General features: G+C 39.0%; 9 protein-coding genes, 3 long non-coding RNA genes, 2 other non-coding genes and 1 pseudogene across 22 annotated transcripts; 10 read left to right on the plus strand and 5 right to left on the minus strand.

Moving 5' to 3' along the window:
• Positions 1-13,400: 13,400 nt before the first annotated feature.
• On the plus strand, positions 13,401-13,545 carry LOC112586689. The gene has a single exon (XR_003111182.1). It is a non-coding gene; the product is annotated as a small nucleolar RNA SNORA57 (small nucleolar RNA).
• Positions 13,546-27,226: 13,681 nt separating this feature from the next.
• On the minus strand, positions 27,227-115,401 carry PTPN12 (protein tyrosine phosphatase non-receptor type 12). The gene is made up of 18 exons (XM_006049869.4): positions 114,948-115,401; positions 75,481-75,589; positions 65,070-65,146; positions 63,418-63,513; positions 62,639-62,677; positions 57,561-57,632; positions 54,194-54,253; positions 53,751-53,893; positions 51,776-51,842; positions 49,586-49,663; positions 49,391-49,489; positions 41,602-41,687; positions 36,667-37,643; positions 32,950-33,027; positions 32,053-32,120; positions 31,106-31,136; positions 28,630-28,737; positions 27,227-28,094 (listed from the first exon to the last, which is right to left on the minus strand). Exons 1-18 carry the CDS (start codon positions 115,044-115,046, stop codon positions 28,033-28,035), a joined length of 2,349 nt encoding a protein of 782 aa, XP_006049931.1. The 5' UTR covers positions 115,047-115,401; the 3' UTR covers positions 27,227-28,032.
• Positions 115,402-115,654: 253 nt separating this feature from the next.
• LOC102397038 lies at positions 115,655-135,017 on the plus strand. Its single transcript, XR_326778.4, has 4 exons — positions 115,655-115,936; positions 116,664-116,719; positions 120,469-120,635; positions 134,963-135,017. It is a non-coding gene; the product is annotated as an uncharacterized LOC102397038 (long non-coding RNA).
• Positions 135,018-185,485: 50,468 nt separating this feature from the next.
• Positions 185,486-185,976, minus strand: LOC102396733 (annotated as a pseudogene).
• A 53,681-nt stretch (positions 185,977-239,657) lies between these two features.
• LOC102396228 (gamma-secretase activating protein) lies at positions 239,658-336,932 on the plus strand. Of its 2 annotated transcripts, XM_006049867.4 has the most exons (31): positions 239,658-239,863; positions 250,342-250,418; positions 252,160-252,216; positions 254,122-254,191; positions 254,487-254,540; positions 258,634-258,722; positions 263,366-263,435; positions 265,157-265,206; positions 268,371-268,475; positions 268,707-268,766; positions 270,808-270,851; positions 271,991-272,076; positions 282,096-282,173; positions 283,581-283,658; positions 288,281-288,373; positions 288,498-288,715; positions 299,310-299,379; positions 299,911-299,993; positions 303,950-304,003; positions 312,970-313,098; positions 314,165-314,223; positions 314,907-314,938; positions 316,675-316,736; positions 320,782-320,877; positions 323,667-323,737; positions 324,210-324,304; positions 333,052-333,171; positions 333,999-334,060; positions 335,559-335,660; positions 335,831-335,930; positions 336,382-336,932. In XM_006049867.4, the coding sequence occupies exons 1-31, from the start codon at positions 239,755-239,757 to the stop codon at positions 336,471-336,473; spliced, it is 2,565 nt and encodes an 854-aa protein (XP_006049929.2). In that variant the 5' UTR covers positions 239,658-239,754; the 3' UTR covers positions 336,474-336,932. The 2 variants fall into 2 exon arrangements, with proteins under 2 accessions (XP_006049929.2, XP_044802517.2); XM_044946582.2 differs by lacking the exons at positions 239,658-239,863; positions 250,342-250,418; positions 252,160-252,216; ... (1 more) ...; positions 254,487-254,540; positions 258,634-258,722 and adding an exon at positions 263,012-263,274.
• Positions 336,933-339,418: 2,486 nt separating this feature from the next.
• CCDC146 (coiled-coil domain containing 146) lies at positions 339,419-469,982 on the minus strand. 2 transcript variants are annotated; one of them, XM_006049862.4, is made up of 19 exons: positions 469,793-469,982; positions 446,652-446,821; positions 378,806-378,888; positions 375,550-375,759; positions 370,271-370,328; positions 367,924-368,100; positions 365,804-365,877; positions 364,715-364,942; positions 363,884-364,070; positions 356,713-356,808; positions 355,647-355,817; positions 352,433-352,521; positions 352,176-352,340; positions 350,708-350,932; positions 348,913-349,141; positions 345,488-345,616; positions 344,810-344,947; positions 340,926-341,174; positions 339,419-339,622 (listed from the first exon to the last, which is right to left on the minus strand). In XM_006049862.4, exons 2-19 carry the CDS (start codon positions 446,808-446,810, stop codon positions 339,419-339,421), a joined length of 2,871 nt encoding a protein of 956 aa, XP_006049924.2. In that variant the 5' UTR covers positions 446,811-446,821; positions 469,793-469,982. The 2 variants fall into 2 exon arrangements, with proteins under 2 accessions (XP_006049924.2, XP_025146846.2); XM_025291061.3 differs by lacking the exons at positions 446,652-446,821; positions 469,793-469,982 and adding an exon at positions 390,744-390,855.
• LOC123334693 lies at positions 349,141-359,624 on the plus strand. The gene is made up of 3 exons (XR_006552745.2): positions 349,141-352,856; positions 353,449-353,484; positions 357,882-359,624. It is a non-coding gene; the product is annotated as an uncharacterized LOC123334693 (long non-coding RNA).
• FGL2 (fibrinogen like 2) lies at positions 412,170-418,748 on the plus strand. Its single transcript, XM_006049866.4, has 2 exons — positions 412,170-412,901; positions 415,362-418,748. Exons 1-2 carry the CDS (start codon positions 412,286-412,288, stop codon positions 416,069-416,071), a joined length of 1,326 nt encoding a protein of 441 aa, XP_006049928.1. The 5' UTR covers positions 412,170-412,285; the 3' UTR covers positions 416,072-418,748.
• Positions 469,983-470,185: 203 nt separating the features above from the next.
• FAM185A (family with sequence similarity 185 member A) lies at positions 470,186-545,558 on the plus strand. 2 transcript variants are annotated; one of them, XM_025291067.3, is made up of 8 exons: positions 470,186-470,887; positions 475,845-475,954; positions 480,569-480,661; positions 486,122-486,260; positions 508,209-508,250; positions 519,644-519,739; positions 523,720-523,854; positions 533,464-534,440. In XM_025291067.3, the coding sequence occupies exons 1-8, from the start codon at positions 470,458-470,460 to the stop codon at positions 533,478-533,480; spliced, it is 1,062 nt and encodes a 353-aa protein (XP_025146852.1). In that variant the 5' UTR covers positions 470,186-470,457; the 3' UTR covers positions 533,481-534,440. The 2 variants fall into 2 exon arrangements, with proteins under 2 accessions (XP_025146852.1, XP_006049923.1); XM_006049861.4 differs by lacking the exon at positions 533,464-534,440 and adding an exon at positions 544,684-545,558 and having other exon boundaries at positions 470,188-470,887.
• A 10,689-nt stretch (positions 545,559-556,247) lies between these two features.
• Positions 556,248-770,761, minus strand: FBXL13 (F-box and leucine rich repeat protein 13). The gene is made up of 21 exons (XM_025291068.3): positions 770,627-770,761; positions 754,028-754,131; positions 753,477-753,567; positions 744,666-744,733; positions 743,496-743,650; positions 742,062-742,171; positions 739,929-740,093; positions 699,668-699,763; positions 696,786-696,918; positions 667,104-667,156; positions 663,584-663,684; positions 650,979-651,108; positions 627,902-628,000; positions 627,244-627,361; positions 626,986-627,148; positions 620,052-620,171; positions 619,201-619,327; positions 592,350-592,433; positions 571,453-571,587; positions 566,078-566,241; positions 556,248-556,735 (listed from the first exon to the last, which is right to left on the minus strand). Exons 1-21 carry the CDS (start codon positions 770,699-770,701, stop codon positions 556,552-556,554), a joined length of 2,475 nt encoding a protein of 824 aa, XP_025146853.2. The 5' UTR covers positions 770,702-770,761; the 3' UTR covers positions 556,248-556,551.
• LOC123334694 lies at positions 560,229-566,196 on the plus strand. The gene is made up of 3 exons (XR_006552746.2): positions 560,229-561,131; positions 564,963-565,030; positions 566,066-566,196. It is a non-coding gene; the product is annotated as an uncharacterized LOC123334694 (long non-coding RNA).
• LRRC17 (leucine rich repeat containing 17) lies at positions 650,903-686,585 on the plus strand. Its single transcript, XM_006049859.4, has 4 exons — positions 650,903-651,038; positions 669,645-670,550; positions 680,226-680,381; positions 685,908-686,585. Exons 2-4 carry the CDS (start codon positions 669,779-669,781, stop codon positions 686,303-686,305), a joined length of 1,326 nt encoding a protein of 441 aa, XP_006049921.2. The 5' UTR covers positions 650,903-651,038; positions 669,645-669,778; the 3' UTR covers positions 686,306-686,585.
• A 187-nt stretch (positions 770,762-770,948) lies between the features above and the next one.
• ARMC10 (armadillo repeat containing 10) lies at positions 770,949-830,588 on the plus strand. Its single transcript, XM_006049855.4, has 6 exons — positions 770,949-771,321; positions 801,412-801,560; positions 804,087-804,221; positions 807,210-807,386; positions 829,256-829,327; positions 830,188-830,588. The coding sequence occupies exons 1-6, from the start codon at positions 771,183-771,185 to the stop codon at positions 830,437-830,439; spliced, it is 924 nt and encodes a 307-aa protein (XP_006049917.1). The 5' UTR covers positions 770,949-771,182; the 3' UTR covers positions 830,440-830,588.
• A 620-nt stretch (positions 830,589-831,208) lies between these two features.
• On the minus strand, positions 831,209-889,470 carry NAPEPLD (N-acyl phosphatidylethanolamine phospholipase D). 6 transcript variants are annotated; one of them, XM_025291064.3, is made up of 5 exons: positions 888,486-888,986; positions 855,580-855,886; positions 841,682-842,325; positions 838,726-838,840; positions 831,209-834,441 (listed from the first exon to the last, which is right to left on the minus strand). In XM_025291064.3, the coding sequence occupies exons 1-5, from the start codon at positions 888,683-888,685 to the stop codon at positions 834,313-834,315; spliced, it is 1,395 nt and encodes a 464-aa protein (XP_025146849.2). In that variant the 5' UTR covers positions 888,686-888,986; the 3' UTR covers positions 831,209-834,312. The 6 variants fall into 6 exon arrangements, with proteins under 6 accessions (XP_025146849.2, XP_044802521.1, XP_044802518.1 ...); XM_044946586.2 differs by lacking the exons at positions 831,209-834,441; positions 888,486-888,986 and adding exons at positions 834,442-835,405; positions 889,339-889,470; XM_044946583.2 differs by lacking the exon at positions 831,209-834,441 and adding an exon at positions 834,442-835,405.
• On the plus strand, positions 863,028-863,134 carry LOC112586718. The gene has a single exon (XR_003111204.3). It is a non-coding gene; the product is annotated as a U6 spliceosomal RNA (small nuclear RNA).
• Positions 889,471-890,206: the final 736 nt, after the last annotated feature.

The following is an 890,206-nucleotide window of genomic DNA, read 5'->3' on the forward strand; positions in this document are numbered from 1 at the left end:
GCTCTCAAAAGCTTTGAATCTGAACCCGCACATGGTTGAGAGTCAGTTCTTTGCCATGCCAAATGAATGAGATGATTTTTCTTCTGTACATTTTTAAAATATCATGTGATATTGGCCTGAACTGTAAGGACAAGTGCCTATCTGACCCCTCTTTACTCTGTAGCTGTGGAACACATTAGCTACAGGCTATACTCCAGCAGTGGAGAAGGCAATGGCACCCACTCCAGTACTCTTGCCTGGAAAATCCCATGGACGGAGGAGCCTGGTAGGCTGCAATCCATGGGGTCGCAAAGAGTCGGATATGACTGAGCAACTTCACTTTCGCTTTTCACTTTGATGCATTGGAGAAGGAAATGGCGATCCACTCCAGTGTTCTTGCCTGGAGAATCCCAGGGATGGGGGAGCCTAGTGGGCTGCCGTCTATGGGGTCACACAGAGTCGGACATGACTGAAGTGATTTAGCAGCAGCAGCAGCATACTCCAGCAGTGGAGCCAGTGAACTGATTGTAGGCGGTTGTTCAGGGGTGTTCACTTAAAAACCAGATGTCCAGCATTGCACAGCTTCTTTTGTGAACAGGAATGTCCTGACCACATTTTGGTAGTGAAAATTACAACGCAGGTGTATCTCTCTGGATTTGCTGAAATTTGACATGTTTACAGCGTAACACTGATCAGATCAGATCAGTTGCTCAGTCGTGTCCGACTCTTTGCGACCCCATGAATCGCAGCACGCCAGGCCTCCCTGTCCATCACCAACTCCCGGAGTTCACTCAGACTCACGTCCATCGAGTCAGTGATGCCATCCAGCCATCTCGTCCTCTGTCGTCCCCTTCTCCTCCTGCCCCCAATCCCTCCCAACATCAGAGTCTTTTCCAATGAGTCAACTCTTCGCATGAGGTGGCCAAAGTACTGGAGTTTCAGCTTTAGCATCATCCTTCCAAAGAAATCCCAGGGCTGATCTTCAGAATGGACTGGTTGGATCTCCTTGCAGTCCTAGGGACTCTCAAGCGTCTTCTCCAACACCACAGTTCAAAAGCATCAATTCTTTGGCGCTCAGCCTTCTTCACAGTCCAACTCTCACATCCATACATGACCAAGGAAAAACCATAGCCTTGACTAGACGAAACTTTGTTGGCAAAGTAATGTCTCTGCTTTTGAATATGCTATCTAGGTTGGTCATAACTTTCCTTCCAAGGAGTAAGCGTCTTAATTTCATGGCTGCAGTCACCATCTGCAGTGATTTTGGAGCCCAGAAAAATAAAGTCTGACACTGTTTCCACTGTTTCCCCATCTATTTCCCATGAAGTGGTGGGACCGGATGCCATGATCTTCGTTTTCTGAATGTTGAGCTTTAAGCCAACTTTTTCACTCTCCACTTTCACTTTCATCAAGAGTCTTTTTAGTTCCTCTTCACTTTCTGCCATAAGGGTGGTGTCATCTGCATTTCTGAGGTTATTGATATTTCTCCCGGCAATCTTGATTCCAGCTTGTGTTTCTTCCAGTCCAGCGTTTCTCATGATGTACTCTGCATATAAGTTAAATAAACAGAGTGACAATATACAGCCTTGATGAACTCCTTTTCCATTTGGAACCAGTCTGAAAACAGTCCTAAATTATCTTTTGGCTCTTCCTATATCTTTTTATTAAATTTAAACAAGTACTTTTGTCCCCGGGAAGATGATCCAAAGAAAATGATAGCATTAACTGTCTCTGGGAGGAGGAACTGAATAGCCAGGACCAGCATGAAAGGGAAACTTCTATTGTATGTCCTCTTGTATCTGTGGAATGTTAAGCCATGTGAATGTACTGCATGTTCATATTTAAAGTCTTAATTTAAAAAATGAGTTAACTATTTGCTTGCCTGAATTGTTAATAAGATGTATTTATTTTGATTTTCAGTCATTAAAACATTTCTCTAGTTCCTAAAGATTTATTTATCCAATAAGCATACATAGTAATAACATAATAGCAACAAGAAAATTATTTGATATCAGGAAGATATCAAAACCGTATAATGAAGCCAGATTAGGGAGGAAAAGGGGCCCAATAGGAAATTAAGATTCAGTACCCCAACTTTTTTTTTGAACAAGGAATTCCCTGGCTGTCCAATGGTTAGGGCTCCACACTTTGACTGACAGTTGCCCAGGTTCAATTCATGGTCGGGTAAGATCCTGCAAGCCATGCTGCTGCTGCTGCTGCTAAGTCGCTTCAGTCGTGTACGACTCTGTGCAACCCCACAGACGGCAGCCCACCAGGCTCCTCCGTCCCTGGCATTCTCCAGGCAAGAACACTAGAGTGGGTTGCCATTTCCTTCTCCAGTGCATGAAAGGGAAAAGGGAAAGTGACACGACTCTTAGCGACCCCATGGACTGCAGCCTACTAGACTCCTCCGTCCATGGGATTTTCCAGGCAAGAGTACTGGAGTGGGGTGCCAGTGCCTTCTCCATGGTCAAATAAAATAAAAAACTAAAAGATTAATACAATGAAATTCGTATGAACACTCTTAACCTCGATGTCGTGAGTTAAATATGTTACAGATACCAGGTTTTCTTTTCACCACTGATCACACGCTCCAGTGCTGGTCTTCCACACTCCAGTGCTATCTGGAACCTTTTCGATCTTGTTAACAGCGTCATCAGACTGTCCTGTCATGACTTTGCCCTGTGATACTGGATAGCATATTCTATCAAGAGCTGCTGGTCTTGTTTTTTCAAAGATACTGCAGACCTGAGGGTACTACCTAATTTTACAACTTGAATCTAGGCTCATTTATGTCTAAGAGAATCGTGAGAATGTGCACTAATTAATCATTAACTTTTGTCAGGTGTGTTGTAAGCGGGTGCTGTGGAACTGGCATAAGGCAAGGAAAGAATTGGCACTCTTTGAAAGAGTTAAATCCTTTCATGATAGACCAGAGACCTCGTAGTAAAATGTTTCCGTGGGTACTAGGAACAAATTAATCAAACCCTGGGAAGGGGTTGTGGGAACCTTTTGTTTATAGCCAGTTAGTTAAAAGCACAGATAACCACTGGGATCTCTGATTTCTGTCTGCGGTAGAGGGTGTCCTGATGGGACTGAACCTTAACCAATGGGATGGGATGCTATCTCCTGGTAGATAGTGTCAGAACTGAATTAAGTAGTAGGACACCCAGTTGGTAACTGAGAATTGATTGATGAAGGTGGGGGGAGGGGGGTCGGGGCAGAAAACCTACACACTGTAATTCGTATCAAAGTTGTAGTAAACAAACAATTAGGTGCAGGATTCAGGTGCCAAACCTAAAGAACACTTCAATGAGATTACTGTTAGAGTGTCTGCATCTAAGTTAAAAACTAAGTTATGAGGCTGGTAAAACAACTTTAAAGTAAAAGAAAGTGGTGCAAATTTTCTGGTTTCAAGAAGTAAAGAGTACAATGGGATTTATATGTGTCCTTTGAATTATGATTTTCTCAGAGAATATGCCAAGTAGTGGATTGCTATGTCATACAATAGTTCTGTTTTTAGTTTTTTAAGGAACCTCCATGCTGTTCTCCACAGTCAGTTCAGTTCAGTCACTCAGTCGTGTCCGACTCTTTGCGGCCCCATGAACTGAAGCACACCAAGCTTCCCTGTCCATCACCAACTCCCGGTAGCTGTATCAATTTACATTCCCAACAGTACAACACCGTTCCTTTTTCTCCATACCCTCTCCAGTATTTATTATTTATAGATTTTTTTTGATGATGGCCATTCTGACCAGTGTAAGGTGATACCTCATTGTAGTTTTGATTTACATTTCTCTAATGATTAGTGATGTTAAGCATCTTTTCATGTGGCTCTTGGCCATCTATGTGTCTTCTTTGGACAGATGTCTATTTAGGTCTTCCATCCATTCTTTGATTGAGTGGTTTGTTTTCTTTGATTTTGAGCTCCATCAGTTCAGTTCAGTCACTCAGTTGTGTCCAACACTCTGCGACCCCATGAACTGCAGCACACCAGGCCTCACTGTCCATCACCAACTCCTGGAGTCTACCCAAACCCATGTCCATTGAGTCAGTGATACCATCCAACCATCTCATCCTCTGTCGTCCCCTTCTCCTCCTGCCTTCAATCTTTCCCACCATCAGGGTCTTTTCAAATGAGTCAGCTCTAAGCATCAGGTGGCCAAAGTATTGGAGTTTCAGCTTCAACATCAGTCCTACCAATGAACACCCAGTACTGATCTTTAGGATGGACTAGTTGGATCTCCTTGCAGTCCAAGGGACTCTCAAGAGTCTTATCCAACACCACAGTTCAAAAGCATCAATTCTTCTGTGCTCAGCTTTCTTTATAGTCCAACACTCACAATCCATACATGACCACTGGAAAAACCATAGCCTTGACTAGATGGACCTTGTGGACAAAATAATGTCTCTGCTTTTCAATATGCTGTCTAGGTTGGTCATAACTTTCCTTCCAAGGAGTAAGGGTCCTTTAATTTCATGGCTGCAGTCACTGTCTGCAGTGATTTTGGAGCCCAGAAAAATAAAGTCAGCCACTGTTTCCCCATCTATTTGCCATGAAGTGATGGGACTGCATGCCATGATCTTAGTTTTCTGAATGTTGAGCTTTAAGCCAACTTTTTCACTCTCCACTTTCACTTTCATCAAGAGGCTCTTTAGTTCTTCTTCACTTTCTGCCGTAAGGGTGGTATCATCTGAGGTTATTGATATTTCTCCTGGCAATCTTGATTCCAGCTTGTACTTCCTCCAGCCCAGTATTTCTCGTGATGTACTCTGCGTATAAGTTAAATAAGCAAGGTGACAATATACAGCCTTGATGTACTCCTTTTCCTGGACTACGTACTCTGGTTCTTTTGGGAACCAGTTTGTTGTTCCATGTCCAGTTCTAACTGTTGCTTCCTGTCCTGCATACAGGTTTCACAAGAGGCAGGTCAGCTCAGTTGTTTGTATATTCTGGAGAATCCTTTGTCCATTGCTTCATTTGCAAATATTTTCTCCCATTCTGAAGGTTGTCTTTTTGGAGGGAAGTCCAAGAGGGAGGCAACATATGTAGACATATCGCTGATCCACTTCATTGTACTGTAGAAACGAACACAATATTGTAAAGCAATTATATTCTAATTTTTTTTTAAGAAGTAAAGGGTATAAACTGAAAAATAAATAGTTTTCTACTTGCTTTGTCCAACAAGACCTCCAAATAGCAGAAGTTACTTCAGAGAAGGAACTGTTTCTATTTGACAAAGAGAAAGGATAATTAACAGGGACCATCTGGAGAGAATCATGTATCTTGGTGGGCGTTTCTGGGAGTCTCTTTTTTTATCTTGTTCTTTTTTTTTTTTAAGTACTTATTTACCTGCACCGGGTCTCAGTTGCAGCATGCAGGATCTGGTTCCCTGGCCAGGGACCAAACCCAGGCCTCCTGCATTGGGTGTGTGGAGTGGGAGAGCAGAATCTCGGCCACTGTACTCCCAGGGAAGTCCATGGGGAATCTTTAATGAGGGTTCCTCTAGACGCCAGACAAGCTGCTCACTACACTGCCCCCCTTCCCAAAAACACACACATGAGGGAATTATCCTCATTCAGGAGCTGAGACACTTAGTATCAGGGCTTCTCTCTCTTCTGATAAACCTGGGTCCCAAAGAAGGCTCCCAGGTAGACCATTTTTTTCTTAAAAAACGTTCTTCATATTTGATCTGAAAATTTTCACTTTTTAAATGCAACCCATCAAAATATGTTTTCTCTCCATTTTCTAGATTATTTCTATTTAAGCCTAAAATTGAATTTGTTTTAATAGTGGTATGTGAAGAATTCTGACAAATACATCCATTCATCACTTTCTTTAAAGCTTTTTCGTTTGTTTTCACAATATTTACTCCACACTTAACATTGATCTGTTTTATGTTCTTAATCCCATGATTTTCAACTGTCTGTTTAACCTAAACCTCAGACTTGGGAACCATCTCTTCATATACTTGTACTTAATTGTTCATCCTGCCCAAATGTTTTGCATTTGACTGAACATGCCCAGTTCTTTTGACAATTTCTCATAGGTCTAATTTAGCCAACCTTTAATCAGTTCCTGTTCTCTGAACACTCTCCAAGTTGTTTTGTTTTGTTTTGTTCCTACAGCGTGGCATGTAAAATTGAATATAGCTTGATCCAGCTGAAGCCTGGCCAGTGCCAAATCAAACAAAAATAATTGCTTTTATGTTTTTTTCTCATAGATGTCTTAATATAGTCCTATTAAGTTTTTCTCTCTCGTTTCAGTACAGAGTCTCATTCACTTGACACCCATCTTAATCGTCAGATCTCACTTGACTTTGTTTCATCTGTGGCTGTCTTAGCTGGTATTTCTATGTTTGTTGCAACTTAGTAAAAGTTAGCATTAAAAGTTAAATGTTAAATCCACAGAAGGATTCCTTGTATTTTTATTTCCAAGATTGTTCCATGAACATTTGGTATAAATGTGAATTATTTATCATTCACTAAGGCTTGTATAATTCTGAATCTTTCTGTTACACAAACTGGAAAGGATTCAGATGGCTAGGTACCAGGAAAGGTTACTGAAAACTGCAGAAAGAACAAGCTGCTTTTGCTTTCTCCTGTCAGAGTTCATCTGTAAGCATTATAAACCAGTTTCAGCCAACTTAAGCAAAGGGGAAAGATACCAGTATTTTGAGTAGGCTGGAGAATCATGCTTAGAAACTAGCAAACATCATGAGTGCTCCAAAAAGCAAGACTCTCAGCCACGCTGTGAAGAAGAGCATTAGCATCCCCTTGAGATTGCTGTTTGGTTCTTCCCTAGTCCTTCAGCATTCTAAACCCTGTAGTTGCAGGAAAAATGGGGTGCGAGATGGTAGTCACACCCCAGGTCTCAGGTGAATTGCTGGGATGGGCCACCAAGTGGGGATCCTTGGCTTTACTCAAGGAAGAATTCAAAAGCCAGCCACAGTAAAGTGAAAGCAGTTTTATTTAGAGAGATACATATGCCATAGACAAAGTGCAGTCCATCTCAGAAGAGAGAGTTACCCCAAAATATGGGGTGGTTGGTTTTTATGGGTTGGGTAATCTCATAGGCTAAGACGTAAGAGTATATTCCAACTATTTGGGGGAAGAGATGGGGATTTCCAGGAACTGGCTCACCACCCACTTTTTTGACAGTCAGCCTCAGAACAGTTCTATGGCTGGTGGGTGTGTCTTTAGCTTGCTAAATGTATTATAGTGAGGCTCAAGGTCTACTGAAGTCAGCTTTGCTATCATCTTGGGCCTAATTGGTTCTAACTACCTTATGTCTTATCCTTAATGGATATATCATTCCTTTAAAGATTATGTCCTACTCCCTGTTTTATTGGGCCCTGATCTTAGACACTGTGAGGATCCTAAAAGCAACAAGACTTAATCAGTGCCCTTTAGGACATTATAGACTAGAGAGGAGAGAAAGATACACAAATAGTGAAGTATAAAACCAAGTGTTTAACTTGATATATGAAAAGTATAACGTGCTAAAATTGAAGTCGTGGAAGGTCCTGGACACAGCTTTCACGCCCTCTACCCGCAGAATCAGGGCACGTCATCCTTCCAGAATATCAGTATGTTCATCAACCAGGAAACTCCACTGAGCCTTAGTTTTCAGAGTTTTTACTACAGTTTCATTATTTAGGAAGTAACATTGGTCATATGATTGAACTCTGTCTCCAGCCTTCCTTCCTTTTCTGAAGGTCTAGGTGACTCAAAGCTCAACCCTTTTAACACTTGGTTGGTCTTTCTGGTAACTAAGCCCCATCCTGAGACATGTCATTAGATAAAATCGGTGTGATCCAAGACACTTATGAATAACACATATACTCTTATCATTCAGAAAATCCCGCTAGAGGCCAAGTGACAGGAACTCAGAACAAAGACCAGAGAAATTCTTTATTATTACAACAGAGTAGAATGAGAAAACAGACATTTTTTTTTGTAATAGTGAGTTAGCCAGTGGCACGTTAAATAGCATGATTGTGGGATTTTACTTAACCCCTAAGAAGTTGTATAATGGTCAAGTTACTTTCCCCTTAACTTCATATGATCTCTGTAGCCCTTATGCTAGTAATTACATCCCTCACTTCTGTCTACAGAGATGAGAGAACTGAATGTGCCTTCATTTAGCTGATCATCACTTTTCACAGTGAAGTAGAGATGTGTGATATTCCTCATGCTAGTACTATTATTTTTAGCATATTTAGGACACCGCTTCATTCATCCTTTAGCTCTTGCCATTCTTAAAAAAAAATTTTTTTTTAATCTTTGGGTGATGATATACATTTGTTATTTGTTGAAGACATAATCTAAGACTCACTTTCTTCACATTTTTTCATCCTTCCTTTTTTCTTTTTCCCCTTTCCATGGACCTGTTTATCCAACTTTAGTACAAGCAATCAGTCTAGTATTATAATTCTCTTTGGAAGTTAAGATTGATCTGTGCCAATTAGGATACTTTCAGCTACAAGTGATCTGGTTAAATGCCAGTTGGTCTAAACCATAAGGAATTTTATTGGCTAGCATGAGTTTCCTAGAGCTGGGAGTTTGACTAGCATCTATAAATCTCATGGGCTGTAAGGACAAGAGGGAGGTATTTGAACAAAGGAGCAGTTAGGAAGGAGAAGGAACAAAATGGACATTGAGTGGGCAGCCAATATTATTTGTTATACCTGAAATATTGAACTTACAAACTGATAGATAATAACAAAAACAGCATTTATATTGTATAGTATTTAAATTTATGTAGTACTTATAAGGTGGATACTTTTATTGTTCTTCCTGGCAGGTTAAGACTCAGTGTTTTCACTGTGATAGCTGGGATTCAATCCCTGTTTGGGGAACTAAGAGCCTGCAAGCTGCAAGGCATGGCCAAAAACAAAACAACATAATTCACCATTTTTTTCACTTCCCACCCCCTACCTCTGGCAACCGCCAGTCTGTTCTCTGTATCTATACACTTGGCTTCGTATATGATTCCACATTTAAGAGAGATCATATAGTATTTGTCTTTCTCTGACTTTTACATTTAGCATGATACCCTTGAGGTTGTAAATGGTAAGATTTCGTTCTTTTATGGCTGAATAATATTCCATTGTGTATGTGTGTATATGTATATATCACAGTTTCTTAATCCATTCATCCGTCAGTGGATACTTGGGTTGTTTCCACATCTCGGTTGCTGTAACAAAAGGCTGTCTTGATTGGGGTGCGTTCATCTTTTTCAATTAATGGATAAATACCCAGAAGTAGAATTGTTAGAGGAAACACACTGACTAAAACTGCCCACCCTGTCCAGGCACCATAGTAACAATTTGTGTGAGTTATTTTACAACAGGAGGGCCTGGTAAGGAACACGGCACTAACAAGCCACCACTGACTGGAAGAAATTTGAGAAAGGTCAAAAGGAGACGCCATGTGGCCATGTGTCCTGAGTCCTACCACCTCTACAAATCCTTCTTGTTGGCACCCATCTTGGCTGAGCAGTGCATGCCCACCCCTTCACCACAGAACCCGAGATTGCAAGCCACCTGACAGAGCAGTCTCCCTGGGTTCCCTTACCCTCCTGCCCTCTGCCCAGGCGCCCCTTCCCAATAAAGCATCATGCTTTGTCAGCATGTGTGTCTCCTCAGACAGTTTATTTCTGAGTGTTAGACAAGTGCCCACTCGGGCCCTGGAAAGGGTCTCCCTGACTGCAACAGAATTTCTGAATCATATGGTAGTTTTATTCTCAATTTTTTAAGGAATCTAAGTACTGTTTCATGTAGTGGTTGCACCAATTGACATTTCCACCAACAATGCAGAAGGGTTCCCTTGCTCTGCATCCTTTTCAACATTTACTTCTAGTCTTTTTGATAACAGCCACTCTAACAGATATGAGGCAATATCTCACTGTGATTTTGATTTGCATTTTCCTGATGATTAATGACATAGAGCATCTTTTCATGTACCTGCTAACCGGTTATCTGTATGTCTTTGGGAAAAAGCTTGTGCTATCTTCTGTGATGTGCTGTGCTTAGTCACTCAGTCATGTCCAACTCTTGCAACCCCATGAACTGTAGCCCGCCAGGCTCTTCTGTCCATGGGGGAATTCTCCAGACAAGAATACTGGAGTGAGTTGTCATGCCCTCCTCCAGGGGATCTTCCCAACCCAGGGATTGAACACAGGTCTCTGCATTGCAGGCAGACCCTTTACTATCTGAGCCAACAGGGAAGCCCAAGAATACTGGAGTGGGTAGCCTATCCCTTCTCCATGGGATCTTCCTGACCCAGGAATTGAACTGGGGTCTCCTGCATTGCAGACGAATTCTTTACCAGCTGAGCTTCCAGGGAAGCCTATTCAGGGAAAACTGTTCTATGCAGTTTTTAATCCAATTATTTGTTTTCTGATATTGAATTATATGAGTTCATTATATTTTTAGATATTAACCACTTATCAGGTATATGATTCACAAATATTTTCTCCCATTTGAGTAGATTGCCTTTTCATTTTATTGATGGTTTCCTGTGCTGTGCAGAAGTTTTTTAATTTGATATAGCCCCACTTGTTTATTTTTGCTTTTGTTGCTTTTGATGTCTATTCTTATTCTACAGATGATGAAATTAAGAGAGCTTAAGTGACTTGCAATGATATTGCAGAAAGATGAATTACCTACTACATGTGTGTGCTTAGTCACACAATCACGTCCGACTCTTTATGACTCCATGGACTATATACCATGCCAGGCTCCTCTGTCCATGGGGATTCTCCAAGCAAAAATACTGGAGTGGGTTGCCATGCTCTCCTCCAGGAGATCTTCCCAACCCAGGGATTGAACCAGGTCTCCCACATTGCAGGCAGGTTCTTTACCACCTGAGCCACCAGAGAAGCCCATCACAGTAATTTTATCAACACAGTCCAATTATTTGGTGGTGATGAGATATGAAACTCAGAGTAAATTCTTGTTTGATTTTGTGTCTTGCATATAAGATCCTCTCAAAAGTAGTAAGTTTTATTTTAACAAATAATTCAAGTAATTTATTAAGGATATGTAATATGACAATAGCCAAAAGGTGGAAACAACCTAAGTTTTTATTGATAAATGAACAAAATGTGGTATATCCATAGAGGTGAATAATTTAACCTTAAAAAGTTCTGATACATACTACAACATGAGTAAAGCTTGGAAACTTTATGCTAACTGAAGTAAGGCAGACACAGAAGGCAAATATTGTATGACTTCACTTATTTAAGGTGCCTGGATTAGTCAGATTCATGGAGATGAAAAGTAGAATGGTGTTTACCAAGCAGCTGGGGGATGGGGTTGTTGTTGTTTACTTGGTAAGTCGTGTCCAACTCTTTGCGATCTATGGACTGTAGCCCTCCAGGCTCTTCTATCCATGGGATTTTCCCGGCAAGAATACTGGAATGGATTGCCATTTCCTTAACCAGGGGATCTTTCTGACTCAGGGGTCCAGCCTGTGAACCCACATCTCCTGCATTGGCGGGTGGATTCTTTATCATTGAGCCATTAGGGAAGCCCAGGGTGCTGCTAAGCTGCTAAGTCGCTTCAGTCGTGTCTGACTCTGTGCAACCCCGTAGACAGCAGCCCATGAGGCTCCCCGGTACCTGGGATTCTCCAGGCAAGAACACTGGAATGGGTTGCCCTTGCCTTCTCCAATGCATGAAAGTGAAAAGTGAAAGTGAAGTCACTGAGTCTTGTCTGACTCTTAGTGACCCCATGGACTGCAGCCCACCAGTCTCCTGCATCCATGGGATTTTCCAGGCAAGAGTACTGGAGTGGGGTGCCACCATCTTCTCCGGAGGTAATGGGTAGTTATTGTTTAATCGGTACAGAGTTTTAGTTTATGATGATGAAAAACTGATGATGAAATCTTTAGATAAGTTACCTGATTTAATATTCACAACAGCCCTGTGATGTAGACACTATTATTATCTTCATTCTATGAATAAAGAAATTAAGGCACAAACTGGGTTAAGTAGTTTGACCAAGATAATGCAATTGGTAAATGTCAGAGCTTAGGCAGTTGACTTCAGAAGCTATGTTGTATTAGTTAATTTTATTACATCCTTGAGGGAATTTCAGATGCTTTACGGGGCTGAAAATGGAGGAACTCCTGCCCTAACAACCAATAGTTTTCTATTCAGTTTCATGTCCAGTACCTGAATAGGGAAGATGAATTCATAGAGTTGTTGATTATTTGATTTTTGCATTACAGAATCTTAATTTGGAAGAGACTTTTTGACTTTTCCAGAGATTGGACTTTTCATGTACAATTAAATTTTCAAGATAATTTTGGAGACTAACACGGAGTTTTTTACTTTCATTTTTACTCAGGTAAGTACAATGAAAACATGAAGTTATCATTCATTACCACTATTAACAAAAAGGATATCTTAACACCACAATTAATAAGAAGGTCGTAAAGACAGAATAAATAGGAAGGTCATAAAGACAAAATAAATAGGAAGGTCATAAAGACACCATAGGACTTCCCCGGTGGCTCAGATGGTAAAGCGTTTGTCTACAATGTGGGAGACCTGGGTTTGATCCCTGGGTCAGGAAGATTCCCTGGAGAAGGAAATGGCAACCACTCCAGTACTCTTGCCTAGAAAATCCCATGGACGGAGGAGCCTGGTGCAGGCTACTGCCCATGAGGTCGCAAAGAATCGGACACGACTGAGTGACTTTACTAAAGACAGAAAAGGAATCCAATTCAGTTGGATGAATTTACCTTTATGAAAATGACGCTTGCTGCTTGTTTCTTATATTACTGAATGTACCTGTGGTTAGTGTACACCTTGACATAGAGAAGCAACATTCTGAAAAAGAACAAATGAATATTTGGTCTCAGTCAACCACCTCCCACCAATATCCAATTGCTTGGATTCTATCACATTATACCAAGTGGCAGGGAGCCTCTGATGGCTCACTTGGAAGAATGTGGTTTCTCTAAAGTATGTTTTAATGACCATCTTCATTGGGCTATTTGAAAATCTGTAGGGGCCTGCAGATCTTACCTACCTTTAGTGCGAGGGTAGCACTTGCTGTAGCAGATTACTTTGGACATTTAACCTTTTATAGCTTATGCCATGAAATTTCTCTAAATACCTATTTTGAGTATAAAATACAAGGTGATTTTATGGATTTTAAATCTCGTTTGTCCTTGATTCCCATCTAGGTAGGCCACCAACTGTGATCTCTAACAGGAAAACGGATAGATCTGAAATTATTTATTTATGTTGCCCTCTATTAGACACATTAAAAAACAGTTTGTCTCTCATTCTCTTAAAGAGACAAAAATATATGTTTTTTTAATAAAAAAAAAAACTGAGTGAGTGTGGCCGAGTAAACGTGGGGGTCGGGCTGGGGATCTCAGGGAGGGAGACAGTGCCTGTAGACCCTCCTTTTCTTGGCGGGGGCTGGGTGCGCAGTCCTGGTCCGCATAAGGTACAGATGAGGGATGGGCTCTGGCCCCCTTGGAGTCATGTCTTCAGTAACAGAGGCCACAAGTCTACTGGTTCTATCCTCAAGCGCTGGGACACAGGGGGAGAAAAAGAGGGGGGTGGGGGCGGAGGGAAAAAAAAGAAAAAGAGAAAGGAAAAAAGAAAAAAGAAGAAAAAAAAATCACAGTAGCCGTTGAGATGTGTGCTAGCTTGATGAACTTGTGCTGAATATGGAAATACTCTTCCAGGCCAAGGAAATCTCAAAGAAAATGATCACCTTAACAAGGTAATTTTAAAGCTGCAGCACATTTGAATTTCCTCAGGTATCACCAGTCTAAAAGCCCAAAAGGAGAATAACATCAACAGCAATAATTCAGATTCCACTGGCTCGTCCCCACTGGTTCACAAACAGACTTCATATTTGTTTCTAGGAAGTCCCAGGGTGTGTTTGAGAAGTGCCCTAACAATTCTGTGAAGCTTTCCTGTGGTCTCCAGCAAAAGGCAGTGCGGCTTCTGCCCAGCCAGGGGCTTTGGCAAAACCTGCTCACCAGTCAGGTGAGCCTCAGTGGTGGATACACTATAGGCTTGTGCCGAAGTTCCCACTGCATATGGAAAACGTATCATTTCTGTATAATTGCAGCTCTAGCTCTAGACAATCAACCTATGCACTTATTTTTAAGTTGAGGCTTATTTTTATTTTAGAAAAACCTCTTTGATTAGTAATGACAGGAAATATATGAATATTATATTTCGAATTAAGCATTTGAATTCACCCGTTCCTTCAGTGTATATTTATTGAGCACTAGTATGTGCTAGGCAGTGTTCTACATGCTAGGGATAAATGATAAACTAAGCTCCTGCCCTCATGGAAGGTTAACATTGAGTTCACGATGCCAGCTCATTTCTGCAAATATAACATTTTGATTTCCATCAAGTTTTCTGAGATTCTGATTTAAAGAGTTTCTACCTTCAGTAGCACAAATCATTTGAGTGGGAGAGGGGCCAGTTATGTGTTTTCTCTTTTATAACTGAAGGAGCTGTAAAAAGAGGAGGAGAGGTATGAGGGTAAAAATAAAAAATGTTGCAGTTTTGCTGGATTTCAGATTGGGTCTCTCCGTCTGATTGATGCCCTTTACACTCCATGCAACTTCTTGCCTAGACCTTCCCCAGGACGTGACAACTTAAACACTATAGACTAATTTGGACTTCCCTGATAGCTCAGTTGGTAAAGAGTCCGCCAGCAATGCAGGAGGACCCAGTTTGATTTTTGGGTCAAGAAGATACCCTGGAGAAGAGAAAGGCTACCCACTCCTGTATTCCGGCCAAGAGAATTCCAGGGACTGTATAGTCCATGGGGTTGCAGAATCGCACACAACTGAGCAACTTTCACTTCCATAATTTACTTTCTAATGCATTTTATGGCATTTGGAAGCCCTCCAGTGGCCATATACTATACTTGAAAAAAAATTTTTTTGCTATTCTGAGGTTATTTAGGTGTGAAGTGTACTCATGTTTCCAGCTTCCCAGGTGACACAGTTGGTAAAGAATCTGCCTGCCATGCAGGAGACTCAAGAGATGCAGGCTTGATCCCTGGGTTGGGAAGATCCCCCAGAGTAGGAAATGGCAACCCACTTTAGTATTCTTGCCTGGGAAATTCCATGGATAGAGGAGCCTGGCGGGCTACAGTCCATGGGGTCACAAAGAGTCAGACGGGGCATGACTGAGCATGCATGCACTGTACTCATGCTTGCAACTTACTTTGAAATGTATCAAAAAATAAGATGGATTAATGTATGATAGAGAGATGTATAGATGGTTAGATGTGTGGTAAAACAAATACAACTGTTAATTTTAGAGTTCAAGTGACAGGTATAATTTGGTCACTGGATAGGTCATGGTATAGTTTCTTTCAACTCCTGTTTTACATTTATGTAATAAAATATTGAATAAAAATCTCTTTGCCAGACTCTGAAGATTTATACCTATTACTTCATATTATAGAATTAAAATTTTGTGAAGATAATATTTAAATTACTTTTCAATAAAATTGTCATTATTGTACGTGGATTAATTTTTCTTAACATGGATTAATTTTTAAATGTTTAAAAAACACTGGGAGGAGGGTAATTGGAGGAAGCTGGTCAAATGGTACAAGTTTTCAGTTATAACTATGTACAAGGATGTAATGTATAATATGGTGACTAGCTAACACTGCTGTGTGACATGGGAAAGTTATTAGGAGAGTAAATCCTAAGCTCTCATCACAAGGGAAAAAAATTTTTTTTTCTTTTCTTTGTATTGCATCTACAAGATAATAGATGTTAACTGAACCTATTGTGTTAATCATTTCACAATATATGTAAATCAAGCCATCATACTGTATGCCTTAACCTTATACAGCGATTCTGGTTATTTCTCAGTAAAACTGGCAGGGAAGGCACTTCTTTGTTTTTTTTAGAAACTTTATACAATGTTAATGTGAAATTGCTATATGATTTTTTTCTTTTAAAAAGGCTTATCTTCCTACGATATCTATTTTACATACTCAGGCAATTGTTAACAAGCTTAACTAAATTCACTCTTTTAAAAAAGTGAGCGGCAACTGCTTGACAATTGCTGAAAATATTTTTTCTTAGTGGAGCTATATTAGTCAGGATTCAAAGCAGAGAACAAAGTCCACTCTGGTAATTTAAGCCAAAAGGGATGTATTACATGGTCTTATCACAAATGGTTGGCAGGGTTGAAGAAACAGCCAGTGGATTGAGCTTCAGGAATAACTCACAAATCCACGCTAAAGAACTGAGCTGTCAAAGGACTGTTGATCAGGCCATGCTCAGGAGGTTACCTACTGAATGGAGAAGACACCCCTACAACCACTGTTTCCACAGCGTCTTTCACTATAATACACCCTGTCATGAAGGTGCCTCACAACCTGACCCTCCACAACTCAGTTCACTATACACAACTGCCTATAGTTGATGGAATTCAAATCACATCATTAACTCTAGCTGCAAGGCAGTTTGAGAAATGCATTTTTAGCTTTCTAAATACTAAAGCCCAGGAAGGCATATTAACAGGAGGAAGGCATATTCAGAGGAGGATGGCATTATATGAAACATTGAACATTTTTGATGAATAAATCAGCCTGACAGCACTCATTGATCAATATTACCACTGAGACTACTAGACACTATGACTGGGTATAATGAGTAGATGACAGCATATATGAGGCATTCTTGCCCCAAACATCAAACCTGAATCTGAGAGCTCTCTAGATCCAGCTATCAAGTTCACAAGAATTAGAAGCACATGTTTTGAAACACCACAGGGATGCAGTTAGCAAAATCGTATGGGGAACTATATAGGAAAAGTGACACAACTCAACAAATAAATGGCAAGGGGAAAAAAAGGGAGGGGAACCTAAAATTAAGAAATTTAAAAGATGGATCAAGTAAATGCAGTGTGTGAATCTTGTATGTATCTTCATTCAAACAAAACAATTGTCAAAAACATTTTATGAGACTCTCAGGGAAATTTGAACATGTAAACTTGGAAAACTAATCATATTAAAAATTATTTTTAATTTTTTAGATTTAATAATAGTATTGTGGTTATGTCAACAGCCATTTTATTCACTTACACAGTAAGATCTTTGCTTTTTCAGTTGATTATATGTTGTTTCTTTCATAATTTATGGCTTTGTGTTTTATACTAAGAAGAAACTATATTATGCTAGGCGTTTATGTATATTAAATAATTTAATCCTTGTAGCAGTCCTTTGGTAAAAGGAAATTATAGTGTTCATTAAGGGAAACACACCTATTATAGCCTTTCTGGATGTGGATGAAAACAAATGTCTATTTTAAAGTACACTTGTCAATAGTATGTTTAGGAAGGAACAAGGAGGCAGAGTCAGGGAAGGAACACTATTAGCATTTTAGCTAATTAATGGGTAAGGCACATTATCAGATGTCTCCATTCAAGAGAACAGATTTATTAGATTCCATAAAATAAATATTAGATTCAGTGTTCAAAGTATTTTCAGATTGTTCCCTTGGCCCTGAAACTATAAGAGGGCATGAAACTACTGTCTCATTTTAAAGATGGAGACAAGCCTGAAACATCATCCCAGCAGGGTGAGTAGCACATTGAGAGTCTTAATATTATCAGACACAGCCAAGGGGATGACACCTGGACCACCAGTGACTCTAAAACTAGTTGGCTGCAATACTGAGTTTGCAGTTTTCTGTTAATGGGCTTATACCATGCATTCTGAAACTTTCTTAAAGGCAAAAAACTCTTGGATCCCTTCAAACCTCAACTCTACCCAACAAAATCTTATTCCTTATCATTCTCACTGGGGAGAATTTAAATATTCTCCTGTAGGGGTAGAACAATAATGGAAAAAAGTTTCAGAAACACTGGCTTAGACCAAAAGGCTTTATTTAGAATACAGTAATTTTTTTAAAGTATAGTTGATTTAAAAAGTTTCATGCACATAGCACAGTGATTCAGTTGTGTGTGTGTGTATATATATATACACACACACACACACATATATAATGGAAAATAATATATATAGGAAAATACATATATAATGGAAAATAATCCAAAAAGTATACATCTATGTACATGTATATTCTTTTTTCAGATTATTTTCCATTATTGGTTATTACAAGACACTGAATATAGTTCTTTCTGCTATATAGTAGATCCTTGTTGTTTATCTATTTATATATCGTACTGTGTTTCAGTTCAGTTCAGTTCAGTCGCTCAGTCGTGTCCGACTCTTTGTGACCCCATGAATCGCAGCACGCCAGGCCTCCCTGTCCATCACCAACTCCCAGAGTTCACTCAGACTCACATCCATCGAGTCAGTGATGCCATCCAGCCATCTCATCCTCTGTCGTCCCCTTCTCCTCCTGCCCCTAATCCCTCCAGGCATCAGAGTCTTTTCCAATGAGTCAACCCTTCGCATGAGGTGGCCAAAGTATTGGAGTTTCAGCTTCAACATCATTCCTTCCAAAGAACACCCAGGGCTGATCTCCTTTAGAATGGACTGGTTGGATCTCCTTGCAGTCCAAGGGACTCTCAGGAGTCTTCTCCAACACCACAGTTCAAAAGCATCAATTCTTCTGCACTCAGCTTTCTTCACAGTCCAACTCTCACATCCATACATGACCACTGGAAAAACCATAGCCTTGACTAGATGGACCGTTTGTTGGCAAAGTAATATCTCTGCTTTTGAATATGCTATCTAGGTTGGTCATAACTTTTCTTCCAAGGAGTAAGCATCTTTTAATTTCATGGCTGCAGTCACCATCTGCAGTGATTTTGGAGCCCCCAAAAATAAAGTCTGACACTGTTTCCACTGTTTCCCCATCTATTTGCCATGAAGTGATGGGACCAGATGCCATGATCTTCGTTTTCTGAATGTTGAGCTTTAAGCCAACTTTTTCACTCTCCTCTTTCAGTTAATTCCAAATTCCTAATTATCCCTCCACCACTTTCCCTTTTGATAACTGTAAGTTTGTTTTCTATGTCTGAGTCCATTTCTGTTTTATAAATAATTTCATTTGCATCATTTTTTAGATTCTGCATATGTGATGTCATATAAATGTCTTTCTCTGTCTGACTTCACTTAGGAGGGTAATCTCTATCTATTCATGTTGCTGCAAATGACATTATTTCATTCTTTTTTGTGGCTGAGTAATATTCCATTGCAGAATACAGTGCTTTTTAAATCATGGTTTCATGTTCTTAGAAATGGATATTATTATTTATTTTTAATTAATTTTAAAAGCAAATACTCAAGCACATATAGGTGTTTTCCCCCCAGATTCTAAGTGACTTATGAAATCAAAGTACTAGTCTTCCTAAAAATGATTCACCAAAATTGTGGCTTCTCTGCCTAATGGAAAATTAGTATTAATTGATTAAAAGAATGACTGGATAGCTCCTTGAAGGAACTGCAGCCCCATTTGACTTGGGCTGTCTGTCAGTGAGCTTATCTATCAGTGAAACTAGTAGTAAATGCTAGTTTCCACTAAACTTTGTGCTTCATAAACAGTCTAAAACTTGTTGGTGGGTTGACTGTTTAGTTAGTGTCCTCTGCTTCTAGATTTTGTCCCCTGAAAGTGAAAGTCACTCAGTCATGTCCAACTCTTTGTGACCCCATGGACTATACAGTCCATGGAATTCTCCAGGCCAGAATACTGGAGTGGTAACCTTTCCCTTCTCCAAGGGATCTTCCCAACCCAGGTCTCCGTACTGCAGGCAGATTCTTTACCAGCTGAGCTACCAGGGAATCCCCAATTTCGACCGCTACTCTTTGCTTATTTATATGAAATTGCTGTGGAATTGTCTAACTTGAACTAAAAATAAAAGGTTGCTATTCTTTACCCTGAAACGGACAGTGCCTTGAGGCAATATCAGAAATGTCACCTCTGCTTGTCTCTAAAGTTTATATTATAGTAACTGAGTCTGGAAAAGATGCCCTCTTCACCCTGACTGAATGCCACCTCTATTCAGAGAATATCATTACAATGAATGTTTTCAGATACACACTGTAAGCAGAAAAGTGGATTAGGCACTCAAGAAAATTGCAAGTTACTATGGAAGATATATTTTATGAACAACTAAAGTAATGTAGGAGGAACTTCCCTGGTGGTGTGGTATTTAGGATTTGGTGCTTCTGCAGGGGGCATAGGTTTGATCCCTGGGCAGGAAACTAAGATCCCACATCCTGCAGAGCGCGGCCACAGAATTTAAAAAAAAAAAAAAAAAAATTTTTTTAAGAAAGTGATGTGAAAAAATTGCTTAGAATCCTAGAGCTAAAGAAACACGATGGAAGGAGCAATTAATTCTGCTGGAAGTCTAGAGAGTAATATTAACATATTGAGAATTTGGAAGGCTTTGTGGGGAAAGTACTACTGGTGGACTTTGAAAGGTACGTGATTCCATTTATGCATTTGAGGAAGGTTCTGTGTAGTGTGTTGCTGTTGGATGGAGCCAAATGAGCAAAACACCGAGAAAAATTCCAAGGTATATTTAGGCACTGTTTTCTATAGCTATAGGGTGGAGGGGGCCATGGTGGTGCACAAAAGCTGGAAATACTGGAGACACATCATGGACCTCAAATGATAGGCAACAGCCTCCTTGCTCTCATGGTTACTTCCCTGGGAAGAATTACTTACACGGAGCTGTTACTTGAATACATAATACCATCTAACTCCATTTCTGCTTTCTACCCTTCCCCCTTCATCCCTCAGAGAGAGCAAAATTTCCCTGCATTGTAATCCTGGACAACTTTTGTAACTTCGCTTTGTACCCTATTTCCTCATCTATAAATGGATATAAAGATAGTGCCTTCTTATTAAGTGAGTGACAGCAAAATATGGACATAGTGAGTAACACAGAGTGTTTGTTACATAAATAATGTATATAGTTCTACTTAGTAGAAAGTCTCAATTGTTCTGAAGCATATAAGGAAAGGAAAGGGTTTCAGATCTGTTTGGATCTCTGCTAACTTGCAACCCTGAACTTAAGACCTTTCACATTACAGATTATTTATTTATGTATATCATTATAGCCTTAAAGAATGTAATTGCTAAAAGAACTACTAGTGTGCCCTTTTATTTTAGAGCTCAGAGAAATGCTTTTCCAGCTCTTGGAGCTACTTACAGAGTTTCATTATGGGTACATTTCTAATTATGTAAGGCATTATTTAAGATTTTGGAAGGTCCTTGGCTTTTAGCTGCAGCCTTTTGACATTTTCAGTTCATTACCAACTGTATATTATAAAAAGGAAGAGAAAGAACACAGGGATATTTTATACCTTTATGAAAACTGGAAAAGTGATAGTAGGAAAAAAGAATCTACATTAAATATTTTGAGATTTAACTTATGCATTTTTTGTTCCCTATTTTTGGTTATATACTACATAATAAACTTCATAGTAAAATATAATGTCTTTAAAACATCACTTTGTTTCTCACAGTTCAGGTGATTAGGAAGTCCTCCTAGATGCTCCTCCATATGGTGTCGGCTGTATTAGCTCTCCATATAGTTTCTCATCATTCTCTTATTGTTCAGTGTTTTAGCCTGAGTGTCTATACATGCCAGCAGGACCCCAAGGGATTGAAGTAGCCTGCCCTCTCAAGGTCTAGATAAAGAGTCAGCCAAGAAAACACATCTGCTGCATTTTATGGGTCAAAGCAAAGCACAAGTCCAGCCCAGATACTCGGGGTGGGAAAACAAACTTCACCTCGATGGGAGGAGCTGGAAATATCATGGCCGTGATTTCCAACCTGCCACAATATCTGACCAAGTTAACTATAAAGTTAAAATTGACCAAGTTGGTAAAACTCCAGATCCTGACTTCTGTCCCATACTTTTGCCCTAGAATTACTCTAATGCAGGAAAGGATATAAACGGAGACACCAAGGCAAAGCATGCAAATGGACTTCATCTGGTTTTAACTTTTTTTTCCCCCTTTTTGGGATCTTAGCTCCCAGATGCCCCCTTCCATGGGAGCTCAAGTCTTAACCACTGGACCACGATCAGTTTTCAAGCCATGTATTTTAAAGCCTATTAGTGACGTTTGACTTAAGACACTAGTCCCTTTTCTAGTCACTAACATATCCACGTTTCTTGCCTGCTAAAGCCTACACTCCTAGCTTCTCTGAAAACTAGGGCATATAGTAGTGTCAGTAGTTAAGTGCAAGGGCTTTGTAATAGGAGCTAGGCTTAAATCCTGGCTTTGCTACTTTTTGTGACTTTGAGTCTGTGTTCCCCAGATTAACAAGAATGTCCATCTGGCAAGGTTTTTGTGAAGATTAAGAAAGGTAATGTATTCAGAGATTAGCAGGTCTGGCACTTGGTAAGCATTCTGCAAGGTTAATGATTTTTATTAGATAGGCCTGAGTCTGCATGAACGTGTATTGATGCCTTAAGATTTGCTTATAGGGAGGTGGGCACTTGGCTTTAGGGACTTTATACTCTCAAACAGTGAAGCCACCCCAAGAAGCTTTGGGGCTGTACCTTTCTGAATTTTGAGTGCCTTTCCTAAGTCTTTTTTTTTTTCGGGGGGGGTGGGGCAGGGAAGTTTTCCTATAAATTTCCTTTGCTTGCTTTGCTTGCCCCCTTCTGGCAGAATGGGGAAGAGTTCAATGATGAACACCCGTGCAACCACTGAAACTGCTAAAAGGTATTAAGGTTAAAGAATCCAACTTTCAAAAATCTTTAGCCCTAAATTCAAGTGAATTCACATGAAAGCAAAGTCTAAATGTACAATCTCTACATATAGATTTTTGTTTTTATCTGTTACATGGATATTGATATTGATAGATGAAATAATATGAAAACGGACAACTCATTTTAAGTTGAAAAAATGTTGAGACTATTTTGTTCTTCTAAATAGTAATAGTAAAATTTCCTATAAACTTCATTTTACCTTTTTGACACAACAAAATGTTTATCATATATAATTTTAATTAAAAAAGTTTTCCTAGGGAATTCCCTGGCAGTCCAGTAGTTATGCCTCAGCACTTTCACTGTGTGACCAGGGTTCAACGCCTGGTCAGGGAACTAACATCCTGGAAGCCAAATGGTGCAGTGCCAGGAAAAAAATTAAAAATAACAAAAAAAGATTTTCTAATGTTAACCTCAGCTAATCACTATATCCTTCAAATTACACAACATATATAGTATCCTCAGGTTGGTGTTTAAAAGTGTTTGTATAGAAGCTGCATGAAAATGTTTTTGTGTACTTATTTCAAATACAAAGAGAAAACTAAATACTTTGATTTTTATATTTAATACAGTAAATTCTTTCTCACATTCTATTTTAGAAGTATTGAAAATACTCTGACAAGTTCACATACAAGTAGATAAAGACAAAATTTAAAAACCACAATATTTTAAAACATCACAGATATATTGCATGTTTGTATACTTATATGTTCTGGCTGAAATGTTGGCAAGAGATTTAAGTCACAACTGCTATTACATTAAATCATGATTTTAGTACATAAGGCATTTTATCTCTAAAAAATGAAAAGTAGCTGGAATCTTTGGAATTCTCTTCCCCCACTAACTCAACAAAGCCCAGATTTGTTGTAGTTTAGAACACTGAGACACATCTTGAGCTACTCAAGCATAGCTGCTTTTTCACTGGTTAAATTGTTAAATTTTTCACTGGTTAAATGATCTAATTGGTCATTTGCCTATCATATAAGACTTGTGCACCTTAAAGACAGATAGCAGGGGAAACAGACTGCAGCAAATCTGTTGAGAAAATAGTTTGTATTAAAAACTAGAGCTACTTTTAGCTATTATTGAATGGATATATACGAAAATCTTTTTTCAATATCTAAAATAACATTACTGAAAGCAGGAAGGCTTCCCTGGTGGCTCAGTGGGTAAAGAAACCACCTGCAATGCATGAGATCCAGGTATGATCCCTGGGTTGGGAAGATCCCCTGGAGAAGGGAATGGCAACCCGCTCCAGTATTCTTGCCTGGAGAATGCCATGGACAGAGGAGGGTGGTAGACTACAGTAGCCCATGGGGTCTCAGAGAGTTGAACACGAATGAGTGACTAACACATTTACTTTCACTTTCAAAACCGCAGGCAATTAGAGGAGGTATCTGTGTAAGAAAACAAAAACAGCAAAAATTTTTCCAAATCTAGCACAAGTGATTTAATTAAAATTTATTCTATATTTAAGATTAAACTAAAAGAGTGACTTCATGGATTGCAATCAAGACTACCAAATACGTACTTCAACAAAAATATAACCAGAACACATTTTAAGACTAAATACAGTCATTCTGCACTTGAATTTCTCTCAAACCTTCAGATTGCATTATTTTTATTGCTCCCCATCATGTTTAGCACAAAATTGTCTCTTTTTAGTTAACTAACTATGTGCCCATCAATAGACAAATGGATAAACATGTGGTGTATATATACAATGAAATATATGTTACCCAGCCCTGAAAAAGAATGAAACTTTGCCATTTGCAACCAAAAGAATGGAACTAGAGTGTATTATGCTAAATCAGACAAAGGAAGAGAGATACTGTACAATTTCACTTATATGTGGAACTTAAAAAACAGAACAAGTGAATCTAAAAAAAAAAAACAGAAACAGATTCATAGATGATAAAACTGGTTGTTGCGAGGGAAAAGGTGGGGAAATGAGTGAAACAGGTGATAAAGATTAAGAGGTACAAACTTCTAGTAGGCATGTAATGTACAACATAGGAAATATAGTCACTATTGTAATAACTCAGTTACAGATAGTGACTACAGTTATTATGGTGATGATTTTGTAATGTATAAAAATACTGGATCACTATGTTGTATACCTGAAGCTAACACTATAAGTCAATTATACTTCAATTTTAAAAAATGACACAGGCCATAGCATTAAGAAATGTTTTAAACAACTAAAAAAGAATTTCATAGATTCAGCTATTTTAAGTGACCACAGGGGTTTAGGATATACAGTTATATAAATTTGCTCAGGCAAAAACATAACCACATGTCCTATGAGGCTGTTACCTGTGAGGAAGTCACTTAACTATTGTCTGAGCCTAGCTCACCACTCACATACAACTATGGCTTTATTGCTCTGTTTATCAATATAAGGAAAAAATATCCATACAGTGAAAAATACTACAGTAAAAAATACTATTTGTGAAAAACTGCTTCCAAAAGAAAGGTAACTGATAGTGTTACAATGGAAAAGGAAAGATTAAAAGTCTTTGTAGTATGAGCTACAAGGTAGAGGTTTCAGATAAAGCGGCAGGATGAATTTGGCAATAATTTATCTCAGATACAAATAAAATTATTATATGCTTTATATAAGAAATAAAAATGAATACAAATTTTATGGACTGTCTAGGCAATATAAAAATCACTGGGAGAAAGCTAAAGATGGAAAAAGGCAGAATTTAAAACATAAAGATAGGCAATGGAATAGAAAGAAAAATATCCAGTAATTGACTAAGATCAATGAATATATAACTTATGCTGATAAGAGTATATATATTTAATGGAGAAAAGACATTAAATAGTGATTCATCAAGGAAAAAGAAATCTATCTCATACTCTATACAAAAATTAATTCTGTTTTAATAAAATTATGTTTTAGATAAAAACATAACAAAATAAAAATATAAATAAAAAATTAAGCTTCTAGAAAACTGAAGAACATCTTCGTGATCTTGGGGTGGGCAAACATTTCTAAAAGAGAACAAAAAAGAATAATTATAAAATAAAACATTCATAAATTGGATTTAATTAAATTAAGGAACTCCTTTTATTAAAAATAAAAAAAATCATTAATAGACTGAAAAGGCAAAGCCCAAGCAAACCCACAAGGATTAAAATGTGGAATATATAAATAATTCCAACAAATGAATATGAAAAAGACAAATAACTAAAGAGAAAAACAGGTACAGAGTTGTCAGATGATAGAATATGTGTGTACTCAGCTTTAGTAGATATGCCAAACAGTATCTTTTTGAGACTTGAACAGGTCCTTCACTAAAGTGAACAGCCATATGGTCCTAAGCACCTAAGAATGTACTCAACCTCATTAGTCAGGAGGGAAATACGTAACAATCAGAACAACCAATTTTGAAAACTGGCCATATCTACAGAGCTGAATATATATGCATACTCTATAAAAACTGCACACCTGAATTATATACCCAATAGATGCATATATATAAGTGCACCAAAACACATTAAAAAGTATTTGTAGCAACAAAATTTTTATAATTTTCCGAAGCTGAAAACAACACAAATGTCTATTAGTAGCAGAACAGACTAACTATGCTATATTCACACAATACAAAACTCTAGCAAAGAAAAATGAATAAAGGAACTGCTGCACATAATGAAAAAATCTTACACGGCCAGAAGAAAGCTTCTCAGTGACTAGTCTATTCTACTGCTTGAGGGTGGTCACACTCATAGGAGTGTGTACTTTGTGATGGTTACATACTTTCTGCACCCTCTGAATACATGTATACTTCAGTGAAGGTGTTCCAAAGCAACTCCTTCCCAAAAGAAGTCCTTACAAATGATTTCAGTGCTATATTATACAAGTCATAAAGTATATGGAGACTTAAGTATTTTTTTCAGTTAAACTTTATTTCAGTTTAAATTTTATTAAGAAAATGACATGCTATAGAGGTGTGTGTTTCTTGTGAATATCAAAGGTCCACTGGATTCACAATTTTTTTTACCAAATATATGAGTAAAATGTGAAATTCTAAGACTTAAACTTTGAAAAATTTTTGACATGAAATTATAGTAGTATTTTCTCTTCCACAATGATCCTCCTTCTATTCATACATGATTACTTTATCTCACCTTAGTCTTGTAATTTCTTCCCTCTTTTGTATGCAGAGGGAAAGTACAGATGTTTATCAACTTCAATCCACGATGTCAAAATTCAAACTTGGTACTTATGGACAGGACCTCTGCTGCAGTGCAGGATGGGAAGAAACCAGTTCCCCTTATCCAACCGCACCTTTGTTTGGAGTTTTCCTGGATCCCAGTAGGCAATAATGATAAGGCTGAGATAAATATTTAGAACTGCACAGCCATGTTGCTGCAGAAGGTGCTCCCTATTTTTTAATCAAGAGATTAAACCCCATTCACAACATGACTTAAAGATAAGATTGAGCTGGCAGGAAGGTGGATATTAAGTCTAATTTTCTAAAAATGAGGAATGAAAAACCAAAACAAATAGGCACTGTAAAATGGGTTTTGTTTTTTTAATGGCAGGTCAAATATCCTGAAACATACATATAGTTTGATAGTCTTCTAATCCCAGTTGAGTTCAAATATTAAAGTAACACACACAAGCTAAGAGAATTCAATATTGTTCCAAGGCACTTACTGAATCTCCATGACTAGATGAAAACAAAGACAATTAGGATGAACAATTAGACAGTATATAATATAAAAATAACTTTTTGCTTACAATTTACAAAATGTATTATTATTACAATCTTTGATCTCTGATAACCTGTAAAGCTGGCTGCATGAATCCAGCAATTTTAAAAATCAGAAACTATTTTCTAAAACTTCAGGGCAAATAATTTACAAATAAGGTACACAAAGATTTAGACCATGCAGAAATTTCTTACATCTTCTGTTAATAATATTTTATAACTGCAACTTTATCAAATTATATACCTACTTGCCCTGTACATATACAAAATAATGCATACATGATAAAACATTAGCAAAAAAGAGTAGTCCTTAAACTCAATTTATCATAAAAAGTATTACTATATTAACATGTCTACAAGCAGCGTGTAACAGGGTTAAGAGACATTAAGGCAATAATACTTGAAGTTACAAAATAAACCAAACGTAATACTTTTCCTAAGTGTAATATAAGGCAGGTAGATGGTCCCAGCAAAAAAAAAGAAAAAAAATCACTAAGGTAACAATCTACACTGCTGTTAGTCCCACATTTTTAAGATGGAATACTATAAATCTGGCTTTCAGTGGCACTTGAATTTTCCAGTATAATTTAAAGTGTCTTTTAGTTCCCTGAATCATGTCCATTCTGAAGGTGGATCTCTTGGTCCTTTGGGTTTTCCACAGCGATTACCAAAACCTATAATCAAAATACCACAATAGTTGGCTAGTGTTCAGAAATACTTTTACACTATTAAACTGTATCTGTAAGACATTCTTCTTTTCTGGAACAAATAAATTTCCATATGGGAATTTACAATTTAAACAAATATCTACAAACATAAACCAACTCTTAATTTCTTCTATAGTTGAGAAAATAACTGCTTCTTTTATAAAAATAAAATCAATTCTATAAAAATGTAAGAGAAACATTTAGGATATTTTAGTCTTTTCAACACAAAAGTAAGATTTGTTTACATGCTGCATTTTATATTTTAGTTTTTAATCTCAGTATGAAACAGGATAAATTTATTTTACAATTAATTCCAAGCAACTTTGATGGTACATGTTTTATCCTTACCAAGTGTCGTTTAAAAACCTGAAGAAATCATAGCAAAAAGTTTGATAAACTTTGCCTTAAGGAAATTCTGGAGCTATGGCAAATAACTGTTTTTCATTCTTGCCAGCATTAACTACACAATTATAGTTTAAAAATTATTTTGTAAACAAATTACCAATCTCTGTGGCTTCTGTTGGACTTTCTGATAGTTGATCTTTCTTGTTACTAAAAGTAGGTGGACATTCTGTACAGGTCTCTGTATGAATACCTTGTGCTGGATGATCTAAAATGCAAACCAAAGCCATGCAAACCAAAGCCATTATTAATCACAGTCATTTGTAGTATAATATGTAAAAAATTCCTCTAATTGCTTTTAATGTGGGCAAATCATTAAAAGAGCAGTTTTCTCTTGAGCATCATAATTTTAGAGGCCCAGGCAAATGCAAGGGTAATGAACACAGGAAACCATGTTAGGTGTGCTTACAGGCACCTAGAAATCTGCAGCGAGTACTTTTGCTATGTGAAACTTCTCCTTATACTCTTACTGTAACTTCAACTGAAATGCCTTTCTGTGGAAATCAATAGCAAATAAGTTCATAGTTTATTAATGGAGTTAATATTTGCACCTAAAAAAGTAGTAATTCTTTTAAGGTTTAGCATTGCTTAAATTGTGGTTTACTTATTTAACTGCCAGTGCATAAGACTAGTAACAAAAGGAATCAACCACTATGATTCATTCTTTTACCACTCACCACCTTCATCACATTCCCTATACCCCTGTAAGGAGCTTTTCTAGAAACCTGGAATACAAGTCAAATGACAGACTATCCTTGTCATCAGGTACTCATAGTCTAGAAAGAGGCTGACAGACTTTTTCTATATATGGCTAGACAATAAATATTTTAGGCTTTGTAAGCCACATATGGTCTCTGTCCCATATTCTTCACTGATTTTTATTTTCTAAAGTTAATTTTGGTTTAAAATATAATAAAATTTATTTTATTTTTTAATTTTACTGGAGTATAGTTGATTTACAATGTTGTGTTTCTTTGTTTTTATGTTTAAACAACTCTTTAAAATATAAAAACCATTTATTCAGCTCAAGGGCAGAATAAGAAAACAAGCCAAGAGCAGAATTAGGCCTATGGGATACAGTTTGCCAACCCTTGGTGTAGTAGGAGAAAACAGACAAGAACATTGATTATTATAGCGGTGTGGTAAGTGCAGGCACAGAGCAGAGAAGCACGTAGATGACACCAGTGGTGGTGATGGAGTCATGGTTGCCTTCCATGGGAAACGACGGTTTAGATTAAAAGCCTCAATTTTCTGAATGAAGTAAAAGGTTAGATGAAGTAAGAGTTAGTGGGATTCATGATTTTAGAAAAAAATAAATGCTGAGGGCTCAACTGTGGATCAATCCCAGAATTGTATGTTCAATCTATAAAACTGAACAATGTCCCCCAGCAGTATTGAGTAATCTTGAGGGATAAAATAAAATGGCAAGAGAGTCAGGCACAAGAAAGTTAAGGATAACTATGTGTGTGATTAAAGTGATGGATGATAGTATCTAGACTGAATAGAGGAGAAAGAGAAACCAGAAAGGAGTTAACAGATACAAAGAAAATAAAAGACCCAGGGATCTAGCAGTAGTAATATAATACAGATAATAACAGCACTGCTACCATTTTAATGCCCACCATGTGCCGGGCACTGTGTATGTATGATTTAATTTAATTAAACCTTCATGACAATCATAACCTCCTCTAGAGTAGGTTACTATTATTATCTGCATTTCACAGAGAAGAAAATTGAGGCCTAGAAAGATTAGGTCACTTCCCAAAACCACGTGATAAGTAAAATGGCAAAAATAAGATTCCAGTCTCGGTAGGCTTGACCCTAAAACTTCTGCTCTTTTTCCTTATATGTTGCCTCAGAAAAGTAAATAGAGAGTAATAAAGAGTTATGTGATGGAATGAGCCCCATTAGGCACAGATTCAGGGTGACAGCAGCTGAGGCAGAAGAGAGGTTAGGGCAGAGATGATAGATAAATTGAGGGAATTATACAGGCTAGGATGTTTGGTGAGCCGCTCACATGGTTACTCCTTTAAAGGAATGAATGATGACCTATTTTACTATGATAGTAAAAGTAATGCAATGGAAACATTTTCTAACTTGGCATTATAACACTGGGTTGAGCTAACATAATCTTACAGGCCTTCACAAATGTGAAAGTCCTAAAAAGAAAATTTCCAAAACAACCCAATTCAATCATCTAGGTTAATTTTGGGCATTTACTCAAATCACTGTCACATCTAGATTCTAGGTGTTTTTATAAATAACAGAAATAAAATATAAGAAAATATTCTAAAAATGATTTCCTTCTTATCAGCCATTAACGACTGATAATAAATGCTGTTATGCTCCTGACCCATAATAATACCTGGTATAATAATAAATTTAAAAGAATTACACTACATAATTCAGGTTTCATAAAAGTCATCCTACATATTTTTTCACATGGAGAAATAACCAAATAATAACAAAAACACCAAAAACAAATCAAATAACCAAATGTGTATACCATGAGACATGCTATTTTATGTAACTTAATCTATATAATTTATAGCAGAAAAGAACACAATCCAACTTACCACATGTTTCACTTCCAGAGGTTATCAAGCCCTATAAGGAAAACATTCAAAAACTATTATAGTATATCCCTTTCATGCACAAAGTATAGAAAATGTGGTGTTATGAGTATATATCCCAATAAATCAAGATCTATCAAGACTCTCAGTGTCAAAGGAAAAGAAAACAATGGTGTTTTCAATTAAGAGTTAAAAAATTTTAATGTGGTGTTTTTATATTGGGAATAAAAAGACAAGGAAATTCATTTTTCGTTCTGGATGAAAAGTGAACTTGCAGCATTTACTGATTAGATAATTATGCATACAAGTGCATTTTGCCAAGGCTCTACTGTATTCATCAAATTATATTACTGACTGTAAGACATATCTTTATTATTATGGTACCAATACTTTATGCACCAGTTAAAGTATATTACAATTTTTTTTAACCAATTTTAAGATAAGCTCCAATTTTGGAGATATTCAAATATGAGGAAAATATGCAAAATATTAATGTTGACAAAAATAGCATTCCCGTTGCTAAAATATTGAGCTACCAAAACATTTCCTGAATGTGAAAGGAAAACTCCCACAACCAGAAGAAACAAAGGGAAAGACTATATACCTGATTTTATAATAGAAAGAACAAAATCTAGGATGTACTATGACCCTGAAAATAGTAACTCCTGTTCCATTCATACCTCCAAAATGGTTTGAAACAAGGCATAATTTACAAATTTCAAAAGCAGCTTGGAAAATAATACTCTGAAATGATGGTCATGTTCTTTAAAAAAATTTCTGATCTGACATTTTATATAGGCTTTTTATCTGAAATCATAGCATAAGATACAGTTATCAAAAATTATATTTAATAGTCTTAAGGTAACAGTTATTATAATAAACTGTTAAGATCAATTAATAAAAGAAGAAAAATACTGAGCTATAGCTGTTCTAATCCCCAAAAGACTCACTTCAGGGTTTTTTTGTTCAGACTGTTCCTGATTTTGAAGTTCACTCCACTCAGCTCTTACAGATGTACCTGAGAAAAACAAAATCTTAAAATTAAAATTAACATCTTTAATTCTTAAAATTTCTTGATTCAGGTAATATTTAAAAACAGATACTACAGATATTTAGAAATGATCACTTTCACTAAATTTTTTCCCAGTTTTTATTAACTGAAGAATATTCCTTCAATCTTTTCTTCCTTAAAATTTAAAAATTCCATTATCAGAGCTTATATAAGCACATTGTAATCTACAGGTATGACAGATTTATTTATTTAGTATTAGTGAAGTTTACAGCTTCACTATTTTTTAAAAATTCCTAAAATCAGTTAAAATTAAAAAATACTGGTAAAATGCAACAGATAAGACTGGTAGTGAGCACCTCCACTGAGCACAAGACACTGCAAATATAGTAAAGTTGTTTCTGTACTCTTTTTCAGGATGAGGAAGAGAAATATGAATGTGATCACTTCCTCCCACTTTTCATTGATATTCTTGTGGACTTAAGTGTCACTCAACATCACCTGAGTGACGCTGCCAACAAAATAATTTAAATGTATGTCTTTTCATATGTAAGTGCTATTTTTAATGAATGAAAGACAAATTATATACTGTTATAATTACATTTAACTGAATTATAGTATTTGACATAAATGCAGCCATTTTATTAGCAATCTTAGTAAATAAAAACACCATTTTAAGGCATTTTTCATATAAAGTATTAAAAACATTTATCAGTATAAATTCAAACCTGTTTTTGAATTTAATTATGCAGCTCAAGAGCAACAGATTATAATTAGCCATGTTTTTCAGGGCTTATTATTAGAGTATAAAATATGTAAAATCAGAAGATACACTCACTGTGTTCATTTGCTAGTACAAATGATTCAGGAGTTCTTTCAGGTAGGGGAGGAGGCGAATCTTCACTAACATCAACATCTATATTAAATACATAAAATTTAGACAAATTATGAACTTGTTAGAAATGTTAACTCATTTAAAAATGAACTTATTATCTAAACAAAATGAGAGCTTTTTTGACATTCTTAAAGATCACTATCACGAGTATCTAAGAGAACCAGTCTTTAAAAGTGCAAAAAATTAACAAGATATCCTTATCAGTAGACTCATTATCAAAAAGAATTAGGAAGCTTACTGAGCAAAAAACCTCCATCATTGATGGACAGAGCAAATGTCAATGATTCTCCTGACACCCTCTAGGCATCAACCACACTGTCCTCTGAGTTTGAAGGCATCTCCAACAGAGAAGCCAGCAAGTGCCTTTTCTACTGGGCCTGCTGATGATCCTCTGAGTCCACAAAGGGAAGCTTTATCATTTGAAGTCAGTGTTTCCCAAACTATAATCAACTGCTTAACTCCTTTTATGAGTTTTGCCATACTGTGGACCATATAAATATATATTTAAATCCCACTCATTTTCAACTTAATGATGTACTTCAGTCATGTTTTAAATAAATATTCACGACTAAAATAGATTGATAGTGCTAGTTATTTTTCTAATACACAAAATATAACCATTATAAATTTTAGAGCAAGAGAGGGGACTTATGTATATCTATGGCTGATCCATGTTGATGTATGGTAGAAACTAACATAATATTGATAAGCAATTATCCTCCGATTAAAAATTATTTTTAAAAAGGGTCCAGTAAAATGATTCAAATGAAAAAAAAATTTTGCAATGTTCATTTATTCAGTGCCTAAAATCTTATGAACAGTGCATATGACCATACTTTGAAGATACATTTCTGTGTATCCCTAACCCTTAAAAATATTAACAACTGTGCTATGATACTTTGCTGTTTTACATTTGACAGGACATGCATTAAAGAGAGTGAAAATCAAGAAAAGCCTTTTCAATTTTCAACATGCATGAGGCCAGGTATGATTACTCTGGTCCTACCTTTATTTAACTGAAGCCAAAGAAAATACAGCCCCCTGGATTCTCCTGAGAAAAGTTCCAGTCCAGTACTTTATATATATATATAACATCAGTACTGTAAGTCTTTCTTGCATGTAAAGTTAAAGCAAGTAAAAGAATTATCCACCTTGCCTGGCAGTAATAGTCTGGAGTATTAATCCTATTTCCCCTTGCCCCTTTGTTACTAACAGCTCACAGTGAAGAGATAGGTCCTGGAAGGAAGGAACGCACAATCTTGGCATTGTGGTGTCATTTCTTAATTAAGTGAACAAATCAGGAAGTAGTCTGGTTGTTTACATCAAGTATCAAATATCTTTTGGAAACTCTATACCTCTTCTGTTGTAACAGTCCTCATTTTTAAGACTTTATTTTCTAACTGTATACTTGGCTTCTCAATTGCATGTTTCTCCCTGGATCTTTGAATTGCTTTTTCTGTGTAATAAAATTCTGTTTCAGATGTTAGCTAACCAGAGATGCACATTTTCATAGGCTTTTGTAAATAATACACTTTATGGGAGCCTAGTGTAGCCATGTTTGAGAAATCTTTCAGGAGGCCTAAGTCAATATTAAAATCAGAATTCATAGCCAGGAATTTGTTTTATGCAAAAGGTTGCTTCAGGCATCAAAATTATTCCATAACAAATTTTAAAACAAACAAGCAAACAATAATCTAATACTGGTGCCAATGGTTCATCTACAAGGTAAAGAATGAATAACATTAAAATTTAGGACTGCTTGAGGGACTTCCCTGGCAGTCCAGTGGTTAAGAATCCACACTTCCACTGCAGGGTATATAAGTTCGAGCCCTGGTCAGGGAAGATCCCAGTACAGTGTGGTCAAAACAAACAAAAAAAGAACTGCCTGTAGTTATGCTGCAACACAGAATGTTCTATAGGAAAATCTTTAATGCCAAAGTCATTTAAGCATAGTTTGGGTCACACTGCACTGCCTGATAATGCTAAAACAAACAAAACGACAATTTCTTGTCTATGTATTTTCTTGTGTAGCTATAACCTAGTAGTTATTTTTCAAATCCTGAAGTTGAGGGAAAAAATATTGACAATTTTAAATTATGCCAAACTGTTACAATATTTATTATGGCAACCAGTATCTTCTAAAGATCCTCAAATAAAATGTAGAAGAATCAAGAACTAGCTTAGTTCTTGGTAAATTTAAGAAACTAGCTTAGACTCTCATCTACTCTATCAGATACATCCCCAAAATAAAATGATAAATAAAGAATGTTTGAGATGAGGAAATCAGGAACCACAGTATGGGTGAACTTATCAGGTCAGAATTAGAAAAAGTCACCTTTCATGTTCACAGTACTAATTTTGCCTGCACATAATAAATAGCAGTCTGTATGTGTCACTACCAAAGTTCATGGACAAGTAAAAGACCACTGATAATCAATCTATCAGTAAATAGCTTTTGTGTTTATATATTTGCTCTCAACTTTATGGTCTGTTTAAGATAGCAATCATGGTAATTTTTATCAGATTAAAGAGGAGTTTCAAGACCCAATAATACATCATGGAACTTAGGGCATGTGTTATCTTGAGATGCTTAGATTGCTTAAAGAGTCATTAATTCAACAGTAGTAGCACTGATGACTAGATATGGAAATATCCCATTTTTTACTGACTGAATTAAACTTCCCATACTCTGTTAAGCAGTTGCAATATTGCTCCTTGGTTAAACTCATTGTTGAAAGGAGCCTTTACTAAGAACAATTTTAAAAAGGTATGTTGTAGTTAAAAGATCATAAAAGATAATGAAATAGATATATTTTTGTTGTTTAGTTACTAAATCATGTCCAACTCTTTGCAGACTGTAGCCCACTCCTCTGTCGATGGAATTTTCCAGGCCAGAATACTGGAGTGGGTTGCCATTTCTTTCTCCTGAGGATCTTCCCAACTCAGGGATAGAACCCTCATTTCCTGCACTGGTAGGTGGATTCTTTACCACTGAGCCAACTGGGAATCCCTTACTCTCTGTAACATACATGGGTGAAATTAAATAGCCAATATGTCAGTGTCACTTTAAGTAATTCTACCTTCTCTAAATTATTTCCAACTATTTAATCATAGAAACTTTGACCCATTTATACTAAGAATTGTAAGATATAAGAAGAGAAAGTTTACAGTTACAACAATTCAAATATTTTGGAAACACAAAGTCTGGTAATGCAATGTGATCAAACTAAGGTAACAATAAAAATAAAACTAAGGTAACAATAAAAACTGTTGTTTACTGTTCAGTTGCTAAGTCATGTTTGACTCTTTTGTGACCCCATGGACTGTAGCCCACCAGGCTCCTCTGTCCATGGGATTTCCCAGGCAAGAATACTAGACTGGGATGCTATTTCCTTCTCCAAGAGATCTTCCCTAACCCAAGGATTGAACCCATGTCTCCTGAACTGACAGGCCGATTCTTTACCACTGAGCCACCAGGAAAGCCAATGGTACAGGCTTACTTAAAAAAAAAAAATTAGCATAAAAAATAATTGAATTTTGCTGTATGTTCCGGAGTAATGTGTGGAATAAAACATAATGAATTAATATAACAAAACTGCTTAGAACAGTGACTGACTGGCACAGAGTAAAATTTTTAAGTGTAGATACTATTATTATTACCTTTTTCAGCACCTGAATGTATTGTTCCCGCTATATCATGTCTAGCAATGGACATTGGTAATACTTTCCTTGTAGAAATGCTACTAGTGGCAGCAGAAACAGTGGCACTTGCTGTTGAAATACTGGTTTTATTCTTGGTCACAGAACCATCAGAGTTCCTTTCATCTGAGTCAGAGTCATCAGAGTGAAGAGGATTAGTAAAACTGAGGGGTGCTCTGAATAGAGGGGAACTGTCATGATGATCTGCAAGATCATGGGTTTCAACTTGTATTGTGGGGCTTGGTGTTGAACTCACAGTTTTCATTGTTTGACAGTGGATATCTGAGGCTTTGCCTTCAGATGAATCAGGCATGGGTAGAGTGTTCTCAGGTCCGTGAAATGACCACGTTAAATGTCCTTTTCCATCAAGAGGTAAGTGGTCTGGCCTTGGAGGTGTGTCTGAATTCTTCTGTGATGCTTCTGGTAGAATAATCGGATCTTTATTTGACTGTGTTGCATTGCAGTCCACGCAAGAATTCTGGGAAATATCATCAACTTTTAGATCTCTTGAACTCAATTCCTGTGACTTAGAGATTTTATCAACTGTACATGGTGAAGCCGAAGCCGATTTAATTTTAATTGCGTGTCCCCTATTTAAGAGTGTGTTCCCATCAAAACTTCTTGGTCCTTCTTGAAGAGGAACCTTCTTAATCTCAAAACTTAAATTTCGCTCCAATTTTTTATCTATCTGTTCAATAGTTGATTCGTTTTTCCCTGTAAGTTCCGTTGATTTACTATAGTTTCTGTTGAGGTCTGTTGAAGGTTGCTCTGATGAAACCATGTGCAACACTGGCTTTGGATGGTATCTGTCATTGTCCTGCCACACTGTAGTGACTGTTGGAAAAGCTGAAGGGGGAGAAGGTGTCAAGATGGGGGGCACTGGGTGAGGTTCTGGAGGCTGCAGTATTTCTTCCTTAGCATCCCCTTCTACAAGGCAACTGGAAAACATGAAAAGAAAGGTATTATAAGAATGTTCATCCTTTTAAAAAACAAGTTGATAGGTAAGTTATGTAGCTAAGCCTCTTATGTTAAAAGTCAGCAAATAAAGTCTGTGGTTATGAATAAAAAATTAAAATTTGCCCAACTAAGAAAATCAAATATTTAACAAGGTAGTAATATATGAACATTGTTTCAAGAAGTCAAATAATATTAAGAATTTTAATAAAAAACCAGTGGTCCCCTCCCGGCCCTCCAGTTACCCTGAAACATCAAGTTTCAACTTTCTTTTTTTTTCAACTTAAAGAAAAATTATTTAATTGAAGGATAACCACTTTACAATATTATGTTGGTTTCTGCCATACATCAACATGAATCACCCATAGGTATACATATGTCCCCATCCTCTTGAATTTTCCTCCCACCTCTCACTCCATGCCACCCCTCTAGGTTGTAAACAGAGCCCCAATTTGAGTTCCCTGAGTCATACAGCAAATTCCCACTGGTATCCAGTTTACATATGGTAGTGTATTACATGCTATTCTCTCCATTTCTCCCTCCCTAAAGTTTCAACTTTTTAAAAACTGCTGTTTCTAAGATTTACATCCATATTTCAAAATACTATAAAATGCACAAACTTATTCTGGATCTTTCTATTTCACATGTACTTTACTGTCTTCCAGCTATGTTAATGTCTTCTCCATCTTCCTAAGACTACTAATGTTTGGCTAGTTCAGTCTTACGACTAAAGCTATCATTCATAGCAATGATAGCATCATTTCCTATTTTTTCTTACATAACTCTTGTTTTCCCCTAATAATTGCCTTGGGTTTCCTATATATTATCAGTAATCCAGTCCTTCAAAATTTCCTGCAGATTTGAACACCTCCTCTCAACTGGTCAATAACCACCAAGAGAGGCCAATAACTGGCCACATAACCATCAATACCACAGACATCCCTCTTAGAAACCTTGAGCTTCCCACTTCAGTTTGGACCACTGGCCCCTGAGGCCACCGCAGAGCAGACAATCCTGTTTCCCAGATCCCATCTTCCTTTTTCTAGGTACACACACTTGATTTAGTGGGTTATACCCTCCAATTGTTTCCTGAAAACTATAAACGGGAAACAAATTTCCCGAGGCCTACATAATTATTATATTTTCAAGGTTACTGACTTTTGGAAAAGGAATATAATTCTAGACTAGATATAACTTTCCTTCAGAATTTTATATCAGAAGTATGATTCCTGTTCCTTTGAATGTGAGCTATTTTTTCTCCCTCTTGGAGCTTTCAGGTTCTCTCTCTCTTTTTTTTTTTTTAAAAACAAAAAAAAAAAACCTTTGATGTTCTATAATCTCATGCATGCTAAATTGCTCAGTTGTGTCTGACTCTGCAATCCAATGGACTGCAGCCCCCCAGGCTCCTCTATCCATGGGATTCCCCAGGCAAAAATACTGGAGTGGGTTGCCATGCCCTCCTCCAGGGGATCTTCCCAACTCAGGGATCAAACCCAGGTCTCCTGCATTGCAGGTGGATTTGTTACCATCTGAGCCACCAGGGAAGCCCACAATCTCATGGTGTTAACTTTTTAAAATCCATTGTATTAGATTTTAATCCATTATATTGAGAACTTTCTATATAAACATTTATGTTAATACTAGGGACTTACTTCTTTGCTAATTTATTCTCTTCCAGTCTCCTTCCAGACTATGGCTAGGTTTAGTTATTGTTACTACTATTACTATGTAACATACTTCCTAGTTTGATTCTCTAATGTCTTTTCTCCACATTTTCTTGAGAAATTTCCTTATCTTCGAGCCTTCCTTAATTAAAATTAAATTTTAATTTTAAAAACTTATGCTATTATTTTTAATTTCCAAGAGTATCTTCTTTATTATGATCTGGTTCTCTGGTTCTTATTTCATGCTTATAGTATTAAGCACTGAGAAAACAGACAGGCCCCTCCCCCCATTGTGTGTTGTCTCTATTTCATCCTGTCCCCCTTTTCCCTGCTTATTGGATATGTCTTTCATGTTAGAATCTTTTATCAAATGTCAAATAATTCCTGGCTCTGTTCATTTTAAATCTACAATTTAAATATTTATAAACCAGAATCATATGACTGACTAAATCTAATACAACAAACGGGCCTTCTTCTCCAATAACTCCAATATAATCTACACAATACATTAACTTGCTTACTGCAGCCATACTAAAAAACAAAGTATACTGTTTTTTTTTTAATCAGTCTTATGCTATTTGGATTTTATTTTCAATTAACAAAGCATTCTTTGTGGAACACAATGAAATTCTGCCAATTTACCCTACTGCATGAATAAGAAAGACGATGACCTAAGTGTATTATACAAAATCACACACACATAAAAATTTGAGTATATATCCCCAAATAAAACCCTGACATAAGCTGAAGGAACATTTTTCTGTTAACACTCATTTAGTACTTTTAAAAATTACCTTTTCGTTTGTTGAAGAAAAATAGGAGTCAAAGTTTTAAAAAAGGTATATGAGAAGGGTTTAAAATTCAAAACACTCTACTCATTTTTTCTCCTTCAAATTTAGGAAGAGGCTACCACTATTTGTTGTTGGAGGTAGATGACCATATAAATCACAAATATCAGTGCACACTTTGAGGACCTCTACCTTGGCTCAATCTCAAAATCTAAATGAAAAGATTTTAGTGTAGCAAAACAATGTTTCTTAATTTCCTTTAAGGTCATTATAGTGTCTTTAGGACTCTAAAGAACTGATATGGGAGACAAAAAAGTTAGAGAACTCACAATCTATATAGGTTTAAACTGGCTACCTTCCACAACAAATACGAAAATGAAAATCAAACAAGAACTGCTGAGAAGTGCTAGTGGGCAGTTGACACCCTGAGCATTTAAACACTGACGCCTAAAACCATCTGTATAGGCTTCCTGATCTTCCTTATAGAAGCATGCAAAGGAATTCTAGAGACTATAATATATAACTATTACATCTTTTCTTACTTATTGTAAGCTTTTACTTTTGTAAAGAAGGATCACATGAAGTACAGTAACTCAATGCCAAGACACAATCATAGTTGCCTCACCCAACTTTAGTCAACTACTATCAAAGTTTTAAGGGGAAAAAAATTGGTGAATCCTATACAAAGAAGTTCTACTTTGAGGAAGGTCAAGCTGTTTGGGCAGATCTATGCTCAGGATAAGACACAGTAAAGTCATCCCAACATTATTACACATCTTCCACTGTGCCTCCTTTTAATTCAGTAACTCAATCTTAACTCCACATTGTAAAGAGAAAACCAACATTTGGTGAAACGAAGTAGGTTCCATGTCCTATATGTAGCATTTTCATATACTTCATTTCATTTACTCCTCAGGAAAATACTTAAAAAGAAACCAATGAACCAAGCAAACAAACAGAAAACAAAAAATCAAATAAATTAAGTGACTTACAACTTCAAAGCTTGTAAGCAGCTGAAAAGGATCTGAAACAAAATCATTTTGACTACCTATATTCTTTCCAAACTACCATCTACCTGACCTAGCACTAACCTGAAAGAAACGGGAGAGAAAAAGGGTAACAGGAATAAATATTTTTATCTATTATAAATGAGCACTTGGAATGAAAGTAAGATCATATGCAAATAATTTGACAGTTTTATTACTTGTTATTAGAAAACTGAAATAAATCTTTAGAATAGCTAAAATTTTAGTTGTACCATATCAAAAGATTAACTAAAATCAATTCATGATTATGCTCACTGTTCTGGTATACTACTGAAAATTTATCTAAATTGAAAATAATATTTTATTTTCTGTTGTTTTCTGTTACTGTTAAAACATCAGCTGCCATACATATGCTACATTCTAAACAAAAGAATGATAAGAGAATTATTTAAAAAAAAACTTAAAAGATAAGTATCCTTTCAAACAAAATGTGACATACAATACCTGCGGGTCCTTGGTGGTTTTGGAGGGGGAGAATCTTGTTTGTCATGATCTGTGGAGCTGATCATATTTTCAGTGTTAACTTCATTCTGCCAAGAGGAGAAAAAGCTTCATTAAGTTTAAAGGAAAAATAATTTTCCTTCCTCATGTTTCAGATAAACTTTTTTATTGGGCTTTTGAATTTTTAAAACAATGCTAACTTTGCTAAATAATAAAATAGGTATATCTTCTATATTTAAGAATGAAAAGCCAAATTCAGTGAGAAAAGTATATTAAAAAAAGTCCATCTCCAGTTACTAAAAAAGTCAGTCGTATACAGCAGCATTTCAACATACTTCAAATGCTCCTGCAAAGAAACAGATGTTTCAAGAAAATGAAGATCAAAGAAGATCTTTTTTTTAAGGCATCACTACCACTAGATTTGTAACATGCAGATTTTGGGGGAGGGGAAACCACAAAGTAAGTCTTATGTCCTAAACTTCTTGGAGACATATATTGCTACCTACTATTTTTAAACAGGTCCTGAAACGAACTTTAATCATTCATTGCTCCACCATCCTTCTGTCAACATAGAATGCCCACTCCATTAGGGTACACAACTCCTATATCACTGCCTAACCAAATGGACCCAAAAAAGGCAGGCAGAGCCTCTAGGGATATACTCGGTTCTTGCTGTTGACATGGACCAGTGAAGTCATTAAAAGGGATGATCTGTACTAAGCTTTAGGTTGTATTTGGGGGCTTCCCTGGGGGCTCAGAGGTTAAAGTGTCTGCCTGCATTGTGGGAGACCTGGGTTTGATCCCTGGGTCAGGAAGATCCCCTGGAGAAGGAAATGGCAACCCACTCCAGTATTCTTGCCTGGAGAATCCCATGGATGGAGGAGCCTGGTGGTCCATAGGGTCGCAAAGAGTCAGACACGACTGAGCGACTTAACTAACTAACTAGGTTGTATTTAGTTATGATTGTGAATAGAGATGTGAAATTATTATATAAAACATTGTCTTGAATTAGTTTATAGCTTCAGAAAGTACCTCATTTTTATATAGTTAGGCTGTGTTAAATCTGGGCCAGAAGACAAGAATGATTTTCACCCTTGCCTACAACTTAGATAATTTTAGAAAATAAACAACAAACATCTTTCTAGATACTATAATCAACTAAAAAGTTAGTCACTCAGTTGTGTCTGTCTCTTTGTGACCCGATGAACTGTGTCAACTAAAAACTCTCAAACTGTAGTTTGCTTTTTTAAAAAATCAAATGAACCTCTTCCATGTCCATCATGGCATCTTCTTTATATAACAGTTTCTTGCGAATGTGCTTTTTTACTAAGTATTCCCAACAAAAGGAATCATAGACTTTAACTCTATAGCAAATTTTAGTATACCCGTCTCCTAATATCAGATGCATATGAAGTGTCTTACACATCTTACTGTGTATCTTGTTCTAATCAAAACAAGAGTTACAATATGAGATGAAAGTTTTCATCCTTCATTAGCCACCTCTAAAATTGGAGGCTTCTGTTTAGGAATATCTGCTATAGATAGGGTGATCATATAATTTATTGTCCAAATTAGGACTTGTACACCTACACAACGAGTATAAACTTGTTTTGCTTCAAGTAAATCAGGACTTTTCATTACCACACTTTTAGATCCTCGACTATCACCAGAATTTAGACTCTGCATCATAAAGATTCCTCTAATATGGTAGTGATTCATTTGCTTATTATTTCTATTAAACAATCATACACCCACAATAATACTCATTAATATTTTTGTACCAAAATCTATATAAATATTCTCACTAAGTAGGTTAAATAACTGTTTCTAACCTACAAAAACACAGCGATTTGTAATAAAACATAAATAGCCTCATGTCAAGTCAGGTTTTGCTACCAAATACCAAACACACACACACACACACACACAAACACACCAACCGTACGTTTTCAGCGCATTTTCAATTTTAGAACAGCAAGCACTGGAAAGGATACAAAAATGCAAAGGACATGGCCCCTAACTTCAAGAATTATATAACCATCCAACAAAAAAGTGAAAGGGCAGTAAATCATAAAGTGGTAAAATCTGTACACTGAAGCTAGGAAATCAGAGAAAGGAAATGTTATAGATGAGAATATTAAGGATATAGTTGGGAAAATAATAAGAAGTTGAAAATATGAATGTACCATGCAGAATGGCACTAAGGGGTGAATAAGACATTGACAAGGAGAACAGAGGCACGAGGTATAGAACAGGTGGGACTGGAACAGGAAGAGAAAGTAAGGGTATTTGCAGGCAAATGACTATATGTGACAAAGGAAAGAAGGTGTCATTAAAGACTCCTTATTCTGGGTGAAAATGTGCCATTAACAAAAAGGCACAAAAGAGGAAAAGACCTTCTAGGGGAGGTCAGATTTTGAGCATGTTGAATTTCCAATAATTAAAGGAATCAATGTGGCAATGTAGAAATGCAACTGAAGAGAGCCACTGCCCACACTGCAAGAACAAAACCTCCTACTCACTGGACTTAAGAACGGAACAATGTTCTTGGACTCCTAGTTTTTACCTACAATAATGTTTGCTGTACTTTTATATCTCCTGATCCTCTTATATATACACCTTTTGTCGCCACATTTGTCCTAATGTATACTGCTCTCTTTGGCTGCTTTTATTACCAGTTAAAACAATCACCAACTTTTGAAGTTGAAAGATATTTTAGAAATTAAAGAATCTACCAGAGATTAGGTTCTAGTGTATTGTGTGCTTCAAGCAGAGATTACTAAAATTACTTTTTTAAAAACTTCTGACCACCTTCACCCATTTCATTAAAGTTATTTTATGTATTAATATTTCCACATAACAGAACTGTATCAAGGGCCACACACAAAAAAATTAAAACCTAATAAATACTTAAGGATGATACCACTCTTATGGCAGAAAGAGAATAACTAAAGAGCCTCTTGATGAAAGTGAGAGGAGAGTGAAAAAGTTGGCTTAAAACTCAACATTCAGAAAACCAAGATCATGGCATTCAGTCCCATTGTTTCATTGCAAATAGATGGGGAGACAGTGGAAATAGTGAGAGACTTTATTTTTTTGGGCTCCAAAATCACTGCAGCCATGAAATTAAAAGATGCTTGCTCCTTGGAAGAAAAGCTATGACCAACATAGACAGTGTATTAAAAAGCAAAGTTATTACTTTGCCAACAAAGGTCTGTCTAGTCAAGGCTATGGTTTTTCCAGTAAGTCATGTATGGATGTGAGAGTTGGGTTATAAAGAAAGCTGAGTGCTAAACAATTGATGCTTTTGAACTATGGTGTTGGAGAAGACTCTTGAGAGTCCCTTTGACTGCAAGGAGATCCAACCAGTCCATCCTAAAGGAAATCAGTCTTGAATATTCATTGGAAGGACTGATGCTGAAGCTGAAACTCCAATACTTTGGCCACCTGATGAGAAGAACCGACTCACTGGAAAGACTCTGATGCTGGGAAAGATTGAAGGCAGGAGAAGGGGACAACATAGGATGAGATGGTTGGATGGCATCACCAACTTGATGGACATGAGTTTGAGTAAACTCCGGGAGCTGGTGATGGACAGGGAGGCCTGGCGTGCTGCAGTCCATGGGGTTGCAAAGAGTTGGACATGACTGAGCGACTGAACTGAACTGAACTAAGGATGTATTGGAGAAGGAAATGGCAACCCACTCCAGTGTTCTTGCCTGGAGAATCCCAGGGACGGGGAAGCCTAGTGGGCTGCTGTCTCTGGGGTCACACAGAGTCGGACACGACTGAAGCGACTTAGCAGCAGCAGCAAGGATGTATTATCAGTTGCAGGACAAAATAAATACTAAAACAAGGTGCTTAAAAAAAAAAAGGTGTGAGGAAAAAATTCAGACTTCGATAATCACTCCTAAAATGTACAACATAAACATAACAAGGATCATAACACAAATTAACAATAATTGTTAACAACATTGTAACAAGTGTTGTTACTCAATAATCCTAAAACCGAAAATTCTGGCATCAACTGATGGTAGTATCTTTTACATACAAGAAAAAAGGCATGTGTGCACACCTTAGAGATACTTGCTTACTGAGGTATTTATATATCCCAAGTCCATGCTACTGAATCTGAAAATAAACTTTCTCTTTAGATCTCCTACTCTTGGAAGTGATTTTAGTTGTAAGTATCTCTAACAAATACTGTTTATTAAAGAGTCATATTGTTGACTAGCATTTCAAACTAAAATCTCTACAAAAATAATTCAGAACATAGAGCTTTAAGTTTTTTTTTTAATTCCTCAACTTCCATATTAAGTAGTTAGAGAAATAATAAATGGAGATTTATAATTATTTCTCAGAGCATAGGTTCAAAAACGTAAGTAATATATTTCAAATCATTTTACTCATCATACAATTCTAAGATAATTTCCCCCAATTTTTTAGATCCCACATTTCTCCGACTGGGGTTTGTGGCTTCCAACCATATATAAACATGTTTAAAAAACAGGTCATTTATATTTTAAAGTACCTAGAAAACAAGATTTCTTAAGAGGAAAACATTAAAAAATTATCTAAAATGATAAGCTATCTTATCTTCTATCCACTTGTCTTTCCAGTTTTTTATCCATTCATCCACTGAAAAATACAGTTCCAGACATTATGGTATACAACCTTTGGCAAATCTTTCTTAGAATGGATTCTACAGAAAATTATTTTTCCCTCTTGCAAAATAGGAAAACCCACCTTGTTCAATGGCAAATTCAGCAGTCACCCTGTCAGCTTTAGCAGAAGTTAAAGTTTCAAGCATGTAGTATGTGTCTCCTATATAACCAGGCAATGAGATGAGAGACTAGGACTGAAATAACTACTATTTCTATTGTATGTTATTTCACCTAATCTCATATTATGTATGATTTTTCTTGTATTCCTTAGAGATTTGTAAACCTTTGAGCTACTAGGCAGAAACTATAACAAAATTATACCTGTAATGTGGAGTTCAGGATAGTAAAAAGGAAGTTTAATTTTAGGAATAAAATCTAAAGAAAAATCAGGTAATGAGAAAAACAAAGATGAAAATAATGCGATATTTATCACATATTTTCTGGAGATAACTTAAATACAGTTAAAAGCTTGAAAAAATACAACACTGAACACTGTATTTTTTTTTCCTAGCAAAGGCAACAAAAGCAAAGTTAAGCAAGTGGGATTATATCAAACTAAAAAGCTTCTGGATAGCAAAACAAACAATCAGGAAAATGAAAAAGCGACCTACCAAATGGGAAACAATATTTGCAAACCATGTATCTGATGAGGGGTTAATACCTTAAATATTTTAAGGAGATCACATAACACTGTAGCAAAAAAAAAAAAAACCCCACAAACAAGTCAATTAAAAACTGGGAGAAGATTTGAAAAGATATTTTTTCCAAAGAAGACACGAGGATGGCCAACAGGTATGTGAAAAGGTGCTCAACATCATTAATCTTAAGGAAGATGAAAATCAAAACCATACTAAGACCTCATACCTGTCAAAATGGCAATTATCAAAAAGACAAGGAAAAACAAAAGGGAACCTTTGTGTATTGTTGGTGGGAATGCAAACTGATGCAGCCATTATATAAAACAGCACAGAGGTTCCTCAAAAAATTAATAGAACTACCATATGATCCAGCAATTGTACTTCCTTCCGTATATTTATCTGAAGAAAACAAAACACTAAGTTGAAGATACACACATACACACACACACAAATGGAATATCATTTGGTCTTAAAAAAGAATGAAATCTTGCCATTTGCAACAACATGAATGGAACTTGAGGGCATTATACCAAGTGAATTAAGTCAGAGAAAAGACAAATAGCATATGATCTCATATGTGGAAAAAGAAAACAAAAAACCAAACCCAAAGATACAAAAAACAGATTGGTGCTTGATAAAGAGGTGGTGTCAGTGGTAGACCCAAAGTGAGTGAAACAGGGTCAAAGTTTGCAAATTTCCACTTGTCAGTCAGTCATGGGATATAATATACAGTTTGGTGACTATAATTAATAATACTGTATTTTATATTTGAAGGTTCCTAAGAGTAAATGGGCTTCCCAGGTGGTGCCAGTGGTAAAGTATCTGCCTGCCAGTGCAGGAGACATAAGAGACATGGGTTCAATCCCTGGGACAGAAAGATCCTCTGGAGAAGGGCATGGCAAGCCACTCCAGTATTCTTGCCTGGAGAATCCCATGGATAGAGGAGCCTGGCAGGCTACAATCCAAAGGGTCACACAGAGTCAGACACAACTAAAATGACTTAGCACAAAAGAGAATACATATTAACAGTTCTAACCACAAGAAAAAAATTCTGTTAACTATGTATGATGATGGATATTAACTAAACTTATTATAGTGATAATTTCACAATATATGCAAATGTTGAATCACAATGGTATATACACCTGAAAGTAATGTTACATGTTAATTATATCTCAACAAAAATTAATGTAAATAATTTCTATACATTAAAAATATTTTTGTTTCTAGGAATAAGGAAGTGGTATAACTCTGAAATTCAAAAACTTTAACCTTGAAATTAATATTGCATTTACAGAAAAAAAAATATTTTTCAAATAAAGTTTAAAGAAGAATGTAGCCTACTTAGTTTTTGTAAATTTAAAGGAGTCTCAAGTTAGGTAAAATTATACACAGTAATATACAGACATTCTACTCTATATTATAAAATATTTGGCTATGTTGAGCACAGGCTATAACAGGCTTTAATTAAACTAAAGAGAAAACAGATGTGATAATATATGAGGCATAGTTGCACAATGATTCCTTTGTTGATGAAGGAAATGATAATGTCACATATATGAATCTTAAAAATCTGAAACTATCACATGTCTAATAAAGGAAATACACTATCCCCGAAATCCATGGGTCAATATTACTTTACACATTGAGGTAATACGCATTTGGTTAACTAATCTCTCATAACACCAAGATATTTCAAACAAATAGTCTCAGAAATTACCAAAACCACATAAAAGGAGAAAAAAATTAAAACAAAGGTTATAAATGTTGCCAGTAATATCTTCATTTTACTTAAGTTATTGGAGCTAAATTAGTTTATCAAGTGACAGTTAACTTAGGTTCAATAATAAAGATGTAAAGAAATTTATCCAAAAAAACTCCAAAAAATAGCCCAATACCTTCAAGGATAGAATGATAATATAGAGGAAGTAAGAGGAGTACTTTTTTAAAAGGCAGAAAGAGCACTGTGAGAAAACAGTACTTTTGTCAATAAAATAGCCAATAAAATCTTTTAACACTAAAATGACAACTAAAGCCCCAAAGGGACATTATCGTGGTCTTATAATTCTACTTAATTAAAAAGTACATACAAAGTAATGACAAAACTGTATATCATGATGACCAAAAACAAAATAAAATTCATGTAGAATCAACTTAGACTTACTTTGGTTGGACGGAAGGGGAGACAAAAATGCAGTTAATTTGTTAAAAGTAATCTATACTTGAAATGATATTGAATTATATAATTTTAAAGATCTAAATTCATAAATATATTTTATTTAGAATATTATTTAACTTTTATTAGAGTCATTAAATTATTCATCACAGTAGAGATTGAACTAGGGAGAAGAAAAGGAATTAAAAAATAACAAATAAAACTAATAACAGATATTTATTATTAGATAAAACACAGGATGAAAATTAAAAAGCTAAATGTCACATCTTGGTAAAAAGTAAATTTTCTAAAATTAATATGCAAAGAACACCTACCACTCCATCAGTAATTTTCTGGGTGCCATGAATTTCATATAGTTGTAGCTGTTTTTCAAACAGTTGGGCGATAGCTCTATGAACAAGCTCATATTGCTCCTATTAAGGAGATGAAGTGATAAACAAGGGAAAAGACATTAAAAAATGAAGGCAATTATAAAAATACACTTCATAAAGTGAAACAGAAAAACATACCTTAGTTTGTACTGCAGAATGCCTCTGTGTTCTCATTTCTTGTATTAAGTTAAAAACATTAAATTCTTCTGGTATTTTCTAAAACAAAGAATTTAATACATGAACTCTGGACAACCATTCAGAAAAACAGTGTAACAGTGTTCAACTTTTCATACAGACATTATATATAGCTGGATAACTGAGAACATTTATTAAGCACTACCTATCATGTATCAGTGACTGTCTAGAGCCAAGAACTAATCTTGACTCTCAGCAGTCAAGTTAGTGAGCCAGATACGGAGACAGATAAATGTCCAGCCAACAAATGGTTGCAGTACAGTTGGAGTAAATATGCTGTGACCAACACTGATTGGTATGTGAGTGAAAAATTAAAAAAATATACACAAACATGGCAGATAGAATGTATAATCTATATTTGGGGAATAGAGAAGTTTGATGTAGATAAAACTGACTAAAAGACTGAAAGAAGGAGAACTATTCAAAAGAGAAAAGATAAGGCTACTTGGCATCAGAATACAAACATGATAGAGTTTGAATTCATTCTATAAGCTAGTGTTTTCTTGGCTGTCTCTATAAGGACCAGTTAAGACAGCTACATCTCTGAAGACTGATTGTGAATCCTACAGAATTAGTTTCTACACCTGGTATTTTAACTACTACAATAGGCAATTGTAGACATGAGCAGAAATATAGACATGAGCAGATCTAATATTCGGGTAACTTTTGTAGCAGGGAAAATAAAAGAGTGAAAAGGGGAGAAACTGGTGGAGGTTTACTGAAGCATTCCAAAAAAAAAAAAAGAAAAGTAGAAACGGATTTGAGACATATTGCTGAGGCAGAATTATTAGAACTTGGTCATCAGCAAGAATATTTTGGAGAGATAAAAAAGATAGAAGAGTTAAAATGTGATTTCTAGGTTCACTGCTTAGGAGTCTTGACATATATCAAAATATTTTTATATCAATTCCTAACCTAAGCCTTAAGATTATATTTGTTATGTTAAACTCAGTCAAATGGGGACTATATTCAAGATACACAACCCTTCTGAAATGACAAGATGTTTGCCTGCTTGTATTCATCCAAATGCTTCCCACCCGGATTTTAATCCCTGATTTTTATGTTAAAATGTGTTATAAAGCCACTTAAATTGTGTTCATTTCATATGAGTATCAGGAAATGATTAGAATGGGGGAATACAAAAATAAAATTTAACAGCAGGCTTTTTGAAAAACTATTGAAAATTTAAATATTCCTCATGCAAAAGTACAAAATGGAAAGGGAGAGAAAAAAAAGGAAAATGAATAAAAGGAAGAAGGAAAAGAAAATAAATATTTTATTGTTCATATTTTATATAACAGATTGACATATTCTTAGAAACTATAGAGCTATGAAGAATAAAACTTCCTAATTCATAGAAAATGAATGTACTATAGAACCAGCAAATAAACCAAATCTACATATAATAAGGAGACTTATGCTTTTTAAATCTGTAATGAAGGCTATTTCTTTATATCCTCCATGGTATCAAAACCAATTTCTTGGAAACAGAAGTAGTAGCAAAAATAATAACAAGGATTATAATAAAAAACTAACAGTAAATGGAACACTCGCTACCTGCCACACACAGTAGTGATGAACTTTACCAGTTTCTTAAGAACTTACTTAATTCTTCAATTATTAACATTATGATTCGCACTTTCAAATAAATTATGGTACAATGAGATCAAGTAATTCGACCAAGATCCCACAACTAGTAATGACAGAGCCAAGAATTTTAACCTTGGCGGTCTAGCTCCAGTCAGCATTCTTAACCACTATACTATATAATGTTTCCAGTTAGACATAAATATTCACTGAATTGATTATATTTATACATAGATAAATATAAAAGGCAACAGGGGTGCAGTATTTGGAAAAGTCAATGCAGAGCGTACATGTCTAATGTAGGTATAAATTCATCCAGAACAAATGAGTGACAATATGTTTATTTTGCTGCCCAGTGTATTACTCTCAAGCTAATATGCATCATTTATACCTTTCACTGCCTTTATCTCTTACATAGCAAAGCTACTTCTAAAAAAGTAGTAACATGTGTAACAAAACATATGGTATAATTTACTGCAATTAGTTATAAGTTTAAAAATCATAAGAGATCAATTAGATATAATGCTATATAAAAATTATTCTTACCCCAGCTTTTAGTAAATTCCACGTATAATCTATGGCACAAATGGCACCTGTTCTTCCACAGCCTGCACTATGGATATAAAATTTGAAAAAACAATTTGATTTTTGTAATAAAAGAACTATAAGATAAATGTGGATGGATATGTTAATACTCAGAAGCAAAAAATCATTTAAGAAAGCTGATAAAATTCTACTTATTTAGTAAGTAAACTACAACTTAAGATGTGTGCAGGGCAAACATCCTTAACATTATGATTTATATATTGTTTTCCTTTAATTTAAGGAACTTGCAAGAGTAATACCTAGAAGCCTTCACTTTGAAAGTCTGTCTACCTTGTGAAATAGCTAACAAAACACCTTGCAGAGATAAATTTATACTATGTTCTAGATAGCTCTGGTAGAGGAAGAAATCTACATCATTTCAATCTGCAAAAGGTACAGGAAAGATGAAGATTAACAAGCCCTAGAAACTGGTTTGAACATGAGCAGTTACACTAAAGAAAGAAAGGCCACTAATGCTTTCTAATCTCCTGAAGAACAGAACCTAAAGAATGTAAAATAAAATATCAAAGTTAGTTATTTTAAAACATGACAAAAATACTTTAAAGTAACCGGTTTTCAGCTAGAGGGAGGCAAATGCACCCAAGGACTGGAAATCACTATGAGTAAAAAGATGCTACTGACATCTTTAATAATTTTAGGCAGAAAAAAATTGGGGCAGCACTTTAATATGTATTTTGAAACTTTTAGAAATATCATGTAATTTAAGAATCCATGATACAGTACATTATAAGCAATTTAGTATGGTTTTCTAAAAAGCTCTTAACAATAGACATCAATAATATTAATTTTAAACCACTGATTTATTTGTCAATTCCACACATCAAAACATTTCTAAAATTTTAGTGTTAAGAGTTTACTAGAGCTAAATGATATATATGTAAAACTTGGTGGTTAAAAGTGTGATATTACAAAGATAGAGACAACTATATCAATGAAACACTACAGTTAACATATTTTGGTTGTTCAAAAATATTAAATGATCAACTTTATTTTATTAAAAGAAAATCTTCACATCAAATTGGGTTTATGACCGATATACATTGGCTGGACAATATGAATACAACAAGAAATAATTTCAGTTAACTTGTAAAGAAGTCAAGCCAAAGCAATTTATCTTATAATTCTACAATTAAACAGACCCTTTTCTTTTTAACCAGTTAACTACTTAGACTCAACTAATCACAGATGAACTAAAGAAAAATCATTTTAATTAAGCAGGTTGCTAACTGATTCCCACGTCTACATCAGCAGGTCACCTTTCTGGTTCATAAAGAAAAAGCAGCCCTTTCACTTCACTAATACAGGCATTACAATCCAACCAACTGGCTAAGAAAACTATCTTTGGTGCTCCATCACCACCTATGTCTTTTTTTAACTTTTTATTTTTTATATTAGAGTCAATTAACAATGAGGTGACAGTTTCAGGTGGAAAGCAGAGACTCAGCCATCCATTCTTCCCCAAACTCCCCTCCCATCCATGCTGCCACATAACATGGAGCAGAGTTCCCTGTGCTATAGAGTAGGCCCCTGTTGGCTATCCATTTTAAATATAACTCCACTAATATCTTTTAACTATTGGATTAACCTGAGTTAATTAACCTCTGAGTCCAAAAAATTTCATTTACTTTTTATAACAAATGTGAATACAGGTATAAGTCACTTAAAAAGTAAATTGCTATTTTATGAAATAAGTACTATGATTTTAAGTCTTTTGGAAGGATCTTATGTAAAATAATAAATTAAGAGAAGGAAAACTGCCTCAGGATTCAAATCGTTTTTACTACTTAGAAACCCATATAATGACCAATCTAATGAAATTCCAAACTTATGTTTCAAAATGCTGTACATTATCCACATTATAATGCCATCTATACTGAAAAATATTTAATTAAATATTTAGAAAATTCTTTTGTACCTGCAATGAATACAAATAGGCACATCTTCATGTTCCTGGTATTTCCTCATTAAGCTTATCATGTCCAGAATAGAATCAAATGATGAAGGAACATCATGGTCTGGCCAGTTCACATAATGAAACTGATATAGCCTACGAGATTCCTTCAAGAATAACAGAAATTCAATCATATGAAAATACAGTTACAAGTTTTAAACCAGACAGAAAAGCTGCACATCTCACTTTGCTGCCATTTCTAAGATATGTATGTCATATTCAGCACTTTGTTAAAAAAAAAAATGATAGCCTAAGGAGTCTGAGTGAACTCTGGGAGTTGGTGATGGACAGGGAGGCCTGGCGTGCTGCAATTCATGGGGTCGCGAAGAGTCGGACATGACTGAGTGACTGATCTGATCTGATCTGATCTGATTCTTAGAAACTGTCTCTAAATGGAAAATACTTACATTTTGAAATTCAAGTAAGAGTGTCCTAATGAAGTAGTCTGTTCTTGCTTGTTCAGCTTCCTAAATAAAGAGAAACACTTGTGAGTCAGTGAGAACATTAAAACAAAAATATTTACATGCCAAAACAATAATTTCTTACAATATGAAATTACCTTTAAAATTCTAGGTATGTCTAATAATTATAAAAACAACCATTCTAAAAATCATCAATTTGGTTATTTAAGTTTTATTTAGAAGTTTTTTAAACAGAAGTGTCTGTCAACCAATTACTTAGCTAGGAGTGGATCATCCAACAAAATACTTGCAAGGTGACAACCATCACCAGAATCATGTAACAGAAATAACACCTACAAACAAAACGTCACTCCTAAATACTACAAACTCCTTCAATCATTTTGTCTATTAACCTTGATTTTTCTCGGCCTAACACTCAAACTCTGAGTTAAATGGATGCCAAATGGGTAAGGAAAAGGATGCATTCAGAAAATCCCAAATTATTATTTTGGTTGTTGACAACATAGTCACTTTAAAAGTTTCTTACTGTTATTTGTCAATGTATTAGAATGAAGCCTCTTCATCAATTTGTCACTAAGTAAACTATTATTTTTGCCTTTTTTAACTAAAACTACAGATAGATGAGGACACCAATTGTCAAGAGCAACAGATATGCTACTTTATTAATTAAAAAAAAATCAACATTATTCCGGCTTTAATGTTATAAACCATAATAATTTATTTTGAACTTTTTAAATAACATTAGGGGGAAAGTATGTTTTTAAAACACAGAATAAATGAAAACATTGGTCCAAGATAACATTTGCTCACCTATAAAAGGTGAGATAAATATTTTTGACTTTGTAGGCCGTAAAGTCTCTGTTGTGCTATGATAGGCAAATATGTAAATTAGTGGGCAAGGCTGTACACCAATAAAACTTCACTCACAAAACAGGCAGTGGGCTAGACTGATCCATGGATAGTGCTGATAGAGGTGGCTGTAAGCAGCAACATGCTTCTGAGCTGCTAGCCAGGCCCTCACCCCTCCCCAACACTCTACCCTCTTTCCCATCCCCAAATCGAGAGAGCTTCTAATACTCTCAGTCTTAAACACCATGATTGCCAAGTCGAGTCAAATCACTTACTATGGTTATTTTCACTACCTTGCTTTCTATTCATACATTTGATTTGTGTTTTACAACAGTGATAACAAATCCTGAGTTCTCTGAGACAATCATATGACATACAAATTACTTCCATTTTGAAATCCTGAAAGAAAAATTCTGCTTCAGCAATCCCATCACTGACAAATCAAACCAGCTCTTATTGATCAAATCAAACTTTTTATTAACAGGACTTTTAAAAATTACTCATTAGTGCAATTGAAAAACCAATCCTCAAATCAATTCATCTTTTCCCAAATTTCAAACTATTTCCTACTTTTCTCTACTGATTATGATAAATTGTTTACTATTCCTGATCCCTGCCTGTTAAAAAATTTTGTTTTGTTGTTGACCATTAATCACTACATGCTGTCACCTAAACTGTGACATTCATTGCAGTTAGTACATTTAAATTTACAAATTTTCAACATAACCACATTGCACAGAACTAGGTTTCCTGAACTGTCCAGGTATTTAATACTGTAGAATACTCTCTAAACTGGGGGTGGGGGTGGGGGTGGTGGGTAGGGGTGGGGTTAGGTAGTGTTCCATCACAGAAGTACAATATGGTTATATACTGTTTTTTACTCATTGCAAATAATATGAAATGCAGTAGGATTTTAATTTTTTTAAATATTTAATCCACAGTTAATTCTAACCAGGACTTTAGAGAATTGACTATACATTAAATGCAGGCTGTTATGAGTTAAAGTTAAGATTCTAACAATCACACTGCATTATAAAGGAGACTGTGGAACATAGTTTGAGTCCTTATCTTAATCAACCTAGAAAGCACTAAATTCCTGGTAGCATCAGAGGAATTCAGAAGTCCTAAATACAAATAAGTCATAAAATTAAGGACTTCTTGAATACAGCAATGACGAGTAAGATCACAGAAATTATATTTCATTTAACCATGGAAAACAAAATAAAAAACAGTTTTGAGATGGGTAATGCAATGGTCAATTTTATGTGTCAATTTGGCTTGGCCACGGTGTGCTCTGATTCTCAGTCACGTTATTCTTCGTATTCCTGTGAGGGAGTTTTGGGGTGAAATGAACATTTAAATCAGTAGATTTTGAGTAGAGTGGTTGGCCCTCATCCAATCAGTTAACCCGTGAATAGAACGAAAGGATCAGACTCCTCCAAGTAAGAAAGAATTCTCCAGGAGACTGCTTTCAGCACTGGCTCTTCGTGATTCTACAGCTGACTGTCTTTGGACTGGAGCTGAAATATTAGTTTGTCTCAGCCTTCCCACCTTCAGACTAGAATTGCAGTACTGGCTCTTGGTCTCCAGGCTGTGGGTCTTCAGCCTGAAACCAAAGCATCAGCTCCTCCTGGATCTACAGCTTGCCCACCCTGACTGCAGATTTTGGACTCGCCAGCTTCCATAGTCATGTGAGTCAATTCTGACAAATCTCTTTTCTGTATATACACATTCTACTGCTTCTGTTTCTCTGGAAAACCCTGAATTAATATGGGGAAATTATTTTAAGTGATTATAAAAAGACACCATCATGTGTAATCCAAAGCAAAGTGTTGGTTCTATTCTAAAGCTCACTATTTCTTTTTCCCCTCATTGTTTTTATTTTTTAATTAATCTTCTCAGATTTGTGCTTTGTTAGTTTTAGGACTTGAATTTAATTCGTTTCCAAAGCTCATCAAATAGGTATCTACTTTAAGTGTCATGTCAAGTTTTCTGCCATAAAGGGTCAATCTCTGCTTTTAGGATGGAGGTTCTCAAACCTATCTTTGTATATAATTATAAGGGGAGAATAACATGGTTATGAAAGATTAACACCATAAACTATGCTTCAGCATCAAGGATCTTTCCCATTAGTTGAATAAGAGCATAGTTATTTGTTTATTCTTAGATATGTAACACTTATAATCAACTTACATGCAAAGACTATGACAGAATTAACATAATAAGGAAATTATACATTTAAGAAAAGTCATTCCTAAAATTCCTTAGTTTATATGCACTATGCAACACAATATTGTAAAACAATTATACTCAAATTTTAAAAAGCAGTATAAAACAAGCATTATTAATATTTGTTTATTATAATTAAGTATAGATTCACATGAAAACACTGAGTGTTTGGCTTATATAACCCATAAGATTCAACACAATTATAAGTTAACTACTCATCAGTCTGACCTACCCACTGCCTGATTAAATAATGTTTATGAAAACAGGTACTTACACAAGAAATTTTAAATGGTGCAAATGTTATAGGGTCTTCTCCAAACAAAGGCCAATACCGTTCACATTTTTTCTGTTGTCCAAAAAAAGGTTAGTAAATAACTGATAATTTGTTTTATTTGAACTTTTACAAATATTTTGTGTTCCACTTGTTCTTCATTCCCAGAAAACAAACTGCCATCAGTAGGCAGGGACTAAGAGCTTAGATTTATCCAACTCTTTAAAGGTGGGCTACTAATTGCTCTTCAAGATTAGTAATAGTAACTTTATTAACCTAAGTGTATAAGCTGTTCATTTCAACCTGCTTGTTATACAGACTCCAAAGATCCTCCTCTAGAAAAGAAAAATTGCTTTTTTTTTTTTTAAATGCCTAGCACAAGGAGGTAAATTTAGTGTAAGAAGTTGCTCAATTTAGTGTAAGAAACTTAGCATATAAGTTTTAATGGTTCTAAAATGACAATATCTATAATAGCTAGTTGAATTCTCATTAAGTATAAAATCTGTGGCATAGTGGAAACAGCACTCCACTCGGTATAAGAAAATGTTACAGGTAGCAATTTTACCATTTGTTTACATTTAGTTCCTTTACCTATAACAACAGGGATAATAATACTTATCGTACATGATTGTTTCAAGGAATTTGAGTATATTTCAAATGTTCTACTGTTGGTAAAAAACACTATTCAAGAACTGGAAAAGGAAATGGCAACCCACTCCAGTATTCCTGCCTGGAGAATCCCATGGATGGAGGAGCCTGGTGGGCTACAGTCCACGGGGTTGCAAAGAGTCAGACACGACTGAGCGACTTCACTCACTCACTCACTATACAAGAATAATATATTAAACTATTCACTTTTATTTGAGATTAGAGAAGGTATAATCAAACAGTATCCTTATTTTCCCATAATAAATAGGTATAGAAATAGTAGAATATTCATTTACATTGGTTTCTAGTATCAAGCCTCATTATTTTAAAAATTTAAGGTAAGTGAATAAAAGCCTAACTTCACAGAAGATCCAGTGATTCTGATACAAGAAATAATGTAATTTTACCAGTAAGACCCAATAAAATGGAAGTCTTTAAACTGACAATCTAGCTTAAAATACACATTTTAGCAGTGGGAAATATCAGTTCTTACTAAATCCTCATAGTTCTAAATACAGTAAGTGGAACTGTTACCTATAGGCTGGAATTAATTGTAAGTTGTCAATACTGCTCTCAGGGCAAAAAGCAGAACTGCCTAGTATGTCACTTTAACTTAGAGTAAATACTACTAAAATTTTAGAAGGCTTAAAGTCACAAACTTAATTTCCTAGTAGAAGTTTATAGAAAATGATAAATTATTTTGAAGGTTATTTGTTTTTCTTCTTGGTCTTTCACTTAGTAAAGCTTTAATATCTTGAAACAGAAAACAAGTTTATAGGAGATTAATTTAGCAAGAATTGAAAGTTTGTGACTAACATGCCTCTCTTCAGAGCAATGTTGAGTAAAGTTTATATTGGTATTTATATTTCAGGTATGAACTAATTACTGATACAATTGATACCAAAATGTATATGTTAAACATCATACGTGAATTTTATTGTTGTTCAGTTGCTAAGTTGTGTCCAACTCTTTTGTGACCCTTTGGACCACAACACGCAGGCTTCCCTGCCCTTTGCTATCTCCTAAAGTTTGCTCAAACTCATATTCATTGAGTTGATGATGCCATCCAACCATCTCATCCTCTGTCACCCCCTTGTCCTCCTGCCCTCAATCTTTCCCAGCATCACGGTCTTTAATCTATAGTAATTTGTCATTGGTTCAGATATGAGGAAGCTGAAGCTCAGAGGGGGCAGTTCACTGCACCATGTCCAAATGCCAGTAAAGTGTAGGTTTGTTTGATTTCATTACCTGTGCTCTTTCCATTAGGTCACACTCTAAGTCAAAGTAGAGATTATCAAATGAATTCATAGCCCTGACCGATAAAACAACAAAACCAACTAACAAAACACTATGAATCCAAAAAATCATTAGGTTCAAAAAGTTTTAGCATTCAATACAACTTTATCTTTTAAGCATTATTACTGATATACAATGTGAGCTTATTAATAGAAAGGAAAGAAACAAATCCTAAATCTTAAAAGTAACTTAAAAAAATTTAGGAAGGTGAAATTTAAATTTCGTCATGGAATTCCAGTTGAGCTATTTCAAATCCTGAAAGATGATGCTGTGAAAATGCTGCACTCCATGTGCCAGCAAATTTGGAAAACTCAGCAGTGGCCACAGGACTGGAAAAGGTCAGTTTTCATTCCAATCTCAAAGAAAGGCAATGCCAAAGAATGTTCAAACTACCGCACAATTGCACTCATCTCACAGGCTAGTAAAGTAATGCTCAAAATTCTCCAAGCCAGGACTCTGTGGGAGAGGGAGAGAGTGGGATGATTTGGGAGAATGGCATTGAAATATGTATAATATCATATATGAAATGAGTCACCAGTCCAGATTTGATGCACAATACTGGATGCTTGGGGCTGGTGCACTGGGACGACCCAGAGGGATGGTATGGGCAGGGAAGCGGGAGGAGGGTTCAGGATGGGGAACACATGTATGCCTGTGGCGGATTCATTTCGATATATGGCAGAACCAATACAATATTGTAAAGTTTAAAAATAAAAAAATAAAAAAATTCTCCAAGCCAGGCTTCAGCAATACGTGAACCATGAACTTCCAGATGTTCAAGCTGGTTTTAGAAAAGGCAGAGGAACTAGAGATCAAATTGCCAACATCCGCTGGATCATCGAAAAAGCAAGAGAGTTCCAGAAAAACATCTATTTCTGCTTTATTGACTATGCCAAAGCCTTTGACAGTGTGGATCACAATAAACTGGAAAATTCGGAAAGAGATGGGAATACCAGACCACCTGACCGGCCTCTTGAGAAACCTATATGCAGGTCAGGAAGCAACAGTTAGAACTGGACATGGAACAACAGACTGGTTCCAAATAGGAAAAGGAATATGTCAAGGCTGTATATTGTCACCCTGCTTATTTAACTTACATGCAGAGTACATCATGAGAAACGCTGGGCTGGAAGAAGCACAAGCTGGAATCAAGATTGCCGGGAGAAATATCAATAACCTCAGATATGCAGATGATACCACCCTTATGGCACAAAGTGAAGAGGAAGTAAAAAGCCTATTGATGAAAGTGAAAGTGGAGAGTGAAAAAGTTGGCTTAAAGCTCAACATTCAGAAAATGAAGATCATGGCATCTGGTCCCATCACTTCATGGGAAATAGATGGGGAAACAGTGTCAGACTTTTATTTTGGGGGGCTCCAAAATCACTGCAGATGGCGACTGCAGCCATGAAATTAAAAGACGCTTACTCCTTGGAAGGAAAGTTATGACCAACCTAGATAGCATATTAAAAAGCAGAGACATTACTTTGCCAACAAAGCTCCATCTAGTCAAGGCTATGGTTTTTCCAGTGGTCATGTATGGATGTGAGAGTTGGGCTGTGAATAAAGCTGAGCGCCGAAGAATTGATGCTTTTGAACTGTGGTGTTGGAGAAGACTCTTGAGAGTCCCTTGGACTGCAAGGAGATCCAACCAGTCCATTCTGAAGGAGATGAGCCCTGGGATTTCTTTGAAAGGAATGATGCTAAAGCTGAAACTCCAGGACTTTGGCCACCTCATGCGATGAGTTGACTCATTGGAAAAGACTCTGATGCTGGAAGGGATTGGGGGCGGGAGGAGAACAGGATGACAGAGGATGAGATGGCTGGACGGCATCACTGACTCGATGCACATGGGTCTGAGTGAACTCCGGGAGTTGGTGATGGACAGGGAGGCCTGGCGTGCTGCAATTCATGGGGCTGCAAAGAGTCGGACATGACTGGGCAACTGAACTGAACACAACTAATAATAATAATGGTACCGAAGTACATACTGACAATATTTAAACAGATAATTACTTAACAGTATCTCAGTCTGTATATTAATCTTACACTGTTCATTTTCTCTCCAATATTGCTAATGTTTCCACTACTGGTAACTGATGTAGTTGGGAGGAATGACAAAATTACTAGTAAAAATAAGGCTTTCTAGTGATTTATATATAATAATATTTCACATAACTGAAAGATGTAGTATCTTGTTTTATGCAATGTATCCTTGACTGAAAATTTTAATAAGAAGTTTTACAACTTTTAAATCATTTCTTAGTTTAACTATAATGCAATTAATGAACTATACTTGCATGCTGCTGCTAAGTCGCTTCAGTCGTGTCCGACTCTGTACGACCCCATAGAGGACAGCCCATCAGGCTCCCCTGTCCCCGGGATTCTCCAGACAAGAACACTGGAGTGGGCTGCCATTTCCTTCTCCAATGCATGAAAGTGAAAAGTGCAAGGGAAGTCGCCCAGTCGTGTCCGACTCTTCGCGACCCCATGGACTGCAGCTTACCAGGCTCCTCCATCCATGGGATTTTCCAGGCAAGAGTACTTGCATAAGGATACTTCAAATTATCAGATAATTTATTTGTCACATTTATAGATGCTCACGCTTAAACTGAAGATTTAGGAATCAGTTCTACAGGAGATCAGAATGGTTCTGATACTAATTTCATTTGTACACGTTTTTTACCTATGTTAAAAAATTTCAGATTAAGGAATTTTCTTCTCTTCATTTTGGAGATACCATTACAAAAATGTAGTGGAATTGGCAGACAGAAATTAGAAATTTCAAGCTGTAAATTAATCAGAATTATTTTAAATCATTTTTATTGTCCATAAGCAGTGTTCTACTTACAACACCATTAAATATTGGAAGACTACTAAGTAACAATACAGACTCTATTGCTTTAAATATATCATAAAATGTACCTATAAAATATAAAAGTATTTTATGTGTTTAGGGATGATTTGGCTCCTTTTGTTAAAACAAAAGCAATAGCAGAACACACAAAAAAGAGAAGAATTAACTATTTTAACAACTACGGCTAAGAATATAATAAAAGACCAAGAATATATATCCCTAGAAATGAAGTAATAAAAAAAAAAATTCCACAATTACTTTAAATGTTAACAGTTATACGTACCCTTCCCATCTCGAATTCACGACAGGCCATTACAATGATCTAAAAATAAGGGGGGTGAGGGTGGGATAAGATTGACAATATATCAGTTAAATACAATTTTACTTTTCTAACAAAATGTACATTTCAAGAATTATTTTTATTCTGAGAAGAAGTATACCTGGCCTGTCAAAAAAAGGTTTAATATTAAAAGTATGAGTTAAATTGGCTTCAAATAACAAGATGTATTTGATTTGAACTGAATTTTTTGAATCTTACAGATATATCTTTTGTAATTAAAATAATGCATTCAGGATATTTACTGAATAGAATAGCACTATTAAATACTTTGCTTACTAAAGGTTGAATATAACTGTCTTTAAACATGAAGGTTATTACATGTGCTTTCCCATCCCAACAGTTTTATAATGTAATGTTTCAAACATACAGCAAAGTTGAAATAATTTTACACTAAATACTGTATAGCTACTATCTATGGTCTACCATTAACATTTGACAATATTTGTTTTTAATCACATAGATGTCCTTCCACCCATCTATCAGTGTTTGGTAGTTGTCTTATACTACCAACTTAAACCAAGATCTAAAGTACTGCCATACTCTATTCTTGAAATATTTCAACAAATTTCTCAAAATTTAACAAGACAACCTAGCCATCAGTTTTTGTCTTTTTAATAAACTAACAATAGTTAACATAACATTATGGCTCAAAAGTTATATTGTAGGATATAGTTAACACATCATTATGGCTAGAAAATCATGCCATTTCATACAATACTTACTACAACATTGTACTCCCATATCATCCTCCAAAAATCTATTACCGTATTTGCTAAAGGTCCTTGGGTTGCCACATAAGCTTTTGGCCCATAAACACCCTAAAAAGGTTAAAAGCATACAAATTATGATTACCAAAAATATTTTCTACCTAAATTTTAAGTTTTCAAATGTTATTAGCATTCCTGTTGTTTTCAGCTAAACAATTTCCAAATAATTTTTCTTTAATAACGTATAAAAGCATGACAAAATATATTTCACTTCACCTTCTGGTGAAACATGGTTCATAGAATTCAAAAGTAAATCTCCTTATGCTATTTTAAAAATTATTAGTTACCTAGGAATTGAAAGCCCTAGTCAACAAAACTAACTAGCAGAAACTTAAAAGCATGCATCAATTCTAAAAAATAAGACTAGAACTAGCTAATAGTTCTTTCTTAGCTAGATTCTTCCATAGCTGTCTTTGTTTTAAGCACCTACTAAATATACTTTTAATAGTAAACCCAAGAATATATCAAACAAACTAGCAGACTAAAATGTTAAACCAGCACATTCAGTGAGCCAGTGTTATTAGGTGCAATTAAAAACTAGAACTTTTAACAAATGTCCTTATAAAAGAACATAAGCCTCAATTATATCTGAAAGAATGAACTATGTATTAGTTTTTTTTTTTTCCGTATTTATTTGTTTATTTGGTTATGCCAGGTCTTAGTTGCAACACTCAGGATCTTTGTTACTGCATGTGGGAGCTTTCTCTTTGTTTTTTAGTTGCAGTATGTAGGATCTAGTTCCCTGACCAGGGAATGAACCCCTGCATTAGGAGTGGGAAGTCTTAGCCCCTGGACCACCAGGGAAGTCCCTAGGTATTAGTTTTTGTTTAACTATTAGTTTTGGGCTCTGCCATATTTGTAATAAAATTGACTTTTCAGGAAAAGCTTTTATTTGGAACCATAATTCTTCAATGTTGACATTAATTCTACCATATAACTCTTACCACCTTAATATTTTTCTCAACAAAATACTGTATTAAATAGATTCAAAAGCACAGAGTAACAGAACAAAATAGTCTTATTTACTCAAGTAGCAGTCTGAATCTCTCTACTGATAAATACCCTATATGGTTCATTAACAGAAATGACTAAGTACATTTGTGTACATAACAAACGAGACAATTCAGCAATAAGTAAAGGCTTCCCAGGTGGCTTGGTGGTAAAGAACCTGCCTGCCAATGCAGGAGATGTGCATTCGATCCCTGGGTCTGGAAGATACCCTGGAGAAGGAAACGACAACCCCCTCCAATATTCTTGCCTGGGGAAATCTCATGAACAGAAGAACCTGGCAGGCTACACAGTCCATGGGGGTCAACAAAAAGTTGGACATGACTTAGCAACTAATCAGCAACAAAGGTGTTTATAATAAGCCTTCAATATAAAAGAAGAAACACACAAACAAAAAAACTTTATCTCCACTATCATAAAATTAAGCAAAAGCCTTTAATAAGGATGCTAGACAGAAAACATAAAAATATGTCATGGCTGTGACTTTACTTCTTTTACTGTTGGCATCACATTAGGCAATTTAAAAATTTTTAATAAAACTAGTATTGTAGGAAGTCATTAAATATGGCAGAGAAACACCATTTAAAATTAATACATACCTTAATAAAATTTGCATTGATATAGTCTGAATCTTGAGAAGGAGTCTTTAAAGTCAACTTAACTCGGCTATGATCAACTACAGGGAAAAAAAGGGATTTTTAAAATAACGTCCTATGAGCAGACAAGTTTTTTTCCCTAATGAACCATAAATAAGATTAAATAACTAAAATTATTTACTTTAAAAAAATGAATGAAAACTGACTTTTAAGTATAAGCAGGGTAATTTCTAACATCATATTGATAGGAAGTAGGTCTCATTGTAAAGCTGTGTTTCAAAGTAGGAATCAGAATATTCAGGACCTCTTTTAAAAATACAAAGTCCTGAGCATCATCTTAGATTTACTATACAAGAGTTTAGGATTTACATGTCTACAGTTTTTAATAAGCACTAAAACTTAATACATTAGTTGTCAAAATTCTTTTAAGGAACTCTAACTTTCATATTTTATAAGAAATTATGAAAAATAAGTTAAAAAAATTAGGTAAAAGTGACAAATAGATGATGTATGAAAAGTGCTGAATACTTCGCTTGACAAATAATATTTATTACTGGGTAGTGTTCACTCAGCTAAGTTGGTGTCAGCTGATACCTCCACCATTAAATTACTATCCTTTCTTTTGTACTTAGTAAGTATCTGGGGCTAGACTTTAAGCCTATGAAATCCTACTAAAGTAGTAGGATCACCTAATTTCATGGTGCTAATTAATAGATGCTTACTCCTTGGAAGGAAAGTTATGACCAACCTAGACAGCATATTAAAAAGCAGAGACATTACTTTGCCAACAAAGGTCCTCTAGTCAAGGCTATGGTTTTGCCAGTGGTCATGTATGGATGTTAGAGTTGGACTGTGAAGAAAGCTGAGCGCCAAAGAATTGATGCTTTTGAACTGTGGTGTTGGAAAAGACTCTTGAGAGTCCCTTGGACTGCAAGGAGATCCAACCAGTCCATTCTAAAGGAGACCAGTCCTGGGTGTTCTTTGGAAGGACTGATGCTGAAGCTGAAACTCCAGTACTTTGGCCACCTCATGCAAAGAGTTGACTCATTGGAAAAGACTCTGATGCTGGGAGGGATTGGGAGGGATTGGGGGCAGAAGGAGAAGGGGACGACAGAGGATGAGATGGCTGGATGGCATCACCGATTCCATGGACTTGAGTTTGAGTGAACTCCGGAAGCTGGTGATGGACAGGGAGGCCTGGCGTGCTGCAATTCATGGGGTTGCAAAGAGTCGGAGACGACTGAGTGACTGAACTGAATTGAACTAAACTGAATAACATGTAACATGCCACAATCATTTCAGTTGTTTCTAATCCAGGGACAATGATTATTAAAGGCAATTAAAATACAAAAAGACATACAGAAATGGTAACAAATACAAATAAACTTAAACTTTTTGTTTTTTGGCCTCGCTGCATGGCATGCAGGATCTTAATTCCTCAACTAGGAATTGAACCTGTGACCCTGCAGTGAAAGTGTGGAGTCCTAACCACTGGAATGTCAAAAAGTCCCCTCGCAAACTTTTTAAGAAGAAAAATTAATTTATTAGTCAACAAACTGAATTGATACATTAATATAAAGGTCCAGTTCTGCTAATTTTATTTATTTATTTTTGGTGAAATCTTCTTTGGAAATATGTAGGAAGAGATATATAAGAAAGACATACTAGTTTCCAATTAAAATAATTTATCCCCTTCCCATGTTTCCAGGAAAGAGAATACATACATGTGTATCAATGCTTTGTTTCTTGTTTCATTACATCCTACATGTCTTTTTTAAAAAGCCATTTTAGATCAGAAACATACATATAAAAAATGCTATGCTTTGGGTAAATGATAATAGAACAATTCTGAAGTTAGTACAATGGCAGTTAAATAACCATATGATGCTTCTTCTTACCATGTTTGCCAATAATGATAGGTTCCAATTAATACAAAGTATCTTAAAGACAAAGATTTTGTACAATAGTTGGCTGACCACTGAATCCTTAGTAAATGTTTCTGGGGACTGTGAATCCAGATGAGAACAGTGGCTCCCAAATGATAGCCAATACTGGTGCCAAGTTGCTTGCTACATACAAGTTGGGAAATTTTTTAAAAAAATTCTCTGGAAAATTTTATGTGTATATAAAAATAAAATAGTATAATGAACTTCATCTATCCATTACCCATCTTCAATAAGTGTCAACATTTTGCCACTCCCATTTCATTTATTGCTGATCATACAGCAATGAGGGGCTGGGGAAAATAACTTAGAAAGCAAGATTTCTGAGTCCCATATTCTGCAGTAAGTCTGATTCAGTCAGTTCAAGATGGGGCACAGAAATGGGATTTTTTTTTTTTTTTTTAATGAAATAACGCCATTAGAAACAACATGATGGACCTAGAGACTATCATACCAAGTGAAGTTCAGAAAGAGAAAGATACTGTATGACATCACTTATATTTGGAATATAAAACAGGACACAAATGAACATATCTATGAAACAGAAACAGATTGACAGACATAGAAAACAGACTTGTGGTTGCCAAGGAGGAGAGTGGAAGGGGAAAGAAGGATTGGGAATTTGAGATCAGCAGATGCAGACTATTATATATAGAATGGATAAACAATAAGGACCTACTATATAGCACAGGAAACTATTCAATATCCTGTGATAAGACATAATGAAAAGGATTATGAAAATGTATATGTATTACTAAATTACTCTGCTGTACAGCAAAAACTAACACAACACTGTAAATCAACTATACTTGAATAAGAATTTTTTAATGGCTTTTTTTTTAAACACTCTAAGGCACAGGCAAATTTTCTAGTCACTATTTCATACTGTATAATCACAGAATATGATTGAGAATTTAAAAATCAATATTATGCTGTGTATAACACAGTATGCGTATTTTAATATTCTTTATCGGTGGTTCTATTAAGCATAAACAGGAAGAGAAATAACTTAAAGAATATGAAAGAAATTATTGTTTTCATTCCATGGTTTTGCTGCCTGCTTCTGCAGTCTCCCAGGAGCCATTTCCAAAGAGATAAAACCAGTATTCGTTACACAGGAGGCTCTTTAAAGTAGCAGCTTTTTTCTTCTTCAACAAACACCTATTCCAACAACAAATAAACACACACACACCAAACAATATATAAATATATTGTTGCCTCCAAGAAAACACACACCTATTGATAAATCCTAGGTGTGAGAAATAAAAGAATCTCCATAATAACATTGGAATAGGCAGAATACCCTGATCCATCACTTCTAAAGGCTAGCCAGCTCAGTTTTAGCCCTTTCAATAAACAAAAGCAACAGGTCATCCTTGACACAGGAGTATCCAGAAATTTCTTAATTATAGGCCTGGTCTCAGTGGTCTAGCATAAAATAAACCAAATCTCCCAGATGGCCTGAGAAAAACCTAAGTGATCTTTGAATAGTGATGAAATTACTTTTAATGGATCAAAAGCAATAATGTCTGCTCTTGCCACTTCAAGTCAACATTATACTAGAGGTTTTAGCCAGTGAAATAAGTCAAAACAGACACTCAGATTGGAAAGAAAGGAGGAAAACTATCATTATTTATAAATGACATGATTCTGATATGTAAAAAATCCTAACATTTCCACAGAAAAATTACTAAGATAAATGAGTCCAGGAAGGTCGTGGTCGTTTAGTCACTAAGTCTTGTCTGACTCTTGTGACCCCATGGACTATGGCATGGAAGGCTTCTCTGTCCGAAGGTCAGTGCATTAAAAAAAAAAAAAAAATCGATGTGCAAATATGAACTATATTTCTATATACTAGTAACAAAAATCTTGAAAATAAAATTAAAATAATTCCATTCACAACAGCATAAAAACTTTTTAAAAGAAGAAATACAAGATTTGTACACTGAAAACCATAAAACACTGCTGAGAGAAATTAAAGATTTAAATAAACAGAGTTGTTTTATATATATGGTTCCCTGGTGGCTCAGATGGTCAAGAATCCACCTACAATGCAGGAGACCTGGGTTCAATCCCTGGGTTCGGAAGATCCCTTGGAGAAGAGCATGACAACCCACTCTAGTATTCTTGCCTGGAGAATCCCCATGAACAGAGGAGCCTGATGGGCTACATACAGTCCATGGGGTTGCAAAGAGTCGGATACGACTAAGCGACTAAGCACAGCACGTATATAGACATAAACACTTTCTTTATCCATTCATCTGTTGATGAACACTTAGATTCAAAAAGTCAATATGGTTTAAGATTGCAATTATCCTTAAACTGATCCATAGATTCAACACAATCCTTATTAAAATTCCAGTAGCAATTTTTGCAGAAATTGACAAGCTCATTCCAGAATTTATATGGAAATGCAAAGGACTGAGAATAACCAAACCAATTTTTTAGGAGAACACTTCTTGCTTTTAAAACTTAATATAAAGCTACAATGATCAAGATACTGTGATCTGGTGTCAATGAAATAGAATTAAGGGTCCAGAAATAAACTCTTACATTTACAGTCAAATTATTTCCAACAAAAGAGCTAAGGCAATTCAGAGGAGAAAGGATAATTTTCAACAAATGGTGCTGGAACAATGCCACGTGCTGAAAGATTATTTTAGATCCTTACCTGACACCATATTAAAAATTAACTCAAAATAGACTATACACTTAAATGCAACAGCTAAGACTATAATATTTACAGGAATGAAATGAAAAATCACAGAAGGAAATCTCTGTCATTCTGGATTAGGCAAAGAGTTCTTGGACTGAACATGAAAAGCATGACCCATAAAACTGATAAACTAGACTTCATGAAAATTAAAAGTGTGCATTAAGACACCACTAAGAAAATGAAAAGACAAACCATAAACTGGGGCGGGGGGCGGTGCAAATCATAATATCTGAAAAAAGACTTGTATCTGGGTTATATAGAAAACTTTTATAACTAAATAGGATAAAAAATTAATTAAAAAAATACTGTGAACGCTTTGAAGAGACTGTTCACACCTTCTTTATCCATTAATCTGCTGATGGACACTTAGGTTGCTTGGCAACTGTGAATAATGCTGATATGAATACTGGGATGCATGTATCTCTTTAAATTAGTGTTTTTGGTTTTTTTTGTGTATATACAGCCAGGAGCAAAACTGTTGGATCATATGATAGTTCTGTTTTTTTTGTTTCTTGAGAAAACTCCATACTGTTTTCCACAGTGGCTGAATGAATTGACAATCCCATCAACAGTATAAAGAGTCCCCATCCTAAAAATGGGTCAACTTTATGATATGTAAATTATACCACAATAAGGCTGTTTAAAAAAAACAAAAAAATAAACTGCAAGCACTGGTCATGCTAAATACCCGAAATTGTCAATTTGCACTAGTCTTATGACAGGAGGAAAATATGTATCTCTAAAAACTATTACTATTAATTTAATTTTCCAAATTAAAATGATCAGAAATTTATTGGAAACTGACTTATCAAACCTTAAATAACTTAAAGTAAAAAGGTATTGCTACTCTGCCTATAGCACAATGTTTAAGAGCTCAGACTCTAGGGCAAGGTTTCTCAACCTCAGCGCTAATTTTTATTTGACCTTGGCTAATTCTCTGTTGTGAGGAGGCTGTGGCCTCTAGATTGTAGGATGCAGTAGCTTCCCTGTCCTCTACCCACTAGATGCCAGTAGCAGCCTGCTCACTCCACATCCTAGTTGTAATAACCAAACAACCAAACCACGTCTAGCATTGCTAAATGTCTGTCCGTTTAGGAGCAAAATCACTGTGGCTGAAAACCAATGCTTTGGATACAAACTGCCCGGGTTTAAATTCTCACCACACTATTAGCTGTGTGGCAAGCTATTTAAGTTGGTGATGGACAGGGAGGCCTGGCATGCTGCAGTCCACGTGGTCTCAGAGTCGGACACAGCTAAGCGACTGAACGGAACTGAATTGAACTGAAGCTGTTTAACCTTTGTCTCAATTTTTTATCTGCAAAATGGCATACAGTAGTACCTCCCTCAGTTTTGTTTTGATGATCATGGTAAATAATTCATTTCCTAAAGAAACTGGCAAACAGTACAAAGCAAGGCTTTTATTTTTCAGAGAACCAGTGGAACAGCACTGAACTTCCCCCTCTATCTCTAGTTAAATTTAATAAAGCTTCCTCCTATTCTCAGTTTTCTCTCTGTAACTCCTACTACATTATTATCAATAGCGCTAACCACTATGAGAGACCACACATGTTATTTGAATTGTTCATTGCCTTGCCTACACTATAAGCTCTACAAGGGCAGGGTATTTGGTCAGGTTGTTTTCTGCAGCTCATAGTATATGTTCAAAGCTTCTTGTAAAATGAATGAATGAAACAACATATGAAAACAGAAACCTGAAGTTGTTTGAGATTCATTTCCTCAGATGGTAAAAAAACAAGGTGGAAACACTGTTTCTTTAAAAGTGTGCACATTAATTCCCTCTCTTCATTCCAAAGCAAAAACCACAACCCAGTTGTGGATGGGACTAGTGATAGAAGCAAGGTCCGATGCTGTAAAGAGCAATATTGCATAGGAACCTGGAATGTTACGTCCACGAATCAACGCAAATTGGACGTGGTCACAGTAGGTGGCAGGAGTGAACGTCAACATTTTAGGAATCAGAAAACTAAAATGAACTGCAATGGGTGAATTTAACTCAGATGACCATTACATCTACTACTGTGGGCAGGAATCCCTTAGAAGAAATGGAGTAGCCTTCATAGTCAACAAGAGTCAGAAATGCAGTACTCGGATGCAATCTCAAAAACGAAAAGAATGATCTCTGTTCATTTCCAAGGCAAACCATTCCATATCATGGTAATCCAAGTCTATGCCCTGACCAGTAATGCTGAAGAAGCTGAAGTTGAATGGTTCTATGAAGACCTACAAGACCTTCTAGAACTTACACCCAAAAAAGATGTCCTTTTCATTACAGGAGACTGGAATGCAAAAGTAGGAACTCAAGAAACACCTGGAGTAACAGGCAAATTTGGCACTGGAGTGCAGAATGAAGCGGGGCAAAGGCTAATAGAGTTTTGCCAAGAGAATGCATTGCTTATAGCAAACTCCCTCTTCCAATGACACAAGAGAAGACTCTACACATGGACATCATCAGATGGCCAACACCAAAATCAGACTGATTATATTTTTTGCAGCCAAAGATGGAGAAGCTCTACACAGTCAGCAAAAACAAGACCTGGAGCTGACTGGCTCAGATCAGGAACTCCTCATTGCCAAATTTAGACTTAAATTGAAGAAAGTAGGGAAAACCACTAGACCATTCAGGTATGACCTAAATCAAATTCCTTACGATTATACAGTGGAAGTGAAAAATAGATTTAAGGGACTAGATCTGATACACAGAGTGCCTGATGAACTATGGATGGAGGTTCGTGACATTGTACAGGAGACAGGGATCAAGACCATCCCCAAGAAAAAGAAATGCAAAAAAGGAAAATGGCTGTCTGAGGAGGCCTTACAAATAGCTGTGAAAAGAAGAGAAGCCAAAAGCAAAGAAGAAAAGGAAAGCTACCCATTTGAATGCAGAGTTCCAAAGAACAGCAAGGAGAGATAAGAAAGCCTTCCTCAGTGATCAATGCAAAGAAACCGAGGAAAACAACAGAATGGGGAAAGACTAGAGATCTCTTCAAGAAAATTAGAGATACCAAGGGAACATTTCAGGCAAAGATGGGCTCAATAAAGGACAGAAATGGTATGGACCTAACAGAAGCAGAAGATATTAAGAAGACATGGCAAGAATACACAGAGGAACTATACAAAAAAGATCTTCACAACCCAAAATCACGATGGTGTGATCACTCACCTAGAGCCAGACATCCTGGAATGTGAAGTCAAGTGGGCCTTAGGAAGCATCACTATGAACAAAGTTAGTGGAGGTGATGGAATTCCAGTTGAGCTATTTCAGCTATATATGCAGAGTACATCATGAGAAATGCTGGGCTGGATGAAGCACAAGCTGGAATCATGATTGCTGGGGGAAATATCAATAACCTCAGATATGCACATGGGGAAGGAAATGGCAACCCACTCCAGTATTCTTGCCCGGAGAATCCCGGGGACAGAGGAGCCTGGTGGGCTGCTATCTATGGGATTGCACAGAGTCGGACACGACTGAAGCAACTGAGCAGCAGCAGCAGCAGCAGCAGATATGCAGATGACACCACCCTTATCACAGAAAGTGAAGAAGAACTAAAGAGCCTATTGATGAAAGTGAAAGAGGAGAGTGAAAACATCAGCTTTAAACTCAACATTCAGAAAACTAAGATTATGGCATCCTGTCCCATCACTTCATGGCAAACAGATGGGGAAACAGTGGAAACAGTGCCAGACTTTATTTTCTGGGCTCCAAAATCACTGTCAATGGTGACTGCAGCCATGAAATTAAAAGATGCATGCTCCTTAGAAGGAATGTTATGACCAACCTAGACAGCATATTAAAAGGCAGAGACATTACTTTGCCAACAGAGGTCTGTCTAGTCAAGGCTATGGTTTTCCAATAGTCATGTATGGATGTGAGAGTTGGACTATAAAGAAAGTTGAGGACTGAAGAACTGATGCTTTTGAACTGCGGTGTTGGAGAAGACTCTTGAGAGTCCCTTGAACTTCAAGGAGATCCAACCAGTCCATCCTAAAGGAGATCAGTCCTGAGTGTTCATTGGAAGAACTAATATTGAAGCTGAAACTCCAGTACTTTGGCCACCTGATGTGAAGAGCTGACTCATTTGAAAAGACCCTGATAGTGGGAAAGACTGAAGGCAGGAGGAGGAGACAGACACAGAGGATGAGACGGTTGGAGGGCATCACTGACTCGATGGACATGAGCTTGGGTCAACTCCAAGAATTGGTGATGGACAGGGAGGCCTGGCGTGCTGTGGTCCATGGCGTTGGAAAGAGTTGGACATGACTGAACTGAACTGAACATTAATTCCAGAGCATAATAAGAATACCTCAAAATTATATTGCTTAATTTAAAAGAACTGTTCAGAAACCAATACTATTCACTACTCTGAAGTGGTTTGGTAAGGAAAGTGAATTATATTTTCCAAAACCTTAATGAGTGGTTACTATGTGCTAGGGACAACTGTAAGCATTGTACATGCACAAAATAATCTTTTAAGGTAATTATTATTTTAATCTCCATTTTGAAGATGAAGAAACCAAAGCACAGAAAGGATACATCCAAAATTACATAGATAACAGTTGACAGAGGCAGGATTTGAACTTCCAGTCAGAGCTCTTTATTATGCTCTGTTGACACTTTATAACTGTGCTGCTACCAGCCACCCACAGATCCCATATCTGAGAGTAAAGATGAATAACAACAGAAAGATGAAGGATTAAATTTATGCAAAGAGGACAGTAAGAAAGAGGGAAGAAGACAAGTGCGGGATGAGGCAATTTGAAAAAGGGATATTATAGAAGAAGGAAATTTAAAAAATAGTGACTGGTCAACAACATCAAAACAGTTAACAGAAAAGAATAAGCACTAATCAACAACAACAACAATAGTAATAAAAGACTATCGAATATGATAATTAAAGTCACTGGAAAATTTATCAAGGACATTTTAGAGAGAATAAACTTTAGGAATGAATGAGATTTTGTCAATTATACTTCAATAAAGCTAGAAAAAAAAAGGATGAAAGGAGAGTTGAGAGAATGGTATCCTGGAATGTATAGATTTCTAGATAAGAAGGAAAAGAGAAAGACTATTGGCAGCTTTAAAAGACAGCAGGTATGATATAAATTTTTAACTTTTACAGTTAAAGGCATTCTGATAGAAAACTATACTGTTTAAGAATATAATTATATTATCATCATTAGAATATAATGCTATCAGTCTTAGGCATGCCCTCAGAGATACATACCATGCTCTTAGACTAGTAAGAACAGCAGACACACAAGCATGAATCATGGTTCATTTTTTTTTTATGGTTCATTTTTAATGCTCAATTAATCAATTACAGTTCTTATGAATAGAAAATAGATGAGTTAATATTTTTAGCATTTTATAAAATGTATTATACTTATTGAATTATGTCTGTATTATTTTATTTTTTATAAAAAATTTCTCTGAACAGGGAGTCCACAAAAGATATTTTTACTTGGATTTTTCAGATTTGAAAGTGGGGCAGTATCAGAGTAATTGTGACGCTTAAAAGGAAAAAAATGAACAATAAAATAACAACAACAAAATCTACTATCATAAGCAAAGGCAAGCCCAACCACAAATTATTATCTTGTAGTGTAACTTGAAAGAAAAGCTCATCATTATTTTCTTAACAAATGAACTCATTAGGAAGAAGAAAGCTAGTTTAAGCTATAAAACTATTAATTAGCATATCCATTTGTTCCTTTAATGGCATTTTAAACTTACATGGCAGTATGTCCTTATATCTGTTCTTTTTAACATTTTCTTCTTTTTCTCCAGTGGCTGTGGGATAAATCTTTTCTGTTCTGTATTTGGTTGACAATCTTCTTAGTCGCTTAAAATCAAAAGAAAAGAAGATTCAAATTCAGAAAAAATCAGTATTTCAAAATGTTAATGAAAATTTGAATGATAATAAGCTCTTCATTGAATTTTGCTAACCCCAATTTCTCACAACTCATTTTCTTGTTTTTCTAAATTCACGGTATCTCCCTAGCCCTTAGTAATTAAACCCTTAATAATTAACCCTAATTTTTTTTTTCTTAGTATAAGAGCAAACATAAGATTAATATTCCAACTAGCAATTTTAAAAGGAGGGCAGTAGAATAAAAGTGGTAAAGAATCCCCCTGACAATGCAGGACTCAAGAGACTGGGTTTGATCTCTGGGTGAGGAAGATCCACTGGAGTAGGAAATGGAAACCCGGTCCAGTATTCCTGCCTGGAAAGTTCCACAGACAGAGGAGCCTGGCGGGTTACAGTCCATGGAGTCACAAACAGTTGCACATGACTGAGCAACTGAACACAACACAGCACCAGATATAAATAATTTTATTTAAAGAAACCATTAATAAGCTAGTCAGAATATTTAACTCAGGATCCAAAAAACAAACTTAAAAATCACACCTAAAAGATTATATAGAAGTTGTTATTTCTTCTCTCAATAAACCTTGAGCACCCATGATGTGCCAGGCTCCTTCCAAGGCATAAGCTAATAATTACTTATAAGACACTGCAAAACAAAGTTCTTTGATACTCAATTGGAAATGTTCAACAAAGACCAATTCTGCTTATTCAGTGCATTACAGAAGTGGCTTGTGAATTGGTGAGAAATTCTTACCACATACGGCAGTAGGGATGTTCTTGGGCTGGAATATTTCTGCATGTCAGGAATACACTTCCTGCTTTCAGAAGCACTGAAAGTCAGCATTGTGAATTGTTTAAATTCACTACTCAACCACATTGCTGAAATCTAATTTCAAAGGAACTTACTTTCTTCCAGGCTTAAAAACATATCGAAGGCATTCTGGTTTTACTATTGAACAAAAGTATTAAATACAAATGAAAAAGATGCCTGGTAACATTTAATTTTTTTCACCATTTTATTTTTGTTCCTTGTGATACTGATAATTAAGCAACTAAGAATAATATGTCTATATTTTTACAGATAGAACTTTAATTGAAGATCTTTAACTTATTCTTGTATTGACATACTTAACATTTAACATTTGAAATAATCTTAAAGTTTACATACAGAATAGTAAGCTTTTTTGTTCTTCTCTGAAACACTCCTAAATTTTATCATCCCAATCTTAAAGACCTAAAGCAGGGATATATGTTTTTTTTTTAATGAAAAATCTTAACTAGAATTCTGTTTTGCAGAGGCACAATGCCAAAGCAAAACTGTCCACTTTCATGATGTTATTTCCTGTAGTAATAAAGTTTTCAAAGTATGTAAGTCCATGGGGGGCAGGGAATTGTAGTTATTTAGAAAGTAAAGTTATGACCAACCTAGATAGCATATTGAAAAGCAGAGACATTACTTTGCCAACAAAGGTCCGTCTAGTCAAGGCTATGGTTTTTCCTGTGGTCATGTATTGATGTGAGAGTTGGACTATGAAGAAAGCTGAGTGCCGAAGAATTGATGCTTTTGAACTGTGGTGCTGGAGAAGACTCTTGAGAGTCCCTTGGACTGCAAGGAGATCCAACCAGTCCATTCTGAAGGAGATCAGCCCTGGGATTTCTTTGGAAGGAAGATGCTGAAGCTGAAACTCCAGTACTTTGGCCACCTCATGCGAAGAGTTGACTCATTGGAAAAGACTCTGATGCTGGGAGGGATTGGGGGCAGGAGGAGAAGGGGACGACAGAGGACGAGATGGCTGGATGGCATCACTGACTCGATGGACATGAGTTTGGGTGAACTCCGGGAGTTGGTGATGGACAGGGAGGCCTGGCGTGCTGCGATTCATGGGGTCGCAAAGAGTCGGATACGACTGAGCAACTGAAATGAACTGAACTGAGAAAGTAAATGGGCGGGTTGGTGAGGGTGTGGGAAAACCAGAACTTTGACACAACACTGGTAGAAAAGAATAGTAGCACAACCCCTAAGGAGGGTAATTTGGCAATTACAAATACACATAACCTCTTTACCTAGGAACTGCACTTCTACAAATTTGTTCTATAGATTAATGGCACACGCTCATGAAATGAAGTACACATAAAGTTATTTATGGCAGAATTATTTATAATAGGAAAAGAACACAAAATTGGAAAAGACAGTAGAGGCCTGGCTAAAAAGATCTGTTTCATTTACAGAAGCAGATATGATAGGGTTGAAAACAAATGACGAAGCTCTTAATATACAGTGATATGGAAAGATCTCAAAAATATATATGAAGTGTAAAAAAGCAGAACACAGTAGTGTATATATTAGTGTTAAAAATATTTATTTGTATATGCTTGTACATGCATAAAACATCTCTGAAACTATTTACAAAGGTTGTTGTCTATGGGGAAGAGAATGAGTAGCTGTACGATATGGATGAGAAGGAAACATTGCTACACATTCTTTCTTATATTCTGGATTATATGAATGCATTACCTATTCAAAAATAAAATTGTTTAAAAAAATAAAAGTAAAAAAGATTATTCACGATTTCTTTATTCTACATTAACAAAGATCTCCTAGTTACTTACATATATATCTTGCATATTTAGTCAGAATTTTTGTATTTTCTCTGCTCAAAGATTTTCAAATATAGTATCAATGTATTACAAAATAGAATGTGACTAACAGAAAGATAGCAATCCAAACATTAGCAGAAAAACAGGGGTAAGAGAATATAACTTAGGTAACTGTCATTGAAAAAAAAAAATAAGCACACACTAAAAAAAACAAACAAACAAAACAACTACAAGGAAAAGGAAAGAGGGGATGAATTTAATTGTAAAATGTAAATGCACTTCTGGAATACGTGCTCCAGTCACTCCAAGCATTTCTTTTTTTTATAAGATAAATTATGTTATTTAAATGCACAAATTAAAATTTTTATAGGAAATTACTTTTCATTTCTCATATAATGAAACTTTAAGAACACTTTTGTGTACAAGTAAATATCTAATTTGAGTCTGAATTTTTATAGATCCAGTTTTGTTAAAGACTAACACAACATGGGATGTTTTTCTACAGTCATGCTTCCAACAAATCTATGTAAGTAGTGTACTTAGAAATTTTCTTACCTCTTAGAGATACTAACCTATGTTAGTATGTTCTAACCTCTTAGAAATACTAATCTATGATATAGTATAAATAAAACCATGGTGGTCCGTTAAACATAAAAAATTGACATAAAAAATTCTACCCAACTATATTAAAAAAGATATCTTCAAATAGGAACTTATTTCCTAACAAAAAGTCAGCTTTATAGTTAGTTGGTTGAATTAAAATTCTTGATCTGAAACTCTAGTTGTAAGACACTGAATATATTTAACCTGTGTCTCCTCCTCTGTAATCTGAGGACAATAACTACTCGCAGCAAAGAGCCTGGCATGAACAAAACGGGCTCAATAATTGTTAACAAGTACTGTATTTCTGAAATTCTTTAAATGTTATTTGCTACTACAATTTTCTTTCTTTCTTTAAATAAAGCCTTTTCTAAGAGATCAGAGATCAAAAGGCATCATCACATATTCTAGGCAATTTGTTTTCCTGGTAGTGTTGCATATTATAAAGCATGCTTCATTCATACTGTCAATTTCGAGCATGCTTCACAATCACCTGGAGGGCTTGTTAGACGAGAGACTGCAGGGACCCATCCTCAGAATTTGTATTTAATGAGTTCCCAAGTGATGCTGCTGCTGCTGTCTGGAGTCTGTGCCTAAGAACCCCTGGTGTAAAGTATGTTCAAGAAGAAGTATAGTGACTGAACTACATGATACATACATAAAGAGAATGCATGCTATTTACTAAACTTTAAACTCTATGAGTACAAGATTACTGTCAGATTAAAAAGTATAATGCCCTGTATTACTAGAGCATACTTAATGCTTATATGTTAAATAGGTTAATTTTAGAATAAGATCTGAATGCTGGGCTAAACAAAAGAAAATGGTTTCATTCTTTTAATCCCACATAAAATTTAATGTCTCAGTAGTGCTTGGAGGAAACATAGCACCACCAAGGTTTATTTAACTATATGAAATGGAAAGTACTTATGCATATAATGTAATTTTAATTTCCTGACCACCATTTCCATTATCTGTAATGATGCTGTCACTATGAAATTGAGAAACAGGCCATAATGTACTAAGGAACGTTATTTTTAAGTACAGTGCTATGTGACAGTTGTATGAGAACAGCACTGAACCAAACACGAATAAAAATTATTTATTTATTAAGTTACACATAATTATACTAAAGCAAGAAAATCATTGTCCTAACTGAGCAAAAATATAGCTAAATGGTATATTTACATAAACTGTACTATTCACACCCTTTACAATGTGTGGCTTTTTAACTAAGCAAAGGAAAAAACCTTTAAGAAAGACATTTTCAGCTACCCTTAAAAGTCTTGAGAAAAATCACATAATAAACTCATATGATTCCACTCTAGAGTTTCTATTCTATGAAGCAAGTCTGGTCATTTTAAATCCCACACCTGAAAATTCTCCAATGCGTCTATCATGCCCTAGATAAATTACCAAATCCTTTAATTTTAACATATTTTGAAAGCTGCCTGTCTAATTTCCCATCTTCTTTTTATGACACTCTCTCACACAGAGTATGACACTTCAGACATATAGATTTACCACCACCACCACCGCCGCAGCAACCGTCCACCCCTCATCACAGTTCTACAGGTTTTACTCTTTCTGGTGAGTTAACAGGAGGACTCTGGCTAGAGTGTTATTTCCTTTCTGAACCCTCTCTTAAACCTTCCCTTCCTCATTGCTCCCAATTCCCAGAACTAAGTAGTCAAGAATTCACTGCTCTATTACCACTTGTGAAAAGTATTTATAGTTTAATGTCTCACCCATTAGACTATAATACTGAAGACAGAGACGGGGTATCTTATTGTACTTTATAAACTAGTGCAGTGCAAATCACATTAAAACGAGTGATTTCAAGAACTGTTTAATTAGACTTCTCAGGCAAGTCACAGAGATGTCTCTGATATGTTAGAATTTGTGATGCAAACAAAAATAGGGTTTAACAATCACTGTGTTTTAACATTTCAAACAAATTACTTTCTCTTTACTTTTTAAAAACACAAAAGGTTTACTCCCCAATCCTAAATCAGTAACTGATTCTCAGAGGCCTCTAAAGCCATATACAATATGACTATCCTCTTTAAGGTATCCAGTTGTGTGTCAAGACTTGGTTCTTGAAAAGGGTACTTTCCTTGTTTATCTAAGGACCAAAGCCAATGAGAATGTGTTTGTGATGCTTGCTGACTCCAGAACTGTCTACTCGATTGTCCACTGGGTGTCCTACAGGCATCACAAAATGGCCAAAGCACATGTCCAAACAGCACCACCATTCAACAGTTGCTCAAGCCTAAAACCTGGGAATCATCCTGACTCCTACATTTACCTCCTCTCACCTCAACATCCAATCAATCCATTGGCAAGCTGTGTTAGCTCAACCCCTCAAATTTATCTAATTCTCTTCATATTAACCAAACAGACTTAGAATTCAGAGTACATGTAGACAAGAACAAGTATTAAATTTGATTCTTACCTGGATTTTCAATCAAGACAATTAAGAAAACAAATTGACAGAAAAACAGTAGAGCTTAAATAAAATTAAGGTAACTCAAATTCTTACTGGTGTAAGATGGAAAATAGATAAATTAGGTATTGGAGATCAAGCCTTCTCATACTGTGTTATTGGGCCATACACTACTGACTCCAATTCCTGCTGCTATGTTGCTTCAGTCGTGTCCAACTCTGTGCGACCCCATAGACAGCAGCCCACCAGGCTCCCCCGTCCCTGGGATTCTTCAGGCAAGAATACTGGAGTGGGTTGTCATTTCCTCCTCCAGTGCATGAAGGTGAAAAGTGAAAAGTGAAGTCGCTCAGTCGTGTCTGACTCTTAGCAACCCCATGGACTGCAGCCTACCAGGCTCCTGCATCTGTGGGATTTTCCAGGCAAGAGTACTGGAGTGGGGTTTCCATTGCCTTCTCCCCAATTCCTAAATATCCCCAACAATTGAAAAAAAGAGTATCAACTTCATAAGACATTAATTTTAGTAAATATGCACACAAGAACATGCAAATCATAATAATGTACCTTAAAGTTAAATAAAGTGAAATGACTTACTTTAAGCTTTAGTTATACTGTAGCAAAATATAAGAATAACTAAACAGTACTGCTTTTGCCATTGCTCTGAAATATTTCTGAACCAATTATCAGGAAAATTCATCTGAAGTTTTAAAAATCAGAAAAGTTTTAAAATTCATCTATGTGTACTGTGGCACATAGTTGGCACACAGTAACAACAGTCAGATGAAAAATTCATCTGGTTTTATGCCTAAAATATTAATGTTATCAGTCACAAAAAGCCACTGAATCATAATACTACTGAGTTAACCCAATGACAATAACAGGAGGATTATTAAAGAGAAAATTCAAAAATTTTAAACCTCAAATACAAAGTAACAGCAGCAAGTAGTAAAATAAGAGTATAATTTCCATAAAACATATATGATCTCTAACTGGCTATTCTTTATATATTTACAAATATATTTATGTGAAAATATGTATGCTACTAATAATAACTGTTATAAGTAATTAAAATAACAGGTCTTTCAACTACACAACTGCAATGTTTACTTTTAGTTGCAAATTATGCAACTCTGCCTTTCAAAATTCATATTCCTATCTTTGCTCACCCTTTTACCTACTGCTGCATGACAGACTAACTTATCTGTCATTCTTCTTCAGAACGGCATAGCTATGCCTTCTCATTAAAGCTAAGTCAGGCCCATACAGCTGATTCATTTTGCTGTACAGTAGAAACTAACATAACATTGTAAGGCCACTATACTCCAATGAAAATTATTAAAAAAAAAAAAAAATCTAAGTCAGGGCTGGTACTTAAAAGACATACTTTGAAGTAAATAGGGGCCAATCGTGGGCTTCCCAGGTAACACAGCAATATAAAATAATTCACCTGCCCGTGCAGGAGATGTAGGTTTGATCCGTAGGTCAGGAAGATCCCCTGGAGGAGGAAATAGCAACCCACTCCAGTATTCTTGCCCGGAGAATCCTATAGACAGATGAGCCTGGTGGGCTACAGTTCACAGGGTCACAAAGAATCAGACACAAATGAACACGCATGCATAAAAGGGGCCAATCTTACCAGTCTTTAGGTAATAAAACAATTTTACTCTTTGTTCACGTAAATTTCAACGCTTCAGTTATCTTCAATTGGCCAAGCAAACTCCTAGCTTCTTTACAGTTAAGTGCAGAAATCATCTTGTTGAAACATTTCCTGAGAACAGTACTGGCACCCAACCCCATCTTCCACTTCCTCCCATATTGCTTCCTCATTTCTACTCACAGCACTTGATATTTATCTCTCATCTAGGACATATCCCAATTTGTAATAATTATTTATATGTGTACATATACCATCCCTGATAGAATATGAGTTCCCTGAAGATAGAGACCATGTCTTATTCTATTAATAACAGCTTCTACTAGTGTAACCTGTGACAAACTCCATCAAGTCAGTAACACTGTTTAGGTCTTCTCAGGTGGTAATATTCTGGGGGAAAGGATGCAAATCAGAATTGGCCAGCAAACTTAGGAAGTGATTTTCCTTCCCTCCTTAAACTTCATTATCACTTCATAATGAGACAGCTTTGAGTCGAAGAAGCTAGGGTTCAATTCCTAGTTCCATTAAACACTAGCAAAGGAGATCTCTTCAACATAGAAGTTGTATAATCCTCCATGAATGGATGAAACAATAGATCTTCATTTTGAGAATTAGTTTTTAAATAAAACTTTGTACTGCAGACTTTATTTTAAAACAATAAATATGGCAAAGCACAAAAGCTAACAGAAAAAAAAGTAGTAAAAAACTTCACAAACCTATAATCATTTTTTGCATACCCTAGACAACAAGCAAATGGCTTCCTTTTCTTAAAGGAAAGACTCCAGTTCTCTAGTTGGAAAAGAAAATATAGTACTTTCTCAAGATCAAAATATTAGAAGAATATAATTCAAGTTTATCCTTTGCCTACCTCTAGGCTATTTTTTTTTAATGGAAAAAACTAGAATCCTATTTGAACTAAGAGGACAATACAATTGTTTTGTTAATACAGCAAATGGAGGGAGTTCCGTTGAGGTTCAGTGGTTAAGATTCTGTGGCTACTGCAAAGGTCATGGGTTCAACCCCTGGTGAGGGAACTAACATCCCACATGCCACGTGGTTTAGTCTAAAAATAAATGTAAAAAATAATTAATAATTTAAATACAGCAAATGGGGAAAAAAATGGGTTCTCAAGTTTATTTTTGTTTCTGCTCACAAAGTCCTCACCTTCTCTTTCATCTGTTTTTCATCATCCTTTATCTCATGCCCCTCTAACCATTTAACTCATGCAATCATTGATTCCATATTTTCTATGTCAATCCCAACTTCAAATATTTTCTTCCACTGTCCCCACAGCAAATTGCTCAAAACCTTCCAAAATCTACATATTAATACTCCGGCTTCTGACTATGCCTCCTTTCATCTGGTTATGTCTTGACTTAAGAAAACACAATCACTATAGTCCTCTTTACTCTGTAGTCTAAACTGACAAATACTCTAAGCCCAGACTCTTAAAGTATTCCAAAGCAATTCATTACTAATCTCATTATTCCAAAATATATAATATAAATATACGGTAAACATGAAGGTTTTTAGTCCCAGGGTCAACACATTAAGCTACAATAACTGTCCAGCTAAAAAATAAAGACCCTTCAAATTAATAGTGTGGATGCAAAATTCATATTTTTATCTTTGCAGAAACAAATGTAGCACAGAAAGAGTCACCTCTGCTGTTTAAGAAAGCTCAATTCATATTCACCACTATATGGAAATGAAACTTATTCTTCTGGTAAACCATTAACTCTTGAACTCCCTGAAAATTTCATTCTTCTCTTTACCACTTGTACTGAAAACTACTTCTATGAAGTCACCAATAATCTCCAAAAGGCATCAAAATTAATAGCCTCAATTCCTACAAAGTGTTTACCAAATGATCTACCTCTTTTTAAAACTCTTTTCTTTGATTCCATGAAACAACTGTCTCTTGACTTTCCTCTTACTCTTTAGGGTCCTTTAAGCATGTTTTCTCTATTCAACTATTGTCTCCTCAAATTTTGTCTTTTAGCAAGTCTATCCCCTGCTCCTTACTTCTCCTTCAACTATTTCATTGGGCTTCATTGGTGGCTCAGTGGTAAAGAATCTGCCTGACAATGTACGATACACAGGTTTGATCCCTGGGTTGGGAAGATACCCTGAGGAAGGAAATGGCAACCCACTGCAGTATTCTTGCCTAGAATCCCAAGGACAAGAGGAGCCTGGCAGGCTGTAGTCCATGGTGTCAAAAAACAGCAGGATACAACTTAATGACTAAACAACAAATAACTATTATATAACACAATCCCCAAATCTGTGTTTTCTGGAACATTCACAACAGCCTCTCAAATCTAACTAGATACAAAGAAATTGACTGATTTTTTCAAATGTTTCTATGTCCCTTTTGATTTTCATGGCACCTCTGCCCTCCTTAGCCACTAAATCTCCCAGTAGTTTTGGACTTTCCCCACTTATCTGTCCACTTGCTTCCTCTCACATCCAACCAGTTTCAAGTTCTAGTATGAATACCTCAGTAAACAGCTACCAAACCTGGCCCTTAACTTTCTAGTCCCACTACCAATGAAGAAAGATAGTTGTTTTAAGGACAGAATGATGGGTAACTTAATTTTCTTTCCTTTAATTATATTAAAGGAATTGTATTGTCTTTTCAATTAAAAATATTTAAGAAACCCTTTGAATGACTAATAAAAAATGGGAAATTTGGTGGCATAACAAAATAATAAATAACTGATAATATATGCCAAGGAGTAGAGACAGAAAAATGCATTTGTGTTCATCATCATGCATGCAAAGCACCCTACCCAATATTTACCATAGAGCTTGCCTTTAAATATGTAAAGTCTGAGAAAAGCATATAAGATCAACAGATGAGGAATTTAAGGAACATTTTTAATTACCTGCCTCAGATTAGCGGACTTCTTATGGTGGTGGTTTACTCGCTAAGCCGTGTCTGATTCTTGCAACCCGATGGACTGTAGCCCGTCAGGCCCTTCTGTCCATGAGATTCTCCAGGCAAGAATACTGGAGTGGGTTGCCATTTCCTTCTCCAGGGGATCTTCCCAACCCAGGAATTGAACCTGGGTCTCCTGCACTGCAGGCAGATTCTTTCCCAACTGAGCTATAAGGGAAGCGCCTGACTTCTTATAGAAACTAGCAAATACCAAAATATCTTTATTTGTATATTCAAATAGTGTCTTTTTTTTCCCTTAAAGACACTAAGAGATTTTAATCTCTTTTTGTGTGTACCCTAAGATTTGATGCCATACCAGAATAGAATACGTGAGACCACATTGCTCAGTACCAGCTACAATTTCTATTTAAAATTCAGAAAGCAATTTCCAACTGTACATTATAAGTCTATTTAGGCAGCATTAGGCAAAATAAATTACAGACAAAATTCCAGAATGGCTCACTGATATTCTCCCTAATCTTTCCATTATGGATCTATGCAGACACCACATATATCCTTTAATTTACCTAAAAGCTTGAAAATTACCTAGCAAACCAGGCTTAAGTTTACAAGTCATATTTTTGTGTCTTCTCACTCCATTCCTCAAGTCTAGTTACATATAAGGAACTCTTATTAAAGGATATGCTCTGCCAATTTTCCCTATCAATGCATAAAAATGCTTTGATTAATATGAAGTATTTATGTTTTTAAGTTTATAAAAAAAATAAGTATTATAAAGGATCTACTTGCACACAATCATTTCATTTTTCAAAAAGGAGACCAAGTAGAGATAAAGTCAAGTTAGGTTGCCAAACTTCTGTTTGTAAATTTAAATTTTAAATTCTTATTAGAGACAGTTTGGTAATTCCTTAAAAGGTTAAATATAGAATTACCATGTAATCCAGTGATTCCACCCCTAGGTATATACTCACAAGAACTGAAAACATATGCCCACACAAAAAACTATACACAAATGATCATAGTAGTATTACTCATAAGAGTCAATAAGTGGCAACAACCCAAATGTCCATTGACTGATAAATATAAACAAAATGTAATCTAGTCAAACAATGGAATATTATTTGGCCATAGAAAAGGAATTACGTATTGATACATCCTTAACTAATGAAAGTTGAAAACATTATGCTAAGTAAAAGAAGGCAGACAAAAAAGCCACATGTCATTCCATTTATATGAAATGTCCAGACTAGGCAAATTTATAATCAGAAAGTAGATTAGTAATTTCTACGATGCTGGGATGAGGAGGAATGAGATGTGACAGGTAATGGGCATGAGGTTTCTTTTTGTAGTGATTTCTGATGTTAGATACTGATGACTTCTTGCAAAAAGTATTTCATTTCGGCATTATTTTAGACTTGGTCCAGAAAAGGCCACATTATACTACTGTGAAGGTATGTCCACCCAAAGTTACCAAGGGCATGATTTTGTCTTCACATATTTCTTTGTAATAAAGATAAATATTACTCCTCTTCAGACAAAAAGCCAGACTTCAATCATGAAAAACTAGGACCCACCTACATACAATTATCAAGATTTCTGCAATATTTTAAATAAAAACAAACTTGTAGTAACAGAATAAATACACAACAAAAATAATTTACAAATAAAATCTAGAATGTGTTTCTTAGTTTTAGAATCCTTGAATCAAAATAACCGAAGATTTTGAACAAAAGATGTGACATTTGATGACTTTCAAAACCATGGTCAAAGTCACTGAACAGAATTTACTAATATTTCCTCTAGTAAAACCTTTACTAAGACAGGCAGAAGATAATGTCAATCTGTATAGCAATCTTGATAGAAAAAATAATAACTGAAACTTCAGCTGACTTTAAGAATTGTTAATTAAACTGAATTATGAGTCCATATTAACTGTTCTGAGAGAATTTTACTTTGAAAATGAATCACAAGTTTTATTTTATTATGACTGTTAAATTTTCATAAACTGTCCTTTTTGTGCAAAAGATGAATATATAGAAACACTATAAAAGGACTCCTACAACTCAAAAAAAAAAAAAAAACACACACACACAATTTAAAAAGAAGCAAAGGACTTAAATACTTCTCAAAAATACATATAAAAAGCATATGAAAAGATGCTCAACATCACTAATCAGCACAGAAATACAAATCAAAATTACAATGAGATGCCACCTTACCAGTGCAATGGCTACTATCAAATAAACACCCCCCACAAACACACACAAAAACGAGTGTTGGTGAGGATGTGTAGAAACTGTAACCTCTGTGTACGGTTGGTGGGATTGTAAAATGGTGTAGCCACTGTGGAAAAGAGCACAGTAATTCAAAAAATTAAAATTTGAATCCAACAAGTCCACTTATGGATATATACCTCAAGTAACTGAAAGCTGGCTCTGAGACAGGTATACTCTGGTTCATAACAACATGATTCACAATAGCCAAAAGGTGAAAACAATCCAACTGTCCATGGATGGGCCAATGGATAAACAGAAGATGGTATACAGATACAGTGAAATACTAATTGACCTTAAATAGGAAGGAAATTCTGACACATGTTGCAGCATGGATGAAATGTAAAAATATGTTAAGTGAAATAAACCAGCCACAAAAGAACAAATTCTTTTTGGGTATGAAGACTAGTTAAACTCATACAGATAGAAAGTAGAATGGTAGTTGCTAAGGGCAGACTGGGAGAAGGGCAATAGGAGTTAGTTGTTTAATGGGTGTAGAGTTCTGGTTTTGCAAGATGAAGAGTTCCAGAAATTGGCCGCACAACACTGTGAATATACTTAGAACTACTAAACTGTACATTTACCACAATTAAAACTTCTTTTACTTTTAAAAAAAGTAACAAAGAAACCTTCTGTAGTTGTTTGAATAGAAATTAAATGCCCTAACCAAGGCAATGGCACCCCACTCCAGTACTCTTGCCTGGAAAATCCCTCGGACAGAGGAGCCTGGTGGGCTGCAGTTCATGGGGTCACTAAGAGTCGGACAGGACTGAGCGACTTCACTTTCACTTTTCACTTTCATGCATTGGAGAAGGAAATGGCAACCCACTCCAGTGTTCTTGCCTGGAGAATCCCAGGGACGGGGGAGCCTGGTGGGCTGCCGTCAATGGGGTCGCACAGAGTCGGACACGACTGAAGCAACTTAGCCGCAGCAACCAATATAGGAAAGGGACCAGCTAGCTGTTGGGAAGTGACTTTAAAGTGTCTCAGATTACCAAGTCACACAATATTCATGTAAGGTTAGATAGCTCTGCTCTACTAATGAATTTTTGCCTTTTCATACTGCTCATGGAGTTCTCAAGGGAAGAACACTGAAGTGGTTTGCCATTCCCTTCTCCAGTGAACCACATTTTGTCAGAACTCTCCACCATGACCCGTCCCTCTTAGGTGGCCCTACACGGCATGGCTCAGTTTCATTGCGTCAGACAAGGCTGTGGTCCATGTGATTAGATTGGTTAGTTTTCTGTGACTGTGGTTTTCTGTCTGTCTGCCCTCTGATGGAGAAGGATAAGAGGCTTATGGAAGCTTCCTGATGGGAGAGACTGACTGAGGGGGAAACTGGGTCTTGAACCCACTCCAGTACTCTTGCCTGGAAAATCCCATGGATGGAGGAGGCTGGTAGACTACAGTCCATGTGGTCGCAAAAGTCGGACACGACTGAGCAACTTCACTTTCACTTTTCTGATGGGCGGGGCCATGCTCAATAAATCTTTAATCCAATTTTCTGTTGATAGGCAGGGCTGTGTTCCTTCCCTGCTATTTACCTGGGGCCAAACTATGGTGGAGGTAATGAAGATAATGGGGACCTCCTTCAACAGATCCCATGAGTGTACTGCTACACTCAGTGCCCCCAACCCTGCACCGACCCACGCCTCTGCTGGAGACTCCTAGACACTCACAGGCAAGTCTGGGTCAGTCTCCTGTGGGGTCACTGCTCCTTATTCCTGGGTGCTGGTGCACACAAGGTTCTGTTTGTGCCCTCCAAGAGCCTATTTCCCAGTCCTGTGTAAGTTCTGGCAGCTCTATGGTGGGGTTAATGGTGACCTCCTCCAAGAGGGCTTATGCCATACCCAAGTCTGCTGCTCCCAGAGCCCCCGTCCCTGTGGCAGTCCACTGCTGACTCATACCTCCACGGGAGACGCTCAAACACAGTTCTGTCTCAAGTTCTGTCTACGGGGTCCCTGGGTCCCGGTGCACACAAGGTTTGTTTGAGCCCACTTAGCGTCCCTGGCGGGAATGCGGTTTGATTCTAAACCTGAATTCGCCCCTCCTACTATAAAGGGCAATATCGCATAGGAACCTGGAATGTTAGGTCCATGATTCAACACAAATTGGAAGTGGTCAAACAGGAGATGGCAAGAGTGAACATCAACATTTTAGGAATCAGCTAACTAAAATGGACTGGAATGGGTGAATTTAACTCAGATGACCATTATATCTACTATTGTGGGCAGGAATCCCTTAGAAGAAATAGAGTAGCCATCGCAGTCAAGAGTCCAAAATGCAGTACTTGGATGCAATCTCAACAATGCCAGCATGATCTCTGTTCATTTCCAAGGCTAACCATTCAATAGCACGGTAATTCAAGTCTATGCCCCGACCAGTAATGCTGAAGAAGCTGAAGTTGAATGGTTCTATGAAGACCTACAGGACCTTCTAGAACTAACAACCAAAAAAGAAGTCCTTTTCATTATAGGGGACTGGAATGCAAAAGTAGGAAGTCAAGAAACACCCGGAGTAACAGGCAAATTTGGCCTTGGAATACGGAATGAAGCAGGTTTGCCAAGAGAACGCACTGGTCATAGCAAACACCATCTTCCAGCAACACAAGAGAAGACTCTACCATGCACATCACCAGATAGACAGGCAACACTGAAATCAGACTGATTATATTCTTTGCAGCCAAAGATGGAGAAGCTCTATACAGTCAGCAAAAACTGACCAGGAGCTGACTGTGGCTCAGATCATGAACCCTCATTGCCAAATTCAGACTTAAATTGAAGAAAGTAGGGAAAACCACTAGACCATCCAGGTATGACCTAAATCAAATCCCTTACGATTGTACAATGGAAGTGAGAAATAGATTTAAGGGACTAGATTTGATAGGCAAGAATGCCTGATGAACTATGGATGGAGGTTCATGACATTGTACAGGAGACAGGGATCCACCATGCCCAAGAAAAAGAAATACAAAAAAGGAAAATGGCTGTCTGAGGAGGCCTTACAAATAGCTGTGAAAAGAAGAGAAGTGAAAAAGCAAGGAGAAAAGAAAAGCTACCCATTTGAATGCAGAGTTCCAAAGAATAGCAAGAGAGAAAAGAAAGCTTTTCTCAGTAATCAGTGCAAAGAAATCAAAGGAAACAATAGAATGGGAAAGAGTAGAGATCTCTTCAAGAAAATTAGAGATACCAAGGGAACATTTCATGCAAAGATGGGCACAATAAAGGACAGAAATGGTATGGACCTAACAGAAGCAGAAGATATTAAGAAGAGGTAGCAAGAATACACAGAGGAACTATACAAAAAAGATCTTCAGGACCCAGATAATCACGATGGTGTGATCACTCACCTAGAGCCAGACAACCTGGAGTGCAAAGTCAAGTGGGCCTTAGGAAGCACCACTACACACAAAGCTAATGAAGGTGTTGGAATTCCAGTTGAGCTATTTCAAGTCCTAAAAGATGATGCTGTGAAAGTGCTGCACTCAATATGCCAGCAAATTGGGAAAACTCAGCAGTGGCCACAGCACTGGTAAAGGTCAGTTTTCATTCCAATCCCAAAGAAAGGCAATGCCAAAGAATGCTCAAACTACTGCACAACTGCTCATCTCACACGCAAGTAAAGTAATACTCAAAATTGTTCAAGCCAGGCTTCAGCAATCTGTGAACCAGGAACTTCCAGATGTTCAAGCTGGTTTTAGAAAAGGCGAGGAACCAGAGTTCAAATTGCCAACATCCATTGGATTATGGAAAAAGCAAGAGAGTTCCAGAAAAAACATCTATTTCTAATTTATTGACTATGCCAAAGCCTTTGAGTGTGTGGATGACAATAAACTGTAGGAAATTCTGAAAGAGATGGGAATACCAGACCACCTGACCTGCCTCTTGAGAAATCTTGTATGTAGGTCAGGAAGCAACAGTTAGAACTGGTCAAGGAATAACAGACTGGTTCCAAATAGGAAAAGGAAGACGTCAAGGCTGTATACTGTCACCCTGCTTATTTAACTTATATGCAGAGTACATCATGAGAAACGCTGGGCTGGAGGAAGCACAAGCTGGAATCAAGATTGCCAGGAGAAATATCAATAACCTCAGATATGCAGGTGACACCACCCTTATGGCAGAAAGTGAAGAACTAAAGAACCTCTTGATGACAGTGAACAAAGAGAGTGAAAAAGTTGGCTTAAAGCTCAACATTCAGAAAAGATCATGGCATCCGGTCCCATCATTTCATGGCAAATAGATGGGGAAACAGTGGAAACCATGGCAGACTTATTTTGGGGGGGGGGGGGTCCCAAAATCACTGCAAATGGTGATTGCAGCCATGAAATTAAAAGACGCTTACTCCTTGGAAGAAAAGTTATGACCAAGCTAGACAGCATATTAAAAAGCAAGCGACATTGCCAACAAAGGTCCGTCTGGTCAAGGCTATGGTTTTTCCAGTAGTCATGTATGGATGTGAGAGTTGGACTATAAAGAAAGCTGAGTGCTGAAGAACTGAACTGCTGTGTTGGAGAAGACTCCTGAGAGTCCCTTGGACTGCAAGGAGATCCAACCAGTCTATCCTAAAGGAAATCAGTCCAGAATATTCATTGGAAGGACTGATGTTGAGGCTGCAACTCCAATACTTTGGCCACCTGATGCAAAGAACTGACTCATTTGAAAAGACCCTGATGCTGGGAAAGACTGAAGTGGGGGAGGAGAAGGGGACGACAGAGGATGAGATGGTCAGATGGCATCACAGACTCCATGGATATGAGTCTGAGTAAACTCCGGGTGCTGGTGATGGACAAGGAGCCCTGGCGTGCTGCAGTCCATGGGGTCACAAAGAGTCGGACACGGCTGAGCAACTGAACTGACTAGTGAATTAACTTCTATATTTGGGGGGAAAAAAAGAAAACCACTTTCTGAGTTTGTTGACATACTGTATCTGGACACTTATTATCAAAGGAAAAAGTAAGAATCAATTATCACCTCATGAGGATATGTCGTATATCATTTTTTTCCTAACCTACTCTCTGCATCAGGTATTCTTTTAGGTGGTACAGATAAACCTGCCCTTATGTAGCATATATTCCAAAAGTAGATCCTAGTCATGTATTTCATTCCTTCTTCTATCCATCATTTGTTTATAAGTTTTATCTCATCACTACTACTACTGCTGCCACCCAAGATTTTAATTTTCTATCTGCCAAAGATAATCTGCTATATTTATTTTAATTCCTCCACAATACGTAGGGTCTTCCATGTATCACATATACAATGAAATATGACAAGTCTTTTAAACAAAACTGGCACTGATAACCACATTCAGAGCATCACATAGTCAATGAATTGGCACCCTATTATCACACTTATAACTTACTCAGTTCAGTAAGTTGAGATAATATAGTCTGTATAACTGGAGAGTACACATTTAAAATGCTACTTGAGGGAATTCCCTGGTGGCTCAATGGTAAAGAATCCACCCTTGCACCACAACTACTGAACTTGTGCTCGAAAGCCCGCGAGCCACAACTACTGAAGCCCGCACGCCTAGAGCCCGGGCTCAGCACAAGAGAAGCCACTGTAATGAGATGCCACACACGACAACTAGAGAGGAGCCCCCGCTGGCCACAGCCAGAGAAAAGCCCATGTAGCAGTGAAGACCCAGCACAGTCATAAACAAATAAAATGCTACTTGAAATTTCATCTGTGTTGTTTACCATTATACTGATATATGAAACTGATAGAAAATGAAGTGTAATTTAAAGTAATTATTTAAATGGAATAAGATAGAAAGTCCAGAGATAAATCCACACACCTATGAGTAACTTATCTTTGACAAAGGCAGCAAAAATACACAATGGAGAAAAGACAGTCTCTTCAGTAAGTGGTGCTGGGGAAACTGAACAACTATGTGTAAAAGAATGAAATTAGAACACTTCCTAACGGCATACACAAAGATAAAGTCAAAATGGAGTAAAGATCTAAATGTAAGGCCAGAAGCTATAAAACTCTTAGAGGAAAACACAGGCAGAACATTCTATGACATAAATCAGAGCAAGATCCTCTAAGACCCACCTCCTAGAGTAATGGAAGTAGAAACAAAACTAAGCGACATAAATCAGAGCAAGATCCTCTAAGACCCACCTCCTACAGTAATGGAAGTAGAAACAAAACTAAGCAAGTAGGACCTAATTGAGTTTAAAGCCTTTTTGCACAGTAAAGGAAACTATAAACAAGATGAAAAGACAACCCTTAAAATCGGAGAAAAGACCAGCAAATGAAACAACTAATAAAAGTGTACGTGCGTGCGTGCTCAGTCGTGTCCAACTCTGCAACCCCGTGGACTATAGCCCACCAGGCTCCTCTGTCCATGGGACTGCCCAGGCAAGAATACTGGAGCGGGTTGCCATTTCCCTCTCCAGGGGATCTTCCCAACCCAGAGATTGAACCTGTGTCTCGAGTCTCCTGAGTTGGCAGGCAGGTTGTTTACCACTAGTGCCACCTGAGCAGCCCAACTGACAAAGGATTAATTTCCAAAATATACAAGGAGCTCATGCAACTCAATATCAGAAAACAAACAACCCAATCAAAAAAAGCAGGCACAAATTCATTTAACAGACATTTCACCAAAGAAGACAGATGGCTAATAAACACATGAAAAGATGCTAATCATCACTCATTATTAGAGGAATGCAAATCAAAACTACAATGACAGATCACCTCACACGTGTCAGGATGGCCATCATCAAAACATCTGTAACAATAAAGGCTGGAGAAGGTGTGGAAAAAAGGGAACCCTCTTGCACTGTTGGTGGGAATATAAATTGATACACCCACTATGGAGGACAGTATAGAGATACCTTAAAAAACTAGCAATAAAACTATCATATGACCCAACGATCCCACTATTGGTCATATATCCTGAGAAAATCAGGATGAAATGAAAATGACATAGGTACCCCAATGTTCACTGCAGCTCTGTTTACAATAGCCAGGACATGGAAGCAAACCTAGATGTCCACTGACAGATGAATGGATAAAAAAGCTGTGGTACATACATATAATGGAGTATTATTTGGCCATAAAAAGGAATGCATTTGAGTCAGTGCTAATGAGGTGGATGAATATAGAGCCTTAATTACACAGAGTGAAGTCAGAAAGAAAACAACAAATGTCGTATATTAACACACATATATGGGATCTAGAAAGATGGTGCTGATGAACCTATTTGAAGGACAGCAACGGAGACACAGAAATAGAGAGCAGATTTGTGGACACAGTGGGGGAAGGGTCATGGAAACATTCGCATTACCATATGTAAAGCAAATAGCTGTAGGAATTTGCTGTATGCCTCAGGGAGCTAAAACCAGGTGCTCTGTGACAACATAGAGGCGTAGGATGGGGTGAGGGATGCGGGGGAGCTTCAAGAGGAAGGGGACACATATATATACCTATGGCTAATTCATTGATGTATGGCAGAAACCAACACAATATTGTAAAGCAATCATCATCCAGTTTAAAATAAATTTTAAAATAAATCAAATAAAGTAATAAGCCCCTTGTCCTAAACAACATACCTGAAAACACTTGGTTTTTGATTTGTTTCTATATTTTATTACCTACAATGTCACCAAAGAAAGTTTTCAATCTTTCATTGCCAAGGGGAAAAAGGTGTAAATGGGTGTTAATACACACATATAAAAACCTATCCACAGAGTCTTAGAAATGAATATATATGTGTGCCTGCGTATACACACGGTTTCCCAGATGACACAGTGGTAAAGAACCCGCTTGGTAATGCAGGGGATGTAAGAGGCTTGGGTTCAATCCCTGGGTAGGGAAGATCCTCTGGAGTAGAAAATGGCAACCTACTCCAGTATTCTTGCCTGGGAAATCCCTTGGGGAGAGGACCTGGTGGGCTACAGTTTATGGGGTCGCAAAAGAGTCTGACATGACTTAGTGCTAAACAACAACATATTTGTACAGTAAGAGCAAAGGGAGCCATTCTCATGGAATGATAGAAGCCTCTCAAAAGTCCAAGTTCCCAGATACCTACCAAGGGCAAATCTTGCAAACTGGCTTTTCTGAAGATAGCAGTCCCAAACTTGTTAACTTTTTCTGCACATAATTATAAATGAAAAAGGAATCACCTCTCCTCCATATCCCTCCCCTTTGAAGTAATCAACCAAGTTAAGCTTCTTGCCTTCCAAAAAAAGTCTTACCTATCACAGATCTAGAAAGCTAGTTTTTCTCTGTCCTGGCTGACATTTGCTATTATCAATTTCTGAATTGCCATAATTACCAATTTTTGAATTTTACCAAGTTTGGTGGGATTTGATGGACCTGTCTCCAAAGTAACTGCTAAAATAATTTGTATTTCTCTGATTATTGAATAGGTTGGTGACTTCTTCCCCATGTTTAGTAATTATTTACATTTTCCTTCTGTTAATTTTCTTAGCATTTTTAAATTTTCCTATTGGAGTATTCTTTTTATTTATATAGAGAAGCTACTTATATTTTAGATAATAATCCTCCAACTGTCAAATGTGTTAAAAGTGTTTTATCTTAATCCACTGCTTATCTCTGCATTAGCTTTCATATTGTAGTTTTTTTGGTGAGGTCAAATTTGAGCTTTATTATTGTAATATCTGTGCTTTAAATACAAGTCAGGAGAAAAAGCACTCTAATCAGATTGGCTTTGTCCCTAAATGTTTCACCAGTCTCTTTACATGGCATACTCACTCCTTTAGAGAACTATTATATTTAAAAAGTTTACCCAAATATGATGGATCTTTTTGAACTTACTTATTTGAAAGTAAAATGAAAAACTCTTGTAATTCAGCTACTATTTTAGACTACAAAGGGAAATCTCATGAAAAGCAGTCTTCTCTTGCCTCACTTTGTAAAGTAACTATTCTTAGGTACTAGCTAATTTCTAATAGGATGAGGCCATCAGGCATCTGGTCCCATCACTTTATGGCAAACAGAGGGGGAAACAATGGAAAACAGTGACAGACTTGATTTTCTTGGGCTCCAAAATCACTGCAGAAAGTGTCTGTCACCATGAAATTAAAAGACACTTGCTCCTTGGAAGAAAAGTTATGACCAATCTAGACAGCATATTAAAAAGCAGAGATATTACTTCGCCAACAAATGTCCATGTAGTCAAAGCTTTGGTTTTTCCAGTAGTAATGTATGGATGTGAGAGTTGGACTATAAAGAAAGGTGAATGCCGAAGAACTGAACTGCTGTGTCGGAGAAGACTCTTAAGACTCTTGAGTCCCTTGGACAGCAAGGAGATCCAACCAGTCCATCCTAGAAGAAATCAGTACTGAATATTCGCTGGAAGGACTGATGCTGAAACTCCAGTACTCTGGCCACCTGATGCGAAGAACTGACTCATTTGAAAAGACCCTGATACTGGGAATGATTGAAGGAGGGAGGAGAAAGGGACAACAGAGGATGAGATGGTTGGATGGCATCACCGACTCCACAGACATGAGTTTGGGTCAACTCCAGGAGTTGGTGACGGACAGAGGAGCCTGGCATACTGCAATCCATGGGATCACAAAGAGCTGGACACGACTGAGCAACTGAACTGAACTGAAGTGAGGCCATTAGGGTGACTTGGCACTTCACTGTCAGCTTGATTTCTCTGAGTCATACAAAACCTCCTGTCATAATACTTAATGTGTAGTGTAGTTACACTGACAATCTCTGGGAGTACATTATTTTAGAGCATATCCCCTATAATCAAACACATATTGTTTAAATTATAAATATTTGCTACCTAGAACACTTCCTCTAAATCTACTTTTACTACTTCTACTGTGGAAAACTGGTTTAGTATTTATTCTAAAAATTCATAGTATTTTTAAGCAATTCCTTGTTTATTAAGTATGTCTTAATACTTATGAATCACTAACAGCTCTGCTATATTAGTTATTTCTATAAATGTTCTTTTTGACTGTGCTTGTTTAGTTAATAATTCTACAAATTGGTGTTCTCTGTGCTTGCTTAGTCACTCAGTGGTGTCCAACGCTTTGTGACCCCATCGACTGTAGCCCGCCAGGCTCCTCTGTCCATGGGACTTTCAGGTATGAATACTGGAGTGGATAGCCATTTCCTTCTCCAGGGGAATCTTCCTGACTCAGGGATCAAACCTGTGTCTCCTGCATTGCATGCAGATTCTTTACCACTGACCTACAGTGGTAAAGCTCATCATACCCAAAAGTAAACTCATGTCATTTCGAGTAAAAACCCAAGTTCTAACAATGACCTACAAGAACCTGGATGGTTTGCCGTAACTCCCAACACTATCCCAAATCTACTAAATCTACTACTCCTCTCTTCCTTGTTCTGCTCAAGCACACTAGCTTCCCTGACATCCCAACACACTCTTAACTCAGATACTTGGGCACTTAATGCTCTTTCTGTCTGGAATACTCTTCTCCCAGGTAAATGCATGGCTTACTCCTTATTTCAAGTCCCAGTTCTATGTCTTAACTACTTTATGTAATAATAATATCTCCTACACTTGTCATATGGTGAAGGTGAAAGTGAAAGTGAAGTCACTCAGTTGTGTCCGACTCTTTGCGACCCTGTGAACTGTAGCCCACCAGGCTCCTCCGTCCATGGGATTCTCCAGGTAAGAACACTGGAGTGGGTTGCCATTTCCGTCTCCAGGGGATCTTCCTGACCGAGGGATCAAACCTAGGTCTCCTGCACTGCAGGCAGATGCTTTAACATCTGAGCCACCAGGGAAGCTGTAGATTTATCATATTAAAAACCTGTTTTTCAGCTCTTCTTATATTAAAATTGCACAAGACTTTGTAGTCCTTCCAACTTAAAGGGTATAATCTATTTCCTGAACCTTTGAGGTTGAGGTGGCATTATAACTTGCCTTGGCCAATAGAATGTAAGAGCACTTAGAACATATTTTAAAATATTAGATATGGCATAAACAATAAATATATGCACACAAAACATGGCTTATAAACAATATAAAAACTGGTATATAATAAAGCAACAATAGGAAAATTAAATGTGCTGGTTAAATATTCATCTTATACTTCTGGTCTAGATTAAATTGCATTTTCCAGAAATACTTTAAAAAGAATCCACCGGCCATCCTAAGAATGTAGAGTATGAGAAAATATCAATGTTTTATTATTGTCTGAGACTCTTAATATGCAGCATTAGAACTGATGACACTGGAGAAGGAAATGGCAACCCACTCCAGTGTTCTTGCCTGGAGAATCCCAGAGACGGGAGAGCCCGGTGGGCTGCCGTCTATGTACGGGTAGCACAGAGTCAGACACGACTGAAGCAACCTAGCAGCAGCAAGGCCGTGATAAAAAATGGATTCCATTTGTGTTCTTTTGTTATTTAGCATCATCATCATATTTAAAACATACTTTACGTATTAAAGTCGTAAAAATTCCAAATATAATATTAAAAATAATACATGGAAGGCTGATTTATTCCCCCTTCCCTTAAAGCAGCAGAGAAGCAGTTTTCTAGGCATTGAAGAAATGGCTGGCGATTTACCAAGTGTATAATTTGAAGTAATTTTAATATAAGTTCTAGTGGAAATGGAAACTTGGTCAAAGTGCTACCACTCCATCCTCTAGCTAGAGTAATAATGCCATTTTTCAAAATGAAATAGAACAGCAAAAGCTGTGTCTTGCTGTGTCTCTTAGAAAGCTAGCTTTGAGACTAGCATTGTATTATCAGAATAACTTTTAATATTGATGACCATGCAGTATCGATTTGTTAAATACTTTGAACAAAATTCACACTTTATTTTTACATGTAAGAAAAAAATAAAAAGAAATTTTATATATAAAAAAAGAACTGATGTCACTGTAATATTTTATAAGATTTGTAAGATTATTTTCTATTTTTTAAATATTTAAGTATTCAATTATACTTCCCTTAAGACCTAAGAGCACAAAAAACAGGAAATATGCTGCATCTGAGCCAATAATAGAGGAGAGAGACTAAAGAGGTAGGTGAAAAACTAGGTATAATGATATTTCATCATCTAGGAAAGAAGAGGCCAAGAAAGTAAAGTCAGCCAGTGCCTACTTAATTACCCATTCAAGAAAACTTAGTTTAAGCATATATCTTATAATTAATAATAACTTCTTTGAATGCTCTTTTTCACACAAAGTATTTCTGTTTCTAGCTTTTGAACTATTAAAATACCCATCCTCTTTACTTTTCCATAAAATGAAAAGATCAAAACATCTGGCATATTAAACATTAAAACTGTATTTCTTACCTTAATGATTAATTTTCTACTACCTAAATTATACAGTTATGAAAAAATAAAATTTATTATTTTGTGCAACATCAAATAATGCCAGTGAATAGGTTTAGAGATAAACATTTAAACATATTCAATTTCTTCAAATAGTTGCAAAATCCTAATATTAGTATCTATCTGCACTATGTTCCTCCTTGGCATTTATAACCTATTTGCAGCACTAGAAGTAAAGAATTATTAACAACTAGGCATAAATTACAGGAAATTTCTAAATTATACAGTACATCCAAATCTACCTCTAACACCCATTAATGAATCTTTGGCACAGATAAGCCAATGGACAGAGTAGATAAAGATAAGAGGTACACAGTCAGGCAGACAGACTGCACAGAGACAGACACACTGACAACCAGGCAACACACAGTATTAAAGTACTTAAATTTTAGATGAATCTAACTATATTTAGATTTATTCAGGCAAAATCTACTGGGGAGAAAATATATTAGTCTTTCAGATAGTGATAAATTTCAGATGTATATTTAGAGAGAGAATAAAAAATGACTAGATATAATACTCTGGTAAAACTGATCTTTAGAATTATACTTTCATCTAGAAGGTAATGTTCTGGTTTCGTATTTTAACCCTGAAAAATTATAGCTTAAATCTTAAGTACCATAAATATGCAGCTTATAGATTATCTTACTTTTATAGTTTCTACACAGTTTAAGGTTTAGTATGTACTGTATATGTGAAATTATGCTCTGCCAGAGCCAAGAGAGTTCTCTCAAGTCACAAGGACTCTATGCTTCTTTGTCCCTTCTCTGAAAGAAGGTGGGTGGAGCTTACTTGGGACTGAAACCTTAAAAAACCTTAAAAAAGCAGCTCATTTTTCCCCTCCAGTTTTGCTTCAAAGGTTTTTGTATTAGATACATCTTGGACTGCCAGTCTAGTTAAGCTAAGGAACTATAACTTTCTTTCCCTGAGAAAAGTCCCTACAATCACTTCTGAACAAACTTCCCATCCTGGTCAACTTCACACATTTATACTACATAGTACCTATCTCACTGGAAGCAGGTTGACTGATGAGATGTGAATTTCAGGAATGTGAACATGAGACAGCAATTCTAACTATTCTGAGCTATTCCTCTAAACAGAGATAAAGTGAGGAACATAAGTTAGATCCCTTAAGAGATGCCTTTATTCAACAGCACGTGTAGTCAAAGTCAAATGTGGAGAGCTAAGAGTAAAGCAGGTGCACAGAGAAGCAAAGACAAGTGTCCAAGCCACTCTAGATGGAGAAACTGATAAATATGCAGAACCACAAAGAGCTGAAATAGTCACCCAGGTTATGGATGGCTCCATTTCTTGGTTCCTGTCCTTAAAGCAGTAGAATACTCAAGGGCAGTATTCTACTGTGAGATATATATGCTGCTGCTGCTAAGTCGCTTCAGTCATGTCCGACTCTGTGTGACCCCATAGACGGCAGCCCACCAGGCTTCCCTGTCTCTGGGATTCTCCAGGCAAGAACACTGGAGTGAGTTGCCATTTCCTTCTCCAATGCATGAAAGCAAAAAGTGAAAGTGAAGTCGCTCAGTCATGTCCAACTCTTAGCGACCCCATGGACTGCAGCCTACCAGGCTCCTCCATCCATGGATTTTCCAGGCAAGAGTACTGGAGTGGGGTGCCATTGCCTTCTCCGGTGAGATATATATATACACATATATCCCCCCCCCCCCCACCAACTTAAACTGGTGTCTTGGAGAAGGAAATGGCAATCCACTCCAGTATTCTTGCCTGGAGAATCCTATGGACAGCGGAGTCTGCAGGCTACAATCCATGGGGTTGCAAATGGTCAGACACAACTAAAGCGACTTAGCACGCAAACTGGTTTGCAAGTAGGCTACAACCAAAAATCTATACCAACAAAGAATTTTTCTATAATTTGCAGCATATTTATGCCCCACTTTTTTCCTTTTATTAACTTTCCCCCTAAATAATAATAAGACAACTGTTGGTCTCAGCAACATCATGCTACAGAAAAAAATCTGCTATGATCTTGGGACAAACTTAGCTCTGGCAACTTCTAACTGTAAAACCTGTAACAAGCTCCTTAGTTTCTAAATACCTTTCATGTTTCCTTTAACATCAAAGGGTCTATGACTTATAACTCCAGTGTACAATGAGGGGAGAAGGTGTCCAAAAAAAGCCACTCTCCACATTTTCACAGAATGGGAGTTGACTTTTTCCATTCTCACTATAGTTGTGGTCCCAAATGTATTGTCTCAAAATATCAGTCATCACCTGCTGCTGCTGCTGCTAAGTTGCTTCAGTCGTGTCCAACTCTGTGTGACCCCATAGACGGCAGCCCACCAGGCTCCCCCATCCCTGGGATTCTCCAGGCAAGAACACTGTAGTGGGCTGCCATTTCCTTCTCCAATGCATGAAAGTGAAAAGTGAAAGTGAAGTTTCTCAGTCATGTCCGATTCTTAGCAAACCCATGGACTGCAGCCCACCAGGCTCCACTGTCCATGGGATTTTCCAGGCAAGAGTACTGGAGTGGGGTGCCATTGCCTTCTCCCAGTCATCACCTAGAAAACTCAAATATACTGAGGAATCTAAACTAAACAGAGGCTTACCACTATAAATAACTTGCTGAGGTTCTATAGACTCTTTTTTCATGTAATTTTTTTACAGGGCATTTTTAACAGAAGCTAATGAAAACCACTTATCTGGCCAATTAAGAACTTTATAAACTGAGAGTACTACTTTATACATCTGGGATAAGGTAAAATTACCAGAGTAAAAAACACTGGCTTTGTGGAATTCCATTTTAAAAAGATCCTTCATAACAACCAAACCATACATTGTAACGAAGAGTAGTAAACAACTATGCCACAATTGTGAGATATCAAAACACTCCTCACCAAAACATTCAGGAATGCTGAGTGAGGCCAATACTATACGCATCTCATACTCAGCATTTAGGGTGTTCTCCCTTTGGGAATCTCTTCCTGTTTATTTGGTTATATCAGCTTTGCTCATTTTTTACACTGCCAGCCACCCTGTTCCTCTCATCTAAAACCCACAGTTCTTATCTCTGTGTCTTTGCAAACGCTGTTTGTTTTCTCTCTGAAATGCCTTTTATCCTAGTCCACCTGACAAACTCTCCCTTCAAGAGCCAAGTCAAATGTGGCCTCTGTGCTAAAACCGTCCATGTTCTCTTCAGGCAGATTTAGGCTCTCCCTCTATGGTTTTAATCTTGAATATACTTCCCTTAGAGTAATAACACGTCTGAAACTACTATTGAGTACCTTCTATGTACTACACTAGAAGCTTTATCTTGGTCCTTCTAGATAAGTATTATAGCCCCAATTTCCCTACTGCTACTGCTGCTGATAAGTCACTTAGTCATGTCCAACTCTGTGCGACCCCATAGACGGCAGCCCACTAGGCTCCTCTGTCCCTGGGATTCTCCAGGCAAGAATACTGGAGTGGGTTGCCATTTCCTTCTCCAATGCATGAAAGTAAAAAGTGAAAGTGAAGTTGCTCAGTCGTGCCCTTAGCGACCCCATGGACTGCAGCCTACCAGGCTCCTCCGTCCATGGGATTTTCCAGGCAAGAGTACTGGAGTGGGTTGCCATTGCCTTCTCCGAATTTCCCTACATAACCTCCCTATATGCATAACAGGGCCAGGACAGAAATTACTGTATGGTTCCAAAGCTGATTATCTTTCTACTAGTCTAGAGTTTCTAAGATTTTTTGGAACCCTTGAGAATCTAAGAACCTTCACCCCTCTCTCAACAGGTTTACACACAAAACATTAAGTGTAATTTGAAAGGGTTTACAGACCCCCTGAAGCCCATCCACTGCTCCCAGGACAACCTCTTGCTGCTTCTTACAAGTCTATTCACAGCCAGTAAATTTCTTAAGGGAAACAACTGTCATATTTTCAGTTGCCAGTTCTAAACACAGTGCCTAGGGTGTAGTGAGTAGATGGGAGGAATCATGACAGACCCGCATTTTTGCATTTCTTCAGAGCCTACCAGCAGAACTACTCAAATGTTGTTAAAAAGCTTTTCAAATGTAGATTACAACTAAAAACACTTATTACAGGAACTGTAGGTATTAGCATGCATCCCAAAGCCTCTGAGATTAACATGATCCACATTCCACGTTCTCTAGGAAAAGCTTCTAGGGAACAACTACTTATATCTCCCATAAGCCAGTTCACTGACACTCTAATCTAATACAAATGGAAACGATATCTGTGTTATTTCACAGGGAAGGAGGTAACTGTCAAGGTCTGAATGCATGAATCCAAAAAAATTAAATACTACAGGAAATATGAAATGCTGGGAGGGGTTCAATTCTTATTTGGAAGACTAGTGATTTAGAACAAGTACGTTTATCACCAAACTTGCCTTAACAAGTCTTCAACTCAAATCTAATGAAAGGCTTTTTCTCCACAGTATTAAAATTCAAATTTGCAAAGGAGAGCAAGTGCTTTAAGATAAACTGGGCTAATAGATTTATCTCAGAAAGTGAGAGTTAATTACGATTCTTGCTTCTGAGTTCTGGGTGAATGTGGTTGAGTTATTCTAAATTTTTAGTGTCCTGATCTTCAAAGTACTGGACTATAAAATAGAAGGAAAGTTTTCTAAGAAAGCGGAAAAATATGTTCAGCAGTACAAACACAGATAAACATTTTTCAAGGATGAGAAACAGCTCATTCCAGAGGAAAGAAAGGACACACACTGCAGAGTACACGAGTTTAACACTGGAAAGGTACGAGAGACTCTGTTAAAGGCTCTGGAAGGCCAGGTTAAGGAGCATAAACTTTATCCTATTGGCCTGTGATTCTAAACCAGGACAAAAACTACATAAAGGTGTAGGGAGTAGGAGGAAGGGAAATTTGTAAGAGGGACATATAATTACAATTTGAAGAAAAGCAGAGCTTGGGTTTAATGCTTTGAGTTGCCTTGCTGCTGCTGCTGAGTCGCTTCAGTAGTGTCCAACTCTGTGCAACCCCATAGACGGCAGCCCACCAGGTTCCCCCGTCCCTAGGATTCTCCAGGCAAGCCTCAGGCATTTAAAATTCCAATACTTTTAATGATCATCGAAAGGAGCCTTAAGGGTTCCTGTGAAGTCACATTTTTCTGTGATAAAAATAAAACCAATAAAAAATAAAACCAATTTATGTTTCCAATACGGTTCTATATAAATATTAAATGGAACAGAAGCAGGCAGCAAACAGCGGGACTCAAACTCACATCTGATTTTATTTATTTTTTTTTTTTCCACATCTGATTTTAAAACCAGTATGCCTTCCATTATCCTACAGATGCCAGCACTTGAAAGCGGTATTTTAGGAAAGTGAGCATGATATATGGAAGGAATTACTTGAGGCAAGAAACTACAGGCAAGGAGAGAACAACAGCTATTGCTGTAATCACTCCTAAGACATCCACAACTTACAAGATACGGCTACTGTTGAAGAGATGCCAGTGAACTGATATCTGGATTTTCTTAATGAAATCTAAAACCAAAAGTTAAAAATGGACATTTTATTAAAATTAATAGTCTATGATAATATACCCAGAGTATGATTCATGGAGTGGAGGATACACAGGTAGTTACTTTAAGTGCTTCCCTCAGTCCTTATGACAGCAACCAGTGTCCAGAGAAAAATATATACCGCACTATTTTCCACATTTATGTAGAAGATATTACAATTAATAAATACATACTTATTTAGGGCTTCTCTGGTGGCTCAGAGGTTAAAGCGTCTGCCTGCAATGTGGGAGACCTGGGTTCATACCCTGGGTTGGGAGATCCCCTGGAGAAGGAAATGGCAACCCACTCCAGTATTCTTGCCTGGAAAATCCCATGGACGGAGGAGCCTGGTCAGCTACAGTCCACAGGGTCGCAAAGAGTTGGACACGACTGAGCGACTTCACTTTCACTTACTTATTTAAAAGTTTTACTAAATTCACTCCAGTACTTTATCTTTTTTTTTTTTCTTTTTTCTTGGGTACTGAAAATAAAAACATCTGTGCAAGCATGCCTGTAGGCAGGTGGAGGAAAAAGCAACTCTCATGCTGGTCTAAGAGACAAGCCTCTTGGACCACTTGAAGAATCCACCTGAAGAATAAATCTGTCTTACAGCATTAAGCTCGCTACAATTTCTGCTCACGCGACAGCCATTAATGCCTAAATGCCAGGCACTACATTAAGCAGTGGGGATACAGAGATAATTAAGTCCCAGTCTCTAGCCTCAGAGACTTTCAGTACAGGGAAGTCAGAAATGTAAATGTTTATGAATCTAATGAACTGAGTATTATAGAAACTCAGAAGTGTTTAACATATGAACAAAAACTTTAATCTATTTAAATGTTAATATCTTACTTTCAGTTTCAATCTTTCAAAACCCTTTTCCAAATTAAATGTCAAATATTGATGGAAAAAAAGCTAACAATATGCTAAAAGTAAATACAGTAAAGCAACCTTGAGAATTAACACTTCAGGTAAATTTTTAGTGTGCTAGCTCAGTGAGCCATGTCTGGAAAATTACTTAAAAGTTCACTGCCAATTGTGAAGTTAGTTAAAAGATAAATACATTTGGCTGGACACTCATCAGAGTAAGAAAATCTTAACTAAACCAGTGGCAATGGAAAAGGACTAAGATTAGCTCAAATGCTAGGACTGCAAAATATTGCTAATCATTCTAGTTTTAAAGACATTTTAGACATACCACACCATGTTTATAAGCCTACTGTGATATACCTGCAAGCCAACCACAAAATAGAACTTTACACCCTCTTAGGCGTTATAACTGCCTAAGACAGACAGACAGACAATAAGAAGTATTGGTAAGGATGTAAAGAAATTAATGGGAATGGAAAACGTGCATTTTCCTGGTAGAACCATAAAATGTACAGCAGCTTTGGATAACAATCTGTCAGTTCCCTCAAAATATTAAAGGTACTTATAGGTATATATCCAAGATAATAAAAAACAGATATCCTAACAAAAACTTATGTATAGGTTCACAGTAGCAGCATTCATAAAATAATACAAAATGTTATATTTCATGTATTATTATTATACAATACAAAATATTCCAAAAAGTGGAAACAACTCAAATGTCTATCAAGAATTGAATGAGTGAACAAAATGTGATACATCCATACAACAGAAAATTTTTCAGTCATAAAACAGGATGAAGTCTTTCTGACCACGCAACAACACAGATGAATCTTGAAAACATGTTAAGTCAATGGGGTCAGTCACAAAACACCACCTATTATGATTCCATTCATATGAAATGTCTAGATGAGGCAAATCTATGGAGACAGAAGGTAGATTAGTGGTTGCCGAGGTCTGGGAGGAGGAGAGAGGGTGGGAGGAATGACTACTAAGGGGTATGGGGTTTCTTTTCGGGCTAATAAAAATTGACTGTGGTAACGACTACACATTTTTGTGAACATGTTAAAAACTATTAAATTGCACAGCTGAAAATGAATGAATTTTATGCTAAATAAATTATATCTCAATAAAGCTATTATTAATTTTTAAAACACTACAAGCCACAATATTGAACAGTTTAACAAACAATGAAATTTTTAATACTTTCCAGTGTGTGCAGCATAAGCTCTTGCCAGGCTTTCAATCTTTCCTCTCCCATTTTTTAGCAAATCAAATTCAAACCTTAAATCAACACTTCAGAAGTCTTATTTGACAAGTTCTTGTTATCTGTATTTTTATGTGTGTGCTCATTCGCATCCAACTGTTTTGTTACTCTATGGGCTGTAGCCCACCAGGATCCTCTGTCCATGGGATTTCCCAGGTAAGAATACTGGAGTTGGTTGCCATTTCCTACTTCCGGGAATCCTGCCAACCCAGGGATCGAACCCACGTCTCCTGCACTACTGGCAGGCAGATTCTTTATCACAGAGCCACCATTTGTCTTTTAAAACTATACTTAAATAGCAATCATTTTACCAAAAGATATACATATAGATAAGAAATACATGAATGAAAAATGCTGTCCTATCTTATTATTATTTTTTTTTAAGCAGAAAGCAGGAGGGGATCTGTGTCTTCCTCTGGCTTCAGCCATCTACATTCAGAATGCTAAAGTAAATGGAAGGAATTTATACTACTTCAGCTATTTCCTCTTCAGCCTATGACAATCTGGCTTTTTCCCATACCCCAACTCCAAACAGCTTTCTCTAGTCACTAAATCACTCCTACTTAGCAAACTCCTACTTTCTTAAGCTCACCTTACCGGTCCTCCCAGAATTATCTGACTTTGGTAATGTCTTCCCTGAAACTCTCCCAGGCCTTTCTGACATCCTCTAGGTTCCTTTCCATCCTCTTTGACCACACCTACCCAGGAGCAATCACCAATATTTTCATTTAGAGGCTGCTCTTTAAATGTTGTTGCTTTTCAACCTTAGGTTGGCCACACCATACACTTGTCTGAATGTGTTCATGACTCTCATGCTTTCAAATACCTCTTACATGCTTTAATTCTGCCCCCGTAGCTCTCTTGAGCTCTACATTTCTACAAGATGTCTCACAGGCACCTCAGTTTTAACATGTCCAAAACTAAACTCATTCTCTTTAATTCTGAAGTTTCCTCCAACCATCGTCTCCCTGGTCTCCTCTGCTTTTTGTCCTTCCTTCCTCCTTACCCTACCAAATGGAATGTTCCAACTTGGGTGACAGTATACCAAGCTAGAAACTCTAGAGTCATACTACAATATTCCTCTCTCCTTCACTACTCACATGTAGTGAGTCATGAAGACTTCTTTCTTAATCCTTATCAGATCCTTTGTATATTCTCTATCCCATTGTCTTAAGTTTGGCTCAGGCCATCATATCTCACTTCCTATTTTTCAACAACTTCAAAAATGCTCTCCTTCATCTGGTCATCCATTCATCCATCAGAATCAACTTTCTGCAACACAAATCTGTCAAATGACTGCTTACTTTCCCTGTAACGCTGAGACCTATAGTGTATAAACTGTTCAAAATTACTATTACTGATCTATAGAATAAAATACCGGAGAAGGCGATGGCACCCCACTCCAGTGTTCTTGCCTGGAGAATCCCAGGGATGGGTGAGCCTGGTGGGCTGCTGTCTGTGGGGTCTCACAGAGTCGGACACAACTGAAGTGACTTTGCAGCAGAATAAAATACAGCACAGATTCAAGAACCTTCACAACCTGATCCCTAACTGGCTTTCTCAGCATCCCATTAACCTTTACCATACTTTTCACTGGTTCTCAAAATATGGTCCAGAGATGGCCCACACCTAGACCATTTTAAAGAATTCACGAGGTTAAAACTCTTTTATAAGTTATGCTTCCTCACCTGCAAATATACAAATGCACAGACTTTAGTACAATATTTTTATCATATTCATTCTCTTTAGGAGCGTACACCGGGTTTTTCTAGAGGATACATGACACTTGATACTGTGAAATATGACACTGCATCAGTATGAATGCAACAGATATGAGAATCCAGATCTCTTCTATTAAGCTGCTGCTGCCGCTAAGTCACTTTAGTCGTGTCCAACTCTGTGCGACCCCAGAGATGGCAGCCCACCAGGCTCCACCATCCCTGGGATTCTCCAGGCAAGAACACTGGAGTGGGTTGCCATTTCCTTCTCCAATGCATGCAAGTGAAAAGTGAAAGTGAAGTTGCTCAGTCGTGTCCGACTCCTAGCGACCCCATGGACTGCAGCCTACCAGACTCCTCCGTCCATGGGATTTGCCAGGCAAGAGTATTGGAGTGGGTTGCCATTGCTAGATGGTAAAAAAAAATTTGCAAAAGTATAAAAATAATGCTTCTTTCCACCAGTAATTTCTTTGAAAAATCACTTGTTATAAAATACAGTGTATGTATGGAATGGTTTTATCACCATTATTTTAAAGTAAATTATTTTTTAAAATATTTTTTAATTTCTAATACAGTACAAACAAACAAACCTCTTTGGAGTCCTCAGTAATTTTGAGAATGTAAAAGACTCCTGAGATCAAAATGTGTGAGAACTGCTACATTAGTTATAGCAGATTATCTACCACTCTCTAAACATGCTCAACTCTAAAACCCCTATCCTTCTGCAAGGAAATGCACCCTCCAAGTTCCAGCCAGGTCCAAAGAGACCTTGGATGCATTCTGGAGGATAGAAAGATCAGGTTTTGAAGTCAAGCAAGATACTTTACTTCTCAGAGTGTGTTTCCTTATCTCTAAAATTTAGGTTATAGTCACCTCATAAACGGAAGATATGTTAAATAAGACAGTGTAAAATGTACGGCACAGTGTTTAACAAATAGAAGGGATAAAAAATGTTAATCTTCTTTCTACTTAATTTATAACATCACAAACACTACTGTAGTAAGATAAAAACAATATAACAATTATTTAATCATAACAAAGCAAGCAAATTGGTTGCTTTGCGAAGTTCTGTCAAAATTACTATTTGTAGAGCAGATGGTTTTATATAATAAACTCCTTGAATGCATAACTACTAAGGTACTTCTGCAGTTACCTGTGATTGATAGATTTAGATTAATTTAAAATATCAGTTTAAATGGCATTTTAACACAGGAATGCTTGCTATAATGCCTGTTTAGCCTTAAAAAAAAAAAAATCCATAAATCTTCTCCTTCATGTTTCACAAAAGTACTGTAATTCACACCTCTGCTGCATCCTGTTTTTGAAATACTCCACTGACTCTACTAAGGTATTGTTTTTATCTTAACGAGAATGGGTTTTTAAACTGAAACTGCCATATTTATATGCAGCTTTACTGTCATCTTTTACAATTTTTAAATATACAAATGTCTAGTGTATATCACATAAACTTTAGCCTAATTAGAATAAATTTACTTATTGTTTCAATACTTTAATTATACATGACAAAGCTTTAAAAAGCAAAAGAAAATTACTGGAACACGAAAGCCCAGACATCTCTTTTTCCTTCTATCTCATCTTTTTTTCCTTCTACCTCTAGTTATATGAGTCAGCCATTTGAGAATACTGAAGAGAGCACGATCGTTTGTTAGATGAAGATCCTAAATATCAGTCCCATACTTCAGTCTTGTGAAGTAGGTAGCATTTATCTTTTTTTAAAGTTGAAAGAACTCGGTCAATTCATTTTCTTGCAAGTGGCCAAGGTCAGAAAACTAACCAATGGCAGAGATGTAGTAAAACCTACACATGTCAAACATAAATGGGCATCACCCTATGTACACATGTACTTCTCATGATCACTATCTGCAATTTCATAAAGACGACACACTGAGATAGTTGTGATCAAGTTCTGGATCTGACACAGATTATCAGTTTAACTATCAACTTGAAATCATTTTGGTGCTGTCGTTTACACCATCTCAATATCTTAGTATTCTCCTCTTTCACAGGATGGGGCACACAAAAGGCCAATGCCAGGAACAGACAACTCACAGAATGACGACAGGCAGAAAAGTCTCTATCTACCCTTACCAGTCATCGCGATATTAAAATTAAAACAACATACTATTCTTCAACCTCGAATTATCAAAGATCCAAGATTATTATCTGAACACTCATACATTACCGTTAGTTGTAAAAAGTGATACAACTTCAAAAAGTTATGCATTTGCATATATCAGATGTTTACATCCTTTTATCTAGTACTTCCAACACCACTGGAAGATATCTTATGCAATAACTCAAAATAAAGAAATTTTATGCTTAAGTGTTCTCCACAGAATTATGACACATAATAGCAGAAAATCAGCGGCCTAAACTTTCAACTATAAGAAAATGGTTAAGCTATATGACAGTGGCTAGGTGAAATAATATATAGCCACCTAAAATTATTTTCACAAAGGAAAAACACCTAAATATTAAGTTGGAAAAAACCCTAAGAATATTAAATGGTACATGTAGTATGGTCACAGAGAAGCATTAAAGACATTAACAATGACAGCCTTTGGGTGATGGGACTATAGGAAGACCGAACAGAATAATGGAAAAACCACAGTATGAATGCCTATTCCACTTTCCTAAAGGTAAGGCATTCTTAATTACTGTTCTATAATTTCCAAATTTGAAACAATGAACATTATCACTTCATAACTGAATAGGGTTATAATAGCTAGATTATCCCTAAGGCTCAGTTCTCAAATGCTAAAAATTTAAAAATGCATTTTTAACCCATGTCAGAATTTAAGAATAACGGAAGAGTTTATTATTATAAGAATCTATTAGCCAATATATTTTCTTTTAGTGGCAGAAGGGACAAAGTTTTCCTCCAGCTTTCTAGTCAAGAGAAAAAGAGGCATAACTGGCAGACTTAATTATACCTATTGCTTATCAAGTCACAGAATAAAAAAAGCAAGCACTGTAAAAAAATAGCCTTAGTCATCAAATCTTAAATGCAAAATTACCTAGCTATCCCTAGGTATTAGGGAAGAAAAAGAAAACTCATTTAGTCCTGGAGAAATGAAATCTCCAATAGGAATCCCTGACTCATCCCCAAAGCATGAACCCGAAGGCTACTTCCCCTGTACAGGAGTTCAGAGACTGGGCACTTGTCCTGATGGCCTGCATCAGCAAACAATGCCCTTTCCTGACAGGATATGCCCATAGAGAACAAGAGGACCAACATGCCAAATGGACAGGAGTCACACACCTCACCTTCCACAACCAAAGTAAGACTGTGTAAGACTAGTTTTAAACATTTTAAATCTAAGTAAATATTTTCTTTTATGCCTGCTAGAGAGTAATAAAACGGGGACTCTGTCCAATTACTGTGATATCATTTCAAAGATACCTAACACATTCAAAATTCCCAATGGGAAGAAGGAAACATCTTCCTTAACTTTTTCAGATAAAAGGGTAATTGGGGAGGGGGGAAATACATGGGCTAAGTATCAAGAGGAAATGTTTAAAATAAACCATAAATTATTTAATCAACATTTTTTACACTTTCAAAAGATACTAAGAAAACCAAACTCCTCTCTTCTACTACTGGTTTAGGGAGGCGGGAATCACAAAGCTCCACTATACTGTTATGACACTGAGTAAAGTTAAGGGTTAAGAATTTTAACGCTAAAGTTTTACTAGACCGAAGTCTCTTTAAAATGTGAAAAGTATTTCGTATTTCAGTGCGAAAAGCCATTTCACCTGCACTTTGTAAACAATTAAACTACTTTGAAACAAAAACTAGCCAATGTTTGCGACTCATTTTTATACACATTAACTGTGTATCCTTTTCACAATCCAGAATTTCAGAGTTAGGTGACTACTCTTGGAGGTGAATCTTGCCCAGAAGCAAAATTTTCCCTAGCTTATTTCCCATTTCCAAACCCCGCCAAGACTAAGGAACAACCACTTCCCAAAGTCCCACTTCCTTTTCCATTCCCCAGACCTCCAGGGTTTCCAACGCCCCAGTCTTGCGCAATATCCGTAGGAGCAGCGCCGCAACCACCGCCTCCTAAGCCGAGAAACAACCCTAAAGAGAACATTGTCCAGCAGAAAAATAAAGGAGGGGGGTGGCAATGGAGGAAGTCGACTTCTGGTCCCACGCCTTCGGATCTGACCCCCTTGTAGTGATGGCTCGAGAGCAATTCCACGACCAAGACTTTTAACCTCCTCTCCAGCCCGCCAGTACAAGCAAAGGGCGGAAGGGGGAGGGGGGATGTCGGAAGGGGGGTGGGGAGACTACGAAGGTTATCTCCCAGTTCAGGGCTTCAGCCCGTACAGTCGCCTCCGCCCCACCAGGACTATTGTTCCCAAGTTCCCCACCCCCACCCCGGATAGGAAGTGATAGTCACATCCCCTCCGCCTTCGGCAGTATCCCCTAGGGAGTCTGAAGTAGGCTTCCTTCGGGATAACCACGCACCCTCCTCCCCCACGTCCTGCCTCTACACACACTTATCCCTCAACCTCAAATCACGTTGACCCCTACACCATCTAAAACCTGGGTCTCAAGAGACAAGAGACAGGACGGCAGTAAATGGAAATCGAACATTCCACGAGATTTTCTATGGACTATCCTTTCTCTTGCATTGGAAATAATACTGCGAACCCAGATTAAAGAGCAAAAAGTCCTACCTTGCCCTCTTTTGAGACCAGCTTGAGCAAAGGGACCCCACGAGTTAAATGCAACCTTAATAGCCCCGTTCCTCAGTCGGCGCTATCCGCTCTCCTTCCTGCCTCGACCCTCTCAGGAGGAGCAGACTGGATGGGGAGATGAGAAGAGCCCACCGGCCTGCACCTCATTCGCCTCCCGCTCCCAGCCCGAGAAACAATAGGTGGTCGCGGGCGGCGGCGCTAAGTGCGGGCTTGGCCAGCGGCCTCTCTCTTTGCGTCCCAGACGCGGGCGGAAAGGGGCCGCGATCGCAGGACGAGAGGAAAGGAGGACGAGGGGCGATCTCACCTCCCAGCCTCCGAGTCCACCCCGGCCCTTGGGGTTGGCGCGCGCCCCCTCCGCCCCTCTCCTTACAGCCACACACAAAGCGCTGGCGGCCGGGCCGGGCGGGCGAAGCGGCAGTGGGCTTGGATGCCGGTGAGAGGAGGCAACAGCGAGGGGAGGGACTCACCATGAAGTCCCGGGCGAAGTTGTCCTCCCCATTATGGTCCGGACTCTTCATGGCCTGGACCCTCTGGATGAATTTCCTCAGGATCTCCACTTGCTCCATCCTCCCGCGTCCCCACGGCTGCGGTCGCTGGCCCCCCCGCCGCCCGCCCGCCCGGCGCAGAGCCCACTCAGTCTTCCCCAGCTCGCCCCCCCTACCCGTCCCGTCTTTCCCGACCCCTGACGCTCCCTGCTCCTCCCCACCGCCCAAGGCAGCGGCGGCACCGGCGGCACCAGCCCGGCTCCCGATCCTACAACTTCCAGGAGCAGCCACTCTCCCACAGTAGTAGCCGAGCCGCAGCGGCTAGCGCCAACCCCAACCCCCAGCTTGCTCCATCCTCCTTCCCCGCCCTGCTCCTGCTCCGTCGGAGACGCAGCCACCGCCTTAGGAACACGGCTCTCCGATCGCCCTGCCCCCCCACCCCCCCTCTTCCCGGTTCCTCCTTCCCTCCCTCCAGACTAGCAACCGCAGCCACCACTCTCCACGGGCGCGCCCCCGCCGCCACTCAGACGCGCGGCCCCGCGCAGCGGCTAGATCCCCGGGGCTACGCCGAGCTGAGCCGCGCCCGCTTGCCACGCCCCCAAGCCCGCCCCGCCGGTCCTAGCCCGGCTAGGAGTGGCTGGAAGGCGCTTCAGCCGTCAGCTGGGAGACTTAACCTCATTTCCGGGGCGTGGTTCCGCCCCAGCAGTTTGCCGGTCTGAAGAGAGCTGGTTGGAGGGAATTTGACTCCGCCGGGCAGACCCTAGTCAGTTGAAGTAGGACTTGAGTTGGAAACTGCGGTCTCACCGCCTTTTTGTGGGAAAAGCACATTTCTAGACTGCTTTCGCGCCGCCGCCAGCTGTGGGCTGGGACTGCAAGTCCCGGCCGGCACGAGTCCAGGAGTAGGGGCGGGAGAGGGCGGTGGTAGGAAGAGAGGCATGCTGGGAACTGTAGTGTCTTCACGTTCACAGCAGGTACGTTTTCATCTTAATGTTGACGGCAATTAGATCTTAGCGCTTTGGGCAATGGCTACGGCCAAGAGAAACGAAACGCTTCTTCAGTGAGAGGACTTTTTTGCTTTTTTGCAAATCAGTCTAAAACCTGGTGAATGAGCGCCTGAGATTCACAATACATACCACACATGTTTGCTGAATTGGAGAGAATTTGTCTTGCCTTTAGATTCGGAGCAGCTCAGAACTGAATAATAGATTTTTCACCGTAGAATGCATCTTTTGTAAGTCTTCTAGTAATCAAAGAAATCTGTCTTAGTCTAATTCACCATTTTACAGTGAAAGTGTTTGCTCATGGTCCCCCAGTATATTCTTAGCAGAGCCCAAACTAGAATTCAGATCCTTTTTCTCTCACCGGCACCATGATACCTCTCACTAAGGAGCGTAAACGTGATAATGTGACTGAAGTGAAAGACCTGATCCATGAGCTTCTCTAGGTCACTTTCTTTTGTTCACTATACCCACAAACAATGCTTTTTCCGGATAAGATTGGCTAGGCAATTTGGTTACAATAAATATCAGTAGCAGGCCCCGTTTCCCAGATGAATGTTTAGAAGCACCGTGGGGTTTAATAATAAACTTGAAGAAAACAGGTATGAGTAGCAAGATCCAATTTCCTATTTGTTTTAAAGAAAAAAATTTCTTTTTAAAATAATACAACTGATACATACCAATCTACTCGTCTTCTCAGAAAGAACCACTTCCAGGTGTGTCCTTCCAATTGTCTTCCTGTGCATTTGTATACAGGTATGTGCATATAAAAAGATACAGTTTTGTCCAATATTTAAAAAAAGAGTCCCCTTAGAGGAATAGTTTAATTTCTGAGGTGAGCTTTTAAAACAAGGATCTGGAGTATTTTACTTTAATTGGATTATTGAGACTCACTGGATATGAGAAAAGATTAACATCTGGATTCGCTCACCCACCAGTATAGCTCACTGTAGGGTACCCTTTTTCTCTAGAACTAGGCAAGAAATTAGACTGTGAGCAGTAAATGGGCAGATGATCAGGACTGCCTCTACTTTTGATATGTCAGAAGAATGTACAAATCAGATTGATAAAAACTACATTCTGGACAGACTATATCAGTCTAGTGACAGTGGGGTGGGAAGTGTTGACTTGTTTGAGTTATCCAGCCCTATTTTGGCTGATGGTTTTGCTGGGGCTTTTTTGTTTTTGTTTTTAACTTTTCTTATTACAAGCTTCTCTGTCTTTCTTGCAACACGAGTGCAGCTACCTTTGGCATCTCATGTAGGTTAGGGAAAGCTACAGTACCCTTATGGATTTCAGGTCTTTCTGGCTGTGTATGAGTAAGTTGTGAGGTAATAAGGGGAGAGAATGGAATGAACACTTGGGAGGCAATACATGACACAACAAAAGCTGAAACTAAGATCATAGCATTGCAATTACAGAGACACAGAAGGAGGTGAGGGAGAATGAAAGAACTCACAGAACGCAGTGACTGACTTAGTGGGCAAAAAAGAAGGTGAAATTTAAAAATAACTAAAATTACCAGATTAGAAGAGATCAGAAAGTTTGACAGAACATGAGGCTGTGCATGGTATGGACAAATGGAGACTTTTGCACAGATGGTGTGAGAAATTGGCACACCATCTTTGGAAGCAGTTTGCCCTTGTGTGTGTGTGTGTGTGTGTGTGTGTGTGTGTGTGTTAGTTGCTCAGTGGTGTCTCTTTGCAACCCCATATCCTGTGAACTGTAGCCTGTGAGGCCCCTCTGTCCATGGAATTCTCCAGGCAAGAATACTGGAATAGGTTGTCATTGCCTTCTTCAGGGGATCTTCCCAACCCAGGGGTCAAAACCAGGTTTTTCACTCTGCAGGCAGATTCCTTCCCATCTGAGCAACCAGAGAAGCCCAATTTGGCCGTGTGTGTGAGTGTGTTAGTCACTCACTCCTGTCCTACTCTTTGCAACCCCTTGGACTGTAGCCCACAAGGCTCCTCTGTCCATGGGATTCTCCAAGCAAGAATACTGGAGTGGGTTGCCATTTACTTCTCCAGGGGATCTTTACAACTCAAGGATCAAACCCATAAATGTATCATAATGAAAATGTCATGTATATTTTGACTAAAAACTTTATTGATAATATTTAGAGCTGTATACGAGCATATGTACTTTATACAGGCTTATTGGTAATGGCAAGAGTGAAAACAGTATACCTGCCTATCAAAAGGGCACTGGTTAAAAAAAAAATCACATATTTAAGTTCTATGAAGCCATTAAAAAATGAAAAAAATAGTCTATATGTGTTGAGGTCAAATAGGTTTCAGAATCTGCTTATTAAGTGAGAAAAGCTTGGCACACACTGTGTTCATGTTATTCTTCCATTTATGTAAAATGGAATGTGGATAAAATATGAATAAAATGCTTGAACATGCATAGAATTTTTCTGAAGTATACTTCAAAAACTGTTAGCTGTGATAGCCTCTAGGAGGACCTTGAGAATCTTTGGCAGAAAGGATACAACTTCCAATGAGCATACTGTGTTATATTCTGAGTATTTTAGGATGTGTGTGCATTACTTTTCAAACAAAGTTAAATCTATTTCATTAAAAAAATGTTTAGACTTTCAGTCTAGGCAGTAGGAAGAATGGAAATATCTTTAATAGAAACACACAAAAAAAGGAGAAAGCAAATCTTGTCTGGGTGATGTTTTAAAATGGCACAGGCTCTTTCAGAATTTCTACCTACTTATACCACAGTTCCCAAGGAATGTGACTGCTCTACCCATCCACAGCCAAGGATTTGGGTGCTTGACCCAGGTTAACCAACCCCTGTTGACTGGCCAGCAGCCTTGACCTGATGTAGGAATGTGATCTGGGAGTGTCAGTTCTCACTGTTAAGAACTGGAACTTAAAACCTAGAGAGAGTAAGTCATTAAGCTCAAGGCCAGAAGCTGAATGCCCTGGGGTAGAATTAGGGATTTGACAAGTGGAAGCCCTGTGAGAAGAGTAGGAAGTATGGAGAATCCGGTTAGTCAAGAAAGGAGCATGAAGTAAGCATACAGAAATAGGTAAAGATGTCACCTTACATGCATGTGGCCATGGGAGAGATGGGGAGAATCTCTGGGGCAACTTAATTTCCTTGTAACTTTCTAAGATAGGTTCTGTTAACATTTATTCCAGTGGTCAATTCTGCTTTTCCTGAAATACATTAGGGCAGTAATAAAGATCATAGGCTCTGAAATGAGAGAGGTAAAGATTCAAAAACCCATTCCATTTCTTAACTCAGGGCAAATCACTTATCCTTGACTTTAAGCCTTAGTTTCATCTTCTAGAAATGCTAGCTGGTGCTGTCTTAACACGATGTGTTTCAGAATTAATGTACTACACCTTACACTTACTTATAGAAAACACAAAATAAGAACTGGTTAAACAAGGGAACAACAGAGGATAAGGTGGTTGGGTGGCATCATCGACTGGATGGACATGAGTTTGAGTAAGCTCTGGGAGTTGGGGATGAACAGGGAAGCCTGGCGTGCTGCAGTCCATGGGTCACAGAGTTTGGACAGAACTGAGCAACTGAACTGGACTGAAAGATGGAATTAATGATTTCCAGATCTTTTACTTTTTTGCCCCAACCTCTCTTCTTTGGCTCTTTCCCATCACTGTGGGTAAATATGTGAGGGGTGAGAAGAAAGCCAAATAATGTTTTAAAAGATCTCCCTTATTACTTCCTTACTACTTTTGTGAAGATTTTAGTGGGAGTTTAAAACTAATAATCTGAAAGAGAGTTCAGGATTATATATCTATTTCATATTCATAGTATTCCTTCCTAGCTCAGGTAGAAGTAATAATGCTTTATATCTATATAGAAATTTAAACTTTTGTAGTATTGTCACATCTATTCTTATAAAAACTGCCCTTGTTATAGCTTTCATAGTTATAGCTCTATGTGAGTTCTGGTTTTTTTCTATTACCTGGAAAGTTATTTGGCATCTTTGATTCATTAATAGATGAAAAACTAAGTAAAACATGGGAGTGAACCTGAGTAGCTCATGTGAAAAACAAATGTCAGGTGCATGACCAGAAGCCACAGGTCCTGAGTTTCCAGCTTGTTGCATAAACCACTGAGTCACAGTGCTTTTATACCTGGTGTAAGTGAAACTACAGATAAAGAATCAAACCCGTTCCTAAGAGTCTCCTAAAGTAGCACTTCTAATATTAACCTGTCATTTCATGCTCCAGCCCTCAGTCTTCTCCCTACTCTCAAACTTAAGGACTGATAGCTGATAGCTTTCGGGAGCATGGATAAGAAAGGAGAGAGGGAAATTCTTCTCTACTTTATTTCTGGTATTCTTTACTCCCCTATTCCTAGACCTAGTTATAGTAACAAAGCTCTTTACCTCTTTTTTTTGCTTTTTTGATTGAACTGGGTCTTCATTGTTGCATGCAGTCTTTCTCTAGTTGTGGCAAGCAGGAGCTACTCTCTAGCTGAGGTGTGCGAATTTCTCACTGTGGTGGCTTCTCTTGTTGCAGCGCATGGGCTCTAGATGCACTTCAGTCATCGTGGCACACGGTTTAGTTGCTCTGCAGCATGTGGGATATTCCCAGACCAGGGGTCAAACCCGTGTTCCCTGCATCGGTGAGCAGATTCTCAACCACTGGACCACCAGGGAAGTCCTATGTTCACCATTTCTTAACATGTGAGTTTATTACTGAAATAAGAAATCCAGCAAAAGGAGCATATCTTCTTTAGTCTACAGTAGAATAAGACTTTTAGAAGAAAGAGATATAAAAATGGAAAGAAGTTTGGAAAGGATGAAATTTTTAAACAAAATACATTTCTAAAGTTATATGTCAAAAGGTTTTTTTAAAAAATACTGTACTCCTTGTTTATTCTCATAACTCTGCCCTAAAGTAAGCAAGCTGGATATATCATCTCCATCCTTATTTATACATTAGAATACTAGTAAGGATATTAACACCTAAGCTTAAAGAAATGAAATGATTTGCCCAAAATCATATAGATGGCAGAAATGAAATCAAAACCCAGATGATTCTCAACTCTCTTGAAGCTTCAATGTTACACAACAAAGGCTGAATAGGATAACAATAAATGCTAACTACAGTAGAGTACTGTAATTAAATCCACTCTCTTCTCTAAATTTTCTATCTCGTATTTCTCATGCTATTTCATTTAACATTCAAAGAAAAATTAAAATTTTATAAATAACTTCAAAGTCAAGTACTACCTGAGCATCTAGTTAGTGATCCTTTAATGTGATGACTTTTAGTTCCTGTATTCAGGAATGGGTTGTTAACAAAGACTGTAACATGGAGAAGGCAATGGCACCCCACTCCAGTACTCTTGCCTGGAAAATCCCATGGATGGAGGAGCCTGGTAGGCTGCAGTCCATGGGGTCACTAAGAGTTGGACATGACTGAGCGATTTCACTTTCACTTTTCACTTTCATGCGTTGGAGAAGGAAATGGCAAGCCACTCCAGTGTTCTTGCCTGGAGAATCCCAGGGACGGGGGAGCCTGGTGGGCTGCCGTCTATGGGGTCGCACAGAGTTGGACACGACTGAAGCGACTTAGCAGCAGCAGTAGCAGCAGCAGCAGTAACATGACTGCACCATATATAAAATCCATCCAGTATATTGGTTGGACTCAGGTTCAACTGTCAGCAAAAAGCCACAAAACAAAACAAGCAAAATAATCCCTTTTATTCAGTGACTGCTATTATTTTAAATTAAAGGTAAATTGTGGACAGAAACACAGAAATACTGTTTTATTTCACTTATATATGGAATCTAAAACAAACTCATAGAAAAAGAGATCATACTTGTGGTTACCAGAGGCAGAGGTGTGGGGAGGGGAGACTAGAGGAAAGTATTCAAACTATACAAACTTCCAGTTATAACATAAATAAGTACTAGAGATATGATATGCAATATGATGACTATAGTTAACACTTTGATGATATACAGGAAAATTGTAGAAAGAAGAGTAGATCTTAAGAGTTCTCATCACAAGGAGAAAAACTGTTTTCTTCTTTCTTTTTATTGTATTTATGAGATGATAGATGTTAGCTAAACCTTGTGGTACTCATTTCACAATATATATACATCAGACTATCATGCTATACACCTTAAACCTACACAGTGATTCATGTCAACTATTTTTCAGTAAAACTAGAAAAAATAAATAGTGATTCCACTTATATGAGGTATCTAAAATTGTCAAATTCATAGAAACATAAACTATAATGGTGGTTACTTGGGTCTAGGAGTAGGGGGAAGGGCAGTTGTTTATTGGGTTTAAGTTTTGATTTGCAAGATTTTTTTTAACAACAATGTAAATGTACCTAATATCACTGAACTATACACTTTAAAGTGTTTTACTGTCTCCTGGAGGGAAGAGACACTTAATATATACTTAGTACCCTGATTTTTATGTCTGTTGCACCAGTTGGGTGGCTGCTGTCTGGGATGTCTCTTCATTGCCTGGCTTTGACAGCCAGGAAGCTTCCATTTCTGGGTCCCATGGCACTGTGGCAATTCTTTGGCAAGTTATACCCCAAGGCACTGTACAGACAGTAGACTGAGGCACACCCCCCAGCATTTCTGTGAAGGAGGCCTCTTCGTTTATTTTGGATTTTCAATCTGAGGAGCAGTCTTCAGGTTTGGCCACACTTTGTGGCATGTAGATCTGCTCTCAAGGAACATAGGCCTTGCCTTGCCATGCCATCTGGTCTGTTTGCCTCTGCCTTGCTTCAGTTAATCAGTATCATCCAGGAAAGACTTCATACACTTATCTGGAGCCCTGATATTTGCAAGTGCCACCTAGGGACCCCTCCAGATCATCTGGTTATGGTGGCCAATGGGGCTTACACTTACAGTCCTACAGGACTGTATACATTTGCATACATTTAAAAACTGATACTTGAATGTCTGACTTCCAAACAGCCTGAATCTAGGTGCTGAGATCTTCCACTCTGGGACACTGGCAGATCTTGTCACATACTTAACAACTGGGAGCTATTAGAAATATAAGAAGTCTGCTTGGTCAAGCACAAAGATTTGAGAGATAGGCAAGAGGAAATGAAACAGCAAATTTCATCTCCTTCTTGAGGCCACACCTTCAAGACTGGGAGAGATGGTTTCATCTGCTATTAGAAACCAACACACAGAGTCACACAAAATGAAGAAACAGCGGAATATGTTCCAAATGAAAGAAAAAGATGAACCCTCAGGAAAACAAAACATTAATGAAGTGGAGATAAGTAGTTTTTATAAAGAGTTGAAATTAATGGTCATAAAGGTGCTCACTGATCTGGGGAGAACACAGTGAAAATGTCAACAATGAGATGGCAAATGTCAGAAAGTACCAAAAAAGGCCACAGAGCAAAGAATCCAATGACTGAGCTGAAAAATACACTAGCTGGGTTTAAGAGCAAACTAGATGAAGCAGGAAAAAAGATCAGTCAAGTCAAAGATAGAGCAGTGAAACTCACCCAATCAGAGAAGCACAGTGAATATAGCTTAAGGGACTAATGGTACATCAAACAGACTAACATTTGTATCATTGAGCTCCCAAAGGAGAAGAGAGAAAGGGGCAGAAATCTTATTTGAAGAAATAATGGCTAAATACTTCTCTAACCTGAGGCAGGAAACAGACATTTAGATCCAGAAATCCCAGAGTTCCAAATGTGGGGAAATCAAGAGATCCACATACCAAGACATGCTATACTTTAAATGTCGAAAATAAAGGTAAGAGTATCTTAAATGTAGCAAGAGAAAACCAACTTGCTACACACAAGGAAACCCCCGTAAGACTTACCAGAGTTTTCAACAAAAACTTAGCAGGCCATAAAGGAATAGCACAATATATTCAAAGTGCTGAAAGAAAAATACTTCTAACCAAGAATACTATACATGGCAGCAGAGCTCACTCAGAAGTGAAGGAGAGAGAAGGCATTTTCCAGATGTGCAAAAGCTAGAGTTCATCACCATTAAACTGGTCTTAAAATAAATGCCAATGGAAATTCTTTGAGCTAAAAAGAAAAGGTGCTAATTAATAACAAGAACACATGAAAATAAATCTCACTGGAAATTCAAATAGATAGTAAAGATAGTGAATTGATCACTTATAAAACTAGTGTGAAGGTTAAAAGACAAAAGTAGTAAAAAAAATTAGTTATAAGGGATACACAAGAGAAAAAGATGTAAAATGGGACGTCAAAAACATTAAAATGTGGTGGGAGAAATAATAGCAACAAGCTTTACAGTTGGATCAAACTTAAGTTGTTTTTACTTAGAATGTTATAGATACAAGTTGTTATGTATAAGCTTCATGGTAACCACAAAGCAAAAATCTTTAGTAAATACACAAAAGATAAACAGAAATGAATATAAACATACCATTAAAGAAATTCAACCACAGTCAAAGAGAGCAGGAGAAGAATAAAGGCACAGAAAGGAACTATAAAAACAGCCAGAAAATAATTTACAAAATGGCACTAAGCACATACCTTTCAATAATTACTTTGAAAATGGACTGAATGCTCCAATCAAAAGACTGAATGGCTGAATGGATTTCTTTTTTTAAGATACATCTATATACTCTACAAAAGACTCACTTTAAATGTTGAGAATCACACAGACTGAAAGGGAAGGTATATTTTCCATGCAAATGAAAACCAAAAGTAAGGTGAAATAGCTATGCTTATATCAGACAAAATAGAGTTTAAAACAAAGAATGTGATAAGAGACAAAGAAAGACATTGCATAATGATAAGGGTCAATCCAACAGAAAAATAAAACATTTTATAAATATTTATGCACCAAGCATAGGTCACCTAAATTTTGGAAGCAAATATTAGCATAGCTAAAGGTACAACAGTACAATAATAGCAGGGGACTTTAGTATCCCACTTACATCAATGGATAAATCTTTTAGACAAAACATCAATAAATAAACACATTGGCCTTGAACAGCATATTAGACCAGATAGACTTAACAGGTGTTTACATATGATCTGTATTCTATCCAAAAGCAACAGAATACATTCTTCTCAAGTGCACATGGAATACTTTCTAATATAGATCTTATGTTAGGGTGCAAAACAAGTCTTGATACATTTAAGAGGATTGAAATCATATCAAGCATTTTCTCCAGCCACAGTGGTACGAAAGTGAAAGTGTTAGTTGCTCAGTCATGTCCAGCTCTTTGTAACCTCGTGGACTATAGCCCACCAGGCTCCTCTGTCCGTGGGATTTCCTAGGCAAGTATACTGCAGTGGGTTCCCATTCCCTTCTCCAGGGGATCTCAAACCCAGGTCTTCTGCCTTATATGCAATTCTTTACCATTTGAGCAACCAGGGAAGCCCTCGAAACTAGAATAAATAACATGAAGAAAACTGGAAGATTTGAAAAAATGTAGAGGTTAAACAGCATGCTACTGAACAACCAATGGGGCAAAGAAGAAATAAAAAAATACATAAAAATATACCTTGAGACAAATGAAAATGGAAAAGGAATACACCAAAATTTATAGGATGCAGCAAGAGTAGTTCTAAGACAAGCAGTTCAAAGCAATAAATGCCTTTCTCAAGAATTAAGAAAAGTCTGAAACAACCTTTTTTTCTTTTTCATTATGGTTTATTATAGCATATTCAATATAGTTCCCAGTGCTATACAGTAGGACCTTATTATTCATCCATTCTATATGTAATAGTTTGCATCTGCTAATCCCAAACTCCCAGTCCATCCCTTCACCACTCCCGCATCCCATTGGCAACCACAAATTTGTTCTTTATATCTTTGAGCCTCTTTCTGTTTCATAGTGAAAGGGAAAGTCGCTCAGTCGTGTCTGACTCTTTGCGACCCCATGGCGATACAGTCTTGGAATTCTGCAGGCCAGTATACTGGAGTGGATAGCCTTTTCCTCCTCTAGAGGATCTTCCCAACCCACAGATTGAACCCAGGTCTCCCACGTTGCAGGCAGATTCTCTACCAGTTGAGCCACAAGAGAAACCCAAGACTACTGGAGTGGGTAGCCCATTCCTTCTCCAGGGAATCTTCTTACCCAGGAATTGAATCAGGGACTCCTGCATTGCAGGTAGATTCTTTACCAACTGAGCTTTGAGGGAAGCCCTGCCCTTCTGAAATCTAAAATATGACACAAATGAACTTGTGTCATATTTTAGATTTCAGATATAAGTAATATGGTAGTTGTCAAACAATGTAATCTACCCTTCAAACTAGAAAAAGAAGAATGAACAAACCTCAAAGTTAGTAGAAGGAAGGAAATAAAATTAGAACAGGAGTAAATTAAAATGAGACTAAAGGACAATAGAGGGAGATGGGAGGGAGGTTCAAAAGGAAAGGGATATATGTATACCTATGGCTGATGCTGATTCATCTTGAGGTTTGATAGAAAACAACAAAATTATGTAGTGTGATTCTCCTTTAATTAAGAAATTAATTTAAAAAAACAATAGAAAAGATCAATGAAATGAAGCACTGGTTATTTGAAAAGATAAACAAAATTGAAAAGTCCTTAGAGACTTACCAAGGAAACAAGGACTCAAAATCAGAAATGAAAGAGGAGGTAATATGATCAATACAACAGAAACAGAGTGGATTATCAGTTCAGTTCAGTTCAGTCATGTCCAATTCTTTGCAACCTCGTGGACTGCAGCACGACAGGCCTCCCTGTCCATCACCAACTTCCAGAGTTTACCCAAACTCATATCCATCGAGTCGGTGATGCCATCCAACCATCTCATCCTCTGTCGTCCTCCTCTCCTCCTACCTCAATCTTTCCCAGCATCAGGGCCTTTTCAAATGAGTCAGCTCTTCACAACAGGCGGCCAAAGTATTGGAGTTTCAGCTTCAACATCAGTCCTTGCAGTGAACACTCAGGACTGATCCCTTTAGGCTGGACTGGTTGGATCTCCTTGCAGACCGAGGGACTCTCAAGAGTCTTCTCCAACACCATAGTTCAAAAGCATCAGTTCTTCAGCACTCAGCTTTCTTTATAGTCCAACTCTCACATCCATACTTGACTACTGGAAAAACCATAGCTTTGACTAGACGGACCTTTGTTGGCAAAGTAATGTCTCTGCTTTTTAATATCCTGTCTAGGTTGGTCATAGCTTTCCTTCCAAGGAGCAAGCGTCTTTTAATTTCATGGCTGCAGTCACTATCTGCAGTGATTTTGGAGCCCCCCAGAATGAAGTCTCTCACTGTTTCCATTGTTTCTCATCTATTTGCCATGAAGTGATGGGACCAGATGCCATGATCTTCGTTTTCTGAATGTTGAGTTTTAAGCCAACTTTTTCACTCTCCTTTTTCACTTTCATCAACAGGCTTCTTTAGTTCTTCTTCACCTTCTGCCATAGGTGGTATCATCTGCATATCTGAAGTTATTGATATTTCTCCCAGCAATCTTAATCTTGATTCCAGCTTGTGCTTCATACAGCCCAGCATTACCAATGATGTACTCTGCATATAAGCAGGGTGACAATATGCAGCCTTGACGTACTCCTTTCCTGATGTGGAACTAGTCTGTTGTTCCATGTCCAGTTGTAACTGTTGCTTCATGACCTGCATACAGATTTCTCAAGAGGCAGGTCAGGTGGTCTGGTATTCCCATCTCTTTCAGAATTTTCCACAGTCTGTTGTGATCCACATAATCAGGGCTTTGGCATAGTTAATAAAGCACAAATAGGTGTTTTTCTGGAACTATTTTGCTTTTTCGATGACCCAGCAGATGTTAGCAATTTGATCTCTGGTTCCTCTGCCTTTTCTAAATCCAGCTTGAACATCTGGAAGTTCATGGTTCACAGATTGCTGAAGCCTGGCTTGGAAAATTTTGAGCATTACTTTACTAGCGTGTGAGATGAGTACAATTGTGCAGTAGTTTGAGCATTCTTTGGCATTGCCTTTCTTTGGGATTGGAATGAAAACTGACCTTTTCCAGTCCTGTGGCCACTGCTGAGGTTTCCAAATTTGCTGGCATATTGAGTGCATCACTTTTACAGCATCATCTTTTAGAACTTGAAATAGCTCAACTGGAATTTCAACACCTTCATTAGCTTTGTGTGTAGTGATGCTTCCTAAGGCCCACTTGACTTTGCACTCCAGGTTGTCTGGCTCTAGGTGAGTGATCACACCATCGTGATTATCTGGGTCCTGAAGATCTTTTTTGTATAGTTCCTCTGTGTATTCTTGCTACCTCTTCTTAATATCTTCTGCTTCTGTTAGGTCCATACCATTTCTGTCCTTTATTGTGCCCATCTTTGCATGAAATGTTCCCTTGGTATCTCTAATTTTCTTGAAGAGATCTCTATTCTTTCCCATTCTATTATTTTCCTCTGTTTCTTTGCATATATCATAAAAGACTGAAAAAGTGAAAGTGTTAATTGCTCAGTTGTGTCTGACTTTGCAAGCCTGCCAAGCTCCTCTGTCCATGGGATTCTTCAGTCAAGAATACTGTAGTGGGTTGCCATTCCCTTCTCCGGAAGCCTACAAACACACACACACACACACACATGGAATCACACAGTATTTGTCTTTGTGACTGATTCATATATAATACAGCACATTTTCTTTATTCATTCATCTGAGGACTGGGCTGTTTCTACCTTTGGTCATTGGGAGTGGTGCTGCTGTGAACATGTGTGTACGTGTATATAGAGCAATATTGCTAGGTCATATGGTACTTCTGTGTTAAACTTTCAGAGGAACCACTAACCTATTTTCTACAGTGGCTGCACCATTTTATATTCTCACCAGAAATGTACAAGGGTTTCAATTTCTCCATATCCTTGCCAGCACTTGCTATTTTCCTTAAAAATTTTTTTTCTTTTGCTAATTTCTAGCCATCTTAGTGGGTTTGAAGTGGTACCTTGTGGTTTTGATTTGCATTTTCCAAAGATCATCCATGTTGAGCATCTTTTCTTATGCTTTTTGACTATTCATATATCTTCTTTGAAAACATGTCTATTCATGTCTTTTGCTCACTTTTTAGTTATATTCTTTGTCTTTTTACTGGTGAGTGATAGCAGTTCTTTCTGTCTTATAGTTACTAGACCCCTATCAGATATATATGAGTTGTAGATACTTTTTCCCATCCTGTGGGTTGTCTTTTCCCTTGGGTTTTAAAACACTGCTCTCTGCTATTTTCATCCTATCTCTTTTTCAAACAATGAATTTATTCAGTAGGATAATTTTGAATACCTAATATATTGTTAGTCACTGTTTTAGGTACTAGCAGTAAAAATACAACTATCGCTTACTCTCCTCACACACTTTTTTATTTTTTTCACTGTCTGTTGTTTTTCTCTTAATGCCTTAGTGTGAGCATTTTCTTGAGTTATGTTGCCTTCTTTGTGGAGACTTCTTTCCCCTTTTTTTTTGTCCCAGATAAAGCGTATTTAACCTTCAGGGCCCAATCTAAACATCAGTTCTCTGGGAAGATTCTGTGATTTCACCAGGAACAATCAATCACTCCTTCTTTGCTCCTATAGCACTTTATACATTTAAAACAATATTCTAGTCTTTACATTGTTTCATAACTGTTTGTTTATATCTCTGGGATGAGCTCTTTAACATAGAGATCTTATCCTCATAATTAATAAATTTCTCCCAAGCTCCAGTAGAAGTCAGACACATAGAGATTATTCAACAAATATTGACTAAATTATCAGACCCTGATTTTTTTTAAACTTTTCATTATGAAAAATTTTAAATTTATTCAAAAATAAAGACAACAGCTGAATCACTGTTACTTATCTGTCAGCTTTGACAGTTATCAGCCTATGGCCAGTCTCATCTCATCTACTTCCTTTCCATTCTCTCTCTCCAATGAATTATTTTGAAGCAAATCTCAGAAATCATTTCAGTCAAAAATGCTTTTCTGATATTTTTAAAGGAAATGTTTAAATATTAAATATAAAACTTTAGTGTACATGGAGTCAGCTAACTGGAACCCTCAATTAACTGTTCCCCCAATTTTAACAGAACAAGACAAATAAGAAATTATCTGTGATCTCAAAGATATAATTTGGTTTAGTAGGTTCTAATCTTATAACCAACAAAGGTCCGTCTAGTCAAGGCTATGGTTTTTCCAGTGGTCATGTATGGATGTGAGAGTCGGACTGTGAAGAAAGCTGAGCGCCGAAGAATTGATGCTTTTGAACTGTGGTGTTGGAGAAGACTCTTGAGTCCCTTGGACTGCAAGGAGATCCAACCAGTCCATTCTGAAGGAGATCAGCCCTGGGATTTCTTTGGAAGGAATGATGCTAAAGCTGAAACTCCAGTACTTTGGCCACCTCATGTGAAAAGTTGACTCATTGGAAAAGACTCTGATGCTGGGAGGGACTGGGGGCAGGAGGAGAAGGGGACGACAGAGGATGAGATGGCTGGATGGCATCACTGACTCGATGGACTTGAGTCTGAGTGAACTCCAGGAGTTGGTGATGGACGATGAGGCCTGGCATGCTGAGATTCATGGAGTCGCAAAGAGTCGGACACGACTGAACGACTGAACTGAACTGAGCTGAACTGAATCTTATAACAAATCCAGCATAACCTTCTAAATTTCTATACTTAGAAAAACTCTCAGATTTCACTAAGCTTAATAGTATTGCAAGACCTAAATTAGCATAGAAATAGCCAAGGTAAAGTATTTCACTTAGGCAAGAAATACACTTTTTTATGGTAAAGTTAAAAAAATTTTTTTTGTTAAATCTCATTTCATCAGAAACATGTTTCATTACATTTAGATATAAAATGATAAAGCTGGAGGCACAATTTTTTTTTTAAATTACATTGCATAATGAAGTGTGGAGTGTTATATGAGTATGGCTAAGAAATACTACCCTTTACTTCTTTTAATCTACTGAACATTTTTTGAGCTCTTTCTATTTCCTGCATTACCTTTGGGGGTCTGTTGGAAACTTGTGAAGGTTTTTTCTGAAGTATCTAATGATTTACCACTTTGCTAAGCTACTGTCCTCTCTTGCCTGCCTTTTATGATAGTCTTCTAATCGGTTTTTCTGCATCAGCCCTTGCCTGTCTGCCTCAAGGGTCAGAACAGTCCTTTATAAAATATGTCAGATTGCATTACTGCTCAGCTCAAAACCTCCTTGTTACTTCCCATCCCACTAAGATAGCATGCTGTATTCTCAGTGTATGTGGTATTGCTCACTAGGGTGTGTTTTGGAAATTTGTGCAAACCTTTTGGGTTGTACCTTGATTGAGTGGGATTTAGTGTGTTTCGGCCTGCTAGTCCATCCTACAGCTTCCCTTAAACAATCATTTCTCATACTGTATGATTTTTAAATCAATTTTAGAGGTAAAATTTATATATAATAAGATGGGCCATTTTAACTGTGCAGTTTGATCAGTTTTGACACATGTATACACCCTTGTAACCACCACAACAATCAAAGTATAAAGCATTCTCATCATCACAAAAAGTCCCCTTGTGTGTCTTCTGCATGACTTTTGGATGTCCTTTGGACATTCTTGAAGGTGAAAAACCTGTTTATAATGATCTGAACCTAGACCTAACTCCATTTATATAAACATACAAAATGTTTTTGCATGGTTTTAAAGTACATTTGATTTTCCAGAAATGCAACCATCATATGATTTGAGGGAAGATGACACTCTATAGAGTGTTCAGAATTTTACCAGAGGTTTGTCATTTAGAAAGGCATTTTAAAGCTTGAATCAGCATCACCATCAGTGACTTTTGAGGCTTAAAGAAAACACACCTTTATCATTCTGCATTTGTACCTGTCACATTTACAGTGGTTAGAAAGGTGACATTTTTATCTTTTACAGTGTTTATGTCTAAACATTTGCCTATTGAAATAGATTAATTTTGTTATAACTTCCATTTATTTCTCATTTGTATTACAGGTTCAGTATTGTATTAGTTCTTTTGAAGTTAGGTGTGTAGATAAGTTGTATCACCAGTGAGGTTAATTTCAGGATATAAGGGAAGAATATAAAACATTTGTTATAAAAAGAGAGCACTGGACCTTCAGATTAGAGGACTGTCCTATATATTCCAGTCCTGCCTCTTTCTTCCCTTAGATTACCTGTCTCTTTGAATCTGCCATTCTCCTCCCTGCCCCTTCCTTGCTGTTCCATGAAATTTCCAGGCATGTCTGGACCAGTGTCCTCATTTGCTGTTGCTTCCTCTGCTGGAATGCCTTGCTACCACATATCCATATGGCCCTCTCCCTCCCTTTCTTCAGCTCTTTACTTAAATACCACTTTCTCAGTGAGGCTTTCCCTGGCCGCCGTATTTTAAATTGCGTCTCTACCCCTCAGCACTCCTCATGACTCTTCCCTGATTTATTTCTCTTACAGACTTATTACTCTCTAGACAGACTTTGTATTTTGCTTTTTTATTTTTTTTATTAACTGTTGACCTGCCCTATGCCCTCCCCCTCACCCTCGCCCCCCAAAACACACTCTAAAATCTAAATTTGATGAGGCTAGCTGCAAAATGTGGATTGGTGCAAAGTGGGAAAAAAAAATCATCCAGTTCCCCAACCAATTGAAATTTGTTTTTGATATGCTACAAAGTCAGTCCTGGGCTCCCTTTATCTTCCAACCTGGTGTATTGTACTGGCTTCCCCAACCTTTAGTCTTATTTATAAAGGCAGCAGTATCCCTAAAGTTTAGAACCGTGCCCAGTTCACAGTAGGTACTCAATAAATATTTATTGAATGAATAACTGTCTTTATAATTCCAAGAGAGGTGTTTTTGTGTGATTTTTTCTAAAAATTTGGAGCCTTAAATACCTTTAGTTTTATATTAATATGGCTTTCTAGAGAGTAATACAAAGTATATTACCTGGAGATGTGCCATTTGCATTCTCTTTATGTTGTAAAAGTTAGTTGATTCATAATTCATTCTCTAAAGGTCATATTGTATTTTTTTTCTCATTAAGAAGATTGATAGCTATAACCTAGTGTTATTTATAAACTATACCCATAAGGCACATTGATGTGTGTCCTACATATGGTATAATTAATCTGAATCATAAATTACTTACCAATCATTTGCCTCCAGGTGTCAGAGGCAATGTATGGTATCTTTCTTAAGAATAATACTGGGGAAGCATTGTTAATACAAATCTACCTCATTGATTTGAGCTCCTACTATTTTAGAAATTGAATTAATTTTCTTGAACTGAGCTAAAAATTTTAACCCTGGAATAATCTCCAGATAAAAGCAAATCAGTGGTTTAAAGAGAATTATAGGTGGATGATCAACCTGTTTAAGAGAACAGCCTACCTATAGATAATCATTTGATGTAATCATTTGTTTATTCATTCAGGCCAATATTTATTAAGCAGCTATATGCAGGAAGCATGGGTCTGGAAATATAAGGGCAAATGAGGCAGACTCCCAGTCTAATACAAGCAAGTATTGACACAAGAATAGACAACAATAAAATGTCGTGGTCATCAATATAGCAGTCTTACGGGGGACAGAAAGGAATAGATGTGGGCCTGCAATGGTCATATCTGCCTGCAGAGTTGAGAATTAGATTGAAAAGTCTTCAAAAAGAAGTTAATGGTTGAACGGAATCTCTGGAGTTACGAATGTGGTTGTGTGGGTTGAATGATGAGATGAAAATATTGTAGACATAAAGAGCATCAGGATCTAGAGGACGGAAATAATCCACCTGGTTAGCAGAACTGTTTGAAAGTATTGGAGTATTGACTACTGTGGGAGCAAAATGAGTTAAGACTGGAGTGGCGGGTTAGAGATCAGGAATGAATGGCCTGGTACCATGTACTAGAGGAATTTGAACTTTATCATTGCATCACTTTACTTCACTGGAGTTTGGGAATTCATTAGACAGATGGAACAGGAGGTATTTCAGCTGTTAACAGCAGTCCAGATGAGCATTGTTTGAGATCCCCCAGTAAGAATGTAGCAACTGAGATGAAGAAGAGGGAAACGGATTGGAGAAATGCTAGAATCTGTAGGACTGGCTGATGGTTTTGGTGGAGGTATGGAGGGGAGAAAGAATTTAGCACAAGTCATAATCTCAGATGCCTCAAGAGCCAAACAGTTGACAAAAATGAATCAAAGAAACCTCAGCACCCATTGTGGCTGTTATGAATACTAGCTGAAATGAGAGCTTACCTGAGTCTAAATGCGACATCTACTCTTCAGTTTTAGCCCATTGTTCTGTGTAAGTGGAGCCTGATGTTGCATCTTCTGATTTTTAAAGAGAATCCTAAATCTTTTATTTTTCTGTGATATATCCCAAATCTTAAATGTTGATTCAAAGTTGTGTGTGTGTGTGTTTTTTTTTTAATTTCTGTCTGAACCAAAATAAACAACTTCAGTAAATAAGCAGCTAGGTTGCAGCCTCTGTCCTAAGATGATGCCTTTTTTTTTTTTTAATGATTAGAAGTATGATGCTAGTCACTAAGATAGGAAGTAGAGGGAGAGAAGCAGATTAGGGAGATGATATGGAGAAGAATAATGAGATTTTGAGCATGTTGAGTTTGAGGTACATCAATTAACAGCAAGCTACAAATGCAGGTCTGGAACACAAGTGAAAAGTCTGAACTGGAAAATAAAGACCTGGGAGTTATTAGTAAATGAATGGGAGGTGAAATTATTAGCCAGTTTTCTTTAAACAACATTTCAATAAACCTTTGTTTTCCTATTCTTGCTCACTGGCAACAATTGTTAGGGACACCTCTCTCCTGGCCCATTTAGGAACCCTCCATGGTACCTGACACAGTCAAGGGCTTCACAAGAATTCACTTTCTGACAAAAACAAGGATTTTTCTTGAGGATAGTTTCTGTAACACTACCCTTATTCCTATGTCTGTTTGCCTTTTGTGTTTCTAAGCAAGATTCTTCTGTCATTGATGGAACCAGAAGAACTGACTTGTGGTAGTCTCTCTGAAGGCAAAAGTCAAATATCTCCAAATGCCATTGTTTTGTTTTGTTTTTTTTCCTTTATATTACAGATTGTAAGACCTTAGTACATCATGAGAAACACTGGACTGGAAGAAACACAGGCTGAAATCAAGATTGCCAGGAGAAATATCAATAACCTCAGATCTGCAGATGACACCACCCTTATGGCAGAAAGTGAAGAGGAACTAAAAGCCTCTCAATGAAAGTGAAAGTGGAGAGTGAAAAAGTTGGCTTAAAGCTCAACATTCAGAAAACGAAGATCATGGCATCCGGTCCCATCACTTCATGGGAAATAGATGGGGAAACAGTGGAAACAGTGTCCAACTTTATTTTGGGGGGCTCCAAAATCACTGCAGATGGTGATTGCAGCCATGAAATTAAAAGACGCTTACTCCTTGGAAGGAAAGTTATGACCAACCTAGATAGCATATTGAAAAGCAGAGACATCACTTTGCCAACAAAGGTCCGTCTAGTCAAGGCTATGGTTTTTCCAGTGGTCATGTATGGATGTGAGAGTTGGGCTGTGAAGAAGGCTGAGTGCTGAAGAATTGATGCTTTTGAACTGTGGTGTTGGAGAAGACTCTTGAGAGTCCCTTGGACTGTAAGGAGATCCAACCAGTCCATTCTAAAGGAGATCAGTCCTGGGATTTCTTTGGAAGGAATGATGCTAAAGCTGAAACTCCAGTACTTTGGCCACCTCATGCGAAGAGTTGACTCATTGGAAAAGACTCTAATGCTGGGAGGGATTGGGGGCAAGAGGAGAAGGGGACGACGGAGGATGAGATGGCTGGATGGCATCACCGACTCGATGGAGATGAATCTGAGTGAACTCCGGGAGCTGGTGATGGACAGGCAGGCCTGGCGTGCTGCAATTCATGGGGTCGCAAAGAGTTGGACACAACTAAGCGACTGAACTGAACTGAAGACCTTAGAAAATAGAGATTCTTCTTTCTTTCACAGTTCCTCATTAGCAGCTAATTTTCTTCTGTGAATACTTAGAAATAAGAATTGAGTGACATTATTCAGAGTTTGAATGCCATGTGAAGATAAACTCATTTCCCAATGTGGTAATCTTAGTAGCTTGCTCATATTACATGTAGGATGTGAGTTACTTGCAGCTCTATCAGCCTTCAAGTAGGTGTAACATGTGTGCTCATTTCAGGACCTAGGCTGAAGGAGCATTGCTTTTTGGGATAGCAGGTAAAGATGGCTGGTGGAAACTCGCTGTCTTTTAAAGCTTCTGCTCAGATATTATGTATATCATATCTGTTCACATTCCATTGGCTAAACCTGACATCTGTGGGGGGGGCAATACATAATCCTCTTGGGGATAATCACCATGGTCTACAGTAGTAGGCAAGTGTATTTTCTGTGCTGGGGTGTGATGAGATGATGAAAAGAAACGAAGTACCATAACTGAGATCTTACTCTTCTGATGGGATAGGAAAGGTGCTTATAAATAATTCGATATCTGTTTGAGAGAGTAAAGGATTTATTTTTATTAACATCGTGAAAGAAAGAGCCAGATTCTAGGTACTATTAAAAAAAAAAGAAAAGGGCCAGATTCCAGTGAAGTGAGTCTACAGTCAGATGACATGCTGGGTGCTGATGACAGCCACCAAAGTGGAATTAAGTAAAAGCAATACTGACACTACAGTTGCAGTAGCGATGCATTCCTGGCATTCAGTTCTCTGCTGGCCTCTCTGATTTTAGACTCTCTGTATTTTTATGGACTGTGATCACCTGGAGAGCCTCTGTCCCAGCTATAGGGAGCAGCTGCCATTTCTCAATCCCAACAGATATTGCCATGTGGGGACACTAAGGACACTGTTGCCACCTTCTATATTTGAAATCTCACTATTTTTCAGTGTTGGCTCAAATTTTAAAAAAACACACTGTGGGCCAAACAAAATATTCCTGTGGGTTAAATCAATCTTAGTGTGTGACTGCTTATCTAGAGGAGTGGATTGATTTCATATCCTTCAGATAATCTCCCATGAACACGCTTCTCTCAACATATGTATTTGTTCTAGTTGTTTTACAGGTTGGAGGGATGATTGACTTCCTTTTGCAAGAATAGAGTTGCTTAAATGACATGTGTTCCTGAATAAAAGGCCAAAAAGGAAGAGAAGGTCGTTTCATCCCTTCTTGATTTTTATGCCATGATCAAATTATCAGCATAATATTAATTTTAGAGCTGGCTTTTTTCCATGGTTTACTTGGAACCAACCCAGGAGAGGCCTGATTTATTGCACCGAGGCTGAAAATGATCTGGTAGCAGCACCTGGAGGGTGCTTCCTTCTCATTTCTATTCTTGTATTTGTTCTTTCCACCACTGGCATTAGTGCTTGATGTTCTCCTCACACATAGCCAATTCAGAGTTCATAGATGATGGTGACTAGAAGAAGGTTTTACCCCTAATTTTGTTAGAACCAAAAAGTAATATTGAAATGGCTGTATTGGGGTGTGTGGGTGTCCCAGTTGTTTCATAGTGGCTTCCACAGCTAAGCCCTTCTGTTGCATGCTGCTGCTGCTGCTAAGTCGCTTCAGTCGTGTCCAACTCTGTGTGACCTCGTAGATGGCAGCCTACCAGGCTCCTCTGTCCCTGGGATTCTCCAGGCAAGAACACTGGAGTGGGTTGCCATTTCCTTCTCCAATGCATGAAAGTGAAAAGTGAACGTGAAGTCGCTCAGCCATCCAACTCTTCGCAACCCCATGGACTGCAGCCTATCAGGCTCCTCCACCCATGGGATTTTCCAGGCAAGAGTACTGGAGTGGGGTGCCATTGCCTTCTCCATTCTGTTGCATGAATAAGGCTAATTCACAGAGAATAAATACTCGACCACAGTGATCTTCATTGGGGTCTTCTCAAGGACAAGTACAAGATTTCCATAACCCCTGACTGACAAGATTCATATTTCAAGATGACCTCAAATATTCATCTAATCAAAGGGGATAAAAACTTTAGAAACCACACCCAAAAATATGTCAGACTTGTTTCTTTTCTGACTATAAATCCAGAGAACAATTGAGATTCTTTAAGTATAAAGCCCTATGGTGTATAGAATTAAAGGAATTTTTCAGAGTATTAGGAGTGCATAGCATTGTACCGATAGCGTTTCCTGCATCTCCTGCATTGTAGGTGGATTCTTTACCTCTGAGCCACTTAGGAAGCCCATACTAATAGTGTACATATTTCTATTTGGAGCAGTTTGACGTAGTTAGAGGTAACAACCACATATACTTGCCACTACAGTATGTTAATAGATTATGTCTAAATAAACACATATTCATAGCATTTGCCTCTTGTGACCGAGTATTGTTTAGAAAGAGATAAATTTAAGCTTTCGTATTATATACTCAAATGCATTAGCTTTAATTACACTAATGGCTTAAATTAAGAAAAAAAGTTATATTAAGTTTGACAATGTAAAGTTATTTATCTGTACTCTAAAAAATACTTGAATTTGAATCAACATATAATAAAGTACAGAGGCACTTAAAAATGAGAAAAAACAAAAGCTAGTTTATGAATGAGTTTGTGGGAGTGAAAACAATGGTTAGAGATGGTGAATAATTTACCTGAAACCTTAAAAATGACTAGATGTTAAAACTGAGTAGAAAACTTAACTCAGGATTTCTTGGTAAAAGGGGAAATATAAGTTGCATAGTCTTACTAACCACTAAACTGAAATATATCAGTTGCTCAGAAGAAACAACTATTGCTTAACATTGAACTCAAAGGAAATTTACCTCACAGATCTTATTATGAAGGATACTGTACAAACAAAAATGTCACCAAATTGCAATTTAAGGAAAGATGCCACAATATTCTTTTCATGGTCATTTCAACATAGGCTTTTGGCAGAAGTCCAGAGATACAGTGTTCAATAGATTTCTATGAAAGCTGAAGAAATGTACATTAATTTTGTAATTTGGGGGTGATGGTAACATGAATGAGGATGGATTAAATAATTGCTTTGCCCTTTAAAGTGTCCACTTAGCAAAAAATGAAAGAAATATTGAGGACGACATATTGTAAAACAGACCTCCTGAGATCTTTTTGTTTTCATTAATTCTAAAAGTATTTATTGATGTCACAATGTATATACTTGTTCTGCATATGGCCTAAAAATGTTCACAAAGATCATATCTTTAGATGATCCTTAAGTATTTATATACGATTATATATCCACTTGTTTTCAGGATTTTCACTTGTGATGAGGTGAGGATACATAATTAAAAAGAAAAAAATCAATAAAATAGTTCATGGGCCTAATTTGGACAAAATATTTTAAATTGTTAATAAGACATAGTTCAAATAATGAGCAAAGGATTTTTAAAAATCCAGAAAAATTTGAGATTCTGATAAATATTATCTGTCTCTTTGACCTAGTCATTTGTATTTCTGTTAAATAAGTGTTTCAGGTCATGTTCATATGCATTTATTTTGAGCCTTGACTTTGAGAACACAGATAGCTAATGTACGTGCCAGGTGATTTTGATCATAATGAGTGATAAAAGATGAAAGAGAAAATGTGGTAATACAAACCCTGTATCAAACTCCAAAGCATAAAATCTAATAGTTTTTTCACCCTCTGCCCTTTTTTCCCAAGGGAAGTTGTGTGCGACATTAGTTTGAAATGGGTGAGGAAACTCTCCAAAGGTAGCAGAAAGGATGGGATTAACTTTATTAAGGCTCTCCTATGAGAGACATTGTGAGGTTTTATGTTGTGTTTCTTTTACAGGTATTATATGTCTTCAACTCCTGTCCATAGCATCTTGTACACAGGTTAAGTAATTTGACCAAGAAAATGTACTGAGTGAGGATTGTAATGGCAGTAACCCAAGGAAGCTGGTTCCACAGGGGGTCAGGTAACCTGCCCAAAGTCCCACACTGAGGAGAGGGCAGAGCTGCGGTCTTACTCCATAGTACCTAAGCAGCAGTATCAGCCTAGAGAGACCATAGGAACAGATACTTTTAAAATGGAAAGAGACTTCATAGATCATCTAGTTATTTCATTGTCCTTTAGCACACCCATTTTACACACAAGGAAAGAGAGATACAATAACATTTATAGTCTTTCAGATGGAAATAAAGTGTGAAATTATTGAAAGTGACAGTGAAAGTTGCTCAGTCGTGTCTCACTCTTTGTGAACCACAGTCCGTGGAATTCCCCAGGCCAGAATACTGGAGTGGATAGCCTATCCCTTCTCCAGCAGGTCTTCCTGACCCAGGAATCGAACCAGGGTCTCCTGCATTGGAGGTGGCTTCTTTACCAACTGAGCTATCAGGGAAGTGTGAAATTATTGGATCAATTTAATTCTTTGCCTAGTACATAATTTATTGTTGTTGTTTTAGTTATTAAGTCATGTCCAGCTCTTTTTCAAGCTCCTGGACTGTAGCCCAGCTGGTTCCTCTGTCCATGGGATTTTCCAGGCCAGACTACTGGAGTGGGTTGCCGTTTCCCTCTCTAGGGGATCTTCCTGACCTGGGGTTTGAACCTGCATCTCCTGCATTGGCAAGAGGATTCTTTACCACTGAGCCACCAGGGAAGCCACTCATATTATAATAAGTAAATAAGAGGACAATGTGGTAATAATTATTAACTTTTTTGTGAAGAAAAAGACATTGTTGGCAATAAGACAAGCAGAGTGAACTGAATAAATTAAACCTAGGTGCCTGAACTTTCCTGAGGTCCCCACCCAGACCTTCCCCCACTTCTCCCACTCTTTTCCTGTTCAATGCTTATAAGCTGGTTTAGGACAACATAGGAGTTTAGAAAAATCATAAGAGCATATTTTCATGTCTGAAGTTCACCCAAATCAATTAGCCTGCCCTTTACCAATTCCTGAATTTGGCAATAAGCAGTTCATGATCTGAGCCACAGTCAGCTCCCGGTCTTGTTTTTGCTGACTGTGTAGAGCTCCTCCATCTTCGGCTGCAAAGAATATAATCAGTCTGATTTAGGTGTTGACATCTGGTGATGTCCATGTGTAGAGTCTTCTCTTGTGTTGTTGGAAGAGGGTGTTTGCTATGACCAGTGCGTTCTCTTGGCAAAACCCTGTTAGTCTTTGTTCTGCTTCATTCGGTATTCCAACGCCAAATTTGCCTGTTACCCCAGGTGTTTCTTGACTTCCCACTTTTGCATTCCAGTCCCCTATAATGAAAAGGACATCCTTTTTGGGTGTTGGCTCTAAAAGGTCTTGTAGGCCTTCATAGAACCATTCAACCCCAGCTTCTTCAGCGTTACTGGTTGGGGCATAGACTTGGATTACTGTGATATTGAATGGTTTGCCTTGGAAACAAACAGAGATCATTCTGTCATTTTTGAGATTGCATCCAAGTACTGCATTTCGGACTCTTTTGTTGACCATGATGGCTACTCCATTTTTTCCAAGGAATTCCTGCCCACAGTAGTAGATGTGATGATCATCTGAGTTAAATTCACCCATTCCAGTCCATTTTAGTTCGCTGATTCCTAGAATGTCGACATTCACTCTTGCCATCTCCTGTTTGACCACTTCCAATTTGCTTTGATCCATGGACCTAACATTCCAGGTTCCTATGCAATATTGCTCTTTACAGCATCAGACCTTGCTTCTATCACCAGTCACATCCACAACTGGGTATTGTTTTTGCTTTGGCTCCATTCCCTTCATTCTTTCTGGAGTTATTTCTCCACTGATCTCCAGTACCATATTGGGCACCTACCAACCTGGGGAGTTCCTCTTTCAGTATCCTATCATTTTGCCTTTTCATACTGTTCATGGGGTTCTCAATGCAAGAATACTGAAGTGGTTTGCCATTCCCTTCTCCAGTGGACCACATTCTATCAGACCTCTCCACCATGACCCACCCATCTTGGGTGGCCCCACATGGCATGGCTTAGTTTCATTGAGTTAGACAAGGCTGTGGTCCATGTGATTAGATTGACTAGTTTTCTGTGATTATGATTTCAGTGTGTCTGCTCTCTGATGCCCTCTCACAATACCTACCATATTTTGGGGGGCTCCAAAATCACTGCAGATGGTGATTGCAGCCATGTAATTAAAAGACACTTACTCCTTGAAAGGAAAGTTATGACCAACCTAGATAGCATATTCGAAAGCCGAGACATTACTTTGCCAACAAAGGTCCATCTAGTCAAGGCTATGGTTTTTCCAGTACTCATGTATGGATGTGAGAGTTGGACTGTGAAGAAAGCTGAGCGCCGAAGAATTGATGCTTTTGAACTGTGGTGTTGGAGAAGACTCTTGAGAGTCCCTTGGACTGCAAGGAGATCCAACCAGTCCATTCTAAAGGAGATCAGTCCTGGGTGTTCTTTGGAAGGAATGATGCTAAAGCTGAAACCCCAGTACTTTGGCCACCTCATGTGAAGAGTTGACTTATTGGAAAAGACTGATGCTGGGAGCAATCAGGGGCAGGAGGAGAAGGGGATGACATAGGATGAGATGGCTGGATGGCATCACCGACTCGATGGACATGAGTTTGAGTGAACTCTGGGAGTTGGTGATGGACAGGGAGGCCTGGCATGCTGCAATTCATGGGGTCTCAAAGAGTCGGACATGACTGAGCGACTGAACTGAACTGAACTGAACTTACCAATTCCTGGCTTCCCTGGTGGCTCAGTGGTAAAAGAATCTGCCTGTCAATGCAGAAGATACAGGAGACACAGGTTTGATTCCTGGGTCAGGAAGATCCCCTGGAGGAGGAAATAGCAACCCATTCCAGTATTCTTGCCTGGGAAATCCTATGGACAGAGGAGCCTGGTGAGTTACAGTCCATGGAGTCACAAAGAATTAGACACAACTGAGGAGATGCACAGCATAGTCACCGATTTCTAATTGGAAGTATTTCTGAAAATTAGGAGAGGTGGCCTATTTAAAAAAATTAGTGGTTCTGAAAACCTGAACTCTGTGGTTCTCCGGATAAAATGTTTTTGTAATGTAACTGTCTGTTTTTGCTTTGGATAGAAATAACTACTTTACTCATCACATTTAATTTTTTTTTTTTTCTTACCAGACCACAGCAGGTTTAATAGCGGCCCCAAGAGTATGCCCAAGTTGTAACCCCCAGAACCTACAAAGAGGACCTTATTTGCAAAAACAATCTTTGTACATGTGATTGTGCATTTTGAGATGCAATCAGTCTGGATTAAGGTGGGCCCTTGTTTGTGCTCAGCTGCTCAGTTGTGTTAACTCTTTGCAACCCCATGGGCTATAGCCTGCCAAGCTCCTCTGTCCATAGACTTTTCCAGGCAACAATACTGGAGTGGGTTGCCATTTTCTACTGCAACATTTAATTTTTTAAAAAAACAACTACTCCTTTGCATCTTATTCAGAGCAATGCTTGTCCTCCCTCAGTGTGTCTCAGTTCAGTTCAGTCGCTCAGTCGTGTCCGACTCTTTGCGATCCCATGAATTGCAGCATGCCAGGCAATGAACTCCTTATTGCCAAATTCAGACTTAAATTGAAGAAAGTAGGGAAAACCACTAGACCATTCAGGTATGACCTAAATCAAATCCCTTATGATTATACAGTGGAAGTGAGAAATAGATTTAAGGGCCTAGATCTGATAGATAGAGTGCCTGATGAACTATGGAATGAGGTTCGTGACATTGTACAGGAGACAGGGATCAAGACCATCCCCATGGAAAAGAAATGCAAAAAAGAAAAATGGCTGTCTGGGTAGGCCTTACAAATAGCTGTGAAAAGAAGAGAAGGGAAAAGGAAAGATATAAGCATCTGAATGCAGAGTTCCAAAGAATAGCAAGAAGAGATAAGAAAGCCTTCCTCAGTGGTCAATTTAAAGAAATAGAGGAAAACAACAGAATGGGAAAGACTAGAGATCTCTTCAAGAAAATCAGAGATACCAAGGGAACATTTCATGCAAAGATGGGCTCGATAAAGGACAGAAATGGTATGGACCTAACAGAAGCAGAAGATATTAAGAAGAGGTGGCAAGAATACACAGAAGAACTGTACAAAAAAGATCTTCATGACCCAGATAATCACGATGGTGTGATCACTGACCTAGAGCCAGACATCCTGGAATTTGAAGTCAAGTGGGCTTTAGAAAGCATCACTATGAACAAAGCTAGTGGAGGTGCTGGAATTCCAGTTGAGCTATTCCTAATCCTGAAAGATGATGCTGTGAAAGTGCTGCACTCAATATGCCAGCAAATTTGGAAAACTCAGCAGTGGCCACAGGACTGGAAAAGGTCAGTTTTCATTCCAATCCCAAAGAAAGGCAATGCCAAAGAATGCTCAAACTACCGCACAATTGCACTCATCTCACACGCTAGTAAAGTAATGCTCAAAATTCTCAAGCCAGGCTTCAGCAATATGTGAACTGTGAACTTCCTGATGTTCAAGCAGGTTTTAGAAAAGGCAGAGGAACTAGAGATCAAATTGCCAGCTGGATCATAAATAAAGCAAGAGAGTTCCAGAAAAACATCTATTTCTGCTTTATTGACTATGCCAAAGCCTTTGACTGTGTGGATCACAATAAACTGTGGAAAATTCTGAAAGAGATGGGAATACCAGACCACCTGACCTGCCTCTTGAGAAATTTGTATGCAGGTCAGGATGCAACAGTTAGAACTGGACATGGAACAACAGACTGGTTCCAAATAGGAAAAGGAGTACATCAAGGCTGTATATTGTCACCCTGCTTATTTAACTTCTATGCAGAGTACATCATGAGAAACGCTGGACTGGAAGAAACACAAGCTGGAATCAAGATTGCCGGGAGAAATATCAATAACCTCAGATATGCAAATGACACCACCCTTATGGCAGAAAGTGAAGAGGAACTCAAAAGCCTCTTGATGAAAGTGAAAGTGGAGAGTGAAAAAGTTGGCTTAAAGCTCAACATTCAGAAAACTAAGATCATGGCATTCGGTCCCATCACTTCATGGGAAATAGATGGGGAAACAGTGGAAACAGTGTCAGGCTTTATTTTTCTGGGCTCCAAAGTCACTGCAGATGGTGACTGCAGCCATGAAATTAAAAGACGCTTACTCCTTGAAAGGAAAGTTATGACCAACCTAGATAGCATATTCAAAAGCAGAGACATTACTTTGCCAACAAAGGTCCGTCTAGTCAAGGCTATGGTTTTTCCTGTGGTCATGTATGGATGTGAGAGTTGGACTGTGAAGAAGGCTGAGCGCTGAAGAATTGATGCTTTTGAACTGTGGTGTTGGAGAAGACTCTTGAGAGTCCCTTGTACTGCAGGGAGATCCAACCAGTCCATTCTGAAGGAGATCAGCCCTGGTATTCCTTTGGAAGGAATGATGCTAAAGCTGAAACTCCAGTACTTTGGCCACCTCATGCGAAGAGCTGACTCATTGGAAAAGACTCTGATGCTGTGAGGGATTGGGGGCAGGAGGAGAAGGAGACGACAGAGGATGAGATGGCTGGATGGCATCACTGACTCGATGGACGTGAGTCTGGGTGAACTCCGGGAGTTGGTGATGGACAGGGAGGCCTGGCATGCTGCGATTCATGGGGTCACAAAGAGTCGGACACAACTGAGCGACTGAACTGAACTGAGGCCTCCCTGTCCATCACCAACTCCCGGAGTTCACTCAAACTCACGTCTATCGAGTCGGTGATGCCATCCAGCCATCTCATCCTCTGTTGTCCCATTCTCCTCCTGCCCCCAGGGATATGTGATCCACAGAGGTTTTACCCGTAAGAGAACTTGGAGACTGCAACCTCTCTCTCTCTGAGTAGCTGGTTCCAGTGTTTATTCATCCTTATAATTAGGGCATTCATTTTTCCATCTACTGTGCATGACTCCTGCATTTTCTCTGGCTCTGCTTGCTATGCTGATTGGGACAACCTGGACAGTAATTCCCTTCCCAGGGAACCTTCCCAAATGCAGGCAGATGATGCTCAGTGCAGTGTTTGTTGCCATGTGAGATGCAAAACAAATTGTAATGTGCCCATCATATTCTTTAAGTCACAATAATCCTACTCTAATGCTCAGCTCAAACAAGTCACCCTGGTAAATCTCAGTATCCCGAAATTATTTTATCTTCTCCCTTTCCCCCATCAAAGCAGCTACTTTTTAGATATTGAGTGCAACAAAATAATTATCTGATGAAATGTTTTTCATTCGGTAAGATTGAAGGAAAAGACTTTTTTTCAGCAGCCATTTGCTTTTTAAAGTAAGCACCTATTGATTAAGGAATAAAATGCTTATTACTAGTAATTATTAGAACTTGAAGCTAATGTTACTTCCTTTCAGACTTGTGCAAAGTTTAGAAATAATGAGGTGTTTAGCAAGTTGTATTCATCCCCCAAAGTAATACCAATTATTATTAGATCCTGTAGTCCAAACAGTTCTTTGATTCTATAAATAATACTTCCATGCCCTTAATCTGAAAAGTTTTCTGCTTTAATACAGTCCATGTTAATAGTTCTGAAATAGACAGTAGGTTAATAAACTCATTTTCTTAAATTTGTCCTTATAGGTCTCATTATATGTCCTTCAAAGCTTTAAGTTGCTTTTCCCTGGAATCTAAGTAATTTGTAATGTATCTATAAGCATTTATTTTTCCCATATTCCTATAATATGCACACTGTAAAAAATGTAAACAGCCAAAATAGAAACACTACTGTAACTTAGAATTAACCCATCCTGGGAACAAAGGAAAGGTAGCTTCCTGGTTAATATATTTTGTAGTATTGCTTGTACATAACAATGTTAGACACAGTTTCAAATGTGTTACTTTCTTGACTCACATTTACAATGAAAATCACCCTAATCCTCTATTCTTTTCTATTCTCTACTGGTATACTTGTATAAACCCCATCCTGTGCCCGCAAGGATATGTGGTCCACAGAGGTTTTACCCATAAGAGAACTTGGAGACTGCAACCTCTCTCTCTCTGAGTAGCTGGTTCCAGTGTTTATTCATCCTTATAATTAGGGCGTTCATCTTTACATCTACTATGCATGTAGTAGATGTAAAGATCGTTTTTAGAAAAAAACGATAGTGTTTTTTTTCCCCCTTAGGAAACAAAAAACAGATCATTTTTCTTTCCTAAAGTAATTACACTACTGTGTTGTTCAGTCACTAAGTTGTGCCCGATTCTTTGCGACTGCATGGACTGCAGCACGCCAGACTTCCCTGTCCTTCACTGTCTGCCAGTTTGCTCAAACTCATGTCCGTTGATTTGGTAATGCTGTCCAACTATTTCACCCTCTGCGGCTCTCTTCTTCTCCTGCCCTTCTGCCCTTTCCCAGCATCAGGGTCTTTTCCAGTGAGTTGGCTGCTTGCATCAGGTGGCCAAAGTATTGGAGCTTCAGCATCAGTCCATCCAATGAATATTAAGGGTTGATTTCCTTAAGATTAACTGGTTTAATCTCCTTGCAGTCCAAGGGCCTCTCAAGAGGCCTCCAGGACCACAATTCAGAAGCACTCAGTGCTCAGCCTTCTTTATGGGCCAAATCTCACATCTGTACATGACTCTTGGAAAAAATGGTAGCTTTGACTATATGGACCTTTGTCAGCAAAGTAATGTCTCTGCTTTTTAATATGCTGTCTAGATTTGTCATAGCTTTGCTTCCAAGGAGCAAGTGTCTTTTAATTTTGTGGCTTCAGTCACCATCTGCAGTGATTCTGGAGCCCAAGAAAATGAAATCTGTCCCTGTTTCTACTTTTTCCCCATCTATTTGCCAGTAAGTGATGGGAACAGATGCCATTCTGTTAGTTTTTTAAATATTGAGTTTTAAGCCAGCTTTTTCACTCTCCTCTTTCACCCTCATCAGGAGTCTCTTTAGTTCTTCACATTCTGCCATAAAGGTGGTATCATCTGCATATCTGAGCTTATCAACATTTCTCCTGGCAATTTTGATTCCAGCTTGTGAGTCATCCAGCCTGGCATTTCACAAGATGTACTCTTCAAATAAGTAAAATAAGCAGGGTGACAATGTACAGCCCTGACATACTTTTTTCCAATTTTGAATCAGCCCATTGTTCCACGTCTGGTTCTAACTGCTGCTTCTTGATCTGCATACCCATTTCTCAGGAGACTGGTAAGGTGATCTGGTATTCCCATCTCTTTGAAGAATTTTCCAAAGTCTGTTGTGACACACACAGTCAAAGGCTTTAGTGTTGTCAGTGAACCAGAAGTAGATGTTTTTCTGGAATTCTCTTCCTTTTTCTATGATCCAACAGATGTTAGCAATCTGTCCTCTGGTACCCCTGCCTTTTTTAAACTCAGTTTGTACATCTGGATGTTCTCGGTTCACATACTGCTGAAGCCTAGCTTGAAAGATTTTGAGCATCACCTTGCTAGCATGTGAAATGAGCTCACTTGTATGGTAGTTTGAACATTCTTTGGCATTGTCTTTCTTTCGGGTTGGGATGACAACTGACCTTTTCTAGTCCTGTGGCGATTGCTTGCATTTTCCAGATTTGCTGGCATATTGAGTGCAGCACTTTAACAGCACCATCTTTTAGGATTTGAAATAGCTCAGCTGGAATTCCATCACCTCAACTAGCTTTGTCCTTTAGTAATGCTTCCTGAGGCCCACTTGACTACACACTCCAGAATGTCTGGTTCTAGGTGAGTGACTGGTTATCCAGGTCATTAAGGCATTTTTGGTATAGTTCTTTTGTGTATTCTTGCCACCTCTTCTTAATCTCTTCTGCTTCTTTTAGGTCCTGGCTGTTTCTGTGCTTTATAGTGCTCACCTTTGCATGGAATGTTCCTTTGGTATCTCCAGTTTTCTTGAGGAGATCTCTAGTCTTTCCCATCCTTTATTTTCCTCTCTTTCTTTGCATTGTTCACTAAGAAAGCTTTCTTATCTCTCCTTGCTATTCTCTGGACCTCTGCATTCACTTGGGTATGTCTTTCCCTTTCTCTTTTGCTCTTCTCTTCTTTTCTCAGCTATTTGTAAGGCTTCCTCAGACAGGCACTTTGCCTTCTTGCATTTCTTTTTCTTTGGGATGGTTTTGGTCATTGTGTCCTATACAGTGTTATGAACCTCCATCCATAATTCTTCAGGCAGTCTGCCTACTAGATCCAAATGCTTGAATCTATTTGTCACCTCCACTGTATAATCATTAAGGGATTTGATTTAGGTCATACCTGAATGGTCTAGTGGTCTTCCCTACTTTATTCAGTTTAAGCCAGAATTTTGCAATAAGCAGTTCATGATCTGAGCCACCGTCAGCTCCTGTGTTGAGCTTCTGACTGTGTTGAGCTTCTCCATCTTTGGCTGCAAAGAACATAATCAGTCTGATTTTGGTATTGACCAGCTGGTGATGTCCATGTGTAGAATTGTCATCTCTTGTGTTGTTGGAAGAGGGTGTTTACTATAACCAGTGTGTTCTCTTGGCAAAACTCTGTTAGCTTTTGCTGTACTTCATTCCATACTCTAAGGCCAAACTTGCCTGTTATTCCAGGTATCTCTTGACTTCCTACTTTTGCATTCCAATCCCCTATGACGAAAAGAATATATTTTTTTGGTGTTAGTTCTAGAAGGTCTTATAGGTCTTCATAGAATCATTCAACTTCAGCTTCTTTGGCATTAATGGTTGGGGCATAGATTTGGATTACTGTGATGTTGAATGGGTTTGTCTTGGAAACAAACTGAAGTCATTTTGTCATTTTTTGAGATTATACCCAACTACTGCATTTTGGACTCTTTTGTTGACTATGAGGGCTACTCCATTTCTTCTAAGGTATTCTTGCCCACAGTAGTAGGTATAATGATCATCTGAATTTAATTCACCCATTCCTGTCTATTTTAGTTCACTGATTCCTAAAATATTGATGTTGACTCTTGCCATCTCCTGCTTGACCACATCCAATTTCTCTTAGATTCATGGACCTAACATTCCATGTTCCTGTGCAGTGTTGTTCTTTATAGCATCAGACTTCACTTTCATCACCACACACATCCACAACTGAGCATCATTTCTGCTTTGGCCTAGCCTCTTCATTCTTTGTGGAGCTATGTCTCCATTCTTCCCCAGCAGCATATTGGACACCTACTGACCTAGGAGGCACTTCTTTCAGTGTCATGTCTTTTTTGCTTTTTCATACTGTTCATGGGGTTCTCAGAGCAAGAATATGGGAGTGGTTTGCCATTCCCTTCTCCAGTAGACCATGTTTTGTCAGAATTTTCCACCATGACCTGTCCATCTTGGGTGGCCCTGCACAACATAGCTCATAGCTTCATTGAGTTACACAAGGCAATTATCCATGTGATCATTTTGGTTAGCTTCCTGCAAGTGTGGTTTTTGTTCTGGATGCTGTGGGATTGTACTTCTTGCTTCTGTCTGCCCTCTGATGGATGAGGATAAGAGGCTTGTGCACGCTTCCTAATGGGAAGGACTGGCTGTGGGGAAAACTGGGTCTTGCTCCGGTGGGCAGAGCCATCTCAGTAAATCTTTAATCCAGTTGTCTGCTGATGGGTGGAGCTGTGCTCTCTGTTAGTCGTTTCGCCTGAGACAACCCAGTCCTAGAGTCTGCAGGACCTGTGGTAGGTAATGGTGACCTCCGAGAAGACTTATGCCAATACGCACCTCCCGGGACTGCTGCTGCCTGTCCCCCTGTCTACGCCGCAGACCACTGCTGACCCACGCCTCCTTGGGAGACCCTCAAACAGACAGGCAGGTCTGGCTCGGTCTCTTGTGAGATCACATTAGTGGTATCCCACTAAGCATCTCCTGTTCTTATTCATCCATTTTTCTGTCTTGTTATAAATTTTAGTTTTAATGCAAATTTCCTTGATAGCAATCACCTCTTTCAGTTTGAAATTACTGTTAGCCATCATCATTAAAATTGCTAATGAAAATGCTTATGGCATAGGGTTTAAGACAGATCCCTTGAGATGATCTTCAGTGCCCACGTCCCTGTTAGCTGTGATAATACAGTGGAAATAAGGAAACACTGAAATGATGAAGATAAAAAAATTTTTTGTAAAGGGAAAGAGGCCATAATGTCAGAGAAATCTAGAGAGTCAAATATACAGAAAGAAAGATACAGATGAATAATATGACTAAATGGGAAGATGTGGGAACAGGGGGAAAGTATGTGATCAAGAGAGAAACATATGGCAAATAAAGTTCAGTAAGTAGATAAAAGCTCAATATATACAGCAAGACTTACTTAAAACTGGCACAACAGATTTCCATTATTCTCAATGCTTGTTTTAAGATACACTTCTAAGGTAATTTTTAAAATTTACCATTGGCATTTAAAATTCTCTTCAAAAGTTAATCTACTTTTTCATACGGAGAAAAATCAATAACATTTATATTTGATTTTGGCTAACATATAGAAACTTAGATTTTGCATTTAGTAGAACTGCAGTATGAAATGCAAGAGTAAGCAGAGCTTTGAGATCCAGGTAGATTTGAATTCAAATCTTGTTTTTTCCATTTACTACTTGTTAATTCCAAAAGAACCACTGAATTTTCTTGCCTCGTAGGCAGAATGGAGCCAAAATTTAAAATGTTCAAGTCTGTAATAAAGTTTAGAAATTATAACTGCTAAAGTGTATTTCAGGTAGTGTACATAAAATATATCAAAGCTATTTTTATTAAGTCATGTAGTCCCATTAGTCATTAATATAATAAGTAATATTTCTTGTTTGGATTCCTCGCATTTCATTTAACAAGTCTTGTATATTTTCTTATTTTTGTGTGCTTGGTATTGTGTCATTAAATGTGAAATTTTAATATTCAAAACCAATCCATACAAAATAACTCTAAAATTTAATATAATTATTTCCTATTTGCAACCAGAATTCATATTGTTTTGCTAATGGGTATCACCTTAACCAAGTAATCAAGTTAAAATCACTAATGAGAAAAACTTCTCAGTGTGTTTCCCTAATGCAATGCACCAAAGACACAGCATCACTTATTACGCATTCTTGCCAATGATACATACTTTGATCTCATAATGAGGAAACTTCAAAGAAATGCAAATTGGAGGATATTCTGTAAAAACAAATAGACTGTATTTTTAAAAAACATTTAAGAGGAAGGCTGGGCAACTTTCCAGATTAATGGAGATTGAAACCATTAACACACTGAAACCATGCTCACAGAAAACTAGTCAAGCTAATCACACTAGGACCACAGCCTTGTCTAACTCAATGAAACTAAGCCATGCCCATGGGGCAACCCAAGATGGGTGGGTCATTGTGGAGAGATCTGACAGAATGTGGTCCACTGGAGAAGGGAATGGCAAACCACTTCAGTATTCTTGCCTTGAGAACCCCATGAACAGTATGAAAAGGCAAAATGATAAGATACTGAAAGAGAAACTCTTTCTTATATCTTATATATACTTATATAACTTATAACTTATATCTACTACTTATATCTTATATCTTATATATACTTATAACTTATATCTACTACTGCAGGCAGGAATCCCTCAGAAGAAATGAAGTGGCCCTCATGGTCAACAAGAGAGTCCAAAATGCATTACTTGGATGCAATCTCAAAAACGACAGAATGATCTCTGTTCGTTTCCAGGGCAAACTATTCAATATCACAGTAATCGAAGTCTATGCCCCAACCAGTAACGCTGAAGAAGCTGGGGTTGAACGGTTCTATGAAGGCCTACAGACCTTTTAGAACTAACACCCAAAAAAGGTGTCCTTTTCATTATAGGAGACTGGAATGCAAAAGTAGGAAGTCAAAACACACCTGGAGTAACAGGCAAATTTGGCCTTGGAATACAGAATGAAGCAGGGCAAAGACTAATAGAGTTTTGCCAAGAAAATGCACTGGTCATAACAAACACCCTCTTCCAACAACACAAGAGAAGACTCTATACATGGACATCACCAGATGGTCAACACCAAAATCAGATGGATTATATTCTTTGTAGACAAAGATGGAGAAGCTCTATACAGTCAGCAAAAACAAGACCAGGAGCTGACTGTGGCTCAGACCATGAACTCCTCATTGCCAAATTCAGACTTAAATTGAAGAAAGTAGGGAAAACCACTAGACCATTCAGGTATGACCTAAATCAAATCCATTATGATTATACAGTGGAAGTGAGAAATAGATTTAAGGGCCTAGATCTGATAGATATAGTGCCTGATGAGCTATGGAATGAGGTTCGTGACATTGTACAGGAGACAGGGATCAAGACCATCCCCATGGAAAAGAAATGCAAAAAAGAAAAATGGCTGTCTGGGTAGGCCTTACAAATAGCTGTGAAAAGAAGAGAAGCGAAAAGCAAAGGAGAAAAGGAAAGATATAAACATCTGAATGCAGAGTTCCAAAGAATAGCAAGAAGAGATAAGAAAGCCTTCTTCAGCAGTCAATGCAAAGAAATAGAGGAAAACAACAGAATAGGAAAAACTAGGGATCTCTTCAAGAAAATCAGAGATACCAAAGGAACATTTCATGCAAAGATGGGCTCGATAAAGGACAGAAATGGTATGGACCTAACAGAAGCAGAAGATATTAAGAAGAGATGGCAAGAATACACAGAAGAACTGTACAAAAAAGATCTTCACGACCCAGATAATCACAATGGTGTGATCACTGACCTAGAGCCAGACATCCTAGAATGTGAAGTCAAGTGGGCCTTAGAAAGCATCACTATGAACAAAGCTAGTGGAAGTGATGGAATTCCAGTTGAGCTATTTCAAATCCTGAAAGATGATGCTGTGAAAGTGCTGCACGCAATATGCCAGCAAATTTGGAAAACTCAGCAGTGACCACAGGACTGGAAAAGGTCAGTTTTCATTCCAATCCCAAAGAAAGGCAATGCCAAAGAATGCTCAAACTACCACACAATTGCACTCATCTCACACGCTAGTAAAGTAATGCTCAAAATTCTCAAGCCAGGCTTCAGCAATATGTGAACTGTGAACTTCCTGATGTTCAAGCAGGTTTTAGAAAAGGCAGAGGAACCAGAGATTGAATTGCCAACATCTGCTGGATCATGGAAAAAGCAAGAGAGTTCCAGAAAAGCATCTATTTCTGCTTTATTGACTATGCCAAAGCCTTTGACTGTGTGGATCACAATAAACTGTGGAAAATTCTGAAAGAGATGGGAATACCAGACCACCTGATCTGCCTCTTGAGAAATCTGTATGCAGGTCAGGAAGCAACAGTTATAACTGGACATGGAACAACAGACTGGTTCCAAATAGGAAAAGGAGTACATCAAGGCTGTATATTGTCACCCTGTTTATTTAACTTCTATGCGGAATATGTCATGAGAAACGCTGGACTGGAAGAAACACAAGCTGGAATCAAGATTGCCGGGAGAAATATCAATAACCTCAGATATGCAGATGACACCACCCTTATGGCAGAAAGTGAAGAGGAACTCAAAAGCCTCTTGATGAAAGTGAAAGAGGAGAGTGAAAAAGTTGGCTTAAAGCTCAACATTCAGAAAACGAAGATCATGGCATTCGGTCCCATCACTTCATGGGAAATAGATGGGGAAACACTGGAAACAGTGTCAGACTTTATTTTTCTGGGCTCCAAAATCACTACAGATGGTGACTGCAGCCATGAAATTAAAAGACGCTTACTCCTTGGAAGGAAAGTATGACCAACCTAGATAGCATATTGAAAAGCAGCGACATAACTTTGCCAACAAAGGTCCATCTAGTCAAGGCTATGGTTTTTCCTGTGGTCATGTATGGATGTGAGAGTTGAACTGTGAAGAAGACTGAGTGCCGAAGAATTGATGCTTTTGAACTGTGGTGTTGGAGAAGACTCTTGAGAGTCCCTTGGACTGCAAGGAGATCCAACCAGTCCATTCTGAAGGAGATCAGTCCTGGGATTTCTTCGGAAGGAATGATGCTAAAGCTGAAACTCCAGTACTTTGGCCACCTCATGCGAAGAGTTGACTCGTTGGAAAAGACTCTGATGCTGGGAGGGATTGGGGGCAAGAGGAGAAGGGGACGACAGAGGATGAGATGGCTGGATGGCATCACTGACTCGATGGACGTGAGTCTGGGTGAACTCCGGGAGTTGGCGATGGACAGGGAGGCCTGGCATGCTGCGATTCATGGGGTCGCAAAGAGTCGGACACGACTGAGCGACTGATCTGATCTGATCTGGAGATTGAAAGCTGTAACAACTAAATGCAGTGAGTAATCCTTGATTGGGTTCTGAATTAGGAGAAATGTTGCCATAAAGATCATTACTGGTGAGGTTTGACTATGGGCCGTATATTAGATAATAATATAATATTGTATTAATCTTGAAATCCCTGAACATGTACTATAATAACTATAAATACATACATAGATAGATAGGCAGAGAAAGAGAGAAAGCAAATGCTAAAGCAAGTGTGACAGACTGGTAAAGCTGGTAAAACTGAATGAAAAATATCAGGAATTGTATGTCCTATTTTTGCAGTTCTTATGTAAGTTTTGTAAATTACTTAACACAAAAAAAGTTCAAAAATTACGTATCTTGTTTTATAGAAAGTAATTGATTTCTTGATGCAACTAGTTAACTTTTTAAATAGAATTTATTTAGAAAAGGCTTACAAGTCCAAATCACAGGTATAGGTCTGCCCTTAGCAATCTACTTGTCATAATTGATGCATTATTCTCATGAATGTACTTAAAAGAAATAATGAGAGTGATTAATTGTCTCTCATCCTTTTTAATGTGTGGTTCCTCCAGGCTAGCATAATGACATAGATAGATCTTCAAGTAGAAGTTTGCATTATTAATGTGAACCAAATCAATGATTAAGTAGGAAGCAGCAGTTACAATGAACAGTTTTAAAGTTTTTTTTGTTTGTTTGTTTGTTTTTACCTTTTTACATATGAATATGTAAAAGTTGGACCTAGCAAAAAAATAAACTTCTTTTGGGAAAAATAATCTCAACCTAGCCACTGATTTTCAGGGAAGATCATTAATATATATGTTTTAAAGAATCATTTTAAATATTTTAGATTTCTTTTCTTTGAGAATCAAAAAAGATGTGTCTCATATAACTTTCTCTGAAATCTGGAAACAAATTACATCTTACTTTTTAGTATTTGGTATTTCAAAAGGTAAAAGAGAATCTTGAATGTTTGATTGTTTCCTCCTCTATTAGGAATGAGAAATTCTTTGTATGTGACAGTCAAAATATGCAGTTTTCAAACAACAAAAATGGTACTATTATTTGGATTAGCATCATTTCTGTATTCTCAACTTTGTGTGCACGCATTCATTTTAGGTTATAATTTTTTATTCTATTTTTCTTTAAAAAATAGATTTTCTTTATAAAACTAGCAAAAAGCAAGTGCCAATTTATTTCATATATTCTCCAGCTCAGAGTGGCCACAGGATCCAAGAGGCCATGTGTCATGAGGTCAGTGTTGTGGGGGTGAGGGGCTTTTGTAAGCCCCTGGTTGGTCTGGCTAGATTTCCAGGGTGAGCTAGAACAGTCTTTTATATCATGGTATACCTTTCCCAGGTTGTGCAATGTAACCTTTAAAACCAAGCAAACCTGTTGCTCAACTACTTCAGTCCTGTTTCTTCTGTATCCAAATCAGGTTATTTCCATACAAACATGGTTCATTCAGTAGGATATTTATACCACCTGACAAGAACGACTGGAAAAATTTCTGTGGACTTCTTGAATTTTTTTTTAATTAATTTGAAAATATGCTGTAAGCCAACTGGGGTTTGGAGCACAGTCTGAAAAGCAGGCTTTATTGTCTGGATAAAATTCAGGTTCAACCAAGAAGAGGTGATATCAGATGTAATTGTTGTTTATGGGTGGCTCTCCCCCTTCTCCTTTCTAACCAGCTGGGCTACCACTGGGCTATCCTTTACTTCTCATCCTAGGACTATGCCACAGGTGTGGCAGGTGTGGCACTGCCAAGAGTCACTTCCCACCAAGACCTAAGACCAGGTCACTGGAGTAGGAATGGACATGCATGTTCTTGTTCTGGGACAGAAGGTGGGAGAGAAAGTGAGAAGGACATATGAATCGTCCTGACAAGAGAGCATACTTAATAGTTTTAATCATTACAGATTTCTTTAGTTTTCACAGTGACTTTAAGAGTCCGTCATCTATTTCCTTTGAAGTAGATGATTCATTTCTTACATTTTGTGTTCTGCCTTCCAAATTTATTTTGAGAAAAATGTGCATCAACCAAGTTTGAACTCAGTTTAACTGGTACTTAATTTGTTCATTCCACAAGTATCAATCCCTCAAAGAAAAAGAAAACAATGTGATCCCAAGAAATGAATTTGGAAATTTTATTTTTAAAAAGAGGAAAAGAGATTGCTAACATTTCTTTGGGTGGTTCTATGCTGTAACTTACCACTGTCAACATCTGAAACTTCCAGAGTTTTCTGTTACAAAAGCTGCTCTTGCATAAGGCTCTCTTCTTCACTTTATTCTATAGTATTTCAAGCCCACAACTACTTTGTTGCATTAGGAGGATATTTCAATGTCTACCCCATGTAAAAATGCACATATTATTAATTTTATCCAGGTATTCAACAAATGATTACTGAAGGCCTTGTTGTTGTTGTTTGGTTGCTCAATCGTGTCCAACTCTTTGCGATCCCATGGACTGCAATACACCAGGCTTCCCTGTCCTTCACCAGCTCCCAAAGCTTGCTCAAACTCATGTCCGTTGAGTCGGCGATTCCATCCAACCATCACTGTCTGTGAGCCAAAGATACAAAAATGAAGCCCCCAGCCTAATAGGAGAAATGTATACAGAATAATTATAGTCACAGAAATGTTAGAAAAAATACCTACAAAGTGCAACTGGGACCAGACAATGGAACAGCTAATTGTGCCAGAGAGAGTCAAGGAATGTGGTAATATTTTATCAAGGTCTTAAAGGATGACTAGAGATTCGCCCAGGGGGTCCACCCAGTGGGAGTAGGCATTCCAATCACAGGGAACATTGTTTGCAAAAGCACGGAGGCCTGAAATGCAAAATAAATCCTGAATGTGGCCTGGAATCACTGGAATTTAGGGTACAAAAATTAAGGATAACTTCCTTTCACCAGTTGGCTGGCTCTCTCTCAGCTGCCTCTCACATTATCCTCTTGATTTCACTCTGGCTTCTGCTCCCAATACAACAGAGCTCTTATTAGCACTCAGCATCTCTGGTCATTGAGGGTTATTTCTGAGCTAGTTTATGAGCATCAGACTCCTTTTAAGAAAGGGACACACCTTGTGCCTCTGCATATATTACTCTCTTTAACAAAACCAGTCCTGCCCAGTCTAATTATTCCCCCTATTTGTTGGGGTTTATTCCCAAAGACTTTTGACTGTTTTCAAGTCAAGTCTACCCTTGAAGAGTAAAGATTTGTCATCATTTGGGATAATTAACTAAGGAATACAATGCAAATCCTGGAAATAATCCTGAGAAGTATTCCAAAATGCTTCTAAAAAGTATTTAGAAATGCTAGCATCTTTATAGCCTTTTAAGATGGTTCTTTGGAGAGAGATACATCCAGAAATAATAAGGTAAAACTGTGGTGGGGAGCGGAGAAGGCAATGGCACCCAACTCCAGTACTCTTGCCTGGAAAATCCCATGGACGGAGGAGCCTGGTAGGCTGCAGTCCATGCTAAAGGTCGGACATGACTGAGCGACTTCGCTTTCACTTTTCACTTTCATGCATTGGAGAAGGAAATGGCAACCCACTCCAGTGTTCTTGCCTGGAGAATCCCAGGGACTGGGGAGCCTGGTGGGCTGCTGTCTATGGGGTCGCAGAGAGTCGGACACAACTGAAGTGACTTAGCAGCAGCAGTGGTGGGGAGGGGAGGGCAATGTAGAGAGTTTAGATGAAATAATATTAGTGAATACACATTTGAGGTTCATTGTAATAATCCATTTTACGTATGTTTGAAACTTTTAATAATAAAAAGTTTAAAAAGTCACCTTACATTATAGTCATACTTTCTCTGTTTTATAGGTTGGGAAGGAATAATCATTTTCATAAACATCAAGATACATGGTACACTTTAATGTCATCAGTTCATTACTTCCCCCACCCAAGTTGAGAGAATCTAAGTTCTCTGTAAGGACCTCTGGTACCTTTCACTATAAATTTTTTAAATATCTATTCATATATAGATAAATAATCTTTTATCAATTTCAAAGATAATTAAGTAGGAAACTAAGTATGTATTGTAAATCCAGTAGATTGTTCAGTCGCGAAATCATGCCCAACTCTGTAACCACGTACACTAAAAATTCTACCTTTTACCTCAAAGAGTGCATTACTTCTTATTTTAGCTTGGCATTTTTTTTTTAATTTTACAGTACAACTGCACTATGAACACTAATGAAAAATATTATCAAATGTAAAAGTAGAGTTATTTTCCCCTCTGTTATTTCAAGTTATATTGATTTATTTGCCCCCTTTATAATGCCCTCCTCACCTATTAAAAAAAAAAAAAAACTTTTTTTGAGAATTGGAGGCATTCTTAGAGAATTCAAATCATGTTCAAATCAGACTGTATTTCAAATAGCCTAGTCGGAGAAGGCAATGGCACCCCACTCCAGTACTCTTGCCTGGAAAATCCCATGGATGGAGGAGCCTGGTAGGCTGCAGTCCATGAGGTTGCTAGAGTCGGACACGACTGAGCGACTTCACTCTCACTTTTCACTTTCATGCATTGGAGAAGGAAATGGCAACCCACTCCAGTGTTCTTGCCTGGAGAATCCCAGGGATGGGGGAGCCTCGTGGGCTGCCGTCTCTGGGGTCGCACAGAGTCGGACACAACTGAAGGAACTTAGCAGCCTGTAAAGTAGCTTATAGATGTCTTCAGCCTATTTCCAGAATATAAAATGTTTTGTTACAGGAATGGTAAAGTGACTCAGTGGGTCCTCTTGTACCCTGGGAGAACCCACAGACTCCAGAGCACAGGGCGAGCTTGCCAGTCCAGCTCACCTTTCAACCCAGAGAGCCTCTGGAGATGAACGATGACCGCAAGCAAGGTTGTGCTCTTCCTGTTCAAGTCAATCCTGAACTCACAGTATGTGTGTTTTGTCATGGTTCTCTTTGCTCCAAATCCAGCTAAATTAACACACCACTGGTTCTTAACTTTTTCATTTTATAAATCACCTCTACAAATTTAAATTTACGTATTTTCTAGAACACTCCCTTTAGGTGATGGTTTTCCAAAGTGTCTCACACTAAAACCTCTCGGAGCGCTGCCCCCACCACAGACATTCTGGATGAGAAACTCTGGAGGTGGGGCCTGGGAATGGGACTCCAGTACATGTTAATGACTGACAGCTAAGTCTTTGGAGGAAGTTTTCATTTGGCTATGGAATGGCAGGACCAAGAACAATAAAACCTCTCTGTTCCTGCCCACCCCCCATCTTGAGAAGTGTATTTCCTCAAGTTGTAAAATGCACTCTTGATTTAACAACACCTTTTCATGGGAAAAAAAAAAAAAAAAAACAACTTTTGGGTAAAATTTTAGAAATAATTGCAAAAATATCCATCAGTTCTAGAAATGGTGACATTACACCTATATTTATCAGTTGTCAAGTCACTTAATAGTGAGCTCTTTTAAAATACATGTTTAAGTGATTCTTAATGACTTAAACTTGAAATTTTTATTTTCAAATTGTGCGTATTTTTGGTAGTTCAGATGGTAAAGCGTCTGTTTACAATGTGATTCGATACCTGGGTCGGGAAGGTTCGATACCTGGGTCGGGAAGATCCCCTAGAGAAGGAAATGGCAACCCACTCTAGTATTCGTGCCTGGAAAATCCCATGGACTGAGGAGCCTGTAGGCTACAGTCCATGGGGTCGCAAAGAGTCAGACACGACTGAGCAACTTCACTTATGCCAATGAGAAGATACTACTGAGGCAAGGTGTGCTGTTTTGCAGTAGCAGTCTTCAAACTGTACCTATGCCTAAACTATGATATAAATACTTTGCAATAAATATGAAGGCCAGAAAAAAAGAGTTTTAGGAGAATTAGGATTATGTATATTTAGTTTCTCTTTGCACTCCTTAATAGTGATCGGAAAAAGAAATTTCTGGAAAGAGGACCAAGATGACAACCTAAGAGGCTCCCGAGCTACCCTCCTCCCATGGATGCACTAAAAGTTGCACATGGAGCAGATACCACTGAAAGATCCAGAAACTAGCCACTCAACTCCTACATGCTGGATAAGTAAGAAAATACCCACATAAAAACAGGCAGGAGAGAATGAGACATTCTCTCACCATAAATCTTACTCCTGGCATGAGCCATACAGTAAGGACTAAACCCCCAACTCCCGCTTTTCCCTTCAGTGAAAGGCTTGCACCCTACATGAAGCACCCTGAGTTTTAGGACTCCCATTTAACTAGTTCCCCAAACATCTAGCTCTGAAAGCTGATAGGACTTACATTCACAAGGCCATAGCAAACAAAAATAATATTGTTAATAAACTGTGTTGGAAAATTGGATGCTTATTTAACATCCCACACAAAAATCAATTCAAAGTGAATTAAAGACTTGAATACAATGATTCCATAAAATTCCTCGAAGAAATCATAAGGGGGAGAAGGCGATGGCACCCCACTCCAGTACTCTTGCCTGGAAAATCCTATGGACGGAGGAGCCTGGTGGGCTGCAGTCCATGAGGTTGTGAAGAGTCGGACACGACTGAGCAACTTCACTTTCACTTTTCACTTCCATGCATTGGAGAAGGAAATGGCAACCCACTCCAGTGTTCTTGCCTGGAGAATCCCAGGGATGGGGGAGCCTGGTGGGCTGCCATCTATGGGGTCGCACAGAGTTGAACACGACTGAAGTGACTTAGCAGCAGCAGGCTTTGGAACACCTGGGCTTCCCCAGTGACTCATCAGGTAAAGAACCCGCCTACAAGGCAGCAGACACAGGAGACACCGGTTCGATCCTTGGGTTGTGAAGATCCTTGGAGGAGGAAATGGCAACCCACTCCAGTATTCTCTCCTGAAAAAAATCCCATGGACAGAGGAGACTGGTGGACTACAGTTCACAGGGTCACAGAGTCAGACACAACTGAGTGACTAAGCATGCATGCAAGCTCTTTGACGTTGGTCTTGACAGTGATATTTTTAGATTTGATACCAAAAGTAAAGTTAACAAAAGCAAAAATAAAGAAATGAGGTAACATCAAACTAAAAATAAAAAGCTGCACAGCACAGGAAATCATCAATAAGATGAAAAGGAAATCTGTGGAATGGAAGAAAATATTTGCACACCACATATTCATAAGGGGTTACGATGCAGAATATACAAGGAACTCATACAGCCCAGTAGCAAAAAAGGAAATAACCCAATTAAAAAACAGGCAAAGTATCTGAATAGACATTTTTCCAAGGAAGACATACAAATGGCCAGCAGGTACATGAAAAGGTGCTCAACAGGTAAATGCAAATCAAAATCATGATAAGGTATCACCTCACACCTTCTAGAATGGCCATCCTCTGAAAGACAAGAGATAGCAAGTATTGGCAAGGCTGTGGAGAAAAGGGAACCCTTGTGTCCTGCAGGTAGAAATGGAAATTGGTTCAGCCAGTATGGAAAACAGTATGGAGAGTCCTCAAAAAATGAAAAATAGAACTGCAGGATGATCCAACAATCCCACTTCTGGGTATATATCTGAAGGAAGCTAAATCACTATCTCGAAGAGACAGCTGTACTCTCCTCTTCATAGCAGCAATATTCAGAGTAGCCAAGATGTAAAACAACCTAAGTGCCTGTCCTCATGTGAATGGATAAAGAAAATGTGGTTTTATATATACACATATAATGGAATTTTATCCTGCCTTAAAAAGGAAGGGCATCTTGTCATATGCATTGATAAGGGTAAAGCTGGAGAGCTTTATACTAAGTGAAATAACCCAGACAAAGACAAATACTGCATGGTATTACTTATATGTGGAATCTGAAGGGAAAAAAAAAGTTCAAACACATAAAAACACCGAGTAGAAAAGTAGCTTCCTGTGTGGCAAGAGTGGGGAGCTGGGTACAGTGAAGGACATAGGGAGAGGTTGGTAAAGTGTTGTACAAAAAAAGATGAATAACATCTGAGGATGTAAGTATAATGTGACTATGGTTGTTAACAGTGTATTTATTGTATGGCTGAATTTGGTAGAAGAGTAGAAGCTGTTCTCACCAAAAAAAAAGTAAATATGTGAGGTGCTTGTTATGTTAATTAACTCAGTAGGACCAATTATTTTACAATGTATGCTATGCTATGCTATGCTACGTCACTTCAGTCGTGTCCGACTCTGTGTGACCTCATAGACGGCAGCCCACCAGGCTCCCCTGTCCCTGGGGTTCTCCAGGCAAGAACACTGGAGTGGGTTGCCATTTCCTTCTCCATTTACAATGTATACATATATCAAATCATCACATAGTACACTTTAGATGCTTTATAGTTTTGTCAATTATACATCAAAAAAAAGTGAAAAAAACCTTTTTTAGCTAATCTGCCTGAGGATACAACATTTCCACCTCTTCTTTCACACAGTCCTTCCCCATTATTTTATTTTAAAGAAGCAAGGCCTTCTCTTACTCTAATCTTTCCATAGTGTATTACCCTACAGTAGAAAAACCTCTATAACCCACTGGGGTAATATAGAATAGATATTGGTATTGTTGTTGAGAAAGGGAGTCACACTAAAGAATTAATAATACATGCTTTTCCTAATTTTACTATGTTTTACATATATTTTCCTAGTTTGCGTTTAGTAAAATCAGAAGAAGATGTCAATTATTTGGTGCTAGGTTTCCCCTGATTTTTGGCATATGTTTCTAACAGAGTGCAAAGAATTGAGGGCATTGCTATAACAAAACTCCCTTTATTCCCACCTTTTAATTTACATGAACAAATTTTTCTCAATGTCTATGTTAATAATGAAATGCAAAACGGTGGGGAGATAATACTGAGGTTGAAGCCTATCTCAAAGACATTACTTTGCCAACAAAGGTCCATCTAGTCAAGGCTATGGTTTTTCCAGTACTCGTGTATGAATGTGAGAGTTGGACTGTGAAGAAAGCTGAGTGCCGAAGAATTGATGCTTTTGAACTGTGGTGTTGGAGAAGACTCTTGAGAGTCCCTTGGACTGCAAGGAGATCCAACCAGTCCATTCTAAAGGAAATCAATCCTGGGTGTTCTTTGGAAGGAATGATGCTAAAGCTGAAACTCCAGTACTTTGGCCACCTCATGGGAAGAGTTGACTCATTGGAAAAGACTCTGATGCTGGGAGGGATTGGGGGCAGGAGGAGAAGGGGACGACAGAGGATGAGATGGCTGGATGGCATCACTGACTCGATGGACGTGAGTTTGAGTGAACTCCAGGAGTTGGTGATGGACAGGGAGGCCTGGCATGCTGTGATTCATGGGGTCGCAAAGAGTCGGAAATGACTGAGCGACTGAACTGAACTGAACTGAATGCATAATTATCTGTAAATTGATACCTGACCTAATTTTAGCAAAAGTTAAATGCTTGACCTAACTTTAACAAAACTATCCAGTCCTCATCTGGCTCATTAAGAGACATATTTAAAATAAAATTTTGTTTTTTCTGTTTAATAATCAATATTTATATTATCTTTATGAATAGTATACTAGTAGTAATAGAAATGATAACTCAATCCAGAATAATTTTTAAACACAGCTGCATGGTCACTGATATAAAAGATGAAGTTTCAACATTTATGCCTTTTGTTGTGATAATTAAGACAATTGACAAAAGACAATAATCAGAATATGTCATATTAGCACCAAAAATTTTAATAGAAGCAGAGTGAAAGTACAAGTTTAAGGAGAAAAAGGAAACATGTAAAATCTCATTATTAAAGAACAGCTTCTTCATATATTTTTTTTAAATAGATGTTGTGGTACTTAGATTCTATTGGTTATATTTTTTACAGTGCTGTATTACTTTTTTAGAGACAATGTTTACAGTAGACTGGAAGTTACATCCTTTGCAACTATTTTAACTTCGGATGAAAAATTTTAGATGTCAGCTTAATAATATTCAAGAGAATACAAAGCTCTACAAGATTCTTTTGGGAATGTTTGCAAGTAAAAAGTTTGAAGACCGCTATTTTAGGAAACTCTGTCAGTGATCAATGTGTAGAATGGAATAGAATAGGGAGAAATTGGGCAGGATCCCAGTGAGGGAACAATTGATTTTTTCCAGACATAAGGAATTTGAACTGTATTAAGTTTATAGTCATGGAAATGAAGATAAACAGACTGAAACCAAAAGCTACTATGAAATAAGAATTGTTAGTGTCAGTCCCTGCTTCATTTCACCTTAAGTTTTAAATATTATCAAAACTGAATTCCCCAGTGTTTTCCACCTATGGCTTCTGCACAACTTGGTCTTGAGCTCTTTCCTGTCTTCTCTTCCCCCCTCTCCTCCTTCCTCCTTTCCTTTTGTCCTCTCTTCTTCCTTCACCCATTGTTCATTAGATACTCTGCAAAGTGCTGGGACTTCTGAAACAGTTAAAATCCCAAGTCCCTCGCCTATAGTAGGGACGCTTACAGCTGAGTGTGGTGGTGAGAGAGATGCCTTATGTGGCTCACATAACTCCACCTCCCTCCCATTTGTAACACACTGAAGGATAGGGAGCATAAGGGTCCATTTCCCAGATTTCCTGTGTGGCCCAGCCTCTACCCTAGCAGACATATGAATGTCATATTAGGAAAACAAAAGTGAGACGAGGTGGCACATCTGCTCTGTCCAATAGCAAGCAGGGATAATGAGGATTTGGTTTTCTATGGCAATTGTAGTGGAGGCCCCAGGGTCTGGTACCTACTTCTGTGGGTGCCAGGGACATCCATTTTGATGACGTGGACCTGGACTGATGCCATGTGCCTGGTATCAGCAATTGGGGCTCCCATTTCCTTATTCCCCAGCTTTCTGATCATTGCCTAGTTTTCTGATCATGGCACAGGCAATAGCTACCTTGGTTGACAATCATTCCTGGAAGCTCAGACTGGAGCCTGTTTTCCCAGACTTTCTAACAATTTTATTAACATCCAGTTCATTATATTAAATCTCTTTGGTTTCAATGAGTTAGAGTGGCTTCTTTTATTAGCACCCGAATTCTGAATGACACAAATGAAGCCCATCATTTCTCCCAGCCTTCTACCAGCCTCTTGTATTGTTTCCTAGGTCTCTTTTTGTTGTCAGAGCTGTTACCCTACAAGCCAGGGATAACCCTGGAATGGATACATTGTTGCCTGAGTTGCTACAGTTCCTCTCCTGTGTATTTTAATTCTGAGAACTAGTCTCTCTGACATTCGGAGAAGGTGATGGCACCCCACTCCAGTACTCTTGCCTGGAAAATCCCATGGATGGAGGAGCCTGGTAGGCTGTAGTCCATGGGGTCGGGAAGAGTCAGACACGACTGAGCAACTTCCCTTTCACTTTTCACTTTCATGCATTGGGGAAGGAAATGGCAACCCACTCCAGTACTCTTGCCTGGAGAATCCCAAGGACGGGGGAGCCTGGTGGGCTTCCGTCTATGGGGTCGCACAGAGTTGGACACGACTGAAGTGACTTAGCAGCAGCAGCAGCAGTCTCTGACATGACTTGTTGTTGATCCTCTTTTTGGTGAACTAGAGTCTCTCCTGCCCTATCCTCGTGACAGCTATACATGAGTAGGTGTCATGTTTAATACTTCCAAAAGATGACTTTGGAAGTATTAAACACTTACAGACTGTTTGTTTCTCTGTCTCTGTGTTCCACCCACCTGCTTGGGACTCCTTTACTTCCTCTTGTGCCCTTTGGACAGTATGCCTTGCTCATGTGGCTGCACCTTCATGGTGTATCTTTCTGTAACTGGGTAATTAAATTTATTTTAGAGCACTGACCCTGTTTAGCTCCAATGATAAAGGATCCACCTGCAGTGCAAGAGACTGGGGTTCCATTCCTGGGTTAGGAAGATCCCCTAGAGAAGGGAATGGCTACCCATTCCAGTATTCTGGCCTGGAGAATTCCATGGACAGAGAAGCCAGGTGGTTTAGGGGCTTCCCTGGTAGCTCAACTGGTAAAGAATCTGCCATCAATACAGGAGACCAGGGTTCAATCCCTGGGTCAGGAAGATCCCCTGGAGAAGGGAACGGCTACCCACTCCAGTATTCTGGCCTGGAGAATTCCATGGACAGAGAAGCCTGGCAGGCTACACAAAGTCCATGGGGTCACAAAGAGTAGGACAGGATGGATCAACTTTCTGTTTAGTTGACCCAAAAAGTTCCCTGGAGAGCTCATTTAAAATGCAGATTGCCCAACCCAACTCTGATTCTGTAGGTTTGAGGTGTGTCTGGTAGTCTGCATTTTAAACAATGTAGCAGGGCTCTCTGACCCACCCTGACCTTGCATTGCACCCTGACAGCTCTCGGATGTCAGTGCCTACCCCACTTTGACATCAGAGAGTTGTCAGGGTGCAATGCAAGGTCAGGGTGGGTCACAGAGCCCTGTTGAGAAATCTGTACGCAGGTCAAGAAGCAACAGTTGGAACTGGACATGGAACAACAGACTGGTTCCAAATAGGACAAGGAGTACGTCAAGGCTGTATTTAGTCACCCTGCTTATTTAACTTATATGCCGAGTACATCATGAGAAATGCTGGACTGGAAGAAGCACAAGCTGGAATTAAGATTGCTGGGAAAAATATCAATAACCTCAGATATGCAGATGACACCACCCTTGTGACAGAAAGCAAAGAACTAAAGAGCCTCTTGATGCAAGTGGAAGAGGAAAGTGAAAAAGTTGGCTTAAAAGTCAACATTCAGAAAACTAAGATCATGGCATCCGGTCCCATCACTTCATGGCAAATAGATGGGGAAACAATGGAAACAGTGACAGACTATTTTTTGGGGTTCCAAAGTCACTGCAGATGGTGACTGCAGCCATGAAATTAAAAGACACTTGCTCCTTGGAAGAAAAGTTATGACCAACCTAGATAGCATATTAAAAAGCAGAGACATTACTTTGCCAACAAAGGCCCATTTAGTCAAAGCTATGGTTTTTTTAGTAGTTACGTATGGATGTGAGAGTTGGACTATGAAGAAAGCTGAGTGCAGAAGAATTGATGCTTTTGAACTGTGGTGTTGGAGAAGACCCTTGAGAGTCCCTTGGATTGCAAGGAGATCCAACCAGTCCATCCTAAAGGAGACCAGTCCTGGGTGTTCAATGGAAGGACTGATGCTGAAGCTGAAATTCCAATACTTTGGCCTCCTGATGTGAAGAACTGACTTGTTGGAAAAGACCCTGATGCTGGGAAAGATTGACGGTGGAAGGAAAAGGGGGACGACAAGGATGAGATGGTTGGATGGTATCACCAAGTCAATGGACATGAGTTTGAGTGAACTCCGGGAGTTGGTGATGGACAGGGAGGCCTGGTGTGCTGCAGTCCATGGGGTTGCAAAGAGTTGGGCATGACAGCAACTCAATTCACTTTCATTCACCCCACTTTAGTGGGTTAGAGCAGAGACTGGGTCCTAGCTCCTTCTCTCTTCCATGTACCATGAAGAATGAGGGAAGAGAGAGGTTAAAGGTAGCCCATAGGTTGTAAATTTGGATGAGTAGGATTATGATGGAGCACTGATTCAAACAGGGAAATGAAGAAGGAAAGCTGGTTTGTAGAGGAAATAATGAATTCCATGTGAGACATGTTGGTTTTGACATCCAATTGAAGATGGTGATTATATTGTTGGCAGCTTGTACTTGATTGATGACTCAAGTCTTGAGGTTGAGTAGTGACATAAATTCTCTGTTGGGTGAACTTCAGAGAATTGCTGCTGTAAGTAAATTATTTCTTCAATGTGATGCAACCATGATTGTCCTGAAGATGACATACATCTATTGGTGTCATTCCCAATATGACATGGTGTCAAATACAATGTATTTTGTGTTTTCTGTTGGGTTGTAGAATATGAAAAGTGAGAGGATTCATGGTGGGATACTCAGTGTTATATGTTGCTTAGGAGATGCCTAGGGCCTAGCTCTTTCCCTTAGAGCTCTCCTCCTCTCCCTCAGTCCTTCCTTTGCTTTCCCCCAGCTAACTGACAGACATATCTCTGTTTTATAAATTGGGGGAGGCAAAATTATGTAGGATAATTGTAAGAGAAGAGAATAAAACCCAAAACTGCAGTTATTATTATAAATTTTTCAACTGGGCACAAAACTAGGTAATATGAAATAATACTTTTCCTATAGATGTCTCACAGGTCTATGTCTAGGTTCCATCCAACCTATTGTAGAAGTTCTTTTTCATCACTTGGACTTAAAGCCATTATTTAAAAGTGGCTTTCAAGCTCTCTTTTCAAGTGAAATCTTTTGCAGAAATAGTATATCATAAATGTAACTGTATTGATTGAGTTCAAATATATACCATTTATTCATTCTAAAGTTGTTGCCAAAGTTTCATGAAAACAGTGAGGTTATTTTGATGAAGATAAAAAATTTAAACTAGGATATATGGATAATGGTTGTATATGAGCAAACAGATTTCTTTCCATATATATATATATATATATAGTTTAAAATCCTGATTCAGTAAGAAAAGTGGATTCAAATTGAACACTTAAAAAAATGTTTTGGAATTATAGGACACTATAGATAAACAGATATGGTGCCATAACCCTAACTTTGAAATCTACCCTAAAATGATTTGACCTTGGCAGTGGGTCAGTCATAGATAGTCATTGAACACTTAGTATGTACTAGATACTGAGACTGCATTAGAGAAAACAGACACATGGAATTTATAGCCTAACCAGGAGGATAGTCACTAAACAAATAATTCTAAGTGATTATAAGTACTTAAACTGCAAGGTGAAAGGAATTCTAAGTATGCTGGGGATGTATGACAGACCTAACCTTGTACAAAAGTGATCAGAGATGTTCTTCTTAAGGGACATGATGTTTAAGTTGAGACATGAAAAGTGAATAGGCAAAAGGAAGAGCAAAAAAGTATTCCAAGTAGATAAGCTACTATGTGTGATGGCCTAAAGGTGGGAGAATCATGGTTTATATGAGAAACTAAAACTTGTCATGGCTTTTCTCCAACAAAGCTGGAGAAACTAGTGAGCTGTTCATTAGAGGCTGTAGAGTATAAGACTTTCTAGCCAATGCAGTGGAGTAATTTATAAACTATTAATTGATGTGTTTTTAGTGCCTGTACTGTATTAACCATCAACCCTCCACCACTTTGGCTATAGGCAAAGAAGTATTTCCTCAAGATGTAAAAATACCACAAAGAAAACAAAAAACAGAAACTTCAAATTTTGACTTTTAAATCTAAACAACAAAAAAATAATAGTAAGAGGCCAGAAACTAGAAGACATTGGGCACTGTAGTTGCTGAGTAAGGTTATAGTACAGGACCATCATAGGGTGCCTAAAAGGACTGGCAGAGACTTACAGATAAAGATGACCTCCCGCAGGCTGTGGGGAACAGCCAGATACTATCCTACGTGGCCAGAAAGTGACACATAAGCGTAGGCTGACCTTGAGGGTACTGGGGATGCAATGCAGACACTGACGAAGCAGGTGACTAGAGGAGGAAGGACCAGGGATCATTACATTGGGGTGGTGTTGAAGTCCATCAGTTAATATTTCCTATATCATCCTGACATATCTGTGTTAAATATTTGGGCATTATTTGAAAGATAATGGAAAGCCGCTGAAGGATTTTAAATAAAAACCTGATTTGATATTGTCTCTGTAGCTGGGTATAGAAAATGATTTGAAGGAGATAAAGCGCATCTAGAAGGATGTTACAGTCATTTAGGTAAGAGATGATAGTAGTCTGTGCAAGAATGGTAGCAATTGTAATAAGAAGAAATGAACAGCTCACAGATATCTGTTTTAGTTGGCTCAGGCTAGTGTAATAAAATATATAATAAATACTGGGTGTCTTAAACAATAGAAACTTACCTTCTCACAGTTATGGAGGCTGAAAGTCTAAGATCAAGGTCCCACCAGGGCTGGTTTCTGGTGAAAGTGCTCTTCCTGACTTTCAGATGGCCACCTTCTTACCATGTCCTCAAAAGGAAGAGAGATCTCTATTCTCTTTCCCTCTCTTCCTCCTTTTATAAAACCACAGTCCTAGCTAGAAGAGGGTAGGAGGAATCAAAGATGACGCTTAGTTTTCTTGAGTAGAAATGATAGTAATGTTTATGGAGATTAGGATCACTGGAGGTAGAGAATATTTGGGGAAGAAATGTCTGAACCTAATTTTCAATGTGTTTATTTTGAAGTACTATGAGATATGAGAAAGCAAATGCCAAGAGAGTAAGTTGATTGTATGGCCTTGGAATTCAGAAAAGACATCTGGGGTACAGATGTTGATTTAGGACTTATCTCTCTACAGATGGTCAGTAGCCATGAGAGTGGGTGAGAGCCCTTAGGGCAGTGGTTCTTCATATTATACATGCATCAGAATCACTTGGTTAGCTTGTTAAGACACAGATCACTTGGCCACACCCCCCAAGTTTCTGATACCACTGTACTTTCAGAGGCATATAAACAGTTTAAGACTTTTGAAATTTTGACTTTCAAGAGAGCTCATAGCAATTTATATTTCTAATCAGTTGAATATGAGAAAGCCTACCCCACTGTACCCTTTATTTCATTCAATATTGTACTTTTTTGATGTTAGGGGCAAAAAATGTGAACTAATTGCAGGGTTTTTTTTTGTTGTTGCTGTTGTTTTCTTGGCCACTCCACACATCATGAGGGAATCTTAGTTTCCTGACGAGGGACTGAACTCATGCCTTCTGCAGTGGTAGCTTGAAGTCAACCACTGGACCACTAGGGAAGTCTCTAATTGCAACTTTATTTCACACATCTTGGGTATTTTTTGTCTTTTGTTTTATTTACTTATTTTTTATTTCTGTCAGTGAGCAGCATTTCCCAGTTTTTCCTCCCCCCAAAAAATTCTTGGTAACTTCATCACGTGGGATTATAGGATGCCTCTGTGATGGTGAACATTTTTTTCCCCGTATTTTAAAATGCTGTTTGCGTGTCTTTCAGTTTTTGGTAAAAACCTTTCTGTTTTTACATATTTATCTTTTAGCACATCTATCTATTCTTTGGCCCCTTCAGTACACCATCACATTTTGTGACTGGCATATTTAGGCGATAACTCACGTTGATGAAATGTACCCTAATGTGTGTGGATCATCACAATTAGGCAGGTCTTTAATATTCATCTCTATGAATATGATGAAAATACTCTGCCACTGATACTTTTCCAAGTTGAATAATACAAAAATGTGACCTAGATGGTACTGGAGACAGTTTCCATGTAGGGTAAGTAAAACCAAGACAGTCATTCTGACTGACCCTAGGTTGTCCTATAGCCGATTAAGGAGGTAGGGCCCAGAAAGTCTTCCTCTTCGTCTAAATGTAGATCACACTTGACTGGCTCTGGTAAACTGGCCATGACTTAATGTTTCATTTTACACAATCCCACTGCATGTGAAAGCCAGCCCACATGCTTAGCAATGAAGCTACTGATGACAAAACCAGATCCTGCTAGGAGCTCAGCTATCTTGTCTCTGTGGCTCTTCCAGTCAAAACTAGGTTTACTTTTCTGACAACCTCTTTTAGTCGCCATGTTAGATGACTTGAAATTGTACTTCAGTGTATGCTTCAAACAGTTTATGACTTTCCTGACCTGCAGCCTCCCTTGTTAATTTGTCATAACATCTGCCCAGGCTCCCTGTCATCACTTCCTTTGGCACTTGACAATCTCAGTGCAGTGAAGCTGGGATTAGGTCTGGTTTCATGGCTGTGAAGCAAATGTTCCTGCAGTCATCATCAAGTTGCATTTCTTAAACCTCTACCCTAGTGTTAGTTAATCATAGACATACTTTCTGGCTCTTTGAAGTGAAGGATAGTCGGCAGATTTTGCAGAAAGTGAACAGAGACATTTTGGCCTCGCAACAAGGCCAATTCTCTCCAAATCCAAGGGACGTTGGCTTTTACAATATATTTTTACTCCAAATGGAGATTTGGAAATCCTCTACCTTCTTAGATGAGGAAAGAACAGAACATAGTGGAATGGACTTGAATTTTGAGTTTAGCAGGTCAGTCCTCTGGCTGTATGATCTTGAGCAACTTTGCTTATTTCTTAGAACTTGTTCCTTCATTTGTGAAGTGGGGTAATACATTTCTTACAGGGCTGTTGTGAGAATGTGGAAACATGTAAAACACATTGCAGGTGCTCAGATGTTAGTTCCCTTCCCTTATTGACTAGGAATAGCTATGAATCTGTGAAACAGGTTGTCAGTACATACTAGGACTCAGAAAGTAAGTTCTTTAATAATAGCCTGAATCTTGGTCAATACTGGCTCAGCCACAAGGGCTTGGGTAATTGTTTTGTTGCCTTGAACTTCCTTTGGCACAGGGCCCCACCCACCCCACATGAAAATGAATACTACTGAGCAGCCAAATGTTCCTCAGTTGTAAGCACTCTCAACACAAAGGTGTACAAAGGAATTTAATGACCAGAAAGCAAAGGACTGCAATTGAGTATTTCATGTGAAGAGCAAGATTCCCAATAAATCCAAGGACTCTCATATGCCATGTCCTTAGCATGACTATCTTCCCTTCTCTTTTTATAGTCCGCAATGATAGGAGGAGACAAGGAGGGGTAGATACAGAATGTTCCTGTTTGGGGCTCATTGAAAGCCTCTGATGCAGCTTCCTGCCAGACCGTCACTTTCTCTTTGCTGGAGATTTTTCACAACTACAATAACATCGTAACTTGAACTTCTGAAAATCACAAATTAGATAGAAGCTGGCTGGGCTTTAGATCCCACCTATGCAGAGGGAGATGAACCATCCAACTTAGACTTGAGATATGCTGATCACTATCATCCATATCAGTTACTAAAACAGAATCTCTAATCTTTATGAGCAAGACATGGTGGACTCATAGTCTTATGGCTGTGTTTACTCCAAAGAACATATTCTTATGAATTTTTTAAAATTTCAATCTTTTGATTAATTTGGGCTGTTGTCCACACAACCTCCCTTCTAATCCAAATTCGACAGGTATAACTATTTGAATATATTTTACTTTAAGCATACTGAATAGAGATATGAAAATCAGAATTTGTATAAAATATAATGTAATTTAAAGGCTGGTTATTAACTTTATAAAAAAGAGTTCCTTCTCTAGTTGAAAGTTCCTTAGCTCAATGGGAAAGACAGGCAGGGCTACATGGGAAGAGCTCTAATCTAGAGCAATCCTAGGGCCATCACCAACTATTTTTATCTTGTTAGTTATATCAGATAATTCTTTGGCCCTCAAAGAATTTCTTAATATTGGAAAGTTTAGCAAGATATTCTCCATTGTTTCTCCTGTAAATTCGAGTTATAGGAACTCATTTCTTGTGTCAATCAAGGCCCAGATTTCTTTCTTGGACATTGAGTTATGTCCAATAACTCATGGAATTCTTAGTGGAGTCAGGAATTTCCCAAGCTCTATTTCCCATAATTCCTGAGTTCTACCATTAAGCATCACTGGTAACCGAGTTCTAAATATTTTAACAACAGCAATATAACATTAAATTTAATGGCATATGGAGAAAAAACAGTTCAAATTAAAAACATGCTAATATGTTTCATATGATAATAAGCTTATTCAGTAAACTTGCGAAGTTTCTAATAATGTTATATGTTATAACTAATATTTGTATCTTTTTGTTTCCAACTAATGCAGTATTATGTTTTACATTTGTATCTATAAAATCCATTGAGCAGTGCCTTTCCCATTTGATTCAAATGTGTGCAAGTTGACACTAGTGAGGTCAATTTCCTTTAAATCACACCTGCCATAATACATGATTTGAGACCTAAATTTAAATTCATACTGCATTACAATTCCCTTGCCTTTTTCTGATTCATTTAAGAAGGTTGATAGTATTACTCAAATTTTTTAACATTTTGGATAACTCATTATTTAAAACAAATTTGAGAACCGAAACTCCACTAATCATTAGAATGACTTTAAAAGTGACTCACCGAGTTTGGTGGTCAGCCTATTTTTTAAAAACTTGGTTCGAATGGAAAATTGAAAAAGCAAAAGGCTATTAATAATGACAGGAGGTGGGTGTATGAACAGGTGTAGTAGATTGTGGTGAGAAAGATGTGAAATTGGTGCATTTCTAAAGAACCACATCCCCATCCCCATTTTTTTTGTCACCTTCTTCGCAAACAGTGGTTTTATGATTCAGAAAAATATGTACTGAATATTGAGACTACACCATCAAAATATTTTTCATTCAAGAGGCTGAAAAGATTTCAGTATAAAGTTTTAGTACTCAAAAGTAAGAATGAGTATTATTTGTTTTAACCTGAACTTTATACCAATAAAGGAGATCAAATATTTTCATAAGTATTTATAATGACCATGACCAGAAGGTCCTTCATTTCCCACATCCATGCAGTTATCAGGTCTTACTGGCTCTATGTCCTAAACATCTTCAGTTTCATCCTCTTTTCTCTGTCTTTACTGTCACCACCTATTCTCATGCCATTATCATTTCTTATGATTCCATCAGCTCCCAACTATTTTATTTCCAATATTGAGTCTTCATTCTGTGAAAAACTACTGACCTTCTGAAATACAAGTCTGATTATGGCTGTCTTCTGTTAAAAAGGTTTCAGTGAATTCCCATTGCCTTAAAAATAAAATTCAAACCTTCAGCGTGACATGGAAGATTCTTTATGATCTGACATTTGTGCTTCTGTTCAGCCTTATCCTCTCTGTTCCACTCTCCAACTTAACTTCTTGGTCATGCTAAACCAAAATTTAGCTTCCTAAATGCACCCTGTTTTTTCACCATACTTCTCTGCATGTACTGCTCCTCTTGCTTGCAATGGCGTCCTCACTTTTTCATCTGGGAAACTCTTACTCATACTTTAAGACTCAGCCACCATCTCCTTTCTTCACCTCTAATCAGTCTTCCAGTTTGGTGTTCCTCCAGTACATTCCCGCAGGTGCCCCGCTGCCTTCTTCGTTCTGTCTGGATTGTACCTCGTCACGCACTGTAGTACAGTTGTCCACTCTGTCTATATTGAGCTCTCTCAGAGGGAGAAGATTGTATCTTGTTTATCCTTTTCTCTCAGCACTTAGCATAATGCCTGGCACAGAGTAGGCCCTCTGTAAATGTATGTTAAGATAACCAATGTATAAATACCCTGGGAAAGAAAAATTCAACACGGAGCAGCTTTAAAATGGGATAATTATGACAGTTGTTCAGATTGTTTTCAGTGCTATTGAAACTGCTATGTTTTACAATAGAAAGGCTAAAAAAGTATAAAAACTCACAGTAAACATTATTTTTACTTGACTAGAAAGAACCACATTAAAATCTTTCTTGATACACTTTTTATTTTACTTAGAAAAAAAAGCTTTTTCTCCCCCTCCATAATTTTGTAAATTCATAATTCCCTTTCTCAAACTGCACTTGTCACTGGCGTCTTAAATCTGTGAAACCTTACCAATCCCAGTTAAAATAGTAGAGGTAACTATTGTTTGCACTTCAACAACCACTGTCTAGAGTAACTAGAAATTCTTCTAGTTGTATTTTCACAATGTAATTCTGTGAAAAACCCAAGTCCCAAAACAATATACTTTCATAGGGAGAAAGAGTAGGCACAGCAAGGATGAATCTTCATAAACTTGGGCATCCAGAAAGTATTATCTTATTATTTTTTTTTTTTTAATATGATGATCATTCTAAGAACTTAATTTCTACGTAAGCAACCCACTCCAGTATTCTTGCCTGGGAAATTCCGTGGACAGAGGAACCTGGCGGACTGCAGTCCACTGGGTCACAAGAGTTGGATGCAACTTAGTGACTAAACCACCACCACCAAGATACTGAAAACGAAAGTTGAAGCATGTAGCTTTCTACCAGAACCAAGTGATGGAAATTATTATCTAGGCTCCAAAGCACATAATATGCCTTCTGGGGAGTTCAAACCAATTTCAAGTGAGTTAAGAATGTTATACAAGGTTAATGCATGTAATGAATTCTGTGTAAATTAAAATATTGTATAAAGTTCAAAGTGTGTAATATTGTGTTGAACAATAAAAATTTTCAATGTCAAAAATAAATTATTTTTAAATTGTCAGCACTGTATCTGCCAAACCAAGGATGTCTGCAGGACACATTCAGCTTCCTGGTAACACGTTTGGACCTGTTGATCCATACTTTGATTAATCAGTTTCCAGTGTTTCCTAACATATTTGACACCAGTATACAAGTAAAAGTATGAAAATATTGTACAGCATATTCAAAGCTTCTTGTTGCCTAGAGGTATCTCAAATATGGCCTCCTAATGCTTAGTTCTCAGCCCTCCCCCCTAAATTATTGAGGGGTTGAAGAGCTATGTTGGGTACCCCTTCATTGCATCTCTTTGCAGTGCCCACTAGGTGTGGCCCAGCCTACAGTAGAAAGCATTGAATAGTGTTTGGAGAAAATGAGATGACAGTAACTTTTGGTGATGGTGTAATAGGGAAGAGGGGATGGAGGGAGGAGAAATCTGAAAATGTGGAGAAGTATTTGGTAGGAAGCAGGGACGGTGGCTGGCTAGAGCACCTCAATGAACAACCTGAGTCCTGAGTGGTAGTGTAATTCCCTCAAAGGTCGTTGTACCTCTGAGGCCTGGCACAGAAGCTGACATAGTGAAAGTCGCTCAGTTGTGCCCGACTCTTTGTGATCCCATGGACTATATGGTCCATGTAATTCTGTAGGCCAGAGTACTGGAGTGGGTAACCTTTCCCTTCTCCAGGGGATCTTCCCAACCCAGGGATCAAACCCAGGTCTCACACATTGCAAGCGGATTCTTTACCAGCTGAGCCACAAGGGAAACCCAAGAATACTGGAGTGGGTAGCTTATCTCACCAGTGGATCTTCCCAACCCAGGAATCAAACTGGAGTCCCCTGCATTGCAGGCAGACTCTTTACCACTGAGCTATCGGGAAGCTGACATAAAAGTGCCTAAAAAATGTTTGTTCAATAAATGAAATACAATACCAAATTGTTGATTCCAGGAGTGGCCTCAACTCTACCTTGGGGGGAATAAGGTAAGAGTAGTTCCTTATCTGTCCCACCCATGAATAATTAACCTCTCCTTCCTCCTTCTTCTCACCACACCCACTTCCCTGGAGAATTCTTTATCCTTAGAGATCAGACTCTTTTTCTATAACCCTCAAAAAATATTCCCAGATTTATGTTTTCTTTCCTCTCTCTCTCTTTCCCCTTCCCCCCCATGATAAGGTTAAATGAAAGAAAGGAAATACTAGTTGGTTTAAACCAAGTAAGGGTGCACAAAGACTTCTAAGGGATAAGAAAGCCAAAAAACAGAATTACTGGATGGACCCAGCTTCTGGATTTCAACTTCCTTCATTCTGCTTAAAACTGATCTGCTCCAGGACACCCCCTCACTGCACTCCTTTCTCCTTTCTCATCTCCCCTTGCATAATCTCCATCCCCTCCACCTCCCACATTAAGAAAAAAAGACTTCCCCCCCTCTGAGATGTTACAGCTCTTTGCCTTGGGGTAGAGGAACTTCTGAAGTGCCAGGCAATTCAAATTATTGCTGTGGACAGTGAGCAAGAGGAATAATTATAATAATCCTTTTGAAACTCAAAAGGGTTTTCACTACTTTCCACAAAATTAAAGGAGAAATTAATTGAGTGGTCAATTGGTGACTCATTAAAGATAATTTTTAATTATCTATTACTATATGATTTTAATTATATAACTCTTAGAGGTTCAAATAATTGTAGGTTATCCCTATAATAAAACTCCTTTCAGTCCCATCTTCTGATTTATGTGAATAAGTTTTTTCAGAGCTTCGCTAGTGGTCCAGTGGCTGGGACTCCACACTCCCTGTACACGGCTCCTGGGTTCCATCCTTGGTTGGAAAACTGGATCCCACATGCTGCAACTAACTCCTGACACAGTTAAATAAATTAAGTAGTTTAAAAAAATAGAAAAGAACAAAATATATGTCTAAATTCTGGCAATGTGTAATATTAGTTCATAGATGCATGTTGTTGTACAGTCTCTTAAGTTGTATCTGACTCTGCAACCCCATGGACTGCGGCACACTGGGCTTCCCTGTCCTTCACTGCCTTCCAGAGTTTGCTCAAATTCATGTCCATTGAGTTGGTGATGCTATCTAACCATCTCATCCTCTGCTGCCACAAACGCATACACTAATTGAAAAAAGGCCCCTTCATGGTAGGTGGTGGTAGTGGTGGTGGTGGTTTAGTCACTAAATCTTTTCTGACTCTTGTGACCCCATGTACGGTGGCCACCAGGGTCCTCTGTCCATGGGATTTCCCAGGCAAGAATACTGGAGTGGATTGCCATTTTCTTCTCCAAAGGATCTTCCCGACCCAGGGATTTAACCTGGGTCTCCTGCATTGCAGGCAGATTCTTTACCACTGAGCCACAGGGAAGCTCCTCAGGGTGTATAAAGGGTGGCAAAATAGGTGAAGGAGATTAAGAGGTACAAATCTCCAGTTATAAAATCAATAAGCCACAGGGATGTAATATTCAGAATAAGGTATATAGTCACTAATACTGTAATAACTTTATGTGGAGAGAGATGATTCCTAGATTTATCATGGTAATCATTGTATAATGTATGCAAATGTCAAATCACTATGTAGTATACCTGAAGTCAACATAATATTGAACACTAACTGTATTTCAGCTTTAAAAAGTGAAACCTCATCTGCTTCCAGGGAGTATCAATAAATAATGACTAAAACTTTTTTAATCAACAAGTAGCAATATAAGTATGTTATTTGGACATACGGAGGTAAAAATAGAAGTAGTTGCCTGTTGAAAATGGGAAGTGGGGGGAAGGCATGTAATACTTTGTTATATGTCTTCTAGGGCAATTTGATGCTGTTTAAACCATGAAGAAGGCTTCCCTGGTGGCTCAGATGGTGAAAAACCCACCTGTTCACCTGCAAAGCAGGAGACTTGGGTTCGATCCCTGGATTGGGAAGATTTGCTGGAGGAGGGCATGGCAACCGACTCCAGTATTCTTGCCTGGAGAATCCCCATGGACAGAGGAGCCTTGCGGGCTACAGTCCACGGGGTTGCAAAGAGTTGGACATGACTGAGCAACTAACCATGCAAACCTTAAGATGTGTAACTTTAATATTAGAAAAGCTAATAAAATAACACATGCTTATCATACCTTTCGGAGAAGGCAATGGCACCCCACTCCAGTACTTTTGCCTGGAAAATCCCATGGATGGAGGAGCCTGGTAGGCTGCAGTCCATCAGGTCGCTAAGAGTCGGATACAACTGAGCGACTTCACTTTCACTTTTCATTTCATGCATTGGAGAAGGAAATGGCAACCCACTCCAGTGTTCTTGCCTGGAGAATCCCAGGGACGGGGGAGCCTGGTGGGCTGCCATCTATGGGGTCGCACAGAGTCAGACACGACTGAAGTGACTTAGTAGTAGTAGTAGTAGTATCATACCTTTATTGGAGTAGTAAATAAATAACAGAATCTTGAATTCATACACACAAAAAAAGACCCATTATCTCATTAAAACATATATTTATAATAAAATTTTAACTTTGCACATTTAACACTTATTTGTGTTGTTTATGTTCTTTGATCATTTTAATCTATTTATTAACTGTAATGGTAACTAAATACAAAAGAAAAAGTAACACAGCTTTATAGAACCAGATAATATATCAATTTGCATTCAGATTGTTATTGAAAAAAATTGATAGTGATCAATCAAAGATTTTCAAACATCAAAACATGGCATAAGGGCTTCCCTGATGGCTCATTGGTAAAGAATCCACCTGCCAGTGCAGGAGACATGGGTTCAGTCCTTGATCCAGGAAGATCCCACATGCCGAGAAGCAACAAACCTGTGTGCTATAGCTATTGAGTCTGTGCTCTAGACCCGGGGAACCACAATTACTGAGCCTACATGCTGCAACTCCTGAAGCCTCTGTGTCCTAGAACCTGTGATCTGCAACAAGAGAAGCTTGTGCACCGGAAGTAGAGAACAAAGTCTGAGCAGCAACAAAGACCCAGCACAGCCAAAACAAAAAGAAATGAATAAATAAATAAATTTTAAATGGTCAATTAAAAGAAACATATCAATAGTTATGATACTCTGAATCACATCTCTTGCCATTATTTAAATTTGATGAAAAAATATATATGAATTTTAAAAGATATTAGAGAATATAAAGTTTTTCAAAGTTATTTTAGGGATGTTGCAAGCAGAGTCTTAAACACTGCTGTTTTAGGAGCCAGGCACCAAATCTTGGGACCAAATAAAATCCTATGTCCTTTTTTCAGTGGTTGGAGATAATCCATCTTTAGTATTGTAATAAATGGTCTTATTTTTCACTTTGGCAGTGAAGCAAATACTGAAGAATGCTGCAAGAAAATCTCAGTAATTAACTGTTATTCACATAGGAGAAAATGTCTAGGGTATTTAGCTTTAAATAACTTCTAAATGCAGATGATTCACGAACTTATAATTCTACCCCAGACCTCTTTTCTGAGTTCTAGATTTACATTTCTAGCTACCTGTGACATATCCACATGGTATCTTCTCACAGGCAATTTGCCTATGTCATGTCCACAGTTACAATTCTGGTATCATGATTACCCTCTCTGGAGCCCCACACTGGTTTCTCTTCTCAATAAATATCCTTTCCATCAGAGTTTCAGGCACTGTTATCCCTTCTTCTGTCACAGTGACAGCTGCCACCACTGATACTCCTAGATTACTTGGAGTCTAAAATGGGAAAAAAAGAAATGGAAAAAAAATTAAAACACTAGGTGATTTCTTCTGTCTTCTTTGAGCATTAGAGATCCTCTTTCTTTTTCTTGGGCCAGAACTAGAGGCTTCTGGAGTCTCTCTGTCCAGGACCAGGTCCCAGTTCTGGTTTCAGTCTTCCCTGAGTCCAGACTAGGAGATACTGGGAGGGAAAAAAAGAAAACAAAACACAGGAAACTCCCTGCTGATTTAGCAGGATTTCACATTCTCATCTTCTTTTCCAACCTGACTACTATATTTCATTTTAGAGCAGTCGTTTATTCTGTCCACGTTATATCTCCATTCAGTGGGAAAGACAGGAGGGAGTCACTTACCCTCAACTAGAACCTCTGTATTCTGCATCTTCACTTCTTTTTCACAAGCATTTTCCATTTTATAAAATAGTTAATAGGCACCTACCACACTCTTGATCAGACATTTAAGCTGCTTTCAGTTTCTCCATATTATAAACTATAGTGAATGTATACTTAGAACTCAGGAGAATCTCTTTTTGTGGGGCTTAGGTCTCCCAAGCAGATTTGTACTATAATGAGACTTCTTCTATTCACCATCAGGATCTCTCTTCTATTAAATGAATCTGCTGCTAAGTCACTTCAGTCATGTCTGACTCTGTGCAACCCCATAGATGGCAGCCCACCAGGCACCACCATCCTTGGGATTCTCCAGTCAAGAACACACTGGAGTGGGTTGCCATTTCCTTCTCCAATGCATGAAAGTGAAAAGTGAAAGTGAAGTCGCTCAGTCGTGTCCGACTCTTAGCGACCCCATGGACTGCAGCCCACCAGGCTCCTCCATCCATGGGATTTTCCAAGCAAGAGTACTGGAGTGGGGTGCCATTGCCTTCTCCGTTAAATGAATCTAGTAGGTATTAATTTATAAACAAGATCAAGGAACTCTGTTATGGTACAATAGTTCGCATTTAGGGACAAATGTTGTATGTGACCTTTAAGACCACAACTGTCTTTTTGCAATGTAATTTGAAGGTGTAGTAGTGGTCCAACTGCAAGTCTGACCATTGTTGATAAGACCCTCGGATGCTGGATAGTGCCATAAAAAAAATCAGTCTCCCCCTGACTCTCTCTGTCTCTCCAGGGCAGCCTGGCGCAATAGGCTGCAGGTCAGTGTGATGTGTTACACCTTCTAAAACCTAGAGAAAGCACTGCTTTCCTCTCCTATGGGTCTGAGGCAGCCCCTGTGATCTTGAGAGACATCCAGATGCTCCCAGTTCTCTCCACTGTCAGGATGCTCTGCCTCTGTTGCTGGAGTGGTGACAGTTACAGACCTTTCTCGCTCTCAGGGTAGAGATTCTCATCTTTCCATCCCACTGAGTCAGCCAAGGGCTAGAGGTGGCAGAAAGCTTGCTTTTTGTTTTAGCATATATCATGATTCTGTATTGTCCATGTAAGGACTCACTTGATTAGAGGAAAAAGAACCAGATTTTAGTTCCAACTTGAGTAGTAGGAAATTTCTCTGATTTTCTTCTGTCAGATTAATCTCTCTATATGGTTAGATTTCTCTCCAGAAAGATGGTACCAACTTTTCATTTGTACTAATCATATATGAAAATGCCTGTCTCACCATACCCTTGCACATAATTATAATTTTTAATATTCATTAATTTGACAGAAGAAAGGTGGCAGTTTCTTACTTTAAATGTGTATTTCTTTAATTGCCTGTGGAATGGAATATTTTCTGATATTCATTGCCAATTGAATTCCTTTTGTGAATTTTCTATTTTTGTTTATTGCCTATTTGTCCACAATTTTTTGTTATATTTTTAATGATTTAACACTTTATATTGATCATTCAGAAAAATCAGAGTGAAAATATAGAGAAACATAGGTGGTAGAATTTGACTGCCAATGCAGGAGACATAAAAGCCATGGGTTCATTCCCTGGATCAGCAAGATCCCCTGGAGGAAGGCATAGCAACCCACTCCAGCATTCTTGCCTGGAGAATCCCATGGACAAAGGAGCCTGGTGAGCTACAGTCCATGGGGTTGCAAAGAGTCAGACATGACTGAAGTGACTGCATGCAATGCAATCCTCGTCTCCAGTTCTGATCATTTTGCTGCATTGTTTATTCTGTGGTGGCAAAGTTTCCATTTATAACTGAAATCTAGAAAGACTCCAAAACTCTAAGTTGAGGTAGTGGTCTAAGTTTTCTTCTTCCAACTCTTTGATCAAGCAGGTTACCAATGCTCTTCTTCCTGCTCTGCCTGCCCTCTGGTGGAGGTGCCAAAGAGCAGACTAGGAGAGCAAGCCAACTATAAAAGGGGGTGGGTTGGGGGGAAGACCGTGTTATGCCTAAATGGCATCCAGCCCCTGAATCTTTAAAGAACCAGTGTTTGACTTAATAAACCTCTGTTCCTTGGCTTCTCTAACCTCAATTCGTGTCCCCACAATAGAATCTATCATAAGGCAATTGTTCCCAAACTGGTACTTCGCCATAGATACTGCTCTGCACCTTTGGTTTTGTTGACCTGATAATTCTTGCACAGGGAAAACATTTTCTTTCCCAATTTTATATCTGGAAAAAACACAAGTTGGTGAATTAGAAAGAGCTGGGAAGTGAGGGTTCCGTTCCCAGCTCTGTTGTTGTTCAGTCACCCAGTCATGTCCAACTCTTTGCGACCCCATGGACTGCAGCATGCCAGGTGTCACTGCCCTTCACTATCTCCCAGAATTTGCCTAAGTTCACGTTCATTGCATTGGTGATACCGTCCAGCCGTTTCATCCTCTGATGCCCTCGATCTTTTCCAGCATCAGGGACTTTTCCAATGACTCTTCTGTGTGCATCAGAGACCAAAATAATGGAGCTTCAGCTTCAGGATCAGTCCTTCCAGTGAATATTCAGGGTTGATCTCCATTAAGATTGACTGGTTTTATCTCCTTGCTGTCGATAGGACTTTCAGAAGCCTTCTCCAGCACAACAGTACGAAGACATCAATTCTTTGGCATTCTGACTTCTTTACAGTCTGTCTCTCACAGCTGTATGTGACCACTTGGAAGACCATAGCCTTGATTATATGAAGCTTTGTTGGCAGAGTAATGTCTCTGCTCTTCAACATACTGTCTAGGTTTGTCATCACTTTCCTGCCAAGAAGCACTTGTCTTCTGATTTCATGGCTGCAGTCACCATCCACAGTGATTTTGGAGCCCAAGAAGAAATCTGTCACTGCTTCCACCTTTTCCCCTTCTATTTGCCATGCAGTAATAGGGGCGGATGCCGTGATCTTATTTTTTTTAGTATTTAGTCTTAAGCTGGCTCTTTCACTCCCCTCCTTCACCCTCATCAAGAGGCTCTTTAGTTCCTCTTCACTTTCTGCATTTAGAGTGATATCACCTGGATATCTGAGGTTGTTGATGATTCTCTCTCCTATCTTGATTCCAGCTCGTAACTCATCCAGCCTAGCATTTCTCATGATGTGCTCAGCATATAGGTTAAACAAACAGAGTGACAGCAGATAGCCCTGTCATACTCCTTTCTCAATCTTGAACCAATCAGTTGTTTCATACAGGGTTCTAACAGTTGCTTCTTCTTCTTTTTTTAATTGTTTAGTTTTTATTTCATAATCATAAATTTAACTTTGCAATCCAGCTAAACTTGGAGGGGGATAAGGAAAATATAGAACCCAAAGAACTATAGCAAAAGCACAAAAATTATAGGATATTTCAAGCAGATGGGGGTTAAGGGGTGCTCTCCTGGGCTACAGAAGGAATGGTCTGGTGGTTAAGTAAAACACAAGTAAAATTTATTAGATTTGTCCGCAGTCAGTAATGGTGATTTTCTTGCTGGTCTTGCCATTCCTGGACCCAAAGCAGTCCATGGCTTCCACAATATCCATGCCCTCTTTCATCTTGCCAAAGACCACATGCTTGCTGTCCAACCAGTCAGTCTTGGCAGTTCAGATGAAAAACTGGGAACCATTTGTGTTGGGGCCAGCATTTGCTGTGGACAAGATGCCAGGACCTGTATGCTTCAGAATGAAATTCTCATCATCAAATTTCTCACCATAGATGGGCTTGCCACCAGTACCATTATGGCATGTGAAGTCACCACCCTGGCACATAAATCCCGGAATTATTCTGTGAAAGCAGGAACATTTATAACCAAATCCTTTCTTCCCAGTGCTCAGAGCACGAAAGTCTTCTGCTGTCTTTGGAACTTTGCAAACAGCTTGAAAGAGACGCAGCCCAAGGGCTCACCATCAACAGCGATGTCGAAGAACACTGTGGGGTTGACCATGGCTAGACAGCATGGGAGGCTCTGGGGTGGCGGCATCTGCAAGGCCCAACTGTTGCTTCTTGACCCACATACAGGTTTCTCAGGAGACAGTAAGATGGTCTGCTATTCCCATCTCTCTAAGAACTTTCCACAGTTTGTCATGATCCAAGCAGTCAAAGGCTTTAGTGTAGTCGATGGAACAGAGGTAGATGTTTTTGAAATTCCCTTGCTTTCTCTAAACCAGAAAATGTTGGCAATTTGATCTCTAGTTCCTCTTTCTTTTCTAAACACAGCTTGAACATCTGGAAGTTCGTGGTTCATATAATGCTGAAGCCTAGCATACAAAATTTTAAGCATGATCTTACTAGCATGGGAGATCAGTGCAATTGTCTGATGGTTAGCACATTCTTTCGCACTGCCCTTCTTGGGAATTGGAATGAGGATTGACCTTTTCCAGCCCTGTGGCCACTGCTGGGTCTTCCAGATTTGCTGATATAATGAATGCAAAACCTTGATGGCATCATCCTTTAGGGATTTGAATAGTTCTGCTGAAATTTCATTGCATCCACTAGTTTTATTAACAGCAGTGCTTCTTAAGGCCCACCTGACTTCACACTTCAGAATGTCTGGCTCTTGGAGACTAACCACACGATCGTAATAATCCTATTCATGAAGATCTTTTTTTCTACAGTTCTTCTGTGTATTCTTTCCATCTCTTCTTGATCTCTTCAGTGTCTACTAGGTCTCCACCATTTTTGTCCATTATTGTGTCCATCTTTGGGTGAAATGCTTGCTTGATGTTTCCAATTTTCCTGAAGAGATCTCTAGTCTTTCGCTTTTTTGTTGTTTTCTTCTATTATTAACCATTGTTCGCTGAAGAAGACCTTCTTGTCTCTTCTAGCTATTTTTTGGAACTTTGCATTTTAATTGAATGTACCTTTCTCTCTCTTGCTTTTCGATTCTCTTCATTATTATGCTATTTGTAAAGACTCCTCAGATAACCACTTTGCCTTCTTGCGTTTCTTTTTCTTGGTTCAGATGGTAAAGAATCCCAGCTCTAGTACTGCCAATTAGTTGCATACTCTTGGACCAGTCCCCTGAACTCTCCTAGTCTGGGTTTCTTTATTTGTAAATTAAGAACAATGTTACTAATGGGTCTATTGTGAGGATCAAATGAGGTAATGGTAGTGAGAGTGCTTTGTAAACAATAACCACTCCATACATCTAGGATAATACTAAGTGTCCACAGCTCTTCCCCTTCTGAGTCAATGTTTAACTTGACTTAGTTGCCTTTTTATTTTAAAGCAAGAAAAAATCACTTTATCCTTTTAATCTTTAGCAAATAAATTAAGCCTTTGGGCTTAGATCCGTAGAAGAGGCAAATTGTGTGTCCTGATGTGACCCAGGTCTTTGTGTGTACTCTCTAGATCTCACGTTCATTTTGCTTTTAATTACAGCATTACAGAGTGGAAACTTTAAAATGACACCTTTTAGAACTAGTCATTATTTAGTGACTCTACATTTCAAAAATATTTCTTATGTCTTTAAAATAACTTGTCAAGTTCTTTTATTATTCACTTCAGTTTAGTTGCTCAGTTGTGTCCAACTCTTTGCGACCCTATGAACACCAGGGTTCCCTGTCCATCACCAGTTCCCAAAGTTTGCTCAATCTCATGTCCATTGAGTCAGTGATACCATCCAACTATCTCATCCTCTGTCATCCGCTTCTCCTTCTGCCTTCAATCTTTCCCAGCATCAGGGTCTTTTCAAATGAGTCAGTTCTTCACATGAGGTGGCTAAAGTATTGGAACTTCAGCTTCAGCATCAGTCCTTCCAGTGAATATTCAGGACTGATTTCCTTTATGATGAACTGGTTGGATTTCCTTGCAGTCCACGGGACACTCAAGAGTCTTCTCCAATACCACAGTTCGAAAGAATTAATTCTTCAGCACTCAGCTTTCTTTATGGTCCAACTCTCACATCCATGCATGACTAGTGGAAAAAACCATAGCTTTGACTAGACAGACCTTTGTTGGCAAAGTAATGTCTCTGCTTTTCAATATGCTGTCTAGGTTGGTCATAGCTTTTCTTCCAATGAGCAAGCATTTCTTTTAATTTCATGGCTACTCTCACCTTCTGCAGTGATTTTGAAGCCCAAGAAAATCAAGTCTGTCACTGTTTCCATTGTTTTCCCATCTATTTGCCATGAAGTGATGGGACTGGATGCCATGATTTAGTTTTTTGAATGTTGAGTTTTAAGCCAGCTTTTTCACTTTCTTTGTTCACTTTCATCAAGAGGCTCTTTAATTCCTTTTCGCTTTGGGTGGTATCATCTGCAAATCTGAGGTTATTGATATTTCCTCCGGCAATCTTGATTCCAGCTTGTGCTTCATCCAGCCCAGCATTTTGCATTGTTAATACCCGGCATAATGCCCAGCATTATTACTACCTTGACCTAAATATAAATTTATTGACAGAGTGATGATAGTGGTTTTTGGTTTAGTTTTATTTTTTAAAACATTTGCTTGAAATTGTAATAATTTAAATAATAATTTAAAAGATTTACTTATTTAAACATATTACATGTTTAAGTTAAATTTAAATGTTTAAATTGTATATACATTTTGTTCTGTGTGGCTGAAGATAAATGTGAAAATATATAATTTAAAAAAATTTTTTATTTAATATCGGGAAAGTGTGTAATTTCCTTGATTCTGTCTTGCTGCAACAAAGATTTGAAACTGCAGACCAGTGTTATAGCTCGGTTATGGCTCAGAGTTTTATTCAGTAAGCAAAGAACAGTACACCCTGGAGGCGTGAGGGCTGGCCGACCCCGAAGGAGAGGACTCAAACCGTCTTGGCTCCTTCTTTTTATAGGTTTTGTTTCCTCCCCTTGAGCCTGTCCAATGCAAATTAGCCCTAGCCAGGAAGGGGGTGTGTTTGTTTCACCTGAGGTTCCTACTCAGGTCTGTGGATTTTCTTTTGCTCTGTTTTTCGCGGGATTTTTCCCTGTCCTTGTCTTTTAGCCACCACCATTTTGGACTCCTTTTTCCTATTCTAACTACCTAACATTTAATTATTTATTTTTGGCTGTGCTGGGTCTTCACTGGTGTTCTGGTTTTTCTCTCATTGCAGCGAGCAGGGGCACTCTCTAGTTGCAGTACAGTGTACAGCTTCTCATTGTGGTGGCCTCCCGTGTTGTGAAGCACAGACTCTAGGGCACGTAGGTTTCAGTAGCTGTGGCACATGGGCTCCATAGTTGGGGCGCCCAGGCTCTAGAGCACAGGCTAACAGTTGTTGCACTCGGGCTTAGTTGCTCTGTGGCATGTGGAATCTTCCCAGACCAGGGCCGAACCCATGTTTTCTGCATCAGAAGGTGGATTCTTTACCACTGAGCCACCAGGGAAGCCCTGGTGGAATTATATAACTATATGTTTTATATATATATAACTATTATATAACTATAATTATGTAACTATATTCCATATACTATAACTATATAATATATGGAATTATATAACTAGAATAATTGGGAGTTCAGTACTCCTTTCCCTTCTATGCACACAATCTTTCCACCCTCTTGCATCATACTAGAAGAAAAACAGAAAAGGTAGTTATTTGAAAAGAGAAAACTGTCAAAGGTACCTGGTCTGAGTCACCATTATTCTTGCCTTGGTATTCACAATAGCCACCTATCTGGTTTCCAGCTTCAATCTGTTCATAAAATAGCAGTTAAACGATTCTGTTAACATCCAAGTCAAATAATGCCACTTATATGTTCAGAAACAGCCGATGGCCTTTACTTCTCAGTCTTCTTTTCCTGCCTCAGTCCAGCCATACTCTCCTTCTTGACTCCCAGATCCACTTCAGCCTTCACCTGAAAGATGCTTCCCTCAGGTATCTACAGGAGTGGTTTCCTCACCTCCTTCAGGTCTGTTCACCTTAGTGGCAACTTCCTTGTCATCTCTTAAAATTCCAATTCTCACCCCACTTCTATGTTCCTTACTTTTCTACCAGTTACTACTGAATAACATAACAATATGTTTACTTATTTCTTTTGTTTATTATCTATCTTCCCCTCCTTGTAAGTCCCAGGAGTGCAAAGGGGTTTTTTGCCTGTTTTGTTAACTGCTGTATCCTCGAAACCCAGAAGAGTGCCTGGCTCTTAGTAAGTGCTCAATAAATGTTTGCTCAATGAATGGATGAATAAAACAAAGATGAGTCATGGTCTTACTTGATTTGCAGCACTTACTTGAAAAATTGCAAAGTTTTCATTAAAAACTTTTTTAAAATGACACAGAAGATTTGAATATCTCCTGATGATATGACCTATGACTATAACATCCAAAGCATCAGTGTTCTTTTCCAAATATTTTGGATATTCTATGTCTCAAGAATTAAGATCTCCTTTAATCTATCACTGTCAAGTCTAATGTAAGTATAACTATGTAAACCACTCCTAATTTGTCATAAAAGGAGAGAAGAATTGAATTATAATGAAACATCTGCCCTTTGTTTTCTTTTTTTTTTTTTACCTTTTCATTTTTTTTTCTTTTTTAAAAAATATTTATTTATTTTAATTGAAGGATAATTACTTTATAGTATTGTGATGGTTTTTGCCATACATCAGTATGACTCAGCCATAGGTGTACATGTGTCCCCTCCATCCTGATGTCCTTTGTTTTCTTTGGCTCTGTAATTTCCCGATGATCTTAATTTTGGCCATCCATTTTCTGACTTCTGTTTCTCTCCTATTTCCAAGATACAGATATTAACAAAGAATCTTGCTTGGATTTCTTCTCTCACGTGGCATGCTCTTATCCGTTTTTATGGCTTCTGTTACCTCCTTTTTTAGATTGCTCTCAAATATGGAAGTCCAATCTTGACATTTCTTTTCTTTTTTTTTAAATTTGTTTGTGTATTTATTTGGCTATGCTGGGTCCCAGTTGCAGCACATGGGATCTTTAGTTGCGGCATGTGGGATCTAGTTCCCTGACCAGGGATAGAACCTGGGCCCCCTGCATTGGAAGTTCAGAGTCCTAGCCATTGGACCACAGGGAAGTCCCCAATCTTGACATTTCTTATTGGCTCCCAGTTCTACATTGTCCAGGGTGGTTACATCCATCTAGCCATCTTTCAAGTTCTCAAACCTCTCATATCTAAAATCACATTTACCTTTTTCCTTTGAAACTCTTTCCTATTCCAGTAACCCATTTCTGTTAACGACTTTACATTCTTCCAAGTTTGGAACTGTTTCCAAGTATTGTAATCATTTGTGACAATTTTTTTTTCACATTGTCAGGTGTCAAGCCTTGCTACTTATACTTTTAGAGTATCATTTCAACCATCCTTTGCTTTGCTTTCAGTAGATCGGGGTGGGGACCTGAGATTCTGCATTTCTACTATGCTTCTGAATCAAGCTGATGGTGCTGCTGTATTGACTGCAGTTTGATAAACAAGGCCCTGCTCTAGGCGGACAGTGGCCACCTGACCTAGTTCCCACTTCCCAGCCCATGGCCAGATCTGAGGCTCAATTCTCTTTCAAAAATAGAGATCAAATATTGCCTAGTCTTGCTTGAAAAGAAAAAAGGTCTTTTCTATGTCATAGAAGATTTGGAAAGTTACAAAGTCAGAAAATAAAAAATTCAAATCAGCCAGATGGTCATTAATACTTTGAGATATATTAATATATGTGTATTTTCTTTTAGTTGTTTCTATATTGTAAATATATGTTCAGTTTATATCTGTGTTTTTCAAACCCTAAAAGGATTGTTTACAGCTTTCTTTTGTTTTCCAGTGTAAAAATTTGCTAAGTGTATTGAATCCCCTGACTTACAAAGTAGAATCTGCCTTTTCTATATGATAAAATGCTCCTTTGCTCAATCTCCCTTACAGCTGGGAACTGAGGACTTGGTGCAGCCAAGCAGATGCATCCTCTAGGCTTTGATTCAGGACCTGGTGACTCAAAGCAGCAGGGATGACGCAGAATCCGTTCTGGCCAGGGCACAGCAGTGATGGCAGCTGCATCCGGTTTCCAGTGGCAGCAGAGACAGCTGTTCTGGGGCAGTGTGCAGTGTCCGGCATCTGAAGACTTGGCAGTGCAAGCCATGGGGTCAGTGCTTGGCAGCTGCCGTGATGACTTCACAGGAACAGCTCTGCAGGGTGTGTTGGGTGTGGTTCTTACCCCGTGGTTTGTCTTCCCACCTTTACTTCTTAAATTAGTTTAAAAGTTGAATTAATTTCCTGGCAATGAGCACTAATGATGTTGATAATAACTAACTCTTAGATACTAATAATAACTGACTCTTAGATATTAGCTATAACTAGCTTTGGATAGTGCTTACTGTGTGCCAGGCAGATTTCAAAGTGCTTAATGTATATTATATACTGGTATAATTTCCAGTTTACAGATGATGAAACTGAGCTGCAGAGAGGACAGATTATGTGTTCAAGGTCATATGGCTAAATAGCAGCTCTAAAACTAATTTAGTCTTAACCTAGCTCTTAAGAGGTCTGATACATATAACATTTTATATCCTAATTTTTTCATATAATAGAAATTTTGTGAGCATTTCCATGTTCCTCTGAATATTTAAAGTAGTTGTATACTGTTCACTTATAAGGCTGATTCATGATTCATTTAACCAACTTACTGTTGTTGGACATTAAGTATATCCTGGTGGCAAAATGTTTTTTCTTGTTTCAGTTAATACCCTTGGCTGTTTCTCTAAGATAAAGTTCTACGAGTGAAATGCTTGGTCAAAGGGTATTCTGATTGCCTTCCAGAAATATTATTCCAGTTTACACATACAGCAGTGTGTGGAAGCATCCTGTTTTCCTTGAGACCTTATTAGCACTGAATATTATTAACTTTTTTAAATTTGTGGTACTGAAAATGATACATAGTTTTCTTTTAAATTCAAAATTCTTTAAATATTTAAAAATAAATTTATTGACCATTTGTTTAGAGTTCTTTTTGTGAATTGACTGCCTCCATCACATGTGGGACAAAGTTGAAACTTAGAAGGCAATTCAAGGCCTTTCTACTCTGACCCCAACTACTTTCCTAACTAGTTCTCCTAAACATTCACCCAACACACCAATGGGGATTATTTTGTGTTAGTTGAAACCATATGAGTATACTATGTCTGTAGACCAGAAAGTGATTGACTGTTGGCAGTTTTATGTGGTTACACCTTATAAATCTCCAAACATTTGCTCTCCCACTAGTATTTTCACAAACGTCCTCTGCCTGTCTTTGCTTGGTGAAATCCTTCGTATTCTTGATGAGGCTGAGTTCACTGGCACGTCCCCTGCTCCTTTGCCATCCGTATCCTGTTCGCCTCTCGCTGTAGCTGAGGTTACTGTAAATCATCCTTCTTCAGAATTTCCACTCTGTGTCTTTCCTGTCAGAGCTGTAGGATGGTCCCAGGGTACTGCAGCTGAATAATGTGTTTGCATCTGTGTGGCAGAAGCCAAGCCCTCTGCTGCTTTTTGCCAGCGGAGACTCTTATTTATTTTGGCAGAGCTAGCAGAGTTTCAGGCTCATAGCAGATACACAACAAATATCTGTTGACTTGAAGAACCAGTAACGCTAGGGCCCAGAAGGTGCCTTATTAGCCACATATTCATTGTGATTTCCTTCCACATTAAGTAAGGAAGAACATGTGTAACACTCTCTAATATCTTCTTATTTGACCAGTTAGTATTGTATTTGGAATCAGTCCTCCTTATTTTGAATCCTCCATCCTTATAATTTTTTTCCTGTATTTTCAGATGTGATCATTATATTGGAAATCATTGGTCATTATATTGGAAGCAAGATTCTCAAGATGAAAGAACACAGTTCTCTTGCTAGCTAAATAAGTAATCTATGTGCTTCTTAGTTTTTCCCTTTTAACCATATTCACCTTTTTCTCTTGGGTTAACTTTCAGGAACTTTTAGTGACTTCCAGGAAATGCTAATGCTAAAGTTACTGTAACAAGATTCAGGATCATCAAAGGTAAGAATGTTTTTAAATAAACATGAAAAGCATTTCAACTGAGCCTTAAGATAAAGGCTTCTGTTTATAAAAGAGATACATAGTGCATTCAGTTTAAATTGTACTTCAGGAAAAAAATCATGGAATCATATAACTTTAAAGGTAGAGAAGAACTCCCAAATATGTACTCAATGTATACTGTCTGGTGGAAAAATCCAAGTGAGAGTGGAGGAGAGAAGATAACTTTGGCTCCATGTTCCCCCACCCAGTTAATTTTCAAATGATGTTTCAACCTTTGTTCATATCTTACCTACATATCCTGCCCTTGCCATGCCTTGAATAAGTTCAATTAGAAGCAGTGTCAATGCCAGGCCTTGTGGTTTTTTTTTTTTTTTTTTTTTTTGGCTGTGCTCAGTCCTCATTGCTGTGATGGGTCCTCATTGCTGTGCATGGGCTTTCTCTAGTTGGGGTGAGCAGGGGCTATTCTCTAGTTGCGGTGCACGGGCTTCTCATTGCGGTGGCTTCTCTTGTCGCCAGCTCTTGCAGGCTCTAGAGTGTGGGCTCAGTAGTTGTGGCAGATAGGCCTAGTTGCTCCGAGACATGTGGAATCTTCCTGGACCAGGGATCGAACCTGTGACCCCTGCATAGGCAGGCATATTTTTAACCATTGGACCACCAGGGAAGTCCTCCTTTGTGTTTATACTCAGAAGGGACTGGGTGCCCTGACATTGGCCTTTTCTTTTCTGCTTGCTCATTGGCATATGTGTGTTCAGCCTTTTACCTTTTGTAAGTGGGCTCCTCTAACCAGGGAGCTGGTTCAGTTACCAGACCCAAAGATCTAAAAGGTCTGTTTAAGATTTAAAATAGGGGATAGAATGTTACAATGAAGAAGACAGATATTAATAAAAGCAGCTACTGACAAGAGTATAGAGAAACTGGAACCCTTCTGTACTGCCGTGGGAATGAAAAATGGTACAGCTGCTTTGGAAAACAGTCTGGCAGTTTGTCAAATAGTTAAACATAGAGTTACCATGTGATTAAACAATTCCACTTCTAGGTATACAGAAGAGAAATGAAAATATATGTCCACACTGGAGCTTATGCTGGTATATGAATGTTCTTTGCAGTATTATTCAGAATAGCCAAAAAGTAGAAAAAAACCTAAATAATCATTAACTAATGAATAGATAAATAAAATGTGGAATGTTATTCAGCAATTAATAGGAATGAAGTAATGATACATGCTACAGCATGGATAACCTTGAAAAGAGGCTGAGTGAAAGAAGCCAGTCATAAAGGACCACACATTGTGCGATTCTGTGTGGAATTTCCACATAGGCAATTCTCTACAGATAGGAAGTCGATTAGTGGTTGCCCAGGGGTGGGGTTTCTTTTTGGTATAATGAAATGTTCTAAAATTGATTGTGGTGATAGATACACAAGTTTGTTAATATACTAAAAGCCATTAAATTATATACTTTAAATAGGTGAATTGTACAGTATGTGAATTATATGTTAATAAAGTTGTAAAAAGGAAACAATGTGTGTTCTTTTCTTTTAATTTTGTCTCCTATTACTTCTCTGACTAGCTGGACATTCCCAGCATAATTTCACATTTGCTTTGCCCTTTAATTCCGCCTGAAGTCCAGCCAATAGCTAATGTAACAGGGTAGAAGTTTAACTCACACTACAGTTCAGATGCAAAGAGAAAATGGAAGTTCTTTATTTAGTCTATAATTAGTCTGGCTTTCCTCCTGAAGCCCAACTAATGCATAGTGGGAAAAATGAGTGGCATGTTTTGTTACCAGTCTCTGGGAGGCTGCTGGTATGGAAGGGAAGGCTGGAACTCATCTACCTGCTGTTAACACATACTATTCTTGCTGCAACTAGATCCACTCAAATGACCAGTGGACAGTGTGGTGCTCCATATGTATGATTCTGAATTCTTGTCTTGATTCTTGATTCCGTGCCTTACTTTGGCCTCTGTTTTTTATGTGATTCAAGACTTCCTTTGAACTCTGGTTGTGTGTGCTCCGTAACTCATGATGGCTCTTCTGATTACTGGCTCTGTTTTGAGCACAGGCTACCAGTCAGTGCCTGTGATCTGGGTTTGCTGTAGCTGGTCACAGAGATTCATTGTTTTATTCTCCTGTCGTGGCTTCTTATGCCACCTCTATGATCAGTAGGAGCTCAGGTGATGAAATGAGCATTTTGTGGTTCTCTGAAGCATGAGAGCGTAATAGAATAGAATGTGCGAGTGCGTGCCAAATCACTTCAGTCGTGTCTGACTCTGTGACCCCATGGATGTAACCCGCCAGGCTCCTCTGTCCATGGGATTCTCCAGGCAAGAATATTGGAGTGGGTTGCCATGCCCTCCTCCAGGGGATCTTCCCTATCTAGGGATCGAACCTGTGTCTCTTAGGTCTCCTGCATTGACAGGCGGGTTCTTTACCATTAGCGCTGCCTGGGAAGCCCCAGTAGAATAGAATACATACACGTATTCCCTTCTTTTGAAACTGTATTTAAAAGCACTCTAAAGTGTTTTAAATAAAATTTGCCATGTGTTTGTAATTTTGTGTTAATGATGGTATGAGTACTTTTTTTTAGTAATCTCTCTCTTTATCTACCTCCATATTTTTTTGGCAAGAGGGCTATTGCAATTTGAATGGAGGGAAGTATAGAATAGTAACATATTTGTTGGTCTGGAGGGAGATAGCCTATGATGTACATGTGTTTTTTTGTTGTTGTTGTCCTTGCAGTATTATTATTTTTAAATTTATTTTTCATTGGATGTTAATTGCTTTACAATGTTGTGTTGGTTTCTGCCATAGAACAATGTGAATCAGCCATAAGTATACATATATCCCCTCCCTCTTGAATCTTCCTCCCAGCACTACCCATGCCACCCCTCTAGGTTATATGTACTTTAAAAATTGTTTTAGCTTGGCCAACACAAGTCAGTGATGTGACAGTTTGGAAAGCAGTTTGAAGTAATATATTAATTGAAAAAAGTATGTGTATAAGTGGACTCAAGCAGTTCAAACCTATATTGTTCAAGGGTTAACTATTTACTGGCTATTTTGAGAACTTTTTTTCTGAATATTATTTTGTTATATAAACAACCAAAAGCAAAAAGGAAATAAAGAGCCTCTTGATGAAAGTGAATGAAGAGAGTGAAAAAGCTGGCTTAAAACTCAACATTCAAAAAACGAAAATCATGGCATCTGGTCCCATCACTTTATGGTAAATAGATGGGGAAACAATGGAAACAGTGACTTTATTTTCTTGGGCTCCAAAATCACTGTAGATCCAGCCATGAAATTAAAAGATGTTTACTCCTTGGAAGAAAAGCTATGACCAACCTAGACAGCATATTAAAAAACAGAGACATTACTTTGCCAACAAAGATCCATCTAGTCAAAGCTATGGTTTTTCCAGTAGTCATGTATGGATGTGAGAGTTAGACCAGAAAGAAAGCTTAGCACTGAAGAATTGATGCTTTTGAACTGTGGTGTTGCAGAAGACTCTTGAGAGTCCCTTCGACTGCAAGAAGATCCAACCAGTCAATTCTAAAGGAAATCAGTCCTGAATATTCATTGGAAGGACTGATGCTGAAGCTGAAACTCCAATACTTTGGCCACCTGATGGGAAGAACTGACTCCTTAGAAAAGACCCTGATGCTGGGAAAGATTGAAGGCAGGAGGAGAAGGGGACAACAGAGGAGAAGATGCTTGGATGGTATCAGTGACTCGATGGACATGAGTTTGAGAAAGCCCCAGGAATTGGTGACGGACAGGGAAGCCTGGCATGCTGCAGTCCATGGGGTCACAAAGAGTTGAATCGATTGAACTGAACTGATAAACAACCAAAAATATTTCCAAAATGATATTTATTCAGGACTGAATAGTGTCCTACAGTCTGAGAGCCAAAGAGAGGATAGTCATTTTTTTTTTCTTACCAAATAATATTTTGTTTTGGGAAGGAAAATTCAAATTTAAAAATATTTAAGAGACTTTCCTGGAAGTTCAGTGGTTAAGACTCCATGCTTCCTCTGTAGGGGGCATGGGCTGATCTCTGGTCAGAAAACTAAGGTTCCAGATGCCACATGGTGTATGGCCCCCCCAAAAGCTAAACATTTAAAAATATATAACATATAAATGCAATTTTTTTTGGCTTTGACCTGCAGCACGCAGGATTTTAATTTCCCAGCCAGGGATTGAACCTGCACCCCTTGCAGTAAAAGCACAGCTTTCACTTAACCACTGGACCACTGGACCACTATGGAAGCCCTGCATACTGAGTTTACAAAAAGACAAACTTGATTAAAATACTTGATTACTAAATGAATAGGGATTTGAGAATGTGTTTTTTTTAGTAGTTATTTATTTATTTGGCTGTGCCATGACACATGGGATCTTAGATCTTCTTTGAAGCATGCTGGATCTTTAATTGCAGCATGTGGGATCTAGTTCCCTGACCAGGGATCAAACCCAGGCCCCCTCCATTGGGATCATGAAGTCTTAGCCACTGAAACACCAGGGAAGTTTTGAGAATGTATTTTTTTTTGAGAATGTACTTTATAAGATCTTTTATTCAATAGAAGCTATCTATGTAGCTAATATGTACATATATGTAAATTTAAAATTCATGGATATATATGTAAAGATATAAAATAAATATGCATATATAAATAAATAATAAATGCATGTATATATTCTTAGGTATATTGCCTAAGATTCAACTGGACATAATTTTCACATTATCACTTAATCAAAATCATACCTGTTAATTCATAAATTATACCTGTTAATTCACACAACAAAATGAAAGGTTGATAATGACAATGTAAAACAGGTGTACTCTTTTGAGTATTTATTGCTTATTCAGATATTCAAAAGTATTGCTGCTGCTAAGTCACTTCAGTCGTGTCCGACTCTGTGTGACCCCAGAGACGGCAGCCCACCAGGCTCCCCCGTCCCTGGGATTCTCCCGGCAAGAACACTGGAGTGGGTTGCCATTTCCTTCTCCAATTCAAAAGTATTAAGGAGGTATAAAAAAAATGCCCAAGTCATTTCTAACAACACTAAAGCAGTTAGAAGTAACACTAATAAAACATGTGAAATTACATAGGTCACTAGACCTAAAAAACTGTTATAATGGAAGACAAAGAACAGCCAAGCAAGAAAAGGAAAAATTGGAAATGAGAAGAGGGAAAAGAGGAACTGAGCTAACCAAAGCCCTGGAAGGATCACTGGCAATCAGCATGGAAGAGTGTAACATAGGAAAAATGTGCTTATACAAGTTAACCACTGATTGCAAGGACTTTATGTACTGTTCTTACACAGCTCATACCTCTCATTCCATTTGTACTCATTGGGATACAGATTAGACAGACTGCTGTATCCAAAGGGCCCAACATATAATGACAGCAGGTAAAATCCAGGGTCTGTAAGGTGGCTTGACTTAGTCCTCAGTGTCTGGGACCGAGGATCCTTCTATTTTGTGGCTTTGCCATTCTTAAAGATGTTGCCTTTATCATTCACACCACTGAAAATGGCTCATTACGATACCAACTGAGTCCACATTCCAGCCAGTAGGAAAAGGAAAAGAGGGCAGAGAAGGCCTTATGAAACCTGGCATGGTTATTAGAAAGGGAAATGAAAGAGAAAGACACCTGACAGTGTGTCCAATGCAATTTAAGAATAGTTCGATTTGGAAATTTGAACAGTCCCGGTAGGCAATACTGTATCTTTCTAGGAAAAAATTATCAATCTCTGAGGTACCCCCATCCATCCTGTTTCTCTCCTGGAGGTTCCTGGTATAAATGGAAGAGGGATGTGGTTTCTGTGTCCCCATTGATGTGGGATGGATTGGCTCACCAGTTTCAGCAGGGTACAGTCATCAAGGTGATCTCTTTCCAGGTCACTGTAACAATCACGGATAAACTCCTCTGCCTTTGGTTTTACTTTCACGTGTTCAATACAGTGATTCCTGGACCAGCAGCCTCAGTACCACCTGGGAACTTGTGAGAAATGCAAAGTATTGAGTCCTAATCTAGACCTACTGAATCAGGAACTCTAGGAGTGGAGCCCAGCAACTGTGTTTTAACAAATACTCTAGGTGATTTGAGGCTTATTACATTTTAAGAGACATGATTTAATGCAATTCACTGAAAGGACAAATCAGAATACATGCTTAACTGACTGACTCTGTTTTTGTCTTGGTCTCTCTTGTTTTTACCATTCCCTGGATCTAAATGAAGTAAGTGTTTTGTTTACTTCCCCTAATGTAATAGGCTACTACTGTAAAGCACCAACTTTCAGAGCAACATCCCACAGCAAAACAAACCAACAAACAAAACTCTTTGAGTTTGGTTGGAATAAGTTATGTGGAAAATAACCTGGATTGCTGCATAATTCTATTTTGAGTACCAGAAGCTATTACATTTGCTTTGCATTCCTTCTTTAAGATACACTAATTTCCAGCTCCCTCCCCTGCTGGATACCATGAACTGACCTTGTCAAGTTGTCCTGTTCTCAGAGCAGTAAGAGAAAAGCATATTCTTTTTCCAAGTATTGCATTAACCAGTTGCACATACTCACTTTTGCCAAGAGTCTACACCTAAATTTGATGAGAAGGATGAAGAGGGCTGGCTGCCTGCTCCTACATACTCCACAGGAAGAAATAGTACAAGGCAACAAAAACAGAGAAATAGCCAAAATAGAGAATGTCTAATTCTGGCTCTGTTTCCATCCCAGCATTCTCAGTGAAGTGCAGAGTTTCCCCAGATTATAAAATACAGATAATGTTCTGAATGCAACATTACATAAAAAGGCATTTGTTTTGATTCATTCTGTGGATAGGAATAATCATTTGTCTTCCTTCTCAGTGTGAGTTAGAATTTATACTGCCTGAATAGAAAACAGTTCAGTTTTCATTCATTTAACAGTAGTATATTTCCTTCAGAAAGAAATCTAGTAATGCCTAGTAAACAAACAAACAAAAATGTGGAATATTAAACTTTTATAATTATTTAAAAACAATAACTCTATGCTACATTAATATTGTTGTAAATTGGAAAGTTGTCATTTTTGTGAATAGGGGATTTAGAGAAAGAGATGATTCTTGTCTCCACCTAAGCTCTTCTCCATATCTAACCTTTTGAATAATTGTTTCAAAAATGTAAATTGCACACTCCCCTATTTTGGGGCTTCCCATTGCATTTAGAGTCCCCTTCAGTTTTCAGCGCTCCACGGGTTCTGCCCTTGTGTTCTTTTGTGTTCCTCCCCAGTGTCACATCAGGGATTCTCTCCTTAGCCCCCGGCCCCCCACTCCTGCCCTTTGCTCATTTTGGCTTTCTTGCCATTTCTTGAAGGAACCATATTCTTTCCCACCCCAGAGCTTTGGGATATGCCCTTTGCCAGGAATGTCCTTTTTCTAACCCTTCACAAGGTTAACTCTCACTTACTCTTAATTTCTCAGAGAATTGTCTCTTAATCAGAAATTCTCTTCCTATGTGATTTTAGGAGTCTCTCTTACTAACCCTTTGCCTTCATACTGATTGTCACAATTTGTTATGTGTTATTTGCTGCTTTTTACTGTCTAAATTAGATTATAAATCCTGTACCATCAGAGATCTTTTCTATTTTGCTTCCAGCATAGGGCCTGGCACACAGGAGGTGTTCAATAATTTTTTTTCCCAAACCTTTCACTTTTATGTATTTACTTTTGGCTGTACCTCGAGGCATGTGAGATTAGTTTCCTGATCAGGGATCCCACCTGTGCCCTCTGCATTGGAAGGTGACATCTTAACCACTGGACCACCAGGAAAGTCCCTAGGAGGTATTCAATAAATATTTGATGATTAAATTACCAAGTATGATGCAGCAAAATTGACACTGTAGTTTGAAATGTAGATGATAAATTATCCATAAGTTTTAACATTATAATGAGTTGAATTTGATTGTTCACAAATGGGTTGAATTTCAGAATTTGCAGACTGGTTATTTGACACTCAGATTACATTTCTCTAACGGAAAAGCTGTCGTTGTCAGTTCAGGTCTGCATCCACTGAAAACAACAGTTACAGATCTTCTGCAAGATCAGGACCTTGGTTTCCAATCAGGATTCCTGGTTTTCAGCCCGTACGTAATTTTTAAGGCCTTTGATTTTGTGAAATTAAGATAAGAATGTCAGATTCAAAAGGTGATTTTTAGTTTTTTTTCTCTCTCAGTGTCTCTTTCATGATCCAATTGTTGGCATGAGGAGAAATATTGCTGTCCAGCTGTGCTCAGGATAAGGGATAGCCTTAAGAAGAGGCAAAAGGATCACTTCCAGAAGTAGTTTGGAAGGAGACCTGTCAGCACACCACTGTAGCTCCAGGAGTAGAAATATGTTTGCGTGTAAGTGAACGCGGGGTAGGGAGTGGGGGAGGAAGAGGACGACTGCTCCAAGGAGGGGGGTGACCCTGGAATCGGTCCCGTGTACCGTATGGCTGGAGTATCACACTGTTTAGTCACAGTGGCAGCTGCACAGCCCTAAGTACTGTCGGAATGCTGGCTGTCAAAGACCCCGCCAGTGGCACGAAGCGGCCACCCGCAAGTGCAGTTGTATTACTAAAAGGGTCTAATATTGCAGCTCTCTTCCCTTCAGGTCAGTTCACATCAAACTCAGTTTTGTTTTTCAATCTGTCCCACACCTATAGATGCATAACAAGCTTGCAAAGACCCAGCTAAAAATTTCCTGATCAGAACAGGAATTTCCACTAAAAACACGCCTGACAGGTGTTCCTCCGGCCTTGTTTGAATCAGTTAGTCAGTTCAGCCACTCAGTCGTGTCCAACTCTGCAACCCCATTGACTGCGGCACGCCAGGCTTCCCTGTCCATCACCAACTCCTGGAGCATACTCAAAATCATGGCCATTGAGTCGGTGATGCCCTCCAACCATCTCATCCTCTGTCCCCTTCTCCTACCACCTTCAATCTTTCCCAGCATCAGGGCCTTTTCCAATGAGTCAGTTCTTCATGTCAGGTAGCCAAAGTATTGGAGTTTCAGCTTCAGCATCAGTCCTTCCAATAAATATTCAGGACTGATTTCCTTTAGAATGGACTGGTTGTATCTCCTTGCTGTCCGGGGACTCTCAAGAGTCTTCTCCAACACCACAGTTTAAAAGAATCAATTCTTCGGCACTCAGTTTTCTTTATAGTCCAACTCTTACATCCATATATGACTACTGGAAAAACCATAGCCTTGACTAGAGGGACCTTTGTTGGCAAAGTAATGTCTCTGCTTTTTAATATGCTGTATAGGTTGTTCATAGCTTTTCTTCCAAGGAGTGTCTTTTAATTTCATTGGGTCACCATCTGCAGTGATTATGGAGCCCAAGAAAATCAAGTCTGTCACTGTTTCCATTGTTTCCCCATCTATTTGCATGAAGTGATGGGACCGGATACCATGATTTAGTTTTTTGAATGTTGAGTTTTAAGCCAAGTTTTTCACTCTGCTCTTTCACTTTCATCAAGAGGCTCTTTAGTTCTTCATTTCTGCCATAAAGATGATGTTATCTGCATATCTGAGGTTATTGATATTTCTCCTGACAGCTTTGATTCCAACTTATGCTTCATCCAGCCTGGCATTTCTCATGATGTACTCTGCATAAAAGTTAAATGAGGTGGCAATATGAAGCCTTGACGTACTCCTCTCCCGATTTGGAACCAGTCTATTGTTTCACATCCAGTTCTAACTGTTGCTTCTTGACCCGCATACAGATTTCTAAAGAGGCAGGTCGGGCAGTCTGGTATTCTCATCTTTTTCAGAATTTTCCAGTTGGTTGTGATCCACACAGTCAAAGGCTTTGGCATAGTCAATAAAGCAGAAATAGATGTTTTTCTGGAACTCTCTTGCTTTTTTGATGACCCAGAGGATGTTGGCAATTTGATCTCTGGTTCCTCTGCCTTTTCTAAATCCAGCTTGAACATCTGGAAGTTCATAGTTCATGTACTGTTGAAGCCTGGCTTGGAGAATTTTGAGCATTACTTTACTAGTGTGTGAGATGAGTGCAATTGTGCAGTAGTTTGAGCATTCTTTGGCATTGCCTTTCTTTGGAATTAGAATGAAAACTGACCTTTTCCAGTCCTGTGGCCACTGCTGAGTTTTCCAAATTTGTTGACATATTGAGTGCAGCACTTTCACAGCATCATCTTTTAGGACTTGAAATAGCTCAACTGGAATTCCATTACCTCCACTAGCTTTGTTCATAGTGATGCTTCCTAAGCCCACTTGACTTTGCGCTCCAGGATGTCTGGCTCTAGGTGAGTGATCACACCATCGTGATTATCTGGGTCCTGAAGATCTTTTTTGTATAGTTCTGTGTATTCTTGCCACCTCTTCTTAATATCTTCTGCTTCTGTTAGGTCCATACCATTTTTGTCCTTTATTGTGCCCATCTTTGCATGAAAGTTCCCTTGGTATCTCTAATTTTCTTGAAGAGATCTCTAGTCTTTCCCATTTTATTGTTTTCCTTGATCTTTGCATTAATCACTGAGGAAGGCTTTCTTATCTCTGCTTTCTCTTCTTTGGAACTCTGCATTCAAATGAATATGTCTTTCCTTTTCTCCTTTGCCTTTTGAATCTTTTCTTTTCACAGCTATTTGTAAGTCCTCCTCAGGCAACCATTTTGTCTTTTTGCATTTCTTTTTCTTGGGGATGGCCTTGATCCCTGTCTCCTGTACAATGTCACAAACCTCGGTTCATAGTTCCTCAGGCACTCTATCAGATCTAATCCCTTGAATCTATTTGTTTGAATACTCACCTCGTTTACAGTCAGTCCACTTCATATTTGGACAGGTCTCATTGTTACATCTTTCACTTCCTTATACTGTAATGAAATCTGCCTCGCTGGACTTTCACCTCATTTGTCTTTGTTCCGCCCTTGGGAACTATGCGGAATATGTCTAATCTGTCTTCAACATGATTGTTCTTTAGAGGTTTGAAGACAGCTGTCAGATCCTCTTCCCTAAATTCTCTTTTTACCCAGGTAAAATAGCTTTCAGATCTTTCAGGTATACCTTTTATAAATAGTGTATTAATGTGGAAAATATTTGAGCAGTTGCCTTAGACAGAGCTGAGTTCTGTCAATTTGTTTATTCAATTATTTATTCTCTTTGCACTTATTTGCATTAATAAGTAGAATAAGCATGATAAATCCAGTGAAGAAGAGGTACACTAGGGAGGACTCTAACCACAGCAGGGGAGTTCAGCTAAGGTTGTTTTTGGAAGTCATGACTGACTTCATGACAGATAGTCGTTAACAAGGTGAAGAAGAGAGAAAGTGCATTTCTGACAGAAGAAGCAATATGTACAAAGGCCCTGTGTGGGGTAGGGCATGTGATGGAGGCATCACTTATCCTCTTGATTTAAGTTCTGTATATGTGAATATAGATTAAAATAACATCTTCCCTTATTGTCCCTATGAAATCATTCATAATAAGGTAATCCATTAACCGAGTCAGGCCTGTTCCTTCACTGTTCCACCAACAGTCATTCCCACTTCTGGCTTTTTCCTTCTGTTCTCTTTCTAGAAAGGTCACTCCTTTTCTGTATATCCAGTTCTTAACAATCTTTACAGTCCATCTCCAGTTCTGTTTCCTCTGGGAAATTTCCCTGGGTTCAGCCTCAGGTCTGTTTTGTGATATTATGGTTAAATGCAGGATTTTTAGTCCTGGGGCTGTGAGTCTAGGTTTGATTACTGACTACTTGGTGGCCTTAGGCAAATTACTTAGCTTCTCTGATATTTGATTTTCATATCTGTGCAAAAGAGGTAATGACAGTAATTGCTTCATTAAAGTACTGGTGAGGATTAAGTGAGATTATATGTATATATATATATCTGGAAGCCCTTCCTAGTGGTTTTTACTTCCTTGTTCTGTATGGTCTCTGTTCTTGTTTAGTTGCTAAGTCCTGTCTGACTCTTTGTGACTCCATGGACTGCAGCACACCAGGCTTCCTTGTGCTTCACTATCTCCCAGGGTTTGCTCAAGTGATGCTATCTAACCATCTTATCCTCTGCCTCCACCTTCTCCTTTTGTTAATAAGACTGACTCTAAGGATATAGGATAGGGAGGAAGCCATGTGCTTTGCTCCTGGGTATTTGAAGTCTCTGGTTCCCCAGCTGTCCTTGCTGCCTACCCAGTGGAAGTGCTCTCGCAGTTAGCCCAGAGCATGAGCATGCACACAGAGCCTCTGAGCTATTCACTGGCTGATCTACTGAGCTGACAGCTCCCCAGGTGCAATGCCATCATGCACAACCAAAAGAGCCCAGGAAATTACAGAAGGAAGTTATAGTCATGCTTTAAATGCCAAGTAAAATTATTTAGCAGAATGTCATATCTAAGACTTTTTTGACTTAATAATTCTTTTGCAGAATCTTATTTTATAAGTATAGCCTGATGATTTTTAATAACAGAAAAACAAATTATTTAATTAATGAACCGACAAGTTTTTAAAGAACTTAAATTCAAATGAGGTTAACTAGGTGAAATTCTAGTATTATCTTTAAAAAGATAGCAACCTTTTTGTCAAGACTGCAGTCAAAGTTGTAGTGGAAGAATATTGAATTTCTGTCTCAAAAAAAGGAATGGAAGTATGCCAAATTGATTAAGTCCATTGATTTAAGATTTTGTCTGTTTACAGACTACAGACAATTGTGATTCAGTACTGCGAGTAATTTTCTTTGTAGAGTTAAAAGAATCTGCAAAATAGAAACTAAATCAGTGCTGCATTTGCAGTTTAAAATGCAACCCCTTACCAGTATCACTCTGCATTTATTTCATACTTCAGATATTTCTCATACCTTGCTAGGTCAGGGACTATAAAAGACATTTTAATGCATATCTAGTTCTGCAATCAATCAAGCTAATTTAAACTATCCTCTAACAGGTGAGGTAACAGATTAGTATTAAGGTCTGGGATTAACAAGTGGAAATAACTCATTCTGTGAGATCCTCAGGGACACAGCACAGTTCAGGGTTTAAGGCTCAAAGAAAATCTATTTTGAGAAAGGCATGAGTCACAAACTCTGTTGTGGACAGCTTTGTGTCCTATTAAAGATTTTATCTTTAGCTTTTGTTTCCAAAACATTATCTCTTTATTGTGATATAACACATCTTTACCCCACGGCCCTCAATTCTATCAACTGAAATTTTCTGCCCTTCCCTTTGTGAAATAGCGCCTCTAGTCACATTTACTTTGATTATTGTTTTAACAGATACTAAAACCAAGATCAGTGTGCCTGTTTTTCTGTTGCAATTATTTTGAATGTAAGTATTCAAACAGTATGTAAAATCTTACTGAAGCACGTAATTCAGAATTTGAAGCCCCAATTTTTGTTGTTTCACATTCTTGTCAACATTTATTGTTGTCAGTCTTTTGAATATTAGCCATTTTGGTGGGTATATAATGATGAATGGCACCCCACTCCAGTACTCTTGCCTGGAAAATCCCATGGACGGAGGAGCCTGGTGGGCTGCAGTCCATGGGGTTGCTAAGAGTCGGACACGACTGAGCGACTTCACTTTCACTTTTCACTTTCATGCATTGGAGAAGGAAATGGCAAGCCACTCCAGTGTTCTTGCCTGGAGAATCCCAGGGACGGGGGAGCCTGGTGGGCTGCCGTTTATGGGGTCGCACAGAGTTGGACACGACTGAAGCGACTTAGCAGCAGCAGCAGCAGCATATAGGTACTCACTGGCATTTCCTAGTAACTAATAGTGTTCAGTACTTTTCATATGCTTCTTAGTCATTCATAGGCTTTTATTTGTGAAATTTCTCTTTAAATCTTTGTCTACTCTTTTATTAGATGGCTTATGTTTTTGTCATTGGGTTGTAGTTCTTTATATGTCCTGGATACCAATCCTTTGTCAGACATCTGTCTGTGAACCCATTTCTTCTCTGATTTCATCCATCTTGGTCTCCTTTCTGTAGCATAATTGAACCAGTGTCAAGTATTGTCTACGTATCTTGTCCAAAGACCCTTATAGGTCTGTAAAATGAATACCTGCCAGGTGGTATCCTTCTTTAATGCCATAGGAAGGCAAAAGTGGAGTTTCAGAAAACGATTGAATGTCAGGGGCTGTTTTTTCTATTTGTCATTCTATAGTATCAATGGTTATTTTCAGAATGGAAATTAGCGTTTTTAGTTTACTTTCAAAAAATAATTTCATCTAGTTTTTTTTCTTTTTTGGTTATTGTACATATCTTTTTATTAATTTATTTATTTTTAATTGGAGGATAATTGCTCTAGAATATTGTTTTGGTTTCCGACACAGATCAACATGAATCAGCCATAGTATACTTATATCCCCTCCTTCTTGAGCTCCCTTCCCACTAGTTTTGTTTTGTTTTTTTTCTGTTCATAAAGTAACACAAAGTAAAATAAATATAAGAATAATTGTAAAATAAATAAAACTAATGTTTTAATGTTACTTTATTCATAGTTATCTAGGGGAAAAAGTAGCTAGTGCTGTCTGTGATTTCATGGTAATAAAGTTGATGATGATATTGCAAGTTTGTGAAGACATCTTTTCCCCCCTCAAAGTACTTTCACACCTTTTTTCAAATCTTTAAAATCAAGAAATAAACTTTTTTAAGAGAGGAATTAATACTGCAACTAGTGTAACTGTTATGGCAAATTATTATATTCAGTATTTGTTCTTAAAACCAAGATGCAAGTGAAAATCTTGGCATGTTAAAGTACTTTTGCACCATGCATTACCACACTGATAATGATGCAAAAGATTAAAAACACTTCAAGCATCCCCCTTTAGGAGACCAATTCAGATAAACTGTTCATGCAGATGGTGGAATACTTCCCCTTCTATGTCTCCTCCTACTGAATATATCACTTATGTTGTTTTATTTTTTCTTCCTTATTTCATAACCATAGAATTTTACAGATAGAAAACACTTTGGGGTCTTCTGACTCTATTTCCTCATTTAATAGAGGAAGAAAAAACAGATACTTTAAAAAAAAAGTCCAAAACAATAGAACTCACAATTTTGGAAGTTGGGACTAGACATAAGTCTTTTTTTGATTTCATAATGAAATCTTTTCATTATCTGAATAATCTTTTGATTTCATCTTTCTCCTCTGTTATCAAACCCTATGGATTTGTGCTTTAAGATGACATATTTACCCTTTTCTTTCTACTGTGTTTGCCAATATGGTGTCTATATCTAAACTGGATTGTCACTCAGACTGATCTTTTTTCCTCAGGTGCATCTTGCACTCTTTTGTCTCACTGATTTTCCTAATGTAGACCTTTCATCAGTTATCCTTGAATACTCCAGAAACTTCGGTAATCGCCACTGAATCATGTCCTAAATTCTCAAGGATCTCCATACTCTAATCCCATCCTGCCTCTGCATCCTTATTTCCCACTCCCCCCAACCTACACCTGCCCATCAAAATGGTCTCACTGTGCCCTGGCTGTATGTGAACTCCTCCTGTGGTTCCTTACACTGGTAAACTGCCTACTCTTCTCTCCATTTAGCTACTTACATATAGTTCGTAGTTCAACATGTAGCTCAAGCTGTACCTTCTCCAGTTTTCTAAATTTTCTCAATTGCGGTGATTTCTAACCCCTACACATACACTACAACATCCCACTTAGCAACTGATACCTGTACTGGCTTTATAACTGATAAAACCCCAAATCTCAGTGGCTTAATATCATAGATCTATTTGTTGTTCAGTGAAGATAGTGTAAGTGCTCGTGTGTTGCTCATGATGGTGGTAGGGGTGCTGTGCTTTTCACAGCCATTTAGAGGTCCAGGGTGATGCAGACTCTGTCATATTGAATGCAAAGTTCCCAGAGTTGCCCAGGCATTGGAGAAGAGTGGAGAAGGTACATCTGCTTCTTAGGCACCTCAGTCAAGTTGGGACAAGTCAACACTTTTGGTAATGAGGACTAATCACCTTTGCTGGGAAATGTACCCCCCTGACTGGGCAACTGCATCCTTGGAACTACTCTACTCTTACTCTGTTGTATGGTGGGAAGCACAAATCTCAGAGAGGGGACTAACCATCTGGCTTTGTTACAGTGTTATCCTGCACTGATTTTAATTGCTTGGTGTCTTTGTATTCCCAGCTGGATTTTACACTGTAACTAAAATTCCACAAATGTATATAACAAAATAAGAGTCTGGCACATAGTGTATGCTTAGTGAATGATTGTTAAATAACAGAATAATTCATGCAGTCTTCTTTTTCTTTGAGTTTCTAATTCCTAAATTAAACCAGAAAGAAAAACAAAATAACAAATCTCTAGAGGTTCTGTCTTTGTCTTTTTAAAGAACACATTTGCATTGGATTCTTCACAGGCAGAAAGTGAAATTTAGCCAAGTTTGTGTGTGTTAATCGCTCAGTCGTGTCGGACTCTTTGCGACCCCGTGGACTGTAGCCCGCCAGGCTCCTCTGTCCATGAAGTTCTCCAGGCAAGAATACCATGTGGGTTGCCATTCCCTTCTCCAGAGGGTCTTCCCAACCCAGGGATTCACCCTGGGTCTCCTGCATTGCAGGTGGATTCTTTACTGTCTGAGTCACCAGGGAAGCCTTAGCTGAGCTATCTTCACTTTAAGAATAATAAGATTCTGTGCAGCTTCAAAAACTGTTTTCAGTTGGTGTATTGTGTTTCTCTTTCTTTTCCTAAACCTGTTCTGTTATTGAAAAATTGACACATATACAAAATAGAGTGAATGTTGTAACTAAACCCTATGTACACACCGCCTGCCTTCAGTGATGACTGAGGATCCAAACCCTATTTTAGACATCCCTTTAAAATATAGGTTTTTAATTACAGTTCTTCTCTCTCCCTCAGTTTTTTCTTGGAATTTATTTATTGAAGAAACCAACTCATTTGTCTTATAATGGTTCTCACGTTCTGAATTTGGCTGAATCCATCCTTATGGTTCCTTTCACAGTTTAGTGTACCTCTGTCCCCAGTATTTCCTGTAAACTGAAGTTAGATCTAGAATCTTAATCAGATTCTGGTTTGATTTTTATCATAGGTGAGGTTATGTATATCCGCCAGAAAAGACATAATGTCTCGTCATCTCTCTTTTTTGCGGCTGACATTTGTCAATGGGTTTAAGAGTTGTCACCCTCACCCATCCATTATAAAGTCCTCCCTTAGCTTTCACCTTTGGCCTTGGCTGCCACTGATGATCCGTTATTTCATTATGCACATCCTGTGTTTGTTTACAATAAGATCTTCCAGAATTTTGAAATGTTTTATTATTTTTTCATCTTATATTATTAAATATATTTTAGAGATTTAAACCCCACCCCCATCATAAATGTGGTAATTAAGATCTGTTTGACACCAAGTATTTTCACATACACTGTTTCACAGATACCATCTAATTATCGCAAAACACCTTGGTGTTAAGCTGGCTCTGTGACCTTGGGCAAAGGTCCTCATCTTAGAGATGAGGCAAACAATAATAGCCACCTCTAGGATTATTATGAAAATTAAACAAGTTAAATACAGTCAAGTTGTTTAGAATAGTGCTCACCATATTATAGTAAGAGTGAAATAAAAATTTGCAGTTGCTATTATATTATGTTGCTATTGTCAAAATTTCTTTCAATTTTAATCTATTATGTTACAGTTTTAACTAATGTTTCTTTGACATTTTATTTTAGTTTTTATGAAGATTAATAGAAACAATTTAATTACTGTGTTTCCATGTAGTTTCATAGTCTCTGATCCTCCGAGTCATAACCTTGATTAGCTTACTTGTGATAGCAACTTAGCTTTTACTGTTGCTTAACTGTTAAATATTATTTAAATGCTCTGTTTTCTTTATTTATAGAAGACCAATGAACAATCATTTTCTAGCCCCAACCACTCCCTCACCCCCCAAAAAAAACAATTAAAAAAAAGATAATATTTAACTTGTACTATTTAGGCTATCTATACCATATACCTATATCTGTATCATTATGAGATTAAAAAAGCAGCATGCTTTCACTATTTTGTATGATAAGCTTTTAACACATTTTAGAATAAACCTTAATGAAATCATAGCATCAGAGCTTAGAGGATTTTGGAGAGCATTTCATTTGCAGGTGAAGAAGCTGAGGACTAACTAGGTTAAATGACTCATCCCAGTTGTCCAGCTGCAACACAACCAACCAATGGCAGAGCCAGGACTAATATCCAGATCTTAAGTCAAAACCAGCCCAGGTCTCTAAACTCTCCATTATACTGCATGATGCCCAACTATTTTTACTCTTCCTCCATTAATGCTCACAATACCTTTCTACAGCCAACAATATTAATATTTAGAGTTAAAACTGCACGCTTGAAGACACACATGTCTGTGGAAGTTAGCAATGTAGAACCCAGAAACCCCTCTCTGTTTCATGACACCTGAGTGATAACAGATGGTAAATGTAAGTAAGACTGAGTATAATGTGTATGTACATTAATGCTTAGACGTAAAGAGAAAGGACAGCTCCTTTCCACCGACTCTGTGGAAAGGTGACACACTCGTGACACATAGTCATATATGAGGCTAGAATTGCAAGGCAGATTTTAGGTAATTTTTTATTTGTTTTTTTTTTTTGGTTTTACCTTTAATTGTGGAGAATTTTAAATATACACAAAAGTAGACATAATAGTATAATGAAATCTTAGGTTCCCATCACTCGGCCCCAGTCTACATTAACCCGTTAAGGTCAATCTTATCCCATTCCTTCCCTCATCCACTCCCTGTTTTGTGTTATTTTTTAGCATATTTTTCTAGAAGACAGAAACAGTTGTTTTTTTTTTTTAATATTTATTTTAATTTATTTATTTGGCTGCGCTGGGTCTGAGTTGTGACATGTGGGATCTTCATTGCAGCATGCGGGAACCTTTTTTAGTTTTGGCCTGTGGGATCTAGTTCCTTGACTAGGAAACGAACCCGGGTCCCCTGCATTGAGAGCTTGGAGTCAACTGCTGGACCACCAGGGAAGTCCCCAAAAACAGTTTTAAAATACCTCTTACACTGTTGGTGGGAATGCAAACTAGTACAGCCACTATGGAGAACAGCGTGGAGATTCCTTAAAAAACTGGAAATAGAACTGCCTTATGATCCAGCAATCCCACTGCTGGACATACACACTGAGGAATCCAGAATTGAAAGAGACACATATACCCCAATGTTCATCGCAGCACTGTTTATAATAGCCAGGACATGGAAGCCACCTAGATGTCCATCAGCAGATGAATGGATAAGAAAGCTGTGGTACATATACACAATGGAGTATTACTCAGCCATTAAAAAGAATACATTTGAATCAGTTCTAATGAGGTGGATGAAACTGGAGCCTATTATACAGAGTGAAGTAAGCCAGAAAGAAAAACACCAATACAGTATACTAACGCATATATATGGAATTTAGAAAGATGGTAACAATAACCCTGTGTACGAGACAGCAAAAGAGACACTGATGTATAGAACAGTCTTTTGGACTCTGTGGGAGAGAGAGAGGGTGGGATGATTTGGGAGAATGGCATTGAAATATGTATAATATCATATATGAAACGAGTCGCCAGTCCAGGTTCGGTGCACGATACTGGATGCTTGGGGCTGGTGCACTGGGACGACCCAGAGGGATGGTATGGGGAGGGAGGAGGGTTCAGGATGGGGAACACGTGTATACCTGTGGCAGATTCATTTTGATATATGGCAAAACCAATACAATATTGTAAAGTTAAATAAAATTAAATTAAAAAAATAAAATAAAATAATTACCACATGACCAATTATCATGCCTAAAATTTCTTACTATAATTAAACAGGCAATTGGTATTCAGGTTTCTCATTGTATTATTGATACAAACATCAGCTTTCTTTGTTTTTTGAATCAGAATCTAATCCGTCACACTGTGATTATTTCTTTATATGTTACCTCTCTGTTTCTTTACTCTTTGCAATTTATTTGTTGAAGAAAACAGATTTTTTTTTTAACCTGTCACTTTCCTCATAGACTGGACTTCGCTGCTTATATGCCTGCAGTGTAGTTATAAGACAGCTTAAAACATTAAAGAAAGGTTTGCACGTAATTATTATCAGGTTTCACCAGTTTGGTGGTAATATCTTGGGCACCGATGATGACAAGCAGAGGTCTGGGCCTTGATGCTGCTGGCTGTGAGTGCCTGGTGACGGTGTGAGGTGGGCTTCTTCAAATGAGCAGCTGCGGCCAGGCTGAGAAAGCTTGGCTAATGCCCCAGTGCCTTCCTCCTCTCTAATCTGAATCAGGCATTTTTTATACCAGAGCATCCCTTTTCCTTCACAGTAGTTGTCACAATGTGTAATTGTAGTGGTCTTTGAAGATTTATAGTCAGAAAAGTCAGGGGTGCATGAATGTGACCGTGTATATAACTAAATTCTTTATAACACACAAGGCATGGTTTCTAGCTCAGCATGGCAAAATATACATTTGACAATTCATGCTAATAATTTCCACATTGGAACTTTTTTCTCTTGTGATTAAGCACCAAGTCAGATTCCATTCTTCCTTCCTCTTCTTTTCTTCCCAGAGTTGACTGTGTTCTTAGGCCAGGTCATCCAGTGTATATGCTGTTCTTAACTTGGTCCTCACCTTTAACTGAGTTTAACTGAGTTGGGGGCTATTTCTTCAGCTTTCATTTTTCCTAATTTCCTAGGCTTGTTGTAAAAACTCTATGGTGAGTCAGTCTTCCAGACAAGAAGAGGAGATTCAGAGGATGCAGGAGTAGACTATAGATGCTAAGGGGCCCTGAGAAGGGTGCTAGCATCCTGTCCTCTGCTGGAGCAAAACTGAGGAGGTAATTTCAATACCCAGATTTACTTAGTTTAATCTCAGGTTTGGCCACACCCAGCTAATAGGACCTGGCCAGCAAGGACTGAATGAGTCTTGGCAGATGGGCTGCGGCCACCTTTATAGAACCTTGTACATGCCAGGGTGCTGTGAGTAAACTGTTGAGAGGTTTTAAGCCTCTGAAGGGTTGGAGGGCAGTGGCAACTGCCAAGAGGCCCAGCAAATCAGGAGAGACTGAATATGTGGACCTTGAGGCCGGAAGCATGGCAGGGACCAAGGCCACCAGAGTGTATGCCAAATACCACTTGTGATAAACTGTACCTGCTGGCGCATGTTCGTGACCCCCCAAGGACTGCATGGACAGCATCGCCACAGATGTCCCAGTGCTGGACGGTAGTTAACATTTCCTGGGGAAGTTGGCTCATTCTCAAGAAAAAGGGAAGCAGAAGGAGGAGGAAAACTTTGAATCATAATGAATATTTGTGCTGTGCTCTGTTGCTCAGTCGTGTCCGACTCTTTGCGACCCCATGGACTGTAGCCTGCCAGGCTCCTCTGTCCATGCGGATTCTCCAGGCAAGAATACTGGAGTGGGTTGCCTCTCTCAATGAATATTTAGTAGTTTTAAACAAAAAGGAACTGAGCTATCTTCAAGTGGCAAGGTTGAGTCAGTTTTTTTTTTCTTCCATCAGCAGAAAGGGGACTAAAAAGCTAAGTTTGAAAAGATAAAGGCAAATTCCAGCACATCTGTGTGACTATAAATTTTATTTCTTTTTTTAAAAATATAAATTTATTTATTTTAATTGGAGGCTAATTACTTTATAATATTGTAGTGGTTTTGCAATTAATTGACATGGCTCTGCTGCGGGTGTACACGTGTTCCCCATCCTGAACCCCCCTCTCACCTCCCTCCCCGTCCCATCCCTCAGGATCATCCCAGTGCACCAGCCCCGAGCACCCTGTCTCATGCATCGAACCTGGACTGGCGATCCATTTCACATATGATATTATATGTGTTTCAATGCCATTCTCCCAAATCATCCCACCCTCACCTTCTCCCACAAAGTTCAAAAGACTGTTCTATACATCTGTGTCTCTTTTGCTGTCTCGCATGTGGGGTTATCATTACCACCTTTCTAAAATTCCATATATATGCGTTAGTATACTGTATTAGGGTGACTATAAATTTTAAACTCACTACACAACTTGGATTTATGTGTTAATTTTTAAATGTCTGTCTTCACTATAATGTAAGTTTCATGAGGGCACAAACCATCCCTTTTATTAACCTTCTGCATTCGTAGCACCTAACCCAGTGCTCAGCACTTGACAGGTACTGAAGAGGAATTTACTGTATGAATATTAGGCCCACACATCTGAGCTCCTTCCAAAGTGCTTGATACAGAGCAAGCACATAATAAATGATCTTTTCTCTTCCTTCCTGGAAGAATATATATTTCTTTGGGCACAGTCCATCTTGCTGTTGAAAGCCAATTCTGCCTTGTGGCTCTGAAGGTAAACTGGCTTTGGTATTGTATACGGGAGTTACTTAAGAAACGGAAGACATAGTGTTTGTGTTTTCTAACCTTTTTCTATAGCCAAAGGGCGCACTGGATATAGCAGCAGCTGTAGCTACAACTATAAAGGGTCTGTCCTGTGGAAGATGCTGAATACTCCATAGTCATTTCCCCACCACAACACAGTCCTGGCCTCTTAATTCCAAAATTGCTTCTCCTTTCCCTCTCAGCCTGAGATCGGATCTGTTCTAATTTTCCTCTCCTTTATCTGTGCTTTTCTCCTCTCCTTTTTCTTGTGTGCTTTTCCCCATTTGCACACCCAAGCTTCACCCCTTTTCAGGGTAGAACTCCCAGCCAGACAGGATATCCTAGATGCTTCACATTTCAGGCACAGTCATCTTGCTTTTTGGGAAAACCAACAACACATTTTATAAAATATTTCAATACATGACTTAGTATCTAAATTTTCAGTTCGATTCAGTTGCTCAGGCATGTCTGACTCTTTGCAACCCCATGGACTGCAGTACACCAGTCTTCCTGGTCTATCAACAACTCCCAGAGCTTACTCAAACTCATGTCCATCAAGTCAGTGATACCATCCAACCCTCTCATTCTCTGTCGTCCCCTTCTCCTCCCGCCTTCAATCTTTCCCAGCATCTTCCTTGCAGCAGGTAGCCAAAATACTGGAGTTTCAGCTTCAGCATCAGTCCTTCCAATGAATATTCAGGACTGATTTCCTTTAGGAAGGACTAGTTGGATCTTCTTGCAGTCCAAGGGATTCTCAAGAGTCTTCTCCAACACCACAGTTCAAAAGCATCAATTCTACGGCACTCAGCTTTCTTTCTAGTCCAACCCTTACATCCATACACGACAAGTGGAAAAACCATAGCTTTGACTAGAGGGACTTTTATGGCAAAGTAATGTCTCTGCTTTTTAATATGCTGTCTAGGTTGAGCATAGCTTTTCTTCCAAGGAGTAAGTGTCTTTTAATTTCATGGCTGCAGTCACCATCTGCAGTGATTTTGGAGCCCAAGAAAATCAAGTCTGTCACTGTTTCCATCGTTTCCCCATCTATTTGCCATGAAGTGATTGGACTGGATGCCATGCTTTTAGTTTTCTGAATGTTGAGTTTTAAGCCAGTTTTTTCACTCTCCTCTTTCACTTTCATCAAGAGACTCTTTAGTTCTTTGCTTTCTTCCATAAGGGTGGTGTCATCTGCATATCTGAAGTTGTTGATATTTCTCCCGGCAATCTTGATTCCAACTTGTGCTTCATCCAGCCCAGCATTTCGCATGATGTACTCTGCGTATAAGTTAAATAAGCAGGGTGACTATATGCAGCCTTGACGTGCTCCTTTCCCGATTTGGAACCAGTCTCTTGTTCCACATCCAGTTCTAACTGTTGCTTCTTGACCTACATACAGATTTCTCAGGAGGCAGGTCAGGTGGTCTGGTATTCCCATCTCTTTCAGAATTTTCCACAGTTGGTTGTGATCCACACAGTCAAAGGCTTTGGCGTAGTTAATAAAGCAGAAGCACGATGGAACTCTCTTGCTTTCTCGATGATCCAGCAGATGTTGGCAATTTGATCTCTGGTTCCTCTGCCTTTTCTAAATCCAGCTTGAATATCTGGAAGTTCATGTTTCACATACTGTTGAAGCCTGGCTTGGAGAATTTTGAGCATTACTTTGCTAGCGTGTGAGATCAGTGCAATTGTGTGGTAGTTTGAACATTCTTTGGCATTGCCTTTCTTTGGGATTAGAATGAAAACTCACCTTTTCCAGTCCTATGGCCACTGCTGAGTTTTCCAAATTTGCTGGCATATTGAGTGCAGCACTTTCACAGCATCATCTTTTAGGACTTGAAATAGCTCAACTGGAATTCCATTACTTCCACTAGCTTTGTTCATAGTGATGCTTCCTAAGCCCACTTGACTTCACATTTCAGGATGTCTAGCTCTAGGTGAGTGATCACACCATCTTGGTTATCTTAGTCATGAAGATCTTTTTTGTATAGTTCTGTGTATTCTTGCCACCTCTTCTTAATATCTTCTGCTTCTGTTGGGCCCATACCATTTCTGTCCCTTATTATTGTGCCCATATTTGCATGAAATGTTCCCTTGGTATCTCTGATTTTCTTGACGAGATCTCTAGTCTTTCCCATTCTTCTGTTTTCCTTGATTTCTTTGCATTGTTCACTGAGGAAGGCTTTTGAACCATGGTGTTGGAGAAGACTCTTGAGAGTCCCTTGGACTGCAAGGAGATCCAACTAGTCCATCCTAATGGAAATAAATCAGTCCTGAATATTCATTGGAAGGACTGATGCTGAAGCCGAAACTCCAATACCTGATGCAAAGAACTGAGTCTTCCCTGATGCTGGGAAAGATTGAAGGTGGGAGGAAAAGGGGATGACAGAGGATGAGATGGTTGGATGGCATCACCAACTTGATGGACATGATTTTGAGTAAGCTCCAGGAGTTGGTGATAGACAGGGAAGCCTGGAGTGCTGCTGTCCATGGGGTCACAAAGAGTGGGACAAGACTGAGCAACTGATCTGACTGAACCAGTAAGAAAAAATCTATGAGCTCAGTTTTAGACTTGGAAAATATGGACCCCACTGTATAGTATTCCTGTACTTGCCTGCAGCTTGTTACGTATGCTGATTCCCTCAGCAATTCACCTAGAGATCTAGTGGGTTGGCCTGAAACCTTTTAATTTTCTTTAATTCTTTTCATCTGTTAAGTTTAAAAAAAATTTCCAATGTACATAGCAAGGACTAGAAGGGTGAAGACATATGACAAGTAGGGCCATAAGTGGCCGAGAGCAGAGACAAGGAAACTTTTGAATGAAAAGGAATTTGATCCAGCACCTTTGTTCTTTCCCCAGTACTAATATATCTGCATGAATGCTGATATGAAAAAAAAAGAAAACTGGAATTTCCCTGGCAGTCCAGTGGTTGACTCCATACTGCCAGTGCAGCGGGTGGAGGTGTTCAATCATCCTTGGTCAGAGAACTAAGATCCAACATGCTCTGCAGCCTAGGGGTTTTGGGGGAACCTCATGGAATTATGGAAAACTGATATTATTGTTGATAATTAAGATGATATTAAGATGTTGAACTATCCAAAAAATACTGAAAATGTTGGTCAAGCTTGCCAAACAATATTAATTACAGTCATTTCAATGACCTTGTTTCTGTTGTGTCTTACTACTATGCAGCACAAACAGTGACATATAGCATCAAATGTGTGACTAAGCTGTAAGCTTTATTTGATTAGAACAGTAACCTGCCTCCCTCTGAATACCTGTTCGTATCTTTATATAGTCAGTGTTCATAGGTAGTTGTATATGAGCATGTTATCTTCTCAATTGTAAAGTGCTAGAAAGAACACTGCATAGATAAGGCCACTCTTTATTCTCATTTTTTGGATATTCAAGGCAAACTCCTGTTAGAATAGTAGGTTACCCTTGTTATGATCTCTGCCTCTTTTGAGAATTTTATTTCTGCCCCATTCTATCTTGAATAGGAGAATTTCACACTTCAAACTTACTCCACTTGATAAAGAACAGCACTTACAGAAAGGAGACCCTGGAGCTTTGACTCTGAGACCTCCACCCACCCACCTTCACTACTGAAGGCATTCTCAGTCATCTCTCATTCCCTGCAGTCTCAGGATCAGGGGAGGAGAGCTTTCTCCTTTCTTTGGGTGTGTGCCGGCGGCGGGTACGGAGAAGAGTAGAGAGTGGGAGTGGGCTGGTGATGCCTGGAGACCTCAGCACTGGGAGTTTGAATGGCCTTGAGAAGCTGGAGCCGGCTAGTCCTTCTGGTTCATGATCATGTCACTGTGTCCATTCCTTAAAAAGTGAGAATATTAGGCTAATAATTCTTAAAGGAAACAGTTTTGTAGTATGAATCTCTTCTTAACAAAGCACATGAAAGAGGATTCATAGCGTGGGCTTTCAGGCTGTTATAGTCTCCTCTCCCCAGAATCTGTGGCTCTGCTGTTTCGTGTCAGCAATCTGGCTTGTGGCCAGAGACAGCATAATTTCCAAGCCTGTTGCTCTGAAAACTATTGTCATTCAGAAAAATTCCCCCTTGCTTCATAAACTAGTACTTCCCAAATGTTTGATACTTTGAGAGGTTTGCAGACTAGCAATCATGTCATTTAGTTTTGTATTAGCCTCTCTTCCTGTGATATTATGCAGCTAAAACCATTGTGCTAGCTGATCAGGTACTGATGGAATTCAGCATTGAAGGATCTTGACTCTATTACTCAGGAAAATTAAACCTTGGTTCCCGGAGACTTGCACTCCTGTTCCTCACTTCCTCTCTTTAGATGTCCCTACAGAGTTGAGGACATCACTGAAGAATGAAAAAACAGTGCCTTCTGAGTTTCCCACAACCCATTGTCATGAATCAAAGGAAAATGGCACTGATAAGGAGAGGCAGGTTGTATTAGAATTATTTGAGTCCTTAGCTGGATTTCCTTACTGTCTGATTCAGTCCCTTCCTTTGTGTGTGCCTATCCATCTGTGAAGAGGGGATAATTACACCTGTTCCTTAGAGGGATGTTACAGAGATTCGTTTTAGAAGCCTGTAAAGATTTGTGAGCATAGAAAAGTATAATTACGAGAAAAATGTATTGTCGTTGCAGTGGTCCTGGCAAGTCTTAATTCCAGTCATTAATATATCGATGAATATGCATTATTCATTTTCATTATATAGAAGCTGGCTTTTCATGCTCCATGTTTCCTGATGCATGTATGTCTAAGAGGAGGGCATTGGGAGAATGGAGAATCAGCCACAAATGTGGGTTTTAAAAGATACATTTTCTTTTCACTCACTCGTGTTCAGACTTTAAGCTAAAGGAAATGAGTTAAAGAAATGACATGAAGAAAGTGGCAATCCTGAATGCCACTGTGCAGATTCTAATATTTTTCTAGCTTATGATCAAAAAGGATCACTTGAGTCAGAAAAGATTTATTCAGGTCAGAAATGTTTATTCTGGAAAAAAGCATCCTGTGTAAATCTTGGCAAATCACCTGAACCATTTTAATTAAGTTTCCCTAAAGATTTGAAAGAAAAAGTCAATAAACAGAATCCCTGTAATGGCAGTTGTCGATTATACCAGAGGCAAGGCTATCACAGATATATAGGAAATGCTAGTTTCTTCCCAAACACCATTTAACCTATTATTAAATTTTCATTGTCTTTTAAGGAGGAAAGCAACAGCTGTTTCCTGAAAATTGTTAAAATTGCAAGAACAATGCTAAAATTGCATCAACAATGTGGTCAACTGAGGAAAAGTGCAAACAAATCCATACTAACTCAGAAACCCAGAATGGAATGATTGCTCTTTTTCTTCTATCTCACAGCACTCATCCCTCACCTCTCATTATGCAGATCCACAACAAATGTTGGTTAAATGCCTGCTATGTGGTGGAATGGCAGTTCTCAAGTGTGGTTCCTCAGACCAGCAACCACAGCATCATCTGAGATCTCTCATTAGACATGCAAACCAGAAACTGGCTGTGGAGCCCAGGGATCCTTATTTTAACAATAGCTGCAGGAGATGCCCATTCACATTAGAGGCGCCTCTTAGAGCTGGGATTTCACAGGGTAACAGTGAGGTAGACTGGGCTGTGCGTCATATGGGCAGTGTGTCCTATGGGCGGTGCACGTAATGGCTGATCACCAGGGGCAGAGCCCATCCCTCGCACTCCTTACAGGGTGCTCCTCTGTCTGAGCCAGCTCAGAACTTGTATTTTGGGAGGGAAATTATTCTCTGGGATTCCGGGTCTCATTCCAAGTAAAAAGCTCACACGGGAGCTATTCCAACTTGTGGTTAATACTGCGTACAATGAAAAACAAAGCTTTTCTCTACTGCTCTCATAATGTCGCTTACAGAGATGGAGGAGGGGCCCATAACGGAGAAAAAAATGGACGCAAAGGCCTGAAAAGGACTTAATCCTTACCATTACTATCTCTTGTCTCTATTATTCCCTACCACAACTCTTCTCCCCTTCTCCTCTTAACTTCCCCATGTCTAGCATGCTCTCCAGTGAGTATTGGGAGAGGAGAAAAAGTGACGGGGAGAAATGTTAGAGAAAGCTCAGAGAGAGAGGATGCCCAGGCCAGTCCCCTGCCTACCCATTCAGCTGGGATTCTCATTCCAAGGGGCTGCTTGCATGTTGCTAACTGAAGCGATACAGTATCCAATGCCACTTCCTTCTCCCTCTCCTCAGACAAAAAGCAGTTTCCGGAAATAGAACTTGTCTTTGACTTAAACAGGATGTGACTATGATGTATGTTCCAGTTTCAGCTTTTGGTGACCCGACTCTCAGTAGAAGCGCCATCCCCACCCCAGGCTTTGGTGGAGAGTGGTGGGCAGTGTGGCCAAATTCCTGAGGCCCATAGAGCACTTCAGTCCTCACACTGACTTAGCAGTCAGATTCAGGGGACCAATCATACTTGGAATCAATATTCCCTGCAAGAAACCTTCCCTTAGGAAGCCTTTGATCTTTGCAACATCAAAGAGAGACTGGGAGAGAGCAGACTTTACTTTACACCTATGGTTTAAAATTAATATGTAAATATATGAAAGAGAAAGAGGAACAGTAGATCCAGCTGTCTGAGGCATCTGGGTTTTTATTTACTCCAATCTATGTTTTTTTAATGAGATGATTATTTACAGAATATACTGCAGACTTCTGAAGGACAGGACAGCAGGGTTGGATTCCATATCATCAGTACACAGGGAGTTAGGATTTTCTTAACAACGAAAGAAACTTCAAAGAAGGCATTTTTTAATTTTCTTTTTTCTTTCAATCTTTTTTTTTTTTTTTAGTTGAAGAAATTTTAAAGAAAAAATTAGCAACATTGCTTGAATTTTAGAAGGGATTAACTACCCCTAAAGGATTCTCAGGCATTTATCCACTTCAGTTCAATTCAGTTTCAGTCACTCAGTCGTGTCCAACTCTCCGTGACCCCATGAACCGCAGCACGCCAGGCCTCCCTGTCCATCACCAACTCCCGGAGTTCACCCAAACTCATGTCCATCGAGTCAGTAATGCCATCCAGCCATCTCATCCTCTGTTGTCCCCTTCTCCTGCCTCCATTCCTTCCCAGAATCAGGGTCTTTTCCAATGAGTCAGCTCTTTGCATCAGGTGGCCAAAGTACTGGACTTTCAGCTTCAACATCAGTCCTTTCAATGAACACCCAGGACTGATCTCCTTTAGGATGGACTGGTTGGATCTCCCTGAAGTCCAAGGGACTCTCAAGAGTCTTCTCCAACACCACAGTTCTAAAGCATCAATTCTTCGGCACTCAGCTTTCTTCACAGCCCAACTCTCACATCCATACATGACCACTGGAAAAAGCATGGCCTTGACTAGACAGACCTTTGCAGGCAAAGTAATGTCTCTGCTTTTGAATATGCTATCTAGGTTGGTCATAACTTTCCTTCCAAGGAGTAAGCGTCATTTATCCAGTGGTATGTGGTAAACCTACAGTTTGCTTTTTGAGTGGGAATTAGGGAGTATAAGTGAACTGTTTTTTAAAACTCCCTAATATTCCTTAATCTTCTATTCCATTTTCCTGATTGGCTTTGTAGGATGTGTCTTACCTGGCTATACAGGGTATCTTTCACTGTTAAAATTTTTGTGTTTCTTTGGTTACTCAGTTCAGTTCAGTTCAGTCGCTCAGTCATGTCCGACTCTTCACAACCCCATGGACTGCAGCATGCCAGGCCTTCCTGTCCATCACCAACTCCCGGAGTTCACTCAAACTCATCTCCATTGAGTCAGTAATGCCATCCAACCATCTCATCCTCTGTTGTCCCCTTCTCCTCCTGCCTTCAATCTTTCCCAGCATCAGGGTCTTTTCAAATGAGTCACTTCTTCACATCAGATGGCTAAAGTATTGGTTACTAGAGTTGCACTATTTCTCATAAGCCTCTCTCCACATATATACTTAGTGACAGAGGTTGGTGTGTGAATATCCTTTTTAGATTATCTTATTGCCACTACAGTTAATAATCATAGAACTGTTTATAAAAAGAGACTTTGGGGATCATGGTCCAACTTCTTTTATTTTACAAACAAGAGAACCAAGTCCAGGAAGTTTGAGAGACTTGCCCAAAGTCACAGAGCCACCTGACGCCAGGGCTGTGGCAAGAATTTAGGCTTCTTAACTCAGTTGAGTACTGTGTAGGTCACCCTTTTGCATTTTTTTTTAAGTTAATTTTTACTGGAGTATAGTTGCTTTACAGTGTCATGTTGGTTTTTGCTGTACAGCAAAGTGAATCACTTATACGTATGTGTGGTGGTGGTGGTTTATTTGCTAAGTCCACATCCAACTCTTTGCAACCCATCAGGCTCCTCTGTCCATGAGATTTCCCAGGCAAGGATACTGGAGTGGGTTGCCATTTCCTTCTCCAGGGGATCTTCCCCACCCAGGGACCCAACCCAGGTCTCCTACCTTGTAGGCAGTCTCTTGCATTGCAGGCAGAAAGTGTTAGTAGCTTAGTCATGTCCGACTCTCTGCGACCCCATGGACTATAGCCTGCCAAACTCCTCTGCCCATGGAATTCTCCAGGCAAGAATACTGGAGTGAGTTGCCATTTCCTTCTCCAGGGGAATCTTCCTGACCTAGGGATTGAACCTGGGTCTCCTGAATTGCAGGCAGATTCTTTGCCATCTGAGCAGCCAGGGAAGCCCCTATTGCAGGCAGATTCTTTACCAGTTGATCCACTAAGGAAGCCCATACATATGCATATATTCCCTCTTTTTTGGATTTCCTTCCCATTTAGATCACCACTGAGCATCGAGTAGGATTGCCTGTGCTATACCTAGAGACTATCAGACAGAGTGAAGTAAGTCAAAAAGAGAAAAACAAATACCATTTGTATGTGGAATCTAGAAAAATGATACTTATGAACTTATTTGCAAAGCAGAAATAGAGACACAGATGTAGAGAATAAACGTATGCTTTTTTTTTTTAATACCTGAAATTCTTCACCCTCTTGAGACTCAGCTGAGCTTTTGGCCAACCTGGAGTAGATATCAGGCTTTTTTTTTTAAGTTTTGATACTATCAGAGAACACCCTGACTGGGAACTGTACTGTCTGCTCCCAAGGGTGGACCCAGATTAGATGGGCGTTTGGAAAGGTGGAGTCCATGAAGGAAAAGGTGGAGCATTACAGGCTATAGGCTGCCATTAGTACCAGGCATTCCATGGTGATCAATTCCACGCAGGACAAAAAGATACCTCTTTTACGTTGGCTTGTATTTTTCTCTCTAGTCTCTCTTCCAGTGAAGGCCCAGAGACCAGGCTTCGCTATAATGACACAGATACAGATCATCTTTTTAAAGAAAAATTCTGCAGTGTGAGGAGGTATAATGTCAAAATTTGGAAAAGGTTTGGATTTTTGAGAATGAAGAGGGTTTAAATTACATATTTCAAAAACCTAAATAGACATATGTGGGAACATTCATCGACTCTTCAATAAACATTTTTTTTTTAACTATCTGCAGATCTCACTGCTTCCACCTATTAAATTATTTTCGGTAAATAACAAGGATTTTAAAGAAGACTAATGCCTTGTCATTTTAGCAATTAACTGCTTGGATTCTCTTTTGAATGTGCTGGGCTTGTTTCTGTTTCTCTGAAGTAATCTGTATTATTAGCATGCACACAAAGAAAGGATCAGAGGCTTCCTTTTTTTTCTTTTTTTTTGGCACAGTAAAATCTTTTTCAAAAAGATTTTCTATGATATGGATTTTTTCTGTCAAGTCATGTTCCCTTTGTATATTGTGATTCATGGTAAGGAAAAAAAAAAGCCATCACCAAAATTTAAAAAGAAGCTACTTAGTGAAGAAGATCTTCAAGCAGTTAATGAGTCAGTGTGTATTCATAGAACTTTGATCAATGCTTTCAGGGACTATTTTGTACTGAGAACAAAGACACTAAAGAGATAGGCCACTGGGAGGAAACTGGAGGGAGGGAAAAGGCTACCACGGAGGGCTGGAATCAGGAAATTCCCAGCCGTAATTACCAAAGCCCAGTGGAGGGGACAGTAGCAAGAATAAAAACAAAAACAAACCCAGAAGCACAAACAGGTAAAAAAATCTTTCATTTTAGATCACTTACAGCATATTTTCACTGTGGAATCTTGTCCAAGAAAAGAGGTTCGTCTGATTCAACAGCTGAAAGACAGCCTGTCATGTCCCTTCCCCCTACAGCTGACACTTACTTGAATCCACTGAAATGGAGTTTCACATTGTACGGCAAGAATATTTCATTTTCATTAAATTTATTTTCCCAGGAACATTCAAAAGAGCACACTAAACCACCGCTTTTCAAGATGGTAATTTATTTACGTAGTTTTTATTTATTCAAGACCCTGGACTGGCTGAAGCAGTCCCTGCAGGAATTGCCCCTCCAAAGTCGGTGACAATAGGCTTCTGTGGAGGGAACTGCAGCTTCAGTAAAGGCAGCTTTCAGGGAAACAGGAGCTGCAGGCTCTGCTGCCAAGATTTTAATGAATTGCTTCAGATATTCTCTCTTGTGGCTTCCACTGTGCTTAGAAATCTGAAGGAAAAAAAAATCTACATACAGAACACATGGCAGTTGGACATTAAAAATCTGCTACACACACAAATATCTGTTATACATTTCTTTTTAAATGGGTAAGTGTTGTTAATAAAATTCAATGTGTGCATTTTTAGTGAAAATGTATTTGTAATATATATTTATTCTTTTTATGTATTTATTATATTTATGCCACCAGTTTCCCTATGAAATAAAGTCATCTGATTGCTCTGAAAAAAATGTTTAATTTTAGGAATTTTTTTTTTCCCCTGAGAATAATTAATGGAAGATTCCTATTAAGGAAAAAAAAGATAGTCATGTAAGAAGGGAAAATTTTTTCATCATACTTCTCCTTTTATTTGACTATGGTTTCTTTTCAGCTGGTTTTGGAGAATTCACTTCATAGAGCACAAGAGCTACTAAGTTTAGTAATTTTCTATGCATTTCTGTCAATGCAATCTAACTAGAAATCTTCACATCTTCTGATAATTCAATGTTTTAAATCAAATCCATTCATGTCACTATTTAAAGTTTGTTCTTAAGACAATAGATGGTATTTCCTTCTATAGAAAATAATGAGACTTTTGAAACACCAATCATTCTGATAGCATTTATGCTTTTTAAAATATTTTTCATCTTCAAAACAATCACAAACTTACAGAAAAGTTGCGAGTATCACCAAAATAATTTTTTTTCCTGAACCATTTGGGAGTAATTGCTGATCTGATGGGCTTCTCAGGTGGCAAAGTGGTAAAGAATCCGCCTGCAATGGAGACATAGGAGACATGGTTTCCATCCCTGTGTCAGGAAGATCCCTTGGAAGAGGAAATGGCAACCCACTCCAGTATTATTGTCTGAAAAATCTCATGAACAGAGGAGCCTGATGGGCTACAGTCCAAAAGGTTGCAAAGAGTTGGACACTACTGATCGACTAAGCATGCACAAACGCTGATCTGATGTCTCATTATTCCCAAATACTTTGGTATGTATCTTCTACAAATAAGAATATCCTCCTACATAACTACAGTACAATAATCAAAATGAGAAAATGAATTTTGAAACATCACTACTGCTTAATTCTCAGACCTGTTCAAGTTTATTCAGTTGACCCAATAATGAACTTTATTTTTTTTTATTGAAGTATAGTTGATTTACAATGTTGTATTAGTTTCAGGTGTACAGCAGAGTGATTCTGTTATAATTTCATATATATGTAATTTTTCAGATTCTTTTCCATCATAACTTCTTATAAGATACTGATTATAGTTCCCTGTGCTATTCAGTTGGTCCTTGCTATTTATATATTGTACACATAGTACTGTGTATCTGTTAATGCCAAACTCCTAATTTATCCCTCCCCTCTTCCCCTTTGGTAACCATAAGTTTGTTTTCTGTGAGTCTATTTCTGTTTCATAGATAAGTTCATTTGTATCACTTTTTTTAGATTCTACATATAAGTGATATCATATGATATTTGTCTTCCTATGCCTGACTTCACTTATTATGATAATCTCTAAGTCCATGCATGTTGCTGCAAATGGCATTATTTGATTCTTTTTTTTTTTTTATATTTATACCACATCTTCTTTATCCATTCATATGTCCATGCACAGTTAGGTTGCTTCCATGTCTTGGCTATTATAAATAGTGCTGCTATAAACGTTGGGGTGCATGTATCTTTTCAGATTTTCTGAATATATGCCCAGGATTGGGATTGCTGCATCATATGCTCTCTATTTTTAGTTTTTGTTTTTTTTTTAAGGAAGCTTCAGACTGCTTGCACCAATTTACATTCCCACCAACAGTGTAGGGGTGTTCCCTTTCCTTCACATCCTCTCTAGCATTTAGACCCAATAATGAATTTTATAGCGAAGTATCCAGGTTACAGTCTTGTGCAGCATTTAGCTGTCATGTTTCTTCAGCCACCTGCTGTCTGGAACAGTTCCTCAGTTTTCCAGTGTTCTTCATGACTTTGACACTTTCAAAGATAACAGTCCAGTCATTTGTAGAACATTCTTCTATTGGGTTTGTCTGATGTTTTCTCATGATTAAAGTTATAATTTTTGGAAATGATTTTATCCTATAATTTCTGTTTATATTATTACCGATATTGTTTACTTTGATCTCTTGATTTTGGTGATATATTTGAGGCTTAACCAGTATTTTGTGGAGTGGTACTCAGAAACTACCTAGATATCTTGTTCTGCATTAAACTTTATTTATGTGTATTAAGGTGTGTGTGTGTGTGTATTCCTGCTTTATTTGATTTGTTACATTAATTAAACAGGGAGATCATTAGACTGTGGTGAATCTAATGCTGTGGCAGCCTATGTAAGCAAACCAGAATCTAAGGCCATATATTCATCAAGATTATGAAATCAAAACTTAAGGGTTACCAGTCACAAAGAGCCAACCAAGTTGAAGCTAGAGCCAATCAATAATTTCCTTATGTTGTTCCCTAGTGGAGTGCTCTTAACCAGTTTCAATTTGGTGTTGCCCAATTCAAATGAAATTTTGTTCAAATAAACTCTTAAATTTTTAATATGTCTTTTATCTTTTAATAGTTCACAATCTTTTATTATCAATATTATTTCGATGCTCAAATTGTCCCAGGTGTGGCCAGTGGGAACCTCCTTCACATGTCCTGACATGTTGCCATCATTCTTGGAGCACATTGTTGCTTTCTGGCACTAAGAGATGTTTCCAGCTCATCGTCTTCTTTCTCGTACCAGACAGGTAAACTGGCATTGGAAGTATTGCTGCTCCCAGGCTTTCAATGGATGGAACTAGTGTATGTGTATATGTATATCTAACACATACACGCATTTATATCACATCTACATTTCTATCTATCATCACCATCATCTCTCTAAAGAAAATTGTAAGTTTATACTAATACTTCCAAGTCCTGTCCAATACTACAGTTTACTTAAGCCTTTTTCTCTTTTCTGGTGACACCTCTGCCTGCCAATGAGAAACATGACTTATATCATTCTTAATATACTTACTTATCTGATACAATCCCCATGGTAAGTAGCCAGTCTCCTAACTCAGCTGCCATAGCCACCCCTGTGCAGATGCCCTCCCCAAACCATGTGAAAGCTGATATCCCCTACTGAGCAACCACCCCCACCTACCTGCCCAGGTCACCTTGATTGGATTCTGACACCACATGCTAGGTGACACCTTCCACCCCCCCATGAACACCCTCTTCATTCTGCTTGGGCCCCGAAATATAAATCTTGGCCAACATCCTGCCCTCAACTCTAGCTATGCGAATGCTTTGCCCCACCTGATGGTTAGAGGATGGAATTGTTTGGGATCAAAAAGGGAAAGGGTTTTGAAGGAGGGAAGGAAAAGAATGAGAGAAAAGGAGGAAGAAGAAGGGAGGGGGAAAGCACATCTTTGTTTAAATAAATCACAAGTAAGCAGATTAAGTTTCTGTTAAAATGATACAGTTGAAATAAGAGAACTCTAAGAAGCCCCTTAGAAATGGAGTGCTTTCTGACTAAGGTAGAATATAACAACATTTTTTTCCCCTGGTCGTTACAAGTAATACCAAAGTCCAGATATTAGAGATGGCAACCCAACTTTCACATGATTGTATACTTCTTAGATGATCTTTTTATGTGTTGTACATACCACTGTTCTTCCTATTTGAGAAATAGTAATTCCACACAGATGATACTTACTCATCAGCTAAACTTCAAAAGGGAATTGGAGAAGCATTCTTGCTGTCAGAAGTATTTGCTGCTGTTGCTGCTAAGTCGCTTCAGTCGTGTCCAACTCTGTGCGACCAAGTATTTAGCACTGTTCTGATGATTTCAGCCCAATTCTTCCCCATGCCCTGATTTAATCAGGTATAATTCCTTTAGAATGGGTTCCAACTGTTGTCTAGTCCATCTTGTTAAATGTCAGCCCTATACATCCCTTCTAATCAGAGGGCTATTATTGTCCGGAGCATTTCCTTACAAGATTTATGTCAGTCTTTTCAACAAACTGCAGGGAAATTACTCTCACACTAACATTGTAAATGATAAGCAAGCAGATTTAAACAGTTATTGTATCAATCACTGCTGCAAAACAGTGTCAGCTCTCTAAGAAAACCTGTAAAAACATATATGATGTCCCTAAACATACAGCCATCTCCACAACACACAGGACAAAGATTTGCACATAATATCAGGAAGAAGTTCCTTAAAGCTTGATCAATAATTTTATTACCAAAGTCAGAGTGAAGGTAGTCTTTTAAAAATTTAAACTAGCTTTTAAAAGTTAAAAAATCCATGTGTGGCTAAGGTTTTAAAAAAACTTTACCTAATTATATTTCCCAGAGTTGACTATTGTTAACAGTTGAGGCAATCTTTAGAATTCCATTTGTAAATGGTAAAGAAATAGGACTATTTCTTTTGTCTCTTTTTAAGTACAGAGAAATAGGATTACTTTTTTGTGTTGGATGTCAGTGTGCCTCACTTCCACGTTTAGGACAGAATTTTAACATGACTGCAAAAACATTCTATCATAAACAGAATTTGGAACTGATTTAGGTACATACAAATTATCCGTCTTGAACATCTTGTATATTTTTAAAGATTCCCTAGAAAAGCCACATCTTTGTTCATTTCCTGTTGTGTAGATCTCTAATATTGCTGAAGCCACATTCAGTAAAACAGTGTAAAGTATGAACACAAAGAAGGAAATCCCTTTATATCTTTCAGGGTCACTGTGTTGTGATATGCACAGAGCAGGTGTACCTTGCAAGGAGTCTTGTAATTCTGAACCACTCGTCTCCTGTTTCTTGGAGTGAGATCTCTACTTCTGCACCAAATCCACACACACTTGGAACTCAATAACTCAGTCACAAAGAGAGAGAGAAAACAACTCTTATTTAAAGCATATAGTAGCTAGAACACTGCTTCTCAAACTTTAACAGGCACATGAATCATTCGGGGTCTTGTTAAAACGCACAGTCTGATCCACTTTTTACCTCTTTTCTTGCCCGTGTTTGCATCTCTCCTGTGAAGTGTTAGCACTTTACTCTTTCTCCACGCTCTACTTTCTAAAAGTCCTGGGCTAAGATCCTTTTCTGTTTCCTAAAATTTTCTCCCTTCAGTTTGTGATTTCTGCAGTTTGCTGCTAGAACTTGTGGCCCATGGTCTGGTTCTAATTTATGGAATCAGTTCAGTTCAGTTCAGTTCAGTCGCTCAGTCATGTCCGACTCTTTGCGACCCCATGAATTGCAGCACGCCAGGCCTCTCTGTCCATCACCAACTCCTGGAGTTCACTCAGACTCATGTCCATCGAGTCAGTGATGCCATCCAGCCATCTCATCCTCTGTCATCCCCTTCTCCTCCTGCCCCCAATCGCTCCCAGCATCAGAGTCTTTTCCAATGAGTCAACTCTTCGCATGAGGTGGCCAAAGTACTGGAGTTTCAGCTTTAGCATCGTTCCTTCCAAAGAAATCCCAGGGCTGATCTTCAGAATGGACTGGTTGGATCTCCTTGCAGTCCAAGGGACTCTCAAGAGTCTTCTCCAACACCACAGTTCAAAAGCATCGATTCTTTGGCGCTCAGCCTTCTTCACAGTCCAACTCTCACATCCATACATGACCACTGGAAAAACCATAGCCTTGACTAGACAGACCTTTGTTGGCAAAGTAATGTCTCTGCTTTTGAATATGCTATCTAGGTTGGTCATAACTTTCCTTCCAAGGAGTAAGCATCTTTTAATTTCATGGCTGCAGTCACCATCTGTAGTGATTTTGGGGCCCAAAAAAATAAAGTCAGCCACTGTTTCCATTGTTTCCCCATCTATTTCCCATGAAGTGATGGGACCGGATTTTTAGTTCTGCAATGTCACCACAGCTAACCCATCCAAGCCTTTTCCTACCTGGCCCTCTCTGTGGTGAAAGTAAGGTAGCAGTACACAAATGGAAAGATCCTTGCGTGAGGTAGTAGGACTTTGCTATTCAAAGTGTCAACAGTGGACCACCAGCATCGGCATCATCTATGAACTTGTTAAACTGGAGACTCCAACCTGCTGAATCAGAATCTACAGTTTTCCAAGATCCTCAGGTGATTTGTATGCTCATTAAATTTAGAGAATCTCCACTTGGGGTGCTTTTAACAGAAATAACTGAGAATTCAGTCCAAACTGGCTTACATAATAAAGGAGATGTATTGGCTCTTATAATTAAAAAGTCTGTTGAGTGAGTTTTAAGTGTGATCTGATCCAGAGGTTAAGTTATCATAGATCTGAAACTAACTTTTTGCTTATCTGGGTTTTTTCCTCCAAGCCTACTCCCTTAATATTATTTCATTTTATTTTAATAAGAACAATACAAAAATATAGGACAATTTGTCCTACAGTGTTCAAAACCTGTTATGACTGTAGGATTCTTTGGTGGAAGTTACAAAAATTGCAAAATGATAGGCCTTTAAAATTGAGAGCCTTGGCCTCAAGTAAAATAAAAGTCTGATTCAACTTTGTTTAAACAATAGGGAAATTTGTTATCTCTAATATCAAGAAGGCCAGAGATAGGGCTGGCATCAAGAATGAGAGGCCAAGGCCCTCTTTCTCTGCAGTTCTCTGGGCTCTACCCACTTTTATCTGTTGACTCCCTCTTCAGACTCGTAGCAGGACTGATGAAGTTCCAGGAATCATATCCAGGCCTTAAAATAGATAAAGACTTTTATAGATTTCTCATATCTTTTTTTTTCTTTTTTTTTTTTTTTTTTAGGAATAGAGAAATCTTTCCCTGAAATACCATATTCGAGGTTTCCTTACAACCCATTGTCCAGAATCGGATTTCATGCCATGACAGAGACCTCTAGTTGCTTCTAAATATCTGTTCTCCCCATTTTCTTTAGTAATATTATCCTGATTTTTATCAGAGCTTATGACTAGTCATTTAAATTTAATTCCTTGTAAATTATTTCCGTGTAAATGTAAATAAAAATGTTATGTAGAACTTGTGGGAAGTATTTTTTAAAAGGAAGGCAGCATCCTCTTTTATCGGTCAATCTGATTTCTATAATGCAGACATGATGGCTGAAACTTTCACATTCACCTTGGACCATGATGACAAAGACATACTCAAAAAACCGGAAGAAGCCTGGGTCCCTGATGATTTCAGAGACCTGCCCTTAACGAGCATTGACTACCTACCTCCAGATAGGTAAGAAAGTAAGATCTGTACCTTTAATTCATTGTTAATTTGGGTTTGCATTGACTTCTGGTGAATCTAATCCTGACTAGTACGAATGCCCATTGCCGGTCAGTCACTGGCAAGAGGATCTGTCACCACCTGACTGCGGGCAAGTGGATGGGGGTGGGGTCGTAATGATTACCACAGTAAATACTACTTAAAATATATTAAGTACTTCTGCTAGAAACAGATTACTGTAGGAAAGCAGCATTCTCAATATCTACATAAGAAGCCACCTTATTGTAAGTACTTTATCATCTTAGTTACAAAACTTAGATGATTATTTCCTAGAAAGTTCAGAAGAATCTTCAGTTCAGTCCAGTCTCTTAAGTTGTGTCTGACTCTTTGCGACCCCTGGATTATAGCACTCCAAGCTTCCCAGAGCTTGTTCAAACTCATGTCCGTTGAGTGGCTGATGCCATCCAACCCTCTTATCCTCTGTAATCCCTTTCTCCTCCTGCCTTCAATCTTTTCCAGCATTGGGGTCTTTTCCAATGAGTTGGCTTGTCTCATCAGGTGGCCAAAGTATCTAATGGAGCTTCAGCATCAGTCCTTCCAATGAATATTCTGGGTTGATTTCTTTAGGATTGACTGGTTTGATCTCCTTGAAGTCCAATGAACTCTCAAAAGTCTTCTCCAGCACCACAGTTCGAAAGCATCAATTCTTCGGTACTCAGTCTTTATGGTCCAACTCTCACATCTATACATAACTACTGGAAAAACCATAGCTTTGTCTATATGGACCTTTGTTGACAAAGTAATGTCTCTGCTTTTTAATAGGCTGTCTAGGTTTGTCATAGCTTTTCTTCCAAGGAGTTCAGTTCAGTTCAGTTCAGTAGCTCAGTCGTGTCCAACTCTTTTCGACCCCATGAACCACAGCATGCCAGTCCTCCCAGTCCAGCACCAACTTCTGGAGTCCACCCAAGCCCATGTCCATTGAGTTGGTGATGCCATCCAACCATCTCATCCTCTCTCGTCCCCTTCTCTTCTTGCCCTCAATCTTTCCCACATCAGGGTCTTTTCCAATGAGTCAGCTCTTCACATCAGGTGGCCAAAGTATTGGACTTTCAGCTTCAACATCTGTCCTTCCAATGAACACCCAGCACTGATCTCCTTTAGGATGGACTGGTTGGATCTCCTTGGAGTCCAAGGCACTCTCAAGAGTCTTCTCCAACACCACAGTTCAAAAGCATAAATTCTTCAGCACTCAGCTTTCTTTATAGTCCAACTCTCACATCCATACATGACCACTGGAAGAACCATAGCCTTGACTAGACGGACCTTTGTTGACAAAGTAATTAGGCATCTTTGGCTTAGACGGTAAAGCGTCTGCCCGCAATGCGGGAGACCCGGGTTCGATTCCTGGGTTGGGAAGATCTCCTGGAGAAGGAAATGGCAATCCACTCCAGCCCTCTTGCCTGGAAAATCCCATGGACGGAACAGCCTGATAGGCTACAGTCCATGGGGTCGCAAAGAGTCGGACACGACTGAGCGACTTCACGATTTTCACGAATAATTTCATGACTGCAGTCACCATCTGCAGTGATTTTGGAGCCCAAGAAAATTAAGTCTGTCACTGTTTCCATTGTTTCCCCATCTATTTGCCATGAAGTGATGGGACTGGATGTCATGATCTTAGTTTTTGAATGTTGAGTTGTAAGCCAGCTTTTTCAGTCTCCTCTTTCATCCTCATCAAGAGAATCTTTTGTTCTTCTTTGCTTGCTGCCATTGGGGTGGTATTATCTGCATATCAGAGATTGTTGACATTTCTCCCAGCAGTCTTGATTCCAGCTTGTGATTCATCCAGCCTGGCATTTTGCATGATGTACTTTGCATAGAAGTTCAATAAGCAGGGTGACAATATACAGCCTTGATGTATTCCTTTCCCAGTTTGGAACGAGTCTGTTGTTCCATGTCTGGTTCTAACTGTTGAGGAAGAGGAACCTTACTTATGCATTACTTAGATTCTAATGGGTTTTCTAATAACCTCTATTAATTTTCATTAAAAATTATCAGCTGTGCTTTCAAAGGATTAGCCTCCAAACTATGAGGTTTGGATTTTAGTTGATTCACTTCTACTTAATTTCAACCACTTGAGCTTACAAATAAAAATGTTCTTTTAGCACATTTATTGCTCCAATGAATGCCAGTTTCAAACCTAGTATCTATAGTCCTTTCCTTAAAATCCTTGCAATTTTAGAATTTTTGGTCAGATTTGTTCAATAGGCCATTTTCTAACTTCTTCAAAATCAACATGTGTCGTTTCCCACTTTCAGAAGTTCTTTCTGGGTTAGGAGAATGGTATGAAACTTTTAATTTTAACATCTCTATTAGATAAACTATTTTTATTTACAAATGAATCACTCATCCCACATCTCAAATTCCTTTAGTTTTCTTCAACACTAAAACTCAAGATGAAACTACAAAGAACCTAGGCTATTTTGAGGAAGTTATGTGGTTCAAATTCTGTGATTTCTCAATGTGGTCCCAGAATTCCACTCCAGTTAGGGTGTGGTATTTGTATAACTAGGAATCCTCAGGCTGAGTGGTAATTGAGTCTTCTAAGTCACTGGACATAATCAACACAAACACCAGTTGCCGTAGACCTGTGTTCTGATCCCAACCTTGTGGTTAACTACTAGCTTTGCTTCTTGAGACCAGACACTAATTTCACCTTCTTAAGCCTGTGTTCTCATCTATAAAATAAAGGTCTTGATTATAAGATCTTTAAATCTCCAACTCTATCCTATGCTCTGATATTTAGAAAGATGATGGTTAGTTCTTAAACCCCCCCAAAAGCAGAATATCCCTACTCTATCCAAAAGACAGTTCCAGTACCTAATGATTCTGAGGCAGCTTTCTTTTCTTTTTTTTGGAGGTAATATTTAAAGTGTGCAATGTGAGGTTTAATGTAAATATAAATTATGAAATGATTACCGCAGTCAAGTTAACACATCCATCAAAGAAGCAGCTTTTTAACTAAAGAAGATAGGACATTATCCAGTTCTGTCTTCTCTAGAGCTGAAGGATAATCCATCAGCATTCTTTTCCTATTTACCTTCCACAGATTGTAAACCAGTAAGTCACCTTTCAGGGCTTCCCTGGTGGCTCAGTGGTAGAGAATCCCCCTGTCAATGCAGGGTTCCATCCCTGTGTCTGGAAGATTCCCTGGAGGAGAGCATGGCAACCCACTCCAATATTCTTGCTTGGAGAATCCCATGGACTGCGGAGCCTGGTAGACTAGAGTCCAAGAGTTGGACCCAACTTGGTGACTAAGCAATTACAAAAACCTCACCATTCACTAGTCTTTTCCTTAGTGAATTACCTCCAAAACTCAGCTATTTGTATACTGTTTTTATGACATTGGCTGTATCTTTCTGGTATCTTTGTTATTATTTCTCAGCTTCTCTATGTTCTTTTTTTATTTTATTTTATTTTTTGGTGGTTTTTGCCATACATTCACATGAATCAGCCATGGGTGTACATGTGTTCCCCGTCCTGAACTCTGTTCTTTTTTACTTAAATTTATTTTGAGGGGAATTTTTATATAATCACTGCTTGATGAGGACTGTAAAATCAATCTTGCTTCACAAAAATAGAGGTTAACAGAAAAAAAAATCAGAAACCTACTGAGTTTTTAAAATAGGAAAGTGAAGATGTTTCTGTATGACAAAGGCAACCTGCTCCATTTACTATGAAGGTTCAGTGTAGTATCTCCCCATGATTTCAGTGATCTCACTTTTATGCACTCCCAATATTATCAACCTGAGTAAGCATTTCTGTTAAGAGTTTCATGCACTTTACAGGTAGGATGATTTTCTTATGAATATGGTGTTGAGAGTGGAGAACTACCTGAAATCAACCACTAGCTCAACTGGAGAAACAGGTCTGTATGGGAAAATCAAGAGTTTCTTTTATCTTTATTTACAGAGAAAGTTTTCAAATCTTAGCAAGCCTAAAAAAATCACCTTAAAAAAAAAAAGTGAAGCTGTTAGTTGCTCAGTCGTGTTCAGCTCTTTGCAACCTAAGACTCTGGTTAAAATGCACATTTTCTGTGCCTTGCCCAGGTCTAGACTAGAGCCCAGGAGTCCACATTGTAAAACAGCTTCCCAGATGACTGCAATGCAGGTATTTTCAGACCTTCACTTTGAGAAACGTGGCACAGAGCTCCTTCGTCTGTTACTGCATTTACTCATCCTTCAGTAACAGACGAGCAACTTCTGGGTGCTGCTGCAGAGAAGTGTGCCAAGAGGCAAGATTCAGTTCATGTCTCCATGTGGTATTTGATTGTCAAATGAGGTGTACTAGCAACACTTCTCTAGAGGTTCAGGGTTAGGAAGGTCACTAGGGGCTGAAGCTGTGAGAGGACTCTGTGGATCCAGCTTGGAAGGCTCTGGTGATCTTTCTTTCTTTCTTTTTTTTTTGAGAGGGAAGATGGTGGAATCAGAGGGTTTCTGGAGTCAGGCCAACCTGGAACTGAAGGTCTAGGTGAAAAGGCTGGAAGGGTCAGGTAAAGCATAGGCACTTGTTCCTGGGGTTGGCTTTCCTCCAGGTCTTTACATAGGGACATGAAGACAGCTTTGAGGGAGAGTAATAACTTGGCATTCATCTTCAGGATGGGCTGGATCTGCAGTGCCAAAGATACAGCAAGCAGTAGTGACAGAACACTCGCAGTTGGAAAGAAAGCTGAGTGGCACGATTAAAAACAAAACAAACAAACAAAAAACCATACTGGACTTGTTTTACTTGTATGGGGGTGAGATGGTGTCCAAAGTGACGGGTGACCCTGGAGGAAGGAGAGCACTTTAAAAAGACAAAGTGCAAAGCGAGCCTTAATTCAGCTTCCTTGAAGCCAGTGTAGGGAACAATCTGGTAAACAGGCAGGGGACCTGTTTGTGTTGAGCCAACTGACCCTTTCCAGCGTATCCACGTCTCTCTTAAAATAGAATCATCTTCTTCACACACTCCTCGCTGCTAGTGACTACCTAAATAATACTAATAAAACACCGTCACCCTGAAATTGGGTCGAATAGGCCCAAATCGCCAGCCGCTTTGGCCCTGGTCATGAACCTGAAACTTCTCAGGTGAACCAGCTATTACCTCTCTCTAGCCAACTGGTTTCTGAACTTTGTTGCACAGTGGACTCACCTGGGCATTAAAAGAGACAAAAACAAAAAACCAAACACCTAGTGCCCACATGTAACGTGCAGCATAATTTGGGAACCATCGGTCCAGCCACATCTCCACAGCTTTTTTTTTTTTAATTGGAGGCTAATTACTTTACAATATTGTAGTGGTTTTTGCCATACATTGACATCCACAGCTCTTAAAAGACCAAATCCTCCTTCTCTGCCTTCAGCCTGGAGGGTGCCAGCGGCGGGTTTGGGGTCGGGTGGGGTCTGATCCCCGCGCCGCAGTCTCCCTTCCCCCCAGCCGGGTGTGCACAGCTCGAGGCTCGCGCGCGCGGCGCGGGCCGGGAGGAGGCGGTGCTGGGGCTTCTCGCGCCCCGGAGGCGGCGGAACCGAAAGCGGCGGCGGGGGGGTTGGCGGGGTGGGGGACTGGGGAGGGGAGAGAAGGAGGGGCGGGAGTCCGGCGCGGTGGTGCGCGGAGGGCCGGGAATGCCCGCGGTGCGGGCCGCTCCGTGGCCGTGTCCAGGCGATGGCTCTCCGTCTGATCGCCGACTTCGATCTCGAGAAGGACGTGCTCCCGTGGCTGCGGGTGCAGCTGGCGGCGTCAGCTGCGGCCGGGGCCCGAGGCGGCGGCCCAGGTGCTGTAGGCGCGCGTCCGGCCGGGGGGCGGGGCGGGGGGCGCGTCCGGCCGGGGGGCCGTGGGGGGAGTGGAGGCGGGACAGTCATTCATATCTAGGGATTCCCGGGCTGCGCTCAAGTGGTGAGCACCGACCCAAAGCGGCAGCCTGTGCCCCCTGCCAGCCTGTGAAGTTTGGTCCCTAAAGGGGAACGTTGCCCTCTTTAGAGTCTAGGCTTTGTCATCCTCACCCCGGGCCGCTGGGTGAAGGTTGGAGGAGCAGCTCCCGGGCAAAGTCTCGGCCGAGCTATACTGCTTCTTCTGGCGAGTCTTCCATCTTCTGGCTTACTGATTGCCCACAGTAAGTCACCTTAAGCAGAAAGGCAGGGGACACTAGTGGTACCCTAAGCATCATCTCTTCAGGCGGAGGAACAGCTGCCCAGGCTCTGCTCCCCTGGCACAAGGCTGTGGGGAGTGGGAGAGGGTGGTTCTCTATGCTTCATTCACATCTCAGCTGTTTTAAAAAGATTTGTCACCCGGGTAGGGCTCTAGCAAGACTAGGGGCTGGAAGGTCTTACTTTATGAGAAAGAAAAGATGCCCAGGTGTCCTGCCCTACTTTCTCAGGGTGGATTGGAATACATTCCCTGCAGTTGAGGCTTTGGTTTTCATATGTCTCAGAAATCCTTTGATTTTGAGGGAGTGAAAAGTGACTTTTGAGCCTTCCCAGCATTGATCAATTGAAACTTTAAAGAAGGGGAACTCCGTGATTTCTCAGGTTGTTTTGTAAGAAGAGAAGTTTGCTTCACATAATGTTGCATCTTCAGGGCTTAGGTTCAGGTCCTAAGCAATGTACCCTGGAATCCCAGTTGTGCACAGGAGCTAGCCACTTCAGTGTATTTCCCCCACTTCTGGTTTTCCTTAAGCACTGTAGACTGCTGGAAGGCATTTTTTGGGAAACAGCTATCAAATTACGGGTTATCTACAACTCCTTTCCCCTCATCACTGGAGAAAGTTTTCTGTCCTGTGGTTTTAGCTGAATATTTGTAGGGTTCCTTATTTTGGCATGTTGGCTGTTTTGGTTCCAAATACATAGTCATCTTTGTCTAGCTCAAGACTCCAGTTTGACTAGTGAGTTTGACTAACGACTAGTGTCATTATTAGTAAAGGCTCACTTTGGCGGGGTAGGGGGTGGGAAGGTGCTGCATTTAAAAAAGTCTCCTGGATGTCTAAAGAGTTTCTGAAGGTTTGTGCTTTTCAACACAAAAGTCCTTTCTCTGGCATGTGTTCTCAGTCATGTACGACTCTTTGTGACCCGGTGAACTATAGCCTACCAGGCTCCTCTGTCCATGTAATTTTCCAGGCAAGAATATGGAGCTGGTTGCCATTTCCTACTCCAAGGGATCTGCCCAACGCAGGGGTCGAACCTGTGTCTCTTGAGTCTCCTGCATTGGCAGGCAGATTCTTTACCACTGCGCCACCTGGGAAGCCCCTTTTCTCTGGACCATCTCCTTATATAGCTAAATGGCAGGTGCTCAAGAATGAGAAGTTAGATGAAGTGTGAAATGCCACAGTCTTATGTTTCAGTAATGTGATTGAAAAGCAGTGTGTGTGTGAGCCGGTTAGATTTTGGCTTCCTTGTGTCTTTAATTCATCTGTGAAGACACATAGACTTGTACATTGACATTCCACCAAACAGCAGATACCCTTGGGTCTTCAGAAAGTAAACTTACTAGAAATACCAGCTTTTTCTCATATTGGTAGTATTTTGCTCCTACAGAGCAGCTTGGCAAAAATACTAGCCCTGTTATCCTAAAAGACATTATTACTTCTGATAATCACTAGTGGTGGCAGCTTAAAAAACCCCACAAGTTAATTCTTCTGCTGCTGTAATTTGTAGCACTGGCAGAGGAATCTGGAATTCTATTTTATCTCTAGCACATCTCTGACTCCACACATTTGTGTAAATTATTTTTCTTTCAAAGTCTCAGCTGTTCAAATGTAAATTATGAATAATTATACCATTGTAAGTCTCCTCTCTGCACACTTGCTCTCTAAATTTGAAGCCTTAATGTTCTTACATAAATAAATACAGTTGAAGATTTCTTAGTGGTGCTAAGGAGTACACCTGATGTATGACATATTTCTGGCAAAATAGCCAGAGAGCTAGGCTAAGTTAGCCAGGCAGAAATTCAGTGGGATAGCATTTTAGTCAATAAGGGTTAAGAAATAAGGAGACCAGATTTGGTTACTGCCTCTGTTCCTGGTTCTGAGTTGAACTTTGGGGAAATTATTTCTCCTGAAATCAATGAAGAAAATATTTTTTCTTCAAAAAAAAAATTAAAACAGTTATACAAAAGAATATTTTAACACATATAAGCTATAAATAATATAAAAGCAAAACCATGTACCTGTCTTAAAAATAGAACAATAGCAAGACTTTTGACGGTTCTTGGTTCTCCCTATTTGATCCTATTTCTCTTCATATGCCTCATCTATATGTTGTTGCCTACAACCATTTAAACTTTTATATTTTCACATTCCTTCAATCTTATTTGTAGTTTTAACCTGTATCTATCTCCCTAAGCAAAATATCATTTCATTTTCTTTTTTTTGAACTTTAAGTAAGTAAAAGAATATCATATGTATTCTTTCTGCTTTTTTTTCCTGATCAGTATTGTAAGATTTATCCACATTGACTGGTATGTGATGTGTGATGAATTGCTTCAGTGATGTCTGACTCTTTGCGATACCATGGACTGTAGCCTGCCAGGCTCCTCTGTCGGTGGGATTCTCCAGGCAAGAATACTGGAGTGGGTTACCATGCCCTCCTCCAGGGGATCTTCCAAACCCAGGGATCGAACCTGGATCTCTTATACCTCATGCACTGGCGAGCAGGTTCTTTACCACTAGCGCCATGTTGACTGCTACAGGGCATTACTTTTCTCTGCTGTATAGTATTCCTTTTGTGTGCCTCTACAATATGGCAAACATGGAGATGCGCTGCTTAGATCTTTGTTTCAAGGAAGGGCTTGTCCCAGGTGCTGTGAATGTGGCAGCAGAGCCCTCAGCTTTCAGCATCTTCAGGGATGGCTTCGGCAGAGGGCTGTATCACCCAAGTTTATGCCCCTTTAGGTGTGCCCTCCTCTAATAAGGGGTTCAGGTAGGATATAAAAGCCTGGGCATTTTGACTCACATGGGACAACTGTGGCAATTCATTTCAATTCTGGAACGTTCTTGATGGAGGACCTCAACGTCATCTGAGGCCACTGGACCTTTATTACAGCTTGACTTCTTCCCCCCGCCCCGATCCTGCTTCTTCTCCTTCCTGTTACAGACATTAATCCCACTTTAATAAGCACAATCTAGTAAATATACTGTGTACTAAAGTGTCTCAGGGTGTTTCCTACGGAACCCATCTTACTTATCCTTTTCCTGATGGTGACATTTGGGAGGTTTCTGGGGTTTGCTGTTATATTCAATGCTTTTACTAACCTTGTGCACATCACCTGGTTCAAGTTTCTCTAGGATAGATGTCTGACAGTGAGGTTGCTGAGTCACAGGCTGTGCACATCTTCACTTTTCCTACGTGCTCAATTGCTGCAGTTGTGTCTGACTCTTTGTGACCCTATGGACTGAAGCCTGTCAGGCTTCTCTGTCCATGGGATTCTCCAGGCAAGAATGCTGAAGTGGTTGCCATGCCCTTTTCTATGGGATCTTCCTGACCCAGAGATAGAACCTGTGTCTCCTGCATCTAAGACATTGAAGACAGATTCTTTATCCACTGGGTTACCTCCTGGGTAGTACCAAATTGCTATCCAAAATACTTGTATCATTTGTGTTATCAAAATATTTTTGGTACTCAATATCTTTACAAGCTCTTGACTTTTCCAAGTGTTTAATTTCTTGTCAGACTGGTGGGTCTAAATAATACTTCTTTATGGTCTGAGGTTGAACATCTCTATATACTTAACTGGCTATTTGTATTTCTTCTGTAGGGTGTTCATCCTTTTGTCTGTTGTGGGTTTTTTGGTTTTTTTTTATATTGATTTTAAGGCATTCTTCACTCTGGATTCTAGTCCTTTGTTTATCATATATGTTCCAAGCATCTGTTTTTGTTTTTTTTTTCAGTTTGTAATTACCTTTGATAAATAAGAGTTCTTGATTATAATGTAGTCTAATTTGTGAGTGTTTTTCCTTTATGGTTTGTGCTTTTGGAATATTTTAAAGAAACTTAGAAGCCATTAAGACATTTTTATATTAACTTCTAAAAGCTTTAAAGCTTTTCTTTGTGAATTTTGTTATTTTTTAAATTCACCTGGAATGTATTTCTGTATGTAATGTGATATAGGAATCAGGGGAACACTGGAGCCTTTAGAAGTACTCTTGATATCTGTTACTTTTAAGCTGGGTGGTCATTACATGGTTTTATTTTGTTATTATCTATAGCTTACATGTGTTAAAATATTCTTTTGTCAACTGCATTGTTTTTCTCTGTTAATAGCTAGTAGTTCTACGGTCACTAACCAGATAGCCCTACCTTTTCTCATTGACAGCAAAACCACTTCCTTTAAACATCATGTTTGTGAGTCTTCTTTTCTGGGTTTTAAATTTTGTTCCATTGGTCAATATAAGGTGAAGACATCTTAGTAACTATCTTTCTGTTAAGTCTTTGTAATTGGTAGAGTACGTCTCCTCACCTCAGTCTCTGTTGGGGTCCTCTTGGCTATTTTATGCTCCTTGTTTTTACATTTAGATTTTGGAATCACCCTGTCAGATTTCACCAAAAAGTCTGTTGGATTTTTTAATTTGAGTTACATTGAATCTATAGATCAGCTAGGGGAGAAGTTGCATCTTTACGATATTAAATCTTCCCAACTGTGAACAAAGTATATAGCCTGTTATTTATTTAGAGCCTTTTTATGACTCTTAACAAGTTTTAGAATTTTCTCCATGAAAATTTACTAGATTTACTCCTGGGCAATTATTAGTTTTTGTTGCTCTGATAAATGGCACATTTAAAAACATTATATGTACTATTACTGGTATGTAGCAATATAATAGATTTTATGTATTAATTTTTGTGTCTAATGCTTAATCTCCTCTTGGAATACATCAGATCCTCAGGAAACTTAAGAAAAAGTCTGTGGTATGTGAATTTTCTGAGGTTTCAATGTCACATATACTTAAGACCAGGAAGAATGTGGGTTTCCATTCCTGTGTCTCCTTGTCTGCTTCAATTAGCACTAGATTTGTGAATTTGTTAGAATTTAGTAATATTCCAGACTAATTATTCTTTCTAATATTGTAATTATTCATCTTTTCCAGGGATGTGATATATTGTACCAGGTGACTGCCTCAAGGGTAGTGCTTTTGTTGTTGCCTCCTAGATATCCCCAAACAGATTTGGGGGCTAGAGGATTGGCTTTGCCACGTTATTTTTCTTTATTGTTTCAGTCTTCTCTTGCCACTGTCCTTACTGTTCACTGTTCCTCCCCCTACTTTCCTAGTCTCCTTTTCTGAGTCTCTTCTCTTTCTGGCTTCATCACCCCACACTTGATTTTCCTCATTTTATCCAGAATATGAAATATAAATCACATAATGATGTTTACTTCATAAGTTTAGGAATTATAGCACCTAGTCATGTTGAGCAGGAGGATTTATGTGAACTATTTACAGAATAGAAATGTCATAGGTATAATCATATTTTAACACTCCTTGATCTGTGTTTTAGAAACTAGTTCAAATTTTTGTATAAGGCTGTGAGACTCCCCATGCTCCAACAGTCATTAGAAAGAAAAGAAATACTTTTATATGAGATTTATCTTATTTCATAGCAGTTGGAAACCAAATCTGCATACTTGGTAAACATCTTCTTTTAAAGTGAAATCACTGGTGTTTAGCACAGAATACACTGAGCTGGATGAGACTATGTGGCAAACCAGCTTAAATTTCACATGAGCTGTAACTTTGCCAACACCCTTAGTATCTACTTTTTTTTTTTTTAATAATAGATTTACTTTTATGCAAGTAGCTATCAAAATGCTACATTTTTTCTTCATGAACTCTGATTTAACTAACTGTAAAACTAAACCACATTTCCTCATTTGAAATTGCTAAACTTCCTCCTGGACTTTCCAATGATGAACTGTGGGAGAATAGTCAGAATGAATAAGCAAAGAGGTTATTGAATAAGTCTTTTAAAAGGGTGTGTCTAAACCATGAGCAGCTAATCTGAAGAGGAAGGGCTAGCGGGTTTATAGTGTGTGGTGAGATGCCAGTGTCTGGATTTCCAGTATTGCCAAATTTATCTAATGCAAATGTCATAGAGATGAGAACCATGTGCTTAACTGCAGGATTACTTAAGACTGCAATCATTGCTCCCTAATAGACCCATGAAGGCATAATTTTTATTATTTCCTTCAAATCTGTATATAATGATTACATTGTAAGCTGGTTATAATTGTGCTGTCTAATAAATATTGTTTAATGTATATTGTAAATATGTACTTCAGTGGTTCTCAGTTCTGGCTGCCCATTGGAGTAACAAAGCGAACTTAAAAACACACACAGGAGAGAGTAGGACCTTTACCAGCTCAAAAAAATCAGAATATTTGGGGGCAGGATTTGGGCATCCATGTTCTTTCAAAATTTCCCCTGATGATTCTAACACAACCAGCCTTGAGAACCACTGATTTAATGAAATAAGCATATATCATTTGTAATCTGCACTTGTTGAAGACTTTTTTTTTCTCTTAATATTATAGTGATTTGAAAATAGGTGTGCTTTTGCAAGGAAATTGGATTTTCTTAGCAAGATTCTTATAAAGGAGTTTCTTATCTTAGTTAAAACCTTTTAAGTGTACTTTTGAGAAAGTCCCAGCATCCTTATAATCTGGAAAGAAAAAAAAAATACTTTGCAAAATATTGACACATTACATTCCAGGAGTTTTGAGTCATATGCAGGATGAAAAATAACTCACAGAAATTCTCTTTAGATGTCTGCAAAATCTACCTTAAAGGATTTTTCAGTAATTACCCATTTTCCTATTGTAAGTATGATAGAGGAAACAGTTCATTCTGTTTACCTTTTCTTTGCTATTCAGCAGTAAGCCAACTGAATCATACTATTATCCTAAAAGACCAAGGGATTATTTTTTTTTTAATCATTGAGAAGTGTTTCTGATACCTCACTAGACATTGAAAGTTGTCTATACACATATATAAGCAACACTTGCCCCTCCCTTTGCCTTGTCTGCAGACAATCCATGCAGTTTCTTTCTGTAAAGAGTTTGGAAGAGAGATCGCAGGATGATTCCTGGGTTCTCAGTGAACCTGCTCTTTGCCTCTCTAAATGTTTCCCACTGCCAGCTCCAGTGCAGGGATTGAGCTCACCAATTATCCTGATTTTGTATCTTGATTTTTCCTTTTTAATCAGGAATACAGGCTGAAATTTGCTCTGATTTATAGGGTATTTTGCATATTTTTTTCTGGATATTGGTATTTGTCATAATCAACATGATATTTTAACATCAAAAACACTATTCTTGTGTGGGGAAGATGAGTCAAGTTTAAGCAATTTATTTTGAGGAAATTGGGGAAATATGCATTTCTCTCTGATTAATGATGATAATTATCGATGCTGTTTCTAACCAGTGTTTAAATCCTTTAACTGTAGAATTCAGAGGAATATCCTAAAATTTTAGAAGAAAGGTGATGATCAGTTAACTTACAAGTTAAATGTTTTGTGTAAACAATCTTTATATCCGTCATTGAAGATGGCCTTCATACAGAAAAGTATACAGATCACAGTGCACAGGTCAGTTAATTGTCACAAAGCGAGGCACCTCCGTGGAACCAGCACTCAGAGCAGGAAGGAGAACACTAACAGAACCCCAAAGATCCCCTTCATATTCCTTTCAGCTGTCATTCATCTAGCACCATAGATTCTTTTCGCCAGTTTTTGAAATTTGTGTATAAATTAAATCATACAGTTTGTGCCTTTTGGGGAGGAATGAAAATATGAGTTTCCTTTACTCAATTATTTATGTATGTATGTCTTTTATAGCAAGTTAATTAATTCTTATTGTTACATAGCATTCCATTGTTTGAATATATCATGATTTATTAGTTCTTTGCTTGATGAATATTTTGGGTTTCCAGTTTTGGCTATTATGAATCATAGTGCTGTATATTTCATATGTGTCATTTGCCAGATTATGTATATACTTCTGATGAGATATAAGTACACAGACAATTGTTGAGCCATATATATTCAGCCTTAGTAGATTCTGCTAGTTTTGTCCAATGTACACTTCCATTAGCAAGATTTCCTTGAGATACTTGCTAATCACTACTTTCCTCTTCCTTAAAGGTCATTACTAATCTGATCTCCAGTAAAATAGATTAGCTTTCCCTGTTTTTAAGCTCTATATGAGGGAATTATCAGTGTTCTTTTGTATTTGGCTTTTAAAATCTAACGCAGATATATTTTTGTTAGATATATTTTTTTTAATTTTTAAATTTTATTATTTTTTTTCTTATACGATATTATACATGTTTTAATGCCATTGTCCCAAATCATCCCCCACCTCCCTCTCCCACAGAGTCCAAAAGACTGTTCTATACATCTGTGTCTCTTTTGCGGTCTCACATACAGGGTTGTCATTACCATCTTTCTAAATTCCATATATATGCGTTAGTATACTGTATTGGTGTTTTTCCTTCCGGCTTACTTCACTCTGTATAATAGGCTCCAGTTTCATCCACCTCATTAAAACTGATTCAAATGTATTCTTTTTAATGGCTGAGTAATACTCCATTGTGTATATGTACCACAGCTTTCTTATCCATTCATCTGCTGATGGACATCAAAGTTGCTTCCATGTCTTGGCTATTATAAACAGTGCTGCGATGAACATTGGGGTACACGTGTCTCTTTCAATTCTGGTTTCCTCGATGTGTATGCTCAGCAGTAGGATTGCTGGGTCGTATGGCAGTTCTCTTTCCAGTATTTTAAGGAATCTCCACGCTGTTCTCCATAGTGGCTGTACTAGTTTGCATTCCCACCAACAGTGTAAGAGGGTTCCCTTTTCTCCACACCCTCTCCAGCATTTATTGCTTGTAGACTTTTGGATCGCAGCCATTCTGACTGGCGTGAAATGGTACCTCATTGTGGTTTTGATTTACATTTCTCTGATAATAAGTGATGTTAAGCATCTTTTCATGTGTTTGTTAGCCATCTGTATGTCTTCTTTGGAGAAATGTCTATTTAGTTCTTTGGCCCATTTTTTGATTGGGTCATTTATTTTTCTGGAATTGAGCTGCAGGAGTTGCTTGTATATTTTTGAGATTAGTTGTCAGTTGCTTCATTTGCTATTATTTTCTCCCATGCTGAAGGCTGTCTTTTTACCTTGCTTATAGTTTCTTTTGTTGTGCAGAAGCTTTTAATTTTAATTAGATCCCATTTGTTTATTTTTGCTTTTATTTCCAATATTCTGGGAGGTAGATCATAGAGGATCCTTCTGTGATGTATGTCGGAGAGTGTTTTGCCTATATTCTCCTCTAAGATTTTTATAGTTTCTGGTCTTATGTTTAGATCTTTAATCCATTTTGAGTTTATTTTTGTGTATGGTGTTAGAAAGTGTTCTAGTTTCATTCTTTTACAAGTGGTTGACCAGATTTCCCAGCACCACTTGTTAAAAAGATTGTCTTTTCTCCACTGTATATTTTTGCCTCCTTTGTCAAAGATAAGGTGTCCATAGGTGTGTGGGTTTATTTCTGGGCTTTCTATTTTGTTCTATTGATCTATATTTCTGTCTTTGTGCCAGTACCATACTGTCTTGATGACTGTGGCTTTGTAGTAGAGCCTGAAGTCAGGCAGGTTGATTCCTCCAGTTCCATTCTTCTTTCTCAAGATTGCTTTGGCTATTCGAGGTTTTTTGTATTTCCATACAAATTGTGAAATTATTTGTTCTAGCTCTGTGAAGAATACCGTTGGTAGCTTGATAGGGATTGCATTGAATCTATACATTGCTTTGGGTAGTATACTCATTTTCACTATATTGATTCTTCCGATCCATGAACATGGTATATTTCTCCATCTATTAGTGTCCTCTTTGATTTCTTTCATCAGTGTTTTATAGTTTTCTATATATAGGTCTTTAGTTTCTTTAGGTAGATATATTCCTAAGTATTTTATTCTTTTCGTTGCAATGGTAAATGGAATCCAAATTGGAAAAGAAGTCAAACTCTCACTGTTTGCAGATGACATGATCCTCTACATAGAAACCCTAAAGACTCCACCATAAAATTACTAGAGTTAATCAATGAATATAGTAAAGTTGCAGGATATAAAATCAACACGCAGAAATCCCTTGCATTCCTATACACTAATAATGAGAAAATAGAAAAAGAAATTAAGGAAACAATTCCATTCACCATTGTTAGATATGTTTTTAAACATCTCCTTCTAGATATTAACGTGATTATTTCTGTTTTAGGTGTTTTAGAAAACAATTATGAGTGCTTACGTGTACTAAATGTTGAACGAAACAGAAATATTATTTATACCTATAAGGTAAGTTTATATTCTTTTTTAAATTGAGGTAGAATATACATAACACGAGGAGGGTATGACAACCCACTCCAGTATTCTTGCCTGGAGAATCTCCATGGATAAAGGAGCAAAGCATTCATGGGATCACAAAGCATTGAACACAAAGAGCAGCTAAGCACACGCACACATGCTTAACATAAAATTTACTCTTTAACCATTTATATATATATATTTTTTTCAACAGACTTTTATGCTTTATCTTTTGAAGGTATAGTGAATAAGACTTGTTGGCATTTAATCTTTAACATATGACTTTTTTTTGTTTTGTGAGATTGACTAGGGTAATTGAAATTCAGTCTTATGTAATATTTTTTCTTTTTTAAATAAAATAAAACTATACCCAATGTCTGATACAGTGCTCAAAGGTTTTGAATAAATGAACAGTTTCATCCTCTAGAGGAAAAATGCCAAGTAAGAGATATTTAAACTTAATCAATATGTTTTTATCTTTGAGAAAACATTGAATATTATTACTGTACATCATCTGTTAGGATTTCTGTATACTCAGGGTTTTGAGGCATTATTATTTAACAGTGTGTTTTCAATGTTAACTGTCCTAAGGAAAGAAAATTTAACCTCGTGGATAATTTTACTGTAATAGTGAAACATTAAAGAATAATTGGTGGCCAGTTTGCTTTGCAAGTTGTATTACTGTACTTTTTTTTGCTTAAAGAAGTTATTTTAAGTTGTATCGATGAGGATGCTACATTCAAGGAACTCTATGATTCATGAAGTTTTTGGTTGTTGTTCAGTCACTTAGTCATGTCTGACTCTTTGCCAAGCTTCCCTGTCTTTTGCCATCTCCCGGAGTTTGCTCAAACTCATGTCCATTGAGTCGGTGATGCCATCCAACCATCTCATCCTCTACCGTCCCCTTCTCTTCCTGCCTTCAGTCTTTCCCAGCATCAGGGTCTTTTCTAATAAGTCAGTTCTTCTCATCAGGTGGCCAGAGTATTGGAGCTTCAGCTTCAACATCAGTCTTCCCAATGAATATTTAGGGTTGATTTCTTTTAGGATTGACTGGTTTGATCTCCTTTCAGTCCAAGGGGCTCTCAAGAGTCTTCTCCAACACCACAGTTTGAAGGCATCAATTCTTTGGTGCTCAGCCTTTATTATTGTCCAGCTCTCACATCTGTACATGACAACTGGAAAAACCATAGCTTTGACTGTACAGACCTTTGTCAGCAAAGTAATGTCTCTGCTTTTTAATACACTGTCTTGACTTGTTATAGCTTTTCTTCCAAGGAGCAAGCATCTTTTTACTTCATGGCTGCAGTCACCATTCACAGTGATTTTGGAGCCCAAGAAAATAAAATCTGTCCCTGTTTCCATTGTTTCGCCATCTATTTGCAAAGAAGTTTTACTTATAAGACTATCATGGACTTATTCTACCTACTTTCAGTATCCATCGTTCATATTCTTTTACAGAAATAAATGAAAGTAGAAAAAGATTTGCTCCTTCACTATGCTGTGTCCTATAGACAGGCTCCCTCAAACTCACTGAGCTGTATGTTCTTGGTTCCCTTTCACCACTTGACCTGTGTTGCCATCGGAAACATGTTCAGTCCTCTGACATGTACAGCAGGCTACCTTTAGAGTGCTTATTGCTAATACTGGTTGAATTATTGCAGATTTCACTTAAAACTAGTAAATTCCTAAACAATGACCTTTAATAAACATCTAGTTAATTTTTTCTTTTCAGGACAATAAGGGAAATGTCTTCTTTGGATTGTATGATTACCAAACCAAACAAAATGAGGTAAAAATCACCATAAATTATACATTAGTTTTCAGTTACTTTACTGCCTTTGGTTTTCCTTTTTTTAAGATACAAATTTACTTTATATTTCTTTGTCTTCCTTCTCTTGTCCTTTTATACTATCTTTAAAAAAAAAAAAAAAGTGTGAGGACTCCTGGACCAAATGTCAACTGTATAGTCTTTTAGTCCTTTGAGATTTAAGCTGAACAGGTTCAAACCAATTATCCAGTATTCTGTAGGAATGTAGGAAGTCCAGTGGCCTCCCTAGGATGTGTGTTTCCCAGAAGCTTAGAATGTCAGAATGACCTCTGAGTTCTGCTTCTGCAGAACTTCACTGATTTTCTTCTCATTACTTCTCAAAGATCCAGTTGTAGAACCAGCCTCTTTTTCTTAATCTTTCCCCAGACAGCTCACATAAGACATTGGTTAATGTGACAGGCTTGTCTAATTCTTGAGGCAAATGGGAGGAGGTCCCTTTGTGTCTATGTAAAAATGATTTGTAAATATCAAGAGACTGAGAAGTCTATAGATGTACACTGTCACAGTCATTCCAAAACACATTATTACATGAAAAAGCAAGTTGCCAGGATAATGCATTCCATTTATGTTTTATAAAAAACTTGCAAGAAAATAACATAATATATGGGTGTAAATATATTAAAAACTCATTCTGAATGATCTGAAAGATGACAGAGTAAATTACAAAATGTTTCTTTTTCAAAAGGGTTTGGGATAGGGTGAATATAATGGAGAACTTAGACTTTTTGTTTGGTAGTGTTTGCGTGTTTTAAACACTTATTAGACTATGTGTGTTATTACATAATTAAAAGGATGAAGCAGTTACAATTAAGTATATACATTCATGCCTCTTCTTACTTATAAATAAGAATCCCTCAGAGCAAGAATAAAGGAAACCATAATTTGTCACATGAATTCAGAGCTTTCTTATTAACTCAAGTTTACTTTTCCTGACTTCTTTTTATCAACTTTTGGCCATTGCATTCTAGTATGTTTTCAGTGCTTTATTAGTGTGCAAGTACTATTTACCTTCGTAATAGTTCTGCTAGTCACTGTTTCTCTTAACTTGTTCTCTCCTGAAGTCTAAGATTCTATCTTTCCTTATATCCTGAATATGTTTTAAGAGAGTTTGCTTAATATAACTGTGATTGTCTCCATTTCCTCAGTCTGCATCTCACATCCTCCTTCTGCATGACCATTTTAATTTTCTTTGATATTCCAGGAAATAGAATCTTGCAACATTTAAACAGTAAGAAAATAAAATACAGGTTAGATAAAAATAGCAGATTACTTTGCCAGTGTTCTAAATATGGGCATCCTTTAGGAGATGCACTTGTGACAGTCTCTTAGGCATAGTTAATGATGTCATAGTTATGTAATTTGATTAAAATACTAACTTGCCTTCATAATCCTAATTGCTGACCCTTGAGTGCGTATTATGTGTGGCAGACATTGTAGTAAGTATTCTCACATGGATTATTTAACTCAGCACTTCTAAGGATCTCCCAAGATAGGTAGTAACATGATTCCTATTTTGCTGATGGGAGGATAAAATAGTTGAGTAACTCATCCAAAGTCACACAGCTAGCAAGTGACAGAATTAGGATTTGAGCCTGGGTCTAGCTTGACTTCAAGGTCTGTGCTTTTAACCACTACACTGTGTTGTCTCATGGTTAAATTTCAGTGCCAAACATGGCCTACAATAGCAAACTTTTTTCTTAAAAAATAATCTGAAACTTCTCAGTATAGATAAACTGGTTCATTGGTGGTCCTTTAATAAAATGCTTGCCACAGTGATACTTGCTAAAGAGCTGAGTGGGGATTTGCATTCATAAAACTGTTATTTAACATGAAACTCCAAATTAAAAAATACTTCTGTTTTAATAGCATCTCTATACATTTGAGAAAGATTTGCAAGTTGTCAGTTGCTCAGTCAACAAGGAGAAAACTTTGCTGGGTAAGTTGAACTCTTGTATTGCCACAAGTCGAGAACTAAGCTATATTTTTTGAGTTTCAAAGTATTGAATTTTTACAATAGTTGATTATTATGGGAAAAGATGTACTTTCAAGATAAGATTTGAAATAAAGAATCTGTAGAGTCTACCTACAATAAAGAGTGCTTTGTATTTTACTTTGATCATCCACTGACAGATCCTTTGAGCCCTCACTGATTCTGGGTATTATCTGGTAAACTTTAACAAGCTACTGCATAGATCATTTGCTAATGGATTTTTTTTTTCTTTTTCCATTAGCTACAAGTTTAGTTCAAGCTGCTAAAGAAGGAAGGAGTAATGAGCTTCAACCAGGTAATGAAATTATACTTTTCAGTACTTATTGATAGATGAAGATTTATTGAACTACTAAGTCAAACTGCAAGCATATTTACAAATAGCTTTATCTCAGAATACAAAGGCAAAGGTCATGTCAGGCATGTTCTTTGCATTTTTTCCAAGTAAACAAGAAAGTACAGAAAATAATATAACAGTGAATAACAGAAATATTAAAAAAAGGCAGTTAGCACCTGCAGACTAAACAGGTGCTACAGGCAGAAAGAAGCTGGTACCAAAGGTTGGGAAGAGGTTAGTATTTGAGCCCAGATAGTTTGAGGGATGATCCTAGGAGTTTTTAAACAGAGACCTGAAAGGAGGCGGGGAGCAAGCATGAATCTATGCAATGCAAGAGACCCAGGTTTGATCCCTGGGTCAGGAAGATCCCCTGGAGGAGGGTATGGCAACCTACTCTTGCCTAGAGAATCCCATGGACAGAGGAGCCTGGCAGGCTGCAGTCCATAGGGTCTCAGAGTCAGACACCACTGAAGCAACTAAGCAGCGGCAGCATGGGGAAGCGCATTTCTGGCAGAAGGAACAGCCAGCATGAAGGCCCTGAGGCCAGAGTGCTGGGTAGACTCTCTGGCTGTTCCAGGATAGTGAGGTCAGTGAGGCTGGACTGGAGTGAACAAGGGCAGAGTGGTGGGAAATAAGGCCAGCAGGAAATGAACATGAGTTGCAGACAGATCATGGAAGCCCTTAGGAAGTCTTTTGTTCAGCTACAATTTCAGAAATTATGTGACCATAAAGTACTATAGGATCTGTTTTAATGATTAGTCCTTTGAACAAATATTATGCAAATATTTTGCCTTTTGCTGAAGGCTGATTTTTTGTTTGTGAATAACTTGATAAGCCAGTTGATTATAAAATGTAGTTTGCCTCAAGATGTTAACACTGTTGCTTATCATGAGATTTTTCCATTGCAAATGAGACAGACTATAATGTATCTCATATAAGCAAGATAGAGTTCCTTGGTCTACAAACTTTATGACAAAATTTTTGTCAGCAGTGCTTCTCTTCTTGGCCGAGGCCATGCAAACTTGTTTTATTCGGGAAATGGTTTTACACAGGAAGCCAGGCCCAGCTGCCCCTCTCACCCTTCCTGGGGTATGACATTTTCCCTAAGGCATAGCAGGTCCCTGTGGGCAGTGTCGTGGGCCCCACTGCTGCTCCAGGACCCCAGGAGCCTTTGTGGTCAGTTAAGTGCTGCAGACTCTCCATGGAGCTGCTTTAATTCCAAAGTTCTAATAACCAGAGCTTCTAAACAACCAGACTTGACTGAATTCTTCCAAGCTTTTCACTATTTCACAATATGTACCTTTACCTGCATCAGACCAGGTTCTTTCTTTTTCTCACTCTTCACCCTCCCTGTGCCATGCCTATCCTTGTGCTTTTTTTCTTTTTTTAATTTAAATTCAGTTTAAACAAAGCAAAAATATTCACTCATTTCTCCCCTTACCTCCTACCCTCTGCCTCCTGCAACCACCAATCTGTTCTCTGTATCTATAAACCTGGTTTTGGTTTTGGTTTGATTTGGTTTTTAGATTCCACATATAAAAGAGATCATATGGTATTTGTCTTTTATTTTAGTTGATTTACTATATTGTGTTAGTTTCTGGTGTACAGAAAAGTGATTCAGTTACACACATATGTATTTTTTTTTTCAGATTCTTTTCTATTATGGTTTATTACAAGGTATTGAATATAGTTCCCTGTGCTCAACACTAAGAACTTGTTATCTATTTTATATATAGTAGTGCGTATCTGTTAATCCCAACTCCTAATTTATCCTTCCCTAACCCTTTCCCCTTTAGTAAAGTTTGTTTTCTATGTCTGTGAGTCTGTTTCTGTTATATAAATAAGTTCATTGGTATATATATATTTTTAGATTCCATGTATAAATGATATCTTGATATTTGTCTTTCTCTGACTTAACTTCATTAGGTCCATCCATGTTGCTGCAAATGGCATTATTTCATTCTTAATATGACTTACTTCACTTAGCATAACACCTTGAGGTCCATCCATGCTGTCCCTTTTGGTCCTGCTGCTCTACTCCCTACAGCTTTGGTGTCCTGCCGGGTCTGTCTTGCCTTTCAGTGATGTACTCCCAGGCTCCATTGATACCTGGATTCTCTGAATTGTTAAGACAACTTTAAGCACGTAATGGAATCACTGTGGATTTTAGGGCTGAAAGTGATTGTAGAAATAATCTGATTCTGTAGTTCTTCACTTTATTTTTTAAATAACAAAACACTGGCAATTCCCTGGCAGTCCAGTGGTTAGTACTTGGCTTTTTCACTGCTGGGGCTTGGGTTCATTCCCTGGTTGGGAAACTAAGATCCTGCAAGCTGCACTCAGTGTGGCCAAAAAAAAAAAAAGCAAAAATAAACTAAAAACAAAGCACCAAGGCCTAGGAAAGCTTTGTTGTTTATTGAAGTATAAATATCAGGTTAGCGACAGATTTTAAACTAGAATTGATATCTCTAGTATCCTATTCCAGAGTGCTTCCCGTTACACTATGAAAGCACATGGTATGTTATCGAGAGACATTTCTGTTTGTCCAATTACTCTTTTCATTAAGCTACTTATATTAAGCATCTGGGCTGCCCTAAGGAAATGAAAAATTAGTGTAGGAAGATGAATTTTGCCCTGCCCTCGATAAGCCTCGAATTTTAAAGGTAAGTGAATTTAGCTGATAATCTCATCTGGGAACAGATTCATTGACAAAAAAGCTGAATATAGGTGATTTGTTATTTTTCCAATGAGAATATTCCCCCGCCTGCCCCCTAAAAAGATTTTTCCCCTAGTTGGAATCTATAAACTTTTTGGGCAAGAGATGAAATAGTCAAATATCAACTTGTACTATTTACTGTATTAAATTAGTTATATATACTTAAGACAGTAAGGAAAATTGCTTTTTTTTTTTTTTGTCATTCCCACATTTCACAGTCTATTTTTCTTCACAAGTATCTTTGACATCAATATTTCTTATTTTTAGAGCCATTTTTTTGAGTCATCAAGCAGACTCCCTAAGCATCTCACTTTACCTTGTCTCAGTTATTAGAAGTTTATAGCCCTTTTGAATCATGAATGACCTGTCACTGGAATTTTTCTTCTAAGTACCCATCGACCAAACAACATTTGCTTTTGATTTTTTGTTGTTGTTGTGTATTTGTGACCCCATATAATAACTCACTCACTGTTTTGCTTTCAGTAAACTCTAAAAGGTATTTTTATAGAAATATCCAGTTCTTGAAAATGTGAGGCAATATCCCAGAAAATATTTTATATTCTTTACATTTTTTTTTTCTTGACATAAAGCAATACTGTTAGGTTGCTTTCTTAAATAGTGAAAACTGGCATTGATTCAATTCCAGGCTGCTGTACCATCTCCAAATTGTAAATTATTACTCAAAGTCAAGTCATTGAGGAAGCACATGAGAATATTAGAGCTGTTATAAGAACTCAAATATAAGGCAACTCCTTTTCTGAGGAGGGAAATTGTTGGTCTAACTTTGAATATCTGTGGTAACCCCATTCTAGCCTGTGTCCAAAACTTCCTCCTAATTACTATCTTTAGTGACATTTGCTCAGATGTGACACTAAGGAAATAAGTGAGTCTTTATCCATCCAGCTCCAGCCTTCCTGAGGGAAGCCCAGTCCCTGTGCTAGTTGCTGTCAACCCTAACACATTCATTCATCAGAAATCTTTATATTTTCCTACACAAACAGTATTTGCCATTATGCTACAGAATTGTAGTGACACTGAACTGAGATGTATTTATTTAGACTTAAAAGCTGAGAGGGCCTGTGAAGTGATGGTAAAAATAGCTGAGAAATGGGTGGGAACGTGTTTCTCACTCCATGTACATTGACTCCTCCTTTATGATGTTTTCTGTATCTATTTGCGGTTTTAAGAAGTCTCAATTTTAAGATAACTGCTTTTGTTTGTGGAGTAACTAATACAGTAAGTAATGCATTTTACATTTTCAAAGTTCAGGCCTATGTGTGAGAGTAATGTGTGATATTCTGGGCTTTGCTACTATTAAAAGCATCCTTTACTTTATAGGATCAAAGTGCTTAACTTTGTTGGTCGAGATCCACCCCATTAACAATGTGAAGGTTCTAAAAGCAGTGGATAGCTATATTTGGGTACAGGTAAGTGATCTCTTTAATCAAAAGGCATGAAACCTAGAGACAGTGGTGTTAAAAGTGTTGTCATACACATTATCACATTTAATCCTCAGAATAATCCAGTGAATGGATATGGCTGGAATGAACACCTCTTCCCTCGCAAACATGGAAATCAAAATTCAAACCTAGCTCTCTGTCTCTATTACATCGTGGTTGTTTGATATAATAGATGTTTTTACATGATAAAATATTGAATATCAAAACACATTGAAAGGAACTTTGAAAATGGCTTATCTAATGTTTCATAGAGTTGACAGGTTAAATGCCTGTGTTTAAATGACATAATTAATCCCTGAATTTCTCAACTCCATGCACTGGTGCAGAAGCACTGTGTGTATAACACAAATAGACTTAGATATAGTCAATCCTCATTGCTCGCACATAGAATTTGCAAATTCTGCTACCCACTAAAATTCATTTGTAACTCCCAAATCAGTCGTTGGTAGACATGTGAAAATTTGTCACCCAATGTACATGTTCCCAGCTGAGGTAGAACAAGGTGACCCTGCCTTTCAGAGTCAGTTCTCAGACTATAAACAAACATTGTTTTCATAGTCAACTTAATGCCATGTTTTTCACACTCTTTGGCAGTTGATTTCATGTTTAAAATGTCCTCCAAGTGTATTGCTGAAGTAGTGTTTCAGGTTTCTAAGTGCAAAAAGGCTGCTATATACTTTACAGAGAAAATATGTGTGTTCATTAGATAAACTTCATTTAGGCATTATAGTGCAGCCGACTGAGTTCACTGCTAGCGAATCAACAGTATCTTTAGTTGTGGCACACCAGATCTTTTGATCATTGATGCAGCATACGGAATATTTTTAGCATGCACACTCTTAGTTGTGACATGTGGGACCTGGTTCCCTGACCAGGGTTCAAACCTGGTCCCCCAACAATGGGAGCATGGAGTCATAGCCACTGGACCACCAGGGAAGTCCCACAATGTCTTTAAATAGGGACACACATTAGACCAAGTTTTATTTTGTTGACAAAAATATTGTAGCTAGAGGTTCATAGGAGCTTTTATCACTATTTCCCTTGGGAACAGTGGTTCAGAGTTCAGTGTTTGTGGTGACCTTATGGAACATAGGGCTTCCATGGTAGCTTAGAAAGTAAAGAATCTGCCTGCAATGCAGGAGAGTCGGGCTTGATCCCTGGGTTGGGAAGATCCCCTGGAGAAGGGCATGGCTACCCACTCCAGTATTCTTGCCTGGAGAATCCCATGGACAGAGGAGCCTAGCGGACTACAGTCCATGGAGTCAAAAAAGAATTGAAAACGATTGAGCACTGATGCTGGCACAGATGGAATGTAGCTATCACTGAGAACAAGAATCGATTACCCTTGTTCCTGCTGGGTTGCATGAACAATTACCTTGGGTAGCCTCCCCCTACCCTACCTACTCTCAGCCTCTGACCTTGGGTCTCCCTCTGGCAGTATGTGTTGGCAGAACGGGTTGTCTCTCATGTGCCTGGTTGTCCACTGTCAGCCAGTCCTTCCGGTTGTGCATTTCACCACCACTCCTGGCTTCTCTCCGGGCCGCTGCTTGCTGCCAAACAGGGCCTGGCCTGGAACTTCTAAGCTACATTCCCTCCCCCAGGAATCCACTCTGTTTATTTACACTGTCCTCAGTGCAGGGGTGACTGTGGGACACCTCCCTTTTCTGGCATGTTCTTTTGGTTTCTTTACCATTTTTATCCAGGGCTGTGTAGGCAATGATGATGTTATTGAAGGATGGGTAATAAGAGTGTAGGAAGGAAAAAGGTTTTACAAATATACAGTTGCATAACACTCTGAATATATTTTAAAGATACTAAATCGTATTATTAATAGTGAAAACTGTGAACAGTGAATGTTGTTATGTGCATTTTATCTTAATTAAAAAAATTAAAAATGCAAGGTACATGATTGCACCCCCACCCATGTGAAGTAGACCCACACTCATCTTGGTCCATCCAGTTCCAAGCCCTGCTCCATGCTCTCATGCTCAGGCCTCTGAAGAAATAAACTCCTCCAAGCCTCCACCCATGGCAAATCCCCACCTTCACCCTCTCTCCATTCTGACCTCCTTTAGAGAAACACCATTCATTGTTCACAAAATTTGGTCTTACCCTGTGATCTATTTCCTTTTTCTTTTCAAAACACCCATGATGATTTCCAGTAGTACATTTTCCCTCTACCTATGCAGCCTTCATGAAGACACTTCTTCAGAACAGTAGTGAGCGGAGTCCGGATTTCAATCTGGGACCCTTGTAGAGTTCCCCACCAGTATGATTGTACCTTCCAGATAGTTCATTGGATAATTACACACTGTCCACGTCCACATGCCTATAGTATGACCTTCCATCAATGAATATTAATGATCACAATATAGCTCAATATTTACAAAAATAATTATTGACCTAATATAGTCTATATTGGAGAAGGCAATGGCACCCCACTCCAGTACTTTTGCCTGGAGAATCCCATGGACAGAGGAGCCTGGTAGGCTGCAGTCCATAGGGTCGCTAGAGTCGGACATGACTGAGCGACTTCACTTTCATTTTTCACTTTCATGCATTGGAGAAGGAAATGGCAACCTACTCCAGTGTTCTTGCCTGGAGAATCCCAAGGACGGGGAAGCCTGGTGGGCTGCCGTCTATGGGGTCGCACAGAGTCGGACACGACTGAAGCGACTTAGCAGCAGCAGCAGCAATATGGTCTATATAGATTCCTACTCACAAAACAAACAAAACAAAATCTCCAAAATCGTTGCATGCTTTTGTAGATCTGTGTCTGAAGCCTGCCTTATGTATATTCTCACTTGTAGGCCTTGCTCCAGGGTTGCCTCAAATTTGAAAGAAAAACAACCACCTGAATGGAACTTTTAAAATCGTGATTGCCTCACAGAGACCAGGCAAAGGTTTAGAACTGATCATCACTTTAGGTCACAGCCCTAAGCCAGCGGGCCCTGGTCACCTCCGGAGACCCAGGGAACACCAAATCTGTAGTTTCTCCTTATTTTGAGGCATTGGGTATTTGCTCTTCCATTATCTGTGTGAAAACTCATCATTGCTTCTCCGCAACTCCAGTACACAAAGTATCCTTTTTGGTGTACACAGTTTCACAAATCAGCAGAAATAAGTTCTATATTCTTCTCATAGCTGAATTTTGCATTGCTTTCTATTTTACAGTTTTGAGTTTATTGCAGTGAAGAATGCGTGTATGTGTGTGTGCTTATTTGCTCAGTCGTGTTCAACTCTTTGCTGCCCTGTGGCCTGTAGCCCGCAAGGCTCCTCTGCCCATGGGCTTTTTCCCAGGCAAGAATACTGGAGTGAGTTGCCATTTCCTCCTCCAGAAGATCTTCCCTACCCAGGGATCAAATCTGGGTCTCCTGCCTCGGAGCCATTGGGGAAGCCCTGCTGTGAAGAATGGTATAGAGTTAATGCTTTGTTTTTCTCAAAGGGAAATGACTACAAGCAGTTTTAAAAGTTAACCGATGCTAGGGACTACCCTGGTGATCCAGTGGTTAAAACACCAAGCTTCCACTGCAAGGGGCACAGCTACAATTCCTGATTGGATAACTAAGATCCTGTATGCTGCAGTGTGGCCAAAAAAAAAAAAAAAAAAAAGATAAATCTTTTTAAAAGTTGACGAGATCTATTCTAATTTGGCATTATGAAAAGTTAGGATACCGTGTAATATATTTTGTCAGAAATTTCCCTAGTCTTTAGAAAGGCTGTAGGCTGTAAAACAGGGACTTGAAAAGTTCTGTTCTTTTATTATGCTTTCAAGTTTGGAGAGAAAACCCAAAATTAGCCAGTGGACCTAGTGAACTGTCTTTCATTTTGCAAAGTGAAACTTCAGATTTATAGTTACTCTTATAAATGAAGGACTTAAGTCACTGGAGTCATCCCATGGCCAGGTTCCCCTCATTATCACAGCTGATGGTGTCAGGCTTGTGTTTCTGGCTGCCCACTTTGTCCTGTGGGCTGACAAATAAGGGCAGGCACAGAGGAGGAGGAAGGGCTGGATCAGGCCTTTTCTTCCAGTGGCAAAGTCGTTGAATACTTTGAGGTAAACCCTCCACCACATGCCACACTGTGACTCACTGTCCTTTCCTGGAAAGTCCCTGGTTCTGTTGTGCTTTGTCTCTCGGATGTGGGACTTTGGAAGTTGTCGTGGAGAGTTTGTTTACTTGGGTCTCAAATTAAACACTAGGTTTAGCTGCATAAGAAATTGTTATCGATCACTCTTTTTTGGTGCTTGTGAAATGGAACTTTCTGTTCAAATGTTGTTTATTGATATTGTTTTTGATTGACTTCAGAATCACATATTCCAAATAAAAAGCACCATCCCTAAGAATGACTTACAATTTAGCCTAACTGTTTAAAGGAATTGTGTTGGACCTGCCATCAATCTCCTCCTGCAAAACCGAGCTACTGAAAGTGTTCCTTTTCCTTCCTTGCTTCCATCTATAGTGTGTGTGTATGAATGTGATTTTCCTAAACTATTTTGCGGTTCCCATTCCCTTCTATGGTATGTAGTAGTACAGTAATTGAACATAACTTTTTTTGAAATAATTGTGTAAGCAAGGTAGTTGCTTATGACTTTAATTTCTTTTTTATAGTTCCTCTACCCACATGTTGAAAGTTGCCCTCAACCAAAGAATCATCTGTTACTGCTTTCAGAAGAGAAATGTAAGTAAATCTTTAGGTGTTCTATAGGGACTTCATGAACAGCATATCTCCTAGTGAAGCATAGAATGTGAGGAAGCTTCTAACTGTCCACTCATCAATCCAAAAGTCCACTGACTTTGATGTCCATTGGAGACCTAGGACTCCTGTGGAAGGACTTTCTCTCTGCCTCACTTGTTCTCTTGGGTTCTGTCTCCATATGTGATGGGCTTCTGCAAATATGGATTTCCAGTTTGGCACATGGTAGAATGTTTGTAGAACAGTCATTTTTGTCTTCTTTAGCCCATACTTCTTTAGGATGTCTGTCACAGTTGAAACTATAATGTAAGGAGAGAGGCTTGGATGGACAGAGGGAACAGTATTAGAAGCTAGAAGAAATCCATGGCAGAACTCGAGGATACATAGTGACTTGGTCAAATTCAGGTAGAGGGAGATAAGATTGGGACATCCTTTAATGATGATTTCAAGTAGAAGGAGGGATAGAGAAAGGACAAAATTCACTGGTGCATCTTATCTAGGAAGCCGTCTTTCTTGTTATGAGGTGAAGCAGCTGGTTTGTAATTGGAGGGACAAGACTGAAGATTTGGTTTGTGTTCACTTCCGATGCTGCTACTGCTGCTACGTCGCATCAGTCGTTTCCAACTCTGTGCGACTCCATAGGCGGCAGCCCACAAGGCTCCCCCGTCCCTGGGATTCTCCAGGCAAGAACACTGGAGTGGGTTGCCATTTCCTTCTCCAGTGCACAAAAGTGAAAAGTGAAAGTGAAGTCGCTCAGTCATATCTGACTCTTAGCGACCCCATGGACTGCAGCCTACCAGGCTCCTCTGTCTATGGGATTTTCCAGGCAAGAGTACTGGAGTGCGTTGCCATTGCCCTCTCCAATCAGATCAGATTAGATCAGTCGCTCAGTCGTGTCCGACTCTTTGCGACCCCATGAATCGCAGCACGCCAGGCCTCCCTGTCCCTCACCAACTCCCGGAGTTCACTCAGACTCACGTCCATCGAGTCAATGATGCCATCCAGCCATCTCATCCTCTGTCGTCCCCTTCTCCTCCTGCCCCCAATCCCTCCCAGCATCAGAGTCTTTTCCAATGAGTCAACTGTTCGCATGAGGTGGCCAAAGTACTGGAGTTTCAGCTTCAGCATCTGGCCCAATTATGTATCTCACATTTTTGTAACTAGAACCAACAGAAGATACATATAGCTCAATGTAAACTGCTTACTGAGAAAAATGGTCCATCTATACATCAATAAAGTGCTTATAGTGTTCTGTTAATGACCCCTGTAAAAATACCCCCCCCAATATCTGGCATAATGAGTTTTCTATATGATGTTTTCATATTAAGAGGTATTTGGTATTTGGAAATTGAAGATAAACCCTGCCAAATGAGCCCTATATAAGACTGATGGTATTGAGGAGGGAAACACTTGTTCAGCTAACCCAGGGGAGTAGCAGAGTTAAATGCTTCAGGTGTTGTTGGTATTAAGAAGCAGAGTAAATGCTGGACTTGACACAGACTGTAAAGGGAGGGTGGAAAAAGGTGGGGTTTTGTTTTGAACCTTTCTTGTGAGATTGCCATCTGTGATAGCACTATTTTTCAGCCAATTGTTTAATGTGCTTTGCTTTTATATATTAAAAAAAAGTTCACAACTGTTGGGTGAAAAAAAGTACTCATATTTTTCATGAAGGTTAAGCTGTCTTTCTGTTTTCTTTTTTTTAAAAGATATTGAACAATTTCATATCCAAGTTGTCCAAGAAGATGGAAATCGAGTGGTAAATATTTGAAATTCCTTTTGCTTCAGAGTTTTTTCCCATAAAGAGTAACATTTCTAGACTATTAAGGATGTATTAATGTTATGGAAACATTCTACTTTATTTGGTGTCTTTCAAGTTATAGATTGGTTGTTGTAACATGTGAAATAATATAAGATACATGAAGGAGTTGATTATCTCCTTCATATCTATCTCACCGCCCACCCCCACCCCCAACCCCACCACGATCAGTCTCCTGAGATAACTGATGACAGCCTTGAGAGATGCTTCCACGCTTTGTACCTCACTCAGGGTTCGATGCACAGATACTGGGATTCAGTTGCTTTTACTAAAATAGATTCATAGTATAGATATTAATTTGCTGCCTTTGCTTTTGCTTAACATATCAGGGGTATCCCTGTAGGTTTCTAAACAGAGATACGATTTCTTTCTCTTAATTTGTATACATGTATACATAAGCATGCATAAAATAAATGAGATCATAACATATATACTGAGGTTCTATATAGTTCAGTTTTCTTTTCTTTTTTGCTTGTTTTCCACATCCCCCTTGACTCTTCACCTCTAACTTTTGTTCATAACCATGTGTATTGTGTATCTTTTCATACTTTTCTCCATACCTCTGTGTCTCACATCCCCACCCTGATACACCAAGAGGTTTGTTTATTATTCACTCTTTCCTTATTGAACTTTGTGGAATTACTGCCGAGCAACCTAGAGTAGCTTAGTGCATTGTCTTCAGAAATGCAAACGGTCCCTGGCATAGATGTACACAATTTTGTCACCATTCTTCCATGGATGTATATTCACTTGATTGCCTTTCCCCCCCTTTTATTTGTTTACATTACAAATCGTTTCAAATGTTTTTAACTTTACAGGTTTGGTACACATGTTTCTTTGAGTTAAACCCTCAGGGATGGATAAGGGGGTTGATGGTTATATGCATTTAATAAACTTCAACACATTTTGCCAGATTACTTTCCAGAAGACTTGTAACAATTTAGTTTTGCAAGCAAAATATAAAAGTACCCTTTCCCTATATCCATACCAATAATAGATGTGTTTCCCTTTTTAAAAAATCCAGTTTGATGGGTTTGTTACTGAGTGACTGAACTGAACTGAGCTGAACATTATTATTTGAGTTTGTATTTCCTTTAGTATTGTTGAGTTTGAACATTTTCTACACTTATTGGGTATGTGAATTTATTTTTCTGAAAATTGTTTAGTTATATTCTTGTGTATATTTTTGCTAGGTTGTCTTTTTTTCTTGACAGTTTTTGTGATGTCACTGATATTAAAATGATTTCCTTCAATATTTAAATGGTCTACATCAGAATACTCTTTCTCTGATTTTAATTTTAAATTCTGTGAACAAAATTGAAATGAGAAATGGCATTTGTTAATTGTGTATCTATGATCAAAAGCCTCAAATCAAGACGCCTGGCTGGGAAATGACGAGAAAGTGTGTGACTAGAGCTCTGGGCCCCAGATGGATGGGAGGGCAAAGATAAGGCCAATGGTTGGAAATGGTCAGGCCAGAGAGGAAGGACCAAGGTGCGAAATCCCAAAACCATCAATGAGGATTTGGAGATAGTTAAATAAACAGATTGGAGTCAGGAACTGGAAATGGACAGAGGACTGCTGGTGAGAAGAGGGGTTGGGAGTCGTGAGAGACATTGCTGGGAGAGTGAGGCCAGGAGGCACTTGTCAGAAGCCCAGGAAGGATTCTCCTGGCCAAGATGATACAACCCCAGCACACCGTCATCCACGTGTGCCCTTCTGTGAGGCACTGCTAAGATCCCTATAACAACCTATAACCCCTATAACAACCCTAACATCCCTATATAAAAGTGATGGTATTATATTTATCCCAGCATTTTCAGGGAACACAACAATGTAGACTTACACAGGTGAGGTAACTCTGGAGAGGGAAGAACTGCTATATGAACCTCGGTTGCCATCAGATGGAAACAAGATGGGTTTCCCAAAGAGTCAGATAAGTACCCTTAGATCTTTTTCCAGCAAATGTGATGGAACGAGGCAAACAGAAATAGAGGTGTATGATTCTGCTTGCCCTGTGTCTCCCTTGAGTTCCAACTTAGCCTCAGGGGAGAAATCCTGTTTGAGATTAGAGAGGGTTTAGGTACAAATATGGACCATTCTGATGGTCCATCAGACCGTCAAAAAAAGGTCCATCCCTTTTTTTCCTTATTCTCCTACATCAACTTGTCTTCATTCTTTACTTACCTGTTCCAGTATAGATAGCTTTTGCTTGTTGAGCATTTTGAGGAAAATGAACTCTGAATTCCTTGTATTACATTTAGCATTTCTTTCAGTTTACCCTTGCATACCTTATTTCCTTTCCCTTTATTTGACAAGTATTTCTTGAGTACTACTACATACTAGAAACAGTCAAGTCATTGAAAATATAAAGGTGCTGTAGAAGAGTGCATAATCATTGGAGTAGACTTATAGCATTAATTAAAGTATAAATGTGATAGAAGCATGCCAAAGTGACAGAAATACAGAGATGGGGAGCTTTGCCTTCATATTGGGAGGTGAAATTGGGCTTTGTACAGGAGGCAATGCCTCAACTGGATCTTGAAGGATGAATAATTAAGTATTGCTGAGAAATGGGCAGTATCATCATACTCATTGTAGAAGGTGGACGGGTAAGAACTATGACCAAAGCCACATGAAGTGTTTATGGCAGACCTAGGATTGTTGCCCAGTACTCCCCTCTCCTAGGCTTGAGTTTTCCCTTGTCCTCACAGTCGACCTTTGGTAGTAAAGCCCTCTAGACTGCAGATACTTGAGTGTGTTATGTCCAAAACAGGAAGCTTTGAATCTTCTATTTGCCTACCTGTCGATTTGTGATAGGTGTGGCCTTGGCTTCAACAGCCCCAGCCTGTCTGTCTAACTAAGAACAAGAATAAAATAGTTTATTGCAGAGTGTTGTGAAGAGCAAGTAATGAAATGATACCTTAAATCTTTTTTTGGAAAGAGTTTCCATGTGTATGTGTTGGAGGTAGGTGGCAACTAAAAATTAACTGTGGAAATATTTACATGTACTATAAAGATAGAATATTCAAAATAACTATGAAACCCAGATATGTTCTCCTTTAAAATAGTTATTTATTTCTAAAATCTCTTTGCCTCCTTAGGTAATTAAAAATTCTGGCCATCTCCCAAGAGAGAGAATAGCCGAAGATTTTGTTTGGGCTCAGTGGGATATGTCAGAGCAGAGATTATACTATATTTATCTGAAGGTAAAAACTAGTCCATTGGCTCTCTTTTTTTATGGGAGTGTTTTAATTTTGACATTATCATTATTGTAATTTATTAGTTACTTCATTTTCATTGAAGAGAGCAGTCAAAGTTTATTACAAAAAATGAAGATTTTCATTACTGTTTGCTTCTTTGTTGCTTCTTTTTCTCTCTCTCTCTTTAGTGTCTTTTTTTTCCCCTTAATTTGTCACTTACTCTGTTTTCTCTTTTAGAAATCAAGAAGTATCTTAAAATGCATCCAGTTTTATGCTGATGAGCACTTTAACTTAATGGTAAATCCGGAAAATGACTGGGCTATATGGTGAAATTTTATACCCATTTTGTGATTTGTGTGAAAGTCGCTCAGTCACGCCCGACTCTATGACCCTGTGGACTACACAGTCCATGGCATTCTCCAGGCCAGAATATTGGAGTGGGTAGCCTTTCCCTGAAAGATCTCCAGGGGATCTTCCCAACCCAGGGATCGAACCCAGGTCTCCCGCATTGCAGGTGGATTCTTTATCAGCTGAGCCACAAGAAGCCCTTCAGATCAGATCAGATCAGTCGCTCAGTCGTGTCCAACTCTTTGGGACCCCATGAATCGCAGCACGCCAGGCCTCCCTGTCCCTCACCAACTCCCGGAGTTCACTCAGACTCACGTCCATCGAGTCAGTGATGCCATCCAGCCATCTCATCCTCTGTCGTCCCCTTCTCCTCCTGCCCCCAATGCCTCCCAGCATCAGAGTCTTTTCCAGTGAGTCAACTCTTCGCATGAGGTGGCTAAAGTACTGGAGTTTCAGCTTTAGCATCATTCCTTCCAAAGAAATCCCAGGGCTGATCTCCTTCAGAATGGACTGGTTGGATATCCTTGCAGTCCAAGGGACTCTCAAGAGTCTTCTCCAACACCACAGTTCAAAAGCATCAATTCTTCAGCGCTCAGCCTTCTTCACAGTCCAGCTCTCACATCCATACATGACCACAGGAAAAACCATAGCCTTGACTAGACGGACCTTTGTTGGCAAAGTAATGTCTCTGCTTTTGAATATGCTATCTAGGTTGGTCATAACTTTCCTTCCAAGGAGTAAGCGTCTTTTAATTTCATGGCTGCAGTCACCATCTGCAGTGATTTTGGAGCCCAAAAAATAAAGTCTGACACTTTTTCCACTGTTTCCCCATCTATTTCCCATGAAGTGATGGGACCGGATGCCATGATCTTAGTTTTCTGAATGTTGAGCTTTAAGCCAACTTTTTCACTCTCCACTTTCACGTTCATCAAGAGGCTTTTGAGTTCCTCTTCACTACTTTTTAATGAAAGTTATCATAAAGAGCATTTTAGCATTCTCGATCATGTATTAATAGCTTGTATGAGCAAGTAAAATAGTTCCTGTCAGCTCAAAGCTTCAGCTTTATAGTAGATGCAATTAATATAGGTGATTAGAAGAGCACACACAGGGACTTTCTGCTAACTGAATGCTTCACAATAAAGAAACATGGTTAAGAATGAGGGTTTGTAGGAGGTAGTATTTAGTAGGAGGTAGTATGTGGCAACCCACTCCAGTATTCTTGCCTGGAGAATCCCACGGACGGGGGAGCCTGGTGGGCCACCGTCTATGGGGTCGTCGGACATTACTGAAGTGACTTAGCAGCAGCAGCAGCAGTATGTGGTAGGTGTGGCCAGTAGTACGTGACTACACGTCATTTGATCCAAAAGGATGTGTGAGGATGGTGGATTGAGTCTAAAGTCGATGAGAGGATATAGTTTAATTAGTAAAAATCTAGAATCACTCATGGAAAAGTATTTGGAGCGTAGTGAGAAGTATCATTATAGTGAGGAGTCATAAGTATCTTTATCTGTGATGGACAGAACATCATTCTTCCTGGCTAGGATTAATATTGCTGTCTAATGCAGATTGACATCATACCATTATAAGAATTTCATTTACTCCTCCTGCCCCCCCCCTTTTTTTGGACTCACACTCATTCTCTTTCTAAAGATACCATTCCCTACACAATCATCTGTGTCCTATAAAAGCCTACTCCTTCCAATTGACTTATTACACAACCCATCTACAGTAGTCAAATCTGAAGCAAAATCTTGATGTATATTTATGATTGTTAAATATACATCAAGCTTGTGATTTATGTAGACTCCAGAATATTCCCAGTGGACTTTCTCTATGTAGATTTGTGAAATAACCTCTGAAGATAATGCTCGTTAAAGGAGCTCTTCATCATTATGTAAGCACAGCGTCGTCAGGTTTGCTCTGGTTTCCAGAACTATCATCACTTAACTAATGTCATCTTTTGCTTTGTTATCACCTGATTTTTTGACAGTTTGAAGCACCCTTGGATATATCATTAAGTGACTCAGGATTCAAGTAGGTTACTCCTAAATTATTATTATTTTTTATAGACACTTCTGGACAGAATGATTATATTTAAACATAATCTGTGATATACTGCTAAAAGGATAATTTGATGTTCTGTTTATGTGAGGGAGTGTTTGTCATCTTTTCTGTTTCTGTTTCTATAGGGAATATAAGCAATGTTATCAAGTATGAACACAGGGTTTTTCCATGTAAAAGCAATCATATTGATTTTCTTAGCCATTTATTTCTATAGGGCATCTTCTTCTTTTTTTTTTTTTTTTTTGATATGTGGAAGTGCTCTGTAATTCAATAAAAAGATTCAGAGTCAGAGTCAGAGAGCTCTATGTTTAGAATGAAGCATCAGAACCCTTTTCTTGTTGCCATCAAAGAGGATGTCTCAGGTCAATCCACTTATAGCTCAGCTGAGTCTATTGCTTTCCCCCCCCGCCCTAGACTATTTTACATTTAGTAAAAACAGGAGATACTTTTGAAAAAATAGACTCAAAGCCATAAGTGCACAGAAGAAATTAAAGTCTTCCTGAATTAATGATAATTGCAAAATGCTACGTTTCACTAGCTTTATTTTATCATATATGAATATTCAGTTCTGTTTATTTTGAAATGTAGCATCATTATTTTAAAATTAGACAAAAGTTGAAATATTGTGTATCCTTTTCCCTATTGCCATTTATGTACCATGTATTTTAAAAAATTACTGTTTTTAAAAAAATAATTCTATTTATTTATTTTTTGGCTGTGTTGGGTCTTCATTGCTGTGTGGGCTTTCCTCTGGTTGTGGCAAGCGGGGACTACTCTCTAGTAGCTTCTCATTATGGTGGCTTCTCTTGTGGAACACGGACTCTAGGGCATGAAGGCTTCAGTGGTTGTGGCACAAGGGCTCAGTAGTCAGGGTTCCTGGGCTCTAGACCAGAAGCTCAGTATTTGTGGCACATGGATTTAGTTGCTGTCTGCAGTGTATGGGATCTTCCTGGACTAAGGATTGAAAATTTATTGTTTTAATTATTTATTTTAACAAAAAGACACGTTGTCTACTTAAATTTCTCAAAGACATGTGGATAAATTATAGTGGTTACTCACATCTTTTATGAGGGAACTTATTTGTAAATTCTTATCCTTTATGTTCTTAGACTTGTCAACTTTGGATATAGTGATCTTCAAGACAAAGAGGAATTATCCGAACACCTGACCTTATGTGTTTTTACCAACCATACAGGTAGAACCGGGTTGTATTTGTCAATTTACTTAGTGTTACTTGAGTTCCATATATTTAGCCGTTGTTCAGCTATATGGATCCTGAACATAAGTGATTATGTGGCTATTTACATACCAAATTAACTTCTCCACTGTAATTTTGTACATTTGCTGTCTGTGTAAAAGAAGCCACAGTCAAGCTATTGTTCTAAAAGTTTTTCTTTGTATTATTTCTCTAGTAGAGGGGCTGGGTTCATATTTAATCAAGCTACATTTTCTCACCTGCTTAATTGTAAAGAAATGACATACTTTTTGTGTCTGGCTTACTGATGTTGAAGTTCTAAAGCCATGCTATAACCTACTGAGCTGACAATCAAATCTTCACATACAAATTGTGAGTGTACAGTATTCCATCTCTTAAGACCTGTTTATTATAGATAGAAGAAATAGGGATGGGGGGAAATAATGCCTGAAAATGAGAGGAGAGGAGTATGATTACAGTCAATGAATCTCATGAAAAAACTGCTCATTAACTTTAATAATCATCTAAGTAATCAACTCTAATAACTAAATCTAATAGCCATATTTAATACTCCAACTTGAGTGGACAGTTACTATTAGAGTTAAGTAGTGCTTGGACTAAAATTACATTCATTTAAAGCCATATTATGTGGTATTCATTGATCTATCACTTATGGAGCATTAATAGAAAGTTAGTACTTAGTACGGATGTTGGTCATTAAGTGCACACATAGTATTTGAATAGAATCATGGTACATTTTATGAATGAGAATTATAGGGAGCCATGAGAGCATATAGTGGAGGTTTAATAGAAGATACTGTTATAGTATGTTCAAATATGTACAAGTATGTTTTACCTCAGCCAATGCATTCTTAGTCCTGAAAATTGCTTCCTTTTCCACCTCACTCTTTCAAAATGCAGCTCATAGTTTTCTCTCCATTTCGGGTCTCCTTCAAGCCCACAAGTCCCTCTATAAACCAGTCTCGGGGAATTTAGGGCAGGAAATAATATTTCCCTTGATACTTGAAGGATGTATGTGAGCTAAGAACAGGGTGACTAGTTGCAGAAGAGTGAGCAATAGGAAAAGTATTGGTAGAGAGATCTGAAGAGGTTGGCAGGGGCCAGGTCATGTAGGGCCTCGCAGACCATGGGAGGATTTTAGCAAGAGATGAGGGTGGCTTCTCTTATGTTGTTGGAAGAGGGTGTTTGCTATGACCAGTGTGTTCTCTTGGCAAAGCTCCATTAGCCTTTGCCCTGCTTCATTCTGTACTCCAAGGCCAAATTTGCCTGTTATTCCAGGTATATCTTGACTTCCTACTTTTGCATTCCAGTCCCCTATAATGAAAAGGACATTTTTCTTGGGTGTTAGTTCTAGAAGGTCTTGTAGGTCTTCATAGAACCATTCAGCTTCAGCTGCTTCAGCATTACTGGTCAGTGCATAGACTTGGATTACTGTGATATTGAATGGTTTGCCTTGGAAATGGCAGAGATCATTCTGTCGTTTTTGAGATTGCATCCAAGTACTGCATTTCAGACTCTTTTGTTGACTGTGATGGCTACTCAATTTCTTCTGAGGGATTCTTGCCCACAGTGCTAGATACAATGGTCATCTGAGTTAAATTCCCACAGTCCAGTCCATTTTAGTTCACTGATTCCTAAAATGTCGATGTTCACTCTTGCCATCTCCTGTTTGACCACCTCCAATTTGCCTTGATTCTTGGACCTAACATTCCAGGTTCCTATGCAATATTGCTCTTTACAGCTTCGGACTTTACTTACATCACCAGTCACATCCACAACTGTGTGTTGTTTTTGCTTTGGCTCTGTCTCTTCTTTCTGGAGTTATTTCTCCACTGATCTCCAGTACCATACTGGGCACCTACCGACCTGAGGAGTTCATCTTTCAGTCTCCTATCTTTTTGCCTTTTCTTACTGTTCATGGGGTTCTCAAGGCAAGAATATTAAAGTGGTTTACCATTCCCTTCTCCAGTGGACCACGTTTTGTCAGAATTCTCCACTATGACCCCTCCGTCTTGGGTAGCACTTGGGTAGCTCATAGTTTTTTTGACTTAGACAAGGCTGTGGTCCATGTGATCAGATTGGTTAGTTTTCTGTGATTGTGGTTTTCAGTCTGTCTGCCCTCTGATGGAGAAGGATAAGAGGCTTATGTAAGCTTCCTGATGGGAGGGACTTGACTGAGGTGGAAACTGGGTCTTGTTTTGATGGGCAGAGCCATACTCAGTAAATCTTTAATCCAATTTTCTGTCAATGGGTGGGACTGTGTTCCCTCCCTGTTATTTGGCCTGAGGCCAAACTATGGTGGAGGTAACAAAGATAATGGTGACCTCCTTCAAAAGGTCCCATGCACACACTGCTGCACTCAGTGCCCCCAGCCCTGCAGCAGGCCACAGCTGACCCACACCTATGCCAGAGACTCCTGGATACTCACACGCAAGTCTGGGTCAGTCTCTTGTGAGTCCATGGAATTCTCCAGGCCAGAATACTAGAGTGGATAGCCTTTCCCTTCTCCAGGGTATCTTCCCAACCCAGGGATCGAATCCAGGTCTCCCACATTGCAGGCAGATTCTTTACCAACTGAGCCATCAGGGAATCCCAAGAGAAGACACAAGAGAAGACTCTACACATGGACATCACCAGATGGTCAATACCGAAATCAGATTGATTATATTCTTTGCAGCCAAAGTTGGAGAAGCTCTATACAGTCAGCAAAAACAAGACTGGGAGCTGACTGTGACTCAGATCATGAACTCCTTATTGCCAAATTCAGACTTAAATTGAAGAAAGTAGCGAAAACCACTAGACTATTCAGGTATGACCTAAGTTGAATCCCTATGATTATACAGTGGAAGTGACAAATAGATTCAAGGGATTAGATCTGATAGACAGAGTGCCTGAAGAACTATGGATGGAGGTTCATGACATTGTACAGGAGGCAGGGATCAAGACCATCCTCAAGAAAAAGAAATGCAAAAAGGCAAAATGATTCTCTGAGGAGACCTTACAAATAGCTGTGAAAAGAAGAGAAGCCAAAGGCAAAAGGAGAAAAGGAAAGATATACCCATTTGAATGCAGAGTTCCAAAGAATAGCAAGGAGAGATAGGAAAGCCTTCCTCAGCGATCAATGCAAAGAAATAGAGGAAAACAACAGAATGGGAAAGGCTAGAGATCTCTTCAAGAAAATTAGAGATACTAAGGGAACATTTCATGCAAAGGTGGGCACAATAAAGGACAGAAATGGTATGGACCTAACAGAAGCAGAAGATATTAAGAAGAGGTGGCAAGAATACATAGAAACTACACAAAAAAGATCTTCATGACTGAGATAATCACGATGGTGTGATCACTCACCTAGAGCCAGACATCCTGGAATGTGAAGTCAAGTGGGCCTTAGGAAGCATCACTATGAACAAAGCTAGTGGAGATGATGGAATTCCAGTTGAGCTATTTCAAATCCTAGAAGATGATGCTGTGAAAGTGCTGCACTCAATATGCCAGCAAATTTGGAAAACTCAGCGGTGGCCACAGGACTAGAAAAGGTCAGTTTTCATTCTAATTCCAAAGAAAGACAATGACAAAGAATGCTCGAACTATTGTACAGTTGCACTCATCTCACACAAGTAAAGGGTCAAAAAAGGGAGGAGGTTTAGCAATTAGATCTGGACATAAATATACAAAGCTTATGTGGAACATCCAAAGAAAAAGGAAAGAGTATGGGGAGAGAAGAGGGAAACCAAGTGAGATGTTGTAGCAGCCAAGAGCCGAGGGGGTTTCATAAACAAGAGTGACTTTTAGTAGGTGGTGAGAAATGGAGCCCATTGGGTTATGGCTGCGTGGAAGTTACTGTGTGTGGTTTGTGCTGGGTGATTGAGGTAAAATCTTGATTGTGCTGGGTGAAATCTCATGTAAGAATTGAAAAATTATAGCAACATGTACATGCATAAGAGAGGCAGCAGCTGTATGGGGAAGTGGAATTGTGGGGGTATTATTTTTTGAGATGGTAGAGACTGTCGTATGTTTGAATGCTTATAGGATATTTAGTGGAAAAGAAAAGATGACAATATACAGCAGAGAGAAATAACTAATAGAGTGAATTTGCTTAGAAGGTGAGATGTAATGAGATCCAGAGTTCATGTGGTGCCCCCAGAGTTGGTTCTTCCCTGCTACTTACTTTAAATTTGTTGGATATAAATAATCATTTTAGGCTTTTATTCTGTAAAGATTGTATTCTGTTTTATTTTATTCCCATAGGAATTTCTCACAAATAGTAGTAGTTTATAAATAGGCTATCTATGACATATCTTAAGAAATGTTAGGTCAATTTTGCAAAAGATGTGAAAGAGCCTGTTTTTCCTTTCTCAGTGATGTCTAGGAGCCTTGCTTTTCACAGTCAACTTTGAAATAAAAAAAATAAGCCTGTTTCAAATGAGGTGCTTTCAGATTTAAGATGAAATAAACCAAGAGAAGCACCCTTTTTATTTTCAACTCATAAGTTGTCAGTTCATGTATTTCCCAAATTACTTTTCAAAAACAGCTTTTGGAACTTTGTGATTAAAACAAATACCTAGTTCAGCAAATGGAGAAAGGCGCAAATAGTCTAATCCCTATATGGCTCCCTCTATAATAAGAAGCTTAGTTTTCCACTAGTGTGGAGAACAGAAAACATGGTTCATGAAAGAAATGCCAACAGACTCAGGACCTTTTACAAACTCTACTTATTTCAACTATTGCATTCATGCTGATGCTGTAATAACGTTTGTTTTCAGTTGTTGCATATGGTCATTGAGAGTGCTTTGTCCTTTCACTGTCGCTTCTTACATTCTTGAAAGCATCGTGGCCCTGAATTTTCCTGCCCTCAGAAATGAAATCTGCTACCTTTCAGAGATTTCAAGGTTAAAATCTTGATGATGAAGCTGATCATAAGAGTTAGTGGTGGGCAAAAGTGCTCTGTTAATGTCAGACCACTGATATATTAGGATTATGAGTTCCTATAGTTTTTTTCTAATACATTTTTAACAATAAGAGGGTGAATCAGGGACTTTCTAAAGTCTTGAATGAAAGACTGCACACCCTATCTGAGTTGCTCAGTTGTGTCCGACTCTTTGCGAGCCCATGGACTATACCGTCCATGGAATTCTCCAGGCCAGAATACTGGAGTGGGTCAGTCAGTTCAGTCGCTTAGTCGTGTCAGACTCTTTGTGACCCCATGAACCACAGCATGCCGGGCCTCCCTATCCATCACCTGGATAGGGACTCCTGGAGTCCCTATCCAGACGTGCTGGAGTCTATCCAAACCCATGTCCATTGAGTTGGTGATGCCATCCAATCATCTCATCCTCTGTTGTCCCCTTCTCCTCCTGCTCTCAATCTTTCCCAACATCAGGGTCTTTTCAAATGAATCAGCTCTTCACATCAGGTGGCCAAAGTATTGGAGTTTCAGCTTCAACATCAATCCTTCCAATGAACACCCAGGACTGATCTCCTTTAGGATGGACTGGTTGGATCTCCTTGCAGTCCAAGGCACTCTCAAGAGTCTTCTCCAACACCACAATTCAAAAGCATCAATTCTTCGGCGCTCAGCTTCCTATATAGTCCAACTCTCACATCCATACATGACTACTGGAAAAACCATAGCCTTGACTAGACGGACCTTTGTTGGCAAAGTAATGTCTCTGCTTTTTAATATGCTGTCTAGGTTGGTCATAACTTTCCTTCCAAGGAGTAAGCGTCTTTTAATTTCATGGCTGCAGTCACCATCTGCAGTGATTTTGGAGCCCCCAAAAATAAAGTCAGCCACTGTTTCCCCATCTATTTGCCATGAAGTGATGGGACTGGATGCCATGATCTTAGTTTTCTGAATGTTGAGCTTTAAGCCAATTTTTTCACTCTCCTCTTTCACTTTCATCAAGAGATTCTTTAGTTCTTCACTTTCTGCCATAAGGGTGGTATCATCTGAACATCTGAGGTTATTGATATTTCTCCCGGCAATCTTGATTCCAGCTTGTGCTTCTTCCAGCCCAGCATTTCTCATGATGTATTCTGCATAGAAGTTAAATAAGCAGGGTGACAATATACAGACTTGATGTACTCCTTTTCCTATTTGGAACCAGTCTGTTGTTCCATGTCCAGTTCTAACTGTTGCTCCTGACCTGCACACAGGTTTCTCAAGAGGCAGGTCAGGTGGTCTGGTATTCCCATCTCTTTCAGAATTTTCCAGTTTGTTGTGATCCACACAGTCAAAGGCTTTGGCATAGTCAATAAAGCAGAAATAGATATTTTTCTGGAACTCTCTTGCTTTATTTATGATCCAGCTGGCAATTTGATCTCTAGTTCCTCTGCCTTTTCTAAATCCATCTTGAACATCTGGAAGCTCACGGTTCATGTATTGCTGAAGCCTGGCTTGGAGAATTTTGAGCATTACTTTGCTAGTGTGTGAGATGAGTGCAATTGTACGGTAGTTTGAGCATTCTTTGGCATTGCCTTTCTTTGGGATTGGAATGAAAACTGACCTTTTCCAGTCCTGTGGCCACTGCTGAGTTTTCCCAATTTGCTGACATATTGAGTGCAGCACTTTCACAGCATCATCTTTTAAGACTTGAAATAGCTCAACTGGAATTCCATCACCTCCACTACCTTTGTTCATAGTGATGCTTTCTAAGGCCCACTTGACTTCACATTCCAGGATGTCTGGCTTTAGGTGAGTGTGAGTGATCACACCATCGTGATTATCTTTGTCGTGAAGATCTTTTTTGTACAGTTTTTCTGTGTATTCTTGCCACCTCTTCTTAATATCTTCTGCTTCTGTTAGGTCCATACCATTTCTGTCCTTATTGAGCCCATCTTTGCATGAAATGTTCCCTTGGTATCTCTAATTTTCTTGAAGAGATCTCTAGTCTTTCCCATTCTGTTGTTTTCCTCTATTTCTTTGCATTGATCGCTGACAGGGATCAAACCCAGGTCTCCTGCATTGTGGACGGATTCTTTACCAGTTGAGACACCAGGGAAGCCCAGGAATACTGGAGTGGGTAGCCTACCCCTTCTCCAGGGGTCTTCCCAACCCAGGAATCGAACCAGGATCTCCTGCACTGCAGGCGGATTCTTTACCAGCTGAGCTACCAGAGAAGCCCAAATCAGGGACTTTCTAAAGCACTGAAGGAAAGACTGCACTCTCTATCTTGAGAGTCAACCCTGAAGTGGTACTTAGAATGCTCTGTGTGTTCTGAGTCTGTAGTGGCTGTAATTCTTTCTTGTGCACCACCTACTGGGAGGTGGTGAGGGGTGAAAAGTGTAACTTCTCCGTCCTGCACATTTAATTGTAAGAGTTGCCCTTCACAAGTTCCCAGAATTAGGCCTCTGTTTAGCATTTTATAGAGCTTTTTACAATGAGATAATTTCCCTTGGAAAACTTTGTCCATAATAGCTTTCATTGTCCAAATGGTTTCCCCCAGGCTAGCCAACTTTGAGATATTATCTTCATCATTGATGAATATTCATTAAACATCTCTGGATACACCATTAAGAGCATGCTTCCCCCCCCCCCCCCCCAAACTCTGACTTCCCTCAACTCATAAATAGCAGCAAAATTATTCTGGAATAATAATAATAGCAGCTAACCTTTATGACTACATATAACTTTTTTGCCAGAGCTTTATACATATTATCTCATTTAACACTCATATTAGAACCATATGAAGGAGGTGCTATGTTTTCTTTATTTACAGATGAAGAAACTGAGGCTTAGAGATTTCAATTAATATGATTCAGGCAAATTTAAAAAATACTGATGCCTGAGTATCAGCCCCAGAGATTCTGATTTAGTGGTCTCAAATGGAGCCTAGGTATCTGTGAACTCAGGAAGCTTTAATGTGCTTTCAGAGGTGAGAACCAGTGCTCCAGAGTTGTGTTGTCCAGTATGGTAGCCACTAGCCATGTGCAGCTATTTAAGTTGTTAAAATCAAATAAAATTTAAAAGGAGTTTGTCAGTCACAGTAGCTGTCTTTTAAATGCTCAGTAGTCACATGTGGCTCATAGCTACCAGATTTAGAACCAGATTTAGAACATTGACGCTATCAGAGAAAATTCTAGGAGCGGGACAGGTTTGCAGAGCCTGTGCACAGTCCATTTCCCCTTGCTGTGTCTTTTTCCCCTCTTTGGGATTGAGAAGGGTGACTAAGCTACAACCTGTTTGGAGATACTTGCTATGAAATCTAATATGGCTTTCAGTGTATGTTTTTACGTAAGTTTATTCTACATCTCATGTTAACTTTCTTCAAAACAAGGAAAACAATAACCTCGATTCTCTAAAGAATGGTGTGTAGAGATTTTTTTTCTAGAATGCAGATTATAATCTTCCTTATATTGTTTACATTTCATGCTCATTCCTCAGGACAGATTCCTAAAAGAACAATTGCTGGGTCAACAGGTGTGAATATATTTCATTCTGTGCAAAACTGTTTTTCAGAGAGGTTGTACTAGTTCACCTTTTCATTACTGTTATTTGAGATTGTTCTTCCATTGGCAGAATTGATTATAATTTTTAAAACTTTGTTAATTTTTAAGGGAAAATGTGGTACCTTATTTTAATTCTTATTTCTTTATTGTCAGACAGAGGCTGAAGTTTTATCTGTCTGCTAAAAATGTCTTTGTCCTTGTGATCATAAAACATAAAAGAACAGGATAAACCAATAGGTTTACATTCTATAGTAAACATATAGAATGTTTACTATATGAAAGTATTCAAAGTGGTACATGGGACTTTGGTAACTTTTAATTACTATTTTTGTTTATGCTTTAGTATAGCATTATTTTACTCTTAGTGAGTCTGCTGTAGTTTTAAATAAAGGTATTATTGTGTGGTCATTAAGCATAATGGTAATTTAAAATCTAATAGAATTGTTACCTTTTTTAATCTGATAAAGTTATTCTTTTTGTCATTTCATGTTGAAAATATTGCAATAAAATGAATTTCTAACAATATATTGCAATCTTAAAAATCATTAAAAGAGTCAAAACTGATAAATATTATAACAGAATGCTTAAATATGTCCTGAAATAGCCTTCTTAGGGAAAATGGACCTTTTTTCCCTACCATGATTTTTAACAAAGGAACTCTAGTGGAGTATGGTAGAGGAAATGATTCACTGAAGTAGAATAATAATAGAGTTCACATAGCTAGTTAATATTCACTCTGGGACTAGAACCAGATTTGTCAAGTTCCTTTCCACCCTAGAAATCTCCTATTTCAGGTGATCACATAAATGCTAGCATTAGAATAGAAGTATCCATTTTAGCATAATGCCGTCATTTGTAAGTCATTGATGAATTTACCCAGATAAACAGGTGGCAGCAGCTGCTGGACGTAATGGACAGTTTTACACATTGAAGTGGGTGGGCAGGCTGAGGTTGTTCTGAAGTGGTGGGCTAAGTGAAGGCGGTCAGGGCTCATCTGGAAAAACCAGTCTATCCCAGGAGCTCTCCTTTGACCTTGGGCCATGGACCTCAGTGACCTAAATACAGGTGGGAACAGGCTCACACACCACTCGCTCTCATTGCCTCAGTTTGCCTTCCATTGTAAATAAATAATAAGACTGGAAACTTTCTGTAAGAAGGAGACATATTTTTGATTAACTGGGGTCCATAGCTATTAGTAATGGCTGGAGAACAAACTTAAAAAGAGCACAGGGGAGGATATGTATATAAGGAGAATCTCATGAAGCTTTGTAAACTTCTCTAGACTCCCATAATTTCATATATGGAAGTCTCTCTTCATTTTCCTAGCCTTCAATAGTCTACACAATACATTGCATATAGTGTGTGGTGAGTAATTGTTGAATTGAAATTTCTTAGCAACATGTTAATAGTTAATTTCTAGAATTTGGGAATAATCTATGAGGTAAATTGAGGCAGAACATCTAAAGGAATGGCAGTAAGGATAAGTAGCTTAGGAAACTTTATTTGTCGGTGATTCTTTTAAGCTTTACTAAATACTTTCTTCCTTCTAGGAAGTTTGTGTGTATGTTACTGCCCGAACTTTGACTCTTGGGAACAAATCACATATTCAGTGTTTTACTTTCATAAAGGTATTTTTCATTTATTCTTTTTTTTAACATAATCATTTTTTCCAAATAGCAAAGTATATAGATTTTAAAGTTTTATTACCTTATAACAAATTTGATCAGTACATCATATATCTGTGTACCTATATAATACATATTTCCTAAAGAAATTTATGAATGATGAGTGTTGTTAGCTAGTTATTTTTAAAATAATATTGTGTGATATATATTTTTTCCTGACCTATATCTTTTTACCAGGCCTATAGACCAATGCAAAGGGATGTATTTGCTGATGGTGTGTTTTTGATTTTTATATTATTACTAATTGAAAGGTACCTATAGATTTAGCTTACAAAGGTACATAAGGTTTTAGTTAAATAAGTTTCTACCATCTTAGACTTTAACAGCTCTTAGACCTAAGATAGATTTATTTCATTTCATAACATCTGTGGCCCAAGAAATTGATATATCAATAGTCAGCCTGGAGGACAGGAGTAAAGTGTCCAATCTTTTCTAGGTCTGTAGTTGACATCAGAGTGCCCTTTAATAGTTTTAAAATTGACTTTTAATAGTTTTAGCCTGAACCATGCTAAAGAGTATTTATTCTGCTTGTTTAATTGCTTAAAATTAGTAGTTATATAATAATACTGTGGGTAGACTTAAAATTATTTAAAATTAGGGTTTTCGAAAGAAACTATGCCAGGTCACACGAGATTTTATTCTGCCTAATGTTACATTCAGAAGTTAGAGATCAAAGTAAAAAATGTTTAATAACTTAATAATGAAGAAAACAGAAGAAAATTCAGAAGACCTATATGCATGCTTTAATAATACAAGTTTGATATTTGTGGAACATTTTAATACCTTTTTCAAATGGTTAATAATTAAAGTCAGTAAATAGAACTTTTCTGAAAGTCGTACTAAGAGCTAATAACCATGATTAAGAGTTAGAAGAATGGAAAGTGAAGCCCAGTACTAGCCTGAGTGTACTAGATAAACACCCTCTCTGACTCACAGTGGGCTTCCTCAGTGATTCAGAGAAGCCTTCAAGGGCCTTAATGACCACAAGAGTGTGGCAGTGAGCCTAGAGGCAGGAGGGCCAAAGAGCCACCTGGTCTGCTCCATCTCTTGGATTCTTAAGTCAAGTTCCTCAGATCCTTCTGTCCCAGCACAACCCACCTTTTAAGCTCTAAGATTATGTGTAAGCCCAGAACAACTATTGGCTTGTGACTCCACTCAGGTGATCCATCTTCAGTGCTGGCTTCTGGAGAATGAGGGGGGAACCATGAGCTCTAGGACTCTGAAGATACTTGCTTTGTCAGTTTCACAGTTACTCAGTGTGGAGAGTATGATGTGTAGTCATTGCCTTGGGTGGAATTGCAGCTCTTTGTTTCTTAACATCCTTTCTCTGGCTTGGTGTTCTCTCCACAGGGCACAGCAAAACCTTCACTACTACTCTTGGGAGTGTTGACTCACATGTGACAAAGGGCATTACTTTTCTCAACCTTGGTGAGTGAGCAGCATATGTCTCTCTCTGCTCTGACCTTTCCTTCTGGTACATGTTAGGCCTTGTTTTTTCTTTGCACCCCATTTTCTCATGCCTCTTTGGGACTCAGGTTGTGATGACTATGACTGACCTTTTTGAAGCCAGATAGGGGAAGGTTTTCTCTGGATACACCCCTACCACCACCAAAATGAGCTTTTTGAAAGGCGGGATGGTGCAGGGAGAATGTATCTCCCTTCTTAGAACCTAGGATGTCAGTGTTCCTGTGTTTTTAGTAGCAATCCTAAAAGATCATTTGTTAGTATAAAAATGATGATAGTGAATGAGATGTTTCTTAAAAGCCTATGAGAAATAATACATCATGTTGTCCCTTGATTTTAGAGACAAAAACCTGTGAGAAATCATCTGTTCCCTGTTACTAATTGCTAAAAACTTCTGAGTCCCATAAATCATTTATAGATAGATCAGCTTGAGTGAGTTGTTTTTCACTGAGTAAATATGGTAAAGGGAACTTGAGTATTAAACTTAAATACATTAAGTGAAAAAAAAAATATTAAGTGAGTCTATAATGAAGCCAATAAAGAAGGGATTTATTGTGGCTCCCAGTGGAAAGCTGCTTTTCCATGACAGTTGGGATGAGTGGGCACAAACCGATTGGTTAGTACAAGACTAAACAGAACTATTGCTTGCCTGCATATGGGACATGGCACAGTATTTTTAAAAGAAAAACTTCAGGTTTAGAGTAGATGGGTTCTTTAATATTTTCTTTATCCCTGTTTCCCAGTTTGCCTACTATCATGGCAAAAGCTTGTAAAGGAACTGGGCAAAGAAAGAACCAAAACGATAAGAAAGTTTATAATTTTTTTTTTATCTTTTAAATTGAAGTGTAATTAACTCACAATATTATATTAATTTCAGGTGCACAACAGTGATTCATTACTTTATAGATTATACTCCACTTAAAGTTATTACAAAATAATGGCTATGTTTCCTTGTCTGTAAAATATATCTTTGTAGCTTATTTACTTTCTACCTCTTAATCTCCTACCCTTATTTTGCCCTTATTCTCTCTCCTCACTGGTAACCACTAATCTGTTCTCTGTAAGTCTGCTTTTGCTTTGTTATAGATAATTGTTTTATTTTTTTAGATTCTTCATATAAGTGATACAGAATATTTCTTACTTCTCTATCTGACTTATTTCACTAAGCATAATACTCTCTAGGTCTATCCACACTGTTGCAAAAAAAAAGATTTTTATTTTGAATGATACTGTTGATGAGGGGAGATATCCTATGCTAAGTGGGCCAATATGTGGCAGTTTTTAATATGAGCTCTGAACCTGTGGGAAATTGTTTTTGAGAGGCCTGATTCTACTGTATCCTGTGGTAAGAGAGATAAATATAAGATTTCCTGGGTCTGAGACTTGATTCTTATCAGCAAAGCTATAGCAGTATCCCATCTCTAGAGTGATGTGGGAAACTTTCCGTTAAAAAAACTTCCCATTTTGCAAGGTCAAATGTATGCTTCCTTTTTTTTTTTTTTTTTTTTAACCCCTAGGAATGACTCTTCATAGGGACAGCCATGATTTAATCTATGATCTTTAGAGTGTGGAGAGTGCAAAAATAGTAGAGCTTATTGTAAAAATAGGCTATCTTACATAACTTGTCTTTCTTTCTTGAAACAGATTTTGTTACATAGGCACAAGTTTGTACCCAAGATTAAAACTATTCTAGAGGTGACTTTTATGACAACAGTATTGCTTTTTGAGTGAGGTCTTTTTGCAATTTATCGCATGTAATTTCCCTGAAGTGTCACCCTGTTAGAAGGAGCTTATATTGATTTAAATATTAAAGAATAGAGTTTTGAGGGAAGTTTTTCATGAACCCCAAACCACCTCTATATAAGAGAGATATATTTATACATTAAAAAACTGTCTTTTCTCAATTAACACTATATTCTAAGTGTTTTGCTTAAGTTCTCTTCATCTTTACAGCAGTTTTTCTTGGTGATGTTATCCCTACTTTCAGTTCAGTTCAGTTCAGTCACTCAGTCATGTCCAACTCTTTGCAACCCCATGGACTGCAACATGCCAGGCCTCCCTGTCCATCACCAACTCCCGAAGTTTACTCAAACTCATGTCCATTGAGTCAGTGATGCCATCCAACCATCTCATCCTCTGTCGTCCCCATCTCCTCCCACCTTCAATCTTTCCCAGCATCAGGGTCTTTTCAAATGAGTCAGTTGTTTGCATCAGGTGGCCACTTAAAGTATTGGAGTTTCAGCTTCAACATCAGTCTTTCCAGTGAATATTCAGGACTGATCTCCTTTAGGATGGACTGATTGGATCTCCTTGCAGTCCAAGGGACTCTCAAGAGTCTTCTCCAACACCGCAGTTCAAAAGCATCAATTTTTTGGTGCTCAGCTTTCTTTATAATCCAACTCTCACATCCATACATGACTACTAGAAAAACCATAGCCTTGACTAGACGGATCTTTATTGACAAAGTAATGTCTCTGCTTTTTAATATGCTGTCTAGGTTGGTCATAACTTTTCTTCCAAGGAGCAAGTGTCTTTTAATTTCATGGCTGCAGTCACTATCTGCAGTGATTTTGGAGCCCCCCAAAATAAAGTCAGCCACTGTTTCCACTTTTTCTTCATCTATTAGCCATGAAGTAATGGGACTGGATGCCATGATCTTAGTTTTCTGAATGTTGATAGCTCAGTTGGTAAAGAATCCCTACTTTACAGATAATGAAACTGAAACTCAGAAAGTCTGTGTTGTGTACTCAAACTTCTTTTAGTGTCTCTTATCGGGGGCACTGCTTCCCTTGTGGCTCAGCTGGTAAAGAATCCACCTGCAATGTGGGAGACCTGGGTTCAACCCCTGTGTTGGGAAGATCCCCGAAGATCTTATATTAGTTTATTGCTACAATAAGAAATCACCACAATTTTAGCCCTTAAATAAACAACACATTGTCTTGTGGTTCTGGAGGTCAAAATTCTAAAATGAGCAAGTCTTAGGGCATCAAGGTAGGGGTAGAAATGGTTCCTTCTGGAGATTTCAGGGAAGAGTTGACTCTTTGCCTCCTCCAGCATCTAAAGGCTAGCATCTCTTGGCTTGTGATCACATCACTCCAGTCTCTTTCATCATCTTATAGTCTTCTCTTCTGTAGTCAGATCTTCCTCTTCTTCCTTATAAAACCATTTGTGATTACATTGGGTCCAACTGGGTAATGCAGGATACTCCTATCTCAAGATCCTTAATCACAACTTCAAGGTCTCCTTTATCACTTGAGGTGACATATTCATAGGCTCTGGGGATTACCACATGAACATCTTTGGGATGGTCAGCCTACCACAGGTGCTACTGACACTTTTGATGAGACAGTAACTTTTGTGTGCACACTGAGGGATTTGACATTCTTGGAGCCCACTCATTCATCAAATGGCCGTGTAAATCTCCCCTCTGCCTCAATAATTGTGACAGCTTAGAACACCCTCATGTATTTCCAAACGCCCCCTTTCCCAGGGACATAGTACTACCTTAGTTAATTGGTTAAGTAAGTGGTAGAATGAGGAGTTAATTTAGGTCACGATGTCTTTCCATTGTGCCCTACCGTATCATGATTTGTGTTTTTCTACTTAAGTGCTGCCATAATGATAACATCGCAACCACTTATGCTAAGTACTTTAACATCACTTAATCCACAGTGACTTGAAAGGACAGTCATAAGTCAACTATTTAGAGTTTTACATCCTCAGAATGCCTTTTATGCAAATAATTATCAGCATGTATTTCTTTACTTCTTAGGGAGAAAAACGAGTCTAGCTGGTTCGCTTATATTAATAATCTAAATGCTTCATCTGTATGAAATTCACTCCTACTATATGAATTTTTCTGTTTTTCTAAGATCCTAGAAAAATTATTGGCAAGGACTACTTCTATCCTGACCCCTTCTCCAGAAACCTATTTTGTATACCTTGCCTCAATCCGTATACAAAAATCCTGTTCTTTGTACAAAAATATCTTATGAAGGGACTGTGAAGGTGTGAATTCTAGGCAGCTTGTTATGCAAGGAATCAAATTAGTACATCATTAAGTGTCAGAATGCCTACAGAGATTGTTTTGATGAATATCAGTTTGAAGGTTCTTTAGAGAAAATGCTGCTGCTGACGATAATGGTGACAATGAGCAGTGGACAAACATAAGAAACTAAATTTTAGAACTTCCCTCACATGTCAGAAATTATGAAGGAAATTCCCATGATAAACTATTTCCAGCCTGTCATATTAAGGAATAATTCATGTTGCTGGATATTTTTTTAATTCTGATTTGTTCTCAGAGTTCATTCAGATTTATATAAAGCCACAATTCATAAACAAAATTACAGATATAAATTAAGATAACCATAGCTAAATATCTGAAGAAAGCTATAGGTAGAAATAAATGATATCTTGCTAGTAAGATGAAACGTACTGACATCAGACAGCTTTTTGTTACATTGGTCAAAATTTCTGTGTTTTAAGAGGTTCAAAGAAAAATAGGGATACTGTAAAGTTGTTGACTTTAATCTGTACTGTGCAGCACTTGCCACTTGGAGCTGACTTAAATCTCTCTTCCATAGACTATTATGTGGCCGTTTACTTACCTGGTCATTTCTTTCATCTCCTTAACATTCAACATCCAGACCTGATCTGCCACAGTCTGTTTCTGACAGGTATGCCTGTAGTTTTTCCCTCGTGAACGTGATCTGTTTGGGTTCATTTAAATGTTAATATTTATATTTGGGGGAGTGGGGTTCTTTTATCTGCTGATCTACTTTTTTTTTTTTTTTTGGCCAGAAAACAGTGAAGTGATTGACATGCTACCTCATAGTCCTTTACAGTCACTGTCAGGGTCTCTGGTCCTGGATTCACGTTCTGGAAAGCTCTACAGGGCACTCCTCAACCAGTCGTATTTAGTGGAGTTCCTGCGGAATGCCCGGCTGGACTGTGAGAGGATGGCCTTGCTTCACTGTGCGCTCTCGGGTGGCCGAGACCCACGGCAACTGGAAGCCAAGGTGGGAGTATATAGCTTAAGTTTAGAAATTTGCAGATGGACAACCCCAGATGTATATGTTTCGTGGTTGAAATGAATAGAAGTTAGATTTATTCGGTGACAACTGAAGTTTATCGTTTTTGGTCCTGACTTGAAGGTATTCTTCCCTTGCACTCCTTTTTTATGCACACAGACCTCATACTGGGAAGCATGTCTGTTCTTTTCACTATTCTCTTTTCCATACTGTGAGTGAATGTTAGCTCTATCAGTAACATTCCAAGGAAGTGCTCAGGAAAATAGAGAGTTTCTCAAATATCTACTTTTTCTCCTGGTCTGTATTTTGTGTATATCATCAAAAGGACTAAATCTATTTATTACACTTTAATTACAGATAGCTCACATTTATATTTCACATTATAGTTTATGAAGCACTTTCATACATCTTACTGCTTAATTTTACAACTATTTGATGAAGTTGGAGAAACCCTTCATTAGACTTGATTGGGACCAATGGGTGGTTGATCAGTTGAAAAGAAGATATCTTAAATATTGTATTATCTTAACCTAAAACATGTAGATGTACATTTATTTCCCTATCTTTTGATGTAGATTGGTGGGCTGCCGTCTATGGGGTCGCACAGAGTCGGACATGACTGAAGCGACTTAGCAGCAGCAGCAGCAGCAGCAAGGCCCATTCTTTGGCAACTAATTGGAGTTAAAAATTATTTTTCTTACATAAAACCACTACTAGTTTCCTAGCTTTATCTGTACCTGTAAGGCTCTTCCAGTTACTTTCTTTTTCTTTTCTTTTCATTTTATTCTCTAAGGAGGTCAATAATTTATTTGGCAAAACTAATACAATTATGTAAAGTTTAAAAAAAAAAAAAAAAGATCCTTTCTAAGCAGTTTGTATATTATCAGGCAGTTTTTCCTATTATAGTTGTCTCACACCTCAGTTCAGTTCAGTTCAGTCGCTCAGTCATGTCCGACTCTTTGCAACCCCATGAATTGCAGCACGCCAGGCTTCCCTGTCCATCACCAACTCCCGGAGTTCACCCAGACTCACGTCCCTCGAGTCAGTGATGCCATCCAGCCATTTCATCCTCTGTCATCCCCTTCTCCTCCTGCCCCCAATCCCTCCCAGCATCAGAGTCTTTTCCAATGAGTCAACTCTTAGCATGAGGTGGCCAAAGTCCTGGAGTTTCAGCTTTAGCATCATTCCTTCCAAAGAAATCCCAGGGCTGATCTCCTTCAGAATGGACTGGTTGGATCTCCTTGCAGTCCAAGGGACTCTCAAGAGTCTTCTCCAACATCACAGTTCAAAAGCATCAATTCTTCGGCGCTCAGCCTTCTTCACAGTCCAACTCTCACATCCATATATGAACCATAGCCTTGACTAGACAAACTTTTGTTGGCAAAGTAATGTCTCTGCTTTTGAATATGCTATCTAGGTTGGTCATAACTTTCCTTCCAAGGAGTAAGCGTCTTTTAATTTCATGGCTGCAGTCACCATCTGCAGTGATTTTGGAGCCCAAAAAAATAAAGTCAGCCACCGTTTCCACTGTTTCCCCATCTATTTCCCATGAAGTGATGGGACTGAATGCCATGATCTTCGTTTTCTGAATGCTGAGCTTTAAGCCAACTTTTTCACTCTCCACCTAGTTTTTTAATAAGTTTTTTTAGACACATGCCTTGGAGTCTTTCCCAAACATTCAATTTTATTTTTGTGTGTGTGCCTGAAAATATCTTTATTTGACCTTTACTTATAGCAGGAAGTGAGATTTATATTGAGAGTTTTGAGGGGAATAACAAGAGAAGAAATGATGATAAGGACCATTACCAGCAGCCATGCCAGCATCCCAGGCTCATAACTGCTGGGGAAAGCTGCTCTCCTTCTTTAATGATCATTTAACTGAGTATAGATATGAAGTTGATAGTTACTTTCTCTTATTTAGAAAACAGTAGAAAAGGACCCAAAGCAAGGGAGCCCTCTAAGTGCCTGAACGGGCAGAGCTATGGAGAAGGACTGGCCAAAGAGACCTGATCACCAGCTATAAGAAGCTCAACAAAAGATTCTGTTAGGGCCATAACTCCTGCAGTAGAGGCAGTCCGTGTCCCTGCACACTTGGCGCCGACAGGGTCCCTGCAAGCCAAGCAGCTGCACCTCCTTCACGTTCAACCCTCACTGGGGCAGAGGTGCCACAGGCAAAAGAAAGTCTTACGTTTGTGTGCACAGGGTTGCTTCGGTCATGTCCGACTCTTTGCAATCCTGCAGACTGTGGCCTGCCAGGCTTCTCTGTCAGAGAGGGTGTTCTCCAGGTAAGAATACTGGAGTGTATTGGCCAAGATTGGTTGCCAAACCCTTCTGCTGCTGCTAAGTCACTTCAGTCGTGTCCGACTCTGTGTGACCCCATAGACGGCAGCCCACCAGGCTCCCCCGTCCCTGGGATTCTCCAGGCAAGAACACTGGAGTGGGTTGCCATTTCCTTCTCCAATGCATGAGAGTGAAAAGTGAAAGGGAAGTCGCTCAGTCGTGTCCGACTCTTAGCGACCCTATGGACTGCAGCCTACCAGGCTCCTCTGTCCATGGGATTTTCCAGGCAAGAGTACTGGAGTGAGGTGCCATTGCCTTCTTCCCAAACCCTTCTAGAGCACTGTATTTCCTACTACCCTAGTCGCTAACCCCCCTGAGCTCCTGGTGCTGCCAGAACTCCTGTGACCCAAGCAGCTGCACCACCTCCACACCTGGCCCTCACAGGGACAAACCCAAGCCCTCCAGGGCAGCCTCAGGAGCTAAACCCCAGTGGACAACCCACATGTAGAGGTGGAAATAAAACCACAATTGAAACCCAGGGGCAGTGTGGCTAAGGAAGAAGACCCAAAACCTTCCCACCAGCTGTACAAGCTGCAGATTAAATCCACACAATCAACTAAGCAGACTCTATGTCTATGGAATATATAAAAGGCCATTGAGAGTGCCCACAAAAGATGACACGCTAGCTCTGATAGCTATGGACATTGGAGGCAAGAACACACAGGAGTAGGACCAGATTAGAATTTGAGCAGCCCCCACAGCAGGTCCAGAGATCAGCAGTTTTGGAGGGGATCCTAGGAAGGGGACTCTGACACAGTGACTCAAGAAAAACATTTATTATTCTTATTTTTTGACCTGTTCTGTAGATTCTTTTGGATTGTTTTTTCTTTTTTCCCCCCTCTGTTGTAATTGTTGATTGTATTGGCACTAAGAAACTCAATTAAGCTTTTGAGCTTTTTTTCCCCCCTCAGTCATATTTTTTATTGTCATAAACCTCTGCCTCTACATTGGGCTTTTGCAGTTCTGTGGAGTTTTCCTCTTTTTTTAATTTTTAATTTTTTAAATCTATTATTATTTTCTCTACATTTATTTCTTTGTTTGCTTTTCCTACTGTTCTTTTCCCCTTGCAGTTAATCATTAACGTATATAAACATTTATATGTTATATTTAACATATCTACATTTAACATTATCTACCTCTATTTAACTCTGAATATCTATTCTTTCTTTCTTTTCTTTCTCTTTTCCTGTCAACATATTTGTTACTTTTATTTTCATTGCTTTATTCCCCAGTTGTCACTTTGCTTTAGTTTTGTTTCCCAGTTTGTGCTTTAATTAGTGTTGTTCTGGTAGATAAAATTTTTGGCTTCCTTTGTTCACTGGGTCAATCTATTGTATTTTATTTTTGTTGAACTGTTTTGATTTTGCTTATGGGTATATATGTATATGTGTATATTCAGTCACATTTTCTATTCTTGTTAAAAACCTCTGCCTCTACAGTGGGCTTTTGCAGTTTGTGGAGTTTTCCTTTTTGTTCCCTTTTTTCTTTCTTCTTCTGTTTTTTCCTCTTTTCTATTTTTTCTATTTTTAATTTTTTTAAACCTATTTTTTTCTACATTTATTCCTTTGCTTGCCTTTTCTTCCATTCTTTTCCCCTTGCAATTAATCTTTAATTTATATAAATCTTCTTCATCTACCTCTGTTTAACTTTGCATATCTATTCTTTCTTTCTTTCCTTTCCTCTCAACATATTTGTTAGTATTGTTTTCATGCTTTATTCCCCACTTGGCACCTTGCTTTAGTCTTGTTTTCCAGTTTGTGCTTAAGTTAGTTTTGATTTTAACTGGTAAATATAATTTTTGATTTCCTTTGTTCACCAAATCAATCTACTGTACTTTATTTTTGTTGGACTGTTTTCACTTTACTTATGGGTGTGTGTATATATATGTGTGTGTGTGTGTGTGTGTGTGTATTCCATTATTTTAATTATTATTTGCCTGATTTTGTAACTGCCATTTGTCTGGGGTTCATCTTTGGTTTCTTGTTTTTGGATATTTGTTTTAATCTCACTTAATGCCATAACAAACCACTTGTGGAATCTTCATTCCTGACCAGAGATTAAACCCTGAGCCTTTGGAGTGGGAGCACTGACTCCAAGACCCTACACTACCAAGGAACTAACCCTAGGGAGTATCAAATAGTGAGAACTCACACAAAGGAAACTACTTGAATACAAGACCCAGCATCACCCAACCACCAGTAGCACCCTGTGCAGGATGCCTCATCTAAACAACAAACGAAACAAAAATACAAACTCAATCATCAGCCAACAGGATTACCACCTCACTCAGCCTTGCCCATCAGAGGCAAAACAAACAAACAAAAACTCAGCACAAATCTCACCCTACATGAAGCTCACATGGACCAACCTTCATTTCAGTTCAGTTCAGTTGCTCAGTCGTGTCCAGCTCTTTGTGACCTCATGAATTGCAGCACGCTGGGCCTCCCTGTCCATCACCAACTCCCAGAGTTCACCCAAACTCCTGTCCATCAAGTCGGTGATGCCAACCTTAGCAGGGCAGAAACTAAAAGGAAGAAAGAATTCAACCTTCTTCAAGGAAAGAATTCAACTTTCCTTGAAGCCTGGGAAAAGGAGACCTCAAACACAATAAGTTAAAAAAAATGAAAAGGCAGAGAAATACTGCACAAATGAAGGAACAAACTAGAAACACAGAAGTCCAAATAAATGAAGAGGAAATAGGAAAATTACCTGAAAAATAGTTTAGAATAATGATAGTAAAGATAATCAAAAACCTTGAAAACAAAATGGAGAAAATGCAAGAATCAATTAACAAAGACCTAGAAGAGTTAAAGAATAAACACACAGAGAGAAAGAACTCAATTACTGAAATTAAAAATACTCTAGAAGGAATCAAGAGCAGAATATCTGAAGCAGAAGAACAAATCAGTGAGCTGGAAGATGGTGTAAATAATTTCTGAAGAGCAGAATAAAGTAAAAAGAATGAAAACAGCTGAGGACAGTCTCAGAAACGTCTGAGACCATATCAAATGCACCAACATTCAAATTATAGGGGTTCCAGAAGAAAAAGAGAAAAATAAAGGATATGAGAAAATTTTGGAAGAGATTATAGTTGAAAATTTCCCCAACATGGAAAAGGAAATAGTCAATCAAGTCCAAGAGGCACAAAGAGTCCCATATAGGATTAACCTAAGGAGAAACACACCAAGATGCATACTAATCAAACTAACAAAGACTAAACACAAAAAAAGAATATTAAAAGCAGCAAGGGAGAAGCAACAAGTAACATACAAGGGAACCCCATATGCTTAACAGCTGATCTTTCAGTGGAAGCTCTGCAGGCCAGAAGGGAATGGCAGGATATATTTAAAGTACTGAAAGGGAAAAATCTACAACCAAGATTATTGTATCTGGCAAAGATCTCATTCAAAATTGATGGTGAAATAAAAAGCTTTTCAGACAAGCAAAAGTTAAGAGAATTCAGTGCCACCATACCAGCTTTACAACAAATGTTAAAAGGACTTATATAGTCAAGAAATACAAGAGAAGAAAAAAAGATCTACAAAATCAACCCCAAACAATTAGAAAATGGCAATAGGAACATATATATCAATAATTACTTTAAATGTAAGTCATTAAATGCTCCAATCAAAAGACACAGACTGGCTGAATGGATACAAAAACAAGACCCATATATATGCTGTCTACAAGAAACCCACTTCAGACTTAAAGACACATATAGACTAAAAGTGAGAGGATGGAAAAATATATTCTATGCAAATAGGAAGCAAAACAATGCTGGAGTAGCAATCCTCATATCAGACAAAACAGACCTTAAAATAAAGAAGATTACAAGAGATAAGGAAGGACACTACATAATGATCGGGGATCAATCCAAGAAGAAGACATAACAATTGTAAATATCTATGCACCCAACATAGGAGCACCTCAATACATAAGACAAATACTAACAGACATAAAAGGAGAAATTGACAGTAACACAATAATAGTAGGAGACTTTAACACCCCACTCACACCAATGGACAGACCATCAAAACAGAAAATTAACAAGGAAATACAAGCCTTAAATAATACATTAGATGAGATGGATCTCATTGATATCTTCAGGACATTCCATCCAAACGCAGAAGAATACACCTTTCTCTCAACTGCACATGGAACATTCTCCAGGGTAGACCACATCCTGGATGACAAATCAAACCTCAGTAAATTTAAGAAAGTTGAAATCTTATCAAGCATCTTCTCCAACCACAATGCTATGAGACTGGATATCAATTACAAGAAAAAGACTGTAAGAAACACAAACACATGGAGATTAAACAACACATTTCTAAATAACCAACAGGTTACTGAAGAAATCAAGAGGGAAATCAAAAAATGTCTAGAAACAAATGACAATGAAAACACAACTCAAAACATATGGGGTGAAGCAAAAACAGTCCTAAAAGGGACGTTTATAGCAATACAATCCTACCTTAAGAAACAAGAAAAACATCAAATAGATAGCCTAACGTTACACCTAAAACAACTGGAAAAAGAAGAACCAAAAAAAAACCCCAAAATTAGTAGAAGGAGAGAAATCATAAAGATCCGAGCAGACATAAATGAAAAAGAAATGAAAGAAGCAATAGTAAAGATTAATAAAACTAAAAGCTGGTTTTTTGAAAGGATCAACAAAATTGATAGACCGCTAGCAAGACTAATAAAGAAAAAAAGAGAGAAGAATCAAATAACAAAATTAGAAATGAAAAAGGAGAGGTTACAACAGAGTGCAGAAATACAAAAGATTATAAGAGACTATTATGAACAACTATATGGCAATAAAATAGATAACCTGGAAGAAATGGACAGATTCTTAGAAAAGTTCAATCTTCCAGGGCTGAACCAGGAAGAAATAGAAATTATGAACAACCCAGTTACAAGTACTGAAATTGAAGCTGTGATCAGAAATCTCCCAAAAAACAAAAGCCCAGGACCAGATAACTTCACAGGAGAATTCTATCAAACATTTAGAGAAGAGCTAATGCCTATCCTTCTAAAACTCTTTCAAAAAATTGCAGGGGAAGGGACCCTTCCAAATTCATTCTACAAGGCCACCATTACCCTGATACCAAAACCAGACAGACAACACACAAAAAGAAAACTACAGACCAGTATCACCGATGAACATAGATACAAAACTCCTCAACAAAATTTTAGCAAACAGAATTCAGCAACACATCAAAAAACTCATACACCATGATCAAGTTGAGTTTATTCCAGGGATGCAAGGATTCTTCAATATACAGAAATCAATTTGATAGACCATATGAACAAATTGAAAGATAAAAACCATATGATCATCCAAATAGATGGAGAAAAAGCCTTTGACAAAATTCATCAACCATTTATGATTAAAACTCTTCAAAAAAGTTTGAAGAGTACATAGAAGGAAACTACCTCAACAATAGTAAAGGCCACCTATGATAAGCCTACAGCAAACATTATTCTCAATTGTGAGAAGCTGAAAGCATTCCCCTTAAGATCAGGAACAGGACAAGGGTGTCCACTTTCACCACTATTATTCAACATAGTTCTGGAAGTCCTAGCTACAGCAATCAGAGAAGAAAAAGAAATAAAGGGAATCCAGATCAGAAAAGAAGAAGTAAAGCTCTCACTGTTTGCAGATGACTTGATACTGTACATAGAAAACCCTAAAGATAGTATCAGAAAATTACTAGAGCTAATCAGTGGATTTAGCAAAGTTGCAGGATACAAAATCAATACACAGAAATCACTTGCGTTTCTATATACTAACAATGAAAAATCAGAAAGAGAAATTAAGGAATCAATCCCATTCACCACTGCAACAAAAAGAATTAAATATGTAGGAATTAACTTACCTAAGGAGACAAAAGAACTGTACACAGAAAATTATAAGACACTAATGAAAGAAGTCAAAGATGACATAAACGGAGAGATATTCTGTTCCTGGGCAGGAAAAATCAATATTGTGAAAATGACTGTACTACCAAATATAATCTACAGATTTAATGCAATCCCTATCAAATTACCAATGGCATTTTCCACAGAACTAGAACAAAAAATTTCACAATTCATATGGAAACACAAAAGACCCTGAACAGCCAAAGCAGTCTTGAGAAAGAAGACTGGAGCTGGAGGAATCAACCTTCCTGACTTCAGATTATACTACAAAGCTACAATCATCAAGACAGTATGGTACTGACACAAAAACAGAAATACAGACCAATGGAACAAGATAGAAAACCCAGAGATAAACCCATGTACCTATGGGAAACTTATTTTTGACAAAGGAGGCAAGAATATACAATGGGGCAAAGACAGTCTGTTCAACAAATGGTGCTGGGAAAACTGGACAGCTACATGTAAAAGAATGAAATTAGAACACTTCCTAACACCATACACAAAGATAAACTCAAAATGGATGAAAGACCTAAATGTAAGACCAGAAACTATAAAACTCTTAGAGGATAACATAGGCAGAACATTCAATGATATAAATCAAAGCAAGATCCTCTGTGACCCACCTTCTAGAATAACAGAAATAAAAACAAAAGTAAGCAAGTGGGACCTGATTAAACTTAAAAGCTTTTGCACAGCAAAGGAAAGCACATAAGCAAGGTGAAAAGACAGCCCTCAGAATGGGAGAAAATAATAGCAAATGAAATAACTGACAAAGGGTTAATTTCCAAAATATACAAGCAACTCATACACCTCAATGCTAGAAAAACAAACAACCCAATCAAAAAGTGGGAAAAAAACTTAAACAGACATTTCTCCAAAGAAGACATACAGATGGTTAACAAATACATGAAAAGATACTCAATATCGCTCATTAGTAGAGAAATGCAAATCAAAACTACAATGAGATGTCACCTAACCCCGGTCAGAATGGGCCTCATCAAGAAGTCTACAAACAGTAAATGCTGGAGAGTGTGTAGAGAGAAGGGAACGCTCTTGCACTGTTGGTGGGAATGTAAATTGATGCAGCCACTATGGAAGACGGTATGGAGATTCCTTAAAAAACTAGGAATAAAACCACCATATGACCCAGCAATCCCACTCCTAGGCATATACCCTGAGAAAACCAAAATTGAAAGAGACACATGTATCCCATTGTTCGCGTGCCTTGCTTTGTGTTCCTTGTCATGATTTCTCTTTCACCTTTATACCAACTCTTTGTCTCTTTGAGCTGTATTTTGAGCATTTTATTTTTTCAGCTTTATCTTTTTTTCAAATTGGAGTATAATTGCTTTACAGTGTTGTGTTAGTTCCTGCTGACAACAAAGTGAATCAGCTATACATGTGCTCACATCTTCTCCCTCAGGAACCTTCCTCCCACTTCCTACCCCAGACCTCTAGGTCATCACAGAGCACTGAGCTGAGCTCCCTGTGCTGTACAGCAGCTTCCTACTAGCCAAGCACTCAACTAACCAATCCACCGGTATTCTTTTTGTATCCATATTTCACTTGTATGGGGTAATATTTTATTAATATTTAAATATTATTTAAATGACTGGTTGGTTTAATATTTAAATAATATTTAAATTTAATAATATTTAAACAATCAAATATTTAAATACTATCAATTAATAATAATGTTAATAAGATAACTAGCATGAGTACGTTTGGAAATAAGAACAACTTATTGGCAGGAACAGAAATGTGAAAGGCTCCATGGCTAGTCAGACCTCATAGCATCAGTTCTAAGGTTCAGGAGCAAAGAGTTTTGTTTCTGCAGCAGGATGTTATAGAGGTTGATTGAGAGAATCGTAGATATAACAGGGATTATACTGTCCTTGGGAAGACAGCATAGCCTTGCTGACAACAATGAAATGGTGTGACTGTGCTGAAATTCAAACCCAGGTCTGCTGCCTCCAAGCTCAGTGGTTGAGTTTGGTTTTCTCCTGTATCCATAGCTCTTCACACCATTATTTTGCTGTTATATATCCTACTCTAGCAAAAACAAACACTGGATTCAAGAAGACTTATTTGGATCCCAGCCAAGGGCGTTTATTAAAATGATGTATGAAGAGGACCTCATTTATAGTGCTGTTTTACCCACGCAGCTTTGTGTTATGTAGAAGTGAGTGTATTTCTAGGCAATTCTAAAATAGATATCACACTTTAAAAGATTCATACATATCTTGTACTTCTTTGGTGATGGGAGGGCATGGTTTAGATTTAAATACCAATGGAATTGTCTTCTTACTTTTTAAAGATTATTCAGTGGATTTCTGAGAATATCTCTGCCTGCCATTCATTTGACCTCATTCAGGAATTTATAATTGGTAGGTGTTTCTGATGGTGCATGTTAAATTGAATCCATGATTCTTTTGCTTAAGGGAAAGCAGTAAATTGATAAGGCCTCAATATGTCAAAATGTTGGATAGGAGCATTTTATTTTTAAACTCTATTGTAGTCAGCAGCTAATTAAACTTCATTCTCTTGTGGTTTTGCAAGAAGTTGTGACTCTTTGGAGGCTGATGAAATATAAGACATGATCTTGATTCTATAACCTTGTTAGTGATTTTTTTTTCCAGTAAAAAGTAATGCTCAGCATTGTGTTGGCTGGTTCTGTGTGAAGTGATATAATGTCATTTGGACAGATGTAAATGTCAAATAATTTTTGAAATTGTTCTCAATGTAAAAAGTAGAACCTGAACATTTTAATCAGCAGACAGAACCATGATGACTGGCCTTTTGAGAATGAAGAATAAGGCAATGAAAACTTTTGTTGGTTTGCTTGTTTTGGTGAATTACAAAGTCTACTGCCTGTTCTTCATATTAAAACATGTCTCCCCCTCCCCAAACTTACTCAGCTTCTTCATATTGGAGCATTTATCCAGAGACAAGTAACATGGATAAACTTTTGCCGTATTCCTCACTGCTCACTTGGGATACAGTAAGTTAACACTTTATATATTCCTTGTGTAATTAAAATTGATTCACATGGGTCAGTTGTAGGACATCCTTGTCTCAGTAACCAAGGCCGTGATTTCATTTCTATTTTGACTCATAAGAATCTGAAAGTGAAAGTGAAAGTCACTCAGTTGTGTCCAACTCTTTGCGACCCTGTGGACTATACAGTTCATGGAATTCTCCAGGCCAGAATACTGGAGTGGGTAGCCATTCCCTTCTGCAGGGGATCTTCCCAACCCAGGGATCGAACCTCATTGCAGGTGAATTCTTTACCAGCTGAGCCACAAGGGAAGCCCAGGAATACTGGAGTGGGTAGCCTACCCTTTCTCCAGTGGATCTTCCCAACCCAAGAATCAAACTGAGGTCTCCTGCATTGCACCTGATTCTTTACCAACTGAGCTATCAGGGAAGCCCCCATAAGGATCTGAATTGGGGATTTCTGGCAGAAGAAAGACAGTGAATCGTTACTGTTGGCCAAATGTATTTAACATAAAACTCTAGAATTGAAGGAGAAGATACAGTGTATGTGTTAGCCTTCCTACTACCAAGCAGAATGAAGCTTCTATCATCTTCAAATTGTTTTAGTTTTTAAAGATTTTTTTAGCAGTGGAAGTAGATGGAAATAATCTTAGGATTTTATAAATGAGCAGCGGCTGGACCACTGCTGTTACTCAGAGCCATTCTATTTACTTAGTAGATTAGCACCTTCATAAGCTTTTCCCCCAGCCTTAGGAAGAAAAGCTGTGATAACTCTAGAGTGTCAAGATCAGTTAAAGTCAGTAATCTTAAGCAAATTCACCCCATTCATCGTTTTCTTCCTGTTGGTCCAGACTCCCTTTCTTTTAGTTGGGAAGAAGTGTTACAGGAGAAAACATTGTTCATTTTCTCTTGAATGTGGTTCAATAAACTGAACTTTGTTGGATCAGAAGTGAAAACCATGTACAGGCTGCCCCTGAAAAAGGTTCTGCCTCTCCTCCTTACATGTTTAGATGTTAGAACTACTGTGTGCTTACTCTTGAGGCAGAGGTTTGTATCAACAAGGCATTTAGAAAAATAAATTTATTTCAGGAGACACCGGAAAATAAGTACTAGGATAAACTGTAACACTTCCCATTTTGTTTTAAAACTATCTAAATTTAATCCTTTAAAAAGGCCTATCAGATGTGTTTGATTTTTAATTTTTTTGGTGGTGGCCCTGTCCTGCAGCATGTAGGATCCTTGTTCCCCTCACCAGGGATTGAAGCTGTGCCCTATGCAGTGGAAGCATAGAGTCTTAACCACTAGGGAAGACTTAATCATTAGTCTTCCAGCCAGGGAAGTCCCATGTTTGATTAATTTCTAAATTTTTGACATTCACAATGGAAGTGTTTTCCCAAAGGCCCTTTCTTCTTGTCTCTCACTTAGAGTTGTTAAACTTTCATGCCTCGCTGTGAAGTTATAAGGGAAGATCTGAGCTTGTTTCTTCTCCAGGTCCTCACTGTTTGAAGAACAAGGGTTCTTCAAACGTGCAGACTGTGTGGTAAGGTGGCAGGAAGTTTGCAGGTTAACCCCCACCTCCACCCTGGCCAGAAGCAGGAAATGTACATTTCAGCTTCCTCCCCTCACCACCAATGCTGGCTGTCACTCTCCTGTGTTCAGTGTCTGGGAGACTAAACAGGCCCTCTAGTTCCCAGGGTTGAGAATATGTTAGTTGGTTGTTGTGTGACTGTCACCCTGACAGACAGTTCTTCACATTTGTGTTTCTCCTTTTTTGTGGGACAGAGGAACTTTGTGGACATACTGACATCAGGAAGTCCTATGAGAAATACAATATGAAAAATATGAAAAAACCCAGTTAAACCACTGCACAGAGCTTATTTTAGGGTTTACCACGTTGCTTTAAAGTTCTTGCGGTTAGAGTATGTTACCTTAAAGGTCTCTCCTAGTTCTGAAATTCTATGATCCTATGGTTTGATTTTAGTATTGATATAAATCATTTACTTTTCTCTAATCTGCCTATGCTTTTAATGCTATACCCTTAATAAATACTTGCCACAATAGAAAATTTTAATTCATACTTCTATTACTACATACGTCTTTTTTTTTTTTTCAAGAAGCACATTATTTTATTTACAGTCCCATTGTTTTATATGTACATTTATGGGCTGTCCAAAAACACTTCTTTTTTTAAGCAATCCTGGAAATTTTAAATACTCTAAGCAGCTCCTGAAGATCAAGTTGTCAAATTCCTCACCAAGGACAGCCTTAGGTCATCTTCACGTTTCCAGATAGTTAACTATTCAGTTGGCAGCAGTCTATGCTTCCAGTGTCCATCTTTCACCTGCAAGGATGGTGATACTCATTTCCGCCTAATTTTGCACCATGACATAGTTATCAAGATCTACACCTGAAATGGCACTCCCTCGTTGACCTGATTTCACACCACGGCATGGCCGGCATTACGTGCTATTGCACGGTGAAGCCTTTCCCTTTCACACGCACAAAATCCCCTCATTAGAAATTCCCTGACACACAGACGATGAACTCAAAAGCCCCCACCCCCATCGCCCCATCTCCTGGCATGGAAAAGCAGACTCAGGGCCGCTTGGAGCCTCCAGAGGTCTCAACAACGTGGCGGAGGCCAAAGCAGGCCGCTGCCCTCCACGCCTTCAGGTGCCGGGAGCATCTTGCCCCGCCCCGTTGCGGCAGCAGCCTTCCAAGACTCAGGGAGGCCGCATGGTCCTGCCCAGCGCCCGGGCCCTCAGAGGGCTGGCTGCGGGACGACCCGAGCCATGCGAACCTCTAGCAAAGGAACATCCCCACCGAAAGCCGAGGCCAGAAAGCTACTACATACTTCTATTACTATATGGAAATAGATTATTTCTGTAAATAGCTGAATTGGATTTTTTAAGATACTAGAAAATATTGTGCTCTTACTCATAGATAATCCTGAATTATGCTTTGCAGACAATGAGGCCTGTTGTGCCTATTTTAAGATGCTATTTATAACCTAAAACTGTAGTGAAATTTCTGTTCCTGAGTAGTGATAAGTGAAGCACATATAGATTCTTAAAACAGGCTGTCTCCTGTCAAGTGAAGATCTCAGTTGCTTGAATGTTCTGGAAGTTTATTTCTCCATCCCTGTGATGCTATTTTTCTCAGGAATATTGTATGCTAATGAAACTCAGGACATTTGAGTTCTAAACAAATACCAGATTTTATTTCTATTTTCCCATATATCATCTACTTTTTTTTTTAGGAAATGAAAGAGGAATTGACTAGTTGAGAGATTAATAACAACAAGAAACCACTCTTTTCAAAACAAGTAGCAATTTTGGCAGTTTATCCTTTTGTTTAAATTTCTGTTGTAACGCTCATGAGTTAGAAGAATGTTATTATTTGGATTTCCTGATATGAATTGCCTCTTGCACATTTGCCATGGTGATTGTGCTGTGTAAACTCTTTATGGAGATCTCTTATTTCTGAAATTATGTTGGAGGATGAAGTGCAGAACAGTTTTCCACTGAAGTCAAAAAAGAATCCCATTAGTGAGATGGGGATCAACTATAATTAAACGAAGGGGAAGAGGGAGAAAGGAGTAAAAAAAAAAAAAGTGTCCACCTTATCATCATACTTGATGGTGCAAATGTAATTTGCCTCCTTTGTTCTTAAATGGAAATATATAAATAATACATTATTCTGTTTCTTCATAGTAGTCTTATTCTTTCCTTTAGTGATACTGTCAACTATCATAATTGTAACTTTACAGAATAATTCCTTCCTGAGGTAAGAGATAGGTTGTGTTCACTAGTATTTATAAACCCCAAGGTTTATTTAAAGTAGAGGTTAGCAAACTGGGAGCTGCCCTCAGCTTCTGTGTGCACAGAAAACACTTCCTGCAGGCTCGGGCTGGTGGTAGTTGATAGTTCAGCAGTTGTGTGTGTGTTTCCCCCTCCACAGGAAATTCCTGGAATAACCCTTGTTACAGAAGAGATTCCGTTGCCTCTTATGAAGGTAAGTGCTTACAGAGAGACAAAAGCCCAGGCCTGCATGGCTTCCTTGCTGGCCTCCACAGTCACCTGCCCCAAACGTCATGGCGGTTCCTGAGGGATTGTAAACTATCGGGGGAGGGTGGGGGGAGGGGTAAGGCTGGTTGTCTAGGCAGTCCTTCGTATGTGGTAGTCTCTAAGGATGGTATCAGGGCATTTCTTAGTGCTCTTTAAAGAGGGAGGTTTTCTGAAGACAGAGAATATGAAGCATGTAGAAGTCATACTTTCCACTGTACTTGAAGCCGGTCCACGCTGGAGGAAGTCCTGTAAATTTTCTCTAGAGGACCCGAGAGCTGTGGTTTTTTTTTTTACTTCATTTACTTTGTCACCCCCTCAACACACACACACACACCCCCCGACACACACACACCACAGAATCTTAAAACCATTAAGTAACCTGGGCTGGGATTATCTAGTTTCCTTCTGGTTCTGAGAACGGGCTTTCTGCTTCTTAAGAGTGGCCTGTTCGGGCTGTCTCTGTGGTCTCAGAGCACCTTCTTCCTGCCCGCCAAGTGACAGCGTTAGTGTCCTCTACAGTCTGGTGGTTTCACAGGAGTTTCTAAGACAATGGGGAGGGTGGGGTAAGGTGGGTGAGTAGAAAAGAATGTGTATGTAGTTAAAAACTGGGGAGTATTTTAGCAGTTTCCTTGAAGCTCCTTTGTTGTTTTTGGCACTGCCTCCTGTTAATTATAGCTTGCTGTGTGCTGGGAAATCTCAGCTTTTGGCAGCCGGCAGCCCAGTGTGCCTCTTGGTATTTACATTTGATTCTTTTCAATCCATGAAGAGCAGGCCAGGCCCAGGAAGCTGGGGGGAAGCTGTGGGTGTTTGAGGTCATGCTGATGCTCTGGGGGTGAGAGAGGGCCAACTGGGGCAAGTTTAGTGGTTCTTGGTTTTGGCCTTCAAGCATCCTTTAAGTGGGGATGGATAAGAGAGGTTTCTAGGCAGCAATGTGGGACAACTTTGAAGATCTACAAAAGCAGGAAAATGATGCAAAAGAAAGGTTTGATTAATAGCGTAAAAGATTCTTATTAAGAACCTCCATCTTCTCATTTTATTGTTTTTGCTTTTACCACAAGTTCAACAAATCCAGAATGTGTTTAATGGACACACAATAAACCAGTGAAGGAATTTTTAGAAGAGAGCAATGTCACCCACAGTTCTTTAATTTCTAACATAACTGTCTATTTGCCCCATTTCCTCTTGGTCTTTGTCATAGGTGAGCATATTTTGCCTAGTAGTACTGGCCATCTAGTGATATTTAATAAAGATTATGAATTACAGTATATCACGCACATCTTCATGTTGGTACATAAACTTCATAATTTTCATAATTATGATTTCTAATGACTCCATAGGTTTCCACTGTGTTGCTGTGTCTTAGTTTACTTAATCATTCTTCCATTTTGAGACATTTAGTTTGTCTCTAGCCCCCACTGAAAAAATTATTTTTGCTATTAAACATAATTTGGCAATGAATACTTTTATGTAGGTTTTTTTTGGGGGGTGTTTGTGTGTGTGTGTGTGTGCGTGTGTTATTTATTTATTCCTCTAAGGTTAAATGCCCAGGAGTATTACTGAGTGAAAGGCCATGATAATTTTTAGAGCCTTTGATTTTTATTGCCAAACTCATATTCAAAAAATGTTGTGATAATTTACAGTATTATAAGGGATTTATGAGTTTATCAGTTTTACTATAACCTTACCAACATTGTGTATTTTCATTTAAAAAATTAAGTATAAAACACTGATGGGAAGGCTCTCAAGATTTTACCCATTGATTTATTCTAAGAATACAATTTGTCTTTGCTTGGGAACAAGCTAGCTTATTTTTGCACTCTCTAACTTTGTGTGTGTGTGTGTGCACGTGTATAAAATTTTTTTTTGTGTAGTTTATTTATTTCCTTCTGTTATTCACTTTGCCTTTTCCTCCCTTTTTTCTACTCTCCCCAAATTATCTTTAGCATTTGGCTCTGCAGAGAGTTATTTCCCATTAACTGTTCCCAAACATGCTTGGGAGTTCTTCCGAGATGCTACATGTTTTCATATACGAGTCAGAAGTATTACATAGGACAAGTTTGAGCTGTAGATCTCTTCACTGTCCTTTCCATGCAAACATGATCCATCAGGGAAGCCATAGGAATGCCGAGGGATTTTCCCTTGGACTCAGGAGAAGATGGCACTGGGTTTGGTTTGGCCAGCTCCTGCCCCTCTCCCCCACCCCCATAACTTGTCAAATCTTTCAGTTCACAAGACTCTTGGCCCTCACAACTCTCATTTGTTTCTCCATCTCTGCTTGCATAATACCTCTCACTATAAGCAGCTGCCTTTGACCTACTTCTACCGCAGGTCCCAGCCCAATTATATTGCAATGGATCTTGTAGTAGCATATCCCCACTACTTTTCTTCCCTCCCTGGCCCGTTATGTGACTATTCTTGCAGCTTCCCTGATGGGAGTTGGCTCTGAGCACCCTTAACCTGAATCACAAGTTACCTTTCGGAGGTGTGCTTGCTGCTGGATTTTCCATGAGGCCCAAGGGACCCCTGTCTGCTCTGAGCACACTTGCTTCCATTCTGCTTGTAAGATGACTGCCCTGATAAGGAGTCTGGAGAAGGAAGGACAAAACGAAACTACACGAGCACTTTCCGTCTGGTCTTCGTGCAAGTAATTTTAGTGTGAAGTGGGGTACTTTATAAATGTTTAATATATGGCCATCGAATTTAATTGGTTTATACCAGTTTATCATCTGAAAGACAAAAGGTTTCCTTTATAGAATGGTTTCCAAAAGAATTTTTTAAAATGAAACAAAAAGTATATTAAAACAAGATCTGCACCTTAAAATCTTAAAAGGAATGTCATCGAGAATGGCCTTCCTAAGAATGATTTAATCCCTTCCACAGGAAGTCATGTAAGAATTAAAAAAAAAAAGTAGAAACAATAGCTTACTTGAATATCAAGAATGGAGAAATGGAGTATTTTTATTAAAGTATTTTTAAGCCAGACATCTTTAGTTTCATTTTATACAGTAAGGAAGGCTTTAATTTAACCATTTGTGTTGTGACTGTTAACTATCTGACCCAGAGACTGGGAAGGAGAAGGACTTCAAGCCCTTTCCCAGTTATGGCCACTCCAAGTGAGGGGGCTGCTACAATGTCCATCAGGGGTCTGGATGCCCCTGAGCAATTGGAGAAAGAGTGGTTTTCACTTGATTATGCTTCTTCTCTTAAACACTTAAAAAGTGTTTAAAAAATACTGTTTTAATTGGGCAGAGCATGAACATAATTAAGCTTTTAGTGAGGCACAAAAGTCACCTTTTTCCTTGACCCTTCCAGTGCAGATGGCCACCATCAACTTGAAGAAAAGGCTTCTTAGCAATTCAAAGTGTTGAATCGTAACAACTTACAGTTTTTAAAAATGAGAATTGTTGCTTTGACAACAGTGTAGCATTACCAGAAATGTCAATTGGTTATGTGTGAGATATTGACTTTCCAAAGTTTAGTTTGTACATATGCGATCTTGTGATATAATTAGAAATATATATTTCATCTTCTTCCATGATTCCTGGCACAGAGCTCTTAAAATCTTTGTGATTTCCTAAGTGATAAGAACTATAGGGAGATCTTTTGTTAAAATGTTTAGTGCTCCAGTTCCTGAAATAGCTCCAGAGCACAAAGGTGAAAAGAAGGTCTTATTATTCCTAACAAGCCCCTTTCAGCCACACCTGAGTTTGTCAATGAAGTTACTTTTGGAAAGCACCTAAGGGCAGAGCTGGTTGCCAGTAGAACCGACCATGTGATTAGAGGGTTGATCCTTTCAGCCCTCTACCAACACCACCTTCCAAGGGTAGAGTGGCTAGAGATAGAGTTCAGCACTGATGGCCAATGGTTTAATCAATTGTGCCTGTGTGATGGAGCCTTCATAAAGAACCCTGGTTGAAAGGTTTCAGAGATTTAATGGGTTGGATGAATGTATGGAGGTGCAGGGGTGGGGGTGGTGCACCCGAAGAGGACATGAAGCTCAGAGCCCATTCCTGCCCTACGCATCTCTTCAGTCTGGCTATTACTGAGTTGTATCCATTTATAATCAACTGGCATATAGGCAGTAAACTGTATTCCTGAGTTCAGAACCACTGTAACATATTACAGAACCCATGAAGGGGGCGCTGGGAACGTCGGATTGATAGACAGTTGGTCAGAATCACAGGTAGCAACCTGGACTTGAGATTAGCATTTGAAAAGGGGGCAGCCTTGTGGGACTGGGTCCTCAACCTGTGGGGTCTGAGACTGTCTCCAGATAATTGTAGGACACCTTGCTGGCACTGGAGAATTGATGAATGTGGAGGAAAAAACCCACACATTTGGTGACCAGAAGTGAAGAATTTTGTGAATAGACTGTTGGAGAGAAAAAACACAAGTTATTCCTATATAGTGTATTTTTAGAGGCAGAGAATTATGGCAAGTTCAATTAAGATTGTAGAAACATAATTTTATAATGGTCCAAAGAAACACTACTTGTTAGAGACAGCACACCAGGCTGGAAAATTTATTCCTGTCATTATCTGTAGAGATGGGAGTACCTTCAGTTTACTTCCCAGATATTGAAATTGAGGAACAGACCTGATCAAGGATTCCTATTTTTCTTCCTCTTCTGCCAGTCATTCGACTGTGCTGCTTTTGTTCATAGTTTGGTTGAGAAGATAATGTTTAATTCTTAAGGTTGAGAGTAGAAAACTATCTTAGCATGGGCTTTCTTAAGATACATGTTGATCGTGAGATGTAATAGTTTAGAGCCATATTTAGGAAATTACATTAAAAATTACATCCCATTAAAAATGTGTACTACCCAGCTGGGAAGAGAAGAGATATTTTTACTAAATGTTGGGAAGAAGGAGAAAGTCCACTTGTACATTGGAGAATTTGCACATACAACATGTGGTCTTCCTAGGAGGAAGCCTCAGGAGTTAAAGTCACTGTCCTCTGTATGGATGGCCCTGCTTAGAGCATCTTGGCCTAGTATGGTACCTTGCTAGCTTTATGGACACATAGATGTTTCTAGTTTATTCTGTTTGTACTGGAAGTAGTGGGCCACTGTGTTTCTCTGGGCTGCAAGTAAAAGTTGATACTGAGATAGTATCCACTGAAGAGACAAGTTTGATGCTTTACCTCTACTAGTTGAGCCCTGGCATGAAGGATGAAGTTAGCTTCCTCTTCTGTAAAAGAAGATGCTGGTTAATCAGCAGATGTAGGATCAAAGCCAGAGGGCCTTTAAGAAACGAGAAGCAGATATTTTTTTCCTGGCAGTAATTTGCAGATGAGCCAATAAGTACCACAGTGTTGTTTTTTTGTTTTTTTTTTTTCTTTCTTGGTACTTCTTTTTTAAAGAGAAAAAAATCAAATTTATTTCCCACATAAATGGGAAACAGTCTCTTAATATAACCCTTTAGTCCTTTTTTTCAATTAATATTAGTTGTGGTGGGCTACATTTGGTAATTATTTCATGTCATCCTAAAAGTCAAATTAAGAATATTTCTCAAGAAGAGACTTGAAATAATTCTCCTTCCTTTAAAATCAAAATGTAAAACTTTCCCTTGTATAGGGAAATGCTCCTGGGTCATTCCTTAAGGATCTAACGGCTTCTAACACCAGAGTCTCCCAGAAGTAGCTAAACTCATGGGTATGATAAAGCATTTTTGTGTATTGAAGGCATTATAAGCTCTTTTCAAGAAGCTGGCAATGTGCTTCTTAGATTGTTGTGGCTTTTCCTTTCCTGTTGTCCCTGATGAATATGGAGCTTAGCACTCAGCTAGTGCCCTAAACGCTGGCTGACAGAGAGGAGTGTCCTTCTGTGCTCCCAGGCTGGCTGGTAGGGTGTGATTGTGTAGCTCCCACGCCCTCTTCCCCCCATACTGTGTAACAACAGCTAGCATTTTACCATGGTGCTTCTTTTACTCTCTGGGTCAAGGAATGTGCTGGTGTTACTTTGGCATTTGAAGATTCTTTGAAGGTTAGATTGAACCTCCTCTCTAACCCTATCTCCTGTTATGTCACAACATAATTGCAAGTCTTCAGGCAGGTGGTTCTTCATCAGCCTTTAAGCCAGAGATGTAGATGAAAACCTTCGAGAGTGGGTAAGAGACTGACATGACCTGGATGTGCTCAAGCATGTTCTCAGCCCAGGCTGAATAGTAGACATGCCTGGGAAATGTCTAAAACTCACAAGGCCCAGGTCACAGCCCACACCAGTAGGAGTTTAGGGAATGGGACCCAGGTGGTTACTGAGTCATACCCTAGGGGCAGATATCTTCACTGCAGAGATTGAAGTGCCGTGGGGTTTTCTTTACTTTTTCTAAAGCTCTGTCTATGGTCTGAATCTTGACTCATTTCCTAGGAGCTGCACCTGGAATATCCTCTCTTCCCCCTTCACTTATGTATCCATTTTCATCTTCTGGGTCTTATCTATTTCCAAGACTTCCAAATGGGCTTCCCTAGTAGCTCAGCTGGTAAAGAATTCACCTGCAGTTCAGGAGACCCCAGTTCGATTCCTGGGTCGGGAAAATCCCCTGGAGAAGGGATAGGTTACCCACTCCAGTATTCTTGGGCTTCCCTGGTGGCTCAGACGGTAAAGAATCCGCCTACAATGTGGGAGACCTGGGTTTGATACTGGGTTGGGAAGATCCCCTGGAGGAGGGAATAGCAACCCACTCCAGTATTCTTGCCTGGAGAATCCCCATGGACAGAGGAGCCTGGCAGGCTACAGTCCATGGGATCGCAAAGAGTTGGATATGACTGAGTGACTAAGCACAGACTTCCAAATAGCCCTCCCAATTTATAATGATCTTCGTGAATTTTCATAGCCTAAAAAATTGCATTCTTATCTAGTAGATACCAAGTAGTGACATGCCATTAACTGTTTGCACTCTCTCAATATCTATATATAACATCCAGCCCAGTGACCTCCTTCAATGACCTACACATATCAAATAGACCTACAAATATTAAAATATTTCTGGGGCTTTTGGCTACCCTTATTTAAACGTAAGTTATTGTTTTAAAACTTAATGTTTCCTTCTACCTCAGTAGTTTTAAACTATTTTAAGCTATGGATTCCTTTGAAACGGATATAAACTGTAGACCTTCCTCCCAGAAAAGTGCTCATAAGAACACATACTCTGTTTTACATACAATCATTAGACTCTGGAGCGCCTCTGAAGCATGTCCTTGGACTTGTTTTATCTGCTTATTCTCAACTAAGACAAGGCTATGAGGAAAGGGACTTTTTTAATGGGGCGAGGGTGAGAGGAAGGTAGTTTGGGAGAGATCTTTTCTTGGGAGCCACAGTGTGAGTATGAAAATAGGGTCTTCTGACAGAAGGATGCCTTGGCCTGAGGGGAAGAGGGACTCGCACAGGTAGGACATCATCATTCCTTTCCCTGCTGTCTCATCCTGGGCAAGGTTGAGTGCACCTAGCCGTGGGACTCCAATGCAAAGCAGGCAGAACTAAATGCATAACTGACCACTAGATGTCACCACAACACCAGCTAATTTGCTGGCTTTGGGCTGCTGCTGCTGCTGCTAAGTCGGTCAGTCGTGTCCGACTCTGTGCGACCCCATAGACGGCAGCCCACCAGGCTCTGGCGTCCCTGGGATTCTCTAGTTGCCAAAACTGAGATGTAGAATAGCTTCAGCAAGAAAAGCTGCAGCGACTTCCTGTCAGGGTCCTAATTCTGTCAATTGTCTACGGGGTTTGCTTTCATTATTGTTCTTTCAATATAAGGGAGACGAAAAGGTGGACAAAGATGTATTCACTGTCAATGTATGGACAAGGAAAGAAAAGATGAGACAGGTCAGGTGGAGAGTGGGACCTGACTCCAGGTTTCCGATTTCCTCTGGAAATAACAATTTCTTGGACATAGCTCTTCCTGTCTCTGTGAAAATGGGTGTTGGCTGGACAGGCCTTTCAAGCTTCTAAAATAGCAAGTTCGTTTTGTTATGTAACTCACTTTCCTGATACCGGTATCCATTTTAAGCCACTTGTGACTGTGCTTTCAATAAGAATTTGGGTGATGTGCTATTACTTAACAAAGGGCGTTTTCCTTGATGGGGCATTTTTTTTAAGTTCTCTTTTTTTTTCCCCCTTGTAATACAGCCAAGTCTGTTCCCTCTGTAGGCATTAAGCTCACTTTGTTTCCTGGCCACACATTGCACCCTTGATCCCAGTCAAATCTTTTATAAATGCATGTAGTTCATGAATCTGTCTTCATTAATTTGCCAAAACAATTTTTGTCAGGCTATCATTTAACATTAAAAATGTATTACTATAGCATTTTATTTTAAAATGAACATAATGAATATTTTTTGCTTCTGGCTAGTACAATGATATCAATATGTCAAAAACCTAGAGGCGGTGGTTGCCAGCTAATTCCATTTTGAAATAGTTGACAACTGAGCGTGAAAGGAGTTCGCTTCACCTTTCTGATTCTTGAGTTTTGAAAAAGACCCTTTGGAAGTAAATAAACTTAACTGGAAAGTAAACCTATGCTTCCATGTGCTCCAAATCTTGTGACCATTCTGTCAATGAACATGACATTTTTGATATAACCTGAGTCAAAATGGGTCTCTGGGGAGGAAATGACTTGATGTGTTCAAAGCAGGCTTCCCTGCTTAGCCTTCACCCAGGGGGAGTCACACTGGCTTAGGGAACTGAGCAGCTCTCTCTCTGTGTAAAAGGGGCTCGAAAAGAAAGGGAGGGAGGCAAGCCTCTTTGAGTCTGTTTTAGAATTCCTGTTGGGACAAGACTGCCATCCCTTGTGGGAAGTATCTGCTCAGAAATGCTGCCTCCTGAGAGCTTTATAGCAAGGCCTGCAGGGGCCGTGCTGTGTAGTTCAGGCCACAGGACCTGCTTCTCGAGCCCACTGATATTTTTGTCTCTTACAGGTGCATAGCTTTAAGGGCTACTGGGAAAAACTGAACTCCAACCTGGAATATGTTAAGTACTCCAAGCCACACTTACACTATAACAACAGCGTGGTCAGGAGAGAGTGGCACAACCTGATCTCAGAAGAGGTATGTGTGGGTTCCTGAAAGGAGAGCAAGAAGCCCAGCAGAGTAGGTTAGGTGAGGCCCTTAGGTCATAAAGCTGGCTTAGGTCCAGCACTTGCCACTGTTGCCAGGCACTGTTCATTAGTGCTACTGATCCCCAGTAGGCAGACCAAGGTGCTTCTGTGATCTCTTTCTCTTCAAGAGGAAATTAAAGTGCAAAGAGGTTAAGGGACACACACAACACATTCATAGTAGAAGTGGTGGGATTCACATTCGAGTCTCAGATGTGTTCTTGCATTACTTACATAGTTAAAAAATGATTTTAAAAAGTCTATAAGTTCCCAAATTTATGGTTGCTAGGAGTTAAGGAGGGCTCCCCTGATGGCTTAGTGGTAAAGAATCCACCTGCCAGTGCAGGAGACGTGGGTTTGATCCCTTGATGGGAAAGATCCCCTGGAGGAGGAAATGGCAACCCACTCCAGTATTCTTGCCTGGGAAATCCCATAGACAGAGGAGCCTGGCTGGCTACAGTCCATAGAGTGACAAAGAGTCAGACACGACTGATCAACTGAGCACAGACAGACGGGTTAGGAATGGTTGAAAGCAAAAGAGTGAATATGACCCCTATAAAGGGGTAACACAAGGGAGATCTTGGGGGTGATGGAGCAGTTCTGTCTCCGGATTATGGTTGTACATTGTCATATGTGAATCTATACATGTGATAAAATGACAGAACTGTGTGCTCACTGATTTGGGTATTGTACTATTGTTGTTTATATAAGATATGAACACTGGGAGAGACTGGGTGAAGAATGTGTGAGCTCTCTCTGCAGCATTGTTGGATATAGTTATAGTGTTATTGTATTGATATATAAAATATAGTTGGACTTGCAGGTCCCTGAAAACTTGTAATAGTTTCAGAATAAAAGTTTTTTAAGCCAATTTTTTAAGAATCTAGGTGTTATGATTACCTTGAAAGAAAGTCTCCTTTTTTCTGAACTCTTAACTATATTGTATTATGACCTTAATGTGAAAAATGTCACCCACAAAACCTTCACCTTCCATACCTCTGATGTATTTTCACTCCTAGAAAACAGGAAAAAGAAGGTCTACGATGTATGTGAGAAATATTCTTGATAATGCAATAAAGTAAGTAAAATGAAGGATTATTATAGCTATAAATGGCTATCTTCTGTAATTACTTTGCTGGCTGCCTTTCAGGGAAGTAGCTTATTACTTTTGTTGTATTCTCAATGAGATGATGCTGTCAGCACCACCCAGCCCTGTTTTGGAGATTGGAGCTAGAGTTTCTTATAGGAAAAGTTTATATGTTAAACCTTTTAGATTTGCATCCTGGGCATGGATGACTCAGAAGGAATAAGTGGTAATGAAAGCTCTTATTAATAGAGCACTTTAGAGGGGTACAAGTAGTGGGTTGATTTTAAATAAGAGTTAGTCGGCTGGTGAACCTGCTCTTATTTTGAAAACATGTTTTCTGAGTAGATGAGTCATCTCGGAGTGCTACAAGCATAGGCCCCATTCCAACCCCTGTTCTATTTTCTGTTCCTATTATTTCCAATAACTGAGAGCTGCAATTGTTCTAAATTACCGTCATTGTTTGCACTAAAGAGTTTTGAGATTTTATAATTGCTTAATGTGGCTTTTGCCAAGTTGATTAAAGTTTTTGAGGTTTTCAGCAGCCTGAGAACAGTCTCTGCAGTGGTTTTATGGGTTTTTAAACGACAATATCTTTGTATGGTATTGTGGGTTTTTTTTTAATTTTTTTTATTAATGTTTCCTGTGTGAATAACGTTGGCTAATTTTTCTTATAGGGTGATTTCTAACCTAGAAGCAAAGAATTTGGGTAAGAAAAGACCTGTAATAAAGCCTTCTGGATTTCAGTCAGTTGTTTGTTTGTAACACCATTCTTCCACTGTGGGTTGGCAGGGAAATCACTTCCACTAGATCAGTGAAGGCAACACCCTTTACTATCTTCCTGTCAGAGCAACTCCCAGTTTCTTCCATGTCTCTCTTGGCACTAGGTCCTTTGGGAACAGCTGCTGAATGTGCTTTTGCTGTAGGACTCCCTGACTGTAGGTTTTCCTCCTATTTCCCTGTAGAACTGATCTAATTAACATGCTTGCTGGCTGTACTCGCTGGGTGTACTTCCCTTGGCCTAGAGCTATTCTCTCTCCAGCTATCTATCTGTGGGACTCTTTCACACCTCTTAAAGGTCAGCCTCACTTTTTTTTTTTTAAGCTGTTATTTTTATGTTGTTTTATGGGTTTTGATGTTTAGTTATATGCTGGGTGACCCTAATGGAAATTATCTTATACAGTGCTTTGCTGCACATCCTGCAGCTGTGCACACAGCCCACGTGAGCAGTGAAGTCACTGAGCAGCCCTGGGGGAACAGGTCGTCCCGGCCTGAAGCCAGGGCTCTGCCACCAACCCCAGGCAGGAGCAGTCAGCCAGGGATGTGAGCATGCTTGCAGGCTCCCCTTCTTGCATCACTCGGGGATTTGTAGTATGGGAAGTGTGACTGGTCTGGCTGAGGTTTCTGTATCCTCTGCTCCCACGTCTGGTTAGAGCTCCTTCCGCTCCTGAACTTCAGGGCTGTTTGCATCTGTTACTAGTCATTCTCTCTTGATGCACTTTAGGGAACTCGCTGCTTCCTCTCACATTCTTTGTTTGTGCTAGTTTCCTAGGAAGAAAGTCACTGTCAGAAGCGAACATTCTTTGTGAAATACGGAACAACCATGAAAACTGCTGGGCTCTAGTTTTGAAGTTTTCATCATGAAGGTTGTGTAGGATCCAGTTAGGATTTATCCCAAGGGGTCAAGAAGCATCTGTGCCCTCCTGAAAGGAGTCCTCAGCTCCCTGACCAGGGCAGTTCTACTTTTTGACCAGCACTGTGACTTAGGTTCTGGCAGAGGAAGATGGGGCATGAAGGTGCTCTAGGAGATCTTCCTAGAGACAGCGTTTGCTTGCCCCTCCAGTCCTGCTGTCACAGTGCAAATCATGGTGGAGAAAGTGCCATTTGGTTTAACCTTACACGCCACTTTTCCATCTCAGTCTAACTACATTTTCAGTCCTATAACTTGTGCCAGTTATTATTTGCCGCAGTAATTGACTGCGGTGACTGGTCCCCTCACCTCAGTAATTCTATAAACTACAAGTTGGAATCAGAAAGAAGGGAGTCACGTGATCCTTCCACTCAGTCCCCGTTCCTGGGTCTGCCACTCCTTAGGTTTAAGAGAGGACCTGAGTTGTTTAGTTTCCTGTGAAGCAGAGGATCTCAGTGACAAGTCTCCACATTGAAGAGAAATTGAAGCCAGAGGGTATTGGTGTTGGCAATGTGTTCCTTGTGTTCTCTCTTTCAGTCTGCGCCTCTCTCTGCTTCACAGTGCTCCCTGCGTATCACCTGAGTGATAAGTTGCAGCGTGTAGGGCAAGGTCACACTGAAAGAGAAGTTTTCATCCCGTCAGGAAAGTGTTATATTTTCCCAATGACTCAGAGAAGGGAAGCCCAGACTGAGGCCTCTTCCTTCTGGTCATTTCCTAAAAACACCCTGCTTGACTATTGCTCTGTTTAATTTCAGAGCCAAGATTAACACCCCTCTTCCAGGAGGAAGACACCCACCAGCAGCTGCTTATCGGGCTGGTAAGTGGGACGTTTGGTGCTGGCAAACAGTGAGCTCCAAGGAAAGGGGAGAGGGCTAGACTGTATTTCTCATTCTGATCTTGTTTTTCATCCATTCTGTCCACACACGGTTGTTGCCATCCACCCACTGTAGGCCCTGTGTGTTCACTAGTAAGGAACACATACATAATTTCTGCCCTCTTGGTATTTGTAGTCTTGTGAGAGAAACACAAATTAATCAGTCACCCCAATAAATGTATAATTATAATGCATCATAAAGAAATATATAGCACTGAGAGTATTTAAAATAGGAAAGACCAGCATCTCTGTGGCCTTTGTATTTGAGTTTAAAATACAAAGGAATAAAGTATTCTTTCTCAAGAGGTCTTACCAGTAGGAAGACCAAAGATGTAAATCAAAATAAATTAATTGAAGAGCAGAATTGGCAAATAAATCCAAAATCTTAAAAACAACAACAACAAACAACTAGTTAAACATCTAAATCTGAAAAACATCTTTAACTGAAAAACTAGTTTTAAAAAAATTTAATAAAATATTTTTAATGCTCTGCAGGCTTAGGAATGGGATAATCTATTACCTTAGATAAGGCTAGTTTAAAAATATGAGAAAAATATGTGTAAATACATAGCCATACACTTAAAAATTCTAGTTAAACAATGTTTCCTTGGCAAATAGAAATTACAAACTTGAGCCAAGGAGAAATAGAAAACCTGAAAGTATAATAACCATAAAATAATTTGGAAAAAATGTCAAAGATTATCTCTAAAAAAGGCCCCAAGTTATCTAATAAGTTAGTTCTTTCAAACTTTTAAAGACCAGATTATTCTCATATTATGTAAAGTATTTTTGAAGAAAGATGGGAAGCTTTTTACTCACTTTAAAAAGCATGATCTTTAAACCAGAATCTAACAATGACCACTTTTACTTGTGAATATAGATCCCACAGGCTTAATTAAAATACTTTCCAATACTTTGTTTGAAAATACAACTTGGCCACATGGGCTTATTTCCAGGAAGGCTTAATATTAGAAAATATATTAATGTAGTTCATCATATCACTGAGTCCAAGAGGCAAAAATGATTCTATGAGTGCTAAAAGTTGATGAAAGTATAATTCCACTCTTGGAATTTTAAACAAAGTTTAGTCTTATCCTAGTAGCCAACATCCTTCTTAATCTCACTTTGGAGGCATTCCTATGAAAATCAGAAAGAAGCTAAGTATACTTTCTATTTTCAATAAAATTTTACATTATTCTAAAAATTCTAGCCAATGAAAGAAGAAACAAGAGTAAAAGAAGATGGTATAATTGTCTAATGAAACAACAAAATAATCAACTGGGAAAATGGAAAGTAATAAAATTTAAAAAATAAAGAATAAAAATAATAATGTGAGTTAGTAAGCTGACAATGCTATATTTATTTTCATTTTATTAGAATTAACCAGTTAGAACAGATAATGAAAAACAGTATATAATTTCCAAATCTTTAGCATCTAGCTTTAATGAAATTACAAACAAAAAGCCAATGAAATTTCTCTGACAATTGACTGAGTGACTCACTTAACAAAATAAGGAAGAGCGGGACCGACATTACAAGATATCTAAATGTGCTTTTGATCTGCAATAATTGGAAAAATATGGCACTAACACAAAGATAGGAAATTCTGATTTAATTTTGAATATTTGGTGAATGATAAATGAAATATTTAAAAATCAATGTGAAAAGAAAGAATTTTTAGTCAGCTGATCAATCTGAAAAGTCAATTAAATTCGATTTTTCCCACCCCAAATACCACTTTATACCATAGAAATATCAGATTAAGGAATCTAATATAAAAATTAGTGTAATGTATATATTATTTAAATAAAATTAATATATAAATATAAAAAATTAAACTGTGAAATAATTTGAATAAAATAAGTAGACAATTAAATAATACTGAGAAAGCTTTTCAAGTGTATTATTGAATATAAACATATTGGAGAAGATTGATTGAAATCTTGAAACAGAACAACAAAAAGGCAAGCAATAATATTTAGAAAAAAATATTTGCCACATAATGTGATAAAAGGATAACATTTGGCATATAAATAAAGCTTATAAATCAGTAAGAGAACAACATACCAGAAGGGAAATGGACAAAAACTGTTACCAATGAATATTCAAAAGTTAGTTTAGGCTGAAAATAACTCGAGTTGAGGCAGAGAAAGAAAAACAATACTTAACATTGCTATAACCAAATGACAAACAGAATAAGTATTTTTTTTTCTGTTTTTGCCTATCAAATTGACAAAAATTAAAAATTATATTAGGAAGGGTCAGAGTATGGGGGATTTGACAGTCTTATGCAATGGAATTTGAAATTAGTATTAATATAACCTCAGTAGAAGGCATTTCAGCAGTGTCTCTGTAAATCTAAGTACAGGACCCAAGAAATTCCATTTCTAGGAATTTAGCCTGACAAAATAATCAAGGATATGACAAACAACTTTTGTATACAAAGTTTTTGGTGGTATTATTAATAGTAATAAATATTCCATATGTATGAGAAGGGAATAAACAGTTCAATTATAGTATTTTTTCATAAAATTGGTTACTGTACAACTATTACAACTAGTGTGATAAAGAATATTTAATGACAAACTATTAAATAAAAAAGCAGATTGTAAAATATTAGAATATTAAATAAAATATTAGAATATTAAAATACACCCTGGAAAAAAGGAAAGTAAAAAACTGAAATGTTAATGTAATTGGTAGGATTATGAGCAATGTAAGTTTTCATCTATATGATTATTATGGAAAAATTAAAATGGAAAGAATATGCATCATATTTCATGCAGAAAAAAATAAGGTTTTTTTTAAAAAGCTTAATCATTTAATACACGTAGGAGACTGAAATAATATACCACTCTGTCTTGGCCCAGGATGCCATGGGCTTAGTTTTGCCCAGGGTGTCTGTTGTAAATCTGCTTAGATATTAATAGAAGATACATGCATACATGTGTGTGTGTGTTGTTAGTTGTACAATTCCTATGGTGTTTATTGGTACAAAGATTTCTCTAGCCAAGAGGGTCTGTTGCTGAGCAAGGCATTTAGACAAAAGAGACAAGAAAAGGAAGAAGGGAAGAGAAAAGCAAAAAGCTGGGAATGCTACACTAATTGGGGAGCCCCAGGGATGGTCCTGGAGAAGGCAATGGCACACCACTCCAGTACTCTTGCCTGGAAAATCCCATGGACGGAGGAGCCTGGTAGGCTGCAGTCCATGGGGTCGCTAAGAGTCGGGCACGACTGAGCGACTTCACTTTCACTTTTCACTTTCATGCATTGGAGAAGGAAATGGCAACCCACTCCAGTGTTCTTGCCTGGAGAATCCCAGGGACGGGGGAGCCTGGTGGGCTGTCATCTCTTGGGTCGCACAGAGTCGGACATGACTGAAGCGACTTAGCAGCAGGGATGGTCCTAACAGTGCGGCTATAGAAACAAGCCCATTTGGAGGCACTAGAATAAATTTTTCCATACCTTTGCATGTCAGGGAACTGCGTGGAATTGTTGAAGCCATTGCGCAGAGGGAGGTACTGAGGGCATTTCCTTCTTATTCCAGCCTCTGTCCTTCCAAACATCCAAACCTTGTTCCTTCCCATTAGCATAGACTTTCCATGTTTAGAGTTGCTCCTGTTAGTTCTCCAGAGCCAGGAGCAGTAGACTTCAATCCTTTGGTAGATCCCAAAGCTTTTGACTGCTGAGCCTAGTGATTTCCACTGGCTAACTTCCACTGGCTGCTTTGGAGAATTCCTAACAGTCAGGCAGCCTGACTCTCAGCTGCTCACTGGGCTTTGGGTGTATCATAAGTCATTCCTCTTGAGGAAAATGGTAGTGCCGCCTAATTTATGCCCATCAAAGGGACATCATGGGTTATACATTTCTGCTAGTGGGATCTTCAGGTCCAATATTTTTCATATTGATAGGGAATGTTAATAAATGAATTCAAGCCAGTTGCAGGTGTGAGTGGGTAGGTTGTGACTTATCTACATTCTTTTTTCAGATGGTGTCTGAACTAAGAGAGCATCTTTTGAGACATCTACAGGGTGTAGAAAAGAAAAAAATTGAACAGATGGTTCTGGACTATGTTTCAAAACTGGTTGGTTTTGCTTTATCTTCTCTACCCGTGCACCCCTCCCCCAACCCATCTCCTTGGTCCCCTGGTGTATAGTTTCCATGATGTGGTTCAGTTTGTTTTTCATATTAGGATTTTGGATCTCTCCTGTCCTCAAACCTGTATATATGATGCTGTAGATTGAAGAAAGGGGAAAAAGAACCAAAAAACAAGGAGAACAGGCCTTGGAAGTGGTTTATTTTTCCCTTCCAGTAGTGGTTATATATGCTTATGGAACAGTGCATATATATGTTTACATATGCATGGAACAGTGATGAATTCAGCATGGGTGCCAAATGTTCATGTCATCTTGGCATTTTCCAGCTCCTTATTAAACTGTAGGTAGTAATTTCTATACATGGAGGTTTATACAAATGTGAGAGAACTTGAATTTCAATTCTTAATTAACTCCAACAGCCTAATTAGGTGAGATTCCAGCTCAGTTATATAACTACTACCACATTAGAATCTGCAGGTGAGATTGGCAGCTCACTCACTGGGTAGCCACTCATTGAAATTGTGTGATCGAACTTAATAAGACTGGTCCTTGTGTAAACAGAAGTGATGAGGCTGGATTGAAATTTGAGCCTGTCTTGGTATCTTTCAAAATGCCTATGGAACTGAGGCCTGACCCTACTTAGAATCTAGAAATAATATGATAGATAAAAATTTTTTAAGTATTTAAATATAAAGAAAGAGAAAAAAAAAACTCCAATACTCCATTTCTCTAGTTTGGATAGGACTAGTGTGTAAATATGAACAAATATTTTTGCATTGAACTCCAGAAGATTCAATGTATTGGATATGGCCCTGATTTAATTTCATGTTCAATTTTTATAGTTTTCCCCTTTTATTGCAGTCACTGGTATCTGTTTTTAAATGATATATTTGAATTTCTACAGCGAAGTTTGACTTTTATAGTTTTTAATATATTAAGAGAGGTTGGTAGTTGCATATACTAATGTGTACAAGCAGGGCATTGGAACTTTCTTAAATAATAATTCTTTGTGGTAGAAAAGGAGCTCACTTTACAAATGTGTTACTGATCTTTCTTATGTTGATACTGACTTGATTTCACTGTCCTTTAAAAAAAATTTTTTTTGTTTATTTATTTTTGGTTGTGCTGGGTCTTCATTGCTGTGTAAGTTTTTCTCTAATTGCAGCAAGTCGGGGCTACCCTCTATTGCAGTGTATAAGCTTCTCATTGCGGTAGCTTCTTGTTGCAAAACGCAGGCTCAAGGGTGCATGGGCTTAAGTAGTAACAGTGTATAGGTTCAACAGTTTCTATCCCCAAGCTCTAGAGCACAGGCTCAATAGTTGTGGCACATGGGTTTAGTTGCTGTGCAGCATGTGGGATCTGCCTGGACCAGCGATCAAACCTGTATCTTCTGCACTGGCAGCAGATTCTTTACCATTGAGCCACCAGGGAAGCCCTCTTCTTTGTCCTTTCATGCTGCTGCTACTGCTGCTAAGTCACTTCGGTCATGTTCGACTCTGTGTGACGCCATAGACGGCAGCCCACCAGGCTCGGCCGTCCCTGGGATTCTCCAGGCAAGAACCCTAGAGTGGGTTGCCATTTCCTTCTCCAGTGCATGAAAGTGAAAAGGGAAGTTGCTCAGTCGTGTCCAACTCTTCGTGACCCCATGGACTGCAGCCCACCAGGCTCCTCCGTCCATGGGATTTTCCAGGCAAGAGTACTGGAGTGGGGTGCCATTGCCTTCTCCGTGACCTTTCATAATGCACAGTTATTTATCATATCATGTATCATTTTTCTTTCTGTTGACTTTAAACATCCTCTTCCAGAGTGTTAGGGTTTTTCTTCAAGCATCAATCTTCCCTTTAGTTAATCATATTAAAAAAAAAAATCCATGTGACACTAGTTTGTGCTAACAGCTCCTAGAACCAATAGGACCAGAAATGGTAGCAATGTAGTCTCAGAAAACTGAGACTTGGTGCCCCCTGCCTTTCCAACCCAGCTGTCACTGACTGATGCCAAAGTTGCTTGCCCTGCCCAGATGCAAACATCTGCGTCTCCCAGGCCCCTCCTAGGAGGGTGACTGGACAGCCTAAACATAAATCCTGGGAAGTTGCTGCAGAACCTGATTATATTGCTTGTGTGTTATCTTACATGATTTCAGCCAGGGAGAAACTGAGAATCTGTATCACTGAGAATAAATAGTGTCTGTCTGTGCTCATATGGAAACTCTTCCTAATTTTGCTCCCTGTCCTTTGCCTACATGTGCAGTGCATGGATTTGTGGTCCTGATGACAATTCCTTGAACACTGTCCCATTGCTGACAAGCTAGTAAAATACAGAACTTGACTTGAAACTAGTTTTACTTCACAATCCATGCTCGGGACCTCCATTCTGTTCAAAATCGCCTTTCCTCTGTCAGCTGTCTACCGTGTCACCCTTGCCACATAACAGGCCTAAGGCAAAACGCTGTTGCACTTGACCTTCACTGGTGGACAAAGGCCTGTGATTGAGGGCCTGTGTTGTGAGTGGTGGGGCCAGTTAGCGGTGGGGAAGCCCCGCTGGGGCACTACCCATAATGACAGTGGATGCTCTGTTAGATGTGGCTGCACATTTCAGTCTTTCCATTTTGAATTCCAGTGCTTCAGAATTGACCTCTGAAAGGCTGGTTCTATGTCCAGGCACAGCCTGAATGCCAGCTGCCCTGAATGTGCCTGTTAGAGCTATGGAAGCAGAGCAGTAGGGGCTCCTGAGGGGAAAGGGTGTGAACGGAGGTTAACAGACTCTCTTTACCCTCTAGCTGGATCTCATTTGCCAAATACTGGAAGCCAGTTGGAGGAAACATAATCTTCATCCCTGGGCTCTCCACTTGTACGCAAGTATTTCTTGCTCTGTTTTATTCTGATGTGCAAAATGCTAAACAACTCTGCTGCCAGTATTAGCAAAGCCTTGATTAAACTTAGTAGATGAAAGTAACTTTCACAAGTTCTTACACCATCCGTCCTAGTTCTGAACTCAACATTTAAAAGTTATGCCCCTGCTTCTTCACCGTCCTCTTTCTTTGGTATATGCTTGGTGAGAAGGGAGGGGCACATAAGCTCAGTACTGCCAAAAAGGGGAATTTGAGTTAACGCAATTTGTCATTTATGTGCCTACTGTCGTTAGATTCTAGGCATTACAACGATGGTCATCATCATATCTGTGAAGCTTTCCATAGGGTATTGCCTTTCACGGATAGCATGAATTTCATCTGGACGTGGCACTCAGAGCCACTGCTTATGTGCAAATGGGGTTTGGAAATGAGCTGCTTGGCTGAATTGCTGCTTTGTTCTTTGACCTGCAGCAATAGACAGGCGAGTGCTGCTGAATTTGCTGTCTTTCACATCATGACCAGGATTTTGGAAGCTACTAACACTTTGTTTTTACCCCTGCCTCCTGGTAAGTCTTGGCTTTTTGTTGTTGTTGTTGTAATAAATTTGTTCTTTCTTCTGGACTTTGGCACATTATAAGTTTAAGAATGAGACCTCCTGAGTCTGAGAAATTTTTGGTCTCATGTCACTGTAAGAGATGGGTCTGAGGTTGGTCTCTGCTGATCACATCTCCTCTGATTTTTTTTTTAATATTTATTTATTTGGCTGTACCAAGTCTTAGTTATAACACATGCGATCTTTAGTTGGCTGTACCAAGTCTAAGTTATAACACATGCGATCTTTAGTTGCGGCATTTGGGATCTAGTTCCCTGACCGGGGATAGAACTCAGGCCCCCTGTATTGGGAGCACACAGAGTCCTGGCCACTGGACCACCAGGGAAGTCTGCCTTGTGTATTTTAAAGAGCAGATTGAAGGCCAAGAAAATAGCCAAGTCTAACTTCTATGGAAACTTGCTGGCGCGTGCTTTCTCAGTAGATGCGGGGAGCTTGGAGTCAGCTACTGTTCCTTTCTGGAAAGATGAAGTGCTGGGCAGGGGAAACGGGAGCAGTCTTTTAGGAGGGTACAGACTGCAGTGATGTAATCCATCTCCTCTTTCCTGGGGGAGGATTTACGGCCTCCTGCTCCCTCTTCTTAAGTGTCGGTAACTATTACCTGGATTCAAGGCCCTATGGATGAGGGAGCTGTGGTTAACCAGAAACTCTCTTCTGATTATTAAACTGTACTGTAGCTTGTCACCAACTTTAGGGGGCCAAATCTGGTCCCCTTGCAACTGTCTAGGATATTTTGAACCAGTGGAAAACTTTCGTTGATATCTCCAGGCCTAGTTTATCTGATCAAGAAAGTTAACACTCAGAAGGAAGTGAACCTGGCTGTGTTTCAAAAATTGAGTTGATTTTTATGTGTTCCTTGGAAACTGAAAACTTCCTTGGGATTTTGAAACAGGACCAAATCAGGTCTCAAAACACTCTTGTCTGCAATCATTCATTTAATTGGTCGTTTTTAAATTCAATCAACAAACATTTGTTGAGCAATTACGTGCCAGGTACTGGGCTGGTAGTTAGAGCAGTTCCAAAAATTAACAAAAGTCTACTAGGGAAAATATGCATATAAATCAATATTCATTTTAAGAAACAAATAAGCTCCTGTTTACTCTAAACTGGTTAACTTATGCTGAATATGTTTAAGTTCTGATGAATTTTGAGCTTATGGTAGCTGCTGCTGCTGCTGCTCTGTCGCTTCAGTCGTGTCCGACTCTGTGCGACCCCATACATGGCAGCCCACCAGGCTCCCTGGTCCCTGGGATTCTCCAGGCAAGAACACTGGAGTGGGTTGCCATTTCCTTCTCCAATGCATGAAAGTGAAAAGTGAAAGTGAAGTTGCTCAGTCATGTCCGACTCTTTGCGACCCCATGAACTGCAGCACGCCAGGCCTCCCTGTCCATCACCAACTCCTGGAGGTCACTCAAACTCACATCCATCGAGTCGGTGATGCCATCCAGCCATCTCATCCTCTGTCGTCCCCTTCTCCTCCTGCCCCCAATCCCTCCCAGCATCAGACTCTTTTCCACTGAGTCAACTCTTTGCATGAGGTGGCCAAAGTACTGGAATTTCAGCTATTTAGCATCATTCCTTCCAAATAAATCCCAGGGCTGATCTCCTTTAGAATGGACTGGTTGGATCTCCTTGCAGTCCAAGGGACTCTCAAGAGTCTTCTCCAACACCACAGTTCAAAACCATCAATTCTTCGGCGCTCAGCTTTCTTCACAGTCCAACTCTCACATCCATACATGACCACTGGAAAAACCGTAGCCTTGACTAGACGGACCTTTGTTGGCAAAGTAATGTCTCTGCTTTTGAATATGCTATCTAGGTTGGTCATAACTTTCCTTCCAAGGAGTAAACGTCTTTTAGTTTTGTGGCTGCAGTCACCATCTGCAGTGATTTTGGAGCCCCCCAAAATAAAGTCTGACACTGTTTCCACTGTTTCCCCATCTATTTCCCATGAAGTGATGGGACCGGATGCCATGATCTTCATTTTCTGAATGTTGAGCTTTAAGCCAACTTTTTCACTCTCCTCCTTCACTTTCATCAAGAGGCTTTTGAGTTCCTCTTCACTTTCTGCCATAAGGGTGGTGTCATCTGCATATCTGAGGTTATTGATATTTCTCCCGGCAATCTTGATTCCAGCTTGTGCTTCTTCCAGCCCAGCATTTCTCATGATGCACTTGCATATAAGTTAAATAAGCAGGGTGACAATATACAGCCTTGACGTACTCCTTTTTCTATTTGGAACCAGTCTGTTGTTCCATGTCCAGTTCTAATTGTTGCCTCCTGACCTGCATATAGGTTTCCCAAGAGGCAGGTCAGGTGGTCTGGTATTTCCATATCTTAAAGAATTTTCCACAGTTTATTGTGGTCCACACAGTCAAAGGCTTTGGCATAGTCAATAAAGTAGAAATAGATGTTTTTCTGGAACTCTCTTGCTTTTTCAATGATCCAGCAGATGTTGGCAATATGGTCCCTGGTTCCTCTGCCTTTTCTAAAACCAGCTTGAACATCTGGAAGTTCACAGTTCACATATTGCTGAAGCATGGCTTGGAGAATTTTGAAAATTACTTTACTAACGTGTGAGATGAGTGCAGTTGTGCGGTAGTTTGAGCATTCTTTGGCATTGCCTTTCTTTGGGATTGGAATGAACACTGACCTTTTCCAGACCTGTGGCTACTGCTGAGTTTTCCAAATTTGCTGGCATATTGAGTGCAGCACTTTCACAGCATCATCTTTCAAGATTTGAAATAGCTCAACTGGAATTCCATCACCTCCACTAGCTTTGTTTGTAGTGATGCTTTCTAAGGCCCACTTGACTTCACATTCCAGGATGTCTGGCTCTAGGTGAGTGATCACACCATCGTCATTATCTTGGTTGTGAAGATCTTTTTTGTACAGTTCTTCTGTGTATTCTTGCCACCTCTTCTTAATATCTTCTGCTTCTGTTAGGTCCATACCATTTCTGTCCTTTATTGTGCCCATCTTTGCATGAAATGTTCCCTTGGTATCTCTAATTTTCTTGAAGAGATCTCTAGTCTTTCCCATTCTGTTATTTTCCGCTGTTTCTTTGCATTGATTGCTGAGGAAGGCTTTCTTTATCTCTTCTTGCTATTCTTTGGAACTCTGCATTCAAATGCTTATATCTTTCCTTTTCTCTTTTGCTTTTCCCTTCTCTTCTTTTCACAGCTATTTGTAAGGCCTCCCCAGACAGCCATTTTGCTTTTTTGCATTTCTTTTCCATGGGGATGGTCTTGATCCCTGTCTCCTGTACAATGTCACAAACCTCAGTCCATAGTTCATCAGGCACTCTATCTATCAGATCTAGTCCCTTAAATCTATTTCTCACTTCCACTGTATAATCATAAGGGATTTGATTTAGGTCATACCTGAATGGTCTAGTGGTTTTCCCTACTTTCTTCAATTTAAGTCTGAATTTGGCAATAAGGAGTTCATGATCTGAGGCACAGTCAGCTCCTGGTCTTGTTTTTGCTGACTCTATAGAGCTTCTCCATCTTTGGCTGCAAGGAATATAATCCATCTGATTTTGGTGTTGACCATCTGGTGATGTCCGTATGTAGAGTCTTCTCTTGTGTTGTTGGAAGAGGGTGTTTGCTATGACCAGTGCATTTTCCTGGCAAAACTCTATTGGCCTTTGTCCTGCTTCATTCCATATTCCAAGGCCAAATTTGCCTGTTACCCCAGGTGTTTCTTGACTTCCTACTTTTGCATTCCGGTCCCCTATAATGAAAAGGACATCTTTTTTGGGTGTTAGTTCTAAAAGGTCTTGTAGGTCTTCATAGAACCGTTCAACTTCAGCTTCTTCAGTGTTACTGGTTGGGGCATAGATTTGGATTACTGTGATATTGAATGGTTTGCCTTGGAAACGAACAGAGATCATTCTGTCGTTTTTGAGACTGCATCCAAGTGCTGCATTTCGGACTCTTTTGTTGACCATGATGGCTACTGCATTTCTTCTAAGGGATTCCTGCCCATAGTAGTAGATATAATGGTCATCTGAGTTAAATTCACCCATTCCAGTCCATTTTAGTTTGCTGATTCCTAGAATGTCTACGTTCACTCTTGCCATTTCCTGTTTGACCACTTCCAATTTGCCTTGATTCATGGACCTGACATTCCAGGTTCCTATGCAATATTGCTCTTTACAGCATTGGACCTTGCTTCTATCACCAGTCACATCCACAACTGGGTATTGTTTTTGCTTTGGCTCCATCCCTTCATTCTTTCTGGAGTTATTTCTCCACTGATCTCCAGTAGCATATTGGGGACCTACCGACCTGGGGCATTCCTCTTTCAGTATCCTATCATTTTGCCTTTTCATACTGTTCATGGGGTTCTCAAGGTCAGAATACTGAAGTGGTTTGCCATTCCCTTCTCCAGCGGACCACATTCTGTCAGATCTCTCCACCATGACCCGCCGGTCTTGGGTGGCCCCACAGGGCATGTCTTAGTTTCATTGAGTTAGACAAGGCTGTGGTCCGTGTGATTAGATTGACTAGTTTTCTGTGATTATGGTTTCAGTGTGTCTGCCCTCTGATGCCCTCTTGCAATACCTACTGTCTTACTTGGGTTTCTGTTACCTTGGACTTGGGGTATCTCTTCATGGCTGTTCCAGCAAAGCGCAGATGCTGCTCCTTACCTTGGATGAGGGGTATCTCCTCATCGCTGCCCCTCCTAACCTTGAACGTGGAGTAGCTTCTCTAGGCCCTCCTGTGCCTGCGTAGCCACCACTCCTTGGGCGTGGGGTATTAGCCAATTTTATTTAATTTGTTCTTTCCTATACATCTATCCATCCATTCCTCATTAATTTGCTCCTTTGTGCATTTATTTTCCACTAACTGTATATGGTATCCATTTTTGTGCCAGGTATTGTTTTAAGTACTTTACATAAATTAGCATATTTAATTTTCATAATGATGCTAAGTGATAAGAGCTTAAATTGAACCACATTAAATTATTTCTATATAATCAGCTTTTGACCAACAAAGATGGCACTTTCATACGGTTTCATTTAATATTATTCCTATTTTATAGATGGTGAAATTGAGGCACGGAAAGGAATTAACTTGCCTAAAGTCACATAGCTATTAAGCAACAGAGCAGCACTCAAATCCAGGGAGTTTGGCTCTAAAATCTATGCTTCTAACTACTATTCTGTGCTGCCTCTTGAATTCAACTAATTCCAGTTGAATTAGTTGATATTGAAACATTGGCTATTTATGGGTGCAGAAAATCCCCACAGCACATCTCAGCTTCTTGGCATTTGTGAAGTATCTGATACAGTCTGGAATCCATTATACTTTCTCTATCCCTATACCTTATCTTACAAGATCTGCTTGTAGTGGAGGCACAAAAGGAGTTTCTTGTGACTTTGTAGGGATCTGAAAGTGACGGTTCATGAGAAGAATGGCAGGTTTTAAATGGAATATGAATTGTGAAGTACCCTCTAAAAGGAATGAAAGGATTTCATGAAAGTTATGTATGGTTTGAATGTTCACCATGGATATCTAAGCTCCTTTTATATATAAATAAAACTGACTCACTGGGGATAATATTCTATCTGGGAGATCATAAAAATGCACTTTCTACGGAACATTGCATTTCTTCACAGAGATGGATAACAACAGAAAACAGAAAAACGTTACCCATAGTGACTGAGAATTATCATGAGTAAGACTTAAATGGCTGGTGTCCATGGATCAAGTAAGGAAGAGCAGTTTCTCTTTCTCTTTTTTTCTGAAATGCTTCTCTAATATGAAGTGGCACTGGATTGTGTGTGTTTGTAAATGCAGGTTATTTTTTTGTGTTCATATGTAAATGAACTTGCTTTCCAGGCCCCCTGGACTAATGAGAACTGTTTGAGTTCCAAGTACAGGCACTTGTAACTGGAATTAAAGATCAAAAAGTGAATGGGGCCCACAGAAGGGAAGTCATAGTTTAAAGCTGGACATTTACAATTTAAAAGGGACCTGTGTTCCCCTTACTGCCTGGAGAAGGCTCAGAGTCCTAGAGGATGAGTACTAGGGTTGGCTGGTGGAAGAACTCTCTCTTTTGGAACTGAAGCCTTCTTCTGCCCAGTTTGCTCTGTTGCTTAAAGCTGACATGCTGAGCGGAAGCCAAGAACGGGCTGTTGAATTTGGGACTGTGCCCTTGGGAAAGAGGATGAAAGGGCGTGAGGGATCTTTAGGATATGGATGTGGGGCTAGAGAGGGATTTTGAATCCAGAGAACTATAAGATCAGTAGCCTATTATAAACTCTGTTTCAGAAATAATCTCATAACTTTTTTAATCTTGGGAAGACGTCCAAATCCATTTGAAAAATCTCATGTTTCTAATTAGCTAGTAGAATCTTTTTTTTTTTTTTTTGAATCAGGGCATTTGGAAGATTCATCCCATTGTTAGCCCATTAACATTTGCTTGCGGGCAGAGTCTGAACTTTATCTGACCTCAGTGTTGCCAGTGATGGGACTCGAGTCTCCCTCTGCTCATGATTCATGTGCTTGGAGAAAGAAGCTCTATGACCTCTCTGAATCCAAGTCCCAGCTGTCTTTGGCCATCATGTCTTCGTCATGTGTGCCTTTCAGGCTAGTCAGTGAATCTTCGTCATTCCCCACCCACATCTAATCAGTTTCCAAGCCAGTTCATATCACTTTGCCCCTCCAGTCCCTTCCCTCCCTGTCACTATCAGTGTCCGCGATCCCTCCTGCATAGGTTCATGCCCTGGCCTCCCAGCAGGCCTTCATTCCTCTGGTAGCAAACTGTCACTCCTGTCCATTCTTTGCCTGCAGAGAGTGTCCGACCCTTTGTGACCCCATGGACTGTAGTCCACCAGGCTCCTCTGTCCATGGAATTTCCCAAGCAAGAATACCGGAGTGGGTTGCCATTTCCTTCTCCAGGGGATCTTCCTGACCCAGAGATAGAACCCCCATCTTCTGTGTCTCCTGCACTGCAGGCAGATTCTTTACCTGCTGAGCCATCAGGGAAGCCCATTCTTTGCCTGTTGCTATGTTAATATTCTGAAAGTAAAATTCAGAACCTCCAGCCATCCTGCTCAAAAGCTTCCAGTGCCTCTCCAGAGTTTACTAGATGACAGATTCCTTGCTGTCATTCAGCATTCAATCCCTGACACCTACATTCAGAGCACCCTTTACTTTTCCTTCGTAGAACTGGTCATTAAAAAAGTGTATATTTATTTTGTGATTATTTGTCAGTCTTCCCTTTAGACTGGAAAGTGGATGGGAGCAGCAGTCATGCCTGTTCTCATCACTGCACACCCAGCCCCTTTGCCTGTTTATTGAATAAATTAACCTTTCCAGCCTTACCTCCCACCATTCCTCTTACACATCTGTTCTAACCCAACCGATTGTTTACTCTTTCCTGAATGTGCCACATACTTTCTCACCTTTGAGCCTCTGCTCATATTATTCCATTAATGCCAGTTATTGAGGCAAGATAACATGGTTAAAAGCCTAGATTAAAATGCTACAGCCTGGGTTCAAATGTCATCCCTGCCACTTCCTATTTGTATGATCCTGGGAAGTTTTCTTAGCTCCTATGAATCTTGGTTTCCCAATTTATAAAATAAGGATCGAGCAGTACCCACCCCATGGTGTTATATGAGAATCGAGTGAGCCTGTACATAGACGAAAGACCTCAGAATGTGTCTGGTATTAGTCACCGTTGTTGTACCATGTGCCAGGCTCTTCATAGACCTAGCTCGAGTTCTCACAGCAGCCCTGCAGGAAGGGTGCTGGTGATTCTATTTGAGGGATGAAGAGACAGAGACCAGAAAGGCTTTCTTACCTGTATCTAGTAAGCAGCACAGCATAATTCTGGCCTCTGTTTACTCAGACCCACAGGGCTTTTGCTGCTTCTCCAGTTTGTACGTTCTCTCACAGCATTTCCACTGTCAGGAATGGCATCAGCCCTTCAAAGCACCTCTCACCTGACATCCAAGAGGGCTTTTCTGGTTCTCTTCCAGTCTGATATCTTCTTCTCCCATGGATGTTGTGTGTCTGGGTTAGTGTTAATAGTGGACTTAGAGCTCTAGCTTTGTGAGAACTAGGGTAGCCCTGCCCATGAGACTTAGATTTGAGAGTGCCTTTTTACTGAATTCCTATAGGTTTGCTATCTAACCATATCATTTTAGTTTTTCTTTTCTATGACTTAGTTCAAGGAGACCCCAAAAGCCTTTCTCCAGGGCATACCCAGAGATTAGTCCTAAAAAGCATTCCCTTCTGGTCCAGATATTTTCCCCTTCAATAAAATGGTCCCTGGCCATCAGCCTTAGCCTGGGCATGTGGAGTTTGAAGCTCTTCTGTTAATTTTTCTATTTTGCAATTTTACCATTGAATTATAGACCTATTAAAAGTATTTAAAAAAAACTATATAAAAGAACTGTATAAAAAGAAGTCCATTTTTATGCAGTCTTCTTCACTTTGGCCTAGGAAGATGTACAAGGTGGAGGGAATACATGTTCACTGGGAACTTACTATATACCATACTTAGTTGTGATAATACAAAGAAGGAACCTTGGACCTTATCTTCAAGGGTCTTCAAGAAGCATTTATTTGACTCTAGGCACCAAGTGGGGAGCTGAGTGCTTTACTGCCATCACCAGACTCATTTCCTCTGGGAGGCTGGAGATGCTGACTGACCATGTTTATCATCCTGGATCTCTCTTCCCAGGTTTTCACACTCTGCACATGATCCTTGGCGTCCGCTGTCTGCCTTTGCATAACCTGTTGCATTACATTGATCATGGAGTATTACTTCTCACAGAAGCAGCTGTCACAAGGCTCATGAAAGGTAAGGCCTCTGAGTTTGCTTCATCCCAGTCCCCAGCACCCCCAGGGCTGCCTTTGTGGGTGTGCGACTGTGTGGTCACTCCAGGCCCTGCCACACTCAGAAGGGCCCACACACAGTTTAATGTTCTGGCTTCAGTCTATAGCTGAAGACGGGCTCCATGATTCCACAGCTGGGCCTGCTGAATGCAGTTCATTTCCCGTAACCATCCTTGGGCCAATGTGCCTTGGCCCTTCAAGGGCTTCTCAATCCACACACAACTATTAGACTCCTTTTCTGTACATGAGAGTACTTGAGGATAGGAGACTGAAGGCTTGTTTCTCAAGAAAAATCTCATAAAATGGCTTGCTTTCAGCTGATTAACTGTCCTCTCAAAGTAAGACTTGGAATGCAAGGAAAAATGAGAGATACAGTACCTATGGGAATTTGAACTTGAAAAAAGGTCTGTAATGTAACTATCAAATTATTCGACTATGGTATTTTATAGATGAGTTTTGTTAATATATATTGAAGTATTTGTCATTCCTCAAGGTGCCTTCTGTTTTAAGTTAGCAGAATTGCTTTTGTGACTGGCAGCCTGTTTCAGAACCCTGTTCCATGATATGTAGCAGTGGCTTCATTAAGAAATCCCTTTTTTATTCATAGAGACACAAACTAATATTTTCATAGCGTTGTTAGACTTATCTTGGAAAACAAGGTTGGGACATGTGTTATCAGGATGAAGCACTGAAGTATTAACTTGCTCAGGTATTAAAACGGAGATTTCTGTTTTGTTTTGTTTTCTTTTTGTTTTGTTTTGTTTTGTTTGCCAATTTCTAACTTTCTCGTAGATCTGGACAATACAGAGAAAAATGAAAAACTAAAATTCAGCATCATTATGCGGCTTCCTCCGGTAAACCTGAAGTATACTTTATTTTCTAAGCCTTGACATGTACTTTCTTCAATTTTTTCTCGCAAGAAGAGCATTTACTTGCTTTTGGGTTGAAGTCAATTGAATTTTTCACGCTGCAGCCTTTTCCAAGAAATCCCATCCATCCCCACCCCTCTGTCTGCTGCCCCCGCTGGGCATACCGAGTACTTGCCCCTCTGGCTGTGTGTGTGCTTCTTGGCACAGACCACATAGAATGCTTAACCATTTTCTCCTCTTAGGAAACCACAGTAATATTTACATCTGTGAGTCTGAGGGGAGGCAGAGGGGAAACACATGCTTTTGGCATTTAAACTGATAAATTTAAATACAGGTGAGGTCAGAAGGTTCTGGAACTGTATTTCCTCCCACTGTTGTTCCTGCCATGGCAGGAAAACATTCCCGGGTTGAAGGAAAGATGAGAAACATGAGCGAAAGGGTTAAACAGGCATTGCTTGTTTTTGTGGAGGATATTAGCTCTCTGAGTCAGAAATGCTGTGAAATTAAGAAATCCCACTGCAAGGTCTTTAGAGCCTCTAACTCTGTGGACTTCCTGGCCCCGAGAGCCTTGGCCAGCTCTGTGCTGTTTATGTACCTTAAACACTCATATCTCTAGCATGATCCTCCCACCAAGGGGTGTCTGATGCATTTCGGAACCTAATCATCTTGCTTTGTAACGTAAAGGCAAGAATAGAAAACAAAGCATATTTTCCATGGCTAGATCTCTCTGGGGAATATCTCTGAACATTTAGTTTGGTTTCTGAACATGTTTTTTTCCCCCCCTTATACTCTTAGGGAATTGAAATTTTTGGGCAAGACATTTTCAGAGTACATGCCTACAACCTTTAGCTTCATATTAAAATATCACTTAGGGTTGGCATGCACATACTCAGTTTTGAAGAGTAACAGATGAACTCCATTTAAAAAAAAAAAGTTTGGCAACATCAGTGCACAAATTGCTTTCCACAGAGTTGCGTTTAAGGGAGTATTTATTCAAAATTCAGAAGCATACCTCATAGGAAATGGCCTTTCTCAAAGATCATTAACTATAAAGATGACATCTTTTAGACTAACTAGCTGGAATACAGCTTGTAAAATTATGAATAGATATAAGATAAATTTATTTATTGCTGTGAGCTATAGGCTCCTCTCTCTCTTTTTCCATATTTTTAATTACTGACTTAAATTTATTTAGTGTGGAAGGTACAGAGATTCCTATATACCCCCTGTCCCCACACATGCACGACCTCTCCCATTATCAACAGCTCCCACCAGAATTGTCCATCTTCTACAATGGATGAACCCACACTAACACATCATAATCATCGAAGTCCATAGATAACATCAGGGTTCATGCTTGGTGTTGGTCATTCTGTGAGTTTGGACAAATGTATAAGGAGATATCTCTCATTGTAGTATATACAGAGTATTTTCACTGCCCTAAAAATCCTCCTCTACATATTTTTTTAATTTGCAAAAATAGCTTACAGGTCAGAAGATCTGTCGACTTTGGGATCATCCTGTTAGTTCTAATATAATTTCCCGGAACCATGTAAAGCAACTGCTTCAGAACTACAACAAACAGGTGAGTCTGTGTGGAGCGGAGCCCTTCTATATGTTTTTTGGAGCTTCTTTGTCCATTTTATGAATGGCCTTTCTTGGTGCTGAAGTATGGACAGCAATTTATAGTTCTTACCACTTTAAGTTCATGCTTTTTTGGAGAATCAACTGACTTTACAGCTGTTTCCCTTTTAGCCCTGGAGTTCTGTAATGGACAAGTCATCATTCAGTGTAGAATTTCTGCCTCTGAACTACTTCATTCACATCCTGACAGACATTGAGTCCTCCAATCCAGGTAAGTCACTCCTCTGTTTCTCAGAATTTGCCTGTTTTCCCTTGATACATCCATCAGTCTCTATTTACTTCTGTGTACCCTTTTCTTGCCAAAATGTCCCTTACTGGTAAGTAGGATCTTACTGCATTTGGTTTTAATTAGCAATATACAGTTTACTACCTAAATTACCAAGGGAATAACCACCTTTCAGGTTTTAAAAAAATTAAGAGTTATAACCCATTTGGTTGGTGTGAATGGCCTTTCTTGGTGCTGAAGATTAATAAATTTTAACAATACATTCTCAGAATAATACGTTATTATAATAATATAATATATATTAATATATATAATATTATATTAATATAATAATATAATAGGATATAAAATAACTATGATTTCAGTGAGTTGTAGGCACCATATTATAAATGTTCTGTGACCTCATAGTAACTCTTTTCTCTGTTTTTTCTTTCAGCTCTGTATGCTTTTGAAGGACATGACAATGTGGATGCAAAATTTGTAGAGGAAGCAGCTCTGAAACACACTGCAATGCTTTTAGGATTATAAAGAGAAAATATAGTTATATTTGCTTCCACTATTTTAATCTTGCTTATTAGCTCCATTCTCATTGAGAATTCTTTAGCAATATTTTATATTGGTAACCAAAGTCAGAGTACTTTGTTGAGCCCTCTGAAGTTCAGTTTAATACTTTGTTCAGCTAGAACTAAACCATTGTGCTTTCTCCCATTTTGAACAGCAGATGAACAGTCAAGTGTAGAGAAATGACAACCTGTCCAAGGAGGTATGCCATGGCCTTGGCATTGCAATTGGCACTGCAATGGCAATGGTGTAAATTCTTCCAAGTGACTGATCTTCCTAGTACTCTCATAGGCCAAAAGTTAGTTTCTGTTATACTCTGAAATAAAATATGTTTCAAAAATGTAGGAACAGTGCTTAGAAAAACAAAAATTAGATGTGTCATTGAGTATGCGACAAGCAGAAAAATAAAGTTGCAGAAAAACTCTATTGGGAAAGAGGATTTTTTTTTAAAAACTAAATTTAAACAAAGTGAGATCTATTAATTCCAGTACAGAATAATTTGTAGAATACAACAATTTGAACATACATAGAGTAGGATTTGTCTTTGTGAAGGTTCAGATGAAACTGTATTTAATATTGTAAAGAGTTTTTTTTTATATTTATAAAAGTTTGATTTAGCAATACCTCATCATTTAAAAAGGAGAAGGCGATGGCACCCCACTCCAGTTCTCTTGCCTGGAAAATCCCATGGACAGAGGAGCCTGGGGTTGCTAAGAGTCTGGAACGACTGAGCAACTTCACTTTCACTTTTCACTTTCATGCATTGGAGAAGGAAATGGCAACCCACTCCAGTATTCTTGCCTGGAGAATCCCAGGGACAGAGGAGCCTAGTGGGCTGCCGTCTATGGGGTCGCACAGAGTCGGACACGACTGAAGTGACTTAGCAGCAGCAGCAGCATCATTTAAAAAAAACACTGAAAGTTTTAGCCTGCCTCCTTTGTTCTTTGAACTTTGCCATTTCATTCCTGTCAAGAATCATGAGTCCATGAACATGTTCCCCGAACCCCATGAAGCCTAATGAGTTCTCCCACTTTTCTTTTTTTCCCCTTTCTCTTCTACAGTGACATTCCGACCATAATATAGCTGCTTCCTGTAAAAAAGCCCATGACCCTTTACTTTTGTTCCCTCAGTGAACTTGTAAAATTTTAATGATTACAAACATCACTAGCTGGTATAATAATTCAGCTTTTCTAAAATCATCATTGTATTCTAAAAATTATCCTTTCCTACAGAATTTCCCGTTTTGGTTAAATCTTTCATGGTCACTGAGGCTCAAAATCTTGGAGCCAAATCAGCAAGGCGGTGCTGATTTTTCCTCCTGATAAGGTCACTATTTTTCATTCCCTATGCTTTCCTTTTCTCACCAGGCTTGTTTCTGTTGCTTTCTGGTCTAATTCATCTGACGCATATTTGAGATAAACACTAGTTTGATCCTATCACCACTTTCCTCATAATCCTTCCAGCACTTGGCATTTATTACAGGATAAATTCCAAACTCCTTGACATTTAAGATCTCCAATATCCTGGCCTCATACACTTCCCTAGTACTGGTGTTCCCTTCATACCACGCTGGCTTACTGGGCCTGGAGCATGGCTTTTGTCTTCTTACTTCCAAGTCTTGCTCAGGTTATTCCCCCCACCTGGATTTTTCCCCTCCACTTATTAAAATCTTATTTATGCTTAAGGGCCAGATAAAAAGTTGCATCTGAGTGATCGATCCCTGGCCACTCCAATGCACAGTGGTAACTCACTCTCCAGACCTGTAGCATTGTTGTAATATTTAAGCATTCAAACCATTCTGATTTTTAAAAATTATTTTTCCTTTTGATATTGTTAAACCTCTTATGTGTTTGTTTTTTGAATCCCTAATTACTGATCCTACAGCACAGCAGCTGTGTGTAAGTATGCAGTATTTTCTGGCATTAACCACAGCTTATACAGCATCACTTATAGGCACTCCCATTCAGTCTCTCTGTAGATCCAGTCTATCAGGTGGGGGCTTGGCACAGATTTTGTTTGATTTAGCAAAACAAATGAATGTGATATTTCTCGCTCCCAGAGTAGAGAAATTAAATTCGTAGCTGATATCAATATGAAATGACAGTAGTTTGAGCATATTAACGAGTGGAAAAACCACAGGCTTCAAATCTACTTGTGTATTTTTATATGAGAAAGTAAACAGAATCATGAAAGTATATTTGGGTGCAATACAATATAGAGTAATGAAATAAGTGAAACTGGCCTCAGTTTCAACTCTTTCACATGCAGAGTTATAAATATTTTCATTGAAATTCTGAAAGATCTGGCATCAAAAGAAAGTAATCACAAGTATATTTGCCTATAATGTTGTGGAGAATCTAGTTTTAAGAAAGGTAAAATAGGGCATGAATGTTTTGCACAAAAGGATTCTTTATTTGTAAACAGAATCACTTATAATGTCACTTTAAAAAAGTCAAGGTCCCTTACTGCTTTTCAGTTTAGATTTATCAACATCAACTTCCAATATAGCTATTTACTTAACAAAGTGAGTTATGCCCCTGTGATACTTGCGATATTTTTCTTTTAAACCATTTTTTCTTTCTCTTTTAAATGAGTATATTGAGCAGGATCTCCTTTTCTTTCTGTAATAAAGACCACTGCCAATTTCTGTACTTTGTTGAAAAAGTATTTATTTTTATTGCATTTGTATAACACTCAGACTACTATATATTTCTGAAATGTAATCAAGAGATGGAGTGAAAAAGAAAAATCGATGAGTATGAATGGAAGGAAGTATATGTTGTTGTCTGTTGGGTAATTGTGGATACTGTGTTTGTTTGTAATTTAGGGCTGTTTGCTGACATTTTCCAGCTGTGGATGTGAAGAAGCCTGGTTGAAGTATCTCCTTCAGAAGCCTGGGTTGGTTCACATGTTCAGATTTCAATTGGCTTTATAACAGGTTTCCTTATGTGTCTTATGTTGGCCCCAGGTTCACTGGGTTTGAAAGGAGCCAGAGCGCCATACGGTTTTGGCAGAGGAAGAGTGGCCTCTGCCTCTGGGATGTAGGCATTTGGACGCTGCTCCGCAGTTGTGTAAACACCATTGGGCAGCTGGCGAGTTTCAGCTTCCAAGAACTCCTGCAAAGAATGATTTATCCTTTTCAGTTTTTGAAAACAGTGGTTAAGTCACTTCATCCCCAGGGCCCATCAGACACAGCTGGGTCTGAGCACCCGTTGGCTATGCTGGCCAATATTCCAAGGGACAAAAGGGTGTGAGGGTAGAGTCACCAAACATACACACCCCCACACACGTTTCCTCTCACTAGAATGACCCATGTTGCTCAAGCATCACTCTGTTCCTGAAGTTTAGGGTCTACCATAAACTGGTTGATAGGGCCTAAAGTCACCACATTCCAAACTTAGTATCTTACATTAAGCACTAGTTATTTCCATGTCTGTGACAAAGGCAGGATAATCTATTTCCTTTGGTAGGTCATTGGTGAGCAAATGGTACAAAGGAAGAGTAAAATAGAATTAGAGGAAAGTGGTCAGCAGCTTGCTTTGAGCCTCAAGATTCTGCCTGTGTTTCTGGACAACAGGAATCTCTTACAGCATTAAAAAGAACTTGGGGTGGGGGGGCGGAAATGGAGACAGGTAAATAACAGCTGGGACACCACAGATAAAAATCTGAATGCCTTCAAAAATACAATCCTAGGCAGTGAGTGTGAGAATGATAAGTCAGACCCTATTTTCAAGAATTCTTAGTATGTGTTTGGAATACACTTTTTTCTTGGCTTAGAGAGTGAATAGTGATCTTCTGGGGATGTCTGCCCCATAGTCAAGAGTAAGTTGCAGGTCTTTTTTGAAAGAGATGCCTAATTCCACTCTAAGATTATTGAAAAATCATGGGAGTAGGAAAAAGAACTGGACACACAGCTCCTAAGTGGGGTCAGTGATAGAGTTAGGTCATTGGTGGGAGAAGAAGGGTGGCACTGGAGTCATCGCTTTTGCACCAAATGTAGAGTCTTCAGAAACCTGTGATGAGCATATGCTTGAGGCCTCACAATATGCTGTGGTGGCCACAGCAGATGGACATCGAAGAGTAAGGTATGGTCTGAACAAGGCTGCAAAGACAGACTAGAGATCTAAGATAAAACCAATGCCAGCATGGTCATTGCCATGCTAGAGGGAGGCCCTGGCGTGGGACTTGGTGCTTGCCAAATGTTCTCCAGGGAATATTCTGACGCTTTGCACTGTTGTACTTTGACTACCTACATAATAGCTTAAAAAAAGCAAAACTTCTCTCTAATGAGTTGTTGGGACTCTGTGTGCTGTGGAGTAGAAAAATTTCATGTATTTTGGGAGATTGACAACCCCTGAAACAGCCCTTCCTGGCACACTTTACAAATGCAATGTAGAAAATAAAGAAGCCATAGCTTACCCGAGACTTTTCAGCGATGGCCATGGCATACATTTCTTCATCTCGAAGTACTTTCAACCATTCTCTCTCAATCTCTTTATTGAGGGGAAGACCCTTTTCCATCCTGGAATTGCAAGTGAAGATGAACTCTTCCTTCTCCTTGACTTCCTTTTGGAGTTCAATGGCCATAGCTTGTTTCATGGACAGCTCAGCAACAAGAGCCATCATTTTTTCAGTAGCATCTTTGATCTTTTTCTGGTAGCCATTCATCTAGGAGTAAAAAGCCCAAGGCTTAGCCTATGTATACACTCCATGAAGACAGGCTACTGGCTGTCTGTGATAGTGGGTGGCATTCTTGCCTGAAGAAGGGAGAGGTTAAGTGGAAATTCACAGAGACCTCAGAGATTCAGCCTAACACTCTGGCTGTGAAATAAGGACAAGGAGGAGGGAAAAGAAAGAGATCTGTTCATCTAGTCAATGGATTTCCAGGTAGGTAGAATTGAGGGGAATAGTTTAGTGTCTCCATATTTAAGACGTGGTAAGAACAAGGGAAAGGATATTCTTGATGTCTAAGTTTTGACCTGATTTTGCCTTCTTACTAGTTTGCTACTTATCCAGGAGGGAGAATCTGATAGAATGGAACTGTATTAGTTACAGTGTATTAACACTGGCTTAAATAAGATAATCAGCATCTGTGATGATTTTTAATAGAAGCTATTACCCTTCAACATGTGTGTTTTATTGATGCATCATTATGAGGTCATCATTATGAGGTCATAAGCATGAGCTGAACTGGACCATCTGGACAGTAATTTGAAATGTAATATCCCTAGTTGTGTGTGTTTACATACATGTACTTACCTTTTCATATAAGCTATTTATCATTGAATTAAAGAATCAAAGAATTAAAAGATAAGACTAAGTGGAAATTTTGATTTTAAAGGACAGAAAAGAAGTAAAAGTTGGAATTGGTGGTTCCTATAAGCTTTCTGGCCCACCGCATGGCCTTTCAGTGTGGCCTTAGCCCTGGTGGGGCAGTAAGAGATGACTCCTTCCACCTGCAAGCACTCACTGTTGTATTACTTTGCCTTAGTATTTCTTCATATCCTTTCACTACTGACATAGTATAAATGTATTTGGGTATAGCCTGTCATCCCACAGGAACGTATTCTTCATGGGGACAAGGTCTATTTGTTTTACTCATAATGCCCCAGTGCTTAGAATATAGGAGGCAAAATTAAAACTGAATGTTTGTTGAATGAAGGAATTAATACGTTCTTAGTCTAATTGCTCAGTCCTTTGAACCAAGGTTCAAACCAAGGTTCAAAACTGAGACACAAAATGAGCTTCCAAAAGCTACACCCTACCTCAAAACGCTTTCTTCCCGAGAGTATATACTGGTCTATCTGTACATTTGCTTACAGAAACATTGCTGCTGGTGATTTAACTTTCCTCTGAAAATATAATGACGAATTATTATGTGCAAACTTTGTCTCTTTAATGGGATAGGGCAGATAATTTTGTTTTGGTTGCACTGGGTCTTCGTTGCTGCGTGCAGGCGTTCTCTGGTTGCAGCGAACGGGGCTACTCTCCGGTTGTGCTGCACGGGCTTCTCACTGTGGTGCTTTCTCTGTTGTGGAACAAGGGCAAGCAGGCTTCAGTAGTTGCGGCGCACAGGCTTAGTTGCCCCCTGGAATGTAGAGTCTTCCCAGACCAGAGACTGAACCCATGTCCCCTATAGTGGCAGGCAGATTCTTAACCACCGGACCATCAGGGAAGTCTGGGAATATAAATTTTTATAACTCTTCTATGCTGCACTAATTTTCAGGAAGCATAATTTGAATAAAAATGATAGGCATTCAAAGCTTCAATGATGAGTCGTTATCTCTTTTAAATGTCATTAATTAATCAGCCATTGCACACTTGAGTGTGTGTATAAGTAACCAACTTCTCTTCTCCTCCATTAAAAAAAAAAAAAAAAGGATGGTGTTATTCTGGGTTCTCTACGTCTTTGCTGAAATTTCCCATTTTCTGTTCATTTGGGAAACTTGTAAGAGGAGCCATAAGCTCTCCAGGAGAGATGAGAGATGAGCTATGCAACCTTGCTGAGCACCTGCAAGGGGCCAGCCATTTCTGCTTGACTATGTGATGCTTGCCACCACGTTAGCTGATATCACACCCATTTCACAGATCAGTAAACTGAGTTTTAAGATTATGTATATTTCTCAAGATCACTTGCTAGTGTTGGTAAATCACAGATCTGGGATCTGAATGTCTTCTCTTCCAACTCTGCCTACTATGAAGAGGTAATTTTAAATGGAGGAGGATGAAAGCCAGGTAGAGAGCATGGAAGGTGGGGAAAGGAAAGGGGAAATAAATCATGAGGAAAGGACACAGTTCTGTTGGAACCTTCCTGGCCAAGTGTATGGTCTCGACGGCTCCTATTTGTGTTACTCTGGCTTTCCAGTTGACTACCAGAGAGACTGCCATCAGCTTTGACAAGCCAGCCCTCAGCAAAACCAACTTCCCCCACAGAAAGGGAAATTCATTTTCCAAAAGAAAGGAAGGCAACATTTAAAGAAACTCCAGATATGCTAATTTAGGCTGTTTATGAGCTTAAAAAAGTTTCTTAAGGTTTCTTATTTTATGAGGCAAAGCTGAGATTTGCACAAGTGCTGCACTCATAAAAGAGGCCAAGAAGGCTTCAGATTTACAATAATGTAGTGTGCCAGAACTGTTTCTCAAACAAAACTGTCAACTTATTCAATAAATGTTTTTCTAGAGGTTAGTACACGCGAGGCATCCGGAAAACTAAGAATAAGAAAGAACCACTGCCCTCAGGAGCCCACAGTGGGAGGCATGGTGTTACTGTTATCTGTGGTATCTTCTTAACTACTTCCTCCCTTTTGCAATGTGTGGACATTGAGTCCTTTCCCCTTTTGCACACAGCAGCTCAAGTAACTGTTGCAGACTGAATAAAACCCTGAGCTGTCACAGAAGGATTCTCCAAGGGGCTGGGGAGACCAGGCAGGCAGCAGACCCTCTGACTCCAGACTGTGCAAAGTCCTGCTGCATCCTAATCACCAGCCTCGCTCCTCTTGGTATAGCTTCCAGAGTCTCTGCCTGACCCCTAAGCTTTGGATCAGAAGCCCTGGTGTGTTAGGCTTAGGGAATTAGGAAGCTCAGTGTTACTGGCCTTTCCTCACTAGTGGGGCCTGGTGGCAGCTCCACCCTGTGGTGTTGTGTGATTGCTTCTCTTTAATGGTTCCCTTCCATTCTGGGGGGCTTCCCTGGTGGCTAAGTGGTAAAGAATCTGCCTGCCAATATAGGAGATGTGGGTTCAATCCCTGGGTCAGGAAAATTCCCCTGGAGAAGGAAATGGCAAGCTACTCCAGTATTCTTGCCTGGGAAATCCCACAGACAGAGGAACTTAGCAGGCTACAATCCATGGGCTTGCAAAAGAGTCAGACACGACTTAGACTCTAAACAACACTATTGCTGGGATCTGGCTGCTTCTGGATTTAGGCAATTCCCATGCAAACCGCTGGATAAGTGAGGCCCTCCCTTTATAAGGAAGTAGAAAGGATTTAACATGGCACATGAAATATGAAGATAATGATGGTCATTTTTGAGTACGTACTCTGTTAAGTGAAATTTGTGTACTGTCATTGAAAGGCTTAGAATTTCCCATTATAATGAGAATTCCTTCAGGGAAACAAGACTGAAACTTAACCTTGGGCAATTCTCTAAGAGTCATCTTTACAGTATAAATTTTAATTCTTTGTATTTCTCTGGTCATAAAGCCTAACCTCTCCAGGGCTTTTTCAGTAAATGAAGCCATCTATGGAAAATGGAGGGTGATAGAGGAGGAAGGGCAGAAGGGAGAGGGCAGGGACTTGGCAGACCTTCTTGGCTAAGAGTAGTGTGTCCTGCTTGCAGGCCTGCGTCTTGCTGTAGAGCCTGTCTGTGAGCCGGGAGACCTGTTCATAGATGAAATCCTTCTCCAGCAACTTCTCCTCCTTCTTGGCCAGCTGTAGTTCCAGCTACAGTTAAAAATAATTTCAAAGGGAGAAAAAAAGTCATGCAAGTCAAAATCTTTCCTAATTAGAGTACTATTCCCCCCTTTCCCCAATGAAAACCCCTTGCCTTCATAACTCCAGAAAATCTTTAGAACTGGACGAAGTCCAGACTTACCCTCTCCAGCCTCCTCCATCCCCTCCCCTCACATGCGCTATGGAGTTCTTTCTCCCCATGGCAAACAATGGACCTCTCGGCTCCATCTAGCTCCCATATTGTCATTCCTCTGATACGCTCCCATCAGGAAGACTAAGTCATTTAAGATGCCAAAATTGCTCCTGTGGGCTGTGAGATGGAGATGGATATCTTGAAAGCACTCAAATTTTGCTTCTTTTGGCAACATCTAAAGTCAAGCTTAGATTTTGTTACTAAATTACAATGAAAGGACTATATTAGTGACTAGAATCATGAGGGATTAATCTGCATAACATGAAACAGTACCACAGATATCTGTGACACTGATCAACAAGGGGATAACAGATGCTATTTTAAGAAAAGACATTTACCTCATCCATTTTTTTGATCATTTCTTCCTCAGTCATATCTTTCCCTGGAAGTAAGCGTGTTCTGTTCTCACCCTCAGGGTTTATAAACTTTTTCTCCAGGTCTTTTATTTTGTCTGTACACTGTGAAAACTATTAAACAAGAAAGAAACATTAACTTTGCTCAGTAAATCTTAAAGTCACATAGCCCAGGGTCTTTAGGGTCCTTCCAGGCAAAGTTGGAAGGGAATTCTTAACAACCGTTCAGCTGGGACTCGGGGTGAGACAGTGTTTCTTCTCACTCATGGTACCATGAGGAAGATGCCTGTTAATTGACTCTATTAATACAAAGCAAGATGGTGATTTCTGGGGCACCAAAAAAGAAAGACTTGATAACCAGTCCTTTTATTACTTCCCGTTTGTGTTATATTCATGAGATACTGTGTAGCTGCAGAGCTCTGACTATACACACTTGATCTCTTTATTGCATACTGGTACAGGGCCCACAACACACTGGCCTCCAGTGTAAATCCCTTTGCTGGCAATGGGCTTAATGGCCTACCAGAGAAGAGTGAAGTTCTTATTACTAGGTGAACACAGTGTACAGTCTGTGAGGAATAGCCTGAACTATTTGTATTTTTTTTGGTAAACACCCAATATGTTGTTTCATGTATCAACTATATTTGTTTACCTTGAGACTTTGGAGGTAGATGAAGAAATACAGAAACTCCCAAGCAGGAGTGGCAGCTAAACCTAGCCGTTTTATAGGGAGAGATGTTGAACACAGTAAAAACCAAGAGTCATCACTTTTAGCTTTTCTACTGAAAATCTGTATGATCTCAGGCAAATCATTTATCTTCTCTAAACCTTAGTTTCCTCAACTGTCAAATGGGAAAATAATCCCAAACTCATGGGATTGATCCATTAAAAGAGACAATACATTTAGAGTACTTGACAACATGTCCAAGAGTGATATAGGTAGAATTTAAAATTTTTAATTTATTCTTGTCCTCCCAACAAAAAAGAATTTCAAATGGTGACATGAATATTTTTTTCTTTCTCTCCACACTTCCTAATTACCCTTTAAATGGAGTTAAATTATCCTTATATGTGTAATTAAGCATTTGTTGTATTTGTTATTAATAATATTTAATGTCTCCATGGTTAATTAGGGAATTAAATAGGAAAAAATATATGGTACTTGCTTATCAAAGTGGTACCTTGATTGATCTTATTTTCCCATGGGCTTGAAGAAAAACTGTTTCCTTTTTCTATATAAAATGGTGTTCTTATGTCCTAAAATAGTTCACATGACTTCTGAGAACCCTAAAAAGAGGCTATCATTATAAGTAAAATATTGCAGGAAAATGTGACTCATGACAATCCTTGGATTAGACTGTTGGACAATTAAAAACTGTTTCAAGAAACCAAAAAAGTCAAACCTTAAGAGAATTCTGAAAATGATACAAAAAAGAGGAAGATTGGGGGAGGAAGAAAAAAAGACCATAAAACACTGTCACTATAACAAACAACAGGACATGACAGGGATCTGGCACTGCATGGCTGGGGCTTGCCTGAAGTTCAGAATTGCACATCATATCCTTCAAAGCACCAAGCGATTAGTGCTGAGTATACAATTAAATAATTAGATGCAGTCTGAAGACTAAAGGGAAGCTTTCTACTCAACTGTTCTTTGGTTTAGAACTAAGATTGCCCCTGGGGGGCAATCCGGAATGGTGAGGCTGTGGAAGGGAGATGGTGGCGGGTGAAGGATGGAAAGACAAGGCTGTGAAACGAGCTAGGCTGGGTGCTGCATGGGCCAATACACCTGGGGACTGTTCCCAGTGGTGGGGTGGTCCTAACAACTCTACTTGTCTGATACTTAATTTGAATTCCTTTGCATTTCTTTACCGTATCCTCTCACACTGGCGTCCCAGTTCTTCAGTAAAGTCAGTTTACAGACACAGACCTCACAGGAATGGCCTGTGTCTGTGCAGGTGGAAAGAGGAGTGTGACACAGAAGTGGACCGGACACCATGTTTGCGATCTGAGGAGGGGATCCCCCAAATGAACCACTGATTGGAAGCAGGAGTCAGTTTGTGGGAGACCTGGGGGAGGCCTGGGGGCTCTGAGTCAGGGCTGCACTTATTCAAGAAGTGAACGGGAGAACACACAGCTGAAGAAACACTGGAATCCAAACCTTAGTGTATTTGTGCAACATGAAAGACCCTTTTGTCTATATAGCATATTATACATTCAAATGCCATGAAATAGTAGACGCATCATCCAACTTCATAAAGTCCTATAAATTGCCATGACATGATTAAAAAAAAAAGACCCAGCACTGTGTCTATAGCATGAGCTAATGAAATCATTTGCCTGTATACCTACAAAAAGACCAAAAGGATCTCATCTAAATTTTTCATAAGTTTAATAGTAATTATATCTTAGGGATGTAATTTTTCTTTGACTTTTTAACATGTTTTACAAAACTTTGTAAGTGGAACTTGTCTTAGTTTTACAATAAAAAAAATCTGAAAGCAAATGTGACTTTTTAGAAAACATAGGTTAAAATGTGTTCCTGCTACATTGAATCAATGGGAAAAATTTAGCCTCAAATGTTTTAGTTTTTTTTTTCTTCTATTTTCACTAAGAAAAAAAGTATAATTATTACATAAGAAGAAAATAGCTTTATATTAATGGTTGTATTTATTGGCTATTTTGTGTTTAAATGCTATGAATTTATTCCACTTTAAAAAAAAAAACACATCAAAGGCCAAGTTATTAAATTACAGGGAAATTACAGGTGTTAACAAGAAGTCTATATATGATTATCAATGTATAAGAAAAAAAAAATCTTGGCTCTAGAGAACAAGAGTGTCAAAAAATAAGAGAGCTAGATGGTCTGCAAGATCTTCCAGCAGGCATCAGAAACATAATTATGTGGGTGGTGGTGGAAGCCTGTCATCTTCCCAGGTGGTGCAGTGGTAAAATATCCACCTGCCAATGCAGAAGATGTGGGGTTCAATTCCTGGGTCAGGAAGATGCCCTGGAGAAGGAAATGGCAACCCACCCCAGTATTCTTGCCTGGGAAATCCCATGGACACAGGAGCCTGGTGAGCTACCGTCCATGGTGTCAGCTACAGTCTAACATGACTGAACACACACAGCGAAAGCCAGCTCTGAAGAAGCTGAGCTAGAGTTGAGATTTGTGAGGGTCTAAGTTCCAAGAAAGGCAGAAAATGATTCACCAGGGATTGAAAGACAGTCTATAGTTCAGATGTCTGAAGCACAGATTGTACCCTGACATTTAAGTCATGAGTTCTCCTAGGTACCAGGAGTAGCATGGCTTGATTTACAAGAAAGAACTTATGTGACATACAAACAAAGGAGGAAAAAAATAAAAAGGCAAATGGTCCCAGGAATTTTGTTATGAATACATTTCCCACCTGAATCTGGAGCACTGCTAAGTCAGCATCCAAAGCACTCTTAACTGGCAGTAATTTCCGGGTCACGTGAATCTGTCTTTGCTTCTCAGCAATCTTGAGTTTCAGGAATCGGATCTTTTCCTCTAGGACATGTAGTTCAATTTCTCCATTTAGCTTCATCTTCTCTTGGATATTTATTTTTTCATAAAAAATGCACACTTCCTCTTCCCGCTCTATCAGCTGAACACCACTACGGTCAAATTGAAAGGCAGAGGCTGAGAGGATTTTGAGGCCACTGTTTTACTAGTCATTGTGGTTCCCTCTGGATTTGGGTGCAAAATAACACATCAACATTGCATAATTCCAGAAGACAATAGACACTCACTGTTGGCTTTCTAGTTAAATTCTTACATTTTGAATTTTTCTGGGCATGAGACAGAGAGAGTTGTTTAGCATCTGAACTCTGAGCTAACTATGTTGTTGGCAAGTCCCAAAGGTTCTCCCGGGATGGGAAAGAATGTCACTCCCCACACATGAACAACGTGATCCCAGAGTCTGATTTTCTGCAGACCCTTTTCATGGGCCAGACTCGCCAGCCAAGATCTGGCCAGAGGTACCCAGGCAGGCAGCCAGGGAATGTGTTTCTTGCAGCTATTCTGCTCTCTCTAACTTGCCAGACCCATTAGGCTCTTTCACAGTTAAATATTTCTGATGCACATTTCCCCATAAGCAAAATCCTGTCTTTTGAAATCATGCCAGGGGAAAGACCCCTCCTGAGGAGACTATGGGAAAAAAACAAAGTAAGAATTTTCTAATTCCTGCCTCACAGAACTGACCAAGGTCTGGGAACACACTGCCTACATGCTTTGATTTGTGCCAGGAGCCACATAAGAGGACTTTCTTTTCGCAGAGAGAACACTTGCCAGGCCTTTGAAAAAGTTGTGTTCGTCAGGACCCTGAAGTTCTCCCCTGATACTGTCTGCATCTATTATCCCAGAGTTATCCCATCTATTATCCCAAAGCAATCTTTCATTGCTTTTTCTTTCTTTCTCTCGCCTCCCTCAAGACATGTGTGCACAGGGTTACATTTGGTTACTCTCAGCTCTTGCTCACTTGCTGTTCACTGGGTCATCTCCTGAGCATCTTTGATCTCTTGACATCAGAAGCCAGGTGCGGTGCTTTATCACCTTTTTTACTTTCAGGGCCTAGCACTTACACAGAACACAGCCTTACACAGAACAGCACACAAGCAAGGTTTGATGAAAAAAAAAATACATAATGCCTGACATAATTACTACAAGGTTCTATAGTCTCAAATGCCAGATTTCTTAGAGCACAAGAAACTTGGGAAAACTGCTAAGTAGTAATCAATTAATATTATTATAGCTGGGAGAAATAATGCTTCAAGGGTAACACCTCTTGAAGGTGATACTTACTTGCTGAGAAAATGTACTGGGTGAATCATGTAATAAATCTGTCCCCAAAGTGAATACAAGATCAAAAGACTTCTTATTTATATCAATTATTCTGAAATAATTTGATAGTATCCTAAATGGTACCCTGAGAAAGGACTGTGATCTTTAAGCAAGCAAACCCTACTTCCCAAACCCTACTCTTGCCTCTCTCTCATATGAGGATGAAGTGTCTTATTTTCAAGGAAAGCATACAGCCCCCCTCCCCGCCCTGCAGAGGCTAATGACATCTAAGTGTCAAATGTCCCTCACTGTTCACTGTCAAGTCTAGATGGAAAAATGGGCAACATTTCTAAATCAGGTCTCTGGGTTCTTTACTCTCACATCAGGTGCCTGGTTTTCACCTTTCATTTCGACGCTGAACAGCTCTTTCATATTTCTTCCGAAGCTGTACCATCTCCTCTTCAATCATTGTGATCATGTTAGCAAGTCTGTCGATGTTATTTAACTGGGCTTCTTTCTTCTCTTTCATTTCTTGAAGTTTTGCTACAATTTTGCACACATCGTTTTGCATGCTTTCTCTGATGGTAATGTTGTTGGCATGCTTCAGCATTGAATTTTGTAGCTTTCTTTAAAAATAATGGGAAAATGGGTATGATTATAACTTCCTTTAGTTTCTTTAAAAACAATAAAGACTTCAGAAACATAAACTATCAAAGTAGCTCTTGCCTTAGTATGTTCCTTGAAATGACAATAGTATTAGTAATGATGATGTTCATCATGTCATACTCTTTAGGAATTTCTGTAATTTTCCAAGTCTCCAACTTCCTCTAATCTGGATTAGGACATCTTTCCTTTGTGCCCCAAGAATCTGCTGCTCCCCTTTATCAAAGCAAGAGACTACAGTGATTCATTTACTGCTCTTTTGTCCCCAGGGGACTCTGCTGTCTTGAGGGTGAAGGTGGTTATATCTGACAATGTCCACTGGACCTAACGTAGTGCTTGACTTAATGTGGCATCAGAATCAATGCCGAATGAATGCGTGGCCGCTGTAAATGACATTTGCTTTCATGTAGGATGAGAACCTGATTAGGATGTTAGGTTTGCCTTTTCATAGCGGTCCCCTCTCAGCTCTACCCCCATCTCCCTTCCTACCCCCCACACAAGAGCCTATTTTGTAATATCTTTAGGAAAGAAAACCAGGCAATAGTGGCCACCAGAAAAAGTTCAGGTTGTATAGATTCTATAGATCAGGGACTAAATACAGGTGGGAGAGTCCACCAGATCTTGTCACATGGTAAATAATAAAGTTTAAAAAACAATCCTTGGATTAATTCATTTAATAACAAAAAGTCCTATATAAAGGACTATTTCTATGGATTAAAAAAAGTGGGCCCAGAGAGCTAGGATTGCATGCCCAAGGTCACACAACTAGCAAGTGGCAGGACTGGGATTTGAGTCTAGAAAAGTCACCTCTCTTAACAGCTCTGCTATACTGCCTCCCACAAGCACATTAGATGCTTCAGGACTACAATCTTGGGATGCTGGTTAATTAACATTTGATTGTCTTCTAACTTTAAATGCAGATTGTCAAATTTGTGCTTTTATTTCTAGATGAATAAATGAAAATAAAATGAGAATAGTTACAGGTTTAGTTTTCCCCTCACTTAAAAAAAATACAGCTCCCAAGTAGAAGCATAAGGAATCACATTCAAATGCTTAGCTTGTCATCTCTAAAGCAAGGTATGTGAGCAAGGGCTTTTCTAGCTTTGTAGAAGACTTGTTTTCTACTTCATCATCCCTAGGGTATTTTATCATTCAGTGACTCAGAAGAGAAACTTTTGAAAGGACAGTACTTACTGTAAGACTTACCTTTCTTGAGTAACTGCACTATTTCTTAAAATCTCCAGTTCATTTAATGACATTTTATGCCTTTCTTTTATTTCATTGACTTTCTGGTGAGCTTTGTGAAGTAAGTTAATAAATTTGTTTCTTTCATTTCGAATAGTGTCATACAGTTTAGCAAACTCTCTAAGTCTGTGAAAACACAAGAATTTTTGAAACTTGTGAAATAAATATCTGTTTCCCTCTTTAAACTAACTAGATAAGTCCTCAAGTAATTGTTTTACCTCCGATGAATTTCACGTTTTTTCTTCCTGTGTATCCGGATTTCAAGATCCTTTGCTTTAATCTCCCTAACAATGTTGGTATATTTTTGCTGAAATATAAAAGTTAATTGTGAAATTTTTAAAAAGTCCGCCACCAACAGCATGTGGATATTCCCAGCCTCACCCCATCTCATAAGTATCCAATAAAGACCATTCTATCTTCATCAGCTGGGTTGTGCAGATCACAGGGAAGAGGTGAGGGCGGGGGCTGAAAATTACCTGGCCAGCTGAACTGAATTGCATTGACTAGGACAAAGGGTTCATTAAAGGACAGAAAGATCCAGAGAGGAGGGGAAAAAAGGAGCCTGCCCACGTTGGTTTGAGGAAAACTTCAGGGAACTTTTCATGATCCAAAAAATGATTACGGAAAGCATGATTGGGTTGGGTGAGTGAGGAATTTGTGAAGGATAGTTGAGGGAGGGGGTTTGGAATCAGGTTTTTTTTTTTTCTTTTTAGAGGCTAATTGCTTTACAATATTGTGTTAGTTTCTGCCATACATCAACATGAATCAGCCATGGGTATACATATGTCCCCTTTCTCTTGAGCATCCCTCCCACCTCACCTCCCACCCATCCCAACCCTCTAGGTTGTCATAGAACTGTTGTGAGTTGAAGCCTCAATGATTTTTGGCGAGAGACTGAAGTCATAATTTTATTTTTGTTTATTTATTTATTTTTGGCTGTGGTGGGTCTTAGTTGCAGCACGGAGGTTTCTCTCTAGTTGCCCGGCAGGGGCTTCAGAATGCAGGCTCAGTACTTGGGGCGCAAGTGCTCTCGGGTGCAGGCTCCGTGGTGCAGCGGCTTAGTTCCCTCCCACCCCCGCCCCCGCATGTGGAATCTTCCTGAACCAGAGCTCAAACCTGCGTCCCCTGCATTGGAAGGTGGATTCTTAAACACTGGACCACCAGGGAAGTCCCTGAAACCATGATTTTAAAGCACCTTTCCGTTATTTTGTACTGTGGGTGTTTTTTCCTACAGAATGAAGTGCTATGGTGAGACCAGCCCCATAAGGAGGTAAGAAACAAGATTCCACACAAATATTTTAAAAGACAGCAGTTATTGTTTCCAAAGTCCTCAAGATATACCAAGTGCTAAATGAACTAGTTACATCTTCAAATCTAAAGATGTTGTGTCTCTCATCTAGGGTGAGAAATGTATTCAAAGAAGTACAGAATTTTGCTAGAAGAAACCAGTTTCTGCTGGCCTTAAGGACTGTGAGAGCAATTCCCATAAAAGAAACTAGACATCTAAGTAACTGTGTCTATGAAGAATTAAAGAGATGTAAAATGTAGTCATCCACTCCCACTTGGAGGTGATAGCAACGTTTACTTTCTTTGTCCCTTCACCTTTTATCTTAGGGTTGTAGACGAGAGGTGAAAATAAATGATAAGATTGACTGTTCCTTATGGAAGGTATAGTGTATTACCACTGTTAAACAGATTAATCAATCCCTAATGCTCAGAATAGTTCAGGGAAACAATATTTTTCCTTTATTGATTTCCATATTTCAAGAGAAAGAATTGATCTCCTTTGAGAGCAAGTACAGAGCTAAATTAGCCAATTTAGTCATAAGATTTGGCAGACATAGATTAGTCACACATGGGTAACACATGTATCAGGTTTTGAGGTTAATTTAAAAATTGTCTAGTTCATGAAACAGATCCATGTTCCAAGTATCCTGCTCCTTGTTTGGTTCCTCTTCCTCCTCCGCTCTGCCACGCTGTTCCCTCAGGCTGCCTTCTTTTCCCCATTCCTCCCTGTCCACTGTCTTTCCTTTCTTTACTGAAACCCCCTGAACTCTACTGGGCTTTGCCTGAGCTTCTGGGACAAGGTTCCAAACTGTTCAACGGGGATTAAGTGACCTTCACTGCCTGACCTCTCCTCTCGGGTGTCACTATTTGACATACTTTCCCCATCTTCCCATGCCCCAGCCATGCTAAACTTTTAGTTTCTCTCTCTCAAATATTCTGGGGGTGGTGGGGGATGTGGCAATAGACAGTGAAAGGGCAGTTTGAATAGTTGGTCGTGGGTTGTGTGATACAGATCTTTACCTCAGTTTTCTCTCACCTGTATTTACCCTCATGGCTCACTAATGCTTCGTTGTGCATTCTTTCCGAAAAACAAGAAAGAAACGCTACTCTGTGTGAATGCTTGGTCAGAATTAAACAAAGCTGCACTCAGAAACAGCCAGCATCTGGGTCACATGGTAAATTTAGGTATTCTACTTTAGTAACATGTCATCATTTTTAAGAAGAGTTGTATACTTATTTTAGCTTTTGGGGTGGTGGGTCTTCGTTGCTGTGTGTGGGCTTTCTCCAGTTGCAGCGAGTGGGAGCCACTCCTTCCTGTGGTGCTCAGGCTTCTTATTGTGGCGGCTGCTCTTGTGGAGCACCAGCTCTGAGTGTGTAGTCCTCAGTGGTTGCAGCACTTGGGGTTAGTTGCTCCGGGGCATGTGGGATCTTCCTGGACCAGGAACGGAACCCATGTCTCTTGCATTGGCAGGTGGATTCTTTACCACTAGACCACCAGGGAAACTCCATAATAATTTTTAAAAGAGGGTCTCTGGACACAATCCTTATGTGGAATAAATGATTGTAATGTTAGGATTTTACCTATCATAGAAAGATTGTTTTGCTATTGTTTCATTGTTGATTTTGTTTGGGGATGTTGCACTGAGTCAGCTCTGGCCCTTGGTCAGGAGCCCAGGAAAGGCATAGGGCGAAACAGTTACTAAAGGTAACTGTCCTCACAATGGTTTAAATGATGCTGACTCGATGAACTTGGGAAGGAGAGTGGTCTGATGCTGCGGCTCCTGAGTTGTTCTGGGTAGATCACGATGGACTGTGGGATGGCGCTGAATCACAGGCACCTGTGCCTTTGAGCCTGTCAGCCATTTCCCCTGGAGGTACTCACCTTATTCTTACTGAAATTGTCATCTTTCAAATCCTCTGCTCATTGTCATTGATCTAATTCTTTTTCCCTCTAGATTGTTGACTATTGCCAGCTGAATCCTGGGACTGTTTTTCATTACATGGTTGAGTTTTGTTTAGGGAAGCCCTGTAGTCACTGAACTTGAAGGGGACTTAAAGTCATAGTTTTCTAATGAACATTGTATTAACATGAGGCTACCCTGGACTGTTGTGGTAATTAATGAATGGTTACAAAAATGCAGTTACCTGAGCTTTCAGGAAATCCTTGGATTTTTGCTCCTTCTCATCAATTTTGATTTGAGTCATACGGACAAGGTTGAAAAGCAGTTCTTGAATGTTTTCTTGCTCCTTTAAAAGCTTGTTTTCCTCAGCAAGTTGCTGTTCTACTAACTTAGACTCAGCTTCTGATAGGATTTTCTTTTGGAAAAACACAAATATTATAAAGTATTTATTTGAAGGAACACACTAAGGCCCTTGGACTGCAAGGAGATCCAACCAGTCCATCCTAAAGGAGATCAGTCCTGGGTGTTCATTGGAAGGACCAATGTTCAAGCTGAAACTCCAATACTTTGGCCACATAATGGGAAGAACTGACTTATTTGAAAAGACCCTGATGCTGGGAAAGATTGAGGGCAGGAGGAGAAGGGGACAACAGAGGATGAGATGGCTGGATGGTATCACCGACTCAATGGACGTGGGTTTGGGTGGACTCCGGGAGTTGGTGATGGACAGGGAGGCCTGGCGTGCTGAGGCTCACTGGGTTGCAAAGAGTCAGACACTGAGTGACTGAACTGAACTAAGGCCAGTATCTCGGACTACTTTTAAAATCTTCTGTGTAGAGTTTATTTTATTAAAACACAAAAAGTAACTCTGCTGCCTTAGCACCATGTATTTATCTTATAAAAAGAATGTGCAAACATGATAGCATAGAACTTTTTCTTATTCAGACTGTATTTTCAAGTAAAGCTTTGCAGAGAAATAAAAGCATGTTTTACTTTGACAGTGGTTTTGGATAAACAAAATTTGAAATTGGATATTGGTGAAATAATGCATTTATTATTTATTTTGAATCAGGCTTTTTACTTTAAACTCATGAATTTGTATAATTTTTTTGCCAGCTCAAACATATTTTTTTTCCTCTTCCAAAATTTTAATGTGGGTTTGAGTAGACTTTGAGATAAAGAAACAGACTCATATTAGGTAGGATCATACTTTCTTTGACTCTTCTACTAACAAGGTTTCATGGAACACAGTTAAAAACACAGCTTTGCATTAGTCATTCTTAGAAACTTAAGTGAAACTTGATATTAACCTGCTGGGTTAAATTCCTCTTAGCTACTTCAACTTCCTTATGGAGTTCTCGCCTTCTCTCAGATAATGTAGAATCATCTTTAGGAATACCTTCAATCTGGAAATCAGAATTTAAAACAGGTATTATACAAGAAAGAAATTTTCAGTGTCCTGTAGTCAACCCCATCATGAACCTTTTGAAAATGGTGGGCAAATTATGATGCTTACTCTTACAGGAAACTGCTTATTATGCTGACTGTTCTTTGTAAAGTCATGGTAAATTGAAATATGAAGATTTGCAAGAGATTTGTAATTCACCAGCTGCTAATATTCTACTTCTTATTCATTTGGAAATAAAAACCTTACTACTAATAGTTGCTAACATTTATAGAGCATGAATATGTGTTAAGCAAAGTTCTAAGTGCTTATATGTATGCTGCTGCTGCTAAGTCGCTTTAGTCATGTCCAGCTCTGTGTGACCCCATAGACAGCAGCCCACCAGGCTCCACCATCCCTGGGATTCTCCAGGCAAGAACACTGGAGTGGGTTGCCATTTCCTTCTCCAATGAATGAAAGTGAAAAGTTGAAAATGAAATCCCTCAGTCATCCAACTCTTTGCGACCCCATGGACTGCAGCCTACCAGGCTCCTCCATCCATGGGATTTTCCAGGCAAGAGTACTGGAGTGGGGTGCCATTCCCTATTCCGGCTCATGTGTATAGTCTTATTTAATTCTCATAATAACCCCATTAGGTAGGTAATATTATCTCCAATTGTACAGATGAGAATGAGGAACAAAGACATTTAAGCACCTTGCATGGTGGTATACGTGTAAACCCAGGCAGTTAGACTCAGAGCCCATGGTCTTAACACTGTATTTTACTACCTCTTTAATGACTCAGCACTTTGGAAACATGTATTCAAATGATATTATTTTATATCAATACTTACCTGAATTCATTTATGAAATACTATAAAGAAAAATAGGAATTATTAAGAACAGAATAGTTGTCTGCTCTGTAGTAGTTTGAGTACCTGGAAAGTTGTTATACGAAAGAAAACTCAATCAACTTTTTTGTTGATACTTGAGATTCCACCATTACATTTCTATTGTATTAGCTTGTGCTTTTGTCATCTGTCAAAATACTTTGAAGAGAGAACATCTCATTATAAGATGTTGTTCCCTTATTAGCAATGAACTTATTGGATTCTTTATGATGGAGAAGAGAGCAGAGAAAAAGAAGACACATGGCAGCTGATGGGGAAGGAGTACCATCCAAGGATACAGAAGGGTTACATTGGGGGTGCTGACTGCATACTTGACTCAGAGAAGATTTCGAGTTGGATCTTCACATCAAAAGCTCATAACTCCAGTCTGATGTGGTTTATTTCCTACTGTGACAGCACACACTTGTTGAATATTACTGAAATGTGTCCCAAGAAGAGAAGATCATACTCTTTTAGTGATTTAAAGGTCACTAAACAGGATCCTTCTGAAGTTGACACTGATCTTTTAAAGTAGCTGAAATGTGTCTTTGGATGCTCCACACCCATGAACCTGTGCATCTTCAGTAGCATTTTTTTTGCCCACAGAGGCCCAATGACATCTTGCTTTCCATGGCCTCTCCTACTGCAGAGAGCTAGCTGCTGAGAAGCATGTACTGGACTTAGGAAAATGAGACATGGTATTGTGAAATCCATGTAACAATATATAGACTTTGTGATTTGGATGAGCAGATAATTCCTACAGGAGGTCAGAAAATGGAGAGCTCCACATAGACTTGAATAATCAAGGAAGGTTTCAAGGAAGAGTTGAGAAGCCAGTGAGGAAGACTTTGATTTTTCCTTCTGGAAAGTAGAGTTAATTCTTCCTGGACAGATTGGAGTCCAGCAAGTATCTTGGTCCCTGACTATTTCTCTGCCACTGATGCCCAGGAGCAGGCTGCTCTAAATGTTGCTCCCAAGTGTAGGCAAATCTGTACATGTACACTGACAGGGACTAGAGAAGCTTATACAGTTTCTACAGAAGATATGATGAGAGCAACTCAACTCCTCTGTAAACTAAAGGCTCCTGACAAATTTTCCTGGATTCAGGTCTCAGGCATTTTAAGTTTTTTCCAATGTTTTAAATTACAAACAATACTACAGTGAATGATACTCATTTTTGAACTCTGTATAACTGTTTTTTGACATTTTCTCAATTCTCCACAAACCCAGCCCTCCAGTTTCAGGAGGGAATTACATGTGCTTTGTTTGTGAAAGAGGTAATAAGGTGAGGCATTGGTAGCAGAGCTTCCTGGCTGCCTGCTGCTACTGCTGCTGCTGCTAAGTCGCTTCAGTCGTGTCCGACTCTGTGCGACCCCATAGACGGCAGCCCACTAGGCTCCTCTGTCCCTGGGACTGTCCAGGCAAGAATACTGGAGTGTGTTGCCATTTCCTTCTGCCTTTTCCTTCCTGGCTGCCTAGCCAATATCTGTCCTCCACTTTGACGTTACTAACAGAACCCCAGTTTTGTTCAGAGCTGCAGTGTATCCAAAAATCTTCAAACTCCTTCAAAGTTGGGGGTGATGATAAGAGCCAGGGCGGGCCAATAAAATGTAACTGGAGGGGCTCCTGGAAAAGTGACTGTTTTAGAAACACAGTGTCAGCCAGGTCAGCTGCCATATGCATTTTGCTCTCTGCCCTTCCTCACTTCTGTATGATCTTATGCCCAGAGGCTTAATGGCCATTTTGTAACCTTGGAGAAAAAACATGCATATTATAGATGACAGACGAGAAAGCTCAGAGGCTCTGGACTTTCCATTATGTGAAAATGCTTGGTGTGTGCCTATCTTTGGATTTTTTAATTATTTGAATGAAGCAACCCCTATTTACTTAAGCCACTGTAACTGAGTGTCTATTACTTCTTGAAGCCAAATTAAAAACCTGATTGATACATCTCTTCCAAAGGAAATCTTCCTAAGGTAATCTGGGGAATAGGCTAGAGTTAAGCTGAAGTTTCCACTAATGGAGAAGAGAAAAACTGATCAAGTATCAAAGTTCTAATACCGAGGTAAAGTAATAGACCATTATTTTCGAGCCCCCAAGCTGTATATATAGTATGTTTTGTAAGCTTATTCATTTTAGTTATTTATTTGATTTTTATAGAGTAGCATTTGATATATTTTTAAAAACTGTGTGTTTATTGTAACAAAAAATGAAAAAAGTAGGTAAAGTAAGAAATTAAACATCTTCACTCCCCACTTCCACATTCAGATGCTGCTCATCAGGAGGCAGCATTAATAGTTTGGTGTCTGTTTTTCCTAACATTTTTAATACATGAACAAACATTTACTTTCATAAAATTAAGAAATTAGGCATATTCTGTTGTTGTAAACATCCCAGTTACTTTGTATCAGTGAACTTCAGTTTCTTTAAGGCTCTGTTGTTTTTCTAAAATATTTCAAATTTTCATGAGGTCTGTGGAATTCTGGGAGAGTCTCTACAGTCAAAGGCCTAAGAGAATCAAACAGTTGTCCCTAGGGGGAAACAAATTTTGAAGAATAGCCTGACCCGTTCTTGCTTATCTTTTATCTTTTCTGTTTTTAGAATGCTTGCAAGTCTGAAATGTTCAGGCTGGGAGTGTCTGCCCTGACCCTCTCCTATTTTCAAGTACTGCCAGTTAGCATAGGACCATGGCTGGGCTAATTATAAGTCATAAGTTCAAAGAGGAAGTTAGTCTCTCCCTGAGACTGAACTAGAACAAAAGCATAGACTTTTCTTGAAATCAGGGAAGGAAAAGGACTTTTATTTTCATTTCTAATGCTATATGAGTGTTATTTTATGGACTTAATAGCTAGAAGTAGTCCAATATAAATAGCATTTCTTTACTAAAATACTAACAACTTGTGAGCATTCTACCACAATTTCTTCTTTGGTCAAGAGAAATCCCTTATATATTTGTGTCAAGTGAGATAAATCTATAGTGGCAAACCTCATCATCAGAAACAGCATGCAGTTAGCTTTATAGTACTCTCACTCTCAAATGTAACTTGATAGCTAAGGATTACCAGATAGATGAGAAAATTTTCTAGTAAGAAAGAGAAAAAATAAACAAGAACACAAAACACACACACACACACACACAAACAGAATAATGTAACTTGCAGAGAAAAGAAAAAAAAAGCTATTATTAATATCTTTGGTGAGATTAAAAAATGATATGTAGTATGCATAAGGGTACAATAAAAAATAAGTGTTAGGAAAAAAAATAGCTCATGGAAATTTAAAATATAACAGAATGGAAGAAAAAGTGGAGGAAATTTCCCTTGTAGCAAGCCAGAAAAACAAAACAATGGAAAATATGAGAAAAAAAAAGACAAGAAAATTAAAAAGATTCTTTGAGAAGGTCTAACATCTGGATAATAGAAGTCCCAGAAAGAGAATAGTAAAATAAAAGTGGACAAACTTGGAGAAATTATTTAAGATGGTGTTTCAGAGATGAAAAACGTAAGTCTCTTTATGCAAAGAACCCACTCTGTGTCCAGTATGATGGCTAAAAATAGGAGCCTCACAAGTGGGAACTTCATGGTGAAATTTTAAATTTCGGGAGGCAATAAAAAATCCTACAAGTTTCCAGCATGGAAAAAAGGAAAAACTGGTTTCAAACAAAGAATCAAGCATGAGAATGGCACCAAGTGTCTTAGTAGTGCAATAAAAAACAATTGATCTGTATCTTCATTATGAGGAAAAATAATTTCCAATTAAAATGTCATATCCAGTAAAATTATTAATTATCTGTTAAGCTAAAGTAAGGATAAAATATTTCCTGATATGCAAGGTGTTCTGACAATGCATTTTCTGACACACCAGTCTTAAAAGATTACTTTCCATTCACCTTTTCTCAAGGAAAGGTGGACAATATCCCCTTCCCACAAAAAGAGAGTAAGTCAAAAGAGAAATAGAAGAGACTCGTGGAATACGGGATCCAACATAGGAGAGAGAGAGAGGGAGTCACCAAGATGGTGGAGTAAGGCTCCTAAGCATTAGAAACACATTTAATAGACTTAACTTCACTTACTACTGGAATCACCATAGTAGATTATTAAAAGCAATGATAATTTTTGTCCTATTATTGTTTAAATAAATCTTACTATGGTTATTTGCTTAATAAACAAGGATTGCTTTATTAATAAAACAGAGACAGAGAAAAAGCAATAGTAATACAGCGGCCATAAGCCCAAATGTATCTGAGCATGCTCAGTCGCGTCTGACTTTTTGCGACCCCAGGGACTGCAGCCCGCCAAGCTCCTCTGTCCATGAGATTTTCCCAGCAAGAATACTACAGTGGATTGCCATTTTCTTCTCCAGCAAATGTACGTTTGGACTAAATACAAGAACTGAAAGGCAGAAATTTTCAGACTAGGTATTAAAAAGTATAGGCTGTGCATGAAAGACACACCTGGATAAGGACACAGAAGGAATGAAAGTAAATGGATAGATGAGGAAATAACCATGAAAACAACAAAAAAGTAGTGTAATGGTTGATGTAGAAAATGTAAGCTTTTATAGAAAAAAACATTTTTAGAAAATGTTTTCACAGTTATAAAGGAATCAATCTACATGTAGGAATTTTAATAAAACTATTAAAAATAGATGAGAAAAATAAATACTGTTGTTTTAATAATGAAAATAATAAACATTCTGTTTGTTTTGTAAAAGTGTGAAAAGCACTTTTCACCCCAATGAGATATAAAAAAGTTCATGAGTGCCATCTGACAGCAAGATCAAGACCTAGTCATTTAGAACATTCATAACTCTACCAGTTATTTTCACAATTTAATAAAAGTTGGTCTTTCAATCATGATAGCATAGGTTATTGCCTCAGAAACAAGCCTAACTATCATTACCCAAAAGCATGAAAGCTTATTTCTTGCTCTGACAAAGTGGCCAGTCAAGGTGGTTCTCCAAGACCACAGTTGGCTCAGTATTCCTGGATGCAGTCATTTACAACATTTCCATATCATCACTGGAAGTCACCACAATGGCCATGGGAGCGGGGGAAGGGGCTAGAGGTTCTCACACTGCTCTAGGGTGGAAGGACCATGTGTCATTTCTGCCCACAATCCATTGACGAGAACCAGTCCTATGACCCTGCTCAATGGCAGAGGGTACAAGGAAGTATAAACCATCCTTATGCCCAGAAGGAGACGAGAATTAGGCTTATAGGTTAGAATTGGAAGTGTCTACCATAGCTGGAAACTCCTGTTTACATTTCTGAGGTCATGAACCTCTATAAGGTCATGGACCATGACAATCCTGAAGAGAACAGGTATGATTTTTGTACCCCCAGCTGCTTCATCTCAGAGACTGATCTCTTTTCACCAAAGGAAGCACTGGCCAAGGCCTGGGCATAGGGATGCAGTCCTTTTTATGATTCACTGCCTTTCAGCAGTGCTTGGTCCATGTGAAAGAGGAGGGAATCAGAGACAATGGGACCAAAATCCCTCCATATGGGAGCATAGAGGTAGTAAGAAGGTAATAGCTATAATGAACATTCTCTAGCTGTAGTACACCTCTGATACACACAAAATTATTCAGGGAGCTGACACGGGGTTCTGATGGGTGTTGGCTAATTGGAGGTGCAGGCTGGCTGTCTATCCATATTCACATGATCTGGTGTTGTTTCTAACTGTTACAGTCTCAGTAACAGCATTCTGGATCTGACTCTTTGAACTCTTTCAAACATAGTGGTTCACTTGGTTCTCCCCTAAAGTGAACCCATTAGCTCTTCCAGAACTGGATGGCCTAACTGCCTCCCATGGCTAGGCTGATGCATGATCCCAATAAGACATTTCTCTAATCTTGGGATAACAAAAAGATTGAAACATACTGTATGACTGGGCCTTTATAACAGATTTGATGCATTTTAAAGCTATCTTTTATCTGTTCTTTTCCTTTCCCTCTTTCCCTATTGACGGCAAAAACAAGTTCTTGAAATATTTTTGCTTCTAAAAGAAGGTACTGAGGGAATTTCCTGGCTGCCTATGGTTAGAACTTTGTGCTCTCACTGTTGAGGGCCTGGATTCAATCCCTGGTCAGGGAACTAAGATCCCACAAGCTGCACCAGTACTTCCCAAAGGAAAAAAAGAATAAACCAAAAAACAAAAAGATGGCACTGAGCTTGCAAACCAGACAGCAGTGTTCAGCACCCACCTCTAACAGAAGCCTCTGATGCAGTGCTTGAGTTTGATTGAGTGCATCCCAGGACACTTTCAAGAGTAGCTCCATTTTTTTTAAATTTCGAAAATCTCGTTCTTTCTCTCTTTGCTTACGAGAAAGTTCATCGTGGTAGTTATGCTTGTCAATAAGACAGTTTCGTAAATTGAGATCCAAGATCCCTCTGTTCCAGGTAAAAAGAGAATATGAAGGTGATTTGTCATCAACTGCCCTTTTTCAGGGTAGCATGGTCAGCAGGTATGTACAGAACCATTTTCATGTTAGAACCAAATTTTAAGTAAATGCCGGAAGCACTTTTGTTTGCAAGTTCTTGTCAGTGTCACAGTCATAAAAACCCAAATGGAAGAGCAAACTGGCAGAGACAGAAGCTCCTAGTTCCTCTGACATTTTACTTAAAAATGGGAATTAACACTCTCCTAGAGACTCACATTATGGAATTGCTCCTTTTAGGAAAAATATCATGATTACCTCAGAAATGCTGTAATCTACAGGGGAAAAAAAAATCCTTCAATTATAGCACACTCCAGTAATACAATTTTCCAGAGGTACATTAGAGAAACTTTAAAAAAAAAAATACAATAAATTGTGTCCTTAAGATTTGGTCACAAGAAATTGAGGACAATGAAGAATAAAGGATAGAAAAATACTTGGAAATGCTTTATTTAATAATATATTTTTATTAATGGTAAAATGATTTAAAATTCTATGAAAATGTTTACTAAGTGAATATAAATCTGAGATTATTTTGAATCTTAAAATAGAAATCAAAGAAATATTTAGATGACAAAACACATTAATATAACAAACCTTTCAGTTAGTGAGCTTGCTTCATTCTCTCTAGTTAATTCTAATAGCTTGACCAATTGGTTATATTCTCGCTCTTTAATTTCAAGTAAGGCCCGTTTGCCTTCAACTTCCTTTATTACATCCTCCTTCTCTTCCATTACAGCATTAATTTTGGTTTCAACTTTCTTTAGGGAATCATTTAGCTCTTTGAGTTCATATTCCAAGACAAGTTTTTTCTTTTCCATTTCTCTGTGGGGATACATACGCACATATATATGTATGTACACAACACATTCACACATATACATCTGCCTTATTTTGAGCCCTGGATGTCTTCACCTGTTTGTACTTTCTAACCAGGCAACAGAAGGTCTAGTCATAAATTCAGAAGTGAGATGAAGACCACAGGTGAGTGGGACTGAGTGTCACTGAGGGTAAGCATTTGTCCAGCTTCCCTACTTTGTCCCCAGGTCCCCGGCGCTACCATCTCTTGGGATTCAACCCTCATCCTCTGAACTGACCTAAACCTCTCAGCATCGGCACTGGTGGGGCCTGGGTTTTAGAACCACTACTACTGTCTGTCTCGTCTTTCCCCTCTTCTCCAGGCTTGTGTATCTCCACTTATATATCTTTTTTGGTGCCTCCAAACTTTGAGAATTTTCTCTGTGATTTCCGCCTCCAATCTCCTTTAAATGTGTAGGGGCTTATGCACACAGATAGCTGACAAGTGAAGAATTACTGTTTTTTGGGTTTCAGGCATCTGGCTGGCTGACATATCTAGGCCATGAAATTCTACACAGTTCAAACAACTGATTCCATATGCAGTTCTATTAAAGTCAGTTACTCTCCATAGAGACAAGATTTATATATTAGAAAGAGAATATTATCCTAAAATTAAGACATAAATAAGTGTTAGGAATGACAGTAATGGGCTGCACTACATTCTTTTAAAGAACTTAATGTGTACAACTTAGAGCCAAATGCAGATATTTCTAAAATTATCGCAGTAATTTGATATGTTCAGTGGCTAATATTCTTGTTTTAGCATGCACACATAACTTGGGGAAGTGTGGGCCGGAGGGATAGAAAATAAAAAACATTAAACCATACACTTTTTTGCGTGTTGTTTTTTCTATCTCTTTTCCAATTTGTACAGGGATGGATTGATGGTGGACCACTTCATCCTAGTAAAGAAATGGAGCCGTGTTAAATTATGTACTCTTAGATGAGAAGCAGTTAAGCAAATTAAATAGGAGAGAGAGAAAGGAGCTACAAGGTGTAGAAGTTTTACTATCTGTCCTGTACCCTGCAGTGTGCTTTAATTATTCCATTTAATTCTCATAATGACCTTTCAGATGGTCATGGTTACCATTTGAAAGAGGAGCTAACTGACTGTAGCGAATGCTGTGGGTGCTCTGCCCAGGTTCTCTTTATGGAGATACACCGATCCCTCAGAGGTTTTGAAGGCTGGAGAAGGCAATGGCAAGCCACTCCAGTACTCTTGCCTAGAAAATCCCATGGATGGAGGAGCCTGGTGGGCTACAGTCCATGAGGTCCCCACGAGTCGGTCGCGACTGGGCGACTTCACTTTCACTTTTCACTTTCACGCAATGGAGAAGGAAATGGCAACCCACTCCAGCGTTCTTGCCTGAAGAATCCCAGGGACAGCAGAGCCTGGTGGGCTGCCATCTATGGGGTCGCAGAGAGTCGGACACGACTGAAGCAACTTAGCAGCAGCAGCAGCAGCAGCAACAGCTTATGCTTGTTCTCTCCACAGAGCGCCATGGCTGTGCAGAGTTGCCTTGGTGGCGGGTGGGGTGCAGAAGGGTGGGTGGGTAGGGGGATGGAAGGAAGAGGGGCACAGGCTGTGACTGATGTGGAGGTACAGCAGCCCACCCCCGACTCAGGGTGGAACAACTTCTCTGGTGCGATTCATGATCTGAGTTCCCCATGGGATCAGACTGAAACTAGGGGTCTCCTGAAACCATGTTTTGGCCTGACTTCTTCCGCAGCTCTGTCCTGTTTCCCTCACTCACCTATCGGATTCTCCTTAGAGCTTTACATCCCTGAATATGCATCTTAATCTCTAAGGCTGAGGCTAAAAGAAGGTAAATGATTTTCCCAAAGTCACATAACTTCTAAGCAGCAAGGCCAAGATCAGAAGCTAACTTTGTCTAACACCGCTTTGCACTGTGCTCTGTGGATTCACAGAAGATTCACTTTTAGCCTCAAGAATGGTATGTACATACATGGCAGGGGTTGTGAAAGAGCCCCTTCCCACCTGAGGATCATACTGGACTTTGGGTCCTGGGGTAGCACAGGGGCTTGAAGACATCCCTGCAATGTGATATATTTCTGGGGTCTTGCTCAGTCTTGAGCAGATCTAAATTTTGTGAGGCTAAAACTTGTACAGTTTGGGACGTTCTTTTTAAGAGAAAGAATCACAAGTTACAAATGCTAAATTAAGTTCAGGGCCTTGGAGGCGGTTAATGCATGTGAGGGGCTGAAGCCTTAGCTTCACTGGGTTCCTTGTAAATCCATCTCGGCTCAGTGTCCATGTTCTAGGTGGCAGCTGGGTATGTCTTGGCTGACTGCTTCATCTCCTAAGGAGGTCAAAGTGAATCCTAATTCTAAGCCAAGGCATCTCAAATGTGTTGCTTTAAAAAATAACTCTGGTTACTTAAATTGTTTCAAGACCTGTTACAAAATATTTCAAAATGCAATGAATTTTAATTATTTCTTAAAACACAAATATGTTTTAGGAAAGAGTCAGGCACGACTGAGAGACTGAACTGAACTGAAAACATAAATGTGGGTCTTGTATAATGTTCACAGTGAGAGGGAAGTGAAGTGGAATCAAACAGGCAGACAAGGATAAAGTAGTAACAATATATAAAGAGGTCAGGACATTTGGTTGCTCTTGAAGGAAGTGATTGTGTTTGTGACACTGCTTTCTAATATTGGAAAATGCTTGATGAGTTCTAGAGAGACCTTTTCTCCCAGTCAGGGCTCCAACTTAGGAGTGATGCTACTGAATATTCAGAAATCTTTTGTGAATCCCCAGAGCCCAGGTTTAGTCTGATAGGATCAATCACAACTACATAACATTTCAGTTTGTGTGTCTTGGTTTTTGTCAAACCTATGTAGTCAATGCAAAAAGTGTGATGACACCCATGCATTTTATGTCCTTGCAGATCAGTGTTTACATATGTGCGAGTGAAGCAGCACACCTTTAAGGTGACCTGATACTCAAGCAGTTCTTCTAGCTCCTTCTGCTCCTTTAGTGATTGCTTTTGCTTAGATGTCAGATCTTCCCGTAAATTTTTAATTTCTAATTTCTTCTGCATTACTTCCTTACGCAATTCTTCAGTGCTTTCTCTCAATATTCTCATCTTCTTCTCCATTTCCTTTAAAAGGCATGAAAATCATCAGGTTATACAGAGTCTGAGCAAGCATCTGTTTGGCTAAAAATCAAATTAAAAATTTTACTTACCATTTTGATTATATTTGCTTTGAGCTTCATAAATGATTTCTTACAGAGTTAAATGAAACTTTTGATTTCTGACCTCTTCAATAAATGCATAGCAATTATATGTGTTAAATGTTTTACATTAGATTTTTGAACTCTTTTTTTTTTTTAAATTAATGCTCTTTTCAGTCTTCCTACATTTTAAATGTTTCCTTTTTCTGAGTTAATGTTTATTTGATACCAAAAAGCATTAGTAAAAATTTCCAGCCTTTTTTCTAGTAGCTTTGTGATTTGACAAATCAGATACAAATAATGTTTGAATATCTAGGTTATGGTTAGTCTGAGTCACACATGAGAATTAAAGATTAGGGAGTTCATATTTGGAATGTCTCTAGTCCTTGACATTCCTTAATCCCCTACTCTCATTAATACTACTTGTCTAACTCATGGACATTCTCCTCAAATGCCCTCTGCCTCAGACTCCTAACAGGGCTTTGACTGTTTCCCGTGACTGATTATCTGAGGAGTGTTTAACTTATGAGAGAGAAGCCTTCTTGTACTCAGGAGGGCTACATGTTACTAATGACTAAGGGGAAGGATCCACTTAGCCTTCTCTGGCCTTTCTGCATATGGCTCTCTTCCACTGCTGTTCCTGGAGGGTAAAATTGGTGAGTGATCCTATGATCTGAAACTAAAATTCAAAATACTTTTTCCCATAGAATCTCTGTTGAAAATGGTGGTTAGGAATACTTATAGTATATAATATATACATATATATGCATATATATATATATATACATTCTTACATTCATATATAATATGATGTATATTCATACTCAGGAGAAGACAATGGCACCCCACTCCAGTATTCTTGCCTGGAAAATCCCATGGATGGAGGAGCCTGGTAGGCTGCAGTCCATGGGGTCGCTAAGAGTCGGACACGACTGAGCGACTTCCCTTTCACTTTTCACTTTCATGCATTGGAGGAGGAAATGGCAACCCACTCCAGTGTTCTTGCCTGGAGAATCCCGTGGACAGAGGAGCCTGGTGGGCTGCCGTCTGTGGGGTTGAGCAGAGTCAGACACGACTGAAGCGACTTAGCAGCAGCAGCAGCATATTCATACTCATATGTGTAATCTTATTTTATGTTTAACAGGTTTTTGTGCCTTGGAATTAAACCACCAACAACATACTTTTTTAATAAAACCATTCAGAAGGTGTATGTGCGAGTGTGATGTGATTTAATTTAATGTGATGTGTGCTGATTTTTCCATTTACTTTCTATGATAGATTGCAAAAGAAAGGGACATAATTCCTCCTAATCTTGTTCGCATGCCTCTTTGCAATATGGCTATGTCATATTTAGATGTAGGAGGACCTCTGCCCCTTGATTCCAGATGTGGCACTATGACTTGCTTGGACCAATGTGATGTTACCAACAGTGATTTAAGCAAAGGCTCAAAACCTGCTTGTGTTGAGGTTTGCCCTTTCTTGAGACTATTTGTCTCTTTCTTGAGACCGGCAACCCTTCCATCATCATGAGACTAACCAGTGACATGTGACCTTAGACCTTGGACCTTGGACCAACTACACCAAAATGACTGACATACAAATGAAGCCATCCTACCCCAACTGAGCCAGCTCAGGCTAGAAGAATTCACAACTGTTGAAAATGAGAAATGGCTGTTGTTTTAAACTAGTACGTTTTAGGGAAGTTTGTTAGGCATGAATTACTAAGTGATACATCTGTATAAAAATTTCTTATAATCAGCTTGAGACATTCAGGAAGCTAAAAAGAGTAATAACTATAGCAAAAATAATGTTTTTAAGTGCCAACCATAGAATCCTTTTTTCTTCTGAAAACAAAGCAGATATTGTCCAACCAAACACAACCTAAATTAGATGCCAAGCAGCTAAATCCTGTAATAGGCACACTTATGCTTACTGCAGAAGTTATACAGGTATTGCTTTCATCATCATCCATAGTTAAGACTTCTGGGTCTTTCAAATGTTTCAGGATATAGTTTCTGTGATAAACATTAATATTTATCAAAAAGGTTGTTTGAATCCAGCTGTATTTAACAAAGTCTAGATCATCTAAGACTTACTCCTGGCTTAGGTATCTTCTCAAATTCCTTTAGTATGAGGTTTTTTTCTTCCACTAAGCTGCAAAAAAAAAAAAAAAAAAAAAAAATCAACTTTGACAAAGTACAAAAAAGTAAACTATTTGCACAGTAATAATTTTCTACTTTCTCTTCTCAGGATGCACTCTCAGGTGTGTTTGTCAGCCTGGTGTCCATCCATGGTGATGGCTTTACTGACTCCCACAGGCTCATGTAGGGTCTCCCTCTCCAGTCCTCCCTAACACTGTACGCACACCCATCAAAGGAGTTCTCTCACCACATTGTAACTGCTTGGGATCACGACCTCCCCTCCAGACTCAGGTTCCTTCCAGGCAGGCTCTGGGCTTTTTCTTTATATTATTTACAAGAAACTAGTACCTGTCTGAAGAAGGCAATGACACCCCATTGCAGTACTCTTGCCTGGAAAATCCCATGGACAGAGGAGCCTGGTGGGCTACAGTCCATGGGGTCACTAAGAGTCGGACACGACTGAGTGACTTCACTTTCACTTTGCACTTTCATGCATTGGAGAAGGAAATGGCAACCCACTCTGGTGTTCTTGCTTGGAGAATCCTGGGGACGGGGGAGCCTGGTGGGCTGCCCTCTATGTGGTCACACAGAGTCGGACACGACTGAAGTGACTTAGCAGCAGCAGCAGCAGTACCTGTCTGGATTACTGATACAGCCTTTACTGGTTCCATCTAATGAGCAGATCCCACTAGCCAGAAGGTCTAAAGAGGCATGCATACCAGGTTTGTTTTTATGAAACTATATTTGCAATAAAGTAAATTGAAGGTTTTTGCAATAACTGTGCGCCACACAGAATTTTATAGGTTAGTTGTGTGGACTGTAGGCTGAAGCTGAATTTCTTCAGAGTTTTGAATACTTATACCTTTCCTTTTAGAAAGTAAGAAAGAAAGTGTGCGACCTCATGGACTGTCACCTGCCAGGCTCCTCTGTCCATTGAATTCTCCAGGCAAGAATACTGGAGTGGATAGCATTCCCTTCTCCAGGGGAATCTTCCCAACCCAGTGATCAAACCTATGTCTCCTGCATTGCAGACCAATTCTTTACCATCCGAGCCACCAGGGAAGCCCCTTCCTTTTAGAGCTTGTGTATTTAGTTAAGTTCAGTCACTCAGTCATGTCTGACTCTTTGCGACCACATGGACTGCAGCACGCCAGGCCCCTCTGTCCATCCCCAACTCCTGGACTTTACTCAAACTCATGTCCATTGAGTTGGTGATGACATCCAACCGTCTCATGCTCTCAACGTGTGTATACACTGCTATTTTACTTCCAAGCTGTTGATCCTGCACCTCAGCCGTGTTGCCACCAGGGGGTGATAGTGTGCTGCCATCGCTGGGTTGCAAAGCCCACCTGAGTGTGCCTGAATTTCAAAATGGTGACATGAGACTCTCCCACAAGATAAGACTTAGTCTCTTCTTTAAATGCAAAATGTTTTTTTTCTTGAGCAAATGTAAAATGGATAATTCTTTTGAACATTTTAAATTAATTAAATTTCAATCATATATTTTCCCCTTTTTCACTAAGAAACATTGAAACTGAGGAGTGAGGCACCTCTTCCAAAGTCACCAGTCAAGGCTAAACTGACTTTCAAACTCAGCTCTATCTGCCTCCAAGGCACTGTTCAGTATCAAGCTTTACCTGGAATACACTATTATCGAAATATTCCACTGTTTTTTAGAATTTAGATTGCTTTAGATTTTTTGCTTTTATAAATAATAATAGGCATCTTCATTCATTGTCTTTTTTCGGATTCTCATTTTTGGGGGGCATTACTGGGATGAGAAAAAGTTATTGTGTGTGTGCCTTTTGATATACATAGACCTCTAACCTTTCAAACTGACATTAAAATCTAAAACTGACACTTTCAGCTTTCCTGACTTAGGGGTGTATCAGCATCAAAGCTGCTCAGGATTCGTTTCTTTTCTGCAGCAAGAGTCGTAACTGAACCATGTCATCAAAGGATTTTGGTTTTAAGGACTTGTAGGCGAAGAAGCAATGATGGAAGCCGTGTGTGCTGCCAAGTGCGTGAGGCATCATCCACCATCAGGAGTAGAACCAGCTTGACTGGGTGGAAGTCGTAGAAGGTCAGTTTCTTATCCAATATAAGCAACAGCCATCTACGAGCCAGGCTGTCCAAAGCTGGGCTGCGCTGCTGTGGAGGCTGTGAGCCCCGATCACTGGAAGTGTTTGAGCACACAGTGAGTGGTTACTGAGAGAAGGTTTGGCTGATTCTGAGAGTATTCAGGGCTGAGAACCTCTTTGGAGACCAACAGTTCTCAAACTCTGACAAGAATAAGAATTACATAGGAAGTATGTGAGCAACTCAAATGTTACCTTGGGTGGGAAGGCCTGGACAGAAAGTGGAATCGTTAGTTTTATAGTTGGATCTGCCTTTTAAACATGGATCCAAGGTGCTTCTCTTTCAGTTAGGAGGACTATATGCAGCAAAACCTGTTCTAAGCTCTTTCTGTTCTTGGTTGCCACAAGAACATTTTTTTTTTCTTTGACATTTAGAAGGTAAAATCTGTTCAGCTGTGAGTTTTTTCCTTACTACTAATCCTGATGATCTGCATGTCCCTCTGTCAGTCTAACTTTCTGGAATTCCAGAGGCATCACTAAAGTAATCTCTCTGTTCCTTTCTTATCAGATGTTTGGTTTTTGGTTCCAACTTTGCTATCGCTATTGGACTAAGAATGGAAAATGACTACTATACCCCTGGGTGAGCGCCCGCAGGGAACGAACCATGGCAGAGGAAGTAATCACAAAGGCCATGATCACACCGCACAGTCCTGCACCTGTGCAGCACACATGTCCCCCACTGCACGTCCACGCCCACGACACAGCACTGACCATGGCTCTGTTTCCCCAGCCGACTAAGACTTGTCAGGATATTTCAGATTTAGCATGAGAGACTCAGCTGATTTGCTGTCCAGATCTTTAGGATTTCTAGGAAGAAGAGAAGCCCCCAAAAGGTAACAAAGTAAAAGCTAGAAAAACCTTGAAAAGAATACTGAATAGTCTTTTCAGGGAAAGTTTCTGGAAAAATAATGACTTCTACTTTGTTTCAAGTATGAGTTCTCAACAGTATTTATTTAATCACTTCATTATTTATTTGTATGTGTTTATTTATTGAAGTAAGTTCCCTATTCATTCCTGAACTGCATAGTTACCAAGAGATCATCAGTGAGTATTAATCCAAAGCCAAAAACTATTGCAACAGATTTAATTATTAACCAACCATGTTATTATACTTCCCTTAGCACTTATTAAGGAGTTTATATTATTTGAAAACATAAGAAAATCAACTAAATTATAAAGCAAAAATCTTTTCTCTAGAATATTTAAACAATATATTGTTCTTACTAGTTGCTAATGATTCAGAAGTTCCTGAAGATGTTGGGGTAGAGGAGTGCTAGTTATTTGGAGTTCTGTTATTCAGGCCCAGAATAAAATGAGGTTTTGTTGTGCTGATCTGAAAAATATCATCTGTATATTTGGATGAATAGTTTTTTTTTGTTTTTTTTTTCTCTCACTGGCTTGGTTTCTTTATTTTTATGTGGGGATGGAAATATCTACTTTCTTCCCAGGGAGGAAGTGTTGAGTGAATTTGTTTCCGTACCATGTACTACTAAGTATGTTAAGCCAGTGAAATACACAGCCTGTAAGTCTTTCCTAGTATTTATTTTGATATTGCCATTATTTTTATGGAAATAAGTTTGTTAATTCTTGAGCTGCTAATAGTTGAGGATGCAGGGAAGTCTTTTTAAGCTAAAGTATTACATGTTAACAAATCCAAAAATAATGCACACAAAACATTTCTGCAAATGTTCACTTTAAATGTTCTTGTTTACTGTAGATCACTATGTACAGTCCTCACCCCCACCCCCATCCCAAGCAACTCAATGAACAATTTGCCTGTCTATACCTAAAAGGCAAGAGTTCTGGTCATTTTTTTCCTTTCCTCTTGGCAGGAATACTTGGAAATTTTAAACAATTTAAGTATCAACTGACTTATGTTCCTCTTACCCTTTCATGGAAATGTCAAGCATTCATATTTTCAATACTAATGAACAACTACCAATTGTTTTAATTTCATTATTTTCTCAACTGAAAGAGTGCTTACAGAGCACAGAAATAGCTAAGCTTTCTTTTTATAGATGTCACTGGTGAGCCTGAAACAAGTTTAGATTGAAAGACAAAGAAGAACTCAGATTCCCCCCGCCCCCCGAATATAATTCTCCTGATTAAGCTAATCTTCATCCCCCAGTTGAAATAATAGGCCCCAAAGAGAGGATTCAAAACCAGGGCAAGCAAAGTCCTCCAAAGGTCACTCAAATCATTCCCTTATTTCTTAGCAGGACTGAGTTCCATCACTGCAAGGAATCTACCTACTCTTAAAAATAGCCAGAGAAAGTTCTGCCACTTTAAACGGTAACACATTCTAGGCGAGATGGTTTGGCTTCCTCTCCAGGCACAGCACATATCACAAAACCTGGACTGCAGTTGTTGTGAAATTCTATCTAACTAGTGTGATTTGCTGAACAAACTCTTTCACTGACTGGCTACTCACAGGAGGAATGTTAGAGGAGATTTTACGAATAGCATTTATCCCTTCCAGCAATACATTTCTGCTTTAGTTCACTGAATGACATCCCTCAGATTTGGATAAGTGAATGTGTCTTCCAAAAGGATATCACTTTTTCCCTTGACCTTAAGGAATAGTCTAGTAATAGGAGAAGAGGGTTGACTATGTGGTCCCCGTCCCTGTATTAGAAGAATCAAGGGAACCAGGTATGACCCTCAGCTCACATAGGCTTGTTTGGAAAGTCCTCATGGGGCACCCGCCATGCGGACACGGGATCCAGTACCACAAATGGAAAGGGGCCACCACCCGGGCTGAAGAGGCCAAGAGTGTATGCCAAGTCCTTGCTCTATGGAGTGTGTTCTTTGGTCGCAGCTCCCGATGCTTATAGTTTTCCTAACACACGAAAACCACTACAGGGATCTCCTCTTCCTGAGAGCATCTTCCTGAAACCCAAGCTTATTTTTCAGGGACTTGTTCAGGGACTGCCTGTTCTAGGGAATCAAGGCTTATAGTTCTCTTATCATTGCTATCTCATAATCCCTGTACCTAAAATTCCTTCTTCAGTTAGTCCACATTTTTTCTCTTAGTTTATGTGGAAGCAGCTTTGCTTGCATCTGTCTTCAGCAAACTTGAGAGAATCGTGTACTTACCTATTCAGTCTGTACTGATTATGGAACTCTCTTTCCTTCACTGCATTGTATTCATTTTGATACTTGAGAAGTTGTTCTCTCATTTTGGAAACTTCGGTGGTGAACGCCTGTGGAAAATTATCGGCTTGCTGCAGGTGAAACTGCTGCTCCTGTATTTGCTCAGTGAAGCGTTTGGCATCCTGAAGCAGCTGGACCTCTGATTCCTGTGTGCTGGATCCCATGAAACAGAGATTCGCATAATGAGCAGTGTATACCTTCGATACCCTTGGTAGCTCCTGTGGGGGGTCTGGTGAGGTGTGGAGGGAGTATGTCCACGCTGGGTTCAGGTCAATTCAGTGGCATTTCTGTGCCAAGTATTGCACTAGATCTTAAAGGCAAATGGAACTCGCATCTAGCCGAGGGGAGCAGACATGAGTAGGAAGCTGGAGTACCAGCTGACAAGTGCTGCCACTCGTGTCTAGATCAGATGGTGGCAGATGACAGAGAAAGGATTAGTTGGATGGGAATGTGATATTTGCACTTGACTTTAAAGAATGATCATGACCTTCCAGCGGGTGAGAAGAATAATACCAAGAAGAGTGGGTTCTCCCTCCAAATGCCCTAACAACCCTGGCTTTCTTGAATTCGTGGATTCTCATGACCTGATTAAAGGAAAATCTTTTCTTCCTTAGTGATAAGAAAAAACAGTTAAATTTTCTAATGACACTTTACCAGGAAACTAGGCAGAAAAATTCTTCTATAAAATTATGAACTTAATTTACATATTTCTGATCATAAATTCAATGCCTGGCTACAGCTGTGAATGTCACAGAAAAGAGCAGTTCCTACAATTCCAAGTATATTCTGTGGCTTTGGCCTTACCTTGGGAAAGGGTTAAGCATGGGGCTTGAGGCAGAATTGAACGGGCATAGGGACTGGACTTACTGGACTTCCGCAGATCTGACTCTTCCTTCTCAGAAATCCTCCCGCCTCGCATTTGCTGTCTCTCCAGTTCAGAAGCAAGACCCTGCCAGTTCCTGTTTTAAAGGCAGCACTGTGTGCATGCTCCCCACCAACTTTTCTCACTAGGAGAACTCTTCAGGGTTCTGTTCATTTGCAGAGATGCCCAACGACTTAATCAAGCCTGTCTCGACTGAAGTTACCAGCCCCACCCATTTTCTCAGTCTTTACTACATTATTTACTCAAGAGCAAAACATTTATTGGGCTATCAGATGTTTCAGGCACTGTGTTAGGTGCCAAGTAGCAACAACAGCTATAAAGATACACATGTAATTTCCATTCATGAATGCTAGAAGTATTTCTTACAATTCATTTCCTTGTATATACTGTATATATATGAAGTTACCTGATATCCTTAACATGAGTATTCAGCTACGGAATTGTAAGGTATTGTCTCAGGCCATTGAGCCCATTTGCCCTCAGAAAGCAGGCAAACAGTGGTTACGGTTCCAGCCAGAACACAAATGGTAATTTACACATGTGAACTTGAAATAGAGCATCAGCAGAAGAGAATTTAACAGCTCCTGTAACATGATTTCTATGGACACCTCATTCAATTTCGGTTCAGCATTTCCAGCCTTTATCTGCCCTGCTGCAGCCCCAGCACCAAGAATGAGGAGTCTGCATCTTCATGTCTTTCCCACCCACCAGGCAGTAGGGGTGGGAGAGAGTGGTGGGTGTTCGTTGTAATCACAAAAGAGGGAACTCTTTTGTGTTGAGGTCAGAAGGAGGTAAAATGTAGCAGAAGGGAAGTAATGGTTTTGTGACACAGCCTGGAAGAAGGAAGAATGCCATGGCCTTGGTCCTGCGTGACTCTCACTGGAGTCCAGGGAGCTGAGCTGTGAGCCAGGCAAGGAGGCAGCCACATCAGCACCACACAGGGCTCTGTGGGGCTCTAGGTTAGAGCTATCCAGAGGGTGAGAAGTGTTTCAGTCTGGAAGGAGGCTCAGATAACTGTGTGGAATTTCTCGCAGTAAAGTGGTGTGAAATATGTTGAAAAGATCACCCCAGACTTTCCATCTAAATCCACTAAGTTCCTGAGTACTGAGAGCTGCGTGTACACACTGGCATTTGGGATCAGTTGTGGGAAATGGAGTCCCTGTTATAGGGGTGAGGGTGAGAATTTGGTTTGGGGCTGGGGAGGAGCAGGAGACAAAGCTGAGGGCTCTGGAGGGTGGTTAGAAGCCAGGATGCAGCTGAGTGTGTATGAGGTGGAGCCTAGGGGAAGGTCCACAGGGATGCAGCTCTGCTCTCCTTCACTCCTCCCCCAGGCTCCCATCCTCAAAGTAGCCAAATACCTGGGCAAGCAAAGCAGTAGGAGTAATGGGTGGATATGAGCGAGGCAGAAGGGGAGGACGAAATGTCTATCACTGTCTCTCCTTGGGTTTCAATGAAGACGCCATGCAAAGCTATGAGGCAGGAGGTGGGAAAAGGAAGAGGGGACTTGGGAGTAGCAGCAGGACAGATTTCCACTTCTTTCTTGGCTCTCCTTCCCCCTTGATTCCCGGTGGCTGACCGCACATGCTTAGAAAACCTTGTTGAATTATTCCATTGTCGCCTAGTCTTCTGATCTCTGCTGATTAGAACTGGGCTAAGGTGAGGGGCTGGGGATAGGAGGAACAGGTGAGAAGTAAAGACAGAAATCTTAGCAGACATAGACTGGAGTTGTTATAGAACCTACACCTCCTGAGTGGTGAAGGTGGGGAGGAGAGGATCTTACAGGAGTGTCCTGTAGCAGAGAATGTCAGTGCCTCACCAGAGTCACCTGGGCCCACTCTAGCGGCCACCAGTAGCTTTGGTGGACAGTTGTCATATATAACAACAGCATCTGTGTGCCTCTGCCCGAGAGCTTTCTCTGGCCACTGGAACTTATGGCTTCTCAGAGGGTAAGCTAGAAGTGTCAGGAGCTCACCTACCTAGAAGCAACCCTAGATCAAGGGGAGATGGAAATTAGTGAGAAGATATACCAGTGTTCTCACGCTTCAGAGGGAGAGTTCTGAGGCGTGTTCTGTGGTCGCTCAGTGAGACTGAGCCCTGGTTGTCTGCAGTGTTAACCTGAAGATTAACACATCCCCAGCTGAATAACTTTCTTCCCCGCGTCACTTCCCCACTCCCTCATGATAATGTTCTTAAACCGCTTGAACTCAAATCTTGGTCTCAGTCTGCTTTGGGGAAAATGAAAAATAAGACGGGTCCCATTTCAAGTAAGAAGTAGAAGCATGAGTAAGTATGTCTCCACATTGGTAAATAGCATACCTCATCACGGTATCATGCAGCAAGGTGTACTTGGCTTTTAACTCTGCCATCCTGGTTCCAGGAAGTTTCCCCAGAGCATGTAACTAGCAAGGAGAACACAAGGAACACAAGACCACTATTAGCCATAATCCTCTTTATGCTTTAAGCAAAGATAAAATGGATATATCATAAAATCTTTCAACTAAACATTAGGAAACACGCAACAACAAGGCACATTAGAAAGGTGGCAGGTGTTCAGAGAAGATGGTTCTAGTTCTATTCTGCTGAGTTCCTGGGAAAGTCTTTGACCTCTCAAGATGAATACTGTGATTTCTCCATCTGTAAACTGAGAGAAGGAATTGATTTAAATTCTTCCAACTCTAAAAAAATCTCATATATCTAGCTTTAGCAAATGAGGTACAGAGTATACATTACTAGGGTGGCTATTTGTAAGTTGAAAGAACCAGTAATTATTGAGCGTCTATTATGAGCAGCTGTTGTACATCAGCTATTTCATTCTTGAAAATGTTTTGTGAATAGGGTGTTTTTTCCTTTCAAACTGAAGTTTAGAAAGCTTAAGTAATGTGTTTAAAGTTACAGAAGTAGTTAACACCAGTCGTTGTTGAATCACTAAGTCATGTCCAACTCTTTTGTGACCCTGTGGACTGTAGCCCGCCAGGCTCCTCTGTCCATGGAATTTCCCAGGCAGGAATACTGGAGTGGATTGCCATTTCCTTCACCAAGGGATCTTCCTGACCCAGGGATTGAACTCGTGTCTCTTGCACTGACAGGTGGATTCTTTACTGCTGAGCCACTACAAATGTCCCCAAATGTATTCATATGCCACCTTAAATATAATTCATACGTAACTTTTTAAGTGTTGAGTTGTTCTTGATAGGTTGACCTAATATTTGATTTTATAAACATTTAATTAAACATATTTATTTTGGTTCTGCAGTTTTCTTTCTGTGTTTCTGAGCCAATATATAATTTATTTTTAATCACAAACATTTTCATTGGCTTCAAAAAAGGGTGCAGGCCATAGGCATTGTGCCTTTAAAGTCTAATTGGTTAAAAAAATTCACATATGGGCACTCTTAAAGGAGACAAGTAACTGGGAAAATGTTATGAAAAGGTTAAGTGTGTGAGTGTGGGCTTATATGAGTATGTGTGTACTAGGAAGCCCACATGGGAGCCAGCCTTGTAACTAGTAACAAACTAGCCTAGTGAGATAGTCACTGAAGTTAAGCCATTGCTGCTGCTGCTAAGGCGCTTCAGTCGTGTCCGACTCTGTGCGACCCCATAGACGGCAGCCCACCAGGCTCCCCCGTCCCTGGGATTCTCCAGGCAAGAACACTGGAGTGGGTTGCCATTTCCTTCTCCAATGCATGAAAGGGAAAAGGGAAAGTGAAGTCGCTCAATTGTGTCCAACTCTGAGCGACCCCATGGACTGCAGCCCACCAGGCTCCTCCGAAGTTAAGCCATTAGGTAAGGTAATCATAGAATCATATGTTTAAAAGCACATATAGTATTTTGTTTTAAAGCTGTAAAGACCATTACCTCCCATCCATTGCCCTGGACCATGGAAACAAGTTAACTGACATAAGGCGTGCCCTACAGTAGCTCCTGGTTTGAGGCGATAGGTACAAAAGAAATTATTGAATGCTTAGAACTACACTCAGTAGTTTTATTGTTCATTAAAAAAGTGTATCTGATATTTTGTAATTATTTTCTTTATGTTGTAAGTTAAAGCAAATAAGTAAAATTATAAATTAGAGACCCCTTCCATGGGGTGGAACTTCTAAACTGGTGGTATGAAGTGGTTGATGAAGCCCCTCTCTCAAAGAAACATTGATCAAGCTGGTCAAAATTATTTAAGACACCCATTTATGGTCTCTGGAAATTGACCTAAGGGCATGAAAGAAATTTAGAGGTATTTATTTAATAAAATCTACTGAAACTCAGAAGAGTAAGAAGACTATGGCATTTACCCCATGAGCTGCATCCATCACTCTTAGCTCCCTCTTGTATAAGAAGCATTCTGGGCAGGGTTGACAGTCAATGAAATTCCCATTGCCCCACCTTTCTGTTATTGAAGATGTATTCCAGGGGGTGGGGCAGCCCCAGAAAGCTGCTGCACTTTACCTCCCCTCGTCCCAAGCTCTGTATATGAAAGAGCTTTACTGGGTAGGTGACTGAAGCTGTCGAGTAGTGCCCATCCCCACTCCCCGATCTCCTGCTGTACAGGGAGACTCTTGGTAGGCTTGGCAGCCTCAGAAGATCAGGCCCCTTAGCAGATGCTGATCACCTCCTGCCTGAGGATGCTCACTCAATTTGAAACAGTGTAGACGATCCATGCCTCAAAGAATTGTCAAAAAGAATAGTTATCACAAGAATTAACAGTAAAAGGAGGCTAATAGCTTAGTGATACCAGTGGAGGCAGACCAGCAGAAGTTTTAACAAAGAAATCGGGGCCAGAAAGAGTCAAAGAGGGCCCTGCTAATATCACACTTGATACCGGTGGTCCAGAGGCTGCAGAAAAGCTTAAGGCTGTAACCTGTGAGGAGGAACCAGAGAGGATACTTCCAAGGTCCCTGAGTTAAAGGCGGGGCAGATATGTAAACTCCCTGAACCTTGAAAGCAGTCCTCAAGCCACATACAGATTGAATGGAAAAGAAAGAAACCTTGAAATATTTACTGGCTCGGGAGGCTTAAATACAATCTCTGACCAACCAGTGGTTGACCAAGCTATGGAGCACCCCCAACCCAAGAAGCCAAGCTTAACAACAAAAACAAGGAAAGATTATCTACACAGAGACATCAGAGGCTGCACAATAACAAAGACTAAACAGCAACAAGAAGAAGCCTGGAGAGGATCAGAATCTGGACTTGCCCCAGTGTTATCCAAAATGTCCAGTTTTTCAACAAAAAATCCTGAGATACGCAAAGAAAAAAAGTCAGAAACTGCTTTGGGGTGTGTAAGTGTTGGACTTAAAGACTTCAAAGCAGCTATTATAATATGTTCAAAAATGAAACAAAAATCACATTTAAAGAATTAGATATGATGATGACAGTTCATCAGATAGAGAATCAATAAGGCATAGATGTAGGTTAAGAACTAAGATTTTTTTTTAAATTATGTTCTTTGGGTAATAAGAATGTATAGTTTTTATATTTTTATTTTTGTTTATCTATATTTCATAATTTTCTCCAAATGGATACATATTACTTCTAATAACAAAAAGTTAAAATATGCTTGAAAACAATTGCTATAAGCAATAGGAAGTCAGAACAGAATTTCAAACTGGAGAATACTGTGATCAGATCGTAGTGGCAGATGCAGCCAAATTCTAGCTCAGACTTATTGAAAACTCAGCTGAGTTTTCCCTAACTTGAGTCTCATCTGAAACAGCAGTAGTTTGAAGCCTGATGGCAGGTCAGCCATGGATGCCTGTTGGCAGGTTTTATGACCACAGAAAAAGCAAGAAGGTAGACAGGTTTCTTTTTCTATTTGCTATTTACATCACTCCACCAGCCAGATTACCTTTGGTATCCAGAATCTGGAAGAAAGCTGACAGGGCAACACTAGTGATATGTGTTTGTAGTTTCTGCATAACTTGGAAAAGGTTAAATCATAGATGTTCAGAAAAAGCACTGATAAGCTATCTTACTATGGTCTACTATCTTCCTATGGTCTATTCTACTAAACACAAATCTCTCTTAAAAAGAGTCAGGTTTCCCTCGTGGCTCAGTGGTAAAGAATCCGCCTGCCAATGCAGGAGACAAAGGTTCTATCCCTGGTCCAGGAAGATCCTACTTAGTGTAGAGCAGCTTCGTCCCTGCAGCACAACTGCTGAACCTGTGCTCTAGAGCCTGGAGCTGCAACTACTGAACCTAAGGCCCTGGAGACCGTGCTCCACAAGAGAAGCCTCCATAATGAGAACACAATGAGAAGCACGCCACAACTAGAGAAAAGCCCCCACCGCGTAAAGACCTGGCACAGCCAAAAAGAAATTGAATAAATAAATATAAATACAATTTTAAAAAGAAAAAGATTCAGTTCTAGTAGATGAAATTATTTGTCTGTAAACATAAACCTGGAAAAGACAGTTGCATTTTCACCCTGCATGACACAACTTGGTACAGAAACCAAGTTTGTCATGTTTTAAAAATGCATGCTCTAAGAAATAGGGCATAAAGCCCAATCTTAAGTTGTCAAAGAGTATATACAACAAAAGGTTAGATATAATGTCAGAAGTTCATAAATATGGTTTCACAATAGATTCTTGTGTTTCTGAATTGCCTTGTTGGTAATTGAGATTGGAAGGAAACATTTACTATAGAGCTAAAAGTAACAAGAATTCATGATTCATAGATGACATGTAATAATATGGAAAAAATTTCAAAAATTGAAATTTTAGGACTTTCCAAGGAAACTAATAGCTCAGTAAGAGCTTTTACCAAGTGGACTTATCTAGAAGGGGGTCAGCATGAGGAAACAAAAATTAGGTGTCTGTGTGGGTGTCTGTAGGGCAACCAAGGTGACCATGGTTATTAACCTGCTCTATTCTTGTTGCTTCTTTGACATTACCTACTGGTGGTCTCATCCTGAGAAATAGCTGCCATGTTTTGGGAGGTAGGATAAATATTTACCATCCTTATTTCTCTCTCACCCTCTCCCTTTCACTGCTAGAAATAAAGAACATAGCTATTAGATGTAGCTCCAATGCAATCAAACTCTCAACAATTCATCACTCATTTTGTTTGACTTCTCCCCTTGGTTGTCATATCAAGTTTTAGCTTTTCTGTACACCTAACCTAACACATTCACCAAGCAAACTTTGGCCACCTAAAGTCATCAACAAATCTATTTACCTACACTTACACACAGCCTTAATTTCTTTCCCCAGGTCTCACATATGAAGTCTTCCTTTCCTGTTGGTCATGTCTCACCCATCCACATGTGCTCTCAAATATGTATCTCCTACCCCTTCCTAGGCAACAGTTATACCTTCTTGCCTTTATAATAACCTCTGCTTCCCCTCTTTGCTGGGTCAACACATACAAGTCAAGTACATTACAAGTGGACTTTGGTTTGAAGTCCAGCTCTGCTACATTTTAACCCTGTAATTTGGAGTAATATTTAATCCATCTGTACCTCATTTATAAAAGAGAAACAAAAATAGCCCCATTTCATAAAGCTGTGAAAGTGAAAGTTGCTCCGCTGCTGCTGCTGCTGCTAAGTCACTTCAGTCGTGTCCGACTCTGTGCGACCCCATACACGGCAGCCCACCAGGTTCCCCCATCCCTGGGATTCTCCAGGCAAGAATTCTGGAGTGGGTTGCCATTTCCTCCTCCAATGCATGAAAGTGAAAAGTGAAAGTGAAGTCGCTCAGTCGTGTCCGACTTGTAGCGACCCCATGGACTGCAGCCCACTAGGCTCCTCCGCCCATGGGATTTTCCAGGCAAGAGTACTGGAGTGGGGTGCCATTGCCTTCTCCGAAAGTTGCTCAGTCATGTCCAATTCTTTGTGACCCCATGGACTATATAGTCCATGGAATTCTCCAGGCCAGAATACTGGAGTGGGTAGCCTTTCTCTTTTCCAGGGGATCTTCCCAACCCAGGGATCAAACCCAGGTCTCCTGCATTGCAGGTGGATTCTTTACTAGCTGACCCACAAGGGAAGCCCTCATAAAGCTGTAGTGAAGACCAAAGGAATCAATATACATAAGGTATTGAGTATAGTATCTTGCCTGGAAAATCCCATGGACAGAGGAGCCTGGTAGGCTGCAGTCTATGGGGTTGCAATGAGTCGGACACGACTAAGCTACTTCACTTTCACTTTTCACTTTCATGCATTGGAGAAGGAAATGGCAATCCACTCCAGTGTTCTTGCCTGGAGAATCCCAGGGATGGGGGAGCCTGGTGGGCTGCCATCTATGGGGTCTCACAGAGTCGGACACGACTGAAGCGACTTAACAGCAGCAGTAGCATAGTATCTAGAAGGGCTTTATCAATGTTAGTTATTTTATTATTATTATCATTAACATTATCCTCAACCTATAAATTTGCTCCTCTATCTTATAAAAACAAACAAAACATACCTTGAATGCGATGCTCCCATTTAGTTACCCCTTTCTTTCTTTCTTTCTCTTTCATTTCAGTTTTTTCTTAGAAGAGTTGGCTCTGCCCTTTATCTCCACTCTCTTACCTTCCAGTCACTCACCAATCCATAGTGATCAGGCTGCCACTGTATCACCAGATTGGTAAACTGACTGATGATTTCCTTATTTCTCTGGCTGATTTTGATATTTTTCTCATTATCACTGTTTTTCAATAATTTGTTTAGGATATGTCTTGGTGTGGTTTTCTTTGGCTTGAGATTTGTTCAGTGTTTTCAATCTGTGGGTTTACAGTTTTCATCAAATTTGGAAAAAAATTCAAGTGTTACTTCTTCAGATATTTTTTTTCTGTCCCCTTTTCGTCTCCTTCTGGGATTCTAATTAAACATGTTGGGCCACTTGATGTCCACAGAAAACTGATGTTCTGTTCATTTTTGTATTCTAGTCTTTTATGTTTCATTTTGGATAGTTTCTATTGTTATATCTAAAACCTCACTCATCTCTTTTTCTTTAGTATCTAATCTGCTGTTAGTCCCATCCAGTGAACTTTTCACCTCAAATGTTGTGTTTTCATCTTTAGAAGTTTGGTTTGGGTCTTTTATAACTGCTGCGCTCTCATTATGTTCATGCTCTCCTCTCTCTTTCCCCCTACATTCAAAGCATGTGCAGTAGCTGTTTTATTGTCCTTTTCTACTCATTCTGTTTTTGTGTCTACTCCATTATTGGTTTTTCTCATTATAGGTCACATTTTCCTGCTTCTCTGCATGCCTACTAATGTTTGATTTGACAACAGACATTGTGATTTTTTACACTGTTGTGAATGGATTTGGGGGGGGGCGCGGTATTCCTTTAAATATTTTGGGACTTTATGAGTCACAGTTAACTTACTTGGAAATAGTTTGATCCTTTCAAGGCTTGCTTTGAAACTTCATTGAGGAAGTCTAGAATGATCTTTCTTTCTGGGCTAATTTGGCCCCACTCCTGAATCAATACACTTCTACTGTGTCAAGAGGTCTTCTAATCTAACGAACTATTCTTGGCTCTGTGTGAGCTCCAGGTATTGTTCTATGCCAGTCTCTCTGGGGGTTCTTTCCCAGCCTCAGCACAGTCCTCACATGCATGCACTAATCAGCATTCCTCAGCAGATTTCTGGAGTGCTCTTTCTCTCTCTCTCTCTCTCCCTGTGCAACTCTCCCTTCACCTCACCTGCATAACTTAGCCAACGTGGCCTCCCTGAACCCCAAACTCTAGCTGTCAAATCAGCAAGGCCAGCTGGCTCTGTTTGGAATCCCCTCCCTCTGTTATCACTTGGAGAAACACTCTCGTAAGTAGTAAAATGGGGCAATTATAGAGATCAAATTGCCAACATCCACTGGATCATGGAAAAAGCAAGAGGGTTCCAGAAAAACATCTATTTCTGCTTTATTGACTATGCCAAAGCCTTTGACTGTGTGGATCACAATAAACTGGAAAATTCTGAAAGAGATGGGAATACCAGACCACCTGACCTGCCTCTTGAGAAATCTGTATGCAGGTCAGGAAGCAACGGTTAGAACTGGACATGGAACAACAGACTGGTTCCAAATAGGAAAAGGAGTACGTCAAGGCTGTATATTATCACCCTGCTTATTTAACTTATATGCAGAGTACATCATGAGAAACGCTGGCCTGGAAGAAACACAAGCTGGAATCAAGATTGCCGGGAGAAATATCAGGAACCTCAGATATGCAGATGACACCACCCTTATGGCAGAAAGTGAAGAGGAACTCAAAAGCCTCTTGATGAAAGTGAAAGTGGAGAGTGAAAAAGTTGGCTTACAGCTCAACATTCAGGAAAACGAAGATCATGGCATCCGGTCCCATCACTTCGTGGCAAATAGATGGGGAAACAGTAGAAACAATGTCAGACTTTATATTTTTGGGCTCCAAAATCACTGCAGATGGTGACTGCAGCCATGAAATTAAAAGACGCTTACTCTTGGAAGGAAAGTTATGACCAAGCTAGATAGCATATTCAAAAGCAGAGACGTTACTTTGCCAACAAAGGTCCATCTAGTCAAGGCTATGGTTTTTCCAGTGGTCATGTATGGATGTGAGAGTTGGACTGTGAAGAAGGCTGAGCGCTGAAGAATTGATGCTTTTGAACTGTGGTGTTGGAGAAGACTCTTGAGAGTCCCTTGGACAGCAAGGAGATCCAACCAGTCCATTCTGAAGGAGATCAGCCCTGGGATTTCTTTGGAAGGAATGATGCTAAGGCTGAAACTCCAGTACTTTGGCCACCTCATGTGAAGAGTTGACTCATTGGAAAAGACTCTGATGCTGGGAGGGACTGGGGGCAGCAGGAGAAGGGGACAACAGAGGATGAGATGGCTGGATGGCATCACCGACTCACAGATGGACATGAGTCTGAGTGAACTCCGGGAGTTGGTGATGGACAGGGAGGCCTGGCGTGCTGCAATTCATGGGGTTGCGAAGAGTCGGACACGACTGAGCGACTGAACTGAACTGAACTGATAGTTCTCAACTCATTTATTTACCTATTCCAAGGGATCACTGCCCTATGCTATTGTTCAAAGTCTGGAAACCATTGTTTCACCTGATTTGGTCCATTTTTTAGTTGTTTAAGGTAAAGAGGGTAAATCTAGTTTCTGTTAGTCCATCTTGATTAGAAGTGGAGCCTTAGTGACCTTAATTATTAAATTCAAACACCCCTCTGTCCTTATTATACATGATAATCTTATGACATTTATTACTATTGACTTCTGACAGTTCATTGTTCTTGAACTCTCTCCTCTGGTTCCTGTGGCATATGGTCTCATGGTTCTTTCCTAATTCTTCTGTTTTTTTTCTCACCAACTTTTTGAAAGTTGGTGTTACCCGTGCTTTTGACATGACCTTTTTTCTTTTAAAACTTATCCACTGTACCTAGTCTGAACTACCTGTATAGTCTGAACCTGCCTGTATGCCAATGACTCTCAAACAGAGGAGCCTGCAGGCTACTGTTATTGGACAAACCAGGACTTTGTTTGGGCAAGAGCCATTCAAGACTATGGGAATTAAGTGTTAGACAGTGATAAACATCTTCCTCTAACATTTAGAATACGTGATTTACTTAAATGATAGAATATCAACATTCATATACTGTGACCATTTTTTAAGAGAGAAATTTGATATTATGGGGCATTTCATTCATAGATTCTGTTAAACTAGATATGTCAGATAGTTTCATAGAATAGACAGAATCTATTTAGTGCTGTACACAAGTCTTCATCACTTGTTTTTGAGAATGTGGCAGTAGATAACTAAGCACTTTCCTGACTTCAAGTTGTGTCCCCTTGAATCTCCTTCTAGCTGCCAGCAGAGTGCTCTATCTAAAACACAATTTTCATACCTTTCCCCAGGGAGAGGTCAATCCTATTGAGGCATAGCCAGTTGGGGAAGAATGCCTGTGTCTTAAAATACAATTTTCACCTTGCTTAAAACTCTTCAAAGGATCCTATCACTTTCAGGGTGAAGTCTAAGTTACTCTACTTGGTATACAAGGGCCTTGGTTATCTGGAGATTGCCACCCTCTCCAAACTTGGCTCTTCTCCTTCTAAACCTACTGTGACCATTTCATTTCTAGAACATGTCCTGTGGTTGGCAGAATGATGCCCCTCCCCCAATCCCAAGATGTCCACATCATAATCCCTATTATGTGTACATATGTTACTTTTTATGGTAAACGGGACTTGGCAGATACAGACTTTAAGATGAGGACATTATTGTGCATTATCTGACTGAGTCTGGTCTAATCACATGAGTCCTTCAGAGCAGAGAATGTTTCTTGGCTGAGTTAGGTACATGAAATGGAAGAAGAAGAAAAGATTGAAAGTGTGAGAAGGATTTGACCTGCCAGAGGAAGTGGGCCTCAAGACAAGAAATAAGGGCTTCTTCTAGAAGCTGGAACAGGAAGAGAACCAGATACTCCCCTAGAGCGTCCAGAAAAGAATGCAGTCCTATCAACACCTTGATTTTAACCCATCAAGACCCGTACTGGACATCTCGCCTACAGAATATAATAAATTTGTGTTGTTTAAGCCACCAAGTTTATGGTAATTGGTTATGAGAGCTGTAGAAAACGAATACCGTCTCATACTATGTCTTTGTATGTTGTATTGCCCTAGCTTCAATTTCTCTCTCTTGTCCACTTCGAGAATTCTTATTCTTCTTTTGAAACATCTCAGTCAGCCTCTGTGGCTGACTTTCATTTCCAGGCAGATTACTTCTTTCTCTCTACTGCTTCTTTAAATTTAGATATATATCTTATTGTGCACATGGTAAACTATTATCAACACATGTTTAAATATCGCCCCTGTTAGGCTGTGTACTCCTTGATGATAGAAATCCTAGGGTGTTCATCTCTAAGCCCCAGCACATAGCTTGGTATCTTATAAGTACTCGGTAACGTTCTTCACACTGTGTTGACTTAAGCTTATCTTAAAACCAATGATGTGGCTGTCAGAACGCTTGTTCATTCATTCACTTCCACTCCAACTTTCCCATCAGAGAGGGCAGGTGTAAAAGGAGGACAAGAGCAGGTAACTTGGCCTCAACACAAGACTTCAAAGAGCAGAGAGTTTGCCATACAACACAGGCTGCCTCACCCACAGCTCCCCTGCTCCCTTCTGTGTGGTTGGCAAGGCTCACAGGATGAGCAGAGAGCTCTGGTACTGCCCCCCACAGCTGTCTTGTTCCTCCTTTGGTGGCCGACCACAGGAATGCGGGGGAGGCCACAAGTGGCAAACAGGGCCTCCCAGAGTTAACGTATCAAATGCAGTGGACATTGTGGGTGAGTAATGCAGGTGGCTTAGCTCTGTGTAAGACTTTAAAGTTAAGTTACAATAATTTTAAGATAACATGCACAGCCAAATAAATAAAAAGCATGTCTAAGCACATACATGCTAATGAGTGACATTCCTTTAAAATACATTTGTCCCAGAGAAACTGCAGTTGCTTGGAATTTTAACAATCATTTATCCTTTGTTTAAATGATTTTCCCCCTACTTCCAAAGATCATGGGAAAAGAGGATAGCAGGTTGGAGTGGCTGTGAGCCCAGGAGGCAGGAAATGAACCAGATTAAAACCCAGATTCCTCTTTCCGAACTTCAAAGGACAAACTAATGGTTAAGAGTAAAGAAGCTAACTGGGCCAGAGTCCTGAGGGGTATTTACACGATAGTCAGAACATAATGGAGTTAGGAAACAGTTAAAACCACGAATGACTAAAATCACAAAAACAGGAACCAGAAGAGTAGGGGTGGGGGCAGGAATGGCTGTGTGGGGGCGGGGCAGGAAGAACTGTGCTGCCTGCTGACTCTGACCAATCAGTTTGCATTCATTTACATGCAGGGGCCCCACCTCTAGGGCACCTTTACAGACCTGGAGTGCCTTTAAGCAGGGAGAGATCGAAAGTGGAGCTGGGACCCATCTCTCACACAAGGGTTACAAATGTATAAAAGATGGTCAATTATTCATCTCACTATGCAGATCACAGAGTGCAGCCCAAGGAGCCATCACTGTAAAGTGGGGAGCCTGGAGCACGTTGGCTGGGTCCCTGGACCTGGCTACTCTCTGCTGCAGCTCCCACCTTTCAGGGTCCTCTTTGTGCTAAGGACTCCTCCCCCTCACCTGGCCGGCAGCCAATTCCTCCAGCTCTGGGCTATGAGGTTACAGATAGAGGATATAGCCACTTCCCACAACAAAGAAACTTGGGACATTTGGTGCCCACCTTCCTGTTTTGAAGATGCATTTGCCCACACTGCTCTTCCCGGTGTTCATAAATAACAGTGCATTTACCAGAGAGGCATCTGGGAAGCCCCGGTGCCAGCTGAGCGTGCTCTGTGGCAGCGTCCTCCACTTCCCCTTCTAGCAGGCAGATTGTGATGGACAGTGAAGCTTTTCATTGCTAACCGAAGAAGCGTTGTTTGGAAAAGAACAAAACCCCGAAGTGACAGCTTGCAACTTCCTCATTAATACCATGAAATGGAAACTCAGGAGCAGAATATGAGGATGTTTGAGTTGCATTCTTGCTAATCTCCTGGTAGGGGAGCTTTAAATCCTGGCAACATATTTGGGCGAGCCATTTAAATTTTGTTCATTTTATCCCAAAGTATTTTAATCCTTTTGATTCTATTGTAAGTGGAGTTGTTTTTGCAATTTCATCTTTGGATTGTTTATTTCTAGTGTGCAGAAGCTATTTGATTTTGATGAGTAAAATTATTAACCATGAAAATATAGGCCAGTCCTTAAAACCTGCTGTAAGCTTTCCTATGTGTTATATAGATGTTTCTGTTAAGCAGAATATCTCGCACTCTTTTATTCACTTGATATAGCCCAGATATCTAGAACCTGCTGAACAGTAGAAATATTTCATGGTGATGTTACTATAGCTCACACATTCCTCAAATAGAGTGCTTATCTTTAATGTTGAAATTATGCTCAGATGTCTGTCCACCAGATGGGAAGCTCTCTGAAGGTGGAAATCATTCTGATGTCTCAAGAACCTAGCACACAGCAGGTGCTCAGCACATGCCTCAAGAATCCATCAGCATCTGGCCGATAGGGGTGTGGCATGAGAGGTTGCACATATCAGTAAAATAATTAACCATGAAAATAGAGGGCAATCATTAAAACTTGTTGTTTTATCTCAATATATGACCTGTCCTCTCCATATACACATGTGAATTGGGCCAAAAGGATAAAGGACCTCACCGAAATAATATAAAAAAGTCAATCTAGAAGGAACACCAACAGCTTGAAGGGTGTGCGTACATGTGTGTGTATGTGTATGTGCATGTGGGCAAGTGTGTATAAAAGTTAAGAGGATATAAGCTGGTATTATTTGTAGAGGATTTATGGTTGGTTGATTGTATGTGGAATGCACACTCCCCATACAGGTTGGAATGGAATATTAGCCTTTGAATAGAAAAACTGTCAAACATTTTCTCCTGGCAGCTTGTCACTGGGGGAAAGTCCTCAACTCAACCTGATCTACTTCCAAGGATGCATAGCTCAGCCCATAATTACTCAGACTTCTGTAGACTGTTAGGTCAAATTTAAGTACCAGAAATATTAAAATCCATGAATAAAGCATACAATCCAATACCTGAATGTTTGAATCCTAACAAAAACTCTTTAAAGGGAAAGATAATAGAATTTTTATAACTAAATGGGTATTATAATGTGTTATACTTAAACTGAAAGTTAGATCCTCAGAATCTTTTGTTATGTACTTATATGAACCAATTAGTCACTTTATAGATTTCTTGAAATACTGTAACTTCAGTGGTAACCAATGGATAGCAATTGCTCATGGTAATTATAAAACAGCCTATTCTGGGATTTCCTCAGAAAAGGGTGGAATGTTCAGAAATTAACACAGTTTGCTAAGAAGTCTGTTTTTTTATGATATTTGAAGACATAGTTTTTAGTTTTGAAAAAAGAAGAGAAAACCATATAATGTCACCAAGTATAATTTTAAAACTTTTTCACTTGATACCAACTTTGATACCCAAGCAAAGTAAGATAAAAATACATGAAAAAAAGTTTAAAAAGTAGATTTCAACAAACACTTCACCAAACACAGCTGTTTCTAGTACACTAAATCAGTGATTACAAAATATTTTAATGTGCTTTCTGGCAAACATGAAGAGCCTCATTTCATGGAAATGCCACATTTCCAGTTATCCTTGATAGGTTGTAAAACTTAGGGACTGGTAACTATTTCTACATATTTCTTAATCAGGAAAAGTAGGTAAGATACTGTCCATATCTCTTAAAATATGTGAGATGGACCTGAATCCATGTCACAGCAGTGTATTTTACTCCAAATATTGCAAACTAGCAGTCCCAGGTGGTGCTAGTGGTAAAAATTCCACCTGCTAATTCAGGAAACGTAAGAGACTCAGATTCTGTCCCTGGGTTGGGAAGATCCCCTGGAGAAGGAAATGGCAATCCACTCCAGTATTCTTGTCTGGAGAATCCCATGGACAGAGGAGCCAGGTGGGCTACAGTTCATAGGGTTGCTAGAGTCAGACATGCCTGAAGCAACTTTAGCACACAGCAGTCAAAAGTATAAATCTGCAGATATTTTTAGTATGTACAGTTTTTAAAATTAGAAAATTAGCTGGTACCATCTAAAAACTTGTAGATTTTGGCATAAAAACTAAATTTCCAGCTTCTCTTGAAAAAACTTTGGATTTGATGACACTGGATTCATATTCTAACATTACAATAATCAATTGGCATTTAGCAGAGACTGACTTTCAGAAGTAATAAAAGAGGTTTCCCCCTTTTAAAAGGAGCCCAGTCTACCCTACCCTTTCAATGTATGTACAATGTACTAACACCCAGGCTGTTTCACTTGTTGCCTTTACAGACCTGTAGTAGTAGGCATTTAACATTGGAACGCTGCTTTGTTTCATGCTTTATTAATACACATACACAAACACACATAACTATATCGGAAGTTTAAAACTTAATGCTTTAAAATTTCTGAGATTTTCTTACTGTTTTTCCATTTTAGTTTCTGATAATTTTATGAAAAGATTAAATAAATATGATTCTGATACTTTTGACTAATATTTTAAAAATATTCAAATTGAGATACTTTATTATTTGGATATTGAAATATATTTTATTCAGTTTATTAAAACTTTATACACCATGGAAAAAAATTAAGCTAAAAAGGTTCTGAGAAAAATGTGAAAAAAAATGTGTCAATTGGCTCAATTTTGGAGGAGGGGGCTGAAAAACAGGAAACGTTCAGTTAAAATAAAGAGCTTTTCCTTATCTACAAACATTATCCTAGCAGCTATCTTTTTGGCTTTGTACATTATAAGCTTTGACAAAATAGCAAATTATAATTTGTAAGAAAGTTGCAGATAAATTCTGAACAACTTACCCTAGCAGTTATCATTTTAGTTGAGGTTTGAGCCAAATAAGAAGTAAACACTGAGTAATGTAGTCAAATGAGAAAATTATTTCCAGGCAAGTCAAGCAGTGGAACCCTAGGGATTCTAAGAAGGGGATCTTTGGGACAAAAATATAGATTCAGAAAGAGCATGCTGCTGCTGCTGCTGCTAAGTTGCTTCAGTTGTGTCCGACTCTGTGCGACCCCATAGATGGCAGCCCACCAGGCTCCCATCCCTGGGATTTGAAAGAGCATAATTTATGACTTACAAAAGACTGAAAATTCCATTAAGCTAGGGACCATGCTCATCTTTCCCATCACTATGTTTCCAAGGTCTAGTTCATATGGAACTCACAAATACCTGCTGAGTAAGTGAGATGAAACATTCATGCGAGTGCTTAGCAAATAGCAGTCATTCAATAAGTATTTATTAAATAAATGGGTAAATCATCAAATGAATTTATTCAATAAATATCAATATTTATGAAATGGAACCACACCATAGTGAAAGTCATTCAGTTGTGTCCGACTCTTTGTGACCCCATGGACTATGCAGTTCATGAAATTCTCCAGGCCAGAATACTGGACTGGGTAGCCTTTCCCTTCTCCAGGGGATCTTCCCAACCCAGGGATGGAACCCAGGTCTCCTGCATTGCAGGCAGATTCTTTACCAGCTGAGCCACAAGGGAAGCCCAAGAATACTGATGAAAGAAAATATACAAAAAGTACAAATTAATAATTCTTCTTTTTGACAGTTTTTATTGAGAGATTGTTATGTTAGGTGCTTTATGTATGTTATTTCGTCATCACAATAACCCTATGAAATAAATATTCCTATCTAAAATTTAAAAATAAAGCAAAACTGAAGATGCTTGAGAAACTTGAAAAAGGTCACAAAGTTCTTAGGAGGCTTTGTAGGAATTTGATCACAATCCTATTCTGTTACTCATTTTTAAATGAATTAGGGAGGCTCAGGAATAAGTAGCATAATCTTGCTGATAGCATGGAGATAGCGTGCAACACATCTAGAGAACTAAAGGTAGTACAGGTTGGCAGGCATAAAAGACCATGTAGGGGTGGGCGATACTTATGGAAGGACACTGTGCCAAGTTGATGCTGTGAGGCCGGTAAGAGGAAGAAGATGAGATTAGAATAATTTGAATAATTTGAAATCACTTATAGTGTGAAACCAAACAACAGTAGTCAAAAATAATTAGAAAAAAGGAGAAATGCTATTATGTAATGGTATGAATATAAAGGTAACTATTATAACAAAAGCACAAGTCTTCCTAAAATCCAGATGCTCTACTATGTATAAAGAGACACATTAATAAATATAAAGGACAAATAAACTTTAAAATAGAATTATACTGTAAGAAGAGAAAACAGGCAAGGAGCTAGTGATAGAAGCAATAATTGTTTGAATACTTTGTTTTATAGACATGATTTAGAGCAGTATAGTACCTTAATTATAAAATTAAAATCATTTCCTAAAAGCTGAAAACAGAGTAAATCAATCAAACATAACTATGTATCCAATTGTTTCATAACTGCATGATAACTTTAAAATTATGTAAAACAGAGAAGTATGAACTGACTGGATAGCTAATATATCAAGTAATTTTTCTTGGTTGAGGAAATATGATAATGGCATCATGGTTACATTTTAAGGGATTTTTTGTCTTTTAGAGATACCTAATGAAATATTTATGAACAAAATTGCTTTGATATTAGGGATTTGCCTTACAGTAATCAGCAGTTAAGTGATATGGGAAATGAGTGAGGGATGAATTGATGATTGCTGAAACTAAGTTTTGGGTTCTTGGGGGTTCCTATATTATTTTCTTTACTTTAATGTAGGTTTGGAAATTTTCTTTAAAAGGTTATATATATTTCTTGATAATCAGAAGTATCAGAATTTAGATATCCAAGAGTGTTGACCTAAAATACTTTAAAGGCCATTAATTTATTTCAGTAATATTATAGTTTCTATTTATATATTATAATTATATATTATGTGCTTCCCTGGTATCCTATATAATTATATCTTATAATAATCAAAATTATAATATATATTTAATCATCCATATAGTCAACATTGGGCTTCCCTTGTGGCTCAGATGTTTAAAGAGTCTGCCTGCAGTGCTGGAGACCTATACCACAGAATTAGAATATACTATATTGACTAGTTTAAAAAGAAAGCATAAAGGAACAAAATTTCCTAGAACATATTACAAAGATACTTTGAATATGTTCCAATATTCTCACCAAACTTAGAGACTATATTCTTTTCTACAGAGGAAAAGAGATACAACATTGATTGGTATTTCATCAAAGTGGTTATTTAATTTTTACAGAGAATACCCTTATTTTGAGCATTTTGAGAAGTGTTGTGTATTTTGAGAACAATAGATGAATGTAATTAATATATAGATGAATAAAATATTAGTTATAATTGCAAAGAAATCTTTGGGAATATCTGAAAATCTAAACGATAGTGTTTAGATTGTGCATAATAACAATATATGCCAGAACAGTACACTAGGAGCCTGGAATATGTTATCTCAATTAATCTTCTGATAATCCTATGAAATAGATATGTGTCAGAGAGTCTGTGTTCTAAGGAGAAAAGCAAGGGTTCAAATTCATGGTGACTTCAGGGTTCATCCTCTTTTCACTATTCTACTCTGTCTCCTGCCATGTTGGCTAGAGTCAGACAACAACAGTTACAGACTTAGTACTAACTATTGAGAATTTATTATCCCTTAAGCACTAATTTCAAACAAATAGCTGGCACCATATTTTAATTATGGAACTCTAGAAGAATTCCCATTAAAATCAGAAATAAGGTGGGGAAGAGTGATAGGTATGAATCTATAATATAAATCAGAAAATATATACCGATGCATTTAGACAGAAAATGATGTGTATATATGGCAAAGACAGAGAAATAGTCATTACTTGCAGCTGATATAAATGCCTACATGAAAAATAATTTTATAATGCAGTAAAGTAACCATTTATAAAATAAATTTATAAAAGTATAGGTTTCCAAATTAATCAGACTAAGAAGTTTTAAAACATATTGAAGAAGAGATCTGATTCATAACAACAATGGGAAAGATAAAAATATGGAAATACATTTAACAAGAAATGTGAAAGCTCTATACAGAAAACTATACAAAAGTGTATAGGGAAATGTAAAAGAAGATTTGAACAAATGTCCCAGGCTGATATCTTTTTATCAGCCAGTTATCCCCAAATTAGTCACTAGAATTTTTGGAACTTAAATGATTGTCCAGTGGATGTTGGCAATTTGATCTCTGGTTCCTCTGCCTTTTCTAAATCCATCTTGAACATCTGGAAGCTCACGGTTCACATATTGCTGAAGCCTGGCTTGGAGAATTTTGAGCATTACTTTACTAGCATGTGAGATGAGTGCAATAGTGTGGTAGTTTGAGCATTCTTTGGCATTGCCTTTCTTTGGGATTGGAATGAACACTGACCTTTTCCAGTCCTGTGGTCACTGCTGAGTTTTCCAAATTTGCTGATATATTGAGTGCAGCACTTTCACAGCATCATCTTTCAGGATTTGAAATAGCTCAACTGGAATTCCATCACCTCCACTAGCTTTGTTCGTAGTGATGCTTTCTAAGGCCCACTTGACTTCACATTCCAGGATGTCTGGCTCTAGGTGAGTGTGAGTGATCACACCACTGTGATTATCTGGGTCAGGAAGATCTCTTTTGTACAGTTCTTCTGTGTATTCTTGCCTCCTCTTCTTAATATCTTCTGCTTCTGTTAGATCCATACCATTTCTGTCCTTTATTAGGATTCTTGGTTTTTGTTGTTGAGTACAGTGTAATGCTACTTATATTAACATTTTCAGATATTTCAAATAATCTTTCCAAATATACATATATATATATGTGTGTGTGTGTTTATTGAACCCATCTTTGCATGAAATGTTCCCTTGGTATCTCTAATTTTCTTGAAGAGATCTCTAGTCTTTCCCATTCTATTGTTTTCCTCTATTTCTTTGCATTGATCACTGAGGAAGGCTTTATTCTCTCCTTGCTATTCTTTGGAACTCTGCATTCAAATGGGAATATCTTTCCTTTTCTCCTTTGCTTTTCGCTTGTCTTCTTTTCATTAGGGACTTCCCTGGTAGCCCAGATGGTAAAGCGTCTGCCTACAATGCGGGAAACTCGGGTTTAATCCCTGGGTTGGGAAGATCTCCTGGAGAAGGAAATGGCAACCCACTCCAGTATTCTTGCCTGGAAAATGCCATGGATGGAAGAGCCTGGTAGGCTATAGTCCACAGGGATGCTAAGAGTCCAGACACGACTGAGCGACTTCACTTTCACCTGTCTTCTTTCACAGCTATTTGTAAGGCCTCCCCAGACAGCCATTTTGCTGTTTTGCATTTCTTTTCCATGGGGATGGTCTTGATTCCTGTCTCCTGTACAATGTCACGAACCTCCGTCCATAGTTCATCAGGCACTCTTGTCTATCAGATCTAATCCCTTGAATCTATTTCTCACTTCCACTGTATAATCATAAGGGATTTGATTTAGGTCATACCTGAATGGTCTAGTGGTTTTCCCCACTTTCTTCAATTTATCAGATCAGATCAGATCAGTCGCTCAGTCATGTCCAACTCTTTGCGACCCCATGAATTGCAGCACGCCAGGCCTCCCTGTCCATCACCAACTCCCGGGGTTCACTCAGACTTACGTCCATCGAGTCAGTGATGCCATCCAGCCAAAAAGGAACTATATTATGATACATGCTATACCATGAACAGACCTTAGAGACAGTATACTGAGATAAGCCATATGTAAATGGACAAATATTGTATGACTCCCCTCATATGACGTACCTAGAATATTCATATCTATAGAAACAGAAAGTAGAACAGTGGTTACCAGTAATAGGGCAGCAGAGAAGGGGGGTTTATTCTTTGATGAGTACTGAGTCTCAGTATGAGATGATGAAAAGGTCTGGATATAGATGGTGGTAATGGTTGAATAGTAATGTGACTGTGTTTAATGCCACTGAACTGTACACTTAAAAATGATTAAAATAGTGAATTCCATGTTATGAATATTTTACCACAATAAAAAGTGATAGAAAAAAAGGTTTAAAAAAAGGGAAAAAAATGGTGGGAATGTAGATGTTATATGCATTTCTATATTTTCTTTTTTTCTTTTATTGAGGTATAGTAACAGTTGATTTACAGTATCATATTAGTTTCAAGTGTTTGACATAATGATTCAAATTTTTATAGATTATGCTCCATTTAAGATGATAGGATATTGGCTATATTTCCTGTGCTTTGTGATATATCTTTGTAGCTTATTTGTTTTATACATAGCAGTTGGCCCCTCTTAGACCCCTAACCCTACCTTGCCCCTCCCCATTTCCTTCTCCCCACTGATAACCAGTAGTTTGTTTTTTGTTTGTGAGTTTGTTTCTGTTTTGTTATATTTATTCATTTCATTCTTTTTGTTAGATTCCATGTGGAGGAAATACTTTCAGCTCTTCACCCATGAATATGATGTTAGCTGTGGGATTATCATATGTGACCCTTATTATGTTAAGGTATGTTTTATCTATATTCATTTTCTGGAGAGTTTTATCATAGATGGATGTTGAATTTTGTCATATACTTTTTCTACATCTATTGAGATGGTCATATGATTTTTATTCTTCTATTTGTTAATATGGCATAGCACATTGATTTGTAGATGTTGAATCATTCTTGTATCCCTGAGCTAAATCTCTCTTGATCATGGTATATGATCTTTTTAATATATCATTGAAGTTGGTTTGATACTATTTTGTTGAGAACTTTTGCATCTATATTTGCTATTGATGTGTGTATGTGTTGTTATTGATATTGGCCTCTAAAATTCTTTTTGCGTGATTTTTGTGTAATTTTCTTATCTTTGTGGGAATTTTGCTTCAGGATGATGCTGGCATTGTAGAATGAGTTGGAAGTGTTCCTTCCTCTGTAATAATTAGGGACAGTTTGAGAAGGATAGGTGTTAACTCAGCTCTAAATATTTGGTATAATTCACCTTTGAAGCCAAGTGGTCCTGGACTTTTGTATCTCGGGAGGTTTTTTAAAAAAGTATTTATTTATGGTTGCACTGAGTCTTTATTGCTGTCCTCAGGCTTTCTCTAGTTGCAGCAAGTGGGGGGCTACTCTGTTGCAGCGGGTGAGCTTCTCATTGTGGTGGCTTCTCTTGCTGCAGAGCACAGGCTCCAGGGCGTGGGCTTTCGTAGTTGCGGCACATGGGCTCAGTAGTTGCGGCTTGTGGGTCTTAGAGTGCAGGCTCAGTACTTGTGGCGCACTGGCTTAGTTGCTCTGGGGCATGTGGAATCTTCCTGCACCAGGGATCAAACCCACGTGCCCTGAATTGCCAGGCAGACTTATCCACTGTACCACCATGGAAGTCCTGTTGGGAGTTTTTAAATTATTAATTCAATCGCATTACTTCTAACTGGTCTGGTCATATTTTCTATTTCTTCCTATTTCAGTCTTGGTAGATTGTACATTTATAGGAATTCATCTATTTCTTCTCGGCTCTCCACTTTATTGATATATAATTGTTCTTAGTAATCGCTAATGCTTCTCTGTATGTCCATGGTGTTGGTTGTAACTTCTCCTTTTTCATTATTGATTTTATTGTTTTGGGCCCCCTTTTTTTCTTGATGAGTCTGGCTAAAGGTTTATCAATTTTGTTTATCTTTTCAAAGAACTATTAGTTTCCTTGACCTTTTCTATTTTTAAAGTCTCTATTTAACTTATTTATGCTCATATTTATGAGTTCTTTTCTCTTACTAACTTTGGGTTTTGTTCCTTTAGGTGTAAAGTTCTAGTTCTTTTATGTATAAGGTTAGGTTGTTTGAGATTTTTATTGCTTCCTGAGAATTTCTGTATTTTCTAATTTTTTTTTAATAATGAACAAGCATTACATGTATAATCAGAAAACTTTTCTATGAAAGGAGATAAAAAAAATTTTTTTTTCACATGTCTTCTAGAATGTAGCTCTGGGCAGGGTGAGGCATAAGATGTTTTAAAAAAATTATTATTCTAAGAACTTATATTCTAACCCAAACAACACAAACAAGCATAAAAAACAGGTGGAAAATTGTAGCAATGGATTATGTTTTATATAATTGAAAATTGTAGTGATGGATTATGGATTATATACATATGTATATGTAATATATACATAAAAGTATAAGAGAAATTGAATCGTATAGCAAGACATGTGAATAGCTCATTTGGTAACTCCCAGTTATTTTGAAATATAAGGAAACTATTGCTTTCTAAAACCCCAGAAGCATTTAACTAGGAAAGTTTTAATATGGGTGGACTTTATTTTTGTAGCATGTTTCTATAGTCTAGCTACAAATTAAGGGTACTGTAGAGATCAGTTTAGAGTAGATGATGTGGAATTGGGAGACTTCAGCAGCCTTGGTGAGGCGTGGGCAGGACATTTAGTTGTTTTGAGACCTCCTTGCTCATCTGTAAAATGAAGCGGCTGGTCTTGATAACATGCAATGTCATTTCCTGAAATTTTACAGCACTGGAAAAGTGTAAAATAGTTGTTTAACATTAAAGTTCATTTAATAAACTAAATGCAGTTTGTTTTAGATATTTTATATTAATTACTGGAATACATATCTAGTATATTCAACTTCCACCTGATAATGTTATTATTCTGTTTGCTATAGTACTGGTATTTTAAAATATGAAAAATTCAAGAAATCACAGTGAATTAAATTGTTATGAAAGCAAATAGCTCCACAGTAAAACTCCTTTAAATATTGGAAATTGGGTATGTTGGCTAAAAATTTACATTGTAAAGTAAAGCTGTTTGGAACTTCTGTGTCCTAAAAGTTTATTTAACTTCATTTATATCAATATAATAATACAATCTGAAGCATATATTAACACAACTGACCACTGGCAAAATGATGGATAAAGCATTTATCTTTGATGCCCTACTGCTTGGATGCAGTCATGTCCTCTAACTTTGTTCTCTCAATACCCATTCCGGAAAAGAAATCCTATAAAATTAGCTTTACATATGGACTTAATATCTTCTTTAAACAAAAGACTCTGGTACAGACCCCACCATAATTCAATTTCTCTCCCTCTTTCCCCCTTGAGTCTCTTTTCTTTGTTTCTTTGTCATCTTTATCCCACCACCTTCATCTCTCTGGGCTCTGCTACATTCCTCTGCACTATATTTCTGTTTTCTGTGTTTGGATGGGAATTATCAGGAAAATTAGAGAATATGGGCCACATAATAAGCAGCAGATGTTAGCTAGCTGTGGAGCAGGGAGGAAGAGCAACTTAAACTCAGCCTAGATTCTCCAAGTCAGGCTAAACCCCTCTTCTGGGTCTTGCCTTAGAAAAGAGAAAAGTAAAACCCCCCAGTCCACATGCTTATAGCTGCTAAAGAACAACTTCTTCCTCCTCCATGCCCCTACTGTTTCATAATGCAGAATCAAAGATAAAACATGAGGGAAAAAATAGGGAAAACAGCATATATAAAAGCAAACAGTTAATATGTTTACCTTCTATGCACTTGTATTTTCAGTGCTACAACTGTATCTTTATTCTGTGCATTCTGCAGAATCCATACTTTATTGAATTAATAAACCCTATGCTTATTAGGGCTTCTGAGGTGGCCCTAGTGGTAAAGAATCACCTGCCAATGCTGGATACCTAAGAGACGCAGATTTAGTCCCTAGGTTGGGAAGATCCCCTGGAGGAGGGCATGAAACACAACCCACTCCAGTACTTGTGCCTGGAGAACCCCATAGACAGAGGAGCCTGGTGGGCTACAGCCCATAGGGTCCCAAAGGGTCAGACGTTACTGAAGCAACTTAGCATGCACATGCTTATTAAAGTAAAATTTAGACCTAGGGAAGCTATACATGCCATTTGTATAAAATATAGTTTTCTTTTTAAAATCCCTTTCATTCCAAAGGCTTGTTTTTCTCTGCTTTGTAAATGGATCATTTTGGAGTGGTAGCAGTTATGGAAATGGGTTAAGACACAGAGAAATAACCCTAATAAAGAAAAGAGAAAGTTCTCTTCTCTGCCAGGCAGTGTATATCCAACATAACCATCATTATATACAGACACTGTGCAATCTTTGTGGTCAAATTTGAAAAGAATGACTCTAAAAGTGGCTATTTTCAGAGTTAGCAAAGGGAGAGGCCAATGCCATGGCATTAAGGGAGGGAGTTGAGGGGTGCAAAAGACCTTAGTGTGCTTACTGACCCCGTCTCCAAGGCCAAACATACTGTCTTGGCCCAAGGCTGGCTCTGGTTTGAACTACTTTGCAGCTTGAAGCTCCACAAAGTGAGAAATGGGTCTGTTTTTTCACTTCTGTCATCCCCAGGGTTAGTACAGAGCACGACTCAATAAATGGAAAATAAGGACTCATTGAATGGAGGAATAACTAAAATAAAGTAGATCTTTATAATTTTCCATTGGAATTAATGATTTAATCAAAGGACCATCTGCACTTATAACTTTCTTTGCTATTACATGGCTTCTAATTAATAACATTTAGTCATAAACTATTACACCTGAAAAGGACCTTGAGCTCTCTAATCTGACCTCATATTACAGATGAGGAAAAGCGACAAGAAAGTGGGAGTTTGCTCACTAAGATCATGGGTTTCTGGACCACCACCCTAAGGCTCTTTACACTCTGTCATGTCATAATGTTTTTAAGATGATAATGGTAGTAAAAATGGAAACTTACTTTAAGCCTATGTTTATACCATAACTGACCACAACTTATGCATCTATTTTGTCATCTTTTTGTGCAACAATTGTTAAAGCTGAACTTTAATATATATAAAGTATCAAAACACATGCCATATCATTTGTACATGATTGAAATAAATACACAAGCAGAGGAAGCTGTGGTAAATAATGGTGGATACTTTCAAATAAGCAAAATAAGGGCCAAGCAATTTTACATTTGTTGATAATGATCAACAAATGGTTTCTTATAACTCTTAAATTTTTCACTTCAAACAACAGGATATGACTGAAATCATAGATAACATCAAGCCAACAGCAGAGAAAGAAACTCAGTAAGATAGACTATATCTCAGAATGCTATAGTTTGAATCATGTTTAAAAAGATTTACTTAGAAGAACTTGGGTGATAAGTTATCAGTGTGTTCAAATGTTTACTTTTAAATTACTACATTTACTCTATTTTATAAATTTTATTTAATTACTAGCTTAAAATGAACATTTATTGAGAATTCATATACTGAGATGTATTTCATAAGATAAACTTGAGTCTTTTAAAAACAAGTTTTGAAGAAAATAAAGAACAAGCATTCAAAAGATATACATTCAACATGAAATTATTCAAGTGGCATGGAATTAGTTTAATAGTTTTCCTTTTCCATAATAATTTAATTGTTTAAGATGCACACTATATTTATGAATGAACTGAAACAAATTCCTAAGCTAAATTTTATTATTCAGTTTAAATTTATATAACTATATAATATAAATGATATTGCATGATATTATATACAATTATATAAAATATAATTAGACATATATAAGGACTGATGCTGAAGCTGAAACTCCAATACTTTGGCCACCTCATGCTTAGAGTTGACTTATTGGAAAAGACCCTGATGCTGGGAGGGATTGGGGGCAGGAGGAGAAGGGGATGACAGAGGATGAGATGGCTGGATGGCATCACTGACTCTATGGACATGAGTCTGAGTGAACTCCGGGAGTTGGTGATGGACAGGGAGGCCTGGTGTGCTGCGATTCATGGTGTCACAAAGAGTTGGACACGACTGAGTGACTGAACTGAACTGAATATGTTATATATTATATAAATTCATATTTATATATTATTTTTAAATGCCTAGTGAAGACAAAACAAATAATACCCTAAGGAACACAAGTGATAAAACAGATAAAATCAAATTAACACTTAACTTGAAATGGCTATATAGACATTTCCAAGAATTTAAAGCCTTGGATTTTGTAACAATATACAGTGAATCTTAATTATTCATGTACTGTGTGTTTGCAAATTTGCTTACTTATTAGAATTTATTTGTAACCCCAAGATAATACCTGTGGGCTTTGGAGACCGTTTGCAGACACGTGCAGGGCCGTGAAAAGTTTGAGTTGCCCAGCACGTACATTCCCAGCTAAGCTCAGAGATCAACACTGTTGTCTTGTTTCAGCTCTCATACTGTAAACAAGTGTTCTTTTTGTGGTCTAAGTGCCATGTTTTTCAACATTTTTGTGTGTGGTTTTTTTAATTGATGTTATCACTATTTAAAATGGCCCCTGAGCATAGTTCTGAGGTGCTATCAAGTGTTCCTCAGTGCAAGAAAGTTGTGATATACCTTAAGGAGAAAATACATGGGTTAGAAAAGCTTCCTTCAGTCATGAATTATTGTTCTCTTGGTCATGAATTCTGTGTTAATGAATTAACAGTATATGTTAAATAAAATGTCTTTAAACAGAAACATTTAAAATAAGGTTATATATTGATCAGTTGACAAAAATATTATGACCAAAGAGGCTCATAGAGACCTAACCCTATATTTCCCCTAGGAGCAGTGGTTTGGTATTTGCTAATTTAGTGTTTGTGGTGACTTTAGAAAATATAACTATCATAAATTATGAGAAACAATGGGAAGACACACAAAAAAAACACAATTTCATTTTTTTTATGATTTCTGTCTTCAGTTCAGTTCAGTTCAGTCACTCAGTCGTGTCTGACTCTTTGTGACCCAATGAACCTCAGCATGCCAGGCCTCCCTGTTCATCACCAACTCCCGGAGTCCACCCAAACCCATGTCCATCAAGTCGGTGATGCCATCTAGCCATCTCATCCTCTGTCGTCCCCTTCTCCTCCTGCCCTCAATCTTTCCCAGCATCAGGGTCTTTTCAAATGAGTCAGCTCTTCACATCAGGTGGCCAAAGTATTGGAGTTTCAGCTTTAGCATCAGTCCTTCCAATGAACACCCAGGACTGATCTCCTTTAGGATGGACTGGTTGGATCTCCTTGCCGTCCAAGGGACTCTCAAGAGTCTTCTCCAACACCACGCTTCAAAAGCATCAATTCTTCGGCGCTCAGTTTTCTTCACAGTCCAGCTCTCACATCCATACATGACCACTGGAAAAACCATAGCCTTGACTAAACGGACCTTTGTTGGCAAAGTAATGTCTCTGCTTTTTAATATGCTGTCTAGGTTGGTCATAACTTTCCTTCCAAGGAGTAAGCGTCTTTTAATTTCATGGCTGCAATCACCATCCTCAGTGATTTGAGGAATATAAAAGGAAACTCAAGATCAATCTCTCATACAAGATACAAAAATATATTTTGTTTCCTCATTGGTTATATGAAGATTTTTAAGTCTCTGGAAATTTAGAAAAATGACAGCAAAATTAGATGCCACACCCCATGGATCTCTTGGATCCTCCATGATCCCCTTATTGGTGTGGGATACATAGTAAAGAGATTTTGTTGATAAGGTATTGACAGATGGACATCCCAAGACTCCCATGGAATATTCCAGTTTCATAAAATTCTAATCTGAGAATCCCTGGATACCCCACTGAAGACAGGTTATTAGTACATCAAGTGATTATATGTTCTGTAGTCTTATAAAGAGTGGACCTTTGGATATTTCTGTTGATCCAGAACCCCTCTAAGGACCCACATAGTGGATCTTTCATGGTAGGTCCATGCTGGAGGGATTCCTAGTCTAAATCGCTTCATTTATGCTAGTGTGAAGTACTTGCAAGACATAACAAAGAACCTACCAACTGTTATTCTAGTTTTAACCAAAATCAGACAATTCTTGATCTCTCTGTGGATTGCTGAAATCAGGCTTTTGTTTAAAGTTCTTTCCATGAGATATACAATGAACCTTTAAGGAGTATTAAGATAAACAGTATTTATTGTTGACATTTCAATTCAAGTAGTTTAAAAAGTGAAAGTTTTAATTTTTATCACGAAATCATGCACTCCCTAAAGAACCATTTAATAAGTCAGAAACTACAAATATGTTAAATTAATAGGTGTAATGTCAACAAAGGGATCTCAACATTACAAATAATAATAATTATTAAATTTACTTACTCTCTTTGATAAAAATAGAAACATAAAGGGTTTCTTTATTTAATAATAAACTGTATTAAGGGAAAGGAAAATGTGCTTTTGGAATCTGATCCAGATACAGTAAATGCAGATCCCTTTTGAATATACTTTGCATTAAAAAAAGAAAAAAAGTTTGAATATGTTGTGAGCATCGACTGATGAAAGCACTTTTCACATAGGGCTTATAAAAACATATCTTACTACTTTAAAATTCCAACATATATTGGTGTTAATTTGTTTAGATCTGAAAAACAAGTGGGCATAATGTGTGAGTTTTATGTTGAGAGTGGATATGGGATAGAAGGTTCTGACTGCCATCATCAGTAGATGATCCTAGGAGTCAGGACAGGCTGAGCATGAGAAAGTCCAGAATGGTTTCCTAGCAAGAGGGAGAAGACAGAGAATCAAGATCAGAGGGTGAGAATTTTGTGCAAGTTGAGGACAGGAAGTCAGCTCTTCCAGTTTTTGGTCATTTGATGGCTGACTCCTTGAAACCCTCTCCCCTGGTCTTTGTGACACTGTACTCTTCTGATTCTGATATTTTACAATCCTTTTGGTTCCTGTGGTTTCAAATTGACATCCATTTCCATTCTGTGTTGTTTGTAATACTTAGATATTCAACTGTATATTAGGTATTTCTACTTTGCGTCTTGTCACTCTATTCAAAACAGAAATATTACTGCTACACTCTCCCCAATTTACTGCTGCCTCTCGACTCTCATTGCCATAAGATTACTTAACTTCAATTGAAGTTGTATTTCATGTGCTTTCTCAACTCTTCCTCTCCTTCCATTTTTCATCCCTTATCAGATTCTGTAGCTTCTATTACTCTTTGCTAAAAATAGCTGCTTCCCAGGTGGCTCAGTGGTAAAGAATCTGCCTGCCAGTGTAGGAGACTCAGAGACACAGGTTCTATCCCTGAGTTGGGAAGATCCCCTGGAGAAGGAAATGGCAACCCACTCCAGTATTCTTGCTTGAGAAATCCCATGGACAGGAGGACAGAGGCAAGCTACAGTCCATGAGGTCACAAAGAGCTAGACACAACTTAGCGACTAAACACACACACACACACACACACAAAACAATAGCTGCTACCCCTTCACCACCCCTTCTGCCACCATGCCACCTTTCATGTGCAATAGCATTTCCTACTGGTTTCTAGCAGAAGATTCATTCTTAAAAATTGTGCTAAATCAAAAAAAAAGTTTCCCATTATCAATCATAATTTTAAAAATGCAGCATATATTATTTAGCTTTTGGCCAGCTATAATGCACCCTAGCAAATGACTGATAATTTTCAGATCCACCTGTCCTGGAACTCTATTTTGACACAACATTTATCAACATCTAGTCACTCACATTCCAGAAAACACACTTTGGGAAACAATGACTTGGACTATTTAAATGGCCTCTAAACTGCTCTCCTTACCTAATCTTTCCCTTTCCAATGCACCTGCAGTTTTAACTTCTCTCAAATGCTTAACTGATTGAATTATTCCTTTGCTCAAAACTTTCAGTGAGTCCCCACTTATCTAAGCAGTGATTTAAGCACCAGGCTCTCCACAACATGGTACCAGGATTCCTTTCCAGTATTATCCCCCTGCCCCCCACATGACAGGACGGCACAGGAGAAAAGACATGAACTTTGGAGTCAGACCAGGTTCAAATTCCAGCTCTGTCGCTTGCTGTTGTTGTTCAGTCGTGTCTGACTCTTTGCGACCCCGTGGACTGAAGCATGCCAGGCTTCCCTGTCCTTCACCATCCCCTGGACCTTGCTCAAACTCATGTCCATTGAGTTGGTTATGCCATCCAACCATCTCATCCTCTGTCATCCCCTTCTCCTCCTGTCTTCAATCCCTCCCAACATCAGGCTCTTTTCTAATGAGTGGGCTCTTCGCACCGGGTGGCCAAAGTATTGCAGCTTCAGCTTCAGCATCAGTCCTTCCAATGAATATTTAGGATTGATTTCCTGATTTGATCTCCTTGCTGTCCAAGGGACTCTCAAAAGTCTTCTCCAACACCACAGTTCAAAAGCATCAATTCTTTGGCACTCAGCCGTCTTTATGGTCCAACTCTCACATCCATACATGACTACTGGAAAAACCATAGCTTTGATTATATGGACCTTTGTTGGCAAAGTAATGTCTCTGCTTTTTAATACACTGTCCCTTAAAAAGTGTGAAACTATAGGCAAATCATTTATTTCTTTGAACTCTTTCTCTGCTCATCTGCACATGCAGGAAGTAATTGTGTGGATGGGAGGATGTAGGGAGACAGTATTTGTGAAAGCTTCTTGAACAACTGTAGCAAACTCTCTGCCCCCATGGGCTACAAATTTACTAGTCAGGTTGAGCCTCTTTCATGTGGTAGTCAGTGTCTGCCCATGGTAAGTGAATAATAATCTTTTAAAATTAAGAACTCAGAGTCCCACCTATTAATGTCAAAAAATGATTAATAAAGCAATTTTCTGCCTTTATTTTGGGTATTTCCTATGGTCCTGAAGGGACAGGAGCCAGTTCCCATAGCACATCCAGACATTTTAGGTAGAACTATAACACTGGCCTTTGGCTAAGTGGGGTTTGCAGGGCCCAAGAATCAACAGCAGTGCCTGGAAAGCAAATCCCTGATTCACAGGGATGAAACAAAAGCCCAATGCAAGAGCCAGAAAGCTGTACTTTTGTTAGATTTAGAAAAGCTTAAAAGTGCTTAAGATTTCACTTGAAAGTTCAACATGAACAAAATGCAAAGTCCTCAATACTCCTTCCTAAGAAGGAAAAGGGGATTTATGTTTGATGTCTGCAGCCTAAGTGCCTGGAATAGTGTCTTGCATGTATGGGATGCTCAGTTAATATAGGATGGGTGGATCCATCTTTTATATGCTCTAGTATATATATCTTTATGCTGGGAATATACAAATCTGAGTATACAGATCTTTAATAAATACTTGACTGGACTTGACTGACTAAATGTGTGGATTAAAAAAATATATACTTATTAAGCCCAGCTGCGCCAGGTGTTAGCTGCAGCACACGGGATCTTAGTTCCCTGACTAGGGATTGAACCTAGGTACCCTGCATTGGGAGTGTGGAGTCTTAGCCACGGTACCACCAGGGAAGTCCCTAAACATGTGGATTTATAGTCAATTCAGTCAAAGGCATTTAATAGTGTACCTTAAACATTGTTCCTATGTATTTCTACTTTATAAGATATTTTAATCTATTATTTATATTATCATCATTTTTTAAAATTCCCTAATCATTGATTTATTTCTCCCTTCACAATAAGGGAGTCTCACAGCTTGAAAGTGGGTGAGGAGAGAGAAATGAAATCAGGAGATTACATATATATATATTTTAGTCAAAAATTTAACAGTGCATCTAAAATTTATTTGAATATGTTAAATGGAATAAAGAGGAAAACAAGCTTAATTTTTTAAAAAGCTGCAAGAAGATGGAGGAAAATGAGACCTAAGTGTGTATAACATGTTTGTCAAATTTGTTTGGAAAGCATGTTACATTTTATACACTGCATTTTTCCTTCAGCACTCCCGCACTCAAGGTGTTTATAACTATCATTCCTGTATGAGGGAAGAATAGCCAAAGCCCTCCTTCACAGCTATAGGAACCAAGATTCAGCAAAGCTAATGATAGATCCAAAAAAAAGTAGATCCAGAGGTAGAAGCTAGGTCTCCTGAGTATTCAGGAATAAATAAAGTTTGTGAGCGTAAAGTGAACCTGACATGTTTAGAGAACATGAGTAGTTAGGTTGAATGGGAGAGTTTGGCTGGGATGAAGGCGTATATAGAAAAAGAATAGGAAATCAGGTTAAAGAAATAAATAAGAGACAGATTACAGAGTACTGCAAATGCTAATAGTAAGAATTTAGATTTTTAGCCATAATTTTGAAATGATTTTTAAAGCCATAAAATCCTTTTTAAATAAATCTTGTTTTAGTTGCGAATTCATACCTGACTCCTTGTGACCCCCAAGGACTGTAGCCTGCCAGGCTCCTCTGTCCATGGGAATAGCAACTCACTCCAGCATTCTTGCTTGGGAAATCCCATGGACAGAGGAGCCTGGCGGTACATGGGGTTGCAAAAGAGTCAGACACAATTTAGCAACTAAGCCACCACTACCACCAATAAGAAATCTTGTATGAGATGCCAATATGTAAAACAAATTAAAAGGAAGTGGTTTCTCCAATAAAAGCTGTTCCCTCTTCTTGCCCTCAAACTCCCAGGAGGAAAGTTTGAAAACTGCGGAAAAAAAGTTTGAAAAGTCAGGAATGCAGACATGTTTGGGGCAAAGTAGTGACATAGTAAGTGGCATGGAGACCAAGTGGAGGGTCCACTGTGGAGGCAGAAAGCACAGAGCTGGGACTGGCAGGGCTGCCAGGGGCAGGCAGAGATGCTCAAGACAAAGAAGGAGCGGAGCACGGACGGGACTAGTTCACAGATTCACTTGGGTGGTTGTGGAAGGACAGCACAGTCACAAAACTGCTGAAGGCCAAAGGAGGAGGCTGCTGGTTTTGATGAAAGACAATGATGTACCTTATAAAGTGTTTTCATCATTTAGACGTTTCTCCTACACTGTGTGACGGTCAAAGAAAGAGAAAGCAGAACTTTTTTTCTTGACTGGTTTTCTTCCCTTTTCAAATAGATTCAACAAAATCCACTGCAAGAGTCAGAAAGTTGAGCTTTATTATATTTAAATTTGTGTTTAAGTGCTTGAGATTTCACCTGAAAGCCCAATGTAAAGAAACTACAGGATTCTCGATGGCTTATTCCAAAAAGAAAAAAGAACCATATCCATTTTAGTAACATTTCTGTCCTTCACACAATGTGGATAGCTAGCACATTCAATTTTATCTTTAAAAACTATTTTCCCCACTGGGGAGTTAAGTATCATGAAATGATTTACTCCAAGTACAATTATTTTCTTGTGCTTCATAAAATAAACAATGAAAGTGAAACTTGTTGAATATGTGCATCTGACTAGCTGCAGGAATTCCAAAGAGGATGATTTTGATTGAAAATAACAGTTTTTGGCAAACTGAGTTTGATGAGGACAGTCTCTTCCTCCGCGTTTCTGAGACTTGTGATGCAAAGAGCTCCCGCCCTTTCCTGAGAACACAGAAAGCCTGACTCAGGCTGGCAGCTGGCAGCAGCCGCTCTTAAAACAGCTCCAGCCGGGCACCCTTCCCTGCTGGGGTGAGTGAGCGCCACCGCAAAGATGAAGCTGGCGAACTGGTGCTGGCTGAGCTCAACTGTCCTTGCTACATATGGTTTTTTGGTTGTGGCAAACAATGAAACAGAAGAAATTAAAGATGAAGCAGCCGAGAATGCCTGCCGGGTGAGACTAGAGAGCAGAGGAAGATGTGAGGAGGAAGGCGAATGTCCCTACCAGGTGAACCTGCCCCCGCTGACTATTCAGCTCCCCAAGCAGTTCAGCAGGATCGAGGAGGTGTTCAAAGAAGTTCAGAATCTCAAGGAAATTGTAAATAGCCTGAAGAAGACTTGCCAAGACTGCAAACTGCAGGCTGATGACAATCGAGACCCAGGAAGAAATGGATTGCTGTTACCAGACACAGGAGCCCCAGGAGAAACTGGGGACAACAGAGTGAGAGAATTAGAGAGCGAGGTTAACAAACTGTCCTCTGACCTTAAGAATGCCAAGGAGGAGATCGATGTGCTTCAGGGTCGCCTGGAGAAGCTGAATCTTGTAAATATGAACAACATAGAACATTATGTTGATAGCAAAGTGGCAAACCTCACATTTGTTGTCAATAGTTTGGATGGCAAATGTTCATCTAAGTGTCCCAGGCAAGAACAAATACAATCACTCCCAGGTATGTATAATAATGTTTTCTTATCATTTGTTGATGAATGTTATATAACTCAATAGGATCTATAAACGTTAACCTGAGAAATTATGTTAAATAAAGGACAAATTAAAAGTTAAGCCTTTTATTCATCAAGGTAGTATAAGGGAAACTATTATCTTTCTAAATGTGACCACAGAAAAGAGATAGGACCTAATTACAAAAAAAGTCCTAATGAGTTCTGTATCCATTTTAAAGTACTTTTAAAGATCTTATTTGCTGACACCAGAGCTACACACAAACAGAAGTGGAGAGAATGTCTTAATGTTTCAGTGACTTTAACTTACTTATCTGTTCACTGAAGTACTGAAAACAATAGAGTTAAGGCAGTGTTTGTGGTTGTACTCTGTTCGCAAATCAGTTTTTTTGTGGTTGGGTGATTGCTCTTTATACAGCAACAAGAGACCTTTGAAAGATGTTAGCAAGTAATCTGCAGTTAATAATGCCAAACATCTAGTGGAAATAGGAGATTTTATGGATCAGATAAAAATACTTATAGGGTTTCATGTGTGTGCAAAACTTTTTACTTTGAGACCTAGTGGCACAAAAACTATTTTATGCAGAGTTTTGGCATGCTACTGAGGAAAGGAATACATTCTTATTTCTTCCTTTCTATTACTAGAATTCAAGCATATAGCAGTAGAATCCATCCTCTCCATCCAGATTATTTGAATTAACTTTAATAAATACATGTTAAAGACCACAAACCTAACTAGCCACTCTGTCCAAGAACTGCTGGCTGTGGCACTGGTTCCCCCAAACCCTGGTATTCCACGTGAGTTCCTGGGACCCTTGCTGATGGTCTTCTGAAAGCCGTCTCTGCGTGAGTGTGACTTGAAGGGGTGTGGTGCCTGCAGCAGAGATCGCGTTCCTTTGAAAGAAGCACCTCATGCATGCTCCACTCCCAGGGAATCAATCAGCGAAGGTGTTTGGGAGTTTCAAAGACCACTGTTACTAATACTCCCAGCAGCCTGTATCTAAACGGATCCTGTGCGTTGCAAGGCAACGTTCATGTCGTAGGTGGCTTACCTGGGTGTGCATTAGATTGGTACTGCATGGCAGTCTGCAATGACAAGAATAAGATTCTGCTATTTTTCTACTAAAGTTTTGGGGAACTGTCTGAATATTCTGAGTTCTAAATACACATGAATATATTATTTGTGGCTCATAGTGGCTTGTATTAATGTATTAAACTTGCCTGACCTGGCAAGGATTTTTGTAAAAATTATCTTGGAGTAAATATCTCTAGTGGTTCCTACAAAGCCACATTATTTGATGATTATACTTATACTGAATGTAATCACCTATGGTTTCCTTCTAAAAACCAAACATGTGAAATGCTGAATATTTTCCTGGATAATAAATCAGAATAAGAATATTCATATATTAGTGAAGTTCTTTTTTAACCTGAGCTTCTTTGTCAAGCAAGTAAGATAAATGGAAATGTTGATCAATGCTGTATTTTAGAATTTTAATAAATCATTTGGAATAATCTTATAAAATGACCTGAAAGTGGAGTATATCAGCCTCTTTGCTGCTGCTGCTGCTAAGTCGCTTCAGTCGTATCTGACTCTGTGCGACCCCATAGATGGAAGCCCACCAGGCTCTGCCATCCCTGGGATTCTCCAGGCAAGAACACTGGGGTGGGTTGCCATTTCCTTCTCCAATGCATGAAAGTGAAAAGTCAAAGCGAAGTCGCTCAGTAGTGTCCAACTCTTAGCGACCTCATGGACTACAGCCTACCAGGCTCCTCTGTCCATGGGATTTTCCAGGCAAGAGTACTGGAGTGGGGTGCCATTGCCTTCTCCATATCAACCTCTTTAGGTGAAAGGAAATAGAAGCCTGTGCATCCTCTGCATGCATGGAATGCAATTCTAGGAGAGTTGGAATCATCTGAGTTTCAGGACTAACGAATGAAGTGGTTACAAGGACAAGCTTTGCTCTCTCTTGGCTCTGCCGTTTAAAGATCCTATGAAGTTGAGCAAGCACTGATCCTTTTTGAGCCTAAATATCCTTTTTCACCAGCAGATTAGTAATACTACCTACATCATAAAGTTCATGTGCAGATCAACTGTAAAAATGTCACCAAGTCTTTGGCAGAATCTCTAAGACACAAGCAGAGCCCTCACTGAATATCATTAAATTACTAAAACTATCACTTTTATTTCTTGTTGCTATTAGTTGTTGATATTGTCAATATTATTAAACCAAGAGGGTGTTAGAGAACTTTGCCTGCTTTATAACATCAAGGTCTTGTTCTGAGCCTTTAATAAGCATTTGCTAAATAGGTTCAAGTAATTTAGCGGAGAAAGGTTTCATTGTCACCATTGATCAAATTATCAAACTGCTTTTGTGCATATCAAGAATTCTTTAGATGCTTAGTTTTTATTAACAAAATCCAATGCCTTTCTGTTTTCACTCCCTCAGTTCAACAACATCTTATATATAAAGATTGCTCTGAATACTACACAATAGGCAAAAGAAGCAGTGAGCTCTATAGAGTTACACCGGATCCCAGAAACAGTAGCTTCGAAGTTTTCTGTGACATGGAGACCATGGCGGGAGGCTGGACAGTGCTGCAAGCTCGTGTTGATGGAAGCACCAACTTCACCAGAACATGGCAAGACTACAAAGTAGGCTTTGGAAACCTCAGAAGAGAATTTTGGCTGGGGAATGATAAAATCCACCTTCTGACTAAGAGTAAGGACATGATTCTAAGAATAGACCTTGAAGACTTTAATGGTATCAAACTCTATGCCTTGTATGATCACTTTTATGTGGCCAACGAGTTTCTCAAATACCGTCTACACATTGGTAACTATAATGGCACAGCTGGAGATGCCTTACGTTTCAGTAAACATTACAACCATGACCTGAAGTTTTTCACCACCCCGGATAGAGACAATGATCGATACCCCTCTGGGAACTGTGGGCTCTACTACAGTTCAGGCTGGTGGTTTGATGCCTGTCTTTCTGCAAACTTAAATGGCAAATATTATCACCAAAAATACAGAGGTGTCCGAAATGGGATTTTCTGGGGTACCTGGCCTGGCATAAGTGAGGCACAACCTGGTGGTTACAAGTCCTCCTTCAAAGAAGTCAAAATGATGATCAGACCCAAGCACTTTAAGCCATAAATCACTAATGCTAACAATTCTGGGTATTCATTACCCAATAGGGCAATTAATTCCTTCAGCACTTTGGAATATGTTTCAAACTCCTTTTCCATGGCTTAAAATTTATCTCTGAGCAATGGGTTCTTATGCCACATAGCATTTGAAATAAAGCTGAAAAATATACCTTTTAAAGAAGTCCTTTGTCACTATTCTGCTGTTATCCAAATAAACACTTGCAAGCAATTGGAAATATTAAGAATCACACATTAGACTTATAATTCTTTTAATTTCTCTTATTTAAAAAGTTTTATATTACTTATATTACTCACTCTAATTAAAAAAATAATTGTTTTTTTCAGCAGGCTAGATTTTACACAAGTGACCTCTGTTTTGACAGTGATTTAAACACATTTTTTCAGGCTATAGTTACTGGGTATTTATTTGTATCTAAATACCCTGTTCCTCATTATGAGATAAATTTACTCAGTTTATAGCATTTATGGCATTTTAGTTTCCAAGAAAGAAGAAATATAATTAAACCTGCTCATGTACTATTTGTGAAATGTAAAATTTTATCATTGAAAATATTTTAAAATGTAATAGTATAATGTCCCTCCAAAAAGCATTCAGAAAATTAATTTAACCTTAAAGACCATGATTTAAAGGTAGTTCTTTTATAGTTTATAACTCTTTAGATGTTATAACTCTTTTGATGGTAAAAACTGCTTTAGTATAAAAAATATCTTCCTTTGCTGTAATGCATAATAGTTTTTAATTTAAGACTGCTCACTGCTGTGCGAGACTACTGGTAAACTTTCCTTTGGAGAAATAGGTGTGGCCGAGGAATGAAGCGCTTATTTAGAGGCTATAACATTCTGAAAGCCAAGTTTAGATCCAAAGCATTGATATTATTAGGTGATTCACTTTATACAGAGCTAAGTTTATATGACAAATAGGTAAATTTTCATATTTATAAAAAACTTGAATTTGAAATATATAGAAGAGTAGTTCAAATATGTATTTCAACCCTAACTGGTGTATTGCTTACTTTGCTATCAGAAGATTCAAACACAGGTGTTTGGTTTTTTTTTAACAAAAGTAGCTAGAACACTTATAAATCATTCATTCTAAAATGCAAGAATCATATTTAAAGGATAATAAAAATAATTTGTTAAATTCCTCTATTATAAAAAGGAATCATTTCAGAGAGAACAGCAGTATTCTACAGCATGTTTTAAAAATGCTCTAGAATAACATTTGGAAGAATACACAATAATGTATGTGAGTCATAGACATACAGTCAATCTTTAATTTCTAGTATCTTTTTCTACTAAGGTAGCCAAGTTTTCAAAATAAATTCACAAAAATGCAGCTTTACCCATTATTTGAAAATAATTGAGAATAGTATTGTTAGGTAAGAAGTTAATTTTTCAAGTATTGCCTTTTTATAGATAATTTGAATCAAAAAGCAGACATTCTTTTAAAAATATATAATGTACAAAGTTCAGGTAAGCATAATGAAAAATTATGTTATTATTAATAATTATTAAAATGCCAAAACAAGGGAAATGCAAATAGAATTAAGTGACTACCAAAATGTAAGATATCATTGTAGATTTCAATGGCTTCATATCTCTCAATTGGATACTAAGTGTAAATGTTGTAACTAATTTATTCTTTACTTCTCTCTCTTTTCTGATTTTTACAAAAAGGCTAAGAAGATTTTGATATTATACAATATAATTTTTCAGATAAAGGCATTTTTACTTACTATATGTAGCTACTAACATGTGTATAAATTTAGGCAAATTTCTGAGATGAAAAATAGATTCCTTAAAAAATACAGTTCTAAAAAAATAGCTCACATAGCAACTATCCACTGATTTTAATAGGATGCAGGTATCATTTCAGGAGAATTTGGCAAATAATTCATTAATCTACGTACATACTCAAAAGCCTGTCTATCTTTCCACCTTAATCAAAGGATCAAAATTTTATTTTCTATTATACATTTACGGCACCTTTCTAATAACAAATTCTATAACATAGAAATTCCTTTTTGAAGTCAGTTCATGTCACTTATAAAATATATTTTAGATTTTTATAATCTTTAGCATATTGATGGGAATAGATTCTATTTGAGAGAGTTTTTTTTCCTGGCAAAACTATTCACTAATATCATGAGCTAATGTTCACAAACGTGGATTGACTACTAACAAATATTTTAGAGTCTTGTCTTGGTTCCATTTTAATGACTTATTTGTTATCTGAGGTAACAAATTATTTCTGAGCTTTATCATACTTTGAAAATATTGACTAAGATTAGGTCTTTAGAAATTCCAAATGGAACTGGTTCACTAATCACTGAGAAAAATAATCAAATTTTTCTGATAAGTAGTAATGCTCCAAATGAAGTGATGACACATTTATCCGATAAATAAAGAGCCTAAATATACAAGACAAAAGAAATCTGAGTAACAAATTTGCTGTTCCTTATTTTTGAATGTCTACCCAAGGAAAGGGTAGAAGGTTTAAAGGTAAAAAGTGAGGAGTAGTAGCGTCATGATAAGCCTTTGTTTAGAATTCTTATTTTCCTTTATGTATAAAAGGAAATGTTTTTATGTTTATATAAAACATAAAAATAGGTTTATGTTTTATGTCTTTTAAAAATGTTATAAAATAAAAGATTTAATCATCACATCTATTTATTTCTTCAATTTGGAAACATTAAGTACTATTGTTTGTAAAATAATTTCTATATATTTACTCTTAGTTGAAAAGTTGCATAATGTTTACCTAATTAGACAATACCTTTGACTCACTGACGACTTTAATGAGAACTATTTCATTAACGGGAAGACAGGGGCAAATACAGGAATACCATTATCTTATTTTCCTCTTGAGTACTGTTGACGCATTTGAAATATGGAAGTTTTGGTTTCATTTTTGTGGCATTTAACCTCATCTCCTCTTTTTTCCATCATTCATGTTGCTGCTCTGGTTTAGCCCTCAACATCCTCTTAGGATAATGCAAGCCCTTCCTGAGTGTGATTTGTGCCCTCAGTTTGAATCTATTACAACCTGTCCTTCACATCACTGCCAGAGGAATGATTCAAAAGTACAATCCCTGGTGGTCCAGTGGTTAAGATGCATGTTCCCAATGCAGGGGGCACAGGTTTGATCTCTGATGGGGGAACTAAGATCCAGCATGCTGACTGGTGCAGCAAAAAAAAAAAAAAAAAAATATATATATATATATATATATATATATAATTCTGATCATGTTATTTTCCCACTTAAAACCTTTTAACAACTCCTTCTTTTTTTATACAATAAAATTCAGCAAATAAGCTCCTTCATTAACTGATTTCTGCCTATCCTTTCTGCCACTATTCACACTCCTATCATACTAAATGCCTTGTTCTAGAATAAACCATGTTCTCTCATATTTTCATTACTTTCTGTTGTTGTTCTCTTGGTCTAGGTAGAATGCCATCCTTAACCCCTGCTGAGTTTTGTTTTAATATCCATGATTAAGAGCAGGGACTCAGAAGCCAGAATTAAGTTTGAATTTCAACTCCATTATTTGCAAGCTCTGTGAGCACAAGCAAAATCACCTAATCTCATTTTTTTTGGTTCCTTCAAAATGAGTTACAGTAGAATCTGACAGAGTTATTGAGAGGATTAAATGAGATAGTGTATATAAAGCACCTAGAATATACATATGTATTATCATCATTATCATCTTTCTAAGTAATTATCTTTTCTGGGCAGTCTTCTCTGATGACATCAAGGCGGGGTTGGTGCCTCTTCCCATTGGTTTTATACCATCCTGTATATTCCTTATTATCCATTACATTATTCAATAATTGTCTACGTTCTACTCTGAAATCAATCTGTTTGACTAGGATGTAAAGGAAATTTGAGACAGGAGTGTTATTACTCAAAGTGGTTCATGAATATGGTACCACACATGCAGAGCTATAGTCAAAAGAAGCCAGAGCTATAAATGGGGAAGGAGTGGGTATCATCATATCTGAGAATTTAGGAGATTGTGAATACAAGTTAGCAGTGATTGACTTCAGGGGAGGGTATGGCAAGACAGGATCAGATATACTATAGGGTTGGGTACTTAAAACAATGGCAAACTTTTAGAAGGGGTTCTGGGAACATGCCTCTGGGTATATTATCATGCAGAGAAGGATAGTTTTACCAGGCCAGTGATTGTTCTACCTGGCTGAGTTCCTAAAGAAAAAAGCATTTTACATACTTGTATTGCAATTTTGAAATTAATTTTAATCATAAAAAATGCATGAATGCTTTAATTTCTTAAACAATCATCACTTAGACTAAAGACCCCTTTGCAAACTACCTTCGGTTCCAATCCCCTCCCTCTCCCCAGAGGTAACAAGCAGAGTTGGCTAAATCCAGACTTGAATTTCATTCTGCACATTGCCAAATGGTAATGTTTATTGAATGGTAGCTTTGCCAGGTTTCTTTTGTTTATTGATTGGGACGAGTGGAAAGTAAGAATAGAAGTGAGGGAGGGAAATGGGGTGTGCTTGGGGAACTCAGAGTCCCCTGAATTCCTAAATGTGACCGAGCAGCCATTGCTCCTTGAAGCAGTTCCGCCCCCACATTTAATAAGGTTTTTCTTGCTAAAGGCACTGTTGCTTTCTTTCCTAAGGGAATAATCTTTCAAAAAATTCTTATATAATTGTTAAATGTTACTTTCCCTTTACAGTCATTACAAAATATTGGCCATTCCCTGTGTTGTACAATACGTCCTTCAGCCTATCTTATTCCCAATAGTTCTTACCTTTTAGTCTTCCACCCCTATATTGCCCCTTTTCCTTCCCCAGTGGTAATGACTGGTGTGTTCTCTATGTCTGTGAGTCTGCTTTTTGCTGTATTCAACAGTTTGTTGTATTTTCTAAATCCCACATATAAGTGATATCATGAAGTATTTGTCTTTCTCTGTCTGAGTTTTTTCACTTAGCATAATACCTTCCAAGTCCATGTTTCTGAAAATGGCAAATTTTCATTTTAATGGCTGAACACTATTCTATTGTATTTCTTTCTTTCTTTCTTTTTTTTTTTAGTTTTCTGTTTTTTTTAAATTTTATTTTATTTTTAAATTTTACAATATTGTATTAGTTTTGCCAAATATTGAAATGAATCTGCCACAGGTATACATTTGTTCCCCATCCTGAACCCTCCTCCCTCCTCCCTCCCCATACCATCCCTCTGGGTCGTCCCAGTGCACCAGCCCCAAGCATCCAGCATCGTGCATCGAACCTGGACTGGCAACTCGTTTCATACATGATATTATACATGTTTCAATGCCATTCTCCCAAATCTTCCCACCCTCTCCCTCTCCAACAGAGTCCATAAGACTGTTCTATACATCAGTGTCTCTTTTGCTGTCTCATACACAGGGTTATTGTTACCATCTTTCTAAATTCCATATATATGTGTTAGTATACTGTATTGATGTTTTTCTTTCTGGCTTACTTCACTCTGTATAATAGGCTCCAGTTTCATCCACCTCATTAGAACTGATTCAAATGTATTCTTTTTAATGGCTGAGTAATACTCCATTGTGTATATGTACCATAGCTTTCTTATCCATTCATCTGCTGATGAACATCTAGGTTGCTTCCATGTCCTGGCTATTATAAACAGTGCTGCGATGAACATTGGGGTACACGTGTCTCTTTCCCTTCTGGTTTCCTCAGTGTGTATGCCCAGCAGTGGGATTGCTGGATCATAAGGCAGTTCTATTTCCAGTTTTTTAAGGAATCTCCACACTGTTCTCCATAGTGGCTGTACTAGTTTGCATTCCCACCAACAGTCTATACCACACATTTCTTTATCCATTCATCTATTGATGGATACTTAGGTTTCTTCCATATCTTGGCAATTGTAAATAATGTTGCTATGAACATTGGGGTTCATATATCTTGACAGCTACATGTAAAAGAATGAAATTAGAACATTCTCTAATACCATATACAAAATTAAACTCAAAATGTATTAAAGACCTAAATGTAAGACTATACAACTTGTAGAGGAAAACACAGGCAGGATACTCTTTGACAAAAGTTGCAGCAATATTTTTTGAATGTGTCTCCTAAAGTAACGAAAATAAAAGCAAAAATAAACAAATGGGACCTAATTAAACTTAACCTTTACACAGCAAAGGAAACCATCAGCAAAATGAAAAGACAACCTACTGAGTGAAAGAAAATATTTGCAAATGATATGACCAAATAGGGCTTAATATCCAACATATATAAACAGTTCATACAACTCAATATAAAAAAAAAAAAAACCCACAAACAGCCCAATTGAAAAATGGGCAGAAAATGAATAGACACTTTTCCAAAGAGGAAATACAGATGGCCAACAGGCACATGGAAAGATGCTCAATTTTGCTAATCATCAGGAAAATACAAATCAAAACCACAATGAGATATCACCTCATACCTGTCAGAATGACAACCATTAAAAAAAACACACACAAATAACAAATGTTGGCAAGGATGTGGAGAAAAGGGAAATCTTATATACTATTGGCGGGAATATAAATTGATGCAGCCACTGTGGAAAACAGAAAAGAGTAAAAATAGACCTACCATATGACCTAGCAATTCTACTCCTGGGTATATAGCTAAAAAAAACAAAAACACAAATTCTGAAGGAGTGATGTTAATCCTCCTTTAGGCTCTTCCATCTCACTCCTCAGCATCTCTAGATCTATAACCAAGGTAAGACATGCCCTCCTGAGAATTATAAAGTCAAATTGCCAGAGAAGCTTTTATACAATTTGGCTAATTTATATCAGCAGAAATTTGGGGAACACATATAAAGATAGATTTTGAGGTTGTTTGACCAAGAAAGAAAAAAGTACCAGAATTTCATATGTGACTGAATTCATTGACAGAGGTATATTTACCAGAATCTGCCTGCAATGCAAGAGACCTGGGTTTGATCCCTGATTTGGGAAGATCCCCTGGAAGAGGGAATGGCAACCTACTCCAGTATTCTTGCCTGGAGAATTCCATGGACAGAGGAGCCCAGTGGGCTCCAGCCTATGGGGTCACAAAGAATCGGACACAGCTGAGTGACTAACAGTATACTTGGGGAGTTTATATTTAATCAGAGGAGATGAATAAACAATATATGATAAGTGCCATGAAAAATTAAGCAGGCCAAGAGAGATAAGGAGTTTCAGAGGACCATTTTATTTTATATAGGGAGGTCTAAGGAGACCTCCTTGAGGAAGTGACATGTGATCAGAGACATAAAAGATAAGGGAGAACAAGCCAGACAGACAACTGGGAGAAGTATGTTCCAAGCAAAAAGAGCATCAGGTACAAAAGCATTTGGTGTATTTTAGAGTCAGCAAGGAGCCTGGAAAAGCAGGCAGTCTGGGGAGGAGGGGGCTTAGGAGATGAAATCAGAGAGAGCTTGGGGAATTGGGTTTAAATAAGAAATGGGGGTGGGGGCTGCCAACTCATGTGAGTCATGATAAGGATTTTGCCTTTTGAGTAGATAAGAGCCATAAAGGTTTTGATTCCAGGAGGCAGATGATCTCATCCAGTTTTAAAAGGATCACTCTTGTAGCTGGGCTTCCCTGGTGGCTCAGCTGGTAAAGAATCCACCTGCAATGCTGGAGACCCCGGTTCAATTCCTGAGTCAGGAAGATCCGCTGGAGAAGGGATAGGATATCCACTCCAGTATCCCTGGCCTTCCCGGGTGGCTCAGCTGGTGAAGAATCTGCTTCCAATGTGGAAGACCTGGGTTCAATCCCTCCATTGGGAAGATCCCCTAGAGAAGGGAACAGCTACCACTCCAGTATCCTGGCCTGGAGAATTCCACAGACTGTATAGTCCTTGGGGTTGCAAAGAGTCGGACACAACTAGAGTCGGACACAACTGAGTGACTTTCACTTCCTTTCTTGTAGCTGAGGGAAGAGTACAGTTGGGAGAGAAGAGTGGAGCATGAACACCAGCTTGATGGTGTTTGCGATAAACTTGGAGAGTGATGGGGTAAAGTTATGGACAGTGGAAAGATTTAGAGGTATCATAGAAAACTACAGTATTTTAGTCTGAGCAACTTGAAGTAGAGAGCTGCTGTTAACTGAGATGGGGAAGCTGCAGGGGGAGCCTGTCTGGAAAGTGTATGTGGGGGTGGTAGGGGAGGGGATGGCGATCAGCAGTTTTGAATATCTTAAGTTCAGATCTATAACACATTCACGTGGATGGCATTTGGATGTTAGTGTGATGTTCAGGGAAGATACGTAGGTTGCTAAAATATAGCTGGTAACAAATCCTTGGGACTAGATGAAATAACATAATAAACAGATGCACGTGAAGCGAAGACTTTCAGAGAAGGAGCTGGAGATAAGGAGGAACCAACACAGTTGCATCCCATCCGATCACCCTGTAAATGTGTCATTTGAGAAGTCCCAGGGTAGCTTCCTTATGAAGAGGGCAGAGATTTATTCCTAGTGGAACAGATACTTTCTCTGGATTATTGGAGATTCGGATGTGCTTTTTCTTGCTTCTGTCAGCCACATTGCTGTTGGCTTACTGGATGTCTTAGAAGCCATTATTTTACTGTGGATTTCTACAAGTCGTTGCTTTTGACTTAAGCAGTCATTTCACAGTGAAGAGAGGAGGAATACCATACTGAGATCTTACATAGTGCATCATCTGGGAGATGCCACCTTCTGAGGGGGGAGGGTTGTCATTCATGCAGGATATGGTGTATATGTGTGTGTGTATACATGTGTATATAGCAAAAGAAATATGACCTAGGCTACAGACTAAAAAACATTCTTTGTTGACAGTGTAATGCCCAAGTTTGAGGAATCATGTATGGACATTTTAAATCATTAGAGCACTAGTTTGCTATGATTATAAACCTTTAGTTAAGAGGAGACTTAGTTTTACTTCTTTTTATTTTTGAGACATTAGTGATCTTAAAACTTGTTTTTTTTTTTTTTTCCTACAAATATTTTCTGATAGTTTTCCAAGTCAGATGTAACCTAAATCTTGTATTTCTAATAGCTTTCAAAGTGCTTACAATGGAATGGTTATCAGTGAATGTGACTGGAAGTTTCCACTTAGGTTGGGTCCAGCAGCAGATTGAGGGTCAGGAAGACCCCCTGGAGAAGGAAATGGCAGCCCACTCCAGTATTCTTGCCTGGAGAATCCCCATGGGCAGAGGAGCCTGGTGGACTATAGTCCGTGGGGCCACAGAGAGTCGGACATGACTGAGCAACTAAGCAGCAGCAGCTGCGGATAGCAATGAGTGTAGGTCTCTGCATGTGGGGAGGTTCCCCTTGTGGTGCGTAGATGCATGCACATGTGCACATACATGCACACCCCACATGCACATATATGATATACAAGCAGGCTTACATACGGAATTTGTGACATGCATGCTGTAACACATAAGGAAGCCTGTCCACTGAAATAAAATAGATACGCAGCTCTTACATGTAATCCAAAGTCAATACAACAAAAATCACAGTGGGCCAATAGCTAGCTTATATAACATAGCTCGTTTTATATAAACACATACAAATAGATTGCCATAAAATTGAACTTTAGGCAGTTTCTTTAAATCCTTGAAACAAATTCTATGCTCTTGGTGCTGCTGGTATTCCTTGAGCTGCTCCTCTGCACTGCCTCTCTTCTCATCCACAATCCCATAGCATGGCTCCTTCTACTCTGCTCTTTTTACTCCTTTGTTCTGTTTACGTCTCTGTCAGGTAAGCAACCTACTGTCCTCATCATTATATTCAATTCTCCACGTGCATCTTTGCTCACCTAAAGTCCCAGGAGGGAACCAAAATTAAAATCTAGCTAACTTGTGATCAGTGTCCTCCTGGACTTCATATAGTAACTCAAAAAGATCTTTATTATTAGCTATTTTCAGAAGGAAATATACACTATAACGCTGAGAATCTATACTCTTCTTTTGAGAGTGAAAAAATCACGTTTTTAAAAAAACAGCTTTTTTTTTTTGTTTTAGCCCCATATAACAACTATTACATGTATAGTTATTATTTTAATCCAATAAATAGTTATCATTTGCCTACTGTGTGTATAGCATGATGCTATGTGCTATTAAAGTATTCTGAATAAGGTTTTTTCCAAATAATAACTTTCTGAACTCTCAAAATCTGAGTTTAATTTCTAGCATTCAGGATTTTCTCTGAGTAATTAAGGATGACACTATTAAGATGAATTGCTTCTCCATTACAAAAGGCCTCATACAAAAGTTCAGCAAATTTGAAATCATGTAGAACCTTAAAATTTTCTCACTTGATATCTCTGGAAATTGAGTTTCTCATCTTCTACAAGAGGCAAGTACTTTGTGCTTACATAGTTGTGAAATTTTATCAAAGAAGGGACTCATAACTATTTGCTTACATTTATTTCTCATTCAGTAATGAGTATCATAATTTTTCAGTCAATCTAATTAATCTGTTTTACTTTTTGTTTAGAAATTTTGCTTTTAAATGCTCATAATAATAAGCAACTCTCACTTGCCGAGAGCCAGCCATGTGCTGGATACTTTCCTAGGACCATTTCCAGTGTTTTTTCTGTTTGCTGTGATTCATGCCACAATAAGGAGGTAATGTTTTACACTTACTAAAGTCTTCCCTAAAGGAGGGGAAAAAAAAACAGTCTTTGTTATCTACAAGCTGTGTATCATGTGTGGGCCATTATCTATTTTCAGCTCTCCTGGACTTCTTGGTGTTTTTCTCATGAAATGGACTAATTTTCTATGATAAATTACCTGTGATAATTCCATGGTAAAGTATTGGATTGGCCAAAAAGTTCTTTTGGGTCTTTCTTGTAAGATGGTATACGAAAACTTGAACGAACTTTTTGGCCAACCCAATACGTACATTGTAAGCCTCAGTACCACCCCTGTCTGACTTTTTGTGTGAATCTACAAAACGGAAAATGATTCCAAATAAATATCAACTTAAGGTGAAATAACTCTCTTTGTATCTTCTCAAAAAACAATTACATAATATTCTGTTGATAGGAGATATTTTTAAAAATATATATATTTTCAAGGGTGTTAATGTCCTTACTTAACCTAGTGGTTAAAAATTATTTACTTCCTGTAGCTAAGTCAGAATTTATAACAATTCTGACAGAAAAGGCAAGCAAGTTTCTGTACTCTCCAAACACTGTTTTACTTCCATGGTTACGTGGCAGGATTCACTAAGGAAAACATTCCATTTAAGTACAAAGCACTTTGTAAGTTCTTTGGGAGCCAAAAGATTTCTCTTGTAAACACCAAAGTTTTTATTTTCATTTGTTATATAATTATTTTCAAATGTGCATATCATTTAGATGAATGGTACTGGTGATGGTGACTTTGAAAATTTCCATCCTATAACAAGTCAGTGATTAAAAGTCTAGAGAGACTCATGGGTATATCATGGGTAGTTATGTCAGTTGGATGGTTACAGGAGTTACGGTATTTACGTACGGCATTTATGGGGTTGGTATTTAACAGGCTGAACCACTAGAGGAAAGGGTCTCGAACTGTGTCCCTCATCAACCTAAAAGGTTCTGCAGACATATTTCATGAATGCTAAAGGAAGCGGGGAAGGAGAGGCTGCCAGGAGAATACATGATGCATGAAACACTGTTCACCTTGAATAGTTCTGGTTTTACTTTTATCTTGAATCTTGGGGCTTCACCTTCAATTTCACTTAAAAGATTTTGTTCTGTCTTCAAAAAATATTGTAAAATCATTGCCTCCACATTGCATATCCCTTTTGGGGCTCAGTCAGAAAAATAAAACTAAAATAGATGCACAACAGTTCTAACTTGGTATGATATTTCCAACTTTAAACATTTAAATACCTGAGAATTTTGGTGGGCTTGATGTGGAAAATGCAATCAGAAATTCCGAAGAAATTTCTCCTCTTTAGTGTGCCTTGTAAAGTAGCCATTCAGTAGTGTGATTATTTTGGTAGAGGGCTTTACTAATTACTATATACATCTATTCCTTTGAAAGTCTATGGCCATACCACCCTGAACAAGTCTGATCTCATCTGAACTCGGAAGCTAAGCAGGGTCGGACCTGGTTAGTATGTGGATGGGAAAATGGCATGGCTACACATGTGTCAGTGTGCCAAGAGTTAGCAAGGAATATCAAGAAGAATAACAGGCTTCCTGCTTTCAAAATTCCTAAAGCTACTATAGATTAGCTTTTGTTTAAAAAAAAAAGGAAAAAAAATAAGTGGCATGTGGTACAAGCATATGCAGAGAAGTTACAGCAACAGGAGTGTCCCCACTTTGTCAGGAAGTGCCATGCTTTAAGAAGGTGGAATCTGAACTGTCCTGGGGGGAAAATGGGTAGAATTCTAAAGCACTGAAATGTGGAGGAGAGCAGTCCCAGGCTGGGTAGAAGATGAACAAAAGCAGGCTGGAAAACCAGGAGCTAGTTAGGAAAACAATGATACACCTAATTTGACTGGAGCTTAAGGTATGTAGCAGAGAACAGTTAAAAAAGAATAAAAATAAAAATAAATAAAAAAGGAAAAAATAGTGGATGAGACTGTAGAGGGATGTGACTATAAGTTCACAGAATTAATATTTGATCTTTATGTTAAAGCAGGAAAAAACTCACAATCTAAGTATCTACAGAATCTCCCTGCCACCTATTGACTGGTTTTGTGTCTGAATCTGGGGTGATGTTGGGACACTGGGTGGGGAGGAAAGCTGGAAGGAACTCTGAAGACTAAAATAATGAAGTGGCCAAAGATATCAAGGGAAAGATGGGTGTAGATACGAAGAGGAAAACCCAGCTGGGGATGGGAAAAAAAAAAGTTCCTGGAGGAGATCTTAAAGAGGGAATAATAGGGGTATATGTGGTGGGGAGAGGCTTCTGCTATGATGAGGAATTTTAGCAAGGTTTGCCATATGACACGCGGTGGAGCTCCCTCCTATCTCCCTGAAGGAACCTTCAGTGTACTCACGTCGCTTTCTGTGGCTTTCTGGGACAGATCTGTGTTTCCTTTGGCTGTGCTGATGGGTTTTAGGGTGGGGGTGAGGCGGCTCGACTGAGTGCAGTTCACAGACTGTCTGCACAGAGCATGGGGGCTTTCCCCAGCGCCTGGAGGGACTGGGGCCCTAGTGCTGGCGGTGACAGGAGAGGCGAGTGGAAAGAGCAGCGGACCTTCACCTCTGCATCCTTCGCCTCTACCCCACCATATCCAACTCTGTCTTACAATATGTGCTTCCGTGTAAGATTTTTTTAACTGGGAAGCAGTAATAAAAGCAGTTTAAAAGGAGGGTGAAAATCACAATGGTAGGCAGTTTGAGGTGCCTCTGAAGATGAGAAATGCACTGTTAGTGTACAGTGAGGCTCAGGAATTGAACGTGTATGACTAGTGCATGCAGAGCAGGAAATCTGACCCATTTTTCCACTCCCTGCCTCCCCCAGCCACCATGCCCCACCAATCAGAGATTTTCTTTCCAAACCATTCAAATTTAAGATAGTTTGAGCCTGTCCATTCTTCGATGTAGACAGCAAAATTCCTGTACTCTGTGGTTCAATATTTGGTAATTCTTGTACCTACTTCATTCATGTCTCTGATGCCACCCAGGTATACCTATTTGCCCACACCTAGGTATACATGGGCTGGGAATATGTAAAGAACATTTGCCTCAGAAGGTAAGTCCAGAGGTTCTGGGCTTGGCATGCGGTTGTAAGCTTGCTGTCATCTCCTTTCTCTTTCCCCTTATATCAGCATACATGCTAGGTAGAATAAAGGTTAAAATATGATGACTCAAACTATCAATATACTAGGAGAAAACACAGGAAATAATTTATGATAACAGAGTACCAAAGGTCTTCTTAAGTATGGCATAAAATCTTGAAGTTGTAAAAAAAAAAGTCAATACATTTAAGCACACATAAAATAAATTTTCATGTGGAGAAAAATCATCTTAAGCAAACTCAAAAGAAATCCAAAATCAGAGAATAAGATTTGTACAATGCATATTATGCACAAAGGCCTATTTTCTTTATGTACAAAGAGTTTCTATGAGTCTCTAAGAAAAAAACTACACTCAAAAAAAAAATTGAAAAAAAAAAAAAAAAAAGCTGTGAACAAAATTTACCAAAGAAAGAAACAAACAAAAAAACCAAAGTACAAATAGGTCTTTGTATTAACCAGCTTCTGTATATTTGATGCTTTAACATCTGCCCTACATGCCTATGCCAGATACGCCTTGTTCTGATAATATGCCCAAGTCACCTTGCCTCCCTCATCGTCCTCCTCCCCTACATTGACAGGAGTCTTCCTCCTTGGAGGAAGACGACTTGTCAAATGGAAACCAACCAATCCAGAGTCCACACCCTCACCAATCGCTTTTACTGGGCTCGTGTGCTCAGGTCACTGTACAACTGTCCTAATCATCCCAGTGCCAGGTGCCAGACAACACAGGCCATCGCCTATGCCCCAGAGTCTGCTGAAATTATTCATACTAGCCAGTCCTAAGCTGCTTATTCCAAATCACCCATTCCTTCCTAGGGAAACCACAATAAAAGCTCTTACGTATTGCTCCTCCCTCTCCTCTGCCTCCTGATCAACCTGGTGCTTCCCCATGTGGCCCCCCCATGTTATGGCATGCCCCCCATTTTTTTTAGAAACTGTGAGTAGTAAACTATTGTTTCAATGACAGTTGTCTCCTGACCTTTTGGCCTTCCTATACCTCACATTTTTTATTAATACATCTTATTTATTTATGTATTGGCCATGCCCCAAAATTGTAGGTTCTCAGTTTCCCAACCAGGGGCTGAACACAGGTCACAGCAGTGAATGCACTGAATACTAACCACTAGATCACTAGGGAACTTACAATACACTATATTTTAAAACAGTCTTAAATATATGAAAAGAAACTCAATTCATTTAAAGATAAATGTAAATGAAGACTATGATGATATAACCTTGTCTCTCATCAGAATGACAAAGGTTGAAAAGTCACACAGTGCACACTGCTGAGTAAAGATACATTTATTGTTGAGGGGAACATAAATTATTACAGCCTTTATGGAGAGCATCTTGGCAGTAAAAAAAAAAAATTTTTTTTTTAAATACATGAACTCATGATCTGGCAATTCTACTTCAAAAGAATTGAAAGTAGGATCTCAAAGAAATCCTACCATGGATTTCTTTGGACACCATGTTCATAGCACTATATTCATAATATCCAAGAAGTAGAAGGAACCCAAGTGTCCACTGACAGATAAATGTATAAATAAAATATGGCATTTTGGGTTGGCCAAACAAGTCTTTTGTGTTTTTCATAAGATGTTATTAAAAACCTTACTGAACTTTTTGGCCAATCCAGTATAAATGGAATATTATTCAGTCTTAAAGAGGAGGGAAATTCAGTCACATGTTACGACATGGATGCACCTTGAAGACAGTATGCTTCGTAAAATAAGCCAGTCACAAAAGACAAATCCTGTAAAATATAAGGTATCTAGCGTAGGTAGCACAGGGATAAAAGAATCTGTCTGCCAATGCACAAGACATAAGAGACGTGGGTTTGATCCCTGGGTTGGGAAGATGCCCTGGAGAAGGAATTGACAACCCACTCCAGTTTTCTTGCCTGGAAAATCCATGGACAGAGGAGCCTGGCAGGCTGTAGTCCATGGGGTCACAAAGAGTCGGACACAACTGAGCAACTGAGCACACACGCATGGACGAGTAGTTAAATTCATGGAAACAGAAAGCAGAATGTGGTTGCCAGGATCTGGGAGGAGGGGCAAATGAGAAAGTGTCGCTTGATACAGAGTTTCAGCTTTGCAAAATGAAAAATTCTGGAAATTGGTTGCACAACACCGTGAATATACTTAGCACTACTGAACTGTACATATAAAAATGGTCAATATGGTAGGTCTACTTTTCCACAGTTAAAAAATTTTTTTAATGAACAAACCCATTGATCCAGCAATCCCACTATTAGAAATTTGTCCTGTGATTATTTCATTGTGAAATGATGTACACATGAGGTTATTGACTCTATCATTATAACACCAGAGGATAGAAATAATCCAAATTAATCCAAATTTTATAATGGAAATTGGTTATATTATGCTCCATCCATGCACTGAAATACTATGCAAACATTAAAAAGAATATAACAATTGTATATATGTGTATAAAAAAGGAAGTATGAATATTGTGCTACCACTTACTTGTTTGTGCAGATTTCTGCAAGGCTCTCTAGGAGACTGTGAATGATGGTTGCCTCTGGGGAAGGGGACAGCAGACTGGAATGGGTGGCAGACTGGCTTAATTTTCACTGTGTACGATTCTGCATTTTTGAATTTTGTACTACATCATATTTTTTGTATTAAAAATGGTTTAAAAGAGAAAGATACTAATCTCATGGTTAAAATCTTTAATACCTGGCTCTCTAGTACTCTATTCTTGAACTTCCTGGCTTCTGACTCACTGGCTTCTATCTCACGACTTAACTGCTGAGATCCTGATCTTGTTTGCCTAATGAAAACTGTAATAATTACCTCATTTTAGTGGGCTTTTCTGGTGTTCACTACTGCTGTGTGTGTGTCTGTGTTAGTCACTCAGTCATGTCTGACTCTTTGCAACTCCATGGGCTGTAGCCTGCCAGGCTCCTCTGTCCATGGAATTCTCCAGGCATGAATACTGGAATGGGTAGCCATTCCCTTCTCCAGGAGATCTTCCCAACCCAGGGATCAAACCCGGGTCTCCTGCACTGCAGGCAGAGCCACTAGGGAAGCCCTCACTGCCGCTGACTAATTTACCAATGTTCTCTGTATGTCCAGTTGCTGAATAGCCAAATTCCCAGTCATACACCTCTCAGCTTTATTCCCCCAAAAGTCTACCCGACGGACAAAAGTACCATCTCCCCACCCACCTAGATAAAATAGATTTTAATCAAAAAGGGCATTATTTATTTTAATCCTTAAGCTTTCATCTTTAACACCTAATATATTCAAATAGTTCGTGGATTTTTAAAGGTCCTTTTATCACAAGATGCACATACTCTATCGAGAACTACAAACTTGATGATCAAAAGCCAACTTCCTCTCTCAAGAGCTGTCTTTCTCTGAGGAGAAAACAATACACTAAGTATTTCTCCTAATCATTATTTTAAAAAGCAACATCTGTTCACAGTGACAAAAAAAGAGCATCTGAATTTACATTATTGTTTTAAATATTTAAATCAACTTGCTACAAAATAGCTAAAGAATCTAGGAAAAATAGATAATCAAAACTTTGTTAAATATATAATTAAAATAAACACCCAGGCAAGCATGCACACACAGACTAGGGTCTTGTGTCAGTAAAGGAATCAAAAAAGGAAATCAAAGAACGTAAGCCAAACAGATGAAGGAACGGATGAGCTGCAGAGGGTACAGCGCTCACTGCCATGTTTTCCTCTGGCTCCGAGGCCTGAGTCTGCCATGTGGTGGATGCTCAGGAAAGATTTTCAGAATGATTAAAGGGAGATAATCTTTCATGTGAGCTTCCCTGGTGGCTCAGATGGTAAAGAATCTGCCCACAGTGTGGGAGACCTAGGTTCAATCCCTGGATCAGGAAGATTTCCTGGAGAAGGGAATGGCTACCCACTCCCATATTCTTGCCTGGAGAATTCCAAGGACAGAGAAGCCTGGCAGGCTACAGCCCATGGGGTCACAAAGAGTTGGACATGACTGAGCAATTAACACACACACAACCTCACTTTACAGGAGGCAGAGGAACTGCCAATTCCTTTCGGTTCCCAATTTTTAACATTCTCTGAATCCTACTTGCCACTGATCACATGTTCAGTCAGTTCAGTCACTCAGTCGTGTCCGACACTTTGCAACCCCGTGAATCGCAGCATGCCAGGCCTCCCTGTCTATCACCAACTCTCGGAGCTTACTCAAACTCATGTCCATCAAGTCAGTGATGCCATCCAGCCATCTCATCCTCTGTCGTCCCCTTCTCCTCCTGCCCCCAATGCCCACCCCCCCAGCATCAGGGTCTTTTACAATGAGTCAACTCTTTGCATGAGGTGGCTAAAGTATTGGAGTTTCAGCTTTAGCATCAGTCCTTCCAATGAACACCCAGGATTGAGCTCCACCCAGGTTGGATCTCCTTGCAGTCCAAGGGACTCTCAAGAGTCTTCTCTAATACCACAATTCAAAAGCATCAATTATTTGGCGCTTAGCTTTCTTCCTAGTCCAACTCTCACATCCATATATGACCACTGGAAAAACCATAGCCTTGACTAGACGGACCTTTGTTGGCAAAGTAATGTCTGTGCTTTTGAATATGCTATCTAGGTTTGTCATAACTTTCCTTCCAAGGAGTAAATGTCTTTTAATTTCATGGCTGCAGTCACCATCTGCAGTGATTTTGGAGCCCAGAAAAGTAAAGTCTGACACTGCTTCCACTGTTTCCCCATCTATTTGCCATGAAGTGATGGGACCGGATACCATGATCTTAGTTTTCTGAATGTCGAGCTTTAAGCCAACTTTTTCACTCTCCTCTTTCACATGATGGAAAAAGCAAGAGACTTCCAGAAAAACATCTATATTCTGCTTTATTGACTATGCCAAAGCCTTTGACTGTGTGGATCACAAGAAACTGTGGAAAGTTCTGAAAGAGATGGGAATCCCAGACCACCTGACCTGCCTCTTGAGAAACCTATATGCAGGTCAGGAAGCAACAGTTAGAACTGGACATGGAACAACAGACTGGTTCCAAATAGGAGAAGGAGTATGTCAAGGCTGTATATTGTCACCCTGCTTATTTAACTTATATGCAGAGTACATCATGAGAAATGCTGGGCTGGAAGATACACAAGCTGGAATCAAGATTGCCAGGAGAAATATCAATAACCTCAGATCACATGCTTCAGATAGCAGGAAAAAACATACCATTTTTTTAAACCACACCCCAGATTCATGTCCAGAATCATCTTTGAAGGTGCCAAGGATGAGGATACCCTAACATGGGACCTTCTTTTATCTTTTCCTGATACAGTTTTTACTGATTGAATTGGGGGTGTTAATCACTTTGCGAAGTGGAATATGGCTTCTATTCCCATAATCCTAATGTAAATTTCCAATCTTTATAGACAGACACAAGCCATGTTAATACCCCAAATGTTTAGTGTATTCCAAGCATGAGCCATGATCTTCTTCCATACTAGAAAGATTTTAAAATTTCCATCTTGCTCTTAAAGTAAAAAACAAAACACTTTATGGGGAAAATGGAACTTATCTGTATTGTTTAATAAATTATTAGTCTGTTTAAAGTTTCTTGACAGCCAAACAAAATCCTGAAGAATTATTCTTGCAAGCCTACCTAGATGTCTGAAGGAAAAGTAAAAAGATTCCAAAAACTATAAGACTTATAGAAACATTTTTAAAAGAAATTTATAGTTTTGTTTTTTTTTTTAGTGCATATCCTCTAAGTACAACTTTTAGTGAGGTGTGATAACTAAGAAAGGATAGGGAAACCAAAGAGAAATATTTAAATGGAGAGTTAAAATATTTATCTTTGTTTTTTCTTTTAATATACAGTTTACTTTAAAAGTAAATTTGTAAAATCCTAAAATAGCAGTGTTTACATGTGTGACTGTCAAGTGAAGCACGGCAGGTGAAATGTGCATCGGGGTTGGAGACAGGAGACTAGGTTGCATGCCTGGCTCTGTATCTGCCTCACAGTGCAAACAGGGCAAGCTGCAGTCTTTCAGAACCTTTAAGTGGAAATAATGATATCTGAAACTTCTTTATGGAATTATTATGAAAATGAAATTACATACTTGAAACTGCCTTGCCTGTAAGCTCCTTGGGGCAGGGGGATATCTTACATTTTCTTCTTTGTAACTAGTTACTTGATTATTTAGCTCATGTATGAAAGAAGTAGAAAACATTATCTCAAGAAACTCATCAGTAACTCAGAGATCCAACTTTGAAAGTGAAGGAAGCTTTAGTAGCATCAGAAAAATCACCAGTATTTTCAGAAATTTATAAAGTTCTTATTTAAAATTCCAAAATTTATTTAATCTGTTACCAGCCTTATGAGATCAAAGTGAATACAAAATAAGAAAGTGCCTTTTGAACATGTGAAAGAGGTCATTTTAAAGGTAGGAAATTAGGTAAATGATAATAACATCTTTTTTATAAATATGCAGTGGTAGACTATTCTGTTAACTATACATAAGAAGCAATTTGCATTCTTTTCAGAAAAGCCATCTGACTACCAAGAACCTGCTATGTCTGTATCTTCAGTCAAGGGCCTTCCCTGGTAAGCTCAAGACTTACATATTGGACACTTCCTTCTGACCGTTGCTTATTCTGAATTTTCTGTCACTTACAATACCATGATCCAGCCGCTTTCCTAAATCACAAATCTAAACGTCAATTTAGACTCCTTTCCCTTATCCCATCCATATCCATTCAGACAGTTAATTTAGCATTTTGTACTTCCTTACTACCTCTCCTATATGTATTCTCTCCTTTCCATGGCCACTGCTTGGTTCGGTCTCCACATCTTATCTTGATCACTGAAATGGCATTCTGGTTGATGAGATGGTAGGAATGGAAAACAGAAAATTTTAATGGATATTTAAGAGAGAAAACCAACTGACAGAATACAGGAGGAAAATTAGGTTTGGGAGGAAAATAACAAATTTAATTCAGAACATGTTTAGTTGGAGGTAACTTGGGATCATCCAGGTGAAGATATTCCAAGTATGTGCATATATGAGTGTGCGCAAAGCTTAAGATAGAAGAGTGGGTTCATAGTGGACACCATGGATTTGGACGAAATATTCTCTCTCATGTCCTCCTGCTTCTGAAAAGCTTTTTCCAGATCATCTCAACCAACAGTGTTTGTTTCTTCCATTTAGTTGTAATCACACTGTTTGGACCTTTAGGTTCTCAGCCATGCCTTTTGTTGATGTTTACCACAACGAGTTTCCCAAATTAAGCTTCTAAAGAATTGCATATTGTGTGCGCACTCAGTGTGTCCGATTCTTTGCAACGCTATGGCCTGTAGCCCGCCAGGCTCCTATGTCCATGGGATTTTCCTGGCAAGAATACTGGAGTGGGTTGCCACTTCTTCCTCCAGGGTATTAGTACCCTTTAAAATACTTTATGCCTATGAATGTCCATGACATCTAGCACTGTGCAGCACATAGGAGTTTCTCAAAAGAGAGGAGGAGCTAAAGGGATAAATTTGAGTAAATTTTAGTAGCTTTAATAACAATGGTAATAAATATTTCCTAACACAGAGCCTGGCCCATAGTGGGCGCTGAATTAATATCTGTTAAAAAGATTAAGATTTAACATCTCTCACTGCAATTCAAAACCTTGCTATCTCAATTATTTTCCAATTGGACATGCAACTAAAACTTGATCACAGATATATTTATTACACGTTTTTAAGGAGTCCAACAGTTGATAGTTTTATATAGAATCTGTTTCAGTGAAAAGGTCACTTATCAACAAGCCTAATCCATCGTAATCTACACATCCACAATACTTGCATACCCTACACTCTAACAGAATTTTGTATTATATACAGATTCACACTTTTACTTCCTTAGTGTTTTCCTCCAGTGTTCACACTCCCCCTTGTGTCTCCCAAATGCTCTGTGCTACTTTTTCTCTATCCCTTGGTTAAATCAGGTCAAAGACTTAACAATGTTTGGCATAAAAATTATTTTTAGGAAATGAAAGGAGTTGCTGACTAGTTCTGATGAAAAGCAAAAGAGCCAAAAGGCTCAGGCAAGATACACTCATGTTTTGGTTTTGGCTCTTGGCATTCAGACAAGAATGATTTTATGATTTCCAACGCTTGGAAAAGTTCAATATCTGACACACTGACATTTGACAACCAAGTTGACCCTTAGAAATCAGTGCTACTTCACATAACCACGTACAGATTAAAAGTAGAAATTTTGACTTGGGGAATACCATGAAAGCTATCACTTAAATTAAGCCTGAATGTGCAACAGACATGATGCTTTGAATAAAGAGATACACACTATTTGTTAACAATATTTTACAATACTATGGAGAAGGTAATGGCACCCCACTCCAGTACTCTTGCCTGGAAAATCCCATGGACTGAGGAGCCTGGTGGGCTGCAGTCCATGGGGTCACTCAGAGTCAGACACGACTGAGCGACTTCACTTTCACTTTTCACTTTCATGCATTGGAGAAGGAAATGGCAACCCACTCCAGTGTTCTTGCCTGGAGAATCCCAGGGACGGGGGAGCCTGGTGGGCTGCCGTCTATGGGGTTGCCCAGAGTCGGACACGACTGAAGTGACTTAGCATACAATACTAAATATTTACTACTTATCTCTGTGCAAGACCTAGAGCCAGGTGCTGTTTAACACATGGTCCTTGCCATAGTGTCAGAGGAGGACAATTGCTTATAGCTCATCAGGGTGTATAACTTGGTACAGTCTTTTCAGAAAGTCATTTGAAAGTGTTTCCCAGCATCAGTGAGTCAGTGCTTCCCAACAGGTGGCCAAAGTATTGGAGCTTCAGCTTCAGCATCAGTCCTTCCAGTAAATATTCAGGGTTGATTTCCTCTAGGATTTATTGGTTTGATCTCCTTGCTGTCCAAGGGACTCTCCAGAGTCTTCTCCAACACCAATTGGAAAGCATCAATTCTTCGGTGCTCTCCCTTCTTTATGGTCCAACTCTCACATCTGTACATGATTACTAGAAAAACCATAGCTTTGACTGTACAGACCTTTGTCAGCCAAGTGATGTCTCTGTTTTTTAATATGCTGCCTAGGTTTATCATAGCTTTTCTTCCAAGGAACAAGCATCTTTTAATTTCATGGCTACAGTCACCATCTGCAGTGATTCTGGAGCCCAAGAAAATATAATCTTCCACTGTTTCAACTTTTTCCCCCATCTATTTGCCTTGAAGTGATGGGACTGAATGGCATGATCTTAGTTCTTTGAATGTTGAGTTTTAAGCCAGCTTTTTCACTCTCTGTTTTCACTCTCATCAAGAGGCCCTTTAGTTTCTCTTCATTTCCTGTTATTAGAGTGCTATTTCTCCTGGCAATCTTAATTCCAGTCTGTGATTCATCCAGCCTGGCATTTTGCATGATGTACTATGTATGTAAGTTAAATAAGCAGGGTGACAATATACAGCTTTGATGTAATCCTTTCCCAATTTTAAACCAGTCTGTTGTTCCACATCAGGTTCTAACTGTTGCTTCTTGGCCTGCATACAGGTTTCTCAGGACAGGAAAGGTGGTCTGGTATCCCCATCCCTTTCAGAATTTTCCCCACTTTGTTGTGATCCATACAGTCAAAGGCTTTAGCATAATCAATGAAGCAGAAGTAGATGTTTTTCAGAAATTCCCTTGCTTTCTCTGTGATCCAACAGATGTTCATAATTTGATCTCTGGTTTTTCTACTTTTTCTAAATCAGCTTGTACATCTGGAACTTCTTGGTTTACGTACTGCTGAAGTCTTGCTTGAATGATTTTGAGCATTACCTTGCTGGCATGTGAAATGAGCACGACTGTACAGTAGTTTGAGCATTCTTTGGCATTGCCCTTCTTTGGGATTGGAATGAAAACTGATCTTTTCCAGTCATGTGGCCACTGCTGAGTTTTCCAAATTTGCTGACAAATTGAATGCAGCACTTTAACAGCATCATCTTTTAGGATTTGAAATAGTTCAGCTGGAATTTCATCACCTCTAGTATCTTTGATACTTCCTAAAGCCCACTTGACTTTACATGCTAGGATGTCTGGCTCTAGGTGAGTGACTACATCATCATGGTTATCTGGGTCATTAAGACCTTTTTTATACAGTTCTTCTGTGTAGTCTTGTCACCTCTTCTTAATCTCTTCTGCTTCTGTTAGGTCCTTGCCATTTCTGTCCTTCATTGTGCCCATCTTTGCATGAAATGTTCCCTTGGAATCTATAATTTTCTTGAAGAGATCTCTAGTCTTTCCCATTCTATTGTTTTCCTCTATTCCTTTGCATTGTTCGTTTAGGAAAGCTTTACCTCTCCTTGCTATTCTTTGGAACTCTGCATTGAGTTGGGTATATCATTCCCTTTCTCCTTTGTCTTTCACTTCTTTTCTCAGCTATTTGTAAGGCTTCCTCAGACAACCACTTTGCCTTCTTGCATTTCTTTTTCTTGGGGATGGTTTTGATCACTGCCTCCTGTACAGTGTTACAAACCTCCATCCATAGTTCTTCAGGCACTCTCTACCAGATTTAATCCCTTGAATCTATTCATCACCTTCACTGTATAATCATAAGGGATTTGATTTAGTTCATGCCTGAATGGCTGGGTGGTTTTCCATACTTCCTTCAATTGAGGCCTGAATTTTGCAATAAGGAGTTCATGATCTGAGACACAGTCAGCCCCAGGTCTTGTTTTTGCTGACTGTATAGAGCTTCTCCATCTTCAGCTGCCAAGAATATAATCAATCTGATTTCAGTACTGCCTTTTTGGTGATGTCCATGTGTATAGTTGTCTCTTGGGTTGTTGGAAAAGGGTGTTTGCTATAACCTGCATGTTCTCTTGACAAAAATCTGTTATCCTTTGCCCTGCTTCATTTTGTACTCCCAAGGCCAAACTTGCCTGTTACTCCAGGTAACTCTTGACTTCCTACTTTTGCATTCCAATCCCCTATGATGAAAAAGACATGTTTTTTTGGTGTCCTTGTATGTCTCATAGTACTGGTCAACTTCAGCTTCTTCTGTTTAGTGGTTGGGGCATAGATTTTGATTACTGTAATGCTGAATGGTTTGCCTTGGAAATGAACCAAGATAATTCTGTTGTTTTTGAGATTGCACCCAAGTACTGCATTCTGGACTCTCTTGTTGGCTTTGAGGGCTACTCCATTTCTTCTAAGGGATTCTTGCCCACAGTAGTAGATATTTGAAGATATCAACTAAAGTTGAATATAAGCCTAAATTATGACACAGGAACCCCAGTCCTAGGTATACACCCAAGATAAATGACTTCATAAGTATAAAGCATGCACAAGAATGATCATGGTACTATGATTCCATTCATATGATTTTTTAAAAGAGGCAAAACTAATATGTAGTGATAAGTCAGAATAGTGCTTAACTTCTGTGGGAGCAATGACTTGGAAGAGTTTCAAGGGACACCACTGAGTTGCAGGAAATATATTTTCATATCAGTGTAAATATGGCATGAATGAAGAAAATTCAAGAAATAGTTAATGGAGATATTTAGCCCTCAAGCTGATAAAGAGAACACAGGAGGAGAATTAGGGTTGGGAGAATAATGAATTTAGTGCTGAACATGTTGGTTAACCGCATACGTAAAAAAGTGCTATACCCTGAGTATTTGTGATGTTTACTGAATATATGTTACACCTTAACAAAAAATTTTTTTAAATAAAAGTTTTCAACAGGACAAGAGAAGTCTGTAGAGTGTCAGTCCTCATCATTAGGCAGCCATGGCAGGGTTGAGGAGCAGGTGTCCAGAATTAACCCACACAATCCATTGATGTGACTTCATTCCCAAGCACCACTTTGAACATTAATCCCAAAGAGTGAATTTAACACAATGTAGTCCCTGCCCTGTTAAGTCTTACTGTTTAATGTGATCATAATATCAGTGAGGAATTAAATCTGCTATGCAAAATATTGCATGATGAGAAGATATTCAGTAAATATCTGTTAATGATCCTGTACCAAGTGAAAGGTACAGCCTACAAATGCCATAAGAATTGACAGGTTGGAGAAAATACTGTGCGCTGGCTGCTCAGATAGTTTCTTGAGAGATGTGGGAACTAAGCCAGATTCTAAAAGGTTGGGAACCAATGCAGGGTTGCAAGGGGTGGCCTCTGCAAGTGTTTGATCTGATTTCTTTTTAGTGGGAGTACCATAGTCTTTCAAGAGGCAACATAAGTAGGAGGATTATGGACAGCCATGACCTTGCATCATGCTTTGTGAATATGTTGCTAGTTTCCTAGCCATCTAAATATGGGAGACTCCATACTAAGAGGAGTAACATAAACAGAAGATCATGAGGGCTATGTGAACTATTAGATTGCAAAAGTAGTTTGGGCCCAAATTGCAGAGTGCCATGACTGCAGAACACATTCTGTATGCAATGTTAGATGAGAGCATGATATCCATGCTTTACAATTAGGTAGCACTGGGCCAATTGTATGACTAGCATTAGCAACAAAAATGCGTCAGCAGCTTCTGGTTCTTTCAATGAGATGCCAAGCATCTGGATCTTTAGAAGTGGATTTCTGACTGCTTTCTTTCAGAACTTCTGTTATTCTGCAGATTCAACTTCTGTTTGGACAACTGAAGGAGGAAGGCTTATATATAATAGGTTAAAAAATTATAAGACTTGGGAATCTTAGACTTGTGAATCTTAGAAAATAAAGCTAGATGCCAATAGGAATAACCTCAAGGGTGTTTATTATGGAAGTAAAGTTGTTTTAAGCCAATAATTCAATATGCAAGATTTTTGCTGGCTTAAAAAAAAAAAAAAAAAAAGAGTTCTCAGGCAGTAAAATCATTGGTGTAAATACTACCCAAAACAGTTGGACAGTTCTTTGACCTTATAATCAAAGGTATCCACTATATCGGGGGAGGGGGGGAACCATACCCAATGATTAATAGCTATAATTTGTGCATACATGAGTATTAACAGATTCTTGAAATATTTAATGAATCGTTACCTTGAAGAGCAATATTCGGGAGAAGTTGTCCTAAGTTCTCCTTTGACGTTACAAAGCAAACATTTCCTGTTTATTTATCTGTGGCTTACAAAATTTGACTATAATTTTTATTGTTAGCATAACCTTTGGTAGAATTCCATGGTGGCTCAGATGGTTAAGTGTCTGTCTACAATGTGGGAGACCTGGGTTCGATCCCTGGGTTGGGAAGATCCCCTGGAGAAGGAAATGGCAATCCACTCCAGTACTATTGCCTGGAAAATCCCATGGAAAGAGGAGCCTGGTAGGCTTCAGTCCATGGGGTCACAAAGAGTCGGACACAACTGAGCGACTTCACTTTCACTTTCACTTTGGTAGAAATAAACTGTTCCCTTATTTGATAGAATTATTAGGAATAGTGGTATGAAAGTAGAAATACTATTTCAAAGTTAGACATATGATGGATTTTAGAAGAAATAGAGAACACTGATCATTTGAAAATATTAATAATAGAGGTATAAACTCATCATTATAAATATATAAAGATATAGATAGAAATATATATAAATTTGTGTAGAATAAATATATTTATGTGCCTATTTCCTATCTCTAAAAGTACTTAGAAGCAATGACAGTCCAGTAGCAGTGAACACATCCAGCACTGAGATCTTAGTTTTCAAATATCGTTCTCCTCTTAAAAGGGAACTAAATATCCTTTGAGAAATGGCTGATCCTAGAGTTGGAGCAACGGAGAAGGCAATGGCACCCCACTCCAGTACTCTTGCCTGGAAAATCCCATGGATGGAGGAGCCTGGAAGGCTGCAGTCCATGGGGTTGCTAAGAGTCGGACACGACTGAGCGACTTCACTTTCACTTTTCACTTTCTCTCATTGGAGAAGGAAATGGCAACCCACTCCAGTGTTCTTGCCTGAAGAATCCCAGGGATAGGGAAGCCTGGTGGGCTGCCGTCTATGGGGTCACACAGAGTCAGACACGATTGAAGTGACTTAGCAGTAGCAACAGCAGAGTTGGAGTGAAGAAAATGCAAGCTGAACGTGCAGTATATTCTTATGACAGAAAGTTTAAAAGTACATAAAGAATCTTAGGAACATGTCAAAAGGGTAAATGAGCCTTCTTGAAAGAGTTACACTGACCAAATCTGGGACAATTGAAGTATCAAAATGAATAATGGCAATGATGGATTATAACTCACTGAGTAGAATAAGAACTCATAAGTTCACCCTGATGGATGATGGATGGATTGATAGATACAGGAAAGAAGAGAACATTCTACCTTACAGTAGGAAGCCGACTAATAATTGTAGAAGAAATGATGGAATAAGCAACTTGCCATTTTGCAGCCATCATAGTAATAATTAATTCTGGGAAGAATCATCAGAGATGTAAAACTAGTAGGTGAAAATTTTAGCAGAGCAGGATACTTAAATGGAGGCGATGTAATCCCAGCTAAGCTACTTCAAATCCTAAAAGATGACACTGTTGAAGTGCTGCACTCAATATGTCAGTAAATTTGGAAAACTCTGCAGTGACCACAGGACTGGAAAAGATCACTTTTCATTCCAATCCCAAAGAGGGGTAATACCAAAGAATGTTCAAACTAGCATACAGTTGTACTCATTTCACATGCTAGCAAAGTAAAGCTCAAAATCCTTCTAACTAGGCTTCAGTAGTATGTTAACTGAAAACTTCCAGATGTACAGACTGGGTTTAGAAAGGGCAGAATAACCAGAGATCAAATTGCAAACATCTGCTGGGTCATAGGAAAAGCAAGGAAATTCCAGGAGAAAAAATCTGCTTCTTTGACTACACTAAAGCCTTTTACTGTGAGGATCACAACAAATGGTGGGAAATTCTGAAAGGGATGGGAATACCAGACCTGTCTGCTGAGAAACCTGTATGCAGGTCAAGAAGCAACAATTAGAACCAGACATGGAACAACTAACTGACTGATTCCAAATTGGGAAAGGAGTACAACAAGTCTGTATATTGTCACTCTGCTTATTTAACTTATATGCAGAGTACATTATGTGAAATGTTGGGCTGAAAGAATCACAAGCTGGAATCAAGATTGCCAGGAGAAACATCAACAACCTTAGATAGGCAGATGATATCACTCTAATGGCAGAAAGTGAAAAAGAACTAAGGAGCCTCTTGATGAAAGTGAAAGAAGAGAGTGAAATGGCTGACTTAAAACTTGACATTTAAAAAACAAAGATCATAGCATCTGATCCCATCACTTCATGGCAAATAGATGGGTAAAAATCAAAACAGTGACAGATTTTCTTATCTTGGGCTCCAAAATCACTGCAGACAGTGACTCAGCCATGAAATTAAGTGTGCCTGCTCCTTGGAAGAACAGCAGATTAAAAGGCAGAGATAACACTTTGCTGACAGAGGTTCAGACAGTCAAAACTATGGTTTTTCCAGTAGTCATGTATGAATGTGAGAGTTGGACCATAAAGAAAGCTGAGTGCCAAAGAATTGATGCTTTCGAATTATGATGCTAGAGAAGACTCTTGAGAGTCTCTTGGACTACAGAGAGATCAACCATTTGATCTCAGTCCTGAATATTCATTGGAAAGACTGATGTTGAAGCTCCAATACTTTGGCCACCTGATGGGAAGAGCCAACTCACTGGAAAAGACCCTGATGCTGGGAATGATTGAAGGCAAAAGGAGAAAAGGGCAGCGGAGGATGAGATGGTTGGATAGTATTACCAACTCAATGGACATGAATTTGAACAAACTCCAGGAGATAGTGAAGGGCAGGGAAGCCTGGTATGCTGCAGTCCATGGGGTTGCAAAGAGCTGGACACTACTTAGTGACTGAATGACAACAAAGAGGATATGTAAATAGCCTCAGATTATCTCCCCATAGGGCCTTATTAATTTCGAGAAGAAAAACTAACTTTATAGAAAAGAAAGCTAGAAGTCACCAGCTTAACCAAGTGATAAAAGCTGAAAACATGAGTAATGGAACAAACTGACATCAGGTGTTTCTGATATGTGGTTTATATGCATATATAAAGCAGAAGTTCAACAATATTCAAAACATTTACACCAGCAAAATATTTGGGTGGGGATTTACTTTTGATTCTGGTTTTAAGTAAACTCTGATTTTACCCAAAGATTTTTTTAGCTTAATATTACTATCAAATTTCTTAGATGTTTTATTCAGTTATATTCATGTAAATTTAGGAGTCCAGAATTCATATGCCTTGTAAGCTCTTTTCTCAAGTACAGCTCTCAAAATTGACAAGTTGCTATGTGGTCAGTTACTATTAAAGAAAACACTTTCCTCATTTTGGGGTATTTCCTAAATGTTCATCTTATTTTTTAAAAAAATCAGACAAAAATGTAACAAAAATCATATTTCCTGTTTTGCTTCTCTGCTAATAGAAAACAGTATATTTCAGTGCCCTTCTGAAGTAACTACATTTAGTTAACTAAATGTATATTCTGTCTATCATTATAAGATAAAACCTTTTATCTTCATTGTATCGAAGTAGTCTATCCAATAATGAAAGAAATCTCTCTTAATTAATTTACCAACAGACAGAATGTACTTAAGTAGTTGCATGTATGTAAAGATTTATTATGCCTTCAAAGTATCTGAGCCTACACTACTGCATTAGTCCAGGATTATGTGATAGGCTTTCAGAAGAGAAGGTGGGGACTACTTTAAAGAGCTTCAAACAGTGTGTATCACATACACATTACATATGATAAATTATTTTGATAATGATATTAACTTCATCTGAATTTCTAAGTAGGTAAGGAGGCAAGTCTCATTGTAGTAATTTATAACGAGAGTAATAAATAAATATATATGTACCTCATGCAGACAAATGAAAGCTGGAGTTGTAGATAAATCAACAAATCGCTCATCTTGGATGTTAATTGTGGGTGCAATGGCATAAATGGGGTCCTCTTGTGCCTTTCCACCTTTCTTCTCTTCCTCTTCTTGGTCTGTGTCTGTGGTACTGTCTTCCATTTTTCACAATTCTAAAATAAAATCATTCCATATTTAGCTATTTATGGATATCTTCAGTTATAAAGTAAAATTAATGGTTTTAGGATAGGATAATAAAAGCAATTGGAGTAATCTGTTCAATGAAATTCTAGGTCAGGAAACTTAGCTGCAATCACATTACTATAAAAGGCTGCTTTGTTGCAAAGATGCTCTCCATTGATACACTCAAAGCAATACTTCTGATTTTAAAGAGTAGATTATTTCACTAACTGGAAAAAATAATTAGTAACTAGAATTTAGGTTCCATGAAGGCAGAAAATAAACCTAATTTTGTTCACTGAGTATTGTAGTAGGCACTCAATTACTATTCATTGATTGGATTAATAAACAGAACCTTTATCCTTAAAATATAGCACAAAGTTAATTCAAATTACTTTTGGAAACATAAAAAACAACAGCCTGTGGTGCCCCACTCTGCCTTGGGCATGCACTTGTGCAAAAGGCCTCCGGGCTGATTGCCCGATACCCACACTGCCTGCTGCTGCCACTGCGAGGCCTGTATGCTTGTGCACCCTGACGCAGGCCGGTCTCCGTGCTCGTGTGCATATGCTCAACTCTTCCATCGGACTCCACTTACAAAACATAAGCTCAAAATAAAATTACTAGGTATTTCAAGCTGGTGACACCAGAACATTAAGCCAAGTACTGGCCCCTCCAAAAGTGGGTCATTTTATCACCATACAGGTCACACATCCTTGAAACTAGCCCTGTTTATTGACCATTGATTTGCTCATGTAGTCAGGTGGACCTAGAGTCATTTCTAAAATGACCCCTGTGTTGGCTAGCAAGGTTTCTATTGGTTCACTTTGGTGGCATTGGGATGGCTGCTCCTCTGAGAGCTGGTAAGAGGCCTCCGTTGCATACTGCTACTGCTAAGTCGCTTCAGTCGTGTCCGACTCTGTGCAACCCCATAGACGGCAGCCCACCAGGCTCCCCCGTCCCTGGGATTCTCCAGGCAAGAACACTGGAGTGGGTTGCCATTTCCTTCTCCAATGCATGAAAGTGAAAAGTGAAAGTGAAGTCGCTCAGTCATGTCCGACTCTTAGCGACCCCATGGACTGCAGCCTCCAGGCTCCTCCGTCCATGGGATTTTCCAGGCAAGAGTACCCGAGTGGGGTGCCATCGCCTTCTCCGGTGCATAGGAGAATGCCAATCTAACCTGCTCTTTTGATCTCCGCATATGTGAATGTGCACTCGACAGACGAGCTTTCTTCTCTTACTGGACAGGATCACTTCAAGTGTCATAATTCCTTTTTGCTTTAATTTTTTTTTAATTTTTATGCAATTTTAAAAAGTTACTCTCCATTTTCACTTATTACAAAATACTGGTTATATTCCTCATGTTGTATAATACATCCTTGAGCCTATGTTACTCCCAACAGTTTGTACCTCCCTGCTGGTAATCACTAGTTTGTCTATATATTTATGAGTCTATTTCTTTCATATTATATTCACTAGTTTGTTGCAGTTTTTAGATTCCACATATAAGTGATATCATATAGTATTTATCTTTTTTCTGTTTGACTTATTTCACTTAGTGTAATGCCCTCCAAGTCCATCTATGTTGCTGCAAATGGCAAAATTTCATTCTTTTTTTATGACTGAGTAGTATTCCATTGAGTAGTATTCTGCATCTTCTTCATCCGTTCATCTGTTGAAGGACATTTAGGTTGTTTCCATATCTTGGCCATTGTAAGTAGTGCTGCAGTGAACGTTGGGGTGCATGTATTTTTTTGAATTAATGTTTTTTCAGATATTTACAAGGAATGGAATTGCTGGGTCACATGGTAGTTCTATTTTTAGTTTTTTGAGGAAGCCCCCATTCTGTTCTCCACAGTGACTGTACCAATGTACATTCCCGTCAACAGTGTAGAAGGGTTCCCCGTTTTTCCACATCAATGCCAGATTATGTTACTTGTGGTTTTTTTTATGTTAGCCATTCTGACAAGTGAGGTGATATCTCATTGTAGTTTTGATTTGCATTTCCCTGATGATTAGCTATGTTGAGCATCTGTTCATGTGCATTTTGGCTGGCCATCTACATTTCCTCTTTGGTAAAATGTGTTTTCAGGTCTTCTGCCCATTTTTTGATTGTTTTATTTGATGTCAAGTTGCATAAGATATTTATATATGTTGGATATTAATCCCTTATTGGTCATATCACTTGGAAATATTTTCTCCCATTCAGTAGGCTGTCTTTTCATTTTGTTGATGGTTTTCTTTGCTGCACAAAAGCTTTAGGTTTAATTAGGTTCCATTTGTTTATTTTTGCCTTTATTTCCTTTACTTTAGGAGAGGATCCAAAAATATATTGCTGCTTTATGTCAAAGAGTGTTCTGCCTATGTAATTTTAAGGTTTTGTTGAGCACATATTGCCTATTATGTCTATGTTATCCCTACTCTGATGATAGGGATCCTCCTTCCTTTAATATGGAAAATATGTTCTAAAATATGAATCTAGATGGCATGGCGCGCTCTGATTCCTGAATTTATTAAAGTGGTCACAGGCATATCACTGATTCATTGTTTTCTCCTCTCTAAAATGGAAGTGATAGTAACTAATTTTTCTGTTTCATAAAGAAAATGCATATTAGATGTGATAATGCCTCTGGACCTCTAGCTTCCACTCTACCATCGCCACGTTTCTGCCACAGCCATAAATTGCACGTGCACTCGCCTTCCTCCTCTTGCTACAAAAACCCTTCACAGGTGTAGCATGCACTTCCATCATGAAGCACCAAATGTCTGGTTGTTTTTCTTTATGTGATATTAATAGTAATTGAGATTGTTTGGACTGCCCCTCCTTTAACACACACGTTTTTAATGCCATAATACAGTTTTTAAAAAAATAGTACCTGTTATTATTAAGGTATCACAACCTTAATCAGTTTATTGTTTAAGTCTTCAGGGAACTGGAAATGGCTTGATGACATATCTGCTGCTGCTGCTGCTGCTGCTAAGTTGCTTCAGTCGTGTCCGAATCTGTGCGACCCCAGAGATGGCAGCCCACCAGGCTCCCCCGTCCCTGGGATTCTCCAGGCAAGAGCACTGGAGTGGGTTGCCATTTCCTTCTCCAATGCATGAAAGTGAAAAGTGAAAGCGAAGTCTCTCATTCGTGTCCGACCCTCAGCGACCCCATGGACTGCAGCCTTCCGGGCTCCTCCGTCCATGGGATTTGCCAGGCAAGAGTACTGGAGTGGGCGCCATCGCCTTCTCCTTAGGAAAGCAGCTAAAGGACACTAATGGAATTCTGACAGACATTGTCAGACAAATTCAACCATTAGAAAAGAAAGGGAGAGTAAGAATGGTAAAAAACACAATAGAGGCAAGTGCAAAAGTCTCATGTGAATTAAATATAAAACACTAATAAATCTAGTTAAATATAGAGACTGAAAGGCTTTAAGTAGATACCAAAGTTTAACAGACAAAAAAAATTCAAGGATTAGTTAATATAGCAAAGCCCATTGTACTAATATTATCATGCTGCAGTCAATATGAATTGAGAGCCATAAATAAAACAACAATATATACTCATAGGCCACAGTGATATAAACAAGAGAATATTTATAAAACGTCTAAATGCCTGGAGTAAGAACTACATAGCTATCAAGCATAGTGATTCTAGAGCCATATATCTCCATAATACCTAAATCAATTACGCAAACATTTATTGAGTCATTTTATGAAAATCAAGAGTCTACAAAGGTACAAGTGATTTATAGTCTAAAGAGGAAGGATGCAGGGAAATAATTTGTGTCATACAAGATAAAGTACAATCAGTCAGTTCAATTGCTCAGTTGCGTCCGATTCTCTGCGACCCCATGGACTGCAACATGCCAGGCTTCCCTGTCCGTCACCAAATCCCGGAGCTTGCTTAGACTCATGTCCATCAAGTTGGTGATACCATCCAACCATCTCAGCCTCTGTCATCCCCGTCTCCTCCTGCTTTTGATCTTGCCCAGCATCAGGGTATTTTCCAGTGAGTCAGTTCCTCGCATCAGGTGGCCAAAGTATTGGAGCTTCAGCTTCAACATCAGTCCTTACAATGAATATTCAAAACTGATTTCCTTTAGGATTGACTGACTTGATCTCCTTGCCATCCAAGGGACTCTCAAGAGTCTCCTCCAGCACCATAGTTTGAAAGCATCAGTTCTTTGGCACTCAGCTTTCTTTATGGTTCAACTCTCACGTGCATACATGACTACTGGAAAAACCATAGGTTTGACTATATGGACCTTTGTCAGTAAAGTAATGTCTCTGCTTTTTAATATGCTGTCTAGGTTTGTCGTAGCTTTTCTTCCAAGGAGCAAGTGTCTTTTAATTTCATGGCTGCAATAACCATCTGCAGTGATTTTGGAGCCCCCAAAAATAAAGTCTGCCACTGTTTGCATTGTTTCCCTATCTATTTGCCATGAAGTGATGGGATCAGATGCCATGATCTTCATTTTTTGAATGTTGAATTTTAAGCCAACTTTTTCAACTCCTGTTTCACTTTCATCAAGAGACTCTTTAGTTCCTCTTTGCTTTCTGCCATAAGTGTGGTGTCAGCTGCTTATCTGAGGTTATTGATATTTCTCCTGGCAACCTTGATGCTAGCTTGTGATTCATCCAGTCCAACATTTCACATGATGTACTCTGCATATAAGTTAAATAAGCAGGGTGACAATATACAGCCTTGACGTACTCCTTTTCCTATTTGGAACCAGTCTGTTGTTCCATGTCCAGTTCTAACTGTTCCTTCTTGATCTGCATACAGATTTCTCAGGAGGCAGGTAAGGTGGTCGAGTATTCCCATCTATTTAAGAATTTTCCACAGTTTGTTGTGATCCACACAGTCATAGACTTTAGTGTAGTCCATGAAGATAAAATAAACCTAAATAAAAAGCAGTTTTCTTAGAAATGTAGGTAAGGCTTAAAAAGAAACTTGTATCCTAGAATTTAGACTTTAATCTGTATGTATTGGGAGCCATTACATTTTTTGCAGAGAAGTGTTATCTGAATTTGTAAAGATGTTGCTGGCAGTGAGAAGAATGGTCTGGAAAGGGTGTGAATTTGGAGGCAAGGAGACAATTTAGAGGCTTTGAGCCAGTCCCTGTGCTATGGGTAGCAGATGGATGCCATAGTGAGCAAAACCAGACAAGTCCCTGACCTCAGGGAGGTTCACAGACTGGTGAGCAAGATGGCAATTAATCACAGAATCACAGAGAGAAATATAAAAATTATGAGTAACTGAAGGAGATGCTGTGAAAGCATGGATGCAGAAGCAGGGTTATGGGCAACTACATGTTCCCAGTGAGTGCCATTCGCAGGGAAAGGTCTGCAGGGAAGCAACCCTGACTGGAAGGTGAGGTACTGAGAGCAGTACCAAGGCAGCACCATGCTACATGGTAGGAGTCCAGAGGAGAGAGGCCGTGGCTGTATGAAGGGAAAGGACACGTACTGAGCTTTGACACAGAAAAACAAAAGGCCGCTAAAGGAGGAAAGAAGAAAAGTAAAAGCTTTAGTCCCATTGCAGAAGAACACTCAACTCCTCTATTATTCACACTTCACTTTGGGGCTAAAAGACAGAGCCAAAATAGGAAGCTTCCCAGAGAATAATTAAGCAATACACATTGCAGGGCATGCCTTGTTTTGTAAGATACACCACTACTTCCTCTTCCCTAAAGCTAAAGAGGTGATCATTTTGTTTTGATCTTGAACTGTTCAGGAAATTTGTCTTGACATTTACAAGAAACACATGCAAAAAACTGAAAACCCTGCACACCAGAGAATGGGCAGGATACACAAATGATATGACTTTGAAGGTAAAATGGCAATGCTTGTTTCAAAATAGATGTAGCAGGAAACCACCATATTGCCTTTTGATATCACTAGTCACTAACAGGCATACATTTTGCTTATCTTAGAATAGTGAGGTGTATTGTAAAGTCAAACTAGTATTTCTTTGTCCCACACAGAACCTGGGCATTATTTTTCATAATTTAGCATTTTTAATTGCCCTGGAAACATAATCACATGCTCCTTTCCCCATCACCCACTGCTATAAAAGGTTAGTTACATAAACATTTCTATAGTAATTCAGAGCTAGACCCCTTGGAGGATGGGAAAATCTGGGACACCTAATTTTCTGTTGTTTCAGTTTCCTATATTTATTAAAAAACATAGAAATGTCAAAATGGGGTTAAAAAACTGTGGTATATTTAAAGTTGTAGGGCAAGTGCCTCTCAATCCTGTCAGTGTATCTCTGTGATTACACGTGTATGCTCTTTTGAAGGTAACGTTAAAGTCTACACTGAAGGCTTTTCTTTCTGAGAGGCCCCTGGTCCAGTGTAACAGGCTCAGAATACTGGGCAGCCAACCCAACACGCAGCCTGCAGTCACCTCGGATCCAATTTACTCAACAATAACAACAAGATCATTATCAGATATTAAGACATTGGCAGTCTTAAATGCAACAGATATAATTATTGAACTTATTCATGTCTAGGTATGTTATTCTATGTACAATTATATAATATCCTTTAGTACCATGCAAAAACAAGATTATACTTGAAACTTTTTTTATTAATAACATATAGATACAGATTTCATGTCATGTTTTTAAGAAGAGGGAATAGAAAAGCTTTGTCATTCAAAGACCCAGCAAATCAAACCACAGCTTCTTTCTGTTCCTAAAAAAAAAAAATGAGAAAGAAAAAGAGCGACTCAAAAAAGAATCTTGAAAAAAAACCCACAAAAAGCCATTCTTGTACAGAAAAAAATAAATAAAACCACTGCAGTCAGTAGCAGAGAAGGCAATGACACCCCACTCCAGTACGCTTGCCTGGAAAATCCCATGGTCGGAGGAACCTGGTAGGCTGCAGTCCATGGGGCTGCTAAGAGTTGGACACGACTGAAGCGACTTAGCAGCAGCAGCAGCAGCAGCAGCAGCAGTCAGTAAATAAAATCTGGTTCATAATCAAAGTGTTAAACTAACAATGTGGCTTGGACATCCTTTAATTAAAAACATTTCATACACTTAAAACTCTTGAGAGGAGCTCCAAGTGCATATCTAAACTTTAAAGTAAATGTTCACAGTATTAGAGAGTTAAGTCTTAAATGATAATATATGTGTAATCAATGAGGAGGGCTTCCCAGATAGCTCAGTGGTAAAGAATCTGCCGGTCAATGCAGGAAACATGGGTTTGATCTCTGGGTCTGGAAGATCCCCTGGAGAAGGAAATGGCAACTCACTCCAGGATTCTTGCCTGGGAAATCCCATGGACAGAGGAACCTGGCGAGCTACAGTCCATGGGGTTGCAAAAGTCGTACATGATTCAGTGTCTAAACAACCACCACGACCAGTGAGGAACTAACTGCCCATGATCATAGAGAACCCAGGACTCTTACAGGATGAGCTCCCTTCTCTGGGATGGAAAGATGCTGAGAGAGCTCTAGTCCCACTCCCAACTCATTTCATAGTTCTATCACTTCCTCCTGAACACTCCCCGCACCCCACAAACACAGATATAAGAAAAGCTATCCTTTCTTTAAAGCTTCCTGCTTTCTTCTTAGAAATCTGCACTGCTAAAAGGAGCTCTATGTTACTCATTTCTGAGTGGGTATAACATATTGGGTTGTGATGGTGAGTACCATCTATGTAGAAAAACTGTCATAGAAACAGTTCTTCTACATAGATGTGAAACTGACATAATTTTTGTCTCTAACATATCCTCCTGATTGCCCCCATTAGCATGCAGCTACTCTTGCCCAGTGGTCACTTACCTGTGCACCTAATTATAAGAACATTTATATAGTCCCTTACTATTTAAACAAAACTTTCCCTCATATTGTTTTACTTAATCCTTACAACAGCCATGTTCCATAAGAATAATTATCTTCATTTCATAGGTGAGGGAATTGAAGGTCAGAGAATATAAATGGTGTGACTAAGATCAGACAGCAATAAACGACAGTATTTATTCAAACCCATGTTTACTGCTCTAAATCCCTTACCCTTTTGCATTTTGCTCTGTGGGACACTTGCCATGGTCCTAGCAAAGCTCTTGCCCCTAGGCCTCCAGTAGTGGAAAGCAGGGTCAAGAACACAGGCTGATGGAATTCAACTTCTGTAGCCACAAAGGTGTAAGGCTAGGATGCCTTTGGGAAAGAGCAGGCCAGCAGAGTATAAATCAGAAACAAATTAATGCTTGTAGAGCAGTGATTGTCAGTCCAAAAGGCCTTAAGACTGATCTGTGTAAAACCATGGGCTATAGAACTTGTTGTTATAGTTACAAAGCAAAGGAATGCCTTCACATATACGAAATATGACAAGAAATGCTGGATCTTACATCTGCAATAATTTACAATCAATCTACAAGTCCGGTCAGGCTTCAGAAATTCAAAGAGTGCCTGAGAGTTCCTATTGATCTCCCTAATAGTTTCCAAATAATTTAGTATTAAGCAGAGACTGAGTATCAAAGCCTGTGGGATGTATGAAATGCCCAAGTATTTCTGGGCATTTCTGCCATCTTCTGCCATCTTCTGCCAGTCTCCCAGAAGGTCTGTTAAACAGAGATTCTTACATATGTGCATACAACCTAAAATCTTCACATTGTAGGCCATTCCTCACTCTTGCTATGAAAATGTCCATGGTTTTCAAATTCTATTATCTTTGCTTGAATTAAAAAAACATGATACCAGAAAGCACATTCATAACATTCCAACATTTGTCTGTCCTATCTAATCAGACCATTGCCTTGCATACGTCTTCTGTCATTTACACCTGTTCTCTTCCCCATGTCACAGTCAGGAGAATCTGTGTGTCTGCATGGGTCTGTTTCCTTAGCAAAGATGTTCATGAAATATGGGACTGTCACTGCCTCTGATCTGCCAAAGCCCAGGTCTCTCCCTTCTTATTCTCCTCTCTGTCCTCCCCCTTCTTCTGTTATTCCATCTAAGACTGGAATGAGTGTCTTTTACTTAGTCTACCAGGATGACAGCATGGGCTAATGGATCGACTACTTGGAAGTTCCTCAGTGTGGGCTTATCTCATTCCTCCCCTCCTCCTGTATAACCCTGGGCAAGACATTCAGCCTCTAAGTGGCTGTTTCCTTAACTGGAAGATGATTTAAGAGTTGTTGCGAAGATAAAATGGGACAGTGTATGTAAAGTCTCTGCCCAGATTCAGCAGATAGTCCTCAATAAATGGCAGCCTCCTCCCATCTCTGCCTGGTTCCTCTGCTTTCATATACAGTATACCTTGGATTATTTTTATAGGGAAAAAAATAAACAGAGGTCAGCCTGGGACTGGACCAAATTATTTCAGGAATCTATGGTCTGGAAAAGGCGACCTGGGTCCTCTTTAGCATGATTTTGTCCCAGAGCTCTCCTTAGGATTTGGTGTGAGAGTCCTGGTAAATCTAATCTTCAAATCCCACTGTGAGATGTTTAAATCTAAGATAAGAAAGACTATGTAGGATATTGGGTACTGGAGAAGCAGAAAGGGAGCAACTAAAAATTTTAAAAGTCCTTAGAAAGAATATGTGTCAACTCTGAGTCATGGAAGAGCCAACTTTTTTTTTCCCTAGATTTTATTGGTATTTATTTTTGGCTGCACTGGGTCTTTGTTGCTGTATGTGGGCTTTCTCTAGTTGCAGAGAGCAGGGTCTGTTCTCTCGTTTGGGTGCACAGGCTTCTCATTGCAGCGGCTTCTTTTGTTGCAGAGCATGGGCTCTAGGTGCGTGGGTTTTAGTAGGCGTGGTGTATGGGCTCAGTAGTTGTGGCTTGCGGGGCTTAGTTGCTCTGTGGTATGTGGGATCTTCCTGGACCAGGAATCAAACCTGTGTACCTTGCATTGGCAGGCAGATTCTTAACCACTAGACAACCATGGAAGCCCTGTGGAAAGAGCCAACTTTTCAGATAGTAAGTAAAGCAAGCAAGTTCCTTCTCCAATATTTAGAAATTTCACAGATTTCTATTTTCATTGCATGAGTATTTCCTGTTCACAGGTTTCCTCTGGTCTAAGGCAGATCTCTACTGTTGTCTTCCTCTCCCCAGGCAGCATCCCTTACTCAATTTCTTTCCTTCCTCTAAAAGCAAAGGTTTTTACATTGCTTATTATAGGGTTAGAAAAGCTGCTGCTGCTGCTGCTAAGTCGCTTCAGTCGTGTCCAACTCTGTGAGACCCCATAGATTGCCTCCCACCAGGCTCCTCTGTCCCTGGGATTCTCCAGGCAAGAACACTGGAGTGGGTTGCCATTTCCTTCTCCAATGCATGAAAGTGAAAAGTGAAAGTGAAGTCACTCAGTCGTATCCGACTCTTAGCGACCTCATGGACTGCAGCCTCCCAGGCTCCTCCGTCCATGGGATTTCCCAGGCAAGAGTACTGGAAAAGCAGAGACATTAATTGCCAACAAAGGTCTGTCTAGTCAAAGCTATGGTTTTTCCAGTTGTCATGTATGGATGTGAGAGTTGGACCATAAAGAAAGCTGAGTGCCGAAGAATTGATGCTTTTAAACCATGGTGTTGGAGAAGACTCTTGAGAGTTCTTTGGACTGCAAGATCAAACCAGTCCATCCTAAAAGAAATCACTTCTGAATATTCATTGGAAGGACCGATGCTGAAGACGAAGCTCCAATACTTTGGCCATCTGATGGGAAGAGCCAACTCATTAGAAAAGACCCTGATGCTGGGAAAGATTGAAGGCAGGAGGACTAGGGGACAACAGAGAATGAGATGGTTGGATGGCATCACCGACTCGATGGACATAAGAGTGAGCAAGCTCCAGGAGTTGGTGATGGACAGGGAAACCTGGAGTGCTGTGGTCCATGGGGTCGCAAAGAGTTGGACACAACTGAGCGAGTGAACTGAACTGAACTGATAGGGTTAGAAGAATATTTAGCAAGATAATATTCCTATTGTACGTTGGAAGAAGAAATTAAAAATAAAATAAATCAAAACACCTTCTGAGCTGGGGAACAAGGAGAGGTGGTGAGGAATCAAGCTGGCATGGTCCCCTGAGGCACTCTGTCCACTCCTGATCAAGCTCAGGAAATGAGACAGTGAAACTTGGACTTTGCAGGACATCAGAGGGATAATGTGCCTCTCTTGCCAAATAGGACTTGGGGAAAGTGGCAAGTTTCCAGAGCCATCATCAGTCCTACCCTTTCATGTGATAAAGCAGAGAGGGTTGAAGAGATCTTACAGTGGAGTGGGAGAGGTGTTGAGGGTGACCGGGAGTGCTGCACCCCAAGAGCCCTTGGTGTTATGATGAGAAGACGTTACTTCAGAAAGTTCTGTGGATCATATATTTGAGCATCAAATGGGGATGTAGGATTCTCAGAAGATGCCAGCATGGAAGCCCACATAGGGGACCCAGGTGGATACACATCTCAGGAGGAATCAGCATGGTCAGACACCACTAACTAGACAGCCACCCTGAACTATAATGCTACCTAACAACTCTCATGCTCAGGAGTAGGAGAGGAATGGGGAAACATGAATTCAGTAAATTAAAAAAAAATCAGCTTTATTGAGGTATATAATTTATGTTAAAACTCATTGTAAGTATACATTTGATGAGTTTTTACAAATATGGACAGGGTGTGATCACTGCCATGTACATTCCCATTGCTCTAAAAATTTCCTTGTGCCCCTTTACAGTCAGTGCTCCTTCCCTTTGTGTCCCCTCCATCTCAGGTACCTGGAAACCACTAGTAGTTTTGCCTTTTCTAGAATTTCATGTATGTAGAATCATATATGTTTCTGGCTTCTGCTGCTGCTGCTGCTGCTGCTGAGTCATATCAGTCGTGTCTGACTCTGTGCGACCCCATAGACAGCAGCCCACCAGGCTCCCCTGTCCCTGGGATTCTCCAGGCAAGAACATTGGAGTGGGTTGCCATTTCCTTCTCCAATGCATGAAAGGGAAAAGTGAAAGTGAAGTCGCCCAGTTGTGTCCAACTCTTAGCAGCCCCATGGACTGCAGCCTACCAGGCTCCTCCGTCCATGGGATTTTCCAGGCAAGAATACTGGAGTGGGTTGCCATTGCCTTTTCTGTTTCTGGCTTCTATCATTTAGCATAAGGTTTTTGAAGCTTACATTACATTACATTGCTATGGATATCAATATTTCATTTCTTTTATTGCTTAATGATACTCCATTGTATAAATACACCATGATTTATTTGCCATTCTCCATTTGGTAGATGTTTATTTCTCTTTCCTGGCTATTATGAATACAGTTGCTAAGAATATTTAAGTACAAGTCTTCATGTGAATGTATATTTTGGGTAAACACCTAGGAGTGGAATTTCTGGGTCAAATGGTAAATTATGTTCGATTCTATAAGAAACAGTCAAATGGTTTTCCTAGATGGCTGTCCCATTTTATACTCCTACGAGCAATGTATGAGGGTTCCCACTGCTCTACATCCTTGTCAATACCTGGTATTGTCAGTATTTTTAGTTTTAGCCATTTTGGTAGGTTTGAATAGTATCTAATAATTTTGTGGTTCAATTTGCATTTCCATAATGACTAATTATTTTGAGCATTTTTTTGTGGGCTTAGTTGCCATTTATATATCTTCTTAGTTTACACGTATGTTCAATTTTTTTTTTTTTGCTCATTTAAAATAGTTTTTCAATCATTGTAACAATTATTTGCATATTCTGGATACAGTCCTTTTTTAATTTTATTTTTAATTGGAGATTGGATACAAGTTGCTTATTAATGTTTTATAAATATTTTCTCTCAATCTTTCCTAGTCTCTTCATTCTGAAAAGCAAAACTTCTGAGTTTTGAGGAAATCCAATTTATAATTTTTCCTTTTTTAACTCATGCTTTTTGTATCTTAAGAAATCTTTGCCAAACTCGAGGTCACAAGATTTTCCCTATGTTTACTTCTAGAACTTTTATAGTTTAGCTCTTCTATTTGCAACTTTTAACTATTTCAAATTTTTGTGTATGCTGTGATGTAAAGGTTAATGTTCTTTTGGAGGAGGGATGGAGAGGCATATGGGTATTTAAAGTTTCAGCACATTTGTTGGGAAAATTCTCCTCCTCCCATTGTTGTATTATAATTATAGTAGCTCCTTCCTCAAAAATTAACTAACCAGATATTTTTAGGTGTATTTCTATAGTCTCTATTCTGTCCCATTGATTTAAATGTCTCTCCTTACAGTCATACAACATTGTGTTGATTATTGCAGTTTTAAAAAAGTCTTAAAATTAAGTAGGATAAGTCCTCAAACTTAGCTCTTTTTTCAAAATTGTTTTGGCTATACTTGGCATTTTACATTTCCATTTCCATTTTAGAAGTAACTTGTCAATTTCTATTTTTTAAATAGAATTTAAAATAGAAGCCAGCTAAAATCTTTGACTGAACAATGAATCAATAATTAGTGTGAGTGATATGCCATCTTGAGTCTTATTTTCCTTGAATATGGTAATTCACTCCACTTAGATCTTCATTTTCTCTCAGCAGTGCTTCATGGTTTTCAGAAGATAGGTCTTGTATATATTTCATTAAATTTATCCCTAAGTATTTCACATTTTGTATTTTATTGTAAATGGCACTGTCTTTAAATTTCAATTTCCAAATGCCATTTTTGGCCCTTAGAATTGATTTTTTTATTGACCTTGTTTCTTGTAAACTTGTAAATTAATTCAGTTAGCTTTGTATAATAGTCCTTAGAATTTTCTACTAAGATGATCATGTCTGCATATAGACAGTTTTACTTCTTTCTGTCCAATGTAGATGGCTTTCATTTCCTTTTATTGCCTTATTATAACATTTAGGGCCTCCAGAACAATCAAGTGGTGAGAGTGCCCAGCTGTGCCTTGTTTGAGATCTTGAAAAATCATCCAGTCTTTTATGGTGAAGTATGGCACTGAGTCGGAGAAGGCAATGGCACCCCACTCCAGTGTTCTTGCCTGGAAAATCCCATGGATGGAGGAGCCTGGTGGGCTGCAGTCCATGGGGTCGCACAGAGTCGGACACGGCTGAAGCGACTTAGCAGCAGCAGCAGCAGCATGGCACTGAGTGTGTGTTTGTCATGAATGCCTGTATTAGGTGAAGGAGATTCCTTCACTTCCAAGTTTGTGGAGGGTTTTTAATCAGGACTAGGTATTGAATTTTGCTAAATGTTTTTTTTTTTTTAATCCATTAAGATGACCATATTTTCCAACATGATGCTGGAACAACTGATCTTTAACATCCTTATGTAAAAAAATGTTCCTCACCTCATACTCTAACTAATTTATAAAAACTAACTTGAAATGAGGCATAGGCCTAAATGTAAATCCTAAAAGTAAAAAAACTTCCAAAAGAAAATGTAGAGGAGAATCTTTGCAACCTTGGATTTGGAGAAAGTTTTGGGGTTTTTGTTGTATAGTTTTTTGTTTTTAGATGGGTGAGTTTTACTTTGTGTGAATTATACCTAAAAAACTTGACTTTCGGAGAAGGCAATGGCACCCCACTCCAGTACTCTTGCCTGGAAAATCCCATGGACAGAGGAGCCTGGTAGGCTGCAGTCCATGGGGCCGCTAAGAGTCGGGCACGACTGAGCGACTTCACTTTCACTTTTTACTTTCATGCATTGGAGAAGGAATGGGGCAGCCCACCCCAGTGTTCTTGCCTGGAGAATCCCAGGGACGGGGGAGCCTGGTGGGCTGCTGTCTATGGGGTCTCACAGAGTCGGACACAACTGAAGCGACTTAGCAGCAGCAGCAGCAGCAAACTTGGCTTTAAAACAAACCAAAGCAAACAAAAAGATCTAAACATACACAGAATACTGAAATGTAAACTATTATAACAAAGGGAAAAAATTTAAAAATAACCAAAAATAAAAAATAGATTCTCCACAAAGGAAGTAAATTAGACAAATAGAAGACTTCTCATTAGCAAAAACTGTATTTCTTCAGAGATACTGAGAGACAGTGCTTGTGTGCATGTCACTGAGTCGTGTCTGGCTCTTTCTGACTCCATGGACTGTAGCCCACCAGTCTCCTCTGTCCATGGAATTTTCCAGGCAAGAATACTGGAGTGGATTGTCATTTCCTACTCCACTCCAGGGAATCTTCCCGACTCAGGGATAGAACCTGTGTCTGCATCTCCTACATTGGCAGGCAGATTCTTTACCACTGAAGCCACCTGGCAAGCCCACTGAGAGACAGTATATGTCAACTAAGTTATTACTTAAGAGTGAGGGTAAAATAAAAACACTTCATAGTCTGAAGAAATTACTCAGAGACTCTCAAACAAAAATAAATCTAGAAGGAAAGAGATGAGCAAATAAATTGGTAAACTTTGCTAAATTTAAATAAGCTTTAAATATAAACAGCAATAATAATAACTAGTTGCTTGGCTTCAAAAACAAGGTGGAACTAAAAAGCACAAGACAATAAATGACATGAAAGATAGAAGGGAAAAGACTTATGTTAGAGAATTCTATTATTTGAGATGAAGATAGAGATATTGATCGATTAGACATTTGTTAATTCGAGTATGTGAAAAAGTTAAGGATAATGATTAGAAGAAAATAGCCTTTCAAATTACTATAGAGGCAAAGGATGAACAAAGAAAAACATTTAAACTAAAGACATGAATGAAGAAAAGCAGGAACAGCAAGAACAACAAAAAAGGCACAAAAAGGCAAGGTTAATAGAAAACACAAAATAAGATGGTATGAATAAGTATAAATGTAAAAGTAATTACAAAAAAGTAGGTAGATTCAATTTACATGTTAATACAGGTTCTTGAATTAGATTTAAAATATCTGTCTATATTCTGTTTATAAGAAACAAGTCCCAAATATAATGTCACAGGTTTGAAATAAAAGGATGAAAATATTATTATTAGATTAAAATATGTATCAAGATAGAAAGCAGCACTAGAGATAATGAGGGATATTATTTAATGACAACAGTTTTATTGAGAAGTAGTATTAATCCTGACCCTGTACACAACTAAAAGTATTGCCTCAAAATATGTAAAATGTAAATGAAATTTCTACTCAAGAGTATATGTTAATGGTACTGCAATGTGAATGGTTGCAACACTATTGCTGCTTTGTAGAAGTGCAGTGAAGAGTTAGCACACACAAGAACTCTAGCCTAAAGTGAGCTTTTAAAGTTTTTCTAAGTTAACTTTCTGTTTGCAATAAATATTGTCTTAGACAAACACACACACACACATATTGCTTTAATGTATACCCTGAGAATCTTCTTCAGATATTTGTGAACTAGATGATTTCTCAAAGTGTTTAATGTGAGAGAAATTTGACTACATTAAGTAAGAAGCATTTTCCGGTACATCATCTGCATGAAAACAAATAACATGGGATTTCAAATGGGATTACCTACATATTCATTAACTACTTCTTAGTATTATAGTTATTACTCTAGATAATAATAAACTCTATTATTGAGTTTATTAAGATTTTGTAAGAAGAACAGAAGTTGTAAGATATATTTATTTCAAAAGTTTATAATTAAGTTAGCAAATTCCTAGGGCACCCCTCACTTAAAGTGAATTCCAGAATCCTTTCTGTAGGTTACATTTTTTTTTTTTTTTCTGAAAAGTCTCCAATGCCCTCTGCTGTTCATTTATTGAATTTTTTGTTGAAGTATCAGATGGTAAAGGGAGAAGGAAATGGCAACCCATTCCAGTACTCTTGACTGGAGAATCCCGTGGACAGGGGAGCCTGGTGGGCTGCTGTCCATAGGGTTGCACAGAGTCGAACATGACTGAAGTGACTTAGCATGCATGCATGCATAGGAGAAGGAAATGGCAACCCACTCCAGTATTCTTGCCTGAAGAATCCCAGGGACAGAGGAGCCTGGTGGCCTGCCATCTATGGGGTTGCACAGAGTTGGACAAGACTGAAGCAACTTAGCAGCAGCAGCAGCAGCAGCAGATGGTAAAGAATCTGCCTGCAATGCAGGAGACTTGAGTTTGATCCCTGGGTCAGGAAGATCCCCTGGAGAAGGGAATGGCTACTCCAGCATTCTTGCCTGGAGAATTCCATAGACAGAAGAGCCTGGAGAGCTACAGTTCACAGGATTGCAGAGTCAGACATGACTGAGCGACTAATGCTTATAGCTGATAATGTGTTAATTACTGCTGTACAGCAAAGTGATTCAGTTATACATCTATATATATACATTATTGATATATATATATTCTTTTCCATTATGATTTATCATAGGATACTGAATACAGTTCTCTGTGTTTTACAGTAGGATCTTGTTATTTATCCATTCTTATATAAAAGCTTACATCTGCTAACCCCAAGCTCCCACTCCATCCCTCCCCCTTGGCAACTACCAGTCTGTTCTCTATGTCTGTGATTCTGTTTCTGTTTCATAGATAGTTTCATTTGTGTCACATTTTAGATTCCACATATAAGGGAAATCATATTTGTCTTTCTGTATTTGACTTACTTCACTTAGTATGATAATTTCTAGCTGCATTCATGTTGCTGCAAATGCCATTTTTTCATTCTTTTTTATGGCTGAGTAGTGTTCCTCTGTTTATATGTGCCACATCTTCTTTATCCATTAAATCTGTGGATAGACATTTAGGGTTGTTTCCATGTCCTGGCTATCATGAATAGTGCTGCTATGAACATAGGGGTGAATGTATCTTTTTGAATTATAGTTTCATCTGAATATATGTCCAGGAGTGGGATTGCTGGATCATATGGATAATTCTTTTCTAAGGAACTTCCATAATGTTTTCCACAGGGGCTACACCAATATACATTCCCACTATCAGTATAGGAGGGTTCCTTTTTCTCCACATCCTCTCGAGCATTTGTTATTTGTAGATTTCTTAATAATGACCATTCTGACTGGTATGAGGTGGTACCTCATTGTAGTTTTGATTTGCATTTCTCTAATTATTCGTGATGAGCATCTTCTCATGTGCCTATTGGCCATCTATCTGTATTTCTTCTTTGGAGAAATTTCTATTTAGGTCTTCTGCCCAGTTTTGGATTGCATTGTTTATTTTTTGTTGTTGAGTTGTACGAGCTGCTTGTATATTTTGGAAACTAAGCCCCTTTGTTGCATTGTTTGCAAATATTTTGGAAACTAAGCCCTTATTGGTCACATTGTTTACAAATATTTTCTCCTAGCCTGTAGGTTTTCTTTTTGCTTTTGTGACAGCCTGCTGTGGCTGTCCACACATGATTTTTGTGACTGATATCACTCAGAGCATCTTATAAGATGGAAGACAGGTGCTGATTTCATGCAAGTATCATCTGTCATTCATAGGGTGTAAGAGTTGTAGAGCTCTGCAGCTAATAAAACCTAACTGGCATTTTTTAAATGCTGTAATGAAATTACTTATAATAATACTTATCCTTGTATGTGACCTTACAATTGTGAGTTATTGGATCTTCAAGCACAAATCTTTTTTTTTTTCTTTTTATTTTATTTATTTTATTTTTAAACCAGAAACACTGTTAAGCACAAATCTTTTAAGTTTCTTATTTCTGTAGCACGAGGCAAGTAAATTTCCCTTTTTTAAAACTTGAGAGAGATCCCTTTCTGAATAGATTCAGTCCACATAACTTAATATGAGGACCATTTCCTATCATCCCCAAAAAGCCTTGAATCTTCACAACTTTGCAGCCTGAGAGCCTTGGGGGCTGATGATGGGTTAACTCCAGGAAGGACTCTGTAAATCACAGCAGCTGGCCCCTGTGAAGGGGATGGAACACACAGGGAAGGGATCTTCTGAGCGTGATCAGGACCTGGTGTACTTCAGCCAAATGGAAAGTTTAAAGAGCCCTAGGTGGACCAGGACTCCCAGCTGCAGGGGCCCCACCCTCCCTGCCCCCACACTTGAAAAGGCCACTCAATGAGAGACTGTCATTCACTTTCCAGAATGTATTGTCCAGTATGAAATGAATTTGTTCCATTAGGCTGTCTGGAGTATGTTAAGTCTTCATCACAGGACAAGGTGTCAAAAATTAATCACTAGGCTAGCTTATGAAACAGCTGCTTAAACCATGGCTTTAACTATCAGAATAGTTAAATATAAAATATCTCAGACAAAATTTCATCATGCTATATTAAATTGTACACTTACTGAATATTCATTATTAAGTAAAATATTCATGGGCATTTAGATGGTAAGAAATCCTCTAACTATTATTTGAGTCAGTCTTAGGAAACAATATATGCTAAGAAATTCATCTAAAATTTTTTTATTATAAATATAATATATATTCATTATTGAAGACACACACAAAAAAAGATAAAGTAATTTGTCTTACTACTTAGAGATAACCATTGTTATCAAGCTGTGTTTCTCTATAATTATTTCTGTGGAATATATTTTAAAATATAGTTTTATGTTAAAATTCCTGTTATTTTTATTATAGAGCTGAGATCATACACTGTACATACAATTTGATATTCTACTCATGTCACTTAACATTATTGTGAGATAACAGAACAATATATATCTATTGGTCTCAGCCCTTGGCTCCCAACAAAGGGCTCCTGAACTCTTGTAATTTCCTGGGTGATAGGACTGTCTTTTGTTTATTTATTTATTTTTTTTTCATTTTTTCCCCCATTCTTTTCTTTTTTTTTAATTTTATTTTATTTTTAACTTTACAATATTGTATTGGTTTTGCCATATATCGAAATGAATCCGCCACAGGTATACATGTGTTCCCCATCCTGAACCCTCCTCCCTCCTCCCTCCCCATACCATCCCTCTGGGTCATCCCAGTGCACCAGCCCCAAGCATCCAGTATCGTGCATCGAACCTGGACTGGCGACTGGTTTCATATATGATACTATACATATTTCAATGCCATTCTCCCAAATCATAGGAGTGTCTTTTGTTTTTTTTTTATTGACAAACTTTTTCTATTTTTAATATTTACATTGGTGATACATTCTCATTTGTGAAAATTTCAAACAAATCAAAAACATAAACAGTAAGGAATTCAAGTCTCATTTTATTTCTCTGCCCTATATAGACTCTCCTTCTAACCGTACTCTCCTTCCCAGAGGCAATCAATTTTAACAATTTAAATACTTCATTTAACATCTTTTTTTCAAATCATTTCCCTAATGTATGGACACATATGCAAATGTATGCTTTTTAACATAAAGGAAACTAGACTATATGGGCTGCTCTGCATCTTATCACTTTAATTTAACAATATATAATTGGTATCTTTCTAGATCAGTTCATGAAGGTATAGCTCATTTAGGAGTGTCTTTTGTTTTAATGAAGTGCCTTTGGGTAGACTCCTGGATGAGGTCTGGTCACCAGGAAAAACAAGACATGATTTGAAGCTTGGAATCTACAGCTCTGCCCCCAAGTTTCTTGAGAAGGAAGGACTGAAAATGGAGTTGATAAGCCTACGTGATGCAGCTTCCATAAAAATCAGACTGTATGCAGTTTGGAGAGCTTCCGGATTGGTAAACACATCCACACCAGGAGAGGAACACATCCTGACTCCAGGGGGATAGAGGCTCCTGCAGTCCAGACCCTCCCAGGCCTCACCCTCTGTTTCTTCATCTGACTATTCATCTGTATCCTTTACTAATCCTTTAGTAAAGTGGTAAATTCAAGTATTTTCCCAATTTCTGTGAGCCACGCTAGCAAATTAATTGAATGTGAGGAGGGGCTTGTGGGAATCTCCAATTTCTAGCCAAATGGGATAGAAGTTGTGGGTGACCTGGGGACCTCCTATTTGTGACCGGCATCTGAGGTGGGTGGGAGCAGTTTTGTAGAATTGAACCCCTAACCTATGGGATCTAACCTTAGTGTCAGAATTGAGTTGAATTGTAGGACATCCAGCTGGTGTCACAAAAATTGCTTTTTGTTGAGGGGGAAACCTCCAAACATTGGATGACTGGAAGTGTCAAAGGGAAGTTTTATGTGAGTGTGGTAGTTGTGGGTATAGTTCTTCCATACAAAGAAGGAGAATTATAGGTTTTTCTTTATGTTGTAGAAGATTTCACATATAATTGAACAGTCTTCAAAATATAATTTTTGTTATTGCATAATATTTTAGATGTTCACAAATTATTTAACAAATGTCCTCCTATTTATGGACATTTAGATTGCTTCAGTTCTTTATTATCATAAGTAATCCTGTAAAAAAAATTCCTTGAATGTAAGTTTTTGTGAATAGCCCTAATTTTATGTTTACATTAAGTTCCAAAAAGTACAATTTCTAGGTCGTGGATACACACATTTTTAAGGTGCTTTATGCATATTGCTAAACTGAACTCTGAAGGTTTTAAGAACATACTCCTACCAGCACTGCATGTTCATGACTGCAGGAATGGCTTTTAAAAAACTGACTGTGCAAAAATATTTTACAAGTAAACTCTAAATATGGGGGGAAGTTATATATGACTTTCTATTCATTTCGTAAATAATTTTTTTTCTCCAAAGGTGTCAGGAAGATAGAAGGACCTTTTAGTAGAGTGGTGAGAGGGTCAGACCTTCTAATTGTTTCTTAATCTTTCAAAACTTGTTTCTTCATCAATAATGTAAGCATAATAATACTTGCCCTGCTAAACACAGAGTGTTTTGTGAGGATACCATGACATGATACATGTGAACATGCTCTGAAAACTATAATCTCATAAAGGTGGAAAGTGGTACTTTTACTGGTTATTATTGATATGTGGACAGACTTGCTACATCACATCAGACTTATAAAAGTATCACTAACTTTTTAATATCTTATGTTAACCTTAATGTACATAATCTCCATTTTAAAGCTCAGATGATCCAAAAAGTAACGGTTTTGGTCAGTTTTATTTTATTTATTTGAAAATAGTAAATATGGATGTGAGAGTTGGACTGTGAAGAAAGCTAAGCGCCGAAGAATTGATGCTTTCGAACTGTGGTGTTGGAGAAGACTCTTGAGAGTCCCTTGGACTGCAAGGAGGTCCAACCAGTCCATCCTAAAGGAGATCAGTTCTGGGTATTCATTGGAAGGAGTGATGTTGAAGCTGAAGCTGCAATATTTTGGCCACCTAATGCAAAGAACTGACTCATTTGAAAAGACCCTGACGCTGGAAAAGATAGAAGGCAGGAGGAGAAGGGGATGACAGAGGATGAGATGGTTGGATGGCATCACCGACTCAATGGACTTGAGTTTGAGTAAATTCCGTGAGTTGGTGATGGACAGGGAGGCGTGGTGTGCTGCAGTCCATGGGGTTGCAAGGAATCAGAAACAACTGAGCAACTGAACTGAACAACTAAGTTGAGTGCATTCTCAAGATGCTTAAACCAATGCCTTTCCCAAAATTATTCCTGTGGGATTTTATTAAAAAGACAGTTTGAAGATCAGTTTGAATAATTATGATGAAATGAAACACAAAGCCAAGGACAGAACTAATATGCAGTGGGAACTTGATGAACCTAAAAGCTTGCACCTATCATGAGTGAGCCTTTATAAGGAGGGAGATGGACTAGGACAGAAAGGAGGAAAGGATAACTTAAGAAAAACACTGAATTTTTAAACAGGTAATGGCTTGCAAAGAACTCTGTGACTTGGGCCCCTGAGAACTTTAGCTCAGTTCATTAGGATTTTTAGATATAAAATAAAAATAGTATAAACTGCAACTTGACAGCCTGAGCACCGGTGTTCACATCCATTATCTCATTTAATCCCTAAAATAAAAAAAACCTTTGAGGCACGACAAAGAAGGTATTATTGACCTAATTTTAAGAGCAAGCAGTTAAAACTCAGATACATTCAATGACTGGCCTGAGGTCATTTAGAGTCTGAAAGGAGACAGGACGCTAATGCTATTACTATATTTGCTCTCGAAGAGGGAGTTTCCTTTGAGATCACTAATGAGTCATTAACCTCTTGCAGAGGTATTCTCCATCCCAGGGTAACCCGCACTAATTTAATGACGCTTGGAGCTAACCACTCACTGAGGGTACTCCTATTTTAAATCACGTTCTCACCTTTAAAAGCGCAGTTTCTTAGCTCTTCTCTTCGTCCTGATTCTTATTTAGGCTCCTAATTTTTCTCAGTGTATCTTCCTCCGTCTCCAAAGCTCCACCCTCTTCGGAGAAGTCGCGTCCTCGGTATCCAAGGAAACCAAGCAGTCTGGCCCATCTTTTGCTTTCCTCGCTTTCCATTGGCCAGTGGGTTCCGGTGTAGATTTCCCCCCCCCCTCCCCCTCCCCTTCCTCCCCGTCCCTCCAATGGCTAATGGGCTTCAGGGAAAAGCGCAGGCCTTCCGAGTTCCGTCCAACACCTGCCCTAACTAGCCCTAGCATACTGCGCATTGCCTTCTGGGAAATGTAGTTTCCTAGTTGTCCGAGCCCTTCAACATCTGGCCACCATTGGAACTACCTATCCCACCGGCCTTTGCGAAAGGGGCGGGAGTAGGCGAGGGGTTCTGGTCAGGATGGATACTTAGAACTTTTAAAATTCCAGTTTGCCGCCCAGACCCGTGTAGCTGACGTTTACATTGCTGAACGAAGTGAGCGGTCTTGGCTGTTGCTTCAGCAAACCCTCCTATCAAGTGTCTCCCTTTTGGCTTGGTCAGCACAGCGGCAAGCCGACTGGACGTGGGGAGACTAACCTGAGGCTGAAGTAATCTGGGGGAGAAAGAGGGGCACGCCATGTTCCCCTTCTCGGGATGGGGGCTGGGCTGCCTCCGGCTCTGTCTGCTCAGAGTGTGGGCCGGCGAGGCCACCGGGCGCTGGGCCTGTGGGACATGTCAGTCCCGGCTGTACGGCTCAGGTGGGTCCCACCACGAGGTCTCTAGGTCTGACTCTGTGCGCGGGACTCTGAAGGAGTGGGCGCTGCTGGTGAGCCCTTTCGGCCGGCTGCGGGCGCGGCTCCCATGCCACCTGACCGTGAGGCCCCTGGACCCCCTCACCTACCCAGACGGCGACCGCGTGCTGGTCACAGTGAGCGGAGTGGAGGGCGGGGCGCGGGCCCTGGCCGGCCTGCAGGTGAACTACGACGAGGCGCAGAAGGAGGTGACCATCGTGGCTGATGTCATCGACCACCAGGCGTCCGTGGAAGTGAACGCGCCCCTGAAGTTTGGCAAGTGACTGTAAAACGGGTTTGGGTCCCGGGCACACCGTGTGAACTTCTGAAATTAAGCCGACGTGCATTTTTAATTTGTCCCTTTGGATCAGACTTTTCAACGTAATTTACTCTTGACCCCTTCAGAAGCTATGTCTTTTTTTTTTTTTTTTTTTTTTTCTGTTCTACTTTGGGTTTCTGAGTAGCAGTTAGGAATTAAGTTTTCAGTTATAGTAATTTTATAAATCTAGTAGAAACGTGATTTGGAATAACCTAAGCCACATAACATTTTTTTGTCCTACCCTCCTTTGACACTTTCTTCCTATTTGTGTTACTGCACTTTGTCCATAACAAAGTGTTTTATTTTTCAGGGTTAAGGTATCTTGGTAATCCATTCAGTGGCATGGCAGGCCGTCCGCATTTCCACTTGCTCATGGCCTGGGGTCTGTTCCCCAAACAGCCTTGCCTATAGTATGTTCCATCTAATCTGGACCAAGTGTTTGGTTTCTAATAGGCACCCGGCTTCTTACTGAAAACGTCAGCATTCATTTTGGCCTAAGTAAATTTTCTGTGAGTTGCAGGCTTTGAAGAAAACACATAGTTAGGTTGCCCCAGAAAGGTCAATTGATAATGGCTGCAAGATATGTTTTCTAGGTGTTTTGAGTTCCATGTTATTTCTCACATGGAAGCCACAGTTTCCGCAACACTTCTCTAGGAAAGTCTTCCCAGGTTCTCTGCCTTCCTAGGACTGAAGCAAGATACTTTTAATAATCATAATAGCAGATAACACTTCTAAGATAATCTTTTCTAATTACAATTGCACTATATTATAGACACTGTTTTTGTCACCATTTTCGATAAGAGAATTGAAATACAACAAGTTTGATGACCCCCCTAGTGGTAAAGAACCCACCTGTCAATGCAGGAGACTAGAGACAGTGATTCAGTCCCCTGGGTGGGGAAGATCCCCTGGAGAAGGGCATGGCAACCCACTCCAGTACTCTTGGCTGGAGAATCCCATGGACAGAAGAGCCTGGTGGGCTACCATCCAGTGTGGCAAAGAATTGGACATGACTGAAGCAACACAGCACAGCACAAGTTTTATATACTGAGTATTTATTATGGGTAAACATGTAGAGGAGATCCATGCCCTCATGAAACTTAATTTCTAGTGGGATAGATAAAAAAAATATGCCTGTTGTCTCTCAGATATAAGGTGGTGGAGCTGAGATTTGAACTGACTGAAGTCTGCTGAAAAACTATGCTTTATTGCTTCTCAACTTTTTTTTTTTTTAACTAACCTAGATGAGTAAAATAAAAGTCTACGGTTGGGAGGAAGATTTGCTAACGCATTAGATAGTACAAAATAAACTGAATATTGAAATAGAGAAAAGCAAAATTTTATGGCAGCTCAGATAAAAATGAACTACCCAAACTTCATTATTTGTTGATTCCTCTTTTTAGAGCCAGAATCCCATTTCAAGTTTTACTGTTGCCATGTGTGTATTCCACAGGCCCCTCAAATCAACATAGTTCAGTTTTCTTCATACTCAACTTGTGTTCCTCCAGTTTGTCTATAATTGTTTCAGTGAAAGAGTGAGAATAGCATTCAATTCAGTTAGTTCAGTCGCTCAGTCGTGTCTGACTCTTTGCGACCGCATGAATAGCAGCATGCCAGGCCTCCCTGTCCATCACCAACTCCCGGAGTTTACTCAAACTCATATCCATCGAGTCGGTGATGCCATCCAATCATGTCATCCTCTGTCGTCCTCTTCTCCTCCTGCCCCCAATCCCTCCCAGCATCAGAGTCTTTTCCAGTGAGTCAACTCTTCACATGAGGTGTCCAAAGTATTGGAGTTTCGGCTTTAGCATGAGTCCTTCCAATGAACACCCAGGACTGATCTCCTTTAGGATGGACTGGTTAGACCTCCTTGCAGTCCAAGGGACTCTCAAGAGTCTTCTCCAACACCACAGTTCAAAAGCATCAATTCTTCGGTGCTCAGCTTTCTTCACAGTCCAACTCTCACATCCATACATGACCACAGGAAAAACCATAGCCTTGACTAGACAGACCTTTGTTGGCAAAGTAATGTCTCTGCTTTTGAATATGCTATCTAGGTTGGTCATAACTTTCTTCCAAGGAGTAAGCATCTTTTAATTTTATAGCTGCAATCACCATCTGCAGTGATTTTGGAGCCCCAAAAAAGAAAGTCAGCCACTGTTTCCCCATCTATTTGCCGTGAAGTGATGGGACCAGATGCGATGATCTTAGTTTTCTGAATGTTGAGCTTTAAGCCAACTTTTTCACTCTCTTTCACTTTCATCAAGAGGCTCTTTAGTTCTTCTTCACTTTCTACCCTAAGGGTGGTGTCATCTGCATATCCGAGGTTATTGATATTTCTCCTGGCAATCTTGATTCCAGCTTGTGCTTCTTCCAGCCCCGCGTTTCTCATGACGTACTCTGCATATAAGTTAAACAAGCAGGGTGACAATATACAGCCTTGATGTACTCCTTTTCCTATTTAGAACCAGTCTGTTGTTCCATGTCCAGTTCTAACTGTTGCTTCCTGACCTTCATATAGGTTTCTCAAGAGGTAGGTCAGGTGGTCTAGTAGTCCCATCTCTTTCAGAATTTTCCACAGTTTCTTGTGATCCACACAGTCAAAGGCTTTGGCATAGTCAATAAAGCAGAAATAGATGTTTTTCTGGAACTCTCTTGTTTTTTCGATGATCCAGTGGATGTTGGCAATTTGATATCTGGTTCTTCTGCCTTTTCTAAAACCAGCTTGAACATCTGGAAGTTCACGGTTCACGTATTGCTGAAGCCTGGCTTGGGGAATTTTGAGCATTACTTTACTAGTGTGTGAGATGAGTGCAACTGTGCAGTAGTTTGAGCATTCTTTGGTATTGCCCTTCTTTGGGGTTGGAATGAAAACAGACCTTTTCCAGTCCTGTGGCCACTGCTGAGTTTTCCAAATTTGCTGGCATATTGAGTGCAGCACTTTCACAGCATCAACTTTCAGGATTTGAAATAGCTCCACTGGAATTCCATCACCTCCACTAGCTTTGTTCGTAGCGATGCTTTCTGAGGCCCACTTGACTTCACATTCCAGGATGTCTGGCTCTAGGTGAGTGATCACACCACCGTGATTATCTGGGTTTTGAAGCTCTTTTTTGTACAGTTCTTCTGTGTATTCTTGCCACCTCTTCTTAATATCTTCTGCTTCTGTTAAGTGCATACCATTTCTGTCCTTTATCGAGCCCATCTTTGCATGAAATGTTCCCTTGGTATCTCTGATTTTCTTGAAGAGATCTCTAGTCTTTCCCATTCTGTTTTTTTCTCCTATCTTTGCACTGATCGCTGAGGAAGGCTTTCTTATCTCTCCTTGCTATTCTTTGGACCTCTGCATTCAGATGCTTATATCTTTCCTTTTCTCCTTTGCTTTTCGCTTCTCTTCTTTTCACAGCTATTTCTAAGGCCTCCTCAGACAGCCATTTTGCTTTTTTGCATTTTTTTCCCATGGGGATGGTCTTGATCCCTGTGTCCTGTACAATGTCGCGAACCTCCGTCTATAATTCATCAGGCACTCTGTCTGTCAGATCTAGTCCCTTAAATCTATTTCTCACTTCCACCACTACTCAATATCTAGCCTTAACTTCTCTACCCACCTGTTGAGGGTAGAGTATATTTAGAATCTGTTTTCTTCTCTCCGTGCCTATCTAAACTGCCTGAGATCAAGGCTTATGTTATAACACTACTTAATGGCTAAAAATGTGCCAGTTACATTTGCATCCATGTAAATATGGGGTAAAATTGTCTTTTATGTTTTTCATATTAATCCAAATCAAAATATTGCCTTTACAGAGACTGCCATATACACAACTGTAGAAACTGATCTTTATACCATAACTACTAGCATTGTAGTGTTAGGCCCCAGTACTTTGTGTTTGGGGCAACATTACTTCGCTGGTCTGGTTTAAGGGAAATCATCAATATTTGAATTAGGTATTAAGTACTGGTGTTTTAAATTTTTATACAGAGGCATCTAAGTTTACATATTAAGTTGAATTTAAGGGTTAAAGTTGGGCTTCCCAGGTAGTGCAGTGGTAAAGAATCTCCCTGCCAGTGCAGGAGATGTAAGAGACTTGGGTTTAATCCGTGGGTGGAGAAGATCCCCAGGAGTCGGAAATGGCGGCCCACTCCAATATTCTTCGTCTGGAGACTTCCACAGACAGAGAACCTGGTGGCCTGCACTACGTGGGGTTGCGAAGAGTCAGAAACGACCCAGCATGTACGCTATAATTTTCTAAACTTTTTCAGGTATATTACTGTTATCCACAATTTTGAGGTTTTAATATTATTCAGTACTAAATTTTTCAGAGTTGTTCTACTCTTTATTACTTCAGATTACCTTGTAATACAGCTGCATGATAATATGAAAGGTTAGAGGTAGGATTTGAAAACCTTAGTCATGGTCATGTACACTGATAAATTTCTTCTACGGTATGCTTTAAATTTGAAGGAGGTTTGGAAACAAATCTTTGCGCTTTAAAAGAGAATAATCTAACTGACTTATCCAGTTCACCATAATGATGTTAAGTTGCTGGATTCTTACTCAGATTTGTGTGTGTATTTTCTCAGTGCGAAAGAGGCTTCTATAATCCTTCCCAGGTGTGCCTATAAGAATCTGGAATCTTTGACCTCCTTTGTTTACCTCCTATGTTACTTCCTTTCTTTAGATGATAGAGGCCAACAGAAATAACTGCTTTTTAAAAACTGGTAGAAAAAGGCTTTACATCTGGTCCTGCTGTGGTGGAGGTCCCTTAGCTTTAGAGGGAGATTACTGACAACTATGTTCTTTCCAGAATTCTGTAACGTTATGAACATGACTGAGGAACTGAATTTCTGTGGGATGCTTAAATGCTTTGGAGCCATTAGCTATAGTAACTTGGTTTTTCTTTTTTTCATTTGTAGATTTGAATATCCAGTCATCAGGGTCTGGCTGTGTAAAGGTCCAAAATATTGAGTGTGATAATTGCAAAATTGAAACTGAGCAGGGGACTAGCATCTTACAGTCTGTTAAGGTATATTTATTTTTCTAATTTTGTTTTAATATTATTTTTTAAAACACTTTAAACTGTGAACCATGGTATCTAATGAAGGCTGTTATTCTGAACATCATTTACTGAAAATATTGAGTATCATTTATTCATCACTCAGAAATTCCTTGTAAAACTCTTTTTTTAAAATCAGTTTTCTTATGACACTGTAGAGGTTGTAGCAACTTTGGAGGTTTTCATCATATTACATTTAGATTTCATTTCAAAGTGTACAGCAAAACTCCTAATACATTCTTAGTATTCTTAGATCTTGCCAAGTTTAAGAAATTAAAGAATGATTTTCTTACATTTATTAAGGAGTAAGGAGAAGTCTTTAAACATTATAAATATGCTTAAAATATTAAGTTAATCAAAATTATAATGTACCAGGTAGCCCATTACTTAAGGATTAAGTAGGTATTTCACTAAACAATAAAAGCTTCATTTTGTGCTGTAACACTTTTATATTTAATTTTCTTAAAATCAAATTTGTCTCAGCTCTAAATGATTTCAAATGCATATTGATAAATTTAGCTTATTCTTTCTGGTACTTCTTATATTTGCATATTCAAAACTCAATACTTTTGTGAACTTTGTTAGTATTGCTGAAGAGAAGTCAGTCATCTCTGCTTCATAATTGCAAAACATTTTCACTTTTAGTTTATAAACACTAATTAGAATGATTAATTGGATGCATTAAATTTTTTTAAAGTATTTGTTTTGTTCCAACCACCTTTGTTTACACACCTGCCTTTGTCATCTGTTCACATGTGATCCTTTTCAATACATTTAGTTGCACAAATATCAAAAAAGATTACATACACTTTTGGAAAAATGAGATGGTTCTGGTTCTTGTTGTAAAAGATTGCACAATGCGGTTTTCATGTTGAATGACTAACAGAATGAAAATACCATGGCTCCTTTTTGTTCTTATAAACATATTGTTCACTCATCAATGCTTGAATTTCAGAACACTCATCTAGAATATCGTCCCCTGGAGACTCAGAGTCTTAGATTTTCAATTTCACAATCAAACTTAGAAGCAACTATACTGCTGTCTTTGTCTTTGCAATCATCTTTTGATTCATCTGAAAATTCTGAAATATCTTTTGTCAGTTTTTCTTTTTTCTATCTTTATGTGCATAACATGAAAAATGATTTCTCAGCTTTGGCACTATTGACATTTTGGGCTGGATAAGTTTTTGTTGTCAGGGGCTGACCTGTGCACTCTACGGTGTGTAGCAGTATTCCTAGCTTCTATAAACAAAGTGCTAAGAAACAGTCCTCATTTAGGACAATGAAAAATATCTCCACACATTGTCCTCCTCTGGGGGGCAAAATCACCTTTCGTTAAGAACCACCATTCAAAACTTCCCTCATAGCTCAGTCTGTAAAGAATCCACCTGCAATGCAGGAGTCCGCCTGCAATGCTGGAGTCCCAGGTTCGATTCTTAGGTTGGGAAGATCCCCTGGAGAAGACAATGGCACCCCATTCCAATATTCTTTCCTGGGAAATCCCATGGACAGATGGGCGGGCTACAGTACATGGGGTTGCAATAGTCGCACATAACTCAGCAACTAAACCACCACCACCAAACACACCATTCAAAGCAAGTGTATCATTCTTCTGTTGTCTTATTCTTTTAGACATTTTCTGTCAGAGTTAGGAATAATTGAAAAATGATATTGAAATAACTACTCAGATAATGAAGTAGCAAAATGTTTTGAGACATATGAAAAATAAGATTACTAAGATCCCATAATGTATTTTAGATTTACAAAGGAGCCCAGTGGACCATTACAGTAATTTTAAGATAGAATAATGCTTATCCTATTTAAAAAATTAGTAAATCTTCTATTTATTTTTTTAGGATACCTCTTAGAAAGAATAAAAGTCATGATACATCAGTCCTACAAATAGAATGTGTTAGTTGCTCAGTTGTGTCGTATTCTTTGCGACCCCATGGACTGTAGCCCATGAGGCTCCTCTGTTCATGGAATTCTCCAGGCCAGATTATGGGTTTGGTTGCCATTGCCTTCTCCAGGGGATCTTCCCCACCCAGGGATACAACCCAGGTCCCCCGCATTGCAGGCAGATTCTTTACCAACTGAGCCACCAGAGAAGCCCACAAATAGAATAGTTCAAAAATATTCAAAAATTAAATTTGGGTCCACTGAATTTTAGTGATAGTTAGGAGAATTGAGTTGAGAGAATCATTCTTGAGATCTCAGAATTTAACTGACTTAAGTTCACAAATGGGAACACTTCATAAAATACCTGGTTTAAAGCTTTGAATATGGTATAATATTATTTCTAGTTAGTGATTGCCTTTAATGTAAATTTCTCTTCCACTCATTTTAAGGATTTGAGATATATTTGATCTATGTAATAAGATGTTTATAGGAATACTAATAGCTACTGGTGGCTCAGTGATAAAGAATCTGCCTGTTAATGCAGGAGACATGGAAGATATAGATTCCGATCCCTGGGTTGGGAATATCCCCTGGAGGAGGAAATGGCAACCAACTCCAGTATTCTTGCCTGGGAAATCTCAAGGACAGAGGAGTCTGGTGGGCTACAGTCCATGGGGTCTCCAAAGAGTCATACACAACTTCGTGACTGAACAACAACAAACAACAAAACTGTCTACTGAGTTCTTATTATATATCCAGAAACTTAGCTAAGCCTTCATTTATTCCATGAATTGTCTCCTTTTTACCAAGGAAGAAACTGTCAGATACAGAGACCGAGGAACTCATTTAGGTTCCCACAGTTAATCCATAGAGCTAAGATTTGAACTTGGGTCTTTCTGCATTCCAAGCTTATGCTGTTTTCACCTTTCTTTATTGTCCAAGCAAAATGTCTAGCAGTAGTACATTTTTTCAGCATAATTAGGGAATAAATAAGTAAACTTTTCAAACAATAGTCTCTTACCTCATTGAATGCCACACATTTGCATTTTCTTAAATGCAGTAATAATAGTTTATATTATACTGAATAGCTTCTGACTTATTTAAACATTTTAACGTTCATATTAGTTTTGAACTTTAGACTTCTTTGAAAATAGGATGATTATTTACTTGAAAAAAATATACATGTATATGAAATTTTGCTTACAATTTCATAAGTTTTGCAGACTCTAGAATGTCATGTAAGTTTGGTTAAGAACTCTTGTTGTTCAGCCCTGTCTGACTCTGTGACCCCATGGAGTGCAGCACGCCAGGCCTCCCTGTCCTTCAGTTATTTTGGAGATGTTCTTTTTTAAAGCTCATGAATTACTTGTCTGCTTGATAAAGACTGTATTATTAAATACAATTGGACTTCTGACTCATGTTTCTATGGGCATGAAGTAGTCTACCATGCTGTAACATAAATGAACTTTTTAAGAGGGGTTCATTTTGCCCTTTTTACTGACTTTTTTGAATTTCATCCCTGGGCTGTTTTATCTAGTTTTACTGTTGTTTTTTTTTTTCCCTCTGAGTAAGCAACCAGAAGGTATATGATTGTTTTGAACTTTTTCGCCTACTTTTTAGATACTTTTTTGTTGTTGCTGGTTGTGATTTTGATGCGTTTGCTTTTGCTGTCTTTCATTCTCTGATATTTACCTATTCTTTTTCTCTTTATACTTGTGGTAGAACTGAAGACTTACGCAGATATTAAGGTGAAGAAAGGTACTCTGAAAAATAGATCGAACCATCTAATAGCTCACACACAACTATAGTTTAGTTTTCATTTGTGTCCAAGTTTATTTTTCATTTGCGTGGGTGACTCATTTCTATTCAGTTACTATAGGTTCCTTTCATCTTCTGGCTCTGTCGTCTATTAAAGCCTTATTGTAATATACATTCACCTGATGGAAGGGGCAGAGCACAGCGAAGGCACATCAGTTTTTCTAAAAGCGCAAGCCTGGGTATTAAACATAGTATTTCCACGTATATTTTATTGGCAAGAACTTAGAAGCACCTAGGTGGGGCTAGTGGTAAAGAACCTCGCCTTCCAGTGCAGGAGGTGTAAGTTTAATTCTGTTAGTTTATAATTTGCTGTTTTCCAGTATATCACCTGATAAAGTTGTTTATCCTTTCTGATTCTTGAATTTCTTTCTCTGTAAAATGGGGAAACACATAATATGCATCACTCTGAGTTGTGAGAATTAAATGTTTGTGTAAAGTAATGAACACTGTTATTGATGCAAAGAGAATGCCAAGTCATAGATGTTACTGTTATTAATAATATGCACATTAATAATGATGAACAGTAACATTGATTATTGTTATCATCTTCATCATTTATGTTTAGTTAGCCAGTCACAGTGATCTTTGATTCCCACCCCTTTCTTCAGTTAAGCTACTGAAACTCCTGAGTATCTTTTTTTCCCTTTAGTCCAAACAGCGTTATTTAATCCCTGTAACAGCAGTTGACATTCTTTTCTCACAGATGTTATTATTCAAAGCAGTACATTTCTATTTCATTCCTAGTTCCTCTGTTACTGCTTTATTATTATTATTTTAAAAGAAATGTATAAAATGTTGAATATTTATTAGTGTAAGTCAAATTTATGCTCTCTTTTTCTATATGTGTATTTTGTATTTGTCTTTCAGAGTCAAAAATTACATGTCCAAACAACAGGAGGCAAAGTGATCTGCCTGGGAACGGTTTATGGAAATATAGATATCCATGCATCAGATAAAAGTGTGAGATTGAAATTTTCATTTTTAATAGTTGTAGTTTTGTCTCAGGTTGGCTCACATAGAGGGTAGATTCTACAAAATTTGTGGTATAACTTCCCCTTTTTAATTCATTTTAGTTTATTAGTAAGTTTAAGTTTGAAATAGAGATGATTAAATATTATACAATTTAATTTTAAATTTGTGTTTTTGAAACTTTTGTTATTAGTTCCTTATTTGGAATCAGTAATATCTTTAAATATTTAGTATTTGTTTAAAATTTTTTTAACGTGAAGTAGAGTTCATTTACTGTATTGTAATTTCTGCTATATAGCAAAGTGATTCAGTTATATACACGTATGCATTCTTTTTTATATTCTTTCCATTATGGTTTATCCCAGGGTATTGAATATAGTTCACTGTGCTATACAGTAGGACCTTATTGTGTATCCATTCTATATGTAATAGTTTGTGTCTAACCCCAAACTCCCAGTGCCTTCTTCCCAAATATTTAATATTTAATTCTGATTCTGAAGAGATTTATTTTTTTTTATCATGGGTTAAAATTATTCATTAAGTAATACTATGAAGAAGTGAAGTGAAGTGAAAGTTGCTCAGTTGTGCCCGACTCTTTGTGACCCCCATGGACGATACAGTCCATGGAATTCTCTAGGCCAGAATACTGGAGTGGGTAGCCTTTCCCTTCTCCAGAGGATCTTCCCAACCCAGGGATCGAACCCAGGTCTCCCACATTGCGGGCGGATTCTTTTACCAGCTGAGCCACAAGGGAAGCCCAAAGTAATACTATAATTGGAATTAAATTTTTCTTAGTGATAGGTTTATTTGAGTATTTTTTTTTTACCTAATACCTGTTTATTTTGCCTTTAGGCAATTGAAGGATGAGTTTCAAAACTCAACTTTCTTCAGTATTTTCCACAAGATGGCGCCATTAGATAGCATTACTGTTTTCCAAACGCTTTTATTAGCCATAGGAATTTTCATTTTTATAAGACAGTTTGCATTTTTCATTCAACTTTTGTTGCTTTCTGTGGTTTAACATAGTATTAAGAATAAAGGTATGATTTTGAAGTATAAATTGTCAACAATATTTCAGCACAATCAGTAATATATTGAATCTTTTGTAAGCCACCTTTTGGGCTTCCCAAGAGACAATAGTGGTAAAGACCCCGCTGCCAATGCAGGAAACATGAGAGGCTCCAGTTTCATCCCTGGGTCAGGAAGATCCCCTGGAGGAGGGCATGGCAACCCACTTCAGTATTCTTGCCTGGAGAACCCCATGCCCCTGCAGGGCATGGCAACCCTCTCCAGTATTCTTGCCAGGAGAGCCTGGTGGTCTGCAATCAGTGGGGTTGCAAAGAGTCAGACACGACTGAAGTGACTTAGCACACAAGCTCAAGCCACCTTTTGGGGCTTCCGTGGTGGCTCAGCAGTAAAGAATCCACTTGCAGTACAGAAGACGAAAGAAATGCAGATTCAATTCCTGGGTCAGAAAGATCCCCTGGAATACGAACTGGCAGCCCACTCCAGTATTTCGCCTGGAAAATTCCATGGACAGAGGAGCATTGCAAGTTACAGTCCATGGGGTTGCAAAGAGTCAGTCACGACTGAGCACACAAGCCATCTTTTATTTTACACTTAGATAATTTGCATGGCTCTTTCGTCATAAATTTGTTCAGTTCCATACTCAACTATATCCTCAGATGATTGGTAGAGGGGAACTGGAATCCTATATGTAGATTATTGTTGGCATAATTAAACAAGGCAGGTTATCACACTAATTATTATACCTTTTTATTTTTCATAGCCTTTTCCTTAGAACCTGTGGGAGACTGTTTAAACCAAAACATTCAAATATATCTTCTTAAAAAGTGTTGAAAGACACTGCCTGGCTTTATGTGGCAGCTGTTTTGAGATGGCATTTAGCTTCACCTCTCTGATTGTGGTCTTGGAGGTACAGAAGGGAAATTGGACAACTGCAGTTGTAGAAAGTACATACTGATGTTCAGATGTAACTATCAAAGGTTTAAATCATCATAATCATTTACTATTTTTAATAGTTTGGCCACTGTTTCCACTCATCATTTATCTTTTCTGTCAACTTTCATGGTTTATTGAATATTCATTTATTTCTACTTTCTGGTTTTTTTGTTTGTTTGTTTCCTGCCTAACTGAGTTTTGTGTTGTACTAACAAATGTATTTTGATATTTCTTTTAGTTTATATTATGCATAGTGTTAATTTTTAATACATATTTCTAAGTTTGTGGGGCTTTATATAAAAAATGCTTATAAAATATATTAACTTTTAATATACAGCTTTCGTGGAAATGTTTTGGATATTTGAGAGGTAGCATAGTGAATTGGTTAAGAGCACAAAATTGAGCATCAGCGTACTTGGGTTTGAATCCTGGCACAGCCACTTACTAAGCTCTTTACTTTCAGATTAGTTATTTAACCTCTATGTATTTTGGTTTTCTGGAAAATGGAATAATAATAATAATGGTGTTAACTCAGATGGTTGTCATGAGGATTAAATGAGTTAAAACATAATATAGATAAAGTACTTAATACAGTGTCTGGCATAGCTAACTCTGTTGTAGTGTTGATGGCAATGATGTTGATAGAGGTAAATGAAACACAGGAAAGATAATTTGACAAGCCCTTAACCTCATGCATGGAGAAGGAAATGGCAACCCACTCCAGTGGTCTTGCCTGGAGAAACCCAGGGACGGGGGAGCCTGGTGAGCTGCCATCTATGGGGTCACACAGAGTCGGACATGACTGAAGCCACTTAGCAGCAGCAGCAAACCTCCCAGTTAACTTGACTGAGACGCTTTCATTATTCACAACATAGGGATGGTGATTTATTTGTTTTTGCTCAAGAAGATTGTGAGAATCAAGTGAGCATAATAAATACTCAACAGTATTCTATATGTATCATTTTATATGAAATGGCTATTTTTAAATTGTATTGTTAATTTCAGTATCCTAAGTTTGATAGAAGATAGAAATCCATTTTATCTGATTGTTGAATGAATTGATGATATAGTTATCATTTGACCTTCCTTTCTTAATTTGGACTGCAAGGCCACAATTTTCCCTTAAAACTTCATTTTAATTTGATAATGTTTATTTATAATAACTAGACTTTATGAGAAAAAGTTCTTTTTGTGTAGGAAGGCAGATTAATTTATAGTAATATCTAAGAAAGGTATTTTTGAGTCTGCTTTTTGTTCTTTAAATAGCTCCTTTTCTTAACAAGCAAGCTGTAAAGTTTAAATGAGTCTATTTTTACTCTTTGTGCTATTACCATTAATATAAATCAGACCTTCAATATTTAAACTATGGTGCCCTCAGTTTAATTGTTCCAGTTAGTATCTGATACAATGCATTATATATGGCCCTCAGTGAAATTTCTATTTCTTTAAAGTAATTTTATTTATTGATTGGTTAAAATATTATTGTGGCAGGGAGAGTTGTATTTTTGTTTGCTTTCATTTGCTTTGAGGATATTTTTTTAGCTTCCTATAGGGTAAAATATTTAGTGTTTAATGAACAAAGTAAATTTTTAGCTTTTTCTAGTAAAAAGCTTTTTCTAGCTTTTTCTAGTAAGTTTTAGCTTTTTTGGTAAATTTTTTTTTTTTTTTTTTAAATACATAAGGAATGTCTTAAAGGCTTTATTTGATTGTGGGGAGAGTCTAATCAAAAGTTCCTCATTTGCCAATTCAATTAAGTTTTCAAATATTCTTTCAATATTTATCTTGTGGTATTCCCTAAAACAGCCTCACTGTTTATAAAAAACTAGAGTATTCATACTTGTCTACTTTATGGAAATACTTGGAGAATTTGAAGCTATGCATAAAGCAACTTTTCATAAAGAAATTTTGTAGGTAAAGGATAATTTTTTTAGAAATATTAAACCTTTACTGTTACACCGAAGAATGCAAAGCATGTGTAATCCTCACAAATCTGAATGTATGTAAAATATCTGTCCTTTGACAGATTTATTGAAACTAGATTTAAAGTAAACCTGTGAATCCATAATTAGTGGAAAAGAAACTGTAGTAGATAAGAAGTAATTGGGTGTATTTAATATATCTAATAAAAGTCCATTAAAGAAAATTTTATACTTCATATCCAGATGGCAAAGTAATTCTAGTGTACTTACCATAACAACCTCTAGGTACTTTTATTTCTCTTTTCATATTTTAGTATTCTTGAAACTCAATTCTTATTAGATAATATTTTGCACTCAACATTATTTTTGAAGGAAGTGTTAAGATTGAATAATACTGATGCCAATGTGTTGAGAAACAAAGATGTTCTGTCTTTAAATACCTCAGTGTAATGCTTGAATCTGACCCTGGGCAAAACTGTGGCATGCCTTCCTGGTGATTTAGTTTTTATGTGAGCAATTTTATATTAACAATCACTTTATGCTTATAAAATATTTGCTTAAAATACTATAAAGATAATCTGGAGTTCTTAGATATCTTCATTAATTAGATATCTTCATTTTACATTGTGTTCAGTATTTGAGACATAAATGCATACTAAATTTTGTTAGGGAAGCTTAGACATAAATATAAAAGTATTTCCATTTTGCTCAATGTAAAACTACTGACATTCGATGTAAAGGGGAAAAATTCTAGAAATAATAGTTTATTTACTGCATTAACAGATGAGAGGAGAAAAATCATATGATAGTCCAATAAAATCAGATAAGGTATATGCTAAAATTTAAAACCCATTCATGATTTAAACAGCAACAACAACAAAACTGGTACGAAATAAAAGGGAACTTCCTTAGTCTTAACAAAAAGGGATCTAGAAGATCTCTATAGCAAACATCATACTTAATGACGCAGTGTTGTAAGCCTTCCCTCTGAGAACAGGAATCAGATAAGGATGCTTACTTGTAACCTCATCACTTCTATTCACTGTTGAATTGAAGGCATGAGCTAATAAGCCAAGAAAGAGCAAGAAAAACAATATGAGGATTGGAAAGGAAGAAATGAAACTATCCTTGTAAACAATATAATTATGCATATAGAAAAATTATTTAAATTCAGGTAAGTTAGTAGAATTAAGTGAGTTTAGTGAGGTTTTGGATTTAAGGTCAAATACAAAAGCCAATTAAGATGAAATGATGTTTAAAAATGCCTTTTATAATGATATTTAGAAAACATAAAATATATGAATAAGTTTAACAAAATATGAAGAATTCTACATAGAAGATATAAAATTATTAGGAGAAAGTAAAGAAGATCTAAATAAATGAAGAAATATAATGGATCTGTTCCACAGAGAATACACTGTTGCTCATAATCATGTAATTAGAGCTGGGGAGTTGAAGTCAATAAGTTGACTGCATGCTGTACATATTAGTTGCTCTCTAATTCTGTTGGTACCATTTTCACTTTTTATTAGCCTTCATTTTATACTGATTTGAATCTTTCTCTTACTAGACTGTGACTGTAGATAAACTACAGGGAAGTTCTGTTAATATATCTACTGAAGATGGTTTGCTGAAAGTCAAGTATCTTTATACAGAATCATCGTTTCTGTCTTCTGCTGCTGGGGATATTACATTAGGAAGTGTTCATGGTAAGATGACAAAGGCCTAATACATCTTAGATATGCCATGTAACAAATTTTAAGAGATGACTCTATTTCTTTGTAGTTGAAGGAGGATCTGCAAATTAGGAAGGTGTCCCTCTAAATAATTAATTACAAACTAATCATCTTTAAAAACCCACAAAATAAAGTGACTCATAATGTACTGAATTTTATTTTGTCAAGAAATTGAATATCATGTTGTTATACATGAAGCTAAAAATAATTCTGATTTTTAATGCATTTCCTTGTAGAATGGAACAAACAACAAAGAAATGTGTGCAGGACTATTCAGAGGAAAGCATGATGAAGTGAAAGCAGTGTTAAAAAATAAAGATGGGTTCTGAGTGTTTTATGTTGTGATAGGAAAGCTAAGGATGAAATAAATTAAACATTTGTGTGAGACATTATAGCAATTCAGTGATACTAATTTTGGCTAAAATACTTTAGTGTGTACTAGCACCAGGTCCTCTCAGTGCCCTGCCATTTTCAGTGTTCTTTAATTAAATACAATCTTACAACTTTCAAAACATGTCTCTGCAGTTAAATAATGTTACTTAGTTAACTTTTGTGTTATTGAAAGAAAAGAAGAGAACATAATGGTGATGTAATATGGCCGCCATGAAATTAAAAGACACTTACTCCTTGGAAGGAAAGTTATGACCAACCTAGATAGCATATTGAAAAGCAGAGACATTACTTTGCCAAAAAAAGGTCCGTCTAGTTAAGGCTATGGTTTTTCCAGTGGTCATGTATGGATGTGAGAGTTGGACTGTGAAGAAAGCTGAGCACCGAAGAATTGATGCTTTTGAACTGTGGTGTTGGAGAAGACTCTTGAGAGTCCCTTGGACTGCAAGGAGATCCAACCAGTCCATTCTAAAGGAGATCGGTCCTGGGTGTTCTTTGGAAGGAATGATGCTAAAGCTGAAACTCCAGTACTTTGGCCACCTCATGCGAAGAGTTGACTCATTGGAAAGGACCCTGATGCTGGGAGGGGTTTGGGGCAGGAGGAGAAGGGGACAACAGAGGATGAGATGGCTGGATGGCATCACTGACTTGATGGACGTGAGTCTGGGTAAACTCCGGGAGTTGGTGATGGACAGGGAGGCCTGGCGTGCTGCGATTCATGGGGTCGCAAAGAGTCGGATGCAACTGAGCAACTGAACTGAACTGAACTGAATATGGCAGAAGGCATGTTGGTATTTAGTGTCGCTCAGCATGCTTTTTAATTTCCACATAGTGGATGATTTTTTAAGTCCAGGCATGTTTTCTAAAATATATATAGATATTAATAGAATTAAGAATCTCTTATCCTGGCAGGTAGTGTTTACACATCTGCTGAATGCCTTTTGGACCATTTTCGAGGAGTTATAAACAAACTTTTGCTGTACGTAGTCCACACTCATTTAACTTCTATAGGAAAGCTGAATATTGTTGTCTATATACTTTGGTGAAACTTCCAGATTTTCATAATCAACATGAATTATTAAATAGTATTAGAAAACCTGACTAGTGCTAACCATGCTCTATAGTAAACTGGCAAGTAGTCTTACAGTTAAAAAGAAAACTAAAAAAAAAGAGAACTTAAATGCTTGAAATAATTATTGAACCTCAATTTCATAGTTAAACCTTGTCGATAATTCTGGTAGGCTTAAAGTATTATTTGAGACCAGAATAGCTTGTGTCCAGTAGAGCTGCACCTAAATAAAGCGAATAGTTTTCTTACTTATTCATCAGGGTTTTTTTTTTTTTTTACTTAGTTATGCCTTGACTAGTTCTGGTACTTTGTAACTCCATATTTGAACAATGACTTATATGTAAGCATTGCATTTCTAACTGTCAATTGTAACTAAAAGTGCTGTACTTAATATATTAAGTAACTTTTAATGGAAAAGCAGTTCCTTACATATTACATGTTGATTAACACTCAGGATAGATAAGAACAGCTCTCTTCTCAGCAGTACTTTATATCATGTTTATTCTAAATTCATTAACGTTAAATTTTTTTTTTTGCTTTAAGTTAGTCAAGAATTGAACTTGGTACAATTTAACATCAGTAGTTTGCATGATAGTAAAACAAATGTACTTTTTTGAAGCAGTCCTCAAAATACTCTGCTGCTGCTGCTGCTAAGTCGCTTCAGTCGTGTCCAACTCTGTGCGACCCCATAGATGGCAGCCCACTAGGCTCCCCCATCCCTGGGATTCTCCAGGCAAGAACCCTGGAGTGGGTTGCTGCCGGGGTCCAGCCCTAGCAGGATCCAGGGGTACCCTTAGGATGACAGCAGAGGTGATAAGGAAAGTAAAAAGGGAAGAGAAAGAGGCTTGATCTTCCTTGGTTTACACAGAAAGCCAATAAAGCTCCTGTGTTCCAAGGAGTCATCCTGAAAGAAGAACAGAGAGAGAAAAAGAGAGAAAAGCAAAAAAAAGAATGACACGGGGAGACCAAGCTTCGGTGAGCGAGGCCCATAACTTTATTTTCAAAAGGAACTTTTATTTATTATTTTTTTTAATTTTATTTTATTTTTAAACTTTACATAACTGTATTAGTTTTGCCAAACATCAAAATGAATCCGCCACAGGTATACTTTGACTTGTACATAGAGTGAAATGAAAGATGCAAAGTCATACAGTCAGCCCAAACATTACATCTGTTTTATCTTTATCAAAACCAGGATTTTTTCTGCATACCTTTCCCATAAACAATGTTGTGTACATTATCTTCTGGCCTTGGAGGCCTGTGGACATTTTATGACTCTTTTTTGATATGACTCTCTTTCTCAACCAGAAAACTTACTTTCCCTTGAAGTGTTTTTTCTTTATATTTCTAATCTATGTCAGCCTCAGAAAGTGCTAAACAAAGTTACATTCTCATGGAGCAAAGGTGCAGTGAGTTACAACAAAGAAAGAACCAATTAGCTCAAAGGTCTGATGTGGTTAATTCCAAGGCTACTGCTTGTTTTTCTTACATTCCAACTATGTTAACTAATGCACTCCCAGGTGCACAATGGATAAGGGATATGGGCACTTGGCAGCAAGCATTGGCTCAACAATGAAATCCTACACCAGCACTACTCTAATAGTTTTTAACTCTTCGAAAGGCTCTATATTTTTAGAATGTTTTAGGCTTTCCAGGTCTCTCACGGTTGGGAGGCTGTGCACAATCGTGTGTTAATTGTAAGAGTATGGATAAACCTGTCGGGCAAGCTAGAAAGCCATCAGAGGGGTTTGAATTGAAACACTCCTATCATGCCCAGGAGACTTATTAACTAAAGCCCTAAGCTGACTTTTTCCAGAGAAAGGTAGCCCCCTGTTAATGTCAGAAGAGTTGGTGAAAGGCACAAAATAGTAAGACAGATTCTGGTTTGGGGGGTAAATGCTTTGAGCAGATCCAGGGGGTCCCTTGAGGCCTGATCCGCCTTTGCCTGTCAGGTTCTCTCCACATGACCTTTGTCATGGGTGGGATCTTCTGTGGTGGCTCCCGGCAGGTTGCCATTTCCTTCTCCAATGCATGAAAGTGAAAAGTGAAAGTGAAGTCACTCAGTTGGGTCCGACTCTTAGCAACCCCATGGACTGCAGCCTACCAGGCTCCTCTGTCCATGGATTTTCCAGGCAAGAGTGCTAGAGTAGGGTGCCATTGCCAAAATACTCTAGGTCTCTTGATTAGTTACAGTGGCTGAAATAGAAACAGATGGCTAGAAATAAAAGAGTTCATTCTTTAGCTTTTGTAAAGTGTTTTTTATTTACTGACCTCTACTTTGAAGTCAAATACCTTTTCTTGGGTTGTTTAAGTCTAATCAGACTTGCATCCTCTTTCAGACTTTGTCTCTGGTTGGATTTTTGAAAGGAGACTATAAGATGGAAATGAAGAGTGTAGCAGATTTACCAGGGAGGCCTCTGGGACCCAATGCCATACTAAGGAAGAAAGCCTAGTTTCCACAGGAGAGATTAAACTTGATGAGTCTCAACAACCCCAAAGGATGCTGTGAAGCTGAGATGGTCCTCAGAATTGTTTCAGGTTGGGATGAGGGGAGATGGACCTTTATGTCCCCAGTCCTAAGATGCAGGCTGCCCCAGAAGCAGTATGATCCTGTATCAAAATGGCTCTCTTCAGCTAAACCAGTTCCCTAAGGGGGCAGACCGCTGAGGACTGTCTGCCAGCAGTATTCCCAGTAGATCAGAAAATGAGCCCTTCAGTTACAGAGGGGATTCTGGATGACAGCGTACAGCATCCTCTACCTTTATTGATTCATGAAGTACCTTTATTGACCACCTACTGTGTGCCAGATTTTCAGGCCCCAGGGTATGAAGTTGGGCAGGAGATGATCTCTATCTTTAAAGAACTCATAGTCTAGTGGGAGGATTGGGTGTCATCTTTCTCGTTTGTAATACTAGTAGAGCAGAAAGAAGTAGAAGGGAAAATTGATCCAGTTGCCACGGTATAAAAGGTTCCATTTGTACAAAGATTGTACAAATACAAAAGGTTGTTCAGCCCTGCTTTCTCTATCTAATCCTTGGCTCTCACTCTACTTGGTTTTCCAGTAGTAGTCAGTATAAGAGAGAGAGCGATTTGAAAGAAACCATTTTTGTTTTTCAGTCACACCCAGTGCCTACCTACTTTTTAAGTCACCCTTCAGAGAGGCCCAAGTTTCTTGCCTTTCCCTTCTATGCCATACCTAGTTCCATCCTTGTCCCAAGGGATTATATGCACATGTTCCTTGAGTCTGGAGTGTGAAGATGGGATGGGTACAGAAGAGTAGCCAATGTTCTAGCCCTACATCCTAATAAGTTTAAAGATAGAGTCATGACTGCAGGGAGGAAGTCCCTATGTTCTAGCTACTGGAGTTTAGTAGGGAGAGATACCTCCCAAGGGTCACCCTAAGCTGAAACACTAAATATATATTCCAGTGAATTCTTTGTTGTAAGTGGTGATGGTCATATAATGCAAATTAGATCCGTATTTTGGTTGTATTTAAATAAACTACCTTGGGAATCTTTTATGGGAAAATAGATTGCTACTTCTAAACATCTTACAGAAAATAAACTCATAAGAATATATATATTCTAAGACCTGCCTGTTCAAGATTTGTTTAGTTTGGCTTCTTTTTCATACAGTAGATCTTTGTTTTTTAACTCCAACATACAGATGTTGTAAAAGCGTTTTATACCACAAACATCATAACAATAACTGTCTTCAGATATATGAATTTGGAGCCCTTCTGTCAGTAGGGGTGTGTGTGTGCACTAAATTGCTTCAGTTGTGTCTGAATCTTTGTGACCCTAGGGACCATAGCTTGCCAGACTCCTCTGTCCATGGAATTTTCCAGGCAAGAATATTAGAGTGGTTTTCCTTGCCCTCCTCCTGGGGATCTTCCTGACCCAGGGATCGAACCCATCTCTCTTATGTCTCCTGCATTGGCAGGCAGGTTCTTTACCACTACCACTGCCTGGGGAGCCCATCAGTAGGTGGGTGGCCGTTTGTGTGAAAGTGTGTTGAAACCAAACATTTATTGTGTGCTTCAGTGAGTCTGCTGCTTTTACTTGCTGGATAATTGGCTGTTTACAAATGAAGAATACAAAACTTAGAAATATCTAATTGTTTGCTCTCAGTTATAAGTTAATTAGTGGAAGAGCAAGTATTCAATCCAGATTTCTTGACTTTTAGGGAGATGTTTTAAAACAGTGTTTATACACGGCCATGGTAAATTTCTTGATTGCAACCCAAATTGTATCATCGCTTTGAGGGCTTCCTGGGTTGCTCTACAGATGCTTCCTCTAGGCAGACAACACTATAACACAGATGCACTGCTTCAGCTAGATTCTAAATTGTAAACTCCAGTTTCAGAATCATTATTATTCCTTAAATGAGTTGTTGGTGTTCCATAGACTGTCTGGCTGGAGAAGGCAATGGCGACCCACTCTGGTACTCTTGCCTGGAAAATCCCATGGATGGAGGAGCCTGGTAAGCTGCAGTCTGTGGGGTCGCGAAGAGTTGGATACAACTGAGCAACTTCACTTTCACCTTTCACCTTCATGCATTGAAGAAGGAAATGGCAACCCACTCCAGTGTTCTTGCCTGGAGGATTCCAGGGAGAGGGGAGCCTGGTGGGCTGCCGTCTATGGGGTTGCACAGAGTCGGACATGACTGAAGCGACTTAGCAGCAGCAGCAGCAGAGTGTCTGGGTTCAGCTTAGCTCCATGGAGCCATTCAGGTCCTCAGTTCATTCTATAAAAGTGTTGCTGCTATCTTCAGTGTGTGGCTTCGAAGGGTTCCTTCCGTAAAGGAAGAGGGAGCTTGAAATTTATTTTTTGTCTATGTATTCTTTTTGTTCATATCAGATCAGATCAGTCGCTCAGTCGTGTCCGACTCTTTGCAACCCCATGAATCGCAGCACGCCAGGCCTCCCTGTCCATCACCAACTCCCGGAGTTCACCCAGACTCACGTCCATTGAGTCAGTGATGCCATCCAGTCATCTCATCCTCTGTCATCCCCTTCTCCTCCTGCCCCCAATCCCTCCCAGCATCAGAGTCTTTTCCAATGAGTCACCTCTTCACATGAGGTGGCCAAGGACTGGAGTTTCAGCTTTAGCATCATTCCTTCCAAAGAAATCCCAGGGCTGATCTCCTTTAGAATGGACTGGTTGGATCTCCTTGCAGTCCAAGGGACTCTCAAGAGTCTTCTCCAACACCATAGTTCAAAAGCATCAATTCTTCAGCACTCAGCCTTCTTCACAGTCCAACTCTCACATCCATACATGACCACAGGAAAAACTATAACCTTGACTAGACGAAGCTTTGTTGGCAAAATAATGTCTCTGCTTTTTAATATGCTATCTAGGTTGGTCATAACTGCAAATCAGTACTGCTGAATACTTAAAAGAGGATGCTTAGTAATGAAGAAAGGGAAAATGAAAGGAGTAATAATAATAAGTCTTTCCTGGCCTTGCAGATTGACTCCTATATGTAGAGGAAATAAAAAAAAAATCTAAAATGTTTTTTGAAGTGAAAATTTTAAGTATAGCTAGCTGTATTTTCTCGATAAGAAAATGAGTTATCTAATGAACTAGTAATATTTACTATTTGTAATGTTGCTGCTGCTGCTAAGTTGCTTCAGTCATGTCCAACTCTGTGCAACCCCATGGACAGCAGCCCACCAGGCTCCCCCGTCCCTGGGACTATCCAGGCAAGAACACTGGAGTGGGTTGCCAGTTCCTTCTCCAATGCATGAAAGTGAAAAGTGAAAGTGAAGTCGCTCAGTTGTGTCCGACTCTTAGCGACCCCATGGACTGCAGCCTACCAGGCTCCTCCATCCATGGGATTTTCCAAGGAAGAGTACTGGAGTGGGTTGCCATTGCCTTCTCCATTTGTAATGTTGAATACTGCACAATTGCATTCATCTCACATGGCAGCAAAGTAATGCTCAAAATTCTCCAAGCCAGGCTTCAGCAATATGTGAACCGTGAACTTCCAGAGTTCAAGCTGGATTTAGAAAAGGCAGAGGAACCAGAGATCAAATTGCCAACATCCGTTGGATCATCGAAAAAGCAGGAGAGTTCCAGAAAAACATCTATTTCTGCTTTATCAACTATGCCAAGCCTTTGACTGTGTGGATCACAACAAACTGTGGAAAATTCTGAAAGAGATGGGAATACCAGACCACCTGGCCTTTCTCCTGAAAAATCTGTATGCAGGTCAAGAAGCACCAGTTAGAACTAGGCATGGAACAACAGACTGGTTCCAAATTGGGAAAGGAGTACATCAAGGCTGTATATCGTCACTCTGCTTATTGAACTTATATGCAGAGTACATCATGAGAAATGCCAGGCTGGATGAAGCACAAGCTGGAATCAAGATTGCTGGGAGAAATATCAATAACCTCAGATATGCAGATGATACCACCTTTATGTTAGAAAATGAAAAAGAACTAAAGAGCCTCTAGATAAAAGTGAAAAGGAGAGTGAAAAAGTTGACTTAAAAGTCAACATTCAGGAAACTAAGATCATGGCATCTGGTCTTATCACTTCATGGCAAATAGATGGGGAAACAATGGAAACAGTGACAGACTTTATTTTTGGGGACTCCAAAATCACTGCAGGTAGTGACTGCAGCCATGAAATTAAAAGACTCTTGCTCCTTGGAAGAAAAGTTATAACCAACCTAGACATCATATTAAAAAGCAGAGACATTTCATTGCCAACAAAAGTCCATCTAGTCAAAGCTATGGTTTTTCCAGTAGTCATGTATGGATGTGAGAGTTGGACTATAAAGAAAGCTGAGCACTGAAGAATTGATGCTTTTGAACTGTGGTGTTGGAGAAGACTCTTGAGAGTCCCTTGGACTGCAAGGAGATCCAACCAGTCCATCCTAAAGGAAATCAGTCCTAAATAGTCACTGGAAGGACTGATCCTGAAGCTGAAACCCCAATACTTTGGCTACCTGGTACGTAGAACTGACTCATTGGAAAAGACCCTGATGCTGGGAAAGATTGAAGGCAGGAGGAGGAGGAGATGACACAGGAGGAGATGACACAGGATGAGATGGTTGGATGGCATCACCAACTCAATGGACATGAGTTTGAGTAAACTCTGGGAGTTGGTGATAGACAGGGAGGCCTGGCATGCTGCCGTCCATGGGGTCGCAGAGTTGGAACGATTGAGCGACTGAACTGAACTGAATGTTGAATCACATATATTAAGTATGTATGCCTTCTAATACAGAAGAAACTAGTGTATTCATTGATTCAACAAAAATTCCCTAATGTTCTGGCACTGAGAATTTAGTGGGAGAATAAGTACTTGAATAGTTTGTGTTCAGATGTAAAATTTTATGACAGTTTACTATCTTTTGATTTTCTTCTAAGTTATCAAAAATTAGATTCTTTGTAAAGTGTAGTTTGTTGTATTCTGCTATTTGAATATTTGTGATTTTTAAAGAATTCTGTATTTATATGTATTCTCAGTTCAGTTCAGTTCAGTCACTCAGTCGTGTCCGACTCTTTGCGACCCCATGAATCGCAGCACGCCAGGCCTCCCTGTCCATCGCCAACTCCTGGAGTTCACTCAGACTCATGTCCATTGAGTCAGTGATGCCATCCAGCCATCTCATCCTCTGTCGTCCCCTTCTCCTCCTGCCCCCAATCCCTCCCAGCATCAGAGTCTTTTAAAATGAGTCAACTCTTCCCATGAGGTGGCCAAAGTATTGGAGTTTCAGCTTTAGCATCATTCCTTCCAAAGAAATCCCAGGGCTGATCTCCTTCAGAATGGACTGGTTGGATCTCCTTGCAGTCCAAAGGACTCTCAAGAGTCTTCTCCAACACCACAGTTCAAAAGCATCAATTCTTCGGCGCTCAGCTTTCTTCACAGTCCAACTCTCACATCCATACATGACCACTGGAAAAGCATAGCCTTGACTAGACGGACCTTTGTTGGCAAAGCAATGTCTCTGCTTTTCAATATGCTATCTAGCTTGGTCATAACTTTCCTTCCAAGGAGAAAGCGTCTTTTAATTTCATGGCTGCTGTCACCATCTGCCATGATTTTGGAGCCCCCCAAAAATAAAGTCTGTCACTGTTTGCACTGTTTCCCCATCTATTTCCCATGAAGTGATGGGACCAGATGCCATGATCTTTGTTTTCTGAATGTTGAGTTTTAAGCCAACTTTTCACTCTCCTCTTTCACCTTCAACAAGAGGCTTTTTAGTTCCTCTTCACTTTCTGCCATAAGGTTGGTGTCATCTGCAGATCTGAGGTTATTGATATTTCTCCCGGCAATCTTGATTCCAGTTTGTGCTTCTTCCAGCCCAGTGTTTCTCATGATGCACTCTGCATATAAGTTAAATAAGCAGGGTGACAATATACAGCCTTGACGTACTCCTTTTCCTATTTGGAACCAGTCTGTTGTTCCATGTCCAGTTCTAACTGTTGCTTCCTGACCTGCATATAGGTTTCTCAAGAGGCCGGTCAGGTGGTCTGGTATTCCCATCTCTTTCAGAATTTTCCACAGTTTATTGTGATCCACGCAGTCAAAGGCTTTGGCATAGTCAATAAAGCAGAAATAGATGTTTTTCTGGAACTCTCTTGCTTTTTCCATGATCCAGCGGAGGTTGGCAATTTGATCTCTGGTTCCTCTGCCTTTTCTAAAACCAGCTTGAACAACTGGAAGTTCACGGTTCACATATTGCTGAAGCCTGGCTTGGAGAATTTTGAGCATTACTTTACCAGCCTGTGAGATGAGTGCAATTGTGCAGTAGTTTGAGCATTCTTTGGCATTGCCTTTCTTTGGGATTGGAAAGAAAACGGACCTTTTCCAGTCCTGTGGCCACTGCTGAGTTTTCTAAATTTGCTGACATATTGAGTGCAGCACTTTCACAGCATCATCTTGCAGGATTTGAAATAGCTCCACTGGAATTCCATCACCTCCACTAGCTTTGTTCGTAGTGATGCTTTCTAAGGCCCACTTGACTTCACATTCCAGGATGTCTGGCTCTAGGTGAGTGATCACACCATTGTGATTATCTTGGTCGTGAAGCTCTTTTTTGTACAGTTCTTCTGTGTATTCCTGCCACCTCTTCTTAATATCTTCTGCTTCTGTTAGGTCCATACCATTTCTGTCCTTTATCGAGCCCATCTTTGCATGAAATGTTCCCTTGATATCTCTAATTTTCTTGAAGAGATCTCTAGTTTTTCCCATTCTGTTGGTTTCCTCTATTTCTTTGCATTGATCGCTGAAGAAGGCTTTCTTATCTCTTCTTGTTGTTCTTTGGAACTCTGCATTCAAATGCTTATATCTTTCCTTTTCTCATTTGCTTTTCACTTCTCTTCTTTTCACAGCTATTTGTAAGGCCTCCCCAGACAGCCATTTTGCTTTTTGGCATTTCTTTTCCATGGGGATGGTCTTGATCCCTGTCTCCTGTACAATGTCACGAACCTCAGTTCATAGTTCATCAGGCAATCTGTCTATCAGATCCAGTCCCTTAAGTGTATTTCTCACTTCCAGTGTATAATCATAAGGGATTTGATTTAGGTCATACATGAATGGTCTAGTGGTTTTCCCTACATTCTTCAATTTCAGTCTGAATTTGGCAATAAGGAGTTCATGATCTGAGCCACAGTCAGTTCCTGGTCTTGTTTTTTGCTGACTGTATAGAGCTTCTCCATCTTTGGCTGCAAAGAATATAATCAATCTGATTTCAGTGTTGACCATCTGGTGATGTCCATGCGTAGAGTCTTGTCTTGTGTTGTTGGAAGAGGGTGTTTGCTATGACCAGTGCATTTTCTTGGCAAACCTCTTTGCCCTGCTTCATTCCGTATTCCAAGGCCAAATTTACCTGTTACTCCATGTGTTTCTTAACTTCCTACTTTTGCATTCCAGTCCCCTATAATGAAAAGGACATCTTTTTGGGGTGTTAGTTCTAAAAGGTCTTGTAGGTCTTCATAGAACCGTTCAGCTTCAGCTTCTTCAGCATTACTGGTTGGGGCAGAGACTTGGATTACTGTGATATTGAATGGTTTGCCTTGGAAATGAACAGAGATCATTCTGTCGTTTTTGAGATTGCATCCAAGTACTGCATTTCGAACTCTTTTGTTGACCATGATGGCTACTCCATTTCTTCTGAGGGATTCCTGCCTGCAGTAGTAGATATAATCGTCATCTGAGTTAAATTCACCCATTCCAGTCCATTTTAGTTCACTGATTTCATAGAATGTCGATGTTTACTCTTGCCATCTCTTGTTTGACCACTTCCAATTTGCCTTGATTCATGGACCTGACATTCCAGGTTCCTATGCAGTATTGCTCTTCACAGCATCAGACCTTGTGTCTATCACCAGTCACATCCACAACTGGGTATTGTTTTTGCTTTGGCTCCATCCCTTCATTCTTTCTGGAGTTATTTCTCCACTGATCTCCAGTAGCATATTGGGCACCTACTGACCCGGGGCATTCCTCTTTCAGTATCCTATCATTTTGCCTTTTCATACTGTTCATGGGGATCTCAAGGCAAGAATACTGAAGTGGTTTGCCATTCCCTTCTCCAGTGGACCACATTCTGTCAGACCTCTCCACCATGACCTGACCATCTTGGCTGGCCCCACGGGCATGGCTTAGTTTCATTGATTTAGACAAGGCTGTGGTCCTATTTTTAGAATATTTATAAATGTATAGTATCCTGACTTAGGAAGAAAAGTGTCCTTGAAATGGTTTGCTGGGATTGATTTTACTTACAATTTAAATAAATTAATTGGGTTTAATATATAGGAGTACTCATGACAGTCATTTTAGTGTTTTATATTTAACTTATGTTATTTTTTGGAATAAATGATTAATGAATAAAACTATTTAAAATATTTAAATTCTCTAACTTAGGATCTTATTTTAGGCTCTTTGGGAACATACATTAATAAATTGATGACTGTTAGTTCCCTTTTTTCTGTACTTCAGAAGTCCTTTGTTGCCAAAAGATTTAGCAATATATACATGCTAAATGCTTTCTTAAATAACTTTGGATTTTAGAAACTTTCACAAAAGTAAAAGTTACATAAACTATGCAAATACAATTGATAATTTTGATAACACTCAAAACTTCATAAAGAAGTGTTTCAGTTTTCTCTAAGAAGAACATATAAGCTCTGGTAAATTTATAAATCTGCCTTATGAATTTAGAAACTCAGAAATACAAAATTCTAAAGGAAAGAAACTCTTATTGGATTAAATGGGATTCTTCATAAGCTTATGAAAATGCTTTGTTCTAATTTTAGTGTTTATTCTTAAGTTCATTAAGTTTGATTGTCATTTGACACATAATTTATGTTAATATTGAGTCTGGACACTTAAAACATTTTTATATGAAGTTATAGCTTCCTTTGTGGTACAGATAGCATAGATTTTTTCTTTTCACAATTTAGACATGTGATAAATATGCTGCTATTCCATGCAGTGTTTGGACTCCACTCATTTCCTTGGAGGGACTGGACTCCGTCCTTAAAGGTGATAATGCCATTTTCAATGTATGGCCTCCAAGCTTCCACTAAAGGAAGAGAGATCATAGAGGATCATGTGAGAAATTTGTTAGCCAGAATGTTTTAAAATGACTGTAACTATAGAAGTCTGAGATAAAGAGCTTAGTGTGTTCTAAGGAAGGAGAAAGGCACACAAGTATTAGTGGGTACTGGCATCTGTGTCACATCTTATATTTATAATTTTTGTTCAGTCGCTAGGTCGCATCTGACTCCTTGTGAACTGCAACATGCAAGGCTCCCCTGTCCTTCACTATCACCCAGGTTCATATCCATTGAGTCGTTGATGCTGTCTAACCATCTCGTCCTCTGGTGTCCTCTTCTGTTGCCTTCAGTCTTTACGAGCATCAGGGTCTTTTCTAGTGAATCGTCTCTTCATGTCAGATGGCCAGAGCATTGGAGCTTCAGCTTCAGCATGTGTCCCTCCAGTGACTGTTCAGGGTTGATTTCCTTAAGGACTGACTGGCTTGATCTCCTGGCAGTCCAAGGGACTCTCAAGAGTCTTCTCCAGCACCAAATTTGAAAGCATCAGTATTTAAAATTGCTCTTTCTCAAATGTCTGTGAGTTCTTCCTTTTTTACACACCCGCTTGGTATTCTCCAGCATTTCATCCTGTTTCATTGTTCTTTCAGTTCTTTCTTTTCCTTGGACATCTTATACACTTTTGATTCTCAACTACCAATGTATTCCAATAATTCAAATTTGTATCTCTGGCCCTGACTTCCAACTTACACATCCATCTGCTTAGTAGACATAGCCATTTGGATCTTTATAGTCTTCTCTGATGACTTCATGTTTCTAACTTCTTTTCTCCTGTTTTCCCAGCCCCCACCCGCAACCTCATCCATAATGTATTCCTCCTCTTTTATTTCCATTTGCAGATTCTAATATTACCATGTACATTATTTCCTAAGCTAGAAATCCAGAAGTAATCCTGAATTTCTGTCACCTTCCACATTTAGTCAACACCAAGTTTAGATAGGTTTTAGGTGGCTCAGTGGCAAAGAAACCGCCTACCATTGCAGGAGATACAGGAGACACAGGTTTGATCCCTGGGTTGGGAAGTTCTTTTAGAGGAGGAAATGGCAGCCCACTCAGTATTCTTGCCTGGAGAATCCCATGGAAAGAGGAACCTGGCAGGTATAGTCCATGGGTTTGCAAAGAGTCAAACATGACTGAGCTGCACGAGCACAATCACCTAAATATTTCTTTCAATCTTTTGTTCAGAATTTCTACTCTTCTAATTAAGATTCTTGTCAGCTCTTGCCTCACCTCTAGCAATAAATTTGCTTCCAGTCTTGCCTTTTTCAAATTCATTGTCCTAACTATTGTGTGAAAGTGCAAGTGCTAGTCACTCAGTCATGTCTGACTCTTTGCCACCCCATGGACTTTACAGTCCATGGAATTCTCCAGGCCAGAATACTGGAGTGGGTAGCCTTTCCCTTCTCCAGGGGATTTTCCCGACCCAGGGCTCGAACCCAGGTCTCCCACATTGCAGGTGGATTCTTTATCAGCTGAGCCACCAGGGAAGCCCAACAATACTGGAGTGGGTAGCCTATCCCTTCTCCAGCAGATCTTCCTGACCCAGGAATCAACCAGAGTCTCCTGCATTGCAGGTGGATTCTTACCAACTGAGCTATTAGGGAACTATTATATGGTTGTTTATTAGAAAAGCACATTGAACATGGCATTGTCTTACCCAAACCCCTTCCTACTCAGTGACTTAGCTAACTTACTATCTTTTTTTGACCTTATGCTTTGTGTTCTAGAATTACACAATCTCTTACTTCTTCCAGTATACATTCATACCTGTTTTATACTTCTTAGTTTTTGATCAGAGCCCTTGATCATACTGATCGGTTACAGTGTTTCTAAAATGTTTTTCCCAGCTTTCTTTATCTCATTTACTTTTAGTAATCTTTTCATACTCAGCTAAAGGAGACTTTCTCCATTTCTGGCCTTCCATTGACCCATAAATTCTTGCCTGATTATAAACTCCTCAATAGCAGGGATCATGTTTTATTTACCTCTATATGCTTTGCATTTAGCCATGTGCTTGCAAAGTAGAAAATTCTTTCTGCTCCCCCAATCTTCCCCTTAAAAAAGAAGCACAAAAAGGATTTAACCTTTATGGATATTTTATTTCTCTGTTTGGATAATGAGAGTATGTGTGCTGTTTTTACTAAAATCACATTTAGTTTAGTGAAGAAAAATAAACTATTTGCCTTTAAATTGATAGCTAATTCTTCCTCTGATCCTTTTAGAATGAAGAGTGGCTAGTTAAGGAGAACTGTTTATTTTCTCAAACATTGGGTTTTGTGGAAAAATTAAATAACTTGAAAGAAGAGTAAGCATACATAATTATTACAGATCATGTGGCATCTGCTTTACTGAAAGGAGATCTTTTACAAAGATCTACTCCTCTCAGATAGTTGATTTGTTTATTGTTTTCACCATATGGTGATGGAAAAAGGTAAAACCAAATTACAGAAAACTTTGCTAGTAATGTCCATTCAGTTGATCTGTATATTTTAAAATATTCCGTCTTCTTCCACAAAGTATTTGAGATAAGAGTTCCATGTTGTGTATTTTAATGACCTTGGAATATTTCTGTTTAGGGTAGAGATTTTCTAAACAGTTTGATGAGTTGAGAATATTTTTTTGTTTATTGTTTTAAAAGTCCTTTAGCACTAACAAAAATATTTTGATATATTCCTTATATTTACAGATAGTCTTTATTTCCATAGTTTTATTATTCCTTTATGCTTTTCCTGTACAGAACTCTAACATTCAAAAGAGATGTAGTTTGAGACTGTATAGATTCTGCTATAATTTAACTGACTTCCCTGGTGGCTCAGATGGTAGAGCATCTGCCTACAATGTGGGAGACCCGGGTTCAGTCCCTGAGTCGGGAAGATCTCCTGGAGAAGGAAATGGCAACCCACTCCAGTATTCTTACCTGGAAAATCCCATGGACAGAGGAGCCTGGTAGGTTATAGGCCATGAGGTCACAGAGTCAGACACGACTGAGTGACTTCACTTTATAATTTAACTAGTCCTTTTTTTTTTTTTTTTTTATGAAACTAAAACTTTTTTTTTGACTCTAAAACCATTGTTTTCTTGATCACTTTTATCACGCTCACTACTGACTGACTTTTTGAAAAAGACCACATTTTCTATTTTTGTTTAAAAAAGTAAATTTTTACTGCATTCATTGGAGACTAGTTTAGTAAAGCTCCTTTCGTCTTGCTGAATGGCTGAACTCACTAACTAAATGACTGACTATAGAACTATGTCAGTTTTTTTATTGTTGTTTTACTAATAGTTAAAATCACAAATATCAGAGGTCTGCTTTATCTTATTTTTAAGGTGTTCATAAGGTGTAAACAGTAAAGAGAATTCTGAGTGTCTGACACTAGCTTAATCTTCCTAAAGATTAGGAAGGCATGAATACTAGATGGTTTTCTTGTGTTCTTCTTATCTTGAAATTCTTTGACTCCTTTGGTATAGGACAAAGTCAATAGACTAAACACTCTATGATTCTTCTACAAATTTGTTTTTACCTGTTTTTCCAAACTAAATTTGAACATAGGTTCAAAAAATAATAGTATTTACTATGTACAGGGCAATATGCTAAGCTCTCAAAATATAATGCTAAGTAAGAAACACTTAATCCCTGTCCTCATAGACTGGCCTAATTGCTCTAACTTAACTGATGAGCATGATTTAAATATAGCATGGGTAGTTACACCTTTTTACCTTTGCTTGCATACTTTTTCAACAAAATCGTTCCCCCTCAGCATCAAATTTTACTCATATTTCAAACATAGACTCTGATGAAATCTCCAATATGATTCTCTCCCTGTTCATGCCACATCATTTTAGTCTGCTTCCTCGGAATGGTTATGGAACCTAATACATACTATTCAGTTACAACATTAACTTAAAATTATTAATAAACACTCATTTTTAACTTTTCATGTATGTGTATCTCTAGATAGCATATAAGTCTATCTTCTGCACCCCCTGCAAGTGATTTGTGTCCTTCCCACATACAAAATACACTCCCTTCCTTTCAAGGTTCCCAGAGTCTCATCCTATTGCATATCTGCTCAGAGTCCAGAATGTCTACACCAAAATCAGATCCAGATGTAGATGAGCCTCCTCGGGTACAGTTGCTTAGATCTAACTCCTCACGTATAGTTCTCAGTCTTAAGACCTGTTCTCTAACCTCCTCAACCCACACACACCACCTGCACACTAAGCATACAGTGATGGGATACACATAGGATAATTGCTATAGACTTTCCTGTTCAAAGGGGAGAAAAATAAGGGGCACAAAGGAGTCATTGGTCCATAATGATTTTGAAATTTAGGTAGGAAAACATTAGAGGTTCTTTGATTAGATCTCATGGCCTTGTGATAATTCTTTAGGTTTCCAGGCTTTGCCCTCTGAGCTCTTGGTTTCTCCCTCTGAGTCATCCTTCCTTTTTCATGAAATGTAGCATGTGTTTGCAGCTGAGGAATTTTCTTAGTCTGCTTCCTGCCAGCAGAAGTTTGGGACTCCAGTGGTCTCATTTCACTTTGTACTGTTACTGTTCCTTTTGGTCGAAGTTAGCAATGTGTTTGCTGATGTAATTCTCACAAATTTTGTCAGCCTTCTATGAATCACATTGGTGTTTATTCCATTAGATGAAGGCCACATCCAAGAATGTTTTCAAAATGTGGACTTCTGCAGAGAAATTAAGATATGGTTCTTGCAAGCTTTCTAGGAGACCTATTGCTTGATTAAGACGATCTGTGAGATACCCTCAGCCGGTTTAATGGACTTTTTGTACAGCTAAATTAATACTGTGAGGTATCACTCTTAATCTTTCTGGAGTCTTGACAAAAGATTTTACAGTCAATCCATCAGTTTCATTTTTAGGCCATGTTCTGGCAGTATACTGAATTCAGACTTTGTGTCTAAGCTATTCTTAACTTTCTCATCTTTTGCCATCTTGAGAAGCTGAGAATTTTCAAAATGATTCTTGTCCTGATTCTTTTTTTAAACAATCGTTTCTTTAGTTTATCTTACTTTGTTTGCATTTTACTGACGCTACAAGAAAAAATAGGCAGCGCCTACAACACTTTGACTCTGCTTGGCCATCTTCTTAGCTAGATCATTCAGTTCATTAGACATATTTCCTACTTTCCACATTACTGAATGTGATAGTGTTGCAAAGTTTCTAATACTGCCTAACAATGATCTGCCTTCCTCCAGTTTCCAAAACACTTTTTTTTCATTTCCATTTAAGCCCTGATATGAGAAGCACTCAAAGTCCAGCTTTCTACTAACACACTGTTCAGGCAATTTAGGCTTTCTCTACCATGCTCCTAAAAATCCTTCCAACCTACACCTACTGCCGATTTCCAAAGCAATTCCCATATTTTTAGTTATTTATTGCGGCATCACCCACGTCCAGCTTTCAACATCTTTTCTAGTTACCTCTTCCTTTGTAACATATTTAGCAGCTGAAAACAGCAAACACTTATTTTCTTATACTTTGGGTGGTCCAGAATCTGGGTATCACTTAACTGGGTCTTCTGCCTCAAGATCTCTTTTGAGGTTGTAATCAGGTGGGACCATGGGTTTATTTGAAGGTTCAGCCAAAAGTGAATCCTCTTCCTAGTTCACTCATGTTGTTGTTAGCAAGATTCAGTTCAGATTCTATTGGCTGGGGGCCTTTTTAGGTCCTTGGTCTTGGGCCTCTTTCATAAGGCAGTTAGACAACATGGCTAGCTGGTTTCCATCACAGCAAAAGAGAGCTGGCAAGACAGATGCAAGAATCGTTTGTAACCTAGTCTTGAAAGTAACATCTCATTTGCCATTATTCTTTTTGTTAAAAGCATCAGTAGGTCCAGCCTCCATATGAGTGAAGGAGCTCATACATGGGCATGAATACCAGGAGGCAGGGATCATTGAAAGCTATCTTAGCAGCTTTGTGATCCTTGGCCACTATTTGCATGTGAATCTGCATTTACTGGGTTTGAAAATTGGAAGAGTATCTAGAACACACCAGTGAAATAATATTTACTTAACCGTGTAACAGGAGTATCTGCACAGCCTTGTAAATTACTGAAACTTGAAAATAATTTTATAAGCTTCACACAAACCAAGTTTTACTCCTACACAAATGTACCTCTTGTTCATATGCTTATGTGAAGTATGATGAAATATGAACCTTTTAGAGAAATTTTTACAGTCAAAGCATGTTTAACTGTTGGAAAAATGAATCAAGTGCCTCCTTTCTTTGTTTTCCTTTTTCCCAGGTACTGATACATGTCAGTATTTATAAGATACATGAAATGAAATAAATTATTTTATTCATCCTGATTAATTCTGAGACAAAATTTATTCTTTTACTCTTTACTTCTTTTGTTTTTGTTCAGTTGATAAGTTGTGTCTGACTCTTTGTGACTCCATGGACTGTAGGTTCCCAGGCTCCCTGTCCTTCACTATCTCTCAGAGCATGCTCAAACTCATGTCCACTGAGTTGGTGATGCCATCCAACCATCTCATCCTCTGTCGCCCCCTTCTCCTCCTGCCCTCAGTCTTTCCCAGTTTCAGGGTCTTTTACAGTAAGTCAGCTCTTCGCATCAGGTGGCCAGAGTATTGGAGCTTCAGCTTCAGCATCAGTCCTTCCAATGAGTATTCAGGGTTGATTTACCTTAGGATGGACTGGCTTGGTCTCCTTGCAGTCCAAGGGACTCTCAAGAGTCTTCTCCAGCACCACAGTTTGAAAGTATCAATTCTTCAGCATCGGCTTTCTTTATGGTCCAACTCACACATCCATACATAGCTACTGGAAAAAACCACAGCTTTGACTAGACGGGCCTTTGTCAGCAAAGAGATGTCTCTGCTTTTGAATACATTTTCTAGGTTTGTTATAGCTTTTCTTCCAAGGATCAGGCGTCTTTAAATTTCATGGCTGCAGTCAGTATCCACAGTGATTTTGGAGCCCAAGGAAAGAAAATCTGTCACTGTTTCCACTTTTTCCCCGTCTGTCTGCCATGAAATGATGGGACTGGATCCATGTTCTTAGTTTTTTGAATGTTGAGTTTTAAGCCAGCCTTTTTCACTCTCTTCTTTCATCCTCATCAAGAGGCCCTTTAGTTCCTCTTTGCTTTCTGCCATTAGAGTGGTATCAGCTACATATCTGCTGCTGCTGCTAAGTCGCTTCAGTCGTGTTCGACTCTGCATGACCCCATAGACGGCAGCCCACCAGGCTTCCCCATCCCTGGGATTCTCCAGGCAGGAACACTGGAGTGGGTTGCCATTTCCTTCTCCAATGCATGAAAGTGCAAAGTGAAAGTGAAGTCACTCAGTCGTGTCCAACTTCTAGTGACCCCATGGACTGCAGCCTACTAGGCTCCTCCATCCATGGGATTTTCCAGGCAAGAGTACTGGAGTGGGGTGCCACTGCATATCTGAGGTTGATATTTCTCCTGGCAATCTTGATTCCAGGTTGTGATTCATCCAGCTCAGTATACCACATGATGTACTCTGCATATAAGTTAAATAGCAGGGTGAGAATATATAGCCTTGACGTACTCCTTTCCCAGTTTGGAACCAGTCTGTTGTTCCATGTCCAGCTCTAACTGTTGCTTCTTGACCTGCTTCACAGGTTTCCCAGGAGGCAGGTGAGATGGTCTGATATTTCATTTCTTTAAGAATTTTCCACAGTTTGTTGTGATCCATACAGTCAAAGACTTTAGTGTAGTCAATGAAGCAGGAGTAGATGTTTTTCTGAAATTTTCTTGCTTTTTCTATGACAATTTGTTCTCTGGTTCCTCTGCCCGTTCTAAACCCAGCTTGTACATCTGGAAGTTCTAGTTTCATGTACTGCTAAAGCCTGGCTTGGAGAATTTTGAGGATTACCTTGCTAGCATGAGAAGTGAGTGCAGTTGTATGGTAGTTTGAACATTCTTCGGCATTGCCCTTCTTCAAGACTGGAATGAAAACTGACCTTTTCTAGTCCTGTGGCTATTGCTGAGTTTTCCAAATTTGCTGACATATTGAGTGCAATACTTTAACAGCATCATCTTTTGGGATTTTAAATAGCACAGCTTTTTACTCTACTTGTTTCTTACCATTTTCTTTTTTTACTCCTTTTTTACCCTTCACTATAGTTTTAGAATTATGATAGTGCAGTAAATATAGGTGGTATAACTCTATGAGTAATTATCCCTTAAACACACGTGAAGAAAAATACTGCTGTTTTTGATGCTGGAGGAAGGCACTGGGAAGAATGGTTTCAGAGGCCTATGTTTATCCTGGAAAATAGATTTTCATTGGAAGAAGGGAATATTTGAAGTTTTTTTTTCTTTGTTAGTCATATTTCAATTATTTTTTATTCCTGTCCCAAACCTTTTAAACTCTTGGCAGAAAAACCACTGAAATCTCACAGATAGGTTTGCCAAACTGGCCTGAAAAATAACAGTAATTACTTTTTTCCATGGATATTTTAGTGTTATTTGGTTCAAAACTTGGCTTTGTGTGGTCTGATAAATATTGTGATGTTTAGGTTGAAAATGCGTAGTCAGTATATTTAAGTCATTTTTTTTTTTTACATTTTTTAACTTTTAGAGGAATCATTATTTTTCTTCCATGTTTCCCAGAAAGTATAGGGGTTTGTTTTTTCAGTTGTGCTGTAGTAGATTAAGTTAGAGTGGAAGAAGAGAGTTTGTATAGATGCCTAAAGCTGTTTGTTTTGTAGTTGGCATAAATCTCTGACTAGGAGTGTGATACTGAGAAAAATTGTGCACGACAATAATAATATTATTAAATAACCTTGTGGATATCTAACCATGCTTTAGAACATTAGTAATACATTTCCTTTCTGGATTATCCCTAATGTATAAAGTTGTCTTTTTATCTCTTTTGCAGGTAATATAACATTACGAAGCAAGATGGGTAACATCACAGTAGGTATGTGCTAAGTGGTTGTTGGTAAATTTTGTATTCTTTTTAAAATAGCTATATTTGCCATATTTTATTAGAGTACATAAAATCTACAATTTAGCCAATGAACCTAATAGTATCCTGATATATCAGTCAGATATAGGCAGACCCACTCTATGAACTGAGGATGGGATGGTTGGATGGCATCACTGACTCAATGGGCATGAGTTTGAACAAATTCCGGGAGGTAGTGAAGGACAGGGAAGCCTGGTGTGCTGCAGTCCATGAGGTCACAAAGAGTCAGACATGACTTAGCGACTGAACAACAATAAATATATGAATGTGTGAAATTACTTCTAAAAGTTCATTGATTCATCATCCTATAAATTCTGTATAATTATAGGTTTGCTATCAGTCAGAATACTGTTAGAATTCTAATTTCACCACTTTCTATTCATGGAAAATTACCTAACTGCTCTGTACCTAAGCTTCCACCTCTGAAAAAAATAGAAATAACAGTTCAGTTCAGTTCAGTTGCTCAGTAGTATGCGACTCTTTGCGAACCCATGAATCGCAGCACGCCAGGCCTCCTTGTCCATCACCAACTCCTGGAGTTCACTCAGACTCACATCCATCGAGTCAGTGATGCCATCCAGCCATCTCATCCTCTGTCGTCCCTTCTCCTCTTGCCCCCAATCCCTCCCAGCATCAGAGTCTTTTCCAGTGAGTCAACTCTTCACATGAGGTGGCCAAAGTACTGGAGCTTCAGCTTTAGCATCATTCCTTCCAAAGAAATCCCAGGGCTGATCTCCTTCAGAATGGACTGGTTGGATCTCATTGCAAGAACACCATTTGATAGGTACTAACAGTTAGTACCTATCAAATGGTGTTCTTGTAAGGATTAAATGAGATATTTAAGTACTTTAGCATAGCATCTGACATATGATCTGCTGCTAAGTTACTTCAGTCGTGTCCGACTCTGTGCGACCCCATAGACGGCAGCCCACCAGGCTCCCCCGTCCCTGGGATTGCCCTGGCAAGAACACTGGAGTGGGCTGCCATTTCCTTCTCCAATGCACGAAAGTGAAAAGTGAAAGTGAAGTCGCTCAGTCGTGTCCGACCCTCAGCGACCCCATGGACTGCAGCCTACCAGGCTCCTCCGTCCATGGGATTTTCCCATGGCACTCCACTGGCAAGAGTACTGGAGTGGAGTGCCATTGGCTTCTCCCTGACATATGATAAGTACTCAATAAATAATAGCCATTTTAATTATTGTTATTGTTCTAATCCTAAGCCAGAACTAACAGTGGCTAATGGTCCTTTAGACCTAATCACCATATGTGATGCTATGCCTATGGGAATAAAAGTTCAGATTCCCGGAAAGCTTAGATAGAGCTCTTCTCTATCCCTAGTTACACCTGCTTGCCTGTTAGGTGAAGGCAGTCTGAGCAATCTGAGCTCTAAGAGTGGTGGTTGATTTTTAGACCTTAGAGCATAGGGGTCAGTGATGGGAAACCAGGATCTTTGTTGAGGAGCTATGGCTTATTGCCAGTATGAATGCTCTGGCTTCCTGGTTTTGTCCTTTTGACATTTTACATTTTCTTTTGTGTGTGTGCTAATTGAAATGGTAAATATACTCAATAATCCTTTTCACTATCACTTCTTGTGGATTCTCAGAATTAAGGTGCACATCCCTTTTTAAGTTTTCTAGACATTGTAACCTTTATGTTCAGTGAGGGATAAATAGAGGATATAGGCTTCCTAAGTGATAGTTGTAAATCATTTTAACTGAAAACATGACAGGATTTACCTTTGTCCCAGAGAGAAATCAAAATTTACTGCTGACTCTTCAGGCCATTCCATCAGAGGGTGCATCTGGGGTTAGTAAGGAAAGTTTCTAGGGTGAAAAAAAGATACACTAGTAAAAAGCTGAGCTATCTGGGGGTGGAGAGAGTCCTAGACGTGGGTAGAGTTTGTAGCAGTAAGGGAAGGGAAGGAAAGAAAGGGAATATTTCCAATTGGGAGGCACAGTGAGTTTCACTGCCCACTATCAGGCCCTTTAGGCCAATGAGAATTTGAGAAACACTTATTTGATAATGCTAGTATTATTGTTGGATGGAATTGTGGGAACATAAAGGGAAAACCCTTCTTTCTAAAATTGGAAATAAATGTATTATTACCCATACTGAAAAAGAACAGCAACAGCCAGGATGAAATGAACAGTAATTTACATCTTTGAAGATGGTTTCACACTGTATAAGTTTTAAGGGCTTCCCTGGTAGTTCAGCTGGTAAAGAATCGGCCTGCAATGTGGAAGACCTGGGTTTGATCACTGGGTTGGGAAGATCCCCTGGAGAAGGGAAAGGCTACCCACTCCAGTATTCTGGCCTGGAGAATTCCATGGACTGTAAAGTCCATGGGGTAGCAAACAGTTGGATACAACTGAGTGACTTACACACACACACACACACACACACACACACACACTAATCTGGATGGGGGTAGGAAGAGTGGGTAGTGTCTTTCTCTTTCTTCTTTCATTTTATTATCTATAAGACAGTAAGCCACAATGTTTTAACCTTAATAATAGTGTTCATTTCTTAAATTCCTTTAATTCTTTGACTATCTCTATTAAGACTTTGGAAGAAAGTATAAATTATGTCACTGTTTATATATATATTTTTTTAATTTTATTTTATTTTTAAACTTTACAATATTGTATTAGCTCCACCAAACATTGAAATGAATCCGCCACAGGTACACCCGTGCCCCCCATCCTGAACACCCCTCCCCACACCCTCCCCTTGGGTCGTCCCAGTGCACCAGCCCCAAGCATCCAGTATCGTGCTTCGAACCTGGACTGGCAACTCGTTTCATACATGATATTTTACATGTTTCAATGCCATTCTCCCAAATCTCCCCACCCTCTCCCTCTCCCGCAGAGTCCATAAGACTGATCTATACATCAGTGTCTCTTTTGCTGTCTCATACACAGGGTTATTGTGGTCTTAAAATTCTGTTAGCATTTGAATACAGCCCTGGATATGGCAAAAACTAGTCCACATATATTTACCAAGTGCCTGCTCCATACCAGGAGCTCGTGTAGATACTGGGGAATATGTTGGTCAAAAGATATTGTCTTCATGTTCACCTTTGGGCTGAGAAGAAAAATAGTAAGTATGTGAATAACAAAAGATAATTTCACATAGTGTAATGAATAAATAAGAGAGGGTAATGTAATAGAGCAGAAAGAAAGCTGCTTTGTTTAGCAATCAAGGAGAGTCTGGAGAAGAGATACTTGAATTAAGGTCAGAATAATGGGGAAAAGGCATGTAAAATTCTGGATGCACAGCTCCATGGATATAGAGGACAGCCAGTGCAAGCCCTTACATGGAATGAGTTTATCAGTTTGCAGAGAAGATACATTCACAAAAATCGAGTCTTTCATAAACAAAGTGTCGTTTTTCATTTATATATATCTTTAATTTCTCTTACCTTGTTTTTTAGTTTCCAGTGTAATGGTCTGAGATATCTTTGGTTAAATTTGCTTTTTTGACCCCATTATGAATGGAATTTTAGAAAATTTCATTTTCTAATGGTCTGCTGCTGGTATATAAAAAAATACAAATGACCTTTATTCATGGACTATGTTTCTTGTGACCTTGCTAAATTTATTTATTTATTCTAAATAGTGTATTTTTTAGAATCCAGAATTCTTTTCTAGGTAGGCAGTCATTCCATTTGCAATTAATACAGTTTTATCTCTTTCTTTCCAATCTGTTTTCCTTTTTTTCTCTTTTGCCTTATTAGGCTAGGAAGGTTCTGCAGCACAATATTGAATAATAGTGGCAGATTGTTCCCAGTCCTAGTATCCAGTATTAGAGGGAATACATTCAGTGTTTTCCCTTTTAAGTGTGATGTTAGCTATGCAGGCTTTTCATAGATACTCTTTATCAGCGAGGAAATTCTTTTTATTCCTAGTTTCCTGAAAGATTTTTTTTTTCTTTGATCATGAATGGATGTTGAATTTTGTCAAATGTATTTTCTGTATTTATTGAAATGATTGCTTTTTTAATTCTTTTTTTACTCTATTAATGATCAATTGCATTGATTTTTGATGTTAACTAACCTTGTACGGTTGGATGGCATCATCGACTCAATGGACATGGGTTTGGGTGGACTCCGGGAGTTGGTAATGGACAGGGAGGCCTGGCGTGCTGCGGTTAATGGGGTCGCAAAGAGTCAGACACGACCCAGTGACTGAACTGAACTGAACTGAACTGAACTTTGTATTCCTCGGATCAACCATACCTAATCATGATGTAGTATCCTATTTATGGCAGAAAGTGAAAAGGAACTAAAGAATCTCTTGATAAAAGTGAAGGAGGAGAGTGAAAAGCTGGCTTAAAACTCAACATTCAAAAAACTAAGATCATGGCATCCGGTCCCCATCACTTCATGGCAAATAGATGGGGAAACAATGGAAACAGTGGCAGACTTTATTTTCCTTGGCTCCAAAATCATTGAAGATGGTGACTGCAGCCATGAAATTAAAAGATGCTTGTTCCTTGGAAGAAAAGCTGTGACAAACCTAGACAGCATATTAAAAAGCAGAGACATTACTTGACTGACAAAGGTCTGTCTAGTCAAAGCTATGGTTTTTCCAGTAGTCATGTATGGATGTGAGAGTTGGACCATAAAGAAAGCTGAGCGCTGGAGAATTGACGCTTTTGAATTGTGGTGCTCGAGAAGACTCTTGAGAGTCCCTTGGACTGCAAGATCAAGCCAGTCACTCCTAAAGGAAATCAGTCCTGAATATTCATTGGAAGGACTGATACTGAAGCTGAAGCTCCGATACTCTGGCCACCTGATGCGAAGAGCGGAATCATTGTAAAAGACCCTGAAACTTGGAAAACTGAGGGCAGAAGGAGAAGGGGGCGACAGAGGATGAGATGGCTGGATGGCATCACTGACTTGGTGGACATGAGTTTGAGCAAGCTCCAGGAATTGGTGACGGACAAGGAAGCCTGGTGTGCTGCAGTCCATGGGGTCGCAAAGGGTTGTACATGACTGAGCGACTGAGCTGAATTGATCCTATTTATACATGTTGGGTTGAGGTTGCTCTTTTTTTTTTTTTAAAGATTTATTTATTTATTTTATTTATGGCTGTGCTGGGTCTTCGTTGCTGCATGTGGGCTTTCTCCAGTTATAGCAAGTGGAGGCTACTCTCTAGTTGCTGTGTGCGGGCTTCTCATTGCAGTAATTTCTCTTATTGTGGAGCACAGGCTCCAGGGTGCATGGGCTCAGTAGTTGTGACGAATGGACTTATTTGCTCCATGGCATGTGGTATCTTTCCAGACCAGGGATTGAACCCATGTCCCCTGCATTGTCAGGCAGAGTCTTTACTACTTAACCACCAGGGAAGCCCAGTTGCTAATATTTTGTCAAAGATTTTATATTCATGTTTATGATGAATGCTGATCTGTGATTTTTTATTTTGTAAAATCTCTGTAGGTTTTGTTATTAGGATTACACTATGCTTATAAAATGAAGTTGAATATATATATTCATATATAATTTCTGTCCATATGTGTGTACAATACACACATGATGATGAGAGGAAAAGGAACACTTAGTGGGATGGGAACATGGATAAACATGAACAAGCAGTTCCCAGAATATACATGTACAGTGTTGTTTCACCTTGCTGCTAATCAAAAGCATCTAAGTATAAACTGTCATGACTTAAAACATTGATAATATCCATTGTTGGGAAAGTTAGGGTGAAACAGGGATTCCCATCAATTGTTAGTTCAGATATAAATTGATCATTATGTAAGTCAGTTTGTAAATGTATATTAAAATTGGTAGCATCTACATTTGCTTTGTTCTAGCACTTCCTCTTTTAGAACTTTATCTCAAGGAGAGAGTCTGGTAAGGATATAAGGTTATATACATGAGGATATAAAGATATATATGTGATGTATGTATATATCATCTCTGTTTTTAATAGCAAAAGAAAGTGTACATTTTAGGTTGTTCCCAGTAAGAGAATAACTAAATACAGTATGCTACAGTCATAAAGTGAATTTTCTTCAGCCTTTAACAATATACTTAGGTCTGTAGTTTACATTATAGAAGGATATTCCTGACATTTAAGTAAATGAAAAAAAATAGTAAAACATTGTACTATTATTTCAAAATATGCTTTCATATTGAGTATTAAATCAGAAAAAAGGGAGGGAAGGAGAATGAGAGTGGAAGTAAGAGGAGAGCACAGCAGAATTCATCCAGAATTTATATAGAAATCAAAGTTGTTTGGATCCTGTTACAGGTTTCTTCCTTTGAATATATCTGGACCTAAGTCACTGATTTGTGGGAATAGATCCCATTTTTACTGACAACCAGAGCAGGAGATGCCATACAATTCATCAGGAGCCCACTTGAGCTCTTTTGTAAGTAAAAAATCAGCTTTTCTTTAATAAGAGCATACTGTGTAAAAGATTAAATATATAAACAAATAAGCTGACATAATCTTTATGCAAGTCATGATAGTCCTTGTTACTTACTTTGTGATATGCTGTTTCTCACTTTAATAAATTGGATGGAAACAACTCTGTTAGTGCTAGAAAATAGTAAGCAATCAGGGTCAATGAAGAGTCAGAACTGCCCTGAGACAACAGTCTTTTTCATTTCTGTAAGCAAGAGTTGTGTACCTATATGTACATTACTGAAGTCTTAGAAAAAAGAACTGATTTTACTAGATTGGTAAATCTTTGTCTTAAATAGAAACAAATGTAACATTGTGCGTTTTTGTGGGGATAGAAGCTCATTTTCTTAGAATGTTTTGCTCTAGGAGCAGCAGACTTTATCTGTAAAGAGCCATATAGTAAAATTTGTGGACTCTGTGAGCCACGTAGTCTATGAATACTCCGCAGCATTCTCATTTTAATATGCTAGCAGCCATTGAGAGTATACAAACAAATGGATGTGTCTGTGTCCCGGTAATACTTTATTAATAATAAGAGGTGGACTGTAATTTGACGACCCTGCTATAGAATCTAAAGACCATTGTTGTTAAGATTCTGGAGAAATGTTGGGTCTGGTACCTTAATCCCAAAGGTGACAAGTGGGTAATGATTATTTGAAATTTCTTGATTGGTTGATTTTTGTTTTCCTTAAATCAGATTTGTTGGACAAAGGTGAGGCAGCTCAGCAAATCAAGACAACCTAATTAAAGTCACTTCATAACTTGAGTTTTGAGAAATTGAGATCAGTAGAAGCAAAACAATTACAAAGAAACAAAAAGTGATTTAGGTACCTGAGAAGGAAATTTGTTAGTCTTCCAGAGGTTTCAAAATATTGGAATGGATGTAGAGAAAAAGCTATACAATATTATCAAATTGGAATATTAAGAGACTAAAGATGATACAGGTATTATATTGTCTAATTTCAGGAAAATAGATTGTGTTATCTCCATGGTTCCTTTTAAGAGGAATACATGTAATTATGATCCTTTAAATCTAGTTTAGATAATATAATTGATCTGCTTCTTAGGTAGTCTCCACAATCACTTGGATTTTATATATACATTCTAACCTACATACAAACGGAGAAGGCAATGGCAACCCACTCCAGTACTCTTGCCTGGAAAATCCCATGGACAAGGAGCCTGGTAGGCTGCAGACCCTGGGGTCACTAAGAGTCAGACATGACTGAGTCAGACACGATTGAGCAACTTCACTTTCACTTTTCACTTTCATGCATTGGAGAAGGAAATGGCAACCCACTCCAGTATTCTTGCCTGGAGAATCCCAGGAATGGGGGAGCCTGGGGGGCTGCCGTCTATGGGGTCGCAGAGGGTCAGACACGACTAAAGCGACTTAGCAGCACCAGCAGCAGCTACATAGAAAAACCCTGTTCTTCCCAATTTCCCTAATACGTTTAGAGCTCTCTTAGAAGCTGAAGTTATATTAAAAAAAAAAAAATTGGTTCAGTTCAGTCTCTCAGTCGTGTCCAACTCTTTGCAACCCCATGAATTGCAGCACGCCAGACCTCCCTGTCCATCACCAACTCCCGGAGTTTACTCAGTCTCATGTCCATCGAGTCGGTGATGCCATCCAGCCATCTCATCCTCATCCTAATTTTCCCTAGACTTATATTTTTAAAAACAGTATGTTTCCTCTGGAATACCTGGTCATCTTCTTTTTTTAAAAAGTCAGTAGGAGAAAGCAGGGGTTGATAGTAGATAATGGTGAAATAGAAGTTGCTCACCCAGCCTTACTTTGCCTGTTCTATGTTCCCTCTTTTGGAAGGCACTGCCAGAAGCTATGTACTGGAAATTATATGTTTTAAAAAGGGATATTTTCATAGTTTTTTTTTGAGGGGGGGCTGGTAGTAGCAGTTGCCTTATGTGTTTCTTATAAGCCCAGCCTGCTATAAGCTACCTTCCTAACATAGAATACCTAGGGGCAGGACATTAATTTAGAAAATTTTCCTCAAAGTGACCTTAAAATTCTGCCCTTACGAATCCTTTACATCCTGTATATAAACTTTGTTCCTTGTTCTTGAAATTAGTGTAGCTTTGGAAGTATAGGAATCAAATTGCAAAATCATTATCTTTTGTGTTGCTGTTCCTTAGTTATCTGCATGTTGAAATGAGGTAAAATTATAAAAATTCAGAAGAACTTTCTGAATGTGTTTGAACAATTTCAAGAGAATTCTCCCTTTATCTGAAAGAAAATAGAAAAGTTTGGAATTTTAGCCTTTGGAGCTTAGTTGTTATTCTTTGCTTAATAGCAGAGTATATATTACAAATACCTATTTATTTGGTTATATGTAGTGTTAGCTGGTAGCTGACATCAGTTTTTCCCTTTTGTGTGTGTAATTTTCCAGGAAGACTCAGTGTTCTCTGTCAAATGAACACAATCTTTTTCCAAAGTTGTGGTGATAGAAAACTCTCTGTGGGATTTTATTTATTCTAGTCACTGTCTGTACTAGTAATTTTTGTTCACTTAATCTCTAATGCTTTTTTCCTTAAGGCTTTCTTCCAAGATCTATAATAGAATTTCTCTGTTTTGTGAATCTCCAAAAAATGAAATTCTATGAATGAAGCCTTAATTTGACTCTTGGTAATTAATTTTTAGTTCCATTCATTTGTATTAAAGTGAAGTTGCTCAGTCACGTCCAACTCTTTGCAACCTGGTTGACTGTAGTCTACCAGGCTCCTCTGTCCATGGGATTCTCTAGGCAAGAATACTGGAGTGGGTTGCCATTACATAGCTTTTAAAATATTACCTTTGCTTTCTCTTTTGAAAACACATCTTGAATTTTAATTTTTTGACAGCCTCCAGTGAGTGGGCCAGTATTAGAGCTCAAAACTGATAACATGATTGTATAATTTATTAATGGGTTAGGATATAATTACTTAGCTGTTGTTTATGTCCCATGTGAAGAGAAGCAAAAGTGAAAAGCATTTTTTATGAGCTATATAAAAATTTTGTGGGTTTCCCCTAGTAAAAGCAAGAAATTAAATATTGTTTCAAATATTTTACTTTGTTCAGCTTGGGGTAATACACATTTTGTAGATTTTTTTTTACCATAATATATTTTTACTTGGCTTCTTTAGGATGCAGTAAGGCAGGAGAAGGGGATGACAGAGGATGAGATGGTTGGATGGCATCACTGACTTCATGGACATGAGTTTGAGCAAGCTCCGAGAGTTGGTGATGGACAGGGAAGCCTGACATGCTGCAGTCCATGGGGTCACAAAGAGTCGAACACTGCTGAGCGACTGCATTGAATTGAATTGATTGAAGAAGTTTTTATAGGAGTTTCTCTTGGTACCTGAGGAGAGAAATACTCATCTTTGTCCAGCTGCTGCTGCTGCTAAGTCGCTTCAGTCGTGTCCGACTCTGTGTGACCCCATAGACGGCAGCCCACCAGGCTCCGCCATCCCTGGGATTCTCCAGGCAAGAACACTGGAGTGGGTTGCCATTTCCTTCTCCAATGCATGAAAGTGAAAGTGAAGTCGCTCAGTTGTGTCCAACTCTTCATGACCCCATGGACTGCAGCCTACCAGGCTCCTCCATCCATGGGATTTTCCAGGCAAGAACACTGGAATGGGTTGCTTTTGCTTTCTCTGCCTTTGTCTAGCTACTCCATGTCATTTGTCTCCAGTGGCTTAACTTCCCAACTTCAGTGTTCACTTGGAAGACTTAAAAATTAAATACATTGGATCTGATAAATGGCATTTTGAATATAGGTTAGAGATAAATTATTATAAATTATCTTGAAGTCACATTTTAAACTATTTATTCCCAAGTTTTTGTCTTTGTTTAAAGTCTTAAACATTTATTTTAAAGAAGAATGATGGTTCCTTTGTGAGTATACAAATTTTTTTCCTTCACATTTTGTAAAAAGTGTATAATTTTGGGCATTATTTTCACCATACTCCCTAATTTGTTTCTACCTTGAAGTAATAAAAGCGGCTAATAAAATACACTTTTTATGAGATCTCTCTAAAAAATATGCTTTGATCTTCAAATAGGACAATCAAATAGACAAATTAATAGAAAGGACAATCGAACAGAAAAACTCAAAAGTTCTGTTGCTGTGGGAAAGGACGAAAAAGGAAAAGCTACACAGTACCGACTCTTCACCGCAGTTATCTTACTTCTTTATCTGACTGTCAGCATTCCCTGAAACTTGAAACATTGGATGATTGAAAACTGGGTTCAGTGATGACAAAGGGAAATCTGAGTGTCAAACCAGGACCACCTTAATTATGATTTTCTTCCCTTGACTTAAAGATAATCTGTTCAGTTCCCAAAACTTGATATATTTAGATATAAATAAACTTCACCCACTTTTCATGTCATTCTTTCCCCTCTGCATCTCTCTAACAAATGCAACAAAACCTTATGTAATGTAGTCTTTCACTGTTAGCTGCACTTTTTAGTACTAGCTCATTTGCTAAAAGGAGAAAATATAAGAGTTTTTATTTTTATTAACTTTGCTACTACTTCTATGTGATTGTATGTGAGATATAATTCTTTAGTAAATATTCAAAGTTGATAATAAACTAAATGTGTCAATGATGCTTAATGGTTTGGGTTGTCATTATTTCCATAATATCCTTCCTACAAGTTGGGTTTTAGATTAAACATGTTTAGAGTTAAGTTTTGGAGGTTACTGCAGACATAGGGATTTTCTTATTAGTTATCTAAGTGTAGATTTGTAGACCTCTGATTCTGTTTTCATTTTTAAAGCAAAACATGGTATGGTTACAAGGAAAATAGGAAACCTTCAGGACTCTTAGCTCCTTATCCTAATGCTGAAGTAGAGCCTTTTATTTCAAGTTTATAATTCCAGTTACTCAGATAAGAATGATTATGCTTATGGTTCTTTCTTCCTCCTAGATTCATCTTCTGGATGTCTGAATGCCTTGGCTCAGCAGGGTGCCATAGATGTTTATGTCAGCCAACTGGGAAAAGTGGAATTGAAAGTCCATAAAGGTTAGCCAAGTGGAATGTTTTATTTTGACATATGATATTAGGAAGATTTTATATAACATTCAGGAAACAGATGGTCAAATTATCTTATCTACACTGACAGAAATTTCAAATAAAATTTTTCTCTGTTAGAACCTGATTTAAAGACTGAAATAAATACTGGCCCTCTAGACCAATGCTCTTTGAAACTTTTGGAATTGATGGCCATGAAGACTATCTTTTTTTCTTTTTGTATTACAAACAAAAATGTTGTAATTTATTGACTGTTATTTTGGAATTTTTCAGTTTAATGTCTGAAATAAATACTCTTTGGAGGGAAAGAGTTTTCATACATTCTTTTGGTAGCTTTCCTGCTCCCTTGTAAGAGGACTTCTCAGGCCATTATACTAGAATAATACTTTTAAAGGTATGATCCTAAAATAAATGTGTCACCAAGAATGTCCTCGAAAGTGATTAACTAAGTCTCTTGTAGCAGGGGTCCCCAACCCCTGGGCCATGGACCAGTAGTCGTCCCTGGGCTGTTAGGAACTGAGCTGCACAGCAGGAGGTAAGCAAAAGACCAGTGAGCAAAACTTTATCCCTATTTACAGTCACTCCCCATCCCTTGTGTTTTGGCCTCATCTCAGGAAAACAAGCTCAGGGCTCCCACTGATTGTGCATTATGATGAGCTGTATAATTATTTCATTATATATCACAATGTCATAATAATAGAAATTAAGTACACAATAAATGTAATGTACTTGAATCATCCTGAAACACCACCCTCTGACCCCGGTCTGTGGAAAATTTGTCTTCCACAAAATCTGTCCTGGTGCCGAAAAGGCTGGGGACTGTTGTAGTTTCAGGCTTATGATGTGTCTCTTTCTGTAATCTTATTTCTAATACAAATAGGCTATTCTAAGAGTTCAAGTCTTTCATGAAAAATTATATACTTTTTAATCACCTGAAGGCTGAATATACAAGTCTTTGTATGCATGCATGCACATAGATGTACACATGCATGGTGATAAGTGACTTGGGGACTTGAAGTAGCTTGGCTATAGGGGCTTAAGTGATCTGGGTTCGGAAAGTCAAGAACCATACCTCTATATAAAAAATTTTTTAGAGAAAATCTGGAAGCTCTTGCATGTAGGCGAGAACATGCCTATGTTTATAACAAGGAAAAACCTCCATAGAGAACATTTGTTCCTGTTGTTAGTAATTTCTTTATCATGTTGGTTTAGTACTTTTTTTTGTTCAATGAGGCTCTCAGTAACAAAATGAAACTACAAGCATAAATATGTGAAACTGAAGTTATTGCTGATACACAGGTATTATTTGATTTCTCAAGATCATATTGTTTTCCTTTTAAATAAGATAATATTATGTTCTCACTAAATATCTAAGAGCTTCAATAATACTATTTAGGATATTTTGTAAATGTCAAAAAATTCATATAATTGCATTCTTAAATTGTGAAGACCCAAGGAGAAAAACTGTTACTACATTTACTATAACTAGTAACAGAGTAAAAACATAGTTTTGGATAGCTCTTACATGGAAATCATTTACTATTTTGTATATGTACAAAAGTAAAAGCGTACTTTTTACTTTTGGGCAAAAGTAAAAAAAGTAAAAAGTAAAAAAAAGTAAAAAAAGGGCAAAAAAGTAAAAGCGAACAAAAAGCATTGTTAATCTTCATCCACTTGAAGTATTTTTAACTATTATTTGGATTGTTTTTCCAGTAACTTACTGGAATAGCACATGATATTGCAAGATTTGATTGGAATTACAATTTTATGTTTTCATCTGTCAGGACCATGATACTGGCAGGAGTGTAAAGATAACTGGAAACAAAGTTTTCTATCTTAATTCAGGTCTCTTAATTCTCACTAGACTTGGGAGCACTAACTTTCTGGAGTGATGGAAAGTTTTCACAATTCTGTTGCTTACTAGTGAGTAAAGACATCTGGAATCCTTTCCAGCTCTGCCACTGTCTTGCTGAAGGGTTTAAAAGCCAGCCACTTGAGTCTCCTCCACTGTCCTTTCAGCCCCTGTAGTCATTTTGCCAGGTGAAAAAAACTGTCACAATGCTTATTTCCTCTCTTCCTATGAAAGTTAACATGGTGACCTGATGAATTCATTTGAAAAGGCTATGTTTAGGCTTGAGAGTCAGAGTCGCATCTGAGTACTGACTTTTCCACCTAAAATTTTTCCTTGATAAAGCCTTTAATCTTAACCATATAATATCCCTTCAATAAATGATGCTATTGTTAGTATTCACTTTTTAATTTTTAAAATACAGTATTGATGTCAGTAGCCATGAAGCAGTTTTTGAAGTGAAAAGAGGTTGAAGATATAATAGGTGCTGCCCTTTCTAAAGAAGATAGTGTTAGAGATGGCACTTAGGGTAGAGCTTTCAAAAATTGTGAAACTTCATTCACAGGTAGGAATGGAGTTTTGATAGTGATAGTTTTTGCTCTTTAAGGCTGTGGAGAGATAAGGATAGAACTCTTTGCATCATTTAACATTTTTAAGACTCCCATAGATTTAAAATCCCTTTATTTAAGAACAGAAAAAAATGTTTTTAAAATTATCACATTTGATGTATTTAGAGATAAAGTTTTAAAACCTTTAGAAAAGGTTTTTAAAATCCATTATTTTCTACATTTTAAACTATATTTGGTAGAAGAACATGTATCTTCTATTTATCCTGACATTTTCCTAGTTTGCTTTTGAGTTTTCCTAAAGCCCTCATTTGTTTTTGTGGGCAGCTTCTATTTAAGTAGCTGACATTGAAACTCTGAAAAGCAATTTGTTTTTTAAATAAGATAAACCAATTGTAGTAATGTGCTTTGTTCCCCCCTTTTTGAGGAGTAAATACTGAAGTTCATCAGTTTTAACCCCATTTCCAGCTCCCATTAGAAAGGTTGAGAAGATAGAGAATTACTTAGGGAAACGTAAGCTGATGTTAACCAAACTGGAAAGCACACAATGACCCATAAACAAAAGCCTTCTAGAAGAAGTCTTTACAACATTCACAATAGTCGTCATCCTGACCTTCTTTGTGGACAGAGATGAGGTTACTGTTTTATGGGAAGGGCCTCTTACTTATTTGATATGTAAGAAATGGAGAAAGAAAACTCTTGAAATGAGAATGTACTGGTGAATTTTCACTGCAACCCATGTAATTGTTTTGAAAAATGAGTCCTTCTTAACAGGTGTTTTGTTGTTGTTTTGGTAAGATTGTAGTAGAAATAAAGTTGAGTGTCTTGCTTCAGGTACCCCAAAAGAAGTCTGTAATCCATTAAAAGAAACATTAGTGAGTTGAAATCTAAATATTCCTTTTTAAATTTTTGTTATTGACCCTCCCCTCCACCACAAACAAGGTACTATTGAAAGCATAAGAGCTCAGGGTTCTAGTTATGTTACAGTGATCAGTGAGATCACAAGTCTGGTAATACAGTGAGGTAGTAGTGTATGAAATACTGCAATGATTAAGAGCACTGGTTTGTTGTCATTGCAGTGGATCTCGATTCTAGCAATAGCTGTCATGGAAACTTGAGCAAGTTCTTACCTGTAAAATTGGGATTACAGTAATACCTCATAAAGTTGAGAGGGAAGTTAAAAGATGATGTAATGAAGGTGTCTGGCTCTTAGTAAATGCTCAATTAATGGTAAATTCTGTCTATAAGCTGCATGTCTATTAAACTCACTTTTCTGGTATTGGACAAGCTGACTAAGACTATTGGTAAAAGAAGAAATAGTAGTTCATGATGGCCTAGTGGCTCATATTCTTGACAAAAGATACTGTGATTGCCTTGGGAATAAGAGATGTTGACCACCTGAGAGTGAGGAAAAGGTATTGCTATTTAAATCAAATATACTGATGAGTAAAGACAGACTATTGGGAGCAATGTTACTCTTTAAATAATTTTTATAATAGTCTCCAGTACTTTTTATTTCTTTGCATTAAATAAGCTCTCCATTAAATTCATCACAGGCTCTATTCTTGTCAAGGTTCCATCTTCTCTTCAAGCTTATTTACAGTTATCAGGGAAAGAGATTGATGTGAACTCAGATGTCCATGTTGAAGAAATGAATGAAGCTCATCAAGATGATGGTGTGATAATTACTGGTAAGGAGACTGCATTTTGCTGTGTAAGATGAATAGTCATTGTCCATCTATAAGTAGAAATATGCTACTTAACTGCAGCTTTAGTCTTTTATTCTTTTCTGTTGTCACATAGTGATGTTTGACACATTTTTCTTCTAGCTGCTTATCGCTAATACAGTTGCAGGCATTTAGTCCTGTCATTGGATAAAGTAGATTTTAGAAACTTTCCTATCAAAGAGATTTCATTTATACATTCATCCATCAATATAAATTTGAGTTGCTTCTACCTCTTGGCTACTGTGAATAATGTTGTCATGAACATGAGTGTGCGAACTTAGCCTTTAAAAGGAAGGCAATCTTGTTATATGCTTACAACATCAGTGCACCTTGAGGACACTACAGTAAGTGAAATAAGCCAGTCATAGAAAGGCAATTAATGTCTGATTACGTTTACATGGGATATGTAAAGAATCGAAATAGAGAGAGAGGGAAATGGGGAGTTGTTCAGCAGGTATAAAGTTTCAGTTTTGAAAAATGAAAAAGTTCTGGAGATCTGTTGCACAACAATGTGAATATACTTAACACTACTAAACTGTAGATTTTAAAATAGTTAAAATGATTATAATTTGATAAAATGACTAATTTTTGATTATAATAAAAAACAAAATAAAATAGTAAATTTTATTTTCTGTGTTTTTTACTATAACCAAAAATCTCTCTTTTTTTATTTTCTGGCATAGTTGCTTTCTAATTCTTGGTCTTAAAAATAAATTACAGTTGACCCTTGAATAACAGAGAAATTGTGGTCATTGGTCCCCCACCTGAGTGCAAAGTCAAAATTCCAGCTGTAGCTTTTCAGTCAGTCCTCCATATTAGTGGTTCCACATCTGTAGATTCAACAAACTGCAGATCATGTAGTAATGTCATATGTATTATTTTTTAAAAAATCTGTGTGTGAGTGGATTCACATAGCTCAAACTTGTGTTCTTCAGTTTGAACTGTAAACACATATATTGTAAGATACGAAGTTAACTTGGTATAATTGTAATAAAGAAATAGGAGTTTGGTATGGTATTGTACACATTGTAAACTTGATCTTTTAGTTTGACAAATTCTTAATTCCAAAAATATATAAAGTTTTTCCATGTTTTTTCTAATTACCTTTGGCTATACTGATAGCTGATACTACCTCAGAAAATATTTATGGTATGGATAATACATTTATATAGTAAAAAAAAAGTAATAAGTAATGCCGGTAAACTTCTCCTTTACATCTTACCAGAGTGTAATTGGAACAGACACTGAAATCACCTTGAGGTTTTGATATAATTTTATATATATATATATATGCAAGATTGTTTTAAATTGCTGGTCTCTTACTTTCCTGCGTTTCCAATATCCTGCATTTGCACTATCCTCATGGTTGCTGGTTTTGATATCATATTTGTGTGTGAATGATTCCGTATCTTTATTTTATGTTTGTCTTTATTGGTGAGCTTTCCTATTTGTAATTTGTTTCTAATTTTGGCCTTTTCTTTTCCACATAAAGAAGTTCCTTCACCATTTGTTTCAAAGCTGACCTGGTGGTGCTAAATTCTCTTAACTTTTGCTTGTCTATAAAGCTTTTGATTTCTTCATCAAATCTGAATGAGAGCCCTGCTGGGTAGAGTATTCTTTGTTGTGGGTTTTTCCGCTTTCATCACTTTAAATGTATCATGCCACTTCCTTCTGGCCTGCCAAGTTTCTGCTGAAAAAATCAGCTGATAACCATATGAGGATTCTATGTTATTTGTTGCTTTTCTCTTGTTGCCTTTAATATTTTCTCTAATTTTTGTCAGTTTGATTAATATGTGTCTCAGTATGTTCTTCCTGGGTTAATCCTATAATGGACTCTTTTTACTTCTTGGACTTGAGTGTTTCCTTTCCTGTGTTACAGAAATTCTAAACTATTATCTCTTCAAATATTTTTCCTCCCTTTTTCTTTCTCTTCTCCTTCTCGGACCCTTATAATGTGAATGTTGGTGCATTTAACATAGAGATCTCTGAGTTTGTCTTTATTTCTTTTCATTCTTTTTTCTCTATTCTGTTCCACAGCAGTGATTTCCACCAATCAGACTTCCAACTCACTTACTCATTCTTCTGCCTCATTTGTTCTGCTTTGATTCCTTCTAGTGTATTTTTCATTTCAGTTATTATATTGTTCATCCCCATTCTTTAAGGCTTCTAGTTCTTTTTTTTTTTTTTTTTTTATTTTATTTTTAAACTTTACATAATTGTATTAGTTTTGCCAAATATCAAAATGAATCCGCCACAGGTATACATGTGTTCCCCACCCTGAACCCTCCTCCCTCCTCCCTCCCCATACCATCCCTCTGGGTCGTCCCAGTGCACTAGCCCCAAGCATCCAGTATCGTGCATCGAACCTGGACTGGCAACTCGTTTCATACATGATATTTTACATGTTTCAATGCCATTCTCCCAATCTTCCCACCCTCTCCCTCTCCCACAGAGTCCATAAGACTGTTCTATACATCAGTGTCTCTTTTGCTGTCTCGTACACAGGGTTATTGTTACCATCTTTCTAAATTCCATATATATGCGTTAGTATACTGTATTGGTGTTTTTCTTTCTGGCTTACTTCACTGTGTATAATAGGCTCCAGTTTCATCCACCTTATTAGAACTGATTCAAATGTATTCTTTTTAATGGCTGAGTAATACTCCATTGTGTATATGTACCATAGCTTTCTTATCCATTCATCTTCTGATGGACATCTAGGTTGCTTCCATGTCCTGGCTATTATAAACAGTGCTGCGATGAACATCGGGGTACACGTGTCTCTTTCCCTTCTGGTTTCCTCAGTGTGTATGCCCAGCAGTGGGATTGCTGGATCATAAGGCGGTTCTATTTCCAGTTTTTTAAGGCATCTCCACACTGTTCTCCATAGTGGCTGTACTAGTTTGCATTCCCACCAACAGTGTAAGAGGGTTCCCTTTTCTCCACACCCTCTCCAGCATTTATTACTTGTAGACTTTTGGATCGCAGCCATTCTGACTGGTGTGAAATGGTACCTCATAGTGGTTTTGATTTGCATTTCTCTGATAATGAGTGATGTTGAGCATCTTTTCATGTGTTTGTTAGCCATCTGTATGTCTTCTTTGGAGAAATGTGTATTTAGTTCTTTGGCCCATGTTTTGATTGGGTCATTTATTTTTCTGGAGTTGAGCTGTAGGAGTTGCTTGTATATTTTTGAGATTAGTTGTTTGTCAGTTGCTTCATTTGCTATTATTTTCTCCCATTCTGAAGGCTGTCTTTTCACCTTGCTAATAGTTTCCTTTGATGTGCAGAAGCCATGTCTTGTATCCTCTCAGTCCATGTACCACTCATTTTCTGAGATCTTGGACCATCTATTACTATCATTTCTATCAATTCTTTTTCAGGTAGTTTGCCAATCTCCACTTCACTTAGTTGTTTTTCTGTAGTTATATCTTGTTCCTTTGCCTGTGACATTATTTTGCTGCTATCTCATTTTGTCTAACTTTCCATGTTCATGGTTTGTTTTTCTCAGGATTGTAGTTCTTCTTGGTTCTAGTATCTGCCTCCTGGGAGGTGAAGTTGGCCTAAGGTCTTGGGTAGGCTTCCCGGTGGGTGGAACTGGTGCCTGCCCACTGGTGGGTGGAGTTGGGACTTGTCACTCTGGTGGGCAGGGCCATGTCAAGGAATGTATTTATAGTCAGCTCTTGGCTGAGGACCAAGAAATGGAGTAGCTCTCATGGTCAACAAGAGTCCAAAATGCAGTACTTGGATGCAGTCTCAAAAATGACAGAATGATCTCTGTTTGTTTCTGAGGCAAACCGTTATAATATCACAGTAATCCAAGTCTGTGCCCCAACCAGTAATGCTGAAGAAGCTGAAGTTGAACAGTTCTATGAAGACCTACAAGACCTAATAGAACTAACACCCAAAACAGATGTCATTTACATTATAGGGGACTGGAATGCAAAAGTAGGAAGTCAAGAAACACCTGGAGTAACAGGCAAATTTGGCCTTGGAGTACAAGATAAAGCAGGGCAAAGGCTAATAGAGTTTTGCCAAGAAAACGCCCTGGTCATATCAGACACCCTCTTCCAACAACACAAGAGAAGACTCTACACATGGACATCACGAGGTGGTCAACATTGAAATCAGATTGATTATATTCTTTGCAGCCAAAGGTGGAGAAGCAAAAACAAGACCGGGAACTGACTGTGACTCAGATCATGAACTCCTTATTGCTAAATTCAGACTTAAATTGAAGAAAGTAGGGAAAAACACTAGACCATTCAGGTATGACCTAAATCAAATCCTTTATGATTATACAGTAGAAGTGAGAAATAGATTTAAGGGACTAGATCCGGTAGAGTGCCTGATGAACTATGGATGGAGGTTCGTGACATTGTACAGGAGATAGGGATCAAGACCATCCCCAAGAAAAAGAAATGCAAAAAAGCAAAATGGCTGCCTGAGGAGGCCTTACAAATAGCTGTGAAAAGAAGAGAAGCGAAAGGCAAAGCAGAAAAGGAAAGATATACTCATTTGAATGCAGAGTTCCAAAGAATAGCAAGGAAAGATAAGAAAGGCTTCCTCCTGGATCAATGCAAACAAATAGAAGAAAATAATAGAATGGGAAGGACTAGAGATGTCTTCAAGAAAATTATGGATACCAAGGGAACATTTCATGCAAAGATGAGCACAATAAAGGACAGAAATGGCATGGACCTAACAGAAGCAGAAGATATTAAGAAGAGATGGCAAGAATACACAGAAGAACTATGCAAAAAAGATCTTCATGACCCAGATAACCACGATGGTGTGATCACTCTCCTAGAGCCAGACATCCTGGAATGCAAAGTCAAGTGGGTCTTATAAAGCATCACTATGGACAAAGCTAGTAGAGGTAATGGAATTCCAATTGAGCTAATTAAAATCCTAAAAGATGATGCTGTGAAAGTGCTGCTGCACTCAATATGCCAGCAAATCTGGAAAACTCAGCAGTGGCCACAGGACTGGAAAAGATCAGTTTTCATTCCAATCCCAAAGAAAGGCAGTGCCAAAGAATGTTCAAACTACTGCACAACTGCACTCATCTCACACACTGGCAAAGTATTGCTGAAAATCCTCCAAGCCAGACTTCAACAGTACATGAACCATGAACTTCCAGAGGTTCAACCTAGATTTAGAAAGTAAGGCAGAGGAACCAGAGATCAAATTGCCAACCTCTGCTAGATCATCAAGAAAGCAAGAGAGCTCCAAAAAACATCTACTTCTGCTTTATCGACTATGCCAAAGCCTTTGACTGTGTGGATCACAACAAACTGTGGAAATTCTTAAAGAGATGATAATACCAGACCACCTGACCTACCTCCTGAGAAATCTGTATACTGGTCAAGAAGCAACAGTTACAACTGGACGTGGAAAAACAGACTGGTTCCAGTTTTGGAAAGGAGTACATTGTATATTGTCACCCTGTATATTGTATGTTGTCACCCTGCTTATTGAACTTCTGTGCAGAATACATCATGCGAAATGCTGGGCTGGATGAAGCACAAGCTGGAATCAGGATTACCAGAAATATCAATAACCTCAGATATGCAGATGACACCACCCTTATGGCAGAAAGTGAAGAACTAAAGAACCTCTTGTTGAAAGTGATAGAGGAGAGTGAAAAAGTTGGCTTAAAACTCAACATTCAGAAAAGAAAGATCATGGCATCTGGTCCCATCACTTCGTGGCAAATAGATGGGGAAACAGTGGAAACAGTGTCAGACTTTATTTTGGGGGGCTCCAAAATCACTGCAGATGGTGACTGCAGCCATGAAATTAAAAGACCCTTGCTCCTTGGAAGAAAAGGTGTGACCAACCTAGACAGCATAATAAAAAGCAGAGACATAACTTTGCCAACAAAGTTCCGTCTAGTCAAAGCTATGGTTTTTCCAGTGGTCATGTATGGATGTGAGAGCTGGACTATAAAGAAAGCTGAGCGCTGAAGAATTGATGCTTTTGAACTGTGGTGTTGGAGAAGAGTCTTGAGAGTCCCTTGGAGTGCAAGGAGATCAAACCAGTCAATTGTAAAGGAAATCAATCCTGAATTGGAAAGACTGATTCTAAATCAAAAACTCCAATACTTTGGCCATGTGATGCAAAGAACTGACTCATTGGAAAAGACCCTGATGCTGGGCAACATTGAAAACAGGAGGAGTAGCGGACGACAGAGGATGAGATGGTTGGATGGCATCGCCAACTTGATGGACATGAGTTTGAGTAAGCTCCGGGAGTTGGTGATGGACAGGCAAGCCTGGCGTGCTGCAGTCCATGGGATCACAAAGAGTCTGACACGACTGAGGCACTGAACTGAACTGAACTGGCTCAGGACAACTTTATGCAGCCTGTCTGCTGATGGGTATAGCTGTTTCTCTAGCCCCCACCCAACCCCAGCCCCCCTACCCACCCCCCAACCCCGCCATTAGTTGTTTGTCCTGAGGCATCCCAGCACTGGAGCCTGCAGGCTTTTAGTGGGGTTGGGTCTCAGTGTCAAAATGTTGACCTCCAGCAGAGTTCACTCGGATGATGAGTTCACTGGGGTGTCCGCCGCTAGTGACCTTGCCTCCACAGTGAGCCACAGCTGATCCCTGCCTCCACCGGAGCCCCTTAAAAATCCACCAGTAGGTCTGGCCTAGGCTTCTATGAAGTCACTGGTTTTTCCTGGGTGCACACATGAAACCTGTGTGCACTCTCTGAGAGTGGTCTCTGTGTTTTCCCAAATCCTTTGGAGCTCCTGTACTGCAGCCCTGCTGGCATTCAAAGCCAAATGCTCTGGGGGCTCCTCCTCTTGATGGCAGACCTCCAGACTGGGGAGCCTGATATGGGGCTCAGAACTCTCACTCCTATGGGAGGACCTCTGTAATGTAATGATTTTCCAGTTTGTGGGTCACCAATTCAGTGGGTATGCAATTGGATTATGTTGTGAAAACTTCTCTTATACCATCTTGTTGTAGCTTCTCCATCTTTGGATATAGAATATTATTTTTGGTAAGTTTGAATCTTTTGTTGATGATCGCTTAGCAGTTAGTTGTGGTTTTGGTGTTTTCCTGAGAAGAGATGAACTCAAGTCCTTCTGCTGCACAATCTTGTCTCTAGCGCAGAGGACACTGAAATGAAAGTGTGTATGTGAATGTATGCTGCAGGCTTACCCATGAGATTTCTTGAGAAAAAGGAAGTATTTGTGGTGGTGATGATGGCAGTGGGGTGTCTTCTTGAGATCAAGTTTCACAATAATTAACAGCCACTATATTAAATCTTGGCAGAGAGTAGAGATTATTTGGGGGAAGGGAGAATTTTTTTCCTCAAAAGTAAAGGAATTTATTTAATGACCCAAAAAAATCAAGTTTTTGTCTTAGATATTCATTTTATATATCATAAAAGTTAAAAAGGCAGTCTTAAAATCATAAAATATTAGCAAAAAGTGTAGCAGTAGTAAAAAATAACACCTGTACAATTTCAGATTAACTCTGTACTTAATGGTCAGACTCTTGGTTACACAGAGAAAATCTGATGAAAATTTTAAGGTTAAATGTGGTAAGAATCAATTTCTTGTGATATGATATCTTGAATTTGATAAAGAACCAATAGAGTTACCTTTTTTGGCCCTCTTAATGTAAAGTAATAATACAAATTTATTTAATAATGCTCTGAATGATAGCATAATCAAATTATTTTGCATGTTAGAATTTTGAATTATAAATATTTTTTTCACTTTTTATTCTATAACTCATAAAATCATGCATTTCTGAAATTTAGATTTAGTTTAAGTTCCTTTTCAAAACCCTGTTCTCATCATTTCAGCCTTTAAAAAAAGATCTCATTATATCCTCTAAGAATACCTAGTAGTCCTGTCATTAGATAAAATCATTATTTGCAGACCTGATATCTTTTATTAAGTTCTTGCCCATTTCCATTCCACTAAACAGGTACCACTTCAAACTTAATATAGGTAAAAACATATATTATCTTTTACTAGGCTAGTTCTTCCTCCTCCTGTCATCTCTATTTTCCTTTTTTTGGTCAGTCACTCAAAAAACATTTATTGAGTCAGGTACTGCTAGAAACTAGGAGTGCAAAGACAAGGTAATAAAGCACAGTCTCTCCGACATAGGAGAAGCTTATGTCCTAGTGAAGCAAGATAGACAAACCAATGAATATAATAAAGTGGAATAAATGTTGTAATAAAGTTATGTGCATGGTACCATGAGAGCATGAAAGTGACATGTCTAAATTTTACTAGCATTGTGAATTTGAGGAAGTAAGACAAGTTCAATAGAGTAGAGTGTAGCGAGTGAGGGGCAGAGTGGTATAAAAGGAGGCTGGAGAGTTCAAGAGAGATCAGATCATAGAGGGCTAATTTAGCTTTTATAGCAAATGCATTTCAAAGGCACTGCAAGGTTTCAATCTGGAGTTCATATAATCGGATCTGTGTATTAGAAAGATCACTGAACTTCCTAGTGGTCCAGTGGTTAAAATCCACCTGGCAGTGCAGGGGACATGGATTCAAACTATCATCTGGGAAGAGTCCACATGCTTCGGGGCAGCTAAGTCCATGCATCACAACTAGTGAGTCTGCATGCTGTAGAACCCATGCTCTGCAACAAGAGATGCCACCATAATGATAAGCCCATGCACCACAACTAAAGAGTAGCCCCCTCTTGCCACAACTAGAAAAGGCCCCTGCACAGCAATGAAGACCCAACACAACAACAACAAAAGAAAGATTACTGAATGTTGAGTGGGGGAACATTGGAAAGGACAATGGTGGCTGAAGGAAAAGTTAATGATAATTAACAGATTATCACAGTAATTTCAGGGAAAGAGTTTAGTGGCCTGGACTCCATAATGATCTATTTTAAACCAAACAAGTAAATGCTGCTGCTACTGCTAAGTCACTTCAGTCGTGTCTGACTCTGTGCGACCCCATAGACGGCAGCCCACCAGACTCCCCCGTCCCTGGGATTCTCCAGGAAAGAACACTGGAGTGGGTTGCAATTTCCTTCTCCAATGCATGAAAGTGAAAAGCGAAAGTGAAGTCATTCGGTCATATCCGAATCTTCGCGACCCGATGGACTGTAGCCTACCAGGCTCCTCCATCCATGGGATTGTCCAGGCAAGAGTACTGGAGTGGGGTGCCATTGCCTTCTCCAAAACAAGTGAATAAAAAGCCTTAAATAAGTTTTGGTTGAAAAACATAGATACAGGTATACCTCATTTTATTGTACTTTATTATACTTCACAGATACTGTGTTTTTCACAAATAAGTTTTGTGACAATTCTGTGTGGAGCTTGTATATTGGTGCCATTTTTTCCAGAACATTTGCTTCCTTTGTGTCTCTGTATCTCACTTTGTTAATTCTCACAGTATTTTAATTTTTAAAATTGTTATTATATGTGTTTTGGTGATCTGTGATCTTTGATGCTACTCTTAAAATTGTTCTGGGACACCATGATGATCCCTATGAGACATTGAACTTAATTGATAAAGGTTCTGTGTCATCTGATTGCTCCACCAATTGGCTGTTCACCTGTCTCTCTCCCTCTCCTCAGATCTCCCTGTTTCCTGAGAGACATTATTGAAATAGGGTAATGAAATAACCCTGCAATGGCATCTAATAAGTGTTCAAGTGAAAGGAAGAGTTCAAGTGAAAGGAAGGAACTTCAAGTGAAAGGAAGAGTCCTAAGTGTTCAAGTGACAGGAAAAGTTGCATATCTCTCACTTTAAATCAAAAGCTAGAAATGATTAAGCTTAATGAGGAGCACATGTTGAAGCCAAAATAGGATGTGAACTTGGCCTCTTGCACTAAACAGGTAAACAAGTTATGAATGTGAAGGAAAAGTTCTTGAAGGAAACTAAAAGTGGTACTTCAGTGAACACATGAATGATTAGAAAGTGAAACAGCCTTATTGTTGATACAGTGAAAGTTGTAGTGGTTTGGATAGAAGAACAAGCCACCCACAACATTTCCTTAAGCCAAAATCTAATCCAGAGCAAATCCGTAATTCTCTCCAATTCTACAAAGGCTAAGAAGGATGAGGAAACTACGAAAGAAAACTTTGAAGTTAACAGAGTATTGTTTAAGGAAAGAAGCCATCGTAAAAGTGCAAGGTGAAATAGCAAATGCTAATGTACAAACTGTAGCAAGTTATCCAGAAGATCTAGCTAAGGTAATTAATGAATGTGACTACACTAAACAATAGATTTTCAATGTAGAAGAAACAGCCTTACATTGGAAGAAAATTCCATCTAGGACTTTCGTAGCTAGAGAAGTCAATGTCTGGCTTCAAAGCTTCAGAAGACTTTATTAGGGGCCAATGCAGCTGGTGACTTAAAGTTGAAGCTAGTGTCCATTTTCCATACCAAAAATCCTACACAGCTTCAGAATTATGCTTAATCTACTCTGCAGGAAAGACTAGAGATCTCTTCAAGAAAATTAGAGATACCAAGGAAACATTTCATGCAAAGATGGGCACAATACAGGGCGGAAACAATATGGACTTAACAGAAGCAGAAGATATTAAGAAGAGGTGGCAAAAATACAAAGAAGAACTATACAAAAAAGATCTTAATGACCCAGATAACCACGATGGTGTGATTACTCACTTAGAGCCAGACATTCTGGAATGCGAAGTTAAGTGGGCCTAAAGAAAATAGAAAAAGCAACAGAATTGCAGAAAAACACTATTTCTGCTTCATTGAATATGCTAAAACCTTTGACTCTGTGGATCACAACAAACTGGAAAATTCTTCAAGAGATATGAGTACCACCTTACCTGCCTCCTGAGAAATCTGTATGCAGGTCAAGAAGCAATAGGTAGAACTGGACTTCAAATAATGGACTGGTTCCAAATTGGGAAAGGAGCACATCAAGGCTGTATTTTGTCACCCTGCTCATTTAACTTCTATGCAGAGTACATCATATCAAATGCCAGGCTGGATGAAGCACAAGCTGGAATCAAGATTGCCAGAGAAGTACAAATAACTTCAGATATGCAGATGACACCACCCTTATTGCAGAAAGCAAAGAAAAACTAAAGAGCCTCTTGATGTGAAAGAGGAGAGTGAAAAAGTTGGCTTAAAACTCAACATTCAGAAAACTAAGATCATAGCATCCTGTCCTACCTCTTCATGGCAGATAGATGGGGAAATAATAGAAACAGTGACAGACTTTATTTTGGGGGTCTCCAAAATCAATGCAGATGGTGACTGCAGCCATGAAATTAAAAGACACTTGCTCCTTGGAAGAAAAGCTATGACCAACCTAGACAGCATAATAAAAAGCAGAGACATAACTTGACTGACAAAGGTCCATTTAGTCAAAGCTATGGTTTTTCCAGTAGTCATGTATGGATGTGAGAGTTGGACCATAAAGAAAGCTGAGTGCTGAAGAATTGATGCTTTTGAACTGTGGTGTTGGAGAAGACTCTTGAGAGTCCCTTGGACTGCAAGGAGATCCAACCAGTCCATCCTAAAGGAAATCTGTCCAGAATATTCATTGGCAGGACTGATGCTGAAGCTGAAGCTCCAATACTTTGGCACCTCATGTGAGGAACTGACTCATGGAAAAGACGCTGGGGAAAGATTGAAGGCAGTAGGAGAAGGGGACGATAGAGGATGAGATGGTTGGATGGAATTACCAACCTGATGGACATGAGTTTGTACAAGCTCTGGGAGTTGGTGACGGATAGGGAAACCTATCCCATCACCTAACCTATCCAGGGAAACCTGGCGTGCTTCAGTCCATGGTGTCAGATTCGGACAGGACTGAGCGACTGAACCTAACTGACTCTGCCTGTACTCTAGAAATGGAACAGCAAATCCTGGGTTTGTTTTGCACATCTGTTTACAACACGGTTTACTGAATATTTTAAGCCGACTGTTGCTACCTACTGCTCAGGAAAAAAAAAAAAAAAAGAAATTCAAAATATTGCTTCTGAGACAATGTACTTGGCCACCTAAGAGCTGTGATGGAGACATACAATGGTGTAAATATTGTTTTCCTGCCTGCTGATACAACATCCAAGTTGATGTGGAGTAAATTCAACTTTCAAGTCTTACTGTTTAAGAAATAAATTTCATAAGGCTCTAGCTGCCAAAGATAGTGATTCCTCTGATGGATCTGAGCGAAACGAACTGAAAACCTTCTGGAACGGATTCACCAGTCTAGATGTCATTAAGAATATTTGATTTCATAGGAAGAGGTCAAAATATCAACAGTGAAAAGAGTTTGGAAAAAGTTGAGTCAACCCTCATGGATGACTCTGAGGGGTTCAGGACTTCAGTAGAGGAAGTAACCACAGATACAGTGGAAATGCAAGAAAGCTTGAATTATAAGCAGAGCACAGAAAGATATGACTAAATTACTGCAGTTTCATGATGAAACTATAATATTGAGGAATTGCTTCTGTGAATGAGCAAAGAGAGTGATATTTTTGAGGTGGAATCTAGTCCTGGTGAAGATGCTAGCAGACTTGAAATTATAACAGGATTGAGAATATCACACAAATTTAATTGATAAAGCAGGAGAAAGATTTGAGAGGATTAGCTCCAATTTTGAAAGTTCTACCGTGGGTAAAATGGTGTCAAACAGTGTTGCATGCTATGGAGAAATTGTGAAAAGAGGAGTCAGTCAGCAGAGCAAACTTCATTGTTATTTTATTTTAGGAAATTGCCATATCCATTCCATCCTTCAGCAACCACCACCCTCATCAGTCAGCAGCCATCATCATCAAGGCAAGACTCTCTACCAGCAAGAAGATTATTAATTGCTAAAGGGTCAAATAATGAGCAATTTTTAGCAATATTTTTTACTTTACAATTTACAGATTTTTATTATACTTAAAAATGTATCAAATTTTAAATTATGATTGTAAATGGATGCTATGAGGAAGATGTATGCTTACTTCATTTGTTATTATGAAGCTCTTTAGCCCATTTAATTATTTTTTGTGTTATTATGTCTTATACTCTAGCCCCTGTTTCCTAAACCAGGAAGGACCAAATTGCAGAACAAAGTTTATTTCCTGCTCACAGCCCAAGAATCAGATTTCTTTTGGCGAGTGGCACATGATACACTATGAGATTGGGCCCCAAATGGATCTGTAGGTTGTCTCTGATATTAGATTAAACCCATGAGAGTGGTGATACAGAGAGATTTCAGATAAAGATTTCAGCAGTCTTTTGTAGAGAGAGCTGTATGAACAAGTTATTGGGTTTAGAGAAAACTTTATGCTTCATTTTGATTTCAAAACTGGTGCTCAAAAGTCCACAGATCTCTTTTATGAATTGGATGTAATAATTTAAGAGGTCTTGAAAATCAAAACAGATTGTTTTTTCTGTAGAGATTTTGAATCTGAAACCCAGTTTTGGAAGTAATGAGCAGCTTTATATGTGAGTTGTTATTATAGGCAGCTGAGCTCAGCTCTTCTGGGCCTTCGTTACAGAGTCTGTGAGGCATAGAAACAGAAATACCCTCGCTGCTAAGAGGTCTGGATTGTATCTGTAGCATGATTTCTATGAGAAGCCACACCAGTAAACTTTAGTTCCTAGGGCTCCGGCTTCCCACAGGGTTAGCATGTGTCAGCCTGTAATTTTATTTGATTTCCTGCTCCATGGTTTCCCTTGTTGTTGCCATCACTGATAAATAAATGTATGTTGTATAATTCTTAAAGTGATTTATAAATACGTGCTATTCTAAGGTCAAAAGAAAGCCTGGAACTCTTAGACTAAAACACTTACTACTAAAGAGTTATGCACAGTGTATTCTTTAGGATATATTCTCTAATCCTTTTGAGATCCTTGATTCTAAAGTTTTGTGCTCTACCCATATATGGTAGGGCTTCCCTGGTATCTCAAATGGTAAAGAATCTACCTGCAATGTGGGAGACCTGAGTTTGATTCCTGGGTTGGCAAGATTCCCCTGGCATGACAAGGGCATGGCAACCCACTCCCCATGGATAGAGGAGCCTGGTGGGCTGCAGTCCATGGGGTCGCTAAGAGTCAGACATGACTGAGCTACTAAGCACAGCACAGCGCGTATATATGGTAAATTGGATAGGTGGTGAATAGCTTAGGTTAGATATTTCTAGAAATAAATTGATTTCTCTGTTAAGTTTTAAACTGGATTCACCAACTTAAATTTGAAACCTCTCCATTGTATATCAAGCCATTCTCTAAGACCAGAAGTGCATGTGGTACAAAGTTCTTTTGTCTTAAAAGAGCCCCAATTTAAATGATTAGAGAGTATTAGAAATAAAGTATGTTGTCAGCCAAACAATTGTTTGTTTGACATTGTCTGCATGGTAGGGAGAGTGGTATTAATTATTACTGGGTTCACTTTATTTTAGTCAAACTGTAAATGTAAAGCATGATAAAAGTAAGTTCATTTGGGATCAAAATAAACTACCAAGTCAGAAGAGAGTTCTCCACTTGTTTGTATGCCGGAAACTTATATATTTAATGGTATTGTGATTTCTATTGGAAAACTAGTTCATTGGTTGGAAAAGAGATTGAAATGAGACTAAGCCCACAGGATGCCACTTTTAAGAGCTAGAGGCAATATTTTCTTTCCAAACAAGAAAAAAAAAGTCTAGTCTTTTGATATGACTCATAGGAATAACTTTTTTAGAACACACAAGTTTTGGTTTTCTTCCAGTTTATAGCATTTGGAGAAATGCTGATTTGTCAGTCATGTAGATGTGCTTCAGGATGACAAGGAAGAAATTTGGTAACATTGAAGAATGCTATAGGTTTATGGCTGGCTGCTTAAAAATACTTTGACAGAGAGTTAATGTAGAAACTGCCTTCAGATTATTTGTGCTTTTATGGTATTTTTGTTTCTCCATTTTGTTAAAGTTTAAGATCCTGGGAGTGTAATAGATAGACATCAGATTTGTTTGTTAAGGTTTACCAAAAAAGGAAGATCAGGTTTTGTTTCTATTCATCCGCAAACTTTACATGTTAAGGACAGATTGTAAATGTAAGATTTTTCAGGCTACATATGGTTTCTGTTGTGTATTCTCTTTTGTTTTTTATAACCCTTTAAAAATGTAGAAGTCATACTTAGCTTTTAGGCTATAAAAACAGGCCTCAGGCCAGATTTGGCCTGTGGGCCATAATTTGCTGACTCCCTAGACTAGAGATCAAAGTGCAGACCCCAGTCTTAGAGCATCTAAATTCTGTGTGTGATGCCTAGGTTTGTTTCTTTTTAAATTGTTTTGTTTTCATGTTTATTTTGGTCATTCAAGAAAGACTGAACTGTAGCCAGATCTCACCCTGAGGAAACTCTTCCCAGTAATGAAGAAAAAAAGATTTGTTCACATTGAAGTATAATAATGTAAAATTTAAGAAACAGTACAGCCATAGAAAATTTAAGATAGCATGTGAAAACACAAAAATATGTTCAATATCACTAGTCAATTGTGAGATATGAATTAAAACCAGAATGAGATGCTACTACATACCTATTAGCATGGCTAAAATAAGAAATACTGATAATATCAAATACTGGCAAGGATGTGGAGAGATTGGGTCTTTCCTGCATTGCTGTTGGGTGTGTAAAATAATATAGCCACTCCTGAATTCAGTCTGGCATTTTGTTAAAAAAAAAAACAAAAAAACTAAATGTGAAACTACCGTATGATCCATATGACATTCCTGGGCATTTACTTTAGAGAAATGAAGCTTAGTGTTTCACATAAAAACCTGTACACAAATATTCATAGCTTTATTTGCAATAGCCCCAAACTGGAAAGGACTAAAATATACTTCTACCAGTAAATTGTCACACCATACAACGGAGTACTGTTCAATAGTGAAAAAGAACAATCTATTAATACAACTTTGCTAGAACTTAAAGACATTATGCTGAGTGAAAATAGCCAGACTAAAATTGAATTTCTAGAAATGAAAGCTGCATTATCTGAGATGAGAAATACAGTTGGTGGAATTAGACACAGAATAATATTTCTTGGGCAAAACTGATTAATTGTATACTTGCTCAAAGCCTAGTCTACTGTTGACTTTGTCATTATCCATGATAATTGAGAGAAAATACAATGATGGGCAGCATTAAAACTAGCTCAAAAATACTTTCTGGTAGAAATTTGTTAAGATGTCCTGGGTTGCACTTTTGTCAAGGGAAGACTGTATGTAAACAGTTTAAGAATGTTGACAACATTAAAATATTCAGTATGTGCTTGTGTTTTGTATTAGAGCTTTTGTTTGTGAAACACATAAAATAATAAGATTTCAAAGTAATTATTTTCATGCTTTTTCTTAAGTGTATAATTTATTTTCTTAGCCAGCTGGTAAGCTTTTTGAGGATATTAGCATGTCTATACATTGTTTACAGAGAAGGCAATGGCACCCCACTCCAGTACTCTTGCCTGGAAAAATCCCATGGATGGAGGAGCTTGGTAGGCTGAGTCCATGCTAAAGGTCGGACATGACTGAGCGACTTTGCTTTCACTTTTCACTTTCATGCATTGGAGAAGGAAATGGCAACCCACTCCAGTGTTCTTGACTGGAGAATCCCAGGGACGGGGGAGCCTGGTGGGCTGTCGTCTGTGGGGTCGCACAGAGTCGGACACGACTGAAGTGACTTAGCAGCAGCAGCATACATTGTTTAAACCTCCCTAAGATACTTAGCATGGTGCTTCCCACTTTGGGTGGTCATTAGTGTTTATAATGTAAAAGAGGGAATCCTTCAACTGTGATGCAATTAAATTTAATTGGTTCCTAATAAGACAGCATCAGAATTATCCCTCTGAACCCAAGGTAAATAAAGTCAGTTACAGGGCTTGGAGTGGGGAGTGCTGGGGTGGGTGGCAGGAAGAAGCTCACCTTAGCCAAGAGGTTTAAGCCTGTTTTTAAACAAGAGACAGAAATTTTGCCAGTTACTCCTTACAGCCCTATCTTTGTCCATGGCTAATGCTGATTAGATCAGGTTCATTTTGGGTTAAATAATGTATTCAGTTCAGTTCACTTGCTCACTCGTGTCTGACTCTTTGTGACCCCGTGAATTGCAGCATGCCAGGTCTCCCTGTCCATCACCAACTCCCGGAGTTCACTCAAACTCACGTCCATCAAGTCGGTGATACCATCCAGCCATCTCATCCTCTGCCATCCCCTTCTCCTGCCCCCAATCCCTCCCAGCATCAGAGTCTTTTCCAATGAGTCAACTCTTCACATGAGGTGGCCAAAATACTGGAGTTTCAGCTTTAGCATCAGTCCTTCCAAAGAACACCCAGGACTGATCTCCTTTAGAATGGACTGGTTGGATCTCCTTGCAGTCCGAGGGACTCTCAAGAGTCTTCTCCAACACCACAGTTCAAAAGCATCAATTCTTTGGCGCTCAGCTTTCTTCACAGTCCAACTCTCACATCCGTACATGAGCGCTGGAAAAACCATATCCTTGACTAGACGGACCTTTATTGGCAAAGTAATGTCTCTGCTTTTGAATATGCTATCTAGGTTGGTCATAACTTTCCTTCCAAGGAGTAATCTTTTAATTTCATGTCTGCAATCACCATGTATAATACCTCTGAATTAGGTATTTGGAAATCAATCAATCATATAAATGTCCAACTTGAATATTTATATACTTGGGTAAATTTGAACATGGCAGATTTTGAGAGCAAATGCATAAGTTTAAAAACATCCTGAGAATAAACTTTTTTCCCAATTAATGGAAGCCAAGCCACATGAGGATAGAATAGTCATTTCCCATTTATTGGTCAAAAAATATTACCTGATTTTCATTGGCAAAGGGAATTAAAAAAGGAACAAGGTTTCTGCAACTCCAAGTTCCAATCCATGTTACAAGATTTTTGTAGGAAGGAATTTATAAACTTTACAAATTAGAATTAGAGTCTCCACAGATTCAACCCAAAGTTCAGAGCTTTTAGTAAACTACTTATTGGCAAGAGAAAGCTCTTTTCCAGCAAGCTAAATGGAACTTTATAAACTGTCTTGCTTGTGAGTATTTTTCATAAGCTATAATCACTTGTGTGTTCAGTTTGTTAGTAGTAATAGCACTGTGCATGTTCTCTATTGCTGCAGAAAGAAATAGGTAGATTTGGCTTCTCTTTCCATAAGCAAGCAACTCATGATTGGGGAGGTAAAAGGTCTTACTTTTTAAAAGATTTTACCTCCCCAATCATGAGTTGCTTGCTTATGGAAGGGAGAAGGGGATGACAGACAATGAGACGGTTTGATGGCATCACTGACTCAATGGCCATGAGTTTGAGCAAACTCTGGGAGATGGTGAAGAACAGGGAAAACGGGCTTGCTGCAGTCCATGGGGTCACAGAGAGTCAGAAATGACTGAGCAACTGAACAACAAAAGATCTTAGGTATTTGGGAAACCCTTACTATTTTTGACACTTTACTATTGTTGCTAAAATATGTAAAAAAATAATAGTTCTAATTATTCCTGGTTGTTTTAACGATTGGTATTCAGAATTACCAAAGAATTGATGCTTTTGTACTGTGGTGTTGGAGAAGACTCTTGAAAGTCCCTTGGACTGCAAGGAGATTAAATCAGTCCATCCTAAAGGAAATCAGTCCTGAATATTCATTGGAAGGACTGATCTTGAAGCTGAAGCTTCAATACTTTGGCCACCTGATGTGAAGAACTGACTCACTGGAAAACACCCTGATGCTGGGCAAGATTGAAGGCAGGAGGAGAAGGGGATGACAGAGGCTGAGATGGTTGGATGGCATCACCGACTGAAGGACATGAGTTTGAGCAACCTCCGGGAGATGGTGATGGACAGGGAAGCCTGGCATGCTGCAGTCCATGGGGTTACAAAGAGTCGGACATGACTGAGCAACTGAATTGAACTGATTGCGAATTACCAGTTCATTCCTCAATGTTTGTTTTAATTACTAGAAAAAGAAATTATACTATAGAAAAACTGTTGGTTATAGATACCTTGAAATCATGATCTATTAAATGTAGTACAGGCACAAAAAGATGAAGAGATTAAAGTTGACAAAATTGTGAATCCCTTAGTAATGAAGATTATAGGAAAAAGAGAAGCCTCTAACACAAAGATTCACCAGTTGAATGAGAAAGATTTTCAGCAGTTTCATGAGAAACTGGGATATGATGATACTGGAAATACAGCAAAAGAAATGGAAGGAAAAATCTCCAGAGGAAGTCATTGAATACTCAACTGTCTTTTGTGAAAGATGCAATAAAGAAATAGACAAGATTATGGCTCAGATCAAAGGGGAGAGGCAAGAATTCAGAGGGTTTGTATCAAAGAAAGATACAAAGTCTTAACACAAAGACTGAATGGTACAAAGTACCTTTTCAGCAGGTGAGAACATCATATATACTAAGGAAGGAGAAAACTATAGTAGAGAAGAGAGTTTGTTTCCTTGATTTGTGTGCTTGGATTCAACAAAGAAAATGTATATGATGAATTCAAACAGTGTATTCACAATATTCCTCAGTTCAGATTTGACTGGTTTCTTAAGTCCAGAATTGCAGTGGAATGCCAGAGGTATAACACCTTAACTACCTTGATTGAAAGAAAAAAGAGAACTAGAAGACTAGAGACGGAGAAGGCAATGGCATCCCACTCCAGTACTCTTGCCTAGAAAATCCCATGGACAGAGGAGCCTGGTGGGCTGCAGTCCATGGGGTCGCTGAGGGTCGGACACAACTGAGCGACTTCACTTTCACTTTTCACTTTCATGCATTGGAGAAGGAGATGGCAACCCACTCCAGTGCTCTTGCCTGGAGAATCCCAGGGACGGGGGTTCCTGGTGGGCTGCTGTCTATGGGGTCGCACGGAGTCAGACACCACTGAAGCAACTTAGCAGCAGCAGACTAGAGATGGCAAAAAAAAACACAAACAAACAAACAGGTGAGCACAATGATTGCCATAGCTCATTAGCTTGAGAGTTTCTAGGCTGTAGGGCAGGGAGAGGGGTAACACAGGCAGAGCCCAACAGATTCACCACGTGGAAGAGATAAGGGCTGCTAAAGTTAACAAGAGAAAGTTCCAGAGTGAGCTGGGTTATATGGGGTGCCCATGACTATTTAGCAAAGTATGGATCAGCGTGTGTATAAGGAAACCACCTGAAACATGCTACAATGTGATCAAACCTCAAAATAATTATGCTGAAAGAACCTAGATATTTTTTAAAAGACTACATAGGGTACATATTGCATGATTCTATTTATTACAATCTTAGAAAATGCAACTAATTCATAGTGACACAAAGTAGATTAGTAATTGTTGAGAGATTGGAAGAGGTGCAGATACGACAGGCATGGCAGGGCAGGAGGGAAATATTACAAAGGGACACAAGGAAATTTTGGGGAGTGATGGATATGTTCATTTTTTTTTTAATCGAGGGATAATTGCTTTACAGAATTTTGTTGTTTTCTGTCAAACCTCTTGAGGATGGTTCTTCAGACTTTTCATATGTAAAAGCTTATTACATCACATACTTTAAATACATGCATTATTTAGTCAGTTATACTTAAATAAAGCTCTTTTTAAAACCTGCATACAAAAATGAATAAATAAAAAACAGAGTAGTTTCTCTTTCCATGTTGTTTTGAGGAGAAAAAAAGGAGAGAACAAGCCCAGGTAACTAACCTCTTTGCAACTCTTCCAATTCAGGCTATCTTTACCAAGATTTTTGCTGTTTGAAATGTTTTTTAGTTTTAGAGATATATTGTTAGGATATATGTAGTCAGTATTGCTCTTGTCAATCAGGATATAACTTTATACAATTTTGTGTTTCAGGATTCCTGAATCAAACAAGCAAACATGAAAAATGGATTAAGGCTGATGCCCCAAAAGGAACTGTACATTTTAGAAGCCAAAGCTGGTTTCAGTCCCTGAAGCTGCAGGACTGAATGACTTGAATTATATTTCTAATTTTTAACAATGACTAGTAGATCTATGACTACAAAAAAGCAAATACCAGTGTTCATACAAATGTTGAAAACAACAAACTGGAATGTCTTGGAGAAATCTTTTCAAAATTTGTACTTTGCTGTTAGTTTTCTTTCATAACAAATTACCACAAACTTACTGACTTTAAAAAATACCTGTTTGTCCTGGGATCTCCTGGATGCTGACACTACCTAGCACTAGCCCCAAGGCCTCTACAGTCAACCACCTCATTACCTGGTTCCATCAACCAATGGCCAGCAGCCTGTGCACAAGGAAGCACCTGGCAACCAAACAGATCAGGGGCCAACCAAGCCTACCAGACCACCTACCCAGTCAGTCTGCCAAAACAGACCCATGCCCTCATAGGGGGAACTCCTAAGGCATATAGCTTTTGATGAGAGTGCACTGCTGGAACACAGAAGATCACTTCTTCATGATTGGAAAACATAACCAACATGTCAGATACATAAAAAACAAAAACAGCTAGTTAGGCAAAATGAGGCAACAGAGGACCATGTTCCAAACAAAGGATTGAGATAAAAACCCCAGAAGAAGAACTAAGTGAAGTAGGAGATATGAAATCTAACCAAGAAAGAGTTTAAGGATGTCCTCATAAAAATGGCCAAAGAACTTAGGAAAAGAATGGCTGCACAGACTGATAAGTTAGAAGTTTTTAACAAAGAAAAAAAGAACAACCAAGCATAGATGAAGAATATAATAACTGAAATGAAAAATACACTAAAATCAGTCAGTAGTAGACTAAATAATACAGAGGAATGGATCTGAAGCTGGAAAACAGAGTAGTGGAAATCAGTTATGCTGAAAACAATGAATAGAAATGAGGACATTTTAAGAGACTTCTGAGATGTCAAGCTCATTTTTATTTGCATTTTAGGAACCCCACAGAATAGAGAGAAAGAGGCTAAGAACATAATTGAAGACATAATAGCTGAAAACTTTCCTGTCTTGGAAAAAACAAACAAAACCCAAAATTAGTCAAAGGGAAGAAATAAAAATCAGAGCAGAAATAAATGAAATAGACTCTTAAAAAAATACAGTAGATAAGATCAGTGAAGCTAAGAGCTTGTTCTTTGAAAAGATAATCTGAATTGATAAACCATTAGCCAGATTCATCGAGGAAAAAAAGATCCAAATCAATAAAGTCAGAAATGAAAAAGGAGAATTTACAACTGATGCTACTGGAATACAAAGGACCAAAAGAGACTACTGCAAACAACTATATGTCAACAAAGGGGACAACATTGAAGAAATAGGCAAATCCTAAAAATGTATGCTAAAAGGAATCAACAGTAGACTCCCAAGACTGACTCAGAAAATATGAACAGATCAATTATAAGTAATGAAATTGAATTAGTGACAAAAAATTCCCAGCAAACAAAAAGTCGATGACCAGATGGCTTCACAGATGAATCCTACCAAACATTTAGAGACTAGTTAGCATTTACGCTTCTTAAACTATTCCAAAAAATTGCAGAGGAAAGAACACTGCAGACTCATTCTACATGGCTAGAATCACCATAAGATCAAAACTAACAAAGATAATTATACACATATACAAATTATAGGCCATTATAACTGATGAATATTGATGTGAAAATACTCAACAAAATATTGTCAAATCAAATCCAACAATATATCAAAAGGATCATACATGGTGATCAAGTGGGATTTATCTCGGGGATGCAAGAATTTCTCAGTATACACAAATCAATGTGATACACCATATTAACACACTGAATAATAAAAACCACATGATCATCTCCATAGATGGAAGAAAAGGTTTTGACAAAGTTCAGCATGCATTTATGTTTAAAAACACTCTAGAAAATGGGCCTAGAGGGAACATATCTCAGCATAATAAAGACCATATATGACAAATCAGTGCAAACATCATACTTAGTGGTTAAAAGCTGAAAGCATTTACTCTAAAATCAGGAACAAGACAAGGATGCCCACTCTTGCCAGTTTTATTCAACATAGTTTTGGAATTTCTTGCCACAGCAGACAAAAAAAAAAAAAAAAAAAGGAGTAAATGGAATCCAGATTGGAAAGGAAGAAGTGAAACAGTCACTGTTTGCAGATGATATACGGTACACAGAAAATCCTAAAGATGACACTGACAAAACTACTGGAGCTTATCACTACATCTGCGAAGTTGCAGGATACAAAATTAATACAGAGAAATCTGGTATTTGCACACTAACAATGAACTATCAGAGAAATTAAGAAAATAATCCCATTTACCATCTGATGCATCAAATATAATAAAATACTTAAGAATAAACTTACCTAAAGAGGTAAAAGGTTTGCATTTGGAAAACTATAAGACACTGATGAAAGAAATTGAAGGTGATTCAAACAGGTGGAAAGATATGCCATGTTCATTGATTGGAAAAATTAATTTTATAAAATGACCATACTAACCAGGGCAGGCTACAGATTCAATGCAATCTCTATCAAAATACCAAGGGCATTTTTTCACACAATTAAGTATTTCTAAAATTTGTATGGAAACACAGAAGACCCTAAATAACTAAAGGATCTTCAGAAAGAAGAAGGACGCTAAAAGAATCACATGCTATGACTTCAGACTGTGCTAAAAACCTAGAGTAATCAAAACAGCTTGGAATTGGCACAAAAACAAGGGTGTAGATCAGTGGAACAGAACAGAGAGCCAAGAAATAAACCCATGCACTTATGGTCAATTAATCTGTGACAAAGTAGGCAAGAATATATAATAGGAAAAAAAAAACAAAACAGTCTTTTCAATAAGTGGTCCTGGGAAAACTGGTCAGGTACATGTAAAAGAATAAAATTTGAATATTCTCTTAACACCATCAGTTCAGTTCAGTTCAGTTCAGTCACTCAGTTGTGTCCGACTCTTTGCGACCCCATGAATCACAGCATGCCAGGCCTCCCTGTCCATCACCAACTCCCAGAGTTCACTCAGACTCACGTCCATCGAGTCGGTGATGCCATCCAGCCATCTCATCCTCTGTCATCCCCTTCTCCTCCTGCTCCCAATCCCTCCCAGCATCAGAGTCTTTTCCAATGAGTCAGCTCTTCGCGTGAGGTGGCCAAAGTATTGGAGTTTCAGCTTCAGCATCATTCCTTCTAAAGAAATCCCAGGGCTGATCTCCTTCAGAATGGACTGGTTGGATCTCCTTGCAGTCCAAGGGACTCTCAAGAGTCTTCTCCAACACCACAGTTCAAAAGCATCAATTCTTCGGTGCTCAGCCTTCTTCACAGCCCAACTCTCACATCCATACATGACCACAGGGAAAACCATAGCCTTGACTAGACGAACCTTTGTTGGCAAGATAAGGTCTCTGCTTTTGAATATACTGTCTAGGTTGGTCATAACTTTCCTTCCAAGGAGTAAGCGTCTTTTAATTTCATGGCTGCTGTCACCATCTGTAGTGATTTTGGAGCCCCCCAAAATAAAGTCTGACACTGTTTTCACTGTTTCTCCATCTATTTCCCATGAAGTGATGGGACCGGATGTCATGATCTTCGTTTTCTGAATGTTGATTTTAAGCCAACTTTTTCACTTTCCACTTTCACTTTCATAAAGAGGCCCTTTAGTTCCTCTTCACTTTCTGCCATAAGGGTGGTGTCATCTGCATATCTGAGGTTATTGATATTTCTCCCGGCAATCTTGATTCCAGCTTGTGTTTCTTCCAGTCCAGCATTTCTCATGATGTACTCTGCATAGAAGTTAAATAAGCAGGGTGACAATATACAGCCTTGACATACTTCTTTTCCTATTTGGAACCAGTCTGTTGGTCCATGTCCACTTCTAACTGTTGCTTCCTGACCTGCATACAAATTTCTCAAGAGGCACATCAGGTGGTCTGGTATTCCCATCTCTTTCAGAATTTTCCACAGTTTCTTGTGATCCACACAGTCAAAGGCTTTGGCATAGTCAATAAAGCAGAAATAGATGTTTTTCTGGAACTCGCTTGCTTTTTCGATGATCCAGCAGATGTTGTCAATTTAATCTCTGGTTCCTCTGCCTTTTCTAAAACCAGCTTGAACATCAGGAAGTTCACGGTTCGCATATTGCTGAAGCCTGGCTTGGGGAATTTTGAGCATTACTTTACTAGCGTGTGAGATGAGTGCAATTGTGCAGTAGTTTGAGCATTCTTTGGCATTGCCTTTCTTTGGGATTGGAATGAAAACACCATATGCAAACACAAATTAAGGATGAGTTAAAGAATTAAATGTAATACCAGAAACAAAATGTCAAGAAGAAAGCATAGGTGGAACACTCTTTGACATAAATTGTAGCAATATTTTGGATGAGTTCTAAAGCAAAGGAAGTGGAAACAAAAATAAATGGGACCTGATTAAATTTAAAAACTTTTGCACAACATAGGAAATCATCAACAAAATAAAAAGACAGCCTACTGAATGGGAGAAAATATTTGCAAATGATACAGCCAATAGAGGCTTATATCCAAAATATATGAACAGCTCTTACAATTCAATGTAAAAAAAAAAAAAAAAAAAAGATTAAAAAATGGGCAGAAGATCCAAATAGACGTTTTTTTCTAAACAAGTCGTACTAATGGCCATCATCACTTGAAAAGATGCTCAACATCATCATAATCAGAGAAATTCAAATTAAAAGCATAATGAGATATCACATTTGTCAAAATAGCTATCATCATAAAATACCACAAATAAAAAATATTGGCAAGGATGTGGAGGAAGGGGAACCTTCTTATACTTAGTGGGAATGTAAATTGGTGCAGCCACTATGGAGAACAGTATGGAGGTTTTGCAAAAAAAAAAAAAAAAAAACACCCCAAAACCTAGGACTAACATAAGACCCAGCAATTCTACTCCTGGTTATTTATCTGAAAAAACAAAAAACAGTAATTTGAAAAGATATTTGCACCCCAATATTAATAGCATTTACAATTGCTAAGATATGGAAGCAACCTAAGTGTCCACTAACTGGTGAATGAATAAAAAAGATGTGCTATATATAAACACAATAAGGGACTTACCTATTGATCTAGTGGCTAAGACTCCACACTCCCAATGCACGGGCACCAGGTTGAATCCGTGGTCAGGGAGCCAGATCCCATATGCTGCAACTAAGAGTTTGCATGCTGCAATGAAGATTGAAGATCCCAGCTGCCACAACTAAGACCCAGCACAGTCAGATAAATAAACAAATATTTAAATACCATGGAATACTACTCAGCCATGAAAAGAATGAAAATTTCAGCAACATGGATGGACCTGGAGGGTACTATGCTAAGTGAAAGTAGTCAGAGAAATAGGCATATTATATAATATCACTTATATGTGGAATCTGAAAAATATAGTTACTGAATATAATTTTTAAAAAAGAAACATACTCACAGATACAGAGAACATGCGAGTGGTTACCAGTAGGGAGAGGAAAGTGGGGAGGAACAGGATATGGTTAGGGGATTAAGAGGTACAAACTGCTGTATATAAAATAAGCTCCAAGGACATATGGTACAACATGGGATATAGCCAATATTTTGTAATAACTAAAATGGAATATAACCTTTAAAAATTGTCAGTCACTATGTTGAATACTTTAAACTTACATAATATTGTATATCAACCATACCTGATTAATTTTTTTTTAATATGAGTTATTAAGCTAAAAAAAAAACCCTGTTCATCAGCTCACTGTTCTGTAGATCAGGAGCTCAGGGTGGTTAGATTCTCTGCTCACGGTATTGCAAGGCTGGACTTAAGGTGTTGGCCAGACTGAATTCTCATCTGGATGATCTGAAATATAGTCTACTTCCAAGCTCATTCATTTTATTGGCAAACTCCAATTCATCATGACTGTGTGACTGAGATCTATGTTTCCATTATGTCAGTTGGCAATCACTCTAAGCTTCTAGAGACCACCTGCATCCCTTCTCATGCGGCCCTCTCCATTTTCAAGCCAGCAATAATGCAATTAGTCCTTCTCATACTTTGAAGATCTAGTTCTTTTTCTGCAACCAGCTTGAGATAACTGCTTTTAAAGAGCTCAGAGGATTAGGTAAGGCCTACTCAGGATAATCTTTGTTTTGTCATCTAATCTAATGTAATCATAAAATGATATTTCATCATATTCATAGTTTCCACTTAAGAAATTATACAAAAATAATAGGTAATAGGGGGCAGTTATTTTAAAATTCTTTGTACCAGGGCTCTTGTATAAAATGTTTTTACTTAGCACTTATGACAACAATATAAATTTAAGCTGTGGCTACATCACAAATACATATACAAATAAAATACATCACAAATATGATGCAATTGCTACTGATTCTTTTTTTTTTGCAATTGCTACTGATTCTTTTTTTTAATGTAATTTAAGGCATAATGCATTCTGGTGGTGGGGTAGCATTCAACTACTTTATAGCCAGTTGTATGAAAATAGATTTTCACTTTACAGTAATGTACTATCTAAGTTATTTTATGAATTTTCTTTCTGTCAAACCTTGTTTACCCCTGGAAGATTTAAATTATACAATACTGAATAAATGTTATCTATTGGATTGTATTTCTTTGCTCTTAAATTCTGATTTTCTAATAAACCTTTCCAAAAATGACCTGTAATAGTCTCTTTTTGTTAACATTTAATTTGTTTGGAGTTCTGTTTTTAACTTTTTATTTATGAAGCAAAAGGTCAGGTTTGTCAGGTATCTCACAGTCTCTTTTTAGTTCGTACTTCATAAAATTATAATTTGTATGGGTTTGGACAACACTCACATGTTAGTATGTTTGATGTGGTTGTGGTGTGTGTGTATTAAATTATTAAGTAGAGGGCACTGGGAGGCAATAAGTCAATTTTTATCATCTTTTCCACCTTCTGCAATTATATAAACATTTTCATGACTAAAAATAAAGTTTATGAACTTAGTCAACAATAGCCAGAAAGGTGAGCATATACAGCAGTCAACTGTATTTACAATTATTAAAGGAATAGTACATATTTGGATGACAGATTCAAGTCCAAACTGAAAGGTAAAGTCACATATTTTACTGTCTTGAACACAGACCTATATATTTCAAATGCTTAAGATCTGAAGACCTAAGTATCAATAATATGGATACCTTGAGTAATTTGCACCCAGAACTTAACAGTTTCACCACTTTTTCACTCCACTTCTTAGTCCCCTTTCATAGCCAACCTTTTCTAACACCTACCCTTTTTCTTTCATTTCTGCTACTATAAAATTTGTCTCCCCATAAAGAACAAATGTGTCTCTTGTTTTTGTTTAAGACAGGACCTTACTCAAAGAATTTTGGAGCAAGCTTTGACAGTTAAATACCCTGCCTGGTTTCTAGAGAAACATAGTGGGTATGTTTCTCCTTACTGTGGTTTTATCCAGGCAGGCATTATTCCTTTAGAAAGCAGTTGCATCTTGCATAACTTTCCAGTTATGCTCTCGAAATACTTAGGGGTCAGAAGCCAATTTCTCTGCAGCTGCCAGAATCTCCAAATTTAATTAAAAATCACCCTCTGGTACAGTCATCTTATGTCTCGGGTTAGGTGTTAAAATTTCCTACTCAGTTGATTCCGCAGCAATCCACTTCCAGGAACCATTTCACAGCTAAGTGATACTGCTTATTTCAAAATCTTTCAAAACCAACCTAAGAAAGGGGAGAATTACTAAAAGCATTTAGCTAATTTTAGTTCAGTTCAGTTCAAGTCAGTCACTCAGTCATGTCCGACTCTTTGCCACCCCATGGACTGCAGCACACCAGGCTTCCCTGTCCATCACCAACTCCCGGAGCCTACTCAAACTCATGTCCATCAAGTTGGTAATGCCATCCAACCATCTCATCCTCAGTTGTCCCCTCCTCCTCCCACCTTCAGTCTTTCCCAGCATCAGGGTCTTTTCCAATGAGTCTTTTCTTCACATCACCTGGCCCAAGTATTGATGTTTCAGCTTTAGCTTCAGTCCTTCTGATGAATATTCAGGACTGATTTCCTTTACGATTGACTTGTTGGATCTCCTTGCTATCTAAGGGACTCTCAAGAGTCTTCTCCAACACCACAGTTGGTGCTCAGCTTTCTTTATAGTCCAATCTCAAATCCATACATGACTATTGGAAAAACCATAGCTTTGATTAGATGGCCTTTATTGGTAAAGTAATGTCTCTGCTTTTTAATATGCTGTCTAGGTTGGTCATAGCTTTTCTTCCAAGGAGCAGGCATCTTTTAATTTCATGGCTATAGTCACCATCTGCAGTGATTTTGGAGCCCCCCCAAAATAAAGTCTCTCACTGTTTCCACTGTTGGCACATCTATTTGCCATGAAGTGATGATGCAACCAGATGCCATGGTCTTAGCTTTCTGAATATTGAGTTTTAAGCCAACTTTTTCACTCTCCTCTTTCACTTTCATCTAGAGGCTTTTCAGTTCTTCTTCACTGTCTGCCATAAGGGTGGTGTCATCTGCATATCTGAGGTTATTGATATTTCTCCCAGCACTCTTGATTCCAGCTTGTGCTTCATCCAGCCCAGCATTTCACATGATGTACTCGGCATAGAAGTTCAATAAGCAGGGTGACAGTATACAGCCTTGATGTACTCCTTTCCCGATTTGGAACCAGTCTGTTGTTCCATGTCCAGTTCTAACTGTTGCTTCTTGACCTGCATACAGATTTCTCAGAAGGGAGGTCAGGTGGTCTGGTATTCCCATATCTTTAAGCATTTTCCAGTTTGTTGTGATCTACACAATCAAAGGCTTTGGCCTAGTCAATAAAGCAAAAGTAGATGTTTTTCTGGAATGCTCTTGCTTTCTCGATGATCCAACAGATGTTGGCAATTTGATCTCTGTTTCCTCTGCCTTTGCTAAATCCAGCTTGAACATCTGGAATTTCACAGTTCATATACTGTTGAAGTCTGGCTTGGGAATTTTGATCATTACTTTGCTAGCTTGTGAGATGAGTGCAATTGTGCAGTAGTTTGAACATACTTTGACCTTGCCTTTCTTTGGGATTGGAATGAAAACTGACGTTTCCAGTCCTGTGGCCACTGCTGAGTTTTCCAAATTTGGTAGCATATTGAGTGCAGCACTTTCAGGGCATCTTCTTTTAGGATTTAAAATAGCTCAACTGGAATTCCATCACCTCCACTAGCTTTGTTTGTAGTGATGCTTCCTAAGGCCCACTTGACTTCACTTTCCAGGATGTCTGGCCCTAGGTGAATGATCACACTATAGTGGTTATTTGGGTCATGAAGATCTTTTTTGTATAGTTCTTCTTTGTATTCTTGCCACCTCTTAATATTTTCTGCTTCTGTTAGGTCCATGCCATTTCTGTCCTTTATTGAGCCCATCTTTGCATGAAATGTTCCCTTAGTATCTCGAATTTTCTTGAAGAGATCTCTAGTCTTTGTCATTCTGTTGTTTTCCTCTATTTCTTTGCATTGATCCCAGAGGAAGGCTTTCTTATCTCTCCTTGCTAGTCTTTGGAACTCTGCATTCAAATGGGTATATCTTTCCTTTTCTCCTTTGTCTTTAGTTTCTCTTCGTTTCTCAGCTATTTGTAAGGCCTCCTCAGACAACCATTTTGCCTTTCTTTTTCTTGGGGATGGTCTTGATCACTTCCTCCTGTACAATGTCATGAAACCTCCATCCATAGTTCTTCAGGCACTCTATCAGATCTAATCCCTTGAATCTGTTTGTCACTTCCACTGTATAATCATAAGGGATTTGATTTAGGTCATACCTGAATGGTCTAGTGGTTTTCCCTACTTTCTTCAATTTAAGTCTGAATTTGGCAATAAGGAGTTCATGATCTGAGTCACAGTCAGCTCCCAGTCTTGTTTTTGCTGACTGTATAGAGCTTCTCCATCTTTGGCTGCAAAGAATATAATCAATCTGATTTCGGTATTGACCATTCTGGTGATGTCCATGTATAGAGTCGTCTCTTGTGTTGTTGGAAGAGGGTGTTTGCTAAGACCAGTGCATCTCTTGGCAAAACTCTATTAGCCTTTGCCCTGCTTCATTCCATACTCCAAGGCTAAATTTGCCTGTTACTCCAGGTAGCGCTTGACTTCCTACTTTGGCATTCCAGTCCGCTATAATGAAGAGGACATCTTTTTGGGGTGTTAGTTCTATAAGGTCTTGTAGGTCTTCATAGAACCATTCAACTTCAGCTTCTTCAGCATTACTGGTCAGGGCATAGACTTGGATTACTGTGATATTGAATGGTTTGCCTTGGAAACAAACAGATCATTCTGTCGTTTTTGAGATTGCATCTAAGTACTGCATTTTGGAGTCTTTTGTGGACTATGATGGCTACTCCATTTCTTCTTGCCCACAGTAGTAGATATAATGGTCATCTGAGTTAAATTCACCCCTTCCAGTCCATTTTAATTCACCAATTCCCAAAATGTCAATGTTCACACTTGCCATCTCCTGTTTGACCACTTCCAATTTGCCCTGATTCATGGACCTAACATTCCAGGTTCCTGCACAATATTGCTCTTCAATTTCTTTCATATGATCTAGCACTCCCACTCAAAAACTATAATTTGAAAAGATACTTGCACCCCAGTGTTCATTGCAGCACTATTTACAATAGTCAGGACACATGAAAGCAACCTAAGTGTCCATCAACAGATGAATGGATAAAGAAAATGTGAAATATATATAGATATGTATATATACACACACACACCAGAATATTACTCAGTCATAAAAAGAATGAAATAATTTGGAGCAACAAGGATGGACCTAGAAATTATTACACTAAGTGAAGTAAGCCAAAGACAAATATCATATTATACCACTTATATAGGGAATCTAAGAAAAAGATACAAACAAACCTATTTACAAAATAAAAATAACCCCACAGACAGAAGGCAAACTTATGGTTACCAAAGGGAAGGTGGTGGGAGGAAGGATAAATTAGAAGTTTGGGATTAACATGTACTCACTGCTATATATAAAATAGATAACAAACAAGGATCTTCTGAAAAGCACAGGGAACTCAAGGGTTTGTAATAACTTATGTGCGTGCATGTATGTAACTGAATCACTGTACTATACCCCTGAACTAACACAGCACTGTAAATCAGCTGTACTTCAATAAAAAAAGATCTTTCAGAGACATTGCAGGGACTAAAAGGGACTGTTTCTTTTTAATTTGCCTCTGACTGTTAAGTCAAATGTTGAAATGAGTCCTGGGTTAATTGGCATTTAGATCTCTCTTGTTAAGTGTCTAGAAATTATTAGAAAGCTTTGTTTCTTTTTAAAGTGTATATCTATATCATTTATAATAAAGCCTTACAGATCCTTAATGTCGTTGCTCTCACTCAAAACGCTTACTCTTTTATATAGCCTTCTGCTTTCTTTTCTAAGGAGAAGCTTCTAAATTTCTTGTCAAAAACATCACATCTGTCAGGATTGTTTTGTATACAACTGTAACCTAGATTTGATAATCTCATCAAAACAATTGGTTTGATTAAGGAAATTAAAGTAGAAAAGTTACATAGTAGCAGTACTTGATTTGGCTTTTTTTAATCGTGATTGTTAGAAGAACTCATAGATGAATTTACAAACACATAGCTGGAATAAAAATCTGGAAATGATTTCCAGCTTGTTTACACTGTTCAGATCCAGCTAGTAAAAAATACTTACATTAAATGAAGTTGCCAGATTCTACATTTCTGGTTCTTGCTTGAGGTTGAAGGTCATACTGCTTCCTCTTCATTATTGTATGTTGACTCTTTTGCAGTCAATTCTGAATTTTTAAGTGATGTGTTTTGTTTCTCTCTAAGAGACTTGCCTTCAGAATCATAGCCAAACCAAAGTGGAGGGTTAGAAGCACTATATTCCTGGTGCTGAACTATAGATGACATTCTTATAGCTGCCTCCCTGTAATAGCAGTGATGAGCATTAGCTAGTTGAAAAAGTAATTGCTAGTGCAAAATATTCAAATTCGACCACATTTGGAGTTAAAGAACTCACTGTCACAACTTGAGTTCACATCTCTTTTGCCTTCCTGACCGGGAGGGTGTGGGTAAATTGTGCTAATAATCAGGATCCCAAAGCTTCAGTAGCTCAGTAGTTCTCTGGTTCAGTCAGTTCAAAGATTAAAAGATACTGAAATAGGTAAGGAAATAGCATGGCCAAGGCGTGGAAACACTGAGGGCACTCTATAGCTAGCACTCCTAAGTGAGCTTGTTATTCAAGTTTCTTTGATGGAAGTATCCTAACTAGGCAACTTGTGAAAGTTAGCTGTGCACCAGAGCAGGTGCTCCTAACCTAGAGTCCACAGATCCCTGTCGGATATGCGGATGAACTTCAGGGAGGGCCCAGGGATTCCTTGAAAATTCATGCAGTTTTGTATCTACTATGCTTTTTTTTTTTTTTTTTGAGGAGAGGGTTTGTGACTTTCATTAACATCTCAAAGGTGTCCATGACCAAAATGATTAAAAATATGTGTTTCTTAGAAAGAAGAAAGCAAAGAAATCATCAGAAAGTCATTTGGGACCCCAGTTCCAACATGGGGTGGTGGTGGTTCCCATACCACTTAACAGTTCTAAGATACCAGCTGGCCATCCTATAATTCAGCCCATTTCTAACACTATATATCCAGGTATAGCATTAGATTCTACAAGTTACGAGTTCAGACCCACGGAAAACCTTCCAGATGTCAATCTCAAGTCCAGGTTGTTACCTGGGCTTCTGATCTACTACCTAGAGCTGCTCACAGAAAACAGAGACATTTACTCACTGAATCACTGGTTCATTAAAGGATATTACTCAAGAACAACCGGGTATCAGAGCTGCATGGGGCAAGATTTGGGGAAAGGATGCCGATTGTTGCTTTCTACAGGCATACCACTCGCCCCAAATCTATGCATTCAGCAACCTGAAGATCTTCAGCCTGTTCCTTTTGGGTTTTTATGGAGGCTTCATTATGTAGGCATGATTGGTTAAATCATTGGCTGTTGGTGACTGAGTCAACCTCCAGTCCCTCACTTCTCCCCAGAAATCAGAGGGTGATTTTTGAAATCATCCTGAAAATGTTTCACTCCTCTATTCATGGTTGATTCCCTTGGCAACCAGCCCTCATTCTTAGGTGCTTTCCAGAAGTCACGTCCTTAACATAAACTCAGTTGTAGTAGAAAGGGACTTGTTATGAATAACAAGACACCCATAATTTCACCTTGTGGCTCTGAATCAGTTTCAGAAACTGAAGGTAAGAGACCAAATACTATGATAAAAGATTCTTCCATTGCTCTTATCACTCAGGAAATTCCAAAGATTTTGGGAGCTGTGAGCCAGAAACCATGGAGGAAGACCAAATATATATATAAAAGATAAATTTTGATCCTCTGAATGACCAAATATATATGTCCTATAAAGCACAATATTTCAACATCAGAAAAAAAGTATATCTAACTTGAAAATAATGTCATTTCCAGGACAGAAGGATTTTCCTGGGAAGCTGGTTTGAATGGTGAGATCAGCACTAGAAAGGAAATAAGTAACTGGCAGCTTCTGTAGGAACAGAGATAAGTAACAATGTTTGCCCATGTAGGGGATTCTTTGCTTGCTATTACTGTATATTACATTCAGTTATTAATTGCATAAGTTTGGAAACTGAGTCATTGATACGGAGGCTGATGTCATATACTTAAGTTTGTGTTCAATGGCCATATGAGTTCTGGTATGGTTATGAAATTTACAAAAAAGCTAAGATACATCAGTTGTTTAAAAGACCATTTCACTTCGGTCAAATCTTAGGTAGTTTAAAATAATTGTAAGCAAACTCAGCAGAGAGACAGCCAAAGCATTGCCAGTTCTGTTTCTTACCACATTGCTTATTGGCTACTATACTTGCACTCATAAAACTTACAAAAGTTTAAAGAACAATTTAAGGAAAAGCAGTTGTTATACTAATTTCTAGTTCTGAGCCACAAATCCCTGTGCGTTAAAACTTAGCAAAGAGATGTCTTCTCTTCAGAGAAATATTTATTCTCAAATTTTAAGACAAGTTTGTAGTCCAATATCAATATAAAGTTTGAAAATTTATAAATTTATAAAGTCCAAAATCAATATAAAGATTGAAAATTTTTGAATATAAATTTTCAATATAAAGATTGAAAAAAAAAGCATTCTGCTAATATTTCAATCTTTTTTAAGAAGTGTGATTCTATTTTTTTAATTTCTTATATAATCTTTATGTCTTCTAAGTAGAATAGTATCATGCAAAAATAATAGATATCTTTAGCTTTCTCTATTTTCTTCTGAAGATTTTTCTCCCTTTTCAATTCTATGTAGTTGACAAGATTGCCATCTTTTTAAAAGTGTTTCCTGTGAGATTTTTTTTTTTTTAACCTCAAAAACCTGCCACAATATAATACCAAATGCTGGGGGACTCAGAAGCATGGTTAAAAGGTTAAAGCACTATCCTGGGCAACAGAGATCTGTTGTTACTTTCCCTTCAGCCTGTCTCTGCCTGTCTAAACTTTGCCTGTCTTTTAAGACTCCAACCCAATGTTACCTCCTCTAAACTTTCGTAGGAAGTTGACCATAGGATTAGTTTCTTTCCAGTACATAGTTTCATGGTATCAACTGTTTATAATTTTAGACTTTGTTATTTTTCTTTCCTTTAAGAAGGTATTTAAGGGCATATTACATTTCTTGGTATCTCCTGAAATACAGCAGTAATAGCGAAATCAAGAGACTTTATTAGTTTACTCAGGAGCCCTTTAGCTGTCTTATCTTCTGCTGGTTTTTGGTCTAGTTTGGTTTGGTTTAGGTTGCTGTTTCCAACATCCTAACAGCAGAGCGCTGGACACACATACTATATTTCACAGTTATTGATAATGATTTAATGCCACTGATGATAACAATACTCCTGAGTTTAGGCAACAAGGTCTTGACCTACAGGAAAAGGACATGTTTGGGAGTAAAAGATTTGTAAATAGTTGAGCAAATTATGCATAACCTTTGGCCTCAGAAGAGCAAGAGTTTTTGAGAACTCTAGTTAACTGGTAAGAGAATAAGTACTCTTAATGCTAAGTTTGTTCAGTCGCTAAGTCATGTGGACTAGAGCCTGCCAGGCTCCTCTGTCTGTGGAATTTTCCAGGAAAGAATACTGGAGTGGCTTGCCATTCCCTTCTCCAGTATTAAGTTTGAGGATACATAAATACTGGGTAATAGAGTTCCTCAAATGACTTATAAGACCCAGGAAGATAGATGGTAGGTAATGTGATATAAAAAGTTAGCAAGTAATGGGAGTTTGAAAAAGTAACAAGAAAAAGAAAGTTGGGGATTTTGACTCAATATAGACAAGAAAAATAGGGAATGAATAGGAAAACTACTCATTAAGTGCAATATCATGTGACAGAATAAAAATGAACTGCATATTAAAAAAGAAAAAGCTGCAGATTGAGCCCTGGCCGTGGATGAAGTACACAGTGGTACAAGCATTTCTTAGATCTGCAATTCCATACTGCCTCTACTTTAGCTGTTAGTGATAAGCACTGCTCTGCCGTTTACCCACAGTCAGCTTCACTGAAACTAAACATCAGAGGGCCTCCTGGCCATTGAAGGTGATCCAGACAAGAGAGGAACAAAGGATCAGGTCTGAGACCCCTCTTCCCCCAATCACAAATGCCAGGAGGTTAAGGCTTCCTCAAGTCTAGAATGTCTCTAAGGATAACTTAGTCCTACATATTTTACCAGCAAGCATGGTCCTGGGGAAAACTGAAAAATCTGAATCTGTTTAGGGCAAATTTGGCATTAGTTTTAGAGTTTGAATACTAGTGTAGACTATTTCCTAGTCTGCTTCCTCTCCCCCTTTTAGAAAATCTTTAGGCCATAAACTAGCTGCCCTCACCACCTTACTAGGACTTTGGTCATCCTTGCATTGACTGACTCCTAAGACACAGGACCTAACCAAGAGAACGGACCAGCATGGTCCATTTCAAACTCACCGCCAGAGAGTTTCAGAGTTACTTTTCACAACATTCTGTGTAGCTGTGTATTTGCACATAAGAACTTCTGAAAAGTATCAGAAAACTTGAAAATGTAGAAACTGAATGCTCCTGCTAGAAACATGTTTGTCTGCCTGTTTGTCTCAAACACCCCCTCTTTCTTTTTAATAGCTTGATGCTCTAATCTATATGGGAGCTGGGAAATATTGAAAAGAAAATGTCTACTGAGGAATCACTGTTTGTTCTAAGTTCCTTCACGTGCATATGGAATCCTTTGAGTACCTTCTACTCAGGCTTGGCCTGAGCAATACCAAGACCTGGTAAGAAATGATTTGAAAACTGAAGCGGTCTACTGCAATGGTTAGTCATTACACATTTAACCTGGTGAGAGAGGTTTCTTTGGATCAGAATAGAACAAAGATTTTCAAACATGATATGCCACAAACAGTTGTATTACATTAGAGGGTTTAGTTTGTAAATGACTTTTGTTTTTCATAAATTAAAAGGGACTAAAGGTTCAGTTCAGTTCGGTCGCAGTAGTGTCTGACTCTTTGCGACCCCATGAACCACAGCACACCAGGCCTCCCTGTCCATCACCAACTCCCAGAGTTTACCCAAACTCATGTCCATTGAGTCGGTGATGCCATCTAACTATCTCATCCTCTGTCATCCCCTTTTCCTCCTGCCTTCAATCTTTCCCAGCATCAGGGTCTTTTCAAATAAGTCAGCTCTTCGCATCAGGTGGCCAAAACATTGGAGTTTCAGCCTCAACATCAGTCCTTCCAATGAACACCCAGGACTGATTCCCTTTAGGATGGACTGATTGGATCTCCTTGCAGTCCAAGGGACTCTCAAGAGTCTTCTCCAACATCACAGTTCAAAAGCATCAATTCTTTGGCACTCAGCTTTCTTTATAGTCCAACTCTCACATCCATACATGACTACTAGAAAAACCATAGCCTTAACTAGACGGACATTTGTTGACAAAGTAATGTCTCTGATTAAAGTTTATCCCTATATAAACATTGAATGAAGTGAAAGTAGCTCAGTCGTGTCCGACTCTTTGCGACCCTGTAGACTATACAGTCCATGGAATTCTCCAGGCTGGAATACTGGAGTGGGTAGCCTTTCCCTTCTCCAGGGGATCTTCCTAACCCAGGGATTGAACCCAGGTCTCTTGCATTGCAGGCGGATTCTTTACCAGCTGAGCTATCAGGGAACTGCCCTCAAATTTCCTTCTAGTTAATTGAGTAAGCTAAAAGAAAGGAGAATTTGGAGCCTACATCAAAGACTGCTTATAATCAGCCTTGTATTTATGCATCAGCCAGTAAAGTAGGCAGAGAGTACTTATCTTCCCTTACTGATCAAATCTCTTGAATGTTAGGGCTTTAGGAAAGCTTGAAAATCATTAATCTAAAGACAAAAGAATAGCATAGCAATGATAAGACCTAGGAACAAAGTATGGCTCTTTTATTTGTATGACTTTAGGCATGTTATTTAACCTGTTTAAGATAGTTTCCTTATTCATTTTTATGGTAATAGAGTATTTGTGAGTATTAGATAATAAAATAGGATTTAGCACAGTACATGGCAAATAATAATAGTTAAGTAATATTATTTGTTCATGTTAGTAATAAAATTCAGTAGGTCCAGATTACAAAGGCCTTTCCACAAAGACATTCCCATGAGCTGGAGAGGAGAACTCTGAGTTTTATTACGATTTTCTAACAATGCAGATCTCTTAGAGTGTTTAGGTAGTAATTTATGCTGCCAACAACTGCTAAATAAGGTCTTCAAAGAATCTCTGTACTGCTGTTCAAAGCTCTGACAACCATCTAGATTTTCTCTGCTCATCTCTCTAATGTTTAAAATTTTGGATTCCAGACCCCAATAATGTTAGAAGGGTCCTTTTGCTCTTTGCCAGTTACAGACTTAATGGCTCTTCTGCTTCTTTGTGGCTCAGACCCTCCTGGATTGTTGGAGACCATCGTTTGGGTCTTTCTCTGGCTTTCCCATTATGCTTTTCATTTTTTCCTTTGCCTATCTTGCTTTCCTCACAGAGGTCTATAAGTTGAAAGACTTGGTGGATACAACTGCTTCAAATGTAGACAGCTAGATTTTCTTGTCATATTTATAATCTCAGTTATTAAGAATTTCTCCTTGAATTAAAGGAAAATTATGTCTCTTATGGGCTTCCTTGGTGGCTCAGACAGTAATGAATCTGCCTGTAATTCAGGAGACCTGGGTTCGATCCCTGGATCAGGAAATCCCCTAGAGAATGGAATGGCAACCCACTCCTTGTGGGCTACAGTCCACGAGGTTGCAAAGAGTCAGACACGACTGAGCGACTTTCATTCACTTATTATGTCTCCACATGAGACCTCTGGAATCATTTCCTGGGATCCCTTCAGGGTCTGAGGTTGTAGAATGACAGAATATCTCATGCTGGAAACTCTCCTGCAAAAGAGCTTTAGATAATTTGCTCATTGACCAAAAGTTTACTACTTCCCTGGTTCAGAAAGGGTGGGCTGAATAGACAGACCTCTTTGATTTGTAAAGCTGGTGAAATATTTTCAGATTCCATTGAGTATGGAGGAATTTGTATATAGGACAATTTCTTCTGAGGGCTATAACTAGATTTTATATGATTTCATACGTTTTTATGTTCTGGAGTCAGATGTGTGAGAATATTTTGCTTTGTGATTCAAAGTCATGAAACCTCTTCCCAAGAAAAATCTCCTCCATCCTAATTTCCAGATGTTTCATTTCACCCAGACGAAACAAAGCTCTCACTGTTGAGGGAGCAAGAGCAAACAACTGCTTTTTTTAGATACCATCATGAACTTGTGTCTTCAAGGGTTCATGTACTCTGCAGCATTTCCAACTCCACCCAAGGATCCCATGGGTCTAAGTGAAGAAGAAAATGCTCTAGTCTTTAGATCTGAGCCCAAACAGCAAAATGAGGCCAGACCTTACCACTGCTCTAATCAAAATTTTGAAACCCAAGTATCTTGGGACCTCCTTGACTGACAAGTAGCATCCTCTCCTGGAAGCTGGATGTCAAGACAGATGCTCCTGGAGCCTTACTAGCCTAACCACCATGCTGTGGGACAGCCCTCTCCATTGCTAGACAAGGATAGAATCAGAAAATTCTAGACCGCTTTCTTACTGGATCTTAGCAGGAGTGGAGCTACAAGGGAAACTGAAATGGTTTGGCCTCTTTAGACAATAAGATGGGCAGACAAGCCGGCTCCCCTTTAAGCATGAGGGCCAAGTCTCTGTCTGCTCCTGGCTGATAGGGACAGCCAGGCCTGGTGGTAGAAAACAAAGCAGGCCTTTAACGGTCCTGGATTGGGTAAAGGAATTTTCCATGGATTCAGCTAGTTAACTAGAGTTTTGCATTGGTTGGGGGGGCCAACCCCAGCTAGTAGTAAAATCTTACTTGTTTATTTTCTTTGCATATTTTTTTTTCAGTCTATGGACCTTGCACGAGGAGTGGGTAACCATGTTTAGTTTCACAGGGACCCTAGCTAAGTCTTCCATTCATTCTACCTAACATCCTACATTTCAGAAGTTTAATAATATTACCTCCCCAAAATAATGATTGGCAAAATACAATCAAAAGACTAAAAACTAAACTCCTTTGTATAGTACATTATCCATTGACTATCATCTTACCCACAGGTGATATCTTGGCTGTTTTATGATATAACAAGGTCAACAGAAACTCCTAGGACCTTATTTCATGGTATAATACTCTCAGTTAGTAATATTGATGTCAGTCATCTCCAGACCTATCAAGAAAGGTTGAGTCTCTATTCTTCTTCAACAGTTTTCAACAACCTGCCCTCTTTTTTCTGATCCATTTTCAGTTGGCTGCCTTCTCCCCTGGCAAGTCTAGGCCCAGTAGGAGTGCTTATTCTATAAGTAATAGCTTTGTTTTTGTTTTTTCATTTCATTTTAGCACACATATCCTTAGATCAGAAATCATTTTCTTCCTCAGTTATCAAATGACCAGATCTCATGGTTCAGCTCTTGCCAGGGCTGTTTAATTAAGAAATTTCCTCTGTGAAATCTACATACTTAGAACACATTATGTACTTTGTACCTTGATAATATTAATTCTTAGTATTCATTTTTTCAACTTTCAGAAAAGAACCTGACCTTCAGGAACTGGTCAAGAATTCTCATGTGAATACTCCACGGGTTACTTCATCAGGTCAGTTAAAATACTTCCACGTTTTTATTTCCAGTCAATAGAAAAAAAATTAACAACAAAGCAAAAAAAGGCTTTCTATCTAAAATCATAGGATAACACCTGATAGATTTATACCTTTATAGATTTCTTGTTTACCCAGCTGTTATTTCATTGGAAACATTTTGTAAATTGAGGAAATAGGCATTTGGCCTGTAGCAGTTATCAGAATACCTTACTCTGAGCTCTGCTGCTAAGTCACTTCAGTCGTGTCCGACTCTGTGCGACCCCATGGACGGCAGCCCACCAGGCTCCCCTGTCCCTGGGATTCTCCAGGCAAGAACACTGGAGTGGGTTGCCATTTCCTTCTCCAATGCATGAAAGTGAAAAGTGAAAGTGAAGTTGCTCAGTCGTGTCCAACTCTTAGCGCTAGATCTTAGTAAAATAACAAATATATAACAAATAGCTTTGGGGGAGATGGGACTCATAACTGTTAGTCATTTGTACCTAATTGTGACCTAGCTCAAACGGTAAAGAATCTGGCTGCAATGCAGGAGACCCGGCTTCAATTTGGGAAGATCCTCTAGAGAAGGGAATGGCAACCCACTCCAGTAGTATTCTTTTCTGGAGAATTTCCATGGACAGAGGAGCCTGGCGGGCTACAGTCTGTGGGATCACAAAGAGTCAGACACAACTCAGTGACTAACACCGCTATTACTATGTCTGATGATTTTCTTAACCCACAGGAGAGATTAACTGAATGGTATTATTTTGAGAAGGAAGTAGAGGAAGAGCTAGTGATTATTCCTTGAGGAGCAGAGTTAGGGCTTTGGGCATCTGCACAGTCAAGGAAAGGGAAGCACTAAGAGTAGAAGGACTACTGGAAAAGGAGTATAAAACCACAAAGACCATTTTAGAGGTGAGCTCAATATATTGGCTTCAGTTAGGTGAAAAATAAAAACTTCCTAACTCTGAAAGCCACTATGGATTGTATTATGAATGCTGTGGTAACATAATCTGTTTTCTCAGGAAGTAGTTCACAAAACTTTTCATATTCAGGTACATACTTACTTGGAAATAAGTCTGCAGTACTGCATCTTTAGGATCCGGAGTTGTCGGCAGCCCATTTCAAGGTTCTCAAGCATTTGGTCAGTAAGCAGGATACAACCAGAAACATCCAAAACGTGCAGGTAATGGCATTTTGCCGATAACATCTCCATTGCTGAGTCAGTAATCTGGACATAGAGCCAAAGTAACTACTGATTATTTCAACCAGCTGCATCCCAAGGAAGAATAGTATATTGGTCAGTTTGGGCTGTTTAACAAAATACTACAGACTAGTTGGTTTAACTAGCATATATTTATTTCTCAGAGTTCTAGAAGCTAAGTCCAAGATCAAGTTGCCCACAGGTTCAGTGTCTGGTAAGGGTCCTCTTCCTGATTTGTAGATGGCTACCTTCTTGCTGTAACTACATGGTGGAATACTGGAGTGGGTTGCCATTTCCTTTTCCAGGGGATTTTCCCAACCCAGGGGTTAAACCTGGGTCTCCTGCATTGCAGACAGATTCTTTATCATCTGAACCACCAGGTAAGCCCTAAGGGAGCTCTAGTTTCTTTCTATTCTTTAAGGACACTAATTCCATCATGGGGGTGCTACCCTTGTGACTTCAATCTAAACCTAGTTACCTCCCCAGATCCTTACCTCCTAATACTTTCGCACCAGGGATGAGGGTTTCAACATGTGAATTTTGGAATGACATAAATACTCAGTCTATAACAAATATAGTCAGAACCCTTGCATATTCTCTTATCATGTGATGAGCCTATAACTCAGGTCAGTGACTTAGTCTGTTTACAGAACAGTAAAAGGTCTCTTTCAAGTGGCACTATAAGAATTTGTGATCTTGCTGTTATTTTTATTTTAGAGTTACCTGTTTAGGATGGGAAACTTCATCAAAATTTTCCTAGTAATATTTGTCACACCAGTATGAGCAACTTACGAAATTCTGCTTTAACAGCATTTGGCTTTAAATTTGAAATCCACTCTAAGGCATCATCAATTTGAGAAGCATAAGTTTAATAATACCACATGTTACAAAACTGTAATATATGTATTACATGAATATATATATAATATATATTAACCTACAAACAGAATCAACTTGCTATAAGAAGGGATCTGGACATCTCTGACGGTTTGTATATGGAATAATTGATTCTGGAAAGGGACTAGTAGGTGAGAGAGATGTTTGTAGGCAGCAGAGGAAAGAAGAGCAGAAGCCACAGAGACTACATGAATCTCACACTGAGAATTTCTGCTAAGGGTTCCAACATCTTGAGGGTTTGCACAGATGTTCTGTAGAAGTAATTCAACTCCACTTCTTAGATTACTTCACTTACTCAAGGTCTAGTGTTTGAATTTATAGCTGAACTGAGACTTGTTGCAGAATCAACTAGATTACTCTCCCCAAAGGAATTTTTTTCCAACTGGATTTAATTTACTTTAAATGCTTGAACATTCTAAAAAAACATGCCATGAGGCTAAGCTCTTGTTTTTTACATAAAATTGAGAGAATTATGCAGAAACCCCCTTTAATTTGAAATGTATACTTTTTATGTTTGGAAAGATAGATGTCATTGTCTAAGTATGCCCTGTTTCCAGAACATGCTCAGGACCAAGGTTTAACAGTGCAACTGATTCTCACATAAATGCCTTTAGACATTCCTGCCACACTCTATGGGTCTCTGAGGATCTGATATCATTGGGAGCAGGAGTTAGCCTGCCCCTAATGAATTGTAGGAAAAGGAAAGACAATGAAATGATGGAAAAATACCAGAGAGGTAGAGCTCAGAGTACTAGGTTTTTTTGTTACTGGAGGAACTGAAAAGGAGCCCAACATTTTCTGTAGATCAGAATCCCAAGTGTTCAGTGACTGAGGTGATGTTTTTGGAACTTATGGGAGCTGGAAACTGGAGGTCGAGGTGACTGGCCACATTCTTAACTCCCAGATACAAGGTCTTGATCTCAGTCCTACTGAGCAGAGATTATGTTATTCCCATATTAGTGCTGGGTGGGATGAGGTCATAGTACTACTCACTAACCTTGGAGGCGAGCTGGTTGTAGGGACCTTCCAGGAGGCATATAAGATGCCCATTCAAGATTAACTCATGGACTTTTGGGAAATGTAGCCTAGAATGATGAGCCAGACACTGAAGTGTATTATGGCTCATCAGAAACAATGGAACTGAAATATATTAGACAGGACCACAGCCTTATGATTTCTGAGGCTGTGGGGAGTGTTCATATTATGGTCATTATATCTTCTGAATCAGAATATTCATTTCACCTGCATAGATGGTAAAGCTCACTGCTTTTCCTTTACATTGAGATTCTGAAATAATCTACTCTCCTTCCTTTTTCTCAGTCTAGATCTTCAGTGTAGAGTGATGCATTTTATAAAATGTTATTTGTGTTATCCTCCTTAGTTTCTAGGCTGTAAGACAACGTCCACTGCACATTTTGTAGAAGGAACTATGTCGGTTTTTCCTTACAAAAACAAAACAAACACACACAAATCCTCTGCCGCAGTTCTTGTTCTCTTTAGAGTCTTTCCTTTTCTCATTCTCCTATTCCCTCCCTTATTAGTGGAGCCTCTTAAAAACCCAGTCAACATCTGTGCTTTCTTTAGAGCCAGGGCAGTTCCCAGTGAGCCATGTGTTACCCATGTGTCTGTGTGTCCGTGTGCAGTGAAAGCAAGGACCCCACGAACTGTGACTGCCCAAGCTGCAGAGGGCTCATGGTCACTGCTGTCCTGATACCTTGCCCCAGCTTACTTCTAGAACCAGATGATGCTGACCAGAAAGACATCTGGTTTCCCTAGTTCTAAAGGCTGTTGAACAAAGAAGAATTTTATTGTAAATTTTCTAGATCAATTTTGTCATGATTGACCATAGCTTTCCCACTACTGCCTCCCCCTTATTGTGGGATGGTTAATGATAGAGAAATCAGGAGGTTCTAGCATCACTCTCTTAACCTACTCACTACCCAGACTGAACAACTGAGAAGCTGAATTTTTAGACCAGTTAGAATTCAAGCAGTCTTGAAAGTTCAGGTGATACTTTAATGTGTGCAACAGAAGAGGACAAAATTGTTAGTAACTTCACAATTTCTGAGGATTTTTTAAGAGATATTTTAGTTTTCTTTCCTTTGGGTATTTTACTTCCTCTGAGGTTTTTCTGTTAATTTGTTTTGGTCTTTATCTTCTCCTTTAGAGGCTTTTCTCCTAAGTGTGGCCTCATGTCCTTGACTGTCTGCTGGTGATTAATAGTGAAAAGCTAAAAACTGATTGGACTTCCCTAGAGGCTCAGCAGTAAAGAATCCATGTTCAATGCAGAAGATGGAGGTTTGATCGCTGGGTCAGGAAGATCCCCTAGAAAAGGAAATGGCAACCCACTCCAGTGTTTTTGCCTGGGAAATCCCATGGATAGAGGAGCCTGGTGGGCTACAAATAATGGTGTCGTAAAAGAGTTGGACATGACTTAGCGACTAAATAAAAACAACAACAAAAGCTGAATGGAAGGTCTGAGTGCATAATATGGGCCTTCTCTTCTTTCAGCTTCAGTGGACTAAATGAGTTATTTGTTGGAAAATCCACAAATGTCAGTATTTTTCAGTTTTCACCTTGGACTAGTCAGAGTCCCCAGAAAAAAGGATTCCAGCCTCCTGCCTGGAGGGAAAGATCTGGCAGCCAAATTCTGGATGCTGTGTTGGAAAAGTGCTGAGTATCTCTGCATTAAGCATTTAGTCACTTAATTCCCATTTTTACTTTTGTATCCAAGCTCTCAGTTTTACATGATGTCTCCCAGCCTGGCCACCTTTTGTTTTATTATCTGTAGAGTGGATAGTAGAGAGATTTTACTCCCCTCCTCCATCAGAGAACATTCAACAATATCTGGAGACATTTATTATTGTCATGACTGGAGGTATGGGGGAGGGCTAGGTGCTACTGACACGTACTGGATAGAGAGCAAGGATGCAGTTAAACATCCCACAGTGCACGAAACAATCCCCCACTGTAAAGAATGATCTTGTCCAAATGTCAGTAATGCCACGGTTGAGAAATCTGGCTCTAGGAAATATATCTCAAATCTGGTGAGGATGACAAGGGGCAGTTGCCTGAAAGCATAGAATAGGGAAGGAGATCTATTGATGTACCTACTTCTCAAGAACTTTTAACCCAGTCTTCCTTACTTTAGCCATCCTCTTAACTCAGTTACAGAAGTATACAGGATTGCCAAGTTGAAGGTTATGGTGTAAATCCATTCTTTCCCCAGCTTTCTCTACTATTGGTTTAGGATTCAAAGTTGTCTCTGGTATGCTAAATTAATTCATCTATTTTCAGGTTTCCAAAATTTTGTTGCTTTTGTCTCCTACTGTTTTCCCTATCATTGTGGGCCCTCATCCTTCTTCTGCAGTTTTGGTAGCGTTTCAAGAGGGAACAAAATTATCAGGGTATATTTAATCTGCCAAATTAATCCAGAACCAGCGACCTCTATTTCTTGACCTGGTGATATTATCTGTAGTATATTAAGAGAAAAGAAAGTAGGTTACAGTGTATTTTAGAAAGTATGATTCTATTCTTTAAAAAGCAAGACAAACCTTCTTTAACTATAATCTCTGTACATAGAAAAGAATTCTAGAAGAGTAAGTATAAAATGCCAGTGGTCCTGGATGGTGGTATGACTTTGAATTTTTACTTTCATACTTTTAATATATGCAGTACAAAGATTTTGCAATGAGTAGATATTCCTTTCAAAGACAGATGTCAAGAAAAATAGTCAAACACTTGAAAATAAGACAAAAGATGGTTGCCTACCCTTTCACGTGTACTGGAACATTATTTTAACAGGTCCAACTGAGAAATTCTACAAGGAATTATGCCATTTTTTGGACATACTATTTATTATCAATTAGGGCTCAAATTCTACCTGTTGTATTTTTGTCTAAGAGAGATGCAGATTATTTCTGGTAGAAACTATAGCTCCAAGGTTATTGATTTGTTACCTTGTAGGACTTTAACCAATTTTGGATTTAACCTAACAATCATGTTCCAACATTATTTTTTCAGTTCCTATAAATACTCAGTTTGATCAAATGCTGAATGAACTGACATTATCATTTTGCTGGTTCTCTCATTAGTGAATTAAATAAATATTTGACATATTTTTATATTTGTATGAGAATTATCTTTAACTTTTTCCAGGTACTACTTTTACACAAATGAAATCATAAAGCTACTTACAGTTTGGGGAAGGAGAACTCTTGATGAATACCTCAGATATGGCAAAGAAAAGTTCTATTGAGTCCAACACCTAATTGCTACCCTGCCTGTGTTCTTTGGCAGTACTTCAATCTGACATGTCTGAGCTCTAACTCCTGCACATACCTTTGGACAGCCAGCAACACTGAGAGATGTGAGATTAATACAATAAATGGCCAATGCTTTAATAATTATATCTGATAGTTGGGGGCAATAAGAGACATCCAGATGTTCCAAGGTCAGTGAGCCTTTGCAGAATACCTGCAAGAAATTCCAAAGTTAGTGGTTTTCTTTTTTTTCTTTTTCTTAGTCTTTATTCAAATTTTATGCCGTCTTACCCCGTGGAAGTTTATTTAGTATGCATTTCAGCTCTTGAGATGTAGATGTGTTACATTTTGTTGCAAACAAAGAAGCCATTAAGTCCAAAATCTCCTTATAACAAAAGATACTCAGACACCACTTAACAGTTCACTAATATTCAAATTCCTGCTAACATAATTTGGTTTTCTATCACTAATGGAATTTTACCCATATGGTTAGTACTTAGAGTTATATTCAGCTCAGTGGGTAGAAGAAAAGAAATCTGGAGATAAGAATAAGATGGCAAACACTCTGGGGTTGACGCTAAAATATAATGGAAAAAGCCCAGTTTTTGGAATCAGACAGACTTGAGTTTTAATTTCATTCTACCACTTTATTAGCCTTGAAACCTTAGCAAGTCACTCAATTTTTCTGAGCCTCAGTTTCTTCAAGTTAGGGAAAATAATATCTACCCTCCAGCATTGTTCTGGAATGCCAAAATGTTCATCTAAAATTTCTAGGGCTAGAAAAGGTCTGGAAATCATTAAAAGTTCTTCCCTTTATCTTGGTTGTTCTTAATTTTCATTCCTACTTTCAGTAAAAAGAAAAAAAGCCTATATTAAAATTTATATACAGTGTCATTTGAGGGGCAGTTTAACATATTGATTAGTTCTTAGGAAAGATTGAGAGGTGGAGGAGACAGAGGATGAGATGGTGAATGGCATCACTGACTCAATGGACATGAGTTTAAGCAAATTCTGGGAGACAGTGAAGGACAGGGAAGCCTGGCATGCTGCAGTCCATGGTGTCGCAAAGATTCAGACACGACTTAGCAACTGAACAACAAGCACTCAATAAATATTAATTATTACTGGAATTTGCATATGATACCAGTAATAATAAAGATGCACATTTGTGTTGTACTTTGGAGAAAACTGAAAGATACTGGTTATTTTGCCCTGAATCATCATCTTTTTCTGACCACAGTAACCATCAGTGATTCCTCTCGTCTGACCTCATACAAAACTTGTCTTTTTCAGCTGATTCAGCAATTACAGTACTTGACTCATTCCTGTTTTGTAGCTCAGTTTATATGGAGGTTTGTTTTCTCTAGCAACTAAGTGATGTCAGATATTGGAAGGGGCAGCTTGTAAGGAGATACTGAGGTCCCTGTTATTGGAGCTAATCAAGCATAGAGGGCACAACTAGGGAAATCTAGCTTTAAAGGATTGGAATTGGTCTTAAAACTCAGCTCACATTCAATAAGCTTTTCAGTTAGAGTGCAATAAGTCTCTCAGAGGTACTGTCTGGAACCCTGCTTGCTTCTTATACCCCTTTCATAAGCATCATATTTAGACTACAGTAAGTTCTCAATAAATACTAGCTGCTTGCTCGATCTGTTTGTGAGTATCTTCAAGGATATAAAGACTTGTGTTTTAATAATACAGGAATTCTTATGTTGCAAGGGGTAGGATAACATTGTTTTCTATTTAGAGAATGGATAGAGTTCAAGGAACCAGAGAAAATGTAAAGCAAGAAGGAATAGTTGAACAATAAGAAAAACTTATTAAAGGATGAAACAAGCTTCAAAGGGAAATTTAAGTCTCTGCATGTCTGCAGACTCTTTTCAGAAGCATCTGTCAGTGTCTTGGACTGCTTGAATCAGTTCCACTTTAAGCCTTTTTAAAATCTTTGATATTCTTTGAAGTTAAACTTTCTCAGAATTTTTAAATTACAGAAGAACTTATAAAAATGATTAATAAGGCCTATGATGCATTCATGGTAGCATTCTCATTCAGGGAAAATCTGAGGCACAAAGATGAGTCCAGGGCTTTATGTTTGGCATAAATCAGTACAGATCTAAGAAATAAGTCAGAACTTTCCCTCTCTTACAATCCATATTTTCCTTTAGAGATTGTAAGTTGTATTAAGTACTTAAGCCTGCAGGCATGTTTTTCAGCATAATCACTCATGAAATTCCATACCCCCCTTACCCATAAGATTATTTATGCTCTTCTGGCTACAGTGCTTCAGAATCACATATATATCAATGCTGTTGATTTTCTTATCTTGGAAAATGCTAGACTGAGCTTATTCAAAGTAAAAATCTTTTATAATGAAAATGGAGAGAAAGTGCAAAAATTATCGAGTTTGACTTTCATCCCATGTATCAACCAGTTTTGCCATGGGTTAGCAGTCTTGAGAAGGAAATGGCTACCCTTTTCAGTATTCTTGCCTGGAGAATTCCATGGAGAGAGGAGCCTGGTGGGCTATAGTCCATGGGGTCGCAAAGAGTCAGACACAACTGAGTGACTAACACTTTGACTTTCTCAGCAGTCTTTAAGACAACTTTAACTTAGTGAGTTAAATAATTTCTTCTCTGTATTTCATGAATTGAATCACTGTGTGGGGGCTTAATGGCTGCATTCCTAAATTGGATATGTGGAAGAGACTGAATCTCACTAATATTTACTGATTATGACAATAATGTGCTTCTGTCAAAATCCTAATTTAAACTACCTCAAAAGGTGTCAGCTCGCAGTCTTAAAAAAGCTCACCTCATGGTGCATACTCATAAAACCATCTCTTGACTATTTGCCTTATTAAGTTCTGATTAATCCTGCTACAGAGTTCTGTGTGGGAGTAGGATACAGTTTTCTACTGATAATTATGGGGAATTCTTTTGCTATTGTGAACCATTTTCTATAATGAAGGCTATTTGGGGCTAGTTGAAATACAACTTCCTCAATTCTAAGTTATAAACTGAATTCAAAACTGTAGTCTCTTATAATGCTTTGTCCCCATTAGGCCTCAGAACAGGTAGGAGTGGTGGTTGCCTGTGCACACTGAGCTGTGAAATCTGAGCCCTGGCACCAAAACCAAACTGTCGGAGCCTAAGTGTCCATCCCTACCACCCCACTGATAAGATGCCTCCCCTGCATTCACGTTCTCCCTGCCAGGGAAACTAGGCTTACCTTGGGCTCAGCATTACAGGATTATACCACTTTTAGACGAGCCTACTGTTTTTAAATATGGAGAGGACTGTGAAAGGGAGAAAGGGCAAGGCCAAGACCCCAAACAAATATTTCCAAAGATACTTTCACTGTGAAATTTCTTATCAGTTATATAGTGATTTGAGGGAATAAGCCACAGCTCAAATGTACTTTATTCCGTGAAGTTTTTCCCAATTCCTCAGTCTGGAAGTAATGACTCTCCAAAATTTCTGTAGCTTTAATTTTTTGTCCTTCTCACTTTCCACTTATATTATAGCTATTTATACAACTGTCTTATCTTCTGCATTGACTGTAGCTTCTTGAGGGCAGAGACCATGTCTAAATTATCTTGTGGCCAACATCTGGTATACAGATGAAGTTCAAGATGAGAGTTTCCAAAGAGAATGGAAAATGTTGCTCATTAAAGGAGTGAGGAGAATGAGCTCCCGTAGATTCCACTAAGCCCAATCCTACCTGGCACTCTGTTCAGTAACTGCTAGTGAACAAGAGTAGTTAAGAGGACAGAGTTTGGGGTCCGCTAGCCTAATTTAAAATCCTGCCACTTAGAAGCTCTGTCTCTCTAGATAAATTATCCAATTTCTCAATGTCTGAATGATCTCACTTGCAGCATGGGAATAAAATGGTATAGTTATTATGGCACCTACTTCATAGAGTTGTTAGGGGGATTAAGTGAATTAAGATGAATAAAGGAATTGAACAATGCCTGGGACATAGCAGTTAGTAAGTAATAGCTAGTAATATTATTTGTACCTACTGATTCTCTATGGGTATGATTTCAAAATTTTTAAAATCATCACACCATAATAAAAATATTTTGAGCATACACTTTCTAAAAATGTAAATTAAATGTACTTGTAAATTATATAGATATTCAAATATATATTATAAAGTATGTAAAAATAAAATATATGAGATAAAACTAAATCATAATAGAAGTTCTAATATTTTCTTGTCACACCAAAATAGATCATCTTGTTCACTTGCCAGAGTAAATGCTTTCTCTAGAGAAACCTACTCAATGGTATGCCTTTGGTTGTCAGTAAGCTTTAATGACATACTGGCTCTACAGACTCTAGGTATGGGTAAAAACGAGGGAATTACTTTTAAAGTATCAAATGTGACAAGTACATAAAAAGATGTCAAATATAAGAAAATTATAAACAGGTTGAGTGAGTGGAAGAAAATGCATATTGGAAGGACGATCAGGAAAGATCAAAACAAGGTATCTCTGAATTATAATTTGAAATTAGGACTGTTAAAAGAAAATCCTAGATTTTCATATTCAAAAAAAAATGAGCTAAGGTTGGACTACCCAAAGGTCAGTTAGGTATTTTTTTGTGGCTTGAAATATAACCAATATTTTTTTCCATTTTTAAAAAATAAAAAAAGGATATCGAGTGGCCCAGTTACCTGACACTGCAGCAACCCTGTGGGAGCAGAAGGGTGAGGAAATTGCTTTTTTTTTGCTTTAAATGATTATTAATAATATTTTTTAAGTTGAAGTGTGGTTGGTTTAAGTGTTGTATTGTGCTAATTTCTGCTGTAAAGTAACTCAATTATACAATATATGCAATATTTTTTGTATTCTTTTTCATTATGGTTTATTCCAGGAGATCAGCTATAGTTTCCTGTGCTGCACAGTAGGACCTTGTTGTTTATCCATCCTATGTATATTAGTTACATCTGCTAATCCCAAACTCCCAGTCCTTCCTTCTCCCAGCTCCCTCTCCCTTGGCAACCACAAGTTTGTTCTGTATATCTGTGATTCTGTTTCTGTTTCATAGATAATTTCATTTGTGTCATATTTTAGATTCCACATATAAGTGATATCATATGGCATTTGTCTTTCTCTTTCTGACTTCACTTAGTATGAAAATCTCTCCATGTTTCTACAAATGGCATTATTTCGTTCTTCTTATGGCTGAACAGTATTCCATTGTATATGTGCCACATCTTATCTAGTCATCTGTCAGTGGACATTTACTTTGTTTCCATGTCTTGGCTATTGTGAATAGTGCTGCTATGAACATAGGGTACATGTATCTTTTTTAATTAATAATTTTATCTGTGTATATGCCCAGAAGTGGGATTGCTAGATATTATGGTAGTTCTTTTTTTTAGTTTTCTAAGTGACCTCCATAATGGTCTCCATAGTAGTTGTACCAATTTACATTCCCATCAGCAGTGTAGGAGGGTTCCTCTTTCTCCATACCCTCCCTAGCATTTGTTATTTGTAGATTTTTTTTAGTGATGACCATTCTGACAGCCATGAGATTGTACCTCATTGCAGGGTTGATTTGCATTTCTCTAATTATTAGTGATGTTGAGCATCTTTTCATGTGTCATCTGTATTTATTCTTTGGATAAATGTCTATTAAGATCTTTGGGCAGAGAAATTACTTAAGCTATAATAATCAGCTTTAAAGAATTGATGGGTTTCTATTTGCACAGTCAGCCCTTGACTTCTTATTTTTTCTCCTTCTTTCCCAAGAAAATGGCAACTCAGAACTTTAAGGACAAAGTCACAGTGTCATCCTGTGACCTCTTCCATTTAAGAATCTCTATTGAATAATGAGTTCATCAACCGTTATTGATGCTTTGATCTCCAATTTTGGTGCATAATGGAATAAGAGATGATGTAATCAAGGGAGGTTCCTGGTCTAGAAGAAAAACAAAGGGCCAGGAATTTGAAGTTGTGTCTGTGACCTTGGGCAAGTTACTTAACTTCAAATTTCCTCATCTTTAAGAGGAGAATGAAAACAACTGTCTATCTCTCAGGTTTATTGGAAGGTAGAGAGAAAATGTGTACTCCAGGATCCCTTAGCAGACGTAATACCCTGTGTAAATCCTGACTTTTTGTCTGTCAGCAGTGGAACCAGAAAGGCTGTAGAACAATCCTGCCTGCCAATTAAGACATGAGAATACCACCTTACCACCTTCAACGTGCTGGAGGGTTTGAGATGAAGAAATAGCATGCATACAATTTAACTGGAAGTTAACAAAGAGGATTATTAGAAGTCATGACATAGAAAAATCACAGCTTCTATCAGACATGCTTCAGGTGCCCAGTTCATGTCAGGTGAGGTGCAATGAGCCTAGGCATGCTGCATAAAAGAGAGATCAAAAACACATTAGCCACTTAGGCTTAAGAATCATAAACTCATACTATTGTAGGAAAGTGAGATTCTGACATTTATTTTTCCTGCCCTTTTATTTTTGCCTTCAGATAATCTGACTTTGGGCAAGTTTTAGCTTACATAGGATAAACTAATGTTCCAGGGACAGCTTAAATTGAGAGAGGCCTCCAAAGGATTATCTTCCTTTAACATATTCTCTTATAGCTCTTTTCTGTGGATGTTCAACATGAAAATAACAGATGTGTGGGTTCATTTAATGAATCCATCAGCATTTCAGCTGTTGGAGAATGGTTCTCTCCAGTGGGAGTAGGCAAGAAGCCAGTACTTGTGCGGGGTGTTCTCAGTTTCGGCTGGTTATCAGACATGAAAACATGGTACCCAAGAATCCATTATGCCTTGAACAGTAGAGACTGTGGGAAAATGACAAGCTTTCAAATCCCACATCCTCTGAAGTGCTGGCAAATTTCTAATTCTCTTGAATTGCCTCAACAATTGGAAACACACTAGCATAAGGAGCAGTGGAGAATTCTGAGCTTATTTCTTTTGCTCATAGCCTTTGAAGAGAATAAAGCCTAGGTATCTTGGTAGGAGTTTGTGACTCAGTGGATTTCAGATCCTTAGTTCTCTAAAGAGTATTTTGTTCTATTATAAATAGACTGTTCTTGGCATGGGTAGCCATGAAGCATCAATTTCTATAACAAAGCTCATACTTATTCCAGGTTCTGTGGGAGGTGCTTTTTCCATAAGGTTTCAGATACCCAGTTCTTAATTCTACCAGAGGGATTCCTTAGTTCCTTCTTCTAAGACCATGTGAAATAATTCTGAACCTGAGATCTTCTGATATCTTCATCATAGACTGTTTAGTCAGTTACTTCCTAATAATAACCTATATTAGTGATTAAGATAAAGAATTTTCCTGAGTGGTATAGCCAAGAGATAAAGTGTCCAGACATCTGGATGCTCCATCTTCCCACATGCAGGAGATTTCATAGCTTCCACTGCACCAGAGGCCAAGAATTGTGGCCATTTTGGAAATGGATCTTCTGTTTGTTGCTTCCCTTACAATCAATAAACATAACTATCCCTGGGGAAGAGGTGGAGTTATTGAAATCCCATGCTTTGATAATTCCTAAATGGTTTAATCTTGGAAACCAAATAGAAATCAATGTTGTTTTTTTTAAACATTGTTGCCATGTGGAGCCAACACATCTAATCCATCTTTGGCACTGTAAGTTACTCTGTGTCAAAGCCCACTAAAACTGATTTTGGTTTAGTACTAGAGGGTGAGGTCTATGAACTGATGAGAGTGAGTGATGCGAGTCTGGTATAAACAACATTTTATAACTATTCAGAAAGTTTAGTAATTCAAAGTAGGAGCTTAAGATCAGAAAAGAGTCACTGGAGAGTCATTCAGTTCTTGTTTTTAGGTCAAGAATGAATCCAAGATGAGTGCTAGGGCAAAACAAGAACCCAGTTTTTCTTACACTTGCAGAACAGGCTGGCTGTAGGCGATTATTAAGGAGGAAGACGCAGATAGGACTGTTGGGGAACGAGGTGAGTACGCCTAGGCCTTTCCAACCTGAGTAGCCATGTAGATGCTCCACGCTAGTTGTAAGGGTTTCAGTTCTCTAGCGCAGGGAGTCCAGGGTACAGGACTGAGAACCCTGAATCCTCAGTCTTCAGTTGGACTCAGCCTGGAGCAGACCCATATCTATAGAACCATTCAACTTACTAAACATTCCTGGGTCAAGCTGAAAGCCAGATGAACAGCCATGGATCTTGCTTTGCTGTTCTCCCAGCTATAAAATAGCTTATAATTTGTCGCATATGGCCACACTTCCCCTGTGCCTTATTCCTTGATCTTTCCTCTCTTCTCCCCTTTCTGTTTGCAAGTCAAGGTAAATCTGTTACTAAAGGTCAAATAAAAAGTAAAATCAAAAGTTTGTAAGTCAGGATAAAAGAGGTCAAAACACACTGAAGATTAAAGGGGAAAAGGAACTTGTTATCTCAAGTGTCCAAGCAGTTAGGGCAAAATTAAAGATCTCAAAAAAGAAGAGTCCCTAAGAGAACAATGAGGGATGTGGAGGTTCTAGCACCTCCACTGCTGCTTTTACCCAAAACCAAAAGTTATCAGATACCTTTGTGATCATCAGAGAACATGACAGTAACCTAGACTTTATCTGGGCTCTTAAAATTCATCAGCAGTGCCATTTGCAAGATACCAGTAAATCAGCTTGTGAAGAATATATACAACAAGCTAGACAGAAAAGACAACAGAGAGTAGATGAAGCTGAATCACTACCACATGCCTCTTATCTCTCTTATATGGTTATAAGTCCTACCCACTGCATTCTGATTAGAGGGTTTTAAAAGGTAGATAGCCTTCTCTGTTGAAGAAGGCAATGGCATCCCACTCCAGTACTCTTGCCTGGAAAATCCCACGGACAGAGGAGCCTGGTGGGCTGCAGTCCATGGGGTCGCTAGAATTGGACACGACTGAGTGACTTCACTTTCACTTTTCACTTTCATGCATTGGAGAAGGAAATGGCAACCCACTCCAGTGTTCTTGCCTGGAGAATCCCAGGGACGGGGAAGCCTGGTGGGCTGCCGTCTCTGGGGTCGCACGGAGTCGGACACGACTGAAGCGACTTAGCAGCAGCAGCAGCAGCCTTCTCTGTTAGAGATACTTTTTTTCATTAAAAAAATAATAATAAATAAAGAGGAGGCCGTGATTGGGTTTGAAGAACAACGACAGTTACCTACATCTGAATCTTCCCCTCTTCCCAAAGCCATAAAATCTATTGAGAGGACAAATAAAACTCCATAGGACCCATACATTCATCATTACTAGGACACAGAGAACACCTCACATTACTATACATAGAGTAAAAATAGAAACAAACTCCAGCAGAGCTCCCTTAGCCACCATGAGTCTGTGGGTAAAGAGTGGGAGAGCGGATGCTTAAGACTGTCTTCAGAGTAAAGGGATGACGAGAGCTGAGAGGATGCACAGACAAAATCACTCCCAAGAAAATAAAGTGCAGCGGTAAATGCCAAAAATGCTGAATCAGACTTGGTAGTTCATAGCCCTGGACACCTGACTTGGCTTTGGAAAACAGCTTGAAAATGAGGGTACCACAAACTTCCCAGGCAGCCAAATCAGAATCGTGGTTGTTGTTGTTACTGTTCAGTTGCTCAGTCGTGTCTGACTTTTTGTGAACTCATGGACTGCAGCACACCAGGCTTCCCTGTCCTTCACTGTCTCTGGGAGTTTGCTTAAACTCCTGTCCATTGAGTCGATGATGCCATCCAACCATCTCATCCTCTGTCTCCCCCTTCTCTTGCCCCCCAATCTTCAATCCAGAAGCATGGCCATCATCCTTAACCATAGCTTGACCCTGTCCCATCCAAACCATGACCATTCTGTGGATTTGCTATCCAGATAGTCTCCCATTCATTCTCTTCTGTTGCTGTTCAGGCTGCCATCTTCTCTCCCCTGGACTATAACAAAAACCTCTTAACATATTTCTACCTTTAATAGTGATAGCAGTTCTTTCTCCCCTCTGATCTTCAATCCGTCTTCTATATTGCTTATTAAAGTGATTTTCCAACAGATAGGCTCTCATTGTCATTCCCATGCTGGATTAACTATCTCAACTGAATCCTTCTGTGGCTTCGTTTATCACAGCATAATGGCAAGAATTGTCACTCTGGAATAAGACATGTTATACCCTAGCTCACATGCTTGCTTGTTTCATTATTTGGGGTAAGATTCATAACCTCTCTGAACTTCAGTCTCCTTATCTGTAAAGTGGAATCAAAAGTATTACGTACCTCATAAAGTAGCTAATTACTGTATGGGAAATACTTAGAACAGTGTCTGGCATGTAGCAGATGCTAAATTAATGTTACAATGACTAAGTGGTATTGGATTTTTCTAAGTCTCTTTATTCTACTAGACCCAGCCTCAATATTCTTTAAAGATTTTAGAATGATTTCTCTTTTCAAAAACAGATTATCTCAGTGTCCACTACATAGAAAGTCCAGTCCAAATGTTTTCAGTTCAGTCACTGAGCAAACTGTCACATTTTCATAAAATCAGTTAATCTGAATTAGACAGACTATTGTCTTACATGAGGGCGTGGAATTCTTCATTCAATTTGAACTTAATCATCTAAGTTTTCTCCAATTTTGTAATTGCAAATAAAATTCTAGTGTTGTACTAAGGAAACTGAAGATCTTTCTGGAAGAACATGACCAAAGAAAATACTTGAACTTTGGGGCAGCCACAGGCCCCATCTATATAAGCACAGCCGGGCACACTGCAGAGAGCTCACAACAGCCACAGGTGCCATGCTCGACAGTGACCGCCTACCTGCCCAACTTACCTATGGGTCTCTGCTCTTGGCTCCAGCGACTTTCAGTTCCTGACTTCATTGCTGGGCCTCAAGATCTGATTCAGAGCCCACTGTACATTGGTCATCCCTTTTTGGATGCCACTGATTCAGCCAACATCCAGGGATCCAAAACTCGTGTTCCAGACTTCCAGTTTCCAGTCTGTCATGGAAGTCTGGAACTTATCAGTCCCATCCTCAAAACAAGAAAAAAGCTGAGCAGACTGAAAATCAGCAGCTCTCCTTAGATCTGTCAGATAATTGAGGTCATAAAACAAACCACCACTGTCAAAATTGGAGAGTCAGGCAAATACAGAGAATTAGGGCTTACTAGTCGCAAAGAGTTGGACACAACTGAGTGACTTCACTTTCACTTTTCACTTTCGTGGACTGGAGAAGGAAATGGCAACCCACTCCAGTGTTCTTGTCTGGAGAATCCCAGGGACAGAGGAGCCTGGTGGGCTGCCGTCTATGGCGTCGCACGGAGTCGGACACAACTGAAGCGACTTAGCAGCGGCAGCAGGAGCAGCAGGAGCAGCAGGAGTGGGGAAACTTGTGGCTGGAGCCAGTACAATTAGGCACACTGAAAGGGTAGTTGACTAATTGCTGGAAACTGAGAATGGAGTAGCCTGAGAGAAAAATTCCTGGCGGGCCAACCTTAAGTGGGCCTACAGACTTTCCTGAGCTTTACCTCTAGGAGGGCCTCTAAGAGGGCCTCTAAGTTCTGACAGCAGAGACTTAAGGGGAGGAATAAAGTATTTAGTAACCATTTTGAAATAATGCTGTGGACATATGCAAGGCTGGTTCAAAATTCAAAAATCAACTAATGTAATTCATCACATCAATGGGCTAAAGAAGAAAAACTGTATGATCATATCAAAGATTGTATTTGACAAAATCCAACACACATTACTGAAAAACACTCTCAGCAAGACTAGGAATAGAGGGAAAGTTCTTTCAACATGATAAAGAACATGTACAAAAAATCTATAGCTAACATCATACTCAGGGAAAAGAAACCTGTGGTTTCTCCGTAAGATCAGGAATGAAACAAAGATGTTTTCCCTTTTCACTCCTATCATACTGGAAGTCCTAACTAATTCAGTAAAAAAAAGAAATAGAAGGTATATAGATAGAGAAGAAAAAAATAATGCCTGTGTTTGCAGATGGTATGACTGTTAGGTAGAAAATCGCAAAGAAAAAAAAAAAAAAGAAGAAAATCGCAAAGAATTAACAAAAAGCCAAAACAAAAAAAACACATACCAACTACTAGAACTAATAAGCAATTATAACAAAGTTGCATGATATAAAATTAGTGTACAAAAAGGAATGTTCCGTATGTTCATTTTGTCCCTGTAGACCTTCTTCCTCCAAGATTTGATAAGCCTTGCTCATACATAGGTGGGCAGTAAGAGGGCTTAAACAGAGAGGCCTGCCTTTGTAGTATGTGAACATGATGCACAGTGTTATGAGATTGTAACAGAAGTAGATATGGAGTCAGGCTGAGTAAAGATGGAAAAAAAAACCCAAACATCTGGGGGCTTAGGGCACATACACGTTGCCAAAAGCAAAAGGGTTAATTTAGTGCCTCAGTGTGTACATCAATATCCTGCATGTTATACTAATTTAACGGCGATGTTGGGAAATATGTCTAAAATCATAATCCTAATTAAAAACAATGATCCATTTCCTTTTTACTTTGTATATTCTCTTATAGCATTCTCAAGAATAGTAGTAATTAATTATGTAGTGTCATAGAATTGCTTAATACTCTTATACATACATATGTTTAATCAATTATAATTTAGGTGCCACTAAAAAATGCACCCAGGGATCAAACCCACGTTCTTGCTCATCACAGGCAGATTCTTTACTACTGAGCCACCTGGCAAGCCCCCCAAAATGCACTGGTTCATTCATAGGAATAAAATTTTTTAATTGTTTCTTCTAAAAGCATATTCGAAACATCTCCTTACCATAGGAAAAGGAGTCTTGCCATTTACATAGATTCTTAATTTTTTAAAGTATAAACAAAAAGATAATTCTTTTTTTAAAAAAATAGACTTTATATTTTAGAAGAGTTTTAGGTTCGCCACAGAATTAAGCAAAAGTTACAGAAATTCCCCATATTATCTCCTACCCCCACACATGCATAGCCTCCACTATTATCAACATGCCCCACCAGAGCGGTATGTTTGTTACAATTGATAAACCTGTATCAACACATCATAATCACCCAAAGTCCATAGTTTACATTAGGGTTCCCTCTTGGAATTGTACATTCTATTAGTTTTGACAAATGTATAATGACATGTACTCACCATGATAATATCATACAGAGCAGTTTCACTGCCCTTAAAATCCTCTGTGCTCCACCTTTCAATCTCTTCCTCCCCTATAGGTTTTGATCTTTTAGTGTCTTCATAGTTTTGCCTTTCCAGAATGTCATATAGTTGGAATCATACAGTACTTAGCCTTTTCAGATTGGCTTCTTTCATGGTAATAGCATTTATACTTCCTCCATGTCTTTTCTCGACTTGGTGTCTCTTTTCTTTTTATTGCTGAATAATGTTCCATTGTCTGGATGTTTATTTATCTATTTACCTATAGAAGGACATGCTGGATGCTTTCACATTTTGGCAATTATAAATAAAACTCCTATAAACATCTGCATGAAGGTTTTTTTGTGTACGTATACTTTTAGCTGAGCTTTGATGCTTTGCAGGATTTATCTCCCATTCTTTGAAACAAATATGTCTAGTCAAGGCTTCCAATATACCTCCCACATTTGTTCGTTGATGTAGTGAACCCTTGAGATATTCTGCAGTATATCCAGATGTTTCACATCCTTTCAGTTTGAACTGGAAGGACGGACTCTTCCAAGTTGACTTAAATTGAAGCAAGAGGGCTGGGCCTCCGCCTCATAGTATCAACCAGCAACTGGATTAGCTCTGATCCAGGGAAGAGGCCTACCCTGGGATACAGCAGCTCCTGAGGAAGGACTCAGCTGGGGGAGTGAGTGCCTTATCACTGTCCCCCCCCAACTCACCAGGTGAAACCATGGAACTCAGGTTGGGACTTGAACCCATGGTCTTTAAACCGAGATCACACACCTGATCTCAGGAATTAATGAAACTTAGGTTCTTGATGTCTCATTGCAGAAAGAATTCAGTGAGAGACAAAGTGATAGGTAAGAAGCACATTTATTTAGAGAGAAACACACTCCACAGGCAGAATGTGGGCCATCTCAGAAGGTGAGAGCAACCAAAAAGATAATTCCTTAAAAAACTAATTTTTATTTGCCTTGAATAGTGACCACAATTTATTTGGTATTAGTTAGTTTGTTAGTTCAATCATTCAGTTGTGTCTGACTCTTTGAGACCCCATGGACTGAAGTACGCCAGGCCTCCGTGTCCATCACCAGCTCCCAGAGTATATTCACTCATGTCCATTGAGTTGGTGATGCCATCCAACCATCTTATCCTCTGTTGTCTCTTTCTCTTCCCATCTTCAATGTTTCTCAGCCTCAGGGTCTTTTCAAATGAGTCAGTTCTTCACATCAGGTGGCCAAAGTATTGGAGTTTCAGCGTTAGCATCAGTCCTTCCAATGAGTATTTAGGACTGATTTCCTCTAGGATTGACTGGTTGGATCTCCTTACAGTCCAAGGGACTCTCGAGAATCTTCTGCAACATGACAGTTCAAAAGCATCAATTCTTCAGCACTCAGCTTTCTTTATAGTCCAACTCTCACATCCATACATAACTACTGGAAAAACCATAGCTTTGACTAGACGGACCTTTGTTGGCAAAGTAATGTCTCTGCTTTTTAATATGCTGTCTAGGTTGGTCATAACTTTTCTTCCAAGGAGCAAGGGTCTTTTAATTTCATGGCTGCAGTCACCATCTGCAGTGATTTTGGAGCCCAAAAAAATAAAGTCTGCCACTGTTTCCACTGTTTTCCCATCTATTTGCCATGAAGTGATGGGACCAGATGCCATGTTCTTAATTTTCTGAATGTTGAGTTTTAAGTCCATTTTTTTCACTCTCCTCTTTCACTTTCCTCAAGAGGCTCTTTAGTTCTTCTTCGCTTTTATTGATATTTCTCCTGGCAATCTTGTTTGGTATCCAGTTCAGTTCAGTTGATCAGTCATGTCCGACTCTTTGCGACCCCATGAATCGCAGCACGCCAGGCCTCCCTGTCCATCACCAACTCCCGGAGTTCACTCAAACTCACATCCATTGAGTTGGTGATGCCATCCAGCCATCTCATCCTCTGTCGTCCCCTTCTCCTCCTGCCCCCAATCCCTCCCAGCACCAGAGTCTTTTCCAATGAGTCAACTCTTTGCATGAGGTGGCCAAAGTACTGGAGTTTCAACTTTAGCATCATTCCTTCTAAAGAAATCCCAGGGCTGATCTCCTTCAGAATGGACTGGTTGGATCTCCTTGCAGTCCAAGGGACTCTCAAGAGTCTTCTCCAACACCACAGTTCAAAAGCATCAGTTCTTCAGCGCTCAGCCTTCTTCACAGTCCAACTCTCATATCCATACGTGACCACAGGAAAAACCATAGCCTTGACTAGAGGAACCTTTGTTGGCAAAGTAATGTCTCTTTTTCAATATGCTATCTAGGTTGGTCATAATTTTTCTTCCAAGGAGTAAGCATCTTTTAATTTCATGGCTGCAGTCACCATCTGCAGTGATTTTGGAGCCCAAAAATATAAAGTCTGACATTGTTTCTACTGTTTCCCCATCTATTTCCCATGAAGTGATGGGACTGGATGCCATGATCTTCATTTTCTGAATGTTGAGCTTTAAGCTAACTTTTTCACTCTCCACTTTCACTTTCTTCAAGAGGCTTTTGAGTTCCTCTTCACTTTTCTGCCATAAGGGTGGTGTCTAAGATGTATACATATATTTAATTTACACACATATACTCAACAATTGGGCTTCCCTAGTGGCTCAGCTGGTAAAGAATCCACCTGCAGTGCAAAAGACCTGAGTTTGATCCCTGGGCTGGGGAAATCCCCTGTAGAAGGGAAAGGTTAACCACTCCAGTATTTTGGCCTGGAGAATTCCATGGACTGTGTATAGTCCATGGGGTTGTAAAGAGTCAGACACTACTGAGTGACTTTCACTTTCTCCTGCATTGCAGGCAGGTTCTTTACCATCTGAGTCACCAGGTTAAGGGAATATAAAAAGCAGTTAGACTAAATAATTTTATTTATTCCATTGGTTCTATTCAAACAACTTAATAAAACAAAACTTCTAATATATTTGTACCATAGCATCTCAGTTAAAGGGGCTTCCCAGGTGGTGCTATTGGTAAAGAATCTGCTGCCAAATGCAGGTGACACAGGAGACACGGGTTTGATCCCTGGGTTTGGAAGAGGAAATGGCAACCCATTCCAGTATTCTTACCAGTAAAATTCCATGGACAGAGGAGCCTGGCGGGCTATAGTCCGTGGGGTTGCAAAGAGTCGGACATGACTGAGCAACTGAGCACACACACACATCGCAGTTAAACCAATTCTTTTGCCAAACTTGACGGTCTGTTATTTAAATTCACCAAATGCTCAAGGAAAAAAGTTTCTTGAGAAATGCCCAGCTATGACTATATCAGACATTGCTTCCAAAATGAGTGTCTTTCAAGAGTACCAAATAATTTCAGTTTAACATGATCATTGAATGTCTAATGTTCTCAGGAAAAAAACTAAAGTTGGGAAAAGTAATTAAAACCAGATCCTAAAAACTTAATACATCTGAGGCTCCAGATATTCAAACTTCATATGTTGTGGTTTCCAGTAAAACTAAAATGAGGTAATTTTTTATTCTTATTATGTTCATGACTCTTGCAAAACCAAGCCAGGGTAAAAATGCTTATCGTCTCCTTTTTCTCATTAAATCATTATGTAGTTTTCAATGTCGTATGCCAAAAAGAGAGTTCCCTACCTCCTAAATAACAAGAAATTTCCTGATAAATTTAGGATAATCTAAACATCTCAATTTAATCACGTTTGTTTCAAATCCAGATAAAGAATCATGAAATTGGCTTATGTATCACTTTCTCCTCCTCCCTCTTTATTTCATCTCTTTTGGAACTTAATAATTAGGCTGGAGGAGGGAAGGAGGAGAAAGATTACCACATGCCCATTAGTGTAAACCTTGAAACCTTGGAAGAGGTAAAAAGAGATCGAAAGTCACAGCATTTCAGTGTGAGCATACAGTCACACATACACATACACACACACCACATACACTCCAAAAGCAGGGAGGAGAGGAGAAAAAAAGGGATGATGAGAAAGAGAAAAAAAAATTTTTTTTCATGAACTTGAATAGAACATCCAATCTTGTGCAACTGATAATTAAATAATTCTGTATTTCCATGCTCCTGTATTTCCCATCTTTTGTTTTCTTTTAGATCACTGAAATCAATACATCAATAAAAGACTACATTTTTAAAAGCTATACCAAACTCAGCTGTATGATCATACAGTTAGCATATAGGTAAACTTTTTCATCTAAAATCTCAGAGCACCTAAAAATAGTATGATTTTCAGGCTTCAGGAGGGAAAATAAAAAGGCCATGGCAGGAAGCACTGGCTTCCTGATACTTAGCTTCAAACTTTGGTGAGCACTCTCTTTCATTCCAAGGAGCACTTTTAAATGAATCAGTCAGTTCAGTTCAGTTGCTCAGTCATGTCCGATTCTTTGTGACCCCATGAATCACAGCACGCCAGGCCTCCCTGTCCATCACCAACTCCCAGAGTTCACCCAGACTCATGTCCATCAAGTTGGTGATGCCATCCAGCCATCTCATCCTCTGTCGTCCCCTTCTCCTCCTGCCCCCAGTCCCTCCCAGCATCAGGGTCTTTCCCAGTGAGTCAACTCTTTGCATCAGGTGGCCAAAGTACTGGAGTTTCAGCTTTAGCATCATTCCTTCCAAAGAAATCCCAGGGCTGATCTCCTTTAGAATGGACTGGTTGGATCTCCTTGCAATCCAAGAGACTCTCAAGAGTCTCCTCCAACACCACAGTTCAAAAGCATCAATTCTTCGGTGCTCAGCTTTCTTCACAGTCCAGCTCTCACATCCATACATGATATGTCATCACAATAGGGGGTTTTAATACTTCTGAATGATTTGTAGTTATTGATCAAATGTAATTGATCCCATAAAGGAAATATAATCTGATATTAGAAATGTTAATACCTGTTTAATTTTAATAACCTTTACTCTGTTGCCTTGTTAAATACCTTTTGAATGCTTGACTAGATCATATTCATGGATAAAGTTTTATGTAAATTCATGTTTAATCCTTAAATGAACTGCAGTACATAAATCATGGTTTAACTTTAGAGGAACCTCTTGGCTTTTTCTTCTAGTAGGTTACACACATTATAACCCCTTTCCTTATTGTAGAGTTACAATCTTGCCCTATGCAAGTTGTTGCTCCTCTCTGGGATCTTTGCTTTGAAAAATAGTGTTTGTTCTTTTTACCTCTTTATACAGTTGAACGTACTACTAGGTAGATTTCTTAGGAACCTGCTAGAAATTTGGCAACCAGGATCTGAAACTGGGAGAAATTCACATTGTTTGACATTATTGCCTCCTAAAGGAGACTTCTTATTTTTTTTTCTTTCCCTTCCCTTCTTTTTAAAGGAGACTTCTTATCAGTGTTACATTTTCCTGTTCAGTACCATTACACTGTCCCGATACAATGAAGTACAGTGAAAATCATTTGAAAACAATTTTTCCCACTAGGTTATGTTGACCATCAACCATTTAGAATAGTGGTTCTCTGTTTCTACTCTTCATTTCTGTAAAATCATATTAGTTTGCTGAGAAGGCATAGGACTTTGGACTGTTTAAGCCCTTTGGGCCTTAGTTTCCTCACTTGTAAAATTACAGAGATGGTTTAGATGATTCTAAGATCCCTTCAGCTTCAGAATGGTGAAATTCTATGCTAAAGTCTAGAACACCATTTGACCTGGCACTCTCTGTAGCCCAACAGTTCATATAATGTTTGAACACTCTTCTATTAGCTATGTTAGAACCAAGCTTGAAAATTTCATTTCAAATTTATGGAAGACAGCTTAACTTCAGGTATGCCATTGTCTGGTGGACTTTTCAGCTAATATTTGCATTATCTTTCTACATGTGAGATGACTTCTTTTATGTCAATAAGAGTTTGTATTTAAATTATTTTTCTGAGTTTAATCCCAGATTTTCATATTTTCTGGGGTTTCTGAACTCTCAGGATGCTTTAAATGGGGTTTCCAATGCATTTAACAGTTTCCACATTCCTAGATTATTAGTTCCGTTTAAAAATGCTATCTTCCACTATTTTACTAATCAGTAACCAGATTTTTTGAATGCTTTATTGACTATGCCAAAGCCTTTGACTGTGTGGATCACAAGAAACTGTGGAAAATTCTGAAAGAGATGGGAATACCAGACCACCTGATCTGCCTTTTGAGAAATTTGTATGCAGGTCAGGAAGCAACAGTTAGAACTGGACATGGAACAACAGACTGGTTCCAAATAGGAAAAGGAGGACATCAAGGCTGTATATTGTCACCCTGCTTATTTAACTTCTATGCAGAGTACATCATGAGAAACACTGGACTGGAAGAAACACAAGCTGGAATCAAGATTGCCGGGAGAAATATCAATAACCTCAGATCTGCAGATGGCACCACCCTTATGGCAGAAAGTGAAGAGGAACTCAAAAGCCTCTTGATGAAAGTGAAAGTGGAGAGTGAAAAAGTTGGCTTAAAGCTCAACATTCAGAAAACGAAGATCATGGCATCCGGTCCCATCACTTCATGGGAAATAGATGGGGAAACAGTGGAAACAGTGTCAGACTTTATTTTTGGGGGCTCCAAAATCACTGCAGATGGTGACTGCAGCCATGAAATTAAGAGACGCTTACTCCTTGGAAGGAAGGTTATGACCAACCTAGATAGCATATTCAAAAGCAGAGACATTACTTTGCCAACAAAGGTTCGTCTAGTCAAGGCTATGGTTTTTCCTGTGGTCATGTATGGATGTGAGAGTTGGACTGTGAAGAAGGCTGAGCGCTGAAGAACTGATGCTTTTGAACTGTGGTGTTGGAGAAGACTCTTGAGAGTCCCTTGGACTGCAAGGAGATCCAACCAGTCCATTCTGAAGGAGATCAGCCCTGGGATTTCTTTGGAAGGAATGATGCTAAAGCTGAAACTCCAATACTTTGGCCACCTCATGCAAAGAGTTGACTCATTGGAAAAGACTCTGGTGCTGGGAGGGATTGGGGGCAGGAGGAGAAGGGGACGACAGAGGATGAGATGGCTGGATGACATCACCAACTCGATGGACATGAGTCTCAGTGAACTCCGGGAGTTGGTGATGGACAGGGAGGCCTGGCGTGCTGCGATTCATGGGGTCGCAAAGAGTCGGACACGACTGAGCGACTGATCTGATCTGATCTGATCTGAACCAGATTTTGCCCTAGTTCAATACAAGTATGATATATAATTTCAGTTGTCTTCTTTTAACAGCAAACTGAGATGCTTAATGTTGTGATAAACACCATGTATGGCTTGCTCACAATAACTACTTTATGACTTCCTATCTATCACTCAACACCAAGTCTAGGAAATTTACTTCTCATGAGTTCTTAAATTACCATTTGAGCATACAATCATTTATCTTATCCAATTACTTATCTCATGCTTTCCATCCTGGCAAAGTATACTACCAATTATGTTTGAATAACGTAGTCCCTAATGGTTAAGTACCTGGTATAATTTTTCAGACTCCCCCAATTTTCATGGTTAGATGATATAACATTTCTTTCTACAGAACATTTCTATTATATTGATATGAGAAGACTTTTACCACATTGCAGTTCATTATTCTCCAAATAAAATGTCAGCCTATCCCTGTCTATCCTATGAGTCTGACATCTGGAAGGGAGAGAGTAGACAGGAAAACAAGCCAAAGCAAATCCTCTCAATCACCTCAGGCTGTGGAGACCTGACTAAAGGCAGAGTTGATCCTGGCTCAACCAAAATCACATACGTATTATTAGTTCCATTCCGCTTCTTTTTTTTCCTATTGTTACCCACAAAGGTTATTCAATTTGCACTTAATTTTCAATCTTAATTCTTTAACAGCAACAACAAAAAACATAATTGTCTTACCTGGATTCCAAAATCGGTGATTTTATCACACTCAGACACAGAAAGTTCCTTTAATTTTCTGTGTCTGGAAAGTGTCATCAAACCCTAAAAATGTTTAATATAAAGATTATTTGATAATACATTAGTATAGAAGGTGTATTTCCAATAAGATAACAACAGTTTATGCAACTAAAAATATTTACCTTCTGTTTTATATTTCTTTAGACTTAATCATACAATCACTTTGGTTAGGCAACATTATTAAATAAAATTTTCAGGTTATCTCTAATGTTTTACAAAAAGTATTACAAATCCTAGAACCAGAAAACTTCTTATTTTGCCTCCTGTTTTCAAGTAAATGTTACATGAATCAATGTAAAGAAATCTTCAGTTGCCTAAGTTTACAGCTTTATTTTATTTGAAGACACTTCATGTGGCTAATGAATCTATTTATCAATAAATTCTTATTTATGCTTAGCCTAAAATCTGAAAATCTTTAGCTCATTTTATTATATTTAATTGCTTGGAGGGAGAAGAAACACATTTTTAGGTAAAGGCCCATAGACAGATAATTATTCACTAGTAGTTCATTTCTTTTTTCCGGCTAAAAGTTTGTTTCTTTTTATTTAAAAAAAATGGATTTCACTTTCAGCTCTTCACTTTTTTAATGTGTGGTTTTGTTGGTGCTCAAATGATAAAGAATCTGCCTGCAATTCAGGAGACCCAGGTTCAATCCCTGGGTCAGGGAGATCCCCTGGAAAATACTGGCAACCCACTCCAGTTTTCTTGCCTGGAGAATTCCATGGACAGAGAGGCATGATGGGCTGTAGTCCATGGGGTGGCAAAGAGTCAGACACAACTGAGCGACTCACTTTTGCTTTCACTTTCGTTGGTTGGCCCATTTCTCAGTACCTATTCTCCTAAGCTGGTACAACATTCAGTTAAGGAACTAACTGTTGTGCCTTATAAATGCCATCCTTCTGTTTTGCATTCAGGATCATGTTACTTTTCTATTTCCTATATATGCTTCCTAGACTATATAGACTAGAGCAGTTTCTCCTTTTATGGTCCCAGAGCTGGCTGGCAGGGGAAAATGCTGGAAATGGTATATGATTTGTCCTTTTTACATTTTATTTTCAGGACTGATTTACCTTTTAATCATAAAAACCACATTTGGACTATAATTGAAAATGGGTCATGCAAGTATTATATGCTGTTTTTTTTTACCGATTTACATATTGGACCTTGCATTTTTCAAAAATAAAATGCATATCAAAGAGAAGAGTACTTGAAATTCTGCTTGATTGAAGTCACTGTTAAATTACAATTTCTAATTTCATTTGACAGTTCTGTACGCCACACAAAAATAAAATGACCCTATTTATTCATTTCATTGCAAATGTGGATTCCTTTCCTAGGAACACATTATATTTTCTGTCTCATTGTTTCAAAACAAAGAATGGGCACTCTGTGAAGCCATCACATGTGGTCTGGGTTCCAGATGTGGATGCTGTTTTATTCATGTTAAAAGAATTGGAATTTAGATACTCTCCCAACAGAAACTAAATTGTTTGAACAAAAATATCAAGTAAGTGATTCAGTTTTTCTATTTGCCCTATGCTTGATAATAGCTAAACATGTTTTATTATTCTATGTGGAATTGGTTTTATGAAACTATCTCTAAATAGTTTCTCTGAAGTTTTCACTTTTTATTGCTTCTATGTAGGCCATGTTAGAAATTTTTTAAATGGACTATAATGAAGTATACTTGCTAAGTATGACATTTAACAGACTATGGACAGATAATAAGAAGCCTTGGCACTGAAATTTATAAATGCTCCAAATTAGAAGGTGTTCTCTGAAGCAAATGATGGTTCCAACATTTTACAGTCTTTCTTTATACCTTAGAAGTCTTGAATCTCAGGTCTAGAGAAAATTCATTCATTCTTAATTTATTATTCATTAGATGAATATTTAATTAGCATGTATTATAAAGCAAAGGAGAAAAGGAAAGATATAAACATCTGAATGCAGAGTTCCAAAGAATAGCAAAAAGAGATAAGAAAGCCTTCTTCAGCGATCAATGCAAAGAAATAGAGGAAAACAACAGAATGGGAAAGACTAGGGATCTCTTCAAGAATATCAGAGATACCAAAGGAACATTTCATGAAAAGATGGGCTCGATAAAGGACAGAAATGGTATGGACCTAACAGAAGCAGAAAATATTAAGAAGAGGTGGCAAGAATACACAGAAGAACTGTACAAAAAAGATCTTTGCAACCCAGATAATCACGATGCTGTGATCACTGACCTAGAGCCAGACATCCTGGAATGTGAAGTCAAGTGGGCCTCAGAAAGCATCACTATGAACAAAGCTAGTGGAGGTGATGGAATTCAGTTGAGCTATTCCAAATCCTGAAAGATGATGCTGTGAAAGTGCTGCAGTCAATATGTCAGCAAATTTGGAAAACTCAGCAGTGGCCACAGGACTGGAAAAGGTCATTTTTCATTCCAATCCCAAAGAAAGGCAATGCCAAAGAATGCTCAAACTACCGCACAATTGCACTCATTTCACACGCTAGTAAAGTAATGCTCAAAATTCTCCAAGCCAGGCTTCAGCAATACGTGAACCATGAACTTTCTGAAGTTCAAGCTGGTTTTAGAAAAGGCAGAGGAACCAGAGATTAAATTGACAACATCCACTGGATCATGGAAAAGCAAGAGAGTTCCAGAAAAACATCTATTTCTGCTTTATTGACTATGCCAAAGCCTTTGACTGTGTGGATCACAAGAAACTGTGGAAAATTCTGAAAGAGATGGGAATACCAGACCACCTGACCTGCCTTTTGAGAAATTTGTATGCAGGTCAGGAAGCAACAGTTAGAACTGGACATGGAACAACAGACTGGTTCCAAATAGGAAAAGGAGGACGTCAAGGCTGTATATTGTTACCCTGCTTATTTAACTTCTATGCAGAGTACATCATGAGAAACACTGGACTGGAAGAAACACAAGCTGGAATCAAGATTGCCGGGAGAAATATCAATAACCTCAGATCTGCAGATGGCACCACCCTTATGGCAGAAAGTGAAGAGGAACTCAAAAGCCTCTTGATGAAAGTGAAAGTGGAGAGTGAAAAAGTTGGCTTAAAGCTCAACATTCAGAAAACGAAGATCATGGCATCTGGTCCCATCACTTCATGGGAAATAGACGGGGAAACAGTGGAAACAGTGTCAGACTTTATTTCTGGGCTCCAAAATCACTGCAGATGGTGACTGCAGCCATGAAATTAAAAGACGCTTACTCCTTGGAAGGAAAGTTATGACCAACCTAGATAGCGTATTCAAAAGCAGAGACATTACTTTGCCAACAAAGGTCCGTCTAGTCAAGGCTATGGTTTTTCCTGTGGTCATGTATGGATGTGACAGTTGGACTGTGAAGAAGGCTGAGCGCTGAAGAATTGATGCTTTTGAACTGTGGTGTTGGAGAAGACTCTTGAGAGTCCCTCGGACTGCAAGGAGATCCAACCAGTCCATTCTGAAGGAGATCAGCCCTGGGATTTCTTTAGAAGGAATGATGCTAAAGCTGAAGCTCCAGTACTTTGGCCACCTCATGCGAAGAGTTGACTCATTGGAAAAGACTCTGATGCTGAGAGGGATTAGGGGCAAGAGGAGAAGGGGACGACAGAGGATGAGATGGCTGGATGGCATCACTGACTCGATGGACATGAGTCTCAGTGAACTTCGGGAGTTGGTGGTGGACAGGGAGGCCTGGCGTGCTACGATTCATGGGGTTGCAAAGAGTTGGACACGACTGAGCGACTGATCTGATCTGATCTGATCTGATATTGATCAGGCTCTGGGATAGAAGCTGGGAGTATAAAAGTCAGTGAGATGCAGTGTCTACCCTCAAGGAGTCCATAGTCTAGCATTGAGGACATACTTAAAATAGATTGCTACAATCCTGTGAAGGTAAATATTGTGCACAGTGATTAAACCAAAGAGGAAAGATGAAGCCACTATTTTGGATTAGAGAAGATTGGGGGAGAGTCATGGGGGAGAGTCATGAGTGGGGAAGTGTAATTTGCCAAGTAAACTACAGAGGGAAGGACGTTCCAGGCTGAAAGAGCAGAAAGCGCAAAAGCATTAAAGTATGAAATAGTATGGTGTATGTATGAAGCTGTATAGTATGGCATGATTAGATTTACATGGATTTTGAAAAATTATGTGAAAAGCTGGTCAGACAATTTCTCTTAAGAAGAAACTCATGTAAAATATCATGTATGAAACGAGTTGCCAGTCCAGGTTCGATGCACGATACTGGATGCTTGGGGCTGGTGCACTGGGACGACCCAGAGGGATTGAATGGGGAGGGAGGAGGGAGGAGGGTTCAGGATGGGGAACATATGTATACCTGTGGTGGATTCATTTTGATATTTGGCAAAACTAATACAGTTATGTAAAGTTTAAAAATAAAATAAAATTTAAAAAAAAAAAAAGAAGAAGAAACTGCAAGGTTTTGTTTTTGTTTTGTTTAATCCTTTGTTAATTGTTTGAGGGAGGAGTCCTAGGAGTTGGCTGTGCCGAACTTTTACTTCTGGGAGGGATGGAAAGAGGAAAGTGGGAAGACAAGACAAAAATAAGAAGGAAAGTGGAAACTTAAATTTCCAGGGAATTTGTAGTATAATGAAAATGTAAATCCTCCTTCATCTCCTTCAAAAGTAAGCCAAACTCAAGAATGCTTTGCAGGAAAGCTTATGTTTTATTTTGCCAAAACTTAGAAGGGACTGAATTTTGTAATCAGTTAAAATGCAGAGGAAAGCAAATATGTGGTAGCCTGGAGAAGTCAGTAGCATTGCAGGTTATATGAGAACACAAGGCCTTAGGGATTCATAGGTATCCTGGGGAGCACTTTTCTCCTCGACAGGCCATGGAATTGAGGGACCAGGAGTCCCTGGTGGAAAATTGGCTTATACTATAGCTCTGATGGCTTCTCAGGTGGCTCAGTGGTAAAGAATCTACCTGCCAATGCAGGAGATGAGGGTTTGACCCCTGGGTCAGGAAGATCCCCTGGAGTAGGAAATGGCAACCCACTGCTGTATTATTTTTAATTTTAATTTTAATTGGGGGATAATTGTTCTATAAAATTTTGATGGTTTCTGCCATACATCAACATGAATCAGCCATAGGTCTTCATATGCCCCCTCCTCCCCCAAACTGCCTTCCCACCTCTCTCCCCATCCCCCAACTCCAGTATTCTTGCCTGGGAAATCCCATGGACAGAGAAGCCTGGAGGGCTACAGTCCATAGGGTTTCAAAGAGTCAGACATGACTGCACGACTAAACATGCATAGCTGTGGTATCATGTCTATAGAATGGAGTGTCAAGACTTAAGATTTGAAAGGAAGCAGGCACCACATAATGAGGGCCTTGAGCATTATTCTGGAATGTAGACGTTATCCTATGCAACACTATTAAACAAAACTTTCCCTCTTCAGGGAATAAATGACAATAATGCAAAAAGGAATGAGGATGTGTTTCAAAAGAGGTATAGGGACCACAGAGCAGGGAGTGATTTATTTTAGTTGGAAGGAGGAGGTGTCAGTCTAGAAGAAACTTTCATGGAGGAAAAAGAATTTGAATTAAGCCTTAAAGACTGGGTAAGATTTTGACAAGTAAGGTAATAGGAACAGTGTTTCAGACTGAGAAAGCAGCATGAACAAAGGCTTCATTTGGAAAGTGGGAGTTCTTTGGGAAGTAGTTCAGTCTGGCATCACTGGGAGTAGTGGGAGGGAACACTGCTCACGGCCAGGGAGACTTGGGTGTACACCTGATAGTTGGGAGCACATAAAGCCTTTGAAAACTATTCTTTTTCCCCCAGTTTTGCATCTGGATTGTTTAGCTGATATAGATACACATCAGCAATGAACTAGTTACCAAATGTTGAAATAGTATGTGTGTTTGTGTGCACTTACTATATGACTGAGTCATACTACTCCAGGCTTAGAATAATATCACTAACGTAAACAGAAAACATACCTCCCCCAACTCTTTATTTTGAAAATATTCAAATTTATAGACAAGTTCAAAAAATGGTATAGTGAATACTTACATATCCTTTATATTTATGTAAGAATATAGTTTTATATGTGTATATGTTTTTGTTGTTGTTCAGTCATTAGGTCCTGTCTGACTCTTTGCGACCCCATGGACTGTAGCCTGCCAGGCTCCTCTGTCCATGGGGGTTTCCAGGCAAGAATATTGGAGTGGGTTGCCGTTTCCTTCTCCAGGAGATCTTTCTGACCCAGGGATCAAACTTGTGTATCTTGCACCTCCTGCATTAACAAGCAGATTCTTTTCCACTGAGTTACCAGGGAATATATATATATATTCATATATATATATATGAATATATATTATATAATATAAATTCATATGTGTAGCATGAACCATTTGAAAATAAGTCTCTGGTATCATGATGTATCTGGTATCTGGTATCATATATAATATATATATTATATATTCATATAATATATATATAAATTCATATGTGTAGCATGAACCATTTGAAAATAAGTTTCTGATATCATGATGCTTTGCCTCTGAACATTCTATATGCATCTTCCTAGGACATTTCCCTATGTAGCTATATAGTCTTATGTATATATAATATGATACCTAAGATTAACAGTAGTACCATACTATATAATATAGAGTCAGTATTCAGGTTTTCTTTTTATCCAATCCCTGGAGTTCATGCATTCCATTTGGTTGTCATGTCTCTTTAGCCTTTCTTTTTTTTTCTTTAAATTTTACCTTTCAAAATCCCAGGCCAGCCATTATATAAAATATCCTACATTCTGGATTTTTCTGATTGTTCCTTATGATTGGATTCTAGGTAAACATTTTCTGCAAAAGTACTACCTAGGTGCTGTTTCATTAGAACTGTATTTTTCCTATTTATTTAATAAATAATCTATGATGTGATCCTTTGAGACCACATGAGTTCCCTGTTTCTCAACATCCTTTCAGTCAATGATTAGAGCATTAATTGATGATCCTTGCCTAAATCAGTTATTTTGTTGAGAGTTGCAGAAATATTGAGATTTCTGATTCTGTCTTTCCTTCTGAATGTAGAATCCGATATTCATTTAAACCTTTTTTTTCCCATTATTCTTTTTTTACTCCCTGCTGAATAATTTGGGAAGTACGTTGAATAAAAGATTATTTTAGACAAAACAATTAACTGTCCCACTTAATTTTTTGTGTCACTTATCAACAACCTTTTTTATTGAGATATAATTAAGATATAACATTATATTACTTTCAGGTATACAACAGAGTGATTCAATATTTATATATATTGTGAATTGATAATCACAATAAGTCTCTTTAAAATCTGTCACCATATATATTCCAGTTTTTTTCTTGTCATGAGCACTTCTAAGATCTACTGTCTTAGCAGTTTTCAGATATACACTGCATTATTATTAACTGTCCTAGCAACTGGTCATAGCAGTTGCACTGGTCATAGCAAACACCCTCTTCCAACAACACAAGAGAAGACTTACACATGGACATCAGCAGATGGTCAACACCAAAATCAGACTGATTGCATTCTTTGCAGTCAAAGATGGAGAAGCTCTATACAGTCAGCAAAAACAAGACCAGGAGCTTGTCTATACAGTCAGCAAAAACAAGACCAGGCTCAGATCATGAACTCCTTATTGCCAAATTCAGACTGAAATTGAAGAAAGTAGAGAAAACCACTAGACCATTCAGGTATGACCTAAATCAAATCCCTTATGATTATACAGTGGAAGTGAGAAATAGATTTAAGGGACTAGATCTGATAGAGTGCCTGATGAACTATGGACGGAGGTTCATGACATTGTACAGGAGACAGGATCAAAACCATCCCCATGGAAAAGAAATGCAAAAAAGCAAAATGGCTGTCTGGGGAGGCCTTACAAATAGCTGTGAAAAGAAGAGAAGCAAAAAGCAAAGGAGAAAAGGAAAGATATAAGCATCTGAATGCAGAGGTCCAAAGAATAGCAAGGAGAGATAAGAAAGCCTTCCTCAGCGATCAATGCAAAGAAATAGAGGAAAACAACAGAATGGGAAAAACTAGAGATCTCTTCAAGAAAATCAGAGATACCAAGGGAACATTTCATGAAAAGATGGGCTCGATAAAGGACAGAAATGATATGGACCTAACAGAAGCAGAAGATATTAAGAAGAGGTGGCAAGAATACACAGAAGAACTGTACAAAAAAGATCTTCACGACCCAGATAATCACAATGGTGTAATCACTCACGTAGAGCCAGACATCCTGGAATGTGAAGTCAAGTGGGTCTTAGAAAGCATCACTACGAACAAAGCTAGTGGAGGTGATGGAATTCCAGTTGAGCTCTTTCGAATCCTGAAAGATGATGCTGTGTAAGTGCTGCACTCCATATGCCAGCAAATTTGGAAAACTCAGCAGTGGCCACAGGACTGGAAAAGGTTTGTTTTCATTCTAATCCCAAAGAAAGGCAATGCCAAAGAATGCTCAAACTACCGCACAGTTGTACTCATCTCACACACTAGTAAAGCAAAGCTCAAAATTCTCCAAGCCAGGCTTCAGCAATACGTGAACCGTGAACTTCAGATGTTTAAGCTGGTTTTAGAAAAGGCAGAGGAACCAGAGATCAAATTGTCAACATCTGCTGGATCATCGAAAAAGCAAGAGAGTTCGAGAAAAACATCTATTTCTGCTTTATTGACTATGCCAAAGCCTTTGACTGTGTGGATCACAATAAACTGTGGAAAATTCTGAAAGAGATGGGAATACCAGACCACCTGACCTGCCTCTTGAGAACTCTGTATGCAGATCAGGAAGTAACAGTTAGAACTGGACATGGAACAACAGACTGTTTCCAAATAGGAAAAGGAGGACGTCAAGGCTGTATATTGTCACCCTGCTTATTTAACTTATATGCAGAGTACATCATGAGAAATGCTGGGCTGGAAGAAGCACAAGCTGAAATCAAGATTGCCGGGAGAAAGATCAATAACCTCAGATCTGCAGATGACACCACCCTTACGGCAGAAAGTGAAGAGGAACTCAGAAGCCTCTTGATGAAAGTGAAAGTGGAGAGTGAAAAAGTTGGCTTAAAGCTCAGCATTCAGAAAATGAAGATCATGGCATCTGGTCCCATCACTTCATGGGAAATAGATGGGGAAACAGTGGAAACAGTGTCAGACTTTTTTTGGGGGGGAGGCTCCAAAATCACTGCAGATGGTGACTGCAGCCATGAAATTAAAAGACACTTACTCCTTGGAAGGAAGGTTATGACCAACCTAGATAGCATATTCAAAAGCAAAGACATTACTTTGCCAACAATGGTCTGTCTAGTCAAGGCTATGGTTTTTCCAGTGGTCATGTATGGATGTGAGAGTTGGACTGTGAAGAAAGTTGAGTGCCAAAGAATTGATGCATTTGAACCGTGGTGTTGGAGAAGACTCTTGAGAGTCCCTTGGACTGCAAGGAGATACAACCAGTCCATTCTAAAGGAGATCAGCCCTGGGATGTCTTTGGAAGTAATGATGCTAAAGCTGAAACTCCAATACTTTGGCCACCTCATGTGAAGAGTTGACTCATTGGAAAAGACTCTGATGCTGGGAGGGATTGGGGTCAGGAAGAGAAGGGACGACAGAGGATGAGATGGCTGGATGGCATCACCGACTCAATGGACATGAGTCTCAGTGAACTCCGTGAGTTGGTGATGAATAGGGAGGCCTGGCGTGCTGCGATTCATGGGGTCACAAAGAGTCGGATACTACTGAGCTACTGAACTAAATTAACTGTAATCACCATGCTGTATATTATATCCCATGACTTATTTATTTTATAACTAAAAGCTTATACCTTTTGTCCCCCTTCACCCATTTTGCCCTCAACCTTAACCCCACCTCTGCCAATTACCAGTCTGTTTTCTGCATCTATGATGCTTTTTAAGATTCCACATATAATTGAGATCATGTGGTATTCATCTTTCTCTGTCTGACATTTCACTTGGCATCATACCCTAAAGATCCATCCATGTTGTCACAAACGGCAAGATTTCCTTCTTTTTTATGGCTAAATATACACACACACACACATACACACACTCACATATATATAGACCACATTTTCTTTATCCATTCATCCTTCAATGGACACTTAGGTTGCTCCCACATTTTGGCTATTGTAAATAAATAGCCAAATATTGTAAATAATGCTGCAATGAACAGGGGGGTATATATATCTTTCTAAATTACTGTTTTCATTTCCTTTGGATAAATACCCAGAAGTAGAATGCTAGATCATATGATAGTTCTTTTTTTAATTTTTTAAGGATCCTCCATACTGTTTTCCATAGTGGCTACTCCAATTTACATTCCCATCAACAGTGCATAAACGGCCCATTTTCTCCACATTTTCATCAACACTTATTATTTCTTATCTTTTTGATGTTATCTATTTTAACAGGCAAACAATGTTTTAATTTTCCCACATTCCTGTTAAGTGAAGTTAAACTTACGAAGTTACAAAAAGTTCATAAACTTATGAAGTTACAAAATGAAGTTACTCTTTTGCTTAGTGTAATTATGTTATTTGGTGGCAAAAGATGACACATTGAAGAAAACAAAAAACACCAGTATTTTGCCCCATTATAAGACTATAAACATTTGGTCATAATTTTAAAAGAACCAAGTTTTATATATGAAATTGAACTGTATGAAACCTTGTTAATCAGTTTCACAATCTGAAAGATTTAGTCTTTACAACTTGGATGTGGCTTTTTTTCCTGAGAGATGGGGCTTTCAGAAAAAGTCTAGGCGTTATAGAATACTAACATTAGAATAAAATATAATGTAATTTATCTGATAGCCACATTGCCACAAACCACCCTTGTTTATAGTATGTTTCAGTTTGGGAACTGTCAACAGTTTAATAAGGCACACCAGAACAGTAAATGCTGCTGCTGCTGCTAAGTCGCTTCGGTTGTGTCTGACTCTGCGACCCCATAGACGGCAGAATTTTATAATCTGTTCTGCTTTGATTAAAGAAAATCTCTAGAAAAAATTTATATAACATTACATAAGATTGCATAGTTTGTCCAACTTTTAATTCATTTTTTCTTGAATATTCTTTATAAGTATAGCTTGTAGACTTTCAAGATTAAAACACTAATACAAGCCTTTCTCCCATAGTTATGAGATAAACCTTTATAAAGGTATGGTAAAAATATGAAAATATGACAAATGATAAATAACTACATTATTACAAGGAGTTCATACAAGTTGGCAGAAATATTGAAACCCCCAATATATAAATGACTAAAGAATATAAACATAAAATTCACATAAGAAAAAATATAATCACAATGATAAATATAGGGGGAAATTATAAATGACTAAAGAATATAAACATAAAATTCACATAAGAAAAAATACAATCACAATGATAAATATAGGGGCAAATTATATTGCTAGAATTTTTTAAATGCAAAATCAAATAGCAATAAAGTTATAATGTATATCTATTTTTTGTTGAAATTAAAACAGCCAATATTGGTGAATGAGTATAAGGCCAGCCTACTTATTTTTTTAGTTGATGGCAATAAAAATTATTACAATGTATTGGGAAAGCAAGTGACCAAAACAACAAGAAAATACCCTGTTCAAAGAAGGGAAGATTTGAGGGGGAGAAAGGTTAGTAAAAACTTTGGGGCAGGTTTCTGGTCTTATTCCTGTTTCTATACTGAAACCTAGAATTACTGCCTTAAATATAGTAGGGACTAGATAATTAAGTACCAAAAGAAGGAGGAAAAAAGAATGAGTGAATAAGTAAATAAAATGTCTCAATATGAAAAGTAATTTAGAATAACTGGGGGAAAAAAACCAATACATGGGTGCATTATTAAATTCTTATATATATCAACAAAGAATTATATAAAGTATTAACACCATGCATATTTCCTTTACAAGACCCACAACAGTTCTAGGGAGTTTACTGTCTGTTACAAATAAACTGTAACAGCACAAAAACACCAATATTCAAGCAAAATACTAAGTTTTGTATGTTAACATATACAAGAATGTATGTATATGAACAATTTTGTTTAACAGAAATTAATATATCCTTCTCTGTCTTCATGTTACTTGGTCCATCTGTGAAGTTCAATCTTGCTTTCTGAAACATCACTTCCCTTAGTTCCCATGACATCACTCCGAACTCTTTCCTTATCTACTGCTCTGGATGTTCATTTTCAGCTTTCTTTGTGGCTGTATCTTCCAAATCCACCCAGTAAGTATCCGAGTTCCCTGGAGCTTTGAAGTTGACCTCTCTTCTTCTGTCTCTCATCTATAACTTCAGGCACCTCAGCCTTCTCTACAGCTAGCCCAGATCTCTCTTCTGAGCTCCAGAGTTTTTAAATTAGACACCTGAATGTGCCATAAGCACCTGAAATTTAGCACTGTTACTTTCAAAGGACTAGTATTCAAACTGGAAACCACAGTGTTTAATGAGTTCTTCCTACTGTTTCTTCTGGTTTAAGCAAGAAGTCTGGTTAAAGTTGAATAACTCGTGGTAGACTTTTCTTCAACTTAATTAAGTACATTGTTCCTTTCTCTGCATTTTACAACTTTTATGACCCTCTCTTTGTTTTGATCTTTTTGTTTTAATTGAATATAGTTAATTTATAACATTGTGTTCGTTTCAGATGTACAGCAATGTGAATATATAGTCTTTCTCAGATTCATTCCATTATAGGTTTTTAAGATATTGAGTATAGTTCCCTGTGTTATACAGTAGGTCCTGTTGTTTACCTATTTTATATATCAGTTCAGTTCAGTTCAGTCACTCAGTCGTGTCCAAATCTTTGTGACCCCATGAACCGCAGCACGCCAGGCCTCCCTGTCCATCACCTACTCCCGGAGTTCACTCAAACTCACGTCCATCGAGTCGGTGTATATAGTACTGTGTATATGTTAATCCCAAACTCCTAGTTTATCACCCCTCTACCCTGCTATCCCTTTTGGTAACGGTAGTTTGTTTTCCATGTATGACTCTCTATACCACCTAGATTTCTCTACCTGGGAAATCTATAAATATAATCCATACAATTTAGGATATTTAATATCTGATTACAGGATGTTGGAAAACACATCCTAAGAAATAAGGTGGAATTTGGTACACAAGAGTCTAAGATGACTGACAATTTTGATGTAATTATTGGAGGTGTGAAAAGTGAAGTCGCTCAATCATGTCCAACTCTTTGTGACCCCATGGACTGTAGCCTAGCCTCTAAATATCTCTTACTCATCCTCTTAAATAGATCTTCCTTACTGTTATGTCTCTGTACACAAATCCTTTTGAGTCCTACTGTGAGTTTTGCATTGGCTCCCTTTGTATATAGCACATAGTCTGATTCGCTTTGCAAGGCACCCGAGGCCATATTCATTCTACCCTCCACCTCTTTCTCCAGCCTCATCTCCTGCCACATCCTCTATCTCAGGCCATGCTCTGACAATACGAAGGCACCTGTGGCTCCCCAACTCATAGCCCTCTCTCATGTCTCCATGCCTTCCTCCCTGCTTCTTCCTTCACTAGAATGCTCTTCTTTTCTTCAACTTACAAACACCTACTAAAGCTCTTAGCTGCACCTCAAAAACTGAAGCCCATCTCCTGACTCCACCACAGAGACAACAGAGACAGAAGCACTCACCTTCCAACTCATTCTTGCTGCCAAGATGCAGTGCAGTGCACAGAACTCCATAACAGCAAATGTACCTCATTATGTCATAGGTCTGATAAATTATTGCTAGTCTACCATGTGCCATATACTTACGTTGGAGAAGGCGATGGCACCCCACTCCAGTACTCTTGCCTGGAAAATCCCATGGACAGAGGAGCCTGGTAGGCTGCAGTCCATGGGGTCACTAAGAGTCAGACACGACTGAGCGACTTCACTTTCACTTCTCACTTTCATGCACTGGAGAAGGAAATGGCAACCCACTCCAGTGTTCTTGCCTGGAGAATCCCAGGGACGGGGGAGACTGGTGGGCTGCCGTCTATGGGGTTGCACAGAGTCGAACACGACTGAAGCGACTTAGCAGCAGCAGCAGCAGCAGCAGTCCTTTTGTGGACTGGATAGTCCTGGGTCTTCCCAGATGGCTCAGACAGTAAGAGTCTACCTGCAATGCAGGAGACCTGGGTTCGATCCCTGGGTCGAGAAGATCCCCTGGAGAAGGAAATGGCAACCCACTCCAGTGTTCTTGCCTGGAGAATCCCAGGGATGGGGGAGCCTGGTGGGCTGCCGTCTATGGGGTCGCACAGAATCAGACACGACTGAAGTGACTTAGCAGCAGCAGCAGCATATACTTAGGTTAAGCAGTTTACAAGTCTTCACAACACTATGAGGGAAGTAATATTATAACTACTGCATTAAAGAGAAGGTAATGGAGGCACAGAGAGGTTAAGTAACTTGCTTGAGCTCTCATAGTGTAGTGACAACAGTGAGGATGTAGAGCCACGCTCTGAATTCCTGCTTTTAGTAATTTTTAGCCATGTAGTACTGTTACTCTTGGTGGTATTCTTTTCCCACTAGGCTATACCTTGAGACCAGGAGTGTGTCAATAAATTTAGTACTCCTAGACGCTTTCATAGCCTTTGACACACAGCTGACAATGAGTAAGTATTTGTGAATGAATGAGTAGTCTATTTATAAAATTATCTATTTTTATGAACCCAATTTTCTCTTATCTTGCTAGTATACTGTCATAATTCTTGAGTGGAATCTATTTCCCTATGTAATTGTGCAGCTTCTCTGGTGGCTCAGATGGTAAAGAATATGCCTGCAATGGGGAGACCTGAGTTCAATCTCTGGGTTGGAAAGATCCCCTGGAGAAGAGAAGGGCAACCCACTCCAATATTCTTGCCTGGAAAATCCCATCAACAGAGGAGCCTGGCAGGCTACAGTCCATGGGGTTGCAAAGAGTTGGACACAACTGAGCGACTAACAGTTTTGTAATTGTGTGAATCATTGTTTACATTTAATATGTTTCTTTCTGAAGCAGTCACTGTATTCAGTACTGCTTCAGTTCAGTCACTCAGTCGTGTCCGACTCTTTGCAACCCATGAATCGCAGCATGCCAGGCCTCCCTATCACCAACTCCCTGAGTTCACTGAGACTCACGTCCATCGAGTCAGTGATGCCATCCAGCCATCTCCTCCTCTGTTGTCCCCTTCTCCTCCACATTCTTTTAGGAATAAAGAACAAAACTCTTACCTGAAAATACGTTTTATCTCGATTAACACATCCTCTTTCTAAAATCACTGATAACACTATCTTGTACAATGTCCATGAAAATATATCTTTAACCTCAAAAGTGATCTTTTACACTCTGGTTAGCAATTACAATTTTGTAAAAATAATTTGCCTTTTCTTTTTAATTATTTTTATTTCTATTTACTTGATTATTAGTATGGATTTTGTAACGATACTTTTTAAAATGTGCAAACCTTTCCAATCTAATTTACCAACCTACAAGTCTAAAGGAAAGCAGGCTTTGGTCAATACACAGAAATAGGTCCTCTATATGTTTGTGGAGGGAAAGAAAATAAGCATCTCTGTTTCCTGGAAATAGAGTAAATCACCTTGGGTCTACTTGCCTCCTACCTGGTAGAGATTGAGAGGAAAGTTATATCAACCAAAGATTCTCCTGGAGGGAAGTGACAAGCTCACGTTGGTCACTTCTTTTTTGCCATGATTTTAATAGGCATTTTTCTGGAAACAGGAGAAAATTGACTGGAAGCTCTATGAGGAAAACCACTGTTGTTAGTGATGGGACCGGCAGATTCATATAAGGCCGCTGGCTGTGAAAAGCAGCCTAGAATGGACTAAAGAAAAGTCCAGCTCCATAGGAAAAAGTTCAATAGGGCAAACTTCTTGTGTGTGTGTGTGTGTGTGTGTGTGTGTGTTTTAATCCAAGGTAAATCCATTTATCTCTGAGTTATTCTGCTTTCTGCTTTCTTTTAACTCCACTTCTTTCTGTTGCTTAAATCTCAAGTGATTTCCTGTGCTTCCCGCTTTAGGAGTTGTGGTGCACTAAACCTCAGCCTTTATTTGTGTTTGTGTTCCGTGCAGATGGGTGGTCTCTTGAAAGCATATCATCAGGTTAAGACATGCAGCTGTAAGCATTCCCATTCTAGCTCAGATCATAGCTGAGAAGATGTGGCAGTTTGAAAATCTTGTGTTTGGTTTAGAGAAAGAAAATGGTACCAGATCCATTCATTCCCTTACTCCCTACTCACTGATCAAATATTTTACACACCTTTTATGTATTAGGTGTTATGCTGGGCATCCCAAAGATGGGACAATCCATCTTCTGCCCTGAAGAGTCTTACAATGTTGTAAGGAGGCAGGCATGGAAAAAAAATATTAAATACATTGAGTGACTCAAAAATATATTGAGCTGATTGCTTTATTGGAGACATTAGAAAGGACAGTGGAAACACAAGGTGGGGAGATCCTAAGCTTTGCCTGGGAATTGCCCAGGAATTTCAGGGGAGCTTCACACAACTGAAACTTGAGGGATGAGCAAGAAGTTAGCAGGTAGACAAGAAGAAAGGGTGTTTCAGACAGAATTACTCACAGAAGTGAGAAGAAAAGAAGAGTAAGACATGTCTGAGGAGCTGTAGGAGAATCAGTTCTGTGTCTCTGGAGCTAAAAATGAAGGTGGAAGTGATCTGGAAGTGAGGCTGCACAGATGGGCAGGAACCACCTTAGGAAGTCTTGGTCCTCCAAACTAGATGGTTTAGATTTTATACTGAAAGCAATGGAGATCTCCTGACAATATATGAGCAAAGAAGTGAAAGACTCAGATTTGCATGCTGGAAGATCACACTGCAGCAGAGTGAAGAATGGATTGAGGACAGTGATGCTTAAGGCAAAGAGGTTAGTAAGAAGAATGATGCTTGAACTGTGGCAGTGGCAGCAGGGATGGAGAGGAGGCAGGGGGACAGAATTGAGAGAAGTTTAGACTACACTAATTATTGTTAAAGATCTCACGCTGGCTTCTTTCTATTCTTATATATTACTTAGTCTTAGAGATTTTTTTTTCTAGATCTGAAATGATCTTATTTACAGTTAAACTTAATATGGAAAACATGCCAATATTCAATACAGTTCAGTTCAGTTCAGTCATATAGTCATGTCTGACTCTCTGCTTCCCCATGGACTGCAGCATGGCAAGCTTCTCTATCACCAATTCCCGGAGTTTGCTCAAACTCATGTCCATCGAGTCGGTAATGCCATCCATCCATCTCATCTTCTGTTGTCCCCTTCTAGTCCTGCCTTCAGTCTTTTCCAGCATCAGGGTCTTTTCCAAAGAGTCAGCTCTTTGCATCAGGTAGCCGAAGTATGGAGCTTCGGCTCTAGCATCAGCCCTTCCAATGAATATTCAGGACTGGTTTCCTTTAGGATTGATTGGTTCGATCTCCTTGCAGTCCAAGGAACTCTCAAAGAGTCTTCTCCAACACCACAGTTCAAAAGCGTCAATTCTTCAGAACTCAGCTTTCTTTATAGTCCAAATCTCACATCCATACATGACTACTCGAAAAACCATAGCTTTGACTAGATGGACCTTTGTCAGCAAAGAAATGTCTCTGCTTTTTAATATGCTGTCTAGGTTGGTCATAGCTTTTCTTCCAAGGAGCATCTTTTAATTTCATGGCTGCAGTCACCATCTGCAGTGATTTTGGAGCCAAAGAAAATAAAGCCTGTCACTGTTTCCATTGTTTCCCCATCTATTTGCCATGAAGTGATGGGACCAGATGCCATGATCTTCGTTTTTTGAATGGTGAGTTTTAAGCCGGTTTTTTCACTCTCCTCTTTCACCTTCATCAAGAGGCTCTTTATTTCCTTTTCACTTTCTGCAGAGTGATGACATCTGCATATTTGACGTTGTTGATATTTCTCCCAGCAATCCTAATTCCAGCTTTGTGCTAATCCAGCCTGGCATTTTGCCTGATGTACTCTGCATACAAGTTAAATAAGCAAGGTGACAATATACAGCCTGACAAATTCCTTTCCAATTTGGAACCAGTCCATTGTTCCATGTCCAGTTCTAACTGTTGCTTCTTGACCTCTTTATGGATTTCTCAGGAAGTAGTCTGGTATTCCCATCTCTTGAAGAGTTTTCCACACTTTGTTGTGATCTACACAGTCAAAGGCTTTAGCGTAGTCAATGAAGAAGAAGTAGATGTTTTTCTGGAATTCTCTTGCCTTTTTTTATGACTCAACGGATGTTGGCAATTTGATCTTTGATTCCTCTGTCTTTTCTAAATCCAGCTTTAACCTCTGGAAGTTCATGGTTCACTTACTATTGAAGCCTAGCTTGGGGACTTTTGAGCATTACTTTGCTAGCATGTGAGATGAGTGCAATTGTGTGGTCATTTGAACATTCTTTGGCACTGCCCTTCTTTGGGATTGGAATTAAAACTGACCTTTTCCAGTCCTGTGGTCACTGCTAAGTTTTCTGAATTTGCTGGCATATTGAGTGCAGCACTTTCACACCATCATCTTTTAGGGTTTGAAATAGTTCAGATGGAATTCCATCACCTCCACTAGCCTTGTTCGTAGTGATGCTTCCTGAGACCCACTTGACTTTGCACTCCAGGATGTCTGGCTCTAGGTGAGTGATCACACCATCAGGATTATCTGGGTTTTTAAGATCTTTTTTGTACAGTTCTTCTGTGTATTATTGTCACCTATTCTTAGTATCTTCTTCTTCTGTTAGGTCCATACCTATCCTTTATTGTGCCTTTATTGTTTCTATCCTTTATTGTGCTCATCTTTGCATGAAATGTTTCCTTGGTATCTCTAATTTTCTTGAAGAGATCTCTAGTCTTTCCCATTCTGTTGTTTTCCTCTACTTCATTGCATTGTTCACTTAGGAAGGCTTTCTTCTCCTTGCTATTCTTTGGAACTCTGCATTCAGATACTTATATCTTTCCTTTTCTCCTTTGCCTTTTGCTTCTCTTCTTTTCATAGCTGTTTGTAAGGCCTCCTTAGACAACCATTTTGCCTTTTTGTATTTCTTTTTCTTGGGGATAGTTTTGATCACCGTCTCTGTACAATGTTACGAACCTTCATCCATAGTTCATCAGGCACTCTGTCTATCAGATCTAATCCCTTGAATCTATTTGTCACTTCCACTGTATAATCGTAAGGGATTTGATTTAGGTCATACCTGAATGGTGTAGTGGTTTTCCCTACTTTCTTCAATTTAAGTCTGAATTTGGCAATGAGGAGTTCATGATCTGAGCCACAGTCAGCTCCTGGTCTTGTTTTTGCTGACTGTATAGAGCTTCTCCTTCTTTGGCTGCAAAGAATATAATCAATCTGATTTTGGTATTGACCATCGATAATGGCTATGTGTAGAGTCGTCTTTTGTGTTGTTGGAAGAGGGTGTTTGCTATGACCAGTGTGTTCTCTTGGCAAAACTCTGTTAGCCTTTGCCTTGCTTCATTTTGTTCACCAAGGTCAAACTTGCCTGTTACCCCAGGTATCTCGACTTCCTACTTTTGCATTCCAGTCCCCTATGATGAAAAGGACATGTTTCTTTTGGTTTTAGTTCTAGACGGTCTTGTAGGTCATCATAGAACTGTTCAACTTCACCTTCTTCAGCAATAGTGGTTGGGGCATAGACTTGGATTACTGTGATGTTATATGGTTTGCCTTGGAAACAAACAGAAATCATTCTGTTGTTTTTGAGACTGCACCCAAGTACTGCATTTCAGACTCCTGTTGACTATGAGGGCTATTCCATTTCTTCTAAGGGTTTCTTTCCCATTGTAGTAGATATAATGGTCATCTGAATTAAATTCACCCATTCCAGTCCATTTTAGTTCACTGATTCCTAAAATGTCAATGTTCACTCTTGCCATCTCCTGTTTGACCACTTCTAATTTATCTTGATACATGGACCTAACATTCCAGGTTTATATGCAATATTGTTCTTTACAGCATCAGGCTTTACTTCCATCACTAGTCACATCCACAACTGGGTGTTGTTTTCTCTCTGGCTCAGCCTCTTCATTCTTTCTGGAGCTATTTCTCTTTATTTCTGAGCCTTTCCCTCAACACCTGTTACTTTTCCTGCATTACTTAACTTTCTTTGAGTTAGGGCCTCCATCCACCCAAAGTCAGATTTGGAATCATTCTTATCCTCTTGACCTCTAGGCCCTTATCTTCCCCATCTAGTCAGTCACCAAATTCTTTCAGTTTTACCTCCTAAGTAGTCTTGACAGTGCTCTTTCCACACTACTACTCTGACCTAGTTAAAAAATGCATCTCTTTCTTTAACTACTGAAATAACTCCCACTACTTTCCCCTCCAATCTATCCCCCAGAGAATTGGTTGTTGTTCAGTTGCTAAGTTGTATCTGACTCTTTGTGACCCCATGGACTGCAGTATGCCAGGCTTCCCTGTCCTTCACTGTCTCCCAGAGTTTGCTCAAATTCATGTCCATTGAATCAGTAATGCCATCCAACCATCCTATCGTCTGTTATATGATGACCTACAAGACCTTCTAGAACTAACACCAAAAGAAACATGTCTTTCTTTATGGCCAAAGTATTGGAGCTTCAGCTTTAGCATCAGTTCTTCCAATGAATATTCAGGGTTGATTTCCTTTAGTATTTATTGGTTTGATCTCCTTGCAGTCCAAGGGACTGTCAAGAGTCTTCTCCAGCACCACAGTTCAAAAGCATTCATTCTTCAGCATTAATTCTTCTTTATGGTACAGCTCTCACATCCATACATGACTACTGGAAAAACTATACAACTGACTGGACCTTTGCCAACAAAGTGATGTTTCTGCTTTTTAATATGCTGTGTATGGGATTCCCTCATGGCTCAGAGAGTAAAGCGTCTGCCTGCAATGTGGGAGACCCGGGTTCGATCCCTGGGTGGGAAGATCCCCTGGAGAAGGAAATGGCAACCAACTCCAGTATTCTTGCCTGGAGAATCCCATGGACAGAGGAGCCTGGCAGGCTACAGTCCATGGGGTTGCAAAGAGTCAGACACGACTGAGCAACTTCACTTTCACTTTCACTTTCACTATGTTTGTCAAAGCTTTTCTTCCAAGGAGCAAGTGTCTTTTAATTTCATGGCTGCAGTCACCATCCGCAATGGTTTTGGAGCCCAAGCAAATAGAATAACCCAGATAATCTAAAATGGGAGACTGACCATGACTGTGACTCCCCTTCTAGGTGCTACTTCATCATTGATTCAAGTCTAGACTCCTTGGCATAGCGTGACATTCCATTGGTAACATCTCCTTTTCACCGCATATTCTAGCAGTACTAAGCTGCATAAAGTTCCCTGAGTAAGCAAGCATAGGCATGCTTTTGCGTTAGACTGGCTGAGTTAATAGATCCCTTTCTCTGCATCCTCTATCACTCCATCTTCCATACCATATTTAAATAAGTCACACTTACTCTTCCAAATCGGGCTGCAGGGAACAAATATTACTCATATTTGGTATTGTAGAGCTCAGCATTTGTTCCTTAATTCAGTGAATATTTATCAAGCATCTACTACCCTCAGGATTCTGGGGAAACAGCAGTGAACAAAATTAAGTCTCAGCCTCATGGGTGTTACATTCTCGTGAGGGGACGCCGGGAGATGGCCTACACAATGGACACTTAGGGTGAACATTTTTCTAGTGCTGATGGTGAAAAATTTTGAAAATCAGGCAAATGAAAGAGTCTTCTTAAACCACTGTCTAAGCATATGTCTGGAACATAGCTCTGACTCATTTTTCCTTTAAACAAGTATGGGTGGTGACTAAGACAACCTAAGCAACAGATTTAACTGTCCTAACTGATCAGGATCCTGTGGTCTTCAGTAAATGATAATTCTCCTAACTAGCAGAAAACATGTTCCCATGTATGTGGAAATATAACCTTATATTCAAACAATCCTTTGGGGTAATAAGGAATGAATAACATCCTGCTGAATTAGACATTAAGAAAAAGCTATAGAAAATTAAAGATTTTTAAAGATACCATAAAATATCATCATATTAGTAAGCTATTTCCTTCACTTACAAACCCTATTCTCTTTATATTGGAAGATGAAAATTGATATCCTTCCTCTTTCTGTAAAATATGCTTATTAGATAACTTCCTAAACAACTTTTATTCTTGGATGATGTAATAGATTAGTCACTATTTTTCCAAAAAGGAATGGCTAAAGACAATAAAATTATTAAAAGGAATGTATAAAGTTTGAAGTAACTGTTCTCTTCCTTGCTGTCCCCATTTAAATTAGTTCCCTCAGTTAAATATATTGCTTGATTTCTAAATATCTATAGTTTTTTTCTTTGCTGATTAACTTCCTCATGAGCATCCATGATTTTCCAAACATAAAAGCCCATTACCCATGCAACCTTAAAGAGCTCTTCTACCTTCGAGTAGTAAATTTCACTGATTTCCCTGCTTATTTCTAGAGCTCTTCTACATCTCTGTATAGCTGTCTTGCAGGTGACTCAAACTAAACATGCCTATTTCCCCAACCTGTAGCAATCCTTCTCCTCCCACTGTGGAAAGGACACAGCTCAGTAAGGGATACCACCATTTATACAGCCACTCAAGCCAAAAATCTGGCATTGTCCTTGATTTTCTCCTTCTCTTCCTTACCTCCATATTCATTCTGTCTCTAGTTTCCATTGATTCTTTCTCCAAATGTCTCTCAAATCTGCTGTGTCAGCCTTACTACCATCTCCCTGGTTCTAGCCCTGATACTGACCCTCATAATTTTTCACCTGGATTACTGCTTTATAATCAGTCACTGACCATTTATGCTTAGTCACTCAGGCATGTCTGACTCTTTGTGACCCCCTGGACTGTACCCTGCCAAGCTTCTCTGTTCATGGGATTCTCCAAGCAAGAATACTGGAGTGGGTTGCCATTTCCTTCTCCAGAGGATCTTCCTGACCCAGGGATCGAACCCAGATCTCTGGCTTTACAGGTGGATTCTTTACTGCCTGGGCCACTAGAGAAGCCCTAGTGCATTATTCCCATGTCTATCCAGCAGATAGAGTGATCTTTTCAAAATTTCAGTTTTAATACGTTATGGCCTAATTGACAATACTGAATGTCCTTCTATTGCCAACAAGGCAGAGAACAAATTCCTCACTGTGGTTTCTGGGCCCCTCATGACCTGGCCCCTGCCTACCTGTCAAACATCACCTCTCACCACTCTCCTCACAATCAAGCTATATCCAAATGTGCAGATGTCTTTAATGCCACCATAATTTCAACCTCTTTATCTTTGTGCAAGCTGTTTCTGTGACTTACCACATACCCCTTTCTCCTTCTCTTGTAAAAGAAGGTCTTCTCTGACTTTGATTTAGGTTAAGTTTCCCTTCTGTTTGTCTCCCGCACCCATCTCGTTTAATGACCATTGTTCCACACCTGTCTTCCACTAGAATATAAGGGCTAGGAGGAGGGGCTGGGTCTGTTTTCCTGATTCCAATACCCTTAGCACTAAGCACAATAAATATTTGTTAGAACACTAGTCAGAATAAATATTTGTTAACTAAATATATAGTATGATTCAAACTGAAAACTCACTATTGAAAAGAATCGTGAGTGAATGTAATTATTAGAAAACATAATCTATTTTTTCCCAAAGGTATAAATGGTCACATTTGACCTCTGGTAATATCTGTAACATTCCAGAGTTTAAATCCTAAGTGTAAAATCTGTAGTCATATTTGCACTTCATCAGACCTACAGTCCAGGCTGGTGTTAGCTGCCCAGTTTGACATCTGGGCTGACTCATTTTAGTCTGGCTGTTTGAGGTTAGCTTCCGGAGCTGTTGTACTTGTGTTGTCAGTCATTTGCCTCTTAGGTCAGAATTTCACTGACTGGAAGGAAGAAAACAATAGCCTTCAGAAGACTAATTTTTCCATATTTTAGCAGAAAACAACTAACTTTCTTCTCCACAAGTATTCTTTCAGATTGTTTAATTTTTTTTTACAAGAAAATAAAACAGTGAATGGGACTTGAGGTTATATCCCTAAATTTTATACTTATTCTCAGTTGATAAAAATTTTAATATATGATCTTTGAAAAGAAAAACTGAGTTTTTCACAAATGCTAAAAACTAGGATCGAGCATCTAAACCTCCTTTCGTGAATTCAACAATTGTTTACCAGATACTTCAGGTTGTAAGGAGTGCTGTGGTGGAATTATATTTTGATGTAATTTATAATGTGCTTTGATCCTTCTCATTACCCTGTGATCCTTCAGACAACAGCTGGGCCTTCTGCTTGTATGTGTCAGGGAAGGGTTTTTACAGAACAGCACAGTAGGAAAACATCCTGGACTTAAAATTCTAAACCCTGAAAGACTTGTAGCATGACGTTTTTAAAAACCATATAATCAGTTGGAACATGTCTTCCACCCCCAGATTAGATAAAGAAACTATGCCAAGAGAAAAGACAGGGAGCAAAGAAGAGAAGAGGGGAGAGGAGAAGAGAAGGGAAAGGGGAGGGGAAGGGAGAGAGCAGAGCAGGAAGGAGGAGAGCTTGGAAGAAGAAGAGGGGAAGGGAGAGCCAGATGGAAGCAAAAGGATGAGATGCAGGGGTACAGGGCCCACTTCCAGACCTCCCTGGGCTCTATCTCCTGATAGGTTGGGAATATAAGAGTACATGAGAACTCATTCTATCTTTCCCTCGTTTGCTTGTGAAAAGCAACAAGGGATCAGAGTTTCCCTCTGCTCATCATTGTACCAGCTAAAAGCTAATGAGGAAAATAAAAACAACTCTTGTTTGAAACTGAGGAAATATAATCGTGAAAGAAAACTGACTAATAGGTATTAGACACCTTAGGAGCCTAATGGAATAAGGACAAAATCTAGATATTAGCAGTAGCAGGAAACCAGTACCACGCCTATGCTGGAAAGACAATGGAAAGACATAGTGTTTCTGACAGCCCAAAGTCCAAGGTCATGTGGAAAACTGGAACCACAACAATCCTGACCAAAGGGAGTAGATCACAAAAGAAATGCAGCTGATAATAATAATGCAGGGAAAGGTGGGCAAAACCCCTGGCCTCTCTCTGCTTCCGACCCTCCTGTTGTTCATAGATACTTTACAAGTACCAAACCCAGCTGGAATCTAACTGACATAAGTCAGCCACTCTGTAGGAGAGTAAGAAGGGTGAGGCATGGGTCTGAGAACAAATACACCCAGATGTAAAAGTAGGAAATGTCTGTAGGGGATGTCTCAGACTGTGGACCTAAGAAGGCCTCACAGAGTCCCCACACCTCAGGATGACCCAGAGGGGCCCAGAGCAAGGCACATATGACAAAGGAGCCCCAAAACTTGAGGGGACCTTGGAGCTGGGACAGGGAATATAGATCTGGGATTTTCCTGGAAGGAAACCAAAGACCAGATGGGCTGTCAAAAGACAGCATTGAGAAGACCAGGCTTGATTTCACCGTAATGAGTTGACTACATGTAACTATCCCAACCTCCCCATCTCATTCTACATTTAGACAACACTCCAACACTCCTTAGTTGGTAAAGAAGCTGCCTGCAATGCCAGAGACGTAGGTTTAGTTCCTGGGTTGGGAAGATCCCCTGGAGAAGGAAATGACAAACCACTCCAGTATTCTTGCCTGGAGAATCCCATGGACAGAGGAGCCTGGCAGGCTACAGTCCATGGGGTCGCAAGATTCAGACACAACTTAGCAACTAAACCAGCACCAACAACAACATTCCAAGTAAGAGGAGAAGAGACCAGCTAGCAGAATGGAGGCCAAATCTAAATTCACTCTTAGGTAAAGAAGAGAAAGAACTGTACCAATAAAAGACACAGTTCTTTATTTAAAAGAGCCTACTGAATGTGTGGGGAAAGATGGACATATAACACAGGTATCAGTAATGTGGTGAGAAAGAGGTCATGGTAAAGGATACACTGAGGTGCAGAGGTACACAGAGAAGTTGCTGTATTTGTCTGTATGGTAGGACTTCTCAGAGAAGGCCTCAGAGACAGTGGTATCTGATGAGACTGAGGGATGACTAGGGATTTAGCAAGCAGATGGGGGAGAGATCCTCACCTCTGTTATCTTCTTCTGTCCCTCCTAATGCTCTGATTTCAAGAGAAGCCTGCATATTTATTATCTAACTGCAGTCCATTAAAGTCTTTCAGAAACATGACAAATCTCTGGATTTATCTTCATTTTGAATGGAGCAGTGCTGGAATGGTAGGATGGGTGTGACCTGTGTTTCAGCTCTAATGAGTAGGTACAGCAGCTTGCAGGAAATTAGTTTCTTAAAATATATCCTTTTATAGATTTGAAGAGGCCATTTTTATTCCCCCTCTTGTTTTCATTTTTTAAAAACTTTTATTTTTTATTGAGGAGGCCATTTTTAGATTTCAGTTTTGAACTAGAGACTTGGATCTAAAAGCACAAAGGTAGTCTTTTGGAATGTGTAATCCACAAGGGAAATATATTTAAGCCATCTAAAATATATCTTCACAATGAGCAAATGTCCATAGTTGAAACAAATTTTAGATCTAACAGTCTGATCTGTCAGGACTTTCCTGCAAATATTGTATTTTGCCATTTTTTGAAGTAGAAACAAAACCATTGATTTACAAATAACCTCAACCATCACTATTCCAGAAAAAAATTTCCCAAACTTACCCTTTATAATCCAATAATTTAAGAAACAAATAATTGTTGTTCTCTCCATTGTTTACAAAATAGAAATGATTGTGTTACAGAAAACAATAGAAGTCTTTTTTTTTTTTTTTACCTCATTAGAGATGTGTGTTCCAGAGAGATCAACTGATACCAACGAAAAGATGTTTGCAATAAATTCAACTCCTAGGTCAGTCAGATGTTCACAATTTCGTAAATTCAAGTAGTTTAAATTATAGCACCTGAAAGAAAGTAGCATGAAAAATTACCTTAAACTTTTCATCACCCTGTCAAATAGCAATTTCTTTGCATAAAAACCATCTGGGGAAAGCAAATGCTATTGAAACAAGGATTTTATTTTTCTCATCATAATGTTAACAGTAAGCTTAAAAGTGGACAATACACAGCTGAGTGAAATATTTTTTCTGTGATTTCATTTCATATTGCAATTTCTGATAAGAAAAAAATATTGCATGCATGCAAAAAAACTCATATATATAAATACCAAGATGAATAACCACTAAAAGGACAAAATTAAATCTCTCCTTTTCCTTACGAATTTACTACAAGAATTGGACTTCACCCTGTAGAGTACACAAGACCTTTGACAAGTAAAGAGGATCAAGAATAAATTCACCCACTAGAATATCCCTTGGGATACACTGGAGTAAAGGTTTCCATAGAGACAATGTCCTTGAAAAAGACAGATAAGTCACCCAGCTATAGCTATTTATAACTTCTTGAGTGATTCCATCTCAAACTTTCTCCAAGGTGAAATGAGTAATAAACAGAGATAGAAAATATTAATCTATGACTCCAATATCTTACTTGGTTTAACTGAATATTGGACCAGCTTCTAGGCATCCCTGATATTGTCCAAATGGCTTCAAAAGTCCATCTCTGATCTCTCATATCAACAGATATACAGCTACTAATAATATATGTAATATTATTGTGTTATCGTACCGTTCTGATAGTTTTGCAATGGAGGCATCACCCAGGTGGATACAGTTACTTAAGTTTAATTCTCTTATCTTTGTGCTTGCAGGACCATCAAGAAATTGCTTTAGTCCCGTATCGCCAATTCTGTAGGAAAGAATAAGGAAAGCTCTACATGTGATTTTATGTATAAATATGTACAGTACTATTAAAATAAGAGCTACTACATCCAGTACATTCCAGAATGGCAAGGTAATATCTATATCTGGTATTTTGTCCACATTTGTAAACCAAATTTGGTTATATAGCTTTTACTTTAATAGAAAATATATAAATGATAGTAATAGATGTATTAATAAAAATGCTATTCCTGTTCATTTGTTCATTTAATTAGGTGGCATGACTATTAATAAAACAGATGGCCTGCAAAGTTTCTTCCCTGAAGTTAAAATCTGATCATGTTAAATAGTGCCTGTTGCAATCTCCTGCAAAAGAAAAAGACCAAAACTTAGGATAGGGAGAACCAATACTTACAATCAAACTACTATCAAAATCTTGGAGGAATTTCCACTAAGCACAAGTCAGTTTAGCTGGACTAGAAAAAAACCCAGCAAGTTACGTATAGATCCTTTCTGAAGCAGACAAAACCTGATGCTGTAGGAAGACCTTGACCTCAGTCTTCCCACACTGTCCTTAATCAGAGACACCTGTGTGTCAGTGCCACACCCCCCCCATAAGTCCTGCTTTATAACGATTCTCTAAATTATAGTCAACAAGAAACACACTTTTAATAAAATGACAACAAGAATAAAATTGTGAAGTAGCATTGCTGCAGCTGCTGCTGCTAAGTCACTTCAGTCGTGTCCGACTCTGTGCGACCCCATAGACGGCAGCCCACCAGGCTCCCCCGTCCCTGGGATCCTCCAGGCAAGAACACTGGAGTGGGTTGCCATTTCCTTCTCCAATGCAGGAAAGTGAAAAGTGAAAGTGAAGTCGTTCAGTCGTGCCCAAGTCTTAGTCACCCCATGGACTACTGCCTACTAGGCTCTCCATCCATGGGATTTTCCAGGCAAGAATATTGGAGTGGGTTGCCATCGCCTTCGAAGCAAATTAAATAAAATTAACACAGGGAAGGCAATTCAGTTAAAATTCTATGCTAGTAAAAATATTAAACAAGACTAACAGGGTAGTTTTATATTGATTAGGATTAACCCTCAATGAAGAGAATATGGATGGATGTGGAATTTGGAGATCATATTCTTCCCTGCCATGAAATTATGTACAATGAAATGGTGTAATAATGTGGCAATTTAAAATATGTGTGTGATCTAGCAACTTATGAATATATGTTATGTGTTAAAAGAAATCTTACTATCCATTGAAATTAACACAACATTGTAAATCAACTATACTTCAATAAAATAAATTTTTTAAAAATCAGGTTGGCCTTGGATTTCTTCTCTGCAAGAGAAATACCAAACATATAAATATAACAGTATAAACAGTATTAATAAAATATCAATTATAAATATATTTTCTGTTACAGAGTAAAAATCCAAGGCCAGTCTGATTTTTTTTTCTGGTAATTTGATATATATTTTTTTAACATTTTAAATCAATTTATTTGCTTCGGAACATTTATAGTCAATTCCGGGCTTCCTGGGTAGCTCAGCTGGTAAAGAATCCTCCTGCAATGCAGGAGACCCTGGTTTGATTCCTGGGTCAGGAAGATCCCCTGGAGGAGGGCTTGGCAATCCACTCCAGTATTCTTGCCTGGAGAATCCCCATGGACAGAGGAGCTGGGCGGGCTACAGTCCATAGGGTCACAAAGAGTCGGACACGACTGAGCGACTAAGCACACACACACAGGCAAAATCATGTTTATGGTCATTTGGTAAATGGTCATATGGTCAATTGGTAAATGGTCATATGGTAAGTCAAATCTTAACTCTAAATTTTGGTTGCCTTTGAATATGGATTACAAATTTCTGAATATTAAGTATATTCATAAGCCTAATCATAAAAAACTAAGTCATCCTACAATCTTTTAAAAAATTACATTTTAACCAAATAATTCTTAAAAATACTACTATGAAGACAAAAATCCAAGTCATGACTTTTTATGCAACATATAGTGTTAGTCGCTCGGTCATGTCTGACTTTGCAAAACATGGGCTGAAGCCTGCCAGGCTCCTCTGTCCATGGAATTCTCCAGGCAAGAATACTGGAGTGGGTAGCCATTCCCTTCTTTAGGGGATCTTCTGGACCCATGGATCGAACCCAGGTCTCCTGCATTACAGGCAGATTCTTAACCATCTAAACTAGCAGGGAAGCCCCTTTATGCAAACATAATATAGCATAAGTACAAACTGAAAGAAAAATAATTAGGAATTCAAAAAGAACATAATTATGGTACAATTTTGTATTAGACTTGGCTTTTGACAAACAAAAATAGGTCATAAAAATTAATGTAATTTAAATTCCATGGACTATTAAAGTATATTCAACATGATAAACAACTTAACCATCAACTTTCCCATCAGCCTTACCCCTAAATAAAGACTCCAAAAGACAGAGGTCACATTTTTCTACCATGATGTTATAAAACTAAATGTTAGTTACAAAATTATAATTAAACTACTTAGATATCTGAATACATTTTTAGTAAATAATTCTTGGACAAAGAAAGAGAAACTCAAGTAAATATTATAAAACTATATATCCTTCCAAAATTTATGTATTTAACATAATTTCAATTACTATCTCAATAGGATTTTTTTCTGAAATGTGACAAAAGTATTCCAACATTCATTAGGAAGAATAAACTGGCAAAATATCTAATAATTTAAAAGAAGACAACTCATGAAGAGAGTTTCAGTCTGTTAGATATTAGAATATATTTTGTTGTTGTTCAGTCGCCCAGTCCTGTCTGACGCTTTGCAATCCCATGGACTGCAGCATGCCAGACTTCCCCGTCCCTCACCATCTCTCAGAGTGCCCAAGTTCATGTTCATTGGATCGGTGATGCCATCCAGCCGTCTCATCCTCTGATGCCCTCTTCTCTTTCTGCCCTCAGCCTTTCCCAGCATCAGGGACTTTTCCAATGAGTCATCTGTTCACATCAGATGACCACAATACTGGAGCTTCAGCTTTGGCGTCAGTCCTTCCAGTGAATATTCAGGGTTGTTCTCCCTTAAGATTGACTGGTTTGCTCTCCTTGCTGTTCAAGGGACTTTCAGGAGTCTTCCCAGCACCACAGTTCAAAGGCATCAATTCTTTGGCATTCTGCCTTCTTTACGGTCCAGCTCTCTCAACCAAATGTGACCACTGGGAAGACCATAGCCTTGATGACATGGACCTTTGTCAGCACAGTAATGTCTCTGCTTTTCAACACAGTCTAGGTTTGTCATCGCTTTCCTGGCAAGAAGCAATCGTCTTCTGATTTCATGGTCTTCCCTGGTAGCTCAGATGGTAAAGAATTTATTAAGGTATAATGATAATAGATAACACTTACTGAGTGTTTATTAAGTGTCAGACACTATTCTAAACATATTATATGAATTGATTTATTTTATCCTCACAACAATCCTGAGTATATACTCTTTATTTTCCCCATTTTTACAGATAAAATACTGTGCAAGATTAGATAGAAGACAGATAAATGATTGAAAGAGAAAAAATAGCCTGAAAACACACATTTATACACACACACACACACACACACACACACATACTGACGTGCATCTGTGTTTATATGTATGTATATATAAATTTATATGATAATCCAGGAAGCATAAATATCAATAGAAAGGATTATTTCACATAATGGCCAAGTTGATGAGTTAATGTAGTTAGTTGTAAACCTGGCTGTGCATCAAAAGCACCCATGTTGCTTTTTTAAAAAATAAGTAAGTTGGTGTTCCATCGTTAGATATTCAGATTCAGTAGCTCTGGGATAGAGCTTGGGCATGTGTAGTTTTATTCAGCTCTTCAGGTGATTCTGATGCTCTGGAATTTTCATTTTAAATCATAAATATTTTTAAAATGTAGCTTTCTATTACTGATTCCTAATATAATTGCACTGTAGTAAGAGAATATAGTTTCTTGATACCAGTACTATAAAAGTTGTGAGGACTTGCTTTAAAACTTTATACACAGTCCATTTTTTGAAGGATTGATATGTGGTTGAAAAAATATATGCTTTGATTCTCAAATTTCCCATTTTAAGTGTATCTTCTGTAGATGAATTTTTAAAAATCTAATCTAAAACTCTAATATTAAACCTCCCCTATCTTGTTATACTCTATTACATTTGTCTTTTTATTTTTTCACTCTGCTATCATATCTTCAGTTATCTTCCAACTTTGTATTTCTCTCTTCACTGAGTTCTAGTCTGCTGATTAGCAATCCATTTTATTTCAATAACTATCATATTTTTTTATTTCTAAAAGTTAGTTTTTCAAGTTGTTGTTGTACAGTCATTAAGTCATGTCTGACTCTTTGTGACCCCATGGACTGCAGCACACCAACCTTCCCTGTCCTTTACTATTTCCTGGAGTTTGCTCAAACTCTTATCCATTGAATCAGAGATGCCATCCAACCATCTCATCTTCTGTCGTCACCTTCTCCTCCTGTCTTCAATCTTTCCCAGCATCAGGGTCTTTTCTAAAGAGTTGGCTCTTTGTATCAAGTAGCCAAAGTATTAGAGCTTCAGCTTCAGCATTAGTCCTTCCAGTGAATATTCAGGGTTTATTTCCTTTAGGATTGACTGGTTTGATCTCCTTGCTGTCCAAGGAACTCTTGAGAATCTTCTATAGTACCACAGTTTGAAAGTATCAATTCTTTGGCACTCAGCCTTCTTTATGGTCAAACTCTCACATCCATACCTTACTACTGGAAAAACCATAGCTTTGATTATATGGACCTTTGTAGGCAAAGTGATGTCTCTGCTTTTCAATATGTTCTGTAGGTTTGTCATAGGTTTGTCACATTTTCTTCCAAGGAGCCAATGTCTTTTACTTCCATGGCTAGTCTAGTTATTTTTATCATATTTTGTTGCCTGCTCATATTTCTGGTTCCATTATCTATTTATTCAAACATTTTGTACATAGTTACTTAATATTCTATGACTAATTCTTCTAATATCTGAATTACTCAGCTCAAATTTATACTGCATATGTTTGTACACTTGATGACTCGTATCTTCATACGTTTGATGGTCTTTAATTGTGAGCATCTATTTATTTGATCTTAACCTATGGGAATCCTGGATGCTTAAAGAGAAGATGCTTTCCTTCAAAAAAGCTTGCAGATAACTTCTTCCAGGGGCTTGGGTACTATCTACTTGAGACTGTTTTGTCCCTTTTGAAGGGTCCAAACACTGCAGAAGTCTCATCCTGCTTCCCTATCTTGAGTCTTACTAAAATTGATTCTCTCAACGCCAGTGTTGAACATTTATGCTAATAGCAGCTCCACCTTTTATGTTTGCTTGCCCTCCACTCTCCATCTCAGAGAGTCTGCTCATTGAGAGGATGGTGATGAATCATGAACTGCATATTTCTCTTACTCTTTGTAGGCTCAGCAATGTATTGAAAGTATGTTTCATCAAGAATCTAAATTGTTTGTATTAATAGCAAGGAGTCCTTTGAAGTGTTTTGTCAACTATACTGCTAGAAGCATAAAAACCTCCATTTATTTTTAAAATTAACTAACCTACAGAAGCCTGAGTGAAATATATGAGTGCAATTCAATTTTATTTCATGTTAATACAAATAGGATTAACTGTTATGTTCTTAGTTGCTCAATTGTGTCCGACTCTTTGCGACCCCGTGGACTGCAGCCCACCAGCCTCCTCTGTCCATGGGGATTCTCCAGGCAAGAATATTGGAATGGGTTGCCATGCCCTCCTCCAGGGGAATCTTCCCAACCCAAGGATAGAACCCAGGTCTCCCGTACTTCAGGTGGATTCTTTACCAGCTGAGCCACCAGGGAAGTCCATTAGCTGTTGTATAATAGCTTCCATATTGTGCTTCCATCATGATGCCAGCTTGTTCATGAGCTTGCAACTACAAGATATCAGCTGGGGCTTTAGTCATCTGCAGGATTTACTGAGTGTGGAGGATCTGCTTCTAAATTCACTTACATGTCTTTTGGTAGGAGGCCTCAATTCCTTATTGGCTATTAACTAGAGGCTTCCTTTCCTAATCCAGGTTTCCCCGTTTCAAATCCTGTCTTTGCCTTCCCTCCCAACCCTCGATGCCTCCCTATTTTAATAATAGGGACCATGGATTAAGACTTTGTTTAGCTTAGCTTATTACTCTAACTTGTCTTATGTTATACAAACTATTAACCAATTTCTTTGTAATCACATGCTGTTTTGTTAGCTTCTGGCCCCATAATAGTTTAAGAAATTTACATAGGAAAGAGGCTGAGATATCAATTGGGGAAGACATTTTATCAAGAATTTGATCCTTGCCCACCTGAGAATGCCAGGTTAGAAGCCTATTTGTAACTCAGGTGAAAAAAATGGTTTCAGTAAGAACTTGCCATCTGTGAGCAGATCCACACAGAGGAAAAATCTAACTAGTACCCAAGAGTAAACACTTCAGTAAGATTGGTTCTTCATAGGCAAGTCAGAAAGTCCATTTGGGAAAAAGATCTATTAACTGAACTAGCTGTGAGAACCTTCACTATGATAAGTAGCCCACAAATGTTCTAGTGAATTCATTTAATCTTACAAGAGCCTGTGACTCCACATATCCTGAGCATTCCCTGATCATCTCCCCGTGCCCACATGTAACTAGTCTGGGTTGGGTGCCCCTCCTTTGTTTTACCACAGAACTCCGCACTTACCTCTACTTAGATCCCTGACTTTCATGTTTACTATACTAACCAGTGAGCATCTTGAGGAAGCTTGGAACATTCTAGATAATCAATGTTTCTTGACTGAATGACTGTTTACCTTACACAGTTTGCCAGATTCAACACAGTGAGTTGCTTCAAAGGTGAGAGTGATTTGAGGCTACCATCTGTTATTCCCTTGCAGTCTACCATGTAAATGTGACTGATGTTTGGATAACTCTTGTCTATAAGTTTGAAGCATGCATCAGTAATCCTTTTATTTCCTGTTTAAAAAAAAGAAAAAGTTAAGGATTGTATTTGAATCACCACAAGATTAAAAGTAAAAATTAATGCTAAACTACTTTTTAATATCTCACACCTTCAAATCGGATCTTTTTGATGTCACAACCAGAAAGAGCTTTGAAAGTACTATCGGAAATATGTGGTGCACCAATGAAAACTACTGATGAAATACGATGGCATTTTTCAACTAAAGCCTTTAGAAGGAAAAAAATAAAAGATTAATCAGATTATATAGAACACATTTGTCAAAGTCATGAGATTATTTTTTCTCTCAGTCTTTTCAAAAATGGACACATTAACTATTAAGTTGTCCTATTGTCAAAGAAAATGGGAACTTTTACTTTTTCCAATATACTTTACTACACTTACATTTGAGTAATGCGTAGGAATCAACTAAATGATATCACAAAAGATAGGAATGCATGAGACAATGGAATGCTGAAAGAAATCGGAACCTTTAGAAGCTTAACATGTAGAACCAGACTTAAGGTTTATGCTTAAGCTTACATATGATTTTGTAAGATTTGATTGCAATATCATTGAAATAAAAATATCCTAAATGTGAAATGAAGTTTCTTAGGGTATTTAAAGATTCAAATGTGTGTATAAATTTCATAATTATATAAACATCAACTGCAATGAAAAGCCCATTCATATTTTTCAATAATTCAAGCCACTAGAAAATATGCCTACCAAATGGGACTGAGAAGAAAATGTAGTTTCCAAATACCTACTTTTACACAGTTGTCCGTCAGAGTTGGCATGTCATTGATAGTCAGATGCATTATCCCACTGCAGCTGTTTGCAATGTTCCTGAAGCCTTGGACTGAAATCTGAATTGTACAAAGTTGGTGAAAATGATGGGAGAACCCATTAGCATTACCTCTAATAAAATCCAAAGATAGTAATAACCAAAGATGTGTTATGATTGGTTTACTGTGTTTTAAAATTGAAACCATAACATGTTGCAGACATAAAAAGGAAACACATATTCTAATCTTGATTTCTTTATTTTATTTTTTATATGTATGTTTTGTGAACTGATCACCAGGGTAAGCCTATTTAACTTGTTATTCTATTTTGTATTGAAGTAAAATTCATATAAAATTAGTCCCTTAAAGTCTCTTAACTAAGGAGAAATATCAATAACCTCAGATACACAGATGACACCACCCTTATGGCAGGAAGTGAGGAAGAACTAAAGAGCCTCTTGATGAAAGTGAAAGAGGAGAGTGAAAAAGTTGGCTTAAAGCTCAACATTCAGAAAACTAAGATCATGGCATCCGGTCCCATCACTTCATGGGAAATAGATGGGGAAACAGTGGAAACAGTGGCTGACTTTATTTTTCTGGGCTCCAAAATCACTGAAGATGGTGATTGCAGCCATGAAATTAAAAGACACTTACTCCTTGGAAGGAAAGTTATGACCAACCTAGACAGCATATTAAAAAGCAGAGACATCACTTTGTCAACAAAGGTCAGTCTAGTCAAGGCTATGGTTTTTCCTGTGGTCATGTATAGATGTGAGAGTTGGACTATAAAGAAAGCTGAACACTGAAGAATTGATGCTTTTGAACTGTGGTGTTGGAGAAGACTCTTGAGAGTCCTTTGGACTGCAGGGAGATCCAACCAGTCCATCCTAAAGGAGATCAGTCCTGGGTGTTCATTGGAGGGACTGATTTTGAAGCTGAAACTCCAATACTTTGGCCACCTGATGCAAAGAGCTGACTCATTTGAAAAGACCCTGATGCTGGGAAAGATTGAGGGTGGGAGGAGAAGGGGACGACAGAGGATGAGATGGTTGGACGGCATCACTCACTCAATGGACATGGGTTTGGGTGGACTCCGGGAGCTGGTGATGGACAGGGATGCCTGGCGTGCTGTGGTTCATGGGGTCGCAAAGAGTCGGAGACGACTGAGCAACTGAACTGAACTGAAGTAATCATAGTTTTGAATAGTCACAACTTCTATGTAGTTTCAAAACATATTTATCACCCTAAAAAAAATCCTTTTACGTATTAAGAAGTTGCTCCCCATACACACCTTCCCTAGCCCCTGGCAATCACTAATCTGTTTTCTGTCTCTATGGATTTACCTACTGTAAATATTTCTTACAAGTGGAATTATGCAGTATGTGGTCATTTTGTGTCCAGTTTCTTTCACTTGCCCTGATGTTTTTGAAGTTCAAAATATATGTGTCAGTACCTTATTCCTTTTTATGGCTGAATAATATTCTATTTTATGGAGATACCACATTTTGTTTATCCACTTATCTGTTTTAGATCTTTTGGATATTTTGAATAGTGCTACTGTGAACATACATGTACATCTATTTGTTTGAATACCAGTTTTAAATTCCTTTGGGTATACACCTAGGAGTGAGATTGCCAGATCATATGGTAATTCTACTTTTAACTTTTTAAAGAACCACCAAAATACTTTCTACAGTGGCTGTACTATTTTACATTCTCACCAGCAATCTACAAGGGTCTTAATTTCTCCACATCTTTGCCAAAACTTATTTTTTATTTTTTCATATTTTCCTTTTTCAAAAAATTTCCTGAGTTTGAAGTAGTACCTCATTGTAATTTTGATTTGCATCCCCCTAATGACATATGCATTGCAGGCAGATTTTTTACCAGATTTTTTTACCAGGTGAATACTGGAGTGAGTAGCTTATCCCTTTTCCAGCAGATCTTCCCGACCCAGGAATTGAACTGGGGTCTCCTACATTGCAGGCAGATTCTTTACCAGCTGAGCTACCACGGAAGCCCAATGACTAATGAAATTGAAATTTTTTCATGTGCTTATTAGTCGTTTGAATGTCTTCTTTAGGGAAATGTCTATTCAAGTCCTTTGACTATTTTTTAATTGGTCATTTGTCATTTGTTGAGTTATAAGAGTTCCTGTATATTCTGCTTTCTAGACCCCTAGATATATGACTTGGAAATATTTTGTTCATTCTTTAGGTTGTCTTTTCACTTTTTAATAATGTCCTTTGATACACAAGTTTTTTATTTTGATGAAGTCTATTTTCTCAGCTTTTTCTTTTGTTGCTTATGCTTTTGATGTCATATCTAATAATCCATTGCTAAATCTAAGGTCATGTAGATTTATTCTCAGTATTTTCTTCTAAGTGTTGTCATTTTAGTTCATATTTAGGTCATTGGTCCATTTTCAGTTAATTTTTGTATGGAGTATGAGGTAGGGAACCTACTTCATTTTTTCATGGATAATCCAGTTGTCCAGCACCAGCTGTTGAAGAGAATACTCTTTCCCCAACTGCATGGTCTTGGCACCTGTGTTGGAAATCAGTTGGCCATAACAGTATAGATTAATGGACTCTCAATTCTACATGTCTGTCCTGTGGCAGTACCACACCGTTTTGATTACTATAGCTTTGTATGTTGATTTCTTTCAGCTATCATTATCTACATTAACAGAAGCAACAGTGGTAGAGAGTGTTCAAAAATAGTTACTGGTCAAAAGCCAAATATATTTCCCTATGAATTATCTTAAAATAACATTGTTATTTAGACTTCATTTCCTAACAAATGGTCATGGATGGGCCATAAGATGATGCTCTGATTCAGTAATGGGACAGTAAGACTCTTTCCAAAAACAAATATCAGGGGGAACTCTCGTACCAAGTCATCTTCACAATATGACAGGGAGATAGAGGAATAGCAGCCATATATATTATGATCTCAATGTTGTTTTAAAAAATATATGTGTCACAGACAAATAGACAAAAAACTAGAAACATTTCAAAATATTGTTTGTCTTTGGATGCTGAGCTCATGAATGACTTTTATTTTCTTTTATGTTTTAAAAATCTTATTTAATGAGCATATAATTCTTCTGTAATCAGAAAAAATTGAATAAAAGGAAAGAAGAAGGAAATTCAATCCTCTTCCTCACACAGTAGGCTTGCAGTCACATACTTAAAGAAATCTAATGTATGCTGAAAGTGAGTATCTACTGAAGACTTCTGCTCCAGGACATGGTCCTTTTAACTCGTTAAAAAGCCAAGCCTCTAGGTGATATTTGGCCTAAAAGTGTCCTGTTAGATGATTTCAAAGACTTCCTGGTAAAGCTCAGGAAAACATTTGTTGAATTCCTCTTACTCCTACTCCTCAATCATGGACTGGAAGAAAAGTTTCTGATCATAGGATCCAAAATGTTCCTTGAGAGGCTGTGGTGAGCTCTAGGAGCCTAGTAGGGCTCATAATAGCTATCATTTAAGTAACACTTATTGTTTACCAGGCACTTTTTAAGGCAGTTTTCATATTGTTATTCAGTTACTCAAACATGTCCAACTCTGCAATTCCATGCACTTCAGAATGCCAGGCTTCCCAGTCCTTCACTGTCTCCCAGAATTTCCTCAGATTCCTGTCCATTGAGTCGGTGATGCTATCCAACATCTTATCCTCTGCTGCCCTTTTCTCCTTTTATGATCAATCTTTCCCAGCATCAGGGTCTTTTCCAACGAGTTGGCTCTTCACATCAGGTGGCCAAAATATTAGAGCTTCAGCTCCAATATATTTTCACATAACTGGTCTGTGTCATCCTCACAAGCACCCATTATGATGTGGGTCCTAATGCTAGGTTCCCCAGAAAAACAGATCCAATAGGAGACAAGTAGATAGATAGATAGACAGACAGACAAATAGATGGAAAGGGAGGAAGGAAGAAAAAAAATGCATACATAGATAGATAGATAAAGTTCTTATAAGGAACTGGCTCAAACAACAATAGGGGCTAAAAAGTCCCAAGATCTGCAGTTGGTAAGCTGAAGAACCAGGAGAGCTGAAGGTATTGTCTGAAGACAGGCAAAGACTGATGTCCTAGCTTGAAGACAGGCATAGAGAGTGTATTTTCCCTCTCAGCCTTTTTGTTCTATTCAGACACTCAACAGATTAGATGAGACCCACCTACGTTGAGGAAGGGAATCTGCTTTAGTCAGTCTACCATCTAAATATTGATCTCATACAGAAACAGCCTCATGGACAAACCTAGAATAATATTTATCCAAAAAACTGAGCACCCACGGCCCATTCAAGTAGACACACTAAAATTAACATCACAGCTTCCTTGAATATTTGAACATTGACTTTTCCTAGACTCATGGTTAATGCTCTTTTTGCTCTTGGCTGCTTTCCTGGCTGTTCATCTAAGCTTGCCTGGCCACACTTTTATCCAGATCAGCATCTTTGAGACCATCCACCCCATCTGGCACCACTAACTGTTTGACTCATACACAACTAAAAAGAAAGCCCTAAGACCTTATTTTTGCCCCATATTTTCAAGTTAAAACACAAAGTCTCAAGTCTTAAAATTTTAATTCTAAATATCTAATTAAGGAACTTAGGCAATCATAAAGGAAATCAGTCCTGAATATTCATTGGAAGGACTGATGCTGAAGCTCCAATACTTTGGCCACCTGATGCGAAGAACTGACTCACTGGAAAAGACCCTGATGCTGGGAAAGATTGAAGGCAGGAGGAGAAGGGGATGACAGAGGATGTGATGGTTGGATGGCACCACTGACTCGATGGACAGGAGTTTGAGCAAGCTCCAGGAGTTGGTGATGGACAGGGAACCCTGGTGTGCTGCAGTCCATGGGGTCACAAAGAGTCGAACACGACTGAGCGACTGAACTGAACTGAGTGTCCTAAAGTTAAAGTTTGAAATTGGTAGGGGAAACATTCCATTTTTAAAAATATTTTAGTGAAGTATAGAGTTGATTAACAATGTTGGGTCAATTTCTGCTGTACAGCAAAGTGATTGAGATATATATATTCTTTTCTGTTCTTTTCCATTATGATTTATTACAGTATATTGAATATAGCTCCTTGTGCTCTACAGCAGGACCATGTTGCTTATCCATCCTATGGATACTAGTTTGCATCTCCTAATCCCAAACTCCCAGTCAAAAATTCCATTTTTAATGCTTGTGTATGAGTATTATTTAACTTGTATAGCCTGAATTTTATTATTTAGACTGTATAACTTAATTTTTATTATTTAACTTGTGTAACTTTGTGACCAATCATGTTTTTCAGCACTGTGAAAGTTCTCACAGAGTATGTGTGATTATACTATGTTGTGAAAGGTCTCATAACTGACTGCTCACACTTAAAAGATATACTACAAAATGTCTGGAGGCAGGAACAGTAAAAGAAGAGAGGCTGTTCTAAGGAGCTGAGACATCTATAGACTGAGGTAGCCCTAAGAGATGAGGAAATGAAGACTCAGATCTCTTGATCGATTTTCTCCAGATTACAGATTGGTAAGTAGAGCAAGAACACAAATGTGCAAATTCTTAATCCAGTACTCCTTCTGATTAACATTCTTCAACAATAACATCCAGTTCAACTGTTCCATCCCAGCTTCCAGAGCTCTTCAAACTTCGTCATTCCAGCCAGAAAGGCATCCAACTTCTCCAGTACTCAGTGGACCTGTCTGCTCTTTGTCTGACTTTGTAACCTTTCTCCACCCCTTTCTCTTTTCATCTAGTCAAGCCTTAGCTATTCCTCAAGTCCCAGAGACTCCAGCCCTATCCTGCTACCTTTCGTCTCTCGCCCTTACAGGTTTATAACTATTTTAGCATATAACATTCCTATAATCTGTGCATGTTTTATTTCCCCCAAGGAGATGATTTTATACTCTTTTTCTTTTAAACTTCTTACTGTGTTGAATAACTATTAGGGGATAGATGAATTAAATTTAGGAGTAAGACAAAGTCTGGGAAAGAGTACAGATTTTGGCTACAGACAAGATTGAAAATGATTCAAAGTTGAAGGTAAAGCACAAGCAGAGGCAAAGCAGTAGGAGTACTTGGCTTAGATGAAGTGGCAAGATCACCCTTGGGATGAATAAGAAAAGCTTAGTAGGTAAAGAGGGAGGAAAAACTAATGGAAGACCCATAAGACAAAAATTAGGTATTTCATATTGTACTGCCATGGATTCTTGAATAAGTTTTCCATAAATACTCACAGGGAAAAGTCCAGGGGAGATAAATTAACATTATAAATCTGGAGAACAGAGGACAGGGAAAGAATGCTGGGCTTGGAGCCAGCAGAGAGCTGGGTTTGAGTCTATCTCTTTCTCACTTATAACAAAAGGCAGTTCAACCTGTCTGATGCTTAGTTGTCTCATCTATAAAATGGGTATAATAATACTTATTTTAGGAGATTCTTGAGAAAACAGAGTCATGTATATGAAAGTGGTTCATTAGCATGATACCTGGTATGTGTTTTGAGTACCAGTTTTCCTGTTACTGTTCTTCTGGGCATATTGTGAGCTCACTGAAAAATAAAGATTCAAGAACTAGAGGTAAAGACCTTGAGAGATCATTCTAGTGTATCCCTCACACCATAAGTATGACAAAACAGTATTTAGAGAAGTTGGGTGATTTGAGAATAGATTCCTTATCTGTTCCTCATGGTGTGTCCCCAGTGCTGGACACGGTGCCACACACAGAGTGGGTGCTCTGTAAGTGCTGGATGAATGAACAGATGTTCTTGAGTCACACAGTCAACAGCAGAGCCAAGGCTAGAGACCATTTCTCCCCATAGTGAATAACTCCAGATCCAGGGATGGGAGCAGTTGTTTTTCACAACACTTCTAAATTTCTCCCCTTATCTCAGCCCTAGCGTATTGCCCTGCTTCCCCAGTGGCTAAGCAACCAAGTGGCTAAGAACTAAATAATAACAACAAGTCTATTACCCTCACACTCGTATCTCCAATAATGGCTTCCCCAAAACAAGTAAAAAACTTTTTCTCTCTTGCTGTCTTGGAAACATGTTCATGACAAGATTTCCTGAACAAGGGGGAAAAAGTGATAGCAGAAATCAGCCAGAGCTGAGTGGTTCCTTGTAATGCAGCCAAAAGCTGGGTGCTATCAACCAATAAGATTGTATCCAGGAAAGGAAGGGGGAGGGGCAGGGAGACCTCTGAGAAAAGCTTTTCAGTTTTGTCCTGGCATGAAATGCTTAGTTCTGTACATAGTTTATTTTAGAATATCCAAAAAGATGCTTGGCTAATATTTTATGACTCAAATATTCCTGCCAGAATCTTTTAGGCCAACCAACGATTAGTTGTCCTTTCTCTTCACTGAAGTGATGAGGATACAAGCCTAAAATTAAAGATTCCTCTCTAAGAGAAAAAACAAATTATTTCACTGTGGTAAAATACTGGGTTTTGCCACATCTGATATCTGTGCATTTTCTGTATAGGATTCTTATAAAATTTGGGGTCGGATCTCTTTTTGTTTACTTTTGAGGTAATTTTGGCTTCAGTTTGGACAACAACTGGAGCCCTGCCACGCTGCTGTTTTCTGGTTAAGCTCCCATTGGTTGGGAACTTGGGGAAGTTGGCCACACCAGTGGTGTTCCAGTCTCAAGTCCCAGCAGACAGCTACTGCTGCTAATGGGGGCAGAGAAGCCTTGGTGCTCACAGGGAAATTCTCTCCATCTGCCTCTGGCTGGGCCTCAGCACAACAGGACAGAGTGGTCTGTGAAGGAAATGAGCTCTCAGTGAGCCACACGAAAAGAAGACCAAAGTGCTGAGCAGCACAACCCAGCTCAGATCCCTCCTCAGGGAGGGTCACATCTTACCTAGCTCCCATTTTCCAGCCCTTTTTTGCAACATTGTCTCTGAATCAGTTAGCTCAACAATACAGAAAAAGAGATATATGTAGGGTGAGACCCTCGATGACAGAAATACCCATCTTAGGTCGACATAGCCCATGTTGTGTTCCTGTACCATTTTCAGCTGTTCCTCTCATTCTAACCAGCACTATAACCAATGGCTAATGAGTAATGTGATGACTTCAGTCATATCCATATATCCTTTATAACCTCTTGATAACCTCAAAGAAGCCTGGCTTAGCAAGCGGAATGAACTGTTGAAAAGAAGGATTTCTCCCAAAACATTATGGAACATTCTGTTTTATTGCATTCAAATGTGCCACAGGCTTCAATAGCAACACTTCTCAGGATCTGTGTTAAGAGGGCTTGATAGGCTTTCAAATATTATGTCCTCTGTGGTGATAGGAGAAGAGGCCTAATTATTATACCTACCACTCTCTCTCTCTTTGCATGTGCCTGTACTTTCGAGTCTATATTTTCTTCATGACCACTCGCGCCTCTACGTTCACTAATGCACTTCTCCCAGGTAGCTCTGGAAGAGGCTTCGGGTAGAGCTGTCTCTTTCTCTTACATCTCAGAGCACCAACAACCAGAGCCCTCACTTTGCAGTGTGCACCTTCTGCCTTGTACAATAATTCCAGGTGCACATGTGTAATATCCCTGCCCGTCTTACCCATCAGGCCCTTTACAACACCGTGCTGGGAGCAAAGTATGATGCAACAACCTATTGGCCAAATAGTTGTTAAGTAAATTGTGTGTAGAATGTAAATTAGAATTAGTAGTTCTAATGTGGAGGCGGGGTGGAGCATGGCCAATATCGTCCTTTGTTAAAGATTGCCATATTTATCTAAAAACATTGAACAGCCAAACATGAAAAAAAAAGAAAAAAAAAAAAACAAAACCTTTCATTTTTCAGTGTGAATAAGGAAAATAAAACTAAAGCACAAGATTAGTGAAGCCTGCAGATACCAGGAAGGCAAGCATGGGTGCCAACTCTGCATGTATGTACTCACTGCACAATGACTGAGAGCTGTGATCTGCAGAAGCAGGCTGCTGCTGCTAAGTCACTTCAGTCGTGTCCGGCTCCGTGCGACCCCATAGACGGCAGCCCACTAGGCTCCTCTGTCCCTGGGATTCTCCAGGCAAAAATACTGGAGTGGGTTGCCATTTAAACTCTACCATCCTTGTCTGGAGTAGTATACCACGTTGTTCTCTTCCTCACCCACTGGCCAATTACTTACAGTTTCCGCTGTGCTATAATGGAGGCTTATCTTCTTTTAAATCAAGAGAATCACAGCTACAATACTTTCTTCTTAAAACACAATGATCACAGAGCTCCTTTGTCTAGATATATTGAGTTACATGGAGGCTTTACAGCTACAGTCCTAACCACCGGCTTCACCCAGATCCAAAGAACTAAAGTAGAGATTTATGAGCAGTTCATGAAATTCTGTGTATAAGCCATTTGCTATGATAGGGAAGAGAGCAGAAACTGAAATAAGTTTAGTTTTTCAGAAAGCATTACAATTTTTTCAAACCTATTTTCAGGAGGGGGAAATATGATCGGAGTCCCCTGAGACTCATCATTTCGTCATCCAGTTCTTCAAGATCTAAAAATTGTTGCCAGATGTTTTATTTTTTACTACTTAATGTAATAAACATCTTTAAATATTTTGGCTACAGAGATTACATTAATCTATGGATTCTAAACAATAGGCTTTTGTTTTATTTCTTTATTTTTTATTTCAATGCAGCTTGTATTAAGTTGCATTCAAACTAGTAATTATGCCAACCATTTAAATTTATATGAGTCTTACCTATAAGATTCATAAAATTTTTCATAAATTCTTCAATATTTTTTCCCAACGTGGGTTGAAGTGTGATTCAGAAAGGACACAAAATATTCCTTTAACAGGAAAACTGAGGCCTAAGAGCTGACCCAGAGACACAGAAATTGCACTGTGACTTTTCTGATTCGTGCCTGCTTTTCCACTACAACCCCTCCTGAGTGATGACACTTAAGACCATATAACACTTTTCTCAAATACAAAATTTAAATGCAGCAATAATTTCTTTATCATATACAGTAAATAGCACTTTATTGTTTTACAAATGATAGTCTAATGGCTCAATAAAGGACAGAAATGGTAGGGACCTAACAGAAGCAGAAGATATTAAGAAGAGGTGGCAAGAATACACAGAAGAACTGTACAAAAAAGATCTTCACGACCCAGATAATTACCATGGTGTGATCACTCACCTAGAGCCAGACATACTGGAAGGTGAAGTCAAGTGGGCCTTAGGAAGCATCACTACAAACAAAGCTAGTGGAGGTGATGGAGTTCCAGTTGAGCTATTTCAAATCCTAAAAGACGATGCTTTGAAAGTGCTGCACTCAATATGCCAGCAAATTTGGAAAACTCAACAGTGGCCACAGGACTGGAAAAGGTCCGTTTTCATTCCAATCTCAAAGAAAGGCAATGCCAAAGAATGCTCAAACTACCACACGGTTGCACTCATCTCACATGCTAGTAAAGTGATGCTCAAAATTCTCCAAGCCAGGCTTCAGCAATACGTGAACCATGAACTTCCAGATGCTCAAGCTGGTTTTACAAAAGACAGAGGAACCAGAGATCAAATTGCCAACATCCTCTGGATCATGGAAAAAGCAAGAGAGTTCCAGAAAACCATCTATTTCTGCTTTATTGACTATGCCAAATAAATAAATAATTTCACAATAAACTGGAAAATTCTGAAAGAGATGGGAATACCAGACCACCTGACCTGCCTCTTGAGAAACCTGTATGCAGGTCAGAAAGCAACAGTTAGAACTGGACACAGAACAACAGACTGGTTCCAAATCAGGAAAGGAGTACGTCAAGGCTATATATTGTCACCCTGCTTATTTAACTTATATGCAAAGTACATCATGAGAAACTGGGCTGGAAGAAGCACAAGCTGGAATAAAGATTGCTGGGAGAAATATCAATAACCTCAGATATGCAGATGATACCATCCTTATGGCAGAAAGTGAAGAACTAAAGGGCCTCTTGATGAAAGTGAAAGAGGAGAGTGAAAAAGTTGGCTTAAAGCTCAACATTCAGAAAACAAAGATCATGGCATCCGGTCCCATCACTTCATGGCAAATAGATGGGGAAACAATGGAAACAGTGTCAGACTTTATTTTTCTGGGCCCCAAAATCACTGCAGATGGTGACTGCAGCCATGAAATTAAACGATGCTTACTCCTTGGAAGGAAAGTTATGACCAACCTAGATAGCATATTAAAAAGCAGAGACATTACTTTGTCAACAAAGGTTCGTCTAGTCAAGGCTATGGTTTTTCCAGTAGTCATGTATGGATGTGAGAGTTGGACTATAAAGAAAGCTGAGCGCTGAAGAATTGATGCTTTTGAACTGTGGTGTTGGAGAAGACTCTTGAGAGTCCCTTGGACTGCAGAGAGATCCAACCAGTCCATCCTAAAGGAGATCGGTCCTGGGTGTTCATTGGAAGGACTGATGTTGAAGCTAAAACTCCAATACTTTGGCCACCTGATGCGAAGAGCTGACTCATTTGAAAAGACCCTGATGCTGGGAAAGATTGAGGGTGGGAGGAGAAGGGGATGACAGAGGATAAGATGGTTGGATGGCATCACCAATTCAATGGACATGAGTTTGGGTAAACTCTGGGAGTTGGTGATGGACAAGAAGGCCTGGATTGCTGTGGTTCATGGGTTTGCAAAGGGTTGGACACGACTGAGCGACTGAACTGAACTGAACTGAATTGAATAGTTAAGAACCTGGTCTTCAGAATTCGATGGATCAAGGTTCTAATCTTTGTCCAGACATTTTCAGTGTGACCATAAGCAAATTACTTACCCTATCGTGGCATCATTATAAGTGGAGATAGCTTATATTACCTTGCAAGAGCAGGTTGTTAAAATTTTAGGAACTATGCAAGCCAGTTGCTAAACACAGCCAGCTAAAAAATTAAAACATATAAACTTAAATTAAATAAGCCATATTAACAAATGTAGTGAACACCCAAAGTCATGACTTCATAATTATTTTACTATTATGCTTTACCGATATCTGTGCTCTTGAAGATATATATGTTTATTATATCTGTATGATGACAGTATTACATAGTGCACATTTCTTCCTGTCTCACTGGTTTAGTGACCTCTGTTAGCTTGAAATAGGCCATGGTGAGAGTATTTACACCATGGAAGTTAGCAACCATTATAATTCAGGGATTTACCTTTTCCTTCTCAGGTGTTAGATGTTTACCAACACACTACTGCTCAGTTTCCACACCTCAAAAATGGGAATAATGATACACACCTCATATAGTTATTTATAAATATTAAATGAGATAAGAAACGCAGAGCACATACCTCAACATCTAGTTCGTAGTCAATACCCAGCGAATGGTACCAATTTTTATTGTTGTTGTTTAGTCGCTAAGTCATGTCCAACTGTTTTGCAACCCCATGGACTGTAGCCCTCCAGGTTCTTCTGTCCTCTGTCCATGGGATTTCCCAGGCAAGAATACTGGAATGGGTTGCCATTTCCTTCTCCAGGGAATCTTCCCAACCCAGGGATTAAACCCTGCTTTAGCAGGCAGAAGTTTTTACCACTGAGTCACCAGGGATTAAATAAAAGTCACCATTCATTAAAATATAGAATAAGGTAAAATATAAGTAAATTATAATTTTTAATTTTCTGCTGCTGCTGCTAAGTCACTTCAGTCGTGTCCGACTCTGTGTGACCCCACAGACGGCAGCCACCAGGCTCCCCCATCCCTGGGATTCTCAAGGCAAGAACACTGGAGTGAGTTGCCATTTCCTTCAGTGCATGAAAGTGAAAAGTGAAAGTGAAGTCTTAGCGACCCCATGGACTGCAGCCTACCAGGCTCCTCCGTCCATGGGATTTTCCAGGCAGGAGTACTGGAGTGGGGTGCCATTGCCTTCTCCAAATTTTTAATTTAGCTGTTACCAATTCATTTGGTACATTATCTCTTTATTCACAGCTGGCTTAGCTGGTCACATAACTCTTACTGTTCCAATTACCCTCTATTGATAAACTTCCAAATCTGTACCTCCATTCCCAGCTCTGCTGCAAGGACTGGACTTCCACTTTCAAGTAGTTCTTGTCATTGACAACTAGATGTATCACAGAAAGCTCAAATTCAGCTTTTCCAAAATAAAATTCATTATTCTTTTCCCCACTCATACTCCTTCTTTAGTTATCTTAGTTAATCATCTTATAGAAACACAAAATCCTAAAGCTGAAAAAGATCTCGGAGATCTAGCCTAACCTAGCCATTCTACAAAAGAGAGAACTGAAGCAGAAAAACCACGTAACTGCCCAGGGTTGCACAGGTGCTTATGTGGCATAGCAAAAGCTCTAGGTGGGGGTCTCTTAACTTTAGTTTGGGGCTCCATTCATCATCCCAGTGCCTTCTGCTTATGAGGGAGAGAGAATGAGATTGCTCTGCTAATGCAGTCTCTTTGTTCCATTTGGCTAATACAGTCATCTCTGGAAGTGCCTCCGCAGCTTTCTCCCACTTCTACCACAAACCCCAGGGGTGAATAAGTAAGACCTTCCATGATCTTTGCCTCTCTGAAAGGGGAGGTTGGAATTTATGTAGCATAGAGAGAACCTAAATGGCCTTAGAATCTTCCAGTTTGCAGTTTGCACAGTCCACCTTTAAGATTCATGAGTCTCAGAGAGATTTAATAGTATAACAACTACTGATAAACTTCTGTTGCTGTATTGAGTATTCTGATCATTTGAACATTTCTGGGATGCTATCCCTTTTCATTTTTGTTGACTTGTATAATAACTGAAAACAGTTGATGAAACCATAACTTTCACTGTAATATTTTGTAGTTTCCTAGGCTCTTTTCTCCCAGTAATTCTGAAGAAATATCAGGCTCAGCTCTTACCAAGAAAAGATAATCAGACTTTGCTCTAGCAAGTTACCAGCTTCTCAGACACCTAACAAGTGTCCTGAGCTTCTAGCTGAAGAACTTGCTAACCATTCTCTGAAATCGGCTGCAGTTTCATTCATTCATTCATGAAACATTGATCAAAGTCTTACTATGTGTCAGGTATTTATGATATACTTAGGATACAGATACAGATAATCAGGCTGAATCCTGGCCATAAGGAGCTCACAATGGGGCAGAGAGCAGACAAATAAGCAGACCATCAAATACATAGAGAACACTTGCCAGAAGTGGAATGAAGAGATCTTAACCCAGATGGGTTAGGGGAAAGGAGGGGTCAGTGAAGGGTTCCTGGAGAAGGTTGTCATTGAACAGAGCCTCAAAGGATATGTGAAAGTTAACCTGATGAATGGGGAAATGAGACAGTATGAGGGTATTTAGGCAGAAGGCAAAAAGTGAGCCTAGTGAAAGTATTTAGGCTGGATGGAAATGAAGAACAAAGGAGCAGAGAGGCAAAAACTATTATAAGCCCTCTTGCTCCCTGCTGCTACTGCTACTGCTACTGCTAAGTCACTTCAGTCGTGTCTGACTCTGTGCGACCCCATAGACAGCAGCCCACCAGGCTCCCCTGTCCCTGGGATTCTCCAGGCAAGACCACTGGAGTGGGTTGCCATTTCCTTCTCCAATGCATGAAAGTGAAAAGTGAAAGTGAAGTCGCTCAGTCATGTCCAACTCGTAGCGACTCCATGGACTGCAGCCTACCAGGCTCCTCCATCCATGGGATTTTTCCAGGCAAGAGTACTGGAGTGGGATGCCTAACTTTCTATATAATGCCATAACCCACTGCTAAATACAGTTGGAGAGACATTAAATCTGTAGGAAAAGTGGCTACCCAAAGGCAATATCAACATGAGAACCCTTGAAGTAACACACAAACAGAGCAGAGGGTAAAGGAAAAGCATAACCAGTAATCTGCACTCCTAATTGGCAGTTTCTCATGTACACATAGGATAGATTTGTCCTTTCCATTAAAACTGTAAATTCTACCCATATTTCTTCTTTGAGATTTTGAAAGAAACAAGTTCACATTTTAGAGAGCTCTGATATGAACATGGAAAACTAATGTGGATCTCTTTGGAGCATTCTGGCTGATGCCTTTTAGTCATTTCTTCATTCATTAGGGACATATATTAGATAGACCAGGGCTTCCCTGATAGCTCACTTGGTTAAGAATCTGCCTTCAATGCAGGAGACCCTGGTTCAATTCCTGGGTCGGGAAGATCCCCTGGAGAAGGGAAAGGCTACCCACTCCAGTATTCTGGCCTGAAGAATTCAGTCTGGCCCCTGTACAGTCCATGGGATCACAAAGAGTTGGACACAATTGAGCAACTTTCACTTTTCATGAAATAGAATAAAAGAAGGTGAGAAGTTGTACAGATAGCTGCAGAGTGTTGCAGGCAAGGAAAACAGCGAGTGCAAAAAACCCAAAGGCAAGAGCTTGTATGTTCAAAGAACAGCAAGGAAGCCAGTGTGGCTGGAGAGGAGTTGCTAAGAGGAAGAATAGTAGGAAGTGATGTCAGAGAGACAGTTAGGGAAGGAGGCAGATTACATGGGGTCTTGAAGGTCCTTTCAAGGCTTTTGTTTTATTGATCAAATAGGAAGACTTGCCAGGCATTTGGACTGAGGGAGTATATTGACTTCTGTTTTCAGAAGCCTATTCTAGGTGCTACTTGTTGAAAAGAAACTTAGAGGTTGAAGTGAAAGCAGAGAGACCAGTTAGGAAGCTGTCACAATAATCCAGGCAAGAGATGATGGATTGGATGATGACTTGGGTTTGAGTAGTAACTATAGACATGGTAAGGAGTGGTCAGATCCTGGATAGATTCTGAAGTGATAGTCAACTGGACTTCCTGAAAGAGTGCATGTGGAGTGTGAGAAAAAGAGGAGTTAAGATTGCCATATTAGTTGGCTAGGTATGCAAGGACCACAAACTGGTGGCTTAAATAAGAGCAGTTTGTTGTCCAGCAGTTCTGGAGGCTAAAAGGTCCAAGATCAGTGTTGGGGTGTTAGTTCATTCAGTGTGAGGGAAGGATATGGTTCAAGCTTCTCTCCTTGGTTTGTAGATGGCTGTCTTCATGTTTACATGGCACTCTCCATGTATGAGTATGCATATGTTTGTGTCCAAATTTCCCCGAATTTTTTAAAAAAAGGACATCAGTTACACTGGATCAGGGCCCACCCTAATGATATTATCTTAACTAATTGCATCTGCAGTGGCATTCCTTCCAAGTAAGTTCACATTCTAAGATACTAGGGATTAGGAATTGCACATATTAATTTGGAGGGGATACAATTCAATCTGTAACAGATGAATTCAAGACTTTTGGCCTAAGCATCTGTAAACATGGAACTGTCATTAACTAAGATAGGGAAGGCCAAAGGAGGAGCAAGGAGTTATATTTTAGAGCAGAGACATTTTTTTAAGATATGAATCTAAAATTTGAGAGAGAAGTCTATCATTGATATTGATACTGTCTATCATTATATGTGTCTATGTCTATGCATATATATGTGTGTGTGTGTGTATATAAATGTACACACATATATACATGTATTCTCTATATAACATATATACACATATACTCCTATAAGCATATATACTTACATATGTATATATGCATATATAAACATACTCTTGTATACATACATTACATACATGTGTGTGTATATATGCATGTGAACATATATTTGTGTGTGAATGTTACACATATATGATTTTATATGTGCGTGTGTGTATTTGTCATTGTAGGTGATATTTAAAGCTGTCATCTGTTGATAGGTGACATCACCAAGGGTGTGATGAGAAGAAAAGTAGATCCAAACTCAACCTTGGGGCTCTCTGTGATTAAGAGGTTGAAGAGAAGAGGTGACTTAAAGAAGCACCTTAAGAAACATTGTCAAAAATAGAAAAAAGAGTGAGAGCTATAGCACAATATAATTCATGAGAATTAATATCCACACACAGAACCACAATATAAGAATTTAAAAATACATTAATATATGTATATTAATGTATTCTTTTTTGTTACTAGAGGAAGACCTTCATGTTTTGCTCATTTTTTAATTGAAGTATAGTTGAATTACAATATTGTATTAGTTTTAAGTGTATAGCATAGTGATTTAGTTTTTTTGCAAATTATATTCCATTATAGGTTATAAGATACTGGGTATAATTCCTGTGCTACACTGTAAATCCCTGCTGCTGCTGCTGCTGCCGCTCAGTCGCTTCAGTCGTGTCCGACTCTGTGAGACCCCAGAGACGGCAGCCCACCAGGCTCCCCTGTCCCTGGGATTCTCCAGGTAAGACCACTGGAGTGGGTTGCCATTTCCTTCTCCAATGCATGAAAGTGAAAAGTGAAAGGGAAGTCTCTCAGTTGTGTCTGACTCTTAGCGACCCCATGGACTGCAGCCTACCAGGCTCCTCCATCCATGGGATTTTCCAGGCAAGAGTACTGGAGTGGGCTGCCATTGCCTTCTCCAAGTAAATCCCTGTTGCTTCTCTATTTTATGTAGTGTAGTTTCTATCTGTTAATCCCATACTCCTAATTTGCCCCTCCTGCCCTCCCCTCCCCTTTTGTAACCATAAATTTGTTTTCTGTGTCTGTGAGTCTGTTTCTGTTTTGTATATACACTTATTTTTGTATTTTTTTTAGATTACACATATAAGCCATAGCATACAGATTTCGCTTTTCTCTGACTTATTTTACTATATATATATAATATACATATAACATACATATATATGTGTGTGTGTGTATTTGTATACATAAAATTGTTACAGTACCTAAAGAGTTCTGAATGGGTTCTGCTAAAGTCATGTTCTTCCTGGAAAAATTGTAGCAATTGCATATGGAACTTACGAATGTCTAGGCCTGGGCCGGAGAAGGCAATGGCACCCCACTGCAGTACTCTTACCTGGAAAATCCCATGGATGGAGGAGCCTGGTAAGCTGCAGTCCATGGGGTCGCTAAGAGTCAGACACGACTGAGCGACTTCACTTTCACTTTTCACTTTCATGCATTGGAGAAGGAAATGGTAACCCACTCCAGTGGTCTTGCCTAGAGAATCCCAGGGACGGGGAAGCCTGGTGGCTGCCGTCTATGGGGTCACACAGAGTCGGACACGACTGAAGTGACTTAGCATAGCATAGCATAGGCCTGGGCCAAATGCTAGTGGCCATTGGAAAACACTGTTAATAATCTAAAAATAATATCTAATAGTGGCTAAGCATTTACTATGCAGCCATCATTATAAGCCTCTTATATGTGTCAAATCATTTAATTCATACAAAACACAGGTAGTTACCATTAATAGCATTTTCCCCATTTCATAGATAAGGAAGGTAAGGTATACAGAAAGATTAGGACCTGCCCCAGCCCCATACCTATCAAATAGCAAACTCAGGATTAAAATGCAGGTGCCCAGAACCCATGTTCCCAATTACTGTGGTATGTTACTTTCATGATGTCATGACTGACAGCTCCTCAGAACCACAAGAGAAGGGAGAGGAGTGGTTCCTTGAAGCAGAGAATGAGATGCAAAGTAAAACTACCAACATCTCATATAGTGGTTTATTAGTTTCACTTATTTAACTAAACATTAATCCAAATATTCAACAAGCATCTGATAAACATCTACCTTGAGTTAGATCACACATCATTCCTTAAGAGTAGAAAAAGATGAATCCATTCACTGTCACCAAATGTCTCCCAGATTATAAATTACAAAGGAGCACAGGAAAGAGTACCTTCTTTACATGATAAAACCATTTTGTCTCCAAAGAGTCTTACCACATTGTATTTAAATATGGTTTTTAAAAATCATTTTATGGTATAAGCTTAGATTTTATAACTTTGAGTAAATGGTAAATATAAAAGCAAACAAATTAAATTTGTTTGACTGATTCAGCCAGAATCATTTTGTTAAATGAATGTAGTTTTTTTTTTTTTCTTCTGAAAATACTATAAGGAAAATGTTGCACTCAGGTTCTGAAGAAAAATATTTTAGAGAAATATACTAATAGGCTTTATTTTTTAACACCAACTGTGTCAGGAACTTAAGTTACATTATCTCCAATATTCCCCAGTTTGAAAGAAGAATTTTAATTACTTTGAAAAATATTTTAATAATGGCAGCTTACTGAGACAAAAATGCTATCATTCAACAAATATTTATTAAGTGCCTATGTATGGTTTAACTTTGCCTGGAAATCAAAGAAATACAAATTGAAAATATAAAATAGCATATTTAATGTTGAATTGACAAGTTTTTTATATAGAATATATTTATGAAGATAACAAACTATTTTACATTCATCATAAATGTAAATTGAGAGTCTTTGTAGAGCATGGACAACCTTAAAAATAACCTCTGATCATTTCATTTATAAAAATTTGTACCCAAAATTGCATACACATATGCTAAGATATGGCTACAATAATGTTCCTCGGAGATTATTTATGATAGCCGAAAAAAAGGTAGACCAGGAAAAAGAATTGTAGGCCAATAATGAATGGTTAAATATAAATTGGTGTTTTGATACAATGGAATACTATTATACCTCTTAAAAGTAAGTTACAGGAAAATATTTAATGGAATAAAGACATGGAATAATGAAAGATATGTGTACTATATAATCTTTTTCAATTCAAAAGAAGTCTAGACACGCATAGTGTCAAGACTCTGAAATTCTAGTAGTGTTGATTATTTCTGGGTGGTGAGTTTTCAGGTAATTTAATTTTTTTCTTTGCAGAGGATAGTGAGAGAGCTCACTGCAGCAGCCCTATCACAATTCAGGCCAAGGGGGAGCAGAGGTTTTTCCAAAGAGAAGAAACTGGGCAGAGGCATTACTGCAGCCACATCAAAGATGATAACATGCAGGTGAACATGTAAGTGCTAATATTCACTCGGAAATCAGTCATATAATTTAATGCACCCTACAGCGTTTATCCAATCCCATAAGAATGTAGAATATTTCTAAGGCATATGTAATTGATTTTCACTTTTCTTTGTAGTTCTCCATCATCCACTTATTTATTTTTTCTAACACGTATGGTTCAAATACTTTCACAATATTATATAAATACATCTTTCCTTTTTTGGGCAGCCATGACTACATTAGCATTTAGCTCTTGACATATTTTGTTTATGTTAATCCAGAGTTTCCAAAGACAGAAATGCCATTTTACTCATCACAGTGCCCAGTATGCAGCAGGCACTCAGTAAACACCAGTGAAAAACATTTAGTCATAAGCTTCTATTCTCAACTCTTTTTGTTTTATTAGGACATTTTTCCTTGGTCAGATATATTAACACATGTCTTCATAGTGCAAAATTCCAAACATATAAAAAGAAACTACATTTTAGTTTCCAAGAGACGAACCTATAAAACCTGTGAATAGTCAGCTTTCCTTCTTTGAAACCATTTTGTATTGTCATACCAATGCAATTAGACCAGGTAGGGTGAAACTATCCTCACAGGTAGGTAGATGGAGCCAGGAAAGTAGATGAAACCGCCTCAAAAGACTTCATAAGTCCCTCGGGTGCAATAACTTCCAAAATACACTGATTTGTCCTGAAGTTACAGCAGCAGCCATTATTAAAATATCTATGGTTCATAATGAGGCCATTTCTTACAAAATTTCAAATGGTAAAATTTCCAGTGCCTTGGGTTAAATCTCTGTTTGCTGTTAAATTATTAGGTGAACAAAGGGAAATGCAATGTAGATAAATAAAAAATGAACACCCTAACATTATTTTGCATGATGTGAAATACTAACATCACTGTGGTTTGAGAATTACAAATTAAGGATCAATTAGGAAACAAAATCTATTCTTGGTACATTCAGACCAAACTCAAGCACCTACTAAGACAGGCAGGCAATGCAGTGAAGTGGTAGCTGTCCCGGAGTAAGTGCGTGCTTGCACATTACTGAGTGGAGGAGAGGGTGGTAAACTGCGGAGAGGGCTCCATTTCAAGGGGGTGAGGCTGACTCTGTCCAGCCCCCTTTACCATGTGGGGATGCAGGCCCAAGTTCGCTAGTTCTTATGTATTTTCTTTTTAAGAGAAGCTTAAAGTCTAGATTTTTATTTGAAAACTCCAAAATTCCAAATGATGGCTCAAAATTTAAAGACAGACTATATCTATATGTTTTTCCTAAATATCTGGCCAGAGAGTCATCAGTTTGAAACCTCTGACTTTGAGCTGTGTTTGAAAATATTTAACCTTAGGACATGTTTATGTGTGTTTGTGTGTCTATGCATGTGTTTGTGTTATTGCTGCAATAATCACTTGGTGGAAACTGAGAAGAAAAAGGAGTTAAGTCACATTATGAGGAGGGTTCTGAAGCACTGAGGCGAGTTAGACACTACTATATATAAAATAGATAACTAATAAGAACCTACTGTATAGCACAGGAAGCTCTACTCAATACTCTATAATGACCTATGTGGGAAAAGACTCTAAAAAAGAGTAGATGCATGTATATGTATAACTGATTCACTTTGCTGTACAACATTGTAAATCAACTATAGTCCAGGAAAATTTAATTTTAAAAGAAGGACTAAAGGCTGTATCTTTCAGGGAGAGGTTGATCAGTGGGATGTGTCAAAAGCATATTGAGTTATTTCTGAAGTTGCAAATATTCTTCCTTTGTGATCAGGCCATCTGTGTGTGCTGACATTCATATCCAAGTTAGGCCCCCATCAATCCATGGAGACTGAGAGATACAGACACTCTCTGTCTTGATGAGTACATATCAAAGGCTGGCTCCCAGGTCCTTGAAAAAGACATTCATGGGTTGTAAAACAGGTAAGAAACTTTTTAAGAAGTTGACATCTCAAAGGGAGCAAAAACAGAATGTACAACTGCAAGTTTTCTAAAGTAAGAAAAAGGAGGTCAGGGATTCAGGGTCAGAAAGAAGCCTATCTGAAGTTTTGTCAATCTGGAGGGAACATTAAGGCCATCTTGATCATAGAGTGGCAGATGTCGGTGCTTAGCAAACTATTGATACATCAGTAGATTGGATTTAAACAAATGCAAACTCTAGCCTGGCAGCCCTAGCTTAGCATCCTTTCCCCTACATCCTCCCCAATGCCTAGTGTACCAGGAAACCATGATATGCCAGTGGTGGTAAGATTTCTGTCCATTCAAGAACTTGGAGGAGAAATCCATTCTGTCTCTGTATTCCTTCCAGGAATACCTGCTTATAGCAGTACCAGTATGCTTTTACCAGCTGTGCAACCCTGAGAACCTTGGTCTTTTCATCTAAATAAACTATAGTGCACAGCATTTGTATGAGCAGTAAATGTGATATGTATGAAACACTCAACACGGTGCCTGGTGTATAGTAACAGTTCTCATTTGTGTCATTATATTATTTTCATAGAATGATGACCATGCTGACACTAATAGCAATACACAGAGAGGTGGAAGAGAAGTTAAATGAATGGTGACTTAAATCTAACAAAACAGAGCAGAAGAAACTATCAAGGAGGCAGGAACTGCTTCCACAGTGCCATGCCATACCCTCCCCAATTCCACACTATTTTCTGCCCAGGTTTCTTAGTCTTGTTCCTTCAGACTTAAATATTTCCCCATGTAGACCTCAAATCTTCATGTTATTTAGCCCAAGGATATAATGCAATTTAAAAAAAATCATTATCTGTGTTGTATTTCCTTTCTTACATTTATCACTTGTAGCATTTTACCTAATACTATTTACTCTCAGAGTCCACGTGGAAGCAAACTAACTTTTCAGGAAGTTCTTTGCAAATACTCCCCACCCTCTCCCCCAAATATTTTTCTTTGTTTGTATCTTGGTAGCAATTCTAAAAAGTTTTCAAGATTTGGACTCAGCTAGTATAATTGTGCACAGAGTATCTACACAGAAGTGGTCTGCTTCATCATCCAATGAGCTCTGCCTCTTCGTGGATGTGACACTCCAATGGAGGGAAGCCAAGAGCCTATAGTAGCAATCCTGGGGAAAATTTAAGCAGCTGCGTTCACGTAATTGAAAACCTTCTGAAAAGTGTGCTGCAGTCCGTGCACAGCGTTAGTATAACATGAGGGCTGGGGCTGGATGCAGCCGGTTCTCTGGAGGACTTCTTTGCCTGCTGCAGGAAAGAGAAGGCTGAAAGACAAACCTGGGTGCAGCCGGAAAGGTCCAGATAGATGAGCTTGTGGCATCCGTTCCCCAAATTCAGGTACTGTAAACCTTTGTCTGTGAACTTTCTGCAGTAAGCCAAACTAAGATTCTGTAAATTGTAGAAGTACCTGAGAAGACAGGGAGAGAGAAGAGAGGAAGGAAAGTGATTATACTTAAGCTGTTTCCTCACATCTTTGTTAAGCCACTATGACAAAGAGAAGTAAAGCTGTAAATTAATCTTTTCTCCTTGCAGCTATTCAAGAGTTGAACTTTATTGTTAATTCTCTTCCTGTTAAGGAGATTGCAGTAGCATATCAGATAATGCATAATCACATTTCAAATGAAAATAGAGATTTGGCTAAATTTTTAAGAAAACCAATTGGGACAAAGCTTTGGGGGCGGGGGAGGTCTGTGCATTCATGTTGTTTGCAAGTTAGTTTGTGTTTGAAAGCAGTTTCAGTTTGTGTTATTGTTGCATTTAGCTTTTATATTGGAGCATCGAAATAACAATGCAAATATCTAGAAGGACAAACTTTGTAAACATTTGAATAGTGATTAACTGTTACATGAGAGTTAGGATTTGGGGCAGAAAGGAGGCAAAGTTAAACATAATAGGCTCTTAAAATGGACATAGTAAGCAAATGGCTTGAAAAAATAAATTTGCATGTGCATGATTTTCTAAGTAACAGTTTCATTATTATAACTAAAGAAAGACTGACTGATACACAGAGCTTAAAAGTGGATTAAGAACAGTCTGCAAATATGTGGGCAACATATGAGAGGAATAAAACATATCAGAGGCTATAAATCTCACTGAAGTTGCAACAGATTAACTATGGCATTACCACCATAACCAAAATGAGAGCTTTCAGGAAAAAGGAGGGTCTTTAGGACAACTCTCTGCAAGACTCACAGTTTGAAGACACTCTATGGGCAACTTTCAAAGCCCTCCTAAGCCTGGCATTTTTTAAAAGTGCAAGAACTCTCACTTCTGCTTTTGTAATAGAGTTAAACAACATGCTCTTGGCTTGTGATCTGCAGCAGTTTAACAGTGAACTAGAAAGCAAAAAGAACAAAAAGTAGGAGGAAAATGCCTTTCTGTCCCTCAAAAGCCCACAAATGACTAATCAAGTTTACTTTCACATAAATGGGAAATTAGATATGCAAGCTTTGATCATTAATCAGATTTATTTCCCAAATCTGAAAATATCATATGATATAATTCATATTCCGTAGCGGATTATTTGACTCACACACATTTCCCTCTGGTACTGGCTATTTCCATGAGACTCAGTAGAACAGAGAGGGAAGCCTTCTGGACTCCCCAGTGGCTGGGTGGGCAGGGCTCTGAAGGAGAAAGCAGTACTAACATCCCTTGAGAGCATTGCCAAAGTTTTAGAAATGCTTTATCTTCCTCTCCCTGAATTGTACCCTTGTGATTCAACTAAGTAAAGTACAATTTTCTTGGGGGGTTGTCATTCCTAAGAACTTTTTAGCTCTCCAATTTGGCGAAAGGAATAGTGAGGCAGGCAGCATGACACAATGGAAAATACACAGGGTTCTGGAATCTGACCAAACTGGATTTGAATCCCAGCCCTGACACTTACTGCAACTGCCCCTTAGCTGCTCAGAGACTGTTTCCACATTTACTAAGTGGAGATTATAGCATTATCTTTTTTTTCAACCCTGACCAGCTGTGGGGCCTCCAGCTTTCCTGAACCTTAGTTTTCTGTAACGTGAACATCTGTAACATGAATGTAACATATCTGCTTTTTCCTCTTAATAAAGATGTGACAATTACATAAGAATGTATATATAATAGTATTATATTGAGGGTGAGTTTTGTTGATTAAAATCAGCAGGGATATGGTAGAACCTTTAAAAATACACATTGTTATTATTGCTACTACTGTCTCAAATAATACATATGAATTATTCTTACAAAGTTTGATCTATCTTTTTTCCATTTAATGGAATAGGTACTTACCTAACAATAGTGGTGCATACTAACTTGAAGAGTTTGAGGGGCCTCATATTCCATCTGTACCCTATTTCAGGCATGGTGGTAAAACCAGGTGTAATCTGTTAACCCCGGTGAGATTGATAGTCGGCTGTAGTTTCTGTTCCTGCATCTGTTGCCCTTGCATTTGCTGACTGTTCTTCCTAACCTACTTTTAAGCTCTGTACCTCAATCACTCTTTCTTCAGGTATAATAATGAAACCAATACTTACCCAATAATGCATATTCAAATATATTCAAGTCTGATCCAAGTCTACTTTTCAGTTTCTTTAAGTGCATGTGATCCATTTAACAAATACCAAAAATGAGAATTGAACAAGCAGCTTTAACTTTTTTGTGTGTCACAGATACTTTTGGATCTATGGCCCCTTTGTCAGCATAATGTTTTTAATGTATAAAATAAAATACAATTTCAAAGGCAGCCAATTTTATCCACAGATATTATTAAAATATTTTTAAGAGCCAAATGAGTGAAATAATGTATATGCTTCTTTATTAACATGTTAAACAACAACATCTAGCAACAGGTCTATTAACTACAATGCTTTTGAAGCAGTACTGAGTACCAATGATAATTTTAAATATTTGTAACAACTATAAGAAAATACATGTGATGAGAAAATAATTGTGATTTGTATGAGTGAAAGGGTCCCAGGGACTGCTAATACTACCCTGATTTTTTTAATCTATATTTCAGTTAAAGCTTAGTGAAAATAGAGATTTTTTTTTTTCTCCTATCAAAATTTATGGAAGCCCTGATTTCCATGCATGATCTTCTTGGAGGATCCACTGACCACAGGTTTGGCAAAAGAGTCATTTAATTAAACTAAATGACTCTGAGATTAAGTCTAGATCTATCTCTTCAAAGTGGAACCTCATGGGAACCATCAGTTTGAAAGTAAAACACAAATCTTGAGTGGCTCTGTTAGCCTTTCAAGGCTTTTATAGTGCCGCAGACTTAGAGCTTTGGGGGATGAGAAAAATATTGGTTTACAGTGAAATCACACTTGGCAAATTTTATGCAATATTGCCACTTTTTATCCTGAACTTTGGCAAAGAAATATGTCCCTTATATGAGTAAGATCTGGTTCATCATTTTTCCAATCCAGAGATGACTTTATAATTCTAATTACACTTGAGGAAGTGTTTTCAGACAATGTTTTCTAATTATTCGATAACTTTTTCTTATGTGTGTGGGAAGGGTTCTCTTTGTGATTTATTTTTCTACTGTTACTATAATCTTTAAGACATCACAATTCTTACAGAAACTACAGAGATCACTGTTTCTTTTTTCTTTGGGTTTTTTATTCATTAAAGAATTGAGGCCCTCTGTGTTAGATCTTCAACACCTGAGGGTAGCTATTAGTAGAAGGAATGTAAATTAACATTTCTCTGAAAAATCTTAACACAAGGTCCAGTTTGTAAAAGAGAGTATTTGCATATGGATTCTTTTGAGTTGAGTACTGGACTTAGTCCTGCAGAGGCAGTTTTTTAATAGAATTCCTGCAGAAAATCCAAATGCAGTGACTTGACCTCCTATTTACAGGGTGGACCCTAAGGATTTCCAGTCATGGCCACAGCTTACTCTGTCTACCCCACTCTGATGAACTGTGGTGAGACTATATAACATGAGAGTACTTGTCAGTAAGAAGTTGCCAGTCAATTTAAGGGTTGATTCATCTATAGGAAAAATAGACATCATGCTTCTATAGCATATAAAGCTCCATTAAGAAGCAAAGATCATAATATTAATATCTTTACTCACCACTCTGTGCCCAGAATAGTTGGAAATAGCAGTTGATCAATACATAGTGAATAAGTGAATGAATGTTGCTACTAGAACTCAGGGAGTAATCACTGTGGAGTTCTGATAGATGGTATGACTTGAGATGTAAAGTCTACAGATTAGCAAAGAGAGGAGAAAGGCATTCTAGCTTGTAGAGAAAGAGGAGCATGTAGCAGTCAACTGACCACAGTTGAGAGTTTCCTTTGGAAAACCTAGGCAGGTAAGTTTGATCAGATAATGATAAAGAATAGTAAAGGAAGAGTCTAGACCTTAAGCACGTCAAAGACATGATAAGACTAAGTTCAGGACAATACTTCTCACAACATAAGGGAAGAGAGACCAAGCGTGAACCATCTGGATGCTGCACCAAATGAGGTACTGAGAATGCCACCTTCACTGTGGCAATGGAATAAATGGACAAGGTTTAATTCAGGAAATGTTTAAAAGCAAAAAAATACTTTGAAATGGGCATGAGCTATCGGCAGCCCTTGTTTTCAACTTTAGAAAACTGAGCAAGTCCCCAAAGAAGTGAGGAAAAATATTCAGATAAAAAACTGGCAAATCACTGTTGCCAAGAAAGGCAAACAAATTACATTTTTCTTTGGAAAGAAACACTAAAGGCACCAGAGAGAGAATGAGAACAGCAACAAACAACACTTCTCTAGTTATTTATAGCTGAAAAAATGTTATTACATACCCAAGCATGATTAAAACAATAGAAAACAGAGCAGAAATAGAGAATCATTATGAAATGTATTTTTATTATAGATAAAGAAAGTCAGTGTACATTTTATTCATATGATGAAAAACATCAGTATCACATAGCATTTATCCTGGATGTTGTCTCAATAGCAAGAACTAGAAGTTAAAATCCAAACAAAATTCTCATTTTAGGTCCTATTTTTCTATATGTTGCCCACTAAAGATACAGCTTAATTTGTAAAATAAACATCCTTAAAAAACTATGCAGAGCTGTACTATTATTTTAAATTTCCTAGAAGAAAACATGATCTCAAAGTATGGTTGGAAAAAATGTTTTGAGTTTTTAAAAAAAGTGATAATGCTACTCCCAAATCGTCTACTTAAAAGAGTTCATTTTCATATATGGATTTATAGATTTTTAAATATGTATGTCTCTCTCCCCTCTCCAGCCACCGCCCAACTCACTTTCTATCTATAGATAGATAAAATACACACACACACATATACACATGTACTATATATATAAACACATTCATCCATGCACATATACTCATTCACACAGACACATATATATCTTAATGTGAAATTTCTAAAGAAAACTAGTGAGTGATGTCCTATATTACAGGGCAGAGAATCCTACAGAATTCCTGAAAGGGTCAGAGGCCCTCCACAATGGTGCTGCTGGAGCTGGCTTGCACTAGCCCATGAGAACCAATTGTTAGCATCTCTTCTCAACTCTACATTCAGTGGCATGTTGGTAGCTTAAAACTGGCCATGATGGAATTATTTATGTCACAGAAATCAGTAAATCCTACAAATCAAAACATACCTTGACCCCCTACCTCAGCCAGTAATTAAACATTTACTGGAACACAGCTGTCCTCAGAACACACTTTGAGAACTACTGATACAGAGAATGCAGTATTGCTGAGAAAACAATGATGAGAGATAAGATGATAGCTTTGAAGGACTGGAATAAATATCTGACCTGAAAATGAAAGGGGATTCTTAAAACATGAACAAATAGGGTTGAAACATTAAAAAAAAAAAAAAAGTCCATCAGTTAACCCAAATTCAGAGATTGTTTACAAAATAAATAAACAGTGTTCTTCAAGTGTCATAAATAAACAGTATTCTTCAAGTGTCAAGGTCATGAGATACAAGGAACAACTGTGGACTGGTACAAACTAGAGAGCACTAAGTAGAAATGACAGCTGAATGTAGTATGGATGCTTACACCAGATCCTGGAGCAAAAATAAAAGAACGTGAGTGGGAAACTTGATGAAATTTGAATAAAGACTTTCGTTAACAGAAAAGTAAAGAGAAAACTATCTCTTTTTTAGCTGAGAAAATTAGTTTTAATGTCCAAAAGGTTTACTATGTCCCAGGAAAAATTAATTAAAAGAACACAAGTTTGGAAAATGTTTTTAATTTCTCAGAGAAAAGGAATTTCCTGCCAGCATCTTGGCAGAAAAAAAAAAAAATAGATTACCAACAAAAGAAGAGAAAAATCAGGCTGGCTTTAGACTTTTCTTTAACTTGAAATAGTGAAGATTATGGGGCAGCATTTGTAGGGTTTTAAGTAGAGTAAGGGACATGATTCAAGAAGTATACCCTGAGAGAATTTGTTGTTCATCCTCTGACACAACAAAAGGTCATCTTCAGAAAGCAATGACTGAAAATCTAATATTTGCACATATTTCCAGATAAAGAGTTTGTAAAACCATGTTTCCAGTCATCATGCGTGCATCTCTGTCACTTCAGTCATGTCTGACTCTACTCTTTGCAACTCCATGGACTGTAGCCCACCAGGCTCCTCTGTCCATGGAATTATCCAGGCAAAAATACTATATATATATATAGTGGGTTGCCATTTCCTCCTCCAAATTTCAGTCATCATAGGATGAATCAAAATCAAAATTAAAGAATAAGGAAATTGTGATACAAATAGACCATCAATGAACGACAAAACTACAGTTGGTGGTGATGGTGGTTTAGTCGCTAAGTCGTGTCCGACTCTTGCAACCACATGGACTGTTAGCCTGCCAGGCTCCTCTGTCCATGGGATTCTCCAGGCAAGAGTACTGGAGTGGGTTGCCATTTCCTTCTCCAAAACTCGAGTTAGGACTACCTAATCATAAATATGATTACGATATTGAGTACAGACACCAAAAATCAATATTAAAAAGAAAGTTAGATGATAAAAAATCACAATTAGTATGTATTTACATATAGGTGAGTCAAAGTAGAGGAACACTGAGTTCAAGGGAGAATTAGGATGTATTAGATCTCTTGTCGAACATAGGGGGAGCCAAAGTTAGTGTTTCATTGTGACTTTGATAATTAGAGAAATGCATGATAAAGCATGTTTTTAAAAAACATAGAAATAGCCACTAGTTAGAATACACAGCAGAATATGCATTTATCTAAATGTATTCAGATTATAGATATAACACATTTTATAACAAAAAGAAAAGTACAGTGCAGTAACATAAAAATAAATTAAAAACATAAAGCAAGATGATAAAAATAAGACCATATACTCAGTTTTGACAAGAAATATTAGTCTTTTAAACCACTTTCTTAAAAAGGCAAAGAGATTGAAATTTTTTAAAATAGAAGTTAGCTATGTGCCACTTGTGAAAGATAAACCTAAAATATAGCAACACAAAGGTTAAAAATGATGGGTATACATAAAGTTATTTCACAAAGCCACAAGCAAAAGAAAACAAAGGTGACTGTGTAAATAGCATTTTAAAAGAATTTAAGACAAAGAAACATCAACCAGGATAGAAAAATATAATTTTATGTAAACAAGTGCTACAATTTATAGATAGATTGTATGTGCAAACATGCTACTTATTAATCCTTATGTGTTAAATAACATAAAAATAAATTAATAAAAACTTCATTATAATAGGCAACTACTATATCACTATGACATTAAGAATTTACACATGCATGTGCATATATACATAGAAATTTTGTTCTCTGAAAGAAACTCTCTTGTTTTAAACCTTCATGGATGATTTATTGAAATTGATTATATTAAGTAGTCCACCAAGAAATCTCCATAAATTTCAAAAAGTAGAAATAATTCTGTCCACATTTTTTTACCACAGTGTACGAAACTAGAATTAAAAACAAAATTCTCTTCTAAATAATTATTGGGTCAAAGAGGTAAGCAAATATACAACAGTTTGTTCAGAAAAGGAGAACAATACTTATCAAATCATACAAACTTTGCCTAAGTTCTTTAAAAGTAATTTCATACCTCTGTTTTCTTATTTTAGAAGAAAAGAAGTCAATTAAATCATACAAATGAAAAGTTTAAAACAATACATGTACATCATATCCAAATCCAAAAGTATTCATTTAGAAAATATAATGAGGAATCAGAATCAGAAAGGATACCATGCACAATGGCAATTAAAAAGACACCACAAAGACTATCTGTATGAATAAAACAAAATTTTGAGACATCTAAGAGTGTTTGCAAAAAAGATATTTTTTTGAAGTATACTATGTTCCTGATGGGCTTCCCTGGTGGCTCCTTGGTAAAGAATCTGCCTGCCACTGCAGGAGATGCAGGTTCAAGCCCGGGGTTGGGAAGATTCCCCTGGAGGAGGAAGTGGCAACCCACTTCAGTGTTCTTGCCTGGGAAATCCAAGGGACAGTGGGACCTAGTGGACTACAGCCCATGGGGTTGCAAAGAGTTGGACACTACTAAGCGACTCAACGACAAATTGTTCTTGATAGGGAGACTAAATATTGTAAAAATATGGCTTAGTTTCTAGTTTATTTTATCTTTCATTATTGGCATACTGGTAAATATCTAACAACTGGCTCTTCAAAAACATATATGCATATGTATATATGTTTGCTATAAAATTATACATCTTACTATTTTACATCAACTATTTTACAGATATAAAAGATGAATAGCCCACAAATTACAAATAGTAACATACACAATACTGTTTATTACTGATTTCGTATAACCAGTTGATTCTTACACAATGCTTTCATTCATTGACTTTTGCCAAACTCATAAATATAGGTGGTACTTTTGTCTTCTCCCTTGTATACTCAAAGGAAAAATAAAATTGGTCAGTCTGCTATATTTATTTTTACCAAAAAATAGAAGTAAAATTTTTAAAATTGAGGAATGAGTATAATTCTAATATGAGTATATTTATTTATTTTAATGGGTAAGACAGAAGTGAAGAAAAATGTGTGTGTCCAGATTTCACTCAGTCATCAATGATGTGCCTTCTTTGCTCAATCAGATAACAGTTTTCAAATACTGAAAAGATACTTGCTAAACTTTTTTGTGCTATTCACAGTGTTGCAGCTACAAACATGACATGCCTTTTTTCAGTATTTTTTGTGGAAGTATAGTTGCCTGGAGAATCCCAGGGACGGCGGAGCCTGGTGGGCTGCCATCTATGGGGTCACACAGAGTCGGACACGACTGAAGTGATTTAGCAGCAGCATAATTGACTTAGAATGCTGTGTTAATTTCTGCTGTACAGTAAAGTGATTCAGTTATACATATATTTCCATATATTCTTTTAAATATTCTTTTCCATTATGATTTGTCATTGGATATTGAATACAGTTCTCTGTGCTACACAGTAGGACCTTGCTGTTTATCCATTGTACATCTAAACACTTCTGCTAACCCCAACCTCTCACTCCATCCCTTCCCCTAACTCCCTTCTTCTTGGCAACCACCAGTCTGTTCTACATCCATGATTCTGTTTCTGTTTCATAAGTAAGTTCATTGGTGTCATATTTTAGATTCCACACATAAATGATATCATATGGTATTTGTCTTTCTCTTTCTGACTTACTTCATTTAGTATGACAATTTCTAGCTCATCCATGTTGCTGCAAATGGCATTATTTCATTCTTTTTTATGATTTTCTATCATGTATGTATATACCACATCTTCATCCCTTCTTCTGTCGACATTCAGGTTATTTCCATTGTCTTGGCTATTGTGAATAGTGCTGCTATGAATATAGAGGTACATACATCATTTTGAATTATAGTTTTGTCTGAATATATGCCCAGGGATGGATTATATGGTAATTCTATTTTTAGTTTTCTGAGGAACCTCCATATTTTTTCCCACACTGGCTGCACCAACTTGTATTCTCACCAAGAGTGTAAGAGAGTACCTTTTTCTCCACACCCTATCCAGCATTTGTTATTTGTAGACTTTTTAATCATGGCCATTCTGACACATGTGAATGAGGTGGTACCTCATTGTCATTTTGATTTGCATTTCTCTAATAATTAGCAATGTTGAGCAGCTTTTCATGTGCCTATTTGCCGTTTGTATCTCTTCCTTAGAGAAATGTCTATTTAGGTCTTCTGCCAATTTTTCAGTTGGGTTCTTTGATTTTTTGTTGTTGAGTTGAGCTGTCTGTATATTTTGGAAACTAGGCCCTGTCAGCGGCATCATTTGCAAATCTTTTCTCCCATTCTATAGTTTGTAGACATGACACACTTTTAATCTACTATATTGTGTTCTCCAGTCTAAACAATCAACAGAAAAATAAGCCAGGCCCTAATTTTGTATTATTTGCCATTTTCCATGCCATTTTGGCTGATTTCAAGCTATCAATGAGAGATCACTGAACATGGAGTTGGGAAGAGATGCACAGAGCACATTATTTTATAGAATTTTCACCATACAGATACAATAGACATAAATCACCTCAAGAACATAGATAATAGTAATGTGTACAAAAACATTAGAAGGTGATGAGTTTTTAGTACTACCTATATAAAAATTTTAGATATATAAGGAGATATCACACATCATTTGAGAAAAATTTTATTCAGTAAATGATGCTGTAATAATTGGTTAGTTAAACAACTCTTTTTTTTAATCACTGAAGTATAGTTAATTTATAATGTGTTAGATACACACATACACATATGTATATAATATATTCTTTTTCAGATTTTTTCCATTATAGGTTATTATAAGATATTGAATATAGTTCCCTGTGCTATACAGTAGGTCTTTGTTGTTTATCTGTTTTATATACATTATCAGTAACCTCAGATATGCAGATGACACCACCCTTACGGCAGAAAGTGAAGAGGAACTAAAAAGCCTCCTGATGAAAGTGAAAGAGGAGAGTGAAAAAGTTGGCTTAAAGCTCAACATTCAGAAAACGAAGATCATGGCATCTGGTCTCATCACTTCATGGCAAATAGATGGGGAAACAGTGGCTGACTTTATTTTGGGGGGCTCCAAAATCACTGCAGATGGTGACTGCAGCCATGAAATTAAAAGATGCTTACTCCTTGCAAGGAAAGTTATACCAACCTAGATAGCATATTGAAAAGCAGAGACATTACTTTGCCAACAAAGGTCCATCTAGTCAAGGCTATGGTTTTTCCAGTAGTCATGTATGGATGTGAGAGTTGAACTGTGAAGAAAGCTGAGTGCCGAAGAATTGATGCTTTTGAACTGTGGTGTTGGAGAAGACTCTTGAGAGTCCCATGGACTGCAAGGAGATCCAACCAGTCCATTCTAAAGGAGATCAATCCTGGGTGTTCTTTGGAAGGAATGATGCTAAAACTGAAAGTCCAATATTTTGGCCACCTCATGCAAAGAGTTGACTCATTGGAAAAGACTCTGATGCTGGGAGGGATTGAGGGCAGGAGGAGAAGGGGATGACAGAGGATGAGATGGCTGGATGGCATCACCGACTCAATGGACGTGAGTTTGAGTGAACTCCGGGAGCTGGTGATGGACAGGGAGGCCTGGCGTGCTGCAATTCATGGGGTCGCAAAGAGTCTGACACGACTGAGCGACTGAAATGAACTGAACTGAACTGAACTGATGTATATGCTAATCCCAGACACATAATTTATCTCTCCCCTTCCCCTGCTCCGCCCTGCTATCCCTAGGAGTTTGACAACTCTTCATGTGAGAAACAAATATTCTGAGCTCATGGACTGCACACAAACAGGCTTTGGGCCACATGGGTCAAACGTGTTAGATCGTTGTTTCATTTATCTACCAAAATAAATTCTAGCTTGATTATAAATTTAAAAACAAATCATAAAAGAAAAAAATGGATATCAAATGCCTGGAAGGAGGAAAACTCTCTATTTTTAAAAGACTCACAAGAAATTTCAAAGGAAAAATTTGGTAGATTTGACTGAATAGAATGTGGCAAGTCAATTAATGAGATAAACAAATATGTCACCACCCTTTTCCTAGGCTTGCACATTTCCAGAAAATGGTTAGAGAGCAAAGATAAGGAAGAGTACCACCTAGAATTTTCTCTGTTTAAGCATCTCTAAATGCCTCATTGGCATTTTTAAAAAGATTTAAAAATAGTTACATTCTCAAAAATAATTCACTCCTTCTTGGGGTTTGAAAAATGTTTTGAATCTCTCCCAATATGAGTATATACGCTTTCCTAATTAGTTTTTCCTTGGTGAAAATAAGGGATAATTGAATGATGTAAATTTTGGATAAAGTTGAATATCCTGTCAGCTCTTAGTAATGTATTCTTCCATGCCTTCTCCTCCAAAGAAGTGCTAGCTTGTCAACAGTCCATAGGTCAAAAAAAAACAGCAAATATTAGGTTTCCTGGAGGTGATGAGGGGGCCCTAGCAGATAACCAGAGCATGGCAATAGGGGACCTGGCGCTGCAGAGTTCAGTCTGAGGAAGCAGGATATTGGCTTTCTGTTGTACAGAAGTCTGAACACTGGACTAGAATTGAGGAGCCAGGCTTCAAAGTCCAAGAACGAGGACCACCAGAAAGAGACAGGCAGAACTTAACTCAAGCTACTGGGCAAATTGCTACAAGAGTGACACCAAAACACCAGCCAAGGCAAAGGATCAGTTAATTATTCAATGGATACCCACCAAGAAGGGAGAGCATCGGCACTGGAAAGCAGTGGGACTTGAAAGCAGTCTCCTGTTATCAGGATAGGGGTGTCACAGTTGGGGGGTGTTAGTAAAAGGAGCACTGCCTTTGGGTGATACTACAGCAAATCAGGGCCTAGAGGAGCATAACTATTTTCAGGGTAATACAGATAACACAAGCATTACCTTGGCAGGAGTCTCATTGTCCTGTTGGTGATAATTGTGTTAGACAGATTGAGATACAGGACTCCAGGGCAGCTCTCAGAGATGTATCTCATTGATTCATCCTGCATAACAGTAGAGGGAAGAATCTTATTAAAGTCTAACAGGCTTTGCTATTTCCCCATTATCTATCATCTCTCTCCCTGCCCCCCAAAAAATATATGCAAGACTTGATCTCTTCATACTCTTTATTAGTTATAAATCAAATTAAGTAGAAGATTGCTTTGCTTGCAACTTCATTACTCCCTTCCCTTCCTTTTCTTTGGGCTTTCCTGGTGGCTCAGACGGTAAAGCATCTGCCTGTAATGCGGGAGACCTGGGTTCTATCCCTGGGTCGGGAAGATCCCCTGGAAAAGGAACTGGCAACCCACTCCAGTACTCTTGCCTGAAAAATCCCATGGATGGAGGAACCTGGTAGGCTACAGTCCATGGGGTCATAAAGAGTCGGACACGACTGAGCAGTTTCACTTCACTGTTCCCTTTCTTTGGAAATAAAGTCCCATTCCATCACAATGACACTTTATTAAAATTTGAACCCTTGCCATTTCAACACCATGACTGGAAATTTGAGCTCGTGTCAAAGTGTCAAACAGTCTTGACTCTTTAGATATATGAAAATGATTGAAAAGGGATCCATTTTTAAACTTACTATAATCATTCTGAAAGACGGGAGTAGTAAACTCTTTCAACTGGACTTCTTTAAAAAGTGAGTCCATATTCATACATGGATATATATATATATATATATATATATATAGAGAGAGAGAGAGAGAGATGTTTGTGTGTGGTGAAGTTTCTGTGGTTCCATTACTGAATATTTAAAACACCTGAACAGATTTTCACCAAACTTATGATGAGTTTGAGATGGCCTGAATTAGAGGCTGCATACATGTCGGACATGAATTTAGTGTCGACGAAACTGTGCAGGAGAATCTTAAAGATTCAGTCAGCCCTCCTCCAGAGAGCTGAAAAACAGGAGAATAGTGTGACTGCGACATGAGAAAGGCAGAAAAACAAAGAATGATTTCAATCATGAGCCCTAAACTCACGTTTACAAGACAGATGAATTGCAAGCTTGGATTGCAACACTGCTTCTTGTGTGGGTAACTAATTGTAAAATGTTCTAGAATGAGTAGAAGCAGGTTTGTGTTTATTTAATGATGGTGGAGGAGTCTCCCCAGGAATACTGAAGAGGTCTGCTAGTTTTAAATATCTGTGGTACATTGTCCTAGAAATAGGCCATTACAGAATCAGGCAAACTGTCACTAGGCTAGCTGATGTGGTTGGGGAGGGATTCTGCATGGATAGTATGGCTGCCCCCAACAGCACAAAGGATGGCAAATGTTTAGTTTCAGCAGGACCATTGGTGCTTAATATTCTATTCTTAGCTACTTCTTGGAATCATGAATATTAAAATAACAAAATCCTACAGGTCAAAGCATCTTGCACATGGGATAAGAATTGGTTGATTTAAGGTGCAAACCACACCTTAAAGAGAACACAAGGGTTTTTTTAAGGTGTAAAACTATAGTTCTGCTGTAGAAAAGATTCTGTGTGTCAGTAACACCTGAGAACAAGTACAGGGCTTTGAATAAGCACTGTACTCTTGCCACTGCATTCAAGATGCCAGCAAGGTTTCTAGACATTCCATCATAGAAATGTAGGATTTGGATATCCATGTATAGATTTTAAAAAGTAAACAGTACACTTTTCCCCAACAGGAATGGAGAGAATAGCATAATGTGTGGCATTATAGTTTAATACAAAGAATCTATCTTCAAAAATATTCATGGTGTCAACTATCGAAGTGACTATGCTCTTGTTGGACGATTCCGGCAAAAATGCAGATGAAATGGGACATGGAGGAGGAGAGAAAGCTGGTTTACACCCTTAGAGAAGTAGCCACACAGATGTAACTGTGGGAACCAGCAAGAGGAAGATGTAGGCTTTCTGTAACATGGAATAACCCGATGTTCCTTTGAGATGAGGAAGCAAACCATTCTCTTCATTTTCCTGTCTGAAGGAAATTCAAACTAATTTTGTTTTCAATATTTAAAAGAACAAAAGAACTCAAGTTGCAATCCCCAAATACTTGAGCACATAAATGCAAAAACTGTTTCTGTGTTTAACACTGCAAGATGGTCTGTGGAATTTGTCCACAATGCACTCGAATCTTTCTGGATGTAATATATTCATAAGGCAAGCTTCTTAAAAATCAAACCTTTTTGAATAAATGTTACTCAACTCCTTAAATGTAAGCCGGTCTCTTAGTCTTTGTCTCAAAAGGAAAGACAATAGTAAAATGTAGCTGGATAAAATTATCAGTCCTGTATATTATTAGACTAAAACTGGAAAAAAGACTTTGATGTTCACAAATTCAACACAGATGGCATTGTTTTGACTTTCCTATTAGAAAGCCAAATTTACAGAATATGATCTTTTTTTCCAAGCAAGAACTAAAGCTCCCTGAGGGCAAGAATTGGAACCTAATTCATCTTAAATTCCCTATAACACCTCTATTTTGTAACATATATCTTTAACACAGTAGGTACTAAAAATATGCACATAAAGAATGAAATAGAGTAGAAATCTGAAAGAAGAAACTGTAATGATGAGGCTGGGTAGATAGCAAGAAGGAGCCGATTCATGAAGTCTTTTCACCTGTGCCAAGGTGCATGGACTTCAATCTAGAACTGGTGACTTATGAGGAGCACGAAGCAATCAGGCTCTTCATTCTGTTCCTCCTATCTCCAAGTGAAGAGCACAGCCTGTGCAAAGGCAGAACAGCAAGAGGAGCTTGGTGCACGCAGCAAAGAAAACATAGCAGGTTGTGGCTGCTGCAACTTAATGTGCAGCAGGACTTAGAAGAAGGTGAGACTGGAGAGTGAGGCAGAGGCAAGATCACCGAGGGTCTCCAGAGTACAGTAATTTTAAAGAACTGACTTTATCCAATAGTGTGGATGACAGGCATTTGTATAAATGGTGGAAGATAGTAGTGAAATGGTCAGATCTGCCTTTTAGAAGGAATATCTGTGGTCACGCGGTGGAAGACAGATTGAAAGTAGAGGAAGCCTGGAGACAGGGACCAGGAAGGAGCTGACTAGGGTTACGTGTTTGTTTCCATCCTCTTGGGCACCACAGTTGACAGCCAGGAAGACTGATAAATTGACCCTGTTGTCTCTGCTGGAGCCCGTTTTTTTCTGTCTCATACACACACATGACCTTAAACATAAATATAGCTCATTTTTGTGTCACTGTTGAATAGTTTTCACTTTCCAGAGATTCCAACCTTGGGCATGCCTATAGGATAAATAATAGCATTATATAAATTGGATAACATTTCTTGGCAGTGTTTGCTTTCTCCATATTTAATATAAATGAGCACACAGGCATGTATTTTGGCAGAACCTCTGTGTTATTAGTACTCTAGTGGAGCGAGTCTGAATCCATATAAACAACAGTAAAATAAGCTTCTTATACTCACTGTGAGCGTTGGACAGTCAGAGACATTCAGCTCTTGCAGGTTTTTACAGAAACCTAAATCAAATAAGTTACATATTACTAAAAAACATATGACAAATATTTAAACTTAAAGTTTTTCCACCCTGCATTCAATGCTGTGTATTCATTAGAAAGCAAACCAAAACCCCTGGTAAGTAACTTGTTCTAAGTATATGGTTTCCTTTCCTAGAAAAATGATTTCTTTGGGCTTTAAAATTAAAATATGCTAATTATTGTTTGAGGATTACAAAAGGAAAGGGGATAAGAGAAAAATACTACTTTGGGGAAAAAAACTGTATATACTTAGAGCTTTTCAGCTTCGAAGCATTTGAAAAAAACCAATTTGGTTTTTTTGTGGTGTGACATTTTTGTTAATTTAGGAGGTTGTGTTTCCTTTTAACATTATGAAATTTTTCAAACATACAAAGAAAGTTGAGAGAATTGACGGATTGTACAATGAATATACCCATCACCCATATTCTACAATTCATATTTTACTATATTTGCTTGATCACATACCCACCTGTACATCTTTTTCTCTATCCCTCCATTCATCTTAATTTCTTATGCATTTTAAAGTAAGTTGCAGACATCGGGACACTCCCCCCAACAAATACTTCAGCATGAATGTCATGAATAATTCAGCATGCACAGTAATTGACAGAATGTTTATATTTTAGGTTAGATAGCCATAAAGTTTACAAAGAATTCTAGATTGATATGTGGAGAGTCAGAAAGTCCCAGTGCCTGATGAGTTCTGGGACCAGAGACACCTGCTTGTGATCTAGAAGGGAAATCAAGACATTTTTGCAAAGAGCTAGACAGCAAAGTGTTACACAATCAGCTCTCTGGGTCTAGACTGCCGTGAGTAAGACTCCAAATCTGAGACAGAAGAGAAACAGTGAAGGAACAGAGAACAGTGAATGGGAGGAATGCCTGGGGCAAAGAGGGGAGAAGGCATTCTAAATGGAGGAGACCCCTACAATCTGGAAAACTCCAGGCAAGGGGGTGATCCCAGCATTCACACTGCAACAATGAATAGAAAACACATCTGTTGCTTGTAACCTCAGAGCCCCACGATAATAACAACAGAAATGTTATTAATTATAAATCCATTTTGAACATTTCTTCCTCCTTACAAGTATGTCCTAATAAGTGCAAACCAGAACCAATTTCAGAATTTTAAAAATGAAAAATATTCTTTAAAATGTGCAGATTTTGGAAGTCATCAGTAATACTGAAGGAAAAAATAGATTCCAAAAAGATAACTAAATTTATGAGATTATTTAAATTTTAAATAGCAGTTACTTGAATTCATGCAATTCAACAAATATTTAACAGGAACCTGCTATGTACTAGAAACTCTGCAGGTGCTGGAAATAACAGCAGTGAACAAAATAGAGAAAAATTCCTGTCCTTAGGAAGTTTATATCCTAGTTGGGGAAGAAGGACAATAAACAAAAGAGGCAAAATACTTATTTTGACAGATGGTGATACGTGCTCTGGAGAGAAATAAAACAAGAAATGGATTAGAGAATCACCAGTGAGTGGGAAGAAGTGCTACTTTAAATAGAGCAGCCAGAAAAGGTTTTGCTGAGAAGGTGACATTTGAACCAAGATGTGCAGGAGATGGCAAGGACAGTTGGCAATTTACCCTGAGCATTTCCCACATTCAACATGATTGGTGATTGTGAGACAGCAAAGGAAACAGAAAAATAAGTTCAGCAGAACATCCGTTGGAGTCCTACTCTTGTTTGCACATCTCAAAGCTATGAGAAGAATCCCTTTAATTTCTTGAATCCAGTTTCAGTTTTCATAATGCTAAATCCTAACAGTTTAACTGAGTTCTTCCCCTGGACCAGGAACTGTGAAGTATTCATTGCGGTGAGCCTGTTTCATCTTCCCCCCAAATACTAGAGGTATCATCAGTCCCTCTTCACAGATGCTGAAGATGAAGTTAAGTAGTTAGCCTGAGATCACACAGTCCAGCAAGTAGAAGAGCTGTGATTCACATTCAGAGCCCAAATATTTAGCCATGAAACCAGGCAAGCAGGAGGGTGTCGCGCTTTGTACACCACTTTCTACATGTACCTTTATTATAATAATTGGAATGCCTTTGCCTTAAAATAAAAAATAACTTGAGTTCCATGTCTCCTGGTTTAGTTTATGGGAACTTGAATAGAATTTGTATCCTGCTGTTGGGTGAAAATTGTATAAATCTTGATTATGTTGAATTGGTTCATAGTGTCTTTCAGGTCTACTCTTTCCTTCTACTTTTCCGTCTATTCTATTAAGTTTTGAGAGTTTGATATTGAAACCCCAACTAAAAAATCTTAATTTGCGTACTTAAAAACATTGTAATATATAGTAGAACTATATGTAACTTTGCTCTGTATTTTCCAAGTCTCCTGTAAATGTGTTATCATACTTTCATAGTTTAGGAAAAAAAAACTTGAAAATTTGATTTTATTAGTCAGTTGCAATGTTCACAAAGGTCTCTATTTTTTTTCCTTTTGCAATCTAGGGACTGCCATACCTCAGCTGGGTCTCATTCTTCCTGAACTGCTTTAGTTAAGATTACCCAAACTTGGATTTCAAAGGAATACTTTCATTGTTCCATCTGTCACACCAAGTAATTGGGACCAGCTGGATGTCAGGATGCGGGTGGCGACCATCGTAATCCTACTTTTCTTTTGTAAAGCCGCTGAGCTCCGCAAGGCAAGCCCTGGGGGTGCAAGAAACCGAGTGAACCATGGCCGGGCTGGTGGGAGCCAGAAAAGCTCCAACCCGGTCAAACGCTATGCACCAGGCCTCCCCTGTGAGGTGTACACATACCTTCACGAAAAATACTTAGATTGTCAAGAAAGAAAACTAGTTTATGTGCTGCCCGACTGGCCTCAGGATTTGCTGCACATGCTGTTAGCAAGAAACAAAATCCGCATACTGAAGAACAGCATGTTTTCCAAGTTTAAAAAGCTGAAAAGCTTGGATCTACAACAGAATGAGATCTCCAAAATTGAGAGTGAGGCTTTCTTCGGTTTAAATAAACTCACCACTCTCTTACTGCAGCACAACCAGATCAAAGTCTTGACAGAGGAAGTGTTCATTTATACACCTCTCCTGAGCTATCTGCGTCTTTATGACAACCCCTGGCATTGTACTTGTGAGATGGAAACGCTTATTTCAATGCTGCAGATCCCAAGGAATCGGAATTTGGGGAACTATGCCAAGTGTGAAAGCCCACAAGAACTGAAAAATAAAAAACTGAGGCAGATAAAATCTGAACAGTTATGTAATGAAGAAGAAAGTGAACAATTGGAGCCAAGACCCCAATTGTCAGGAAAACCCCCAGTCATCAAGACTGAGGTGGACTCTACTCTTTGTCACAACTACGTATTTCCCATACAGACACTGGACTGCAGAAGAAAAGGTTTGTAAGTTGCTTGCTTTTTCATTTTTGTGGGCGATTAAAAATGCTTTTTGAACGTTATGAATCCGTGCACCACCACCACGCACCCATGACTTAGAATTTCTGGTGTCATTTCCGCCATGGGAGATATTAGTGAGGCTCTTGACATGTTAGTGAAGACACTCTCAAAGTGTGTTCTGAGCACTGTTAATCTACCCTAGGACAACAAACAATTTAGTTGTCTCTTTCATTTCTGGCATGGGTTAATAACTTATTTGTAATATTAAAGCCAGATGTCATTGAATTAGGGTTGTATAGAAAATGGTATTATTCCTTCCAATTACTGTAAGGTTTTTTTTTTTTTTTAAGAACAGAAAGGAAATGTTAAGATGAACCAAGAGACTCCAGCACGTCTCAAAGAAATTATAGACAGGAATCTGTTAATGTTGAAGAAACAGAAGTCAATTTGTTGATTTATCAGCAAAGTCATGCTCAAGGCTTGTCCCCCTCACTCTGAGTGTGGAAGGTGGCACCTGGTTAGATAGCACCATGACCATATGACACCAAAAGATTTGCTTACTATGACACTCTGTGAATTTTGATGCTAAAGTAGAGCAATGACAGCATTGTAAGCTGGGAGATGCCATCATGGGATCCTTTAAGTTCGAGAGAAAGTGCTCATTAATTGAGAACCTACTATGCTCCAGGTATTCCACATACATGCTGTCCACAGCTGCCAGCAAGGTAGTAGTAATATCCCCATCTGTAGAGGGGAGGAGGAGGAGAAAGAGGCTAAGGGACATTCAGACACTTGCTTGTGGTCTCACAGGTAAGCAGCAAAGCTAAGTCCACCTGAGCCTGCTGGCGTCCAGAATTAGTCTGCTGCTGCTGCTGCTGCTGCGTCACTTCAGTCGTGTCCTACTCTGTGCGACCCCATAGACGGCAGCCCACCAGGCTCCCCTCTCCCTGGGATTCTCCAGGCAAGAACACTGGAGTGGGTTGCCATTTCCTTCTCCAATGCATGAAAGTGAAAAGTGAAAGTGAAGTCGCTCAGTCATGTCCGACTCTTAGTGACCCCATGGACTGCAGCCTACCAGGCTCCTCCATCCATGGGATTTTCCAGGCAAGAGTACTGGAGTGGGGTGCCATCGCCTTCTCCAAGAATTAATCTAATCATGTTCAAACAAGCTCCTGAACAAGGGAAGCATTAAAGAATTTGAGGAAAGTTGGTACACATCGTTTCTCTGTAACTCACTGCTACAGTGAGTACTTGGTGCTTCACGCCAAAGAACGTGTTTTACTAGGATTTTCTTTGTAATGCTTAAAAACTTGAATTATATATTTAAAAAAACGATTACGAAGCTACTATTCCTAGACTTGAGTTAAAAAATTACTTGATAGTGCTGAGGTTCTATCCTTAAGCTAAAGTTCATTTGCACTTGCTATACCAGAGAAAATAGAGTTAAACTCATTAATTATCTGAGAAAAAATGCCATCAAAACAAAATTGAAGATTTCTACAACTAGCTGCTGCTGCTGCTAAGTCGCTTCAGTCGTGGACCACACTGTAATTTAAGAAAAGATAACATAGTAGGAAAGAACTTTCTTATTTACTGTTTTCCTACCCTTGGGCCATTCCTTCTCTAGTAAGTCTATTTCTGCCTTTGTCTTTGTTTCCATAATATTTTTGACTCTTGGCAAAAATCAACTTAGAAAAATACAAATTTATTTTTATTGCTTTCCTTCCTCAAGTTATTGTTGTCTAAGCACAACCTTTCAGATATGCCCCATAAATTCATTGTCCTTGCTTTAGAAACACATATTGTTTACTGGAAAGCAAAGTTTCATGACATGCACAGCTAGTACATATCATTCAGGTTCATACACTAAAGACAACTTGAGTTCCTCCACATATTAATAATGGTGTAAATCAGAGCCTATACTTTTTAGATTATAAAATGAAGGGTAGTTTTTTTTCTTTTAATATCATCAATATAAATCTCTCTCACTATGGTTGATATCACTCTATTGATTCAGTTGATCATTTACTTTTCATTTTTTGTTATATTGTTGATTCTCATAAGTTTAAAGTCAAGGATCTTGTCTTTTAAATTCCCTTTGGTACTGCCTGGCACAGGGCCATGTTCTTTAGATTGATGGCAATAGTTGAGCTGCTTCCTTTGCTCTTACAAAGCAGTAATTTAAGCAACTTTTAAAAATAAAAATACATAGTAATTAAAAATCATGACTAGAATTCAAGTATGACAATCTGAATTTTATCCATTGTAGTTTTCCTTATTCCATTTTATAAATAGATAATAAATGTCAGCTACTAAGAATGACTGTTCAGCAGTATTTATCTCTTAACTCTCTGCCAGAATATAGCAATATTTTTGATTGTGCTTCACATGTTGGACACCATGTAGGATCTCTCTCTCTCTCTTTTTTTTTTTCTTTAAAGTTGCTCAGTTGTGTCCAACTCTTTGCAGCCCCATGGACTGTAGCCTGCCAGGCTGCTCTGTCCATGGAATTCTCCAGGCAAGAATACTGGAGTGGGAAGCTGTTCCCTTCTCCAGGGGATCTTCCCAACCCAGGGATCAAACCCAGGTCTCCCATGTTGCAGGCAGAATTTTTACCATCTGAGCCACCAGGGAAGCCCTAAAGAAGTCAAGAATGGAACTAGCAGTGGTATTAATGAGAAGTGTTAGTTGCTCAGTCATGTCCGACTCTTTACAACCCCATGAACTGTAGCCCACCAGACTCTTCTGTCCATGGAATTCTCCAGGCAAGAATACTGGAGTGGGTAGCCATTTCCTTCTCCAGGGGTCAAACCCAGGTCTTCTGCATTGCCAGCAGATTCTTTACCATCTGACCCACCAGGGAAGCCCATATTAATGAGAACTGCCATCTAAATGCTCTGTGTGCCTAAGATATAGCAGTTTTATGCATTGTCATTTAATCCTTGGGGCTTCCCTAGTGGTTCAGTAGTAAAGAATCCACCTGCAATGCAGGAGACCTGGTTTCTGTTGCTGGGTCGGGAAGTTCCTCTGGAGGAGGGCATGGCAACCCATTCCAGTATTCTTGCCTGGAAAATCCCATGGACAGAGTAGCCTGGTGGGCTATGGTCCACGGAGTCGCAAAGAATCAGACATGACTGAAGCGACTGAGCACACACACACATTTACTCCTCACAACCTTAAAGGAATACTAGCATTATCATTTTATGAAGAAAGAAGCTGAGGAGTAGAGAAGTTAAGTTGCCCTTTAAGGTCATGTAGGTAGTCCCTAAGCAATTCCCAAGCCATTGGTCACCATGTTGCTGCTGCTACTGCTGCTAAGTTGCTTCAGTTGTGTCTGACTCTGTGCAACCCCATAGATGGCAGCCCACCAGGCTCCCCTGTCCCTGGGATTCTCCAGACAAGAACACTGAAGTGGGTTGCCATTTCCTTCTCCAATGCATGAAAGTGAAAGGTGAAAGTGAAGTCACTCAGTCGTGTGCGACTCTTAGCGACCCCATGAACTGCAGCCCACCAGGTTCCTCCGTCCATGGGATTTTCCAGGCAAGAGTACTGGAGTGGGGTGCCATTGCCTTCTCCAATTGGTCACCATACAATTCACCATATACCATCACCTTCAAGATTTGGGGTATGCCTGTTAACCAAGAAGACTTTATAAAAGCCTTCTGGGTGCTTCCTCCCAGTATTGACTGTCCTCTTAGGCTCTGTACAACACATCAACATGCAATCACACACAAGGAACCTGAATACAGATTCCCCTGCCTTGGGAGTTATACCTTCCCCAACTGATGGATGATGAGTCAGATGGTGTGCATAGGGTACCTAATACATACCAGTTTGACCACATAGACCTCAAAGATCACTATTTTTGCCTTAAACATCTGACAACAAGAAAAAGAAAATAATAGCTCTATTCACTGGGAGACAGGCACTTTGCCAACAAAACTTAGTCTTTCAAAGGGAATAAAATGTGAGATTAGTTAAAAGGCATATTTATACCTTATTGAGATGGATGGATTTGGCAAAAATACGTGAAAGTAAGTTTTAAAAACTGCTTTTTAGCTTCACACTTACCAGAATAATTTGCTATTTTTAAGGATTCATTTTCCTCCTAAGATTAGGGCTGGGGAGAATTATGACCAAAAATTGCTCCCAGCTGCCTCCAAAGTTAATTTCACTATTAGTTTGAAGAGTAATTAGGAATCTTTAATTCACAATAGACTAAGGTCACTTATGTCTCTTTACCTACCACTACCAAACCTTCAGAGTAGTTCTGACATTGCTGACAATCAAGATAGCCTACTAAATGGGAAATTACATGGAAAAAATCCCAGTTTCCTCCTCAAAATCAGCGAAGTTTGGTGAGGGGACAGGCAATGCTTGTCAGGGGTGATAATCAAGTAAATTTGGCATTTATTGAAGGTTTACCAAAATTATTGGATAGCAGCAAATAACCATGTGGTGCCTGGTCTAGAAATGGGGGCATTGACCAAATTTGACTTCTGGTCTCAGGACGTTTATATAATCTTTATCAAAGGCAACCATATTTCACATCAATATTTGCAACTGTCATTTAAGTTTAAGGTTAAAAACAAAAGACTGTTTTTACTCATCAGTACAACAAATAAGATTTTTCCATGTGTTCTAAACCTACTGGTAGAGGCTTTGGTTTGCCTTTACTGGTATTACTTGTGGATCCTATTTTTACCCAGGGCTGCTGGTAACAATGCCAAAGTTGGTTCTGCAATTCATATTCCTCTTCCACAGGTCTGCCACAATGGTTAAACTGGGTTTCAGTGTGTTCTCATAAACATTTTTTCTACCCATTTATTTGTGGTAAACCCACTTTAGCTTTGGAGAAGGCAATGGCAACCCACTCCAGTACTCTTGCCTGGAAAATCCCATGGACGGAGGAGCCTGGCAGGCTGCAGTCCATGGGGTCACTAAGAGTTGGATACAACTGAGTGACTTCACTTTCACTTTTCACTTTCATGCATTGGAGAAGGAAATGGCAACTCACTCCAGTGTTCTTGCCTTGAGAATCCCAGGGACAGGGGAGCCTGGTGGGCTGTCATCTATGGGGTCGCACAGGGTTGGACACGACTGAAGCAACTTAGCAGCAGCAGTAGCACTTTAACTTGTTCTACACTGGTTGCTTGAAAGGTCTCTTATCATTCACTCTCATGCCCAACCCAACAGATGTTGGTTCAGCAAGCAAATCCTGATAAATAAGCTGCTTTCCAGAGCCTGCTGCTGCTGCTGCTGCTAAGTCGCTTCAGTCATGTCTGACTCTGTGCAACCCCATAGATGGCAGCCCACTAGGCTCCTCTGTCCCTGGGATTCTCCAAGCAAGAATACTGGAGTGGTTGCCATTTCCTTCTCCAGTGCATGAAAGTGAAAAGTGAAAATGAAGTCGCTCAGTCGTGCCTCTTAGCGACCCCATGGACTGCAGCCTACCAGGCTCCTCCGTCCATGGGATTTTCCAAGCAAGAGCACTGGATTGGGGTGCCATTGCCTTCTTCCAGAGCCTAGAAGATACTAACTCTGCTGGCAAGGAAGACCTCAGCCCTTAATGGCTTTGTAGGGTTTTGGTGAGGACTTGGGCTTTTATTCATAGTGAGATGAGAAAAAAAGGATTCTGCCATCTGGTAAAGTGACAGATCTGACTTATGTTTTAAAGTCATGTGGACTTAGGACAATATTGGGATGATCCAGACAAGAGGTGATGGTGGCTTAGACCAATGTGGTCACAGTGAGGGAAGACAGGGGAGGTGGGATCCTGGATATTTTGAAATAAAACTTTATTTTCTTTTAAAAATCTGAGAAAATGCCACAACCATTCATTGCCAATAATTATTCTAAATGCTAAATGTCAAGAAATTATTTCTTCTGCCTACCCTCAAGTGTTCTCTCTGTGGTTTTCAGTTCTTTCTAGCATCTCCATCTCCTTGTTTACATGGAGTATGTAAGAGAGAATGTAGCTCTCCAGTCAGGGTCTTGCTGGTCCTAAAGGAGGATATTACCTCAGTATTTCAACATTATAAGTTCAAATCTTAAAATCTTTCACTTTTCTATGTGTTGGCAAACACAGCTCTAGGTCAAATGAGACAGTATCTTATCAGAGGATGGAAATAAAATCAATCCAAATTTTCAAAGCACTTTTACTATAAGAGGGCTCAATATTCTTATGGCTTCCCTGGTGGCTCAGATGGTAAAGAATCTGTCTGCAATGCAGGAGACCTAGGTTCGATTTCTGGGTTGGGAAGATTCCCCTGGAGAAGACAATGGCAACTCACTCCAGTATTCTTGCCTGGAGAATTCCATGGACAAAAAGCCTGGCAGGTTACAGCCCCTGGGGTCACAAAGAGTAGGACATGATTGAGCGACTAACACTTTCACTTTCATACTTTCAATATTTTTTTTTTTTTTTTTAGTTCTACCAGTTTATTGCTACCTACCCGTGACCCTCCACCCTCATGCACACATGCTCAGTCATGTAACCCCATGGACTGCAGCCAGCCAGGCTCCTCTGTCCATGGACTTTTCCAGGCAAGAATACTGGAGTGGGTTGCCATTTCCTTCTCCCATACTTTCAATATTGATGAATCATTTTGGGCTTCAAAATCACTGCAGATGATATCTGCAGCCATGAAATTAAAAGACACTTGCTCCTTGGAAGAAAAGCTATGACCAACCTAGACAGCATATTAAAAAGCAGAGACATTGCTTTGCCAACAAAGGTCCATCTAGTCAAAGCTATGGTTTTTCCAGTAGTCATGTGTGGATGTGAAATTTGGACTACAAAGAAAGCTGAGCGCCAAAGAATTGATCCTTTTGAACTGTGGTGTTGGAGAAGACTCTTGAGAGTCCCTTGGACTGCAAGGAGATCGAACCAGTCCATCCGCAAGGAAATCAGTCCTGAATATTCATTGGAAGGCCTGATGCTGAAGCTGAAGTTCCAATACTTTGGCCACCTGATGCGAAGAACTGACTTATTTGAAAAGACCCTGATGCTGGGAGGGATTGGGGGCAGGAGGAGAAGGGGACGACAGAGGCTGAGATGGTTGGATGGCATCACCGACTCAATGGACATGAGTTTGAGCAAGCTTCAGGAGATGGTGATGAACAGAGAAGCCTGGCGTGCTGCAGTCTATGGGGTCACAAAGAGTCGGACACTACTGAGCAACTGAATTGAAACTCAACATAGTTAACGAGCTCATTGTTTCCCATGTGTTATTAGATAACTAACTTTGTTGCTGCCTAAAAACTACCCCAAACCCTAGCAGCTTAAAGCAACACACTTTATTATCTCACAGTTTCTGTAGGTCAGGAAGCCAGACATGGGTTAGCTAAGTCCACTGCTTCAGGATCTCTCACTAGGCTGCAATAAGGTATTGACCAGGGCTTGGTTCTGTGGTCTCATCTGAAGGCTCAACTGGAAACACATCTTCTTCCAAGCTCATATGGCTTGGCAGGATTCAGTTCCTTAAGGACTGAGGGCCTGAGTTCCTTGCTGGCTGTCAGCCAGAGGCCACCCTTAATTACTTGCCATGTAAGCCTCTCCAACATGGCACCTTGCTTCATCAAAGCCACCAAAAGAGAGTCTGCTAGCATGACAGAAGTCACAATTACTGATAACCTAATTATGAAAGTGACATCCTATCATATTTGCTACATTCTATTGTTAGAAGCAAGTCACTAGGTTCAGCCCATACTTAGGGAGAAGAGTTTACACAAGAACATGAATATCAGTAGAGGGATTGTTGGGTGCCATTTTAGAGGCTGGCTTATTTATTTGTAATGTATTAGACATTGTTCTAAACCTCCTTCATGAAGCTTTCATGGCTAGGAGGGTATGAAAATGAAAAAAAAAAAATCAGTAAGATGTACACTGTGTCTGATGTTGCTATCTACTATTGGAAAAAAAAAAATGGAAATGGTATTATTACTGTTATCTGCTTGAAAGCAGCGAGATGTCATTTTAAATACAGAGCCAGAAAGGTCTTATAGCCATCCCAATATATTGTTTCCACCCCTGTTGCTGCCCCATCCTCACTTTACCCTACATATGCCAAGTTTGAGGATTGTAGGCAGATGGGCAGCATAAATGAGACTGAAAGGTACCAGGACTAGCCAGCAGAGCATAGCAGTTAGAAGCACAGGTTTGGGGGCTAGCATGTCTTGTTTAAATCCTAGGTGTGTGACTATGAACACGTTGTGCCTCTACTTTATCTGTAAAATGAGGATAAATGTACTTTCTAGCTTACAGGATTCTCGCACTTAATAGTTGTTAGGACACCTAGAAAAGTTCTTATGCGGAGATACTAAGATACCAAGATCCCATCAAGAAGAAAAAAGCTGATTTAACAGTAATAAGGATACCAGAGAAGGAAACCATTGACCATGGATTCTAAGCTGTTAAAAGAAGGGAGGAAATAAGACTGGATCTTTATGAAGATAAACATACTATTAGTTAAGAAATCATATATACCAGAGGGTTTTTAAAAAATATTTGGAAGAAATTATCAGCAACTCAGTTATTCTGTAGCAAAAAGGGAATCATGGATAGATGTATACCACCTTTCATAAACTTTACTGTACCTAGTTCAAAGAATTTCTACATATTCAAGAAGTCTTTGGTCATGCTACTTCTCAGGTATGAACTAATCTGCATATTTTATTTGTTGCTTCTAGTTTCTTAGGTCCGAACAGGTTTGTTTCTCTTCATAGGTTCCACTTGCTCTACTTAGAACTGAGCAAAACCTCTTCAGAATATTTTGCTCAAGATTAAAATAAAGGGCAAGTATTATGCTAAAATATAAAATAAACACGCTTTATAGTTCTATAAAAACATAATTTAAAGACAAATATAAATATGAAAGATAGGAGAACCTTAATTGCCTATTAACCTATGGAAACTGGACTCTTCTTCCAGAGGCTTCTCTTGTAGCAGAAGTAGTGGTAGCAGCATTATTGTTACTGTTGTTCCTGAGGGGTCCAGTTACTGCAGTACCTCGGGAAGAGTTAGGGATGAGTGAGTACAACTGAGTCACAAGGATTCAGGGAGTAAGTGGTGATCAGGAAGCAAATGAGGACTATACTTTCTCGAATTTTAGCATCCAAGGAAAGGAGAAATAAGATAACAGCTTGAGGGTCATCAAGATCAAGGGCTTTTGCTTCTTTTTTAGGATGGTGAAATCTGAGCTTATCTGTTGAGAGGAGAGGGATGAAATGAAGATGCTGCAGAGAGGCAGTAATTAGTAGTCAAAGCTCTTAGAGGAGTAGGAAGGGAATCAGAGGGGACGTGCATGGAGTGGTTTGATTTGTAGGTTTTATTTTGTTTCAGCTTTCTGTTTTTAAAAAGCTTTCCAGGTGATTCTAACAAACGGTTAGCCTTGAGCCCTGCTGGCCCACACTGCCTGTTGTCCTCCTTGCCGTCTCTAAGAAGTTTCTCAGAACATTTCAGCAATGAGTGATATCTGCTCCTCTAAGTGAGATGCACTTAGGTTGCTGGGCTTTGGAGGAATTCAGTATATTCTCAGGCTTGTTCATAGCAAAGTTCTTTGGCTTTAGATGGGTTATCCTTTTTCCTTTCAAGAGCTGACTCTTTATCACATGAGTGATAGAGTCAGTGGGGTCAAGAGGAGAGCTTGGTAACCTGAACATGATTTTTTTTCTAGAGTTGAAGAAAGTTCCAAACAACATTCCTCCAGATATTGTTAAACTTGACTTGTCACACAATAAAATCAACCAACTTCGACCCAAGGAGTTTGAAGATGTTCATGAGTTAAAGAAATTAAACCTCAGCAGCAATGGCATTCAATTCATAGATCCTGGTAAGTTCCACAAATAGCCCTTTTAACAGACCACAGGTATTCTCTGGCAACATTTATAGTAAATACAATTTAGTTTTTGAAAAACTAAAAAGAACTTTGAATTTAATTAGAACTTGCTTGGCACTCAGAGAAATATTTGCCAAATTGTTGCTTTATGAAGTATGTAATAGTATGTAATATTACTAAGCAACAGTTATTCAATTGGCCCAAAGAAGTGTAAGACTTTAACAGTAAATTTGAAACATTCTGCTAAGCAGAATAAATTAAGTTCATAAAATTAAGTATGCTCATAAATTAAGATAAAATGTGCTCAACTTAAAGCCAGATAGATTTTTACTACTACTACATTGCTTCAGTTGTGTCCAACTCTGTGCGACCCCATGGACTGCAGCCCACCAGGCTCTCCGTCCATGGGATTCTCCAGGCAAGAACACTGGGGTGGGTTGCCATTTCCTTCTCCAATGCATGAAAGTGGAAAGTAAAAGTGAAGTCATTCAGTCGTGTCCGACTCTTAGCAACCCCATGGACTGCAGCCTACCAGGCTCCTCCGTCCATGGGATTTTCCAGGCAACAGTACTGGAGTTGGGGTGCCATTGCCTTCTCCGAGATAGATTTTTACCTAATCCAAAATCAAGATCAATTCTTTTTCATCCTTCAAACCTCTTCTCCATTTGCTAAGCAAGGCCCCTGACAAGAATGAACATGGTAAGTTAACACACTGAATTTAGAAAGAACTGAGAATGATTGCAATGGTGATCAGATTTGTAATGTACATAATATTTGTGTCTTGCTAATTGAGAAGCCCACTGTTTAAAAATGTGTATTAATGCATGTATGCTATCCTAAGTCACTTCAGTCATGTCCAACTCTTTGTTGACCCTATGGACCATAGCCTGCCAGGCTCCTCTATCCATGGAATTCTCCAGGCAAGAATACTGGAGTGGATTGCCATGCCCTCCTCCAGGGGATCTTCCTGACCCAGGGATAGAACCCAGGTCTCTTATGTCTCCTGCATTGGCAGGCAGGTTCTTTACCACTTGTGCCACCTTGGAATACTATTTTGTTGTTGTTGTTGTTTTTCTTTTTTTGTTATTTTTGTTGTTATTGTTATTTTTCTTTTTTTAAAAAAATTATTTATTTTTTTAATTGAAGGATAATTGCTTTACAGAATTTTATTGTTTTATGTCAAACATCAACATGAATCAGCCATAGGTATACATATGTCCCCTCCCTCCCATCTCCCTCCCCACTCCACCCCTCTAGGTTGATACAGAGCCCCCGTTTGAGTTCCCTGAGTTATACAGCAAATTCCCATTGGCTATCTATTTAACATGTGGTAGTGTAGGTTTCCATGTACTCTCTGCTTACATCTCACCCTCTCCTCCCCTCCCACCCACCTGTATCCTTAAGTCTGCTCTCTATGTCTATTCCTCCATTACTGCCCTGCAAATAAATTAATTGGTACCATCTTTCTAGATTCCACATATATGCATTAGTATATGATATTTATCTCTTTCTGACATATTTCACTCTGTATAATAGGCTCTAGGTTCATCCACCTCATTAGAACTGACACAAATGTGTGCCTTTTATGGCTAAGTAATATTCCATTGTATAATGTACCATAGCTTCTTTATCCATTCATCTGTTGATGAGCATCTAGGTTGCTTCCATGTCCTAGCTATTGTAAATAGTGCTTCAGTGAACTTTGGGGTAGATGTATCTTTTTTGGTTTTGGTTTCCTCAGGGTATATGCCTAGTGTGGGACTGCTGGGTCATATGGTGGTTTTATTCCCAGTGTTTTAAGGACTCTCCATACTGTCTTTCATAGTGGCTGTATCAATTTACATTCCCAACAGTGCAAGAGGGTTCCCTTTTCTCCAGACTCTCTCCAGCGTTTGTTGTTTGTAGACTTTTTGATAATGACCATTCTGACTGGTGTGAGGTGATATCTCCCTGTGGTTTTGATATGCATTTCTCTGATAGTGAGCGATGTCGAGCATATTTTCCTGTGTCCGTCAGCCATCTGTTTGTCTTTGGTGAAATGTCAGTTTGCTGCTAAGTCGCGTCAGTCGTGTCCGACTCTGTGCGACCCCATAGACGGCAGCCCACCAGGCTCCCCCGTCCCTGGGATTCTCCAGGCAAGAACACTGGAGTGGGTTGCCATTGCTTTCTCCAATGCATGAAAGTGAAAAGTGAAAGTGAAGTCGCTCAGTCATGTCCGACTCTTCGCGACCCCATGGACTGCAGCCTACCAGGCTCCCCCATCCATGGGATTTTCCAGGCGAGAGTACTGGAGTGGGGTGCCATTGCCTTCTCCGGAAATGTCAGTTTAGGTCTTTTTAAATTGAAGTAAAATAGTTGATTTACAATACTGTGTTAGTTTCATTTGTACAGAAAAGTGATTCAAGAATACATATGTATTTTTTCAGGTTCTTTTTCATTATAAGTTATCACAAGATATTAAATATAGTGACCTGTGCTACACAGGAAATCCTTGTTGTTTATTTTATATATAGTAGTATATAGTTTCACTGACTTACTCATTATTTTAATCTCTAAGCCCATCCATATGGCTGCAAATGGCAATATTTCATTCTGGCTGAGTAATATTGTGTGTGTATCTGTATATATACATAAACATTCATCTATCAATAGACACTCAGGTTGCTTCCATGTCTTGGGTATTAGAAATAGTACCTGCAGTATTATCCTTTCCCCCTTTGTTCAACTCAGTTTCAGGAAAGTATGATATTTTCTACATTAACAAATATGTACTGAGCACCTGGAAAATGTCAACCACTTTCCTCGGTAAATCTTCTGGAACAAAAAAGCATCTCAGAACTTTTAAGTGGTCATTTCAGGCTGGTCATTTAAGTCAAAATGACCTTTAAAACCTTTAAAATAAATACCTTCTATAATTCAGGGTTTTTGAGTTGAAACACTGCCAAAGCAAACTTACTTTCATGATGTATGCTGATAGGTATACAAATGCAGTGAAATATATCAATCTTTAAAAGGCAGTGTGAATAACAGTCTCATAAAATGCCAGATATTATTGCAGAAAAAGGAAAGAAGGCACCCCTATTTTAGAATCTACCTCCTTTAAGGAACAAATGAAAAGTAGCTTTCCAAAGTGCCCAAATACGTATGGTTTAAGTAACAACTTTAGCATTTTCAAAATAAAATATAGGAATGTTTACAGAAGCTTTCAATCTGAAGGGCTAATTTCTGTTAAGAAAAGTAAACAGTGGGATGATTGACTCACCAATGTTAGTTTTTTTTGAATGCAGTGTTTTCAGAACTATCATTGCAAGGGCTGACCTTTTGCTCCTTGGCAGCAGCCTGTTCCTCACTCCCTCCTCCTCCCCACACCCAAGTCATTGCTTTGCACCAAAATATAATTCTTTGGGGGGCTTCCCTGGTAGTTCAGCTGGTAAAGAATCCTCCTGCAATGCAGGAGATCCCAGGTTAAATTTCCTGGGTCGAGAAGATCCCCTGGAGAAGCAAAATTTCCTGGGTCGAGAAGATCCCCTGGAGAAACAATAGGCTACCCACTCCAGTATTCATGGGGTTCTCAGGTGGCTCAGAAGGTAAAGAATCCATCTGCAATGTGGGAGACCTGGGTTCAATCCCTGGGTTGGGAAGATCCCTGGAGGAGGGCATGGCAACCCACTCCAGTATTCTTGCCTGGAGAATCCCCATGGACAGAAGAGCCTGGCGGGCTACACTCCATGGGGTTGCAAAGAGTTGGATGCAACTAAGCACACATGGGTTTTGTCTGAGAACAAATGATATGACAATGGTTAATGGTATTGGCTTGAGAGTGTATTTTTGAAATTCCACATAAGGGCACTGTATACCCTAGCCAAAAGTATTTTAAAACAGCAATGAGAAAATGTTTAAAATAGAAACAAAATATTTAAAATCAGGATTGACCTGTTACAGCATACCTGTTCTATTCACATTAACTGAAATAGGGATAATTTATGTTTAGATTTCTTTACTCTCAGAGAAGGAAAAATAGCTTTTTGTTGTATTATTTTGTTATGTGTTCAATATTTGTTTTAATTATCTACCCTCTGGTGAAATTAAATACATATGAATTCAAAGCTGATAGCTACCATAGCTTGCCAAAATACAACCAGATGTTTTCAAAATATTGATAATTTTTGTTTTGTTTTGTTTTGTTTTGGACAATACAAGAATATAATTTCTTCCCCATAAACTTGGAAATGGTTGTTTTCTAGGCATTTTCAGAGTTTATTCATTTCCCAAAGAGCTGTCCGATTTCTGAACACATTTCTCATTTTTTGTGCACTTATGTCTTACATTGAAATATTTTCCTAATCCATGTCTTTCTGTGGCATTTTTCCAGTGGGTATTAAAAAAAATGCACATGAGCACAAAATACATTTTTTAGAGATCTAAGTTAAAACTGATTTTTCAAATAAAAAATTGTAATCAAATAAAAAATTCTAGTTAATCTAATCAAGGGGAGAGCTTTGAGTAAAAACATGTTTCAGAATTTTTCATTTAGACATGTATACTGTTGCTGCTGCTGCTGCTAAGTCGCTTCAGTCATGTCTGACTCTGTGCGATCCCATAGACAGCAGCCCACCAGGCTCCCCTGTCCCTGGGATTCTATACTGTTAGGGAAATATAATTAAAACCAGAGTCCTCACCCAGCATAGAAATCCTCTCCACAAAGTAGTAGAGAAAGAAAACTCTTTTATTATTGAATAAGCATTAAATTGGAATGTGATGTACACAACAGGCAATCTGCTAAGAGATTGCAGAGGCAGAAAGAAATCTCACCCTTTATATAGCCAAGCAAATACAACCTAGCATATGTGTGTTTTCAGAATACGTGTTTGATCCCTGGGTAGGGAAGATCCAACCTAGAGAAGGGAAAAGGAGAAGGGAAAAGCTACCCACTCCAGTATTCTGGCCTGGAGAATTCCAGGGACTATACAGTCCATGGGGTCTCAAAGAGTTGGACATGACTGAGTGACTTTCACTTTCACTTTCAGTCCTTAAGTAAGACTTGACAACACCACTTGCCAAACATAGTTCATTCTAAAACCTTACCGAGCTATTGGAGTGGCCATCTGTGTTAGCTAATTGGCTTTATCAAGAAGAAAACAAACTTCTGTCTTTATGACAAGAGATAATTTTGTGCCTTAAAGGCTTCTACCCTCCCACAGTAACTGGGAGGCAGGAGTGTTTCTTCCCTTGATGTTTCCATTTCAAAGAGATTGTTCCCAGGTTTTTAAGAAGGATGTTCCTCAGAGAGCTGAGAAAGGCCTCTTTAGTCTTCTAAAGGATGTGTATACATTTTAAAAAAGAAGAGAAAGTACTTGGAAGTTTTCTAAAGTAAGAACTCTGAGAAAAAGGAGGTTAAGGAAAATCTTTTCCTTTATTTTCAACAGCGAGAATTGTCTCTTACTTTTAAATTTGTCCTTATAATATACAGTGCACTTAACCTAATTACTCATTGGTTTAATAAATATTTTCTGTTTCTAGCTGCTTTTTTAGGACTCACACATTTAGAAGAGTTAGATTTATCAAACAACAGTCTGCAAAACTTTGACTATGGTGTATTAGAAGACTTGTATTTTTTGAAACTCTTGTGGCTCAGAGAGAACCCTTGGAGATGTGATTACAACATCCACTACCTCTACTACTGGTTAAAGCATCACTACAACGTGCATTATAATGGCCTGGAATGCAAAATGCCTGAAGAATACAAAGGGTGGTTTGTAGGAAAATATGTTCGGAGTTACTATGAAGAATGCCCCAAAGACAAATTACCAGCATACCCTGAAACATTTGACCAGGATATGGAAGATGATGAATGGGAAAAAATACATAAGGATCACACAGCAAAGAAGCAAAGTGTAAGAATCACTATTGTCGGATAACAGAATTGTTCTTGTTGCAACTAGTTTTGCCTTTGCTATACTGGTGTTGGAAAACCGCATGTTTACATTTTGATTAACTGTATTACTTATTTATGCAGGATTATCCAACTAAAGGAAGGTTCCCTTGATTATTATTGTTGCTGTAACAACATAGTAATCAAAGGAATACTCTTATCCTGCTTGCCTGCCTGTTTGCCGAACAGCTTTCGATGATGATCCCACACTGGTAACCTGCAGGAGTTGGGTCCTAATGATGGCATTAGATTTTCATAATGTCCTGCATAAATCTTTTTACTGCTTTTTGAAAATAAAAATTTTAAAAAAAGCTTGGTTCATTTTCACATGCTTTTCAAGAGCTGTGTGCACATACCTAAAGATGATCAAATGAAGAGATACAAATGATGAGTAATAATAAAATCTTATTCTCTCCCCTCTACCCTCCCCCCAGCCTTTTTTCCCAGTAAATCAGCTTATGCACTGAATAAATTTCCATGTTTGATTCCTGTGCACTCCAAAATGAGGTCCTGGTAAACCCAAATTCTCCACTACTTTTCGCTGATCCTTGCAAAAAAAAATGTCCAGCTAAACCGGAAGAATTGTCGCATGCAATAAGCCAAGAATCTGAGAATTATATTAGAAATTGTTAGAAGACCAGACTCGGAGAAGCAGTTGTATGTGGTGTGAATCATGAGCCCTGAATAGGTGTAAACACTAGTAAGTGTGGAAACAGCACTGGTGTTTTAACAGAATTTAGGCTATGGAGCCGCCTGTCAGTGGGAAGGATCTGAGCCCTTCATATGTGAAGGAGCATAAAACAGGATGAAATTAGGATTCAGGGTCAGGATTTGAGATGAAAAAGAAACAAAAAAGAAATTGATATCAGAAGCAACTGAGGGAGCAGATGGTATGGAAGAGAAGCCCATGGGGTTGCAGGTTAAAATTAGCTCACCTAGAAAAACAGATCACCGGAAAGAGAGGAAGTATTTGGAGACTAACCCCATCAGTTTGTATTTTGATATTACTATTCTATTAGAAAAATAAAATGAAATATGTACATATCATTAGAAATACAATTTTTATGCAGATTTACTTTTTCATATTGAGTTGAATATATTTTCATTTCTTATATCAAGGTATTCATACAAAGTTTAGCAACTGATCTTTGATACTTGCACAGATTTCCAAAGTATAGAAATGATAAATAACAAATAGTATTGAACATGTTTTTTTTTTTGGCTGTGCCATGTGGCTTATGGGAATCTTAGTTCCCTGACCAGAGATTGAACCCAGGCTATGGCAACAAAAGTGCCCAGTCCTAACCCCTGGACCACCTGGGAATTCTGTTGAGCATTTCTGAAGTACCTACTAGAGCTCAGACACTGTGCTAAGAGCTTCACATGTTCTTTTTCTAATTCTTACAAGATCCCCCTGAGGTACATAATATTATCTGCCTTTTCTAGATGAGGAATCCGAGGCATAGAGTATGCCTCCTGAAACACCTTTCTCCTTTTTCTCCTGAAACACCTGTGAGGGCTGGAGACAATCTTTGGGTCAAGTAAGTTAAATCTGTACTAATATGTATAGGAAACCAAGAGAGTGGGGAACAGGAAGAATTGCTGGAGCTTGTGGTTCAGGAAATGACACAGCATTGTAAGGTTCTAACCTCTATGCCCTTTTTCCTATGGTTTGGGTCAGGGTGGAGACTTAAGAGACACTGGTTCTCAAAGCAAGTTCTCACATTCAACATGATAGGTTGAAGGCAGCTGTTAAATTTGAAGTGTTACCAGAGAGATATAATAAATTTACTTATTGTTGATGAGCACTTAGAGTGGAATATTAAAGAAAACATCCAAGATTTGATGGTGGAGAAAGCCCAGGTGGGACCATAGTAGGAGACAAAGGCACACAACAGAGAGGTGAAGGTTCTGGAAAGGAATAAGGATATTAAATCTGATTCAAACAAAGGACCCAAATTACTCTCTGGTTTAGTTTTTGGAGGCTAGTTGGGAATTTTATTGGTTGATTTTTATATTCAGGATTATCCCCAGGGATCTATTTGGAAATAAAGCTCTGGAACACACTGTGATACAAACTGATCTGGATCATCCAAAAGTAAGTTGTTTAGAATCGCTACTATCTTCCATAGCCAAAATTTAAATATGTTTTTGAAAGTTTAAGATTGCTATTTTTATGTATCAGAGTTCATAGTTTCTCAGGGAAGCATTGCTGATCAATGATGGAATGAACAGTTAGATACTTCCTCTCCTGCCAATTTCTTACTTATCATTTAATAACTTGTCTTTGCAACTTCCTTCTGTTCAATAGGCGATGAAATTCAGGAGTTTTTAAAAAGTATATTTTATAGTAGTCAAAAATAATACAATCCTGAGATCTCCATATTTGAACACATATGTTTAAATATCACCTGAATTTTTATTCAAATACCCAAGTGTTTGTTTTTTTAACTAGTTCTAAGATTCTTTGATTTTTTTCTTTTTTGAAGTAAATAAGATTTACTACAAGCTAAGGTCTCCTGAGTCCTAAGTCTGAGTCAGTTCTGACCTAAATCTTGACTCTTGAGAAAGATATTGAATATTAAACAGTGTGGATTAGTCATTTATTAAACTTTCCCTCTCCTGGAGTTTTCACCGTGGATCAATTAATACCCATTTCTGAGAAATCTGAATAAGGCTCCTGCTCTGACAAATAGAAGCAATTCAGTAATAAGAATCTACTTGGCTAAATTCTGTGAGATCTGGGGGCTTCTCTCTGCAGGAGGCAGAGTATTTGGTGAGTGGATGGGGAGATGTAATATGTATCAGTCAACAGTGTGATTAATCGGTATAAATGAGAGAATCAGTAATAATAACATGAATATTGTAGGCAAACTGGAAAATTACTTCATAAATTCTATTCCCCAAAAAAATTAAGTATTTTATTCTATGAATTCTAGAAACATAAACATGCAACTTTGGGAGTATTTACAAGTCAAGTATTTCTGAACTGATCTCATCTTGCCAGTCATCAAGTAGGTGTAGAAAAACTGCAGTCAAGTGGAGCCTCTCATCCCTTATGAATCTGTTTTGCTCAGGTTCAAAAATGTAACTGCTGGACTTAAAAATCACTATGTGTATCCTTCCCAAATGTATGCTCAAGTGTTTCATCATATACTCTGCATCAGTTCAGTTCAGTGCTACATCACATACTCTGCATCAGTTTATTTCAGTCACTCAGTCATGTCCGACTCTGCGACCCTACGGACTGTAGCATGCCAGGCCTCCCTACCATCACCAACTCCCGGAGTTTACTCAAACTCATGTCCATTGAGTCAGTGATGCCATCCAACCATCTCCTCCTCTGTTGTCCCCTTCTCCTCCCGCCTTCAATCTTTCCCAGTATCAGGGTCTTTTCAAATGAGTCAGCTCTTCGCATCAGGTGGCCAAAGTATTGGAGTTTCAGCTTCAGCATCAGGCCTTCCAGTGAATATTCAGGACTGATTTCCTTGAGGATGGACTGGTTCAATCTCCTTGCTATTCAAGGGACTCTCAAGAGTCTTCTCCAGCACCACAGTTCATAAGGATCAATTCTTTGGCACTCAGCTTTCTTTCTTTTTTTTTTTTTTTTTAATTTTATTTTATTTTTAAACTTTACATAATTGTATTAGCTTTATAGTCCAATTCTCACATCCATACAGGACCACTGGAAAAACCATAGCTTTGACTAAATGGATCTTTGTTGGCAAAGTAATGTCTCTGCTTTTGAATAAGCTGACTAGGTTGATCCTAGCTTTTCTTCCAAGGGAGCAAGCATCTTTTAATTTCATGGCTACAGTCACCATCTGCAGTGATTTTGGAGCCCCCAAAATAAAGTCTCTCACTGTTTCCACTGTTTCCCCATCTATTTCCCATGAAGTGATGGGAGCAGATGCCATGATCTTAGTTTTCTGAATGTTGAGTTTCAAGCCAACTTTTCACTCTCCACTTTCACTTTCATCAAGAGGCTTTTGAGTTCCTCTTCACTTTCTGCCATAAGGGTGGTGTCATCTGCAGATCTGAGGTTATTGATCTTTCTCCCAGAAATCTTGATTCCAGCTTGTGTTTCTTCCAGTCCAGCGTTTCTCATGATGTACTCTGCATGTAAATTAAATAACCAGGGTGACAATATACGGCCTTGACATACTCCTTTCCCGATGTGGAACCAGTCTGTTGTTACATGTCCAGTTCTAACTGTTGCTTCCTGACCTGCATATAGGTTTCTCAAGAGGCAGGTCAGGTGGTCTGGTATTCCCATCTCTTTCAGAATTTTCCACAGTTTATTGTGATCCACACAGTCAAAGGCTTTGGCATAGTCAATAAAGCAGAAGTAGATTTTTTTCTGGAACTCTCGTGCTTTCTCAATGATCCAACGGATGTTGGCAATTTGATCTCTGGTTCCTCTGCCTTTTCTAAATCCAGCTGAACATCTGGAAGTTCATGGTTCATGTACTGTTGAAGCCTGGCTTGGAGAATTTTGATCATTATTTTGCTAGTGTGTGAGATGAGTGCAATTGTGCGGCAGTTTGAATATTCTTTGGCATTGTCTTTCTTTGGGATTGGAATGAAAACTGAACTTTTCTAGTCCTGTGGCCACTGCTGAGTTTACCAAATTTGCTGGCATATTGAGTGCAGCACTTTCACAGCATCATCTTTTAGGATTTGAAGTAGCTCAACTGGAATTCCATCACCTCCACTAGCTTTGTTCATAATGATGCTTTCTAAGGCCCACTTGACTTCACATTCCAGGCTCTAGAGTCTGGCTGTAGGTGAGTGATCACACCATCATGATTATCTGGGTTGTGAAGATCTTTTTTGTATAGTTCTTCTGTGTATTCTTGCCACCTCTTCTTAACATCTGTTTCTGTTAGGTCCATACCATTTCTGTCCTTTATTGTGCCCATCTTTGCATGAAATGTTCCCTTGGTATCTCTAATTTTCTTGAAGAGATCTCTAGTCTTTCCCATTCTATTGTTTTCCTCTATTTCTTTTCATTGATAACTGAGGAAGGCTTTCTTATCTCTCTGTGCTAGTCTTTGGAACTCTGCATTCAAATGGATATATCTTTCCTTTTCTCCTTTGCCTTTAGCTTCTCTCCTTTTCACAGCTGTTTGTAAGGCCTCCTCAGACAACCGTTTTGCCTTTTGCATTTCTTTTTATTGGGGATGGTCTTGGATCACTGCCTCCTATACAGTGTCACAAACCTCCATCCATAGTTCTTCAGGCACACTGTCTATCAGATCTAATCCCTTGAATCTATTTGTCACTTCTACTGTATAATCTTAAGGGATTTGATTTAGGTCATACCTGAATGGTCTAGTGGTTTTCCCTGCTTTCTTCAATTTAAGTCTGAATTTGGCAATAAGGAGTTCATGATCTGAGCCACAGTCAGCTCCCAGTCTTGTTTTTGCTGACTGTATACAGCTTCTTCATCTTTGGCTGAAAAGAATATAATCAATCTGATTTCAATATTGACCATCTGGTGATGTCCATGTGTAGAGTCATCTCTTGTGTTTTTGGAAGAGGGTGTTTGCTGTTTACAAGTCAAGCATTTCCTGAACTGATCTCATCTTGCCAGTCATTGAGTCTGTGTAGAAAAATTGCAGTCAAGTGGAGCCTTTCATTCCTTATGAATCTATTTTGCTCAGGTTCAAAAATGCAACTGTTGGACTTAAAAATCACTATGTGTATCCTTCCCAAATGTATGCTCAAGTGTTTCATTGTATACTCTGGCTGCTGCTGCTGCTAAGTCACTTCGGTCGTGTTCTACTCTGTGCGACCCCATAGACGGCAGCCCACCAGGCTCCACCGTCCCTGGGATTCTCCAGGCAAGAACACTGAAGTGGGTTGCCATTTCCTTCTCCAATATACTCTGGCTACCTATCATAATATTTTAACAGACATTTCCCAGCCTTGCTCTCATCTGTCTTTTAAACATTTAAAATAACATGTTAAAGTTAATTTTCTTCTAAAGTTTTTTGTAGATAAAGATTATAAGTACAAGTTGTGTGGCTACTCAGCCAAACAGCCTAAAATATCAGCCAGTATTTATCTTCAATCTAACAAAAAGTGAGAAAGTCAGACTTCTTACCGGAAATGTGTATAACTTTAGGCACATCAATAAATCAACTGACCTCAGCTTGGGGGGCAGGGGGGGCAGAAACTGGAAAAGCTGAAACATCCCTGAGATTAGTTTTTTAATCTTTGATAGACTCAAGGTTGTTGAAATGAACAGTGGTTTTATTAAATAAGCTATGGCAACCAGACACCCCTGTAAGGCCTGCTGCCAGCAGCCCTGGGAACTGGCCCCATCCTTCAGCTGGTGACCAGCCCCAAGACCTGCCAGGCCTCACAGCCAACCCAGTGGGCCAATAACCACTGGACAAGGCAGGGTCTTTCCACCAAACACACCAGGAGCCAGCCATGTCTACCAGACTGCCCACTGTCATTGGCCCTGCCACAACAGAAGGACCCTTGCAGCCCACATTGAGGACAGCCCTAGAGCATTTAACTCTGGTAAATGGGGAGTGTGCTGCTCAGCCCCATAAGACATATCCTACATAAGACCACTCTTCCATGCTTGGTAAGTGTTTTACATTTCCTAAACACATAGAAATAAGAACAGAGAATTAGGCTTAATGAGATAACAGAGAAATATGTTCCAAATGAAGTAACAAGGCAAAACTCCAGAAGAACTAAGAGAAATAGAAATAAATCTATGCAATAAAGAATTCAAGGTAACAATCATGGAAGTGCTCAATTAATTGGGAGAAGAATGAATGAACACAGTGAGAAGTTTAACAAAGAGTTAGAAAAAAAACTGAGGAATATCATAACTGAAATAAAAATATACTAGAAGAAATCAACAGTAGATGAGATGATACAGAGGAACAGAACTGGAAGAGTAGTGGAATCACCCAATCTGAAGAGAAAAAAACAATTTCTTTAAAATAAGGATACTTTAAGAGTCTCCTCAGAGAAGGCAATGGCACCCCACTCCAGTACTCTTACTTGGAAAATCCCATGGATGGAGGAACCTGGTGGGCTGTAGTCCATGGGGTCGCTACAAGTCGAACACAACTGAACGACTTCACTTTCACTTTTCACTTTCATGCACTGGAGAAGGAAATGGCAACCCACTCCAGTGTTCTTGCCTGGAGAATCCCAGGGACAAGTGGAGCCTGGTGGGCTGCCGTCTATGGGGTCACAAAGAGTCGGACACGACTGAAGCGACTTAGCAGCAGCAGCAAGAGTCTCCTGGAAAAACATCAAGTGTACTAACATTGGGCTTCCCAGGTGGTACTAGTGGTAAAGAACCCACTTGCCACTGCAGGTAAATTGGCAAGAGCTATGGGTTCAGTCCCTGGGTTGGGGAGATCCCCTGGAGGAGAGCACAGCAACCCACTCCAGTATTCTCCAGTATTCTTGCCTGGAGAATCCATGGACAGAGGAGCCGGTCAGGCTGCTGTCCATAGCGTTGCACAGAGTCAGTCATGACTGAAGCAACTTAGCACACCTGCGTGTACTAGCATTTGCATTATAAGAAGAAGAGAGGAAAGGGCAAAAAACTGGAAGACATGATAGCTGAAAACTTCCCTAACCTGGGAAAAGAAACAAACATTCAGGTCCAGAAAGGACCAAGAGTCCCAAACAAGATGAACTCAGAGGTCCATACCAACACACACTATAATTAAAATGGCAAAAATTTAAAAAGAAAATCTTAAAAGCAGCTAGGGAAAAGCAACAAGGGAACTAACATCAGCTGACTTTTCAGCAGAAACTCTGCATGCCAGAAGGGAGTGGCATGATATTTTTTAAATGATAAAGGGAAAAACAATATTCCACAAGGCTACCACTCTGATTCAAAGAAAAGACCAAGAGTTTTAAAGAGGAGCAAGAGCTGAAGGTAACCAGATTTACAAGAAATGTTAAAGGGACTTTACTAAGTCGAATAGAAAAGGCCACAACTAGGAATATGAAAATTACAAAAGGAAAAAACGTCATTGGTAAAGGCAGGTATCAAAGGCAGTAAAGGTAGAATATCAACCGCTTATAAAACTAGTAGGAAGGTTAAAAGACAAAAGTAGTAAAATCATCTATATCGACAATAAGTAGTTAAGAGATACACAAAACAAAAAGGTATGAACTGTGATGTCAAAAACAGTAAACGTGAAGGGGAATAAAAATGCATTCAAACTTAAGAGAATAGCAACTTAAAATAATCAAATATGTATAAAGACTTCTCTACATAAACTTCATAATAACCACAAAACAAAAATGTAAAACAGGTACACACACACAAAAAGAGGAAATAAATCCAAGCAAACACTGAAGATAGTCACCAAATCACAAAGAAAAGAGAACAAAAGAAGAAAAAGTAATAAACTGGTTTAAGATGGCAGACTAAGTACCTGTTTCAATTTTCCTTTCCTACCCAAATTACCAGAAACAAATTTTTCTAATCTATCATGTCCTTGGAAAACAACAGAGATGGTCTTGGTGGATCAGAAATTAATAGTTCCTAAAAATTCAAATGCAAACATTACCAGATTGAATGAGGAACATTCAGAAGATGGCTGCTGTAAAAGATGGAACAGCATTATGTCTTTGTGAAGGGTGTGTCCCAGAAATTAGAATATATAGTAATATTAACACTATTCTCATTAAAAATATGAGAAAAGGATTCAAGGACAAGACAAGATAGCTGCGTATCCTTGCTACCAGAAAAAGAAGTAGAAGATATAAGAATAGGAATGAATGGAAATATTTCCAGATGATATGATAGTCTACCTAGAATACCCAAAAGAATCAACTGACAAACCATTAAAACTAGGAAGGCAGTTTAATATATGATCAGATAATATGACATTATATATAAAACCATCACTTTCTGCAGCACCAGCAATAACCAGTCAGAATAATTCCATTTTGTATTTTTCAATTAAAAAAATACAGATAACTGTTGAAAGCCCTTGTGAACCTCTTCCCCATTTCATTCAACTCTCTCCATCTCAGAGGTAACCACTATCTTGCATTTGGAGTTTTTCATTCACATGCATACTGTTTATATTTTGCTGTCTGTGTGTGTGTCTGTGTATGTGTATACAAGTGACCTTAAATATTTAATATTAAAATTATTTCAAAATTTGAAGTATATAGAATTATTTTACACATTGAAAACTTGTATACAAATGGTATTACATTTTATATATATATATATCATTCTACAACTTGCTTTCACCCATTAATATCTATATCATTCATATTGATATTTTGAAATCTATTTTTTCTCTCATTTCCAGAACTATATATATGGAAACTTAGAAATGTATCTCAAAGGACATATGTTTTAATGCGATGGGCTGAATGTTTGTGTCCCCCCAGAATTCATATGTTGGAATCCTCACCCCCAATGTAATGCTATTAGGAGGTTGGGCCTTTGGGACATAATTAAGACAGAATTCTCATGAATAGGATTAATGCCCTTATACAGGGGATTCCAGAGAGCTCTCTCCTGCTCTCTACCATATGTGGATACAGGAAGAATACAGAAGTCAACAACCAGACAAGGCCCTCACTAGACCCCAACCAAGACTAGGCACCCTGGTCTTAGACTTCCAGGCTTTAAAACTATGAGAAATAAGTTTCTGTTGTTTATAAGCCACCCAGCCAAAACTGAACTTTATTATAACAGCCTGAACTAAGACAGTTAAACACAAAGTTTACAAAGCAAGTTAGAAAACTTGGAAATAACCTTAGTGTCCATCAGTAGGAAGAAAGTTAAATAACTATGGTATAGCCATAGTATGGTATTCCCTAAAATCAGGGAAATGATTTTAAGTACTTAAAAATAATTTAGTAGTTCTATATGTACTGACATGAAAAGATTTTCAGGATATAAAAGAAAATATAAAACTATTATCCCTTTAATGTTAAAAATTAAAAGTGTGTATTTTTAATCACAAATGCTTAAATGTATTTTTTTAAATTTTATTTTATTTTTAAACTTTACATAATTGTATTAGTTTTGCCAAATATCAAAATGAATCCACCACAGGTATACATGTGTTCCCCATCAAATGCTTAAATGTATTTTAGAAAAACAGAAAAAGTGATAGTGTTGAGTACCACTGGGTAAGTGAATGGGTTTGAGAGAGATGAAAGTAGATTTTTTCTTTTACTGTCTATTATTATTTCTTTAGTGAGAATATGTCCTTATATTGTGGATAAATTGATGATATATAGATACACAAATGCTAAACAACAAAAAAAAAATCAATAAGAATGACCAAAGGACCAGGTCTCAGGGCATACAATCCAGGAAGAGCTGACTGTATTATGGCACTTTTAAATAGTTTTAATAGGCATTCTCATGGCCTAAGACTGTAACTGAAGTTTCCATTTTAAAATACAGGGAAGCAAGACAAACAGTTAACAAACATACTTACTGACAGATCTCAAAGTTTTCAATCGGAGAACACAACCACGAAAATTCAAGCGCAGCACATTTAGACGCCACCTTTGCAAAATAGACACTATATATTTATCTGTGATTATATTTTTTACTGCAGAAAAATCAATCTAAAAAGGATAAACAAAAATATTAAGAAATGAGAAAGATCTTTGGCATGTGAAATTTTAAAATATTTTTAAAGCATCAAAGAACTAAAATGTCTTTATCTCATCACTCTTTTCTGTTTGTTAGGGTTTTTGTGGTCATTCCCAGGTTTAATTACAGATTCCAAATGTCCAGTCCAGGTTGACAGCTGGGAGGGCAGGGATCTCATCTCCTAACAAGAGTCAATTGTTGTGGAGTGCCTGGATGCCCGCCCCCATCATTCCAGGTGAGCCCCAAGGCTTCCCCCTACTTCAAGGTTAACGGGCCCTTCTTCATTCATCACTAATGTGTGCCTGCTTCTTTTTTCATGAGCACAAACTATACATTGAGTACTTGACTATGGAAAGACAATATAGTATGTGGATTATAATGGCTTTTCCATAACTCATAAGTTTGTGGGGGTAGTTCTAGAGATAAGGAAAGATGATCTGAGTGCAGTGTATAAAACTGAAAAGCACAGAATTTTCTGTAACCTCTGGATGGCCAGGGCTGGTGGATAAACAACAACATCGTATTTTTTTATTGAAGTATATTTGATAACAATAACATAGTGCTAATACTACCTTTCAGCTAAAAGGTTAAGTGTACTGAACATCCTATTTCTTATTGCTTTCTGAACAAAGTTATTCTTCATGCTAAAATGTTTATTACAATTGTGTCACACTTGAGCACCTACAAATAAAGACAGAAATAATTGCAAATGAAGGGCAACAGATAATTGCCCTTCCACAGATAAATGTGGAAAGAGAAATTTGCTGTGCATAAACTAGCTTCCTACTCTGGCTTTGCTCTTCGCTTCCATGTGCTCATATTTTCTCCATCTTTACCCAGTGAGGTCTCTGGGCAGGAGTGCTGGCTTTTTCTGCCAGTTTTCTGTAAGATTTGTCCTGATTTAATATGGTACATATTCCTTCTTTCCCAGACCATTTGGATTCAGTTTATTTCTTCTTTATGGGTTTTCCAAAGGAAAAAGTGACACCCGCTAATCTGTCACATAAGTAAGAGACTTATTATTTTAAATCAGTGGTTCTTACTGTGGTCCAGGGATAAGCAGCATCAGCATCACCCAAGAACTCATTGGAAATGCAAATTCTCAAGCCCTTCCTCAGAAGTACTGAGTCAGAAACCCTGGGGGTGGCAACCAGCAATCTAACAATCCCTTCCGATGATTCTGATGCATTCTAAAGTTTAAGAATCCCTGCCTTCAACTAAAAATTACATCTAAGACAAGAATACTAAATTTGGTAGCTAAGAGGTTTTAATTAAGACAAGCACATTTTTAAAATTACCATTGCTGCATAAGGTAAGAGTAGAACACTATAGTCAAGAATGGAATGGTGCTCTGATGGGAGGTAACGATGCTGTGTTGATTATGGAGCTAGATTGCTTGTACCTTGCCAACTCCTCCTTGTCAAAGTTTCTGCAGAATGACCCCAATCACCTATTCATAGGTCAGTCTGAGCACATGATCTCATTAGCCCTCCAATCAATAACAATTAAGGAGGGGTGGTATAGCCAGCTATTGGCTGGACATAGGCAACAAGGAAAATGTTGCCACTCCAACATTTGTTGATGGCATAAATGATCACAGTTATTAAGATTAAAGCAGTCATCCAAGAAAAAGAAAAGAAAGGTCATCAAGGATAATACATGCTTATTTTTATCATTGGCTAAGATGTACCACCCAACGTTTCTTTGGAATGAAAAATAAAGCATGTTCTACTTTATGGGAATAGTACAAATATAGTGCAATGACAAGAATAATACAAGAGGCATGAGCCTAGGAGTCCACATTAGAAAATGCCTGAGTATATATATGTCTGCTGCTGCTGCTGCCAAGTCGCTTCAGTCATGTTCGACTCTGTGTGACCCCATAGACAGCAGCCCACCAGGCTCCCCCGTCCCTGGGATTCTCCAGGCAAGAACACTGGAGTGGGTTGCCATTTCCTTCTCCAATGCATGAAAGTGAAAAGTGAAAGTGAAGTTGCTCAGTTGTGTCTGACTCTTCACGACCCCATGGACCGCAGCCCACCAGGCTCCTCCATCCATGGGATTTTCCAGGCAAGAGTACTGGAGTAGGGTGCCATCGCCTTCTCCAATTATATATATATATATATATATATATATATATATATATATATATATATATGTCTACATGCATGCAAACACACCAAGAAATATCAAACAAGCTTTGTTTACATGTTGTCTATTTTAGCCTGATTTCAGGCTCAGTAGTTTTTTTTTTTTCTTCCCTTTTACTCCATATTTTGTGCTGCTTTGTTGTGTTTTTTTTTTTTTTTTTAAACTAAGAACAGTAGCTAATATTTATTGAGTGCTGCCCACATGCCAGACTCTACAATAAGCACCTTTCTTGCATTTTGCTTAGTCTATCTCTGGAGCTCCTTGAGTAAGGCAATGTTAAACCTAACTCAGATATAATAGAGCTTTATTTCAATCCAAAAAATAATATTCAATTTATTTCTACTATTTAAATTAGAAAATACTTCTATCAAATCTCTTCAAATAACATTTTTTATCTTTTCCTTCAGGCTGTGCCTGGACGAAAGTGAAACAAGTGTACCTCCTTTTTGTGATCCCATGTTGTGGAGCAGGGAAGAAGGTAGTCCCCATTACTGCTATAAGGTGGCCTATAGCAGTCTGTTCTCCTTTAAGAACTAGAATAAAGACATACTTCAGGTAGTGTCTACTTACACCATTCCACAATGAGCCCATTTGTGTCATCAACAACCAGGAGCGATTAACTTGACCACATATTACCAAATCTCTTAAACTGAGGTAGGAGAAAATCTAAACACAAAGAAAAATAATACACAATTTTGAAAAACATGTGAATTTTGATCTAACTCTTGCATTTTCCATTTGTGTGTGTGTATGTGTGTGTGTTAACAAGGATAATGCAATCCATATATTGTGGTAGCAGGTGTTTATGTGCTTGCATTTTATCTAAAGATAGAAATTTCATCTAGAGTTCTAGAACTTATCTGATGATGCCTTTGATATAGTGTATCAGCCAACTGATAGCTGCAGAAGGATGGTGAAGAAGATAGGTAGATTTATTTTATTTTCTGAATGAAAGTAACATTCTGCTAGAAAGTGAATGATTTCCCTAAATGAAGGCATTCAATAATCATTTGCTGAAATGAACTGGGTTCTTTTAAAAGTTACAGGATTCCTGGTAATATACTTAAAATGTATGTTGTAGTGAGTTGATATATGTATACATTGTGAAAGGATTCCTCCATCTGGTTAAACGCATCCAACACTCACATATTTATCTTTATTTTAATTAATTCATTTTAATGAGAACATTTAAGTTCTATTCTGTTAGCAAATTTCAATTTTACAACACAGGGTTATCAGCCATAGTCATCATGTATCACTTTAGGTTCTCAGACCTTATTCATATTATAGCTAAATGTTTATATCCTTTTTCCAAACTATGAGTTACATAGCAGAAGAAACCCAGCTGATGCAAGAAATAGCAAACTGTAAGATTATGTAAGATAAAATTACACAGGTAAGGCACAGAGGTAGAAAGAGATGAAAAATATGAAGGAAGTTAAGAGTACATTATATAAAACATAAAAAGGTTATAGATAACATTATACAACATTCTATATAGACCCTTATAGAATTTCCAGAAGAAAGGAAGAGAGCAAATGGAAATCAAAGCAAAACTCAAAAATATTATAAATAAAAATGCTTTAGAATGATGAAAAGCAACAATTCTCAGACTTAAGAAGCACAAGAAATCCCAAACAGGATACTTATTCCATGGCTTTGTAGTGAAATTACAAAAGGCCATAAGCAAAGGAAAACCTTAAGTGCAACCAGAGACAGATTATCTACAAAAGAATGTCACTTAGTCTCAGAAAGCAAAAGTCAGCAGAAAATACTTATCAATCTGATACCACATGTAAGTAAATTACAACTCAAGGTGAGTATTAAGTAGATACCCTATGACAAAGATTGAGAGAGTTTGCCTCCAGTGGACCCATCACAAAAGAACTTGTAAATGATGTTTATGTAAGAAGAAAGGAGTGAGATGAAACAGTAATGAGGGGCAAACAAACTAATAAGGATAGAAGTAAACCCAATAACCTTATAAAAGCATATAATGATGATGACTAATGTGGGGGGTACAAAAAGCAAGGGACAAAACCACTAGAAAATACTAATATTCTAAGACTGGAGAGAGTAATCAGAGTTAAAATGTTCTAAATTTTGGTAATTATTCAGGAAGAAAGTTTAGATATTCATTTACTTTAAGCTTTATTAAGGTAAATGTGCACATTAAAAATATTTAAGTGAAACCATTGAAACAGAAGAAATAGAATGGATATCTTCTAAAATATAAAAATGGGGGATGGGAATAGCTTTTTAAATTCGACAAATTAAGTCAGGAAAGGACAAAACAAGAAAGCACATAAAAAAAAACAAATAGTATGAAATGAAATGAAAAACTGAATCTAAGTATATCTAGTAATAATAAATTTAACAAAATTCACCTGTGGGAATGGAGAAGGAAATGGCAACCCACTCCAGTATTCTTGCCTAGAGAATTCTGTGGACAGAGGAACCTGGTAGGCTGCTGTCCATGGGATCGTACAGAGTCGGGTGTGACTGAAGCAACTTAGCATGCGTGCATGCATTGGAGAAGGAAATGGCAACCCACTCCAGTATTCTTGCCTGGAGAATCCCAGGGACAGAGGAGCCTGGTGGGCTGCTGTCCATGGGTCGCACAGAGTCGGACACGGCTGAAGTGATTTAGCAGCAGCAGCAGCAGCAGCAGGACCGGTGGGAAGATAAAGATTATCCCTAATAATGCTTTTGCTTTTAAGTTTTTCCTTCTTATATTAATACAGCTATCAAAAATCTCCTTTCAGTTGTGTTCATCTTGTTCAGCATTGTACTTCAGGTGGATTTTTAAAGTTTACCTGATAAAGAAGGTCACTACATTATAATTAAAGTAATTCTAACAACCTACTAAGGATATATAACAATTCTAAATGTGTAAGCATCTGAAAAGCCACAAGGATACAAGGAGAAATTGACAAATCCACAATCATGATGAAAGGTTATATCAGAACTCTCAATTGTTGATAAATCATTCTGAGGAAATAATCTTTCCTGGATTCCTCAGTGCGCCTGCAAAAAACTCTAGCCTCCAAAGACACAGAAATCTGTATGACATAAAGGTAATGTTTTAAAAAATAAATAAAGGTAATATTTTATCTTTACTTCCTCTATAAACACTTTACTTTTATGTGAACTACAGAGATTAGATCTGTAGCTATCTGTTTAGTTAATTCTCTGATCCAAAAGGATGATAAAAATTTTATTTTCTCCCCAAGAACGTCAAATGGGTATAATCCAGCCTACTTTCCTAGGTCAAGCTCCCAAAATGTCAGGAAGATTCTTACTAATTTACATTCAAGGAGATATGGGTCCCAGGACCTTGGGAACATCTCTGTCATAAAAATCAAGAGATACTGATTTTTATCTGGCCCTTGGAGAGATGTATTTAAGCCCTGCCTCCCTTATAGGTCAGTTGGTAAAGAATCTGCCTGCAATGCAAGAGACCCCAGTTCAATACCTGGGTTGGGAATATCTGCTTGAGAAGGGATAGGTTACCCACTCTAGTATTCCTGGGCTTCCCTTGTGGCTCAACTGGTAAAGAATCCACCTGCAATACAGGAGACCTGGGTTCAATCCCTGGGTTGGGAAGATCCCCTGCAGAAGGGAAAGGCTACCACTCCAGTATTCTGGCCTGGAGAATTCCATGGACTATATAGTCCATGGGGTCACAAAGAGTCTGACACGATTGAACAACTTTCATTAACTAACTCCCTCTTTCATTTATAAGGATGTTGTTACTACATTGGATCCACCCAGATAAGCAAGGATAATCTCACCATCTCAAATTCTTTAACTTACTCACATCTGCTAAGACTCTTGCCTTGTATTCATAGGTTCTGAGGATTTGGTGGGGTACAGGGGTGGGGTGGGGAGCAATTATTATTCTGCCTATCATACTATATAAGGAAATGAAGGTGAAAGTGAATTTCCCCTAAAGTCAGGAACACAACAAGGGTGCCCACTCTCACCACTACTATTCAACATAGTTTTGGAAGTTTTAGTCACAGCAATCAGAGAAGAAAAAGAAATAAAAGGAATCCAAATTTTAAAAGAAGTAAAACTCTCACTGTTTGCAGATGACATGATCCTCTACATAGAAAACCCTAAAGACACCACCAGGAAATTACTAGAGCTAATTAATAAATATAGTAAAGTGTTGGGATATAAAATTAATACACAGAAATCCCTTGCATTCTTATACACTAACAATGAGAAAACAGAGAAATTAAGGAAACAATCCCATTCACCATTGTGACGAAAAGAATAAAATACTTAGGAATAATTATCTAAAAAAAAAAAAAGACCAATATATAGAAAACTATAAAACACTGATGAAAGAAATCAAAGATGACACAAATAGATGGAGAAATATACCGTGTTCATGGATTGGAAGAATCAATATAGTGAAAGTGAGTATACTACCCAATGCAATCTATAGATACAATGCAATCCCTATCAAGCTACCAATGGTATTTTTCCCAGACGCAGGCGGCTGTGATGACTGGCGCACTAAGCGCAGCCAAGAGGAGCTACCCCACTTCCGAGGTCAGGGGCAGAAGCTGGGAGGACCCCATGCCCGAAGGGTGGCGGCCAAGAGGAGCTACCCCATGTCCGAGGTCAGGGGCAGCAGCCAGGAGGAGCTACCCCACGCCCGAGGCCAGGGGCGACTGCCGGGAGGACCAACCCCACATCCAAGGAGCCAAGCTGCGCGGGCGCAGGAGGGCCTAGAGGAGCTATTCCACGCTGAAGGTCAGGAAGGGAGGCGGTGAGGAGATACCCCTCCTCCAAGGTAAGAAGCGGCAGCTGCGCTTTGCTGGAGTAGCCCGTGAAGAGATAACCCACGCCCAAGGTAAGAGAAACCCAAGTAAGACAGTAGGTGTTGCAAGAGGGCATCAGAGCACAGACACACTGAAACCATACTCACAGAAAACTAGTCAATCTAATCACACTAGGACCACAGCCTTGTCTAACTCAATGAAACTAAGACATGCCCGTGGGGCAACCCAATATGGGCAGGTCATGGTGGAGAGATCTGACAGAATGTGGTCCACTGGAGAAGGGAATGGCCAACCACTTCAGTATTCTTGCCTTGCCTTGAGAACCCCATGAACAGTACGAAAAGGCAAAATGATAGGATACTGAAAAAGGAACTCCCCAGGTCAGTAGGTGCCCAATATGGTACTGGAGATCAGTGGAGAAATAACTCCAGAAAGAATGAAGGGATGGAGCCAAAGCAAAAAGAATACACAGCTGTGGATGTGACTGGTGATAGAAGCAAGGTCTGATGCTGTAAGAGCAATATTGCAGAGGAACCAGGAATGTCAGGTCCATGAATCAAGGCAAATTGGAAATGGTCAAACAAGAGATAGCAAGAGTGAATGTCAACATTCTAGGAATCAGAGAACTAAAATGGACTGGAATGGGTGAATTTAACTCAGATGACCATTATATCTACTACTGTGGGCAGGAATCCCTCAAAAGAAATGGAGTAGCCATCATGGTCAACAAAAGAGCCCGAAATGCAGTACTTGGATGCAATCTCAAAAACGACAGAATGGTCTCTGTTTGTTTCCAAGGCAAACCATTCAATATCACAGTAATCCAAGTCTATGCCCCAACCAGTAACGCTGAAGAAGCTGAAGTTGAACGGTTCTATGAAGACCTACAAGACCTTTTAGAACTAACACCCCAAAAAGATGTCCTTTTCATTATAGGGGACTGGAATGCAAAAGTAGGAAGTCAAGAAACACCTGGAGTAACAGGCAAATTTGGCCTTAGAATATGGAATGAAGCAGGACAAAGGCTAATAGAGTTTTTCCAAGCAAATGCACTGATCACAACAAACACCCTCTTCCAACAACACAGAGAAGACTCTACACATGGACATCACCAGATGGTCAACACCGAAATCAGATTGATTATATTCTTTGTAGCCAAAGATGGAGAAGCTCTGTACAGTCAGCAAAAACAAGACTGAGAGCTGACTGTGGCTCAGATCATGAACTCCTTATTGCGAAATTCAGACTTAAATTGAAGAAAGTAGGGAAAACCACTAGACCATACAGGTATGACCTAAATAAAATCCCTTATGATTATACAGTGGAAGTGAGAAATAGATTTAAGGGCCTAGATCTGATAGATAGAGTGCCTGATAAACTATGGACTGAGGTTCGTGACATTGTACAGGAGACAGGGATCAAGACCATCCCCATGGAAAAGAAATACATAAAAGCAAAATGGTTGTCTGGGGAGGCCTTACAAATAGCTGTGAAAAGGAGAGAAGTGAAAAGCAAAGGAGAAAAGGAAAGATATAAGCATCTGAATGCAGAGTTCCAAAGAATAGCAAGAAGAGATAAAAAAGCCTTCCTCAGCGATCAATGCAAAGAAATAGAGGAAAACAACAGAATGGAAAAGACTAGAAATCTCTTCAAGAAAATTAGAGATACCAAGGGAACATTTCATGCAAAGATGGGCACAATAAAGGACAGAAATGGTATGGACCTAACAGAAACAGATGTTAAGAAGAGGTGGCAAGAATACACAGAAGAACTATACAAAAAAGATCTTCACAACCCAGATAATCATGATGGTGTGATCACTCACCTACAGCCAGACTCTAGAGCCTGGAATGTGAAGTCAAGTGGGCCTTAGAAAGCATCATTATGAACAAAGCTAGTGGAGGTGATGGAATTCCAGTTGAGCTACTTCAAATCCTAAAAGATGATGCTGTGAAAGTGCTGCAGTCAATATGTCAGCAAATCTGGAAAACTCAGCAGTGGCCACAGGACTGGAAAAGGTCAGCTTTCATTCCAATCCCAAAGAAAGGCAACGCCAAAGAATGCTCAAACTACCGCACAATTTGATCTCGCACGCTAGTAAAGTAATGCTCAAAATTCTCCAAGCAAGGCTTCAGCAATATGTGAACCATGAACTTCCAGATATTCAAGCTGGTTTTAGAAAAGGCAGAGGAACCAGAGATCAAATTGCCAACAGCCACTGGATCATGGAAAAAGCAAGAGAGTTCCAGAAAAACATCTATTTCTGCTTTATTGACTATGCCAAAGCCTTTGACTGTGTGGATCACAATAAACTGTGGAAAATTCTGAAAGTGATGGGAAGACCAGACCACTTGATCTGCCTCTTGAGAAATCTATATGCAGGTCAGGAAGCAACAGTTAGAACTGGACATGGAACAACAGACTGGTTCCAAATAGGAAAAGGAGTACGTCAAGGCTGTATATTGTCACCCTGCTTATTTAACTTCTATGCAGAGTACATCATGAGAAATGCTGGACTGGAAGAAACACAAGCTGGAATCAAGATTTCTGGGAGAAAAATCAATAACCTCAGATCTGCAGATGACACCACCCTTATGGCAGAAAGTGAAGAGGAACTCAAAAGCCTCTTGATGAAAGTGAAAGTGGAGAGTGAAAAAGTTGGCTTAAAGCTCAACATTCAGAAAACGAAGATCATGGCATCCGGTCCCATCACTTCATGGGAAATAGATGGAGAAACAGTGTCAGACTTTATTTTTGGGGGCTCCAAAATCACTGCAGATGGTGACTGCAGCCATGAAATTAAAAGACACTTACTCCTTGGAAGGAAAGTTATGACCAACCTAGATAGCATATTCAAAAGCAGAGACATTACTTTGCCAACAAAGGTTTGTCTAGTCAAAACTATGGTTTTTCCAGTGGTCATGTATGGATGTGAGAGTTGGACTGTGAAGAAGGCTGAGCGCCGAAGAATTGATGCTTTTGAACTGTGGTGTTGGAGAAGACTCTTGAGAGTCCCTTGGACTGCAAGGAGATCCAACCAGTCCATTCTGAAGGAGATTAGCCCTGGGATTTCTTTGGAAGGAATGATGCTGAAGCTGAAGCTCCAGTACTTTGGCCACCTCATGCGAAGAGTTGACTCATTGGAAAAGACTCTGATGCTGGGAGGGATTGGGAGCAGGAGGAGAAGGGGACAACAGAGGATGAGATGGCTGGATGGCATCACTGACTCGATGGACTTGAGTCTGGGTGAACTCCGGGAGTTGGTGATGGACAGGGAGGCCTGGCGTGCTGCAATTCATGGGGTCGCAAAGAGTCAGACACGACTGAGCGACTGAACTGAGAACAAATAAGTTCACAATTTGTATAGAAATGCAAAAAACCTTGAATAGTCAAAGCAATCTTGAGAAAGAAGAATGTAACTGGAGGAATCAACCTGCCTGACTTTAGACTATACTGCAAAGCTATAGTCATCAAGACAATATGGTACTGGCACAAAGACGGAAATCTAGATCAATGGAACAAAATAGAAAGCCCAGAGATAAATCCACGTACCTATAAACACCTTATCTTTGACAAAGGAGGCAAAAATATACAATGGAGAAAAGATGATCTTTTTAACAAGTGGTGCTGGGAAACTGGTCAACCACTTGCAAAAGAATGCAACTAGAACACTTTCTAACACCATACACAAAAATAAACTCAAAGTGGATTAAAGATCTAAATGTAAGACCAGAAACTATAAAACTCCTAGAGGAACACATAGGCAGAACTCTCTCTGACATAAATCACAGCAAATCCTCTATGCCACACCTCCCAGAGTAATGGAAATTAAATAAAAAATAAGCAAATGGGACCTAATTAAACTTAAATGCTTTTGCACAACTAAAGAAACTATAAGCAAGGTAAAAAGACAGCCTTCAAAATGGGAGAAAATAATAGCAAGTGAAGCAACTGACAGAATTAATCTCAAAAATATACAAGCAGCTCATGCAGCTCAATTCCAGAAAAATAAGTGACCCAATCAAAAAATGGGCCAAAGACCTAAACAGACATTTCTCCAAAGAATACATACAGATAGCTAACAAACATATGAAAAGATGCTCAACATCATTTATCATCAGAGAAATGCAAATCAAAACCACAATGAGGTACTGTCTCATGCCAGTCAGAATGGCTGCTATCAAAATGTCTACAAACAATAAGTGGTGGAGAGGGTGCAGAGAAAAGGGAACCCTCTTACACTATTGGTGGGAATGCAATCTAGTACAGCCACTATGGAGAACAGTGTGGAGATTCCTCAAAAAACTGGAAAATGAACTGCCATACAACCTAGCAATCCCACTGCTGGGCATACACACTGAGGAAACCAGAATTGAAAGAGACACGTGTACCTCAATGTTCATTGCAGCACTGTTTACAATAGCTAGTACATGGAAGCAACCTAGATGTCCATTAGCAGATGAATGGATAAGAAAGCTATGGTACATATACACAATGGAGTATTACTCAGTTATTAAAAAGAATGCATTTGAATCAGTTCTAAACTGGAGCCTGTTATACAGAGGGAAGAAAGTCAGAAAGAAAAACACCAATACAGTATATCAGTGCATGTATATTAAATTTACAATGCATGTATATGAAAGATGGTAATGATGGCCCTATATACAAGACAGCAAAAGAGACACAGATATAAAGAACAGAATTTTGGACTCTGTGAGAGATGGCAAGTGTGAGATGATTTGAGAGAATAGCATTGAAATATGTATATTACCATATGTGAAATAGATGACCAATCCAAGTTCAATGCATGAAGCAGGGCACTCAAAGCTGGTGCCCTGGACCATCCAGAGGGATGGAATGAGGAGGGAGGGGTGAGGATGGAGGGAGGTTCCAGACTGGGGGATACGTGTACACCCATGGCTGATTCATGTCAATATATGGCAAAAACCACCACATTATTGTGAAGTAATTAGCCTCCAATTAAAATAAACAGATTAATTTTTTTAAAAAGAAGTGGAAAAAAAGAAAAGAAAGTGAAAGTCGCTCAGTCATATCTGAGTCTTTACAGCCCATAGAATTCTCCAGGCCAGAATAGTGGAGTGGGTAGCCTTTCCCTTCTGCAGGGTATCTTCCCAACTCAGGGATCGAACTCAGGTCTCCCGCATTGCAGCCGGATTCTTTACCAGCTGAGCCACAAGGGAAGCCCAAGAATATTGGAGTGTGTAGCCCATCCCTCCGCCAGTGGATCTTCCTGACCCAGGAATTGAACCAGGGTCTCCTGCACTGCAGACAGACTCTTTACCAACTGAGCTATCAGGGAAGGATATGTAAGGAAATGATCAACATTAAATTTAAGAAACCAGTTACATCTGAGGGAGGGAAAAATAAATACAGTCAGAGAGGCTTTAATTGTATTTGTTAAATCTTATTTCTTAAGCAGATTGGTGATTACATTCATTATATTTTTTTGTGCATGCCTAAAATATTTTATTTTATAAACCTCATTTTTGACAAAAATATCTAGGAACAAATGTAACTAAGGTGAAAGACTAGTACACTGCAAGCAATAAAGCATTATTAAAAGACACTTAAGACCTAAATAACAATAACAATAAAAGAAATTTAACCAGAATTTGAAATCTGCCTATGAATAAACACACACAGAAATACACACACACACACACACACACACACACACCCTGCAGATTCAAAGAGTATTTTATCAAATATCCAAGGAATTTATAATACTAACAAGAAAAGTACTTAAGATGTTACTACCACCCAAAGTGCTCTACAAATTCAATACAATCTCTGTCAAAATGCCAATGGTCCTAGCAAGAATATAAAATGGGGCAAAGACAGCCTCTTCAATAAATGGTGCTGGGAAAACTGGACAGCTACATGTAAAAGAATGAAATTAGAACACTTTCTAACACCACACACAAAGATAAACTCAAAATGGATGAAAGACCTAAACGTAAGACCAGAAACTATAAAACTCTTAGAGGAAAACACAGGCAGAACACTCGATGACATAAATCAAAGCTAGATCCTCTATGACCCACCTCCTAGAGTAATGGAAATAAAAACAAAAGTAAACAAGTGGGACCTGATTAAACTTAAAAGCTTTTCATAGCAGAGAAAACTATAAGCAAGGTGAAAAGACAACGCTCAGAATGGGAGAAAATAATAGCGAATGAAACAACTGACCAAGGATTAGTTTCCAAAATGTACAAGCAGCTCATACAACTCAATACCAGAAAAACAAACAACCCAATCAAAAAGTGGGGAGAAAACCTCAACAGACATTTCTCCAGAGAAGACATACAGATGGCTGACAAACACATGAAAGATGCTCAACATCGCTCATTAGTAGAGAAATGCAAATCAAAACTACAATGAGATACCACCTCACACTGGTCAGAATGGCCCTCATCAAGAAGTCTACAAACAGTAAATGCTGGAGAGAGTGTGGAGAAAAGGAAACACTCTTGCACTGTTGGTGGAAATGTAAATTGATACAGCCACCATGGAAGACGGTATGGAGATTCCTTAAAAAACTAGGAATAAAACCACCATATGACCCAGCAATCCCACTCCTAGGGATACCCTGAGGAAACCAAAATTGAGACACTTGTATCCCATTGTTCATTGCAGCACTATTTACAATAGCTAGAACCTGGAGGCAACCTAGATGTCCATTGACAGATAAATGGATAAAGAAGTTGTGGTACATATACACAATGGAGTATTATTCAGCCATTAAAAAGAACGCATTTGAGTCAGTTCTAATGAGGTGGATGAACCTAGAACCTATTATACAGAGTGAAGTGAGTCAGAAACAGAAAGATAAATACTGTATTCTAATGCATATATACGGAATCAAAATGCTCTTATGTATACACTGGCCAAGTCATTCTGCAAGGATACATGTTCAAGTTGCTTGGTAAAACTGAAGAAGGATGACTATCAGGTTGAGATATATGTATTTCTCGAGGTTTATACAAAAAAATAATAATAATAAAAAGCAGGAATGAGAAAAACGTGCCTGTGAAAGGCATTGGAGCATTGGAAATTTGGTGAGAGAGGTGGGCATCCCAAATGAGACAGGGCTGAGGGGTAGGGACTGGAAGAGGAGGGCATGGTGTGGGAGGTGAGGCACCAGCAGCATGAGGCTGGCCTAGCACAGGGCTTAGAACCCAAGTGCATAGGAAAGGGGTCTAGTCAAGGAGTGGGATCCTAGGGGAAGAAAGTTCAGGTGGTCATACTGAGGGGTAGGGTGGAGATGGAACTCAGTGATGTGAGAATCACATCCTTTCATGAGATGAGGGACTGGCCTGTGTGGAGTACCAGAACCAGAGGAGTGTAAGGAGGGTGGTACTTGCACAGGAAACATGGCTATGACAATTAGAGATTGGTACATATGGGGAAGAGGTGGATAGACCGAGTAAGTTAAAAGCCTAGAAAATTGGGATCCGGGTTTCTCCCTCTAGGAAAAGGTATAGTTGTGAGTGTGGAAAGGAAGAAAACTAGAATGAACTCTGTGCTGTTAGATTAGAATTGAGTATTAATGGGAAATCATGGTTTTCAGTACACAAGTAGATAAAGAGATGAGGCCAGGAGTGGGAAAGTCCTCCCCTGAAGCTCAAGGAGAGTGGACTCTTGAACCAAATCAGGCTTCTGTCAGCAAGAAAGAGCAGAGGGATTGACTGTTGAGCAGAAGCATCTTGCCAGTCCACTGTCCGATAGATCATCAAAGTAGGGAGTAAATGCCTTTAGCTCCAGGATGCTTTTACCACTTATTTGATTTCCTGGGTCTTATTCACTAAACTGTAGTATTTCCAAGTTATTGCTAGATCATGCATCAACAAACATTTTCTAAAAAGGGGCAAAAAAGTATATATTTTGACTTTGTGAAAAGAAGAGATGTCTTCAACTCATCGAACAATTCACCAAGAGATAAATTGTCTTTTTTTTTTTACATTTGAAAATGTGAAAACTATTCTTAGTTAGAAGTTCATACAAGAAAAGGTGGTGGGGGGCAGTTCATACAAGAAAAGGTGGTGGGGGACAGTTCATACAAGAAAAGGTGGTGGGGGGCAGTTCATACAAGAAAAGGTGGTGGGGGGCGGTTCATACAAGAAAAGGTGGTGGAGGCAGTTTTGTCCCTTAGGCCACAGTTGGCCACCCTTGCTGTAGATCATCCCCGTCCCCATCTCTCCCATGATGCACCCAGCCAAATTCTTAACCCTGTTTATTTTTTTTTTTTTGTCACCCCTGTCCTAAGGGCAACCTGTGTCCTGAAATACTCATTTCATCAGAACAAATAGAGCCAAATTTAGGGACAAGAAATGAAAATTCCCCAAAGATATTTTTTGGCAACACTGCTTTGCCTCAAAAGGGCCAGTTTTCACAATTCCCAGAGATTAAAAATAAAATTGTTAGAATGTGAATGTATTTAAAGATTGACTAGTCACTCAGGTCATCGTTAGACATAAGTGTTTTTAAATGTCAGAGTAAATGTCTTGGGTCCATTCCACCATTGATTGTGTACCAGCGGGATTGTTTAGTATTGGTTTAGTCACATTTAGTATTGGTAGGCATGTTCACTTATAGATCACATCAACTTTACCCCCATTATACCAATCAGGAAACTGAAGATGGGAGAGACCAGATTACATGCTGTAGGTTATACAGTACCTCAGTCAGCTCAGGGTACTATAACAAAATACCATAGACTGAGTCACATTTCTGGAGATTGGGAAGTCCAAGATCAAAGCACTGGCAGATTTGGTCCTTGGTAAGGGCTCTTTTCCTGCCTTGTAGGCAGCTGCCTTCTTGCTGTGTCCTACATGGCAGAGAGGAAGCTCTGGTTTTTCTTCCTCTTTTTCTCAGGGCAATATTGCTATTATGGGGACTCTACCCACATGACCTCATCTACACCTAATTATCTCCCCAAGATACATATCATCTCACTGGGAGTTCATTCTTTAGCACATGAATTTGGTGGAGGCACAAACATTCAATCTATAACACACAATTATTCAGATCTCAGATTCATAACTCTGATTTTCTACACTTAAGACTCATTTCCTTACACAATTTCCACAGAAACTTTTCCCCAGTCTAGAATGATAGATTGTTCTCACCTGACTGCCACCCAGCCGAGAATAGAATGAGTCACAAAACACTTCTCAGCATAAAATTTAATCCTCACCATATAAACTCTATTTTGAACATTTTTCCAAAGGCTCATAGTTACTGGACATTTTCTAATCATAAGTTTCTTGACAGTATGTAATGTCTTTCATAATTTTGCTCATAAATTTTCCTAAGAGACATTTGTATCAAAATTCGGCAAACACCCATTTACTTGAATAAAAAAAAATTGTTTGAAAGTAAACTGCAGATGTTTAATAAAGCCATTCTCCTCATCCAAAATCAAAATGAAAATTTTACCAGCATAAGGTCAAGAGTTTTCTGTTCATTGTTTAAACTAACCTTTCCTTTTAGCACAACACTGAATGTCAAAAAATATAACAACACTGTCACCTCCAAACACGTAGTGGAAAATTTATATCCTGTTAGAAATAGAACTCCCAAGAATAAAACAGTTAATCTGCTTCCATGTTCTACTGATACTTAATCTTAAAAAAAAAATCAAATATTATTTCAACACCTGGACTGTTCTTAGGAACTATCTTGTTCTGCTTACACAAAGTAGAACATTCTAGAGAAGTTATTTTGTGTTTTTTCTAATTGAAGGATAATTGCTTTACGATATCGTATTGGTTTCTACCATACATCAACATGTATCAGCCATAGGTGTACATATGTCCCCTCCCTCTTGACCCTCCCTCCTACTTCCCTCCCACCCCATCCCACCCCTCTATGTTGTCACAGAGCGCTGGTTTGAGTTCCCTGAGTCATACTGCAAATTCCCACTGGCTATCTGTTTCCATATGGAATCTATATGGATGGTTTCATCAGTACCATCCATATAGATTCCGTATGCTTTAACATACAATATTTATTTTTCTCTTTCTGACTTCGCTCTGTATAATAGGTTCTAGGTTCATCCACCTCAATAGCAGTGACTCAAATGTGTTCCTTTATATGGCTGAGTAATATTCCATTGTATATATGTACTTCTTTATAGCTTCTTTATCCATCCATCTGTTGATGGACATCTAGGTTGCTTATATGTCCCAGCTATTGTAAATAGCGCTGCAATGAACACTGGGGTACATGTGTCTTTTTCAATTATGGTTTTCTCAGGGTGTATGCCCAGTAGTGGGATAGTTGAGTCTTATGGTAGTTTTATTCCTAGTTTTTTAAGGAATCTCCATACGGTCTTCCACAGTGGCTGTATCAATTTATGTTCCCACCAACAGTACAAGAGGTTTCTGTTTTCTCCATACTCTCTCCAACATTTATTGCTTGCAGATTTTTTGGTGATGGGCATTCTGACCAGTGTGAGATGATGCTTCTTTATATTTTTGATTTGCATTTCTCTAATAATGAGCAAACAGTGGAAACAGTGGCAGACTTTATTTTTGGGGGCTCCAAAATCACTGCAGATTGTGACTGCAGCCATGAAATTAAAAGATGCTTTCTCCTTGGCAGGAAAGTTGTGACCAACATAGACAGCTTATTAAAAAGCAGGGCTATTACTTTGCCAACAAAGGTCCATCTTGTCAAAGCTATGGTTTTTCTAGTAGTCATGTATGGATGTGAGAGTTGGACTATAAAGAAAGCTGAGCACCAAAAAATTGATCCTTTTGAACTGTGATGTTGGAGAAGACTCTTGAGAGTCCCTTGGACTGCAAGGAGATCCAACCAGTCCATCCTAAAGGAGATCAGTCTTGAGTGTTCATTGGAAGGACTGATGTTGAAGCTGAAATTCCAATACTTTGGCCACCTGATGCGAAGAGCTGACTCATTTGAAAAGACCCTGATGCTGGGAAAGATTGAAGGCATGAGGAGAAGGGGATGACAGAGAATCAGATGGTTGGATGGCATCACTGACTCAATGAACATGAGTTTGGGTAAATTCCGGGAGTTGGTGATGGACAGGGAGGCCTGGCGTGCCGCAGTCCATGGGGTTGCAAAGTGTTGGACATGACTGGGTGACTGAACTGAACTGAACTGAATAATAAGCAATGTTGAGCATATTTTCATGTGTTTATTAGTCATCTGTATGTCTTCTTGGGAGAAATGTCAGTTTAGCTCTTTCTTCCCACTTTTTTATTGGGTTGTTTGTTTTCCTGGTGTAGAATTACATGAGCTGCTTGTATATTTTGGAGATTAATCCTTTGTCAGCTATTCCATTTGCTATTATTTTCTCCTATTCTGAGGTTTGTCTTTTCACCTTGTTTATAGTTTCCTTTGCTGTGCAAAAACTTTTAAACTTAATTAGCTCCCAATTGTTTATTTTTATTTTTATTTCCATTACTCTAGAGGATCTTGCTATGATTTATATCAGAGTGTTCTGCCTACGTTTTCCTGTAAGAGTTTCATAGTTTATGGTCTTATATTTAGGGCTTTAATCCATTTTGAGTTTATCTTTGTGTATGGTATTAGGAAGTGTTCTATTTCATTCTTTTACAGGTAGCTGTCCAGTTTTCCCAATATCACTTATTGAAGAGACTATCTTTTTCCCATTTTATATTCTTCCCTCCTTTGTCAAAGATAGGGTGCACACAGGTGCCTTGGTTTACCTCTGGGCTTTCTATCTTGTTCCATTGGTCTATATTTCTGTTTTTGTGCCTGTACGATATTGTTTGTAGTATAGTTTAAAGTCAGGAAGGTTGATTCCTCCATCTCCATTCTTCTTCCTCCAGATTGCTTTGGCTTGTTTTTGTTTTTAATACAGTATTTCTGATGTATAAAATGGTAGATATTCTGAAAACTTTATGAGTGTCTTCTCATATATATAGAATCTTAAGAAAAATAAGAATTTAATGTGTAAGTTTTTCACTTTGTATCTTTCTTCTTCTTCTACTTCTATGCATTTCTATTTCTATGTATCTTATTCTATTTCTCCCTAATTTAAATTTATTCTCAAAGGAGACATATGCTTTCTAGAAGACAGTATCCTAAAAAACATTCTACTACGATTTCCAAATGCCATTATAAATCAAAAAGCTGTTTTGGATATAATAAGTTTCATATGGGTCTGAACTATGATGGTTAGAGTCTAACATTCAAAAATTGGGTCCCAGGGAAATATAGGCCAATATTTTTATGTGTCACTTAAAATATTTAAAAAAATATATTTCATAGGAAAAATAATTATGTGGCCAAATAAGTTTGGGAAATTGAGATCAAAACAAAGTAAAATATTATGAAACAGTTAAGCACAGGGAGAAAGAAAGAAAGTCATAAACACTAGGCTTTTTAATGGAAATTCTCTATCCTCATGCTTCCAAGATGCCACATTATCCTGGTTTTTTCCCTGACTCTCCACCCCTGGTTCTCTGCTCTCTCCATTTTTCTATTAGTTTAAAGAAACAGTAGGATACACAAACATATACGTGCACACTAAGGAATTTGCTCCCACAATTACGGAGGCTGAGAAATCCAAGATTTGCAGCTAATAAGCTGGAGATCCAAGAGAGCCAGTGAGGGTAGTTCTGGCATGAGTCCAGGGTCTGAGAACCAGGAAAGGCAGTGGTGTAAGTTCCAGTGCCAATCCGAGTCAAGAAGGCAGGAGACAGATCTCTTAGCTCAAAGGCAGTAAAGTATAGAGAGAATTCTTCCTTGCTTACCCTTTTATTCTACCCAGGCCTTCAATGGCTTGGATGATATCCACCCATGCTGGAGAGGGCCTTCTGCTTTACTCAGTGCACTAATTCAAAAGTTAATCTCATCCAGAAACATCCTCACAGAACACACCCAGAACTAATGATTAGCCAAATATCTGGGGACTCATGGGCCATTCAAGTTGACACATAAAATTAACCATAACAGTCCCCAGTTGGCTTCCTTGCCTTTTCTTAAATTATGAGTATTTCCCAGTACTCACCCGTTGGCACCAGCAGATTTTTAAAATTTCTCTCCCTCAAAGAGTTTGTTCATTCTTAGGGCTTATATGATATTTATGATAACAACCTAATCAAATTTTTTAATGCTATACTTTCAGTAAGAAAGGAAAGGTTGTGTGGAAGTGGAAAGGGCAAATTTATTGTGGACTTCCTCTGTGCTGGGCATTTCATGTCAGTTCTTAGCAGACTCCTGTTATGTGTCCATTGTTATCCTATTTTAAAGTTGGAGGACCTAACTCCACATTACTTTCCAGTTCTATCTGGATTAGGCTTGACAAATAAGATACAGGATGCCCAATTAAATTTGAATTTTACATAAACAGCTAATAGACTTTTAGTACAAGTTTGTGCCACATATTGCATAGGACAAAGTTATACTAAAAAGGAAAAGCAAAATAAATAAATAAAAAGGAAAAGCAAACTTTACTTGAATTTTAAATTTAGTTGGGCATTCTATATTTTTACTTGCTAACTCTGGCAACTGTCAACTGGATTAGGGTCTCCCGTTGCTTGTGCTTGTCCTTTAGCTCTGTATATAGACCCTCAGTGTCAGCCTGGCCATCTGTCCCTGATCACTTGCCTGTCACCATGATCCTCGCATGTTGACAGCTCCCAAACCCTGATCCATGTGCTGTACACATCTACAGGACTCTCATCAGGAAGGAATTCGTCCATGCTCAACACCCGGCCTAGTTGTGGCTGTTTGGGCAAATCCTCTGAAGACTATTCTCTACCACAAACAACATGGGACAGTCTTCCCCCTCACTCCACCTAGAGCCAGCACCACCCTGGCAGTCATGCTTCTGGTTGAGTGCCCTACTGGCATATAATTCACCTCCAGGAGAAAATATGGATAGAGAACTGATCTTAAAAAACAAAGCCAGAACACTTAGTTGGCAGGGGACATAACCATGATCACAAACACACACAAACACACACAAACAAAGGCAGAGAGGCATGTCACAGCTCAGGGCAGCATATGTGCCCCAGAAGGGAGAGTAGACAGGATTTGTGTTCAACATTTTTTCACCATGGATAAGACTGTAAGGATCATGTTTATCAAAGCAGTGAATTCCACAGGCTGTACGACATAGCTAACTCACTGAATATTGGAACTAGTACCAAAATCAACAAGATGAAATTGAACAGAAATAACAGGAACCACTGTGTTGAGATTGAGAATAGCAGTGACATAAAGTAAAACTGCTGGCCAGCAGTTCAGATAAAGAAGACCTCAGCATTTTTGTTCAACACAAGTTCAAGGATAGGCATTCTGATGTAGTAGGGGGAAATACAAGACTTAGATTCAGACATACCCTATCTCAATTCCTGATTTCACCACTTAGGGAAAGAATGGGAGCTTATGGCAGACATCTGTGCTACATTCCCATGCAGACAAGGTGACAGGCCCCCTAGTGGGAGCCCTCTGAAGGCCACAGCAACTGACCACTAAATAGCCTGCCTTGAGCACGATGGTAAAAGCCCCTGTGCCCAAGCTTGTTTCGGAAACTGTGGCACCTCCTACCTTCAAAGGACTGAGTCAACTTAGGAAGCACAGGTGTGGTGGCCAGTGTGGGCTCAAGTGCAGTGTTCTTCTTGGGTACTTGGGCTCTAAGATTTGCACAACCAAGGAGCAGGACCCAGGGGGAATTAGGATTACAATTCAGGATTGAGATTGACTTTACTGGCTGCAAATGGTGGCATAGAGCAAACTGACCTGAGGTCCTCAGGGAACACATATGAAGGGTAACTAACCAAGACTAAAGGAGAGAAGAGAAGCTTTTCTGGAAAAGATGACATCTGAGCTGTGCATAACAGGAGTGAGCCAGTCAAAGAAAAGAAGGGGCCCTATACAGAGAAGGCATAGTGGCTGCAGAGAGTGTCCTGTACTTGGGTAATAGACTAAGCAATGCAGTATGGCTAGAGCCGAAGATTCCTACAGAGAAATGGTGGAGAATGAAGCTGAAAGATGGTGACGGGCTAGATCAGGAAGGGCTTTGTGGGCAATGTTAGAGCCAGTGGGAAGTCAAGGAGAGATTTTTAAGCAGGAAAGTGACGTGAATAAATGTGACTTTAGAAAGACAGCTCTGGTGCACAAATGAAAAATGAGTTGGAAGGTCAAGGTCAAGAATAAGTGCTGGGGAAAAAAAAAAGAATAGATTCTGGAAGACCCAACTAAAATGCTTTGATATTAATAATGTCACTGAAAGTAATGAGTGCCAAAGAGGATGGAGAGGAGAAAGTACGAGAGATTACATGTTAAAATGGAAAGGTAGGGACTTCGCTGGTGGTCCAGTGGTTAAGAATTCACCTGCCAATGCAGGAGACATGGGTTCGATCCCTGGTCCAGGAAGATCCCACATGCCCTGGGGCAACTAAGCCTTTGTGCCACAACTACTGAAGCCCAAGCACGCCAGAGCCCATGCTCTACAAAGAGAAGCCACTGCAATGAGAAGCCTACATATCACGACTAGAGTAGCCTTACTCTGCAACTAGAGAAAGCCCTTCCGTCACAGTGAAGACACAGCACAGCCAAAACTAAATAAATTAAAAAAAAGAAAATGTATTAATAAAAGAAAAGGAGGACAGCATATGTAGGGGGGAATAAAGGAGGGAAGTATATCATAATTCGCAGATCCTAGCTAGATTACTGGAGTCATTGATGCTGCTGTTCATTTAGAAACAGGATACAGGAGAAATAGAGGGTTGGGAGAGGGAAATGATGAGTTCTACTTTGGAAATGATGAATTGGCTTGTACCTTTGGAACACCCAAGTAGAGACCATTTTAAAAGCAGTTTTTGCGTGTCTCTGTAGGTAGGTGGGAGGTAAAATCAAGATATCTGACAACTCTTACAGGGAGAAAAATATATTAGCTCAAGAAAGGAGGGTTGAGAAATGTTTTATAGAATAGGAATGAGTTGCATACATTTATAGACACAAGGAAATAAATTAATAGAAAGAAACTAACTAAAGGGGCCAGGGAAGGAGCAGGGGTAGCAGTTCTGCCCTATTTAATTTTACCTTATAGTGCAGTAAAAGGAGAGCTGTCTTCTGAATATAGCACACAGCTTCTTGAGTTAACTGGTAAATTACCTAGTGCAACCATAAGCCATCTAAAACAGATGGTAAACTGCTAAAATGAATTAGGTTCCACCACCCATCTCAATGGAACATTGTATAGTACGGAAAGAAAAACGCTTGGCAAGGCAGAAGCATGAGTCAGGAGTAAGTGGTGAGTCGTGTGAGTCATGCATGCATTTAAGATCAGTAAAACCCTGGCTCTGCTCCTGACTTCATTACTTCTGAGCTTCTCATCCCTCTAGTTGCCCAGGCTCAATGATACCCTATTAGCCTCCTCACTCACTTTTTCACTCTACATACTACCTGTTTCAGAATTCTCTGAGTGCTTTGGTTCTCACATGGGCCCTTTCCTTTTCTTTCCCACTAAATGTCTTTTTAAGTCTGCCATCAGGTCACTGCCCACAGGTTAAAGCCCAACTCCTGAGTGGACACTCAAGGCCTCAACAATATGGCTCTGTCTCATTTTTCCAACTTTACATCTTGCTACTCCCAACACATTATTTTCCATTCCCGTCAAACTGACCTTACTCTCCCATACCTGAACTGTTTCTACCATTTTCCTGTCATTATTTTTCTTTTAATTCTTTCATCAAATACCCCTGTTTTTGTTCTGTTAGAAAAGTGTTTCCTGACAGTACTGTCTACAGCAGCACACCCCAGTCACTTTTTCTTTTTCAACTGAGATATGTTGTTCACTTAATTGTGTTTGACTCTATGCAGCCTCAAGGACTGCAGCAAGCCAGGCTTCCTGTCCTTCACTATCTCCTGGAGTTTGCTCAAACTCATGTCCCTAGAGTCAGTGATGCCAACCAATCATCTCACCCTCTGTTGCCCTCTTCTCCTCCTGCCCTCAATCTTTCCCACCATCAGGGTCTTTTTTTAATGAATTGGCTCTTCGTATCAGGTGGCCAAAGTATTGGAGTTTCACCTTCAGCATGAGTCCTTCCAATGAATATTCAGGGTTGATTTCCTTTAGGATTGACTGGTTTGATCTCCCTGTAGTCCAAGGCACTCATGGGAGTCTTCTCAGCACCACAGTTCGAAAGCATCAGTCCTTCAGCGCTCAGCTATCTTTATGGTCCAACTTTCACATCCATATATGACTACTGGAAAAGCATTGCTTTAATTGTATGGACTTTTGTTGGCAAAATGATGTCTCTGCTTTTAATATGCTGTCTAAGTCATAGCTTTCCTTCCAAGGAGCAAGCATTAATTTCATTTAATTTCATGAAATTAATTTTATTAATTAATTTTAATTTGTTCATAAATTCATTTTAATTTCATTTAATTTCATGGCTTCAGTCATGATTCACAGTGATTTTGGAGCCCAAGAAAATAAAATTAGCCACTGTTTCCATTTTTTCCCCCGTCTGTTTACCATGAAGTGATAGGACTGGATGCCATGGTCTTAGTTTTCTGAATGTTGAGTTTTAAGCCAGCTTTTATCACTCCGCTTTTTCACCTTCATCAAGAGGCTCTTTAGTTCCTCTTAGCTTTCTGCTATTAGGGTGGTGCCATCTGCATATCTGAGATTGTTGATATTTCTCCAAGAAAACTTGATTCAGCTTGTGATTCATCTAGCCCAGCATTTCGCATGATGTACTCTGCATAGAAGTTATATAAGCAAGGTGACAATATACAGCCTTAAGGTACTCCTTTCACAATTTTGAACCAGTCCATTATTCCATGTCTGGTTCTGTTGCTTCTTGACCTGCATACAGATTTCTCAGGAGGCAGGTAAGTTGGTCTGGTATTCCCATCTCTTTAAAAATTTTCCACAGTTTTTGTGATCCACAGAGTCAAAGGCTTTAGTGTAGTCAGTGAAGTAGAAGTAGATGTTTTTCTCTGGCATTCTCTTGCTTTTTCTATGATCCAATGGATGTTGGTAATTTGATCTCTGGTTCCTCTGCCTTTCCTAAATCTGGCTTGTACGTCTAGAAGTTCTCCGTTCACATATGGTTGAAGCCTAGCTTGAGGGATTTTGAGTATTACTTTGCTAGTATGTAAAATTAGCACGGTTGTACAGCAGTTTGAACATTCTTTGGGATTGCCTTTCTTTCTTTCTTTTTTTTTTTTTTTTTTTTTTTTTTTTTGGTGGGATTGCCTTTCTTTGGGATTGGAATGAAAGCTGACCTTTTCCAGTGCTGTGGCTATTGCTGAGTTTTCTAAATTTGCTGGTGTTTGAATGCAGCACTTTAACAGCATCATCTTTTAGGATTTGAAATAGCCCAGCTAAAATTCCATCACCTCTACTAGCTCTGTCCCTAGTAAGCTTCCTAAGGCCCACTTTACTTCATACTCCAGGATGTCTGGTTCTAGGTGAATGATCACTCCATCGTAGTTATCCCGATCATTAAGACCCTTTTTTGTACAGTTCTGTGTATTCTTGCCACCTCTTCTTAATTTCTTCTGCTTCTGTTAGATCCTTACCTTTTCTGTTCTTTGTTGTGCCCATCGTTGCATGAAATGTTCCCTTGGTATCTCTAATTTTCTTGAACTGATCTCTAGTCTTTCCCATTGTATTGTTTTCTTCTATTGCTTTTCATTGTTCACTTAGGAAGGCTTTCTTGTCTCCCTTGCTATTCTTTGGAACTCTGCATTCAGATGGGTATATCTTTTCCTTTCTCCTTGCCTTCCACTTCTTTTCTTTTCTCAGTTATTTGTAAGGTCTTCTCAGACAACCATTTTGCCTTTTTGCATTTCTTTTTCTTGAGGATGGCTTTGGTTATCACCTCCTATACAATGTTACAATCCTCCTTCCATAGTTCTTTAGGCACTCTGTCTATCAGATCTAATACCTTGAATCTATTTGTCACTTCCACTGTATAATCATAAGGAATTTGATTTATGTCATACCTGAATGGCCTAGTGCTTTTCCCTACTTTCTTCCATTCACATCTGAATTTTGCAATGAGGAGCTGATGATCTGAGCCACAGTCATCTCCTGGTCTTGTTTTTGCTGACTGTATAGTGCTTCTCCATCTTTGGCTACAAAGAATATATTCAATCTGATTTTGGTATTGACCACCTGGTGATGTCCATGTGGAGGCCTCTCTTGTGTTGTTGGAAGAGGGTGTTTGCTATGACCAGTGCATTCTCTTGGCAAAACTTTGTTAGCCTTTGCCGTGTTTCATTTTGTACTCCAAGGCCAAACTTGCCTGTTATACCAGGTATCTCTTGACTTCCTACTTTTGCATTCCAGTCCTCTATGATGAAAAGGACATGTTTTTTTGGTGTTAGTTCTAGAAGGTCTTGTAGATATTCATAGAATGATTCAACTTCAGCTTCTTGTCTTCAGTGAACATAACTGACATTAATATGTTAGTTTTAAGTATACAACATAGTGATTCAATCTTTGTATATATCACAAAATGATCACAGTAAGTCTAGTTAACATATATCACCACACAGCTACAATTTTTTTTCATGCAATGAGAATTTTTAAGATCTACTCTTAGTTAGTTAGTTAGTTCAGTTGCTCGGTCATGTCCAACTCTTTGCAACCCCATGAATCACAGCACGCCAGGCCCCCCTGTCCATCACCAACTCCTGGAGTTCACTCAGACTCACGTCCATCGTGTCGGTGTTGCCATCCAGCCATCTCATCCTCTGTCGTCCCCTTCTCCTCCTGCCCCCAATCCCTCCCAGCATCAGAGTCTTTTCCAATGAGTCAACTCTTCACATGAGGTGGCCAAAGTATTGGAATTTCAGCTTCAGCATCATTCCTTCCAATGAACACCCAGGACTGATCTCCTTTAGGATGGACTGGTTGGATCTCCTTGCAGTCCAAGGGACTCTCAAGAGTCTTCTCTAACACCACAGTTCAAAAGCATCAATTCTTCAGCGCTCAGCTTTCTTCACAGTCTAACCCTCACATCCATACGTAACTACTGGAAAAACCATAGCCTTGACTAGATGGACCTTTGTTGGCAAAGTAATGTCTCTGCTTTCAATATGCTGTCTAGTTTTAACAATTTTCAAATATACAATACAGTATTATTAACTATAGTCACAGTACTGTACATTACAGAACTTATTTTAGAACTGAAAGCTTATACATTTTGACCACCTTTACTCATTTTGCCTGCCTCCACCAATCTGTTTTCTGTATCTATGAGTTCATTTTTCCCTCTTGTTGTCTGTTTTTTTTTTAGATTCTACATGTAAGTAAGATCATACAGTATTTGTTTTTCTCTTTATGACTTATTTCACTTAACATAATGCCTCCAAGTTCCAACCATATTGTCAAAAATGCCAAGATTTCCTTCTTTCTATGACAGAATAATATTCTAACATATATTATATATAATAATTTCACATTTTTATCCATTCATCTGCTGACAGATACTTAGGTTGTTTCCATGTCTTGGCTAACTGTAAATAATGCAGCAGTGAACACAGGGTATCTTTGTGAGTTAGTGTTTTTGTTTTCTGCAGATAAATACCCAGAAGTGGAACTGCTGAATCATATGGTATTTCTATTTTTAATTTTTTTTGAGGAACTTCCATAATGTTTTCCATAGTGGCTGCACCAATTTACATCCCCACCTTTGCTTTTGGCATTCCTTTTAGTAACGGTGTTCTTCTTTTACCCTGATGTATTTTCTTCATAGCATTTAATCCTGTGTAACATATCCTTTTGTGTTTCCTTTTTTACTATCTGATTCTTCACACTTCTCACACTTGCCCTGTGACAGCAAGATATTTGTCTAATCTGTCACTGTGCCCCCAATACCTAAAATGGAGCCTGTGTATTACAGTATTATAGGCATCCAACATAGTTATTACATAGATAAAATGACATCCTTGAGTACCTGCTTGTGCCAGTCTCCTAGATGCTGAGGATAAAGAAATGTGAAAAATCAATAGACAGAAACTTCAATTAAATCGAGTTGGGAGACCATAAAGAGGATCTCTCATACCTGTAGGGATAACAGAGCCCAAGAAGAAGGACTCCTCTTCCTCCCATGGCAGAGACTCAGCCAGTGAGAAGCCATGGGCTCTTTGTTTACTTAGCCCTCACAACTTTCTTCTCCTTCCCTATAAAAGTGCTCCCCTTCCTCTGCGCTGGGGGGACTTGCGCGTGACTCACATGGTTACAGACCTCTGACTGCAATTCTCTGCTGATTCTGAATAAACAAACCTTTGCCAGAGAACTGTCTGACGGTGCATTTGTTTTAGTTCAACAGAAGTAATCAAAACAGATGTAATCCCAGTACCCCAAAGCATGTAATTTAGTGGGAAAGACAGACAAAAAATAAGAACACTGTTAAAAATTCACATTAATACTAATTACAGTGAGAAGCACTATGAAGGAAAAGAACAGGGATTGATTTTAGATTAAGTAATCATTTGTAAACTTCTTGACTTAGTTTTTACTAATTAGGGCTAAAGCAATAAAAGTCAGGTCTATGGACAGAGCAATCTTGTACCAAAAATAAACTGATCCTAAAACAATTTTTAGATGTTTGGATTCATTTGCTTTTTTATCCACACCACAAATTGAGCCAACATACACATAGCTCTTTGATGGAGCAGTGTAGTTTTGGAAGCTTCCCTTATGTGAAGTTCACACAATACTTTCCTAAGAAACCTGGAACCACTCTGCTTTGGTGAATTGAGGTCAGACTGACCCTTGAGGTTATCAAAATATGGACTCAAAAGTCATTGAGAATACTCTTTTGTTTTAGAATCCCAAGTAATTTAATCTAACAGGCTTGAGTCATCTGGTTTTCCTCCTGCAACATGGTACAAGTTTTAACAGTTATCCAGGTTTTTTTTTTTTTTTTTTTTTATCCCCCAAGTGAGATGAGTCATCAAACTATAAAATCTGAAGGTGATTTAGTAAATTTTTGCAAGTCCACATACTATTGTCCTTTACAAACAGAAAGTTATAGGTGTTTAAGATGAAAGACAGCCCTAAGATACTACTTATATTATTAAGCTAATCAAGCACTCTTTCATTTTAAGACAACTGCGTTACTTAACTAGGTTATTTAGACTTTCCAAATTCATCAACATAAGAAGTTTTTTTCTGTATTGCTTGCCAAACTACACACATACAAAAAACCTTGCATTTTCATGGAAAATAATCTTTGCCAACCCTCTCAACAAGCTCTGAGTTTGACTGATAGTGTATGAGCTCTACCATCTGCTAACAAAGCAGCCTTTCATAATGGATAAATGATACTAAGGGAAATGATAGTGAAACAGAACCTGACTTGTTTTCATAAGTTGATGCAACTGAACATAAAAAGCAAGCCTACACTTTTCCAAGTGAAGTTCAAATTGTATCCCAATAATTGAAACTGGGTGCTGTTTGAAATTATTCCTTTAAAACATGCAATCTAAATAGATAAATCTCCTTTAAAAACTAACACTTCCAAAAACTTTAAATAAAGTTTAGATCCAACTCATATTACATTGTTTAAGTCCCTGAGAATTAATTGACCAGAGAAGTCACCAAATTAAATGTCATTTTAAAACTATGATTAAAAAAATTAGCTCTGAACATCTATTGTATTAATAGGCTTAATAAACCCATCTCTTCAAGACATGAGTGTTAGAATCATTAATTTCCAATTTTACACTATAGGTTTACTCTTTTATTACTTGTACATTTTAATGGATATCCTTGACAACTTATTTGACTGAGGAAAATTTGAGAATGTCTCCAAAAATAATGCTGTGCTTTAGTGTCATGTCAAGATTTAGTAAATTTTAAAAGTTACTCTTTATTTTTTTAAAGGTAGTACAACTAAACACATATATAATGGCTCTTAATTATTGTTTTTTGTTTCATGTTTATTTTACTCATATGTATATATATTATGGGGCTTCCCAGGTGGCACCAGTGGTAAAGAACCCACCTGCCTGCACAGGAGACGTAAGAGACGCAGGTTCCATCCCTGGGTTGGGAAGACCCCCTGGAGGAGGGCATGGCAACACACTCCAGTATTCTTGCCTGAAGAATCCCATGGACAGAGGAGCCTAGCAGGCTACAGTCCATAAGGTTGCAGAGTCGGACACAACTAAAGCGACTTGGCATGCATACATATTATAAATTATTATTTTACATATATAAGAATAGCACATTCATATAGATATACATGTATGTGTGTAAATATATATATATATATATATATACATTCTTTTTACTTAGAATTCTCTAAGAGGAAAAACCAGAGTGATATAGAGGCTATAATTTGAGCCAAGTAGTCAGGAAAAATAAGTGCTGGTCTTAGTTTCATAGCTGTCTGGCTTTAAGAATGTCATTTAATTTCTTAGATCCTCAGCTGTCCCTCCTGAAAAGGTAAAATCTCAGTATAAAAATCTGTTCTTTTCTAGATCATGCTATGGTTTGACTATTCTGGCAGACTCTATAAATCTGTCCCCAAAGGACTCAATATCATTCCAGACAGAGGCAGGGTGGGTATTGGAATAGAAGGAGGGACAGGAAGCCTGATCATTACCCATGACATGATGTCACAAAGCAATATTTAAAATGCAGAAACTGGCAATGATTTTCATTGTCCTCAGCAACATCCCCAATAATTTTACATGTTTCCCATATCCTGATAGAAGTGAATCCAAATGTCAATTAATTCAACGTAAGTTCTTCTCTGTAAGTTTAGTTTTGTTGGGGTGATGAGCAAGGGCTAGGAGGGTTGAAACTACCAACGGTCATATCGCTAGTGAGTAGCTGGACTTTTAATCACTATATTATCAAACTAAAAGACTTCTTATGAGAAAACATGCAAGCTCATATCTCCATCATAACTGCTGAAGTTTCCATGTACAAGTTTCTGTTAAGGCCTGGATCACATTAAAAAATGGTTTATTGGCTCCTGGGTTCTGTGGTTCTTTATTAGTTGGCATTTTTAGTTTCTCTGAACTGGAAGGAAAGCTATAACAAAGAGACATCGCTTTGCCAACAAAGGTCCATATAGTCAAAGCTATTGTTTCTCCAGTAGTCATGTACGGATATGAGAGTTGGACCATAAAGAAGGCTGAGTGCCAAAGAATTGATGCTTTTGAATTGTGGTGCTGGAGAAGACTCCTGATAGTCCCTTGGGCTTCAAAGAGATCAAACCAGTCAACCCTAAAGGAAATCTATCCTGAGTATTCTTTGGAATGACTGATGCTGAAGCTGAAGCTCCATTACTTTGGCCACCTAATACAAAGAGCTGACTCACTGGAAAAGATCCTGATGCTGGGAAAGATTGAAAGCAACAGGAAAAGAGGATGGCAGAGGAAGAGATGGTTAGATAGCATTATCGTCTCAATGGATATGAATCTGAGCAAACTATTAGAGATAGTGAAGGAGAGAGAAGACTGAAGGGCTGCAGCCCATGATGTCACGAAGAGTCGGACATGAATTAATGACTGAACAACAACAACAGAACTGGAAGGTGGAAGTGGCTCCTTTGCAGCCTCTACATTTCTTGTTTCTTATTTGTTGTAATTGTTGTTTTGCTTTTCACTAAAACCAACACATTTTTTTTCTGACAAAGAGGAATGCCCTTTTAAATACTGACTGATGAATGGCAGTTTAGATCCACCTTCAATGAGACTGACTACCTGTTATCTCACCCAAGCCCCCACTCACAGTTCCACAGCAGTCTTGCAGTTAGATGTGGCTTAGTGGCAAAGTTCTAATCTAAGACACATCACTGGAAGTCTTGACTGTGAAGTCTTAGGGAAACTTTGGCTTTCCTAATAATCGAAGATAGACAACCTATTGCCTTCTACTACTGTGATTTTCCCCCTTCTTCTGGGCTGGTAAGTGAATATGAGGTTGAAAGAGGAGAAGCCATATTGCAACCATGAGACAATAACCAAGAGGATACTAAGGGCTGTGAAGTGAAGAAATAGAAGAATTCCATTTTTATTGGCATTGTGGAGAAGCAGCCCTAAATGGCCTTCTTCTGTTATAGGGAAAAAACAAGTCCTTGTTTCTTTAAGCCCCACCAACAGTCATGTTTTCCTGTATTGGTAGGTGAAGACAGTATGATCTGATACCTTCGAGAATGACTAGACCCAGAGTATTGTGCCTAAAATAGCTACTTTGAAGCACAGTGAACTGTTTGCATCCAGTCAGCTTCTGAAACTAAGGACTTAAATGTTCTTATGCTCTCTGTAAGTCACCTATATGGAGGCCCATAAAAAGAAAGGTACTGTGTTCTTGAGGCCTAAAGATAGTTCAGAACCTTATCCTTTTCCTCTTCTGTTTCCATCAGCACTAGATTTTTTTTAATTATTGAAAACTTACTTTTTATGTCTAACCATCAATAATTGTTGACTGTCACAAGCACAAGAAATAGCCTGAGGAAAACTGTGGTCCTCTTATTCTAGATCTGTACTACCTTTTTAACCTTGAATTGGAGCAGCATAGTCTAATTCCTTAAATGACATATTCATTCACTTGATTAAATATTTTAAAATACTCCGTATGCTTGTAAATCAGAGAATATAATATGAATAAGACATACTCCTAGACATCCAGGAATAATTTCATCTGTGTGTACCAATGAGTGCCTTGACTAACAGGCAACAAAACTATGTTGAGAAACTGCCTTGTGTTTGAAGTTAATTATGCCACTTTCTGTCAACTACTCCTCATGGAATCAAAACTGACGTTAACAATGGCCTGAAAATAGCTTGCATCACTACCTATGGCAGAATTTAAAGAAAGGTATCTGATATGAATATTCTATATTATATGCAGAAAATGCCATTAGAACAGAAAAGGAAGCAAAGATGGGTATGGATGGCACATTTGAAAAGACAGTACAAAGATTAGGAAAACAGAATTGAGGAAAGGGGCCAGGAAGTAAGCTAAGGCAGTTCCTACCTAGTGGCATATAGTTATTGAGTGAAGAAGGATGGAAAGTGAAGGTGAAGGACAGTGAAGTAGGGTATTTAGCATGAAAAATTGAACAGTGGTAACAGTCTGTTCAGGGTGCCATAGCAAAATACAATAAATTAGGTGGCTTAAACAACAAAAGTGTATTTCTCATAGTTCTGGACGGTGGGAAGTCCAAGATCAAGTGTCTGTCCAATTTGGCTCCTGGTGGGAGCTCTCTCTTCTCTGCCTTCTTGCTGTGTACTCACAAAGCAGATAGAAAGCTCTGGTGTCTGCCCCTTTTTATACAGGCAACTACCCTATTGGGTTAGGATCCCAACTATATGCCCTCATTTAAGCCTAATCATCTCTTCACAGGCCCTGTCTCCAAATACAGTCACATTGGAAGTGAGGGCTTCATCATAGGAATAGGGAGGAGTGGGGGATACAAACATTTAGTCCATAAATAAGAGCTTAAAAAGTTTCTGTAAGAAATGGAAGGAAGAGACCCATGGAAGGATACATGGGCACTGTTTGGAGCAACTGAAGTTAAATACCACCCAGGTTCAGAAAGCCATGATAGCCCAGGCTTTCTGCATGGAAGCATTTATTGGTTGCTTGTGAGAAAAAGAGTGCCAGGCAGGCTCACTAAGTCAAGGAAATAGATGATGGGGTTCAAAGATGTTGAGGTTGCTGGAATTTATTGGCAAAGTGCTGGAAAAGTGGAAGTTACACAGAAAAGAGGGCTCAAAATGTCTGCATAAGGATCCTTGCCTCTTTGACTGCATTTTAAACAGTGTGTCTGTGCAGGGGACAGGCCTTGAAACTGAACAAGAAAACCACTCCTGGGGACAAAGCATCTACTGGGAATCTGCAAACAGTACAACTCTAGTTCATATGGACTGGGAAATTTACAAATCGAGACAAATCAGAGTAGAGACATGTCACAGAATACTTAGGGCATTCAATAAAGATCCAGGAAGGTCACTTGATAAGCATAAGGATAAACTAGCATAGAAATATGTTATTCTAGTCTTTCCTTAACAAAGCTTAAGTATAAGCTGAGAAAAGATGAAGCCTGTCTTCAAGTAAATTAACTAACTGCAAAACCCAAGTTAATGCTTCTTAAAGAAAACAGGCACTCATCAATGTAACTTACTAAACATCCAGCATATAATAATTTAAAAATTACAATATCTTTAAAGAAGAAGGAAAATCTGACAAAACACAAAACCAAGAGAAAAATTTAGAACGTAAACACATAGAGAAATTACAGGGATAATACAACTGGTAATCAAATTCTTCAAAACAGCTATTCTGAAAATGCTCAAGGTTTTCAAAGAAAAATAAAAGAGAAAGTGGAAAAATGTTTTAATGAACCAAATAACTTCTAGAAATGAATGTAACATCTATAGTGAATAAAATCACTGGAATGGCTTAATAACAGATTATACACGGCCATTTTTTTTTTTACCCTAAACAAGCACTGTTTAATTATTTTGAAGTTAGGCAGTCAACAATAAAAACAAAATTAAAAATCCCTACTATAAAACTAGCCAAATGTCACTGCTGCTACTGCTGCTAAGTCGCTTCAGTCGTGTCCAACTCTGTGTGACCCCATAGATGGCAGCCCACCAGGCTCCGCTGTCCCTGGGATTCTCCAGGCAAGAACACTGAAGTGGGCTGCCATTTCCTTCTCCAATGCATGCATGTCATCTATGGAGTCGCACAGAGTCCATGTGACTGAAGCAACTTAGCCAAATATCACTAATGATCAACAAGTTCCTTGCTCTACATTCTGAGGAAGTTATTGTTTATTTTGGCCATCCTCTCTGTCTCTTTCTGAAAAGTTTCTAAACTCAAGATTGACTGGATGCATTTTCCCCTTTTTAAGGTAGCTGACGGAGAAGGCAATGGCAACCCACTCCAGTACTCTTGCCTGGAAAATGCCATGGACGGAGGAGCCTGGTAGGCTGCAGTCCATGGGGTCGCTAGAGTTGGACACGACTGAGCGACTTCACTTGCAGTTTTCACTTTCATGCACTGGAAAAGGAAATGGCAACCCACTCCAGTGTTCTTGCCTGGAGAATCCCAGGGACTGGGGAGCCTGGTGGGCTGCCAGTCTATGGGGTCGCACAGAGTCGGACACGACTGAAGCGACTTAGCAGCAGCAGTAGCAGCAGCAAGGTAGCTGAAGAAAAAGGAGGTTAACGAAAGCTAGTATGAATTTTAAAACATTCTAAGTTCATCCTACTTCCAAAATTCAGCAGTATGTTGCAGGCCATCTATTATACGAATCATTGGTGCCTTTTTTGGCTAATTTTATGAGTAATTAGAACAATAGACTGGTTCCAAATAGGAAAAGGAGTACATCAAGGCTGTATATTGTCACCCTGCTTATTTAACTTATATGCAAAGTACATCATGAGAAACGCTGGACTGGAAGAAACACAAGCTGGAATCAAGATTGCCGGGAGAAATATCAATAACCTCAGATCTGCAGATGACACCACCCTTATGGCAGAAAGTGAAGAGGAACTCAAAAGCCTCTTGATGAAAGTGAAAGTGGAGAGTGAAAAAGTTGGCTTAAAGCTCAACATTCAGAAAACGAAGATCATGGCATCCGGTCCCATCACTTCATGGGAAATAGGGAAACAGTGGAAACAGTGTCAGACTTTATTTTGGGGGGCTCCAAAATCACTGCAGATGGTGACTGCAGCCATGAAATTAAAAGACGCTTACTCCTTGGAAGGAAAGTTATGACCAACCTAGATAGCATATTCAAAAGCAGAGACATTACTTTGCCAACAAAGGTCCGTCTAGTCAAGGCTATGGTTTTTCCAGTGGTCATGTATGGATGTGAGAGTTGGACTGTGAAGAAGGCTGAGCGCCGAAGAATTGATGCTTTTGAACGGTGGTGTTGGAGAAGACTCTTGAGAGTCCCTTGGACTGCAAGGAGATCCAACCAGTCCATTCTGAAGGAGATCAGCCCTGGGATTTCTTTGGAAGGACTGATGCTAAAGCTGAAACTCCAGTACTTTGGCCACCTCATGTGAAGAGTTGACTCATTGGAAAAGACTCTGATGCTGGGAGGGATTGGGGGCAAGAGGAGAAGGGGACGACAGAGGATGAGATGGCTGGATGGCATCACTGACTCTATGGACGTGAGTCTCAGTGAACTCCGGGAGTTGGTGATGGACAGGGAGGCCTGGCATGCTGCGATTCATGGGGTCACAAAGAGTCGGACACGACTGAGCGACTGATCTGATCTGAAACAAAAGTTAATGACTTTTTAAAAAACAGTTGCATATTTACTGTGCTGAACTTGAAGACATTACAATAAATACTATTCAAAATGAAGCACAAGAAGGAAAAAAAAAGTCTTCAAAAAGGAAAAGGAACTCAATGAAATGTGGGGAAATATTAAGTTGTTTAATGTATGTGTAATTGTAGTCCCAGAAAGAGAAAAACGAATGAAAAATATTTGAAGAAATAATGGCTGAAAACTTTCCAAATTTTCTGAGAAATGTAAACATTTATATCTATGAGTTCAGTAAATTCCAAGAAGGACAAACACAAAGAAAACTACAAGGCATATCAAAATCAACTTGCTGAATATTCAATCATAAAAAGAAAAGTCTTCAAAAGCAACAGAAAGGAAAAAGACACATGCATATAAAAAAAATATTCCACTGACTTCTTATTTAAAACAATGATACAGAAGATAATGAAATGACATCTTTTAAATGGAATGAATGAAAATTTTAAAGGTTGAGAAAATACAAGCTGAGAAAATTAAGCACCAACAGAAATGTGCTTCAAGAAATGTTAAAGGAGGTTCTTCATGCTGAAGAAAAATGGTTCCAGATGAAAACTCATATCTAAACTAGAAGAAAGAACACCACAATCAACCAATCTGTGGAAAAATAGAAAATACTTTTTTCTGTAGCTTTAATTTCTTTAAAAGATCCCTTCCACTACCCTTTCACTTTCTTCTTTCAACGCAGTTCAGTCCTTAAGGCATTAGATTGGTCCAAGTGAAGGAAGCATCTGTGTCAAGGTGAGGGGCCCAGGAGGGCTCTGTTGGCCCAAAGCAAGGCATCAGAACTTGGGGAGTATCCACTCAGTGGAGCAGCCTTCCTTGCACAAGGTTTTGGAGACCAAGACAGGTAAGGAGGGTGTCCCCAAGGAGGAATGGCCCACAGCCATCAGAGCCTCAGTGGAAAAAGGAAGACAAATGAGGAAGCATGGCTCACTGTGGGATGCTGGAGCCCAAGAAGAGGACATCTGCTCAGCACAGACTGAGACAAGCAGAATGAGAAGGGCAGTAGTCCCTGTGGAAGAACAGTGCAGGATACTGGAGTCTGCAAGGAATGAGGAGGAAGTCCTTAGGGAGGGACAGCCATTGTGGGATATAAGAACCTAAACAAGACAAGGAGGGTGAATTAAGGAAGTAAAACTCTGTGTAAGATCCCTGGAGCAAGGGGCATGTGGAGAGCAGCTATGTTGGGAGAGAAGGTTGACATGTGGTGACAGGGCCTATTTAGTATAAGGCAGGCATCCCCAAAGAGGGGCGCCTGTGCACAGAGATTCAGAACCTGAGTAGGGTAAGGGGCCATCTACATAGGAAGGTACTCAGTGCAGGGCGTGTTAGCCCAAACAAAATTAGGAAGGCAACTGCATAGGGGAAAGGGCAACTGGCATAGAATGTCATGGTCCAAGCATATGAGGAGGGCCTCTGAGTGGCAAGGGGTGTCAGAGCCTGAGCAGGATGAGGTATCCACACAGAGGGGACAGTGGCAGCCACATGTGTGACTGCTTACACACAGGGGAGTGATCGGATAAGTAAATACATGAGGAATAATGAGAGTTGGGATTCTCACTGTTGGAGAAGGACATGGCAGATATAGAAAAGGAGAAGACTAGAATGAGTCCTGTGGTGATAAACTGAACTGGAAGTATTCACATGCAGTGTAGGTTTTAAGTACATAGAGATATGTGTATATGGAGGAAATGTGGATGTGTGTGTACCTTCTTACACAATCTCTAGTTCTACCAAGAGTGCATGGGAGAAGCAACACTCCAATGGCAATGAACACAGGTAGTGTTCAAATCTTCATTTCTATGTACAATTCTCCATTCAAAAGGATTCAACGAGTTCTAGATAAATGACCTATCCAGGATGGAGCAGGGAAAATACAAGTGGGGACTGGAACATCATGTTGTGCTATAAAGTAGGGAAGTGCTCAGAGGATGATAGGTACATGCCAACAGGACACAGAAGGCAAATTGTTGTCGTTGTTCAGTCACTAAGTCGTGTCTGAGTCTTTGCAGCACATGGACTGCAGCACACCAAGCTACTCTATCCTTCACTATCTCCTTGAGTTTGCTCAAGCTCATGTCCACGATGAGTTGGTGGTGCGATCCAAACCACTTCATCCTCTGTTGTCCCCTTCTCTTCCTGCCTTCAATCTTTCTAAGCATCAGGGTTTTTTTTTTCAGTGAATCAGCTCTTCGCATCACATGGTCAGAGTATTGGAGCTTCACCTTCAGCATCAGTCCTTTCAATGAATTTTCAGGGTTGATTTCCTTTAGGATTAACTGGTTCGATCTCCTTGCTGTCCAAGGGACTCTCAAGTGTCTTCTCTAGTGCCACAGTTTGAAAGCATCAATTCTTCAGCACTCAGCCTTCTTTATGGTCCAACTCTCACAACCATACATGACTATTGGAAAAACCATAGCTTTGGACCTTTGTTGACAAAAAGATGTCTCTGCTTTTTTAATACATTGTCTATGTGTGTTATAGCTTTTCTTCCAAGGACCAAGCATCTTTTAATTTCATGACTGCAGTCACCATTCACAGTGATTTTGGAGCCCAAGAAAATAAAATTTACCACTGTTTCCATTTTATCCCCATCTACTTGCCATTAAAGGATGGGATTGGATGCCATGATCTTAGTTTCTTGAATGTTGAGTTTTAAGCCATCTTTTTCACTCTTCTCTTTGACCATCATCAAGAGGCTCTTTGTTCCTCTTCTGCCATTAGGGTGGTGTCATCTGCATATCTGCATATTTTCTCCGCGCAATCTTGATTCCAGCTTGTGAGTTATCCACCCTGGCATTTTCCATGACATACTCTGCATATAAGTTAAATAACCAGGGTGACAATATACAGCCTTGACATACTCCTTTCCCAATTTTGAACCATTCTGTTGTTCCATGTCCAGTTCTAACTGTTGCTTCTTGACCTACGTACAGGTTTCTCAGGAAACCAGTAAGATGGTCTGGTATTCCCATCTCTTTAAGAATTTTCCACAGTTTGTTGTGATCCACCCAGTCAAAGGCTTTAGCATAGTCAATGAAGCAGAAGTAAATGTTTTTCGAAATTCCCTTGCTTCTTCTGTGATCCAGCAGATGTTGGCAATTTGATCTCTGGTTCCTCTGCCTTATCTAAATCCAGCTTGTACCCCTGGAAGTTCTCAGTTTATATACTGTTGAAGCCTAGCTTGAAGGATTTTGAGCATTACCTTGCTAGCATGTGAAATGAGTACAGTTGAATGATAGTTTGAACATTCTTGGGCTTCCCTTGTGGCTCAGCTGTAAAGAATCTGCCTGCAATGCGGGTGACCTGGGTTCAATCCCTGGGTTGCGAAGATCTCCTGGAGAAGGTAAAGGCTACTCAATCCAGTATTCTGGCATGGAAAATTCCATGGACTGTATAGTCCATGGGGTCACAAAGAGTTGGACATAGCTAAGCAACTTTCACTTTCACTTTGAGCATTCTTTGGCATTGCCTGTCTTTGGGATTGCAGTGAAAACTGATCTTTTCCAGACCATTGCTAAGTTTTCCAAATTTGCTGGCATACTGAGTGTGGCACTTTAACAGATTCATCTATTAGGATTTGAAATAGCTCAGCTGGAATTGCATTACCTCCACTAGCTTTGTGCCTAGTAGTGCTTCCTAACGCCCACTTGACTTCACACTCCAGGATAACCACCATCGTGGTTAGCCAGGTCATTAAGATTTTTTTTGTACAGATCTGTGTATTTTTGCCACCTCTTCTTAATCTCTTCTGCTTCTGTTAGATTATTGCTGTTTCTGTCCTATATTGTGCACATATTTGCATGAAAAGCTACCTTGGCATCTCTAATTTTCTTGAAGAGATCTTTAGCCTTTCCATTCTATTGTTTTCCTCTATTTTTTTGCACTGTTCACTTCAGAAGGCTTTCTTATCTCTCCTTGCTATTTCTTTGGAACTCTGCATTTAGTTGGGTGTATCTTTGCCTTTAGCTTCTTTTCTTTTCTCAGCTATTTGCAAGGCCTTCTCAGACAACCATTTTGCCTTCTTGCATTTCTTTTTCTCTGGAATCGTTTTGGTCACCACCTCCTGTTCAATGTTATGAACCTCCATCCACAGTTTTTCAGGCACTCTATCAGATCTCATCTCTTGAATCTATTTGTTACTTCTATTATATAAGCATAAAGGATTTGATTTAGGTCATACCTGAATGGCCTAGTGATTTTCCCTACTTTCTTTGCAGTAAGGAGCTCAGGATCTGAGCCACAGTCAGCTCCTGGTCTTATTTTTGCTGACTATATAGGGCTTCTCCATCTTCAGCTGCATATAATCAATCTGATTTTGGTACCAACTATCTGGTGATATCATGCTGTGCTATAAAGTAGGAAAGTGCTCAGAGGATGATAGTTACATGTCAAAGGGACATAGAAGGTAACTTGAAAGGAGTCCTGCTTCTGAATCTGGAAGAATTTGAGCACCAAAAAAAATAGTGATAGTAACAGATTATATCTCATTGAATAAAATAGAAAACCATGAGTCATACAGATATAAATAAACTGAAAGTTTGATAATTGGAATAATCAAACAAACAGGAATGTTTATATAATTGTAAAGTACCTCCCCACAAAATTCATATCCATTTCAAAGAGGGCAGTTGAATAGTGGAGAAGCAGACACCACCTTAAACAAGCAATTACCTGCGAAATCATCAATCCTGGGCAAATCTAAATTCTGTACCATGTAGTGAGAAGAGCACAGCCTAATGTCTGTGGTATTTCTAATAAAAATTCAGAACCTGAATCTATTCTGGAGAAAACAGAACAAGTTAAAATAAGAGATCTTCTACAATAAAATTGGCCTGATCTTCATGTCAAGGGAATGAAAATTAAAGAAAGGCAGACTCAAGGAGACAAACGGCCATGGTAGTCAGCTGTTCTTGTGTGATTCTGGATTGCATTCTTTTGCATTATTGGGACAACTGGGGATACCCAAATTAGATCCAAGGATTTTGATGGCTGACTTCAAGAGGATGCCCTTGTTTATAGTGAAAACTCCAAGAATATTTAGGGGTGATAGATTATCATGACCTTACTCTCAAATTGTTCAGAAAAAAAAGTACATTGTATTGCACTTGCAACCTTCCTGTTTGAGATTGTTAAACATTAAAAATACACATTGGATAAAATATAATTGACTGTTTAAAGGAAAAATAAACTCTAGTGTAGGGCTTATAAATACATAAAAATAAAGTACATGGAAATAATAGCATGAAGCACAGGAAGGGGAAGATGAAAGCATACTCTTGCTAGGTTCTTATATTATATGTAAAGTGATAAAAAATATTTTAAGGCATAATCTGAAATGAATTGAAAATTCAGGTGCTTACAATGTAAATAAACATTAGCAGTCAACATATAGGAGTTCAAAGAAAAACCAGCTACATAATTGTAGGAAGGAGTTTGATATGGCTTGGAAAAATAGCTAAAAATGACATATTAATATGACACAAAAATAAATAATCAGGGCAATAGTAATGGATTTTGTTACATAAAGCTTTAAATTTTCTCTGGTCAGACACCATGGGCAAAACTGAAAGCAAGCATTAAGTGTAGGCATTAAGGGCTTCCCTGGTGGCTCAGATGGTAAAGCATCTGTCTGCAGTAAGGGAGACCTGGCTTCGACCCCTGGATTGGGAAGATCCCTTGGAGGAGGGCATGGCACTCCACTATTCTTGCTTGGAGAATCCCCATGGACGGAGGTGCCTGGCAGGCTACAGTCTGCAGGGGCCTCAAACAGTCTGATCCGACTGAGCGACCAAGCACAGCACATTAAGTGTAGGGGAAAAAATTTCAAATATGTTCCAGACAAAAGGTGAAAACTACCAGTATATAAAGGGTTTTCTTATAAACTGTAAGAAAATTATAGGAATTCCAATTTGAACACAAAGAAGATGTGAACAGGCAATTTATAAAGAAGAAACAGTGGACAAAAATGTCCTCATTCTGACTCTGTGCTATACATAAACTGCGAGATGAAATATAAATACAGGTATACATCTTGTTACCCAAAATAACTTGAGCTCAGTTCTACATTTAGAAAGATGGGCTTAATACATGGGATTTTATAATGTAAATCTGCCATCAACCAGAATAAGGTGACATTTTACAACTCTTCCACCATTTATCAGTAGTCCCACAAAATAGGGATTACATATTTATCAAAATAGGACAGAATATAACCAGTAGTTGGAATTATGGTTTATATTTCAGAGATCAGTTCAATGAGTTATAAGATATAGATACATGATTCTTGTTTTTATGAACTCACAATCTAGGGAAGAAAGATGAGAGGCATGAATATATTTAACTAACTGAAAGTTGCATTATGACAAGCCCCATTTACATTCCAGAGTATAGGTGTAACATTTAAGGTTAAAGGATTAAGGATTAGAGATTAAAAGGTATGCAGTGAAGTATCTAAAATCTGTTGTACCTTAAATGATAACATGTTCTTGAACGAGGAAGGAAAGAAAGACATTTTTTTCATTCTTATTTACTATTTCTTTAATTTCTCCATTTTTGATTATTATAACAATTTACAGCCATCCAAATGGATGACTTCCAAAAACTGAGATAGCCCAAAGGTAGTTGTAAAAAATATTTTTTCTTCAAAATATGGTTTCCATCATTCATACAAGGTTCATAAAACCACTCTTTAAGAAAACATTATCAAAACAACTAGTTAAGACATGAATTCATACGAACCTGTAATATTGCTCTCTTGGGTAACTGTGAAATGTCAAATTCAGGAATCCCACCTACAAGAAAGCCTTCAGACATAAATTGTTCAGGAAAAAAGTATTCTTCTTTAGAACTTGTTTTGAATTTTAACTTGGAGAATTTTTGTAATTGAAGTTCATGCTTTAGCATCTGCCATGAAAATAATTTACAGATTCCATGGAATTGTTGTAAGGACTAAATGAGATGATACATATAAAGCACAATGCTTGATACAATGATAGCACCAATTAAACATTATTATCATCATTGTCATTATATAAATTATCATTGTCCAGAGCATATGTAATAGTCTCTGAACCACCAAAGCATTATAGATCATTTCCACTGGCTGTCATACAATACTGGCATAGGCAGCACCTTGAAGATGTGGTCCAGCCTTCTCTTGTGGAAATGAGAAAGCTGAAACCCACAGAGTCAAGGTTCTGGTAATGACAGGACTGATACCTGGAGCATGGAAGGGTAAGGGTTACCCTGGAGCTGTAAGAGGCGAGTCAGGGGACTTTTTCTCTGATCCAGTGGTTAGGACTCCACCCTCTCACTATCAAGAGCCCGGGTTTAAGGTCCCTGGCTGAGGAACCTAAGATGCTAGAAACTGTGTGGCATGGCCAAAAATGAAAAAAAAAAAAATTCTATATATATATATATATATATAAATGTTTTTCTTAAAAAAAAGTTAGAATTTGGAGAATTGCCTGATGTGTCATTACAGTAAATCCCCATTTTTACTTTCAATACATTCATTAAAAGCACATAATCAAAGAAAAAACACTAAAGGGTAAATAAGTGTTGTACCCATACACACACACAATTTTGCTGTAATATATGTACATATTAGAGCCTAAGGAAGAGCACACAACGGAGAGCTGGCACGTGGCTCTCTCCTCCCAGCAGACACCTACCATCCTCACTCCACCCTAGTGAATGCAGTGGTACTGTTAGGCCAAGAAATTACATAGCTAAAGTAAAACATTTTCTTTAAATACTCAATTAACTATTTAATACATATCTACTCTAGTATTCTTGCCTGGGAAGTCCCAGGATGGAGGAGCCTGGTAGACTACAGTCCATAGGGTCGCAAAGAGTCAGACACAACTGAGCGACTTCACTTTCACTTATATTAAGGATAATATTTCTATGTCATATATAATATACACTGTCATACATATTTATATATATATATATCAATTAATACAAAACATCTTGTTTATTATATGGGGATGGTTAAAGAGAACAGTGCTGTCTTCTCTCAGGGACATTCAGTTTAAGGGGACATAAAACAGCAGCCTGGTCACGCTGGTCACCTTTTCACCAGGAACCATAAAACGGGGTTTAATTTCTTCCTATTTTTCTCTTTCCTATTTATCCCAACTTTATATTTCAGACTATTAGTAAAACATTACATACTAAATAATGTAACTACAAAAAATTCCAGCATGTTTCTGTATCTGTTCCTAGTAGTTACTGTGAATATTCTAAAAAAATCATTAAATGATAATTTACTATACTGATAGCTAAAGCAAACTAGAGATGTTTTTATTATATAAGTTTGGAGGAGTTTGCTTGGATCCTCTGTTTTGACTGCTTTAATTTCTCATAGGTGTCCCAGTTAAGAATGATTCAAGTGTAGAAATTCACTAGGTTTAAAGATAATTTAGTATTAAGATTTTAATTTACTAAATTGGATGTTCAAAAGAGTAGATAGAAATATAATCTTATCTAGAAAAGAATAAATTTAGTCTCTATCATTTATTTCTATTATAATATCAAACCATTTCTCTTCCACTTTAAACACTTATTTCCACTTAAACACTTGCTGAAACAAAATTCTTAGCGTCTTTATCAATAAATTTAAGTGAAATGTTAAAAAGATTTTTCCTTGATGTTGAACTTCAAATGAATGAGCAAAATTTATTAGGAAATATTTTGGGTAAGTGAGGAGGCATTTAGATTATTAAATTAAAAGAACAAGGACCCCATTAAAAGTATATAATATTCAAATCTTTAGTGTTTTCCACACACAGTATTATTATCTGAGACAACATCAATGTAACAGCAAAGTTCAGTTTCTAAAAAAAATAAGTTTACAATATGCCATACCAGCTCATCTTCTCTCTTTTTAAACTTATGTCTCGCTCTATCCCTCCATTTATTTAGGGTGACTATCATCTTGTAGCAGTGGAACATCTTTTGTATCCGCAGTAGTGCATCTGAAGAAAATGCATTAGATTACTGCATATAATTACACGGTATTATAATTAATATTCTATCAAGTTTATAATAGGAAACAATGCTGCATCTGATAGTTTTTATTTTAATTGCATCTGAAATTGATTACTATTGACAGCAATATATAGTACTGCTGAGACTTCATTAACTTGCAAACATCACCTTTGCCCTTATAAATTAAGACATTGTAGATGTAACAAAATGTCAAGTTATATAGCATTTCCTTTTTAACAAATCTGTTCTTTATAAAACCAGAACTTCCAGATTTATCCATGAAGTAGAGTCATGAGATAGTACTTTTAAATACCCTGTGATTAAATAGATTGCCATATATATATATATATATATATATATATTTATATATTTATATGTTTAAGCAGGGGTCCAAAGCTCAAACACAGGGGCCAGGCCAGGGAGGAGGATGATTAAGGCAGGCCTTGGGGACACCATTCTTAACTATCGCTAATTGCTTCCTCTCAGAAATAGAGACCCACTACCTAGCTTAATCGGTAAAGAATCTGCCTGCAATGTAGGAGACCTGGGTTCGATTCCTGGGTTAGGAAGATGCCCTGGAGAAGGAAATGCCAATCCACTCCAATATTCTTGCCTGGAAAATCCCATGGACAGAGGAGCCTGGCGGGCTACAGTCCATGGGGTCGCACAAGTTGGACACGACTTAGCGACTAAACCACCACCACCACCCTAATGTTAAAATCACCAGAGTCCACTCTGAGGTACCAACAGGAGCCAATCAAGAGGAAAGGATTTACTGATTTGCAGCAGCCGTAAACAGATCAATATGTAGTTAGCTGGATGAAATCTCTACTCCTGCTCTGAAGAGCACATACATGCACTGTCCACTCATGACAACTATCAAGGGTTTAAGTAAAAGAAAATTATTTTTCTTTAAGTTTTCTCAGAAATTCATTAAATAAAATATAAAGAATAAAGAGCTGCTTATAAAAAACAGTCAATTTTGATATCTATCTGTCCATCTACCTATCTATCCCAACTCTCTATTTTGTAAAAAAAGTTAATAGTAGCTCCCTATTTATATTGAAACTTGTACATATATCACACAAATAGATATAGAATTTTATTTAAAATATGCCTGCTTTCTATTACACTAAAACTCTTTGAGACAAATCTCATTAAATACTTAAAATTCGTGACTTTACATTTCATGACAGTTTTCTAGACATAAAAATAATAAATTCTCTAGTACAAGTTATGTTTAACTGTTAAGTTTGTTGAAACTTTGGATCCATGAAAAGAAAAACCAATTGTTACTATATAAGGATTTACCTCTAAGTTGTTCTTTTCTATTTTTCACATAAGAGTGCCAGTGATGTAATACATGTTTTTTAAGTCTGAAATTGTCATACACTATTGCTGCTTCCATTTTTTCAGCCAGAAGTTCATCTTCATTTGTAGGAGGTATTGCTATCTCTCTCCATGTGCTATAAGCAGAAAATACAGGAATATAATATTTTGAAGTTACAGTACTACATTAGTAAATAAACAGAAAGAGAAGAAGTAATATACTGGGCCTCCTTTACCTCCTCAAAAATCACAGCTTCAAAGAAGCTGTTAAATTATTTGCATTGTTTTATTTACAATCAGTCCTTGCATTTTCTTTAAGCTGTATTTCCCTTGTCTACATTTGTAAAGCCCCCAAAGCTCTGAAATGGAAACTTTTTTTTTCTCCCATAACCTATTTAGAGGCAAAGCTAGACCTGACCTAAACTAATTTTGCATCAAAACTTCTCAGAATCTGACACATAACAGTTCATAGTATTTCTTCATTTCACTTAGCAAGAATATACAAATACATTTTATTGTAGAAATACTAATGTGTTCAGATATGTTTGGTTCCAATGTGCCATCCCAGACACAACTGAAGATGTTATATAATACACAGTGTGTGCAGAGATTTTCTTTCTAAAAAAATTTTAAGAAAGGGAATCTAGATTTCCGAATATGTCTGTCTCCAGGGATTTCAGATAAGGGGATTATAGACCTGTACTTTCAGTTTTGAAGTTCTATTTAAAAAAAGACAAAGTGGCAATCTATTTAATCACAGGGCAATCTATTTAATCACAGGGTATTTAAAAGTACTATCTCATGACTCTACTTCATGGATAAATCTGGAAGTTCTGGTTTTATAAAGAACAGATTTGTTAAAAAGGAAATGCTATATAACTTGACATTTTGTTACATCTACAATGTCTTAATTTATAAGGGCAAAGGTGATGTTTGCAAGTTAATGAAGTCTCAGCAGTACTTCAAAGACTATCTTGTAACTAAGTAAAAGCTGAATAAATATAAAAGAAATATATAATATAAAATGGTGAAAACAAGATTAAATAGATAAAATCAGTACAACTGGCCAAAAGTGAGTTGTTCTTCATATGGAGAATCTCTAGAATAAGAACACAAAGAGGAGGGAATAATATATAAAACTCATGTTCTTACTGAAAGTGGGTCTTCAGTAAACGCCCAGTATAAAAAGTACATGCTTTTATCATTAATTCTGGAGTTATCTAAAATGAAGAAAGACATGAAATAACAAGCATTAGAAATAAATGAAATGCAAAGGCTACCTCTGGAAGATATATAAGAGAATGAGAGCAGTGATTGCATCTGGGAAGTAGAGTTAGGCCTAGGGAGATAGGAACAGACTTCTGGAAGAAGTATAGACCATTTATATATTTTGGAATTTTATTGTGCATGCCTAACTATTTTTTTAAGTTGAAATCACAGCTTAAAATTTCATTATATTGCACTTACTTTAAAGCATTTTAAGGTAAACACTATGGCATTATTATATTGACAGGAGTATAGAGTTGTTGGACCAGGGTTGGCTAGTCACTATTAAGTTGAATGGTTTTGCCTTCTCAAGAGTAGAAAATGAGGGAGGGATAAATTGGGGGACTGAGATTGACATATACACACTACTATATGTAAAATAGGTGACTGATAAGGACCGACTGTACAGCACAGAACTCTACTTAATACTCTGTAATGGCCTATATGGGGAAAGAGTTTAAAATGGAGTGGATATGTGCATATATATAACTGATGCACTGTGCTGTACACCTGAAACTAACACAACATTGTAAATCAATTATACTCCAATAAAATCTTTAAAATATAAATAAAATGGGGGATGAAACCAAACTCAAAAAAACAAAGTAGAAAGTGAGATTCTCTGTTTTAAAATATATATAGGAATGCCTCATTTAACAAGCAGGAATAGGAAAACTACATAAGTTAAAAGTCTAAACTGTGGGATACACTGAAAGAGATGCAGGCATCACTTCCAGTTACTCACAATAACACATTAATGTGGGAATAGCTCACCAAGGATTGCTGACATTGTTTGTGCCTTCTCTGTGTTCTTAACTATTTATTATAGGTACATGGCTACTGTTAAGTGTGAATGATGGTTTTCTCTTGTTATTGCCACCTGTTTACCATTTGATGTTGTCTACTCGCTAAGTCATGGCCAAATCTTTGCAACAGCATGGATTGCAGCATGCCAGGGTTCCCTATCCTTCCCTATCTCCTGGAATTTGCTCAGATTCATGTCTGCTGAGTCAGTGATGCTATCTAACCATCTCATCTTCTGCTGCCCCCTTCTCCTGTTGCCTTCAATCTTTCCCAGCATCAGGGTCTTTTCCAGTGAGTTGGCTCTTTGCATCAGGTGACCAAAGTTTTGGAGCTTCAGCATCAGTCCTTCCAATAAATATCCAGGGTTGATTTCCTTTAGGATTGACTAGTTTGATCTCTTTGCAGTCCAAGGGACTATTATGGTCATATCTATTGAGTGTAGAGATAAGTTTCGTTCAAATATATACCAACTTCCCAGAATTCAGACGGAGTAGGTGATGGCACCCCACTCTAGTACTCTTGCCTGGAAAAATCCCATGGATGGAGGAGCCTGGTAGGCTGCAGTTCATGGAGTTGCGAAGAGTTGGACTCAACTGAGCGACTTCAATTTCACTTATCACTTTCATGCATTGGAGAAGGAAATGGCAACCCACTCCAGTGTTCTTGCCTGGAGAATCCCAGGGACGGGGGAGCCTGGTGGGCTGCTGTCTATGGGGTCGCACAGAGTCGGATACAACTGAAGTGACTTAGCAGTAGCAGCAGAATTCAGAATTCTACTTTTCCAAGTCAAGAATTTTTCTCCTTTGCTCATTGCTGTAAATGCTTTGCTAAGTTAATAGATATAGCATGCACGTGTTGATCATGAAGTCAGTTTTAGGCATATAAGAAAGGCCTGTGTGCCCCCTGATATTCTGCCTCATGTTCAACGACATTTGATAATTCTTGCTTTTAATGGGGATTACAAGTAAATTGTCTGTGGTGATGGGAGAGCAATTGAAGTCTTTCTTTACTAAATTCTGATCTTCATGGGGGAAAGAAATCCAGGGGAGTAAAATCAGAGTATTGGGGTTGGCGCAGGGGGGAGCTGCTTGACATCTGTCTCAGCCCCATGGATTGTGGGTCTGAGCCTTATGGAGGAAGAGACTACAGCAAAATCCAAAACTTGCTCTTATGAGGTGTACAACACAAAATAAGGAAAGGCATTTCCCCCACTTCTGTACAGTGCACACAGCACAGTGCCATCAAATTTCACGTGACTTTAAATTTTGAAAGTTGGGAATCATGTGATATAAAAGTATTACCTACCAAAATCTTACATTATGCCAGGTTTTGAAATAATGCAGACCCTCAAAATAAAGTTTTATCAAGAAGCGCTTTATTTCAAAACTGGTGGGAAAATGAATGAAAGGTTTTAAGTTCTTGCTACACCATGGTACTATTTGGGCATGTAAATAAATGTGGCCTTAGTCTTGAAGTACAGGTTTGACTTACTAGACATCTTCAGAAAAGTTATAAAAGTTATCACTTTTGAACAGTGTGACCACCAGGTATGGTTTGAGTAGAGCAAGGAATCCAGTGAAAGGAGTGCTATTTTGGCGTCATAAGGATTTGTGGATAAAGGAGCCTGAAGCTCCACCTCAAGTTGACATCAAAGCTCTTAGGAAATCAAGAATAGCAGCACTATGGCTCCACCTTTAGATGGTTTCACAGGTTTGGGATAGAAACAATCTTGGAATTCTTGAATTTACACAGAACAGCTTTGGGATTCCCAGGAGCAACTGATTGGAATTTTAAGGAAAAGCCAACCTCTGTGTTACCCAGATAGGGGCTGAAAGCAGTGAAATTTGGTATATCAGTACTGTTAGCAATGAGATGTTGAGCTTCCCTGGTGGCTCAGTAATGCAGACATGGGTTTTATCCCTGGGTCGGGAAGATCCCCTGGAGAAGGAAATAGCAACCCACTTCAGTATTCTTGCCTGGTAAATCCCATAGACAGAGGAGCCTGGTGGGCTACAGTCCATGCAGTTGCATAAAGAGTCAGACATGACTTAATGACTAAACAACAACAACAAATCAGCACTCTTACTTGTATCCCAGGTTGCTGAGAGCTGGGGAAATTTTTAATTAATTAATTAATTTTATGGGGAAATTTTGAAATAAATGAAAGGATAATGAAATGCCATTACAAATCATTAATCCTAGTTTACAAACATACCAAATTCACAGCTGTTTAATGTCAGTAGTGATTGGTCCCATTAATTTTAAGCTTTGTAAGACACTTACTTAATTTGTGTGTGTGCTCAGTCACTTCAGTCGTATCTGACTCTTTGTGACCCCATGGACTGTAGCCTGCCTGGCTCCTCTGTCCATGGGACTCTCCAGGCAAGAATACTGGAGTTGGTTGGCTGCCCTTCTCCAGGAGATCTTCCCAAACCAGGGATCGAACCCCTGTCTCTTATATCTCCTGCACTGACAGGCAGGTTCTTTACCACTAGCAGCACACTAGGCTTCCCTATCCTTCACTATCTCGCAGAGTTTGCTCAAATTCATGTCCAATGAATCAGTGATGCTATCCCACCATCGTGCCCTCTTTTCATTTTGCTTTCAATCTTTCCCAGCATCAGGGTCTTTTCCAGTGAGTCAGTTCATCACCCCAGATAGCCAAAGTATTGGAGCTTCAGCGTCAGCATCAATCCTTCCAATGAATACTCAGAGTTGATTTCCTTTAGGAATGACTGGTTTGATCTCCTTGCAGTCCAGGACTCTTCAAGAGTCTTCTCCAGCACCACAGTTCGAAAGCATCAATTCTTCATTGTTCAGCTTTCTTTATGGTCCAACTGTCACATCGGTATGACTACTGGAAAAACTACAGCTTTGACTATATGGACTCTTCTCTTTCAGCCTTATCCAGAGGTTCTTTAGTTCTCTTCACTTTCTGTCATTAGAGTGGTATCATCTGCATATCTGGGTTGTTGATATTTCTCCCTGCAATCTTGATTCCAGGTTGGGATTCATCCAGCCTGGCATTTCACATGATTGAATGTTTATGTTCTCCAGAATTCATATGCTGAAACCTAATCCCCAATGTAATGAATCGTATTTAGAGGTGGGGCTTTTTGGAGATGATTAGGTCATAAGGGTGGAGCTCTCATGAATAAGAAGTGTGTCTTTAGAGAAGAGACCCCAGAGAGTTCAGTCTCCCCTTCTGCCATGTAGGATTATAAGAAGAAGATATCAACCAGGAAGCAGGCTCTCAAGACAACGAATCTACCAGCACCTTGATCTTGGACTTCCCAGCCTCCAGAACTATTAGAAATAAATTTCTCTTGTTTATAACCACCCTATCTATGATATTTTCATTATAGCATCCTGAACAGACTAAGACAGGGTGGAGTGAATTAATTTAAATCCCTCCCAGTTCTAAAATATTTATTTTTCATAGGCTATAAAAGTTAATAGTAAAAACAATAATAGTAAAAAAGAAACTATGCCTTTAATGAAGAAGTGAGCAGGGTCTAACATAGGTATCATGGCATGACATAAAATGTTAGATTTCTCATGATGAGTAGTTTTATTTTTTGACCTCAATATTATTGAAAAACTGTTTAATGCTCAAGGGCCTTTTGTACATGGAGGGAAACAGTGACTACTCTTTGTATTTTAGAGCTATGTTTAGTAAACATATTTAATTCAGTACCACTTGGAAAAATCCATTTTTGTTAAACATGTAAATGTCTATTGAAAATTTTATTAGGTAAACTCCTTGAATGGCATCACCGACTCGATGGGCGTAGGTTTGGGTAGACTCTGGGAGTTGGTGATGGACAGGGAGGCCTGGCGTGCTGTTCAGTTGCTCAGTGGTGTCCCATCCCCTGGAGTAGGAAATGGCAACCCACTCTGGTATTCTTGCCTGTGAGATCCCAAGGACAGAAGAGTGTGGTGGGCTCCAGTCCACTCGGCTGGACATGACTGAATGACTCAGTACAATATTCTCTAAAAATGCCGTTTCTTGTTAAAGATGTACAGTGAAGTATTTACCAGTAAAATTAATACAACTCCTGAGATTTACTTTCTAATACTCCCAACCAAAGGTGGAGAGGAGAATAATTAAGAAAATTGGCAAAATATTCATTATTGTTTAAGTTGAATAAGGGGGATTATTATATACTCTCACTTTCGAGTTATGTGTAAGTTTTTTCTATAATAAAAATGTTTAATGCTATAAATGCCTTTTCTTCTTGTAATTAGTAGGCCATCTAGAGATTTCATTTCCTAAGAAATGAGAATCAAGTCTGTGAAGTTATTTTTCCTTCTTAACAATAGATAACTCTTTCATCTTGGAACACACAGACTGTCTATCTACTGTTATGAGAACAATTTCTCTGTCTTTTTATAATTGTTTGGCTTATGGTTTCTTGTATTCATTCTTTTCTTGGCAAAGAATAACAAACAAATGCTTATTATTAAAATGGGCATGTAAACAGGCTGTCCTTGCTGGGCAGGACTGCGTAGTGTGAAGCCATGATAATGACTGCACCATAAAAAAATGCTGAAACCATGCAAAGCACTCTTAATTATCAATGAGGAAAATTGCGATTGTTTGTGATCTATAAAACATTTTTATCAAAACATTAAAATCTCTCTGACTAGCAGTTATAACTATAGGAAAGAAAAATAAAGGGGGAACACAACTAATGTTTATTTGGTGTTCTATAATTTTAAATGCCTTGGGATTGTTTGGTTGTTAAGTTGTGGCTGACTCTTTTGTGACCTCATGGACTGTAGCCTGCCAGGCTTCTCTGGCCATGGAATTTTCAGGCAAGAATACTGGAGTGGGTTGCCATTTCCTTCTCCAGGGGATCTTCCCAACCCAGGGATCAAACTTCAGTCTCCTGTATGTATCTTTTGCATTGCAGGCAGATTCTTTACCACTGAGCCACCAGGGAAGCAATCATTGCATATGGTGACTACAGCCATGAAATTAAAAGATGCTTGCTCCTTGGAAAGAAACCTACAACAAACCTAGAAAATGTGTTAAAAAGCAGAGACATCATTTTACCAACAAAGGTCTGTGTAGTCAAAGCTCTGTATTTTCCAGTAGTCACGTATGGATGTGCAAGTTGGACCATAAAGAAGGCTGAGTGCCAAAGAATTGATGTTTGTGAATTGTGGGACTGGAGAAGACTCTTGAGAGTCCCTTGGGCTGCAAGGAGATCAAACCAGTCATTCCTAAAGGAAATCAATATTTCTTTTATTTCCTGAATATTCATTGGAAGGGCTGAAGCTGAAGCTGAAGCTCCAATATTTTGGCCACCTGGTGTGAAGAGTAAATTCATTGGAAAAGACCCTGATGCTGGGAAAGATTGAAGGCAAAAGGAGAAGAGGGTGGTGGAGGATGAGATAGTTAGATAGTATCACCAACTCAAGGGACATAAATCTGAGCAAACTCCAGGAGATAGTGAAGTACAAGGGAGCCTGGTATGCTACAGTCCATGGGGTTGCAAAGAGTCAGACAGGACTTAGCGACTGAACAACAACACAGATTTACAGTTTGCAAAATTATTTCTAGTTTCTGTTTTTTTCTGACTTATGAAGTGGGCATTCTTTCTATGCCTTGGTGAATTTTCATATCCCATTCTAAATCTGGATCAGCACCAGTATTTTGTACTTTTAATGTCATGAAATTTGAAGTAGCTACAGTGTCTCTCAGAATTCTGTGCAAACTTTTAAAGATTCTCTATAGAGTTATAGCTAGACATGGGACACAATCTGATTGTGTTTTATGAGGTCAGTTTCAAAATATTGCCAACGTTTACCCTTCTAGATCAGTGGTTTATAATAATTTTAGTATTTTACAGCAGTGGTTTTTCAAGCTTTTTTTCATGTGACATTATTCTCAATGCAGGACTATTCTAGAGGATAAGGGGTGAAGAGGAGAGGACCAAGAATGCCATCCCCTGGATCTTCCCTCTCCAGCTCCTGAGATTGCCCCAAAACACCTCTAAGAACACACTTTGCAGATGTCTGTACTCTATAGTGGATCAAAATTCTGTGCTTGATAAAGTCATTGAGACTCACATATGATGCAGATCATCTATGATCAAACAAATGGGTTCTTCCCAGTGTACTGGTGCCTCAGAATCATCCCAGGCTTGACAGAAATATCCCATCCCTCTATTCGTATCTCTCTGTTGCAGACACCGGAGAAGGCAATGGCAACCCACTCCGGTACTCTTGCCTGGAAAAATCCCATGGACGGAGGGGCCTGGTGCACTGCAGTCCATGGGGTCGCTAGGAGTCGGACACGACTGAGCAACTTCACTTTATTGTTTCACTTTCATGCATTGGAGAAGGAAATGGCTTCCCACTCCAGTGTTCTTGCCTGGAGAATCCCAGGGACGGGGGAGCCTGGTGGGCTGCCGTCTGTGGGGTCGCACAGAGTCGGACACGACTGAAGGGACCTAGCAGCAGCAGCAGTTGCAGACACTGGTTAGGATCCAATATTACTCTCTACCCATCCTTCTTCTTCTTCTTTTTTTTTTTAAACAAGTTTTAAAATTTATTTGTTTTCCCTGGTGGCTCAGTGGTAAAGAATACACCCGCAATGTAGGAGATGCAAGAGACACAGGTTCGATCCCTGGGTGGGGAAGATCCTCTAGAGAAGGGAATGGCAACCCACTCCAGGATTCTTGCCTGGAGAATTCCATGGACAGAGAAGCCTGGCAGGGTACAGTCCATTGCAAAGAGTCGGACACGACTGAGTGACTAACACTTTATTTCTGGCTGTGCTGGGTCTTTGTTGCTGCTCGGGCTTTTCTCTAGTTGCAGCGAGCAGGGGCTACTCAGCATCGCACAGGCTTCTTACCGCAGCGACTTCTTTTGTTGCGGAGCACAGGCCCGAGGGCACTGAGCTTCAACAGTTGCAGCATGCGGGCTCGATAGTTGTGGTTCCCCAGCTCTAGAGAACAGGCTCAGTAGTTGTGGCCGATGGGCTGAGTCGCTGAGGCATGTGGGATCTTCCTGGATCAGGGATCAAACTTGAGTCTCTTGCGTTGGTAGGTGGATTCTTTACCACTGAGCCAACAGGGAAGCCCCTCCACCCGTTCTTCTAAATGACTCTTCAGTTCATTCCTGGCTCTCAGCATTCACTGTGACCATGACTTTGACTGCACTTTTCAATGCCTGGCTTCACCAGCAACTAGCCCTGCCTACACTCACCGAGACACTGGTGAGGCATCTAGAGATATCACACATCTAATTCATGTTGCTGTTTCTTTCCCCACATGCCTTTTGTTATTTTACCTTCTCTCAGTTACACAATCTTTGTTCTAAAAGTCTCCATATCCTGCAGTACTTCCTTGCCCTCTTTACAGGATCAAAACCAACTGTTGGAGCTGGTTGTTCCTCTCATTAAGTTGGTCTGGCTTTTAAGTTAGGTCTTATTAATGTTTCAGCCATATTTTTGTAGCATAATTCCTGGACAGACAGCAAAGAAAATGGAGGAGGATGGAATACAGAGGAAGTAGATTAGAATGGAAAGAAACTATCCTCCTTTAAAGCTTTCCATAATGCTATTTTTTCTTTTTTTACCATTGTAAAGATGCAAGAGAGGGGCAGAACGAAAAAGGGGGAAATTTAATGAAAAGATTTTATCAGAAAGATGAACAATAACTGCCTCTCCAAATGCTTCTTGGAAGTTTGGGGAGGTTACTATGAGTGTTGCTTTGTGTGTATGTGTTTGTATATATGTATGAAATGTTCCTTCACTTTCCTGAGTTCCTCAATTTCAAAAACAATTTGACCTCATACCTCTCATGAAATCTAAAATCTATTTGAGAGCTTCCATCCAAACTTAAGACGTATAGCATAGAATGTTTGGTTAATAATACTTACCAGCTGATCATCCAGTCCAAAAAGTTGTTCCAGGTAAGTTTCAGACAGTCTCCGAATTTTTGGTTTCATTAATGGATCAATGCACATATCCCTTTAAAAAATCATAAGATGTAGTCAAAAAATCATTTCATTTCATAGTTGTTAGTTCCATAATTAAATCTGTGATTTTAAACGGTGGAGGGGAAGGGAAGGAAAAACACTTCCCCTTGGGATAAACATGTCAGAATCTCCTGGAGAACTTTTTCAAATTAGTCCCCCTCACAATTCTGCTGAGCTCCCCAAACAGGCATGCCTCTGTCCTCATCCTCCAGTTGAAATAAACTGCCCTGTGAGCACATGTTCTTGGTAACAGTGTGCTATGTTTCTGAGTTAGGAACCAGTGGAGAAATTGTTACTACTGAAGTTTAGGGGATTTAAAAGCCCATGCAAAGATTCTTTAATAATCTTAAGATTGGAAACATTCATTAGCAAGACCTCTTTGGATACTATACAATGAGTGTTTTATCTTCAGAATAAAATATCTCCCTACCATTAATCAAAAGACTACTCACCAGAGTAGAGTTTCAAGACCATTTTCCATTATTCCAATGATCATTTCCTCTAAATACCTCAGAGGATCCTCAGGACATGTAACCAGTAGACCACATAACAGAGCCTGGGGAAAGGAAGTAGAATCAGTGTGTCTGGATCTGCAAGTTCCTCCTAAGCAACAGATAGACTTTCTGTTCAGTCAATTACAAAGTCAAATAACATGACAGTTTTTTAAGTAAATGTGCCTTATAGATACCCCCTCTATATTTATTCAGTGCTACCAAATGACCAAAACAAAATGCAGTTTACCTTTATTCTTTAAAAAAAATCCATTATAAATGGCAACAGAGTCATTGCACAGAATTTTGCATTACTTGAGAAGTACTTCACAGTCCAATTGAAGACATAGTTGTGATTACCATAGATCAATGGTTTCTACCAATTTTAAATATGAGGAACCCTTTTTTATTGATGTATAGTTGATTTGCAATGTTATGTTAGTTTATGGTGTACAGCAAAATGCTATATATGTATATACATATATACATACATACATATGCTGTGCTGTGCTTAGTTGCTCAGTCATGTCTGACTCTTTGTGACCTCATGGACTGTAGCCCACCAGGCTCCTCTGTCCATGGGGATTCTCCAGGTAAGAATACTGGAGTGGGTTGCCATGCCCTCCTCCAGGGGATCTTCCCAACCCAGAGATTGAACCCAGGTCTCCCACATTGCAGGCAGATACACACACACACACACACACATACATATATATGGGCTTCCCCAGTGGCTCAGTGGTAAAGAAACCACCTGCAATGCAGTAGATGCAGGAGACATCATGAGTTCAGTCCCTGGGTGGGGAAGATCTCCTGGAGGAGGACATAGTAACCGACTCCAGTGTTTTTGTTTGGAGAATCCCATGGACAGAAGAGCCTGACAGTCTACAGTTTATAGGGTTGCACAGAGTTAGACATGACTGAAGTGACTTAGCAATCACACATGCATATAACCATATATATATAATTTTTCATTATGGTTTATTATAAGATATTGAATATAATTCCTTGTGCTATACATTAGGACCTTGTTGTTTATCTATATTATATATAGTAGTTTGTATCTGATAATCCCAAACTCCTAATTTGTCTCTCTCCACTTTTCCTTTTTCCTCTGGTAACTGTTTTCTGTGACTGTGAGTCTGTTTCTATTTTGTAAATAAGTTCATTTTTATCATATTTTATATTTCACATATAAGTGATATCACATGGCATTTGTATTTCTCTTTCTGGTTTACTTCACTTAGTATGATAATATTCAGATCCATCCATGTTGCTGCAAATGGCATTATTTCATTCTTTTTTATGACCATGTAGCTTTCCATTCAGAGGAGGCAATGGCAACCCACTCCAGCGTTCTTGCCTGGAGAATCCCAGGGACAGGGGAGCCTGGTGGGCTGCCGTCTATGGGGCTGCACAGAGTTGGACATGACTGAAGCGACTTAGCAGCAGCAGCAGCTTTCCATTGGTTGTATATACTGCATCTTCCTTATCCATTTATCTGTTGGTGGACATTTGGGCTCCTTCCATGTCTTGGCTATGAGGAACTTCTTTTTAAAGTCAAAAATTCCTCAGACTCAACCATGAAAATGACTGAGAAAATCCAATATCAAAATCAAAATTTACTGTGAATCCAAAAATTCTTTTAAAAATGCTTTCAAATTTTATCATTCATAACATTTTCAGGGTTATATCTGAAAAACTGTAGCACAGTTCATATACTTGATAAACAAATGACTTATTGGATTATATCTAAGATAATCCTTAAGGCACATATATGGAACGTCAGAAAGCTGCTGCCATCTTATTTTCTTCTATGAGTTCCCCCCAAAAGAAGAAACTTCTTATTAAAGTATTGGTGAGACATAGATTGAATATCTCTCCATTTGAGATAGAGGAAAAAGATTTGCAGCACCCATCTCACAGAAACCACCTGGAATCCTTAGACATTTCTCTTTGCCTCTTGGTTCACTGGTGGGTCTTCTGGGTGTGTGTGTATAGTGACGGAGGCACTCTCTTTGGCCCTTATTCCACATAAGACCTACTCTTGCTGGATTTTTTTCCTGCTCTTCTCTCTTATGAACAAAATAATTCCACCTTCCAGTCATGCAGAGTTCTTCCCACCTCCATGGGCCAAGTCAACAGATGCAGGCCTGGGGTCCTGTATTAGATCCTCAGCTGTTCTCACAGTATTCCTTCAAATAAGAAGAGGATCATCTCTCTTGATTGAACCCGCACAACACATTTTCCCCCTTTCAGTAACTCCATGTCCCCCTCTTGGTGTGCAACCTGCAAGTCGGGAACCTGTCTCTCTCTCCCCACCTCTGCCTCCTGACCTAGCCCCACCCTAGGTGCTAACAGTCAGCACTCAGCCATCTGCGGACTAATTTCCTTCTCCCTCAAACCTAAAGAATATTGTGACAGAGGAGATCAGTGTTTTCACTAAAGTTGGCAAGCTGGATTTGAATAGCCTTCTATTGAAGTTGTTACCTGGAGGCTAGACTTCAGAGCCTGGCAGGCTACAGTCCATGAGGTTGCAAAAGAATCAGACAGGACTTAGCAACTAAACCATAACAATAACAAGAATTCAGCCAACTCCCTAAACAGCCCTGATGAAAAGCCCATCTGCATTCTAGCACTTCTGTGCCTTGATCACTAGAGGACTGAGCTCCTCCACTCCCTGCTCCACACCCTCCCCTTAGTCCTGGTCTGGTACCCAGAGGACATCTGCATCAGCATAACCTAGGAAATGACCTGGTCTCAGAGGATGAGACATAGGAACCTGTAGTTCGATTAGCTCCCCAGGTGATTCTTATCACACTAGTGCCTTACCGGAGATCACCTTTAAAATAAATTATTAAGGAAACTGGCATCTGATTAATAAATATGAGAAGTTGCTTATTTCTTTACATTTCCAAGTTCCACAGATCAGAAAACTACTTTTTCTGGAAAGTTATCCTGCAGAAATCAAATCAAGTTGAAAGGGTAAATCTCTGGATTGCTAATAAAGTCATGTAGAACTAGCATACTTCAAGTGCTCAATTTTTACATAAGAAATCTCATTGTTCATAGTTTCCCATTGGGCAAAAGAAAAATCTGAGGTTTCACATATTAATGTGAGAATAGTGCATAGCTCCATATAAATAAGAAAGCATATTTCTTATGCTTATCTGTTAGTGAATCAACAGACTTTTTTTCTGCTCAGTGAAAATAAAAACTGTAAAACCATTAACTTGGTTTTTATAAGCAGAGACAAAATATGCAAACATGCCTGCAAGATGAATGTTTGATTCTGAAAAAACAATGAGTAGGGCTTTGTTATTGCTAGTCTTCTTAGTAAAAATTTACACGGTCAAGGACAAAAAAACACCACGACTTAGTTGTATTCTTCAGGTTTATAAATTCACAAAGCAATTGTGCAACACTCCACTTTCTTTTGGCTCTGCTTCCCTAATATCAGTCCAGAATATTTCTCAGATATTCTGAAAAATGTCTGGGTACTGAGGACAAATGGGAGTTTATCCAGGACAATTGTTTCTACTTCTTTACACTACTACCCATCTTTCAAGAAGCAAGATAATGCAATGAATGGAGTCCACTGGGTTTAACTCTTGTTCTTCTGGTTCCTTAACTATACATGGGATAATAAAAGTATATATGTTATAGGAGTATCCTGATAATTAATGAATTCATGTATATAAAGAACTTTAACTTGTTTCCTAGCACAAAATAAGTACTCAATAGATAATAATGATAGTAAGCCATCATCATTTTTAAACCATTTCCCTGCTATTATCACTTCCATTAGAGAGAAAAGATTGGACAAAGAGAAAAGAAATTTTAAAACATTCTCTCATACTATTCAAAGGCCAGTGTAATGACAGAGGAAGAGAGACTGACTTTATACCAAGTCAACTAGAAGAAATTAAGACCAATGCATTTGGTGGGAAATGGTCAGGAGAGAGAAATTTATAGAACAATAATTTAAACAGCAAGATAGTAACTGTCTATTAGAACTATGGGTAGATGTAAGACACTTGAGAGAACAAATCTTGTTTATCTTTTTAGATACCCAAATAAACATAGTAAAAAAAAAAAAATGCTAAGGGCCTAAATAGCAATATAGAAGATAATCTCTTCTTGAGGGCAGAGAAGAAAATGACTGCCAAATGCTTGTGGGACACTCAGAAGTTGGAGAAACTTTCAAGTGGTAAGGAAAGGGTAAGGGTCTTGGCAGGAGCAGAGCCTCAGGAGCACAGACCGGTTTGGCTGGAATGGAGGATAAATGTGAGAGATGAAGTCAGAGTCACTCTGTGAAGACACCAGAATTCCATACTGGGACCCAGGACTGGTTCCTCCTCTATACCCATTAAGTTATTCATGATCAAACCCACGCAAGATCATTCATGTGGCCAAAGACACAGATGGCCATATGTCAGAGAGTCACAGTTTAGTGTGTTTCTAAAATCCCTCTAGGGATGACCTTGACTTTTAGTGGGTATATTCTTCTGGATTTCACAGATGAGGCAAAGACGGGCCAAGTGATTCACAGAGCCAGCATATTTTTAAACTACAAACCCAGGACTCCTCCCCTGCCCATACCATGCACTGAAACAAAATTGTGTTGCGTGTGTATCTTCCTCCAGAACTTGAGGATTTTTTTTCACATTATCTATCCCCCAAAATCTTATTCATATGCAAATGCAAAAATACATTCTTCTTTCAAATAGATCAAAATCAACATATAGTTTACACCTTGTTGCTTTTTTTTTTTTTTTTTCTTTCTTTCAGATGAGATTGCTTTTAAAATTGCAATGTCAGCATCACATACAGAAACGCCTTTATTTAGGAAGTGGCCTAAGTTCCTTGGAGAAGGTAATGGCACCCTACTCCAGTACTCTTGCCTGGAAAATCCCATGGGCAGAGGAGCCTGGTGGGCTGCAGTCCATGGGGTCGCTAAGAGTTGGACACGACTGAGCGACTTCACTTTCACTTTTCACTTTCATGCACTGGAGAAGGACATGGCAACCCACTCCAGTGCTCTTCCCTGGAGAATCCCAGGGACGGGGGAGCCTGGTGGGCTGCCGTCTATGGGGTCGCACAGAGTCGGACACGACTGAAGCGACTTAGCAGCAGCAGCAGGCCTAAGTTCCTAAACCCTGTTCAAAGTCCCTTCTACCTCCCTACCCTCCAACCTTCAAAACAAGTCCAAAGTGACATCTCAGAAATGCTCACCATCCCCATCTGTGGTAGAGATGGTGTTGGCATGTGTTTCTATGGATGTTATTAAGTTAAAAATGTGAAAGTAAAGGGAGTTCTGTGTCTTGTGAACATTTAAGTAGAGGGTGCCAAATTTTTATTTTAGATACCCTATAACTAAAAACATATTGAAGATTATTGAAAGGGACCAACTGGCTTTAACCATTAAGGAGGGACCCCAGGGACAGGAAGATGCCCCTCAAGGTCAGAACTTGAGGAGTTTTAAGGCAGATTGGACAGGTGAGGAGACACAGTCTGTATAAGGTGAGAGCAAGACACTGGATCCCAGGCCCAGCAGGACTGTGCATGGCCCAGTGGGGAGGTGGTTACCGGCCAGGTAATCCCTAGTTGAGTAGGTGAATTGTTACTAGAGAACTAGTAAGTCATATGCTTTTTGGTTAAGTGTCCCATGGGTTTGTCTCTGAACTGCATCTATGAATTGGTGGGCTGGGCTCAGCAAGCACAACTGCCCCCAGGAGAAGCCACAGCCTTCTAGCTCCAAGGTCTAGCAAGATGAGTTAGTGTGACCAGTGCCTTCTCTTCTGCATAAGCCTGTAATTTCTTGCTCACATATTCAGTAATTCTGATTCTTAAAACTGTGGCAAGTATTTGCAGCAATTAGTCTAAAAAAAATTCTGATAGTAGAATCTATGTGATTTAGAAATAAATACGGTATTTTTAAAATACAGTATTTCTAAAATATGGTTGGAAACTTAATAATGAAAGACACACAAACTATAAAAACTGCATAAAAATTTTTTTAAAGTATTTATTTCTAAAAATGGAAAATTTTGCATAAAAACCACGATTTGTAACTTAAACATGCCCTCTGCTGGGCAGATGTAGTTTTGCAAATTCCTTTAATCTTTCTTACATGTTAAACCGAAATCTGAGCTAACTCTTTTTCACTCTCAGATATAGTCTCTGTATGTAGCTGTTTAATAGTTTTGTAGACACTATACCCTTAATATCTTGCCCGTCTTTGGTCCTTACAGGGCAGGCCTTGTTTGTAGACAGTGTGCTGACTTCTGCCCAGTTGTAGGAAACTGAGGAAGAAACAGATTTCTAAATACTTTTGATGACCTACTTTTGATAGTCTACCAACAGGGCTTCATTGTATGGACTCCTAGCTTGGTGATGGCTTTTTAAAATACAAATATCTTTTGAAAGGAATATCTCCAAGGAAGGAGATTTCAACAGTGGTAGGATGTGTATTTCAGAGTTCTCAGAGAGAAAGAAATGATGACTATAGTGAGAGTGAAGAATCAGAAGGCAGTATTCCATTTCCCTACAATTATATTCAGGTGCAGGCTCTCAGTGTTGACATGTACGCAGTTTTTTTTTAACCTTTGAATTTCTAAAGTATACTTTTGCCAAATCTTAAAATAATATATAGAAAGTAAATATTTTATTGTCCAAATCCCCAAATCTTTGATCATTTAGTTCATTTATTTCAAATCTAAAATTAAAGTTAAAAAATATTTGGCTCCAAGGTCTGAAAAGGGTCTCTATGTTTTTTTCTGTTGTATAAACAAATACATCTAGGTTGCATGGAAGCTGTGCTAGATGCTAATGGTCTATAAGGGAAAACACTAGCTTGCTGCAACCCGGAAATATGAACCATGAAGGAAGAGATTATTTCCTGTGATTGATCACAGTGGTTTCAAATTTATTTTTTAAATCGGAAAGAAAAAAAATCTTTTAAAAAATCTAAACTCATGAGAATCCCCAAATGTAATCCAGATGAAAGCAGAGTTGCTCTTGGATGTTTCTGGATGGGTATAAATGGAAAAAGCAAAGCTCTTTTTTAACCTCTAGAGCACACCCTACAGGAATTCTTAGAACAAGGATTCTGCTAAAAAACAACAACAACAACAACAAAAACCTTTGGAAATCTATCAGCGTGCGATCAGCCACACACAGGCCTGCCTGAAACCAGAGAGAGAGGGTCTTATGGAAGTGCCATTGTAAACTGGAACAGAGGCTAGCCCATCTAGGGAAGAGTGTGTCCAGGAGACCCCAGCTGGCCAGAGGAAAAGGATTCTCATCCCAAGGAGACCAGACAAAGGCCTGCGACCTGCCCAGCCTTCCTGACTTCCTGACTTCCTTGGATGAAAAGCCAGCACTTCCCATCAATTAGTGTTTTTATGCTTCCTATGCTTTCTCTGTATGTTTTTCTGATTCTCCACCAATAAAATTCATTTGATAATAGTACGGGAAGCAAAAAAAAGGAAGCACATTTTCCTACACATAAGCCTGCTTTCATTATTATGTTTTAATATAGGAACCCTTTCTGATTATAAAAATAGTATATATTAGATGTAATTTGGAAAATTAAAAAATACAGAAAATAAAAATCAACCACCATCCTGACAACCAGAAATAACCTCTAATAAAAATTTTAATTTTAGTCTTTCCTTAATACATATATTTTTTACAAAATTAAAATTAGGATCATAATATATATAATTTATTTCTCTTTTTTAAAAATTCATGGCTAGTTATTATATTGTGAACATTTTCCATGCCACCAAAAATTCTTCAAGACATCATATATTGAGATTGGTTGATAATCTATTGCACAAAAAGGTACCATAAATGTTAAAAAATTTCAAAATGAGTGGACATTTGTTTCTTTTTCCCATTATTAAAAATTATATGATATACATATTAATTTTCACAGCAAATGATAATGTACATATCTTCACTCTATTTCCCTAGAAATAGAATATAGAATCAAAATGTGTATTTTGAAGCTCTTCATACATTTCTCAAAATTGCTTTTCTAAGATTATCAGTTTATACTTTCGTTAGTAGCCAGTGGAAGTGTCCATTTCACCTTGCCAACTCTGAGAATCAGAACATTTTTAGTTTTGATTTGAGGAAAAGACTTCGTTTTATCTATATTTCATTTTTGTCCTTGAGGTAGTTTTCTTACATTTCCCAACTGCTATAGGCTGAATCATGTCACCGAAAAATTCATATATTGAAACTCTAATCCTCAATGTAATGGTATTTGGAGACTGGGCCTTTGGGAGATAATAAGGTTTAGATGAGGTCATGAGGATAGGATCCTCACAATGGGATTAGCACCCTCATATAAAGAGACACCAGAGAAATTTGCTCTTTCTCTGCCCAGTGAGGACATGGTGAGAAGGCAGCCATCTGCAAGCTAGGAGGGGAACCATCACCAGAACTCAGCCATGTTGGCACCATGATCATAGACTTTCAGTCTTCAGTACTGAGAAAACAAGTTTTTGTTATTTAAGCCACCCAGTGTATGCCATTTTATTTTAGCAGCCCAAGACAACTAAGAGACTAGCCAGCCATGATTTTCTATACATTTGATATGTCCTTCATTTAGATAGGGATGCAAGATACAATAGTAACCAAAGAGAGAATCTCAAAGGGATGGTAAAATTGAGAAAGATAGCAGGACCACTTTTTGAATCCCTACTCATACCCTCAGAAGTCTCACCTGGAGTCTTTCTCAGCTAAGGGTTTAAAGGCTTTTGTGGTTTAAGACAAGCCATGGCAACATTTAGTCCATGACTTATTCTCTGTTTTAGTCCATTTGGAATCTTAGAGCACTAGAGACTGGATGACTAATAAGCAACAGAAACATATTTCTCACAGTTCTAGAGACTGGGAAATCCAGGATCAAAGTGCAGGAAGATTCTGTGTCTGGTGAGCAGCACTTCATAGATGGCCATCTTCTGACAGTGTCCTCATGTGATGGAAGGATCGATGGAACTCTCTGGAGTCTTCATTATAAGGACTCATACTCCATCCATGAGGGCTCCACCCTCATGATCTAATTACCTCCCAAAGGCCACACCTCCTAATACCATCACATTGGAGATTGGGTTTTAACATATGAATTTTGGGGAGAAACATCCAGTCGACAGAATGTTCATATCACGTTGTTCATTTCCACAATAAACACTAATCATTATGATTCCTGAAAATTTGAAAATAGGTGTATATTTGCTTTGGTGCATGTGAGAACAACCGTCCCATCTGTGACACATTGCAGGTTACCAACCTGACTAGACAGCCACTTCACCCTCCCTGTGCAGACTCTTGCTAAAGTTCCAGAAACTAGGTGCCCGTGAAAACAACAACCTTCTCAGAGACACAATGATCATTTCTGGGTCAAAGGTAATTTTCTCTGGCTTATTAAATATGTTAATACGTTTTCAACTTTCACTGCCTAATGTGGCAGCTACTAATTTCATGTTGCTATTGAGTCAGACACAACTGGGCGACTGAACAATTGAGCACTTCAGATGTGGCTTGTCCAAACTGACACATGCTGCAAGTGTAAAGTACACACTCAGTTTTGAAGACAATATGATTTTATAGTGAGTCAATATGAGTCCATATTGAAATGATTATGTTCTGGATAGACTGGTTTGTAGAGAATCTAATGTCACCTATTTCTTTCTACTTCTTTAATGTGTCTGTAGGACACCAAAATGGATAAATGCACAGAGTACTAAGGAGAAACTTTGAGCTAGAGACAGCTTCAGAGTCATAGCTGCAAGTGGTCGAAGCTGTTGAAGTGTTTTCTACCAGCACAGGATAGATGCCTAGCAAATGTTTGCTGATGAAAAATGGTCTAATGTACCCTTCTTAGCTGACCACTCTTGCCATTCCATCCAAGAAAAAAAAAAGATCCTAATCTGTTGTTTAAAAAAAAAAAAAAAAAAAAAGGAACCTGACTAACCTGAATTGAACATAAAATCCAGCAGTCTTTAAGCTGGTGTGCAAATCTCTGCTGCTGCTGCTAAGTCGCTTCAGGCTACACGCTCTGCTGTCCGACTCTGCGACCCCATAGACGGCAGCCCACAAGGCTCTCCCGCCCCTGGGATTCTCCAGGCAAGAACACGGGAGTGGGTTGCCATTTCCTTCTCCAAAGCCCACAAAGGCTTTCCGAGGGGTATGTGAGGGTGAATAGTATAAAAGACTCCCCAATCTCCAGAGCCTCGCCTTCTACATATATTCTTTCCTGAACTAAATTTGCCTCAGGACACATTTTGTGGTTTTCTTTTCCCATTCTTCTCTTTCACAATAGCTTTCTCCTAGTCTAGTGAGGGCCTGTCTCTCATGCATCTGGAATCTTACTACAAAGAAAACCGAATCAGAGAGATTTAGAAACTTGCTCAGACTTACACAATTAGTAATTGGCAAAACCAAGAGTCAAACCTAGGCAATCTCATAATAAAATATTAATGAAATTCCCTTGCACTGCTTCAGCTATAAATGTCAACTAAACATGGAGTTTATCGGGTCCTACACTAGAAATTCTAAAGGTAGATCCTGCTGTTCATTCAGTCGCTCAGTCGTGCCCGACTCTTTGCGACCCCATGAACCGCAGCACACCAGGCCTCCCTGTCCATCACCAGCTTCCGGAGTCCACCCAAACCCATGTCCATTGAGTCAGTGATGCCATCCAACCATCTCATCCTCTTTTGTCCCCTTCTCTTCCTGCCCTCAATCTTTCCCAGTATCAGGGTCTTTTCAAATGAGTCAGCTCTCCGCATCAGGTGGCCAAAGTATTTAATCCAGTGACTTACTGATGTCATGAGAGACCTGATTTCTTTCCATTTTCCCACTCTACCTTCCTTCACCCTAAAACCATCTTCCCATGTGGATGCAAGAGAATTAGCAATGGCTCCCAGGGCTACCTGCTTCCCCACAAACATCCAGAGATGCTATATCTCTGTCCCAGCATTCCAACCAGCAACCTGATCTAAACTGGTTTAGATCACATCTTGCCCTCCCCCATGATCCTTGCTGCTGCTGCTAAGTCGCTTCAGTCGTGTCTGACTCTGTGCAACCCCATAGACAGAAGCCCACCAGGCTCCTCCGTCCATGGGATTTTCCAGGCAAGAACACTGGAGTGGGGTGCCATTGCCTTCTCCGATCCTTGCTACCACCCATTATAGTCATAAACGTTATGACCAGGGGAACTTGAATGTGCTAGTTGCCATAAGTCAATCAGGGTCCAACCCCAGAGATAAGGATAATCAGCTTCCCTGAAGCACCCAGGCTATGTGGGGAAGAGGTAGTTATGGAATAAGAATGTAAGAAATATTAGCAAGAGGGAAGTAGATGTTGTGTAGGCAACTTGTTAATGTCCAGTATACATCTGCACCTGAGGAACATAGAAAAGAAAGGAGAAGGAATATTTACAGAAGGGTTGAGACCCACTTGCTGGATGATAGTAAACTACATCTTTGTTCAGATAATGCTTTGAGATCCAACTTGATCCCAGATTCTTCTTGTATGAATAAGCTGGGTGTATCTGATTATATTTCCCAACATGGCCATTACAATATCTCCCATCCCATGAGCTCTTTTTGGATTGTGACTTTGATACACTTCCCATTAAGAAGTGGGGGTCTATATTCCCTCCTCTTGAATCAAGGTAAAAATAATGTTATGTTGACTTCCAAGCCTAGGCCATAAATGATGATATAACTTCTACTTAGTTCTCTATGGGGACACTTGCTCTTAGAACTGAGTCTCCATACTGTGAGGAAGTCCAAGCAGCCCATGGAGAGGCACATGGAGGAACCAAGCCTCCCGGTTCACAGACCTAACCTAACTTCCAGCCAACCTCTGGCACCAAGTTGCCAGGTATGTGAATGAACCATCTTAAAAGTGGATCTTTAACACTCTGCTGATCCACCCTAGATGGTATCGCATGGAGCAGGGACAAGCTTTCCCTAAAAATCCTTGCAAGAATTTCAGATTTTTAAGCAAACTAAATGCTTCATGTTCTTTTATGCCATGAAGTTTCGTGGTTGTGTTACATAGCAATGAATAACTGATACAGAAAACAAACAATAAATGACTGTATAGCCAGATCAAGCTTGTCATTCTATCCATCCCTAGCTACATAAAGATAGAAAACACGCAGCCATGACTATCTTTTAACATTTTATTATGGAAAATTTCAAACATATATAAACAATGAACCCCTATGTGCCCATCACCCAGTTTCAACATTTGTCACCATTCTGTGGTTTGTGTGATTCTTTGGGTTAAATCAACATAACATTATTTTCATCTAGATTATATGTTTCCCCATTTTCCACCTGTTCTCTATTATAGTGTTTTAGGTAAAATCGACATGAATTCAAATGCACAAATCCTAGTTGTATAATTCTGACAATGGATACACTTAAATCTCAGTCATTTTCCAACTCCCCAGAAAGTTCCCTTGTGTAGCCTTCCAGTTAAGCCTTCTGTATCAGTCAGGATCCAATGAGGAGACAGAAATCACACCAGTAATTTGAATAAAGAACATTTATCTTATTTTAATAACTAAATTTAATAAATAATTTAATTCAAGGTTGTTCATGATTTTAAATTAATAATAATTAACATGTTGAAGAAAACAGGAAATGATAGACAAAAAGGATGAAAAGAGGCAGGATTTTAATTGGAATGTATAAAAAAAATCAAATAGACATTCTAGAACTGAAAAACACACTATCTGAAATTAAGAACTCATTTGATGTACTTAACAGTAGATTAGACTCAGCATAAAACAGAATCTGTAAACTTGAAGATAATCAATGAAAACTATCCACACTTAAGCACAGAGGGAAAAGAGAATGGGGAAAAAACAGAAAAGAACAAAAGAGGCATAGGACCAAGTTAAAAAAAAAGAAAAAGCTAACATATTTATGACGGGAGTCCCAGAAGGAGAAAAGAGAATTAGATAGAAGCAAATTTGAGAATGATCAAGAATTCTCTAAAACAGATGAAAAGTATAAATCAACTGATTAAGTAAGGCCAGTGAATCAAGCAGGATTAAAAGAAAAAAGATCAGCCTCTATTCAAAAGTTGGCAGGGAAATGATATCCTAAGGAGACAGCCAGGTTTTATTCAGAACAGGTAGGTGGAGTGCAGTTCAGTTCTGTTCAGTCGCTTAGTCATGTCCGACTCTTTGCAACCCCATGAATCACAGCATGCCAGGCCTCCCTGTCCATCACCAACTTCCAGAGTTCACTCAGACTCACGTCCATCGAGTCAGTGATGCCATCCAGCCATCTCATCCTCTGTCGTCCCCTTCTCCTCCTGCCCCCAATCCCTCCCAGCATCCGAGTCTTTTCCAATGAGTTAACTCTTCACATGAGGCGGCCAAAGTATTGAGAGTTTCAGCTTCAGCATCAGCCCTTCCAATGAACACCCAGGACTGATCTCCTCTAGGATGGACTGGTTGGACCTCCTTGCAGCCCAAGGGAATCTCAAGAGTCTTCTCCAACACTACAGTTCAAAAGCATCAATTCTTTGGTGCTCAGCTTTCTTCACAGTCCAACTCTCACATCCATACATGACCACAAAAAAAACCATAGCCTTGACTAGACAGACCTTTGTTGGCAAAGTAATATCTCTGCTTTTCAATATGCTATCTAGGTTGGTCATAACTTTCCTTCCAAGGAGTAAGCGTCTTTTAATTTCATGGCTGCAATCACCATCTGCAGGTGGAGTTCAGAAGAGGTTAAATATACATGGAAATTTGTGATGAAAAATGATGTATTCCAAAACTTGCAGAAGATGGGTTTTAGAAGAGTGCTAGGCATGGAAAACTGGATCAGTTGAATAGATACAAAGAAAGCAGGTAACCAGGTTAAGGTGGGTATGTGTCGCTCTCTTGCACTTGCTAGTAATATGGTAGCAGAGGTAAAGGGCTCCTCAGAATAATTTTGTCTTAGGCAGTAGGGAGCACTTCTAAGGGCTTCCTTTCTCTGGGGGCAAAGCAAGGTGGTAGACTGATATGGAAGAGGTGCTCTCATCCAGAGGAGGAACCAGGGGTGCCTCCAGCAGCTGGGCAGTTTTATGGCAAGTGGAGAGGAAGGCGAAGAGAGGTTACAACTTCCCTGATCCTCAACTCAAGTCCACTTGTGCTACCTGTTCCATGGCCAACTTGGACATAGCTATGACTCAGAATGGCTTCATAGTGAACCATAAATACAGTCAGCTCTCTGTATCTGCAGGTTCTTCATTCATGGGATCAATCAAATGTGGGTCCAAAATGACTGGGGGAAAATTCCATTGTTTCAAAAAGCAAAACTTTAATTTTCTATGTGCAGGCAATTATTTACATGGCATTTATATTGGATTAGGTACTATAAGTGATCTAGAGATGATTTATTTAGAGGTGATTTATACAGTAAGATGGATGTAGGTTGTATATAAATACTGTGCACAGATTTTAGTGTCCATGGGGGTCCTAGAACCAAAGCTGAGGCTACTGAGGGATGACTGTATTACGTCCTTTGAAGAGGCTCCGTCTTCCTCCCCACCTCTGGGTGTGAGGATAGTTTCACCCCTCCAGGCCTACTTGCATTGCTGATAGTACAAAAATGGTTTCAAAAAGGAAAAATCGATGATCCTCAGATTTTTCAGGTTCTCCCCATGGAAACTAAAATTCATTTTCTTTATAAAAGTTTGAAATTGTACACTATGAAGTCATGTGTTAATATATCTAACCAAGAAAAAGTTTTAATAGAAAAAAAAGATGCTTCTGAGAGATAATTGTGCACATTCCACTTTCTGGCCCCCACCTCCTACTTTTCCAGCTCCCTCACTCAAATACTCCCTCTACCCTTTTTCATTCACCTCTTACAAACTTCCACTTTCTACCCACATATCAGTATTATGTCTTGTTCTCATATCCAACCCAGTCCTTAGAGTCCTAGGCCCATCACTTTAGGCACTCTCAAAAGCTTAGCTCCCTCCCCACTGCCCTTCCATTATATATGTGTGGCAAATTCCTATCCTGGATGAAATCAACTCTTACTTTTATACTTAGGTCTGATTTACTGAGTGCTGCTTGAGAAAATCATGCAACTGGGAAGATAAGTAGCAAGCTTTCTACACATTTTCAAATATAATTGTATAGAGGTAAAACATGAATGAAACTCATGAAAAAAAAAATTAAAACCATACAGATGTATATATGGAGTAAAAGATTAGGGTTCTCCCCTAAAGCTATCCCCCAAAACATTTGCTGTTAATAGTTTGCCATATATTCTATGCATGTATTATTGTCTTATTTATATATATATACACACACATATAAAAACACACTTATATACATATACACATATGCATACAAATATGAAGTCAGGTAGCTAGATTTTAGTAGACACTTTGTTAGGCAATTTGCATTTTTGTCTTAAGGTATCCCATTCCCTTATTTATACTTATTTACTATGTTCACTATGTGACAATGTTACAATGAATATACGCGGACATCCTTCTGGTTACATGTGCAAGTATGTCTCTAAAGTGGATCCTCAGAAGTGGAAATGCTTGGTTAAAGGGTATTCATATTTAACATTTTAATAAATATTTGAAAATTACCATCCCAAAGGGAGTGGGCTGCACTGAATTGCCCTCCCACTTGCGTAGGAGAGTTACTCCCCCAGCTGGGCTCTCAACACTGCCTCACCCTCCTTCTCTTTCCTTCCCTGGACTTCTAACTCTCCCTCCTTGTCTGAATAACTTAACTACTCAAAACCCCTTCTACAACTGCCATCCCCTCCCAAACATCCTCATTCTTGACAAACATTTCACCTCATATTTGTAGAGAAAATGGAAGTCACCAGAAGATAATTTTATTGGCTTCCTAACCCGGAGCCTACAAAGCCTATCCACCCCTTGTCCCCCTTCCTTCCTGTTACAAGGTGGGTGGGGAAAGACAGTCTTTCCTCCCATTTAAGTCTTGGTTGTGTGGATCTTCCTTTCACACAAAGGGCTGACTACCTTCTATCTAAAGATCTGTTTCCACTCCTCAGCTAACCTCAATCTATTTTCTGCCTTCATCACTCCATTGAAAACCCACACTTACCTTGGGCCAAATCCACTACAACTTTTCAAGTCTTTATCTGTCTTAGGTGACACTATTGCCCACTTTCTTCATAAAGCCACACTCTCCTGTTTTTCCTCCTCTATCTCCAAGGCATTTCATTCTCACTCCTCTAGTCCTTAGTTCCTCTTGTCCAAACCTGAAAAGTTGGCGTTTGGGGTTTCTGTCCTGAGGCCTTTCCCCCTTTCTCCCTGGGAGATGTCATTCATTCCCCCCCTTTCAGCCACCATCACCCCTCTGTCTTCAACTCTCTGATCTGTATGTTCAGCCCAGACCGCCGTCCTGTCCAAAACTGACTTCTTTTCGCTCCTCTTAACCTCCACTTCCTCTCTTCCCCAAACTCCAGTCCCTCCTCTGGGAATTCTCTGCCCATTCTTCCCTCTTCTAACTCCACCGCCGCGTGGCTCCAGTACCTCGCAGACCTGAGGAATGTAGTTCTCCCTGAAGTATTTCCTCAGCCTGGTGCTGGCCCGGCGCAGCGAGGCCATGACCTGAGGCCCTACTGAAACCCAGCGCAGCTAGAGCCACTCCTAAGCGAGAGGCTAGCGCGTCCCGGCGTTGCCACGGCAACCACGCGGCGTGGAAGGAGGGGCTAGGCATTGCGTTGCTTCGCGCCCTCAGTGGCCTGCCCGGAAGAGAGGCGGGCCTCGGGCCGGGGCCGGGGCCGGGGCCCGCCTCCGGGCGTCCGGGGAGGCCCCCGGCGTGTGCTCTTGGGGCGTGCAGTGGTTGCAGCGCTTCACCCAGTCTAGCTCGCCTCCAGCCGTGCCCCGCCCATTCTCCAGGAAGCCGCCAGGAAGCGTACGGGCTGAGTGGACTCTTTCACTTTTCAGCAGGGCGGTTTCTGAGAGGCGGAGTTCAGTCCCCCATTTCCGTTTTCCCGCGGCGTAATCCCGGGCGGCGGCGCCTGGACCCGCTGGCTTCGGACACTCCCGCGCCGGGCCCAGCGCTGTGCGTGGCCCCAGAGGTAGCATGGGCGGCGCCCGGGACGTGGGCTGGGTGGCGGCGGGCCTGGTCCTCGCGGCCGGCGCCTGCTACTGCTTCTACAAGCTGACGCGGGGCCGGAGACGAGGCGGCCGCCAGCTTCGACTGCGTCCCTCGCGGTCCGCAGGTAAGGCCACGGGGTCCCTGGCAGGTGGCGGGGACTGGGACTGGGCCTTTCCCTGGATGAGGGGTTGAAAAAGCTCGCCGTCATTGTGTATGATCCTTTAATGCGTTTGCTTGGAAGCTCTTGGCTTCCTTGCTGCTGCTGTTGCTAAGTCGCTTCAGTCGTCTCCGACTGTGCGACCCCACAGACGGCAGCCCATCAGGCTCCGCTGTCCCTGGGATTCTCCAGGCAAGAATACTGGCGTGGGTTGCCATTTCCTTCTCCAATGCATGCATGCACATTAAGTCGCTTCAGTCGTGCCCGACTCTGTGCGACCCCATGGACAGCAGCCCACCAGGCTCCTCTGTCCACGGAATTCTCCAGGCAAGAGTACTGGAGTGGGTTGCCATTTCCTTCTCTATGGCTTCCCTGTGCTGGGAGTAAATAAGAAGCCCAGCCAGGGCGGGAGGCTGGTGAGAAGAGAGAGGTCGGGAAGCCCAGGTGCAAAGGGCGGATCTTCCTCTTAATTGGATGAGTGTAGGGTTCGATTCCCTACCTTCATTTCTTTTTTTCAAAATACCAGGATGAAAAATTGCTGTATCTTTCTTGCCCAAGTCTGGTGGCACAGCGGAGGATTAAGTTTCCCAGAAGTGTATTGATTGCCTTTCGCGTTAAATCTTGCTCCTGACCTTTTTGTTACCAGAGGGTTTCTCCTGAGTGTGCGTCGGGTGTTGCCCGGCCTGCAGCGATAGATGAAATTCTGCATGCGGTTAGCCTGGAAGAAGGGACACCTGAGGGGCAGCTCTGAGAGGAGGTACTTTGAAGTCACCGTGGTCTATGTATAAGCAAAGTTTGCGAGACAAGAGATACAGATATAGCTGTGTATATCAAATTAGAACGCTTGTCTGCATTCCGGACAACCCTCCTGGCGGACAAGAGCATGATCAAGTTTGGGTCCAAAAGTTGATTGGTCCAGATTCTAACAATTTGCTGATGATCTGAGGGGATATTTCAGGTCATGGGAATTGTTACAAAAATTATTAAAAAATAAAATCTGCCAACCAAGAAATTCCTCTCTACAAATGTGGGAAAGAACTAAATAGCTTTATTATCAAATAAGCATTTAACCAGATTGCTACACGCATCACGAGCAGTCTGCTAGTGGGATTGCAAAGACTGAATTCTCCCCCCTTTAAGTATCTACGCAGGTGCAGCCTATTCATATTATGTGCATACCCTCATGATTAACAGTAATTTGTCCTTAAGAGGACTTACCTGAACCATTTGCTACACATGGTTCATTCTAAATTCACTGGTGGTTGAGATGGTGTTTGTGTTAGCTAATTACTTTTATATAGAGGAAAAAATAAGACTTCTCAGTGTCTTTCTAACCATGTAGTCACAACATAGAACTAAGTACCAAGCTCAGACTCAAACAGAAAAGGAGATGGGGACTTCCTTGATTTTTACACTTCAAACAGATAACATCAAAGCCACTGAGAAAGACTTTTTTAGGTTGTAAACCAGCAAGAGGGTTGGCTTTTTAAAAGATGTACATTCATATCAAAGGGACAAAGAATTTACAGTTAGAAGTTTGCTCAAGGAAATCTTTGCAAAAAAGAGAGAGTAAGAAAAAGGTTCCTTTCCCTTCTGGCACAGGGGAAAAGAATCAGTTTTTAAAAAGATTTGTACTTACTCTTGCTGCCAAAGCTTAATTTGTTGTCTTTGTGTCAGAGATATTTCTGTATAAGTATTTAGTCAGCTGACCTGAACCCAGATACCTACTCACTTATACTTACTGAGAAAGATGAAACTGACAAAGTCTTACTACTTCCCTAAATCACCATTACCACGGTCAGACAGCTTACAAAATAAGTTGTTCACAGTCCCTTCCTGAAGCTATACTTTTTTTTTCTTTGAAGAAGATTTAAGAAATACCCATTTTGTCGGCATCATCCTTATGTTTTGGATGGTGATCTTTTTTTTTAATTGAAATAAACATTGTATTAGTGTTAGATAAATACCAAAATGACTTGAAATTTGTATGAATTGCAAAATGATCTCCATAAGTTTAGTTGACATCCATCACCACAAATTTTCTTCTAATGAGAGCTTTTAAGATTTATTCTCTTAGCAACTTTCAAGTATACAACACAGTTTTATTAACTGTAGTCACCAAGCTGTTTATTACTGTAAGTACGTATTGCCCTTATGACTGGAAGTCTGTACCCTTTGACCAAAATCTTCCCATTTCCTTCAGCCCTCAGCCCCTGGCAACCACCGTGACATTCTCTGTTTCTATGAGTTAAGAAGATTTTTTTTTATATTCCACATCAAAGTGAGATCATTCTGTTCTTGTCTTTCATTTGTTTGACTTATTTCACTGGACATCATGCCCTCAGGGTCCATCCATGTTGTCACAATGGCAGGCTTTCCATCTTTTTTTGGCTGAATCACATGCCATTGTATGTATGTGCGAGTGTGTGTGTGTGTGTGTGTGACTGTGTTACCATGTTTTATGTATGTATTCATCCATCAGTTGACACATAGGTTGTCTCCCTGTCTTGACTGTTGTAAATAATGCTATAGTGAACATTGGGGTGCAGATACCTTTTCAAGGTAGAGGTTTTGTGGAATCATGAAGTGGAATTGCTAGATCATGTGATAGTTCTAGTTTTAATTTTTTGAGGAACCTCCATATTTTCCATAGTGGTTGTGCTTTCCCACCAGCAGTGCACAAGCATTCTCTTGCCTTTCCATCCTCATCAGCATGTGTTTTGTCCTTTGAGGAAAGCCGTTCTGACAGGTATGAGGCGATAGGTAACTGTGGTTTTGGTTTGCATTTCCCTGAAGATTAGTGATGTTGAACCCCTTTAATGTACTTCTTGGTCATTTGAATTCTTTCAAAAAAGATCCATTCAGAGCCTCTGCCCATTTTGTAATCAGATTGCTTCCTTTTGTTTTTTCTTACTGAGTTGCATGAGGATTTTAAGTATATTTTAGGTATTAACCAAATATCAGATACATGATTTGCATATATTTTCTCTGATTTCATAGATTGCCTTTTCATTTTGTTAATGGCTTCCTTTGCTGTACAGAAGATTTTTTAATGTAATTCTACTTGTTTATTTTCCTTTTGTTCCTTCTGTTGTTGTTGTTTAGTTGCTAAGTCATGTCTGACTCTCTTGTGACCCCATGGACTATAGGCCACCAGGCTCCTCTGTCCATGAGATTTCCCAGACAAGAATGGAGTAGGTTGTTACTTCCTTCAGGGGATCTTCCCAACCCAGCGATCAAAACTGCTTTTCCTGCATCAACAGGCAGATTCTTTACCAATGAGCCACCAGGGAAGCCCTTTGTTGCTTCTATTTTTGGTCAAATCCAAAAAATCGTGTTAAGACCAATGTTAAAAAGCTTACCGTCTATGTGTTTTTTAGGAGTTTTAAGTTTTCATGTCTTATATTCAAGGCTTTGATCCATTATGAGTTAATTTTGTGTATTGTGTAAGATAATGGTCCAGTTTGATTATTTTGCACATAACTGTCTAGTTTGCCAAGCACCATTTATTGAAGAGACTGTTCTTGCTCCAGGTATCATAAATTAATTGATCATATACATGAGGGTTTATTTCTGGGCTCTCTGTTCTAGTCTATTGATCTTTGTGTGTCTCTTTCCCCCGCCCCAGTACCATACTGTTTTGAGTACTACAACTTTGTAGTATATTTTGAATTCAGGAAGCATGATGTTCCCAGTTTTTATCTTAACATTACTTTGACTATTTGCAATCTTTTTTTAGTTCCATAAAGATTTGGAATTGTTCTGTTTCTGGAAAATTGGCATTGGAATTTTGATAGCTATTGCTTCCTTGGTGGCTCAGATGGTAAAGTATCCTTCTGCAATGCAGGAGACCTGGATTAGATTCCTGGGTCAGGAAGATCCCCTGGAGAAGGAAATGGCAACCCACTCCAGTATTCTTGCTTGGAGAATTCTATGGACAGAGGAGCCTGGTGGGCTACAGTCCATGGGGTTGCAAAGAGTGGGACGTGACTGAGCAACTAACACACTTTGGGTAGTATGGACGTTTTAGCAATACTAAATCTTCCTACCCCTGAGCGTAAGTATCTTTGCATTTATTTGTATCGTCTTCCATTTTTTCCATCAGTGTCTTATAGTTTTCAGTGTGCAAGTATGTCACCTCCTTGATTACATTTATTCCTGGATATTTTATTTTTTTTTGATGCAATTACAAATGGGATTGTTTTCTTAATTTCTCTTTTTTATCATTTGTTTTTGTGCAACTGATTTATTTTTCAATTTTTATTCATTTGTTAGTTTATTTGTGGCTGTGCTTGGTCTTCCTTGCTCTGTGCAGGCTTTCTGTAGTTGTGTGAGCAGGGGCTGCTCTCTAGTTGTGTGAGCAGGGGCTACTCTCTAGTTGCGGTGAACAGGCTTCTCCTTGCGGCTGCTTCTCTTGTTGCAGAGCACAGGCTCTGGGAGTGTGTGGGCTTCAGTAGTTGCGGTGCACAGGCTTAGTTGCTCTGTGGCGTGTGGAACCCTCCAGGACCAAGGATCAAGCCCATGTCCCCTGCATTGGCAGGCAGACTCTCAACCACTGGACCACCAGAAAAGTCCACAACTGATTTTTTTTTTTTTTTAATATTGAACTTGTATCTTACAATTTTGCTGAATCCATTTATCGGTTCTAACAGTTTTTTTAGTGGAGTCTTCAGAGTTTTCTCCGCATGTCATCTGTAAATAGAGTTTTACTTCTTGCTTTCTGATTTGGATGCCTTTTATTTATTTTTCTTGTTGAGTTGCTCTGACTAGGACTTCCAGTACTATGCTGAATAGAAGTGATGAGAGTGGGCATACTTGTCTCATTTCTCAGAAAGCTTTCAGTTTTTCACTGCTGAGTATGATGTTAGCTGTGGGCTTTTCATATATGACCTTATGTTGAGGTACATTCCCTTTATGGGGCTTCCTTGGTGGCTCAGTGGCAAAGAATCTGCCTGCCAATGCAGGAGAAGTGGGTTTGATCCCTTAGTAGGGAAGATCCCCAGGAGAAGGAAATGACAACCCACTCTGGTATTCTTGCCTGCAAAATCCCATGGATAGAGGAGCTTTGCAGGCTCCGGTCCATGGGGTTGCAAAAGAGTCAGATATGACTTAGTGACTAAACTCCACCAACAACATTATCTCTGTACCCACTGTCAAGAGTTTGTATCGTAAGTGAATGTTAAATATTGTCAAATGCTTTTTCTCCATCTACTGAGATAATTATATGATTTTTATTCTTCATTTTATTATTGTGATATAACACAGTATTGATTTGCAGATATTGAACTACTCTTGCATATCAGGAATAAATCCCACTTGATCATTGTGTAGATCCTTTAATGTGTTTGCTGATATTTTGTTAAGAATTTGTGCATCTATATTCTGGGTATCAGTCAGTCAGTCAGTTCAATCGCTCAGTCGTGTCCGACTCTTTGCGACCCCATGAATTGCAGCATGCCAGGCCTCCCTGTCCATCACCAACTCCCGAGTTCATTCAAACTCAAGTCCATCGAGTTGGTGATGCCATCCAGCCATCTCATCCTCTGTCGTCCACTTCTCCTCCTGCCCCCAATCCCTCCCAGCATCAGAGTCTTTTCCAATGAGTCAACTCTTTGCATGAGGTGGCCAAAGTACTGGAGTTTCAGTTTTAGCATCATTCCTTCCAAAGAACACCCAGGACTGATTTTCTTTAGGATGGACTGGTTTGATTTCTTTGTGGTCCAAGGGACTCTCAAGAGTCTTCTCCAACACCACAGTTCAAAAGCATCAATTCTTTGGCGCTTAGCCTTCTTCACAGTCCAACTCTCACATCCATACATGACCACTGGAAAAACCATAGCCTTGACTAGACGGACTTTTGTTGACAAAGTAATGTCTCTGCTTTTGACTGGGTATATTGACCTGTAATTTTCTTTCCCTGTGGTGTCTTTGTCTGATTTTAGTATCAGGGTAATACTGGCCTTATAAAATTAAGTTTGAAAGTGTTCTCTTCTACTTTTTTGGAAGAGTTTGAGAAGGTATTCATTCTTTAAATTTTTGGTAGAACTCACCAGTGAATCCATCTGGTCCTGAACTTCTGTTTTTAAGGCAAGTTTTTGATTACTGATTCAGTTTCCTTACTGGTAATTGGTCTGTTCAGATTTCCCATTTCTTCATGATTCAGTTTTGGTGAGTTTTATGTTTCCAGAACTGTATTTATTTCTTCTAGGTTGTCCAGTTTGCTGGTGTGTAATAGTTCTTAGTAGTCTCTTAAGATCCTGTGCATTCTGTGGTATCAGTTGTAATGTCTCCTCTTTCTGTGGTATCAGTTGTAATGTCTCCTCTTTCTGTGGTATCAGTTGTAATGTCTCCTGTTTCTGATTTTGTTTGAGTCCTCTTTTTTTCCTTGGTAAGCCTAGCTAAAAGTTTGTTTATTTTATTTATCTTAAAAAAAAACCCAGCTCTTTATTTCATTGATCTTTTCTGTTGTCTTTCTTGTCTCTGTTTCATTCATTTCTGCTCAGAAATTTGTTATTTTCTTCCTTCGTCTAACATTGGGCTTTGTTGTTTGTTTTTCTGGTTCCTTGAGGAGTAGTAAAGTTAGGTTGTTTGACATCTTTCTTATTTCTTATGTAGGCATTTATTGCTATGAAATTCCCTCTGAGAAGTGGCTTTGGTACATCCCATATGTTTTGGTATGTTGTATTTCCATTTTATTGTTTTATTTATTTTAATTTATTTTTAATTGGAGGATAATCAGTTTACAATGTTGTATAGTCTTATGCCAGACAACTTTGTGAATCAGCCACGTTGTAGATGTTGTTCAGTCGCTCAGTAGTGTCTTGAGTCTTTGGACCCCATGGACTGTAGCACGCCAGGCTTCCCTGTCCTTCACTGTCTCCCAAAGGTTGCTGAAACTGACGTCCATTGAGTTGATGATGCCATCCAACCACTTTATCCTCTGTCACCCCCTTCTTGTCTGGCCCTCAAATCTTTCCCGGGGTCTCTTCCAGTGAGTCGGCTCCTCACATCAGGTGGCCGAAGTATTGGAGCTTCAGCTTCAGCCCTTCCAATGAATATTCAGGTCTGATTTCCTTTAGGATTGACTGGTTTGATCTCCTTGCTGTCCAAGGGACTCTCAAGAGTCTTCTCCAGTACCACAATTCCAAAGCATCAGTTCTTCAGCTGTCACCTTTCTTTGGGCTTCCCTGGTGGCTCAACTGGTAAAGAATCTGCCTGCAGTGGGGGAGACCTGGGTTTGATCCTTGGGTTGGGAAGATCCCCTGGAGAAGAGAAAGGGTACCCGCTCCAGTATTCTATCCTGGAGAATTCCCTGGACTGTGTAGTCCATGGGGTGGCAAAGAGTCAGACATGACTAAGCGACTTTCACTTTCAGCGTTCTTTATGGTCCAAATCTCAATCGTACATGACTACTGAAAAACAATAGCTTTGACTATACGGACCTTTGTTGGCAAAGTAATGTCTCTGCTTTTTAATGCACTGTCCAGATTTATCATAGCTTTTCTTTAAAGGAGCAAGCATCTTTTAATTTTGTGGCTGCAGTCACCATCTTCAGCAATTTTGGAGAGCCCAAGTAAATAAAATCTGTCACTATTTCCACTTTTTCCTCTCTATTTGCCATGAAGAGATGGGATTGGATACCATGTTCTTAGATTTTTGAAAGTTGAGTTTTAAGCCAGCCTTTTCACTCCGCTCTTTCACCTTCATCAAGAGGCTCTTTAGTTCCTCTTTACTTTCTGCCATTAGAGTGATATCATCTGCATATCTGATGTCGTTGATATTTCTCCTGGCAATTTTGATTGCAGCTTGTGATTCATCCAGTCCAGCATTTCTCATGCTGTATTCTGCATAGAAGTTAAATAAGCAGGGTGACAATATACAGCTCTGATGTACTCCTTTCCCAATTTTGAACCAGTCTGTTGTTCCATGTCTGGTTCTAACTGTTGCTTCTTGACCTGCATACAAGTTTCTCAGGAGGCCAGTAAGGTGCTCTGGTATTCCCATGTCTTTAAGAATTTCCCACAATTTGTGGTGATCCACACAGTCAAATGGAGAAATCGATGGCACCCCACTCCAGTACTCTTGCCTGGAAAGTCCCATGGGCGGAGGAGCCTGGTGGGCTGCAGTCCATGGGGTCGTGAAGAGTTGGACACAACTGAGCGACTTCCCTTTCACTTTTCACTCTCATGCATTGGAGAAGGAAATGGCAACCCACTCCAGTGTTCTTGCCTGGAGAATCCCAGGGTTGGGGGAGCCTGGTGGGCTGCCGCCTATGGGGTCACACAGAGTTGGACACGACTGAAGTGACTTGGCGGCAGCAGCAGCACGCAGTCAAAGGCTTTAGTGTAGTCAGTGAAGCAGAAGCAGGTGTTTTCCTGGCATTCTCTTGTTTTTTCTATGATCCACTGGAGTTGACAGTTTGGTCTCTGGTTCTTCTGCCTTTTCTAAATCCAGCTTGTACATCTGGGAGTTCTCAGTTCATGTACTGTTGAAGAATAGCTTAGGGAATTTTCAGTATTACCTTGGTGGCATGTGAAATGAGCGCAGTTGTCTGGTAGTTTGAACATTCTTTGGCATTGCCCTTCTTTGGGCTTGGAATGAAAACTGACCTTTTCCAGTCCTGTGGCCACTGCTGAGTATTTTAAATTTGCTGACATATTGAATGCAGCACTTTTATAGCATCATCTTTAGGATTTGAAATACCTCAGCTGGAATTCCATCACCTCCACTAGCTTTGTTCATAGTAATGCTTCCGAAGACCCACTTGACTTCACACTCCAGGACGTCTGGATATAGCTTTGTGACCACATCATTGTGATTATCTGGGTCATTAAGACCTGCTTTTGTACAGTTCTATGTATTCTTGCCACTTCTTCTTAGTCTCCTCCTCTTCTGTTAGGTCCTTGTTGTTTCTGTCCTTTATTGTGCCCATCTTTGCGTGAAATGTTCCCTTGGTATCTCCAGTTTCCTTGAGGAGACCTCTAGTCTTTCTCATTCTATTGTTTTCCTCTCTTTCTTTGCATTATTCTCTTAAGAAGGCTTTTGTATCTCTCCTTGCTATTCTCTGGAACTCTATTCAGTTGGATATATCTTTTCCTTTCTCCTCTGTCTCTCTCTTGTTTTCTCAGCTATTTGTAAGGTTTTCTCAGACAACCACTTTGCCTTCTTGCATTTCTTTTTCTTGGGAATGGTTTGGTCACCACCTCCTGTACGGTGTTACTAACCTCTGTCCATAGTTCTTCAGGCACTCTGTCTACCAGATCTAATCCCTTGCCTCTATTCATCACCTCCACTATATAATCATGAGGAATATGATGTAGGTCATACTTGAATGGTCTAATGGTTTTCTCTACTTTCTTCAATTTAAGCTTGAATTTTACAATAAGAAGCTGATTTTCTGAGCTTCTCCATATTCGGCTGCAAAGAATATAACCAATCTAATTTCGGTGTTGACCATCTGGTTATGTCTATGTGTAGAGTCCTCTCTTGTGTTGTTGGAAGAGGGTGTATGTTATGACCAGTGTGTTCTCTTGGCAGAGCTCTGTTAGCCTTTGCCCTGCTTCATTTTGTTCTCCCAAGGTCAAACTTGCCTGTTACCCCAGGCATCTTTTGACTTCCTACTTTTGCGTTCCAATCCCCTATGATGAAAGGACATCTTTTTTTGGTGTTCATTCTAGAAAGTCTTGTGGGTCTTCATAGAACCTTTTGACATCACCTTCTTCAGCATTAGTGATTGGGGCATAGATTTGGGTACTGTGCTGTTGAATGGTTTGCCTTTGAAACAAACAGGGATCATTCTGTCTTTTTTGAGATTGCACCCAAGTACTGCATTTTGAACTCTTGTTGACCATGAGGGAAGGGATTCTTGCCCACAGTAGTAGATATAATAGTCAACTGAATTAAATTTGCCCATCCCTGTGCATGTTAGTTCATTGATTCCTAACATGTTGATGTTTACTCTTGCCACCTTCTGCTTGACAACATCCAATTTATCTTGATTTATAGACCTAACATTCCAGGTTCCTATGCAATATTGTTCTTTACAGCTCAGACTTTACTTTCACCACCAGACACATCCACAACTGAGCATTGTTTGTGCTTTGGCCCAGCCTCTACATTCTTTCTGAAGCTATTTCTGCTTTCTTTCCCAGTAGCATATTGGACACCCACAGATGTGGGGGGCTCGATCTTCCACTGTTGTATCTTTTTGACTTTTCATACTGTTCATGGGATTCTTGAGGCAAGAATACTGAAGTGGTTTGCCATTCCCTTCTCCAGTGAACCACATTTTGTGAGAACTCTCCACTGTGACCCGTCTGTCTTGGGTGGCCCTGCATGGCATGGCTTCTAGCGTCATTGAGTTACACAAGCCTATGATCAGTGTAATCATTTTGGTTAGCTTTCTGTGATTGTAGTTTTCATTCTGAAGACTGTGTTCGATTATAGTTCTTGCTTCTTCTGTCTGCCCTCTGATGGCTAAGGATAAGAGGCTTGTGCAAGCTTCCTGAGGGATGGACCAGCCGTGGAGAGAACTGGCTCTTGCTCTCTTGTGTAGGGCCATGCCCAGTAAATCTTTATTTCAGTTTTCTGCTGATGGATATGGCTGTGCTTCCTCCCAGTTAGTTGTTTGTCCTGAGGCAACCTACTCCTGGAATCTACAGTCTCTACAGTAGGTCTAACTAGCAACCTTCCAAAAGGACTTACGCCAACACGCACCTCCGTGGACTGCTGCTGCCAGTGACCCTATCCCTGGCGGAGGCTACTTCCAACTGAGGCCACTTCTGAGCCACTTCTCTGCAGGAGACCCTCAAACACTCACAGGCAGGTCTGACACAGTCTCTTGTGAGGTCACCACTTCTTTCTGGCATGCACAAGATTTTGTTTGTGCCCTGCAAGAGTCTCTCTTTGCCTCAGTCCTGTGGAAGTTCTATAATCAGATCCTGCTATCCTTCAAAGTCAGTTTCCCTGGGGATTCCCTTTGCTGGATCCCAGTTAGCAAGCCTGATGTGAGACCTAGAACCTTCACAGCAGTGCGAGAACTTCTTTGATGGTGTTCTGCAGTTTGGGGTCGCCTACCTGCAGTATGGGATTTGATTTTGACGTGATTACATCCCTCCTACCATCTCATTGCGGCTTCACCTTTGTCCTAGGACACGGGATATCTTTTTTTTTGTTTGGTGAGTTCCAGTATCCTGTCAGTGGTTGTTCAACAGCTAGTTGCTCTTTTGGTGTTCTCACAGGAGAAGAGGGGCACACGTCCTTTTACTCCACCATCTTTTCTCTGGTGATAATGACCATATCATTGTGGTCATAAAAAAAATTCTTAGTACTGTTTCAGTCTTCTTAAATTTATTAAGACTTGTTTTGTAGCCTAACATGTAAACTGTCCTGGAGAATGTTCCACATGTGATCGAGAAGAGTTTGTATTCTGCTGCTTTTGAATGGAATGTTCTGTAAATATTAAGTTCATTTGGTATAATGTGTCCAGTGTTTCCTCATTGATTTTTTGTCTTGATGACCTGTCCATTGACGAAAGTAGGGTTTTGATTCCACTACCGTTACTGTATTGCCACCTATTTCAGGTTTGTTCATTTATTGCTCCTATGTTGGGTATATAAACATTTACATATGTTATATGCTCTCGTTGGTTCAAATCCTTTATCATAATATGATGACCTTCTTTATGTCTTATTATAGAATTTGTCTTAAAATCTGTTTTATCTGATAAGTATGTCTGCCCCTGCTATTTTATTATTTCTATTTGCATGGAATATCTCTTTTCATACCTTCACTTCAGTCTAGTCTCTGAATCTTTAAAACTGAAGTGAATCTCTTGTACACAACATATAGTTTCTGTAATATTGTGATTTATAATTAGAAATGTGTGTTTGGTCTTTGGGCTTCCCAGGTGGCTCTGTGGTAAAGAATCTGCCTGCCAAGCAGAAGATGCAGGTTCAACCTCTTAATCAGTAAGATTCCCTGGAGAGGGAAGTGGCAGCCCATTCCAGTATTCTTGCCTGGGAAATCCCGTGGAGAGAGCTGGTGGACTACAGTCCATGGGATTGCAAAGGAATCAGACACAACTTAGCGACTAAATGACAACAACAAATATTTGGTCTTTATATCTGTCTCTGGCACAGAGTTCCTAATAAAACCCTTGGAATTTCCTAAGTGATGAGAGAGGAAAACATGATTTTTTAGTGTTGATGAGGTGACTTTTGGAAAGCATTGAAGGTTGGGGGCTGATTGCTAGTGGAGCCAACTTTGTGATTAGAAGCTTGGAACGTTCAGTCCCACTTTCCCCTGACCTCTGGGCTGGTGAGAGGGGCTGGAGGTTGAATCTGTCACCAGTATCCAACAGTTTAATCAATTGTGCTAATGTAAAGGAGTTTCTATAAAAACCCAAAAGGAGGTAATTCCTTTGTTCCTTTCTTCTTCTTTTGTTATTTTCCTTTCAGTTCCTCCTTTCAGCTCAATGTGTCCGACTCTGCGACCCCATGAATCGCAGCTTGCCAGGCCTCCCTGTCCATCACCAACTCCCGGAGTTCACCCAAACTCATGTGCATTGAGTCGGTGATGCCATCCAGCCATCTCATCCTCTGTTGTCCCCTTCTCCTCCTGCCCCCAGTCCCTCCCAGCATCAGAGTCTTTTCCAATGAGTCAACTCTTCGCATCAGGTGGCCAAAGTACTGGAGTTTCAGCCTCAGCATCAGTCCTTCCAATGAACACCCAGGACTGGTCTCCTTTAGGATGGACTGGTTGGATCTCCTTGCAGTCCAAGGGACTCTCAAGAGTCTTCTCCAACACCACAGTTCAAAAGCATCAATTCTTCGGCGCTCAGCTTTCTTCACAGTCCAACTCTCACATCCATACATGACCACTGGAGAAACCATAGCCTTGACTAGACAGACCTTTGTTGGCAAAGTAATATCTCTGCTTTTGAATATGCTATCTAGGTTGGTCATAACTTTCCTTCCAAGGAGTAAGCGTCTTTTAATTTCATGGCTGCAGTCACCATCTGCAGTGATTTTGGAGCCCAAAAAATAAAGTTTGACACTATTTCCACTGTTTCCCATCTGTTTCCCATGAAGTGATGGTACTGAATGCCATGATCTTTGTTTTCTGAATGTTGAGCTTTAAGCCAACTTTTTCCCTCTCCTCTTCACTTTCATCAAGAGGCTTTTTATTTCCTCTTCACTTTCTGCCATAAGGGTGGTGTCATCTGCATATCTGAGGTTATTGATATTTCTCCCGGAAATCTTGATTCCAGCTTGTGCTTCCTCCAGCCCAGCATTTCTCATGATGTACTCTGCATATAAGTTAAATAAGCAGGGTTACAATATACAGCCTTGACATACTCCTTTTCCTATTTGGAACCAGTCTGTTGTTCCATGTCCAGTTCTAACTGTTGCTTCCTGACCTGCATATAGGTTTCTCAAGAGGGAGGTCATGTGGTCTGGTATTCCCATCTCTTTCAGAATTTTCCACAGTTTATTGTGATCCACACAAAGGCTTTGGCATAGTCAATAAAGCAGAAATAGATGTTTTTCTAGAAGTCTCTTGTTTTTTCAATGATCCAGCGGATGTTGGCAATTTGATCTCTGGTTCCTCTGCCTTTTCTAAAAACAGCTTGAACATCTGGAAGTTCACGGTTCACGTACTGCTTGAGCCTGGCTTGAAGAATTTTGAGCATTACTTTACTAGCGTGTGAGATGAGTGCAATTGTGTGGTAGTTTGAGCATTCTTTGGCATTGCCTTTCTTTGGGATTGGAATGAAAACTGACCTTTTCCAGCTCTGAGGCCAGTGCTGAGTTTTCCAAATTTGCTGGCATGTTGAATGCAGCACTTTCACAGCATCATCTTTTAGGATTTGAAATAGCTCCACTGGAATTCCATCACCTCCACTAGCTTTGTTCGTAGTGATGCTTTCTAAGGCCCACTTGACTTCACATTCCAGGATGTCTGGCTCTAGGTGAGTGATCATACCATGGTGATTATCTGGGTCCTGAAGATCTTTTTTGTACAGTTCTGTGTATTCTTGCCACCTCTACTTCTGTTAGGTCCATACCATTTCTGTCCTTTATCGAGCCCATCTTTGCATGAAATGTTCCCTTGGTATCCCTAATTTTCTTGAAGAGCTCTCTAGTCTTTCCCATTCTGTTATTTTCCTCTGTTTCTTTGCATTGATCGCTGAAGAAGGCTTTCTTATCTCTCCTTGCTATTCTTTGGAACTCTGCCTTCAAATGGGAATATCTTTCCTTTTCTCCTTTGCTTTTTGCTTCTCTTCTTTTCACAGCTATTTGTAAGGCCTCCTCAGGCAGCCATTTTCCTTTATGATCTGATAATTTCCTGTAGTGGTTATGGGGCTTCCCTGATAGCTCAGTTGGTAAAGAATCCACCTGCAATGCAGGAAACCCCGATTTGATTCCTGGGTCAGGAAGATCCACTGGAGAAGGGAAAAGCTACCCACTCCAGTATTCTTGGGCTTCCCTTGTGACTTAGCTGGCAAAGAATCCATCTGCAATGCTGGAAACCTGGATTCAGTTTCTGAGTTGGGAAGATCCCCTGGAGAAGAGAGAGGCTCCTACTCCCGTATTCTTGCCTGGAGAAGTCCATGGACTGTATAGTCCATGAGGTTGCAAAGAGTCAACCTCATGACTCATGAGGTGAGTCGTGAGTCATGACTCATGACATGAAAGTCACTGAGCGACTTTCACATGTAGTGGTTATAGCAGTCTTTTGTAAGTTGATAACAACTCAGTTTGATGTATGCATTCTAAAGCTCTGCATTGTTACTCTCCCCACCTGCAACACACACGCTTTTGTGTTTTTGATGCCACAGTTTGCATCTCTTTATTTTGTGTATCCCTTAACAGAGACTTCCCTGGTGGCTCGTAAAGAATTTGCCTGCAATACAGAGACCTTGGTTTGAAATTCCTGGGCTGGGAAGATACCCTGGAGAAGGGAATGGCTGTCCACTCTAGTATTCTTGCCTGGAGAATCCCGTGGACAGAAGAGCCTGGCAGGCTGCCCCAAAGAGTTGGACAGGACTTAGTTACTTAGCACACAGGAAAGGCCAATGCAGTGGTGCTGAGTTCCTTCAGTGTTTGCTTATCTGGAAAATCCTTTAACTCTCCGTTATGAAGGGCGGCTTTACTGGATACAGTATTCTTAGTTGACAGTTCTTTAAGCATTTTGAATATGTGATGCTCCTCCCTTCTGGCCTGCAAGGTTTCTGCTGAAAAGTCTGCTGATATTCTAATGGGGGTTTTCCTTGGATGTAACAAGTTGTTTTTCTCTTACTGCTTATAAAATTCTCCCCCCCCTCTTAATTTTTGTGTTTTAATTATAATGTGTCTTGTGGTTCTCTCCTGTTCCTCCTATTTTTAACTCTCTGCTTTATGGATCTGGTTTTCCTTCCCCAGGTTAGGGAAGTTTTTACCCATTATTTCTTCAAATAAATGTTCTGCCTCTTTCTCCCCTTTGGGATCCCTGTAAAGTAAATGTTGATCCACTTGATGTTATCTTCAGATCACATCAGATCAGATCAGTCACTCAGTCATGTCTGACTCTTCGAGACCCCATGAATCACAGCATGCCACGCCTCCCTGTCCCTCACCAACTCCCGGAGTTCACTCAGACTCACGACCATCGAGTCAGTGATGCCATCCAGCCATCTCATCCTCTGTCATCCCCTTCTCCTCCTGCCCCCAATCCCTCCCAGCATCAGAGTCTTTTCCAATGAGTCAACTCTTCGCATGAGGTGGCCAAAGTACTGGAGTTTCAGCTTTAGCATCATTCCTTCCAAAGAAATCCCAGGGCTGATCTCCTTCAGAATGGACTGGTTGGATCTCCTTGCAGTCCAAGGGACTCTCAAGAGTCTTCCCCAACACCACAGTTCAAAAGCATCAATTCTTTGACGCTCAGCCTTCTTCACAGTCCAACTCTCACATCCATACATGACCACAGGAAAAACCATAGCCTTGACTAGACGAACCTTTGTTGGCAAAGTAATGTCTCTGCTTTTGAATATGCTGTCTAGGTTGGTCATAACTTTCCTTCCAAGGAGTAAGCGTCTTTTAATTTCATGGCTGCTGTCACCATCTGTAGTGATTTTGGAGCCCCCAAAAATAAAGTCTGACACTGTTTCCCCATCTATTTCCCATGAAGTGATGGGACCGAATGCCATGATCTTTGTTTTCTGAATGTTGAGCTTTAAGCCAACTTTTTCACTCTCCACTTTCACTTTCATCAAGAGGCTTTTGAGTTCCTCTTCACTTTCTGCCATAAGGATGGTGTCATCTGCAGATCTGAGGTTATTGATATTTCTCCCGGCAATCTTGATTCCAGCTTGTGTTTCTTCCAGTCCAGCGTTTCTCATGATGTACTCTGCATAGAAGTTAAATAAACAGGGTGACAATACACAGCCTTGACGAACTCCTTTTCCTATTTGGAACCAGTCTGTTGTTCCATGTCCAGTTCTAACTGTTGCTTCCTGACTTGCATACAAATTTCTCAAGAGGCAGATCAGGTGGTCTGGTATTCCCATCTCTTTCAGAATTTTCCACAGTTTATTGTGATCCACACAGTGAAAGGCTTTGGCATAGTCAATAAAGCAGAAATAGATGTTTTTCTGGAACTCTCTTGTTTTTCCATGATCCAGCGGATGTTGGCAATTTGATCTCTGGTTCCTCTGCCTTTTCTAAAACCAGCTTGAACATCAGGAAGTTCACGGTTCACATATTGCTGAAGCCTGGCTTGGAGAATTTTGAGCATTACTTTACTAGCGTGTGAGATGAGTGCAATTGTGCGGTAGTTTGAGCATTCTTTGGCATTGCCTTTCTTTGGGATTGGAATGAAAACGGACCTTTTCCAGTCCTGTGGCCACTGCTGAGTTTTCCAAATTTGCTGGCATATTGAGTGCAGCACTTTCACAGCATCATCTTTCAGAATTTGGAATAGCTCCACTGGAATTCCATCACCTCCACTAGCTTTGTTCGTAGTGATGCTTTCTAAGGCCCACTTGACTTCACATTCCAGGATGTCTGGCTCTAGGTGAGTGATCACACCATGGTGATTATCTGGGTCGTGAAGATCTTTTTTGTACAGTTCTGTGTATTCTTGCCACCTCTACTTCTGTTAGGTCCATACCATTTCTGTCCTTTATCGAGCCCATCTTTGCATGAAATGGTCCTTTGGTATCTCTGATTTTCTTGAAGAGATCCCTAGTCTTTTCCATTCTGTTGTTTTCCTCTATTTCTTTGCATTGATCGCTGAAGAAGGCTTTCTTATCTCCTCTTGATATTCTTTGGAACTCTGCATTCGGATGCTTATATCTTTCCTTTTCTCCTTTGCTTTTCGCTTCTCTTCTTTTCACAGCTATATGTAAGGCCTCCCCAGACAGCCATTTTGCTTTTTTGCATTTCTTTTCCATGGGGATGGTCTTGATCCCTGTCTCCTGTACAATGTCACAAACTTCATTCAATAGCTCATCAGGCACTCTATCTATCAGATCTAGGCCCTTAAATCTATTTCTCCCTTCCACTGTATAATCATAAGGGATTTGATTTAGGTCATACCTGAATGGTGTAGTGGTTTTCCCTACTTTCTTCAATTTAAGTCTGAATTTGGCAATAATGAGTTCATGGTCTGAGCCACAGTCAGCTCCTGGTCTTGTTTTTGCTGACTGTATAGAGCTTCTCCATCTTTGGCTGCAAATCTTCACTTCTTCTTTATTCTTTTTTCATTTTTCTGTTCAGATTGGATGAGTTTCACTGCGTTTAGAGTTCCAGGATCCTTTTTTTTACTTCATCTAGTGTGCAGTTGAACCCCTCTAGCTTCTTTTTCACTTCATTTATTGTATTCTTCAGCTCTGTGGCTTCTTTAAAACTTTATTTTAAATTGGAGGATAATTGTTTTTCAATGTTGTGTTGGTTTCTGCCATACAACATTGTGAATCAGCCATAAGTAAACTCTTTTATAGTCGTTTTTTATATTTCCTTTCCCTCTGTTGAAGTTCTTGTTGTGTTCATTCATTCTCCCAAGTTTGGTATGCATCTTTATGACCATTACTTTGAACTCTCTATCAGGTAAATTACTTATCTGTATTTTGTTAAGATTTTTTCTGATGTTTTAGTTTGTTCTTTCCTCTGGACATATTCCTCTGTTTCTTCATTTGGCTTGATTCTCTGTTGGTTTCTATGTATTAGATTGAAACAACCACCTTTCCCATTTTGAAGGTCTTGTGTAGATGAACCTTATTGTTCAATCTTGCCCCAGCTCTTAGCTGTTTCTCAAAACTTGTGATTGTCCAAACAACCTGCTTTATTTTTATTAGCTCCTAGTATTTGATGATGTGCCAAGAGCTGTCAGTGTCCCAAGAAGAGATTCTCAGTAAACCCCCAAATGAAGATAGATTGGAAGCCAGACCCTAAGGTAGCAACTTTTAAAGTATGCAAATGTACTTCTTTTGGGGGGAGTCTGGGAGATGGGTGTTTCTGTCTGTATCTTCTTTACTAAGCTGTGGAATGGCAGCCAGCTAAGTACCGTTTCCTTGTTTGCTACTGTCTTATTAAATCTGTGAACATAAGCCCCACTGACCACCAGAGCCAGGTGATCAAGGGGTGTCCCTTGGGTGGCAGCCCCAAACCAGAGGCATACACAAACTCCTTTCTGGGAAATACCAGTGACCTATAGCAAGACAGGGAGAGAATGCAAAGATGGCACCTGTCTGTCCTCCCTGTCCCCAGAGAGCCTTGCTCTTGGTTTCTTTCATTGGAAATGTTGGTTTCAGTCTTTTGCCTGTACTGTGTCCTTGGGGGTCAGCCATGATGATTCTGTGGAAACCCTTTAGGTTACTCTCTCTGAATTCACTACAGCCTTGTGAGCGTTGTGAATGCAAGCCCTGTTAACTTTCAAAGCTAGATGTTCTGGGGGACCCATCTCTCAGGCAGAAGTCTTAAAAGTTGGGACACAAGATGGGGCCCCTAAACCCCTTGCTCCTCAGGGGGAAGCTGGGAGTGGTCAGTGCCTTCCCAGTTGTGTGTCACTGAACCAGGGGTGGGGTTGATGGTGGCCTTTCCCCGTTTCCCAGTGTATGGGAATCACTCAGTTTCAAGATTTTGTTCACAGGCAGTTGTTTCGTATGTAGCTAAAGATTTGGTGTATCCACATAGGAGGTGAGTTCAAGATCTTCCTATGTGACTATCTTGAACAAGAACCAAGTGGTCTTTTGTTTGTCTTAAACTTTAAGAAAAATTTAATTCCTGTTCTGTTAACACTTGAGAGCTTGAAAGAGATGGAAATAGTCCCAATTCATTCAACAACCTGATCCGCAAGCTGACAAGAATAGCATGAAAAGACTGTAAATCTGTCTCAATTGTGAATAAAGATATACAGATACTAAATAAAATACTAACAAATTAAACCTATTACATGATTAAGGTAATAATATTCCTTCCGAGACCAAATTGACGTAAAGGGAGGATCCAAATTGGGAAATAGATTGATGTAATTTTTTGCATAAATAGATTAAAAGCAAAAGCACATAATGACCTCATAATTAGAAAGCCATTTGATACAACCTTGTAAATCAGCTATACTTCAATTTTTTTTTAAGTTGCATTAGAAAGATATTTGAAGGGGAATTCCCTGGTGGTCCAGTGGTTACAGCTCTGTACTCTCACTGCCTAGGGCCTGGATTCAATCCCTGGTCAGGGAACTAAGATCCTACAAGCTATGTGGCATAGCCAAGAAGAAATAAAAAGAGAGAGAGATTTGAATATCATTATTTTTAATAAAAACAGCAAGTTAAGAATAAATAGAAGGAAATATTCTTAAGTTGTTGAGGAACATCCATCAAAAACCAAAAGCAAACATTCTATTTCATGGTGAAACGCTGCTAGCATCCTTATTAAATTCAAGAACAAGAGAAGTATGGGACTTTACTGGTGGTCCAGTGGTTAAGGCTCCACACTTCCACTGCAGGGGGCACAGGTTTGATCCCTGGTCAGGGAACTTTGAGATCCCACATGCTACATGGCATGGCCAAAAATAAACAAACAAAAAGAACAGGAGAAGGGTACCTGATATCACAGCTCTTATTCAGCATTGTCCTGGAGTCTTTGGCAGCTTGGTAAGAAAGGAAAAACTGAATGAATATTAGAAAGGAGGCAAAAGTATAATTAGTAAATGACATAATGATTTATTTGGAAAAACCTAAGAGAATAAGCTGAATAACTTGAGAAACAAGAAGAGTTGAATAAAGTAATGTGTATGCAAGATAAATATACCCTATAGCTTTTTGTATATAAGCAGTAACTAATTCAAAATATAATTGAAAAGATTTTATGATAGCTATAAAATCTTTAAAAACTAGGAACACATCTAGCAAGAAGCCTATACGAAGATAATTTTTATGAAGGACATAGAGTCCATAAAGGGAAAAAACATATTATGTTCCTGATTGGAATGATTCTGTATGGTGACAATTGTCTTGAAATTTATCTTACTATAATGTTATTATTTGGTAGTCACTTTTCTTTGAGAATTGTAATGTCTCCTCAGTTTACTTGAAGAGATGGTGAACTACTGAACCTAAAATTCTTTCACTGTCTTATTAGTATAAAGCTAAGTGGAGAACTGGGACATACATACCTGACTGCCTCACCGATATAATAGCAATTCAAAAACTAATCAGTTGAAATGCTGGATATTTGATCATCACCATCCTATAAACTTTTTAGACTTATATTTCTTTACTGAAAAAGTAAAATGTGATTTTTATTATAAATTCAAGCAGACACCCACCAGTGGGCTGACACCAACCTTGGGAACCCCAAGACCCTGCATCCACTCCTAAGTGAGCCAGCGGTAGCTTTGGGCCTGAACTCCACCCACCAGCTGCCAGATACTTTGCACTTCTTAGCCGGCCACTCCAGAAGTCAACTCCACCCGCCAGAAGACCAGCATTAGACCTGGGCACCCCAGCCCTGTGGTCACTCATCCCAGAACCAAGCTCTTCCCACCAGTGAGCCAGCACTAGGCCTGGGACTCCCAGAGTTTTGCAGCCAGCTATCTTACGGCCCTGGCACCCAACTGCACGGAGGGTCCACCATACCTGCCAGACCACCAGAGTCGTCAGCCCTCCACAGCGGAAGAACCCATGCCCCGCCATGGAGGGAGCACCCCTAGGGATTAGAACTCTGGTGACCAGAAGGAGTATGCTATTGGAACCCGTAGGGTGTCTCCTACATAAGACCATTTCTCCAGGGTCAAAAACGTAACCAGCATACCAGATAAATAGAAATAAAGACAATGAATCAGGCAAAAATGTGAGAAAGGAACATATTCCAAAGAAGAAACAAGATAAAACCCCAGAAGGACTAAATGAAGTGGAGATAGGCAGTCTGCCCAATAAAGTGTCTGAAATAATGATAAAGATGATTAAAGAACTTGGGAGAAGAATGGATGAGTACAGTGAGAAATTTAGCAAATTAGAAGATGTAAAGAAGACCCAAACAGAGCTGAAAAAGACAATAACTGATTTTAAACATATACTACAAAAAAACAGTAGAATAGTGAGCTGGAAGACAATATAGTGGCAATTATTGAAGCTGAACAGGAGTAAAAAAAAGTAGTTTGAGAGACCTCTGGGACAACATTAAGCATACTAATATTCACATTATGGCAGCAGTCCCCAAACTTTTTGGCACCAGGGACCAGTTTCATAGAAGACAGTTTTTCATGAATATGGGCAGTTGGTGGTTTTGGGATAATCCAGGCACATTGCACTTATTGTGCACTTTATTTCTGTTATTGCATCAGCTTCACCTGAGATCATCAGGCATTAGATCCCCAAGGTTGGGCACCCCTCAATCACGGTGTCCTGGAAGGAGAAAAAGAGAAAGGGGCAAAGAACATATTTATAAGACATAATAGTTGAAATCCCTCCTAACCTGGGAAAGGAAACAGACGTCCAAGTCCGGGAAGCAGAGAGACTTCTAAACAGGATCACCCAAAGGCGATCAGTCCTGGGTGTCCATTGGAAGGACTGATGTTGAAGCTGAAACTCCAGTACTTGAGCCACCTGATGCGAAGAACTGACTTATTTGTAAAGACCCTGATGCTGGAAAAGATTGGGGGCAGGAGGAGAAAGGGACAACAGAGGATGAGATGCTTGGATGGCATCACCGACTCAGTGGACGTGAGTTGGGTAAACTCCGGGAGTTGGTGATGGACAGGGAGGCCTGATGTGCTGCGGTCCATGGGGTTGCAAAGAGTTGGACGCAATTGAGTGACTGAACTGAACTGAACTGAAAGAGGATCACACCAAGACACATTGTAATTAAAATAGCAAAAAGTAAGATAAAGAGAGAATATTAAAAGCTCCAAGGGAAAAGCATCAAGTTCCATGCAAGCAAATTCGAGTATGTTTATCAGCTAACTTTTCAGCACAAACTCTGCATACCAGAGGGAAGTGGGACAATATATATAAAGTCATGAAAAGGAAAAACCTACTTGGCAAGGCTGTTGCTCAGATTTGATGGAAAGAATGAAAATTTTAGAAACAAGCAAAAGCTGAGTTCAGCACCACCAAATCAGCTTTATAAGATGTTTTTTAATTTTTTTTTTTTTTATGTTGGAGTATAGTTGATTCACAGTATGTGTTAGTTTCAGGTGTACAGCAAAGTGATTCAGTTATACATATATCCCTTCTTTTTCAGATTCTTTTCCTATCTAGGTTATTACAAAATATTGAGTTCCCTATGCTACACAGTAGATCGTTGTTGAGCATCTATTTTATATATAGTAGTGTGTTAATTCCAGTCTCCTAATTTATCCCTTCTCCCTGCCTTTCCCCTTTGGTAACCATAAGTTTGATTTTTTTTTTTTTTTTAATTTTCCTGGCTCTGCCAAGAACACAGTCTAGGGTGTGTGTTCTTGTGGTCAGCAGTCTCCATCTGCTTTCTGTAAAAACAGTGGGAATGTGTGTCAGGCCTTTATCTGTATCTTTCAAGGAACTGGGAGTTTGGTGATTCTGTTATGTGGCAGGATTATAGTCTAAATTGTTACCAGTTCCTTAGCCCAACAGCTGTTCTTTGTTTCTTCTTCCCATTTCCCAATCATTAACTGTTGAGTAAGCATTTTACTTCAAAAGACGAGGACATGGGCTTGTACACGGTTTCAGAATGATCATCTCTAGGTCATCCAAAGAAATGTTAGTGCAAATGGCATTATTTCATTCTCTTTTATAGCTAAGTAATATTCCATTGTATATATGTACCACATCTTTCTCTATTCCTTGGTGGATGGGCATTTTGGTTACTTCCATGTCTTGGCTATTGTAAATAGTGCTGCAGTGAACAGTGGGTACACATACCTTTTTGAATTACTTTCTGCAGATATATACCCAGGAGTGGGCTTGCTAGATCATATGGTAGAAGTATTTTCAGTTTTTTAAGGAACCTCCATTCTGTTCTCCACAGTGGTTGTACCGATTTGCATTCCCACCAACAGTGTATAGGACGAGGCCCTTTTCTCCAAACCCTCTGCGGCATTTTTGTTTGTAGATTTTTTGATGATGGCCATTCTGACAAGACTGAGGTGACACTTCACGTAGTTTTGATTTGTATTTCTCTAATAATTAGCGATGGTGAGTATCTTTTTATGTGCTTTTTGGCCATCTGTCTGTCTTTGGAGAAATGTCTATTTAGATCCTCCGCCCATTTTTTTGGTTAGGTTTTTTCTTTTTTTAAATACTGAGCTGCATGAGCTGTTTGTGTATTTTGGGGACTAACCCCTTGTCAGTTGCTTAGTTTTCAAGTATTTTCTCCTATTCTGTGGGTTGTCTTGTTTTCTTGATGGTTTTATTTTTGTTTTTACTTTCATTACTCTAGGAGGTGATTCAAAAATAATATTGCTGCAATAGGTATCAGAGAGAATTCTACCTAGATTTTCCTCTTAGGTTTTATAGTATCTGGACTTGCATTTAGATTTTGAGTTTATTTTTGTGCATGGTGTTAGGGAGTGTTCTAATTTCATCCTTCAACGTGTTGCTGTCCAGTTTGCCCAGCACCCCATGTTAAAGAGACTGTGTTTTCTCTGTATTGTACATTGTTGCCCCCTTTTTGTAGTTGACCATTGGTGCATGGGGCTTCCCTGGTGGCTCAGACGGTAAAGAATCTGCCTGCAATGTGGGAGACCTGGGTTCGATCCCTGGGTTGGAACAATCCCCTGGAGGAGGGCATGGCATCCCATTCCAGTATTCTTGCCTGGAGAACCCCATGGACTGAGGAGTCTGCTGGGCTGCAGTCCATGGAGTTGCAAAGAGTCAGACATGACTGAGCAACTAAGCAAAACACAGCACATCAGTGCACGGGTTTATCTCTGAAGTTTTATCCTGTTCCATTGATCTATATTTCTGCTTTTGTGCCAGTAACATTGTTTTGATGACTCTAGCATTGTAGTATAGTCTGAAGTCAAGAAACTTGATGCCTCCAGCTCCATTTTTTTCTTTCTCAAGATTGGTTTGACTATTTAGGGTCTTCTGTGTTTCCATACAGATTGTAAAAAAAATTTTGTTCTAATTCTGTGAAAAATGCCATTGGTAGTTTGATAGGTATTGGATTTAATTGGTAGATTGCTTGGCTTAGTATAGTCATTTTAATGATACTGATTCGTCCAACCCAGGAACCTGGTTTATCTTTCCATCTGTTTGTGTCATCTTCAGTATCTTTTATCAGTCTTATACTTTTCAAAGTACAGGTCTTTTATCTCCTCAGGTAGGTTTGTTTCTTGGTATTTTATTCTTTGTGATGTGAAGGCAAATGGCATTTTTTCCTTAATTTGTTGTTCTGATCTTTCTTTGCTAGTGTATAGAAATGTGACAGATTTCCGTTTTTAAATTTTGTATCCTGAAACTTAACCAAATTCATTGATGAGCTTTAGTAGTTTTCTGGTAACGTCTTTAGGAATTCCAAAGTATAGTATCATGTCATCGGCAAACAGTGAATTTTACTTCTTTTCTTCCTCTTTGGATTCCTTTTCTTCCTTTTTCTTCTCTGATTGCCCATGGATATGCCTTTATAAATCATTTGAATAATAGTGATGAGAGTGGATATCTTTGTCTGGTTCCTGACCTTAAAGGAAATGCCTTTGGTTTTCACCATTGAGAATGATGTTTACTGTGAATTTGTCATATGTGGCCTTTATTATGTTGGGCTTCCCAGGTGGTACAGTAGTAAAGAACCCACCTGCCAATGCAAGAGACAGAAGAGACGCAGGTTCAATCCCTAGGTCGGGAAGATCCCCTGGAGTAAGAAATGGCAACCCATTCCAGTATTCTTGCCTGGAAAATTCCATGGACAGAGGAGCTGGGTGGGCTGTAGTCCATGGGGTTGCAGAGTCAGATATAAGTGAGCCCATCCTAAATGTATATGGGTGGGGGAGTTTCTCTCTCTGCCCCCTTTCTAGAGAGTTTTTTTGTTTGTTTGTTTGTTTTTTAAATCACAAACAGGTATTGAATTTTGTCAAAAGCTTTTTCTGCATCTATTGAGATGGTCATAATGTTTTTTACTAGTTTGTTGAAGTGGTGTATCACATTGATTGATTTGTGTATGTTGAGGAATGTTGCATCCCTAGGATAAATCCCACTTGGTAGAATTTGCTTATGAAGCCATCTGGTCCTGGACTTTTGTTTCTTGGGAGCGTTTTAATCACAGTTGCAATTTCAGTACTTGTGATTGGTCTGTTCATATTTTCTGAGTCTCGGGACATGGTACTTTTCCAAGAGGTTGTCCGTTTTATTGGCATGTAGTAACTTGTAGTAGTCTTTTATGATCCTTTGTATTTCTGTGATATCAGTTTTAACTTCTTTTTCATTTATAATTTTATTGATTTGAGCCCATCTCCCACTTAATTGGGCAGCAGGCATATGAAAAGATACTCAACATTGCTAATTATTAGATGCCAATTAAAACCACAATGATATGTCATCTCACACCTGTCAGAATGGCTGTCATCAAAAAGGCCATAAATACCATGCTGGTGAGGATGTGAGAAAAGGGAATCATCATACGCCATTAGTGAGAGTGTAAATTGGTGCAGCCACTGTCAAAAACAGCATGGAACTTCCTCATAAAACTAAAAATGAGACTACCATATGATCCAGCAGTTCCACTCTTGGATATGTATCAAGAGACATAAAAATGCTCTAAGGCTGGCACTGTTGTTATTCAGTCACTGAGTCACGTCTGACTCTTTGCAACTGCATGGCCTGCAGCACTCTGTGGCTCACCATCTCACAGTTTGCTCAGATTCATGTCCATTGAGTCAGTGTTGCTGTTTAACCATCTCATCCTCTGCCACCCTCTTCTTTTGCTTTCAGTCTTTCCCAGCATCAGAGTCTTTTCTAATGAGTCGACTCTTTGCATCAGATGGCCAAAGTATTGGAGCTTCAGCATCAGTCCTTCCAATGAATATTCAGGGTTGATTTCCTTTAGGATTAACTGGTTTGATCTTCTTGCAGTCCAAGAGACTCTCAGGAGTCTTCTGTAGCACCACAATTTAAAAGCACCATTTCTTTGGCACTCAGCCTTCTTTATGGTCCAACACTCATATCTGTACATGACTACTGGAAAAACCATAGCTTTGACTAGACAGACCTTTGTAGACAAAGTGATTTTTTTGTTTTTTAATATGCTATCCAAGTTTATTATAGCTTTCCTTCCAAGAAGCAAGCATCTTTTAATTTCATGGCTGCAGTCACCATCTGCAGTGATTTTGGAGCCCAAAAAATAAAATCTGTCACTGCTTCTACTTTTTCCTTTTCTATTTGCCATGAAGTGATGGGACTGGATGCCATGATCTTAGTTTTTTGAATGTTGAGTTTTAAGCCAGCTTTTTCACTCTCCTCTTTCACCCTCATCAAGAGGCTCTTTAGTTCCTCGTTGCTTTCTGCCATTAGTGTGGTATCATCTGTGTATCTGAGGTTGTTGATATTTCTCCAGACAATTATAATTCCAGTTTGTGATTCATCCAGCCTGGCATTTCACATGATGTACTCTGCATAGAAGTTAAATAAACAGGGTGACAGTATACAGCCTTTTTGTACTCCTTTCTCAATTTGGAACCAGCCCATTGTTCCATATAAGGTTCTAACTGTTGCTTCTTGACCTGAATACAGGTTTCTCAGGAGACAGTTAGGTGGTCTGGTATTCCCATCTCTTTAAGAATTTTTCACAGTTGTGATCCTACACAGCCAAAGGCTTTATCGTAGTCAATGAAGCAAAAGTTAGATTTTTTTTTGGAATTCTCATGTTTTCTTTATGATCCAGTGAATGTTTGCAATTTGATCTCGCGTTCTTCTGCCTTTTCTAAACCCAGCTTTAGAAATGAGTACATCTGGAAGTTCTCAGTTCATGTACTGCTGAAGCCTGGCTTGAAGGATTTTGAGCATAAGCTTACTAGCATGCAAAATAAGTGTAGTTGTCTGGTAGTTTGAACATTCTTTGATACTGCCCTTCTTTGGAATTGGAATGAAAACTAACCTTTTCCAGTCCTGTGGCCACTGCTGAGTTTTCCAAATTTGCTGGTATATTGAGTGCAGCATTTTAACAGCATCATCTTATAGGATTTGAAATAGCTCTGCTGGAATTTCATCACCTCCACTAGCTTGATTTGTAATAATGCTTCCTAAGTTCCACTTCCCTTCACACTCCAGGATGTCTGGCTCTAGGTGAGTGACCACACCATTGTGGTTATCCAGGTCATTAAGAGCTTTTTTGTACAGTTCTTCTGTGTATTCTTGCCACCTCTTCTTAATCTCTTCTGCTTCTGTTAGGTCCTTACTGTTTCCCTTCTTTATCGTGCCCATCCTTGTATGAACTGTTCCCTTGATAATGCCAATTTTTTTAGAAGAGATCTCCAGTCTTTCCCATTCTGTTGTCTTCCTCTTCTTTGCACTCTTAACTCCCTTGGAATAGATGAAGAAACTGAGGCTTGGAGAGGTTGTGTCTCTCGGCTGGTAAATTGCTTAGCTGGAATTTGAACTAGACTTAACCTTGGCTTACTTTTAACTACCACATTACACCTCCTTCTTTCAAGAGAAAATTACCCTTTTCTCTATAAAATTTTATTTGGCTATTCATTAATAATTTATATACCTATAAAACTTTTTAATGGTTTGTGGGAAAATGTATGAGGAAGTTGTAGACTTTGAAATAGTTTGGAGGTATGAATGCATTAAATGTATCCTTTCTATGCCATGTGTATATGTATAAAATCACACAACTTCAGGGCTGCATGGGGACTTTTGGAATCATTGTAGTGTTTGACCAGCCTTATTTTACATTTGAGAAAACTGAGACCCAAAAGAGCTTAGGGTTGCCTGCAGCTTTGTGTTTTCATCTCTCTGGTCTCTGCTACTAACTCCTGTGTGATGTTAGGCAAATCCTTAAATGATCCTGATCTCAGTTTTCTTGTGTGTAAAAACACTTTTGGATGAACCCCCAAAAGTCTTTCCATATGACAGTCTGTGTTTTTATCATTCTTTCACTTACCTTTTCAAATCTTGTTTGGGTGAAATAATTCTATAAGGTGTAGATGAGGTGGGTAGTGGGTTCAGGAGTAAAAGCATGGTCCAGAGGTTCTGATTATAGGACATGGGAGTGAGAATCTGCTCCCTCTTTGGCTTTTAGATTTTCCTAATAGTTGATTTCTTATTTGGCTTCTTCAGGACATCAGATCACCTTTTGGTTCTCATAATCTAAGCTTGTACATTTACCTCATATTTGTCTGTGATTCCTCTTTAAGCAATATATTCTATTTTAATGTAATAATATGTGTTTATTGTAAAAAAAAGAAAAGAAAAAGAAAAAACAAGAAAGAATTCATGAGCATGGGGTAGAAAATAAGTCATTTGTAATCCCAGTATCCAAAGATGATAAATTTAATAATTTGAGACATTTTATTTTTTAGGATTTGATGAATTATCATGGGTGGTGAGAGAGAAGTATAAAGCAAAGATGCCCTTGGTTTGGGAAACCGGGTAGATAGTGGTCTCATTCAGTGAGGTAGAGATTTTGAAGCCTAGTAGATTTGTGTGGGAGGGCAATGTATTCAGGATAGAGTACAGTTAGTTTGAGGTGTCTTTAAGGTACCTAAATTGAAGTGCCAGTTAGTAAGTTGATTTATATAATTTAAGCTCTGGAAATAGAGTTCTAACTTGGGGGTTAGGATTGAGGAGTCATCAGCATATAGATGAGCACAGCTATGGTACCATACAGCAGCACCTATTGTAAATTGCAACACCCCGCCCCAACTCCACGGAGGGCAGTGTATTGTGGACGCTTGTGCTGTCTGGTCTGTATTTGTAGCTTAATTTGGAAAGAATCATGTTCTATGTTTATAACACAGTGACTGCATTATACAAATGGTTTATGTTTTCCTGTGGAGATTTCTGTAAAGAGGATTTTTTTAAAAGGTCCAAGCTTTAAACTTCAAAACTTCCTGAGCAGATCCAGCATTTGACTGCTCGCGCGTTCCCTTAGAACGACAGCTTCTGTCATCACCCCCAGCTGCACTGTTCTTCCAGCATCACAGTCGTCACCCTTGCTCCCAGAAACCGAACAAAATCACCTCACCGGCAGCACGATCGGGTCCCTCGCGTAGCTTTCCCTCTGGCCTCTGATCGGAGCAGGTCTCCCAAATGCAAATTCTGTTTCTTACTGAAGCTATGCCTGTGGGAAGTGCTCCACTGGATGGGGTGCCTGATTTTAGAAGAAACAGAAAATGCTGTGGGCATGCAGAGCCTTACTAAAAGAAAAGAGAAGTACCAGGACCATGGGCTAATTTCTTAATACCTATAAGGCTCAGTATTCCATCTGTAAATTGAGAATCATAATAGTATCTTCTTCTGAGAGATCACTTGACGATTAAATGAGTTAAGGTATATAACGTGCTCAAAATGGTGCTTGGCATCAGAATATGATTCAGGATTTTCCTTTTAAGTCTTATATTGATTTTAAATGAACTTTAAATAACTTTATTCTTATGTAGAAGACTTAACCAGTGGATCATATGATGACACCCTAAATGCTGAACAAGTTCAGAAACTCCTTTACCTGCTTGAATCGACTGAGGATCCTGTCATTATCGAACGAGCTTTGGTCACTCTGGGTAACAATGCAGCCTTTTCGGCCAACCAAGTGAGTACCCTAGTCTCTAAACACGCTCCTCCCATTCTCACACACCGGCAGTAATTGTGAGTCTGATAAGTTACGTAACATCCCAGAGCCTCAAGTTTTTCATCTATATATAGTGTGGTTATGGATATCTACAGAATAATGTTTGTTTACTTCTGAAAAGCATAGCCTAGTATATCTGTGAAGTTGGTCCCAGCATCGTGTTTGTAATAAGTGTATCTAATCAACACTTAGTATTATTGCATGGCCTTTTCAATTATTCACAACTCAGCAGGGTTGCAGTAGAGCAACAGAAGCATCTGACATTTAAGTACGTGCTTTACATTGTACAAGGGCTGACAAGGATGGTTGTGAAGCAGGTGCTCCCTGGACCCCACTCCGACAACCACGGACCAGTGTAAATGTAAATGGCTTCTACTTCCCCCCAACCTCCCGTGGAGAAAGAGTAAAACAGTTTTTGTCATTATTTGCAGCTAATGCCCTTTGTTAACCTTGGCATGAATGCAAAATTTTGAATTTATACTTCATTTCAGTTCATCTTTATCCATCATGTCAAGGTTAGCTCTAGAGATTTATAGGGAGATATAAGGAATATGCGTGTATTATGTACATCTCCGTTATAAGTGACAGACCTCAACTTAGGTTATTTTAAAATGAAAAGGGAAAATACTGAGCTCGGTTAACTTGGATGTCCAAGGATAGCTTTGGTTTGAGACACAAGTGTGACTAGAGATCAAGGTTACAGAAAGCATTATCAGACCTCTCTCTCTCTTTCACTGTCTTTTGACTGCTTGCCCCTACTTCTTTTTGTGTAATGATTTTTGTCTCTCTGGCCACAAAGAGGTTTTCTTCACAGGGATGGAATGAAAGCCACTGGCCTCTCAAGCTTTCTTGTTTGAGCCTCATGATCTAAAAGGTGGAGTTACTCTACCAGTATCAAGTGCCAACCTTTTGGCTCAATTGTCAGGCTGGCCCGGGCCATGATTAGCGGGTCCTGGCTCACATGCAGACAGAAACAGCAGGGAGGGTGTGAACACAGGTGACCAGCAGTCTCGCAGGAACTGTATGGGACAGAGGAGGTGCTGTGTCTCTCCCCGTAGAAAGAGGGCTGCCAGGCAGACCAAAACAACAGACGGTGACTAGCTTATTAGCATGCCTATATCGAGGGTATTTCTGATGCCATAGTTTTATATTCCTTTGAAATGAACTATGGTCAGAGTAGGTGAGAAGCCACTGGTGAACACGTACTTTCTTGGGTAATAGGAGTTGCTGTCCCTTGTCATCAGTTACGGTGCTTTCATCTGCTTTTATAGTACAGTTTTGTTTTTTTTTAAGACTGTCTCCTAGTAACCACAGGTCCTTAGGAAGAACCTGAAATTGCAGAGGGAAAGCTTCTTTATCTCTTTTCTTGATAGAACAGCATGTTTTGACCTGACAGGAGTCATTTTCAGCTTATTTTTCTTGTAGGAAATGAAGCATTATGCCTCTTTCAATGTTGAGATGAAGGCACATAATATTTAGTGTTGCAATTGGCTGTGAGAAATCCCCAGATTATTTTTCCTTTGAAAATTTGGGCATCGTTTCCAAACTTTGTGGAACTTCAATTCTTCAGGATGTTAATAAGTGTTCCTCCCCTCCCACAATTGAAAAATGATCTTCTTTTTGGATAAACTTTATAGAAGTACAATATTCAATACTCTGCTCTTGGAGATTCCAATCACATGACCATAGGATTGCATCACAGTAAAGAGACATGTTTACTCTTGTTATAACCAGAGTTTCTCAAACTTACTTATCTATGAAACCTACTTTTTTAAATGAGACTTCTGGTTGCACTTGGTCTTCGTTGCTGCACGCGGGTTTTCTCTATTTGCTATGAACACGGGCTTTTCATTGCGGTGGCTCCTCTTGTTGGGGAGCACAGGCTCTAGGTGCGCGGACGTCAGGAGTTGCAGCCTGTGGGCCCAGGAGTTGTGGCATGCGGCTGTAGTTGCTCCATGGCATGTGAATCTTCCCAACCAGGGACTGAACCTGTGTCCCCCGCATTAGCAGGTGGTCTCTTAACCACTGTACCACCAGCTAAGTCCCAAATCTCCTTTTTAAAAATGGAACATCTGTTTACATCTTGAGGGATTAGTATTCCAAAGTATTCATTTCAGAAAACACTGGTTTTGTTCTAAATCTTAATGCATTTCCAAATTGCCTTGTAAGAGAGAGAGAACTTATTTCATAGTAGAATTATTTTGTTTGTAAATTACTTTGAGATCACTGTAGTAGCTCTACAAATCTTCAATGTATATCTCCATGCTATAGTTTAAATATTACATATATTAATAATTTGTTTTCAGTTACTTTCTTAAGCTGTAAAATTATGGTTAGTAAACTTTTTTAAAAAATAGGAATTAGAGGTTGTATATGGGAACATTATTTCTGAAGAGTCATTAATTTTTATTTGTATTTGTAGATGCAAAGAATGTAATAAAGGGGAGGTTGCATATTGAAGTCATGGTTCTGTTTTTTTCCTCCTAGATCGTTATTCGTGAATTGGGTGGTATTCCAATTGTTGGAAGCAAAATCAACAATCCCAATCAGAGTATTAAAGAAAAAGCTTTAAATGCACTGAATAACCTGAGTGTGAATGTTGAAAATCAAATCAAGATAAAGGTAAGTTACCTTAAACTACAAAAGGTAAGGTTTTCTAATAAATGAGAGAGGAAAAAAAGGTAAGTAATGAAATTTTAGTAGACCATACTTTATAGCTTTTAGCCAAGAATTTATTATTGAATTTATTATAAAGCCAGATTTATTATTTCTGGCTTCATTGAGATATAATCAACATAAATATTGTATAAGTTTAAGGTATAAAACATGATTTGATACATGTATATATTGCAAAATGATTACCACTGCTGCATAGCGTGGGCTTGCAGGTGGTGCTAGCGGTGAACAGCCTGCCTGCCAGTGCAGCTAGACACAACAAACGCGGTTCAGTCCCTAGGTTGGAAAGATCCCCTGGAGGATGGCACGGCAACCCGCTTCAGTATTCTTTCCTGGAGAAGCCCACTGACAGAGGAACCCGGTGGTCTGTGGTCCATAGAGGCACAAGAGCTGGACATGACCGAAGCGACTTAGCATGCATGCACTATAGCAGTAGCTCATAATTACCTGTGTGTGTGCGTGTGGTGAGAGCATTGGAGATCTACTCTTAGCATGCAAGTATCCAGTATAGTATTGTGAAGTATAGTTATCTTGCTATACGTTAGACCCCAGAACGTATTCATTTTATAATTTTTAAGTTTATATACTTAGAATCTCCCCATTTCCTTCACCTGAACATGCTACCCTCTGTTTCTATGAGTCTGACTTTTTCATATTCCACATATAAGATTTTTGTCTTCTCTGACTTATTTCACTTAGCATAATGCCCTCAGTCCATCCATTTTTCACAAATAGCAGAATTTCCTTCTTTTTTTGTAGTGAACAGTATTCCATTGTATATACAGATTACATTTCCTTTATCCATTTGTCCATAAGTTGACGTTTAGGTTATTTCTGTGTCTTGGCTATTGTGACTCATGCTGCAATGAACATGGCGGCACCGATACTGCTTTGAGAGAGTGATTTTGTTTCCTTTGGATCCATACCCAAAAGTGGGATGCTGGACCATATGACAGTTCTATTTTTAATTTTTTGAAGAATATCCATACTGGTTTCCATAATGGCCGCACTAACCACCAGCAGTACACAAGGATTCCTTTCTCTCTTCTTGCCAATCCTTGTTACTTCTTGACTTTTTGATAATAACCATTCTAATAAGTGTGAGGTGATATTTCACTGTGGTTTTGATTTGCATTTCCCTGATGATTCGTGATGTTGACCATCTTTTCGTAAACCTATTGACCATTTGTACGTCTTTGGGAAAATGTCTCTTCAGGTCTTCTGCTCATTTTTTATGCAGAATAAGAGGAGGAAGGCACCTCAACCAGCCAGTAAGAAGTGCCGTGGACTTTTCAGTTTGACGTTCAGTTTAATCAAGTGTGAAAAAGGAACCGGGCCAAAGTCAGATAATATCAGCAGAAAGACACAATAAGTTAGGAAATAACGTTAATTCAACTTTTATTGAGCTCGTGCTCTGTGTTGCAGAGTTTAGAAATGAACATGATCGACTCTTGTTGTAAGAAAGCTAGAAAGAGGGATAAGGCAAGTCCAAAAAGATTTGTAATTCAAGGCAGAACATGATGAAATACTTTAAGGAAAAATGCAAGTAAAATATTGTCGAATAAAGAGAAAGGAGAGTTTTCATTCAGAAGTTTCTGTAAAGGTAGAGCCCGAGCTGGCTCATAAAACTGTCCAAGGTTTCTACAGCCAGAGTTGAGGAAGGAGGGAATCCCAAGAGAAAGGAGCAAGGTGAGGTAGGCAAACTCCAGGAATAACTGAGGTGGCCTGTTTGGTAATCTTGTTGCTAGAACTGAAGTGAAGAAAAGATTCAGAGCCAATAAGGATGTAAATGCTCAGCATGTTTTGGGAATTTCTTGGAAAGATAGGAGCATCCTATAAAAATATATGATTTTAAGCTAAGGAAATGCCATTTTTTAAAAGGATGGATGCATAATGAAATTGTAACCCAGGACAGATTGGTTTGTAAATATCATTTGGATTTTGAAACCAGATTAAAAATTTAATCTGTTTTACTTACGCAATTTGCTTCACTGCCATCATTTTCGTTTCTGTGGTAACATGAATACATTTGGAAATTTTTTAAAGTTAGTACTGGCTTATGGGACAGTTGGTGATTCCTTACCATTTTATATTAGGGAATTTTTCTTACCAATTAGAACTTTGATGAAGTTCAGACTTAGGTGAATACCAATTACTTGTGAGACATAATTTTTTCAAGCTGGAAGGCTCGTGGCCAGACATAGAAAATAGAGTTTCAGGAAATTCTCTGTCCCCCTAGATTTAGTCTAGATCTATCATGTGTGACATGGGCATACAACTAGCATTGCATTACTTTTAGCCAGTGGTGGTTTACAATATTATAAAGGAGTAATTCATCTATATATACGTCATAAATAACAACCTTGGACCAAATAGAGTTTGCCTCTGCTTACTCATAAAAGAAAGAGCTCTGAAGAAAAGCTCTATTTAGTGTCCCTCTCCAGTTCTTTACTCTAACATGATGTGCCCCTAGATCCTACAGTTCAGGTACAGACTGTGGTACAGAATGTCCCCACAGATCTTCCTCCTTATCCTGACATGCCCAGACAGAAAGGTAGACAGAATTGGGAGGCCCCCCACTAGTGTTGAGAGCATGGTCTCTGGGTCTGGACATTGCTCCACTGTCTGGGCAGAGAATCCAAGCTTCTTGAAGGGTTTACAGTCCCCGTCTATAAAATGACCATAATACCGCTGTCTCATTAGTTGTCTTAGGGCTGAAGTGAGTATATCTGTGAAGTGCTCAGTGCCTGCTATTAATTAGGGAACTTAAAAAAAAAAAAAAAATTACCCAAGTTTGAGGTCTTGATAGAAATGCCATCTTTCTTAAAGAGTCGGTCTCATCCTAAACAATCACATGATTCCACTGTGCAAGAGTTACGGTTTAGTAGGAAAGTGCTGGAGATTCTAAGAAGACCCCCTTTTTCCCACCGCCAGGTATACATCAGTCAAGTCTGTGAGGATGTCATCTCTGGCCCCCTGAACTCTGCTGTGCAACTGGCTGGGCTGAGGTTGTTAACAAACATGACAGTGACCAATGACCACCAGGACGTGCTTAGCGGTTATGTTACAGACCTGTTCCACGTGTTGGTCACAGGAAACGGAAGCACCAAGGTATGAAGGAAATGGTGATTGTTTGCAGTACAAACAGCTATTGCATCCATGTTATTAAGGTCGAAATTCATTTTACAGGTCACATTTTTGATGTTCCTCCAAAAAAGGGAAAATTTAAAATTTATTATTAAAAACCATTCATGGGCCCAAGAAAGTATTTTATTTTTATATCCTAACACTGAATTTCAAAATTAACTTATGAAAATGGTCTATTTTTTCTCTTATCAAAAGAATGATACTCATTTGGTTTTATGAAAATCAGTTTCCTCTTTACAGAAGGAGCTAGTGTTGACTGCACCAGATACAAGACTGTTGTGATCAAAGGAGACTTTGAGCGACAGTGCTGGCGATCCCAACCTCCTGATTATCCCTCCCTCTCCCAGTCCCCTTTGGGCACCTTAAGTTTGTTTTCTAAGTCCGTGGGTCTGTTTCTGTTTGGAAAATGTAGTGTATTTGTATAAATGTTAGCTGCCGTCTCTCAGTGATGCACACTGTGTTTCTCTATCTGATGTACTTCTCTTAGTATGATCATCTCCAGGTCCATCCCTGTTACTGCCATTGACATTCATTCTTTTTTTACGGCCGAGTAATAGTCCATTGTATATATTTGCCACATCTTTTTTATCCACCCATCAGTGGACATTTTGGTCGCTTGCACATCCTGACTATTGTAAATACAGCTGCAGTGAAGGTTAGGGTACATGTCTCTCTCCAAGTTACGGCTTTCTCTGGATATATGCCCATGAATGGGGTTGTGTGATCATTTGGTAGCTTTTTTTTTAGTTACTTAAGGAACCTCCATACTGTTCTCCATAGTGGCTGTTACCAATTTAAATTCCAGTAACAGCCTGAGAGGGTTCCCTTTGCTTAATGTCCTACCCAGCATATATTCACTGTAGACTTGTTGATAATGGTCATTCTGGCTGGTGCAAGGTAATACCTAGTTGTAGTTTAGATTTGCATTTCAATACTAATAAGTGATGTTGAGCATCTTTTCATGTGCTTTTTTCTTTAAAACAGTGTGTAAAATTTACCTCTTTGCATTGGCTTCTTGAAAGTCTACCCTTTTATGAATTCTCCTTCAATTACCACACCAACATTTGTTCAGGGCAGATATCATTTATAGCCCTAGAGGACTTGGGAATATAATGTGCCTGTAAGCATCAGTTTTCAAGCTATAGGTATGGGAAATGACCACAACATGTCAGAAATTCTTCATGCTCAACTCCATTTACTAGGGCAGCAAAGCCTTCCTGAAAAACATTTTCCACAGTTGTAAACAAGAGAGGCATGTGCCAGGAAAACGACCAAGCCCTTGTGTCTCTTTAATTCTCTCTGTTACCCTTCATCACCCAGATAAAGCCCAGCCTCCACAAGAGCTCTGTGGAGGGCACTGTCTTCCGCTAAATGGGAGGATCCTAAAGAGGAATGCTGGAGGTAGAAACCCGACCACCAGGAGTCTAGGAGAACAGATCATCAAAAGCCCTACCAGCCCAGAGGGTTCACCGTGCTTTGGGTGCAGTATGTTTGGTTTAGCTGTGGGAGGTCTGACCCAGCTCTGGACACTGTGGTTCCACCCAGAGGGGACCAGGCACTACAGGTCCAAGGGGAGCTCATTTGCTGGCACCTCCTTCCCAGCTCCATCAGTCCCTTAACAGTCCACATTTGGGGACCGAGGCTGCTTAGGCTTCAGGAATGTCAACTAGCCTAGGAACCTGAAGCCAGAGAGGAATGTAGTAGGCATTCTTTTTTTTTTTCCTTTAATTTTTAGATTCTGTTGGATTGTAGTTGATTGGCACTGCTGTGTTTAAGTGTTCAGTAGCTTGATCCAGTTATATGTAGACATACCTGTGTGTTTTGGGGTTATTTTCCCATGTAGGTTATTAGTGTGTCAAGTCGAAGTGCCTGTGCTATCGGGTAGGTCCTTGTTGATTACCTGTTTCATTTCTGCTAGTGGGTATGTGTTAATTCTAGCCTCATAATGGATCCCTGCCTTCTGCCTTTCTCCTTTGGTTAGAATAAGTTTGTTTTCTCAATCTGTAATTGTGTTTCTGTTTGGAAAATGTACTTCATTGCTTTCAGTTTTTAGATTCCACCAATTAGTCACATCATAGTGTATTTGTCTTTCTGTCTATGACTTACTTCATATGATCATTTCCAAGTCCATTTACGTTCCTCCAGATGCCATTTCTTCCTTCTGTTTTCTGGCTGAGTAATATTCCCTTCCATAAAATATACCACATCTTCTTGATCCATCTGTCTGTGAATATTTTAATTACTTACATATCCAAGCTACTGGTCAGTGTGTGTTTCTATTCCAAGTATGGATTTCTCTGGATGTAGGGGAAGGAGTGGGATTTCTAGTTGATATAATAGCTTTATTTTTACTTTCTGAAGGAACCGCCATCATCTCCATAGTGGCGGTTACCGCTTTAAAGTCCAGGCAACAGCTTAGCAGGATTCCATTTTCTCTTAATTTTTTTCCACTAGTTTATGTTTTTAGATTTATAATGATGGCCATTGTTTGTGCAGCCAAGTGAAACCTCATTGTGCTGTGATAAATTTCACTACTGTAACCAACATTTAGCATCTTTCCTTGTGCTGCTTTTCTTAAATCACTGTGAATGAAGTTTACTTATACAAGGTGGCTTCCTGAAATGCTGACTTTTAGTGAATTCTCTTTCAGTTACATACCCTAGGACATTTGTCCAGGGCAAGTATCTTTCAAAATGTGAGAGGCATTTTGAAAGGGAAGTGCCCTTAGGCAATGGTTTTCCCATTGTAGTTTCAAGAAGCGACCACAAGGAGGCAGGATTTCCTGAGGCTCCACAGGGCTTGCTAGGATAAACAGAGCCTTGGTGAAAGTGCTGCTTCTGACTTATAAATGAGAGCCCCATGTGCCAGAGCAGCCAAGGCCTGGTGTCCCATTACATCCTCCACCTTATTATTCACCCCATTGGAGACATCCCAAGCATGCAAAAGCTTGCTGGTGTGCTGTGGTCCAAAGTTGGGGTAACCCTAAGGAAGGAGGGTGGAGGTGGGAACCCCAGCAGCAGGAGACCTGCAAACCAGGTGCCTTCTTTCCATATTTGGGTCTCGAGGGTCCACCATCCCACCATCCTTGAGTGCACTTGCCTAGGTTTAGCTGTGAGTGGTCCTGCCTTGCTCCTGACCTTGTCATCCTGTTCACCAGGGCCTGGGCACTACAAGCCCAAGGGTCCTGTAATGTCATTTGCTGGCACATGCTTCAGCAGCTCCCTCAGCCCCGTGATAGTCCAAACTTGGGAACCAAGGCAGCTCAGGCTCCAGAAATGTGAAACAACCTGGGCTCTTGAAGCTTGAGGGGAATGGAGTAGGCATTTCATTTTCTTTTTAAATTAACTTTTTCGATCATATTGGAGTATAGTTGATATACATGTGTTTGTGCTAAGTGTAGAACTGGATAATTGAGTTTAATGTAGATAGGCATGTACTCATTTTCAGACACTTTTTTCATGTAAGTTATTACTGTGTTGACTCTAGCTCCCTGTGCTTTACAGTAGGTCCTTGTTGATTATCTGTTTTATTTGTATGAGTGGGTATGTGTTTATTTGCGACTCCAATACATCCTTGCTTCAGTCTGTCTTTTTCATTTAGGATTAGTTTGTTTTCTGTGTGTTTCTGTTTATATTGGAGTGTAGTTGATTTACGCTGTGATGTTTGTTTGAAGTGTACAGCTGGATGATTGAAGTTATTCTTTTAATATATATATTTTATTGAATATAGTTGACTTACAGCTATATAGTTTCAGGGGTACCACAAGGTGATTCAGTTATACATATGCATATATTATTTTTCAGATTATTTTCCAGTCTAGTTTATTATAAGATACTGACTATAGTTCTAAGTGTTATACCTTTGTAAACCTTTGTTGCATATCTGCATTTTATTCTTCCTAAATGATACAAGTGGAATCAAAATGTCATACATTTTTTAGTTTGGCAAAATTTCACAAGTTTTATAAACACATTACTATTTATTTATATATATATATATAAAATACAAAAGCTTTTCTGCCACACTTGATAAAGGCTTGAGAAAGAACACCCCCAAAAAAGGGATGGAAAAATTGGAAAATATAGACTAAATGAAATAGCACTGAATTTGAAATAGTAAAAGTAAAATAAACTAGATAAAAGTAAAAGATCATCATATAGTCGAGTTGATTTTAGGTGTGGCTGCTCATTAGAAACATATTTGGAGCTTTGGAGGAAAAAAACAATACCTGGACGTTTATATTTTTCAAAAAATTTCAAGGTAATTCTGATACACATCTCAATTAAAGAAGTGCTGAGAGGTTTTTCATTAATTGGCAGTTTTGGTGATACAGGGATGGGGGCACTGGCGGCAGCAGTCCTGCAAGGTCTCCCTTGGTGTGAGCCTTCTCGGATTCATCATTAACCCTACCATAGACCTGTAGACCCAGGGCTGGGTCATTTCAGGCTAAACAACCCCACCTATCATCAGCTTTAATGAGCAAGGCCCTGCCCACCAGACCAAGACCTATTTTTTTCCAACTATCAGTGTGAAAGGTTGTTGTTGAATCACGCGAATACACCAGGATTCTTGGCCCCCGGAGGAGAAGAATTCAATCCGGGGCCAGAGACAAGGCTTGATCGCTCAGAGCTTTTGTGTAATAAAGTTTTATTAAAGTATAAAGGAGATAGAGAAAGCTTCTGACATAGGCATCAGAAGGGGGCAAAAAGAGCACCCCCCTGCTAGTCTTCAGCTGGATGTTATATAGTCACTAGCAGTCTGTTAATGAAAGAAAGGAATGTCTTAAAATTTAGAATGGCACCAAATGGTTTATCTTGGGCCATAAAATAATTAACTTGAATCTTAAAGAAGGACAGACCACCATACAAATAGTTTCATTTACATAGATTAGGGGAACAATATCTGAGTATAACATACTGGTTTGTCAAGTAGGTTTTGGGCCAAGAGGCGGAACCGACTTGGAGACAGTTTGGGGTAAAGGCGTAGTACATTAGCATAGCTTAAGACAAACATTTCCATAAGAAAAAGGCATTGGTTATCTCTAGGCTCAAGAATAGCTAACTTCAGGTGAAACCAGGTGTCATTATGGCAACACAGTATTTTAAGAGAAACCTCTCTTTAAATTTGTATAGAGAAGGAAAAAAAGATTGTTGGTTTGTTTCCTCCTGCCGCTTAAGAGAGATAAAAATGTCTGACACTTGCAGGCTATTTCCTCCATTTGGAGACCCCTGGCCTTCCTGCCTGTTACCCTCTCAAGTGCCTCCCCATTTGATGCAAAGAGACCAAACCAGTCAATCCTAAAGGAAATCAGTCCTGAATATTCAGTGGAGGGACTGATGCTGAAGCTGAAGCTGAAACTCCAGTCCTGTGGCCACCTAATGCGAAGAACTGACTCATGAGAAAAGACCCTGTTGCTGGGGAAGATTGAAGGCAGGAGGACAAGGGGATGACAGAGGATGAGATGGTTGGATGGCAGCACTGACTCGATGGACCTGAGTCTGAGCAAGTTCCAGGAGTTGGTGATGGACAGGGAGGCCTGGCGTGCTGCAGTCCATGGGGTTGCAAGGAGTTGGACATGACTGAGTGACTGAACTGAACTGTCCCTCCCATCAAGAAGCTTACATAAACCTCTTAGCCTCCTCCAGAGGGCAGAAGAAAAAAGAACCATAATCCCATAGCTAGAACTAAAGCCACATTATAGAAAGCTAGTCAGGATGAAAAAGCGGAGTTATGTCCCAGATGAAGGGACAAGGTAAAACCCCAGAAAAACAAGTAAATGAAGTGGAGATAGGCAACCCCCAGCAAAATAATTCAGAATAATGATACTGATGGTGATCCAGGATCTCAGGAAAACTGGAGAATTTGCAAGAAATATTTATCAACGACCCAGAAGAACTAAAGTACAAGCAAAAAGAGATAGATAATAAATTAGAAGGCATCAACAGCAGAATAACTAAGGTAGAAGAATAGATCAATTAACTGAAGTACAGAATGGTAGAAATCACTGCCACAGAACAGAATATAGAAAATGGAATAAAAAAAGAAATGAAGACAGCCTAAGGGACCTATGGGACAACATTCACATTATACAGGTCCCAGAAGGAGAAGAGAGAGAGAAAGGACCTGAAAAAATATTTGAAGAGATGATAGTTGAACAGAGATCATTCTGTCGTTTTTGAGATTGCATCCAAGTACTGCATTTCCGAGTCTTGTTGACTATAATGGCCACTCCATTTCTTCTAAGGGATTCCTGCCCATAGTAGTAGATATAATGGTCATCTGAGTTAAATTCACCCATTCCCACAAAATTTGGAAAACTCAGCAGTGGCCACAGGACTGGAAAAGGTCAGTTTTCATTCCAATCCCAAAGAAAGGCAATGCCAAAGAATGCTCAAACTACTGCACAATTGCACTCATCTCACACTCTAGCAAAATAATGCTTAAAATTCTCCAAGCCAGGCTTCAGCAATACGTGAACTGTGAACTTCCAGATGTTCAAGCTGGATTTAGAAAAGGCAGAGGAACCAGAGATCAAATTGCCAACATCCGTCGGATCATCAAAAAAGTGAGAGAGTTCCAAAAAAAATCTACTTCTGCTTTATTGACTATGCCAAAGCCTTTGACTGTGTGGATCACAAGAAACTGTGGAAAATTCTGAAAGAGATGGGAATACCAGACCACCTGACCTGCCTCCTGAGAAATCTGTATGCAGGTCAAGAAGCAACAGTTAGAACTGGACATAGAAAAACAGACTGGTTCCAAATTGGGAAAAGGAGTATGTCAAGGCTGTATATTGTAACCCTGCTTATTTAACTTATATGCAGAGTACATCATGAGAAATGCTGGATTGGATGAAACACAAACTGAGTCAAGATTGCCAGGAGAAATCAATAACCTCAGATATGCAGATAACACCATACTTATGGCAGAAAGCAAAGAAGAACTAAAGAGCTTGATGAAAGTGAAAGAGGAGAGTGAAAAAGTTGGCTTGAAACTCAGCATTCAGAAAACTAAGATCATGGCACTGGTCCCATCACTTCATGGCAAATAGATGGGGAAACAATGGAAACAGTGACTGACTTTATTTTTTTGAGCTCCAAAATCAATGCAGATGGTGACTGCAGCCATGAAATTAAGAAGCTTGCTCCTTGGCAGAAAAATTATGACCAACCTAGTTCAGTTCATTTCAGTCACTCAGTCATGTCTAACTCTTTGCGACCCCATGAACCGCAGCACTGCAGGCCTCCCTGTCCATCACCAACTGCTGGAGTTTACCCAAACTCATGTCCATTGAGTGGGTGATGCCATCCAACCATCTCATCCTTTGTTGTCCCCTTCTCCTCCCGCCCTCAATCTTTCCCAGCATCAGGGTCTTTTCAAAAGACCAACCTAGACAGCATATTAGAAAGCAGAGACATTACTTTGCCGACAAAGGTCCATGTAGTCAAAGCTATGGTTTTTCCAGTAGTCATGTATGGATGTGAGAGTTGGACTATAAGGAAAGCTGAGTGCTGAAGAATTGATGCTTTTGAACTGTGGTACTGGAGAAGGAGATCAGCCCTGGGATTTCTTTGGAAGGAATGATGCTAAAGCTGAAACTCCAGGACTTTGGCCACCTCATGCGAAGAGTTGACTCATTGGAAAAGACTCTGATGCTGGGAGGGATTGGGGGCAGGAGGAGAAGGGGATGACAGAGGATGAGATGGCTGGATGGCATCACTGACTCGATGGATGTGAGTCTGGGTGAACTCCGGGAGTTGGTGATGGACAGGGAGGCCTGGCGTGCTGCGATTCATGGGGTCGCAAAGAGTCGGACACGACTGAGCGACTGAACTGAACTGGAGAAGACTCTTGAGAGTCCCTTGGACTGCAAGGGGATCCAACCAGTCAATCCTAAAAGAAACCAGTCCTGAATATTCATTGGAAGAACTGATGCTGAAGCTGAAACTCTAATACTTTGGCCACCTGATGCGAAGAACTGACTCATTGGAAAAGACCCTGATGCTGGGAAAGATTGAAGGCAGGAGGAAAAGGGGATGACAGAGGATGAGATAGTTGGATGGCATCACCAAGTCAACGGGCATGAGTTTGAGTAAACTCCGGAAGTTGGTGATGCCCAGGGAAGCCTGGCGTGCTGCAGTGCATGGGGTCACAAAGAGTCGGACACAACTGAGCAACGGAACTGACTGCCCAGACCCAGAGAATGGACTTGGAGACAGGAGGTGCGCCAGAAAGCCAGGTTTAATGACAGTCTTGCAAGATCGGGTGTCTGGTAGGCAGGCACACCCCTGGCAGTTAGAGGAAGCATTTTTACATTCTAGCATGCAAGTCCCTTCCCCAGTTCCTCATTGGCTGAGTACTGCTGGGTGAACAATCTTCCCGAATGTCTCCTAGGTTCATCCCCTTCCTTTTTATGGGCTGGCCCTCCTTTAACATCTTGTTTTCCCCTTTCCTGTGCACTTGTTCTTATATTTTGAAATCACCAATAGAATGAGCCCGCATGAAAACCCTAAGCATTCTGCTCTCTGTTTACCTAGATTTTCCTGCTTTGTAAGCCTTGGGGCTGGTAAATCAGCAAGCTATCACTCAGAGCTAGCTATGCTTGAAAATGGACCACTCTAAGTTGTTATTTCTTATATTCACTCTGCTTACTGGAGTAAGCAGAGCCCTGGTGAAAGTCCTCCTGGCTTATAAATGAGAGCCCAGTGTGCTGGAACAAAGAACCAAGGCCAGGCATCCGATTACTTCTTACCCCTATCATTCATCCCACTGGAGAAATTCCAAACCCTGAGAAAGCTCTGCTAGGGGTGCTGTGGTCCATCTGACTTTGGGGCGACTCTAAGGAAGGAGGCCAGAGGTTGGAACCCTGACACCAGGAGACCTGAGTACCAGGTGATTCCCTCTCAGGCCTTCGGGACTCCAGGGTCCACCATCCCACCATCCTTGAAGTGCGCTTGCCTTGGTTTCACTGTCCTACCTGGTTTCAGACATTACACCCAGCCCGCGGTGGAGCAGGCACTGCACGTCCCAGAGGGACCATTTGCTGGCACATTGATTACAGCTCCCGCAGCCCCGTGATAGTCTAGACTTGGGAACCAAGGCTGCTCAGGCTCCAGGAACGTGATCCAGCCCAGGACCCCAAAGCTTGAGAGGGCAGTGTCCTAGGCATTCCACTTTTGTAAAATGAATTTTTAGGCAGTATTGTGCATGTATACTGTTGTGTTTAACTGTACATTGAATTGTATGTAGACATACCTGTATTCATTGTCAAGCACTTTTTTCATGTAGGTTATTACTGTGTTGTGTCTAGGTTCCTATGCTATACAATGGGTCCTTGTCGATTATCTGTTTCATTTCTGTCCGTGTGTATGTTTCAGCTCCATCCTCCAATGCATCCCTGGCTTCCACCTTTCCTTTTTGGTTAGAATAAGTTTGTTTCCTATATCTGTATGTTTCATTTGTGAAACATACTTCATTTCTTTCCATTTTTAGTTTCTACCTATCAATCACATCATAGAGTGTTTGTCTTTCTATGAGTTACATCACTTCATATGATTATCTCCATTTCTGTTGCTACAGATGACATTACTGCATCCTGTTTTCTGGCTCAGTAGAATTCTCTTCCATATATGTACCACATCTCTATCCATCTGTCCATGGACATTTTAATTACTTGCATCTCCAGACGACTGTAAATAGTACTGCAATGAACGTCAGAGTGTATGTGTCTATCCCAGGGATGATATTCTCTGGATATCGATCCAGGAGTGAGATTTCCAGATTGTGCGATAACTGTGTTTTTAGCTTCTTTTGGAATTTCCATCCTGTTCTCCATGGTGATTCTTACCAATTGACAATCCCAGGAACAACAAGGGATTTGGTGGTTCACATCCCATTTTCACATTTGGTCAACAGTTTCTTTTTCTAGACTTTTTCATGATGGCCATTCTGTTTCCTAGTAACAGCTCGTTGTCACTGTGAATTGAATTTCTCTACTTATAATGAACAATCTGGGTGTCGGGGTTCATAGGACAGGAGCCTGGGATCAAAGGGGATATGCTCACAGTAAACTCTCATGTACACAGGGGAGCCAGCTGGAGAAGGCAGATTCTGGAAGGGTCAGGTATTGAGAAAAAGATATATTTTTTTTTTGTTTTTTTTTCTTTTCCCTCATACAGGTTATTACAATTTGTTCAGTAGAGTTCCCTATTCTATGCAGTAGGTACTTTTTCCTTATCAACTTGATATATATTACTGTGTATATTAACATTTTCCTTCTAAACTCTTAGTTTATCCCTCCCTTCTAACTTTCTTTTGATAAGCATAGTTTGGTTTTCTCAATTTATGAGTCTGCTGCTGTTTTGTAAATTAGTTCATTGGTGTGAATGTATCGATTCCATCTGTACATGATAGCCTACGATATTTGTCTTTTTCTCTCTGACTTGCCTCAGTTCGTATGATGATTTCTCGGTCCATCCATGCTGCTGCCAGTATCATTATTTCATTCTGCGTCATGACTGAGTAGTATTCTGATGTGTAGATGTACCACTTAGTCTTCATTTTTCTGTCAGTGGACATTTTTGTGAGTTCTATTATAAATAGTGCTTCCCTGAAAATTGGGGTGCATATGTCATTTTGAATGATGATTTTCTTTATGTTTAGTGTTTCAAGGAATCTCTGTACTGTTTTCCATAGTGGCTTCACCATTTACATCCCCACCAAGATTGAAGGAGGATTCTCTCTTCCGTACATTCCTTGCAGTATTTATTCTTTGTAGACTTTTTTGATGATGGCCATTGTGACCAGTGTGAGGTGATACCTCATTGTAGGTTTGATTGGCATTGATTCAGTAATTATTGATGTGGAGTATCTTTCCATGTGCTTTTATTTTTGTACACCTTGTGAGTAGAATTTACCTCTTAAAACTGGATTCTTGAAAGTTGACCTTCCTTTTGAATTCTTTTTCGATGATTTGTTGTTATTTATTGTTCAGTCGCAAAGTCGTGTCCGACTCTGTGACCCCATGAACTGCAGCACACCAGGCTTCCCTGTCCTTCACTGTCTCCTGGAGTTTGGTCAGACTCATGTCCCTAGAGTCAGTGATGCCATCCAACCATCTCATCTTCTGTCGCCCCCTTTCCTTTTGCCCTCAGTCTTTCCCAGCATCAGGGTCTTTTCCAGTGAGTCAGTTCTTTGCATCAGGTAACTACAGTATTGGAACTTCAGCTTCAGCACCAGTCCTTCCAATGAATATTCAAGGTTGATTTCCTTTAGGATTGACTGGTTTGATCTCCTTGCTGTCCAGTGGACTCTCAACAGTCTTCTTCAGCACCACAGTTCAAAAGCATCATTTCTTCGGCGCACAGCTTTCTTTATGGTCCAACTCTCACATCCATACATGACTACTGGAAAAACCATAGCCTTTACTATACGGACCTTTGTTGGCAAAGTTACATCTCTTCTTTTTTACATTAAGTTTGTTATAGCTATTCTTCTGAAGAGCAGGTGGTGTCTTTTAATTTTGTGGCTGCAGTCACCATCCGCAAGAAAATAAAGTCTATCACGGTTTCTACATTTTCCTCATCTATTTGCCATGAAGTGATGAAACGAGATGCCATGATCTTTGTTTTTTGAATGTTGAATTTTAAGCCAGCTTTTTTATGCTCCTCTTTCACCTTCATCAAGAGGCTCTTGAGTTCCTCTTCACTTTCTTCCACTAAAGTGGTATCATCTGCATATCTGAGGTTGTTGATATTTCTCCCTGCAATCTTGATTCTAGCTTGTGTTTTCAGTGCTTATCTCAGGACATTTCTTGAGGGCAGGTGTCATTTACAGCCCTGTCAGATTTGTGACTGTTAAGAGCCCTTGAGTACCTGTTTTAAGGTGTATATATTGATCTGAACCAGCTAATTACTGCCTGACCCCCCACACCTTTCCTTTTTGGTAACCCTAAGTCTCTTTTTAAATCTGTGAGGCTGTTTCTCTTTTGTAAAGAAGTTTATTTGTATCCATGTTTAGATTCCACCAGAAGTGATACCCTGTGATACTTGTCTTTCCCTGTCTCACTTCCTTCACTTAGTGTGATCATCTCTAGTTTCTTTCCTGTAACTGGAAATGGCAGTGTTTCATTCTTCTTTATGTCTGAGTAACTGCCTTGTGCATATGCACCCCATCTTCTGTATCCATTCATTTGTTCTTCTGCACGTACGTTGCTTCCCTGTCCTGGCTGTTGTGCTCAGTGCTGCCACGGTATTTGGGGTGCAGGTGTCTTAAAGTTTTGGATTTCTCTGGGTCTGCGTGTGTGGGATTGCTGGGCCACTTGGTACTTCCTCTTTATATTTTCTTACTCATGTGGCTGTGCAGAGTGTCGGTTGTGGCATGTGGGACCGTTAGTTGCAGCATGGGGGAAGAAGGCTCAGGGAAGAAAGCCGGGCCTTCTGCACTGGGAGCGCAGAGTCTTACCACTGGACCACCAGGGAAGTCCCGCTCGGTACTTCTGTGTTTAGTCTTTTAAGAACATCTGTACTATTCTCTCTAGTGGCTGCACCAATTTATATTCCCACCCACACTGTAGAAGCAGTCCCTTCTCCACACCCTCTGCAGACTTTATTGTTGTAGGTTTTTTGAGATGGCCATTCTGATTGATGTGAGGTGATAACTTCATTGTACATTTGATTTGCCTTTCTCTAGGAACTAGTTATGCTGAGCATCTTTTCATGTACTTTATGGAGCCATCTCTATAACTTTGGAGAAATGTGCATTTAGATCTTTGGCCGATTTTTTATTGGGTAGTTTGTTTTTTTTTGATATTTTGCTGTGAGTGGCTAGTATGTGTTGGAGATTAATTCCCTGTGGGTATCTTCATTTGCAAGAATTTTTTTTTTCCCATTCTGAGGGTTGGCTTATTCTTTCACTGATGGTTTCCTTTGCTGTGCAAATGCTTTTATTTTTTTTTTTATTTTTTTTTTTATTATTTTTTTTTCACTTTACAATATTGTATTGGCAAATGCTTTTAATGTTTATTAGGTCCCATTTGTTTATTTGTGTTTTATTTTTCATGATTCTAAAAGGTGGATCAAAAAAGAACTTGCTGCATTTTATGTCAAACCATGTTCTGCTTTTTTCCTCAAAAGTTTCATAGTCTCTCTCCTTCGGTCTTTTTGGAGTTTATTTTTGTGTACGGGGTTCGGGAGTATTCTAATTTCATTCTCATTTTGCTTGCTAAGGAGCCTGTACGCTGTCCTCCACAGTGGCCGTTCCCAACTTCCATTCCCAGTATCAGCCTAGGAGGGTTCCCTCTTCTCCCCACCTTCTCCAGCACTTACTGTTTGTAGAGTTTCTGCTTGTGGCTGTTCTGTCCAGTATGAGGTGAATACCTCAAACCTCGTTGAAGTTTTGGTTTGCATTTCTCTCATATTTAGTGATGCTGACATCTTTTCTTGTGATATCTTTAAACAGTGAGTTAAACTTGCTTATTCAAATTGGCTTTTTGAACATCTGCCCTGTTATGAATATTTTCCCAGTTACCTCCCTTCCGACATTTCTTGAGGGAAGACTTTTTTACTTACAGCCCAGCAGGCATTGTGAATATTAAGTGCCCATCAACAGTGTTGTTGTTATGGGAAATGGCCACAAGGTGGCAGCATGTCTTTATGCCCAACTCTGGTTACTGGGGAAACCAGAGCCTTAGGGGAAGGTCCTGTTCCTGGGTTGTAAGTTAAGAGGGGAATGTGCCAGAAGACACATTTAAGGCTTGGGTCTCAAACCTTCTTCCCTCCTTACTCCTTAATGTCAGTTGCTTAGTCATTTCCAACTCTTTGCGACCCCATGGACTGTAGCCTGCTGGGCTCCTCTGTCCATCGAGTTCTCCAGGCAAGAATACTGGAGTGGATAGCCATTCCCTTCTGAAAGGGATCTTCCTGACTCAGGCATTGAACCTGAGTCTCCTGCATTGCAGGCAGATTCTCTACCATCTGAGCCACCAGGGAAGCCCTCCTTACCCTTTATCCCTTGGTCAAATCCCAATTCTGGCAACGCCACTCTGCAGAGGGGTGCTTTCATCCATAGGTGGGGCAACCCTAAGGAAGGAGGCTGGAGGTGGGAACCCCACCACCAGGAGACATGGAGCCCAGGGGACTTTTCAAAGCTCTTCCAACCCAGAGGCTCCACCATCCTTTGGGTACAGCAGCCATAGTTTGGCTGCAGGAGGACCCACCTGGATCTGGAGGTTGTGGGCCTGTGCAGAGGGAAACAAGCACAGCAGGTCCATAGGGCAGGGCTCATTGGCTGGCACATCCTCCCCAGACCATCAGCCCCACGTCAGTCCATCCTTGGGAACCAAGCCTGCCCAGGCTTCGGGGATGTGACAGCAGCCCCAGTCACCAAGGCCCAAGGGGAAGAGTCGGCATTTTCTTTGTGTAATTTGTATTTTGTATCAGTGTATAGATGACTTACAATGTTGCAAGGTTTGTTTGTTTGTTTTTGGTGTGCAGCACCATGATTCACATATACATAGACATGTACCTCTCCTTTTTCGGGTTTTCTTCCCGTACAGTTTACTATATAGTGTTGACCAGTAAGAATCCTCATCCTACAGCAGGTGCTTTTTTATTATAAAGAGTATGTCCATCTCCACCTGCTCATTTCTTACTGCCCACCACCTTTACCTTTTGGTAACTAGAGGGTGCTTTGCTATGTCTGTGAGGCCTTTTCTGTTTGGTAAAGAAGTTCATTTGTATCCATTTTTAGAATCAATCTCCAAGTGGTATCATATGATACTTGTCTTTCCTTGACTCACTTATTTCACTTAGTATTAAATGTAGTTGTCCTTCCTTCTTGCTGGTGTGTATGTATCCCATCTTATTTACCCATTCATCTGTCCTCATCCACTTAGGTTGCTTCCATGTCTTGACTATTGTACATAGTGCTGCCATGAACATTAGGGTGCATCTGTCCTTTATTTTATTTTTTAAATTTATTTATTTTAATTGGAGGCTAATTACTTTACAATATTGTAGTGGTTTTTTCCATACATTGACATGAATCAGCCATGGGTGTACATGTGTTCCCCATCCTGAACCCCCCTCCCACCTCCCTCCCCATCCCATCTCTCAGGGTCATCCCAGTGCACCAGCCCTGAGCACCCTGTCTCATGCATCGGATCTGTACTGGCGATCTGTTTCACATATGATAATATACATGTTTCAGTGCTATTCTCTCAGATCTTCCCACCCTCGCATTCTCCCACAGAGTCCAAAAGACTGTTCTCTTGTTCATCTGTGTCTCTCTTGCTGTCTTGCATACAGGGTCATTGTTATCATATTTCTAAATTCCATATATATGCGTTAGTATACTCGATTGGTGTTTTTCTTTCTGGCTTACTTCACTCTGTATAATAGGCTCCAGTTTCATCCACCTCATTAGAACTGATTCAAATACATTCTTTTTAATGGCTGAGTAATACTCCATTGTGTATATGTACCACAGCTTTCTTATCCATTCATCTGCTGATGGACATCTAGGTTGCTTCCATGTCCTGCCTATTATAAACAGTGCTGCGATGAACATTGGGGTACATGTGTCTCTTTCAACTCTGGTTTCCTCAGTGTGTATGCCCAGCAGTGGGATTGCTGGGTCTTATGGCAGTTCTATTTCCATTATTTCCACTTTTTTAAGGAATCTCCACACTGTTCTCCATAGTGGCTGTACTAGTTTGTATTCCCATCAACAGTGTAAGAGGGTTCCCTTTTCTCCACACCCTCTCCAGCATTTATTGCTTGTAGACTTGTGGATTGCAGCCATTCTGACTGGTGTGAGATGGTACCTCATAGTGGTTTTGATTTGCATTTCTCTGATAATGAGTGATGTTGAGCATCTTTTCATGTGTTTGTTAGCCATCTGTAAGTCTTCTTTGGAGAAATGTCTGTTTAGTTCTTTGGCCCATTTTTTGATTGGGTCATTTATTTTTCTGAAATTGAGCTGCAGGAGCTGCTTGTATATTTTTGAGATTAATTCTTTGTCAGTTGTTTCATTTGCTATTATTTTCTCCCATTCTGAAGGCTGTCTTTTCACTTTGCTTATAGTTTCCTTTGTTGTGCAAAAGCTTTTACATTTAATTAGGTCCCATTTGTTTATTTTCACTTTTATTTCCAATATTCTTGGAGGTGGTTCATAGAGGATCCTGCTTTGATTTATGTCGGAGAGTGTTTTGCCTGTTTTCCTCTAGGAGTTTTATAGTTTCTGGTCTTATATTTAGATCTTTAATCCATTTTGAGTTTATTTTTGTGTATGGTATTAGAAAGTGTTCTAGTTTCATTCTTTGGCAAGTGGTTGACCAGTTTTCCCAGCACCACTTGTTAAAGAGATTGTCTTTTCTCCATTTTATATTCTTGCCCCCTTTTTCAAAGATAAGGTGTCCATAGTGCGTGGATTTATCTCTGGGCTTTCTGTTTTGTTCCATTGATCTATATTTCTGTCTTTGTGCCAGTACCATACTGTCTTGATGACTGTAGCTTTGTAGTATAGTCTGAAGTCAAGCAGGTTGATTCCTCCAGGTCCATTCTTCTTTCTCAAGATACTTAGGCTATTTGATATTTTTTGTATTTCCATACAAATTGTGAAATTTTTGTTCTAGTTCTCTGAAAAATACCGTTGGTAGCTTGATAGGAATTGCATTAAATCTATAGATTGCTTTGGGTAGTATACTCACTTTCACTATATTGATTCTTCCAATCCATGAACACAGTATATTTCTCCATCTATTAGTGTCCTCTTTGATTTCTTTCACCAGTGTTTTATAGTTTTCTATATATAGGTCTTTTGTTTAGGTAGATTTATTCCTAAGTATTTTATTCTTTTCATTGTGATGGTGAATGGAATTGTTTCCTTAATTTCTCTGTTTTCTCATTGTTAGTGTATAGGAATGCAAGGGATTTCTGTGTGTTAATTTTTATTCTACCACTTTGCTATATTCATTGATTAGCTATAGTAATTTTCTGGTGGTGTCTTTAGGGTTTTCTATGTAGAGGATCATGTCATCTGCAACAGTGAGAGTTTTACTTCTTCTTTTCCAATCTGGATTCCTTTTATTTCTTTTTCCTCTCTAATTGCTGTGGCTAAAACTTCCAAAACTATGTTAAATAGTAGTGGTGAGAGTGGGCATCCATGTCTTGTTCCTGACTTTAGGGGAAATGCTTTCAATTTTTCACCATCGAGGATGTTTGCTGTGGGTTTATCATATATGGCTTTTATTATGTTGAGGTATGTTCCTTTTATGCCTGCTTTCTGGAGGTTTTTATCATAAAAGGATGTTGAATTTTGTCAAAGGCTTTCTCTGCATCTACTGAGATAATCATATGGTTTTTATCTTTCAGTTTATTAATGTGGTATATCACATTATCACATTAACATGATTGATTTGTGAATATTGAAGAATCCTTGCATCCCTGGGATAAAGCCCACTTGGTCGTGATGTATGATGCATCTGTCTTTTAAAATTATAGTTTTCTCTGGATCTATGTCCAGGAATGGGATTGCTGGGTCCTATGATACTTCTCCGTTGAGTTTTTAATGAACCTTTGTCCTGTTCTCTGTGGATTTACTGACTTTCAGTCACACCAGCAGTGTAATAGGGTTCCCTTTTCTCCACACCCTCTCTGGCATTTATTGTTTTAGATTTTTTTGATGATGACCATTCTGAACTGTGTGATTATCACATTGTACTTTTGATTTGCGGTTCTGACTTCCCTGGTGGCTCAGAGGTTAAAGCGTCTGTCTACAATGCGGGAGACCTGGGTTCAATCCCTGGGTCGGGAAGATCCTCCGGAGAAGGAAATGGCAACCCACTCCAGTACCCTTGCCTGGAAAATCCAATGGACAGAGGAGTGTGGTAGACTATACAGTCCATGGGGTCGCAAAGAGTTGGACACGACTGAGTGACTTCACTTCAATAACTTAGAAATGCCGAGCATCTTTTCATGTGCTTAATGGCCATCTCCATGTCTTTGAAGAAATGTTCATCTAAATCTTGTGCCCCTCTTTGATTGGGTTGTTTCTCTGATACTGAGGTGCATAAACTGTATGTTTTGGAGATAAATCCCTCATGGTGTCTTTGTTTGCAAATATTAGTTACATTCTAAGGGTTGTCTGTTGTATTTATGTTTTCCTCTGCTGTGCCAGTGCTTTTGAGTGCAATTAGGTTCCATTATTTTTATTTTTCATGATTCTAAGAGGTGAATCAAAAAAGAACTTTCTGAAATTTATGTCAAAGCATGTTCTGCCTGTATTTTCCTCAAGAGCTCTATAGCATTCATCCTTTTGTTGAGGTCTTTAATATGTTTGGAGTTTATTTTTCTGTATGTTAGTGAATATTCTAATTTCATCCTCCTTTTCATTTATTAAACAACCTGCACCCTGTTCTCCACCGTGGCTGTTACTAATTTACCTTCTCACCACGGGTGCAGGGAGCTTTCCATTTTCCCATACCATTTCCAGCATTGTCTTTTGGACAATGGCCACTGTGAATGGTGTGAGGAAATCTGTTTGTACTTTTGATTTGCACTTCTCTAATATTTAGCAATATTGACATCTTTTCTTTTTGTAAACAAGGTGAGTGAAACAGCTCTTGAAATTGGGTTCTTGAGCATCTGCCCTGTTTTGATATCTTTTCTGATGTCATACCCTAGGATATACCCTGAGGGCAGGTGGTTTTCTTGATTGCCCCTTGTGAATGTAATTGCCCATCAGCACAGGTTTTTACAGTTTCCCTTAGGGCGAAGAGCCACAGCGTGACAGCATTTCTTCGTGGCACCCTCCCCCTCCCAACCCCATTTTTCTTTTTCACTGGTGTAGAGTTGATTTTCAGTGTTGTGCTTGTTTTAGGTGTACAGGACCTTGATTCAGTTGTACAGAGAGCTGAATCTTCTTTTTTGGGTTCTTCCCCATATAGATTATTAGTGTGTTCAGTATTGTTCACTGTGCTATTCAGTAGCTCCTTTTTATCTAGTCAATATACATTAGTGTGTATATGTTAATAATGAGTGATGTTCTGTATCTCTCGATGTGCTTATGTTTTATGAAGTGTAAATAAAATTTACCTCTTGAAATTGGCTCCTTTAACATCTGCCCTGTTTTCAATTCTCTATTGTTGATTTACCCCAGGGCATTTCTTGAGAACAGGTATAGAGCCCTGCAGGCCTTGGGAAGATTAAATACCACTCAACTCTGTTGTTAATGTTGTTGATCTAAATGGCGGCCACAAAACGGCAGGCTCTCCTCAGCCCAGCTGTGGTTCTTAAAAGCAACCAGAGCCTCAGTCAAAGTCCTGATTCAGTGCTGAATTATAAAGTGGAAAGTATGACAACACAGACCGAAAGCTTGTCTCCACCCTTGTTATTTTTAAATTCACTTGTATTTCTTACTGTACTAACATTGAACACAAGGTAATGAGTGCTGTAGGTATACAAAATGTATTTGCAGTTTTGCATATATACATATCGACTCACAATCGAATTTTTTCCCCATCTAGCTTATTACAGTGTTGAACTCCCTTATTATACCTCGGTCTTTGTTGATGATCTATTTCATATAGAGTGATTAGATCTGTCATATCTAAACCGTATAACTTATCCCTTACCCCTTCTCATTTAGTATGTTTTTTAACTCACGTCTGCTTATGTTTTCTCAAGTAAACTATGTGTATTTTTAGACTCCACTTTTAAGTGATATTTGATATTTGTATTTTTCTGATTCTTTCTTCACTTCTTTAATTATCCCCTAGTTTTATCTGTGTTCCTGAAAATCACAATAATCGTTCTTTTTCTTGGCTGAGTCACATTGTGTTGTGTACATGTGTCACTTCTTTATCCATTCCTCTCTCGATAAACCTTTTGTTTGTTTGTTGGATGTGAAAAGGTCTTCTCCAGTGCATACTTGGCTGCATGAGACTTTTCAAAACCTGGTTTTCTCCTCAAATACCCTTTGGGGTGGTTGTGCATGAATTTTGTCTGAAGTTTCTTTCAGACACATATCCAGGAGTGAGGTTCCAGATCAGATGTAGCTCTGCTTAATTTTTTGAGGAACCTCCGTAGTGTCTTCCCTCGTGGCTGTCACCAGGTTACTAAGCAACAGGCTGGGAGGGTTGCTTTCCACCCCGCCCTCCCTGGCGGTTGTTGTTGAGAGTTTGTAACGATGGCCACTCTGGTGCGAGGTGATCCTTCACTGTAGTGACAATTTGCATTTCTGTACTAATGACTGATGGTGAGCAGCCTCTCATGTGGTTCATTTCTTAAAAGAATGTTGTGAGTAAAACTTAACTCCTGAAGTGGCCTGAAATTTGAGCCTTTTTGGAATTTTCTTTTGATTGCTTACCACAGCACATTTCTCCAGGGCAGGTTTCATTAATAGCTCTGCAGGCCTTGCAATAACAGAGCTCCCCTCAGCCCTGGTTTTTCCCGTTGTAATTATGGGAAGTGTCCACACGGCAGCAGCATATCCTCTTTTCCCAGCAGTGGTTCCACAGGGCAAGGAGATTAGGGCAAGTCCTGCTCCTTAGAGAAACTAGGAGTGCATATGTTCACCTATGACTGATTCATGTTGATGTTTGACAGGAAACAATACAATTCTGAAAAGCAATTATCCTAAAATTAAAAAAAGAAAACTAGGAATAAAACCACCATATAATCCAACAATCCCACATTGGGCATATACCCTGTAGAAACCGTAACTGAAATACAGCATTATTTACAACAGCTCCAACATGGAAGCAACCTAGATGCCTATCAACAGAAGGCTAAAGCAGCTGTGGTACATATGTACAATGGAATACTAGCCATAAACAGAAACACATTTGAGTCACTTCCAATGAGGTGGGTGAACCCTGTTACAGAGTAAAGTCAGAAAGAGAAAAGTATCATATATTAACACATGCATATGGAATCTAGAAAGATGGTACTGATGAACCTATTTGCAGGGGAGCAATAAAGATGCAGAAATAGAGAACAGATGTGTGGACACAGTGTGGAAAAGAGAGAGTGGGATGAATAGAGAGTAGCATTGAAAACATATACATTATCATATGTAAACTAGATAGCCAGTGGGAATTGGCTGTATGGTGCAGAGAGCTCAAACCTAGTGCTCTGTGACGTGCTAGAGGGGGTGGGGCGGGGCAGGAGGTTCAAGACGGAGAAGCCATGTGTATACCTATGGCTGATTCATATTGATGTATGGCTGAAACCAACGTTAACATTGTAAAGCAATTATCCTCCAATTAAAAATGAAACACCAAAAAAAGAATGCAAGTAGTTTAGCTAGTCCAGTGTAAGTTGTTAACGTGTTTTTGCTGATTATATCATTGTCTGTTTAAAAAATTATAAACTTTTTCATATAACAGTATGCACCAGGAATCACAGAAAGCTAGTAAAAAGTACCTGTTGTAAGTCTTCATATCCAAACTTTCACTACATTTTCATACTTTAAGTAGAAATACACTGGAGTTTGAGAGATGGCTTTTTTATTCCAAAGATCACATTTTACATAACAGTAATCATAATAAAGATTATTTATGTAACATGTTAAAGTTACCCTGGTTAGGTATTTGTGTGGGCCAGTGGTGGGAAGTGAAGACATTCACTGTTTTCTCCCTATCAGTATAATTGAAAAACCAAGCTTTTTAAGTAAAATGAATTGAGAAGACTTTGTGCAATGGAGAGAATTTGAATCAGACCTTGAAGAATAGGCAGGACTTTAAAATATGGACATGGTTGGGAGATAGCATGTCCGGTAGAGAAAATCCACGCTTGGTTGTCTGAAATAATCGGATATTTTTCTTGTTTCAGGTTCAAGTTTTGAAGCTTCTTTTGAATTTGTCTGAAAATCCAGCCATGACAGATCGACTTCTTGATGCCCAAGTAAGTACCTGCATATTTGTGCTGTCTATATATCAGTTTGGACAGACAGATCCAGAAGGAAAGGATTTATCCCAAAGTATTAACAGGAATTCTCCCTGAGGAGCAATATTAGAGGCGGTTTTTCCTTCTGTTTTGGTTCTCTTTGCCTATATGAATTACCTTAATTTTTTGTAATGACCATATTTTACTTCTGAAAACTGTTTTGGAAAGGTCTCCCTAGTAGTAATAAATGGTAATTTTTATGTCTCTGTTCACTTTGGGGTACTTATCACACATTTTATACTTGACCTATTAATATTAATGCTCAGTGTATCTCAGTATCCAGAGACACTAGTATTCACGGAGGCACCACCATGCGCCTGATGCCAGCTGAGTGCTAGGATATACCAGTGAGAACAGCATGACGTGGTGCTTGTCTGCTTACAGTCTAGGTAGAGGAGACAGAAAATGTAAGAAATGAGCAAGATAATTAAAAGCTGTGGTATTCTGAAGGAAGCACAGCTTGTACTATGATAGAATATCCTATAAAAAAAAGGACCGTTTTATTATTTATCTGCTTGGCCTTATACCTGGCACCTTGAATTAATGAGTTTTCATGACAACCATATATGATGGATCTTAAAGAGGAAAAATGACTACATTGTAGGATTCCAAGAAAATAGTATTTTTAAGCTAAGACACAAAACCTCCTGTTTCCTTTGGTATACAATACAGAAATGCTGAAGATTTTACACATTTATGTGGTGCTATCTCAGGGATAGTTTTCTACAACAGGATTTTTAAAATGTGTTCAGTACATGTGAAAAGACCCATGGAAAATGTTTTCGTATATTTTTAATTCTCATTGTTTCCTATTTCAGGTGGACTCATCATTCCTTTCGCTTCTTGATGGCCATGTACCGAAGGAGATTCTTCTTCGAGCTCTCACACTGCTTCAGAACATAACTAACTGCCTCAACGAAGAGCACCGTTTAGCTGCGCAGCCAACTTTCCCTGAAGGTTCACTGTTTTCCCTGTTGTATGGAAAAGAATGCACCCAGAAAATGAAAGCTTTAGTTCATCACCATGATGCAGACGTGAAGGAGAAGGTAACAATGATACCAAAATTCTAATTGGTTGGTCATATTGTTCCAAAGAGTAATGCAGTCCAGAAGTAATACACAGAAATTTCTCTTTCACCTTCCTCACAAAGAGATTCTTTCAGCTGCTGAATTTAAACAGTAAATATCATGTACTGTAAATACATTTCATCTTCAACACAGCTACAACTTGCCGTGGTCTTTGGTTTGTTTTGGACCATTTTATTGATACCAAATGAATATAAGAGCTTGTTCTGAAACTGTTTTTATTTTGCTTTTTGTTAAGCTACTTCAGCTATTCCCTCCACACGGAGCGACAGTGACCCTTTGTATGTCAGCTCCCCTTCCCTTGTCCAAAGGGATTCGCAGTTGCTCCACTGGGACAGCAACACTGTTTCCTAACTGCCCTAGGAAGGACCCTGTTCCCCTAGTAGCCATGAGATCCTGTGCTCCCAAGGCCACCAGCTACTCAGGTCTGTTCTAATCATAGACTCTATTTTTAGACCATGAAAACTTTTAACTGTTAGGAAAAATGTTTCCTAATACCCACTCCTGTTTACTGTGTATAACATACTGGCATCATTCAAAACAGAATGCTTCTGTCGTTCCTATATAGGCCTTTGGGTACATCTAGAATGAAACCCCGTCTCCTGAGAGTAGGACTGGAGAGTGAGGAAACGACTTTTCTTTGTACAGGTGCTTAGTCTATCTAGTGTTTAAAATTTATGCTCAGAGTAAAAATTCATAGGTTCTTTTTTTTTTTAAGTAGAAAAAAGTGGCAAGATTATTTTCTCCCTTTAAGTGAAAAGTTTTATTCATTAATTTTCATCTATATTTTACATAACTAAAATTATAAAAATTCTCAGCAGTTATTTTAAATAGTATCTTTGTCTCATAAGCTATTGTAACAATTTGCTATATTTGACTTCCCCTTCTCCACCCCACATCCCCATGTTTTGTAATATTCAAGTTCATGACCACCACCATGCTTAGTTATTAAGTAAATCAGTTTGCAAGCAGAAGGTTTCCTATTCATATATTTAAGGCAAGAGTACTTTGAATTTCATTTCTAAATACATAGATTTCCATAGGAAGTTACAAATCCTCAAACAGAAAAATGTGCTTTCTCAGGGTTATACTGATACAGAAATGAAACTTGGGAGAAATATTTTTTACAGTAGAAAACATTCAGTATATGATGAAAATTCTCAACTAGCTGTACATTATGAGAGCTAAGAATCATTTTCAGTGATGCAAACGTATTACTTCCCTGAAAGGCACATTTCTTTATAACAATTTTGTGTAGTCTTCCTCAGTTAATGAAAATATATATTCAAAATGTACACACATTAAAAATCAAGATTAGATTTTAATGTGCTGTAGCAGCACTGGATTCTAAAACTCCGCCCATTCTCTTCCTCCAACAAATAACATTTCCTGGAGATCAGAGCATTGAGTTTGAAATGTCAGACTGCTAGAGAAAATCGGCATGGGGGAGTCATTTTTACTATCTAGACAGAATTACACAGTGAAAATGCAGTTAGATTTTTACCTTTGTAGGTCAGGGCACATCTTACTTTTTTAGTTGGTCCTATTTGACAGCCCCACCCTCTTGGGCAATGAATATCAAAGTGTTCCTCCAACCACAGGAGAAATGAAACTTGGCAGAAATATTTTTTACAGTAGAAAACATTCAGTATATGATGAAAATTATCAACTAGCTGTATATTATGAGAGCTGGCTAATCAAAGAGAAAAATGAAATTGACTTAGAGGATGAGACAAATGAAAGGTATCAAACTGGAGGGAACAGAGGGGATTTGTCTAATTTTTCAAAATTTTTGTTTGCACATAAAACCCTTCAAAATGTAAGATAGGAAAAATGAAGCTCAATGTACTTAAGGAACAAAATGCCAAAGTGGAAAGAATGCGAATGTTGATAAAAATTAAAGCATGGAGGAAGCCTAGAAAAATGAGGCAGGTCCAATGAAAGTGCTTGGAGACCCTCAGCCATTCAAGGAGAAAAAATAACTAAGCAAGATGTGCATGGCTTGCTTCACAGAGATGAGGCAAGAGATGAATTTCAGTCTGGCATGCAAGCGAGGAAAGTGACCACAGAGCACAGGCTAGTATTAGGGCAACACGAGCCAGAGCTAATCCACCAATAAGCCTGACATCTTGACTCCTGTCTGCTTGCGAAATATTCCTTTGGAGTCAAAGTGTTGGGTTTGTTTTTTTTTTCTGAAGGTTTATTTTAGGGGGAAATTTTATGTGCTTTAGTGCCCTCAAATCATATACATTTCCCCTTAACAGATTTGCTGCATCTTGGTAGCTAGAAATACTGAAATTTTTATAAACATTATTTACATTTATTTTGGCTGTAACTGCAAATTTACAAAATGCAGGAGATAAAGTTGTAAGTCCTCAATGTTTTACTGCCCCTATATATGCCTGAATATATCAAAACATATCAAAAGCAGTAGCCTGTTTTCCGCTTTCAAATCTATTTTACCAATGACTACTATTTGTTCAGTTTTGGAGGTAGGTGGGAGTCGTCCTCTTGTCGCATGTGAGGACACTGAGGCACACAGAGAGCCCACGGTGGAGGCAGGACTGAAGTTCAGACTGAGTGGCCAACGTGCATATATTACAGGGCACTGCCTGGGTAGCATTTGGTGTAGAAAAACCTGTACTTGATTTTGTATGAATAAAATTCATTTTATTGAGACTTGATCAGGAAGACAGAACAGGCTTCTGCTCGGCTCTCCCCCTTAGGAACGGTCACAGTCACCAAGTGCCTGCAGAGCCCATCTACAACTAAATCACTGTCTCTTTTTAACCACTAACATCCCACACTGGCTTAATACAGGTAGAACCGTGCTTAAGGATCATTTGATATAAAAATATAAGACATCACACTCATGTAAAACATAAAATACTTATAAATCTCGCTGACATTGGAGTTATTTTAAGCAGGCTATGTTGGTTATTTTAGTTGAAATCTTGTTTGAACTATCCCCTCAAATATAGGTGTGCTTAATCTTTTTCCATTTTTGTTTCTCTCTGCCCTTTGCCAGAAAAAAAAGAGTATACATACATAGAAAGGAGATGGAATAGGGAAAAAATTAAAATCCAAAGTATATGGTCTATCAACATATAAGATGTGCATTTGTCTTTTTAAATTATTTCCTTGCAGCTATATTTGTGCTGAGCAGGTCTGACTTTTAAATTAAAAACCAAAAATTTCATAAGTCATGTCTCATAACCACACTTCCCAGCTCAGAGAGCTTCTGCCATAAGGATTGTAGATGTGCCATAGAACATACTGTTCCTCTCTTTAAAAAATTGTCTTTACAAATGGTAACTTAGCCAAAACTCCTATGTTTTTATGTTTAAAAAAATAAATCACTTACCATTTGGCATAATCTTAATAGACCACAAATTGCTATAAGCATATGGGAATCAATGTCATCATTTACTCTGTGACTATGAAAAATGTTTCTCTGTGCAGGCCTCTAAGAAAATCAAGGTAGGTATATAACCTTGACTTACCTTGCAGAAGGCCCCTAAGAATAAAAAGAGGAGTGAGTTTTTAAAATCAGTTTTTCATAACCTCGAAACTCTACCATGAAAGTAGAATGCTTTAGTTAAAAAAAAAAAACCCATTGCAGTGTTTGTCACTGAGACAGGACCTTAAATAATGAGTTGGCTTATGTGGATTTTAATGACCCACCTCTGAACTATTGTTTATATGGACCAGCAATCATATTAGTATCATACTGATAACAGAACATAAATCTACAGAAGTTGCTTCCAAATGTAAAAAATCATAATATTCATGAATTTCTTAGTCTTCTCACATATGTATCAAATGATGCCTTTTTCATGAAAAGCTCTTGTGTTCATATTACTCAACATCTTCATCATCAGTATTAAGGTATCTTGATTCGCCGTGCTTCAGGACAAGAAAATCCTCAGTCTTAAGTCTGTATTTTTCTAGAGCTTCACACAGTTTTGCTGGAGGCTCTAAATAATGCTGGCAAAGGGCAGAGATAAACAAAAATGGAAAAAGATTAAGCACACCTATATTTGAGGGGATAGTTCAAACAAGATTTCAACTAAAATAAACCAACACAGCCCGCTTAAAATAATATCTTTCTGTTTCATGCGAAGATCAGCAGATTGAGTCCATCACTTTCTAATATATAATCATTGTTGCTGTGTGTGTCACACGTGTGTATCAATTTATCTAATACCATGTATGTCAACTTTGGTGCCACCTTAGATTGAACATTAGACTGCACGAACTCTGATCACTATTTTCCCTGCATGAAATTCCAGCCTAAATGGAACCAGTGCTAAAGAATTAAGTGTTACCAATATTGGGGGAGAATATAGAAACTTAGATTATAAGGAAGAGTATCTGTGTGTAAGCAAACTCTAGAGACGATGTTTTTGGCTGCAGAAGGGCTGTCGTCCCCAAGCCCCCGCCAGACACCACTTCTGTAGCCTGAGACGTGGAGAGGGAGCTGGAGAAGATTTGACAGTGGAGTTTCACTGTGCTTCCTCACCTTTTCACAGCTAAAAAAAAAGGGAAGATAGCACACTACTGAAGGATGTTTCAACCTACTCAAATGTTTTCCAAATAAAACCACCTGAATGTGTTATAATTGTTAAAGTAAAAGGTATAAATCATTTCACCAGTTATTTCTGAGTTAAAACTGTACATTGGATAGTGGCTATTTTATATCAAATAAAGGGGAAAAAACAGCTGTTACAGAAAAGGTTTTTATTTTCTTTTTTTCAATTTCAATCAGAAAAGCTGTAAAATGTGAAAGTTAAAGCAGGAGTAAAAGCACCCGTCTCTCCTCTGATCGCCGGCGGCGAGTCCGCTGCTGCCCTTCAAGCAGTAGTGTCCTGTGAGCACCTGGAGTAGCCAGGTCAGGGAGCCACATACGAGCGCTGGCCTTCCTGGAGCTTACATCCCAGTACCCAGACAGCTAAGACGTGAACAAGTAAGAAAACAGTACTGGGGCGGGTGATATGTTCTGGGGACAAAATAGTATCAGAGGTGGAGGTTTAATTTTAAATACAACCACCTAAGAAGATGGCAACACTTGAACAAACACTGATGAAGCAGACTGCAGGGGCTTTACAGGCGACCCTTAGACTCACTGTGGCTTTGACCTGGGGCGGCTGGTCTCCTGGAAGAGAAGTGTCCTGATCTGGTTTAGGGGTAAAGGTCGCTGCCCTCTGCAGTGTGGAGAACAGACAGCAAGGGGCAGTGTGGCATTGGTGAACGGGATAAGCAGCAGTCAGAGTCCAAATAGAGTCTGAAAGGTGAGCTGACTGCATTTGGAGAAAGTGGGACAGAGGATATACACAGTAAAGATTTTAGCCTGAGGAGCTGGAAGGAGGATTTTGCCATTTGCTGAGATACAAGAGAAACAAGTTTGAGGAAAGAACAGGAAGTTTGGAATGAAGCTTCTTAACTTTTAGTATGAAGTTTTTGAAACCTGGTGGACATCCAAGTGGAGAAAAGTAGGTAAATGTAGATTGTAGGGAAAATCCTAGGTTAGAGAGCTTACAGTGCCTAGACCGTGTTTAAAGGCATGAGACTGGTGAGATTCCCCCAGGTAACCAGCTAAAGAGAAGGGGCCCCTGGACTATGGCCTCCTAACATTCTCACTGCTGGGAGGGAGAGGAGGACCCAGCCACAGACTACGAAGGGCCAGCCAGCGATGCAGTAGGAAAACCAGGCAAGTTTTCTGTGGTTTCAGATGTACAGATCTGCTAACAGTTACTGGCCACACTCAAGTTTTTTCCTCCCTGCTTGCTCACTTCCAGGTTTATGGCCGTATTCAGAGATGTGTTGCCACTGTCTGCTGAGTAACTGAGGTTAACTAAGCATTCGTTACCCTGTATTCCTAGAAATAGCCACTTATTAAGGTTAGTTGATAACAGAAATCTACCGTTCATCTTTTCTTTGCACATAGGAGATTGCTGATATCACCAGTAAAATATAACTTTAATAGCCCAAGAAGCTTTCCTTTGCAAAATTGTTTTTAAGAGATTTCAAAATGACGAAACTCTTCCCCACTTCCCCTGTGTTCTACAACTCTCAGCCAATAACAAACACTTACACAATTATCTCACACTAATAATTTCTTTCCTAAACTGTAACTTTAGTTATAAGCTATAACTTTGTACGGATTTTGATGTTGCACTATCTCTGTGAGTTTCTTCACAGGCCAGTTCTTGGCTGCTTCAGCCATCTAGAAGATAACTTGAGAAGCAGGCAAGAAAACTATTTTAGTGCAGGCACCTTAGTCCTGTAGGGAAGACAGAAATGCCCCATAGACCTGGGCCCAAACAATATGTATTGATCAAGATAGTAGATCAGACATAAATATGAGCAAGTGGTGAAAGTTCCCAGCAGTCTGGACCCACTGAAGGCCAGGCACCAGCCCCAGAAAACTCAAACTGTTCCCTTTCTAAGATATAAGATACTCAAAATAGAGAGCCTGGTCATTTAAGAAGTTAACATATATTATGCAGTGCCTACAGTTGGTCTCCACCAACACTAGTGACTTAAATGCTTAAATACATGTAAGACATTCACTCAACACTCCTCAGGTTAAATATACCTACAGCGACCTCTGATTTAAGTGTTGCCAAGTCAAGGACATCCTTAAGTTGCTTTATACTGTAGTAAGCAGTTACTACAACCATTTACATGCAGATCATTTTAAACTGTCTGCAAAGCATAGGCTAAATATCCTCACCACAAATTCTTTATATTTAGCAAACTTGCAGGTGTCAGATTTACAGAACTAATGTCAAAAAGACTAAATGAGTTTGTGTTTTATGTTTCATTAAGAAGTAAAGGTGAAGGTTAGATTTTAACAGGAGTAAGACTGAATAATACAATAACTCTTAAAAGACTGAGGTTTTTCTCTCAAGTTCCCATCTCAGTCAAGAGCATAACCATCTTCCCAATTACTTAAGTTAAAAATCTAGGACTCATTTTTGACTCTTCTGTTTGCAGGGTTTAATAAAATACTGTTACCTCATCTAAGTTGCTGAAATATATATGGAACATAAATAAGTATACTTACATCTAAATTTATATACATACGGAACGTGCACACACATGGAATAAGACACCGCCACTAAATACAGCGGTAAACCTGTGTACTTGTGTTTCTCCAAGTACATAGAAACACATTCTCTCCTTCACCCTTCCATGCCCTTGGTCGTTCTTGATTCTGTGTGTCCCCCAACAGTGTAGTTCAGGATCGTAGCACTGCAGAGGGGGAGTTTTGATGGGAGGGAGTAGACGGGGGGCAGGCAGGGTATTAATTATGGAATAAGATGCAACCAGGAAGAAGGCAGGCCAGAAAAAGGACAGAGAGAGGGAATGCTTAAAAAGCAGAGGACTCCTTGCAGAGGGGCCCTGGAATGTGGAAGGTGCCGCAGAGAGCAAGAGGCAGCAGCCCAGTTCACTTGTCCGTTTCTAAGTTTTGCTTAGGACAGGCCCTGGCTCCGGGAGAGGAGAGAAAGCTTTTTGCTAAGCTTCTGTTTGATCCCACTACTCTGCCTAATAGCAGAGTTCTAGGGTCCGGGTACCTTATAGGAAAATGAAGTCTTCTCTACTAGTCTAGGGATAAAACCACCATTTATTTACCCCAGTACCTGGCACACAGCAGACCCAGAATCAGTGTTTACTGGACAAATACCACTTAGTTCCAAGCTGTCCAGCCTTACTCCCCTGCTGCTCTTGATAGCATTCATACTCCGGCTGAACTCACTGCTCACCATCTCCACACCCACACTTCCCTCGAGATGCCTTCTTCCTTACCTTCTCACAGCCAAGTTGAAATGTCATCTCTTCCATGAAGCTCTCCCTGATCCCTTCAATTAGTAACAGTCCCTGACTCTGAGACCCCTTCATCTGTCCCACTTTTTATAACAGTTACTTTTAGAGTACTTCTGTACATATCTTGTATCTTCCATGAAACAGAAGTCTGCCTTGAGAGGAATGACATGATAATTCATTTTTCTATTTCCTAAGACCACACATATTTTTGGTTATATAAATAATTCAAAAGACCCCATGCAATGAAGAGGTTTTTTCACTGTATATAAATACTGCTTTACTGATTAATAATTTACCACCGTAATTCACGTTGATGACTACGATGACCACACAGGTTCAGATTCTAGTCTGGTTTCTGAACACACTGCCAGGCACACTGATGCCTGAATCCTATCCTGTGTCAGACACACAATGAGTTACTGTGACCACAGTCGTACTTACCTCATTTGCTAAGGCAAAAGTTCCCCAGTGAATTGCCACAGACTTCTTTGCCTGAACATCAATGTGAATCTTTACAGCCTCTTCTGGGTCTACATGCTGGTACTTCATAAACCACCTTAGAAAACAGTACTTTATTAAATATGGCCTTTGAAGTATACACTCAATTCTAATTACTGCTTCATCAACCTTTACGATTCTACACGGAGTAAGTCACAGTAGTCAAAACCATCGCCCTCAGACCACTAAAATATTTTTTGTACAAACTGCTATACAGTAGGTAAGTCTCAAGCAAAACTCCCCTTTGACTACTAAGATTTTGTTCCACATGTATTTTCATTTTACTGAGGATTTATTCTGAAGAAATGTCTTATCTTAAAAAGATATCTTGCAATCTTGGAATTAATCAAAGAAGTGGAATAATGGGTAACAAGTTAAAAATCAAAACTTCAGTTGCAAAATAACCTGAATAACTTACAGAAAACATTTTTAACATGCTAAAGTGAACAGCCAACAAAAATTACTGTATAATTTGTAATATCAGGAGCAAAAAAAAATCCAATTTACTAATCAAGGATTTAATTAAACATCATACAACCAAAGATGAAGTGTGTGGTTTGGTAAGAAAAAGGGGACTTCGGGGGACTAGACAGAGTGTAGAAATGCTGAGGCTGCCTCACGCCTGGGAAGAGCAGAGCTCTGGAGACAGGGCGCCTGGGCGTGAACCCTGGCTCTAGGGATTCCTGGGAATGCCTTGGCAGCCACTTCAAATTCTCCAGCTTGCATCTTCCTTGTCTGTGAAGTAGTAGCTATTCCCACTTCACAGGGGTGTTGTGAGCATTAAACAAGACAGAATTTATTCAAAGCATCAAATACAGCACCAACTTAGTTGACAAAACCAGCACTTTCAGGACGAAGAATTATTTCTGATAAGTAAAATGTACTATCTACAAGGAAATCCTCTGCTTTCCCAGCCACTACTTTAGAAAAACAAGTGTCTTCACATTATTTATATCCTGGGTCTGCTACTGTCAGCTGATTTGCAGTTAAAACTCAGTGATCTGGCTCCAGCAGGGAGCTGCTCTGGTTTTTAGAGACATTCTGGAAAAGCCAGTCTAGCAACAGCACAAGGGGTGTTATCGATGTTGAGGAGCTGCAGGGCTCAGGACAGAGCCCCTGTGTTCTGCTCAACAGCAGACGAGAGAAACACTTGCTCTGCTCTATCTCCTGACACTCAGAAGTCAGGGCAGGATGAAAACAGTTTCTACTGGTTCTGCTGTAGAATCAGGTGTTTCTACTGATTTTTTGAAACTTGTACTTCAAATCAAAGAAATACACATACTCCTTTCTACCTTCATGTTTGTCTGAAATAAATTAAAAATGTTCACTCGGGTATAAAAATTAAAAACTTAAAATCCTACCTGACTTGGATAGGAAACTTGATGACAGGGATCCCAGATGTAAGGATGAAAGCATTCTAAGATCACTGAAAATCATTTTGGGTGTAATCGTCTTACATTTATAGACTACTTTGAAATGTTGCTGATAACATTATTTCTAAAACTTTAGTACAGACCAGATAACTGGATTGCAGAGTAGAGGCTACCATGATTTAATTATTTAGAGCAAATACTGTCCCCTCCCCGATCCTTCTCCCATCTTAGGAACAAGACAGCTACAATGCAAGCAAGAAGGGGAATTATATGAGTGCATTTGTGTACTTAAGCTGTACACATTGTATCATCACCTATATATATGACACATGTATCTTGCTACATATGAAAACTTATTTTCACAATTACATATAAGAAGTATTCTAATATACTAAGAAGATATATTGAATAAGGATCAATACCATATAAAACTGATGTGTAAACAGGTTGATATTCTGAGAGATTTCATAGTGTTCAGAATTAGAAGTATGTGGAAAAGGGAAATTCTGGCAGTATTACTGGTTCATAATAGTTTTTAATAAGGTAAAACTATCTAGTTCCTTAAATGAAGAAACTAGGGGAAAGAAGGGAGAAATAATGGTTTCGATGAACTTAAAAAAAGTTTTAAGTATAACAAAATCAGAACAAATGGTCAGATTTGCTCAGTTCATCTGTGCCAGTGTTCTTCTCTTTGCAGGACTGCCTAATAAAACGCCATCCTACATACCACTGTCTGCATACATGACCTACATACACATGTACCTTAGAAAATAAAACATTTTTAAAATTAGCTCTTCCTTATCTCATTATTTTCAGTGTTTATTTTCTCTTCACGTGTACATATCAACCACAGTCCATGGAAATCTAACCAAGTTCTTTGAAATCACTTCTTTTTTTTCTTTAAATAGTGTTAATGAAAAGATAGGCAGTGGAGGGGTCTCAAATGCTAGTGTGACCTTTATCTGCTCTGAAGTCAGGTGATGAGCGCAGAGGTTGGAAGGCCAGTGAAACCATGAGTCGTGAAACTGTGTCTTGACCAGACTGACTGCATTGCTGACTGAAGTGAGACCATTACCAGGACTGATGCTGAAGGCCAAGTCCTTGCTTTTTCGGCCCTCAACACAGGGCAGGAATGGAGGCAGTCCAGTCATGGAGCAAAAGGTGGTTCTTTCTATAAGGAGAGTACCTTCCATGTGAGGCAAAGCTGGGGTCAGATTTGATTATCAGCTGATGGATTTAACTTTAGTCAGAATAGTACATGAACTTTGTGCTAGGTATAGTAATTCTTTAAACTGTGGTGTTTTTTCTTGGCAATATAATTTCTGATTTTGAATAATTTAACTGATAATGACTAATTAAAATGTTTTAAAATTAAAAAAAAAAATTTAACTGAGTCTGACGCACAAGCCCCTACCCAATGTATAACAAAGACCACCCATAAAATCACAGATTACATGTATCATGACTACTTTGAGCCCAGCTGATTTACCATTTAGCAGGAATGCTTTCTCTGGATATCTACATACCTTGGTTCATACGCGCCAATGGGAATAGCTGCAAGGTCAAAAGGGCCAAATCTTTTTCCTATCTCTTCAAAAGCAGAGCAATAACCAGTATCTCCTGCGAAGAAAAATCGGTTCCAAGGCCCCAAGACAGACCAGCTGCCCCAGAGAACCTTGTTGTCATCCATCAGGGTCCTTTTACACCAGTGCTGGGAAGGCGTGAACACAAAGGTGACCTTGTCATGTCCGGGGACACAGTTCTCCTCCCACCAGTCCAGCTCGATCACATTCTCACAGCCGCATTTCTGCATCCAGTCCAGGAGCCCCAAGGGCACAAACCATCTCAGCTCGTTACCGAATCGCTCATTGAGAGCGATGACAGAATTGTAGTCCAGGTGGTCGTAGTGGTTGTGGCTGACAAGGACTGCGTCTATCCGGGGCAGCTCCTCGACAGTGCATGGGGCACGACGAAACCGCTTGGGACCCACGCGCTGCGATGGGGAGGCCCGAGCACTGAAGATGGGATCTGTGAGCAAGATGAGCTCGTCCATTTCCACCATGACTGTTGCATGTCCCAGCCATGTGACTCTTAAGCCAGCTCCCCTCACTCCAGCTTCTTCAGGGTCATCAATAAAATATGGCTTAAGCACCGGGAGTTCTTTATCAAGCTATGTGTACAAAGAAAGAAAGGCAGCAGTTAATTTAAAAACAAACAGAAGGTATATATCATCATGAGCACATTTTGACCTAAATTATAGAGAGAAGGGTTATTTGAGAAGAACTGAAGTCATTTGATAAATCTTTTTTCTTTTGCTTTTCTACTGAAAATGCATACTTCTTTGTGAATCAGACACAGTAATCAATCACTAGATAGTAATGTAAGATCTTACTCGCAAATACAGCTGACAAAGGGAAAGTTGAATTTAAAACTTGGAGTACTGCTGACTTTCCTAAATATTTGTAAAGGCTCTCTTCTGTAAGTGCCAGAAGCTCAGCTAATGCAAAACTGCCTCTGGAGGTCAGCCTCTAGAAATAGTAAAGAAAACCTTTGACAACATAAGTGCAGATCCTGGATCTCTTATGAACCTAACTTTCTGAGTACACAGAATTCAAAGCAGAGGACTGTGATCACTGCTGGACAATCACACGCAAAGATGATTCTCCTCATTCCTTTCCTTTGAAGTTTTCTACCACTAGTCAAACCCAAGTGAAACGTGGTCCTGACGTGATAAGATGATCACTTTTGGGGGTAAGCAGGTGTGAACCAATAACTACAACAAATGTGTTAAGTACTATCCCTTAGGTTATTCTACATTTAATCCTTGGGTTAAGCAACAAGAAGCTGTGTTTTAGGGTCATACATGCGTGCACGCTATCACTTCAGTCGTGTCTGACTTTGCGACCCTATGGACAGTAGCCCGCCAGGCTCCTCTGTCCATGGGATTCTCCGGGCATGAATACTGGAGTGGGTTGCCATTTCGTTGTCCAGGAGATCTTCCCAACCCAGGGATTGAACCCGCATGTCCAGCAGCTCCGGCACTGCAGTTGAGTTCTTTACTGCTGAGCCGTCAGGGGAGCTCGTTTTAGGATCATATTCCTGGGTTCTATAAAACTTTCACAAACTGCGTTTTGCTGTTCTGCCACTGAGCTGCACTGAGGTCTCTCCCAGGAAGCCACTCGTGAAACTTGCCAAGTATGTCCCATGAGGCTGTCTTTAGAACTGGGTACCCACTCAACCTCCACCCCACCTTCCCACTCACCCCAGAAGCATTTCTCTCAATTCCCTGAACCAGGAAAAGCTCTTCTTTTCCAGAGCAATTTGCTTTATTCACTTGATTGTCACTGGGAGAAAATTCATGCTTCAATTTTTGCTTGGACTAGGAATTTCAAAGTAAAAGCTGAAGCCGTGCCATCCATGTGCAGGATGGAACAGGGAAGGACACTTCAGCAGGGAGTGATGGCAAAGGTTTCTGTCCTAACTTAATCTTGACACTTTATTGTTCTACCCTAATTGTCCACTTCCTCTTCTATGTTTATCTATCTGGCCAACCACTATGAGAACAGTATAGAGAGTCCTTAAAAAAATTAAAATTAAAACTGCCATACCACCCACCAATCGCCCTACAGGGCATATACCCCAAGGAAACCAGAATTGAAAAAGACACATGTACGCCAGTGTTCATTGCAGCACTATTTGCAATAGCTAGGATGCGGAAGCAACTTAGCTGTCCTTTGAGAGATGAATGGATAAGGAATTTATGGTACATATACAAAATGGAACATTACTCAGCTATTAAAAAACAAAAGACCACACATTTCAGTCAGTTCTAATGAGCTGGGTGAACTTAAAGCTTATTATACAGAGTTAAGTAAGTCAGACAGAGAAAGACAGACCGTACAGTAAAGCATACATGGAATCCTGAGAGACAGAACCAACGATCCTACATACAGGGCAGCAAAGGAAACACAGACACACGGAAAGCAGACACAGACTTCTGGACTCAGTGCAGGAGGCAAGGCTGGGATCATGCATTAGAGCAGCACTGAAACATACAATAGAATCTGTACAATACATGCCCTCTGCAGGGTAATGTGTGGAGCACGGCATGCAAAGCCGGTGGTCTGTGAAAACCTGCAGGGACAGGCTCACGAGGGAGGCGCGAGTGGGGTTCAGGATGGAGGGGACACGTGTGCCTACGGCCAATTCACAATGATGTCTGGCAAAAAAGAAAAAATCAGAGTATTTTAAACTAATTATCCTCCAAGCAAAATGAATAAACTTTAAAACACAAAAACATAAGAGGAACACACCAGCACTCATCAGGATAGAAATGCCACTGGTAACTGCAATGGGGGATCACCTTGGAACAGTTGAGAGTGTCCACTATTAAAAACTCTTATGATCAATCCTAGAAAGGAGCTGGTTAAAAGGAAACATGCTAGCCATATTCTCCTAAGGGAAACCAGGAAAGTTACCAAAGGAGGATACTATGAAGGTTCCATGAATGGTAAGCAGACCTACATTTGATCTGTATTCACACCCGGGGCTTATATCCGAAAGAAACACTAATAAAAAAAAAAAATATATATATATATATATATACACACACACACACACACACACACATGCACGTCACATTCACTGCAACAGGCTGTCCACACCTGGAAGCCAGCAACAAACTGGCCATCAGCACAGGATGGTTCAGGAAGATGGGGTACACAGAAGGGAAAATTACTCAGCCATGAAACTCCTTGAAATCAGACATTTACAACAAAAATTCTCACATGACCAAAAACGAACGATAAACCGTACTAGAATACCATATGACCTGCAAGTGCCATCTGACCAAAGATACAAACACATCGATTCCTAAAGGGAAGCAGACTCACAAACGTAGAAAAGAAAACTAGGGTATCAAAAGGGAAATGCTGGGAGGAAAGAATAAACAATCTATTTGGAATTAACACCTACATACTGACAGATCTAAATCAGTAAGAAACCTGGCCCAACTGGCTGGCACAGAGAAACTTCTTAACACTGGAATAACCTACATGGGACAAGACTCCAGAAAAGACTAGGTGTTCACATCACGATATGTGAATCGAGATGCTTGTGCCCTAAAGCATACACAACCGCGTTAATCAACACTAGTCCCACATGAATGAGAAACGACAATCTATAACGGGAAGAAGCTGATTCAATTCCCATGCCTGGCTCCTCAGGCCTCGTACTTCATCCCTGGAGCCTGAGCCAGCTGCATCCTAATGTTGCACAGTCCTGGGGCTCAGGGAGCTGGGAGGCATGTGGTAAGAGAGTATCCCCCTTGGACCTGTCGTGCCTAGAACCTCAGGATGGGACCAGACTGTCCTGATGCAGGAGGGTCACTGGACAAGGAAGGTAAGCAAGGGCTGGAAGAACACGACTGACTCTGGGCTGCATAGCTTTGCAACATCACCTGGCTTCCAGACATCCTGGTGCTCCAGGGTCCCCACAGAAGCCTCCTTCCTTGGAGACCCTAGCCCAGAAGACAGAAACCTCAGCACCAATCCTTGGCATAAGCTAACATATGTTCAGAGTGAAGGTAAGGGGTGGAAGTATTGAGACCTTCCAGGGCATTGCTTCTGGCACCGGGCGTTCCCAGGAACAAGCCAGGAGCAGGTTTCCTAACCGCCTCCTGGCCCTATTAAACCACTGCTAGGACTGCAAAAACGCTGCTGCCTTGTGGACACTAATATAAGTACCACTGGAAAACCAGTGCTCTTTTGAATTGCGCCAGAAAGCCTGCAAAGCTTTTAATCACCTGGAGAAATTTGCAGGTTCCTTGGAGGAGGAAAAGGCAACCCACTTTGGTATTCCTGTGTGGAAAACCCCATGGACTGAGGAACCTGGAGGGCTACGGTCCAGAGGGTTGCAAAAATTCGGAGGAGTAGCATGCATGCAGGCGGGTAACTGAAAGAAAATTCAAAACAGGGCTAAACTTCAGGAAGCCCATTTAAAGAGGGAGATTTTTCTTGGGCTTTTACTAAAAGACAAATACTAAAGATGCTCAGTATCCATTAATAGATAAATTCAAATGTTAACTACAATGAAGGGTCACCCCAAACCAGAAGAGCCATCATTAAAAACTCTACACATAGTAAATGCTGGGGAAGGTGTGGGGAAAAGGAATCCTCCTAGCCTTCTGCTCGGAAGGTAAACTGGTAATAGCCACCACAGAGGACACTATGCAGGTTTCTTAAAAAACTAATTATTGCTACATTTGATCTGTAACCACACACCTGTGCTTATATCAGAATGAAACTGTAATGAGAAGACATTCGTTCACCTGAAGTTTCATTGCAACATGCTTTCAAGAGCTAAGAACTGGAAGCCAGGCCCCAGCTGTTCATCATCAAACAGATATAAGAGGAAGACATCAAACGGATATAAGAGGGGGCACTCAGCCGTGACACAGTGAAGTGAGTCTGGTCACAGTGGACAGGAAACACAAGGAGCAAGTCAGAAAGAGAGCTAGCACATGCTGTCACCCCCAAGAACAACCTGAAAACTGAAACAAAACACCAATTTGTAAAATAGAAACAGACTCACAGGCTTAAAAAGAGACATTTAGGGTTACCAAAGGGGAAAAGCTGGGAGAGAGAAATAACCTTGCAGTTTGGGATGAACATCTGGACACTGACAGATATAAAATAGGAAAAAGGACCCCCCGCCAGGCTCCTCCATCCATGGGATTCTCCAGGCAAGAATACTGGAGTGAGTTGCCAAAACTTTTCCAGGGGATCTTCCCAACCCAGGGATCAAACCCGGGTCTTCCACACTGCAGGCAGACACTATCATCTGAGCCATCAGGGAATCTCAAAAGGGAAAAAAGCTGACTTTATTCCCCACATGCCTGGCTGTTTGGGGCTGGTATTTCATCCCTGGTATCTGAGGCTGGATCCTAAGGCAGGACTCTCATGGGGCCCAGGGAGCTGGGAAGGATGCACCAAGAAAGCAACCCCCTTGGACCTGTGGTGCCGGGAACCTCAGGCTGGGACCAGACTGTCTTAGTGCAGAAGGGCCATCCAACAAGTAAGCTAAAAGCTAAGTGCATGGAAAACAAGTCAGACCCCCTGGGATGCAAGAGCTTTGAAAAGTCAGCTAGATGCTACGTCTCCTGGGGCTTGGGGACCACACCTCCGGTCCCCTTTCTTGGAGACCCCACCACAGAGGACAGCAGCCTCAGCACCCATCCGTGGCATAAGCTGAGATGTGTCCCAGGGTTAAGGGTAAGGGGTGGAAGAATTGAGACAGCATCTCTTCTGGCACCCGGGGTTCCCAGGAACAACCCGGGAGCAGGTCTCACCCTAGTCGCCTTGTTCCCTGTAGAACCAGTGCCTGGAATGGGCAAATGCTGCTGCCTGGCCACAGCAACTGGAAAACTAGTGCTGAGGTGAACTGCCACGTAAGACCTGTGCTTTTCAGGGAACCTCCCCTAGAGAAAGGTACCGGCAGGCAAAGACGAGAAAATACAAAAGAGGGTGAATTTCAGGATATGCAACGAGGTAAATTTTAGTCATAACGTTCTATCGGGGGAAAAAAAAAGCCTAGGAGCACCTCCATAGCTCATTAGTCGAGAAATGCAAATTCTAACTATAATGAGGGATCACCTCCCAACATTCAGAGAGGCCATCATTAAAACCTTTACAAATGACAAACGCTGGGGAGCCCCCCTAGCCTGTTCCCCAGAAGGTAAAGTGGTAAGAGCCACCAGTCGGACACTATGGAATTCCTTAAAAAATAATTAGAGCTAAATTACCTGCAATCCCACTCCTAGGCACGTATCTGAAAGAAACTATAAAAATGTGTACACCTGAAAATTCACTGCAACACGGTTTCAATAGCCCAGACTTGGAGGTCAAGACCGAACCGTCCATCGCCAAAGAGATGCATAAGGAAGACAGGGTCCACATATACAAGGGAGTATTACTCAGCCATGAAACAGAATGAATCAGACCTTCTACAACGACAGTGTAAAAGCTCTGGAAAAGCTCATACTATGAGAAGCAAGTCAGATAAGCACCAATAGCATATGAAAGCACCTCCACAACCCATCTAAAAACGGATACAAAGCCATCAATTTGTAAAATGGACTCACATCTCAGTATTTCTGAATCAAGGTGCTTCACACCTAAAACAAACATAACCATATTAATCAACTCTACTCCAACATGAGAACCCATGAACAGTATGGAAAGGCAAAAAGATATGACACTGAAAGATGAGCCCCCCCGGGTCGGCACGTGTCCTATATGCTACTGGGGAAGAGCAGAGAAATAGCTCCAGAAAGAATGAAGAGGCTGAGCCAAAGTAGAAATGATGCCCAGTTGTGGGTGTGTCTGGTGGTGAAAGTAAACTCGAATGCTGTTAGGAACAATACTGCACAGGAACCTGGAATGTTAGGTCCACGAATCAAGGTAAATTGGAAATGGTCAAACAGCAGATGGCAAGAGTGAACATCAACATTTTAGGAATCAGTGAACTAAAATGGACTGGAATGGGCGAATTTAATTCAGATGACCGTTATATCTACTATCGTGGGCAAAAATCCCTTAGGAGAAATGAAGTAGCCCTCATAGTCAACAAGAGTCCTGAAAGCAGTACTTGGATGCAATCTCAAAAATGACAGAGTGATATTGGTTCATTTCCAAGGCAAACCACTCAACATCACAGTAATCCAAGTCTATACCCCAACCACGGATGCCGAAGAAGCTGAAGTTGAACAGTTCTATGAAGACCTACAAGACCTTCTAGAACTAACACCAAAAAAAGATGTCCTTTTCATCAGAGGAGATTGGAATGCAAAAGCAGGAAGTCAAGATACCTGGAGTAACTAACAGGCAAGTTTAGCCTTAGAGTACAAAATGAAGCAGGGCAAAGGCTAACAGTTTTGCCAAGCGAACACACTGGTCATAGCAAATACCCTCTTCCAACAACACAAGAGATGACTCGACACATGGATATCACCATATGATCAATACCAAAATCTGATTATATTCTTTGCAGCTAAAGATGAAGAAACTTTACACAGTCAGCAAAAACAAGCCCTGAAATAATTGTGGCTCAGATCATGAGCTCCTTATTGCAAAATTCAGACTTAAACTGAAGAAAGGAGGGAAACTAGGGCTTCAGGTATGACCTAAATCAAATCCCTTATGATTATACAGTGGAAGTGAGAAATAGGTTTAAGGGATTAGATCTGGTAGACAGAGTGCCTGAAGAACTATGGGCAGAGGTTCGTAACACTGTACAGGAGGCAGTGACACAAACCATCCCCAAGAAAAATAATTGCAGTAAAGCAAAATGGTTGTCTGAGGAGGGCTTACAAATAGCTGGGCAAAGAAGATAAGTGACAGGCAAAGGGGAAAGGGAAAGATAATACCCAACTAAATGCAGAGTTGCAAAGAATAGCAAGGAGAGATAAGAAAGTGTTCTTAAGAGAACAATGCAAAGAAATAGAGGAAAACAATAGAATGGGAAAGACTAGCAATCTCTTCCGGAGAAGGCAATGGCACCCCACTCCAATATTCTTGCCTGGAAAATCCCATGGACAGAGGAGCCTGGTAGGCTGCAGTCCATGGGGTCGCTAAGGGACACGACTGAGCGACTTCATTTTCACTTTTCACTTTCATGCATTGGAGAAGGAAATGGCAACCCACTCCAGTGTTCTTGCCTGGAGAATCCCAGGGACAGGGGAGCCTGGTGGGCTGCCGTCTATGGGGTCGCACAGAGTCGGACACAACTGAAGTAACTTAGCAGCAGCAGCAGCAGCAGCAATCTCTTCAAGAAAATAAGAGATACCAAGGAACATTTCATGCAAAGATGGGCACAATAAAAGACAGAAATGGTATAGACCTAATAGAAGCAGAAGAGATTAAGAGGAGTTGGGAAGAATACACAGAAGAACCATACAAAAAAGATCTTAATGACCTGGATAACCGTGATAGTGCAGTCACTCATTTAGAGCCAGACACTGTGGAGTGTGAAATCAAATGGGCCTTAGGTAGCATTACTACGAACAAAGCTAATGGAGATAATGCGATTCCAGCTGAGCTTTTTTCCTAAAAATTATGCTGTTAAAGTGCTACACTCAATATGCCAGCAAAATTGGAAAACTTAGCAGTAGCCTCAGGACTGGAAAAGGCAAGTTTTCATTCCAATCCCAAAGAAGGGCAATCCCAAAGAATGTTCAAACTACAACACAATTGCAATCATTTCACACATTAGCAAGGTAATGCTTGAAATCCTTCAAGCTAGGCTTCAACAGTACGTGAAACAAGAACCTGCAGATGTATGAGCTGGATTTAGAAAAGTCAGAGGAATCAGAGATCAAATTGCCAACATCTGCTGGATCATAGAAAAAGCAAGGGAATTCCAGAAAAACGTCTACTTCTGTTTCACTGACCACGCTAAAGCCTTTGGTTGTGTAGATCACAACAAACTGTGGAAAACTCTTAAAGAGATGGGAAAACCAGACCACCTTACCTGCCTCCTGAGAAACTTGTATGCAGATCAAGAAGCAACAGAACTGGACATGGAACAGACTGGTTCAAAATTAGGAGATGAATACATTAATGCTGTATATTGTCACCCTGCTTATTTAACTTATATGCAGAGTACATCATGTGAAATGCCAGACTGGGAGAAGCACAAGCTGAAATCAAGATTACAGTGAGAAATATCAATAACTTCAGATATGCAGATGACACCACCCTTTTGGCAGAAAGTGAAGAGGAACTAAAGACCCTCTTGATGAAGGTGAAAGAACAGAGTGAAAAAGCTGGCGTAAAACTCAACATTCAAGAAACTAAGATCATGGCATCCAGTCCCATCACTTCATGGCAAATAATGGGGGGGAAATGGAAACAGTGATAGACTTTATTTTCTTGGGTTCCAAAATCACTACAGATGGTGACCACAGCCATGAAATTAAAAGACGCTTGCCTCTTGGAAGGAAAGCTATAACATACCTAGACAGTGTATTAAAAAACAGAGACATCACTTTGCTGACAAAGGTCCGTCTAGTCCAAGCTATGGTTTTTCCAGTAGTCATGTATGGATGTGAGAGCTGGACCATAAAGAAGGCCACAGAACTGATGCCTTCGAACTATAGTGCTGAAGACTCTTCAGAGTCCCTTGGACAGCAAGATCAAACCAGTCAATCATAAAGGAAATCAACCCCGAATATTCATCAGAACGAATGATGCTAAAGCTCCAATACTTTAGCCACCTGATGCAAAGAGCCAACTCATGGGAAAAGACCCTGATGTTGCAAAAGACTGAGGGCAGGAGGAGAAGGGGGAGACAGAGGATGGTTGGATGGCATCATCAACTCAATGGACATGAGTCTGAGCAAACTCAGAGATAGTGATGGACAAGGAAGCCCTGTGTGCTGCATTCGTGGTGTCAAAAACAGTCAGACGCAACTGAACAACAACTCCAACATAAATGAAAAATTAAATGACGACCTAAAAAGGAAACAAGCAGACTCTATTCCCGCCTCATGCCTGACTTTTCAAGGCTGGTATTTCATCCCTGGAGCCTGAGGGGTTGTAAAGCTGGACTGTCATGGGGCTCAGGGAGCTGCGAAGGACATGCCAAGAGAGTAACCCCCTTGGACCTGTGGTGCCTTGTACCCTGTAATGAGACCAGAATCTCCTGATCCAGGAGGGCCATCGGAAAACTAAGCTAAGCTAAGTGCAGGGAAAACACGATAGACCTCTGGGTTGCAATAGCTTTGAGAAGTCACCTGGCCTCATGTCTCCTGGTGCTCCAGGCATTCCCACCTACAGCCTCCTTCCTTGGAGTCCCCACCTACAGAGGACAGCAAGCTCAACACAGCGCTTTGGCAGGGGCTGAGATCTGCCCAGGCTGAAGGGTAAGGGGTGACAGCATCGAGACGCAGCCCAGGTGGGTGTTTCTTCCGGCGCCGTGGGCTCCCACTAACAACCCAGGGGCAAGACTTGCCCTCATCTTCTAGTTGCCCTTTGTGACCAGTGCTGGGAAAGAAGAGATGCTGCTCCTTTGTGGACACTTCCCAAAATAACAACTGGAAAACCAGGAGTGAGGAATTGCATCGCAAGGCCCACAGAGCTACTGTATTCATGACTTTCCCTCATGCAATGTGCTGTCCTAGGCAATCAAGAAGCTCTCAAGAAGGTCATTTCAACTGGCAAATATTACTCACAAGGTTCTTTTAAGGAAAAAAGCCCAGGAATAGATGCTCAATATCACTCACCATTAGAGAAATGCAAATCAAAAGTATAATGAGGTATCATCTTGCACCAATCAGAATCACCAACATCAAAAAGTCTACAGAGAATAAATGTTGGAGGGGGCTTCCCTGGTGGCTCAGTGATAAAGAATCTGCCTGTGAATGCAGGACACATGGGTTCAATCCCTGGTCCAAGAAGATCCCACATGCCTCAGAGCCACTAAACCTGTGTCCCAGGACTATTGAGTCTGAGCTCGAGAGTCCAGGAGCTGCAAATACTGACCCCACGCGTCGCAACTACTGAAGCCCGCTCACCCAGGCTCCTCAAGAGAAACAACCGCAATGAGAAGCCCACACACTACAACGAGAGAGCAGCCCCTCTGCTCTCTGCAACTGAGGAAAGCCTGTGCAGCGATGAAGACCCAGCACAGCCAAAACTGAATGAACAAATACATAAAATTAAAAAATAACAAAGAATAAATAGTGGAAAGGCCATGAAGAAAAGGGAACCCTCCTATGTTAACTGGTAACAGCAACAGTATGAAGGCTCTTTAAAAACTAACAGTAGACATGCTATATACCCGGCAATACCATCCAGGGTGTCCATCAGAGAAATCCATAATTTGAAATGACAAACGCATCCCAACAGTCATTGCAGCACTATTCCCAGCAGCAGCACACGGATTCAGCCAAAATGTCCATCAACAGATGAAGAAGACAGATGAAGATAGGTCAGGAAGATGTGGTGCAGATCCATATAAGGGAATATATGCTGCTGCTAAGTCACATCAGTCGTGTCCAACTCTGTGCGACCCCATAGACAGCAGCCCACCAGGCCTCCCGTCCCTGGGATTCTCCAGGCAAGAACACTGGAGTGGGTTGCCATTTCCTTCTCCAATGCATGAAAGTGAAAGGTGAAAGTGAAGTTGCTCAGTCGTGTCCAACTCTAGCGACCCCGTGGACTGCACCCTACCAGGCTCCTCCGTCCATGGGATTTTCTAGGCAAAAGTACTGGAGTGGGGTGCCATTGCCTTCTCCGAAGGGAATATATACTCAGCCATGAAAAAAATTGAAATTATGTCATCTGCAGCAATGTACATGGCCCTTCCAATGATCATACTGAGAGAAGGAAGTCAGACAGAGAAAGACAAATAAAATCTGGTATTACTTTTAGGTACAGTTAAGGAAAAATGATACAAATGGAGTTATTTGCAAACAGATAGACTCGCAGACTTGGAAAGCTCAGTGGTGGCTGCTGTAGGCACAAGAAAACCTGGCAGTGAAGGATAAATTAGGAATTTGGGGTTAACATATAGACACCATTAAATATAAAACAGATAATCAACATGGATCTCTGTAAGGAATAGGGTACTCTTGTCAATATTTCAGTAATACCCTACATGGCAAGAAGCTTGTAAATCAACTATGCTGCTGCTGCTAAGTTGCTTCAGTCGTGTCCAACTCTGTGCGACCCCACAGATGGCAGCCCACCAGGCTCCCCCGTCCCTGGGATTCTCCAGGCAAGAACACTGGAGTGGGTTGCCATTTCCTTCTCCAATGCATGAAAGTGAAAGGTGAAAGTGAAGTTGCTCAGTCGTGTCCGACTCTTCGCAACCCCATGGACTGCAGCCCACCAGGCTCCTCCGTCCATGGGAGTTTCCAAGCAAGAATGCTGGAGTGGGGCGCCATTGCCTGCTATATTTTTAGAGGCTGTGGCCCAAATACCAGGAGGCAATTTTACCCAACAGGTAGCCTACCCATCTTGGCCTCCTGCCCTAAGCCCCTCTTCTCACAGCTTGACTCCACGTTTCTCTTCATACCGGGTTCTCTAGAAGAAACAAAAATGTTCTTGTTCCTCCCATCCACAAAGTTTAAACATACAATAATGTTTTATTTATTAATCTCCTGACTCACTCTTAAAAAGTGCTGGGAAAATATTATTCATGCTAATTCTGTTAATTAGGATTAATAGTATGTACATTCCTTGGCATTGAAGTGACAATATGGGTTGTGTTTTGTTTTTTAATTCCATATCCTTTAAAGAAAAACGGACACACTTACCTAAAAGATCCAATGTCGCCACTACCCGCCTACTCCCACCTCCTGCCTCACTGCGGGTCAAGCCTTAAGAAAGTCCTTCTGCAATTGGGAGCCGCCCACTCCCAGCCAAAGTGAAATCTCATTCATCTAATAAACCGTGGGCCAAAGTTTGTTTCATTGTAAGTATAACTGGCATATTGAAAGGCCAGGAACCTACTCTCAATTTTTAAAGGAATGGAAGGTTTTTTGATGATTTTGATGATTTCTTTTAAAATTTTAGCAGCTTTATCCAAGAATGAAGAGCCAAGCACTCTAGGCTTAACCCTCATAATCCATATTCCAAAGCATGGGTTAGTACAATCTGGAACACGTCATGCACTCTCACCTTTTGTGACCTTCTTCATGCCGCCATCCACTGGGAAAACCATTGCCAAATACTTTTTATCTTTCTAGGCCTACCTCAAAGATCATCTCCTCTATAAAACCATTTCCAATCCCACCAGTCAGAATCAACAGCTTCCTTCCCTGCACTTTTAAGACATTCTGTTCGTACTTCCAGCTGCTACCAGATCAGAGCTAGTTACACACACGTGCACTCTGCGGCTCCACTATGAATGTGAAGGTACCTTATTCATGTCATCTCTCCACAACCTTATCCTATAAAAGGGCTCGATTACCTAACTGGAGTGTCATAGTATAATTCACAGCCAAGTTAAGGAATACATATATTAAGAGAAAATACACGGGACTTCCCTGGTGCCTCAGTGGTAAAGAATCTGCCTGCCAACATAGGAGACACGGGTTTGATCCCTGGCCTGGGAAGATCCCACATGCCGCAGAGCAACGAAGTCTGTGCAACACAACTATTGAGCCTGTGTTCTAGAGCCTGGGAGCTGCAACTCCTCAGCCCACACACTGCGATTACTGAAGCCCAAATGCTCTAGAGCCTATGCTCCGCAATGAGAAGCTGCTGCCAACGAAAACCTGGGCACCGCAACTAGCAAGCAGACACAGCTTGCCACAACCGGAGAAAAGCCCACACAGCAAAAAAGACCCAGCACAGCCAAATAAATCAATAATTTTTTCAAAAAAAGAGCAAATACACAGCACTCGGAAGACAAACACTACCTCTTTGGAGCATGGAACACTGCTGTGATCTCTTTCCGTTATCACCCATCTGAGAAGACTTGGAATAGAGGGATTTTTCCACGTTGGCCAAGGGTTAACAAATCTCCCATCCTTTCCTTTCTTTGATTTAGTTACATCTTCTTCTAGTCTGTAATCCAGTTTGAAACTCTTCCTGGAAAACCTAGAAGAATCACTTCCTCCAGAATTCCGTGAATTTTGGCGCTTTCTTACTGCTTCTTTAGGATACTGGTTACTTGTCATCAGGGGCTGGTTGGTTTCATTTTCATCCATGTTCTTTGGTGAAGACCTAAAAACAAAGAAATCAGAGGGAAGAAGAATATACTGAGTTTTAAAATAAAGAAGTTAAAACATACACATGCTGTTATGCCTCTATTAGGCTGAAACTTTTTTCCTGCAAAATATCATTTTAGAATCCCCTGTTGCTGCTGCTAAGTCGCTTCAGTCGTGTCCGACTCTGTGCGACCCCATAGACGTCAGCCCACAAGGCTCCCCCATCCCTGGGATTCTCCAGGCAAGAATACTGGAGTGGGTTGCCATTTCCTTCTCCAATGCATGAAAGTGAAAAGTGAAAAGGAAGTCGCTCAGTCCTGTCCGACTCTTAGCGACCCCATGGACTGTAGCCCACCAGGCTCCTCCGTCCATGGGATTTTCCAGGCAAGAGTACTGGAGTGGGGTGCCATTGCCTTCTCTGAGAATCCACTGTTATTGCTTGCTAAATAGAAAAGGTGTTTGCTTTCCTTATTACTGCCAAACATTTTAAAAATTGCTTATGTGTTGTAATTCAAAACAAATCTACTTCACCAGCCAGCACTGAAACATAAGAAAAATTTCCATTTCAATAACAGTCTATAGAATAAAGTAACTTCATGAATTTGTAATATTTCATATCTGCATTTTTAAAATATCATGGTTAATAACACATAATAAGAAGGATTGTCTTAGTTCTTCCAGGATATTTCACTAATTCCAATGACAGTACAACCCCACAAGGCCTAGTTATTTTTACTTTGAAGACAAACTGCTGCTGCTGCTAAGTCGCTTCAGTCGTGTCCAACTCTGTGCGACCCCACAGATGGCAGCCCACCAGGCTCCCCTGTCCCTGGGATTCTCCAGGCAAGAACACTGGAGTGGGTTGCCATTCCTTCTCCAATGCATGAAAGTGAAAAGTGAAAGTGAAGTCACTCAGTCGTGTCTGACTCTTCGCGACCCCATGGACTGCAGCCCACCAGGCTCCTCCGTCCATGGGATTTTCCAGGCAAGAGTACTGGAGTGGGGTGCCATTGCCTTCTCAGTTGAAGACAAACTAACGCCCTCCAAAAAGTGCACTGAGTCCAAACACCAAAAAAGGAGATACACATTAGTTGAGAGACATTTCATCAATGTAACAGGTTAACAATACAAATTTCAATTAACTCAGATATAGAACCACAAGCATGAATCCTAGCTCTATGAACTTAAGCAAGGGTCCTATCCTCTCTGTGCCTTGATTTCTTCATCTAAAAAATGGATATGATAATAATACCAGCCTCCAAAGGGTTATTAAGAGGATTGAAAGAGCAAATGCAAGTAAAGCACTTAGAAACATGCAGGCAAAATGTATACAGCAAATGTAACACACGTGTATGCACATCCTCACACGCGTTAGTCACACGCATCAGGCTCACCAGCTCAACAAACCCAAGCCGTGGCTGCCGCCCTCTTCCTAACTGCTCCTACGCCCACTTACACCACGTCCCTCAAAGCACTGAAATCCTTGCTTTGGGGCTATTCAGGATTCCAGACACATTAAAGTGAGGAACGATGCAGTAAGACTATCCATTCACCTGCCATGGATTTCATCCCTTTCCTATTCTGTGAAACGAACATTTGCTTTCTGAGAAAAATAAGCACAAATAACAGAGAGCCAAGCATTATGATTTGATTTCACTGGTGTTTAAACAGAAATATTACCAGGAAGAAAGGGAAATAACTCAAACCCCAGGATGAACACGTACACGTGACCAAAAACTTTTCCCCCAAAACTGTCTGGAGTAAACACTTCATGGTCCAGAGAAAAAGTGTATTAAGAAGCCATAGCTGACGAAAGCTGAAGCACCCACTTCCGCTCAGGCATGGCTGCTAGTGGGAGAGCCCAACAGCTACCACAGGCTAACCAGCTTGATGTCTTGGGCAGGTGACTTAACCTTTCCAGTCCTCCATTATCTTATCTGTTAAATACCTACTTATCTAAAGTGAGGCTTCAAAGGATTAAATGACATAATATACATAAAGTGCCTGCTACTCACCCAACTAATTCTTTATTCCCTAATCCAGTTAACATCTAAAGTTGTTAACTTCTATTAGAAAGCAAAGGATCTGGGAGATTTATCTCAGTTCCTCCTCTAGAATAGCTTTACCTGGGTTATAATAAGTTTGGGTCCAGGTCCTTACAAAGTTTGGGTCCAGGCAGAAACAAAAACCATCCATTTAAACCCTACTTCACTGAAGAGATGAAAATACACAGATATAGAGTTTAAGTCACTTCTGGACAAGATAATATGTCTAGCCAGTGGCCGAGCTTGACCTCATGCCCACCCCTGGGATGACTAACAGTTTGTGAGACTGTGTGCACTTGTTACACACAGACATTCATATAGACACACACATGTAATAATTCTACCAAATATATAATAAAGTATCGATTCATTGTTTTCAACAATCAAGAGATGGGGAGAAAAAAGAAAAGGGAGCTCTGATTCAAAACCAAACAAAAAACTCAAAGCAGGGTTTTCAGACAACACCCAGTTGTCAAATGTACCTGGAACATAAGATGCAAGAAAGGCTTTGAGAGTCGGGGTGGTAAAGGTGTAAGGATGGGATGAAAAGGACGGGCCTGGGGCTGTGACATTGAGGAGGTCTGGCTACACTCAGGCAATGCGGAAACACTAAAGGCACTTAAATAGGGCGTGTTTGGGGACGACAACTCTGGTAGCAGGATAAAAACAAAAACGGAGTGGCTAAAACCTGGAGCCAGGGACAGAAATGAGCGAGCAAGAGACAGAAGAAACCCAGAACGTCACTAACAGTGAGGCTCTGTGCTGCATGTTTCACACACTGCATTTAAATTAACATCCCCAGCAAAATTTCAAGGCAGCTATCATAATCATATATTTTTAACTGAAGAACTAAAAGGCAGAATAGCAGATCAGGCAAAAGATGATGAGACGGTGATAGTGAGAAAGGAAAGATTAATTCGGAGAGACAATAAAGAAGCTGCATCTCTAAGACCTGAGAGTCTCTGGATGGTGGCCAACTTTGGCCACTTTGTAGGGCAGGTTGGGGCTAGGAGTTAAAAATGGGATGAGTCAGAACTGGAAGCCTACTAACCCAGTAAAGGATTAGGGGAAATTAAGTACATGTTTCAGGTGTGGAAGAGAAACTGGATCTGTGCCCCAGTGAGTCTGAGGCAGGGTTTGAGATCACAGGGAAGGAAGGATCCAAGGTGAGCACTGATACCCAGTGCAAACGGATCTCTGGGATCCAGACTGCTCTGGGGGTGATGAAAGAGAGAGCAAAGAGGCTTCCAGGGGCCTGGAGACCGAAACAAGGGTGAAAAATGGGTTTGGGGACTGTTTTCTTCCTGGACAAGAAACTTTTTTAAAGTTGTCTATTCACATGGAACCCATTTTTCCCCCCGACTCAGACTTTCATCCAGATTAATCCTCAGAAGCAGGTCTCCACCAAAACCTATCCTCTCTTAACATACCCCACCCCTAACACATACAAAATCCAGACTTCAGAAGAGAGCTTTTTAAAGGCATATCTTTTTTTTTTTAAAGAGGGGGATGTGGTAAAGGGGAACCTCTAGAGAATGTCCTTTGTTCTCAGAATGAGGACAAAGTCAGTAAGACGGCCCGTGAGGGTGCGTGCTTCCAGCTCTGCCCACACTCTCCTCTGTCCCAAACACGGGCTCCTCATCTGCTTCCTTCATCTGTCTCCTCAGACGCATCACACGCCCCCGCAGGGCCCCTTGCCGCCAGTGCTGTGCACACGATCCTTCATGTATCCCTGGGGTGAGAGGAGGGAGCAGCACACGGACACCGCTGAGTTCACAGGATTGTGCACGCCCGTGACGGCGCTCAAACAATGCAAAGTGCTGGCGCATGATGCACCGCTGCACGCTACCACTCTAAGCGTGAGGTGGTCAGAAGGAACCAGAAGAACAAAACCTCAACTGCAACAACGTTCCTTTGGAGGAAAAGTACCACAGGTGCGTCTGGTGGATGTGCCCAATGACGAGCCTTGTCAACAGATGATCCAGCGACCAAGGCAGCATCAGCCTGTGGAGACGCACAGAGCTGCTGGATGGCTGGGTCATGCCCAGGCTCTGCATCGAGTATCACCCTGGTGGTCACTCTGTAGTGGATACAGAACAATCTCACAAAGACCATCCACTGGATCCTGCTCTGCTGACTAGCTTTCAGCTTTGTAAACTTAGAAAATAAATCTAACTGAACATACCCAGGTTGGAGTTTCCTTTTTCAAATGTAGCAGACTTCCCAATTATTTTTTGTTATATATCTGTCTCCAAAGTTAACCATAAGTGAAAATTCTGCCTTGATTTCCAGCCAACACTGAGTACAAGGAGAGAGGCATATTCATAAATGTACACCGTCAACAACCTGTTACAAAAGGGGTCTCAAAAGTTGATGAGGATCTTTATATTATACTGATTTTCATCCAATTTAAGACACCATGGATTCGTAAAGCAATTGTTTTAGGTGCCACTTAGAAAGTTAAAATGTTATCAATGAACTAAACGTAAGACCACATACTATACAACTCAGAAGAAAACACAGGGAGAACACTCTTTGACATAAATCGCAGCGGAGAACACTCTTTGACATAAATCGCAGCAGTATCTTTCTGGATCAATCACCTAAAGTTAACGAAAATAAAAATAAAAAGAAACCATTGGGACCTAATTAAACTTAAAGGCTTTTGCACAGCAAAGGAAACCATAAGTAAAACGAAAAGACAACCCCCAGAGTGGGAGACAATATTTTCAAATGAAGAGACCAACAAGGAATTAATCCCAAAAATGTAGAAATAGTTTACTCAGTTCAATATCAAAATAAATAAATAATCCATCAAAAAAATGGGCAGAATATCTAAATAGACATTTATCCAAAGAAGGCACATGGATGGCCAACAAGCAGGTGAAAGGATGCCCAGCATCACTTGAGAAATGCAAATCTAAATTACAAAACATGAGGTATCACCTTACACCAATCAGAATGGCTATTACTAAAAAAAAAAAAAAAAATCTACAAACAATATATGCTGGAGAAGGTGTGGAGAAAAGGGAAGCCTGGTACACTGTTGGTGGGAATGTAAATTGATACAGTTACTATGGACAACAGTACAGAGGTTTCCTTATAAAACTAGAAATACCTGGAGTAGGAACTGGCAACCTGCTCCAGTATTCTTGCCTGGAAAATGCCATGGACAGAGGAGCCTGTGGACAGTCCACAGGGTCACGAAGAGTTGGACAGAGCTGACCACACACACGTAAAGAATACAGATTTTTCCAAACAGTGTAAAAGTAGGCCCCAACAAGTTGAATCAACTTTTCACGGAAAGCAAAATAGATTGTATATTCAGTTTTGAGTGATGGTTTTCAATTTTAATAGGAAAAGGGCCAAAATGTAGAATTTGGCCATAGCCAGAAATTTCAAGATAATATGCAGTTCATGTGTTTGTTTCAATAAATGATCCCTCAAAATTCTGGCCTTTACCTCAAACTCCAGTGGATCCTCTCTCATATGGCTAGAATCTAGTTTATGTTCATTGTGGCCAATCTTTGGCCAATGTTTAACTACAGTTTCAGAAATAAAGGCTTGTTCTCTATATTGATCAAAGTTTTATGATCCTTTTCTAAAGCTGTGGCTTCATTTTGCCAGAATATTTCTCCAATTCTTTCAGTTGCAATGTAACACCACTTTAAACTAGCTAACATATGCTGAGTACTTATTATGCACCTCTTAATTCACATATCCATTTTGACACTAAATCCAACACTGCATTGGAAGATTACTGTTTTTTATCTGCACTATAGTTTCAAAATCCGTGTGTTCAGATATAACCGTAAGAAAGTATATTATGATGTGCAATTGGGTTTGATTCATTGAAACTTTCAAGAACTCTTCCTTTAAATCTGATCTTTGAAAGTTGCTCAATAAATCTATGGAAGTTTCCACAACCTACAAAAAAAAATAACTAAAAACAGAACTAACATATGATCCAGCAATCCCACCTCTGGGCATATGTCTGAAGAAAACCATAATTCAAAAAGATGCGGGCACCCCAGTGTTCCCTGAAGCACTATTCACAAATAGCAGGACACGGAAGCAACATAAATGTCTATCAGCAGAGGAATGGATACAGAAGATGTGGAATTCGATAAGATTCCATATAATAATAGAATATTACTCAACCATTAAAAGATGAAATAATGCCACTTACAGCAACATGGCTAGACCTAGAGATGATCATACTAACTGAAGTCAGAGAAAAGATCATATATCACTTATATAGAATATAAGCAATACTTATATACAATATAAAAGAACAATAGAAATGAACTTATTTACAAAACAGAAACAGACTCACAGATTTTGAAAACAAAGTTATGGTTACCAAAGGGGAAAAGTTGGTGGGAGGAGGGATAAATTAGGAGACTGGGATTAACATATATATATATATAGTACTATATATAAAATAGATAATCAACAAGGACCTAGCTTATAGCATACAAAACTCTACTCACTACTCTGCAATAACCCATATGGGAAAAGAATCTGAAAAAGAATAGATATATGTGCATGTATAACTGAATCACTTAGCTGTACACCTAAAACTAACATAACATTATAAATCAACTACACTGTAATATAAAATAAAAATTAAATTAAAAAAAGTGAATTCAGTATTTTTGATATCTGAACATACAGTTCTGAATATTTTCCAGATAAATGTTAGCATCTTTGATATGTCATGGATAGTCACTCAATTATTATTTATTAAATGTCAAATCTAGGAATGATGATTTCCAATGTTACGATTCATGAGTATGTTGAAATCTCAAACACACATTGTATTGTTATTTATTCCTTAATTTTTTAAATGATAAAGCAACACATTCAATTCCAGGCAGCTGGCAATCTTTAAAAGTCAAAGGAAGAAAAGATGAAACACTTCCTTGTGAAATAAAGCATTCTTGTTTTTGGAAAGCATTTTACCCATGCGTGCAGCTTCTGAAGTAAAATATTTGTGCTTGGACAGCCTGTCTTCACCAAATGCCGCAGTTCAGACCTCTCTTGGGTTAGACACACAGGAAGAAAAGTTTTTCTATTAAGTTGGCATTTAATCTTCTAAGAAACGTAGAGGTGCTCGCTTCGGCAGCACATATACTAAAATTGGAACGATACAGAGAAGATTAGCATGGCCCCTGCGCAAGGATGACATGCAAATTCGTGAAGCGTGCCATATTTTTTTGAGTGCATAATGAAGGTGGCCTGAAGGAGGGGAGGGCTGGAGAATGGTGGCTTTCATTCCAAGATCCAGGGATTTGGGGAAAAGGGGAAACTGACCTTTGGAGGAGGGGGGAGGGGGGAAGGGTGTGTTTTTACATCAAAAAATCAAGAGTATGCAAGCATTTCTAAAAAAAAAAAAAAAAAAGAAACGTAGAGAATGCACTTGATAATTACTAGATAGAATTTATGCTGTCCTTTTGGAAACAAATTGGTCTTAAAAATTTTATATTTTATATTTATCAGTTGTCACAGAGGCTTTATTACCTCAAAATCTGTTTCTGGATTCTAGCTTTCTTTTCCAAATTTAGCTATCAATATAATTCACAAATCCATCTGTTGTTCACAAAGGACAAGAGGGTCAGCAAATTAATACTTAATTACCAAGATCCCCTGGAGGAGGAAATGGCAACCTGCTCTAGTATTCTGCCTGGAAAATTCCATGGACAGGGGAGCCTGGCAGCCTTGCAAAAAATCGGACACAACTGAGCATGCACACACTGCAATGTTATTAATACACAACTCAGTGACAATTATTGTATGAACAATGTATTAGTTAGAATGTATATATATATACATGATTATACTAAGATATGTGTGTATATAATCTACATCAGTGAGCATTTTATCTTCACAGTAGTGGAAAGTACATTAGTTGCGAATTGGGACAGGACTCAGTTCTCCAATTAACTAGAGGTTAAGCTTAGAGAGAAATTTAACCTCTCTAAACTTGGGTGTGGTAGTGGTTTAGTCTCTAAGTCGTGTCTGATTCTTGCGACCCCATGGATTATAGCCCTTCGGGATCCTGTCCATGGGATTTCCTAGGTACAAACACAGGGACAGGTTGCCATTTCCTTTTCCTTTCTGTCCCAAGGATCAAGCCCGCATCTCCTGCATTAGCAGGCAAATTCTTTACTGCTAAGTCAACAGGGAAACCCAAATTTGGGCCTCAGTTCAGTTGCTCAGTCGTGTCTGACTCTTGAATTCGTGTCCCCATGAATCGCAGCATGCCAGGCCTCCGTGTCCATCACCAACTCCTGGAGTTCACCCAAACTCATGTGCATCAAGTCAGTGATGCCATCCAGCCATCTCATCCTCGGTCGTCCCCTTCTCCTCCTGCCCACAATCCCTCCCAGCATCAGGGTCTTTTCCAATGAGTCAACTCTTCACATGACGTGGCCAAAGTATTGGAGTTTCAGCCTCAGCACCACTCCTTCCAATGAACACCCAGGACTGATCTCCTTTAGGATGGACTGGTTGGATCTCCTTGCAGTCCAAGGGACTCTCAAGAGTCTTCTCCAACACCATAGTTCAAAAGCATCAATTCTTCGGCGCTCAGCTTTCTTCACAGTCCAACTCTCACATCCATACATGACCACTGGAAAAACCATAGCCTTAACTAGACGGACCTTTGTTGGCAAAGTAATGTCTCTGCTTTTGAATATGCTATCTAGGTTGGTCATAACTTTCCTTCCAAGGAGTAAGCATCTTTTAATTTCATGGCTGCAGTCACCATCTGCAGTGATTTTGGAGCCCCAAAAAATAAAGTCTGACACTGTTTCCACTCAACTTCTAAATAAAGATAATACCTAACTACATCCTTAAAGGACTGTAATGAAGTGCTACGACATCATAGGTTAATATTTCTCCTGTGTTAAGTCATTTCAGTCATGTCCAACTCTTTGTGACCCTATGGACTGTAGCCCACCAGGTTCCTCTGTCCGTGGGATTCTCCAGACAAGAATACTGGAGTGAGTTGCCATTTCTTCCTCCAGGGGATCTTCCCGATCCAGGGATCGAACCTGTGTCTCTAACATCTCCTGCACTGGTAGGCGAGTTCTTTACCACTAGCACCACCTTTCTCACTGCTACACAAATACAAAGAGTATTACTATTATTTGTGATCAGAGGAGTAAATAGAGTAAATATGACAAATAGAACCTTAAGATCCAACTGAGCTGTTTTTTTTTTTCAGGTGAAGGATAACATCCTAAAATTTCAGATTTTAAAATTCAGATTGCTGAAATTTATCTTTCATTAAAAATTTTATGTAAAAAAGGTAATAAAAAGTTTAAGTGTCCTTATTCTTTATATACATCAGTTATCTTCTGTGTTAAAAAAAAAAAAGAAACTTTAAATCTGTCTTATAAAGTGCTCATCTGATTATAGTCAGAAAAATTACTTTGACAAATGATAAAGTTAATACACAGACACACACACACATATATACACATATATGTGTGTACACACACACACACACACACAGGGCTTCCCCGGTGGCACTAGTGGTAAAGAATCCACCTGCCAATGCAGAGACATAAATGTGGGTTCGATCCCTGGGTGGGGAAGATCCCCTGGAAGAGGGCATGGCCACCCACTCTGGTATTCTTGTTTGGAGCATCTCATTTACAGAGGAGCCTGGTGGGCTACAGTCCGTAGGGTCACAAAGAGTCGGACACAACTGAAGTGACTTAACACACAGCACACTGTATCAGGACCACCCCGCCACCCAGTAGCCTGGCCCACATCACAAATCTGAACCCAAGTCAGCCTTCACTTAGGGGAAATACCTGTCAAGGAATCCAAACAGAAACCATGCACAACCCTCCAATTTAGCTTAACTAGTTTATGACATTACCCTAGAAAATAGGACCTGCTGGCTTTATAAGGAAATGACCAGTCTCTTGGCCAATTGAATCCTGTTTCCAGGCTGCCTCTTCTAAGGAGTTCTTCTGTAGAACTCCCTTTTGCCCAAAATCCCCAGGGAGGAGCACTCCACTGTTAGTGAGGCCCTGTACTCCCCCAATCCATGGGCTGTTTTCCCTTGAAAAAAGGGTTGCAAACTGGTTACTAAATTGTTTTGTTTTTGTCATTTGACACAAATAATTCCCAAAGAAACACTAACTTACCAAGAGCACACAGAGCTGAATAAATGGTTAAACCACATAAAATTAAAAAAAAAAAAAAAAATCAGAATAGGCAGTTTTGAGAAGGATAAAGTAAAATACAATCAGACTCTGCAGGATACGAATTAGAAAACATGTTTTCTTTTTAAAAAGCAATCAAGAACAACTAATGTCCTTGATCATAGAATGCCAAAGGCTTTGAAAATTCTTTGCTATTGGACAAAATTCAGTATGTTGAGCTAGAAATCATTTCACAGGCTATTTATAGATTTTAAGTCACCAAGATAAACTCTGTAGATGCTTCCTCATGATAAAAGTTTTTCCTCTATGTTAAAAAGAGACCAAAGCTTTGATTAGGATTAGAAAACAAAACAAAAGAAAACAAGATAAACAGCCAGCTTAAGACCAAAGCCCATTCAAAAATACAACTTCCAGTATTACAACAGGAATCCTTGGGATTAGCAAATTAAAATGGCATGTTACAGCAAATTGAGAAGACATGCATAAAATAAGTTTAATGAAATGATATAGTCATCGCCTCCTTAATATCTTGAAAATAATACCAAACCGAAAGTGCAGATTCCTTTCTGGTATAATCAATAATGCCTAAATAATACAGAGAATAATTTAATTGAAAAGGTTGGGAAGGATGAGAAGGAAAAAGTCTAAATTGATGCCTGTGTGACTTCAAAATGTATCACATTTTGACCTCTAAATATGTAAAGAGGATCTTAAATATTCATTTACTATTCCTTAATCCTAGGTTTCAACAAAAATCACTTGTCAAAATGTGGTCTCAGGCTTCCCTGGTGGCTCAGTGGTAAAGAACATGCCTGCCAATGCAGGAGACACGGGTTTGATCCCAGGTTCGAGAAGATCCCACGTGCTTTGGAGCAACTAAGCCCCGCACCCCACAACTACTGACCTGTGCTCCAGAGCCTGGGAGCCAGAACCACTGAAGCCCACGCCGCAGGGCCTGTGCTGACGGCAACCAGCCTGAGCGCCAGAGTAGCCCGCGCTTGCCGCAACCGAGAAAAGCCTCACAGCGACAAAGGCCCAACACCACCAAAAACAACCAAGGCTATTAAAAAGAAAAATATGGCCTCTCCTTCTCCTGCTCATAATCAATGCTGGAAAAAGAAAACTGCCTGTGTGCGTTTTTATAAGAAGATAATTGCTTTACAATATTGTGCTGGTTTCTGCCACACAGCAGTATCAATCGGCCACAGGTATACAGACATATGCCCCTTCCCTCTTGAACCTGCCTCCCATCTCCCACGCCATCCCACCCCTCTAGGTTGTCACAGAGAGCTGGGTGAAAAGCTGCCTGTTTTTAAAGCATAACTTATAAGGAAGGGCGGAGAAGGCAATGGCACCCCACTCCAGTACTTTTGCCTAGAAAGTCCCATGGACGGAGGAGCCTGGTAGGCTGCAGTCCATGGGGTCGCTAGAGTCGGACACGACTGAGCGACTTCACTTTCACTTTTCACTTTCATGCATTGGAGAAGGAAATGGCAACCCACTCCAGTGTTCTTGCCTGGAGAATCCCAGGGATGGGAAGTCTGGTTGGCTGCCGTCTATGGGGTCGCACCGAGTCGGACACGACTAAAGCGACGCAGCAGCAGCAGCGTAAGGAAAGAAATCGAGAAATGTGTCTTCATAGCTCCTGGACAGACACGAAACATAAAGAGGGGGAAAATGCACTCTTTTAAAAAACTTCTGACCAGTTCTGGTTCCAAATTTGCCCTACTGAATTCTGCAACCTTTAAAAAGTTACTTACTTTTGATATTTGGCAAATCTAATACAGTTATGTAAAGTTTAAAAATAAAATAAAATTAAAAAAAAAAAAAAAAAGTTACTTACTATCAAGGCTCACTTTCTTCATCTGTAAAATGAGAGGACTAGACTATACCTGCAAAAAGCCAACCCTTTTCTAACAGTCTTTGCACCAAACAGCCCATTTATGCCACTCTGGAGCTGCCGCGTCTAAAGTGGCCAAGAGCCCTGGGCTGCCCCTCTCCAGGGCCCCAGCCTCCTAGGAAACTTCCAGCTCAAGTAGCTCAGATCTGGCCACTTTCCCTAGGCCAAGTTAGCAAGGGATTTGGGCTTCCCTGGTGGACAGTAAAGAATCTCCCTGCAATGCAGCAAACCTGGGTTCGAGCCCTGCGTCAGGAAGATCCCCTGGAGAAGGGAAAGGTAACCCACTCCAGTATTCTTGCCTAGAGAATTCCATGAACAGAGGGGCCTGGTGGGCTACAGTACGTGGGGCTGCAAAGAGTCTGACACGACTGAGCGACTAGCACTTTCACTTTCAAGTAAAGTATTTTTCGCCTGAGAACAGCGGGGTCAGCCACAGGGACACGCTCTAGTTTCACAGGTTGATGGGGCAGACCAGGAGTCATTCAGAGCAGGAAGTATGTCAGAAGGCATTTCATGGCAAATCTGATATATCAAACAACCCTTAAGACTTTCAACCTTAAAATAAGATTTGAGATATCACTTGTAAGGGCCTCTAGTTAAAGCATTTTTAAAACCATATTTAACAAGCACAGTTTGTCTACTGTATCTAAATTCTAACTCTCTAGGTACACTGGGTATACAAGCCCCTAACTTCCAAGCATTCAAAATCCTTCAGGGGCAAAAAAATAACAAAACCCATAAGCAACCATACCATATTTACAGAAAATGTCAGCTCTGAATAATGAAAAGTCATCTTTGGAATAAGGCACTTCCAAAACAATGGGCCCTACATCTTGAAATGGCAAGAAACACTTTTCCTTACGTGCCAAGTATTAATAGTTCACACTGACTAAGTCCTTTGATTACCGGGGTCAGGAAGACCGAAAAGGCTCTTAAGCTCCTAAATGCAGACAAGTTAAAGGGCCCTGATGTTGACAGAGGGTGATGGGAAGCAAGCAAGTCACTAGAAGGGTTACATGATTCACTGAACACGGCAGAAGGGCAGACATCATTCTGTCCTGGGTGTCACTCTTGTGGATCCTTTGTGAGAAAAAGGTAAATGACAAAACCAAACCAACAGTGGGGGCTTTACAAGGAAGCACGGCCCAGGGCAGTACTGGGGTCAGACCCTGGTCAGCCAACCTCCTGTCAGTACAACAGGCTCAGAGTAAAGGCCTCAGACAGCCCTTAAAGAACCTTGAGGCTCAAAAGTATTTTGAGATCCCTGAGTTAATTCAATATTTAAGAATACTAGGATGTAGTAAATTATACAAGCATTATAAAAAAAAAAAAAAGAACATAATGTACATTTTAAATCATTTATCAGGAAAAACCACATTATCAGGAAAAGATGCAGAGGAGATTTAAAACATTTTAAAAATAAATACTTCTCAACTTGGCACCCCTGTCATGTTTTCTAAGCCTAGTTTCCCTGTTTGATGCCTATTCATTGGATTATTGGACGAAAGGTACATAATCCTTCAGCCCTGTGTCCGGCACACAGTAAGTCCTCAATAACTAAGCCACTGTTTTGCTGCTGCTGCTGCTGCTAAGTCACTTCAGTCGTGTCCGACTCTGTGCGACCCCACAGACGGCAGCCCACCAGGCTTCCCCATCCCTGGGATTCTCCAGGCAAGAACACTGGAGTGGGTTGCCATTGCCTTCTCCAAAGCCACTGTTTTACTACATGCTAAACACTATTTTAGTAATAAGGGTTAGTGGAGAAAATTCCACTTTGAATTCCATTTTGACATTTCTGCACTAATGAGATGGGGGCTGAAGGCAGTGGCATGAACAAACATGAAAGGAATAAAGTCTGGATGTTTCTGTTCTTCTATTTGAGGAAGATACAAGATTCTGGTCTTCCTAGAATTCACACAACTCAAAAAAATAGGAAACCACGATTCCCCACAGAACTCTTATGTAATCCCACAGCTCCATGCGGCCCCACCTACTCCTCCAGATTCACCAGGAGGCTCTCACAAACCTTGGCAGTGTTTGGTTCTGAAAATAACAATCTCGGCCCCCTTCAACTCCCCTTATTGTCCCTAGAGAACAAAAATAAGCAAGCTCACAATATCAATAGCAGCCACATCCACAACTCGCACTCTCCCCAGAGCTTGAGCCCGTTTCTGAGGTTCTCCAGCTCAAAAAAAATCTTTCACAATAGGAACAGGCAAAACAGGCAAGCAAGGCCAGCTCTAGTTAAGTGTCCCCCAAACATTCACCGTCTCACATGTCCTATCCAGGTACTAAATCTCTGAGCTCTCCCACATTCCCCTTCTGACGGTCAAAACAGGTTATCAAGGAGGGCTCTGCTTGTATGACTGGCGACTGATAAGAGAGCAAAGTGGGACTCCTCCCTAGAGTATTTCCAAGCCAGCCGGGTACAAATCCTCAAACTTGGGGTTCTCAGTGCTGGCTGCACATCAGAATTACCTGTGGAGCTTTTTAAACTATACTGGAGGCTCCTGAATCAAAATGTCAGGCAGGTGTTCCCCAGGCAATTTTTAAAAGCTCTAGGGGTGATTCTGACATGTAGGCAGGGTTGAGAACCTCTATTCAATCAGCAATTTGTGCAAAGCTAGCGCAGGCATTTACATTCTCCAGCTCAAAGAAAACACTTTGGCACCCTTGAATTTATGCTAGCTTACCAGTTGCCAACAACAAAGCCTATTCTTCCTCCAAAGTCTTGCACTCCAAGTTAGCAAGGTGGCCTAACCGCAAGATGGCTACACAATACTAGGACCGGGAAGACTGCACTCCCAGGGACAGGGCTGACAGGTCAGACTCGTGCTCAGCCCACTGAGTCACATTCAACTCTGTGAACCCAAGAAGCCACACAAACAAACAAAACGCAACACACACTGAGTGATAATGAACATTGTCTTTAATAACCCACAGCAGCCTATGCATGATGAATGCTCAAAGTATTTATTGAATGAATAAATGAACAGGAGCTTAAATCATAATTACTCTTCACTGGGATAGACTTAAATTTTTCTCAGAGAATCTGGTGGAAATCAAACTACAGGAGAAGCAAAAGTAAACAAAGAATGATGAAACAGAATTCAACAAGGGGCATTCCCATTAAGACTACTAATTATGGAGATAAAAATTGAAAAATCTTTATCAAGGAATAGTAGCTGAATTCTGCGGTGGTAAAGTGGTGGCAAAGAGGTAGAGACCAGAAGATGCCTACCATAAAATCTAGTCCCCATTTTCTCTTCAGTAACAGAATGCCAATTATACTTAGGGTAGCTATGCCCCAGCTGAGAAGAACTAAAGAGCCTCTTGATTAAAGTGAAAGAGGAGAGTGAAAAAGTTGGCTTAAAACTCAACATTCAAAAAATGAAGATCATGGCATCCGGTCCCATCTCTTCATGGCAAATAGGCGGGGAAACAATGGAAACAGTGACAAACTATTTTTCTGGGTTCCAAAATCACTGCAGATGGTGACTGCAGCCATGAAGTTAAAAGACACTTGTTCCTTGAAGAAAAGCTATGACCATGGAGAATGGCATTGAAACATGTATAATATCATGTATGAAACGAGTCACCAGTCCAGGTTCGATGCACGATACTGGATGCTTGGGGCTGGTGCACTGGGACGACCCAGAGGAAGGGTATGGGGAGGGAGGAGGGAGGAGGGTTCAGGATGGGGAGCACAGGTATACCTGTGGCGGATTCATTTTGATATTTGGCAAAACTAATACAATTTTGTAAAGTTTAAAAATAAAATAAAATTAATTTAAAAAAAAAAAGAAGGAAAAAAAAAAAAGAAAAGCTATGACCAACCTAGACAGCATATTCAAAAGCGAAGACATTACTTTGTCAACAAAGGTTCATCTAGTCAAAGCTATGGTTTTTCCAGTAGTCATGTATGAATGTTAGAGTTGGACTATAAAGAAAGCTGAGCACCAAGAACTGATGCTTTTGAACTGTGGTGTTGGAGAAGACTCTTGAGAGTCCCTTGGACAGCAAGGAGATCCAACGAGTCAATCCTAAAGGAAATCAGTCCTGAATATTCATTGAAAGGACTGATGCTGAAGCTCCAATACTCTGGCCACCTGACGCGAAGAACTGACTCACTGGAAAAGACCCTGATGCTGGAAAAGATTGAAGGCAGGAGGAGAAGGGGACAACAAAGGATGAGATGGTTGGATGGCATCACCAAGTCGATGAACTGAGTTTGAGCAAGCTCCAGGAGTTGGTGATGTGTAGTGGGAATTCCTAATAATGTACTTTCACAGCCTTGAGAAATTCCACAGAAATTGCACCTAGAAAAACAGCATATATTAAGAAATTATGTTAATGATTACCTTTCATGTTTTTCTTAAGAATAATCTCCTTATTACAAACCTCAAGGCCAGAACCAGAAGGGAGTACGACTGGGATCATAAAAGCATGGACCTTGGAACATCGGGTCGGTGCCAGGCGTGAACTCTACCTACACACTTGCTAGTTGTTCCCGAGACTGGCCCAGAAGGGAACGGCCTGAGGTAAACACAAGGAGGTCTGGACTGCGGCAGTGCAGTACAGGACATCTAGGAGCACGTGATTAACGCAGCGTGTGTCTTGAAAAAGGTAAGATCTGTCAATGTATGGCAAAACCACTACAATATTATAAAGTAATTAGCCTCCAATTAAAATAAATTTATATTAAAAAAATAAAGTTCATATGAAAAGGGAACCAAAAAAGATAAGATCTGAGAAAATCTTGTAGTCTGCAATTAGGAATAAATGTTGTACGCAGAGTGGACTCTGCACCTCAGTCCAGTAGAGACTGCAGGTCCCCTGACCCACTGCACCACATTTCATGTTCTGTCTTCATTCTCCTCGTTTGCTCCTGGCCCATTAGGGCAACAGTGATGGACAGGGAAGCCTGGCGTGCTGCAGCCCATGGGGTCGCAAAGAGTCGGACACAACTGAGCTGACTGATGCCCCAATTAATGACTACCTTTCCACACCTTCCAGCCACACTGATGACACTGTAGCGGATGTGACAGAAGCAGAAGTCTCACAGCGTGCCTCCGGGAGTCTCCTTAAGGGAAAGGGAGGCATTCTCGAGTCTCCCTGCATCCTGCTGCCTCAAGCCATCTTGAGCCATGAGTATGATGCCAACTCACTGGGAACGGCACAGAGAGCCAGGACTTCAGACAGAGGCCAGGTACCAGCCTGGGCCTTGCAACTCTGGACCTCCCAAAACTAAGCCTGACTGACACAATGATCTTAACTTGGAAGTTTAGGGAAGCTATAAAAACATGTAAGGTAATTATCCAAAAACAGAGCCCTCCAAAATAAATAAATAAATAAATAAAAACAAAAAACAACAAAAAAAACAGAGCCCTCCTAATCCAAACATGGGTCCACAGAGAGGCACAATGACTGCTGTAAGTATGTCATTTATTGAGTACTATGTGTCAGACAATTTATACACGTCCATTATCTAGTTTAATCCTCACATTCTCACCAAACAGATATTCTCTTCAAATCACAGGTGACACACCAGAGCTTCACAGAATTTAATAGTTTGCATAAAGTCAAAAAGCTGGTAACAGTTGGACCTGGAAATCTAACCCAAGTTGATAAGACTCCATAATCCATGCTCTTTCCACTAATCATGTTGAATATGAAAGAAAAACCCAAAAACTTTGTCTTGAACAGATATCTAGGTTCTAAAGTTAGTAGCACACAGCCAACCGGATGGTCTCACAAACCCAGGCTAGCCTTTCTTGCTTTCAACAATGCTTCTCAGACCCCAAAGTAAAAAGCACTTAGCAGACAATAAATACCAATTCTCTTATAACTGCCCTTTTAATTTTACATGGAGATTTTAAATGATATAACTATTTCATTTAACTCCTAAATTATTTTTGTTTAAAGTTACATGGAAAAGAATAAATTAATCCTATATTTCAGTCATATAAACAGAAAATATATATGAGGCCCTGCAGATATTTGCCTTGCCTTGAAAATATGTCTTTGAGTTCATCTAGTATATAACTCAGAGAAGGCAATGGCACCCCACTCCAGTACTCTTGCCTGAAAAGTCCCATGGATGGAGGAGCCTGCTAGGGTGCAGTCCATGGGGTCGCTAGAGTCGGACACAACTGAGCGACTTCACTTTCACTTTTCACTTTCATGCACTGGAGAAGGGAATGGCAACCCACTCCAGTGATCTTGCCTGGAGAATCCCAGGGGCAGGGGAGCCTGGTGGGCTGCCGTCTATGGGGTCGCACAGAGTTGGACACAACTGAAGCGACTTAGCAGCAGCAGCAGTATATAACTACCTGGCGTTTTATCCTTCCAACTTGAAGAATTTTTAATTAAATCCCAAGAAGAGACACTTTCAGGTAAGAGGATCAATACCCCAGGGCTTTCCCAGTTTTAGCACTGGAAGTCCTGTATCCTGGGAACTCCATCAGTCCTGGGATAATCTGAAGACTGATCACTCTGTGGCCTCAGGGTACCATATACATGGATAGTTATGTCTTCAACAAAATGTATTAGAACGTAGACAGTTTATATGAAATTGGAGATGAGCACTATTAAAAAGGGTAATTCCCTGGTGGCTCAGCAGTAAAGAGTATGCCTGCAGTGCAGGAGACGTGGGCTCGATCCTTCTGTCAGGAAGATCCTTTGGAGAAGGAAATGGCAACCCACGCCCGTATTTCTTGCCTGGGGAATCCCACGGACAGAGGGGCTTGGAGGGCTACACTCTACAGGGTCATAAAGAGTCAGACACGACTGAGTGACTAAATCACCACCATTATTATAAAGTATGATTGTAAGATATTTGGGCAGCTAAGCAAAAAAGAAATTACAAAGCTCAATATAATCACGCTTAACCAAGAAAATGTTGCTGAGAACATCACAAGTGTATGTCAAATTCTTCACTGTGGTGACATTCAACAAGTTCACCAACATTACCAAATTCACCCAGTCCAAAAATGGCCTCTGCCAGCCACACATGTTTACATACAACAGACATTTCATATATATGTATAAAACTGAGACACTATATGAGTAAAGAATGAAAAAGGAATCAAAATTCAAACAACAGTTTTAAAGTACAAATGGTTCCCAACTTGTGTGTGTGCCATGTGCTCAGCCGTGCCTGACTCTTAGTGACCCCATGGACTGCAGCCCACCAGGCTCCTCTGTCCACGGATTTCCCAGGCAAGAATACTGGAGTGGGTTGCCATGCCCTCATCAAGGGGATCTTTCCAACCCAGAGATCAAACCTACATCTCCTGTTTCTCCTGCATTACAGGTCGATTCTTTACCCACTGAGCCATCAGGGAAGCCCAATATACAATGATCCAACTTATGATTTTATGATGCATTTAGTAGAAATCCTACTTCGAATGGTGAATTTTGATCTCTTCCTGGGCTGGTAATACGTGGACCAAAAGATCCTCTTGCCTTGTTGGGCAGCAGCAAGCCACAGTTCCCAAAGGATAACGGGTTGCTGGCTAGCAATTACCATGGTAAACGACCCATATCCTTACAACCATTCTATTTTTCACTTTCACTAGTATTCAATAAATTATATAAGATATACAACACTTTATTATAGAATAAGCTTTGTGGCAGATGACTTTGTCTAACTGTGGGCTAACGTAAGTGCTCGAAAGTCATTCAGTCATGTCCAACTCTGTGACCCGATAGAATGTAGCCCATCAGGCTCCTCTGTCCATGGAATTCTTCATCCAAGGATATTGGAGTGGGTTGACATTCCCTTCTCCAGAGGATCTTCCTGACCCAGGGATCGAACCCACACTGCCTGCATTGCAGGCAAATTCTTTACCATCTGAGTCACCAGGGAAGCCCAAGGTTAAGTGTTCAGAGCAGGCTTAAAGACAGCTAAGCTTAGCTATCATGTTTGACAGGCATAGTAAATGGATTTTCAAATGATGATATTTTCAACTTAAGTTTATGAGAATGTAACCCCATCATGGAGCCTGATGGGCTCCAGTCCATGGAGTCACAAGAGTCAGACACAACTTAGTGACTACACCACCACCAACCCCATCGTAAGTCAGGGAGGGCTGTACCTCATCTCTGTGAAATGGTGGAAAGGTTTAATTTTGATGTTTCAGTTCCATGGTATCATAAGAGGCCTAAAACTTTCTGGGGTAGAAACAGGAAATCTGTAAGTTAAAAGAGGTTGGGCCCAGCCATACACTTAGGTCCTTTGTAACTTGAACACCCCATGACCCAAGTCATCCCTTTGTGACCTCTTTCTTTTACTGGAGAAACAAATTAGGCCAGAGAGTTACATGGCACTCCAAGGGTCCAGGGTTGTAAAAGTGGTTGGACTCAGCCATATACTTAGTCCTTTGTAACTTGAGCATTCCATGACCCAAGTCATTCCTCTGTGACCTCTTTATTTTACAGGAGAAACAAGTTAGGCCAGAGAGTTACATGGCACTCCAAGGGTCCAGGGTTGGCTGGTGAAAAAGGCTGGACAGCTGATTAGCCATATTCTCATCAGAATTATGCTCAGAAACACTTAGAACCAACATAGCTTGTGATCAGCATGGGGGGATACGTAACACATTTTACTTCACCTCATGGGAGATATTTCACATAGTTTAATTCATAAACAGATAAACTTGCCTCAAGTTTTAAATAGAACTCTGAGCTCAGAAACTCTGTTATTAGTTACTTCAGCCATACAATAGCACAATATACACAGCAGTACTTTTCATGAACTCTCTAAATAAGCCTAAAGAATGAACAAAGTAATTTGAAAACAAACACCTTTGTAATCTGAAGGATCTTCAAAATACAGAAAACAATTTTCAAAACTAATTACTGCTGTTGTCTAGTATTTCCAGCATCAGGGTCTTTTTTAAGCAAAACAAGCATCTCCCCATTATAAGCAGTGCCGGAATAATGAGACATCTTGGTGTGTATTCTGACAATTTCATTCTTATAGCTGAGAGACATTACAAACGCGCACAGAACTCTACAGGATATACTGTTTAAACAGTATGTCACTGTCTCTTAATCTGGGAAGGCCCCCAAATTAAATAAATAGGAAAATCTGCTGCCTCAGAGGGGAAAGATGAATTGTTCCAGGTAGCAGGCTTGTACTGAGTTGATTTTCAGTCACTTTTGAATTTATGCTGATCCATCTAGATGCCTGCCCTGTGCCCCAATAGCCAATGGTACTACCATTTTAAGGGTACAACTTACGGCTGTGATGCTGACCAAAGCTTGCTGATCCAAACCACTCTTACCTTGGCTTCAACTGATACCCCTTTCTAATAAGCAGCAGCAGCATATACACATACTGAGCCTAAGGCCAGGGCTACTAGGCTAAGGAACCTCGGGTATATCACTCAAATCTCCCGGGCTCTCGGTTTCCTCTTCCCCTCATCTGTGGAAGGGCATTAATAATCTCATGTAAGTCTCTAAAACCAAACTAAATGTAAATATATTTAAAAAAATACTTGAAAGAGTTTTTGTAAATTATGAAGTTATAATACTGAAGAGGAAAAGTTAAAATTTTTTTTTTGAAAAGTTAAAATTTTAAGTAACTTCCTGCTCCTTCTGCCTCTATAACACAGCTTGCTCCTTGCAAAGTCTGGATCACGTAGGTCACGCAGTCTCAGAAAGTGGGGACTTAACAATACTAGGAACTGGAGCTTATCTCACTCACCCCTGTCCTGCTCTTTGCAATTGCCCAGCCCCTGCAAACCTGTTTATTCATGCCTGTCCGTGTATAGGTCAAGCATCCCCTCTCCATCTTGACTGCTGTTTCCACGTGAGCGCAAAAACCTAGTTTAAACCAGCCTGTTAGCAGCTAGTAACCCCTTTGTTCAGGGCTCAGAGCTTGTAAGTTAACTCCTCTGGGCCCACCAGCGTAATATACCTGCGTTCTCCAACTCTCTAAGTGTGGTGCTTGGTTTCTTGACCACTGGTTTCTGCAACATTTCTGGAGGCCCCAGCAAGATTCCAACCATGCCGACCCCTTGAGCCGCCAGACTGGTGGCTTGGCTGGGCTGGAGCAAAGGAACCCCAAGACGAACGAGGAGGCATGCCACCTGATGGTATTCCGGGTTCTCTTTCAGCCTGGTGTCCCGACTCTCCAGGTGGCCGAGCCCCCAAATGGACTCACTGGAGGGACAGACCAACTCAGCAGGAATGGCCACAGAATCAGGTAAGGTCCTGGGGCCAGTCCCCAGTCAGTTCCTACCCCAACGGGTAGAAGAAGAGACTGATCACCTCCTTGGAGCTCCCAGGAAGGAGACATCAGATAGGGAGAAATGGAGACGTGGGAGAATGGAGGCATTGTGACTGATAATCTCCTTGGAGCTCCCAGGAAGGAAGCAACAGTTAAGGACACCTGGGGACTCGGGAGAAGGGAAGTATTGTGATAGCCTCTGAATGATTGTGAGTGCGTGACTGCTGACTGAATGGAGTGAAAGAAATTTTTCTTTTTGGAAACTGCAAAACCAATTCTTTTTGCATTTGAAATTAAAAACAACTAGCTTGTTAAAAGGCTTCCCTAGGGAAAAGCTTGAAGTTAACCCTTTCCATGTCCTTGAAACACACAGCCAACTTTGCCTGAGACCTCAGCCTTTGGCAAATTAGAACTTCAAGCAAGGAAAAACAGGAGTCAAAGAGAGATTTTAAATCTCAAAGAGAAAACTATAAGATCTCTGACTGTCTGGATTTATGTATGTCTCAGTGTATGTCTTTTGTTTTTTTTCTGATATTGTTGAAGTTGTAAATGAGTTCTAATTTAATTGGCCTAAAGAAAAGCAAGCGCTTACAAATCAAACAATTCTAAATACAAAAAAAATTAATCCAAATAAATTTCAGAGTCACATAAACTGGGTAATATTCAACATTAAATATCTAGTATTAATGTTTGTTTGCTAATCTAATAAGGAAGAAGTAGGATGTATGTTTTTAATAAAGAAGATATAAAAAAATTACATTTTATAAAGGGAAAAGAAAGTAGGTCTGACTTACAGGTGGCTGTTAAAGAAAGTGGTTAAAAGGTATGTGAAAGGTGGACCCTGAAAAAATGTTTTGTGCATTGGTAGGACTAAGTTTAAAATAAATTTAATTAAATTTACCTAAATGAGTTTAAAGCAAGCTGGTGCAAAAACTTAAATTCGGCCTTTCTCTCTGTTAAGAGGACATACTCTCTTCAGATGTTGAACTGCTTTTAATTATAGATTTAAGTTTACCTCTTAATTGATCCATTCTACATTTACCTTTGAAACCTTTTGTTAACTTTGGCTAACTACTACTACTACTAAGTCGCTTCAGTCGTGTCCAACTCTGTGTGACAGTAAATAACTATTATTTCACAGTAACTTACATGATCCTACCTGACTGTTATAAATCCTTTTGACATTTATTGACAAAACTTCCTAAATAACTTGACTTTTAGCTAACTTTGGGATGCTTCAGAGGGCCCGAGACTTTCCAAAGAGCTATTAAGCTACCTTGATTCATTGGACACGTTAAATCACATGGGAAGTACTGTTAAAGGGATGATAAATATTTTCAGGTTATACTGTATGGTTGATGTTACTAATATAGATATCCTAAAATTATGTGACATTCATATAGCTCTGATATGCCCTGATAAAATATGGTCAATTATAATTCTAGTTATCATATTAAAGTGTTATGACCAGGCTTCTTTTGTCAATTGCAATAGAATCAGATTTTAAACATCCCTTCTATGGTTTTACTCTCATGCCTTTAGAAAAATACTGCTAGTTCTTTAAGATTTAGGAAAAGACTTTCTAAAATTAAGCAGATAAACAAATTTTGTTATTAACAGTAAGCTGGTACCAGACTGGAATTTGGTCTTCTGTTTAGAGAACAAAGTTTTCTTAGAATGCAGCTTTTGATAACAGATTATTAATTTCTTTGCCTTTAAGTGATTTATATTTGTTTTTAAAATCTTTCTGTTACTTTGGTAAAGTAAATAAACATTAGTTAAGGTTATGGTACATGTAGACAAAGCTCATTCGGCTTCAACAAAAAAATATAAGCCCTCACAATTAGATGTTTGCTATCCTGATGTCCTTAAAACATGGCAATAGTCTGCTCCTAAATCAGGAAATTAAAAATGGATAAACAACAGCTGAAAATTAAAGAGCCAGGGCTATGGGAAATCTTGGCTTTTCCTGGCTCCCTGACATTTTTATCTGATGGGTTAAAGCCTTCCCTGGCTACAGTGTTAATGTCCTCACAATGAGTTCTCCAAAAAAGAAAAAAATTATGTTTCACTGAATATTCTAGTTTTGTTAATTAAGGTCTGTGCTTATTAAGACTCACTTCTGAGATATTTCCTTGTTATTTGCTAAAAGGTTTAATTACATTATTAAAAAGGACACTCTAAGATTGTTTCTAAAGCTTATCTCAGTAACCAGTCTTTGGATAAAGGTCAGATGCTCCATGATGTACAACCAGGAGATTAACACTTGGCTATAATCATTTAACTGAGTCAGATGACCTGGGGTACACCAGAGTATACCCAGTGAAAGTTCCTGACTTAAATTCTTGCTTGTAATCTTACTAATAACTGCTAGCTATATTATTTTCTGCTGGAGCAGCCGTGAAGAGATACCCCACGCCCAAGGTAAGAGAAACCCAAGTAAGATGGCAGGTGTTGCAAGAGGGCATCAGAGGGCAAACACACTGAAACCATACTCATAGAAAACTAGTCAATCTAATCACACTAGGACCACAGCCTTGTCTAACTCAATGAAACTAAGCCATGCCCATGGGGCAACCCAGGACGGGAAGGTCATGGTAGACAGATTTGGCAGAATGTGGTCCACTGGAGAAGGGAATGGCAAACCACTTCAGTATTCTTGCCTTGAGAACCCCATGAACAGTATGAAAAGGCAAAATGATAGGATACTGAAAGAGAAACTCCCCAAGTCAATAGGTGCCCAATATGCTACTGGAGATCAGTGGAGAAATAACTCCAGAAAGAATGAAGGGATGGAGCCAAAGCAAAAAGAATACCCAGCTGCGGATGTGACTGGTGTTAGAAGCAAGGTCCGATGCTGTAAAGAGCAATATTGCATAGGAACCTGGAATGTCAGGTCCATGAATCAAGGCAAATTGGAAGTGGTCACACAAGAGATGGCAAGAGTGAATGTTGACATTCTAGGAATTAGCGAACTGAAATGGACTGGAATGGGTGAATTTAACTCAGATGACCATTATATCTACTACTGCGGGCAGGAATCCCTCAGAAGAAATGGAGTGGCCATCATGGTCAACAAAAGAGTCTGAAATGCAGTACTTGGATGCAATCTCACAAACGACAGAATGATCTCTGTTCGTTTCCAAGGCAAACCATTCAATATCACAGTAATCCAAGTCTATGCCCCAACCAGTAACGCTGAGGAAGCTGAAGCTGAACGGTTCTATGAAGACCTACAAGACCTTTTAGAACACCCAAAAAAGATGTCCTTTTCATTATAGGGGACTGGAATGCAAAAGTAGGAAGTCAAGAATCACCTGGAGTAACAGGCAAATTTGGCCTTGGAGTACGGAATGAAGCAGGGCAAAGACTGATACAGTTTTGCCAAGAAAATGCACTGGTCATAACAAACACCCTCTTCCAACAACACAAGAGAAGACTCTATACATGGACATCACCAGATGGCCAACACCGAAATCATATTGATTATATTCTTTGCAGCCAAAGATGGAGAAACTGTATACAGTCAGCAAAAACAAGACCAGGAGCTGACTGTGGCTCAGACCATGAACTCCTTATTGCCAAATTCAGACTTAAATTGAAGAAAGTAGGGAAAACCACTAGACCATTCAGGTATGACCTAAATCAAATCCCTTATGATTATACAGTGGAAGTGAGAAATATATTTAAGGGCCTAGATCTGATAGAGTGCCTGATGAACTATGGAATGAGGTTCGTGACACTGTACAGGAGACAGGGATCAAGACCATTCCCATAGAAAAGAAATGCAAAAAAGCAAAATGGCTGTCTGGGGAGGCCTTACAAATAGCTGTGAAAAGAAGAGAAGCGAAAAGCAAAGGAGAAAAGGAAAGATATAAGCATCTGAATGCAGAGTTCCAAAGAATAGCAAGAAGAGATAAGAAAGCCTTCTTCAGCAATCAATGCAAAGAAATAGAGGAAAACAACAGAATGGGAAAGACTAGGGATCTCTTCAAGAAAATCAGAGATACCAAAGGAACATTTCATGCAAAGATGAGCTCGATAAAGGACAGAAATGGTATGGACCTAACAGAAGCAGAAGATATTAAGAAGAGGTGGCAAGAATACACAGAAGAACTGTACAAAAAAGATCTTCATGACCCAGATAATCACCATGGTGTAATCACTCACCTAGAGCCAGACATCCTGGAATGTGAAGTCAAGTGGGCCTTAGAAAGCATCACTACGAACAAAGCTAGTGGAGGTGCTGGAATTCCAGTTGAGCTATTCCAAATCCTGAAGGATGATGCTGTGAAAGTGCTACACTCAATATGCCAGCAAATTTGGAAAACTCAGCAGTGGCCACAGGACTGGAAAAGGTCAGTTTTCATTCCAATCCCATAGAAAGGCAATGCCAAAGAATGCTCAAACTACCGCACAATTGCACTCATCTCACACGCTAGTAAAGTAATGCTCAAAATTCTCCAAGCCAGGCTTCAGCAATATGTGAACCGTGAACTTCCTGATGTTCAAGCTGGTTTTAGAAAAGGCAGAGGAACTAGAGATCAAATTGCCAACATCCGCTGGATCATGGAAAAAGCAACAGAGTTCCAGAAAGGCATCTATTTCTGCTTTATTGACTATGCCAAAGCCTTTGACTGTGTGGATCACAATAAACTGTGGAAAATTCTGAAAGAGATGGGAATACCAGAACACCTGACCTGCCTCTTGAGAAATCTGTATGCAGGTCAGGAAGCAACAGTTAGAACTGGACATGGAACAACAGACTGGTTCCAAATAGGAAAAGGGGTTCGTCAAGGCTGTATATTGTCACCCTGTTTACTTAACTTCTATGCAGAGTACATCATGAGAAATGCTGGACTGGAAGAAACACAAGCTGGAATCAAGATTGCCGGGAGAAGTATCAATAACCTCAGATATGCAGATGACACCACCCTTATGGCAGAAAGTGAAGAGGAACTCAAAAGCCTCTTGATGAAAGCGAAAGTGGAGAGTGAAAAAGTCGGCTTAAAGCTCAACATTCAGAAAACGAAGATCATGGCATCCGGTCCCACCACTTCATGGGAAATAGATGGGGAAACAGTGGAAACGGTGTCAGACTTTATTTTTCTGGGCTCCAAAATCACTGCAGATGGTGACTGAAGCCATGAAATTAAAAGACGCTTACTCCTTGGAAGGAAAGTTATGACCAACCTAGATAGCATATTCAAAAGCAGAGACATTACTTTGTCAACAAAGGTTCGTCTAGTCAAGGCTATGGTTTTTCCAGTGGTCATGTATGGATGTGAGAGTTGGACTGTGAAGAAGGCTGAGCGCTGAAGAATTGATGCTTTTGAACTGTGGTGTTGGAGAAGACTCTTGAGAGTCCCTAGGACTGCAAGGAGATCCAACCAGTCCATTCTGAAGGAGATCAGTCCTGGGATTTCTTTGGAAGGAATGATGCTAAAGCTGAAACTCCAGTACTTTGGCCACCTCATGCGAAGAGTTGACTCACTGGAAAAGACTCTGATGCTGGGAGGGATTGGGGGCAGGAGGAGAAGGGGACGACAGAGGATGAGATGGCTGGATGGCATCACTGACTCGATGGACGTGAGTCTCAGTGAACTCCGGGAGTTGGTGATGGACAGGGAGGCCTGGCATGCTGCAATTCATGGGGTCGCAAAGAGTCGGACACGACTGAGTGACTGATCTGATCTGATCTGATACTATTTTCTATGTAGCTTGCTTCAGAAGATTATTTCTTATTTCAGAAGATTATTTCTTATGTTACCAAATGTGTGACTGAGCCTGTGATAAAATGCTGGTATGCAGTTCCATATGAGATCAATAATTGTAATAATGTAACTAGATATGGGAAGAAGCAACAAGAAGAAATATTTTCCTGGACCAAGAGGCTAGTAAGACAGGTATGATCCAGAGACTTTTGCTACTTACCAGGCCTGGTCTAGTGACAACACATTGAGTGGCCTGTCAACAGAATCTTTGTTAGATGTGGGAATGAGACTTCCCAGCACCGTGGGACATAATGACCACGAAATGCCCCAAAACATGGTCAAATATGTGGCTATGAAAGGGCGCTGCTGACTGGAAGTTGGCCAGCTGGCCTTGCCAGCTGCCTCTACAAAGATTAAATCATGACCACTATAAGATGCTGACCTTCAACACCCCCTTGAAAGGAGTTCAGGGTGGAGACAAAAAATGAGGCACTCTGTGCTCCAGGAAAACCCCAGAAAAACAGGCTTTCACATAGTCAGATGTTTTCAGGTACAGATTTTTATGAGTCCAAATTCTTGCATCTTCTCATACTTAGACAAACACTAATATTACAAACCAGTGTCTGGACCTGGTTCTCCTGGCTAGCCCCCCAGCAGCTTTCCTACTTCTATTAATCTTTTGGCCTTATATCTTTAACTTTCTTGTTAGGTTTGTTTCCCCAGGTAGTAGTACAACAAGAATACCCCCCGGCCAACACCCAGACAGTGCTGGAACAAGCTGCCTTATCACTCTGTGGACTCTCACCGCCCTCCGTAAAGGCACCCCGAGGCCCTATTCTCCCTGTGAGATCTTATACGGGAGACCACCCCCAGTGATAGAAAAGCTCAAGGGAGACCACCAACAACTAGCTGACCTGGAGATGTCCCAACACCTCCAGGCCCTGGGAAAAGTCTTCCACCAAATTGCCCGAGAAACCTTAGAAAGGACACCCATTCCTTTGGGCAATTGGGTTCATCCCTATCAGCAGGAGATGAGGTATGGGTTAAAGATTGGATCAAGGAACCACTTTAGCCAGTTTGGACAGGCCCTCACATGGTTGTCCTGGCAACCCCTACTGCTGTTAAAGTTATAGGTGTCATTCCTTGGATCCACCACACCAGAGTCAAGAAGGCAGTGACTTCCTGTGATGAAGACACCTGGAAAGCAGTTCAGGACCCCCCAAAACCTCCTTAAGGTCCTGTTCCAAAGACAACAGCCCTTACCCGTGAAGGACGCTGAGCCCTGCTCTAGTCACTCCATAAGCTGACTAGTCAACACACAGCAGAAGCTTGAGGATCCTTCAGTCTTGCTCCAGTCACACTCCAGCAGCTGGCTGGTCAACACACAGCCGAAGCTTTAGGATCCAGCTATCAAAATATGGATGGATTTTCACTCTCAAACCTGGCCTCTAACCCTGATTGGTATTATTGCTGTTGTCTTCATTACAGGACCAACTAGACTTCCTGGCTGAGGTGGTTTTATAAAGCAGGAGAGAGCTAGGCCTACTGACAGCCAAAAAGGGAGGAATCTGCCTCTTCCTGAATGAAAAACGCTGCTAAAAGCAGCATGTAACCAATCAGAAATAGTCAAAGACATGGCCTAACAGCTAAGGGAGAAACTAGCTAATTCCTGGGATAACTGAAACAATATCTGGAGCTGAGGATCGTGGCTTCTCCCTTTAACAGGTCCTCTCTTTATGCTCTTTGCGGTGCTCTTGTTTGGCCCTTGTATCCTCAATACAATTACCAGGATCATAACCTCTCGGATTGAATCCATAAATTTACATATGGTAATAGCTCAATATAGCCCCCTAAACAATGGAGAGCTCTGAATGTCCTACCAAAACATGAGATGATGCTTTCTACAATGAATGATAGAAGCATCAAGAGGGGAGAATGAAGAGGAAAACTTAAAATTTTACATAATCTCCTGCTCCTTCTGCCTCTGTAACTCAGCTTGCTCCTTGCAAAGTCTGGATCATGTAGGTCACAGAGTCTCAGAATGTGGGGAATACTAGGAACTGGAGCTTATCTCACTCACCCTTGTCCTGCTCTTTGCAACTGCACAGCCCCTGGAAACCTACTTAATCACGCCTGTCCGTGTAAAGGTCAGGCATCCCCTCCCCATTTTGACTGCTGTTCCTGCGCGCGCAAAACCCCTTAGTTTAAACCAGCCTGTTAGCAGCTAGTGTTGCCCACTATAGTCTGTCTATAAAAACTCTGTAACCCCTTTGTTCAGGGCTCAGAGCTTGGAGTGTTAACTCCTCTGGGCCCAGCAGCGTAATAAACCTGAGTTCTCCAACTCTCCGAGTATGGTGCTTGGTTTCTCGATTTCTGGTTTCTGCAACAATACATTATTTAAACAACTGAGTTGGCAAAGACTGTATCTCTGACGTAACAATACTGCCCCTGAGATGTGTAAGTTCATGCATAATCTATCACAAAGTCTGTTAATTAAAATATTTAAATACACAATTAATGAGTATTAAATTCAAAAGACAAGTCAAGGAAAAGCACTATAAATATAGAAAGGTAGAAGTCTTCAGTATTCTAGCATCTAGAATAGTACATGATTTGACTTAGACTGGAAATCACATGGGTAATTCTTTAAATACCAGTTTTACGCATGCCCTCAGGCCTTCAGCCTCAATTGTGTGCTCATTAATTATGGGCACAGTTCATTTCCCCAGTAATACTTCAATGAAAACATTTCTTACCTGTATGCATTTCAATCTAAAATGCCCAGATCAACACAAACCACTTACAGGCATATTCTAATTTACAAAGAAAAAAAGAATAGAATGGAATGGAAAAACTCACTATAATTACAGCTGTCTACCACTACAAAGAAAAAGCAGAATGAAACAACAAATTAAAGGCAAGGAATACTTTTTCAAACACAGACAAAAATATTCTTAAAAATCGCCCCAATTTCCCAAGTTCACTAATACTCAAAATTAACATAACACCCTTTTCATACAAGATGACTCGATCATAGAAAGTATAACTAAAACCCTAACCCAACGAAGGAATGCTTGTATTAAAATGTCCTTCATATAGTTATAACTGAATTAATTTCATAATTAAATTTTGCAATATGAAATGTGAGACGCTGAATGAAAATAAGAGTATGAGAAATACACTAGGTATTACCGTCTCTTTGAGACTACAAAATTCTTGCAGCAGGAAGACCTGCAGAATGTAATTAAATCTGAAAATTGTGACTATATTTTCACTTAACTTAAAACATTTTGAAGTCAGTAGCGCTCTTAAATTTTAAACAAGACCTAAATTTCTTCTCTAACAGACTGAAATTTTCTTCCAACAAAATCAGACTACTGTGGGAAACTGGTAATCTTTTCTTTTTAAACATTACATAACTTCTTCCTAAACAATATGGATGTCTGAGGCTAAATCAAAACCAATGAAACCGAAAATAGAAATGGAACTGCTAGATATTCATTCTTAACAAAGATGGAAATTATTTCTTAATTTTCAGAGAGCTGTATTTCAAGAATCACCTTCTCAATACATTAACCAGAATTATCAACTAGCAAACACTTGATGTTAATTAGCCAAAGTAAACCAGGTGAGTCATATTATAACATATACAGAACTGCAGTAAAGGAAAAACCAAAAATCAAGTGACGTTTTAAAGGTTAACTTTTCTCATACTAGAATTTTCCAGGTACAACAGAGATATGATGCATTAGACTCAGAAACCTGTAGAAACGTATTGATCTCAACTACCAAGATTATAGCGAGTTCTAGTCAAAGGAGGGGGTAAAAACTATTTGAATACCTGTTTTGAAAAGCCTGCAGTAACACTCAACTTGAGAAACAAACCACCGAACAGAAAACAAGAAAGCACGGTCAAAAAAAACAAAAACAACAAAAAAAGAAAGCACCGTCTTCTACCACCTCGCCGCACCTTGCTCCAAACTTTAGCTCTTCGTTTCCTTTCCGTGGTTAACTTTCAAAATAAATGGGGAGAAACCTGTCGGAACGAATTTTTAGAAATAAGTACTACAGGTGAAGCAGAAATAAACTGTTCTAAGGAAGCTGTCTAACCACTCATTTACATACACCAAAAGACACCCACATATATTCCAGTCGGTGAAGATGCTACCTCGTGAACTGCAGAGAAGCTTGGACCTATATATAACAAATCCCAGAGACGGCTACTCTACCAAGCGCGGGGAAAAAAAACAAAAAAACAAAACTATGTGGCTCTTAAAACACGCAGCGCAAAGATGTGGGCTCCGCACAAATTCAAACGAAGCCCTACCATTCAAAAGCGCAGCATCTCCGAAATGAGGCAGGGCTCGGGAGCAGGAATCCACCCACAGCCCGCTCTACTCCGCCGAAGAGGCCAAGCAGCCCCAGGCCGGGGTGTGAGGACCGCTCCTCCCAGAGACCGAGAGGAAGCCAGCCGAATCGCGCGGTGGAACTGAGCGAAGCGCGGGGGAGGGAGGCGGGCGCGGGGCGTGGGCTCACCAGGCGCGGGGGGCGGTCAGGCGCGCGCGCCGCCGCTTCTGCTGCTGCTGCTCCTCGGCTACTGGCCACAGCGCCCCAGCGCAGCGGGAGCGGCCACGGAGGCCGGCGCCCGAGTTTCTCCGCCCCCGGCCCCGCCGCGCCGGCTCCGCCAAGGGCGCCAGCAGCTGCAGGCAGCGCCTCAGCGTTCGCCGCCTCACCATCCCAGGGCCGAGCAGGCGCCGCAGCCCACCCGGCGGCCCGAGGCCGCGCGGGGCCCTGGCCGAGCTAGGTTCCGCTCCACGTCGCCCGATCACTCACTCATTGTGACCTTCGAATCCGGCAGCCCAGCCAGCGAACCCGGCAGCCCCGGGCTGGCCGCTGCTTTGGCCTTTACCAAGATGGCCGGACCCCGCCGGCGAGGCCGTGTTGGTAAAGGAGGTGCCGCGGCACGCTACGCCCCTCCCGGCCCGGCCCGGCCTCTGTCCTTGCCCCACTCGCCCTCCGCACAAGCCCTTCTGACACTATGCTGGCTATCCTGTCCTAGACCAGACGCTAACTTGCAGATAGCTTAAACAGCTCCCGGATCAGCCGCCCATTGCTAAAATTAAATGGAAGCGTGGTGGCGGTTCTTAGCCTGCGCTATCCTAGTAGGCAAGTGAAAGTGAAAGTCAAGTCGCGTCCGACTCTGCGACCCCATTGACTGTAGCCTATCAGGCTCCTCCCCATGGGATTTTCCATGCAAGAGTGCTGGAGTGGATTGCCATTTCCTTCTCCAGGGGATCTTCCCGACCCAGGAATCGAACCTGGGTCTCCCGCATTGCAGGCAGACGCTTTGTCTGAGCCACCAGGGAAGCTTAGGTAGCAAGATACTTACGGTGATGACCAAATACCACCAGATTACTATTCTTAGCTTTTCCCCAAGTTTTCATTTTTGAGTTGCAGGATGCAATTCATTGTTTTTTAAAGTGTTTTAAAGTATAGACAGATGCAAATAGAATTCAACAATGAGTGGTTGGGTGTTCACGGGCCAGAAAGAAATGCCTTCAGCCTGGGCCTCCGAATGCAGATACAACTGCGGGAAAATGCAAAACAAATTACTTTGCAATTTGAAGGTGAACGTGCCAAGTGTAATAGCGTAGGAATGTAAAGCAGATTATATCAGGTGTGGACTTTTACCCCCTCGGGGAGCTTGCAGCTGAATCTTATTGACTTAAGGGTGATTAAGAGCTGCTTGTTCCTGGGTCACAGAGTGTTCCTCGCTGCAGCAGGGAAAAGAAACAGCGCTACAAAACCAAACTATAAATTGAAGCTACTGATAGCTCAGGAGGTCCTCACAGTGCCCTTAGCTGAGGAACTTTTGAAAAATGCCCTCTGCTCCCCTCACCCCAATTCTTTATGATGATGTTCAAATATACAGAAAATAGAGATACCTTTTTGTTATACTGTCTGAATAAATTGCAGGTATCAAAATCAATCACCCCTAAATACTTCAGCCTGTGTCTTCTAAAAAAATAAGAACATTCGCCTCAGAATCACAATACCAGTACCACATCTAAGACAACAATTCCCTGATGGTATTTAACATCCAGTCCATTTTCAAGTTATGTGATTGTCCCAAGAAGGTCTTTTAAGCCTTTTTTTCCCCTAAACTAAGATATTGCCTAGGCTCATGCACTGCATTAATGTTTATGCTTTCTAAACTCTGGAATATCACATAAACTTTATGGATTGTGTTGTCATTT

The sequence above is a fragment of the Bubalus bubalis genome, chromosome 8, assembly GCF_019923935.1.
Source record: "Bubalus bubalis isolate 160015118507 breed Murrah chromosome 8, NDDB_SH_1, whole genome shotgun sequence".
NCBI classification, from domain to species: Eukaryota; Metazoa; Chordata; class Mammalia; order Artiodactyla; family Bovidae; genus Bubalus; species Bubalus bubalis.

What these genes read in the sequence shown, in the direction of transcription:
- LOC102396228 (XM_006049867.4), top strand. Translation starts at nt 239,755, where the DNA reads ATGGCTCTCCGTCTGATCGCCGACTTCGATCTCGAGAAGGACGTGCTC. An exon ending in ACCAAACCAAACAAAATGAG is followed by an intron (nt 252,217 to 254,121) that starts GTAAAAATCACC and finishes CTGTTTTAATAG; the next exon opens with CATCTCTATACATTTGAGAA. An exon ending in TTAAGTGACTCAGGATTCAA is followed by an intron (nt 270,852 to 271,990) that starts GTAGGTTACTCC and finishes TTATGTTCTTAG; the next exon opens with ACTTGTCAACTTTGGATATA.
- ARMC10 (XM_006049855.4), top strand. Translation starts at nt 771,183, where the DNA reads ATGGGCGGCGCCCGGGACGTGGGCTGGGTGGCGGCGGGCCTGGTCCTC. An exon ending in CAGCCTTTTCGGCCAACCAA is followed by an intron (nt 801,561 to 804,086) that starts GTGAGTACCCTA and finishes TTTTCCTCCTAG; the next exon opens with ATCGTTATTCGTGAATTGGG. An exon ending in ATCGACTTCTTGATGCCCAA is followed by an intron (nt 829,328 to 830,187) that starts GTAAGTACCTGC and finishes TTCCTATTTCAG; the next exon opens with GTGGACTCATCATTCCTTTC.
- FBXL13 (XM_025291068.3), bottom strand. Translation starts at nt 770,701, where the DNA reads ATGGCCTCGCTGCGCCGGGCCAGCACCAGGCTGAGGAAATACTTCAGG. An exon ending in TTACTGAAGACCCACTTTCA is followed by an intron (nt 743,651 to 744,665) that starts GTAAGAACATGA and finishes TTCTGCTTATAG; the next exon opens with CACATGGAGAGAGATAGCAA. An exon ending in TACTGCAGACTTATTTCCAA is followed by an intron (nt 556,736 to 566,077) that starts GTAAGTATGTAC and finishes CTGCTATTACAG; the next exon opens with GGAGGCAGCTATAAGAATGT.
- FGL2 (XM_006049866.4), top strand. Translation starts at nt 412,286, where the DNA reads ATGAAGCTGGCGAACTGGTGCTGGCTGAGCTCAACTGTCCTTGCTACA. An exon ending in ACAAATACAATCACTCCCAG is followed by an intron (nt 412,902 to 415,361) that starts GTATGTATAATA and finishes TCACTCCCTCAG; the next exon opens with TTCAACAACATCTTATATAT.
- FAM185A (XM_006049861.4), top strand. Translation starts at nt 470,458, where the DNA reads ATGTTCCCCTTCTCGGGATGGGGGCTGGGCTGCCTCCGGCTCTGTCTG. An exon ending in GCATCTTACAGTCTGTTAAG is followed by an intron (nt 475,955 to 480,568) that starts GTATATTTATTT and finishes TTTGTCTTTCAG; the next exon opens with AGTCAAAAATTACATGTCCA. An exon ending in GATGGGTAACATCACAGTAG is followed by an intron (nt 508,251 to 519,643) that starts GTATGTGCTAAG and finishes TCTTCCTCCTAG; the next exon opens with ATTCATCTTCTGGATGTCTG.
- NAPEPLD (XM_044946583.2), bottom strand. Translation starts at nt 888,685, where the DNA reads ATGGTGAGGCGGCGAACGCTGAGGCGCTGCCTGCAGCTGCTGGCGCCC. An exon ending in CTGACCGCCCCCCGCGCCTG is followed by an intron (nt 855,887 to 888,485) that starts GTGAGCCCACGC and finishes CTTTGTTTTTAG; the next exon opens with GTCTTCACCAAAGAACATGG. An exon ending in CTTTTGCCTTAGCAAATGAG is followed by an intron (nt 835,406 to 838,725) that starts GTAAGTACGACT and finishes TTCACGTCTTAG; the next exon opens with CTGTCTGGGTACTGGGATGT.
- PTPN12 (XM_006049869.4), bottom strand. Translation starts at nt 115,046, where the DNA reads ATGGAGCAAGTGGAGATCCTGAGGAAATTCATCCAGAGGGTCCAGGCC. An exon ending in CACCATTTAAAATTTCTTGT is followed by an intron (nt 54,254 to 57,560) that starts GTAAGTACCTGT and finishes CTCTTTATTTAG; the next exon opens with GAAGCTGAACAAGCAAGAAC. An exon ending in TCTTACTTGAATTTCAAAAT is followed by an intron (nt 53,894 to 54,193) that starts GTAAGTATTTTC and finishes TTATTCTTGAAG; the next exon opens with GAATCTCGTAGGCTATATCA.
- CCDC146 (XM_006049862.4), bottom strand. Translation starts at nt 446,810, where the DNA reads ATGGAAGACAGTACCACAGACACAGACCAAGAAGAGGAAGAGAAGAAA. An exon ending in CTTTCATTTGTCTGCATGAG is followed by an intron (nt 378,889 to 446,651) that starts GTACATATATAT and finishes TCTCCTTGCTAG; the next exon opens with TTACATGCTCTGGGGAAACT. An exon ending in AAACGTGAAATTCATCGGAG is followed by an intron (nt 352,341 to 352,432) that starts GTAAAACAATTA and finishes GTGTTTTCACAG; the next exon opens with ACTTAGAGAGTTTGCTAAAC.
- LRRC17 (XM_006049859.4), top strand. Translation starts at nt 669,779, where the DNA reads ATGCGGGTGGCGACCATCGTAATCCTACTTTTCTTTTGTAAAGCCGCT. An exon ending in ACTGGACTGCAGAAGAAAAG is followed by an intron (nt 670,551 to 680,225) that starts GTTTGTAAGTTG and finishes TTTTTTTTCTAG; the next exon opens with AGTTGAAGAAAGTTCCAAAC. An exon ending in CATTCAATTCATAGATCCTG is followed by an intron (nt 680,382 to 685,907) that starts GTAAGTTCCACA and finishes TTCTGTTTCTAG; the next exon opens with CTGCTTTTTTAGGACTCACA.